Source organism: Paroedura picta, chromosome 5, assembly GCF_049243985.1.
Source record: "Paroedura picta isolate Pp20150507F chromosome 5, Ppicta_v3.0, whole genome shotgun sequence".
Classification (NCBI taxonomy): Eukaryota; Metazoa; Chordata; class Lepidosauria; order Squamata; family Gekkonidae; genus Paroedura; species Paroedura picta.
Window position 1 is genome coordinate 54,847,637 of NC_135373.1, and position 1,074,208 is coordinate 55,921,844.

The window sequence follows — 1,074,208 nt, forward strand, 5'->3', positions numbered from 1 at the left end:
CAAAAACACAGTGATGTTCCCAATTGTCCCATAGCAGTTTTATGCCAATAAAGATTGTTGTTATTGTTGTTGTTGTTGTCCCTTAGCAACAGACACTCTAGGTTAGCACAAAAGTTCATGCTGTAGCAATAAATTTTAGCTGCCATTTGATTGTGGTTAAGAAGAGTATGAAGTAGGGCTTGGGTCAGGGAGGGTAAATGTGAAGAAGAGAGAGGGAGAAAGAGATGGGCAATGGAGACAGAGCATGCATAGGCAGTCAGGAAGGAGGATTGTATCTGCCCAATGACTGGTAAGGTAGTTCAGAAGGCTGTGCCTTGAATTTCATCAAATAATATGTTAGCTGAATCATGCCTCTAGTTACAATTGAGTCTACATTATGTGATCTACAATCACAGCCTCTTTAAAATGACAAAAGAATTCACGTGGAGACCCAAGATTGGAAGAAGGGATTTAATTTTCCACCTATGAAATTTTACTGATTGACCCGGTCCCTCACAAAAGCAAAAAAGAAAGGTTGCCTGTATTTTTACTTAAAGGACAAATCTTAGTATTTGGGTTCATTTTAAGTGGTAAAACTACCCCAGGGGCAAGAGTTAAACTGTTCTTTCTCCCCCATTTTATGTGACTTTGATCTGAATTGGACCCTTATAAAGTGTCTAGTAGTTTGACAAATACGCTGGCAGAATCTGATCATTGATCTCTCAATGTTTGCTCAGTTTTGATCTTAGGCAGTGTATAAAATGGATCTGTAAAAGTATCTTGAAGGATCTGGATGCTCTTCTGTTGGATGAATAAACAGGTACTTTGTAGCACATTACGGACAAAACTAGTTGGATGCTGCTGCTTTTTCTTACCACTAGATAGCAGTGTGTGTCTTTCAAGTTCCCAATATATATTTGTTGCTCATATTCTCATATATTTACTCATGAAACTCTTCTAAATACAGCTCAAGCCATGTGGGGAAAAAACTATAGATAAGCATATGGATTATGGAAACCTGTATGGTACTATGTGTGGTGTTTGGCACATCTTGTCAAATGCCTTAAAATGGCAGGAGAAGAAAGATATTGGACAACTAATTGTCATGTCAAAGATGCATAGTTGGAATGCAAGCTCAGTTTGTCTCTTGCAATGTAAAATACTGTCCATTCTGAAGAGATTGGGAATAGCCAATCCCCAAAGAAGAGCATTTAAATGCATGGGCTTCTTAAATTGGGAGGTGCAACAGAAAGCTTATCTACTAAACCATAGCTTAAAAAACAAATACAGAAAGTATACTGGTTGTTATGGGCTTTCCAGGATGTATGGCCATGATTTGGTAGTTTTAATCCCTGACATTAAACTACCAGACTACAGCCACGCTGCCTGGAAAACCCACAACAATCAGTTTACTCCAACCAGGTCACACTGTCTGGAAAACCTTTGACTGTCCACAGGATGTATAGTTTCTCAGGAGATGGTATAGTTACCATGATCTGACTTGACTACCATCAGTAGATTTCATCCCTTGGTGATGAGCTTTTGGAAACAGGCTTCTATTTAAATGTATTTTTGGTATAATCTAGTATAGAACAGCAGTGTTCAAACATCCTGGAATTCAGATTAGATTATAAAACTATTCATGTGTTAAATCATTTGGGTTATCTTTTTCAGAAATTAATGTCCTTTTTGTTTATTAATTGTGAATATTTGAAACATTTCATGCCTACTGTTTACATATACTTCACAATATGTTATCTAACCTTATATAATGTTAATAATACCCACTGCAAGAGCTGTCAAGTGGGGGGATCTTCCTCATTTTATAAGAGTGTGTGAAACTACTGTACTTCTAAGCATGCTGTATTTTTTAAAATTATCTTGTATCTTTTAGAGAAAGATTATTCTAACATGACATTCAAATATTCCATTCCTTATTAGTCAGTGTAATACCAAAAGAAAGCTCTGGAGGGTTGTTTGTTCCAGCAGTAATTATGCTGGAGCATCAATGAACAGATGGGCAAGCTTCTGGCAAGGGAAGCAGAGGAATACGCTGTTACCTGCACTAAAACAGAAGAAAATCAAATAGATTACATCGTTCAAAGAAGAAGATGGAGAAGCTCTATTCTCTGTGCTAAAACAAGACCAGGAGCTGAATATGGTAAAGATCATGAGTTGTTAATATTGAAAATTAGAATAAAGCTAAAGAACACCACCAAAACAGTCATAATTCCAAAATACAATCTAAGCAATGTTACTGAAGAGTGGGAAAAACATGCAAACAACAGGTTTACTCTACTAAATTCAAGTGAATGTGAACCAGAATAATTATGAATTGAAAGAGATTATCAAGGAAGAATGTGCAAAGACTATTCCTGTAGTCAAAAGGAAAAAAATAAAAGCCTCAAAACAAAAATGAAAGGTAACAGAAGCAAAAAGTTACAGAAGCAGAAGCCTAAATGCAACATTCCAGTGACTCACACATAAAGAGAACTATTATAATGATCTCTGTAAAGAAATAGAAGAGAACACCAAAAAAGGAAGAACAAAATATCGATTTCACAATATCCAAGAAATCAAAGGGAAAGTAAATTACTGTTAGGCTTGCTGAAAGATCAACACAGAAATACATTAACAAAATAAAGAAAAGATGGGAACAATACACTGAAGAACTGTATAAAAGAGATGAAAGTATGATAGATTCCTTTCAAGAAGCATATTTTGAAGAACCTATAGTTTTAGAAAGTGAGAGCTTCACAGACACCATGAAAATCTTAATAGGATTGTGCCAATAAATAGGAAAAACAAAACAGTGATCCACAGACCATAAGTGATCAGTTCTGAACAAATGATACATCAAAGACTGCAGCAACTATTTGACCATTACATTTATTTCTCATGCAACTAAAATGTGCTCAAATTTTTACAACAAACATCATCATCAAGTTTATTACAGTTGTTCAGACCAAGTTATATAAACAAAATCATAACAGACCAAAATAGTATGGTCATATTTCATAGATTACAGCAAAGCTTTTGATAGGGGCTCATGAACAGCTATGATTGGCTTTAAAAGAAATGGATGTGCCAAGTCCTGAGATGTAGGTAGGTAGATGCGGTGGTTCAAAGCCCTGATAACTAAGTAGACATGGTAGCCCAAAAGTCCTGAGATGTACTTAGACTTGGTGATTCAAAGTCCCGAGAAGAAAGCAGATGTGGTAGCTTGAAAACTCAGAGTGTACCTTGATACCCTAACTCCAAAACATGCAATGAGGTATGTAGACATCGTAGCTCCATGGCCTGACACTCAAAACTCAAAATGTGCAATAATGTATGTGGACATGATAGCTACAAGGACTGAGCCCAACCCTAGCACTAAAACACAAACCAGTGTGCAATTAGGTATGTTCAAGCAGTGGCTGAAAGTCCTGAGAAAAAGAATGGATGTGATGGGTGACTCGAAAGCCCTGAGAAAGCAATAGACTTGGTGGGTCAAATCCCTGAGAGGGAAATAGATGTGGTGACTTGAGAGCCCTTAGAAGTAAGTCAGAAAGCCCTGAGTCCATCCCTGGCACCCAAACCCCACAGCTTGACCACCCCCACCAAGGTCTGAAACATGCAGCCAATATACAAAAGACAGGTGGAAAAGTGAGTACCCATGGAGGTTCAACAGGGGCTCCCCCAAAAAAACCCATAGCAGCAGGGAGGCTGAATTAGATGTGGGTGCTTAGCCAAGGCATCAACTAGCTAGCGTGGAAACAGACATGTGCAGAGCACACACAGGGGTATTTTATTCAACTTTGCACCTGTGTTGAGGGCACACCAATCCAGATACACATTGCCTAACACATTCAGCCAGTATCTGAAAGACTGGTGGGAACAAAGGCATCCTCAGATTTTTGATGGGGGTTCCCCAGATTAACCCCATGGCTGCAACGAATGTATAATGAATGTGAGTAGCTGAGGCACCCAGTAGCTACGGTGGAAGCAGACAGGTACAGAGCATACCCACTGACAGTGGGTGTTTGACTCTGCACTGGGTCTGGAGTGCACCCATCCATCATGGAGAATACCTCTACTCCATGGATAAATGGAAAGAAATTAGAAAGGCAGACCAAGCATCCCCAGAGCTTCACTGGGGGCTCCTGCAGTTTTACCACAGAGAGCCAAATCTGCTGGGTTATGAAACATGTTACATCATTTTTTGCAGGACTGGCTAAGACCATCCCAGGAAGGAACATTCTTACAGAAGCAGACATTAGGGTTAACAATGTTAATAGGATCAGCCAAAGTGAATGTTCATAGACATGGCAGGTATTACAAGATTCCTGAATCAGAGCTAGAATATGGCTTCAAGCACTTGATCTGGCCATGCGGTCTCACAATCTGTTTAATATTTCAAGTCAAAAAAGAGCCTTCTAGACGAAACGGTGCTTGATGCATAATGCAGCTGAGGCACACACTGGACAAATTAGTACAAGATAATGATGACTTATACAACCTTCTCAAGATGATTTCATTGCCATGACCACAGACAAGGGAGGAATCTTGATTCAGCCTTCTGGTGCAGTTAAATATATCAAAGTATTTTGAGCATATACATAATTTTCTTATTTTAAAAACCAGGCTTGACTTAGTAATGAGGCAGGAACTGAAAGGGGAAAATTTGGACAATGGGTTTTAGAACCAGCTTGGGAAACAAAATCTCAGTGTCCCTGGTCAATATCACGGATGTTCATGGCAGCATCTGGAGACTTTGGAAACCATGGTAACTGCATTCCCCAAGGTTCCTGACATTGCTGCCTGCTGCTACACATGATGACAGTTACATTGAGGGATGCTCAAATATCGGGTAGTTTCAGTCATTTCATGATTGCCAGTTGTGACCAGGAAAGCAAGTTTTTAATGACTGGTTTGACTACTTAGGGATGTTCAAGGAGTTGCTGTGTTCTATCACAACACTGGCCAGTACAGCACCATCACATAATCCATACTGGCACATAATCTATATTGGTACAGACCAAGCCAGGCAACCAGTGAGAGGGCTGAGGGAAAGGCCATAAAGGCATGGAGTTTCCAGTGATGCTTGAAGTGATTCCAGCAATGTCCAGGCTTTCCCTAGAAGTGATTTCATCACTCTAGCAATGTAGCCAGGATGGTTTTTTTACTTTCCCCCACCAGGAGCTCAGGGTATGGATATCATAGATTCATAGAGTTGGAAGGGACCTCCAGGGCCATCTAGTCTAATCCCCTGCAAAATGCAAGAACTCATCGCTACCTGCCCACCCACAGTGACCCCAGTTTCATGCCCAAATGACCCCTCCAGCAATAAACTCCAGAATCCAGCCTGGCCCGGAGGCAATTCACCTACCATGTCACAGTGGTGATCAGCAATTCCCTGGGTATGCAAGGAAGGGCCACAAGAGACAAACACTGATACATCCCTTCCTGCCCACCTACTCACAATCTGCATGGGATTTGGCAGCTCTAGTTTGTCATTGTTACATACTGCAACTTCATTGCCCCACGGTGAAAGCATAGGGGTAAATCAAACATTAAGCATATAACTGCTGGCAAATCAACATTTAAAAGAAATCCTACCATTCACCATTCCTGTCTGTATTCCTTAGTAATAGTAAAAACTGCCAATGTCTTTGGATCAAGAGGTCTTTGTACATGGATGATTTTGCAAAACTGTAATTTTCCTTCTGACAACTGTTTTTCATAACTTTAAAAATAAAATAAGAAATATTTTTAAATAAGCTTCTTCATGCTCCTTTTTTCATGTAGACAGCTGTTCCTTGAGCTCCCTACTTGACTTTAGTATCATGAGTTCTGTAACAATGTACAGTCCAACGACACCCTTCCTCTTAGTCTTAAAATTGGCTAGTCGATTGAAGGGAGAAAGCTGAGCAATATCCACGTCAGCAGGCACTTTTAGAACTGCAGTTTCAGTGGACATTCTACACATGTTGGATAATGCACTTTGGAAGCAGATTTTCCTGTTTCGCAAAGGAAAATCCAGCTGCAAAAATACATTGAAGGTGCATTATCCAATGTCCACAGCAGGGGTAGTCAAACTGTGGCCCTCCAGATGTCCATGGACTACATTTCCCAGGAGCATTCGCTGGCAGGGGCTCCTGGGAACTGTAGTCCATGGACATCTGGAGGGCCGCAGTTTGACTACCCCTGGTCCACAGAAAGTTAACAATTTGGTTTCCAAGAGTTTCCCCCCTTTCTGTGTACCTGCCTTGTTTGTGGATTTGAAACCCAACAATGTTCACAATTTTCCAGTTCTCTCTGTATCGGTGTGGTAGGAGAATACTGAAAATCATCCCTCCTTGGAGACACTGTCCCTGAAATGTAAAGTCATTCTTGGAGTACTCTTGCCCCATGTTAGTTTGATGGTTGTTCTGTTAGGGATGACAAACCACAAAACCCAAATTGCAGTTGGGTTTGTTTGTAGCTTTCCCAGGAATGTGGTCCTTGCAACTCCCCCCCCCCCGGATCCTTTCCCATAAAAAGGGCTTTCCAGCCCTCCTCCCATTGTAGTTTGGCACCAGGAAAACTACTTACCCAAAGTGGAATCAGATTTTTGAAAGCTTACTCTGGAATGTGGCTTTCCCACTGGCTCCTTAAATGTAGCCCAGACTGTATGATCCTTTTCCAGGAAAAGTGCCTTCCTCCCCTTCCCTCACGTTCTTTGGCACCAGCAGTAATTTTGCCCCATGCCACAAGGAAATCAGCTCCTTAGGCTCTGTGGCCCTCACAAACCTTCCATGACAAGAAAACAGTCTGTAGGATCCTTTTCTAGGGAAAGGGTCTTTGTGTCCCCCCACACATACACACACAAACACACACTATTCTTTGGCACCAGGAAAAGTTAACTGGCCCCTCTACACCAAAAGGTAATAAGATCTTTGGAAACTTTCCTTAAAGTTGGGACTTCCTCACCAACAATGATTGGTTTAATCTGTATTTTTCTCATGATTTGCAGTCAAAGTTTGCAGGCTGGGAATTTTCGAAGCAAATGTAACATTTTGTTCAACTATATTAGAATTCTGTGGATTGGAAAACGGCACCATTAAGTATGTTTTCTCCCTCCTCAGTGTAGAACATTGAACCCTGAGATACTGGGAACCAAACACCCATCCTCCAACACTGAAATATCATTCAGACATGGGGGGAAATCCTAGAAGGCACAACAGCAACAATATACCTGTGTTTCCAGATGTGTACTGCCATAAATCACTAACATTATTAGTGACTAAATCATGGATGAGGAGTTCCTCAGATCCCTAATGCAAATCCAAGGGTGGAACAGGTGGGATCTGAGGAACTCCCCATCCATGATCCAAGGGATCCCTCCTGCTCCACAGCTTGCAGGAGCATTGCTGGATTGGTTCTTGTGGGCCAAATCCCCCTTGCATTCAAGCCACAATGCCTTTGTGTTGGTACAACATTCTAACGCTGATCAGCTGTAGCCACGGATGGCCATTTGCTCTGCAGTGCACCCCAAGCAATCAGTGTTCCAATGGGAAGTGCAGTGCTTTTTGTACCTTTTCCTCACCCTGGGTTAAAAGCAAGCCCATGGGCTCCCATTCTCTCCAAGAAACCACACATGCTCCCATGGTCTTGCTTGTCTTTTTGGCTGCTTGCAGTTCAGGATTGTAGCAAATGCCATTTGAAAATGGTGCTAAGGCACATTTCTTATATATACTGTAGGTAATGTACCATGAGGTTGCAAGGCAAAGACTGGCTGCTTGCTTCAGGACTCCTGATTAGCCATGACTGTTGGTTCAGTCTATTTGTGGTCCAGTGCTGTTGGCTGGCAAGCATTTCCCACATGCATAACAGGAATCACCATCCACCCTGCTTCAAATGGCAAGATGGGCAGTGCACTTGAGATGGCATTCCAGACTGCCAGCAAACCCTAATCAAGTAGTTGGTGATGGTGGTGGGGGGGATATATATCAAGTTGGAACAGGATTCAGGAAGAGCAGAGAAAAAGTTTAAAAAGCAGGACCGCAAGGGCTTGCTAAGAAAGGTAGAGGAGTCAAACTAGAGCATTAAGATTGTCTGGCAGCTGTCACAGACTTCCAGATTCCCTTGTTGCTCAGCTGGATGCCAGTGGGTCTCATGACGAAAGGAGCAGGTGAAGGAAATGGTTTATGAAAACTAGAATAAGATTGTTATTCTTAGTTGTTTGATTTATTGACTGTTCCTCTCTGAATCCAGGCTCAAGGCGGTGTACAACATACATTTCTGCAACGCTGTTAAAAACAGAATACAGAATTGTAAAAATAAATAAGAAAACACTGTCCCAATGCTCCATCTCAATATATCTGTTTGGTGTAGGAGGGCTGCAGTTTGTGCATAGTTTGTGTGGTAGAGTGGGGCTAGAGTATTGGTACTGGTTCTACATTCTGGCCAAGCACCTTAAGCCAGGCACTTATTTCTGCCTATTCTGCCTAAAATGGTGGAATAAAATGGGAAAGGAAGAACCATGTAAACTGCTCTACACTCTTGAGGAGTTTTATGGGATAAAATAGACTAAATATATTAAATATATTAACGTCTAGTTGAATTGCACTTTTGTCCATTGTCAGTGTTCTTGCCAGAAATTTGTTGTGTCGGGGGGGAGGACTTTTACTGCCATGGGGCAGTAGCACAGCTCCCCCTGCTTTATCCCGCTGCTCCATTAGCTGCCATTGGCAGGTCGGGAGGCGCTTTGTGCCAGATCCAGGATGAGGGAACAAATGAAGATTGGTCGCACTGCTTTTGGGGGGGGGGGTAAACCAGATGGCCTGATCCATATGGTCTGGATTCAATCTCATTTGGAGCTCCCCCACCCACTCTTACTGTGTGTCCATAAGGCAAGGAGGAGGAGAGTCAGGCAGCCTACACTGTGAGCCAGGATGGGAGGACTCCAGGAAGAAGGCAGATTGGTGCCAGGCTGAGGTGGGCCAGGTTTGATTTTGTGCTTTCCCACATGCAGCCAGCTGGGTGACCTTGGGCTCGCCACAGCACTGATAAAGCTGTTCTGACCGAGCAGTAATATCAGCCTCACCTACCTCAAAGGGTGTCTGTTGTGGGGAGAGGAAAGGAAAGGCAAATGTAAGCCACTTTGAGACTCCTTTGGTTAGAGAAAAGCGGCATATAAGAACCAACTCTTCTTCTTTTTCAATCCATTGGCAGTGGTGGAGGAGGCAGCAACTTGACCAGCATGAGGAGAACAGTTGGCAGCCCTGTGAAAGTCATGAGCAAAACCAGAAGAACACCACCTACCACATTTCTATCTTTCCTCAAACAACTAATATTGCAGGTAAAGTGGATCAGATAAAAGACTAAGATTCTTTTTAAAAGGTTCATCTGCATCTTTATCCTCCATTGATTTTTTGAGCCAATGTAATCCAAAACTTGGAGTATTAGGCTAGGGCTGGTTCTGCACTTACTTTTTTTCCACCCCACTGATCCTTCTGAATTCAGACCGATTTGAACCCAGGTCTTCCTCCTTCCTTTTTCCTGAATTGAAACAGACTGCATTCTAAACTTGTGTGGCTGCTGTGTCCTTCCTGCTTGATTGGGGAAGCTCAGAGGGGGGAAGGGAGCAGTGGTCACGAAGATCCAGCTGGCTCTGAAGAAGCACAAGGCTGGAGAGGGGTTTATTTCCTACCATTCTACAGCCAAAGCAAACGGGGGTGGGGAGGGGGAACTGCTTGTTTATTTTTATTTTTCTGAATGAGCAAGCGGGTGGGAGAATTAGGAGGGAAAGGCAAATCTCAGCACATAGAAGTGTGGGCTTGGAGCACAGTCACTTTAGAAATGAGGGCAAAATAAGGAACCAGGCAGTCTTTGAACTGACGCCCTGATTAATCAGCATTAGTCTGCTTCACTAAGTCAGTGTTGGAGGCATGGGGGAGTGGGAGGGAGTTAATCTGGCAACACACAGAACATCTACACGTAATACTGGGGCTTTGGGAGTGGTTTTCTCATATGTAACAAATTATATCTGCTCCTGGATATCGCGGGGGAAAGATATTGTAGATCAATCATAGATGTTGCAGAGAGAAAATGTAAAGCACTAAATATCAGAATGGAAACCAAATAATATGTAGATAATTTTTTTTTCATTCCGGGTCACCGGGAATAAAAAGGCCAGAGCAGATTCAACCTAGGTCTAGGGAGGGCCAGATTCAAATCATGACTTGCCATGAAACAAACTGGCTAATCTTGAGACTCTCTCTCTCTCTCTCAAAGTTGTTGCACAGTTCAAATGGGGGGGGGGCATGGGGACTGCCTGGAGGTTCCTTGCAGAAAGAACAAGATTTTAAAAGTGCTGTATATTATTTTACAAAGTTATTCCCTGGGATGCATTCTTTCTTAGCACTTAGGGTTCAGGACATTCCAGGATCTTCCAAGAAGCAGAACAGTTCACAGAGTGTCACTTATATAAGAACACCTTATGCTTGATCTTTCAGTTCCTACTTGCTTTTGCATACTCCCTGAAAGCCTTTAAGAAAATAGGTGGAAGAATTGTTTTTGTAGGAAGAAGTAGTGCAGATGAAAAGGCATCCACTTACAAGTAAAGATTCTGTCTAACTTTTACTCTCAGACTGACAAAGTGCATGGCAGGGAAAGTGTACCATGTTTTACTGCCAAACAATCTGAGTTCTCATTAATTATTTGTTTGCTGCACACTTTTACGAGTGGTTGAGCGCAGGGAAGCAGATGCAGGATGCGTGTTGTTACACCCTCGCAGCCAGTTTGCCTTTGGCTTGCAACCTAGCAATAAAAGCTTACTGCGCTCACAGCTCCCCCACCCTTTTAAACACAATCTTTCCCAAAGTCATGCAATATCTCCTCTCCCAATATAGGTGCTACGAATCCCTTCCAGGGTCCTTTTGCGCAAGAGTCTGAGGTTATTGACAAACTGTCAACACGAGGGGGTTTCCAACATGCTTCGCTTAGCTGCAGTATTGATCTAAGTGCTCTAACAGAAAAAAAAAGAAACAATGGGCTAACAATAATTTTGAAAATCTCAGGTCACAAGGTCCTGTTATGTGAAAGAACAGGAGACCTTGAACAGGTGGGCAGAAGAGAGGAAGTGGAGAAACTGCTGCATAAGACCTGGCTGAGTTAGTTCCTCCTCTGCTTAAAATTTTGTTTGGTTAAGGAAGCCTTGATGAGCCTGGTGACACAAACTACACCATTGTAACCAAGAGCTGGGAAGACAGATGGAGGAAGGCTTGTTTGGTGTTCCAAAGCCCCTTTCCAGTTCTGATTGTTTTCATTGTATTCATATTAGAGGTTTTTTTGCAAGCTTTTTTAGGTCCCCACTGAAGAGAAAAGCAAGATATAAAGCAGAGCAGAGCTAGGACCTCCTCCTATTTCAAATTGTTCCCTCCCTGTCTCTTGACTGGTTTGTTAAAAAGGTCTTCCCAGTTCTTCTGAGAATAGTTGGTTTCTCTTTCTCTCTCAGCTAGATTAGACTGTCAGGCTTCTGTATCTCTTTGTTCTTTCCTGTAAAGTTTGTTCTATCCTTTGAAGAACTGATTTTATTTTTAAGCAGCTTTTGCTCTACTTTACTGTATATTTAGACTCTGCCACACTCCCATCCAAATATTAGCCAGGACCAACCCTACTTAGCTTCCAAGATTTGACAAGATCAAGCTAACCTGGATTCTCTGGGTCGAGGAGGATGATTAGAAGGTTGTTATTTATCGTATTCCCAGCTAAGCGCCCTTTTGACTATTACTAGCACAGTGGTTGGGAGAGAAAGTGGCATGATATAGCATGATCTTGTCAAATCTCAGAAGTTAAACAATACTGGTACTTGGAAGACTACAGTGAAAGGCAATGGCAAGCAACCTCTTCTTCTCACTCTTGGAAGTCCCTTGCAGGGGTTTCTATATATTGGCAATTACTTGATGGTGCTTTCCATGCATAGCATAGTGGTATGTTTGCCTGACTAAAGGCAGCCTTTCTCAACTTTTTTATCATTGAGAAACTGCTGAACCATTTTTCATGCTTTGAGAAACTCCACAAGTGGCACAATGGTGCAGAATATAGTTGGGAAGCATAGCTGTGGACATGCCCACCTAGGGGCCCCTCCCCTTCCCATGCCCTCCAAGCCCATCACTGGCCATTTTGGAAAGGGGAGTGCAAATCAACATGATCATATATGGTCACATCACCAGATAATTGTTCAACACATTTTAAAAATATACAAAAAATTGATTAACTCCCAGCCATTGGGGAAACCCTTTTCAAGGCCATCAGGATACCCTGATTGAGAAAGCCTGGACAAGGGTCTGGGAGACCCAGGTTTGAATTCCCACTTCCACTGAAGCTCACTGAGGGATACTGGGCTAGTCTCATATTCTCAGGGTCACTTACTAAACACAAGTTTGAAGAGAGGACCAAATGGAGAAAGAGAATGATCAAAGCTATTCAGGATCCCTGCTGGGGTATAAGGTGGTAAAAAAAACTTCTGGTGTGCCCATACTGATATTCACATTCACTAATTAAATTTGGTATGTGCAGGTGCTGGAATGCAAAAGACTTTCCTGGGAGTAAGCCCCATTGAACTGATTTCTGTCTAGAACTGTTTTGGATTGCCTCCCAAATTACTCAGGTGCTAGACATAGCAGTCTTTTTAACCAAGGCTAAACCAAAATCACACTTTTAATAGGAAAGTATTTTGAACAGATAGGATTGGTGTTCTAGTAGAAGGGAGACAAAAAGTGTAAAGTTGGGGACACAAATCTTTTTAAAGGCTAATTCTAAAGCAGACTTTCTCAATTTTTTTTTACAATTGAGAAACCCCATGAAACATTTATCAGGTTGTGACAAACCCCAGAAGTGGTGTGAAGGGGCAGAATATGGTTGAGAAGCATAGCTGTGTACATGCCCACACTATGCCCTTCCCCTTCCCCTCCAGGCCTATCAGTGCCATTTTGGGAGGGGGGACAGGTGACATGATCTTATATGGTCATTTGTTGTTGTTAGGTACGAAGTCGTGTCCGACCCATCGTGACCCCATGGACAATGATCATAGAATCACAGAATCATAGAATCATAGAGTTGGAAGGGTCCATACAGACCATCTAGCCCAACCCCCTGCTCTACGCAGGATCAGCCCTAAGCATCCTAAAACAGGCCTTCCTGTTCTCTACCATTCCCCGTAGTCCATTTAAGTTTGCACCTACTGCTTCAGTGACTCCATCGAGCCACCTCAATCTCTGTTGTCCCCTTCTTCTTTTGCCCTCAATCGCTCCCAGCATTAGGCTCTTCTCCAGGGAGTCCTTCCTTCTCATGAGGTGGCCAAAGTATTTGAGTTTCATCTTCAGAATCTGGCCTTCTAAGGAGCAGGCTGGGCTTTATCCTCTAGGACTGACTGGTTTGTTCACCTTGCAGTCCAAGGGACTCTCAAGAATCTTCTCCAGCACCAGAGTTCAAAAGCCTCAATTCTTTGATGCTCGGCCTTCCTCATAGTCCAACTTTCACAGCCATACATTGCAACTGGGAATACCATAGCCTTGACTAAACGCACTTTTGTTGGCAGGGTGATGTCTCTGCTGTCTAGATTTGTCATAAACCCAATAAATGTTTAACAATTTTTACTAATATATATAAAAAATAAATTACCTCCTATGCATTCGGGAAACCTCTCCAGAGCTGTCAAGAAACCCCAGATTTAAAATAAAATTACTTCTCATTTTCTAGCTTCTTATCACTGCTATATCTTAAGGGCAAACCATTCAGGAACTCTGCCATCTCCTCTGCATTTTTTAAAATTTACCTTTAATTCTGTTTATGTTATCTGCATGCTTTCTTCTATGGTGTCAATAGTATAATTGGGGAAGAAGTGCAAGGGGACAGGGTCCATCTGCCCTCTTCCTATTCTGTAACCCAAAGGAAATCAGGAGCAGCAATACCCCCTCCTTGCTGCTCATACCTTAAAAGAAAAATCTGATCCTGGTGTATATTTAGATATACTTTGACCCTTATCTAATTGTGCCTGATTTCCAGTTAACTCACTCAATCCACTCACCCTCTTAAATAGGTCATGCTGCTGTTGCCTCAAATGGAAAAGCCTGGAACAAAGAACAAGAAAGTAAAATTTAACTATGCGCGTAGTGTAAATGTACAAAATATCATACATAATTTAAAAATACATTAAGAAGTGCTAAAATATAATTTAAAAACAACAATCCTGTGGTTCTGCACAACCCCAAAAAAGGGGAGAAAAACATGACTCAGTACGAGAAAGGTAACCAAAAAGTTTGGAACAAAGAAAGCAAAAGTAAAATATAACTATGAACATAGTGCAATATACAAAATATCATGTATATTTTAATAAAGTACCCAGGTGCTTCAATATCATTTTTTGTATAGAAAAGTCAGACAAGAAACTCTCTGGCTAGATACTGCGACAGAGCTAAATGTTTAGACTAGTGTCATACAAATGTACATGGTAAATGAATAAGCCCAGCAGAGATGCCAAGCCAGAAACGAAGACTCACGCTCATAGGAAAATTAGTCTACTCCTTAATTGCTGAACAACATATGTTCAACTGAGTGTGAGAGTGTTTGTGTGTGTGTTCAGGAGTTATAAGCAGATTTTATTTAATCAAGACTTTTCCTTATTAATCTTGCCTGACTTATTAGGGCGGGAACATTCCGACATGTGGGAGCACAAGTTCATAACAAAATCCTAAGCTCAGTTCATTAAATATATTTGATATTAAGAAAATGTATGGTAATTATTGTGCATGACAAGTAACACCCTGCCTCTTGACACCCAACCTATCACCCATGATGATCCCCACAATGGTCACCTCCAGACAAGACTTCTGCAACTCACTTTACACAAGGCATCCCTTGAGACTGATCCAGAGACCCCAACTGGTCCAAAATACAGCAGCACAGGTCCTTCCTGAGACCTAGTGGAGGGCACACATGACACCAGTGTGTGACCAACTGCATTGACTCCAGATTGGAGATTAGATCAGATTCAAGATTTTGGTACTGACCTTCAAATCCCTGGGATTGACATATCTGTTGGACCACCTCTTTCATTATACCCCCAAAGCACTACAGTAATCAGATCAAACCCTGCTCAGGGTCCCTGGCCCTAGAGATATGAAACTGGCCTCAACCAAAGCCAGGGCTTTCTTAGCCCTGATCCCAACCTGGTGGAATGCTCTGCTGACCATGATCAGGTCCCTATGGGACCTTAATCAGTTCTGCTGGGCCTGTAAGACAGAACTATCCTGCCAGGCATATGGTTGAGCCTGGGAATACAATACCTGTTACACCTAATGGCTGGCCTCCCCAGTGAAAACATCTATTGAACCATCAAAGATTAGATTCACCCATCCAAGGAAGGAAAGTCCTCCTCAACCCCCAAATAAATTAGTGGATGTCAGGGAGAATGTTTTAACTTTTAAAAGCTTATTTAATTAATATTTATAACTGTATTTATTGAATGATATTACTCACCCTGAACCGCACAGGAAGGGCAGGTTAGGAAAAAAAAATTTTTTTAATTTAGCATGGGCTCAACCCCCTCCCCATATATGAAATTTTATACATTTAAAAGTTGTCTAGAAGTTCATGATTCTGCTGGAAAGACATTTGGGATAATAATAGTTAATAACTCTACATTTACATTTTTAAATATTATTTACACACAATTCAGGGTTTTCAGAATGAAAAATTAAGCACAGGTGTTATCACATATATTAACAAAATAAGCTGTTTTATAAATAACTATCTAACAAAGATAGATTTAGTCAAGTGTTGCTGTTTTTTTCTCCTTCATGTATTTAGGTAACTACATTCTTAAAATGTCTGAATTATGGCCTGTGCTTCTATGAGCTGCTTCAGGAGATGCTTGGTTACAGTTGGTAGTGAGATTTATACCCTTAGCTATAAGCAGCAGAAGTGGGAAGAGAGGGGAGGGAGGTGCATACAAAAAGAGGACAGTAAAGGCCATTTCCCCAGATGCAGGTATATGACACTACATTGAAGAACAGAGATGAAAATTAGATCCACTCCAAAGATTTAAATTAGGAGTCTTCATGATTGCTGAATCTGTAGGTTCTGCCACAAAATGGCTGCTGTGAGGGGTATGGCCAACCACAATATGAGTTCAAGGGGGTTTGGCCAATTATAAAACAGTGGAAACTTCTAAGTCAAGCATTTTCCTAATATGGAAGCAGCTGTTTTCAAATGAGTGATCCTGCAGGCATATAGCTGATGCCTTCCAGACTATTCTGAAGCACCTCCTGCTCCAGTGAAGTGGAAGAAAGCCAGGACTAGCTCTTTGCTTTGGGCAAGAAGAAAGAGGACATCAGGCAACGCATTAATCCCTACCAGGGTGCCCACAGCCACCACATGGGTGATTATTGAATTAAACAATCAACTCAGAGTAGGTGCATGCCATTCCCAAATGTAGAGGAACTGCCAAGGATGAATCAGCATAGTGTAGATAGCGTGAAACCTCTAAAAGGATACCAGTTCGCAGCTGAGTTGTTCAGCCTATTTCTTCTGTTAGCCTATTTTTCCCAGAATGCAACATTTGTCATTGAGGCTCTTCACCTCCACATAATTCTCTCAGAATATTCAGCTTCAAAAGCATGGAGAGGGGCGGTGACTCCATCACATGTGATTTGCAAGCAGCGTGTTTCATGTTCAATCCCTGTCATCTCCAGTTACAGAAAGGTGGCAGAAGTGAGGCAAGACCTTTCTCTGCCTGAGCTGCTGCAGGATAAAAGTAGACAATATTGTCCTAACAAGGCTAGTGGTTTGCTTCCTTATCAGACAACCTCAGACCTCGCAAAGGACCGACTTCGCTCTTTCTCACTATAGTAGTGCTTGCATTGTGAGAGCAGATAGTCTTTCTCTCTAGATCATTTCTTAGAAGCTAACCTTCAGTTCAAAGGGCAGTTACCAATATGCTGACAAAGGATAGAGCAGAACCCCTAGCATCTGCCAAGATGAAACCAAGAAGTCCTACAACCAAAATGGCCAGTAAAGTTGACATCTTGGTTCAGGCCTTTCACTCTGCAAACAGATTCCTTGTTATAAAATGGTCAGGAATAATAAAATGAATATAAGGCTGGAATAGAGGAGTGTTTCTTAGATTCAGGCCTTTGAGACACTTAGTCTGTGCTCTGTGCTAATGAAACCGCTTTGTTTGGAAACTCATCCCATTAATACTGGGCAATATGTAAAGCAAGGCAAAACATAAATGCAGTGTTTCAATTTTTAAAGGCTTTCCACCACAGGAGCCTGAAGCTCTCTTTAAAAATTTAACGTGATTCAATAACTTCATTAATCCCTTCCTAAATTCCACATGCTTGAAGAACTTACAGTGCAATCCTATACAGAGTTACTCCACTGTAAGCCTGTAGAAATCACTGGCTTTACACAGGAATAACCCTGCATAGAATTGCACTGTAAAGGAGTTTAAGCCTTCCTACTCTCTGTAATTATGGTGATGCACTGATTTTTCTTCACTGAGTGGAAATTCTAATTTAAGACACACTACGTGATTCCTTTGTACATTTATATACGTAATTTGAACATTGCCAATTCCAATGTTTTCTTAGGCTGTGCAAACACTCCAGATGCAGTTTTGCAACCAATTACATATGAGTAGTCCCTTTAGTAGTCACTGAGTGCTTTTAAGTCTTTACATCTGGCAATAAACTACAGGAATTGCTCTCTGATGGGCAACAGTCACTTAAAATAAAAATGTCTATTTATTTATTTAAAACAGGTATATGCTGCTCAACAAAGATCATGGCATCTGGCCCTCTCAATTCCTGGCAAATAGATGGGGAAGAAATGGAGATAGTGACAGATTTTATTTTCCTGGGCTCCAAGATCACTGCAGATGGGGACTGCAGCAAAGAAATTAAAAGATGCGTGCTCCTGGGGAGGAAAGCTATGGCAAATCTAGACAGCATCCTAAAAAGCAGAGACATCACCCTGCCAACAAAAGTGCATTTAGTCAAGGCTATGGTATTCCCAGTTGCAATGTATGGCTGCGAAAGCTGGACCATAAGAAAGGCTGAGCGTCAAAGAATTGAGGCTTTTGAACTCTGGTGCTGGAGAAGACTCTTGCGAGTCCCTTGGACTGCAAGGCGAACAAACCGGTCAGTCCTAGAGGAGATCAGCCCTGACTGCTCCTTAGAAGGCCAGATCCTGAAGATGAAACTCAAATACTTTGGCCACCTCATGAGAAGGAAGGACTCCCTGGAGAAGAGCCTAATGCTGGGAGCGATCGAGGGCAAAAGAAGAAGTGGATGACAGAGAATGAGGTGGCTGGATGGAGTCACTGAAGCGATAGGTGAAAACTTAAATGGACTCCGGGGAATGGTAGAGGACAGGAAGGCCTGGAGAATCATTGTCCATGGGGTCGTGATGGGTCGGACACGACTTCGCACCTAACAACAACAACAATATGCTGCTCATTCAGTGATCAACTCAATGTATTGTTTAACACAAGGATTTATAAATTTGTCAAAATATGGGAAATTCTCAGTCCTGGCTGATTGTTAATATGCTGAGTCTCATCTTGGGCCATTTCAGTACATTTCAAGAAAAAATATCACAGTTCTCAAGCTCTGTTTGACTGGGAAGAAATGGACACTAGTCCATGGCCAGGCCAGAAACCACATTGAATGAGTCAGGTACTGATATTTCCTCCAAGAAACTCTACAGCTGTCCTGCAAAATGCCCATTCAACCATCTTACCTAGAAACACTAGATGCGATAATGAGCAGTAATTGGCCAGATCAGGATCTAGCCCTTGTTTTGTTTTTCCAAAAATGGCCTAACCACAGCCTCTTTTAATTTCTCCGGGAATATTCCTGGAGCCAGGACAAATTGATAATTTCCCGGAGGGGGACACAAGTGTAATATGAAGAATTACATGACAGCATTTAAATGGAATACAATTGATTTGCTATAAGGACAAAGGTTATTATAATAAGGGGGTGGGAATTCACTATGAACCATTTTCAAATGAAATATTTGACACTGGAAGTCTCTAAATCATAAATTGATCTGATTCCCATAGACACATTTTCTTGTTAATATATTAAGTAAACAGGCAAGTCTGCTTGAAAATGCTGAGCAAGCCAAACATATAGACACACTTAAGCCTGAAGGAAATGAATTCTGGGACTTCTTTGCTTCTGAAATAAGACTAATACCTTAAGCACACTGGCAATAATATAAGTTTCTTTGAGCCTACTGACCATTGTTTCTGAGTAAATTCACAGAATTGGGCTGCAGGCACACAACATCTGCCAGGCATTCAGAGTCATCTTCATTTTAAGAGCTAGATATTTAAACAGAATTATAGTACCAGTCGAGACCAGTTGTCCTGCTGTTGTTGGCCTCACACAAATAGAGCTTTCAATGTAGTTTTTGGTGCTTGTGCCCACAGAAGTAGTGTGCAATCCCCCACTTTATATTTGTCCCTGTGCCATATTGTTTTTGTCCAGTTTTTTTTTGTTTCTTCACCTTCTGAAATTGTTATTTTTGCCACATGAATTAATCATTGTACTATGGAGATTAGTTTTAATTGGGGGTGTACAAAAAATAGCCAATGGTATTTTTCAGATTCAGTAACATTGAACTCACAAAATATTGATATTTCCTGATATTCCCAAATCCTAATATAGGCATGGCATTCAGATTCAGTGAATATTCAAAAATTTCAAAATAAATTTGTTCCATTGTACCCTAATAGGGGGTTGTTGTTGTTGTTGTTGTTGTTGTTGTTGAGGCACCAAATTTGAAGCATCACTGCCAGTCCCTCTTCTAAAAAACAAACTCAAATTTAAAAAAACAAATTGGAGCAGGGGATCCAATTATCTGGGCCCCAAAAGAAGATGGCCTCATCCTCCATTGCTTTCAATTGGGGTATTTAAAGGGCATGCAGAATAGCTGATCAAAAATGTTGTGGTTCTTTAAGAAGACAATTTCTGTTATTAAGTGCGGTAGAAGCAGATAAAATATATGTCAGCATGTTGCTATAACATTACATAATCCATGATGCAGGGCAACAGCCTATCTTACATTGCCCATATATCCAGTCTCATTAATAATGAAATACAAATATACTTTATTCCTGAAATAACAAACTGAATCAGTTAGAGTTGCCAGCCTTCTGGTCATGGCTAGTGATCTCTTGGGATGACAACTGATCTCCAGGTGATCGAGATCTGTTCACCTGGGGGAAATGGCCACTTTGGCAGATGGATTCTATGGTGTTATACCTCACTGAAGTCCCTCATCTCCCCAACTCCACCCTCCTCAGGTATTTCCCAAAACAGGGCTGGCAACCCAACTCACAGCCCAGACTGGACCCCCACCAGGATCCCCATGCCTGGTGAAAGAACCCCATTTTCCTTTTCAGTGCTTGGGCCTTTATATCAACTGTTTCTGTTACCTGGGAATGATAAGCATGCACAATAAGACATTCAAGTCTGTGGATGGTTTTGTTTGTTTTACATAAAAATTTGTTGCTTGAAAAAATGAATTGGCAAAGGAATTCATCCTATTTACCTCACGCATGGATATTCATTTTTCCTGACATTGCTACAGCATAGCCATTTTGCCATTATTCAGTTCATGTTCCATGAAGGAGTGAATAATTGCACTTAAAAAAAAGATAAGAATTCTTCAGGAAGAAAACATCTCAGCTTTTGTGTTACAAAAAGCAATGTTCATAGTTAAGATCAAGAGGTTAAGTAATTAGCAGGAACATTTCAATGGGATCTGAACATATTAAATTTAAGGGAGAAATGTAATGCATTGGCTTCTGGCCAAGAAAAACCAGCACAAGAAAAGTCTACCATCTCATAAATCTTTCTAAGAAAACAGTAGCACAGTTATAATTCTTTCAAAATGGTCTCTTGAGTCTTGTGACTTCCTGCAACTGTCATACATATATGGATCCTAGGGCATAATAACTTTTTATGACTCAAGAACTCCTATCCAAGGCAAAAAAAGAAGATATTAAACAGTGCTCACTGCCATAAAATGGTATGTGGTTAAGACAGAGATACAAATAAAGTCTATTATAAATATTTTAAAAACAGTTCCTAACACTCATAGAATAGCAGGCATCTCCACTGCAAATCTTTCCTCTGGCTCCCATGTATGTGAGGGAACCATGCTTCTGGTAACATTTCTTAAGTCCTGGGATGCAGGATGTAAATACACTATGTATATTAACCCAACATGTAGGGATCTTCTCAAAGTGCCTCTTACAAAAGCATTCAGGACATTTGCAAAAACACCAGCTACGAAACAATCTCTGCTGTATTTCAACAGTGTTAGCTGCAACATTATGCCTTGTGATGGGGGTTGAAGTCTGGAATTGGAAAACGAAGTGGGAAGGCCTCATGGGCATCAGATAACCGTTGTGGTGGACCACAAAGCTCTCCCTTAGGAAGAGATGTTGGGTTCCACGTGTAGCAACTCAGTAGCCACCATCAGATACAGCTTTGAGGGGAAAGTTTGGATGCAGAGGGAGGGGACAAACAACTGAGAGAAACACTAGAATGGCACAGCTTCCAGTTCAATTTTTTAAATCCATAAATTTTAATACAATATGGTAGGCACTGCCATGGACACTTGGTGCTATACCTATAGGAGACCTCACCCATCACAAATTGTACCACTCACAGTGTAAGCATATGTGCTGAGGGGTCAGACCACAGTACATGGGACTGAGAGCAAAGGCATGACAGTTGGGCAGGCGAATCCTCTGCATGTTAAATCATTTCTCAGTGCAGCAAGACTTCTTCTCAAGTACATATTCACAAGCATGCAAATTTCACCTTTTTTCTTTTATAGGAAGTGAAAGCCCTTCCTCCTTCTCTGGTATTTTTATATATCTTAGACATTTCGGGTTACAGTTTCCTATTTTGTGGAGGAGGTGGACACAGAGTTTCTCTTCCATTTAAATCAAAATATAGTGTTGAAATAGATGTTGCCTAGCAACTTCAATCATTAAAACGATCCATCTGCATCAGCTAGGTGAAACTTCTACTCGTGCTCCTTAGGCTGGAGATTCTCCCAAAAGGTAATAATGATCCCCTTGGATTTACATTTCCCATCAAAGACATTATCTCGGATTTAAAGTTTTTGATCAAAGACACTAATCAAAATTACAATTGTAAGAATTATTTTTTCTTAGAAAATAATAGATTAAAGGATACCAAATTTGATGGAGTGAGGAACACCCAATCACCAAGCACCATTTTATTTCTCTTCAATGTGATAAAATCAAATTTATTTATTTTTCTCATTGGAAACCATTTTGGCATGCTAGCTAAGTTATGCTCAAAATCCTACAAGCTAGGCTCCAGCAATATGGGGACAGAGAACTTCCAGAAGTACAGGCAGGATTTTGAAGAGGCAGAGGAACTAGAGATCAAATTGCCAACATACGCTGGATCATGGAGAAAGCTAGGGAGTACCAGAAGAACGTCTACTTCTGATTCATTGACTATGCTAAAGCCTTTGATTGTGTGGAGCACAACAAATTGTGGCAAGTTCTTAAAGAGATGGGAATACCAGAGCATCTTATTTGTCTCTTGAGAAATTTATATGCAGGTCAAGAAGCAACAGTGAGAACTGAACATGGAATCACTAATTGGTTCAGAATTGAGAAAGGAGTTTGGCAAGGCTGTATACTGTCGCCTTGCCTATTTAACTTGTATGCAGAGCACATCATGAGAAATGCGGGATTAGAGGAGTCACAAATTGGGATCAAGATTGCAGGGAGAAATATCAACAACCTCAGATATGCAGATGATACCACTCTAATGGCAGAAAGTGAAGAAGAACTAAAGAGCCTGTTGATGCGGGTGAAGGAGGAGAGTGCAAAAGTTGGCTTGAAACTCAACATCAAGAAAACAAAGATCATGGCATCTGGCCCTCTCAATTCCTGGCAAATAGATGGGGAAGAAATGGAGATAGTGACAATTTTTTTTTTCCTGGGCTCCAAGATCACTGCAGAAGGGGACTGTAGCAAAGAAATTAAAAGACGCTTGCTCCTGGGGAGGAAAGCTATGGCAAATCTAGACAGCATCCTAAAAAGCAGAGACATTACCCTGCCAACAAAAGTGCATTTAGTCAAGGCTATGGTATTCCCAGTTGCAATGTATGGCTGCGAAAGTTGGACCGTAAGGAAGGCCGAGCGTCAAAGAATTGAGGCTTTCGAACTCTGGTGCTGGAGAAGACTCTTGCGAGTCCCTTGGACTGCAAGGCGAACAAACCGGTCAGTCCTAGAGGAGATCAACCCTGACTGCTCCTTAGAAGGCCAGATCCTGAAGATGAAACTCAAATACTTTGGCCACCTCATGAGAAGGAAGGACTCCCTGGAGAAGAGCCTAATGCTGGGAGCGATCGAGGGCAAAAGAAGAAGGGGACGACAGAGAATGAGGTGGCTGGATGGAGTCACTGAAGCAGTAGGTGCAAACTTAAATGGACTCTGGGGAATAGTAGAGGACAGGAAGGCCTGGAGGATCATTGTCCATGGGGTCGCGATGGGTCGGACACGACTTCGCACATAACAACAACAAAGACAAAAGATAAAGGATCCTCCTGCAAGTCACCTTTTATAGATCCTTAACTGAGCATTTCAAACACTATATACTTGGTGCAATCTTCGGCAACTTGTATAACAGTTGAGGCTTTACTTTTCCATAGAAGAAGTTTAATTTTTCTTTTTCTGTACTGTTGAAGATGTTCTCAAGGAGAGGAAGAATTTACCTAGTTCTGGCAGCTATATAGAGGGGGCACTTGTGAAACATATGTGCAAGGGACTCTACCTCCTTGGAGTTACAAGGGCAGAGTCTTTCCATTCTTGGCATTTTCTTATAACTTCCCTCCAGGACCACAAAGGGTAGAGCTGATCCCCTTGCTAAGACGTTTAGCTTCAAATAAGGAGATATAATCTGACAGGACTTGAATGTATCTGGCATTGTGTGGAGCAAGGTATTTAGGGGTACGGGCAAGGTCTGTTTGTGACTCCTCTAATCCCGCCTTTCTTATGATGTGCTCCACATACAAGTTAAATAGGCAAGGCAACAGTATACAGCCTTGCCAAACTCCTTTCTCAATTCTGAACCAATTAGTGATTCCATGTTCAGTTCTTACTGTTGCTTCTTGACCTGCATATAAGTTTCTCAAGAGACAAATAAGATGCTCTGGTATTCCCATCTCTTTAAGAACTTGCCACAATTTGTTGTGCTCCACACAATCAAAGGCTTTAGCATAGTCAATGAAGCAGAAGTAGACGTTCTTCTGGTACTCCCTAGCTTTCTCCATGATCCAGCGTATGTTGGCAATTTGATCTCTAGTTCCTCTGCCTCTTCGAAATCCTGCCTGTACTTCTGGAAGTTCTCGTTCCACATATTGCTGGAGCCTAGCTTGTAGGATTTTGAGCATAACTTTGCTAGCATGAGAAATTAGTGCAATGGTGCGGTAGTTTGAACATTCTTTGGCATTGCCCTTCTTTGGGATTGGAATGTAAACTGACCTTTTCCAATCCTGTGGCCATTTTTGAGTTTTCCAAATTTGCTGGCATATTGAGTGTAGCACTTTTACTGCATCGTCCTTTAAGATTTTGAATAGTTCAACTGGAATGCTGTCACCACCACTAGCTTTATTGTTGCTCAGACTTCCTAAGGCCCATTTGACTTCACATTCCAGGATGTCTGGCTCCAGGTCAGTAACTACCCCACTGTGGTCATCAGGGATGTTAAGCTCGCTCTTGTATAGTTGTTCTGTATAATTTTGCCACCTTTGTTTAATCTCTTCTGCTTCTGTGAGGTCCCTACCATTTTGGTCCCTTATCATACCCAACTTTGCATGAAACGTTCTCTTCATATCTCCAATTTTCTTGAAAAGATCTCTGGTCTTCCCCATTCTATTGTTTTCTTCTATTTGTTTGCACTGTTCATTTAAGAAGGCACTCTTATCTCTTCTAGCGTTTCTCTGGAATTCTGCATTCAATTGGGTGTATATTTCTCTTTCACCCTTGCCTTTCACTTCCCTGCTCTCCTTAGCTATTTGTAAAGCTTCCTCAGACAGCCATTTTGATTTACTTATGTAGTGGCATTAATTTAGTAGCCGGGCTACACAGGTAAAGTGATAGCTCCAGTATGATTCATAGGCTTGTTTATACAAAGACTTCCATTTCTTGGAAGTAGTTCGGTCTCAGTTCCTTAGAAGCATATTTGGTGTTCCTTGCACACCAAATGCAATTCTTAGAATAGAACTAGGGCCAGCATCATATATGGCACCAACCCCCTTTAATTCTTTCAAAAGGGGTAGACATGGTTGAGAATTAATTACAACTTTACAACAGTATGCTACCTTGGGTTGGTAGGAGCTAAACAAGACTTAAACAGTGATTCTGGGATACAACTCTTCAAGCTAATAGAGCTCCAGCTCATTTCTATCTGGTAGTAGGGAATCATAGCCAAAATTTCATGCCAGTGAACTAAGTTTATGCTCTCAAATTCTCCAAATACTGCAAAACTTTCACCTTTCCCTCAGCACTACTAAAAGGGAAATATCTACCCAGTCTTGCCAACTGAACCAAATGTAAACATAAAAGCATTGTTTAATAAGGCCTATTTTACAAGAATATTTGTTCTACATATCTCACCCCTGGGCTACCCAAGATCCCAGGAAAATTATACATACACACCTCCTCTTTGCAGCCTGTTCTGATGAGACTACATCTAAAATGGCCAAATTCTGTGCTAAGACCTTGTTCAAAAGAAAGCAGATATTCCAAACCTTTAAGTTACTTTTATGCATAATCACTAATCACTGCCCCAATGATGACCAATCAGTTCAAATTGCATGCAGATTGGGAGAGACCACTGATTGGCCCTCCCTGAAGGTATATTGCCAATAGGCAGAGAGCACTGTCCCAATGAGGGCCACTCAGTTCAATTTGCATGTAGTCAGCTCCCTACCTGATTGGCCTTGCCTGGGGGTGTGCCACCTCTGGGGAGAGAGCTCTTTCCCAATTAGGGTCAATTGTGGGGATTATCTATCTTCTCTTCCATTTCATGCTGCTTGCTAGGTGGAAGTGGTGCCAGACTCTCTGAAAGGACCTGTTGCTAGTAAGTTGCCTCATCCTCAGTCTCTTACTATTCTCCCTCTCACCCAAGCAAGGGAGGGAGGCCAGCTCCTTCCTTTGCCTCTTGTGTTGGTTTCAGCTTTCTGCTGGAAAGAAGCACAGATGAGCTGACACAGGAATACAAAGAGAATCAGTATTTCAAAAACAGAATGCCAAAGGACAGATAGAATGCAATGGATGTCTTAGTTCAGGGAGTCTAATGGTATCAGCAAAAGGAGTAGGTCCACAACCCAGGCCTCCCAGCCTCAAGCTAATATAGGCTGTCAGCAGCCTCTCAGTCTTCACTCTGTGATGACTCAGTCTTCTGCAGTCAGCAACTGTCTTGCTAATGTGGTGTGGTGCTTTTTAGACTGGAGCTCTCTTCCAGTTCATAGCTGACATTGCTTAATTGACTCAGGTGAGCTGACAAGGCAAGGAGCTGTAGCTGGAGGCTGGGCAGAGGAATGAGGAAATCCTGCAAAAATTTTGGAATCTAAACTCAGCCTGAAAAGGGTCCAAGGTGATGAGTTATCCAAGAAGATCTTGTGTTGGTCCACTCCTGGTCTCTGTCTCTTTATGCAGAAAGGTCAACCAATGTACATCACCCTGAACTAGAGTTGCCAGGTTCCCCCTGGCTATTTGTGGGGGATAGGGGGTAGAGTTGCCAAATCCTGGTTGGGGAAACTCCTGGAGATTAGGGGATGGAGCCTAGGGAGACCAGGGACCTCCGTGGGGTACAACAGCATACCATCCAACCTCCAAAGCATCCATTGTCTCCAGGGAAACTGATCTGTAATGTGGAAATGAGCTGCAATTTCAGGAGATTCCCCAGGTCCCACCTGGAAGCTGGCATCCCTACCCTGAACTCTTTGGAAGAAAGGCAGTTAGGATTGCCATTTCTTGGTTGAGAAAATCCTTGAAATTTGGGGAGAAGGCTGTGGATTGGTGGAGACCTCTGTGAACTACAGCATACAGGATATCCTCCAAGCAGCCACTTTCTCCAATGGAATTGATCTCTGTAATTTAGAGATTAGTTGTAATTCTGAGAGATAACCAGGCCCCACTTGGAAGTTGGCAATACATACAATGCAAGTTAAATGTGTAGTTATAGATTTTCTCACCATTCAGGAAACTAGTCAGAGAACAGAAGTTTGCGTGCACGCACACACACACACAAGCCCTGTACTCTTTCTTCCCTCTAATTTAAAAAGCCATGCTAATTTAAAGGTGTGCTGGTTTTCATAGTGGTAAATTAGTACTTTGGCCTAATGGAGTTCCCGTAGAGCAGTTCTAGAAAAGATAAATGGACCATTTTACTATTCTTAAGTGATTTATGGTCTCCTAACTCTTGTGTCTTCTCCTAATGGAGGGAATTAGGGTTAAAAGAAGGTTATCTAAAATTACTGGTAATGTTCAACAGTAATTCCCAATTGCACCACTTTTCTCTCTCTTGCAGGGTGGTTTACAATACCATGAATACTAGACTTATTAATTCTTTACTTTGACAGTGACTGAACCATCCCACCTCTTAAGACAGAAAGCTGCTCTTCATGGATTTAGAACATCCAGTCCAGCATCCTGTTTCACACCACAGTCAACCAGTTGCCTTGGAGAACCAACAAACAAGGCACAGAGGCCAAGGGCTGTCCCTGATGATGCCCTCTAGCACTGGGTATTCAAAAGTTTGCTGCCTTTGTATATGGAAGTTCCCTCTGCATTTACAACAACAATACGATTTCAGTCCTCAAGTTTTTGCTTGGACAAAATTCTGTCTATAATCTTCCCATCTTCTCACCAACAAAACTGCTTCTGGCATTTGACTCCTGAAATGAATGCAACAATTTGCCGTCAACAAGAATTGCATTACATGACTAGGCAGGGGAAGAAGGTAGTTTTCCCTCTTAGTTCTTCTCCTAGTGTTGCAGTCTGGGGAGGGCAAGTAGGAATGGTAAAGCCCTGTGGATTCCTTAAGAACCTTTCCCTCCTAATACCAGTCTTTACAGAGATTGATAAAGATATCAGTATGTCACTGAGATGATAATTACTATAGAAATGGCACTTTCTGCTTGGCCTCCTATATGTTCAGTAAATATTTATGGAACAAAATGTGTCTGGCAGATGGCTATGAGTGGATGGCGAGCATAAATTTTAAAGCTTGAGGAACAGACCCTGGGAGCACAGGCATTCAGCATTCTTCAGTGATGCTGCTCGAATTGAACTGAATAGTGTTTGTGGAGTGCTTTGGCATCCAGAGATTGTACCCATATACCTGTAGATATAGGACAAGTAACTGTTTGGACCATCCTGGCATATTTTAAACAGAAAAAGGCAACTGCCTGAGATCCAGTTTGGGCTGCACAGGTGAGAGAGTCGCCTTCACTGTTCCAGTTTCCAACTGTTTTCCAATCAAAACTAACTTCCTCCTGTACTGCACTTATTAGCTTTGGAAGGAAAAAAGAAGGGAAAGGGATGGGTGCCAGTCTTTTTTCTTTCCAAAGTTAAGAACAGCATTGGCGGAGGGGAATGTCAGAGTATTGGACGAGGTTTTAATTCCCACTTGATTATGGACTCTTGCTGGTTGCATTGGGCCAGGCCCTCTTTCTCAGTCTAACCTACCACACAGAGTTGGTGGTGGTGGTGGTGTGGGGGTTAAATGGAAGAACTGGAAATGAAGTAGACTACTGGGTCCCCATTGGGGAGAAAGGTGGGATATAAATGAATAACTTAACCTTTCCCATTGCCCTTAATCAGACCCAGGGCCTCACAGACGTCTACTTCTGTTTCAGAAGTAGTTATCAGGTTCTCGGGTGTCTCACATCTTGACACCCACATTCTCAGAAACATCAGGTTGCCAGCAAAAATCCAAATTAAGTTCCTTGTTTGCCCTGGTATGGTGTAGTTCAATTTATATGTGTGCTGATGCTCTTATTTCCCAATATTTTTCAGCCCAAACTGCACTACACAGAGAGCTGTCACTTTATTCCTCTCTGCTGTTTAGGCGCCATCTCTGGAAGGCTGGAAAGGCTCCGTCCCAATGGATTCCACTTCTCTCTCCAATTTTCCCATGTTTACACCAAGTAACTCCTGCTCCAAACTAGAGCAGCTCTGGTCAGCTTTGGAGTGCTGTTGTTATATTGTTATTGTGAATAAGGAATGCGAATTAGATGTGCTTTTGATTTAGTATTTGCTAGCAGGATAAACCCCCTCCCTATTATTGTACCATATCCCTCAAACACTGTATTTCTTATAAAACCTTTAAGTCTGTCTTCTGTCATCTTTTTCCTGTTGAAACTCACTACTCATTGTCAACTCTTTAGGTAAAAATGCCCAGTTTTCTGCTCCCATGGATATTATTATTATTATTATTATTATTATTATTATTATTATTATTATTATTAGATTTATAGCCCGCCACTCCCTTGCGGCTCGTGGCATATTCAAAACTGGATTTCCCAGGTCTTGGTTTGACGCTCTGACCATTATGCCACATTGGAATTTGACTTGCAGAAATGAATACTTCCCCTACCACCCAATGTTATACTTTCAACATTATTTTCAAGGGGTAAAGAGTAGTGTGATAGAGAGAGGGAGGGAAAAAATTAACATCTGAGTGATACTATTCCCTAGCCAGACATCCACTGGACAAGTTCTGTGTAGTCTTTTATTTATTTCTCCTAGCTTCTAGTGACTTTCTACATTCATAGAAAAGGCTGATTAATCCTGTAAATGTTCCATAGGATTCTCTGAATCTCCAGCAAAATATCATCGCCATGAAATAATGCATGAAAAGGCAGAAAAGTCATGTTAGCATCAAGTGTAAAGGGGAGTCAGAGTTTGTTGGGCTACCTTTAATCATTTGTCCCTGTGACACCTGTGGATGGAGTTACGTTTATTTGCACAGCATGTCAGCAAAAAAAAGTGAGATGCAGGTCATTAATTTGCAAGGAGAGTTTTTGAAGCATTTCAGTCGCAATGTCAGCAGTTTTTCTTTTCTGTCTACATCCTCTCCAACCTGGAGGTACTGTTTGTATCTATGACAGGCCTTTGTGTGCTGTACACAACTGCAAAATATTCTGATCCTGCATCAAAAAACTCCGGTTCTGAAACTGTAATGAATTATAGCCAGCAAGAAAGAGTTGGCACAACTTATTATATTTGGCCAGCAATAGAAGTATGCACAAGGAGTTCTGCAGAGTCTTCCCTTCCCGTTCAGGAATTCCTACTCACTCTGTTCTACCTGCTCAGATTTCAACTCTCTTCTTCATATTTCACAGAATTATTACTGCAGCCAGAACAGATTGAGATTTGCTTGTACAAATTAGAAAGTTGAGATTCTTGGGACACAGTGCTGCAACATGACAGTGAATATGCCAAACATACTTGTCCCTCTTTGTGTGGACCTGGGTATGCCATGGTTAATTGCTTGCAGTCCTCCACATATTCTGTATTTCTGTACAGGTGAAGAAAAAGTGCATAATGTCCTACTGGGCTCAGAATTTGGCTTCCTGAGAGTTTTCTCTTTTTTTTTCTTTTAAGGAAAGCTATGTTTATAGGTGTTATGAAAGGTTTAAAACATATGAGTGATGCCTAGTAAAATCTATTAAGGCAGATGGGTAGATGAATAAGATTCCCAGTAGTAACCGTATGTGGTTTCCACTGCTCTGCAGATCTCCTTTGCCATTTACAGGCTGCATAAGTGTAAGTTCTTAGTTTTCAAATGCATCCTGGACATATGTAGCCTTGACAGCCTCAGTGTGAAATAATTTAATGTGTTTCTTTTACAGCATCTGCAGCCTTCATCTCAGGAATTTACTTAGGAATGTGACTTTTAAATCGTTCATCTTTTTATTCCTTAGTCCCCTGCTCCAACATGCTTTCACATAATGCATAGAACTGCTTCCTTAACAATATTCCAGGATGTTCCGTTGTGTCTCTTAACAGTTTTTATCTGCCAACCAGACCACTGTGGTTCAAGGTGAGCTTTCTTCTCTAATGCATATTTTTAGTATTGTCACTTTTTCCTATTGCTTCTTGGAACTAGTTTCTCCAGACCTGAGGCTAAGACTGAACCTTTTTGCCATATTTTTATTTCCTCATAAAACATACAACAGCCATGTAACAATGCTCCAACATAACATCTGTGGATGCTTATAATAGACAAGCACATTTATAATAAAGGTAAGGTAGTTTTATTATGTATCTTTCCACTGAATAAAATGGGAGTCATTGATAATCCTAGCACCATGGCTATTGGGAAGATGGTGTGAGGAAAGAAACCTCATGAGGTCTTGAACCAATGAGCAGCATTGTCATCCTCAAAGAAAGATAAAACAGTTTGCTCCCTTCCCCAGTCTCTGATAGAGAACAGGTGAATTCTGGCCAATAGAGAATACTTTGAACCTTGGGCCAATCTTACCAACGGAAAAAGTTGAACTAGGAACCACCTTTCCCAGAGTGCACCATAATGAAAGATGTCTTGTAAGCAAGACTCATTACATTGTCACATTTGGCACCAGGTCATCCTGTCTTTCAATCAATTGTTCACAGGGTCACAGGAAAAACGAAGGTAACTCAGTTCTCTACGAAATATATTCTTTTCTTTTAACTAAAAGACCATTTCCACACTGTGAACTTGGCTGTCTTGCCTCCTGTAAGGGAGCACAAATCTTAGGGCGGATGAGGTGCACTGGGCCAAATTCTCCCCCATGTGGGAGCAGGAAGAGGCGGGGCAACCTGGCACGAAGCCCCTAGTGAAAATGGTCAAAGTTCAACATCCCTGCAGAGAAAACTCTGAAGTACATGATCTCTTTCCATAACCACATACTGACAGCTATTCCCCCATAGGTCTATACAACAAAAAAACTTTAGATTTTTCCTTGGATACAAAGTTCTTTGCAATGAATAGTAGTGAAACCAGAATTAGGGTACATCTCAGATGAATCCCCAGTCAGGTGCCTCTGGGAAGCTCAGGAAAGAGGAAACTGGGAAATTTTGGGGAAGGCCCTGCATAACTAAGGGACTGCCTTCTCAGCCCTGGTTTCCAACTGGTAGAATGAGCTCCCAGGAGAGATCAGGGCACCAATGAAATTTACTAAGTTCCACAGAAAATACAAACAAACACCAGATTGGGCCTCCCTCCCTTTCCTCCTTCCTCCCTACTCATACCATCCCCATATCTGTATGTATCACCAGCATACCAGAATGCATCATAATTGGTGCTGAGATCGGGTTTTTAACTGTTATATTTGTTGTATACTGCTCTGAGACAGCCAGTCCAAGAGAGGAGGTATAAAAATCTAAATCTAAGTAAATGAATAGATAAAATATGTTGATTTCCTGCATGCTCAAGTTTTAAAGAAAAAGGATGGTCTTTTCTTATTTCTTAAAGCTTGCTGCAGCATCTTAAAAATAAAAATCTTCAGCTTTTCTTGTCAAGGAGAGGTTAAGGAGAAAGCTTAGGGGCTGGAAACAAACGGGCATCTTTGAACCGGTGTTGATCAAGAAAAGTCTATAGGCTTCTTACAAAGGGTTATTTTTTAAGTGGAAAGTCATTCCCTGGTTTGTTTCACCTATTCTGGTGCAAATGGAGTATTGTAGGAAAGGCAGATCCCAGGCCCAAAAAGAGCGGCTTCAAGTCCCAGACAGAAGTGAGAACACACATCACTTTAAAGGCATCATTTCTGTTCCCCAGGAGCTGTAATGGGGGGCTTCATTGTTCCATGTCAGAAAAAAAGGTTCTTGCTGAATCCCTCTGCCGACTTCCCAGCTTCCAAAGTCTTCCCTTTCCCAACATATTGCTTTAGCCCAAGTGACCGGACAAGATTCTGCTCTCTAAGCCGAAATGTCTTTGCCTTTTGGTTCAATAGATGTCTGGGGGTGTTCTGGAGTCTAGCTAAAGAACAGGATTCCACAGCCAACATCAAGGTTGATCCATCCCGATGCATTCGGCCTACTACACACGATCATGACGATAGGCTCCAGTGTTAACATTCTAAGCAGTCAAATATGAAATCAGTTTGGTTGGCTTTCAAACTTCATTCATTAACCCTATAAAATAGATAGATGACACAACAGGATTGCAATTAAAAATGCTTGAAATAGTGCCACAGCTATCCACCTGATTGTGTAGAATTAATTTTGGTTTATACAAGAGCTGTTCCAAACTATATAATTGGAAGATAATTCTCTATACAATTCCCAGCTGCTCTTGCTGTATGTCTGCCTGAACATCTTGCAGTAATTGCCGAGATAATGCAACCCCCCCCCAAAAAAACCCCTAAAAGCTTAAATTACAACCTTTTAATTAAGGCATACATAGTAGAGCCAGCTTCATCTAATTAATTATTTGATCAATCAACTGACATAGTACTCAAATGATTATTGTATTTCTAGAAATGCCGCTGTTAATGGTTTCTGCGGTCCAGATAAAATGTGTGTGTACAAACTAATTTCTACTACTTGGAGGAGGAGAGGAGCATCTGCTGATGGTACACCATGGAGATGATTGATCCTGCAGCAGGTTCTCATCCCCCCCCCCCTCTCTGTCCTTCCACAGACCATTCACCCTTCCAAAGAACAATTCCTAGCAGCTCCCAGATAACTGTAAGCCAGTGCCATAATTCTTCTGCTCAGTTTCTAGGGGTGGCCACGCACAATATTGACTTTGGCAGTGTTGCTTTTCAATTGATTACGGAGTGGAAAAAGTCTGAAAATCTGCAGTAAGATGTGTGTGCATAATGGGGCCTATATTGGCTACCTGGTGATGGCCACATATGCAATAATCTGTTTGGTTGCCTGAAACACGTGTTTGCAATGAAATATTAAATCTGACCAATTAAACTGTCTTTACTGTATTGTTGATGTAGTTAATAAAGGGGGTAGATGTTTTTAAGTGTGGTGTCTCAGATGTGACCATTCTGCTCTGAGTAACTTTGCTAGGATTTAGCTACTTGACAGCACTTTGACCACTTACAGTATTGCTTTCAGCTTCACTGACCCACACAAACCCCCTCACCATGCCAAAGTGTGCATCCAAGAAAGGGACTCCCAGGCCTTACTCTGGCATAACTACTCCATGCCAGCCATCAAAATAGAGATCTGTAATACCAACCCTTACAATTTGTCAGCAGCATGAATTGTCCAGCTTGGCTGAGCATGGTGCTGAGATCATGGCTTTCTTCCTCCACTTGCCTAGTCAGGCAAGCACTACCAAATTCTTACGCTTGACCAGCTTCCAGTTCTAAATTTATGTCCATCATCCTGTAATCCAAACCCTAGATGACATGATATAATATCACTCTGTGGGGGCATACAGATCCTCTGGACTTTGATCCAAGATTATGTAAGACAATCTAAAGATGTTAGCCATTCAGTCAAGCCCGACTCTTGGCAATCCTATGGCACAACTGCCGCCACAATTTCCAATCATGCGCCACTTCTTTTAGTTGTGTAATGTTCTGACCGGTGTTGATTTTGATCATATCTAACCACTGCATTCTTTGTCATCTGGGTTTACTTTTTCCACTGAACAATCCTAGCATAATTGCTTTCTCCAACTGGTCCTAAGATACCTAAAAGCTACCAGCTCACATGTTATGCTGCTCTCGTTTATCTATCTACATAGCATTTTTATCCCATCTTCTCTGCAAGGATCTCAGAGTGATATACATGATTATCCTTTCTCTATATTATCCATATGTTCCCATACCCCAATTTCAATTGTCAGGCTGCTACGAGCTGGCTCGTCCCCCCACCCCCACCCCCCACCCTTAGATCTGCCTGGAATCCAGGGAGCCCAGGACTTCTACATCATGGCGTCCACACTGTAGAATGGGCTCCCTGAAGAGTTGAAGGCAAGCCTCTCTCTCTAGATCTTTAGGAGGCACTTCAAAGTTTGGTTGCTAGAGTTTTTGGAATGGATATGAAGGGCAGGTACTTTTGAAGGGGGGTTATTTTGTTGTAATGTTTAGTTATTTGTAAGGAATTTTAGGTGGGATGCACATATTTTCATAAAGAAATCTCACAACACCCTGAATGTTGGATTAGGCTTTGAGAGAATGACTGGCCCAAGGTCATCCAGTAAGCTATTTAAAATGGTTGAGTTTGGATTTGAACCCAATTCACCCACACTGTTTTCCAACACTAACTGCGGTACCACAGTGACTCCTGTGAATATAGTTATGATGGTGTGCTTTTGTATACAAACTCTATAACAATTATGTCATGAATTAGAAATTAATTTTGGTTTAGTTTCATTTCAATTAAAAACCAGATCATCACCACCAGCACCCGGAAGCCCAAGTATTTGCCTTTGGGGAAGCATCCATAGTCCATGTTGAGCTCAGAGAAGAGAGTGAAATATTAAATCTGATAAATCAATACAATGAGCCAGTGTAATACAAGAGGCAGCCCTTGGGGAACATCCCCAGGGCACCAGATTTTTTTTTTCTTCAATCCAAGCTACATAATGGAGCTATCCAAAAAAACTACAGCAAAGAAAGAAAGAAAGAAAGAAAGAAAGAAAGAAAGAAAGAAAGAAAGAAAGAAAGAAAGAAAGAAAGAAAGAAAGAAAGAAAGAGAAAGAAAGAAAGAAAGAAAGAAAGACCCTTATACTGACTTTCAGAAACAGCCAAGGGGAACCCAATGAAACAGGAAGAGCACAGATCTGGCTTGCAATTCTGCATGGATATTTCTCCTTTCACCACCAAAGTGTATCACTTGGATTCCAAACAGGGTTGCTTATTAAGTCTTCTCCTGATAAATTTATCCTGAATTTGGGGGGTTCCATATATGGCTGTAGCCTCCAGATGGAATGACAACTAGGGATCTCCTGGAATTATAGCTGATGCCCAGACTACAGAGATTAGCTTCCCTGGAGAAAATATGGCACCATGCATTGCACCATGCATTGCTGAGAATAGATAGCATGGTATATGCCTTTCCAAACACCCCCATGCCCCCATACATAGTGCAAAAAAGAACTATCAGAACAGAATCATAGCTTCCACCCTCCCGATCCATGCCTCTTCCAGATATTCATTCTCTTTTCTCTTCTCTTGTATCCGCATTCTAGAAATACAAAAACACCCTCCTAACTAGCACTGTTAGTACAATCTTATGCAGAGCTCCTGAAGTCCAAGCCTATTGAAACAAATGGGCTTTGAATGGAGTAATTCTGCATGAGATTGCACTTTACCTCACAGTTTTGTTTTTCCCTTGCTCACAGGGCTTAGTTTCGAAAGTCTTTCTATTATTTCTTTGGTGGTTTTACCTCACAGAAGAGCAGCATAGCACTGCATATTTTATAGAAAATGTAATGTCCTCAGTGGTAAACAAATCGCTTTGAGTTGTTCGGTGAGTTGAGGCTGTCAGAGAAATATTTCGATAGCATTTATTGTTACAAAGGAAAAAAGGGAATGCTGCCAAGAGATGTCATGTTACCACAAATAGAGGCACTGGTTTGCTACAGTGGAAGGTGAGGAGTGCCAGTAATCTGGAGGTTAAGGGGTGACAAAGAGTCATTTTCTTGTACTTTTACACTGGCTGGATTGAGGCCCAGGTAGCTTGTTGAATTCTGACCTGAGGGGTATTGCTTTGCCATCTGCAGGGAGAAGAGTTTGAACATAAAGTGGAGTCTCCCCAGGTTCAGTATTTATAGCCTCTTCAAACATTCAAGACATAGAGGATTTACGGCAACAATTGTTGGGCTGCTACAGTCTCTTTTTTCTATTTTCCAGGACTGTGCCACCATGATAAGAAAAAAGGGGATCAGCCATCTTTATGTTCAGGTTGAACGAATGTTTTTAATGTCATTCCCCTTTTTATAGCAATGTATAGTGTTATCAGCTTCCCTTTGGTGATTTTGCGTCATTTCTAAGATTTTTATACCCACATCCTGTGTATTTATAAATATATTTATAATGCTGCTTTCCAGATGCACAAATACTGTTCAAAATGCAGACATTTTATGGGAAAAAATTGAATGCTGGCAAAGACAGAATGGTGCAAAAATAAAGACTCAGAGGAAGTTCAATTATAAAAAGGGAGAAGTGAACTTGAAATATGATTTTTTCCCCTTTGCTACAATCAGACTGGTCCACAGCAGGAAATGTCTGGAGGTTTTTTGGGAGGGAGAGACTGGGGAGGGCAAGATTTGGGGATGGGTGTGGGTATAAAATATTAATTTTATCTACTCCTTTTCAATTTGCCTTTTATTGTTGTCTTCTTTTTATTTTTGTTAGCCATCTCAAAGAGATCTGGGAAGGTGGAATACAAATGGAAGGAAGGAAGGAAGGATGGATTACACTGGCTCATTGTATTGCGCTGTTGGAGAAAATCAGGCCATGATATCGCTGTGAGAGTAACAGTGTGATCCTGTGCTCAGTTTCTCTCGTCTAAACCTCTTAATTTATTTTGATTATTTAATGTGTTTAATGTGTTTAGATCTGTGCAATGGCGAAGGCAGTGAGTTGTTTCTGTTCCTCTGTCTACAAACAGACAAGACCAACAATGTTCAATTTTGGGTATAAGCTTTAATTTGGGGACAAATTCATGCAAATGCTTATATCCAGAATTAAACTTTGTTCTGATCATCATGGCTACTGAACCTATCTAGATAGACAGTGTCTATATCTTATGTATGTCAAATGGTAACACATTGCATGTGACCATAGGGCAAAGTCAACCACTCTCTTCAGAGATAATCCCAATGAGAGTCTTCTGCTGGAACAAATTGTGCTGGCCAAATAGTAAAGCTAAGAGAACACCAGTCATAAAACATCAGAGTTTGGCCACAGGGGAGTATTTTACTCAACAGCTTTAAGTGTGAGAAGTGTGAGAAGTGGAAATGGGAGGAGTGTGATAGAATTCCCCATACCTTTCCTCCTAAGCATTTCTTCTTCCTTTGTCGGGAGTTCTTCTACACTCCAGAGATCAATTGTTCTGTGAAGTTTCAAGCCCTCTTTCCCTTTCATTTTTTCTTACATTGCATTCTCCCCTGCCCCTAAAAAAGGTGTTGGGGTCATATACAGCCTCAAAAGTGTGTGTGTGGGGGGGGAGGTAATAAAAGTGTAAAACATTTCATGTTTAATTCATATTTCTAGAACATTTCATGTTTGAGAGAAAGGTGCTTGAATAACATAGAATCCTGAAGGATTACTTTTGGGAGTTAGCTTGTTATGTCCCTGTACTATGAACAATAGTCACTGATATGTTCATGTTTTTGATATGGAACACATCTTCTGGCACGCCCCCTCAAATGGATGTGAATATGGACTTGACATCTATAGTCCTGCCTCAGGGAGCACGCCAGAAGAGGTAGAAGCAGAGGCGGCAGAGGCAGTGTTGTGCCATGCCCCACCACCCCTGGGGACCCAGCCAGCATCTGCACCAACAGTGGTGGCCAACACAGTGGAAGAGATGGCCCAAGAGTAAGAAGGTGAATGGGAAGGGGTGTGTATGTGCATAGGTGGGTGTTTGCTTGGGAGGGAGGCAAGGGGGTAGGAGGCTGGGAAACCAACAGGTAAGGGGGGAAGGGAAGTCTATGTGTATGTGTATGTGTGTTTGCGAGGGAAGGAGAGGACCGTGACCAAGTAGCTGCAAAACAGGTATGTGTTCCACATACTCTCTGAGAATCAGACTCTCAGTAAATGTTTTTTCCTTTTACCTGACCATAGTATCTAAAACCACTTCTGGAACATGTAGAATGGCTGAAGCACAGAACCATGGCAAAGGTTGCGAGGCACTTGAACAAAGAACTTTTTCAAGTGAAGATAGCCAGTGATCAGTCAAGTCCTTCATAGGCTTCCTATGAAGAATGAGTAGATATTCATTCATTCCATATGAGAGCGTGCCAAGTATACAGTGCTTCCAATACTTGTTAATCCTAGATACTCATTTCTTGGTGGTAGCTATTTCTTATTCTTTTGAATCAGTAACTGCAAGGGTTAGGTACTGGCTATGTTCAGATGCCACAGGGGAACAAATTCAGAAAACCTGGAGCTCATATGCTGCCTCTCCTATCCCTCTTCCCCTTATGTGCTGCAACTGAATACTTCGAATTATGTTTTTTGCCTTGATCTGCAGTTCTTAAATCACAACCAAACTGAACTTGTAGGCAAGACACAAACCTTTAGCATGTTAAAACATCCCATTTTACATCACTATTAATTATGGTTTGAGGGAAGTTTCTCTAAACCACAAAACCTCCTCAACTTTCATTTTCATATGCAATGAAGGGAGTGTGCAAATCCAAGGAATTCAGTCTTATTTGCATCATGAATGAATTACGATGTGTTTGCAGTGTTCCCATATAGCCCCAGTCTCATAAGGAGGGTGTACATGTTTTGAAAAAGTCCAAATTTCCCTTGTGATGTTAGCAATACCATTCCTGTAAGATAGCTGTGATATTCATTCTGAACCTGACAAAAGAAACAATTTGCCCTTAGAGAACATGTGAAATTACTAAGATATTCTTTTAAAAGAAAGTATGTTGGCTTGGATGCAGTACTTCTAGGCATGGCTTTGCAGTCCTGTCCAAAATAAGTTCATTTAGTGGAGTCTCAAACATATGCAGTTTTGTTCTGCATAATCATAAATAAAGTCCATCAATCATATTAACAAGGTCTTAACATATTGTACTGGTGGAACAACATCAGAGGCAGCAGGTGAAACCATGAAGATGCCATCAAAGAGAACCCTCAGCAAGAAAGTTATGTTTAAATGTAGCTCACATGTTGGGTTTCCATCCAAGCACAACTGATCTTTAATTCTCATGGCCAATTCTAAATTGTGCTTATATTTTCTTGTGGGGATCATCAACGGGCATGTAACAGTGGCTTCTACTCTTCCAAAAAGGCCTAAGTAAAGGTTAGTGCCTCTATTTGACAGACTATCCAGTAGATGATTTATCATCTTATTGAGAGATTTTTCTCTACAGATTATATCACTCCATTAAAAATATCTTATATTGAATAATTTAAATTATATTAACATTCACCATCTGCTTTCTTTTACATATCTATAGGGTTTGTTTGACATCTGGAGCTCATTTCTGTAAGTACTAGCAGATACTGATTCCTCTGTGTGTAAATAGGCTGAAACTAAAGAGACAACTGTATCCACCCCCATTACCTGAGGCTTTTGACATAAGTCTAAAGTGTGTATAAAACAGACAAACACATCCAAAAGGATTAGAGGTGCCTTAGACTTTGTAATGAAGACACTGGGCAAGCAAATGTGCTGTTTTGGATAGCAGTGAACACTCATGACGTGACCTCTAGACCTCTTCACCTCACCACCACCTTACTCCAGTAGCTGCAGAACAGTTTTCCAGCTGCACAGTAGCTGTGATGGTGGAGTTTCATCTCCATATGCCTTGTGGCTGCTTTTATACAATACAAGAAATTCGTGTTTTTCCAGATATGAGTCAGGTAACTAAATCACATACAGATAGACTACAATCTAGGCGGGTCAGTGCTCCTGTTCTTATTAGATCTAACAGCAGCATTCTTCACACTTGATCATGGACTTCTACCCAATGGCTAGGTAATATGGGGGTACAAGGTACAGACCTTAAATGGCTGCACTCTTTCCTCCAAGGCTGGGGAGAGAGGGTGACATTGGAAGAGAGAACCTATCAGTGGCATGCTTTTGTGTACAAGGTTCTGCAGCCCCTCAACCAACTCATTGAGAATTTTGGGCTGGGGTGTCATCAACATGCCGATGACACTCAGCTATATCTCTTGATGGATTGTCATCCATCAACACCCCAAGATTCTTTGGCAGATGTTCTTATTTATTTATTTATTATATTTATATACCACCCTCCCCGGAGGCTCTTGTGGCAGATTGACTCAAGCAGAGTCAGCTGAATTTGACTCCAGTTAAGATAGAAATCCCCTGTCTGGACTGGCATGATCAGATAGATTGCTACAACTCCCAATTCTTGATGATGTCCAGTTAACAATTTTTACAAGGCAACATGACAGTCAAGAGTATTATTTATTAACCTTATATCCCACTGCTTTCTGAAGACTCGCTGCGACTTACATATAAGAAACCCCATAAGTCCCCACATAAAACCCCATTATAACCAGGGCTCTCAGTCCTCTACAGCCACAAAAGAATGGTGGCCTAAAAATCCTTCCCTTGAGCAAACCTCTCTAGAGGTGGGTGGTGTAGATATAATCAACTATTCCTGAGGAGGGGCCATGATATCCCTAGCACTAGCACTGATCTCAAGCAAAAACCTGGCAGAAGAGCTACACTTTGCAGGCCCTGCAGAACAGTGATAGCTCCATCAGGACCGTCAGCTCTCCCAGGAACTCATTCCACCAGGTTGGGGCCAGGACATAAATGGCCCTGGCCCTGGCCGATGCCAGGCATGCTTCTTTAGGACCTGGGACCTCCAAGAGATTCATGCCTGCAGAGTGAAGTGTTCTGCAAGGGGCATAAGCAGGCAAGCTGTCCTTCAGATCGGCAGGGCCCAAGCCATGGATAGCCTTGAAGATCAAAACCAAAACCTTGAACTTGATCCAGGCCAGAACTAGCTGGAGATGGGACCTCCAAGGTGTATTTGTGAGGTCCCTAGCAGCTGCATTCTGTACCAGCTGGAGTTTCCAGGTCAAAGACAAGGGCAGGTCAGCATAGAATGAGTTACAGAAGTCCAATCTAGAGGTGACCATCATATGGATCACAGTGGCCAAGCAGTCTGGAGGCAGGTAGGGTGCTAGTAGCCTTGCTTGACGCAGATGGAAAAATGCCCTGTGGGTTACTCCCAGGACCTGGGCCTCCACAGACAGAGAAGCATCCAGAATCATGTCCAAGTTCCTCAATGAGGGTGAGACTTCAAGCTGTACCCCAGCCAAGGTGGGCAACCATGCTTCCTGTTCTGCCACCTTTCTGCCCAGCCACAGGACCTCTGTCTTGGAAGGGCTGAGTTTCAGGCAACTCTGCTCTAACCATCCAACAAGATGTGAAATTATAAAGGTGAATAAAATATAATATAAGGAAGGATGGTCTAGCCGCAGGATACTTGACTGGATGCTGTATGACCAGTTGGTGTGTGCACAGCATTCTTGTACCCATTTCTCCCTCACTATGTTGCAAGCTTTATGCAAAAGGTAAAGGCCACTGAGTCTTTTATTTCAAAATGTATATTCCACTTTTTGCCACAAAAAATAACTTTTGTTATCTGTATCTTTTCTTGTTCCCTGTAAACCGCTCTGAGCCTTTGGGGAGGGTGGTATACAAACAAACAAACAAATAAATAAAGTCAACATATTGTTGCTCATAAGTCAACATACAATTTTTAAAGAAAAAAATAACACTAAAAGTCATACAAAGAAAATACTAGCTGGTCACTAGCTTGGTAACTCTCCCCCCCCCCTCTCTCTCTCTCTCCTGCTTTTTTTTTAATGGTCCCTTCCAGTGTCTTGGAGGAGTCTTGCCTCAGTTGCAGGTAGCAGTGAACCTGCTCTATGAGCCTAGCAAAACTGTCTTGCATGGCTCTGTTTGGTGTTCATGCCCAGAGTTTCTTCACCTGGGTTTCTGCAGAGAATGAAGCTATTAATTATACCTAGCACTAAAAGTGTTACCAAATTCTACCTAAAACAACATTTCAAGGTAAATTTGGGGAACTGTGAAAAAGGAGTTGGATAAAAATAGCAATATTCCACAGGAGGGTATTAAAGACCATGACACAAACTCGGTGGGGAATATTGTATGTGGGACCCAGCCATCACATGACTGATTTGTTTGGTCTGCCTTGCACTGGTTTTTACCTCAGCTTCTTTTCTACACATTTTTCTTAATGTGCAAGTGTACACCAACATGCCGCAAACATGAAGCTTTAGTTTTCAAAAGGAACCATGAGATAACCTTGTTCTTTTTCATGTATTTGCTTTGGCAGTGACAGCTTTTAAAGTCAGTACTTCACATCAGAGACACCTGGGTGCAGATACATCTTTTCTTAGATGCAGGAGACACATTGCATCTGGTTAGCTCCTGCTGTGCTCTTTAATCTCTTTCAAATGACACATGCCATTTGAGTGAGCATTTAAAGCAGACAATTCCAGGCCCCAAACAATCAATGCACTGGCAAATAACTTAACAATAAGTGACAGTGATCTCTTGCACGATTCATGACTGAGCTCAAAACCCCAGCCATGACTCTCTGTCTGAAATGCCTACCTGCTGTTTTCCACCGTAAAGATTACAAAAAGAGAGGCAACAAAATTCACTGCATTTCTTGGTGTTTCTCCACTTGTAACAATTCCATTGCTTATTTTGTTGATTTGAGCGATCTGGGTTTCATGTTAGTTTTCATGTGTTCTTCAGAATGTTGATTGATTAAACATGTAGTTTTCTAGAATTTGTGAGCTGGTCTTATCAGTTTTTTTGTTGAGAAAAGATAAAGGAAGGGTCTCTTTTAGATTTATCTGATTGCCCACTGTGACCGTTTATGCACTGGGAACTTCACTGCCCCAGCTCCTACGCAGGAGCACACATCGAGGGCGGATGAGGTGCACTAGGCCAAATGCTCCCCCTTGTGGGAACAGGAAGAGGTGGGGCAACCTGCCATGACTAAAACTCCAACCTGCAGCCCAGCATGAAACCTCCAGTGCATAAACAGTCTGTGTCAGACAGTCTCCTACCCCTGTGCTCCAGCCCACCCAACCTTGTTCATTGGAGCAGAAGGAGCCCAAACCCATCAGTAATGGTGTGTTGTTAGCTCCCGGGAAACCAGGAAGTGACATCAGTCCACTCTAGAGAGGTATTCCAGAGGAAACCCAGAAGTGACATTATGCCATCACTGATGCTCCCTCATCCCTACCCCCCCCCCCCGACTTCTGCTGGCACCTTAACAAAAAAGCTTGGGTAAATTAGAAAAGTTAGTAGCTGGTGCCAAAATGTTGACAAGTGAAGGCACCAGGAAAAATAACTGGCCTGCATGTGCCATCTCTTCTTGTTGTCTGTTCAAGCAGCAGGATGGTCAGTGCCACAAGTCCATAGCTGGAAGCAGCCAACGCAACTGGGCCCAGCCACTGCCGCATACTGCCTTACAGGTAGGGTTGTGCACAGCGGCATCCAAATCAATCATTCCAGGCTGACGCAGCCAGTGCCGCGGGGAGGGGGAGGGGAGGTGCGGGCACTGATGCTACTTACAGCTTTCCTTCCTTTGTCAGTAACATTTCACAGCTGCTTGCAATCTGGGCCATAAGAAGAACTGGTTTTTTACTACTCAAAGCAGCTTACAAATTAGGCTGAAAGAGCTCTGAGAACTATGATTGGCCCATGGTCACCCAGCTGACTACATGTGGAGGAGGGCAGAATAAAACCTGGTTCTCCAGATTAGGGGCCACCACACTTAACCACCACACCAAACTATAGTGGGACCACTCAGCATTCACCCCTCACCCCTGATGAATAGGCTCACCCTATCTGAGGTTGAGTGCTTGGCCACTCAGGTGGTTAGGGAAGCAGCACCATAGTGAGCTCATGCATAGCTGGCAACATGAGCAGCTGGGTGTGATCGGGAGCCCCTGCACTCCGCTCTGGCATGGGGCAACTTTCCCCTTTGCCCTATGGTTAAGACCATCCCTGAGAGGATGATAATAAAAGGGTAGCGTGACAGACTGCCTGGAGCTTTAAACCAGGACTTTGAATTGCACCTGGAAGTGAACTGATATTCTGCATATAACATTTGCTCTGGCAAGATGATGCATGACTCAGGAAGCTGCCTTATACCATGGTCAATCAAAGTCAAAATTGTCTCTTCAGACAAGCAGCTGCTCTCCAGGGCCTCAGGTGAGGTTTTTCATGTCACCTACAACCTGATCCTTTTAATTGGAGATGCTGGAGATAGAACCTGTGACCTTCTGCGTACAAGGCAGCTGCTCTATTAGTTATTCTTACAGAGCCTCTTGTGGCGCAGAGGGTAAGGCAGCAGACATGCAGTCTGAAAGCTCTGCCCATGAGGCTGGGAGTTCAATCCCAGCAGCCGGCTCAAGGTTGACTCAGCCTTCTATCCTTCCGAGGTCGGTAAAATGAGTACCCAGCTTGCTTCTGGGGGATAAACGGTCATGACGGGGGAAGGCACTGGCAAACCAGCCCGTATTGAGTCTGCCATGAAAACGTTAGAGGGCATCACCCCAAGGGTCAGACATGACCCAGAGCTTGCACAGGGGATACCTTTACCTTTTTACAGGCACTTGTTTTCCTAACTGGATAATTAGCTAAAAATTAAGTAACTTGGTGAATACTCTAAACGTTAAATCAACAAAGGAGAAGAAAATACACAGAGGTAGAAAAAGAATGTCTTCCTAAATTATATAAAAATGGCTACATTGGAGAGAGGATTTTCTGTTCATATTTTATGTTGATCACCTTGTGATCACTCCCCCCCCCCCCGATGAATCAGCAACACCTGTCTTGGCCATTGCATTGAACAGTGCTGGAGTCATCCCCCCCCCCTCTCGGAACTAAACATTTCCGGACAAGATTTTTCCCTAAAAAACTAAACTTAGCCAAATATTCAAAGCATTTAGAATGGATTTACATTCTAGAACAACCTTCCGCCTAGCTTTGCAAAAAAATGTGGTTTCAAGCAGAAACCTGGAGTATAGGTCATGTTGATAGACAGCTTAGGTTCTGCCTCCTCCTAAGAGTGACCAATGGAAGCTGATAGAACGCTGGTTGGAAACAGGGAGAGTTGGAAACAGTCATTGGGTCCGTTGTGGAAGAGTCAGACCGGCTAAATGAAGCATGTGGCAGAAGAGTAGCTTAATTCTGACAGGAAACAAGTTGGCTTGTAAGGAAGAATCCCAAATGACTAAATAGAAAAGTCATGCAGAAGTTCACCTGAAAAGCAACTTTATCATTTCTACCTGATTCCTTAGTATGCTCACTCTTATGCTCACTTATATGCTCATGAACCACATGTGCTAGATGTGCATTGCCTCAGCTAAAGATGCATGCATATGCACATATACATTTATACATATCCTATGTATAAATGTATATTAGGAATGAATGGAGACAGCATGTGAAGGAAGCAGAAGTGGGATCCCAGTCCCCAGTTGCTCTGCACAATGTCTAAGAGTTGAGGGTCCTGACAGAGCCACCAAAGTTCTGCAGGGCCTGTAAAGTGGAGCTTTTCTGCTATGTGTTTGGTTGAGGCCAGGTCTTATAGGCGACTGTGGGAATGAGTGTGGGGTTTTTCTGCCATCTGAGGTTCTTTGTTTTAAGATGGGGGGGGGGGTTATGGGGTTTTATAGGGTCCTACCATGTAATTCGCCTTGAGTCCAAGGAGGAAGGTGGACTAGAAATTTAATAATAATAGGTGAGTATTAAAAGGGACTGACCTACCCTGTCTCTGCGAATGAGAGAGGGGGCACTTTGTGTTTGAAAGGGTCAGGGCTCCTTACATATTTTTAAAATGGCAAGACAGGGCAGAAAACCATGGCTACCTGACCTAGCTGTAAACCTGAACCTGTGGGACAGAGGTTGTGGAGGGTGGTTGGTACTGTGAGTGAAAAAGGATTTCACAGGAAGAAAATCACATCATCAAATAGTCAAACATTCAAAACAAGTTCTCATTATGATTTGAGACTCCAATTCATGACAAAATGATCAATTCTCTTCAAGTGAATCACTCAGGATTTCAAAACCCAGCATCAGTTTACATCTGAACAATGATCTGATTAAATCATATTGTTTTATTGTGCAGAAGCCTTGAGAAATTCTTGCAAAAAAATGGAAGGGAGAAGTTGAAATTTGCATTCTAATTAATTATCACAAATAATGAACATTACAAAAAATATTAAATATTCAGGTATCAGAACTGGTTGAGGCAGAGTAGTGAGAGAGAATGATAGGAATTGCCAAGAGCAATTGCTTCTCTGATATCTTTGTCAGGAGAATGAAGGTCACTCAAGGGCCATATCCAGCTGTGATGATTAGAAGAAGGGTGACTTTGAAATAACGCAATTTCTTCCCCCTGCTGCTTTCCTTTCTCTGTACTTTAAAGCTGCAAAGTAGTTTTTGCTGCCTGGTTAGGTGTTTAAAAGTAGTACAGTTGAGAAGTTCAATAGCCACTGCATACTGTGTTGCCTATAGTAAGATCCCGTCCTTGGAAAGCAGTAGTCAGTGAAACCACTCATTTCTACCAAAGACATATCATTTTTTCAACCTATTCATGGGTATGAGGGACTGTGCCCTATAAAACAGCTATACGCCATTCTGCCCTCCGCCCTGGCTCCAGCAAGGTAATAACTTTGATACAGACTCGCTGTTACAATGAAGGCATTCAGCTGCTACAATGAAGGCATGTATACTGAATACAACATATGTGTTTATAAGAAAGAGCCAAAGTGTATTCACTTGGGAAATGAAACTAGTGATCAATAGAGAGGGCATGAATTGCTTCACAAGCCAAAATTTGGCACAAATCTGGCCCTGTTTCTAGCCCCTAAACCAATGTTCAGGGAAGGAGCCTTCTCCAAACAGTTACTGACTCTTGTTCAGTTCTGCTGTGTGGGCCATTTAAACCTAACAGCTGAGCAAGGCAAGTCTACCCATCAGCATTTAGGCTGTGAGTCATTTAACCCATCCATTTCAAAATGGACTAGTGAAATGGCTTGCAGCCATTTCAGCCTAACAGTGAAGTTGTGCACCCACCCACGGTTATGTTGAAATGGCTGCAAGCCATTTGCCTCATCTGTTTCATATAATGGACCAGTGCAATGTCTGGCAGCTATTTAAAATAATAGCCTGGTGGGTTTAAATAGGCCGCCAGTCATTAAGCATGTCTGTTTTGCTTTCTCCTACACACTTCAAAGTGGGGAAGTAAAATGGATAGTTTAAATGGCTTCTAGCTTCTAGCCATTTAACTCTTCCTGAGTTATTCCACACACACACACACACTATGGCGAGCCATGGCCAGGAGAAAGATGTTTTGAACCAACTGGTTTGGGAAAATTCTGACTTTGTTTGGGATTTGAACCTAAATTCTGTCTGAACTTGTGCTGGTTCAGGACTCAGAAAGTGATATTCAGAGAAGGCACGCACCCTGAATATTTACCAAAATTTGACATGTTCAGTTTGCTCTTTGGGGCTGTTTGGTCTCTCTCAGTTGACTCAGCTGTCTTGGGCTCCCTCACACTGCCTCTTTAAATGAGCAGCACCAGGAAGATTGAGACAGCTGGGCCAGCAGAAAGGAGAAGTTTAAAGCCCCCTGGGAGATATTTCATTCCTATATTTTATTCTCTGCTTCCCCCTCCCCCCATATAAGTGGCAGAGAGGAAAACCAAAGGAGCAAAACCAGAGAGTTAAATGGAGTCCCTTCCCAGGAGAACCCCCCCCCCCCCTGTTCTGCCATGTCCCAAACTTCCTGGATCCATTCATTCTGTGTGAGACTGATTTGTTTGGGGTCAGGGTTCAATCTGTGGGCCTCCACAAATCCCAAACTCAGCCACTTTTTCCACCTGTATCCATCCCTAGTTGTGAGTAGAGAGATTGAAAATAATATAGCTTAATATAATATATTATAATGGCCCTTTCCAGATCTATTGTATATCCTCATTTGGAATACTGCATACTGTACAGGTTGCCATATCTCAGAAAGGACATTGCAGAGCTAGAAAAAGTACAGAAGAAAAAGTACATGGCAAAAAAGATAATTTGGGGATTGGAAACCTTTCCTTCTAGGAAATACTGAGTCTGGGATTTCTCGGTTTAGAAGAGATGACTGGGAGGGAGGACATGATAGAGGCTTATATAATTATGCATGGTGTGGAGAGAGTTGGCAAAGAGAACTTTTTTCTGTCCCAAAACACTAGAACTTAAGGACCATCCTATGAAATTAATGGACAGGAGATTCAGAAATTCTGCTTTACACAGCAAGTGATTCAAATGTGGAATTTCTTGCCAGAGGATTTAGTGATGGCCAGGGGGATTAAGCACATTCATGGAACATAGGTCTATTAGTGGCTTCTATCCATAGTGACTAAAGGGAACCTCCACATTCAGAGGCAGTAAAACATTCATTATTAGTGCCGGGAGGCAACATCAAGGGAAGGTCTTGGCCTCTCTGCCCTGTTGTTGGGCCTACAGAAGAACTGTTTGTGATTGTGATAGATTCAAATGGGTAGCCATTGTGTCAGACAGGAAGCTGGACCAGATGGATCCTGTGTTCTTATGGCTTTGTGTCACTCATAATCTCTCAGCATAGCCTCCCTTGCAGGATAGTATGAAAATGGATGGGAAAAAGAAAGTTATACCTGTCAAGCAATTGTCCTATAGCTTTTGAAACATGTGCTCATAAGGCAGGGACTGAGCATAACAATGTCTGGGTATTTGCAGGATTTTCCAGACTTTCCCCTCTGCACCCATGCTTCTCTTATGTATGCTGCTGTGGACTTCTTGAACAAAAGAGCTGGATAAAAATCTGACACTATAAATTAGATAGAGGCTTGATGAGCACAGATAAAATTCCCCTAACAATAGGCAATCCATCCCAATGGAAAGGAATGGGAAAGTCTGCAACCGTACAAGCAGCACAACACACAAGCCTGTTACAAGCATATTACAAGCATCTGTTTCCTGGCCTACACAGTGATTGCTAGTGTGGTGCAGCTTCAAGTCACATCCCTGCATATGGCACCAGTATTTACCCTCAGACAAAGCCCAATTTGCATTTGCTCATTATTTTTAATTTGAATTTCCACAGAGTTACTCCCTTCAGTGATCAACAACAGTGATAATACGGATCCAGGAACAGTCCTAATCAGGTGTTCACAGGGTGGTCAGCATTTCCATTACGCTAAATTTCTTTTGTTCAGGATTTATAATAAAAAATATGAATGTTAATAGGCACCAAATGCACTTGCTGGCTGGCATTTATAAAGTTCATCAGGAGCACTTACGCTTTACATGTCAGATGGGACTTCGCAACATTAGCCCTGATTTACAGGCATCATTTATCAAAGTGCACCTGCTACAGCACACATGCACAAAAATATTACACAAGGTCATTCTGTTAATGTCTATCTTCAAAATTCAGTTTCCCCCCTCTGCAGCATTTACCCTTTCACATAATATTTCTCTGCAAAGAGCCAATTTCCTTTGCCTTTTTAAAAATTCAATACAGCTGTGGCTCACCGGCAGAGCATCTGCTTGCAGAAGGTTCCCGGTTCAATCCCCGGCATCTCCAGTTAAAAAGATCAGGTAGGAGGTGATGTAAAAGACCTTAGCCTGAGGCCCTAGGGAGCCATTGCTTGTAAGAGCAGACAACACTAACCTTGATGGACCGAGGGTCCGATTCAGTATCAGACAGCTTCACATGTTCATATTTTATTTACCTTTCCCAAGGCTGTATCCTGGGAGAATAATACAGTTCTTTCATTAGCTCTTCTTTGGCAATACATAGCAAATTGTTCCATCAATTGTTCCTGGGGAGGAATCCCAAGTAACTTATGTTACCATTAATGAAGACCATCTGTATTAATCTTAAACATTCCACATGCCACAAAGAGAACAGCCCCACACAATGTACTTTTCAACTGTCCATCAATTTTTAAATCATTAATTTATTTTTAATCATGGGATTCCAGTAGAATAGCTTCCTTCATAAAAACTCGTGACCTTTCTTGGTTGCAGCTATCTCCTTATTTTTTGCTTTTGCTACAGAATAGGTTAACAGAGTTGATCAAATTTCATATAAAATGGAAGACATATGGAGCAGAGGACCATAAGAAATGCTGCAGAGATAAGATTCATAAGAAAGGGTCTGTTCTTGAAGTGTGATAGGGGATAGACCACTTTTAAAAAGTCACACATTTATGTATTTGACCAGTTTCTGAGGTTATCAGTGATTTGTTCGATGGACAGAAAGGCCAAAAGCATAATGGCACACAGACCTCTTTCTCTACCTTCTTTCTGTTTGAAATTGCTTGTTAAAATGCTACTTACATAAAACCATGTATCGTGAAGCTATTCCTTGAAGATTAATGCTATACATCTGCACATGCTTGCTTTTAACACACATTTATGTTTTACACACTATATATTTAATATGTATTACATGGGCAGGACTAGTGAGTACGTTCCATTTTGACTGCATGTTGCTTTGTTTATAGGTGGTTGTTAACAGTATAAAAAGCTGTTAAGTCCACAGATTGGACCTGAAACCAAATCACTGAGATCCAAGTTCATATCTTCCCTCCACTTTGTAACTGTTTCTCAATTCAAGCTTCAGGTCTTCAATCCCAGCTACATAATCACAGTCCATCAGTGGACACTTTATTTATTTTATTTAGATTTTTATACCGCCCTTCCCTAGGGCTCTCGCCAGTTTACAGAAAACATTTCAGAACATTTACATGGAACAGTATCAGTATCAACATAACAATATAACAACAATAACATACCAACTAGAACTAGAACAGTATTTCGACAACAATAACTTTGACACATCCTTGGTAGGTTCGACCTCTCAGTCTGGGGTGGGGGGGGACACCTGGAGATGTTATGGGTTAGTCGGCCTCAAGCAAATGCAGGCCCTGCAGAATTGTGAAAGTTCCAACAGAGCCCTGATCTCTTTGGGGAGCTCATTCCACCAGGTTGGGGCCAGGAATGAAAAGGCCTTGAATTGTATGATGTTGATGCTTTCCTGCTTAATGCTAAAATACTCCCCCACCCCATGAGAAATTGGAGTTGTTGCCTATACAACCACAGCTTATCATGAAGAGATGATAAGACCCTATACATCATCTTCCAGGAAGAGTGATGTGACTGTTAGCCCATCACAAATGTTTTGCTTCATTCATTGTTCTTTGTCAAGAGCTGAGCTACCATCTGACAAACAGTGAGAAATGTCTAGTGTGCTCCTCCTGACAGTTCTGTCAATGAAAAGCTGTGTGGGTAAAATGAGTACTGAGACTGTCAGATAAGACAGGATAAACAGAATTTAGAGGGTGCTCTGCTCTTTGAATCGTATGCATTTGGGGGATGTTTTGAATATATGAACCTCTTAGGTGAGACTCCCACCAGTAACTCCTCCCACTTCTTAGGAACCCTTCAAGGAGTCTCTCCGGTCTAAAATTCAGCCATCTGGCTCATCTATTGTATATCCCTGGGACAGTCACTTTTCTTGGAGGCTTTTCTTCTGTTTCCTCGGATTGTAGTAGGGCTAAGAAGGGAGGAAGGAGTGATCTTTGTGCACTACTCTGAATTCCTCAGAGGAAATGCAGGACAAAATGTAATGTAATGAAATGTACATAATGTTCCAATTGGCTTTCCAACTTCATTCCTTGTCTTGTTGGGTCCAGAGGAAGCTTCTGTGAAGGAGTGGTTGATTTGGGGTTGTCAACGTATCAGTTCTGATGGAGTTGCATCACTAAGACCATGTTTATTTCCAGCTTGGCCCCAGTTCTACAAAACCAAGTAGGAGGCCAAGTAGGCGGGTGGGCCTTCCAGGAGGACCTGAAAGACAGGGTCTTCACTCTGGTCTGCCCCTCTTGTATATAGTAATGTGACCAGAATTTCCCCACTGAAAGTTGGACGCACTGCCATGGTGGCAGGGACTCCCCCACCCCCACCCCCACCCCAGCGAGTTCCCCAGTGGCAGCAGCAGGCACGGGCAATCCAGCAGGCAGGGCTTACCTCTGATGCAGGGATCCCTGTGAGGAGCCTCCGCCACCTGCCCAAACCTCAGCGCTGCCCTCCAGGGCCCTGTGGCTGTCGCCATCGCCAGCCCATCTCTGTAGGGGGCGGGAATGTTGGCACCGCACAAGCCCTGCCCTGGAGCCCGGGGGCCTGCACGGGGGCCTCCTGAGCCCGGCCCACCTGCTGGGCTGCCACGCAAGCCCTGCCCCGGAGCCCGGGCACCTGGATGGGGGCATCCTGAGCCCAGCCTGCCTGCTGCCCCAGAAACAGCGTGCTGCCCCAGAAAAAAATTTAGAGAACGCCGCGGGACATTTAGAGAACACCATGGGACATGGGGCAGATGCCCCAAAGGCAGGACTGTCCCACCAAAGGCAGGACATCTGGCCACCTTCAGATATAGGCAGGTATTGGTGGGGCTGCTTTATCAGTCAGCTCCAGGTTAATGTCAATGAAGATCACCTCAGAAGACTTGGGAACAGGAGAGGCTTACTGTCCCTGGTGCAGGAGGCCCAGATAAATTCTATGGCACTTCCCAGGTGGGGCCATGCTGGGCTCTGTGATGTCCAGATTACACAGCCAGCCACAAGCAGAAGATGGTTGCACTTCCAAGAAAACCAAGGTGCTCCAATAGCATAGAGGAGGATGCATCACAGAGGTGGGCCGCAGTCAAGAGAAAATCTTTACAACTGTGGGGGTTCAGGGGTTCCTGAGGGGGTCTATCTGATGGAGCTGTTCCAGGTATGCAGCTGGGCTCAAAAACAGGGGGTGGGGCTAGTCTTGTTGATGAGGAGAGGAGGTGGGGTTCCTTCCTCCAAGTCTCATTGACACCAATTTGTAATATATATTAGATACTAGCTTCAAAGCCCGTTCCAAAGAACAGGCCTTGAAAGGGCCCCCTCCCCTGAGCCCCGGCCAGGCAGCTTAAGGTGGCTTTGGGCCGCAGCTCGCAGCCAGATCAAGTGGGGTGGGCAGGGGCTGGCCAGCTCATTAGCAAGCCCAGGACAGAGCTCATTAGCAGGCCCAGCTTAGCAGGCCGGGAGGCCCTCGTTAGCAGGCCCAGCCTAGGAGGCCAAGAGGCCTTCATTAGCAAGCCCTCCACCATGACCCTTTGCCCACAGCCCTCTCCCCTTACCTGCACTGAGGCCCGTCTGAGAGCAAAGAGGCTAGAGTCCAGGGATGGAGGGTAGGAGCTGCAGGGGCAGGGTCAATCAGGGTGCATCCAGCTTTGCCGGCTGTGCCCTGATTGGCCTTATTCTAACTTGGACAGCCGGACACGTCCCACCCTCAGGCTATTTCACAAATATATAGAGGAGCCATGGATAAGGATTACATGATATAAAGATATTTATAGATTGGACTCTGTTAAAAAATACTCAAGAGGCAGCTTACAACAATAAAATAATAAAACTACACCATTAAGAGCTAGCAGTGTACATTTTGCATTTGATTTACATCTGGCTCTTTCCCACAGTCTCAGAGCAGCTTACAACAGGTTTTAAATGCTTTTTTGTCCCTAAAGGCTCATAATCTTAATAAAGTATGTATAGACCACCTATCTATAATGTATTTTAATATCTATAATGCATTGCAATATTTGCGTTCACTCTCTCTTCAGCTTCTGTGAGGATGGGGATAAAGGTTCCTGTGTGTCCTAAGGGCAAAGTTAAGTTTGGGGCAGGGGAAGGCTGAGGCCTGGGAAGTAAAGCCTAGAATAACATGCTTTCCACTTATATTGGTCTTAAGTAACCTGTCAATTCCGGGCTTGCCGATTTCGACTTAAACTAAAATGATGAGCAAAAAATGAAAACATATTGTGCATGACATTAAACATCATAAAGGGAAAAAAATGTGACTAATGCAACATGACATGGAAAGGACAACACATCCCCAAAAGAAAATAAAAATCATTGCTGATGCCAACTAAAATGTACCCTTAAAATAAAGAAGAGGAAAAAGAAGAGTTGGTTCTTATATGCTGCCTTTCTCTACCCGAAAGAGTCTCAAAGTGGCTTACATTTGCCTTCCCTTTCCACTCCCCACAACAGACACCCTGTGAGGGAGGTGAGGCTGAGAGAGCCCTGATATCACTGCTCGGTCAGAACAGCTTTATCAGTGCTGTGGTGAACCCAAGGTCTCCCAGCTGGCTGCATGTGGGGGAGGAGCAGGGAATCAAACCCAGCTTGCCAGATTAGAAATCAGCACTCCTAACCACTACACCAAGCTGGGTCAGAACAAATAGAAGAAAGGAAAGTAAGAACAGAGATTTTGTTTTGAGATGTGTTCCCTTTTTTGTTAAGTTTTTACTGGTTGCAGCCTTCCTTTGATTTGGGTTTTGTTGGGTGAACTAGAATTTAATGTACATGTGATGTAATTTTGTTGTTCTTGACGAAATGTACTAATGGCTCCAAGAGCTGAACATTTTAATAACTCTGTTATTGGAACCCTATACACTTTCCACTCTTGAGGTAAATAATTCCCTCCAAAAAATTGTTGTTCCCTCGCAAACTGCACTTAACCATGCATAGTGGTTTCTTAGTTATAAAATAAAGCTCACTGTCCCACTCTGTGACTGACATCTTTTTGGCTTTTTTCAACCCTGGAACTTTTTGAAAGATTGTGAGTGTGCACTTTTTTCTTTAACCTTTGTCAGAAATAGCACTTTGTTAACAACAAACAAACGATTTTATTTTACAAAGGGGAATAGAGTTGTTGGAATGAGGAAGGCAAGCTTTTCCTATATAAATCCGATATGAGTAAGAAGTTTTTAGTTACAGGCTTGAAAATAGTTTGCAGGCTTCTATTTTAGATTTTAAATTTTCTTTTAAACTGAGAGGATCAGTTGATGTGTTTGTCCAAGAAGAAGTCTGTTTTTCTGTTTTTTAAATCTTTTTTTTTTTTAGTTCCATTGAACTCTGCTGGCTTCTATAAATCAGTCTGTATGGATGAAATCCCCCTTCAAGGATCGCTGCCTTGTTGTGGCAAGGGGGCTTGCGTAGCTCAGTGAAGCTATGAGCTATGCCGTGCAGGGCCACCCAAGACGGACAGGTCATAGCTGAGAGCTCTGACAAAAGGTGATCCACTGGAGAAGGAAATGGCAAACCACTCCAGTATCTTTGCCATGAAAACTCTATGGACAGTTCCAATAGGCATAACGATATGACGCCGGAAGATGAGCCCCTCAGGTCGGAAGGTGTCCAATATGCTACTGGGGATGAGCAGACGGCTAGTACGAGTAGCGCCAGAATGAATGAAGCGGCTGGGCCAAAGCCGAAAGGACGCTCAGTTGTGGAAGTAACTGGTGGCGAAAAGACAGTCCGATGCTGTAAAGACTTTTATTCCATAGGAACCTGGAACGTCAGATCCATGAATCAAGGCAAGCTGGATGTGGTCAAACAAGAAATGACAAGACTGAACATCGACATTTTAGGAATCAGTGAACTAAAATGGACAGAAATGGGTGAATTTAATTCAGATGACCATCAGGTATACTACTGTGGACAAGAATCTCGCAGAAGAAATGGAGTAGCCTTCATAATCAATAAGAGAGTAGGAAAAGCAGTCTTGGGATACAATCCCCAAAATGACAGAATGATCTCAGTTCGAATCCAAGGCAAACCATTCAACATCACAGTGATCCAGGTCTACGCCCCAACCACTGCTGCTGAAGAGGATGAAGTTGATCAGTTCTATGAAGCCCTACAACACCTTCTAGAAGCAACGCCCAAAAATGATGTGCTTATCATCATGGGGGATTGGAATGCTAAAGTAGGAAGCCAAAAGATAACCGGGATAACAGGCAAGTTTGGCCTTGGAGTACAAAATGAAGCAGGGCACAGGCTGGTAGAATTTTGTCAAGAGAATACAATGGTCATAGCAAACACTCTTTTCCAGCAACCCAAGAGACGACTCTACACATGGACATCACCAGACGGTCAACACAGAAATCAGATTGACTATGTGCTCTGCAGCCAAAGATGGAAAAGTTCTATCCAGTCAATAAAAACAAGACCAGGAGCTGATTGTGGTTCAGATCATGAGCTTCTTGTTGCAAAATTTAGGCTTAAATTGAAGAAAGTAGGGAAAAGCACTAGGCCACTCAGGTATGAACTAAACCATATCCCCGACGAATACACAGTGGAGGTGACAAATAGATTTAAGGAATTAGATCTGATAGACAGAGTGCCTGAAGAACTATGGATGGAGGTTCGCAACATTGTACAAGAGGTAGCAACTAAAACCATCCCAAAGAAAAAGAAATGCAAGAAATCAAAATGGCTGTCTGAGGAAGCTTTACAAATAGCTAAGGAGAGAAGGGAAGTGAAAGGCAAGGGAGAAAGAGAAAGATACACCCAACTGAATGCAGAATTCCAGAGAAAAGCTAGAAGAGATAAGAATGCCTTCTTAAATGAACAGTGCAAACAAATAGAAGAAAACAATAGAATCGGGAGGACCAGAGATCTTTTCAAGAAAATTGGAGATATGAAGAGAACGTTTCATGCAAAGATGGGTATGATAAGGGACCAAAATGGTAGGGACCTCACAGAAGCAGAAGAGATTAAACAAAGGTGGCAAAATTATACAGAAGAACTATACAAGAGCGAGCTTAACATCCCTGATGACCACAATGGGGTAGTGACTGACCTGGAGCCAGACATCCTGGAATGTGAAGTCAAATGGGCCTTAGGAAGTCTGAGTAACAATAAAGCTAGTGGTGGTGACAGCATTCCAGTTGAACTATTCAAAATCTTAAAGGACGATGCAGTAAAAGTGCTACACTCAATATGCCAGCAAATTTGGAAAACTCAACAATGGCCACAGGATTGGAAAAGGTCAGTTTACATTCCAATCCCAAAGAAGGGCAATGCCAAAGAATGTTCAAACTACCGCACCATTGCACTAATTTCTCATGCTAGCAAAGTTATGCTCAAAATCCTACAAGCTAGGCTCCAGCAATATGTGGACCGAGAACTTCCAGAAGTACAGGCAGGATTTCGAAGAGGCAGAGGAACTAGAGATCAAATTGCCAACATACGCTGGATCATGGAGAAAGCTAGGGAGTACCAGAAGAACGTCTACTTCTGCTTCATTGACTATGCTAAAGCCTTTGATTGTGTGGAGCACAACAAATTGTGGCAAGTTCTTAAAGAGATGGGAATACCAGAGCATCTTATTTGTCTCTTGAGAAATTTATATGCAGGTCAAGAAGCAACAGTGAGAACTGAACATGGAATCACTGACTGGTTCAAAATTGAGAAAGGAGTTCGGCAAGGCTGTATACTGTCGCCTTGCCTATTTAACTTGTATGCAGAGCACATCATGAGAAATGCGGGATTAGAGGAGTCACAAATTGGGATCAAGATTGCAGGGAGAAATATCAACAACCTCAGATATGCAGATGATACCACTCTAATGGCAGAAAGTGAAGAGGAACTAAAGAGCCTGTTGATGCGGGTGAAGGAGGAGAGTGCAAAAGTTGGCTTGAAACTCAACATCAAGAAAACAAAGATCATGGCATCCGGCCCTCTCAATTCCTGGCAAATAGAAGGGGAAGAAATGGAGATAGTGACAGATTTTATTTTCCTGGGCTCCAAGATCACTGCAGATGGGGACTGCAGCAAAGAAATTAAAAGACGCTTGCTCCTGGGGAGGAAGCTATGGCAAATCTAGACAGCATCCTAAAAAGCAGAGACATCACCTTGCCAACAAAAGTGCGTTTAGTCAAGGCTATGGTCTTCCCAGTTGCAATGTATGGCTGCGAAAGTTGGACCATAAGGAAGGCCGAGCGTCAAAGAATTGAGGCTTTTGAACTCTGGTGCTGGAGAAGACTCTTGCGAGTCCCTTGGACTGCAAGGCGAACAAACCGGTCAGTCCTAGAGGAGATCAGCCCTGACTGCTCTTTAGAAGGCCAGATCCTGAAGATGAAACTCAAATATTTTGGCCACCTCATGAGAAGGAAGGACTCCCTGGTGAAGAGCCTAATGCTGGGAGCAATCGAGGGCAAAAGAAGAAGGGGACGACAGAGAATGAGGTGGCTGGATGGAGTCACTGAAGCAGTAGGTGCAAACTTAAATGGACTCCAGGGAATGGTAGAGGACAGGAAGGCCTGGAGGATCATTGTCCATGGGGTCGCGATTGGTCGGACACGACTTCGCACATAACAACAACAATGGATGAAATATGGCACAGATTTTTTTTTAAGCAAGTAGAATCCATATTTAAGCAACCAGCATCCTCCTAAAGAGTAGTAGCTAACAAATGGTGCAATAGGTGTCTTTCCTGATTGACAATTTTGGCTGCTTGTCATGTCCTTGCCAGACTAATAGACAGTTTTTGACCAGATATAAGCCATCAAAAAAGAGAGAGGAAGGAAGGAAGGAAGGAAGGAAGGAAGGAAGGAAGGAAGGAAGGAAGGAAGGAAGGAAGGAAGGAAGGAAGGAAGGAAGGATTTGTGTGTAGTGTGCTGGATAACAATGGGAAATTATCTGATTATGTCAATTTTGAAAACAAAATTAAGCTGCCACATCCAGTTATGAATTTCTACTCCATAATTGAGTCTATTAGTAATATAATACAATAACAGCAGACATTCCACTCCAGAACTACTACACCATCCAGGCAACAAAAGAAATGTGTTCATTTGGCAAAGAGCCAGATGCTCTGCCAGTCTTTCATCCAAGTCCTTTCTCTCCACTAAATGCAATAAGTATATACAGTTTACATATGAGTATACTATGTTTTACATTTTGTACTTTTATTTCTTTATCTGGGACCTTTTTAAAAAAAATGTAATCAATATATACTTTTCTGTATCTAATCCTGAAACAACAATATTAGCATAGCTTTTGTTGTCTGCTTTTGTTGAAAATTCATTCTCCAGGGTTATCTGTTCTCACAGAAAAGTAGGCTTGTTTATACATGTAAATTGTAAAGGGTAGCCCACAAAAAATGGTGAATTTATGCTTTTAAAAAAATTTGCTTTGATGATGAACAAGGAAGCCCAATAGGCTTTTTAGGTCCCCTGATGCAAGGGATTTTCCCTTGTGTGTTTGTTACAAAAATAGTTTTCTATTTAACATAGATGGCTAAAAAAAAACTCATAGAATAAAAAGCATAATAATAAATGTGTAAAAGTGGGTAGAATAGCTTGTAAAATACTAGGTGCATGCAATGAAGCTGATAAGCAATTGCCATCTAAAGTGGCTAGAATGCTGTATTCTGGGATATGGGCTGCAATTTCCTCAGGATATTTGTGGTATTACAGACATAGCTGGGGAGTATTAATGAAATACAGTCTTGGGCTGAAGTCCCTGTATCCTGATACTCCCACAGTGATGGTGTCCATGCTTGAAATAATGGGACATCCAGGGTTGCAATGTTTATGTATCTTTGGAAGGAAGTAGAAAGTGCCTCGTTGAGGTTCTCAGGGAGTATTCATATAAATTAGTTCCTGTATGTTGAGTTTCCACTGGTATTCATGTGTGGAGTTTCCACTGGTATACATGTGTAGCAGCCTGTAGAAATTGGTTTTTGAAATTTGTTGCTCACCTTCTAGTGTCTTTGCCATTATGACAATGGCTCCTCCTTTGTCATCCAGTTTTATTATAATATCTGGATGGATTATTTATCAGGTTGCTTATGGCATTGTTCTCTGTCTCTCTTTTTGTTAGTCTTAAAGTTTTTACTAGACTCTTGCTCTTTTCATTATCTGCTGATTCCATTTGGTGCTCTATGTAACCTTGATTTTGTATTCAAGTCACTGTGGTGGTTGTTTTTTTTTAAACACCCTTGGGTAACGTAGCTTATACTCAGTTTTGTTAAGGAAAATGGTGATTGAGAAAATGACTTTCCCTTTCAACGACATTCATTCTGCCAAAATGGGCACTGTGCCATTTGAGGAGTACGGAGGAAATGCACATTCAGCTGACCTTTCCGAACTGTAGACTCTGCTCGTTGTCTCTCACACATTCTACTGAGGATAGTAATTAACATATATTTACATAGCTTCTGACAGCTTCTAGGTGGGTCTCTCAAAACGTTATCCATTAGCATCCTGTCTATAAGGACTGGAATTAATGCAATTTTTTAAACTGCATTAAGGCTCTCCATGCTATTAGGGTGATAATTCACTTTAAATACTACTTTTCTCCACTTTTCTGAATATGCACAAGCTCATAATCAAAGCAACTGGCCACTTGCTGCAGCAAATTTTGCAGGCAACAATAGAATGCTCATTGAGTGCCTCTGTTACTCAATGTTACTCTGTTACCACAAAGGCAAGTGTGTGTTTGCTAGCACCTGACATATTCTTTGCTCTTGGATGCTATGCATGGTCACCAGAATGACCCATTATGCACGGGGGTTTTAGCGCACATTCGGGGTGGAATGGCGGCGACTAAAATCACCAATAACGCACGGAGCCAGCTGCAACCGGCTGCAGCTTCGGTGCATGCCGCCGAAAAAGCCGCGTCAGTGAAACGCGGAAGAAAGCGCAGCTTCCGGGTGACCGGGGCGCAACCAGAAGCGGCGCCCGGATCGCCGCGTGCATAATCAGTTACTCTGGGTTTTGCCGCCGTCACGCCCCGCCCCGTGCATAACCGGTGTGCGTCGCGTCTTCCCCCTCCGCGTTTTACATGTGACCCGAAATCGCCGTTTCGGCGGCCGTGCATAATGGGCCAATAACTCATTTTATAGGAACTATAGTCCCAGCACCAAAAATGATCAAATGTTGTTTCTGATGCCACATGAATCTGCCTTCTTCTGACTCAGATTTTTGATCAAGGTTACTATTGTCTTCTTCAACAGGCAGTGGTTGTTTCTCAGTTCTTCACATCACCTATTAGCTTATCTTTCTACCTGGAGATGCTAGGGATGGAACTGAGGACCTCCTATATGCATGGTCCCTTTACAAAAGACGGCATTTAATCTGTCTTCTTCCACTATCAGGAGGACCCAATTGGATAACAAACCAGCAGTTGCATGATAGAACTCAGTGAGGGGCTGTGGTTAAGTGTTAGGGCATCTGATTGAAATATTAAAGTTCCCAAGTATAGTCCCCAACATCTACAGTAAATTGTGGCTGATGTGAAAGACTTAAGTCAGGGACCCTGAGAACCCCTGAGTAGTCTGAGTAGATATTTCTAACCTGGATAAACTGATGGTCTGATTCACTGAAAGGCAGCTCCATGCTGTTAATTGGTGATCATTTTATGCTGGCTGACATGAAGAAAACTAATAATCTAGGACATTATAGACTTACCACATTGATTTGACTTTTATTCTGTCTTTTGGAACTGATTTTGTTGGCCTTTCAACATTGTGTTCTGTGCTCAAGTTGGTTTGTGTTTGATTTCACGTTTGTGGTGTATTCTCATGTTTGACATTACCTTTGATTCTCAAGTTGTACACTAGGTTGGATTCACTGATTTTATATGTGTCACAGCATGCCTGTTTGGTTTGACATGTCTATTTATTCCTCACATCACTCTGAAAATCTTCATGCTGCACATTTTTTTCCTGACTTAGTAATGTGGATGGACTCAACAGGAATTTTCTGAGGGCCATCAAAGTTCCTTACAATGATCCTCCTTGAAAGGCAGCTCTGATTTAGAGATATATACCTCTTCAGAAACCACTATATGCTCAAATAATCAGGAGATTTCTTTTTTCCCATTAGGAAGCAAATGGAGATAAATGTACTAAGTGGGAATGTATGTCTTTCCTACTGAGACTTGCATATCTGTCTGGGACATCAGGATGGTTCTAGTCCTAAATGGCCCAAATGAATGGGGCTCTGGCATCCAGATTTCCTATGTAGCTTTTAAAAGTTCACTGCAAATGCTGTCCAATTAATCATCCATTGTCCATTTGTCTTCTGTTAGTTGTCCATAATTCAGAGAGGCAGTTGCAAATATCAGTTCAGTCCTGATGGGAAAACTCTTTTCTTAGGCAACAAAAACTGCCTTTTTAAGGGTGGACAATGCATTGTGGGGGGACGGACAATGAAATATTTCTCAAATTTATATTCCATTGCTTTTCCATGGCATATAAATATCAATTTTGCTGTTTTGTCTCTGTGGGGCCCCGTGCTTTACTTTTTTCAAATCATTAGTACACAGGACTATTTTCAATATATCTTTTAGCTTTCCTAGCCCTTTGCCATAGCTATAACATTAGTTAAACTACAGACTTGTTGATGGATTATTTGGTTTTACAAAGACTTTAGCCAGTATTATCATCTTGTTGCCATGACCTGGATGTCCACAGTATCTGAGAGAACATGCTCCACCATCGTCAGCTAAAGGATAAAAAGAAGAAAGAAGAAGAAGACTGGTCTAAGGCACCTCTGTGCAGTAGAAAAGTTCAAAAAGCTAAAGGTATGTGCCAATTTATAGACTAGACTCTGGTCCCAAAACAATTACAAAGCAACTGAAAAACAAAAAGAGCAAACAGTCAACCCTGTACCTGTCAGTTAAAGAAAATGTATGCAGAGTTTACTTATTTAAACTATGCACCCACAGCATAGTCCCAGGCATCATGATTACTTAAAATTTGCGTTGCTTCACACCCACTTGCTCATGAAAAAGACAAGACACTTGCAGTCATGGAACCTGTGAACGACTGACTATATCTCCTCGACATGACCATTGTCTTCTGCATTTGTCCCCACTACACCTAGTTGCCTATATGTCCTACATCCAGTGGAAGTCAGGCGATTGCAAAATAAATCAGTTTAACAAGTACAGGTGGAGTGGAGTGTTCAGCAATGTGTGATGGGAGGGAAAAAGGCTCGGGCAGTAATCTATCAAAACAAGATGTTACATGTATGGCCTGAAACATATAGGGTGGTACAGACTGGAAGGATAAGGTCAGTGAGTTGCTAGGTATCATGGGAACAACTAGTGCACTGTGAAATACTGAAAAATAAGCCAAAAGACCAAACTGGCATGGAAAAACCACAATCAATGCCACAGAGAAAGTCCATGGTTTATTATATGTGAAATTCTGCTCTTGTGTTTTGATGAAACAACATATTTCAGTTCGAGAGATAAGAATGTGCCAGTCTGTGCTCTGCCTTGATAACCGTGCCAAGATGTGCCTCTCATCTAATTATGAAATGTTTCATGTAACTAATGTTTTCTGAAGCAATATGGTACAAGCAGAGGTGTGAAGCCAAGTAGAACACTTAACTACATCGAAGTTAAAAAATAAATGAGCTATATCACTCACAGTTGCCACAATCTAGAACAGCCTTTCTCAACTCTTGGGTAATTCAGCTATTTTGGGAGGGGGGCAGGTCAACATGACCATGATTGGTCATATCTTAACCACCGGGCGCCGCAGACTAAATAAAGCCGTAAGGGCTTGGGGGGAGGAGATAGGGCGGGCTCTGTCCAGGCGGGCTCTGTTAGGGCGGGCTCTGTCCGCGAAGCGCCTCCTGATGCGTCAGGCTGCCGGCCAGGGAGCACCCACCAGGCGTGCTGCATGCGGCTGGTGGGTGCTCCCTTGCCGGCGGCCTGACGTGTCGGGAGGTGCTTTGCGCCTGGTGGGTGCTCCCTGGCTGGCGACCTGATGCGTCGGGAGGCACAAAGCGCTCCAATGCATCAGGCCGCCGGCACGCGGGACATGGCGGCCTGCTGGCTCGCCGGCCGCGCGCTGCCTCTCTAGCGCCCGCTGTATTGGAAGTGCAGCGGGCTTGATTACTAGTCACTCAATAAAGGTTTAACAAATTTAAAAAAATATAAAACATTAATTAAATCCCATCCATTTGGGAAACCCTTCCAGGGCCATCCAGAAACCCCAGGGTTTTATGAAACCCTGGTTGAAAAATCCTGTTTTAGAAACATAACTTGCATCACTAGCTGCTGACCAATCAAATGATGAAACCACGCTGGAGATCTAGCAAAGCCCATACAAGAGGCTCAGGAGAAGATATGACAAGACTGGACTCGGGGCAAAGTTTTGTCAAATTACTGGAATAGCATTCTTACACCAACGCAAGTGATACATTTCTAAAGGCCAAACTAGGCATTACAAGACCCATGGGCCAGACTTGTAAAAGTCGCCACACTTTTAAAGCTAAAGTTGGCCTTTTAAAAAAGGCCCTGGGGCCTGATCCTGATTGAGCCTGTGGTGTGGCAGGACCAGTTCCTCTTGTCCTGTCACCATACTTCTTCCAGTCCCCACAAAAACCCTCAACACATTCAGTGTATAAATCCAGATCGGTAGGTGCTTTTTGAAAATTAAAAAAAATCATCATAACAAATATAAAAATAATGGATACTAACAAAATGGGAAAAGATAGAAATAGAAAAAATTAGAAAAATGGGGGTAAATGGGGAAAAATAGAAATCTCACTAGAAATAAATATCATTTCTAGTTGATACGTTGTGTGATTGCTGAACATTCATAAAGCAGGCCATGGACTTCTCACTGCACACAGAACACAAAATCTTCAGATATAATAATCTAAAAAACAAAAAATGTAGAAGTTAAAATATATAAATGTATAAACATTTGAGTAAAAATTCATTAGATTTACAAACTAACCTGGTATAAAATCTCCTATGTCTCTGGATGTGTGTATCATCAATCATATGTTGTAGTAAATGGCACATTTGTCATACTGCAGTCAGCTATATGTTGGATCTAAAGGTGGATGCAATATCCCCCTTTGTCTTGCATCACACAGCTCCCAGGGGAGGAAGGGAACTAAGAGGGGGAGGGGAGGAAAGGAGGGGAATAGACCTGAGTGTCAGCACTGTCAGACAAAAAGAACAGCAAGCATACATTAATTCCCATTAACGTCTGAAGGTGATGTATCCAGAATACTTCTATCTTCTTCAGGAGTTTAAACAGGCTTGAAGATGTAGTCTGGACAGTTTCCACAATGCAGAATTATATGTGGCTGGAAATAAGGAGACAGTTGACCAGCAGAGCACTCCAATGTTTTAATCAAATACAACTCATATGTTCACAAATTCTCATTTTGACAGGTCTAGTAGTCATTCCCATGCACATAAGGTTACAAGGGCACTGAATAACTTCATTAGAGATACAATTGCAAAGTGAACCGATGGAGAAAGTTCTAGTGTTGGATGTCTTTTGAAATGTTTTCTTGGTCTCTGCAGAAGCACATACTACACAGTGGTCACAAAAAAAAATAAAACCTCTTTAAGGCCCATTATGCACTGAGTGGAAGGTCCGCATTCGGGGTGGAATGGTGGCGGCTAAAAGCACCAATTATGCACTCTGCAGGCGGCAACCGGGCACAGAGTCAACGTATGCCGCTGAAAAAGCTGCATTAGTGAGAAACGGAAGAAAGTGGAATTTCCTGGGACCATTGTGCAACCAGAAGCGGCTCCAGAGTAGCCGCGTGCATAATTGGATACTCTGGGTTTTACCACCGTTACGTTCCATCCTGTGCATAAGCGGTTTGCTTCGCTTCTTCCTCCTCCGCATTCTCCATGCTGCTGTTTCAGCGGCCGTGCATAATAGGCCTAAGTGCTGTCCTCCAGCTCTCACAACTGTTTGTCCTTCAGCTATGGAAGTCAACTTCTAAGTAGCAAGTCACTAAGGTTTTTTGCTCTTTTAACTTTAAATAGGGGAGGATTTTTTGATGCCTTGAAATATTAGATAGAAGCTGCCAATATTATTTTATAATTGCCTATGCTAATTAATATATGCTATTATAACTTAAAGGAATGATCATCCGGTCAACACTTTGTTCTTTAGCTCTTGGGGTACATAAAGTTGTTCTTGGTATACTGTAAGCTTTAACGTATGCTATGTTTAGAATTCTTGAAGAATAACATCTATCTGCCAGCTGGCTCATCAAAATATTTGCTTGTATCCAAAAGTCAGCATCTTCATTGCATTTCTTTCTCAGTCTTAATAACTGAGAATATGGTAGGATCCTCTTTAGATTACTTGGGCGCAAACTGTCTACTGCTAGTATGAATTGACATCTGTAGGTTTTCTAAAAATGTCTCTCTGCAGATTATTACCACCCCTTCTATTGCTACATCCCCAAAAATGTGCTTTAGAGCTGTCATATATCATTTCCAAATAAATTGTGCTGTGGATGTTGTTAATGAAATGGCCAAAATCTATCAGTTCCTTTCCAGATCATTAAGATATCATCTAGTTATCATTTCTAAAAAATAATATAATTTCTATAAATATTACCTTCTTGGGGGATACATTTGTTTTTTAATTTGTCCATAAACGGATTAGCCAATTATGGTGCAAATACGTATCCCCTAGCTGCGCTTGCCATTTCCAAGCAGAATTCCCCTTGGAATTGAAATATTTTTTCTTTAAACAACTCTGCAAAGTGACATAGGAAAGATGGAGGGGAATTATTATGTTGGTCTCTTTTTCTAATGCCTCCCATAATACACCCAATGCCTCATTTTGTGGTATATTCATATAAAGAGAAACCACATCTAGAATGACAAAAAATAACTCTTCTGCCTGCAATTATATGTTGTTATGAAGATATGAAGAGCAACTCTGGTAATGGAAAGTGCCATCAAGTTGCACTTGACTTATGGACAGTCCCCAAAGGGTATTCAAGGGATGAGGCAAGCAGAGATGTATGCCATTGCCTGCCTTAGTGTAGCAACCCTACAATTCCTTGGCGATCTCCCATCCAATTACTAACCATACATTTATATTTGCAACAATATATGATAGACATACCTGTCTAGAATCAGACTTTTCCATTTATGTTATAACCAATACAGGGTAATAAAAATATTTGCCTTTATCTTTGCAGTCATACTTCATATCATCGGGAGGCTAGCCTCTGCCTCCACTCTCTTCCCCCAGACTGCATTATCTACCTTCCAAAATCACAAGACAAAAAATGTGCAAATGAACAGGCAAAGCATGAAAGCAGAGAATGTAATATCAAGCATACTATGCATCTGTAAATTCAGAATATCCTCCCAAAGTTTCTGAGTTGGTACAACACTTGGTACAATTGGGAACTCTGCAAAGAAATGCCTATCAGGATGATCCTCTTTGGTGGAAAAATCTACTTACTATTTACTATTTAAATTAACTTCTGATTCACTCTTTCTGCTGACTGTTCAATCTTCTGTCCTGATCTTATGCAACTGTGAAAAGCAAACAGTGAAATACCAGACAAGAAATACCATTTATGATTATTGCTATTATATTTGGCTATTTGATTCATTACATTAAATGTATTAAAGATAAGAGTAGTGAATTTTTATCAAATCTAAATCTTCCTTTCTTTCCCCTGTGTATGAAGTACCACAGGAGCTGTTCATATTCTGCTGGTATATAGGCCATGGGTGTGTACCACATAAATATATAACTCAATGGTAAAGTACTTGGGATGGAAGGATCAATAGATGCCATGTGTGTATTCAGACATGTACATACGTATGGGGGGAGATGATGCATCACCAAAATTTCACCACATCAACAGATTTTCCATTTATATAAGAGTATCAGACCATAGTTAGAGATCTTAGTTAGAGCTACTACCAAACACTCCCACATTATATTTATCCACAAGTGGTGCAAGGCTTAATTCCTGAATGGGGATTTTCTAATTGAATTTCCAGGTGCACATTTTTTAACAAAGCCCATAATCTTGTTATGAGCCTCAATGGAGCAAATCAATCATGAAAACCACACCAGAAATAGAAAATTCTACTGAGACCTTTGGTTACAACTAAATCTTCATCTCCTGTATTGCCTTGGGTGTTTTACAGTATAGCTACCATTGATTGCTACAAATATAATGCCTGGCCTCACACTGAACTTCTTCATTAAACTTTAATAGCCAAAGGACTCCAATAAAGACTCACAATTAGAGTCACTGTGGTTTTCTGAGAACAGACCAGATAGCAAAGTCATCAAAAAACATATGGAAACCCCCCCCCAAGATAGTCAAACTGACCCAATGACAATTCACTTGGAAACCTGAATGTTTGCAGGAGTATCTACATCTTCTTCAGAACATGTGCCAGTAATGTCCTAGCCATGCATGAGTCACATATCTTTGAGAGAATCCCACACAGCTGTACATCTAAATGTATCAGTCTCATGAGTGGGGCTACTCAACCCATTGTTGGTTTGCTTAAACAGGTTTCTGAAGTGAGATATGACCAAGAATAAATAGCGAGCTTAACACCCCTGATAACCACAATGGGGTAGTTACTGACCTGGAGCCAGACATCCTGGAATGTGAAGTCAAATGTGCCTTAGGAAGTCTGAGCAACAATAAAGCTAGTGATGGTGACAGCATTCCAGTTGAACTATTCAAAATCTTAAAGGACGATGCAGTAAAAGTGCTACACTCAATATGCCAGCAAATTTGGAAAACTCAACAATGGCCACATGATTGGAAAAGGTCAGTTTACATTCCAATCCCAAAGAAGGGCAATGCCAAAGAATGTTCAAACTACCGCACCATTGCACTCATTTCTCATGCTAGCAAAGTTATGCTCAAAATCCTACAAGCTAGGCTCCAGCAATATGTGGACCGAGAACTTCCAGAAGTACAGGCAGGATTTCGAAGAGGCAGAGGAACTAGAGATCAAATTGCCAACATACGCTGGATCATGGAGAAAGCTAGGGAGTACCAGAAGAACGTATACTTCTGCTTCATTGACTATGCTAAAGCCTTTGATTGTGTGGAGCACAACAAATTGTGGTAAGTTCTTAAAGAGATGGGAATACCAGAGCATCTTATTTGTCTCTTGAGAAATTTATATGCAGGTCAAGAAGCAACAGTGAGAACTGAACATGGAATCACTGACTGGTTCAAAATTGAGAAAGGAGTTCGGCAAGGCTGTATACTGTCGCCTTGCCTATTTAACTTGTATGCGGAGCACATCATGAGAAATGCGGGATTAGAGGAATCACAAATTGGGATCAAGATTGCAGGGAGAAATATCAACAACCTCAGATATGCAGATGATACCACTCTAATGGCAGAAAGTGAAGAGGAACTAAAGAGCCTGTTGATGCGGGTGAAGGAGGAGAGTGCAAAAGTTGGCTTGAAACTCAACATCAAGAAAACAAAGATCATGGCATCCGGCCCTCTCAATTCCTGGCAAATAGATGGGGAAGAAATGGAGATAGTGACAGATTTTATTTTCCTGGGCTCCAAGATCACTGCAGATGGGGACTGCAGCAAAGAAATTAAAAGACGCTTGCTCCTGGGGAGGAAAGCTATGGCAAATCTAGACAGCATCCTAAAAAGCAGAGACATCACCTTGCCAACAAAAGTGCGTTTAGTAAAGGCTATGGTATTCCCAGTTGCAATGTATGGCTGCGAAAGTTGGACCATAAGGAAGGCCGAGCGTCAAAGAATTGAGGCTTTTGAACTCTGGTGCTGGAGAAGACTCTTGCGAGTCCCTTGGACTGCAAGGCGAACAAACCGGTCAGTCCTAGAGGAGATCAGCCCTGACTGCTCTTTAGAAGGCCAGATCCTGAAGATGAAACTCAAATACTTTGGCCACCTCATGAGAAGGAAGGACTCCCTGGAGAAGAGCCTAATGCTGGGAGCGATTGAGGGCAAAAGAAGAAGGGGACGACAGAGAATGAGGTGGCTGGATGGAGTCACTGAAGCAGTAGGTGCAAGCTTAAATGGACTCCGGGGAATGGTAGAGGACAGGAAGGCCTGGAGGATCATTGTCCATGGGGTCGCGATGGGTCGGACACGACTTCGCACATAACAACAACAACAAAATGGCTCCCACTTAACTGGAAGAAGGTTTAAAGGTCATTATAGGGCTTGAAGAATGAAACAAAAACTAGGATGGGTTTCATACCTCAAACAAATGTTCAGGGCATTTTGACAAAAGGGCTTTGAGCCATAAAATAACAGAATAGCTCAAGAAGTCACTTCTGTAAGGGACAGTACTGTAATCTGCTTCAATATTTATTGTGTATATCTCCTTCCTTTTTTACTGCAATATCCTCTACTGTTAAAAATAGATTCAAAGAGTATGGGGAACCAAAGGGAAAGTTAATAAACCCCTTCCCTCAACAATTTTAGCACAAGGGTCACTTATCAAGCCTCAGGTTACCAAAAGAGATCAGAGACCCAGAGTTCTTGACAGCAAAACTGCAGCTTTTCTGGATTACAAAACTACCCTAGCATGTGTAGACACATACTAGTCAAGCCTGGCTGTGATGCTGACTGGTCAGAAGAAATCTATCAGAAGCCTTTCCTTTGAGTAGTCTTTGAATTTAAAAAGGACTAGCATCAAAGACCATTTTAAAAACAGGCTTTGAAAGGGGTGACAGGCAGGAAGGAGCCCGCAGAGCGTAGTCCCCAGCTTCACCCCTTCACCTGGTGGGCAGGAGGGCTGGAGTGGGATGCAGGCTGCTGAGACCAGTGCAGCACCATGGGGCTCAGCCAGATGCCCTCCCACCACTCACCTGGTGGTTGGGAGGTATGGCTGCCCTGCCTCCCCTGTTTGTAGGCAGGCAAGAGGCCTCAAAGCATAGCAGGCAAGTCATGGGGACTGGCCTGCCAAGATGGTCACATCATCCATGGCACTATGTACATGAGCTTAGTCCAGGCTTTCTTACACAGGGTTTCTTGATGGTCCTGGAAGGGTTTCCTGAATGGGTGGGAGTTAATTAAATACAATGTATTTTTAAAATGTGTTAAACATTTATTTTATTTTATTTATATTTACATTTGTATGCCACTGCCCCCAGACCTGCCAGTTCACAGGTCATATGACCATATATGGTCATGTCAACCCATATCTCCCCCCCCTTCCCAAAATGGCCAATGATGGGCCTGGAGGGGGTGGGAAGGGGAGGGGCCCTGGGTGGGCATGTACACAGCTATGCTTCCCAACCATATTCTGCATGAACCTGCCACTTCTGGGGGTTTTCAAAGTCTGAAGGGAGCCGACAATGGCACTTTCCAGTCAGTGGAGCAGAGGTAAACAAGGATCACCAGCTGGTGGTCTTCTTCACTGCTTCTAAGTTTGCTGGTATCCCTAATACATTCCTTATTGCCTCATGGCTCTGCCTAGGCAGGTGCTTTATTTATAGGTTTAATTATGGGCTATGAGTTGCAACTTACTCGAGCTATGTAAGTTGTAAGTTGATTTCAAGCTGCAAGCTTCGCACTTTCAGTTGATGCAGAATTTTCTGCCTTCTCATGAGAAAACTTAAGTTAACAGAAAATTTGCCACCTGCTGCATGATATAAAATTACACTTTTAACTTCTGGTTCTACATGCTTCATGGTTTATTGGCTGAAACAAAGTACCTGGTGGTGCCATTTGAATTGTGCAACACACTCATAACAAGAAAGGAGACATGATGCCAATGGGACCTTCTAGAAACAGGCTTCTTCTGCAGCCAGGGCACAGTGCGAGCTTTGGCATCTGTGGTTAGAAGAACCACAGATCTGCCTGTTCAAGTTGCATCAGTAGAATGAACAAATGCATTCATCTGCAATGTCCATCTGATTGGTCCCTCTGATTTCCGCCCCAGAGCAACTGCGAGCCAAGCACAGCGCGGCTCACAGTTGCTCCTTTGCTGGCGGCCTGACTTTGCGCCTCTCGCCGTATCAGGCCGCAGCCCAACGAGCCCCCGCCAGCCACCCTGCGTCTGGCTGCTGGGGGCTCCCTTGCCTAGAGCCCGCTGTATTCTGAATACAGCGGGCTTGAATACTAGTATATATACCTAAAATATATTTATTTATTTATTTATTTATTATTTATTTATTTCAACATAAGTACAATTTGCCAGGTGCCCCCAGATGTCCCTCCAAAAGTGGGACAATCTGGTCACCTTACCCTAAAGGCACCTTTTGGTTTGTATATTGGGCTCAGTTTACATTCTACTACACCAGGCAAACATGGGCTACCCATCAGAAAGGATCATCTTTGGAACCTGTGGCACTTATGTAGAGAATTGAAAGAACCAGTGATAAAAGATTAAACCTATTTTGATGTTTTTGCCGCTGTGGTACTTTCTCTTTTTCAAATGCTCTCTGAACACAGCTTTGATGTTCACAGATGAGTTTCCATAGCCCTGAGGGACAGTATTACTTTTTAAAGACTTTCCCAATGCAAGAATTTCCTTCATTGCTAATTATGTAACAGAAAGATAAAAGATGATGTTTTGGGAGATATTGGCTAGGGATAGGCATGAATTGGCTGATGAAGTAAAGTTCTCCATGAATTTTGGGCAGTTCATGGTTTGCGAAATGATGTTGGTGGAAGGGGCCTGGCATGAATATTTCATGAACTTTGGTGCTGTTCATGCCTGTTTGTGGCAGTTCATAAATGGATACATTTCAGCCAGACTGTCTCTGCTCAATTAAACGGTTTACAAAATTGCAAGGCGATGGAGGGGACAGAGGTTTCCAGTCTTGGAAAAACCATAGCATGCTTGCTTCCAATAATAGCATTCATTTTCTGTTCTATGGGATCTAACTGGTACATATATATATATCACAGCTGACTGTTTCCTGTGCAGAGTAGAACAATGCACTGTTTCAGCCCTGCAAGGGGGGGGGGAGAGGCAATGAGAGCTATGACCACATTTCCCCTGCTTATTTGGTGGGCCTGGGATGCCTGCTAAGCAGTTATGGAGCTACTTTAAAGAGCTCTTGGTGGAAGTTTTGATATATCTGCCTTTCTGTTGTTCCAAATCTGCTTGGCCCAGTGGGCTCAACAGGCATTTCCTTTCCTCTGCAAAGTAGAAGAATTCTCTGTGGTGTTTCAATCCTGTGAGTGTCATGGGCATACTTCCCTTGCTTGTCTGCAAGCTGTTATGGGGTTACTTTGGGGAGTCCCTGTTGAAACTGTGGATGTTTTCCTTTATACCCTTCAGAACCTGTATTTGGAGACTTGGGGAGGAGAAGGTGTTACTGTGAGCATAAGGCAATGTTTGCCTTGCTTCCACAGTCTGCCCTGCTGGGTTTACAGTGCAACATTGAATCCATTGCACTGGTTAAGTTGGGCTTGAAAAAATGCCCCCCCCCCATACTTTCTACTCCAGAAATTATCAGGGACTGATTCTGTTCTGCAAGGACTTGGTTTTGACCCTGCTTTTTTCTCCCAATGTACATCACCTTACAGTTAACAACAATGAATTTAATTTGCCACATTGTTAACCACTCACCCAGTTCACAGTGATCTTGGACCGGGACTGGTCCGTAGAGCAGTTGGTACCGGGCCACGGCTCCTCCTTGTCCTCCTCCCTGGCTGCTACCTTGGGGGCTGCCCTGCCACTCTGCTGTCAGATCACCTTTGGTGCTCTCCGGCGGCCGCCATGGCTGGGGCTCCCCCTTGGAGTGGCACTGCGCAGCTGCTGCTGGCAGCACCCCCAGTGGCTGGCGGGAAGTCAGGGGCACCGGTGGGAAAGCAAGTGGAGCAGAGGCTCAGGTGGCAATGATGTCCCTCGGGCCTCAGTAAAATTATCAAGCATTGATCGGACCCCGGTGATAAAAAGGTTGGGGACCACTGTTCTAAAGGATTAGTGAAGCAGGACTTCCCTTTGCAGAAGCCATGCTGATTTTCCCTCAGCAAGTTTTATTCCTCTGTGTGCCCAACAATTCTATCTTTTATTACAATTTCAACTAACTTTCCTGGAACAGGCATTGCACTGACTGTCCTGTAATTTCCAGGTACTCCTCTGGTTTCTTTTTTAGAAAATGGCATAACATTTGCTACTCTCCAGTCTTCTGGTTCAGACTATCTTTTAGATAGGAGCATCTTTTAGTTATCCCATTAAAAAAGCTCCTCTGGATCAAGCTTATGGTCCATTTAATACAACATGCAATTGTGGCCCTTGAAGGCCCAAAGAAGGGGCATAGAGGTCAAAGCCTCTCTATGGTTGCACCTCAGCAACTGGCATTCTGAAGCCCCACTCAGCCATCATGACAAATAGTCATTGATGGACCTTTCTTCCATATGTCTGTCTAATTCCCTTTTAAAATCATCTAAGATAATGCCTAATGGCTGTCTGTTCCACTACTTAATTGTGCACGGTGTGACTTTGTTTTTCCTGAATGGATTGCCTAACAATGGCATCAGTTGCTACGTAGCTAAGGTAAAATGGAGGGTGCCATTTTGTTGCAACCAACTCATGGAGACTTCAAGAAGACTAACTTCATGGGGTTTTCAAGGTAAGTGATATAAAAATGGTTTGCTATTGCCTTTCTTGGCATAGTAAGATCCAGCTAGTAAGGACTTTCAGATCTACTATGTTCCATGGCTAGGATAATAAAGAAGCCAGCCGCCAGCAAACTCAGCTTCCACAGGTTTTTAAAAACTAAGTTTAGGATGAAAGCATCTGTGTACACAGTGCACACCCAGAGGGCCTAAATTCTAATTTGATGTTGTTTCATTAACTATTCACAGAATATACTCATATATTTTTAGGGGTCTCAGACTGAAATGCCTTGGCTGCTGTAAGCTAGGCTACATCTCCATATCGATGAGGTTTGTGCTCAGTGACAAAATAATAAATCACGAATCCCTGCAGCAAGATGTTATGAGACAAAGAGATCCTAGTCATTAAAATTCTGTAATTAAGAAATGAAATGAAATAAATTGGAAATGAACCAGGTCCCCAATCTCTGAGCTGCTGACTTGGCAAGAGAGGAACAGAAGGTCATAATGCTGGTGTCAACGATTTGTGTGCGTGTTAAATTTTTTAGAGGCTGCAGGAACACAATATCACAAGCTGGACCTGGAGGGATCATCTCTTATGACATTGTAGAGACTAAGGAATGGAAGGAAGCCTTTTCTAAAAACATGGCTGATTATGATCTGGCATCAGCTACAAGGATAACATCTGCAAAACTATGTCCTCTAGCAATGCTTTAATTATTAAATCATTCAAAAGGTTCTGTTTGTTTTTTCAAAAAGCACACTGTCAGCCCAGTCTTCTAATGAAGTCCTGCTAATAAAAAGTCAGTGCTTAAGTGTTTCAAAATGAGAATGCTGCAGCCATCTCTGAAGAACATCAGGAAGGTCCAGGCCATCAATTAAAACTTCAAGCGAAAATACGGGAGTGAATGATGTGAAATGCCAAGTGATTCTGCTAGTGACTTTCAGCCAAAGCATTCACAAATGATGTATTCAGCAGTAAGAATCAAATGGGGGTTATGAAAAAAAGCATTTGTAGTTTCCCTAAATGGAGTTCAACAGCACATTGTTTCCTCTTGGTCTTGCTGTAAAACGTTATAGGTAATAAGCAGAATGGGAAAAACATGAAACAATATTTTTTGAGAAATATTGATTCTGAGGCAATAGAAGATGAGCTGGGTTTTTTGTATCCCACTTTTTTACTACCCAAAGGAATCTTAGAGGAGCTTACAATTGCCTACCCTTTATCTCCCCACTCTAAGAGGTAGGTGAGCCTGAAAGAGCTCTGAGAGAACTGTGACTCACCCAAGATCATCCAGCTGGCTGCAGGTGGAGGATTGAAGAATCAAACCCAGCTTTCCAGATTATAGGCTGCTACTCTTAACCACAATACCAAGCAGCTCTCAATGGGACAACACCTCTGAGCAGCACTTCTGCTTGAGGCTAAGGAGGTCCTTCAGTATACTTGGAATGCATCTGTTTAGCAATCAACACAGCTGTTTTAATTATCAGTCCTGTTTTGCATGCCATGGTGACTGTTATAGACTCTGCCTAGTCTTGAGCAATGAGAGGATGAAAGAGCCATCATTCTTTTTTCTTCCTTACACAGAGAAACAGGCCCCATACAGTGTATGATAGCACAATCATGTGGATTTAGTACTTTGGCTGCCTCATTCATATAAAAAAGCAAAGGTGTTGCCTTATTTTACTTGTAAAGGTAACTCATGGATGAGGGAAACGCAAGCATCCTCTGCTTCACATTGCTGCATTCCATTGCTTCTAGAACTTTCCCCCCAATTTTGGTAACAGAACTGAATGAGGAAGGATATGCTTTAAGCAACAGAGCAGTGCAATGTAAAGGGAGGACATAGAGACAGTTTCATGTACATAATAAGAACCTTGGTAGATCAGAACAGTGGTGCATGTCGTCCACTATTCTAGTCTCACATATTAACCAACCAGCTGCCTTGGAGGACCAACAACAGAGAACAGAGGCCAAGGCCTTCCCCTGATGTTGCCTCCTTAGTACACAGGATTCATAAATTTAATACCTCTGGAGGTCACCATGGCTAGTTGCTCATTTTTGTATCAAAGTAGACCATCAATCAAAGTACTTTATATTTGATGAGCTGGTCATACCACCTCAACAAGGGAGTCTTTCAGTGCAACTAGTTTAATTATTTCTTGAGCGTTATCAAGGATCCATGGTGGCTGAAAGCCAAGTTTTCCAAAGCAAGATCACAAAACAAAAGCCACGTATTTTATACCAACCAAAATGACACAAAATAATGTGCTTGTGAGTTTCCCAGAATTCTCAATCAGGCTGGATATTTGAAGGGGATAGAAGGAAGGGGGGGACCAGGGTGTAAACTGCACGGAGCTTTTATTCCAAACCAATGGTCGATTCAGTCCCTGCAGTCTACACAGAATGTGATTTCTGTTTGAATTTTGGACGATTTAAATTTTCCTTCTGCAGCAAGAAGGATTGATCCGGAGTGACCCTACCTTTATTATGCGATATCTTAGAGTGCTTTTAAACCTCAATATTTTTCAAATCTGGATTGGGAAAGCAAGATCCGTGGTAGAGAACCTCTGATAGGCCACACCTGGTCATGTGACAAGCTTGCCTTAAAGGAGAAGCCCCTAATTTCTCTCAACTTCTGTCGGTCCTGGATTTTTTCTCCCCTCTCTGCCTTTTTCGATCCTCTCCCCCCCCCCTTCCAAGAAAATAAAGAGGCTCCCTGCTTGGCTCCTCTCCCCCCCCCCCCTTCAATAAAACAGAGAAAGAGACTTGGCTCCCTCCACTTCTGAATTACCCTAACCACGTGCAGAACACTTTCCTGTTTCAATGGGGGGGGGGGGAGACCCGAGTTCAAAGTGATCTGGATTCAACAGGATTGACAATGGAATAAACAAGGTAAGTGCAGACCCTGCCCAGATCAGTTATGAGGTTAAGAACTTAACTTGCTACATCTGTATAAAATTGTGAGTGGTGGTGAAAAGTGCTATGAGGTTGCAGGCAACTTACAATTGATGAACAGTTATGTTTTGCCAATGCCCACCTCTATCAACTCCCTCTCAGCTGTTGCTAGCCAATCAGAGCACTCATGGTAGCCTGTCATTCTGGGTCTCTCTGCATAGTGAAGATTTTAACCCATCACTTACTGTTGCAGTTACTTCAGCACTTGGAACCTAACTTTCAAGGTGCTGTCCATCACATCCCCATAGGCTATAATGGAGAATCAAACTGGGGGTACCTGGGGCTCTGAAGGGGCTATGTTCTGACACAGAAGAACCAAATTGGCAGTATAGCTACTTCTCCCTTTAAAAACCCACCAAGTTTGAAAAAGTTGGGTCCAGGAGGTCCAATTCTATGAGCCCCAAAGAGGGTGCCCCTATCCTCCATTGTTTCCAATGGAGGGGAAAGAATATTTAGACTGTAAAGGGAACACAATTTCTTTCAAATTTAAATGCCCTATGCAAGCGTGGTGATGCGAGTAAAATCAAAAGGCACTTAAAGGACTCGCAGTCCCTTTAAATTTCAAATTGTTGGTGATCCTTCCACTTCTTTTCCCTTCTTCATCTAAATCTAATCCATCTTTCCTTGATAAATTCTGCATATATATTGAAGAAAGATAAAATACATCCCAGTGTGCATGCACATGAAATCTCCCACCTAGAATAAAACTTTGTTGGTCTTAAAGGTGCATTTAAAATCAAATTTTTGTTCTACACTCTTGTGTGACACTTTTGCCAATTGAAAACACTTTTTGTTTTTACATATTCTCTCCTGACAGTAGTCTCTTGCCTAGAGTACAAGTTGTGTAACAAAACAATGATGTTAAGGCACACCCATTCCTTTTTAAACCAACCATATATTTTCAAGATCCACACTGTCAGAAGCTTTACTGTAATCTATGAAACACAAGGTGATTTTCTTCTGAAATTCACTCTTATGTTCCAGTATCCATAGTAAATGTACAATATGATCTCTAGTGCCTCTTGCTTTTCCTGAATCCAGCTGGTATTTTTCATTCAATTTGAGTACCCAGCTTTCTGCTGGTGGGTAAACAGTAATGAATGGGGAAGGTACTGGCAAGGCCACCCCGTATTGAGTCTGCCATGAAAACACTAGAGGGCATCACCCCAAGGGTCAGACATGACCTGGTGCTTGCACAGGGGATATCTTTACCTTTATATGGTAATAGCTTCATTGCAAGACTTGTAGTGTCACTTTGCTTGTTTGAGAAATTAATGTGATGGTCCTATAATTGCTGCAACCTTTGACATCTCCTTATTTGGAACTAGAATATAGATTGAGCATTTCTGGTCTGTGGGCCATTGTCTTGTCCATATTTGTTGACACAATTTTGTCAAGATTTTGATGGACTCCATTTATGAGGCTCCAGATAGCTCTGTTGGTATCCTATCTACTCCTAGTGATTGAGTTCTCACAATTGCTCAGCGCAGCTTTTAAATAACTTTCTAAAAGTATGGGTTCTTCTTTTGAAGGAACCCATCATCCTTTAATTATTTTGATTGTTTGTTTTCAAATTTGTAGACCACCCCAATAGGCGTAGCCATCTCAGGGCAGTTTACAAGATAGCTAGAATACAATAGCAGTTAAAAGCATTAAAACAATTAAAATAATCTACCAAACAATTTTGGTTGCAGCAGGCATGAGCTTTTGGTTTGTAGTGGGGGAGGCCCCATTTATTGTTGGTATATTTATTCATCCAAACTTGCCTCAGCCATAAGCCTGGTGGAAGAACTCCATCTTGCAGGCCCTACAGAACTGCATTAGTTCTGTTAGGACCCTGATGTTCTCAGGGAGCTTCTTCCACCAGGCAGGGGCTAGGGCTGAAAAAAGCCCTGGCCCTGATCGAGGACAGCTGGATCTCTTTTTGGGCCAGGGATTACCAGACAATTTACTGTTGGAGAGCAGAGTTCTCTCCAGGGGACATATTAAAATAGACAGTCCTTTAGATACACATATGGTCTTAAAGGTAAGAACCAAAACCCTGAAGCAAACTCAGAATTCCACTGGGAACCAATGCAACTGCCATAGTACCAGAGTAATATGGGCTCTCCATGGTGTTTCAGTGAGGACCCGTGCAGCAGCATTTTGGACCAGTTGTAATTTCCATGTTGGGGTCAAGTTAGGCCTGTGTGGATCAAGTTACAATAGTCTACTCATGAGACCATCGCATGGATTACTGTAGCCAGGAGTTCCAGGGTCAGAGAGGGCATTAGTAGCTTGGCCTGATGAAGAATCTTTACTACAGATTCCTGAATGTATGTGCAGATCATTCAGGCAATTGCACACAGTAATTGCACATCACCCAGACAATTGCACACCGTCCAGGCAGGGCAAGGATGCTTCCTACCCCTGCCTCTTCTGTTTAGTTCTTTAGTGAACTGTCCCCATCTTTTCTTTATTTTGTCCTGTTCAGTTTATGTATTTCTATGTTGATCTTTCAGCATGCCTAACTGTGCTTTAAATTTTCCTTTGCTTTCTTTTATCTTGTGGAACAGCTCTCATGTTTGTATTTTTGGTTTTTGTTGTTCTCTTCTATTTTTTTTTTTTACATTGGTAACTACAGTAGTACTCGTTCTCTGTGTGCAGGTGGCTTGAATGCTGCATTTAAATTCCAGATTCTATAGTTCTCACCTTTTACTTTTGCTTGTCATCTATCCTTAGCAATGTTGACAGTTTCGTCACATCATCAAGGTTTTTCTTTTATTTTGCCTACAGGAAAAATGTTTGCTCATTCTTCCTTGATAATCTGCGGTTTCAATCTGAAGTTCTTCTGATTAACATTCACTTGAACTCAGTAATGCAAAACTGTTCTTTACATGGTCCTTAAACCTTTCAGGAATGTTGTTTGGATGGCACTAGGAATGTTTCAGGGTTTTTCTTCAGCTTTATTCTAATCTCTGATAGTGATACCTAAAATAAATAACAGTATCCCTGCTTTCTTGCTATATAACCGTTTTAGAAATAAACTACTGCTGTTCTGATTGCTGGTTTGTATTATATGTTATTTTGATTGCTTTTCTTGGTGACTAGATATCTATCCACATCCATTAGGAGCTTTGGCTGGGAGACAGCATAATGTGATGCCATCTACTCACACTGAACTGGCTAGTCTCTGCTGCTATTAGACAGAGCTGCCATTGGATGAGGCTGGTGTGTTTCCCATTGGTTCTTCCCTCTGTGTCCTTCCCTCAATTGATTTTGCAATCTGGCCAGCATATTGTTAAAAATTGGTGTTCCTCCTACCTTTCTTGCACCACTTCACCCAGTGACATTTGACTCCTTCCTCCAGACTAGTCAGCCTTCCTCCAACTCTTCCTTCTGCTGAAGGAAGAGCCACAACTAGAAAGAAGGTTCCTTAGTAGGGTTGCCAACTCTGATGTGGGAAATTCTTGGAAATTTGGGGGCAGAACTTGGAGAGTAACAAGTGTGTGGAAGAGAGGCAGCTCAGTGGGAACATGATTTCATATAGCCTACACTCCAAACTGCTGTTGGCTCCAGGAAAACCAACTCTGAAGTTCTATCCAGATGTTGTAATTCTGGGAGAAATCCAGGCCCCACCTGGAGGATGGGAACATGTCTCTTTATGCTGGGCTATGGCTTCTTGGAGGGATGCTTGGATTCTCCCCTCCATTGTTTGTTTTTAGGGTTCACATTCACAGAGAAAAATTAGCTAGAAGTTGCTAGGTTTGAAATGAATTAACAATCCCTTTCAGCTATGCAGCCTTTTAAAAAAGAACATACTGGAAATACCAAATATGCAAAGTTATTACTAGCCAGTGCATAACTACTCTGATGTACAATGTCATTAAAATGTCAACAAAAATCCACATCTGCTGCAAGAGTATAAACCACTATGCTATCAAATTACATCATTGGGGGGGCTGTAATTTAGTTCAATTGAAAAGGAATGTGTGCTAGTTCCTAAATGGCATTTAAAGCACCATTGGCTGTGCTGTTAGCTAACAAATGCTTCTTGTTGTTATTAAGCAGCCTTTCACATCTGAATTAAATTCCGGGCCATCTCTGTGTTGTTTTCAGAAAATATCTGAGAATGCTGTGCATGTACTATGGATGCTTTGGTGAGCTGTGTCGGAACTTCACACCATTCCACTGGGGAGATAGCATGGGAAGCCACAGTAGCAATATAGGATTTATATTCCACTTTTCAAACATTGTGTTGGTTGCTGGTTATTGGCATGGTTCATAGTGATCCTAAACTGCTCTTTGTCACTAGAAATTTATGAAATATGAAATTATCTGCCCAACTTAAAAGTATATTTTAATAGAAATTCAATTAGATGTCCCTCTACATGTGCTAAGGACTAAGAAAACCTGTTCAGGAGGGAGGGCATTTTTATACAGGGTTGTAATCTTACAGTGTATTCTATTGTATTCTACCATTTACTTGCATTGTTTTCTAATTTTGTCATCTATATCTACAAGAAAGTTGAACTTCAAATGAAATAAGGAAGCAAATGAATAAACACCTTTGGAATGATTACTTTCTGTATCTCATTCTTCTGAAAGGTCGGCGGGAACATGTTGAGTGTATAAGAATCATCTGTTCAGAAAAACAGCAATGCCCCTCGGGAGATTTCCAAGGACAGATTCTTGGGAAAGGAAACTTTTGATGTTGTGTCATCACATCAAACCCACCTGACAATGCTCTAGGACAATGCTCCCACAAATCTCTGTTGTAAAGACCAATAGAGATCCTAGAACGTCAGAGAAACCAGTGATATCACTTCCAGGGTTTTCCCTAGAAATGATGTCAAAGTATTGGTGATGTTTTGCAGTTGTTGTTGTTTTGGTTCATCCTGCTGCTGATTAATGCAGCAGCAGACAACCAGGTACAATAGTGGCAGGGGACTAGGAAAACTCTGCAGGCATCAGTCTGTTGCTTTGCTTGGAACCCCTTGAAGATGCATTCTTCCTGGAAATTAACTGGGCCATTCTAAGAAAAGATGCATCCTAAGAGTGTGACTGTGCTTAGGATGGCATTAAGTACAATATATCAAGATTGTCAATTATCTTGCTACTAGATAATAGCAGAGACTATACCACTAGTTTAAAAAATGCACACCTAATGTTAATCCGATACTTTTTGGCCCCTATATGGCCTTGTTACAGCCTGCATCTTTGAACAAAATGGATTTCACACTCCGTGTAGTTTGCAATGAGAAATTGTGACTTTTACTGAAATGGCAACAATACAGCACCAGACAATTGTGCATTCCATGAGGAACATGTAACCACAGCTGTAAACACTGGGGAAAGCACCTCTTTGTATTGAGAGAAAGCATCTGTTAAGGGGGGACATGTTAAAGAATTCCATTTCACCTTTAAGAATTTAGCAAAGATTTAATATCTTCCAATAACTTTGATTAGTGAGGCAGAAGATTGGTCTGATATCCTGTGGATTGATTTGCTATATTTTAGAATGTTTCTGCCATTATTTTCACCCAAAATCTGTTCTTTGACTTCCTGGTCTCTAAGCAACTATATCTTTGTCAAGGGATGCTGCCATGTTACCTAGTAGGAGGAAAAGTAAGTACAGTTTGTTTTCTTTATGTCCCTTTTAGGTACATACTCTAAACAGAAGGTAGGGTGAATAATGTTTAAGAACAAAGTTTCGGTCCAGCAGCATTTAAAAACCAAAAAAGTTTTATTCAAGATGTAAATTTTTGTATGCATTCACACTTCCTCAGATGCAATGAAATGGGAATTTACCAGTCCACACATATAGGCAGAGGGTCAGTAATCAATCAAGATGCTTAACAAATTCAGGGATTATACAAATTCAAGGATGATAATCTTTTATTTTGTTTTCTTTTGTTCTTTCATTTTTTCGTTCTTTCTTTTTTATTTTTAGAACTTTGGATCTTATTCAGTGTGCCAGCTTTGTAGGAAGACCTGAGCACTCTCTTGAGACTGTCTCAAGAATTATCATCATCATCATTCTTAATAAAATGGTCAAAGCTAAAGTCTTGAATCAGTCGTCTCTCTCCCAGATTGATCTTGAAGGGAGAACAGTGTTTGTTGAGTTTTAGCAAACTCCCATAACAAGGCAACTTGCTCAACCTTGCCTAAAACATGTCCAAGCTTGTTCAAATGTATTTTTACCACAAAAGACCCCTCCCACAAGAAGACCTCAATGAAGTTTGACACTGCATTTTATTATGAGATAAAGAAAAGCATGGATTGCTGTTATTTTTGCTTCAATTTTGTGGAATTGTGTCAATGGTTTTGGGGGAATTTGTGGATTTCAGTAAAGGAGCCCAGAAATTGGTGTGTTGACAAGGATATTGACTTTGCTGACTAAGCTAAACTAAGTTTTATTCAAGGTGTGAGCTTTTATGTGCATGCACATTTACTCAGTGTGTGCATGCACATGAAAGCTCATACCTTGAATAAATCTTTGTGGGTCTTAAAGGTGCCATTGAACAAAAATTTTGTTGTGCTACTTCAGATCAACATGGCTATTCACTTGAATCGAAGCTAAACTAAGTAACTCCTGAGATGTCATGAGAACCAGATTACACAGGTTTCATGCATAAGGGGGATAGACCCCCACCCCACTATTAACATGCAGAACAATTCTCTACAGAAGTAGTTTTTCTTTCCTTGAACTCTAGCCAGAAACAATGGAAAGCCCAGCATGCACTGCTGATTGCTGACTAAGCCTGAAGTCTTATGAATACACTTGCAACTCTGTCAAACATGAAGAACAGTCTTGTGACCTGGCATATTGTTTCAACATATTGAAAATAAGCTATGGGAAAGGGCCATTTGGTCCCTTAGGTGCCAGAGTAAAGAACAGATGAGAACAAATTGCATGTTTACACCTCTTTCTCCATCCTGGTAATACCCTGATCAAGAAAAAGGTATACAAATTTCAGGTGAGGGTGGGCTTTTAGCATCTTGGGATCCACCTGCTTGTAGACCCAAACCTTATACTTTCCTATTTGGACTTCTTGAGGTCCATTCACTTGTTAGTTTGAACAGTCCTAAATGTTTAGAGTTTTCATCTTCAGTCTTACAGATTTTCTTTTTTAAGGCTCAAGGAACTCCAGGCCTGGACAAGCCTGTATTGTATTCTCAGGATTTGAGAGGCTCACAAGCATTTCAGAGCTCTGCCTCTTCAATCTCCCTGGATCCTTGGATAGGTATCTGTGAAATTGTATCAACTTGCTTACTAAGAAAATGAATTAAAACTAGAAGGACAAAAGGGTGGTAGGGTGGCAATTAATACTTTAACACTTTGGTTGGCTAATATGATTTTTTTCACAGTTTGCTCTCAGACTAGCAACCTTTTGTTTCAAATATATATTTTAAAATTTTCTAGTCCATCTGTCTAGTGTGTTCTTTACTAGTATAAAAATACAGTACTATAAAGTACAATCAACAGTGTGCTCACATAGCCCAATGACAGTTCTAGTTTCCCCCTTCTCCACAGACTTGTCATTACTGCATACTACTGATCAGCCAATGGTATAAATATATACTGGGCAAATGGATCAGTCAGCCACTGATGATAAACAAACAGAAGTCTGTCGGGAGCGTTCTAATTTTGAATTTTAGGCACTGAGGAGGGGGTTTACTAGATGGTCTTTAAGGCCCTTTCCAACTCTGAGTTTATAGCATATTGTACCTTCTTTCCCAGGGTACCGAAACTTAAATCAACCTGTCAAGAGCCAGGAATTGTACTACTTCCTTCCTGGTGTGCCAACCGAAACAAAGGACCTCCATCTTAGCTGGATTCAACTTCAACCAACTCTGCTTGAGCTACCCCACCATAGCTTCCAAGCACTTGGACAAAGAGCCTGGAGGTGTTGATAGATGGCTGCCCATCACAGACATAGCTGGGTGTCATCAGCATAAAGATGGCAGCCCAGCCCAAAACTCTGGACCAGCTGGGCAAGAGGACACATGTAGATATTAAACAACATTGGTGAGAGAATAGTTCCCTTGGTGAGATAATAAAGGTAAAGGTATCCCCTGTGCAAGCACCGGGCCATGTCTGACCCTTGGGGTGACATTTTCATGGCAGACTCAGTACGGGGTGGTTTGCCAGTGCCTTCCCCAGTCATTGCCGTTTACCCCCCAGCAAGCTGGGTACTCATTTTACCAACCTCAGAAGGATGGAAGGCTGAGTCAACCTTGAGCCGGCTGCTGGGATTGAACTCCCAGGCTCATGGGCAGAGCTTCAGCCAGCCTGTCTGCTGCCTTACCACTCTGTGCCACAAGAGGCTGGTGAGATAATAGTACCACACATACCAGGCTTGCTGCTAAGACATCCTCAGCTACCAAAGAAATATGAAAAATAAATATTTTGTTATCTGTGTGGGAGGTGAAATGTGGGGCTGTCATTTGGCTGGTGGCTGGTAGTTTGACATCTCAACCATCAGCTTCCCTGTAGGACCAACTAATTAAATTCTCATCAGAAAGGGTTGGAGGACTTGTTTGAACTCTGCTCCAGGTGTTTTAGTAGCACACAACAATTAAACCATAACAGCCTGTACAGGAGTTCTACATTTTGTCAATGCAATGTTGCTGAAGGGCGGGGGAGGGGAATCAATACTATAAGTGATGTTGTTTCTCAAGAGTCATTTGGCTGTTATAGCTATGAGGTCAAATAACTGCACAGAAAAATAGCAATGAGACAAAAAAGGAGAGAGACTTTGTGGAAAGAGTTTAGTTGATCTCTCTCCTACCATGACAGAGTTATACATTTATAGTATAGCATCACCCCACATTAAAATTTGCCTCATTGATTTAAGGAACTTTGTTACTACTTCTGGTGATGTTTCTGGTGGTAAGAACTTCTAATACCAGGATAATGATAACTTTTTAAAAATCGGGGTGGGTGTTCTTGATCTTCTGAATATGCCTGACCCGTAAATGCCCATGGTAATAGTCTTTTTACATAGACACTTTCTGCACAGCAAGTTGCTTCTGAACTGAAGGAGAGAAATTCCAAAATGGCGGGATAATGCTGCATCTGTTTTGTGTAAGGCCAAATTTCAGAAGAAGAAGAGGCCACTTGGGGCTGGAGTGCTACAGGCTGGGGAATGATTTTCCACTTAGTTCTGCTGGATGGGTCTTACAGCCTGGAAAAAAGTGCCTTCAAAGTGTATGCGTGCTTGTTCAAAATGCTTTATTCTTATATGATGTCAGCAATAAATAAAGAGAAATCAGGGAGAACACTGAACAGAGTGTCCCTATGTCAGAACTTGGGGAATGTCTTGATTGTGTAAACCTTAAGGTCAATTTGCTAGAGAAGGCTGGGGGTTTTGTACTATACTTTTTACTACTTGAAAGAGTCTCAAAGGGGCTTTCAATCACCTACCCTTTTTCTCCCCATAACAGACACCCTGTGAGGTAGGTAAGGCTGAGAGAGCTCTGAGAGAATTGTGACTAGCCCAAGGTCACCCAGTTGTCTGCAAGTAGGAGTAGGGAATCAGTTCATCAGATTTGGGGTCGCTACTCTTAAGTACTACACCAAGCTGGTTACATCACTAATTGGGAGAAATTCCTTTAACATTACCACATGTTATAAAAAGTCCTACTGGGAAAACAACAGAGGGTTTAAAGTAAGTTACAGATTACCTAACCCACATTAAATGACCTTGAGGTAGTGAATGCTTGTGAAGGAGAATGATATGAATTCTGCTACAGATGTGATTCCCATACCCCAATTTTGATGGGTTCATTAGTCCCACCAACAAACCAATGGCCTACAAAGTTGTATGCATGGAAATCCATGTGCAGCTAGGTGTAGGCACATCATCTCCATGGAAAGTGGCCACCGAATGCATGGTGCGTAGAGCAGCAAGTTCTTCATCTATCTGAATTAATGACTTTGTTTTGTATCCTACGATTACACTCAACAAAGCATGGTAGTGGCTCAAGTCCCATCCTAATTACAGACAAGATGGAATTGTTCTTATTGTGGCAAAATCATACCACATGATGGGATGGGAGTTGCAGCCTAGGATCACTGTAGGGGTAGTTGACAAGCACCTAGTATCCTTAAATTAAACTGTCCTTTTGACCTGTTGAATTACTTCTGAAGGTACTGAAAGAACTTGCAGTTGTAATTTATGAACCTCTGTCCTGTAAGAATTGTCCATTTTTGACAATTCTTAGAGAACAGGTGAAATGCCAGAAGATTGGAAACGGACAAACGCCATTCCCATCTTCAAGAAGGAGGAAAAAGGGGATCTGGGTAACCACCAAACCCGTCAGCATGATGTCTATAGCTAGCAATCTTTTAGAACAATTCATCAGTCTGTCCTTGAGCAGCTAGAGCAGATGGCTATAATTACTAAGAGTCAGCATGGTTTTCTCAAGAACAAGTCATATCGGACTAACCTTATATTTTTTTGAGAAAGTTACTCCATCACTATATCAGGGGAATATTGTGAACATAGTTTACCTTGATTTCAGTAAGGCTGTTGATAAGGTACCACATTATATTCTTGTTGACAAGTTGATAAAATGTGATATGGATCCTATTACTGTTAAATGGATCAATAACTGGTTGACAGATGGCACCCAAAGGGTGTTTGTAAATACCGTATTTGCTGGTGTATAAGACGACTTTCCCTCCTGAAAAACATGCCTCCACGTGTGGGGGGGGGGGTCGTCCTATACGCTGGGTGCACTTCAGTAGGGATAGACATAGCTGCCCATAGTGGCCTCCCGATGCCCATAGTTTAAGGTGACCAGAATTAAGGGATGCTGCGGCGGCGCTCCCCCCCCCCACTGGGCTCACCAACTCTGCTGCTGTCTTGTGAACTCCTCCCGGATCGGAACTCGTTGGGCCCGCCAAACTTGTGCCTGCGTGCATGCCCCACCTCACCACAGCAGTGACGGGCCCTCCCTCCCACAAAATACTCTGAAGTGGGAGGGGGGAAAGAGAGAGAGCTCCCGAAGGGCTGGCTGGGTGAACCAGTGGCAAAGGAGTGGAAAGGAGGAGGATGCTGGGGGAGGGGAGGTGCCAGCCTCTGCCCCTTTTGCGGTTTCTGCTGTTTTGAAGCCGCCCCCATTCAGGAAGAGAGCACAGATGGCCAGTCAGGTGCGCAGGGAATGCTACTCCTTGATCTCCCCTCCACTCGCTTGCTCACTCCCTCTTTGTTTGCAGTTAAATAAGCAGAGGAAGCTGTTTCAGTTCAATGCACAGAGGCACCGCCTCTGAGAGAGAGAGAGAGAGAGAGAGAGAGAGAGAGAGAGAGAGAGAGAGAGAGAGTTACCCCTCTCCTCTCGCCTTTTTTGGGGGAAGGGAGGTAATCACTAATCCGAGCATACTTTCTTGCTTTCTTTTCTTTTTTATGGCTCTCTCTCTTTCTCCTCCCCTTCCCTTCTGATGCTCTTTTACATTTTATTTGGTGTGTGGAAGAGGGGGTAGTCTTATACGTTGAGTATATAACAAACTCTATATTTTGAGTGGAAATGTTGGGGGGTGGTCTTATACGCCCAGTTGTCTTATACACCGGCAAATATGGTAGTTCATCTTCTTCTTGGTGAGGAGTGACAAGTGGAGTGTCTCAGGAATCTGTCCTGGGCCCTGAGTTTTTCAACATATTCATAAACAATTTGGATGAAGGAAGAGAGGGAATATCAGAATAATGGTGATATTCCAGAAAAAGTATAAGCTTGCCTTAAGATGAAGGGATAAAAGAAAAGGCTTAGCACACATGCCCAGTCAGAATGTTTTCCAGTGTAAAGGCAAGGATAGTGTTCCAATAAAGTGATAGAGAATACAGAAGGTCTTATTTTCTTCTCTATTCTTTTTCATTGGTTTTACTGGGCATTTGGTCTGTGTGAGGCTGTCAAGGTTAATGGGTAGTGATATTTCGGTGGTTTCCCATCTTCCATTTCCTGACAATGTAAATAATGCATTATTTGAACCCAGCAATCTTTGTCTTTTCTGGGCCTTTAATTACAGTATGATCTCCAGTGTAATGCAGAGGCAGACCACTTTGGAAGAATGCTTTCAGTGGGGCTGTCATAAAGTTCAGTTTCCAAGCCAGAGAAAATGCTGGGAATCCATTTATTCTATTCAGTGGGAAAAAATCCCCCAGGGTTTAATTAAAGAGTGGTAATTAGATGAAGTATATGTTTGTGTCTTGAATTCTGATCACAGCAATATGCTTTCTCCTAGTGTGTTTGATCTCTCCCTTCTCTGTTCTCAGCAAGATTAATCAATTTACCAAAAAAAGGGGGGGGGAATCTTTTTCTCCAGTGTTTTAATGCAAGATTTCCAAATTGTGTAGGGATGCAGAGTCAAATCAAGGGAAAGCAATAGGCGAAAGAGGAAAAGTTTTTTAGATCAACTTGCTGAATGGCCTGGGTAAACAGGATCATTCTTTTTGGTTGACTTTAGTCATAAGTAATTGTTATGGTTCTCAGCCCAGAAATTTGTCCTGTAACAGCAGGGAATGAATGATAAGATGGGGCACTGAAGGTTTTCCTGTAGCACTTCACTTATCTCAGCAGTCCTAACCATAACACTATAAATCAGGCCAGTGTTATCTCCATATTGCTGATGTAAGACAAGGGACCCCAAACTTTCCCTGGTACAAGCTGATGGGTACAACCACAAAGTCTGAGCTTTCAAGACCCAGGAGGACAGGATAGAAAAAGGCCTGCAGGCCAGAACACGACTGTTTTGCTACAGTCCCATTAGAAAAGTACTTCTTTATATAACACACAAATTATGGAATACAAAATATGTTGTGAGAGCCACCAGTGTTAGAATATTTTTGAGATATTATTGGAGAATATCACCGGTGATTAGCTATGACCTCTAGGGTGAACATCCACATATACCTCTGAGTACCATCTTTGAGCATCAACAATGGGCAAGTTGTTCTTGAAGCCCTGGAGTGTTTCGAGATATCTTTTCTGGCTGTTGTGGAGGGTGGAAATGGACCTTGATCTGAAAAAACAAGGCAATGTTTCTTTATGCATTCCATGTCATGATGACCCTTCTGTCATTTGGCAATCAAATATGTACCATGGTATCATATGATAATTCTATCCAAGTATTATATAACTCAGGCTACCTATCTCTTGGATGATGACAAATTTTGCAACTGGTACCAAATTTCTATAAAATGTTGGTGTATGATAGCCAAAAGAAATCTGTTTATGTGCATATTTCTGGGAATCTAAAGAGCTTTTAGAACTACTTCTGTGAAGTAGCTATATTTGCAATATCATGAAAGAATTATATCAGAGAGCCTGGATCTTAGGACCCACATTTTCATAGCATGTTCATTTCAAAAACTCCTGGGAAGCACAAGGAAAAGCTTCTGCCTGGGAACTGCAAGATTTGCAGTCATTAAAGCTGACTACACTGGACAGGTAGTCTGATTCTATATGTGACTCCTTCAGAAAATTATTATACTCACTACTCAAAATTTTGACAACCAATTATCAATGAAGAGTCATCCATCATGAAATGCTACACATTTTTATTTTATTTTCCACTTAGCTCTCAGAAATAATGAATACAAAATCCTGAATGCCATTCACGTAATGTGAAATGAATAGACCTTGATTCCAATGAATACTTTTCAAGATGAAACCCATGCAAACTTTCAAGATCTGTAAATGCTCTCTCAAACACTTCATGATATCATATCCCAGCTATCCAACAGCAAATTAGACTCAATCAAGAATCACAGTGCACCAAATACCCTTCCTTTATTTGCCAACAGTCAATGTGAATCATCTCTAATGACTTGCTTTGGCAGAACACAGAGAACTGAGCTTCTAAGACAACATACAAGCCCACATTAATGAGATATAACTGATTATTTAGCAGGGCCAAAGTAAAGTGTCTTTTCCCAGATCTACACTTGACCTCCCTAAAGGTCACTTGCTGGGCTCAGGGAGGGCTTTAGTCAGAACAAAGCAGTTAAGTCAGCCATGTTACATATGGAAGATACTGGTCTGTTATATCTGACAAAGGTAGAAGACTCCTGAGCAGGTCTATGCAAAAGTAAGTCCAGTTTGTTCAATGGCGATTACTCACAGGAAAATGTTTTAAGGATTGCAGTCACCACTGCTCGTATTGGTACCTGGCTTGACCAAGTCAGAGATTTATTAGTGCCTGTCAGTCACAGGTATTAGTGTTCACCTTGTTTGCTTCTGTGCCTAGACTCTAAGCCCAGAACACACAAGAGACTAAAATAGAACTGACCATTATCACGGATCTCTACCAGTCTGCAAAATTTAAACTGCACATACACACAGTTGTGATTCCAATCAGGGCTTTGAAGAAAATGGGAAACAGTTTTAACCCTTCAGCCCCACTCAGGTGGGCTAATCAAGATCCAACTGCACACACCTTCTTATGACTTTAATGGGGAAAAGATGGCCATTTAAAGAACATATCTTCTTTTATTTAAAACTAGGGATAAAGCCCATTGTACCCAGGGATACAACAGGCACTAGAGCCTGAGAGTGGGAAGTGGAAAGAGAGATCTCTTTAGTCTGGAGCTGTAATTCTAGGGGATCCCCAGGTCCCACCTGGAGACTGGCATCCCCAATTACAGTACCAGAGAATTCCCCCTTCAAAACATCCATTTTATCTAGGGGAACTGATCTTTTTAGTCTGGAGCTGGGGGCCCTCCCCTCTCTCTGGCATTCCCGCCTGGCCCTCCCCCATTTGTGGTTTAGGACCATCAGGCTTTTCCCAGCCTGCAGTCATGCCTCAGAATTGGTGGGAGATGGCATGGAGGCATGTGCTGGCTGCCTCCATGTCAGGTGAGAGTAAGGGATGGCCTAGAGGCCAATGTGCTCCAAGGTCCATAAGAAGGGGTGGAGGTGTCCCCCCTCAGAGAAGATGCAAGTTGGCTTCTCTAAGCTCTGTAGGCAGGAACATTGCCTCAGGAGGGTTAAGCCGAAGAGCCCCCATGCACCAGGAGAGGTGCTTGAGGGCTAGAGACTGTGAAGAAGTGGCAAAATTGTGGGAAGACAGTTATGGGTGGGAGTGCTAATCTGATTGGGCAGCCAGTACAGGCGTACAGGTGCGAATGATGAATCTGATTGGCCCATAACCCTTAACACCAAACTCCTCCCACAACCCCTTACCCCTTTTATTTAGATACTCATAGTTACAGATGCTAAAGAAATCAGGTTTCAGTGAAGAAAAACAAATATTCCTTAAAAATTCATAGTAGTTCTTTTTTTAAAAAAAAAATCTTTATTAAAACAAACGAACATGGGGAACAATATACAAAGATCCATAAAATATATTAACATTCCATTCCCCTTTGCAACCATGAACAAGATTCATGGTAGTTCTATCAGCTTTACTATCCCTCTCATTTACACTGTATGGCTACAGCTGCATCGCATCCCCTCTTGAGACTTAGATTTGTGTTTGTGTGGATCCTTAGACAGAGCCCCAAATTCTAGGTTTTTCTCTCTAGTATATTCTACGCAGGGTTTATTTGGGCAAACCCCATTTCCCCTACAGTTCCACAGAGAAAGTATAATCAAGCAATGCTCACACAGTTTACCGAGAAGTAGGCCATGAGTGCCTTCCACTCACAAAAAGAGTCTCTGTAACCATTCTCCTGAATGTGCATGCACTTGATCAGGGCAGATATAATGGCCCACTTTTCACTGAATTAACTGTTTTGCAAGTGGATACTACCCTGCATTGCCTTCGCTTGGTAAGAACACAGAAGCTCCCACAACACCAAGGTATCTTTAGAAGGAGCCTTGAAATATAGCTGCCTCACACAGTGCTTCATTAACCGCCAAGCATCACCGTCTTCTCCTTCCCCCTACAACATCTGCTGCAGATCTGACTAAGTACATGAATTAAACTCTTGTGATTGCTCTATTTGCCAGAATGCAACGAGGTGTTTACTCAGCAGCGCCACTAATGTGGCAAGAATATAATTTCTTTCTTGCAACATATGTTGCAACTGCTAATATTTACAATCTTACCGGGGTGGAAGGAGGAATCCATTTTTGTTGTTATTGTTGCTGAGTGGCTTCTTCATTGCCTGAAGAAAATGTTGCTGTGATGTTCTCCACCAGCATCCAATTAGGCTGACTGGGCTAGTTGCCAATGCCTGTGTGCGTCATGTTTATCGATAATGGATAAGCAAGTCGAATGCTGCTGGTCTCCCCTGATTTGTATACATCTGAACCAAGGACAGAGTTAGGAACCTGATAATTTATGCAGCAGAGCACAGCAAGACAGAAACAAGAAAGCATCTTGAAACTCTCTGACAAGAACAACAAGGTGCTAATAAATTAGTTGAGTCTTGTCTGAATCCTAATTGTTTCAGCAGAAAAGTTCCTGAAGTGTTCAGATCTCCTCAATGCCCCAGCAGTTCAGTATGCTCTGCCTGACCTTGTCAGACAGTGAAGGACTGCCTTTTGTTGTCTTCTGCGGCAGTTGTTTTAATTTGCTCTGCATGCTCCAGGATAATTGCTCTGCATCCAAAATTGGAGGGAAATGATCCAACCAAAGTACCATTGAAAAAACTGGATAAATCACGCTCAGGGTGACTCCACCCAGTTGTTCTCTGGCCTCATTTTTCTCCATGGGTGGCTCCCCATTCCATGGAAAATGGCATGGTAGATTCAGTTAATCCACCTGTTGATAGGGAAATATATTTGTCCCAGCAAAAGAACCGTGCTTGGTTCTCTGGGACCTCTTAGGATTGTGGGCTGAGTTGGTTAACACATATGTGATGATAGTGCAACCATGTGGTGACATGAATTTCCAAATCTATCCACTCAAAATTGTGTCTGTTGTTAACACTGCTTTCAGCTTCTTTAATTTAGATTCCAATGACCTAATTTCCCAATGGGCACTCTCTCTGACATGATGGAGGACCTCTAGGTCTTGGGATATACCCAGATTGATTGTTTATTGCAGGGAGTGGTGATTTTAACTTTCATGCCCCTAGCACCTAGCTGGGATGGTTCAGGATTTCATTGACTCACTGGCCACTTTGGATCCTTCTGGACATGATGGGCCCTATGCATAGCAAAAGATTAGATTACATTTTTCACAGTGAATCTTTTGGGGACTGTTGCCCTGCTTTTAACCCACTTTCTGCATTATAGTATCCACATGCAGGCAGCTGGGTGAACTTGGGCTAGTCACAGTCTTGTTAGAAGCTGTCCTCACAAAGCAGTTCTTCCAGAGCTCTCTCAGCCCCACCTAACTCACAGTGGGGAGAGGAGGGGGAGTGATTGTAAGCCCCTTTGAGACTCCTTTGGGTAATGAAAAGTGAGGTATAAAAACTCACTCTTCTTCTATTTTTGGTGATTTTAATCCTCCTTGTGTCTTAGTTTAAACGGTGGGCTGCATATGCATTTAAATAAAATAAATGTTACATTATGTAAAGATAAAAGCAACATTTTAAGAGGAGACGTATTTCTGTATGCCTTATGACAGTGAATAACTTAGTGGCTGCTGACAACTGCAAAGCTGTCCTGCTTTTTAAAACAAAGGTGTGTGGCCCCACCCATGAGCATAGATGACTGGTCCTGTGATCAGTACTTCCAGTCATGAGAGTTGCATGGCTTGTGCCAGTACAGTTGGCAGCACAAAGCAGGTCATGCAGCTACTGCCGGTCACTCACCTATGTAGATACAGCCATAGAAGCAATTCTGTGCATGACAAACTGGTAATTTAATGACATGATGGATACATGACTTTTCTATGGTGCATGATAAGATTTAGTTTGCAGACTGTATAAGGATCAAAGATGCCTCAATATGCAACACAAATGCAAATTATTTACCAAGGCCCAAGTTGCATTCAAGTCAAATATCAAACATCAGTTCTGAGGTTATCTAGCAATGAAACTGGCTCTGGTATACTCGGGATTTAACCAAACTGGTGAGAGACAACTTGGTATAGTGGTTAAGAGCAGTGGTTTATAATCTGCTGAACCATGTTTGATTCCCTGCTCCTCCACATGCAGTCATCTGACTGACCTTGGGCTAATCACAGTCCTGTTAGAAACTGTTCTTACAGAGCAGTTTCTTCAGAGCTCACTCAGCCTCACCTACCTTACAGGGTGTCTGTTGTGGGGAGAAGAGGGAAGGTGATTGTCAGCCACTTTGAGACTCCTGTGGGCAATGAAAATTGGGGCATAAAAACAACTCTTCTTCTTCATGTGGCTAGTAGTCATGTTGACACAGATGTTCCCAGCATCCCTTATCATCAGGATCAACTACTCTGAAGAAATCTGTCCTCTTCCATTACAGGCTCATATGTATTCTGACAAATGTACATGTCCTCTAGAACAGTGGTCTCCAACCTTTTTATCACCAGGGACCGGTCAACGCTTGACAATTTTACTGAGGCCCGGGGGGGTAGTCTTTTGCCGAGGGATGTCGCCGTTGCCTGAGCCCCTGCTCCACTTGCTTTCCCGCCGGCGCCCCTGACTTCCCGCCACCTGCTGGGGGGCACTACCAGCAGCAGCTGTGCAGTGCCACGCCGAGGGGGAGCCCCAGCCATGCATGGTGGCTGCTGGAAAACACCAAAGGTGAGCCAGCGGCAGAGTGGCAGGGCAGCCCCCGTGGCAGCAGCTAGGGAAGAGGACGAGGAGGAGCCATGGACCGGTATCAACTGATCCACGGACTGGTACCAGTCCCCGGACCGGGGGTTGGGGACCACTGCTCTAGAATACTCAAAGCTTCCATACAGCTACCCAGCCCAATACCAAGAAGATTTCTTTGGCTGGAATGGATCCTCAAGAATCAATTGACATAAAATATCTAATTCGATTGCAGAACACCATTTCTACTTTTTATTTCTTTATTGACTTTCTGTCATATATATGTTGTAATATTTTGAAATATCAATACAGGTTAATGAAGGAATGGGTATTTATCACTATGTATAACATATAATAAATATCTTTGGATGAGACAGTAAGTGTTTTCTTTCAGCAGCCTAAATCCTAGAAAACAATAAACTTATGTTCCTAATGTAAACTGTTACTTCCCTTCCTCCCAGAATCCCTCTCTCTTAGCTGGGTTTAAAACCTAATTGAGAACCATAGAATACACAGGATGATGTGTTAATTCCCTATGTAGCATTCTGGAAAGATGTTGAAAAACCAATTCTTATCTTCCAGATTTTCCAGCTGTTAAATCTTTCTACTGTTTTTAGCTGTTGTTTCTTGATCAGTTGTTCCTTCCTGGAGAAAAATAAATCTGTAAATCGTGTATTTATTCTTGTTTTAAATTTACATTGCAAAACAAAAGCAATCAACCATGTAATGCTTGTTTCCGCTTGGGAGTCTCGGCACATTATGAATTACATTTTAAATCATTCTGTAACTGCTAGTTAAAAGCTCCAAATCTGCTGTCCCTTGCACTTTTGCTATTGCTTTGCTCCATTTCTTATTTAGATCAGAGTGTGAATATTTCAGAGGGACTGTGGGTCTGTCATTATGCTTAATGTTATAATAATAATGCATTGTACTTCTACAAGTGTGTTCATATTAATCCTGCATATCAGTGGCTGCAGGGGCTGTTGCATTCATGGCCCACTTTTAGACTTCCCAGAAAAATATAGCAGGTGGGTGTGGGGTAAGAAAAAGCTGGGCTAGATAAACCTGGTCCCATATCATCTAGGTCAGGGGTAGTCAAACTGTGGCCCTCCAGATGTCCATGGACTACAATTCCCATGAGCCACCGCCAGCGAACGCAAAGGCAAACTGGGAGGTCAAATTAGCCTTGGAAAATGGACACAAACCATTGTGTTACTGTGCCCTCCTCACCTGACAGAGGACATAAGAGCTATGCTCCTCTTCTCTGGCTACACCACACCTGGGGTGGAACTATGACACTGGGATGCCCTGCCTCTCCTTGTTGGCCTTCTTTGCAGGATGCTCAACGCAATGGCCCACTAGGGTTTTTGTTGCAACATTTCCCTTGAGGTACATAAAAGCAGGGTTAGCCTGGTAATCACTTGGGGAATCCACAGTCACATGTTTTTTTAAAATTTTGTAGCATGCCTGAGGAGGTAAGATAAATCATATCCCCAGAGGTAGTATTTCTTCCCCTCCCCCCAGGTGTATGTATAGTTTCTTTCACAGTGCAAATATCTTGAGGAAGGAGCAATTTACAGTGCTACAATAACATGGGGAAGGGTTAAGCATCCCCTCCCCCAGGGACACTTTCGTGGGGTCTCTGGCTTCCTGCCCACAAATACCTTGAAATTTTAGTGGGAGATTTTGATCCTGGATTGCCTAAATGATGTCTACTGTAATACCTTTGGAGCTTCTGTTACAACCAACAACATTGCCCACATTTTCCTTTCCATTGTTTTAATATACTGCAAGATCATCCCAGAGAATCTAAACACTGGCAGCATTTCTTTTGACCCCCAGGTATTCTAGGAGAAAGTCCTTGCTAAGAGATGTTGACATTAAACTACATTTCCCTTCTGCATTTCATTGTGATTATCACTGCAGAAAAAATAATGTGTGTAGGTGGAGGAGGAGTTGACACAGATTTTCCTAAGGATATGAAAAGCACAGAAGATAACTCCCCAAAAAAGGGAATTATAATTTATTGTGAATCAATATTCCAAAGGACTTCTTGTTTTTTTCTTTGAAAAAGTAACATTGACCTCAATTTGACTAGAGAGACAAAAAAAAATCAGATACACAACACTGGAAATTCAAACTACTCTTGTGCTTTGTTTTTGGCAGACCAAAGAAACTAAGGAGTGGCTGGAATTGTACACTCAAAAATATATTACCTCTGGACATTTTTAATTTTGATATGCATACAGAATGTTGCATCATTCACCGAAAAGATAGTCAAATGTGATCAACTCTGATCAGCTTTTAAAGAAAGAGTGCAGGATCACGGCAAAACACATGCCTCTGTGTGTGTTTTGCATGTGAATAGATTCCATTTAGAATTTCTTATAAGCATGTAGCAGTTGGTGCTAGGAACATTGGGTGCTTTCCAACCTCTTCTTTCTATACATTCCTTTTCCAGAGATACACTGACTGATTTGACCATGGTTTAATTTAAAAGTCTGCAAAAATTGTCACTCTGCCTCACGCTGTTGAGGTACCAATAGACCAGAGGTCTTCAAAGTGGCTGCCCTCAAGTGGTTTGCAGAGCACATCATGAGTCACCAGCCTCACTAGAACTGCTATTTTGGGTTGTTACTGGGAAGGGTGTGATGCTAGTGCACATGTGCAGAGAGAGAAAAGACAGCATGCCTCTTGTCTTTGTAGGAGAGGAACAACAGAAAGGCAAGATGAGGTAACTCAGTGGGGAAGAGGATTCTTTCCAGATATTTCAGAGATCTTCCGCATTGCAGAAATTCTTGCCCTCTTTCACCCCCTTCACCATTCCATTCAATGCAGGTTCCCCTTTCCACAATTGTTCCTTGAATGTTCTGCACACAAGTATGTGCCTTCAGAGTGATCAGAAGACATTCTGTGTCCCCAGCACCTGACACCACTCCCTTCACACATGGATATCCATGCTGACAACTGTTGACAGACACATCCTCTCTGCATTTCTCTCTCTCTCTCATAGCCTGATGCTAGAGAGCAGAAACCTGCCACATCAGCCAAAAGCAACAAATCTGCTGCTACTGCAGATTGCAGTATGCATTTATAGAACCCTGTAAGAATAAGGCTGACTCTCCTAAAAGAGTCTGCAATCCACTTCTTTAAAAAGTATAGATTTCTTTACCTAAAGCAATAATTTGCAATTTGTTCATCAAGGAATCATTTTCAATCTACATTGCATATATTTTAGCCCTTCCTGCAATAAACATCCATCTACACAAATGCATCAGTTATGATATTACCTTGTTTGTTTATAAGGTGGACTTGAAACAGGGTTGAAATAAAAATAGACCAATCCTGGGGTCCATCTTGTCTTTCTGTTTTAAAATATTGCACAAAAGAGTAGTAGTAGTAGTAGTAGTAGTAGTAGTAGTAGAAGAAGAAGAAGAAGAAGAAGAAGAAGAAGAAGAAGAAGAAGAAGAAGAAGAAGAAGAAGAGCTGGTTCTTATATGCCACTTTTCCCTACCCGAAGGAGGCTCAAAGCGGCTTACAGTCACCTTCCCATTCCTCTAGATTTTTACTTAAATTCAGGTGACTCTTCTTGAAGCAGTGGTTATTTTTTTATTTTAAAGAACAAGATAATATAAAAAGGATAAAGAATGAAAATAGAGCTTATATCAAAAGAGATATTAAAGCCAGGCTTTTGATTGAGGCCAGGCTGATAGACGATCTCGCTCCTCCTCGAGGGTTCTAGATAACATCACCTTTGGAAGCTGGCTAGATTGGGGACGAGGGGGGATTTGGCTGTGATTATTAATTGCAGGTTTGTGGGAGGGAGGTTATGCTACTATTGTTGTTGTTTTTACTGTGGTTAGCTGCCACAAGCTTGGCAACCCAGGAGTGGCAGCCTAAAAATGTAATTATAAAATATAAAATATAATAAATAAATTTATAAATAAACATGAAAGAGCACCTTTAATTCTCTAACTTCTTCTTGTTTTTTCTATTAACAAATTACCTCTAAAGGATTATGATCTGCAAATATTTTGGTTGAATCAGAAAAAACTGTGAAATTGCTACTTTTCAGGTGTTTGATCCTCCAGGCGTCTTCTAATTTCAGCATTTCCATATATTGGAATAAATATTGTGGTAATTTCCCACATTTGGGATTTCAGACCTATCCTTCTTCAGATCTAAAACTCCATTCATGTCTCCTGAAACCATGGAAGAGTGTGAGGAGGATAGAGGAATAAATTCTCTATATCCTGGTGCAAATACACCTACAGGAAGATAGGCCTGAGCTTTTAGAAATGCTCTTGTTCTGCAGTACTTTTGAGGCCAAATGCACGATACCTAATGTACAACCTCATAATAAATCAGAAGCATTTGTCATGTTCATCCTAATTAAAGGCAGTAAAATAAGACTGAGAAAACAGCTTTCAGAGTCAAAGCTGTCCTAATACATCCTGGAAAAACTGGACACAACTTCAAAAATTCCCCTTTTCCTTTGTTGTTTATTGGAACTGTTATTGAAAAGTGTTTGAACATTGCATTTAAAAAAAATCCTTTGCAGAGAAAATCCATGCATGAAAACAGTCCACAGTGCTTTGATGTCTACTTCCAACGCAGAAGTCTCAATTCTTTTTGAAGACTGTTTTCTCTGATAAGCAGAGACTCTTGTTTGGTCAATTCTGTTTATTTTCTATGTTAGAAATCTGCATCTCTAATGAACAGAGGTTATTCTAAAAAAAAAAAAGTACACCTGGCAAAACAGACACCCAGAGATTTAGCAATGACCCCCTTTCCATAACATTATATTCATACCCACTGTCTGATTTATTCTTTGGGGAGTAATGCAACTAGCTATTTTTAATATTTTGATCTAGTCTAACTCCAGCTGTCATTAACTCACCTTAAGCTGTAAAAAGAATCTTGCAGAACCAAAATCAGAATGTGGCCTTACAGGTATCTGAGTCATTTAATATGGTTTATGATACACATAGTTTCCTTTATTTGAATTAAACATTTTTGTAAGTTAGATTTTATAGTAGTATTGCATATATAGAAAGACATCAATCCCTCTCTGTCTTCTCAAGAACTTTTTCATAATTTGGAATAGTTATGCAATGTAGTATAACAGAAAGTATACTACTTTGGATTGGATTACAGTTGAACATCAAGAGGACAAAAGTAATGACTACTGGGAAATTACACAATTTTAAGGTTAAATCATAAGAGCCTCTTGTGGCGCAGAGTGGTAAGGCAGCCGTCTGAAAGCTTTGCCCATAAGGCTGGGAGTTCAATCCCAGCAGCCGGCTCAAGGTTGACTCAGCCTTCCATCCTTCCGAGGTCGGTAAAATGAGTACCCAGCTTGCTGGGGGGGTAAACGGTCATGACTGGGGAAGGCACTGGCAAACCACCCCGTATTGAGTCTGCCATGAAAACGCTAGAGGGCGTCACCCCAAGGGTCAGACATGACCCGGTGCTTGCACAGGGGATACCTTTACCTTTACCTTTAAGGTTAAATCATTTAAATTATTCAAGATTTTGTATTAATAAACTAAAAGAGACGCTGCAACCAAGACATCAGAAAGACTTTAAGACTGAGATGGGCAGCCATGAAGGAGCTAGATTCTTAAGTGTAAGGCTGTGTTGCTGATGACCAAGATCAAAATAATCCATACCATAGTATTCCCCATTGCTATGGATTGGTGTGAAAGCTGGAAAATGAAGAAAGGTGACCGGAAGAATACTGGTTCTTTTTAAAGGTAGAGTTTTAGGAAAGCTTTAAAGACACCCCCCCTCCAAAGACAAATGAGTGGTTTCTACATCAAACCAAGCCTGGACTCTTCCTAGAACCTAAAATGACTAAGCTGCTGCAATGGTACTTTAATCACAGTATGAGAAAAAATTAACTGGAAAGTCACTGGAAAAAGACAAACATCCCCGGAAAAGTTAGGCAGCAGAAAAAGAGGAAAACCCAACATGAGAGGGATTGACTTAATAAAAGAAGCTATGGTCTTCACTGTGCAACACAGGAGTAAGTCTGATAATTAGAGGACACTTTGCATGAGGACAGCTTTTTCATTGTCAGCAGACACTGTGTTATTTGCTGTCATAAGGCATATAGAGATACTTAGGTAATAAGTCTCCCCTTAAAATGTTTTTACCTTTATATAATGTAACATTTATTTTATTGAACTTGCATATATAGCCCACCGTTCACACTAAGACTCAAAGAGGATTAAAATAAACAAAAATAGAAGAGTAGGTTTTTATACCTCACTTTTCATTGCCCAAAAGAGTCTCAGAGCAGCTTACAATCACCTTCCCTTCCTCTCCCCACAACAGACACCCTGTGAGGTAGGTGAGGCTGAGAGAGCCCTGACAGGACTGCTTGGACAGAATAGCTTTATCATGGCTATGAGAAGTCCAAGGTCACCCAGCTGGGGCATGTGGAGAAGAAGGTAGTCAAGCCTGGCTCACCAGATTAGAAGCTGCTGCTCTTAGCCAGTACACCACGCTGGCTCTCACTCCATTGGGAAAGAGTGAAATTATATTTCCTTGTATTTTCCCACAGGTATCTTTGTTGCTCTTGTGTCCCTGTTCTGGCAAAAATAAATATTTTAGCTAGTTTGTTTCTTTCTTTGCAGCTGGTCTCATGCTCAGTGAAACCCCTAAGGCTTTTTGTTGTATAGTCACTCCCAATACTGGATTAATAAAATACTTTTTTGCCCAGGCAGAGAACTTGGGAGCAAGCTCAGAAAGAGAAGGGTCAAATTTAGCAAAGATGCAATAAAGCATCCATGTGCCTGAACAAGGTGGTAACAGAGTGTATGTTTTGTGTTTTATAAAGCAAATTACATGTGTGGTTTTTTTTTTTAAGGGAATGAATAAATATATACATTTTTAATCTGACAGGTCTGGCTTCTTTTTTGCACTTACATCCAACTCCTAGATGAATGTAATACTTGTTTACCTGGATAAATACAAATCAGTGTCAAAAATTTGCTTAAATCTCACAATGCTGTCCTAGAGGTGCTGTACAACCATCATACCTGGTTTAGGTCAGAAACTGGGAATTTCTGTAAAACTGACGTTTGTAATTACCAAACCATCTCTAACCTGATTGCTTCTTTCCAGATCCTAAGCATATTGCTCTGAAGCAACTCTACTGAATGAATTGGCACCCCCCCCCCAGTATGTTTAGGGCTGTAGCTTTGCAGTGCAGTCTTCCTGAACAGCAGTACTTCCTTGCCTTCTAAGCTCCTAGACATCGATGCATTTAGAAAGGAGTAACTCAGTTTAGGATAGCCCGGTTCAATTTGCTGCAGCTGTAATATGAGCAAGCCAACCCATAGAAGCTTACTGCTTATCTTGGGGAATTATGAAATTGTTGATCACAGAGGATTAAGCTGTGCACTCTTTGCAAAATGACAGGGCAACAAGGAATGTTTCTTTTAATCATAATGAATGTGGTGCCTGCCGCAGCCATGGTGTATGCCACCGTCTCTCTGGCCACTTTCCCATGGCAAGGGAAATTTAATCTAAACTTTCTGAGTTTCTATGAGTATTGAAATGCCTTTGATATTATCATCATCTCTTAAAGTATAGTAATTAGTAGAATGCAAGCCCGCTGTATTTTAATACAGCAGACACTAGCCTTGGATCAGGCAAAGGAGCAGTTCTGCCGTGTCGCGAGGCAGCGGAGATGTCCCTTTGGCCGGGCCGAGGCACCTCCTTCCTGCCTCCCGCCTGACGCCGGGGCCTTGGGGCCTCCCTGGTGTGTCGTTGGGCAGCGCAGTAATGGCAGCTGCGGGCCAAAGGTGGCCCACGTTGGGGGGTGGGCGGGTTCGGAGGCGCTTTGCACCTCCCGATTGAGCCCTCCGTTTGTCAGTCCATGGCCCAGGGGTCAATCCTTGCAAGCTTTATTTATACCACAGAGCGGTGTAAGGATAATTAGGTGTCCATTCTAATGCCCTCTCTTCATTTTAGTACAACGAATACTATTTAAGATAACCTTGAACTCCGTCCAGAGGACTACTGAAAACCTCTATATGTTTCTAAATAAAGTCATTTCATTTTCTTTTTAATACGAATAAAAAAGCAGACTGAAGATTCAAAGAGCTCCTTCTGCGGTGTTAGAAATTTGTTGCCATGAAACAACCTTGACTGAGGTTAAAAGTGCCACTGTGTTGCATTCAGGGTAGAGTCTGGTGAAACAGCAAGAGGTGGAGAGGTTTAACCGGCTGCATAGGGACTTTCAGTTCTGTCTCCTCTAGGGTAGCGATCCCCAACCTGTGGGGTGCGGACCACATATGGTCCTTCGACTAATTGGATGTGGACGCCTTCTCCCCCCCCCCCCTCGGCCCTTTACAACACACTTTGGGTGTCATTGTCTCCCATCACTCCCAGATGGGACTATCTCGTTGCAGAGAAACAAGCTCAGGGTTCCCATTGATTTGTCATTGTCATGAGTTAAAATTTCCATGAAAATAAAATGTTCCTTATGTTCATTGTTGAGGCATGTCTGTATCTTATTTTGAAGGGATGTTAAAACATTACATGGGGAAGGCACTGGCAAACCACCCCATATTGAGTCTGCCATGAAAACTCTGGAGGGCATCACCCCAAGGGTCAGACATGACTCGGTGCTTGCACAGGGGATACCTTTACCTTAAACATTACCATAGCGATCAGAGAGCGTTAGGGCAGTGGTTGAGAGTAGAGGAGTAAACTACCTCCCCCCACACCGGGCCTCAGTAAAAGGCGTTGAGTGGTCCCCAGTGATAAAAAGGTTGGGGACCACTGCTCTAGGGCTCTTTCCTCCAAGAGTGGCTTTCAATGTAAGAAAACAATACAGACTTTGATGGACTGCTGGTCTGATTCATTATAAGACAGCTTTGTGTGTTCGTGTGTCTTATATTATGCATACACTTAAAGTAGTACTTTGCATCCCAGCCTACCTGGAAAACCAGAGAGCAGGCCAGAAACAGGTGCTTCACAGGAATAAACACAGCTTGTCTGAGATGCAGGTAGGAATGCACTCCCTTAAAACCTTCCTCTGGGTCTTAAATAGTTGTCCGCATAGATAAAAGGTCTGTACAAATTAGTAAGATTTTTATATTTTAGGTCACTACAAAGCAGGGATGGACTGCCCATTTAACTCGAAGCAGAAGTCCCTGGTGGGCCACTGCTGTGGATGGCTGCTGGCAACCAAGAACAGAGTCAAACCGCAGCGGCTTTGCTTGGCATATAGGAACCATTCAGCCTGGCTTGCACCAGGGCTACTTTAACTACCTAATCCATGCCTGCATCTGACATGGCAGGATTTCCTATTTCCTGTGTTTTTGGAACTGCTAATTAGAGGAGCAACTACTGATAATGGGGATCAGATAACCTAATAGAACCAATCTCATCAGGCCTCTACCTTCCTAAACTGACTATCTCTTGGAGAATCCTCTAAGCTATTCCTCTGCACTGCCACTCTACCCAGCCACCAGCCTGTCATATGATTGATTGTTACTGGAACTTGTTCTGGTTCCTTGCATAGTTTTGAACTGGAATGCCTGACTCTCTTGCTGTCAGGTCAGTACATTACATCAGTGGGATGTTATTGCTTGTTAACTGTGTTGCTGTTCCAGATTGCAGCTGGTGAGAAACCTCAGCACAGAGATGTTCCCAGAACAATTGCCTTCCTCTGCAGTGTGATCAGAGTAGAGTCTATCACCAAGTAAAAGCTCACAAGTGTGTTCAGATAAGGTTTGTGCAGTGCTAAATTATTTATATGGCCAGTGCATTGCCACAAGATGTAAAGGAAAATTAATTCCAGAGACAATTTTCTACTATTCTCCAGACTGTAACCTGTCATCTCTGGTGTGAGTCAACTGTCAAATTACAGCTGAAAACCTAATAGAGTCCTTTAGTCACACTATTTTCAGAGTTAAATTTAATACTTTCTAATTTTGCTGGTTTTACTACAAGACTAGAAGTCCCCAGCCGGAACATGCTTTAATATTTGGTTTTAATCCCCCTGCCCTCCAGCTTTGTAAAATTCAAAGGTTGTGAACCTTGTACACAAGACTTGCAAATAACGGGATACAGCAAAAGTGGTTACAATTCTGCTACTGAATAAGGTTTTTAAAAGGCCTGTTTTTAATAGGAAATTTTGCATTGGAAATTGAGATGTAATGCTTAAATGTGAAATATTGTCTTAAAATGTAAATGTTTTAGGGAATGGATGTTGGCAACTTGGCATCTTTGAATGATTTGGGCAAATGACATCTCATACTCAGTCAGCTGCTAGAATCTGGTAGCACATCATCATCCAAATACTCTCACATTTCAGCTATCTAATACTCCACCCCCTGAGAGCTTAATGAAATTTGATGCTTAGGACAAAAATGTAGCAAACAGATCAAAACTATAACTTCTTTTATTTTCCTCATAGCACTTGCATTGTTTTTTTACTCACAATATCAGTGTCATTCTTGCATACCATTTAAGTTTTCCTGCTCATTGTTTTCAATACCAGCACATACATTTTCTTGTCTGGTAAAGAAAAAGAGATCCTTGTTCACTTCCGTGTTTGAAAAAAAAGAGATAAAGTTTCCCAGCAAAGCATATTTCTCCTACTTACAACCTGCCTTAAGGAGGATGAAAATGTTGAGTTCCGAAAAGAAAACATACACAGCAGAGAATCCAGGAACCAAAACCCCAGATGCTGCCTTACACATCAGCCCATTGTTTCCTCAAGGTCAGCATTCCTTATAACAGGGGTAGTCAATCTGTGGTCCTCCAGATGTTCATGGACTACCATTCCCATGAGCCCCCTGCCAGCATTTGCTACCTTGAAAGGGTTGGGTAATGGGGAAAATCTCTGTCTGAAATCCTGCATTTTTTCCTTTGAGTGGAGATGCTAGGGATAAAACCTTGAACCTAGAACCAATCTTAAGCAGAGCCATTAAGCATGTGGCAGATTAAGCACTTTTTCCTTTTGCCATAGCCAATTTATGCCAACCCCATGAAGATTTTATGTATTTTTCTTACATGGGCCACATATTTGAGGTTTTTTTTGTATTTATATTGTACTACCTCTAAGCCTTGGTTCCAAAGCGGGACACATTTTTCAAGATAAAAACAGAATATCTATACAACAATAAAGTAGAATGGAATAGAGTTTAAACACAACAAAACAGCAAAGGACAAAGGAAACTCTTTTATCCCGACATAATCAGTGCAGTCCATTCATCCATCACATGGGCAACTTTGTGAGAAATACTTAAGAATAGAACCTTTCCATTGTCTACTTTGCTCCAGAGGTGGAACCTAAAACCTTCAGCATGCAGAGTTGGTACTCTGCCTCTATGCTGGGACAGGGATGAACAGTGGGTGCACACCAAGTAACTCAGACAGTTTTCTGACATGGATTGCTGGAGAGAGGGAAAGATTATCACAACAGCATGCTGCAATGCCACTGCCTCTTCCTTTCCATGATTTATTTGTCTGGGTTCTCCTTTGTTCAAAGTGGATTAAACAAATCAAGTGTACAGATATCAAAACAAAATCTGAGCATTCCTTTCAATGAAACTCAATCCAAAAGTTGCAAAAACCCATAAAATCTGAAGAATATTGTGAATAGCCCTGTATCACTAAATGACCCTGTCAGCTGATCACAGGTGTGTACAGACTCAATAGGACCGTATATTCCCCTGGTATGTCCTGCAGGTGTAAAGAAATTACAGTAAAATGTAAGTATTTGAGAGAGAATCACGTTGTTCCATTTAAGATAATCATTGCTTAACAACAAAAGGAAAGCACTGCACACATGGGAGCAATGAGAACAAGGGGAATTCTAGCAGGTTGTTGTCTCTTTTTAAAAGTCAGTCTGTTTATTTGTTTGGCTTCTACCTATAACATTACCACTGCAATGGTTTCCATTGTTCTTCAAGAATAAAAGATAAACATTCTTCTAGTGAAAGCTTTGATAATGACTGCCATTATAGGACTTTCCCTACCAAATGTGATAATTTGTAGCCCTAGCCACTTTAATTTATTTGCAGTTGTTAAACCAAGTAATTGAGAAACAATATAGTAAAAATATAATTCAACAAGAAGAGAAAAGTATCCACCGCCATCACCTCAGCAAATAAATCTATCAAACACTCAATATTTCAAATTTTGGCAATTGAAAAATGACCAGGAAAATCTGTGTCCTTACTTAGCTCACTCTTGCACAGTCACAACTTATTTCATATACCAATTATAACAGTATTAGCTATTTATGTATAGTTATGTATTTATTTAAAATATTTTACCCAACCTTCTGCTCTCATAAACTAAGCTAAATTAAAAATTAAAACCTTATTTTAAAGGCTATTAAAACCAACACAAAAATCTTATTCTTAATCCAGAACTTAAAATAAATATAAAAGAAAAAAACATTGGGGAGGAAAAATAAATGACTGGCTATATCATTGGTGTCATTGGGAAGTTTTGGGTTTCTGGACCATGGATCATACTTCCATGATGAGGCTTTTCTGTTGGAAGATGATATGCACCTCAAAGGTGGGGAAAATGTCTTTGTGAAGAGTCTTATGAATCGGGTGGAGAGGGCCTTAAACTAAATCCAGTGAGGGAGTGGGATGTACATTCAAAGCCTAGTTTGGAGGAGATAACTATAGTTGGGAAAACTGCAAATTTAAAGGGAATTGCATATATGAAGGGAACTATTAACTTTCAGGAAAGTTCAAAAACGAAAAGCCTGGGGTACTCATATGAAGGCTTACAGTGTCTCTACACGAATGCGCAGAGTATGGGAAACAAGCAGGAACAACTAAAAGTCCTAATAAAGGAAGGGGACTATGAACTAATACGCATTTCAGAAACCTGTAATAACTCTCACAACTGGAATAATAGGACTGAAGGGTACAACTTATTTAAAAGTGACAAACAAAGAACGGGGAGGAGTAGCACTATATGTTAAGAATATATATACTTGTGGGGAAGGCACTGGCAAACCACCCCGTATTGAGTCTGCCATGAAAACGCTGGAGGGTGTCACCCCAAGGGTCAGACATGACTCGGTGCTTGCACAGGGGATACCTTTACCTTTACCTTATATATACTTGAGAGTTCAACTGAGAGTCTTTGGGTAAAAAAAAAAAAGGAGTAGGAAATAATAGTGGTATTATGGCGGGGATCTGCCATAGACCCCCATGCTAGGCAGAGGACTTGGATGAGATGCTCCTAGACCAGATTACAATGTTCTCAGAGAGACAGGACCTAGTGGTCATGGGAGATTTCAATTACCCAGATATCTGTTGTAAATGGTTCATCATCATCTTGGAAACCAGTGACGAGTGAAGTGCCTCAGGGATCTGTCCTGAGTCCTGTGTTATTCAACATATTCATAAACGATTGGGATAAAGGAATAGAGGGGGTGATTATTAAATTTGTAGATGATACTATACTGGGAGGGGTAGCAAACACACCAGAAGACAGACTTAGGATACAGGATAATCTTGACAGGCTGGAAAACTGGGCTAAAATGAATAAAATGAATTTAATAGTGAAAAATGTAAATTTCTGTATTTAGGTAGGAAAAATCAAATGCAACACAATAGGATGGTTGAGACTTGTCTTGGCAGTAGTACGTGTGAAAAGGATCTGGGGGTGTTACTTCAGAAGCATCACTGAAAACAGCAGTCCTACAAAGTCACACACATTAATGCTACTAGACACTGCTGGACAGGAATAGAGATGTTGTCTATCTCTAACTCTACTGTACAGCCTCTTCTAGGCATATGTAAGTTGCAATCCCACACAAGTATAGAAACATTTCAGAATACAGTGTTAAGTTTAAAGTCCAACCTCCCAAGGTTTTTTGCTTTTTAAAAAGAAAGCTTCTAGGCAAAACTATGCCTGGCAGATTGCCCAAATACTGCCAGGCATAGTTTTTTAATGTCCAGAAGTCATAAAACAAACTTTTAATTTTTTTTCCCTCTGGACAAGAAGAGAACCTTTAGGGCATGCATAGCATTTCATGCTTTCCCATAAGTGTTGGTACAAAGTATTATCAAGTCACAGCCAATTTACGGTGACTCCTGGGGGGTTTCAAGGCAAGAGACATTCAGAGCTGGTTTGCCATTGCCTGCCTTCACAGAGCAACCATGAGCCTCCTTGGTGGTCTCTCATTCAAGTACTAACCAGAGCCAGCTCTGCTTTGCTTATGAGATCTGACAACATCTGACTACCATGGTTAGGATTACAAGAAGTACTAGAATAAGATATGAAAAACAAAATGCTTTGTAATTTAGCAAGGTTTGCATTATTTACATAGAATACGACTTTCCTTTGTTCAGAACCTGGATTGCTTTCATCTGTGAATTTATTTTGTTTGTACATGTGTGCATGCACAGAATTGCTAAGGAATGCAGTGGAGTATCCCTGAATTGACCTCTTTGTAAGTAATATGGCACTGCAATAATGCAACCAACTAATCAATGGATCAGGATGCCCAAATATCCCTTGAATACTTAGTCACTCTGATAAGTCGCATGAAAGACAATATTTTGCTTTAGAGGACATTATTATTATTATTATTATTTATTTGATTTGTATGACCGCCGCTCTCGGAAACCGGCTCGCGGCGGTTCACAACATTTTAATACAATACAATATATTAACCATTAAAATTCCCCATTAAAACCCCATTAAAACAATGACTAAGTCACAATGATGGCGATTAAAACTATTCCCGTACAGGCCCACTGGATGAGCAAAAGGGAACGGAGGATAATTGGGCATAGGATGGAACACTCTGGGGAACCAGGTCAGTTTAGTACTGGCCTCCCCCCTCCGGGGAGAGGGGTCCGATCTTAGCCCCGGGCCATCACCCGGCCTTAGACAAACGCCTGGCGGAAGAGCTCCGTTTTGCAGGCTCTGCGGAACTCAGAGAGCTCTGACAGGGCCCGCAGCTCTTCAGGGAGCTCATTCCACCAGGTAGGGGCCAGGACCGAAAAGGCCCTGGCCCTTGTCGAGGCCAGGCGTGCCTCCCGGGGTCCTGGGATCATCAGCAGATTCTTACCCGCAGAGCGAAGTGCCCTGCGGGGGGCATAAGGAGATAGGCGGTCCCTCAAGTATGCAGGACCCAAGCCGCGTATAGTCTTAAAGGTTAGTACCAAAACCTTGAACCTGATCCGGAAACAAACTGGCAACCAGTGCAGCTGCTTCAGCAGAGGCTGAACATGGGACCTCCAAGATGATTTAGTGAGGACCCGTGCAGCTGCATTCTGTACCAGCTGTAACTTCCGGGTTAGAGACAAGGGTAGGCCCGCGTAGAGCGAGTTACAGAAGTCTAATCTAGAAGTAACCGTTGCATGGATCACAGTGGCCAGGTGTTCCGGGGGCAGGTAGGGCGCTAGTAGCCGAGCTTGGCGTAGATGGAGAAACGCCGTCCGGGCTACCTTAGTGACCTGGGCCTCCATGGAAAGTGAGGCATCCAGAATCACTCCCAAATTCCTGGCTTGGGGCACAGATGACAATTGTACCCCGTCCAGGCAGGGAAGACGCGCTTCCTGTTCCTGCTCCCTTCGGCCTAGCCAAAGGACCTCCGTCTTGGAGGGGTTGAGTCTCAGGCGGCTCTTCCTGATCCATCCAGCCACTGCTTCCAAACAACTGGCGAATTTTTCTGGGGGGAGATCTGGCCGGCCATCCATCAAGAGATAGAGCTGGGTATCATCAGCGTACTGGTGACACCCAAGCCCATAACTCCGTACCAGCTGAGCCAGGGGACGCATATAGATGTTAAATAACGTGGGGGAGAGCACCGCTCCCTGTGGCACCCCACATGGGAGTGCAAAGGAGTCGGATAACTCCTCCCCCACAGCGACCCTCTGTGATCTGTTCTCTAGAAAGGAGGATAGCCATTTAAGAGCCACCCTTCCAATCCCAGTATCAGCGAGGCGGTGAACCAAGAGCTCGTGGTCAACCACATCAAATGCGGCTGACAGGTCTAATAGCACGAGAATGGCCGACCCGCCCCGGTCCAGCTGGCGCCGGAGATCATCTGTCAGGGCGACCAGCACAGTCTCCACCCCATGGCCAGGACGGAAGCCAGACTGGTATGGATCAAGGGCCGAAGTTTCCTCCAAAAATGCTAGGAGCTGGTCCGCGGCGGCCCTCTCAACCACCTTGCCCAGGAATGCAAGATGCGATACCGGGCGGTAGCTGGCGGGGTCCCGCGGATTCAGCGATGGTTTTTTCAGAAGAGGGCGAACCACTGCCTCCTTGAGCCGCTGAGGGAATTCTCCCGATGTAAGGGAGAGGTTTATAATCTCCCTCAGGGGAACACCTATCCGTGAGTCGCTGATCTTAAGCAACCACGACGGACAGGGATCAAGGGGGCAAGTGGTCGCCCTCACCGACCCTAGCAATTTGTCCACTTCGGATAAAGAGAGCCGCCTGAAGCCATCAAACCTGATCCCCCGCAACGGCCACGGAGCTTCTAGTTCACGAACTGTATCAACTGTGGCAGTAAGGTCACGACGGAGCGACAAGATCTTATCCGCAAAATAGCTCGCAAAAGCCTCGCAGCCTAGTTCCAATTGACTACTATTTTGATGCCCTCCTTCGAGGGCAGTAAGGGTCCGAACTATCCTAAATAATTGGGCTGGGCGAGAGCTAGCGGACGCGATTTCCGCAGCAAAGTAGTCACACTTTGCCGCTTTCACCGCCATCTCATACGCCCTCATAAGCGTGCGATGAGATGTTCTTGTAGCTTCGTCGCGGGTCTTCCGCCACACTCGCTCTAGCCGTCTCACCTCCCTCTTCCTCTCCCGAAGCTCCGCGGTAAACCACGGGGCCTGCTTGAGGCGAGGGCGGAGAGGGCGCTCAGGAGCTATCTCGTCAATGGCGGCCAACAGGCGGGACTGCCAGTCCTCCACCAAGGCCTCCAACGAGACACCGGAGGGCATCGGGTCCCGCAGAGCATTCAGGAATCCTTCGGATTCCATAAGTCTCCGTGGGCGGACTAAAATGCGTCCGTCACCCAAACAGGGGAGGGGTGGCATCCGTAGGCGAGCCTTCAGGGTATGGTGGTCAGACCACGGAACGATGTTGTTAGCCACCAGATCGATCTCAACACCAGCACCAAAGATCAGATCCAGGGTGTGGCCAGCCTGATGAGTGGGACCAGCAACAAATTGCGAGAACCCCAGTGTCGCCATGGCCGACACCAGGTCCAGGCCAAGTCCTGGAGCCGACGAATCCGCATGGACATTAAAGTCCCCCAAAATTAATAATTTGGGGAACTGCAATGTCCAGGCGGCCGCCGCCTCCAGCAGGCCCAGCAGGGCATCGGGCGGGGCAGTGGGTGAACGGTACACCGCCCAGATGGCCACGTTCTCGACCGATTCCCACGTCAGGCCGACACATTCAACTCCTGGGATCGATGGTGCTGGGAGAGCCCTGAAGGCATAGCTGTCCCGGACTAGGATCGCCACCCCACCCCCCCTACCATGGAGCCGGGGCTGATGAAGGACCGAGAAGCCGGGTGGCGCAAGATCTTTAAGGGCGACTGTTTCACCTTCGCGCACCCAGCTCTCGGTGATGCACGCCAGGTCTACCCCATGCCCTGCGAAATAGTCCCGCAGGGTTGAGGATTTGTTCTTGATCGACCTGGCGTTGCATAGCATCAGCACCGGCTCCGCCCTAGCCCTCTCTCCTACAGATTTGGGGATGGGACGGAGGTTTGAAGGACAGCGAGCACATCGACCAGGCCACCTACCGTGTTTCCACGGTCGGGGCCTTTCTGGACCTGCGTGTGCCGCTCTCCCCCTATTATTGAACCTCCTCCCACCGCCATACCTCCCTTGGCCCAGAAGTGCTGGAATAATTCTCCCAGGTTGGGTTATAACCCCCTCTCCCCTTCCATGCCCTATTACATGGTAATATCACTAAAATTAGAACTCCTGTCAAACCAATATTCAAGTGCAGTTCTGAATTTCAAGGAAGTCCAAGACCCTACTAGCTTAAATGAGAAACACATGCCAATGTGTTTTATATCTAGTATATAGGCTACCATTACGTGAATTGAATTCTAAGGATAAAATACCATTTTTATTCCTCCTGCCTGTGGGTTATGAAAGGAAATGTACTTTGTGTATGACCCAGAAGATTAACACCATGCCATTATCACTGGAGGTCTCAATTTAGAAAAGAATTGGCTAAATGTTTCAAATGGGAAAGTCATGTCAACCCAACACCACAGGCTTTAAGTAAACATAACTTTGTTAACAAAATGCATGTATTTGTATTTCAAAGGTTAACTGATCAAATGGTACTACTCTGAAAGCATGAGGGAATTTAATCTAAAGACAAGATGAGCTTTTCCAGAGGAAGAGCTATCATAGCTGATTAAAAATCAGTATCTTACCCCATAACAATTACCTGGTGAATTAGTAACTGGGCAGATTAGCAGGAATTCTCAGGCAAACTAAACTGTAGCAAGGTCCAGAATCATCAAGATTTGCTCAATCAGTTCTTTGTCACTTTCACTCTCCTGTTTTTTTTATAGGAGTACTTTAGTGTAGCAAAGGGTTTTGACAGTGGAGATTTCCTTCTCAAGATGCTCAGTTTTCCTAAAATACACAAAGCTTTGGATTGTACAAGGTACAATAAAAACAATATCTATTTTATTTTATTTTATTTTTGTTTATTTGTGTGGTCACAGACCAGGACATAAAAATTAGAGATGGTAAAACATTAATATCTTAAATATGCTATGGACAATTCTTAAAGATAGCATGATAAACATAACATAAGAAGAGCCTTGCTGGATCAGACCACTGGTCCATTTAGTCCAGCATCCTGTCTCACACAGTGGACAGGCAGTTAATCTGGAGGGTCAACAACAGGAGCTAGAGGCCAAGATCTTTCCCTGATGTAGCCTCCTGGCTCTGAGATTCACAAATTTAGAGTTTAGCTCTTCTCATATTCACCCCATACTTGTGCCACTGTAGCTGTCTCTGTCTCCCTTGTCTTTCAGTTGCCTGCAGCCTCTCAGTAAACTGGGCTCTAACACTTGACAGAGAGTACCTGGGAATGATCTTGTAACTATCTGGGTCATTTCCTCATTCTAGAGGTCAGCCAGGGCATTGACAGTTGCACCATCCAGGCAAATTCTTTTGAGCCATCAGAAAGCCATTTGGAGTCATCTGGCTCTGGGGACAGATTATTTTAATAGATCTCTCAGTCCTGCAGAGTTTTGGTATCCCTATAAGTCTAAACCTAAGCAAGTTTGTTATTTCACACATAGAGGTAGTGATGGGATATCCAGGTCCATTTCGCATGACTTCAATGTTGCAAAAGGCTTGCAAATTGTAAACGCTACTAATTTGCAGTTATGCATGACGTCGCACACAATCTGCCACACTCCTGAAACAGTCCCGCAAAAAGCGATTCGTTGTAGCGCTTAAAGGGAAATCCAGAAAAGTGGATTCACCCTCCAAAAAGCGCTACACTCTTGCAAACAATCTGCAACAGTAGCGAAAAAGACCTGTGTGTTCCCATTGTTGGGGTTCTAGCCAAGTCCCTCCCCCAGGCTCTCTCCTCCGAACTTCCGGTGAAGCGATCGCCATTTTTTTTTCTCAGAGCGAGCAGAAAGCAACGAACTGGCGAGCCTTCATTCACCCAGCGAGGCTCCTCCGGCTACAGTCCCTCCACAGAACTGCTTTAAAGCTCCCCTAAGTCACCAAGCACAACACAGCCCCGTTTGCAAGTTCACTTTATTTTCGGCCAAAAATCGCGCCCGTGCACGATTTTTTTCACTCGGGGGAGCGTGGAAACAATGACTCGCCAGCTCACACACCAGCTAGATGGGTCTCTACGTTAGGAGGTATCAAGGCATATTCGTTGCAACGTGTGTTTTTCTTTTCTTTTCTTTTTTTAACCCTGTTCTTAAAGGGAAAGGGGGTTTTGGGGAGCATGATAACAGCCGCCCATTAGCTGTTCATTTGATTGACGGCCAGGGGCAGGACAAAGCACAGAAAAAATCGCTTCCTGTATAGCGATTTTTGCGAGACCGGAAACCTGTGGGAAACGATTGAAACGCTACTGGATTTCACTATGAAGGCAGGTATGCATAACGCCGAATAGCACTATTAAAAATAGTGTTTCCGCTTTCAGGAACCAATTGGCAACATTGGTCCTTGTGTGGAATGGGCCCCAGTATTTTTGTACTCCCAGGAGCTAAAAAAGGAACAAGAGACTTGGAAAGGCCATAGGGTTTTCCTACCACCCAGACACCAGTTCAAGGGACCAGGTGAGCCTGCAAGTCCATTCCTTCTAACAGACCATTGGTAACCTGTTGGGCTTTAGCTTAGTTTTGTTGTTTTATGGCTGCGGTTGGTGATTTATTGGTTCTAAAACTGGAATGAGTTGGTACTGTATTAGTTGTGATTATTAGAACCCTTGACTCCTTCATAGAAGAAAGGTATGGTAAAGCCTTTAAAATAATTGAATACAATTACAGCTATTTGGGATTATTGGCTTAGTAATGCAGAAAGTATGTGCGGTGGAGGATTATGTCAGGCACTGGTCTGGAACTTCTCATACCACTGGAATTCTCCCTGTGACTGGTGATGCTATCCATAACACCTCCAGACACTGAATGGCAACAGCGAATGTATGGATAAAGTAACAGGTCTTTTAGTCTTTTCACCATTTTCACCACAATGTTTTGCCCTCACAATTGAGTTTCCATTAGTAATCTCCCATGTACTTCCTGCAGTTCCACGAATGGATTTGATCAAACAGTATCATCACACACTCCATCATATTAAAGTATGTGCACTATGTGGGAATTTTTCAGACAGTTTTACAGGTCACATTGTACAATTAGCAGGACTGAGTGTTGAATATCTTTCTAGATTATAACCACTGACTGCACAGCAGATTTATTTGTCTATTCAAAAGTATTTCCAAGGAAAAAATACCAATCATCAGTAGGACATAAAAATGTAGACTGATGGTATAAAATAAATTAATATATATTTATTACTTAGTAAAAATTTCCAAAATTCACTATGTGTTTTGCCTGTTGTTGTTATTGTTAGTTGCGAAGTCGTGTCCGACCTGTTGTGACCCCATGGAAAATGATCCTCCAGGCCTTCCTGTCCTCTACCATTCCCTGGAGTCGATTTAAGCTCGCACCGACTGCTTCAGTGACTCCATCCAGCCACCTCATTCTCTGTCGTCCCCTTCTTCTTTTGCCCTCAATCGCTCCCAGCATTAGGTTCTTCTCCAGGGATCCTTCCTTCTCATGAGGTGGCCAAAGTATTTGAGTTTCATCTTCAGGATCTGGCCTTCTAAAGAGCAGTCAGGGCTGATCTCCTCTAGGATTGACCACTTTGTTCACCTTGCAGTCCTTCTCCAGCACCAGAGTTCAAAAGCCTCAATTCTTTGATGCTTGGCCTTCCTTATAGTCCAACTTTCACAGCCATACATTGCAAGTGGGAAGACCATAGCCTTGACTTGATGCACTTTTGTTGGCAGGGTGATGTCTCTGCTTTTTATGATGCTGTCTATATTTGCCATAACATAGGAATGAGGGATCTGTGTTTTACCTAGGGATGGGCATAAACTGGCTCAAAGATCATGATGAATTTTGGGCGGTTCATGCTTTGCAAAATCAAGTTCATGGCAGATCACCCAGTACAAACCTTCCAGGAATTTTCAAGTGGATTGTGGTGATTCATGACTGTGAGCAGAGACATTCCAAGACAGACTGCCTTCACTCAATGAAAATGTACAGAACCTCAAACCAACAACTTGCAGGGCATGGAAAGGAAAATCCGGGGAAGGTCTCTAGCTTGCATGGGGTCCATTCTGTACTCTCTTGAACCTTGGTCATTTTGACAGGCACGTGTTCAGGATGTGCAAGAGAGTCAACTGGATATCTCCTGTGAGTTTGGTGTCTCTAGCTTGTACAGGATCTATTCTATACACTCCTGAATCTGCACTTGTCAGAATGACCACCTGTTAACTGTCATACATGTATGTATTATCCAACACAATGAACAGATCGAAGCATGTAGGAGCAATTTTTGCTGATTCCCCACATTCCTTGTTGGCTCTCAAACTCTTCTTCATGCTATCTCCCTATTGGTGGAATTGTAGAGTGGGAAATATTTTTGGGTAAGGACAAGTAATTCTGATGATATGAAAGACACCTGGTCAATATTAAGAGAGGTTTCATACTGAATATAGATAAGCCACAAAATAATAAATAAAAACCAGTAACAACACTCCACTGCTGAATGGTCAAGTCATTCAGAACTGAGCTAACAGGCATAAAGCATTTCCAATAATAGCATCAGAATACAGCTAGATCTGAGTTCTAAAACATAAGCTGTAAATTAAAGGCCAATTTTGATGAATAAATTGTTTATTAGGAGTTATGTTTTCTCCTTTAAATGGCCATCTGTAATGTACTAGGCTTGTGCTGTTCTCTCCGCTGTGTTGTCAAGTACTTATCTGAAATCCAAACAAATAGTAACAAGTAATTTCTAGGAGCAAATCAGCAAACAATAACATAACCATTACATGGATTTGATAATGAATTCCAAATTGGCTTTATGCTTGGGGAGGGTAATGAAAGCAATTATTTAGCTCATTTTTATTAGGGAAATTCTGCTAAATTAGCTGGGAGGTATTACTCAAAGGACATGGAATTTTGCCATTTCAAATATTTCATACAAACATTAACTTGGAAAGTTTGTACTTACTGAAATCTGAGTAAGAGCATGCTTAGTGTAGTGAAGACATTTTCTGCTGAATACATTTTTGTCATCACAAACACAAACCAGTTTGAATTTGAATCATTTACGACCCAAAACATTTAAAACATAGATTATATTTCCATCATTTTCATCTATGTATCATCAATGGTTTATTAAATGAGAGAGAAAGAGTAAGAGTATGCCATTGATATGAATGTACAAGGTATAGAAGGTATTTATATATGACCATATTAGCCTTTGGCTGCAATGCTGGCCATGAAAGGTCATCCAACCTACCTAGCAATAGCCTTTAGGAAGTGGAAGGAAAGAACTGGAGCAATGCATTTCTGAAGTACTGAATCAGGACTTAGTCAATGCATTTTTCTTGTATCTGCATCTATCCCTTGTTGCTTAGAGTCATTTCCCATTGCATTTAGGAGCCTGCATTGAACAGAGAGAAAGATTCAGAACTGGGAAGCTGACAGCACAAATGCATATGTGCATACTTGCATGCTTTATGCAAAAGACATTGTGAACTCCAAAGAAGATTTATTTGGAGTGGCAGAAAAAAGAAAAATTAAGAATGAAGGAGATACAGCCCAGCATATGCAATATATCCAGCCTGAAGGACTCAGCTCACACCCCTGATGGGTAGATTCATATGGGAGAAGGGGATCCTTGAGGTATGCTGGACCCAAACTGTACAAATCCTTTAAATGTCAGTACTAGCGACTTAAATAGGACCCAGAAGCTAATTGGAATTAATGTAGATGGGTCCAGGTTGGAGTGATATGGTCCCTATGATGCCCAACATTCTGGCTGCAGCAATCTGAACCAATTGCAGCTTCTGGACAGTCTTCAAGGGCAGCTTCATAAAGAGAGCACTGCAATAATCTTGCAACAGCAAGAACTTTCCTGCTCAGGAAGGGCTCCAGCTGGTTCCTACAGGAATAATTATTCAAATAGGACATCAGGCCTTGCCTTATTACCTTCCCAGTTCATGGGAAATGCTCCCCCATCATAGAGATGGGTAAAGGGACTGTTTCCTGGCACTGCACATTTGGACTGTGTTGCACATTATTGTTAAAGCCCTCTTGTTGCATCCTGTCTTCACCCCCAGGTGCTCACAATCACTCATGCTATCATTCTGGCTAAAGCTAGTTCTTGAAGGGATTATCCAACATATTGCTCCCCTCTCTAAGAAGATCTAGCATGACACAAAGAGATATGATACTAAGAAGAACCTGGTCTCACTGAAGAAGGGACAAAATGCCATCACAATGCTGATGGCAAGAAGAACAGTAGGAGGTAGAATACTGATTCCAAAGTACTATTAGGACTTTAAAAACCGCCACAGATATGAATGCTTCTCAAACAAGTCAGAAGAGTGATCTGTGGTGTATGTGTGGCAAGTGTTACTACCAGTTGCTGGAAAGAGCATTCCATGTTCAGTTCAAGGGCTGTGAGTTTTTCCCACAGAAGTGAGGGTGAGTAATTAGACCACCGAGGTGTCTCTTGCTGCTTGTTTGCTCTCTTTGATGTGCTCCACAAGCACTTGTGGTAAACATCCAATTAAGATACTTTTGCTGTGTCCGACAAGCCTTTAATAAGTCTCCTGTGGAAATTCCCTGCATGGGATGAAAAACTTAAGACACAAATTAAGAGGTTAACTCAATAAACAGTCTTGAGTTTGCAGGTGAAAAATGTACCCCTAATATTGCCAGTTTACAATGATGTGTACCTCCAACCCTCTTTTTTTTCATGTTTCATGTTTCTGTATTCTGTAAAAGAGAATTTCATTTCAAGTTATTTTAAATAACTTTTGAGTTTATTGCCCTACCAGAAGATTTTTTTCAGTCATTCACATGGTATGTCATAAGAGTCAACCCCTTATTAGTGATTGTACAAGGATTTTTAGAAGTTCAGACTCACCAGGATCCATTCCACACCCACTCGATAATGTGCTTTTGTGGAAAAGCGGGATGCATCCCAGGGGGCTTTCTGTACACCATACATTTAGTGTGATACTTACCCCCCAAAGATGCTATATTCTGGGCACTCTGCATGACATCACCAACCCCAACCCCCCCCCCCCCGTGTCCGGCCAGCAAACTTCACACTAAATTCACCATTTAAAAGTGCAAGTTGGTGAATCCCAAAAAGTAGATTCACCAGACCTAAAAAAACACTTTCCCCTAGCAGACAAACAGCACACTATACGCCAAAGAAATGAATGGAGGCTTCCAATGTCCTGCTCTCATACCTGCCTCCCTCTCCCTTCTCCCGGGGATGGGATTTTTGTTTAAGTGAACTGCCTGGAGCAACAAATAGGTGTACAAGCGTGCAGGCAAAACCAAAAATAATTTTCCCCCAAGTTGTCCCACAAAGCATACCTCTCTAAAGTCCCCACAAAATCAGGAACAAGATTGATTTTTTAAAGATTCAAGACTCGTGTTTCCAAAAGGGGTGAAGTTATAAAAAGCACTATACATCTATTATTAGATGCATAGGCGTTTAAATGGAGACCAAATTGGCTGGCATCACGGGACCTTTAAAAAAAGGACAAAGGGGATTGGCTGCCTAGTTTGATTGACAGGTGGAAGAGAATCATGGATAAACCGTGTTGCTCTCTTCTGCCATTTCCAGCAGTGCTTGTGGAGGGTAAAAAGTGTGAAAAGTTGGCAGACTACAGTGAGACGGCAAGAAGGTGAGGAATTGCCGGAGGTGCAATAATATGTAGCGCTATGCCATTCAGCTGGTGATGTGCAGAAATGCCATAAGTATTACAGACAGTGTTCTGATATAGATTGCTGGAATGAGGGAAAGATTATTACAAATCCATGCTATGATGCCTCTGCATCCTCTTTGCCATTATTTATTTTTATACTTTTGCATATGTTTTCCCTTGTTCTTAGTGAATAAAACAAATCAAATTTACAGATATCAAAACAACAATCTTACCATTCTTTTCTATGGCCTATTCTGCATGCACAGCTTACTGCAGAGAATCCAAGCAGTCAAGCCTTCAAGCTAGATGTTACATTTTTGAGCCTGCTGCATGCACCATTCTTTTTTCTCCAGTTTATTTATTCTGCAGCTGCACCCAAAAAAACACACTTTTTCTTAATTGGCATGGGAACGGCACATAACAGCACTTGTGACATAATGGGGGTGGTGTCCAAAGGATTTTTCAAAAGTTACGCTATTGCCCTATTGCAGCTGCAGTAGCATCAAGCATGCGCTTTCCATTTAAATCCTCTTGGTTCAGTTCCTTGGATCAAAGGGAATGCAAAGGAATGCAGGAAAATTTTTAAAGAACATCCTGAAATTGCCAAAACTATGTACACTATTTACACGCAGGCACAGCCCCAGTCGAGCCTGCAGGGAAAGTTCTCCCCATAGGATCAGCTTCTGGGCAGGGTTTGTTGGGCAATCTGCTCTAAACAGAGATGCCCAACAGACCCCCAGCAGAGCATGCAGGGTCTAAGCTGACAGTGCTGCAGCCCAAAATGCAGGGAAGCATTTGGACTTTGAGTTCACATACTCCAAATAAAATCCTACACACATGCACTCATGCACATGCACACACACACTACTGAAGGCTTGCATAAAGTCACTGTTCTCTTCTGCCCATGTTCACTGGTCTTGCCCAAATGTAACTCTGCAAAGGGCTGGTAGCTACCCCATTCAATACAATGGCATAATGAAACATTAATTCTGTAACACACTAGTAAACTGGCATCTGGAAGCCATATCAAAATTTTTACACTGTGGCCATTCATATTAATTACTGCTCAGTCTACCCGATAAAACAGAAACCGTGAATTTTGAGCCAATATCAAGCACAGCCTGTTACTTAGATACCGTGCCTCTTTTTTCTTAAATTAAACCTCTCTGCTAAAGACATAATCATGCTGATAAGTGATCATGGCTACATTATTAGCTAAGTGCCTTGAAGTTCAGGGCATTCAACAAATATGAGAAATCTCTTTTTTCTCCCAGTGATTTTAGCGAGGTCTTTGAGAATCTCTGGTTATGACCCCAGGCTGAGGACATGAACAATTGCTGCTAGTGAATAATAACTCCTTCCTCTGGGCATTTCTACAGCTTTCCTTCTGGGTGAATTGTTTGTTTATTTATTTAAGCACACACACACATTTTTCTTCAAAAAAAGAAACCCAGAATGACTTACAAGAAATAAAATTCCAAACTAAATCAGGGTACAACATAAAAAATAGAAAATCAGAGCAAGAACATCTTCAGTCTGATCTTCGACTCCATGGCTGGCTTGACTGAAGACAAGGTGCAAACCAAAGACTTCAGACTCTAAAGCAGACTTTCTCAACAAGGGTTTCATGAAAGCCTTGCATTTCCTGAATGGGTGAGAGTTAATTAATTTTAATATATTTATTAAATGTGTTAAGCATTTCTCAGGTGATATGTCCACCATATATGGTCATGTTGACCTGCCCCTTGCTCATGGCCAGTGATGGGTCTGGAGGAGCTGGGAAGGATAGGGGCCCCAGGTGGGCTTCCCAACCATATTCTGCATGATCGTGCAACTTCTGTGGTTTCTCAAAGTCTGAAGAATAGTTCAGGAGTTTCTCAATGGTAAAAAAGTTGAGAAAGGCTTATCTAAGGGCTCATGCCTCTGGCCATGCCCAAGACAGACTGAAAGGAACCCCAGTTGAACAGTTAAACTTATTGACTTTATTCAGATCTTGCTGTTGTTATTTTAAAATCATTTTGCCATTATTATGAATCAATAAATTTACAAACAAAATGCTATTCATGCTAAACAAAGAAAGGTGGGGGTGATAATCTGGTTCTTGGAAATGACTTTAGTAATGTCTGAGCAGAATGGAGCTCAGCTGCAGAGGCAAACAGGTTAAGCTCACGCAAACGCTTACATTAAAAAAACAGAACCAGAGCTGCCACATGGGCCACTTGCCTTATTGGCCAATTTGCATAATTTGATTTACATAATTAAACTTCATTATTCTTTGCCATCTGTGTGACTTGGACTCAGTCAGAAGGGTTTACGTTTTTTTTTTAATGTCTTTCCAAAACACAGTATTCTGCAAACATGTCTGTGCGAGGCAATGCAAATGAAGATCTGATGGTGGTGGAAAGTGCCGTCAAGTCACGGCTGACTTATGGGGAATCTAATAGTCAGGAATAAATAAGAATGGATTCATATGGTAAATATCAGCCAGTGGGGGGCACCTCTGTTTCTGATTTCTGCACTGAGCTGCAGGGAGCACATTCAATACCATTAAGATCGCTTTGCACCTCTCTGTTCCTTTCTGCCTTATTTCTACAGGGGTGCATCAGGAGCGATGAGCCAGGTCCAAAAATATCATGTCAGCTGTTTCTGCCAAGACTGCTAAATTTGTTATTCAATAACAGACTAAGATACAATGGGAAGGTGCTACTGTGTTTGCAGGTTTGTGGGTCATGCCACACATTATGCGACAGTTTATAACCTTCATACTTAAGAGAGATCAGCCATTTACAAGGAATCTGCACAGAATCCCTAGTTTATACATGGATTTCCTATAGTGTATAACGTGACCCTGAAAGTTCATTTCTGCCTGCTTTTCAGCTTAATGTATACCTGCATATAGTCAGGACTGCCTCCAAATTATTGGGGTGCATTCAAGCAAGACAGTGCTCAGATCCCACATAGTGCAAGGCTGCTGCACTGATTCCTGCCTGGCACCAGTGAAGCGGCTTCCTTGAAGGTGATGGGCACATGAAGTGCTGGAGGTGAACTAGGTCAGGGGGTGGGGACTTGGATGATGACCATGGAATTTGGGCAGCAACTACTGCAGTCACCACAGCCACTATCTCCTCCCATGAAACAGGTGCCTGCCAGTGGTGGCAGCAACTCCTCTAGGCACTTGTCAGTGGCGCAGCAGCACAGAAGAGCTCAGCAGCAGCCATGACGACCACTTCACATGTGAACTAGCATCTGCATTACCACCACACCACTCCCTACCCACCCGGCCCTGATGCCTCCTCTGCCAAGTCCTACAGCCATCACTCATTCACTGCCATCTCAACCATGAGGCTAGTGGGCTGGCACTGAGAAAGCAGGGTAGATTTGTGGAGGGGCTCCACCCCTGCCAGTCCCCCACCTGCATGGCTACAGGCCTAGAGGTAACTAAGATTAGGCTTTCTCAACAGGGGTTTCATGAAACCCTGGGGTTTCTCAACAGCTCCCAAAGCATTTCCCCAATGGGGTGGGAGTTAATATGTGATTAGGTCAACCCACCTACCTCCTTCCAAAATGTCCAATGATAGGCCTGGAGGGGGTAGGAAGAGTAGGGGGCCCCAGACATTAAAATCCTTGGTGGCTGATGCTCATCACACATGGTAGCGACTGGAGTCCAGCAAGATAAGTGTTCTCATTTTCACATCACAGCATCAAAGCATTGACTTGTGGTTGCTCCTCATGAGCCAGTCTGACTGAGCCCTGTGATTGCAGCAACCTCTTGGTCTTCTGCTCAGTAATCAGGCTGCTGGGCTGTTTGTGGCATTGCAGGGGTGGGAGGGAACAGAGCATGATGCCACATCTGGTTAAAGCGTCTGGATGATGTCACTTCCGGGTTCCCTGAAGCCTGAAGAATGTTTCAGTCATTTCTAAACAGTCAAAAGGCTGGATTAGATATGACCTCCTAGATGTACCGTTGTGGGGGGACACTGTAAGGTACCTTTTCTCTTGACAGAGCTTCCAGCTGTACAAATGGCAGTTTAACACTGTAACAGCCTGTTGGATTGCCACAGTTACTTTTTCATGAAAAGGTTACAGCTTTACTGGCAGGCTAACTTATAGTTAAAATGACCACATAACTGTGTTACATAGGTCAGTGTATAAGACAGGGAAATGAGCACTGTGGGAGTCTGAAGTGTAGCATTGTCACTTCATCACACGGTCACAGGCTGTCCTTGCCAAACTCTTAGGCAGCTTTCCTTCACTGAACTTATTTTAACCAAAAGGGTCTCCACCAAGCCCGTTTCAGTTGCTAATATGTATAGTGTGGATCTGTCACTAAGGAAATAGTAGCTGGTACAGAGAAATACCCTAAACAAAGCACCCTTGTTGTGATTCTGCACCATCACACTTTTGGAGTTTCTCGAAGCCTGAAAAATGTACCAGGGGTTTCTCAACATTAAAAAAGTTGAGAAAGGCTGCTGTAGAGCAAATTAGAAACTCTAGCAAATCTGAAACTATGGAAAATGAAACTCTGACAGACCAGACTCAAACCAGGACTTAGAACTCAGCATTACTGTCTAGGGCTCCAATGACACATTACCAAGTCCTCACCATTATTGGGAAACAACACAAAGACAAGGAGGAGGAGTAGGAAAGAAGAATTGCTTCTTATATGCTGCTTTTCTCTACCCGAAGGAGCCTCAAAGCAGCTTACAATGGCCTCCCCTTTCCTCTCCCCACAACAGACACCCTGTGATGTAGGTGAGGCTGAGAGAGCCCTGATATTACTGCTCAGCTGGAACAGTTTTATCAGTGCTGTGGTGAGCCCAAGGTCACCCAGCTGGTTGCATGTGGGGGAGCACAGAATCAAACCCAGATCACCAGATTAGAAATCAGTGCTCCTAACCACTACACCAAGCTGGCTCTCAGATTAGAAGTCTGCATTCCTAACCACTACACCAAGCTGGCTTTCAGCCTAATCTAAGTATCACATGTGCGATGGGAGCTTCATGTGTCCTAGATGCAGATCATCAGTTTTCCATTCGTGACAAAACATTGGTTCCACTGTGAAAGTTACAGTAAACCATGTAGGTGGAATGACTTTAACAAGGGACAATAGGGGCTCTCTGGGGCAGTTAGAGGATACCAAAACAGTGTGGTGGGAGGCTAAAGCTGCTTCTCCCTGCCCACTGTAGCTGTAAACACAAGATTTGCACCACATGTGATACAAACTCTTCATGTTGATCTCTAACAAAAATGGGGATTTGTAATACATACATGGAGCCTAGGAAAAGATTTTGGCATTTTGTGAGCCCTTTCTCTGTACCAAAATCCCTCCCTAGAGTGAAATTTTGGATAGAACTCTATAAGCCAAGAGAAGCCTTTCCAGCAGCTCAGGGAGCAAACTTACGGAAACTTGCAGTTTGCAGGACTTTGACACAGGAGAAGATAGATGTAATAGTTTATAATTATCAGCAACATGGTGGTATTTTATTGCATGTTGGATCATGGCATTTCCAAAGGTCATTATGTACACAGTGATTCAGAAGTCTTGAGTCTCTCTGAGATCACAAGTACATATCCATCATCACCAGCTGAGTTCAAATTGTTAGCCATTATTGTCCAATGACTCTTGTCACAACAGCAACTTGTCTCTGCAGCAAAACAACTTGCTGCAAGGTCCAAACCAGCCATTGTCTTCCTGTCAAATGTCTTTGGCAGGCAATTTATAAACCAGTATGGAGTCCATTCTATTGGAAGGTTGCAGTCCAGACTGGAATCAGGGATGCCAGCCTCCAGGTGGGCCTCATCTCTGGACTACAGACATCAGATCCCCTGGAAAAAAATAGATTCTTTGGAAGTTGGACTCTATGGCATTATACCCCACCAAGTTCCCTTTCCTCCCACAGCCAGGCTTGATGCAAAGTGCTCATGATCAAACCAGGCAAATGAAAAACAAGCCATCCCAGCAATAACATTAATCCAAACCAAAAATCATGAGATGAGGCCTACTAGAAACTGATTAGGTTGAACTTGTGGAGAGGAAAGGAGAGAGAGAAAGCTCTCTAACTACTAAAAGAGCAAGATTTGAGTCCAGTTGAACATTAAAGGACAATATGATTTCCAGCATCTAAGCTTGAGAGTAAATGGTATCTGACAATGGGATATTTGACTCTAGAAAGGTATACCCTGGAATTCATGTTGGTCTTTAAGATGCTATTGGACTAGAATTCCTACACATACCACCTACACCCTTTCTCATTTATTATTAACTTTTGCTTAGAAGTTCTTTGCGCATTTCCTAATCCATGTGAAAAACCCAATCCCAAATAAGAGGCTTTGAATGTAAACTTGCTCCCATCACTCAATGGTTAAAGTAATAGCAAATATGTCATTCCTATTACAAATATTCCCCTAATACTTGAGAGCAAAAGGTGCCATTGCAGTCCTCCGGCATTAATGTTGTGTGAATTTATTACATCTATTGTTTCTTCTTTAGCAATGAATACAGTTATGTGGTTTTCTGCAGGTTTCATAATCCCACAGTGTTTTAGTCTTGTTTGCAATATCACGTTTATGATCTTGAGGGCTTATGTGATAACCATCAATCTACTTACTACTAAGGACATCACAGTTTTAGATTTGACATTGTTTTCTTTTATAGATGTAACAAATTTAGATTATTTTATTCATTCCTTGAAGTAAAAGGGGAATCATTGTTCTATTATTTATGTATTTATTCATCAATTTGCTTTGTATTCCATCTTTCCCCCTATTTGGAACCTCTAAGCATATCATACAAGTACATCACAAAAGTTGAAATAATTGCAGCAATTTAAAATATAATTTATGTGTATAAGTTGTCCCTGTCTGTCAACCCTCTGGGCATGAGGTGAGGCTCAATATTTTATTAAAAATTAAGCACTTAAAATAGAGCTCATTAATAATAATGCATCAGCAGAGAAAATCCAGTCTGTGCTAAAGGAACATGGAAAATGTACAGGCCAATTCTAAACAGATCTTCCCTTTTCTATGTGCATTGAAGTTCATTGTGGGTTGGGTAGATATTCCCAGGGAAATACTTGATCAATTGCAGAGGAAAGCACTAGTTTATTTAACCCAGATTCTGGTTCTGTGATGGTGCCAATCATTTTCCATAGGTACCTTCCCCCAGCATCCTTGTCTTAATATTTAGAAGCTAAGCAAAGTCTATCCCTATGATTTTCATGGAATTTGACATACTTTAATTTTATAGATTCAAATGGGTAGCTGTGTTAGTCTTAAGTAGCACAATAAAATCAGAGTCCAGCAGCATCTTTAAGACCAACAAAGATTTATTCAGGGCGTGAGCTTTCAAGTGCAAGCACTCTTCGTCAGTCTATGAACTCCTTACATGACAGGGAATGTATGTTTGTTCTTATGATTTTATTATCATCCATTTTCAATATTATAAGCATCTTCACATCTCCAAAGGATATAAAAGTGCTAAACAATGTCCCCAATGAGACACTTATGGAAGATATGGCATCTCCTCTCCTTTTCTAAATCCAAGAGCTAGTCTGGCTTTCCTCCTCTTCATTGGACCAGGAGTTACATTAGAAGAGGCCAGGAAGCATCATCTTTGTATCTGCAAGAAGCACTCCTTTGGAAACACAGGATGATACTTGGCTTGGAACAGCCCAACATGTTGTGATTATGCTCAGCTCACATGGAAGCTACTTTGCTGTTGATCCTGCCTCACCATAGAAGCAGTTTGTGATGGTGCCCACTTCCTGCCTTCAGAATTCCAGAAGCATTCATACTCTCAACAAGGTTGAGGACCCCTGCTGTAAATAAATAAATATATCATGAATGTTTCTTTTTTTTAAAAAAAGAATTGCATTTGTCTCTAGAAGTGTCATTCACTGTACAAACATATACAATAAAGTGCATTTGGGAGTAGATCATCAAAGTACAGAAGGCAACTTCTATGTAAAAAGATCTAGTGTCATTAATTAGCAAAATGAACGGGGGATTTGGTTGTCACATAATCAAATTTGTCTTTAATACAGCTTCGAAGTTTTTCAAGAGGAAGCAAGCTGTATTGCTATACAGAGAATTCTAAATGAAAGTCAAAAATTATCATATGGCCATGAGAAAATTTCCCTGACTGAAGTGCCAGAGACTAGCTGCCAAAGTTCTGCCCACACATTATGCTTTGTTGGTAGCTTGTACCCTCCCCCTCCAGGAGCTTTGAGATAGTGGGAATGTGAGGAAAATTCTGAAGATTTTGACTGCATCTGGATGAGAGATTTGCAATCGAGCTGGAGGGACACTAGCACTGGACATAACTACAACAATAGTCCTGTCCATGTGACCACTGTATTCCAGATATCACCACTGGAACAAGGGCTGGTAACACAAAGCAGTCTTACACGAAATCGCCTTTAGCTCAGAATTGTCTATTTGTCAAACTGCTCTCAAACCTTCCTGCTTGAACCTGGAGGCATTAGGGACTGAACCTGGAACATTTCACATCCAAAGCAGGTGCTATGCTCTCTGTCTTCACATATATCAAGTTCAAATATTCAAGTAACTTCTTTATTTTCAGTGATTACCGATGTGTTACGAGAAATGGTTTATTTCTTTGCTGTTCATTTTTACCAGCTAGTATGTTTATCTACAGTATCCAGCTTGCCTGGGGGTAAACGGTAATGACTGGGGAAGGCACTGGCAAACCACCCCATATTGAGTCTGCCATGAAAACGCTAGAGGGCATCGCCCCAAGGGTCAGGCATGACTCAGTGCTTGCACAGGGGATACCTTTACCTTTACCTTTACCTTTATGTTTATCTACAACCCAGTCCTACCTTCTAGGAAATTAGTTTTCATTTCCAAGTGAATCTGAGACTGTGTCATTGTCACCAATTTTAGGCATATTTACTCAGAAACAAGTCCCAGAGGGACTTACACCAAATAAGTATACATTGGATTAGAAACTTAGATTAGAAAATTAAAAAAAAAATCGAAGACTGGTTCAACTGGAGTAATTCACAAAACATTCATTGTACACCGTGTATGAATTATAACATGCTTTAATCCAGCAGTGCAGGATGTCAGCTCCAGCTGATTCTGTACCAAGATTCTGGTTTTAATGACTATATAATGTGCCTGGGAATGTAAACTAACTCCCACTTGCTGAAAGCCAAGATATGCCTCCAGTTTGATTACTCAGTACTTTCAAACTTACTATGAGATTCACAAAGCGACCTCGCTCACTTTCTGTAAAAATATTTCTGGAACAAAGATCCACTGTCTGTCAAACCTCAACAAGAATAAGAATGGAACTACCAAATATGGCTTCATGCCACCAGGCTGCCATGATAACAGCAACAAAAGCTATGATGGGACTCTTGAGACTTACATGGACAAAAGCCATGCAGGATGGGGACTGTAGAATGCCAAGAAAAGGGTGAGATTGAAAGGGGGAAACAGTCAGGGTAGGTCTTTCCAAATCTCAGCCTTTAAGATCAATGTTTTATTCAAGGTGCACGTGAAAGCTTATACCTTGGATATATCTTTGTTGGTCTTAAAGGTGCCACTGGACTCAAACATTGTTATGTTGCTTCTGGCCAACACAATTACCTACCTGAATCAATTTATATGTTAGGGTGATTTAAGCAGCTTGAATAGCTCAGATGAGCCACAAGTTCATTGGAGTGAGGAAGCTAAACAGGATCAGCCCTGGTTACTACTTGAATAGGAAACCACTAAGAAAGACAAGTCTGCACTTACTTTCTTTATTCCATTGTCAATCCTGTTGAATTCAGATCGCTTTGAACTCAATTCTTCCTCTCCCCCCCCTCCCCATTGAAACAGGAAAGTCTTCTGCACGTGGTTAGGGTAGTTCAGAAGGGGGGAGGAACCCAAGCCTCTTTCTTTCTTTTCTTGAAGGGGGGGAAGGAGCCAAGCAGGGAGCCTCTTTCTTTTCTTGGAGGGGTAGGGGAGAGGATCGAAAAAGGCAGAGGAGGGAGGAAAAATCCAGGACTGACAGAAATTGAGAGAAATTAGGGGCTTCTCCTTTAAGGCAAGCGTGTCAAATGACCAGGTGTAGCCTATCAGAGGTTCTCTACCATGGAGCTTTTTTCCCAAATGGATATTGAGGATTAACAGCACTCTGAGATATCGCACAATAAAGGTAGGGTCACACGAGATCAATCCTTCTTGCTGCAGAAGGAAATTTTAAAATCACCCCAAATCCAAACGGAAATCTCATTCTGTGTAGAGGGCAGGGACTGAATCGATCTGGGGTTGGAATAAAAGCTCCTTGCAGTTTACACCAAGAACTGCTCTGCAAAGGAAGGCAGTGGCAAGCCACCTTTGTTCTTCTCTTGCCCTGAAAACTCCCAGAGGGGTTGCTGTAAGTCAGCTGCAATTTAAGGATTATTAATTATAATAATTATAGTGTGAATTATAGTATCTCCAAGACGATTGTTGAAATGGATGATATGAGCTAAAAATCCTTTCCTATCTGAATGATTCCCGTGAGTCAGCAGAAGCTCATGCAGATGGAAATGTGGCTGAAGAGATCCTAAGCACCACAAAGGGAGCAGAGTTTGAGGGAAGAATCTTTGCTGCCTCCTACTGCAACTCCTCCGCAGCCCCTCCCCCAAGCTGCTGCTTTCTCCTGGGGAGCTCAGCATGGGCAACTGTAGTGGAAAGGGGGAATAGGCAGAAATCAGTCCTCCTCACACATGGACATTTGCACAAACTCTTGCGCCCTTCACAAAGCACAGTGGTTGCTCAGGAGCTATAGGGTAGGTTGATTTCTCCTGATTCCATTTCACCCAGGACAGTCTCCTCCTGTCCCACATAATGTCCCATGTTCTTTCCATGAGTCCTGAGTGTCCTAGAAGCAGTTTAAAGCAAAGAGGCCTGCCATGGAAAGGGGGAGATGGCAAAGATCTTTTCCCTGAACAGAGTTAAGGTCCTTCCCCCCCCCCCCAACTGACCTGGTCATTTATGTAGAGCATCCCCTAACAATAGTAGATGTGACAAAAGAGTTAATGAAGATCCTTATTTCAGTACATGGAGTCAATCCATCTGCAAAGGATCCTAGTTTTAGAGTATGGGAAACACAAACCATCACTTTAATTCAGTTAATAAAATTAAAGAGCCACCATAAATTATGTGCATGTAAATCTGTGGTGTGGTTTCCTCTAATAGCAAAATGCTATAAAATCTTGGGCACAGGCAACCACGGCTGACTTATTGCTTTGTCTGATGTGTGATTTATTACCGGTTGCATTTTCTCCCTTTTCACTGATCATGTTGTAGACAAAGTTTGAGTTTTAAAGCAACACATAACAAATGCACTTGGTGACCATCTGAAAGACTTCCAGCAAGATAACGCAAGAAGTCAAACGTCTTTTTAGACCACTAGTAATGGATGCTTCCAGAAATAACAAGCTTGAGTTTGGGAGGGAGGGGGAATAAAGGCTATAAATAATTGTGTCCATGGAAGAAAATCTATGAAAAGGATTTATTAAGGAATGCTAATACAGTGTAAAACAATTACATGGATCACAGAATTGTAGAGCCTGTGATACGTTTTCTTTAAAATCTCCCTTTGAATTATTCTCTAACTATCCAGAAAGCCCGTTGCATCCAGGGATGCAACAGGTGCTAGCAGGGTGAGGGCACAGTGGCCATGGCATTGGCCTACCTGGGTGGTGCAGCAGCGGTGCTGGTGTGATGCAGGTGGCAGGCGTGCGGTCTGGCAGGAAGCCAGAGCAGTGAGCTTGGCTGGTGGTTCCTGCCTTGCTGGTGGCATGGGCAAGGCTGGCCAACCCAACTCCTCTGCATGCAGCCAGCTGGGTGGCCTTGAGCTAGTCCTGTTAGAGCTGTTCTGACTGAGCAGTTCTCTCCAAGCTATCTCTTCCCCACCTCCCTCACAGGGCGTCTCTTGTGGCAAAAGGAAGGGGAGGTGATTGTAAGATGCTTTTAAACATTTGGGTAGCAAAAAGCAGAGTATGAAACCCAACTCTCATTCTTTTTCAGAAGCAGATAGATTCCTGGTCCAGTCCAGCAAGACCCCTCTTCCATCCTTCCCCAGGACAAGAGCGGGGGAGACAGCGGGAAGAGTTGGGATGTGAGAAGACCTATGGGGTGGTTTCCCCCTCCCCTCCTCAGTGCTGGCTGATGTGCATCGACCCATTTTGGAACCTGGTCCTACACTAGGGTGTAAACTGCATGGAGCTTTTACTCCAATCCCAGATCGATTCAGTCCCTGCCCTCTACACAGAATGCAATTTCTGTTTCGATTTTGGCCGATTTAAAATTTCCTTCTGCAGCAAGAAGGATTGATCCGGTATGACCCTATATTGTGCGATATCTCAGACTGCTTTTAATCCTGAATATCCATTTGGGAAAGAAAGCTCCGTGGTAGAGAACCTCTGATAGGCTACACCTGGTCATGTGACACGCTTGCCTTAAAGGAGAAGCCCCTAATTTCTCTCAATATCTGTCGGTCCTGGATTTTTCCTCCCTCCTCTGCCTTTTTCGATCTTCTCCCCCTCCCCTCCAAGAAAAGAAAGAGGCTCCCTGCTTGGCTCCTTCCCCCCCCCCTTCAAGAAAAGAAAGAAAGAGGCTTGGCTTCCTCCCCCCTTCTGAACTATCTTAACCACGTGCAGAAGACTTTCCTGTTTCAATGGGGAAGGGGGGGGGAGAGGAAGATCCAAGTTCAAAGCGATCTGAATTCAACAGGATTGACAATGGAATAAAGAAAGTAAGTGCAGACTCTGCCCAGGAGTCACGAGCTGGCACCCGAGCTTCAATTCCATACCCTGCATGGAAAAGGGAGAAGAGGGGAAGAGTCACTTTGCACCTGCTGATTGCTAGAGGGCAGCTCTCTCTTAATGGGCCAGGAGGCAGGCAGGTTTGGTTGCTTCCCTCATTGTCCCCCAATTCTGTACAACCCGGAAGGGGTGCCCATCCCAACCTCTGTCCTTTCCGCTGCCCCATGGAAAGGTGGCCCGCATAGAACAGTGCCGCAGGCAAGAGATAGAAGGCAAGCAGATAGAAGGGGAGATCAAGGGTGGCCTTGCCAGTGCCTTCCCCAGGCATTACCCTTTTACCCCGCAGCAGCAAGCTGTGTACTCATTTTACCAATCTCGGAAGGATGGAAGGCTGAATCAACCTTGAGCCCGGCTGCTGGGATTGAACTCCCAGCCTCATGGATATGGGGAAATTGTTCTGCTTTGAAAAAGTAAAAACTTTTCATGGATCTAAATCAGTAATTTCCACACTGATTGCTGGGATATAACAGCATGGCAGGATGTGCAGGCTGTGTGTGCACAATGTAGTCAAGCCACAGCTGACTTGGCAAACCTGTAGGTTTGAGACAACAGAGGTAGTTTGAAATTCCCTGCCTCTGTGTGGCAGTCCTGAACTGCCTTTTATTTATTCCCCACACTTTTAGGCAAGTACAAGCAAGGATCAACAATACTTAGCTTCCAAGATGTGACAAGATCAAGCCAGCCTGGACCATCCAAATAATGGTGTGCAAGATATACATGGTTTTAAAGCTCCTGTAGGCTCAAAGCTCCCATCCCCATTCACAGAGAAGAATGCTCATTACTCCTCCACCCCCACCAATGATTCATTGCTCTGGCCTTGCCTTTTTCCCATCACCTCTCATGTTCTCTCAATCACCCTTAATGCAGAGAAGTGGCTGACTTATATGCTCTTTGGGAAAGTTATGTGTTTTCTCACAACGATTTTGGCTTGCTTTTCCCCAGTACAAATATATACCCAGCTTAGAACTCTTGACAAAACACAAGTCTCTAGCTCCTCTAAAGTGGAGGTCATGCTACAATAAAACATTTTGTGGTATACATGTGAAGAGTTCGCCCATTTTAATTTTTTTATTGAGACCCAGCTATCGGACATTTAGAAAGTACTTATGTGAACCCTTTCACAGAACCCTTGATATGTTAAACACTGCAAATGCTTACTTTTGATTTGTATAATATAATCTTTACTCCATGGCCATCTAATGATTTGGTTAAAATTACATTTTAATCACAAAAATGTATACTACCTTTTTAGTTTATTTTAATTGTACCTTTTTTTGCTTAGTGGTATATGGTTCATAATACTGGAAAAATTAATTATCTTGGTTGTAGATATTGCACAGGGGGCAAAAAACCTAGCGCTGTTAAACTTTTAAAAACTGCTGAATCCATTCAAAGAAACACAAAGTGAAATGATCATTGGAATCAGACACAGTAGAGTTAATTGCTCATAGCGAGTATAAACTGAGCAATGAGATTTGTTGGGGTTAGGATCATAGTCCTTTAGGTAATGCCTAAATTCATGCTTTTCCAGAAGTGGAGGCACTGGTTAAAGCATACAAGACAGATTCAAATTTTTAAAGATATGTCTACAAGCTAGTTTATATGTATATCCTCATCCCAAAATAACTGTACAATCTACTGATGGAATGCAAAAGGAACACCACTTCCATATTATCTCACCCCAATGTTGCTAATACACTAAGTCCCTTCAAACATTCATTATGAATAGTCAGGGATGGCAACATACCCAGAGGTGAGGCCCAGGGCTTCTAGGGAGGGCTCAGGGCTTCTAGGAAGGTCCACTGCTGCTAACCTCCACCACCTACATGTACACACTCACTTGCTTAGCACTCTATAATCCATGGTCCAAGCTGTGTGCACTTCCTGGTGCCACCAGGGAAAGGGGAGCAGGTAGCTGTGCATATGGTCGGTGGAAGGGCTCACAAGTAGGAAGGGGAAGGCACTCAGCCAGGTGGAAGGCATGAGGATGGGTGAGAGGGAATGAGGGTGCAAGCAGAGCTGCTGAGAAGAAATGAGAGGGGAGGAGCGCCCAAAGAGCTCTCTGCCTGGGGTCTTCAAAAACCTGGAACCAGCCCTGTGTAGTCAAGTACACAGAAATTAACTAGGCAATGCTACTAAACCCTTTGGCTTCAACAGATTTAGAAAGGTGTAACTTTGCTTAAGATGGTAAGGTAAATGATGTAACTGCATGAGTGAACCAACCCTAAGTGACTGCCACCACCAAGGTCTGTATATTGGAAACTAACTTCAAAAGACTTGCATAAGATTGGTTGGCCAGATCAACACTGAAACTCAAGCTAGCCAAGAGAAATAAGATGCTACTACTCCAGTAAAGTCTGATTCCAAGTTCAGAAACCTGCTTCCGGAACAATGGCTTTCAGCTATAGAGATATCACCTCAACTGGAATAGAAAGCATGTCTGAGTTACCTGTCAGTCAACCAGTACAATAAAATATATAACATCCACACACTGATTTGTTGATTCATTGAGAACCTCTTTGACATGTTGTCTTGCCAGCCCAAATGCCCTCCTTTCACCTCGGCAAGCCTAGAAAGTTTATATATTAACAAGCTTCGCCTCTAACTTGAATATCTTCTCTAGCGATGCATTTCCTATTATCTTTCATTTTACATTTTATATGAGCCAATTCTAGCCATTCTTCTAAAACTGGATGCATGGTGAGTAAAGCAAACCTGCAATATCTGACTGCTGTCAACAACCCCATTAGGTAAAATATACATGTGTGACCTCTGGGTACAGTGCATTCTACTCAGCAGTTCAGAATGTAGAATGGGCAGGATGAGAGCTGTGCATAGCAATAGCAGGCTGTTTTCTTTCTTATTCAAAGTCCTTTCTTTTTCAAAAGAAGCAAATAGCTTATGGATGTCAGCTAAATGCTCACATGAAAATCAATGCGCTTGAATCTGAGGATAGATTTCTTCAAAGGCTGAAATGTTGTTGCTTTAATCCATAATTCCCTTTCATATATTCCTTCTAAATAACATCATCCAAGATGCTCTGTGACTTCAGCCACAGTCCTGAACTCCATCTATCCACTATGTCTATTTAATATTTACAGCAGATCACACCTTCTTCTAGAGCACGAGTTAGAAAATGCCACAAAAATCCCATTGGTCAGTCATTCAGCTTTCACTTTTAGGGTGTACAGACGGCCGCCAGTTTTTCCAACAACCTCACTGTTGTAAGGAATGTGGCTCAAGAAAGACACCACTTCAGGTGGTGTCTTTAAGTATTTGAAAGGTTGTCACTTAGAGGAGGGCAGGGAAAGGTTCCTGTTGGCAGCAGAGACTAATGGGTTTAAACTACATGGGAGAATGATATCGGCTAGATATGAGGATATATTTTTTTACATAGACTATTTCAGCAGTGGAATCAACTGCCTAAGGAGGCAGTGAGCTCCCCTGTCACTGGCAGTCTTCAAGTGGCCGCTGGACAGATACTTATCTGGGATGCTTTAGGCTGATCCTGCATTGAGCAGGGGGTTGGACTAGCTGGTCTGTATGGCCCCTTCCAACTCTTTGATTCTATGATGATTATCTGCATAGGAACCTCCCAAGGCCACCTAAACCTAAAAGAAATAAGAAGGACAATGGCAGTAAAGCACAGAGTTATTTGGTAGAAAAGTTCCCAATATCTTTCATGGGTTGTCTTCAGGGGGATATCTAAAATCTGTAAGAGAAAGACTAAGAACAGATCTTTTATATATGAGATAAAAGAAGAAATTGTCTGAGATATTCAGGTTGGCACACGCATTGATCTAAAGCAGCAGAACAAAGTTGGAGTCCACCAGTGGCATCTTTAAGACCTACACAGTTTTATTCAAGGTATAAGCTTGAAGGATTGTATCTGCTACAATAGGGCATACAGTAAGAATCCAGAAATTTAAGGTCCTAAATATTTTGATACCTTCCCAAGTATTCTTAATAAATCTGTAGTAGTATTTTTCTGTTAGAATAATGCGAGATTATAGAGATTCTATCCCTGATGCTCTACTTGGACTGGATTTTTCCCCGCATATATCATTGAGGGACCCTTCGGCTTCTGCCATTCTGTGCCACAGTTAAGTGTCCACCGTTTCAAAAATGCACCCAAATGCCTGGCCTTAATTCCTCAGAAAAGAGGCACTTGGCTTCAAAGAAGTACTGCGGTTTTAAATTGCTTGTACCTCTGAAGTCCTCTAATCAGGAGGGAATCCAGCAGCCTTAATTTCCTCTGTTTCACATACCAATAGGCTGAGCAGATGTTTTTTCTTTCGTATCTGTCTTCCCACTGCCAATAAATGGGTGCCTTCGGGTGACTCCTTGCTTGCCAAACACTTCTCATTTGTTTGTACTAATATCCTTCCTTGCATTCCTCCACCAAGATGCACACACACAGTGACAGGGCAAACAAGAAAACTGTCTGCTTGGCACTTGGAGGAGGAGACTCCTCCACTTCTTCCCTCCTTTTGAGCCTCTCAAAAATGTGTGGTTATGACTTTTCTGACCTTAGCAACTGAGATTTTTAAAAGCCAGATATAGAAAAAGGATCTGGTGAGGAACAAAGTCACCCTTTCTTTTTGACAGATATTCTGGGTCTTCAACAGCGACAAAATTCAACAGGGATAGTTTTCTCTTATATCCCTGGTAAGAAAAAATAGTGAGTGTCTGTTACAGTTAAACAGGCATGTGCATTTGTTTTAGTAAACCTGAAAATAAATACCAGAAGATACCCTTGTTTTCTATACCAAACACAGATTCTCAAATATCTATCTCTCGATCTCGATCTCGATCTAGAGAGAAATATAGTCAATGCTGAAGAAAATCAATAGTATTTGGGAATGTCAAACATTTTCAGCTCTATGGCACCATTAAAGTCGATAGCAAATCTAGCCCGAGTCTTTTCAGTGGTCTGATGTGATGTTTAAGGTAGAGGCACTTTTATTGCGGTCCTTGCAAGTCCCCTCCTTCTCACTTGGATTGTGGTACTGTGTTGCAGCAGTGTTGAGCTGGCATTTGCCACAGGGGCACTAGGAGGCTGGCACTGGTCTGTGCTGCTGGGCACAGTATATTGATTGCTTTGGGTGGGCTGCCCTTGCAGAAATTCCCTTCCCATCAGTTTCTACCTCAGAGATTCTCCTGTTGTGTTTGGTGCTGCCACAGTGGCACTAGTTCTGTTACTGGGCTGGCCTTGCAATAATGCCCCCCACCCCTTGTCATTTTTACCGCAGAGAATCTTTGGGGCATTCTGCTGGGCTTGTACTGCAGCTTAGCTACTTTCTTCCATTGGAAACAATGGAGGATGGGGCACCTTTTAAAGTGCCCATAGAACTGGATCTCCTGATTCAATCTTTTTTAAACTTGGGAGTTCTTTGGGGGAGAGGCCTCAGCAATTATGCTGAAAATTTGGTGTCTCTGCTTCAAACCCTGTCCCCACCAGACCACTGAATATATACTCAGGTTAGGTTTGCCTTTGACTTTAATGGCCTCATTGGGTATAATGGAGCCAAAAATATTCAGTATTTCCAAATATTGCTAAATCCGAATACCAATACTAGTATTACTATTTAGGATTATCTGTAAATGCTGCTATTTCGTGGAGCCAACGAGTCCCCCAAATTATCTTTCCCCCCTCTTTGCACATGCCTACAGTTAGAAACTGACGAGTTGCTGTGAAGAAAAAAGTAGGAAGTATAGAAACAAACAGGCTTGATTGCTTCCTGGATTCAGTTATACATATGTTTATAAAAACATTTGTTTAGGAATCTTCATAATCTTCAGGGAACCTAGCTTTCTTGGATATGTGGGGTACAATTCTTGTGTTGAACATAGCAGTTCTTTTCCAGATTGATCTTCTTTTTTTATTGAATACAAGCATTTTGATTTTGTTTTATCTTATATATGTAAGGAAGAATGTGTAAACATTGGAGGTTTCTGGGAAGGGACTGAGCCAGCAAGATTATGCAGAAAAGGTGGTCCCCACCCATACACACCACTGAATTCTGCCCCTCTAATAAAAGGGCTATATTAATGTTAACTTGCTTGAACCCCCTTGAGTTGCTGCGTATTTTGGGATATCTATTGGAGTTTAACAAGTAAATGTCAGACTGAGACTGTACAAGTCAGACTTATCCTGTTGCATTTAACTTCTTAAATACTGGGATTAGGATCATTGTGGTCCTGAATAGGATCTCAAGCTAACTACTAATAAACTGGTGTTAATGTACTTATCAGAAAGATGGAGAATCAAAATAAGAGTTATATTTGAAGCACAACCTTTATGGCCAAATGGCTGGAAGCAATTATTCCCCACATACAATAGTAATTCTGACAGTACTTAATATTATACACAAACAACGGAAATCAGAAGCATTTAACTGAATCTGGAAACCAGCCCTAACTTGGACTTGGAGGGGTCTTGTCCTGGGGCTTGACATAAGATGGCACAAAGGGCTGCATCTCGGTCTGGCTAGGCCCAGGCTGCTTGTCATCCGGGAAGTCTGAGCCCAGATCTCCTGGTGGCTCCGGGAGCAGGTCGAGTGGCACCTCCGAACCAGCGTTCCTGGGTTCCAGTACCTGTGGTGCAACCAAGGTGGGCATAACAGTATGGAAAATAATGGCAATTAAAGCAATGGTAAATTTTCCATTTCTTACCAGGAATTGAAACTAACAGTTATTATTTTTGGACTACCTATAGAAAGGGGAACAGAAGAGGGAACAAAATCCCCACGGTAGGTACATTATTGTAACACTGTATTGGTGAAATGATATTAGATAAAAATGAAGATATCTATCATAGAAATAGCTAGGAGAGACCTAAGGTTCCCCCACCTGCAGAGCCACACATTAAAGGGTTGTTATTGCAGAGCCACAAAAGTGTCTTTAGAAAAGAGTATGGGAAGGGGAACAAATCAAACATTTTACTATGACATGCATTTCTGTCCATAGACATGGCTAGAGACCATGGACTCAAACTGTGCTGTGTTCCCACACTTAGGTGGGGCTTATCCAGCAGGTGGGGCTTATCCAGTTCAGAAATTGCGAATGACTCCCTACAGAACACCAATCAGCAGGATAGAGAAACTGTTTTAACAGCTCTCTCTCTCTCTCCAGAGCCAAGAACCTGGTGGAATGCACATTTGGAAGGCTAAAGGCTTGTTGGAGATGCCTGTACAGAAAAATTTCTCTGACAGAGAAGAACTTGACACCAGTTATTACTGCCTGTGTAGTGCTGCATAATAAATGTGAGAAGAAGGGGCATTCTGCAGACCCCTTAGCCTTATTTAAAGCATTATGTGCTCTACTCCCAAATTGAGAGCAACTATCAAATTGCAGGCAAAAGGAGCAGGGGAAAATTGTGTGTAATGCTTTGATGCACTTTATGTTTGACAACGCATCGCCCTTAACCTTTTTTATTACTAACTTCTAATTTGTCTAACCTTTTAAAATATTAACACCAATTTCTTTAACATTTTAAATCAATTTCTCCTAACTTCTCTAACCTTTTATTTACTGACACCAATTTGGTTTATTATTAATAACTAACCTCTGTAACCTTATTTGTCCACAATAACTACTTTTTCTAACCTGGGCAGAGTCTGCACTTACCTTGTTTATTCCACTGTCAATCCTGTTGAATTCAGATCGCTTTGAACTCGGGTCTTCCTCTCCCCTCTCCTCCCCATTGAAACAGGAAAGACTTCTGCACGTGGTTAGGGAGGCTCAGAAGGTGGGGGAGGGGGCTCTTTCTTTCTTTTCTTGAAGCCTTTTTCTTTCTTTTCTTGAAGGGGGGGGGAGAAGCCAAGCAGGGAGCCTCTTTCTTTTCTTGGAGGGGAGGGGGAGAGGATCGAAAAAGGCAGAGGAGGGAGAAAAATCCAGGACCGACAGAAGTTGAGAGAAATTAGGGGCTTCTCCTTTAAGGCAAGCGTGTCACATGACCAGGTGTAGCCTATCAGAGGTTCTCTACCATGGAGCTTTCTTTATTCAGGATTAACAGCACTCTGAGATATCGCACAATAAAGGTAGGGTCACTCCGGATCAATCTTTCTTGCTGCAGAAGGAAATTTTAAATTGCCCCAATCCAAACAGAAATCGCATTCTGTGTAGAGGGCAGGGACTGAATCGACCTGGGGTTGGAATAAAAGCTCCGTGCAGTTTACACCTGGGACACCAAGTCCCTATTTTGGCTGTGGGAGCTCACTAGCAGATGTTGTACCCGTCACATGCTTCCAGCCTAACCTACATCACAAGTTTGTCGTGAGGATGTAAGAGAGGACAGAATGATGTAAGGTGCTTTGGTAGCCACTGTGGGGAAAGGGAGGGGATAAATGAAGCAAATAAATAAAAGCTCCTTGCAGTTTACACCCTGATTTCCTACTCAAAACTAAGTGCTTTTTCATTACTAACTGTTGAGGGTGAAACTTTCTTTTACTACTAACATATTTTGCATGGCAGAAAGTTTCATTTGTGTGTGCATGTTGGGGTTGGAATGTTTTATCTTTTCCTGTTGCATGATTAATAAATATGTATCTTACATTTAATTTCAGATTCTCTTGCTGTATGTGTGTTGCTTGTGCTCTCGTTGCACCTCTGTTCAGATAACACTCTAGTGTGTCTTGAAGACTTGCCAGGTCCCTCCTTGCCAGAGTGGGGGTGGGGGGAGTTACGGCTGCTAGATCCTGGCTGGGGAACTCCTGGAGATTTGGGATGGCAGTTGGGGAGATGAGATATCAGTGGGTTATAATGCCTCCCTCCAAAACATCCATTTTTTGAACAGAAACTGAATTTTTGTAGTCTGGAAGGGATTCCAAGGGATCCCCAGATCCCAACTGGAGGCATGTATCATTTGCAGAGCAATTCTGGTTTAATAATGATGCAGAAAATATGGTTTAATAATGTCAGAACAGACAGACAAGCAAACAAACAAGAATGTTACCACAGTTGAAAAATAAATGCACAAATGTTTCTTTCAGACCTGAAAGTCTGGCTACTCCCTTATGAACATAAGCAACCACTACAATCAGCTATGGAGGCTCTGCTTTGTGTGTCCCCACCCTCTGAGGTTAGGCAGGTAGCAATTAGGGAGACGGCCTTCTTGGTTATGGCATCAAAATTCTGGAACTCTCCCCCAGAAAGATTTGTCTGTCACCTTCTTGTGCCATTTTTGTGCCATCTCTGTCTCATTAGGTGTTTTCTCAATGATCCCTCCTTCCTGCTCAATGTTTTGATTTTTTTAATGTATTTTAACTGTTGTATTAATTGTTTTAATAATGATTTTCTTGGGTGACTTCAGTGGTTTTACAATGTGATTTTATTGTGCATAGTTTAATTTGTTAGCTGCCTTGGTGCCTCTTGTGAAGCTGAGATATAATTTTTAAAAATAAAATAAACACAAACACATACTTCTTGCACCTTTGTTTTTGGTGTTTTCTTGATTGGACATAAGTACATATGTTATCCAAAGAGGCAGTTTCCTAATTAGTGGGGGAAATTAGCTTTAAAGGAGACCAAATGAGGGGGCTAACTGAGATTTTCCACCAATGCTTACAACAATTTTTTCCCTTAAGAGAACTCTCAAAATAAACCATAAAGGGTTTTTTTGTTAAAAGAGAAATAAAAGGGAAAAATGCACACACAAGCATACTGAAAAACATGTACGAGGCTAACTAAGAGGAAATCAGGGAGGAAAGTATTTGCCAGTCTCAAAGAAGATCCATGGAGGCAGCAGCAAAATAATCATCGTTTCATGGAAAAAGAAGTCCAGCATAGAAACGGAGGATCCAAGAACACCTCTATGAAGCAGAATGCCATCTTTTATAGGGCAAAATGTTCCCTGGGGTAGCTGACATGTTAGCCAACATGCCCCCCCCACACACACACACAATAACTTGATGTTTTTTCTGGAAGTGAACAATACTCTGGGAGATTAATTTACTTGAAGAGTACTATAGACATAAACAGTGCTTGATGACCCTGTGAGTATCAGATGGCGAAAACTATCAGGTCTGATGAATAGAATTAAATATTGCTTATGTAGGGTACATTAGTGAGGACAAATGAGGCTGGGTATTGACAAAATTAGTCCATAGGTTCTTGGGACCCATTGTCCCAAATTATGTGTCTCTCTGCAGTGGGGAAGAGGCCATTAGCTAACAAGCCACACTTCCAAACTATATATTCAGGCTTGGCTTTTGCTGACATTCATTTTTTGTGTCTTTTGGGGACAGGCAGTATATTTATGATATTGGGAATTATATTGAAGGCTACTCATGGATTTCTAACTATAAACTGCCCCTCAGCAAGAGGAAGTGTCTGACTGCAAATGCATACCTACTTCTTTTGCCCTGAATTCCCGAATAAGCTTGGGGATTCTCATTCCAATCTAAATCTTGTGTTCTTTTTATATAGAATCTACAAGGAGCAATTTTGACTATCTTTGTGGGTTTCAAGTATAAAGAAAGCTGAAAATCTTTCTTTTAAATCAGAGTCTACAGGGTTGTGGGAGTCCCTTATGAAGAAGAAGAAGACTTGGTTTTTATATGCTGCTTTTATCTACCCAAAGAAGTCTCAAAGTGGCTTATACTCACCTCCCCTTTCCTCTCCCTACAACAGACACCCTATGAGGTAGGTGAGGCTGAGAGAGCCCTGATATTACTGCTCGGTCAGAACAGCATTATCAGTGCTGTGGCAAGCCCAAGGTCACCCAGCTGGTGGCATATGAGAGAGCGCAAAATCATACATACTTCTAACCAGTACACCAAGCTGGCTCTCTGTAGAATACTATCTATTATCTGTAGAATAATATCTTTAGTGATAATTATGAAATTGTATTTTAAGGAAAGTGACCATTGATTCTTGCTTTATATTTTCAGTGCATGTGGTAGAGAGGCAATGAGTACAAAAAGCTTAGAAAAGCTCACATGCCCTCCTTAAAGAATGTATTTGCTTCTTTTCCTGATGTATAAAAAACACAAAAGTATACTTTAAGAAACTGAAAGATAATGTCTGGCCTATTTTTCTATTATTTATCAGTTTCAAATTGTCTATGACTTTATTACTTTCAAAGCAACAAGGTGACTTTGCTTTGAAGTAAACAAAAATGCATTCTTCAGGAAAAAATAGACTTAAAGTATTTTAATGCTGTGCTTTAATGCACAATAGAACAGCTGCCCTTAATATCTTGCTGCAGACTGCAAATGTCTTGAATTTTAAAAGCTGGTTATCCTCAGATGATTCGATTACTTAATTAATATTCTAGAGGTTCACCAAAGGTAAGAGTCAGATGATAATGAGGTGTAATAAATGCATACTTTGGGAGGGGGCAGGATTTTAAAAATGCTCACCTGTGACTCCTCTCTGAATTGAGACAATGTACTTCCCTACTTGTGTTTCAGTATCAGTCTAGGATATGGGAGGAGAAAGTTTTGAAAATCCATTCCTTAAAACTTCATTTTCTACAAGATAGATTCAGGTGGGTAGTTATGTTGATCTGAAGTAAGAGAACAAAATTTGAGTTTAAGACTGACACAGTTTTATTCAAGGTATAAACTTCCATGTGCACATACACTTCTTCAGATACACTGAAATGGAAGTTACCAGTCCATACATAAAGGTGAACAGCAAATTAGTGAACACAGACCGTTTATGCACTGGGAACTTCACTGCCCCAGCTCCTGTGCAGGAGCACAAATCAGGGGCGGACGACATGGACCAGGCCTAGTTCTCCCCCATGTGGGTGCAGGAAGAGGTGGGACAATCTGCCACGACTAAAACTCCAGCCTGCAGGCTGGCATGAAACCTCCAGTGCATAAACGGTCACAGTGAAGCAAATACCTCCAAGCTTGAGAGGATATGGATGGAACATAACAATAGGGTCTCAGTGAATCACTCTTAGTATTCCACAATTAAGAAGGGTACATTTACATATGGGTCTCCAATTTTGGTATCATTATTTGCTTCACTATGGCTCCTCCTGGAATAAAATCCAAATAAATGGTGACCTTATAACTAAACTTGATATTCCTGTTCGGTTGTTGCCATCTGTAAAACACCTTCCTTATGCTGCATGCTAATTTGCTGCTCACTCTTTACCTATATGTATGGACTGCTAACTTCCATTTCAATGTTTCTGAAGAAGTGTGCTTATACCATGAAAATTTAGATCTTGAATAAAACTTGTTTGGTCTTAAAGCTGCCACTGGACTTGAATTTTGTTCTGTCATCTAGGTTAGCAAACTGCAGCAAGCTCTCTTCTTCCCTGATATTTAAGCTTCCATAGCTAAAAGATTTACTCTTCTATAATTTCTTTTCCTTTGCAAGGTTCTAGCATCAGACAGTTTCTGTCTACAGCCCTCACAGAGATGCTGCTAACAGAATACTTCTATTTAACCCTAAATGCCAATACAATATAGTATTCAGTAGCTGAATTTTCCTGCAAAATCTATCCCTGTAATAGTTGTTTGGGATCCTTGGAGACATGTTAACTTGGCATGTCAAAAAGAGAGATAATATTTCAATTCAGCCAACCTACCATAAAGAAATCCTTTAAATGCCATACAAGTCAAAACAATCAAGGGCAACACTATTCTAAAATCCCAATACCAATTTAGCGAGGGTTCAGAGTCCAGTAGCACCTTTATGACCAACAACAATTTATTCAAGGTGTGAGCTTTCGTGTGCAAGCACTCTTCCTCAGATGAAGACTAAGGTGCTACTGGACTCTGATTTTATTGTTCTACTTCTTAGCAAGGGTTTTTAGTGTCCCATAGCCATTCCAGAGACTGGAACAATCACCTCAGATTGCACAGTGATCACATCTAAGCACATGGCATCCACTAACATCTCCCAATCCTCTTTTATTCAGTTGTTCATGGCTAGCATTATGGGGAGAGAAAATTCTTTGGTCCAAAATTCACTTTTTTAGTTATAGTCATTGATTCCCCCCCCCTTTTTTTTACCACTTAAAAGAGGGAAGCACCCCTGGAAGACTATACCCCTCCCCTCCCGTCCCAGAATAAAAGAAGTATATCACAGTTGCCCAACTATTTCTGATTCCCTGCCAAAGGAAATCATGCTTTGGAGGGATTTATGTAATACTTAGAAAAATCCAACGTTTGTTTTCTAAAGACTTTTTCTGTGTAACCTATAATTAATTAAATTATAATTAAACTATAAACTATTAAAAGAGGGGCATACAATCTCACCCTCAGGAAGAGCAGACTATTTCAGTCCATATTAATGAATAAAAGGAGAATTTATATTTCCATTGAGGAGTCAACATAGAACTAGAGAATAATATTCATGAGAGCCAGCTTGGCGTAGTGGTTAGGAACACCGACTTCTAATCTGGTGGGACAGGTTTGATTCCCCGCTCCTCCTCCACATGCAGCCAGCTGGGTGGCCTTGAACTTGCCACAGCTGTGATAAATCTGTTCTGACCAAGCAGTGATATCAGGGCTCTCCCACCTCACCTACCTCACACGGTGTTAGTTGTGGGGAGAGGAAAGGGAAGCCACTTTGTGACTCCTAGTAGAGAAAAGCGGCATATAAGAACCAACTCCTCCTCCTCCTTCGTATCATGAGTTTATTAATCTGGAATGAAGGCATGTTTAGGACACACTGTTTTACTAAGAGAAGAAAAGGCAGCTGAATGCAGTTTTTATGTTTGACTATATTTATAACATATAATAATAAAACTGGGGATGGTGCAGTGTGACAGAGTGAAGTCAACTGTGCAGAATTCTTCCCATGCAGCTTTGCAGACCAAAAACACACTAACACCAGAGGCTTTTCTGCACATTAAAAAATATAGCGTTACTCCAGCGCAATCGAGTAACGCTAGAAAAAAATGAGCCTCAAGCAATTCCTCACTTCCTGGCTCATCTGCTGCCCTCTCGCCACTCCACACGCCTGCTTGAAATGGTGGAAGAAGGGAACATGCTAGACACGCTCCTCTCTTCTGCCTGTCAAACAAGAAAGGCGGCCAATCAACTTTCTCCCTCTTTTAAAGGGACTGCGAGGTAATTTTTTTAAGTAAAAGTTTAAAAAAAAAAAAATAAAAGTTCTCGATTTAAACAACTATGCACCTATTCATAGATGCACAGGGTTTTTTTTATTTTTACTGCCACCCCTCTTTGAATCCTGAGCCTTGAAGCTTTTAAGAAATTATATTTTCCCCATTTTGGGGGGGGGGGGGAGAAGCATGCTTTGTCCATAAACTGGTGGGGGAAAGTTTTTTTTCCTCTGCCTGGGTGATTATACACCTATTTGTTACTCCAGGCAGTTTGTATATAAAAAATAAGAAGCCCTGTCCCTGGGATAAGGGAGAGGGAGGAGGGTGCGAGGGCGGGCTCTGGAGTCAGAGATAGCGCTAGTTCAGCTACACATATTCTCCTGGTATATGGCTTGCTGGTAGCTCTCCTTTAGCTCATGCTAAATATTTAGCTCATGCTAGATAGTTGGGGGAACCCAGTTTATGTGATTCCCCTACCAGCGCTTTAAAATGACCTCGACCAGGGCCAGAGCCTTTTCCATTCTGGCCCCCACCTGGTGGAACAAGCTCCCAGAGGAGATCAGGGCCCTGACAGAACTAAAACATTTCCATAGGGCCTGCAAAAGGGAGCTCCTCCACCAGGCATTTGGTTGAGGTCGACCTGTCCATCACTTCCAATTGGCCCCCAAGCCCTCCCCTCCTACCATGATCCACCCAACCCCTGGGTCTCAGTACGAGTTGAGCTAAGGTTCTTGTAGTTGCAGTTTCACCTTCCTTTGATGTTATTGTTGTTATTGTTATTATGTAAATGTTGTTATTGTTGTTGTTACCACCTTACTGTTACTTGAATGATGTTACCTGTACTATTTTGTTGTTTCCTGTAAACCGCCCTGAGCCTTCGGGGAGGGCGGTATAGAAATACAATAAATAAACAAACAAACAAACAAACAAATAAATAAATAAATAAAATGGAGGATGTAGCAGCCAGTCATGCAAAGCACCAAAACTATGGTGTTTGCAAAAGGTAAGTATTTCACTATTTTTCCTGGGTGCAGAAATCCCCCAGGTTATTATTATCCATGGGAAGGGGAAAGCAGAGGTACTTTCCCTTTGCAGTCCCCCTCAACCTTACTTTCAGTGCTATAAATAGGTGAGTTCTGATTGGCAAAACCATCCCAGTGCAGTGAGGTTAAAATCCCTTCCCTCCACATCTCAGCCTTGATTCAAATAACCACTTCCTCTGCAAATTCAATGTATTTTTTCAATGCTGGATAGATCCAGTTGTGGATCTTTCAGCAATCTATTGACTAGCAATCACTGTATTAATTTCAATGTTTCCATTGAAGAATGAAGAAAATATGAGATGTCAAATGGGTAACAAAACCTGGTGCGTATCCAGAGCACAAAGTCCTGTGATTATTGCTGCACCAGCAATGGAGCAAAAAAATTAAATTGTGGCCGGAGTGTCATACAACCTGATAAACTAGATTAACTGCACTCCCCCATTGCATCCCAACAGCCATGTGAGTTGGCTCAGCTGGGGAAGGATGTTTGAGCCAAGCTCTTAGTTGGTTTCATGATTAAAAGAGATTTGAACCAGTTTAGTACAATGTGCTAACCACTACACCATACTGGGTTGGAATCACCACACTGACTGAAAGCCTTAAGCACAAGCTGAGTCATATGAGGTTCAGTTTCAGTAGGGGTCAAGTTTCAGTAGGGGTCAAGTTACAGGTTTAATATCCCTGTATCTCCTTCATAGCCCTGTACTTCCTTCAAGGCAACAGCAAGATAGAAAGACCATTTGATAACATGAACTTTGACTCAAGACATTTATTTATGCCGGAATAAATGTTGTTAGTCTTTAAATTGTCCTCTGGACCCAGGGAAAATAATTGGAGCAAATTCCCCAAAGCCAAACACAATGCTGCCGAAAAGCTTCAAAGCATTGCATGAAAAAGGAGTTAACTATAATTTTGCTCCCCAAGTGGAAATGTGCATGGATCTTCAGCAAGGCCTTACTGTGAATTCCCTGCTCTGAAAAAGTGAGAACCACACAAGATTGATTGCATGGTCAGCCAATTATATCGCTTTCTGATATGACAACCAACGTAGTGTTAGTATAGGATTTCATTGTTGTTGTTGTTGTTGTCCTAGATCATTAGTTGGGGTGGGGGTTGGGGGGTAGAGATGTCTTTTGTTCAGTCAATTGTACCATTTGAAAATAGTAACTTGTTTGACCGTAGTTCGCAGAGTACCATTCTGTGTACGAAGCTCAGCCTGCACAACACTGCAATTGAACCCTCTTGAATGCTTCATTTATTTTCTCATTGCCACAAATGAGCATTTCACATGTTTCAGAGCATGTGAGTGCAAAGCAAACAATGCATAGACACTGGGGTAAATGGTACCAATCAGCGAAGCTTAAAAGTGCAGTGACTGAAGATGTTGGTCTCCTGGCTTATAAAGGTCATATTAATGGCTGTCCTGCTGGTGAAACAAAACTAAGAGCCTTAAAAATGTGTTTGCAGTGCACAGTTCAATAGAAGCATAAGAGAATGACTGACTTTACAACACCATTATTCCTTCTACTTGCAGGCAACATCAACAAAAGAGGGGGGTTAGCGGAACGAGGGGTTAAAAATTGCACCCTTCATTGAGTAATAGCCCCCACATCTCAGGGTCCTATTGAATAACAGAAGTGAAGCTTCAGGCTGCTATGACTCCACATGATTCAGGAATTAAGTTGAAGGAGCCACTGAGAAGGGACTTGTGCAGGATCTGAGCAGATGGATGAAGCCACACAGGGGACATACAAGAATTAGGATTCTTGGTTTGGAATCTGTTGGTAAAGAAAGAGGGTAGAGAAAGAGCAGAGTTAGCGAGAATACATAACCACACATCAAGTTGTCTTATATTGAATCAGACCCTTGGTTGATCAGTGTAAGGAAGAGGACTTTCACATCACCTCCCACCTGAGCCTTTTAAATGGAGCTGCTGGGGTCTCAACATGAGACCTTCAGCATGCAAAGCAGGTGCTCCACAACAAACCCATGATCCCACCCCCTACACATGAGACAAAGGTATTATACTGATTCAAACTGCTGGTTAATGTTAAGAAACTGTAAAGTTATGAGGTAAATGTTTGGTCATTTTACTTCAGTAAAGGAAGTAAAGTCTCTGGGTAGCCCATCAGGCAGTAAGCTCCTAGTTACCATTGCTAAGGGTGCAATTTTCTCTCTGAAGGTTTCAGTGCGTGTCTCTTGAGAGCTAGCTTGGTGTAGAGGTTAAGCTACCCCACTCCTCCACATGCAACCAGCTAAGTGACCTTGAACTAGTAACAGTCCTGTTAGAGCTTTTCTCACAGAGCAGTTGTGTTAGAGCTCTTCCAGCCTCACAGGGTGTTTTGTTGTGGGGAGAGAAAGAGAAGGTGATTATAAGACGCTTCAGGAATTTAAAAGTCGGGTATAAAAACTCCTTCTCCTTCTCCTCCTATTCCTATTCCCATTCCTATTCATCTAACCCAGGTTTTAGAATGCACCATGTCTGATTGGTCCAATTATTAGATGACTTTACCATTTTTATTAGCCTTCAGTTTACAATCACTGAGAGCATGAGATATAATTAACACAGTTGTTCCACTAGACCTATAGTTGTGGCTGAAATAGGCCATCAAGAAGTGCTGGCCTCACTGCTGAAATGGGGAGAAAATCTGCCGTCCATTATGTGACTGAATTGTTTTTAAAACATGTTGTTACCTGGCTGGAGCTATATTATTATTATATATATTCTAATCATTTGAAAGACCTGGTGGGAGAGAATAAAAACCAGGCCCAGTCAGGTCAGGGTGAGGATAAGACAAGAGTGCCTGGTGATTGACAAGTCCCTGGTAGAGATAAGAATATTGTGGAGTAAGAGGACAGTAAAAGAAGACCTGTAGGAAGGAAGATGCCTGTGATCTATAAGTGGGAACAAGGGGAAACATGGCACTGTCAGCTGATGGTTCTCCCAGGTATAGTTTTGCGATGTTGTTATTGTCATTGAGGAGCCCTAAGCAGGAGAAAAATCATTAGCATTATGTGAGCAAGCCAGGGAAAAGCTTGAGTGGAAGGCAGACTAGAGCAATACAAGGAAGACTTTGTGAATACTAGCTTGGGGTGGAGGCTAAATAAAAGGATGTGTGTTATTTTGACTGTATTATGAGGGAGAGCTAGCAAATGCATTTTCAGTCACCTCGCTTAGTAACACTAAAGAAAACAATGTGTATCTAAATAACATCTATCTAGTTACATAGTTATGCTTGCCTTTTAAATACTTTAGTAAGCATTTTCACACTTGGTTCCTCTTAATCCTTGTTCTCAGTGCCTAGTAGGTGTGCCAGGCCCCCTCACAGTCGAACTTTAAGAAGCAGCTAAAGATCATTTCATTCATTATAGTATTTCATTAGTTCCAGTTCTCCCGTCTTTTCAGATTATTTATTTTACAATAGAGGTTTTAATGTGTTTTACAGTCCCTTGGAATGAGCCTCTTGTGGCACAGAGTGGTAAGGCAGCAGTCTGAAAGCTTTGCCCATGAGGCTGGGAGTTCGATCCCAGCAGCCGGCTCAAGGTTGACTCAGCCTTCCATCCTTCCGAGGTCGGTAAAATGAGTACCCAGCTTGCTGGGGGGTAAACGGTCATGACTGGGGAAGGCACTGGCAAACCACCCCGTATTGAGTCTGTCAAGAAAACGCTAGAGGGCGTCACCCCAAGGGTCAGACATGACTCAGTGCTTGCACAGGGGATACCTTTACCTTTACCTTACAGTCCCTTGGACTGTAAGGCGAACAAACTAGTCAGTCCTAGAAGAGATCAGCCCTGACTGCTCCTTAGAAGGCCAGATCCTGAAGATGAAACTCAAATACTTTGGCCAACTCATGAGAAGGAAGGACTCCCTGGAGAAGAGCCTAATGCTGGGAGCCATTGAGGGCAAAAGAAGAAGGGGATGACAGAGAATGAGGTGGCTGGATGGAGTCACTGAAGCAGTTGGTACAAACTTAAATGGACTTTGAGGAATGGTAAAGGACAGGTGTGGTAAAAGGAATGGTAAATGTGCAATTGTTTGATAGGGTGGATGGACTAGGGGTTGCCTTGTGCTGTGCCTGATGGGTGTATCTGGTGGTGGGGAGGGGGCTTCTGAGGGGGTGTTGTTTTCATTGGCCTCAACTGAAAGCTTGGTGGAAGAGTTCCTCTGAGAGTTCATTCCACAAGTGGGGGCCAGGACAGAAAAGGTCCTGGTCCTGGTTGAGGAGAGAAGAGCTTTCTTGGGACCAGGGATCACCCGCTTGTTGGAGTTTGTAGAGCATAATGCTCTCGTGAGGGGGGGGCAGAGGCTGAGAAGTGGTCCCTCAGGTATTCAGGGCCCAGACTATATATGGCCTTCAAAGTGATTACCAAGACTTTAAACCTGATCCGGGATCCAATCAGTAACCAGTGCAGCTGTTGGAGTATAAGCCAAAAGGGAGCCCTCCAGGGTGTTTCTGTGAGGACTGTGGCCACTGCATTTTATACCAATTGGAGTTTCTGAAGCAGGCATAAGAGTAGGACTACATAGAATGAGTTACAAAAATCTATTCTAAGGTGACCATAGCATGGATCACTATGGCTAGGTGTTCTGGGGCTAGGTGTGTTTAGAGAATACCTTCTGAAACTCAGTAAAACTCAATGAAGGATGATGATGTGTTTGGTGAAGAAATCTACTACCTGGATAAGGTATACCTGACTTCTGGAAACCAAAAGAGACAGTTAGGCTCAAGAAAGTATACTGTGATGTTTAGGAAACACTGGGGGAAAAGCCTTTCATCTTAAAAGTTTCTAAGACTATGTGAAAAACTTAAGAATCTCTCAATTACTTGAACCATATGAACTGTAGTTTGTACCTATACTGATTTACCTTGCTGTTCATTATCTCAGACATTTTACCACTTATTTCACCTCTATATTGAATAAAATATTGTTATTTTTGAACTTTAAAAAGACTATGTGTCATTTCAGTCATTTAAGTTAAAGTGGTGATCTTGTCCCTTTTCTCAGGTTCCTGGTCTGAGCCAACAGGAAAATATACTGTGAGAGGGTGAGACGAATCTTCAGAGAAGAAGTATCTAGATAAAAATGGCTGCTCAGTCAGAAATGAAGGAAAATTCTGCCTCTCAGAGAGGGAAGTGGATGAGGTCATCATACATGCCAATCTACCTTTTAAACAGGAAACACCATCACTGTCTGATGGCCCAACTACATTCCAACACTACGAAGTCTCTTCTTCTAATATACTACTTCATAAACTGAGAAGGATCATGACCACATGCATGAACTTCATTAAGCAACCTATCCAAACTATATGACAGAATGGGAAGGCTGCGTTTGTCTGGAATTCTATTCTTTAACTGTGACACACAAGGAGACTAAGTGTGAGCTACTTTATCAGCCAAGTACCAAAGGAAACAGATTACCTAAAGCTGTAAAAACATCCATGTGCAAGCAAGATGAAACGTTTTTGATACAACTAGAGAAAGTTAACTCTCGCTCAAAGAACAGCTACTGCAGCCTGTTTTGTTGTCAAGCATGACATTAGTTACTTTAATTCTGCATAAAACTAGTTTTAAAACATGGAATCTGATGCATAAAACAATGGGATCCATTTATTTTGTGCATTTGTATTCTATCCTACTCCAATGAGCTCAGGGCACTGGAAGTCATTTTCTGCTCAATCCTATCTTCACAATAACCCTGTGAATTAGAGAACAAAGTTCAAATCCAGTGGCACCTTTAAGACCAACAAAGTTTTATGCAAGGTATAAGCTTTTGTGTGTATGCACACTTCTTCAGATACACTGAAATGACAGTTACCAGTTCGTACATATAGGTAGAGAGTGAACATCAAATTAGACAGCCCCCGCCTTCAGTTTTAGTTCCAAATTGCCCCTTCACATGGATGCTTTAAAAGGGAGAAGGGCAATTTGGGGCTTTGTGACCTGAATGCAGTGTTAATGTGCAGGTACTGCTTTTCTCAAATAGTTCCTCTCAACTCTTCAAAACACCAGGATTTGGCCTTGCTGTGCCTGGTTCTTCCAATTCTATAGTTCCTTCAAGAGACACAGGGAACGTCTCTCTCTGTTTCATGTTTCCCCTTAGAGGTTTATTTTTATCTGATTCCTAACAATCCAACTCTGCTAAGGTTGTGCAGTAAAAGTGGTAAAAGTCCTGGTCTGAGGTCCATATTCAAAGTAGATACCCGAATGACAGATGGAGGCTCCATAAAGATAGCACAGTTCTCTATCGCCTTCCGATTTCCCCCTAGGGAACTCATCACACAAGGTTGATGAAGATATTCTATAGGGTAATAATCATCTTGCAAAAATTCATTTAGGCTAGGAAAACAGGCCAGTTTCACTCCAGAATTCTCTTTCCTACCCCAAAATAAGTAAAAGGATGTTAGACCAATATCAGGGCTTGACTTCAGGCCTGCAAACAGAAATTGCCAAAATTCAGGACAAGTCTATAGACATTCTAGCTGTATCATAAGTGATTAGCAAAATAATAATATATAATTTTTAAATTTGACAAGGTGTGAGGTAAACTGTGATCAAGGAAGGATAGTTACAAATAGCCTTTCCGCATTTTTGTTAGTGACATATTTACCCATACTTGAAATGAAGATAACCTTGAGAGTAAGACAACTCCCTTAAAATGTTATACCCCCAAAATGTTTTATTCTTGGCCAAAACTGCAATTTCTATGCTCGTAACTTGTAAGACACCCCCTCTTTCCCTTTGCTGGTATATCTGTGAAAAATGCTAGTCTTGCTTTTGAGTAAACACTGTAGTTGTTTAAGGTGTTGCTTAGCATTACCATGGAGACAGGTTCATGTTAGGGTATATCTATCCTACACACTTGAGCTCATGAAACTGCCTTCTACTGAATCAGATTGCTGGTCCATAAAACTCAGGCTTCTCTACTCATACTGGCAAAAGATTCCTGGGGTCTCAGGCAAAGTTTCCCCCCCCCCCATTAACTGGAGATGTTGGGGATGGATCCTGGGACATTCTTCCTGCTAACACTGAGCAACAGCCCCTCCCTAGGGTGTGGTATATTTCTGTGCAATTTACATTGTTAGAAAGCTGTAGTGCCAGCAGATCTTGAGTAGGAAGAGGATTTCTAAATTGCATGTATTCATTATAGGTAGGATCTCATGGTTCCTTTCTGCCAAATGAGGAAGAGCTCCTTTTTCCAAGGGAAGGAGTCTTCTTCCAAGAGAAGATACCTGATCCAACTGTACACATCTTTTGAAATCAAGACCCTCTCCTGAAATGGTATCCATTAGAAATGCAGCAATATGAAAGTTTATAATTAAGGCTGACACCCTTCAGGAGGCACCAGGAGATCTCCTGCTATGACGACTGATCTTCAGATGACTGAAGAAAATGGCTGCTTTGGAGGGTGGATTCTATGATATTATATCCTGCTGAGGTCCCTGGCCTCCTTAGACCCTATTATCCCCAGGCTCCACCCCCAGAACCCCCAGTATTTCCCAACCCAGAGCTGGCAACCCTATTTATAATGTGGCTACTAATGCAGTTTTCAGATCAAAATGGATACAACAATCAGATCTCCATTGATCTTCAAAAGGTAAATTGTGTGGAATAGCAACCACAATTTTTCTTGGGACCATATGAGAAAGGGAGAGGATATTGTGGGATCCCAGGTCCAGTCATGCACCAGGACCTGATTGGGCTGAAGTTCCTTCCATTTGTCTCAGATAGAGGGGTAGGTGTTGAGCACCATTCTATTCTTACTTTCCCTTTTGCAATGTGAACTAAAGCTCATCTATCCCCCTTGTCCTCCTCTCTCAAGCCTTTTAAGGGCCCTAGCCAGGCCTGGAGGTCCTAGCCAGTGACCTCCCACTACCCAGAAGCCTTATGCAGGTATGGACAAACCTGCAAGGGTTGCCAGCTCTTGGTTAGGATATACCTGGAGACTTAGTGTGTGAAGCTGTGATTTGGGGAAAGGAGGAACCAAAATGGAGTATAATGCTATGTAGTCCACCCTCCAAAGCAGCTGTTTTCTCCAGGGGAACTGATCTCTGTTACCTGGAAATGAGCTGTAAAATCAGGGGCTGCCCATGTCCCACCTGGGGACTGGCATCCCTACAATAGTGTCTTGAGAGCGATTTTTGCCCCTTCACTTCCCTTCCCCACCCCCAGGGTGGAACTTCCTGACAACAGATTGTCAGACAATGGGTGCCTGACTCTTCAGGGGCCAACATCCATATGGCTATAAAGCTCTTTACAGGGATCTTTACTCTCCTTTCACTGTGCAGCTCCAGTCTGAATGGGGCCAATTTACCAGATGGATTTATTGAGAAGCAAGTAATTTAAATAGCCTTATTTTTTTACTTGAACATTAGATCATGAAATTTCTCTCCGGAAAAGTCCTGCCTGGATTAGGGAGCAGGATTGGGCCTATTTCTTTGTCCGGATCATGGCCCTGATTAACATATGCAATTTTCCTCCATTCTGTGAAACTATCATTTTCCAATGATCCCACCCAGTGTAATAGTTACAAATCCAACACTCATTTGACAATGGAATCAAAGGACTGTAATTATCTTGAGTGCTGTACCTATTACAAATTAATATCTTATGCAGGCTCATACAGTAAGTGATAGCTTTCAAAATGGAAACACATTAAGCAGTAGAAATGTTGAAGTGGGAGTGTGTGTACCATTTAACAGACAGGATATTGAGCATAATAGTTTCCTATAATCAGCAGCAGTCAAATTTTAACAAATCTCAAAAGATCCTGATGAACTGAGGTCCTTTAAGGTAATATGACGCTTATACTGCAGGGAAATAAAAGTAAGGCCTCCTCATCTCATGATTAAAGTGATTCATAAAACAGAAACCATGCACTTCTCCCCCAGGTGGCTATCCCCCTCCCATAAGGCGAGACAGAAACAGGGTGTCATAGGAACTGTTTGTATGAGGTTGAAGCCTAACTGTTCAGTTATTTAATTGGCCTTATCAATGGACAGCACATGGTGCTTTGTGAAAGAGGTGAGTTTTTAGGACGTATTGAGAAAGATGCCCTGACTAACTCAGGCTAGCCTAATCCTGTGAGACCTCTGAAGCTAAGCAGGATCATCTGTGGTCAGTACTTGAATGGGATCCCCTCAAGGAGGACTATGGTCACTATGCAGAGGCAGGCAATCACCTCTGATGGTCTCTTGCCTTAAAAAGCCTATGAAGACACCATAAAGTGGCTGCTGTTTGATGGGGGGAAAAAACAATCAAGAGAGATGGTATTGCACAGATGTTTTGTGGGACAGCAAGGGAGGATAGTTTTAGGTATGGAGGGGAGAGGCTGGATCTGCTGAAATAGAACTATACAGTTGGTTAGCTAGAGATGGTGAACTGGTGCAGAAAAGATCTGTAGTTGGATCACTGGTTTGCCCGTGGAAGTGTCCTCCTTTGGACGAAGGAGTTTTCTCCTGACACATAAAGCTTTTGACTCAGAAAAGGGACCTCCCACAGAAGGAAAACACCTCCATTAGCGGAATGGAATCCAGGCAGAAGGTGGAGTAGAGGGCTGGGGAATGAGCATGTGGAAAGACCACACTGATTTCCTATCTTTCCCCTCACTGTTCACAGCAGGTGTGATAAGATGTGACAGTGGAGCATCTATGTTTTTAAGTGTGCTCGGCTGAGCAAAGTAGGGTAGGGGCAATTTCACTGGAGACACAGTCCATGGGAGAAGAATGCAAGACCTGTTGCTTTTCCTCTCCCACACATGCCATCCACCCCCCCCCCCCCACACACACACACAATGAAAACTGAGTAGAGAAATAAGCTCTTCTAAGGAGAAAGTAAGCTGAAGTAAAGTTTACATGAGTAGATGGAAATGACTGATGACGTTCAGCAACATCCTGCTGCCCTGTTTGAAAAAAAGCCTGCACAACCCACATTTTATGGCACCGTAATGCTGTTATCAGAATGTTAATACTGGCTGTGGTGAGGGAGAATGATGTAAGATAACATCAGAGCCCCCTGGTTAGTGAGTTGCTTAGAACCATTCCTTCTTTGTAGCTTTCAACAACTTACATTGGAAGGAGGCCAGTTCCATTCTTGTTCCACCTTAAGAAAGGAATGGGCTCCAGTGGATATGAGTTAAGTGCTTGTATCAACTGTACTGCAGAAAGAAATCTGGCCAATGCTGCTAGTCCTATCACTCCACACTGCAGTGTGACAAACAGCACTCAGGGGAATTTCTCTGCATCTGAGAACAATTTCTGGATGCAAGATTTGAGGCCAATAAAAGAGGGTATCTTCCTCATCCTGAAATCTTTCAGCTGTCATCATTTTAACTATTTTGTTCTACTCTTCCAATTGCCTGTCGATCTGATGAGCAAACAGATTAAAGAATTCTCCCCTTCAAATGAAGGGGTGGGAATATGAAAAGGGAAATCACTAAGGGCAGGAAACAGAGCTGGCCCCCACATCAATCATTATTCTGCACTACTCTGGTCCACATAAATGTCCACATTATTGGGGGGGGGGAGTAATTTGCTACACTTAATGATGTTATCATGGTGGGGCATTCTGTTCACAACAGCTAATTCCACTTGCCTAAGAACTGGTCACAGTAATGTGACTGAGAAGCACAATCCAGCATAGTGCAGCACAGATGACAGCACAACAGGTGTTATCATTGGGATTCCAAATAGATAAACAGATATTCATATGCAAGTGCTGTCAAGTCAAAACTGACTTAGGCAATTCCAGCAGGGGGCTTTCAAGGCATGTGAGGAGCAGAGGTGGTTTTGCTATTGCCTCCTCTGCGGGGCCTTCTTTGGGGGTCCTCCATCCAAGCACAACCCTTGCTTAGCTTCCCAAAGCTGATGAGATTTGGGCTCTACCATGTCACTTTGCCTCCTGGAGGAAAAAATAGCACCTACCAACAAATCAGGAGCTGGATTTGAAAGCATGTGTCAGGGGTGAAACGTTCCTTACTCAAATTTGCTCTCTCTCTCTCTAGGTTAACTGCATCCATGATGGACGGTGTGACAGGACCAGGGGGTGGGGGTGGGGGTAGGGGTGGGTGGTGCCTGCAAGGATGAGGACAGGAGCAGGCTTGGCAGGAGTCTCAACTTTATGATGCACAAAATAAAGATATGCCCACATTTAAGATCTCATTCTTTACTGGATACATTGAGTTGCATGCTACCTAGCCTTCTACTTTCCAAGGCATTTAACTGCATGGCTACTCTTTTGGGCAATAGCTGTGCCATGGGACTGCCAAGAGTCAGACACAGTTGAATGGCTGACAACAAGCAGAAGTGTTTTCTTCTTCCATGTTTGGCCACCCTTGCAAAACTGTTCAGTGACAATCTGCAATGTTATTTTTGAATCACCAGTTGAATTGTAAATTATGGCTTGTGTACCAATTACATTCCCAGCAAGTTGTGGAAATGGACTAAGATTAATACAGAATACTGTCATGTATTTCTGGGGTTGTTAATTTTGTGATATTATGTTTTAAGATGTTGATCTGGATGTTTTATGGTATGTTTTATTGTGAACTGCCGCAAGCTGGCAGCACTGGGAGCGGCGGTATAGAAATATAATAAATAAGTAAAGGAATGAATGAATGAATAAATAAGCAAACAAGGACTCTGCAGACTACTATATGTTGGTGGGATGGGAGTATGCTTGTTGAATTTGCTTGTATATTTCGGGCCGTGGGAAAGAGCAAACACAAGCAGAAAACCCTGCAAAAAGATCAAGAGGATGGAGAAGTGGATCAGATGAACCAGAAACAACAGACAGGGCAAGAGAGAGACAGAGAGGGAGAGACCATTCCCACTGGCCTCAGTGGTACAGAAATTAATGTAACTGTAACAGCAAGAATAGGCTTTTCGGTGGAGAAGGTTCCTGATGCCTTTTAAACCACTAAAAAGCATCGCTCACGAACTTGCTGTTAGTGAAGCGGGGTGTGTGTGGGGGGGTAGGGTTTGAAAACGCCGCATCATCGCGAATGCAGTGCCCTGGCGCGCGCCTCTTGAAAGTTGCCGTGGTGTGTGTGCCCCCCCCCCCTTCACGGGGCCCGGGGGAGTTCCCTGCAAATGACAAGGCGCTTCCCAGCCCACCCACGTGGTTTTTCTAGCCTTCGTTCCTCTGAACTCGACCGCCGAACCTGCCGCTCCACCTACGGGCGCCCCCCGGCCCCTGCCCCGCTTGCCAGCGCACCCAGGAAGGCTTCTCCCGGCGCCGCGATCGCCCGGCCGCTTTTGCGCAGCTGGAATTCGGGGAACAGGGAAGCGACACCGGGAGGGTGGGGAGGAGGGAACAAGGGCGGCAGGCCGGGAAGAAGGCACGTGCCTCCCCCCCCCCCCGAGCGGGCTAACTGGCGAGAGCGGCCCCCGAGGTGCGTGGCGGGGCGCCTCGGCAGCCGCGCGTCCTGTCCTGTCCTGTCCTCCCCTCTCCTCTCCTCTCCCCACCCACTGCTGGCTGCTCTCCGCCTTCGCTTCAGCGCCACTGCTGCTTTTTCCAGCCTCTCTCTCGGTCTTCACTACCGGGTCAGGCTCGGAGGGAAGCGAGTGCGTGAGGCAGACAGCCAGCTCCCCACCTCGCGCCCGCCTCCCGACACACACCCAGCCCGCCCTTCTCCTCCTCTCCTCCCTCCGCTTACTGTACAACTAGTACACACACACACACACACACACACGGAGCATCCTGGCGGCTGCCGCAGCTGCCATGGCCAGCGGCTCCCATCGCGCAGGCAGCTAGAGGAGCGGCGAGGGGAAACGGGCACGGGCCCCCTCCCGCCCTTCCTGCCTGCCTGCCTCCTCCCTTCCTCCCCTCGGTCCTGGCCCCCTCCCACGCCCCGCCTCGCTCCCGGTCCATCGTGTCCTCCAGTTCAGGCGACCGGGACGCGGAGCCGCCGCCGCCGCCGCCGCCGCCCTCCCTCTCCCGCCGCCCGCGGAGGCAACTCCAAGGACACCCGCGGCGGCCGCCCGGCCACGGCAATGTCCAAGGGCTTGAAGAAGAAAAGCCACTGGACGAGCCGGGTCCATGAGTGTGTCATAGCCCGCAACGGCGAGGGCCAGCTGGGCTTCGAGCTCAAGGGGGGAGCCGAGAACGGGCAGTTCCCCTACCTGGGGGAGGTCAAGGCCGGCCAGGTGGTCTACGAGAGCGGCGGCAAGTTGGTGCCCGAGGAGCTGCTCCTGGAGGTGAACGAGACCCCCGTGGCCGGGCTGACCATCCGCGATGTGCTGGCCGTGATCAAGCACTGCAAGGACCCCATCCGGCTCAAGTGCGTCAAGCAAGGTAAGCAGCGCCGCCCCAACTCCCCCGGCCTCTGCCCGCCGCATCCTGCCCAGCGGCTCCAGCGGGCGGGCGGGCAGGGGGCACAGCCCTGCCGAGGGGAGCTGCAGAAACTTTGGCCGGGCCCAGCTGGGACAGGGCGGGCAGGGCTTCAATCCAGGGCTCCCTCCTGTGCCGGGGTTGGCAGGGGTGTGTGTGTGTGAGAGAGAGAGAGAGGATGCCCCTGCCCAGGCCAGGCCAGCTGGACTGAGAAGGAAGACCTCCGCGTACTTAAAGAAGGGTCAGCCAGGGTGGCGTTCCTCTGTAAGCAGGCAGCCACAGTTCTAGATCCGGAGAGAAAGTGCCACTTGCTGGCAACAAACCTGCGTAGAATGGTGACTGTATGCCTGCAGTCCTTACCCAGGTGACCAGAGAGCGCGTCCCCTTGAGTTCCAGAGAACCTCCTTGGGGAGGGCGGCATACATGGAATCAGACTGCCTGGATTCCAGGGCAGATGGCAGGCTTGATCTTGGCACCAACCCTGATCCATTTATTTAGATATCAAGCGCTGGATGTGGAGAAGGGTGGAGTGGAGAACAGAGCTCCAAGAATCTTTTGGTTATTGTTGTTAGGAGAGCGTGGTATGCAAAGGAAGGAAGTGTGTGTGGGGGGAGTGTGGTTAAACATTATGATACAGCTCAAATAAAGTGTGTTCCCTGGAAAGCATCAGCAGCGTGACTAACTCTCCAGGGTAGTAGTAGTAGCCACGGTGGGGACCAGCTAGTGCTGAGAACCTGCATCATGCACCAGAGAGCTCTTCCCAATTGCTTTGGATCAGGGGTAGTCAAACAGCGGCCCTCCAGATGTCCATGGACTACAATTATCATGAGCCCATGCCAGCATTCACTGGCAGGGGCTCATGGGAATTGTAGTCCATGGACATCTGGAGGGCCGCTTTTTGACTACCCCCGCATAGTGGCTGTGATGTGGATCTTCAGGCTTTGGGAGGTGGGGTGAGGGTGAGTGGGCAGTGTTGAATTTAGGAGCGGAATTTCCCCCTGGATCTGCATAACAGGCTGGCTGTGTTTCATGCAAGCTTTGGTTGCTTGGAGATGCTGAGCTGCATCCTACTGTAAAGAAGATTTGTGGCACACCTTCAAGACTCAGTTATTAAGGCATAAGCTTTTATAGGGTGGAGGCCACTTCATCAGATGCATGACGTGGTAGGAGAGGATGAGGAACACAGCATTTAAAAGGCCACGAAATGCATCCTGAGACATTGCAGTGCAAGATAAGCACAGTGACACACAGTGGCTGTCAATAGTGTCAGGGAAGGTATATTCTCTTCTAATCTTAAAGGTGCTACAAGAGTTTTTGTTGTTTCTGCAACACAGCTACTTCAGCAACATTTGTTCCCACCTTCAAAATCAGTGGAGAGGTTTTTTAACTTTTGGCTGAAAATAACTTTCTTGAGTTATTGAAACAGGATTATTGGTTGCTAGAAAGTCAGGTTTAATCATAAGGAGAAATACTGGTAGAGGTATGGGAACATTGTGATGCTTACTTTGTATTTTTGTGACATTGTCTACAAGTGCTAAAGCAGTGTTGCCGTTGAAGGTTTGCAGTGGAAGTTTCTCCTACTCAGCAGGTATCAGTTGAAGAACCCAGCAGCTTCAAGAAAAGTCGTTAACAACTGAAAATCAATTTATCTCTGGTGTATAATTGGAAAACTGGCCTCAGGCCTTGGAGCCTAGACTAAGAGTAAAGAGAAACTTTTAAAAAGTTATTTTGTATTGGAACGAACATATACAGTGATAAAACTATAAAGCCTGACAATTGTTGAATGGAGTCCTTAAGGGGCATGGCTTTACCTGTGGATCCATGGTACCTGTGATGAGGTTGCTGAGAATTTGTTAAAACATCTTAATTTCCTGGGATCATGTTGAGGATTTCGGTGAATTTGAATGACAGATGACTGCCTTAGAAAATCAGGCTTCTATTATTTTTGTCGCTACATAAAAATGAAAGCATACAACTTATTTTAAAGTATGTTTACAACAAAGCATCAAATCGTAAATGTCTTAGATTGGATCACCTGTTCCCTGGGGAAACTGATGGTGCATTATTCTGTCCTTTGGCTGGATAAGTAACATGACTCAGCTTCCTTGTAGGAGGAAAGGCAAGTCCAGCTCATATATGTTGTATTCTGCTTCATTTCTGCTATCGTTATTAACATTTATATATTTTGTAGTTGCAGTACTTTTTAGCAATTTATTGCCACCTGTAACATTACAATGTCTTTGACATTGCATGGGTTTGTAGACATCACTTACAGTTTTTCTCATTGCTCATGTGACTGGGAACACTTGGACTGATGTAAGCTACTATCACAAGGAATTTCAATGCAAACATGCATTTTTGTGCATTTGAGTTAGAAAAGCCAAACAGCTAATCACCTGCCTTTGATGTTTCCCTCACTGGCAGATACCCTTCAATTAGAGCAGCAGTTCAACCACTCACAGATTGTGGCCTTCGGCAAGTCACAAATCCCTATAGAGCTGCCAGTTTTATTTTATTTTTTGCTGCTGTATTATTGTTTGGAAGGGCCTGCTGCTAACATGCATAAGAAGACACTACACCACAAGTTTCTGTTTGCACATATATGAAGAAGACCAGTAGGACAGTGAAGTGAGGTCATTAAGTAGTCGTGAAGGATGTTGCCCTCCTTGCCTGCCCACTTCTCTATCAGTCAGTCCTTCAGAGCTCTGCTTACATGTTTGCAGAGCAGAGCTTCCTCTCCCTAAGAAAGATGGCCTTTTCTAGTTAGGGAATGCTTTGCACCATGAATGCAGCCAGGGAGTACTGGACTGTTGAGGGGAAGGGCAGGCCAGGCAAGGAGAGAGAAGATGACAGAGGCTTCCACAGTAGATTATTCTTTACTAAATTCCACCTCAGGTTGTGTTTCCTGTCCTGGGCTCTTTTTGTCTGCTGCCCATAGCGCTGGCCTTGACATTGATGAGGTCATAACATTGCCATTTCTGCTTCCTGTCACATGACACTAGAGTTAATGCTTGCAGATCAGTGAGTCTCCTGCTGCTGTCTGGGAAGTAAATGTTGAAAGGTTTAGGATCTCTGCATTGTAAAGTATATTTACCACAGTATCTGGCTGTATTCTGTGCTGTCCATTATCTTGTGACTTTCCCAAAGAGAGTGAGATTCAGGATTACACTCCCTGGCTTGTATAGTTTATATATGATCAAATGAGCCTTTCAGAAATGTCATCTAATTCAGCCCTTATTCTCCTCCTTTTTTGACGTATGCAGGCTATGTAAAATTTATTCTCAGCTAAAATTAATTTTCTAAGTGGTATGCATAAAAAAGGTTAGTCAGTAAAACATTCTGTTTTTGTAATTATTTTTAAAGTTTAAGATGCTGAGTCAAAGTTAATGCTGTCACAATAGTTTCTCTATAAATTCATCAATGATCTTTCTCTAACTTCACTGTACAAAGTTACTAACTTTCACTGTACAAAGTTAACTAAAACAACATGACTTTGAATTAGCCAAGTAACTTTCATGGAGTTGTCTAACAGAGGGTTATTCCACTAAAAATGTGCAGGTATTGCTATTTGTAATATGATTATTAAGGTTCTTTGAATGTTCTTGATTCAATTGTCAGATTCACTACTGAGAGCCAACTTGGTATAGTGGTTAAGAGCAGTGGCTTCTAATCTTTGGACACTATGATTTCCTCCATTTTCAAAATAGCTATCAGACTACGTGGAGAATCATCATGTGAAAGCAGCTGTGATACATACAGTGGTACTGTGATACTTTCAACATGTTCTTGAGCTCTTTATTACCAGTGAATTCTTAGAAAACATACAGCCTGCTTCATAGAACATGACCGTTGCCAGATAATTTTGAGAGAATTTGCATGTTGCTGTGGCAATTTTTCTATATCACTTATACTCTGCCTCTTTCCCCAATGGGGACACAAATTGCCTTGCATCATTCTCCTATTTTCCATTTTATTTTCACAACAACAATGTGAGGTACATTGTGCTGGCCCAAAGCCACCCAGCAAACTTACATGGCAGAATGGGGGGTTTGAATCTGGGTCTCCCAGATTCTAGTTCAGTACTATAACCACTACACCTCACTGGCATGCATAATGTGAGATGAGGGGGCACAACTTTGCCAGTGTTGATTTTACTCTGAAAGTAATTGGGGAGGTGCATTATTTTGTTGGAAGTTTTAACACTTTTAAACATGAAAACAGCCAAATAATTAACATTTACATTTTGTTCTACCTACAGAGACTGAACAAGTTTCTTAAAAAGTTTTGATTAATTGCTACTGAGATTAAGATGTTTTTGTTTTCTTCGGTTTTCTTCATACATACATACATTTCCATAAATAACAGTTTATATCTTAATGGGTGGTGGGAAGAGCTGTTCGCTGAAGAAAAACCATAAATGTTATACATGACTACCTTAATAGGGTTTTTTTAATAGAATCGGTGGACTACCTGTTTTGGAAATTAGCCTGAATATTCCAGACAGAGTAGCATTTCTATACTATGGCTATTTATGGCATAATATTATAGCTTTTTGATGGCCTATTTCTCACTTCTATTATGTACGGGGCTAATTTCCAAACATGCCAACTGTTGCTGAGAATGTTTATTTTAATTGTAAAGCAGCTTTAGCCAATATCATAATGCCCCTGTATAAATCTATGGTGTGGCCTCGTGTGGAATACTGTGTGCACATCTGGTCACTGCACCTTCAAAAAGATATTATAGCATTGGAAATGGTGCAAAAAAAGAGGAACTAAAATTATTAAGGGGATGGTACACTGCTCCTATGAAAAAAGGTTAAAGAGGTTAAGGCTCTTTAGCTTGGAGAAATAACAAATGTGGGGTGACATGATAGAGGTTTAGAAAACTATTGATGGGATAGAGAAAGAAGTAGTACTTTTCTCCTTTTCTTATAATACAAGTACTCGTGGATACTCAATACAATTGTTTTTACATGTGGAATTTGCTGCTGCAAGAGATGGTGGCAGCTACAAGCATAGATAGCTTCAAGGGGGGATTAGATAAGCATATGGAGCAGAGGTCCACCAGTAGCTATTAGCCACAAGGTATAGGTTGAACTCTGAATATGGGGTAGTGATACTTTGGAGTCTTGATCCTTGAGGGGGCAAAGTAGGAGAATTTCTGAAGTTCTGGCATTTGGTGGACCTCCTGATGACACCTAGGTTTGGGCTACTATGTGACCCTGAATATTGGACTGGATTGACCATTGGCTGGACCACTTTCTTTTGGTTTACATATGAGGATGCACACCCAGGATTGAACCTAAGCCCTGGAGAAAATGGCGATTCTTGACTACATTGATTTTTGAATGTGAGCTCCACATCTGAAATTATTATTATTATATATTGTTGGGAGTTGTATCTTTTATGATTCTTATGCCACCAACCAGGTCTCATTGTAATACTGTATTATTATATGTGTGCATATAGCTTATTTGACCACTGATGAAGGCCTTCTGGGTTGAAATGCATTTGGTCTGTGGTCATACCATGCGCAACCATTGAGACTATACATGCAATAAGACTGTGTCTTATGTTTTAATCTTCTTCATGTGCAGTTAATAATATATATATTTGCTGCTCAACCTTAAGGTTCTTGACCCATTGGCCTGATCCAACATGGCTTCTCTTATGTTCCTTCAAGCTTAAAAATACTTAATACTTATGTTTGTTGGTCTTATTTTCCTTGTCTGGAATGCCCACTTAAGTGATTTTCGGAGTGGCAGCTCTGCCATGGTGCTCACATGCTCTGAATTGGCTGGTGCTTTTCTCCTCAGAGACTGATCCAGGGGTGGTCAAACTGCGGCCCTCCTCATGTCCATGGACTACAATTCCCATGAGTCCCTGCCAGCATTTGCTGGCAGGGGCTCATAGGAATTGTAGTCCATGGACATGGGGAGGGCCGCAGTTTAATTACCCCTCGGAAAACCCAATTTATGGCTAGAGAATTTGTTTTTGCTTGGTGTAGACTGCACCCATCTTTGATATAAGGATTTTTTCCCTCTATTGTACACTGAGAATGAAATTGATTAGGATTTTATATTATGCTTTCTTGCTATCAATACTTTTGTTTGTCTGAGATAGTTACAGTTTGATGAGGTAGCTTTTCCCCTTTTCCATTATGTCAGTTTCCTATTGGCCCCCTTCAAAAGTGAGATTATCAACATTTAAAAGAAATACATGGATGTAAATATCCAAGCCAAACAAGGATGTTGAATCATTTTCAAAAGACATCTCCAGGAAAGGGAAATCCACAACTGAAAGGCAGTCCCCATTCAGCCTCATGCACTGTTGCACAGAGAAGTGTCACTGAGTAAATGTTCTAGATAAAATCCCATATCATAAAACACATATAAGCACATGGTTATAACCCACTGATTCCAGCATGTGCATTTCAGCAAAGGTTAAAATCATGCCTGGTATTATTAATCCTAAGTACAGAAGAGTCATATAGTGGGTTCTGGGGGATGGATAGACCTTCAAAACTATTTGAGACTGGAGCAGCGGTTGGACACGGGCAGACGGAAGCACTAGAGTAAAACTGACAAACTAGCATTTTGGTTCATCTGTTCATTTCACAGCAAAGTTCAGATCTTTAGGGCCAGTTTAGAAGTTATTAGGGATGTGGTGGTGCTTCTGCTCACAGCTATTTATTGTCTATTTTGTAACAAGTATTATTTATTTATTTACTGTCCTCCCTAGTAGCGCAGGGTGGTGTCTAAAACAGTGTGCAGTGAGCCATCATTGCTATTTGCATCACACACCTCACATTCAGTTGCCAAGGATTTACAAGGGAAAGATGCATAGCACAATGACATGACAACATATGTTGTTCACATTGGGCATTATAAGGAAGAAAATATTGCAGTCATAGCATTGAGACCAATTATGTCTTATTATTTCACATTATAATCAGTTACTCTTAAATGAACATGTTAAAGCATCTTAAAATGTTTCCCAGGCTGTTTCCAGTAGACTACATACTGGAGACTGCAGGGATGTTTGTAAAGAATGCTAGACTAGCTGAAGAATGGTGCTTTAGAGCAGTGGTCCCCACCGGGGACCAGACAACGCTTGACAATTTTACTGAGGCCCGGGGGGGGGGTAATCTTTTGCCGAGGGATATCGCCGTCGCTGCCTGAGCCCCTGTTCTGCTTGCTTTCCGGCTGGCACTCCCCAATTCCCATCACCCACAGGGGGTCACTGCCAGCAGCAGCTGTGCAGTGCCACGCCAAGGGAGAGCCCCAGGGATGGCAGCCGCTGGAGAGCACCAAAGGTGAGCTGGTGGCAGAGTGGCAGGGCAGCCCCTGAGGCAGCAGCCGGGGAGGAGGACAAGGGGGAGCCGCGGCGCAGTACCGACTGATCCACGGACCGGTATCGGTCTATGGACTGGTACCGGTTCCCGGATCGGGGGTTGGGGACCACCTAGAGGAGATCAGTCCGGACTGCTCCTTAGAAGGCTAGATCCTGAAGATGAAACTGAAATACTTTGGTCATCTCATGAGAAGGAAGGACTCCCAGGAGAAGAGCCTAATGCTGGGAGCGATTGAGGGCAAAAGAAGAAGGGGACGACAGAGAATGAGGTGGCTGGATGGAGTCACTGAAGCAGTCGGTGTGAGCTTAAATGGACTCCGAGGAATGGTAGAGGACAGGAAGGCCTGGAGGATCATTGTCCATTCTGTTGCAATGGGTCAGACATGACTTCGCAACTAACAACAACAACAAATGCATTTTAAGTGCAGTCTTAGGACCGTGTCAATCTTTTTTGTAGTTGCATTGAACTGCCTGGAGTTCAATTTGTGATTAAGTGCAAATTCTCGTCCTTTTTGCAAGGACCTTACTTTGAGCCTGTGCATTTTATTCTTCCTGAAAGCCAGCTTGGTGAAGTGGGGCCTGTGATCTGGAGAGCCAGGTTTGATTCCCCACTCCTCCACATGCAGCCAGCTAGGTGACCTTGGGCTAGTCACAGTCCTGTTAGAAACTGTTCTCACACAGGTAGTTCTATAAAAGCTTTCTCAGCCTCATCTACATCAGAAGCTGTTTTTTGTTGGGAGCGGAAGGTAAGGTGATTGTAAGATAAGGTGATTTGAGACTCTTTCAGGTAGTAAAAAGTGGGGTATAAAAACTAACTCTTCTTCCTAAATTAAATTAAACTTTGTTTTTTTAGCCTGCACTTCCCTATGCCGCCCAGGACAGGTTACAATGAGTTTCAGTAATCAGATATAATACACAAGATAACAGTCATATATAAACAATTTTACTTTAAAACATTAAAAGACACTTATTTACAGTTAAAATTATATGAGTGTTCCATACTGAATCGATTCACTTGTCTAAGTACATCTTTGTAAGGTATCACGACATATCTTCTTTTAAGGAAGAGAGCATTAATGGGATCACTTAAGGCAGACTAATCATGCATTCTTTAGCATGTATTTTAAGGGGCAAAATGCACGCATACAAATGGTCTATTATTAGTCAATGTTGTAAAAAACTAATTAGCAGTCCCAAGTCTTTTCTTCCAAGCTTATAACACCAATAACCCCATCAGGCTGTAACTGGCTCCTTTGGGGGGAGGAGGGATTTTGAACCTATAATTAGCTTTGTAGGTGGGCCTTTTCCATCAACAGAGGGATGGGACGAAGGGTTAGACCCGTTCCCTCAACAGCTGTTCCTGGATCTTCAAAGCATCTGCCTGAAATGGCTGATTTCCATTTCTTCTGTTTGGCCCCTAATTTTCTAAATGTAAAATGTGTTATTGGACTATGAGAATTCTAATTAACCCCCCCCCCCAAAGCAAAACAAAAAACAAAAAACAAATCATGCATGACTGAGGTCAGCCCTAGAAAATTCTGGATACATTTGAGAATTACTGGTAGACTCAAAAACAGTGGAGAGGCAGGAGCAGATTGCTTGTGCTTCTCAGCAGTTTGTTGGGCTTCTCCTGCAGTCCCTTTTAAGTTTGAAGAGGTTGCAGAAGAGAGCCCCAAGATCTGCTGGGTTGGGAGGAACAGACTGTTGTTGTTGGTTCAGCTTGGGGCTGGCTTTTTTTACAGCTCCATGTAACCTGGGCTGCAGGAGAAGGCTGCCCCAGAAGAAGCTGTGATTTAGGTGACAATCTGTTAGCCATGGCATAGCAGATCCTGGGGCCAGCTTTTCATGTGGTTTCAACTGTATGATACTATCCATCCCAGCTAGTATCTATGTGCAGTGGGGAGAGGCTTCCTTGCTGGACACAAATTCTGAGGCCAGCTTCTTGTTCTCCTGCACATGGTTTAAACCACACTGCAGGAGAAGCCAATCCAATCCGAGGATGAGACTGGCTTTTTTTAAACTGTTATTTTTCTTCTTGTGTCCATTGAACCTGGAAAAAATTAGGATTTCTGAAAAATTTTAATACCATATTTTAATACCATACCAGTACTGGGATCTGGGATATTTCAGAAATACTCACCAATGTTTGGGTCCAATTTACCCAAACCTAAAAATAACAGTAAAAAATAAATTGCACACCCCTGTTTGCTTCTGGGCTCAACTCTAAGTTCTGGCATTGACATTTAAAGCCCTGTACAGGGTGGAACCGACATTCCTTAAGGACCATCTTCTCCTCTATTAACCTACCCAAATCTTTGAAGGCCTTGCTTCAGCTGCTCCTGCCATCTGAAGTTTTTTGTTTTTTATAATTTTATCAATCATGTTTGATGTATACAGTATTTTGGATAATCTGGGTATAATTGTGTGTTTGTGTAGATCTTTCTTGTCTTGACCATCTTTTGAACATAGAAGGACTATATTCCCTTGTGCTAGAACAGCGGGCTGTGTAAACCAGTTGTGACCTTCTTACAGAAGTGCAAACCCAAGAACTAGTATTAAATCTTCATAGTACAAAACTGTGTACTATGTACATAGCACAAAACTTGTACATACTAGTAGCTATTTTCCCTCCTCAGGGTTTTTTCTTAATCCAAGTTGTTACCTTTGGAGACGTTAACAGGGATTATGTATTTTGTTAAAGCATGGCTCATTGATGTATTGATCACTGATACCTTTTTTGAGAGTACGTTCTAGAAGAAACACTGCTGTAGCTTAGACGACTTAATAGTAGCACATTATTGATTGATTGATCGATTTTAAAATGTATACATCACTACCAGCTGGCTTGTGGAGGTTTACATTAACAATATAAATACCATTAAAGCCTGATACAGTTAATATAATCAAGACAATTTGATGGGGGTAACAGTCAATACCCAATTCTCCGCTGTGGAGCCTCAACTCTTGCATTTGTAGTGTCAGAATACATGAACCCAGGAGATGTTGCCCTGGGGGGGGGTACAGATTACAAAATGAAAGGAGGGACCCAATTTTACTTCCCCAGTCTCCAGCTCAACCTCAACCAAATGCCTGGCGGAAGAGCTCCATCTTGCAGGCCCTGCAGAGCCCGGAGAGCTCTGTCAGGGCTCTCAGATCTTCCAGGAGCTCATTCTACCAGGCAAGGGCCAAGGCCGAGATGGCCCTGGCTGAGGCCACGCACACTTCCCAGGGGCCCAGGACAACCAACAAATTTATACCTGCAGAGCAGAGAATCTTGTGGTCGGCATAAGGAGATAAGCAGTCCTGCAGATAGTTAGGACCCAGGCCATGTATAGCCTTAAAGGTCAAAACCTGGAACTTGATCTGGAAGCTAACCAGCAACCAATGCAGCTGCCACAGGATTGGCTGGACATGGTTCCTCCAAGATGACCTAGTGAGGACTCTCATAGCCACATTCTGTACCATTCCAATTTCAAGGTCCGAGTCAAGGGTAGGCCTGCTTAGACCAAATTGCAGAAGTCTAATCTGGAAGTGACCGTTGCATGGATCGCTGTGGCCAAGTGTTCTGGGGACAGGTAGGGCACTAGTAGCTGTGCTTCGGGCATGTGGAAGAACACACTTGGATTTTAGTAAAGCTTTTGATAAGGTTTCCCATGATGTCCTGATGGATAAATTGAAGGACTGCAATCTGGATTTTCAGATAGGTGGATAGGGAATTGGTTAGAGAACCGCACTCAAAGAGGTGTTGTCAATGGTGTTTCATCAGACTGGAGGGAGGTGAGTAGTGGGGTAACTCAGGGCTCGGTGCTCGGTCCGGTACTTTTTAACATATTTATTAATGATCTAGATGAGGGGGTGAAAGGACACAAGATGTCATAGTCCCATCATATACGGCACTGGTCAGACCACACCTGGAGTACTGTGTGTAGTTCTGGAGACCTCACTTCAAGAAGGATGTAGATAAAATTGAAAGGGTACAGAGGAGAGTGACGAGGATGATCTGGGGCCAAGGGACCAAGCCCTATGAAGATAGGTTGAGGGACTTGGGAATGTTCAGCCTGGAGAAAAGGTTGAGAGGGGACATGATAGCCCTCTTCAAGTATTTGAAAGGTTGTCACTTAGAGGAGGGCAGGATGCTGTTTCCGTTGGCTGCAGAGGAGAGGACGCGCAGTAATGGGCTTAAACTACAAGTACAACAATATAGACTAGATATCAGGGAAAAAAATTTCACAGTGTAGTTCAGCAGTGGAATAGGCTGCCTAAGGAGGTGGTGAGCTCCCCCTCACTGGCAGTCTTCAAGCAAAGGTTGGATACACACTTTTCTTGGATGCTTTAGGATGCTTAGGGCTGATCCTGCATTGAGCATGGGGTTGGACTAGATGGCCTGTGTGGCCCCTTCTAACAATATGATTCTATGATTCTAGCACCATTCTTTTCTTTCATTGCATCTGAGGAAGTGACTCATGAAAGCTCCTGCTGGAATACATGCTGTTAGTCAAGGTGCCACTGTACTTCTTTTTTGTTTTGATAGCCTCTCTCCTAGCTCAGTTATTCTCTCCATCAACCATTAGCAGCTTGTGGTTGCCCAGGAATTGAGTGATGGCAGCATTTTACTCATGCTTCCTTTCCCCTATTCAGTTCGCCATTAAATATTTTTTCATAGTTCTCCACCCAATCAGGTATTTTCCAACCCAGAACTGGCAATCCTAGTGTAAGTCCAGACTTTGACTGGCAAGGCTCAGTTTCAGGAGACACATAGAAAATTGCAGAAAGAGAAGTAGACATGCGTTTGCCCCTCACTGTAGAGTAGTCTCAACTAGCAGCCCATCAAATATTTCAAGTCAAGGAAAAACAAAATGTTAATGGAATTGTGTGGTAACTTGACTCTGGAGATCAAAAAGACAGTCAAATCACTGGGTGTTTTTGAATCCCTAACATCAACATTGGAGCTGATATGATGTTGCATTCTGCTCAACTCTAAAAAGAGAAGGATGTTAGAAATTGCACATGAGAAAGGTGTTTGTATGAGCAGTGTGGTTTAGGAGACTGCAAATGTTATGTCTGCGGCAGACCTCATTGTCTGGTAGACTTTCCTGTGTATTATGATCATTAGAGAGTGCGTAAGGAATATGTTTATGCTACCATTATTATATAGAGCTAAGTATTTATTATGTATAATACCATGATTGTGTTTTTGGAGGGATTTTGTTTCGTTTTCATGTCAAGCCATTGTGGGTGGCTTTGCTGAGGGTGAACAGAGGACCAGGGGAGAGAAGAAGTTGTTTAGTCTCTCTTTCCCAGTTTTGTTTCAGATAGTTTCCACCTGATTCTATTGCCAACATGTTAAACGTATAAGAATCCATACCTTTTACCCTTTAGGGAGAGAATTTTATTAATTAATTTATTTGTTTGTTTGTTCAATTTATTGCCCACCGCTCCCCGAAGGCCCACAGTGGTTTACTATAATCTGTTAAAATCCCAATAAAACCCCATAAAACAGAAAACAATCCCCTTACATAAGATCATACACAATAAAAATATCAAAATATCAGACCTGGTGGTAAAAGTTGTCCCAAATTTATAACAATCTCCTAATACTATCTTAAGGTGGAGGGGAAGGAGGAAGGGGGCGCAGATGGAATTAGCTACTGCTGCTTCTATGGGAGGGGTCCTGATCTACCTGACTGCCTGGCCTCATCCATAGACCTGGTGGAAGAGCTCTCTTTTGCAGGCCCTGCGGAATTATGAAAGCTCTTGCAGGGCCCACAGCTCCTCTGGGAGTTCATTCCACCAGGTCGGGGCCAGGACCAAAAAGGCCCTGGTCCTGGTAGAGGCCAGGCATTCTCAGGTAAGATGGACAGACACCTTGTCAATAGGGGTGCCAGTTCTGGGCTGGGAAATACCTAGAGATCTCAGGGGTGGAGCCTGGGGAGGGTGGGGTTTGGGGAGGGGAGGGACCCTTGCAGGGTACAGTGCCGTAGAATCCATTCTTCAAAGTGGCTGTTTTCTACAAGGAACTGATCTGGGTTATCCAGAGATCACCTGGAATCGCAGGAGATCTCCAGGTACCTATCTGTGCCTATCTGTGAAGGAAAGGGAAGTGACCCAATTCATCTCCCCCAGTTGAAGTAACCTGCATTGACTTTTTTTGTTAAGTGAAAACTGACTGATAGGGGAATCACAGAACTACATGCCTCTTATAATTCATTGGGAAAAGAATGTCAGCAGGCTGTGAATAAGGCCTACTGAAAACATTGCAATAATTCTTATTGACAGGAAGATCTGAGTACTTTCATAGTGCTGCATTTGCATGTCTCAGGTGTAGTTTCTTGAGCAAAATCTTACACCTGGGTGCCACCTAAGAATGCATCTATTTCTAGAGAAGAAACAAACAGCAACTGCTCAATAGTACACAGCAGAGTGTCCTAAAAGTTCAGGACCTACAAACAAAGAACACCCTTTCCCTTTAAAGCTACCAGGGGATTTGGGTTCGGCAGAGTGTAATTATCTAACTAATTATCTGCAAAGCCATCACATTAGCCCTCGTTTAAATCCTCCTTTACATTCATCTCTGCTGTGTCCTACCTTGTTAACAACTAGCCAGTAGATGTGCTGTGACTTCTGTGGCACTAAGCAGAACTGTTTCACTGCTTCTTCTTCAGATATATAGACTACGGCTATTGTGTTTGCCTAAAAGTGGGTATGCAACAGCAAATGGCAACCCAAATGTACTGTACTTTGCGTTATACTGACCCTATGGAAAAACTGCATGGGTTATACTGGATTGCTGGCTTCTGGCTGTAATCATGTCACTGGGCACCCCGAGGAAATTTCTTGAGAGCCTAGCATGGGAGTAGAAATAGATGACCACCCTGCATGATTGCTGCTCTTAAAAAGTCCATCGTGGTCTAGGTCTTGAAGAGTGTTTTGGTGAGTTGAAACAAAGCCTGTCACTTTATCATCACCAACTACAATAGTGTGAGAGTGGTTTCCTATACCGCAGTCTGTAGCTACTGGGAGGTATATGTAGATCAAGAAATCATGCAGGCAGAGTGAATCAGGAGGGATACCCCCCATGCACCCCCCCATGCATTCTCCCCCCCCCCACTATTCCAGACAGAAGCTGGTTGGATGGGAACAATCTATGGCATTTTCCTTTGCTCAGTAGTGGTGAAATTCAAATGCCACAAAGTAAGGTGACTCTCCCTCAAAGGCGTGTAAGCAATGGGAAATTGAAAGGAGCACTGGTGTTAGAAAATGCATAGGGTTTTGAAAGCAAGAGCTGAGGTAGTTTGCCATTGCCTGCTTCTGTGCACCAACCCCAGATTCCTTGTATTAATCAAACTGACCCTACTTAGTTTCTGAGATCAGGCTAGCCTGGGCCATCCAGGTCATGGTTGGGGTGGTGCTGCTGAAATAGGTCTTGTACTCTATTGTGCATGTGCAGAAATGCGAGATGGGACACAGTCAAGTTGATTTAAGGCCAGGGCTTGTAGCAATGTCTTTTTGTGAGGTTCTGCTTGCACAGCAGCCGCATTGCATTAGCGGAATGTTATGTGGGATCCAACCCTTTGTTTTAAAACCAAATATTAAAGTTACATGTGAATGGAAAATCACTGCACTTTGAAAAAAGATTTTTCCGGAAACAGTTCTGGCCAAACGAGAGTACAGTACTGTGTGCCTTTCCACATAGTTTCTGCGTGCTGCTTGCTGGCCTGCATCCATGGATACCTCTCTAAAGATAGTACTGTAGCTTTACCTTGTTTTTGAAAGTCTCCTGCTATGTTCTAACACTCATGTAGTATATTGCTTCCCCTCCCCTGACTGGCTTCTGGACAACTTTTCCCATCATCTTGTCTTTTTGTCTGTGTATAATTTCTTCTAATATGCCAGTGCAAAGAGGCACTTTATTGGAACCATGCCAGACATTTCTGGGATGTAGTACAGTTGGTGTTGCTAACCTCCAGGTAGCACCTGGAGTTCTCTCAGAATCACAACTGAGCAGCAAGAGGCCGCTTGGAATCTAAGACCTTTACTATAATCATTTACATTATTTGTTAGATAATTTTCCTCCTCTTCCAGTTTTTTAAATGTTATATTTATACTAGGGGCAAAGCCCATTGCATTCAGGAATGCTAGTAGCCGGCCAGGCATTTTCCCATCTTCGCCAAGCTCAGCTACTAGCGCCCTACCTGTCCCCCGAACACCTGGCCACTGTGATCCATGCAACGATCACCACCAGATTAGATTTCTGTAACTTGCTCTACACGGGCCTACCCCTGTCTCTGATCCGGAAACTCCAGCTAGTACAAAATACAGCTGCTAGGGTCCTCACCGGCACACCTTGGAGGGCCCACACCCAGCCTGTGCTGAGGCAGCTGCACTGGTTACCAATTGCTGTCCGGATCCGTTTCAAGGTTCTGGTTCTAACCTTTAAGTCTTTACGCGGGCTGGGACCCACATACCTGAGGGACCGCCTAGTGCCCTATGCCCCCTGCAGGGCTCTGCGCTCTGCGAGTGAGAATCTTCTGGTCGTTCCCGGTCCTAGGGAAGCACGCCTAGCCTCGACCACGGCCAGGGCCTTTTCGGTCCTGGCCCCCACCTGGAGGAATGAGTTCCCGGGAGAGCTGCGGGCCCTGCGGGACCTTTCAACATTCCGCAGGGCCTGCAAGACGGAGCTCTTCTGCCAGGTCTATGGTTGAGGCTGGGGCTGCTGTGGTACATCGACTGCTCTCCCCCCGGGCTTCTTCTTGAACATCGTTGACCTCCTTCTCCTCCACCCCCCCTTTTTTAGGAAGGGGGTAGGAAGGGGATCTTATTATTGTGCCGCCATGTTGTGACATTTTAAAGTCTTTTAATGGGAGTTTTAATGGGGTTTTTAAGACACTGTAACCCACAACGAGCCATTTGGGAGTGGCAGGAAATAAATCGTAATAATAATAATAATAATAATAATAATAATAATAATAATAATAATAATAATAATAATAGTGGATGGCCTCTCCTTCCCCCAGGACCTGGAAAGGCTGCAGCTTGGAGGCTCCCAGGAAGGGAACTCACTGGTAGGGGCAGTTCTAACATAGCAGGGATCTGTAGCCTCTGAGCCTTGAAGGGAAGTGGGAGGAGGAGGGGTGGTCAGGGGTGGGGGATGGAAGGCGATTGGCTGGCCACTGGAGAGACACGCAAGCCAGTTGGAGGAGGAGGCACTCAGGGGCGGGACAGCTGTCCTGAGTGGGTGTTAAGCTCTGAGTGGCACTTAAGCCATGAGACCAACTCCTTCTTCTAGGCCTTACCAGAAATATTAAGCGGAACAGAAGAATTTCCCCCCTGTCCACTATCTGTCCTTCCTATCCTTTCATCTTATCTGAGCTATGATAAAGAAATACAAGCTGCAGGATGCATACACGAGATCATATTCTCACAAAAAAAAAATCATTCCAATTAGCTATGATACGAAGGTCAGAATTCTACAAATAAGAATCCAAGCTTGCCTTTACAAAGAAGTTAAACTATTCTTAGCCACATTGTGTTGTCATCCTCAATGCAACACTTCTGTGAACTATCGTTTGGGGTGTAGGTGTTCTGAAAGTGGCCTTGTCTGTACACCAGCAGTGATGCTTCTTATTGGAAAGGGGCATAGCAGTGACATAACAAACAACCTTTTCTCTAAGGGTTGCAAAGACTTCATTGCAGCATATTGTTTGTCATAGCTTCAGGCCTCAGAAAAGAAAGGAGATTATTCTCTGCAATTCCATTTTGCTCGTATAGTCTGACCTTTCTGGGCTAGAGTTATCATTGTTGTCATTTGCCTTTAGGAGTCATACCTCAGTAGTACAATGCATGCATCCAAGGTTTGGTCCCAGATAATCTTATACAGAAAATGTGATTCATACTTCTGACAACATACTGAAGGTTCCAAAGACTCCTATTGGTGGAATCTCCCCTCCCCTAGGGCCAACCGCTGCTCTTGCTCAGGATTCTGCATACCCCTCCTCCCTTCCATGCTGGTCAGAACATATCTTAAGAAGGGGGTACAGTGAATGCGTTACATGTATTTTCTACAGTCGAGAGAATAAAGATCCTTGTTATTTTAATTATTGGAACTAAGTATTTCTGTGGACAGTAATCTTTTGTATTGGAAGACCACGGATCTTTTGTATTGGAAGACCAAGAGCAGATTTATGCATGCATGCGCACACATACACAAATTCGGTGTTTCTCGCCCATTACTTGATATAAAGGCATAAACCTGCTTTCTTCCATATTGTGTTATGTAGTCTTACAGCACCAAATGGATGTAGTGTGACAACAAGACTCAGCAGATTCCTATCCATGATATCTAAAGAGAGCCTACACTTTCAGAGGCAGTAACCCTCTGATCAACAGTGCGAGGCGGCAATATTAGGAGAAGATCTTGGACTTTGGTGCCCTGTATGTTGGCCTTCTCAGGCAACTGGTTGGCTGTTATGGGAAACAGCATCCTGAATGAGATGATCTGATCTAGCAGGAAACTTTTGGAATTCTTTGTGGTCTCATGACCTCTTTGGTGAATAGGGTTGCTGGCGCTGAGTTGGAAAGTACCTAGAGATCTTGGGGGTAGAGCCTGGGGAGGGGCTTCAGTGGGGTATCTTAGCACAAGCCCGTGGCGCCATGGGCGCCGCGGACTAAATAAAACAGTAAGCCCTTAGAAGGCGGGCTGTGTCCGGGATGAGGAAGGGTGCCGATTGGCCCCTTCCTCCGGACAAACTATGATTCCCCGCCGGAGCAACTGTGAGCCGCGCACAGCGCGGCTCGCAGTTGCTCCTTGGCCGGTGGCCTGATGCCGTGGGAGGCGCAAAGCGCCTCCTGCCGTGTCAGGCCGCCGGCCAGGGAGCCCCAGCCAGCTGCGCTATGCGCGGCTGGCGGGGACTCCCGTCCCTAGCGACAATGGAGCTCCGAAATACAAGCGCCCACAATCAAAGATGGCCGCCGAGGACCCGCCTAGGAGCCAAGGACGCCCCGCCGCCGCCGCCTGCCTTCGACAACGCCTCCTATATAAGGTGCACTTCCTTCCTTCCCGCCCGCTGCCCTGTCCTTCCCTCTGCTCCCACATTCTAGCGCCCATTGTATTTGGGTTATAATGGGCTCTTTTCCTAGTAATGCCATAAATTGGCCATTTTCTTCAGGTGAACTGATTTCTGTCAACCGGAGATTAGTTGTGATAGCAAGAGATCTCCAGCCACCACATGGAGGTTGGCACCTTTAATGGCGAAGGTATCATTTGGGCTCTTGTCTATCTGAGGGTTTCCTTCTATTAGCTATGGCCACTTGTATTTTAAGTGTAATGCCTTGAGTTCTAATGATAAAGGTGGACTATACCACTGGGTGGCACTGTCTGGCTCTACGCTCTGCTGTTGGGGTCTGTCTGCCCCTTGGAATCCACAGGCAGCTGGCCAATCTGGAGGCAGCCAGCTTTGCTGGGTGCCTCTGGATTGGGATGGCCCCTAGAGCGCCCGCCTCCCCAGCGGCCCAATCTGGATGCACCCAGCAAAGCTGGCTGGTTCTGGATAGGGATCACCCCTACAGTGGCCGCGTCTCCCAGCCGCGTGGCGCTGCTTGCCAAGCCTCCCTGCCACGCACCTCCTGGCCACCGAGGCCTCTGCTTGGCCGACTCGCCTCCTTCCAGGCTATGGGTTGCCGCGTGATCCTCCGCCCCCGCCACAGAGCCACCCGCTCCACACACACCTTCTCGCCGGCGACACCCTGTGGCCCAGTGCCCGCATGCCATGGGGCCTCCACCCTGACAGAGCCCTTCCTGCCTACAGAGCCGTGCTGCCCTCTGCCCACCTGCCGGCGGACTAGGCCCTCCCGATGGCTCTCGCCGCCAGCGCCATGCTCCCTGGCTGCTCACTGCGCAGCAAGGATGCACCCGACTGCCCAGCTACTGCCCCCTCTGCCGGCCACCAGCCCTCTGTGTACCAGCCGCCGCACACCTACCTTCCCGCTGGCCTGGCCGCCAACAATCTAGCCACTGCTCTCACCTCCAGTATGTCCCCCCTGCTTAGCCTGCTCTACCTGTTGTTGCCCGTTAGCGCCCATTGCATTCCTGAATGCTATGGGCTTTTTGGCTAGTAAAGTAAATAAATAATATAATCATACATTAGCATAGTGTTCTTTTCAAATATTTTTATCTGTGGGAATTGAAGTTTTGTATGTGATCACTTTGTAATTAATGTGTGCATTTTTGGTGTAAAGAATACCTCATAAACGTCTTCATCCTCATGCCAGTCTGAAATTCGTAACTACCAGACTAGGAACAGATGTGTAGAGAACAGTTTCCCCAGATAAAACACTGGTTTCCATCAGGTTCAAATTCAGCATCAAACCAGACTGGCTTTCTGAGTTGAGATTGTCTTAATCTACTATTTTTAAACTTTTTTTTTTTGCACTTGATAGAGCAGCAGAAATCCCCATACTTTAGGAAAGCTGTGGCACAATGTGCTAATTATAGAATCAGGCTCAATTAGCAAAGAGAAGGTGGTAGAAAGAGAGCGAGTGTGTGTGTGTGTGGCGCGGGGGGATGCACAACTCAGTGTGAAACAAGTTTGAATTATTTCTTCCCATTGCCTGGAGGGATATCTTCTATTTACCTGCAGTTCTGAGTAGTGTGTTGCTGTAGTAGTGTAACTATATCGTGCTGAAATGTTATTTCTTTCCAAGCCTCACATCCTCCAACTTTATAAAAATCTGTTGGTTGTTACATATCACATTCAAGAAGAACAGCACAAGAAAAAAAATCTGATAGGAGCATATCTCCAGTTTTTATTTACCTAGAGAAGTGATAGTGTGAAGTCACAGTTGCATTCCAGTATTTGATTTGAGCAAGACATTAAAAATCTGAAGTGTACAGGTATTTTTAGGAGTTTGAACTCAAAGTTAAGACTGAGATTGATTGAGGCAGGCTGGCTAAGAAGAATGTCTCTCTATAGCTTACTAGTAGTGCAAGCCTAAACAAAAGTTATACCTTGGATATCAATAGCTTTAGAAGGGTATAACTCTGTTTTAGACTGCATTGTTCACCCCTTATCCTGAGAAATTAGGAGGATGGGTAGAACTCACAAGGGCCACCAACATGGCTAATAAAGCATGCATTATGAAAGCACATTTTAAAACAAGCCCATCTCTCAAGAAAACCCACATCAAAACAATTAAAAGAGCTAAAACACACAGATATAAAAACAGGAATTATAATATTGATTAGGAAGGACGGATCACAGTGAGATTGCCAAATGAGACAAAAAAAGTCTTCAACTGGTGAAAGAGCAACAGAATGGGAGAGACAAATCTCAGAAGGCAGGAGTACCTGAAAGGCCTCCAAAGATTTCCACGGTGGTTGGTAAATTTCTAAAGGAATAGGACGGTGGTCCTTCAGATGATTGTCATCTGCATATTGGTGTCAATCTAGCCCAAATTTCTGGATGACTTCACTGTGGTTTTATGTAGATGTAAAAGAGCATAGGTAACAGACTGGGACTGTGTGGGACTCCATTAACCAAAAGGCAGTCCCTTAGCACCAACTTCTGAAACCTCCTGTCCACGAAAGACGAGAACCACTGAAAACACTGCCTCCTAATCCCAATTGGTGATCCAGAAGGATATGATGGCATCAAAAGCTGAATCAACAGAATCAAACTACTTCTGTTTATCTCCTGGCAGATGTCATCCCCCCAAGATGACCAAGTTACATAACCAGGCCTAATCCCAATCTGGAAGTGGTGAAACAAAACCTGCCTCATCCAGGAATGTTGTCCAGTTGATGACTGTTGTCCAGTAACCACCCATTCAATCACCCTGCTCAAGAATGGAACATTTGAGACTGGTCTATGTTATTGAAATCTCCTAGGTCCAGGGCAGGCTGAAGAAATTTAAAAGCATCCAACTAGCTGGCATCCTAGCGCCATCTGACCCACCACTACATCTCCCCCTACTGCATTGTGGCAACATCTTTCTCTACATTATATTCCTGCAAACACATCTATTCAACCAGCTGGCAAAGAAACCAACAAACAACAGAAATAAAGACACACCCATACTTAATATTAGCCATACAAAAATTAAGGTTACCAGCCCCCCCCCCCCCACTGGTCGGGGATGGGGGTATGATTGTTAGATCTAGGTTGGGAAACTCTGGGAGATTTGGGAAGGGAACCTGGGAAGTCAGGAACCTCAGTGGGGCACAATGCCATAGAATCAACCCTCCAAAGCCTCTATTTTCTCCAGGGGAACTGATCTCTGTAGAAGAAGAAAAGCTGTTTTTTTTCTGTACCACCCCCCTTTTTACTACACGAAGGATTCTCAAAGCGACTAAAATTCACCTACCCTTCCTCTCCCTACAATGGACACCTTGTAAGGTAGGAGAGGCTGAGAGAGCTATGAGAGAACTGTGACTGACCCAAGGTTACCCAGCTGGGTGCATATGGAGGATTGTGGAATCAAACCCAGTTCTCCATATTAGAGGCTCATTTATTGAGCATTTAACCACTACACCAAGCTATAGTCTGGAGGTGAGCTGTAATTCTGACCCCATCTAAAGGCTGGAATCCTTAACAAAATTCCAAACCATTTGCTCAGATCTAGAAAAACCTAAAAGAGATACAAATCCAAACCTGCCTCTTACCTGCATCTGAATAAGACACACACCAAACCCAACTCCCACCTGGTTACACCCCCCCCCCCAATGACATAGCTTCACCCTTCTTCGGCCCAGAACTACACACCAGAGATCTCAGTCTTCTCTTTGAGTGGCTCTCCTTGCCTTTGTATATCAAATCTGAGTCAAGTAGCTCTGCTTCATCACATCTTCCTGTTACATCCAGGATATTGGAACTTCCAGAGAGCTGAGCCACAGGCTGTGAGACCAGAAGGCTAAGAGCTATTTAGCTTTTTCATTTGGTTCACACCAGGGCTTGCACGGCAGGCAAGAGCCCCATCTAAATGGAGTGCCTGCAGGTAAAAGACCCAGTTCCTCAGCAGTGATGGTTGGTGAGCAGCAGATGTCTCCACTCTGGCTAACAAGATCAGAGACTGCTCATTGCTTGTAGCCAATCCTTATGCCCTTTCACTCAAACTTGCCTAACTACCCTCTTTCCTATAACACAGATCACATGGCTTTTGTCTCAAAATGATCTTTATAGGTGGTCCAAAGGGACACTTCCTCCCTTCATCAGTAAAAAAGATGGTTGGGTCCACCCAGTATTTACAAGTAAGTAAATAATTGACAGTTTTTCCAGATGGACAAACAAGTATATCTTCAGTCCCAATGAAAAAACAATTAAGTGGCAGGGTGGGTGGGAAGGTTGCAGATCATGTAAGGCTCAACATATCAAGTATGATTTGAAATATTTTATTGCTTGAAAACATTATGGTCCGTCAATATGGGTTCACAAGCAGAGCATGAAAATTGAGCTTTTCTTTTCTTTTGGTTTTCTCTAGTATTGGTATTTAAAATAATACTGTCTCTTTACATGGAGGCTCCATTAAGCTATGATGGCATTTTTTTCTTTTGCTGTTTGTGTACTAAGTATATTTGCATTGCTCGAATTGTGTATATCTATGTACTTCTGTTTGCTCTGTCTTTCTCTAAAATTTAGTATGGTTATCTATGTATTCTTTGAAAATTCCAGAATGGAATTGTCCTTGAATGTAATTATGAAAATGGAGGTGAGAGTTCTGACTATGTGGACTAAGACATTCTAAATTTTACTGTGTCTTTGTTGTTGTGCAGCATATCCAAATGCTTTAATACTGAAAAAGATTAAGTAGAGGCATTTAATTTTCATCCCAGGAGACTTGTAAAAATGGATGAGATGCCAGAGAAAAGTGAGGGATGTTGGAAGTATCTATATTTATAATTGAGTGTTCGTACTACCCGACAGTGTGCCAAGCCTCTGATTGATCCTCACTGGGGGCATTCCCCCACTGAGGGCCAGTCAGAGGCACTTTTCTGTTACCATCCTTTTCCTTCTCTATGCCACTTCCCGGCACTTGCCATGGGGAGAAACAGCCAGCAGCAGGTCAGCTGGGAGAATGGAGAAGGCCATCTGAGCATGCGCCACCGCGAGTGAACTGTGCTGGCCACCAGGAAACTGCGGGAGGCCATACAGGCCCATTCCACCGCATCCACATTGCTCTCCTAGTCCTTGTGGATGCTGGGAAAGCAAGGATGCACTCCTCTGTGAGCACACTACACTTCTTGGCCACTGGCAGACTGGGGAACGGTCAACTGGGCCCACTCCACTGTGGAAAAATTGTGGAAGGCCGTACGGGCCTACTGTGCTCCCTGACCTCCCGGCCACCAGGAGACCAGGAAAGGCCATCCAGGCCGACAGTTCCGCAACAGCCCAGGCAGGCTGCCTTACTGACTGGCCCGCCCTCCTCTGGGGGATCTCTTCCACCCTCCCTCTACCTTTCTACAGCCCATTTTAAAAACTGGAGAGTAGATAAATTAAGATACTTTGATTATAAGTTGTATTTCTTAAGTAAGCATTTCTAATTTTGATTTTTCTCCCTAATTTTGAAAGTTCCCCCTCCCTTCTCTGTGTTGGTAATTCCTTTGGTCGGTTTGTTTTTTGAAACTCAGTTTAACCTGTATGATAATTTTCTGGATTCAAGTCTTGTATGTAGTTTAATATTAATAGTAAAATCAGTTAGAACAAACAGCTGTAACTCTTAAGAAAACAAATTAAATAGTTGATTTCATTCTTTCATGCAAGTTGCAAGAAAAATGCATCATTTCAGTTTGACCTCACCAGGGCTAGAATAACAAGAGCAGAACTATTTTTAAAAGAGATCTTAGGTGTGTTCTTTTTTGAAAGGGATACTGTCAAACTGTTGACTCCAGATTAGACATATATACTAGCAGTTGTGGTAAACGATTGTTCATGGACCTTCTAGCCTAAGGCTGATGTTTTTTAATAATGTGCTCTGGGAACAAGGCAGTGTAATTATTTAGTTTTCCAAACAAAATAAGCCATGAACTCATGTCCCAGTCTCATTAAACAACCGTTGTCTGCTGGGGTAGTATGAGTGAAGGCTTTGATTTGCCAGTTTTGAGTAAGTTGTTACAGTTCACTTGGTTGTTTCATTTACTGAACAAATGCAAGATCTAAACCACAGGACCCATGGGATTCAGACAGATTCAGCTAGGTAGAAATTTTAACTTCCAGTTTGGAAATGGAAATTCTCACTTCTTGGAAGTAAATGGAGATTTCTGGGCAGGCTGTGAAGTTCAGATGTAATGTAAAAGCTTGAGTTAATGAAATGAACCATAGTTAACTGATTGTCTGAATGCAGGTGACCATGGCGTGGTTAATTAGGGTTTTAGAGGTCTTTGAGGCCATCTGGTCAAATAATCACAATTAGTCTCAACCATGAATTTGCATTATATAAGATCATGCTGTCCTGTTTTTTCCCTGCCATACATTTATTGCTGGTGTGCCATTCCTGACCTGCCTACAGAAATCACCTGGCACGAGTAGTTTACAGCTACTTCTGGCTCTCAGGTGGCCTCTTTGTACCCTTAGCTCTTCATTTGCCTAGTGATAATGCCTATCTAAACTCCCACCTTTGCCCTTTCAAAGTCCTTGCAATATATAACATGCCACTTTAGGGTTGTTAACTTCCAGATGGTGGCTGGGCATCTCCTGGGATTACAATTGATCTCAGAACAACAGATCAATTCACCTGAGGAAAATGGACACTTTGGAAGGTGGACTCTATATCATTATACCCCATTGGAGGCCCTCCCCTCCCCAAATCCCACCATCCCCAGGTTCTACCCACAAAATCTCCAGGTCTTTCCTAACCTAGAGATGGCAACTTTATCCTTCCATGCCTAGCAAGGATCAAAAAGTAGAATCATTGAAGCACTGGCAATCTTAACAGCTTGTGTTTCAGCAAGAAAGTGATTTACACTGGCAACTTGTTTATATTTACTGAAAAAGGAACTAGAGGTAGAGGTAAAGCAAACAGGCTACTACTCTGCCTTCACCCCCACTCTAAGGTACCTGCTGGAGTTAAGCTATATTGTCCTTGTGGTCGCATGACCTGCACTGGAAGAAGGATTGCCAATCTCCAAGTGGTGGGTGAAGATCTCCATGTAACAGAGGTTAGCTCACCTGGAGATCATGGCTGCTTTTGAAGGTGAACTCTATGGCTTTACACCCCTTGCCAAACCCTCTCTTCAGGCTCCACCCCCAAAATCTCCAGATGTTTCCAAACTTGGAAGTGAAGGACTTTGCAATGTCTCTTTGTGTTATGAACAATAATAATTTTTAATCAGTTTTTGCACAGACAGTGCACCTTTCTTCTTCAGAGCTGGTGATGGTGTTTGCCTGAACAGCTCCCAGACACTACTACAGCAGCAGCTGAGCTCAAAGGTGGGTGGCAGAGCCTGGAACTGGAACCATGCTAGACTCAGTAAGGGTGGGGGGTGGGGAGAGAGATTGGATCCACTCACAAGTCTTGTAGTCTCCTCTCTTGTATATTCTAATAGCAAAGTCAGCTAAAGATACCTGAAACCAGTGGTAGGAACTATGAATGGACAAGAAAAATCTTTCTACAAACATGAAAAATGCCCTAGGTTGGCAGAAGAATCTGAAATCTAAATGAAAACCCAAACTGATAAAAGGAATGGACATAGCTTAAAAAAAGAAATCCTCAGGCAAGGGGAGGAGGCTGGGCCTTCTTGAGGGCTGTTTTGGCCTTTGAGGGAGGACTTATTGGGGCGAGGCCTTGTGTCAGGTAGCCACCAGCTCCTGCAATTAATTGTTTAACTAGAACTCTGCAGAGATTTCTCCTGAGATTGCTCCACTCATCCCCTTGTCCTTTTGTTTCCATGCTCTGGGCCAGGTGGCCCTCTATTGCGCCTTTAGGTGTTTTGTCTGTTTCCCCTCCAGCTTAGAGGTGCTAGATGTAAACTGTATTGGCTTTTGATGATGAGGACCATCCTGTGTGAAAACTGAATTATGTACAATTGGGGGGGGATTTGCCTCTAGAACTGCTTTTTGATCCCTGTTGCTTTCATCTTTAGGATTCATGTGATGTTGTTTGTATGAAATAAACTGCTGAGGATGTTTTGCCAAAACTTTTTTGAGAATTTGCCTTTTGGGGGAGAATTACCATGATAAACAACACCTAGGCCTGGCTGCTTGATATTTTTTAACAACAACTATCCTATGAAAACCAATGTGGTAAGCAGTTAGAGCTTCAGAATGCGGTCTGGGGCAGAGTCTGCACTTACTTTGTTTATTCCATTGTCAATCCTGTTGAATTCAGATCGATTTGAACTCGAGTCTTCCTCTCCCCCCCCTCCCCATTGAAACAGGAAAGTGTTCTGCACGTGGTTAGGGAGGCTAAGAAGAGTGGGGAGGAGGCAAATGGAGACTCTTTCTTTGTTTTCTTGAAGGGGGGAAGAGGATCGAAGAAGTCAGAGGAGGGAGGAAAAATCCTTTGTTTTCTTGAAGGGGGGAAGAGGATCGAAGAAGTCAGAGAAGGGAGGAAAAAATCCTTTTTTTTTTTTTGAAGGGGGGGGAAATCAAAGAAGGCAGAAAAAAAAATCCAAGACCTAAATAAGTTGAGAGAAATTAGGGGCTTCTCCTTTAAGGCAAGTTTGTCACATGACCACCTGTGGCCAATCACGGGTCTTCTACCACGGAGGAGAGCCCAGATTCAAAACAGCCTTTAAATATTGAGGGTTAAAAGCACTCTAAGATATCGCACAATAAAGGTAGGGCCGCTCCGGATCAATCCTTCTTGCTGCAGAAGGAAATTTTAAATCTCCTCAAATCCAAACAGAAATCGCATTCTGTGTAGAGGGCAGGGACTGAATCGACCTGGGGTTGGAATAAAAGCTCCATGCAGTTTACACCTGGGACACCAGGTCCCTATTTTGGCTGTGGTAGCTGACTAGCAGATGTTGTACCCGTCACATGCTTCCAGCCTAACCTACATCACAAGTTTGTTGTGAGGATGTAAAAGAGGAGAGAATGATGTAAGGTGCTTTGGTAGCCACTGTGGGGAAAGGGAGGGGATAAATGAAGCAAATAAATGATAACTATAGGGATAAAAGGCAGGTTAGTCTCTGCCACGGGTCAGTGACTGGCATAACACACCTGTTCCACAGTTTTCCTAGGCAGAGGCTGCTGGTGGGAGAGAGAAAGACAATGACAGAGGGACAGATAAACGTAGGTTAGCTGTTTGGTGGAAAGGATAGAAGGAAGCAGGAAAAGGGGACAGGCTCTGGGGGGAGGAATTCGAGTGGGGTCATAAGATGCCCCCTGCAAGTCCTTACAGGTTCCCACTTGCTTAAGATAAAGTTAAATAAACAACTAATAACAAATATCACTTAATAATAGCATCTAGTCAATGAAATTACGGACTAAGTAAAATGATGACAAATATATTCAGTAAATGTCAAATAATTTGAGGGAAGGAAAATGTGATAAATTCAGAAATGTTGAATATATTAATAAATGACCTATTAAAACTAGTGTGAATTAAATGAGAGGTTTGTTAGGGGGGTTATTAGTATAAAAGCTTTTTTTTTCCTCCTGTTGCTTCTTTCTCACAGATCTATGCCAAGTTTAATCAGATCTTTCTTTGGAAGAGAGGAGGCAGAGAAGGGATGCTAAAAGTTCTTTCCCTTCAGCTGCCCCTCTCCCACACAATCCAGTTCAGTGCTGATTAAAAAAAAAACTTTAGTTTTGAGATAAATCATGAGTAGTCATGTGTTGGGAATTGCAAAAGAAATGATGGTTTGTGGCATGAGATGAAGCATTGGGTGACTGATTCTGAAGTGCAAAGTTGAACATAAGCATGTGGAGGTGGGGTGTGTGTGTGGGGGGGGGGGGGAGGGGGGTTATCAGTAAATGATGGACTAAGGCAAAGAGGATGGTAGGGTGGGGCTCACAATTGGCCCCAGAATCTCAGACGTTCCTTTGGGGAAATATTTTATTTCCTGCCAAATACAAGAGGAAATGGAGGGCAACTTGGAAGCAGTATGGCACAGTGCATCTGGGTTCACATTCCCACTGTGCCATGAGGTTTAAAATGATGGTAAACATGAGAAAATAAACCCAAAATGCATTTCATGGATTCCCAGCAGGAAAAAAAAAGCATAGTAGTCTGAGGAATTGTGAATGAGATGCAACAAAATAAAATGAGGGGAGGAGTACCATTCTGATCCCTCTTTCCCAAAGCACACATCTGGGAACCTTTTCCCATGCCCCTGAGAGTTGATTCATGGAGGGATGGAAGAATCAAAATGATGAATTCCAGCTGAATTCTGGCTCCAGTCCCCAACCTGGTTTGCCTTTTTTTCTGCTGGGACCAGCTAAGCAACTGAGGGGGATCTGAATGCCAAATTTTAGCAGTGAGTTCATGATGTCACACCCTGCGCCTCTTTTTTTTCTCAGAAGACTCTTGTCATATGCCTGTTTGGACCAGGAAAGATGCTTCCAGATTGGGAGGGATACCTCATTTTCTATAGAAAGTGGGGACATAATTTGTTGGTTTGCTGGAGGTTCTATATAAATTTATATGATGGGTGCTTTAAAAGATCAGTAAATGATGACTCTCAGATAATTTTGTGTGTGATTCATCAATGACAGGAAGACCCTTTTTTTGTAATGCTTTTGTGTTATTCCTCCCAATATTTCAACTCAGATGTTAAATTAGGATACAATGTATTGGAGGCCAGGAAAATCAATATGAATGGTTTTGGTTCTAACTTCCTAAAATGGATAATTACCTGGAAAAAATTCACAATATCCTCTTTTTATAATAAAGGAGATTCAGCTTAGTTATTTTCTGCAAAACCAGATTTGCTTGTACTTTTGTAAAAAAAAAATGATATAAATTCAGTATCTTCAGAACTGAAAGAACAGAGATGGTTTGTCCACATATGAAGTCCAGCTATGAAAAGTGACAAACTGCTTGAGGCACAAATGAGACAAAATACACATATGATTACTTTTGGGCTTCAGTTCTGTGCACACCTGCACCTGTAAATCACATTAAGCACCATGGGACTTACTTTTGATCCAACATGAAAGTATCACACTGTTAGTCCCAGTAGTGTAAAGTGTCATGAAAAAGTGGGGCCCAGAAGAAATATATTAACCATAAACAAATGGCCATTTAATTTTAACCACAGCGGTCTGATCTGGGTGCTAACAAGAGGAAAGCAAAACGGCTCTTGCTCAGATGCTGAATTCTGTCACTTCCTGTTATGGTAACTCAGGATGGCCAATACGCTACAAGCTAGGATTGCCAGTATCACAGCCTTCCTGTCAGCACTGATAGCTCCTTGGAGGAAGATTCGGAGGTGGCTGCAGATGCAATGCAGGCACCTGAAATTAATCAGCTTCCAACCCAACCAGAAACAAGCAGCAAGGTCCTCAGATGCAGAACACTCAGCTGGAGGGTATTAGTCAGACTTCAGACAATGACAGCTCTGACTCCTCCAGGTCTTAGGTGTAGAAGGAAACTTACTGTAGCAGTACAGGAGAGGAGGAAATCAGTTCACCTGCAGAACCAGTGTTGTTTGCAAGATACTGGATATGGGTAATTGCAGAAGCAATCCCCTGGCAAGCTACAAACTTGATTTAATGCACAGCCTGGAAGAATGTGGTGTTGAAACAACATGCCTCAGCTTGACTCCAGTGGTATGCCTTGAATCTTCTCGTAATCCTGAATTGGAACCCTGACTCTGAACTTGAAAACTCTGACTGGCGTCTTGATTACATAGCTCTGACTTCTCAGCTTGCTTTTGGACACTCCTGGCTCTGGTAATCCCCTGGTGTTGACTTCTTGGCTTGTTATGACTCTGCTAATTTGGACATTCCTTTCAGTGCAACCCATGGCTGCAGAAACTCCGGTTCTAGTTCCAGACTTTATTCAGCAGCAGTTCTAGCTTAAAATCTCTCCTCTGAACCAGCACTGCTGCTATGGCAGCAACACAGCTGTCCTGCCCTGCCAGCACAGTGTTTTGTGTGCTGACATTACTCGGAAGTGATGTCAGCATGTTGGAGATGTTGGAGCAATGCTCTGGCTTTTGAGAAAACTCTGTGGTAAAAAAAAACAAGCCTCAAGCCTCAAGTTTTGCCACTAACTCAGAATGTAACCTCCCAATGACTCCCGTGTGCTGATGTCTTTTCTGGGGAATGTCAGCACATTGGGATGTTCCTCCTGGTCCTCATGAGTATGGGGGAGGAGGTCCAGCATGTGTGTGAGGATCACCATGAAAGTGGCTGTTATTTTTTTTTGGGGGGGGGGGAGGATTTCCCCCTACTTTCTGAAAGCCCCAGTTCAGGGGGAATGATGCCAAAGCTGGGGGTCTCTTAGCCCCAGCAAGTGCCTGGCATACCGACTACATGTAGAATTCTACTAAATTCAGAATGGAATGTGTTTATTGTCTCAATGTGTTTAAATGTAGGAAGACAGAATAAATCCGTGAATGGGTTGCAAATAAAAACGTAGACCATCTTAAGTCCATGCCTGAATTCCAGTTTGTCCTCCCACAACTCTATTCACTTTTTAGAAGTTATTTGAAGCCTTCAACCCCCACATGCTTGACAAAATACATTCCCTGTTTTTTATTTTCAAGCATTAACAGTATAATTTTAGCATATTTTAAAAATACAAGCTATTTCTAAGACATCTGTCCAAAATTGATTGATACTTGTAGAATGTTGGCTATATGGAAGCTTTCTGAGTCCCTAATAATGTGACACATGTGCTGCTGTTTGAAGACCAAAAGAGATTTATGTTTGAAGACCATTTCCCTGACCCCAAAAGTTCTGCTGGGGCTCAATTTCCAGACTTTTCAACCAGCATGGGCTTAATTGAACTTGGATTTGGCTTCTAGCATGAAAAACAACTTTTGTAGTAGCGTGTCATAAGGGCCCATTATGCACGGAGTGGAAGGTCCGCATTCAGGGTGGAATGGCGGCGGCTAAAATCACCAATTATGCATGCTGCAGGTGGCAACCGGGCACAGAGTCAACGTATGCAGCCGAAAAAGCCGCAATAGCGAGATGCGGAAGAAAGTGGAGCTTCCCAGGACCAGGGCGCAACCAGAAGTGGCTCCGGAGTAGCCGCGTGCATAATCGGATACTCTGGGTTTTGCCGCCATTGCTTTCTGTCCCGTGCATAAGCGGTTTGCTCCGCTTCTTCCTCCTCTGTGTTCTCCATGCTGCCGTTTCAGCGGCCGTGCATAATAGGCCAAGGTGAAACAAGGCTGAATTCTTATGGAGATGGAAAGTCTAACGTAGCTGGAAAGCAGCCACTTGGTACAGACAACAAGGAGATAATTTTTCCACCATTCCCTTAAGAGTGGTGAACTTTAGGGATAGAGGTCAGCTAGAGATATTGTAATAACCAGAGGATAGCATGGAAGTAGGTTCACATTAGGCAATAAGGAGTCAGTAAGCACTCAAAGGAATGAGGAGTGTGTCTGAGAGTATATCATGTGCAATATAGTTGGGTAAAAGTAAGGAAAAGTTTGAGTTAGTAGAAACTACAATCCTTTTCTTTTCTTGTCACTTGATAAGGTCCTGTTTTTCAGTGATACTGAATGCAGTTTTTTGTAAGAAAGAAACTGACCAAATGTGGAAATGAAGTCTAACCAGACCATGACTTCCATTGCTTGATGTTACTACCAAAGTTACTAAAATAACTGATGTAAACAAGAAGCATCTTGTTAGTTGGTCAGTTATAGAGAAGCAATTTTTGTATTGACTTGCAGGCGTGTCTGTTGTGGGGGGCGGAAGGAGGACTCAGACAACCAGATGGCTTTCAAACATGGCCACAGCTTTTATTTATTAACACATGCCAGGTTGGCAACAAAATGTGCACGGTTGAAGGAGCCTAACCAGGCGGTATGACCGCCACATTCTGGCCCAGCGTTCCTGGATGCCCCCTGCTCACATTCACTGTGAAGCAGGTCATCCCCTGGACGCAGAGCCTCTCCCAAGGGAAGTGTTCCAACCTTATATGCCAGAGAGAGGCGCAGACCTCCTCTGACACACAGGCCACCTGGCTCAGCGGGCATCCAGCCTCCCTTTTGGGTTGGCCTAGCTCGCTCCAAGCCGCCTCAAGCCTGAGGCCCCTTACCTAAAGTCCGATGCCCTTCACCGAACTACCCGAAGAGGCTCCTTCACCGTGCCATTTCCACTCACAAAAGCTGCGACAATATGATAAACGAAATGTTAACAAAACTGCAAATACAACCATAACAGGGTGGGTGGGCGGGTTCCGACCGCTTGCTGCCTTGCCGCTGGGAGGGGGAAAGAGGGCGTGCAATGCCCGCCGCGCCTTAAATAGCCGCGGCGAGCACGCAGGCGCCTCAAGCCCGCGCACGCCGCCTCCTCCTCCCCGCCCTCCTGGCCCGTCGAGGACGCCAAGCGCCCTCCTCCACCCCCCCTGCCCCGCCGCCGCATCAACGGAGGCTCTGGGGCCAAGGTAAGCCCCAGCCTCATTTATCAGGAGAAACCGGGGGATTCTCAACGATGTTTCTTCTTTCTCAGATCTCCCTATTGTACAGATTTTGTGGGAATGAATTGAGCTAACCTTTTGATAACTTCCTACTCTTGTAGGACTCCACAGTCCATTGAAATAAATGGATTAGAATGGTTTGGTAACTGTTCAGGATAGCACTAGAGTTCATAAATTAAACCTTTGCTGTATTTTTCCACATCATACTAGAGAGACACGGTTACAAGTAAGATCCTTGCTTCCTATGTAATTCTGTGGCTCTTGTCATGCAAGTGGAGGTTGAAGCATGAAGATGAGTAAAGGACCATTACTGTATGTTGTATATTTCCCCCATTATCCTTGAATACAAGCTGACACGAAATTGGCCTGATATTAGCATGCAACTGCCCCATGTCAGTAACATGAAAAACAGGCCTGCCTTTGATACAGTACTTGAGAGAGTAGGTCTTCTCAATTGTGTTTGTGGGAAGGTTGAGCATAGGTTATAAGGACTTTGTTATTTACTATCTGCCTGTCTCTTTTGCGCCTGCACTTATATCTGTGACCTAGTTGCCCAAATCCGTAATTTATGGATGTGATTCAAGTTTTTGATGCTTGAGAACAGACAGCTATGACTCCCATCTCCTCAAATGCTTGATTTTCTTATATAGTACTTCAATGGGGCGTAATTTATGCCCCAGGACTAAATAGGGTGCTTTTTCGCCTCCATGTTTTGATATCAGATTGTGTCATATTTCAGAAGCATTGGAAATCACTTTTAAAAATTTAAAAGGCAAAAGCAAGGAAAGAAAGTAAATGTATCTTGTTAAGTACATTAAAGAAATAGCCAGACAACAGCATACTAGAAAAATATAGGGGAATAATTCAAACACACTGCAAGTTCCTGCATTATAAACTCCATTAAAACTGTTCAGCTTCAGGCTAAAATTCCATCTACCAAGTTTCTGCTCAGGAGAATTCAGTTTAAATGGTTTGGTTATATTAAAAATACATGAGTTTAAAATAAAATCCTAGACATGTGGTGGTTGCAGATAGTTTTATATTGGTATTAAATAAATGTGTAGTTTAGAAGTAGTTTAGAGGTATGGATAACTTTTTGATAGGGTACCAGACACCACTGTAGTCAGCCTGAACACATTTTCCCACTGTAAATGGCTGGTGTTCAGTCTTCAAATCAGAGGGCTCACTTAGCCAGTGTGACCTTTTTAGAGCTGTTGATCTCCTTTATCTACCAAATAGAATTTCTCTTTCATCAGCCATATATGTTCATCTTCCTGCTCTTGTCTGTAGTGTGACTAAATGTAATTGCCAGAAAGGGGACATTTTGAAAGATGCAGCTTGTTATTGTGAGTCATGTATTTATTTCTGTGATACAAAACTTTGCCATTGATGTATTGCTTGTTCTGTACGTCAGCCAGTATCTCTTGCATATGTATCACTGAACAAAGTCAGCGCTTATGACCTACTCGACAACACTGCTTGCAATCTTGTTTCTGATATTTGTTCAGTGCAGATATGGAGATACATCGTTAGAAAATTAAGATTGTATTGTCTCTCTCCCTTTATCTCTTTAGGTTGACTAATATTGTTTTAATGGTTGGGATTCATGTGTTCATCTGCTTTATACGGCTTCAGAAAAGTAGTATCTGTTTTAGAACAGATAGAGGTAATGATAAAAGAAATATGCTAATTCACTGCCTACATTGCACCACCTTTAAAACTATCAAAATTTATTGTCTGTTTTCAGAATTGATATAATTTTTCACAACCCTATACTTTATTGTTCACTGATAAAGTCATGCGGATACTCTGACAGTGGTCCCCAACCACCGGGCTGCAGCCCGGGGCCGGGCCGCGGCTCCCTCTCCCCGCCCCCCCCGCAGTAAGAAACTTCCCAGGCTGCAAGCTTGCAGCCCGGCAAGCTTCTTTCTGTGGGAGGGGGGGAGAGGGAAGCAGAGTCGTGCACGCACAATGCGCATGCGTGGCCAGGCTGCGCAATGCGCACGTGCGCCATGCATGGCCGAAAACGCGCATGCGTGCCACTTTTGGCAATCGCCCTCCCTGCTGCCACCGGTCCGCAGCCTGTAAAAGGTTGCGGACCACTGCTCTATGAAACCAAATAGCTATTTGTATGGGCTTCCAATCACTGGAATTAGATTTTTATTTAAACAATTTAGAGGAAACATTCCAATGCATTCTTTCATGGACGAAGAATCACTAGAGGCACAACATCCAGTTAACACTCTCAAAATATGAGGTGGGTTTCAGCAATCCATTAACAGACGGTTCTGACAGCTGGAGATTGTTGCTAGATTTTCCTTCCCACCAGGGGCCAGGGTGGTTGACTCCTAGGGGCATGGAATCCTTAAATATTGATAGCTGTCTGGGTAAGGGGATGAAATGACCCTTTATGCTTCTTCTGATAGTGGAACTGTATTGCATGGGAGTGGGAGGATTACCCTCTTGAGCCACATGGTTTCTAGCCCACTCAAGTCCTATAAGTCTGTTGAATCAGCTTTTACAGAGCTTGCCAGGACTTCTATGGAGAGAAAAATTGGGAAAAGCAGTGATCCACAGATCAGTGTCTGCAATCTATGGATTATAAAAATAATGCTGAGAAAAATGGTATGAAACGGGTATTAATAGTTAAACAATTTTCCCCTAATGGGGGAATGTTGTTGTTAGGTGCAAAGTCATGTCCGACCCATCATGACCCCATGGACAATGATCCTCCAGGCCTTCCTGTCCTCTACCATTCCCCGGAGTCCATTTAAGTTTGCACCTACTGCTGACTCCATCCAGCCACCTCATTCTCTGTCGTCCCCTTCTTCTTTTGCCCTCAATCGCTCCCAGCATTAGGCTCTTCTCCAGGGAGTCCTTCCTTCTCATGAGGTGTTCAAAGCCGAAAATTGGGGAATAGGGTCTTGCAACTCTTGAAACCATGATAAAAGCATTAGTTGTAATTTGTAGTTTGTTTAGAATGCCTTGCTTATGTAAAGAATGAAGTTATATTTTCAGTTAAGATTTTGCTCAAAGAATTTAATGAAGCAAAATTATTCCCACGTGGAAGAAAAGTGAGTGCTATGATGACCCTTCGGGAAGGATCTCCGTCTCTGCAACATTTGGTTTTTGCTACACAAAGCATGGCTTTACTGCATCACGTAAACGGAATTTGAATTCTGTACAGGAGTAATCATGACTTTTATTTGATACGTTTAACGTGCCTTTATTGTTTCACATTAATGGAATTTGAATTCTGTAAGAATCTGAAGCAATCATGAATTTTCTTTGATGTGTTCGGTTATTTCTCCTGTAAGAATAATGAGTCATGAATGGAGGTTTCAATTTTGCCTGTGGTGTATCTGCTTGAAAGTAATGTGATACAAGGACAGCCAATACTGAATTCTTACAGTGCTGTGCGAAGCAGAGTTTCACTCCTCAAAGTCCACTGAAGGCTGCTTTTTGCTCAGATAATTTATGATTTTATCTACTGACTAGCTAGAGGCCCGTTCAGTTCAACCCTTACGATAATGCCAAGAATGAGAGAAACTGAATTATGAAGCTATGCTGTATTCTACAGTTGTCATCTTTGTTTGCCATTATTGTTTTCACATTTCTCTACTTTTCAAAGGGCACTTTTGTTGATACAACTAAGGAGTCAACAATTTTAATGTGCACTCTGCCCCCTCTCTTTACTAGAATAAATTCTCCCACCCTTCTATTTGGGGAGCTATTCAGGGATTAACTTTACATCTGCACTAGCTAAAGAAGGGCAAAGAAGCAGTATCTACTAAAAAGGGGTATTACAAGCATTTTTCTGACCCTGGCTTCAAATCTTAATTAAGTTGATTATTCTTGTTCTCATTCTGTTATGCTGAACACCTCAGGGTCTCTATCCTGATTGATGAGGGTATAAGTACACTAAACGATTAGTCCCATATATAGTAGTGATATGTGGACATCTATCTTTTAATGTGACAGAGTGCTGCCAGGAAAGCATTTTCTTATACTGAGGTAGAGTCTTCATGTGCATATGAAACAACTAACATATACCATATGTCTGCAGTGTTTGTCCTAGGAGGAGATATAAGTTCTGATATAGAATCATAGAATAATAGAGTCGGGAGGGTCCTCCGGGGCCATCTAGTCTAATCCCTTCCCTTTTAATAATTAAAATTTAAAATTAATTTTAAAATAAATTTAAAATTTCTAGAGGGGAGGTACCATGGTGTGATAGAAGATCCAAATAAATCCTCAAATCAGTGCAGATGCTTCTGACTTGACTGCCTTGCTCTGCCTCTTACATCACTGGATTTAGCATTGTACCCGTCCGTCTTATGCAGTCCTCATTTTTGCAAGGGGCCCAGTTTTGCCATATGCTCTGACTGCCTTTTCTATTGGCTTCAGATACCGAGCATAGGAGGCTCAGTGCTTCTTAGGGTCAGGCAGCGGATATTGAGGTCAGTCTGCAGTGATTTGAGCCATATGTGCTGCTGTATTTGCAGGACAGGGAGCAGCTAAGAATGCTGATGCTGGAGAAATGTATAGTGAAGAATGCCTAGAAATATTCTAATTCAGAGGGAGTGTTAATAAGTGCTGCTTGGATACACTGTGTGGGATTAACTTTAAAATCTTTCTGGCATTTCATTGCTGTGGAAATGATCAACATAGCAAGATACAGTTGTTTTCTGATCTGCTCCCAAATGGGGAAGGACAACTGCTAAATTAGTTACCCCAGGGTAGAATGGGCAAACATTTTGGCACTTTAGATCAGCCCCCCCCCCTTTGCATTCAGTTTGTGGGATGATACTGTCATGATTTCTGCATACATTATGCACTCCATACTTCACATAATCCATTTGCTATAACTGAGGCATGCAAGATATGTGAATGTTAAAAGCAGAGTACAAAAGAAATGGGTCTGGCAAGGGCAAACGCTGTGAGCTTATATGTGCTGTACTTTTCTGCAGCAGAGCTCCCCCAAATACAACGGGCAGTCTACAAGAACTGCTATAGAATGTCTACCCTGTGCTGGATGTCCTTAGGGGTCTTCCTTAGTTCCTTCTTTGCTAGCATTGCCAACAGAAACAGGAGACTGTCAGGCACAGGTTCCTGCAGAGTCAGGAGTACAGGTTTAGATCAAAGACATTAAGTGATGCCATGTGGGTTACATATTAATTGCACTAGTTAGAACAGAGATCCCCAAACCTTTTTAGCCTGTGAGCACCTCTGGACCTCTGAGTCACTGTGATGGGCACAGCCACAAAATGGCTATCAAAAAACGGCTATCACAAAATAGAAAGTGGTGCCAGAGCTTACTTTCAGTCCCGCGATGGCAGCTGCTGCTAAACCAACATTTAAAACCTGGCAACCAATCAAATCTCCAGTGGCCAGTCAGAAGACTTTCTGGGAAAAGCCTTTTCCACTTTCGAAACTTAGGGAACGGGGTGCCTGCTGCTGGAGCACGTGGCGCCTGGGCAGAAAATCCGCACATGCTGGCTCTGGAAGAAGGTAGGGTGCCCCTGTTAGAAAAAGTGTCCTGAAGCTGGGCTGTACAGTAGTTACAGGTAAGTACAGTCCTGTTTTCCTTGTCCAGCCTGAGAACAAGGAAACCTTAAAAAATCACAGCTTATTCAACCTTTAACCAAACTTCTTAACCATGCAGTTTTAGCAGCACTCCTGAGCATTCACTGAGTGACTCTAGCATTTAATTTGCAAAGTGGAATATTTTTACACATATACTTTGGGTGAAATGTCATAACCACAGAACCTAACAACTACCCTCCTCATCTCTGATGGGGTGTCGAAGTGGTGCAATTCACCTCTGTACTCTACCAATTTTATTTAATTAAAAATCCTCTGCTCCACATTTCAATTCCAAAATTTCATGTTTACTTCTAATAATAAAAATTCTCTTTTTTTGGAATGTAGATTTTGTTTAATACAGCAAATGTTTAAAATATGTAAAAGTTCTTTACTTTTGCTTTGTTTATATGTTTAAACATTAGCAAGCCCACAGTGTAATCCATGTAATATTCTTACATATCAGCTAATTTTGTAATAAAAACATGTTTAACATGTTCCTTTGTCAGGCCTCTTACACACATCAATTTCCCTTCGGGCCAGGTTATATGTCTGTTGTCCCCCCCCCTCTTCTGCACAAGTTTTGATTGCTTCAAGGCTGGCTTTACTCCCCCCCCCCCCCCGCATTTCCTCCTGCATTTTTTGAGTGCTCTGTTGTGGTGACATTTTTTTTTGTTTGCTTCCAAACTGAGGTGAACCAAAGATCAGAAAGAAATCATTGGTGTTTTGTCTCCTGCCTTTTACTGACAACTTCCCCACTGCTTCAAAGTAATTCCATCCATAAACAATTCCAGCACTGTAAACAGAAGCCCAAGATGGACTGCATCCTCTGGCACAACTTTTTAATTTTTCCCTATTTTAATTTTTTTAATTGAGTGATCTGAGAATAGCAATCAAATGCTCATCAAGAATCCCCAGTACACATGGCAGCAATTAGCATCTTATTTCTAGTTTTAGATTGCTGAATTTTTTTCTTAATTAAATGACGGGGAAAAATTTTAAAGTTGTGTGAGAGGTTACTGCCCTATGCGATCCTTTTGATACATGTGCTTCTCTGGCAGCTCTCCACGCAGCCTCCTTGGCAAGCGCTGAAAGGGGGAATGGAGGGAGAGACCCACTGAGCAGGGATGATCAGAGTCAAAAGCCGTGAAGACTGGCTATTCATTAATGCTTTGGGTTGTACACCCCCGATCAAGCCCAGTTCTGTGCAGCTGCTATAAAGTGCAGTGGGGTGGCTGTGGCCAGTGCTCAGCCAGAATATGTGCACATATGGAAGGGCCAGCCAAGTTGTTCAACATGAACTCTCTTCCTCCTCTTGTCTCAGCAGACATGGCTATCACCTTTTCACTCCCTCTCCCTGGCAAATCAATTGCTGGAAAGGTGAATTGGAGAGGAGGCAAATGGCAGTGTCCACAGTAAAAAAAAAAAAAAAAGATTTCAGTGCTGCATGCAAACAAAATAAGGCGGTCGTGTCAGTGGGGAATGGAATTGACCTAAGATACAAAGTGATAGAGATACTGAGATGGGAAGCCTAAAGGGGTTTTTTTTTGGGTGGGGGGGATGTAAACTTTAAACAGAGTTTTGAGGGGGGACCATTTGGGCACTCTGTGGAAACCTAAAATTAAACTGACAGCTGAATCACATGGACCTTCATTAAACCGCCAGACTTAAGAATTGCTTGGGATTGATCAATTTAGAGGAAAGAGTGCAATCGGCAGGCAAGAGACTTTTAAAAACTGCCAAGATTACTGTGCATCTGTCCTAGCAAAAAATATACAAAAGCACACCCATTGTCAACACCAGGAATGAAGTCCCCACTGAGGAAAAGGAATAGTGTGAAACACAAAACAGAATCCAAAACTGAAAATTTGGAGTAATCTGTGCCTATGTTATGAAGCCTTGTCCTTGTGCAAGACTAAAAAGGTTTTATTTGGAGTATAAGCTGTCATGTGCATTCATACTTGTGAAGTATCTGAAGAAGTGTGCATGTACATGAAAGCTTATACCTGTAATAAAGTGTAGTTGATTCTCAAGGGGCCACTGGACTGAAACTTAGTTCTGCTGCTTCAGACCAACACAGCTATCCACCTGAACCTAACAGTAAGAGTGGCATTGGAAAACACAGTATCTGATCCTAGAATGTGAAGGAAACATTTTATTTATTTTATTTATTTAGATTTCTATACCGTCCATTTCTTTGCAGCAGATGAGAAGAATTTCAAGCCTTGAAAAATCTTTTAACATTTACAGCCATGCATAAATGGCAAATGAATCTTTATCACTTAAGACTTAAATGTTTAATGTTTAATGTTTTATGTTTTATATCGTCGCTGCAGACAGGCTGTATATATCTCAATTCATTTTCTCTGGCCCAACTAATTTTAAACCATGTTCTTTTTCAGTATTCTAGCTTTACCATCATTATCCATTGTTACTCCTCTATATATTTATGAAAGCCTGGGGGGTGGGATGTGTCCGGCTGTCCAAGTTAGAATAGGGCCAATCAGGGTGCAGCTTTGACCTGATTGGCCCTGCCCCTGCAGCTTCCGCCCTCCATCCCTGGACTCTACCCTCTTTGCTCTCAAACGCCTCAGTGCCTGGAGCCAGCAGCAGGTAAAGGGAGAGGGCCCTGGGCAAAGGGTCGTGGTGGAGGGCTTGCTAACAAGGGCCTCTTGGCCTGTTAGGCTGGGCCTGCTGACTACCTGCTAAGGAGCTCTGTTCCGCCCCTGATAATGAGCTGACCAGCCACCACCTGCCCCACTTGATCTGGCTGCAAGCTGCAGCCCAAAGCCACCTTAAGCTGCCTGGCCAGGGACCAGGGGAGGGGGCCCTTTCAAGGCCCGTTCTTAGGAACAGGCTTTGAAGCTAGTTAGTTTATAAAACCCACCTAAACCTGCATCTCTTGTGAAATGTCTTTTTTACAGTGCAGTCCTCTTCAGAGTTACTCCAATCTCAACAGACTGAAAGTAATGGGCTTCGACAGGAGTTGCTCTGCATAGGATAGTATTGTCAGTGTGCATTTTCTCCTATGACCATTTGATCACAAAAATTGGCCATCATTTCTTCCTGTATGCTTGACAACAAACTTATCAAAAGAAAAGAAGAAACTGGTACCCTGTCTGTACTGTAAGGATCTGAAAAACAGATTCTGTTATGCCTTAAGGCAGGGGTAGTCAACCTATGGTCCTCCAGATGTCCATGGACTACAATTCCCATGAGCTACTGCCAGCATTTGCATTTGCTGGCAGTGGCTCATGGGAATTGTAGTCCATGGACATCTGGAGGACCACAGGTTGACTACCCCTGCCTTAAGGTGTCTGTTGTCCAGACACAGATACTTTTCGTAGTTTCTTTTTGATATTCCAAGAAATCAGTTTTAAAAGCTATCTGCAACATTTATAAGATCTCCTTTGGAATTTAGATGGAGCAGCTGTTTTTTGTATGGTATTAGCCTGACCCACAAGATTTCGGCTGCCTAATATAAACCATTTCTCCTGACACCTTATCAAATATTTTAATTTCATAAACTTTCTATGCACTAATTCTTGGGAAACAATTTTTTTCCTGACTGGATTGAAATTGAAGACTTACTGTAGTCTTCCATTTAAGATTACTTTCTGCCGTTAACCTGCTGTTAAGCTGCTATTCTTTCTTCTAACAACATACAAGGAAGAAGAGGCTTCTGGGGGTGCTTCCTACTTGTTACTTCTTACCCTTTAAGGTGACACTGCTGACTCTCTGGAACTTTTTGTTGCTTCCTCAGGTTCCAGGATTATTTGAACAAGTGGACAGGACTAAGGTATGGAGATGGCTAGAATGACAGTGGAGAAAGTCTTGATATGAATCAAACAAGGCATGAATTTGAGTTCATTTTAAAACCTGTTCTAAGGTGGTGATGGTATTCCTCCACTATGATTGCATCCACATGCTACAGAACTCCCCTGGGAGATCAGGGTCCTGTTGGGCAGGGGTAGTCAGCCTGTGGTCCTCCAGATCTGGAGGACCACAGGTTGACTACCCCTGCTGTTGGGTACTTGCCATCAGGAGGAGGTAGACTGTTCTGCTATTCCTTTGTGAATAAAATCTTGCATTTGTTCTGACTTGGACTCTCAGCACTGGGACTTTGGGTACCATGTAATAGTGGTTCAGATTCTATCTGGATAGTTGCTCTCAGGTGCTGGGGTACCATGCTCTACCCCTTAGCCCTTGACCTAAGGGGTTCCACATGGTTTGTTCTTATTCCCCAAGCTACTTAATAGTTAAATGAATCATCTTTGAAAGTTCAACAGGATGTTTGCGTTGTAGTGCCACCATTATGCAGATAACCCTGCTCTACCTTTCTTTCCAATCTAATTCCAAGGATGCTGTTTATGTTCTGAAGTGCTGCTTGCAGTGAATAATAGACTGGATGAGGGTGCACAAGCTGCAACTTCATCTTGACAATACAAAGGTTCTCTGGGATAGTTGCAAGGCAGACCTGGCTAGCCTGTCTTGAAGAGCCAAGTTCATTGTTTGAGAGTGCTGCTCTGCACAGCAGTTGCCTTAGAAAACCAGATGGCTGCTATGGTTAAGAGTGTTTTTGTCCAGCTTCAGCTAGTGTTGTCAACTATATCTGTTCCCGGGTCAGTAAGATTTAGCCTCAGTTATCTATGCCTTAATTACATTTATATTAGTCCATTGTACTTTCTTAGCCTGGATGGTCCAGGCTAGCCCAATCTTGCTGGAACTCAGAAACTAAGCAGGGTTGGCCCTGGGCAGTAATTGGATGGAAGTCGACCAAGGAAGTCCAGGGTTATTATGCAAAGGCAGGCAATGGCCAACAGCCTTTGAGCGTCTCTTGCCTTGAAAACCCTAGAGGGTCATCACTAGTCAGTTGTGACTCAATGGCACTTCCTACCACCATTGCTTATACAACCGTTGTCCCTCCTGGCTGATCTCTGGTGGGGGGGGGGGAGCTGGTGGACTGGTTTTAGGGGACAATAAATGTCTCCCTGAAACAGACAGTGGTTGTTTTTGTCTTCAAGCAGGTAGTGGTGCATTCACTCCTAAAAAAACCTACTTTGGACCTAGGATTGTTGAATAATTATCATCCAGTCTCAAATGTATGGTTTTTGAACAAGGTGATGGCTGTTTAACTCCAGGTGGCTGTTCAGGGATAACTGAATGAAGTGTGTTTGTCTGGTTCTGTTCCAGTGGTTTCAGGCCTGCTTATGAAACTGTGTGATGATCCTATTTGAAGTCTTGCCTCTCCTCCAGAGCTCCTTGTGATTTTAGGCATCATGCAAATCCAAGTTGTAGTCACCTTATCAGAGCCCAAGGAACTCCACCAAATGGGAGGGTATGAGGCAGCCTCAGCTTAAGAAGTGTGAAGAAACCTTTTTGACTTTTGTATAGGAATTTTGTGGATTTGGAAATGATCATCAGCTTAGCCAGGTTTTTATTTGGCTTCTTTTTAGGTCAGGGTTTGGGGGTCAGCATAGAGAAAATGGTTATTTTAGTGGTACTATGATGTACTGTCAAGTTTTAATGCCTAACAGAGTCTGAGAACCTTTGAGTGACAGGATGTTCAAATAAAATTCTGTGGAGTCAATTAAGAAATGACAGTTGGAAACTGAGAGTTGAAGATGAGACAGTCATTGACTGTGGACTGGAAAGGAGGCAGCAGGAGTGTTAAGATCAGAGAGGATTCCCATTCAAACTGGAAGGGGAATTTGCTTCTGATTAGGAAAAGTAATCCCTGCCTAGTGAGAAGGGAGAAAGCTCTTAAAAGAGGAGTGATCCCTGATCTGTGCAAAAGGATTTTGAGAACTTGGTTGCATGTTCCTGCCTTCTAGAGTCAGTGAAACTCAGAAACCTATGCTTGAGTTTTTAAGGAAAAACTGAAAAGAAAGCTACTCTCCTAAAAGTTTTAAAATATCTTTTTGAATAGCAGAACGACTTACTTGTTGGTAATAAATTATTTATTTATTGTTTATATGCCACCTTTCCTGAGGGTTCAAGGCAGTTTAGATCAAGAAAATATATTAAACATAATGTTCACCTCACATATCCTACCATGATTCTACCTGATCTTTTGTATGTTAAATAAAACATTTTGTTTATTTTGAACTTTCAACAACCTCTCATGTGCAATTTCAAAAGCTGAATATAAAAATGTAATTTTGTCCCTTCTCTCAGTTCCCTTGAAAATTGGGGGGGGGGGGGGTGAGGAGATGACAAAATTGATTGTTGAAATGACTGCCAGCCATTTAAACTTAACAACTTGGTGAGTCTGTCTTTCTGCTGTTAGGTTGCCCATCTTGTTCCCTCTTGCTTCGAAGCGGCCGTTGAAGGCTAACACAGGTGTGGATGCACCCATTTGCTTGTTAGCACTTACCAGAAATGCATTCACACATGGCCAAAGACACATGTATATTCAGCAGAGGGGAATTGCTTTGCGAGAGGTTTGGTAAAGTAGCAATTGGGCCATTTGCCAGTGTTTACAAGGTAATTGCACCCTTTAGAACTCAAAGCAGACAGCAAGTAGTTATACAGTAAAATAACAATCTTTGTTGGAAGGAAAATAATAAAACTATATCTAGCACACTAGCATTCAAGCAGATAGGAAAATGGTGTGAGACAAGATTGCAATCAGTATATTTAATGGTCCTGTAGAGCAATGTAACCAGCGCATAGGATGTTCCGAATGGGTCCCAAATCAGAAGCGCACTTTGGCTTGGCAAAGCCAGAGTTTTTATAGGTTTGGGGGGAGAGGGGGTCATGCTGAGCTCATGATGGAGGCGTGATGGGATCATGGTGAGTACATGATGAAATTTTCCAAGGGTAGGAAGTTGGAAAATGGCCTAGCCCAAGATGGGCATTAATGGGCCTAAAGCAAAGGAACCATCGCGGCAAAGGATCTATCTATGGCGGTGGGGTAAGCAATTTCCCCTGGCATATTGGCCAAGAGTGAGTCATAGGTGTTAGACAAAGAAGATTGCCTAGGAGCCTCTAGGCAAACACAGATCTGCCAGTCATTTAATCAGAAATACAATGGGGTGGATGGGGGGAAGATGGAGGAGAGCGATACTTGTCTCAGGCTGCAACTGAAATGTCGAATCTCTGGCTGAGAAGAAGATGGAGTCTGGCCCAGCAGGGTCTTTTTAACAGTGCCTGGACTGGACAGAAGCCTAGACTACTGCGGGGTGCCAATGGTTGTTGGGGACAGTGTGCCATACTGTAAAGTAGGGTCCTGCCATATGTAACAGCAGGTGGGAGCAAAACAGATTTATTAAATGGCTGGCAGCCATTTCATTTATAATTGCACTCCCCCCTTGCTTTCAATAAGTGGGAAGAGAAACAGATGGGTTAAATGCACTCCCACTGCACCTGAGGAAAAGGGGGACTCAACAGGCTGGTTTGGTTTGGAACATTTTTGTTCCATTTAGGGCCACCCTGAAAATCAGAGTTTTTCAGGTTAAGGACCACCTTCTCTCACATGAATGGATGTTCACTCTAGCCATATTTGGAAGCCCTGCTTCAGTTGTCCTTGACATCTGAGGCCTAGTGGCTGATAACCTAAGAAAGGGCTTTCTTGGCTGCACCAAAACTTTGCAACTCCCCGCATGGAGAGATTGAACTCTATTGGTGTCTTCCACTAGTAGCGGAACTAGTAGTGGAAGACTTTGTTTCATTTGGCATACTTCCACTTATGGTTATTAGCCCTCGTCCTTTATTCTGGTTGTGTTTCTGTGTTTATTTCATTATTTTATTATTGTTTTAATTGTTCAGATGTTTAAATATTTTATGTGCACTGCCTTGGGGACCCTGTTTGGCTGAAGGATGGCAAAAATGTTTTAAATAAATAAACAAACAAACAGTAGGGTAGTTCATTTCATGTTGCTTCTGCTATACATATGAGACTGGGCTTTCTGGGAAAGAGTGACCTTTCCTTCTGACCTGTCATCTGTAATGTAGACTCCATCAAGACATCTGGTGTGTTGTTTCACATTTTCTTAAGCTGCATAAATGCTGCTTGGAGTCTCCCAATATGAATAGAGTAGACATGGTATCCCTTTTGCAGAATTTTAGGGATTGGCTGCTTCAAAAACTCCAGTATTTCCTTGCAAGAAAATAGTTATAGTTATGACTGTATTATGAATTACTTCCTGATTGAACAAAACAGCACTTGATAAGAATGGGCCAGCAAATAAATATTTTGCTTCTACTTGGCTTTTTATAACAACTGAGAGTAACAATTTACCTTGACTAAGAGCATTCCTAGCTTAATGTCAATAAAGACTGCTTTTAAAAGCAAATAATAATAATACTCCTCTCAAGTGATAAATACATAACATTTGCATAAAGTAGGAAATGTGTCTTGCTGACTTAAATTATAATTTTCTCTGCATGTGTACAAGTCATTCCACTGAGCATAGAACATAATGCCAAGTGCTTGAATAAATTTATTTATGTCAATGGTGTCAGAAGTTATGGATTAAACAAAAGATGATGTGGAAAACTAATTAACATATTTATTGTCCTCAAATATATTTGAGGATTCAGTGTCACTCAGCTTCTTTACTTTTTTGACATGTCCTTGAAAAATCATAGCTGGCTTTGAATTTTATTTGCTTTTTAGTTCATCAGCATTTGTGTTGTTTTTTTAAAGTAAAAAGAAATCCCATAGTTCAAATCTGGAAAGAGGATATAAAAATTATGCATACTTACTTTCCATCACATAAAATATTAGAATTCAGGGGCATCTAAGTAGACTCAGGATGGATAAAAGTAAATAACTTCTTTACAAAATGTGAAATTAATTGCTAGGTGATGAGGTGACAGCCACATTCATAAATAGCTTTAAAAGATAATTTTGCAGATTCATGTAGGATGGGTCTTTCAGCTACTAGCCACGGTCACCTCCAGATTAGATTCCTGTAACTCACTCTACACTGGCCTGCCTTTAGGCTTGATCCGGAAACTGTAACTGGTCCAAAATTCAGCTGCTAGGGTCCTCATGGCTATACCTTGGAGGGCACATATCCAGCCAGTGCTGAGGCAGCTGCAGTGGCTACCGGTTATCTTCCGGATCAGGTACAAGGTTTTGGTTTTGACCTTCAAGGCCATCCGTGGTCTGGGCCCAGTATATATGAGGGACTGCCTATCGCCCTACACCCCCCGCAGGGCCTTACGCTCTGCGGGGGCTAACCTATTGGTCATTCCCGGTCCCAAGGAAGCTTGGCTGGCCTCAACCAGGGCCAGGGCCTTTTCGGTCCTGGCCCCAACCTGGTGGAATTGTCATCATTCCGCTGGGCCTGCAAGATGGAGCTCTTCCGCCAGGCTTTCGGTTGAGGCTGGGCAGCAAGAAGATCTAGCCCCCCTCACAAATGTGATGGTTGCGTCTGTCATCTGCCCGTCCCTTTCTCTTCTTAGGGGGTGTGGAATTGGGTTAGCTATATTGAATATTGCCGCCATTCTTGTCGTAACTTTTGTATTAATTGTATTATGTTTTATTGTGCTTTTATTGTTTTAGGGGATTGGTTTTTATGTGACCCGCCTTGAATCTCCACAGAGGCAGTAACCTCTCAATCCCAGAGCCAGGAGACAACATCAGGAGAAAGCCTTGGTCTGTATGCTCAGTTGTTGGCCCTCCATAGTAACTGGATGGCCACTGTGTGAAACAGGATGGTAGACTATAGGGGCCACTGGTTTGATCCATCAGGGGTTTTCTTATTTTGTCAAATATCTACTCCAACAACTCCTGGAAAATCATGTATTTGATACTGCAGTGGTATAGACCAGGGATATCCAAGGTTTTTTCTAGTAGTGGGCCACATCATTGATGAGGTGAACAGATATCCAGCCATTCTAAGTAGTAGTAGTTGCCACAACAAGCCCTAGTATTAGATCATAACATTTATATTTTATAGAATATATATGTAGATGGAGCATAATGTTTTTCACTGTTGGAAAATAATATCTCTTTGTAAGAATAACATCATTGCATTTGGCACGCCTACTTGTGAAGTAGTGACTATGTAGTGATAGCTCAACATCTAGTTAAATGTTGATTGTTCCTAAAAGATGAGATTCTAACTGAGCACCCAAATTCAACATTACTTAAGGTTGCATTGACGTTGTTGTTTGTCCAATTAGCACTTTCATTGAGGAAAGGGAATGACCTGCTGGACGGTTGCCAAAAAGCCTTGCACTTGCAGTTCATTATTCATTTAGGGAGACAACATATTTCTTGAATAATCAAGTATAATTGTAAGTTTATGCATGTCTGTTTTGTATTTCTACAGATTATTGCCACCACTCAAGGTCTCTTCTTCATTTACCTAATGTAGCCGTAACTATACTTGGCATTTCTATTATTTGATATTAAATTTAATAACACCATGAATGATGTAGTAATGTACTTCTTTATTTGTTATATAGAGTAGTTTTATAAACCTTAAATAAATTCAATTGGGTAGCCATATTGGTCTGAAGCAGCAGAGCAAATTTAGAGTCCAGTAGTATCTTTATGGCCAACAAAGTTGGTGAATGTACACATGTACATTCACAAGGAGCTATGTTCTGTGGTACAGTACTATGCATTTATCTGCAGGCAAGCCTCACTACATTTCCGTCCCAATAAACATCTATAGCAGTGGTCCCGAACTTTTTTGTCACCGTGGACCGGTCAACGCTTGACAATTTTACTGAGGCCCGGGGGTGGTAGTCTTTTGCCGAGGGATGTCGCCGCTGCCTGATCCCCTGCTCTGCTTGCTTTCTCGCCGGCGCCCCTGACTTCCCGCCACCAACTGGGGGCCACTGCCAGCAGCAGCTGTGCAGTGCCACACTAAGGGGGAGCCCCAGCCATGGTGGCTGCTGGAGAGCACCAAAGGTGAGCTGGCGGTAGTGTGGAAGGGCAGCCCCCGAGGCAGCAGCCGGGATGGAGAATGAGGAAGAGCTGATCCACGGACCGGGACTGGTCTCTAGACCGGGGGTTGGGGACCAGTGATCTATAGGATCAGTGTATTACTAGGCAGTCAAGTGTAATACTTGTGGGACAGATACAAAATCATCCAAAAGCACCTTGACAGAATACAATGATTGAGAGACTTTTTGTTTACTATTAGTGTTTCTTACTTTTTCCGTTCAAACTTATTTAAGCCTTAGAACAAATTTAGAGTCCTGTGACACCTTTAAGACCAAAAAATTGCATTCCAGGTATGAGCTTTCATGTTCACACACATTGCCTCAGATACAATATCCTTTTGTGTCTGACATTTTATTGGCCACTGTATCTGAGGAAGTGTGCAAAATGACTCCCAGCACACTGGGGCCACTTCAGTCTTTCCTGCACCCCTCATCTCATTGCGCTTGCTTCCTTTCACCCCCTGCTCTAGTGCCACATGGTAGAGCCCCCAGTCATCCAGCCACACACCAACGACCACCAATCCTTCTATTGACCCTGGTGCTGGACCAAGCCTGGACCCCACTGGGGCCAGGGTGGAAGGCCAGGTGTTGTATGGCAAGTCCAGGAAAATCCCAGAGATCTTTGTATCTGTCAGCCCGCGGCAATGGGGTGGGGTTGGCTTCACAATGCTGGTGAACAATGTTCCTTTGTTGTTTCCTCCAAGGCCCTTTGAGCTTCAGGACTGGTAGGTTGCATTGTCCAGGTGGGAGAGATTCAGGCGATATCTTCATGGCAGCATGCCTTTCATGGGTGACTCGCTGACTCTGCAGCTATCATTAAATAAAATTTAAGGTAGCTTTTGGAAATAACCTGATGGAAGATGTAGTGGGAAAGGATTTTAGAAATGTAGAACATTTCAATGAAATTTAGCAAAACTGATGCCTTACTCCCACCAATAGAACAACAGGAGGGTTGACCCCAGTTGTATGAGGGGAATAGATAGCAAGTGGCTTTTTTCGCCTGCCACCTGGTTTTATGTACTATTATGTACAATTAGTAAGGGAATTATGGGTTTTATGGCTTTTATTCTTTTACCATGTAAACCGCTGTGAGCCCTGTTGGAAATCGGCGGTATATAAATTTAAGTATAAATAAATATAAATAAAATAAATAAAATGCATAGCAAAATGTGTCTTAGAACAAGAACAAGGATGGACATACATACAATCTACTCAAGCATTTACATGTAAGGAAATAGAGTGTCAGCTGTCTATAAGGTGGTCTCCAGCTTGACTTTGATGTTTAAGTAGCTTATTTATAGCACAATACTAAAGCCCATTGGTTAGATTTGAATAGGATTGTGAATAGACCTGCTTGGGATTTCTCTCTTAGTCATTGATATAAAATCTCTCTCTCTCTCTCTCTCCCCCCCCCCAATTCTGGTTTATCTGTAGTAGTAGAATTAGCAGCAATAGATCATTTTTGGAAACTCTAGCTATGAACAGAGAATCATATGTATTGGGTCTGATTAATCACTAATATAAACTCATTGAAGTTAGCGGAATTTGACCATGAATTACTTTGATGCACTTTGTAATTAGTTATTCATAAAGGTGTCTCTTTTGATTTAAGGCAGAAAAGTTATACTTGAAAGATATCGTGTCTTCAGAGGTTTGGCATAATAATCCTGCTCATTTTCAAAATGTATTTGGGCATTGGTAGCATAACTACAACCATGAAACTGCTGGCTCAATGAGGAAAACTCAGGCTCTTTGGTGTCACTTTGAAGATAAAGTAGTCTCTCTCAGGATGTACTGTCAAAAGACTTGAGTACTGTAGCATTGACTGTTTCCATCTATGTGCTGACTTCATAGGGTTATTCTTTATTAATCTAGGAAAAAATGTACCTTCAGGCTATTAAGTTTCCAATTCCAGAAGTATACTCTGAATAGCACAAATGACCCCTGGTGCTATTTTTAATGCCTTTTAATATCCTCTGCATTTAAATGTGTTTTGTGTGGTTTGCTGGAACTTCTAGTGGAAACTGTTCTATACCTTGCCTTTGTATGTCAGCATGCCTTATTGTCTGTCTGTCTTATTAATTATATATTTGTAGGCCGTCACTCCTGGTCTGCCATCTCATGGTGGCTAACAACAATAAAACATACAGAAAATCATCCAAAAATACAGTCTATAAATCCCCAGAGTCCCAACCCCTATCCCTCCCCAATCTGCCTGACCCACCAAGTCAAATCCCAAGTCCCTCAGGGGTGATGTTACAAACAAAAAACCCAGAGGATGGGCAAAATCTTCTGTCAGCCTGCCCTCAACCAAAAGCCTGGTGGGAGAACTATGTCTTGCAGGTCCTGCTGAACTGAATTAGCTCTGGTAGGGCCCTCAGCTCTTCTGAGAGCTCATTCCACCAGGAGGTGTCCAGGGACTTTTCAGCCAGTCGATGCCAGACAACCTTTTTGCAGACCAGGGATCACCAATCTATTTGCATCCGCAGAGTGAAGAGCCCTGTGGGGGTGGGGCAGGCATAAGTAGTCCCTCAAGTACACAAAATAAATTGTTGTAGGTCAAATTTCTACTACTCAAAGAAGTCACGGCTTACAATCTTGTAGGTAAAATTTCTATGCCCTTCTTCAGTCCATGATTGATCATGGCAACCACACATAAGGTAGAAAAATCACCACAGGGATGATATTCTGTTGAAGCCAGGCCTGGCCAGGAGGAGATTGGCATACCTGACTCAGGGTGTGAGAGGACAGGATAGCCCTTCTGCCAGCTAACTGATAACAGGCAATGGATGCTAACCCCTTCCCTTCTCTAGTCTGATACCTCCAAGAAGGACTTCGGAAGTTCATATTTTATTTGGGTCAGCTATACCAGTAGCCAGAACAGATGAAAGAAGCTGTATTTGGCTTAAAATATCCTTCCACAAAAACGGCAAGGTATTCCTTGGTATTTTTTCAGTTCATGCAAACCAAATGCATGGAATTTTTTTCACTGACATATTAGCTTCTGTTATGTTGGAAAACAGTATCTTCTCAATATCACCAGTTGAGCAGGACATCTCAAATCCTTGTAGTTTATGGTTTTTTTACAGGATAAATCAGTATCTCAGTGTCTCATTAGTAAGACAATCATCCTCTTGCCATGGTCTTTCTGTAGAGAAGGTGTGGCAAAATCAGAGCTGGATTAGGAATTAGTTCCTTTTTTGCAGAAAAACATGGAAATGCAAGCAGAGGCGTAGAATAGTTATTTTAAAGCATGATTAAGTTCTTATTAAACCTTTTTCTTTTGCTTGATTATTTGGAAAATTAAAAAATCAGGATTTGATTTGTTTTAATTGAATACAGATACATGTGTCTAGCCCTTGTTTTGTACTTGTGGCACATTGTTTGAGCGTGATTTAGGTAGATTGACAATGGTGGCCTTTGCTCGTCTGAAGGGGCCTAGCTCTGCCTGAGTTAGAATGGCATGCCTAGGCATACTTTGCAATTATTAGCCATATAGAAGAAGAGTGCTTATGTTGCTCTTTAAATATATAGATTTAAGTAAGTCTATCCCCATTCTTTGGCAACAATATACTTCATCATGATGAACAAATCCTTTTTTAGAGTTTTTGATTCATTTCCTGGATGTGTACTACATATCAACTGTCTTTAAAGAGCAAGTGAAAGAGTTTTAAACCCATAGCCAAGCAAAACCATGCACTGGACCTCCTTTTTCCTCCTCCAATTTGTCTGAATAATTGGGACACTGTAAATGGAGAACTGGCATGTGGACATACATTTTTTGTATGTATTATATTTTATACATTTTTATTTATTTATATATTATGTTTACATTAGAGTGTTAATGGAGAGGAAGTTGATTGGATATATGACAGTTAGGATCCATTGCTATGTACTGCCTTTTTTAATGGCTGTTTTAAACTTCAGATCTGATCTTTTTTTAACACGCTGGCATTCCTAACTAATAATGATATTAAAAAACCATCACCACTACATATAATCTCACAATCTTTAAATCATTTCCATTTGTCTTCTGTGACTCAAGCAGCTTATAAAAATTGTAAGGAGGTAGTATATTAGAAAAGAAGAACCAAAAGCAGCAAAAGTGTTAAAGATTTTAGGGAAACCAACAGTCTCACAATGTATTTAGCAATCTTTCGAGTTCCGAAGAATTCTTCCTCAGGCTAGATATTCAATACAACCTCTCCCCTAACCAATAAAACAAGGAGTTTCTATTTTTGAGATTCTCCATCATTCTTTGATATATCTTTTCCCATTCTTCCTTTTTGATTTTTATAATGAACATCCAGCTTGAAGAAAATCAACAATGCGGAACTTGGAAACTTGCTTACATTGAGACATTTTTATTTGGTCCAATTTTGTTGCATTAGTAATATATAAGGCCAGGTGGTTAGGAGTGCTGACTTCTGATCTGGCTACCCGGGTTTGATTCTGCACTCCCCGACCTGAAACCAGCTGGGTGTTCTGACCGAGCAGTGATATCAGGGCTCTCTTAGCCTCACCTCCCTCACAGGGTGTCTGTTGTGGGGAGAGGAAAGGGAAGGCGATTGTAAGCCGCTTTGAGACTTCTTTGGGTAGAGAAAAGCGGCATATAAGAACCAACTTCTTCTACATGATAAAAGTGGACACTGAAAGAAATTTAGCGAAAAGTTTCATGTTTTCATAGGGTTTTCCATGTAAACATCTATTGATTACACTGGGAATAAATTAAATCACTTAGCAAATTTATTTATTTGTATTCAATTATAAATGTCTAGTTTAATTTGCCAGATGAGAATATAATTTCATGTTGGAATACACAGTGCATGTAGATGGAGAGAAGTTGATATTAGTATTCACAATTAAACCATTTTTGCTAAACTGTTGCAGAATTCATAACAAAGTGAAATTAACTTTGGCCTGAGGCTTTACAATACTTCTTGAACTCAAAAGTGGTATATATATTAATCAGATGAGGAAGCCTTCTTTAGATCCTGGTTTGGGGAACTGGGGAGCTAACTTTGATAGAACTGAATGTCTGCATTCATATTGGAAGTATTTTTTGTGCAAGAAGGTGAGAAAGAAGTGTAATGAATATATGGACAGAGTAGCAAGGCTGGCCTGCGCACATGTCAACTTAAAGTGACTTTTGAATGACATTTTACTTATCAATAAATCCCACTAAACTCAGTGAGAATTTCTTCCAAATAAACTCAGTGGGACTCACTTCCAAATAAAAGACTGCACAACAACAGTATACTCTGAGGATGTTGCATTCATTTTCTTTTCAAATGCATTTCCCACTTTTCTGCCTTCATAAGGGCCACCAAGGTGTCTAAAAATTCTATAATAAAATCACATTTTAAAAATAAAAAATATAGCATTACAGCACTATTATTACTTCAACTGAACCAGGTTGTGAGCTTCTGATAAACTCTAGAAGGGAGCTGATGCAGCTGTTTGCCTGATCCACATACCTGCTAAATGACAACACAGGAATGTATACTGATTTATATCATTTACATTGAAACAAGTCAAAGGGATTTATATAAGCCATAAGTATTTCTTTTTCAGTGCCTTATCAATGGGTTTTTCTTTTTTTAAAAAAAGGCTGTTACTTTTTCAGATTTGTGATGTTATAGTCAGCATGTTTAGATAAGATGGTTCGTACTCTATTTGGAAAAAAATCTTATCCAAAAGCAGAAATTCACTAGGGAATTAAGCTTTGACTTCATTTATAATGTCCAGGCTTTTGGAGACACAGATAAAGCAAGTGGCTTAACTCATAAATATAATTTTTTTAATCCTAGAATTTGTTTCTACCTTTTTTGGTTTTATGTAGTAAGTCCTAATTGTTCCCTTGTTATATATTGGATAATGCACATCAGACCCCAGAAAAAAAACCCTTCAGATTAAATCTTTCATTTATGCTATTTATGAGCCTGGAAATATAAACATTAAAATTTAGCATATACATTTTGTATGCATAGCAGTTTGCCTTTCTGTGTAATGAACATACCATGCAGGAAAAATTAGCACAAAAGTGAAAGTGCAGACGAGCTTTAGTCTTTAGTTCTGGATACAGAAATATTATTTCCTCAAGAGAACAGAAAAGACTTTATTCTACATCAAAACAGATCACATTAATTATGTTATATTGGCCATTTTTATTGTATCTTTGGCTCATCATAGAGTCTACATCCAAGAAACCTGGCAACCATCCTAAGCCACATTTTTATTTAAGAATAATCTTTATTTTAAGGAGACCAGGAGGCTATAACACTATTTCCCATGGTTTTTCTTAGGACCTCTAATGTGTAGAATATGCTGTAAACCGGTATGATTCTTTTACACACCACAGTAGTTATACAATTGGGAAATGTTGTGAGTGTAGGGCTCCTTCAGCTCATATAATAAGAGATACCCTCCAGTCCTCAAATAACAAAAATAATTCAGACTTGTGGAACTCATCAGTATTGTATGCCTATGTGAGAGTTGGCATGGTGTTGGACAAGGATTGAGGAGATGAAGGTTTGAATCCCCTCACACGCTCAGCCTAACTCATCTGCCTCACAGGCTTGATGTGAGAATAAAATAGAGGAAAGGAGAATGATGTAAGACGCTTTGGGTTCCCATTGAGAAGAAAGGTGGGGTATAAATGAAATGATAAATCAGTACTGAAAGAGAGCATGTTAAGCTACCAAATCTTCTGTTCTGAGCCCAGGGAATGAAGACTTACCAAGATCTCTATTGGCAAAACCTTTAAAAAACAGTTTACATATTGCATTGGCACAGCTGCCTTTTAACTAGAAATTACTTAAGTGCTGATCCCAGTAATTTCTGTTAATTGGAGTAATTTTCTTAATTGATGGCTCAAATACCTAGCGCTTATAAAATTTTACAGTGGAGATGTTTCATTTTTTTCTAGGAATGTCCATTCAGAATATCCAGGCTGAAATGAAAATACTGCATTGGTGTTTTCTGAATTTTTTTTCAGTCAGATATATATAGCCAAATAAATACAGGCAATCAAAATGGCCGAATTTTTTTTTGGGGGGGGGTGGTTGACTGCTGGATAGCCTCAGTACATTTCAATCCTTTTAAATGCATTTGAAATCAACTTCCAGTTTGGAGAAGGTATTTAAAGTGACTGTGAATCCTTTAACTCAGTGGTCCCCAACCTTTTTATCACCGGGGACCACTCAACGCCAGGGACCACTCACCGGGGACCACTCAACGCCTTTTACTGAGGCCTGGTGGGGGGGAGGTAGTTTACTCCTCTACTCTCAACCATTGCCCTAACGCTCTCTGATCGCTATGGTGATGTTTAAACATCCCTTCAAAATAAGATACAAACACGCCACAACAATGAACATCAGCAACATTTTATTTTCATGGAAAGACACTGACAAATCAATGGGAATCCTGAGCTTGTTTCTCTTCAATGAGATAGTCCCATCTGGGAGTGATGGGAGACAATGACACCCAAAGTGTGTTGTAAAGGGCCAGGGGGGATGAAGTAAAGGGCCAGGGGGGGGGGAGAAGGCTTCCTTCGGGGCCCACCTCCAATTAGTCGAAGGACCACATGTGGTCCGCGGCCCACAGGTTGGGGATCGCTACTTTAACTGACTTCAGGGTTAACTTACAGGCTTACAACATGCAGAAGCTGTTTAAAGGGACTGTGGCCTGTTAAATTGATTCTTTCCCCTTCCAATTGAAACAGTAGAGGATGAGGGCAGGAGAAACAAGCCCAACCAGGATAGGCTGCATTGTGTAGAGCAATGTGCTCCACATACTGCAGCAGCTCCTGTGACTCCCTTCTCCTGCAGTCCAGGAGAAGTGGATTAAACTGGATTACAGAAAAACTGAGCCAATTTAGGATCTCTTGTGCCATATGGAGAAATGTACTCTTTTGTTGCACAGGAGCTGCTAAGGCTCACTCCTCCAGCAGCCTAATTTAAATCAGACTGCATGAGAAGTGAGCCTAGACAGGATCAGCTGCAGGAGAAGTTTTTTTTTAATTAGTATTTTTCTTTCCAAGTCTATTGAACGTGAAAAAAAATCAGTGTTTTCTAAAGTTCCTAGATCTGAATACCATACTGATATTGGTATATGGGATTTTTTGGAAATACCCCAACATTTTCAGATGCAATAGACCCATAATACATTACTGGATTAAAAAATTGCATATTGCTGCTTTTTTTCCTTTACTTTATATGAAAATGTTATATATTAGTGGTGGCTTTCTTTCCAGGGGGGACAGGACTATCCCATTTTCTCCAGTGTGTAATTGCATATGAATACTAACCTGTAATTTGCTTTTACCTTTAGATACACTTTGGTTATACTTATTGGAACAGAATAATTTAATTTACCTGTTCAGGGAATATGCAAAGAGTACTCAGCTATTTTGTAAAACACTCCTGACATAATATTTAACTGAAGTTCTGGGTAAATACTTTTAAAATCTAGAAGTGCCCAAGGTGTTAAAATGAACATGAGTTTGTTTTCCCCAAAGTTTCACTGTCTACTTTCCTGTAAAGCTAACTACACTTGAAATTCTGGGCCACTTATGTCTTTGAGTTCATAGGAGTTTTTATTTACCAGGCCAAGCTTGAAAAAAGTCACTTTAGTTCCCATGTCTCTCTAGCCATTTACCTGGTCACTATTTACAGTTTCAGGCTGTAAATATTCTTTATTTAGATCTTCCTGAACTTTCTAGACTCGCAGGATTGATATTGGCCTGTCTGTCTGTCTCTCTGCACCCCAAAATACAAACAGTTGCTGGTAAGGACTTGCCCAAGCCCATAGCCCAGGAGGGACACACCCACAACCACTCCACCCCAACCACAGTCTGTAAGCCTCTACCATCCTCTCTAGATTATAATGATCAGCTCTGCAGGCAAAAATGGCTACTTTGGAGGCCGAACTCTGAGGCATTCTACGATTTTAAGGCCCTCCTCCTAACCTCCAGGAATATCTCCAACCCAGGGGTAGCCAACCTCCAGGTGGGGCCTGGATAGCTCCTGGAATTACAGCTCATCTGCAGAGTATAAAGATCATCTTCCCAGGCAGAAAGGGCTCCTATGGAGTTTGGACACGGTTGAGAAGAAGAAACAGTTAAGGTCTCCCACGCAGGTTGTTGTGGAGTTGAAACACTTGAGGCCTACTGCACAGGGTTGTTGTGCAGATGAAACAGGATGCAAAAGAACCTCTGCAACAGCTTCCAGTTTCACCTGCACAGCAACCCTGTGTGGTAGGTCTGAAATCTGCAGGGAGTTGTTTGGCTGTTTCTTCCCTCCAGCAGCATGGCCGGCCACAGCAGTATTTTAAGTAAGAAGGGACTTTTCTGTGGCCTCCCTGTCAGCCAACTATTTGGCAGGAGGGAGAAGATCCCCCCCTCAAAAGGAATGCCCGCCCCCATGTCCTGAGGCTTCCCTGTGTTGCTCTTGGAAACAACTCCCTCCCCTCAGTCAGGGCTTGTCAGAAGCTCCTTTGCAGCAGGCCTGAAGGGAGGGGAGGGAGCGCACTCACCAGCCTCCTGCCAGCTCTGTCAGGGTTCTGAGGCAAAGGTACAGTTGGACATGACAGGTAGGACAGCTTTGGGGTGAAAAGGGCTGGTGCATCCTGTCCAAGCCTCTGTTCTCATCCCCCTTGGCAGCCCTATTGACCTCCTCTCCCTGCAGTGGTCAGGAGCAGACTGGCAGTGATGTCTCCAGATTGCCCCTGGCTGGGCAGGGTGGGTGGGTCAGGAGGCACTTTGCGCCTTCTGACTGGATGGAAGTCTGGTCTGTCCTGGCCCAATCGGATTGGCTCCTAAGCCCCTGGCTGCTCGTGCCTCCAGATTGGCCCCTCCGCTTGTCAGTCCAGGGCCAAGGGGCTAATTGTTGTCCCACCCCATCCTGGACTGGGCCCACCCCCGCACCCCTTAGCCGTTTATTTATACAGTGGAACGCGGTTTACAGATAATTCCAAATATGTTTTTAAAAATGAAATATTTTCTAGCTTACTTTGAAATCTATCTAGTAAAAGGTCTTTAGGGGGATCAGATTTTGATCATATAGCTTTGTTCATTTTAAGTCAGCTTTTGGCTTTATATCAAGCCATCAGTTTTGGACAAAATTAAAAAAAATACTTCCACTGACAAATGTTTATTACTGTTGATACTATTACTTTACATAAATGCTTGACTAAAAGTTGTTTATAATAAAGGTGGCTATGACTAATAATATAGGTGTCTCTAAAGGTTTCAAACAAGGATGCATTCTTGCTTCTGCTCTGTTTAATTTTTAGTCCAGTTTCTTGAAGAAGAGTTAGTTGTAGCAACATGGAGCGTAGTACCATCAGACAGTTGAAGGTAGATTAATAGAGCCATCCCTGGCTATGTGCACAATCCTCATAACAGTGATGATAATGTGCCTACAGCCACAAGTCTGAGAGGACATAGAGGATGATTTCAGTTGGACTTTGGATGGTTTCCTGATTTAGACCTATCCACTGGCAATATCCAGAAACCATCCAGAAACCACTCTTCTTCAAGAAACTGGACTAAAAATTAAACAGAGCAGAAGCAAGAATGCATCCTTGTTTGAAACCTTTAGAGACACCTATATTATTAGTCATAGCCACCTTTATTATAAACAACTTTTAGTCAAGCATTTATGTAAAGTAATAGTATCAACAGTAATAAACATTTGTCAGTGGAAGTATTTTTTTTAATTTTGTCCAAAACTGATGGCTTGATATAAAGCCAAAAGCTGACTTAAAATGAACAAAGCTATATGATCAAAATCTGATCCCCCTAAAGACCTTTGAGGCTTTTGAACTCTGGTGCTGGAGAAGACTCTTGCGAGTCCCTTGGACTGCAAGGCGAACAAACCAGTCAGTCCTAGAGGAGATCAGCCCTGACTGCTCTTTAGAAGGCCAGATCCTGAAGATGAAACTCAAATATTTTGGCCACCTCATGAGAAGGAAGGACTCCCTGGAGAAGAGCCTAATGCTGGGAGAGATCGAGGGCAAAAGAAGAAGGGGACGACAGAGAATGAGGTGGATGGATGGAGTCACTGAAGCAGTAGGTGCAAACTTAAATGGACTCCGGGGAATGGTAGAGGACAGGAAGGCCTGGAGGATCATTGTCCATGGGGTCGCGATGGGTCGGACACGACTTCGCACATAACAACAACAACTGGCAATATGATAAATAAAGAAAAATGTATTGCGTATTTATTGCCTATTGCCTATTTTGTGGTTTTCTTTGTTTCTTTATTCTTTAGGACTTCTGTCAAAACGAAATCCAGGTAATCTCCATTTTCAGTTCTTTCATCAGTGACAAGTCCTTATATAAGATGAAAGGGCTTTTCTATGGGAAAGGCTTTTGGCATGAAAATATCCAGGTGAAGGAGGGGTTGAAACCTATATGTATCCTAATTTTACCTTTGTACTCTGTCTTTAGCCATATATCCCTATTCTGATTACTTGCCCATTTATGTTCTCTTGGACTAAATAAAAATCCTTATGGACTTTCTTTTAAGAACTGCTTAAGACCTAGGAACAAATTTAGCCCTATCAGAGCCATTGTTTATATCTTTAGGAAACCAAGCACAGATAATTAATGTTCAAGCCTCAGAACTAGCCTTATCCCAGCAATTCTGTTTTCTATAACCATATTTCCATATCTTTCCAACAACCTGGTGGGAAAAGTCTTTAAGATTTAATTGCAATACATGCAGAGAAAGACAGCAGCACTGAAGTTGTCACTTTTGAGTCAAAACACAATTCAGAACTCACCCAAATTCTTATTAATCACTTTGCATCTGTGCTAATGATTTTTATAGGCTTATACACGCAAACAGCATTTGACAACAGCATTTGCAAAGACTGTTTAGTATGTGTGTGTGTGTGGAGAGAGAGAGAGAGTGCAAAACAGGTATAGAAAGAGAACTATTCAGCTTTTCAAACATACTCAGGTGGGTTAATCCTTAGCAAATTTTAGGAAACTCTACCTGGGAGTATCTGTGAATAGTGCTGTATGGATTAAGATCCTATGTGGCTGGTCTGGGACTCTGTTGGCCTTTTATTTGCTTGAGGAAATTCATACACTTGTGGACCTTGGTCCTTTCCAATATTTTTTCCAGTCTTGTCTGTATTTTTCCAGGTGGAAAGCCCAGGATAGCAGCATTCTTCCAGCCCTGGGAAGCCCTGAGCAGTGGTAAGGCCCTATGGCATAGCTCTCTGATTATGTATTTGTCTCAAATGAATAAGTTTGCAGAGGATAGAATGTGGGGGAAACATTGTTGTTTCTGAACAGGAATGAATGAAACTCTGCATATGCTAGGGGGAATGATATGGCATTGTAGCCACTTGGTATGTGAGGGGAATAAGTAAATTATTACCTTCTGTGGAAACTGCTCTGAAAACCATACCCTGGTTTCCCAGAAGTCCTTGGCTTGCTCATCTTACTTATAGCTGATTCATCGCTGAACTGAACTGAATTGCAGTCAGTATTGGTGCTGAAATATTATTATTATTATTAATGTGGTCCTTCGACTAATTGGAGGTGGGCCCCGAAGGACGCCTTCTCCCCCCCCAGCCCTTTACTTCATCCCCCCCAGCACTTTACAACACACTTCATTGTTGTGGCGTGTCTGTATCTTATTTTGAAGGGATGTTTAAACATTACCATAGCGATCAGAGAGCGCTAGGGCAGTGGTTGAGAGTAGAGGAGTAAACTACCCCCCCACTGGGCCTCAGTAAAAGGCGTTGAGTGGTCCCCGGTGAGTGGTCCCCGGCCTTGAGTGGTCCCCGGCGATAAAAAGGTTGGGGACCACTGGCTTAGAGCATTTTTCTCAAACCACTCCTTCCTTCCTTCCTTCCTTCCTTCCTTCCTTCCTTCCTTCCTTCCTTCCTTCCTTCCTTCCTTCCTTCCTTCCTTCCTTCCTTCCTTCCTTCCTTCCTTCCTTCCTTCCTTCCTTCCTTCCTTCCTTCCTTCCTTCCAGGATTTTAATATCAGCCTTCTTCAAGGGTTCAGTGAGACTTGCAACATGTCAGTACAATAAAATAAACGTAAAACATTTAACCACTAAAATCCAGTTTTCATTTTAAAAAATTCAAGGAACTCACTACATTCTCTCTGGTGGAGGAAGGGGGAGTAAAGTGCTATATTATTATCATCATCATCATCATCATCATCATCATCATCATTATTATTAAAGTGGTGTGCAGATGTTGTCTGTTTAAGGAGGCCAGTTTGTTGATGGTATTCTATAGGCCTCAGCCATAGGTTTGTTAGAACAGTTCTGTCTTGCAGGCCCAGTGGAATTGTTTTAAGTCCCGTAGGGCCCTAATTTCACTCAGGCTAGTTTGACTTCTCTGGGGCCAGGAACGTGAGCAGATTCTGTGGCCTCAATTCACATGGCAAATCTCTGCTGAAGAACTCAAAAGCAGTTTTTGATATAGCACAGGAGAGTTTGGTTTTTTTTCCTTGAGTGGATTTTAAAACAAACATATCCCACTGGTAATGAATATACCTGAAGTAGTGTTTGGATCCTGGATAATGAAAGTAAAAATAGGAAGAAGAGAATTCATGCATTTGAACCCAAGAGACATTTGCAGAATTTAAGATACATTTGAAATTGTGGAAGAAGCTTGGCAGGAAATAATTGAGCACCCTTCCCCCACCACTTACCTGTATTTCTAAGTTTCAGGAGATGGAAATTCTGAAACTACCGAACAGGATAACATGGGTCTTTTGTGTCAAATCTTGTTTGCCCATGAGAATGTAACATAGGTAGAGCTATGGTGAAAAAAGGTCCCCCCCCCAGTTGAGCAAGTATCAGAGCTATGTTGTTTCAGTGCTGAAATGTTCTTTGTATCCATTTAAACTGTAACAATGTTCTGCAGAAGAACAACTAGCAGTCTTGACAGGTAGTGTTTAACTTCAAAGGTAATATGGTCTTTTTGCTTCACTTGCTTTCAGCACATGAAACAGGTGGTTGTCGCTTTGATCCGTTAACTACAACGGAAACATAAACAGGATAAATATCGGCTTGTGACACCTCTACATCTTAACATAGGGATACCTGTTAATCAGATTTTTTGTATTTATTATTAAAATTCATAATAGTAACAACAATAATAATAGCAACTATTCTGTAGAATAAGATCATTGGATCTAGGAAAATGCCTATGTTTATTACAATTATTATTTATTTATTAAAACATTTGCATCTCACTTTTATTTATAGCTGAAGGCATTAGTAATAGTAATATGCATTTAAAGGTAAAGGTAAAGGTATCCCCTGTGCAAGCACCAGGTCATGTCTGACCCTTGGGGTGATGCCCTCTAGCGTTTTCATGGCAGACTCAATACAGGGTGGGTTGCCAGTGCCTTCCCCAGTCATTACCATTTACCCCTCAGCAAACTGGGTACTCATTTTACCGACCTCGGGAGGATGGAAGGCTAAGTCAACCTTGAGCCGGCTGCTGGGATCGAACTCCAACTCATAGGTAGAGCTTTCAGACTGCATATCTGCTGCCTTATCACTCTGCACCGCAAGAGGCTCTAATATGCATTTACCACCACTAAATGTAAATTTCTCTTGTCTGTGGATTCTACTTTTCTTCATAAGCATGTGTTATAAGTGAAATGTGAGAAAAATTACTCACCTATACAGTATGAAAAAATAGAGTTAATTTTATTAGGCTGGAGGGGAGTTGTAGAATTGCTGCATAGCAGAAAATGTTTCTGCCAAGAACAATACTAGCACTTTTGTGTAAATTGCAGTAGCTTATTCTGCGGTAAAAAATGTTACATGAGGGATTCCACCTCACCCAGAGGCCGTGTAGAAGGAGTGCACAGCACCTCCACCTCCATTTCTGTATTGTTGTTTTTATACCCTATTTTTCTCTATCTTAAGGAGTTTCTGAACATCTTACACTCACACTTGCTTCCTCTCACTGCAACAGGCACCTTGTGAGAGAGGTGGGGCTGAAAGAATCCTGAGAAACTGCCTGGCCTGAGGTTACTCAGCAGACTTTGTGTGGAGAAGTGTGGAATCAAACATGCTCCACAATTCTTAACTAGCACAAAAGGCTTGCCTTTTCCAGTGGCATAAACAGTGTAGGAGGGAAGTTCCAAACCCTGCCTTCTTCCTTACAGAATTTGGTAGTGCACGAACTGACAGTTTTTTAAAGGTTAGTCCAATGTGCTCACATGTAAAGTATATTTTGTTTCTCTGTTGTTAATGTAAACAATAGAGGGGAAAGTTGCAACTTATATGACAGGGTGACTAGTCCAGCAGTTAGTCACTATTCAAAAAGTTTTTTCCAAAATGATCAGTTAATAATGTAATGAGCTTTGCTTCATGAGAGGATATAATGCCATGACAGCTAACTCAGTAATATTTCAGTTGTCACTAAGTAGTTGTATAAATTGTCTTTTACATTGCAGCACATAATGGCAAGACCATACATGGTACAACTAAAAGTACAACACATATATTGTTTGTGCAAGACTCCATTCTTAACCTTAAAATGTTAAGCTATTTAATCTCTTAACCCAGTGGTCCGCAACCTTTGTCAGGCTGCGGACCGCTGCACCGGGGTGCGGGGAGAGGGTGACCCGGGGCCCCGCGCATACGCGGCAGCCCCGGCGCAAACGCGCATGCACAGACTTGCCGTGCTTGCGTGTTTGCGCCCCTGCCGGACGCAAACGCGCATGCGCGGCAAGTCTGTGCATGCACGTTTGCGCCGCCGGCATGCCGGTGGCCGCGGCTCCCTCTCCCCGCCCCTCCAGGCCGCAAGGAAATCGGCTGCTGAAGCGGCCAACTAGCTTGCAGCCCGGCAAGCTTCTCTTCCCGCCCCCTCCCAAAGCAAGAAGCTAGCCGGGCCGCAAGCTGATCGGCCGTTTCAGCGGCCGATTTGCTCGCAGCCTGGTGAGCTTCTCACTGTGGGGGGGGCGGGAAGAGGGAGCCACGGCCCAGCGCTGAGGCCTTCACGGCCCGGCACCGGGCCACGGCCCGGGGGTTGGGGACCACTGTCTTAACCTATTAAAAAGTTTTTAGATGTCAAGGCCTGAGATCTAGAAGAACTTCTGCAGTTGGGCCTGGATGGGTTTCTTTCAGGCTAAAGCAGATCTGTGTATCTTACATATTTCTTCATCCCTCCCCAACAATATAGGCATTTTAGTTATGGAAATACAGAAGTCATGGTGTAAAATCCGCAAGTTAGATGTCGTTGGGAGCCTTCTTGTAGAAGAGTAGAGGTACAGATACAACCTATCTCTTAGAAATAATTTGGTTTCCTTTTTGCCATTTTCTTATATATAAATCATCATATTTTAACAGAATCTGAGTCTTCTTTCCTGTAGCATTCCCAGAGTTGTATGCTGCATTATGCTGCCTAATTAGTTGTGGCAGTAGCTTATCTCATCTCCATGTCTAGTGATAGCAACAAAGGCTGAAGGCATAGAGTTTGTATCCAGAAGCACATTTTCTGATGTATATTTTTCCTTCTTTATATGTTTATATTTAAGGGTTGATCTGGAAGGCATAACTGGACATTTATTGTAAGGGGATGTTTCTGTGCCTTTGGAGTGTTGAGATACCGAATTTCTTAAGTTAAACAAGAAGAGGCAATGTAGCGGATATATTCAGCCCCAGGGTATCCAACCGTAGTCCCAGTATTTTGGATAGCAGAAGATAAAGTGCCTTTGTAGTTACAGAATAGTATAACATTCATAAGGAACTCACTGTATTTTCTCTACAGTGGCAACATCTGGATGTCTTGAATACTGTTTTAATTGTGATGCACAAGTACAGTTGCTGAAAGACTGAAATGAAAACTGGCCAGTAAAAATCTTGATGCTAAAGATTCATTTGGTAGCATTAGATCAGTTAACTCCATCTTATTTATTGTTTCCACTCTGTGGCATGGGAGTATAATAAAAGTCTACCCAAAAGGGTTGCTGGAAAAGTTCTGGTAAACGCTACAGCCACTTCTACTTCAATCCAAGGCAGTTACATCCTTCTAGGACTGCAGTATTCTTGTGTTATGGAAGCCACAAAACCACAGATAAAAGGTTCTCTCTGGTTTCCTCACACCACCAAGACTTAACTCAAACATAATCAGTTGAAAATAATAACGTAAATTGACTGGCTTTCTGTCCCTACTCCCCAGGTAACTAGGGCCTCAGAATTCGGTCCTTTTTTCTCCTTTTTGGCAGTCCTGGCAGAGATGGTTTCTTTTGCCCATTTTTATTGCAACCTTCGCTTAATGCCACTTTACTGGACTCTGGGAGATAACCATAAATAGAAGTCAATTGCAGTATTTGCTGGTGTATAAGACTACTTCCCCCCCCCTGAAAAACATGCCTCCAAGTGGGGGGGGGTCGTCCTATACGCCGAGTGCACTTCAGTTGGGATAGACATAGCTGCCCATAGTGGCCCATAGTACCGTAATGTAATGTAACGAACTCTATATTTTGAGTGGAAATGTTGGGGGGTCATCTTATACGCCCAGTCGTCTTATACACCGGCAAATACGGTACGTGAACCAGTTCCTGTTGCTAATTCCCAAAAGTGCAAAGAGGATTGCAAGCCATCATGCTTAAAAAATAACAGGTGTTTAAGTGATAATGTTTGTATGATTCAGTTTAAGTGATAATGGAGATCTACATGTACATGTCCTAACATGACACCATAGTGCAGCTTTTCCCATGTAACTCCAGCAATACCAGAAGTCATGTATGCATGTTTAGTTCCAGACTAAGTGCTTGACAACAAAGATGCCCTTTTACTCAGGGAAAGACTTAAAAACGTTATAGAAGATCTCCTTACAAAGCTAAGTGTGGATTCAAACCCTTATAAAAACCTTAGAGAATTTTAAATTTGAATCCATTTTAGTTGTTTAAACTGTTAGCAAGTGATGGTTATTTGGTACAAAGACATTAATATTGAATTATTTTCAAGTGTGTGTCGTTCTGTCTGTCTCATACAAATTTGAAAAAAAAAGAATATTCCATAATGGTATCTGAATTTTATATGCTCAGGAAGAAACTGTTAAAATATTCTTTAGGTATTTTGATCTAAAAGAAAATGTATGTCAACAAAATGCTGGGAACGAATAAAATATTCTCTTATTTTAAACTAAGTATATTGGAAATTATGAGCCTCTTATGGCGCAGAGTGGTAAGGCAGCAGACATGCAGTCTGAAAGCTCTGCCCATGAGGCTGGGAGTTCAATCCCAGCAGCTGGCTCAAGGTTGACTCAGCCTTCCATCCTTCGGAGGTTGGTAAAATGAGTACCCAGCTTGCTGGGGGGTAAATGGTAATGACTGGGGAAGGCACTGGCAAACCACCCCGTATTGAATCTGCCATGAAAATGCTAGAGGGCGTCACCCCAAGGTGACGTCAGACATGACTCGGTGCTTGCACAGGGGATACCTTTACCTTTACCTTTACCTTTATATTGGAAATTGTGGCAAATATACAGAAAATAAGAACTTAATACGATGATAAACTTAATAATATAGTTGTAAAATGTATGGATTATGAAATTAGAAATTAGTAATCTCTCTCTCTCTCTCTCTGTATGTGTGTGTGTACATATATATAGCTATATAGCCCTTCTATCTTTCTTTGTGTCTTTTTATATTGTTATTTTGGTTTTTTAAATATAAAAATTAAAACTGAAATGGTGGGAAAACATGTCTTATATGAAGCCCAACCATCTGTGTTTCATTTAAAACTCCCAAAGGAACAAGTATTTTTTTGCTTTACATTTAGATGGTTTTTATGACCTATTATTTTGCCATAATAGTTACAGAATCTAACTATTTTTGTTTCAGTTCCTAAATGTTTAGTACTACGATGAGAAGGACAAGTATAGCTGATCTGTTTCTATGTTCACACAGCTTCCCTCTCCTCTGGTGAAGATACAGCTATATGACTTTCTTTTTTTCTGGTTCCTTTAAGCAGTGGAAAAAGAGTTTTTATTTCTATAAGGAAAATATGGTGCAGAGACACTTAGCTACTTCCAGCATAGTCCTTGGATCTCTATCCACCAACAGATAGACAACTTTTTTTGTCTTTTAATACAGTAGGAGGCAATTTAGTTAAACTAGGGGCAATCCATAACTCACAATAAAAGTTGTAATAAGGATGTTCCAATAGTATATGGGACAGGGAGTCAAATCACATTGGTGAAGCCTACCCAAATAAGGTAAATTACAGTATCTCCCATTTGGGACTGCTGAAGGGGCAATATTCAGATATGTAAACATGAATGCTCCATGGTAATAAAGAACTATTAGTTATTTGGTATAAACTGGAATGGAGATGGAAGGATCCAAAAAACTGGGTAAAATGAGATGAAGAAATCTAGGTCCTGTATGCAATTCTTGATAATTAGTAAGAGTTTCATTTTCTAAATTCTCAATGTATTGTCCATTACTAAGCCAAGCCAAGATAGTTTCTTGCCTATTTCTTGCATCCAGCAGGAATAGAATTTATCTTGATTATAAGTTCATAGATCAGTGCTTCCTTCTTTGTTGAAAAATGACCTTTAGCCAGTGCTAGCTTCGATAGAGCCCTATTCTGGTTCTAGTCTAAAGGTTCTCCCAGCTACACATCTTGAGGTTCCTGAATATGTTGCAAGAAGTGAAAACGTAATCTAAATACTTGTTAATTCAAAGGATCCATATTGATGTTCCATAAAGAAGTTAAAGAATGATTTTCATGTTAAATACATCCAACCCCCTGGGGTTTGTCTCTTTTGGAAAAGAAAAATCATTTGATTGCTGTCACAGAGGGTTTAATATTGTTTATTATGTATTTAGAACAGGATTGCCAGTTAAGATGAGGATTAAAATCTGCACCCAGATATGAGAATCTGGGGACTTGTTCTAACTAAGCACTGTCAATTTTCCAGACCATGAAAGTAATTTTCTTGGCTTTAGAGAAGGCCATCAACTTTGATTTTGAATAGTTAAATTCTTCAGATGTATAATATTTTGAAAAATGGCTTAGGAGTTTTATAATCCAACTTGAATATGAGCTATAGCAATAGTTTCATCTGTGTAAAGGACTAGAGTTAGTGCCTTTGAGAATAGAAACAGAGGATGGAATTCTTCTGAAGAAAGAGAGATTGCAGGGTCATTCAATCACAAGTTGAAAAGTAAAGGAGCTAATAGACAACCTTGCTGCACTCCTCTATCAAGGCAAAAACACTCAGTGAGTTCTTCCTTTTCTCCCCAGTGAGCTTGAGCCACACAAGAGTAGTAGCAATTTTTTATTAGCTAAAGTAATCTTTTGTCAATTGAGGTATGTTTCAGTTTTCCCCACAGCTTACTTCATATATATGGTGTCAAAAGATATCTTAAGGTCTATAAAGGCTGATTCCACACCAGTGGTGCTGCTCGGGGCTACCGCTGGTGTATAATGTGTCCCAATAGGGGACATATTTCAGTGGAACACCCAGTGTCCCACTGAAATGTGTTCCCCCGGGAAACACAGTGGGGGCGGGACAGTTCCACCACATGGTGGGGGGTGTTTTAGTTTGCTAGAAGGTGGGATTGCATTTCACACAATCCCACCTTTTTGCAAACTAAACAAAAAATGCCCTGGTCTGCCCTGTAGCACCATAAAGTGCTGCAAAGCTGTTCAGGATATTTTGTGTTCTCTGTAGAAGGCAGGCCAGGCTATGTTGGCCCCCACAGTGCTGGAAGGAAATGCAGAAGAATCCACCCCTCCCTTAGCCCATGGCTTCTGGAGCCTGATCTGCACCAGGCCCAGGAGGGTGGTGGCCTAGCAGCAGTCTCACATTAACAAGGAGATTAGCCTCTGGTCTATATAGATGCCACCCTGGCCTTTACCGCCTGTGCAGAATTGGCCACAGTTAACCTATGGGTACATTTTTCAACTAAGTGAGCTAAGATCAAACAATGATCTGGAGTAGCGATCCCCAACCTGTGGGCCGCGGACCACATGTGGTCCTTCGACTAATTGGAGGTGGGCCCGGAAGGACGCCTTCTCCCCCCCCCCCCCGGCCCTTTACTTCATCCCCCCCAGCCCTTTACAACACACTTCATTGTTGTGGTGTGTCTGTATCTTATTTTGAAGGGATGTTTAAACATTACCATAGCAATCAGAGAGCGTTAGGGCAGTGGTTGAGAGTAGAGGAGTAAACTACCCCCCCACCGGGCCTCAGTAAAAGGCGTTGAGTGGTCTCCGGTGAGTGGTCCCTGGCGTTGAGAGGTCCCCGGTGATAAAAAGGTTGGGGACCACTGATCTGGAGGTCTGAAGCCAATTTGTTCCCACCTAAGAATGTTATTAGAGGTTATCTATTCCTCTAATTTGAGGTATAAGAATGTATATCACTTTCCCAGTGATGAAAGGAGATTAATAGGGTGGAAGTTTGCTGGATCTGACTTGGAACATTTTCCCAAAGAGATTGATCACATAAAAAATTGGGGCTGGAATCATGGCCTATCATGCTAGCTTAACCTTAAACAAGTTGTTAGGCACCATATCCAGAACTGCAGCTTTCCCAGTGCATAAACAGTCATGGAGATAACTTCCAGTTCAGTGATAACAAACCAAAAGGGGAGGTCGCCAGGGGTCAAATTACATGATGTGATATTTTCAGAAGAGAATATTTTCTTGAAGAATAGTGTCCATTCAGAGGCAGAAATACAGAGTGGAAAGATCTACTATCCAGATTTCTAGAGGTCAATGGCCAAAAAAGGTTGGAACTATTGTTAATTGCAGAGATTAGTAGTTTGGGGGGAAAGGAGGAAGGAAAGATAAATTTTAGGTGCAGAAACTGAATTAGAAGGGAAACCAAGAGATTCAGGAAAGGAACAATCATTGTAGTAAAAGTTAAATACAGCAAAAGATGTAAAATATAAAATATTTTGTAGAATGTGTAGAAATGTGTAGAAATGTGTAGAATGTGTAGAAAAGTATAGAGTGAACACTCAGGTGTGGAAAAGGTCTCCCAGTTTCCACTGTTACCACCTGGTCAAAAAGGTTGGGTCCAAGCCAGTACACCAAATTAACCTAAATTTCAACAATTTACTTCACTTATTTTGGAATATGTTAAATATAATAACGTTATATGCTGTTAAATAAGAAAGCTTAATATCTAAGCCTTTGCTAATTACCCGGAATGTGTTACATTGTTGCAAAAGACCTGCTGTAAGCTATTGAGTTTGTCAATTACTAAATCATCAAATGCAACTGAAATTCCACAATAATATGCCTCAATCATTTATTTTGACAGATGCTAAAATAATCTGTGTGTGTTAATCATAACCCTAATGAAGAGTATTTTGCATAATTTGTGAATGTTAGTAAACTAGGCGTTTAATTTTATCTGACTATTACAAAGATATGTAGGTTTTTGTTCACCATAAAGCTAAATATATACTTCAAAAAGTCACTTAATGTGTTTTCTTCTTTCAAAGGGTGAAAAACCCGTGAAAAGCCCATTAGCTGCTTACTTTTCTGAAGCACTAATTTAGGCTTAGCCCAACCCCCAGAACATTCTTCATGCTTTGAGAAACCCCAGAAGTGAAGCAATTGTACAGAATATCTCCAACCTCCTGGTGGTCCCTGGCCTCAAGGTCGCTTGACCTCAACCAGGGCCAGAGCTTTCTCCATCCTGGCCCCCACCTGAGCTCCCAGATGAGATCAGGGCCCTAACAGAACTCAAACAGTTCTGCAGGGCCTGTGAAAGGCAGTTCTTCTGCCAGGCATTTGGTTGAGGTCGACCTGAACCACCGCTTCCCATTGGCCCCCGAGCTGCCTCCTATGACAATCACTAAAGATCCTCCTAACCCACTGGGCCTTCAGTATGAGTTGATTTAATGTTCTTCCCAGTATTCCACTGTTCTATAGTGTTGTTTATTGCTATTACTATATTATTGTTTATTGTTTATTGTTATCACCGCATTATTACTACAAACGGAGTGCCTGTTTCATGTAAACTGCCCTGAGCCTTCGGGGAGAGTAATAAATAAATAAACAAACAAACAGGCATATCTTGCATACAGCTACTTGAATTAATGCCTTTGGCACAAAGGAATAATCTTCACCTAACCAGGCAGGGAAAATTTTGTAAACTGGAATTAAGTTGATCTATAAAATTAGATTCTTGTGGAATAGGTTGCTGATGTGCCCCCAATCATTAATATTAATATACATGCAAAAGCAAGCTACTAAAACATAATGAAAACATGTAACTTTTATAAGCTGCTTTGCAGGGCTGTTATTTAAGGGTTTAGCTTGGTCACTTGCATACAAACTAATTTGGACTTTTCACAACAGTCAAATATTCTTAACCAGCTCATCTTTTATGTAAGAAAGATAGGATGAGGAACCTTGCTTCTTTCTGAGTTGTTTCTACTAATCCCTTGGACCCAGTCCTATTGAATACAAGCACAATAACCATAGAGGAATATCTCTGGGCTCAATACAAATTCATGGGCAGGCAGCATGAGGCAGCAATATAGGAACAGGAGGTGCAACTGTTTATTGTCGATTGCCACTGAGCTCTCATTTCATGTACCATGCAAATTACGTTCTGAGAGCCTCTAAACCTCAGAGACGATCTGGATGAGGAGGCCCAAATACTTCATGTGTGAACTGTACTCATGCTAGTAGAGAGAGAATAATGCAGAAAACATTTGAACAATGCATTTATATCAATGAGAAGAACAGATTTCCTTTGTTTCTTTAGAGAGCCAGTGTTGTGAGGCAGCTAGAGTGTCAGACTGGGATCCAGGAGGACGAGGTTTCAATCTTCAATCTGCCATGGAAGCTTTCTGGGAGACTTTGGATCAGTCATACACTTTCAGCATAACCTACCTCATATAGTTGGGAGGAAAAAATGGAAGAGAGGAGAATTATGGAAGTCACTTTGGGTCCTCACTGGTATCTCTCTATGGTGAAACTGCATTTTGAGCTAAGATGTGAACCATGCTTGTTACTTAAGGAATACAGCAAGTACTGTTTCATCTTCGACAAACAGCTATCGCCAGTGAAATCTAATCATTACTATTGAGTAAATGTAAGTTCAGTGAAGTAATTAAGGATTAAAGCAGAAAATCGTTATTGTGGCATTAAATCAGTCTATAGTTCTGAAAAGTATTATCCTGAGCATCCAAATAATTAAGGATACTTAAGTGAAACACATGCTGATAAATTAAGTGATTTTCACAAACTGATTTTGGTAATGATGTCTTATTAAAATACTCATAAAATACCTTGTATAAAATTATAGTTTGGACTTCTGAAGTATTTTAATAGAATAACTATAGTGCCAATTAAAGATGCAGAACTGTAGAAAAATATAATTTATAAGGTTTGTTTTTAAAAAATCATTAGCATATTATAAGCACATCCTATATAATGAAATGCAGAGGGTACTTCTCACAACATGCTGGCCCTCTGATTGGCTTGAAGGAAGGACGCTCCCCCCCGGGGCCAAACAGAGGGCTGCTGCACCACCGAGGCCACGTCCGCCTCCTCGATGCTAGCAGGGGCTAGGAAGCCCACCTGCCTCTTCCGTGGAAGCCATGCCACTGCCACCCCCCACGTGTGTTAGCTGTGGCACCTGCCTGCCCTTCCCAAACTCCAGTGCCAGTGAAGGGGTGGGAGAGCTCAATGGCGCCTCCTTGAATGAGGCGCCTGCCGTTATCATCCCATGATCATACCCAATGGCATCCGCAGAGCCTGGGTGGCCATCTTCCCAACTGGCACCACTATTTTACTCCGGTTCCTGCCCTTTCAGGGGTTGGTGCCTGTTGACTATATGCACTGCAAGACACCCCCCCCCCCACTTGTCTTGACTCACTCCTGACTTCAGCTAGGCCCAGTGGGGGCTGACTCTTACTAGAGGCTGTGTTGTTGCTGCTGCTCAGCCCCTTGTGGAGATAGACAGGGCCACTGCCAGGATAAGTGCAGGCTGACTAGCTTCACTCCATGCTACCTCCACTGCCCTCGCTCCACTCCTTGCGGATGCCATCAACGTGTGGCCTGAGCACCCCGCTGGGGGAGGGGGCAGGGGCAGCCTGGTGAAGTCCCACTCTGCCTGTGCCTCTCCTTGCTTCTGGAATGCATGGCAGGAGACTGGTCATGCACTCCGTCCTGACCCTACTGCACCCCATGCCCTTCAAAGAACAGAGATGGACACCGCAATCCCCCTCCCCAAGCAGCTTCCTAGATGCCAGCTGTTATGGAGGTCCTGCTGGCTTCTAGCCTGCTTTTAAAGCGGGCTTAACCCCTAGTTTGAGCATAATCCTAATACCGATCGTAATAAATCTTGAAATTTTAATCTGCTTAATAGGTAAATTAGTTGAATAATTTATTAAGGTAGATTTAATTACAGAGTTTGAGAATTAAGGCTCCAGTTGTGTGGTTGTTGCAAATATTTAGGCACTGCAGTTGCTCACTTGGAGCAAATTTACAAGAACATACTTATCTCTATAAACAGTATTTCATGAAAAGGATGACTATATAAGGTTTGCAGACTTTAGCTGGTAGATTAAACAAAATAAGTTTTAGTTGGTAAATAGTGCCAATTTAATCAGCAAAGCTATAAATTAAGGGCAAAAGGGGACTCTTAATTCTAGCACATTCTGGTAAAAGGGAATGGAAAAAATTCACTTCACCCAGTACACAATTTTAATTAAAAGCACAGATGGCTGTAAAAGGGGATTAGACAGATTCATGGAAGAGTGGGAACCTCTGTGTAAAGTGACAGTAAACCTCTGAATCCTTGTTCTGAAGGCCTTTACTTCTGTATTTGTCGGTCCCCCTGCATACTGTACTAGATGGGCCACTGGTCTGATCTAGCAGGTCTCTTTAGTTCTTTATTAGTGGTTCTCAACCTGGGGGTCGAACGACCCTTTCACGGGGGTCGTGGAAGGGTGAGCAGCTTGGCTGGGGGGGGGGGTAGGGCGCCATCACTGTTGCCTCCTGAAGGCATCTGCCAATTTATAACCAATTTATAACCTATTTATATAAAGTCATAAACAATGGAACTTCATGCCATTGTTCAGTTTTAGTTTAATTTCTGTGAAAGAACACATAATAACATAATTTTATGGTTGGGGGTCACCACAACATGAGGAACTGTATTAGCAGGCCATGGCATTAGGAAGGTTGAGAACCACTGTAGTAGATGAACAACTACATGCCACTAACTATGGTCAGTTAGATTCATCATGCTGTGATCTGAAGTTTATTAACCACAGTTGTGTATGAACACAGACATTCTGGATTGTTCCTTGGCAGCCTCTGTAATCCAGGCTACAGAGGTAAAGTAATGAACTGACATTGTTGAGGCAAAATAAGATCTGAGCAAACTCTTGGAGTGAAGAATTAACTGTGATTAAAATAATCCATGGTTGTGCAAAATTTCTGAACTAAGCCACTGACATGTAACAAATTCACAAAAAGATAAAGTTTATATACCGAGTAAGAATAAAATATAACACATTTGTATTAAAATTATCTACTGCAATATGCTAGGGTTTCTTGATGGCCCTGGAATGGTTTCTCGAATGGAAGGCAATTCATTAATTTTTATATATTTTAAAAATTTGTTGAGCATTTACCAGGTAATATGACCATATATGGTCATGTTGATCCCCCCCCCCATTGGCCAATGATGCACCCTAAGGAGGTAGGAAGGGGAGGGCTCCTGAGTGGGCATTTACATAGGTATTGTGCTGCCCTGCCGGGCTGCACCTGCATGGCTGGTGGTTGTGCCAGAGCAGTGAGCTTTCCCCAAAGTCCAGAGTCCAGTCGAGGAGGTTGGGAACTGGGAGAGAGTTCACAAGAATGCAGGGTGGGCAGCAAAGTCAAGCTGAGCCATAGTCAAAACCAGAGAGAATGGGACAAAGGCAACACACAAACTGGAATCTGGAACAGAGTTGAAGCCGAGCCAAAGAGTTGACAAGCGAGAGAAGGAATGTTAGACAAGCCAAAGGTTGAAGAGCCAGAGCAGGAACAGAGCTTTTGACAGCTGTCAAGATAGATAGCAGATGGCCAAAGCTTACAGGGTCTTGGCCTGATGCTGGTGATGCTGCTCCTCTGGTAAATCTTCAGAGTTTGGAAGGGTCTTGTCCTGTAGCTTCACATAGACTGGTACAAGTTGGTATGCCCATGTGTCCCTTTCTTTTTAAATTTTCCTCTTTGTGGTGATGGGCAAAACCAGAAATCTCTCTCTCTCTCACTTTCTCTGTTCTACCCATGCTCCCTTCCTTAACTTCTTCCCACATCCATATGTTAAAAGGTATCACTGTCCTCTGTGTTTCTAGTGATAACAGGATTTCATTCAAAGATGCTTATTATGCTAGCTAGATGCCTATTTAGATGCTAGATAGATTTACAGTAGAAATTTAAGAACTTATCACATTGCTTTATAGGTCTATAAAATAATTCAAACTCTTAATAGGAAGTTCTGAAAATCTCTTGTTAGTATGAAATCAGCATACTTTGGATCAATGTCTTCAAGTCTTAGTCAACATTTTTAAACACAGCCCCACGGCGCCACGGACTAAATAAAAGAGTAAGGGCCCCGAAGGCGGGCCCTGTCCGGGATGAGGAAGGGTGCCGATAGGCCCCTTCCCCTGGACTGACCAAAGCACCTCCCGATTAGCCCCTCCGCTGGTCAGTCCACCTCCAAGCTGCCAATCAGCAGCCGCGCACAGCGCAGCTGCTGATTGGCTGCTTGCCCGGCCAAAAACCAACCCGCCCCACCCCCCACCAGAGCTTCCCTTCGCTCCAGCGGCCATTACTTTGCTGGCCGCCAAGAGCGAAGGTAGGCTCCCTGGCCCCTGCCCCGACAATGGCTCCGCAGACCTTCCCCGGGACTTGGGGACTGTTTTAAAACATCCACGCCGCCTTTAAAACGCCGCCCAAGCCCCGGGGAAGGCGCTCTGCGGCTCCCGGAGCCGCGGGGCGCCTTCCCCGGGGCTTGGGCAGCGTTTTAAAGCATCCACGCTGCTTTTAAAACGCTCCCCAAGCCCCGGGGCCTAGGGAACATTTTGCTACATGGGCGGGAGGGGAAGCAAACCCTCCCCTAGGGCCTGCTGTATTTTTTTGACAGCGGGCTCTACTGCTAGTTCATCTATAAAACAGGACTCTATCCTTAACTTAGCTAATAAACCAAGACATTAGTATGAACAGCTTACTTAATAGCAACATTTTACAGGCCCCTAAATTTCTCAACTGTGGAGATTTTAAAAAGCACATTTAAGTCATGTTTTTTTTTAATTCTCCTAATGTGTACACTAACAGTATTACCTAACCACCTTGTAATCTTACTTGCTTAAGGCACTTGTTAGTTTGTCTAGATTGGATTCTGTTACTAGAATTGAGGTTGGATATATGCTGCACTTTTAGTGTTAAAGGGATCATATTGGAATACCTTGAATGAGTTCAGGAAACAATCAATAATTTGACCATTAAGGAAGGAAAGTGATGTCTCCAGTTAACATTTGTGAGCAAATTCTGTTCCTTCATTCATACAGCAAACCCAGACAAATCAATGACTGAAATCTTTTACAGAGCATATTTTTGACAGACAATACCTTGCTAAATAATTCTTTTCCATTATTGAAAATACTCTGTAATGTTAATTCTGTTAATTTACAAAGGATTTTGACTAATTTCAGTAATTCAGGTTTAGTAATAATATAACAATAATCATTATTCTTATTTCCCACCCTTCCTGGTGGCTCAGTGTCAATTACAATATATTAAAATAATTCATACTAAAAAACAATATAGATATTCATAAGTATTTAAAACATGTAATCTAGTACAGTACATGTTCCACGTTAGGATTTTTTCAACATGCTAGTTTATTCCATGTTGCTTGCTAGTAACCACTTTCTCTATAATCTTTCGAAATCTTTACTCCTCCAGATAACAACAGTTACATTCCTTATGATAGTTGTTCTTCTTATTCAGATGGTTAGGGCTGTTTTTCCTTCCTGTGTTGGTAGGTAAGTAAAAAGACCTGGGCTGTGCAAGTGGGATCCATTCTATACCTTTTCCCCATTACATTGTCTTCCCTCCCCCTTTTGGAAGGATTGATTACAGTGTGAGTTCTCTCCACATATGGACCACACTTGATGGTGTAGAGCGGTGTTGCTACACCTCCCATGCTGCCAGAGTAAACCTGAGTATTGAACTAAGAACAAAACCCCTCTCTATTAACATAGTAACTTTGAAATTTGGGGAATAAAGAGCAGTCAAATAGATTTCAGTATCAAGAGGCAAAGCTCCTTTCCTGGATTGGATTAGAGAAAATGTCGCCTCAGATTTCGTCAGCAATGAAGTTCTTGTTCAATCAGGTCAAATTTCCTTCTACTTGAGATGCCAGTTCTTTGAGAAAGTGACCAAGCATGTAGATATTATATAAAAGTTCATCAAAGGATCTCACCAAAGACTCCTAAGTAAACGTTTAGCAGTCATGAGATAAGTGAGTAGTAGTTTGCAGATCACATATAATGTATTCAGGGTGATGATGATGATATTAGCCATTCAGTCATGTCCATCTCCTGGCAATCCTATGGTTCAACTGTTTCTACATTTTTTGATCTTGCACTGCTTCTCTTAGTTGCATAATGCTCTGACCAGTGTCCATTTTGATTGTATCTAGCTATCGCATTCTTTGTCAGCCTGATTTCCTTTTATCACTGACCAGGCCCAGCATAATTGCTCTCTCCATTGAGTTGGATCACATAATATGGCCAAAGTAAGTGAGCTGGAGCTGCCTGCCTGTGATATATCAGCCTTTATGTGCTATAGTATAGTGATCCCTAACCTGTGGGCCGTGGACCACATGTGGTCCGTCGACTAACTGGAGGTGGGCCGCAAAGGACGCCTTCTCACCCCCCCCCCTCCGGCCCTTTACTTCATCCACGATCCAGCATGCGCATATGGCACTATCTCATTGCAGAGAAACAAGCTCAGGGTTCCCATTGATTTGTCATTGTCATGAGTTAAAATTTCCATGAAAATAAAATGTTCCTTATGTTCATTGTTGTGGCGTGTCTGTATCTTATTTTGAAGGGATGTTTAAACATTACCATAGCGAACAGAGTCAGAGAGCGTTAGGGCAGTGGGCCTCAGTAAAATTGTCAAGCGTTGAGTGGTCCCCGGTGATAAAAAGATTGGGGACCACTGCTATAGTATTTCCTTGTTTGTAAATTTTGCTGTCTATAGAATATGCAGAAGCCTTCTCTAGCACCAGAGTTCAAATGAATCAACTCTCCTCACATCCGATCTCTTCATCAGCCAACTTTTCACAGCCATTAAGTGTCTATTGGAAATATGATAGATCAAACTAATCTACATTTGTTAGTCAGGCTTAGAATCATAGAGTTGGAAGGGACCTCCAAGGACACAATGCAGGAACTCATAATGACCTGCCCACCCACAGTGACACCAATTTCATGCCCAAGTAGTCCCCACCACCACCAATAATCTCCAGAATTCAGTCTGGCCTGGAGGAAATTCACCAACTATCCCACAGTGGCAATCAGCAATTCCCTTGGTACGCAAGACACGAACACTGGCATAACCCTTCCCCACAAACTGCCTAAGTTAATAAAATCAGCATTTCTGTCAGATGACTATCTAGCCTCTGCTTAAAAACTTCCAAAGAAGGAGAACCCACCATCTCCTGAGGAAGTCTGTTCCACTGACGAACCGCTCTAACTGATTATGTCCTTGCTTTTCCATGCTCAGTTCAAGCTTATCATTGCTGAGCGAACCAGAACAATTTGACATTTAATTTAAATACTGCAGCCACCACTCCATTTGTGATCCAAGAAAAATTAATTCTTGAATGTATTTGATCCCTTCACCATCAATTGCTATTATGACTTATCTGTTTTTTGCAATGGTTATTATTTTTGTCTTTTTAATGTTTAAGAAAAGACCAAGCTTCTTGCTTTCTTAACTGATTTTTTTGTAATCAGCTATTCTAGGCCTTCCTTAATTTCTGATAGGATGGTAGTGCTATCAACATACTGACAATTATTTATATTCCTTTCTCCAATCTTAATATTTGAAACTTTGAGTTCAGCCTCTCTCATAATGATCTTAGTATACAAGTTAACAGGAAGGGGGCGGGGAAATTCAGGACAGTGACAACCAAGGATTACTGTGAAAAGTTTCAAGGGGATCTCTACAAACTGAGTGGGCAACATTGTGGCAGACGTGCAGCGTTGGAAAGCGTAAAGTGATGTGCATTGGGTCAAAGAAAACTCAATTTCAAGTATAGGTTAATAGAGTCTGAACTTGCTGATACTGAAATGGAAAGGGATCTAGAGTTATAGTAGATAATGAAAGTATCAATCCAGGATGCTGCAGCAGTGAAAAAGGCACTCTCTGTTAGTGATTATCATTTATTTTATTCTGCTGTGACCCGCCCTGAGCCAACTGGGAAGGGTAGCCTCTAAAAATTAAGTTATTATCTTTAACCCACTCCGCGGATTAAATAATTTGTTAAGGGCCATGGCGGCGGGCCCTGTCCGTGATGAGCCATTGCCCACGGCGCAGCCGGCGCCTGCCGCCCCAGCGACACAGGAGATGCTGGGAGGAGAAGACCAGCGCAACTCGACTGAGGTAGCCGGCAAGCCGCGGGGGGGCGGGGAGCTGCCACCGCCTCACAGCATGCCCTACCGCCAGTCTCGGGTGCGGGTGCGGGGCCCCGACACACCCGAGACGCCCCACACAACTCACCAGGCCCGCTAGCGCCCGCTGCATTTACCCTGCAGCGGGCTTGATTTCTAGTTCTTATTATAAAAGTACTGAAAATAAAACAGCCAATATTATAATGCGTCTTTATAGATCTGTGGTTCGGCCTCATTTAGAATAACGTGTGCAGTTATTTTCATCATGTATTAGTAAAGGACAGCAAAGCTGGAAAAAGCACACAAGAGGGTAATCAAAATTATTAAGGGGTTGGAACACCTTGCTTATGATAAAAGGCTGAAGAGTATGGAAGTTTTCAGTTTATCTAAGAGCCAACAAAGGTGGCTATGATAGAGGCTTATAAAATTATGAAGAGTTGATGACAAAAGTAATATTTTCTCCCTCTCCCATCTCAAGGACATCTAACAAAGCTGATGTTCACTAGATTCAGGACAGGCAAAATGAAGGGGGGGCTGGCTAAGATGGCGGCGCGTTAGGACAGCTTTTGTTTCCTCTCTGACTGGGTGTTGGCTGTTCTATACCATTAAATGGCAGGACCAGAGGATGTGTGCAAAAATCCTCTCGTACCTACTCTGACCAGAAAGAGTTTAGTCTCAGATCTTCATGGCCTCCTGGTGCTCAGGCCACTGCAATGTCAACTAGGAAATTTTCAATTTTTTTCTACCTCTGCTCTGTCTACCTTTGAAGTCTGTTTAGCTCTATTCAGCAATGAAAGATGTTCACTCAAAGAACTCTGGGAAGGGTAAGTGTCTGGGAGATGCTGTTTAACTTTCTTCCCCTCCCTCTGCACTTTTTCCTTCTAAAAAGATCAGCCCAGTAAAAGGCTATGAACTCTTTCTGAGTTAGCAGCAAACCAGTTTAACAAATTGGTTTTTATGAATAGGATTTAAACTTGCCATTTGTGACTTGTTTATCTTGGAGATCAACCTTGAAGAAAGTGAACTACCATGAGCTGGGATGTTACTTTTGCTTTTGTTAGACAAAGACTTTTGAAATGTATTTGATAATTATATCCCATTCACAGAAATCACAAAAAAATAGAGTTGGAAGGGATATCATGGCTCATCTAGTCCAACTCCCTGCACTATGCAGGACACTCACAACCCTATTGCTCATCCACTGTATCTCATCCCTTGAGCCTTCAGAGAATTGTGGAAGAGAAACAGCAAGACTTACAAAAGTGCTCTAAAATGAACTTTTCCTGGTCTGCACGAATGGCCACTGTAAAAATGAACATTCTACCCAAGTTAAACGTCTTATTTCAGGTGATTCCTTTGGACATCAGGGATAAGATTTTACATAAGTGGCAAAGCAATATAAATTTACATAGAACAACGGAAGACCAAGAGTAACTTTAAATGTCCTTCAGGATGATACGAAGCAAAGCATTCCATATTTTAAAATTTACTTACATATGACTGTGTTATCAGGGCTAACAGATTGCATCACTGAGTCAACTTCAAGAAGCCTATTATTTGAGAATTGAGGGTTAGATGATCTTTTATGGCCCACACAAAAGGTCAAAAAAACCCAAACCCGGACGTAAATCCTTGGGCCCTTATGTTAATAAACATTTGAAATAAATATAAACAGAGAATAATGGGAAATTCGTGTTGGTTGAAATCTCCAATTGAAGCCTATTATGACAAAGCACAACAGGAAAAAAATAGATTCTTTAAAAATATAAAGACCTGCTGATGGCAATGGGAAAGTTTAAAACCTATGAGTCACTCAATAAAGAGGGAATAGACTTGGATACTTTCAGATCACAGCTAGGTTTAAGGTGAAATTCCATGCTAAACTTTATTTACAAGAGCAAATTTGTAAGCTATTTTATTATATGTGGTGGTTATATAAATATGAAATTTTGGATAAAAATTCATACTACTTTAGAAAAGATGTTAAATATTAAATTTCTGATGTATCCTGACTACATGCTAGTTTTTTTATTTTATTTTATTTTATTTATCATACTTATATACCGCCCTCCCCGGAGGCTCAGGGGAGTTAATGTATCCTGTTAATGTATCCTGACTACATGTAATGCCAGTTAATACCTCGGAAGGCTGAAGAATTTTTTTTCATGCAACTACAGCAGAAAGAATAATTATAGCTAAGAACTGGAAACAACAGGATTCACCAAAATTAATGGAATGGCTGGATAAACTAGAATGATCTAAAATGGCAAAGCTAAAAAGACCTATGACATCACTACATGGACTATATACATAGATATAGTCTATATACATAGATACAAATGTATTAATTGAATTAGGGCTAACTATAACCAATGGAGGTCAATATTACTGTACTCTTATCTTTCTGTCTTTTTCTTTTAGAAAAACTAAGAAATTAGAAAACTAAGAAATTAGAAATTAGAAAACTAAGAAATTCTCACACACGAAAAAGGACAGACAAAATAAAATGCTTCTTTACATAGTAAGTGATTAAAATGTGGAATTTGCTGCCAGAGGATAAAGAGATGGCCACAGGCATAGACAGCTTTAAAGGGGGATGAGCTAGATTTATGGAGGATAGGTCTAAAAGTGGCCTGCTAGTCATGCTGATTAAAGAGAACCTCTATGTTCAGAGGCATTCAACCTCTGAATCCTAATACCAGGATGCAAAAGGGAAAGGCCTAGGTCTGTAAACCCTGTTGTTGATCCTCTAAAGTGGTGGTCCCCAAACACCAGGCCGTGGCCCGGTGCCAGGCCGCGAAGGCCCTGGCACTGGGTCGCGGCTCCCTCTCCCCGCCCCCCCGCAGTAAGAAACTGACCAAGCTGCAAGCTTGCAGCCCGGCAAGCTTCTTACTGTGGGAGGGGGGGAGAAGGAAGCAGGGCCGCGCCCGCGCATTGCGCATGTGCTGCCAAAAAGGCGCATGCATGGCACTTTTGCGCATGCACGTTTTCGGCCACGCATATTACTTTCGGCCACGCACATGCGCAATGCACGGGGCACGGCCGCGCATGTGCGGTATGCACGGGCGGGCAATCGCCCTGCTTTCTGCCACCGGTCCCCAGCCTCAAAAAGGTTGGGGACCACTACTCTAAAGTAGCGATCCCCAACCTGTGGGCTGCGGACCACATGTGGTCCTTCGACTAATTGGATGTGGGCCCCGAAGGATACCTTCTCCCCCCTGGCCCTTTACTTCATCCCCCCCAGCCCTTTACAACACTTCATTGTTGTGGCGTGTCTGTATCTTATTTTAAAGGGATGTTTAAACATTGCCATAGCGATCAGAGAGCGCTAGGGCAGTGGTTGAGAGTAGAGAACTACCCCCCCACCGGGCCTCAGTAAAAGGCGTTGAGTGGTCCCCGGTGAGTGATCCCCGGCGTTGAGTGGTCCCCGGTGATAAAAAGGTTGGGGACCACTGCTCTAAAGGAACTGGTTGTCCACAGTGTTGACAAGTTGGTTGACTTGATGGACCACTGGTCTGATCCAATAATGATCTTCTTATGTTCTTTTGTTCTTGACTGTATAAAACTCAATGATATCATCTTTTAATAATCCTAATTTTCTAAACTTCCTTGTATCCCTTGATCATTCTGATTTTCCTTTTCTGGACCTTTTCTGTCTCTTTGATATCCTTTTAGAGTCTAGCAACCAGAATTATACATAGTATCCTAAAAACTGCTATATCATAGATTTTTCTGAATGCATTGTGATTGTGATACCAGCAGCTTTATGATTATTATATCTTGCTTTCCGATAATAACCATCCTGAACTTTGTTTTTCTTACCCAAGAAGACTCTCTGCTCTCTTTGTTCTTACAAAGGAGGCATTCTTACACCCAGTGTGATATGGAGGTCACACCTGAGAATATTTTAAAAAAATGTATATGGGGACTCAGTTATTAACTGTTTGGTGCAAAGTCCACTGCAACCAATATGGCAAGAAAGCAAACTTGCTTCTTTCTCCTGCAGGTCTTGCACAAACTGCTTGCAGTTGCATTCTATAGTTTTTTGTGCTTTGAGTTATGCCAAAGTAAGAGCCAGTTTGGTGTAGTGGTTAGGAGTGCGGACTTCTAATCTGGCATGCCAGGTTCGATTCTGCACTCTCCCACATGCAGCCAGCTGGGTGACCTTGAGCTCACCACGGCACTGATAAAACTGTTCTGACCGGGCAGTGATATCAGGGCTCTCTCAGCCTCACCCATCTCACAGGGTGTCTGTTGTGGGGAGAAGAATGGGAAGGCGACTGTAAGCCGCTTTGAGCCTCTTTCGGGTAGGGAAAAGCGGCATATAAGAACCAACTCTTCTTCCTCTTCTTCTTCTAATATTAGGTCCTATATTTGTCTTGAGTGTAGAACTACTTTACCCTTAAGGCATTATCGTATGCTCATCAGCTCATCAGCCTAAATCTCCCATCAGCACTTTTGGGAGTCATATTCATTACTAAAGAACATGGAGACTTTTTAAATCCCTTATCTAATTTGAATAATGGAAGGAATATTTAGAAAAGTACTATAAAAGTCCAATACATTAAATTTTATTTTTAACACACAGAGCACAAGTAAAATAATTTCATTCCTGCACACCTATCTAATCAAGGAATTATTTTCTGGACTTCTGCTTGGAAAGCATAATCATTTAAAGATTTAGAAGTGCTCTAACATATCACTGTATATATATTTATATCACAATAGGGACATTACATTTAATATTTTTAAAGTCATGGGAAATACTGCCCTTTAATCTAGTAAATTTGTAGATATTGTGTGTGTGTTAAGTAGTATCTCATTATTTAGAGGTGTATCTGAAACGCTGATATTCACAAAATATAGGTGCTATCAATATAGAATCATTCTAGCCCGGCAAAATTATGGACTAGTAAAAAAACTGACCTTAATTTCATCCCGGGCATCAAAAGTCTGTGCTCTCTACTTCGTTTCTTTGACCCATTTGCATGGAATGCCAAAACATGTTTAATATGACTGGAGTTTGTGCAATCTCCCCTCCCCTCTTGTACTTCAGTTCAGTTCATTACTGATGGCTTGATTCACACCATTATTTTCTGTTACAAGTGAACTGGCAAACTGCACTTCAGACCATGGTTTGTCATGTATAATAATAGACTAATATGGCTTATTTTGAAGAGGAATTGTTTTAACTTGATTGCAATTATTTGTCTGAACCCAAAGGCTAAGGAGAAGGGACATGCTACATGAAGATTAAAACCATGGGGAGTAGGAATGAAACAATTGTAGCAAATGTTAATGTTCTGCCTACCTCCTTCCTTGCTGCTAAAATGCTTCCTAGTTCCCCCCACCCCATGTATTTTGAGGAAACGTTCTTCAGTTCTAGATAAATATTTTAAATAATTTAAATTCCCCTAATTCACTAAATACAGTCTGAAATCTGTTGTACTTTGGATAATTATTCCTTCTGGTTGGGGTTCAGTGAAATTTGATGTCACAAACTAAATAACAACAACAAGAAGAAAAATAATAAACTTTAAATGGTAAAAACCTTATGCACATACACAAATACACATTATTTGCATGACTAATCCTTTTTGAATGACTATTGCTACTTTTAGTGTCATATTAGGACATTAATTCATTACTTGTTCCTTAGTGCCATCTACTGCATTGCTATATGTACTTGTTTCAGTGCATCGATTCAGCAAGGCAAATAGAAGTACTATTTAGGTTTGCTTTTGCAGGACCAAATCTGCAAAAGACGTATGCTTGGTTTATGTATCAGCTATACTGGAATGAATCCCCAATCATCCTCCAAGTAGCTTTCCTTCAGCTTAAGGACTTGTCCTCCATTTTGACGTGGGGAGGGGCTGAGGGTCAGTGGTAGAGTATCTGCTTGGCATGCAGAAATCTAAATCCCCAGTATCTCCTGTTAAATGGGTCAGATAAACGTTGATGAGAAGAACCTGTACCTGATACTCTGAAGAACCGCAGCCAGTCTACATAGACAGCATTTACATTGATGGACTGATGGTTTGATTCAGTATAAGGCAGCTTCATAGAGTAGCCCTTTTTTCCAACAGAAGTACCAGTTAGGTTGGAAGAAGTGTACTTAAGGTGACCAGATTTTAACATTGGTAAAGCGGGACACCATTGACCGGGGGGTGGGGTTCTTGATTAAAAATTTAGTCTATATGGAGCAACAAAAAGTTTCATAGAACGCATAGAATGCAAAAATAGTATTGTAATATATATTTTTTAATTTCAACATAAGTACAATTTGCCAGGTACCCCCAGATGTCTCTCCAAAAGTGGGACAATCTGGTCACCTTAACGTAGACTGGAAGAAGGTTTCAAACTTGAGCCAAAAGAAAAGGTGACGTATAAAACTTTGCTGAGTGGAGTGGTGAGATGCAGGAAGGAATATCCGACATCTAACATGGAAATTTTATAGTTTGATGGTTAATTACATTGAATAAACTTGGATACGGGCTTTTATGGATCTGTGGCACTTTGGACATGTTCCTGCAAATCTAGTGCTTGTAGGCAACCATTAATTCTACTGCATTGTCTTAAATGGCACTTGAAATTTTCCATTTGACACCATTTTTCAACTGCTATCAATAGATGGCAGTGTAATGATCATACAAATAGTTTATATTGGTTTGTCAAAACAGGACCTATAAAGAGTTTTTGAACATGCTTGGCCAGACCATATATAGTATTTATATTCTTCATAATTTATTATACATGGACAGGCACTTTTAAGGAATAAGGCCATCTTTCAGAGACCAATAAAGAATACAGTTCAGTTGAAATATTTGATATATATTATTTTCATTTGTATATATGGTGTTTTTTGTTTTTAACTGTTTTGCATGTCTTAGGTATTCATTAAAGCAGAATTGTTTGTAGCATATCTTTGTAGCATATTTTGTAATACGTCAGTGGTCCCTAACCTCCGGTCTGGGGACCGGTACCGGTCCGGGATCAGTCGGTACTGGGCTGCGGCTCACCTTTGGTGCTCTCCAGTGGCCACCATGGCTGGGGCTCCCCCTCGGTGTGGCACTGCGCAGCTGTTGATGGCAGCACTCCCCAGCAGGCGGCGGGAAGTCAGGGGCGTTGGCAGGAAAGCAAGTGGAGCAGGGGCTCAGGCAGCAGTGATGTCCCTCGGCAAAAGACTACCCCCCACCCCAGCCTCAGTAAAATTGTCAAGCGTTGACCGGTCCCCGGTGATAAAAAGGTTGGGGACCACTGTAATACGTCATCTGTTCCTCAATCTTTTTTGGTTCAGAATATTGTTAGTGCTTCTATTTAATGCTGTAATTGCTATGCCTGCAGCTGCTTTTATTCTGAATCTCTTCCATAAATATCAAATATAATATCAATATTTTATCAAAATATGTTTTTGATAAACTTTAGTAAACTTTTGATAAACTTTAGTAAATTCATTGATTCAGTAGAATACTCTGTATATAATTACCTTTACTTTCAAACTAGATGTCCTTAATAGTATCAGGATGAACCTTCATGGGCCAGTTCTGCTCAAGCTTCTCAGAATCTTTAGGGTATTATTGAACCTAGCTCATGTGGAAGTATTATAAATGTGAGGGGCTTGCTATTTAAAAATTCTTTATTAAATTATTGTGATGCATACATACATAAAGTAAAAAAGTTCTGCTGTTCACCATGCATTTAATACAGAGTAGATTTTGTAAGACTTATTAAAGTCAGTGGCTTGCTCTAGAATAAGCAGCTTGAAGATTTCAGCAATATATACCATAGACAGGGCACTTGATTGAATGCCTATAATTACTTCCCCCACCTTCATCATTCCTTCCCTCCTTTTTCTTTTCAACAAGAGTTACCAGATCAATTATTTTGTCCTTGATGTTGCCTGAGAGATATATTTTCCTGTCATATATCATTTGTTTCATCATAGAGTGTATACAAATCAACTGAGAGTTCCAAAAGAGTATACAAGAAATAGAAAAAAGAACATGGATTCTGAATATCACTGCTCACCTTAGGTTAGCTCAGTTCATTTGTGATTTGGAGTTTGGGGGTAGAGCGTGACTAGTTGACATGCATGGACAGGCAGTGACAACCTCTGAACATCTCTTTGGTTGAAAACCTTACAAGGTTAACATAAGTCAGCTGAGTCTTCACAGAGGAAAAAAAAACAACAATATAATTTTAAAAGTCCATTAATTGTTTTGTATTCACAAAAGTAACATGGATAGCTGTTGTCTATACTTGCTGTTTTTTGAGTTCAACTTCTTTTTACACATTTAAGTGGGCACTGAATAATCTGTCTCTGTACAGTTAACAGACTACCCTGGTAGCAATTTTCTGCTAGCAGCAGGATTAAAAGGCTTCTGAACGGATATCTCAACACAGAGATTCATTACTGCTTCTGTCCTTTAGATTTAAATTCCTGTAAACCATTGAGATATATTTGATGAGAAGATAGGACTTTATAATCACTTGAGCAGACTTTCAAGGGATAGTAATCAGTGTAGAGGAAGCAGAGTCTTGAGCTGATCTTGCTTTGGAGTGAATGTCTGTAACCATCTAATGATATCACTGCATATTTTAATGTGGATTTAAAAGCTTTATTGCCTATGTTTATGGGTGGATTTTTGTGTGACATGCTGTAGAAAATGTACCTGCCCTGCCTCCTGGCATCTACTGTAACGTGAATCATTAGAGCTCCTTTTCTTGAGCCAAACCTCCAGAGAAGGGTTTACATTTAAAAAAAAATCATGCCTGCAGGAGATCCTGAACACAAGAACATATGACACTTATACTGAAGGCCTGACTACATTTTACATTTTCCTTACAGTCAAAAGTGGTTAAGAGCAGTGAACTTAATCCAGAGAATCGGGTTTAATTCCCCATTCTTTCACATGCAGCCGGCTGGTTGAACTTGGGCTAGTCGCAGTTCTTTTCATAACTCGCTCAGCCCCACTTGCTTCACAGGATGTCTGTTGTGGGGAGAGGAAGGAAAAGCGATTGTAAGCCAGTATAAGACTTCTTCAGATAGTGAAAAGTGGGGTATAAAAACTAATACTACTAAAATAACTGAAATTTGGGGTCAATATAGGGGAATTATCTGGATTTGTGTAGGTATAAGCCTGTACTATAAACAATAACACTTACTAAAAAAATGATTACCTTACTATATTAAAACAGAATCATTTCCAATACATTTTTAAAACTAGAAAAAAACTAGTAAAATGCTTTTATTCATTCTTCCTCCAAGTTCATGGTTCTTCCTTCATTTTACCTTCAGAATAGCCTTGTGGGTTTGGTTAAGCTTTGTATAGTTACCAGACTACCCCACGAGTTCAACAATGAATGAGAATTTGAACTCAGGTCTCCTTGTTCCTATTTCATGTTCTAACATTGGCTTTCTAAAAACACAGTAGCGAAAGAATTTACAGGGCTGCCTCCAAAGGCTGGTTGTTACAGACTGAACACTGTTTCAAATAAGCTACTTGCATTGGGGGTGGAGACCTGTTACCATGTGTAAGCAGTGAACTGTGAGTCTGTTTTGACATATTGTAATATAGCAATAACTTTTGGGGGAATTATAGATAAGTATTAATAGTCCACAGACAATATCACTTGATTTATTATACTAGGCCTCTGTCTGCTCAGCTCCTTCCCCTTTCTCCCTCCTCTTCTGTAATTTCCTGTAATAATGAGGGAAGTTATTTTTTCTTCTTCACACTGTGTCTGAGGAAGTGAGCTCTAATTCACAAAAGCTCCTACAGGAATAAATGACTGTAAGGTGCCACTGGACTTCTCTTTTGAATTACTATTTGCCCAGATAATTTTGAAGGACGACTGCTATCTATATATCTAATAATGACATGTGGCTCCCATATGATTCCTAAATCTACAGATCAGGACTTCACCTACACTGTAAAGATTTTTCTGTAAAATTGGGGGACTCTCCAGATGTGCAGAAAATCTGAAAAGCAAAAAATACATTGAGGGTTTAAATTTCTCCCATTTTTTAAAAAACATCATTGCCTGTGCATGCACATGTTCAGGCAATGCACATACCACTTCCTCCATGTGTTGTCAATGGCGGGGCATAGCTGGGATTTATGGTGGCCTTTGTAGGTGGAAGTGGCAATGGGAGAGAGAGACGGTGACGAGGTGGGGGATGCACACTTGACCCAGCTGCATTGGCATTGATTGGCATCGCTGAGAGCTGGAAAATGGGTGGAGAAAAGGTTCAATAGTCCTGGTGGCAAGGCTGGGAGGTGGTCTTGTTAGGGCTTCATTGGTGGGTGAGTTGAAAGCTGGGAAGTGTGGCACTCCAGTGACAGTAGTGGAGATGGGGACAGAAACCGCTGCAGACCTGGCAGCAAGGCTAAGAGGTACACCTGGTCTGGCTGTGTTGGTAGCAATGACCAGGCAGCATCGCTGTTCTTGGTGGGAGAGTGGCAAGGAGTCACAGGAGACCCACTAGTCTTGGAGGCATTGCTGTTGGGGGGGGGGCAGTGAGCCTGACATTGTTGCTGTTGGTGGGGGCAGGAACTGAAGCAGTCACAGCAGCATTGCCATTAGTAAAGGGCAGAACATGAAGAGGGAGAGAAAGCCCTCTGTGGGTGTTACAGGTCCTCACTTGTGCATAATTGAGAAAGCCCCACTAGACAGAACCCTGATGGGAACCCTTGTGCAGTGTTCTTACATGTGCTAGATACCCAGGACTGCCTCCCCCCCCCTGACTTTGCCTCCATGTATTATTAATGCAGTGTATTAACTAAATAGCAGTCTCTGGTGACCACAGGCATTGGCAGTGATATTAATAAATAATAGCGTTGAAAACGGTGAACAATCTATGCAGAAGATTTCCTTTGACATTTGTCTGCTGAAATAACTTGTAGCGTGCTATCTCCTTGACAGCCTGTTAAGCTGTATAGACAAACTAATTAATTTTACTCACAAAGATATATACTAACCATCTGCTGGATGAGTGCATGGGGAATTTTCTGATGCAACTTGAACAAAGTAGAATAATTCCAGTAACGGCTTTTTTTTTTAAGCTAGGCATTGAGCAAGCAATGTAAAGATATAGTATAAGCAACTTGTGCTTCAGTCTTTCTTTTCTTGGCAGGCGCTTTTTTTTTTAATCTGTCTATGCAATAATTAAGTCTTTTTTTAATGCTCAGCCAAGAAACTCAGAGTTCTTGTGGTTTGGAAAACTCTTTATTGTAACTTTCCTCATGTTTTATAATTCCGTAATCCACTGTTGTATCCCTTGGGTTATCTCTTTTTGCCTCTCACACATAGCCAAAGAAATCCATCCTCTTCATTGGGAAAATTAGCATTTTATGTTAGCTTTGTGCTAGTTCTGTGACACATCCTGGCTCTTCTTCATTAATAATTCCCTGTAAGTGGAAAACTAGCCCAGTGTGCGGAGGCTGGAATCTTTCCCTCCGGTATGTTAATTTGTATTTGCAGTGAGTATTATACATGGAGCAGTTTAAAAAATCTAATTTCATCCACAGTACAAAGCGATACATTCTGTCACCTCATTCTGCTTGATGTGTAGACAAGGTTTTAGTTTGAAACAGTACTGATTTATAGTTCTTGATATGCTGATATGGCTGTGGGTTCCTTGTGGAACACGGAAGGTGTTTCAGCCACTGGAAAACTCTGTGTTGTAACTGAAATCGGTACCTGATACGAAAGAATCTGTAAGGCAGCAGCATGAGGGAAATAAAAGGATAGAAGCCTGATGGGTGGTCAGCAGTCAGTTCATGTCTTTGTAACATCTGGAATTTAAGAATATCTTGTTATACCCGGCTAGAATCCTGTGAGCAGAGATTGTAGTTAGTAGCTCCCCCCCTAATATTTGCATCAGAGGCAGACTGCCTAAATTACCCTCCCCACAATTCATTAGCCTTTCTATTTTATGGAACATGCTCCAGCCCTTTTACAATTTTCCTGTTCCGTATCTCTTTTAGACATTATTTTTGAGATGCAGATTAAAATATTGGTTATTTTTTTAGTCCTTCAGGGCATACTGCTTCTGGGCAGAAAAGAGTGTGGCCATCATGTAGAGTCACCCGGCACATAGGTTGGTGGTGCCTGCCAGCCATTGCAGAGTTTTGGCTAGGGGTGATGGTGTTTCCACCCGGCTGGGCAGGCAGCCTAATCCATAGACATCTCAGTGCCCCCCCCTTCCCTGACATCAGCCTCAAACAGATTCCTGACATACTTAACTGCCCTGTGTGTAGCATCCATATGCATTTGGGGGCCTGCTGCTCACTCTCATGGCTGCTGGGTTCAGGAAGGGAAGATAGCATCTCAAGTGCACCTCAGTGCTTCTGCGGTAGTTGTGTCATTGTGTCATCTGATATGTGGTGTTTGCTGGGAACCCATGCAGGGAGTGGCAGGAGGGTACTAGCGAAGCAACAAGACCCAGTGGACACAACATGGGTGGGGGCATCATACTGGCAAGACTACAGCCATGGACACAGATGAGCGAGAGTGTAAGGCAAGAGGAATGGCTGTTATTCCTCCAGCCATAGCCATGCAGTGCACAGGTGTGATTGGCAGGTCAGCCAACTTACCTTGCAGAAGAAGGGTATGTGTCCCATGGCTGTTTCCAGTGGTATGGGGTTAGGAAACTGGAAATTCTGCTTACTTGTTCACATGCATCTGCCCCTTGGGCCTGGTGTACTTGCGCAGGCCAAAATCTGGATGAGGTTGGCCACTATTTGTGGACTATGCTCTCCCTGTGTGCTTGCCTAACATTGCTAGTGCCCTATCTGTGTTGTGTCCGCCATCAGATTATGTATGTGTTTTCTCCAAGTCCGCTTTTCAGGAAGCCATCAAACAGCATTCTGTTCTGTGCTGCATGCCCTACCTATAGAATTCTGTGGCAGTTTCCTAAAACCATTTGTGGGGTAGGATGGGGCATGATTGGATCTTGAAGAGGGATGCAGCAGGAATGGGGAAATATGCTGACTGGATGCGTACTTAGTTGCTTGAGGTCCCTTGGGTGTGGGCCACAGTAGTGGAGGGGATGAATTTGAAGTTCATGGCTGCCAATGGACTTCAGTGCCATTTTTGCTGGTGCAGTTTTGCATCTGGTGTGTGTGTGTGGGGGGGGGGGTCCCACACTGAAAACCCTTTGGAAGCTGCCTCAATGCCACAATGCCCCCTGGAATACCCACTTCTACAGTGGTGTCATGGTTTTTGCCATTGCTCTGCCGGCGTGTGGCTGTGATGCTCCTGCCTTGGTGGGACTCAGCACCACTAATGCCCTATGCTAAGCATAAAGTTATGCCAGTGCAAGGGTCTATTGGGTCCCTGTTCCAACTCCCCCCCGCCCACACACACACACACACAGTAGGATAGGTACTACATTTGCAGGAAAGTCAAAATTATGTATTTTTTAAACTAGTCCCTATTATGATGTAAATATTAATAATCCAGGTACTGAGGAAATGTTTGATAAGTTGCACTGTGACACAGTAGTGTTAACAACTGGCTCTCTTTTAAATATTGGTATGAACTATTGATAGTATTTTCCTGATAGATCATAATAATAATAATTTTGAGTGCATAATATGTTCATTCATGGAACTATGCCAATTGAAATAAATGTTTAGAACATATATTTTTGGCCTCTAATCAAATTACCAGTTTAATTGTAGGAATCAATTGGTATTACCATAAATATATTTTTCGATTGCAAGTGGGAAATGTATCACTACTGGCTTTACAGAGTCTCATTTTGTTTAAGCAACTTAAATGAAAACCAAAGCACATGATCTCTACAGCCATCTGCAAAAGCCCATTTAGATCCTGCAATTAGAACTAGGATACATGAACTAGAAATGTTATATTGTTTATCATCAGGAAAAACGGGGGGAGGAGAGACTCCCAATGCACACAAACATCTCATGTGTTTAAGGAAATAACTTAAATTCCATGATAGGTTCCCCTCCCCCCACCCCACCCATCAGTGTAGGCATTATCATCTGGACAGATGCTTCAGTTTTTGCAGAAAGCCCCAGCAGATGTTGCAGTGGCAAGGAGGCTAACAGCTGCTGTATCAGCATTGCAGTTTCTCCTTCACCTACTGATGAGAGCCCAGCCCAGGCAGAGCTATTGCTCTCGCAGTTGCTTCTTATTATAGCAGTTGATCCGTCCCTAATTGCCACAGCCTAGCTGGCAGTATTTGAGGTAGCAGCATATGAAATATCTGTGCAACTCAGCATTCTCTATATGAATAATTACTGTTACAAGTGATCACTTCAGCTGTACCTATGGGGATTTTTATAGTACTGCTATTGTTTAATCTGCATTTATAAGAAGCGCCACAATTACATGAACTATATGAAGCACACACACTGAGGACTGTTTAGGACTTCTTATGTCTTACATCATGGATAATCCTGGCAATAAATTTAATATTTACATTAGTGCTTCTGCATATAATTGTCATAGTCAGGACCGCTGAATTTACAGACCCTGCCTGTAGTTTCTGGGGCAGCACTATATTTTTGGAATATAAGGATTCAGCGAGTAATCGGAGAGGCACAGAGTCCTGAGTTTTTACAGCTATCTCATTGTCTATAACCATGTGCAGTTCAAGAGTTGTGTCATTGCAAGGAATGCTGCAGTACACCTCTGCAGGTGTGCACAGGGAGATATTTGCAGCAACAAAAAATGGCTTGGGCAGGCCCTTCATAAATGGTCCAGAATTGCTAGGGATTATTCACTTAAATAAATCCTGAAAGTAATGGGATAGTTGAGGATTAGGTGTGAAAAGTCTGCATGCTAATACTTAATAGTAAGTGTGGGATGGCAGCAGATATTCAGCACAATGAAAGTGAGTGTTAGTGCTATGTACACTTCAAATGCAGCCACACAACTCTTCAAGTCATGGCACCCACACTGAGGACCTCTTATGAATGAATTATTTAATACTTACATTGGAGCTTCTGAGTATTGGAAGTATTTTGTATTCATGATCCTTATAGTCCTTATAACAACTCTATATAGTAGATCAGTATCAGTGCAAGCTTACACAGAGCCCATTGAAATGAATGAACTTTGAATGAGGTGACTATAGGATTGCACTGTTGCAAATAGAAGGCGATGAGAGATGGTGTCTTGTTCCTGTCAGAGGTGAGAATTGTAGTCAGGACAGTTTAGCCGGTGTGGTATAGTGCTTTGGTGTTAGTATCCAGGAGACCCATGAAACTTTCTGCCCTGAAACTCACTAGATATCTCTGATCTGCTTGTGACTTCACCTAATTTACCTCACAGGATTCTTGTGCGGAAAGGATATTCTTATATTCAGCTCTGAAAAGGGGCAGTATGTGTGAAGACCCTGGGGTCTCTCTAGAGGTGCAGCACCTTCTGTTGGCTCTACTACCACCTTCAGTAGGTCACCCTGGGCCTCCAGCTTTTCCTTGCCCTTTTCCACCATTCTCCTCTGCCACTCTCATTTCACTCTCCCCTGTTATCCACTGTTATCCCCCACCTCCTCACTCTCCTCTGTCTGATCTTCCTGTCTCCATAACTCTCCATGTCTCTCTCGCTGTCTCTCCTTCTCAGTCATTTGCTTTCCTTCTTCCTCCTTGCATCCGACCCCGAGTACTCCCTCTTTATCTCCTTTTATATCTAGCTGCTTCCTGTGTCTCTGCTCTTGTGTTCCCACCCCTGAGGCCTTAAAGTGGTGGTCATGACCACACCCAACAACTGGTGGGATGCCAAGAAGTTTAGGCCTGCTGCCAATCAGCTGCACATTTCTGGTCTCACCCTCTCTGCCTGTGCGACAGTTGGAGCATGGGACAGGCATGGGAGCTTGGTGTCTGTTGGCTGGCAATGGGGGGGGGGGGGCTGCTCTCTCTGCCAGCCCTCCAGCGAGCTTCTTGCCCTCCTTCTCTGGGTAGGTGTGTTGTCACCCTTTCACCAGCAAGAACTGCTGCCATGTGTCTCCACAGCCTGACTCTCTTGGGTATGGGGATGTCTGCTGACAGGACCACCCTCAGCACTATCAGTGGTAGCCCACTAGGGCACTTCGTCTGCCTGAGGTGAGGGAGGGGGGCTTCTGTGCCCCACGTGTTGGGTCAGGTGGGGTGATGTCTCCCAGAGCAGGAGAAGTCCAGGGAACTTGTGAAGGGACCCAGACAGAATTAAAATTTACTATGTGGCTAGATCTGAACCATTTTAGTACGATTTATAGATTCATGTAATTTATTTAAAATATATTTACTGTTGTCCTGGATCTGTTGTGTCCCCTTAATGGTTTCCATCATTTGGCAAATAACAGCTCAGTGTAAAAGCCATACAGATTATATTTTCAATTCACAATGTTTAATCTGATTCCAGTGGCATACTACAAATTAGAGTGTGCTTAAATTCCTTACAGTTATGTAAGAAGCTCTGTATCGTTTTGCCAAATGAGACCAAAGATGTGGTGAGAAGGGGGGTGTGTAGACTGTAACAGCCTAACAGTGCAATCCTAAACAGTTACACCCTTGTAAACCTATGAAAATCACAAGTATTAACTGTTTAGGATTTCACTATAACAGTACATGCCTGTGCAGAGTTATTTTCGACCAGGGGGCCCCATAGCACCTGCCAATGCCTTTTCTGAGGCCTGCTGTGTGCTTTTTAGAAAGTGGGTAGGGACAGCTAGGGCTTTTGCCCAGCAAGCCCATGGCAGATTTGATTGGCTGTAAAGATTTTTAAAAGGGCTGCTTTGGCAGCAGCTGCAACCATATCACAAGTATCTTCAGTGTGACTGAAGGTAAGCTGTGGCAACCATTTTGTGACTGCGCCTACTGCACTGTGTCAGCATTCCAAAGATACCCACAGGGTCCAAAAGGTTGGGGAACCTCTGCCCTGGTCGAAATCCACTGACTGAAGTCAATATGCAGAGGATTTCAGTGTAAGCTCTTGAATAGTATGAAAATCTTGAGCAAATGCACATGCATCTGCACATATGCAAAGATTCATGTTCTGTCTGTTCAGAATGCAGCACTGAGTGAAGACCTGTTTGAAACCTACAGAATTCTTTCATGCATTTTTATATCACACTGAATGCAATGAGAATCCAGTAAAATTTGCTGCTGAACATGTGAACTTTTACCATTGCTAGAGATAAAGCATTCAGGAAGCTCTATCCAGGTCATTTGATTGGGTATGGCTGTTTTCACAACTGCAAGCATCAAGTGATGAATGTGCATGTTTAAACTCTCAGGTACTTTTATCACCATCACCACTCTTTGATTGTGAATGAGTGTCTGTGTCCTTGTTCTGTTATGCAAAATTGTATATACTTGAATCTCTCTTTTTTAAGCAGCAGGAAAAAGTCTTGTAAGGTGGGGGTTGTCAACCCCAGTCTGTGGACAGGTACTGGGCCACAAAGCCTTCGGTACCGGGCCACCGGCGGATGCAAACGAGCATGCGCGGAATTGCCACGCATGCACATTTGTGCCCCGGTGGATGCAAACGTGCATGCGTGCCAGCTCTGCACATGTGCGCCAGCTCTTCACATGTGTGTTTGTGTGGAGCTGCGGGTTCCACACATGCATGTTTGCACAGAGCTGTTGCACATGTGTGTTTGCACCCTGCTGGCAGGCGCAAATGTGCATGCACAGTGCTTGGGCCGCCGGGTCTCCCCCACCCCTGGAAGCAGTCCTCAACGAGGAAATGGTTGGGTACTGCTGTTGTAAGGTATAAGATGAAAAACAAAGCAGTTTGGAAAGGAAAGAAGAAAGAGCTAGAATGCTGCTCAAGGGAGTGGTGTTAGGAGACAGAGCCATGGCAAGGGGGAGAATGCTGAGAAGGCAATAAAGGAGGTAGAGCAGCCCTGCTCACTCCCGGGTGGGGCCTGGAGTTCTCCTGGAATTATAATTTATCTCTAGACTACCTGTTTACTGGGAAGAAAAGGCAGCTGTATGACACCACTTTCCCACAGGGCTCTCTCCTTTCCCCAAAATCTACCTTCTCCGGGTACCTTCTCCAGATCTTCAGGAATTTCCAAGCTAGACTTGGCAACCCTAAATGCAACAACGTTTGTTTGTTTATTTGCTGTAAAGTGACTTTGTAGGACTTTCATGGCAAGAGATGTTAAAAGATGCTTTGCCGTTTGCTGTCTCTGCACAGCAAGCCTGAAATTCTATGTTGGTCTCCGATCCAAATACTGACCCGGACCAGCCCTGCTTAGCTTCTGAGAACTTATAAAATAAGCTGAATAGGTTAGGGAAGCCCTAAGGCAGTGGCTCTCAACTTCCCTAATGCTGCAACCCTTTAATATAGTCCCTTATGTTGACTCAGCCTTCCGTCCTTCGAGGTCGGTAAAATGAGTACCCAGCTTGCTGGGGGGTAAACAGTAATGACTGGGGAAGGCACTGGCAAACCACCCCGTATTGAGTCTGCCATGAAAACGCTAGAGGGCATCACCCCAAGGGTCAGGCATGACTCGGTGTTTGTACAGGGGATACCTTTACCTTTACCTTTTTATGTTGTGGAAACCCCCACCTGTAAAATTATGCAAGTGTTCTTTCACAGAAATTAAACCGAAACTGACAAACAGTGTGAAGATCCATTTTTCGTGATTGTATATAAATACTTTTTCCCCCCAGGGTTTTTCAGTTCAGTTCTGCCTCTTGTCCTACCATGCCAATCTCGCTCTTTTCCGCTGCTCCAGACAGACGAACGCTCTATCTCTATCTGCCCTGCAAGGCTGTTGTGCGGATGGCGCCCTCCTGGCCAAGCTGCTTGCCCTGCCGCAATGCCAGTGAAAGGGTCGTTTGACTCCCAAAGGGGTCTCAACCCCCAGGTTGAGAACCACTGCCCTAAGGCAAAGTAGATTAGAGGGGAGTCATCCTTTTCATCCTAACCAAAAAGTTTGAGCATAGGGAAAAGCATGAGACTTACCGTATTTGCCAGTGTATAAGATGACTGGGCATATAAGACGACCCCCCAACATTTCCACACAAAATATAGAGTTTGTCGCCATTGTACGGCTGCAGCACAACCGCAGCACCTCCGGCCCACCCCTGCATCTCCCTGTGACCGACACTAGTGTGCAAGAGCGCGTGTGCGAGCTCTGCGTAGACAAGGGGTGGGCCGTAGCGCTGCTGCTTCCCACTGAGCAGAATGGGCCAGTCACACCGAAAAGGCTGGCACCCCTGTCTCGCTGCTGATGCTCGCCACAGCCACGCTGATGACCCGCCATGGCCGCGTTGGATACCACGCGATACTGATGGTATGTAGAATTAGGTGGGTGGGCATTGGGAGGCCACTACGGGCAGCTATGTCTATCCCAACTGAAGTGCACCCGGTGTATAGGATGACCCCCCCACACACTTGGAGGAATGTTTTTCAGGGGGGAAAAGTAGTCTCATACGCCAGAAAATATGGTAATTAAGACTCCGGTATAGCCAAATTTTGAATTTAAAAAATTACTAAAAAAATGAATTGTGTTTCAGAGTCCCTTTAGGGTCAGTTATCATAGGGACAGGAAATAATTCTTCTTTTGGTACTGAAACCTGGAAGAGTGTTGGATTCTGTTCCTGTTCAGTTCCAGTACGTGAGAAGATAGGCATTTTGGGAGACAGGGTCCTTGGTACATTTTTATTTGCTTATGGAGTCCATAGCAGTTCTCTTGATTTGGCCAAGAAGGAGAGTGTGCCATTCTAGTGCTTTTTAGGACACAAGGATTTATTTTTGTGCCAGTGCTGCTTGAATTAATGTGGCACTTCTGTACTGTCTGCACTTCTACCTCAATGGGGAGTATTATTCAGCAGTTTATTTTTGCTTTCCCCCCTGGCTTAGAATAAAAGCAGTGGCCAGCCAGTATTCCCACTATATTATTCTCACTACATCAGCAAGACTGATGCTTCTTTTGTAATCAATGTTCTAACCAATGATTTCTGTCTTATCGCATTCCACTTATGAATCATCAGCCCAAAACAACAGTAATAAAATAATGTTTGTAAAAGGCACACCTTAACAGTGGTAAGAGTAAATCTATCATATCAATAAATAACAAATACTCATACAAACTGATTGGGTGGGGGGAATCTTCTTCCTTTAAGGAGAAGCATATTACAGGATTAATGGGTTGATCTTGCCAACTGTTGTTCCTAGTAGGGATGTGTTTTATACTTCCTTAACAAGTCATTTTGCATCAGCTAGTCATTGGCTGTCAATGGCTGTCATTGGCTGGCAATAAGTGACACATGAAGAAAGTAGTTGATTGCTCCTAGTTAAAAGCTGTGCTGTCAAAATATAACTATGAAGCTTTTCATGGCATAGAGTTAAATAATGTCATCTCGCAATTAACATAACCATTAAGCATCGATTAAAGGGATAGAGCTTAGAAGCTAAGCAGGATAAGCTCTGGTTAGTATCTGAATAGGACATCATCCATGATGGGGGTCATTAACCCCCGGTCTGCGGTCCGGTACCAGGCCGCCAGCGGCCGTGCCTGCCTCTCCCCCCCCCCCCGCAGTGAGAAGCTCTCCAGGCAGCGAGTGAACTGGCTATGAGCGAAGCGGCCCAACTAGCTTCTCGCTGCAAGGGGGGGAAGAGGCAGGCACGGCAACACTGCGCATGTGCGTTTGCGCCCCCTGCCAGGCCGCTGGCTTTCCCCACCCCCGGAGGTGGTACACAACCGTAAAAAGGTTGGGGACCACTGATCCAGGATGTCTAGACTTGACCCATAGAAGCAGGTAATGGCAAACCACCTCTGAATTCCTCATGCCTTGAAAGCCCTATGGGTCTACATAGGTTAGCTGCAACTTGATGCAATGGGAGGGGGGATAGGTATTGTTTTCTTCAGCTGGCTACCTACTAGTGATATAATATAATATAATACAGAGATGTATGTACCACATCCTTACCATAAGTCTTCTATATATTTTTGAAATTGCCACCTGAGCGGTCCTGTCCGGGTGCTGTCCCAGACAGGAACCTGTCTGGCCACCACTTCCTGTCCAGTGGGCCAATTTGGATGCACCCAGTCCAGATTGGTCCGACTCCAGGAGTGCCCGCTTCTTCAGCCACATGCCCAGCCTCGCCGCCAGAAGCTTCCTGGCCTGCGAGGAGGGTGGATAGAGCACCCAGGTACCTGGGGGAGGGGGTTCCCTGGCCCGCGGAGCTGGGAGGGAGCACTTCCCTTCCCCTTGGGTCCCAAAGCCCTTGCAGAGCCGGCCAGAGGGCTTTGGGAGCTGAGAGGAGGCGACCGCAGGGCGGGGAGGGAGGGCCGAAGGGGAGTGGGGGGGGCCTTCCCTTTGCCCTGTAAAGTCCTCTCGCCGGTTCCCACAGCATACGACAGGGGTTTGCTGCCAGAAGGGAAGCCTTTCAAAGCTCCTAGTTAAATATAACATTTACCAGTAACAAGATCTGTATAATGAAATTAGAGAAAGAATGCTTATGCTAAACAAAAAAGATATGAGACTAGTAAAAGATTCTGGAATGTATTGACCAGAGCACTTTAACAAAACTTTCTTTGCTGATGGTCTCTTTTGTCCAGAATTTTTTCTCCAGTAGTTTGTCAGCAAATCCAAGCTATAATGGAGGTGGCCATTCATTGTTGTTTAGCTCCAGTATCTTTTTGTCTCTCTAATCATAGAAAAACCATTTTCTGCTCTAGTGGGTAATGATCAGGGATAGAATTGTTTTTCATGAATTTGTCTAATCCACTTGTCTCTACTGGCAGCCATCACAGCTTTCTGTTATTTAAATAACGCACTTTATGGAGAAGCCAAAGTACTTTTTCTGTTTTTCAGCCACTTCGTTTCCTTAAATGCTCATAGCTTTCCACTATTCTGAATGAAAATTTCCTTGTATTTGTTTTTTTTACTTATACTGTTAAATCAAACTTCCTGAATATAAAATCAAACCAGGAAAATCCAGTTACAAACCACCGCTAAAATGCTTTGAAAGTTCATTATCCAGTGTGTGCGAAGGCAGCAGTGAAGAACACATTCAAGCAAGCGTCTTCAAACCATTTGGGATCTTTAGGGGGATAGTGGAACCACACCTGTAAGGATGCAAGCCTCTGTAAAACCATCATTTTTATTATATTTTAGAAGGCAGAAACAACAACAAAAGAACAAGCCTTCAGTATAAGCAGCAGACAAAGGACCATACAGTAGAAGATATACCCTAACATACAGTACAGTAGAAGATATACCCTAAATACATAACTGAAAAATCTTTTCTTGTAACAAGAAAAGATTTTTCAGTTATGTGAGGAGCAAACGTAAAGTAAAGGAGGCAATAGGCCCACTGTTGGGTGCAGATGGACAAACTCTAACGGAAGATGCAGAGAAAGCAGAAAGGCTTAGTGCCTATTTTACATCTGTTTTTTCCCACAGGTCAAAGTGTTTAGGCACATCTAGAGATGGCCGTAGCCAAAGGACAGTGTCTGGGTGGCAGGTTAACATGGATAGAGAGGTTGTCGAGAGGCATTTAGCTGCACTGGATGAGTTCAAATCCCCTGGTCCGGATGAAATGCACCCGAGAGTACTCAAAGAACTTTCCAGAGAACTTGCACAGCCCTTGTCCATCATCTTCGGAACCTCTTTAAGGACTGGAGATGTCCCGGAGGACTGGAAGAGAGCAAATGTTATTCCGATCTTCAAAAAAGGGAGGAAGGATGACCCGGGAAACTACAGACCAGTGAGTCTGACCTCTGTTGTGGGGAAGATAATGGAGCAGATATTAAAGGGAGCGACCTACAAACATCTGGAGGACAATTTGGTGATCCAAGGAAGTCAACATGGATTTGTCTCCAACAGGTCCTGTCAGACCAACCTCGTTTCCTTTTTTGACCAAGTAACAGGTTTGCTGGATCGGGGAAATTCAGTTGATGTCATTTACTTGGATTTTACTTGGATAAAGCTTTTGACAAGGTTCCCCATGATGTTCTGATGGATAAATTGAAGGACTGCAATCTGGATTTTCAGATAGTCAGGTGGATAGGGAATTGGTTAGAGAACTGCACTCAAAGAGTTGTTGTCAATGGTGTATCATCAGACTGGAGAGAGGTGAGTAGCGGGGTACCACAGGGCTCGGTGCTTGGCCCGGTACGTTTTAACATATTTATTAATGATCTAGATGAGGGGGTGGAGGGACTACTCATCAAGTTTGCAGATGACACCAAATTGGGAGGACTGGCAAATACTCTGGAAGATAGAGACAGAGTTCAACGAGATCTGAACACAATGGAAAAATGGGCAAATGAGAACAAGATGCAATTTAATAAAGATAAGTGTAAAGTTCTGCATCTGGGTCAGAAAAATGAAAAGCATGCCTACTGGATGGGGATACGCTTCTAGGTAACACTGTGTGTGAACGAGACCTTGGGGTACTTGTGGATTGTAAACTAAACATGAGCAGGTAGTGTGATGCAGCGGTAAAAAAGGCAAATGCCATTTTGGGCTGTATCAACAGAGGCATCACATCAAAATCACAAGATGTCATAGTCCCATTGTATACGGCACTGGTCAGACCACACTTGGAGTACTGTGTGCAGTTCTGGAGGCCTCACTTCAAGAAGGACGTAGATAAAATTGAAAGGGTACAGAGGAGAGCGACGAAGATGATCTGGGGCCAAGGGACCAAGCCCTATGAAGATAGGTTGAGGGACTTGGGAATGTTCAGCCTGGAGAAAAGGAGGTTGAGAGGGGACATGATAGCCCTCTTTAAGTATTTGAAAGGTTGTCACTTGGAGGAGGGCAGGATGCTGTTTCTGTTGGCTGCAGAGGAGAGGACACGCAGTAATGGGTTTAAACTTCAAGTACAACGATACAGGCTAGATATCAGGAAAAACTTTTTCACAGTCACAGTAGTTCAGCAGTGGAATAGGCTGCCTAAGGAGGTGGTGAGCTCCCCCTCACTGGCAGTCTTCAAGCAAAGGTTGGATACACACTTTTCTTGGATGCTTTAGGATGCTTAGGGCTGATCCTGCGTTGAGCAGGGGGTTGGACTAGATGGCCTGTATGGCCCCTTCCAACTCTATGATTCTATGATTCTATACCCTGCACTTTTGAAGACTCAGTCCATTTTGTGTTAATATTATCACTGGGACTCATTTTTCCATCCAAGTGAGATTAGGAATTTGGACTGAGATTTAACTGTCTTCTTTATCAGTCCGCATTCTACAAGGGAGAGTTACTGTAGGAAATTCTGAAGCAAATACATAATCCATTGTATCATGCTTTAACAGAACAGGTTTTTATACCCTGCTTTTTTCTACCTTCAACAGTCTCAAAGTGCTTCCCCTCAACATGCACCTTGGAAGGGCTGAGAGTAGACCTGAGAGTTCTGAGAGAAATGTGACTGACCCAAAATTACCCTGCGGACTCAAACTCTTAACTCCCATACTACACTAGCTCTTTAATAGATTTCTGCAGATGGCATTTACCAATAAAATGGTATCTGCTTATTATTCACCTGCAGTATATATCTTTCCTCTGGTCCTTTTTCTTTTTTTTTTTGTTTCTGGTCAGGTGACTGATATCACATGATATCAGTCTATTCTGTCTAGCACAGCTCTCTGGAAGGTCTTTCATGTCATCCGCTTCCTCCTCTCTTTAACTGAAGATGCTGGAATTTGAACCTGGGACTTCCTGCATCGAAAGCTGGTGCTCTACCACTGAGCCATGGCTTCTACCCGCAACAGTTCACCAGGTACCAAGCTTGGTGGGTTTTAGACCTCAGGTGAAAATATTTTTCCCTTAGGCTTTTTGCTGTTTTTATTTTATATCTTTACAGTTTCTTTCTTTCTTTCTTTCTTTCTTTCTTTCTTTCTTTCTTTCTTTCTTTCTTTCTTTCTTTCTTTCTTTCTTTCTTTCTTTCTTTCTTTCTTTCTTTCTTTCTTTCTTTCTTTCTTTCTTTCTTTCTTTCTTTCTTTCTTTCTTTCTTTCTTATTCTGTTACCCTCTCAAGGGATTAGTTGGTTTTAATTATATTATGATCTCCTGCAGCTACAGCTGTAATTTTCGTTTGCTGACCTCCTTTGTCATACTGTTCCCCGGATGGTTTATTGACCTTTATTGATTTGACATGGACTGCAAATGATTATTTTAATCAGTTGGTTTTATTAGTGTAGATACGCATTGAAGATAGATACGCTTGAAGTATTGCATTTTCTAAAATAAAAATTGGAAGTTTCCTTGACAGCATTCACTGATGATGCAATATATACCTTTTACAATGAAATAAAGAGAGAATATGTGTTGGCTTTAGGATTTGACATCTGTATAAAGCTGAGGAATAGAACATATTTATTAGAACAAGGGTGTCAAATGTAGGACCCAGGGGCTGGAACCAGCCTATCCATGAGCAAAGGAGGAAAGGCAGAAGGCTGCTTGGGGGGGGGGGGGCAGGGGCAGAAGCAGGGGCAGGTGGTGAGGTGTGTGATTAAAGCTGTCAAATGAAAGGAAGAAGAAGAAGAGGTGGTTCTTATATGCTGCTTTTCTCTACCTGAAGGAGGCTCAAAGCGGCTTACAGTCGCCTTTCCTTTCCTCTCCCCACAACAGACACCCTGTGAGGTGGGTGAGGCTGAGACAGCCCTGATGTCACTGCTTGGTCAGAACAGCTTTATCAGAGCTGTGGTGAGCCCAAGGTCACCCAGCTGGCTGCATGGGGGGGAGTTCAGAATCGAACCCAGCATGCCAGATTAGTATTCCGCACTCCAAACTACTACACCAAGCTGAATAGAAATGGAAATGGCTAGAGAGCTAGAATATGCAAAACAAAAGGCAGAGAAAGAAGAGACATGATATTATTTTTTCTTTCCTGCCTCATCCAACTACAGCTCAGCAAGGCCTGACAAAGCCACTACATGGGGGGGGGGGGAGAGAGAGAGAGCGAGAGAGAGAGCTGAGCAGCCAGCTCTGCCACCACTGCCCCAATCAGCTTCACATTTTCCAATGGTGGGCATGAAGGTAGTTGGCAAGCGTGAGCATGTAGAGTGGTGGTTTGCCAATGAAGGGGCAGGGCCAATGAAGGAGAGTGGAGGAAAAGGGGCAGTTTATAGATTGGGAGGTAACTGGGCTGTCTTGTGTGAGCTGCTCTGAGAGCAAAGACATGCCAGTCATGGAAGTGAATGGAGGAGTAAAGGAAATAAGGGGTGCTGGTGTCACCTCTGTATATCTAAACAGCCATGGACCAGAAGGCATGTGAGGGCATGTGGGGAATGGTAGTTTGCCTTCCTCTCTCCCTTTTCTCAGCCTGTGAGGGAAAAGGGGTCCTCTGGAAGTTTTAGAAACAGCCTCTCCATCAGGTCTTCTCCTTAGCCCTCTTGCTTCTGTAGGAAACTGTGTAAAACTGGGGTGGGGAGATCTGGGAGAACCAGGTTCAGAGCCCCTCCTCCTGAGCCAGGACATCTGGGACCAGGCGCTCAATTTGGCCCACCTCCATGGGATGGTGGAGGGGAAATCCATTGTGCTTCTGCAGTATCCTCAGAAGTAGTATGGGGAAAGGAAATAAAGAGCGAGAGATGAATCAGAGTTGTGCTCAGCTGCTGAGGCTGGGCATAAGAGGGAAGTTGCTGAAAAACTACTTTATATACTTGCAAGGAAGGGGACCCATCTCCTAAATGTGCTATATATACAAAAAGTAATTGATTTGTATAGAAACATAAGATACCCCCCCTTTTATGGTATCCCTTGGTAAAAATATGGTCTTGCATATAATTAAATATATTTATTGGGGCTTTTGTGGGTTCCCCAATAAATCAATTCCTTTAAATGCTATGAATCAGTTGCTTTTATTTGTGTTTTGACTTTTACAATGTTAATTGACTTGTGACTTTTATAAAATGTATGTCTCCAATTCTTGGCATCCCCTGCTATGGCACACATGGCCTGACCTTGACAAAGTGACATTTATGTCAAGTCCAGCTCTCATAATAATTAGTTTGATGTCCCTATGTTAGAAAATCTAGAGATTTATAACAACTGACAGTTAGCAAATACATCCATAGAGGGCAGCAAATAGCTTCAGTTACAAAAACTGGGATAAAGTCATGTGCAATTATTGCTTTTGCTTTCCTGACAGCATTTATGTTTTATCAGGGAACGGAATCATTGTAAAAATCACTCAGAGACCTTTATGGATTCTAGAGTGTTGCATGGGAAAGGAATGTGGTTTGCTTTGCGTAGATAGGGGTGACTGGACAGAGCAATAGGCATTAAACTTGACTTTAGGCAATGCATGGTAACAGATCAATATAAAACCTTTCTGATAGTGATGAGTCAAACATGGTCCCCCCCACCATCCTTGTTTCCAGACAGTTTAAGATATTGTAAAGTTGGGTTTTGATAGACCTTCAGAGGCTGACTGTAGGATCACAGCCAGAACCTGGTCTTGCAAACTCAAGACAGAGAACAGGTTTGTTATACATGATCTCTCTCTCTTAAAAAAAAATACTTCCAACCGTTAGCATGAATAGAGCCTTAGGTTTAATGGCCTGCACGCAAATTGTTTACTAAGGATATATGACAGTGCCATGAAGTCCATAGAGATCTGTGGGGTAGCAGGACCCATTCTGGTGACAAAGCATTTGCATCAAGGGAATAAAAAGGTGGACTTTAGCAGACATGCAAGGAGAGGTAGGCTAAATGAAAAGCAGGGCAAATAGTTAAAAAAATTCCTTTAGGTATCAGCATATTGTAACTTCTCAGTATTGTAGCTGCTCAAATTACTCAGGCAGAGCTAATTTTAGTTCTAATTTTAATTCTGTTCTAATTTTCTGGTCTTGTTCTAATTTTAGTTTAGTTGGAACAGCTCAAACCACTCAGGTGTAGCTAACTGTAAGAAATTCTTGGGTACTTTTACTGCAGTATGGGAAGGGTTAAACAGAGGATCAGACAAAGAACAAACTGAGGGCACAGGGCAATATCACTTGGAAACTTCTTATACCTATAGATTAAAATACTAATACCAGAGACTAGAAAGAGTGAGTTCACAGATAAGGCTGAACCTTGGGCAATTTTTTTGTAGTAGGAAAAGGGAAACAAATAACGAGACATACTACATCTAGGGTTTAAATATGGCTAGGGCTTTAAAAAAAGGGGGTCTAATTTAAAATTATAAACTAATTCTCACATTCTTTAAAGAAGAAAACAAGCAGTTACATATAACATATAACTACTGAGGCTTTTCAACTAGTCCCCTTTAATCCAAGTCGAGGAGGCCTAAATTAACATTTGAAATTCAGATGGCTCTTCTGCCAAGTGTTTGGTTGAGGCTGGGGTAGCAAGATCAGGTCCCTCCCTCTGCAGCCTCTGCAGCCTCCGTAGTCTGTGGCCCCTAGGCTAACCATCGCCTGTGAACATCTGCCAGGGTAACAGTGAATGCTAGTGGAAGTGTTGAGGGTGGGTATGGGGGGCATCGTAGATTGTTGATTGCTGCCTCAATTTTGGATGTACTGTGCAGGGTTTGGGGTCTTATGCCTTTAGATCTATGTTTTTATGTAAATTGCCACAAGCCTGCCAGGTCGAGAGTGGCGGTCTATAAGTACAACAATAAATAAATAACAAATGAATAAACATGGAAAATTTGGTTGGGGGTAGCAATATACTCCAAATGGAAGATGTGCACAGTTTTTCAGAGGATGGCTTGAGGGTTGCAGCATCCCTGATACAGCAGCAGAAGCATGGGCAATCAGGGCAAATCACTAAAGCTGAAGCCAGATTAATAGCAAAGAGAAGCCCAGCCTTAAAGACCTTGTAACTGCATCCATTTTTGCAGCCCAAGTGCATAATTGAGCCATTTTCAGAACAGGAAGTAGCTGAATCCTGAATATACCAATGAAATTTCAAATGGGTATACAGCCTTCAAATCTTTTGTGATGACTAATCTTGTGTAAATGATGTCATGGTGGTGAAGTGTTTATTTTTAATTATCAGAGTTGCCTGGGGACATACTGTCAGAGTTCAATGATAGCCTGTCCATTGCTCATTTGAGCAGAACGCAGAAATAACAAAGAGCTTGGCTTGGAGCTAGCCACAGTGCAGAAAATGCATTCTTTGAGCTCTTCCACTCCCCCAACGCCCCCGCCCCCCGTTTGACTGCTCAAACAGCAGAAACATAATTGAGTGCTGCAATGAAACAGGACGTTGGGACAGCTCCCCGTGGTGCAGCAAATAATTCAAAGACAGATTTCACAAATTAATCATGGTCTGAAACATTCCATTTTTTTTCTTAATGAAGTTTGGTTCTATTGTGGGGTAAAGAGCAGGTGGATTTCTTGAGTGTGTGTGTTTAATGCCGAGAAACGGTATTTAGACTGTCTCTTACTGTACTTTCTTAATCTCCTATTTATCATAGTATTACACTGGATGGTATTAATCTCATGGTAATCATGGTATTAATCTCAATTCACTACTGCATGAATCAAATCAGATTAAGAAGGATTTTTGTATGTGATACATATATTCATTAAAAAAAATCATCCTGTAATTGCACTGAGAAATACATTGACATTTAGCACCTCCATTCCTTCATGAAGTTGTCCCAGCTTGCCTCATTTCACCAGGCAGTTCTTAGGCTTACAAGGATAAGATCCTTCCCTTGTCCATCACTGATCCATCAAACTTCCTCATATACGAGTGTTTCTAAGCAAACATATGTCTAGTGCATCAAGATCTAGAAAAAGTATGTTTATTGGAGCTTCAAAAGAATAAAAAAGAGGATATGGTCAGCTTCTAAAGATGTGTGTCAATCAAAAAGAGAAAGACCAAGATAGCAAAACCTTCTGCTTTAATATTAATCAAATGACATGGCTTCTTTAATCGAAAACCAGCATACGGTAGTTTTAAAAAAGGGGAAAAAAACTGTCTAACCCTCAGATCTGACTCTTATTCCTCTTTAGTGCTGCTGCCAACAGTCTGGTTACACATAGTGTTTATTCCCTTGATTTACAATCCTATAACATTTATTAATGTGTTCCAAGAATACTTCATTGTCTTGGATATGAAGTTATAAATTTTGATCTGCATGACCTATTATTTATTTAAATTGACATCCTCGCTACTAACTAATTTTATCTTGTGATAGTGTTAAAATCACATCCTTTGATGTGTTCTTATTTAGATACCAGGTTCATGGACTAGTCATCATTTATCTTTGCTTTTTATTCATTAAAAGTGTTACATGAATTATCCAGTGTGTTATAAAATTCTGAAACATTACAAAACAGATGCAAAGAGTTTAAGAAGTATACATTTCATTAGAGGAAAAGTAACACTTAGGTCAGATTTGGAGCAGTGGCAACTGAGGGGAAGAGAAAAATATGTCTGACCATGAGATATTTGCTTAGGATGCGTTGACATTTCTGGCATTCAGGCCATCTCAGTTTCAGATGAGGCTGCCGAGTCCCCTGCTATGTTAGGAAACCTCCCACTGGCAACCCAAAACTACTGACATTCTGTGCAGCATAACATCACTTCCAGGGAAATTCCAGAAGTGACACCACATCTTTGAAAGAAACATATAATGCTAGTACCCCTGCTTTTGCTCCTGCTTACCTCCATCTGCTGCCAATTGCCAGCCATCAGTTCCAGAGAAACTTTGTTGGCAGCAAACTGTTAAATTCTTTGCTGTGAACTGTGGATAATGTTCCAAAACTGGCTGCCTTTCCCAGGGCATACTTGAGCTAAAAGTAAAAAAGGTAAAGGTATCCCTTGTGCAAGCACTGAGTCATGTCTGACCCTTGGGGTGACGCCCTCCAGCGTTTTCATGGCAGACTCAATACAGGGTGGTTTGCCAGTGCCTTCCCCAGTCATTACTGTTTTCCCCCCAGCAAGCTGGGTACTCATTTTACCGACCTTGGAAGGATGAATGGCTGAGTCAACCTTGAGCCGGCTCCTGGGATTGAACTCCCAGCCTCATGGGCAGAGCTTCAGACTGCATGTCTGCTGCCTTACCACTCTGCGCCACAAGAGGCTCTTTAAAAGTAAAAGTACCTGATCATAAAAGAGGGCAAGGGGCTCCAATTAGTTTCAACTTGCCTGTTTCAGAGGGGGAAAATCTACTTTGTGTAAATCAGGTACCCCTCCCAAAAATCCTTTAATTTCCTTATTTTATTCACAATCAAGTTGCTATAAGAATTTTTCATTTTGTGGCACATGCTTATGGAAGACTATAGAACTCCAGCCTGCTTCAGGGAATAAAAGTAGTGAGGTGCACAGTAAGGATTATACTGAATTACTTAAATATTGAATAAGTAATAATGTTTGTGATGAGCATGTGAGGTAGAGTACCTGTTATCTCACAGTAATTCTTTCATTTTCCAACCCAGCTCAGTTGTGTTCCAAACTGTGCTTTTGTAAACTGTGAGAATTGTTTCAGAAACAAGTGCTAGTAGTAATAAAGTGGAAGATATTTCAACATTAACATGAACCCTGATGTTAATGAAAAACTGAAAGATCAAAACAAGTAATTAGGTTTATGAGAATATGCAAATTCTTCCCCAAGAGTCACAGTTGTCTTGCATACAGTCAGTTTCACAAAAGCAAAGCTTTTATTCTTTGTACAGCAAAGCCTAGAAGAGACATAAACATGCCATGCAACAAATTAATGCAAGGGGTCTTCATGATTGTGTGTGTGTGTGTCTCAAAAGATACAATTAAAGAAAGGGTTTTGCAACAATAAGAATTGTTTCTTGAAAAACTAAACTCCTTAAACCCCAGTTTTTGTTTTTCTTAGTCATTATTGTATAAGCATTGTTGATGGTATAAGTTCATAGGGTAGGAAGTTCACATTGCTACCCTTAACCAGGGGCCATTTCACACAAATAGGATGATGCACTTTCAATGTGCTTTGGCAGCTGGATTTTCCTATGTGGAACAGGAAAATCTACTTCTAAAGTGTATTGAAAGTGTATTATCTATTGTGTGCAGCATCTGGATAGCCCAGATTAGCCCAATCTTGCCAGATCTCAGAAACTAAGCAGGGTCAGCAATGACTAGTATTTGGATGGGGCCCTCTAAAGCAGTGGTCCCCAACCTTTTTATCACCGGGGACCAGTCAATGCTTGACAATTTTACTGAGGCGGGGGGGGTAGTCCTTTGCCGAGGGACGTTGCCGCTGGTGCCTGAGCCCCCGCTCCACTTGCTTTCCTGCTGGCGCCCCAGGTTCACGCCGCCCACTAGGGGGCGCTGCCAGCAGCAGCTATGCAGTTCCACACTGAGGGGGAGCCCCAGCCATGGTGGCTGCCGGAGATCACCAAACGTGAGCTGGCGGCAGAGTGGCAAAGTGGCCCTCAAGGCAGCAGCCAGGGAGGAGGATGAGGAGGAGCTGCGGCCCAGAAACAACTGATCCATGTACCAGTACCGGTCTCCAGACCGGGGGTTGGGGACAGCTGCTCTAAAGAATACCAGAGTCATGACATGGAGTCAAGCTTCAGCAAACCAGTTCTGAACATCTCTTACTTTGAAAACTTATGGGGTCACCAGAAGTCAGCTGTGGCTTGATTTTTCACCATACCAGTTCTTCTGCTAAGGATATCTGCAGGGCCAGCACCAGTATATGATATCCTAAAGTTGAGCAGCTGTCAGGGCCCAAGGTTTTTGGCAGGACCCATGAATGCCATTACCCCATGCCGATTCACTTGTTAGTGTTCTGCCACCTGTGCTCCCTGCTGTGTGCACTCCTCAGTGCCATTAGGGAAAGGTCTGCAGGCACAGCATGGGCAATGGGAGACAAGAGAAAGACATATGAGCCAGTGGGCAGCATGCAGCATGCAGGTGAGTGAGGTGGAAGGAGGGCATAAGTGCCTGGTGGTGGGCAGAAGAGGGAGTGGAGCTCTAGGATCTCTGCCCAGGGCCCCCCAGAATCTGGACCAGCCCAGAGTACATTTTAAAGCAAAAGTGCTTTCCACTAGCCTAGAAAACAAAGGGTCAAGTCCTGACATTCAGACCTGCTCTGCCTATCTCTTCTTTATGATTGCTGAGTTGAGACTGTCTGTCCAAAAGGAATGGAGTAGTGTTAACTAAGAATATATGTGCTTTCTGACTTCACCTTAAAACCTCAATGCGGTTAATAAGGCAGTAAGCAGCTGAACATAGACTCAAAATTACCTTCTTGCATGAGGCAACTGATACAAATAAAGGTATTTGGGTAGAAGAAGATACTTTATTTGGGTAGAATAAGCTGAAGGAAGTCTTCACATGTTGTTCAGTAGGGTAGTAGGATTGGGGCAGGAAAATCAGGTCCAGTAAATAAAGTATTACTGATGACATGCCCCTAAAGTAAAAGAGAAAATGATGGGGCCTGCTGGATAAACAAAATATGAATATATCCTACGCACTTCAGAACTTTAGCTGGGAAAATGCCAAACCTTCCAGTTTCCTAATAGTCTGTCTCTGCACAGACTCGGGATGCTAGCCTAAAGGTGGGACCTGCGATCCTCCTGAATTACACCTTATCTCCAGACTCCAGAGACTACTTTGGTTGGTGGACTTCATGGCATTTTAACCCATTAACTTTCCTTTGGTAGGTGGACATAATGGCATTTTACCCCATTAAAGTTCCTGTCCTCCTCAGGCCCCATCCCCGAATCTCCAGAAGTTTCCCATCCTGAATCTGGCAACTTTAGCACAAACCAATTCCGGGCCTGGATGGCCATATTTCCACCCTATCCTCACAACAGCAACACTATGAGTTGGCTTTCTGAGTGAACGTGACAGGTCCAAGGCCACCCAGTCAGTTTCCAGGGCAGTGTGTATATTTGAACACAGTCCAACACTAATCTGGCATTCTTCTCTGCCACACCAACTCTCATGTCTAGGTCAGAGCATAACCTCCTGTTTAGTGTAGGCAATCTAAATCCAGAGCAAACCTCCATAGGATTGTCAGCTCAAGATTAAGAAATACTTGGAGACTTTGGAGTAGAGCCTGGAGAGGGGAAAAGCTTCAATGAGGTATAATGCCATAGAGTCCACATTGCAAAGTGGCCGTTTTCTCCAGCTGAATGGACCTCTCATCTGGAGAACCGTTATAATACAGGTAATCTCCATCTAGAGGGTAGCAATCCTATATCCAGGGAGGGGAAAGCCTGTATAACTTTCCTGTGACAACCTTATTAGAAGAGCTCCGTTGTAAAGGTCCTGCAGAACTGTGCTAATTCTGTCAGGGCCTGGATCTCCTCTGGGAGTTCATTCCACCAAGCGGGGGCCAGGACAGAAAACATCCTGGCCCCAGCTGAGGCCAGATGTATTTCCTAGGGGCCAGAGATAGTTAGCCAGTTGGAATTGGCTCAGTGCAGTGCTTTTCAGCAACCTGGTAGAGTTTTCTAGGTAACCCCATATATTTTGCAGTGCAAGATACATGCAGAGGTTGTTTGCCTTTGCATAGCAATCCTGAATGTCCTTGGTAGTTTCCCATCCAAAGGGTAACTACGGCCAACCCCTCTTAACTTTTGAGAAAGTTGGGCTAGCCTGGGCTATCAAGGTCAGGGCTAAATGTCATGTTAAAGGTAAAGGTATCCCCTGTGCAAGCACTGGGTCATGTCTGACCCTTGGGGTGACGCCCTCTAGCGTTTTCATGGCAGACTCAATACGGGGTGGTTTGCCAGTGCCTTCCCCAGTCATTACTGTTTACCCCCCCAGCAAGCTGGGTACTCATTTTACCGACCTCGGAAGGATGGAAGGCTGAGTCAACCTTGAGCCAGCTGCTGGGATTGAACTCCCAGCCTCATGGGCAAAGCTTTCAGATTGCTGCCTTACCACTCTGTGCCACAAGAGGCTCTAAATGTCATGTTAAATGTAACATTTAATCATAACCTTTGCCTCACTGATTTTGTGGCCAATCTTTAACTGTATTCAAGAGTAAGCTATTATTGTAAGGAAAAACTTAAGCAGCATTTAATCATTATACTGCAAACTTAAATGGACTCCGGGGAATGGTAGAGGACAGGAAGGCCTGGAGGATCATTGTCCATGGGGTCGCGATGGGTCGGACACGACTTCGCACATAACAACAACAAATCATTATACTTCCATAAAGAATTTGTCAGAAGTCTTTATCATGTCACTTTTCCACTTGTGCCAATATATTTCTGATCTTATTTTATAAGCTTATAATTCACAAATATATAGAAGTAGCTACAATAAGACCCCCTTGTTATTCATTACAAAGGAAACTGGGACCACTTACTCTAAGAAAAAAGATAGTCCAAAATTGTAGTTTTACATACTGTGTTGCTGTTATATAGGTTTGTTTGAATGAGGAATGTCAGTCATAAAAATGGTATTGCTACAATGCCGAGGCTATTGCCTTGCATATCATGTTGGAAGAGTATTGTGTGTGACTTTATAAAAGCAAGAAGTGGCACAAGGCTATTACTGCCAATGCCATTTCAAAAGAAATATCCATTTTGGTATAAGGGTTTTTGAGACAGGCATGTTATAATAGATCCCCATACACTTCCCCATTCTGAGTTAAATTTTCCCCTTGAAAATTAAATGTTTTTCCCTCACAGACTGACTTGCCTTTGTAGTGTGGTTTCTTTGTTAGAAACTGAAGCTGTCTGTCCCACCTTGTCACTGTTAGATCTTTAGTCTTTACTCAACCACCTCTATAGGAAGATGTAGAGCCCTCTTTTCTTATTCCATTTGTCAGATTGGCACTTAGGCATTGTTAACTACAATCCAATAGATTTTATTTTACAAAGAGAAATAGGATAGAGGAAATCAAGCTTTTGTAATACAAATAAGTTATTTTACAGTTTAATGTTCTTTGTTACAGGCTTTTGAAATGTTCATAGGCTTGTCTTTCAAATTTTAAGTTTTCTTTTAAATGGAGAGGTTTTATTACTGTATTTATTCACAAACACGTCTGTTTTTATTTTATCTTTGTGGGTCCCACAGAATTCTCCTGGCTTCTAGAAAGTGGGGACTATCTGCTAGTATTTTTCCTTCCTAGAACTACCAGTATCCCACTGTTTACTGAGGAGTCAGAAAAAATCCTCACACCTGGTTTCCCCTCTTCTAACTAGGTAGGGGTTCTCCTTCTCTCCTTAGAAGAATTATCCTTCTAATTTGGTCTGAACTGGGAGTATAACCTCACTGCCCAAATTCAAACTGCCTATTATCTACCCAAGTTCTCCAGACACTGTGTAGATCAGCTTTCAATAAGCTCAATTCTCTAACTAAAGTTTCTCCTCAGAGTTGATAGTCAACTAATGCACAATTTCTGTCAGTCTGTTCTCTGAACCAGATTCAAACTCCCTCTAGCACACAGTGAGTATATCAACATCCTCTTTGTTTTTGTTGGCCAATAAGAGAGAGTAGCCTGGCTTTTTTTAGCCTCTTGTGGCGCAGAGTGGTAAGGCAGCCGTCTGACAGCTTTGCCCATGAGGCTGGGAGTTCAATCCCAGCAGCCGGCTCAAGGTTGACTCAGCCTTCCATCCTTCCGAGGTCGGTAAAATGAGTACCCAGCTTGCTGGGGGGTAAACGGTAATGACTGGGGAAGGCACTGGCAAACCACCCCGTATTGAGTCTGCCAAGAAAACGCTAGAGGGCGTCACCCCAAGGGTCAGACATGACTCGGTGCTTGCACAGGGGATACCTTTACCTTTACCTTTACCTTTAGCCTGGCTTTTACAACCTAGTGAATATTTTAAACCCTTTATTTACTGTTGCTGTTACTTCAGCACTTGGAATGTGACTTTCAAAGTGCTGTCTGTCAAATGCATACGTTAAGATGGGGACAGGTTTCAACCATATAGAATGTACCACTTTGTTTCCTAAAAGAAATAATGGCAAACTATTAATGCATTAAACATGTTAAGAATAAACAAGACAAAAAAAGATGAAATATAGTATAAATGGTTTGACTATGGAATCAGTTCCTATCTGAAATTAAATGATCAATATAAAGGTTTGTTAAAATAATCTTTGTTCCACCCTCGCTTAATAGATTTTTTTTCAAAAGTGGGGAAAACGGCAATATAGAGGCACAGAACACAATGAAAATCCCTTTCCATAGTTCTTGTTTTTCTTATATACAATTCAGTCTAGCAAGGAATTTTTCTATTTGATTTTTTAAAAAATGTTTACAAATATTCCCAGTTTTATGCTGCCAAGGGAGAATGCTCCTCTGAATCAGTCCAAGCAGAATCTGTTTACATCTTTTTGGTATAAACATAATTCTTTAATGAACAAAAGCTTTCTTGCCCATGCACAGAGAGGAGACTGAGGTCACACTGCTGTTCCTGCCAATCTGTACATATAACTTCCATTCACTATGCATTCTGTCATCTTTGCTTCTGGAGTTGCTGCAGTTACGGTGATACTGAACCACAGGCCTGTGCCTGAAGCCACTGCCACCACTGCTATTATGCAGGTGTTGACAACATCACATAGATGGCTGATAGCAATCTGTTGTGGGCAGTTGAGGCAGGGAAGCTGCTTGCCCTACCGTTGATTGTTGGCTGCTTCCTAGAAACTGCCACTGCTGCAACTCTAGACGTGATGATTCAAAAGGATGATGGATCTTCCTTCCTTCATTGTTGCCTTTGGAGTTATCACAATGGCAGCAATGGCAGCAACACTCAGGCAGCTTCTAGCAATTAGCAGCAATCAGTACTTCCAACTGCCCTGCAGCTGATTGCTGGCTGATGCCTCAAATAATGGTGAGGGATATCATGCTAGCATCACTGAGGTGGTAATCTTCAATCTGCTGCATGGTCGTAAATGGATTCTATTCAGATTACCATTCCAGATTGTGTCACCTAGTGATTCTGGAGGACTATTGATTTTTGAACAGGGTTCCAGAGTCACTAAGACTGCTTCTGAATTTTGTTTTTCCCAATATATTTCTTATACAATTCCCAGTTGCAAACACTGGACACAATACTCATATTTGATTAAGACAGCCTTTGTCAACTTTTATACTGTTGAGAAGCCCTTGAAACATTCATCAGGCTTCAAGAAAGCCCAGAAGCCACTTGATTGTGCATGATATGGTTGCAAAACATAGCTGTCTACATACTCACCCAGGGGCCCTATGCTTCCTACCCCATCTTTGCCCATTTTGGGAGGGAGGGAGGGGTGGGTCAACATGATCACGTATGGTCATATCACCCAATAAATTTTGAACATTTTTTTTAATGTAAAGAATTACCTCCCCCCCCCCAATTCGGGAAACCCAGGGTTTTCACAAAACCCTGGTTGAGAAAGCCTGGATTAAGGCATTGATAGATGTGCAAAAGGATCAAGACTAGTGCTGCACTTGCAATTTCTCTTCCAGTCTGGCAAACAGTGAAAGCCTGCTTTAGTCTAGATCAGGCTTTCTCAGCCAGGGTTTTGTGAAACCCTGGGGTTTCTTGGAGACTCTGAAAGGGTTTCCCATTAATTCATATTTATATATTTTAAAAAATTGCTAAATATTTATTGGGTGATACAACCATACATGGTCATGTCAACTTGCTCCCCCTCCCATAATGGCCAGTGGTGGGTCTGGAGGGCATGGGAAAGGAAGGGGCCCCGGGTAGGCATGTACACAGTACACATATGTTTCCCAACCATATTCTGTATCTCATGCCACTTCTGGAGGGTATGATATTTTTTTTACATAGATTCCTTTCCCCTTTTGTTTTATCTTCCTTTATGTAACTGTAATGTTTCACTTAATATTCTTTTTGGATTGGATGCTGTTAATTAACAATGGTGATGTATTTTATTCATGACATATAATTAGAGTTTTTAAGCAATCGATGGTTCAAAATGTGGTGGGAAATATACCCAAGAGAAATGAAACATGCTGTATGGGTGATTATATAGAGGGCAAATTAATTTGATTCCAGAAGAAGAATGCCAAAGAACTACAGAGAATCTGTTCTTGGATCTTACATGTTTTATCCTTCCTTTAAAAGCTTTCAGTATACAGAATGGTTTATAGTCTTCTACTCTGCTGTACTGCAAAAACAAAAAAAACAAAAAAATCTGTGACCTAAATACACATCCAAATCGTACTATACCAGTGCACCATCCCTACTGCTGTGCAATTTTGCCAAGTTGAATAAAGTGATATTGGGTGATAGTACAAAGAGGGAGACTTACAGTGCGACAAAAAACTATTAAACCCTTCTAAAACTATAAACTTTAGGGAATTGACTTTAGTGTGCAACCATTTATTTATTTATTTATTTATTTATTTATTTATTTATTTATTTAACTTTGACTTTAGTGTGTAGCTCTATTAAGGACTGCGACATTAGGGGCTATTGCCGACTTCTTTCTAACAAAGACCCACTGACAATGAATGGCTTCCCACCAGTCTGCATGATACATTGCAAGGTAACCATAACCTTAAAACCAACCTCTCACCCAACCCCAGGTTTTGCTGCCTACAGTTCAACCTGGAAGGAAAATAGTATGAGGAAAGAAGATTGATGGGAAGGGAGCAGGGCAAAAATATGAATTCTGTTTGATGGCACATATTTTCGTTTCACCCCTCAAAGTTCATTCCCTACTGAAATTATACCTAGGACAGGTGTTATTTTACTTGCCAATGTACATTCCTCTGCTGCATCACTGCTAAATACAGGGCCAGTGGAGGGTGCATTTTTAAAGGGGAATTTTTTTCTATCTGTTTCTGCATTAAAATGCCTATCCAGGCACATTCCCATGCTCTCTGACTTACAGTGTGTTTTGTGAATTCCTTGTTACAGTGAGTTCATCAGTCAAGGCAGAATCTAATTGTAGAAATGTATTCATTTGGGTTTTTCCCCCACACCCACCATTTTGAGTTATTTGGGCATGACCCTTTCCTTGTTGCTGTCCTCCCTCCCTCCCTCCCTTCCCCCTCCCTTCCTCCTCCTCCCTCGCTCCATTTGGAAGAATCTGCCCCTTTATTTAAAAGTAATTACAACACTGTTTCTAAGTTTTTTAAAAAAACAGTCTTGCCCAGCAGCATTATAACCCAGGGTTTTAAAAAAAATTAAATTCAGGACACTCTGGGGGAGAAGGAGGGAGGCAATCAAGGGTGCAAAATGATGGGATTATGGGGCACAACAAAAACAAAGCTGCAAGCAGACACTATTTTGGAAAAAAACAATTTTTTTTAAAAAAAGGGCTAGGGAATAAAGTATGATGGGAGGCTGCCCCTATTGGACTTCATGCAGAAACCACATCGTGTAATTCTGCCTGGAAAATGAGGAGAGGAAAGCCCAAGTGCAGAAAGCCCAAGTGCAGAAAGGCACTTCAATTTCCAGCATCTAAAGGAAATCCAAAGTGAGGCTAAAATAAGGCATGTCTCCTATTGTGGAAACTGTCTCTGCAAGCATGCTCAAGGCTGCTTCTCTAACTGACCTTTGTGGTTTGGGTCTGAAAATAAGGTGTGTGTGTTGGTATGTGTGTGCTAGGGCAGGTATCCCCAAGCTTTCTGAGGCTATGGGAACAGCATGGTGGGTATAGCCGCAAAAAGGTTGTCACAAAACAGCTGATGGAGTAGACGGAGCCAGAAACAAAAATGGCTGCTGTGGCTTACCTTCAAGTGCATAGTGAAGACCTTTGTGCTGTGGTGGGAGCTGCTGCCAAAACAATGTTTTTTTTCTAAAAAGATCTATAAAGCCAATCTCCAATGGCCAATTAAAAGCCTTGCTGAGCAAAAGCCCCACTTGGCCCCACCTACTTTCTAAAACACTTGTTGGATGATGAGGACAACTGATTGTTGGTGATGCTCCCTTGCCACCTTGTGGATAAGTTCTGTCCCTGCTCTTCCCATGGGCCAGCATTTCCTTGTCCGTCTTGTGCACATCAGGGAGGGGTGGATTGGCCCTTGAGAATCTGGGGCTAGCCGGGACCCGACAATAATAGAGGCAGGAAGCAGTGCCACACAAATTTGCTGTGTAAAACAAGCTCTGAGCCTTGTCCGTTTTTTGTTCCAGGCTGGATTGTTGTCTCTTTCATGAGATCCACCATTCTAAAAGCACAAAGCTCTCTTGGCAGATTGTGAATTGAGCTGTTACATAACTGTCTGTGAATGTCATCCCCAGACTGGGCTACTTTCAGCTCTAAATTCTATTCTGGTTTGGCCCCAGTGTGCGATAGCTATTTTATCTTATGCCGTATGGCTTTGCATAAATCTTTGTCTTGCATAAGCTGACATTCACAACTACAAAATAGTAAACAGGAGTTTGAATTTGTTTAGGTTGTTTTTAAGATAGAGCCTGCTGATTTACTCATAACAGCACGCTGAGATTAAATTCAGTTTTGCTGTAGAGGAACAACCCCCCCCAAAAAAAATTGGAAGTTCTTTCACTCTCTCTTCAAAAGCCTACCATTTTTCACTGATTATACTTAATGGACTCTTGTATTTTCTCTCTTGAGAAGAACTCAAATCTTTCTTGGAATTTTAAGCCAGGCTGTGGGAAATTGTTCCTAGTTGATTGGTGATTGAACCTACTATTGAAACCATTGTCAATTGACTGTGCTGTCCTGAACGGCATCTTGACACACAACAGCAATTTAGCCTGCACTAAAAATAAACACCTGGCATTTGCAAGGCAATGCGTCCTAAGTTACATAGTTTGATGAAGTTGCAAGGCAGTGTATTGACTGGAGAGTTCAAGTAAGAATGAAGGGAGAGGCGATGGAAGTAATGAACAGACACAAAGAAATATTCTTTGGTAAAAACATGGCCATAGCTTATTTTAGATAAAAGGAGCATTGGCACATGCGGATGGATCCAAGTATCAGATCATCTGCCTGCTGTCCAGATTTCCTCCATCTGCTGAGAGCTAAACCACTAAGTGACAAGATCCCAGGATAAATGCGGACATTGGTCCCCCTACAACCTGGTGCTGGAAGCCGGCCAGCAGCCCCTCCCTGAGTGACTCCAGTCCCCAAGGTCTTTTATGGGAGCCCTGAAAATGGGGAAAGCAGGCATGCTGTTAAGGATCTGTCCCAGTGCCCAAATCACCGAACAGTGGGGGATTTCCAGTCCTGCCAAAGCTCCTAAGTGTGCAGCCAAGTCAACAATTCATCCCAAACTCCATGCAACCAGATTTCTATGTCCCACTCTAACAGGTGTACACCATCATTCTGAAATAGAGCAGACTGTCCCCCCCCCAAGTCCATGTGTATGATGACCACCTCACCCAGTGTTAACAAACTGTTATGTAACCTTTGCAAACCTTCCTTCTGATCAAGTCCACTTTTTCTGGTGGGAGTGCCCCCTTCCATTCACAAAGCTCAAGCAAACAAGACCATAGCAGTATTGTTTCGAAAAATCTCTGATCAGCATCTGGAGGTTTGCAGTGATGGTACAGGATAAAACAACATCTTTCTGATCTGGAATATCATTCTCCCCCAGCTGAATGATGATGGCATGAGGTTGCTATGGAACCAGGAAAACCTGGTTCAATATGGTTTCATCCTTCTGTGTCCTAACCAATTGATCTGAAGCTGTTCACTGAGATCCAAGATGGGATCCCACCCTGCATACGATACAGTGTCCAATTGTTAGAATTGTCTTTCTAGTGTCTAGGACAGCGGTCCCCAACCTTCTTCTGGTCGGGGACCGCCTCCGGGGGTGGGGGAGAGCCAGCGGCCCGGCTGCCTCAGTTGCTCATAAACGTGCATGCGCGTTTTGGCCACCAGGTGGCGCTAACATGCAGGTGCGGCAGTTCCGCGCGTGCGCGTTTGCGTAGCTGCTGCGCCGCCTGCCGCGCCGGCTGCTGTGCTGGCCTCTTTCCCCCCCTCTCGCTGCAGGGGGGGAGGCAGGCGCGGCTGCTGGCGGCCCGGTATGATGGCCTTTGCGGCCCGCTACCGGGCCGCAGACCGGGGGTTGGGGACCCCTGATCTAGGAGAGCTAAAAAAAAAAAAACTGTGATGAAAATAATAGCTGCGTGAATCTAAAGTAAGACCATTCAGTTGCATAGGATTCAAATTAAATATTGACAAATCAAAGAATTGTGAAAACTCAGTTCTTCGAGAAATTTCATAGTACTTTAGAAAACCATCCTTGTCTAATATTATATTTGAATCTGGTGCTGGTTCTTCTGCACATAGTTGTTCTTCAACTGTTTTTTTTTAACTCAGGCCCCTCTTCTGTTTTGCTTATATTATGTGGACAACTACCTTTTCTTATTTAAGAGCCAACACATGAGGAGATGCTTTGAAGGCTTGTCAATATAAAGATTGGTGATGTTCTTATCTGTGGCATAATCCAATGAAATTTTATCCAGCTATAAACAAGAGAGAGAAATTTGCATGCAGGTGAGGGTTCCTTTCATATTACCAGTACATTAGGCTATACTGCTGAGGAAACCAGCTGCTGGGTGCCTAAGCTTTAAAATTTAAACGGAAAAATTGATTGTTTCTTCACTATATCTGAAATCACAACTCAAGGCTTTGTAGCATGTTCTTCTATTTTATTTTGATTAAAGACACCAACAGAAAGACCTGCTGATTAAGAATAACTGCTTTTGAATTGCAATTGAGCAGAGGTTGGTCGGCATCAGGCATAACCACAGCTGGATGTGCTGGGGTTGCATGTTCCCCTTGGTTCTCTCTCTTCCTCTAATGCATAGAGCTGGGTTGATCTCTCCCTGCCTTGAATGGGCTCTAGTTGGCTGTGATGCAGATGCCCAACAAATTGCCATTTGTCATTCCCCATCATCTGCTATTGTGAATTTCAGGTAAATATCGGGCTATCATGATTGTTAAAAAGACAAAGCAAACTGTGGTTGGCTGAAGGCCAGTTTGAACATTACAGAGTCCATGTGTAAATATATGTGTTTCAACATGTATTCTGATGACTAAATTCCCAGGTATGTGCAGGTCTGATTTGGATCAGGATCACTGTTCTTATGATTAAGCTTTCCCTAACCCTGCACTCTTTCACAGCCTGAAATGGCTTTTTGTGACATATATATCCTTCTAGAGCCCTTTAATTGAGCCCTCAAGAATGAGTTCCACCATATGGGAAGGGCCTCAATTAGATCGTGTTCCTCGTATGTTTGTTGTAGTCTCCTAGTGGGTGTATTTGTCTTCTGTATCTGTAGTGTTCCTTCCTAGTTGGAAGTCATAAAATGCCTTGTTACTGAAACTGCCAGTCTCTCTGATGTGCTGGCTTCTGAGCAAGACTGTGAAGAGTAATGTGGTTAGGTAAGATGACCTCTATCCACCATGCCTCAGTGGATACTTCACTGTTGTTTGCCAGTTGGCAAAACTTACAGGTAGCATTGGCTAGATGTAAATACCCAAACTGGAGCAAATAGCAGCTCCTCTGATCATTTCATGTTGTCTCTTATGAGGACAGAAAGGCAGGGCAGCATAAAATTTAGAGATTAAAATAAATACATGAGGGAAGGCCTTCTGTCCTTTCCTCTTGTGCAGTGTAGTTCTGGTGCAAATTGATTTCCCATGATAGAACATCGACTTATCGGATCCAAAATTCCTGTGGCAGCCACCAGTCTACCACATAGGTCTTGTAATGTATGAATTGGCCCTGAGGAGCCTGTGTTCAGACATGATGGCAAGCTGGAGATGAGTTAAATTTGGAAGTGTTAAATCAAGTTCCTTGGTGCTGGAGGAGCTGTGGAAATAAGCAAGAACAGAAAGCCAGCTGTTGTGCCTTCTATTATAAATCTTTCTTTAATTTGAAGGGATGTATGCATGTACCCTTACAGTGCCATCCTAAGCAGAGCTATTGAAGTTAGAGGACAAAGGCTTAAACCTTGAATAAAATTTTGTCAGTCTTAAAGGTAACACTAGACCCAAACTTTGTTCTTTAGGATTATAATGTTAGTCTCCTTTTGTGTATTGCAGTGTCTTCCTCTACTGTATGTCCAAATTACACCCACCTATTGAAGTGGCAAAAATTATTTCAACTTCAAAAACAATTTACTACTACTACTACTACTACTAATAATAATAATAATAATAATAATATGAAGAAGAACACTTGGATCTTATATGCCAGTTTTCTCTACCCGAAGGAGTCTCAGAGTGGCTTACAATTCTCTTTCCTCTCCCCACAAAAGGGAGGTAGGTGAAGCTGAGGGGAGCCCTGATATTACTGCTCAGTCAGAACAGCTTTATCACTACACCAAGCTGGCTCTCTTTAAATGAATCACATTTGCTGTCTCTCTTTCAGACTGAGTGAGACACTTAGCTGTCTTCAGCTGCAAATTATCCCAGTCAAAATAGGTTTCAAATTAGTGTATTGTTCAAAGGTGTTATTTTACTTACAAAAGGAAGCTACTTTTCTAGCCTAACATAATAATAATGGCCTTGATTTGTGAGATGCCAAGTTAAATATCAGCTGTGATATTTAATCAATTTCCTTAATTTACTATCCCACTTCATTCTAAACATAACATCCCCGTGAGCCAGGAGGTCAAGCTGAGATGTAGAATCATATAATCATAGAGTTAGAAGGGGCCATACAGGCCATCTAGTCCAACCCCCTGTTCAATGCAGGATCAGAGCTGGGTTGATCTAGAGCCGGGGTAGTCAAACTGCGGCCCTCCAGATGTCCATGGACTACAATTCTCAGGAGCCCCTGCCAGCGAATGCTGGCAGGGGCTCCTGGGAATTGTAGTCCATGGACATCTGGAGGGCCGCAGTTTGACTACCCCTGATCTAGAGCATCCAGGATAAGTAGCTGTTCAGCCCTGCCTCTGTGAGCCAGCTAAGTGCTGACACCAGTCAAGTACTAGAACAGATTGCTGATGATTTCTTGAGGTGCAGGATATTAAGGAGGAAAGGATTCAGCTGTGATGAAGTTGTACTCTGTTATCATGACCCTTGTAAGGCTAGTTGAATGGGCATCTTAGGGTTAATCTCTGTGAGATCTGATTCTCCCTTCTTATATGATTCCTATGATGAAACTAATGCTCAAAATTACATCTTCTCTTACCAGAGTTTGGATTTGCTTTCCTTTTCTTTCCATTTTTTTGGTCTTTCGGTCAGTCTGCCTTTGCTATCCCTTTAAAATAATTCTGTATATTTTTATTTTGTGATTTTAGTTATATGAAAACAGTTTTCCCATTTCACTTGCTTCTCCTCTGCCATGACATTCCCTTGTACTCCCTTTGCAAGTACCCCCACATGCAATGTCATATGCCTTTGTTTGAATGCCAATGTACCTTGTCAATGCATCTTTTTTTAATTTAAAAAACCCTACTTAAATGCTTTTTATGAAGTGATATCTACTTCTGTAATCAATACTTCTCTAGTACTGAGCTCAACCAAGCTGGCTACCTCAGTCACAGGATGTGAAAGGGAGGGGGAATTAGATGTCTTTGCGAGGCTTGAAAACAGGGTGAAGTGTTTGCTGCATTTTCCAGCTGTCATTCATCCTTCTGTAAGTGGGTACCATTCATATAACCCTCTTCTTTTCCTCTCAAGATGTCTCAGGGAGGGGAGGAAGTGCAGCTTCCTGCCTTCCCTCTAGCATCTTGCACTAAAATGACTAATGTAGAATCAGAGTGGGTGATGAATGGTGCTACTCAAAGGAAGGTGAATGTAAGGCTTTATAAAACTTTTGTACTCCCAGCCCACCTGGATTTTGAGTTCACAAGTTTAAGAAGAAATGTTTGATTCGGCCCTATTTCACATCAGTGATGTATCCACCTTTTCCTAGTGAATAGTTCTGTATAACGGACAAGTCTGTATCTTTCTTTGTCACCCTTTGAAGATCATTAACCAGCCCACAAAGAAGACCTGTTGCTGTCATTGTCAACTTTGGTAGTGGGAAGTGTTAACTTGCAGCCACCTGATGGTGATCCCCATGAGCGTTCAAGGCAAGAGCTGAACAGAAGTGGATTGCCATTGACTGTGTAGCAACCCCCGGCTTCCTCAGTGGTTTCCCATCCAAGTGTTTACCAGGGCAAAGCTTGCTTGGCTTTCAGTATCTGATGAGAGAGGGCAATGCCGGACCATTCAGGCTGGACCATTCAGGTCAGAGTCAGAAAACATTAATAACTGAGTTTTCTGATTCCTAGTATTCATAGTCAGCTAAACCAAAAAAGGAACAAAACCAAGGAAAGGAGTGTTGTATTCATAGTCAGCCAGAAACTCATTAACTATTGTACAAACAGATGAACTGGAAAATAGCCACTGAGCATATCCACATAAGGCTCTTTTTCTAGAGATTTATGCTCTATAGCAGGGGTACTCAAACTGCGGCCTTCTAGATGTCCATGGACTACAATTGTAGTCCATGGACATTTGCTGGCAGGGGCTCATGGGAATTGTAGTCCATGGACATCTGGAGGGCCGCAGTTTGACTACCCCTGCTCTATAGTTTCCTGCAGGTAGAAATGACAGCTATGAGAGAGAGAAATTGTTGTTACGTAATTAAAAGACTAATATGAAGTAGATCACGCAAACCGATGTTTTCAGAGTTCAAATAGCAGTCTTCATAAAAGCAATCCTTTAAAAACTGCCCAAACAATTTAGTTTCTTTCTTGTATAGGAAAAAAAAGAAGGCAGAATAATGGATTGCATGTCTACAGTTTCATGAGGATTTTGTTCTGTGGGTTTGATAATAGCCAGTAATGGAAAATATTATCATTAAAAGAAAGGGCTGAACAAGAGAACTGACTAATGAGATGAATCACATGGCATGGTTCTTATTAGCACCATATGATTGTAAATTAATATTGACGTAAGGATTGACTAGGACAAAGATCTTTTAAAATGACTTATGCTTTATATAAAGCATTGGCTGCTGTAAACTGTTTTTATTGTGGAAATAAATAGCAAGTATAGAGGAGCAGTTAGGAGTCTCATTGGAGACATCTAATTTTAGTTGTGAGTAGAGCTTTGGGGGGTTACTATTTTGAAATGCAAGGTATGGAGTAAATTCTAGCAGCCAGAGGTGGATGATGTTGTGCAGGAAACTAAACTGTGCCTTTTCTTCCTTCAAATATTTTTTTTAAAGTAAAGAGATATGTGGACACATTTTCCCCCTACTGGGACAACTGATGCAGTCTTTGTGGGAAGAAAACAAGTAGAGTTTCTCCTGCCCTGATGATAGGGTTGCCATTGGCCCACTTCTGGTTAGAGAGTTTCCATTAATGCTCCCCCTGCTGGTGCTTATTGGGGCTCTAGGGGGCAATTATGGGGAGAAACTGTGTTGTTCATCATCATGATATCATTTCTGGCAAGAATACCTGAAATAACATCACCATGCTGTTTGATGCTCTCGGAATCCTTCCAATCTCTTTAGTAAAAAACATAGAGATTGGAGGGATTCCTAGAGAATCACACAATGTGAGAACTGCACTTCCTTTTTTTTTTTCTTGGTAAGAAATTATATTGTACATTGCCATTCCTGCAGTTCTCCTGCCAATTGCCTGCCAAGGAAATTATTGTATAATTAGCTAAATCAAGAACCATCCTGTTTTGCATGAGGTCATCTTTTAGGTAGGACTGTTGCCTACTGATATAATGATCACAAACTGCAGCTTGCTGTTTCAGATTGCAAAATGTGTCAGCTTGTAAAAAAACTTAATAGTTAATAGTTTCTATACATATTCTGTAGGTGAAAAATATTTTATGATTTTTACTTGAGCTGATAAATCTCAGGCACAGCTGGATTGTTCCCTCACCTGCAGATTTTCAGAATCCCTGCAGGTTCAAACACAATCAGAAGAGGTCAAAGCTGTGATTCCCAAATAACTGGGTGAAGCAAAACTATCAGGTGTTCGTTTCTTTTCTTTTTAAAATAGCAGCTATAAAGCTTCCACTTAACTTTCTGTTTGTCTTTTGTGTCAAGTGCAAGACAATTTCTCATGATCTCTTTCTCTGAAGTCTTCAGCTTGTTGAGTTCAACAGGAGCTTAAAAACTGACATTAGTGGTATCAAGTGCAAAGGAGCCAATTGATTTTTAAGCTCCAAGAGCCAAAGGCAACGTTCTTGACAACACTCAAGCGATGAGCCAAAGGGTTCTGCTTTTGAAATGCTGTCAGTGATAATTTCCATTTGTAGTACAAAAACATATAGGACTGATGCAGATCTCCACAAGTGCCTTACTTACAGTCCCTGCAGCACAAATACATTAAGGTCTTTTATACTTCCTTGGAGAAGCATAATCCAAGAAAAGCATCCTAATGGGAATTAATCACAAACTGTTCCTTAGCAGGAATGTATTTGTCAGTCGAAAGCTTCAGCAAACATGGCATATGAAAGAAAGAGCAGTTGCTGGATATGTTTGCTGCTAGTTTGTCTCAAGGCAAATGAGAATGGCTTTGCTTCTGAAAATTTTTCAAACCTGGGGCCATTCCACACAGTAAAAAAAAAATTAGCATTACGCCAGCGCAGTGGCCTCACCTGCTGCCTCCTCTGCCTCCTTCTAGCACGTCTTGCTACTCCGCATGCCTGCATGCCTGCTTGTAATGTAGGAAGAGGGAAACATGCTAGGGAAACATGCTATACACGCTCCTCTCTTCCACCTGTCAATCAAGACCTTTCTCCCTCTTTTCAAGGGACTGTGGTGCCAGCTTTTTTTTAAAAAAAATAAAAGTTCTCCATTTAAATGCCTGTGCATCTATTCATAGGTGGCTTCCTACCAGTGAATGCCACTTTTCTGGGAAGAAGACAATTCTTGCATAGGAAAGAACTGTATAATAGCACACAGATACTCCCCTCCACACTTACACACATTTGCTTTCTATGTAGGTGGCTGTTGCTCAAGGGGGAAAGTGTTGTGTCTAGCTACTTTCCCATTAAATAACTATTTTGGACTTCATCTGGATATTCAAAAAGGGAAAAGAAGGGGGGAAAGTAGAGGGAAATAGATTGAGGAGATCTGGAGTGAAGTAATTTCACCTGCCCAACTGGCGTGCAGAGTGCTTTATTACAGACAGGTGAAAAGACCTCACAAGCCCCAGTTGCAATTATAGCTGTTTTAAGATTCATGCGTTACTTTCTTTTTCAGCATTCAAAGAATGGCAAAGGAATAGATATCAGAGAGCAAAGTATGATCAACTTAATACATTGGTTCAGGTACATATTTATGAATACAGCCGTTCAGTAAGGTATGCCACCAAAAATGCATTAATCTTGAAATATGGGACTGTTCATTCTGTATTCCATTGTGAATTATTTCATGCTTTTTATGTCCAACTGCTGAAAAGTGCTTTACCAAGCAGTGAATTGTTTTTTGCGATACCGGATGAATGCAAAGCTAAAACTTGCAGCCACAAACAGTTGCACATTAACAAGTTATTTATTAAATGAGCGGTGTGTCAACCCCCCCCCCCCCGCTTGTGATGATGGAAATGGATGCATAAAGCCATTGTTTAATGGGGTCTCCAGTGACCTTGGCTAAACAATGATATGAGTAGAGAGGAGACCGACTGGAGTAGTGAGATATTTCGAAGGTGTTTGTTATACCAATGAGAAGGGTAGAAGAAAAACATTAGCCTTGTTTGTGTTTCATATTAAAGTGGCTGCACATTTGTGGCAGCAGCAAGCAGCAGCAGGGAAGAAGGTTAATTTCATGTGGCCAGGAAGCCCTTTAGGGGAAGGCTGACCCAGCCATGGAAGCTTTTTGCACCGTTTTGGGTGATCCGGCAGGCTGTCCCACTGCAGCCATGATAGGCATGGGCTGATGAGAGCAGGCTGAGGGGCTGGGCCAGTGCTCCCTTTAAATGCAGATCTGTGCTGGGCCTCCTTCCCTCTCTAGCAGTAGCTTTCCCACCCAACCTTCCCTTTTGTCTGATTTTGTTACGTCTCTTGTGTGTTGCGTTCTGTTTTGATGTTTTACTTTGTCATAGCTTGCAGTTTGTTCAAGGGGTGGATCTATACTTGGGGTGAAGTCATGCTGGAATGCTGATCTTCCCCATTTTGTAGGCCTCCTTAAGGCAGAGGCTTGCCTGGCTTGCATATCCAGGTGGCAGGAAAGGGGCTCTAGGAAGGGCCTCAATATTGACTGTCACCTCCCAGGTTCCCAGCAGACATCTCTTACCAGAGCACACATGGTGTGAAGGGTATTGGAGTGTTTGGCTGCTGGTGCAGGGGCTTCCTTGTCGTCTGTAAACACTGAGAATATCATGAATGTTCAAGGAGGCGCATTTAAAAAACTTATTTGATTGTCTAATTTTTGGAGTATCGAAATTGCAGAACATTGAGACATGACTGCTGAGAAGGAAGGGGAGGGGTAACATTCTATAGACCCCAGTCACCCTGAGATTCCATGGAGCCTAACAAGTTGTGTGCTTTTCTTTGTCTCATGTTCATGTTAGGTTTGGGTGGTGTGAGGTGGTCCAGAGGAAGACAGCTGTTAGAGTGACTGTTGGTTCTTTAGGGGGAGGTTTTTCGGAACGCTTCATGCTTATTTAGCTGGGAATCAAAGTCTTGAACACTGAAAGACCTTTTGCATAGTGTGCTTTGTAGGAAGTAGTTTCTGTATGGATGCCTTAAGGACTGCCCTTCTAACAAGTCATCTGCTCCAATCTTTAAACAAACAAATGAATAGAAGAGAAATTGCAGTGTGCCCAACACAACCATTAATGTAAAGAAATTTAACTGTTTTTGTTGTCACCCATCATTAATCTGACTATAATTTGTGTGATTTTCTTTTTAAAAACTGCCGACTCCCTGCAAATAGAAAATAGTGTTTCAAAAACATTTTAGTGCTATAGTGAACAAAAATTGACAGTTTCTGGAAACCTAACATTAAAATGTTATAGAGAATCACAAAGAGAAAACCTCACAAATTTGCAAGGAAGGGCAAGTGTGCTAGGGCACTGGTAAAAATACCTCCTTTGATTTTTTTTTCTATTTAGTGGCATAAGACTTATAAAGCTCTTGCACAAGACTTATAAAGACTTATAAAGCTCCTCTATGCAAGTTGCAGCCCTGTGCAAAGCATGGTAGAGTTGCAGCTGACTTCACATAGTGGTATGAACACAAACACACACAGAGCTAATGATTGCAGCTTGCAGTGACAGTGGGGTCTACCATGCATTTTGTGTATTCAGCATGCTCCCCCATATTATGAGATCATGTGATTCCTTCCAAGCCCTATGAAGATAGGTTGAGGGACTTGGGAATGTTCAGCCTGGAGAAAAGGAGGTTGAGAGGGGACATGATAGCCCTCTTTAAGTATTTGAAAGGTTGTCATTTGGAGGAGGGCAGGATGCTGTTCCCACTGGCTGCAGAGGAAAGGACACGCAGTAATGGGTTTATACTACAAATACAACAATATAGGCTAGGTATCAGGAAAAAAATTTTCACAGTCAGAGTAGTTCAGCAGTGGAATAGGCTGCCTCAGGAGGTGATGAGCTCCCCCTCACTGGCAGTCTTCAAGCAAAGGTTGGATGCACACTTTTCTTGGATGCTTTAGGATGCTTAGGGCTGATCCTGCGTTAAGCAGGGGGTTGGACTAGATGGCCTGTATGGCCCCTTCCAACTCTATGATTCTATGATTCTCATTTTCCACAGTGGCTGATGACACAGCAGAGAATCCCTTGCTGTTCCACAATATGGAAAATAGGGCTTTGGAGTTCCTTGTCAGTTTCAAAAAAGTCTTGTCAATTTTAACTGTGATTTCCCTCTAATGCCAGCTTTCCTTTCTGTTCCCATTCATTCAATGGACAAAGGTGAAAATGCCTCTGCTTGCTGGACTCTACTGCACAGCTGACGATGATGTTATCCATTCAGTCATGCCCAACCCTCGGCGATTCTATAAACAAGTTTTTGCTATGCACCCCTGTCTCTGACTGCTTCTTTTAGTTGGTTCATGGTCATCCCTGTATCAGTTTTGATCCTGTCGAGCCAGCAGATCCTTTGGCGACCACGTTTCCTTTTGCTGCTGACCATGCCGAGCATTAATGATTTTTCTAGTGAGTTTGATCGCATGATGTGTCCAAAGTAAGTGAGATTTAGCCGTAATATCTTCCCTTCTAATGACTTGGTTGGTTTGCTCCTCTCTAAAACTATCTCATTGGTAACTTTGGCTGTCCATGGTATTTGCAGCATTTGTCTCCAACACCATAATTTGAAAGCATCTATTTTCCTCTTGTCTTCCTTCTTCAGGGTCCAGCTTTCACATCCATAGGTTGTTATGCACAGCTATGATAAGGCAATTGCATAAAAAATGAAAATCTTTGAGCAGCACCCCCACACTTCACAAGTGACATTCTACCTTGACTTAGAAAAAGGTGTGTGGATTTTGTTTTGCAAAATAAATACTCGGGAAGTGTGTAAGGTGGGCACAGAATCCAAAGTCAAGAATAAAGACTTAGTTCTCTGAAAATCCACAGTAAGATATGCATGTGTGATGGGCCAGTGTCAGTGACACTGCTGTTGGTTTATTAAATTACTTTCATATATATTTTATATATATTTGTACATACATAAAATTACAAGTGGGGGGACCCACAAGGAACTTGCAGAGGAGGCCATCCTTTAACTGCATCTTTGCTTATTCCCCTCTCCACCATCCTTTCTCTCAGTGTCTCACTCTGACCGATTTCACATGGAGGTATAAAACATGCGCTGCCTCCTGCTTGCAGCAGGATACTATGCATTTGCACACTTCCTGACAGGAGACCCCTTCTGGGTTATCCTGCTGCTTCGTTGTGGCTTTTTTCCTCCCAACAAAGCAGTGGAGAAGCAGGAAGCATGGACAACTCAACTCTCTTACTAGGGCCTCACCAGCTTCTTGTGACCCAGCAGCAGGAGACAGCTACCTGGTGTCCGCAGCAATCACAAAGGGCCCATAGGCACCTGCAGGAAACCACTTGCAGCCATTCTTGGAGCGGGAAAGGATGGAACAGAAATGACTTTGCCCCTGGACTGCCCTGTCCTCACTTTCTAATAAGGGCTTACATCTAAAACAATAAATCTTGTTGAGGTCATGTGACTGGAGGGGAATTAATTTGAAAATTAATTTTTCTTTAAAGCCTGCAAACTTCGTAGTGGTCATGATGCCTTCAAGTCCCCAATCAATTGTTAAAGAATCGGTAGTCACAATGAAATTATTTTAAGGCAGAGCAGGAGAAAAGCTATATATTGGTTGTGATGGCGCTATTAATTGTGCCTGTGTGTCTTTTTGTGCAGAATGAAAAATTCAGTCTTGGAGCAGAGCCTGAGTAGGAAATTATAAGCTCAGACATCGAAAGTGCTAGAAGTAGAACACTTTTATTTTTCAGTAGAAGATGGCACAGTTTAAAATAGTGGCTATAGATTTTTAAATTTTCTCCATCTCCATTATCTTTTCCTCTTTAAAAAAGGAATTGTTTTTTACAACTTTGCCTCACATAAAAACTAGACACATTGAGGTATGCAAAAGCAGCAAATAGCATTTTCCAACATGCATACTTCAGAAAAGAGATGCAAAAAAGTGAGTCAGAAATAAAAATGAGAGTCTTCCAGAGGTGCCGCAGGGTAATAAATAATAAGAATTAAGAATATTGTAAAGAAACATCCTTAAATCTGAAAGCAGTGCTTTGAGGAAGATGAATCAGTTCTAGCATTACTACAGAAAATAGAATGTGTTTACATCAAAGGAAGCATTAATTATTCCTTTCCTAAGGGCTTGTTGTCATGTTCCTCTTCAATTTATGGTTATCCACAAAATAGCATGAACCATCACTGTTTCATCTTTGTAAAATCAGTTATTTCTGTCACAAACACTGCAAAGTAATATGAAAATGGGCTGAAGAATCATGAGATGCTCTTAACAACAACAACAACAACAAATATAATTCCTGCCTATGCAATTAGTGGTTGAAGGCAGTAGGAAAAGAGGACCCACATGAGATGAATTGACTCTAAAGGAAGTCATGGCTTTCAGTTTGCAAGAACTGAGCAAGGCTGTTAGTGGTCGGATATTTGGGAGGTAATTAATTCCTAGGGATAACGCAAGTTGGAAACAACCACTAGAGGTATTTTTATAGTTTAAAAGAAAGACAATAGATCTATCGTAGATATACATAGACATTCATGTGAATAGTTCCACTCTGACTTGGAGAACATAGTTATATAAACAGAAAGAAATGTCCAAGCTGGCGATGGCAAAAAACTTTATTCATAACGAGTTTCTAGGTATAAAAGCTCATTTTCGTATTTTACTTCCTCAATAAACTTATTTCTTAATTGTTTTTTTCCCCAGGGATACAAACAAAATCTTCAAACCACTACCTAATTCTTATATTTTATATACCTTATACTTTATATTTTAAGCCATATAATTTGGGTCTATTAGTATCAAAGGTCCATAAAGGTAACTACCTTATAAAGGCCCCCTTTCGTGGAGTTGTTTTTGGTGGCAGCTATGTGTTTGGTGTACACGTGAACATAGAGATCTGTCTTAAACTAATTCATAGTTCAGATCCACAGTAGACTCGTGCAGATATATATATGCACGTGTGTGTGCGTGTGCGCATGTGTGCATGTCCGTGTGTGTGTGTACAGATTTTCTTAGGTATACATTCCACAATTTTGAAGTGATTTTCCTTCAACTGCGAAGATGGCAGATATGATTACATTTATATTTAGAATTCATGTAAGATGCGCATCTTGGCATCAAAGTATAAGCTTTTGAGGTCAATAATGTCAAATACGAATTGCATTAGCTGTAGAAACAGGTATGTTTCCTGTAGCTGCTGTTTTACCATATGGCAGATTCCCCCCCACATTATATAGATGTAAAACTGTATCTTCTGGAGATTGACACTACTGAATAAACTGTTCCTTTTGTTGTAAAAATAAAACAATGCCAAATTTTCAAAGGTTTGTAATTTGGGGGTGAGTAGGTGAAAAATCCAGAGAAACTGCTGTTTTCACTGTTAGTCTGTAGCAGTAAACGATAACATTTATTGTATGTAGCCAAAGGCCATTACAAAACAGAATTAAAACAATATGGTACAAATACGAATAAAACAATATTTCTCCAATATTGCGTACATAAAATTGTAAACATGGACTACTAAGTTACAATAAGAGGGATAAAATGGTGTATCAAGGTGGAGGCTCCTGTAAAAATGCTCGGATCTTCCTGGCAGCCAGAGCGAAAAGTGGCACCCTATATGAGATATAGGGGTCGGCATCTGATAACAGATAGGTGACTTTGTTAAAATCAGAAATAGACTGTGAGTTTGGAAATAACTTGGCAAGGAATTTGCCCCTGGGTTCGGAGTACAGGGGACAAGCCAAAACATAGTGGGGCAGGTCCTTTGCAGATGGATTTCCTCATATACAGAGGCGTTGGGCTGTGGGTATTCGGAGATATCACCCAGAGAGCATGGCTAATGTCATCATTTCAAAGTCTGTAGCAGTAGAAAAGTCCAGAAGCACCTTAAAGACAAACCAAACTTGTGGCAAGGTATCTGAAGAAGTGAGCAGTGATTCAGGAAAGCCACAAATTTTGTTAGTCTTTAGGTGCTACTGGCCTCTTTCTCTTTTCTACTGTCATTTTCAGTGCTGGTAATATTGGGACAAAGTGTAGCAGGGGTGACAGTTCTTAGAAGTACAGAGAATTACTTAGTCTTCTGCCTTAAGTAACAGTAAAAATATTAAGAGTGCTTGTTTGTCCATGTGTTATTATAATGCTTATTTTTTGGTTAAACTCTTATTCTTAAACAAAAATTGCACTCCTAAGAAGTAAGTCCCAAGAAGTAAGCATTATAAATAATATGACTGGAAAAATGTCTATCGCTACAACAAATATAATAGTATATTCAGCTGGATCTGTACTCAGAAACAGATATTTTGATCTCTCTGCAATATGGAGCAGGACTGTTGTGGATCCAGCACTATCAGACCTTTGGTTCTTCTAGGTCAGTACTGTCTACTTAGACTGGCGGCAGTCTCAAGCAAAGGTCTTTCTCTGCCTGGTTCTTAACTGGAGATAGGGTTGCCAGGATCAGCTGGCAAAGGATGGGGGGAACTTTTGGGGAGCTAGAAGGGAAGAACCAGGAAGTAAACGCAACATCCCTGTATCACCCAGAAGTGACGTAGCACGTCATGGACATTGGGGACAAAGTTATGGTTTGTGGCAAAATCTCTATGGTAAAATTGGCTTTGTACCATAGAGGTTTGCCCCAAAAACAGAATGTTGCCCCCCCCATGTCATCCACATCCCTACATTGCTTTCAGGTAACACAGGGACATCACATTTACTTCCTGATTGTTTCTTCCCTGTGCCTGGTAAGTACTCCCTGTTTCTTAGAACCTTAACATGGGGTGAGGAGTTCCAAACAGGGGAATCCCCTGACACCAACTCAGTATGGGCAACTGGAGATGCCAGAGATTGAACCTGGGTCCTTTTGTATGTTAAAATGAATGTTCTGCCTCTGAGCTACAGACCCTCTGGAATCCTGGACAACAAACAATGTCTGTCATATTTCATGATGTTGTGTATTTCTTGATGGACAAGAAGAGCTCTTTTGTCATTCGAAAGCTTTGACTACTCATGATTATTTTGTAACATCTGTTAACTGTTGCTTGGATTCAGATCAGAGTGTTTAAAAATTCAGTACACATTTGTGTAGACTGGATATCCCACTCCTGTCTTAAACACTTCCAATCAACGAAAAAGCAAAAAAGAACAGGTTCTTGTTAAAATGGTGTTGGGAATTGGTCAGCACAGAATTCCCCACGATCCAGCTTGCTTTGCTGGCACAAGCTAACAAATCGTCTTTGGCAAGGGCTGTTATCTTAGGTAATACTGTTAACACACGATTACCATTTTCTCAAGCTATTTATTTGCAGAACGTAAATTGTGGCTGATCCATTATGTTTCCATGAGATAGGATTTACTCCCACTTTAACTTTGTAATAGATTTTAAAAATGTTCTAGCACGTGTAGAGTAAATTCACTTGCTTGCCTAGTACAGATTTAGTGTCATTCCAAAGAGGTGCTGCATCATCCCTGATCATCCTTATTCTGTGTTACATTATTTAGACAAGTCCCTATTTATATGATTTTTGCAAAGCAAGCCCAATTCAGGAGTATGAATTAGCTTCCTTTGGTGTTAAATGCTCCAATGACAGTACTGATGTTGTTTGGAAAAATGAAAAACAGTTCTGAAAGTTTTTTTTAAAAAACCTTTTGGATGTTTAATATTAATAACTTGCACTTAATATTGGGCTTTTCATACAGGGTGACGTCAGAAAAAAAAAACAGTCTTTTCAGTTCAGTTTTGATTGTTCATCACCGCTCATCTTGGTGTATGATCAGATCCAGTCATCTCTGAATGTTTAGAGACTTCCATAGCCCTAAGTGCCTTTACCAAGCTGGGCTGGTAAGAGATCTGTGCTTTTTCCTGGAAAAAAATTACCTCCCTGCATCCCTGCTGCTGATCCATGTGCTGATAATGTCAAGGTGAAATTTCTGTAATACATTGTGCAAGGAATTGCCTTTTTTTCCTTCATGGAAATTGCAAGAGTGAAAAATACTTCACCATGGATAACAGGGATAGGCCTCAGAGAGTATATTTATTTTGTTGCTTCAAGATTTACAGTTATCTTCCAGTATACTCTCAGGCAGTGTTGTGTGTTTGTTTTTTATTAAACAAGAAAAAAGGTGCCGCTATCCTTATGTAAGGTAGTGCTGATTTCTACCAGGACTTGAGGAAGGCCCCACAAGGTGCTGGTTCTCAGTATTAGGGAGTGCTGCTGCTAAAAATTAAGATCTCAATGGTTTTGAGCCCAGGCTATCATAGGACGATTCTTTTCAGAGAGAAGAATTTTGGTGTCCCTCCATTATCCTTGGTGCCATGTCAGCACATAATGTTGCATCTGACACCTAACCAGAAGTGATGTCATTGCATGGGGGGCATGCTTGGAGTTTCAGGTGAATCTTTGAGTGTCACCCCAACATTTTAAGATCACTTCAAGTTTTGTGCCAGAAGTGATGTTGTACATCAGCATGACGTGAAGCTTGCCCCTTCCCCATCTCCCAATTGTCTGGGTTTTCAGCTGTAGCCAGTGAAAATGATATGGTTGATTAACAAGAATGGGCTATTGTGACTCTGGAACTCTCTTCCACAAGAGGTCTACAGCTGCCTTTGGTAATATGTTGATGTATTCTCTCACTTTTGTTTGAGTGTATTTTTGTATAAATTACTCTGGCTTTTACCATCATATTGTGACCTATTGATCTCTGCTGTTTGTATGTCTGCGTTTCAGCAGACTTTCTCAGCAGCTTCCCCTACTAATGTCTCTTTCCCCAATGGTATCGACTACAGAATATTATTTTAAAGGTTATTTCTTCATTGATTATTGGCTGTTATTCCTAAATCACCCAGATTGTTTCACAGTGAAAGATAGCAAACATTTGCTTGGATAAATAAATACAATTTAAAATACTAATACAAATTTCCTTTCGGCTTTATGAGCATTTGATACTTTCCTTGTTTATTTAGGGAATTTCTGCTCTGCTTTTCTCCTGAAGGAGCAGAGAAGAGAAATGTCTGACAGACAATACAGTAAGGTCAGTACCATCAGTAAGCTGCCTCGAGTCCTATTCCAGGGAGAGAGATATGAATTTGATCAATAAACAGCAGTAATTAAACAATAGCAAAATATCCATGCCTTAAAATCAATAAAGCAAGAGTCTAATTTATCATGCATTTGAATTTTTGCATATATTTTATGTATTTTTAATTTACGTAATTAGTGGGATCACCAGTCCAGACACCAGAGATGCACAAGGAGATGTATAGCATCCTTTAGCAGCAGAGTAATCATACATGCTGGTACCCTTCCAGATTTGACTTTGCAAGGTTATTGAACACTGAAACATCCATGTGAAGGAACAGGAAGAATTAGGCCTTTGTGTTTTAAGATATTTTATTCTTTGCATGCGGCAAAAGATGGGTTCGATAGCAAGTAAAGCAAAACCAATTTGGCATCAGCTCTGACAAGTTCTGGCTCCAGTCCAGAGTGAGCTGCATGTCTGGAGATTTTTTGAGCAGCTGTTGTGGATGCAGTAATTATATACCTAGTGGAACAATGTTTTCTTCACTGTGTGCCAGAAAGAAGACAATCTAAATAGGTATGTCAAACTTGAAATGGCTGTTTCAAAGCTCATTGACCAATTATGCATGGTGGCAGCCGCACCAGGCCAACACCAATTTCCATGTACACACATGGGAAGAAATCCCCCAGCGCACATTGTCCACCCCAGGGCTATATGTGCAGAAGCAGAAATCTGGGGCGGTGAGATCTGCTGTGCCATGCAACGGTAGCAGCAGAGGGGGCAGGGGGCACAGTGGTCTCACTGCACAATGGTGGAAGAGCGGTATTCTGCTATTCCACCATTGCAGGGTGTATGCGTGTGAGAAAGAAAATGTCCTGTTCATCTCCGCAGCACTGTGAAGCCAAATGGGGCATTGTGTATCCCTGCAGAGACACCATAGGTGGCGGGGGGGGGGGGGAGGAGCCGGGCCTCAAAGACGCAGCTTTTTTCTTATGCTCCAGCCTGGCCTGGCTGGGTCTCTGATGACAACTGCAGCAAGGAAGAATCCATGTTCCTTTGCAACAGGCCACCAGAGGCCCTGACTTGGGTGAGTGCCGGGAGGGGGCATGGACAGCACCAGCATCATACCTAAGCGGGGATTAGCCCCACCAGCATGCAGATACCAGCCTGCCTTTCCCGGCCAGTGCATAATCAGCCTTTGTATACATTCCATTGCCAGACAATCTAGTTAACTAATGGTTTAAAACCACCTGGCTTTAATTCCAGCAAGATAAGTGTGTTTCATTAATGTGTACATGAGAACAATTTAGGGCTTCATTTCTAGCAGCACCTCCTCTAAAAGTAAGTTTGCAGGGTGGGTACAGGGTAGCTGATCATTCATAATTGCTCTGGCGAGAACTTTATTTTGTGTTGCTGATGTGTGCTTTTGTCAAGTAGTGAGAAGGATTTTATTGGATGACTTTAAAAAAAAGAGCTGTTTTATGTCATCCAAGGGTCAGACATGACTTGGTGCTTGCACTGGGGATACCTTTACCTTTACTTACTTTATACTACCCGAAGGGGTCTCTAAGCAACTTATAATCGTGTTCCCTAAACAGACACCCTGTGAGGTAAGTGAAACAGGGAGCTCTGAGAGAACTGTGACTGGCCTAAGGTCACCCAACGTGGGAAAACATGGGAGGGTTCTCCCATCAGGAAGCTTGCAAACATGTGGCTTGCAATTGAGCATTTGCAAGCAGGAGGCAGTGCAAGGTTTGCGTCTCCGCGCGGAATTAGTCTAGGGCAGAATCTGCACTTTGTTTATTCCATTGTGGATCCCGCTGAATCCTGATCGATTTGAAATTGGGTCTTCCTCTATCCGCCCCCTCCTAATTGAAACAGAAATGTGTTCTGCACGTGGTTAGAGAAGCTCAGAAGGAGGGGAGGAAACCAAGCATAGCAGGAGCCTCTTTCTTTCTTTTCTTGAAGGGGGGCGTGGAAAAGGATTGGAGACAGCAGAGGAGGAAGAAAAAAAAACAAGAGAGAAGTTAGAGCTTCTGGAACTTCTGCTGAGAGAAGTTAGGGCTTCCCCTTTAAGGTAAGCTTCCAGCCTGGGAACGATGAAGCCTTTGAACTGAAGCCTTGGCCAATCTGCTCAGCAGCAAGTTTTCTGCTCAGCAGCAAGTTTGGACAAGCAGAGAGCTTCATGGTTTCTCATGCCAATTTTTTAAATATTGAAGGTTATATCCACTCTAGGGAAAATTTTAGGATATTCTAGGGAAAACTCTAGGATATTGCAGGGGAAAGGTAGGGTCACTCCAGATCAATCATGCTTGTTGCAGAGGGAAAATTTAAATCGGACAAAATCAAAATGGAAATCGCATTCAGTGGAGACGGCAGGGACTGAATCGACCTGGGATTGGAATAAAAGCTCCATGCAGATTCAGCCTAGGTAAATGCTTGGAGCTTAACGTAATCAGAACACAGTCTTTTAAAAAACATTAAGCAGCTGGTTCAAAACCACTGGAGTCTGCAAGGTATGATTTCTAAGTTGCTATATGTTCATTTCTTATTAGGTGTAGGTAAAACTCTCCCCTCAGCAACATACGCACACAGGGAACTTTTGGGATCAATCAGTGTTTAGATAATTACATTTTGTAGAAATCTCAGGGTTTATTTATTTATTTATTTATTACATCCAGAGGATTTTAAAGTCTTTTTAGAAGTTTTTAAAATGTGTGTTCATTTTTATCTGTTGACACTGCACTGTGTATAATTCTATCTTTTCGTTTTGCAACTTGCCAAGTTGTTACGAGAGTGCTATGGTAGTGGAACTTACCATAAAGTCACAGCTGATGTATGGTGAGGTACTATGCTGTTTAGCTTCCAAGGTTGGGGCATGAGGCTATACAGTGAATCGATAAAAACATTGTGCATGAACATGTTGCAATATTAGAATTGTATACATGTATTGACTCTGGTATAAATATAACCTGTGTATATGATGACTGGATTGTCCCTAGAGGTTCTGCTTTCTTGTTGCTTAGTTACTTTTTCAAAAGTCTTTTACCTTACCAATTAGATTCAAGTCCAGTAGCACCTTAGAGACTGACAAGGTTTCAGGGTATAAGCTTTCCCGAGTCAAAGTTCCCTTCATCAGACATGCATAGAAATTAAGATCTCAGAGTCCTTTTATTCTAGTCAGAACATGAGAAGTACGTTGTACAAGAATGCTTGTAAAAGATGAAAGGTATTGTGCACATTGTAATCAGCCTGATGAGGGCAGAGGAGAATTGTTTGGAGGCTGATAATTAGCATCTGTTGTGAGAGAAGAATCATATGTCCTGATTCATCTCTGGTGGGGGCCATTTTTCTGAGCTTGTGAATTGACTCCAGTTTAGCAATTTTGTGTTCCAATTGTTGGGAGAGTTTAAATATGGAAAGGGGGAAGAGCACCAGCTACTTAAGGAATAAATTGTTTTATTCAGAAGAGAAACAACTGTGTAAAGACAGAGGAGAGAGAGGGTCCTTTCTGTCTAATTGTCTAACAGAATCTGGAGGCAAACAGGGAGGAAGTGGGTTCAAAGGAGCAGGAAGTTTTCAGCTGAGCCAATCAGGACACAAGAAGAGAGTATTTGAAAAATACCAGGAACTACATATCTCCTCCAATGTCTCCTGTAGGATATATTTCATACATACTGTTGAATCATGCGCACCACAGATTTTGCATATTCCAACACTGATTTCCCTTTGTTGAGGACTGCTGCTCTTAGCTGAGCAACTTGGAAGATTAAAATATTCTCCCACTGCTTTTTGGTTTGTTTAGTATTGTGATTTTTAATGACAGATTTTTGTCCATTTATTCTTATGTGTACAGACTTAGATGTTTGTCTTATTTAGAGAATGGTAGGGCATGATGCATTGGACTTGTTTAAGCTGAGGACTGCATGTGACCACCGGTTATATTCATTTGTTGTTTTGTTTTGGCCTATCCTGTATCAGATTATCTCTCAGTATCATTCTGGTTTTGTTGATCTGCTTCCTTACTATATCAGGAGAATATTGTAATTCCAAGAACGTCCAGTGTAGATCCTGCTGGCTGGAATCTCTATCTGAGAGATTGGAGCAGATGCAGCTGTAGTGTAGAGCATGGCTGTAATCAACAGATTGTTTGGTGATCATCAGGTACCCCATATAAGGTGGTGCTTACGTTTCCATTATATATTTGTACAGTGGTGTCTATTTCTTGCACGGACTTGTTCACATTCAGGTTGATGGCAGGGTGGAGATTGCTGAAAGCCTGGTGAAATTTCTCCAGTGCTTCTTCCCCATTTGTCCAGATCATGAAAATGTCATAAATAAATCTCAAGTACAAGAGAGGTATTAACAATGTGGGCTGAGGAAGAATAATAAAGGAATAAAAGGACCCCGAGATCTCAATTTCAACTTGTGTCTGACAAAGGGAGCTTTGACTCTTAAACGTCTATACTCTTAAGTTCTTGGGGGCTCTAGTGCTACTACACACAAATCTAATGGTTTTATTGCAAACCAACATGGCTACCGACAGTACCTTACCATTGTTATTCACAAGCTTTGTGTATGAGCATTGCCGTTTTTTCAACTGTGTCTAATTTCTAGAGCTGCTCTCACAATAAAATCAATATATAGTATTGGTTGTGGCATAAAAATCTCTAAAACTTCATTAATACACTGAAACATGACTCAACACTGTAAAATGTTAGCACTTGTTTAATGGTAGTTTGACTATAAACGTCTTTCAGTCTAGGCTTGCAGGACTGATTGCACTTGAAAATGGTTTCATAGGGCTTTGTTATATAAAGTCAAAAGACACCATCTGTCTTATTGTTAGGCTATTTTAACATAATTATTCTGGGGGGAAATTACATAACCAGACTGCCATCTCAGTCCCACAGAAATCAATGGCAAAATTGTCATTAGCTTCAGTGAAGTCTGAATTACATCTATTACCTTTCTTCCAAACATCTTTTAAAAGAAAAAAAATGGGGAGTTGGGGTGGAAACAAGCTTTCTGGGTTTTTTTTCTCAATTTACTTTTGAAGTCAAGTTGTTAAGTTAATGAAATTGGGGAACTGTTGTGTTGAGAAGGGAGTCATTGTGATTATTTTTTCATTTCACAATAATTAAGGCAATTCCTAAATTAGTTAGCTTGTAATTTTGTTTTGGAAAAGGTCATTTGCCCATTCCAAGAAATGTTCATTTTTTCCAGTCCCATGTGGAATAATTTTGGCCATGCCCATGTGGTCATGATGTAATATTGGAGCAGAGTCAAATGGTGCCATAGTGAAGAGATTCCCCTTGTGGTTGTGAGTAAGCATTATTGTGTTCCAAATAATCTTTTCCCCTCTCTACTAATTTGCCAGTATAATCCATGAGCAAACTGGGTAACCTTAAAATACTTATCTGTTATATATACACCATGAACTTTCAAGCAACCACCAGAGAAAATAGATCAGTCAAGCAGTAGCAACAATATTTATAAGAGATACAACAACTAGGGGATATTGAATCCATTGCTTATTGGGTGATTAAGGTTAAGACTGCACAAACTCCAAGTTGCCCCCTCCCCCCAGGCAAATGCTGCTTACCAGCCATTTATGGTTGTCTAGGAACACCATCAGGTGTCTGGTAGACCACGGTCAGTTGTTAGAGTTTGATTACCAGGTCTTCTGCTAAAGCGCCCAATCCTAGTGTGGAGCTGAGTAAACCATTGTGAAAGGCTGACTGCAAGAAGGCCCATCCCGAGAGAGACTGGGCCAGAGAGCTGAATAAAACCTTTTATTAGACTGCAACAAAGCTGAGGTGTCCTATGTTCATGATACTACATTTGGCGATGAGGATAAACTGAAGGCCTCCTGGCAAACAGGCAACCGCAGAAGAGTGTGCTTGTGTTTAGTGAGTATTCCTGAAGCTGGGAGAAAAGCTACAACTTTTATGGCAGTTCCTAGAGGGAAGCGACATCACTTCTGGTTTTCCTCAGAAGTGATGCTATGTCAAATTGGATGCTGGTATTCCCCATGGCTCCCCCCCCCCCAGAGTTTCTGCTGGTTACCAGGTAACCCTAGATTTAAGGGACATGTTCTGCAGGTCAAAGTAAGGGTTTTTTTCATACGTATTCATCTCTGCATTTGCTGTTTATGTGGTACGGAGGTTTTGGCTCATTGCCATTTTAGAGAATCATCTTTACACAAGTATATACGCTGAGTTATGACCACAGGAATCTACATTAAAGAAATGTAAGTGTCATCAGGCATATAGTTTGAATCACTAAACGCATGATTTGTGTTGTAAAGAATATTTTTAGCAACCCATTGCAAATGAAATAGTTTCATTTCTAATCTTGGGATCTCCAAAGCAAATTTGTCCTGACTGAGGTATCAAATTAAAGTAAAAATAACTGGTATTCTGTTTGATGAATAGATATTATGTAAGATGTGTAAATGGAAATGCATGAGTAATCTTAAATATATTTTATATGGAAATGTTGGTCTATGCTAAGAAATACGTCAGTTTGGCATGAGAATAGCAATAGAAAGAGGAATGTTTGTTTTACAACCATCACTGAACTAAGAAATAAAACTCAGCAATAATACTTCATCTGTAACATCTGTGGGTTGCAAAAGTCTGCTTTTATAACACCCCGGGATAGAGAAAATTATAAGCTTCCTTATGTTTATCTTTGTCATTTTCTCTGAAATGAAAATTATCCTCTCTAGATGTGGGTCTTTTAGTGAGCTGCAGACTGTTTAATGTCCTTCGTGCTTGGCTTTTATTGTATATATATCAGCAATGTCATTTTTGGAAACGGGGCAAAGCTGGCAGATATTTTTTAAACATAATACAGAGTAATATACATTGAGTTTTGACTTTCACCAAGTGTACCTAGTCTGTGGACTTGTCCTCAACCGTAGTTATGAGTATGCTATCTTTACTGGTTGCCCTACTTAAACAGGCATATGCTATGAACAAAAATATTATGTTCCTTGTTAGATTCCATCAAGCCATCTTTGACTCATTGTGACTTTATGAACAAAAGCTCATCATCCAACTCTCTCTGCAGTCATCTCTTTAAGTTTTTGTAAGGTCAATCCACTTACATCTATCCTTCCATCTTGTTCTTTGTCTCCCTCTTATTGTGCTTCCTTCAGTCTTACCAAGCATAATCATTTTTTTCCAATCCATCATTTGCATGCCAAGTATGAGTTTTTGTTTACAGATCATTGCCTCAAGAGAGCAGTTGAATTTAATTTGGTCCAGAACAGATCAATTTGTTCTTCTTGCAATACAAGGTATTTTCAGTAATCATCTCCAGGTTCATAATTCAAAGGCATCTATCGTCATTCTCTCACACTTTCATGGGATAGTGTGAGAGAAATTATGAATACTATGGATATTATAGGAACCACTTAATTCACACTTTCCATAACCCAGCTAAGGGGGCCAACACTTCTACACAAATCTTCACAATATTTTTGTCCTGTAGACAGAGAGGGGAGAAGTTAGGCTTGTTAAGTCTCTCTGGCCACTGGCAGGGGATGAGGGGCTAGGGTTGCCAAATCCAGGTTGGGAAACTCTTGGAGGTGGAACCAAGAAGGAGAAGGAGGAGGAGGCGGTGGCGGTGGCAGCGGCTTTTATATGCCACTTTTCTCTACAGAAGGCATCTCAAAAGGGCTTACAGTCGCTTCCCCTTTCCTCTTCCCACAAAAGACAGCCGGTGAGGTGGGTGAGACTGAGAGAGCCCTGTTATTACTGCTTAGTCAGAACAGCTTTATCAGAGCTGTGGCGAGCCCAAGGTCTCCCAGATGACTGCATGTGTGGAACAGGAGCGGAGATTCTAACCTGGCTCACCAGGTTAGAAGTAGGTGCTCCTACCACTACACCAAGCTGGGAGGACAGGGATCTCAGTGGGGTATGTTGACATTGAGTCCACTTTCCAGAGCATCCATTTTCTCCAGGAGAATTGATCTCTGTAGTCTGAAGATGAGCTGTTACACCAGGGGATCCCCAGCTGTCTCCTGGAGGCTGGCATCCCTAGTGCAGTCAGATGGCAAGGCTGAACCTGGATTTGGAGAAAGCCAGGATGGGTGAAGCTAAGATGAAGCCCTGAACAACTAGGGAAGAAGTGGGATTGGGAGGCAGTTAGCTGGGGAGGTGAGCAGAAAAGGCTTTCCCCTTTATAGCCTCCCAGTTAGAGTAGGTAGAAGGAGATTGGATAGAGTCTAGGTGTATGGGAGGGCAGGAAATCTCATAAAAGGGGAATCACCACGTCCAACCATGGAAGAAGAAAGGGATTTAGTTCCTGGGAGAGAGGGGCCGGCTGGCCAGAGGAAAGAAGGTCCAGAGAAAGCCAGATAAGGCAGATTATCAAGGTGCCAGAGCCCCCTCATCTTCCCCATTCTGAGGCTGGAGTGGGGCTCTCCTCCTCAATTTTTTTTTACTCTTGGAAACTACAAATTGGGCTTGCTCACATGGCTACTGCATGCTTCTTAGGCAAAATTGGACACTCCCATCCTGCATGATTGTTACCAAATAAACAAGGCTACTGATCTGGACCATTTTGGCCTCACATTTTTTCACCATAAAATGTATAGCTACATGGTGGTAATGGAAAGTACTATAAAGTCACAGCTGACTTATGGCAAAAAGGTAGATTTTGCAAGGCAAAACAGGTGTTTTGCCATTGCCTGCCTTTGCTTAGAGAATTTCCTTAGTGCTCTGCCATCCAAATATTAACCAGGACTGATCCTAGTTAACTCCTGAGTGATGTGATCAGGCTAATTTGGGCCATATTCTGCTTTGGGAAAAATAATGCTTAGCTCTGTGCTTACATATAAGGGAATAGTTCTGCTTCTTTATTTTTTTTTACCTTCACACTTCTGTTCTTCTCATGTCTTCTTTAATTTATTTTCTGTGTTCTTCAAATTTCCTATTGAGTATATCTTTACTTTACCCAGACTTTAAACTGAGGGGATCCATCTTTTAAACCGTCCATTTTTATGGGCCACCTCCAGCCTGGAGATCTTTTAAAAGACTGCTGCCTGGTGCTTTATTGGGGGGGGGGGGGGTTTGTATCTGTTTACACACCCTGAGTTGATTTTATGGCTCCTTGTTATTACTTTTATATTTTAAAATGATTTTATTGTATTATTTTACTTTATGGACTATTTTAAGCAGCTCTCTGGAGAAATACTATATAAATAAATAATTGGGGTCTGGGCTAGTGTCAGCATACTCCCTGGTGGGGGCATTGCTTATGGCAAGGCCCAGTGCTGCTGATCCCCTCCTCGTGCATAGGGAGAATCTGCATTCCTTTAGCTGTTGTGGGGGCCCACAGTAGGCCCATGTGGACAGGGTGGCCTGTCATAGATTTTGTGAAATGGAAGAAGGGAGGGAGGGGGGGGGGAGGGAGGACAGCAATGAGGAAAAGGGTGGGTGTGGTGAAAATCCCAAGTTCATGCATTTCCATACTGAACAGCCTCGAATTAGAGCCCGTTAGACTCCATTTGAAAATATGAAATTGGGCTTTCTGGGGATTCCTGTATTGCGGGGCAAGCAAGGAGACAGGTTGGGTCTGCACCTGAAGAAGCGGATTTCAGTGTGATAATGGACAAAAAAGTCAACCCTTAAAAAATGAGAAATCGGACGATATTGCTAGTGTAGAAACAGGGTGTTTGTTGTAGGGAGAGGAAGGGAAAAGTGTTTGCAGACGGCTTCAGTCAGAAAAGCAGGGTATACAAAACTGTACTCTTTCTTCTGTTAGTTTAATATAGTTGTTTGCATTATAATTATGTAATTAATATTACATATGCCATAGTTAATCCCGAGTCTAGGGTTGGGTGCTTCGGCCTCTGGCTGCTTCAGGCACGAACAGCCACCAAAGCGTCCAACCCTAATCCCGACATTGTTGCACCGTTCTTATTGTTTGCTCTAAACTGATGGTATTAGCAAGAAAATGCAATATTTTCTATTAGCTTTGCCAGAAGGATGCAGGAATATATAACCTGTTTTGAGATCAAAATATTTCACTAGAAAATTGAAGAATAACACAGATTTGCTGTGTAATAAATATTCATCGTGATCATGCTAAATTGATACTTAATTCAATATTGTCAGATATTGTTATCTACTGTAATAATTTTTCCATTTGTTTCCCCAGGTAAAAATAAAATTAAGCATTTTTCTTTGAAGAAAAAACCCTGATATGGATGATTTTTATACTGTTCAATTATATTAGAGTTTGAAGAGCAAGGTTTGAATCTAGTAGCACCTAAGACTAACAAGATTTCCAAGCTACCAGCTTTCAAAAGTCAAAACTCAGGAGTACAACTAAACTCAAATCTTGCTCTTCTAATCCAGACCAATACAGGTACCTACCGGAATCTACCTGGAAATATATTAGGTTTATACTCAGTAAAATGTTCTGTCAAGTGTAATTTCTTTTGGCCTGGTTTGCAGACTGTAGATTTCACCATTTGTTTAGCTATTACATATTTCATTTTCTCTTCATTATAATAACTCCAGTGGTAATTGTCCTGATTTATCTAGGCAATTGCCCTGATTTGTCAGGGGTCCTTAGCCTTTTTAAACCTGGGAACACTATAGGAATTCTGATACACAGTGCTGGGCAGGACCACAAAACGGCTGCCATAGGAGGTGGCGCCAGCCATAAAATATCAGGTAAAGTTACATGAGAAGCTGCATTCTCAAATGGGTTCTGTGCACCTGGCTCCTATTCCAATCAAGGTCCCAGAGTTGTCCTGCATAGCCCTTGAGAAAACTGGGATGAATGTGAGCTCCTTTGCTTTCCCATCACCACCAAACAGCATATTGTCTTTAGCAGGAGAAGACAATTGCTGATTTTTTACATACTCCTTAAAATTTGGGGGGGGGGGTTGGGGTTTGGTTGGAAAAGTCTCTTTCCTGGCAGTACAAAGTGATGTGGGGTTTCAGAATCTGGAAGTAACAAATTGATGCAACTATAAATAGAGCCAGCAGAGGAAATGCACTAGTTCCTATTTTCCTACTGATCGGTATGTCCTTTGTGGCTTTACCAGGAGGTGTTGTTGATAAGGATCTTCGTCACTACCTCAATTTACGTTTCCAGAAGGGCTCAGTGGACCACGAGCTGCAGCAGATCATCCGAGACAACCTCTACCTCCGAACTGTGCCATGTGAGTGTGAGAAATGTCACCCATGCATGATATGTTTTATGGTTTACTGATACTTAGGAAAGTGGCAGTGCTTTGGTGCTAACAGAATCCTTTGAAAACTGATCTCCATTCAGATTGATATATTGGATTATTTTGTCTTGATTGGAGACCACCCTATAAGACTAATTGGTGTTAGACCATGTTTCAGGCTGTTGCTTCAAAGAAGAGCATTTCTATGTTCACTGTGCTTTATTCAGTTCTGAGACCCAGAATGTTTTTCAGATATTTGATAAGTTTTGATAGAAAGTTGTTAACTCTGTTGCTACTTGAAACTTCCTTGAAACTTTTGCATATAAGCCATTGTTTGGCTTACCGTATTACAGTACTGAGCACTGGGAAAGAAAAAGAGAGGTAATATAAAAAATGACAGCCAGAAAGAATGCACTGTTTTTGTCTTCCCTTAGCAGATACAAATGAGGCTTGGTACTCTTAAAGCAGTATTAGAAATGAGTTATCTGTCAGAGATGTTGGTTTAACATTAAAGGAAGATGGATTAAAATACGTGACTGCTGCTGCTCATGTTGGAACACATGAATCCATTTTGAAAGGTGCAATATTGTTAGTTTTTCTCCAGGAATTTATCATTTATGTCCTGTAAAAAGAACATGAAGGCTTAAAGTGTGCTTGTCTAAAATGAAAGCATACAGAAGACTTAGGGGGTTGCAAGGTCCATTCTGGCAGCCAGTGGGGGACAAGAGCTCTTACTGGCATCAAGGGGAGAACTAAGCCAATATCTTGGCAGTGTCCCTTCTGTTGCACACTGGAAGTGATAACTTCATGTCACTGGTAACACAGGGATTCCCTGGGCAAAAACTCTGTTAGAAGCCATTTTCACCATAGAGTTTTTGCCCAAATACCAGAGACAGAAGTGACATGAACACATTGGCAGCAGTACTGCAGTGATGCCAGCCTAGGCCTCCCCTCACTGCCAGTCATTCCCATTGTTGGTCAGCTGATGGTTGTATGGAGTATGGGACACATAACAAGACTGACGTATAACCTGTGCTGTTTTTTCTGTTTATTATCAGGACACATCTGAAGGATCAGGGATATTATTGGTTGGATGTTTGTGGTTAGTTGAATTTGGGGGGGGGGGGAGAGAGAGAGAAAGAAGAGGGGGAAAGGGGGTGGGAGCTTAACAGGGAAGTGATGAATGGAGCCTGTCCCCCAAATCTGCTGTTGCCTCCATAGGAACCACTCCCTGTATTTTAATTTTTCTGGGAGTACTCCAGTCCACATCTGGAGGTTATGGTTATGCCCTGCTTGGAGCAGATGTTGTAGCCGTATTGCCAAATCTAAACAGAACCATATCTGGGTTGTAGCTGGAGAAGAACCCCCCCTGGAAACTCTGTGATCGCCACCTGAAGTTCCACTGGCAAGTGGGATAGAACTAGGTATTGATCTAAAGTGGGGCAAAGCCTGCTTGCTCTTCAGCTGTGATGTTTTCTCTTGATGTTCAGCTGTGATGTCCAGTTCCATAGTTGCCGACATAGATGCTTGTCATACAGTTTGCTCACTATTCTGTGCAAACTGATGGGTGGTTATTGGATGGACTAGGTTTGTCTCCTTTTTTGGGTGTTGGTACAATGATACCCGAGCCCAGGCAGTGGGAATCTGTGCTGTCTCACCAATCGTAAAACGAGTGGCCAGGACAGGTACCCACCACTCAGGGTTTGTCTTAATCAATTCTGTTGGTGTCATGTCATGCTCTGGGGCTGTCCCTGTCTTAAGTAGACCTAGCTTCTTTACTTCAGTTGTTGTGACTGTGGGATAGGTAGAGAGGTTTCAGGTATTGGCATCATACTGGACCTCAGTGTTCAGCCCTGTAGTGTAAAGGTTGTGAAGATATGTCTCCCAAGTGTTGGCAGGGACTGTGCAGAATACCTTGGGAGCTTCTGCCTGAAATCTTTCTAAGACAATATGCCAGAAGAGGCGGGAATCTTTGTCTCTGGTCACATGAATAAACTGATGCCAAAGTACCTTTTGGGCATCTCTGTTTTTTAATTTAATGAGAATTTTGTTTTGTCTCTTTTGGGCTTGTGATTCTGGGAGAAAAGTTCTGGTATTGCTCCACCTGTAATAGCTGAACAGAGATATTAGTTGGTTCTTGGCTGTAATGCATTCATAATTGAACCAAGGTTTTGAGATGTCTCTTGCTTTGGCCATTTTCACTGCCACCTCATACCATCCACATATTAATTTTGTGTAGAGATTATTCAAAACGGAATATGTTGAGACCTTTTCTGCAGTATATTCCAGGCCATTTATAGATTCAATTGTTGATTGTTTTGGTTAATGCTGTCTTGTGAAAGTGGCTACATTTAGACGTTACAGACCAACCTCAGCTGAGATGTTCATTCTCGTCACAAACCCATACTAGTTCTCTCCTTCCTACTCTGCTCACAAACAGCAGAGTACACATTGAGGACAGCCCAGTTTGACAAAGGTGACCATTTTGTTTTAATATACAAATGGCAAAATGACAAGCTGCCATTTCTTTCTTTCAACAAATGGGGATTCTAGACTAGGTTTAGACTAATAACAACACACTGCACCTTGTACATGAGAAATCCTTTACTGGAATCTAAAACTATCACAATAAAATTATGAGGATAAATAAATTTCAAGGTCATAGTTGAATGAAATTACAGAATGAATCCAAAGAACCCAAATGAAAATAATAAATATGCTACAAATTGTCCTTATCACTTATCCTGGCACAACTTCATGGCACCGTTCAAAAATTTAGCCATGCTTTCTGTTACTTTTGTTGTCGTTCAAAATGAAGGGAACCATAAAAAGATCAGGAATTCCCACCTTATTAAACAAAATGGGCCTTAAGTATTTTGTACATATATCTGTGTAGGAGGAGCAATTTAAAAAAAACCCAGATACAAGTCAGTTTCAGCATTCCTTGCTTTAGATGGGGAATATCTGTCTGAATATGCTACTTTTGGGAATCTTCCTAAAACGATTGCTGAGGGTAAAATATTAGATCTGGCCAAAGAAAAAGTTCTGACTTGATTTGGTATTTGAAGATGATATAAATATGGAGCTGTCTGGCCTGCTTCCAATGAAATCCCCAAGGGGGAGAACATTTTATTAGCTGTCCTGTTAAGGTTTTGTGCTTCAGTGTCTAGAAGTCTGCATTTTATCATTTGAAAGGCCTCAGATGCAAGAGAAGAGATAATGAGTCCATGGATTAGCCTAAAGATCTTTTGTTTCGATACGGACTAACAGGTTGGAAGAGATCACCAAATTTATTTTAGTCACTGTATAAGGAGTATTATAAACTCCTAGAGTTTTTTGTATTATAACTAAGGGGTACATTTTAGTATGCAACAGACAAGGGAAACCTGCACTAAACTGCTAGTGTCACTTTTTCTTTATACATCATATAGGTTTATGATTGATTATATATGTCCTATTTGTCTAACTAGCCAATTGAGGCTCTAGTGTTGTTCAGAACTTGCCTTAAACATTAAGGTGAAACAATAAATGTTGGTATGCATATCCAAAAAGTATATTTATGTTTTCAATCAATAAATAAACCTTTAATAGTATGAATGATAAAAACAGGGTAACTGTAGATCAGAAAAAACAGCATATAATAAGAAATATTTACATTTTATTGGGAACTCTTACCGTTGGATTGTGTTGTGTGCACTAAAGCCTCACATGCCTAGAAAATCTGTCTCTTTAAATTAAATAGTGCCCACACATTAAAGAATTAGGGAGTAGGTCATGTAAGAGGCCTCTGCCTGAGACCCTGGAGAGCTGCTGCCAGTCTGAGTAGAAATGAATGACTTCTATATACCATTGTTATGATTCAATATGAATCATCTTCATGCACTCATGTGATGAGCCTCAACCTTTGTTCACTCTGTGCTGATTATCAGGTATCAGTTCACCAGTGCTCAGTCCACAGAACAAGGAGGCAACTGGTCCACATTTAATGGTCCTCAGAAGTTCAAGAGCTGCAAAATACACACATCTTTTGTTTGGCTAACAAACTACTATATAAAAGTATTAACACCATACTTATTGTAATATGACTAATTAGACTTTCATCTGTGTCAGTTAAAATACTAATCCAAAATTCAATGGGATTTTAGAATTAGTGAAATCAAATCAACAAGATCAAACCATGAGAGAGAATGTGGCCTTTGCAGAAGCCTAAGAAATTGCTCATTATGCATGCACATCTTTGGATCCAAACATCTTTGCTTTGACAGCAACATGTTGCTTTATTGAAAATGCAACATTTTGGAATATATTAGATAATTATGTACACCACATTGTGAATAACCAATCACTAATTTGCTTAAGGCTGTTCAATGGCAAAATTAATGTAGGATAATTTTCCCACCCAGATTTTTTTATTTATGATGTGATGCAAAGCATTGCCCTGCTTGGAATGGTTATTTATAAACCTCTGAGAGAAAGTGGTAATGTATGCCTAAATTTGTTAAATTCTTTCCATTTTGTTCTGCAACCATAGTAATTGACAAGAGTGGCTGCTAGAGAAAGGACAGCAAGGGTTTTAAGGGGGCTTGAATGAGATAGCTATTGTTATCAATTACTTGAAATTCAGTGCAGAGATGCTGAAGACAGGTAACACAGAATTCTAATATAGTTCCTGTGTGTGACAAGACGAGAAACAACACTGAGAGCAGCACACAACTAGCTAATTAAACTGGCTAGACAGAAATGAATACTGTCATATGAGAATTCATTGTGTTGATTTTAAAATCTAAATCCCTAAGTGGTATGGATTTTGCCCTGGCAAATCATTGCATGGCCTCCTGCCAAAGATGATGCAAATAATTCTTATTCACTGTGATCCGCCAAAGTCCACTATTGAAGAGGAGCAAATTAGCTTCATCCTAAGAGAAGGACAACTTCACCGAAAAAGTGTCTCTGACCTCATCCGTGTAGATTTAGCTTTGCTTTTAATTTGAAAGCAATCGTGGTTGTTGCGGGTCAACCTACCTATTACTTGATAGATCCAGATTTTGTTATGTCAGATGCCAAGGCATGGAGGCTGTCCCGAGAGAGAAGTCCAAGTCAGGTCAGGGTTAAGGCAAAACAAGCTGATGACAGATCTGTAGGGTAGCGATTCTCGGTCAGGCCATAAATCAGTCTCTGTGAGAGGTAGACAAGAATTAAACGTATAGACGGGCCAATTAAGGAATCAGAACCAGTAAGTTAATCAGAGAAGAAGGTGAGGTGAGGTGTGAGGTCAAACATAGGTAGAAGTCAAGTTTCAGAAGCTAGCATAGAGTTTAAACAACCAGAAAGTTGGCCAGGTGGAGGTGCCAGGAATCAAATTGAATCTTCAGCCAGATTTTCCCCTGCAATGTGTACATGCACACACACATTCTGATCTATGCTGCCCCAGGGAGGGTGGCAAATAAATGTGACAGACAGACAGACAAATTGAGGCCCAAGGTGGCCACCCGCAAGCCAGATGCTTTCCTTGCTGCGAGAAGTCTCTGTTCTGGCTTGGGAAACGAGCAGTCTTAAGGTCTCCTCATGAACAAGCATCCTTCAGGTACTGCTGTCTCATCTCATCTTCCCTTGTAGTACTCTGCTCTCTATTCCAGCAGTAAGTTCAAATGGCTAAAGAAAAAACTGAAAAGGAGTTCTGTGTGCCAGACATAATGAATTATGTAATGTGCTGTAAGCCAGTTTAGTCCCTTCCAATTATTTTCAGGTTTTTGGCAAAGGTTTAGAGTTGCATTAATTGCACTCTTGTTGATTGTGCTAAGGCCGTAGAATGAGCATGTTTGTCTTTTTTATTATTATTAAACAGAGAACCTACATGTTATCAACATCCATATACAATAACTTCTTATTATCAATAACTGAAATGATTTAAAGGTTAGTTATTTTGTTCTGTTTATTAATTTTAGCTCACAGTTTTATTGTGTGCAAAATGATGGCTTGTAACAGTTTCTATTTTGTATGATGAAAAACTGTATGTAGAAGGAGTTCTCTTTCCAAAATATGTTTCAACTTGGAGTAACAAAGGGGATCCTAATTAAAGAAAATCATCTGACTGTGCAATTACGGCTAGGCAAATACAGTTAGTTATTAATAGTGGGTTGCAAATAGTAAGATTAAGTGGGCCCCTCATAGTAAATGTGGCCATCCTTAGCACAATATATGAAAACTGGCAGCATTGATGCGGTTATTAACAATGGTCTCTTGGCTCGGTTTCCAGGTGGACACCAGAGTTTTAAGTTTAAATGAAAGAACATTTGATATTAGACAGGTGCAAAATCTAGAGACAAGCAGGCTGGGAAAGTTATCCAGATGGCCTTCAACTAGCCTACACAACTACTTGTTTACTATTTCAAAGGCACAGGGAGAGATACATATATTCACACTTCCAAGGGAACACCAGCACACATAAAGAGGCACCCAAGAGGGGGAAATAAAGCATAGAAGTAAGGAAACCATCTCCCTCCAGGAGAATGCCAGGGGGGTCCAGGGTAAAAGATCAGGCACCTGACACCCAGGTGCACTAATGACCATGATCTCTAGCTCTGAATTTGATGCCGTTTGGCCTGTTAATTGTGAAAAGCTTGTAGTTCGATCCTGGTACTTTGAGGTGGTTCTGTAAGACCTAATGCAATCACGACTGCTTTATTCTGATAACAATGAAGTCATACTTGATGCAGTTCCTTTACTTTTCAATAAAACAAACCTTCTCTTAAACCAGGTCTTTCAAAGTGTTTCCTATAATTTTTGAGGCATTGGGGAACACAAAACTAAATATGTTTCTCCATTTTTTACTCTAAAACACTGGTGTCTTTGAGTTTTATCCTCGATAATAAATACCCAAATATAGTTGATGGTGAAATTATATGTGATGTCTTTTACTCCTGCTAGGCTTGGTTAAAGTAATGTACCAACTTTTCAGTGCCCCCTGGACACTGTTGTAATCTTCATAGCATCCTAATTTCTTTTCACTGTATAAATTCCTTATGGTATTCTTAAGGATGTGCTGTCCACAGAAGCAGTGATACTTCAATGATTAAATGGCCAAAGATCAATTTAGTCAGGCCCGTAAAAGGAGCAAATGGAAAAGAGCTTGGAGCTGCTGGTCAAGAGATTAATAAAAGCACAATGTTGTACTGAAGAGGAAGCATGAATAATTTTTAGAAAATGACTCTTAGCTTTCATGATTCCAGAAGCTAATTTTCAGAAGTGCTCAAATATTTCTTCTGCCCTTTCCTTGATCTTGCAGTTGCATGCAATCAGAGCCCCGTTGGTTTATACTTCTTCCTCCTGAATTGCTGGTCTTATTAGCATTGCTATGACGTGATTGCTCTGTCATTTTCTTCAATTAAGGATTGATTCTGACTTGATTGCTTACAATACATTGTTCAGGAATTTGTGAATAGAAGTCTGTAATACAAAGTCAGTATTCACTAAACAGGTGTTTACTCATGGCAAGAAGACAAGGGTACCTTTTAATACCATACTTGTCCATGTGTATAAACTTGTTCCAATATAGCAGGGGTAGTCATAGAATCATAGAATCATAGAGTTGGAAGGGGCCATACAGGCCATCTAGTCCACCTCCCCCTCTAAGCAGGATCAGCCCTAAGCATCCTAAAACATCCAAGAAAAGTGTGTATCCAACCTTTGCTTGAAGACTGCCAGTGAGGGGGAGCTCACTACCTCCTTAGGCAGCCTATTCCACTGCTGAACTACTCTGACTGAAATTCTTTTTCCTGATATCTAGCCTATATCGTTGTACTTGTAGTTTAAACCCATTACTGCACATCCTTTTCTCTGCAGCCTTTTCTCAAACAGCTTCCTGCCCTCCTCCAAGTGACAATCTTTCAAATACTTAAAGAGGGATATCATGTCTCCTCTCAACCTCCTTTTCTCCAGGCTGAACATTCCCAAGTCCCTCAACCTATCTTCATAGGGCTTGGCCCCTTGGTCCCAAATCATCTTCGTCACTGTAACTTTTCAATTTTAACTACGTCCTTCTTGAAGTGAGGCCTCCAGAACTGCACACAGTACTCCAGGTGTGGTCTGACCAGTGCCGTATACAGTGGGACTATGACATCTTATGATTTTGATGTGCTGCCCCTGTTGATACAGCCCCAAATGGCATTCGCCTTTTTTACCGCTGCATCACACTGCCTGCTCATGTTTAGCTTACAATCCACAAGTACCCCAAGGTCTCGTTCACACACAGTGTTACCTAGAAGCATATCCCCCATCCAGTAGGCATGCTTTTCATTTTTCTGACCCAGATGCAGAACTTTACACTTATTTTTATTAAATTGCATCTTGTTCTCATTTGCCCATTTTTCCATTGTGTTCAGATCTCATTGAACTCTATCTTCTGGAGTATTTGCCAGTCCTCCCAATTTGGTGTCATCTGGAAACTTGATGAGTAGTCCCTCTACTCCCTCATCTATATCATTAATAAATATGTTTAAAAGTACCGGACCGAGCACCGAGCCCTGAGGTACACCTGAGGTACCCCGCTACTCGCCTCCCTCCAGTCTGATGAAACACCATTGACAACAACTCTTTGAGTGCGGTTCTCTAACCAATTCCCTATCCACCTATCTGAAAAGCCAGATTGCAGTCCTTCAATTTATCCATCAGAACATCATGGGGAACCTTATCAAAAGCTTTACTAAAATCCAAGTAAACAACATCAACTGAATTTCCACGATCCAGCAAACCTGTTACTTGCTCAAAAAAGGAAACCAGGTTTGTCTGACAGGACCTGTTGGAGACAAATTCATGTTGACTTCCTTGGATCACCAAATTGTCCTCCAGATGTTTGCAGATCGCTCCCTTTAATATCTGCTCCATTATCTTCCCCACAACAGAGATCAGACTCACTGGTCTGTAGTTTCCCGGGTCATCCTTCCTCCCTTTTTTGAAGATCGGAATAACGTTTGCTCTCTTCCAGTCCTCCGGGACATTACCAGTCCTTAAAGAGTTCCCGAAGATGATTGATAAGGGTTGTGCTCTGGAAAGTTCTTTGAGCACTCTCGGGTGCATTTCATCCGGCCCACGGGATTTGGCAGGGATTCATGGGAATTGTAGTCCATGGACATCTGGAGGGCCGCAGTTTGACTACCCCTGTTATATAGCTACCTCAGATTCAACTACTGCGTTTTGTCACACATGCAACAGATTTTTTAAACAAACATCTGTTTCATGTGTGGCAAAATGTGGTAGTAGATTTAAAAAAAATCTATACCATGTGAGCTGTATCAACCTGGGACTGTTTTGGCCATCTACATAGATCTGCTTGTCCTCAACAAATGGGAACCTACTCAGGTGGCCTTGGTTCTTCAGGGCCGAATTTACCTCTAGCTTGATTTCTTTGTTATTCTTTTTTTCCATTATAGTTGCAGTTCCTTTTAAGTTAGAGAAATGTTTGGAGTGCACCTGATGGACAGTTAAGAGTCTACAGCAGGCTTTCTCAACCAGAGTTTCATGAAACTCTAAGATTTCTTGAGGCCCCTGGAAGGGTTTCCTGAATGGGTAGGAGTTAATTAATTTCTATATATTTTTAAAATTTGTTAAATATTTATTGGGTGATATGATCATATATGGTAATGTCAACCCACCCACCCCTCCCAAAATAACCAATAATTGGCCTAGAGAGGGTGGGAAGGGGGGACAGGGGGGTATACACAGCTGTGGTTTGCAACCATATTCTCCATGGTCGCACCACTTTGGGGGTTTCTTGAAGCCCAAAGAATATTGTTTCTCCACAATAAAAAAAATTGAGAAAAGCTGGTCTACAGCATAAAACTACAAATCTACCCTGAACCACCTTCAGTTACCCCAGTCTGTCCCTTTCCCCTTCTAGAGATTTAAAGATGGTTAAGAAATAAACTCCATTGCAGAACATTCCTGTTCAAGTCCATAAATATTATTTGCTCTATAAAAGCACTTTTGAACAGATGGTTAAAAAGGTGAACTCCTTGAGCTCTTCAGGAGATTACTTCTGTCTGGTGCACAGACCCACATTTCTCTATAAAAGCATTGCTTCATTTCATTTTTACAGCTAGTCTTCAAGTCAAGGTATAATGCTCCTGATTGTCCATCATCCAGATGGTTGGTGTCACTCATTTTAAAATCAAGGAACAGAGAAGCAGTTTCCCACATGTAATATATATTGCTTTAGACTGGCCTAGCAGATGCCACTCTTACTGTGGTTTCGGGTTGTTGTTGTTTTGTTTGTTTTAACGCAGCAAAGTAGTGGACAGGTCAGACCGGTTATGCACTGGACCCATTATGCATGGGGGTTTTAGCGCACGTTCGGGGTGGAATGGCGGCGACTAAAATCACCGATAACGCACGGTGCCGGCTGCAACCGGCTGCAGCTTTGGTGCATGCTGCCGAAAAAGCCGTGTTCGCGAAACGCGGAAGAAAGCGCAGCTTCCGGATGACCGGGTCGCAACCAGAAGTGGCGCCGGGATCGCCGCGTGCATAATCGGTTACTCTGGGTTTTGCTGCCGTCGTGCCCCGCCCCGTGAATAACCGGTGTACGTCGCGTCTTCCCCCTCCGCGTTTTCCAGGTGACCCGAAATCGCCGTTTCGGCGGCCGTGCATTATGGGCCCTGGAGGTTTCATGCCAGCTGCAGGCTGGAGTTTTAGTTGTGGCAGGTTGCCCCACATTTTCCTGCACCCACATGGGGGAGCATTTGGCCTGGCACACCGCATCTGCCCCCGATTTGTGCTCCTGCATGGGAGCTGGGGCAGTGAAGTTCCCAGTACATAAACAATCTCAGGGATCAATGTTAAGTTGGTTTCATGATCCATCTTTTGCCATCACCTCTCTTATCGTCTGGATACCCCTCCCTCGTAGCCTTACTATATGCACTACATATGTAACAATGAGAAGTTATGCATGGCACATAAAGAACATGGGGTGCAATTGCTATGTTTGGGTCTTACAGAGAACCTTGCTGTGGTGAACTCAGCAGACGATATTGAGACAACCACAGGTAATGTCTCCAAGGAAGCCCACCTAATCTAACCATTATTAACACAGAGAGAGAGATGCTAGAATGGTTGTTTCAAGGTAGGCAGGATCAGACTTGCAAAATGAGGAAGCCTGTCTGTGGAACTGATCACCCTCAGTGAGGAGTGGTGAATTGTGGTGGCAGTCCTCGTACATGTATGCCATGTCTATGATATACATGACTTCCTTTTACCCCTTTGCTGGGCAGTTCTGTTATGCCACTTAACATTGCATCCATACAGCAATAGGCAGTTTATTATATATAGGTAGATAGATGGATAGGTTTCCTCAGATTGTTTGGATTTCAGTTGTTGAGGAACACAGAGGTTTGCTGAGAACACAAACTGGAACTATACCAGTAATTTTTTTAAAGTATCCTGGGTGGAATCTTGAGTGGAAGAAGGCTTACTGGACTTGCCCTTTTGCACTTAGTCGATATGAAATAAATGTACATATTGAAAAATGTGTATATCTAAGGATCGCCTCTCCCAATATACCCCCAGATGAACTCTAAGATCTAAAAATGTGAAAAAGCTGCTGGTCCCTGATCCTACAGATATGTGACTGGCCAGGGCCAGGCCTCAGCCTGGTGGAACACGTTGCCAGCAGAGATGCAGGCCCAAATATAGATTATAAACACATTAAAATAAAATAATCAAGACAGCATTTGGGTAAGTAAATATATATGTCTTTTGCTAATGGTGGAAATTTCTGTCATCAAAAAGCAGACTGAGCAATAATTAACTAACCTTAAACTTATTAGTGCCCCCTAATCAAAAGTAGTTTATAACATTCTCCCTTTCTCCATTTAACCCTCATAAAATCCCTGTGAACTAGGTTAGGCTGAGAGAAAGTAACTGGCCCAAAGTTACCCAGCAGGCTTCCATGCCATGATTGGGGATTCAAAAAAATGTGTCTCCCAGATAATAGCCAATACCATACTGGCTCTTACAGAATCCTTATTCTTTAGATCTATAAAGACCTGCCTTTCTTTGCTTCATAGTCTTAGAAAGCAGTCCCAGCATCTGAGTTCTTTATGCAAAAGGAAACATAGAACCTTATAGGAATTTGATCAGACATTAATGGCTCAGGAGAAACAGGTTTTGTACAATGGATGAGACCTCAAGGATGCAGTCAGGAGAAAAAACCTCTGGGAACAGCTATGCTGAAGTCTACCTCCAGAAAATAGAGAGCTCATTTTGTCAACCCTTGGAATATCTTTTCTGAAGGGGAAGTTCAAGGATTGGGCTTTGCTATCTTCCTGATACAATGATATATGCAAGAATTGTAAATAACTGCTTTGGTCTTCTGTTGTGACTGTGGCATGTCCAATAGGTTCTCCATGGAATCAGAAAACATGCATTTATTTTGTGACAGTTCTGAATATTCTGTCAAGTGCAAGAGATCCCCAAGCTCCAGTAAGTACATTTGTTAAATGATGCAGAGGTCAAGCTTTTTAGATTCCTGTTCTAGTCCTTGACCATGTAACCAGTAAAATAGGATTCATCCTTATTTGAATGCAAGTTAATCAGGTTTAACAGATATATGGTGAAAGATTTGTACACCTTTCCTTTTTAAATAACAATAAACCCTGGTGTTGCATTGTATTGTAATGGACCAGCCAGAGCTCAAAGACAGTGAGGACTTCTCAAAAGAGGAGGGTCCCTGTGTAGCCCTTCCGCAGCTGACAGGAGCTGACCAGCAGGGGAGTATTTCCAATAATGAAACACTCTGTGCCTTTCAGTTTTCTATTCTTGGTTCTGTAGTTGTCAAAGAAAATTGGTCTATGTAAAAGAATCCTGGGTTTGATATTATTTAGTGATAAAATATCTCAAGGTAATGATACACTTGATAGATAACAAAGTAATCATAGACTAACGTATTCTAGAAGAAACTCAGATTATATAAATCAACACTTCATAGTATCCATGGGGAGGGGGAATCAAAGGCCTATCTATAAGATAAAAGAGGGCATAGCATCCAGTACTCTCTGTGAGGAAAAAGAATAGGTTCCGTGCAAAAATAGCTTCAGAGCTGCAAATGATACGAGGAGACAGTGAGAATGAAAGCCCTGATTTAAAGGGTCTGTGATGGACAGAGTACATTCCCCCTCTCTGGAGCGAAGAGCATCCAACAAGAGCTGATAGAATGTTAGTGAGGGGGAGTTGGGGGTTGGGAGTCATTGGAAGCTGGCAGCTAGGGAGTGAGGGTGGCCCAGGAAGTCTCACTGAGTGAAGCTGAGGAGAAGAGGAGCTTACAGCTAAATGAAAAGTCAGTTTGTAACAAAAGATCCCAAATGCTAGAATAGGGAAATAGTTCAAAAATTAAAGGCCAGAGACACATGCACAACCAGGTAAAATCGCAGTCCATATATATTTGAAAATAAGTGGGCTATACTACCCAATCTGCTCATGTCCCTCGGAGGTGAGATGGCCATGGCTTTCTAGAACTTTTAAAAGGAACACGGCAGCCTGTGATGCCCTGACCTACCTGTAACTGTGAACCTGAAAGAGAGAGATGTCTTGAGGGTGATAGGCACTCTGTGTAAATGGAGAAAGAGTGTCGTAGGGACTAGTACAGAAAAGGATGAAATTGGGGAAAGGGTGTTAAGCGATGAGTGGCACTTAAGCCATGAGACACACCCCTCCTCCAAGGCCTTACCAGAAATATATTATGTGGAACAGATTTGGGAGGGGGACAGTAGCCGGATGTGGACATAGGCCTCAGATCAAGTTTTCTGTTTTGTTATGGCAAATCACTGTTAGCTGTTTAGAAAGCATTCCTTAAACCGCTGCTTTGGAAGTAGAGTCATTAAAATGACTGCTTATCATCCAGAGTATAGATTGGAAGATTGCAGCCTTCAGGTGCAATGACACTTTGACTTATTCAAACCTATAAAGCTGTCAGGAGATAAGCCTGGAAGTACTGAGAAAACTAATGGGAAACAGGGAAAGAACAGGCCAGACAGGAGGAAGGACAGCACAAGCTGTGACAGGAAATGTCAGGCCGTCCTGTCAGTGGCTTCTCCCTGGGTCCTTTTCCAGCTGCTGTTTGCAAATTAGAGGCAATGAGAGTAGGGAACCAAACTGGACCCCTGCTAATCATGTGTATCAAGAGAATGCTGTCCCTGTGATGAACTCAATAGGTTAGTGGTTCCCTACCTTATCCCACAAGTCAAAATTTGTCTTGGTATTGTGCCCCATCCAAGGCTGACACGAGTCTTCTTGGTGCCCTAGGCAAACAATGACCTTGGCACACATGTAGTTCAGCATTCCATTTTCTACAGTGGCTAGCCAGACGTTTATGTGAAAGCAATAAACATTGCACAAAGGCCCCAGCTGCCCCCAATATGAACCCAAAACAAGTGTTACTGTGATATACAAAGCCTTTTATTCCAGTTTCACCACCTTCTCCTTTTTCATTACTCCCTCTCGTCCCCCTTAGATTTTCACTTGCTCAAGTGACCATTAGCACACATATTGCTTGATCACCAGGTATATGCAGTGAAGAAAAAAACACCAACTATCATAGGACATGGAGATATTGTTTCCAGGTAGACCCTGGTTCCCAAAATATAAAGGAAAACAATGAAAAAGACAGAGGCTTTGCAACCAATTTTGGGGTCCCTATGCACAGGCTGGGAAGCTCTGCAATAGAAGCAATCATTGGGAACATGTGCAATTTCCACGTGCATAGTGCCTCATACACGCAGATCTGCAATCTCACATATTGGGTGGATCAGGGGGATTGTGCATTCCTGATTGTGCTTTTCCAGTATGCTTATTCTTGTGGAAGTAACATCTGCAGAAGTCTAGAGACAGGATTGAATGAAGGAATCTGGTTGTGCCCCTCCAAATGAGAGAGTTCTTTTAAAAAGTTCTCAGCAACAATGGTAATAGTTAATGCTTTTACTTATCATCAGTTCCTTGAGCATTTTTAATTTAACACCTCACTATATAAAAGTTTTACATTAATGTTTAACAGGCAAGATGATATAATGAAAATTAAATCATTTCTGTCATTTAAAGGGTTAAAAATGTACAGTGGATTATTGCCCCCCCCAAAAAAAAAGTTTCTACCTTACTAATAGTATAAACAGCATGTGAAGGTCACAATAACATTGTCAAGGAATGCATATTCTATTATTATTATATGGGACTGAAATGTTAGGAAACAGTATTTGTATTGTAAAAATATGCCCTGAGAAATTCCATAATTAAAGGTTCTATCACATTCTTGGCAAAGGGTTTCAGCACTGTAGAGATGTGTAGCTTTGTTGTTGTGCAGCATAAAATGTCATGTACAATACAAGACCTCAGGGAACAAATACTGTGTTGTTTATATTTACTACTTTAGCCTTGAAGCTACTACAAGCTGGGGGGGGGGGCGTGAGGTTCTTGTGGCAGCTCCATTCAGTTCCTGTTGTGTTGCCTGCTCACTTGTTCCTCCTGAAAATTAATAGTCTTTGGAAAAACAAACTCCAGCTTGTGTGCCCTGGAGCCGAGAAAAAGCTTGCTGAAGGGATTACAATTTACTACCCTGATTCTGATGAAAGTGAAAATATTTTGATGATTTAAATGTTAAAAAAAACTCCTGGTGATGATGCTGTTAATTAGAAAGAGTCTATAGTGAAAAAAATAATAGTGAAAAAATATAGTGAAAAAAATAATAATTTGGAGGAAGCCGTACATAAATACTAGCTAGGTTTTCAAACATAGACATATCTGACAAATCCATTACACCAGAAAGTTATTAATTTAGTCCCCTTTAAGGAGGAGGGCTCTATTTTTAAGGGTGCTTATTATCCCAGTGGGTACTTGATAGACTGTAGGAAGACACAGACTACGAAAAGTTGCTGATATGAATTCAACAGTTTCTTGGAAGGCATTACTGAACAATACACAACATAAACAAATTGGAAACGGCAAGCTGAGTCAGATGCACAATACAGGAATATATATGGGGGAAAAGCATGTTTTTAAAAGATTTTTTAAAGTCAGATTAGTAATATGTAACTCTGAATGTTCATTGTGTACTGTTGATTTGCCAGATCACAGAGTCCCTTGGTTCCAAGTTGATCAACTTGTTTACTTAGAAAAAAGCTCCATTTATAGATTCATGTTAGGATATGACCAGACTCTATCTGAGAGGCAAGCATGTTTACAGGGTGTATGTAAGGCACAACCACTTCTGCTGCCTCCACTTAAAAGAATGGGAAATCTCTCTGGAAGTGGTAATCCAAAGCAGGGGAACAATTTCAAAAAATGGCAAAGGGCTGCTTAATAACAGAAAGGGCAAGAGGCCAGGAAATAACAGGCCATGGAAGATTCATGTGCAGAACTAATTGAGCCAAGCCCCTGCAATGAAAACTGTTTGCAACTTTAACTCTGTTGGTGTTGACTATGCATATTACTAAACTTTCCAGTGCACATAACACTGGCAGAATTGTAATGCTTTAGACCAGGGGTCCCCAACCTGAGGACCGCAGGCCGCATGCGGTCCCCAACCTCTTTCTGTGCAGCACTTGACTTGAACATCAATGCCTTGGCTAACAGAAAACAGCTCCAAAAATAGACTAGGTAAGCATGTGTAGCTGAATAAAACAATTCCACAGTAAAATATTGTTCCAAAATGGATTGTATTAGAGCAGTGGTCCCCAATCCCTGGTCCAGGGAACGGTACTGGTCCGTGGATCAGTTGGTACCGGGCCACGGCTCCCCCTCATCTTCCTCCCCGGCTGCTGCCTCGGAGGCTGCCCTGCCACTCTGCCGCCAGCTCACCTTTGGTGTTCTCCAGCAGCCGCCATGGCTGGGGCTCCCCCTCGGTGTGGCACTGTGAAGCTGCTGCTGGCAGTGCCCCCAAGCAGGTGGCAGGAAGTCAGGGGCGCCAGCAGGAAAGCAAGTGGAGCAGGGGCTCAGGCTGCGGCGACGTCCCTCAGAAAAAGACTATCCTCCCCCGGGCCTCAGTAAAATTATCAAACATTGACCGGTCCCCGGTGATAAAAAGATTGGGGACCGCTGCATTAGAGTTCTTCACTTACCTTTGAATGTTTACTGTTGATCTAAATAAGTAGGTTAATAATTTTGTTACATTTTGGTTTAAATGTGGCCCTCTTTAGGCACTGGGCACGCTAATGCGGCCCCCATGTGCCAAAAGGTTGGGGACCCCTGTTTTAGACATACTGCTTGTTTTAAGAAACTACAAACAAAAAACAGTGACTTAGCTCTGGGAGACTTGGGCTTTGACTTAGCTTTTGTTGGATAGGATACTTTCCTCTCCTTCTCTTAGAGAATTTTAATAAATAGCTGGCCTTCATTTGTTTTTCTGTTTTAAATTATCTGAGAACAAGAACAGGGGTAAATACCAATTAGTTACAAATATTTGGTATGTGTATATTCAGCTTTAAATTGAAATAGTGGTAAGTTTGAAAAGTAGGCAGTAACTTTATTGTAAATAAGGTCATAAAAACAGTTTAATTAGTTGGTGGGTCTCCCTACATGCAGAAAAAACAATTAGCACTGTACCAAAAATAATAATAATGGAATATTGTTGTTTCTAGAATACAAACTCACCAGTTGCATCCTTTTTGTAATTATTGACATTAACCTACTGGTTAAAAATTCAGAAAGTGCCCCTTTTGTCATTTATTGTGCATGACAACCACATCACTTATAAATAAACATTTTTCCATGCTGTGAGAACAAAAGCTGGCATTTCCCACTTCTGCTGCTTATTCATGTGTAGAAAAATGCAAGTGCACTTCTAAAAAAAAAGCACCAGTGTTGCCAGTGGGTTTTTTTTATAAGTGTTTCCTGCTTTTTATTTTAACAATGATTAATATTTTATTACCTTTCAAATTAGAACAATATATAAAATTCTAATACTTTGTATGCAAATACAGATCAATTTGTGGTTTTGCTATTTTCAACCAGGGTGGTGTCAAATAGGATGTAGTTGTGTTTTTTATATGCGGAAAGGGCAAAAAAACCCAAACAAACTATGTCAGTAGAAGATGATGCAGAGCCAGTGCCAATGTAACACAGCCTGATCACCTACTGTGGATTTAGAATTGCCAGGTCCCTGCCAAGTGTGGGGATCCAGGTTCAGTTTAAAGTGTTTGTCATTTAACAGCCTTTATGACATTGAGCCCACACATTCTGTTGCCACATTACTGATAACTTGCGGGGGGTGGCTTTCCGAGAGCAAAGAGATGCCTAGACTGATGTTGTAGGGCAGTGGTCCCTAACCTTTTTATCACCGGGGAACGGTCAACACTTGACAATTTTACTGAGGCCCAGGGGGGGGGGTAGTGTTTTGCCGAGGGACGTTGCCACCGCCGCCTGAGCCCCTGCTCCTCTTGCTCTCCCGCCGGTGCCCCTGACTTCCCACCGCCTGCTGGGCGGCACTGCTAGCAGCAGCTGCGCAGTGCCACGCCGAGGGGAAGCCCCAGCTATGGCATCTGCCGGAGAGCACCAAAGGTGAGCCAGCGGCAAAGAGCCAGCGGCAAAAAGGCAGGGCAGCCCCCGAGGCAGCAGCTGGGGAGGAGGACAAGGAGGAGCCGCGGCCCGGTACCAACTGATCCACGGACTCGGGATTGGGGACCACTGTTGTAGGGGACAGAATAATATTGCTTCTAGCATGCACTAGAATTGATCTAATCACATTACTGGTACATTGGAACCATCTGGTATTTGGCCAAAAACTTTATGGTAGAAGTCATTTTACCATAGAGTTTTTGCTTCAAATACCAAAGTGTCCCTGCGATGCCACAAAGTAATGATGTTAGTTCCAGTGTGCACTGGAAATGATGTAGCTGTGTTGACTGCAAGGCAGCCTCGACCTTCTTTCGTGGACAGTAATTCCCCCAATGGCCAAGCTGATTGGCAATGGTGGGGGAGCATCCTCTGACCAGGTTTGTCATGAAAACTCTACAGGATATCCATAAGTCAACTGTGACCTGATGGCACTTCCCACCATCATAATTGTAAAAACTGAGATGAAAAATAAGTAAAAATCAGTAAACATTTTGTGAGATTATGTCCTGGTCTGTACATTTGCTGGAATACGAGAAGTCTTGTGGATGGTGAGCCGGTGTGGTATAGTGGTTCAGAGTGGCAGTTTTAAGTCTGGCGAGCAGGGTTTGATTCCCCACTCCTCCACATGCAGGCAGCTTGTGACTTCGTCACAGTCCTCATAGTGCTTTTCTGACTGAGCAGTCCTGTCAGAGCTCTCTCAGCCTCACCTACTTCACAGGGTGTCTGTTGTGGGGTGAGGAAGGGAAGGCGATTGTAAGCTGCTTTGAGGCTCCTTTGGCCAATGAAAAGCAGGGTATAAAAAAACAACTTCTTCATGGTGATGGAATGTATCCCTCTTCTCTTCTTCATGTGATAGGGCACTCCACATGACTATGTACTGACTATGTGTATAGAGGGGATGAGGTACATGAATCAGACAGGATTCTGTGTGTTGTTCTGTATAGAGAAATCATAGTGCTTATTTGCTTTATGGTAGATGGAGTGATTGGTTCATTTAACCCACTTGTCAGAATTCTTCTTAGTCATTTTACAGCTAAAGTTGTAGAATATATATAGTTGTAGAATAATTATATAGCATGTTTGTTTCCAAGAATGTATTGTTCAACAGTCTACTTACAGCAGTCTTGTAGGGCATTCCAGGCAAAAGATAAACAGAGGTGCCTTTGCATAGCAATTTTGGATTTCCTTGGTGGTCCCCCATCACCAGGTCTGACCCTGCTTAGCTTTCAATATCTGACAAAATCATGGTAACCTGGGACATCCATATCAGGATACTTACATGCATACCTCAATTGCCAGGCTTTTCAGTATTTTAGAAGGCAGATATTCCTGTCCAAACCATCACATTTTAAATGCCTTTTCCAGGTTTCATCATTTAGGCCTATTATGCACGGCCGCCGAAATAGCAGCATGGAGAACGCGGAGAAGGAAGAAGTGAAGCAAACTGCTTACGAATGGGACAGAACGCAACGGCGGCAAAACCCAGAGTATCCGATTATGCACGTGGCTACTCTGGAGCCGCTTCTGGTTGTGCCCTGGTCCCAGGAAGCTCCACTTTCTTCCGCATCTCGCTAAAGTGGCTTTTTCAGCGACATACGTTGACTCTGTGCCCGGTTGCCACCTGCAGCATGCATAATTGATGATTTTAGCCACTGCCATTCCACCCCGAATGCGGACCTTCCACTCCATGCATAATGGGCCTTAGAGATATATATGAGGAACAGAGGCGTTCTTTTCTGGCGGCACTTATAGGACTACAATTCCCATGGACTACAATTCCCATGAGCCCCTGCCAGCAATGCTGGCAGGGGCTCATGTGAATTGTAGTCTATGAACATCTGGAGGACCACAGGTTGACTACCCCTGCCTTATATAATTCTAAAGATGTTAGCCAGACCTGCTCACTTAATTTATTTAGATACCTGATCAAAACATATTATATTAAAAGTAGGACTACAGCAGGGGTTCCTTAGTTAGAAAGTTATACAAAGATATTGAAGATTCAAGTTCAAATATCCACTCAGCCATGAAGTTCATTGGGTGACTTTGGGCTAGTCACGCTCAGCCTATATCAAGTTGTTGTGGAGGTAGAATGGAGGAGGGGGGAAACGTATACCCTATTCTGCTTTGGACTGTTGCTTTTTCTTACATGAGTGAAGTTGTTTTTCAAATAACTGAAGTCTGAGGCTTCATTGGTCTGGTGCAATTAGCTTCATGGTACTTTGGATTTCTGCTATCATATTTTATTTTGTTTATATGAATAGTGGAGTATTTTTAACCTCAGATTTTCTGTGTATAGCTAGAGAAATTATACGATAATACTTATTACCTTGTCTCTCGTGAGACAGTCTTGCCTATACTTAAGGGCTTCACATGTCATTATAATTATAACCTCAGAAATTTGCATTGACGGAACCTGAAATTGAAGTCTTTGGGACTAGAGTATTTGAAGCAGTATATAATAGATTCCTAATGGTTGATCTGATTTTTTTTATGGCTATGGCACACATCAGTGAAATCCTCTTTCACCTGGCTTTTGAACCCCTGGCATGCTACAGATATAAGGGGTGTGGAAGTACTCACTTTATCTGCTGATAATGCATTACTAGTAAGTCAGGTCAAATACACTGTGAGTGCTAATGAGATGCAGGAGTGTCGGGGCTCTTCTTCATAAGCATCTCTAACATCTGGTTGAGCTCCACCTGTCTCTAGGTCCCTCTGTACAATGTCCTGCACTGTTCAAGCTGCTACTTGGCAAATGCTAACAAGTCTTTGGGAGGAGAGTGGTACATACTTTCATTGGGCCATGAGGTCATTGGGTCATGACGCATGTCAGCTTTCCCAGTATCAGCAGCAATATTACCTTGAGAATGTGGTCTGAGGTACATCCTCGTCACTTTTGAATGGGTGTCACAGGATGGTCCCTGACTTTAACCACGCAATTTCAGTGCTAAAGTAAAGTATTTTGGTTTCCTTATTCTGAGAAACATTTGCTTACAAGTTCAGGGTAGCACAAAAGGTATCAGCTTAGATCAGCATCTTGACGATCTGTATAGCTGGGCTTCCTGCCAATGAGCCTCTGGGGCAAAATTAACACTCTTATGATGAATGTGTTGCCATGTAACATCCATATCTTCAGAGGGCTGTCATTTTACATCCTTTTATATGTGTGTGTGTGATAAAGAAGACACTTTATAAACGATTTAATACTAAAGTTCAGAATTGCTTATAAATAGATGTGGCCAACTAGGGGTATCATTTTAATTTTCTGAATATGCATCCAAATAATTTCATCTTTCTTCTCTCTGATGTTAGCTGTTTTCAGTCCTACTAAAGAAACTAAAGAAAAGGAAGGCATCAGCAGTGGCTATTCTAAAAATGAGCATGCTTAAGATCTTTGTTCTAAGGTGAGAAAAGGTGATACAGCGGTTGCATATGTTGGAGATAGACAGCCAGTGTAGCTCTATGCTGACTATCCCAGTGCTATGCTGACTAAAGTATACAATTTTGTATTGGTAAGACTTTATTTTTCTAAGAAGCTCCTTCTGTAGTTAACAGCCTGTGGGAGTGGGTGTGGGTGTGTGTACACTTCTAACAATCCAAAGTCAGATACTTATGGGACGATCCATGTTATAAAGTCCTAAGTACAGGGTGCTGCTGGTGGCAGTGCCACACTTCCTAGCCTGGACCTACCCTCTGAGGAGCAGGGCAGCCCTAAGAAGAAGGGAGACAAGCCGCCTCTACCAGCAATGCTCTGAGGTCCAGGGCTGGGCCTTGGAGCTCTGGGGTGCCATCAGTGGATGGATTCAGAACTCCTGTTGTGAAAATTAAGGAGGGGGGGAGGAGGAGGGGGTAGTGTGTGTGTGTGAGAGAGAGAGAGAAGGAGGGGGAGGGACCAGGAAGGAGAGGTGAGTGGGAGAGGCAAGGATGTGTGGGAGAGAAAGGTTTGTTGGGGGAGGGACTGAGGAGGGTGGGACCAGGAAGAAGAGTAAGGTGACCAGATTTTAACATTGGTAAAGCGGGACACCATTGACCGGGGGGGGGGGTTCTTGATTAAAAATTTGGTCTATATGGAGCAACAAAAAGTTTCATAGAACGCATAGAACGCAAAAATAGTATTGTAATATATATATTTTTAATTGCAATATAAGTACAATTTGCCAGGTGCCCCCAGATGTCCCTCCAAAAGTGGGACAATCTGGTCACCTTAAAGAAGAGGTAAGTAAGAGAGGCAAGAGGGGAGGGGGAAGGAGTGTGTGTGTGTGTCTGCATCAGAGAGGGAAGGGGCCAGGACCGTGGAGTCCCACAGCAGGTATGTCTTCCACATACACTGTGATAATTGGATACTCACTAGATTTTTTTTGCCATTGTGAATCCCCTGAACCATTCTTCAGGTTTCAAAAAACCGCAGAAGTGGTGCGATTGTGCAGAATATGGTTGGGAAGCATAACTGTGGGGCCCCTCCCCTTCCTACTCCCCTCCAGGACCATCATCAGCCATTTGGGGAGAGGGCAGGTCAACATGACGATATATAAACAAATATCTAGTGGTACCTTTAAGACCAATAAAGTTTTATTCAAGGTATGAAGCTTCGTGTGCATGCACACTTCCTCTGATATAATATGTACAATATGCATATTATTAATTTGTTCGGGAGACTCTTCCAGAGCCATCAAGGAACCTGAGGGTTTCATGAAAAGCTGGTTGAGAAAGCCTGCCCCAGGGATTGAAATCAACCCTATCGATGGGGAGCTCAAACCAATAATCAATTAGGGTGCTTACCAGAATTCAGGGGTGTAAAATTTAGAGTACAAAGCCAAACAGGATATGGGTAGATTTACTGCAGATATTGGGACCTGAACAAGCTGAAGCCATTGCAGGGTGAGGAGTCTGTGTCTGCTGTCAGTATGATTGAGCGCCAGAGGTACCCAGCAGAGGCTGGGTTGAATGATCTGTGTACATCTAGGTCCAAACTCTACCTTATGAACCCAGTATGTCTTACTCATATTGGAACCTGTAGATGCACTCTGTGTGGCAAAGGAATGTAAGCTGCTTTGGAGTCCCTCTGGGTAGAAAGGCAGGGTATTAATGAAGTAAACATGTAAATATAAGCTTTGGGATTTCCCTGGCAGTTTCACATGTATTTTTTTTTCCTGTGATTTTTACAGTTGTTCCATGCGTCATTTCTCTGGTGCTGCCCTTTGCTTTCATCTCTTCCCCATACTATTTTTATTTTACTTTTTCTTATTTTCATCTATATTAACTGTGTGGTTTTTCTTACTAGATCCAGCTGCTTGTTTCTAAGGCCTAGTGCCTTATTGGTGGGAGAGGGTGTGGATCATGGCTATCGTGATTGTTTGTTTCTTTTTTTAAAGGCCCATAAAAATCTTTCAGTAGCTCAGCCAGTAGAGGGAACTATAATACAAGGCACAGCCAGGAGGTCTGCCATTCCAAGAACAAGAAGCAGACTCAAGGCATAAAAAGTGAGATCAAAGCAGATAATCCTAAATGGATTGTTTTTCCAAATGGGTCTTTCAAACCATCCAATAAGCAGGGGGGGGGTATTAGAATCTCCTCTATTGATTACTTGTACAATATGCTTGCCTGTTATTTTCATCAAATAAAATAATTATTTGATTTTGCCATTGGTAATGTCTGTTGCCCTGAATTTGGTGTGACAAATTTAGTGTGATGAAATTCTGTATAACAATGGGAAGTAGGTCAGTGCTCATTGGGAGAGGCAAGAAATCCCAGCCCTCACGTTTCTAAACAGAAGTTTGATCCAGGCTTAGAAGCTCTGTTGTGGGGGGGGGGGGCGAATCTAACTCCGGTTAGCCTGCTCTAAGCATTTGCTTTGGTGTGCCATAGGTAACTGGAAATTTGTTTTGTTTTAAATCAGTTTGTTTTAAATCAGTATTCTTTTGCATGACAAGGGCTGGAGAAACAGGAGTAGAGATATGCACATCTTGGAGGAAACATGTTGTTGGATTAATGTTGGCTTCACATGACATCAATGTACCATTATTATCAGCTGAACTTGTTTTAAATATTGGCAAAGGGTGAAGTTGTTATGGAAAGTAAAGCATTCTGGCAGCAAGCAGTGTGGTGACAAAGAAGCATTTATGTCTTCGGCATATTTATGGATTGTTACAGTCAGATATTTGACTGGTAGATGGTGTTTTGCAGTTCAAATATTGTTCTTTCTTTCAAATGTATATCTCACCTTTCTGCCCTTATAAAGGCTGCCAAGGTGGCTAACAATTTAAAACATACTGGGTGAAATTTTTATGTTATAAAATCATTACCACCATCCCCCCTCCCAAACAAATGTAACCAAAACAATTGTAAAAGAGCTTTTTAAAAGAGTTACATACAAAATCATTAGTTGGGGAAGAGGGATCATTGAGGGAATGTCAAACAAATGAAAAAAATCTTCACCCACTAGCAGAAGAAAACAACAGAAGGTGGCAAATTAATCTCCCTGAGAAAGAGTTGCAGAGCTTTGGTGCTATGACCAAGAAGGCCCTCTCCTAGGTTGCCACTCATCTGATCTCAGAAGGCAGGGGCACCTGAAGTAGGTGACCAAAATGGTCAAAAGGCTTCATAAGGGAGTAGGCAAATAAGATAGGGCTTTGAAGTTCAAGATTGCATGTTCAAGTTTACCTGGAAACAAATTAAGAGCCAGAGAAGACAAGCCAAGACTAGAATAATATGATCTCTACAACCCGCTCCAGTCAGCATCCTGGCTATCGTGTTCTGTACCAATTAAAGTTTTTGAACAGATTTCATGGGAAGCCCCATATGGAATGCATTGCAGTAATCTAATCTAGAGGTAACTGGGACACACACTACCGTGGCTAGATTTTTTTTGTCCAGGAAAGGCCATAGCTGGCTAACCAGTCAAAGCTGGTAAAGGGCATTCTTGGCCACAGCTGTCATCTGCTTGCCAAGCAGTAGGCCGGGTCCAAGATCTGTAGATCTAACTTGCAGATCTGTTCATTCAGTCCAAAACAAGTGATGCCTTAAATCCCAGGCCAGGCCTTCTGTCTTTTCGGAATTAAACTTCAGTTTATTAGCTTGCATCTACTCCAAAGCTGCCTCCAGGCACTGGTTCAGGGTTTCTACAGCTTCCCTGAAATCAGCTGGAAGTGGGAGAGAGCTGAGTATCATCTGCATATTGGTGACAAATCTCTAAATGACTTTAGCAAGCAGTTTCATGTAGTTGTTAAAGAACATAAAGGACAAGATGAAACCCTGTGGAACCCCATAGGCCAAAGATTAAAGTGCTGAACTTCAGTCCCCCAGTACCACTGTTTAAACACCATCATCTTCAAGTATTTAAAAGGGTGCCATATGGAGGATGGAGCAGAATTGTTCTCTCTTGCCCCAGAGGGACAGACCAGAATGAATGGGATGAAATTAATTCAATAGAAATTCCATCTAAACATCCAGAAGAAGTTCCTGACAGAACAGTTTCTCAGTGGAATGTGCTTCCTCGGGAGGTGGTGGGTTCTCCATCTTTGGAAATTTTTAAACAGAGGCTAGACAACCATCTGATGGAGAGGCTGATTCTGTGAAGGCTCAAGGGGATGGCAGGTTACAGTAGATGAGCGATAGGGATGTGAGTGTCCTGCATAGTGCAGGGGGTTGGACTAGATGACCCCTGAGGTCCCTTCCAACTCTATTATTCTATGATTCTATGTCTGATAGTACTGAAAGCCACTAAGAGGTGCAGAAGAAGCAGTAAAGTCACACTCTCTGTGTCCATCTCTGCAAGCACAACCAAGCCTGTTTCAGCCACATAGCAAGATCTAAACCCAAATGGAAAGGGGTCTAAACAATTTGCATCATGCAGGAAATGTTGGAGTTGTTCAGCTACCATCCGTTCAATCATACTTGCTCAAGGATGGAACATTTGAGACTGGTATACAGTTATTGAGATCTCCTGGGTCCATGGTGTGCTTCAGAAGTGAATGCACGTTTCAGGGCTGGAGTGACCACCCCTTCTCTTAAGGAAGTATTGATTACCTATTAGACCCACTCAGCTAGCACCCCTCCCCCCAGATTTAAGTTCAGAATCAAAGAGGTAATAGGCCTCAAAGTTCCAAGGATCCTGTCCATATCTTCAGACTAAATAAACGTAAAAGTGTCCCAAACAATTAAACAAGACAGCATCCTCGAATCCCCCCAACCATGTAACTGCTGATGTAAACTCCAAGTACACAGCGTCAAAACCTGTAGAATCCTAGATGGGGCACCATGTTATGAATACTAATAGGCATGAACAGGCTAAAATCCTATGAACAATACTAAAATTCATGATGAATTTTGGCCTGTTCATGATCGCAAAGCCAAAATCATGATTGGTCCACCAACAAATCCACAAATATTGAAGTTCTTCTTGGATGTTTGTTGTGATTCATGAATTGATACATTTCCAGTCAGACTATCTCTGCTCAATCAAGATTTTTACCAAACTTCAAAATGAAGAGGTGGGCAGAAGTCTCTCTGTGAGTCTGGTGTCACTGACTTGTTCTAGAGTTGTTCCATAGATTCCTGTTACTGCAGCAATATAAGTAAAAGAGGACTAATGTCAAATCACAGAATATCTGCAGTACAAACTGAAGTGGGGCATTTTTTCAAGCCCAGTATGGCCAGTTCAGTATACAGAATGCCCAGCTATCCACCATGGCAATGGAAGCTTAAAAGAACTGCTTGCTCTTAAAACACAGTGTCACAAGAAATTGGAGGGGGGTTATTTTTGCAAGAAAATGAGAACAAAAGAATTTTGGCAGGGGGAACCCTCTTGAAACTGACAAGACGAATGAAGAAACCCTGAGACTGGGAGGGGGGGACGCCTCCTGAAATTGTACCTGTCATTTCCCCATGAAGCACTTTTCTGGGGCCACTTTTGGGAGTCTGTAGGTCAGATTCCATAAATTCAATCATCACTAAAACATGAGGGCTTGTAGAGGAGAGTCAGCTGGTGATCCCTTGTACGTTTGGTGTCTCTAGCACACGGAGGGATTGTTCTGGTGGATCATAACCCTCACAAACTGACCCAGTTCATTTGGCACCTAAAAGTTTCTGTGGTTTATGAACTGGGCATATCACAAACCAATCTGCATTTTCCTGGTTTATGCCCATCCCTATTCTTGAAGGTTCCTTAAGGATTCATATAGAGGGAACTTTTTTTATTTTCAGTGTGTCAGAGAAAGCAGGTTTGCATGTGTCAATGTGAACCAATATTTCCCAACAGAAACAAATTTGCTTAGAAAGCTATTGCCAGGTATTCACACCTTCCCAAGGATGATAGACACACATTCCAGGGGAAGTTCCTAGGATAGTTTCTAAGATTCACCTCAGGGAAAGTGTAAAAGCAATTCCTAATGTAATATCTCCAGGGAAACTCAGAAGAAACACTATAGTTCTACTTTATAACATTAAATCCATATGATAACACAGAACTGTTTACTCATCATATCCATCAGGTTATAGGGTGATTTGATGAAGACTAGGGCCTAGTCTGCACACAAAGGATAATGCACTTTCAATGTGCTTTGGCAGCTGTATTTTCCAGTGCAGAACAGGAAAATCTACTTCCAAAGTGCATTGAAAGTGCATTATCTATTGTGTGCAGACTAAGCCTAAGAGTTATTCTTTGCATTAAGGCCTGTTACGGAAATTGCACAGATTGTCTCCATTTTCTAATAATTGTCATGTCATGAGCCATTCATATATTTGTCTTGTTCAAGGCAGTTTGTCATAAGTGTATTTTTAATGTTCTCAGACAACTATCTGGTGAATTGTTACACGTGGATAGCTCACTACATGACAAACTGGTGCCTGTATGACTTTTGAAACTGGATGCATGTTGTGGCTCTTATATAAACCAACCCTACACAGTATCATTGAAAGCCACTGAGAGAACATAAATGTAGAATGTGATTAAAGGTAAAGGTAAAGGTATCCCCTGTGCAAGCACCGAGTCATGTCTGACCCTTGGGGTGACGCCCTCTAGCATTTTCTTGGCAGACTCAATACGGGGTGGTTTGCCAGTGCCTTCCCCAGTCATTACCGTTTACCCCCCAGCAAGCTGGGTACTCATTTTACCGACCTCAGAAGGATGGAAGGCTGAGTCAACCTTGAGCCGGCTGCTGGGATTGAACTCCCAGCCTCATGGGCAAAGCTGTCAGACGGCTGCCTTACCACTCTGCGCCACAAGAGGCTCAGAATGTGATTACAAGAATTAATATTGTAGTCTAATATCCAGCTGTAAAGTTGTATATATTTTCAAATGAAGTGTTCCCTTTCAAACAGATTGGGTTCAATGCAGCATTTATCTTCCATTAAATGAAGAATCTTCTGTTGGAGAAAGACTTGTTCTGTTGCAAGAGTGAATTTTACCATGAGGAAAAGACTCTTTCCTGCAAAAGAAGATTCCTCACATTGAATAAGGGAACCACTGGATTCAGCCTACTGTGTTTTAAAGGAATTGGTTTGCTTTGACATTTTGGAAGTAGTTGCCTGATGATATTTCATGGGGGGGGGGAAATTATGTGAATTTTAAGGGGAAATGAACATGCATATTCCACTTTCTAACTTTATAATATATCCTCAAGGGTTACCTTTGAATTATTTATCAAGCTATTTTATTTTATGACCATCGTTCTGAATTGAAGCATGGGGCTGACATTGTCTTATGGTGGGGGTCTTATAATGAATGTGGAATTCATGCACTTGGTTGATGATACTAACAATGGGGGAAATTATTGATTGAAAAGAATGACAGCTGATACATAGCCTGTGTTCAGAAACTTCATAAACCATGACTGAGAAATAGCGAAAAAGACCTCAGGCACATGAGCTATCTTTCCAAATTGTTATGCATACCAGGCTGAGGCTGGCTAATCAGTTTGCAACAAACTTCATTTAGTTGTGATAAGCAGTCAAATTGGGAACTATAGCAAATTGCCCATTCCCCATTCCTTCCCCCAATCTACAAATCAGACTTCTAAACTACAGTTTAATTGTGGTTTATAATCCTGTTTGGTAGACCAAAAAGAAAGCTCAGTTTGCTACAGTTCTAAATTCAACTGTCTATTTTGGTACAGTGTAAAGGGAGATAGCTGGTACCAGTCAGAGGACTTCTGAAGCTCAACCAGAAAAAAAATTGTTTGTTTCCTTGTTATTGAAATTGTGCAAGCAGATACAAAGGCCAGAATTTGTTTTGTTTGTACAAAAGGCTTCTTTGCAATCTACCAAATGTTCTATGAAATTGTGTGCTTGGGGGTCTACTGGCAAAGGAAGATCATCAAAATCCCATTGAACCTTCAAGTAGTTCTCTTTGTGGATCAGCTGTTTTGTCAGTCTGTGAGGGGTATTTCCTCCCCCCTACCCCCACCCCCCACACATAAAATTGACCAAACAGCTGAGATTTCTTGAGAGATTTCTCTCCACAGCCCAATCAGCTGTCTGGTGGCTGCTTTAGCCAAATTGGTTTGAATTTCCCTGAATTGTTGTTGTTAGGTGCGAAGTCATGTCCGACCCATCGCAACCCCATGGACAATGATCCTCCAGGCCTTCCTGTCCTCTACCATTTCCCGGAGTCCATTTAAGTTTGCACCTACTGCTTTAGTGACTCCATCCAGCCACCTCATTCTCTGTCGTCCCCTTCTTCTTTTGCCCTCGATCGCTCCCAGCATTAGGTTCTTCTCCAGGGAGTCCTTCCTTCTCATGAGGTGGCCAAAGTATTTGAATTTCATCTAGAAGGATCTGGCCTTCTAAGGAGCAGGCAGGGCTGATCTCTAGGATTGACCAGTTTGTTTGTCTTGCAGTCCAAGGGACTCGCAAGAGTCTTCTCCAGCACCAGAGTTCAAAAGCCTCAATTATTTGATGCTCGGCCTTCCTTATGGTCCAACTTTCACAGTCATACATTCCCTGAATTAGCCAAACTTAAATCAATATGCTGAATAAGTGATTCCGTTGAGTTGTACCAAATCAGTAAAACTTGAATCCAAAAAGTACTGAATCAAAAAGGAGAACCAGGAAGAGGATTAAAAAATGTTTACATTCATAGTTTTAGATCAGCACCAGATTGAGCACTGGATTCAAGAGAAAAGGATAAAATGCAATTCCTGTCCCTCCCTCCATACATGCCCTATCAGTTGTTAAAAAATAAGGTAGACAGAAGTTACCTTCAAAAATCATTTAGGCCAGTACATGGCATTGGTTGTTTCCTCCTGACTTCAGTTAAGAGCTCTGTCTACTTTGATGGAATCCACACAAAAGCTTTTTCCCCTGCTCCCCCACTGACTGACCAGGTCTACCTGAGTCAAAGAACCTTTTCCTAAAGTCTCCAGATATTTTACCCTGGACTCCTAGTATTTAATACCTTCAAATCTTTGTTCCCAGATTATGTTTAGCTCAATGGGATGGTCTCTAGCTTAACATATTAGCATTTCTTTAGTTATTTGAGGTGATGCTGTAAAGCCATTAAACTGACTTCCCCCTCCATGTCTGTTCTCTGCCGAGAGAGAATTAAAAAAAAAATTCCTGGCGATGGTTTTACTTCATTCAGAACTCCACCCTTAAATGCATTTCTTCACAGCTGAGAATAAATTTGAGTAATTTATTCCTAAACAGAAACCCATTTATGTAAAATTGAGCGGTGTGATAGATTGCACCCCTCCTCCCCTTTTTTCCCATTAGCATTTTGATGTGAACATTTTTGGAAGGGTTAGTATCTATTATCATACCAAAATGTCTTTTCAGTAATAAGGATGGTTAATGGTGTTGGTTCAGAGGTCAATAAGAATAATTGAACTGGATTTGCAACTCAAATGAACAAATTTATGAAATGCAGATTGATTGTCCCAGTATGAGTTTACCATGCAGTATGTTTCTTTGTTGTGATAGTGAGTGTATATTCAGCTGTGTATGTTTTACTGCAAACATGATCAAAATATAAATAAAAAAAGAAAATTAAAGGCAAAATGCTCAGTGGCTGATGAGATTTTTGTTTTGTCCTAATAAACTCATTGAGAAACTCCTCTTTGATTGAGGAGGTGGCACTTGGTCCTATCTGCCAGAATGTAACATATACTATTATATTTATAAATATTGCCAGGTGAATGAAATGAATGACACTACAGACACAATCCTGTCTGGAGCAGGTGAATATCAAAAGCATCAAGCTGAGCTAACCAAAAAATCTTTCTATGGAGCTAAACAAAAGCTAGTCTGATTGGTTTTCTGGTTAAATGGAGGTGACAAAGAGAAAGTGAAAAGATGCATTAAAAGACCATGTGAGAGGATGGGGGGGGGGAGGTTCCGGCCCTTCTGTGTTCCTGACCTCCAAGCTGTCACATCAGATCAGTGGAAAATGCTGTTACTGGCTCAGTGCAACTACAGGTTTTGGTGTAAAACTAGAATTTGTAATTTGTAAAAGGAGTTAATTGGTTCTAGTGCTTCCTGTGTCATTCTGACTTTAAAAAAATAATTGCCTAGTCCTCATCAGTAATAATAGATTTAAATAACATTTGTAAAGGAAGTTTGAAGTGTGTGACTGTTTTATTTTGCAATGATGGCATGGAATGCTAGTATGTGTGATTGACTTAGAGCTAATACTAATATATCAAAATATAAAGAGGCATCAAAATATATATAGAAGAATTATAAAATAGAAGAGGGTGACCCTGTAACGTTTGTTTGTTTGTTTGCCTGTCTGTTTTGGAAGGAAGGAAGGAAGGAAACCCTTTTTACCTATTTTAAACATGCTGAATATGCTGATTGTCTCCCAAAACTAGTCTTTACTCATATTATATTTAATACTAGGTTTAAGGCCTGCTGTAGCCCAAATACAGCAGGGGCTAGCGGGGCAGGCTGTTGGGTGCGGGAAGGCCCCCTGGGCCCCCTCCCCCCCTAGGCTGGGTGCCCCCTTTTCAGATAATCCAAACTAAATTGCACAAGCCTAATTGTGAGCATTAAGTAAGGAAGGGAGTAGAACCAATGTATCCAATGAGCTCTTTGGAATATGGAAGGGATAAAATGTATTTGGCAGATATAAAAATGAGCTGTATACTGTCACCTTGCCTATTTAACTTGTATGCGGAGCACATCATGAGAAAGGTGGGGTTAGATAAGTGACAAATTGGGATTAAGATTGCAGGGAGAAATATCAACAACCTCAGATATGCAGATGATATCACTCTAATGGCAGAAAGTGAAGAGGAACTAAAGAGCCTGTTGATGTGGGTGAAGGAGGAGAGTGCAAAAGTTGGCTTGAAACTCAACATCAAGAAAACTAAGATCATGGCATCCGTCCTGCTTAATTCCTGGCAAATAGATGGGGAAGAAATGGAAGTAGTAACAGATTTTATTTTCCTGGGCTAATCACTGCAGACGGGGACTGCAGCAAAGAAATTGAAAGACTTTTGCTCCTGGGGAGGAAAGCTATGGCAAATCTAGACAGCATCCTAAAAAGCAGAGACATCACCCTGCCAACAAAAGTGCATCTGGTCAAGGCTGTGGTCTTCCCAGTTGCCATGTATGGCTGTGAAAGTTGGACCATAAGGAAGGCTGAGCATCAAAGAATTGAGGCTTTTCAACTCTGGTGCTGGAGAAGACTCTTGCAAGTCCCTTGGACTGCAAGGTGAACAAACTGGTCAGTCCTAGAGGTGATCAGCCCTCACTGCTCTTTAAAAGGCCAGATCCTGAAGATCAAATACTTTGTCCACCTGATGAGAAGGCAGGACTCCCTGGATAAGACCCTACTGCTGGGAGCAATTGAGGGCAAAAGAAGAAGGGGACAACAGAGAATGAGGTGGCTGGATAGAGTCACTGAAGCAGTTGGTGCAAGCTTAAATGGACTCCGGGGAATGGTAGAGGACAGGAAGGCCTGGAGGATCATTGTCCATGAGGTCGCAGTGGGTCGGACATGACTTCACAAGTAACAACAACAAGAACAACAACAAAGGTGAGCACTGTTACATCTACTGCAGGGCTATTCAAGAATTAGAATTGGTCTCTTGTTATCAAGAAGCCCCAAATCCTCGAGAAAGTGTCTCACTGTCCCCATCTCCTTCCACATCTGCAGCCTGAACCTGTGGCCAAGACTTTATAGTTCAGAAAATAACAGCATGGAGGATGGAGAATGCGTTGTAGCCAATGACTGTACTGAATGTTATTGGAATGTCTTCTCATTTGTCAGAGCAGATCTACTTAGCTCTGAGTGGGGGGAAAATAGGGAGTAGAATGAAAGATGACAAAGTGCCTCATACTATTCATGTCTTCTGTTATATTATAAGTTCAAGATGGCGATAGAGGTAGCACTGGCAAACACTTGCTCTAAATAGATGGATTCTGTGCTTAACTGTTAATGAATTTGTATACTCCCTTTAAAGGCAAGTAAGCTTAGAAACCCTTCACTAAACCTTGTGGCAATTGATCCCACAAGTTAATGATCTGTTGCAGAAGTACCTTTTCTGTTTGCTTTGTCCCAATCCTTCAGCAAATCAATTTTATTTGATGACTCTTAAGTTCCAGCAGCTATCACAGGCCTGAGGGTATTGGCTGGTGTTAGCAAGAAGACTTTTATAATAGCTGTGACCTTTGTTTTGTTACTATGTTTTGAGTTTTATAGGTTTTAATTCTGTTATTTTACTGTGGAGAGTTTAATGTTTATTGCCTCTTGGCCTTCTGCAGTAGACAGGATAAAATTAAACAAAGAACGTAGAATAATTTTACCACATACTTCAGCATTTAAATTAACCTTTATTCTTGCTCAACTTTTTTTTTTAATAATAGAAGGTGCTCTGCTGTAGTGACAGTTTTCCCATGCGGTTAAATATTTATGGATATTGAGTGGTGGGACCCATGGTATGGATCTGCAATATTCAAAAAGTTTAACAGAATGCTTAATTAAGCTAGTGTGCACAGCATGGCATTTCTGGCTACTGAGTGCTTGCAGGCCAAAAAACAACAAAGAAATAAAGCACAGACTTTGGTTGTGCTATTAAGCTAATACCAAAATAGCCTGTTATAATTGAAAATACAATGGATACTAGCCTTCTCTCCCCCCACCCCAGGCAGGCCTGGAGAGGCTGCAGTGGGCCTTCTTGGGGATGTGCCTCCTCAGGCCCACTAAGGCCTGGAGAGGCTGCGGCAAGTCTTCTTGGGGTGGGGGGAGAGTGCTAGCGGGGACTCACCTTTTCCCTCCCCCTGCACCCGGGGCAGGTCCACTGAAGCCTGGAGCATCCACGGTGGGCCTTCTCAGGGTGGGGGAGGGGGAGTGCTGGCAGGGACATGCCTCATCCTTTCCTCCCCACTGTGAGCAGACCCACCGAGGCCTGGAGAGGCCTGCAGCAGACCTTTTGGGGGCACGGCAGGGGGAGTACTGGTGGGAGTCGCAGCCTTCCCCAACCCATCTTCAGCTATCCCCATGTTCCTCCATGTGCTGGCGAAGCCAGGGCTCACCTTCCTTTCCTCTCAAGCCCTGGACCCAGCTGCAGTCCAGGCCCTCCGCCTCCTCCCAGTTTGCGCTTGTTGGCTGCCTTACCTCTCGCAGTCAAGTGGAGCAGGCTGGCAGTAGAGGGGGATATAGCCAGGAGCAGGACAGCCTGCCTGATTGGCTATTCGTTGGATGAATGGCCAATCAAGTATGCAATAAGTCCCAACTCCTCCCACCATATCTGTCTAGCTTTATTTATGATACAGATTTATTAGAGGGATCCATTCTACACAGGAAAGATAAGAAGATAGTCCCATGTGTATTTTAGCTAGTTGGATGGGGAAGGATGCAGGAGGCATCTCTACACCCACTGTAGTGCAGGCAGGCAAGAAGGGAGAGAGTTCTGAAGAAGAATCAGGAAACTGGAAGTTGTCCCTAAGAGACTTAGACTAGCCTTAAAGGAATAGAGGGATCAGAAAGCTGAGTGGTCAGTATTCTATCTATCTCACTGACTCTATAGTAAGGAATCTTCCCCTGCGGGCTGAGACAGAAGACATTGCACAGGGCATAACTTAAAAATAAGAAAAGCCCTTCTGCATCAGAAATGGTGCCTTGACCATCCAGATGCTTCTTGGAAACCGCCAAGCAGAGAAGCATTGTACAAGATATATATAAAATGGCTCTTAACTCCAGATAAAACCCATCACAAGTATCTGTAAGATCCATAACGTTGCAAAAAATCTGAGAAACCTGTATCCAGTGTATTTGCTCCAATGAGTAGAGCATATTTTGCTAGTTAGTTATGGCTAGTAGAACCCATCAGTGATGCTGAGATTTTTGGGGTTAATAGTGCTTAGATTTATATTTCCACTATATTCCACTATATTCCATTCATAGGAACTTCGCATGTCATAAAATTGAGGAATCTAAGTCTTTGAAAAAGAATGAAAATCAAGAAATATTTCTTTAAAAAATTCAACAACATAGAATGCCCAAACTGAATGTTTCTTTGTCTCAAACTTTTAAAAAAACCCAAAAACACGAGAAGTAATATTGAGTTTGTGGTGCAATGCATCACTCGTTACAAGCTGTCAAATTACCTGACATCACTGGGAAAAGATAATATTTTAAGAAAACAGTCTGTTAGTGTGACTTGAACCGCAGAAGTCGAATAAACCAAATGGGGAAATGGCACAATGAGCGGAGAGACAGCTCAATGACATTATTTATTCCAACGCTATATCCTCAGCTAAGAGAGAGATGTGATTAGACATCCTGGGTGCACGTAATGTATGAAGAGGGCCTTAAGCAACTTGCTTCATTTCTTGGAAGTCAGCATTTGTTTGGATGTTCTGAGCTCCCCCCGCCCCCAACCCCAATTGCAATGTTTCCAATAACCTCACATATTTTAGACAGTAGTGTGTTTAGTATTGCCAGTTGTATATTTCCAAATTATGAACATTTTCCTTTGGCTCTGAGAAGTGACAGAAGGCATCAAAGGAAGCCAGTGTTTATTTTAGGTTTTGCTGACCTACTTTGACTAATTGTCAGACACAAGGGCATGTCTGGAAACAGCACAACATACATTGGTTGTAATGTACACAATACCCATTTTTATTCATGTGTTGTGTTAGGTGTAAAGTGCTACAATGAGATTTGAAAATATGGTCAGGAATGGTCAGGGGATGTTCACCTATGACTTCCAGGGTCCTTGGCAGTCCGAAGGGTAGCACAGCATAAAAAAGGAGTGTTCATCCAGGTTATTCAACCTGAAGGCATAATAGCCTTTCAGCATTTTCATTTGTTAACAACTCTGTTCTGAAACACATTTGCATATTGTGACTCAAAGTAGGTGATTTTGCTAAATCTCATTTTAACATGATCACAAAGCAATCACAGAAACAAAGCTGAAAGGAACTGGCAGAGTTATTTAGTCTGAGTTTGTAAGATAAACTGTTATGATACTTAACCCCCTAATTGCATGCATTGGTTTCACAAACACATGCTTCTGCATGGTCTCTGATCAGCCTGTTAACATTGTAACATTGGTAACCACCCCGAGCCAGCTTGCCAGGAGGGACGGTCATAAAAGCACAATTATAAATAAATAATTTTTGGTGGAAAGTACTGTCTTATGGCAAATTCATGGAGTTTTCAAGGCAAGAGATATTCAAAGCGGGTTTTCCATTGCCTTCCTCCAGATAGCAATGTTGGACTTATTTGGTGGTCTCCCATCCGAGTACTAACCATGGCCATTCCTGCTTAGCTTCCTAGGTTGAGACTGGGCTAGCCTAGGCCATCTGGATCAAATCAAATATCTTTACTAGACATTTGTCAAAAATTGCATAAGGAGATCACACTGCATCAAGAGATGTCACAAATGAACTGGGCCATTCAAATCAGGACAACATTTTACTAGAGCTAAAATTTGCTCCAGTAGTTCTAATGGACTTATCAAAAGGGATGAAAAAAAAGCTCACAGCCATGTTTTGAAAAAATCCAAGGAGAACCTCTCCTGGGTCCATAAAATTTCAGATGTATGAGAGCTCCACCTCTCCTTTCCTTAGCTTTTTGTGCGAAGAAAATGTATGTCAAAGAGCAGTTTGAGCTAAATCCCTTGTCACTGAAGTTTTCCTCACTAGAGATTTCTGCAAAGAAATCGGAAATGAAGGGTATTTTAGTATTGCTCTATTTTGTCCTATTTCTCTAATAAACACAGAAAACTGACTGTCCCCATTTTATGAATAATCTGTCAGGTGCTGATAGTTAATCTTTCAGAATTTTGCATCCTATTCCAATCCTATTTTGCTTAGCTGCATGTTTTCTAGTTGAAAGAAAATTAAGTATGATAATATCATATAATCACAAATATCAAGTAATTAAGACAGCTAGTGTGATATAGCACAGGGGTAGCCAAACTATGGCTTTCCAGATGTCCATGGGCTACAATTCCCATGAACCCTTGCCAGCAGCATGCTGCTGGCAAGGGTTCATGGGAATTGTAGCCCATGGACATCTGGAGAGTTACAGTTTGGCAACCCCTGATATAGTGCTTAGTGAATCAGACAGGGTTGCCAACCCTGAGATAGCACCTGGAGATCGTCCACTATTTCAGCTGATCACCAGATGACCCAAATCATTTGCCCTGGATAGGCACAAAACTTTTCATTATAGGTTCATATTTTGTTTTATCAATTTTTGGTCCAATCTGTATATGATGTGTTATTTATACTTAGTTTATAGAATGCTCAGTTTGAAGTTTACCACTGAGGAAGGCTTTTAGCCAAAACATGTTTGGTTCTTGTATATAGAAATAATATGAACCTTTTAACTTGTATTTATAGGTTTAGGCATTTGTCTCTAAATTAAGGATTTATGCAGAACCTTTGTACTGTGGCTTTTACATGTTATTTTAAGCATTTCAAATGTGTAATTAAAAATATACTTGATATTTTCTAAATCAGATCAGCCAGCATGAACATTCCACAAACATTCAAGCAGTTTGTGGTGGTTTGTGAATGGGTGCATTTCCAGATAGACCATCTCTTCTCAATCAAAATGTTTTAAAATTTTAAAACAACAGGGGCCAGAACTTGGAGATCATGTAAAGGTGGGAGAGGTCCCCAGTAAGGTTGGTGTTTCTAGCTTATACAGGGTACATTCTATATATTCCTGCACCTGTGACTGGCATTTCCACAGAAAGCACTTTTGTGAGGGCACCTTCTTTGGGTGAAGCATAACTCAGATCCTGTAGACTGAATTCTCACCAGACTTGAAAGGCAGGTAGAGGAGAGTCAGCTGGAGATCTCCTGTGATTGTGGTATTTTTAAGCATGCTGGGGGTGTTCTACTGGGTCACAAACTTTATGAACCAAAATAGTTTAGCATCTAAAAGTTTGTGATGGTTCATGGCTTATAAACAGGGTATTCAGAGACAAACTGAAACCCATTTTACCAGTTGATGTCCATCCCTACTCTGGAAAAAATGGCTGCCTTAGAGGGTGGATTATATGGCATTTTATTATATGATAGGGTCCCTCCCCAAACCCTGCCCTTCTGGTTCCACTTCCAAAAATCTCTCCAGGTATTTCTCAACCTAGAGCTGGCTCAACTAGGCTAAGAATAGGGTAATGGAGACCCAGGTTCAAGTCCCCACTAGGCCATGGAAACTTGTTGGTGACCTTGGACTGATATCAAAATGTAACTTACCTCATGAGTGATTCTCCACTGAGGAGAAAGTGAGATAAATAATACATTACAATGATGGCAGTATATATTTTATAGGTATTCTGTGTGTGTGTCTATACACATGCACATTATTCATTTTTTTGTGCCGTTAGATGTTCAGGATGGCTATAAATATGCATACTGCTTCCCCCATATTTAAGAAAATGATGCTGTATTCCAAATTCCTCCTGATAATATTATATATTTTTGTGATGCTGCTCAGATGCTAAGTCTTGAATAGATATCCAGACAGATTTTTACACCAGTAGTGCCAGGCAAAAAAAGGATATTTGAGTCTACCATCTTTTAGCATAAACTTTATTAATGATACATGTTATGTTTTTCTTTGCAGAGCTGTTAAGGTTCTTCCTTCATAAAAACCACATTTATTTAAAGGACTGATATTGTCAACTGAATTCTGAGAAGCAGTCCTTAGGGTTAATTTATAGAAATGCATCTTCCAGGATGCAAAATAAATCCCCCTTCCCTGAGACTATTTATTGACTTAAGTCACTTCTAAAACCCTCTTACTATGAGCTATTTCAGCTTTTGTAGGAGGCAGCTCTTTGCCAAGATTTGTGGGGAAATTGAGAAATATAGCTGCCGAATTCAGTCCTGACTGAAAAAACCTGCCTGTCCAGAAACTCAGTGGCTGTCTGTTCAGTTAGGAAGCAGAGGGCATCGTGTAGGTGGCATCCTTTTATAACAAAGTAAATGTTAAGACTCAGCTTTGTATTATTCTGGACAAGAATCCCGAGTCCTTTATCCTATACTGTCCTTTCACTTCTAAATTCACCTAGACTCCATTTAATGGGAAGAAATAAGATTGTTCTACTAGCCCAATGCTGAAAAACTACCTCAGAAGTCTCTTCCAGTATGTCGCCTGGAGAGAACTTCATTCAGCTGGTACAAATTTGTCGGTAGTCCGTGGACCCAAAGACATTTGCCTGGCATTGAACAGAACTGTTACATCAGAACTCACTTCATTCCTTTTCTTCCAGATCCTTTTCTGTTTCTGACTCCAGTTTTTCTTCTCCTTGCCAGCTTCTTGCTGACCTGGTGGAACAAACTGGCAGCTGACACCAGGGCCCTAATGGAGGTATCACAGTTTTGCAGGGCCTGTATGATGGCACTCTTCCATCAGGCCTATGGTTGAGGCCAGAGTGATCTTAGGTTCCTCCCTCTCTTATTCATGCCATTGAACAGATGTAATTGTCAGCATAGTCTATGGGCAGGAAATGGAAATAATGGCTGGGTTGGGGGGTAGTTGGATAATTTTGTTAATTGTTAGTAAGTTGAGGGTTAAATTTTTAATTTTTAATTTAAATTCAAATGACTTAACTGTTTAATATATTTTAATTATATTGTACGCTGCCCTGAGCCTATCATAGGAGACAGGCAGTATAAAAATCCTATTACAATAATAATATATTAGAAGTCGTCTCACTGATTTTATCTTATCTATCTTGTTTTATAGGGAATAAAATTTGTAGACTGGGTAACCTGCAACTAGTTGTGGGAACTGGGTAGCTAAATGAGGGGCGGGATGATCATTGTCCTTGTATGATGATGCAATTCCTGGTGCGACTCGGAAGCAATGACATAGCAGTGGTGTAAGGCTCTAGCATGCATCCCAAAACTGCATGGTTTTCATAGAATTTGGGGCTGACTGTTAGAGTGTTGCTTGGAAGTTGTGTCATCACTTTATATTCTTCAAGAAATGTTTCTTCATTGCACTACAGAATTACCATCCTCCAGGTGGGGTCTGGAGTTCTCTTGGAATCACAAATGTTCTCTAGATCAGGGGTAGTCAACCTGTAGTCCTCCAGATGTTCATGGACTACAATTCCCATAAGCTCCCTGCCAGAAAATGCTGGCAGGGGCTCATGGGAATTGTAGTCCATGAACATCTGGAGGACCACAGGTTGACTACCCTAGATTACAGAAACCAGACACTGTAAAGGAAATGGCAGCTTTGGAGGGTGGACTGTTCAATATCATGTTTCCATTGACCTCTTTCTCCAGGTACCACCCTCAAATCACATGACTTTTCCAACCCTGGGTTGTCAACCCTAATCCCCCCCCCCCAAACAAGAGATAGGAGCCGGGAGTTGGTCTTGACTAAGATATTTAGAAGAAGCTGGCAAGAAGAAGAACAACTGGAGTCAGAAGCAGAAAGGGATCTAGAAGAAAAGGAATGAAGTGAGTTCTGACGTAACAGTTCTGAAATCCTATAGGAGTCCTGGTGGATATAGAAATGGGCTCTGTATGTATATGGCACTGGCTGGCCATTAAAGTTGCACCTACAGCTGCAATTGACATGCTTCTAGCCCTACTCAAACAACTAACTATAGGAAGATTCCATTTGACACCAGTGCCACTTATTTACAAGTAAAAGTACTTCGTAATCAGGTGCTGTTTTGACCACAAAACTAATACACCTACAATGGTGACAGGTATGGCTGCAAAGTATAATAGGTCTCAGGTTGCTAACTTTGGCCTGGGAAATTTCTGGAGATTTGGGGGCAGAAGTGGGGGAAGGTATATTTTGAATGGAGAGGAAGCTCAGCAGGGATGTTATGCCGTAGAGTCCATCCTCCTGGTCTGAACTCACTGTCTATGTTCCACCCTGCAGTTAACTCTGTTTTGGGACCCCAGTTTATAGTAAATATATATTAAGGTCCTGAGTTTCCACTAACAATTATTTTACTCCAGGTTTATGCAAACTCCTCACATACATAAACACATTTGCCCCCCTCTGCTTTCCGAGGTCAGTTTTTTTGAAAATTACTACTGGGAGGAGAGAAAGTTGGATGCTGTACATATCACTTACCTTTGAGGTTTTGACTTGACAGTGGGGCACTCCTGAGCACAAGGCCTGGGGGTGGGGGAGTATTCAGTACAACAGCACCTCCCCAGGATTATTCCTGCTTAAGTTTCGATTCATGATTTCTAAAGGACTTTACTGTCAGTGATCGGTATTGATAAAATGCTAAGCTGTCTTCATTTTGGGTGCAGTGTGCAACTGAGTTTTGCAAGAGATCCTAGCAGGATTTTAGACTGCAGTGTAATTAACTTTGCCACTCTGTCACTTGGCAGTATACTCTAGATCAGTTTCCTGTGCTGATGAAAAGCTGTGTTCTCACTCATGACGGAGTGAGACCTAGGCAGTTTTCACGCATTGTTGGATAATACACTCTCATGCGCTAGAGCAATTGTTGCAACTGGAAGATCCTGCTCCAAATGATTGCTAAACTATATTGGGAGCGCATTATCCAATATGTGTGACAGTTAATCAGCTGATGTGATAAAATGCAACTATCTTCTGTCCATATAGTACAACCTGGAAAGCCCTGAGGAATTGGTGCAAGTGAATGTGTTCCTTAAGTATCTGTTCTACTCACTACAAATATACTTTGTTATTCTTGCCGTATATAGAGTGCTAAGAAAGCCTGATGTGAATCCATGAGAATCAGTTAGCAAAATGAGATCACATGAGGCTTCCCCCAGGAGGTTCCTGGCTATTATAATGTTAAAAGTAGAGTCAAAATCCTAGGGCCTTTTTGCACACCATAAATTTAGGGTCACACTTACCTTGTGATGAAGATGCTATAGTCTGGGCACTCCGCATAATGCTGCCCACATCCCACATCTCTCCAGAAAACTGCTCACTACATCCTCCATTTTAAAGTGTGGGTTGGAGAATCACATAAAGTGGATTCCCCAACCTATTTAAGCATCAGCTAAGGGAGAGCAACCAGCAGGCCACCAACCAAAGAAATGTGTGGAGGCAAAGAAGCACTACCTCCACCTCCAATACCCCACCCTCGCACTCACCTCCCTTTCCCTTCTTCCGGGGATGGGAAGTGGTTTTTAAGAATTAAGAACAGCCTGGAACAACAAGTGTGCAGACAATGTCAGAAATAACTTTCTCCTGAAGTTGTAACACAAAGCATGCTTTTCTAAAGCCTCCCACCGCCCCCCCCCCCAAAAAAAATCAGGAATGAGATTAGTTTTTTAAAGTATCAAAACTCGTGATTTCATAAGGGGTGGCGTTCAGAAAGTACTATGCATCTAGTGATTAGATGCATAGGTGTTTAAACGGAGAAGTATGAATTTTAAAAAATAGCGGGTATCGTGGGACCTTTAAAACATGGAGAAAGGGGGTTGGCTGCCTGAAGGGCCACAAGAGATAAACACTGGCACAAACACTCACAATCTGCCTAAGTTCTTATCCCCTTCCTCCCTCATTTTACCCAGTAATAACCCTGTGGGCTAGGTTAAGTTGAGACAGTGTGACTGACCTAAGATTACACAGCAAGGTTCATAATAATGTGGAAATTTGAACCCGGATCTCCCATCTCTTCGCCCAGTATGCCTCCAACCACTGCACTACACTGACTTCTGAACATTTTCATGAAGGAGCAGCTGGTAGTCTGTAGTGAAGAACAGGCACATGTATGAAGGGGTCCTGAGGTCATATATTTATAGTGTGCCGAGTTGGTCAGTAGATTTCCCAGTAAAGGTGCATTAAATGTAGGTGGGTCTTGAAAATACCACATCTTTGTTATAACACATCATCTCCTATCACTGCCTAACGGATGATGATAACAAAACTGAACAGAGGTGAGGCTGAGCAGCCATGCACTAAGGGATGATTATGTAAATTTTTTCCTTGCCAATTATTTACCCATGGATGCATTGAAATTATTAAAAAGTGAATTAATTGAGCTTTCTAATTAGGAAGAAAATGAAGAAGAGGACTGCCTTATTTATTCCAGCAGTCTAAAACGTACACCAGTCTAGAGCCTTCCTAATTACTTAGCTCCTGTCGCTTCTCATTTCTATGAAAATCATGTTATATCTGTAGTAAAGGTGGAGTTAAAATATATCCTAGGGGAAGGGAGGGCAAGCAGGAAAATTGCTTTGGGCAGTCTGTGAATACATATGTTTCACTGACTCCTCATCTGTATTCTGGTTCCTGGTGCGGGCGGCATGTAGGAGTTTAAGGCAATAGTGTTTCTATTTTTCTCTTCCACCAGTGTGGAGGGTATTTGTGCTTGTATGGGATTGATCGGCACGATTTCAATTGTCAAGCAAGGAATTATGATACAATGACAGACCTTATTAGGCATGTAAGGAACTGGAGGTGAAACATACCGATTGAACAATGTGATTCATTTCCCCCTCCCCTCAAATGGAGGTATAGTAATGGAAGCAATTTAAGTTCTTATTTAAAACATGACCGGATTGCTTTTATTTACAACATCTAAGCCCATAGCCTCTCTGACATGGTTGATGCCTCTGATATGAATTCTCCCACTTTAATGGGGTAAATATAAAAGTTTCCACTAAAATAGCTCCTCTGCCTGTGGGACCGTGACTCATTGGCATAGTATCTGTTTTGTATATCAAAGGTATATGATTCAATACCCAGCACTTCACATTAAAAGAGCAAGTAGTTGGGTCAGGGTTACCAGGTTTCCCACTTTGGCAGATACCTCCCCCCCCCCCACTGCCTTCACTCACTTAGCGGGGGGGGCAATTCTGGACAAAATGGGAAGGATGATTGTATAATGCGACATCATTATGTCAGGCAATGTTCTAGCATTCAGCCAAAATTCAGTCACTAAACCATAGAGTTTTTGATAAATGCTACAGCATTGCCCCCTGTAACAGTAATCACGTCTGGGTCACATGGGAAGTGATATCATCATGTGGGAAATGATACCAGGGACATAAATCCCCACCTCTTCCATCTTCTGCTGGGTGCCAGTCATAACTGGAAAGCCTAGTTATATTACATGAAACTGATGTTAATTTGGTCTGTTTCTGCATGTCTGATTTTCATCAGCTCTGCTTCAGTTTTTTTGTTGACTTTTGTTTTTGTTCAGATGCTTATAGCACTTGGGTCAAGTTATAGCACCACTTTTTTGACTCATTTTTGGCCTTTATTCCTCATGAGTTGATGCTTCAGTTAGTTTTTTTTTCTTTTGGTCTAACTTTTGTCATCAAACCACACCATTTCTCCATTCCCTATCCACACCCCATTTTAAAAACGTAATACTTATAGCGATGTCAATGGGAAATCTCCATTGGACATTACTTTTAAGAAAACTTAATGCTCATAGCAACATGTTGATGGAAGACTGGCACCAGACCATGTTTGCTGTTCACCCACCCTACCATCTCAAATTTCAGTTTCCCAGTTGTTGTAAATTAGTAGGGAGAAGACAATAAACTGATAGTAAAGGTTCCTGTTCTTTATTTTTTAATAGTAATTTACAATTGTTACCAGCATTCCATGCTTTTGTGCTGCTTGGGTGTTGTTTTTTAAGGTGTTGCTTTAGGATGATTTATCTAACAGATGTCCCAACCAGTCTGTTCATAGCTCTCCTTCCACACTATGCTGGGTTTAATTTTTCCCAATTATTACATTGCAATAATGCAAAATCTAAATATTGGGAGTGTGCATTGGGAGTCCCTGTGCAGTTCAGTTGGTTCAGGTTCAGACTCCAATTACCGGCTCTAAAACCTGGCTAGTTATATGGTTTTGTGGCCATAGCATAAAAGAAACCAAATCAGAGTGTAAAGAGGTACTTGAGAGATGGGCAGCCTGTTTTGGGGACAATGGGGAGATTTGACCAGGAGGTTCCAGATTGTCATAGGGCACTTAATGTCTGAATTGTACTAATAATCAGTGATTGTATTTGCATGTCATGTAAAAGACAACACAGAAGGAACCGTATTTGTCTTCTTCCCTGGATTGGCTTAAGTGCTGTTGTCTTGTTGGCATACCCTGGTTTCTCTTAAAGATGCTTCTTGGGAAGCACTTGCTGTGGTCATTGTCCCAAGAACCTTTGCTGTGTTCACTGCTGCAAGATAGTCAGTGAGACACAAAACATGACAGTTGCTCCCCATGTTCTGTATGTGACTTGTGGGTCTTGCTCAGTGTTATGTGTACAATACAAACATTCAGGCTGGAAGGGAGGGGTGTGCAGCCTAGGCTATTGAAATATGAATCCTAGAAATGTGAAAGTGTCCATTATCTATAAGCAGGGAAAGGAAAGCCTTCCATTAACCCACATATGTGAACTCAAATAGCATTCTCATTGATGACACCTTATGCACATGACTCACTCCTCCTGGAAGCCATTTCTTTCTTTTCATAAACAAGCCCCCCTTCCCCGGAATGAGAGTTTAATAGTTTTATGTAGTTACTTACTCTTGATTTCTGCCTCTGGTTATTTTTCTAATGTATCAAGCAATTTTGTACCCTAATAGTGGCGTATTTCAGTTTTCTGAATTTTATTTTGATTCTATATGTAATCTGTTTAATGCTCCCTTCTTTAAAAGGGGCCTTAAAAATCAGGTGTCTGGGTTTTCCATAGTCATTCAGGAAATATGCCTCAACCTTTACTGACCATGTCAGTGACAGGACCCATGACAGGACTAGCACAGTTTGCAACTCTGCCCTACAGTGATGGGTGCAGAGAGGCCGGCAGAGTAACCTTGTAAACAGAAATTATTGGTCATTGAATATGGACCAACAATAGAGCAACCAAGAAATACAGCTTAATGGGATAATTGCCAACTTTGTTTTCTTCCAGGAAGACATTGGTAAAACACAGGAATGACTTTTCACTTCTTCTGTGTGGGTGAGGGCATTTGAGTGGAATAGGTAGTTTGCATAATCTCTAGCATTTCTATCACACTTCGCAGTTTTCAATATGCTGCAGAGACATTGATGTCATAAGGCTTTTGCAGGTTAGCAAGTCTGTTTATAAATCAGCCTTAGCTATTTTGAATACCTACAATTGATAAAAGTCTACAGGGGTGCAAGAATATTACTTGAGAGGGTTCAGAGGAGAGCAACAAGAATGATCCATGGCTTGGAGGCCAAACCCTATGATTAAAGGCTGAGGGACTTGGGAATGTTCAGCCAGGAGAAAAAGCGGTGGAGAAGGGACATAATTGCTGTCTTTAAGTGTTGAAAGGTTGTTAGAGGAGAGCGGGGAAAGGTTCCTGTTGGCAGCAGACAATAGGACCCACAGTAATAGATTTAAACTACATGAATAACAATGTTGGTTAGATATCAGGAAAAAATTGTTTACAATCAGAATAGTTCAGCAGTGGAATCGACTGCCTAATGAGGTGGTGAACTCCCCCTTCACTGTCAGTCTTCAAGCAGCAGCTTGACAAATACTTATCCTGGATGCTTTAGGACGGTGGTCCACAACCAGGAGGAGCCACGGACTGGTACTGACTGATCCACGGACCAATACTGGTCCCCGGACTGGGGGTTGTGGACCACTGCTTTAGGATGATCCTGCATTGAGCAGGGGGTTGGAGTAGATGGCCTGTATGGCCCCTTCCAGCTCTATGATTCTGTGATTCTATTTTTCATCTACAATGTCCCTGAGCCACATGGTACCTTTTTACTCCAGCTAGGAGAAAACATAGGATTGGATCACTGCTGGTGAAAAAGCAAAGGAGGGCTTTCCTTTTTCCAGTCAAAAGAGTTATACTTTGATTCAAGTTAACTACAAGAATATAACCTTGTGGAATCGGGACTCGGGTGAAATAAAGAGGAAATTGGACAAGACGAAGTGAAAAAGCTGGCTGGATCCAATCTATCACATAATAGTAATTATATTTGTATTTCTTCCCTGCTGCTATCAGTGAACCATCTTGAGGCAGGTTATATAAAAGATAAAACCCCACATAAAAATTAAAAATATTTATCAACCCTCCTCCCTTATAGTCAAGTCCCGGCAGTAAAAAATAAACCCCCAGCTCCACCCCATTTTACAGCCACCCCCCCAGTGCCTCAGGGAGAATCCAGGGGTGCCACTGCTCATCTTATTGTTGTCTAAGTCTTAGATGCCTGATTCTTGTTGCACTCTACAATTGATACAGGAATGTACATGCTTCTGAGCTTCCACAGAAATACATCCATAGAGAAATACATCTAAATTCTTCCACAGAAGTACATCTACACTTGGTCTTATGCATGCAACTTTTCCAGTGGTTGTATGGAAAAGGAATTCAAAAGATCTGCATCCCTCTTGCAGTTTTAGAGGCCCTAAAGGCCCCCTTTAGGAGGTTTGTTGGCTCTTTGAGACAATTGCCTTGTGAATGCCCCAGTTTCTAAAAGTCCCCACCTGGCTATTGTTATGTTGTTTTTAATCACTGTGGTTTTGTTCTGTTTTTATTGAAGTTACCCACCTCAAGTCAAGAGTTATCTGCTCCCAGAGCCCCGGTGTTAGGTGTTTGACTAACATAGCTCATATTGAACACAGTGACTCTTCCCCCCCCCTCCCCCCATTTAATAAGACAGCATTAAAACCTTCACCTTGAAGGGTTTTGAGGAGCTAAGAAAAGACGGGAGGTGAAGCAGTACATCATGTTTAGCACATAATGAAAAATGCTACAACTCTTTGGACTGCAAGGACAGTTGTCATCTAAGATGAGGATGGGGATGTCTTTAAAAATGTACCCTGGTTAAAATTTTACGTGAGGATTGTGATCCATGATTAACTTTTTCTGAGTCAAGCAGGAAATTGAATGCAAACTGGGAACAATGCTTAATGACAATGACATTTCCTGACAGAGCAATTCTTTGTGTAGCAGCTCTGCTAATTATCCTGAAGCAGACAGTGGCAGGTTAACCCATTCACTGGAGAGTGCTTCCTTTGGCATTCCCCACCCCCCAATCCAAATCCAAGCGTTCACTGAGATGTCAGCCCTATCTAGCAAGAGACATGATTATAGTTTTCATGAGGAGCACAAATGTGAGCAGGCTCTGGATGTGCTGTGAAATGGCCTCAGCAATAGTGATAACTCAAAGAAAAGTCTTTTGTGGAGCAGGTAAGAGAATGCATGGTTTGGAGGCAGAAGCAAGGGAAATTAAGGGTGCATATCGGGATCAAACAAGATTTGCACATCAGGTAAATGTATTTATGAAGAGTTCCAATGAAACTCAAGAACTATGAGCCCAAAACCTCTTTCTGCCTCTTTTAGCTGGGAAGTCTGTAGCCAAGAATCTGCCCATTTGCCTTATAAACTCAAAGATGTCTTCGTTATTTTTCATCTCATCTGTAAAAGAGGAAGATGGAGACATTAATTCTGATACAGCAAATGCATGTGTTAAGCACAGGACTACGATACTATCAGATCCCTATGCACATTTTGGGAAAATCCCCAGTTCAGTCCCTACCATGCCCAGATGAAAGGACCAGATAGCAACTGGTGTAAATGGTGTAATCCTGAGACTCTCTCAGTACTGACCATGATAGACCAATGGTCTGATTCAGTAAAAGTCAGCTTCACATGTGTCTCCGTTGCCTTCTGAAAAAGGACACATGGTTCAGTAATAAAGTGCAGCCCTACTCCCCCCACCCCGGTGTACTCCTAGTGGCCAAGGGAGACCTAGACCATTTCTGCATGGAGGCATAAAGCGTGCACTATCTCCTGCTTGCAAACGTGCAATAGGAAACCACACATTTGCACAGTTTCTTACGGGAGAGCCTCCCACGTTATCCTGCTGCCTCATTGCGACTTTTCCCTTCCCAGTGAGGTGGCAGAGAAGCCTAGGGTGTGGACAGCGTGCACTTCTTCCCCCACTTTTTGGGTTGTCGCTCAATGCAAACCACCAATCCCTTCACAGCGGTTGTTTTGGAGACTCAAAGTTCTGCCCCCCCTTGGGTCCTGAAATTAATTTTTTAAAAAGCACTTCCATGTTGCTATGGGGAAATGCCACAACAGTAAAACATTAAAAAAAAAACTTTCACTTCCGTGTTGCTACAGGATCATGCAACAACAATAAAACATTTCCTTAGATCCCTTTTTGGGGTACTTTGTATAATGGTCTCTCTTTCTGTTCACGTAGATCCGTGATAGGTGGGTCATAGTAACTGGACCCTGATGATTGTGTGTTGACAACAAAGATTTAAAACACAGAGCACAGATGCCAAGCTAATAGGGAGATGGCTGCTTCATCATATTTCTTTTCCTTCTTTTACACCACCACCAGAAAACACAAATAGGAATGTGTTTTAGCTGCCAAATCCCAATATGCACATTGAAGAGAACATTTTATTTGTAGTCCCATAGCAATGTGGGCTGCACCATTAAAAAAATAATTTTGATCCAAAAATGTAGAGGGGAGGGTGGGTGTGAGGATGAGCAAAATGCTAACGAGACTGTCGCCATTTCTCCCTTCTGATGGGCTTGCCCTTGTTTGCACCCCGATTTACAGCATGACAAGAAAGATAAATCATTTTTTGGCAATTTCCCTCACCATGGAGCAAACCAGACGAAAACTTGCAACAACTGTACAGCCACAGGTTGCTGCTGACCTCATGTGGAAGCAGCACTAAAGCCCACGACTACGATACTAAAGCCCATGTGCAGGGGCAAATTCCTAGTGCTGAAATGGCCCTAGTAACCCTGCTCTCAACAGTCAACCTTCCTAATACCCTGTCCAGATTAAGGAAACAGCTCATTCTGCATGCTTTGCTCATCCATTATGTGTAAAGTTGTCCCAGAAACACTGTCCCAGAAACACTTGTCCCAGAAACACTGTTGTCCCCATCATCATTTCCAAACCAAGATTCCACACAGGTTGTCAGCAGGTTGAGTTGACAGCAGTTGGGCCAAAAGAATTTATTGTCAACTGTCTGCATAGGACCTTGAGAATAGTAACATACATTGCTTGTTTGTTTATTTTTGACCAAAAAAAAGCTCTTTACTTATCTTTCTCAATGCTTGTTGGTTCTCCTGTACCACAAGAAAAGGTCCCTAAGAATTCTACATATTCATAACTTTCTTTCTCTTTAGCATTAGCTAAAAGGCAGCTGGACTAGCCCTATAATGAGCTCGTGGGTATGTCTGCAGGGGCCTGAAATACTCAGTTAATTAGTTACTAGATCTATGGTCCTAATTCTGTTCCCTAAACCAATCTGAGAATTTGGATCTTTCTTCCTCCTTCACCTGCTAGCACTGACAACATGATACCATATCTACTGAGGCATCAGCAGGCAATGGGGGGGGGGGATGGAATGAAAGATGCAGCTGGGAAGGAATCAGTTCTCCATGGCCTTTGCTAAGAAGAGTGTTGGTTCATATGCACAGGTGACAGACTGCTTCATTCTCTTGCCTGCCTTGGGCTGCAAAGATGGGACTAAGTTCCTCCTGCCTAGCCACAATACACAGCCAGATACAGCTGCATTTGAATAGTGGCAAATTTGTTGCAAAATTGAACCAATCTGATGAATGCATTCTCAGGCTTAAAGAAAATTCATTTTAAACTGGGGTTGTTTGTGCACAAAATATAAAGTGTGCTGGTAGCTTAGAGGAGTAGTGGCTCTAAAAACAATGGAGACAGCCAGTGAAGCTTGCAAATGAGCATCAATGCTTTGTGTAAGAACTGAGGCCAAGAGTGATGTGTATGTAGACATTTCCTTCCTTCCCCAAAGGAAGGAAATTGTACACTTATATAGTTTTACTGCATATCAGTACATCTGTTCAGTTGTTTGGAAAGATGTTTTGCATGTAAACAGTACAGAAAGCCGCCACACATCTGTTACACAATCTCTCTAATCCAACCATATGGTCTACACATGGACCACCACCACCTGAAGCGGCTTCCCCATTCATTTCAGTAGAGGCTTTCCGTCTCCAGACTCATTGCTTTGTCTTAGGCACTACATTTGGTTGTAGACCAAGGTGAATTGACTTATAGAGATCTTTTGCATTAGCCACTCTAGGCTCTTCCTTGATGGACAATAGAACACATGTGACAAGTTTTGGACATTGTAGGAAGGAGCAGTAGCATTCAAATCAGAATTTTTCAAAACAATCTTATTTTGTGAAATAGTGACAATTTATCTTTGTGGATAGTTGCAAAATGTTACATTTGCTTTTTTTCTTAATCAGAAATACTAATTACATAGGTTGACTTTGTCTATGATCGCCTTTTTCAACCTTTTGATTGTGGAGGAGCCCCAAAATATTTTTCAGACTTTGATGAGCCCCAGAACTGAGATGGAAGTTATGTTAGCTGGCCAAGCCTCCCTGCCACTGGCAAGGAGGACTTGGGGGGGGGGAGGGAGTAGGCAGGAGTAGGCATCAAGACTCCACCACATGAGAATGCCACCTCCAGATCAATGGAGGCAGCATTGCCAGGAACAGCTTGTCGCTGAGTCCATTAAGACAGAATATAGAGGAAAGGCTGGGGAGTCCCTGAGGAACTCTCACAGAGCCCCATGGTTCCAGGAGCTCAGGTGGAGAATCCCTGGTCTATGATTATGCTTTTTGAATTACAGAAGAAAAAGATTCATTTCTTAACAGTACAATGAAATGTATGGATACCAAAACATTATCTTGAAATGCAGAGAATATAACTAACAGTTCAGTTGGCAGCCATATTGTTCAGTCAAGATATGAGAGAAATGCTAAATCTTTTTTTGCCATCATCATTTCCAAACCAAGATTCCACACAGGTTGTCAGCAGGTTGAGTTGACAGCAGTTGGGCCAAAAGAATTTATTGTCAACTGTCTGCATAGGACCTTGAGAATAGTAACATACATTTTTTGCAATGATTTCACTATAATGGCCAAAAGAATATTAGCTTGGAAACTAACCAGAGTTCCCCCAGGCAAAGGGCTGTCATGTAATCCAGGGAACCTTTAGACCATAAAAAGATTCTGTGTGTAAGATTAATTTGTGGTAAACTTGATATTGCTTACAACTGACTGAACAACAGATGGAGCATCAACTGTCAGATTACAGAAAACTACCAGCAGAGTAGTTATATAGTTATATCTAAACTATATTTTGGTATGGTGAATCTGTAGATTGCATGGAACAGCTCTATTTTTTCTACGTCTCCCTTGGGCAGGAGCAGTACCATGGTGGCACGTCACTCCCAACAGATGGAGACTGAGAGGGTGGCTTACTGTTTCCCTCGTTATTGTTTGTTTTGTCATCCAGGGGACTGCAAGCCCCCATACCCATAGCATCTTCCCAATATCACAAAGCAACATATTGGTCTGAAGTATGATACTTAGGTATCATAACAATCAAGGAAGAAGTGATCATTGAACTTTTATGCCACAGTGTTAAGACTTAACACATAGAAAACTGTACTTGATGTCATGTAAATTGAATTAGCTCTGAAATACACTATGTTTTGAATGTGATTGTGGACACAAATTGGCATGATTCAAGGTGGGCATTTTTAAATGTAAATTAAAAAAAACATTTTTAAATGTAAATTTATCATAATTCATATTTATGTTGAGCATTTTGAATGTTCAAGGAGTTTCATATATATTATCTCACTAATCTCTGTAACGGTCATAAAATAACCAGATGTTACTACTCCAATATTATAGATAGGAGAACTGAGGCTGGGAACTAGCAGAAGCATATGTCAGATTCCCCAGGCAGAATGGGACAGCGGTGTATTGAAGCATGGCCTTTCCATTTCCTACAATAAATTAGACGTTTCCATGTATCTATTAAATATATCCATGCAGAACTTTTTGTTAACTTTATGTAGTTTTGCTTACATATGTAGCTTTGCCTACATTTTATACTTCTTTCAAATTACTTAGGTGTGTGTTTTTTAAGTGAAGCATAGGAATGTACAGCAAGCGCAAACATGGTATAGCATTTATTCTCAACCTCCCAGCTTTGGCAGCCTTCCTGGGCCCCAAGATAGGGAGGCCAGACTCAACCAAGCCCCTGGCCCTGAAGAAAGAGGATCTAGCAGCCAGGCTCCCTGGGAGGAAAGCTCCCCCCATGACTCACCTCCAGCTGTGATGACCCAGCAACACCTGGGGAAGCCCTGCCAAAATGGACCATCAAGGAAGGCCTGCCATGAAGGCTGAAGCCACCACTGGGGGAGTGACCTCAATACTGTCCCCTTAACAGGGCATCCAGCACTGTGAGAGACCAGCTGCAGAAGTCCCAGGGGTGGCAAGGGGTGGTAGGGAAAGCAAGGCTAATGACCTACCAGGGAGGTGTGGAGGAAATAAACAGCAAAGATGCTAGGCAGAGAGGCAGGATTAATCTAACCTCAGATGGAGGCTGGAATGAGGAGGAGCCAGGTGAAAGGGGAAAGATAAAAGGAGGGGAGGATCAGGCATTGGTGGCCGGTAGAAACAGGAAGAAGGTGAAGAATGAAGGTGTGCATGAACTGAAAGATAAGCAGAAAACCAAGGAGGAACAGAGATTCAGTAGCAAACGAAGAGAAAGGAGGATATTCACAGCTGATGAGGATGAGCTGCTCTGGCAGGAGATGGGGCAGAGAATGCTGGGCGGTCCAGAGATGTTATCTGGCTGCTCTGGAAGATGGTGTAAAAGAGGCACAACCTCACCCCCACCTCTCTTCACCTGTACCACCTTTGCTATCCAGTGTAAGAGGACTGCAATAAAGCTTTATGGTCCCCTAGAGCAGGGGTAGTCAACCTGTGGTCCTCCAGATGTTCATGGACTAAAATTCCCATGAGCTCGTGGGATTCCCATGGGAATTGTAGTCCATGAACATCTGGAGGACCACAGGTTGACTACTCCTGCCCTAGAGGGCAAACCAAACTTGTGGCGCACAGTGGTAAGCAGCCAAAATGCTGTCTGAAAACTCTGTCCATAAGGCTGGGAGTTTGATCCCAGCAGCCGGCTCAAGGTTGACTCAGCCTTCCATACTTCTGAGGTCGGTAAAATGAGCTTGCTGCTGGGGGGTAAAACGATAATGACTGGGGAAGGCACTGGCAAGACCACCCTGTATTGAGTCTGCGATGAAAACGCTAGAAGGCATCACCCCAAGGGTCAGACATGACCCGGTGCTTGCACAGGGGATACCTTTAGAGGGCAAACCAGCTGAACCTGCTGAGTCCTCCATCACAATGGTCGAGGGCCCTGGCACCTATGGAGTGCCCCCCGACCGTAACACATTTAGACACAGGACTGAATGTGCACGTGGCCATGGGAGAGAGAACAACACTGTAGAATGTGTGTATCTAATATGTTTCACAGAACCTTTCTACCATATGTTTTCCCATTGATTGACACCCAGGAAGTAATTTGAAAAACACTGAATTATAATTTGCCTAGTAATTCAGCCCTGGGTAATATTCAAGCTTTAGGAAAAATAAACGACTGAAATAATATACTTTTAAAGTTTGTTTATAGGTACTCTGACTGGATATCTTGAACATAGATTAATTAAGGATGATTAAGGCATTTTAATGTCCATTAGATTGACTGAACAGATAAAAATAGATTTAATTATCTTTCAGAAGCTACTTTCTTATGTGAGGACTGTAATTAATTTGTCATTTCATTAACAAAACGTCAATATCACTTCAGACTGTATGGCAACAGTTTCTTTAGGCTTTGTTCTCCTTTAAGGCAAGTCCTTGTGCTAGTGCAGCTTTCCTCACTGCACAGTTCCTCTAGTTTTTCCATCCATCTTCAAGCCCATCTTCAAGCTTTCCCCACATGAGTTTTTCCTTGTTTCCATACTCTAGGCCTTGCTTCACTGAGAGTCAGTTCTGACATTACCTTATAGAGCTAGTCTGCTCCAGTGACATGTAATAGGAGAGCACATGATGGGTTTCTTGGCTGTACTGTTGCTGCTGCATGGCCCATCTGCTTGGTCATTCCAGACATACTTACCAGAGAAGTGTGGGAAGTAGCCACACAGGAGCAGCCACTGTGCTACCCAAGTAACATGAGAATTGGCCCTCTGGTTTTGTCACTCTCACTGCCTGTAGCTGTGTGTAAGAAAGGGCAACAACTCAGTGGCGGTGAATATCTGGTAGCTACTTATGTCAAAGTGAGCATCTCAGCTTGTGACCTACCATGCTAAAGCAGTCTTGTATAGCATCCACTAAGGGCTGGATGGAAACCATTCTTTTTTGCTGCCTGTGTGGGGCTGTGAAAACAGACAAGTTTCCAGGCTGAAAGGTAGGCTGTGTTCTCCCCTGATTTACTGCATTCAACACCCACCCTTCCTCCTAAGCTGCTGTAGCTTCCCTTCCTATCTGTATCTTTTTTTAGTTTAATTATTATGATTTTGGTGCTTCTACTGGGGGTGTGATCCTGTCAGTAATCTGCAGTCATCATTTTGTGTGACTAGTAAACAAATGCGTCAGTACATGCAAATATATATATATAACCTCAGAAATCTGGGCTTCCAATCATATATACCAATGCTGGAAGATGTGTGCATTGCCTTTTTCACATAAAAGGGCAACCATGCATAGTATGTTCAGGGTACAAGGCAAGAGCCCAGCTGAAAACAGCTTAATGTTCTTTGTGTTTTAACTCTGCAGCCTTCTACCTTCATCATCCGTGGCTTTCTACTTCCTTTCCAAATCCCCATTCCCTTCCTTATCTCACTGGCTTCCAAGTTATATGTGGACAGAGGATTAAGCCAACAAAGCAACATGTGAGATTTCTACAGAGTTATTACACAGCAGGCCTGCTTCTGGCTAAGTGTGTAAGCTCATACTGGTCGTCCCCCCCTTCTTCCTTCTCAGTCTTTTCTAATTCACATTTTGCCCTTCTGAGGCTGCCAGCAATTTTGTGTGCCTTTTCATCATGGTTCTGAAATGTTCAGTTCTTTAGGGTTCTTTAGCATTCCCTTAATGGATCCTGGTGCTATTTCCCCCCACATAACATGCACTGAATGTAATGGTTGCATATTCATCTGTGCTCTCAGAAAGGGAGGCAAGCAGCAGTAGAAACCCTTTGAAATTCTAGAACCAAGCCATGGATGGTGAAAGTCCTTGACTCTTCAGTTGGCCCAAATTAACATAATGAACCACTTGGACGGACCTTGCAAAATTCTGAGAAGTCAGCTGACAATGTTCACTGTCTGAGCCCCCATATTCAGCCTAACACTTCAACCCATACATATAAAAAGGGTTCCAGCCTTTTTACTGTGCACATTGTCTCTTGCACACATTAGTATTCTCTTTAAAAGCAGCCTAGGTGCCATCTTCAAAGGCAAGTTGACACATTCCAACTAGGTGAATACCACTTGTGCTGAAAGCCAGCTTGGTATAGTGATTAAGAGTGGTGGCCTCTAATCTGGAGAGCTGGGTTGGATTCCCTGCTCCTTCACATGCAGCCAGCTGGATGACCTTGGGCCAGCTAGTTAGAGCTATTTAGAGCTAGTTAGAGCTATTTTCACAGAGCAGTTTATCTCAGAGCTCTCTCAGCCCCACCTACCTCACAGGTAGGTGAGAAGAGGAAGGGAAGGTGATTGTAAGTCACGCTGAGATTCCTTCAGATAATGAAGGAATCTCAGAGTGATTCCTAAAAAGAAGTTCTGTTTGCTGCAGCTTGTATTCATGCTATGCTACAGATTCTAAGTTGTAAACAATTTATTATAAATAAAACATTTTTTTTGGTAAAAGCTAGAAGTGGTTTGCGTTGTTTGTTTCTAACATGTTGCTTTCCAAAGTCTGTGGAACCCTTCGTAGAACAAAATGATTCTTGGAGAGTATGTTTGTGTAAATATGAACCTGTTTATGCACATGCTTCTGGCAGTTCACAAACTATGTGAAACAGGATTACTCAGGAGGTCATTTCTGTAAAGGAAATAAGGCTACATCACACTAGACTGGCTCAGGAAAATGCACTTTGTTTGTACTGATGTAATACTATGGAGGCTGTTATGCATTCTCATTTTTGTAACTTGTGCATCCCTATTGGTTTGGGAGTTTTTCCTTTTCTGCACACAATTTGCTCCACTAAGGCAAGCAGAACATACACCAGACATACAGATATAATATTGAATGGCTCATTAGAGAGTACAAAACATGTGCAAAAGATTGGGGGGGGGGCTGAAAGTAACAGCTGTTCAAGCAACAAAAATTAGTATGTAGAAGAGCCCCATGTTCTGAATTGTTTGATATGTCTTTAGTGCTTATGCTTTGTTCAGACAACTGCTCTGTTTCAAATTTCTACAATTCCTAGTCCTATTACATTGGTTATTAGATGTATCATCCTATTGATTGCATTGATTTAGTCTAAATGTGCTTCTTTTTGAATCTTTTTGAAAGGTGGATTATATCAGCCTTTCTCAAAAATTTTACCATTCAGAAACCCTGAAAACATACTTCAGGCTTTGAGAAACCCCAGAAATCATATCAGCAGCCCACACTTTCCTGCCACGTTCCCAAAAGTCACATGTCACCAGAAGTATTATCATTCACTGATATCACACTGGATGTGATATTACCAGGCCACTTCCACAACAGAGGAAGTGACAGCACAGAAATATTTTCAGATGATTTGTGAATAGAACCATACCTGTACCCTGGGCTGGCTACCAGTTTGCTCTTCTTCACCAAAGGGAACCTGCAGTGAGAGCCTGCAGAAACAAGGCCAAAGCAGGCCTATGCTGCTCCATCACCTCCATATACACACACACATGCTAGAAACAGGCAGGGGAAGGCTCTGTCCTCCCACAGATTAGTTAAACTGAGAGTACTTACCTCTCTGCTTGTGCAACTCTAGCTCTCCTCTATTGGATTTGCAGCTGACTTTGCCATTATTTAATATTATTATTGAGATATCTTCTTGCCTTTCCCCATTAAGAGTTACCCTCTTTTTCATCTTTTCCAGTCTCATAATATTTATGGATTATTCTAGGTTTGCTTTATGAAGATAATTTTCTTAACATTGTACATTTCAACCTGGCTTGAATGAAATTTCCCAGAACAGAGAAAAGGCATTTTTATAAGAGGCAGACCCCCTGCTGCTAATCTATAAATCCCCCCCAAGAAGTGTTACAGGTCTAAGGTTTTTTTTTAAGAAATTGTTTAACTAGTTAGAGTAGAAACGCACATATAATCTAAAAAAAATATATCACCCTGTGATCTTGGGCTGCTTGCATAATGTTTTGTGGACAAGGAACAGAATTGGCCTTATTTAGAGGTGTACTTTTGGTAAGAAACTATTGCTATGTCATTCTCTCGTTTTTGCTCATACACAGTCCATTTACAAATCTAGCATTGTAATTATCAGTTATTAATGCTTATGCATGAAATGGTGCAGTTAAAAAAATTGTGTGTGAATTGGTAAGCAGTACAATTCCCTTCTGTTTTAGTCGCATCCTAATTCTATTTCTGGAACTTGTGAATGCTGCTGCTCCAGTATTATGAAAATAACACATGCAGTGGAACATTCAATCCTGTTTATTGAAAAACAAATAAACAATTTCTAGCTTGTCCCAAATGGTATTTCAGTTTCTGCTTTAAATTCACACTGTACTCCCAATTTAAAGTGAATAGCGATGAATTGTATATTGTACGGGGGGGGGGGGAATATGGTGTACCCTACCCCTTACCCTGTCTTTGATCTTTAAAGGGGTAATTCTGGCTGTTGGGGAACCTATGTGAGCAAAAAGGCAGGGACGCCCCCAGGAAAAGGTGGTGGCAAATGTCCCCTTCTTGTTTCTTATGCCACCAGAGCCTCTTCTATTAGCACAAGGACCAGAAATAAAGTCTACCAGCTATGTAAAGTGGCTTCTTATGTGCCCCCTACTCTGTCTGTCTTTGTCTAACACACACAGACACACACACAAATGGAGCAAGCGGGAGGATAGCAAATATTGGAGATCACATTGGGGGATATATTTAGTTTGGAAGGCCACATATTATACAGTTCGTCTTGGAAAGGGAAGTGGTTCAATTAATTGGCAGAATGGCACTTGGGTCTTCAGGAAACTGATAAGACTATGATGGATGGAAGAAGCTGTGCCAGGCATAGTAACTGTTCTGTTACCTGGAGCCAGCTGGCACTAGTTTTAAAAGAACTTCATCATAACAATGAATGAAAGGGTGGCCGTCATGACCCAGGTTCTGGAAATTAGCAAATCGGGGAACATGAGCAGCCACTCTCCTTGATGTACTACTTTGCCATGTAGGAAGCTTGCACCTTATTTTGAAAAGCCTGAATCCTAGAAACAGTATAACACTTGGGGGTATTACATTCAGTTGGCTCTCTGATTTTGATCTAGCTGGTAAGAGGTAAATGCATCAGAAAGGGAGACATGGATTTTGAACTGGGGATTTTTGCTAGCATTATTTATCAATTAGACAACTGGAAGCAGTAAAGCAGAGGTGACCAGTAAATCGGAGGGATGGGAATGGGGCAGAGAAAATAAGCATTCCCATTACCTGGATGAAAGCTGAATTTTTTAACTTTCTTCTATCCACCCTTTAAACAAATCACAACCACAAATCAGTTGGGGTAGACAGGAGTGACTCAGGGCCATTCTGCACTCGTTCAAAATTGCACAATGGTTGCAAATTGAAATCGCTACTGATTTGCTGTTATGCACAACGTTGTTGACAATCTGCAACACTCCTGAAACCGATCCGCAAAAAGCGCTTCGTTGTAGCGCTTTCAGGGAAATCCCAAAAAGTGGATTCACCCTCCGGAAAGCGCTACACTCTTGCAACCAATCTGCAACACTAGCGGGAAAGTTCTGTGCATTACCATTGTTGTGGTTTCTGCAAAGTCCCTCCCCCTGGCTCTCTCCTCTGATCTTCCGGCAAAGCGATCACCATTTTTTTTTCTTGGAGCAAGCGGAGATCAACGCACCGGCGAGCCTTCGTTTACCCAGCGAGGCTTCCCTGGCTGCAGTCCCTCCCCAGAGCTGCTTAAAGTCACCAAGCACCAAGCAACACACAGCCCCGTTTGCTGGTTTATTTTCCCTTTATTTTTCACTCTATTTTTGGCTGAAAATCGTGCCCGTGCGGGGGGGGGGGGTTCACTCGGGGGGAGCGTGGCAATGATGAAATGGCAGCTGAAACACCACCTGCTAGCTAGATGGGTCTCTCCGTTGCAACGAATCAACGCAGATTCGTTGCAACGTTTGTGTGTGTTTTTTTTAACCTTCCTTAAAGGGAAAGAGGCTTTTTGGGAGCATGATAACAGCCGCCCATTGGCTGCTCGTTTGATTGACGGCCAGGGGCGGGACAAAGCTCCGCAATATCGCTTCCTGGCTAGCGATTTTTGCCGAGACCGGAAACCTGTGGGAAACGATAGAAACGCAACTGGATTCCACTACAAAGGCAGGTATGCATAACGACGAATTCCACTATTTAAAATGGCGTTTTTTCGTTCCGCAACCAATTTGCTACATAGATCCTGGTGCGGAATGGCCCTCAATATAGTGAGGTTCCTTTGTTTGTAGATAGAAGGGGAGAGGAGGAGAGGAGAAAAAAGAGAAAGAAGGTGTTCTTCCCATTACCCTGCTTTGTAGCCCCATGCAGGAGAGGGTAAAAGGGTATCTTGGAAAGTACATCCACAATTCCCAGCAAAACATTTACTGATTACACTTATGGTTGACTTTATACAAATTCAGCCATTAGCAGCTAAAACCTTTGGCTGCTTTAATTCTATTTATAAATTGAGGGGGGTGATGAAATGCTAATGGATCAACTCAGCATAGTCACTCATTCACTGAAATTTTGAGTACACAGCAATTTGTCTTGCAGTGCAATTCAAGTGCCTGGCAAATAAAATTACAGCTGTAATAAAAGAAAACTGTCCCAGTGTACAAAGCTAATGATATCTCTTGCTATTAAGATACCCACCAGTCTGATCACTGCTGTTTCTTATGTACAGTGGAACTGCTGGATGCTTTTGTTTCTTCTCTCTTTTTTTCTGTGTGATTGAACAGATAATGGCATCACGATTTAAGCTGCAAAATAAACCGCATTACAACATTAAGTTCTTAATTATTTGACCATTTGGAGCACAATTAAATGTCTCTTAAAAAGTGGTTGTTAGGTTAGCTAGTGTTCCCAAGTTTTAAATGAACATCCAAATGATCTTTAAAAACTAATTTGCCTGCATTCTTTGTGGTAATGTTGCAAATACAGACGAACCATGTCCTGGAATTGGGTTGTTTAGAAACTGGAAAAGCCAGCTGGTGTCCACTATTGATTATAGTCTGTTGCTAGACCATTTGTTGGACATTGTGATACACTACTGTAGACTGTTGCTGGAGATAACTGAAATGCAATATTCTGGAGATAACTGAAATGCAAATGTAGCTTTAAAAAAACCGAAATGTATATTTAATTTCATGTTGGTACCTAGTTGCATGGGAATACAGTTAATTCTCTTGGTGCTGAGCAGACCTACAGACGAACTGATTGATCCTTTTGAAGTTTTAAAAATGGGCATGCTTTACAGCCTGATCATATTCGTGCTTGATATGAGGTCTTACTGTGTTTACTTGTTCAATGGATCAACGTTCCAGTTGAGAATTAGCACTAGATTCAGAATCATAGCAGCAGCAACAGCAGCAGCAACAGCAGCAGAAGAAGAAGACCACAACCACAACCACGACTCTACCAGAAGGAGTCTCAAAGCAGTTTACAATCTCCTTCCCTTTCCTCTACCCACAACAGAAAAGTTGGTTCTTATATGCCGCTTTTCTCTACCCAAATGAGTATCAAAGTGCCTTATAGTCGCCTTCCCTTTCCTCTCCCCACAACAGACACCCTGTGAGGTGGGTGAGGCTGAGAGAGCCCTGATATTACTGCTCGCTCAGACCAGCTTTATCAGTGCTGTGGTGAGCCCAAGGTCACCCAGCTGGCTGCATGTGGAGGAATGCAGAATCAAACCCGACTCCCCAGATTACAAGTCCCCACTCCTAACAGCTACACCAAGCTTAGTAGAAAGAGTGAAGATAGATAGAAATAGGCCTTCCTATTTGATGTATTTTAGGAGAGCCAGTTTGGTGTAGTGGTTAGGTGTGTGGACTTCTAATCTGGCGAGCTGGGTTCAATTCTGCACTTCCCCACATGCAGCCAGCTGGGTGACCTTGGGTTTACCATGGCACTGATAAAGTTGTTCCGACCAAGCAGTGATATCGGGGGAGAGGAAAGGGAAGGCGACTGTAAGCCGCTTTGAGACTCCTTCTTATAGAGAAAAACGGCATATAAAAATCAACTCTTCTTCTAGCTAGCTAGACAGAAATGACTGAGCAAGCAGAATCTTCAGAGGGGGGACTATAGGAGGACTTTCACAGGAGGGCTTTGACCGTGACTTTTTTTCTTAAAGTTAAACTCATGCATGCCTATACAAGGTCTACCTCGGCTTGATCAGAGAGGATTCTCATGTTTCCAACTGGGATAAACTTGTAGAGCACTGAGTTCAGCTCTTTCAGTCTGTCCTTGGACTTCCTTTATTCAGTCACCAGACAGGGAGCTATGAGAACCATTAAGAAATATTCATTTAGGTATGATTACAACAGTACAATCTGCAGACCATAATGTGTTTGCTGTGCTCAATTTGTGAATCTTCTATCTGGCGAGCTTCCCGATTACTGTTAATAGTGGACTGTTTCTTGGTACAGATGTGCCTTTATATTGGTGTGCCTTATCATGTAGAGCTTTGCTCCAAGATATGGGTTATATGGAGACATCATCTCTTTTATTAGAAGGTAATAGTAGACTTATTACTCTTTCAGTTGTGAAATTTTAGAAGAAGAAATTTTATGTGTTTGTGATTGATTTTCGCAGCCGTTGAAATGTGGTCTAGGGTTTTTTTTATATCTTAGTAATCTGCTTAAAACGAATAAGTTAAGAAACGGAATGAGGTAGAGGGAGTAGAATTGCTTTGAGTTTGAAAAGTGGCATGTAAATATTTTGAGTTAAATGTATCCGTATGTCAGGGTGGGAAAGAGAACCATCCAAAGTGTTTCTGGCAGTCCAGTGGAGATTTTTAGCCAGCCAGAGCCCTGATCATAGACAGCACCATGTCAGAATTCCAAGACAGTCTGCCCTGAAAGGCCTGTGGAAGGATGATTTATTCATTTATGTGCTGCTACATAACCATGATTTTAGGAACTTCTTCAGGCACAGATCTTTAGATAAGGGCACTGAGTTGCCATATTCCTCAGCAGAGCTGTGGCAGTTTAATCCCAGTTTTTACCTGTCGCTCCTTTTCTTATCAATGAAAAGAATAAAAAAGAAAAGATTCTGTTATTAACTCATGCAGAAGTTCCTGTGGCTAGGGAAGTTGCTGCATGCCCGAATTTATTTTAGGGCCCAGGCCTCCCGCTATGCCAGGAGGCTCCCTATAGCAGCTCTGGTTGCCTGTGGTCACTTGGAGTGATAGACAGAGAAAGTTTTTTTTTTTTTTAAGTTGGCAGCATCTACACTAGGATGGGAAATACCTGGAGACTTTAAGGGTAGAGCTGAGAGTGGGCAGGATGTGGGGTGGGAGGGACCTCAGGGAAGTATATTGCTACAGAGTCTTTTTCTGGCACAAGTGGGAATGCACTGGGGATTGAGAGCTGGGCAGAAGCAGAGAGTGGTGGCCTCTGGAAGGGCATATTTTAGAAGGTGGGCTCCTATTCACATACTTGCACATTAGAAAGACTAGTTGGAACAGCATCTAACAGATTTTTCTTGGCCACCCACCAAGCCTTTTGATTTTGATTTCATACATGAGTGCATTCCTCACAATAATTTGACCACTGAGGAAGACTCCCATCAGGGTCGAAACACATTCTATGTGTCCATTCTATGTTGGTCTATTCCATGTGCAGTGCCATTCCACACTTTGCATCACCCCCCCCCCCAGGAATGCTCACAGATACCCACAAATTAAAAATGGTTGATAAGCATTACATGTTTAAAAGCTGGACTGTGCAGTGCATTCACTTGTTTATTAATGAGAGGAGGTAAGCTAGACCTCTCTTGGGGGCCAAAGCTTGCCAGAACATCAGCCTACCCACACCATTCTGGTCGGCATTCACTTTTTCTTTTCAAATTATTTGTGTGGGGTGGGTTGGCAGTGGGATTGGTCAGCGGGGTTGTGACTTACAACTTTACTCAGATGCCTGGCTATGCCCACAGAAGTGCAGCCTGAGAACAGCTGCCTCTTAACTTGAGCCGCCCCCTTCTTTAACTGAGCCACCTGGCAGTCCTTCAATTAGTCCTTGCCCTTGGCCAATGGCTGTGGGCTCTTGCTCTACCTCCTGCTTGTCCTCTCTGTGTATGCAGGCATGGCTTCTAGGGCAAGTTGCAGCCTGGAGCTTCTAGGGCGAGTTCATCTTGGAACTTCCAAATCTCTCCTCCCACTCACAGCCTTTAAGTCTTTCTGGCGACCCTACCTCCACCCCCACACACACATACACGCTGCTAGTTGGGGGGGGGGGTGTGTGGTTAGGAAGCCTAAGGCTATTCTATTACATGACAGTAACTACAGCTGCTTGTTAGGGTTTTGGGTAGAGGTGATGTCGCAAACCTTTAATAATATATTTCTTTCCCAATTCCCCAGACATAGAAGAGCACTGATGAATCCCAGCACGCATAGACCCCCCCACAAGATCTGTGTAGTATGAGTTTTCAGGAGTTGAAGCTCTCTTCATCAGTCTCTAAAATGCTAGTGAATCTAAGTCTTCCACTGCCGACCAACATGGCTTCCCTCTGAAGCAGGCATGGAATGTACCTTTCCTATAGCAGGCCTTAAATGACTTAATTGGAAGCTTATATGACTAGATGAACAGAGCAGAGGATTTGGACACACATTTTCTGATTAGAAACAGTGAGAGGGGGATCAGGCCTACAAAATAAATACCTGATACCAATGGAATAACAATGAAGTGCATATAAAAGAGGAGAATGTAATATACTCTAGTGTGCATAGGGGATCTCCAAAGACCAATAAGAATTTCCTCAGGTGTGATTATCTTAAGCTTCCAAATTGCCAAGCTCCTGAAGCATAAAGAGGTGCAAAGTCTTTTCTGTGGCAAAGGGAATGTGAATGACAAATACTTGATCATGGAGTTACCTGGGCTGCGATAGAGCTTCTTAGCCTTACAATTGTATGTGACCTGAGAAAAGAGCGGTAGTGGTAAGTGACCCTTATCAGATAGGGAATGCCTTCCAATGTTTAAGGGGGAAGGTCAGATTTGTTGTGAATTAAGTGATATTTTCCAACAAGCTTCCATGCTAAAGCAGCTTGTGAGGATACGTGAAGGAGGGGCAGAGGGAAATATGGTTCAATGGTGATTTATTGGCAGGTACTTGAAAATATTAATATGTGAAATATATTAAAATGTTAGCATGCCATGCTGGGATCTGGGAGGCCCAGTTTTGAATCCCCACTGCCACAGAAAGCTGCTAGGCAGCCTTGAGTTAGACAAACACTCCAAGCCTATCTAACCACTCAAGGTTGTTATTGTTGTGAAGCTAGAATGAAGGAGCAGAAAATTATGTAGCCCCTTTGGGTACCCATTGGAGAGAAATGTAAAATATGTTGGAATATGCAAGGTCTATAGTGTGCATGATTCAAAAAACATAGGAATAATATCCTACAGGAGGACATGGGAAGAGGTAGGTATTTAGCATAGCAACTTCCTGATGTTTTTTCATCTCCTTCAGTGTCCTGATTGGCTCTTTGGAGACTTCCTGCTCTTTTGAGCACACTTTCTCCCAGCTTGCCTCCTGAACAAAAATGAGTGAAAACAGATAGTTAAACTACTGGGACTCCTACTCTTGCTCTCCTCTCCCTATACAAAGTTGCTTCTCTTCATATGAAAACTATTTTATTCTTTTAAGCAGCTTGGTGCTTCACTTCTCTGTTTGTATATTGAAACCCTGTCAAGAAAATATATCTGAAGTAAATAAATAACATTCTCTGCAACTGTAGTTGTGTGATCAGATAGTTGCCAAGCTGATAAGTGTATCTGTGGCCTCTACCTATAAGGAAGAAGAGGCTACCTGTGCTATTTTTTTTTCTTCTGTTGTGGTATCCAGGGTTGATTTCCATCAAAAATTTGAAAAGTCATGGCAAGTGGAGGAAGTCCATCAGACAGTGGAGAAGGTCCTTCAAGCAGTAGTAAAGGGGAAAAAAGGAAAAATACCTCCTAGTTTTTAAAGATGAACGGCTGAGCAAAAGCCAATTCAAAAACTGGCTTTGTAAAAAAAAAAAGTATTTGAAACAGCAGGATGTATTTGGTTCCATCTATGTGTTATTTGGAAAAAGATACCCTAAATCATCATGTGAAAGGTATGAAGCACAAAGAGGTGAAGAAACAATATAGGCAGATACCACTAGTGACCACCTTCTTTGACAAACCAGATTTCTTACAAGAGAATCAGGATATTGCAACTGAAGTGGTAGAAGTGTACCATGGTGTTAAGCACCATCAAAGTTATGTGAATCAAGATGGCACAAATAAACTGCTTCTAAGAATGTGGCCTGATTTTGGCTTAGTTGAGACCAAATCAGGTTTAAGGCATTGGTACTTACCTTCAGAGCCCTAAACAGTCTGGGCCTTCTTACCTGTGGTACTGCCTTGACCCCCATATCCCTCAAAGGAGTCTATGCTCCTGCTAAGAGTCCCTGGCTCCAGAGAAGTAAAGTTAGTTTCAACCAGATTGGTGGAACAATCTCCCAAGTGAGATCAGGGCGCTGTGGAATATAAAACAGTTCCACAGGGCCTGCAAGACAGAGTTATTACACCAGGCCTACAGTTGAGGTCCATAGACTAGCAACAGAACTGGCCTCTCTATGTAGATATGCACATGGAAGGTGTGCAAACAGATACAACAAATGCAAGAAAGTTACCATAGAGATAATCTGCCTGAGCACTATATTCCCTCCCTCCACACTTTGACAGAATGGAAAGCCCCCCACATGCTGTTTTAAGAATGTTTTAATAATCTTAATTACGGTATTTTTAATTTAAATTCAATTCATAGTATTTAGCCATGACTGATAATGTTTTAATGTATTCTCATGGTGTAAACTGCCCTGATCCCGTAGTCAATAGCCAAAAAGTTGTCTTGGGAATGGACAAAAACCTCCAGCATTGTGGAGAATGTTTTGATACCCAAATCTACAGACTTGTTTGCAGGAGGACTTGGATTAAGATGTGATACTTCCAACAAGGGAAAGAGGAAATTCTCTCCTGTGACTGTTCATTACATTTCTGCAGTGGAGGGAATTAAAGGTTTGCTTGATTTCAGTCATGACAGCGGTGAAACCAGTGAGGCAATTGTGGTACTGCTCTGCATTGTGCAACAGGACAATGGGCTCAGTTTGGACAGAGGGACATCTTGTGTTGCTGACCATGCTGCACTGGATTTTGGGAAACATAAGCCAGTGTTTCAGAAACTTAAGCAGCTTCACAAGTGACTGATAGATGAGGGCTGCAAATGCCATGCACTTCACTGTTGCCTTAAAACAGGGAAGATAGTGCTGCGTTTGAAGGTAGACGTTCAGTCCCATTGTAGGGGGGTGGGATGAACGTGCCAATGTTAGATACACAGAATTCAACAAACTCCTGGATGATCTTTGTGAAAAACTTAAGGAGAGGAGACAGGAACAATCTTATGGATGATTTACTATGGCCATTCTGGTCGACTCCGTGATCAAGCAGACCAAACATTCTCAAGGTGCCTTGACTACCTTGAGGAATAGTATGATTTTGATATGTTTGTTTTCAAAGACATGGCACTTTTCTCGCTTGACAGTCCTGTTATGTAGGATCCATCAGAGAGTCTTGTCAAAGCTCTTAATTTTGGTCTTGATCTAATAGACACTGACAAGCTGTTAAATGAGGTCTGCATTGTGTCAAAATGCCAAAAAGAGACTTTAACACAGGAAGAGAAGATAGACCAGAGATGGGTAAAGATGTTCAGGCGCATTCCAGACAGTGGACACAGCCAATGGTTGAAGTTGGTCTCTCTTGCACTTCTGTCCCTGTATCTGTTGTGAGAGAGCCTTCATCTTAATGGCACAGCTCATGGAGCAAGGAAAGAAACTTGCGGAGTGATAGCCTTGTCAAACCAGAACTCCAGGTAAAGTGGCATTTCAGGATACACTGTGAAGAGTTATGTGAGTTTATAAAGTCAAGACCAGAGGTGCTGAAAGAAGGAAGAAGACAAAAGAAGTGTCATTTTTCTTTCCAAAAACAGAAAGCAGTATGAACATGACAGTTTCGCTTGTTTTGTTTGTCATGTGCTGTTAGCTTGGTTTTCCTCTTCTAAACGTTACATGTTTAAATGAAAGCATTTTATCTTATTATTTTTTGTTATTTTTGCACTGGAAGGAGACCTATAAGTAACATAAAGTGGGGAAAAGGTGGGGGTGGGAAGTGATATAAGGCAGTGTATTTAAATTTAAATTCTAAAAGAAGGAATAAGTATAGAGGAAAAGGTGAGTTTGTGGGAGTGCCCTGAAAATGACATTGCGGGACGGGTTGGGGTTCTGGTGAAATGTGCTGGAAGTGACATAATGAGAAGGGGTGGGGCTTAGGAAATGACATCATTTGACCTTTGAAAGTGCCTTCATGGGACATGATATCACAAAAGTGATGTCACATTCTTGCTAAGCACCACACCCAAAGTCTCCAGGTATTTCGCAAGTCAGACCTGGCAGCTCTGCACAGGAGCGAGGTCTAGCCTGTTCTCGTTGGCTCATCACTGACCTATCTTTTAAAAGAGATGCTGGAGGCAGGCTGGCAATGGGCTCTCGCAGTGCCCTAATGGTGGGGCAGAGCCTCATGAGGCATTGGAAGTGGGCAGGATAGGTCTAATGTCTCCCAGGGCAGATTGCCTGGCTGCTACAGGCCCCAAAGGACCTGGGAAATGGTCCACAATGCAGCATCACCATCCTGAGATTTCACCGTGAATAAATGAATAAATAAGATTGGTCAGTGGGTGAGGCTCGTTAATGGCACCCCATCTCTTTGTCAGGTTGGGTATTGATAGCAAGCAGCTCTGGGAGCTGAACTGCCATTCCTCCACTGCCAGTGGCTGCCTTGCCTTCTCCCCATCCCCTGCATTGGGGGTAACAATGCCATCATGGCAAGCTGGGGAGGAGTGGTAGCCTGCTGGATATCCCTGTAGGAATTGGTTAGTGTGGGAGAGGGGATTCTGACCCTGGGCAGCTTTTAGATTTACTTTCAGACAATAAACAGTACATTACATTATGTAGGAGAGTTAACTAGAACTGTTAACTGCCCTTCCAAAGTGTGGCTTTTCCCTTCATTTCCAAAAGTCTGAGTATCTTTGTTTTCCTAGTTAGGAGTCTGTATTTTGTTTCATTCCAGGATGTTTCAGCTCAGCCTTAACCCACTATTTCTCTCTATTCATGCAAATTAAATAATCATATTTAGGGCATCAGCTCAACTCCACCAATTATAGCACAATCATCTAAGTGCTAAAGGCTTGCCTGTACCAAGCAAGGCCACAAGAATGGACAGATAACCTTTGAAGAAGATTGCATTACAGATAAAGAGCTATGATGAACTAAAAATTCTAATTACTCACAGACGTCAAACAAAAATGTCAGGTTGCCTCTTATTTATTAATTTAAGAAGAGACCTTGGTGCGGTGTTTAAGAGTGTCAGCTTCTAATCTGGCAAGCCGGGTTTGATTCCCTGCTCCTCCACATGCTGCTAGTTGGGTGACCTTGGGCTTATCACAGTTCTGTTGGAGCTTTCTCAGCCCCACTTACTTCACAGGGTGTCTGTTATGGGAAGAGGAAGGGAAAGCAATTGTAAGCCGCTTTGGGCAGTGAAAAGCGGGGTATAAAACCAACTCTTCTTCTTCCTCAGGCACTAACAAATTGCTTGCCCTCGGTGAAAAAAAAACAAATATAGCTGGAAGAAGGAGGGTTCTCTTATACATTCTTTTCACATCAAATGTACAGAACTGGCAACTGAGTAGATATCAAACTCTTCAGGGTTCTGTTCTTGGAGACCTCTAGAAGGCATCTCTCAACTTCAGGGGTAGGCTAATGGGTTCTGAACTTGCCGAGACTTGGGCTGGGGGAGGGGGAGATCTTGGGGTTGTAGTGGAAAGTGTCAATCCAGTTCTGGTTCTGGTCATCATATCTCAAAAAGGACATTGCAGAGCTAGAAAAAGTACAGAGGAGGGCAACCAAGATGATTAGGGGGTTAGAGAACATTTCCTATGAAGAAAGGCTGAAGAGGGTGGGGCAGTTTTGGAAAAAAGTCAGCTAAGAGAAGACATGATAAAGGTTTATAAAATTATGCATGAGTGGAGAGAATTTACCAATTTACCAAAATATTAGAACTCTAAGGCATCCAATGAAGCTAGTAGACAGTAGGTTCAGGATAGACTACTATAAACAAAGAGTGATTAAAATATGGAATATACAACTTTAAAAATGGATTAGGTAGATTCATGGAGGATAAATATGTCAGTGGCTACTAGCCATTGTGACTGAGGGAATTTCTATATTCAGAGGCACTAAGCCTCTGAATCTCAGAGTCAGGAGGGGAAGGCTTCAATGCCCTGTTGTTGACCAGTCAGAGGTACTGGTTGGCCACTCTGTGAAACAAAATGCTGGAGTAGATGGACCATTGGTCTGATCCAACAGGACTCTTCTTATGTTCTTATTTGATCTGCTCTAGAGCCTTGAAGATAATTCTACTGATATTAAGACTTTTAAACTTCAGACTTCCAGAGTATCTAGCTTCAGTATGCCATATGATAATAAAATGGCAAATCACAGCCAATTTTTGGTGACCCCAAGGGTTTTCAAGGCAATAGATGAGCATAGATTGTTTGCCATTCCATTTCTCTGCATTGTCTGCATTCGTGGTCTCCCATCCAAATACTAACCATGGTCATCCCAGCATAGTTTCCAAGCTCTCAGGTATATTCAGTGTGCTGCAGAGTACCATTTTTTGCCTTACATACAAAAAGTGCTCTTTATGTTCACAGTGGAGTTATAGAACTAACTTTTAAGCATTTATTAGGTGGTATAACCATATATGGTCATGTTGACCTGCCCACCCCTCCCAAAATAGCCAGTGATGGGCCTGGAGGGGATGGGAAGAAGAGGGACCCGGGGTGGGGGGAGGGTTTACAGCTATGCTTCCCAACCATATTCTGTTTGATCGCACCACTTCTAGGGTGTCTTTTAGCCTGTAGAATGTTTCAGGGATTTCTCACTGGCAAAAAGTTAAGAAAGGCTGCTTTAAGGATATGAAAAGCTATATTGTTTTCTTCATAATGAAGTTGATAGGCAATAGATTCATAACAGAAAAAAGGTTTCACTTCTATTTACAAGTATTTAAATTTTGAAATTCATTGCTAGTCAATATTGTGATGACCACTGGCCCAGGTATTAGATTTATGGAGAAGACATGCATCAGTGATTAAAGTGGTCCACCAGGAGGAGGCAGTAAACCTTTGAACACCAGCAATGGGAGGAAAAGCCAGAAGAAAGCCTTGACCTCTAAGCCTTCTTTGTTAGCCCTCCAAGGTAGCTGGTTAGCTGCTGTGTGGTACATAAGAGTGGCTTGGATGGGTACTGTTGCTCACGGTTATGAGAGAGATTCACGGCTATGAGGGAGAGAGAGACGTAGTATACATCAACTCTGCAATGCAGGAAGAATGTAAGGATCAAATTATTATGGATTCCCCATAATGGAAGCAAGTGACTCTAGGTTTTTGGTTTGTTTGGTTTTTGGTTTGTTTTTACTGATGCTAATGGTACAACTTACTTGGCAAAATAATCCCAGCCTTGCAGAAAGTAAATATAAAACTCCAGCACATAGTTATGGAGTTAAAAAAAACACACCAAAACTTCAAGTAACTATGATAGATGTTTCTACTTGTTTGTCTTCTTGTGGCTTGCACATTATCTAGTTTGTAAAGAAATCAAGTGCAAATAGTATTGTTTTGTAGACAATGGAAAGGGTGAGCATTGTTACTCATATAAAGAAGGACTTGAGAGCACAATAGGCATGACTGAATATTTCTCTTTGGAACAACATTTCTACTTAAAAATATAAATCATCCATCATGTTTTTTTTTCCATTTTATTATTAAACAAGCTAGAAATAAGCTGATTTTTCTTGAGTTATCGCATTCATTTCAGAAATAAAAATGCAGGAAATTCATTTCTCTAGAGGAAAAGATAAAAAAATCATTAGGGAAATATGTAGGCCATTCAATCAAAATGATTATATTGTATGAAGGGAAAACAAGTTTTGACAGAAAGCTGTTTTGATTTATGGTTTAAATATACTTTATAAATAAAAGCAGTTACATATGTATGTTAAAATTACTATTTTGTAGGTGGGGGGAGAAACATAACAACAAACTTCAAGGAGGAAGCCAATAATTACTCTCTTTAAATTTCAAGGGGAAAAGGGAGGTACATTTAATGAAATTTTAAATAGATATTGAGGGAATGTTAGGATCAATAAAACATATTTAACAATGGTTTGTCTCTGCCAAGATCAATAGTGAATTAACCTTAACTGTAAAATATCCAAGAATTTATCCACTGTGAGTCTTACGCACAGGATGACATGGCATGCAGGTTATATGTAAATAGATGATTGTTAGGAAGCATAACTATATGGAGGATTATCAAAGAATCTATACAAAACAGCAATGAACTACATGAAGTTCTGGTTGTCATATCTCAAACAGCTGGAAAAAGGTGGGGGTGAGGGGACTCTCCGGCCAGATCCACAGCTCTGCAGAGCTGACAGGGGCATGTGGTGTCCCTGCAGGGACATCAGGCATTTTGGTTGAGGTCGACTCGTTCCATCACTTCCCAAGGGCCCTCCTCCTGAGCCCTCTCCTACAGCACCCACCATAATTCCGCCCAACCCACTGGGCTATCGGTATGAGTTAATTTAATGTTTCCCACATTTTTCTACTATTCCATGTTGCTTGTTGTTTCACTTCATTCATTATTGTTAATCCAAGTCATCTGTATTGTTCCTGTTCTGTTCTATGTGAACCACCCTGAGCCTTCATGGAGGGTGGTATATAAATATAATAAATAAGTAAATAAAATAAAGCTCTAGGATTGTCTTAAGTGTCCCTGCTTTCCCAAGACTCAAGCAGACTTCCTTAAGAGATCCTGCTGATAGTTGCTACAGGAATTGCCAGAGAGAACAAAGTTTGAATCCAGTGGCACCTTTAAGGCTAACGGAGTTGTACTCAACATATAAGCTTTCCGTATGCCTTCACACGTGTAGAGGGGAGAGGGGGATTCTTCTGACAACCAGAATGCTCTGTGGTTTACTTTGAGACCTGATCACACACAGGCATGTTTAAAAAAGGAAGGGGGCATGGGAATTAGATGTGTTTGAGATAAGGGGAAAGGGGAATTAATAAAAGGAAATTTATCTGCTACTATTTGGGAACAAAGTTTGGTAGAAATAAGTCAGGAGTTGTGTGTAAATAGCCCCCAAAAAGTTATTCATGGGAGGAATGAGAATAACAAAAGTATAATATGTTTAGGATACAAAAGCTTCTGGCTAATTAAAGTTTGAAGAGAGGTGTTTTTGTTGTTTTGGTCTTGAACTTAATAGATACCCTTTGCTTTTAATCAGTTAATTAGCTAATTAAACAATAACAGCAAATGTTGTAAATGTCTGTGAATAGACATTCTTTGCTTATCTCGACTGCATATTATTACTTGCAGGAAATATCTCTTTGTTTTATTTGCTGGACAGTGCTGGCTGCATCACTAGCTATAAAAGGCACAATTTTCCCACCATCCATCCAGCTTTAATTTCTAATCTCGTCCAGTCTTTGTATTTTAAAAAGTTGAATAATTAGTTTAGCTTTGTAAAGGGTAAGTGCTGTGCCTGTGGACCAGATAAACTTTCATGTCGCTTTTTAAAAACAATAACGCTGCTGCTTTTTCTGTAGTACCGCCTCCCAGGTATAAAGCTTCAATAAAATAAAATCTGCTTAAGTTAAACCAGAATAAGAACAACTAAACAAGTTCACTTTAATCATAGTTCTGCTCAAAACTGTACACAATGAAATACTGTGCAAATGGTAAAATCTCCACTGCTTTTAATGTACTTGTTTTTGCATGTTGGAGTTTATTGCTCTTGTTTTGACTTTTTAATCGTTTTCTTCTCTTAAAAAATCTATGTGTTTTACACTAGAACAGTTTGACATTGGAAAGTTGATCTTTGCTAAATATAAATGCAAAATATATTGCTTAAGTGCCATATTAGTGGTGTCTGGCCTTAAGTTGGTTTTTAACATTTTAGACCCATAAATCAACACAACCATCAGAAGGAGGTGATTTTTTTTTAAATAATTTCAAAGGCCAATGTGATTTTCTTCTTGACTTCAAAAACAGAGTATCTTGTCCCATTAGCCTTAGGTTTATCTGGTACAAACTTCTTGAAGTACAGCAGAACTCATTAGACTAACAGCTGGATCATGAACCCTGAAGCAGACTGGTTCAGCTGAAGAGTCTTTCCCTTGATGCAGGCAACAAGAAATAGTTCTCTTGCAAAAGTCAAGTGGCACCTGTCACTGTTGGTGTCCAGCACACTTGGGAAGCTCCTGTATGGCTCATGGTTTTTCAGGCCAGAGTGAAGGTGGGGAGGTGCCTGGAGTCCCCTCCACTGATACCTTGGGGCCATTTTGTGTCTTTGTGTATTTGAACTCCAGGCAGTTGCTGGCAAAGAGTTTTAGAAGCCAGTAGCAGCCCAAGTGCTCATTTGGGACAGGATGCTGCTTTCTCTGTCTTAAAGCCTCATCTTGCACAGCAGTAGCTGAAGCCGATGATACCATTGGTCTGTGAAGCCCTGAACAAACGTCTCTCTTAAAATCTCCAGTGGAGGACAGATGATGGAAGCAATCAGCTACTTTATAGCTGCCATTCGACAGGAATCGCTCTTCCATAAACTCCATTGGAGAAGAGACAGAGCAGAGCAACCCTGAGAAAAATCACCCCGGACTATGCCACTGAAATCAGTGATCTTACAGTGGAGTAACTTGCACTGGCAGTTGCTTCTGAGTGCAAGCCCATCTATTCAGATTATTTTTGTGTTGTCCGCCTAAATCTAGAATTCTTAGCAGGAGATCCAAATGAGCAAAATCTAAAGCAAGAAAGAAGCTTTATCTTGACCCATGGAATGGTGATCTTTGAAAGAGGGAAATATGTCATATTTATAAGTATAGATTTATTCTTGTTTGTTTGGTGCTTTTAGGAGCCTTTTCAAGCTCTGCTTTAGCAAGTATAAATAAAGACAGAATGAAAATGAAGTGTGATTTTGCTGTATCGTATTTGCTGTTTTTGCTGGGATAAACTTCATGCATTACTCACGTGTGAAAGTGTTATTAATACATTCATGACAGCTGCCACAGGGCATTAATCAGAGAAGGGAGCAAGAACATGACTTCTTCATCCTCCCAGGTCTCAGACACAACCAGCAATTTATTTCACTGAGCAACGTTGCTGCTTTTATCTCATTTATAACTTTCTGTAACGATATCATTAAAACGTCTTCAAAGTGTCTGTAATACATTCCTGTCGACCCATCTGGGCCTGGTGCCTTATCCCTTTTCATATTCTTTATTGCCTATTACTTGAATTATTATTGTTTGATTTTTTCTGTGTTCTGCTGTGAACTTTGTGGTCAGAATGTCTTTTAGATATGATTTTAATCCTTAATTCTTCTCTTTATGTAATCCTGAAAAAAATTACAAATTGCCCTTGTATTTCTTTTTCTAAATATGCAATTAGGTCCCCTTCCCTTACACTTATTATGACTCTTTTTTTCTTTCTCCTTCCTGAGCCAACACACCAAATATTTGCCAGGTTACTTTGCATGTTCAAAATGTTTTTATTTTAGGAATCTTTTTTCCATAACCAGCTTCTAGCATATCTATTTTTTAGTTGTCTGATCTGTGCTATCATATCTTCATTAAGATTATTTTTGTGTTCTTGTTCCAGCCTCTAGATTTTTTTCTACTATTATCTTAATTTGTACTTATTTATCTCTTTTCTTTTTTTGGCAGCAACAGCTAGCAATATTCTTCTTATAAAGGCTTTACTTGCTTCTTAGACTGTAGCTGAGGACTTTCTGTATTATTTATTACAGACATTCTTTCCATGTTATTTATTTTAAAGAACTCTTCCAGTCTTTTTTGCACTTCCTTACTACTACTTGCAGTAGAAAAGTGTTATTCACTCTCCATCTTCTTATGTTTCAATTTCATTACCAGATTACTTCTACAGGATGTGATCTGTAAATATCTTCAGTAGGAGCTCTACTTGATCTAAATGCATTGCCTTCCCATCAAGTGTATGCTGGAGGGGAGGTAGATGAAAAAAAGCCAGAGGCCTGGAGTAAACCTCCAGCTACCTGATTAGATGGTGCACCGTTAATTTTCTATCACAATTATACATACTTTTATGATACTACAATTCATGTTGGCAGTTTATTATTGCTATAAGGTACCATAAATTTTATCAGCAGAGTGCTTCAGATGGGTTGGTCTGTACAGTAGGAGACCAAGATTTGATTCTAGCCTTTATATCCAGGTCAGCAGTTGGGTTGGTGGTATGAAAATGGGAGCCAGTTGGAGCCAGATTGCAGAGGAACAATGCAAAACATACTCAGCATGATTAGACTTAGAAGGTATGCATGGAAGTAAGAAATGCAGAACATAATAATAAGAACAAATACAACATTATTTTTATAGCCCAGCATTCCCAGTTGGCTCAGGGCAGGTAGCAACAATTAGCATTTGGAGTAAAACAAGCAACCTGTGTCCCTGTTCATCTCTGTGGAGTCCATTGTCTTGAACATTCCAGTTAAGCAATTTTGCACTGCAATCTCCCTTAGAGGTTTCTTTGTAGGAGAACTGCCATTTTTAAGTCAGCAGTGGAAAGTCCTTGTAGAATCTACCTACACACTTTCTGGCCTGATGAATTTTCATTTGCATTTGTATGTGACAAAGTAAGCTTTAACTCATGAAAAATTATATCTTGAAAAATTATATTGGTCTTAAGGTGCTACTAGACTCACTTTTTTCTCTACTACTGCAGACTAACTCAGCTACCGGCTGCAGGCGGGAGTTTGAGTCGGGGCAGATTGCCCCGCCTCTTCCTGTTCCTGCACAGAGGGGCATTTGGCCTGGTGCACCTTGTCCACCTTGGATTTGTGCTCCCGTATGGGAGCTGGGGCAGCAAAGTGATATGCATTAAGTTTAGTTCAAAATACCGTTGGTCAGTGAAAATTGGCATATTGGGCATCTTCAGCGTAATTGGCAAAGTGCTTCTGAGAAATTTGGAAGCTACTAAAAATTTTTGGCCTGCTCTGTCAAAGTGAGTACAAATTTATCAATTTGTTCACTTTCCTTTCTTTCATTTTAAATCTATAATTTACATATTATTCAGTATAAGCCTTTTCCTTGACAAGCCCTTCACACACAACAGAAATATCTAGAACAGCAAAAATGATTCCCGTGTGCCTCTGTCAGTCTCTGGGTTCAAAATGTGGGCCATTTGCTAAATGTGGTGGAAAATTATGTCTCTGTGTAAACTTCAAAGTGGCAGAAAATGATCAAAAACACTCTGTGAAGTTCTAGTTGTTTTACAAAAATTGTGGCATATTTTACACAATCACCAAATGATGTAGATTTTGTTTTGGAGATATGTATTGAGGCCAGCTATAGCTTTATAGATGATTCTGAAAGGCAAGCAGGGCGATCTTTTTCTCTCCCAGTATTTGTGTGCGTACATAATTCTAGCCCCCGCAGGACAGGAGTATGTGCTCATATAATACTAATCCCTACTCCTCCGGCATGTCCCCAGTATTTTGCCTTTCTGGTCCCTATGGCCCATTAGGCATGGAGTGGAAGGTCTGCATTTGGGGTGGAATAGTGGCGGCTAAAATCACCAATTATGCATGCTGCAGGCAGCAACCGGGCGCAGAGTCAACGTATGCCGCCGAAAAAGCCGCGTTAGCGAGATGCGGAAGAAAGTGGAGCTTCCCGGGACCAGGGCGCAACCAGAAGCGGCTCTGGAGTAGCTACATGCATAATAGGATACTCTGGGTTTTGCCGCCGTTGCGTTCTGTCCCGTGCATAAGCAGTTTGCTTCGCTTCTTCCTCCTCCGCGTTCCCCATGCCACCATTTCAGCAGCCGTGCATAATAGGCCTGTATCAGCACAGCAATACATGTAACTGGTTTACAGAAATGCAATGTTGTCACTGTTGCAGCCCAAATATAGCCAGTCCAGCTTGATTTCATCAGAGCTCAGAAGCTGAGCAGAGTGAATACTTGGGTGGGAGACCGCCAAAGAAGACTGGGACTGTCACGCAAACCACTTCTGTTAATCTTTTGCCTTGAAAACCCCTTTGGGTTAAGCGTCTTAGGGCTGCTATGAGTCAGTTGCTATTTGTTTGAAGAAGAAGAGTTGGTTGTTATATGCCGCTTTTCTCTACCCAAAGGAGTCTCAAAGCGGCTTACAGTCACCTTCCCTTTCCTCTCCCCACAACAGACACCTTGTGAGATAGGTGAGGCTGAGAGAGCCCTGATATCACTGCTCAGTCAGAACAGCTTTATCAGTGCTATGGTGAGCCCAAGGTCACCCAGCTGGCTGCGTGTGGGGGAGTGCAGAATCGAACCCAGCATGCCAGATTAGAAGTCCACACTCCTAACCACTACACCAAGCTGGCTCTTGCCAGTTGATCAACTTAAAAATGCTGCCAAGAGGCTACGTCAGCAAATCTCCAACTTGTGCCATTGCAGGATTTAGAGTGCATCCCTAAGCAGTTAATAGACTCTTGGCCTGTCCAACATTGCCTGGCCTTTAATATATAAATGATTTCATTCTCTTTCTAAATTAGAGTAATATATTTTATGCGGACTTGCCAGATGTTCTGTCATTGGTTGAAACTATTTATCCTGCCTCCCAGGAAGATGGCTTTCTTGAATTGTATATACTCATATGTTATTTAACTGTAAGGAATGAAGAAAAGAAAAATGCCCATCTTACAGTACGACAAAGGTGATTTTCTTTTCTCTCTGTATCTTCATTAGTATAAATAATATTGTCTTATTCATAATTCTTTCTATAAGGGCTTCTGAAATTAATGCTTTGTGCTCATTTTCTTCCAGGATTCATCTTCCTTTTCAGGCACCCATCTGAACATCATTTGTATTCTTGAAAGAGACACATATATATTTGCATTTCAATTCAATTTAGCAATTTGCTGAAATTTAGTATTTCAAAACCATCCATTAAAAACCTCTTTAGATAAAGTATTATATATATTTAGATTTATGTAAGTACCCTCCCCCCTCATTCCCTGATTAAATTATTTCTTAGTCATAAGCATATTTTTGAGTACATAAATAAATAATTGATTTTTTGGGGGGGCAAATGTAATAACCAGGCTTGACACAAGTGTGCTTTCAACCAAGAAAGATCTAGGTGGGTGCCTGTTGTTTGTAGCAGTAGAAACAGGCAACAGTCTGCTCAGCTGTTTTTCAGGATTTCTGCAAGTCTAGTTTAAAGGAACTGCGGTCCTTTCAGTGGGGTTCGTGGGGCCACAAACTGGTTTGGTTTGCAAATGAACCTGCTACTTTGGTGCAGTTCAGCCATGAACCATTGCAAACCATATTTTTCTGGTTCATGCCCATCCCTAGTTAAGTGCCATCAGATCTCTTCCAACATAGGGTTCTATTAATTAATGTCCTCCAGAACATCCTATCATTAGCAATCTTGCTCAGTTTTTGCTTCTTTGATTGAATCAAGCCACCTCATGTTGAGTCTATCTTTTTTCCTGCTGCCTTCAACTTTTCATAACATTATCATCTTCTCCAGTTAGTCTTCCTAGAAAGGAGGATTATAGGAGTTTTACTAAATAAATACTGCTGTAAGCTGCAAGAATTGGAATAATAACACAAATGTTATGATTAATATCCTTTGTCAAAAATGAAACAAGTGCATCATAATATTTTTCGTCTTTTTGGGGGGACTTATGATCAGCTTTGTGATTTGTAGCAGTCTGAGACATGGGCATCAATTTTTTAAAAAATGGTTTACAAATATATCCTTGACTTTTTGCCAGCCAAACTCTCTAGCCATACCAAATGTCCTTAAGCAAACTACACTTAATTACCTTGGAGACTATAGCTGTTAAATTTACTCAGAGTTTACTACAAAACTCATACAGATTGATATCCTCCTGTGTCCTCCTTCAACTCTCCTCTTTTGTTTTCTCATATTGAATGGAAAGAGATGAGATCTGTGGGGAAAAAGAGTGCATACTTATAAGGCATGGTTATGAAATGGGCATACAAGGGTCATTTACATTGATTGAATGGACCTAGGAGCTTGGGAATCCTTGATGCCATGGTTTGAGATGGTAGGACTTGGAAGCATCCCCAGTCGTTTTAATTTTCTTGTCCTCTTGATTGTAAGATATATTGGTTTCAGTATTAATTGAGGACTACCACCCACCCCACCAAATCATACCACCTGTCGTACCACCAAGCCCAGTTTCTAAGAGAGGCCAAAGAAATATTTATTTACTGGGCTGCCAGCACTTTCTATCACAATTATATTGCTAGCCACAGTGAGGCAAACTGTGATGGTATTCCCAAAGTACGCTTTCCCTTGCCTTGGTAAAAACTGGTTGTAATGTTGGGTGCCCATAATGCTAAGTAGAATGGAAATTTAATACAATGAAAAAAAGGTTATGTTAGTGAGGTGAAAGTAAACTGTGGATGTTTAGAACCATCTTAATGCAAATGTAACTACTGCCACACTGCTTTGGACTTTAAAAGCTGTTGCTTTCTTCCATAGACTTCCTAACCTCTGGGATTCTATTCTCAAGTCTTTTTAAACCACAGTCATTTGCCTGCCCTTTAACTTCAAAATAAAAATGATTATCCATATGGTGAAAGTAATACCAACACTGTCCTTATGCTCTGTGACACATGGACCGTTTATGCACTGGAGGTTTCATGCCAGGCTGCAGGCTGGAGTTTTAGTCATGGCAGGTGGGCCCACTTCTTCCTGCACCCACATGGGGGAGCATTTGGCCTGGTGTACCTCATCCGCCCCCGATCTGTGCTCCTGACAGGGGGGTGGAGCAGTGAAGTTCCCAGTGCATAAACGGTCATGGAGAAAAAAATCAGTTCATGTGTGTACTGTGAGCAGGTCCTTTTCATCAAGTATATGCTGCGAGGGGTAGATGAAAAACACCAGAGGCCTGGAGCAAATCTCTGCTACCTATCCTGATTATGTGGTGTGCCATTAATTTTCTATCACAATTATGCATACTTTTGATACTATAATTCATGTTTATTACTGCTAAGGTACCTTAAATTGCTGAGAATTTCAGATGGGTTGGTCTGCATAGCAGAAGAGCAAGATTTTGAGTCTAATAGCTTCTTAATGAGCAACAAGATTTGCAACTATAAGCATTTTCAGGGTATAAACATCAATAGCTTAGCCCCTGGGACTCTTGTTGGTCTTTAAGGAGCTACTGGACTCCAACCAGTAGAGAGTTTGTATTGCTCAATCAAATTGCTGTTCTCATATTTATCTAGAAGATCCCTAATGATTTATTCCATCACAGATGGATTTTTGCACTCTTCTGCAGGACATAAGTGTATGACCTTCCTCCTCTAATTTTTTAACATCACTTTCCTGATGATTTGTTTTGTGAGTGACATTCTTCAGATCAAATTTACTTAATCCAGTGTTCAAGTCTGCAAACAGGAAATTGGTTCAGTGAACATGAATTTATCTAACAAAGGAAAGTGCTTGCTTAGAGACTACTCATAGTTCTTTGCTCCTAAAAAAAAATGCTAACCTCCGGACTTTTTTTTATTCCAATGCTTTGGTGTTTCACTTTAGATTTATCTGCAGATGAAAGACTCTGAACAACCATCTAATCCATCAATCTCTGTTTGTTGAAGCACAGTGTTCATGGTGCCTCAAAGTTTGTTCTGTTTGTTTTGATTTTGATTACTTCCTTTAGTTCTATCGGCAGCATTATTCATAGGCATGCTGTTGTCTGGCCCATCATTCTTGCATGATAACTAATACTCATTTAATATTCACTGTCTAACAAAAACTACAGACAGAAGCTGTCTATTCAGCTTCAGAATTTCAAGCACGTGCCCAGTCTCCACCAATATTGTCACAGTGTTGATATTACTGTACAGATGAGTGTCTGGAGTCTCCAAACTTTGGTTGATTGATCACCTTTCTCATGGAGATTCAAGGCAGATTACATAGTGTAATCATTTTGAAGTAGTAATGGGAATAAATGAGAAATAGTATATATTGTGAGATATTCTGAAATGTTCTGAAATGTGAATATGCAATAATCCAAACACTTTTAGTTTAGTTTAGTTTTTGTCAGAATCTACTATTGCTTGCATTCTACCTTTCAGCTGTTGACTGGTGCAGAAACTGTTGAGACATCCTTCTCTTCCTAGCCAGCAGGCTACAGCCAGCTCCACTCATTTTGGTGGGAGGGCATTTGTGGATGTCTTCATGGATTAGCATTAAGGAGCTGAAGTGGTGGGCGGGGGGCTTTCCTAGACTCAAGCAAGCTGACTGCACTAGCACACACTCCTGTAACCTCCAAGTAACAAAGTTAGTGTAATATTCTCTGTTAGGATACTCTTGAAGACAACTCAAAACCTACAACTGGTCCAGAAGAGAGCAGCTGAACATATAGTGCCTTTTTAAAAACAGCTACACTGGCACTGTTTATTTCAGAGCTCTGAAGGGGAAGTTTTAACTTGTTTTTGTTTTAGTTTTTAACCTTTTATCTTTTTTTCAGCAAATGAGAATGGCAAGAAGAACATATTTGGCCCTTTAAAATCAGAGTCTAGTAGCACCTTTAAGACCAGATTTATTCAAGGCGTGAACTTTCGAGTGCAAGCCCTCTTCCTCAGACTGAATAAGAGTGCTTGCACTTGAAAGCTCATGCCTTGAATAAAACTTTGTTGGTCTTAAAGGTGCTACTAGACTCTGATTTTATTGTGCTACTTCAGACCAACACGGATACTCATTTGAATCTATGTTTGGCCCTTATTTACTTCCTGCACAGAATTGTACTGGAAGGTGCTGAGTCCCACCAACATCCCCCCACATGCGCACGCATGCACGCACACACACACACTACACCAGCAAAGTTTCCATTATATTCTGCCCAGCATTAAGAGAGGGCCTTCCCCGTGCTCCCCCCGGCTGTATACCTTAACTGTTTCCACATGAGGAACCTGCCCCTGGACAGCCTCTGGTTGCTTGCAGGTTTTAGAGCCCCCTCCACACAATGTTGCCTGCATACCAAGGCTGTCCAGGGGCTGGCTCATGTTTTGCCCAGATTTGCCTTGGGATGAAGAAAATTGCAAAAAGTGGATTTGTTACCTTTTATGTCTCATCTCATTGCTGAACAACTAGTGAGCAACTAGAGGCAAGCCCGTACGGAGGGGGAAAGGCACGATAATCTCTGCAGCATTGTCCTGCTCTCGCACCCACTCTCCCCTCTCCATTTTCCCTCCATTTTAAATGCCGCAGTCCATGTTGCAGTGCAATCACAAAGCTACATTGTCAAAGGTAAAAGAAAATCTTCTGCAAAGTGACCATGGTTTTTTTGGGATCAGGCAGGCAAAACACAGCCCCGTTTCTGTTTTCTGGAGGTGGGAAATGAGCAGGGAAAGGGGGGACAGGTGATTGAGCAGCCTTTTCCCGATCATACAGGAGTCTAAGCGCTTTGTTTTTCAGCCAGCCATTTACAAAAAATGACTTTTGGGGCTCCAGTTACCATGTTCATTGCCTCAGAAATTCACCCAGACAGAAATAAAGTCCAAAGGAACACAAACCCCAGAAAGGGGAGGGGAATGCTGTATTATTCTGGCATTTCTACATAGCAACATGGAAGTGTTGATTTTTAAAATTAAAAATGCATCTGTGTGGTGGCATTACCATATAACAAAGCAGAAGTGCCTTTAAAAAAATAGGGGCTGGGGGGGCGAAATAAAACTTCAGTCCATGGGAGAACTGCTGTGCTGTGATTGGTGGCTTGATGTGATTGACAAGGCAAAGAGCGAAGGGAGAAGTTTGTCTTGTTTTCGCTTGCAGCCTCGTGGGGAGCCAAAAAGCTGCGACAGAGAAGAGGGAAAACACAGGAGGTGACTCCCATGAAGAGGGCTGCAAATGCGAGATTTACCATCCCACATTTGCAAGCAGGAGGCCATGTGCATTTTACTCCTCCATGCAAAAACGGTCCTGAAAAGCAGCTGGCTTAGGCAAACTCTTTCATAGCCAGTCAACGAAGTCCCCCTCCTCCCCTCCACAATTCCTGCTCATCTCTGAAGTGACTGGCTAAGCCTATACTGTTTACAACCCAATACACATATGCATGTTAGTATGCAAATAAATCCACAAATTCATGCAATTTCATGATAGTTTACATTTGTTTCTTATCTATTAAAAGCAGTTCAGTCTTTGATTGAAAGGTCTAATATTGCTTCAATCCACATTTTGCTTTTGAAGAATTATTCATTTAGTTATTACTAAAGCTTGTAATATCCAGAGCCTTTGTTCTTTTGAGAGGGGCCTGGAACAAGGAATATGTCCTAACAGTGCAGTAAGTGGGTTTATTCTGGTGTGATATTAGTTTGGTTGTGGCACCAAAATATGCAATTCCTTCCTCAGGGACAGTGGGGAAGACTTTTCTGTTCTGTCTGTTGCACACTTTCTGATCCTTCTTTCTGTTTGTTGTGTGTGTATAGAATCTAGATATATACTGGGGGACATGGGACGGGACCCTCAAGAACAGCATGAGGGAGAATCAGCAATAAACTGCCCTTTTCATTAATTGGAACTTTCTATGAGAAGATAGAAGCCATCTGTAAATAACTCTCTTGTTCTTACTAGGGTTCCCAGTTTTTGCACATTTGGAGAACAGGAAAATCTACTTCTAAAGTGCATTAGAAATGCGTTATCTAATGTATATGAAATGGGCCCAGGAAAGAGTAGCCGCCGTCCATGTTGACTTCTGGGATTTCCTTATATTACTGGAAAAATTTTGTAAATTGTGCATTGGTGTTATTGTATATATGTTCTTCAGTATTCACTTGAGTTGTGTTCATTTCTATGGATCTGAGGTTTTATACCATTAGAGGTAATCTGTATCTATATCTTGAACTATCTTTGTGCAAATGCTCAGTTGTACCTTTGAACAAATCTTTTTATTGACCAGCTTGTCTTACAAGCCCTATTGATGGTGAGAGAGGTACTGTGCACTCATGGCTTTTATACTTCTAAAGTTGCAGATAATTCCAGATCAAGTGAGAAGTCATGTCACTCATGTTAAATATAAACTTGCTTGAACTGAGCATGAGGCCAAATAATTTTTGCTCAGCCATGGAGTGAAATAACAAGGCACTTGCATGGTTTTCCTGCCAAGCTGGCATGAACTGCCAATTTCCTTATTTAAGGCACACAGTTTTATGCAGCCCAGTAATCTTAAATGAATCCATTCAAGTTTCAGTTTGTTCAACTGTGAAAGAATAGGAGGGAAAGGGGGGAGAGCCTTCATGAGGTTTGCATTCATTATATGAAACATGGCAGTTTAATGGCCATTTGTCTCAAGAGCCTGGAGGTTTCAAAGGTGCAGATAGGCAGCCCAAGCTAGTTGCAGTTCACCGTTGTAAGAGCGCCGATAGTCATTGCAACTCGGACATAAATAAGTTGATTGAGAACTCCTGCAAATTTAAGTGGGGTTTAGGCTGTGTGGGAAACACTTACCTGTGTATTAGTTTCCTACTCAGATGTTGTCTCACCAGTAGGGCCCTTTTTGCAACTGCCAGATCACTTCCATAGAGCATTAAAATGCCAAGATGGCCCAGAGGGCTGCCCTGCCAGCTTTCTGCTTGTACTCCTGTGGCTTGAAGGGGCCCACTACAATGGCTTCCCTTTGTAATTCTGCAGAAGATAAAGCTGTCTGAATTGGGGCTCTCACCTGGATTAAGTTCATGACTATGAAGTTTTAATAGAAGAACAAGAGTTGGATTTATACCCTGCTTTTCACTACCCAAAGCAATCTAAAAGCGGCTAACAGTCACCTTCCCCTCCTCTCCCCACAACAAACATCCTGTGAGGAAGGTGGGAGTGAGAAAGCTCTAAGAGAACTGCTCTGTGAGAACAGTCTATGAGAACACAGTGAGAACTGTGACTAGCTCAAGGTCAGCATAGTAGCAGGGAAGCAAGCCCTGTTTTCCAGATTAAAGTCCACTGCTCTTTAACAGCTCCACTACATTGGCTTTCTCCTCTGATGCCAGTTCACAGATTAACAGCCTTTCCTCCCCTTCCCTGCTTCTGTGCTGCTTTTAGCATGGGGAAATCACCAGTCCCCATATCTGCTTATTTGGGCCACTTAGCTTTGACCTACAGCAGATTCAAAGGGGGAAATAGTACAGGAGAAAAGGAATATTAAAAATCCTTAACCCCAAATTGCACCACCTTCCTCTGTATGCTATTTAATGTAAAAGAAAATGTTAAGAGATCTACAGTGCCAACCTAGACAGAGTTACATACTTCTAAATTCTGTGGGCTCTGAGCAGTGTATGGGTTGACTCTGGCAATCACAGACATCCTGTATAATGTATGATTTTGCTCTGCGTGACTCTGCATTTTATAAGATGATGTTATCATATTATAAAGACATGTGTATAATTTGAGGAGCATACATGATCTACTTTGTATCCTGGAATATTTACAAATGAGATAGAAATAAAAGCAAAAAACCTATATGAGAAAATCTTCAAATATTTCAGAAGTCTGGGATTAAATTTCCAGTTCTTCATATCATTGAGATGAATATTATCATCCAGTTGCTTCTGGGTTTGCCTGAAACAAGAATACTACACCTGCTTCTGGTGCAAGTCTTGCAGAATAAATGTAGTTTCTGGTTTCAATATCTTGGAACAGAAGTTTTGTTTTATGAGGTAATTACAGTGTTTTTCCAAAAAGGCTTTTCAGCCACCAGAATGTTAAAGGCTGATGATAAAGGAATGATAAAAACAATAAATTGAGGGAGGGGTCATCTAGATGTATAGAATTGCATAGGCAAATGTGACTAGACAGGATTTTGTAGAGTATTTTTCTAGATAATGTGTCAAGATCACCTGTAGGTTAGGAAAAGTTTGGAAGTAGAAGCAGATGGCTGAATCCCCTTCATGTACAACACCCAACTAACATCCTTTACAGCTATTTCACCAGCCTCTGAATACAGCCTACGTAATATCTTAATTTGCCAGGAACTGGATAGACATTCAAGAGTTCCCTTTAACAAGAAAATGAACATTTACAGGTTTATCTTAATTCTCATTAATACATTGTCCCAGTAAGCTTGATGAAATCATCTTATTTGCGAAAATAATAAGGTGCCATAAGTTCACAAAGTTAACATGTTTTAATGCTTTGTCTTTAACCAGAAAACCATCCTCCACTGCACGGGATTTCTGGCTATAGTGGTTACAGTGTCAGACTAGGAAGACCCAGGTTCACATCTACAGTTTTCCATGGAATGACCTTGGGCCATTCATACCCTCTCAGGCTAACCTCTCTCATAGTGTTGTTAGAATAAAAATGGAAGAGAGAATTATGCTACTTTTGTTCCCATTTAGAGAGAAAGGGACAAGTGAAGAAAATAAAGGAGTTTCTAAATGATGATGTATTTATTTGCATCTTTCACTAATATTTGTTCATCAAGAGTCCACTTGGGACTGGAGTGGGCAGTTCTTGCTATGAACCATCAGAGGAGGTCATAGAATAATTAGTTTTTTTAAATAAAATAGCATCTGAGAGTAAATACAAGGGTACTTAGCTTTATAAAAAGTAACCATGTGATATTGCATAAAATATGTATTTTACAGTCCTTAGAATAAGTAAACAAAAAAAACAGAAAAGCACCTGATGTTGCTGTCCAAGGTCCTGATCAGAAACTAAATAATCTTGCTGGCGTACTAACTACCCCCCCCACACACACACACTTTTCAGATTCTGCTGCTGTGCTGGCTCTCTTCAGTAGTGTATGCTCAGTAGCAGCTACTGAATCCTTTTGCATGTTCATTGCCCACAAGTGGTATCAGCTTTAACCACACTCAAGAAAATGTAGTCAAGAAGATTTGTTTAAGTGAAAGAGGCTTAGAGACGATGCTCTCTTATGGCCAAAGGAGGCCAATTGGCTGCACTGTCAGATTTAGGACACACAGCAGACTCTGCCTGTCACACTGTAGCCTCTGTCTTTACATCCCCACCTACTTTCAAGATATAGCCATGTCCCAGGAACCATGCATGGTGTAGTGATTAGGAGTGCGGACTTCTATTCTGGCGAGCTGGGTTCAATGCAGCCAGCTGGGCGACCTTGGGCTCACCACAGCGCTGATAAAGCTGTTCTGAATGAGCAGTGATATCAGGGCTCTCTCAGTTTCACCCACCTCACAGGGTGTCTGTTGTGGGGAGAGGAAAGGTGACTGTAAGCCACTTTGAGACTCCTTCAGGGAGAGAAAAGCGGCATATAAGAACCAACTCTTCTTCTTCTTCTTCTTCTTCTTCTTCTTCTTCTTCTTCTTCTTCAGTTCCTAATACAGCGAGAAAGTGTAGGTGCTGCCATGAAGGAAATCAAAAGGCAAGTAAACGTGTCATGTTCCCATTAACTAAAAAAAAGAGAGCAGCAAAAGCCATCAGGCCCAGTGGGCAAAATACTGCTCCGTGCTTGAGTTCTGTTGCTATCCTGACCGTGTGTTCATAAGTAGTCGTAGCTTGGCATCTGCCTTACAGCAGTACACTAATACTGTTGCAAATACAGAGCCAGCATGGTGTAGTAGTTAACACTATCAGACCCATGTTCTGCCATGGAAGCTCAATGTGTCAGCTACAATCAGGTTAACCTGTCTCATGGAGTTATTGTGAGGATCAAGTGGAAGAAAGGAGAATGGTATGAGCTGCTTTGGGTCCCCACTAGGACCCAAACCAGCCTGGCTCAGGCTTTTTTTTTTTACTGTTGAGAAACCCCTGAAACATTCTTCAGGATTTGAGAAACCCCAGAAGTGGTGTGATTATGCAGACTATGGTTGGGAGGCATAGCTGTGTACAAACCCACTTGGGGCCCCTCCCCTTCCCACTCCCTCCAGGCCTGCCATTGGCCATTTTGGGAAGGGGGCAGATAAGCCAACATGATCGTATATAGTCATATCACCCAACAAATATTGAACAAATTTTTAAAATATATAAAAATTAACTCCCACTCACTAGGGAAACCCTTCCAGGACCATCAAGAAACCCCAGGGTTTTATGAAACCCTGGCTGAGAAAGTCTGGTATAAACAAAAGTAAATAAATATAGATTTATAATTGCTGGTACAGCACTGATGGTTTTATAGCCTAAGCATTAACTAGTTGGCATTTGACACAGCAAATATAAGGTTAAGCAAGTTAAAACCCAGTGCAATGAAGATTTTAGGGGTTTTTTTATCCATGTCCTCCTTATGAGAGTGTTATCCTTCTAATCCTAGGGTGTAACTTTGCTTAACATTGCAGTGTTATGTCCCCTTTGAAAACAGCATGAGCCTATTTAAACAGAAACTGCTGTGTGGTGGTGGGTAATTTTTTGGGGGGGGCATATTTTGTATTGTCAGGCTCTCGGTGTGGTACAGTGCATTGTATGCTTTTTGTTATTAATATTATGTCCTTACATTCTCAGAGGCAAAGTATGCAGCATCAATGTAATGCTGCCATTCCAATGTTAATGCTCAGTTAATAACTGTTTCTGTGAGGCAGACACACTGAGGAGTGCTTGGTGTGTTTGCCAGAGGGAAAGCAAAACAGATTAGTGTTAATTATTACAATTTCAAATCCCAGATCACCTGCCTGCATATTAGAGAGAGATTTCTGAGCATGCTCTCATTTACAATCCATCCCCTTGATTGGATAGCCTGTTAGCATCCAGAGTTTCAAAGGGCATGTTAAACCAAAATCTTCTTGGATGATTTCTCAGCATTATGACCAGACATTTCATCTACGGTCTTTAGCATTTGAATAGTATCAGCATTGATTTTTTTTTCAGTCATCTAAGGAGCAAAGTATCTCATCTGTAAGTCTGCCGTTTTAAACTTTAAAATGCGGACTTCCAAGATATTGTGGAATGCAAGATCAGTGGGTCCACAGCCAAAATAGAAAATGCCCCTAATTGAAGATTTGCTTGCATTATCAACAGATTGTATTGTCAGATCAGATGTAACCATAATAGGCACTACATATCACCTTCAGAAATGGGGGGAAGGGAAATGTTTTTACTAAATTATAATATTGGCCTAGCCATGAAAATACATACCCAGACTTGCCATGGGTAAATCACTGAGTGCCTCCTTTTGATGCTGAATGTACCAGGTTTCCAGGTGAAGCAGGTCATGTGGTAGAGCTGCCTGAGATCTTTGTGAGCTGATACCAGTCAGAGCAAAGCATTCTGAGGTAGCTGGCCATTACCATGACTCATGGTGATACATCTTAATATGTTCAATATTAATGCATAAATAAAAGCTGTCTGCTGTGAAGGCTTTTTGGCTATATTCCCTAAGATTAAACTGTCCTGTTGTGTGTCCTTAAGGACAAACAAAGTATATGTTTAATGCTAGGCTAAATACCATTAGTTTTTAAAGTGCCACTTGTTTTTGGTTTGTTTACATTATTTATAATGTAACTGGGACACACTAGAATGCAAGGCGGATTACACAGAATGGGTCAATACAACTGGATAAATACAACAATAAACAAGTGTGAGCATGTGTTATCATGTTGCATTAAATCAGGCTTTCAACTAGGGGGTTGTGAAACCTTGAGGTTTCTTGATGGCCCTGGAAGGGCTTCCTGAACGGATAGGACTTAATTAATTTTTAATATATATTTTTTAATTTGCTAAACATTTGTTGGGTGATATGACCAAATATGGTCATGTTGACCTGCCTCTGCCTCAGAAAATGGGCCTGGAGGGGGTGGGAAGGGGAGGGGCCCTGGGTGGGCATGTAGATAGCTATGCTTCCCAACCATATTCTGCCATTTCTGGGGTTTCTCAACAGTAAAAAAGTTGAGAAAGGCTGCATTAAATGATGAAAAATTATACAGTGGGATCCAATTTACAGAAAACTAGTTCCCATTAACTAGTATATGGCAATGTAGTATAGATTGAAGTCCCTAAATATTTGTCCAAGTAACTTTGAGAATCATTTAGTACATTGATATCCTGTTGCCCTTGTAGAAATGCCCTCTTGAATAATTCAGGTCCATTCCGCACGACTTTAATGTAGCAGAAGGCTTGCAAATTGTAAACGCTACTAATTTGCAGTTCCGCAAGACGTCGCACACACTCCTGCCACACTCCTGAAACAGTCCTACAAAAAGCGATTCGTTGTAGCGCTTAAAGGGAAATCGGGAAAAGTGGATTCACTCTCCGAAAAGCGCTACACTCTTGCAAACAATCTGCAATACTAGCAAAAAAGACCTGTGCATTCCCATTGTTGCGGTTCCAACAAAGTCCCTCCCCCTGGCTCTCTCCTCCAAACTTCCGGCGAAGCGATCACCATTTTTTTTTTCTTGGGGCGAGCAGAAAGCAACGAACCAGCGAGCCTTCATTCACCCAGCGAGGCTTCTCTGGCTACAGTCCCTCCACAAAAGTGCTTTAAAGCTCCCCTAAGTCCCCAAGCACAACACAGCCCCGTTGCAAGTTCCCTTTATTTTCGTAGGAAAAGCGCGTCCGTGCAGGGGGGGGGATTTTTTTTCACTCGGTTTTGCCTTGTTTCCAGAGTGAAACTAGGAGAATAGGAGGCTTCCTAACCATTTCAGGTAGACCATTCCACAAAGTGAAGACCACAATGTAGATGGCACATGTATGGCCACTTGTTGATTTTGCCATTTGCAGGTTCACACCTGCTCAGGTGAGTGAAACTGTCATTACAGAGGACAAGAGGAGATATGATCCCACAGATTTGAGATTCCAGTGCCAAAGAGCTTTGTATGAGATAGCCAGTCCTTTAAATTGAGCCTGGTAATTAAACAGCAGCCAGTGGAGTAACTGCAGAATGGGAGTAATATTCACACTATAGCTAGCTCCTGGTAATAGCTGAGCCATGGCACTCTGTACTAAGTGGAGTTTCTGAACTGATTTTGCAGGGACACCAATGCATTGTGCATTACCGTAGTCCAGTCTTGAGGTCCCTGTAGTATTGAATTCTGTTTCACTGTTATTTCCTTTTCTAAAAACAAAATGGAAAACAAAAATAATAAATTGTCTTTAGAATATCTTGGGAGTTATATCCAGGCTTGTGAGAGTCTGAAATTCCTACTCATGCCAGCTGTCCTGGGAGGTTAGCCTGGGGCTAGTCAATATTTCTTAGATACAGTCCCAAAAACTGACAACAGTTTGCTGACTGAATGAAGTCAGAATTGTTACATATTAAGAGTGCTACATAAATTAAGAAAAATGGATCCAAAAGTAGCTCACAATTGGTGCCTTGTGAATTCTTCTGCTGTAATTCAATTAAATTTTATTGAATTCTACCAGAATGAAAGCTGCAGAGATACAGATCTTTTGTGAGGAGAACGGGCATACTGGAAAGTGATTTCAAAGTCTAGAGTTTCCAAAAGAGATTAATGAACAGAGTGTTAATGGGAAATCTGCCACAGAGTAAGAGAGAGATGGTCAGTGCCTCATTAAACTGGCATATGCCTTTTTTTTGCGTTCTAGGAAGCTGTTTATATTTATTAAACTGGTCCTCGGTTTACAAGCTCAGTGCAGTGTGTTCTGTGCGGGGGGGGGGAGGTTGGGGTATTTATTTATTATTTTACTTCTCGCCGTCGGATGTTTTGGCTTTTAATTTTTTATCTTGTTGGGGGTTATTTTTATGCTATAACTTGCCACAAGATAATTCTTTTTATAACAGCAGGAATAAATCAAACAAACAGACAAACAGATAAATCCATAGCGACTTTGCTCTACTTTGCCTTCAGATAACTGTCCTGGAAGCATTCTGTCATTTCATCCACTATTATCCTGTTCTTCTTCTAATGAGCTTGGGGGCTTGGGGGCAATGTGCATTGTTTCCCCCTCCTAACAGCATCCCTGTGAGGTAGCCATAGCTGAAAGACAGTGACTAGCCTAGTGTTACTCACAGAGTCTCCTGGAAGGCTGGCAATTTGAACAAAGGTTGTTCATGTCCTTGTCTGAAATGCTATTACATTACACTGGCTCTCTGTTATATTAAAAGTTTCTTATAGCTCCTCGTGTATAGGGAATAGATTTTTGCTCATTCTTCCTCAAGGAAGTACTGAAGCAACTTTTTAATACATCTGTTTCCTGGCAACTTCATGGGTCTGAAGCACAAATATCTACCTACCTACCTACTTACCTATCCATCCATCTCCTTGGGTGTGCTATCCTTTCCTCCCACTCACATCCATTTCATATTTTCCAGTAACTCAAGGGCACAAGTGACTGAAGTCCAGTTCACACGCAGCCTCGATGTTCAGAGTTTGCATGTGAAGGGGAAGCTTTTCATCGGGCCCATGCTTAGGCCACCTATCCCCCTGAAAGATTCAGGTGCTATTTGTGGTTCTTTAGTCCTCATTTTATCTTTACAACAATCCTGTGATTAGGCTGTGGAAGAGTGACTTGGTCAATTTTTCGTAGCACAGTGATTTGAACTCATCATCTTTTGTCCTGGTTAACCACTTTAGACATCATATTTGCTGTTATATACCTCTATGGCTAAAAGCATTATAAAGTGGGGCATATTTCTGGGGCATGCCATTTTCTACTGAGCTGTCAGTATACAGGGTCTAAACATACAAATGCCTCTGCAATGAAGGCCTCAGATTATTTACAATCCTGTAGCATAATTGCATATAAATCTTGGACACTAGGGCTTCCCACCTTAAGGTTTTCAGATGTTCTGTACAATAATTTACATGTAGAACTAATAAGGTCATGTCCCTGTGCAACAGATCAGTGATTTTCCACACAGTTGTGAAGAGTGAGGTTTCAATGGCTCTCAAAATATATTTCTAGCAGCAGGCAAAACTATACTTCCAGATAAGTATTTGCATCATGAAGATGGCTTGCTTGTGGCTCCCCAGGGAGTCAACATGCAACATCAAGCAAGATTTTAGTGTCTTGGAAAGTGGGCATGAAGACAGACAGGACTGCTAGTTTCTGATTATTATTATTATTATCATCTGAGATCACCAGTCAAGAATAGCAACAATACACATTGGATGCATAGAATAAATATTCTATACTGAAAATATACCATTAATAGTAATAATACAATTATTAAAATACTAGACAATCGTTTTCTGCCTTGCTGAACATGCCAGAACACAGAATCTTACTCTCCAAAAGATAATTTTGTTAAAATGAGTGGAAAGTATAAAAATAATTTGATCTGCCTGGATATTTGACAGAGTTGGGGTATTATACGTATTCTGAATGCCTTGGTAAGATTGGCAATGTAAGAGGACATTTTGATTGTTTCTACCCCTCCAGGATGACATGGGCAAAGACACTGTACACAAGGATAGATGGGAAGATATTAAAATGGGCCAGAGTGAAGGCTTTGCAGTGTTTGGGGAAGTCTAATGTATAAACTCAATTTGATGAAATGAAATTTGTTAGAATAGAATCAGAGCTGGAAGAGGCCATCCAGTCCAACCCCCTGCTCGATGCAGTATCAAGCCTAAGGAATCCATGATAAATGTCCAGCTGCAGCTTAAAGACTAGCAATGACGGGGAGCTCACCATATCCTTAGCCAGCCTATTCCACTGCTGAACTGCAGTTCATGACATTTTTTTCCTGATATCTAGTGGTACCATTCTACACATAGTTTAAACCCATTACTGCAGGTCCTATCCTCTGCTACCAATAGGATCCGCTCCCAACTCTCCTCCAATTGACAACCTTTCAAATGCTTAAAGACAACAGTCATGTCCTCTCTCAACCACCTCTTCTTCAGGCTAAATATTACCAAGTCCTTCAGCCATTCCTGGTAGGGTTTAGTCCCCAAGCTCCAGATCATCCTCATCACTCTCTTCTATACCCTCATAATTTTGTCCATATCCTTTTTTAGATGCCGCCCTTCCCTGTCCAGCTCAGGGTGGCTCACAATCTATCAATATAGTCACATTAAATTATTAAGTAATCGATCAATACAAGCAATTTAAAAACGGCCTCCTCTTATTCAATATATACTCTAACAGAGGGGGGCTAGGCAATGTTGAGAGGTCTAATGGTTTATATGGTGTGGTGGGTTCTCAGGTAGAAACATCAGTACCCTTGTCGGCTACATCTCTCTGACAAATAGTTTTTTTCATGTAGTATGCTTATAAAGGCAAGCAGTCTACTGTTTATTGTGGAAGCTTCTTGCTTTAGTCATAATCCATCACATGAGATACCATCAAATACCACTTTATCAACTTGACTTGTAGGGGTGACATCACGATCATGGGACAGCTACATTTAAACCAGAAAATTATGTAGATCTGACACTTCTGTATATTGTGTCACAAGGTTTGCAGTAATCTTTTCTACATCACAAATATGCCTTGATACAGTAAAAAAGGGAATACTATCCCCCATCTGTAAATTAAACTCTTGTTTGCCTTGATAGTGCAAAACTTCAAAGTATTGTGGTTGTTTCTCTTTAAAAGGTACCACATTACTTTGGTATTCATCCATACATGCATTTGAACAAACCAAATCCACTACCCAATATGGCACATGATGTGGGAGCTACATGTCTTTTAAGAGTCTGTCTGTTGTGGCTGACCTTGATCCTGAATCACTGAAAATTAATCTCTTCTCCATTCCTTGTAAAGGTATTCCAGTTAGTGCCAGAAAGGGATCTGATCTGTTTTTTAGAAAACATTTTCAAAGAGAGAGAGGAATCTAGAAATGTAGTTTGTACCCATCAATATCTAATGTAATTAGACGTTTAATACAGACTTTCCATTTAGAGACCAATACAAATTGCAAACTGTGAGTTTTTCCTTTTTGTACTGAAACTTTTCCTCCCCCCCCCTGTTTTTATTGAACTTGCAGCCTACTGTTGATTTTAAAAGCTTGCTTACTGCTTTCTGACAATTCTACCAGCCCTATTGAAAATATTTTGCGCTTTTTAAACTTAAAGCTATTCCACAGAGGTTAAGGTTAGAAAAATCACATCACAGTTGCTTTGACCACCACAAAAAATGCTTTCATGTCTTAAAATCAGGAGATAAGATTATGGCAAAGAGTTTATAACATTCTCCCATTAAGTAATGTGTATACTGGAGGTGGGGAGGGGGGGATCTGTTTTCTATGCATGAAGAGATTTTCCTTGCATAAGGAAGGATGAAATTGAGGGGGTTTTAGTAAGGTGACCAGATTTTAACATTGGTAAAGTGGGACACCATTGACCGGGGGGGTTCTTGATTAAAAATTTGGTCTATATGGAGCAACAAAAATTTGCATAGAACGCAAAAATAGTATTGTAATATATATATATATATATATATATATATAATTTCAACATAAGTACAATTTTCCAGGTGCCCCCAGATGTCCCTCCAAAAGTGGGACAATCTGGTCACCTTAGTTTTTAGCCAACTACAAAAGACTGGCCCAAGAAGGAGATCTATGGATTCGTACAAGTTCATGAATGAAAATGAGGGTAATGAAAGAATGTAGTGTAATCATAATACTGCACAAGGAGCTGGGGTTAGGTTGGGATTGAAAACGGCTTTTCAGTGAGTTTGATGGATGTCTTTGATTTTCTCTGTGAAATTCTATAAAGCAACAGTTGGGCACATAAACCAAGTTAAAGAAATAATGCCTTCTTATGGTTTCACTTTTTGTACTGTAATTCACAACCACCAAGACTTCTTCCACACATCAGTATGTTGTTTGTTTTATCCTGTTAATTAATAGTGATAGGCCACCAAAGCCTATCTTGGAAGCTTTCATTTTGGATTACACTGTGAACACAGTTGCAGAGCTTTGTGAACAATATGTACCTTCCAGTACCACTTATCAACTCAATAGCTCTGAAAGACCATGGAAAATGGGTGAACTAGGTAGGGTAATATTCAAATTAGCACAACAGGAATATCCTTATATTATCATGGCTACACAGATGTCATGGCTCATAATCTCAGTCCTGGTAGCACTTTTTTAACAGTGATCACAAACTAGTAGGATCAGACAATGTTTAAAGTATTTTGATTCCTGGAAGCCAACAAATTTTGTACACCTCCTCCTCTGTTTTGCCATCAGACATCATTCTACTTGCATATGGAAATCCAAAAGGGTTAAAATGAATATGAGCTTTTTATTGTTCTTTCAGATTAAAAATGTATAGGATCATTATGATCATGTCATAATACTGCACTTTAGTCATTAATGCTCCAATATGCAAATGTGGAGAGTTGTTGAGTATATAGGGTTGTCAGGTCCCCCCTGCCCATTGGCAGGGTGGGATGAAATGGTTGCCAAATCCAGGTTGGGAAACTCCTGAAGATTTGGGTGTTGACCCTGTGGAGAACAGGGACCTTAATGGGGTACAATGGATCCTAAAGCATCCATTTTCTCCAGGGGAACTGATCTTTGTAGGCTGGAGATGAGCTGTAATTCTGGGAGATCCCAAAGTTTCACCTGGAGGCTGGCATCTCTAGTTGTGGAGGAAAGATGCCTGCAAAAAGGATTAATGTGCACTAACGTGATAATAGTCATATGTTTTTGTTCAAATCAGAGCTTTTAAAAATACTGCTTTGGCTGGAATATCATCATGTTACTCCTGAGCACAGCCTGAGTGCCATAATAATAACAGAAGTGTTAAGCATTTCATGATTATCTGAGTGCTTGTTAGGAGAGACTCTCAATCTGATCAGCATGGCTTCTCAGCATTCTGCAAATTATATAGAAGAGTAGAACCTTCATGATCCAAGCTGTAGGTATACTGTCTTGTGCTTAGGGGAAAAAATACTGTTTTTTGTGTAGGGTGTCTGGATTTTAGTCCATACAGAAATCATGTCCTCATGGCCAGGGATTCAAGAATGCCCATGAGCTCAGGTTTCCTCTCCCCCTTCTTTTACCTCCTGTGAACTGTTCCCTTCTTGACTAATTTTGCCATTGATCATCATAGTATATAATTATTTAACTACCAGGGCCATGCTTGTTTGACCAGCATTTATCAACCTGCTTCAAGCCCTAGTTTTAAACACTACCATTAAAACTAGCTAAGGTTAATATCAGCCTTGATGGTAAGAAAGGAAGAAGAGGAATAGAGGAATCAATAAGTTTTTTTCTAAGACCTTAACTGAAGTTAAATAATAGTACTCTTTGATTCAGACATGGAGCTTATTCAGCAATTAACCCTGATTCTACTATGTCATTTTTACATCATGTTAATACTTATGCTTTACTTCATTCTTGTTTTCAGATTTCTGGTTGGGTTCTAGGTTTCTACAATCCAAATCCTTGTGATTGTATTGACTTACTCTAGTAACTTACTCTATATACTCAACAACTCTCCACATTTGCATATTGGGGCATTAATAACTAAAGTACAGTATAATGACATGATCATAATGGTCCTAAATTTTTTTTAGTGAAATCTGCCTTGTGTCCCAATGAAAAATGCAAACTATAAACAAACAAATGAATAATATCTGGTGCCATAGTCACCATCAGGATACAGTAGGGAGAGCAGTCGAAGCTGCTTAAATTACTTTTACCGTAATCCTGTCCCACTCACCTGGATTTGAATATCAAATAATTCAAAAATATCTAGTTGTGCTGTGTTCTCAGCCACCACCCTTACAAAAGCTGGGGAAATAAAATCAAGGCGTGAGCTTTTGAGTGCAAGCACCCTTCGTCTGACAAAGAGTGCTTGTACTCGAAAACTCACGCCTTGAATAAATCGTTGTTGGGCTTAAAGGTGCTACTGGACTCTGATTTTATTGTGCTACTTCAGACCAACACGGCTACTCATTGAATAAAAGCTGGGGAGAATCGCATCAGTATTTCCCATATGTAGTAAAGCTGGATTAAAGGCCTACCCATATCAAAATTTCCCTGCTACATAACAACAACGACATAAAAAAAATATCCTGCCTTTCTAAATTTCTCAGGGCAGGTAACAGCATTAAAATCACAGGCAAAAATTAAAAGTTAAAATATTTCAGTATAATTAATGCCCTCCAGCTAAATTTCTGGGTTGGCAAAGAGCCAATCTTCCATCTTCTGTTCCATATTTTTATGGGATATCTAGATATTTTGGTCTGTATTTCTGTTGAAAATACTCCAATACAGATTTCTGATGCTAGGATGAATTACCTCTCAAGCACTGCCTCCCTTCTAACAGAGATACACTTAAAACACCAATGCAATAGGTTTTGACAGTGATAACCAATGCCAGTTTTCTAGACCTGTATTCCTTTTCTCCAGCACTGTTGCTGCCTGGACTATTGCTTCAGATTGGCTTGGATGAATGATAACCGGGATGCTTGATAAGACATGAAGTGAGCCTCAATTCTGCAGCAAGATGGTGACTTAAAAAGTGTTTCTAGACCATGTTAAAAACGTCGGTAGTGCCAGACCTTCTTCCCAGTAGCAAACTAAAAGAAATGGAGATAATGCTCACATTAATTGTCTACAAATAAGCTATTGATCTAGTGTAAGTTGTTGTTGTTATTGAAAATTCAAACCAAATAGAGGTCATGATGCAAAATGTTGGGGTATCTATGTGTTGTTGATTAATACAGGGTGGTGAGCTTTGAGCTCAACATGGTACAAGCTGCAGCAAAGATGTCTAATATATAAGGACTGTCTCTCTCTCATAGAGTTTCCTTTTGATACAGGGTGGGCAGAATGGCAAACCTATGCGAATCATTGCATATCCTCATATTTCCCCTGTTGCTAATTTGGCGAAAGTGCAAGGGCATACCATGTGTTAGGATAATTAGCTCTGTTCCCAATTCAAAGATTGCTTACATAGCATAGCAACAGAAGAGCTCTTCATTAGCAAGAGGTTATCCGTGAGCTTTTTCTTTACAATGGCCTACCAGTGATTGAGCACCTTGAGAGTGGTGCTCTTTATTCTTTCACATTTAAGAGCTGAATGTATGGAGGAATGTGCTTCAGTCAGGGATGCGTACTGTTCCCACAAAATGGATGTTGCCCAGATGATGAGTGACGTAGAAAGCTAGGAAATTACAGCTCTTGTATTACACTAGAAAAACAATGAAAGCATGCTGGGTCACTTAAGACTACAAGCAGACTATGTTGCATCGCTGCACCAGATATAATAGGGCATCAGTGACCAGACATCTATAAAATGTGGCCACTGACCATATTGGCTCTTGTTATAAAACAGATAATGGATAATGGTGATACTTAGAGGACATATTGGGCACCATTCCAAGTGAGAAAATTCTGCAATTGGTTTGGTAGAAAACCAGGTTTATTAAAGAAAGGAACAATTTTTTCCATTTTTCCTATTTGTTTTAAATACTCGTGCTTATAAGGCTAAAATGGACTTGCTGTTATTAACCTGGTTTACCATTAAAAGGTATTTTTGATCTTGTTTGTGTATATACCTTTCAAGTGTTATGGAATTTACATGTGGTAGAAATTTATGAGAGAGTTTCCATGACTCTAACATAAAAAAAATGTAGAGGGCAAAGAGCCCTAAATCACTTACATAGGTTAATCCCTGTGCATATTTCCCATCAGTACCTGCTTATAAATATGTATGGTCCAGTTAAGCACTGCACTGGTAGCATCTGTGTTGATCCAGATGAGTCATGTAGTTCCTTTTCCACTAATGCTGTGCCCCTTCATGCTGTACCATTGGAAGTGTGAAGAAATGCAAATTTTGGTGGAGGTCTGAACTGAGTAAAACCTTCACCAGGGGTTGTTGTTGTTGTTGTTGTTGTTTTTAAATTCTCTCTGAACCCAGAATAGGCAGGAAGGGGAGGTTAGTTCAATGGCTTTCCAGCCTCAGCTCAGCTACCTCTTAAGAAATCATAAGGGGTCTAACTAAAGACAGTGGGATGGTCCAATGCCCCCCTCCCAGTAGACAGAGATTTGAAAGAATTTATTAGAAGGACTTCAGGAAGAAATTTCTGGAGACTTCAGGAAAAGCTTCTTTAACCCAGTCTGAGCTATGTACATTCTACAGACACTGAATAATGCACTTTCAATGTGGTTTTGGTGTTGGATTTTCGTCCGCAAAACAAGAAAATCTACTTCTAAAGTGCACTGAAGTACATTATTCAGTAGGTGGGAGAAAGAGATTATAAAAGTCCTGGGAGCAAGAAAGAAGGCCCTTTTGGGGGTTGCTGATTCCATCAAAGCAGACAGAACTCTTAACTGAGGTGTGTACAGCTAAAGGAGGCTTGAAGATAATGAGACTCCGATTAAAACATATAACTTTCTAAATCACAGGGACTGCCATATTTAACAACAGATAGGTCACATATAGATGGAGAGACTGAGGAACTGTATTTTACCTTGTAAATAATTCCTTCTTCAATCTGGCACTCTGCTAAACGTATGCTTGTAAACATCTTTTAAATAAATGCTTCATGACTTTTGAGCCTGGTCATGGTTCTATGTGTCACAGAGCCCTCCATCATCATGGATTCACTATTTTAAAAGAAGCACCAGGAGGAAAGGGAGGGCAGTCAGCTAGCCAGTGGTTTCTCCCCTAGTGGTGCATAAGGCAGTAAGCTTCCTAGTGGTAACCAGGTACTGGGTAGCAGGAAACATAAACACAAAGCCTCAGAATGCGGAAGGGAAACCAAGAGTCCTGACAATCCCAGTGGGCAATTCCTCCAAAGGTCAGGTAGTGGCAGTGGTTGAACAGAGGGAGAAAAAAGCCCCTCCAGGTGTGGGGAAAACCCAGGAGGACAGGGTGAACAGGGCCTGTAGGCCAGAGCAGGACTGTTCTACCATAGGAAGATGCATAAATGCCCTCAGGCCATGTCTGTCATCCTCCCTGTATACAAGTGTTTCCCAAACTCATGAATTGCTCTCAAATCCCAGTGTGCTATACTGGTTAAAGTTTCAGACTAGGATCTAGCCAACCCAGATTTGAATTGCATTCTCTCATGGAAGCTTGCTTGGTGACCTTGGGCCAATCACTTCATCCCAGCCTAACATACCTCACAGGGTTGTTGTGAGGACAAAGAGAGGAGTTGAGAATTTTGTAAACTGTTTTAGGATTCTTGTTAGGGAAAAAAGTGGGGTATAGATGAAGGAAATAAACGGTGTATTTTATTACGAATTAAAATTTGTAGCACCTTTATACAATGTAAACAAAGGTTTACTTTTAGCCTAAGAGGCAGTGCCCATGTCTTGGGGGCATTGATGTAGGCATATTTCTGACCTGGAAAGATGCAAAACCATTTGAGGGCCTCATGCAGAGGCAGAAAGCAGAGGCTTCTGCGGTGTCTCTTCCGTGGAAGTGACTGATTGGATCACATCCAGAGCAGAGACACGGCAGGAATTACCCATCTCCCTTGGTTGATGATGAAAAGGAAACAAGGCCAGAACAATAAATCACACAGAAATATAGTAAGCAGCCTCCTTTGTGGGAAGGTACTTTGGGCTCACAGATGCTTTTTTCATTCATGTATTTTCTCTGGCACGCCGCAAGCAGCCTATACAGTCTGGTCATGTCTGTGGTATACAAATGTTATTGGTGCAGCATGCAGCACAACCATGCATTGCAACAGAAATATGTGCCTAAACCCAAGATTTGCCTCAGTGAAAAAATTCAGATTGGGGTAAACCCAGGTGCCTTGTTTATCTGTGTTGGCACAGATATAGTGGAGCTGCACAATGTACCATCCCTGCCTGGCTCTTAATTTAAAGTTTAATTATATTATCTTTCCACCTTTTATTGATATGTTAGGTGGGAATTGAGGTGGGGGGGGAGCAGGATGAAAAACAAAGCACTAATTATTTCCCCCTGGAGTGACATTTCCCTTTCTTGCTTTGTAATGCAAATGAATATCTCTCCCCCCCCCCACCCAGAACACACGCAAAAAGGCAGCTCAAAGGCTCCATCAGCCTGTCTCCTGCTTGTAAGGGTCACCTGACTGCCACCTAGGCATGCTCTTTTATCAAAAGTAATAGGTAGAGATGGGCAGAGAATAGGTCATTGCAACGTCAAAGACCTTGCCTGCACGGGAGCAGAGATAGTGGGGGCTGGGGGGGGGAGAGAGAGAGAGAGAGAGAGAGAGAGAGAGAGAGAGAGAGAGAGAGATTCGGGGAGCTGCTGCTGCTGCTGCTAGGGCTCTGTCTGCCTTTGGAGAGAGGAGGCAAGACAAAAGCCCTTAGCTACAGTTTGGTGTTGCCGTGTCTGGCTTAAGCGGAAAATTCTAGACCGCCGTGCTGAACTGCTCCCCAGCAGACCTGACGCTTCTGTCTCCCAAAGCTCCTCACCTCTCCTCTGACATGGGTTGGATCAGTACAGGTGGCTCGCATGGCTGGAGGAGGCGGACTGGCTGAGTGAGGACCATGGAGAGGTAAGGGGAAGGCTGCGCCTGGGCAGCTGCTCTGCTTCTTCCTCCCTCTCTGGCTCGCTCTTCCCTGCCTTCTTATCCCGGCATTCTTGCCTGGATTCAGTAAACTGCAGGGAGGGTGGGTGGGGAAGGTCCTTTGTGGGCATTTAAATCCTGTGCGATTGAGAAGGCTACCTTTCCTGGAACTGATGGGGAATCCAAACTTGTTCCTGAGTCTCACTTGGCAGCATGGAGAGTGCTGAGGATTTGCTGTGAGGTGCTGTTAGGATGACACCCCCCCCCACCCCACCCCCAAAACCCCTTTTTGTTTTTGAAAAATGTTTGGGTGATTGATTCTTGCAATGCTAGCAACAAAAGCAGTAGCCAAAATAATTTATATACATAAATATATATACATATATTAAGCCACAATGCCAGATGGCTGCATGGAGGTCTTGGGTACAGGATTTCTAGAAAGGAAGGGAGGACTAGACTTTTGGGGATAACAGGGTGGTGTCATGGTCAGGAATTGAGGAGGAAATGTGTTGGGGCTGTTCATTCATTGTCTGAATGATGGGAAGAAAGGGAACTTCTTCAGCCATGCCCAAAGAACCTGGTTTTCCTTAAAACACTTTCTGGCTACAATTAGAAGCAGATAAATGTTTTGGTTTTAGGGTTTGTTTAAATTGCACAGCCTCCCAAGGAGTGAACTGCGAGTGATGAGAAAGAGCCAGGATTTTGCATTTCAGAGTTCTGAATCTGCTTGAGTGTGACTGTTGTCAGGTCAGATGAAAGCCAGCAAGATCAAGTCGAAACTCCAATGCCTTTTCTGTTTGCTTTTCTGTAGAATGAAGGATTTCCTTTTGTCCTTGCACATGCCTTTTGCCTCTGCCTTTGGAACAGTAATGAAAAGAAAAGAATTCCATGTGGAATTATTTTCATGTTAGCGAGACAGCCATGCACACAAATCAGCTATTGTGTGCTCGTTTATGCTTCACTTGATTTTGAGCTGAACTGCTTGTGTTTGGGGCGGGGGGGGGGCGGAATTTAGAATCAGGGCTGGGCAAGAGCTGAGGTAGTCTCTTGGGCATTTTAAAATCCCTGGTATCTGAACTGCCTGCAGAAACATATACTCAGCCATTACTGACATTCCATTCCATGTGCTATTAAAACCTGTGGAGTAAAACAGGGAGCGCCTGGAGACCATACCAATAAATCCAGTTTGTTGGGGGCCCATTAAATTTGGGTCCCCGTCCCTTGGGCAAAGTGAGATCCAGCCAGACAGAGCCACAAAGCAGCTATTATCCTGAACCTGGTGACAAATGCTTCCTGCTTTTTCCGCTGGTTCCAAGAAGATGGTCTCTGAGTAGCCGTGTGAATCTCCAGCACAGTTGTTTGTTCTGACCCCTGGGCTTCTGATGAGGCTGCCTGCCTGCCTGCTTCAGTTCAGTTCACTTGTTTGAAATCTCTGCTCTGCATTGCTGGGGACATGATTAGTGGGGGAGGGAAGGTGAGTTGATGTTTCTTTCCCTGGAATGGGAACCCTAGGCAATATGACTGCCTCGGTAGACAGGGAAGTGTTTGTTACAGATGGGCTATATGGATGCTGGTAACAGATGCTGCTTCCAGCAGCATTAATGGGGAAGAGAGGTGTGCTTAAAATGTGTATGGCTTAGATAATTCACCACCCACTGGAAAGGCTGAGGGAGATACGCAAATCAGCTGAAAACTGGAAGCTGTAACCACCCGTCTATAGGAGATGAACCACTTCTGAATGAAAGAATTTGCTTTTCATGATGACAAGATCACTGCTGTAGGTTTCAGAGGGAACCCCCTGATACTATCGCATCAAGCAATGAAGAAGAGGAGACATTTGTTGTTTGTATCGATTGTGCTGTGCTGTAAGAGAGGCACCTAGGAGAAATCACTGAGCTGTATGGTGAAGCAAAACAGTGGGGTTTGAGTGAACCTCTTGGAGCTTCGGGACAACAGAAGCATGGGAGTTATTGCGGTGGGGGCGGGGAGCTCTGGATGTGGAAAAGAAGGAGGGAAGGGGTGTCTGTTTTCCTGTTCCTAACAACATGTGTTTGGTGAGCCCTATGGGGTTGAATGGAGAAGAAACAGGGACCCCCCCCAGTGCTATGCAGAGGTCAATGATTCACTATATAAGCGACTAGCATAAGTTTAGGCTAGAGAAAAGGGATGAGTAGTATTGGCACAGATCGTTTCAAGATATATGAATGTGAAATTAGTATTTTTTTAAAAAAACTACCAACACTCAGCAAATACTATTATTTCAGTTCACTTCTAGATGTGTCTAGTTGCAGGCAGGTAGTAATTTCCAAAGCTTCTATTTTCGTGGCACAAATGTGAGGCCAATTACTCAGTATAAAAGGCACAGCACTCGAGATGGTGTGTAGAAGTAGTGTAATGTACCAAACACTCCTGTATGTCTCAGTTCACTTTCAAAAAACTCTGAAAGTCTAGAGGTGCCACATCATTACAGTTCATTAGACAAAATAGTAGAAATGGACCTTTATGTGTGCACATGCAGCCTGATTACAAATGTAGATAATTCTACCCCTGCAAAGGTCCTGCTTGGAGGAAAGCAATGCGATTTACATAGTTAGGGATATTTGAAAAGAGAATATGATGCCCACAAAAAGCCTTCTGTGGTGCTATCAGAGAAACAAAAATGGTCTGTAAACATTACACCCTATTAACAGACTTGGAATGGTGAAGACATTCCAGATGTCTAATTCTAACTGGCCATATTTAATTTTTTAAAGGAAGGAAGAAGCGGTGCAGCTGCAGCCTCAGATGCTAGACAATCCAGATGATTTCCAAATCTATATGTTCATTAACTGTCAACAATGAAAAGCAACTGCTGAACAGGAAGAGATTAGTTTTCACATTCACCCTGCCCTATTTAGGCTCTTTGTATGGAAGGATTCAGCAATGCTGAAGAAAAGCTCACAAGGGGGGGGGGGACTCTAAGCAACCAAGAACAAATCCAATTTGAATAAAACAGACAAAGGTAAATTGTTGGCTACCCAGAATATTCTATTCACTACTGATGTGCCTGTAATGAGGAATTGTTTAGAACAAAATTTGCAATTAAAGTCTGCATCCCCCCCCAAAAAAAATTGAAATCTTGCATAATTCCACTTTCCTTAAAAATAATGTATAAGTTAGGCACATTAAGTAGTAATAGTAATTGCGGTACAGCAGATTTGTAAGCTGCACCTTCTTAACACGCCAAGTCAGCAGAATCATAGAATCATAGAATCATAGAATCATAGAGTTGGAAGGGGCCATACAGGCCATCTAGTCCAACCCCCTGCTCAACGCAGGATCAGCCCTAAGCATCCTAAAGCAAATCTTACATTCTTATTTCACTTTTGTGCATAAGGATGGGTGCACAGGAGTCTTAGGACATATAACAGGCAAGTTGGAATGAAATGCCCTCTTTAATTTTTTTCCCACCCTCCATTACAATGATACACCAGATTCAAAATACACTGGGAGGTAAAAACAAACCCATCTTTCTCTTTCATTGACAGAAATTCAAATTTACCTTCAACAGTTACAATTGGCCACCACCCGCTAATACAGAACTGGCCAGGAGCTGTGTTATCCAGATCTATTTTGTTTTCCAGACACTAGTCTGGGATCCAGAAGGGGACCTGGAGTCACAAACTGCATTTCTCCCAAGTTCTTGGCTCTGAAAAAGGTTGACACTGAATAGCGTAACTGGGAATAAAGCTTCTTCACTGTGGCACAGGCCCTGACTTGGATGACCCATGCTAACCCAATCTTAAAAGCTAAGCTAGGGCCAACCCTGGGCCATACTTGGATGAGAGACCACAAAGGAAGTCCAGGGTCATTATGCAGTGACAATCAATGGCAAACAACCTTTGAACATCTCTTGCTCTGAAAACCCCATGGGGTCACCATAAATTGCCTGCAACATGACAGCACGTGGCTACCAGCACATTGCAGATAAAAATCCAAATTGAATCAAGGCATCTCTTTCTTACAATCTGACAGCATTTTTCTTTTCCATGTAACAAAACTGTAAGTAAACTTCAGGTGCTGCCACTGCCAAAGCTTAGGTTTAGTTCTGAGGAGTAAATCAGTTAAAACTTAAAGCACCAATATCAAGCATATTTAAAATCTCTTCTAGTGACAAATTGTGATGAGATTATGACATATCAATTGCATGCGACTTCATGAAAAGTTTTTCATAGAGGGAAGCAGAGAGATGCAGTACACCTCATATTGCTCTGGAAAGTACTCCCAAATGAGGCCGATGCCAAAAGTGGAATGTTGTTCCTGGCAGAGCGTTCCTGAACCACTAGAATAAAAGACTCATTATATAGTAGGAAACAAAGGCTGCTTTCCCAGTGCAGAAAAATGGCTTAGAATAGAATATGACTGTAGACATAATTTGTACTTTTAGTTTGATGATGGCGTGTATCTAACCATCACTCAATTGAAATGAGCTGATCATAGAACCATATTTCTTGCTGTTGACAAGCATTTCATCAGCCTTATTTTAATGCAACACAGCTAGGAAACTGCCAAAATTCAAAGCTCTCAGCAGAATCCTGTGTGATCACTGAAGGCTACAATGGGAGTGTTTTTTGTTTCTGTTAATCTACCAAGTAGTCAGGAAACTTTAGACCATTTCCACACAAGGAATCTGCCCCTGGACAGCCTATGAACATTGCTAGTTTTTAGAGCCCCCTCCATATGACGTTGCCTGCATCCCAAGGCTTTCCAGTAGTTGGGGTGAGTTTTGGCCATTTTTAACTCAGGTTTTCAGGAATCGCAAAAACTGGATTTACAGCCCTAAATCACACGTTCCATCGGTGAGCAACCAGTGAACAACTAGAGATAAGCCTGTATGTAGGGGGGGGGGGGGAGTCACAATAGTCTCTGCAGCATTGTCCACCCTCACACCTGCCCTCCCCTCTCCATTTCCTGCTCCCAGTAATTTTTTTTAACTTCCGTGGTCCATGTTGCAATGCAACCACAAACCTACATTGTCAATGGTAAAATAAAATCTTTAAAGTGACCACGGTCTTTTGGGGATTAGGCAGGCAAAACACATTTTCTGTTTTCTGGATGTAGGGAATGAGCTGGGAAAGAGGGGTATGTGATTGGGCAGCCTTCTCCCAATCATACAGGAGCCCGAGTGCTCTGTTTTTAAGCCAACCATTTACACAAAATGACTTCTTGGGCTCCAGGGACCATGTGCAGTGTCTCAGAAATCCACCCAGATACAAATGAAGTCCAAAAGAACACAAATCCCAAAGGGGGGGATGCTGTATCATTCTGATGTTTCTCCATAACAACACAGCAGTTTTGATTTTTATTAAAAATGTATCTGTGTTGTGGCATTATCACATAGCTATGTGGAAGTGCCTTTTAAAAAATTAATTAGCTATGTGGAAGTGCCTTTAAAAAATTAATTTCAGTGCTGGGGGGGGAGTTTCAGTCCACGAGATAACTGCTGTGATGTGATTGGTGTACACCACGAAAAGAAAGGGACAGTTCAAAATTATTGTAACAGAAAACAGAACCTATCCCGGGCTATATTAAACAATTCCACAATAAATACAAACAAACGTTTCTTATCTCTTCTTATATATTTATGTGTATAAGCACAACCAGAACGGCCTCTAGATTAAACCGTTTTCAATTTTGTTTTCCTCAGTGGTTGTCCTTCTTTAAATTATATTATATATATGTGGCCTTTGGCTCTCAGGTTTGGGGAGGTCTGCTCAAAAGGGGATGAGTCTTTTGAACAGACCTCCCCAAACCTGAGAGCCAAAGGCCACATATATATAATACAATTTAAAGAAGGACAACCACTGAGGAAAACAAAATTGAAAACGGTTTAATCTAGAGGCCGTTCTGGTTGTGCTTATACACATAAATATATAAGAAGTGATGTGATTGGTGGCTTGTTGTAATTGACAAGCCAAGGAGCTGAGCAAGAAGTTCACCTTGCAGCCTAATCAGGAGGCAAAAAGCCGTGACAGGGCAGAGAGGAAAAGCTGAAGGGGTTTCCCCATCTGGAGGGCTGCAAATGCAAGATTTACCATCCCACATTTGCAAGCAGGAAGCCACTTGTGTTTTACTCCTCCGTGTGGAAATATCATTTCACTGTTGCAACCACTACCTCTAAGAATTGTCTTAGCGGTAGTGGTTGCAACGGTGAAATGATATTCTGTGGAGCTTTCAGAGTGGAGGAGCGTAGTTTAATACTCATCAGACATAATTCTGACTGATGTTTTGCTTATACAAGGCAGGCCAATAAAATCTGACCCAGTTTGTATAACTAATTTGCTGAGGGTATGTAGTCAAGATAACCTGAAAATGTTGCCTGGATCCCTTCAAGATTCCTCATGCCGTTCAAAGTCTTTCTGCACTGTGTAGTAGTCTGACTGATGGGTGGGTATTTCTAATACTAGGTGTAAATTTTCTTTCTTGAGTATCAGTGTAAAATCTTGGTAGTACACATGCACAGGTACTTGGAATGGTTATACCCACAACTGAACTTTCACCTCTCATCTCTGTCCACAAGTGCAGCCGTGCTTTATATGTGCAAGTAAAAGTCATCTCACCAACAAATAAAGCTAGCCCTTCTTCTCCCATTCTCTTCAGCCTTAGCTGATTCATGAATAAACGCACAGCGAGAGAACAGGCTCATTTTATAAACATTTCTGTGTTGATGATCATTTACAGGGAACCATCTGAGTTACCAGATAGGGTTTTCATTCAGATTAAATCTGAGGACACTTATTTTCAACAGAGGACATTATCTAAAGTAGGTATCTGTGGCATTACATCATGAGTTAGTTATGAATTAATATTTTAGAAGTCAATGCATTCCAATTTGGTTTCAGATCTGGGCGGGGAGGGTGATGCCTTTGGGAAGCTTTGTAGTTTGTTTTTGCAGATTCAGCAGCGCAGCCCCACTAGTTAGTCCTACTTATAACCTTGAGCGGCTGGGAGAAAGGGCATTTGGTAATTATACTTCCCAGCTGTGGAAGTTACTGCCTGTTATAGAGAATAGAATTGCTCACTCAGTTCTTTTCCTTTAAAACTGAAGGGCTGGATTTGTGTCTTCTTCCAGGTGTCCTTGCAAGGGGGAAGAGAGACAAGAGACTATTGACAATTTTAATTAACTAATATTAAAATCCTTATTCCTGTGTTGCTAAGGATGCTAGAAAGAAATTGTTTGGTCTTGCCTTGTTAGAAATCTATCAGTGTGATCAGCCCACTTGGCAGCTCTTCATTTATACACATTTGTGCACAAGAATGAGAGGTGCAGAAAACAAGAGGCATTCTGAATCTCCGCAGATATTTTGGTGGGATCCACCTAGTTCTAATGGCTTCCTGTGTAGACTAAACGTGCAACTGTGAGGTTAATGAGGCAACAGGACCACTCTTGAGTCAAATGGAGAAACTCTGATTGAGGACAGAGAAAGCAGAAAGGTTCAGTGCCTATTTTGCTGCAGTTGTCTTCCCCTGAAGAAGAGAACAGGCTTATATGGAGATGGTAGTGGGCAAAGCATGGCATCCAGACTGCTGGGTGACATGGTGAGTGAGATGGTTAAGAGGCACCTGGCTGCATTGGATGAGTACAGATCCCCCAGGTCGTATGATGGGCAGCCAGGAGTGCAGAGCCTTTGTCCGTCATCTTCAAGACCGCATGGAGGATGGCAGATATGCCACAAGAGTGGAGGAAGGTGAGTGTCCTGCCAGACAAACCCTGTTTCCTTCTTTGATCAATTGACAAGTTTACTAGATCATGGGAATGCTGTCAATGTTGCTTACATGGAATTTAACAAAGCTTTTGACAGAGATCCCATCGCTTGCTGTTAACTGTTAGGTGGGTGTGCAGATGTTATCCTTTGTGTTTACATAGGGTGGTCTGCTGATTAGTGGTCTTCTTAGGCATCAACTATAGGCCTGGTTGAACAGTTCTGTCTTGCAGGCCCTGCAGAATTATTTTAAGCCACAGGGCCCTGATACCACCTGGCTTTGTTGACATCAATAGGAACTGAGCAGTATCTGAAAGTAACATAAATTTCTGTGAGTATTGTAGATATCTAGATATTTAATTTGAATAGTCCCCTTTGCTACATTTTCTTTGGTACTTTCACATTTAATTTTATATGTCACATATAACCCTTTTTCTTTCCCTCTCCAAACTTTTGTAATTTGATTAATGACTGGTGCTAGGTTTTTGTCACTGGACAGTGTAACTGTGCTTAGGATTGTGTCTGTGTCATTGTTGTCCTCGGCCACTGGATCTGCTCCTTGTTACCTTTGTGTTCTCTTATTTTGTTTGATTGTTGTTGCCACTCAGTTTGAAGGCCTCAATTTGGTATAACAACAAACTATAAATAAGTGAAATAAATAAATTCATATATATGTCTGAAAAAAGGTGTCAGCAGGAGGCATTAGGGAAGAAGAACCTGTGATCTGGACTTTGTGAAAATGACTCAGAACGATAATTTCTTTCAAGTCCATTAAGTATACACTTCCTGTCACATCCCAATTGCTGTGTTGTTTTATTCCAAGGTTTTATTTTTAACAGTTGTGATCATGTCAGGATTATTTAAAAAACCCAGTGTGATATTCAAATTATTGCTCCCTGATTTGGAGATCTTAATTAGCAGGTGGAATCTCAGGTTCCTAACAGCAATTCAGTAACCGAGAACCTTCATCAACAGTACAATGTTTTTAAAAATAGAAACTAGTGTAAGACTCCATTGTCAAGAAGCCTGACTTCATTATATATCCAAGATATTTGTCTTCTGCTTGTGTGACTAACAGATTCCACCTCATCAACCCAAACTGAGTTACAGAAAGAATTTTAAGGCTATAATTCACCATTCAGTCTGTACAACCTCAGATATTTCATTGACATTTGCCTTAAACCAGTGACATGCATGGGGAAAATTATTTATTTCTCCTATCATTTAATAGGCTCTGCTAAATGTATTTAAACTAAGTGTGTGAGAAGAAGCACTGTTGTAGAACAGCTCAGTGAATACATGGCATATTTCCTTGTCACTCCGACTGCAATAATGTTCTATTCAAAAGTCCATTTCCAAGAACATGCTTACCTCTGTTGGTGCCAGAGGTAGGCCCAGTAGCAGTGGTGGTACCAGGGATCAGCAATGGTAGTCATGTGAGTTGGGAGCTGTGCCAGGCCCACTGGGAACTGTGCCATTTGTGCCAGGCCCACTGGGAACTGTGCTGGGCCTATCAGAAGTGGCCATGCAGCCCAGGAGCTGCATTGGGTATGCCACAATGCAACCCAGAATTTATGCTGGGCCTATCAGTAGTGGTGCACCCTCTGAGTTGCACTGGGTCTGGCAAGAAAGTGGAAGGAATCCCCCTGCCACTGCAAATGTGTATTGCAGGCCCATATTTGTACCTTATATTCCAATAGTGAAGTCAGCCTTGTTGTTGGATACTTAAATATTTGTATTGTATTGTATTGCTTGTATTTCTATACCGCCCTCCCATGAGGCTCTGGGTGGTTTACACAAAACGTGGAGGATATACATTGAATCATGATAACAACAACAATCATAACACATAGCAATAACAACCCTTGACCCACCATATGGTGATTGAAGCTGTGAAGGGGCAAGACAGGATGATCTGGGGCCAAGGGACCAAGCCCTATGAAGATAGGTTGAGGGACTTGGGAATGTTCAGCCTGGAGAAAAGGAGGTTGAGAGGGGACATGATAGCCCTCTTTAAGTATTTGAAAGGTTGTCACTTGGAGGAGGGCAGGATGCTGTTTCCGTTGGCTGCAGAGGAAAGGACGCACAGTAATGGGTTTAAACTTCAAGTACAACGATATAGGCTAGATATCAGGAAAAAGTTTTTCACAGTCAGAGTAGTTCAGCAGTGGAATAGGCTGCCTAAGGAGGTGGTGAGCTCCCCCTCACTGGAAGTCTTCAAGCAAAGGTTGGATACACACTTTTCTTGGATGCTTTAGGATGCTTTGGGCTGATCCTGCGTTGAGCAGGGGGTTGGACTAGATGGCCTGTATGGCCCCTTCCCACTCTATGATTCTGTGATCACAAAATAAAGCCAATGTTTTCCTTGATAGAGATTTGCTGGGGGAAGGAGGAATGTTGAAGACAGAGGGGCAGAAAAGTGTGAGTTAGCTCGAATGAGAAGGAAAGAAGGAAGCTGGAAAAGAGGAGAAGCTATGGGGGCTTTCAGGAAAGGGAAAGAGGAAATAGTGCGGGGAAATGAAATACATCCCTCAAGTCCTTGTGGCTTATAATAGCAGACTTTGCTCATGTAAATATGCCAAGCATTTCAGTTAAAAAAATGCCGCACCTACAATAGTTATCCAGATATGGTAAATATATATTAATAATAATGCTGTAGAAAGAAATGTACAGTATGCTTCACCCTTTCCAGTTTCATCCCCACAGTCACACAGAGATCCTACCAACTTGGTTACTAGGCCATCTAGCTCATGGTTGACAACTTTGACTGGCAGCAGCCCTCCAGGATCTTTTTTTGCTCCAAGCATGTTTTTAAAGATTATTTAATTGTTGATATCCGAAACTGAACCTCGGGATTTGTGCCTAATAACATGAGCTCTATTGGCCTTTTTCATAACATCTCATTCTGCCTTGGAAACTATTTCAGATTCAGTACTCTGTATAAAGGGCACAAGGGGTGGCGGGGAAGATAAAGTATTAAACAGAGCAAAAGTATTGTAAAAAAATCAAACCATTTTCAATATTTCAGCTGCACAGGAATGGGGGGGGGGAACCTAGCTATGTGTCATAAAAGCAGTTTTGCAGAATTTCTTATGGAAGTGTTGTGCTCAATTTGAATCATGGTCTAAGTATTTACATTATATCATATCCAAAAGGAGGAAAATTCTTAATGGTTCTGAATTTGGTTCTGATAATATAATTTCAGTATAACGTTAAGGTTTATAAATCAGTGAAGTAATCCACACACAGGGCTGGATCCAGACTAACTTTCCCACTCATTAAGGTGCTTTTAAAAGTTCTTCCTTTCCCAACTCCTGGGGGGACAGGAGACCTTCAAGAAAAGCAGGGCTGGTGGTCTGCATCAGGAAGAGGGAATTGGTGAAAATCCCCTTTAATCACTGGAAAATTTAACCTGGATCCAGGCTACATACTTGTAAAGAAACTTGTAAATATTAATCTGAGATGGGTGAGACCTTTATTGTGCATTACTAGCTTTACAAGAGTTCATTGTAATGCTGCTGTGCCTATGATCTATAATATTAAAATTTGATATTTCCTGTTTTTTCCCTCAAGCAACTATGAAATAAGCTCAAGCTGAACTTTCAGTCTTGTAGTATTTTGTCACAATCAAAATACATAATACTGGAAATGGCATATTCTTTAGTCAGCGCTTAGTAAGGCTAAGTAGTAAAGTGGCACTGCTAGTCCCCAGCGAAGCAGGCAGGGCAACCAAATTGTCCCAGGACCCCATATGGCTGAAGTTCCCAATCGCTGTTTGATTGAGATCAGTGGCTAATGGAGTAGAATCAGAAGCTGATTTAGATATCTAGTGGATTCATGGTTGTTAATTAATCTTCATGAAATAGTTCATATTAAACTGGATTGTGTATGTATTCCATTGCTACTTCTCTATGCTGCATCAGGGGCCTCCAAGCTTTTTGAGCCTGCGGGCACCTTCGTGATTCTGACCCAGGGTAGAGGGTGCAATTACAAAATGGGTACCACAGAAGGTGGAGCCACACAGAATAAGCCCAAGTGCCAGAGAGAAGAGGTGTAATTTTAAAAATACACTAGGAGAGAGAAATAATCAAACCAACATTGTGAAGGCGGCTGCTGTTGAAGCAATGTTGCTTCAATCTGCCTGGCCAATCATATCTCCAATGGGCAGTCAGAAACTGTAACACAGAAAATGTGTTAGCCAGCACCAGGTGCACATGTGATCTACTTGACAGCATTTGGGGGCACAAGGGGTGAACATGAAGAACGGGGTTATCTCTCTCTGGTCCAGCCAGTCACCTACTGCTTTTGTTAATTGACATTTGAGCACCCTCTTCTTGTATGAGCCCCAAATTCTTAAGAATTGGCTTCTGTTTCCAAACTTTCATTTAAGCAACATTTCCAGACACAGGAAAGAATGGTGGTTTTATGTTTGTTGATCTGGCTATGCATTAACCTAACATTAGTGGAATAAAAGAAGAACTGTTTTCTAAAGTTTGGCTAGAAAAGACATTAATTGTCTGGAAAACATCATCATCATAAAACTTATAACTTGTCCTTCTCCTGGGCGCGTAACAACATATGTAATGAACAATAAAATGCTACAATAATCATTGTCAGCAGAAACATTAAAATCATAAATTAATTTGCTATTCAGTTTAAAATGAGATCAATTTCAAAGCCACTTCCTCTCCTCTAGTGAGGGGAATAGTGCAATCTGGTGATTATTTGGCTGATGTTTTGAGCAGGGAGGCCAGAATTCAGTACTGATTCCAGCCTCAACCGTAGGCCTGGTGGAATAGCTCCATCTTGCAGGCCCTGCAGTAATGCCCTAGGTCCCCTAGTGGGTAGAGTATTCTTCCAGGTCAGTTGAAGCCAGTTTTACGTCTTTGGGGCTGGGGATCTTGAGCAAGTTTTGTCCAATGCATCTTAATCTCCTTTGGGGGACATAAGGAAGCTGGTAGTCCCAAAGAAACTTGTATTTTTAGAGCTGGTCTGGTAGCATGGAACAGTTAGATAGCAGAGCTTCGCAAGTGCTAGGATCCCCAAGCAAAATTCCTATCTTGGTGATTTTTATTTATTTTTTTGGCGTCACTAAGAAAACGAGAAGGGTATATCTGATTTCTTGACTGAGCTTAAAAAGAGTTGGAAGAACTGTCATTTTTAGAGGACCTAAAGGGAAGTGTTCACTAAAGATTTTCAATTTGAGATCAGAAATCTAGATTAAAATAGCAGCTTTAAAGCATCACTCTCTCAAAGGATCATAAGCTGAGAAGAGTCTGGGTTTGCAGGCTTCATTGTACAGAGTTGTAATGATTCATTCTCTCCTCTGTAAGTCTAGGAGGTAGAAAGCCTCCCCCCATGACCTTTAAAAAAAAGAAGGAAGCCAGCAAAAATATTGGCAAGCTTCTCCTGCAAAGAAGGACCGTTTTCTGTACAGGCTTCTGCATTTTGTTATGTTTTATTTTATTATCCCTACCCCCATTTCCCATCAAAGCTTTTTAAATAGGTTCACAGGCTTCTCATGTCATTCTCTGTGATGTTGTGAAATGGCAGACATCTAGAGGAACTGGACCAACTTTTTGTTTGTGTGAAGTTGAACACGCATTGCTGAGGACCAGCAGGCATGTTATATGTACACTGTGATTTTCTTGAGAATTTAAATTCATCTCACAAAGGCAGTTGCTCAACTGGTGGAAGTATGCATGCCTTGCAATCAAAGTCATCCCCTTAAAATGAAAGATTGTGAAACTTCCCAGGACTATTTTACACATTACAGTTTATAAGCTTACAAATTACAAATACAGAAGGGCACAAGCTTATACTGCATTCATTTGGATGGTCCAGCATCTGCCAGGGCCGCAAACACGTGTACCATTGTTGGGTGCTCCTGTTGCAGTTCCCTGCTTGCTGAGTTCTACTTATTTTTAGCAAAGTTATAATGAGAAGAAGCTTACCTGTGACTGCTTGCAAAAGAAGGTGGCCCTTCAAACATACATTGGAACAGCTTTTCTCAGCTTTTTTGTACCATTGAGAACCCCATGAAACATTCTTCAAGCTTCAAAAAACCCCAGAAGTGGCACAGTTGTGCAGATTATGGTTGGGAAGCCTAGCTGTGCACCTGCCCACCCAGGGCCCCTTTCCTTCCCACCCCTTCCAGACCCATCATTGACTATTTTGGGAGGGGAAGGTGAGTCAACATGGCCATATATGGACATATCACTCAATAAATGTTTGACAAATTTAAAATACATATAAACAGTTAATTAACTCCATCCATTTGGCTTCTCACCCTTTTGGCTATGATCAAGTGTACCCTTCCAGGGCTGTCAAAAAACAAACAAACAAACAAAAACAGAGTTTCATGAAACCCTGGTTGAGAAAGCCTGCATTAGAACTACCATGGAAAGATAAAAAGAGAGGCAGCCTTTCTCTCGAATTACTGCAAAATCAGCTCAGGATTAAGTGTTTCCAATCTTCCCTTATGCTTAATAGTCTAGGACCTAGTTTGATTTCCATTGGCTGAGTATGCAGTACAAATTTGTTTTCCATGAAGGAAAGATTAATATGTCATGGGGCTATTGTTCAAGAGGCAGCCATGGGGTTGGATCCCCTGGTGGAGCACTGTGCTGCAACCGAAGGAGTTTCCCCCTGTGAAATCCTACCTACATTGTATGTTTTGATGGGGAACTCCCGTTTCATCACAAGAAGCAGCAGCCACCAGGAGGTCAGGAAGCATTCCCACGCTGGACTTACCATAGTGCTGTCATTCTCAAATGTTTTGAAGTAGGACCCATTTCTAAACCGACCATAGTTTCCAGACCCAATAGCATCATGCTACACAACCCAACGTGCAATAAAATCTCACGCTGGTTCATACTGGAAAAGTTTATAATTTAATTTACTTGTTGAATACCAGTAAATATATATTATTGGGCTCTAGGCTTACTTCCTTAATGGACATTTGGCACATTATATAGAAGCAATTCAAATTCCCACCAAATCCTCCGCCAAACCTCCTTTCCCACTGACCTCATAATGAATCACCTGCTAGAGAGTCACAACACATGTATACAAATCAATGTCATAGGATAAGGACATGGGGAGGCCACCTAGAGACTGTGCCAGTCTCAGTGGAGACATTTTATCAGCTGGATCCTGGAGTGGAGGTTAGCTCAAGTGCTCTCAGAGGCTTTTTTAGGTGAAGAGGACCTGGGTTTTGCATTTTTAAAAAGCCTTTCCACCCCTTTAATTTTTAAGCCTTTTCCTGTGAGGCATTCAGAAGAGCTGCTTACGAAACAGTTGCAGCCTTAGACGAAATGAATATGCATCCATGTGTTGCCATGGCAATGTGGTGCAGACATCTCTTCAGTCCCATAGGAAACTAAGAAGAGCATTAACTTGCATTAATATGCGATACTGACATTGTAAAGCCACGAGCTTTCACATTGCCTCAGCCTTAGATCTGTCCACTCCGAATAGTACCAGAAACCTCTTGATGCTTTTCTGGCTGTAATGTCAGACTTGAAGGCTAAGTGACCTGGTCTGATTTCAGCTTCATACATTTTCCATCATAAACTTCAGTTTGGGTTGATTGCACACAATATTTGTGCAATATTGTGGGGAAGATAATGGAGCAGATATTAAAGGGAGTGATCTGCAAACATCTGGAGGACAATTTGGTGATCCAAGGAAGTCAGCATGGATTTGTCTCCAACAGGTCCTGCCAGACCAACCTGGTTTCCTTTTTTGACCAAGTAACAGGTTTGCTGGATCAGGTTGATGTCATTTACTTGGATTTTAGTAAAGCTTTTGACAAGGTTCCCCATGATGTTCTAATGGATAGGTTGAAGGACTGCAATCTGGATTTTCAGATAGTTAAGTGGATAGGGAATTGGTTAGAGAACCGCACTCAAAGAGTTGTTGTCAATGGTGTTTCATCAGACTGGAGAGAGTTGGAGACACATAAATGGTTGTTATATTTATTTATTTGTTTGTTTATTTACTTATTTATTCATATTTATATACCGCCCTCCCTGAAGGCTCAGAGCGGTTTACATATAACTGAAACAATACATGAAACCATACATATAATCTTTAAACAGCCCCGTGCCGCGGAGTGCCACGGACTGAATAAAGCAGTAAGGGCACTGTGGGAGGAGTTAGGGCAGGCCCTATCCGGGATAAAAACTCGGGGGGGCCAATCAGGAGCCGCAAAGCGGCTCCTGATTGGCCCCTCCGAGTGTCCATCCCGCCCCAAGCAGCCAATGGGCGCGCGGCTCTCCGTTGCCTGCTTCACCCACACAGACAGCCACGGGTGAGTGGTGGGCCGCGCCACCTTCTCCCAACTGGCGGAGCGGCCTCGCCGCGTCAGGCCGCCGCCCGAGGGAACCCATGGCAGATGCTTCTGCCGGGGCCGGCCCAGGCGCTCCTTCGCTGCTGCCCCGGCCCTGGCAGAAGAGGCTTCTCCCGGCTTCTGCCGGGCCGGCCAACTCCAGCGAGGACTGCAGCCGCTCACCAGCTGCTCGCCGCCACCGAAAGACCAGGACTCCAGCAAGGTACTCCCCCCCATACCCACTCTCACTCCTGGGGGCTGCTAGCGCCCATTGCATTTCGGACTGCAATGGGCTATATTTCTAGTAACATTCATATTATTAATTGATAAACCAGAGACAGTATAACATAACAGTATATCATAACATAAAGAGTGGTAACTCGAACAGATCCAGGAGTCTTAGTGGGTTTCTGGGAAGAGGGGGGCAGGGGCCCTGCAGATGTTGGTTGGTTGGCCTGGCCTCAACCAAATGCCTGGTGGAAGAGCTCCCTTTTGCAAGCCCTGCGGAACTGTTTTAGTTCCGTCAGGGCTCTTATCTCCTCTGGGAACTCGTTCCACCAGGTGGGGGCCAGTACAGAGAATGCTCTGGCCCTGGTCGAGGCCAGGTGAACTTCTTTTGGGCCAGGGACCATTAGCCGGTTGGTGGTGGCAGAGCGTAAAGCTCTTTTGTGGGCATAGGCAGGGAGGCGGTCCCTCAGGTACACTGGGCCCTGACTGTGTATGGCCTTGAAGGTAATTACCAGAACCTTTAGCCTGATCTGAAATTCAACTGGCAACCATTGCAATTGATGTAGTATGGGCTGGATGTAGGATCTCCATGGTGTCGCTGTGAGGATCCTGGCCGCTGCATTTTGGACCAGCTGTAGTTTCCGGGTCAAGGCTAAGGGCAGGCCTGCGTAGAGCGAGTTACAGAAATCCAGCCTGGAGGTGACCGTGTCGCGTGGATCACTGTTGCTAGGTGTTCTTGGGCCAAGTAGGACGCTAGTAGCTTGGTTTGACAGAGATGGAAGAATGCCAGCTGTGCTACCTTCGTGATCTGGGCTTCCATTGTGAGGGAAGCATCCAGGATCACACCCAGATTCCTGGCCGAGTGAGCCATAGTAAGCTCTATGCCATCCAGGGTAGGTAGGCGAGCTTCTTCACTTGGACCCTCCTACTCAGCAACAGGACCTCCGTCTTTGAAGGATTGAGCTTCAGGTGACTCTGCCTGAGACAGCTCATCACTGCTTCCAGGCAGCTGGCTAATGTTTCTGGGGAAGAGTCAGGGCAGCCATCCATCAGGAGGAAGAGCTGGGTGTCATCTGCATACTGATGGCAACCCAGCCCAAACTTCCATACCAGTTGTGTGAGAGGGCGCATGAAAATATTGAATAGAATAGGAGAGAGCCCCTGTGGGACCGCCCCTGTGGGACCCCACAAGTAAGTTGTTGGGGGTCCGATGTTCTCTCTCCTATTGCGACCCTCTGTCCACGATCCCGGGGGAAGGAGATTAGCCATTGAAGGACTGTCCCTCGTATTCCGGCATTGATGAGGCGGCGAGCTAGAATCTCATGATCAACTGTGTCGAACGCTGCTGAGAGGTCTAGTAATATCACTAGTGCCGACCCGCCTCGGTCCAACTGGTGGCAGAGGTCGTCCGTCAGGGTGACTAGCACTGTCTTTACCCCATGGCCAGGCCGGAAACCTGACAGATGCCATAGTTCTGATCTATCTGCTTGGCTGTTTTCATGAAAGTGTTGACACCGTGCACAGTTCCTTTCCCCTGCTTGTAGTAGGTGTGAGTACTTCTGTACCATTAAAGCAACTTGAGGCTTCCTCTCCGAGATATGACGCTCTGAGACTGATTGCGCATCTCATAATCCATTGCCATTGTGCTACACATTAGTCATGTGTTTACATCAGAGAATTGGCCTAATCTGTGACTGATCTTCATTATGTAAAAAAGCATTTAAAAAGTACTTAAATAGGTACATTAACATAAAAGAAAGAGTGCAATAAATTGATACTAGATTTATTAATTTAGGAGATTTTTATGCCACCATTCCTGAGTCCTGTGCAAGGCATTTTTTAAATTATATCAAATTAACACAAATACAGACTATCCTGAATCCTTTTTATTCTTCCAAATAAACTTGGTCATCTAGGGATATTTTTAGCACCAGTTCTATCCTGTTCTGTGCAGATTTTATCCGTCCCTCATTATCACAGCTAAAAGTGCAGTGAGCGTTGTGAAACATGTTACGTATGGCTTAATCTTTTCTTCTCTCATCCCTCTGACAATTTTTTTCTTAATTAATGGATATACATTCTCCAGAAAGCAGAGAATTAATTAATTTTTTTCATTAATTGCATGATGAAAAATCAACCCCAGAGTTTTTGCTACATGTAATATGCAGCTGACAGTACTTTTTTTAGAAAAAGCCCCATCATTTTTATATCACAGAAGATTTAGAATGGAGAATTACTCTTTGATTTTTGGAGGGATAAGAATCCCATTATGCTTCAAACACAGTGCTCTAAAAATATTAACAAATGCTAATTCAAATTGATTTTATGTTAAAAGACAGAAATTACCTGATATATGTTTAAAACACACCCTGACATTGTTCTCTTCCTTGGCAGCTATTTGTTTCTTTTACAAAACCAATCTGATTTCTGTCATGTAAAGCACTTATTTTCGACTGCTGGTCTGTTTGATTTGCAAAGGACAAGATGAAGTATCACTAATAACTAGTTTTCTTTGGAAACGAAGCTTTCATATTACCTCAGCTTCAGATGGATGTTATGTATGGAATGAGAACTATATTAAACTAAACCTTTAGCTTTGTAACCTTTTAAAATTATCTGATTAGCCTATAAAGTCTAAGGCTTTAGCCCATATGAAGAGTCTGTTGAATGGGAGGATATTTGCTCTTCATAAGGCCCTAAGATTTAAGGTAACCAACCTCCTAGTGGTGGCTGGAAATCTCCTGGAATTACAGCAGATCTCCAGGGAACAGAGGGCAGTCCCCCTGCAGAAAGTGACTTTTTAGATGGTGGACACTATGCCATTAGACAGCACTGAAGTCTTCCCCTCTCCATCACTTTCCCCCGCTTTCTCAGTCTCCCCTTTCCCAATATCCAGATATTTCCCAGTCTGGAGCTGGCAAACCTGCTAAGACTGCCAAGGACTGTATTCACAAATATTGTTGAAGCAATGGATAGATATGGTTTTCTGTCTTACCATACAATACCTCCCACTGCCTGCATGGAGCATGGGTCAGCAATCTGTAGCACAAAAGGGAACAGAAAGTGGAATCTGTGGCACAACCAAACAGAAGTAATAGTGTAAGTGCCTTACTGTAGCACTCCTGCCCACTCTCTGTCGGTACTATGCATATGATCAACAGCAAGCTTCCAGACTGAATGAAATCAAGATAAAGAAACCCCTTTACAACTCAGAAAAACTAGATTGCTTAGGAGCCATCTCTACCATCTCACAGGCATGAAATTTTGCTGTACTCTGCACAGCATAAGGGTGCCTTACACTGGCACTCTAGCCACATGCCACTTACTTTGTTATCTCATACTCCTTAGTGAACCAGGAGTCATATCAACCTGCCCCCCCCATGGCCAATGATGGGCCTGGAGGGGATACGAAGGGAAGGGGTCCTGGGTAGGCAGGGTTCTCAATGGTAAAAATGTTGAGGAAGGCTGGATTAGAATATTGGACTCGACCTGAGAGACCTACATCCAAATCCTTACTCTCACCGTGGAAGCTTACTGGGTGACTTTGGACCAGTCACATAATGTACTTCACATCAAATGGGAGAGAAGAACATCTTTAGCCATTTTTAGTCTCCAATTAAGAAAAAAGTGGAATATAAATATAAATAAATAAACAGAAATTGTTTACTTTAGCTAGAAGAAAGTACCTGGTAGTGTTCATGTCTATTGCCCCTTGTCATCATCAAGTTGCAAAGACAAGTCACTTCGGAGAAGAAATCAAGACTTTGGACATTTTGAGAAATGGGAGACGTGGTGTAAGACACTCATGGGAAAAACACAAGGGAATATTAATGGTTTCTTTTGTGGTTAATATTATTGTCTTCCAACAAGGCTAAGTGCAGTTGACATCAATTCCTTCCTGTAGCCTTAAATTTGCGTAGCTCTCATACCCGGACCAGAGAGAAAAAATCAAGATCACAGGCTGAAACAGCTTTTAATTCCCTTCTCCCCATCCATCCTGAAGAAAAGTTTTCAGAACTTGAAAGCTTGTGAGCCTTAGTTATCATTTTTTTGCCTTAATGAAGCAAATTCATCCTTCCTTCCCATTGTTTTATTTGTCATTTTTATTTTTGTATGTATATTTTAGCCATGGGTTTAATTATTTAAATGATTTTGTTGGTTTTAATGGTTTTTAGATGCAGTTTTATTATACATGTTTTTATTTTCTTAGACAACTTGGTTATTCTTATTTGGACTAATGTGGCTTGCCAGCCCCCTAACCTGAGGCCCACTTACGATCAGATGCTGAGTGGGGGGACTTACCAGAAGCAGGAGGGAGACCCAAGTGACATAACCAGCAATGTGGCTGTGTCACTTCCAGCATGTACTGGAGGTCCATAAAGTCTTTGCCCAAATGGCCAGAGCATCTTTAGAACATTCCAGTGGGATGATGTCATTTCCAGTACATGTTGAGAGTTGTGGCACCAGATCACTGGCAACATAACCTGGGTCTTGTAACTCATGGTAAGTCCTTGTCTCTTACCAGTTACCACAAGGGATCTGGAAATCCTACAGACAAGCCTAGAAATGTAGAAGTACAGACTCTATAAACTAATGTGAAATATGGAGGTCTACCATGGGAAAGGAGCAATTCTTGTTTACCTGAAGTTTAAGAATTAGGTGCTTGCTATCCACATGGGAAGAAAGATGATAATCTCACCCTTTGGTTGCATAATTCTTTGCATAAAAGACATTAAGAGATTTCTTTATTCATCTTGTAGATAGAGGTAGGGTTGCTAGCTGGTGGTTGGCGCCAGGAGGGAGACTAGTGAGCAAGGACATGATAGGATATTGTCATGTTGACAGCATGGCTTCAGGTCTGGGTGAATCAGGAAGTGATGTCATGCTGTCAGTGTAACACTGTAGGATTCATCAGAATCTCTGTAGTTTTACCATAGCGCTTCCAGTGAATCCTAGAGCATTTCATCTCATGTAGTTCATCACATCAATGTTGTAGTGATTTTTAACTCATTCCATTGTCTCCCTCCCCCACCACCCCACCAAGCTGCCAGAATACATGGCAGCCCTAGATAGAAGCCAGCCGAGTGGGGGCAGGGGGAGGCCTGAGTCTTTGTCAGAAGTGCTCATAGAAATAAAAGACTTGGGTTGCTCAAGACCCAGATATCTAATTCAACTGAAACAGCAATTTATAGATATACACACATATATACACACACAGGCGTACGTGTACACATTAATAAAATAAAAACTATTTACACAAAACAGAGTTAAAAACAAAGATAAAAATTACACAGCCAACTTCTTCCCAAACAGTTCACCCTGTCATAAGTGCTACCTGAAATGAAGCTTGCAAGCTTTCCTGGCAGGGTTGTCAATCTCCAGGTGTGGTGCAATGATTTGCATGTTGGATATCAAAGACTATTTTGTCAAAGAACATTTTATAGATCATGTCTGTATTTCCATGCTTAGTATAGGTGAACTGAGGGAAAGACTCTAATTATGAAGAATTAACATTTCTCTGATATATAAATAGATGTGGCTCTTTCCCTCACCCCATCCTTCTTTCATTATAACTGCTCTTCTCAATTATACTTGATGCATGGTTACAAAATTCAAGGTGACACTTTTGTGATTTTAGCTCTTTTCTTTTTAATATGAATGGTGCTTTCTCTCTACCTATCTATTCACACACACACACGTAATCTGTACAATAAAATCAGAGTCCAGTAGCAGCTTTAAGACCAACAAAGATTTATTCAAGGTGTGAGCTTTCGAGTGCAAGCACTCTTCCTCAGACTGTGAACTGACCATCATGACAGTGAGAATATATAAGCAAAAGTTAATCCTGTTACATTAGTAAACTGTGTCACAGCATCCAAATACAATCATAGGATAATTCTTTGCTAAACCAGCCAATCAGACCCCCCGAATTCAGTTTTAGTTCAAAAATGTTGTTGTTGTTAGGTGCGAAGTCGTGTCCGACCCATCGCGACCCCATGGACAATGATCCTCCAGGCCTTCCTGTCCGATGTACCTTTCTTGTTGCATTGCAAATTGGAGTAAAGCCCATCTGAAGGGAGAAACGCATGACAGTCTTGGTAGCGTTGTATCCGACCTAGCACCCGCTTTCCCCTCCCCGTTTCCACATAGCCACGGGACTGCAACGCAACATGCCCTCAGTTAAAATAAAATGTTCTTTTCAGCGTGCACAATAATATTGGCATCTAAAACACATTCCTGTTGTATTTTCTGGTGGTGAAGTATGAATGGGGAAAGAGGGTGTGTGTGTGATGAAGCAGCTCTTAGCTTAGCATCCGTGCTCTGTGTTTGAAATCTTCATTGTTAACACACAACCATCGGGGTCCAATTACCATGGCCAGCCTATCACAAATCTACTTGAACATAAAGACAGATCATCATACAAAGAATCCCCCAAAAGCTATCTAAATAAATGTTTTATTGTTGTGGCGTGATCACATGGCAACGTGGAAGTGTAAGGGTTTTTTTTAATGTTTTACTGTTGTGGTGTGCCCACACGGCAAAACAGAAGTGTATTTTTTAAAATTAATTTTGGGACTTGGGAGGGGGAGAAGCAGAAGTTGGAGTCCCCAAAACCACCACTGTGGATTGGTGGCTTTTGTGATTGACAACCCAAGGAGCTGGGGGGAAACTCTGGGTTTTTCATGCTTTGCTGCCACCTTGTTGGGAGGCAAAAAACCACAACGAGACAGCAGAATAATGTGGAAAGGGTCTCCCATCAGAAAGCATGCAAATGTGCGGTTTACTATCATGTGTTTGCAAGTGGGTGATGGTGTGCATTTTACGCCTCCAAGTGGAATCAGTCCCACATGGAGGCAAAGTTAAGACAACCCATTCTGTCTTCAGTTTTAGTGACATGCCATGGCTAAAATTCAGCTGAGAAACATCCTGTTGGATGAGACCTAGGTGGAGTCTGCACAGAGCTTTTATTGCAATCCCAGGTCTATTCAGTCCCTGCCATCTACACGGAATGTGATTTCCATTTTGATTTTGGGCGATTTAAATTTTCCTTCTGCAATAAACATGATTGATCTGGAGTGATCCTACCTTTCTTTGCAATAACCTGAAGTGCTTTTAACCCTTGATATTTTAAAAATCGCATGACTAAAGGTGCAGTTCTCTGCTTTTCCCCAAACTCACTTGCTGCCGAACCTTCAACATTGTACAAAAGCCCTGCTTGGTCAGGGCGTCAGTTCAAATGCTTCCTGGTTGTGAAACTTTCCTCCCAAGATTTATTTTTTCTTTGTTTCCCTCTGGAATCTGAGCTCCAGAGATTTGCCTCTTCTCTGAGAGGCTGCTGGCTGGCTGCTCAGCTCCCTCCCGCCCTCCCCCGCGCTCCTTAGAGAAAGAGCCCTCGTGCTGCTTCTCCACTGGCTTTCAAAAGAGGAGAAATCCTCCTCCCTCCCCTCTCTCAGCTCCCTGAATGGTGCAGAGCACTTTCTGTTTCAAGTCGGGGAAAAGTAGTGAGGAAGATCTGAGCTCAAATTGATCTGAATTCAATAGGAATAAACAAAATAAGTGCAGATTCAGCCCATGAAGTTTAAGTCAAATTTTAGGAGGGAAGGAAAGCATAAGCAAAGTGCTGAGAAAAGCATAAAGGGTAAAGCCCAGAATGAATATGGAAGACTAAAGTCTTTATATAAAAGACTAAAGACTTTATATAAAGCTTTCAGCTGCTTTAGAAGGATACACAGATGTCTATAACTAGAAAAGAAAAGTTAACTTTTGGTAGGCCAAGAGGCAGAGACTACTGCTTTTTTGGGGTTGACAGCTCTTATGTTCTGCTTTTAGCTATGAAAACTCAGTGCTCACCACTGGGGAAATGTTTGAAATAAGACATCAGGAATTGAGGCTCACTAGGCAAAGCATCATAGCACAGTGACTCAAGGGAGGGACTGATGCTTAGCAAGAGTTCACAGGTTGAGTTCACCCTGGCTGAGACATCAGTAGTTGAGTAGGAATCCTGTTTCAGATGCTTTGAACCTGCAGTTGGCTCAGAATGACCTGTAACATACGTGGCCTGCAATGTACTCTGCAACAACAGCAGGATCTTGCCTTGCTAGTTGTATTGATCCATCCCTTTGTTTGGCTGCCAGGCTTCCTGTATGGATTTTGCACCTTCAAAGTGGTAGTCATGTTGTGAGAATCAAATGGTGCTAACCTTGTCGTCCCCCCCCCCCCAGCCAACTTACTTCCAGGTTGTAATGCTACGAAACAGGATAAACACCGAGGGAGGTGCATACTTTTGCAGGCTACTGTATATGCCTAAACAAACCTTGAAAGGGAGTATTGTAGAACAAATTGTGTCACACATAATATAATTTTTTTTTAAGCAGTGGTTTTAAGCTTTCCTTTTGCCAGCTAGGTCATTGCAGTGCCCTTTCAAACTTTTTTACTAGTGGCATAAATCTCCTTTAGACCTTTACAAATGGCTCTACTATATAGATGTGTTGTTATGGCCTAAAATAAAAGACAGCTTTTCCCTGATGCTCCTTCCTCCCCACCCCCTCCCCAAGCAAGCTTCCTGTCTGTTTTTCAAAGGTGGATTTCTTGTCAGATCCCACCAGCGACAGTTCTGCCATCTCCAAGTCTCCCATGTAAAAGTCCAATATTAGTATAAAGACACAGGCTGCCTCTGGTGCATGCTTGCTATGCTTTTACTCACAGCAAACCAAGATGGCCTTAAGGCATTTGTCAGCTTCTCCATTGGCACGCTGGAGCATCCAATTTACAAAATACTTCGGGGAGAGAAATTGTTAGAACAGCAAAATGGAAATCATAGAATATATTACTTACTTGCAAGCATATTGAATTGCTGCTTTCTCATTAGAGGGTACTTCTGATCTGACAATGCATGACATGGTTTGCAAACTGTTTCAAATGCAGCTCTTGTTGGAAATGATATCGGTAAAAAAAATACCGCCATCTAATTGTTTGATTTCATTCAACCAAAGAACTGCTTGCCTCTAAGTTCTACAAGTGTTCCAGCTATTTACCTGTTAATGTGCCAGGAAGATATGAATATGAAGAGGGAAAGCACTAAATTCCTCAATGCATTATTTATTTACAAAATGTATACCCCACCTTTCATCAGCGCCAACAAGGCAGCTGGTTGAAAGCGCTGTCAATTTATGGCAGCCCCATGAAGTTTTTAAAACAAGATTTACCATTGCCTGTCTCTGCAGTACAACCTGGGAATTCCTTGGTGCCCTCCCATCCTTGCTTAGTTTCTGAGATTTGACCAGATCAGGCCAGCTTGGGCAATCCAGAAAGCTAACATATTAAAAAAAGGCTAAGATATCTAACATGGTAAAAAAGCGTACATAACAAACACATGTCTTAAAAACCATTAGAAAAAAATTAAGACAATTTTAAACAAGCTAAAATACAATAATAATAAAAATCATTAAAGACATTTATTCTGATGGAAGATCAGCCAAGCAATTTACCAGCATAGTTTACATACAAATATAAAATTAAAACACAAGAGTTAAAATTCATAACCTTATAGATAGAACACACTAAAAAGTTATTAAAATGTTTGGAATATCTGCTTTGTTATAGACAAAACCTCAGCAAAGAAACTGACCACCATAGAAGTGGTTTCATTATAGTCACTGAGAAGGAGATATGTATAGAATTTATCAGATCTTCCTGAGAACATAGATAGAACATGGAATAAATGTCTTTGTAAAATAGATAGCATAATAGCACATATTCTACTGTTTCAACTGCATTCAGTTGGCAGAAACACAGAAAACTGTGAGTAGGAAATAAGCAAGAATCCCTCTTCCAGCAATGCTGAGGGAAGAAAGTTAAAACAGGCCAAGGTTAAAGCTCTGTGGTATCTAGGGAATTCCAGGACATATAGTTTGCTGGCACAAAGGTTTGACTATGATTCCCTACTTTTGGATCAGTACTGCTGTTTCAGCTTGAACAGCTATGTCCCAGATTTATTGTTTAAGCATCTCTTTAGCTCCCAAGAACCCAAGGTGGTATATTGTTAAGGGGGAGAAACCAAGACGTTGTAATTTATTCTCAACTGCAATCCAAAAGAATTAGGGTGGTTAATCTAGTTGAATTAATTTTTAGCTTGAGCCAGAAGCATATTACTTGGTAACAAGAGTAGGCTTCAAGTCATACCTACCCCGATTCTATTCTAAAAATGGCATTCAATGTTTAGCCAGGAATTTAGACCAGATTGCTTCCAAGGTATGAAAGTCTCGGTATAGGCATACAGGAGCTGAGATAACTGCGTGCCTTGGAAAATTTTGATTCCATAGGGAATATGTGAGCACCATTTCAAATAGGAAGATCTCAGGATAGCTTATGCCAGTCTCCATGCACTCTCAGTAACCTGGAGCATCTGGGCCTCCATCGACTGAAGTACTATACCTAGGTATTTCAAGATCTTCCCCTGTTCTATATCATGTCTATCAATCCACCAATGATGTTTAATGCATCATCTAGTAAAGGCTTAGTCGTTTGGTAGTTTATTGATAGTTCCTCCTCTTTGTAGTATGCTTTTCTAAGCCCAATTCTTTATAAGATAAAATGGCAGTGTCATCTGCATATAGTAAGGCAGGAATTGATCCATTTGCTAGGGTTAGCTAGTGAAAGTCTGGATTAAACAGAGTTTGAACCAGTGAACTGCTATGAAGTTAAATAGCAGAGGAGACAGAATGTAACCTTGCTTCACTACCTTGTTGATGGGGACATTGCCAGATAAGTGGCCCGGTTCGCTGCTTCTTACAGTCAACAATTTGTTTTTGTGTATCATATGAACAAGTAGTCTGCGATCTTCTGAAGAAACCTCTAATTTAGCCTATAATCTATCCTGGGTGATAGATTAAAAAGCCGTTTTCTTAATCTAAAAAGGCCAAAGAGTGCCCTGTGAGGCCTAAGACTATATTTCATTGCCAGATGATATAAAGTCAGGCACAGATCTAGAGTAGAACGATTGAGCCTAAATCCCAATTGTTGTTAGACTATGATATTCTCTCAGTCTAACCAGTCCCAAAGGTTCCAGCACAAACTTACTCACTACACTGAGGAAGCTAACTGGGTGGCAATTAGGGCAGTGAGGTTTGTCCCCTTTTTAATATATGTGCAGCTGCTGAGTACGGCGGTGGAGCACCAGCAAGCACAAGGGCTCAGTGGCTGCCTCCGAGCCAGAGCAGAAGCAGAAGTTGGAGGCACCATGCAAATTGGGGTGGGCCAGCATGAAGCAGCTGGCATAAAAGGAGGCCAGAGGAGCCACCGGATATCTTTTGCTGCCTGCCGCTTCTGCTGCTGATCTGCTTCCTTCCCTCTCACCCTTTCTTTCAATTATATGGATATCTTAGGTTATACCAACTATATTTTGTCATAATAGCTGGTGATTTATGGTAGGGGTGGATCCTTGTGGGTAGAACCCATGCATGGAGGCTGGGTTTCTGCGGGATCCTAATTAAGAGGCTGCACACGTGCATGGTGGCTGAGTTTCTGGATGGGGAGCTGGCTGCCTCACATGGTGGGGTGGCTGGGGATCTCCAATAGAAGTGGCCACTCTTGGGGATTTCCTATGCTTTACCTTCCCAGGGGTCCAGCAGGCCTGATAGAGAGGGGAAGCTTGACTGATGGGTTGGTCAGTCCCCACAGGTGGGCCTACTGATGGTTTTCCCTCCCAAGGGGGCTGTGGTCTGCTGGCTGCAGCATGGGAAAAGGCAGTTTTGCAGTCCTCACCTTCAGTGTCCCTGTGCTCATTTAAAATAATAATAAAGCTGGGGCCCTGTTTATGCCAAAAATCATACATCTGTGTGTGTGTGTGGGGGGGGTTCTTTGAGTACTGGAATTTGCTCTCATGACCAGCAGTGAGAGAGTAATGGCTAGGTCCCAATCACTGACGTCCCATGCTGTCTGAATAGTAGTTGTAAAAAGTGTGGCCAGCACTGTTGGCAGTATCATGGCTGTTGGTGGAGTGCTGGCATATGTAGTTGCCCTACGGCACACTGAGAGACAGCCTGTTGTTGCTGTGGGGGTGGGAGGGTATGTTTTTGCTGCCAGGGAACATAATTTTAATGGGATAGTATAGTTATGTGTTCTCTGTGGGTAACCCACCGCAAGACAGCTTGCCGATAGTGGCAGGAAATAAATAAATAAATAAATAAATAAATAAATAAATAAATAAATAAATAATAATAATAATAATAATGTCATCTGTGACAGGTCAAACATGTAGCTCCTGTTGTTGCTCTTCCTATTGTAAGAACTGCAGTTGACATCACATTTAAGCCTGTGGAAGGGTCCTTTTAGTGGGACAAAGTTTTAGAGCTTGCTTGCTTCCTTCCTTCCTTCCTTCCTTCCTTGTGACACTTTCTCATCATAGAAAACATCAGGAAGCCCATGTGCCCATGCAAATTGGGTTTATTAGAATTGAATCCAGGAGCTAATGCATTTATTAACACACTTTGTGTGGCTGAAATAAAATTAATGTAAATTTCTGCACAAGGGACACCCTTCCATGCAGCTAAAGAATCCCAGTGAATTGTGACCAAGGAGAGCAAGTTTTGTAAAAAAGATGATGGCTGAAAAAGAAAAGTGGGGTGAACATCTCTTAAATATCATTTAAAGATAGGGAATTTTGTTGTCACCCACACAGAACTGGCAAGTTTTGTTTGTTGTTTCATCTCTGTGCTGTCAGTGAAAGCACAGACAGTCTTACTGATTCTGGAGCTCTGGGCAAAATTTCAGGATGGCAACTTAGAATCACTGCTGCTGCCACCACTCACCAGGACTATTAATGGATGTCCCTTGTCCTATGTGAGATAGGCAGGAGACGCTGACACCAATGAAAGGCAATTGTCCCTGGATGACTACTGCCCAAGCCCCAGACAGAGCAGACAGAAGTGGGGTCAGTCACCTGTTCCTACCCCTCCATCAGGGGGAGGAGCTACAGGTGGTCAGGGCTTTGCCCAGCATGGGGCCTGCGAAAGCTGCCTCCATTGGCCAAGACTACCTCTGACTGAGTGTTTGAATAAACCAGCTTTAAGCATTGGTTCACCAAAAGAAATCACTATCTTGTAGCAGTTGCTTTAAGGACTGGCGATGTTGGGGTGCTTGGCTATTCTTGAAAAGCTGTTTGTACCCTTCAGCTAAATAAAAGTGCCCAGGCTGTCAGTACTTGAACTGTGCAAATCTTAACTGTTGCCCTTTGCATGAACTTTGGTAAGCAAGTTGTTCCTGTCCATTTGTCATTTGTGCTCTTTGAACTGTCAAAGATTGAAAGTGACATGATTTTTAAGAGAGCTGAATTACTGACATTTTTTTTCTTATTAATTTGGCAAGATGCTGTGATTCTAACTCACTGATACAGAGGCTTACTAAGACATGGGAACAGGAAAAGTAGAAATCTTGTTTCCCACAATATTCTAGGGTCTCTCCTGGTGTGCCATTTGGGTGCAGCCACAATCCAACCCCCCTATGTCTTTTATCCAGTCCATGGGGCTTTTTGCACGCCTTCAAAATCGCACAATGGTTGCCAATTGGAAACGCTATTGATTTGCCTTAACGCACGACGTCGTAGACAATCTGCCACACACCTGAAACCAATCTGCAAAAAGCGCTTCCTTGTAGCGCTTTCAGGGGAATCCCAAAAAGTGGATTCACCCTCCGGAAAGCGCTACACTCTTGCAACCAATCTGCAACACTAGCGAAAAAGACCTGTGCGTTAACATTGTTGCGGTTTCTTCAAAGTCCCTCCTCCTGAGCCTGTCCTCCAAACTTCCGGCGAAGCGATCGCCATTTTTTTTTCTCTGAGCGAGCGGGGATAAACGCACCAGCGAGCCTCTTTCAGTTTAGAGGCTTCCCTGGCTTCAGTCCCTCCCCTTCAGTCACTAAGCACACACATTTAACACAGTCATTCAGCCGAAAATCGGGCCCGTGAGAGGGGGGGGGAGGGGGGATTTTTTTTTCCACTCGGAGGCAGCGTGGCCACGATCAAATGACAGCTCAAACAGAGGCTTCCCCGGCTTCAGTCCCTCCCCTTCAGTCACTAAGCACACACATTTAACACAGTCATTCAGCCGAAAATCGGGCCCGTGAGAGGGGGGGAGGGGGGATTTTTTTTTCCACTTGGAGGCAGCGTGGCCACGATCAAATGACAGCTCAAACAGAGGCTTCCCCGGCTTCAGTCCCTCCCCTTCAGTCACTAAGCACACAGATTTAACACATTCATTCAGCCGAAAATCGGGCCCATGAGAGGGGGGGGAGGGGGGATTTTTTTTTTCACTCGGAGGCAGCGTGGCCACGATCAAACGACAGCTCAAACACCCCAGGCAGCTGGATGGGTCTCTCCGTTGCAACGAATCTACACAGATTCATTACAATGGGTGTGTTTTTTTAAAAAAAAAAAAACCTTTCTTAAAGGGAAAGGGGCTGTTTGGGAGCATGCTAACGGCTGCCCATTGGCTGCTTGACGGCCAGGGGCGGGATGAGCTCGGCAATAGCGCTTCCTTTCTAGCGATTTCTGCCGAGACCGGAAGCCTGTGGGAAACGCTACAAAACGCAACTGGATACCACTACAAAGGCAGGTATGCATAACGACGAATTCCACTATTTTAAATGGCGATTTTTCATTCAGTTACCAATTTGCAACAAAGATCCCGGTGCGTAAAGCCCCCATAACTTCCCTCTTCCCCTTGCTTGTTATGTGACATTAAAAACAAGTTCTTTTAAAGATTGTTTTGTGCAAATATATGAGTGGATCAAACTGTCCTACAAATGCCTGCTGTTGTGGGTGTTTGTGCAAACACACACACACACACACACACACACACACACACACATAGATTCAGTCAGTAGTTGGAATTGGCTGCCTAAGGAGGTGGTCAGCTTCCCTTCACTGGCAGTCTTTAAGCAGCAGCTGAACAGCTACTTCTCCTAGATGCTTCAGGCTTATCCTGCATTGAGCACAGGGTTGGACTAGATGGCCTGTATGGCCCCTTCCAGTTCTATGATAGTAGGTATATATAAAATCAGAGCTGTAGGCCTTTGAACCTGCTGAGTGCTTTGCAGTTCTATCAGCACAGACACTGCCAATCATGTGAACCTTTCATTCAGGTTGAATTTAAATAACCTCTTAAACCTTGAGATCTTGGACCACGAAAGACCCAAGGGGCAGATAACAGGTAAAGTTCACTGTTCTAACCATTGTAAAGAAGAACAGTGACACTTCTGTTGTGAGGGGAAAGTTCTGTGCCGAAGAACTGTTCTTCACATATGCCATCTCCAGTCTATCTTACAGAATGCTCATATTTCTTAAAAGTCCTTCCCAAGAATTCCTTTGTATACTCCTGGGCTTTTCTAAAAAAAATCATTTTGGGCTTCCTCTATAGTAGGGGTCGCCAAATTGTGGCTCTCCAGATGACCATAGACTGCAATTCCCATGATCCTGCTGGTAATTGTAGTCCATGAACATCTAGAGCAGGGGTAGTCAAACTGCGGCCCTCCAGATGTCCATGGACTACAATTCCCATGAAGCCCCTGCCAGCATCTGAGAGCCGCTATTTGGCCACCCCTGCTCTATAACTTGCTTTGTCATGTCTTCTGTGCATTCCTGCATTGGGGCTGCATGTGCACAGTCCAGCAATGGGAAAGAGTGTCAAAGCTTCCTAGTAGACAAGAATCACATCTCCTCCCCCTGGTGCTTTCCTGCAAAAAAAAAATGATGATGCTGACTAGAGGAGCACTACTCCCTCAGTTCTCTTTTTGCTGCCACGAAAAGAGGATCTCCGTTGCTGTTCTGTGTTTCCCCTCACCTCTTCTTGTGGCTGAGGAGACTGGTTTTCTATCAAAAGTGGTTTGTCATCAATATTGAAGACTAAACTACATTTCAAGAAGAAAAGTTTGGGGCTTTCAACTTTATTGTTATGGCTCAAAAGGGGCCTCCTCAGGCTAGTGCCAACTGTGACTTTAAAGTGGCACTGATAAAAGCCCATTCTTTGTGCCTTATCTGCCTGAGAAATCACACAGTAGAGCTGCCTGCTCTTTCTAGCATCAGTTCCCCCTGAGGGCATTATTTGATAGGGCTGGACTCAAGAGAGCTCTTTTTCAAAGGCTTTGGCTGCATGCCAGCCTGTATAAAGGCAGCTTCCCCTTCCCTGGCAAGGTGTGGTGTGACAGAGCCTTGGATTCACTGGCTCTTTAGAACAGCTTTGGCTGTGCACCAGCCTGTGCACCCCCCCCCCCCCTTGGCTGCGTCATCTTCCAGGGGAAAACCTGGATGTGTGTCTGATGGAGCCTCCCATTCAAAATGGCTCATTTCTTAAGGCCTTGGATGCAGCCTGCCTGCTTGAAGGAATCTCTCCCACTCCAGTTTGGAGGAACTAAGCCTGGAGATGCAGCCTAAGAGAAGCCTGGAAGAGTCTTGCCATTTTAAATGCCTCTTTGTGAAAGATTCTGTGTCAAGAAGGCATTGTCTTTTAGTTGAGGTTGATTGGACCTCTTCAGCCTCTTTAGTTTTAGAGAGCTGCTGAAGTGGTCGGAGTTCATTTCACCCTTCAGGGGATGCCCAAATGTATTTTTCTTTCTTTTAGAGACAGCTAATGTATATCGTTTTGGTTTTGACATTTTTTTTCCAGAAAAACAACAGACATACAGAAAAGAAAAAAGAAATTATACATAACAATATAGGAACCATTGTAATAACATACAATAAAATGGATTAATAAACATCTTGATTATTTCCTTCTCATCAAATTCTTAACACAGATTACCCCATCTCATCATCTGAATCTGGCTGGCTCTTGTCCCACATGGAAGAAATTGGAGAGGAATGTGACCAGGAGTGGGGCAGCCTATCTGAATGGCCATTTTTTGGACGGACAGCCAATCAGATAGACCGGGGTAGTCAACCTGTGGTCCTCCAGATGTCCATGGACTACAATTCCCATGAGCCCCTGCCAGCAAACACTGGACCACAGGTTGACTACTCCTGAGATAGGCTATGAGTCCCACCTCCTCCCACCACCCAGTATGGCTTTATTTATATTACAGATAATTCAGAATAACAATTCAGAATTAATCAGGTATAAGAGGAAAACAATAAAGAAAATATAAATTGTTATATAACTTCTAATTCTATATATAGTTATACAGAGTATTTAAATTTTAGTTTTTCATGATAGTTTTAACTGCTGTTCTCTTAGGATACTCCTTTCTTCCTCAAATTTCAAAAATGATCTGTTTTTCAAATATGATGGTAATCTAGATATAACTTTGTATTCAGCCATTTTATTTATATTTATATACCACCTTCCCCCTGAGGCTCAGGACGATTTACATGGAACTAAAGAAAAAAAGTACAAATAACATGACAAATTGAACAATAGTAATACAGTCATACCAGAAGAACAATAAAATAGTGGAACAAACATGGTGAGAACATCCATTTAACTGTAACATGCTGACAGCCCTGTGGGATGTACATATCAGTGGTGGTTTTCATGGGAGGGTGCTCAGGGGCCAATGAAAGGTGATTGAATCAGGTCGACCTCAACCAAATGCCTGGCAGAAGAGCTCCCTTTTGCAGGCACTGTGGAACTGTTTAAGCTCTGGTTGAGGTCAAACGAGGTTCCTCGGGGCCAGGGATCACTAGGCAGTTGGTACTAGCAGAGTGTAAGGCTCTTTGAGGGGTGTAGGCAGAGAGGCGATCCCGTAGGTAAACTGGGCTCAGATCGCAGGTGGCCTTTAAAGGTGATTACCAGAACCTTAAGCCTGATCCAGAATTCAATTGGAATTCGTAGGGAATCATAGAATCATAAAATAATAGAGTTGGAATAAACCTTATGGGTCATCTAGTCTAACCCCCTGCACTATGCAGGACACTCACATCCCAAGCGCTCATCTACTGGCGCAAACGTGCATGCAGGACAAATCTGCGCATGCACGTTTGGACGCAGCTGCCGCGCATACGCGATGCCCGGGCAACTGGCTCTCCCCCACCCCTGGAGGCGGACCTCAACCACAAAAAGGTTGGGGACCGCTGCTATAGACGATCCACAACTAGGCTGGAACATGTAGGATGGACTTCCCTGTATAAGGATAAAAGTTATATATGAACTCTGGATAAGTATAGAAGTTATATATGAACTCTGTTATATATGAACTCTATATATTTGTGAAACAGCCTGGGGTGGGTGGGATGTGTCCGGCTGTCCAAGTTGGAATAGGGCCAATCAGGCTGCAGCCTGGCCGCACCCTGATTGGCCCTGCCCCTGCAGCTCCCGCCCTTCATCCCTAACCTCTTTGCTCGCAGACATGCCTCAGTGCTTGGAGCCAGTAGCAGGTAAGGGGAGAAGGCCCTGGGCAAAGGATTGTAGTGGAGGGCTTGTTAACAAGGGCCTCTTGGCCTGCTAGGCTGGGCCTGCTAACGAGGGCCTCCTAATCTGGGCCTGCTAATGAGCTGCCAGTCCCTGCCCACCCTACTTGATCCAGCTGCGAGCTGCAGCCCGAATCCACCTTAAGCTGCCTTGCCGGGGCCCAGGGAAGGGGGCCCTTTCAAGGCCCATTCTTAGGAATGGGCTTTGAAGCTAGTTATAGCATATTGTTCTCCAGATTTAAAAAAAATGCTATTATTTTGAGGTGAACGGATTCTACTTAAAAATGCAGAAGGCAAAGTGGGGATTGTAGTGGGAAAGAGTAATCAGTGGAAATCATACACACACATATACCCAATGACAAAAGTGTTCTTCTGTCATCAAAGCGAAAGTAGGAGACAGACCAAGACTGGGCACAAAATCTCAGAACTTTTAAAAATAACAGTTCTCTGATGCTTATTTTTGCAAATGTAAGTGTATAACCAAGATTGCTAGCAGTGGTTACTAGCAGGATTCCAGTGTCCTTCCTCCTCCCATAACTATCAATACCTGCATACATTGTTCAAAATCCCCAAAACAGAAAAAGTCATGTAAAAATATGTAACACAGGCCAGAGACTTCCACCTTCCTTGACACAGCATTTGAGCTGTCAAAGTAGAGTTTTGTATTTTTGAAGTATGGTGTAGTTTAAAATATCAATCGTCTATTTATACTATTTTCTCTGTATTTTGTATTACAGTTGGCACACACACGCCAGACGGCACACATGCAGGTGCAGAGCTCTGCATCTGCGTGCAGGCACCGGGTTGTGTGCCGCCACTGGTGCCTCCCCCCCTGCACCGTGGTACTGGCTGCTTTGGGCTGGAACGGGTGCTTTGGTGGCCGAAGCGCACAACCCTATTGGGTGATATGACCATGTGTGGTCATGTGAACCCACCTCCCCTTCTCATAATAGTCAATGATGGGGCTGGAGGGAGTGGGAAGGGGATGGTCCCCAGATGAGTATGTATATAGCTATGCTTCCCAATCATATTCTGCATGATTGTGCCACTTCTGAGGTTTCTCAAAGCCTGAAGAAAGTTTCAGGGGTTTCTCAACAGTAAAAAAGTTGAGAAAGGCAGTAGTAGATGTTTGCCAAATAAGATCTAACTTTGGGGCCTACCTCATTTTCCGAGTACACTAGTTCTCTCCCCTGCACCTGAACCCATCACAAATCTATAAATGTGAGCAATTAGGATGTGACCAGAATGCCAACAGGAATTATTTCACTATAGGCCTCTGTCGCCTCTCTAGTTCTCTTCTTGTAGAAAGTGGCTCAAGTGTAGACAGAGGAGCTACATGATGTGAGAACTTTGTAGAAGGTCAAGAAGGAAGGAACCACCCAGCACTGAAACCAGACTTACTATACCCCAAACTCTCTTAATTTCATTAGTTAAGTTTAACTAGATGTAGTTTCCCCAAGAATGAACAGGTAAATCAGCATTGCTTTTTGCATATGAGTCTTGGCTTCTCCTAAATTCAGTAGGACTAGCTATGTTAGCCTGGCTACAGCCAAAACAAGACTCATGTGACATTTAAAATATGAATGGATTTATTGCAGAATAAGCTGCTGTGAGCCATCACCAGATGTATGAAAAATGTTCAGATTTTTGAGGACTTCATTCATCTGAGTGGGCTGTATGCTACAATAACAGTGCTTGTCTATAAAGTGCCACAGGACTCTGTGTTGTTCTCCTTCCCTGTGATATCGTAGGCTTGCTAATATATCAAGGAATTTGTCCTTATCATGGTGAACACATAATGCTGCCTTATACTGAATCAGGCCATCAGGCTATTAATGTCAGCAGCTCTCCTGGGTCTCAGGAGGAGGTCTTTCAGTGGTAACCTCACAATGATAAAACACCTCCCCAGGAGGTTTGCCAGGTCTGGTTTGGAAAATATCTGGAGATTTGAGGGGCAGTGATATTTGGGGAGGGACCTTACGAGAGTCTAATTATACTCACTAGAGCAGTAGTCCCCAACCCCCGGTCCAGGAACCGGTACCGGTCCGCGGATCAGTCGGTACCGGTCCACGGCTCTTCCCCGGCTGCTGCCTCAGGGGCTGCCCTGCCACTCTGCCACCAGCTCACCTTTGGTGCTCTCCAGCGGTCACCATGGCTGGGGCTCCCCCTTGGCATGGCACTGCGCAGTTGCTGCTGGCAGCGCCTCCCAGTGGGCAGCAGGAAGAGGCACCGGTGGGAAAGCAAGTGGAGCAGGGGCTGAGGTGGCAGCGGCGACGTCCCTCGGCAAAAGACTACCCCCCCCTCGGGCCTCAGTAAAATTGTCAAGCGTTGACCGGTCCCCAGTGATAAAAAGGTTGGGGACCACTGCACTAGAGTATAATGCCAAAGAGTGTGCCCTATCCAGGGGTGAAAGCTTTCGTATCTAATAGTGGTGAGTGGCTAAGATTGGCAGAAATCCCTGGAGATTTGTGAGTGGAGCCCGGGGAGGAACCTCTGCAGGGCATAGTGCCATAGAGTTGAAAACTGCCGTTTGCTCCAGGATCAGCAGTAATTCTGAGCCAACAGCCAACTCATGGTTGCCAACTCTACTTCCCAAGTTGATTCTCCCCCCACTTGCTCTTTACGTGGCAGTTAAATACAAGTCTTTTTCATGACCGCATTTGATTAGTTGTGCTGCCTACCAGCAGTTTTGAATTATTTATCTTAGCTTGTGTTTTTTGTATATTTTATTATATATTGTATTATTGTATTATTATATATTGTATTATATTATTATAACCCTCCTGGGTCCATAATAGGGACTCAGCTAATCAATAGGCAGCTTAGAAATGTTTTAAATAAATTTTCCCCCTGCATTTAAGTTAACTGTCCAAATGAATATCCCACCAACATTTCTCCTTCAGTTAGTTATGCCCTGAACACTTTCTGCCCCACTAAAAGAAAGAAAATTTCTTGCTTACTCCTCTCATCCATACTTACCAAACATCTCCTTTAGCACTGCCTGATCCTATACAGTAGTGAGTGTTCTCTCCTTCTGCCTGTCACTTACCGTGATGAGACTTGTGGAGGTCAGATGCTGCCTCATCAGCAGCTCCTTGATGTACTAGCACTTCTCAAGAAAACTCTCCATTGAGCTCCCAGATTAATAGCAACCCAGGTGCCCATGAAGTACTTTATCTTCTGTTATATATGAACTCTAGATTACAAAGTACAAATTGGGGGGGGGATAAAGAAAGCTTCTTGAATGTTTATTTGTTTATTGCAGGGGTGGTCAAACTGTGGCTCTCCAGATGTCCATGGACTACACTTCCCATGAGCCCCTGCCAGCAAACTATAGTCCATGGACATCTGGAGGGCCGCAGTTTGACTACCCCTGGTTTATTGCATTTATATTCCACCTCTCAGCATGTTATATACCTGAATTGTCTTCAGCATTGTATTTGCATTGTGCTGTTAATTTCTGCTATCATAAAGAAGAATAGCAGTTGTGAGAGATTATGCAGATTTTATAATGGCCAAATTGGTCGTTTTTAGGCCATTTTTTCCTTCTTTCCTAAGTTAAGCTTAATAATGTTTTTTTTTGGGGGGGGTATGTTATTAAGGAAGGACCATTGTTCTAGAGAAAAGTCATGTCTGTACCTAAACAACTAATCCAAAGTTTTAAAAACACCCTAAGTGTCATTTAAAAATAACAAAAAAATACAGCATGCACAGTTTAGTCCATTGTTGTACAAGTCTCCAAGCAGCAGAGACCTGCCAAGCCCCTTCAAATCCAGATCCTTACTGAGAGTCCTGCTGAGCATTTATAAATCCTTTTCGTATCCCAGCCAGATGCTGCTAAAGCCTTAGCCCTTGTTCCAACCCTTCCCCAAAACAGCTACTGCTGTCTTTTTCTAGCAAGATTGCTACTCATGCGTGCATTTCTCTTTCTCTGGCTTATTGCTCCCTACTGATGCTGCTAAAGCCTTAGCCCTTGTTCCAACCCTTCCCCAAAACAGCTACTGCTGTCTTTTTCTAGCAAGATTGCTACTCATGCGTGCATTTCTCTTTCTCTGGCTTATTGCTCCCTACTCGGCTTATTTCCATGGCAGGCCCTGCAATGTCTTTGCTTGTTTGTTTGTTTGTTTATTTATTAGTTCTATGTCTAGGCTGCCACTCCTGGCCTGCCAGCTTGCAGCAGGTTACAAGCGTGTCATATAGGGGCATGTTTTGGCCATGATTGCACACTTCCCACAGATATTAGAGGTTTCTATCTGTTAATTTTCCCCTTGTGTAAAGTAGGAACATGTTTGTTTCTTTAGAGCAGCCTTTTTCAACCTTTAAACCATGGAGATACCCCTGAAATATTTTAAAGGTTTTGTGGTATTGGACGTTATGTCAGCTGGCCATGTCTCTTTACCACTCTCACCCCCTGGAAGTGACATCTCACTGGAAGTGATGTCACCCTGACACTCCCACTGGGTGTGACCAGGGCAGAGTCTGCACTTACTTTCTTTATTCCATTGTCAATCCTGTTGAATTCAGATCACTTTGAACTCGATTCTTCCTCCCTCCCTCCCCATTGAAACAGGAAAGTCTTCTGCACATGGTTAGGGAGGCTCAGAAGAGGGGGGGGAGGCAAGCCTCTTTCTTTCTTTTCTTGAAGGGGGGGGGGAAGAGGAGCCAGGCAGGGAGCCTCTTTCTTTTCATGGAGGGGAGGGGGAGAGGATCGAGAAAGGCAGAGGAGTGAGGAAAAATCCAGGACCGACAGAAGTTGAGAGAAAATAGGGGCTTCTCCTTTAAGGCAAGCGTGTCACATGACCAGGTGTGGCAGAGGTTCTTTACCACGGAGCTTTCTTTTCCAAATGAATATTGAGGATTTTCAGCACTCTGAGATATGGCACAATAAAGGTAGAGTCACTCCGAATCAATACTTCTTGCTGCAGAATGAAAATTAAAATCGCCCAAAATCCAAACGGAAATCGCATTCTGTGTAGAGGGCAGGGACTGAATCAATCTGGGGCTGGAATAAAAGCTCCATGCAGTTTACACCCAGGCCACTCCCACATCACAGGAAGTGATGTCACTAGGCCTTCCCCTCTCCTCCTGCACTGACAGGATTGACATGTCTAACCGTACCCCATCCTCCCCCACATTGACATGTCTAACTATCCTCACCTACCATGTATTAATATAATATGTATTATTATAATCCTAACCCCGCCCACGGTGCCGCGGGCGCCGTGGACTAAATAAAGCCATAAGGGCTTTGGGGGAGGAGTTAGGGCGGGCTCTGTCCGGGATGAGGAAGGGTGCCGATTGGCCCCTTCCTCTGGACAGACCATCAGCGGGGCCAATCGGCAGGCGCAAAGCGCCTGCCAATTAGCCTCGCCGATTCCCGCCCTGGCGAAAAGGGAGCGGCTCGCAGTTGCTCCCTTGCCGGCGGCCTGACGCATCGGGAGGCGCAAAGCGCCTCCGACGCGTCAGGCCTCCAGCCAGGGAGTCTCCGGCAGCTGCACTGCGCGCGGCTGCCAGGAGCTCCCTAGGCTAGCGCCCGCTGTATTTTAATTACAACAGGCTTGATTACTAGTAACTGTATAATATAATAACATGTATTAATATAATGACTGCATTGCTAGAGTTGCCAACATTCAGGTGATGCCGGGAGACCTCAAAAAACTGATCAACAAACTGATCCGCAGCCAGGATCCTGCATAATAGGAAAAGAAAGCTATCTAGATAAAAGAGTCACACACACATAAAAGAATCCTGATTACTCTAAAAAGTTTTTTTTTAATCTATGAGGGAGATTAGGAGGAGAGCAACCCTAACACATTCTGTAAAAGCAGTGAGCTGGTATCTGTATGAGAGCTGGTTTGGTGTAGTGGTTAGGAGGCATCTATTATGCATGCATATATAATATTTATTTACATGGTCATGTAAATAAGACATAAAACACAGAAAATGAAATGGAGAAAAAAATCCTAATTTTATTTTTTAAAAGAAATACCTTCAAAATGTTAACAAAATATAACTAGATAATGATGATGACTATAGCTAAAAGTACAACCCTAGTCTACACACTAGTTCAGTAAGGTATTTTCAGATTTAACCAGTTTTATTGCATTCCTTCCAATGTTACCAGTTCTGTCATGACTCGGATTAGGATAGCCCTGAGAAACCAACAACACAACTAACACTCAAAATAGTGCTCTAAAGTGTTTGAAGCACTTAATAATTATTATCTCCATGCAATCCCAAACAGATATTCTTCTCTCTTTATGTTTACTTACTCATAAAAATATGTTGCATTGTAAATCTAGTATCCAGACCTCCATTCAACGCTGAGGTACGCACTAAAATTAAAACATGCTCATAACATGGTACCAAGGACTTGCCTTCAAACAATAGCCCTTCACATATCAAATGCTTCAAGTTGTCCCACTCAAAAAACAAATGGTGACATAGAATTTCAGTCAACAATGTAACCATGACATTTTTCTTTCAGAAATCAGAACATAATTCCATATGACCACATATATATATGTGGTTTAAGGTGGTTCTACTGCCACCTTAAAGCAATGCATCAGGTTTTCACAGCTACTGCACAAACGTGCAGTACAAAAATGGCCTGTGCAAAGTCTACGCACAGCCACAAAAGAAGCCCTTACCTACAAGCTGGCTCCATCTCCACTCTGCACCTCTGCCGCCAACACCACATTGACACTGCAGATAATGTTTCAGTGTACATATATAACCATGAGGATTTAAATGGAAGGTGCTTGCTTGACACAACTGTGCAGCTCTAATAGGGCAACTGTCAATTTTTTAAAAAAACCTTGGATGCTACCCTGACGTTCCCACTTGAATTAAGAAAACTGTGGCATAAATATAACAGAGAAAAAAAGTTTGGTGCATAAAATCAGGCACCGAATCCAAAGTCAAGCTTACTGTTCTGCAGTCAAATGTTCATGCGGAGAAGGCCTAAGTATAGACATTTGGGCTCAGGTCTTTGTTCAACTATGAAGCTCCTTGACTGACCTTAGGTGAGTCTCTTTCTCTGAGTAGAACATCCCCCATACGGCTGCTATAAGGATGAAATGTATTTATTAATTTATTTTAAAAAGTCTTCTCTGTGCTCTCTAAAGTCTGCCCAGGGGGACTGACAGCATAAAATAAAGCCAGGACAAGATGCGGAAGGTTGAAATTATAAGAAACAATGTATGCAAACTTCTACTGAATTTCTAGTTGAGAAATTGTATGAATATATTAGGGCAAGGACGTCACCAGTCATCTTGTTGCCCTGTGGTAGGGGTGTGCCTGGTTGTGCCTGGTTCCCTCTCAACCATATTTGTAGAAGTCTAAAGAGATGCAAAAGATATCTGGAGCCTTCTAAGACCATAAATGCCCTATGCAAAAAATGTAAACATCTGCGGTTACCATATGGTTCCTAATACCTTCCAGTCTTCGCCAGAATTTGAGTCATTTTGAAGGGGGGGGAGTTCTTCTCCATCTGCCTGTCTGGTCTGAGGAGGACTCCCTCATTTGATTTTCAGAAACTTCTACTAAACTATTTCCAAGTTTTTAGCCAATATCTTTAAAAGCTGGATAGGTGATGAGGTACTGATATTTGCACAAATGGATGTCTTGTGAGGCATTTGTTTCTGATTCATCACTGTGTGACTTCAAAGCCTTCCTTTAGTCAGTACTTTATGGTATTTCAGTTAGGATACTTCACATGCATGATTCAGGTTGAGCCAATTGATCCCTTAGTGGCCATCGTGAACCTGACACCACCCAGTGAGCCCGCTCCCTTAATGAGCTCTAGCAAGCCATTTTATTTCCAGGTCAGTCAATACATATTCTGCATTGCTTCTAGTTGGGTCAAGTGGATGACTGGATGGGGCTCTTCCATCCCACCTTTTCAGTCCGTCTTATATTATAACATGGATTTCAATAACAAAGGCACCCCCTCAGGCAAGTGGTATTGGGGGCTCTACATTCTTCGGGTGACTCCCCAAGTAAGTTTCTATAAATTAATCAAAAGACAAAGCAAATAAACCCCAAGAAGTTAGTCATGAGGACTAACAGAACAAGCTGTACCTTATCTGCTCAGAAGTAATTTCCATTTTATTCAGTGAGGTTAATTCCCAGGAAAATGTTCCTAGCACTACAGCCTAGTTAAGTCTAAGAGCATGAAATGGTGTGCAGCTGCCCATCAGTTGCCGAGAAAAGGGGAGAAGAGAAGCGCAATCCTCCCATGGAAGCCCTGGGGAGTTGATTCTGGGGTTTCCAAAGTTTTCCTTCCTCCTGAGAGTCCTCAGGGGTTTCCAATTCGTAGTAAAAAAAAACCCACTTTATTTATTTACATTAAAAATGAAATATTATGCCTTATTTATTTGAAGTAGAGTTTCAAGCAGTAGGACGTCTAATGTATTTGATTCCCTCCCTGCCATACCCAAACCCAGAAGTTGCTGAACAGCCAGTAATTTTGCTGGGAAGGACTTTACTGCTTCTCAGATGCATTCATCCAGGTTTGCTTGAAGGTGCAAATCGTTAGGCTTCCCATTCCCCTCTCTGACAGCCTGTACTCCATGCTGTATACCTAATCAATGCTGGAGTTGTGGGGAGTATAGATGACAGCTCTTTTTTCCTCATCAGTACACCTTTAAACATGAGGAATGGCTCTGCCTGCCTACTGGGAGGCTATGTTGGAAAGAAACTCCAGTGGCGCCGTCTTAGCAGAAAAGGCACAGATTCCACTTTCCCCCATTTCCCCCCTTTTTTTTGGCTGTTGTCATTGCTCTTAAACATAAGGAGCCAAGGTGGGATGGATGGAGATGGATCAGCATGGTCTTGCTCCTTGCGAAGCAAAAGCAAAACATTCCCAGAATGCCTGCTGGACTCTCTCAGTCTCCTGCTATTTCCCTACATTCCTTGTCAGTGGAAATCCATCATTTGGCCAAACCCCAGAGATGTGTCCAGGAGAGTCAAAAATGTTTGGCACACACAGAGAAGCCTTCCCAGCTTTTACATTTGAGTGCAGCTTCTCATCTGCATTGCAAGGTCAGTCTGATTTCCGAGAATAATTTGGAGGTGGGGAGTGAGGGAGTGCAGTTAGGAGGGAGAGAGAATACATAGGGCATGTGTAGGAATCTAGTGTACTGTCCTTTTAGTCTTCTCTTATAATCCTTTGACTCTGCTTCCAGTGGGGACATCCCAGCCAGCATTGTGTCATAGTTATAATATCAGATTAGGATTTGGGAGGCTTGAGTTCAAATCCTTGATCTGCCCTGGAAGCTCACTGGGCGATCTTGGGCCAGTTACACAGTCTCAGCCTAGGCCCATTCCGCACACATAGGATAATGCACTTTCAATGTGCTTTGGCAACTAGATTTTCCTGCACATCTATTGTATGCAGACTAGGCCCTCGTCTACCTCACAGGTTTGTTGTGAGGATAAAGTGGGGGCAAAAATCACACCATAGATTACTTTTGATCCCTACTTGGAGGGAAACACAGGGTATAAATGAAGTAGTGTATTTGCTGACGTATAAGACTACTTTCCCCCCCTGAAAAACAAGCCTCCACGTGGGGGGGGGGTGTCATCCTATATGCCGAGTGCACTTGGGATAGACATAGCTGCCCATAGTGGCCTCCCGATGCTTGCCCGGTGCCCATAGTGGCTTCCCGAAGCTCGCCCGGTGCCCATAGTGGCCTCCTGATGCCCGCCCACCTCATTCTACATACCATCCAGTATCGCGTGGTATCCAGCGCGGCTGCGGTGGGTCATCAGCGTGGCTGCGGCGAGCATCAGCAGCAAGACAGGGGTGCCAGCCTTTTCGGCATGACCGGCCCGTTCTGCTCGGCGGGAAGCAGCAGCGCTACGGCCCACCCCTTGTCTACGCAGAGCTCGCACTTGCGCACTAGTGCCGGTCACAGGGAGATGCAGGGGCAGGCTGGGTATATAATAAACTCTGTGTTTTGAGTGGGAATGTTGGGGGGTCGTCTTATACGCCCAGTCATCTTATACGCCGGCAAATACATATTAGTGCTAAGTGAAGATAAATCAGACGCAAGCTAGATATTTCTTTGGGAGATGCAGTGAGGGGAAAACTTTCGGATCAAAAGCCTTTGTTGTTCATTGGCACTCTTCAGTGATCCTTGCACATGACAACTCAGTGGCAAACCCACTGGAGATGAAGATAGATCTAACAGATAAACTTCTAATATGCCTTTGTTCCTGTGGTCCTTTTGGCCCCCTGTGTCTCTCTTTTCTGATACTGTGAATGGCCAGAGGGAAGCACCTCTGCTGCATACTCTTCCTGAAGAACACCAGAGCTCTAATGAAACACATGAGCTCCAAGAAGACTGTGCAGATGCTTAAAACAGCATAGCCTTATCTGCATAAATGGAAGTGAGGTCATACCCACCAATTCTGCCCTCCTTTCTGCATGTCGAACTGCATGTCGGATTTAATTTTGTATGTAGCAGTTTCTCAAGGACGAGCAGGAGCCAATATTCATACAGATATCTATAGATGTTCAGTAGACTGCTTGGCCTTGGAGTTAAAACCAGTAGGCACCAGTATATTCCTTGCTGTGCATGTACACTATTGTGCATTTTAGAAGATCTGATGTGCTTCCCATACTCACACTGGAATGCAGCAGTAGCTCATGTAAGTGCAGTAAAAATACTCGTTATTTGCTAGCAGAAGCAAAGGTAGTAGAACAGCATGGACTGATGAGATACTATATTATTATGGACCAGGCCATTTTACAAGCCTCAACTTGCTGCCTCTAGAGCGGTGGTCCCCAACCACCGGGCCGCGGTTCCCTCCCCCCCCCGCAAAAGCGGCCGATTAGCTTGCAGCTCAGCAAGCTTCTTTTTGTGGGAGGGGGGGAGAGGGAAGCAGGGCCTTGCATGCGCGTTTGTGCCATGCGTGGCCGCAAACGCGCATGTGCATTAGAAATCGCACATGGTGCAAACACGCATGCACAGCCACACGTGCATGTAATGCACGACCGGGTGACCGCCCTCCCCACTGCCGCCGGTCCGCAGCCTTAAAAAGGTTGCGGACCACTGCTCTAGAGGATGAATGAGGAGTAGACAGTGGGCTTCCACGTTTGCCGGAGCAGTAAACATGGAGAGAACAGAATACTCTCTTGCTCTAATTCACATCTGTTCCACTCAATATTTCTGGTAAGGCCTTGGAGGCGGAGTGTGTCTCATGTCTTAAGTGCCACTCAGTGCTTAACACCCACTCAGGGCGGCTGTCCCACCCCTGAGTGCCTCCTTCTCCTACTGGCTTGCCTATCTGTCCAGTGGCCAGCCAATCACCTTCTGTCCCCCACCCCTGACCCCCTGCCCCTTCCACTTCCCTCCGATGATTGGAGGCTGCAGATCCCTGCCACGTGAGAGCTGCCCCTGCGGGTGAGTTCCATAACAGCTGCCTGCAGCCTTTCTGGGTCCTGGGGGGAGGGGGGGGCTGTCCAGAGAGTTCTTCCACCCCACCCTTCTAATCTAGCACCTGTTGTGTTCCTGAATGCAACAGGCTTGACACCTAGTATGTTATATAAACCAAATGTTTCTGCTGTAGAACAGGTATCCATGCAATTCTCACCACAGATGCATTACTCTATTCAGTAGCGTGCTAGTGATAGATGCGAGAATAAACTCCCTACCTGCTTCTTGGCTTACAGAACAGCCACACAAAGTCATCCAACCCTCATCCAACCCTGAAGTGATTGGCCCAGTCCGTTTACGCCCTGCTCAAGATTATAGAAGTAAGCACTGACTAATGGAAAATATTGTCATATTAAAAATGCTGTTTCCCCAACTAGACTCTTTATTTAGGGAAAACACTCTATTTCAGGAAAAGACACTGATGAGGAACTTTTAAGACTGCACAGTGCTCTGAGCACAAATGCTACGCTGCTGGTGTTCTCTATTTTATGAGTATGTAAGTTTTAATTTCAATATGCATCATCTGTTGTAGCCACATGCCTAGGCATTCTTTTTCTTAATACAATTCTGCAAACTAACACAGTGAAGGCAACTTTTTACCCCAGGGACACAGGCAGAAAATTCATCTGCTTGTCTAAGTGGGGAGAAATCCCTTCTGAGATTACAGCAAATTAGGTAATACTTTCCTTGAAGATAACTAGCATAAAAACACAGATTGCTCCACCGTGTAGGTTGCTAAATCCCTAAGTAACATCAGATTTTCCTTCCATTTTGTGTTTTCTATACTGGGAAATAGAAGGAGAGGAATGTTAAACAAGGCCACTGATGTATAATTGACCATGTCTAGCACTAAAAGAACTCATTATCGAGATTGTTGCTGTTGGAAATCTAGGAAATCCATGAGCTTCTGTTGCTGTCACAGCATCAGTCATTAGTCATGGACTTCCTTGTTCAGATTAATTTTGAACATTACAATTAGAATCATACAACTGGGAACCCACAATACTCTTGGGGGGATCCATCCCCCCAATTGCTACTGATTCCCCTTGTGGGAGATTCCCCATGGGGGAGAGACTCATGGTAGAATCTCAGATCCTTCCCTCTAGCACCAGGTCTGGTGCAGCTCCTGAGTCCAGTGTCCTCAGATGCTGCTTGGTCTGACATGGCTACCAGGGTTCTTCACCCTCACTCTTCTTCACCATTGACAAACGTAATGTGTCTCCTGAGCCCAGCAGCCTCCTCTGCCAGCACTAGGTACAGTGTGGTTCCTGGGCTACTGCCTCCACTGGGCCTAGCATGATTCTCTGTCCTAGTGCACAGAACACTTTTTTATTGGGGGAAAAATTATACGCAATCCACAGTCACCTAAACATTCCTCTGTTCCTATTAAATGTGCAGCCACCACCTTCACCTGTGTGCTTTGTGGGCAGGCTTGTGCCTTTTGCTTCTGTCTGGGAGGAGGTCATATCTGATTCCTGGGTCCTCTCAATCTAGAAGCTAGAAAGTTCTATTCCAGCTGGCCTGGATAGTCTCAAACATGTGCCTGCATGGAAAGCAACTCAACAAACAAGAGGTTCAGGTTAGTGCAATACTGTTTTATTAAAGAGGGGAGGAACATATCTTCCTAATAATTGTTTGACTTGGGAAGTCTGTCAATCTATAAGGCAGCTATAAATTGGCATGAAATGGAGGGTGGAGCTGGCCATGCTTCATCAGTGAGAAAACATTATGTGTCTGAGATGTTGTGGGAAGGTGGTCACCAGAATAATAGCTGAAGCCCCAGTATAATACTTTAAACACCTGTTTAGAGAAGGGTGGGGCTCAAATCCAAGTGTAGGTCTCATTAGTTTTCTGACAGTCTTGCTGGCTATAGCAAATTCCAAAGACAAAACATGTTCCTTGACAAATTCCAAAATTATATTTACTGTGGAGAAATTCTAAAAATACTAAGAAAGAAAGAAAGAAAGAAAGAAAGAAAGAAAGAAAGAAAGAAAGAAAGAAAGAAAGAAAGAAAGAAAGAAAGAAAGAAACTTCAGCTGCAATCATGTGTTATTGGTCATAAGTCATAAATCAATAAGACTGGGCTGCAATATTGATTCACTGCATTTAGTGTGTAAAATAAGTTTATTCAAGCTGACCTAATCACTGACCATGTTTTTGTCAGCTAAATGACTACTTATTAAGGTTCTGTAACTTGTTTCTTCCTAGATAAACTTGACAATTAACTCTTGGCAGGAGATGGCCTCATCTTTGAGGCTGGGAATCCCAAGGAACAGGGGACTAGAAAGAGCTCTGATCAAGTGCTAATCCAGTTTCTTTTTTTCTTTTTTCTTTTTTCTTTTTTCTTTTTTCTTTTTTCTTTTTTCTTTTTTCTTTTTTCTTTTTTGCATTTATACTGAAGGAATCTAAGAATGTTATCTGTGCCATTAGTTGTGTATTAATCTTTACATCTTTTAAAAAAACATATGTGTGTACAAGAGGAAGGGCTACTGACAACCTGTGCATAACCAAAGTGGCTGTGCATAACCAAAGTGGCTAGAAGTAGCATGATCTCCATCTCCAGCACCCACCCTCATTCCCGCCTCCCTGTCCCTTCTCCCTGGAATGGGGCTTTTTTTTGTAGCAAGCTGCCTGGAGCAACAAATATGTGTTGCTTGACCCAGGCACAGAAAAAAAAAATCCACCCACCAGTTGGCATACAAAGCATGCCTCTCAACCTGCTCTTCCCAAAAATCGGGAAAATAATTACTTTTGTTGATCAAGTGTCATAATTCCAAAATGGGGTGGCATTAAAATATGCACTATGCATCTATGATTAGATGCATAGGCTTAGCAACGGAGAATTTTTACTTTAAAAAAAAGATAATTTGCATAGCTTTCCCTTTTTAAACTGGGAGAAAGGTGATTGGCTGGCTGCCATGATTGACAGGCAGGGGGAGACTCATGGGTATAATGAGTCCCTTCTCCTCCGCCATTTTAATCAGCTGTGTGGAGTGCCAGGAAGCATGGGAAAGTGGGAAAAGAAAGCAAGAGAGCAAGGAGGTAAGAAATGGCGTGTGGCATGATTTTTTATAGCGTTAAGCACTACCTCAATGCTATGTTCTTAGATGTGCGGAATGGCCCTAGATTTACCCGTTTTACTGTTGAGAAAGGGATGATTTCCACAAGGTGAAAAGGCAGGATATGCTGTGCAGAATGGGAAAAGGGAGCCTTGTGGTAGAGTGGACAGCCTCCAGATAGGACCTAGAAATCATCTAGAATTACAACTGATCTCCAGATGACAGGGGTCAGTTCCCCTGGAGAAAATGGCTGCTTTCGAGAGTGGATTTTTTTGCACTGGAGGAACACTCTAGATCAGCTGAATATTGGGGGTGGGCGTGTAGAACTTGATCTTCAAGCTTACAGAAGCATGGCTCTGTTTGCCAAAGTCCATTATCCCAGGATAGCTCACAGTCATCCATCTACCCAAGTTCAGAAAATGTTCTCAGCCACCAACTGGGAATTTTACAGCAACATGGAATCCAAAAGCAGCAACAACAATGACAACAAAATAATAAAACTGCACACATCTTCCATTGTGTAAACCAAAAGAAAGACTACTTACATGCAAATCCTGTGTTGACTGGACTTTATTTCCAATGTAGAGTGTAGATGCCATTGTAGCTTCTGGGGGGGGGTACAAATGTAGAAGGTAAATATGATATATATTAACAAGCTCCTAGCAGGCAAGTAGCCTTTATAAAATGTTCAAGGCAAATCCCCAAACCCTCTAGTGCTTGGGCCTCTTTCTGATTTCAATGGCTAAGCTGACCATCTGTCCCACCTTCGGTGGGGCAATCCTGCATTTGGGGCATTTGCCCTGTGTCCCACGCATTTTCTAAATTGTCCTGCGGCATTCATATATATATTGTTTTAAATTTAAATTTAAAAAAAAATTGCCCATGTGGCAGGCAGCCTACTACACAGCCTGGGCTCAGGAGGCCCCCGCGCAGGAACCTGGACTCTGGGGCAGGGCTTCCCAGCCAGCTCTGCTGCCACCTTTCCCTCCAGGCAGCCTTTTCCTCAGGGCATCCCTGCCTCCTCCAGGACCAGTCTTCCCTTGACCCGGGCTGCCACCGCCCTAAGGCCAGTCAGGGGGAGGAAGGAGGGAGGGCCCACCGCCATTGTCGCTGTCGCCCTGCCACCGTCCTTCTAAGGGTCCAGGGGGAGGGAGGAGGAGGAGGGAGGGGAGAGGGGTCTACCTGCCGCCATCACCGCCGCTGTGGCACATCCCGCCTTCAGGGCCAGATATGTGGTCACCTTATCAATGGCACAATTTAAAATATATATATTATGGCTATTTAAGTGGATTGACCTGGTGTAATGGTCTACCAAATGAGATCAGGACACTACAAGAACTTAATTGATTCTGCAGGGCTTGCAAGATGGAGCTTTCCCCCCACCAGGCCTATGGTTGAGGCCTAAAATAACATCAGAAACTGCTGGCCTCCCAGCCTAAAATCCACAAAAAAAAACATACTCCAACTTATGTGACCCTCCCCTACTTCTTACCATGAATGAGAGAATAGGAATATTCAGTATTTAATCTTTTTAAAATAATTTATTAACTCAATTTACATTTCATTTTTGTTTTTAACTTTATTCATGGAATTTTATCTTGCTGTAACCTCCCCTGAGTCCACAGAGAATGAGACAACAAATCCAAATATAAATAAACTAGTGAATAAGCCCTCTGCAGTCTTAAGGCAGCGGGCGCTAGCGGGTCCTCAGATGCGGCGGGGCCGGTGCGGTCATGGGGCGGGGCAGCTCTCTCAGGGCGCAGGAGTATGCAAGGGTGATGGGGCCGCGGCACAGCGCGGGTCGGGCAGGCCGCATGGAGTTGGGGAGCGGCCGAGTCAGGGAGCGGCAAGTGTGTTTGGGCGAGGCGCGGTGCGTGGCGGCTTGGCGGGCCCCCGCGGTGCACTGGCTACCTAGGGGGCATCAGCGGCGAGGAGGCGAGGCAGCGGCAGCTGGGTGCGGAGGCGAGTGATGGCGGCGTGCGTGCGGGTGGGGGCGAGGAGGAAGGGGGCAGGTCAGGAGGCACTTTGCGCCTCCGATTAGGCAGTCCTGCGTGAAGGGGCCAATTGCGAGCCGCACTATGCGTGGCTCCTAATTGGGGCCTTGGCGGCGGAGTGACAATTCTAGGGGCCAATCGGCAGGCGCTCCGATTGTCACTCCGGGGAAAGGGGCCTATGGGCACCCTTCCCCATCATGGACAGGGCCCACCTTAAGTGCCCTTAACGGATTATATTATCCGCTCCGCCAGGAGCAGTTAAAGATAAGCATTTTAATTTTGAAAAGGTCTTGTGTTTTAACGTAACGGGGATCTGAAAATTCATAAATTTGGGGGGATCAAAAAAGTTTGTTGTGTGATTATTGCTTATATGATATCAACCTGGAAAGATAGGCAAAATTACTTGGATGCCCTCTTAGAAGGAATTCAATTTCATTTCCCACTTCTAAGTAGATCCTTTTGGGTTTCATTTTATGAAGATGCTCACTGAGTGTTTAAACTCAGATAAACAGAGACCCGGAGACTGCCATATTCCTATTTAACCTTCATAAATATAAATAGCAAAGTTACACCTATCTTATCTTGCAGTGCCTTGTCCAGAATATTGCCTATTATTGCCCTGCTTCTCCAAAATAGCTAACCTGCCTGCTTTCAGACAGATAATTTTGTTACATTATATACATGATTGTATTGTATTTTCATGGGTCTGTTAAAATGCATATTGAAGCTGGATCAGCAAATTACATTGCACTGAATGCAGGGGCAAATTTTGTGGATAGTTTCATTATACAAGAATATTGTTTAAAGTGTAAAATACTTGTATATCTACATAAATATTTGTCACCCTGGCATAAAAGAAAGAAAAGGGAAAGGAAGGTTCTGTGTCTTTCATGAAGGGAGGAAACTAGGAGAAAATGTCTATGGTTCACATTTATTCCCTCTCAAATCATTAAAATTCATCATTGCTTTGATGAGGATGAATAGAGAAGAGGTTTATAAGTAAAATGGGGGTAGCTTTATTTATACCTACTCAGTGCCGATGAAGGTACATCATAAATCATCCCTAGACTTGGGTTATCACGGGAATCTTAAACAAAACCAATCAGTCAAAGGGGAAAAAAGTTTATAATGGACCACCCCCATTCTTAGTGACAAAGGATCTCACAAGGATTAAAGGGGGGAAATGAAATGAAGTTGGACCCTATCCTGGACACAAGTGAGACACATACTGTTAAATTACTTTTAACTGCTAATTTCCCCGTTTAGGGTAATATACACAATATGCAAATCACAATTTCCAAACCACAGATTGACATGCACCTACCCGAAATGTTCTTTCTCATTTATATGACCATTTGTGAACTGAGACGTCCTTTCTTGTGACTTCATCACATGGGAGTAATGACACCAATGGATTTCAACAGTGCTAATGCTGTTTTAAGCCTGCTGACTTCAGTTGAATATAACTCTGCCTAGGGTGGCACTGTCTTTTCAACTGAACTTGTTTCATGTAGTTTGATAAATTTAGTAATTTTGCCAGTAGTTACCCATTTTAGTCTTTCTTTAACCTGTCTGCTGAATCTGGAACACAAGTAGACAGAATTTTAATCTATAAAGCACCGCTGAAAATCTCAGTGAAATTAAATCTTGCAATTGCCACCACTGAACTCTAAGCCTGGTATTGGTAGATTCCTTCTCTCCCTAGAATATCTGAAAAGTTTCATGAGGAATATCCTGACATATAATTGAAAATTGAGTCCCTCAAAGATGAGCATTAGTATAGCTCAGAAGCTGATGTTATTTGGACTGAATATGGATGTTGAATTCATGGCAGGCAATTCATTTCTGTTCCCAAAATGTGTTTTGCAATTCATTCCCCTTCCTCCAATTGCTATAGAGCTTTTAATGAAATCAGCATGGAATTAAATCGCATCAGACTAAGTGTCCTTTGAAAGCATCCATGCTCTGAACAACTTCACTGAAAGCAGATCATGGCATGGAAATGCAGAGTCTGCTCCGCTGCTTTTGAGCTAACAAAGGTTCCATTTATCAAAAATGTGGCGACCTTTTGCCACCCACCATTAGGCAAGAAAATAAGATCACAGGAAAATATGTGACATTTTCCCATGATATCCCCTGACCTTGTGACCAGAAGCTTCACTTCCTTTCCCTATCAGCTGTACTGCAAACGGGGCCCACCAACTTCCCACTCCTGGTCTGGTTCTAGTGATTACGATCCTCAGTAATGACAGGAAAGCCTTCCTGCTCCAAAAATATTTCTCAAATGGCCCCCTTTTCTGCCAGTTATCCCATCCTGCCTCCTGACTGTGAGCAAAATTTCTTCACAGTGTACAGTCAGCTGATAGTTATGGCTGAGTCAAGCATCTCATGCCTGCATGGCTGTATCAACGCCCCATCTCACCCCAATATTTAACGGAACAGAAGAAAGAAAAACATTCACCCTCTTCATGATCTAGTCTGTGATGGAGAAAGATAGCTTTTGGTTAAAATATTTATAGAAAAATATTCTAATTACAAGGATCATGTGAGCATTGTAATATAGCAAGTATTTTTATTACACGCTTTCTGCAAGGAGCTTCCAGTGTCAAACATTTCCTCCTTTTCCTCTTTTACATGCATAATAACCCTAAGAGGTAGGTTAGGTTGTGTGTGTGTGACTGTCCCAAGGTCACCCAACAACCTTCCAGAGCAGAGAGGCAATGTGAATTTGGCAGTGCAACATCAGTGGTCTTGGAAGGGTGTAATTGTGCTTAAAACTGCATGGCCTGTTTCCAGATCCTAGACCAGCCTTTTTCAACCCTTTGACCATGTAGGAGCCCCTGAAATGATTTTTCAGGCTTTGAGGAGCCCCAAAAGTGATGTCAGCTGGCCACACATCCTGGAAGTGACACGGCACCAAAAGTGATATTACCACTTGTGTTAACAGGCAGGCTTGAGAACTGAGCGAGGGAGAGAGGAGGTGATTTAAGGCAGGAGTAGGTGTGCAGGTACTGTCCCCTCCCAGGCAAAAAAACCATGAGAGCACTCACTGACACTTGGGAGTGGGGAGGGGGAGCAATGGAAGTAGCCAGTTCCCTAGCTTGAGACTGAGTTCGTTAAAGCAGGTGGGGAATGTTTGGGGCTCCCATTTGGGGCTTCCATGGACCATGGTGGTCCTCAGACCCCTGTTGGGGAATCCATGCCTAAAATGACACTAGCCCTGGTCACAGATTACAGTGAGTTCATGCATATCCTGTCTATACGTGCAGGTATGTGTTTGTAGGAAAGGGCTAACACACATCCACTTGATGAATTAAACTGGGGACTGGTATCTGGATCAGATGTTTAGCTGTACTTCATGTATCAGATGTTCATGTATCAGATGTTTAGCTGTACTTCATTAAGTATAACATGAGAATTACTCAATACACATGCACAGAACCATCAAGTGTACATTATACATGAATTGTATGTGCATTCATTGTAATTCATGCATGGCATCACTACAATGTGCTTCTCGTCCATCTTGGAAGTTTGCAAAAGTATCTGCTAATGGTACTTTTAATTATTGAATATGCAGTCTTAGGCTACAATCTTGACAAGTAAGCCCATTGAATTTAGTTGGATTTACTTCTGACTATGCATGATTAATAATGTCATGTTAGTGTGTCAAATCAGAGCCTCTTGTGGCGCAGAGTGGTAAGGCAGCCGTCTGAAAGCTTTGCCCATGAGGCTGGGAGTTCGATCCCAGCAGCCGGCTCAAGGTTGACTCAGCCTTCCATCCTTCTGAGGTTGGTAAAATGAGTACCCAGCTTGCTGGGGGGTAAACAGTAATGACTGGGGAAGGCACTGGCAAACCACCCCGTATTGAGTCTGCCATGAAAACGCTAGAGGGCGTCACCCCAAGGGTCAGACATGACTCGGTGCGTGTCAAATCAGTGGTCCCCAATCTTTTTATCACCGGTCAACACTTGACAATTTTACTGAGGCCTCAGGGGGGGGGTAGTGTTTTGCCGAGGGATGTCGGCACTGCCGCCTGAGCCCCTGCTCCACTTGCTTCCCCCCTGGCGCCCCTGACTTCCTGCCACCTGCTGGGGGGTGATGCCAGCAGCAGCTGCGCAGTGCCACACCAAGGGGGAGCCCCAGACATGGCGGCTGCTGGAGAGCACCAAAGGTGAGCCGGCGACAAAGTGGCAGGGCAGCCCCCAAGGCAGCAGCCGGGGTGGAGGATGAGGAGGAGCCATAGCCCGGTACCGACTGATCCACGGACTGGTCCCAGTCTACAGACCGGGTGTTGGGGACTGCTGTATCAAATGACATCAGATGAGAATTTTTCCTGGTGTGGAGGAAAAGCCTTACCCCTGTGAGCTAGATGACTGATTACATCCCTTCAAACTCTTCTTTGGGATGCTACACACAAGATAGCTGGCACGTCAACCCTACTTTATACATCCCTCCCCCTGCTGCTCTTCTACATGTTCCAAGTCATTCACATGCAGCCACTTACCAGACAGGGAAATTTTTTCTCAGTATCCGCAGACCTGGTACACAAGAGGTTAATGTTGAAAGGAGGTTGTTTAATAAGAGGAAAAAAGTAGAAATGCAGCTGTCTTGCAGTAAAGCAAATGTGTCTGGAAGGATGCTGCAATAATGGTGTTACTCTGTCTGGTGACCAATTTCATTGCAAAGAGAGGGGAAAATGTTCTTGGGAAGTGGTTGCATATTTATTTTTCATTAGTGTTGGTGCTTTATAAGCACAGTGAACAATAATATAAGCTTGCTGAACTGCATTAATGGTTTCAGGAAGGTGGTACGCAGACCAATGTAGTTCCAAAATGGAGGGGGTTAGAAATTTTTCTGCACTTTTAACACAAGGTGCTTTACTGTATTAGAGATGCTAAAGGATTACAATTCAAACATGCACAGAGGAACTGTCGGAAGTTGTGTTTGCCTCACCAGAGATCCACACAAATTGTCATAGATGTCCTGCCATTTAGGAATCTCCTGCAGAAGCCACAGCTCTGAAAACAGGCATGTTTAATGACTAGTAAGGGTTCAGGCTGAGGCTGCAGGATTTGTAACATGCCTTTCCCCCCAGAAGCTATCAAAACTCTTGAGAATCATAGTAGTTTATCATGATATCTGCAGAATGCACCATGGGTTAATGTTATGCTGAACACTACAAGTGGGCAACATAGGTGGCAGCCAAGGGAGAAATTTGAAGCTCAGCCAGTTCATCTACAGCTGTTGGTGTTTTCAGTGGTTGTATCTTCGATCCAATTGATTTGGGTATGTTAAGAAAATATCAGAAATAAGTTTTATTTAGCACATGATCTGTAAGGATGGGAGTGAATTTCACCAGCATGGGGCTCCAACAATGGATTTGGAGCTGATCTCTGCCCTTTCAGAGCCTGGGCTCTCTCCTTCGAGTATACATTTTGGTCTTCCCACACCATGATTCTCATCTGTTAGCTGCAGAGCCTCACTCTGTCACTAATTATTTTGCCTCGGTGATAGATCTAGAAAGGACATTTCAATGCCTTTTATCGTACCAGCTACTTCTTTCTCCTTCCCACTGCCACAATTCTTTTTTCTTCAAATTGCACCTCTGAGTATGTCATATCAGCTTTACCAAAGCTTACAAAGAAGCCCTGCTTTAAGGCAATTTTTTTTCTGCACTATTCTTAACAAGTGGATAATGGAAAAAATATTCTGAATGAGATATTCTGATTAGCACAATATCCTAAACAAGATGTTTCAGGAGACTCTATAGCTTGAAGAGTTTTTAAAATAGTTGTCCAGATCCAGTACAGTATCTGTAAACAGTTTCCTAATTTGTGCGTGTGTGTGTGTCATGTACCAGCAAGGTACTTCTGACGTACATTCACTCCATGAATTAATGACTCAAAAAGTTCTATCTGAAAAATTGAGGGCCGTGGCTTCCTTGATTGACTCAATCCATCAAATGATGGGTCTTCCTCCTTTCCTGCTGCCTTCAACTTTTCCTAACATTACTGTCTTTTCCAGTAACTTTTGTCATCTCATAGTATGACCAAAGTACAATTTCCCCAATTTCACAAACTTAGAGCATCTAAGCTGAATTGATTTTTATTTATTTACTTATCTGGATAGTGCTAGACAGTCTGTTGCAGTTAAAAGAGCAATTACTAGAGAGTAAGCCCCATTGAATAGTCCATGTATTACCCCAGTTCCCCATCCAGCAAATATTTATTTATTTATTTATTATTTGATTTCTATACCGCCCTTCCATATGGCTTAGGGCAGTTGGTTACCTACATTTGAGCAGGGTTTTAACAATTTGTACGTTTAAAAAATGCAGTTGGGGATGGTTTGCTAATGTTTGCAGATGCCAACAGTTTTTTGTCTCAGCCATTTAACCAAATTAACTGCACAGATATGCAGAAGTAACAACCATTATTGGACAAGATACTGTATCCTGTGAGTTAAGCCATAATTATAACAGTGTGAAATTGGGATGCTGCAAGTTCCTCATCTATTTATTCATGTCCTTCATCATTTTATTGCACAGACCCCTAACAAATTGGCTGACCTACACTTAACCCTGCAAATAAAAACTGTGACAGAATCAGCACAGGAAACTTGTAGTTGCCCCTTTTCATTCACGTTATGGATTGAAAGTTTATGTGATCTTGTAACACATGATGTGACTTGTCACAATGGCCAATCACTACAATTTATCAGAAGTGAGGCGAATTACACCGTAGTTGTCTCCACAGGGCAAACCTGTTAACACAGGTCATCCATGACAAATGGTCTTGAAGTGGTTGGTGCCCTGTTCATTGCAAACAGAAAGGGATGTTTTCATTTCACCTACAAGGTGTTTGGGAGGAGAAGTGACATGGTAGAGTCCAATCTCATCAAATCTTAGAGATTAAGCAGGGTTAGTACTTGGATGGGAGACCACCAAAGAAGGATGCAATGGAATGCAATGGCACACCAGGTTGGTTGCATTTTGACAGCACTTAACTACTTACATACATAAAAAGTGTATGTACTTTTCCATGTCTGTAATTTGAATGTTATGATCACAACAGACTAAAATATAAATTAATTTTTCTTTAAAAGTTTTTCTATCCCACATTAATCCCATGCACACAAATAATGCAAAGTCCATTCAACAGATTATATCTTTCTGCACAAAAGTCTTGTAACATGAATGCTAACTTCTGTTTAAAATACTTTATTTGAATCTATCTCTCAATATTTTAAAATTATGCCATTTCAAATATTTCCCCCCTGGTCTTTTTCGCTGCATGATATTCCTCAGCTGTTTTCAACATACTTACTTAGTTGAGCGCTATAGCACTGAACCAATATAGCAGTAGAGTTCTATAGCAGCACCATTGAGATGCCTTGGCTCCATTGACTTGATGGAGTCAAGGCATCTCAGTGGTGCTCCTATAGCACTTCCTTCCTATAATGGTTTAGTGCTCAACTTAGAACTTTCCCAAAAAATGTCTATGGTAGATGGTGTGGTGAAAACGGACAGGAGGGTTAGCAGCATTGTATGAAGTGCTATAGACATTTTAAACAGCACACCAAAGTGATCCAGAAGTATTCAGCCATGCTTTGCTAACCCACAAACAGGTTTGTATGAACAGGTAAACAAATTCCACTAACAGCCAGTTACTGAAATGGATCTGTCTAAAACAGCTTGTCTCAATTTTTTTACCACTGAGAAACCCCTGAAACATTCTTCAGGCTTCAAGAACCCACAGAATCAGTGCAATCATGCAGAATATGGTTGGGAAGCATAGCTGTGTACATAACTACCTGGGCCTCTCCACTTCTCACCCCATCCAGGCCCATCATTGACCATTGGTCATATCACCCAATTAGAGTTTAACATTTTTTTAAAAAATAAAATATTCCTGCTTCAGCGAAGCTCTGCCCATTTGCTCATTGGATCCTGATCTCAGTTTCCAGCTCCTGGACTAAGCTGCTGCTTTTTTAGTCTGACTGTCATCTCACTGATGGGACTTGTCTCCCTTCATGACTGCAGAATATAGGAAGGCAATGATTTTCACTCATTATTTCTCTCTTTCCATTGTCCCCAGTATTATCCTTTTATCTTCTTCCTTTTACCCTTACACAATAGTGACTGATCAAGACACCTGCATTTGAGAGCATTTCTAAAAGGTGCCTTTATCAGTGATGGCTCTGCTGTGTTTGGGGTAACTGGAAATCATTCTTAAATCACGGTTAGCCCCTTGCCCCCACCTTTCTTCTTCTGAACCATTGGTCAAAGCTATTCCCAGAGTACAGTGTTACTAGTCAGGGCAAAGGACCTAGTTGTTAAAGAAGAACTTTTTACTTTTATCAGATTTGTAAATTAAGCCTGTAATTGAAATTACATTTGTATTGAGATAATAATTAAGTCATTTGGTTTGTAAAATTCTGACATGAAATACAGTAGTACAATCTGTGTGTTTTCTCTCAAAGCACAATATTTGTAGGGCTGGTACTATAATAAAGCACTGATTCAGGTGGCAGATTTGGGGATGGTCTTCCCTTTGCCGGCTGCCTGATGCCTACCTCCCTTCTGCGACCCCTGTGCGACCCCTGTGCAGGCCCTAGAGTAGGTTTTTCTCTTTGCTGCTTTAGCAATAACATGGCCAGCTGAACATGCTTATCTCTGAACTCCCACAAGACTCCTCTCTCATAAGGGTCCCATCACAAAAATTAATTACTCATGAAAGTTCAAGCAGGAACAGCAAAGAGCAAAATATTTTGTCTGGGGGTGGCAGCTGCGGCAACAAGGCAGAGAGGTGGATGTGGCAACAAATATTGCAGCAGTGGTGATGGCTACTGCTGCCACTGCCTCAGGTGGCAAAAGCACTTGAGCTATCACAGAATATCACACAATAGAGTGGGGCTGTGGCTCAGTGGAAGGGCTTCAGTTTTGTATGCAGAAAGTCCCAGGTTCAGTCCCTGACATCTCAAGATAAAAGGACCAAGCAATAGATGATGTGAAAGACCTTGGCCTGAGACCAAGGCAACTGATATCTATCTAAACATAATAAAGCTCAAGTTGACAAATCACTCCCTACCCAATTGGCATTTTTGAAAGTGTGCCACCAATAAATAAACAAACAAATAAATAAATATTGAGGGAGCACTGTCCCAGTGAGGGCCAATCAGTTCAAATTATGTGGAAATAGGGAGAGAGCATTTATTGGCCCTCCATGGGGGTGTTGCCAATAGGGAGAGGGCACTGTCCCAATGAGGGTCAACCAGTTCAAATTGCTTGCATTTAAGGAGAGAGCACTGTCCCAATGAAGGACAGTCAGTTCAAATTGCATGCAGATAGGGAGAGAGCACTGTTCCAGTGAGGGCCAATCAGTTCAAATTACATGCAGATAGGGAGAAAGCACTGTCCTATTGAGGGCCAGTCCATTCAAATTGCATGCAGATAGGGAGAGAGCACTTCCAAGTGAGGGCTAATCAGTTCAAATTACGTGCAGACAACTTACTCCCTACCTGGATTGCTCTCCCTGGGCGTGTGCTACCAATAGGGAGAGAACACTCCCAATTAGGGCCGTTCATGGGGCTTATCTGCCCTTCTCTTCCTCTTCTGCTGCTTGCTTGGTGAAAGAGATGCTGGCCTCTCTGAAATATCCTGTTGCTGGTAAGTTGCTCCAACCTCAGCTTTTTCTTACCCTCCATCTCCCACAGGCAAGGGAGGGAAGTCAGCTGCTTCCTTTGCCTTCTGTGCTGGTCTCATGTTTCTGCTCTCTGCTGGAAAGAAGCACAGATGAGCTGACACAGGAAGGCAGAATGCCAAGGAACAGCCAGAATTCAATGAATGCCTTAACTCAGTCCAGGGAGTCAAGGGTTTGTTCAGGCAGTGCATCAGCAGAAAGAGCAGGTCCCCAAACCAGGCCAGGCCTCCCAGCCTCAAGTTAATATAGACTAATAGCAGCCTCTCATTCTGTGATGATTCAGTCTTCTGCAGGCAGCAACTGTCATGCTAACATGATGTGGTTCCTTTTAGACTGGAGCTCTCATTCCACACATAGCTGACATTGCTTAATTGGCTCAGGTGAGCCAAGTGGGTTGACAAGGCAAGGAGCTACAGCTGGAGGCTGGGCAGAGGTCCTGCAACAACTTTGGAATATAAGTCATGGTTTGTCTGCAGCTCCATCCCCTCCTGCTGGTCAGAACTCTCTACCTGTTGAATGGCTGGCTGGGCTACGCTGTCATCCAGCTAAGGCTCATGTGAAGCTGGGAACTCCTGGCACAGCTTTTCCTCTTAGGAGTCCTCAATAACAGGATAGGGTGCATGGGAAGAAGGCAGCCTATAGCCTTCCATGAGTAGCCTGGCCTTTGGGAGATGTGGGGGAAGGGGAGAGAAGGAGGCATCCCCCCACAGCCTTTTCTACGTGGCCTGGCCTTTGGAAAATGAGAATGGGTGGGAAGGAGGCAGCATATTTCCTATGGCTTTCCCTGAGCATTCTGGCCTTTGGGAGATCTGGGAGTGGGTAGGAAAGAGGCAGCCTGCCCCATGACATCCCTTGCCTGGCCTTTTGGGGATGAGAGGGACGGAGGCAGTCCAGCCCCCCCCCCCAGTCTTCTCTTGGAAGCCTGGTCTTTGAGAGATGTGGGGATGAGTGGGAAAGAGGCAGCTCACCCACCATAACCTTCCCTAACCAGCTTGGCCTTTGAGAGATATGGTGGAGGTAGACCCCCACAGCCTTCCCTCCCTGGCTCAGTCTTGGGCAATGTGAGGGAGGGAAGGAGGCAGCCCATCTCTTACGGCCTTCCCGGAGCAGCCTGGTCTTTGGGCCAGTGCCCCTCCAAAACAGCTGTTTTCTCCTAGAACATTTGATGCCTTCCTTCTCTCCCCTCTTTCTTTCTCTCTTTCTTTCTCTGTTGTTTTCTTTCTCCTACATCCTGTCTTTCTCTCTTTCATCTTCCTGAAGGTTTCCAGGACCCCACCTGGAAGTTGGCAACCCAGCTGGCTGCATCTGGAGGAGGCGTTAGGAATCAAACTCAGCTCTTGGGATTAGAGTCTGCTACTCTTTAACCACTTCACCACACTGGATCTCAAGATTGAGCGGGGAGGGGGGGAGCGGTGTCAGACCCCAGGAAGGTCACAGTGCAGGTGTATGTGCTAGCACCCATTGTTTCCCTGAGTGTAATGAGCTTTGCCTCTAGTTTATTATAAAATGAAGGGGAAAGAAGAAAATGGTGCAGAGGGATTGGAATATTTAATAGTTACACAACCCTTATGTGTTTTGCATGCAGTTTCATCAGGAGGAATCTTTCAGGTTTTTTAAAATTCCATTCCCATACATATCCTTTGCTTCAGTGTGTGTATAGGAACAATTTTTTTTTTAAATCTGAAAGATTCCCCCTGATGAACCTGTATAGCTATGAAATATTCCAGTCTCTCTGCATCATTTTTTTCTTTTTCTTTATTGTATCTTGGTTTGGTACCCCTTTTTCTCCACTGATTTATTAGAAGAAAGCTTCATGAGTAATACTGAGATTCATCATGGAACCCTACACGAGTTCTGTATAGGTTTTGTTTTTCATTGTCATGTCCCAGTTTATAGAATCCTGAGGACTGTAGCCAGCCAGTTCAAACACAACATTGAAGTAAGAAAAGAAGAATTTTACTCGGGGTTACCAGGTCCCTTGGAGCAGCTGGCAGGTGATTTGGGGGGAGGGGGTACATTTACCCAGAACTCAGAGGGATCCCAGAATTTACTGTGACATGCCTACATGATCCAGAAGTGATGCAGGAATGTTGGAGGTGATGCTCTGGGGTTTTGTGGGGGGGGGGGGGTTGTTTGTTTGTTTTTGCAGAACTCTTGTGGCGCAGAGTGGTAAGGCAGCAGACATGCAGTCTGAAAGTTCTGACCATGAGGCTGGGAGTTCAATCCCAGCAGCCGGCTCAAGGTCGACTCAGCCTTCCATCCTTTCGAGGTCGGTAAAATAAATACCCAGCTTGCTGGGGGGTAAACGGTAATCTGGGGAAGGCACCGGCAAACCACTCCGTATTGAGTCTGCCAAGAAAACGCTAGAGGGCGTCACCCCAAGGGTCAGACATGACCCGGTGCTTGCACAGGAGATACCTTTACCTTTTACCTTTTTATGGTAGATTTAGCTTCTTCTATAGTTTTGCCCCAAACCATAATCCCGCTGCCATACCTATGTCACTCCCAATCACATAAACATGTTGCATTAATTTCCAGCCTTCCTCCCTGCATGTATGGGGCGGAAGTAATCCCCCCCGCCAGCCAGCTGGCCAGCTGTAAAGAGGTGGGTGCTGAAAGCAGGATACCCCTGCCCCCACTGAGGGAATCTGGCCTCCCTAGTTGTACTTCAGCTTTGCTACAGTATTGTAAATAGGAGACAAGGCTTTCACCCATGCTGAGACCTGTAGTCTTTATGAAGGATCTTTGTTTCAAACCCAGCGGCAATCACACCCCAATCCCCTGAGAAGGTAGAATATACATTTAAACAGATTAACGATGGTGTGGATTACTGAATCCAATATTAAGCCTTGTATTGAATTCAGCATGTCTTTGCTTTCAGGTAAGTGTGCAAGGGATCACAACTTTTGACAGAATTGAAGCGATGATGAATTAATTGTTTAAATAGTTTGCACCAAAATAACAAAGCAGAGTAAAATGTTAAGAATGAATTAAATGAAAGATGACAGAAGTGTATTTGGCATCTTCTCCTTCAGGCCAAAAAGGCATATCTTGGATAAAAGAAAATTAAACTCCAGGAAGTGATGAGAATTAATAATCTCAAATGCAAGACTAGGTTTGCTCACATGTCTGCCATAAAAGGAAAATAGGAGGTTGTCTTACAAGCTACAGTTATGTCCAATAATATATTTTGGTATGCATAACATTTTTAAGGGAGTCATCTTCTATTCAGGGTCACCTTTCTTTCAAGTAACTATAGTAGCTGCTGCACATGCATATTTACTTCATGGGCTGATGAAGATATGAGACATCCATTTTACCTTGACGCATTAGTGTTCTGAGGAAGGGAAAGAAAGTGGAAGGAGGAAAAGGGTGATAAGAGAGAGGAGAGATCAAAGAAGCAACCTGCACAAGCGCTTTTGTTAAAGGCTATGATGATATTCTCTCCTTTGAAAGGGACTTGGCAGGGCTTATGAACTGCCCTGGTTTATGATGTGCTTTGAGGGCTGCAGCAACACCAACATGGCTTATTGCATCCTGAGCTTCAGGAAGAATTCTGCTGCAAAGAAGTTCTTTGATAATTTCCACTAAAAGCCTTTTTCTGAGAACTTTCATATCATCAGAGAATCATAGAATTGAAAACCTCACTTGCCTTCAGTTGGGGTCTGTCAGCAGTGCTCTTCAGACTGTGGGGATCCATGGAAACTTGCCAGTGGTTCCTTCATGAAATCATTAGTTTTGGACAATAATTCTTCCTTGAAAGATAGTTTGTCGACCATTACTGGTTCCCCTGCAGTGTGTATGTACAGAGGGAGGATCAGAGGCAGAAGATCACCCTCTATGTTATGGAGAAGCCTTCTGAACACACAGCCAGTCTTGACAGAAAGAGGGGGATTGTAGCAGATTCTTAACATTTCAGAATACTGGTAGGACCCTGCTCCATCCCAGGGTGGTTTTCATCCATTGAAGAAGTAGTGGGGGAGCATCCCACCTCACTCTATTTCAAGCTCTGATTAACATACATGAAGAACACTGAATTGCAATCTAAGAAGTAAAAAACAAAGGTTCCTGGGAAGGTTTCTAGTTGGATGCTGCCCCTGGTGGACCAGGAATCAAGATCAAGCAGAGTCAAATGATCCCTGTGCTGCTGGCAGCACCATGGAGGCCATATGGCTCAGTTTGCTCAGGTATTATTAGAACATCCCAGCCACCCTTGATATTAGGCAGAGCATGCCTAGGTGTATCATAGCCAGTGCACCTCTGTAGCTATTATAAATATTTTTGGGGTCATGAGAAAGGAAGGCCAATGGCTTACAAGCAGTAGCCTGATCCATTAGAAATGGAAGTAATGTTGTCCAATACAGACAAAGGCAGAGCATATGTACCTCACACAATTGAGTAAAATATTCCTAACCCTTTGTGACATATACACTTAAATGGCAGATTGTGAGTGGATGGGCTTGTGTCAGTGCTTGACTCTTGTGGCCCATTCTTTCATACCCAGAGAAATACCAATTATCACTTTGTGATTAGGAAGTGAATTTCTTCTAGGCCAAACTGGCCAGGGGTTCTATGTCTTTTTTTTTGGGGGGGGGGCAGCATCTGGACATGGAATTGGGGTAACTGTGGAGGTTGGACTAGATGTCTCTGGAGGTATTTTCCAACTCTGATTGTATTCTATGGATACCATGCCATCGAATTGTCAGTTTCTCCCTGCTGTGACATCTTCATTCTTTAAAAAAATGGTGCTAGTTCTAAATATAACTTTGGTACTTACAGTCAACTCTGCCATATATCTGTGTAGTATCGCTGTAAAGTTTGTAGATTCATCTCAAGTGCTCTCCAACTCATAGGTGAAGTGTATGCTAATAAGGCCACATAATGAATAAATGTCCTGTGGTCCAAATTTATAGAGTTCTTAAGAGCAAAATAATTTTTAATACTTACCTGGTATCTTTGAAAAAAATCAAAAGCAAGGTAATCATTCTGCTTATGACTGTTCGCTGGAAAGTGTTAATGGAATGTGAATTTATGAGCCAATCAATGCAGTTCAGTAGGTCAAGGTGACACACAGTTTCCTAAAAGAAGAAAGGAAAAAACATGAGCAACAAATAGCTGGTATTGTTTCTGGCCAGGCATGTGTTGGCTGTTATTCAAGAAGACGGCCCATATACTCTGGAGGAGAAGGCCATATGGAGACAAAAGCATTTGTAATTTTAACTTGCATCATAACAATTTAGGAAGGACATATACTAGCTTGTTTCCAGTATTTCTAGCCTACAATGACTTTTCTCTCCCCCCACTCCTTCTTTTGTTTTGTTTTCTGGGCCAGCAACATCTTTACTGTTCTGGTGTTTCTGGCACTTGGTCCAAAAAGGTTGCCTACCCATGAACTGCATTGTATCACATGATAATACCAGATTCACAAATGTTTCTTGAGAGAAAAGATGTTTTAAGCATCTCTTGTTAAAGTCATTAACTCTCTTCCTGTAATTGCAGTGCACTTACCAGTATTAATTGGCTATTCTATCCAGAAAATGTAAATGCAGACCTCGAATTTTACAGATAAATCCTCCTTTTTTTACCCTTTTGCTATTTGCACAAAGCTGCTGCTTTAGCATGAAGCAAACGTACAATGTTTAATTGTTTACAAGTGGTATAGCCATTTAAAGCAATCTGTCCTGCAACGATTTATCCTGATAAATTTTAATTATACGCTAGAGGTCCAGAGCCTCATTGTTGCTTATTTGTGAACAGCTAAGAGTGCAGGGAAATAGGAAGGGAGGAGGGTACAAACAGATTTCACGTAATTGCCGTTGCCTGAGAAACCATTTTCTTGTTGTCTGGGCATGTTCCGAGAAGCTAGATCAATTGGAGTCACAACACTAATCTTGATGTAGGTTTTTTGTTGTTGTTGTTTTTGGTCAGGGGAAAAACCAAGCTGGAGGGGGGGGGGGAACCCTTTGGATATCCATGCCTCCTCCCTTCCTTCCGTCAGTCATCAGTAGGTCCTTTTTGATGCCGATTCCTTGATATGTAATCAATTTATTAACAGTATGACCCTGAAATCTGTAATCTTTGACTTGCTAATGACCCTGAAATCTGTTATTTTAGGACTCTAGATACTCTTTTAATCTAGTGTAATTTGTGAAAACTCACAGAATGCTGGGAGAAGAGCCCACACTGTAAACATTTTAAGAGTAGTAACCAAATAGAGTGAGCCTTTAAAATTCAAGCTTTAAGACTGAGCCTGAAGTTTGCAAGATGTGTTTGTTATTCTTGAAATAGTAAACTTCACTTCAAGCCCTGAGTTGTTTGCTGATTTGGAACTAGGTAGACTGGACTCCCAGTCAAGAGGTCTAGAATCAGATTCCTAATTAATATTCTGTGCTGTAAGTAATTCAATTAATTGGGGGAGGGGACCCAAACCCCAGTGTTTCCAAAGGATGTAGATCACCTGGAGAAGTGACTCTTCCTCACCACACCTTCCCACCTTAACAATAACATCAACAGCAGCACCTTTATTGACATACCGGCCATATAAACAGATAATAATACAACAACCAGAAATATACACCAAATTAAACATAAGATGCTTGTATTCTGTTTAGCATCAGAAGGGTCTTAGAAGCTTCCCCTTTCCTAATTAGGAGGGAATGCAACAATTCGGCCCTAATATTTCCATATTTCAGTGTAACAGAACATGTAAAATACTTTCATTGCAACGTTGATTACAAAGGCAGCGTGTATTTGAATAGGGAATACTGCGGAGGGTGGAGCGTTAAACCTTTCAAGCATATAAGCTTTACGTTGTTGTGGGTTTGTTAGATGATATAAATATGATCCATAAAAATATAATGGAAGGCCTAAACTCAAAGAACAAGCTTTCTTAGCAGCACTAATAAGGTCTTGATATTCTATGTCCAGGATTCTGCACTTTATGATTACATAAGCAGATATTTCAGATTTCTGGATCAAGTCTTCTAATGCAATTCGAATACATGTAATTTTATACTCAGTAAAGTTAACTGCGCTGCCGCTGGTACCCATCTTCCACAGCCAGTGCCCACCCTCAGGAGTACAGGGATGGCCTCAGAAGACAGGTAACAGTGATGGTAGCACAGTGAGCAGGGCTCAGCACCAGGCCTTGCCAGTTACCACACCCGTTATGTGGAACTAGAACTAAAGCCCATAAAAGGGGCGCTAGGCAGGCTGGGCCGGGGAAGCCTTCGGAGTGCAAAGGCTTCCCGGGGGCCGGGGCCGGGGCCGAGCAGGCAGTCGTTCTCCCGTCCTTGGGGCCAGTCTCGCCGCGTTAGTGAGGCGGCAAGGCTGTCATGGGGGCGGGAGAAGGGCGGTGGGGTGGCGTTCCGGCGGCCAGGAGCTGGGGTGTGCTCGTGAGCTTACCTGGGCGCAGCGGCGGGCGGCAAGGTAGCGGAAAGCAGGTGTGGCGGCGAGTAGGCAGGGCAGCTCAGGCTGGTGGGCACTGCGAGGGTCGGGCCGGCAGTGGCGAGAGCAAGCAGGCATGGGCTGTAGTGCACGCATGCCTGTTGAAGTCGCAGCGAGGGAGCTTTCGGGAGGCGTGACGGCAGGGAGGTGTGGGAGCATGGGCTTGGGGGCAGGGCGAGGGGCGGGGGCACGCGTCTGGGGGTTGGGCAGGGGAACCAGGCATGCGCGAGAGTCCGCGCATGTCTGGCTCATTCCAGGTCATTTGCGGAGGCCGTGCAGGCTGCGCGGCCTCCCTGCAACGCAGATGGAAGGGGCGAAAAGGCTCGGGGAAGCAGCGAACAGCATCAGGGTGAGTAGACTGGCGGCAATGGGCCGGGGATGGGGACGGTCGGGGTGGGTGTCAGGGTGGGAAGGGGCGGGAGTGCAGCGGGTCGAGAGGTGGCCGGTGGGTGTTGTGTCATCATGGGGGGATGCAGAAAGGGTTTGGGGGAGCGAGTGGGGTAGTCGGCGGTGGGTGGGTGTCTTGAGTGTGCAGGAAGCGGCGGCGCGGAAGTGTGGGGGTGTTAGGTGGGGGTTGTTGGCAGTGTGGTTGTGGGGGGCGGGAAAGGAACAGGGACACCGCGTCTCTGTTCCTTTCCCCTCTGTGGAGGAGAGTTCGCAGGGAGGACTGACGGGGCCGGAGGTCTGCTCCTATTGCGCCGTGAGTCCTCTGGCGGGCTGGGCGAGGCTGGGGCAAGCAGGCAATGGTGAGCCGCGCTTTGGCTGTTTGGGCCTTGAATGCCACTCGGAGGGGTGAATCAGGAGCTGCTTCGCGGCTTCTGATTCGCCCCTTCGAGTTTTTATCCCGGACGGGGCCCGCCCTAACTCCTCCCCAGGTGCCCTTACTGCTTTATTTAATCCGCTCCACAGGAGCGGTTAAAGATGTGTATGGAATGAACTCACAGTGTCCTGGTCTCTGAACCCATAGACCTAACATATGGAAAATCCTTCTTACAGTTATCAGTGGAGTATAGATGCTCCATTTTCTCAACCCTAGGATGAGAAAGAGCTCATTTCAGAGCAGTTAGCAGATCTATATGGATTTCAGGTTCAGAAATTGATCTATGGCTGTGAATTTTTCCTGTTTTTCATCAGACTATCTGCAGACAGTGATGGAGATATTGTAAATAACTGCTGCTAGCAAAGTTGTTTTTACCACCGCACCACACAGGACAGACTGTGAGAGCCAGTATGGTGTAGTGATTAAGAGTCCTAGACTCTAATCAGGGGTAGTCAAACTGCGGCCCTCCAGATGTCCATGAACTACAATTCCCAGGAGCCCCCTGCCAGCATTCGCTGGCAGGGGGCTCCTGGGAATTGTAGTCCATGGACATCTGGAGGGCCGTAGTTTGACTACCCCTGCTCTAATCTGAAGAACCAGGTCTGATTCCCTACTCCTGTGCATGAAGTCTGCTGGGTGACCTTGGACCTGTCACAATTTTCTTAGAAGTCTCTCAGCTCCTTCAAACTCACAAGGTGCCTGGTGTGAGGAGGAGAAGGGAATGTGATTGTAAGCTGATTTGAGATTCTTTAGAGAAAAGAGAGGTATACAGACCTACTTTTTTACATCATCTTTTTCTAGGTAGGAAGCTCTGGCTCACCAAGATCCTCCCCCAAGACTATTTGTTATTTTGACTACAGCTAATGAACACAGTTTCCCTTGGAAATGTATGTGGTCAAGTGTTCATATGGAAACTGTGGTACATAATATTACATTGAAAGGGTATCAGTTAACTAGGCCTGTCTTCCAGTATTCTCACTTTCTTAATGGGTTTGGCCTATGAAGCATGGAAGAAGATCACAGAATGCATCTCTCTTCCATCTCTGCATAACATGTAGCCTCTAGTACCTTTTTAAGAAGCTTCTCCTGTTGGTGGAGCTGCGTGAAAGAAGTTAGATGTGTATCCCATTCTTTTCCTGAGAGCTTTCAGCATTCAAAAGCAGCTAGCTGGAGTGGGGGGAAGGGAGCCACAGTTGGAAGAGAGATCTGCTCTAGACGGTTCATTAGAATCTAATCCTTTGGGGGTTTTACACCTGCTTAGTCATTTTTAAAAACTGAGTATGCCCATGCATCCAGGGAGCTTTAAACATGTATTTATTTATTTAAAATAAACTTATTTATTTAAAATTATTTAAAATTCTGAACCATATACAGTGATGGCAAATGATTTATTCCAATATTCAAAACAATTTCAAAACAGATTCCCAGGTATAGTCTGTTTTCGATATTTTAATCAATCAATATTATTAATAACTCAATATTTAATTGTATTCTTATGGGATATGAAATAATAGAAAATAACTTAGTCTCTGATAATGTCTTGGTTTCTGTAATTCAATCCCAAAATGGTCACATAATATCCAAATTTGTAGAGGGTCTACTTATATTAACATCACAATATCACCAAGACATTATCAGAGACTAAGTTATTTTCTATAATTTCATCACTCATAAGAATATAACTAGAGGAGATTGAGTTATTAACAATATTGAGAATATCACTGATGACAGACTATATCTGGGAATCCATTTTGAAATTGTTTTGAATATTGGAATGAATCAAAGCTTGAGACTATTTCCTTCTGCTTAATTACTGCTGATGGGTCTTCGCCTGTTTCTGAACTTACATAGCAGAACTGTTTATGTACCTTGTGCTGTGAGCAGACAGTACTTATTGCATTTCAGAGAGTAATGTTTACTTCTCAATAAACAACAGGTGACCTAAGGGAAGGCACTATCTTTCCATTTCATCTCTTCATGCATTAAGCAGTAAGACAGTCAGATAGGAAATAAACATAAGACATTTTGCTTGCTGAACCTATGAAGTAATATAGATGTCACTTCAGCTACATAACCTCTTGGCCACAGCATGGTGGACTGAGCACTTCAGCTCTAACCACTTTACATTCTGAGTCACTCAAATCTCCTTAAGTTCTTGCAACCAAGCATTGGTGGTGCTAGAGATGCCAGACTCCCACTGGGCCCAGGGGAACCCCCACTTTAGCACCTTTCCCCGCACTGGAAACTTGTATAGTGGCATTTGTGGCTTTGCTGGAGACAGTACCCACAGCTCTGGCCTATGCCCACTCCCTCCCACCTGAAACTTGAAGAGCTGAAGCAGACACCATTTACTGCCATCTCATGCACTGGCTCCCCCCCCACACACACACACCTGAAACGAGCAGAGCCAGCAGAGATGCCACCCACCACCATCACCCACTCCTCCCCCTGAAACTTGCAGAGCCAGCACAGATGTCACATGATGCACCTGCTCCCCCAACACCTGAAAATTTTGGAGTCACCTGCCATGATCTTACCATAGAGTTTTGTCCAAAAGCCAGAGTGTTTTCTCTGACATGCTGACATCATTTCTGTGTGATATCACAGCTCCAGCCATGCCCCCAAATCCTCCCACTGCCAACCCACTTCCACTTGACAACCCTACACAATGCAGCATTATGCCTGAGCCCCCGGGGAGGGTGGTATATAAATATAATAAATAAATAAATAAATGGTGAGGACAATGGCAGTCACCAATGCTGGCCCTGCATCAGAGTATATACCAAAGCATGGTCAAGGCATCAAAAGAAAGAAGGAAATTGCCCCTGTGCACCAGAAAAGAGTAGCATCCTGTCCTCAGTGACCTTTGCAATCAAGCCATATTTGAACCTGATCTTGGTGCATGCAAGGGCCTAGATGCAGGACCTTGAAGCCTCTGTAAAATTATAACTACACAAATGCAGGTCTGTTTTACAGAAATAGAATTATTTCCACAGAGTTATCTTGGGAATGGTTCAGTGAGTTCTTTCTTAGAATTCCTATACTTTTTCAGAGAATGGCAGTCTCTGAGTTCCCTAAGCAGACAGCAAACAAGATTCAAGTCCATTAGCTCCTTTGAGACAAACAAGATTTCAAGGAGATAAGCTTGGAGAGTCAAAACTCCCTGTCAGGTTCATTCCTACTTGTATTTAATGAAGGGAGCTTTGACTGTCAAAGGCTTTTGCCCAGGAAACAGGGCCTGTTTATCCATGTAGCACATGTTGCAGGTGCTATAGGCCCCATGCTTCCAGGGATCCCATGCGGTGCCTCCCCACCATGGATCATGGCAGTAGCTTCTCTCCTCCCCCCTATTCTCTTATAGTGGATGAAAGTATAAATAGTAAAGGACAGGATAGATATCTTTGCTGCTGTCACAGAAATGGCATCTATTACTAAATTTTATCCCATTTGTCCTATTTCATCAATCTTTCCTTGACCACCTCTCTTTTTAATGTAATCCAAGTAGTGATTCATTCTGTTTCTTTGAATTATTTCTTTTCTTCCAGGGAGCCATTCTTTTCTGCTATGCTGGTATGGGAAAAATAGCTTATGCTGTCAACAATTTTGTTTCCTTAAATGAAACAGTAGTAACTAAATTTTGCTTACTAGGGCAGCCTCAGGAAAGGTATGTCTCATTCATCTAATCAATGAGCAACAGCATCCCCACACACTGCCAAGAATATGTGATTCACTCATGAATTGCTCTCATTGAGTTCCTTTTCTCTTTCAGAATCTCTGCACATTTTAATGGTCTTGTTCATCTGTTCAGAGCTGTGAGCCTGAGCACGTTGTTTTCCAGCTGGAATAGTTGCACTTCAATAGAGTTGCCATGTCACCCAGGTGTTCATGTTTTGTTCCAATACTGGGCTTGCACCTGGTACCTGCAATTCCGTTTGTTGGCCCAGATTCCAAGTGCTTCTTTTAAACAGCCAGGTCTCTGCCTTCAGAGGTCTAGAGATACAACCCAAAATATGTAAGTGGCATTCTGCCCAATTGTTTGATGAGAAACAGGTCCAATCCCAACTTCCATTGTTATAGTCAAAGCACATGCATGACTGACAAATATACATGCATTCAACATTCATTCAACATTCAGCTACTTAAGAGCAGGATAAAGTGGCTGTGTCATCTGCATATAGTAAGGTGGGTGTTGGTATTTTGGTGGGTGACAGTCTGGATTCAACAGAGCTTGAACCATTTGAACTGATATACAAATTAAATAGCAGAAGGCCCAGAATACAGTCTTTTTTCCTTCTCTCTTGCCAGGTACCTTGCCAGGCAGGTAGTCTTGTTGACTGCATCTTACAGTCAAGAATTTGTTTTCATGCAACATAGGAATAAGAACAAGTACTCTGTGATCTACTGAGGACACCTCTAATTTAGCTCATAATCTATCCTGGGCAATACTATTAAAAGCCATTTCATGATCTACAAAGGCTACATAGAGTCATCCATGAGACCTGCTGTTATATTTCGTTGCCAGATGACATAACATCAGGCACTGATTCAGAGTAGAGCAACTGGGCCTAAAGCCTGCTCATTCTTTGGCTATGATATTCTCTCGATCTAACCAGTCCCAAAACTTCCAGCACAAGTATTCTTATGGCTGAAAATGAACTCAGCAAATCCTCATATGAGCACATGGTAATTGCCAGGAGCAGACACAAAGCAACTGTTAGACAATGCAATAATGAATGTACTTGATTTGCATAATTAGCAAACAATTTGCATGCCATGCAAATTAGACTGCTGGGATTTGGACAACTGCATGATGGCAACTGTGTCCGTTTCCCAGTATTAGGTAATCATAATCACTGTTAATCTCTGCAGGCCTGGTTTCAGTCTATATTGTAATAACAACACGATTTGGTGTTACTGAAGCTGCTGGCAGAGACTGACTAATCTGTCTTCAGCTCATAGGATAATATTCAGGCAAAGGACCTGTAATACCAGTAGCATGACTTTGAGCTTGGGAGGGGGCATTAAACACATTAGTCAGTCTACAATGGAAAGGCCCAGAGTCACACAGTATTTAGTTCTAAGAATGCTGCACATGGAGGGCAACACTTTGTAGACAAATCTCCTAGTATTTGTCTGGACGATCTAATGGTTTTAAATGTACTGTCAGTTAAAGGGTCTAATGGTCTATTACCTTTTTTTAGGTATTACCTATTTCTTAGCCTAAAGATGATGCTGGGAACGATGGGCACTCAGGAACAGTTTTAGGGGTCCTGGGCAAAGGTCCAGGTTGGGTCCCCCCTCCCCTTTATTCCTATGTAACTCACTCTGAACAAAAATTAAGTATCTTTTTTTTATATACATATCTTCATGAATGCACAGCAGTTTGCATTTTGACTTTGCTCTATTTTCCACCACCATTTCCCCATTGGTCATGGGGGCCCACCTGGTATGGGGCTCTGAGCACAGACTGTCTCCACAGGTAGGACCAACCCCTGCAGTCCCAGGTTAGATCATTTTTGAAGACTCAGGTGCACCAGATGCATAATTCTTTTGAGCATGGAATATGTATTGCATTTTAAACAAAGTGTGTGATGTAGGGGCCAAAACACTCCCATTCTGTCTGTCTCACAGCTACTTGTGTTTTTTTTGCTTGTAATGCTATAAACCTTGCTCATGCTGTCTTTTTGCATTTGGAACACAGATTGATGCTAATTTATGATTATTACTTAATAAGTATCATACTGATTTTTTTAAGTGACATTTTAGTTTTTACCACTTTCACTGATGTGTGACCCTACTGCTCTCACTTAACTCTCTTAAATTGTCTGTCCACAGGCATTAATTTGACCTGGTTGATAAGCTGTTATGTCATATTTTCAGAAACTATAATCCACTGATTTATTTAGTCTGGAGAAACCAGAAGCATTATATTATTCTAATTCAGACTGTTTGATACTATGTAATATTGACTGTGCAATGCTCAGATGCTCAAAACGATTATAAATTATGTTTCAACACAAAGCATCATGATATCCATTTCAAAGAATCTCTTGAGGGTTATCTATTGATAATGACACACTCACCATTCAGGGCCAGCTGCCTGTCAATATGTCAGATCAGATATAATGCCAAACCGTGGTTTATACAAACCATGATTTATAATCTGAGCTATGATTTGGGGTTCCAAATGAATATGCAGTCTGTGGGTCAGAGGTATTCTCATTTCATTTCCCATTTGCTCAAAACCGGCGTGCGATGTAGCAGCTTCTGTAAAAATAACAGCCAGAAGCACTGTTTGTCAGTCATTTGTCAACCATACATTCAGACATCATACCTAATCCAAACCACTATTAGGATAAACCATAATTTGTAAACTCACCTTAGACCATGATTTCCGAGGGTCTGCCAGAAAATTTCTTTAGATAGCCAACTAAGTACTTGTTAAGTCTCCATAATAATTTTTTAATATAACACTGTCTCAAATTTGAAACCAAGCAATGTCATTCCTGTTGCAGGAAAACATATTTCCATGTGGGTTGCCTTATGTTATGAAAAGATAGTCTGTTCATGTGTTTGGTACTAAATATTCCTTGTTAGGGGGAACACAATTTTAAAATTAAATGTATTAAATTATTAAATTACCCTATTTCCAGATGTAAGATGACTGCCTGCCATTGGTGCTGGTAAAGGGGGAAGGAAGGGAGAAGGAAGGAAAGAATATGTGTGTATGTACACACCATGGCTCAGTGGTAGGACTTTTGCTTGGCAAACAGGAAGTCCCAAGATCAGTCCTGTCATCTCCAGTTGAAAAGGTCAGGTAGAAGGTGATGGGATGTAAAAGACCCCTCCCTGAGACCCTGGAGAGCCATTGCTAGTTTGAGTAAATGATACTGACCTCAGTGGGCCCAAAAGTCTAAATCAGTATAAGGCAGCTTCATGTGTGCCCATGCAAATAAAGCAGGGAGGGAGATAGCCATATTAAAGTCCTATTGGCCTGTCTTTTTGAGTTGTCATATATATTGCAAAGGGATTGCCCCCTAAATGACTTCTGGAGTGGCATCCACATGTTGAACAGTATATGATAATCATTTGCATCCTGAATGTTTCCCATGTTGACAGGCATTTATGATGGTGCAGCATGCAATGATCTTTGTCTAGTTGGTCAACAATGTAGGCTATATCCAGAATACTGCTAATTTGAAAATAGTAATGAAAGTGCCAAAGGGAGATGATATCCTGAAAGTGAAATCAAGGGAGGGGGGAATGGAATTCAGATTGAAATGCAAATGATTGTGATTGGTTGTCACGATGCAAATTAAGAGAAAACTTTTAGCATGGGTGGGACCCCTTATGTCCTGGAAAAAATGTAAACGACAAGCTGTTCAAATCTGCATATTGGAGCTGCAACATTTTCCAAGTGGAGGGGCTTGGGATGTGCTAAGCAGCCATGAATATGTATGTGTTTGCTACCTTTTCTGTGAAGATACAGAATTAAATGTCAGTGCCAATTTAGTGTAAGAATGTTATGTGGAGATATTTATATAGGCTCAAAATAAAGTGTTAACTGTCATCATATAGAACATTAAAATGTTTGAAGATTAACACCCACACCCCAAAGCATGAAACATCAGCCTTCCCTTAATTATAGACTTGGTTGAGATTCAGGAGACACCGCGGAGCACTTTCTTCTTGACTGCTGGGGAAAGCCCATATGTTGGCAGACCCTTTTCGACTCTCTGTGAGCCAGGCATAGAATGTCAGATTTGTATCTATGTCATTAATCCTGGTCCAGGTTTCTTAGAGCCACTAGGCTTTTCATGCTCAGACTCTGCTCTACGCTGACTTTTACTGCCTAAGATAAAATATAAGCTAGTCATAGTTCCTATATTTGCTTTCACCATACAAATTTACTCCAGGTCTCCTGTCTTAGATGTCATGTGTCTCCAAATCTTACCATGGCATTGTCCAAGTTGTTAGAAGGCTGGACAGGTAACTGAAGCCCAAGAAGACATTTTGTGTAAATGGTTGGCTTTAAAACAAGGTGCTCAGGCCACTGTATGACCGGAAGAAGGCAGCCCAATCACCCGCCCCCCCTCTTTTCCCCCACCTCCAGAAAACAGAAAAGTGGTTGTGTTTTGCCTGACTGATCCCCAAAGGACCATGGACACTTTAAAGAAGATTTTATTTGACCTTTGACAATGTAGGCTTGAGGTCACACTGCAACACTGACCAGGCCATTTTAAAAAAATTACTTGGAGCAGGAAATGCAGAGGGGAGGTCGGGTGCAAGGGTGGGACAAAGCTGCCAAATCATGTGTTTCCCCCTCCATACAGTCTTATCCCTGGTTGCTCACTGGTTGCTCACCTATGGGGCGCGTGATTTAGGGGGTGTAAATCCAGTTTTGGTGATTCTCAAAATTGCTAATTAAAGATGCACAAATCTTGACCCATTTACTGGACAGGCTCAGGATGCAGGCAATGTCATGTGGAGGGGGGTCTAAAAACCAGCAACATTTGAAGGCTGTCCAGGATATATTCTTTGTGTGGAAATGGTCACGATATATTCCGTTAAATGTCTTAAGACCATCTACAGCTAGTCCCCTTCAGATTGAAACTCTCAGGATGTACTCTGGAGGGCCAGCGAGTCACCTGGCCAAGTATGCATAGTCCTGCATCTTGTGTGGGCTTGGCTGGTTTGATGCTAGTGGGGCACGCATGGCCATGGCCCATGTGGCTCCTCTCCAGATGTGCTTGGCTTGGGCTGCACTCTCCATCAACTGGGACCCAGGAAACATGCTCTGGTCACCCTACCCTAGTTACACGACTCGCTCTGCCTCCAAGCCCTAGTTCCTCCTCAGTTCTGAAAAATTTCTCAGGTCCCCTCCCCAGACTGTCCATGAAAATATAGGATGCATTTGAAAACTGGAGAGGAATCTATAGTATTCAGGAGGAAGAACCTGTTTGGAAGAGCTCAAGTTACATCTGGTTGTTTGTTTCTACTTTGGAAACTCTTGGAAATGGCTTATCAATGAATGATTCTTGGAACCATGTTAGTCTTTAGAGTTGCTGTTTGGCCTGATATCTTAAGCATTTGCTGAAGAGATTGTTCTACTTTTTGTGCTACTCTCAGCTGTTGAACTTCTTTTGTTTATATTGACCTATTCTACAACCAAATTACTAGATTGATGCACCAGAACTGTGGAGGTGGGGGGTGGGGTTTAACAAATGTCTCAGGCATTCTCTATTGACATGATGGAACATTGCAGGTGATGGCAGTCTCCTGAGATTTTGCTGGGCTCTGAACATTTATTGAGGGGAAACTGCACTGCAATAGCTAAACTTGTATGACATTTGTGATCTCATTTTAAAAAATAGTATTATTAGCTTTGTATTAAGCACAGAACAGCATTATGCTGAAAGGCAATGCCTTGCTTCAAGCAACCCCAGAGTTCATGGTCAAAGAGAGCTTTGAATTAAATGCTTCCCAGTTTATGCTCTCCTACCTTTCCAAGGTATACAGTTTCCATTGATTCCTTCCTAAATAGGAATAACATTCTGTTTTTAATGTACAGATAAGTTCTGAGTATAAAAATATTAAGGATACGCCGTGTTGAATTATCGTTATAAGATCCTTAAGACAGCTACAAACTGGATGGTTCATTTTGACTTCTGGAGATGGTTTAGGGGTTAGAGAGATGAGGGGAGGGATATTTTCAAAATTACCTGAAGGACCCCAGGATATGTAGGCAAAACACTGGGGAAATCATCCAGGAGGATACAGTGCCTCTTGGAAGGGTGATTTACTGTGCTATTAATATTCAGACCAGCACCTTGTGTCTAATTTAGACCTGCTGTTGGGCTGAACACATCCTGACCCTTAGATGGTTCAAGAGGAACAAAATGGAGTCATTCACAGCATCTCTCATAAGTAGAAGACTGAGCTTCAAGAGGAAAGAAGGCAACATAATTTCAGCTAGTGGAGTCTTTCTTGTTAAATAAAAGTATTTGCCCTATATAACAATCCAGTCTTCCTTGGCTCTTGGCTGGCAACCCCTGGGAGACTGGATGGTGCACAGAATCACCAGAATGTCACCAAGGGTGTCATGACATCAATTCTGCCCATTTATCTAGAAGTTATGTCACTATTTTGCAGGTTGGTCTGTGATTTTCCTGTGTTAAAATGAGTAGAGTCTGGGAAAATCCTAGAGCAGGGATAGTCAACCTGTGGTCCTCCAGATGTTCATGGACTACAGTTCCATGGGAATTATAGTCCATGAACATCTGGAGGACCACAGGTTGACTACCCTAGTCCTAGAGTGTCCTTTGACATGTTGATATCACTTTCAGTAGCACAGCTGGAAAAGATGTTGCTGCATCACAAAATGCCATTCTGCCCCCCCTCCCCCACATTTTCTCTGTGCTTCTTGCCAAAGCAAGGTAGAGCACCAGGATAGTGGCTAGGAGTTCCCCTTCCCCCAGAAAGTAAGTAGCAATACTCCTTCCAAAGTTTCTTAAATGTGGATAAACACCCAGATTTGCAACTGGGGAGGGAGTAATTTGAATTGCACTAGTGGCCAGCAGCTTTCATCCCACACTAAAGAGCGAAACTTGCTGATCTTTCATTCTCACTCGAGAAATTAATGCATGCCTCACAATGATCTATCTTGTTTTACTGTCTTGTCTCCTGTACTTTGAAATATTCACAGTGTCTGACAGTACAAGAAAATTACCTTATTAGAATCTTATGACAGCCAAACCAATAAAGCTGTATATCATTAGTATACAGACAGTGGAGTTATCTGTATTTTGTGTTAATTATGAAATCCATTTTTCTCTGATTTATTTCTGTCTTGGGTAGAAAGATGTCTGCTTTCACTCTGCTTATACTTAGAACTCTCTCAAAATGAGCTTAATAAATCATTTATATGATTTTAAAACAGTAAAGAGGGAGGCAAAATGTGACCTTCAGAAGTACAAGGAGGGTAATGAGGATCGTAATAGGCCCAAAAATAAACCTTCTGTAATGAATAACTATTTTCACTTAATTTACTGAACTAGGAATACGTTTATATTGAATGCAAGTCAGTGAAGTGGGTTTTATTACCACAGTGCTATACTGCTTTATTTTTCGTTAAAGCATAGTAAAAACAAAACCGGTTCTCAAAATATACTAAAGAACAGACATTTTGCATTACAGCCATGATATGTATATACAGAGAAAATTTGCCTTTCTATCGAACAGCAAATCACCAAGGCAGTCTGTAATGTTTTCACTCTTCTCTGTGAAATCCTTTAATAGTAACCTCTGCAAAGGCACCTCTCTCCAGGTGACGTGTTATGCTGCCTCCTTGACTTGTTTAGCACCCCTCACTTATTTTCAGGGCCATCAAAATCTCTTGCCTCAGTTTTCTTAGTTGGACCTAAACAGCAGGATGGCTTAATTATAATTAAAAGAATGACTGAATGGTTGACTTGCAGCAGTGGCTTTGAAGTGAAAGAGGATCTTTTGTTCTAAATCATGCAGTTATTTCTCTTAAACGTAAGAGTTTGTTTATAACAGCATAGTAGGTTGTATTTGGTTTAAACGCTTAATAATTTGACATAGGTACATGAACATAATGGTTCCAGATAGATATACACTCTTTCTTGTTTCTCTGAAATTCCTTCGGTAGATCTAACCCCAAATGCTTATTTTTCTCACATGCCACTTAGACTAATAATTCACACAAAATGGGCAGAGCCTGCGTGGTGCCTGTGCTGCAGCAGCTGACCACAGACACACCCCTAGTCCTCTACTCCCAAAGGGTAAAGTTACACAATGGCCAGCCTGAAAAAAACACTTTTTTAAATTGGCATTGCCTTGGTAGTGTCTGTGCCAATGACATCATTGGCTAGGCATCAGCTAGACAGGGCAGGCAAGACCAGACAGGGTACAGGTGTCAAAGAGACCAAGTCGAGCATCCATCACTGGGAGATGATTGAGAGAGATGGGCCAAAGGAGCCTTGTTTGTTAACGGGCAATCCCCCCCCCCAAAAAAAAGACCATCAAAAATTCCAGGCACCTGTGTGACCCTTCCACCCAGTAGGCACCTCAAGCTGCACTGCACAACCAGAGCAATGGGCACCCAAGGGGCACACTGGGAGGAGCAGAGACAATGAACTGGGTGGTCCATCATCACAACACCATGGATTTGCATGTGCTCACCAGTAACCATGCCAGCCAAGATATCACAAAGACATCCTCATAGCAATCCCTTTGCTGGAAGAGGAGCAGGAGGGGGGCTAGCAGTGTGGGGGTATCAGTGGTGGCTCAGAGAACCTCTGACAGATCCCCCAGCAGCCTTTTGATGTTTCCTTGTCCTTCACCTATGTCTCTATGATGCCCTGTAGCAACAAGCCTACCACAAATTAATGCACTTTGGAGCCCAAAATCATAACTGTGAATACACATTGATGGAGTCTGAACTGGCAGAGGCTGACTAGAAGAGAGATCTTGGTCATGTTAGATAACTTACTGAAAATGTTAACTCAGTGTGCTACAGCAATAAAAAGGGATGCTGTGCTGTGGATTATTAGAAAGGGAACTGAAAATAAATCATCCAATATCATAATGCCCCTTATAAATCAATGCTGTGACCACATTTGGAATACTGTGTACGGTTCTAGTCACCACACCTCAAAAAAGAAAAGGGCAAGTAAAATGATTTAGGGGATGGAACCCTTTTCCCGTGAAGAAAAGTTAAAGAGGTTAGGGCTCTTGAGCTTAGAGAAGCAATAACTAAGGGGTGATATGACAGAGGTTTACAAAATAAAGCACAGGATAGAGAAGGTAGAGAAGTACTTTTTCTCCCTTTTTCACAATCCAAGAACTCATGGGCACTCTTTTTCACTCAAAGAGGAATTAACATGTAGAATTCACTGCTGCAGGAAATAGTGGTGGCTACAAGCATAGACAGCTTCAAGACAGGATAAGATAAACATATGGAGCAGAGGTCTATCAGTAGTTATTAGCCCCAGGGTACAGAAGGGACAGTAGTCCGGAGCAGCGTTGTTCTGTATACTTGGTATTCGAGAGGCAACAGTGGGAGGCCTTTGGAATCCTGGCTCTGCAAGTGGACCTCCTGATAGCACCTGGTTTTTGGTCACTGTGACCATTCAGGCACTGGGAACTTCACTGCCCCAGCTCCCGTGCAAGAACACAAATCAGGGGTAGATGAGGTGCAGCAGGCCAAATGCTCCCCTATGTGAGTGCAGGAAGAGGTGGGAAAACCTGCCATGACTAAAATCCCAGCCTGCAGTTCAGCATGAAACCTCCAGTGCATAAACGGTCTGTGAGACACAATGTTGGACTGCCTAGGCTGATGGTCTGATCTGGCATGGCTTCTCTTATGTTCTTACCTTTGAGGGAAGGTGTGTACTCTTTTCCAGTTGAAACAGGTGCCTAGACTTTTCCAGCCCTGAAGTAAATAATGACATTCCTTTTCAAAACAATTTCCAAGCTGTAGCCACTGATTGAAACCCCAGTGCCATGCCACTGATGTAGGTCCATGATGTTTGCCATAGCAGAGATTTTTTTTCAAATTATACTCCATGATGATATTTTCTGCGTAAGTATTCTGAGTGGGAGCATTATTTGACAATCAATTTACCATAAATTATTTTTAGTTTCAAAATGAGAAAGTCTGCCCTTGCAGTCTGTGATGGAAAAGATCTTGAATCACACATAGAAAGCCAAAGCATCATCAATCTCAAAGATCACAAGGGAGCCCTGGCCAATAATATAGAAAAGGCATCTACTCTTGCTAGCTACCCTTCATTAGTATATACTTAGCTTGTCAGATGAGCAAGTGGTCTTTAGATGCTGAAGCCAATAAATACTCTGCTTGAGAGATCTCTAATCCATTCCACTGAATGCAAAAAAACAAACAAGCCCTAATGGTGTACTGAGCAAAGCCTTAGTTACCAGTGTGAAAGATTAATGATCTGGAGCCATCTTAGCCTCAACCAGAAGCTTTCCCTGTTCAGCTCTTAAGACTGAATTGAATGTTAAAAGCATAAGATGGGTACTCATTTCCTCAGGCAGAAGAATTCTTCAAGCAGGAGAATTCATTGTGGCTCAAAATACCAAGTAGTTTTCTTGTTTTATTGGTGACCACTGAATCAAAGCTCATGGGGGGGTGGGTTTCTCCTGAGATAAACATGGAGACTGGCATCCATGTCTGTGTCCTTTTGAGTCAGACTGTGTATGTGCTATGATCTGGCTGACATCTGTTTTAGTGTCATTTGGGCCAGGCAGCATGTTGCTAATATTTAACATAATATGACAGGAGGGGGTGTTCATGGTTTGCTCTCTAAAATCTCAGCAAGCAGCAGGGTCTGTCACATTTGAAATTCTGCCAGTGAATGATGAAGTGAATTTCCTTTTTCCTCTTCTTGACTTTTTACTCTTAGTTTTTCATTCTGTTGATTTTTATTGTCTCCAGTCACTCAGGATGAGTATTTGGACCTGTTATCAGATTCAGGACACTTATCAGTATCTAGGAATATGAAATTCACTCTTCAGGAATGGAGAACCAGAAATAATCATTGCTCAACTTGAACTGAATTATAACAGCAAATGTCTCGTCTCCTATACAATTAGGCACAATTAACCACAGTTTCCATAGTAATCTGGGGAGGGGAGTTTACTAGCTTCTGATTTCAATGTGAGACGTAAAATATTCAATTTGAAAGCTAGATACAGTGATGTCATTAGAATTTAGTTTTACCTAGCTTAATGTTTTCCTTTGTTGATCTCATAATGCTATATCATGAATCAACTGCCTTGTTTCTAACAGCACTTCTCCAGTTCTGTTTGCCATTTCTGAGCCTGTGCATCTCCTATCAGCCTCCCCTCTCTTTTTCAAAACAGTACAGAGTTTTCCCAAGACACTTGAATGCTTAGAACAGGGTTAAGTAGCCTGGAAACTTCCTTTGCCAGGGCTCCATGCGTTTCTGTCACTGCTTATGATGGCATCTCAGAAGACATGCAGATTACAGGGTATTTGACCATACTTTTTAGACACTCTGGTAAAAAATAAATGTCAAGCCTGAATGAGGCAAGGAAGGTCTCATAGATAAAAAAAATAGAGTCAGCAAGGTAGAATTCAAGATAGTCATGGGTAGTATGGTTACCAAGCCCCTGTTGGGGCCTGCAGGTCGCCTAGAATTACAGTTGATCTCCAGACCACAGAGATCAGTTTCCTTGGAGGATGTTTTGAAGAGTGGGTTCCTTGGCATCACATCGCTGCTGAGCTCCACCCCCTCCTTAGACCCTGCCCTCCCCAGGTAGCACTCCTAAATCCCTAGAAATTTTCCAAGCTGGAGTTCACAACTCTCTTCTAAACATCAAGACCTTAACACAGTGTTGTATGCACAGTTTTAAAGCCAGTTATTCTAGTAGATTCAAGCCCACTTTATTGGACTTTTGTATAGATGTTAGGTGCTGTTGTGCTTTGAAAATTACATGGTGAATTGTAACTATATGGAGCATAGGTACACTGGGAATACTTACCACAGCGCAAAATGCCACTGGGTATTGTTCCCATAAGCCTTCTGGTTGGCTGATTTTAAAATGAAACAGTAGTAGTACTAAATAATAAATAAGTTGACAGAGAAACATGTGAAAGAACAGAAGGAGAAGGGGAGTATATCCCCTTGGGCTTTGAAATTAAATGGAAACCTGAGGAAGCAGAGTACTGGAAGACATATGGCTGATGAAGGGACACATGCAGACCTGGTGCCTGTTCTGTTCCATTTTTGTACCAAATGCTTTATTCTTCAACCCTTTCTCAAAAAGTCCAGTCTCTCTTCTGCATGTTTACTGTATGGCAAGCCAGAGGATCATCTCAATGAAAGGTTCTCCAGTGGCACACTTCAGCACCTTATGGATTGTTTTAAAACTCTGTGGAGTGGAGTAGGCAAGAGTCTTTGAAGCAGAGATCTGGAAGTATTGGTTACTTAATCCACTGAGGATTTCAGGACAATAGATTTTGGGTTATAGTAAGCAGGGGAAACAACCTCCAGCATGCCTACTGGTGAGCATTGACTATCCAAATCAATTTATGATTAGTTGGATTGGGCTCTCTGATATGTTGTCATATTAAATAGACTCATGACTTGGGAATGAGCAGGCTGAAACCTAGAGAGACAAAGGCCAATGAGTAATAGATGTGGGACTTGTCTTCTCTGAAATCAGGATGGAAGAAGTAAGATAAGAGCACCTTTTCAGAGTTTTAGTGACAATACTTATGCTTTTTAATTAATTACACCAAGAGAGAGTGATGTTCTGGTTAGAATGTCAAACTATGACTGGGTTGCCTGGGGTTCAAAGTCCTGCTCGGTCATGAAGCTTGTGGTAACCCTGAGCCCAAGAACTGTCTTCTCAGCCTAACCAACTACACAGGGATTGTTATCAGGATAACATGAATGAGAATGAACCATGTATGACTAGGACCAGCCACCTCCTGATGGGGCCTGGAGATCAACGAGAATTACAATTGATCTCCAGACTACAGAGGTCAGTTCCCCTTGGATAAAAAGGCTGATCTGGAGAGTGCAGTCTACAATGGACTGCACCCCCCACCCCCACCCCCACCCCAAATCTCAAGGAATTTCCCAACCCAGAGTTGGCAATCCTTGGAGAAACTGCAGGATCAAATCATGACTGACAGAAAGAGCCACCAGGAGATATATGTCAAAGGTCAGGGCAAAACATGCCACCTGCTGTAGATTCTCCTATCACCCATGCCTGGGGAAATGGTTAGCTGTTGCTTCCCTTTACTGATAACTCTGAATCCCCTTTACTTTCCCCCACAAAAGATAGTGAAAACTATTCACTTTGACAGGAAGGCAAAAAACACAACAACTTGTTATTTGGACGAAAAGTTCAATAACAAGATCTCTGATATTTTCCCCTTCCTCAAAAAGTCAGGGAAATCTGTACGTATGAGATGCAATATGTGCTTTATTAGTTCTGCACACCACCATATAATCACTCACTGCTTTGTAGTTTCCAGACGCTTCCTCTGTGTGGCTTCTGTAAATAATCTCACTTGAAGAAAAAGTTGTTTTTATTAAGGAGGGTTATTTTGGGAGCAAGCCAGGCAGGAACATGAATCCTAACTAGCTGGAGGGATATTTGTAAGTTGCAAAGAAGTCATAACTTGAAGCCTCTTTGTATCTGGTCCATGACCAAGATCTCTTGTAATATGTCAGCAAATTATATACACTTATACTTTGAATTCTGTGAATAAAAATGCATGAACAGTTTATAACTGTGACTCAGCAACAGACCTGTTCTGCATGATCAATGGTAGTGACCTGATTAATGTAATTGCTTGAAATTAGGCTAGAAGCGTCTGTCTTGCTTCTTACAGATGACTCATTCTCATTCTGAAATCATTCTAAATAGTGTTCTTCTTTAACAGTGCGGACTGAAAAGGTCATATACAGAAGTCGCTGAGCTTCAATTTATTGCCTCAATTCAGTCTTAACTTTTTTATCATTGAGAAACCCCTGAAATGTTCTTCAGGCTTTGAGAAACCCCAGAAGTGGCATGAACATGCAGAATATAGTTGGGAAGCATAGCTGTGAACATGCCCACCCAAGGCCCGTCCCCTTCCCACCTCCCCAGGCCGATTATTGGCCATTTCTTTGCCAGGAGGAAAGTTGACATGAACTTACATGTTTAACACATTTAAATTTAAAAAAAATAATTAACTCTCACACATTCAGGCAACCTTTTCAGGCCATCAAGAAACCCAGGGTTTCACAAACTCCTGGTTGAGAAAGTTTCAGAAAGGAAGTATGTGTTCTAGAGATTCCATGGTACAGTACAATTTTCATTCAGCTGAATGAAAGTGAAATCTAAGGCAAATTTGGTGTAGTCTGCGTGGCAAAACATCGAAATAATCTCAAGGGAAGCGAGAAAGGTCTAGTGAAATCCCATCAGTTGTTTCCTAGACCTTGAAGGCTGCTTCTCTAAATAAAATAGGTGAGGGACAGAACATCTCTCCTGATTGCCATTTGTTGGAAGGATGGCTAATCAGGGATGGGACAACTGTGACAGCCTACCCAACTCCTCATAGCACCCTCTTCCCATTTTATTCATATGTTCAGATTTGCTTCTTCACCAAACCATCCTGTCTCCTTAAAGGAAATAGCCTGCCCTGGCTTTCCTCTATCACACTAGAGTATGAGATGCAGAAGAAGAATCCCGAAAGCATTGCCTTTGTTTCTACATGTCATTGTCCTAATGAGAATGCTTTATTCTAGCTCCTTGAAATTCTGTGATTGGCCCCTGAATCTTATGACAGCCATTTTGTGGTAGTGCCCATTCCTCATTCTTAAAATTCTACTGTCCTAAATAATGAACATTTTTTTCATTCTTGAGAGTTATTGTGGCAATCTTTACAATATTGCTGATGAAATTTAAGCTCAGTGTGAGATGTATGATGCTTCTGGGCCAACTGCTGGGCCACAGTATTAGTAATTTATTTGCTGAACAATCTCTCATTTTGGTGTTGTAAACAGTAATGTTCAAAAAATCTCTTCCATGAATTGAACGCACACTTGAACTGTTCTGAAGTCAAAGGTCTTTATCTCACAAATTGGTTAAGAAGTAGTTTTCACTGGTGCCATTTTTTTACACCTGCAACCAATTTCAAATTTTGAATATGTTTTATCGCTTATCAGATTACATCCTGAAATGATAAGATAGTAAATTTGAATCTCCAAGGTGAAATTGCTTCGTGCATGATACAAGCATGCAATATTGGATTGCAAATGCAACAGACAGTTTGTACAAATAGGTTTTCTCTTGATGCAAGAGAACATGAGGGGGTGAGATGTGAATTTGAAGACGTGGAGAAAGCAAGTCAAAAAGAGCATCTTCATATCTGATGTACAGCCCAGTATAATAAGGGAAGTGGAATGGTTCCTTAAAATGTTTCATGCATAAACAGGGACACTTACTCTGTTCACCTTTACAGATTTTAAAAGTATTCAATTTCTGATGAATACTAGAACAGATTTTTAGATGAATTATAGAGTAAATTCAACAGGGAGCATTCAGTTTTTGCTACATCAAATGTGACGCCCCTAAGCAAGAAGTCACCATGGCAATGCTGTACATGCACATCATATAAATGAGTGTTTTCATTCTCTGTCTTTTGTAGTTTGTTTGTTTTATTCCTACTCATTTTTCTCTTGCTTCCCTGTAGCCAAACCAAAATGAAATGTATTTTATTATTCTTCTGCTTGGATTTGTAATCTGTGACTCTTATATTTATGTCCCTCCTATATGGATAAGACTCTTCCTTGAACAGCAAAAAACAGGCATTCATAATCCTACCAATTTTTAGTCCACCTCATACATGCCATTTCCCCTGCACAGAGATTATGCCACTGTTTTAAGAAGTGTGATATGGAAATTTAGCTATGCACTTCAGAGAGGCAGCTTTGTGTAGTGGTTAGGAGCATGGACCTCTAATCTGGTGAACCAAGCTTGATTCCCCACTCCTCCTCCACATGCAGCCAGCTGGGTGACCTTGAGCTCGCCACAGCACTGATAAAGCTGTTCTGGCCGAGCAATAATATCAGGGCTCTCTAAGCCTCACCTCCCTTACAGGATGTCTGTTGTGGAGAAAGGAAAGGGTAGGCGAATGTAAGCCGCTTTGAGACTCCTTCGGGTAGAGAAAAGCGGTATATAAGAACCTATTCTTCTTCAGCTTCCAGATCTATGTATTGTCTTCAATGCTTTACAATCTTAATGTTGTTGTTTTTCTGACAAGATACAATCTCCATTAGAAAATGTGTAATGCTTATTGTTCCCAATGGTTTTATGTTACTTGGGGTGGGATAGGCAGAGGAAAATTCAAGGGCCCACAACTTAAGCTTGCACATATGCCGCACGGAATGGCAAAATTTCTGAAGTCAATGATAAAACATTGCAATGAGCGGAAACGTACATCACATATGCTCTCTCACTTCTTCCATTAAGTATTTGTGTGACCCGGCTGTATTGCTGCCATTAGCAACAAAATGGAAATAACAAGTTGGAACTTGCTCCTTAGTAGACATGTGCACACCTTGTGACCCATCAAACATAGCAAACCTATCCGGGTATGGCAGTCTGTCAGGTGTTAATCAGCTCTCTGTTATTGCAGTCCCATTCAAACATCCAGATCAGGAGCTGTATCTGTCTGTTTGATGGTCTTTATTTCAGCTTTGGTACAGGTCTGGTTTAGGATCACAGTGTTAACCAAAAAGGATTTATAGAAGCTTGAGGCAATCTTTCCTAGACTGATTGGATGGTAAGGGACATTTTGCATGGTGTGATTAAGTTATCATTGTTATTGAGATTCCTCTTTGATATTAGATTCTTCTTTATTTTCTCTTTTTGCTTTGGCTGTGGCTGACAAATTAGAATTCAATAGCTTATAAAACCAACATTCATGTTTTGTGTTTTCATCATTTTTCAGGTGATTGGTATCACCCAGAAGAATGTAAATAAGGTTATAACAATTTTATTACCTCCTGTAGCAATATAGTGCTTTTCAGTTGGAGTTTACCTCTCAGGTAGCAGCACAGGAGGGGAATTGGTAGCATATAAATCTAATCTATTACAATGCTCTCTAATTACTGTTTTCCCTAAATTTTCAAAACATACTCCTTACAACAACCTTGCAAATTAAGTCAATGCAGTTTGGATATCTGTAGTGTGAAACTGAGGAAATAATGGCTACGCCAAAGTAAAGAAATGAATTTCTGGCTCAAATGAAGTTTGATCTAGGGACCCTTGTTTTCCATACATATATTCTTAAAGTGCAATCCTAGGCATGTTTACTTTAAAGTAAGTCTGACTTGATTCAGTGGAACCTACTCCCAGGTAAGTGTAATTACGATTCCAGCCACAGTACTGCACAGCCTCCAGAAAGCAACTGTAGATCTCCTGCTATTGCAGTTGATCTCCAGACAATGAAAGACAGTTCCCCTGGAGAAAATGGCAGTATTGGCAGATGAATTCTGTAGCATTATACCCCGCTGAAGTCCTCTCCTCCCCAAGACCTGTGCTTCCCAGGGGATCTGTGATTTTTGTGGTGTAAGCTGTGGCTATCAATAGAAAAAGTGATCTTATGGTAAGTTTGGGGTAAATGGCTGCAAAAACCCTAAGGATCCATGAGGACCTGACTTTTGGAACCATGTTTTTGAGGTGAAGCCTTTACTTTCTGTCATGCAGACAAATGAAGCTGACACAGACCAGAATCTTCCTGGTCCTTGGAACTGCATGATCCCCTAGAATGGCCTTTCTCAACCTTTTTTATTGTTGCAAATGAAGGTGGTTTTATTTCATTTCAATGTAAAAATCATATGAATTCATGATGATCCATTTGAAATCATCTACCTCCAGCTTTTACCCACACCATCCTAAAAGCACTTTGTAGAAAAGTCGAAACCAGGATTTATTTGTGATCCTTCACACCTTCACACTTCCAGAAAGAAAATTAGGAGAGTTAATCCAGATAATATTTCCAGGACCCCCCCCCCCTCTTCAAATCCTTAACACTATTTTGCTCCCTTATATTTGGGGAGACAGCCTCTCTCTCTCTCTCTCTCTCTAAATAATCACACTTGACTCCCTTTCACCCTCTCCCACCAAGAGCAAAAGAACACAATGAGCTCTCACATGGGCAAGGCATTCCTATTGAAACCAAAGAGAGCATACTCTTGGCTTACGAGGATGCCAATCAAGCTATATGGGTAATCATTGGAGTAGCCACGGAAACAAAAGACAACCCTCCCAAACCTTTATGCTGGAAGAGAGATTTTCCTGCGCTTCACACGCTCAATGTGTGTGCGCTGAAGGAGTAAACTCCACCCCCGAAAAAGCCCACAAATGTACACTAAGAGTTAAGACTTGCATGTGGTCATGTGCAGGCAAATAAATGAATACAATAAATAATAAATTGGGGGTGTGTCCATACGAGCCCAATTCGCGACCCACAAACTTCCCCATTTCATGTGTTCATGGAGACCCATGGGTTGACTCATGCCCATTTCTAATTTGAATTACTGAACTGTGCAAAAACTGTTAGAAGTATATGAGCTCCAAAGTACTAACTTAAGAGATGCTGTTTAAATACTGTCCCTTTTTTATGGACAAAGCTACATTCAATCTTGAAAGCAGAGTGCTCACAATCTCTGACCCTTTTAATGAAGAGGCCAGCTACTTAGTTTGAGGGGCAAATTGAGGTCAAAAGAGGTTATTAAAACAAACCCATAATCCCAGGAAGTGAATAACTCTTTATAACTGGTTTGACCATCAGTGCTCCTAATCAAACCAGACTTTATTTTGTCATGACAATGCTCACAACAGTGTCTTGATGACATGAAAAGTGGAATCCTGCCACAATCCTAGCTGGGCTTCCCTGTCTCCCTGTGCCTTATTCCCAGCTGGCTTTTGCACAGTCCAAGAATCACCAGCATTTCATTCCTCCATGACACCTTGCAAAACTGAAACATTTCATTAATTCTAGCTGACTTCTCTATATACACCATAGTATACTAATAGCATTAACAAATACTAAACAGTTCCCATTAGCATTCTGTAATGCCAGTAGGTTAGAAAGATTCATGGGTCCTCCCCCCACTGTAAGTAGCTGCCAAACCATGGTCTGGCACAGGAAGATCAAACAACATTAAACTGGGGCTGTTAATGCTCATCTTTAATCTAGGTTGCCTTTTAATTTGTTTTAACTGAATTTTAAAGTTTAAATTCTTAATTACTGTTTTTAAAAATTGTTTATGTTAACTATAATGTTGTACACTGCCCTGAGCCAGTTTGCTGAGAGGGTGGTAGAAAAATCAAATTAATAAATAAATAAACAAACAAACTGGGGAAAAGAGAGAGGAAGAAACTTTGTGCGCACATGTGTTTCAGCCCCCTTACTAGTGCAACTGTTTAATCGTATTACATCTGCCAGATGCATTTAAGCTTATTGGATGTTAGGCTCATCCACACTTGAAGTAGACTGGACACTTTTGCTGTCTTTTTATGTCAGAGCTAGCACTTCCAGCTGGGTGCAAATTGGTCTGAAACACATAAAAAAGGTACAGGGAGATCAATAAATATTTAATAAATGATTAAACCGAGCCATGGAATGCTTGTGGTGCTTGCTTGTGTGAGAGTGTTAGATGTCCCAACAATAAATTTTAAAAGGTTGCCTTTGTTTCCTACCTTCAGGTGCTTCAGGGAAGTTATTGCAATTTGTAATCATTTTACTGTCAGAAACCTGCTTACTTGAATTTTACTATAAATTAACTTCCTTTTGGCTATCATAACCCCTAAAAGGAGTCACACTTGGAGAAACTGCTTGGTAGTTGTGAAGGTCTCCCCTCCATCCCAGTCTGGTCAGGGTTAGACAGCCCTCAAAATTTATTTTATTTTAAATGCAGTTCAGGGGGGTTTACATTTGAACTTGTGATCCAATACAAGAGAAAAAATAATAATTGTGAACATATAATATTACTAATGGCATAACATTGAACAGTAGAACATTTAACATTTTTAATTATTAACACTGTATTGTGGCTTGGTTCTTCATCTGCAGGTTGCTGTTTGTGAAGGAGGGTGCTTGGTGGAAGAGCTCCAGTTTTCAGGCCCTATGGAATTGTTTTAACTCTAGCAGGGCTCTGAGTACTTCTGGGAGCTCATTCCAGCAAGTGGGGCCAGGACAGAGAAAGCCCTGGCCCTGGTCAAGCCAGAGGAGCTTCCCTGGGGCCAGGGATCACTGGCTTGTTGGTGTTTATAGAGTGTAGTGCTCTCTGGAAGGTATAGGTGGAGAAGCAGTCCCTCAGGTACTCAGGGCCCAAACCACATTGGGGCCTTGAAGCCAGTTACCAGAACCTTAAGCCTGATCCGCAATCGGACTGGCAACCAATAAAGTTGTTGGGAGGATGGGTCCAATGTGGAGCCTCCATGGTATTCCTGTGAGGACCCTGGCTGCAGCATTCTGCACCAGTTGTAGTTTCTGGATAAGGGTAGGCCTGCATAGAGCGGGTTGCAGACATCCAGCCTAGAGGTGACTGTCACCTGGATGGGAAGAAGACAGGATTGCAATCTTCTTCATTCCCCCTACTGGATCACTGGCTCTCTCTCACTGTTTCCATGTGCTCAGTCCTTCCTTCCACTACAGACTGTGCTGGGAGCTTCCCTTTTGTATAACCCCTGAGCCCCCTCCACAAAGATAAGTAAAGGCAAAAAGCCAGACTCTACTCACCCAAAGTCTCCCACTTACCCACCCATCTACTCTTGGTGATCTGGGATGCAAGTGCCCCCATCTGTACCTTCTGCATCCCTGACACAGGCTCCTGCCAAGATAGCCTGGTCCCTTGCCTCCTCCTGCTGTCACCACTGTCCTCCATCCTGCTGGAACCCAATGAAATCATTACTGGCTGATGATGTCACTGGCTGATGGTAGTTCCACAATTCCACAGGGCCTGCAAAAGGGAGCTCTTTCACCAGGCATTTGGTGAGGCCAACTGACCCATAACATCTACAGGTCCCTCCCCAGACTGAGGGACCGAACCTACTTAGGGGGTGTCAAAGTTATTGTTAAAATGCTGTTCTAGTTGGTATGTTATTTTTATTGTTATATGGATTTTGAGAATGTTCTATGTAAATGTTTCAAAATGTTTTATGTAAACCGCCCAGAGCCGTAGGGAAGGGCGGTATAAAAATCTAAATAAATAAATAAAAATAGTTGTGTTGAGGCGATCAGGGCCCTGTTCTCCATGGTTGCTATCTCTTGCCTACCGTAAACCCTCATAGGAGGAGGACTCGAATCTGCCCAAAGCTGATTTCTGCCCAAAGCTCCTTTCCTGGTTCTTCCAAGTAGGTATTATTCAGGCCCCTGGGAGGCTGCATATGTGGGCTGGCTGGTCTGGACCAGGTCCCAGCTCCAGACAGGAGAGTTGATGCATTTTGTCCCTGGAGGGTCTCAGATATCTTGGCTCTGGGGTCTGCCAGGCGCTTCAGATTCCATCTCATAGAAATTGATTATAGACTATTTTCTCTCTCTGGGGAGGTGAGAATGTTCACCTCGCCGCTCCCTGCTCTGGTATAGCTGTGAAGTCAGGGCTGTAGTTGATTTGATTAATCGTTGTAGTCACATGTGCAGATTGGCCGTGAAAATATTTTTGAAGGCTTTCTTTTTTTAAGTTTCACATTTTTCTGCAAACTTGGTGCCCCTCTCAGGTTTGTAGAAAGAAAGGTCTTGTTGGTTCAATGCTCCAGTCATTGAATGTAAGTACCCAAAGATTTCCTGACAGAATATAAAATTCTAGGAGATCTCCAGACCCCACCTGGAAGTTGGAAACCAAACTCATAACCCGACAATTTACTAGTTCCAGTTTTAAAATTACCAGTCCTGCCATGCACAGTGCTAACTTTATGACTGTGCAAAACGTTTGGCTGAAGAGGATATTACTACAAGAGATTGGTTCTGAACAACAAAGAGTGATTTGGCAAAATGAAGATCTGGCAGAAATCTTCCCCCAAGTTTGTTCATGAAGCTTTTGAGGTATATAATGAGAACTATTTCTTGTCTTTTGCAGTCTCTGAATTGGATTAGAGACAGAGTCCTTGGGCTAAAATTAGCTGGGTTTTTTCCCCTCCCTGAATTATTCAACTACATCTGATTGCTGATGATTAGAACCTAATTGATCCAAAACTGGGGTTAGCTAAATGATGTGTTACCTATTTAGCTGCAGCCATGGCTTCAGGTAAACTGTGTACGGGAGAGGAAATGTTGTTGAGATAACTGGGGAAGCTGATTCCCTGATTATAATTTTGGAAAGGAATGTGTGCAAACTAGGATGAGAATAATTTTGCCTTAAGAACCTCTGCTACCTTTATCTAACTAAATACACCTGAGCTGTAGCCCTGTGCTAAAGAGCTTTTGCTAAAGTAGATCAATTCATGTTTAAAAAGCTCTAGTGAAATCATTCTTTTCATTGGCTTCTGATGCTCAGAGCCCTCCCATCCCTCAATACTTGCCAAAACAGGGAGAGTTGGAAAGAGACCATGCCAAGATTCAAACAGAGGAGGTTAGCGAATCTCTGAAGAATGATTAGGTTTCTGCTTGACTGTCACACTGGATAATAGCAGAAAGGATTTGCTTTGGATGCATTCAGCCAGGTAAGGCCGAGTGAGCACAGCAAACATGGCACCAGATATGCAACCTAAGCAGTTTAGAATGAACTCTTGCACCTGAGCATGTACTAGTTTCAGAAAGATTAGTATAATCATTTGCTTGCACATTGTTGGCGTTCTGCATTTTGCCATGCAGTAAAAATATTACAGTTTGTCTATGAGTATGCTTTGCATATGTGTGAATGTCTTGAGAAATGTTGCCAGTTACTGTCCCTTGTTTGAGGGAACCAACTTTAATATGAGTTTTCAAAGCAGCCTCCAACACAGATCAGTAAGAACAATTCGGCAGACAACTCAACACAGACCATACAGAAACTAGCTCAAACACCCAAATGTGCAAAAGCATCACCCACTGGTAGGAGGTGCTTATATAACCATTACATTCCCTTCCTACTTACCTCATGAAAGCAGATGTCATAGTGTAGAACACTGGTTTATGCTGTGACTTCAATTTCTCTTTTTAAAAAAGTGACTTTTTCGGTTCGTTTCCTTACTCATGAAAGAGAGTGGAAAGTATTGCATGCTGGGAGCCCTTTGGATTTCAGAAGACCTCCAGTGACCTTTTTGTTTGCCCCATAAATATATTATAAAAAATGCCAAGAAACAGCTCTTGTTGAGGTAACCATTGGGGGGTGGACAATCCTAAGCAGAGTTACAATGTTCAAGGTCTGTTGATGTGAGTGGGCTTAGAAAGGTGCAACTCTGCTTTTAGTTTGGTGTAGTGGTTTGGTGTAGTGGTTAGGAGTGCGGACTTCTAATCTGGCATGCCAGGTTCGATTCTGCGCTCCCCCACATGTAACCAGCTGGGTGACCTTGGGCTCACCACAGCACTGATAAAACTGTTCTGACCGGGCAGTATTATCAGGGCTTTCTCAGCCTCACCCACCTCACAGGGTGTCTGTTGTGGGGAGAGGAATGGGAAGGCGACTGTAAGCCGCTTTGAGCCTCCTTCGGGTAGGGAAAAGCGGCATATAAGAACCAACTCTTCTTACTGCACAGAGTGTGGTAGGAGGGACTGCTCTCCAGGAGCTCCCCCACATACTAACCCAAACCCTGAAGAGTACCCCAACATCCTGACATCATCCAAAAGTAACATCAGCACATTGGAGATGTCAGCTGTGATGCTCTGGCTTTTCAGGAAACTCTATGGTAACAAATTGGCCTCCGACCATAGAGTTATGCCCAAAAGCCAGAGTGTCACCCCATGATAACCTCAGAATACTGATGTCACTTCCAGATGACATCAGAACATAAAGACATTATTCCGGGTCCCACTGAGTGGGAGGGAGGTCTGGGGGCTAGGATCACTGTAAAACTGGCTATTTTGAAGCCCCCAAAGTGGGGGGAACATTGACAAAGCAGGCATCCTTAGGTAAAAGTTATCTTTGAACCTCCTTGTAGCAGTTAATTGCATCCTTGTAAATGCTATGCAGTGATTTCTGTTGTAGTTAAAACTTTTAAAAATAAAAAAGTGCACCCTTGATCAGTATACATTTTTACATGTCAATTGATACAAAGGCTAGAGCATGCATCACTCTTCACCTTTGGGGAATGTTTCTTTTGCTTTGTATGCCAAATACTTTGGCCACCTCATGAGAAGGAAGGACTCCTTGTAGAAGAGCCTAATGCTGGGAGCAATTGAGGGCAAAAGAAGAAGGGGACGACAGAGAATGAGGTGGTTCGATGGAGTCACTGAAGCAGTGGGTACGAGCTTAAATGGACTCTGGGGAATGGTAGAGGACAGGAAGGCCTGGAGGATCATTGTCCATGGGGTCGCAATGGGTCAGACACGACTTCGCACCTAACAACAACAAAGTTTCTTTGGTTTTGGGTTATGTGAAAATGCAGCATTTGTCTATTAACTGTTCTTCATTGCTAAGCAAGTGTTTAATAAAATGGGTATGATGCCTTGTACATTCTTCATAGCAAATTAACATTTAAAGTTGCTATAGAATCCACAAGTTGAGGTCAAGGACTCACTCTCTAGAAATTGCAAAGTGAACTTATTTTAGAAGCAGAGCTAATGTTCTGATTAACCTCAATAACAGAGATCTTTTAATGCAATGAGAATTATACACAGAACTATTGTGAAAGAAATGGGTGGTGGGATGAAAGGGATGGGAGTTTCTTTCTAACTGCAAAGCTCTCCTATAACAAACCACCACCTTTTTATTTAGAGTTATTCAACAATAAGTTTAATCTATGGCTTAAAATGAATCAAGCTTCTTAAACCGTAATTGGAGATATTTTCAAGCAAAGTAATTCTGAGGAGCTAGAAAGCAGGTATTAATGCAGTTTAGCTGCATTTCATTTGCCATTCCAGTAGAGGCGAGACACTGTGCATTCATTAAACTGGCTTTTAAGCTGCATTTAATTTCTGGGTGCCACTTTCAAGTATTCAGTAGGTCACTGATGTCTAATATGACTTCAACCAATTATTTCCTATTATTATAGAACAAAATAATCACAGGGGATTGCAGATGTCTACCATATTTTAGCAATCAAACTGTGTTTCAAATGCAAGCTGACCCAGAAAATTCTTTGTATTCTCCTTCATCATTAATCATGTTGTGTGTTCAGTGGAATATCTGCAGGTATGGGCAAGAATGCTGAGAAAATTAGGTCCAAGTCATGCATGGAGAATTTACAAACACACACTTGTACATTGCAGTATGTCTTCTACAGATATTTGGCAGTGTGCATGGAAGGCGGGGGAGACGGTCGGTAGATTGGGATGCCAGACTCCAGACCTGGGGATCCCCTAGAATTGCAGCTCATCTCCAGATTAGAGATCAGTTCCCCTAGGGAAAATTGATGTTTGTTTGTTTGTTTTGTTGGGGGGGGCTCTATAGCATTCTATCCTACTGGGATCCCTGTCCTTCCAGGCTCCATCCCAAATCTCCAGGGGTTTCCCAGCCTGGATCTGGCCATCTTCCCTCCTCCCCCCATCCCAAGTGTATAGGGGGGAAACTAGCAACCCTGTCAGTAGGTAACATCCTGGTAATCTACAGTATGTAGACTTTGGGGGATTGGCACAGCTATTATCAGTTTGTTGTTGATGTTTTGGGGGTTTGGATGGATTTTGTAAATTGACTTAAGGGGCATGTATGTTGGAAGGATGGGATAATAGAAACCTTTAAACAAATAAAGAGCTTTAAATGTGAATACCCTTGTTCTTTTGTTGCTATGGGGGCATAGATAATAGGGGCAAGAATCTGTGTGGAAATGCTTCTTCTATACATGGCTATTTATGACTATTAAAATCTGCCAAAAGATTGTATTGATTTACATAGCTGTTCTAACAAGAGGCATGGCTTTGCATGCAAATTAGTCAGGTTTTTCCAAAGCTTTATTACCACACACCAATATCTCTGACCTGATCTCATTGGATGCTGATTGCTGAGCCTCAAGGGAAACATGAATGAATGAACTTCCAAGTCCCAGACTTGCTCTCTTCGATAGTTAACTCTGGAACTGGATGCATATTCTTGTTCTTTATCTACTTCACTTAAGCAAGGTTTGACTTCTCCAAATATTACTGTCATTTTAGTAAATGTTTGTCTGCCTTGGTTCATACATATGCTTCTTTAAAAAGGATAGCACGAAAAGCATCCTATGGTACAATCCTAAGAACACTTTTCTGGGAGTAAGCCTCCATTTAGTAGACTTGAGTAGGATTTTGTGTAGACCTGTTTAGGATTATATGACCAGTGACTTATGGCCACTATAATCTTCCAAAGCAGCATATAGGAAGGAGCCCATAGTAATAAAAGCAGCAAACAAAAAACTTTTAGGATTGATTTCAGCTGGGTAGATTTAAGTAAAATCACTGAAACATAAATATTTGATTTTTATTGGATCAAGCTCTTGACACAGTAAAAATACTCCAAACCAAAAAGAGGCAAATACAGAAAAAGTGGCTGGGGGGGGGATCACTTGGGCATGGATTTGGAATTACTATTGGTGGGCTGGTAGTTGTGAGTGTCTTGCATTGTGTGTGGGGTTGGACTAGATAACCATGGACATCCCTTCCAACTCTATGATTCTATTTATTTATTTGAATTTATTTATCATACTTATATACCGCCCTCCCCGGAGGCTCAGGGCGGTTTACAGAAGAACAAGAAACAATACATAAAACGGTCTATAAAAACATGTGAATAACCATATAATAATAACTAATAGTTGTAACCAGATAACATTGTAACAGTACAATATAACAATACAACAATGTAACAGTACAAACAGGAGCCTCTTGTGGCGCAGAGTGGTAAGGCAGCCGTCTGAAAGCTTTGCCCATGAGGCTGGGAGTTCAATCCCAGCAGCCGGCTCAAGGTTGACTCAGCCTTCCATCCTTCCGAGGTCGGTAAAATGAGTACCCAGCTTGCTGGGGGGTAAAACGGTAATGACTGGGGAAGGCACTGGCAAACCACCCCGTATTGAGTCTGCCATGAAAACGCTGGAGGGCGTCACCCCAAGGGTCAGACATGACTCGGTGCTTGCACAGGGGATACCTTTACCTTTACCTTTTAACAGTACAAACAGGTCCAGGGCTTATTGGTGGAATTCTGAGGGGGGGCGGGGAGGGGAGCAGGGGCCCTTCGGTCGCTGTTGTTTACGTCTGGTCTCAGCCAAATGCCTATGATTCCATAAAACATTTTAAAGCAGGCAGTACTATTGCCAACTGCATGGAGAAAAATCCCCTGTCCCTTTGAAAGAGGCTTAATAGGATGTCATTTACCAGATGGTGTTATTGACCACCATGTCATGAAACATTCCAACTGTCCATTTTCACACACTGACCCACTCTTGAAGGGGCAAGAGGTCTGCTTTTCCTTCCTCAGTATTCTGCGGTTGATTGTAAGAAATCCTCACTATGCAATCAGTGCCCTGTCCCACTTTTGTTTTTCCTTTTGGGGGGAAGTGGAGTGGGGGGAGAGACTCAAGGAATCCTTCATGCAGTTCCTACTTAGCTTTCTAAAATCTCATACATTACAGGTCCTTTTAGTAACAATTTGGAGCTTAGTAAAATTCAAAGATAATTTCTATTTATCTTTCACTGAGACCGTTTACACACTGGAGGTTTCATGCTGCGCTGCAGGCTGGAGTTTTAGTCGTGGCAGGTTGCCTCACCTCTTCCTGCACCCACACGGGGGAGCATTTGGCCCGGTGTGCATCATCCGTCCCCAATTTGTGCTCCTGCACTGGAGCTGGGGCAGTGAAGTTCCCAGTACATAAACGGTCACAGTAAATGATCTGAGAAGTCCTCTAAGCAGTTGAATACCTAACTTTTCTATTGCTCTTAAATTCTGCAGTGACCATGCTTTCCAATTTATTATGTAGCTCACACATTTTATTGTTCTTCCTGTATACACATACATACAAACCGTGCTTATAACAGCATTCATATATCCTTTTACAACGGTGATAGCAAACTTCTATGACTGATTTAATTCAAGGTATCCATGCCTCTGCTATTAAGGTGTATTGTTTTTATAATCCTGAGAATATTATTATTAGCATCTTGAAAGGCACTCTTGGAAAAAACAATTTTAAAAAGATGTTTTATTGGTTAGGAACAGTACTAAGAATGAGCTCCTTTGTTGCAAGGTTTAATCTTCGGTCAGAGACGCTTTTAAAAATCAGTGCATTGTAGATGGAATTGGGAGTTTACCAACATGACAAAGAAGGCTTAATTCACTCTTCAGTTGCTAATATACGAGCGGCAGGGTTGAATCCAAAGAACCATGGGTGGAAGGAAAATCATCAGTCACGCTGTTCCACGAATGCTTCTGCAAGTTTTCGTTTAAGAGTTTACAAACAGTGGTTGAATGGCTAGATTCTGTACCATTGGAACAATGAATTTCATTTCACCTTTCTTGAACATTGTAGCACTATTCCCTCATGCAAAAGAAGACTTTGGATTTGGGGCTTGAGGTTGTGGTTTAAATGATTAAAGCAGGAGAAGCTGAAATTTGATGACTTGCCAAAGGCTTTGATGACCGGAGTCCACTGGTTGCTATGGGTTTTCGGGGCTGTGTAGCTGTGGTCTGGTAATTTATTCGCTGACATTTTGCCAGTTAGGGTGGCTGGCATCTTCACAGGTCGGACACAGCAAGATGGGAATATCACTTTGGAATGGAAAGAAGAAGAAGAGTTGGTTCTTATATGCTGCTTTTCTCTACCCTAAGGAGGCTCAAAGCAGCTTACAGTTGCCTTCCCCTTCCTCTCCCCACAACAAACACCCTGTGAGGTGGGTGAGGCTGAGAGAGCCCTGATATCACTGCTCGGTCAGAACAGTTTTATCAGTGCTGTGGCGAGCCCAAGGTCATCCAGCTGGCTGCATGTGGGGGAGTGCAGAATCGAACCCGGCATGCCAGATTTGAAGTCCGCACTCCTAACCACTACACCAAACTTCCCATCTTGCCGTATCCTACCTCTAAAGATGCCAGACACAGTTACTGGCAAAACAACAGGGACAAAAGCTACCAAACAGCTCGGAAAACCCACAATAATGAAGGTGAATTTTATTCTAGACAAGATGATGATGATGCTGGTTGTAAAGGTTGATTTTCTTCAGAGGAATGATCTGATGATAATAGATGGGTTTAAGGTCTTATTTGTAGATCAGGGAGGAATTTGAAGATTCTTTAGGACCCAATCTTGATATTGGATAGACAGGATGATTCTGTTGCTAGAAGCATCTTATATCACTATCTCTTATGAATCAGATGTCCTGTCTTCTAGATTCACCCGATCTGGTGATACTGACCCAAGCCTTTCAGTGACATCATTAGCAGATTTGCACATTCAAAATTCAGTGGGAGTCATTGAGCTTAAAATGGTATACCTCTAGATAAGTTGACACTGGTACCTCAGGGTTTGACTATTGTAAAAGACTTTACATGGATCATCCCTTAAAGACACTCAGAAATACAATTATTGCAAATGGCCCAAGTTTTGCCTATTCTGTATCAACAGAGAACATGTTACAGCTGTGTTTGAACAACTACTTTGGATACCGTTGTGTTTCCGTGTTCAGTTGAAGGTGATGGTTCTCTTCTTTAAATACCCTTCATAACTTTTGGTGCACAAGACTATCACATCCTATACAAACAAACCAGTTATGGTAATCCAGCTAGCTACTATGGGCCATCCCCCCCCCACCCAGGAGGGGCCTTTTCCCCTTCATCAGAAGGAGCTCATTAAATATTTTTTCAGAGGAATTGTGGCAAGGTGAATGCAGGGTCATACTAAGGTCTCAGCAGATGTTTATCAAAGATTGTCAATCCAATTCTGTGGGAGTCAGCTCAGCTTGTTTGTTTAGTTTTATTACGGTCATAGACCAGCACAAGATGATGCAGAACATCCATTAAGACCAGGAATTAGAACATCTTAAAACATATTAATACAAAATAAAATACATAGTAAGAAGGTACATAAACACAGCAGGGAGTAAGCTCTGCAGCGATATTAAGCTTACATGCATCTTTCAGTAATAAGGAATGTTGTCAACTTGTAGATCGGGTCTAGAGATCTGCTGCTATTACAATTGATCTCCAGGAGACAAAGATCCATTTACCTGGAGGAAATGGCCACTTTTGGGAGGTGGCATTTAGGGCATTATACCCATTGAATAATTGAAGTCCCTTGCCAACCTAACCCCCCTTAGGCTCCACCCTCAAAATCTCTAGGTATTTTCCAACCAAAAGCTGGCCACCCTAATCATCCCACTGTACCACATGCTCTATACATGTGCATCCAGCAAAACCAAAGGACATTGTATGCTTGGGAGGCTTTATTGCAGTTTTTGTGCAAACTTCCTGCCGATAACTAGCATAAAATGAAAGAGAAGATAAACGTTGAAAAATAAACCTTGTAGTGGCAGAACACTTTCTTGTAAGGATGTTATTCCACTTCTCCACTCTAAGTGCCTAATCACTAAGAAACAGCCAGCATTAAAAAAAACAAAAAAACACAGCCCACCCACGTGGAAGGCTGTCCATTCCCCATATGCTTCACAGTGAGCCCTAATGACAGCATGCTGTCAGCAAATGGAGCATATAATTCAAGCCAGTTAGGAGCTCATCTCAAAGCAAGGAAATTCCAAGTGGCTTAAAGTATCTGTTCAAGTCAGAGCACCCCTCAGGTTTGGGACCTCTGATGGCAGCAGTACCCTAGCTGAACTCACAGCAACTATTGCGCCTGAACCAGGAAACTGAGATTCAAACTAGACATAGTTTCTAATATATGATCACCACGTTGGGTTGCCAGCTCTGGTTTGGGAAATACCTGGAGACTTTGGGGGTGGAGCTGAAAGTGAGTGAGATTTGGGGCACGGAGGGACCTTGGTGAGAAAGAAGAAGAGTTGTATTTTTTATCCTGTTTTTCACTACCCAAATAAGTCTCAAAGACCCATTATGCACGGCAGTAGCCACACCGGGCTGCCACCGTTCCATTGGGCCAGGGGGGAAAAGCCCTGTCGTCCCCCAATTACACACAGGGTGGAGCATCCAGGGCACATGCTGGCTGCCCCAGCACAACGGCCCCGCACATGCAACTCGGGGTCGGAAGTGCCGGGTGCCCTCGGAAGCGGTGCCAGTGGTGGCAGGGGGGATCAGGGGCATGGACCACTGCTGCACAGTGGTGGGGGCAGCATGCTGCTCTCCCACCATGGTGGGGGCCAGGGGACAACGTGATTGGGGATTTTCCCCGATACCCTGACGCCGCCAGTGCGGGCCTTCCGGCCCATGCATAATGGGTCAAAGTGGGTTACAATTGCCTTCGATTCCTCTCCCCACAATAGGCACCCTGTGAAATAGGTGAGACTGAGAACGCTCTGATGGAACTGGTCTGCAAGAACAGCTCTAACAGGACTGTGTCTAGCCCAAGGTCACCCTGCTGGCTGCATATGGAGGAATAGGAAATCAAAACTGACTCTCCAGTTCAGAGCATCCCTAAATAACTTACGCACCAGGGAAGAGGAGAAACAAGAAGTTTTAGACCAGCAGGGGCTCATGGGAATTGTAGTCCATGGACATCTGGAGGGCCGCGGTTTGACTACCTCTGTTGTAGACCATAACCTTAAAGCCCCTTCTCTGCAAGGGAGATCCTTCCTACACAGGATGCATAAAATGGTTTTAACATCATGGCTGGAAACTTTTCTTCCCTTCCTCCTTTGTGTGTATGTTTTTCAGTTCTGCCTGCTGAAGAATTCTGGAGAAGCTGAAAGCTTGCTTAGTTTTTTGTTTCATTTTTGTACACAGGTATCGTGTACAAAAATTGTATCGTGCGCTTTTCATTTATGGATTTTTGCCTTTGGACAAACAGGGATACCTGGAACCTCTCTCAGCATCTTCTTAGTATTGTGCTTTCTTCCAGTAGGCACTGTTTGCACATTTGTAAATAAAGCAAGTATTACAAAGACACTGTATATCATCGGTGCTCATTGAAAGGAAACCAAACTGAGCAGTGCTACTTTTGCAATGTATTACTGCTTGAAGAACTGGTGAGGACACAGCAGTATTTAAGAGCTTTTGTGTAACCACTCCTAGCAACTCACAGCAATTTTTATTATAAAATGGCCTACCTGGAAGTAGAGTGCCCTTTAATTGCTTTCAGTAGCTGCAATAGCATTAGGATTACAAAGCATTTTGTCAAAAAATGCAAATTGCAGAGAGTAGTCTCTTGAATTTTGAATAGTGGCTGCTTTCAGCATCGAATCTGGCAGCATTATAAATAGTACAATTCTATTTAGAATAATAAAGACAATATGTTGCATCATTTGTAAGAATTTGTTTGTGCATTTTCTGGGAAGTTGCATCAGATTACCAAACTGTGGAGTTCAGTTGATGGTCAAGTCATGTCACAACCAGCAGGCAGGCCAAGCAACCCCTGAAATGCTTGTTAGCATAATGACAGAAAATTGTTTCACTGCTCTCAGTTAGAAAGGGGAGTAGTGAAGGTCTTCCAGCCCCACAAGGACCATTTGTAAGCCTGATGCTTAATGAGATCTGATGGAGCAGGCTCTACTCAAATGGATGGGGCTTCAGCAGGGCTTTCCAGAACACTCTGAGTCGTTTTGACGGCCATGGTAATTGCCACAAATGAGCACTGGCATTCAAAGGCAAGGTGGTGCTCCCTACAACTCCCAGGAGGCGACTCCAGTTTGCTGGACATCCCTCTAGTAGCCAATGGCCACAAGACCCAGGAAAGGCCAGTAGGAGGAGAGCTGAAAATGGCTGAAGTCATTGGTTGGAGATGACCATGGGAAGGGAAATAAGATGACAAGCTTCCTCCAGAATATCATACGCTCTTGGGGACTCAGTAAAGCTACATGGACTGTAGTGAGATTATTGCAATATAAGTAATGATGACAATATAGAACTTAGTGGGTTCTGTGGTGGCATTTTCAGGAGCTGGGAGAGACTAGGTCATGGGACAACTTCTATCCCCACATGTAGCTATGGTACTATCTTCTAAGGTAGCGATCCTCAACCTGTGGGCCGCGGACCACATGTGGTCCGTAGACTAATTGGAGGTGGGCCGCGAGGGACACCTTCTCCCTCCCCTGGCCCTTTACTTCATCCCCCCCGGCCCTTTACAACACACTTTGGGTGTCATTGTCTCCCATCACTCCCAGATGGGACTATCTCGTTGCAGAGAAACAAGCTCAGGGTTCCCATTGATTTGTCATTGTCATGAGTTTAAAATTTCCATGAAAATAAAATGTTCCTTATGTTCATTGTTGTGGCTTGTCTGTATCTTATTTTGAAGGGAAGTTTAAACATTACGATAACAATCAGAGAGCGTTAGGGCAGTGGTTGAGAGTAGAGGAGTAAACTACCCCCCCCACCGGGCCTCAGTAAAATTGTCAAGCGTTGAGTGGTCCCCGGTGATAAAAAGGTTGGGGACCACTGTTCTAAGGAACCAGAGTTTCTGGGGTCCAAGGTAAGTGGTAGGACCAAATGGCATGTGTGATTCGGTTCAGATAGTTCAAAAAGAACCCAAATCAATATTGATTCAGACACTTTTTGGACTAATCAGGTCCAAATCAACCGTAACTGCTCAAATAAGCCTTGGCTGAATCACAGGACCAGGATTCAGGCACAATTTAGGCAGGCAGTTTAAAGGAACCAAAATTTCCCTTTTCTGTCTATTTTGTGGACTGGGGGGGCACCAAATTTGCAATATAGTTGCAGGAGTCTCTCCTCAAAAGAACTGTGAAATTTTAAAAAGATTGGACCAGGGACCCAGTTCTATGGGCACCCAAAGAGGGGGGCCCATCTGATCTCCATTGGAAACAATGGAGAGACAACAGAGAATCTTCTCCCCCTCACCATTGGTTAGATGGGGTACCCTCTTGGGATGCTCATAGAATTGGACCCGCCGGTCCAATCTTTTTGAAACGAGAGTTCTTTTGAGGAGAGGCTCCCACAGCTGTGTGGCAAATTTGGTGCCTCTCCTTCAAATCTCTGCCTCCCCAGGCCACAGAATGAATGACAAGAAACTTTCCCATTGATTTTAACAGTGTTCTGTTATTATATCTTTTGCATCTGTCTTCTAATAGGCTTTCTCTGGGTATCATTTTGGCTTTGTTAATCCATTTTTTATTTTATGCATTGTGATCCATGATCCTTTTATACATTTTGATCCATAATTACAGTTAAAATTTGTATACTATGCCTCCCAAAACTTCTGTGCCTATATTGAAAATCCAGGCAGCTGTAAAAGGTATGGAGTTTAGAAATCTTACTGGATGGGAAACTATGCCAATCACATGTGTCACTTAGCAACCTCTAGTTGTCATGAAACCACACAATAAAGCTAATCTGACAGAAGGTATTTCCAGCTATGCAATGCCCATTAGAGTGCTTACTAATGGTATGTGTTCGTTCTTTCAATTTAGGCACTACAAGGCCTCATAAGGAGGGTGAAGTCCCTGGTGTGGATTATATTTTCATCACTGTTGAAGATTTTATGGAACTGGAGAAAAGTGGTGCTCTTTTGGAAAGTGGAACATATGAAGGTAAGTGTGTGTTTTTCTGGTAAATCTACTTTATGCTTTCACTGTGTTTTCTCCCCCACCCCCATTTCCCCAGATTGTATTAGTACATCCTATTAGAAATACAATGGTAAGCGTTAATTTACATTTAGAAAGAGTCTGAGAGCAGTTCTAAAAGGGCATTTTCCTCCTCTATGTAAAAAGCCAAGTGCAAATGAGTCTAGGGTCATTGGGATGTATTATTGCTCCGGCTGAGGAGAAGAGAAGATGACAGGAGAAAAGTAAACCAGACCCAGGGCTGCAAAGTTAAGGTGTCATTCAGCTGAACAGCCTAACCCTCCATAATTAGCTTGAGAGGAGTTTGAGTTTATTGCACCAAACACCTGAACCAATTTATACATTTTTCAGTCCAAAGAACTGCTCATTCAGCATGTTTCTGGCACGGAGATCATGAATGGAAACGCTGGGACGTGGCTAGACGGTCTTGTCTTCCCACCTCACTCAGCTTTTTCTCCACCTTTTTACAAATTATTGATGGCCCTGCAGATGTCAGGAGTATGTTCGGGAAGCTGAATCAGCACTTTTAAGAAAACTTTGCAGTGTCGTGGACTTTTCCAAAGGAGGGTGGGGTTGAAAGAGAATTGTAGCACCATTAAGTAGATGGGGGATTTGAATGGTATGCTGATTTTTAAAAAACTTCTTGAGCAGGTGAAGAGCTGACAGATTAATGATGCCCCTAAAGGTTACCCTTGGTTCACCTGATGTCAAACTGGCTCAAGATCATTTTTTTTAAAGTGTGTGAAATGGAACCTGCTTGTATTCCAGTGGGATCTGATTAGAATGACAATATGAAGGAGAGGTCAGAAGGGACGCTTCGACAGTTTAGTGTTTAGAAATTAATGTGTGGAAATATGAATACAATTTATGGAAGATCAGTTTCTAACACAGATGCCTCTTAAGCAACACGTTCGAAGATGTCCATTTGAAGGAATGTTTCCTTCAGCAACAACAAAATTCAGAAGTAGAATGGAAATATCTTTGCGAAAAATGTTATAGTACAAATTATGTGGAAAATAGCCAGTATGGAAAAGTTCTGCTTTATTACTTCATACGCACATGCAAATTGAAAATGATAGGATTTTTTAATATCAACAATAAATTGTAGAAAGGAAACCTCATTAAGACATGCCTGAAACTGAAAAAAAAAGTATTTTTCTTATCATCGCTTTGGGATTGCATCTTAGGGAGAAGTCTGGAAGAAGAGAGTCATAAATGCTGTTTGGCTGGGTATCATTATTGGCAGGGTATCATGGCTTAGGCCTTTACTGTGTTTTGTTACCAATCTGTGAGCCATGTATACTTTGCACCAGTCCAGAATGATGTCATTCCAGTTGGAGAGGGCTCTGTAAATCTCAGAGTGAGTGCTTTATGTCAGGTTGTTTTTGCTGTCCTCTAGGGGTGTAGAGAGAATATTTTATTAACAGCTTGAGGCAACAGAACCAAAGTGCCAGCCAGAGGGATCCAGTATAAGTCTGTCGGTATGTTAGAAGCAGATGAGAGAGGTCACAGTGGCAAGCCCACAATGATGGAGCACAAGCAATGGCCCTGCAAACAGATTACAGTATTTTACAGGACTATCACCATATATTTACAAATGCATGCAGACACAACAGTGAAAATCAGTGGTGTGAATGACATAATGCTAGATATTACTCCTGCCCTGCCCACTGACTTGCAGTTGAAATGGTGGTTTGTAGCATTTTTCAGAAAATGGTTTTGAAAGCTGGTTATAAAGTTATGGCTGATGGTCTGGCTCCTGACTCCCGTTCATTCTCTACACTCATTGCAAATTTCCTCCTCAGTTTGTGTGTGTTGTGCTCTTGTGACAGCCACAAACCATCAGTTGCATACAATGCTGTCATGGGTTGTGCCATCAAAATCTGTGGAAAAAAAATCTGGCATGTGTGATGTTTCATTTGCCAAGTGGTTCTGCCATTGAGGTGATCTCTAAACTTTGCTCTCCCATTTCTTGGGTACTTTTCAGACCGTGCTTGAGATATGCTTCAGGGTGCTGTACAGCCTGCATTTCCAAAGGGGAGGGGAAGGAATCAAAGCTCAGAATTTTGTAGTGCAGCCAACACCACACATTTCAGAAGGCAGCCCTAAGATAGCATCTGTGTCAATATGTCCTTAGATAACATAGCGATGTCTTGTTCTGTCTGGCAGAATCTAACAGTATTAACAACCACTGGAGAATGTTACTATAGCTCTGTTTGTCCTCTTCCCCCTCCCCCCAATCTGCTAAACTAAAGTCTCTTTCTCATGAGATTTCCATTATCATGTCTAGCTGCATTCTCAAACCACAGCCCTTTCAGGATGTGACACTCCCCCTGGTCGAGCACTTTGCCCCTGCTCTGTTTTAACCTTCTGTGCAGTGGAAGACTTGCAAGTCCTCAGATTGGAGAGAGGAGGGGGCGATACCATCTTGCTTCTGTATCCTCTGCGCTTCTACATGTCCTGAGAAGAGAGACTTCATACTCCTTGGCATGCTGTAGATCCTTCAAACTCCCTCCCCTGGCTTGCCCCTTCCTTCTCCCCCTTCACCCAAGCAGGGCTGATTCTGCACCTACTTTGTTTATTCCATTGTGGATCCTGCTGATTTCTGATCTATTTGAACTCAGGTCTTCCTCTACCCCCCCCCCCCATTGAAACAGAAAGTGTTCTGCACTCGATTGGCGAAGCACAGAACCAGGGGTGGGGAGTAGAGCCAAGTGCAGCAGGAGCCTCTTTTTTTCTTGAATGAGGGGAGGTGGAGAGGATTGGAGACATCAGAGGGGGGGGGGAAGCCATGAGGCAAATCTCTGCTGAGAGAAGTTAGGGTTTCTTGAACGCAGTCACTTTAAGGGAAGCCTTGCAGCCGGGAACCAGGAAGACTTTGAACTGATGCCCTGGCCAATCAGGGAAGACTTATTTGCTACAGCCTCATGGCAGCAAATTAATTTGCAAAGAGCAGGGAGCTGCACTCTTCCTGATGCTAGTTTTTCAAATATCGAGGCTTATATCCACTCCAGGATACTGCAGGGGAAAGATAGGGTCACTATGAATCAATCATGCTTGTTGCAGAGGAAAAAATTAAAGTGCTCAAAATCAATGCAAATCGAATTCAGTGTAGACAGGAGGGATTCATTCGAACTGGGACTGGGTAAAAAGTCCCATGCAGACCATACCCAGGAGTGATCTGAAGTCCTCTCACAGCTGCAGCTGCTTCTCAGCTTGCTCCCTTTCCCAGGCAGTGTTTTGAGGTGTCACTGGTGCCACCTGAGCCTAGACTGTGCCGCCTGTTTGGGCATCTTCTGGCCCAGCTGGTGCAGCTGCCAGTAATGTAGTCCTGTCTCAGCCAAAGTAAGGTGACCCGGCAAGTCTGGGGCAGTTCCTATTACTGGGTACAGGAGTAGCATTCAGGGCAGGTGGAGAGCAGTCCCTATTCTCCTCTTTCCCCTAGCTGTAGACAGCACTCTTTCTTGCATGAAGAGGCAGCAGCACTGTTGTTGTACTCTGCTTTTCACTACCCAGAGAAGTCCCAAAGTGGTTTACAAACACCTTTCCCTTTCTTTCACCACAACAGACACCCTATGAGCTGCGTGGGGCTCAGAGAGCTCTAAAAGATCTATCAGTGGTCGAAGGTCACCCAGGTAGCTGCATGTGGAGGAATTGGGAATCAAACACATCTCTCCAGATTAGAGTCCACCACTGAAACGCTATACCACACTGGCACACACACTGGACTCTGCAGTTAACACATGCTAGGCTGGGATGCATGAGTAGAGACGAGTAGCCCAAAATGGTTTTCCTGGCTATAGAAAAGAGCAAGAGTCCAGCAGCACCTTAAAGACTAACAAAAATTGTAGCAGGCTTTTGTGAGTCACCACTCCTTTCTTCAGATACAACTAGAATCTGTCCTATATCTTGGAGAGTGGAGTGATTTCAGATGCCAAATGACATTAGCAGGCAAATGACAATGGCAGGTGAGTGACACTAGCAGGCAGGACTGGATTAGGTATGATATGCATAGGAATAATAGGTGTCTACTGTTGTCACTTCCCTATTATTGTCCTTTGCCTGCTAATATTATTTGGCATCTGAAATCACTCTAATCTCCAGATGGACTCACACTTGTGCTGTATCTGAAGTAGTGAGCTGTGACTCATGAAAGCACATACCCTACCCACAATTTTTCTGTTAGATGCCTGGAACTGCCCCTACCTGTTTCTTGTACTGTGATCTGCTGACTCCAAGGGACCTGCACAGGCATTGATCTAGGAGGGGCATGCCTCTTCACCTGTGCCACCACCTGTGAGGTCTGCAAATCACCTCATATCATAGATCAGGAATCATAGATCAGCAATAAATCTTCCCCCTCAGACTGTCAACCCTATCTGGGATAGCAACTTCCTTTTCTAAAAGATTTTAAAATTAATTTCTAAATCTGAGATTTGGTCAGGCAAGGTGTCATCTGTGAACTACATCCTGTGTTCCCAAAGTGCCCCTAATTAAAATAAACCATTGCTTTATGCTATATCTAATATAGGTCCATGTAATCATGCATGGTGCTGAAAACCCCAAAATTAATATTTCGTTATCTTCCCATTTCTCCCAACCCCTTCAGCCCACTGAGTAAGAAAGCATTCTCAGCCTTATTTGTATCATCAAACCAAGAAGGTGACTTTTGCAGGCATCTTGCCTACATTTTATACTTCTGCGATACAGAGATTAGTTGACAGATGGTTCCAGACTTGCCTGTGGTGAATTTTACCTGCTGTCTAAATATTTATTTGCTTTCATAACTGATTGTCTGTCTCTATACCTTAACAAGGTACTTCCCCCCCTCAACTAGCTTTGGAGCAGGAAGAGAGCTTAATTTGATTTGGACATATTACCTAAAATCACATGGTGGTGTCATCACTGCTGTGAAACAACAAAAGAGGGAACAATACTAGTCTTTCCTTGGCCAAGAATAAATCACAGGCCATTAGTCGCTTCCACTTCCAGAAGGGCAACCAATACGTGCCTGTGGCTCTTTGGGTTTTTCAAGCCTCCATGATCCCTCGACTGCTCTTTGGGATTCCTGTATGGATCCAGTCTCTGAATAAAGAAGCTGACTGTATGTCTGCGGCCTTTTACCGCAGAATTTTAGGCTTACCGAATTCGGTAACCTATTTGACTCTATGTGCTGAGCTGGGTCTACACACTATCGAATCACGTGCTTTGGATTTTATCAATCAAATACTGGCTCCATCTTTTCTTTAGCCCTCCGCCAAATAGTCTCCTTGCACTTCTTCCATCTGACCATTATACTTCGAAATGATCTCAGGCCATTGCCTCTAAAATTAAATCCATAGGCATTGACCTTGATTCTTTAGCTAACTGGAGAGGATCATATTTTTCAAACTATCCAAAGAAGAATCCAGGATATTGATCTCCAGATAATTTATGTTATTCTGGTGCAGGGGGACCGTGCTCCCCATGAGCTTTTGGTCTATCCTATACCCCAAACACTATGGCACACTATTTTTCCAACCTTATAATACCTTCAAAGCGCAGAGCGTTTATGTTAGCCAGACTAAACGTATTTCCTTCTGCAATGGTTGAAGGCAGGTATAGGAGAATTCTCCACAATGAAAGAATTTGCAGGTATTGCCATATAGAACCAGACTCAGTTTGCCATATCATTCTGCGATGTGAGTTGTATAACAACAAACGTTCTGACTTGATCTCCCCACTTCTACCCTTCCCTAATGTCTCAGATGGCAGGGCTCTTGAATTGCTGCTTATCGATAATTGCTCGGAGATGCTTCATCTTTTTGTATTTGCCGCTCCCTTGCCTGTTGTAACTTTCCACACAGTTTTTTAGACTTTTATTACAGAACCGATTTGTATATTATATTGTGAATGCCATTAAAGGTTTTGTATTGTATTGTTGTACTTCTGCGATACAGAGATTAGTTGACAGATGGTTCCAGACTTGCCTGTGGTGAATTTCACCTGCTGTCTAAATATTGATTTGCTTTCATAACTGATTGTCTGTCTCTATACCTTAACAAGGTACTTCCCCCCCTCTAACTAGCTTTGAAGCAGGAAGAGAGCTTAATTTGATTTGGACATATTACCTAAAATCACATGGTAGTGTCATCACTGCTGTGAAACAACAAAAGAGGGAACAAAGTGACCCAACCTGTGTACACGAGCTGGGAACCTAAAAGGTTGAGCAGCAGCAGATTTTTTATTAAATATTAACATGCAAATATTTATTTCAGTACATGTGCATATATAAATGTTCAAAATATCAACATATATCACACACTATCGCTCAAATCCAAAATATTTCGACACATGAATAAATGACAAGAAACAGATAACCAAACATGTTTCAGCCCCCCTTGTGGTCTCCTTCAGTGGTGTCATCACTTCTGTAAGCAAATTGCAGCCGAGGTGATTTGTGGAAAAGATGTGCCCATTGAAATTAATGGAGTTTAATAGGAATAATACAACATGGCACTGCAGTTAGCACCATACCTGTCAACATCTGACCTAACCACTGTGACCCATGCAACAATCACTTCCAGGCTAGATTACTACAACTTACTGTATAGAGGGCTACCCTTGAAGTTTCTACAGAAGCTCCAATAGGTCCAGAATATGGCAGCATGGGTCCTTATCAACTTTGGCCTCAGCCAGAGCCAGGGCCCTTTCAACCCTGGCCCAGCCTGGTGGAACACTTGTCCAGAGTCCCATGGGACCTTCATGAGCTCCACAGGGTTTGTAAGACAGAGCTGTTTTTCCAGACAAGAAGTCACTTCTAGCACTATTGGCCTCTCTGTACAACCTCACCGGGATAAAAGCCTATACTTCAGCTTCTGAAGGACTCTGCTTCCTATCCCCATAAGAGAAAGCACTATGGTCAATTTTAATATTTAATATTTATTATTTTAATGTATGAGATTTTATTTAATTGTTTTTATTGTTATTAATCTTGAATTTTATACAGGGATTTTATATTTTGCACAAATATGTGATCTGCTCTGCGCTTCTGGAGACAGGGCGGAATACAGACATTTCTGTGGGTCTTTTGCATGAAAGATTTAGGATATGCCCCAGTGCATTAATTGCTTTGAGAGAAAGACATTGTTCATAGGGGCAGCAGAATTTATCAATGTGTGCCTCCATGGGAGGAGCTCGTGGCATTGTCCCTCAGTATGATCACAAATAGTTAAATGGGATTATAAATGGTGCTGAAGAGATGTTCATTCTACATGTCATGTGTGTATCTAATTTCTTGCTAGTGTTTGGTTGAAAGAGAAAAAACTCTAGTTGTCTTAAATTTCGGGTCTTTAATTGGATCAGGATATGGCTGCATCTCTTGGTAAAACTGCTAATCAGATGTGCAGACCAAGTAAAATGACACATTTTATTGGATCAGCTAGTCTTCTGAATTGTTGTAATAAGCTTGAACTGACACATTAGGCACTGATGTTCAGAACAAAAATACAACATAATAGCTGATTTTAGTTTATTCTTCTAAGGACCTGTTACCTTAGGGACTGTTCCTTTCTATTCCCATAATTCTTGTCTATAGTTCAGAAATGTATGTGAACCAGATGGTCCAGGTAGGAGCAGTGGAGCAAATGATCTTAAGGGCCCATAAGATACTAGAATAGTAGATCTTGTATACGTGTGTTTGAGTTAGTGAAGAGATTTGGTTCAAAATAGGGTTGCCAGCTTTGGTTAGAAGAAGAAGAGTTGGTTCTTTTGATTCTTTTCTGTACCGAAGGAGTCTCTAAGTGACTTACAAACTCCTTCCCTTTCCTGGAGGGAAATACCTGGAGATTGTCAAAAAGTGGAGACCTGGGACAGTGGGATTTAGGGAGGAGACAGACTTCAGTACGGTATAATGCCTTAGAATCGACCCTCCAAAGCAGCCTTTTTATCCAGATGAACTGATCTGTATTGCCTGAAGACTATTTGTAATCGCAGGAGATCTCCAGCCACCACCTGGAGGTTGGCAACTGCACTTCAAAATCAAGGGATGTCAGTTTGATCTTTTCTTAGTGGTCTATTGTATGAAAAGATTGAGGTTTTTGGACCCCTGCCCAGATTCTGCCCCCTACAGTGGCTTGCCAGCAAGTTCTGTGCTAATACATTTATGACTCATACAAATATTATTATTCAAATATTATACAAATATTGTTTTCTTTCAAGGAACATTCATGTTCCCCTTCAGTTTTGTTCATACATCAGTTAGGTAAAGTTGAGAAAGACAGTGATTGATCTAGTTTCACCCCAGTGTGATTCATGGCTGATACCTGAAACAGTCAAGATGACGGTTAGCACATCTCAGGGCTCCTTCACGCTGCAACCTTATCCTGAATTGTGTCTGTTTTTGTCCCATTGGGAACATTTCTTTTCAGACTTTAATTAAACATTAGAACAGATTTTTAATCCAGTGGAACCTTTGAGATGAGCAAGGTTTTATTCAAGGTATAAGCCAGTGTAGATTGGATCCATGCTAGAGTGATGGCCCAGTCCAGTCAACAATCTGGCTGCAGCATTCTATCAGCATTCCAACTAACTTTGCTAGTTATAGCAAAGAGACAAAGAAAAAACAATGGTGCAGGAGGAAGAAATTTTTGTTTGAAGGTATTAGTAACCCCTACATGTTTTCTGTTACACTTCTTCAAATCATCTGTGGAAAATAATACAGAGCCCCCTGAAGAAGCATAATGCAAAATACATGGGGTTATTAATATTTTTGAATAAAGCTTTATTCCCACTGTTTTTTTGTCTTCTCTTTGCAGTATTCTGTACCAATTGAAGTTTCCAAACACTTCTCAAGGGCAGTCCCACATACTGTGGAACCAAGGCATGTATCAGTGTCCAGATCTTTTCTACCCAGGAAAAGCTGCCACCAGCTAACCAGCTGGAGTTGGTAAAAGGTTCTCCTGGCCACAGCTGCCACCTGCTGACCCAGCAGTAGGCCTGGGTCCAAGAGCACCCCCAAATTAGGGACCTGTTCCTTCATGGGAAGTGCAGTCCCATCCAGAATGAGTGACACCTTAAACCCAGGGTCAGACCTTCTGCCTACAATAGCACTGTTCTGTTTTATTAGTTCATTTGCCTAAACAGCTGCTATCAAGAGCTTAGTTTTTTGACCTAGATAACAAAGCTACTAATGGCAGCTTTGCATTTCCAAAACCTTCATGAACTGTAAAGGGAGAACTTTGTTTAACCCCACTCCTGTGCAATTTGTCATTTGGAATAAAAACAGTCATTCTTACCCCCCTGAAGAGTTCTCCAAAGGGAATAATGAAAGAGCTGCCATTCACCTTCTCACTTTGTGAAATGAACAACAGACCACATCAAGGAATCATGGCAAAGCCTAGTAAAATAGGAGGGAATAATGGATTGGGTCAAAAGGTTTATCACACCCCAAGAAATATATCTATCTATCCCTTTTCTTTGTTCATTTTAGATACTTTATTAATTAAAACAAGAAATAAATGTTTTAAAAGCAAAGGATACCATATTGCAACCAAAAGAGAAAACAAATTATTATGCTGGTTAACTACAACCTGTGTGCCATCATTCACTTGCCAGGCACTTTCTTGGTCTGATTAGAAGTAGCCTGTTTCATAGAAGTGGGTAATGGTAAAGTGCTGCTTTCTTATTGTACCTTACAGTTGCCAGATCTCCCCTGGTCACCGGTGGGGGCTGTGGGAACAGGGTTGCCAGGTCCAGGTGGGGAAACTCCTGGTGATGTAGGGATGGAACCTGTGGAAGACAGTGACCTCAGGGGGTTACAATGCCAGAGAGTCCACCCTCCAAAGCAGCCATTTTCTCCAGGGAGGACTAATCTCTCTAGTCTGGAGATAAGCTGCAATTCCAGGGGATTCCCTAGGTCCCAACTGTAGGCTGGCATCCATATGGCAAAAAAGATTGTGTTTCAAATGTGCAAAGTGGATCCAGATTCATTTTATGGTTTTCTGTATGGGTGGAGGTGTAACTTTTATTTTTAAAATATATTTTATTTTTCAAGGGAAAAGTAGATAAACATTGAAGACTCTTCCATAGGCGTCGTTAAGAATGGGTCAATTTGCAGAGGAGGCATTCTCTCAGATCGCATAGAAAGTGCCCCTGCTATCTGGTAATTTGTGTGTTTTCTTGGAAAGCTTTCTCTTGAGGAATGCTGTCAGTTCCATGACACCACTGATTTTTGTCAGAGAGTCTCATATGGGGCAGAAAATGACTCCCAGCATGAAAAGATTAAAGGCTAATATCTTAGGGGAATCATTCATGTTTCAGAGCTTTATCTTACATGTATAGAATTTGTGTTAGTAACGTTTACATTAACAGTGCAGTGCTCGTACTGGGTCCTTTTTAATATAGAGTTTACAAGTGTGACAGCTTATAACTGCTCAAGAGAGAGCGGTTTTGAAGTGTGGGGCTCTGATTAGATAAGGCAGACCAGGGAAGGAAACAATGTCATACAGACAGTACACTTTGCAGAAACTGTTATGTTATTCACAGAGCAGCCTTGCTTTTATTGTGGTTTTTTAAACTTGTTAACTTTTACAATACAGGGTGTGTTGTTTTTAATTATATTAGTTGCCGTTTGCCAGTTCCCATCTGTACTGTTTTGTTTGCAGTAATGTTAGTTTTAATATCCTTAGTTGCATTTAAAGTTGAGTGAGTCAAACTGTATTTTTTTCCTCATTGGATTAATTTCTATATCGGTTCATTGCCTATACAAATATCTAGCCCATGAAAAAATGGCATTAGCCCACATTGGACACACACATCTTAACATGGTCAGGGGCCCCCATGCTGAGATCAATTACCTTAAGGAGTTTAGGTAAGGTGGCCAGAGGCAGGACAGTCCTGCATTTGGGGGCATTTGCCCGATGTCCCGCAGTGTTTTTCAGATGTCCTGTGGCGTTCTCCACTTTTTAAAAATATTATTATTATTATTATTTATTTATTTTTGCCGCATGCTGCTTGGTATCCCAGCAGGCAGGCCTGGCTCAGGAGGCCCCCCACACAAGCACCAGGGCTCTGGGGCGGGGTTTGCACAGCACCACCATTCCTGCCGGGGCCTGCCACTCTGCTGCTGCCTGCTCACACCTTCCTGCCTCTGTGGATCCGTCCGCCGGGCTCTTCCCGGGCCGCCGCCACCACCCTTCTTGAGGTCAGTTGGGAGGGAGGGAGGGGGGCCTGGCGGTGGCGGTGGCAGCATGTCCCGCCTTAGGTTTCCTTAATTCTGGTCACTTTAAGTTTAGGGTCTGTCTAGAGGCTAAACTCCTAGCAGAGTCACTGAAGGTGGAATGATCATACCTGAGACACCAGATTAAGATGCATTGGGAATCAAGAATCAACAGCCACATGAGCAATAAAGAATGCTCACAGATATGACCATATATAATCATGTTGACCCCCCCCCAAAATACCCAATGGTGGGCCTGGAGGGGATGGGAATAGGAGTGGCCCCAGGTAGGTGTGTACACAGCTATGATTCCCAAACATATTCTACACAATTGCACCACTTATGGGGTTTCTCGAAGCGTGAAGAATGTTTCAGGGGTTTCTCAATGGTAAAAAAGCTGGAAAGGGCTGTTGTATCCTCTTACATATCAAATGAGAAGGCTCCTATGACTGAGGAGCCTCTGTCCCAAAATTCAAAGCACATTTCTTTGGAACTGATAATCCAAGAAACTCTAACAGTAGTGACCAGGTTTGGCCATTGAATCCTGCAAAGCTTGTAGCTTCATCTGGATTTAAATTTTTATCCTCGAATAGTACAGGTTGGAATAATAGGCTGCAGGGCCCTATTAGATTTCCAGATAATTTTGACTGAAGAAACTTGGGTAAAGGTACCCCCTGTGCAAACACCAGGTCATGTCCGACCCTTGGGGTAACGCCCTCCAGCGTTTTCATGGCAGACTCAATACAGGGTGGTTTGCCAGTGCCTTCCCCAGTTACTACCATTTACCCCCCAGCAAGCTGGGTACTCATTTTACCGACCTCGGAAGGATGGAAGGTTGAGTCAACCTTGAGCTGGCTGCTGGGATCAAACTCCCAGCCTCATGGTCAGAGCTTCAAACAGCATGTCTGCTGCCTTAACACTCTGCGCCACAAGAGGCTCATGTAAACTTGCCTAGGGAAGCAATTAATCTACCAGGTTTCATTGTTTATGTAGAGGATGTCCATCCTAGTTCTTCTAAGGACCATCTAAAGTCATAGCATCATAGAAGGTACCTCCACGGTCATCACCCCCTGCAAAATGCATGACTACATGCTTAGTTTCAACAGCACTTAATTGCTCCCATATAACTTTAATTGCCTCCTCACAGTTTACACTTTTGGTACTGTTGCAGTTTCCATAATTTTCTGTCACTTCTAGGCCCTCCCCTGTATTTTTGCTTCTTCGAGATGCTTAACATTTAGATTGAATACGGACATTAAGAAGGAGTTGTCAGTGGATTTTAACTGAAATGCAAATGCTGTATCAAGACTAATAACTGGCTGGCTGCTTTATTTTGTAGCCATTTCTTTGATTCCCAGAATATCCAAACTGTGTTGCCAGGTTCTACTTATCAAGATTCTTGTAAACATTGCTATTAAGTGATTTTTTTAATTAAAATGGAATTGGGAAGCATATTGATCAAACCCGTTGGGCATAAGTAAAGTAAGGGGGGGAATCCTACCAACCCACAAAGCCTTTTGAAAAGTTAAATTAACCAATCTGTTATGCATTATTCCTCTAAGAATTGGCCCCTTTCTCAAGACAGTGTTTTGCAATAACTTGGTTATTGACCTTGGCACAGGCTGAAGTGCAATGTGAAAATAGTATTTGCACCCTGGTTTGATAAAATGCCAGCTTAAATGCCTCCTTGATATTAAAACATGAACTTAAGGCATCATGGCTTAGAAATCTTGGCTCAGAAAACACATATACACCCCCTCCCTTCTCTTTTTTGTTACCCCTGTCTATTGCAGTACATTCAGATCAAATGCGTATTATTATTCTTCTGTACTGTTTGGATTACTCAAGCCCTGCATGAGTGAGAGAGAAAATTCTGAGAGCTTTTGTGCTATTATTGTTGCCAGGGAAACCACTTCCTTTTTTTCCTCTCATGCATGGGACAGCTGTGTCACTAGGAGGCTGGTTTGCAAAAATGCAACTTCGCAGCAGGGCCTTGGGGAATGAAAAGTGGAATTAATGAAATCTCGATGCTTGCTTGTTGTAAATAAAGGCAACCTTGTGTAAAGTGTTTCCAAAACTATCTGCTGGCCTATGACCCTGGGCTCTTTAGGATGCTGAATAGCCTGGAGGTGTGCATATTTGTCTTCATTAAAGGCATGGATACGAAAGCTTCTGGGATGTCATCAGAGGCATCTCAGGAAAGGATTGCTACTCTTCCACAGACATCTTTCTGTTGTTACTCAATGACCAGCTTGACCCTTTGAGACCTGAGCTGTCTGTCTCTTCTGGGTTTTTTTGTTGACTGTTCTTTTCTTATTGCATGCAGCCTTCCGATGTAATATGCATAACATCCATTTAGGCAAAGGGGCACAAGGAACTCTCTTGACTCGAATTTTTGAAGGCAAAGAACAGCTCCCCAGATTGGGTCCATGGTACCAGGAAGGGGATTTCTTCCTTCTCCTTTCGGGAATTGCCCATTTCTTATTTCTCTTATGGGGACAAGAAGATGAGCATTCTATCTGAAGTCCTTGCACATGAAAGCTTATATTTTGAATAAAACTTTGTTGGTCTTAAAGGTCCCAGTGGACCCCAACTTTGTTCTGCTGCTTCAGACCAACATGGCTACCCACTTGAAATCTATCTGGTTATAACCAATCACTCATTTGCCAATAGATCTTCTAACTAGGTCTTAAGCTTCTGACTCACAAATTCCAGTTTGTCCCTCCAGTAATCCTATGACTGTTGTATTATAGAGCACAAAGAAATATAAATGGTGTCTTTATATGCCTGGCAACCAGTGGGAGCTTGGTGGTGGGACATGGGTGGTCTGTAGTGTCACTTGCACAGGGGTATCACTTTTGGGGAAACTTGCAAGTGATATGTAGCTCTAGAAATTGTTGGTAACTCTGTTTCTGGCAATTCCTACAGGTACCTGGTGTCACTTCCAGGCTTTCCACTGAAGTAGTGTGGTGTACACACAATATAGATGTTTTTAAAAATATGTTATTCTGCGGCCACTCTAAGCCCTACCTGGCCCCTTCCAATCAGAATTGTCAGCAGACAGAGATCCTACAGAGAAAGCAAACTGGCAAGGAGGCCCCTGTAACACACACACAGCTAGCGAGACATAGGTGAATTTGGAACCTTTAAATGGTTTTGTATAAATCACCTTGAGAAGAAAAAGCCAAAACACTCAACGTAAGCTGTGACTGGTCTGCTGAAGTGGGAGGGAAGTCCAGAGAATTCTCAGAATGGGTGCTGGACATGGGGTTGAACTAACAGGAGCATCATTTGGAGTGCTCCAAACTTTGACAAGTGGCAGCTTTAGATGTGAGCACTGAAGCAGGATTAATGAGGAACAATGGAAATGGGAGCCGCACTTTAAAGCATTCAGGGGGTCCTATCATAGTTTCAAAGGTATGAAACTTCTTCACAGAAACTTCTCAAGGTTTTTGAGAATTGCTTGAATTTCCAGAGATTTCATCACAGGATATTGAGCCAAGGGAAACATACTGCAACCTCAAAACCACTGTAAGCCTGTTGACTTCAATGGGTTCAGAAGGTCAGATTGATTACATTCTGGAGGAAAGGTGTCCTGCTCCTTTAATAGAGGTTTAATGAGCTATTATTTTCTGGGTGATGTGGTTGACATCTGTGTCTTGAAAAGTTTCAGCTGCCCATTTTCATACATTAAGGCTCTGCTGAAAGGGTCAGGACCCTTTTTCCTTCATGCTGTGGCAGCACTATTTGAATGATATGACTCTGCTTAGGATTGCACTGTTGGGATGATAATAGGGAGCTCTAATCGGATACTGAAAATAGTTGAGTTAATTGCAGTGGGAGAACCCATTCTTTCTTTTTATTGGAAGTCCCCTTGCCATTTGTAACTCTTATTACAAGCAGAGTTGAAGCCTGAATTTTTTTTAAATAACAAGAAGAAATGGGTAAAGGGTATCAACTGGTGGTGTTTGGTATCCTAGAAAACTTTTTATAAGTGCTCCAGTCAATGGTTCTTATAGCATTGGGTTATTTTTAGGTTTTTAATGTTGGTTATATTACATATATTGTATTTTTAAACTATTGTAAGCTGCCACAAGCCATCATTGTGAAGAGTTGTGGATTATAAATCAAAATAGATTTTAAAAAGAAAGATTTTTTATTGTAAAAATGGAAATTCCCAGCTGTGGATTTATCAACATTTTGTAATAAGTAAAAATCCAGAGGATAGGTTTATTAACCTGTTTAAACATCCTCTAATTATAAAGGTATTAAACTTCCTTTATCCTTACCTTGTAGTTTATATAATCCAGGGTCTGTTTGGCTAGTTCAAAATGAGGAGGCTGATTTGGGAAGAGGTGAGGGTATGTGACTTGTTAATCATAAAATTAAGGGCAAGTGTCACAATAGTACCAAGCAGGGACAGCTTTTGTATACCCTAGGCTAGGATACCCAATCTGCTTTCTGATTCCCCACCCCCCACTCCACCACATGGAAATGGGAAGATGACTAGTGGCAGGTAGAGGCAGGATATTTTCCATTATTGCAACTGATTTTGAGACAACAGATATTAGTTCATCTGGAAAAATAGCCAGGTGCCCTTTGCGAAATTATATTGCATTGACATTTCTTCCCTATGATGGCCTTGTCTGGGACTTTTAGGGTTGCTTGCCTAGAGTGCAAAGCCCAAATAGAATGATCACTAGGCTGGAAAACCTTTTATGTTTTTTATTCAACTGAAGAAGAATAGAAATAAAAAAAATGACACAGGTGGGATGGATCCCCAAAAAGTACATGCGTGGAGAACAATACAATTACATGAGATTAAATAGAATCATAGAATCATAGAATCATAGAGTTGGAAGGGGCCATACAGGTCATCTAGTCCAACCCCCTGCTCAACGCAGGATTAGCCCTAAGCATCCTAAAGCATCCAAGAAAAGTGTGTATCCAACCTTTGCTTGAAGACTGCCAGTGAGGGGGAGCTCACCACCTCCTTAGGCAGCCTATTCCACTGCTGAACTACTCTGACTGTGAAAAACTTTTTCCTGATATCTAGCCTATATCGTTGTACTTGAAGTTTAAACCCATTACTGCGTGTCCTCTCCTCTGCAGCCAACAGAAACAGCATCCTGCCCTCCTCCAAGTGACAACCTTTCAAATACTTAAAGAGGGCTATCATGTCCCCTCTCAACCTCCTTTTCTCCAAGCTGAACATTCCCAAGTCCCTCAACCTATCTTCATAGGGCTTAGTCCCTTGGCCCCAGATCATCTTCGTCGCTCTCCTCTGTACCCTTTCAATTTTATCTACGTCCTTCTTGAAGTGAGGCCTCCAGAACTGCACACAGTACTCCAGGTGTGGTCTGACCAGTGCCGTATACAATGGGACTATGACATCTTGTGATTTTGATGTGATGCCTCTGTTGATACAGCCCAAAATGGCATTTGCCTTTTTTACCGCTGCATCACACTGCCTGCTCATGTTTAGTTTACAATCCACTAGTACCCCAAGGTCTCGTTCACACACAGTGTTACCCAGAAGCGTATCCCCCATCCAGTAGGCATGCTTTTCATTTTTCTGACCCAGATGCAGAACTTTACACTTATCTTTATTAAATTGCATCTTGTTCTCATTTGCCCATTTTTCCATTGTGTTCAGATCTCGTTGAACTCTGTCTCTATCTTCCGGAGTATTTCCCAGTCCTCCCAATTTGGTGTCATCTGCAAACTTGATTAGTCCCTCCACCCCCTCATCTAGATCATTAATAAATATGTTAAAAAGTACCGGGCCAAGCACCGAGCCCTGAGGTACCCCGCTACTCACCTCTCTCCAGTCTGATGAAACACCATTGACAACAACTCTTTGAGTGCGGTTCTCTAACCAATTCCCTATCCACCTGACTATCTGAAAATCCAGATTGCAGTCCTTCAATTTATCCATCAGAACATCATGGGGAACCTTGTCAAAAGCTTTACTAAAATCCAAGTAAATGACATCAACCGAATTTCCCCGATCCAGCAAACCTGTTACTTGGTCAAAAAAGGAAACCAGGTTGGTCTGGCAGGACCTGTTGGAGACAAATCCATGCTGACTTCCTTGGATCACCAAATTGTCCTCCAGATGTTTGCAGATCGCTTCCTTTAATATCTGCTCCATTATCTTCCCCACAACAGAGGTCAGACTCACTGGTCTGTAGTTTCCCGGGTCATCCTTCCTCCCTTTTTACATTCCCATTCGAGGCAGGGAAACCCTTACAGGTCAAGCCAATGTCATTCAATGGTACCACCATGCAGCCACCAAGCCAACCCCCAAAAAGTTGCTGACAGGTTCTGAGAAGCTGCTTATATGTCTCCCCCCGCCCAGCCTCCAATGGTTTACATAAACAATATCAACTTCTTCCTTTAGCCTTGAGATTAGGTCAATTCAACATAATCATAACATCAGCATTGGCTATAGGGATCTTCCTTCCACAAGCTTATCTAAAACAGCATTCCAAAAGATAGCCAAGTATATACTCTTCTGATTTAAAAAACAATTCTGGAAGCAAAAATCTTACCCAGTTTCTACTATCTGAGCAACGGTTAGAAAATCTTGTCACCCCTCACTCCATCGCCTACACAATCCATGCCCTCCTTAAGTCCCACCCCTGGAGTTTGCAACAATAGAAGATGGCCCCCAACTTTTACCCATTTCATGTGGCACCAAAATGATGGGCAGTGGTTGCCACTATACCTCTACATGGCAGGAGGTGGGCACTCCCTACCACAATGAGATGGTGAAGAAAGGAGGAAGATTCTTGTGCCCATGATGGGGGGGGGGAGGAACAGGCTTCTGCCAGTTGCCCACAGGGGCTGTCTGTGCCTCCTGGGCCTGCTCCTTGCCATGGGGGGGGGTGTGGCTGGGACTACAGGGCTGGTTCCCTCCTCCTCTACTTCCCTAGGCAATTCTGTCAGTATGCTTAGTATACAGGCCTGCCTGGCCCCAAGCTATAAATCCTAAGATTTCTTCCAACCAAAATTACAATAAAAATATATAATTCTAGCATATGGAATACTATGCATAAATTTATATTATATAATAAATAATGCCATCATTGTAAAGCATTTTATTTGTCATGCTTTTCATTTTCTGACTTATGGAACACTGAAAAATAGCTAATATTTTCCCTGAACATTAATTTAAATGAAGTCTTTAGAAGTGTCTCTTTTTTTAGAATAAATCCAAAACCTTAGAGCAGACATATCCATGTCATTTCAACAGGATCATAACTCTGGTTTTAATATGCAGGATTTTTTCTTAGTGTGACGGCGCATTTGAATTGTAAATGGCAATCTCCCCGTTAACTATGATCTAGTAAAAATTATATTAATACCAGCCATTATAAAAGAAACTATAATTTTGACATGAGTCATTTTTTTGCAGAGAGCAGGCCCATGCTTGAAAGACTCATAGGGCCCCCTGAAGAGGTAGCGAAATATTTTTGGTATTTTCTTCACACCTCTCCTTGTGCCTCTTCAGTGGGTGTATATCGACTTTACTGATGAGCTGTTAGCAGACAAGTGTGGAACTGTGGACAGAGTTTCATTATTTGAATTGTTGACAGCATCCTTGTTTCTCAGGCAGCTGGAAATTCCCTTTATCCTCTGTCTGGTTTTGGCCACTAGAGAACATGTGTAAATGAAGAGACTCCATAGAAATGGAACCCTGGCTGCTTAGTAAGGGTGTAATGGGCAAGTCACCAGAAAGAGCAACCCAACTGGTCTGGAAATGCAAAATATTACAATTCCAGAGAGGCAGAGATACACTTGCCCTAATGGCTCAGGAGTACCCCCAGGAATGACAGAGACCTTTGATCTTGAATGCAATGGGTGAGGGAAAAAATAGGATGCCCCAAGGAAATGGCAGCAATAGAGGGCACTGAGGAATCTGCAAGAGAAGAAGTTGGTTGGGAGCAAGCGGTAGCAGGGAAGACAGTGAAGCCTTGCTTTTTTTTTATTAGGACACACCCATCCTTCAAATCACTCTGGATTGGTATACATTGCCCCCATTATAATCACAACTATAGTCCTGTTCAGCCAACATATCCAGGGAGAATACACCTAAAACAGACACCCACATTTACACCCACATACACTACCATTCACGTAGAGCTTTGTGTCCACAATGGGATCCCATGCAGAGAGAATAACATGTGGACAAATGCTCCATGCAGGTATTAAAGTGAACATACGTAGCTTCTTTGCTACATGTCTTCATCCTTGGTTGGTTGTCTGAGCAAGACTAGTGAGGCCAAATAGCAATGACAGGGACTTGGGATTCAAATATAAATCTCCCCAATCAGCTGTCAACATTATCTGCTGCACTTCTCTGAATTGCTTAAATGCCTGTAGCTGTTACCATCTCTAAGGACAATGGTTCCACATTAGTCTTGTTCATGTTTGACATACTGAGGAAATAAAAACAAACAATGTGTTAGACAAATTCCTTAAATTGCTTTAAAAGTTATAGGAATATATAAAAGTTAAATTGCAGTCTATATAAGTAATACACTATAATAATGAAATATCAGTGAACATTAAATAAAAATGATTTCATACTATATATTGCATCTCCTAGACAACTGATTATTTGAGTTTTTAGTGATAAATTCTCTAGACTTCTTTATGTGGTTGGCTTGACTGGAATATCACAATATCTAGATTCATACTGGCATAGGGAAGGTTTGGGTTAAAACAGAAATAACTCCTTCTGTGTGCCTAGTGAATGGGATGTACTTGTCTTTGTGAACATGATATATATAGTTTCAGAAAAATGTACAAATGAGTTAGAGATGACATATTAGGGCTATGGGGGTGTCCTGGAATTGCTACTCATCTCCAGCATACAGATATCAGTTCTCCTAGAGAACACTGATGCTTTTTGTGGGTAAATTCGATGGCAATTGACCCCACTGAGGTCCCCAGGCTTCACCCCCAAATCTCCAGAAATTTTCTAACTTGGTGGTAGCAAACCCCCTCCCCTGCCCCCCCCACCTGTAGTCAGGGTACAGTGGAGTATTGGGCAACCCTAAAAGGAATTTAATACTTTTTGAGGGTTTAATACAGCAATGCAGAATAGAAAAACAGCATTGTACAAAAAGTGAAATATCCTATTTCGTCACTTAGGTTAACAATGAGTTAACCAGTGCGTAACTTAGAAAACAGTTTCACAGGTGAATCAGAGATTCTAACAAAGTGCCATTCTAAGCAGAGTTACACTATTGCAAGGCCATTAACATAAGCAGACATATAAGAGTGTCAGTCCACTTAGGATGGTACTGGAAATAGTATTAGAATAGAATGGAAGCCAGAAAACAAACTGAGGGGGAAGCAGGCCTAACAGTCTCCCTTTGAAACTTGCTCAACAGATTTCAGTGTTGTACGTCTACTTTCAGCTCTGAGATCAATGAACTGCCAAAATAATTGATAAGTCTTTGGCATTTCAGGGAGCACTCTGACACATGCTTAAAATTCCTGTTCAGCTCCCAACAGTTTCAGTTGAGTTCTCAGAGAGCAGATCTGACAAACACCTCTGTATGAGATCATACATGGACCTGTAATCAAAACAGACAAAATACTTGAGATTTAAACTCTGTATCTCATACCATGCTGAGAGCAAGGGTTTTTTTGCCCCCACCCCCACCCTATGCATTCCTCCACGGGAGAAGATGTTGGTATGCTAGCAAAGGAAAGGTATAGGAAGGAGAAAATGAAGGTTGTACTTGACTAGACACATTAATAATTGGAGAGTGGGGGAATGTGAGTGTCAAAGGTCTAAAAACTGCTTTAGAAATGTCAGTATGAAACATCAGTATTTTCAATGCACATCATCCAGTAGAACAGTTTGATTTGAGCACTTTAAAGACCAACAAGATTTTCAGGGTATAAGCCTTCAAGGGAATTTTGACTTTCAAAAGTGTATACCCTGGAAAGTCTTTAAGGAACTACTGGAGTCAAACCTAATAGCTAAGAACGATTGCTGAGTGTCTGGCCTCAACAGATATCCTAAGATGTCTAGGAAGGCATGAAGGCCCTGATGATTTTACACAAACCTTTGCTTTCAGCTGTACCCTGCTCCAAATTCTGATTTGTAAAAACCTGGACTGTTTCACATGAGTAATCTGCCTCTGGACAGCCTCTGGTTGCTGGCAGGTTTTAGAGCCCCCTCCACATGCTATCACCTGCCTCCCAAGGCTGTCCAGGGCTTGGCTTGTGTTTTGCCCAGATTTGTCTCTTTTATCTTGTATCCCATCCACATTGCAGTGCAACCACAAAGTTACATTGTCAAAGGTAAAATAAACTCTTCTGCAAAGCACCCATGGTCTTTGTGGGCTCTGGCAGGCAAAACACAGCCCTGTTTCTATTTTCTGGATGTGGGAAATGAGCTGGGAAAGAGGGGAGGCAGGTGATCGAGTAGCCTTCTCCCAAGTATACAAGGGTCTGAGCACTTTGTTTTTCAGCCAACCGTTTACAAAAAATGACTTTTTGAGCATCTCAGAAATCCACCCAGACAGAAATAAAGTCCAAAAGAATACGAATGCCAGAAAGGGGAGGGGAATGCTGTATCATTCTGGCATTTCTCCATGGCAACACTGAAGTGTTGATTTTTATTAAAGATGTATCTGTGTTATGGCATTACCGCATAGCAATGCAGAAGTGCCTTTAAAAAATAATTTCGGGGTTCAGGGGGAAGAAATTTTCAGTCCACAAGAGAACTGCTGTGTGATAGACATGCCAAGGAGCAGGGGAAGAAGTTCAGCTTGTTTTCCCTTGCAGTCTCATTGGGAGGCAAAAGGCTGCGATGGGGCAGAGGAAAATGTGGGGGGTGTCTCCCGTGAGGAGGGCTGCAAACGTGCGGTTTACCATCCCGCATTTGCAAGCAGGAGGCCATGCGCATTTTACCCCTCTGTGCAGAAACAGTCCTGCTGATCTACAGAAGGGTCACTTTCTCAGGATCCCGCTGGCTTTCAGCCTGTATTTTTGCCTTCCAACTAGAGGTGCAAACCTCCAAGTGAAGCCTAGAGTTCTGGAATTACCGCTCACCTCCAGATTTTAGAGATTGCTTCCTCTGACTGGAAGCTTTGGGAAGGGAGCTGAACTCTGTATCATCACATCCCAGTTGGGTTCTCTCTTCCCCAAACACTACCTTCCCCAGGCTCTTCTGTCGAATCTCTAGGCACTTCCTAATCAGATTGCAGAGAGAGGGGATGGGGGTGTGTGTTTGTGAGGCCCAATTCAGCTGGATGGCCCCTGAAGCCCTCATGCTTGATGCAGCCAAATGCCTTTCCTAGCAGGTCATGCTAAGGTAGAGTTGCCAGCCTCCAGGTGGCACTGGGACAACTCCTGTTATTATAGTTATCTCCAGATTACCAAAATCTGCTCCCCTGGAAGCTTTGGATGGTGGACTCTATGGCACTTTACCCTGCTGAGGTCCCTTCCCAAGCCCTGCCTTCCTCTGGTTCTATCCCCAAAATCTCCAGGTATCAACCCAGAGCTGGCAACCCTATGCTAAACCAGCATTGGAACAAAACAAGACAGCATGCTGGTACCTGCTATAGTAATTCACAACCTGAAGCCTGCTAACGAGGTTGTTCTTTTAACAATCTGGATAGCCTTTCTCTCTTCCTTTCCTTTTATCCAGTTCTGCCCAATCTTGCAAAGCAGTAGTTAGGGTGTTACCGCAAGATAAAACAACCTTTCACTCTGTTTTCCTTAATTTCTCCCTTTCTTTCCCACTGTTCTCTCTTTCATGTGTCTCTCCCTCCACCTGTTTTTTCATTGCCTCCCTCTCCCCTCCCAAGTTATTTTCAAATCTCAACTTCTTATCATTATCCTGCTTTGTGACAGAATGTACTTAATAGTATTATGGTATCAAAGCTTTGTTAATATTATGTACAGAAAGGGGGGGGGGTAATACTGCTGCATAAGCTAACCAAATTGTAAAAGAATGCTCCCCCCCTCCACACTTTACACGCATGATAATAAAACATGAATCTGTTTTAGTGGTTATTCATGTCTAACAGAAGTTAGAACTCCCAGTTCGGGCACTGGGTGATTATTGTGTTGGCGGAAGATGTAGTAGCCCTTTGTAAAGGCTACTTTGCTATATGATAAATAACACAATCTTCTTAGTGTCATGAAAAATTAGATTTATAACCAATGCCACACCAAGTCTTTCTCCCTTTTGGGATCCCAAAGCTACATTGTCTCCCTGCCCTGTTTTTTCATCATAACAATCCTGTGTTCTGGCCGAGATTATGACAGCTAACACCCTTCTATGACAGATCAGGGGTCCAAATATAAGAGACACCTGACATATTCCTTAAAAGCTTTCCTATAGGTTGCCTATCATGAAATAGCCTGGTGCGGGCTGTTTTCATTCCCTTCATTTTTGGCACCGCAGCTTCCATCATCCTTCCGGGGTTGGTGACCGCTTTGCAATCATGTAGCATTATTTGTCAAGTTATGCCTGCCACAAACAGAGACCATTGCAAATATCATTATGGGAGGTCATCTGGAGAAGCAGGGCCAAGATATTCCTCTGCCTTTGAGTTTTAGTCCTGAACACCCAAAATCTCCCAGCTACCAACCTAGCCAATTTTGAGTCTCTGGGCTTTATTGTCTGATATACCTGCTATAAATGGACAAATGGACAGACTGGCTTATTCTTATTATTTTTACTATTGATTCATGGTAACAGTAAGCAAAGTGAATTGTTTTGTTATGATATTTGGTTTGAATCATGGTTATATGGTGGGGGCATCAGGGTTGCTTGGGGACGAGTGGTGGCACTCAGCAGCCCTGTTCCTCACCCAGAGTTGGCAGTCCTATCCGTGCCTTCCTGACCCCATTCCAGCTTGACTGGGAGGGGGGTCCAGAGTAGCAGTCCTGCCAGGCAAAATAACTCTACATGATGCTATTCAGATTTACCATGGAGATGTTGCTTTGTAAATATTCAAGGAGCCTTGAGAGTGATTGATCATCTTTGGATTGCATCCTATATCTGCCAACTGTTGTCTTCAAGTATTTTGTGATGGTGGTGCTTTGACTATGTTGTTCAAAACATTTTTTCTTTGAGGAGTGTGGTCCAGAGTGAATGATGGCAGTGGTTTTTACACTTCTTTGAAGTGGGATCCACTTATAACTTTCTATGGTTCATAGAACCTACTTCAAAAGCTTACTGCAGTTTTGGGGAGCCACTTACAAAATAAGTTGTGCTGTTTTTCCTTTCCCCAACATAAAATGCAGGAATCTCACATCAGCAGACATCAAACAAATTATTTTTTCCCCTCATGTTTTATATTTCAGATATGTATAACTCAAGGACTTGGATGGCATCTCATTTTCTTCTCTTCCCGCTATTTCCTGGCAGCCCTTATATCCTCTCCCCTTTATCTTCTCCCCTTCCTACCCACCAGCCAATCTACCTTAATCTGCAACCCTGTCGTCACCTTTTCACTCTTCCCTTACTTGGGCAGCTTCTCCCTGAGAAAATTGTGCACAGCATTACTCAGTGCAGGCCACAGGGGCAGGTCCAGTTGCACAGTGGAGAACCCATGAGGACTAGTAGCAGGCACCCACAATAACCCTGTGAGGTGGGTTATACTGGGAATGTGTGACTGGCCCAAAGTCACCCAGCAGGTTTCTATGCAGAATGTAGGATTCAAACGGGAGTCTTCCAGATTTTAGTCTTTGATTCTAAGCACTCTACTGCACTGACTTTCATGTAGTCACTGCTTTTGAAAAAGTAATAAACAGTTAAGTCTGGATAAGTCATGCAAATTGGGTGGTACCAAGTTACCAGCTGGGCCTGGTCCCAATCAGTTCTTGCTCAAAGGCCAAAACAGCCCTGCCCCCTGCCCCCTTGCCCTACACCAAGGTTTCCCAACCAGGGGTCCATGGACCTGCTGGGGTCTGCAGGAACTCTGGAGAGGATCCACAGCTTTCCCCCTCCTGTCTTAGTGGATTTGGCCACAAGCTAGGGGACTAGTCACCTCCATTGCTCTCCTTTCCCCCTCCCAACCATGAGTGAGTGAGTTCTCTCATGGTTTCTGTGCCTGGGAGGGGGCACACCCTCCTTAAACCACCTCTGTTCTCTCCTTCCTCAGTCCTCCTCAAGCCTGCTGGATAACATGGGTGGTGATGTCACTTCTGGTAACAGGTCACTTCTGAGATGTGTGACAGAGAGGCATGGCCAGCTGACATAACTTATGGGGCTCCTCAAAATCTGAACAAATATTTCAGGGGCTCCTCCATGGTCAAAATGTTGAAAAAGGCTGCCTTACACTAACAGAGAATCTCTAGGCACTTCCTAATCAGAACAGTAGCAATATTGCTGTTGCTGCTCAGCAATAGCTACTGAGGGTACCCATTTCTTAAATCTCCAAGTACTGTTTCTATAATTTGGGGTAATTTTCCCCCCCCCTTTTTTTTCAAACTCCCAATATGTGTGTATGTGTACATACACAGAGAGAGATTTCAGGTTTTTCTGAAACCTGAGGCTTTTCTCAGGTTTATAGAAAGATCTTTCTTTTCTGGAATATCTAGATTTAAGTATCTACAGATTTGAGCATGTAGAGAAGTAGATATATTTTGTTATTGAGCAGCAGACTGTGTTTTGTGGCTATATCACAAATTATGTAGCAAAGGGGAACCAAAATTTACCATCAGATCTCCTGGATTTGGCTGTCCCATTTCCTCTTTCCTCATTTTTCCTCCTGCTGGACTAGTGATTTCCCCCCTCCCTGAGAGTGATTGATTTTTTTCAGCATCATTCTTCTGTGATCTAGTTGGGCAAGCACAAACAAGTTGCTGTAATATGATTTATGGCAGAGTGAGCATATAAAATATTACAGCTTGAAAAAGCAAGAAGCCAAAAATCTTCTCTTTTCATAGAATATGACTAAATAATTTGCTATTTTGTGTGAAATGACTTGCATGTCATGTTAGCAATTTAATGAAAAGGTTGCTTTGAAAATTAATCATTTACTTCCTTATTAGGGACTATAAAATATTGGCCTGCAGAAGCCTAAACCATATGAACTCTACAGCAGTGGTCCCCAACCTTTATTAGGCTGGGGACCGGCAGGGCATCGGGCCGCGCCCGCGGGGACCGCACCCGCGCGGGCCACGCCCACGTTTCGGGCCGCGCCCGCGATCCACGCCCGCGGATCGGGCCGCGCGGGCACGGCCTGCACGGCCGCGGCCCGGCCCCGATTCCCTCTCCCCGCCCTCCCGCAGTAAGTAGCTTCCCGGGCCGCAAGCTTGCGGCCTGGGAAGTTTTTTACTGGGGGGGGCGGGGAGAGGGAGCCGCGGCCCGGCGCCGGGCCGTAGCCCGCAGGTTGGGGACCACTGCTCTACAGCCTTAAATATTATGTCCCTCTACTCCCTAGAAACCATAGGAACCATAGTTCTATGAAAAGAACTAGATAGCTAACACACATTTTTCAGCATATTCACTAAGCTAAAACTCCAGGAATAATTATGTTGATGACATAATGGAACTGGAATAAAATTGATAGAAATGAGCACTGTAGGTCTGCCCTCATAATTGAAAGGATGCAATAAGTTGTCTTTTTCAACATAAATTTTAAAAATAGATATAGTTGAATATGCTGCATATGTGTATATTATCTGAAGCTCTGCTGGATACCTCAGCAGTTGGGTGTACATGTGGAATAAAACAAGACTTTGGGTGTAATCAGCTTCTTCCATTTGTGTGTCAAAAAGACAAAAAGGAAAGTCACATATTTGACACACAGCATAACCTGTGGCATTTGTTAATGTGCCAGTTCTTGTTCAGGTGTTTTCTTTTCTGGTGGTAGACTTGACACTGGTGTTATCCAAAGGGGCAGTCTCCTAATAGGTTGGGTGAAATTAGCTTTAAAGAAGACAAAGCGAGAAGAGGTAACTGGGATTCTCCACCACTGTTTATGGGGATTGTGAAACCAGTCTAGATTCACCAGAAAGGGTTTTTGTTTAAAAGAAAATTTTTTAAAACCATGCCTATAAACAAACTGAAAACACATACAAGGCTGGCTAAGAGGAAATCAGGGAAGAGTAGGGAGATGGCAGTTTCGGGGACCAGTCTTGAAGACAGAGGTCCGTGGAGTTAGCAGCGAAACAATCAGTGTTTCTCAGGAAGAAGAAAACACGCAGATGGGTTTGGGGATGTGATGTATGGGTCCAAGAAAACACACACACTCATTGCTATGGAGCAGGATGCCATATTTTATAGAGCATAATGCTTCTTGGAGCTAGCTGATGTGTTAGCTAAAAAACCATAATTTGATGGGTTTTGAAGAGGTGTACAATAATCTCGGAGAAGCTTGATGAATTTACTTGAGGGGACCATAGGTGTAGATAGTGCTTGATGGACCTGCGAGTACCGGACTCAAAATGCTACCAGCATTGTTGAATAACATTGTTGCTTTATTAGGGTAATTGGGTGAGAGGAAATGAGGCTGAGTATTGAGGACATTAAATTTAGGTGAGGCAATAGGTTGTAGGGAAGCCTGTTATCCTAAGTATGTGTCTCCCTAAGGTAGGGAGAAGGTAATTAGAGGGTTTGCTGCTCTTTCCCTTACTTCTAAACTATATGTCCAGGCGCGGCTCTAGCGAACATCCATTTTAGTTTTATTTTGGGCCAAGCAGTCTGTTACTTGTTATATTTGAAATTATATTAGAAGGAGGGTATTATTGGTTTTCTGTCTATAAACTGCACCTCAGCGAGAGGATGGGTCTGACTGCTAATACTGGGAGGTATATTGTTTCACCTGTGTATGAAACTATTTTAAATCCATGTTCTCTAACCTTCTGGGAAGAAAGTAGGGTGCCAGCCTCCAGATATGACCTGAAGTTCTTCTTGAATTACAGTTGATCTCCAGACTAGAGTGATCAATTACCCAGAAGAAAAGGTAGACTGTGTGGCATCACATGCCCTGTTGAGTGGCCTCTCATTTAGTGCTGCCAGTTCTGAGTTGGGAAGTACCTGGAGATTTTGGACATAAAGCCTGGAGAGGGTGGGGTTTGAGAAGTGGAGAGACCTCAACAAGGTATGATGCTCTAGACTCTGCCCTCCAAAGCAGCCGTTTTCTCCAAGGGAACTGATCTTGGTCCTCATACTCTTTTTGAAGATCTAATGCAAGACAAACAAATTGCCCTGATGAAGCCTGTTGGTGAAATGTTTAAGGAATCTACTGGGAATTTTAAATGAGAAATAAAATGTAATCATACCTGATTTTCCACCATTGGCCTTGACCTCATTTTTTTGTCTCCTGTGACTGCTGTGGTCCTTTTATTTTCTTCTTGCTACCTGGAGGCTGGCCACACTACCCTCATTCCTGGACACTACCCTGAAATCTATAGAAATATCCCAAGATGGAACTGGCAAATCTAGGGAAATGGATTAGTGCATCTGAGTTATAATAGCTGAAGAGCCAGAAATTCACCTCATGTTGGCTGGTTTGACTTGCACCCTTTTGTCTATCAATGGCCTTCTGTTTCTCCAACTCAGTTGCTTTAATAAACTGCTCCAAAATGGCAGTTCACCAGTCTGTTTCCCAGTCAAAGGAAAATTGCTCCCACTTTCCAGGAGAAACAGAGCTTTAAGGCTTAACCTATAAGGCAGCCCAAGTTTGCTTCTGAACAATATTGAATATGTGTTTATATGGACAACACATGCTGCAGCCTGGGGACAGAATAGAGAACCACAGTAATGGCAGAAGCATATTGCAGTCTGTACTGTCCTTGTCTCTATAAAGTCAGAAGATGAAGTCAGGCAGTCTTTGTGTGGTTGAAAACTAGCATGGCTTAAACACATGTCCCTGGCTTTCCGAGCGATTTGAAATCAGAACAAATTATGAGTTCAGACTGCAATCAGAATTCAGCTCACACTCTTCACTGTATAATGCCAAAAGGAGTCGCTGCTGGAATACATAGGAATAATTTAAAATACATTTTAATTATACTGCAAATTACATCAGTATGGATTAACCCTGGCATTGTCTTCAGTGTCTGAAACATTATCAAGCTGTTTAATAATGCAAGCAATTTTCATCCTCATCTCTGTCTTTCTCTGTCTAAATTTTTTGTGGCTTTTAATTTGCCTGCACAAAACCTTTTATTTCTGTATGTTTGCCTCAATGACCTTTAAATAGATGTTTGTTTTTGTGGCTGTTCCTAGTGCACCTTGGAATAATAGGATGGATGTTATGAAATTATAATGATTCAAATAAGGGATGTTGAAAATCTACAAAGTAGTTTTTATTTTATAAAAGCCATTCAGATAGGACAGATAAAAGAAGGTGTGACATTCAATATAAAACTGATGCCCCAAGAAGTGATGAGGCCCTTGGATGTTAATGGATTTAAACAGAGGGAGGGGTAGAGAAACTATTTGGAGAGGGGAGCATGTATTGATGACTATTAGCCAGGATAATTAAAAGATTGGGGAAGAAAAAAGATTGCCATAACTGAAGTTTCTGTTGCCATTTTGTGGCAAACAAGGGCAGGAGTTTTGAATACATATACCTGATGGTGCTTATTCATTTGATTTATTTCAGAATTTTGTTTTGCTTGTGAAGTGGAAGCCAGTGATTATTGACTTTCAGACTGGACATTGAGTGGGATCCCATATCTCCAGCAAAAACCAAAGATAAAGTAGCAAGACCAAAATCTTTCCCCACTCCTCCTCTTAAAAGATTCCTGCTACTCAGACCTCCTCAAAAAAAACTGGCAATGAAGGAGGCCTTGCAAAGCCTCCTGAAGATCTCCAAGGAGGCCCCACGTATTCAAGGAGTCCATTCGAAAGAACCAGAGCCACAATGGAAAAGCCTGGACTTTGGTTAATGCAAGATGGACCACCTAAAGCCAGCAGATGGCTGTCTGGTGATCGTAGCTAGTGCATAAGGACATATGAAAGGAGGTGGTGCTTCAGATATGTGGTTCCCAGATCATTAAGGGCTTTAGAGATTATAACCAGCTTCTTGAACTCAGAAACAGACTGCAAACCAATGCCGCTATTTCAAAATGGGCAACATATGTTCTTGATGTTCGTCCCTTACAGCAGTCAGCCTGCCGCATTCTGGACTATATCATGATTTCAGAAATAAGACAGATGCCTCTGAAGGCCTGGATAATGAAATATAAACATGGCATCTGGCTGGCATCCGCGATGGCTGTTTGGAAGCTGACCATGTACCTTTTGTTTATAGATGCAGTGGCCATCTATTCCAAAGTCCATTTCTGCCCAACAGTGCATTACAAAGTAGCATTTGAAGATGTTTTGGAAGGGCATTTATGTTTTCACTATAAATTGCCCCTCAAGGATGAGGAGGGGTCTGGCTACTAACAATGGTTGCCCTTTATTTTAAATACCAGGAATAGTACCTTTACTAAATTAATTAACACAAACAATATCAGTGGTGTGAGGTTAATATTAAAGCTCAATATCTAATTTTAAAAAAGATTGTCCTACAAACCAATATGGCTTACTTTTCTGCATAGTTGCTAGCAACTATGAATACTGTCTGCTAACAGAAAATTTCACCTGCAATATAGTACCAAAAAAGTAGAATGGATTTTTAGCTTTAAAGTACAAGACGCAAGATACAGATTTTTATGAGTTATCTCATCTGATTATGTATTAAGGATAATAGCCCATGTTTGCAAATACAAGCATTTTTGAGAAATATTCATATCAATTCTCCCACTTAGCTTTTTAGCTAAATTGATTACTATTTGTTTCCATCAACATCAACATTATATGTAATTTTAATCAAACAGGACATTAAAACCAAGCATGAGGGCATAGTGAGGGCTGAGCTTGGCCCTCCCTGAACCTTCTCACGGTGATGCACAGTTCCAGCTAGGCCAGACATATGTCACTTGGAACCAGCCTGGACCCACAAAGGGCGTCCACAGATGGCTGTGGTCCTCCTCCAGCCTCCCATGGCTGCAATCTAGCAGCAGGTGGTGACTGGCATGGCTGCATTTTGTATTGGGGGAGGTAGATCTGCTGTGGGAAATGGAAAACTTAGGCAGGTGGCACACAACATGAGGGTCAATGGTCTGGTTCCATATAAGGCATCTTCATCTGTATTGTCATCTAGAATGACAATAGATCAAAATGTCTTTAACAGTAGAAAAGAGCAGAAGTCCAGTAGCACCTTAAAGACAACCATCATTTGTGCCAGGGTATGAGCTTTTGTGAGTCACTGCTCACTTATTTAGATACCTAAAGAATCCGAAGAAGTGAACAGTGACTCACAAAAACTCATACTCTGCCACAAATTTTGTTAATCTTTACGGTGCTACTGGACTCTTGCTCTTATATAATGGTGGTCTATTTATGGGGACCCTGGGTAGAGCTTTCTTCTGATTTTTGGCACTTAATGACGAGAACTAAGTATATAATGTCATTTTTATCTGTACATGCACTCACACAGAGCTGCCTTCTGCTGAATTGGACAATCAGTATAGCAAGGTCAGTCTTGGCTATTCAGACTGGCAGCAGCTGTCCAGGGTGCCGGGCAGGGTGCCTGGTCCTTTTTACTAGGACCACCCAGGGATTAAACCTGGGTCTACAGGTTTCTCAGTTTTGTGATTCTTCATGTCAGATTTGTGTCAATTTATCCTTCGGTGTAGGCCGTTTTACACACACTTTTTGTCAGCAGGCAGAGATAGAGATTGATGGATTTCTTCAGTCATTCTGGAAACCATGGGTCATGTGTTATTATGCTCATTCACATACTGGATTCTGAGTAACTTTAGCCAAAGCAAATCAAACAGGATTAAAGCTTATGTCGATTGAACTAGAGGCAGGAGCTGCTAAACTACTGTCATGAATAAATCTTTCTGCTGGACCTTGATGTAGGGATAACTGTTCAGTTAGAGCACTTTTGTGTGTGTGTGTGTGTGTCTTCTGAGATTACAATGCTTGAAAAGTCTGACTCATCCCTGCTAGTTCAGCATGGTTTGGAAACAATGTTTCTGCAGTTGCATGGCGTAGCACAACAAAGGGTTAGGGTAGGAGACAGTAAGGAAAATTAGTTTCAGCTCGATTAAGTGATTACATTTTATTATTGAGAAACCCCTCAAACATGCTTTCAACTTCAAGAAACCCCTGAAGTAGTGCAATCATGCAGAACATGGTTGTGAAGCATAGCTGTGTACATGCCCACCTGTGGTCCCTCCCCTCCCTACCCCCTCCAGGCCAATCATTGCCCATTTGGGGAGGGAGGGATGGATCAACCATATATTGTCATATCACCTGATAAATGTTTTAGGGGCAGAGCCCATTGTATCCAAGAATACATCGGGCGCTAGAGCTTGGCAGTGGGAAGAGGAAGGGGAGTTGGCCAGTCTGTAAGGGCACGGGGTTGAATGTATGTGTAATGTGGGAGGTTGTGGTGGCATGGTGACAAATGAGGGCATGGGTGTAGAGAGATGGGTGTCAAGAACTTGTGGTTTGGAATGTTCATTGATTATTGGAGAGGACCGACCTTGGGAATTGTGGCATAGTGGTTACAGATGTGCTTTCCAGAGCCATGTCTTCAGATATGTGAAGGGAAAATCAGACTGGAGACTCTTCTTAGGGGGAGATTACATGGCAACCAATTCCTCCCAATTCTGCATTCAACGTCATTTCCTGTCTTGTGTGAATTTGGCCACAGACACCAAAATGTCCCCCTGCCCTAATCCACATGGGGTAGTCACAGTATACAGGTGTCTGCCCTGCTCCTTCTGTTGATAAAATGTTACGTGCCCACATGCTTCTTTCACAGTTGTTCCTCAGAAGAAGAATAACTGGATTTTTGTACCCTGCTGTTTACTACCCAAAGGAGTCTCAAAGCGGTTAACAAACACCTTTTCCCTTCCTCTCCCCACAATAGACAACCTGTGAGGGATGTGGGGCTGTGAGAGGTCTGAGAGAACTGGGAATGGGTGGCAGTCACCCAGCAGGCCTCAGGTGTCTCAAAGCAGTTTCCATTCATCTTCCCTCCCTCTCCCCATAGCAGACTCCCCATGAGGGAGGTGGGGTAGAGGGCCTCACTTGGAAGATGGCAACCCTAAGAGCAGGTCTCTCTGTGCACAGCAGTCTTGACAGTCAGGTTTAAGCACACCTAGGTATTGTGGAATTCCAGAACATGAACCTACACCAATCTGGCAACCTTACATCCTCTGTGCAATGTTTTCTTGACCTGAAATAGGTCAGGGGGTGCTAGGTGGCTGCAGGAGCATTACACACTTTTGAGGCTCCACTTCCAGACTTCAGGGAATATGTTCAGATCAGGTGAGGTCTGGAGATCTCCTGGAATTACTGTTCATTTCCAGACTATAAAGATCAGCTCTCCAGGCAAAAATGACTGCTTTAGAGGGGTGACTGTGTAGCATTGTATCCCACTGAGGTTTAGGGATGCCAGCCTCCAAGTGGGGTCTGAGAATCCCCTGGAAGTACAACTCGTCTCCAGGAAGTTAGGTGGAAGAGAAAGCTCTTGCCCCTCACATGCATCCCTTCAAAAGGGATTGGTTGCTTGGCTGGTGATGTCTGCCCTTCTGAAGCCTGAGGTATACTGCTGGCAACTGCAGTCCCTGTTGTTGTCAGCAAGGCCAAGTTGTTGCCTAATAAAAGTGGATCACCTAGTTTACCCCAAAGTCTCACTATCTACTTTCCTGTAAAGCTAACTCCACTTGAAATTCAAAACAACCTCCGCAACTGCATCCAGCTTTATCTGCACAACAACCCTGTGTGGTAGGCCTCAACTCTGCAGAGAGTTGCCTGGCTGTTACTTCCCTCCAGCAGTGAGGCCGGCCATAGCAGACTTTTAAGTGAGAAAGGGTTTTTCTGTCAGCCCCCCCTTCCCAAAGGAAAGCACAAATACACCCACAGGCTCCTCTGTGTTCCTCTAGGAAGGAAATGCCTCCCTCTCTTCAGTCAGGGGTTGTCAGAGGCTCCTTCACAGCAGACCTGAAGGGAGGGGGGAGGGAATGCACTCACCAGTCACCTGCAAGCTGTGTCAGTGGTCTGAGGCAAAGTGAGGGAAGTTAGTTGGATGTGACAGTTAGGACAGCCGTGGGGGGGCGAAAAGGGCTGGCGTGGCCTGTCCAAGCCTCTGTTCTCACCCCCCTTGGCAGCCCTACTGACCTCCTCTCCATGCAGTGGTCAGGGGCAGACTGGCAGTGATGTCTCCAGTTTGCCCCTGGCCAGACTGTGTTGCCTCCCTATTGGTCCAAAGTCCAGGGGATAGGGCCAATCCAATCTTCACAACCCTGGCCCCACCCACTCTCCGCCTTAGCTTTTTATTATTAGGCCTTAGCTTTTTATTATTATACAATGAAGCTGTTCCAGAAACTTGAAATGAGGGGAAATCTATATTATAGTGAATGAAAACTCTCACTTATTACTGACAGAAACAACTAAACAACTGTATTTTTCAGCAGTCCTGTTTCTCCAGTTTCAGAAAAACAGTCAATGAAAATCAAAATATGACTATGCATTTGCACATATGAGTATTGATTTGGCACTAAGTCATTTTGAGAATCTTTTGGCAGCAATTCACAGCTATATTATTCCTGAGGAATCATATTGTAGTAATGGCGATCATTTAGGTAAGTGCAAAAGCACAATTTAAGCTCCCATATTTTACGAAACTGTGTGTTTAGCTCTTTCAGATAATGGCCTATGTGATAACTGTGGTTGAATATCTAACAACTGAGGAAGCGTTTATAGCTCACCATCAATAAAAAGCTTGGATAGCCTACGTGATCTGCTAAGTTCATCAACATTTTGACAGCTATGAAAACAACTGAAGGACAAAAATAGCAGACCAATGGGGGCAGTAAGTTATAGGAATCAGTCCACTCTAGACTATTCAGCATATTCAGAACATTGTATTACAAATGTCCCAAATACTACGTTGAAGTTCCAAAATGATCAAATGACATAAGAATCCAACAGGGTTCTGCCTGCACTGGTACCTTGTGACTCTGACCAGACGCATTAGTATGACCAGTTTGTCAATCATGCAAAACCAAAAAGGGAAACCAAAACACAACCTAACCAGAAAAGTTAGGAACCCAAAGGCTGAGCTGCAAAAATAATTTTAAGATTTTCAAATATTTATTACATAAAATGCACTAATTCAACATATTAAAAACATAGTCATCATAATTTTAAAACATCACATTTCTAACTGCACATGGAATAGATCAACATAGAATGGACAAAAGCATATCACCCCCAAGGGGGTCTTCCCCACTGGTCAAATTATTATATTATAATGCACTCATGTATAAAATCAATACATGCAAATTATTATAATGCACTCATTATAAAATCAAACTCAAAAGGCTTGCTGGGTGGCCAAGAAAAATTTGTTAGATGCTGTTTCAAGTAATGTACAAGCATCTGAATAGGATCCTACCTTCTAAAATATGCACTTTCAGAGGCCACCATTCTGCTTTTGCCCAGCTCTCAATCCCCAGTGCATTTCCACTTGTGCCAGAAAAATGTCTGGAGAAAAATGCTACTGCCAGATAATGCTATTGACCTTGATGCCATGAAATGCTTCATCTATGCATATCTACACATTAAGCCTACACATTAAGCCTCTATGAAAGGGACAGGATTTCCCCCCCCTTTGGGATTGTTGGTAATTGATCACTTCCCAGTTCCCCTATCTGACTTCTCTGTCCAGACCACCAGCCCTGACATTTATAGCAGACTATATGTTAGGCTGTGGCTTTTTTAGAGTCAGTGCGTAAGAAACAGGAGACCATTTTAAATTGCTCTTTGTCATAGTAATCTCTGTTGCTTTCTCCATATCACCAGTCTTCCAAAAAAGGGGGGTTGTATGTGGGGGGTATACAATAAGAGAATGTGTTCAGCCTTTGTCCAGAATTTCATTCCATTACAACCATGGAATAGATTTTATCATCTTTAAGGTAAAATGTGTCATGCTTATTTTATGTGCAATTTTTTACCTGTTTATGTTTGTTAATGTCAACAACAACAACAACGAAGCCTTTATTGGCATAACAGGAGGAAAGAATTTTAAAAATGCAGTACAAACATGGTGTGAACCAGGTTTGCAAAACAAAACAATTACAGACAATCAAGTTCAGTTACAGCACTTGTAGCATTCATCCGTTCCAAGTGGACAACTACTATCTGGACTAAGATCAGTGCGATCACACGCATTTTAGTAGGATCCTTCTCATTCAGTGCTATCCCAATGCAGTGTTTCCCATCTAGGTGGATAATATTAGCCTTGCATAAGGATACTCTCCAAGGATATGTTTGTTAATATCTATATTTAAGCTTTGTTGTCCTCATTTTTTGAATACATGTACTTTGCTCTGTTCATTGAGAGGGCTCTCAAACTTTATTTTACTTTTACAGAAACCGATCATCATTTGTACTCCCTAGAGAAGCTTGGAAACTGGTTTCTTAGGGGATTTGGGGACACAAAACATATCTAAAATGCTCCATTGCACAGTTGTGCCAGGCCAGTGGGAGAGAAGGGGTGTGCACAAGGTTCCACTAAGCTCTTCTTTATCAGGGCTTTCCAGACTGCACAGAAAGCTGCTTTATGCTGGCCAAATCCACCATGCCTGGAGAACTCTCCTTCAGTGCATTGCCTTCCACTACTAATATAAACAAAATAATAATTTGCTGCATTGTCAGATGTACAGAAGGTTTGAAAAGAGAAATGTATAGCTGGCGGTCGCAAGTAAGGAAATGCGCCTTTTGAATAGCTGACATTCTTTGCTCTATGCTGAATTCACCAAGTGAAATGAATCGCCTTGAATATCCTTTTGCCTCAATTCGGTGACAAGCAATTATTTCTGTTCTTTATAGTTTTATTTATGCCCATGATTCATGATTCAGTTTTTCTGAAGCTCCTAACTAAATTTGAATCCTTAGTGCCACAGACTCTCCAACATTATCTGGCCAAGATAAGCAGAAGGCAATCAGATAGGCAAGTTAAATATATCAGAATTAATGAATATGTTCTAAATAAATGCATTGCAAATACTTAGTATAGTAGATGGTAGAAGCAGATAGTAGAACTGTGTTACTTTTGCAGTTTTCTACTTCACTGTCATATCATTTTGACCAAGAATATTTTTTTACCTTCGATTATAATATCCCCCCCCCAAAAAAAATGAATAGTTCTTGTTGTAGTTTAAGCCATGGGAGAGGATGGCCCATTCCGCACAAGGACCAATGTTGCCAATTGGTTTAACAAAGCAATAACGCTACTTTAAATAGTGGAATCTCGGCGTTCCGCATACCTTCATTTGTAGTGGAATCCAGTAGCGTTTCATTAGTTCCCCACAGGTTTCCGGTTTCGCAGGAATTGCTAGAAAGGAAGCAATTTTTTTTCTGTGCTTGTTCCCACCCCTGGCCATCAATCAAACAAACAGCCAATGGGCGGTTGTTATCATGCTCCCGAAAAGCCCCTTTCCCTCTAAGCACAGTTTAAAAAAAACACACACACACATGTTTCAAAGAATATGCCTTGATTCTTCCTAACGTAGAGACCCATCTAGCTTGCGTGTGAGCTGGCAAGTCATCATTACCACATGGGTAACGTCCCCCAAATGCCCCCCAAATGGGCGTGATTTTTGGCTGAAATTAAAGGGAACTGGAAAACAGGGGGCTGTGTTGTGCTGGGGACCTAGGGGAGCTTTAAAGCACTTCTGTGGAGGGACTGTAGCCGGAGAAGCCTCATTGGGTGAATCAAGCCTCGCTGGTTTGTTGCTTTTCCCGCTCGCTCCGAGGGAAAAAAATGGCGATCGCTTCGCCAGAAGTTCAGAGGAGAGAGCCAGGGGGTGGGACTTTGTTGCAACTGCTACACTGAGAACGCACAGGTCTTTTTTGCAAGTGTTGCAGGTTGTTGGCAGGAGTTGGCAGAATCCACTTTTCTGGATTCCCCGGAAATCGCTACAACGAAGCGATTTTGGCACTAGTGTTGCAGGAGTGTTGCAGATTGCTCATGACGTCATCCGGAACGTAGTTTTAGTGGCAAAAACAAAATGCAAGACTAGTGCTATATTAAAGTCGTGCGGAATGGACCGATAAATTAACATAGAGATGATATTCCACAGAGAAGTAAAGAGCATCCTGCAGAGAGACTCTTACTGTACGATTTATGTTCCAAAAGAATGGAAGAAAGAAAGAATGGAAGAAAGAAAGAGTAGGAACAAGACAGAACATCTATTAAAAATTTTAACAGACGCACCATGTTTAAAACTTTCCCCCCTCCTACTGATCCAGGTTTAGCAAAAATGTTGCATTGCTACACTTATTCTGCTTTTTCAAAAACTTCCCAAAATTGACAAGGTAGAAAAACTAAGCCACAGTGGAGCTTGTACACCAATGAAGAGGAGAGAACCACTAACATTCTGCTATGATGAAACCCGGTAATATATCCAGCTTGAAAAATCTGTACGTTTAATTTCAAAAAACATGCCCAGCTCAAAACTGACCAATGAGAAATCAACTATACCTCACCCAAAAAAATTCATTGCTGCAACAATCTCTGTTTTTTCTCATTGGTATGCAGAACACAGTCTCTGCGATTCCCATGAGAAAATTGGAGGGGGAAAAGGTGTGGTGTGCAGGCACAGGATTTGAAGTAAAGCTCTACCAACTCATCTTCAATGAAAACTGAAAGCTGTGCTTGTGTAAAAGGCCACGCATAATCTTCAGTTCCTCAGGGACCAAAGGCAAAATGAAGCAACATATGTGTTTGTAGAATCAAAATATTGTAATAGTTATAGATATACCACATTAGTCATCACGTTCCGATTTCCAACACAGATATTGTTGTGTCCCTGATGCAGGGAATTTCCCTAGACTTCTGTTCTAATATATTTGATTGTTTTGTGTTTGCTGAAGAAAGGGGAATGAACAAGGGCTGAATGTGCCCCTCTCCTTTATGAGTTAGGGACAGAGGAGGTGCGAACAGCCTGAATGTGCTGTGGAGCAAATATTGGAATGTGCATCCGAGAACAAATGTTTTATGGCAGTGTTTTGTTGCCAGTGGGATGCACATCTATTTACACCAAAAATCTGAACAAAACAGGAGTAAACAGCCAACTGGCATGCACCATCCTGCTGCTACAATGTGGGAAAGTTTGTGCCATTGGTATTTCATGTCAAGAGCCCTGCATATTTAGGGCATGTTTCAGAAGAAAGAACATATCTGGCAATGTGCAGATTTTCCATTTGTAGAGGAACAAATCCCCTTGTTGGGGATTGGCATATGTCAGTTGTGTTTTGACAGACCTTAGTACATACATAGTTGTCATGTCTGGTTTGCTGTGTTGTTTTTGCCTAGACAACTACTACGGCACTCCAAAGCCTCCAGCAGAGCCCGCCCCATTGTTGTTAAATGTGACCGACCAGATACTCCCAGGTGCAACACCCAGTGCTGAAGGCAAACGCAAGAGAAATAAGTCAGTGAGCAATATGGAGAAGACAGGAATAGAGCCGCCAGAGGAAGAGGAAGAAGAAAGGCCTGTGGTGAATGGGAATGGCATGGCAATCACACCAGGTCAGTGCATTTATCCTCATTTTAATAATCCAGAAGGCTTGTTTGCAATAGAAGTGAGCCTCTTTGGTTTAATAAACCAGCTTGTTGTAGTGATTAGGCGTGAGGATTTCTAATCTGGTGAGACGGGTTTGATTCTGCGCTCCCCCCACATGCAGCCAGCTGGGTGGCCTTGGGCTCACTGATAAAGCTGTTCTGACCCAGCAGTAATACTAGGGCTCTCTCTGGGTGACCTTGGCCCAGTCATAATCTCTCAGTCTAATCTACCTCCAGAGTTGTGAGGATAAAATGGAGGAAAGGAGAATGAATCCCCATTGGGGGGAAATGTGGGATATAAATTCATTAAATAAAAAATTAATGCATAAAGATATGAGCTGTAGGTTATAATAGAACTATATTTTGATAGATCTTCACAGTTTTTCTCAGCGAGGCATTAGATTTGAAGACAGGATAAGCAAATTATATCCTGTTCCAGATTCCCTTGATAGTTTAATTGCTTTAAACAGGATATCAGTAGAGTATCCTGCTTAATCATAGCACTCAAAGTACCCATTATTCAGGTCATGTATGTATCTGTGGGGCTCTAGAATGGGATGATTTTCTACATTATGTATTATTGCTATTTTAATTCTGAACCTAGGCACAGATTTGGACCAGTACACTCAAAAAAAGGCACAAAACGCTGATATTAGGGGAAGTGACTGGGTAACCTCAGTTAAAATCCCTGAATTAATGCAGGCTATTTCTAACAACCAGCTTACCATGGCTATTAGCCTTTTGGGCAAGCCTACCCTGGCTCCAAACTTAACCAGTATTATCTCTGGCATTGTTTAACCTCATTTGCCTATAAAGCTATGCTGAGAGGTGCTAAGCCTCATTCCATTATCATAGAATCATAGAATCATAGAATCATAGAGTTGGAAGGGGCCATAAAGGCCATCTAGTCCAACCCCCTGCTCAACGCAGGATTAGCCCTAAGCATCCTAAAGCATCCAAGAAAAGTGTGTATCCAACCTTTGCTTGAAGACTTCCAGTGAGGGGGCGCTCACCACCTCCTTAGGCAGCCTATTCCACTGCTGAACTACTCTGACTGTGAAAAACTTTTTCCTGATATCTAGCCTATATCGTTGTACTTGAAGTTTAAACCCATTACTGCGTGTCCTCTCCTCTGCAGCCAGCAGAAACAGCATCCTGCCCTCCTCCAAGTGACAACCTTTCAAATACTTAAAGAGGGCTATCATGTCCCCTCTCAACCTCCTTTTCTCCAGGCTGAACATTCCCAAGTCCCTCAACCTGTCTTCATAGGGCTTGGTCCCTTGGCCCCAGATCATCTTCGTCGCTCTCCTCTGTACCCTTTCAATTTTATCGATGTCCTTCTTGAAGTGAGGCCTCCAGAACTGCACACAGTACTCCAGGTGTGGTCTGACCAGTGCCGTATACAATGGGACTATGACATCTTGTGATTTTGATGTGATGCCTCTGTTGATACAGCCCAAAATGGCATTTGCCTTTTTTACTGCTGCATCACACTGCCTGCTCATGTTTAGTTTACAATCCACAAGTACCCCAAGGTCTCGTTCACACACAGTGCTACCTAGAAGCGTATCCCCCATCCAGTAGGCATGCTTTTCATTTTTCTGACCCAGATGCAGAACTTTACACTTATCTTTATTAAATTGCATCTTTTTCTCATTTGCCCATTTTTCCATTGTGTTCAGATCTCGTTGAACTCTGTCTCTATCTTCCGGAGTATTTGCCAGTCCTCGCAATTTGGTGTCATCTGCAAACTTGATGAGTAGTCCCTCCACCCCCTCATCTAGATCATTAATAAATATGTTAAAAAGTACCGGGCCGAGCACCGAACCCTGAGGTACCCCGCTACTCACCTCTCTCCAGTCTGATGAAACACCATTGACAACAACTCTTTGAGTGCGGTTCTCTAACCAATTCCCTATCCACCTAACAATCTGAAAATCCAGATTGCAGTCCTTCAACTTATCCATCAGAACATCATGGGGAACCTTGTCAAAAGCTTTACTAAAATCCAAGTAAATGACATCAACCAAATTTCCCCGATCCAGCAAACCTGTTACTTGGTCAAAAAAGGAAACTAGGTTGGTCTGGCAGGACCTGTTGGAGACAAATCCATGCTGATTTCCTTGGATCACCAAATTGTTGTCCTCCAGATGTTTGCAGATCGCTCCCTTTAATATCTGCTCCATTATCTTTCCCACAACAGAGGTCAGACTCACTGGTCTGTAGTTTCCCGGGTCATCCTTCCTCCCTTTTTTGAAGATCGGAATAACGTTTGCTCTTTTCCAGTCCTCCGGGATATCTCCAGTCCTTAAAGAGGTTCCGAAGATGATGGACAAGGGCTGTGCAAGTTCTCTGGAAAGTTCTTTGAGTACTCTCGGGTGCATTTCATCTGGACCAGGGGATTTGAACTCATCCAGTGCAGCTAAATGCCTCTCGACAACCTCTCTATCCATGTTAACCTGCCACCCAGACACTATCCTTTGGCTACAGCCATCTCTAGATGTGCCTAAACACTTTGACCTGTGGGAAAAAACAGATGTAAAATAGGCACTAAGCCTTTCTGCTTTCTCTGCATCTTTCGTTAGATTTTGTCCATCCGCACCCAACAGCGGGCCTATTGCCTCCTTTACTTTACGTTTGCTCCTCACGTAACTGAAAAATCTTTTCTTGTTACAATGGGCTCCCCTGGCCAATCTTAGCTCACTCTCAGCTTTGGCCTTTCTGATGATTGATCTACAGTGCCTAGTAACCTGTAGGTACTCTTCTTTAGAGCTCTGTCCTTCCCTCCATTTCCTGAACATTTTCCTTTTCTTTCTTAGTTCCTCTTGAAGTTCTCTGTTCATCCAAATAGGCTTCTTAGAGCTCCTGCAGTGTTTTCGTATTTCTGGAATAGTCATTGATTGAGCATGCAATAGCTCTTGTTTGAGTAGCGCCCACCCTTCACATGCTCCCTTCCCTTCCAGCATTCTCGTCCTACCTTACCTACGTTCGCTGCTGAAACAACGGATCAGGTAATGCTGCTTAACCACTGAAGGAGTTCCCACCAGGCATTTCGCCATGGGGTAGCTTGGGAACAACCCCTCATCTTTAAATGACTTAGGTTGTTTCCCGTTATTCCCTACTATACTGTAGCTGGAGGGAAGGTGGCAAGGTATAACCCAGATATGTCAAACATGACCTAGGGCAGAACTAGCCTGGTCAGTGTTCTTATCAGGCCCACAAGCAATTGGGGAGAAACCAATCAAAATGTGGACTAGAAGGGCCTACTGAGGTCCCTTCCTTCCTCAAATTTGAACACCCTCCATGGCCTTCCCCCAAAATTCTAGGGACTAGCTAACCTGAAGTTGGCACCATGGAGGGTGAGGAGGGCTGGTTTGTCCCCAAGCTTTGTGCAGCCAATCCCCTTAGAGCCTGCCTGCTGTCACCATCTCCTCCTCCAGCCAGGGCATGTTGGGCTCCTGCATCTGGCACGTGGGCTTCTGGGTAACCTTGGACTGGTCACAGAGCAGTTCTGTCAGATCTGTCTCAGCAGCACCTACCTCACAGAGTTTCTGTTGTAGGGAGAGAAAGACAATTGTAAGCCACTTTGATACTTCCTTGGGTAGTACAAAGCGGTATCAACTCATTTATATTCCTCTCCCCACAACAGAAACCCTGTGGATATGTGAGACTGAGAGTGCCCTGATGTTACTGCTTGGTCAGTACAGCTTTAACAGTGCTGTGGCAAGCCCAAAGTCACCCAGCAGGCTGTATGTGGGGAAGCAGGGAATCAAACCCAGCTCGCCAGATTAGAAGTCCGCCCTCCTAACCACACACTAGGCTGGCTCCAGGGCCCCCCACAGTAGGATGGCCACTTGCACAATGTACTAGGCTAAAATGGCCTAAGCCAAGGGTGATACTAATGATACCTGACATAGCTTATTTTTAATTTTTTAAATTTTATTATTGAATTTATCGACTGCCACTCCGAAGCCAAGTTGGCTTGTGACAGTGTACAATAAAAAAAATCCGGTAAAGCATCAATAAAATACCATTAACACTCCCCTGGCAGCATAACCTCGTTCAATTCCCTCCTCAACCCACCATTCCAATGTGACTGAAATAGCCCACCCCTAAGACACACCGCCTGGCCAGCCTTAGGGGAGGGGGCACCTCCTGCCCTTGATATCCTGCCCCTATATAGATGTGAGACTGATTTCTAGAACATTCAACCAAGAGAAGCATGTGTGTATGTTTTTCTTGACTGCATTTATTCAAGCATGCACAAAGGAATGGGTTATATTATTTACTTATTTTCCCCTTGGTGAAGGTTGAACTTACTAGCAATTAATGATGTTATATGTTAGATCAGATCACTTACCTGCCCCTCCACCCCATAAACCCTTTGAGCTCCCCTTCTCCCAGTTTTTAGTATTTGACCCCCTTCAAATGTGCTGTCTGGCCCCAGTTGAGAATGGCTGGCTTAGAGAACTTTTTATCCCACCTTCAAGCTAAAGAGTAAAACGATAATGGTAGTCACAGTGGTAAATAGATGAATATCTAGGAGAAATGAAGAGTGCATATCCATCTATCTGTCTATGGACATGACCCTTATCTCTATAAAAAGTGAGTAGGAAGTTGCTTTTCATAAATAGTTCCTATTTGGATTAAGATTTGTGGAGCAGATCTGATGCATTATTTCCTAAATTGAAACTGAATTTCCTTCTGAACAAAGTACATTTCTCCACAGATTTCTTCCTGTAATTAAGATTACAATACTGAGTACTTCTCTGTCATAAAAGAATTGAACCAGCATGTTACATAGAAAGTTGTATGTTTGCTGAAAAAGACAGCTGTTTTGATTTCCCCTTCTCCCTCTATAATATCTATTTCAATTTCACTTCATGCTGTTATGTCCTTAGAATAGGAAGTGCTACCTCCTCCCATATTTTCTAGCCTGCCAGTTAAGATTAGCCTTATAAGCCCAGTTCTCTATGCTGCTGCCTTCACTGGTGAGGAAGATGGCAACCATAGGCAGGGCTTTTTCAGTAGTGGTACCTTTCTTATGGAATGCTCTTCCCCTTGAGGCTTCCCTGGTTCCTGCACTTCTCTCTTGCAGAAACTAGGACCCTTTCCACACTGGGAAATTTGCTGCCCTGGCTCCCATGCAGGAGCACAAATCTGGGCCAAATGCTCCCCTGTGCAAGAGCAGGAAGAGGCGGGGCAACCTGCCCCAACTCAAAGTCCAGCCTGCAGCCTGGCACAAAGCCTCTAGTGCGGAAACAATCCAGGACAAAATATTTCTGTTTATTTTTATTTATTTTATTTATTCAATTTATGTCCCACCCCTCACTTGCATCCTAGGGTGGCTAACAACATTTTAAATTACAATTAATTAAGGGATCTTTTAACACCATTTTAATGTGCTTTTAGTATGAAAACTCTTAGTATAAGCTACTATGGCCTATTTTTAGATTGCTGCTGGATTTTGAATGCTGGATTTTAATTAATAATCCTTAATGTTTGGTTTTTATAATGTTATATTTTGTAAGCTACCTTGGGCAGCCTAAAAAACGGTAGCTTAAAAAAACCCAATCATCATCAATAAATAAAATAAAAAAGAATCCTACCTTTCTCTCCAATGGAAAACCAAAGTAGCTTCCATCATTCTCCTCTCTTCCATTTCATAATGACAATTCTGTGAGGTAGGTGAGGCTAAGACTTTGTGACTGGTTTAAGATTCCTTGGCAGTGTAAGAATTTGAACATAGGTCTCCCAGATGCTGGTCAGACACTTAACCACTCTGTTACCTGAACCAGAGAAGAGGAAATTAGCTTTCTAGAATACTTGACCAAGAGAAGCATGTGTTGTTTTTCTTTAATGCATTAATTCAAGCACACACAAAGGAATGGATTATATGATTTCTTTTTCTTTCCATTCATTTGTGTGTATATATTCAGTATATTCAGGGATATATTCAGTTAAGTGGTCCCTCAGGTATGCTGGGTGCAGAGACCACCTATGGCCTTGAAGCACCTTAAACCAGATCTGGAATTCAACTGGGAGCCAGTGCAGTTGTCTCAGGGCCAGCCAAATATGAGCCCTCCATGGCATCTCATGAGGACTCTGCTGGATTCTGGACCAGGTGCAATGTCCGGATCAAAGTCAAAGGTAGGCCCAGGAAGCTTGAGTGACAGAGCCCCTGTGGAATGCAACAGGGATTCTCAGTAGGATACCAGAATTCTGACCAGCAAAGACCTGAAAAAACAAAACAGAAGGAAAAAATGACAAAGTTGAGTACCTAAAGACACCATCTACTGCTGTTTTTCCTGTCCCTTTCTTGCAAAAAAGACAATAGCAACACTGTTTCTTCCAGTCTCCAAGATCCTTTCTTATTCTTACCCTCCCTATGAGCATATTGGCCATTTTTACCAGCAAAAGTCAAGTATCTGTACCACTCAACATTTTCACTCCCCCTCTCCATGCATTACCAGGAGTGGGTAGAATTTGAGGCAGGGAGGGACCTCATTTGAGTATAATGTTATAGAGTCCACCCTCCAACACAGCCATTTTTACCAGGGGAACCGATCTCTGCCACCTGGAGATGAGCTATTCCAGGCGATCCCCCTTGGTCCCACCTGGGGATTGGTAAAACTATTCTCTCAACAGGGAAGCTTATGAGATTCTCCTTCCAACATCTTATGCCACCCTCGCTGCCATTTTGCTTTTCATGATTGAGATGTGGCTGGTAGGCAGTGATTTGTATGTGCATCATGCATATAATTTGAAGCTAACAATGTTAGTTGCTCCAGATGACAGGCTGCCCTCTCATTCTCTCTTTTTTTCTACCTGTCCTTTTTGGGAGGGCCTTCAGTTTTTAAAGTATTAGTATGTATAGATTAAGAGCCTCTTGTGGCGCAGAGTGGTAAGGCAGCTGTCTGAAAGCTTTGCCCATGAGGCTGGGAGTTCAATCCCAGCAGCCGGCTCAAGGTTGACTCAGCCTTCCATCCTTCCGAGGTCAGTAAAATGAGGACCCAGCTTGCTGGGGGGTAAACGGTAATGACTGGGGAAGGCACTGGCAAACCACCCCGTATTGAGTCTGCCAAGAAAACGCTAGAGGACGTCACCCCAAGGATCAGACATGACCCGGTGCTTGCACAGGGGATACCTTTACCTTTACCTTTATGTATAGATTTAAACTTAAGGTTTATTATGAAATAAATTTCATAGTATGTAATGTCCTTAGGACTTCAACTTTGCTATCTGGTAGGTGAGAGTCATAATCCATTAAAAAAATTCTTCCTAGTTGTGCACATTGTCCAACACTCCTGAGAACTGTAGTGGATATGGAGGCAGGAGTCTCTTTTCTTCCTTGTCGTGGGGAAAATGAAAATCACAGCTGACAGCAGCAATAATAGGGTGGATTTGATGGGAAAAAGAAAGAGCCCCTAAAACTAAACTTCTCATATTTTTTAGTTATTTATTATACTGAAACATTGCCACTGCTACTCTGCCAAAAAGTTCTGTAAGTGCTGTTTCAAAGAAACAAAAAATTGCAGATGAGCACTGTCTGTAATGACAAATGGACTACTGCGTATTTCTTTGTTTTAAACAAGGATAAAGCAGTCTGCCTGGTATGTCTTGAAACTGTCTATGCATTAAAATAATAGTGTTAAAAAGCACTTATGGAGAAGTTATGAAGAAGTGAAAGAAATTAAGCTTCTTTAAAAATCAATATTTTTAGAGTAAAATTATTTTAGAAAGCAAATTGAGGAGAACCTGTCTACTGTGAGGGCCAGCTATCATGTTGCTAAATGTATTGCTGAGAGTGATAAACCATTCACTGAAGATGAATTTGTTAAAAAGTGCATGGTTAAAGTAGTGGAGGAAATGCGCTCTAATAAGGTATCCTGCGAGTATCCGTGTGGGTCTGAAGTAGCACAATAAAATCAGAGTCCCGTAGCACCTTTAAGACTAACAAAGATTTATTCAAGGCGTGAGCTTTCGAGTGCAAGCACTGACAAAGAGTCTGAGGAAGAGTGCTTGCACTCGAAAGCTCACACCTTGAATAAATCTTTGTTGGTGTTAAAGGTGCTACTGGACTCTGATTTTAAGGTATCTTGCATTAGTCATGTCAGTTTATTGGCACTTAAAATCACCAGGCATGTTGAAGAATTAGGACAGGCTTTCTAAACCAGGAAACCCTGGGGTTTCTTGATGGCCCTGGAAGGGTTTCCTGTATGGGTGGGAGTTAAATTATTATTTTTTCTTTGTTAAACATTTATCAGGTGATATGACCATATATGACCTACCTACCCCTCTCAAAATGGCCAGGCATTACAACTGCAGAGAGTATACTCTTGAAGGTGTATAAATCAGTTGAAAATCTTGGTCTGAGTTGGGATGAATTGAAAAGCATCACAACTGAAGATGCAAGAAATATGGTAGCTGCAGGAATCAATGAAGAGATGTCAAAATTAAATGGAGGACTTCCCATGTAATTTCACTGCATCATCCATCAGCAAGCCTATTTTCAATGAGAAACTGATGCATATTGTTGTATCCAACATTATTTACATCAGACCTTACTCATTGTCAGGTTCAAAATTTTCTCTCAGAGAAAGATGCAGAATATGGAAAGATATGGAAAGTGAGGTGGTTTAGCAGAGGCAAAAAAATTTTCAGTTTTCATCATGAAGCTGATGCCTTTCTCAAGGAGAGAGGAAAAGGTCAAGAAGTACTTTCTGACCCTGAATGGATTTTTATTTGGCTTTCTTAACTAATATCACAGAACATTTGAACACACTGAATCTAAGGTTACAGGGGAAATGAAAGCTTGTGTGTAACATACATTCTGAACTGAAAACTTTTGAAGCAAAACTAAACATTTTTGTGAAGCAAGTTAGTGAAGGTAACCTTTCAAACTTTTCTTGCTACAATGGACTAAAATTTGAGAAGGATGGAAATTTGCAATTAAGTGTCAAAGCACTGAACTTATTGCAGATGGATTTCAAGAACAGATTAACTGATTGTTATAAGCCTGGAAAGGAAATATGACTGTTTCAGAATCCATTTGAAGTAGCACCAAAAGATGCAGGTAATTTTTTTTCAGATGGAACTAATTGATTTACAAGCCAGTGATCAACTCAGACACATTTACAAAGAAAATAGTCTGTCAGATTGCTGTTCTGGTCTACCTGGGCAGAGTCTGCACTTACTTTCCATTGGAATAGATTGCATTGTCAATCCTGTTGAATTCAGATCGCTATGAACTCAATTCTTCCTCTCCCCCCACCTCCCCATTGAAACAGGAAAGTCTTCTGCATATGGTTAGGGAGGCTCAGAAGAGGGGAGGTTGCCAAGCCTCTTTCTTTCTTTTCTTGAAGGGGAGAGGAGCCAAGCAGGGAGCCTCTTTCTTTTCTTGGAGGGGAGGGGGAGAGGATCGAAAAAGGCAGAAAAGGGAGGAAAAATCCAGGATCAACAGAAATTGAGAGAAATTAGGGACTTTTCCTTTAAGGCAAGTGTGTCACATGACCAGGGCCTAGTCTGCATACAATAGATAATGCACTTTCAATGTGCTTTCGCGGCTGGATTTTCCTGTGCGGAACAGGAAAATCTACTTCTAAAGTGCATTGAAAGTGCATTATCTCTTGCGTGCAGACTAGGCCCAGGTGTAGCCTATCAGAGGTTCTCTACCACGGAGCTTTCTTTCCCAAATGGATATTCAGGATTAAAAGCAGTCTGAGATATTGCACGATAAAGGTAGGGTCACTCCGGATCAATCCTTCTTGCTGCAGAAAGAAAATTTAAATCGGCCAAAATCCAAACAGAAATCGCATTCTGTGTAGAGGGCAGGGACTGAATCGATCTGGGGTTGGAATAAAAGCTCCATGCAGTTTACACCCTGATATATTTATCAACCTACAGAAATTTGCTGCAGGAATGTTCAGTCTTTGACACAACATAAATCTGTGAACAAACTTTTTTCCATATGAAAATTGTGGAATTCAAGTGAAAGTCAATACTTACAGATGAACATTTGCAAAACATTTTAAGGGTGTCTTTTACAAATCTTGAACTGGACAGTAATGCATTAGCTAACAGAAAACAGCCACAACGATAGCACTGACTAGGTAAGCATGTGTAGCCAGATAAAAGGATTCCATAGTAAAATATTGTTTCAAAAAAGATTGTGTTCAAGTTATCATTTCTTCATTGACCTCTGTATTTTTACTTTTAATCTAAATAGGTAGGTTAATAATTTTGACTTAAAATAACACTTTAGCCATTGGGTAGTCTAATGCAGCCCCCATATGCCAGAAGATTGGGGATACCTGGCCTAAAATATTATCTTGCATAGTTATAGAAAGCTCTTTTTGAAGGAATAAAAGCCTTAAAACCTTTTAACTTTTCCTGGCTGAAGATATTTTTATAGTACTATTTCAGCAGTTGTTCCATCAAAACCCTGGACAACTGAATAATGGCCTAACATTGTTAGACGCTAACATACTCTTGAACATGAGATCCAGCACCACCACAGTTGGTGCTGGATCATAATTTACCATCTGCTGGCCTTCTCCCATTGTGAACATTTTTGTGTGTGAAGATTTGCATTCCATTTGTCTACTTTTTTGAAGCAATATAATTTTTGGAAAGTAGGTCACCTAAAATGCAGTCCTATGAAGAGTCTATGTTGAAATCAGTGACTAGACCAGAGTAACTCAGAATAGGATAGAACTGGAAAGGATTCAAGAACATTATACCTGATTGCTGGAATTATGCCTTTAATTTGTAATCATTTGTAATCATATATTGGCCTAAACTATCCAGTATCTAAATAGGAGAGAGTTTATTTTGTTTGATGTCTGATGAAAAAAACAACAGTGCTTTGTGAAGTCAGGGAAAAAATCTATTTCTGCTTTTGTTTTATTTTGTTTGCTTTAGTAAAAATATAGTTTGTCTCTGTAAAGACACACAGCTTGAGGTAGTAAGGAGCTGGATCAAAAGCTGCTGATTAGGCTGACATCCAAATAGAATCCCTCAGGATTTTAGGAGAATCATGATGTGTAGGGATAATCATGGTGGTATTTGTATCAGATGAAAAGGCCTGAGAGCCCCTGGCCTGCTTCTCTTCTTGCTTTTCTCCAGGGGTTTCTTCCTTTGGTACTGCTTTTCCCAAAATTCAATGAAATTTCATTGGTCATTTCAAAAACTTATTCTTCCTATAGCATTCAAAAATGACTCCCTTTACCCTTAGAGGTTTAGTGTTTAATTCTCCACCACCCTGTGGGAGCTTTCGTCATTCCACAGGGCCTGCAAAACGGAACTCCTCCACCAGGCTTATGGTTGAGGCCGACGCGGCAAGGAATAGCGTTAAGAGTGTGGCACCCACTATATGATCTGTGCTCCCTCCTCCCACTCCTATATTCGCTGAAAGCCAGCCAGAAAAAAACAGTTAATAGCGAATGAGGTAGGGTTAGGATGCGACACTCCTATATTAGATTTTTGAGGGGATAGTGGGGTAATGACCGCCATGTTTTTTAATTGTTAGGAGTCTGTTTTAACTGTTGTATTGATGTATGTCCGGATAGTTTTAAAGGGGCTTTTAATGGGGTTTTAATGGATTGTGTAACCCACCACGAGTCTACTATGAGAGTGGTGGGAAATAAATCAAATTAATAAACAATAATAATAAAATAAATCAGACCTTAAATGCCGCTAATTAGTAGAAGGTAGAACAGCCTTTCTCAATTTTTCTACTGTTGAGAAACCCCTGAAACATTCTTCAGTCTTTGAGAAACCTCAGAAGTGGCACAATCATGCAGAACATGGTTGGGAAGCATAGCTGTATACATGCCCACCTGGCACCCCTCCCCTTTCCACTCCCTCCAGCCCCATCATTTGTCATTTGGAGAGAGGAGGGGCAGGTCAACATGACCATATGTAGTCATATCTCCTGGTAAATGTTTTTAAAATAATATATAAAAATAAACGCCCACCCACTTGGGTGATGGCTTTCCAGGGCCATCAGGAAACCCCAGGGTTTCACAAAACCCCGCTTGGGTAAGCATGAGGTAGTGTCTCATGGTCACATCCTAAACAGGTCTGTTCAGAATCTGCCAAAGGTCTGTTAAAATCCACTCTGTGGGACTTACTCCCAGAAAATCCTTCTTAGGATTGAGCCATTAGTAATCCTTAACACAGTTCTGCACAGCTGTCCCATGTAGAAGGAGAATTTTCAACAGTACCTTTGCAAACTGAAAGGCTACCATGTGGGTAAATGTCACTGGTGTGTTTCTGGGTTGTTTTCATGCTAACAGAATAATTCTCTGGCAATAGAGATTTCAGATATTTCAGTATTTACTGCATCAATAACATGTCCTGTCACACATGTCTCTTCTTGTACAGAATCAAGTGAACATGAAGAGAAAAGTGCTGGGACCTCAGGTGAACCTTCATCTCAGCCTTATCCTGCACCTGTATACAGCCAACCAGAAGAAGTAAAGGAAGATATGGATGTAACAAAGCCACTGAAGCCAGAAGAAAATGATGAATTAGGTCCTTTGCCGGACAATTGGGAAATGGCGTACACAGAGAAGGGGGAAGTCTACTTTATTGAGTAAGTTCCACACATTTGAAATAAAAGGATGATCTAAGGATGGTTCATAAGGGTTCTGAGGCAATTTGGTTTAATCATGAATAATGGGGAAATGGTTGGTGGCACAAGCTAGCTATTAACTGTGTTTTAACTGAGCACAGCTGAGTGGGGAGCTGTCCAGCACTGAGTATAATTAAAATGAATAGAAAGGAACCAAGATGTACTTCAAGGGTTGGCAGTCTCCAGGTAGAGTCTGGAGATCACAAAAAATTACACCTACTCTTCAGACCATAGAGATCTGTTCCCAAGCAGAAACTGGCACATTGAATGGTGATACTCGGGCATCTTAGTCTTTCTAATAAGGGAGGTCCATATAATAATATAATAATTCCAGTAGAACTATTCAAAATCTTAAAAGAGGATGCAGTAAAAGTGCTACACTCAATATGCCAGCAAATTTGGAAAACTCAACAATGGCCACAGGATTGGAAAAGGTCAGTTTACATTCCAATCCCAAAGAAGGGCTATGCCAAAGAATGTTCAAACTACCGCACCATTGCACTCATTTCTCATGCTAGCAAAGTTATGCTCAAAATCCTACCAGCTAGGCTCCGGCAATATGTGGACCGAGAACTTCCTGAAGTACAGGCAGGATTTCAAAGAGGCAGAGGAACTAGAGATCAAATTGCCAACATACGCTGGATCATGGAGAAAGCTAGGGAGCTCCAGAAGAACATCTACTTCTGCTGCTTCATTGACTATGCTAAAGCCTTTGATTGTGTGGAACACAACAAATTGTGGCAAGTTCTTAAAGAGATGGGAATAATAGAGCATCTTATTTGTCTCTTGAGAAACCTATATGCAGGTCAAGAAGCAACAGTGAGAACCGAGCATGGAATCACTGATTGGTTCAAAATTGAGAAAGGAGTTCGGCAAGGCTGTATACTGTCACCTTGCCTATTTAACTTGTATGCGGAGCACATCATGAGAAAGGCGGGAGTCACAAATTGAGATCAAGATTGCAGGACGAAATATCAACAACCTCAGATATGCAGATGATACTCTAATGGCAGAAAGTGAAGAGGAATGGCAGAAAGTGAAGAGCCTGTTGATACGGGTGAAGGAGGAGAGTGCAAAAGTTGGCTTGAAACTCAACATCAAGAAAACAAAGATCATGGCATCCGGCCCTCTCAATTCCTGGCAAATAGATGGGGAAGAAATGGAGATAGTGACAGATTTTATTTTCCTGGGCTCCAAGATCACTGCAGATGGGGACTGCAGCAAAGAAATTAAAAGACGCTTGCTCCTGGGGAGGAAAGCTATGGCAAATCTAGAAAACATCCTAAAAAGCAGAGACATCACCCTGCCAACAAAAGTGCGTTTAGTCAAGGCTATGGTCTTCCCAGTTGCAATGTATGGCTGTGAAAGTTAGACCATAAGGAGGGCCGAGCGTCAAAGAATTGAGGCTTTTGAACTCTGGTGCTGGAGAAGACTCTTGCGAGTACCTTGGACTGCAAGGTGAACAAACCGGTCAGTCCTAGAGGAGATCAGCCCTCACTGCTCCTTAGAAGGCCAGATCCTGAAGATGAAACTAAAATACTTTGGCCACCTCATGAGAAGGAAGGACTTCTTGGAGAAGAGCCTAATGCTGGGAGCGATCGAGGGCAAAAGAAGAAGGGGACGACAGAGAATGAGGTGGCTGGATGGAGTCACTGAAGCAGTATGTGCAAACTTAAATGGATGGGGAATGGTAGAGGACAGGAAGGCCTGGAGGATCATTGTCCATCGGGTCGCGATGGGTCGGACACGACTTCACACCTAACAATAACAATAACGTATAATTTGGACTCCAGAAGACTAAGTGGGATCTCATGCTGTGGTGGTTCTATTAAATTGCTTCTTTCTTTATGAATCTGTTTATATAATTCCATAAGATCCCGTTTCTTTTAGTGGTTGAAGGAAGAAGTTCAACACCATTTCCTTGAAGGGAGCCATAACAAGTCAGTCAGATCGTCAGACAATAGATGAAAAATCCATATTGTAACATATAAATTATAGTCGAATATAAACAAAATCCCTTGCCTGTAAAGTTTATGAAGCTTATTTGAAGCTTCTGTATACTGTTTCTTTATACTTCATACTTAAAGTCCTTTTTGGCTCACAGAATCTGAAGGGGAGGGTACTACTCATCCTTTATAGAATCCCTCAGACAATTTAATGTTGTCATTGGATTGCCTGACATTTTTTATTGACTGAAGTTTCTGTTTATACTCCTGGCCACCATCCAATACTCACAGCTTCTCCACATGTTTTGTTTGTCAGTTCTGGCTTCATAGTGCTTCAGTTTATCACCTGATATTTATGCACATATTTGTGCCTTTAGTTTTCACTTCATTTTTTTTCATCGTCCCCCCACTCTGTTTCTTTTGAGACTATTTTTACCCCATTTTTTTTTCTGAAGACTAATTTTGAGTTGGCTTTTTCCTTCATGCTAAACTTTTCTATCAGCTTTCTTGGTCCTGCCTGTTCAGAGTTCGTCTAGTCATGGAAGGATGATAAATCTCCATATATTATATATGTACATTTATTCAAGTAGATCCAGTTCACATTCACTAATCTGGCATCACATTTCTGGGAATATGGGGGCATTGTATTTATATGAAAGACCTGAGGAGACATATGTCTCCATGGAAGGTCATGTGCAGAGGAGATAAAGCAAGAGCGCATCTGGCAGGTTAAGACAAAGAACAGTTTCCCATTCAAGGAGATAACATCTATACATGCTTAGAGTGATGTAGTACCCCCTATGCTATGTTGATCACTACATCACTGCCCAGTTCCAAACACCTCCAACACTTTTAAAGCTTCTCTGCTTGTCTCCATCACTATGTCCTCTGGCAGCAAATTCTACACTTTATTCACTCATTCTATAATGAAATATTTCCTTTTATGCATGCCAAACCCACTGTCCATCAGTTTCATTGGCTGTCCTAGAGTTCAAGTATTTTGGAAGATGGAGAAAAAGTTATCTCTGCCTACTCTCTCCGTCTCATGTATGATTTTATAAATTCTGTCATCCCCCCCCTCCATTCTGTCATCCCCCCCCCTCCATTATATCTTCTAAACTGAAAAATCCCAGACTCTTCAACAATTCCTTAATGGGTAAGGTGCTCCAACCTCCCTAATTATCTCGGTTGCCCACTCCTGTACATTTTGCAGCTCTGCAGTGTCCTTTTTGAGATACAGTTAGCTGAACTGTACACAAAGTTGCCATTGGACTCAAATTTTTCTGTACTACTTCAGACCAACACAACTATCCACTTGAACTGTACACAGTATTCCAAAAGACGATGTACCACAGAGATTATACATGGACATGATAATATTGGCTGTTTTATTTTCAGTCCCTTTCCTAATAATCCCCAACACAGAGTTTCTCTTTTTTACTGCTGTGGCACACTGAGCTGACAGTCTTGTTGCACTATCTACTCTGACCGCGAGATCTCTTTCCCTCTCGGTCCCAGCAAATCCTTACTCTATAAGCATGTACTTGAAACTGGGGTTCTTTGTTCCAGTGGACATCACGTTATACTTACTGAACCAATTTGTAATCCAAAAAGAACGCTTTATAGATGCATTACAGTACTTGACCAGATTAAAACTTTCAAAGATATAAAACAGGAAAATTCTAATGAATGTAAATAATAATAATGTTAAAATTGAAGATTGGATAATCTAAAATACATTGTAAATTAAAAAACCCATTATCATATCCAATGACTGCTTACTAAGGAGTTTTTGATGAAGCGTTTTGTCAGAAGTCTTCTAATAGCCCTAATGTATACGGTCTGTCAGCACACAATTATCTACTTGCTTGTTAACTTTCTCAAAGAACTCCAAAAGGTTGGTGAGGCAGGAATTCCTTTTGCAAAATCCAAGCTATTTCTCCTTTAACAGGTTTTGTTCTCCTACGTGGCTAAACTTTGATTGCAGTTTCTACTATCTATTCTACTCTGTACTACCTGTCTATGATTACTGTTTCTACTAAATTGCCTGGGACAAATGTCTGAGCTGTAATTTCCTGGACCACTTTTAAGAAATTCTCCAGAATTAAGAAATTCTCCAGCTACTCTCCAGTTTTCTGGTACAGTGAAATAATTTAGTGATTAGTTAAATATATGGGCTAGTATATCAACAATCTCACATTTGAGTTCCTTAAGAACTCTTGGGTGTATGCCATCAGGACTGGGAGACATATTGGTTTTTAATGTCTCCAATAGGTCAAGCACTGCATCTCTTATCAGCTCAGTCTGACTCAGTTCTTTAGAATCCCTTCCTGCAAGCAGAGGCTGTGAGTACATGCACTATACTTTCCACAGTGCGGACTGATCCAAAACATTAATTCAACTTCTCTACAATCTCCCCTCTTTAGCAGTGATTTTTAAGGTATAAAAAGAATACCCATGTTCAAGAAAGGCCTCAGATCTGAACCATCTAACTACATCTCTAAACTGTATTCTAAACACCTATGCCTTAAACTATGCAAGTGGCTAGAACAAGAAAAAATCATAGAAGATGAATAAGTTGGCTTCAGACCAGGGAGATCAACCATTGATCACTACCTTATCTTGCAATACTTAATCCATAAACATGTCACAACAGCTAAGGGCTCCTTATATGCATTGATCTTAAGGCTACTTTTGATACCATACCAAGAAACCAATTGTGGGCCAAGCTTTATATGATGGTCATGTTACATAAGGACACCAGATTGCAAGTGAGATTTAGTAACGAGGGTAACCTAACAAAACCAGTGAACACTCAGAAAGGCATGAGACAGGGTTTTATCCTTGCCCCCTTTTATTTAACTTCTACGTTGACTCCTTAATCAAATGCTTTCAGAACTCTGATATCCATGCCCCTAAGCTGAATGATAAGAAAATACCAATTCTTATGTATGCGGATGACGCTGTGATCCTTTCACAGACCAAAATTGGCCTGAAATGTGCTCTGCTTATTTTAAGCCAACAATGCAAAGAAGAACATCTAAATATTAACTATGAGAAAACTAAAATAATGCACTGCAACAACAGGTTCCAGAAACATCGTCGGTATATTGATGGGCACATAATTGATCAGGTTAAGTGTTTTAGATATTTAGGAGTCAACTTCCAATATAACGGTGACCATTGCACCCATATACATTCGGTACCAGATTCCGCAAAAAAAAGTGCTCTAGCCATTCTTAGATTCTTTCATACCAAAGGCGGTAAGTTTATTCCAGCATCTCTGAAACTATATTCTGCGAAGGTATTAGCGCAAATCCTATATGGTACTCAATTGGGTCCTTACAGGAGCTATGTGCTGCTTGAAAGAGTGCAATCAAAATTTTTGAGAGATCTTTATAAAACACCTAACTGCACACCAAATGTTGTTCTATGCCAAGAATCTGGCCTTCTGAAGGTAGAAACCCGTGCCTGGCTGACAACCATCAATTACTGGTTAAAAATTTACTTCCATCCAAAGGGACTAATCCCGAAATTTTTAGCAGTCTCCTCGCAATTCCCATGGAATAGCAAAATCAATGAAAAAAATCCAAACTCTGGGCCTTGATCTGAACCATCTAATAGAACTTGGTCTTAAAACAGCCAAAGCTGTCGTATGGGAATGTCTTTTTGATATAGATTCTCAGGAGGAATTCTCAGTTCTTCTTAGAATCTACAGCACTCTGAAAGGATGGTCAGGAAATACTCCAGCTCCATATCTCACAAACATCTCAATAGTAAAATACCATTGGGCCTTCTCAAGAGCACATTTTAACTCATTCCCCTGAGCCTCCCTCGAGGGCAGGTTTCTCAATCGTCCACTGGAGCTAAGTTTATGCCCCTGTGATAATGCCTGACCTGAGGCAATTTCACATATCTTACTATATTGTCCTTTTTATGAAAGCATCCGAAAATATCTAATCCTACCTTTACTATCCCACTACACCAGACATTCATCTTTATCATCCCATAATAGTGATATTGTAGTTAAATTTTTTGCTAAGGGACAAAGACTCACTTATTTCTAACATGGTAGCAAAATTCTTTTACATCTCTACTAGAATTAGATCAAAAAGAATGTCCGAACGATAGTAATGGATAGGTAATGGATAGGCCATCTTATCACTTGGGTTAATGGACTGTACAAGAAGATGTATTGCTTCCTTGTCCCTGCAGTTAACTTCCTTGAGGTTTCTTCCCACTTCTCCTTGTTTACGAGTTACAACCCTTTCCCCCTGCCTACAATAACATATCATTTGTTTCCAACAATGCATTGTTTTAACATTGTTTTATTGTCTTAATATTTTTATGTAGCAATACTCTTGTATTTTTTCATGATACGTATCGATTAACTTTTATAATTGATTGCAGTTTCTATAGATGTATTATTTATATGGGTCAATTGACTGAATAAACATACTAAGGTATAAAAGTCATCCAAAGACTCAACTGCTTCTTTGGCTGGTTTCCTGCTTTAGACAAATTTAAAGAAATTCTTATTATTTATCTTGATATTTTTAGCAATCTACTTTTCAAATTCTATTTTTCTTATGTAATATTAACTTATATGTATCTGTTGTTGTTTTTATTATGTATCCCGGTGATCCAGCTTGTGGCGGGTAACAACATAAAAACCCACAACAATTAAATCCCAATAAAACCCCAATAAAAACATTACAAAATATCACATGGCAGCAAAATCACTTGCTCCCCATACCAGCACATCTACTCCTGAGGCAGCAGGGGATGTCAATAAAGGGGGGGGGGTGCCAGATCTTCCTGCACCAGCCTCAACCATAGACCTGGCAGAAGAGCTCCATCTTACAGGCCCTACGGAAAGGCAACAGCTCTCGCAGGGCCTGCAGCTCTTTCAAGAGCTCGTTCCACCAGGTAGGGGTCAGGACCGAAAAGGCCCTGACCCTGGTCGAGGCCAGCCAAGCTTCCGTGGGGCCGGGATTTACCAGCAAGTTGGAACCTGCAGAGTGCAACACCTGCGGGGGGCATAGGGTAATAGGCCTCAGATATGTGAGTCCCAGCCTGCAAAGGACCTTAAGGTCAAAACCAGAACCTTGAAGCGGACCCAGTCATAACTGGCAACCAATGCAACTGCCTCAGCACAGGCTGGATATGAGCCCTCCACAGTGTTCCTGTAAGAACTCTAGCAGCTGCATTTTGCTCCAATTGCAATTTCCAGGTCAGGGACAAGGTCAGGCCCATGTAAAGCAAGTTACAGAAGTCTAGTCTGGATGTGACTGTCTCATGGATCACCATGGCTAGGTCCTCAGAAGATAGGTAGGGCGCTAGTAGCCTTGCCTGGTGGAGATGAAAAATGCCTGGCAGGCTACTTTTCTGATCTATGCCTCCATAGTCAGTAAGGCATCCAAGGTCACTCCCACATTTCTGGCCTGAGGTATGGTATTCCTGGCCAGAACAGGTAAATGTGCTTCCTTCCTACCCAGCCATAGGACCTCCGTCTTAGAAGGGTTGAGTTTCAGGTGACTCTCCTGAAGCCATCCAGCCACTGCTTCCAAACATCTGGCAAAAGGTTCTGGGGAGGAGTTCAGGCAGCTGTCCATAAGGAGATAGAGCTGGGTGTCATCGGCATATTGATGGCAGCCCAGCCCAAAGCTCCAGACCAACTGGGCCAGAGGGCACATAAGGATGCTTGTTTGTTTCTAACTTGCCTTTCTCTGATGACTCAGGGTGGGCAACAACATATAAAATACACACTTAACTTTTTTACAAATTTTAATAGGGTCTTAGCCTTAAATTACTTAAAAACACAATTTCTAAAAAATATTAGAAGGCACTACTCTTTGCCTGATACCATATCTTAATGAAGAAGAGGAGGACAACAAAATATAAAATATCATTTATCTGGATGGGTTTGGTCAGGGATGCTAGCCACAATTCTGATGTTCTTCCAAGGCCTCACCATAGGCCCAGCAAAACAACTCTGTTTTACAAACTCTGTGGAACTATCTAATGTCCTGCAGGGTCCTGATTTCACTGGGCAGTGTTCCACCATTTCTTTAGGGCTAGGGATCCTGAGGAAGTTTTGTTGACTTGATTTAACTGCTCTTTAAGGGACACAGTAGAAAAGGTAGTTCTGGAAGTATGACGGTCCCGGATTTATTGTTATTGTTAGGTGCAAAGTCATGTCCGACCCATTGTGACCCCATGGACAATGATCCTCACCGGAGTCCATTTAAGTTTGCACCTACTGCTTCAGTGACTCCATCCAGCCACCTCATTCTCTGTCGTCCCCTTCTTTTGCCCTCGATTGCTCCCAGCATTAGGCTCTTCTCCAGGGAGTCCTTCGTTCTCATGAGGTGGCCAAAGTATTTGAGTTTCATCTTCAGGATCTGGCCTTCTAAGGAGCAGTTGGGGCTGATCTCCTCTAGGACTGACCGGTTTGTTCGCCTTGCAGTCCAAGGGCCTCGCAAGAGTCTTAGTCCCAGATTATTTACACTTTAAAGGTCATAACCAAAACCTTGAATATCAATCTGGAGCCAGTGCAGCTGGGAGGTCCTAACTTTTTATAGCTTCCTTGACTTATGTTTTTAAACATTTAGGCATTTGTTTAGACTTGGCATTGCCATTCGTAACCTGGAGCTTCAGTTAATATGGGCTTCTATAAATATGCTTTTTTATAATTTCCAAAAAGAACCGACGATTCCTCATAAAGTCATTACAGAAAAATAAAGGAAATCGGATGGCTATTGAATAAATTCTTCCAAACTCAACGTATTCTCCAAATTATTTATTCCAATGTCCAATAAATAATTTGGAGAATACTTTGAGTTTGGGAGAATTTATTCAATAGCCATCCGATTTCCTTTAAATAATTTCCAACTGTTCTTTAGGGATTTGACTTCCTTGTGTTTCCTTTTTGGCTTCCTTTTAACTATTCCCCTCATTTTTATAGAGTTCCCTCTTTTGAAATCAAATGCTATGCTTTTGAAATTTAGAGGTAACATTCCAGTGATCTGAATGCTGAACTTATTAGCAATGTTTTCCCTTTTCCCTACTGGTACAACAACCTCTACCTCTCTCTCAAGGTTTTGAGCCCCACTCAAAACCAAGTCCAAAATCTCTACCCATTTCTTTAAATCTGTGACCATCTGTTCCAGTGCACAATCACAATGCAGAGGAATTTCCCTGGTCAGGGAAGGCAACCCTTGTGTATGTTTCTGTGTATTATTACTTGTGTCCTCTTGCTTTTTGGACACGTGCCACAATAGAATGTTAGAATGTCTCCTTTGTAAAAAAAAAGTTTTAACTTTTAAACAGCTCCAAAATGCATGTATTTTTCTGAATGCAGCACCACAGTGGGGAAACCTTTTTTTTTTTTTTTGGGGGGGGGGGGAGGGGTGGAACCATGACAGTTCAATTGGTATCCAAACATTATAAGTGTGGAAAGCAGGCAGGGCTTGTGACACTCATAGTGGACAGCCTGGAGGAAACTGGTTTTGACTTCAGACTACAGCTCCCCTATGCTCTACAAAGATCTTTTTCATAAACTAATGGGTGAATTTAGTAATCAGGCTCCTGGAGATAACGTTGACTCCCACTGAATGTTTTCCTAATGTGGAGGTCAGCTGGATTCTTGGCCAACCAAACAGTAGGCAGCAAGGAAAGAACAAGTTAATGGCACTGTAATAATAATCCTTTTACTAGGTTCTTTTTTCTTTACACTTCCACTCCATCCTCTCTGCCAGCAATCATTTGCCCTTACTGAATGCCTTGAATGAGTGCATGAGTGGCACAAATGCCTTGAATGGGTGGGGTGAGCAGAAGGTGACGTTTAGCAAACAATTCTTGATTTTCCTAGTTTGGAAGCTTGCTGTAACTTTAGGTCCAGGACTGTTAACATTTTAAAAGCACCGTCTGGAAGATGGGTGCTTTGAGATCAGGGGACAATGGGGGGTATGGAGGCTTGCGGGCTATAATTGCTCATACATCTCCTTACTAAAGACTTGCTTGTCTTTAGCCAGGGCAAAACTATTCTCCATTACTGGAAAAACTTATGTGGGCTGGAACTATTTGTAACCCTGTCTTTCTTTTTGTATTGTACTTTAAGGTCTCTATGAAGTAGAAAGTCAGAGCAATGAGATAATCCCATATTTATATGTTGGAACTACAGCTCTGGATGCAGGATGTTCTGGTGCAATTTGGCACAATTTGTAACCCCATTTTTTCGTGTTGAAATTGTTCATAAATGGACCTACTAAACACAAAATCCTAATGAAGACATAATATCTAAAACACCAATAAGCAACAAAGCAGCCAGATATGGGCTATCAGTAAATATATCTGTTATATGTCTGTGTGACCATTTAAGAGAACAGGAGGATAATAATGCCAGATCCTGAGCCTTTTGTGGTCATTGGAACTCCATAAGTCCTTATAAAGTGCCCAGAGAATTATAGAAACCCGAGGGCTACTGGCCTAATGAAGGCCTTGAGGCAGGAAAGGGCCAACTACACATGAGCTTCTCTGACAGCAGGCCATTCTTTCCAGTCCCCAACCCAGCATGGTTGCAAATCACCAGGAGCCAGAATGCCTTCGGAGGTCTCATTCCTGATCCTTTACCATCCATGATGCTGTTTACAATAAGTAGCTTTTTAAATTATTCAGCATAATATTACATAAAAGTCTTCATCTTTCAGCAATATGTAAATAGAACAAAGAAAGCCTCATAGGATGTGTTTAATGAATAACGCATGCATTATATAAGACTGTAGTTCTATTCTGTGTGTATGTGAAAAAGGGAGAGTAAGGAAGTGTCTCTGTGTGTGTGTAAATTTATTTGGCTGTAGGAAAGTGCATGCATTTTTAGAAAGCTCGGTGTATGGCTACATACCATTTCTTTGGGAAACTGCTCTCATAAGGAACAGTTTTGTACCAGTTCAGAGGCTGTTTCATTGCTGATGCATGAAAAAGCTATTCTGGGCTGAGCAGAATGTCCACATGATTCATTCAGCTCCAGCAAAATCTACTTTTATCACAGGAGCTGAATTAGATATGGAATAGATAACAGTTGGTTAATCAAAGTGCCATTAATCATCCTGTTAGGAAACACACACTGCGCCGAGGCACACACACCATTTGCATCCCGTTTCTACAATGTCTTGTCAGTGTGGCTCTTCAGGAATAATATCTGTATATTTATGTATCATGTCGGATTAAAACTACTTCAGCGCTGAAATGCCAGCAAATGGGCAATGATGGCTGCTGGCTGCACCCGTTCCGTTGGAGAACGCTGTAAATTCCTTTTGCTCTGGATGAGTTCTGCATCTTCAATGAGGTTAACTTGGCAACCTTCAAGTTGATTTTAATAAAAATAGCGGCTTTGAGGACAGGGAGCGGAGGCTGCCAAATTTAGAGCTGCTGCACACAATCCTCCTTAAACCTCCTTCAGGTCTACTTAGAACCAGTAAGCAAATTAAGTGTATCAATTACAATTTTGTTTGCTAACCTCCCCCCCCCCCCCCCTTCTTCCTTCTCTTAAGGAATAAACTTGATTCGGTGCAGTCATGTGTCTGATGGGGGTGATCTCTTTTCTTTTCAGCCATAACACAAAGACAACATCATGGCTGGATCCACGACTTGCGAAAAAGGCTAAACCTCCTGAAGAGTGCAAAGAAAATGGTAGGTTATTACATTTTGTTACTATTGCTGAAAAGCCAAAAAAATAATATACGAGAGGGTTTTTTTTTTGTCTGGCAATCGTTAAAAATATATGGAGAGAGAGAATTCATGTTTAATTGCTACTGTCGTGCATTACTTGGTCCTTGGCATACGATGGTAAAAGAGGAAGATACTTACAATGTCTTTTTGTGTGATATTCAAAGTTTAGAAAAACAAGTGTGTGTCCAGGGAATGGATGGGGCTCATCTTGTTTGATTCTGGGATGATCCTCTGTTTCCACTTTGGTCGGCAATGTGTGCTAATATTTGAAGCTGGTCAGTCTATATAAAACCCAGTGCCTGAGGCAGATGTTAGCAGGGTTGGAGTATGAATATTCCAGGGTCCTTTTATTTCATCAAAGGACAGTGCTGTGTCAGTAGAGCAGTAAGCAATTTTGACAAGTCAGTGTCTGAGCAAAAAGAGAGAGAGAGAGAAAGGAAGAGATTGCAGAACAGTTACTTGCATGGAAATAGGACGTTTATATCACAGTAGAGTAATTTACAATAGTGAGCATCTTTTGAAAGATTTATCCTCCTTTTGATTTGGCTAATTAGCTCTTGGAGATGAGTGTGTTTGTCAGTATTGCCACTGTTATAATATGAATCATCCAGCCCTGTATATCTTCCAAGGCAATCGTTATTTTTTTTTTTGAGTTTGCAATAAATGTATACATTCAAAATAAGGATGGACTGGCCCCTTATCTAAATGGTTATACATGGCTATTGAGATACTTTGCAGCTGTCCTCTAGTGTGTATGGATGTGTATTCTGTATTGTTTGCGGTAGAGTGAATACACTGTGACCTCAGAATTATAGAATTGGTAGGAACCTGGAAATCTAGTGTAACATCCCCCACCCGGCAATGACTGTAGACTGGAAAAATTCCCAGAGGCCATTCATTCATTCATTCATTCATTCATTCATTCATTCATTCATTCATTCATTCAGTAACGCTGGGGAAGGATATTTTTTGAGCAAATATTTCATTGTCCAACACTGAAGAAATATTTTATCTTTACCTCATATCCATTGTATGGTGCTCTGTTTTGAGTAGCTGTAATTTCACATCTGCTCTCTTTCTCTCTCTCACTCTCTTCTTTATTTGTTCCTTATGGGGAGAAATTCATTATTATGTGGAAATAGTCACTGAAGATGAATACTGATATTGTAGATGTTTGTTTCTTTTAAAAGGATCTTATAAATTCCCTCTAATTTCAGAAGAGAAAATAATTTCAACTTCCTTCAACTTTTAATCATAGATTATATATTACAAATTTGTCCCTCCCTCTTTTTTTGGTTCCCCTTTTTGGATGCATCTTTCAGACGTGAGGGACAAAACTGCATCTGGCACTACATCCTAACAACTAGTGATAAGAGTGTTGACATAACCACCAGCGTTGAGAAGTCAATGCTTCTAATAAGTTAATGAGGAAAGCACTACAGCTGAGTCATGTAAATCAGTGTTTTCCCAATCTGTGGGTCAGGACTGAAAAGTGAGTTGCAAAGCCTCTGAAAGTGGTTCACAAACCACTGCTCCCCTTTCCTTTGTTCTCTTTCATAGTTTGGAAACCAAACTATGCATATATATGATGATCATGTAACATATGTCCTGATAGTTACTAGAGTAAGTATCTTAGAATCTTGGGGGGGGGGGGGGAATTAGAGGTAGAAAGAGAAAATGGAAAACAAAAGTATGGCCAAAGGTTGGAATGTAACCCTCCATATGCAAAGACTATTTTAGAATAGCATTTGCTTGGTGTAGTAGAGGCAGCTGCACCCTTTGTGCATTGTTTCCCAAGGGCACCGTAAAACCCTGGGCTAGCCTGGGTTGAGTCACCATACCAAGTAACACAAGTACTCATATTTAAGTTTTTCTTAAGGTCTCTAAAGACAGTTTCTAACCACACTAGACCAGGAATCTCAGTACTCTTCAGAGGTAATTCCCTGTTTGACTGGATGGGGAAATTCTCCTCTTACTAGAAAATCTACCCTCTTTCTTTGGCCCAAATGGGTGCGGGTGTCTCCATCTAACTACCTACTCATCCTTGCCAACTTTCCTCAGTTCTCTTGACTGTTTTAAACTGCTCTCAGAGCTGAATTGTGAAACTGTCAGTACCTGTCTCTTCTCAACTAGGGCTGAAATCAGATTGTCAGTATTCAGTTCAGTCAGGGCAGAAATATGATTGACTCCTCAGCATGCAGCTCTCAGGTCTTTCTCTGTTCAGCTCATACTAACTAATCAGATCTCTTGGAGGCTCTCTACTTCTGTGAAAAATTAACCCTTCACAGTCCTGTTTGTGCAGTACTTATAGCCTTTTAAAATGTGCAGCTCATCACACCTGGTAAATCTACAATAGAGATTTTCCATAGTAATTCAGTTTCCAACTGAACACAGTGAACGATTAAATAACTTAATTGCACAACATACCTTAAAGGAATAAATGATGGGTGCTTAAGTCAAGTGAGCAAAAATTCTGTCATCTCCAGATAAGTTCCTACTTATTGAGACAGTGGTCATTTACTAGTGCCTGTCTCTAGTAAAAAAATATATGTTGTGTTTGGGGCTTACCTTTTTAAAATTGTATTAGTTTTAAATTGCCATTTTCAGCTTTCAATTCATAATATTGAGTAGGATTGCCATCTTTTAGGTGAGTAGTTTTCCCAGAATTACAATTGATCCCCAGACTGCAGAGATCAGTTCCCCTGGGGAAAACAGCAGCTTAGGGGTGGGGGTAAAAACTATGGCATCACATTCCTCTCATCCCCGGATCCCAGACTCTGACCCAAATCTCCAGGAATGTCCCCAGGTAGACTTGGGAACTCTACTCCTTAGTGGATATCACAGGGCAGAGAGCAATTACCGGTATCTGGAAGGGCTGTAGTTCTGACTATAGTCCGTTATGCCTTCTCTTCATGTGTTCATTCACTTTTTCATCTGGTAAAGTGGGTGAGCCATGGTAGTGAGTGGCAACTGTTGCCTTTGCATGTCCTTCTTGAAGCTGGGTGATCAGTTGCATCTCCAGACAATGAATGTTGCTGGGCCAAATATCCATTTGTTAGCTTAGGAAGTTATAAACTATTCTTTGTAAAACCTAGACTTCAAAGTAATTCTTTGGATTAAATTGTTTACCAAACAATGGTTACATCAATATATTTGTCTTTTAACAATATAAAATGAATAAAACTTCTTGGTGTTCTTTGATCTAAAGAAAAATTCAAAATGTCCCTGTGCTGTCAAAAGAGTTGAAGGATCACATGGATCATAATATGTTCATTACATTAGTGGTTCCCAATCTTTTCAGTATGGTGACCCACACATTTATTTATTTATTCATTCATAACTGTATTGGAGAAGAGCCTAATGCTGGCAGCGATTGAGGGCAAAAGAAGAAGGGGACGACAGAGAATGAAGTGGCTGGATGGAGTCACTGAAGCAATAGGTGCAAACTTAAATGGACTTCGGGGAATGGTAGAGGACAGGAAGGCCTGGAGGATCATTGTCCATGGGGCCGCGATGGGTCGAACACGACTTCGCATCTAACAACAACAAACTGTATTGATTTTCTGTTCCATCTCCTGAGACTCAGAGACCCCCATTCAGGCCAAAGAAAGATAGATCTTTTATTGAGAATTTTCCTACCCAGTCAAACAGAAAGTTAGCTCTGAAGAGTACAGAGATCCCTGGTCTAGTGTGGATAGAAACTGCCTTTAGAGACCTTAAAAACTGTGTTTAGTTTTGGTCACCCCAGTTGAAGAGGGATGTTGACAAACTAGAACGTGTCCAGAGGAGGGCAACAAAGATGGTGAGGGGTTTGGAGACCAAGACATATGAAGAAAGGTTGGGGGAGCTTGGTCTGTTTAGCCTAGAGAAGAGACGACTGAGAGGGGATCTGATAACCATCAAGTTTGTAAAAGGCTGCCATATAGAGGATAGAGCAGAATTGTTCTCTTTGCCCCAGAGGGACAGACCAGAACAAATGGGGTGAAATTAAATCAAAAGAAATTCCATCTTAAACATCTGGAAGACGTTCCTGACAGTTAGAGTGGTTTCTCAGTGGAACAGGCTTCCTCTGGAGGTGGTGGGTTCTCCATCTTTGGAAATTTTTAAACAGAGGCTAGATAGCCATCTGACTGAGAGGCTGATTCTGTGAAGGCAAAGGGGTGGCAGGTTACAGCAGATGACCGATTGGGATGTGAGTGTCCTACATAGTGCAGAGGGTTGAATAGATGACCCATGAGGTACCTTCCAACTCTATTATCCTATGATTCTATGAATCACTTAAAGATGAATATTGGTGTGTCAAGAGAAGGAGTTTGGGTACTGGAAAGAGTCTACCAGCCTTATGGAAACCCAAAGAGTCAGATAATAGTTCAAGAAAGTATACTAGAGTGTTTGGGAAAATACTGCTACAATAGTTTAAGAAACTCCCATTAGCCTGAAACATAAGTACTAAAGTATGTGCATGTATTGATTTTATCTCAGAGTTAACTGTATAACCTCAGACATTTTTAACTCCTGATTTCTTGCCATTTCCCCTTTATGTTAAAATATTTTGTTATTTGTACATTTCAAAGTGCCATTTAAGTTGTTAAAGAGGGCTCCTGATCCTTCCCTCAGGTTCCTAGACTTATTCAACAGCCAAACTATCTTACTGTGGCAGGGTGGGGCAGCCAGAGTTCTTTAGCAATGAATAAAACACATTACTAGGGTGCCTTAGGCAGTAAAGGGAAATAGAAATCGAGGTGAAAACTTGCCTCTGAGGGAGAGAAGCCTAGCAACTGGTGTGGGATGGGGGAACTTACTAGGAGAAAGAGTGAGCCCACATGACAGATGTTGTAATTCCAGAAGCTTCCATGCCACATTCAGGCATAAACTCTATTATAAAATTGGCTTCTACCACAGAGTTTTTGCTCAAATACCAGATTATTGGGGAAATAACTGGCTTAACGTATATACTCTTGGTTTTTGTCTTGTTCTTGAACATCAGAGTTTTTTTTTAATTAAAGGACATACTAATTTAGTGTGACGATTAGGGGATAAACAAATTTGTGTGGCAATTGTATGTCTAGCAGTAGCATTTTTTACTTCTGTCATTGGGGCCTGGCTCACTCCAGCTTTGACATTGCCTTGGGCATGGTGGTTGCCACCTATTCTCTGACACTCTGGGAACATGTAAATCTTCTGCCCAAATGACTGGAGCAGATTGCATGGTTATACACAGCCTGAAAAGCAGTGGCTCATTGACTATCCATTCTGAGAAATATATTTTCCATGCTCCTTTATGACCTGTGGGGCAGTGCTGACATAATTAATGTGCTATGATGGTACATACAGTATGAAGAATAATTTGAGAAGCATGGCCTTCTGCAGAATACTTCATGCCATAATTCTGCATAAGGATTGAATATGTTGTAAACCTCTGAAGCAATATTTTTTCAGAATCAGAAGGAGAGCACAAAGTAGGCACTCTCTAATCCTATTCTTGCTATCTTTAATCCTCCAAAACTTGACTTCTAAATGCCGAGGGGAGCCTGATGGGTTTCACAAAAAAGATGTTAATGGGAATGCTCCTGACAGTGTTCCCAACCATCTTAAGTTTTAGTGCTCCTTTTCTCCCTGGGCTGTTTCTTACAGACTCACTAATCAAACAAGGCTGACAATCTTTATAATGCAATAAAGAGATCAAGCTAATGAAATTCATCCAAGAAAGTGAGAGGGTCATCTGTGCAATCCCCCCCCCCCAATTTATGATAAACATAGTTTGCTATTCATATGTGTGGCTATGTATATGGACAGTAATTATTTATTCTCTGTAAATATGTTGGTGTAGAGCAGCGGTTCTCAACCGCTCTGAGTTGGTGACCCCAACGGCGGAGGTGGGGTCAGTGTGCGCACATGCATGGGCAGTGTGCGTGTGAATGCGCACATGCAGGTGCACAATGGTCGGGCGGTGTGGAGGCGGCCATTGCCATGGTTCCGCCGCCACTGCCCGCTACCTGCCACTGCCCACCGCCACTTGTGGTCGCTGCCGCACACCGCTGCTTACGGCTGCCGATGGCCTCTGTCGCGGTGGCAACCAACCTGGGGACCCCTCGAAGGGGACATGCGACCCCAAATGGGGTCCCGACCCACAGGTTGAGAACCACTAGTGTAGAGAAAAAAGCCATAAAACAATTTACCAAAGAATGTAGAGCACAGTAAATATCACAGTTAAATATCTTTACTACTATGTGGCCCTGTTGTCATTGCCAAGTATTTTCAATGGAGATCAGTTCTCAGGTATAAGGATCAGCCCCCAGCCTTCATTTTTGTGTTTTCCTTCACCTGGCCAGAAGATGCTTTCATGCATGGTAAGACCACTGGAATTTGTTCATCCTGGCAATAGAAGAGAGATAGATCTATATAGTATTTTCTTTCAATTTATGCATAGGGAGGGGCTGTGACAGAGCACATGTGTTGCATATTGATGTTCAGTCCTTATTCAGTCCAAAATAGAATTGTTCAGAATTGTCCAATACTGCTTTGCTAAATATTGTTCCTTCTTCCCATAGTGTAGAACTACTTAATTAGTCTAAAATCCTCCTCAGATTACCTGTATGTTTAAAATATACGCTACAAATAAATTAAACTATAGTTTCCATAAACATATGGAATATATAAACATATTTCTAGTTGTGTAATCTGGTGTATAAGGAAAACTAAATCTACCCCCATATATACCTTGTCTTTCATTTGTTGGTTTTGTCAGCGGCCTCCTTTGGACAAAAAATCTTAAAAAAAAAACAAGGGGAGGAAACAGCTGCCTCCTTATAATAGCAGTAGAGGGAAGGGCTGCCCATCTTCCCTGTCTTAAAATGGATGCAAGCAAAGTGTTTCCATTTCCTGCCTGGTCTGCTATACACAGCTTCAGAGAACAGAGTCACTCAGGCGGGTAGGACCCATTGTTGTGCAGAAACAGAAAACCCACCTGAAGTCGTGGAGAAGGTACAATGATTGGTGGGAAATGCACATGCTTGGCATGAGTGCTTCAGTCAATATGTTCCTGTTCGGCAGGGACTTTTCTAACTGGAATGTACCTCTGTAACTTGTGTACCTCTTGATGCTGAATCACTTCTTCCCCTCTGTGGTCTCCTCACTTGGAGGAAATCATATTCAGAGTGACAGGACTTTTCCTACTCAACATTAATGGAAATAAATTTTGGCTTAGGAATGTTAAGAATGGAAATTTGGCTTAAGAATGTTTCGGATATTTTTAAAGGGGCATGATTTAGATTGGATTTTGAGCAGTAAATTTTTAGCTGCACACCTCTAGTACATAATGGTAATTACGTAGTGTCCCAGTGAATTTTCTTTACATGGAACAGTAATTCTGTTAACTGTCTCACCCATGTAAAATGACTGAAGCTTATTTTTCCACTTTTCTTCCTCGTTAACAATTAGAGCCAGTGTTGTGTAGTGGTTAAGAGCACTCTCTAATCTGGAGAACTGGGTTTGATTCCCCACTTCACCTCCACATGCAGCCAGCTGAGTGATCTTGGGCTAGTCACAGTTCTTTTAGGTCTGTTCACGCAAAGAAGCTGTCCTACAGCCCTCTCAGTCCCACCTCCCGCAGATTGACTACCCCTGTTCTAGACTGACACAACAAAGATTTTGTTTCCATGAAATATAATCTTTACTGAGGGGGGCATGTTCACATGATTTCTTTGTACAACACCATCCTGTTGACCCTTAATAACGTACAGGGTGATTCCAGACCTAAAAGTCCTCTAGCAGTTTGTGTAACCTTGATGAGATTCAGAGAAGGTTATCTTTCTTCTTCTATACTAAAATCATTTTACAATGAAGACATATTTTTATTCTAGCTTGCACTGGTTCTACATCATGAGTGTAGCCTCAGGTGTTGGCGGTCATTCTTTGAAGGCAATGGAGCAGCACAAAATTAATTGAGAATATCTACCTTCTTGATAGAGAGAGGGAAATGAAAGCTCCTATGGTTTCTTTTTTTCTCTAGCTCATCAATAAAATACCCCAGAATAAAGTGCTAACACGTTAATTAACTAATATGAAGTTTGGAGAAACTGGTATACAGCACAGAAGCTAACAGGGTAAGCTGTGATCTTGGAGACTTCTGAGTCACCGGTCATCTCAGCCACAAAATCGTTAGTTCATTTTAGCCAAGCTGCTTTATTTTCCCCATTTGCGGTATGGCCTGTCCTCCAGATCTGCTGCAAAGATTATTATAACTTATACAGAATAGTTTGACCATTGAATGAGCCATTCATATGCTGCAAGTCACTCCTAAATAGCAGTTAAAACATATTCCTACAGCTGCATTCACTCCCACTTCCTACATCTGACAGGATTCTGACTTTGACTAGGCCAATCACTTGATCCCTGGACTCCTGGCCCTCGTGGCTAATCAAAAGGTTGGATGTGTGGATAGGGTCCCCCCTCTGGGACATAATCAACTTCTCCCTTTCAACTGGAAGATTCCCAGAGGGACTGAAGATGACAGTGATACGGCCTCCTCTGAAGAAACTATCCCTGGATCTGCAGGAGTTCATCAACTACCACCCTATCTCACATTTAGCATTTCTAGGGAAGGTGGTGGAAAGAGCTGTCACGAACCAACTGACTGCATTCCTGGAGGAAGCTTCGACCCTAGACCCAGCCCAATCAAGCTTCCAGCCTTTTCATGGGGTTGAGACAGCATTGGTCACCCTGATGGATGGCCTTTGTCATCAGCTGGACCAAGGTGGGTCAGTGCTGCTGATACTACTCAACATCTCAGCAGCATTTGACACAGTTGACCACAAACTGCTAGCTGCCACTTTGCCAATGCCGGGATACGAGGGCCAACCCCTCAATGGCTCATCTCTTTTCTCCAGGGTCATAGACAGAGGGTATCAATAGAAGAGAACCAATCACATTGCTGGAAACTCCCATGTGGGGTGCCACTAGGAGCAGTTCCCTCCCCAATCCTATTTAACATCTTTATGCGCCCACTTGCCCAGCTGATACGGAGGTCCATACTGGTGATCCCTGGTCCCAGAGAAGCTCATCTGACCTCGACCAGACCCAGGGTTTTCTCTATCCTGGCTCCCACCTGGTGGAATGAGTTCCCAGATGACTTAAGAGCCCTGCCAGACCTAAAACAATTCTGCAGGGCCTGCAAACTGGAGCTCCAACTAGGCTTTTGGTCCAAGCAAGGAATCCACCAGAGCCCAGAGGCCTCTCCCACCACTAACTGCGCTCATAGAAAAATCTGAAGCAGCTGTGCAGCTAAATCCCATTGTCAACATTAAACTGAAGTGATTAAACAAATTGCTTCATATTATGGTACTATGAAAGTTTGTGCAAGTTCTTACTGTTTACTTAATGTTTAAAAAATGCCAAGATGTTGTATTGTGTGATATTGAGACAGTCCCAGTATAAACTGCCTTGAGCTGCAGGGGAGGCAGTATATAAATATAATAAAATAAATGCCTCTTCTCATAATAACAGTTCTCTTTAAAAATACATACACACATCTACACCACATTCTCCTCCTTTGTTATTCCATAATATAGTCCTTTGTCCAGTCATCTCATTCTTGCTTATTTTTTTCAACTGTTACAGCAGATGGTATATCATGATTTGATGATGATGGTAATGTCTCTTGTGACATATCTAAAAGGGCCAACTGAAGACCTGAACTGACCCACTCATGATTAGTTCCAACCTCATTTTGAATTATTCCTAACAAAAAAGAGTAATCTGTCTCAAAACCAATTTCATACCCACTAGAATGTTGTTGTTCGGTGCGAAGTCACGTCCGACCCATCACAACCCCATGGACAATGATCCTCCAGGCCTTTCTGTCCTCTGCCATTCCTTGAAGTCCATTTAAGTTTACACCTACTGCTTCAGTGACTCCATCCAGCCACTTCATTCTCTGTCGTCCCCTTCTTCTTTTGCCCTCAATCGCTCCCAGCATTAGGCTCTTCTCCAGGGCTTCCTTCCTTCTCATGAGGTGGCCAAAGTATTTTAGTTTCATCTTCAGAATCTGGCCTTCTAAGGAGCAGGCAGGGCTGATCTCCTCTAGGACTGACCGGTTTGTTTGCCTTGCAGTCCAAGGGACTCGCAAGAGTCTCTCCAGCACCAGAGTTCAAAAGCCTCAATTCTTTGATGCTCGGCCTTCTTTATGGTCCAACTTTCACAGCCATACATTGCAACTGGGAATACCATAGCCTTGACTAGACGCACTTTTGTTGGCAGGGTGATGTCTCTGCTTTTTAGGATGCTGTTTAGATTTGCCATAGCTTTCCTCCCCAGGAGCAAGTGTCTTTTAATTTCATTGCTGCAGTCCCCATCTGCAGTGATCTTGGAGCCCAGGAAAATAAAATCTGTCACTTTCTTCCTCATCTATTTTGCCAAGAATTGAGAGGGCTGGATGCCATGATCTTTGTTTTCTTGATGTTGAGTTTCAAGCCAACTTTTGCACTCTTCTCCTTCACCCGCATCAACAGGCTCTTTAGTTCCTCTTCTCTTTCTGCCATTAGAGTGGTATCATCTGCAGTCCGGCTTCTTGGGGCAGATCCTGGGAGATTTTCCTGCTAGTGGAGCCTTTGCTCATAGCTGTTAAATTGGCTACTACCTGAGTTTGTTGTTTGCTGGAAGTGGTCCCTTTGGAATGATCTCCCAAAAGATGTCACAAAGGCTAGGGGGGGGGGGGAATTTGACATTTAACTTTACAGGAAAATATCCCAACTGTCCATTACTGTAGTGACCATTGGTGGCCAAACCCCAGCAACACTGTCAGTATTTCAGAGGCCACTTGGCTCAGACCCTTCATTGGTAATCAGTGTATCCTTACAACTTGTCTCAGCCTGCAGTGCTGCCATTTTGTGGGATGAATATGAAGGCAAGCCTTTGTTGGTGCCATAAGTTCAGAAGCCCCAGAAGTTCTGTCTTCTCTAGCATGCTTAGCTAGACTTGTTCAAGGCTTCTGGCTCTGACAGAAGTCCAATTTCATAAGCATTGTTAGGGTGTGTTATTCAGATGAGGACAGAATTCACTGACAATGAGACATGGATGATGATGATGTCTGCTGATGATACTGTATGTTGAATTTATGTTATCATATTAAGTGTTTCTTTACCAGCTGGACATGTCTTTGTACACTGTTTTGAGTCCTTGTAATCATGGGGAAAGGAGGTATACTAATATTTTAATACACTCCACCCATTAGAGAGCCAGTTTGGTGTAGTGGTTAGGAGTGCAGACTTCTAATCTGGTTAGCTGGGTTTGATTCTGCGCTCCCCCACATGCAACCAGCTGGGTGACCTTGAGCAGTCAGGGCTCTCTCAGCCTCACCCACCTCACCGGGTGTCTGTTGTGGGGAGAGGAATGGGAAGGCGATTGTAAGCCGCTTTGAGCCTCCTTCGGGTAGAGAAAAGTGGCATATAAGAACCAACTCTTCTTCTTCTTCTTATCACAAACCCTTGCAGTGGGCAATTTGTCTGTAAATCAGCCCCTGGATATACTTTTCAAGTAACTCCAAGTAAACTGGGAAGTAACTCCAAATAAACTCATTTTGGTGGTGGTGTTTTACACTGTGAAAAACTGTCTCTTTCAAAACATTGCTTTAGATGTTTTGGCCAGTAATTCTGCAGAATAAACTTACAGACCGTTGTAGTAAAACAAAAGGCAGAACTTTGCCTCTATAGGGCACCATAACCAAAGATGTTAATCTCTTTAAATACAGCTCAGTGACCCATGAGTCTGTACATGAGTTCTTTTAGCTAATTGGGATTGTACAGCATTCACAAACTCACGTTTGTTTTGTGATGTGAAAGGCTCACATTTTTGTCAAACCCGGGCGGCAGTTTAGTGAACTGTGGGACATTGCATCTGGGAGTTTCTGAATAATTTATCTGAAGTAATGAGGAACGTCATGTGATGTTGTATCAAAGGCAACTGCCAGAGTGAAAGCCAGCTGGGTACAGCAGTTGTATATCAAATAGTTACTGGATTTTGTCTCTCTGGAAAAATTAGAGAACATAATGAACAAAATTAGAAAATCTAGGGAGTAGCCAGCATAGATACTGATTACTAAAAGAAAAAAAATATTAGAATTATTTTTTTTCTTCTAAAGCTCATTGTTATTTCACATGTACTGGGTCAGCCCAGTTAAAGAGGCACCCTAGGCAAGTTCTTGGGGTGGCAGAAAATTCCAGGAAAACCTACTTCAGCTACATATATTTCTTAGCAAAAGAGGCACTTTCTACATTTTGGCACAAATAAAACCAGAAGGTTTAGCGCTACTCAGCAGCATCCAGGAAATGTGATCAAAACATTCCACTGTTTCTCCCACAGTGAGGCCTCCTGTTGAAGAAAAACATTTTAAAAGTCAGCTACCTGTGGTTTTACCTGGAGTTTCTGGGGATTCCTGGAGCTACCCAATGTAACTTCACAAACATGATGTCACTTGTGCAGTTTAAAAGCAAAGGAAATAAAGGAACGTATTGGAAAAATTGAAATAGCAGTTAACTATTGGAATAGCTTCATTATGGATGAGTGTATATTGGGCTGTAGAAAGGAAACCCAGTGCTCCAGGTAAAACACAGACTTAGGTCCCTCTTCCTGCAGTACCCCCAAATGGTGTTAGTAATATAGCATATTTTATACTTTTATTAGCAACAATTAATGCTGATTTTCTACATGGGCAAAGTGTCTTCCTGTTCGATTATGTGATCTGCTGCTCTAAAGGTCAATGGTAAAAGGTCAGATGGGTACAACCTTGTTTGTCTAGTATTCTTAGGCAATATAAACTAATATATAATGAGCTTTGTGGGGCCTACAGATGTTTGACCCTTGCAACCCCCTACTCTAATAACTCAATTTTCTTGTCAACCTTTTACTCAACAGATTATCTTTCCACAACCTTAAAGCTATTCATTCATGTCCAGTTATATAGTCATGACAAAGAAGAAGTTTTAAATCCATTTGCTAGAGAAAATATGAGAGTTTATAAAATACTCAACAGACATATTTTGAGACAAAGACACTTTGGGGCCTTTCTGGCTTTGAATGCTGGATTTTGGATTTATACCTAAATACTAGAGGTATGAAAAAATATTTCTTCACGTTCAGGTATATTGAAAAATACTGGTATTTCCCAATATACCTGAATCCCAGTACAGGTATGGTATTCAGATTTGGTAAATATTCAGGAATGCTGAATATTTTCCACACCATTATACTTATATGGAAACCATTATAGTCAGTGGTTCTGATTATAATGGAGAATTGAGCTGGGGTTTCTGGAAGTTTGAAAAATATTGGATTAGGGGGCTTCCAATGCAGGTGTAAATATTTTAAGTGAATGCAGCCCCTTTAAATGTCTTTTGTGTGAGTGAAGTCCAAAAGCATTTAAAGGACTCGCTGTCCCTTTAAATATCTTCTAAAAGGGGGAGAGTTCAGGAGAAAGGTATTTAAATGGACTGTAATCCTTTTAAATGCCCTTTAAATGTGACTATCTAGTCATCCTGAAAAATCCTGAATATTTTTTGGGATTTTTGGGGAGCAGCCATTTCAGATAGACAAAATGCAGCCCAAATCTGTATCCAGCTGAAAGAATAGTCAGAAAATGCCACTGAGGGCGGTATAAAAATCTAATAAAATAAATAAATAAGAATCTATAACTCAGGCATGTGGAGGCACTGCAGTTTACATGCTTAGACTTATATATGGAATGTGCAACATTATTTATTTATTTATTTATTTATTTATTTATTTATTTATTTATTTGTTTGTTTGTTTGTTTATTTATTTATTTATTTATTTATTAGATTTTTATCTCGCCACTCCCAGATGAGCTGGCTTGTGGCAGCTTACAATATATAAAATATAAAAACTCATAAAATACAATATAACCCATAAAATACAAAATAAAACATATTAAGAATGTAGTTAATTTAGCATTCTCAAAAATAATTCTTCCATTTTTCAGATGGGACTGTCAGGAAGGGAGGCCAGCATCTATTATGTTCTTTCCTGACCTGAATCATAGGCCTGGTGGAACAGCTCCTTCTTGTAGGCCTTCCAAAATCATTTAAGATATTATGTAACACTCCCATAGAGAATTTGGTGAAACACAGAGCAGTGCCCCTATCTAATGAAATAATAATTTTCGGTCAGAAGTGAAGTGTGAAGTCCTGTCCTCACCTTCCCATTCCTCCTTTGGGGATTGCCACATGCAGCATTCAATTCTCTGATCAGAGGACCTCTCAAGACAGTGTACCTTTCTGCAGGGTAATCATTGAGTCCATAAGCATAGAATGCTCCAAATATATGTAGGCACACACAGGTTTCTTCCCTCTATCAAAAGTTTTATGTCAACCAAAATTGAAAACTATATTTGTTTTCCTTAGACAAGTAGCAGGTTAGAAATTTGAAAGGATAAAGATTTGCTTGCTGTTTATGTGTTGAGCATGCAAAATGGTCTCTACTGGTCACAAACAGAAGAGAGGGAAAGAGAACTTAATATGTTTCTCTTATTTCCAAAACAATGGATGCTATAATTAACTTTTGACAAACAAATACTATTTTTAAACCTATTCAGCTAAGCTTTTCACAGTACGTCTTGTTGAAGGGAAATGTTCTTTTTCTTTTCTCGAACCCTATTTGTCCTTTTCATTGCTGTCCACAAATATTTCTTTCCTTTTCTACCCTCCCAGTGTCTTTTGCCTTTTTGCCCGTGAGGTGTTAATCACTTGCCCCTTTATCAAACCTATACTCCCAACTGCTGCTGCCTCATTTTCCCTAGGATGTGTGCCCTTAAACCAGTGGTTCTCAGCTGGTGGTCAGGACCCCTTTCGGGGTCGAACAACTCATTCACAGGGGTCGCTGTAGGGTGAGCAGATTGCCAGGGGAGGCACTTTCACAGTTGCCGCTCCTCCTGCAGGCTCCTGCGCTCAGCCGCCAGCCATTCCAGCAGTGCCTCCAGAGCAGTGCTGTCTCCCACCAGGCATTCCATTATTCCATATACAAATTATTGTGTATATATCGTAGTCACTTCCTACTGCCTTTTGCATGCAGATGGTCATGGGTTGATCCAGACCAGTTTATTCCATTTTCAAGGTCACTTGCTCTTTGTTTTTTTGAGTCACAACATTTCCCACCTAATCTACGTGACTTCACCATAGCAGACCTTACAGTTTTTAATATGCTTCCATTATGGTTCATTTTTACTTCCACAGTCTCTTCTTTGTGAATTTTTATTCATACTCTGTTTTATACATTCTCTTCCATTCTTCATAAGTCTTTTCCTTTGATTCCAGCATGCACAAAATCATTGTGTTAGTTTTTTTCTTCAGTTATAATTTGGATAGTCTTTATCATGGCATATTTACATCAACATTTACATCAAAATAAAAATCCAAATAAATAAATTAAATAAACATGGAACTAGGTTAACCAGCATATATATAAAAGCATAGAAATAGAAGGCCATGTTTCATTAGGCCCCTAAGCAAATTTCCAACCAGTCCTCCTATATCTAGAAACTATCCCCTACTAGTCAATGGGCTCATCTGCAACTTTGTGGATAATGTGTGGCAATCAATAAGTAATTTGGGGCCCTATGATTCAGAACTGGGACTTGGGATAAACTTGTCACAGAGCTTGCCATATATGTACAGTTGCCAGTAGGTTGCATGGCTGCTGATATAGTCTGAAACTCCTAGACCTAGTAGTAATAGCTCTTTATGAAATTTAGTATTCCTGCCGTGGATTAAATCCCATTTTACGCAGATAGGGAAGATTCTGGGCTTGGTGGTAAACAACCTCATGCCAGGTAACACCAGTGGCCAAATATTCCTTTCCTTCCCTTCCTTTCCTTTATAATGTTCTTTGGCTTTAGCCGCCTTATCCTATGAGGGAATCATAAAAGTTTATCAATTTTAATTTTATGTCAAGTTGCCAAGAGATAGGATGCCAATGACCTGGTTACTATATGGGTTCACATCTCGTAATATAAAAGACTAGTAAAAAAAGCCCATTTGTAAAAATGGGCTTTGAAAGGGGAGTATGGGCAAGGGAGACAGGCGGGCACAGGAAGCCACCCATCCCGATCAATGAGAGGCACCCTGGGGGGAGTGGTCTGGGCGGGCCTGGTAAGGAAGGGTAGGCGAAAGGCGGCAGCGACTGACCTGGCAGGGACCCTGGGTGCTGAGGCCGGCGCGGCAGGCGGGCAAGTCGCGATTGCAGGCGGGCAAGTCTCGGCGTCGGGTGTGGTCCGGTGTCCATGGCGGGCCTGGGGGAGGCAGTAGCGAGGCTGAGGGGTGGTGGGCAGCGAGGCGACGGGGAGGGCGGCGCGGTAGCGGGATGGCGCGCGTGCGTGTTAGAGGGGTGGGGCAGGGCTGCGTTGGGGAAGGGAACCAGGCATGCGCCGGAGTCCGCGCATGCCTGGTTCAGTCTAGTGCTGTGGCGGCGGCCGTGAAGGACGCGCGGCCTAGCCACAGCAGAAAAGGCAGAAAAGGGCGTTGGAGGGGCAGGAGGAAGGTAAGGACGGGCGGAGCGAGTGTGTTTCGGCCGGGGAAAGGGACGGGCGGGGTGGGGGTGGGAAAGGCGGGGATGGCTTACCTTTGAAAGGGCTGTAGCGACGGCGGGCAGCTCCTTGGGCGTGTTGTTCGCGGCGGGCGGGTCCTTCGGCGGGCAGCTCTTTCGCGGCGTGCGGCTCCGGAGGCTCCTTTGCGGCGGGCAGGGTGTCTTGTTCGCGGCGGTTCTCTCCCCGTTTTTTTTTTTTGTTTTGAGTCTGGGAGTCCCCCTGCGGCGGGGCGAGCGGCGGTTCTCGCGGTTTTTTTTTTCTTTGAGTCCGGGAGTTCCCCCAGGCGGCGGTCGGAGCGGCGCGTCTCTGGTTGTGTTTTTTTTGGTGTCCGGGAGTCCCCCTGCGGCGGGCCGAGCGGCGGGTCTCTCCCCGGTTTTTTTTTTTTTGAGTCTTGGAGTCCCCCAGGCGGCGGTCGGAGCGGCGCGTCCGTTTTAATTTTTTTTTTTTGGAGTCCGGGAGTCCCACTGCGGCGGGCCGAGCGGCGGTTCTCTCCCCTTTTTTTTTTTTTTTTTGAGTCTGGGAGTCCCCCAGCGGCGGGCTGAGCGGCGGTTCTCGCTGTTTTTTTTTTCTTTGTGTCCGGGATTCCCCCAGGCCGCGGCCCGAGCGGCGGGTCTTTTTTTTTCTTCAAGGCATCGGTGGGTTCCCCCAGGCGGCGGCCTGACGCGGCGGGAGGCGCTTCGCGCCTCTCGCCGCGTCAGGCCGCCGGACAGGGAGCCCCCGGCAGCCGCGCTCCGCGCGACTTCCGGGGGCTCCCTCAGGCGGCGGCCTGACGCGGCAAGAGGCGCTTCGCGCCTCTCGCCGCGTCAGGCCGCCGGGGGCTCCATCAGGCGGTGGCCTGACGCGGCGAGAGGCGCTTCGCGCCTCTCGCCGCGTCAGGCCGGGAGCAACTGCGAGCCGCGCTGCGCGCGGCTCGCAGTTCCTGGGGCTGGGAATCGGAGGGACCAATCGGCAGGCGCTTCGCGCCTGCCGATTGGTCCCTCCGATTGTCTGTCATGAGGAAGGGTCCAATCTGGACCCTTCCTCATCCCGGACTCATCCCGCCCCAGGACCCCTTACTGCTTTATTTAGTCCGTGGCGCCCGCGGCGCCACGGGCGGTTTACAGATAGGTCTAAATTTACATTTATAAACTCATTCTTCTCCCACAGGAGTTTAATCCATCTTTCTCTTTCCTCATTGAAGTTTGAGCATCTGAAAACTAGGTGAGCCAGAGTACCTATATTTCCTATATAACAAAAATAAGTGCATTCTGAAAAAGAGATTCCCAGATAGCGTCCTTTCATTTTTGGAGTCATAACAGCATTTAATCTAAGAACCCGCCCCCCCCCCAAAAAAAAAAAACAATCTTGATATCAGGGTACAGTCATAGATTTTAAATAAGATGGTAATATAGCAGGGGATTCACATCCACTATAGGCTGAAGAACATACCTGTTTTGCTCATTGGTTTGTATTTCTAAAGTCCATTATCAATAGTTCTTTTTTGACCTTCCAGAATGCTGTTATTTCATTCTCTATTGAAGATAACGAAATTGTAGAAAAACCCAGCTGGTTCAGTCTCTGGTCAACCAACTTTTTCCATTTACTTTGAAAGGGAACATGATTTAATCCGGGTAGGAGTATAGATCTATTGTTAAAGAGAATCTTGATTCTGAGTTAAAAGAGTCTAGACAAACCACTGATTCTCAAGAGGGATTTGCAAACCCTTGACAGATACTAGATAGGCATTTGGTAATATAGTTATTTTCCTTTAAAATCTTAAAGTAATCAGTGCTCTTTGAGATACCTTTGATCCATACGCCTGCTCCATAAAGTACTGATGGAGATGGCTATGCCAAGAGGGACAGTAATAAAAATCGAATAAATAAGTAAATGGCTCCCTCCTTCCATGTGACAAAAATGTGTCAAAGCATTTAGATATGAGGTTATTTTATTCAACATGGACTGAAATTCATCTTTCTGAGATAAATTTTGGGTATATATCATATTCAAATATCTTCACCAATTTCCAATCTTTTTTTCATCAGATGACAACCTGTTGTGAAGACTACAACTTTTGACTTGTCAAGATTTATTGTTAGGCCTTCAAACATATAATAAGAATCAAAACTCATCAACATATATTTCAGACCTATTACTAAATGGGGTAATAATGCTGTATCATCAGCATAAATTAAAATCTAAGTTATTTAGGATAGGTGGATGAAAAACAGCCCCTGAAACTGCTTTAACTACATCATCTATATCTGTATACTAGAGGCAGAGCCCATTGCACCCAGGAATACAGTGGTTGTTAGCACATATACCTGAACTGTGAACTTCCTGGGTTCTCACCCTCCTTCCCCCTGCTCCCCACTCAATCTTGAGATCCAGTATGGTGAAGGGGTTAAAGAGCAGCAGACTCTAATCTCAAGAACTGGGCTTGATTCCTGACTCTTCCTGCATATGCAGGCAGCTGTGTTGCCAACATCCAGGTGGGGGCCTGGAAACCTTCGGGAAGGTGAAAGAGAGAATGAAAGAGAGAGAAAGAGACAGAGAAAGAAAGAGAGAAAGAATGAAGGAGAAGAGAAGAAAGGTATCAATTCTCCTGGACAAAACAGCTGCTTTGGAGGGGCACTGGCCCACCTACCTCCACCCCCAAACAACAGTGTCTACACAGGTCACCACTAGGGTTTTGCACGATTGCTTCCAAATCAGCCGCCGCAACCAGTGCCTCACCATGGGGGGAGGGTTCAGCCGCACACCCTCCCTCACCCCCATGGTAAGCCACTGGCTGTGGTGTCCTGGAGCGGCTGATTCGGATGCAACTGCACACAACCCTAGTCACCACTGTCCCCACCTTCTCCTCAAACCCTACATCATCCAAAGGCCAGGCCAGGAAACCTGTGGAGGGATTGTCTGTAACCTTCCCACCCCCCACTTCTTCCAAAGATTGGGTTGGAAGGCTTCAGGGAGGGCTGCCACCTTCCTGCCCCATATTTACCAGAGGCTAGGCCAGGCAAAAAAGGCTGCAAGGGGTCTTCCTCCTTCCCATCACTTCTTCCACATCTCCCAAAGGCCAGGATTGGTGGAGAAAGCCATGGGGGAGGGGGTGGGATGCCTGCTTCCCACCCACCCAGTCTCCCAAAGGGCAGGCTGTGCAGGGAAGGCCATAAGGCCTTTCTGGTCCCCCACATTTCTGAAAGGCTGGGCCAGCCCAAATAGGGAAGGCCTTGGGGGGTGCTGCCTCCTTCCCCCCCACCCTACATCTCTCAATGGCCAGGCCAGCAGGGAAGTTTGTGGGGGGTGCCTCCTTCTCATCTCCCCACATCTCCCAAGGTCCAGGCCAGGTTGGAGAAGGCTGCTGGGTTTCCCCCAGCTCCTCTGAGGAGAGGAAAGGTGGTGGAAAGCAAAGAGCACTCCTATGGCCAGCTGCAGTGCCATGGGGAGGGCCAATCAGGTAGGGAATGAGTTGTCTGAATGCAATTTGAACTGATTGGCCCTCATTGTTAGAGTGCTCTCTCACTATCATCTGCACACCCCCAGGGATGGCCACAATAACGTTATTTTCTGCAGTAAGTAAACTGAAAACAGGTAGAGCTAAATAAATGTTTCAAGATGAAAGAATACATGCAGTAGTGTTGTTAACCTCCAGGTGGGGCCTAGAGATCCAGCTGACAGAGCTCAGTTCTGGTTTGCAGGGTGGACTTTGTGGCTTTATACCCCATTGAGGTCCTTCTCCTCCCCAAACCTTGACCTACCCAGGCTCCACCTCCAACTCTCCACAAATCCCTAATACTGAGTTGGCAACCTTATCAGGCATACAAATAAGACTTAGCTGCATTATTTTTCCTCCTAAAGCAATTTCTCCTAAAATATATCTGTTTTCACCGTTATTGGATAATACACTCTTGATGCACAATAATAATTGTTTGTGACTGGATTTTCCACAGGAATATCCAGTTGGAAGCAACTGCTGTAATGTAAGAGTACATTAGACAAAGTGTGAAAAAACAGCCAGAAGTGTGTATATTTAAATTTTAGTATGTGCGCTTATTTATGTCCCACTTTCCCCCCAATGGCAATCAAAGCAGCTTACATCCTTCTCCTCTCCTGTGTTTTATCTTCTCAACAAATCTGCGAGGTAGGTTAGGCTGAGAATGTGTTCTCATGTGTCCTTCCAAAATAAATCAGCTGGTGTCTTAGGCAAAAATGTCTATTGAGAGAAAGGATAATGAAGTCCATGCATATAACATTGTTGACTCTGAAGTCAATTTCTAATACAGAACCAATATACCATTTTATCACCTCCCACTTCCTCTACATCATATCAGACCACTACAGAAAAGATAGTTCCCCCCCCCCTTTACCACAGGAAAGCAGAGATCCATTTGTTGTTCTCAGTTGAGAAATCCAACGTGCATGAGAAAACACTGCAAGGGCACAGACCTAGACAGCTGGTATCTCCCCTTGTTTCCCAGCAGCAACCTATCAACATTTGCTTCACAACTTATCATACACAAAGAGCAGAACAAGATTGAAGACTTTTGAGAAATGGATCTGTTCCCAACCTTGCCAAATGGTTCTACATCCCGTCCTTTGCATACAAGCAATAAACACACCAACTGCATTCCGAACACAGCATAACAAATGAACAAAAGTATGGCAGACCAATGGTCCCAAGCATAAGTCATGGCAGAGAGTGTGTGACTTGCCCAAGGTCACCCAGAAACTTTCTTGGCAACTATACAGATGCACAGGTTTAATGCCTTAAATGGCTGGAATGGATTTTGCTGACAGTGGTCATTATGTGAGGAACTATTAACATTGAGTAGTCAGATCGGTCAATAAAAATCATTTTTCTGAACATATGAAGGACAGAAGCTTTGTCATGCTGAAACTGAGAAGTTAGACAATTATCTAAATGCACAGGGAACAAGATACTTTTAGCACTTTATTTATATTTCATTGCACTTCATTCAGACCCCACTTTTCTCACCAATAAGGACCCAAAGCAGCTTACATCATTCTCTTCTTCACCTTTCTTTCTACCTATTTCTATTCCATTATATTATTTCTCCTTTTTGAACATTCAGTTATCAGAAGAATACTAAGAAACATGGTGGAGATTTTTTGTTTTTAATGCATTTCTTTAAATAAAAAAAAGTAGGCGAGACAGTGCATGTCATTTTTCACAGAATTTATTCTTTCATTGAAATGCAGTCAGATGAGCAAAGAGAAATCTATCTTCTCGGGCCTATGTATACAAACCGTACAATGATGACCAGTGATTTATCAAGCAAATGTACTTTCTCACAGGAGCTCCATCTAATAACTAGTTAAGATACAAAAGAAAGACAGCATTTGTCACGGAATCTGAAGACAGGCTCATTTTAACATTAAACAAATGAATACCAAATGAAGCTCAAACATTGCTTGGACTTGCCAAATGAAGTGCGTAGCAGCATGTTGTATATTTGATTCAGAAATTGAACTGGAAACATACATTTGGGTTCATCTGCAGCGAGGAATCCCCTTATCCATATTTTTTAACTGGATCAAAATTTTGTTCTGTGGCCCATTATACACATACATCTTACTGCAGATTTTCAGAGCAGTAAACCTTTAATCTTGGCTGTGGGTTCTGTGTCTGCATTACACACCATTCTTTTTCCTCCGATGTATTTATTCTGCAGCTACAATCAAAAGCTTCACTTTTCTAAATTGGGGTCATGTGATGTAGGGGGGTGTCCAAAGTTTAGTTTTTGTAATTATGTATTTGCTCTATCGAAGCTTCACAGTAGCATATAGCAAATGCCTTCATAGAAATATAGAACTGGAAGTGACCCCCAAGGATCATCCAGTCCAACCCCCTACAGAATGCAGGAAATTCACAACTACCTGCCCACCATAGTGACCCTGATTCAATACCCAGATGATGCCCCCCCAAAAGAAACCAGGGCCAGTCCGCACAGCTGGTAGAAATCTGTAACCAACACTGAATATTCCATTGCTGTGTATTGTTGCGTTCCATTGTCATTTCACACCTGGCCAAAAACTGTTTTCCTAGCAGGACTGTTTCTCCTTCAGCATTCCTGACCTACTTCACGTTCTTGCTGAGGAGCAATGAAAACGCCACAACCTTCCCTCGCCCCCTCCCACCTCAAGCTTGCCAATCAACCGGACAACCAATCAGCCTCGGCTAGCCACGCAAAGCCCACCTCCCCCCTCCTTAAAAAACAAACAAACACCAAAGTAATCATTGCAACACAATTTCATTTGTTCACAGAGGCATTGGTTATCTATCAGAGCTCCGTCTTCAAGTTTTGATAGTTTCATAGCGCAAACATACATTTAGAGACAGCTGTGCAAATCTTCCCAAACAGCAGCCCCTTCTCAGAAGCAAAGAGGTGATGCTTTGGGGGCAAAAGATTTGTCAATGATAGGGAAAATTTATGCCTTGGAGAGATGATTCCAACTGTGGTTTCTGCCCTTCCCTGGCAGTTAACTTGTCTGGATCTGGCAACCTCACTCCCCCCCATCCCCTCCCAGCAACCAGAGGGCACCTGTCAACCCGGGGGGGGGGGGGGCTGTAGTTTCCAGCCATTCACAAACAAAAAACAAGTGGCGTATTTTGCTGGAGTTCTACATGCGCTCCCCCGATAAAAAAGAACAAAAAATAAAAAGTGACACACATGCTCACATATAGAGCAAGGGAACAGACAAATAATTTAAAGGGTTCTCACCTCCTCTTCAGGCTAAACAGACAAGCTCCCCCAACCTTTCCTCATGTGTCTGAATCTACAAACCCCTCAGCATTTTTGTTCTTTTCCTCTGAATGTGCTCCAGTTTGTCTACATCCCTCTTCAATTGTGGTGTGCAAAACTGAATACAGTACTCTGTGAGGTCTAACCAGACTAAACTGGTACCATCACCTCATGCGATCTGGAAACTATACTTCTTTTGATACAGCCCAAAATCCCATTTGCCTTTTAGCTACCAAGTCACACTGCTGACTCGTGTTCAGTGTATGGTTTACTAAGACCCCTAGATTCTTTTCACACATACTTCTGGCAAGAGAAGTCTCCCCCATCCTAGAATGATGCATTTGATTTTTCCTACCTAAATGCAGAATCGTACATTTATCACTACTGAAATTCATTTTAGCCCAGTTTTCCAGCCTTTCAAGATCATCCTGTATTCTGATTCTGACTTCCGCTGTGTTTGATACCCTTCCCATTTTAGTATCATCTGCATATTTAATAAGCAACCCCCTCTATTCTTTCAGTCAAATCATTTCTAAATATGCTGAACAACACAGGGCCCAGAACAGATCCTTGAGGGATTCCTCTCGAAGAGGATGACAAACCATTAACAAAACCCCCTTTGGGTACGATCTGTCAACCAGTTCTCAATCTTCCGAACAATACCACATTTTACCAAGCTGTCAACAAGAATATCATGTGGAACCTTACCAAAACATCCATGCATGTTGAATGAATGTGTTTTTTTGTCTTGCATGGCTTTTCAACTTCTAAAACAATGAGGTGAAAAGTCTAATATTCAAGTACTCAATTATGTTTAATAGTCTAATTTCCTTAACAATAGAAGCCAAAAAGCAAATACAGATAAGAATGTAACAATAATGGAGTTGGCCACATTTGTTATTTAGGGCTCTTAAAATTGTAGTTCAGTGTGCAAATTATTATTGCATGTTGTCGTGATCTGTATTTGCCAGACTTTGGCAGTTAATAGCAGTTCCAAATGATACATGCCCCAGAAGATCTCAATGTCAGTTATAAAACTTTCACATTTATTGCTGACAAAGGTATAAGAACCCAGCAAAGAATATTTCACTGATTTCCTAAAAAATGACAAATTAATTTTGTTCTGCTTGGAGCATTTAAAGATGACTCTAATTTAGGGGATCAGATTGTGACCATTATTTACGATTTGTTCTTTCTAAAAAACCAGGAATGAGAGCATGATGGCACACAGTAGAACTAAGAAACTGAACCTTACTCTCAGTCCTTCAGAAAGAAGGACCATAAATCATGGCATTGATATAAACCTTAGGAAGCCGTATATTGCAATGCTGTGTACAGTGGTGTGATTCATATTTGTCTGGAACAAGTCCAATAAGTCATAGAATCATAGAATTGGAAGAGGCCATACAGGCCATCTAGTCCAACATCCACTTCAGTATGGAAGTCCTGAACATCCACTTCAGTACTAAGAATTAAGAGTGAGGTGAAGAGAACGAGTGAACTTGACGAAGTTCAAGAAGAACATTTTATTATTTTCAGGCTAATGAACCAGGTTTGGCTCTCTGGAAATGTAGTGGATTTGTATAATAAGGTTTTAGTTGCTCTTCTGTCTCCTTCCTTTGGTCCATTGGGGATGTGATTTCTAGATATATAGAAATTCTTGTGAGAGTTCAGAATGGTGTTCTGCAGATATAAACTACTATTAATCAGTCCCTGTCCTTTAAAGGTCTCACAATAAAATAAGCCAGATAACCGGACAAAGGTAAGAACTGGAAAATAAAAAGAGAGAAGAGCAAGCTTTAAAGATACTGATAGTATCAGCAACTGAGTACCCAGTCTTGTACATGAGGGATAATTAGGTCTGTGAACATGGGGAAAGGGAGGTTGCTTAAAGGTGTAAATCTCAACTGTTCCAGTAACAAGAGCAACAACTGTGTTTTCTCCTTAAGAAGGCTCTAGATGTGTTAATAGATTTATGTTCATGCTCAAATAATTTCAAAGCAAGTAAAAAATTTTCAAGGGGTCAGATGAACTGCTCGCTTTCAAGGGGGCTTGCCCTTGCATCTCGCACACAGTTTGGTTCACTTTTGGGAACTTCAGTTCTACAGGCACCTTCCTGTAAAGAGTTATCAAGGGGCTTTCCGCACCGGGATCCTTGTAGCAAATTGTTTGCTGAACGAAAAATCGCCATTTAAAATAGTGGAATTCGTCATTATGCATACCTGACTTTGTAGTGGAATCCAGTTGCGTTTCCATCGTTTCCCACAAGCTTCCGGTCTCAGCAAAAATCGCTAGAAAGGAAGCGCTATTGCCGAGCTCGTCCCGCCCCTGGCTGTCAAGCAGCCAATGGGCAGCCGTTAGCATGCTCCCAAACATCCCCTTTCCCTTTAAGAAAGGTTTAAAAAAAAAAACACACACCCATTGCAACGAATATGTGTTGATTCGTTGCAACGGAGAGACCCATCCAGCTGGCAGGTGTGTTTGAGCTGTCGTTTCATCATTGCCACGCTCCCCCCAAGTGAAAAAAAAATCCCGCCCCCTCACGGGCCCGATTTTCGGCCGAAAACAGTGTAAAAAATAAAGGGAAAATACATCAGCAAACGGGCTTCTTTGTTGTTTGTGCTTAGTGACTAAACAGCTCTGGGGAGGGACTGAAGCCGGGGAAGCCTCTAAACAGGCTCGCTGGTGGGTTGAACTTCGCTCGCTCGGAGAAAAAAAAATGGCAATCGCTTCGCCGGAAGATCAGAGGACAGAGACAGGGGGAGGGACTTTGTAGAAACCACAACAATGGTAATGCACAAAACTTTCCCGCTAGTGTTGCAGATTGGTTGCAGGAGTGTAGCGCTTTCCGGAGGGTGAATCCACTTTTGGGGATTTCCCTGAAAGCGCTACAAGGAAGCGCTTTTTGCGGATCGGTTTCAGGTGTGTGGCAGATTGTCAACGACGTTGTGCATAATGGCAAATCAGTAGCGTTTTCAATTGGCAACCATTGTGCGATTTTGAAGGCGTGCGAAAAGCCCCCAAGTCTCTATTGACTTCTGGCAACCCCATAGGGTTTACCGGGCAAGTGATTAAGTAGAGGTGCTTTGGCATAGTCATCCTCTGCAAAAGCTTCCTTGGTGATCTCCGATCCAAGTATCAACCCTATTTAGCTTCAGATATCTGATGAGATCAGGCTATACTGTACCATTCCACACCCCACCAACTTATTAACTGCACAGCAGAGTTTGAATCCAATGGCACCTTTAAGCACAATAAAGTTTTATTCAAGATGTGAGCTTTTGTGTGCATGCACACTTCTTCAGACAGTGAAATGGAAATCACCTTGAGAGAGTAAAGTAGTAAACAGGATCATTTACTAATTTACTGCTAATTTACTCTCTCATTGTATATGTAGCCTGGCGATTTCCATTTCATTGTCTGAAAGCTCACACCCACCTGAATCTATCTTTATTTTAAAGCATTAACTGGTCATTGAAGAGATCAAGTGCATCCAGGCAAACAAAAGTCTGTGGGATTCAATCTTCTGCAAGAAAGGAGTTTACTGTCACTTTGCAGCCCAGCACAGACTGCTAATTGGCCTGCTTTCCTTGGTAATTGGCTTGCTTTCCTTGGGAAATGAGAATCAACTGTTGGGTCTCAAACTACAAGGGAGAATCTCTTCATACACTGCCTAGAGGTGACTAACAACAGCATAAGCTCTGAGGACTGCTAGGAAAGCAGTAGGTTTGTCATCTTCCAGGTAGGACATGGAGATCTTCCAGAATTACATCCCCAGTCTACAGAGATCAGTTCCCCAGAAGAACATGGCACAGATTGGACCATATGTCATTATACCCTGTTGAGGTCCCTCAGCACCACAAGAAACCTACCTTCCCCTCAAAAAAAAAACTTTACCCAGTTCTCCAGGAATTTCCCAAAATGGAGTTAGGAAACTTAGGCCTGGAGAATGATTTTCCTTCTGAAGCCAGAGAAAGGTTCAGTCAGTTAAGTTTTTTTGGAACTTGGGTCCAGTGAAACCTAAGAGATAATCAGGCAGCAGAAATTTTCCTCCATCTGTAGTAGTAGTCTTATGAGAGAGTCACTGGTGGTTTGAAACTTCTCTGAGGAAACGGGACGATGCCGTTCTGTGACATTGTTCTGACACCAACAGTAAGCTGAAGGATGAGTATGCATCAGTGTATCGGCTTTGATTTTTTTCAACCTTTTCCTAAACTGAATAGAAATATACAAGTGAGTTGACCTTTGGTCTTGGTGAGGACTGCTGGAGGGGCATTTTGTCCATCTGCAAAGCAGCCAAGTGTGTCAGCCAGCCAGCTTGCCCCTTTCCTGCCTAGAGACGACTGCCTGTCTCTTGTCTATTCTGACCCAGCAGTAGTTTATCTTCAGTCGTCATTTTCAGTTGGTTCACTTTTGGAAATGTACATCAATTAGGCAAGCCCTTTCATACTGCCTTTGGCTCTCTGATGTATTAATTTTATTCTTTTGAAAAATTAGTTAGATGAGAAGGGTGACTCCTTTTGAGTTTCCATTATCCTTCTAATGGAAAAGGGACCTCCTGTTTTCTGAAAAGTTCACATTGCTTACTTCTCAGAAGCTCTTGTCTCTTTGGCGGGGAAAGGTGATTGTTTGTAAGCTCTGTTCATATCACTTGAGTTTTTCTGGCACACTTCCAGATAAATCTATTCAGGCACAAATAACTGGGTTGGATCCAACTACCCTCTAAGTAGCCTTCCTCCAAATTATGTGGCTCTTCCTCCAAATTAAGTGGTTCTTTCTCCAACAAATTAAATAAGACAAAGTCTCCTTAGAGACTGTGAGCCTAGGAATCTAGGGTCAGCTTTGAAATTACAAAGGGGGGCAAGGTAGGATTGGTCATTATACAATATGTATCTTTGAGTTAGGTATACTGTTGTTTTTCTTGTCCATGTTAAATTATTCCAGTGAAAGCCAATGAGGCAGACTGATAATTCTATCCTGATGTTACGCTCGTTCCTGCACATGGAGGGGACCAACATGGACCAGAAACTCCCCTGGACTATGGAACAGAAGTGTTAAAATAGTGCCCCCCAACAGTGCCCTCTGTCACTAAGGTACTGTTTTTGTTTCTGCTAGATCTTTCTAAGCCAGCCCATTCAGAGTTAGATGTGTTATCAAATTCTTTTGCCCTTGCTCAGATCAGTCATTTACAGAGAAATGTTTTCTGAGCCAAGAATTACACGGACTAGCCTGTTCCCAAGTCAGCAAAAGCTTCATGTAGCTATTACAGTCCCCAAATTATCATTCCTGTTGGTGTCATTGAAGACATGGGCTTCAGTTTTGTTTTGTTTTTTAACTGATAGAGGACTGTGTTAATACACAAGGTGTGTACCAGGAGGTCAGGGTGCTTAACTAAGTGCTCTACTATTTTTAAGAGTTTCTGATTAAGCCTATGCCACTCCGCAGATCACTCATTAATGATTTCCTTTTAAATAAAGATTATGACCTTGAAGTCGACATTAATTAAAAAGCTGTGTAGCAGGGCACTCCTACAACAAAAAGCTCAGTCCTATAAATCATATTTATGTTCATGGTCCTTAGTGGGGAATCATAACTCTGCCTGGCTGGCTCTGTGCTTCAGTGGAACCCATCCACCTTGGACACAGCCAATGGCGCCTAGATCCAACATCATCTGTGAGTACCACCCACTTCAGCCTTACCCAGAAGGCCCTGGTATGGAGGCAGAGAGTAGCTGTGGCACCCAGACCCCAGGAAAGTGTTGAGTCTGGTCATGGATAGAAGAATTAAAGGACCATCAGAAGAAGGTGAAAGCTTGCTTCGTTCATTGCTCCAGTCCCTCAAGGAAATGACAATCTCAAGCTAATGCCCCACCCAGCTGAATTTGCTTTCTTGATAAAGTAGTAAGAGGGAGCTACTGTCTCTCTGAATTTAATCTTAGGGCTGCCAGGCCACTGGCAGCAGTTTTAGAGAGCAGAATTATGGGAGATATGCTGTTGTTGTTGTTTTTTTAATGCAGCCTATATACTTACCAGAGGTGCAAATGTAAAGTGGATGTCAATATAAGTGTAGATGCAGTCTTTCTGCATAGCAATACACATAAATTGGAATAGGATATGTCTGCACACATTGGCAGCACTAGTCACATCTAAAAAGTTTTAATCTATGACTAGAATGTAGGGGGATATCATTCTTTGGACAACATCCAGATCCAGTGTTTTCTTACAGAAAGAGGATTGGGAGGGCTGGGCACCAAGAATAAGGATGTAGTAGTGGATAAAGAGCTGGGGGAGGGAAGTTTCTCCCTGGAATGTCAAACTGTTTGGGGCGGGGGTGCCCACACAGCCCAAACCAATCCAGGGAGAGAAGCCTCTCCCTGGATCAGCTGGTTGTTGAGTAGTTTGAATCACCTCCCACAGCCTGACAAACAGCTGATTCCTCAGAGAGACTTCTTTGGTGCGATCAGCTGTTTGGCTGGCTTCTGGGCATATAAATAGACATTTAAATACATTGGAGGATGAATTAATTTAAATGTACTCTAATCACACAAATTCAAATCCCTGTACCAATATGGGGGTTCAGGTAATTCAGGTATACCTCAGTCATTTCCTGCTGAATCTAAACTTTACCGAAGTTGTCTTTGGTGCACATTACCACCTTTGCCAAGCTAAGCTAGTAGCGCTGTTCCTGTCCCCAGAGCACCAAGCCACAGAAATCCACACAATATTCACCTCCAGGCTGGATTACTGTAACTCGCTTTATGCAGGCCTGCTCTTGAGCCTGATCCAGGGATTGCTGTTGGTCCAAAATGCATCATCACGGGTTCTCACTAAGACACCACGGGGAATCCATATTAAGCCTGTTCTCAGGCAACTGCATTGGCTGTTAGTTAAATTCTGGATCAGGTTCGAGGTTTTGGTTTTAACCTTTAAGGCCATCTGCAACCTGAGGCCCGCATATTTGAGGGACCACCTAGCTGACTATGCCCCCCATAGAGCTTTGTGCTCTGCCAATTTGAATCAGCTGCTAATCCCAAGCCCCCAAGACATAAATTTGGCCTCAACCAAAATGCTCCAGGTAACATCATTGCTTGGAATCAATGGTGGATGGTGGTGGGAATTGGATGGTTAGTCTATTACTGTTGTTATGTTTTAATATAGTATTATTTGTTGTATTATTTTTGTTGTTAGTCGCCATGAGCTTGCTAGGCAAAGAATGGCAGCCTACAAATCCAGCTAATAAATAACAATAATAATAAAACAGGGCCAGGGCATTCTTGTTCCTGGCTTCAACCTGGTTGAATGAGCTCTTGGAAGAACCGCAGGCCCTTCAGGAGCTTGCACAGTTCCAAAGAGCCTGCAGAACAGAGCTCTCCCACCATCCATTTGGTTGGGGCTAATGGATTACAGACCATCATTGAGCTGGCCCCCTTCTACAAGAGTCCTCCCCCTTGCAATATGAGAAGTTCTACAAGTAAGCCCATATACCAGGCTAAATTGGAAGCAAAATTTATTTTATGGGTTTTAAGTGTTTTAGCAGTTTGGATGTGATGTTTTTATGCTGTTGTAACCTGAGCCGACATGCCAGGAGGGGGGGTCATATAAATCCAACTATAAATAAATCCAACCATACTTCCTCTACCCTCTTATGGCAACTTAATCAGGTGGGCCTGATTCCTGGCCTCTTATGAGTCCCTTCCCCTCTTGAAGAGGTTAGGAATCTTGTCAGGCAGCTCTTAAGTCATCCCAGGATGCTCCAAATCATGTGCTGAGGTAGCAGTGTCCCAGGATGCCGCAAATCATGTGCTGAGGTAGCAGTGTCCCTTTAAAAGGGGGGGGGGGTGCTCGCCAAGGCAGTCATCCTGTTTCTCAACCAGCCCCCATGTAAGATTGATGATACCTACACCCTACAACAGTGACCCCCAGAATTTCCCATTAGAATATTTTTCCAAGATATATGATAACTAAGTGCTGAAACTGACTTTGTTCACTTTATTTTTTAAATTATCCTTAAACTAATTATCATAATCGATCCAATAGTTATAGATTATTTTACTAAACTGTTTTGACTGAGCTGTACAATCATGAGTATTAAATTGTGCACTTGAGGCAAAACTAAAGGTCTGCTGACAATAAAACAGAGAATTTGTGACAGAAATTGGTACCTTGTGGGAAGCATTGGGATTTAGCAGGGTGGCTTTCCACTGTCATCTCTTACATTACAGGACTACTTAATGTCTGTATTCAGGGTCAGCAGGCACCTTATGACTTATGTGATAAATGGATAGTAAAAGCATTAAACACCCACATCAGGAATCTCATAGTATAACATGTTCTAATGTTGGTTTTGATTCTTTGCCAGGACTCAGTTTAATGGCATAATCTTAATGGCCAACTTTACTATGGATTTGAAGGCAGAATATAATTTCAGTTTTAATGAAACCACAAAATAGAAACCCTATACTCTTTAGCTGGAACATTCTGCTTTTGTAGTGGGCGGATGACAAAAAGGTATGCTGGCTAGACAAACAATTATGAAGTAAAACTATGCAATGCCCACATGCCCTGAGAAATGAATTTTTAGAATAACAGGACATTAAATGAGTACATTAAATGAGTGTGTGATTTGTATTAATTATGCTTTGTGTAGTGGAGCAAACAACAAACCCCCAGTTCTGTTTGGCTGAACGCCTCTTTATTAACAGTTACTGTATGGCAAGTAATTTGGCTGTTTGATTAAGGAATAACTATACTTAAATAAGCTGTTTGTAGAGCTCTAGGCCCGGACTGGTTCTACAGATTCTTTGTAGGCCCTGAGCTTCTACTGGCTGCAGGCGAGGAGATTGAGAAAAGAAGCACTGAGTTCCTCCTACTTTCCTGCTTGCTCTGAGGCCAATTGGGATAGCCTCTTAAAGAGGCAGTACACAACAGTCTGTAAAGCAACACTTGGGATTAAGACATAGACCAGCCTTTTCCAACCTGTTGACCATGGAGGTACCCTTGAAATATATTTCAGGTTTCAAGGTACCCCAGCAGTGGCCATGCCTCCATGCCACATATCCTGGAAGTAACATGTCAAGACCCACCCATGGTAGGCAACCTCCAGGTGAGAGCTGGAGACCTCCCAGAAGTGCCTCCCTCTGGCTGTTCCATCCAGTGTTAGAATTACTTCCTTTTCTTCAATCCCTGAAAGGTTAAGAGACCCCAGAAGACTTCCTCTCTCTATTACTATTATTATTAGATTTTTAGGTCACCCTTCTCTGGCAGTAGTCTCGGGGCAGTGAACATCTGTTGAAACCATACACAAATAACTTTAAAGTTGACATACAAATTTCTAATTAAAGAACACCCTGTGGTTATTTCCCAAAGAGCCTATGATCAATATAGTTCAAATATTAAATTGAATCCCCGGGATTCGGATGGAGGGGTGGGTGAAGGCAAGAGGGGGCCATTTTGGTGTTAGCTAGCATTGGCTTCAACCATACACCTGGTGGAAGAGTGCCATTTTTCAGGTCCTTCAGAACTTTGACAGCTGTGAAAGTGCCCTGCTGGCAGCTCATTCCACCAGGCAGGAGTTGAGGTCCATCACACTTCTTTGGGGCTGGGGACCACTAGCAAGTTGGAATTTGCTGCATGGACTGCTCTTTGGGGGACATACTTAGAGATATGGTCCCTCGGGTATGCAGGGCCCAGACCATGTAAGACCTTAAAGGTAAATTAAAAAAAAACACACCTCTAACATGATCCAGAACTCTACCAGCAACCAGTACAACTGCTAGAGCAGTGGTCCCCAACCTTTTTATCACCGGGGACCAGTCAACGCTTGACAATTTTACTGAGACCCGGATGGGGGGTAGCCTTTTTGCCAAGGGACGTCACCGCTGCCTGAGTCCCTGCTCCACTTGCTTTCCCGCCATCCGCTGGGGGGCCCTGCCAGCAGCAGCTGCGCAGTGCCATGCCAAGGAGGATCCCCAGCCATGGCAGTCGACGGAGAGCACCAAAAGTAAGCCAGTGGCAGGGCAGCCCCCGAGACGGCAGCCAGAAAGGAGGATGAGGAGGAGTCGCTGACTGGTACCAACTGATCCGCTGACCGGCACTGGTCCCCAGACCGGGGTTTGGGGACCACTGTGCTAGAGGACAGGTTAAATGTGGGTTCTCCACAGGGTCTTATAAGGGCCAGGATAGCCACATTCTGGACCAGCTGTAATTTTTGGATCAAGTTTAAAGGAAGGCCCTCTACTGGGGGGAGGAGCCAAGGGCACCTTACTCCATCTACAGAGACAGTTAGAGTTGGGCAGGCTATCTGGAGGCATTGGGCAGGGGAGAAGCAGCTTCGGGCATTTTTCCCAAAGGGAGAAAAGCAACACTGGAAGAAAAGGAACTCTCACCTTGCAAAAGGGCTGTCGGCCCAGGAAGGAACACAGTTGCCGTTGCCATCCCTTCCGGGTTTCTCTTTTCAAACTATTGGAAGTACAATGGAGAGAAGGCAAGAGGGAGGCTGGCAGTGGTACATAGCTTCTTGGGAACCCTGGGATTGCAACCCTCAAGGGATGAAGGAAGGCTCCAACTCAACTGAGATTTGGAAAAGGCACACACAAAAATTTGAAAATAACAAAGAAGACATTCCTTTGCATGTAAAGATCTGCCCAAGGTGATTCACATCAATTATTTAGTGGACAAGTAGCTGCCGGGTGCTAGCATTTCCAAAACTAAAAGAAGAGATGTATGGCATCCTCATGCCCACCCTCTTGTGTTTGAGGAGTACCTGAGTTTGTGAATCCCTCCATCACCAGTGCTTTACTATGCTACTCGTGAGCACTCCTGCCTGCCTCCTCTGTTGCCACCACCACTGATTCTAAAAAGTACACCCACAGCACGTGCTTGGGCATTATGCAAATGAGCTCCAAAATCCTCCCACTCTTTTTGTTGGGACACTGTATTCATGAGTGGCTTTTTATCACCAGCCAATCTGCACATCAGGGATTTTACGGTTTGAAATTACTGGTCGCAAAATGCAAGGACTGATGGCTTCAGTGATGTCAATGGCCACTTGAACTTCCAGGATAGACTACATCACCCCCAAGGAGCATTCACGTCACCCCAGAGTGACATGTCACCCTGGTTGAGAATCACTGATAGACACATTAGGTGGATGGGAATTTTGTGCTTGCTCAGCCTATGGCCCAATGGTCTATAACTGCGCTCCCTTTGTAGCCAAACATATATTTTAATACTGGCACCTTCTATCTCTAGTCCACCTACCCCATCTAGAGCCCGGAAATGTTTATCAGAGGTCTACTTACTAACTCCTACCCATAAGATACTCATATCAATCAAGAGACTTATTTCCTGTAGCAACCTACAGGGTTTTATGGCCTCTTCATCTTAGAAAATGTCCTCTTGTGCCCTTTAGAGACCTGAGAATACCAATAACTTATCTGGTTTTACTAAAGCAAGCTGACATAACATAATTAGATGTTGTGAGATAAGTTGTTGTTGCAAGTATATTTTAACAAAGTACTGAACTGAAATGGATTTATTATTGAATAATGAAAATCCAATGAAAATCCATTGGAAGGGGAACTCTATGGCGTAATACCCCATTGGTCCCTTTCCTTCCCATCCTTCTTAGAGTTATTTTCCAACCCAGAGCTGGCAACCCTAATTATACATATCTGGAATTAATTACAGTTTTCACTGTCAAAATTAGGCTTAGAAACAATGAATATAATGTTTGTGAGAACTTTAATCATTTTATTATCACCTTCTGTCTCTGATGGACTGTATCTAATAGTGCTGTTAAATCAATGGTACAGTGGCTCGCATTTCCCTTAAACGTAACCCATGGTGGTGTCTACTGTCTGCATTTAACCAAACCAAACTCTAGCAGATGTAGGCAAGCTTCTGCTGTCTCTCACTTCAGATCATACTTTCTTGATGATCCAGTTGGATCCCATGCAAATCCCAATTGGATCCCTTGCAGAGCACAGATAAAACCTAAAAAATAATAAGCACAACATCAGCTACCGGGGATGTACAACCAGCTGCGGAGGGATGTGGCTGAATAGTAGAGCCTCAGCTGGGCATGTAGATGTTTCCCAGGTTCAGTCCCTGACATCTCAAGTTAAAAGGACCAGATAATGAAAGGCTTGTACTGAGATCTTGGAAAGCTTCTGCCAGTTAGACAATACTGACCTTGGTGGACCAAGGGTCTGATTCAGTATAAGGCAAATTCATGTGTTCATAAGTACATCAACAAATCCATTCTTTGATTCAGATTGTATATTCAACATTTGGAATAATGAACCATATCAGGTACTCTACCATAGTTTTCTATGTTCTTCAGCAGAGAAGAGAGGTCTGTGCAAACAGCAGAGTTCTGGCTTTAGTATATTTGGGCAATATGCATGAGATGGTCTTAATTAAATGGCAGCACAAAGATTAGAGATTTAATACGATTAACCCACTTCAGTGAGTTCTGGCACTCCCATCAACACAGTGGGAAGCTGCAAATACACAATTTATGCGCAGTATTTTGTATGCCAATAAATATGTTTCCCACAAGAAGAATAAAATGAGACTACCATTATAGAACTGAATAAATCCGTAGGGATTATTCCCACCATAGACTCTGGAATGGTAGCGAATATTAAAAGAATTAACAACTAGGGCAATTTTATGGTATCTATTTATACTATTGGTTACTTAGTTGTTTCTAGGAAAATCATATCCATGTAATTTTCCCTTTCAGTGAATTATGCAGACTGCAGATAATAGAATTACTTAAACTTTATTATTTGGATGTCTGATTTAATTATCTGTTGGAATCTCTAAAGAACCTTTATACTACCAAATGTTCTTTACTTTCAACCAGTTCCAGCTAGTTTTCTGTAATTATGCTATTTTAAAAGAATTTATGACCACTGTTTTTTTCCAGTCTTTCATTTATCCTAGTGTGCGTCATTATTTTTTGCATTTAAAAGATTATTGGGTGCTATGGTTCCTTATTATATTTGGGATCCTTAATAATTTTCTTTGGTGTCTTAATGTTGTAATTATAAATTTTCAGGTTGTTCAGTAGGATCACTGTGTCTATGGGAAATAGGTATCTTCTACCTGTACATGTTTCCAGTTCTGCCCTATTCCAATGGAATTCCCAGGGATCCATCCTCCCAAATTTCAGCCAGATAGAAGAACATATCCCTATGAGAAGCACAGTACATTTCCAGCACTCAGTTCCCCACTGTGACCACTGAGTGGTACTCCCTCAAGGAACCCTCCTTGCCACAGTGCAGGAGAAAAGGAAACCATTAAAATTTTACAGTACAATTAAAGTTGTTTCTTGCAGAATTTTGTACAGAACAATGCACACTCACATGAACCTCTGTGTTTCATTTGTTTCAATATTTTTGTTCCAGTTCATGTCTGACTTAATTTACTTCCCCATATTCCTCAAGGAACCAGCCGGCTTGCTTGGAGTAAATTAAATTTTTCAAGCACACAGTGCACAGTGATGTACAGCATTAGGTTTTCTACCATTCTCCTGCAGGCTCCATATTTTGTTGCAGCATTATTATTGACTATAACATTATAATTATATTAATTATTATTATGCATTTTATAAGACAAAGCATGAAACAGGCAACCACATAATAAGTGCCTACAGTAAAATTGTTCAAACTAACTATAAAGAACATCATGAGAGTTGCAGCTATGTTACACTAGAATCTTTGCAAGTATGGCTTACCATTAACCAGATATTCACAAACCAGACAAGATGATGGGAATGATGAAACAAAGATTCTTTGGGACTTTCCATTGCAAACATGTAAACACCAAGTGATTAACACCCCCGATAACCACAATTGTAGGAAAAATAAGAAATAGGGTTTGGATTGTTGATATTGCCATTCCAGGAGACAGCATAATAGAAAAGAAAGAACAGGAGAAGATCACTAAATACCAAGACCTATGAATAGAGTAAGAGCATCTCTCGGCGAAGAATGTGACCATCATGCCAGGTGGCATCGGACCCTTGGAACAGTGCCTAGAAGTCTCAAAAAAATACCTGGACATTCTCAGCACTGAACAAATGATACCAACTTCTGCTCCAGAAGACAGTGTTGATTTGAACAACAAAGATGCCTCTGCAATTCCCAAGAATTTGGCTAGATGTTGAATTGCAGACCACTATCAACAGTCAAATATGTGACTGTGACAAATCATCATCAACATGATTTTTACTGAAATGCTATTGAAGGGTGACAGTGAGTGACAGGGACATCAGCTAACTCTCCTAACAGCCACACATATACAGACTCCCTTTATTACCTTCCTTCTTCTGCTGGTTGAATGGAAACAGTGAAGTCTTTGTGGATGCCAAAACATCATTGATTTCCAAATCTCCTGAACCTTGCAAGTAGTTTAGTTTAACTCAGTAAGGCTAACCATTTCGGTGTATTCTAAGGCTAACCATTTCGGTGTATTCAAGTTGGAGTGGTGCTTTGTATTCAGAATACAAGTCATTTAGAAATGTATTATATGTAAATATTGATGTAATGACTTCCAAAGATGGCCCAATTTTGAAATTTTCTTCCAAAAATATCTTGGATCCCACAGAGCTTATTCCCTGACAGGAAGATTTCACTCTGCAGACTTATTTCCTCACTTTCCTGCAGGAACAATATTTAAGGGGCATTTTGAGCTGCAAGTGGGAGGAGAGAAATCATGGTCTGCTGGTGGAAATCCTTTGAGTCAGTGAAAATGCTCCATTGAATTTAACTCAACAGTACCCTGGACTAACTCCATTGTCCAGAGTTACTTTAGCAATTCAATCAGCACTAGCTAATATGCTATGCCATATGGTATGGATTAACTCAGTGTTCTTGCAGGGACAACCTAATTGTCACACCTATCAAGTAAGCAGTTTATTCCCTTCTCCACATTACTTAATTCAGACATCATACTCTTTGCTCCAAGTCAATTTCATGTTTCTGTACAACATTTGGCTGTCTTATATCATTAACTTCAATGATTGTTTCACTTCAGTACTGAATTTCTCTCCCCAACCACACTTAGCATAGGATTTGACAAAATGATCCAGGTCATGAAATTTTATTGTAATAGAAAAGGTCCTTTTTGTACTTCTTCTTTGCCTTTTAAAAGGCAGATAATTGTATTGATATTCTTTTTTTTCCTCCTCACCAGCAAACCATGACGTTCACTTCAGTTAGAGGTGAGAAATATTTTCCTCTTCTGACTGATCTCTCACTATCTCTGTATCAATAGCTCTCTTTGGATGTCTAATTTTGCCTCTCTAGCCAAACATACTGGGAGCATATGCTACCTGTGTTTAGCAGATAAATAGGTAAACATTCCCCCTGACAAGTCAAATTTTGTACCATGTAGGGTGTATAAATTAAATGACGGAAGAAGCTCCAAAAAAATTTTTCCTGGCTTGTTCACCACCTGGTCCCTAGGGAAGCACTCCTCAGAGACCCAGTCTGCTACTTGTCCATTAATTCCAGTAACTTGCTGGAACATCCAATTCGAACCAATTCTTCCATTAAAGTCCCCTCCTACAACAAGAGGAACTTGGCCATTATCGTGGGCCGAAGCTAATATAGGGGGAATATAAACATTAACACACAACAAGGAGCCAAAACACTTACTCCTCAACAGTAACACCATCACATATTCTGAACAGCCTACCAAAACCCATCTTGGATTGATAAATCTGTTCTGACTCATATTGCTAGGCCCTTCCTTTCGCCTGTCTTTTAATAGCTGCACTGCTTAAGGTTCTACACCCATCAATTGTCAGTGGTGCTGTTTCCTGTGCCCAGATCTCTTGGATCAAAAGCATATCAGCACTGTGAAGCAGCACTATGGAGATATCACTGACTAGGATAGGGTTAAAGAGGCTTTTGGATAATTTAGGCTTATACTGTAAAGATCAGGGCCTGTCTACTATCTTAAAACCAAGGTTATGGTTTTCAGGAGATGTCTGGAAAAAATTGCCTGGAGCATCCTGGGTACACGGATAGAACAGTGCAACTCCTATAAATACTTGGGCATAACGTTTAGTGAAACTTTAACATGGAAGCCACACCTGTCAAATTTGAAAAAGGCTACACTGAGAAGTATTGGGGCCATTGTTAAATTATTTTTTTCAAAAGGAGGCTGCTTGATCCTGCCATTACATTATTTGGCAGCAAAGTGACATCCTCCATGCTGTATGGTGCCAGAATGAGCAAGTGATTAACACCGTAGAAAAATTCAGAACCTCTTTATGAGAAGGATTCTAGCACTTCCTAAAGAATCCCCAGTTGCTCTTATGATGGCTGAACCATCCATAAAAGCACAGGTTGACTTATTCACCTTGAAATACTGGCTGAAATGTACACAAAAGAATCCTGATGCTGTCAGCAGCCAGTACCTAAAGCTTACTCTTGTTAGCGATAGAACCCACCCAGTGTACATAAATGGTATTGCCTCCCGGACAATCTAATCAGGCCTGGAAGCTTGGTAACGGACCTCTGGAAATGGATCTATCAAATGGACGCAGTACTAGATGGCAATATAATCACAAAGTCCCTCTTTTCAGATATTTCAAGAGAATTCACAGCTGATCCTCATATCTGGAGAGTTTGCCATCTTTAGCACTCAGGATGGCATCTACCCATCTAAGTTCCAATCTTTACCCATAGCAGTATGTAGCAGTCGATTCGATGTTACCAATAGAGTTGCGCTGTTTGTCATCGCTGCTAGGAAAATAAGGTCCAAATTGTGTAAATACAGCCAAAACCCTAATAATTATTGTTCTTTCTAGTATTATACATTCTTATTTGTGTAATTGTATACTTGCATGTAGGAACCCATTTGACAACCTTTAAATTCTTTTTGTTTTTCTTATCAGTTTTATATTCCAATTTTAACTGATTTTGTATGCAACAGTTAATTTGTTTGAGAAGGCCAATGGCTGATCAATGAACTGAACTGAACTGAATGTGCTACCTGTGATTCTCCCAATATTCAGGAATGCCATTTTGTGTGAAAAGGGCAATACTGTTTTCCATGCCTTTATAATTTTGTATACATGAATACAGTTTTTAAAAACCAGGAGTTCAGTTCAGGCATACCACATAGAAAACTGTGTTGCCCGTTTCCATGGCAGCTGTACCTACCAGGAGGATCCCTAACAGCAACCATTCCTATTATGCATGGCTGCAACACCAAAATCAAATATTTTAGCAGAGCTACTCAAAATGGTGCCTATATGCATCAGGAGGATCCTAAGTAGCACATGCTTCTGTTAGGTAGAGTAGAGCAACAAAACTGAACAGAGCTAATGGTCACAATTTGGGGGTATTTCTTTATCCCTTCCAGTGTTTTCCTGTTTATATGGAATAACTGCACATAATGCTTTGCAAAATATTGTTCTGGCTACAGTTGTGACTTGATGTATCAAACTTTTCTGCTTTCCTGGATTTGGGTTGTCAGGTTGCAACTGGAAAACAAAATCTTTATAAATTTTCTACTAAATTTCTGCAGAACATCAGGACCTATTCTGCACGAGGAATTTACCTCTTGTTGATTGCAGGTTTTAGTGCTGCTTCCACATGATGCTGGCAGCAACCCACAGCTGTGCAGGAGAAGGCACAAGTTTTACGCAGATTTGCTTCGAGATGAGGGAAATAGCAAAATGACAATTTGCTACTTCTTGTCATGCTGCAATCCGGGGAGAAAGTAGGGGCAAGCCTGTGTGGAGGGAAAAATGTGCAACAGTCTCAGTAGTGTTTTGCCCTCCCTAGCTCCCACCCTCCCCTCTTCATTTCTAGATTAAGCATGTTTTGTTTTTAAAAATGGTGTGGTCTGCGTTGCTGCAAGACCACAAAGCTACGTACCCTCAATTTTAAAAAATGTTCTCCTCATTGTGCTCGGTAATTTTGGAATCAGGTACCAAAACACATTCCTTTGTGTGTTTTCTGGTAGTGATGTATTAACAGGGAAAGGGTTGTATGTGATGAAGCAGCCCTATTTGCTTGGTGTCCGTGCTCTGTGTCTTAAATCTTTACTTTGAACATACAATCATCAGGGTCCAGTTACCATGGCCAGCCTATCACAAATGTACCTGAAAATAAAGAGAGACCATTATAAGAATCCCAAAAAGAGATCAAAGGAAATGCTTCATTGTTGGGGGTGTAAAAAGAAACAAGGGAGGTTCAAACAGTGGTTCTATGTAGGTCTAATACATAAAACCTAAGAACCAGGGGGTCTGAATTCCCTGGTACTTATCAAGCCCAGCTTCAACCAAACACCTGGTGGAAGAGGTCTGTCTTGCAGGCCATGCGGAACTTGAGAGTTCTGAAAGGCCTGCAGCCCTTCAGAGAGCTCATTCCATCAGGTACGAGCCAGGACCGAAAAGTCCTGGGCCCTGGTCGAGGCCAGGCACACTTCCTGGGGCTCCGGGACCATCAGCAAATTCATACCTGCAGAGCAAAATGCCCTGCAGGGGGCATAGGGAAGTAAGTGGTCCCACAGGTACGTAGGACCCAAGCCGTGTGTAGCCTTAACAGTCAAAAACAAGACCTTGAACCTGATCTGGAAGCAGACTGGCAACCAATGCAGTTGTCTCAGCCGAGGCTGGACATGGGTCCTCCAAGATGACCAAGTGAGGACCCTAGCAGCCTCATTCTGTACTAGCCAAGGGTAGGCCTGCGTAGAGCGAGTCACAGATGTTTAATCTAGAAGTGAAATTACTGTTGCATGGATCACTGTGGCTAGGTGTTCAGATGACAGGTAGGCTGCTAGTAGCCATGTTTGGCACAGATGGAAAAACACCATCTGGGCTACCTTCGTGATCTGAGCCCATATTGTGATCTGAGCCCATATTCCCCATATTATGACATCATGTGACTCTTTCCTATTTTTAACAGTGGCTGATAACACATCAGAGAATCCCCTAGTGCTCTGCAATATGGAAAATGGGGCTTCACTACTTGTCAGTTTCCAAAAGTCTTGTCAGTTTCAACATTGAGTTCCCCCCCCCTTTGCCTGTATTCCTTTCTGTTTCCTTTCTTTTAATAAAATAATGCTAAAATGCATGTGCAAAACCTGAACCACAATAATGTAAATAGAAGACTTTAGCACGATACTGTTGAGCAGCTACAATAGGGCAATTGCATATTTAAAAAAAAAACAAAACCTTTGGGTCCTCCCCCCAATACACATCATAAGTGAAATTCCACCCTGATTTTGAAAAGTGGGTTTTAAAAATTGTAACTTCAGAATAAATACACTGAAAGAGAAAGAATGATGTGTGTAGCAGGCACAGCATCTGCAATCAAAATTAAAGGCTTACTGCTCTGAAGATCTGCAGTAAGATATGTGTGCATACTGTGCACACAGTTAACACCTGAGAGCATCATTTTAATATATTTACCTGTCATCCTTATCAACAAACAGTCTTTTGGGCTTTGCACACTTCCCTGCAAGACAGCTGAATGAAAAAGATACATTAATGTTTACCACTGTTCACAATAAAGCCACAACTAATGGATTTGCTGTGAATGGACTTTATTAACCTACATATTTGCACACAAACACCTGTGTTCAAATTTGAAGCACAAAAAATTACGACTGACATTAAATTGTGCAGCAAACATAATGCATCCAGTGTTAACCAAAATCTGTGCATGTGGATTAGTCCAGTTTTAGGCTGTGATGTCTAAAAGGGTGGGTGCCAGCATGCTTGCCTTTGAGCCAGTTTAATCTAATTAAGTCCAGTGAGTGGAGCCATCTGAAAAGCATGTGTACTGGCTGAAAAATGATTTGTGGCTTGTAGCCCCAAAATTAATCCAGTTATTTACCCAGGGTTTTAACAGCACTGTGAGGTTCTTGCAGAGAGCCAGGAGAAGGAACGAGCCAATTGACTGGTAGACAAGAAGAACAATGGACTGCAGTTCTCCCCAATGGCTTGATGTTAAGCAGAGTCACATGCAAAGTACAAACTTTTGGAAGCATCTGTTTATGGGCGTGTGAAATGTTCAAAGGCTAGCATGACATCACAACTAGCTTGGGATGCTGCTAGGCTTGTGGTACAGGATATTCGAAGCACATGTTTGAATTTGGGATTTTCCTTTTCAGAAGGCACAGATTAACTGCCTGTGAAACAGAAAGATTAGCTTGTCAGAGTTTGGACACAATTCAGGCCTGTGCTGAACTGTGCAAAATCCAAGCATGTTAGAAAACTTCTCCTCCAGTTCCTATTTAGATGAAACACTGTTTAGTTCAGAAAGGTACCAGTGCTGTAAAAAACCTTACAAATATGTTTCATATGCTTCTGAATAAAGCTTATACAATAAATAAAAAATATGTGATGGATAAATTTCTTGAGTTTCCCATGGAAAACATACCAAATTCCCAGCTATTTCTCTCTGGCAATCTGGTTACTGACAAGTGGCCATTGCTTTTATCCTCAACTGTTCTTTCAGGAAGCTAAATATTAAAATAGCATCTGCTTTAGGTTCTAGAGTTGGGCAGGTTTGTCATGCGCTACACATCCATTTATCCTTGCTTAAGTGACAGACAATTGCCACCAGAAATTGCCACCTTTTTTGCTCTGCAGCTGCACAGACAAGCAGACTCTTCTAAAATCCACAGTCTTTAATCTCCTTTCCTATTATTAATCGTTCCCAGACACCTTCACTCATGCCTCATTTCTGGAACTGGTAGGCCTCATTCACTCCCTCTCATTGCTCTTATAAACATGTGAACACACAAAGTACTGTCAAGGCCAGTACTGTCTACTCAACATCTCTAGAAAAGGTCTTTTCCCATCACATACCATCTAATCCTTTTAGCTGGAACTGCTCGGGACTGAACCTGGGACCTTCTGCCTGCCAAGTAGATGCTCTGCCAGGGAGCCACAGCTCCTCCCCTGTGCATAACTGGTTGTTTCTCTATAGCCAGCATGGTGTCGTTTAATAGGGCAAGCTGGGTTTGATTCCCCACTCCTCCACAGGCAACGAGCTTGGTGACCTTAGGCTCATCACAGCCCTGATAGTGCTGTTCTGACCAAGCAGTCCTGAGAGCTCTCTCAGCCTTACCTACTTCACAGGGTGTCTGTTGCTGGTAGAGGAGGGAATGGCAGGGCTCTGTGTGTGTCTCTGGCATGTCTGAGAGGAACGTGGCTAGCGTCCAGGGAGGGAGGGAGCTGTAGAGGCAGATGCCAATTGGCCCTATTGGCCCTATTCCAACTTGGACAGCAGGACATGTTCCACCCCCCCCCCCCGACTGTTTCACAAATATATAGAGGAACCATGGATAAGGGAAAGTCAGACCATTCTGGGAAAAGAGTCAGAATCATATGTATCAGATTGCATTCAAAATACTATGTTGTGCTACTAGGATTGAATTGTGTTATAATATTTTATTTTATATAATGTTTTAGTAGTCGCTGGGCTTTTTGGTGGCAAAGTTGCTTGTGCTGCAAGCACTTGTACCTTTTTTAAAATCTTGAGTGGGCCTATCTAAAAAAATGGTTGTGCGGACTCAGCTGAGAAATGCATATTATCTCTTCTTCTACTGATTATGGTACATCTGTGATAAGTACTTACTGGCTAGTGCCCATGATATTCCAGCAATGTGCCAGTTCCTTGATTTTTAAATTTTCAGTTGTTTCCCTTTCATACTAGGTGTACAGCCAACATGATGCATGAGCAAAGCCACAAGAGTTCACTCTTGAAACATTCACTGTACTTAGCAAGTGATACAAAGAACAGAATTCAAAGCAGTAATTCATGTTGAATATTTCCTGCTTTCTAAGTGCAATCAGCATCGCTAGGCAGAACTGAATAAAAGAGTTGTCAAGAATGTATCTCAGAAAGCAAAATATGCAAGAAACGTCTCTAGTGTGTGTTAAGAAACAAAACCCTGAGAAATGCACGTCACTTGGATATCTCAATCGGCACCAACACTCACCTTGATAAGAAAATTAACTTGTTTTCCTGTTGGCTGGAGCGAAAGATGCCTCCGCTCTTGGATAACAGCCTTTTATCATACCTTCCTTCTTCTTTTCAGTGCTGGCTTGGTATTTGTCTGGCAGAAATCAAGGACAGAACTGTTTCTGATAGTAAGGTGTACATTCTGGCTAGATTCCTAGTTGGTGTTTGTATTGTGGAAATACAGTATAAGGACATGCATGTCTCAAGTCAGACCAAATTCGCCTTTGAAAAACCTCTAGAATCATTTGTTTATTCAGTGCCTTGATATGATGGGTTAAATTGCATCTCCTTTTCCATTTACCCACATACTGTGTTTTTAGCTGCCACACACCCCAAGCCTAAAATATCAACTTCCCTGATATGGCCCTATGCAGCTTGTAACTTCCCTGATATGGCTCTGTGTAGCACGTATTCTTATCTAGCCCCACCTCCACTGAGCTCAGGATTATAATTCACTTTCCCTATTTTATAATCACAATGAGATGTGAGGCAAGAGATGTAAACTTCAGGAGGGCAGTGGGGCTCAAGCTTTCTCCTAGGTTTCCTGGCAAGAGCAATGCTTCCCCGTCCCCAGGCTGCCAGGTAACATCAATATGCTGCTTAGGCTGTCAAGTTCAGTTAGTACTGTTTATCTTGGTGACCACTTACCAAGTTCATAGCAGACACAAGGCTGGTTTTGTTTGGTTTTATGAAGATAAGAGGGGGAAAGGACCTTCATCAGTGGATAATACTGTATGTGAAGAAGCAATATAGAGAAAGAGCCTGGAGGGGAGGGAAAGAATAACAGAACTGGCGGGATTCATCTAGCAGTCAGAAGGCCTTGATGGCTGGACTGAGAAATGTCTTTCTTGTTGCCAGCACCAATGCTCTGATGTAAGTAAGGAATCAAGAAAATGGTGTGTGTTCACCGATGGGATACAATTGTTATTTTTACTATTACTATGATGCAGGTCTATTCATTTTCTGCCCTAACTCATGCAACTGAGAGTGAATTACATCATAAAATCTAGCAATAGCAATAAAAAACATTAAGACATAAACTTGTTAAATTAACATTTGATCCGATGTTCTCAGCTTAGTAGTAGACCAGTCCATCCCTGTTTTAATGTGGGGTACAGGGTAGGAAAAGAGCACAAAGGAGTATTTGGCTTGGTGATGTACAAGTTAGGTTCTGCCTCTCCCTAGGACCAGCCAGACTGTTGGAATGTCGGTGAGGGAAATAGCTGGAAAACAACAGCTAGGAGGGTTGGACGTGAATCTGGCTGAGTGAAACTGTGCAGAAGGCAGTTTATAAGCTGACTGAGTCAGTCGGGGATGAGAAGCCAAGTGCTTTGTAAGCTCCAAAAAAAACCCACAGCAATAATGCAAAGAATCAGACAAGAGGTCCCGGGTGAAGCAAAAGATAAAAGTGTATTTGTGCAAATAAGGATCACAGATCTCCATCCCAGCAAGGCTGGCACATTCCTTTCTTGTCATTTCACAGTTCACACATCATCACCAAGTACCTTGGGCACTACTGGGTTTGTCAGGGTCTCAGGGTAATTGTTCTGACCCCATCCTGATAGGCTCCAAAAAGTATCATAACAGAATGCTAGAGTTTTATGTCCAAGCAATCTCCTGAGAATGGACCCCAGTGTTGGTCCTTTACATATGCACATTCCTAAGTTTGCAACGTTTACAGCCTTGACGACAACAGTGGGCATCTTGAAGACTGCAATAGGCCTTTTGTTCCCCCTTTTCCTGTGTACATGGAATTCAAGCATCCTGAGTGATTCTGCCGCTTAAATCTAATGGCTGTTCCAGGCCTTCCGGTCTTTATAAACTTGGGTCAAATTACATTCTACTAAAGCTATCTTCAATGATCTACTAAGTCTATTTTCTACAGTCCCACAGTAATGAAGATTCTCAAGTGCTCAAATAGGGAAAGTGTTCAATGGTGAAATATTTGGGTCCTCTCGGGAAGTGGTGGGTTCTCCATCTTTGGAAATGTTTAAACAGAGGCTAGATATCCATCTGACGGAGAGGCTGATTCTTTGAAGGCTCAAGGGGGTGGCAGCTTAGTGGATGAGCAATAGGGATGTCAGTGTCCTGCATGGTGCAGTAGGTTGGACTAGATAACCCATGAGGTCCCTTCCAATTCTGTTATTCTATGATTCTGTTATTCTATGATAGGTTCTTAATCCAATAATCATTCTGAGACAATGTTTCTAAGACAACTGTATTGTGCCATGGCCAAAGAATCCTTCCTAGCTACAAAGATTACAACAGCATTCATCTCTATGCTACCTTACATTTATACTTCAGTTTATCTCCTCATTACATCACTTCCTTTCCACCAGTTACATAGCATGGTAAGTCAATACAGTATAGTGTGGCCAGTAGTTTACTGCACATGTCTAAGAATATTTTCTCACATTCTTGGGGTCTGTATCTGCAGATAGGAAGCAGTGCTTAGTTGTCTGAAACTGCTTTTGACGTTTCCAGCTATTCTCCAGCTAGGGCACAAGAGTTCATTCTTGAGTAAGCAGTATTATACACTAGTTGTGCTAAAGAATATTCCCTCCTTTTGCTCATGAAAAATTAGCATTCACTTATGGCAAGCCTAAATATCCTTCTGTATCCCATCCAGCCCTTTTCCTGTGTTCTGATCCCATTACTTTCTTCATCATTATTATAGTTGACTGATTGCTTGATACGCAGATTCAGGCATTACGGCAAATATGGATGTGCCATTTATGATGCAACAAAAACATAATGTAATGCACTTGCTAAATATATTGTTCCAAAATACATTAACCCTTTTACCAAACATTTTATAGATCCACTTTCATCAGGCAACCAGCTCCACAAATCCCATCCTCAATCATTAGGCTTCCCACTTTCTGTTTGTGTCAACTCTATTACTGCTTTAACATATATGTCAATGTCAATATAATTGTCAAGAATAAAGACAGGGAAGTTTGACACAATCCATTGTCTAATTATAGAAAGCTCTCCACATTAAGGGTGACTCCTTTGCATACTCAAATGCCTCTCTGTGGTTTCTAACTTTTTCCCTTTGGTGGGCGAAAAATAACTCTTGAAAGTGGAATTAGCCAACCTACATAACAGCTCCCAGATCAGTTAAGGAACAACTATTGATATGCTTTGTTTCCATATATGAGCTAGTGTCCTGTTAGAGTTCTCAGAGGTTGTTGCATAACTATTTCAGAGATACAAGTCTTTAAACTTATCATAGTATTCACAAAACAGGATTCAGGTATGTACCATACCCCATCAAATATTTTTGTGTACATGCAGCTTACACCTTGAATAAAACTTGATTTGTCTTAAAGATGCCACTGGACTCTCTGTTCTGCTACTTAAGACCAACACAGCTACCCACCTGAATCAAAATAGTGTTGTAATTAGAGCATTTAGGTTAATGGAATCTAGGTATGCTTAACATAGGATGTGGAATGATAAAGATAAAGGCCATTGCTGTGGGTGAGGAGTCGGCACTCAGGGTTCCCCCTGTGACCAGTTTTAAGTTAGCACCATGGGATTTGTCACCATCATAGGGGTTTTTAATGGGTGTTTTAATGGGTCAGTATTGTATTTTTATTGGCTTTTCAGTGTGACCTCCCATGAGCCAGCTTTCTGAGATCGGTGAGATATAAATCGCAACATAAATAAAAATAAACAAATGAAGACTACTTGGCAATACTCAAGAAAAAAATCTTCAGTGTTTAAACCACCAGTTCTGCTAGGCTTCATTTTGTTTTGTCCAATAAGGTTTATCCTGTTTTCCCCTCATAATTGAGAACAGTGGTGCTTAATGAGATGAAACTCTAATAAGTCAATATGATGTTACCTGTATAATTAGAGGGGGCCCTACCACATATATGGGTGCAATTAAATGTTCAATGAGATATAGAATTGAACTAGATGGGATGTATGACTGAAGGTAATTTCAAAAGCTGAGGGACAGGAGATCTAATTTATTGTTAATGCATGACAAATTGGTCAGAAAATGATACTTAAAAGGAAATAGACAAGATCTAGACCTTTGAGACTAGTGCTGCCCTTGAAATCTAAGTTCATTGCATAGGTTCAGAGAAAAAAGCTATTCCATGGGAACTGACAGCTCCATAATTAACATTTCTGGATTATAGGTTTGCTAAGGCTGTGTTCCAGGTTAGCTCTTCAAAGCACTGCAGTGTACCTTGCAGCTTTCACAAACACAGTTTCATCCATCTTCTACTGTGTGTCAAAGAATGCCTCAATGGCCTACAGAAATGCAATGAAACAGCCAGAACAGCAGTACTCTAAAGCAGTGGTCCCCAACCTTTTTATCACCAGGGACCAGTCAATGCTTGACAATTTTACTGAGACCCGGGGGGAGTGGTAGTCTTTTGCTGAGGGATGTCACCGCCACTGCCTGAGCCCCTGCCCTGCTTGCTTTCCTGCCGGCGCCCCTGACTTCCCACTGCCCACTGCGGGACACTGCCACAGCACCTGTGCAGTGCCTCACCAAGGGGGAACCCCAGCCATGGCGGCCGCTGGAGAGTACCAAAGGTGAGCTGGCGGTAGAGTGGCAGGGCAGCCCCCGAGGCAGCAGCTGGGGAGGACGACGAGGAGGAGCCGCAGCCTGGTATCGACTGATCCACGGACCGGTCCCGGTCCCCAGAACGGGGGTTGGGGACAGCTGCTCTAAAGAATTGCACCCCTTCTAAGAGTTAGAAGAACACTCCTGGGACTGTTCTGAGCCTGGTTTATTAAGGATTGGGCTAGTATCCACTTCAGCTGATATGGTGATAATAGCATTCCTACTGTCCTGGATCCATAATCTTTGAAGAATGACTCTTTAACACTGCCTTTTATTTTTGAAGCCAACCCACCCACCACCCACCTATTCCTCCTGTTTCTTATAGGAGTGTTTCTTACAGGGACACTTCAGTCCTGCTCTTACTGGATTCCTATTGGTAATGTTCTGCCTTTGTAAATTCATGGTGATCTTTCTGTTCCATCCAATACTTTACTCATCACTTTCTCCATAAATTTAAAGCCCATGGTCATTATGCTTTTCAAATATTCCGTTCTGCACCCCAACAATATCCTCTTCTCACTTGCTTCTCTACAAGCAACTTCTCTGTTCTTAAACCCTGTTTTTTCCAGAATCATGTTCTATACAAGTATCATTTAAAAATCTTCCTTAAATCTCTATCATCCAGCGTCCTCTTTTTCCAAAGGAGACCCCTGCCAGTTAGTGACAGCTTCATGTGTTTACCTACCAAAGGCAGCAATACCTCATAAACAGCCAATGGCTCATCCCTGCTGCCACCCCCTCCCCTGAAGTATATTGGGCTCCTTGCATGTTCCCTGCCTTCTTTCAGAATAGCATGACAAGCAGTATGCACCTTAGAGGGGCTTTTGAACTCTCATGAGGTCCCTTCTTCTTGCAAGAGTTCAGCTGTCCTTTTAGTAACCTTGACAACTGGCAGCCAGAAATCATGGCCCAGTTCCCGTGAGAAACAGAAATATTGTAAGAGTTTTGGAACCAGAATGCACCATCTGTGGCTGTTTTAAAGAGCTCCCAAGCTAGGGTACTGGCTGCTTCCATTTCTCCCCCCTCCTTAGATTGAGTGAGTTCTCTTTTGGGTTTTGTGCCTGGGAGGGGGCGGAGCTTGCACACCTACTCTAATCTTAAACTGCCTCCCATCTCTCTCCTCCCCCCCCCCCTCAGTCCTCTTCAAGCTTGGCTGTTTACACAGGTGATGATGTCACTTCTGATGACATGCAACAAATGGGGGCGTGGCATTGAGTCATGGCCAGCTAATATCACTTCTGGCGCTTCTTGAAACCTGAAAAATGTTTTCAGGAGCTCCTCCATGATCAAAATGTTGTAAAAGGTTGCTTTAGGCTGATCCTGCATTGAGCAGGGGGTTGGGCTAGTTGGCCTATATGTCCCCTTCTACCTTCATGATTTTATAATCTCTGCTCATTTCTTTTCTTTAGATGTTACACCTGCTGGGGAGGAACAATATTGTTTTATACACCGCCCTGCACGAGCTTGGTGGTAAACTATTTGATCACAGAAGGGAAGCTCATGTTATTCACAATTCTGCAGCAGAAATCAAGGAAATATACAACCTTCTCACCATAAAAATAAAAAATGCTTTGAATTCAAGCATCCTTCACTCCAGCGAACCACCCAAAGACATATTGCATGCTGTCAGTGCTCTTCTTACATTGTTTTTCACCTCTAAAACCAAAAGTACCTTACATAAGCCCATTTGTATGCATCAGATGTTAGGCTGAAACACTCAGTGACAAAAGCAGCCCGGGTGGCCATATGTTCCAGAACAGCATTATGTCCATTATCACCCTTTCACCACCACCCCTAAAAACTGCAAAGATTAATGCTATCTGAAAACATCCTGCTTAGGGAGTGAAATAAGGATTTTAAAAATGTTTTAAAATTAAATATGAATAGGATGCCCTATTCTTTGCTAGATTTAGTTCTTCAGCTCTTCAGCCATCAAAGAAACCCAGGTGATACTAATGCAGAGATGGCTTTCTCAGGCCACTAGAAGCTTTTATGTGATGCTTTAGGAGTGAACTTAATTAAGATCTTGCAGCCTCTTCTCTGAGGTGAATTTCTATCTTGGTTATGCATTTTAAGCAGCATATGTGAAGTGACTGTAGAACTTTTTCCTCTTAGGACTTTGTTCCCTGCACATGCATCAAGTATGCATCAAGAGGGGGGCCTGCAGAATGCACAGGGGGAAATCCTAACTCCCCCCTGCCCCCCCCCATTTGCTGAGCTTAAGCAACTCTACCTTCTGCCTTTGAGCCCAGCCACTGTGTTGGTGGTGCCTAGGAGCTGCTCAGAGACAGGATCAGCTCCCAACTTCTGCCACCAGAGCCAGGCCCGGAGGCTCTCCTGACATCATCTGCTGCCACAACTGGGCCAGAGCTGTTTCCAACATCCTCTGTGACTCAGCCCAAGATAGCTCCTGTCATTCACTACACAGGTAGCTGGGCTCAAAACCTCTTCTAATATCCTCTGCCACTGGAGATGGAGCCACTCCTGCTGTCCTCTATTGTGGTGGCTGGGACTGGACTGGAGGCTCTCCTGATGTCCTCCCGCTGGAGTTTGAGCTGATCCCAGTGTTCACCATGGCAGTTGCTAAGCCTGAAGCGGCTTCCAACATCTGCCACTGTGGCAGCTGGGCCCCAAATGACTCCTAGCATTCATTGCCACCAGCTCTACAGGTAAATGTGTTGTCTGCACATGCACAGACGATGCTGTTTTATATTTATTTATTTATTTATTTATTTATTTATTTATTTATTTATTTATTTATTGTGTTTATATACCACCCTCTCTTAAGGCTCAGGGCAGTTTATATAATGAGGAAATTTAATCACACAGAGACATCTCCTAAATCAATAAAAACAACAACAGCAGCAGCAACAACAACAATTAGAGCAGCAGAAGCAGTAGTAGTAGTAGTAATGTATGTGTTAATTAATTGTGAGTACCATTCTTTGATCTTTCACCAGCAAGCCAGGCAGAAAAGTTTCAGAGATTTACTATCTTTTGTTGAAAAAAATCATTATCTTTATTAGACAATGTGTCAGAAAATGATGATTATGATGTTATTTGTTCAGTTGTGTCTGACCCTCTGCGATTCTATAGGAAAGTCAGAAAATACAAACAGGTGAAAATTAACTTAATAGTGACTGCAAAAAGTAGTGCAGATAAAATAAAATCACATAGCATTTCTCAACTATATTCAAATGAATAGAATTTTAATGCAAACAAGGTTTAAGGGTTTTTTAAGGAATTTTTATATGAACCCAAATTATTCATGCAAACAGAAATCTCGCATAATATCTTTTTACAATGTCATTCAAAGAATTCTGCATCTTTAAATATTTAAATAGAAAAACAGTGATCTTGTGTTGTGCTAACCTTTCAAACTTATACCATCATTACTTTGATGGATTACTGGTTCTTAACTAAGAGTGAGATAATTAAACAGGTATATCTAAAGATACCTCTAATATGTACTCATTATCTTTTTCAAGCAAGAAAAAAGCCCAATTTAACTCTTAATCTCAGTTGAAAGGCAGTATAAATATAATATTTCTGGTGTTGCTTTAATAAATTGTCAAACATAAAAGAAAACTTTATGCAAACAGATTGAGTAACCAATTAACTTGATATGAGTTCACAACTACATTAAGGTATGCAAGGTCAATAAGAAAACCTGATATTTAATCAAAATCCCTCCATACTGTTTTGGGTGCCCCTGACATCTGCAGTTAGGCAGGTGACAACCTGCAAGATGGCCCTTTCAGCTGTGGCACCAAAATTCTGGAACACTAACCTCAGGGAGACTCATCTGCCCATCCAGTTGCCATCTTCAGCCAGTGGGTGAAGACTTAAAAAAAATTTTGACTGGCATTTCATCAGTGATCCCTCTTTCTGCCAGTTTGGTGTAGTGGTTAGAAGTGTGGACTTCTAATCTGGCAAGCTGGGTTTGATTCCCCACTCCCCCACATGCAGCCAGTGGGGTGACCTTGGGCTCCACACGGCACTGATAAAGCTGTTCTGACTGAGCAGTGATATCAGGGCTCTCTCAGCCTCACCCACCTCACAGGGTGTCTGTTGTGGGGAGAGGAAAGGGAAGGCAACTGTAAGCCGCTTTGAGATTCCTTTGGGTAGAGAAAAAGTGGCATATAAGAACCAACTCTTTTTTCATCATCTTCGTCTTCTAAGTTTTAAAGGCCTTGTGTTTTTGTATGTGTATTTTAGTTGCCAGTTTGTTTTAATTATCAGTTTTTGTTTGGTTTAAATGTTTTTTAAGACTTTGTATTATATCTGTTTTCATCTGTTAGCTGCCTTGGTGGTGCTGATGAGGGCAGAAAAGAGGGGTATACATTTTATAAATAAATAAAATAAAAATCAATGTTTGGGGAGGTATAAAAACACCCCAAGTTCATACTACATGAGGAACTGTAACCTTTTATTTATTGTTATACTTATTAATGTTTATTGGTTTTCTCTAGAATTTATGTGAATAATGTTTAGATGTTTCCTTTAGAATTTATACTAGTCTTCTACTATATTAGGTTTTTAAGAGCCTCTTGTGGCGCAGATTGGTAAGGCAGCAGACATGCAGTCTGAAAGCTCTGCCTATGAGGCTGGGAGCTCAATCCCAGCAGCCGGCTCAAGGTTGACCAGCCTTCCATCCTTCCGAGGTCGGTAAAATGAGTACCCAACTTGCTGAGGGGTAAACGGTAATGACTGGGGAAGGCACTGGCAAACCACCCTGTATTGAGTCTGCCATGAAAACGCTAGAGGGCATCACCCCAAGGATCAGACATGACCCGGTGCTTGCACAGGGGATACCTTTACCTTTTTATTTTAGGTTTAAAATATTTTTTAGTATTTCAAAATGAAAATCATGAGAGCTTTGTAGAATATATAAAAGGTGAAGGGTGAATCAACTAAAATGAAACATTCTTTCTTGTATGTAGGTGTGTTTTCAGGCTCTAGCTGTTTGGGTGCTATGACTTCTGCCACCAAACAAATTGTGGAACATTTTTTACCCCAAGATAGATTCAGAATTTGGCTTGAGATATAAAAATACTCCAGAATACAATAGAACTTGTATATGTCTTTTCAGACCAGAGCTGCAGGGTGACATAACAACCATTTAATGTTCATCTTTGCTTGTGTATTAAATGGAGACCTTGGCAAAGAATTTTCTTTTCCACAGAAGAAAATGTAATTGTTGACGCTTATAGATCTCAGCAAAATGCAATAGGAACAGGGTAGATAATCGGGACAGAAGTTCATCCCTTTGTATTAAATTACATTTCGTTAAAATAAATACATAAAGAATACAAAATATTTTGACTAGGAGTTTTAAAAAAAGTATTTTTTATTTGTCATTGTCTCTGAATTCAAGTTGTATAGCTTTGCTTTGAATTCTATGCCTGTACATCGCAATTTTTTCCTCTCTGCTATTTCCTTGGGAATTGTGGAGTATATGTTGTGCATACCAATGAGAAAAATTGGGTAGTGTCACAGCACTGAAATATCTTTATGTGTGTGTTGTGGCTGGTCTCTCCTTATTGGTCAGCTTTGTGCTGGGTGTGTTTTTTAAAATAGGAAGTAGAAAATTTTAATGCTGCATTAACTGTCTGGAAACCATTTTAACAGAACATTAGTGGTTCTTCCCTTTTCATCAGTGTACAAGTTCCACAATTGCTTACTTTTCCATCTTGTCAATTTCTGGGGCAGCGGGGGGGGGGGGGGGGTTAAGAAGAAGAAGGGGTGCCATTCAGCTGCAAGCTGGAGATAGAGGTGCTGAGGTGGGCCAAAAGCAATCACTGCCTCTGCCAAGCATGTGTCACCAGCTTCAGCTCTCTTCAGTTGTTGCTGCAGGCTAGCAGTCCTACATGTGTTGAGCTGAGCAACCAACTGAGTTTGAAGGCTGGAAGGGGATACCACCAGTGCAACACATGCTGGGCTGATGGCTCGCAGAAGCACCAGAATTATACCTGATCTCCAGTCTATAGAGAAAATGTAGTCTTTGGAGGATGTAACCATAGTTACTTTAGTAACCATAGTTACTTTAACTAAAGCATGGTTTTGTGCTATGGAAAGCAGGAAAAGGCCATGGTAGCTGCTTGCACCAAGTCAAACTTCTTGTATTCACACTTACACAAAATGTTATGGCAGTATATCCCAATGACATCCTCTGCTCCACAGGCTCAACTCCCAAATCTTAAAGGAATATCCCAACCCAGAGTTGGCAACCCAGGAACATTTGTATAATTTGTTAATGTTTTAATTGATGTTATCCTGTCCTTTTTTCAAACAACTGCTTGTTTGTGACTGCATCCTTTGTTTCATTTCAAATATTTATATACATCAAATTGCCCACCTTATGGGGACCCTCTTCCCTCTCCTCTTTTGGATCTCTTTACTATTCTGGCATCATCACAACTAATTATGCATCCACTGCATGGGTTAGATGTGGACAGGGTTTATTTGAGTGAGGTTAATTGGGGGGGGGGGGGTTTGATGGATTTACACAGATGCCACCATTGTATTTTGTACTTAGATTTGTAAGGGTTTTATTTTATCCTGTTTTATCCTGTTTTACTGTAATTCTGGATTTTAATTTGTAACTCATTGTGAGCCTGCTCACTGAGAGTGGCGGGAAGTAAACCGTATTATTATTGTTGTTGTTGTTGTTGTTGTTGTTATTTCATAAAGTCTAGTGGTAGGAACTGGTGAAGGTAGGACTTAAGAGGTCTATGCCTGTACATGAGATAGTACAAATAAATCTGTGAGAATGGGAGGATTCTTTTCTTGAGAATCTTAATGTATATGTTGCATGACATAAAACTCTAATATTAACTATAGTTAGTTTGTAAAGCCAGCGTTTAGCTCACAATCATTCAACTCTTGATTTGCAAATGCTCATTTTATCATCTCCCCTATATTTACTTTATTTTACTTCATTTAAATTCTTCCTTTCTACTCAATAGGGACTGAAAGTGGATTAAATTGCTCTCTTGTACTGTTGAGGTACGTTAGACTTAGATTGTGTGACTGCCTGGTGTATTTATAGCTAGATGGTTCACAGTGACAGTACCAGGGAATATCAGGATGTCTCTTTTTGTACATCGTGTGTAAGCATAGTTGACTAGGAGTCATTAATAAACCAACTTAAACGCATGGTTTCAAATCCTGATTTTGACAGACCCTGAATAACCACTGTTCTTGTAGTGATGAGTGTTCAGATATTCATAGTAACCATAGTTACTTTAACTAAAGTATGGTTTTGTGTTATGGAAAGCAGGAAAAGGCCATGGTAGCTGCTTGCGCCAAGTCAAACTTCTTGTATTCACACTTACACAAAATGTTTTGCAACTTATTTCTCGTTACTATAATATATAGTAACAAAGTGGAACTGTACAAAGTCTATTTGTGTTTCTGCACTTTCTTTTATTGGATCAAGTAACTGAACCTACTGCAAAATTCCTCCATAGGATTTTCTTCAAATGAATTGAGAATTGAAATACCTTGTCTTTTAACACAAATGCTTTGTTATGATTATGCCAATAAAGATGCTTTGACTTTGACCTTTGTTACTGCTTGTGTGTCATTGGATTCAAGCTTATATCTAAGATGAGGCATTAGCTATTTTGTTCAGATTTAAAGTGCTGCCTTTTTGACAGTTTTTGCACTAAAATCTTTCTTCCCAGACTCAGACCCCAATTGCCCTCTCACTTATCCCGCAGCAAGGAAATTCCCAGTTACAGCAAGTTCATCTTTCAAGGCAGAATCCAATTTGCAGCTGCCAAATGGGAAATGCTTGCATTTGGGGTTTTCCCCATAGCCACCGTTTTGAGTCATTTGTGCACTTCCCCTTCCTCATTGCCATCCCCCCCTTCCTCCCCGCTCCCCCCCTCTGTCCAGTTAAATCTGCGTTTTTTAAAGTGTCATTGCATTACAATGCTATTTTCAGCTATTAAAAACCAATTATGCTGAAACAGCATTGTAACGTGATAACCTTTTTAAAAAATTATATACTTGGGGAGAAGGAAGGAAGTGATCAAGGGCAAAGAATGGTGGAATTACGTCACAAGCAGACACAATCTACCTGAAGAAGTCACAGCTTACAGGGTTCAATGGAATTTCTTATATGAAACCTTTACCCAAATGAAATGTGGAGACAGCTTTCTGGGATTGATTAAGCATATCTACTCAGACAAGAAGCTAGAATTCTGGTCAATGGTATGTTAACCAATGAAACCATACAAATTAGGGTACCAGACAAGGATGTCCGTTATTGCCTCCATTGTTCGATCTGGTCAAGTCCAGATTCTTCCTATAAGCTACTATATCTAAACTGAGACTGGTCACATTATGAGAAGATAAGACTCACTGGACAAGTTGAAGGCAGCAAGAAAGGAGGAAGACGCAACATGAGGGAAGCCATAACCCTCAGTTTGCAAGACCAGAGTGACTAGGACTAGGACAGTTTGGAGGTCATTAGTTCCTAGGGTTGCCATAAGTCAGAAACGACTTGATGGCACTTAACAGAAACACACCATGTACAAATCTTCAGTCTCCAGTTTCACTGATAATACTTGCAATGAGGACTAAGCCCTTACGGGAAGCAGTGCCCACAGTGTAAATAGTTTGCATTTCATTTGAAGAGAAGATTAAATAAATAATCTCAAACAGTAATATTTTTTTAGTTAAGCATAATTACAAAGTAATATATAGTTGTCAAACCAAGTAAATCTCATGTATCACCACAGCATTTATTACAGCTGAAAGGCATTTATAGGGTAAGTATACTTCACTCAAAACCATTTTTCTGCCATTACACAGAGGAGGGAATTAGGATATGAATGAAATGTAATAAATTTATGATAGTACGTTTCAGGCCTGGAAGGCTTTGTCTTACTTCAGAACCCTGTGGAGAGAATAGGCTTCTATTTGATCAGTTTTGAAATGTGACACTAGTATTATTCTGTGCAAGAAATTTCTCATTACCTAAAAAGCATAGATGTTGAATGCTTGGTTGTCTGCACAAACTGAGTTAGGAGCTGCAGTTTAGAAAAGCACTGATGCGAGTACTATAAAGCCCATCATATGGACTTTATATCATACAATAGCCATGATACCTTTCTTTAACTTTTCACTTCTTCCACACCCAAGGACAAGTATGAGTACAGTAGGTCAGAAGTCCTTATCTTGTTTATCTCAGTTCCATTTGAAGGCTCAAATATTGTCAGTTTCTGTCTTGAGGAGACTCAGGAGGAGTATTGATATAGGAGGTATTAAAATATAGCACTCTTTACTTTCCTGTCAAACTAAACTGTTTTCTGATTTGATAACTTGAAATGCATCAATGTTTAGTGCAGAGGCAGTCAAACTGCGGCCCTCCAGATGTCCATGGACTACAATTCCCATGAGCCCCTGCCAGCATTTGCTGGCAGGGGCTCATGGGAATTGTAGTCCATGGACATCTGGAGGGCCGCAGTTTGATTACCCCTGGTTTAGTGTATAAAGCTGTATGATTTAGCATATTTCTGGAATTTAAAAGTAAATTGGCTGACACATTGTGTATACTTCACCAGAGCTCTTGTGTTCTTAGGAAAGACAGTTTTCGAGGGAGGTCAGAAGTCTGGGGGTTGCCCTAGCAATTCCCCAGACATACACATCTTCTAGTCTGCTAGAAAATCAACGCCCACTTGTCATAGCTTCTCATGCTACTGTTCACTGTAGGTGACCCTGCCGATTTAGGACCCTGGAGTCTGGTCTGGCAATCTCATATTTTTGCAGGGGTAGGCAGCTTTCTGATTTGGGCCTCTTTGGGGCTGAATTGAACAGCTGTAATGAATGGGGCTATCAGCAGCATCAACTGCTGAAGTTACCTGAGATTATGACTGAACCAAGGAGGGAGAATATAGAAAAGGGAAGAAGGTCTGTTCTGCTTCCAGTTCACTTTGGTCATAATCAGAAGGACCTCTTTAGCAAGGCTTTTCATATCCTTTTGTTGGCCCAAGGACAGCTTAGGCTTGTTTGGGTATTTCATGCTCTGTCACTACTTTTCTCCTTTTGGACTCACCCTGTTTATCTAAGGCCTCTTGGGATGCCAGAAATGCAGTTCCTGATTGGAAGGGGGCAGAAGTGATGACTGAGAGAACTAACAGGACTGCACAACCAACAGTGTTGTCTCCAAGGGCCCATTTCTGCCAATACCAAGGGCACCACCCCATAAAGATAGCCATAAAGTAAAATTGGATGAAGGAAGAATTGTCAGGCAAAGATGCAGGTGAGATAAAGAAGAACCAAGCTTTTTTCTTAATAGGTGTTCTGTATAACCTAGTCTTTCTCACTGTGGTTGCCCCACACTAAAACACATAGGACCTGTGAGGAGTAACTGGGGATGGACAATCCCATTCTCCTTTACTCGTCTCTGTCCCCTGACTGTTTCCCCCTACCCTGCTGCTTCTAAGTCTTTAGACAACACTGCAGCCTCCATTTTGCCTTTTTGGGTTGGTAAGCCAATCAATTTTACTAGAACAATTGTTTCATCTAATTTTAGCTTGTCTGTTATCAATCCATCCAAATGTTGTCAGACTAGAAATTCTCCAGCTCATCTTAAGTCAAAATGAATTGCTGCTGATTAATCATTCCTGCAATATGGTATTTTCTAGGAACAGGTGCTTTAGCAACCCAATATGCTACTGAAACTCAACTTTCCACCCAGAAACCATGCTGAATTTTTCAGGCTGAGAATGGGTTTACATACCCTTCCCATTTTTTTTGCTGTTTAAAAATGGATTTTTCTGCAAATGCCAATTTTTCACTATGGCTGGCCTCAGTGCAGGGAGCTTTCTAATCGACACAGGGGACTTGCACCCTGCAGGGTGGTCCAGTCAGGTCTCCTCAGGAGCAGTGGCCTGAGGTCTAGGTAACAAGGCTTGGGAACATCAACAGGAACTGACAGGCTTGAACTCAGGCTTGCACCTAGTGCAGGGGTAGTCAGCCTGTGGTCCTCCAGATGTTCATGGACTACAAATGCTGGCAGTCCATGGACATCGGGGGACCACAGGTTGGCTACCCCTGACCTAGTGGACCCGTTCATCCAGCAAAACAGCTTTCCCAAGCCTCAGCCTAAATGATCTGGGAATTAAACAAGATCAGCTGCCCTGCTGCATTGTGCTTTGACCTGGATTCTGTGAAGAATTATTGTTCTCCCTGGCTCTGGGATGGGATTGTGTGCAGCCAGTCAAGCAATTTGCTTCCTTTGGGCCACCTCAAACCAGGCCTTCTGCCACTGCCATACAAGGGAGCCTCTCCTGGGAAGCTATGGGCTCTGGTCCACATCCTGTTTGGTGGAAGCCTAGTGCTTATTTCAGAGGCCAGTGGCAAGATCTCCCTAGCAGACTTTGATACGGAGTTGGGCCCTACCTGGTCCCTCTGGACTTCCTTGGTCTCTTCTCCTAAACACTTGGAGTCATAGTCACTGGGATGAGCAGGGGACAGCATGGCAACAGGGACCAGCCCATCACATTAAACAGAAAGCTAGTCATGATGCTCTCAGAATAATTTGTGGCCTTATGATTCTGTGCCCAATGAACCAGCTGAAATCCCCCACCCCAGAAAAATATATTTTGTAGGCAAGATCTTATTGCTTTCTTCAGGAATAGCAGGCTTCACATTTTCATCAACTGTTTTTGTGTTCATACTACAGGTTGATTTTTTTCAAAGTATTTTCTGTTTCTTGCTTTTTCATAGAGGCTCAAGAAATATGCAAAGGTAATTTAAAATATCTGTGGCCTTTGTAGTTTTTCTGCATGAAATGCACAATATAGGCAATATGATTTGGGCAGAATTTTTCTTTACAATTAATGTATCATTTATGAGATTTGAAATGTTTCATTCAAATTGATTATCTCAGGGTTATCTTTACAACAGCAGCCCTGCAATGATATAATAATAGTTTGATATGACAACCTGTGATAATAGTTGTTAATTTTCCCCACCTTCATCTGCCTGTAGTAGCCCCAGGTGACTTCTGAGAAGCTGCTGCTGGGAGTCAGAAGAGGCTTGTAAACAAAATAGTACATGGCACGAGGAGGGGGAATTCGGGGAATTCGGACCATTTCCCTCTTTGCTAATAGGAAGTCAGTGCCCTTGAAACAAATCAGTTCTCATGCAAGGGCAAAAGATGCAACTTTACTTACTTTCTGCAGCCCCACCTCCATGCCTAGTGGCATTTCCCTCACTCCTAGCCCCCAGGGACAAGTTCTCAGGGTTCACAGGGAGGCTGCTTGTGTAATTAAGAAGCCAAGGGGCCCCTTTACTACACCAGCATGGTGTAGTGGTAAGACCAGTAGTTTCTAATCTGGTGAGCTGGGTTTGTGTTCCTGCTCCTCCACATGCAGCCAGCTGGGTAACCTCGGGCACATTACAGCCCAAGTGCAGTAGTGCAGTAACAGAGCAGTAACATCAGGACTCTCTCAGCCCCACCTACCTCATAGGCTGTCTTTTGTGGGGAAAGGAAGGGAAGGGGATTATAAACTGCTTTGAGACTCCTGATGGAGAAAAGCAGGATATAAAAAGCAACTCTTCTTTTTAAGGTCACAGGTCTTAGGAAACTATCCAATAATGCTTAGCTTTGAACTTTGAAATATTGATCATATTTCACATAAATTGTTTTGTTGTCATCCTTTCACAATCCTGTAATATGTCAGTATTATTATCCCCATAGTAGTGGTATGTGTCTGAGAGTGAAAAAATAGCCACCTAATAATTGGCAGAAGTGAGACCTGAACCCATGAGATTCTTAGCTCAGTCTCTCGGACAGTCTTCAACAGCTGGGCAAGCACTCGTGCATCTGTCAGAACGAGCTTGCAGGTAGATGAGAGGTGGTGACCACTCTTCCCCCTCAGCGAGAACCCAAAGCGGTCTACAATTGCATTGCTCTCTGTTGTTGTTGTTATTATTATTATTATTATTATTATTATTATTATTATTATTATTATTATTATTATTATTATTATTAGATTTATAGCCCGCCACTCCCTTGCGGCTCGTGGCGGGTAACAATATCGCAATTCCCCATTAAAACCCCATAAAACAATAATAACATTGCCAATATTGCCAGCATGGCAAGAATGGCAGCTCAACTCCCCCCCCTCCCTCCCACTACTAGCGGGTGGAGAGGAGGTCCTGATGATGTTTTGCTTCGGGTCCAGAACCCGAGTCCCCGGGGGAGGCATAGATCTATTATCAGCCCCGGCCTCAACCATAAACCTGGCGGAAGAGCTCCGTCTTGCAGGCCCTGCGGAATGTTGAAAGATCCCGCAGGGCCCGCAGCTCTCCCGGGAGCTCATTCCACCAGGTCGGGGCCAGGACCGAAAAGGCCCTGGCCCTGGTCGAGGCCAGGCGTGCTTCCCTAGGGCCGGGAACGACCAACAGGTTTTCACCCGCAGAGCGCAAGGCCCTGCGAGGGGCATAGGGCGATAGGCGGTCCCTCAGGTATGTGGGTCCCAACTCGCGTAAAGCCTTGAAGGTTAGAACCAGAACCTTGAACCGGATCCGGGCAGCAATTAGCAACCAGTGCAGCTGCCTCAGCACTGGCTGGATGTGGGCCCTCCAAGATGTGCCAGTAAGGACCCTAGCAGCTGCATTTTGCACTAGCTGAAGTTTCCGGATCAAGGACAAGGGAAGGCCCGCGTAGAGCGAGTTACAGAAATCTATTCTGGAGGTGACCGTTGCATGGATCACTGTGGCTAAGTGTTCGGGGGACAGATAGGGCGCTAATAGTCGGGCCTGGCGAAGGTGGAAAAACGCCTGGCCCGCTACTTTTTTGACCTGCGCCTCCAAAGTCAGGGAGGCATCAATGGCCACACCCAAGTTCCTGGCCTGGGACGTGATGGTGAGTTGCGTCCCTGCCAGGGTGGGTAAGCGCGCTTCCTGGTCCTGCCCCCTACGTCCCAGCCACAGGACCTCCGTCTTGGAGGGGTTGAGTTTCAGGCGACTCTGCTCGAACCATTCTGTCACTGCTTCCAAACATCTGGCGAATGGTTCCGGGGGGGAGTCCGGGCGGCCGTCCATGAGGAGATAGAGCTGGGTGTCATCAGCGTACTGGTGGCAACCCAGTCCAAAACTCCGTACCAGCTGGGCCAGAGGGCGCATAAAGATGTTGAATAATGTGGGGGAGAGGACCGCACCCTGAGGGACCCCACAAGGGAGTCTATAGGAATGCGAGAACTCATCTCCCACTGCAACCCTCTGGGTCCGGTCCTGGAGAAAGGAGCGTATCCAGCGTAACACTGTGCCCTGTATCCCCGTGCCGGCAAGGCGGTGGACCAACAGCTCGTGGTCCACGATGTCAAAAGCGGCCGACAGGTCCAGAAGAACCAGCACTGCCGACCCGCCCTTATCCAGCTGGCGACGGAGGTCATCCAACAGGGCGACCAGCACCGTCTCCACCCCGTGGCCAGGTCGAAAGCCAGACTGATATGGATCGAATGCCGAAGTTTCTTCCAAGAATGCCAGGAGCTGGTCTGCCGCGGCCCTTTCAACCATCTTGCCCAGGAACGCCAAGTGCGACACTGGGCGATAGCTGGCAGGGTCCCGCGGATCCAGCGTAGATTTTTTCAGGAGAGGGTGAACCACTGCCCCCTTCAGCTGCTCAGGGAACTCCCCGGACTCCAGGGAGAGGTTGATAATGTCCCTGAGCTGGCCTCCTATCTTCTGGCCGCCTCCTTTGAGGAGCCATGATGGACAGGGGTCAAGGGGGCAAGTGGTCGCCCTAACTGAGCCTAGCAACTTGTCCACTTCGGATAAAGAGAGCCGTCTGAAGCCATCAAACGTCACCTCCAAAGGCGGCCAACAGGCCTCCAGTTCATTTACTGTATTAACTGTGGCGGGAAGATCGTGGCGGAGAGACAAGATTTTGTCCGCAAAATAGCTCGCAAATGCCTCACGGCCGAGTTCCAATTTGCTATTATTTTGGCGCCCCTCAAGGGCGGTAAGGGATCTAACTACCCTAAATAATTGGGCCGGGCGAGAGCTTGCGGACGCGATTTCCGTGGCAAAAAATTCACGTTTTGCCACTTTCACCGCCATCTCATACGCCCTCATAAGCGTGCGATAAGATGTTCTCGTAGCTTCGTCGCGAGTCTTCCGCCACACTCGCTCCAGTCGTCTCACTTCCCTTTTCTTCTCCCGTAGCTCCCTGGTGTACCAGGGAGCCCGTTTGAGTCGAGGGCAGAGAGGACGTTTAGGGGCGATCTCATCTATAGCAGCTGTCAGGCGGGACTGCCAGTCCGCCACCAAAGCGTTGTTTTACCTCCACAAGAACTCTTTGACATAGGTTAAGCTGAGTGCATGGGGCTAGCCTAAGGTCACTTAACAACTTCCCATGGCAGAATTAGAAACCCTACTTGAGCCTCCTGGATACTAGTCTACTAATCTGTAGTTTTTTAAATTATGATTTGTAATCCATAATGAAAGGTGGAAAATAAGTATATTTGATGAAGAAATAAGCAGAATTATCTCCTCTTAAATTTAAATCTTACTCCTGTATTACACTGAGTTAAGAGAGAGACAGAATATTCTTTCACAGTATTCTGTTTCAAACTATCTTTAGGTCTCCCACCTTCTTAGTCATTCCTGATTTGTTTTTGTTTTTGTTTTGTTTTTTCATTCAATCTCTCTTGTTCCTGGAGCTTTCTAACTTCAAAGTCAAATCCCAGGTCTTCTTTTAAATCTGTCACCTGTCTCCCCAAAGGCAAAGTTCACATTTTAAATTCCACCAGTTTTTCCCTTCCTACCTAGAATCATAGAGTTGGAAGGGAACTTCTGGGTCACCTAGTCCCAAACCCCTGCACTATGCAGGACACTCACAACCCTATCACTCATCCACTCTATCCTGCTACCCCCTTGAACCTTCACAGAATCAGCCTCTCCATCAGATGGCTATCCAGCTTCTGCTTAAAAATCTCCAAAGATGGAGAACCCACCACCTACCGAGGAAGCCTGTTCCGCTGAAAAACCGCTCTAACTGTCAGGAACTTCTTCTGGATGTTTAGATGGAATTTCTTTTGAATTAATTTCATCCCATTAGTTCTGGTCTGACCCTTCGGGGCAAGAGAGAACAACTCTGCTCCATCCTCTACATCAGGGGTAGTCAACCTGTGGTCCTCCAGATGCCTGTGGACTACAATTCCCATGAACCCCTGCCAGCAAATGCTCATGGGAATTGTTGTCCATGGACATCTGGAGGACCACAGGTTGACTACTCCTGCTTTACATGGCAGCCTTTTAAATACCTGAAGATGGCTATCAGATCTCCTCTCAGTCATCTCCTCTCCAGGGTAAACACACCAAACTCCCTCAACCTTTCCTCATACATCTTGGTCTCCATATGCCTCACCATCTTTGTTGCCCTCTTCTGGACATGCTCTAATTTGTCTACATCCCTCTTCAACTGTGCTGCCCAAAACTGAAATTACTACTATTGGGAAATTACTACTCTGCTGGCTCCAGGAGGTTGCTGGAGTCTTCACTGATTAGGTGCAAGGCACAGTTCTACAGAAGTTATTTTGTTCTGATGGCTATCTGAGACTGTACTGAGATACTCAGACTGTACTGAATTTGCATCCTCCTAACCTGGCAGACTGAAGGCTATTTTTTTTTTTTTGGCCTGTCTCTGGACGTTAACAAACATTTGCCATGCGAACATAGACTTTTTTTACTTGGATACCTGTGACTAATGTGTTGTTTCACATAGTGTGTGTCCACTATCAGTACCTGCACCCTCCTTCAAATTTCACAGCAGCTGAACAGTTCTTCCATTAGATTGGCTGTGTCCTTCAAACCTGGAATGACAAGATCTGTGACAAGACCTGATCTACACAGCTAGTGAGGGAGGCTCTGAGCTGGTGTCAGTTCATGGCTGGGGCCAGATGGCTTCAGACTGTCTGGCATAGGGCTCTAATTCTCGTGAGACCAAGATCTATTACAAGACCAGTCTCTAGAAATGGGGACTACATAAACTGTTAAAGTTGTAACCTTCCAGATCCAGAGCTACCAGATGTTAAGAGAGGAGAGCAGGAGGCCAACAAGATCAACCTGAAGGGAAGTGGAGGATATTGCTTAATGCAAAAACTCCCATCCTTATCTAAGTCACTCAATTATGTTCTGGAGTCTTAAGATATAAAACCCCCAACAATACATCAGTCAGTCATTTTCATCTGCTTAATACCAATGACATTCTCCAATTACTGTATAGACAGCAGTATACAAAAGAGGGGCAGATATTCCACAGAAAATAGCAATGGTGCTCAGTGTAAAATGCTTAGATTTAGATCTCCTCCAGAGTATCAGCTAAACTTAATTATCTATGTAATAGAGGACAAGCTAAAATGGTAGATTCCCCTGGAGCTAATGGATCTCAGCCTTGATGGAAATAATTATTGCTAGGTAAAGGACAAAAACTTCACACTTAAAGTAGTATGGTCACTTAATGAAAGCTAACACCAAATGTTGGGTCAATTTCACATTATTGATATTAACATTAATCTTTTAATAACTTCCAGCCTTTAAGTTTGGTCAATGGCTGCATTTAGATGCCATAAACATGATCCAGGAAGCCCCTCTCCTCCTTTCCTTGGCATGCTGTTGAAAAATTGAAGACTTCCTGTTTGTAAACTATCTGCAGTTTATTCTGATGTTGAAATTTGGCAAAGAAACAAAGTGTTCCCCCCCTCCCGCCCACCAACCACTAAAACAGTTATTCTCAACCAGGATTGCTAGTAACCCCAGGGTTATTTCAGAGCCCCAGTGTTGTTACTCCAGTGGGGGGGTTATTATCTTGAAATATTTTTTTAATAACTATCTCAAGGAGGAGTCAGGAGGACAAAGTGGTTTTCTGCTCTGCCTGGTCCGCAGAGGCCTTGTTGAATTCATATATACTGGAATAGGAATGGGAATAGGAATCTGCTGTACTTCCCCCTTTGGCTCCTTCCATTTTAGGCCTATTTTAAAATAGGCTCAGCGCCTATTTTACATCTGTTTTTTCCCCACAGGTCAAAGGGTTTAGGCACATCTAGAGATGGCAGTAGCCAAGAGATAGTGTCTGGGTGGCAGGTTGACATGGACAGAGAGGTTGTCAAGAAGCATTTAGCTGCACTGGATGAGTTCAAATCCCCTGGGCTGGATGAAATGCACCCAAGAGTGCTCAAAGAACTTTCCGGAGAACTTGCAGAACCCTTGTCCATTATCTTCGGGACCTCTCTAAGGACTGGAGATGTCCCGGAGGACTTGAAGAGAGCAAATGTTATTCTGATCTTCAAAAAAGGGAGGAAGGATGACCTGGGAAACTACAGACCAGTGAGTCTGACCTGTATTGTAGGTAAGATAATGGAGCAGATATTAAAGGGAGCGATCTGCAAACATTTGGAGGACAATTTGGTGATCCAAGGAAGTCAACATGGATTTGTCTCCAACAGGTCCTGTCAGACCAACCTGGTTTCCTTTTTTGACCAAGTAGCAGGTTTGCTGGATCGTGGAAATTCGGTTGATGTCGTTTACTTGGATTTTAGTAAAGCTTTTGATAAGGTTCCCCATTATGTTCTGATGGATAAATTGAAGGACTGTAATCTGGATTTTCAGATAGTTAGGTGGATAGGGAATTGGTTAGAGAACCGCACTCAAAGAGTTGTTGTCAATGGTGTTTCATCAGACTGGAGAGAGGTGAGTAGCGGGGTACCTCAGGGCTCGGTGCTCGGCCCGGTACTTTTTAACATATTTATTAATGATCTAGACTAGATGAGGGGGTGGAGGGACTACTCATCAAGTTTGCAGATGACACCAAATTGGGAGGACTGGCAAATACTCCGGAAGATAGAGACAGAGTTCAATGAGATCTGAACAGAATGGGGAAATGGGCAAATGAGAACAAGATGCAATGTAATAAAGATAAGTGTAAAGTTCTGCATCTGGGTCAGAAAAATGAAAAGCATGCCTATTGGATGGGGGATACATTTCTAGGTAACACTGTGTGAACGAGACCTTGGGGTACTTGACTTATCTAAACATGAGCAGGCAGTGTGATGCAGTGGTTAAAAAGGCAAATGCCATTTTGAGCTGTATCAACAGGGGCATCACATCAAAATCACAAGATGTCATAGTCCCATTGTATACGGCACTGGTCAGACCACACCTGGAGTGCAGTTCTGGAGTGCAGAACTGGAGTGCAGTGTGCAGTTCTGGAGGCCTCACTTCAAGAAGGACGTAGATAAAATTGAAAGGGTACAGAGGAGAGCAACGAAGATGTTCTGGGACCAAGGGACCAAGCCCTATGAAAATAGGTTGAGGGACTTGAGAATGTTCATCCTGGAGAAAAGGAGGTTGAGAGAGGACATGATAGCCCTATTTAAGTATTTGAAAGGTTGTCACTTGGAGGAGGGTAGGATGCTGTTTCCGTTGGCTGCAGAGGAAAGGACGTGCAGTAATGGGTTTAAACTACAAGTACAACGATATAGGATAGATATCAGGAAAAAATTTTTCACAGTCAGAATAGTTCAGCAGTGGAATAGGCTGCCTAAGGAGGTGGTGAGCTCCCCCTCACTGGCAGTCTTCATGCAAAGGTTGGATACGCACATTTCTTGGATGCTTTAAGATGGTTTGGGCTGATCCTGCATTGAGCAGGGGGTTGGACTAGATGGCCTGTATGGCCTCTTTCAACTCTATGATTCTATGATTTTCCCTCTCTCAGAATTTCTTCTCAGAGCCTCAACAGCAGAAGATGGCTGGAGGAAGGCTGTTGCAAGCAAAGGGATTCAGGTATTCAAGCAGGAGAGGACTATGTCAAGTGTCATAGGCTTCATCCTTCAAGGCAGTAATTGTCTTCAAGGAAACTGAGCTCTGTAGACTAGAGATGAGCTGTAATTCTAGGGGATCCCCAGGTCCCATCTGGAGGCTAGTATCCCTAGCCAATGGTTCCCTTTGTGCTGGCAACCATTTCCAACCCTGGAAAAATATATTCTCAGGTCTTGCTATTGCCAACTTCTTGGTGGTGTCTGGAGATCTCCTAAAAGTCACAGGTGATCTCCAAACCTGGCCTGGCCAGCCGCCACCTCCATGAGAGCCAGTTTGGTGTTGAGAGCCAGCTTGGTGTAGTGGTTAGGAGTGCGCACTTCTAATCTGATGAGCCGGGTTTGATTCCCTGCTCCTCCCCCACATGCAGCCACCTGGGAGACCTTGGGTTCACCACAGCACTGATATTACAGGGCAGTAATATCAGGGTTCTCTCAACTTCACCTACCTCACAAGGTGCCTGTTGTGAGGAGAAGAAGGGGAAGGCAACTATAAGCCGCTTTGAAACTCCCTCAGGTAGAGAAAAGCAGTATATAAGAACCAACTTTTCTTCTTCCTTCTAAGCCCACACTCAAGATGGCAGAGCTGGCAGTAGAAGACAGGAGGCAAAGATTGTGTCTGGCGAGGCCCAACGTTCAGCCCTGCGCCACCTCCACCACCCATCTTCCATGTTTGGCCCCTCCATCAGGAGTGCAGGGTCAGTTGCAAGAAGATGGGCAGCAGAGGCAGCGCAGGAAGCAGTGCTCAGCACTGGACCTTGCCAGCTGCCACCGTGCCCATTCCTCCTGCAGCCAAGGGCTCCAGTCTCCCAGCTTCATGCTGGGATGAAGGAGGCAGCCATGAGTTGGCGGTGCCAGAGTGAGCAGGTCTCAGTGCCAGCCCATTATGTGTTTCCTCATAATGAGCGAAAATCCGATTCTCGTGTGCTTTATCTGAAGAGTCCCAGACTCCTCAGTCTTTCCTCATACAGAAGATATTCCAACCTTCTAATGGTCTTGGTTGCCTTCTTATTTAGTGATGTGAAAAATCACAAGCCAGCTTAAAACAAAGGTACCAGGCAGTGCTTCATAAAGTGTGCTCTGCAAGGCATATCTGGCAGCTTTCAGCTAGCAGCTCAGAGGATGAGTGCTAGTAATTCTGTTTTACTGGTCTGCATAGAATGCTAATTAAATGTAGTTCACAATGTGCATTGAGGATGGAAAGATAAAATTAACATGTACCCTTATGAGGAATTTATATGGCTTTTTATGACCCACAAAAGCAAAGCTGATTTTTCCCCCCATTTGAGGTAATATAGTTAGCCATTCTGCCCGTGACTTTCAGAAATTGGGTCCTTCATAATACTCCCAACTCATTAAATTTTTACAGACTTTTACACTCAAAAATGGGATTTGCCATCTGAACTCTTAACAGATTTGGCCAGCTTACACATACCATTATGCATCATTAGACTAGGAAAACACAGAGGAGTAAACTAATAACAAATCATGAATTTATTCCAGCTTTTTTCATTTGCATAGTCATAGAAAATATGATGTTTGTGAAAGAAGTTTTGATTTCATTTCAACTGAAGTGTTGGACCTAAATGTATTTTTTAAATTATGGTGGTGGTGGAGGTGGTGGTGATGATTATGATGATGATAATGATGATGATGATGAAATATTTATACCTTGCTTTTCTTTTGAAAAGGACTCAGGGTGACTCTGGATAAGTTACAGAACACTGACAGTTTTTTTTATTAAGGCTGTTAAATGTAAAGGGAACTATAAAAGATAAAATTAAGGCAATACAACCCATTTAGGGGAATTTCATTGTATTATGGTACCCATTCTGTGGTCCGTTGTCACCATGGGAGCCCATGTAGCTGAACAAGTCATATGATTGGTTTTATGCAATATTTTAGGAGATCTGGATAGTATGGGAGAGGTGTAGACTTCATTGGGGTCATTTTCTATGTCACTGCTCACTCTATGTGTGTCAATATCATGCAAATATGGATTAGTATATTATCTCTTCCTACATGGACATTTTTGTTGTCAGTCGAAACAGTGTCTATGATCAGTCAGTCACAAAGTCTATGTATAATTTATTGATTTGTAGGTGGGAAAAGGGAGAATAAAATTACAAATACATAGTCATTCAAATTTTAAAAAATTATAATATGTCTTATTGTTTTAGCAGCAGAGTAGGCTTAAGGGGAGTCAGCTGAAGTTGAATCCAGCCAAGACAGAGGTCCTCTAGCTGGACTGGCATGTCCCAGATGGGCTGCTACAACTCCCAACTCTTAACTGAGTCCAATTAACAACTTTGGCAACCATCAAGAGTCTGGGTGTGATTCTGGATTACTCCTTATCTATGGTGGTTCAGAGCACACGTGTTGCATGTCAGGCTGTTTACCACCTTTGCCAGGTGCAGCAACTAGCACTCTGTCAACCCCTGACTTAACCAGTGTTCTCTATGCAATGGTTACCTTCAGATTGGATTGCTGCAACTTGCTCTACCCAGGACTACCCTTGAAACTGCTCGGGAGACTTCAGTTAGTTCAGAATGCAGATGTGTAAGTCCTTACCAGGACCCAATCAAGGGCTCATAATCAACCTGTCCTCTCGCAGCTGTACTGGCTCAAGATTTGAAGACTAAATCAGATTAATTAATTAATTAATCCCCCAAAGAGCTTTAAGATTTGCAGACTAAAATCTACTCAAGATCTCTGGCCCTAAGGAAATCAAACTGGCCTCAACCAAGGCCAGGGCTTTTTTGGCCCTGGCAGCATGCTCTATCACATGAGATCAGACCATAATCAGTTCCGCAGAGACTGTAAAATGGATCTGTTCCACCAGGCCTATGGTTGAGGTCAAAATAGCATCTGAAAGTGCTGGCCTTTCTGTTAGAAAGTGACCAAATTAAGCTACATTTACTCTAGCTTATGACCCTGCCCCTCCTTGCAGGACAGAGAAAATTGGGCAATAGTTTGTAATAGTTCAATGTTTTTAATTAACTAATGTAACTCAAAATGTTATTGCATTTTATCCAAATTATGTATTTTCTTTTGTTGTAACCAGCCCTGAGTCACCAGAGTGAGGGTGGATAATAAATATACATATAAAATAAATATAAATAAAATTAACATTATATTAGAAACCAAAACTAAAATTCTCACTCATAATGCCTCTTCTCACACATTGAAAGAGATACTATAATTCCCAACCTGATATGGGATTAAAATAAGCAATGTTACAGGAAGTGACAGTGCAGCTGAGGTGTTCCAACATCCTCTAGTTAAATATTGTTGAAATATACAAATGGACACTGTGTCCATGATAGATCAAGTGTGAATGGTTTTCAGTGCCTGTTGCTTTTTTCTCCAGAAAACTCGCAACACTGATTTAAATTAATTTGGCAGGAATAGCACCATTTGTAATGCACAGCCACCATCCTGGTTGATATGTCCACAATAAAGTGTCTTCCTGCATCTCTGGTATTGTGCATAGTGCATATGTCTTTTCTGACTGTTCAAATTTGCCACAGTTATAACTGACACTCCCACTATCTGTGCTGAGTGAAGCTAAATGCAAGTTTTATGTTACTGCTGACAATGTCATGGTAGCATTTAAAACCCTACTTCAGTTTCTTTGTTTTCATTGTCTATGATCAATGGCATTTCTTGGAGTGGAGAGGGTTTTCCCTAATTTCCTTTGATGATGATATCACAGATCACCATGCTTCTGGCAGGGACAATGGTTAGCTCAGCAAGAGAGGAGCGAGGCTGTATTCTTAGATAGTTTTTCCTGACAGTTTTCAAGCCAAAAAGTTCTTTCAACTGCCATGAAATACATTCAGAAGTTGATGTCACTTTTGAGTACTTTAACTGTGTAATGTGATTGACAACAATATCCTTTCAGTATTATTAGAAGTCTCGGCATTCCCTGCTGCGTTTACTGAGAGGCATTGCTGTTTGTTTTGCAGAGCTACCATATGGCTGGGAGAAGATTGATGATCCCATCTATGGCACGTATTATGTTGAGTAAGTTTCCAAGTCCAATTTTAATTTCCTATTATTAATGTCATATAAACTGTTATTGATGTCCTGTGCTGGGCTGCGCTTTACTTGAAGAGGTCTGTGCCCCATTGTTTTTCAGTTGCACTTTGATTGGACCAGAAGCTGGATACACTAACATGAGATCCACAGATATGTTAGTCCTCATGAGGACATAAGCTGAGAATGCTGAATCAGACCACTGGCCCATCAAGCATTCTTTTACACACCCTGGCAAACAGTTGTCCTGGAAGGCTAATGAACATGTTATAGAGGCCAAGGCCTTAATCTGCAGCTACTTTACATCTCTGATATTCACAGGTTTGCTCCCTTAGTAGATAGAGGCTTCCTTCAGTCTCCATTAGTAGCCATTGATGGACCTCTCAAATCTGTCTAACCACCTTTTAAACCTTTCTGTGCTTGTGGCCATTGCTAATTCCACAGGCAGTGAATTCCACAGTGTGATTACTCATTGAGTAAGCAAGTCCCCCAAGTTTGCAGAACTATCTGTTCTTAGTTAATATGAGACCAATCCACAGGTTTAGGTATCCACAGATGAGTCCTCATGTCACTATTAGAACAGGGTAATTTTTTTTTTACAACAGTTACACATTTTCAAAAGAAAATGCCACTTTAAAAGCCACTTTCAAAAGAAAATGCCACTTTTAACAGAGTTCATGTCTTTAGAAAGCTTTGTGATACATTTTCCATTCACCATGTTCTTTGTGCATATAAAGACAAGTAAAAGAGAAGGTCAAGGAAATATTAAATGGTTCTCAACTGCTTTGTACTTCACATAGTCACACAGCTGAACAATTTGGGAGCTTACGCACATGCAGGGTGAGCCTTAACCAGCGTATTCAGAAATGCTTAAGGAAATGGGGAAACTGAAGAGCAAACATCAACTGTAGGTGGCTTTGCAACATAATGTCCTCTGTCAGGTGAACACACAGACACAACAATTACAAAACAATAGTGGAGTCTTGAATGTACCCCTTTCCTCCCAAGTAGGGTCGCCCCTAGGCCTTATAACATGCTATCCATTCACAAAACTGTTCATGATTCTTGAACAGTTTTGCAGCTGTTGATCATGGCATCAACCTTCTTACTTTGTCTAGGTGCTGTGAAGGCCTTCAAAACAGGAGCCCAGTTTCTTTGGCGGCCTCTTCCTCCTTCTCTGAATCTATGATCAAGCCCAGAAGCCAGAGCTGGAACTTTTCCCTGACCCAGAAAAGCTTTTCACAGCAAAATTTCTCTTTTCAGCCATGCCATTTGACCATACCTAAAACATGACCACATGATGATTGTATGGGGCAGCTAACCAGATAGATCTGTTCAGATCCTATAAGTCATGTGAGTCGTGATACTTCAGCTGGTGTGACCTCATGACTGTCATGGTTAATCAGTTCCTTGTAGCCTCATATTTTAAAATGTGATAGTGACACACATAAAGAAGACTGTAAAATACTTTACAATCCAGAAATACTAGATAGACCAATATCCTTGATACTGAAGTTTCTATGGAATATGTGACTTATTTTGTAATTTGGCCCGTAGCACAGAAAATTAAAACCAAAATGTTTGCACCCTTTTCTTAATTAAGTTATGAAGTACTCCTTGAAAAAAGTTTGGATAAATCATATCACAGACTTCTTGTGAGAACAGATCCCCTTTGTTTTTCTTAGCAGATCAGACTGATTAAATGCAGTTTGGTTTCTATTAGCAGCTTCAAATCTTGATGTCAAAGTTATTTTGCCATGTGAGCTTACTTGCCATTTAATTGCTTCTGACACTGTGTCTAACTACACTTTATATGCAAAGATATATAATTGGGCTGTGATGCCCTTTTCAATAAAAGCTGTTTCAGGAGGCAGACTTAGAACGAAGAAGCAGCATCGGCAGGAGAGGTGCTTAGTCTTTTCCTCAGTTGCCATTGGCATGCTGGAGATAATTTGAGCAAATTCTGTTTTGGCATCAGGAGGTGGGCAAAGGCTGCTTGGAGCAGAGAAACATTGGCTGCTTAAGAGCCTCCTCTACCATCACTTCCCCACACATTATTTCCAGTTGCAGAGCTATGGAAAAAGCCAAACTACATACAGCTGCATTCACTACTGGCAAGATGAAGAGTGTGAAATGTTCATCGGACTCTTGTTATGTTTAGGAAGATGGTAAAGCAGTTTTCTTTTCCAGCAAGCTTTGGAGTAGCTTGATTAATAAGACTGTGGCTAGGACTGAGCTTTTTGCAAAGTTGATTTGAATGGACTCCCCTGTAGTTGTAAGTGCTTGTAGACTCATTGTATTTTTAAAATAAATTTTGTGGTTTTGTTTTTAGACTGTTGTTGTATTGGATCCCTAGTTTGTGTTCCTATAAGCCACTTGGTATAAATGTTGCAGAAAAGGCACACAGTGGTTTTATTGGTTTATGCCTGTTGTAAGACCAAATCAAGTTGCATTTAAAACTAAATTAACTTTGGTGACTATCTTCGAGGACAACCCACTGTAGAGCACATTAAAGTAGCTTAATCCAATGACATAATTAGACAGTAACATAGATTTCAAATTAGCTGAAAAGGACAACCCAAGCCATAGCTTCTATATGGGGCTCAAGAAGCAAATTCAGGTCCAGGAATACTGCAGGTTGGTACCTGATCCTTCAGGAGAGTGCAGCCCAAGATGGGCTTTTCTTCTTACTAAGCTATTGCAAAAACGACATCTACTTCCTGATTTGGGTGTCCTCTTTTACAGCCCATGTTTAGGTTCTAGCCATCTAAACTTGATTGCACGGTGCCACAAGCCAAGTTGCACTCATCAAGCCACTGTATTTCTCATCACTTCTGACTCTACCAGGATTTTCAAAAGATGACTTTAAATTTAATTACTGGCAGACCACTAGAATTGTTCACAGTAGACTGTCACCTATAATGGCAGTGGTCCTCAAGATATCGGACAGGCTTATAGAGTAATGGAAGATACTGCCAACAGGCTGAATCACTTTGTTCCTAACAGCAGAAATTCAACACACCGCCCACTACCCTGCTAGCCATGGAAGTTGCAGTGGAACAAGAAATGCAGGAGAACTTCTGGCCACAACAGATTCTTGCTCTGGCTGTTGGCATTCAAGAACAGCTTGTAGGGTCCAGTTCAAGCCTAGTGCCAGATTTGTGCATGTACAGCAGACAGCTATAGGCATGAGGCCATGGGAATGACTTCCCATTCTCTTGGTGAAGAGATGGCTGACAGGCTTGTGTGTGAGAGAGAGAGAGGGGCGGTATTTGCTGCTTAGAGGAGAAACTTGAATTCCAAAAGGTTGAGGAACACTGGGATGATAGATAGAAGATTCTCCCTGTTCTGATCTGAACAATTAGATTCAAATAGGCAGGATGCTGAAGAAAGAAAATTGAGAGGTGTTTTACCATCAATAACCAATGGAACGAACTGAAATGTAGGATTTTGGAAGGAAGAAGAATTAGTAGGTAACCTGGAGAGGCAGCGAGTCCAGTAGGGACTATAATGTATGATTAAAAATAAGCATGGTTTGTATGTTAGTTCCTGTTAACTGTGGTAAATTGTTAAATCTGTCTAGTATTATCTTGAAATATAAAATGCTGAATGAGCCAATACTGTAATTATCACATGTTAATGCATCTTCCAGCTTCAGTAACTGTGACCGCTAGAATGAGAAAGCATTACAAGGCATTTCTTTATTTAAACGTATATATCTTGTTAAAGAGCCTCTTGTGGCACAGAGTAGTAAGGCAGCAGACATGCAGTCTGAAAGCTCTGCCCATGAGGCTGGGAATTCGATCCCAGCAGCCGGTTCAAGGTTGACTCAGCCTTCCATCCTCCTGAGGTCGGTAAAATGAGTACGCAGCTTGCTGGGGGATAAATGGTAATGACTGTGGAAAGCACTGGCAAACCACCCCGTATTGAGTCTACCATGAAAACACTAGAATAGCGGTCCCCAACCTTTTTCAGGTCAGGGACCGCCTCCGGAGTGAGGGAAGAGCCGACGGCCCGGGTACTGCGAAAACGTGCATGCGCAATTGCCGTGCATGCGTGTTTTCGCCACCAGGTGGCGCTAACGTGCATGTGTGGCAACTGCGCGTGCACATTTTCTCCACTAGAGGGCATCACCCCAAGGGTCAGACATGACTCCGTGCTTGTACAGGGGATATCTTTACCTTTATCTTTATATATCTTGCTACATCTTACTCCCATGTTATCCTCAAATCACATAACACACAAAATACTTTATAGGACCCAGAGAAAAGGGGGTTTGGATTGAAAAGTGATGTGCTCGCTGGTTCAGGATCAAGGAATCCTGTCTATGTTTGAAAGAGAACTCATGAACCTACTGGAAATCCTCTTTACTTAACATACCCAAGGTTGACAGAGCACGTGGCATAGTAAACATATTAGGAGGGTATGAGTGTTAAGGTGGTGCACAACTTTCCAGCCTGAAGGACTTGTTATTGGTAAAGAGGTATAAAATAATAAGAGAAAGAAGATCTGGTTCAGGGATTGTGTGATTGGGGTTTAAGATGGGTTTATCCTCCTGGTGGTGACACCAGTTATTTTAATTCACTCATCTCCTCATATTTCTGAATGTTCAGGAAAATTGCTTCCAATTTTTCATTATAAAAAGTGACAGTGTGACACATTTCTTCATTACCAGTATTTAACAGATGACTTTATTTTTAAGGAGACAATATCACTTTGTGTCTTAATTATATCATTAAAGTGGATAAATCATCAAAAGATAAGGCCCCTTGGTTGTAAAAAATGTAGTCACAGGAAAAAGTGCTACTCTTTGGCTACCATGTGTCCCTTTTGGCAGGCCCAATTCACACAACTCTCTCACATGCAGCACTATCATTCACAGCCCCTCTGATGCCCTGGCATTGGTGAGACGGTCATGTCGTTATTTCCAAGTGGTATGATTCAGGGTTTTGTGCACCATTACAGCCATTAAAGCCACAAATTCTTGATATTTCACTGCAGGGGGGTGAAAACCTGATCTGAACCCAGTTCAACACCTAGCGATACAAATGTACACCTCACCAGAAATGGACATGGCTGGAACTCACTTCAGGCTCTATGTAAACATGTCTGTCCCTGTCATAGACTGAGATATTAATCAATGTATATATCCCCCAAACCATGAGGAATAGTTCATAAGGATACAAGCCTTATTCCTCTGGGTCCTTTACAAATGTGTAAGCCCCCTCCCCAGATATCACTTAATTATTAGGTGATACACCTAGTGATTTTGGTGTACAGTTGGTGATTTTCAGTTTCAAATTGATTCAATACAAACCTACTTTAGCATTTTCTGAAAACTCGAATCCCAGGTTCAATACTTGGATTTGGGTATAGCTTTATTGGGAAAATGAATGGCTTAAGTCCCTGAAAATAAACCAAATCAGCACTGATTCAGTTTTTTTCCATGTTTTGCTGAGCCGAATGCACCCCTATTCATGACTAACAGAAGCCTCTAGAAAGCTTCCAAAGAGAACAATTTGACACCCTTGATGCATACTGCACTGAAAGGTCACTCACCATCTGCTTCGGCATCACTAGATCTCCTGGGCCTAAACCATGTAATGACATTGGGTGCAGGTTGTCTCATCACCTCCTGCCATGTTGAGTATGGGCCAGGTCCCAGCCAAGTAGCCCTGGATCCACACTGCTTTATTCCTCAGTGTGACCATTTTAAAGCCATCTGATGCTTGTTCTAGGTTTGTAAAAATGTGTCCAGTGGGCATATGAGGTAGCAGAATGTTCTGGAGGACCCCCTGGGTGTTATTCACTTACTGGCCCAAACCAAAGGCTTGGTGAAAGAGCTCTATTGTGCAGGCTCTGCAGAACTGTGTTAGCTCCAGCAGGACCCAGATCTCCTCTGGGAGCTCATTCCACCAACTGAGGGCCAGGACAGAAAATGACCTCAGCATAGTTGCAATCAGATGTGCTTCCTTGGAGCCAGAGATCATCAGCCAGTTAGAACTGGCTGAATGTAGTGCTCTTCACCGGGTATAGGCAGAGGCAGTCTCTCAGATACAAAGGGCCCAGACTGCAGATGGCTTTAAAGACCTTACACTTCAGCTGGGATGCAACTGGTAACCAATGCAGCTGTTGGAGCACTGGCCGAATATGGGCAAGGGATAGGCATGAACTGAGAAAATGTGGTTTGGTTTGTGATTTGTGGCTGAACCATGAACTAAACCAGGAGGCTTGTTTATGAAATGAACAGGTTTGTGTAATTTGTGGTCCTGCAAAACCCATTTAAAGAGACCACAGTCTTGGTTTCTGGTAGAAGAGTAATACAGACTAGATTAACGGCTGGGGGGGAGCTTTCCGGATTGAATTTATCTCCCTCAATTGAAGGGGGATCAAAGAGATAAACCACACATTCTCCTAATTGATGCTCCTTTTGTCTAGGTGGTGAAAAATGTAGATTTTTTGCTGCCTTAGTCAGAGATCTTGAGTGCAAGGGAGATGGATTTTACCCTGCTCCAATTCGTGTTTGCAACAAAAGCCAGTCGAGGCACACTTCCCAAATGACTGCTGAATAATAAACATAACTGATGGATGGAGATTTTTATCTGTGATGAAACAAGATTACTATGGTGAGAACCCTTTTTCCTCGGAGTCATAAATTAAGGCATACTTGGCTGCCTAAAGATTTATGGTTTAACTCACTGAGAGTTTATAAAAGCTCAGATAAGTAAAGATTATTGAGACTAAGAAGAGACTATTCTGTTGCATTTTGAAGTTTGTGGAATTTTGTGGAACCGGTCCTTTAAAACAATACACGTTGGAGGGAAAATATTGTCATAAATGCTATTGGGCTCAAGTTCACATTTATGTAATACAACATTGCAGCCAGATAAAACCATTGGTAGTGCTATTGGGCAGTAACTCATAGATAATGGAGATAGACTGAATTGATGTGGAAGTTTCCTGTTTTGATTTTTTTTTAATTACTATTTAGGACAGTTCTCCAAACCAAGATAAGATTTTTAGAAGCTCTGTCATCATGGGAATTGCTTAACAACAGAAAGTAATTATTATGTGGCTGAATTGCAAAGTTGTAGAACTGAACTTTTAGTTTTAGAGAGGAGCAAACCAACTATGTCATTAGAAGGGAAGATATTACAACTAAAGCTCACTTCCTTTGGACACATCATGCAATCAAACTTGCTAGAAAAATGATTAATGCTCGGCATGGACAGCAGCAAAATGAAACGTGGTTTGCAAAGGATCCGCTGGCTCGACATGATCAAAGCCAATACAGGGATGACCATGAGACAACTAAAAGAAGCAGTCAGAGACAGGGGTGCATGCCGAAGACTTTCCTATAGAATTGCCGAGGGTCGGACATGACTGAACGGATGACATCATCAAAACTGAACTGAAATAATTCAGATTCTGTATTTGATTGCGACTTTTTTGGTATGTTTTTTTTTCTTGTTGGTTTTAGATAGTATCAATATTAGAATTACAAATCCGGATGGTTTGGGTTTTTTTTTAAGGGGGGAAGCAAGAAAGCCTTCAATGCATCAGCCAAAATTGTTTATAGTGCATTTGTTTCAAGAAATGCTGGATGGATTACAAAAGAATATAGAAGAAAAATTGTTGGAAATTAAAAGTGAAATTAATGGTTTAAAACAAGAGATTATTAAAAGACTGAGACAGGATTTGAAGAAATTTGATATTTCCATTCTGAAAATAACAAAAGAGATAGATTAAATTTAGGAGAAAATAGAAAATTGGGAAAGCTATACTGCTGATGTACATAAGGATGAAGGTGTTTCGTTTATGTTTAAAAGGCAGAGAGTTAGACAAAACTCCATGAAAAAAGCAGGAGAATTTCTACATTGATTTGAAAAAGAAATTGAGGAGATTCATGAACAAGATCTGTGCGACTCCACAACATCTGCAAAACGCAAATAAATCAGATGAACTAGATATGAAGTTGGAGTAATCAAAGCCCCAAATATGGATTCAAATTTCTTATGTGAAATATAAATGGAGTAAATGCTTCTCAAAAGAAGAAATTTTTAAAACGATTTCAGAAAGTTAAAACAAACACATTAGAAAAAAAGATATGGAATTTTTGATACATAAACTTTGGGGAGAGGAGTTTTTCAGTATATACTAAAAAGAAAATGGAGTTATTTCTATATGTTCCAAATGAAAAGGTCCTTTTATAAAGAACATATGGATTATGGATAGAGTTATTACATTTTCATATAGTAACTGGTGTATGAAGGGAGATTGGAATGGTGTGGCTTCTCTGCAAATTAACAAATGTTCAGACAAAAACATTAAGATTACACAAGGAAAATTGCCAAAAAATTTTTACTTGACTGATAATTTAGGTCTGGTGCATATATAGAGACAAAGAAGTGATAATTCTAGAAACTGTACTTATAAATCAGAAAGGTCTTTCTCGAGAATTGATGTGTTTTGGATTTCCAGAGACTTAGTTACAAAGGTATCAAAAGTAGAGATTCTACCAAAGACTCTTTCAGATCATAACCTGTAACTTATCTTTATGAAAGAAAAACAGTGCCTTTAAATGGAGATTAAATGAAGTGTTGGTACAAAAAGAAGATATTGTGGAGGACTGCAAGAAAAGACTAAAATACATTTTTAACTTAATTTAAATAAAGGTCCCGAAATAAAGATGGTTTGGGATGCAAGTAAAGTTTTTATCTACATAAACATAACTCTGAACTTAAGAAAAACAGGCAAGAAAAAAATGCAAAAGTGTTCTAGAGGAGATTAAGGAAAAAGACTTGCAGAAAACCCCAGGGAATACAAATATTTCTCAACAAAGAATTTTGCAACAATAGAAATGGTCCTTTGTCATCTCCCTTGTTTATACTGGTATTGGAAACTCCGAATAGAGTTTCATACACAGTATGAAAGGATTGGGGTCTTTAAAGGAAACTTACCAACTGAGCCTTTGTAGATGACAACTCTGGAAGATCCCTTAAAAGGAAATATTAATGGATAAACTAAAAAACTTTGGTGCATTAGCAAGATTTAAAATTAATAAAGAAAAAACAAAGATGATAAAAAATGAATTTATATGATCATCATTGATGAATAAGATGGATTTTAAGGTTGAAAAGATTAAATATTTGGGCATTGCATAGTCAAATATTAATATAAATCTGATGGGTAGAGTTTCGATGATAAAGATGAATGGAGTTCCCAGGATGTTATTTTTATTTCAGACACTACCTGTTTTGCTTTCTGATGTACCATTCAAATAATGGCAGAAAGGCATATATATAGTTTTGTTTGGCAAGGAAAAAACCAAGAGTAACATTTTAACAATATGGAACAAATATAAATTTAGACTATGGCTGAAAACACCTACAAGGATTTCTACAGAAGAAGCTTTTTGCAGGAAAGAAATAATATCTAGAGATTATTAGTTGATACAATGTACAAGATCTGAGATACTGAATTTCTCAGAGGGGGACTGCAAAATGAAAACAGGAAGAGACCTGATAGCTCATGGTTATTCCTGTCAATGGTTCTTTTATGCACAACTTTTAGAAAAATTTAAGACAAAAAAAATAACATGATTTTGGTCAAGTTAATTGTTTTTGAAATTTATGCTGTTCTATGACTGTAATAAAAATCTGAATGACTGTTTTTAAATAAAATTATGTACAAATCACAAACATATTATTATCAAGATGTATCAAATTTAATTGAAATTTGAGACAGAGGAATAATCTGTGATTTAATGTATGATAAAATGGGCAAAAATGTTGGACATTATGTACAATGAACAGTGGGAAAATATGTGGACAAGGGGTCTTAAATATTTATTAAGATGTAATCTCAAGGAGAACTTTTATAAAATGATGTATTATAGGTATTTGTCACCTGAAAAGTTTTTAAAAATGTATATGATATGTCTAATATTTGTTGGAAATATGTACAACACTAGTTTCAAAGCCCCTTTATAAAAAGGGGTTTTGAAAGGGGGGTTGCCTTGTGCGGCGGTCTGACGCTGCGCGAGGCGCTTCACGCCTCCCGCAGCGTCAGACCGGCAAGGAGGGAATCCCCAGCAGCCGCGCTTCGCGCGACTGCTGGGGGTTCCCTCGGGCGGCGGTCTGACGCTGCGCGAGGCGCTTCGCGCCTCCCGCAGTGTCAGACCGGCAAAGAGGGAATCCCCAGCAGCCGCGCTTCGCGCGACTGCTGGGGGTTCCCTCGGGCGGCGGTCTGACGCTGCGCGAGGCGCTTCGCGCCTCCCGCAGTGTCAGACCGGCAAGGAGGGAATCCCCAGCAGCCGCGCTTCGCGCGACTGCTGGGGGTTCCCTCGGGCGGCGGTCTGACGCTGCGCGAGGCGCTTCGCGCCTCCCGCAGCATCAGACCGGGAGCAACTGCGAGCCGCGCTGCGCGCGGCTCGCAGTTGCTCAGCCTGGGAATCGGAGGGACCAATCGGCAGGCGCTTCGCGCCTGCCGATTGGTCCCTCCGATTGTCTGTTGTGAGGAAGGGTCCAACCCGGACCCTTCCTCATCACGGACAAAGCCCACCTCTAGGGGGCTTAACGAATTATACAGTCCGTGGCGCCCGTGGCGCCACGGGCTGTTTAAAGATAAGGGAACAATCTATGCCAATTGGAAACTGTTCTGTTTTTCCCATATTCTGGCCTCTTGTCCAGAGTATAGGTTGCAAATCCAAACAATCAGCTGTGAAACACCCATTTATTTTAAAACTAACCGTAACTTTTCATAATCTTTTCAGTCAAAAGTTTTGTTGTAATCTAGGAAACACAAACTGATTTTCTTTTTTAAATCTCTTGCATGCTCCAGTAACCAATATAAATTTGCCATATGATATCTAGTGCTCGTTCCTTTTCTAAACTCATCTTGAACATCTGGCATTTCTCATTCCATATGACCTATCAATCTTTGTTGTAAGATTTAGAGCATAACTCTACTCTCACAAAAAATTAATGCAATGGTCCCATGGTTGCTGCAGTCCTTGATGTCTCCTCGTTTTTGGAACTGGAATGTAGATGGAGCATTTCTAGTTTGTTGGCCAGTGTTTTGTTATCAATATATGTTTGCATTTCCTTGTTAAGATTTTGAAGGACTCCTTCACTCTGGCTTGAAAGAGCTTCATTGATATCCCACTTAGCCCTGGTGATTTGTTTCTCCAACTGCTTTGAAAGCAGCTTTCATTTTACTTTCTAAAAGCATAGACTCTTCAAAGATTCTTCCTTGAAGGAATCTGTCATCCTTCTATATCTTGTGTATGGTTCTTCAGTATATTATTTCCATCTTTAAATTTCCCTTTGATTTCTTGGATCTTGTAGAACAGATCTCTCCAAGTGGTGGCAGGAAAAAGTGAATGCACGTAGTAAAAAAAAATGTTTAGCTGTATTGGGGCACAGTTGTTTTCCTCCATTTCTTTGTACTGGTTATTATAATATTTCTCATTGACTCTACTTGCCAGTCACTGGAATACTGCATTTAGACTTCTGATTCTACTTCTGCTTATCCATAGAATTCTGCTTACATATACAAAGTAGGCCAGCTCTCCGCTAATAACCATTACCAACATTTTGTGGTACTGAATTCTGTCAATAAACTATGCATTGCATAAAGAAATGTATAGTACTTCTATAACTATGGTAAAATACTATTGTATTTTTTGAAAGTTTATTTATGTGTGCTCTGCCTTTCTATCAAGGAACACAGAGAGTCATTTTAGTTCCATAATGAAGTAGGTTAGACTGAAAGATAATGACTTGATCAATACTTCCTGGCATTCAGACTTTGTTTCCCAATGTCTAAGTCATAGTTCTCTGCCTGTTACACCACCTGGGCAATTAAAACATATGCTAACCATATATTGTGTTGATGAGGGATTCTCCCTTATTTCCTTGAAAAATTACTTCAGCAGGAACTAGGGTTGCTATTCTTCAGATTGGGCCTGCATTTCTCTTAGAATTACAAGTGGTTGCCAGATTATAGATATCTGTTCCTTTGGAGAAAATGCATTGGCTGATCTATATAGAGAACCTATAGGACTGCTTGCATGACAGACCATGCAAATGACAGTCACAGTGTTGGCCTTGAAATGAATTACCATTGATTGACAGATTATTTCTTTTTTTTTCAGCCACATAAACAGGAGAACACAATTTGAAAATCCTGTTCTGGAAGCTAAAAGGAAGCTTCAACAGCGTACCATGCCCAACGCAGAACTTGGAACAAAGCCTATGCCGGCCCAAGGTTTCCGAGGTACAGTAATGTACCAGTGCAGCATATTTAAAACTGAAATCACTCTGTTAAGTTTTCTGTTTATTTTGATTACAACATTGTTGATATCTGAGTATGAGGGTACAGAGTATTTTTCCTTGATATATATACATTTAAAAAACATTATTGGTGAGTTCAGATGGCAATCTGAAAATATCTAAGCTTAAAAGTATATTATTTGAAAGCACGTGACCCTTATTAAGGGCCAAATGAAATGAGAATCTGGGAAATGGATCTTTCCAACATATTTGAAGGTACACAAAAGTTGCTCAGAGCTCTAATTTGGATCCAGGTGTTAGATATGATGGGCACTTGCAGGCCTGGAAGAGACAAACGAGTCTCCTGGCATCTCACCAGGATTGCCCACAAGACAAGAAACAATTTATTTCCTACTGCATGGGGGGTGGGGGGACAGAGAGCGAGAACAGATTGCTTGGCTGGTAGAACATATTTTGTGTGTGGAGAAGGAGAATCTTGAAGGCAGACAGATGAGTCTTCAGAAACCTTTTAGAAGCCCAGAGGGTAGGCGATTCCAAGAGAACAAGAACCCAATGAAAAACAGGGTCATTTTCCCTCTATGTTATCCCAGCTGTCCACAATTCATAGGGGATTGTGTGTGGGGGGGTTGACTCCTAGTCACAGGATATCACAGGCATAAAGAGATTGTTTCCTAGGCACACATCCAAATGGGACTGCAGCTCCTTTTGAAACTGCTTGAACTTCTATAGGGAACTGCTTCTTTCATTTTGAGATCAGTGGCTCTGCACTGCTGTTTAGTGGGGAACGTAAGAATCATAATTTGGGTTGTGGGAGCTTTGGGGGTTGGGGACATTGGGGGGGGGCAAAGTGATGTGTGCTCTGTGGTATCACCTCTGAGGGAAACCCAGCAATGACACTACGGATTTCTTGCAATTGCCAGTTTCTTGGAGATTGCTAGAGCTCCCCAACATCAGTTCTGGGTTTTCTCTGAAAGTAATGTAGTGCTGCACATTTCTTTTTCTCCTGCTGCCTCCCCAAGTGGTGGTAGGCAATAAGGCCTACCATAGCAGGACGCATAGCAAAAGTGAATGCTTACAGGAAAAAAATGGTTAACTATCTATATTGGGGGTACAGTTAACTTTTACATAAGGTTGTAGCCAAAGAATGAGGCTTGTTCTCCTTTGCAACAGTAGAAAGCACCCCAGCAACATTACCTAGGCCCAATCATGTTCACCCGCGCCCTGCTCCTCAGAGGTCTCGCAGTGTGAGTGACCTGCCTCAGTGTCGGCGGGACAGTGCCGGAGTTTACAGGTTGTATGGTATGTCTGAGTGCTGCTGCTTACCCTGGCTGCACTTTTGTCAAAAAAATAGTGAGCTAAGTTGAAAACAAAAAAACCCACCAATCTTCTCACCTTTTTCCATACCTTTTCTCACATAATCAAGCACAGAACAGAGGCACTGGATGTCAGGTGAGGCTTTTCTTTTGCCTGCTGGTCTTTGTCACACTTCCCACAGAATTACTCAGAAAGCAGATGTTGAGGACACTGAACTGTCTCACATGTTGTAAACATTACCTGTCACATTCTGAAGTCCTGCTTGTTGAGAATATACAAGAAAGAAAGAAAGAAAGAAAGAAAGAAAGAAAGAAAGAAAGAAAGAAAGAAAGAAAGAAAGTCAATATTACTATTATTTGACCACGCTTCTTCAAGAGACAAAAATTTTTCTAGTCCAACTAATTACCACAAATCTCATATTTCATTTTTGGACAGCTGCTTTCATACCCCAAAAATGCAGCTCCTAAGTTAGCAGATAATTTACTGAAAGGAACAATAGCATACATAAGCAAATCCTTCACCTGTTTGTTTTTGCCTTAAGAGAATAACTCACTAATGCTTTTATTTTTGTGGGAATGCTTGTGCTTTCATTTTGCTTTTTATGTTTCCCAAATGCCCGCCTTGCTGTTGCTGCTTCTTCACTAGGAGAAGCCAGGAATTTTTAACTGTGACCCAAATGTGGTTTGTGTTTCTGTTTTATGTTGGCTGATGTAGAAAAACCGCTTTTCACCCGGGATGCCTCACAGCTGAAGGGGACTTTCCTCAGCACAACTCTTAAAAAAAGCAATATGGGTTTTGGATTTACCATCATTGGTGGGGATGAACCTGATGAATTTCTGCAGGTGAAGAGTGTCATTCCCGATGGGCCTGCAGCCCAAGATGGCAAAATGGAAACTGGTAAGTCAGACACTTTTACTTCAACTTTATTTATTTACTTCATTTAGTTTCACATTTTTATGCCACCCTTCCCAGAGGGCTCAGGGCGGCTTACAGTGTATTAAAACCATCAAAACCTTACATTAAAATCTAATATACATTTAACAACCAAAAAGCTCCTGCCTTCTCTCCAGTGGGAAGGGAAGAGTTAGAGTGCTGTGATGTTATTAACAACAGTGCGCTGATGGTATGGCCTGTGTAGGGTGGCCAGATTGCTGGTGGTATTCTTTTCATTAAGAATAGGAGGAAGCTAGGCCAGAGGGAACTGAGCAATGGGACTGATACAGAGAATGTTTTAATGAGCAAGTTGTCATTTCCTAGTGACATATCACCAGCTTCCTATATATTTCAGCCCTATTGTACAGATTTCTGTCCCGTCTGCTGAAGCATTACCATAGTTGGACAGCTTGTCATCCCTGCCATTTATCTAGCTGTGAGACCAGGGAGGAATTGGAACAGGTGCTTTGAGCACATCCTCTCTACGACAGATTGAAAGCTGGCAACTTCATACCTGTTATTTTCAAAGTCCCTGACCTGATGCTAGTTGGAAGCAGTGACATTTTGTAATGTGTTCACAAATCTCTATTTCAGTAGCTGGAAGACACAGATCACCAAGCCATAAGAGTGTCGTATCTCAATTGACTGTGTATATCTTTGCAACTTGCTGGCAAAATGTTCCATATGGCCCCCGAGTGTCAGTTTGGTGTAGTGGTTAAGAGTTCTAATTTGGCGAGCCGGGTTTGATTCTCAGTTCCCCCACATGCAGCCAGCTAGGTGACATTGGGCTCGCCCCAGCACTGATAGAACTGTTCTGACCGAGCAGTAATATCAGGGCTCTCTCAGCCCCACCTATCTCACTATTGTGGAAAGGGAAAGGGAAAGGGAAGGCAATTGTAAGCCACTTTGAAACTCCTGATAAAGAAAAGCAGCAAATAAGAACCACTTCTTCTTGTTGTGTCTTTTGTCAGCCATCCAGTTTTTACAGCTGTGAGGAAATGAGGTTGAAGGCTGCAAAACAGTGTCTCTCACAGAAAGACATCTGGGCCGATTCTGCACTTACTTTGTTTTGTCCATTGTGGATTCTGTTGAATTTGAATTTGGGTCTTCCTCTATCTCCCCCCCCCCCCATCCCATCGAAACAGAAAGCGTTTTCATGTTATTGAGGAAGCTCAGAACGGGGAGGGAAGGCAAGCACAGCAGGAGGCTCTTTCTTTCTTTTCTTGAATGGGGGGAGGGAGGATTGGAGACAACAGAAGAGGGGGAATAAACCCAAAAGGCAAATCTCTGCTGAGAGAAATTAGGGTTTCTGGAGTGCAGTCACTTGAAGGGAAGCCTTGCAACCAGGAATCAGGAAGTTCTTGAACTGATGCCCTGGCCAATCAGCCCTTGCTCCCAGACAAGTTAATTCGCAAAAAGGAGCTGTCTACGCATTTACTCATGGCGGTCTTTCAAATATCAAGGCTTGTATCCACTCCAGTATATCACAGGGGAAAGGTAGGGTCACCACGAATCAATCATGCATGTTGCAGAGAGAAAATTTAAAGTGCCCAAAATTAAAGTGGAAATTAAATTCAGTGTTGACTGCAGGGTTTCATTCAAACTGGGAATGGGTAAAAAGCTCCTTGCAGACTACACCCTAGTCAGGAATTTCCCGCCACTCTCCATTTTAGACATTCTTTTCATAGAATCATAGAAGTTGAAGGGTCCTCCTGGATCATCTAGTCCAACTCCCTGCACTATGCAGGACACTCAAAATGCTATCACCCATCCACTTTAATCTGCCACCCCCTTGAATCTTCATAGAATCAGCCTCTCTGTCAGATGGCTATCCAGTATCTGTTTAAAAATCTCCAAAGATGGAGAACCCACCACCTCCCGAGGAAGCCTGTTCCACTGAGAAACCACTCTAACTGTCAGGAACTTCTTCTGGATGTTTAGACGGAATTTCTTTTGAATTAATTTCATCCCATTGAATCTGGTCCGTCCCTCTGGGGCAAGAGAGAACAACTGTGCTCCATCCTCTATATCAGTGGTCCCCAACCTTTCCGAGGCTGGGGACCAGCAGGGCATCGGGCCGCGCCCACGCATCGGACCGCACCCGCGGGCCGCGCCCGCACATCGGGCCACACCCGCGGGACGCACCCGCACAGGCCGCGCATGCGTGATGCGCGGCTCGGCCCTGATTCCCTCTCCCCGCCCTCCCGCAGTAAGAAGCTTCCCGGGCCGCAAGCTTGCAGCCTGGGAAGTTTTTTACTGCGGGGGGGCAGGGAGAGGGAGCCGCGGCCCAGCGCCATGGCCGCTGCGGCCCGCCACCGGGCTGCGGCCCGCAGGTTGGGGACCACTACTCTATATGGCAGCCGTTATACTTGAAGATGATTATCAAATCCCCTCTCCAGGTTAAACAGACCAAGCTTCCCCAACCTTTCTTCATACATCTTGGTCTCCAAACCCCTCACCATCTATGTTGCCCTACTCTGGACACGCTCCAGTTTGTCTACATCCCTCTTCAACTGGGCTGCCCACAACTGAACACAGTTTCATTTAACAGGGAACAAACACCATAGGTTGATGTGTTTTGAGTGTATATGAGTGAAGGGACTATAAAGTGAGAGTTTCTTTAACTCGGCTTCTTTAATTCTGTAAGCACAAATACATCAGCAATGTTGTGTGGACAGAAATTGGGAAGACACTCAGAAGTGTTAAAATAGTTTTCATATGTTGGTTCTAAAAGGCTGGCTGTAAGATATTTAGGCTTTTTCGAATGAAATTTTAATTTAAGCAAGTTCCTCCTTTGTGATCTACCTTTGTGGTATCTTTGTGGTATTCTTCTTGCCCTTAAAATGAAAATTGGCACAAAGTAAGAGAATTCCAAATGGTTGGCTAGTCAAAGAAATGGTGCACCAGAGGTTTTCTGGAACCCAGATTAGACTTCTGAGGATGGTTAAAAGTAGAACCAATTAATCACCTTTGAACTGGATCATGACCTGCATATCTTATTACCATCAGGGGTTTTCTCAGGGTGCTTTGGCTCAGCATGCAGTAACAAGGCATCTTACTGATGTTAAAGGAACCTTATTGTGGCCTTGAAATCAAACTTAGGATCCTTAAAAAAGAAAGTCAGCACCTTTTGCAGCAGTAAGACCTGTAATTGTATTTTGTCACTGGTAGAAATCACTTTGTTTTTCCATTGGCAACAGCCTAACTTTCTCATCAATTCAGGGCAATAAGGGTGAAAGGCAGTCTTAAATAACACTTTCATTTTATTCCATAGTAGGCTCTGTTTCCTTCCTAGGAAACAGGGGAATTAGATTAACTTCTACCTTTATTTGAACTTTTCAAATGCCAAAAAAGATGAAACTCCACAAAGTATTTAGGTTAAAAACATGTTAGGCCTATCAATCTGCAACACAATATTGGATTATGCAAATATTATATTACTCCAGCCACTTTATTAATGTGTTTGTTACATTCATTTCCCCCTTTCTGTCATCATGGAAATCAAGGCAGTGTACACAAAGTTCCCATTCAACAGTGACAGGGATAACTCTCTTTTGAGAAGAAGATTCTAGATGCAGAGGGAGTCAGCTGACAGGAAGATAGAAAAGTGAGGGGAATGAAAGAGATAAAGACAAAGAGAGGGGAACTGGTGATATTTATTATCCTAAAAAGGCATAACATTGTTATGATAGTAATGATGTTGTAGGTGTACTATACAAAGAAAAAATACCATTAAGAGTAAAAACTATTTTACTTAAATAGCTTATCTTGAAATAAAAGAATTGGACAAAAGGCCCCTCTTTAATTTATCATCTGAAATTACTAACTCTTTTCATATGCTGATCTTAAAGCTCTGGGAATAACCTAAGCATATTTTATGCATTCTTACACCTTGTTTCAATGAATGTACAAAATATTCATTTTGGAGTTAAGGTCCAATATAAATTATTCAACTTCTGTCTTGTACTTGCTGAGGATTCTTATATCTTGCAATAATTTTATTTCACTTTCTTTACTTTGCTGTCTTAACATGCTGACCACAAGCAGGGCAACCCCTTATTTGTCTATGACGTTTTCTGCACGGTGGCAGCTGTGCAATGGGGCAACTAGTTCCTTGCAATGGGGCAACTAGCCCCACTGTTTCCAAGTTCCCCACAGGAGAAGATTTTCCCTGCCAGACCTGGACCACTCTGGATTACTGCCACCATATGAGGCAACTGGGGCAGAGAGGTTCCACCCCACTTCGTGGCATTATTTTCACAAAGGTGGGATTGTGTTACAGTATCCTACCTTCATGAAAAAAATCTAAATACCCCAGTTGGCTCCACGGTGCCGTGAAGCATCATGGGGCTAACTGCGGCATTTTTTGTCCCTTCTGGGATGCCGTAAGAGGGGGAGGAGCCAGGCCTGGAAGGCCCAACTCTTCCCCTTCCACATGGGCCTGCCCTGGGATAGACCCTGTTGACACCCACGGCAAAAAGGGGACTGCAGAAATATCTATGTTCCCTTGCTGTGAGGCAACAGAGAGCCTTAAGTGGGCCAGGGACTAGGCTGGGATGCTGCCTCCGTCATGTGGAAGCAAGGATTAGCCCTGCTGCCATATGAGCAACGGCCTGGCCTTTTTCTCCCATGCGGAAAAGGTCTATGTGAGATAAAAATGAGTTTTGTAAATATGAGACAATCCAGAGCAGGCATGATGTGTGACACTGTGACCCATTATATATGGTCAGAAGAAAAAAGGAAATCACGAGGCACAATGATACAGTAGTCTTCTCTATGTTTATAAGTGAAAACGTTATAACATAAAGTCTAAATGGTCAAACATAAAAAGTCAACCAAAATGGGATCCTAGGTTAAGTGACCCGCTTTCTGTTTTATCTTCATCAGTGGTTGCTCTTCCAATATACTGTCATAGTAATAGTTGTAGTATCACATTGGCAAAATGCTCCACATTGAGGAATCCACGGTTCTATACTCCATTATGTACGGTGGCAGCTACACCACGCTGCCACCGTGCCATTGCAGCAGGGCCGAAAGCCCAGCCATCCCCCGTGTATGCATGGGGGCGGAGCTCGACCAGCTGCGCTGTTGCAAGGGCCCCGCGCACATAATGCGGGGCCGGGAGCGCAGGGCAGCGGCGGCAGTGGCTGGGGAGGGATTGGGGGCAGGGAGCCCCTACTGCAGGATGGTGGGGAGCAGCATGCTGCTCTCCCACCATGGCAGGAGTGGGGGGCTCCATCGGGCTGGCCCTCACCTGCACCCTCGCAAATCCCAGGACTCGGGTGGTGGTGTGCATAATCGGGGATTTTCGCTGATGCCCTGCCACCACCAGCCTTGGCATTCTGGCCCATGCATAATAGGTCTGTGACAACCTGACTTGGTAGATTAGAAGTTTTAAAAAGGCGTATTTATGATGAGTACTAAGGCCTGTAAAATGGAATTGTATAGTAGAGTTTTATTGGTTAAAAAAAAAACTTGTACATGATTGGTGGGATTTGTAGCCCTGCACAAAGTGAGGAGGACTCATTTTTAACTCTTGGGGAAGAGAAGCAGGAGTAAACAACTGAAGAATTAATGGTTAGGAAAGAGTAGTGTTGTTCTCCATATACGTATGATTCATTATATTGTATTAGTTGTGTCTTCACAAGAAATGTTGCTTTGCAAGTAAAAGCAGGTCCCCACTTCATGTGCAACTTTGGATCCCCCACCATGCCTCGTTGCAAGAAGACCCTTGAGCGCTGAATTAATCATAATACAAAATATGAGTTTATTATGTGAAGAAAAATAAAAATCTCTTTGAATGTGTGTACAAAGTGACAAAATCTAAGTTGTCCATATACCTGAGGGACCACCTTTTGCCCTATTCCCTCCACAGGGCCTTATGCTCTGCGGGTACAAATTTGTTTGGGCATTCCCAGCCCCCGGGAAGTGTGCCTGGCATCGACCAGGGCCAGGTCCTGGCCCCCACCTGTTGGAACGAGCTCCCGGAAGAGCAACGAGCCCTGCGTTAAATTTCCACATTCCACAGGGCCTACAAAACAGAGCTCTTCCACCAGGTTTATAGTAGCCGAGCCTGGCAAAGACCTTGCCCCCCCCTGTCATCGAACTCTACTAGCATATTAGGGTTGGATTAAAGAAAAAGATCAGCCCCTCTGTCCACCCCTGGGGGCCTATTAGTGGATAGACCTTGGTTGTTTTTGCCACAGAGTATTGGATGATATATGGCAGTTTGGTTGGGTTTAATCTGTTTTAGATTGTTTTATGGGTTTTATTGGGGGTTTTATGTTTATTGTTAGCTGTCACGAGCCTCCATGGGAGTGGTGGGATAAAAATATAATTAATTAATTAATTAATTAATTAAATAGTGTGCATTGCTGCATTCTCATGGCTATCAGGATTGTGAAAGGAATTGGGAAGTCAATCTCCAAATTCCATCACTTCAGCATTTCTTATGTTTTAGCTTTAATAGCACAACATTTTTATATACATGTATACCCTTCCATTTTATCATGATATATTGTTCCTAATAATCATCCAACATTTATGGATGATATAGCCTAAACCAATATTATAAATGTGCAAGTTGCAAGACATGCAGATTTATAATATTAACAGGGTTTTGGATCCTGACTCAGTTTTTCAAAGGCAGAATAGAACTTTCCTGCTTCTCCCCCTCCAATGCAGCCCACTGACCTCTATAGGGGACAAGGTACCTTGAGCAATGTCATAGATGGAATTGGTAGAAACTGAAGACCCAACCCAGATGTTGAGCATGCCAAGAGAAGTCTTGTGTGTATCTGTATATGGAACAAATATTAGGAAAGACTAATTTTAAAATATACTTTTCCCATTTTCTATGCGAAGTACAGTATTTTCAGCAATTATATAATGTTATAAGTATAAATTAGGTTTAAGACATATGCTAACATGAACTTAGCAGAAGGGATGCAGTAACAGTCTACTCAGTCATTTTATAGATACTGCCCCTTTATCACAATAATTTTACTGTTGTTTTATCTTTGGTTACATGTATTATTGGTGGAGCCTGTACATTTAAGATCCTTATGGAGACAACTGTAGGTAGTGGTAAGAATCCAAGGAAGCTTCTTTACATGGGTAGGATAAGGTAACATCCAAAGTGACCCTTATGCTTCCATTTCTGTCCATTTCCTTCTAAAGGAATTTCCTTCTCAATAATGACTGTACCCATTTCCTTCTCAATAATGACGATACAGAATTAAAGATATTTCCACAGATATTGTGCCTCAAGTTATCTCTAATGTGATTTATTATGATCTGTTTTCAGGACTAGACCAAATGTTTAGACTTGAACATTTGTTACATACAGGTGAACGTTTCACGGGAACAAACTTTCTCTGACCCTTTCCCCAATGTTTCATTTCTTTCATACTTCTCTACTTGTTTGCAGCCCTGGTGAACTGATGAATTTGAGATTCTTTATTCTTTTTGCTCTTCTAACCAGAAGTGTCCTTTCCATATGGTGATGGATAAGAATGGGTACAAATCTAAATCTGGTTTGATTCGGGGTTTGTGGTGGCCCCCAGCTGAACCCTGAACAGTGTCAAAAGTTATTCATGAAACGTGCCACATAATTTAGCTCAGCATTACATATTTTTAAGTTCTTTTGACTTGAATACCAGTAATGAATGCTTCCAAATTAAGCTCTCAGTTCAGTCTTTGTTTGCATTCAGCATCAGTGAATTGTAGCATGTTCCCTCTTGTTTATCTTAACATATTGAAGAGCCTGCAGGGAAAAAACATCAGGCAATATGAAAACTCTATTAACTTAACTTCTGCTATCAAGATGTGTGAATTCTGTGAGGCATTACCTATGAGTCAGTAGGACTGCCACGGTGCCTTGTACCCTCTGACTGAATTTGTGATAGAGCAGGCTTTCCATTCTTTCTTTTTCTAACAGCCACAAGGATGTCAGTTGATTCAGTGAAGCAATGATTGTCATTGTATTTCACACATAATTTCAATCTCATAGTTCAATAACAAAATGGCTTGTCATTCTTACCTCAGAATTATTAAGCTGTGGTGCTGTATGCTTTTGGAGTAGGATGGACAAGCACAATACTGGGTTCAGCCATCCTCATGATGCTCCATCTGTTGGCCATGTTTGACATGGTCGACCATGAGTTGTTGGTCCACCACCTCTTTGGGACCGGGATTCAGGGGATAGCCCTTCAGTGGCTGTGCTCCTTTATACAGATACAGAGGGTAGCTGTGGGGGAGGATTTATCACACCCGTATTGATTCCCTTGTAGGGTCCCTCAGGGAGAGGTACTCTCCCCCACAATATTTAACATCTTTAAGCACCTTTTGGCACAGCTGATCTAGAGCTATGGGCTGGAGTGTCACCAATATGTGGATGACACCCAACTCTATCTCTTCATGGACGGCCATCTGGACTCCCCCTGGATACATTTACCAGATGTTTGTAAGCTATCGTTGGATGGTTAGAGCGGAGTCACATGAAACTTAGCCCTACCAAGATGGGGGTCCTGCAGCTGGGCAGAAAGGTGGAGAATCAGGAAGCACATTTACCTATCCTGGCCAGGGTGCAATTTAACATCTCATCTTCAGCCAGGAATTTGGGGGTGATTCTGGAAACCTCTTTTTCTGTGGAAGCTCAAGTCACAAGAGTAGCTTGCACAGTGTTTTACCATCTTTGTCAGGCAAAGCTACTAGTACCCTACCTTCTGCCAAACTGTTTAGCAACAGTGATCCATGCAACAATCACCTCTAGACTGAATTTCTGTAACTCGCTCTGTGCTTTTGGAGTACCTGGCAAATTATACTTATGTTGAAATTAAATATATTACAATACTATTTTTGCATTCTATGCGTTCTATAAAACTTTTTGTTGCTCCATATAGACCAATTTTTTAATCAAGAACCCCCCTGGTCAATGGTGTCCCGCTTTACCAATGTTAAAATCTGGTCACCTTATGCATGCTTTTTCTGAGGGTAGAGCCCTTTGTGGGTTTAGATATAGAAATAGGCATGGGGCACAGCTGTTTTTCAGTCCCAGGATGTTGGCCAGCTCATTCAGACAGACTTAGAGGCAGAATTTGCTTTTTAAAATTTATTTATTTATTTGAGGAATGCACAAAAACCAAGGCCTGATTCTGTCTGTTTGCTTTGTGTTTGTTTGGTTTGGATTTTGTGTTTTGGCAACCCTAACAGTGACATGGGAGAATGACTGTAATCATAATGTTAAATAGCTTTTTGAAATGTACTTATCACTTTTATTGACGTTCAGCATATATCCTGTACTGCATATCTCTGTTACTAGTGTTTGAAGTTTTATGCGTATCTCAAAGTATCATGGAATGAATCTGCTGAGTTACGTTTTTTTCCTTTTGAACATGCTTTTGTGTAAATTCTATAGTGACCTTCAGGAGCTTCCAGATTTCTCAACCGAAAGAGTGCTATAAAGGCTTGGAAATACATCTCAGTTTACTCAAATGCAGTTTGATAATTGATAAATTGGCCCCTTCCAACTCTATGATTCTATGATTCTATAATATTCTTTGCTTACATGATATATTCTATTCTATGTGATAGATAGAGACAGACAGAGAAATTGTATTACATTATTAATAGCCTGGGAAATAGCATTATCAATCTCTTTCCTAATTTATTTTGCTTTTAATTTCTCAGTAGATACCTAAACATTTTGTGCAGTAAATTAAATAGCAAGGGTAAACATAAACATATTAGATTACAAATCTCTTCCAATTTCTCAAAACTGACATAGTTTCCAATGGCAGAAATGGAATTCTCCCATTAGGGCTTTACATTTATTTGGCTTGTAGTCTTATGGGGGGAAAAACTTTCTAAATATATAATGTAGCTCAGCATGTACATAGAGATTGGAGATATCTAACATTCATTTTCTTTCTCAGGATGGAATCTGACTAGTTCAATACTTAATTTCCTTTCATTTCTGTGTTCTGCTATACAGGTACAAATGTCTCCTTAAACCTTGGTGCTTCTTCTTTGTGAAAGTATGCACTATGTTTTTCCCCCCTAAACTTGCCCATATTCTTGTACCACAAATTATTTTAATTCAGTGTGGCAGAAGGAAAGGGGAAGAGGTGTACAGAATTGTGAATTAATCAGATTTTGTTTCATCTAAATGGTATCTTCAGAAAACTGTGTTCTGAATGATGTTTCTGAAGGCATTTCCCTCAGCAGATGCTCCCGGTTTAGCCTGAAATAACCACCCATAGTGCTTCCAAGAGACAGAAGCGCCCAGGAACAGCATGAGGGGGGGGCGGGGCTTGAGGGTCTGATGCAGATTGGTCCCTTTTATTTAAAGGATGATCCCACTGATGGGGAAGAGGCAGCAGCATATGGAAAGAGGGTCAGTTTGAAAATGTTGTCTAGAACAATTACGAGTGGGGGAAGTAAATCTTTTAAAAAGATGCACAGTTTTAAGTGAAGGGGAAAAAACAGAAGCAGAAGACAAAATAGGAACTTTTATCTCTGTACTGTCCTCTGGTTCCATATGAAGAAATGGCTTTTCAGGAGAGAGAAGAGAGCTTGTGAAAAATATCATACTTATGGTCTAGAAAACAGGGGAGATTTAGCTTCTGGGGAATAGTTAAAGAAAGGGCCAGAACAGAGGCCTAATTTATACCAGTATGTAGAATATACCTGACACCCTGCCTGGCAGCATTTTAATTTTTTTTTGTGTCGGTGCATAATTTGAAATGGAGTACATGTATGTTCACGGATACATATGGCTGGGTCTCTAGCTGGCTGTTGCTAGGCTGCTCCTGATCCACAGTGGTCAGTTCTCCCAGCGGCTCCAGGAGAACGCTTGGCCAAGGCCAATCCGAGTCAGTAGCCACCATTGGAGCACCCTCTGGCGCCTGATCTGGTGGCGTAGCCAGGCATGACAGTCACACAGAAAACTGCAGCATTCCAACATTTTGCAGATGAAAAGAAAGACACTTCTGTGGGTAGAACCAGTCCAACTTAACACCATGACCCAAAGGGCAATGTTAGGGCCAACACAACCCAAATGCACCAAAAGCACATTAAGTACAACTTCCAAGCAAATAGTTCCAGATAACAAAAATAGTGAGCCTAGTTCAATATCTATTGTACAAAATGAATGCATTCTATTGCATTGAGAAGGTGCTGATTTCATTTTACTACCAAAGCACATTGAGGAAAACCAATAAACAAGTTACATAGCATTGACCAGTGCATCACTGCTATTTAATTCTTAAATCAGAGTAATATAATTATAAAAAGTATATCTGAGCATATGTAGAATCCTTCTCCCCTTCCTGCTCAAAATTAGGAGTGATGATACAAATCCCATTCAGATAAAATCCCCAGTAATTCCAAAAGCACTGGCCCCATCTTCATGGCCAACAAACTTCAAAAAGAGAATCCATACAATGTGTTCCCTTCCACACAACAATCTAATCTAAGGATCCCTGACCTTCATAGATGGAGGACATCTTTTGAATTCTGACACATGTCAATGGGCATAACCAAGGGTTGCCAGCTCCATCTTGGGAAGTTCCTCGAGATTTGGGAGTGGAGTATGGGGAAAGCGAGGTTTGGAGATGGGAGTAAGGCTGCCAGGTCTTGGTTGAGAAGTACATGGAGATTTGGGGGTAGAATATTGGTAGGGCAGGTTTGGATACCTCAGTGGGGTATAATACATACAGTGGGGTATAATACCATACCAAAGAAGTAATTTTCTCCAGATAACTGATCTCTGTTAGCTGCAATACCAGGAGATCTTCAGATCCTCCCTGGAGGTTGGCAATCCTAGCATAACCACAGAATAGCTACTCCAGGAGTTGGACCAAGCATTGATTATTAGGTAACGGGGTACTTGTGGACTGTAAACTAAATATGAACAAACAATGTGATGTGGTGGTAAACAATGTGATTGCAGTCTTGGACTGTATCAAGAGAGGCATCATATCAAAATCACAAGATGTCATAGTCCCACTATACATCACATTGGTCAGATTGCTCCTGGAGTACTGTGTGCAATTCTGGAGGCCTTACTTCAAAAAGCATGTGGACAAAATTGAGAGGGTTCAGAGGAGAGCAACAAGGATAATCTGGAGCCTGGGGACCAAGCCCTATGAGGAAAGGCTGAGGGTGAGGGACTTGGGAATGTTCAGCCTGGAGAAGAGGAGGTCAAGAGGATACATGATTACTGTCCTTGAGTATTTGAAAGGTTGTCGCTTAGAAGGCTTTATATTGTATAAATGATGTATGAGTGAATTAGAATGGGGATCAAGAAAATCAATTTCCTGTAAAAGGGCAACACTCTCCACATGGCTGTCATGGTGCTGATGAAATTCAGATCACATATGCCACTGTCAGTGAGCCAATATGCGATGAAGCCTTCTTTTAAAAATTGTTTTCAAAATTCAAATTCCTCAAATTCAACTAATGGTAAAAAAAAATCAGTGCCAATTTTTCTTGTGTCTGTTGACGCTTTGAAGGAAGCTTGGGCAAAAGAAGAAATGAAGCAGATTCTTGTCACCTACTTATCACTGATTTTTCTGTGATTGCATATTTTGCCTTTGGAGAGAAATTGCCTATGGAATGCTGTGGTATGAAGAAAGAAGATCTACACAATGGGGAGTTGACTTAACAAGAGGACAGTGCTGTTTGGCTTTTACTAAAAAGACTGTCTGCAAACTTTCCAGTTTGTTTGATGCACTGTGCACTTAAACAGTGATTGGGGGATCACTTGAGGATGCAATTAGAGAGCCCATATATGAAAACTGTGAGGTACTCTGTGCATATGATAATGTTATATTGTTATTGATTTTTTTGTGCCAAATAGAGCTGTTTTGGTGTTTGACCGTGTTTGTTTGTTTTATGTGTCTAGCACTCTCCAACACTGTTCCACTGCATTTTGATTCATTCTCAGTTCCTGGCATTGAGAAGAGCTTTTCTCTGCCCTTGCAAAGCTGTTGCCCATTAGGACTGAGTCAGGTGGACCAACATTCTGATTCAGTGTAAGGTCACATCACATGGTAATGTGTGATTATTGGACATGAATTTGAAATGCTGTATGTACGCCAGTTTTGTACTCAGCAAATTAATGCAAGCATAGGATTGTCTCATACAGGATTCATCCCATTTCTATTGAAAATATCTTTTCTGGGAAAGAAATTGCATTACATGTGATTTTGCAAGATTTATAGTATTTAGTGGGCAGCTATAACTACAGTGTTGGTCAGTAAGGCACAGATGATGGCTTGGAACCTGCAGTAAGTTTCTGCTGGTGGGAGGAGGAAATTTTTCCCAATTCCCTCCTCCAATAGCATTTTACCTCCCAAGCTATCCCTAAGAGTATCTGCCAGGTTCAGTATTTGGGGAATATTTGGGACTGCAAGGGGAAAAGGGAGGGGCAGAAATCCCATTGAACTGATGGAAATGCCTTCTATTATGAGGGATTTATCTCTGGAGCCAGGTCTTCATAAAGCAACAGTTGAAGTCACCAAGTTTTGACTCATCTATCCATTAAACTTAAGTGAATTGGAGCCACCGGATCTTACATACCACCTGTCACCCACTGCCTATTGCTTGGATAATCCTGCTTATCAAAGAATGTTGAATGTCTGGTTATCCCCTCAGAGTTGGCTTGCCCATTCTAGACTGGAAAATTCTTGGAGATTTGAAGATGGAGCCAGAGGAAGGTGGAATTTGAGGCAGGAACTCAGCAGGCCAGTGATCTCTTTTCTCCAAGGGAACTGACCTCTGTAGCCTGGAGACCTATTATAATTCTGGGAGAACTCCAGGCCCCACTGGAGGTCAGCACCCATGTCTTAGCAATTGGCAACCATACTTCATAGATATGGGTGCACAAGTACGCACTTAATTATGTATTTCATCCCCATTAGCAGCCATAAACCAGTTGTTTATTGAAGTGAGTTTTTTTAGTTCACCTCCAATATTATTTATGTTTACCCTTGTATTTCACTCTTTCCTAGCAGAATCAAAGCCCCTTCGTCATATCTTTGTTATCACTCTCATGATAGGGCATCTTTATGGTGATATCTTGTATCCTGGTTGTTGTTGTGTGTTTTTTAAATAAAACAACAGTGACAGTGACAGTAGTGTTGGCGAGAGGAGGCCCCACCTTCTGGACCAAAGACAGTGGTTGCTCCAGAACAGGGTGAGGCACCACACAAGAAGGCAGTAGCAGCCTGACAGGCCCAGCAGGAGAGGGAGTGAGCCACCTGCTGAAGAGTCTGCCTTCGACCAGGCAGTGGCTGAACATAGCAGAAGGGATAGGAGGTTTGCCAGCCCAACTGGGGATATGGGAATAGCAAGGGCCTCTGGCTAACACCATGCAAACCCAGATGGGGTGGGACAAGGCAAGGGAGAGGAGAAGAGAAGAGAGGAACAAGGTTTGAAGGAGGGAAGGGCAACCCTGAACTTGTTCCAGCATGGCTAGTGCCCCAGTGATAAAAAGGGAGATGTCAAGAGAGATGGGAGGAGAGGGAGGCAAGCCAGCTGGGAAAGGTTGAGAGGATACAGAGAAGAGCAGAGGAACCTAAAGGAGGAGCTTGGGTATTGAGCAAGATAAGGTTACTAGGCCTAAGCAGGCCTAGTAGAATTGCCCTACTGCAAATTTACTGTAACCTACTGTAACCTTATCTTGCAAAGGAACAACTCATGTCCTGAAGTTTTGAAGGGGCATTGTGAGTGGATGCTGTGTTCATGTGGAAATGTGTGGAATTTGCTTAATGCAATAAAGTAGGGTTGTCAGCTCCAGGTTGGAAAATTCCTGGAGATTTTCGGGGTAGAGCTTGTGGAAAGTGGGGAAGGGAGAAGAGAGACTTCATTTAGGGTATAATGCCAGAGACCACCTTTCAGAACAGAATGAAGCTTAAGGAGCATCATTGCATCTGTTGAGTCTCCACTGCCCATGGCAGTCACTTGGGATGTCACATGAGCCACACTTCCACTTCCCAGCTTAGTGTAGTGGTTAGGAGTGCAGACTTCTAATCTGGCAAACCAGGTTTGATTCCCCACTTCCCCACATGGAGCCAGCTGGGTGACCTTGGGCTCGCCACAGCCCTGATAGAGCTATTCTGATCAGGCAGTCCTGTCAGAACTCTCTCAGCCTCACCTCCCTCACAGGGTTCTGTTGTGGGGAAGGAAGGGAAGGTGATTGTAAGTCGCTTTGAGACTCCTTCTGGTAGAAAAAAGCGGCATATAACAACCAACTCTTCTTGTTTTTCCTTTCTCCTGAGCCATTTCTGAGATGGATCTAGAGTCACACAGCTCAGAAGCCTGTTGGATAACATCATGGCTCCTTGCTAGGCTTCCTGGGTACTTCCAGCAGGTGCTTTGTACTCTGCCACACAGTCAAGCCCTTAAGCTGGGCGGTGATGAGCTTAGAGATGTCTCTGCTCCTGGGAGCCAGGACCTCAGTAAACCAGAGCTTTGTATGGAAAAATAGAATACAGCATCCTCAGATGTGTTAAGAATTGTGACCTTTTTTCATTAAAAAAGAAGCCTGTTTTTATGTGTGCCCAGTGTTTTCTTCACATGCCATAATACATTTCAGAGTTTTCCCAAATAGAAGAGCAGGTATAAAAGACAAGGGGGTTGCTATGCTCTTCAGAACCACTGATGTCCTGTCAGACAGTTCACTGGCTCCAGGTTTTTTATGATGATAAAGGACCTCATAAACCAAGTCCAAAATAGCAAACCGTATTTACTTACAAAGAACCCTTCCACAGCAAGTAAGACTGCTCTTATTTGTTATGGTCTCTCACCTCAAAAGGATCTGTTATTTTTGCTTGGAACATATTACTTTTCAAGTCAAGACAAAATGAGTTATAAATGGAATATCTCCACCTGCTCTCTGCATTCATCTTGTGGCTCTCTTCTTTGGCACATTCCTTGCAGTTTTAATCTGCACTGTTTCATACTTACCATGTCAGCAAATGATCAGTGTCTTTCGATTCTCATATTTTATTCTCGCCTCAAAAAAAAAAAGTTAAATGCTTTCATTTAAATAGATCTCACCACTGTATGCAGCACACAACAGAAAAAATGTAAATTGCTGCTTCTGCTAATCCACATCTGCCTGTGTGTAATTACCAGATGCATGCTGGTTAAGCATAAAATTTTTTGAAAAGCCAGCTTTTTAATTAAAGCATGTGCACTCGGTGAAAGTAGAATTAAACCAGGCTGCTCTTTAAAAAAAAAAACAACTGTATATGATGGCAGATCTTTACAGAACAGTTTCGTGTTCTTTCTCTTTCTTAATAGTTACCTTTAAAAAAATTTTAAAGTGCTCTTTTTATCTTACTATATAAGTTCACTGTGGTCTCTCTAGGCTTGGTTTATGCCCAAAGCATATGTGCAAAAGGAGATAAAAGAATGCAGCATGGAAGCAGAGGTTTGCCATCTTTTGCAGAATGGGGGTTCCAACTGGCTTGAGTTGCCAGTTGCCAGATGAGGCCTGGAGAATTTATGGAATTACAACTGATCCCCAGGCTTCTGTGAGAGTTCAGCTGGAGGAAATGGAATATTAAGAAGGTAAAAAATATGATAGGCTTAGCCAAATGGTGGCTTTCCTGATTTCTATGGACTACAATTCCCATAAGTACCTGCCAGCATGTGCTTGCAAAGGTTAATAGGAATTGTGGTCCATGAACATCTGGAGAGCCACAGTTTGGCCACCCCTGCTCTATGACATTATACCCCAATGAGTTCCCTGTCCTCCACAGTCTTCATCCACTCCATGTGCAAATACGGAAATCGGATGTGTCGCCTTGGACAGAACTTGTTACTTGAGAAGAATAAAGCCTACAAAAAGATTCTATCTAAAGGTAAAGGTATCCCCTGTGCAAGTGCCGAGACATGTCTGACCCTTGGGGTGACGCCCTCCAGTGTTTTTATGGCAGACTCAATACGGGGTGGTTTGCTGAAGTTCTAGCATGAGAGCCAGCAGCAGCCTCTAATCTGGAGAGCTGGGCTTGATTCCTCATGCTACCTGTGCAGCTAGCTGGGTGGCCTTGGGCTAGGGACAGTCCTGTTAGAGCTGTTCTTGCAGAGCATCTCTGTTAGAGCTCTCTCAGCCTCATCTCACTGAGTCTCTGGTTTGGGGAAAGGGAAGGACAGCAATTGTAAGCTGCTTGAGACCCCTTTGGGTAGTGAAAAGCAGGGTATAAATCCCAACTCTTCTTTTCCTAACAGGGCTTCAATATCAATAATCCCACAGTGACACATTTGTAAAACCTCATTAGCTTTATCGGAGTTCCACAAGCACAAATGAGGATATACATTCGAAATAACTGCACATTTATTGCCATAACTAAGCATGTGGGATATTGATTTCTTGTATCAGCTTTAAGAATGGCTCCGTCTTCTTTCATATTTTCCTCCCCTGTTGGAGGCCTGATGGCTTGAGAAAATCAATCTGGTAAAGTTCTCTAGCCCTCAAAAAAGACACATTTAGGCCATTGCCCTACTGAGTTTCTTCCACAGGCATTTTCCCACCTCTAAAAATACAAGGTTTGCTTTCTTTGCATCACTGTTGCTAGTGGAAAATGCAATGCCATGCAAGAACCCAACCTCCCTCCCTCCCTCCCTCCCTCCCTCCCTCCCTCCCTCCCTCCCTTCCTTCCTTCCTTCCTTCCTTCCTTGTCCACTTTTCTCACTTGGACTCAAAGCAGCATACACAGAGTGAATCAGTATAATACAGTGCTATAGGACTAGATTGTTTTTTAAAAAGAATCTAACTGAACAACAGAAGCAAAAACTAAGTATTAGCATGGAACATTAAATTATACTAAAGTAGCAAGCTATAAACTAAGGTGACCAGATGGTAACAATCGTAACGCGGGACATTGCGGGGGGGGAGGGCAGTGGCGCGGCAACAGGAGCTCCACACCTGCGTGTGTGTGCCCGCCGCCCATGCCTTCCCCCCCTGGCGATGTGGCATTGTGCCTGCCTGCCTGCCCCCCTTGCCTGGCACTATTGGTGGGGCAAAGGTTTATACAAGCTCCAAGCAGGAGAGGTGAAGAGGTGCCCCCTCAGGAGGGCACAGCTGGTCCTGTTCCCCCTTCTGGAAGCAATCGGAGGGGACATTCATTGCCCCCCTTCCCCAGCCACATCTACCCATTGACACACTGCCCACACTGGGACCCTGCCAGCGGCGTGCCTTTCCCCGACCCCTTGGTGCATTGCAGCTCCCCGCTCATGGCTCCAGAGGAAATTGGCTACAAGGCTCCTTCAATGCCACAGAGAAGTCGGCGCCCACCTCCTGCATGAGTCATGGCTTCTTCCTCTTCCCGGGCTCTCCAGGCAGGCAGGGACCGACGATTGTGCCTGCATCAGGCTCCAGTCTCTCCAGAGATGGAAGATAAAGGAGCCAATGGGAACCTCGAAGGTATTCTTCCACCAAGAATGGAAGTGCATGTTTCTCCTGCAGCAGGGGTTGTGGTGCCCGAACTTTCTCTTACAGCAGCTGAGGACGGTCTCTGTGGGCTGCCTCTGGTCCCGAGAAGCTTCGCCTGAACAGGCCGACCAGCTGTGATTGGCCAATGGCATCTGGGAGGGAGGAGAGGCCCTGATAGAGAAGCCCCCCCCCCCGAAAGTTCAGGTGTCGTGGCACCGTAGTGAGTGTCTTGGGTTGGTGGGAGAGATGGGGAGGAGGAGGACCCTAGGCAAAAATTGGGACTCTTTAAATACGCGGAGGGACACGGGGAAAATTGTTAATTATCAGGGCGGTCCCGCCAAAAGCGCTATATCTGGTCACCTTAGTATAAACAGTAGTACACTCTCTCTAAAAATTCTAAGTAACTTTATGAATCATTTAGCATGGCCTGAACTTTCTGTGTCAGCCAGGGATACTAGACATCTTTCTTCTTCATGACCTTATTGACTGTTAGAACAGGTGAATTCTGGAAATAAAAAATTTTAAATCTTGACTCAATTCATTAAAGGGAGCAAATGCATCTGGTAAGGTGGCTGTCATAGCTTCTCCACATATTTCCCCCAGTTAAGCTGCCACTGAAAAAAAGAGCCTCTCGGGGACAAGCTATATGATATACCCAAGAGGCGAAATGTCTCCTCCACCCCACGCTGTCTCTATTTCTGCTGATGAAAACTATGTTGAAGGTAAACCAGAAGTTTATTCTCCCCCCTCGCAATGTTTCCTCACAGTGGCAAGCAAATAAATAATTTTTGTGGTGAGTTTACCACAACTGCAAGTATGGTCATACACACATGACCCAATACAGATCAGGCATTCAGTTCCCAAAGTGGGTGCTACCACCCCCTGGTGGGTGCTGCAGCGATCCAGGGGGGCGGCGATGGGCCACAGGTGCATTTGGGGGTGATGAATAACTATTAACATAAAAAAATAATTTCCAGGGAGCTGATTAATATTTTTTCTGGAAAAGGGGCGGTAGGCCAGATAAGTTTGGGAACCACTGAGTTACACCATTGCTGACCATTACACCATTCCATCTCCCTGCAGAGACTTGAATCTTGGTTCTTCTACTCTGAGAGGCAGAGTCTCTAAAGGGCTCCAGTCCTGGTAGATCAGAACCTGCAAGGGTTGGGCCTGGTTGAGTTTGCTGCACAAGTCCTTAGAGACTTCCAGAATAATGGCCAAATCATTTTGGGAGGAAACTTATAATTATCATGGATGCAATTTTTAAAATCTTTATATAGTTTTTATTGGTGTTTTAAATGCAATTGGAAAATACTTTGAGTTCTTCTACTTAGATGTATGATGTATGAATATGTACATTGTGCAACTAGTTCAGGATAAGCACAATCCAGGCTGAGATACCAACTGAGCATCTGTGCAGGAACATTTGTCTTTGGCCAAGTTTTTAATGACTGCTGTTGCGCTGAGCCCCAGTTTCACAAACTAACTGGAGTTAAATTGAATCATGGTTGCACAATTAGGTCTGAATAGAGCCAAAGAATTTTGTGGCACCTGGACTAATGGCTTTCTTGTGACATAAACTTTTGTGAGTCAGAGTTTAGTTTGTCAGATGTGATTAAAACATTCCAATCTTCTCTGAAATGCCCAAGGAGTATGACATGCGTCTCCACTGGCTTTTGAATGTTTCTTGCTGAAAGGTAACTCCAGAACAAAATTGCTGAGTTGGAATTCATATGCAGACTTCTTGGACTTAGTGAGGACTTAGTGTGGTTAACGTATTACAAGAAGTAATTTGTTCTTCTTTTCAGATTTATGTTCACTGTTCAAATTCATTCTGCTTTGCTGATTCATCAACCATTGAAAATGGTGTGCACCAACTCTGATTTATCTTTTACTTTTTTGACTGGATGTTATTTTTATGTGTGTCCTGAAAACTAATGAAGCACACCTTTATCCTTTGAAACTGGGTCTGAGCTCTGTTTGTACTAGCTTCCCCTTCTTGTCCTTCTGCTGTCTGCGTAGGATCAGATGTGTGTATCTTTTCCATATGAATGTATCTGACAAAATGGGCTCTGCTTACAAAAGCACTGCCTCAAAAATAGATGTTAGACTTTCAAATGCCAGATTTTGGTTTCTTGGAGTTTAGCTTTGGTTCTCAGTCCATATTAACCTCACCCAACCCATTTATGCCCCATTGATTACAGTAGGAACTTTAATAGCCGGTTTCTTGTTAAGTGCATAATCATGATTGGGGTCTTGAGTGCAAAGCTGTGTGTGTGCACGCATGCAAGTGTAGAAGTGGTGGTACTAAACAGTACTGACTACTGGTACTTTTTAAAAGGGTTCTCCCAAGGGGGGAACTTGGTGGAAATTGGCAGAATGTTATATATTACTGACATTATTTTGGTGACCAAAAAAAAGCACAGCATAAATTTATGTTGGTGTCAGCTGAAGAAAGTTAAGTTCTCTAAGATGATTGTGGCCTGTGTCTGTCTCAGCTTGGTCTGGGCTGCTGGACTATGTCTCCAAAGTGGGCATTTCCAGTTGTCTATGTATATGATGGAAGTGTGAAGTGTCAAATGTCCAGGCTGCTACAGTTATTGTCAGAAAGGCAGGGGATATGATTTTTATATCTTGTGAACTCAATCTATAAGCATTTGGCCTATCCTGTTGCTGGCATGAGGTGAATACAACATAAAGCTGCTTTAGATTGAATCAGACCATTGGTCCCTCACAATCAGTATTATCTACTCAAACTGATAAAGTCTCTCCAGGATCTCAGACAGAGGTCTTTCATCTCGTTTACTTCCTGATCCTTTAACTGGAGATGTCAGGGTTTGAACCCAGAGTCTTCTATATGCTAAGAAGATGCTGGCTGAGCCACAGACCTCAACATTCTGACCAAAAAATGCAAACTTAAAATAACTTTCTTTGTGACTACACATAATATAACTTATATGGAAAAATTAATCTTGTTTCATGCTGTCTTTAGAGAATTAATATAGAATTTGGATTTGAATTTAAGTTTCCATAAGAAACAGGGTAAAGGAAGTACTTTTTTTGTGGTTAGGGAGAAGCAAAAACTGCCACCCTATTAGAGATTATCAGTGCCTTAATTTGGATATATTTCTTTTGAAAAAAATGAAGTGCCTTCTCATCTACAAAAACTAATTTTGGTAGCAGCCATGCTATCTCCATTGGCAGAATCTTTTAAAACTAATTGATTCAGCAGCCACTGGAGAATGGCAATCTCTTCTGGAGATCCCAAATTCATTCACTCTTGTAACACAAGCATAGTTGGAAGTTATCTCATGTCGTTATTTTTTTCTCTTTCTAGGTGATGTCATTGTCTATATTAATGAAGTTTGTGTCCTTGGGCATACTCACGCAGATGTAGTCAAACTCTTCCAGTCTGTTCCTATTGGTCAGAGTGTCAACCTGGTGCTATGTCGTGGATACCCTCTACCCTTTGATCCTGAAGATCCTGCCAACAGCATGGTGCCACCTCTTGCAGTCATGGAAAGGCCTCCTGTAGTAGTCAACGGAAGACATAACTATGAAACTTATTTGGAATACATTTCTAGAACTTCTCAGTCTGTTCCAGATGTAACAGATCGGCCACCACATTCCTTGCACTCCATTCCAACAGATAGTCAGCTTGATAGTACATTCCCACCACCCGTTCATGATGATAATGTATCCATGGCTTCTTCTGGGGCCACACAAGCTGAACTCATGACCTTAACCATTGTGAAAGGGGCCCAGGGCTTTGGCTTCACTATAGCAGACAGTCCCACAGGACAGAGGGTGAAGCAAATTCTAGACATTCAGGGATGTCCTGGTTTATGTGAAGGTGACCTCATTGTTGAGATCAACCAGCAGAATGTACAGAACCTGAGCCATGCAGAAGTAGTGGATATACTTAAGGAATGTCCAGTTGGAAGTGAGACTTCTTTGATTATCCATAGAGGAGGTAAGTCTAGAAAGTCTACACCATTATATTAATATGTCTGAAAGCATCTAAAATATGCTTGCTATATCACTATGTGCTGTGTGGAAGACTATTCTAAGTCTGCAAAAGACAAAAATATAAAAGTGATGAGGCATGTAGGCAAAATGTAATATTATACTGTAAACCCCCTTATCACTTATGTTTTGAGAAATTAACATCTATGAGTATTTTGTGGTTCTGTAGGAAAATCATAGGTGTCACTGTCTCAGACCCCATTTTGATTACACTTGTATTTACTGATGTTGCAAGATTGATGGTGTTCTAATTATAACTTTCCTATATGACCAAGGAAGTCTAACCACCTATTCAAGAACAAGTTAATACAGTTGCAGGTTGCTAGTGTAATACATTCGTACACTCATATATCCAGACATAGTGATTGGTTCTCAGAATGATCTCTGGTTAGGAAAACGCAAACTCTGAATTAGCCCATCCATATCAAGAAATTTAATTACAGACTTGACCACTGTCCTGTGACATAAATTTGATTACTTATATCTACTAGGCTTATATGAGCAATTACTTCAGGTTCGATTTGTCCTGGAAATAACTGCACAGTTCCCAGACAATAGAAAATAGAATAGAAATTTTTGTTGAAATGGTTAAGTGATAAGGTGTTTTTTTCCAGCACCTCTTAAGCAAACAGTTCTAGTGTAGAGACTGAAGGTATAAGCGTAGTTTTCATTTGTCAGGTAAGGACTGCCATCTGTCTGTTCTAACATTTCATTCTGCCTTGCCTATAAGGAGCTCAGTGTAATACTCCCAGATCTCCCTTCCCAGTTTGATTTCCTCACCACCCTGTGAAGTAGGTTAAGTAAGAGGGAGTGACAGGTCCAAGGCTGGGTCTCTCTGTCCTAGTCATACATTAGTCGATACAGTCCCTCCACGATTATGTGGAAAAAGCCTCATTTTGTATGAGTGAAGCAGGACTCTTCCCTTCTTTATACCAAGTGAGAATGCTGGGCACTCTCCAGTGCAGCTTAGCAATATACTTCCAACTATGGCCCTCATTATCTTGCAGTGTATGCGGCATCACTTTTGCCTCTGCTGAGAGCAGTCTACATCCTGGGCAGGAAGAGCACATACAAGAATCCGTCCTGCATCCTATAAAGGAATGGGCTTCCAGATGGTTGGCAAGATGAAATATGGGAGGGGTCCTGTTTAAGGAAGGGTGCCTGTTTGCCTCAGAATGTATCCATCACAGTGGCTCTTTTATAAGCAGCTTCTGCCCCATGAGGGAGAAAGGAGGCAAGGTTTCAGCCTAGAACTTAAAGAATGACTCAATTGGAAGAACAACCAACTCTGCAAAAGATGATAAAGGATTAAAATCAATAACTTGATTTGGGGATAGTATACACTAAATTTATAACAAAGAAAGCACAAAGTAGTCATTTCTGAATAATGAAGTCCATGAACATCAGAGTAGATTTTTTGCCCAAAACTGAATTCTGAAGTAATATTTTATGAATTCTGGGTGTTGTTCTAATTATTCATATGAACAGGGCTTCTGCTTTAATAGCTGAACATAATTGCCTTTGCAAATAGTTATTAGTTGGTATCAGTAGTGGATCACAATCTGGTCCTGTGTTCTGATTGTAAGGTAACTCAGTTAATTCACAAGTTGTGATGCAGCACAGGAAGGATTGGTTTGATTATACACGTATGGCTAACCAATGGAGGTTAAAATCAATTTAATGTGGGGAACTAACCCTGAATTAATTGTACCCAGCCATTTGCACATGTTCTGGGGTAGAATTTTTGAATTGATCCTATATTTCTAAGATATATGATGGTTTTTATAGACATTTGTAAATAGATACAGAGCTCAGTTTGGCTGGATAAATAAGTCTATAATAAAAATGTGCGTTTTTTAAGTATGTGAGAATAGAAATGAATAGTAGAATTCAGGTATAAGGAAGGAGGATTGAATTTGAAGGGTCATTTCGCACGGCTTCAAAATAGCACAATGGTTGCTAATTGGAAACGCTACTAATTTGCCATAACCCACGACGTCGTAGACAATCTGCAACAATCCTGAAACCGACCCGCAAAAAGCGCTTCGTTGTGGCGCTTTCAGGGGAATCCAGAAAAGTGGATTCACCCTCCGGATAGCGATACACTCCTGCAACCAATCTGCAACAGTAGCGCTAAAGACCTGTGCGTTACCATTGTTGCTGGTTCTTCAAAGTCCCTCCCCCTGGCTCTCTCCTCCAAACTTCCGGCGAAGCGATCGCCATTTTTTTTTTCTCCGAGCGAGCGGGGATAAACGCACCGGCGAGCCTCTTTCTGTTTAGAGGCTTCCCTGGCTTCAGTCCTTCACCTTTAGTCACTAAGCACAAACCACATAAAAGCCCGTTTGCTGAAATAAAGTCCCTTTATTTTTTACACATAAATTCAGCCGAAAATCGGGCCCGTGAGAAGGGGGGGGGGAATTTTTTTTTATCACTCGAGGCAGCGTGCAAACGATCATACAATCAAACGACAGCTCACATTAGGCAGCTGGATGGGTCTCTCCGTAGCAACGAATCTACCTAGATTCGTTGCTATGGGTCGGTTTTTTTTTTTTAAAAACCTTTCTTAAAGGGAAAGGGGCTGTTTGGGAGCATGCTAACGGCTGCCCATTGGCTGCTTGACGGCCAGGGGCGGGACGAGCTTGGCAATAGCGCTTCCTTTCTAGCGATTTCTGCCGAGACCGGAAGCCTGTGGGAAACGCTAAAAAACGCAGCTGATTCCACTACAAAGGCAGGTATGCATAACGACGAATTCCACTATTTTAAATGGCGATTTTTCATTCCGCAAACAATTTGCAACAAAGATCCCCGTGCGAAAAGGCCCGAAGTGTAATCAAAGAATGACCATGGAAATTAATAACTGTTTAATTCATTACTTAATTTAATTTTAATACATAGTATATTGAAGTAATTTTTTGTTTTCTAAATTGAAATTGTTTCTCCAACAACACATGTTTTGACTCTTTTCATATTTGAAGTCTCTGGCATTGATATTCATCAGCCACTACAAACTTTAGCTAAGCTTTCTATGTCACTAATATGGTAAACCCACCCCCTATCCCTCGTGAAGCTAATGACTGATATATAAAATATCAGTAAAATAATTGGTGCCACATAACATTAATGTTTAGAATTGCTGTGTTTTTTTTTCTTTTTTCATTTAATGTCGAACAGCCATAGCAAGTTGAGACTGCAAATGATCTTTTCTCATTTTCCTGTCTTTCATTGTCTCATTTCTCAAAAGTTTGAGTAATGGTCTCTGCCATTCTGAATAGTTCTCTTAGCTGTATTGACTGTTGTAATTAAGGAAAGAATGCATCGCACCAGGTTTGTCCATAACTCTTAGAGTGACAAGACTGCCTTGTCGCAGTTGTGGCATTTATGAGTGGTATAGCATAGAAAACACAATCACTGGGATGGTATACAAATCTTGTATTGTCTGACATGTTATCTGCTCCTTATCATAACTGGGTGTGGGGGAGTTGGGATTAGCTGTAAGTGAAGGGTATTACAGATAGACCAGAGATCACCTGATGAGTGGGTTTGCCAAATGGTTTCAAGAAAAATTCTGGACACCCTCGATTTTAAAAAGTTGACTACCCTGACACATGCGCCCGCCTGGTGTAGTGGTTAGGAGTGCAGACTTCTAATCTGGTGAGCTGGGTTTGATTCCCCACTCCCCCACATGCAACCAGTTGGGTAACCTTGGGCTTGCCACAGCACTGATAAAGCTGTTCTGACCAAGTAGTAATATCAGGGCTCCCTCAGCCTCCCTTACAGGGAGGGTGTCTGTTGTGGGGAGAAGAAAGGGAAGATGACTGTAGGACACTTTGACCGTTTATGCACTGGAGGTTTCATGCCGGGCTGCAGGCTGGAGTTTTAGTCATGGCAGGTTGCCCCACCTCTTCCTGCACCAACATGGGGGAGAGTTTGGCCTGGTGCACCTCAACTGCCCCCAACTTGTGCTCCTGCATGCGAGCTGGGGCAGTGAAGTTCCCAGTGCATAAACGGTCTTTGAGACTCCTTCTGGTAGAGAAAAGTATCATATAAGAACCAACTCTTCTAAATAAATAAATAAACAAACACCATCCTTCATGTATGGAAAGCTATTACTGAAGCTTTTAATGGCATGGGGGTATGTAAGATTCCATTAAGCCTCCAATAAAGGGACTCTTTTCTCCAGACAGTTGTCAACCCTACCTAGGATCTACCCAGTCCTAGTCTGACACTGCTATACCAAACACACCCCTTCTCATATGAACAAATACAGAGAATTCTGGGTTCCAAATGGCACTGTAGCATACCAGCTGAGGGCACAATTTAAACAAAATGCTGGTTGTGCACAGTCTCATGTCTGAGCCCTTCTGTCCTATAAGCATCACTTTAAAAACACACTTAATACCTTCTGTTCCTTCCTCCTAACAGCTGACGAAATCTAATACAGCATGGTAGTTTAGAATCTAAGTTGTCAATCAAGAAGTTGCAGTGGGTTGGGGTAATAATACTAATGCATGTGAGGGTTTTGTAGGGATTCTCTCAATAATGCATGTGAGGGTTTTGTAGGGATTCTCTCAATAATGCATGTGATGTGCTTTGCATTTGCTGAAGCACTGTGTGAGTGCTAAGGTGTTTATCGTCATTATTATCTTCATTATCACTATTACAGAAGAACAATTAGTATTGTCTTTCTTAGGAAAAATAATTGGATCCTTTTTTTGTTTTATGAAACTGGCACAGTTCATTTTGCCTTTTTGCAAGCTCACCTTGGATACCCTCTTGCCCTGTGCTGGGTCATTAACTATCTGTAAAAGTTAATATGTAGATGACAGTGATTCTTGTACTGATCATTGAATACTATTATATAGCCTTTGCTGACAGGCTTCACTGTTGCAGCTGGCTACTGATCAACCAAAGGGCTTGCTTTGATTTGACAGCTTTTCTTACTTGGGCAAGCACCTGTTCCCATAAGAACCCTCTTCAATAAACAGCTTGGAGTGCATTTCCTATCTTTTCCTGTCTAAAATAATCCAGCTATTGAAATTAGCATTACAAAAACTTCATTCAAATTTCAGCTTGTCAAAGACCAGCCCTTCTCCAGGACATGGATTGCATGTTTTGCATGATACTCTTGCACAGCAGGATGAGGAGCAAGCAGCAGTTATCAGCCTCCTACCCTTTCAAGAGGACATGATTCTGCTTCGCACACTCTTGCTGGACTGGCATCACTGCAAGCTGGGAGGCAGGAAGTCTAGTTGTTGAGAGAGGAGGGCAAGGAAATCCCCCCGTCAAGGAACTGGTGCTGCTGCACTGCTGAAGTAGTGTTGAGGGATGCAGAGTGCAGCAGACAGCATGTGCTCAACCTAGTATGGCCTTTGCCCACCTTTCCCTATGTGCTGTCCCACTTGGTTCTCAGTAGTCATTGCTGAAGTGACATCACCGTACCAGCATGATGCCAACACCTCAGTCCCCATACCCTAATAGAGTCCAGGTGTTGCTGTTTGGAGCTTGGCCTAATGCTGTCATACACTGATACAGTTGCTAAAAATGCAATAAGACACACATGGACACCCAAAAGACAGTTGTCACAAACAAAATGGCACCTAAAAAATTGTGGGGTATATGGATCTGTGCAGAGTTCAGTATGTAAAATCAGCATGGTTGCTCCCAGTTTCCACATTAATCCACACCTGTTACACCTTCATGTTTCATCACTTTTCCCGTAGTGCAGTAAATTTGAGCTGACTTGCAAGCTTTAAGTATACTGAAGCTGTATTATTGCTGCTTCTGTACTCATTCTGAGCTCACCAATTTAGAAATGTGAATTGACTCTGGGAAGAATTTGCCTAGCCCAGGGGTAGTCAACCTGTGGTCCTCCAGCTGTTCATGGACTACAATTCCCATGAGCCTCTGCAATGAGCCCCTGTCATTGTAGTCCATGAACATCTGGAGGACCACAGGTTGACTACCCCTGGCCTAGCCCATATCCTACTGTCTTTGCTATTTTTCCCTTCACATTTTGCTCCCTACACATTGTTCTTTCTCTCTCTCTCTCTCTCTCTCTCTCTCTCTCTCTCTCTCTCTCTCTCTCTCTCTCTCTCTCTCTCTCTCGTTTCTGACATCCAGATCCATTAACATTTCTTTCCTAGGTAAAGTCATGCCTTGTTGCCATCCCTCAGTTTTATTGTCATCCCTCAGTTTATCCCTAAACCTCTAATTAACCTTTGTGGGGATTACATTTTAAGATGGCACCAATTAACATTCACTTTTCCCCTTTTCTTTACAAGACTTTGCACCTCTGGATTTGATCAGAATTTCAGTAAATTCAGCATGAAACACATTTTGCTTTCATACAGTGTTTTGTTTGTTTGCTTCTTTATGATTGTAATATTGATGCTGCATTTGTACCAATCACTCCAAAAAGTTTGGTTAGAAATGTGGAAATGTTCCCAGAGTAGACTTATTATGGAAATACTATCTTGTCAACATCCTTCAAGATATAGCAACTGATACACACATGTGGGAAGATGTACGCATATATTTCCTATATATGCAAACCCAAGCACCCTAAAATTTGCATTAATATCCTCCATATGTTTTGTCAGTGACTAGCAGTAGAGTGTGCAATTGCCTTCATATTTTCACATTAGAGATAGGAAACAATCATAATGAGGCTGCTCATTTGTTAAGACACAAATATGGATAGCAGTCAGTAGGCAATAAAGTTATGTTAATTTCATTCAAAAAAGGCAATCAGAAAATATCTCTTCTTCATATTTCTGGGAAGATGTACTTACTTATCATATTGCCGTTGTGTTAGCAAGGCAGTTTTCTTATATATTTCATGGAGAGCTTTAATTTTAGTGATTTTTTGTTTTGTTTTGCAATATATAGTTGGTATTATTGGTAGGGACTGCCTCCTAACATATGTTTAAGAAGTATGTGCTAAATGAGCAATGGTTGTGTTAATAAATTAAAGGGATTGTCATCAAGAGAAATGTGCCTAAGTTAAGTGGCAGCATTAATGAGAATTGCATTGTACACAGAAGAGAAAACACTGGTTTTCCAGTGTATAATTTATGCATATACAGGTGTTGGCACTATTATGACATAAAATATGGGAATTACATATTGAATCTTCCATATGCAACTTAGGCAATATTTTGGTGTTTTAACTCTGGTAGCTATTATAATATTGCCTAGAATAGCTGGAGCTGTTGAATATTTCTTTCCATGTGAAGAAGCAGAACTATTTAATTATGCAGAGAACAGTTGTTTATGCTGAAACTGTGGGCTGAATAGAAGGGCATGAGTGCTTGTGGAAAGCACTCTATGGTGCCTCAAGATTCCTTGTTAGGGGTCAATAATAGGAAATTACATCTTTTGATGGCATCTGCAAGCAAGGTGGAAAGTAACTGGTGGGAAGCTGATTGGGGAAGGAGGCAGGCACTTGCTGTTCAATTTTTTTGACTTGAAACAACTCACTCAAAAGCCAACTCATATCCCATGAATCTGTCCACTAGTAGAGGACTTCTCCTCTGGCAGCAGAAGCCTTCCCCTGATGCAGAACACTCTTCTGCAAGGGAAAGATCCTCCTACTAAAGGATTAGTGCCTCCACTAGCAGAAGGTCATTGTTTAATCCAGCCTATGGTCTTTCATGTCTGATGAATATAAACAAGAGGGTTCTTAATGGTGGAATGTTACCAAAGCCACCTGACTCTGATGACTAACACTTTGTATGTTATTAGGGTGTATGTAAGGTTCACCTAAGTGTATCGAGTGTATGTATAATGTTCTTACTGACCTCACTGTTCGACGTCACAAACTCTTGATTACGTATATTGTATAAATGACAAGATTTGTAACTCCAGTGCAATGCTTTGCTAAAATACAATAGAAATAAAAGAAGATAATATTCTGTGAAATCGATGCTATCATTATTGTGATAGAGGTATTAGAGGTAGCAATAAAACACCAGATTGAGTTCCTTTGTTTAAGACAAAAGATGTCAAAACATTCTCTTTCGTGCCTGTTATGTAAACCCAAGAAGCTGTGCCAGGGGTAGAGAATGCATCAGCTAAAATCACATTGCAACCAGTTGTTAGAATCTGCAGGAGTTGCACTGACATTGGATTATATGGTAGCCAAATGGCTAATATATGTGATCATAAGAAAGGCATGCCGAATAGTGCTTCTGCCATGCTTATATATCACTGCTTTATGCCCTCCAGTGGTAACATAATACAACATCTTCTGTTGGCATTGATGTACGACAAATTGTGGTGTCACAAAAGCACAGTAATTCTTGCACCCATAAAATTCCTGACTAGTACAACCAGCACTTAGATAATGCAAATGATATCTTTCCTTATTAAAGTTAATGTTCAGCACAGTTATTTTTGCAACATGCCACATACCCATTTTAATGATGGTTCCCTTTCAATAAGGGAGTGGTTTTGATGTATACTATTACTAAATGCCATTCATGAGAAATAATTTAACCATATCTGGAAAGAAACACCACTATCCCAGGCTCAATTTTCCATATCTCAGTTCAGATATGGAGTTATGTATGTTTGGTGATTTACTGTTCTTTTTGAAAGAACAGTAACTCACTATTAGAATAAGAGGTAGGGTGAATTACCAATACATAAAGGTGGATCTTGTTTGTTTGTTTGTTTGTTTACTTGATTTCTATATCGCCCTTCCATATGGCTCAGGCAGTTTACATACAACATGGGGGGACACATGGAACTAATTAATATATAATATAAACAAATACAACAACAACAATAATCTAAATAACACAATTTCAGTGCTCTTAAACAATATAACATGAACAGAACTTAGCTAAGGCCCTTAGAGAGGACAGACTGGTTCCGGCCTTGAAGAAGATGTCTCAGGGGGGACCTGTAATCAGTCTCAGGCTAATGCCTGGTAGAGGAGCTCCTTTTTGCAGGCCCTGCAGAATTTTGGGAGTTCGGACAGGGGCCTGATCTCTTCAGGGAGTTCGTCCCACCAGGTGGGGAGCAGGACAGAAAAAGCTCTGGCCCTCAAGGAAGACCAATGTGCTTCTTTGGGGCCATGGATCACTAACCAGTTGGCGGTGGCAGAGCATAATGCTCTTTTGGGGGTATAGGCAGAGAGACGGTCTCTTAGGTACACTGGGCCCAGACTGCATATGACCTTGTAGGTAAGAACCAAAACCTTAAGCCTGATCTGGAATTCAATTGGGAGCCAGTTGAGTTGTTGAAGTATAGCCTAGTAAGTTGGTGTGCAGTTTTTAAAAAATTCAGATAAGGTATTTTGTTACCTCCCCCTCCCCCATTTCTGGGTCCAGACCACCATCAGTTGGTACCTCAGGGGCCTTGGATTGGATAGGATTCAGCCACTGCCACAGCAGGCTCAAGGGAAGATGCCAGTAATTTGTACTGGGGAAGGCTGGGAGCCACCCAAGTCTCCATGGTGTGTCAGTACCCTCCTAATAGTGCTGCCCCAAACCATTGGTTGGGTAGCACAGTCAGGCACTGGTTCAGAAGTTTTCCTGTCTGTTGTCTAGCTAATCCTTGCAAGAGCTTGATCAGATAAGTCAGTGTAGAAATTTGTCTAAGGATCTAGTTTATTTGTCCTACCTGTGATGCAAAGTGAAGACTTTCTGGCTCATGGCTTTAGTTATATTCACACACATGCTCTACCAACTCATTATTTCATATTTCTCCCAGCCTACTTGCCAGGAGCTCAGGGTAACTAACATGGCTTTCTTTTCCTTCTTACATGTATGACTGGTCCATAGTTTATTTGTTTTATGAGGAAGAGAAAACTCCTTCTGAGATGACACATTGCTTTTAGCTTATCCAACCATGAACATATAGACAAGGAGGACATTTATGTTTATATAACTGTGTTACTGTGTGAATTTAACTTCCATAGTATGAAATTGTTTTCCTGTTTGTTCAAAAATGAAATAATTCCCTTCTCCATGTTGGAGCAGGTAGAGGAATTTTAGATTAAAAAAAATTATATGCATGAATTTGCAATGTGGGGAGAAATCAACAATTCCATGTGGAAGTCTTGAAGTAGACTCCTTTGTCATTTTCTTGGAGGGTAGAAATAATTTACACTTCAGCATTCCTACCGGAACAATCTGCAAATGTCTAGGGAAAATAAATCAGTCCCATTTCTTGTTAAGAATAAAAGCAGTTTATGTTAAATAATTCATCTGGGATTAGTTATCCTCAGAGGGAAAAAAAACTTTATCAGATTTTTGTGTGCGTTTTAAATTGTACGGTCCAGAATCAAAAGACCTTTATTGGCATACAAAAAAAACAGAAAAATACATCATAAAGTGCTGATTGTTCTATAATTGCAAGACCTACAATGGCCAGCTGTAAAAACTTGGCAACCAATTCAATTTCTAGTGAGTTTTGGTATGCTAGTAAGATAATGATCTTCGGCTCATCATCAAATCCATGTCATTTAGGAAGAAGTGGTTTGATGAGCTGCCCACAAATAGTAATGTAGAGTGGACAATAGAAAAACACACGTACGATGGTTTCAACACTGAGTTATAGGGACATATTCTTTCAGAGTATTGTAAAGTTATAAAGCCCTCATTTTTTCTGATGTACTTGTAATATTCTTCTTGTTCAATCACAGAATCATAGAGTTGGAAGGGTGCTCCTGGGTCATCTAGTCCAACCCCGTGCACTATGCAGGACACTCACAACCCTATCGCTTATCCACTGTAATCTGCCACCCCCTTGAATCTTCACAGAATCAGCCTCTGTCAGATGGCTATCCTGCCTCTGTTTAAAAATTTCCAAAGATGGAGAACCCAACACTTCCCGAGGAAGCCTGTTCCACAGAGAACCGCTCTAACTGTCAGGAACTTCTTCCGGATGTTTAGATAGAATTTCTTTTGAATTAATTTCATCCCATTGAATCTGGTCTGTCCCTCGGGGGCAAGAGAAAACAACTGCATGGTTGTATCATTGGATAAGAACTGGAGAGACATAGATTCAGATGCCCAGTATACCATTAAGCTCATAAGATGACGTTGGGCCACTTATACCCTCTCAGTTCATCCTACTTTTGCAGAGTTTCTGTGAGAATAAAATGGTTTTTGTGAGAATAAATGGTTTTTTGATGAAGGGTGGAATAAAAATGTAACAGATAGGTGTCCTGATTTCTATTGGTTAGCAGGGTGGCAGTTTTGCCAATGAAGACTTGACTCGTTCTTTGGCATAAATATGGCCGCAGCCATTTATTGTTATGCCACCCTCCAATGAAGGGTTGACCCTGCACATTAAGTAGCTTGACCCCTCAGCCTTCCGGCAGCTAAACCCAAGGGTCCCAGGATGCCTTGGGACCTGCTCTGTCCCAGTCAGGAGAGCATATCCTCTGGGACTGGAATCCCTCACAGGGAAGCGACCCCATCAGGGCCCACCAGGCGTCCACCTCACTTTGGTGCCCTGTAGGTCGCTTGGCTACAAGCCTCTGGCTTCCTAGCTGGGCAGGCCACGCTCGTATTTCTGCCATTCTCGTTAAGGAGACCCCCAACCCCCAGGGAGTCCAGTGCACGAACTGGATTCCCTGACAACAGGCTCCTACCGTGCCTAAACCAACGGCGACAAGTAAACTGAACCCACCACAATGCAAAATGTGAACCAGGCCCCCACATGGGGTAGGAGGTAGGGAAGCAATTCGGTTGTGGAGCGCAAGTGTGGGCGAGGCAGGAGCACGTGGTGCTTATAAAGGCTGACACGCCCCACCTTCCATGCACACCAAGTGTGGGGTGCTTGACTGCACCTGGGACGGTCGTTGTCTTTTCTGCCACCCCCCACATCAATCCTGACCCCTGGGCATTGCTCTTCTGGACATGTGTTAGTTCTCCAGGGAGGGGGGAATCATTAGACACTGAGTTGAGTGTATGTTATTATTATTTACATGTTTTGCACAGCCAACTATGTAGACATGGTTTAATCTCTATTGGATCTAGCAAAGAGGCTCTTAAAACATTAATTTCCTCTGTTTAATTTTTTAAACATGCAATAGTTCCTTATTTATCTTAGTGTTGTGCTTTAGAGCCCTCCTATAATGGCTGTTTTGTACATTGAAACAACTCCACTTCCTGTAGACTTTCCACCCATTCCCACCTAGCGAATTACTTGCCACCTGTTTTCTGGCAGGGTTCCTGTGGTTTTGAGAGCTGGTAGCAGGCAGAAATTAAATAGATGCTGCTTTCCCCTCTGTTGAAACATAACTGCAGGAAAGTTTATTGATTATGATCAGGAATATGTGTGTATTCTGGTGTGTTCTGTCATAGGTAGGGAATGTTTGTTTTATTAAATGTTGTAATGTCCTTCTCCCTATTACCTCACTGTGGCACATCAAGGATTTACGTTCCATTTATGTCTGGCGAGGTTCTTCCTGGTTGTTGAAATGGCAGTAGTCTGTATAGTAAAACCTTTCCTTTGATGTAAATAAAGCTCCATGACTAAAAGTCTTGAGCAGTCAATAACCCATCTGTTTAGTGGCATAATCTGGATACAACTGTAAACCAATGGACAAATCTTGCAACAGCAACTGTATGGTTGGTGAATCCATCAGAAACAAGGAGTACAACTAGCTTCTGATGAACCGAAGATGAAAAATTATCAATGTTCTGTGTTAAAAACCTATTTCTAAGGCTAACATAAAGAGGAAACTCCAATAAAATATGTCAAAGTATCAATTTTCCCCTGAGAACAATCATAAGGGTGGTCTGAGCAAGAAATATTTCTTAATCTTCCCTTTATATCTGGAGTGGGCTGTGCATTCAATTGAGATAATAAGAAAGTTCTAAAAACAATTTGGGATAGTTAGATAAAAGGCATAGGAAAGCAGCAACTTTGGTGGAGAAATATCAAAAACTGTAGAAGAGCAATCCCTGTGGACAGAAGACTATGTGCTCAAATAATCCCCAATAATATTCTTCTTGGCATAGGATTTAACAGATATGTGCTACAGTTTCTGAATACTGTCAGGGTTTAATCCCCCCCCCCCAAAAAAAGAAAGAATTTTGTGCCAAGAATCTTTGACCAGAAAAGGATTTATTAAAATCTGCTTTTAATAAAGATAACTATCTGGAGTTGCTATAGAGCAGTGCCCCCCAATCTTTTTCAGACTGGGGAGTGGGGAGAGCAAGGCACGGGCGCCAGCTTGAACGCTAGGCTTGAGGGATTTGGCCGCTCAAGCAGCCAATCACTCCTGGTGCAGGGAGTGCCGCGCCGCGGGAGGGAGGCATGGCTGCTGGTGCACAGGCCAGTATCAAGGGTCCTACGGTCCGGTACCAGTCCACAGCCCAGTGGTTGGAGACCCCTACTATAGAGCATCTTAAGGTACATATTGAAGGCCAGTTGCCAAGGTTTAGCCTTCAAGGATAGTTGGCCCAATCCTGCTCGTAGGGACACTCCACCGACACATTTTGGTGTGTTGGTCAATTTATGAAGGAAGTGAAGTAGAGAGAGGTCTGAGGATTCTTTGACTGACTGGATCCAAATGGCTTGTTGGACTGGATCCTTGACTTGTTAGATTCTAACATTATCAGCTCATCATTGGTATAAGGGAGGGTTCCTTTTCTTCTGAGAGAGGAATACTTTTAAATTTACCATAATTAATTCCTAGATCTTCAGAATGACAGTAAATTGCAAATGTATTCATTAATCTGTGAAGTCTAATGCAAGAACATTGCCAACATGTAATGAGTAGGATCAGTAGGACACCTTGTCAAGGAGGATGACAATTTTTGTCAAGGGAGCCAGACAAATTATCTTTAAACCGCCCGTGGCACCGCGGGCGCCATGGACTAAATAAATGGCTAAGGGGTTCTAAGGCGGGATGTGTCCGTGATGAGGAAGGGTCCGGATTGGACCCTTCCTCCGTACGGACAATTGCGCGCCTGCCGATTGGTCCCTCCGATTCCCAGCCCCAGCAACTGCGAGCCACGCATAGTGCGGCTCGCAATTGCTCCCTTTGCCACTGGCCTGGCGCGTCGGAGGCGCGAAGTGCCTCCGACGCGTCAGGCCGGCTGCTGGCGGCTCTTTCTACATTGCAATAGATCTGAGCACTCTGTCCAATATGAAGATTTTCTATCAACCTAGTAGTCATCTATCCATTTGGTCCACAGTCTTTATCTAGAGATGCTGTCAAATGCTTCCTTAAGATCCACAAAGAACTCCTTCTAAAAGTGTATGTTTGGGGGGTCTAAATGGAAGAGAATCAGACAGTGGTCTAAAGGAGAACAGCCTCTTCTGAAGCCAGTTTGCTCCCAGGATATTATTAGATTCCATCAATTCCAACAGATGAGTATAATTTGCCTGAGCAGGATAATAGAGAAATTGAGCAGTAACATGCTAGATCAGAGTAGAACCCTTTTTAAAAGAAGGGGACTATGATAGGCTGTTTGCAAGTGTGTGGGATGTTATCGAAGGCATTTCATATTAATACTACTTGGCAGGCTAAAGCCTGGGACTAAAACTTCAGCCTGCCAAGTAGTATTAATATGAAATATCTCATTAAGAATTCAATCTGCAGTCAAGGCTTTACTTTCATGCAGACAAGACATAAGGCAACTGGGAGACAAACAGTCAGAAGAAGTAGTTAAGATTGAATTAGATTTCATTGAGGAAAAGAGAGAACTGAAATAGTTAACCCAGACAGATTATGAAATGCATAAAGGGTTATTATGATAGACTTCATTCCTGAGTTAATGAGCAGAATGGAGATACATTATTATCGTTAGCCACTGCAGTCAGTTGTTTCCAATCCTTACAGAGGAAGTTATGTTTGTGATGTGCCAACAGAGATTTATAACACTTTTTTAGTGCCAACAATTATTCTTCGTCATTTTTCTTTTTAAATTTTCTGGTACCGTATCATGTTCTTTATATGATGAAGGCAACATTTCATCAACAAATACATAACTATAAACCTTTACAGATTACTCTTCATATGTCCCTCTAGTTGCTCTGTCTGCTCAACTGACAACAGACAAGCTAGTCTTATTTGGACTCTTCAGTGTGCTGCCATGTTTACTATCACACGCTGAAATGCTGTTCCAGTGCTTCACAATCATTCATCCAGTTCCATCCAGTTGGCCTTTTAAAACAAGAATTCTTGGCATGAGGTTAATTCTTAGTTGATTGAAAGCAAAGGCTGAAAAAAAGAGAAATGGATGTGAAGGGCAGGAATAGATGAGTTATTTTAGCAAGTGATTGGGAATTATAGTCATGAGTGTTGGAATATGCAAGAGCTGTAGAATGCATATTTACACTCTGCCAAAAATAAGGACAGGCAAGGAGCAGCATCATGATTAGCACAAACATGTCCTTTGGAGAGTTCAAGAGACACCAGTCATGGACTTTATAATTTTACTTTGCCACTTGGGTTGTGAGGAACTGGTATTTGGCCTGCCAAGTTCCACAGTCAGTATTCTTTCAGTGCTTCTGTTTGCAGGAAATCAGGATGTTAAGAATCATAAAAGTGAAAGTTAAGATTTAGAAAGCTCCAGTTTTGTGTCACACTCCACTTATCTCATTTTTTCCTTTCTATTAATATTTAGGCTCAAATCAAATTTTTCTACTGGAAAATTGCAAATTGGAGGATGTAGTTGAATTATGCCCAATCTATTTAAAATGGACTGTTGGTCAGTCATGATGTAATTCTCTGACCTTTACAGCTTCAATAGAAAAGATAAATACCAATTTCTAACAGTATACGTATTCCCACTTCAAACTGTGATTTGGTCCAATATTTCCCCCTCAGGACAATGGAACATAAGCCCAATGTATTCTGCTTTGAAATCTTTTGGGTTTTCCCCCTTACCATAGAAATACAAAACTTGAAAACTAAAATACAAACTAACATTCTGAAACATGTTGATAGATTAATGTATCTTTGAGTCAGGAGGAGCTCAGAAATATTATATTTTAATTCTGTGGTAAATCTTAAGCAGCAATGGGACACTAATAAGGCATTTCACTGGTCCCATTGCCAATATTTTGGGTGATCTGTTTGCTGCCAGTACTCACCAAATCTCTCAAGTAGCATGATTGTGCATGCCAGTTGCCTACAGCCTTTGATTTCTGTACTTTGAAGGCATTTCTTGGCAGATGCCTTTAGTGCTCCTGTATAAGGAAATCTCCAGGTCCCTGTCTCTAATTGTCAAAGACTCTTCTGTAGATACCTATCAGAGCATGTGACATTGGTTGAGGTAAGGGCAAGTCTGAACAGGTAACAACAAAAAAAAGTAAAGCATGCCTGGTGTAAGGGAAAAAATGACTGCTGAATGCCATGACTAAATGGGTGTCCCTAATTGTGAGGCAGAGCCTCTTGTGGTGCAGTGTGGTAAGGCAGCAGACATGCTGTCTGAAGCTCTTCCCATGAGGCTGGGAGTTCAATCCCATCAGCCGGCTCAAGGTTGACTCAGCCTTCCATCCTTCCGAGGTCGGTAAAATGAGTACCCAGCTTGCTGGGGGGTAAATGGTAATGACTGGGGAAGGCACTGGGAAACCACCCTGTATTGAGTCTGCCATGAAACTGCAGGAAGGCATCACCCCAAGGGTCAGACATGACCTGGTGCTTGCACAGGGGATACCTTTACCTTTAATTGTGAGGCATATCACTTTGATGGCAATGCCACTTGTGTCCTTTGGGAACAATTTGAGCAGCATGCCATATCTATTTCATTAAAGCCACTTATTTGCCATAACATTATGTTCCATGGAAATGTTTAGTTATATACACTGAGTCTTGAGGCGCTTCTTGAAAACTTCTCACACATGTGCATTTTGCAGACTGAACTGTGGGGAGTATGGATTGTTACAGAAAATTATCTAACAACTGCTTACAAAATTCTGCCTTTGATTTCAGAATAGTTTAATCTCATGTAGGGGCTAAATACCCAGAGACAGAAACATTAACCTTAGACCATGTGAACAAGTATCTTGGGTACTTTGAGCCTTGTGGTGCTTCAGGACTACCCAATGGTGCAAACTTTATTCTGTTCTGCTCTGAACCTAAATCTGTACAAAAAAGACCTGTTCACACTCTCATTCCTCAAAGGCAGATTCCTCAAAGTCTGCCTTTACGGATTGTCTTTTAAAAGTGGCAGGAAATTTCTTGAGCATGCTAATTGGGCAATTCAGAGAGCCATGAGAAGACCCATAAAATAGAAAGCAGTCTGTTTGTTTTAATGGAAATGAGCATATCATTTCCATGTCATCATCTGACCTTTTCTGACAGCTGAATCCCTGTTGGGAGACAGAAACCCCCTGGATTTCCTTAATAATAAGCATCTTCTGGATGGTGATAGTTGTGCTTTAGTATAAGCAAAAGCACCAACTAGTAGAGATTCTTGGAGGAAATGAGTTTCATTGATTGACTGAAAATATTCATATCTAAGCTTTCGATATAAGGACTATCAAGAAATTGTTTTAGTTATTCCAGCTTTTTCCTTATCTCTTCAATTTCAATGCTATCGCTTTGGATCCTCAGCAATTTGATCTGTTTAGCCAGTCTTTTAGATGGGTCTGATGTTGTATTTCTAATTGAGCAAGTGAATCTCTAATCTGCAATAATTCTTTTTCTCTTTTTTTTATTGCCGTGTTCATCCGTAACAAGTTACCCCTCATAAAAGCTTTACTTGCATCCCACACTGTCGAAAGTGGGACATCCAGTGTTATATTGATTTGCAAAAATGCTTAGAGGCCTGCTTCACAACTCTGAAGTTTGTTTGGATCTTCAAAAATAAATGCATTCATTCTCCACTTTCTCACACCCACTGTGCAATAGGACATTTCTACAAATAGGGGGTTATGATCAGCAAAAGTGTTCGGTAAAATTTCTACATTCTGGATTTTTGGAACTAGAGACTTTGAAGTCTACATTGGTCAATCTTGAAGTAGGAGTTGTGACAATGCAAGAAAAATGTGCATTGACAAATCTTAAGGTGAAGCTCTCTCCACACATCTACTAACAAGAGAGATTGGAAATTCACTATTGCAGTTTTAGGAAAACATGATCCAGCTTTCTTGTGAGATTTATCTAGTATGTTGTGTATCAGATTGTTAAAGACTTGAAATGACTACTGTGGACTGTTAAAGCAGAAAGTGCCAAAGCAGGATCACAGCTAAACACCAAGAAGACAAAAGTAGTGGATCCTGGACAATTTTAAAACTGATGATGAAGAAATTTAAATTGTTCAAGATTATCTATCATCAAGCCAAAGGGAGACTGTAAAGAAATCAGAATGAGATTAAGAATGGAAAGAACAGCCATGAAGAAGCTAGAAAAGATTATTAAGCATAAGGAAATGACTCTGGCAATCAAGATCAAAATAATTCGAACCATAGTATTCACCATTACCATGTATAGGTGTGAAAGTTAAACAATGAAGAAAGCTAATAGAAAGAAAGTTGATTTGTTTGAAATGTGGTATTGGAGGATAGTTTTACAATATCATGAAGTCCCTAAAAGACAAATAATTGGTTTCTAGAATAAAGTGACCAGATTGCCCCATTTTTGGAGGGACATCTGGGGGTACCTGGCAAACTGTGCTTATGTTGAAAATAAAAAAATATATTTTACAATACTATTTTTGTATTCTATGCGTTCTATGAAACTTTTTGTTGCTCCATATAGACCAAATGTTTAATCAAGAACCCCCCCCCCCCCGGTCAATGTAGTCCCGCTTTACCAATGTTAAAATCTGGTCACCTTATTCTAGAACAAATCAAACCTGAACTCTGGAAGCTAAAATGACTAAACTGAGGCTATGATACTTTGGTTACCTTATAAGAAGACAAGACTCATTGGAAAGCCAATAATGTTCAGAAAAGTTAAAGGCAGTAGGAAAAGAAGAAAAAAAACTTGAGATATAATGTATGAAAGAAACCATGCCCCACAGTTTGCAAGACCTGAGCAAGGCTGTTAATGACAGGATATTTTGGAGGTCATTAATTCACAGGGCTGTCATAAGTCAAAAGCAGCTTTGGTGGCACAATGCACATGTAAATAGGTTCTTTCTTAGAATGGTGAGTGAAGTTTAATATAGCATTATTACAGCCCAAATCTCTATTGTAAAAATCCTAGATTTTCAAACAACATAAATGCTTTTATGTTGGGAGGGAATTCAGCTGAGATCACTTATAATTCCTGGAGAACAACAGGCCCCACCTGACAATTCCCCACCTGAATTCCCTCCCATTTCCATTGTGTTGGGAAAGTATTTCTAAATGCAAGTTTACTATCCTTTGGCTTGAGAAATTCCTGGAGATGTGAACATGGTTAAACCAAAAAAGGAACAAAACCCAACCTTAACAGGTAGGAACTCAAAAGCTGAACTGAACAATAAAAATAATGTAAAACTTGTTAATTATTTATTATAGGTAAAGGTAAAGGTATCCCCTGTGCAAGCACCGGGTCATGTCTGACCCTTGGGGTGACGCCCTCTAGCGTTTTCATGGCAGACTCAATACAGGGTGGTTTGCCAGTGCCTTCCCCAGTCATTACCGCTTACCCCCCAGCAAGCTGGGTACTCATTTTACCGACCTCAGAAGGATGGAAGGCTGAGTCAACCTTGAGCATCTTATCATCTTAAAAACTATACCGAACTAACAATACATAGGACCAAACGCGTTTCGACCCTTCCGGGTCTTCCTCAGTGGTCAAAATTATAATAATACACTATATAGCACTCTCTATAATGTGTAGCTGAATGGTTGAATGGGGACTGTAATTTATGGCTCCAACCAATATGTATAAATTATATCCTTTTTTGAGACCAATTCCTATGTTATGTCCCTAAAGTCACCACTCTTCGCTATCATTAAGTTCTGTACTCAGAGTGTATTCTCATGTGCGTCAGAAAAAGCTATGAACATGGTGCCTAGGGAAAACAGAGTTTGGAAGAGGAAAGAGTTCAGGAGGGATGTGATACCATAGCCCACCCTCCAAAGTTGCTATTTTCCCCAGGAAAATTGATCTTTATAGTCTAATTTAGATGAGATTAAGTTTATGAATTGTCAGGTGGGGCCTGTTGTTCTCCAGGAATTATAAGTGATCTCAGCTGAATTCCCTCCCATCTTGAAACTCTGCCCTCATCAGGACCTGGTCCAAAACCTGCAGGAATTGGCAGACCTAGCTATAATTTCAGAAATTCAGGTCCCATCAGGTCTCATCAGGTCCCATCTGGAGATTGGCAACCATACTTTTGAGACTGTCCATCAGAGTTTGCAACATCACTGCCCCCAATTTTGGAAATGGGACACTTTTTCTTGTTCTTGGGTGCCAAGGATGGCCCCACCCAGCAAGCAGATCTGGGAGACATCAACAGGTTCCCCAAATTGTTCTGGAAAACAAGGGATTTGTGTTACTGTAGTATTTCTATTTTGTGATCCATCCCACATTCTGAGACCAGACCTTGGCCCTACCCTCAACGCTGTCTCACACTGATGATAGGTCAGTAAACATGGACCCTGGTACCTTTTTCTAAAGAACTACATCCCCCATTCTTATTGTTTATGAGGCACAATGCAACAGAATTGTTTCTGGCCGACCACCATCATACACAGTCACATCATGCCTGAGCATCCCTCGCCTGTGTGTAAAATATTCTTCTACAGGTAGATGCATCCCTTAAAGTAGTTTTTCTGGTTTCCTCTTTTCTTTCTTTCAGGTGACAGGGAGCATGGTTTTATAAGAGAAGAGGCGTAATCTCTGTTTGAAAAGATGGTTATCACTCATCAATTGTAGCAGATTTTGTATTGATTTGCTGCTGTCAAATTGAATATTCTAATTTCTTGTCGTTTTTAATATTATTTAATTTCTTCATTAACTGCCAGGTAATGTTTTTTGTGGAAAGGCAGGATTTAGCTCTTAAAAGGAATGAAACCATTCGGTGCAGTTATGCAAATAGTTCTGGTCTACATATCTGTAATTCTGCTCACTGTGATAAGTAAATGAGCAGTCAGAGACTCAAATGTTGGGGGCAGGAATTATCTGAGAACAAAAATGCATCTCTCTAAATATTTTGTGCTAGAAATACAAGTGAGAGCAGAAAGATAGTGATTTGACTTTCATATTTCAACTAAAAATGTGGGAAAGAGGAAAATTGTATGCTTGTCTTGGTTTATCTTTTTAAAAGAGATGAATATTGCGGCTTATTACATAGAGGAGTAGTCTTTGTGATACGATCCCATACCATTTCAGCAATGGCCGCAGAGTAGAACTATAAAGCTTTGACTCCTTTTCATGGAAGTATTTCCTGCCTCCAAAAGAAAGGTCACTGGAAGGAATCTGATCCTTCAGCCAGCACTCCTGATCCCTGAACACGGATGTTATTGTAGAGGTGTAAGAAGGCAGTTGCCATGGATCAGACCTCAGAATCATTTTCTGAATGCTAATTTTACAGTGTAAGTTAAAATTACTTTCATTGACCTAATAATGTTTGTTGTATAACCGCTGACTTTCAAACTATTTGAGGTCTTGTCTGCTTCAAGTATTGCAAAAGTGATGGGTATTAAAGAATCACAGGTTCCACACAATTACAAATCCCCTTTAGTTGCATGATTTTGGTTTTATTTAATATTGTTCTTTTGAGTTACAAAAAACTGGAAAGAAGAAAGAACAAGGCTGCATTTTGTAGATACATATTAATGGGCAGGGGGGAAATGCAGCCGTTATCAACCCTCATTAGGTCTGCCAACCTCCACATGGGACCTGGTGCTCTCCTGATATTATAGCTGATCTTTAGATGACAAGGATCACTTCCTCTGGAGGAAATAGCTACTTTGAGGGGTATTATAACCTGGTGAGGCCCCACACCTCCTTAAACTTCCCCCTCCCCATATCTCCAGGAATTTCCCAAACCCAAGTTGACAATCCTCTCATTTGATGGAGTAATGATGCCAAATCATGGTTTGGTACAAGGTGAAAATGCCTATCAGGAGCTTGAGACTGATTCACACAATCTATTTCCAGCTTTTAACAGGTGTAAAATAATTAGCCAATATGCCTTTAGTTTAATGCAACCATTCATGGTAAAGTATAGTTTCTCTTTGCGTCAAGTGCTATTTTGGTAGCTAGCTTTAAACCAGTTATATGGAGCCCAGTAAAACTATGTCAGAATCATTCTGGTAACTTTCATTGTCTGATGATCTATCAGAGTCAATAACCGGTCAATTTGTGCCTGACCGCAAAGTTTTGCAAGGTAATGGCAAATGCATTTGTGAATTCACTAAGCAAACGTTCTGGCAACCAGCAATATTATACTTTTGTTCAGCAACACTAATGCTCTTCTAGATGCATCGTTCATAGTATGTCTACAATGTCATCTAAGTATAACCTAAAAATGCAGATTTGAAATAACAGGAATAAAAGATTTATGTTGGCCAATCTGCAACAGATCATTAAACATAGATGCACTGATAAGCTTTTTTCCCCTTTTGTTTTAGGATTCTTTTCACCTTGGAAGACTCCAAAACCTGTAAGTTTTTTTTTTTTTTATTCCAAATTAGAATGTGAGTTGCATGATAGGAGTGCCAATGAATGGCTGGCAACTGGTGGGAGTCTAGAGGAGCAGGGGCATAGTGGAGACAATGGTGAACAGTATTGCATCACTTCCATGGAGTTTCCAGTGATTCCTAGAGCAGAGTGACATCATCTCCAGGTTTTGCCTAGAAGTGATCTAATGGTGTTATGCCAATGGCATTTCCCCCCTGTGAGTCCCAGGGTAGCAGCAGGAAACAAAAGTTGAGGACAGGAGGTCTCCTATCCCAGAAGTTAAGTGGCATCCCTAAGGCATGATCCTGCTAAAACTAAGAACTTTTATACTTCTGTCATTTCCATGGATGAGAATTCATTACATGCTTAACTTTTTCTCTATTGAAATAATGGAACCTTAAATGGGACCTTGTCCAGTATAATTACTTATAAGTATATGATCAGATAATAAATCTTACTTGTATAGGAAGTTCATTTCTTGATTGCATCTTCATTTCAAGTAAGTGTGCACCAAAGTACAGTCTAAAACATACTTACCCCAAAGTATATGCTGTTGAACTCAACAGGTCTTATTATTTATGTATATATTAAAACATATCCTGCTTTCCACCGAATCCAGAAGGCAGTTCATAACCATGATTTAAAAGTTCTAAGTGTTCATAACAGCTGGCAAAATGAATCCTAAAAATTGATGTCATCAAAAATGGAGAGGCTGGGATCTATAACAGAAAAATAAATCTGGAACCTGATGAACATGCCTGGAGAAGTTAGGGAAAATTCTTGGTGCCACAGTGGAAAAGGCCTTGTTTGTAGCACTCCGTTGCTTCGCTTGAGAAGAGATCAAGGCAGATGTTCTTAATCCTTACTTCCAGACTAATATATTCTGAATTGCACTGTAATATTTGGCTGTATTGTTTGTTCTTGGCTTGGCAATACACTCGGTTATATGCTTCAAAATTCAGTGCAGTAACAGTTCTCTAATTAATATTTCTTCATGACATACTCCTGGTGTCTTTCAGGCAGCTCAGCAGAATTCACAATTTCTCTACAGAGTTAGCCAAAGGGAAATGGATTATAATAGAACCTGACTGCCTTGGGCAAAGCCACAAGCACAAGTATTAATTATCCAGCTAGGAAAGTAAGATAGACTTGTGAGAGAATTGTAGCCAGTGAAATACAGTGCACCTGAACAGCCACCCTTGTTCCTTCCTCATGAGAATGGGGAAGCTTAAATGCTTCTTTCTCTTCTTGCCTGATTAATGAAGTGCACTTCTGTGCCCATCTTCTATTAATATATTCTCCTATTAGATCTATTTTTAATTTATGCTTGGACTACTGTTTGGGAGAATGTTTGTTTTCTCTGGAAGGGAAGAAGTGCTACATTTCCCACATGACCTGAAAATCCTGATAGTGCCCTTTGAACCAAATTCCCATGAGAAAAATTTGAAGGTGTTCTTCTTCCCATCAGTCTGAAAAAAGAAAGAGCTGTTCGCAGCCTATAGGCTTTTATGTCTCATTATCTCTTGTAGCTAATGTCGCCAAACACTTGCAAAGCAAGGGAAATTAGCCAACGCGAGATGAAAATTCTTTGGAAAACAGTATGGCATCAGAATAAAAGCTAGTTTGCTCAAGTGTCAAATAACCAGGAATCACCTACATAACTCTGAGAAGTCCAAACCTGGCCATCTTTCTCCTGGTAGATGTATGATTTCTAATTCTCTTGAAAATAATAGTAATGGCACAGTGACCCTAAACACATTTCTGTCTCAGACAGTTATTGGGCATTGTATGCTACATGGTGGTTAGTAAAAATGAGTTTACTGGTGCAGTGAACAGGAATCTAAGTGATGTGCATTATTAAAACCAATTAATTCTCAGATTGGCAATTCTGGGAATGGAAAATAAACAAAGATGTGTCCCAGGACAATTTAAGACAAAATTCATTAAAAGAAAATAGAGTGCATCTAGTCTTCTGCTTTACAAGTATTTTACAACTTGGATAATTCAGTCATTCAACTTGGATAAGGGTTACTTCTTTGTTCCTTAGCTACCTAGGTCTAACTTCTCAAGGGAGTGGGATTAAACTAAACCTTGGTCATCATTCTTTTTTTATTAATAATTTTTAAATTTTTATATAGAAAAGAACAAGGAAAAATATCTTTGATTACAGTATTACAATATCATCCCTCCCTCTACCCCCAAAGACCCCATTTGCTTGAAGTTTCGTATTGCTGAATACTCTAGATCAGTGGTCCCCAACCTTTTAATCATCGGGGACCACTCAACGCCGGGAACCACTCACTGGGGACCACTCAACGCCTTTTACTGAGGCCTGGTGGGGGGGTGTAGTTTACTCCTCTACTCTCAACCACTGCCCTAACGCTCTCTGATCGCTATGCTAATGTTTAAACATCCCTTCAAAATAAGATACAGACACGCCAGAACAATGAACATAAGGAACATTTTATTTTCATGGAAATTTTAACTCATGACAATGACAAATCAATGGGAACCCTGAGCTTGTTTCTCTGCAACGAGATAGTCCCATCTGGGAATGATGGGAGACAATGACACCCAAAGTGTGTTGTAAAGGGCCAGGGGGATGAAATAAAGGGCCGGGGGGGGGAGAAGGCGTCCTTCGGGGCCCACCTCCAATTAGTCGAAGGACCACATGTGGTCCGCAGCCCACAGGTTGGGGATCGCTACTCTAGATGTCTGTTGCCTGTAAATATAAAAGCAAAGTCACAACAAAAAAATCCCACTTTAACATCACATTTCCAGCACTTAGTCAATGGGTGTTATAAAAATTACCTTTAGACTTGACCCAAGGCATATCCTTGGGTAGATATAATAGAAAATCAGCTGGTTCCTGCACTTGTTTACAACAACATATTTTAAATACTTAACATTAAGCATTTCTTATAAAACAATTTGAACATTAACCCAGTATTTATAAAAAGAAAATAAAAAAGGAAAACAAAACCTTTATTGTGACATTTACAGCTACTTTAGAGCCAGTATGGTATAGTGGTTAGGAGTGTGGACTTCTAATCTGGCATGCCAGGTTCGATTCTGCGCTCCCCCACATGCAACCAGCTGGGTGACCTTGGGCTCGCCACGGCACTGATAAAGCTGTTCTGACCGAGCAGTGATATTAGGGCTCTCTCAGCCTCACCCACCTCACAGGGTGTCTGTTGTGGGGAGAGGAAAGGGAAGGCGACTGTAAGCCGCTTTGAGCCTCCTTCGGGTAGGGAAAAGCGGCATATAAGAACCAACTCTTCTTCTTCTTCTTCTTCTTCTTCTTCTTCTTCTTCTTCTTCTTCTTCTTCTTCTTCTTCTTCTTCTTCTTCTTCTTCTTCTTCTTCTTCTTCGTTAGCCCAGTATTGTATTTTAAAGGGGGGGGGGAAGCCCACTTTATCATAACATTTGCAGCTCTTAAATTCTTCAATTCAAATTGTTTAAAAATTGCCATCATCCTCATGTCTGGTACACCCTTTCCACAAAGACATAATCTTTAGCACCAGGCAGCTGGATTTTTAATGCCCAACAGCTGGCTACCTCCTGTTTAGGCCTTTCTTTCAGTGAAACATCTGGAGCTGCTCAACACTAGCAAGCCATCAAGGAGAATGAGTAGCACTGACTCCAGGTGCCCTGACAACCAGGGGCTTCTCCTATCTCTACAGCTGCCATGTTATTGCCACTGTTCTTCCTGGCTTCTCTCACCATATGGCTTGGGTCTACCTGCTCACCATCCAAGGATCTTCCTGGTTCTCCACTACAGTGTGTTTCAAGTCTTGGCATTAGTCAGAGCCAATGGTGCATCTAAATCAAACAGTTTTAATTTCAGCTGTTTTCCTTTCAAATCAGTGCATGGAGCTATCTTTATTTTATGCATTGATCTTATGGTACAGCTTTACACAATTCATTGGTGCAGCTGCTACATGGAAAACACAAAAGTCTAGGCTGTTCTGGTGTATGATAAGAGAGGCAGTGGCAAATATTAAAGTACAAACAATAATTTGCCTATTGATTTATTGATTTACTTATTTTATATTGTTCCTTTCTCCTCAATATGGACCCAAATATCTACTCCTCCATTTTCTTTTCTATTTGCCAATAATCCTATAAGGTAGAGAGGGCTGAGAATGACTGGCCCAAGGTCACCCAGCAAGCTTCTGTGACAGTGTAGGGATCTGAATTTCAATCTCCCAGATCCTCGTCTGTCCTTCTGTTAACCATGTTAATATTTATTATCTCACATCTAGTAGAAACATGAGACAGATCCTGCCTAATGTTTCCTTGTTTCTATTTGCTGTAGATGATGGAACGATGGGAGAATCAAGGAAGTCCTCAGACAAGTTTATCTGCTCCAGCGATACCACAGAATATTCCCTTCCCACCTTCCCTGCACAGGAGTTCTTTTCCTGATTCCACAGAGGCCTTTGACCCAAGAAAACCCGACCCATATGAGCTGTATGAGAAGTCACGCGCTATTTATGAAAGTAGGCGTAAGTGAAAACGATGGTCCCTTTGCCCAAGCATCTGACACTTTGGACATCCCAATGAATGTACCCAAAAGTGCCATCTTAGATGGAATTATATCCTCCTGAACCCATCAAAGTCAATGGATTTAGCAGGGTGTAGCTCTATGTAGGATTGCCCTGTAAATATGGCATGATTGTATCTTAAATTGAACAGAACAATGAATGCAATTATTGTTGATAATAGGGGGGGGAATACAACTTGAAACAAAACTGTGGTGCATTTGTATCTTAAATCCCCTTGCATTGGAAAATGCAATCTATCAAATGTTTCAACTATTTAAATTCAGCAGACATGAATTTCAAGAGACATGAGCAGAATGGTGTGTACCTCCCTTTAATGGTTTGCTCAGATTACAGGAAAGCAGTTTTTTTAGGGCTTCTACTCTGACTGGGAACTCTGAGGAACAGCATCTTGCATGCATTTGGGAGCAAGAGGGGAAGGAAAGAATGGGCAGGAATCCTTCTGTCTCCAGAAGTGGGCTGGTGGATCCAACCCAAATGAGGATTCCCTGCTAGGGATGTGCACTGGGGAAAAAAAGGTTCATTTCAGTTTTTGGTGGACCTGAATCCAAATAATCTGAACCCCAGTATCAATATATGGATATTGGTTTCAGTAATTCAGGTTTCCCAAATTGATTTGGCTCTTAGGCATTTAAAAGGATCTAGGTAAAGGTAAAGGTATCCCCTGTGCAAGCACCGGGTCATGTCCGACCCTTGGGGTGATGCCCTCTAGTGTTTTCATGGCAGACTCAATACGGGATGGTTTGCCAGTGCCTTCCCCAGTCATTACCGTTTACCCCCCAGCAAGCTGGGTACTCATTTTACCGACCTCGGAAGGATGGAAAGCTGAGTCAACCTTGAACCGGCTGCTGGGGTCGAACTCCCAGCCTCATGGACAGAGCTTTCAGACAGCATGTCGCTGCCTTACCACTCTGCGCCACAAGAGGCTCATAAAAAAGGATCTAGATGTCAATTTAAATGCCATGGAGCATATGAAACAGCTAATCCTGCTGTGAAAAGTCCTTCTGTGGAATCAGCTGTTTGTTGGGGTGGGGGGTTCAAACTAGCCTTCCCCACATGGCCCATCTGTAGAGAGGCTTTTCTTCCTGGACAGGAAGATAAAAATGCTGTGGGGGAGGGAGACATGAAAATAGTGCCAAATTGCACATCTCTGTCACTGGTAGAAGGAGATTTTTTACATCAAGGCCAAATAGCAAAGTTTCCCATTAATTTTCATGGATTAAAATGTTACCTCAAAGGGTATGTGCTCTCAATTGAAATGCTGAAAACAAAATGGAAGCTGTTTGCTATTAATTAAGATAGAGGTCTGTGGCTTGATACACTTGGTTTTTTCACACCAAGCCTATCCATGTTCACCCAGCTGACCACAATCTCCAGAACATAAGACAAAAGTAATACTCATAGAATCATAAGAGGCTCTCTGAAATTATAGAAAATTGCCTGCACTCCATTGTACTCACCTTTGCACATACAACTTGGTCTTCTCCATGGGGTAATATGGAAAAGGCCTCTTTGATTGCACATTGAGTTCAGCCCTGGGTTGCCAAATCTTGGTTGGGAAATTTCTGGAGACTTGGGGTAGAGTCCTGAGAGTGCGGGTTTGGGGAGGGAAGGAACCTCAGCAGGAAATAATGCTATAGACTCCACCCTCCAAAGCAGTCATTTTCTCCAGTGAATTGATCTCTGTCATCTGGAGATCAGTTGTAATTCAAGGGGATCTCCAGGCCCCACCAGGTGATCAGCCAGAAAGGAAATTCTGTGTGCATGTGTGCTTTGGATTTTTAATCATGGGACATCTACAGCTTCCTTAGTCTGAGCCTATTTATGAGTCAACCAAAAGGCTTGCTATGGAAATGGGAAAAACCTCTCAAGCATGCATTGACTTTTAACTCTTTTTTTAAATTATTCATTGTTTAATGGTACAATAATGATGCAGTGCTGAAAGACTATTCTGCAATGATTCCTCTCCTGAGTATAGCTGTCAGGCGAGAAAATAGGACCTGTAATTACCCCGCTTAAAAAAATCCTCAACATCTTTGTTTAAAAGACACTTTATTTGATCTTATGCTTGAAAGACCAGGAGTGTCCTTTGCCAATAATTGCTGGCTAAATGCTTTCACTAGTTATTTTGTAGGGAGCCTCTAGAATAAAATTTCGATAGACAAAGCAGAAAAGTATAAACTCAGTGATGGATCCCTATCCAAGCTGCTCAAGAGAGGTCACTGATGGACACAGAGGCTCAACCATTTGCAGACTGGGAAGTGACTAGCATATTGGGTTGAAAATTCAGGGATTGAGCAGGGTTTGGGGAGGAAATGGACTTCAGTCAGGTACAAAACCCTCTAAAACAGCAGCTGTTTTCTTCAAGGAAACTCATCTAGAGACCAGTTGTGATTCTAGGAGAACTCTAGGCCCAAATGGGAGGTGGACAACCCTACAGAAGATTGTTTAATTCAAAGCCACCCTAAGGCTTCTTTTCTCCCGTAGAAGAAAATTTTGGTTACTTGCAGTTTTTTACTCCTGTACAAAAAACAGCTACCTGGGGAAAGCTTGCTCTGACCTTTTCTGCACAGGGAAAAATGGCCAACCTGGCACTCATATGGCAGCAGGGCTAATCTCCACTTCCACATGATCTTGGCACTGTCCTGACACCATCCTGGCCCACTTTAGTCCCTCCATTGCCCCATGGCAAGGGAACACAGATATTTCCACATTCCCTTTTTTGCCATGGCAAAATACCAAGGCAGGCCTGTATGGAAGGGGAAGAGTCTGGCCTTCCAGGCCTGGCTCTTCCCCTTCCTAGGGCACTGCGGAAGGAACAAAAAAATGCCCCAGTTCTGTAGTGCTTCACAGTGGCATGGACCCAACTGGGGCATTTTTTTAATCGTCATGATTGTCATGGCATCCTACCTTCATGAAAATAACACACACACCCTTGGGCTGCCATGGCGGAACCTCTCTGCCTCAGCTGCCTCATGTGGAGGCATAATCCAGGGCGGAATGAGTCTGATGGGGAAAATCTTCCCCTGTGCGGAACTTGGAAGCATCAGGACTAATTGTCCCATAGCAAGGAACCAGCAGTGGCCTGGCGCAGCCACCTCTGTGCAGAAAAGATATCTGTGTGCCAACTTTGCGTAAGGTGCAGTTTGTGGACCCAGAAGAGACAGTCTTCTCTTGGTGGTACCAGGCTATGGAATACCCTGTTCCAAGAGACTTACAGTATTTGCTGGCGTATAAGACTACTTTTTTCCTCTGAAAAACATGCCTCCTAGTGGGGGGGGGGGGCGTCCTATACGCCGGGTGCACTTCAGTTGGGATAGACATAGCTGCCCATAGTGGCCCATAGTACTGTAATGTAATGTAACGAAACTCTATATTTTGAGTGGAAATGTTGGGGGGTCGTCTTATACGTCCAGTCGTCTTATACGCCGGCAAATACGGTAAATTCCCTCTCAATGTTGGTCTGGAAATCAGTAAAAAAAAAAATAGTTTGCTGGTGGGACTAAATTATTCTCTAAGGTAGACTTGATTTTTATTGGGTTTTATTGAAGAGGGTTAGATTTGGGGGTATTCTGTTTAATTGGAGAGGTGTCTACTATATCATACTGTTTTGTTTTCATTTGTCTGCTGCCGTTCCCCCAGAGCAGAGATCAGCTCACAACAATTTATATCACATAAAATCATATCAAATCATAAATCAAATCAAATCATAAATCCTAAAATTATTAGCCTTTAAATTGGCTCACAATTTCAGACAAGCCTCCACTTTAACATATTCACTTAACTTGCCTTGGGCCCTGGTATTAATTTTTAGTACTTGTTTGGTTTAATTAGTTTTTATTTTTATGTAAATATCATTTTTAATTTAGTACAAAAACTATGTATACTGATGCGTTTTAGGCTATAAATATCCCCTGTAACATCAATTAGGGCAGCAGTGCTTGAAGAAATTCTCCAGATGATGAGCTAAATTTAAAATAACACTGTTGAAATAGCCACCCAACTCTCAGAAAATGGCAGATTTTACAAGGAAAGAGCTAGCTTTTAAACATGTTAATCCAATAAGTATTGGGAAAGAACCATTATAATGTCTTCTTTTACAGGACTGTATTTCCTGTATTTGCTTTAGGATGCTTAGGGCTGATCCTGCGTTGAGCAGGGGGTTGGACTAGATGGCCTGTATGGCCCCTTCCAACTCTATGATTCTATGATTCTATGATTCTATGATTCCTCCCCCCACTCATACTCCCATCCCAGTTTTGTCTGGAGAATATTGCATTGACCATATTACTTCTGAAAGAAAAGGCACATTTTCACAAGCAAACATGGCCACAAAAAATGACTTGAGTAAGCCGTAACATTGCCAAATGATCTTTTTCATGTGGCAGAATCCTCTGGAGGTCTTATTGGTGATACAGTCTTCAGACTTGCTGAGCCACAGGAACCCTTAGACCATTTCCACACGGTTAAACTTGCACCGCCTCCTGCTTGCAAACACACCGTTGGAAGCTGCACATTTGCAAGCTTCCTGACAGGAGACCCCTCCCGTGTTTTCCCACTACCACTTCGCAGCTTTTGCCTCCCAACAAGGCAGCAAGGAAAACAAAGCAAACTTCTCCCTCTGCTTCTCGCCATGTCACCCACTACAAGCCACCAATCCCAGCACAGTGGTTGTTTTGGGGACTCAAACTTCCTTCCTCCTGAAGCCCCAATTTTTTTTTTAAATGGCATTTCCACATTGCTAAGCAGTAATGCTACAACATAAGAGCTTTTTTATTATTAACACTTCAACATTGCTATGGAGAAATGCCACAATAAAGCATTCACCCCCCTTTTGGGGACTCTTGATGTATTGGTCTGGATTTATGTTCAGGTAGATTTGTGAGGGGATGGACATGGTAACTGGACCCCGATGAGTGATTTTGTGTGAATAGTAAGGCTTAAAAATGAGGAGCACAATCTTGAAATCTGGTCACCTTAACTTAGACCAATTATTCATGGGCGGAGGAAAGGCTGGCCCAGTGCCTACATAACACTGGGGCAAATTCCCGCTTGTGTACGACATCACCACTAACCCGGCCCGCTCCCGACTCTGACCTTCTTCAGGGCCCCCGATTCCCCACATTACGGGAACATGAAGGCTATGCCAGGCCAGACCCGTGCATACAGGGAAAAGCCAGGCCTTTCAGGTCCTGCTCCTCCCCTCACCTACAGTGTCCTTGTGGGGGCCCAAAATGCCTGTTTGGGTCCATGGCACTTCACAGCGCCCTGGAACTGAATGGGACATTTTTTCACCACCACAATGGTGGGATAGCATTGTGACACTATCTCACCTTCATGCACGGCAGATCCTTTCTGCCCAGGAGTTGTCCGTGTGTGCTCTGTGTGCTGGGGGATTTCTTCTCCATTAGTATATGGGAAGCGGTGAGGCATGGTGCCACAGCGCAAAAAGAGTGTTGAAAGAGTTTACACAAGGAAGCTGCTTAAAAGAATAAAATATTTTTATTAAGAGAAACAAACTTTGTGTAGAAAGAGGAGAGGTGAAGCCTACTTGTCTCTACTATTGTGTTATTCTTCATTCAATCTGTTCTAGAGGCACACAGGGAGGAAGTGGGCTCAAAGGAGCAGGAAGTCCCCACCTGAGCCAACCGAGACACAGGAGAAGATTATTTGAAAAATACCAGAAAGTTTCTGATCTAAATATGTTAACTATACATCTCTTTTGATGCCCCCTGTAGGATATTCTTCTTTAGCTATTGGATCATGCACACTAGAGTTCTTGCCTAGTTCTACCTCTGTACCAACAATCCCTGCCTGGTTGCAGTCAGAAAGGTGTAACTCTACTTAGGATAGTGCTGTAACTCTGGTTAATGTACTCCCCTATGCTTTCATGCATAGCTGGATTTGGTTTCTAATTGGGATTCCTCCATCACCAATTGCTCAAGGAGGGAGGGAAAAGGAAAGGAGAGGCCAGCACACACAGGAACTTTGCAACAAGATGAGGTTATATATTGGAACTGAACCCTGTGTAGTTTGCTCCCTAAATGCAGCTGTAGTGTTTTCTTCTGTCCACGTCCCTTCATTTTGAAATAAGCAATATCACTTGCCCGAGTGGGAGAAAAACAAAGGGAAATTGGGGAAAAAAGTGAAATTAAATGAGCTCTGAACTGAGGGGCACAGGGGACAGGTTCTTGTTTTACATATAATAAGCCTGAAATCCTGCACAAATTCTGCATGCCTCTTTTCCATTATATTGATGTTTTTATAGTTGGCTTCTGGGAGTTTCCCAGGACCTTTCCTATTAGCACATCAATCAGGTACTGAACAGTAAAAAGTTGACATAATTCTACACAGTTCTTTAATTCAGATCTATACAATAGAATACCATGACTGCATAAAATAGTTTTTATTTGAGAGAGATTGGAATGTATATAAATTGCTAGTCCAAATTTCAAACTGTTGACATTGCAGTGGAAGATTGATGAACAGCACAGAAGGGACATTCTCACCAGGGTGAAATGTGTATCCTGGCAAATGAAGATGCTATCCAAAATGTAACCTAAATGAGGTTATTTTTGCAAATTCTTATTAATATTAAAGTGAACAACAGTTGTTCTTGAATTCCTAGGTGGTTTTAAAATTCATAGTGCAAAACTGTTTATAGTTTCTCCAGTTAAAGCCCATTGAAATTAACGGCCTATAAAGAAATATTTCTTCTTTAGCTTATAGTATTGGTTGGAGCTCAATCTTTATTTGTGGCTTCTGCCTAGAAGCTACCTGTATTAAGCCAAGTTGGACTTCTTAAATATAAAGAAACAAAGGTTTCAAAATTACCTGTATGAAAACTACATTGGACTATTGAAACTTCCAAATGCACCTTTGATTAAAATCTTTTCCCATTCATCTAAACCAGCGGTCCCCAACCTTCTTGTAGTTGGGGACCACCTCCGAGGGTGAGAGAGAGCCGGTGGCCCGGCCGCCGTAGCTGCACGTAAACGTGCACGCGCAGTCGCTGCGCGCGCGCGTTTTCGCCACTAGGTGGCGCTAACGCGCATGCGCGGAGCTAACGCGCATGCACGTTTTCGCCAGCGTGCGCGTTTGCGTCGCTAGCGTGCCAGCGGCCGTGCCTGCCTCTTCCCTCCCTCTCGCTGCGGGGGGGGGGAGGCAGGTGCGGCCGCTGGCGGCCCGGTACTATGGCCTTTGCGGCCCGGTACCGGGCTGCGGACCGGGGGTTGAGGACCCCTGATCTAAACGGTTCAAAAACTGATTTTTGGATTTGATATGGTACAAGCAGTGAGAAATCTCATACATCTGGGAAACTTACCACAAGCAGTGAGAAATCTCATACATTACCACACTCATCCTTTTCCCTTGTTACATAGATGGGCTTGTTGGTTTAACCCAGACTTGCAGCTGTAGGGGGTTAGGCCCTGGGTGTTTTCCATGGAAGTTTCCTCCCCCACATTATTGGAAAGAGGGGACTGGATTCTGTAGCCAAGTTAGAATTGATTCCAGACAGCTTGATTTTTAAATATATATATATTAACGAGGGCTTTATTGCTTCTGTAACAAAATATGGGCCACAGAGTACAAGCTGTTTCTATCCCAGAGGTTGCTAAAGAAAGCCTCCCCTTTGTTACATTTCAGTGGTTGGATGGGTATCTTCTCTGTTTCCCCCAGCTTTTGTGAGCCGCAGTGGGAGTGTTCCGGTGTGTAGACCTCTAACAAAAAGAGGGGGACATGGTAGAAATGATAGCTTGAAGCTTTTTGTCAGGAGCCATTAGGAAAAATTGCTCTTAGGGCTTCCAAATATACAAAGCCAGATGCTTCTTTTTAAAGAAGTTTGAGGTAATAATAGGGTTTGCTGTAAAATCTGGCCTCAAAGAAACGTAGGCTTTGTGCATGTCTCCTTCATACAGAAAGAAGATGCTTTTTTTTTCAGCCAGAACAATGACAACAAAGAGTTTGCAAGTTCTGTGAATACAAAATAAGAACTAACCCTCCTGGCATCAGCAAGAATTCATATCAAATGGAGACAAAATGGAAGATGCAGAGACTAAACTTTGCCCTGTTCTGTTAAACTTGGCAGAAAGTTACTTGTCATGACAATGTATTTTTATTGCTTATAAGGACTGATGGCAATATATCCAAAAGGATTTTCAGATGATTTTATGACAATATCAGCTCTACAGAAAGTGGGGCAGATAGGAAGTGGTCAGGCTGGCTGGCAAGGAGGTCCAAAGGAGAGGTGCTCATCAGAAGTGTCAGTTCGACAACTGATGGCTGTATTGAAGAGTCAGCAATCCCTTTCCCATGAACTCGGCACGCTTTACAAAAAGTACCCAGAAGTTCATGAAGGCCATTTGCCATGGGATTTCCCTGTACAAGCCAGGTAAATGGAAATGTAAACCAGTAATCACCAGTAATTGACCTAGTACAGACTTTCCACTTGCATTAGAGCTGTCGTACATGCAGAAATGCAAGAAAAAGACTATCGTAGCTGCTTGTGTCAAGTCAGACTTAATGACTACATGCATTTCTGTTCATGCAAAATCTTGTGAAAAAAAATCCAGTACTAGATTTTGTAAAGATCTTGTGCAAGCAGAACTGTGCAAAGACCATTTCTGTTTCTGCTTGCTTGTCTCAGGATACAAGCCATAGTTAATACGTTCCTCAATCCCATCTAGTGCACTGATCCTAATATTACGTTTTAAAAGGCGTGAGTTTACGGTCTGGATAAAACATAATCTATATACGACTCTCAGATTCTTACTCAAAATAGTGGTCCAATTAACTATGGATTTACTGTGGATTGTTCAGCCTATCCAGCTTCTGTCCTGGTAGTTTCAGGTGGGTAGCCATGTTCTGAAGAAGTATGCTTTCACGTGAAAGTTTATACCTTGATTATCAAGTACACCTTGATCATCAAGGTGCCAGTGGACACAAACTTTGTTCTGCTAACTTCTGTCCTGTCTTTCATTCATTACTAGAGCCTAGGGCTACATCTAGGGTTGCCAGTTCCTCCCTAGCCACCGGTCGGAGATGGGGGTAGGGTTGTCAGATTCAAGTTAGGGAAACTCCAGGAGATTTGTGGACGGTGCCTAGGGGGCAGGGTCCATAAAGTCCCTCCTCCAAAGCATGCAGCCAGCTGGGTGACCTTGGGCTCGCCACAGCACTGATAAATCTGTTCTGACCGAGCAGTAATATCAGGGCTCTCTCAGCCTCACCCACCTCACAGGGTGTCTGTTGCGGGGAGACAAAAGGGAAGGTGAATGTAAGCCGTTTTGAGATTCCTTCAGGTAGAGAAAAGCAGCATATAAGAACCAACTCTTCTTCTTCTACTACTATAATTAAATGATGTCTAGAAAATATTTTCAAAAGGAAAAATTAACAATATCCATTTAAAAATATTTATGTGGTTCTTAATGATCTTCCAACCAACTTGCTGATCAGGTCAACCTCTCCTTTTTAAAGATTAAATTACAGTAAAGAATCTGTTGGTCCTAGATTATGCACTGATCCCCTTTCCCCCCAACTTCTTTCTTGGTTAATTCTTTGAGATTTCTTATAATCTTTCCATGCAAAATATGGTCCTAATCAACATAATGGGAGCAGATTCTTTTAGACTTAACAAGACAAGTCTGCCAGAAAAACAATCATTTTCCAAACCGGAACTAGTCCCCGGCAGAAGACTCTTCTCCATAGGGATTGTGGTCCTGATCTTATTCAGGCATCTCATGAATGAGAATTGAGAATAAACCACTACTGTCTTATGCCTGACAAAGTGTAGGGACCCCAGATGCAGCCTGTGTGCTCTGTAATATGTGAAAAGGCATCTGTAACATTTAAATCTAAGACTGTAGCCTCACAGTTGCCCTTATTTTATCCTGACTGGTTGTGGGCTTTATAAAGAGAGAATAATAAATCATGCAATATACCTTTAAAGTCACATATCAAAAGATACACAGTGCGGAAATATTTATTATCATATATGCATGTAAGACTTTACAATACCAAATAAAATATACTGGGAACGTCTTTTTGTATTTCTTTTTAGCCCCCCTCTTTGCAATTTTTGCATGTCCTGTAGAAATTAAAGAGAAACTCAAATAGAAGAGGAAACATAAATTAAAGAGAAACTTAAATAGAGAGGACACATAATTTTTCTGCAGCAGAAAGTCCTGTGTCTGTGTTTCCAGATCCATCATCTTTGTGTGAATTTCTTCTCAGACATCCGTCTTCAATCTGTCCATACACAGGCAGTTCCTCAGGCAGGCAACCTTCCACACTCACTGCCCACATACATATTTTCCGAGTACTGGCATCAGTACAAGAGTCTGTCCAAGCCCAGGTGTGGCTGTTAATACGTACATCTATCAAATGCTCTCTCCCATAGATATGCACTTAGAAGGGTCACTGTTTTTCACCCACTCGGTTTAACTAAGCTTTCAGGCTGTCATTTGAGAATAAAATACGGTCATTAAAAAAAATAATTACCAAACTGGGCTAATAGTGATGAGAAGCAGCTGTCATCCTTAAATTAATGTGGCTTCTTTCTTCATAGTGTTTATCCAGATCTATATGATCCTGCTCCACTAGCAGTGCAATCCTAAGCATAGTTATACCTTTCTAAGTCCATTGACTCTTGTTAGAGATCTAACTGTGAGACACGTGACATGAGGTGGGAAATATTCTTTTGTGAAATCAGGGGTTGTTGATTCAAATTCACATCAAAACAAGAACTGGTGTATTGGAATGTCTGGAAAATTTTATTTCATCTGAAATCCAACATTTTCCTGCTCAGAGCAAATGCTGCCCAGGAGTGGTTTTCAAATGGGTTTTGCTGGCAAGTCAGCTTCAGCATTCATCATACCGTATAAAAACTGTTTTCCATTTTATGTCAAAGTGACACTACTTCTGCTTTTAATCATGCCTCAGGGGGATGACCAAGCCCCGGTCTGCTTAATATGCCTTTTCCTTTTTGTGCTTAATTAGACAAAGAGTTTTATCTAATATATACACCCAGGAGGAAAAGGCGGAACTATTTTTATCCTTCTACAGGGTTGCCAGCTCTGGGTTGGGATGTACCTGGGGAGCCAGAAGCAGGCAGGATTTGGGGTGGAGAGGGACCTCAGTGAAGTATAATTCTATAGTGTCCAGCTTCTCCAGGGAAACTGATCACTTTAGTCCGGATGCAAGCTCTAATTCCACAGGATCCCCAGGTCCCACCTGGAGACTGGCATCCCTACTCTTACAGGAGCCTGTCATCAAATGTTCTGCCATTTTGTCTTTCATTTCCATTATACTAATAATGTTAAAATCATAAGGCCCACTTTTGCACATGAAAAACCTCCTGGACAAGGATTCAAGCTCTCCTTGGAGGAATGCACCTTAGAGGTAGACTGCAAGAAAGCTTGCAGTGATAAAACTCATGCTTTGCTTGGAATCTGAGACATTTCCATTTAAATGTATTAAGAAATGCCTTTCTCTGCTTATCCTGGAAATTTGTTGCCAATCCAAATGTACATTATTGAGCTAAATGGGCCAGTTAACTAACTCAGCATAAGGTGGGCTCATAAGCCAGCGTTACTAAAAATAGTTTTCAATCTACTTTGGGCTCAGACCGATATGAATGTTATGCACCTCATTCCATCCCATAAAATGCAAATCGCTAGCTTATGCAGCCTCAGTTTGCCTTTGGGTCTTGGTTTTGGAATCTGGACTTCTTTGTTATTAGCATTTAAAGGGAGAAATACCTAGTGGTTAAACACCCTTTCCCTTAAACACCATCTCCCTCCTTGAGAAGCCCCAAGGCTAAGAGAAAAAGCAGAATATTTCAGTTTAAATTTTATGAATAGAAGTAGGTCTGTAATTAAAAAATCTCCTCCAGAGTGTTTGGAATAATTCTTATGAAATAGAACATATGAAATACTGTATTGGTAGAAAAGTTCAAAAGACCAGTAGTACCCTAAAGACTAACAAAATCTGTGGCAGGGTATGAGCTTTTGTAAGTGACTCGTGAAAAATCATACCCTGCCACAAATTTGTAGTCTCTAAGGCGCTACTGGACTCTTGCTCTTTTCTACCCCTACAGACAGATGAGTATGACCACCCATCTTGAGCTATGTGGAAGATTGGTGATGCAAAAGACTGGATTCTGTTACTGAACTATTTCCTGAAAAATCAGTGTGGGTTTTCCTTGTGGCTGTTTGGGGACTCTTTCAGCCCATTACTCTGCAGTGCTAGTATATATAAGAATAATTAATTATCAAGTAGGGAAACCTAAGCTAAGCTGACAACAATACTGTAGTTTATTTATTTATTTATTTATCTATTTATCATACAGCATGTGTAGTGCGGCTAGGAGATCCAAGGATTGCCTGGCAGCCAGACAAGAGATGTTTGGAGGTGGTTTGCCAATGCCTGCCTCTGCGCCATGACCCATAGCATTCCTTGGAGAAAACAATCATGTCTCCCATGAAAATGTTCGCCAGGGTTTGGCCCTGGGATTGGGCTTGCCTGGGCTGTCCAAGACATATCACTGTTTTGGTTCTTTTGCCAGTTCCAAAGGATAAAAGGTCCCAGTGACCAATTATGCATGGCAGCAGCTGTGCTGGGCCACTGCTGGTTTCTAGCAGCAGGGTAGTATACCTTGCTCCTTCCAAGAATACACAGGAGAAAGAATCCCCTGGCACACACAGACTGCCCCGACATTGTACATGTGTACACAGGGGGGAACGGGGGGCACAGGGCCCCACCACACAATGGCAGGATAGTGGCATGCTGCTCTCCCACCATCGTGGGGGTGGGGAAACACTCCATTCGGCTCTGCACCTCTGCAGAGCTGACCAGGTTGTTTGGTGTCCCTGCAGGAGCATTGTGTGCATGGGGCTGCTCCAGCCTAGGCTCAGAAGGTGACCGCGGCACCACAGGGACCCTTATTGCAGGCCATCCAAGGGCCTCAGTCTGGCCAGGGTTTGGAGGGAGGCAGGATGGCATCGGAGTCGTGCAAAATCGGGCATTTGCCCCGCTGCCCTGCCGCCACCAGCCTGGACTTCCCACCCCATGCATAGTCAGTCTATGAGAGGAAAACTAGAATACCAGAGACTTTTCTCCCAAAAGAGAACATTTTTCTCTGATCAACCTGTTTGATTTTGGGGTTTTTTCATTATCGAGGAGCACTCAGAAATGTAATTTTCTACCTGTTTTCTGATGTGGAATATTGTCTCTGTTTCAGAATGCTGATGAAGGAGTAATTCATCTGTCAGGATTGTTAGTTAGTTGGAGATTACGTGAAAAAAATCTCTGCAGTAGTTTCATTGGTTCTCAGCTTTTTTTCTTAGAAGTCCATTGGGTTGAAAATTTGCAGGCCACACTGCGACATTGCAGATATTAGCCAATGGCTGTACTTATTTGTATGAAACGGCTAGCATTTTAAAAAACTGTTTACACTTTCAAGCACGTCCAGTGCATCCAAAGCACCTTTGAGACCCAACAAAGCAGGAAGTTAGCAGTTATATATTTTAAAAACCGCATTGGCCACAGTCACATAGCAGTTGTGTAACAGCAATCTTCTGTTAACTCTGTGTACAAATAAGGGGCACTAGAGCCTTCTAATATCCACAGTGTTTGTCCCCAATTTTTTTCCCTCCTAGTTTCTATTATGAAAGCCAAAAATGAGAAGGAATTTATATGAGAAAAATCAGTACAGAATGTGAAAACCTTCAGAGTGGGAAGTGGTTCTCCCTTTGAAATGACACAAAATAGCCTTATAGAGAGCAGCAAGCTGTTTTCTGGTCTTTCCTAATGTATGTCTTTCTTAGCACAGGCAGTTTTTGTACCCTGGACTGTTTTTGTTCTAGGGTTAAAGTAGATATTTAAATCCTTTTATTGACTTTAGCAACTGAGCCTGGGGAATCTCCCAGTTATGACTGTTCGTAAATTGGGGCATAGCTAGGAGCAAGGTCTCACTGGGGTAAGCAAATCTGTGTCAGCACAGTATTGTTCCAGATTGTGGGTAGAGTTTGTCTGGCAAAATAGTTCTCCATTAAAAAGTAGCATCCACAACAAAAATGCTACATCAAAAGGAGGGGTTCTAGATTCCATTTGAGATTTTTTTTTAAGTATGGAGGAGCATTGCATCACACTGACTGACCACTTCTGTGAGAGCCAGAATTTAGTTAGACAATGGCAGTGCAATTCTAAAACAGAGTTGCGCCCTTTTCAGTCCACTGAAGTCAATGAACTTAGCGGGATACCTCTGTTTAGGATTGTGAATCAAATATGGCTGTAACAAGCATGGTGATTCTAGTTATATCCTGAATCAAAAGATATGTTTCTTAACAGCCGGGATGACATTTATATCCCCTTGAACTCCATCTTAAACAGTATCAAATTAGTTCTCATAAGCTTTGAAGGAATTCAGCCTATCTGAAACTGTGGGGAGAGGCTGTAGGTCACTGGTAGCGCATCTGCCTGGCATGCAGAAGGTCCCACGTTTCATCACTGGCATTCCCACTTAAAATGATCTGGTAGCAGGTGATGTGAAATATGTCTGCTTTAGACTCTGGAGAGCCACTGCCAGTCTGTGTACTACTACTGACCCTGATGGACCAATGGCTTGATTCAGCGTAAAGCAGTCTCATATGTGTTTGTGCATATAAGTCATCACCTTCCTTTGATTGTTAAAATCTTTTGCTCCTTACTTCCTTTTTATGCTAAGCTCAAGAACAGGTTTAGACATGTGAATCAGCTTCCCTCACATCTACAATTGGTTCCCATCTGTAGTTTTTAAGTAGCAATAATATTTTATTATATGGCTTATAAATTCCATCCAAACTTTATGTCCTCTAAAGGGCCACCAAGGTGGCTAACAAATTAAAGCATACATGATAAAATCGCATTCTAAAACCACTTAAAATCAGTCCCCATAAAATGCATACATTTTAAAAATAAAGCTGAAATAAAAACAAAGACATAAAAACAACAAGTTGTTGATCAGAAAAGCGGAATGCAAGACACCCTCTATCAGAAGTCAGCAACAGAAGGATATAATTTCTCTGGGGAGAGAGTTCCAGAGCTTTGGTATCAGGACCAAGGAGGCCCTCTCCCAGCTAACCTTGGGAGGGGGGGGGATGGCACACTTAGCAGGACCTCCAAATCATGGTTCATAAGGGTCTTTCAGATACATTGAACTCAAACCATTTAGGGCTTTAATGATCAACACCAGTACTTTGAACTGTGCACAGAAGCATATTGGTCACCAGTGTAGAAAGGCCAAGACTGAAGAAGACTTGCCACCTACCAGATAGTGTCTGAAGATCTCCTGGGATTACAGTTGATCTCCAGGCAAAAGAGATAGTTCCCCTGGAGAAAATGGCTGCTTTGGAAGGGTTATCCTATAGCATTATGCCCTGTTGAAGTCCATCCCCTCCTCAAATCCTGACATTACCTGATTCCGAGGTACTTAAGTCCATTGAAGTCAATGAGTTTACAATAATACAATTTTGTTTAGGACTGTTCTGCCAATGAAAAAACTTTAAACATATTACAACTCAACAACATCTTATTTTATACCAGGTCCAGACTATAAGGATTTGGATGTTCATCTTCGGAGAATGGAATCTGGTTTTGGCTTCAGAATTCTTGGAGGAGATGAACCCGGACAGCCTGTGAGTGGTTTCTTCATGACTATCCACTTCATAATTTCAGTATCTTTTGAATTGTCAAAAAAATATCAGTTTGTATCAGGATCCTATTGAAATGGCACTTTTTCGTGTTCCAACATTGAAAAAAACAGGTCTCCCAAGCTATCAGCCTCTCTATCATAAAACTGTCATTGTGCCTTAGCCTGGATTAAGTCTCCAGGAGTATGATTTTTTGCAGAACTCTTTTTTTTCCTGGCATGTTTCATTTACTATCTTGCAGGACATGACTGGCCACAGTGGAAGACCAATACATTCCTGTGATGGCAAATAAAAAATTACATTCAAACACTGGTTACCGGGAGGGACCTGGCAACCCTGACTGTTCATGGTGCATCAGATCGTCTTTTGTGTGTTCCTTGTTAATATTTTTTGTGAAAGTTGCTAGACTTTCTGGCAGAGTTGCTAGAGTTTCTGGCAATTCCTGGAGAGACATGACATTACTTTTCCTGGAAGTGACATCACGCTATTGCTGAGAGATTTTTTTCTTTCTCCCAATGGCTCCTGCAGTGTCAGTGGGCACTTGGCAGATTAGTCTCTTATCCCTCTGCTCATTTCTCATGAGATGATGTATGGGAGCCTTTGCAAGGATGCAATTGTGGAAATTTATCATTCGTTTAGGCGGAGGTTGTTAGAGAAGGTGCATATATGAATAGAATTTCTCAATCTTTTGTCTTGGTAGAACAAGAAATAAAAGAGAAATTAAGCAAAAGCCCTATAAATGTTCTGATCTGGACCCAGCTGTCCTACTAACGGCTTCACTTTCCTGTGGAGCGAGGGCCCAGACATGCTGGAGGAGCATTCCTTCCCTCTTTTTCTCTGCCTTCAGTAACAAAGATGAAAGAGAAACATCCTTTGTTGTGTTATAAATTGTTACTTGGTTGTTGTGACGTTGTATTGAAACTGGTATGTTATATATTATTATAATGTTCCATGTCAAATTACAGAATGTTCTGTGTAAACGTCCCAGAGCTATAAAGAATGGGTGGTATAAAAATCCAAATCAATCAATCAATCAATCAATCAATATTTTTGAGGGTGCAAGAATTCAGTCAGTTCAGACTGGCTTTTTGATTCTAAATGGCAGCACATTAATTTACAGCTTTGGTATTCTGTGTACTTTAATACACTATGCACTACCTGCTGACAGTGTGTGGTGGGGTTCATGAGGAAGTCCGCAGGCCTACAGGCATCCTGACCTTCAGGTTACCTCCTGGCAATCCTGGTGTTCAGCTCGGACCAGTGATAACATTGCCTAACCCTTCTCTGGAAGTTGCTGCCCATTCAGTAGCCATGCACCTACTCAGTGCTGCTAGATCAAGCCAAATTCCACTACTATATCCTCATCATAACCTCTGGGGAGGATGCTGGCTCTCCCTCCCCACCGGCAGTATTTTGCAGCCATTGTTGATGTCCCTTCCATGAGTTGTTGGGAAAAAAATACCGCATTCAACTCTCAGCACCACAAAGATGATGCTTTTCAGTGAAGGCAGTTGATACATCCAGCTGTGACTTTCAACCAATGACTGCTCATGCAGATAATAGTGACAGATTGCCAAAGGGCAGCCTTTTGAATCAAATTACAGCCAAAGCCACAAAGGTAAATGTATTGGTTTTCAAGGTACCACAGACTTCTTGGTTGACTTGACAGCACATGGTGATTGTTAGCACTAGGGGCCAATTTGAACATTACATTCTGCTGCCTGTACCATTCATGTGAGCAAACCACTTGTATGAGAGGAGGGGGGGGGAATCAATATGGAAGCCAGAAATTGCACTAACTTCCATGTTGTTCCTGTATTTAGTAAAGGCAATCAACTACAGAGGGTGCTGCTTTTGAGCACCTTTGAATTTCTAATTTGCACATGGTAATGATCACTCAGTAATTAACCTCTTGATGGAATGGAAAGGAAAAGAAGTAAGAGGAAGGGGTATTTCTCTGAATGGCTTCAAAAATTAAAAGAAGTGCCAAAAGGATTCTGAAACAATGTTCAAATTAGCTGTGTCTACTTACAGGAGCCAGCCACTTCTTTAGGAGCACATCAGCACTGTCTAAAAAACCTATTAGTTAAAAAAAATTGCAAGGGATGTATAAAGTGAACATCATTAAGTGTCATCTCACAGAATGTAAAACCACTACATAGTTTCTACATAGATGTTGCAATTCCTATAGTGATCATTGATGTTATTTCAGTGTTGGAGTAACATGGTGTCTATTTTCTGTATAGATCCCCTTTAAAAACACTAATAATTCTAAATGTCTTAATTGCCTGATATTTTAAAATGTTAAATGTCTCCTCCAAGAAGAATGTAACTTGCCGTGTAATTTTTTTTCTGTTTTGCTTTGGGTTATTAATCTCATTAGTCTAGAGGAACAAATTATAACTTTACTGATTACAAATTGCTTCGATTACTAAAAATGATTATGGAATTTTCTATTTGTCTTGCCTGAAGCTCGGCATTGTAGCAGGGACTGGGACTGGAACATTAATCTGGCATACAGAAAGCTCTGCCTACTCATCTGAAAAAGTATCTTGGTATTTATTTGGTGGGTATGCATTTGTAACTCTCCCTTCATGTTATTCCTCAGATTCTAATTGGAGCAGTGATTGCTATGGGCTCAGCAGACAGAGATGGCCGTCTACATCCTGGTGATGAGTTGGTCCATGTTGATGGAATTCCAGTGGCTGGCAAAACTCACCGATACGTGATTGATCTCATGCATAACGCAGCTCGAAATGGGCAAGTGAATCTAACTGTGAGAAGAAAGGTGCTACCTACAGGTATATCATTTAAGAAACCCAATTTTTTTTTTACAATATGCTGCCAAGACAAATAATGCAAAAACCCTAACATATTTAAAGAAATCGTTTGTTTAAAAGAATGCATGCAAAACATTTACTAGGACTGTGATCCTAAAGTGAAAGCATTGTATTTTGTGTAGTGCACAAGGACTGCCACAGCCATGCGTCACTTCATGTGTGTTCCATTCTATGCTGCACCATGGTCACAACATAGTTTTCAAGGCGTCTGCAAACTGTATCCATGGTGTAAGCAATAAAGTGCAGGGCAGATAATATAAGCATCAAGGTCATTAGGTATTCATGACCTAATGACTTCTTGTTATTTCATGTCCATTTAGTCGGAATCTCAAAGTTTAGGTGGGTAGCTGTGTTGGTTTTATTCCATGCACAGGCCTACTTCTTCAGATACATAGAAATGAAAATTACCAGTCCATATATATAGGTAGAGAGTAAGCAGTAAATTAGCATATGGCAAATAAAGATGTTTAACAGATGCAAGAACCAAACTGGAATAACAAGCTTAGTTTATATGTTCACCATGTGTTTGAGTTTAATTCTTGGGGGAAACATAGTGAAGGAAATATATCAAAATCAGAAATTGATTGGCAGATTAGCCTTCTTAACTATGGAATGCTAAGAGTAATTAACTGAGACCTTGCTATAATGCTCCGTCTCCTCTCAAGTATGGAGTAGCCTGTACTTTGATGTGATTGGCTGTTAAGTTTCCTCCACTAGGGAACAAAGTGGTTTTGCCTGATTCCTCTCCTTAAAGCAATATCCATTTTGTATGGGAGGGTCCCATGACCCACATCAATTTGCAGTACTAGCAAGGAGCTACTGGGAGTTAGGGATAGTAGGGGATAGTTCCTTGCACTCAGAATTTACTGGGATGTGTGAAGAGGCGCAATTCAAGACACACTTAGCATTTGCAGACATTAGTGAACAATTGGATCTTCTCAGAATGCTTGTGTCTACTCCTTTCCAAGAGCCATTTCCCTACCCCTGCTCAGTCTCTTCGCCTTTGCCTTATATCCTTATGCTTAACAAGTCCAATCCCATTTCATTTCACGATGCCTTTCTTCTTTGGCAAGCCCTATGTACTGTTTTCAACTGGATTGCAGTCCTCCCAGTTTATGGACTGATGTTCTTCTGTTACTTATTTTAGACTCCTGGAATCAGAAAAATTCTCTCCAAACTGGTGCAACGCCCCCTAGCAGCTCCCCAAACCCTAGGAAAATGGCCAGTAACCAAGGTAATACACACAGCACCAGATGATTAATTCTCCTGGGGAAACTAGTTCTGATTCTGATTGTGAGATTCTTTCTTTAACCTATTCTAGACCAAACTTCTTCTTCTGTCCAAACCTCTTCTAGAAGAAGGCCTGCTAGCATAGGATGGTCTTCACTTAACCAAGTTAGGGAAGAATATGATCGACAGGAACCTGGGGAGATCCATCAGGAAAGCTTTAAACAGAAGCCACAAGTGGAAGCAGAAATCCAACATATGGATTCTAATTTGGGAGAGCAAATAGCAATGGCCTGCCTGGGAAGTGTCAGGAACCAGGCTGAGCCCAGCCTGCAGAGTCCGTGATAAAGACACATCTGAGATCCAACAGGCAGTTGTAAATCCAAAGAGAGCTTTATTAAACAGAGTCCACAGAACGCTAAAGCAAGCCAAGATCTTCCTAAGCAAAGATCTTGATAATAACAAAGAACAATGGGTAACCCAGGGCAGATATAGAGCCCTGTTCATAAGGGAGGGGTACAAAGGCATTTTGGCGGGAGAACGAAAGAGCACCAAAGGTGGCTAGGTTCACAGGATGCCAGATGGCTAAGAATCTAATTTCAGTTGTTACAGTGTTGTTGAGACTGAGCTGTCTCCACAAGGACACTTATAGTGAGATTGATACATCAACAGCGGAAAACTCCTGCTGGCAAAAGAAGGGAGGCTTGGAGCCTGAAGACAGATTTACAGGTTAAAAACCCTCAGTCTTTCCAGGCCCCCTGCTGGGAATGCAAAGGGGGGGGGCGCTGGGAATGCAAGGGGAGGCTTGGAGCCAGAGGACAGATTTATAGAGCTATGACGGCAGGCCTTGCCAGGGCCCAGGAAATGAAAAAGTCATGAACCGGGGTTCATGACAGGAAGGACGGGTCAAAGAGATCCAAGGGTAGGAGGCTTAAGGTTTTTATATACCAATGCCCAAAGCATGGGCAATAACAAGGAAGAGCTCAAACTTCTCATGCAGACAGACAGATATGATTTAGTAGACATTACAAAGATTGGTGGAATAATTCCCATGACTGGAATGCAGTAGTGGATGGATATCAGAAGTGGTCCTTTGCAGTGATTGTAAACACAAAGAAGAGAATATAAAATAATAAAATCACAGCCTCATTTTGGTATCTGCTATTTATTCCTCACTTTTGCCAAAGCTACATTGCTGTTTATACGTCGGGGGGACGGGGGACAAGCCAACCGAGTTTGTGAAGGCAAGCAGTGGTTTTGAAGTTTCCGGGGTCCTTAGAATGGATGCTAGTAAAGAACCACCAGTGGAAGGAATAAAAATGGAAACTCGCTAACGTTTCCCCCATTGCAATGTGAGCCTTTTGTTTTGACACTACAATCCTCAAAGCGGTATAAATAAAATGCTAAGGGGTGGGGGGTGCTGTCCGGGATGGGGGGGCAACAATTGGCCCCTGGACCTGAACTTACAAGAGGAGGGCACAATCGGGAGGTGCAAAGCCAGTCCAGGGCCAGGGGCCCAATCACGTGGCTGCTGATTGGCCCCTTGCCCCAGGACTGAGCAGACTCCTTCCTTCCTCTTTCTCTAACTCCTTCCTTCCTTCCTTCCTCTTTCTCTATCTCCTACCTTCCTTCGTTCCCACTCACTTCCAATCTCCTTCCTTCCTTCCTTCCCTCCTTCCAAGGCGGGGCCCGCTGTATTTTTCTTACAGTGGGCTTAACTTCTAGTTGCATTATAATGCTATTGGGCAGCACACATACACAAAAAGGCTCTGTTAGTTAATGAAGAGCATGACCAGTGACAGCAGATGAAGCAGAACTTCCTCCCAAAAAGAAAAGGCAGTACAAATCAGAATTTCCAGCATCGGAAAGAGTGGCACTTCTAGGGAAGGATGAGTTAGAACACTCCTCTTGCAGAAAGCACAATCATCCTTCAGCTTTTTTATAACAGATCTCAAAATTGATGGAAATCCAATAGCAATATAAAATCTGCTCTCTGTGCTTTATCATTCCTTCCTGTATTTAATGACAATCCATAGCAGTCATTTATAGGAAAGGCAGCAGTTGATAATGCAGAGGGGTAAGATGATTTTCTTTCAGGTGCACCCACACTGACTTAAGCAGTATACAGCCTTCTAAAATGTGACAGCCAGCAAATAAGATGTTTCTTGTCTCAGCGTTTTGGGTGCTTTCATGCACAATAATGCACTTTCAACCCACTTGGCAACTGGTTTTTACTGTGTGGAATGGCAAAATCCACTTGCAAGCAGTTGCAGACATGGATGGAATCTGCATTATTTAGCATATATGAAAATGAATTGTAACTCTGGTTCAGTAACTTCAATATCGGCTAGATATCAGGAGAAAATTTTTCACAAGTCAGAGTAGCTCAGCAGAGCTCCCCCTCACTGGCAGACTTCAAGCAGCAGCTGGACAGCTACTTATCCTGGTGTTATAGGCTGTTCCTGCACTGGACTAGATGGCCTGTATGGCCCCTTCCAACTCTATGATTCTATACCTCCAGTCCATAAATATATTTTGAATAGATCGCTCTGTTTGTAAAAAGGAAAGTAATGCAGCTAATCCTCATGACCCTAGTGGTTGCCTACTTAAATTCTTCCAGTTTGAAGGCAAAAACATTAATATTGAATTAGAGTTTGAATTAGAGATACTTACGTGTCAGAGACAATAGACAAGGAAACAGTCAAATTAATTTCTTGAGACATTACTGCCCAAATACTACTGCTTACTTATCACTAAACATTAAAGTCGAAGTTGTGTGCAGACAATTCACTCCTCACCTGATTGGTCCTCTCTGGGGTATGCCATCAATCAGGAGAGAACACTCTACCAATGCGGGTCAATAAGCTCAAACTGAATGCAGACAACTCACTCCCTACCTGATTGGCCCTCTCTGGAGGTGTGCAATCAATAGGGAGGAGCATTCTGCCAATGAGAGCCAATGAGCTTAAATTGCATGCAAACAACTCACTCTCTAGCTGATTGACCCTCCCTGGGGGAGGTGTTGCCATCAATAGGGAGAGAGAGCACTCTGTCAATGAGGGGCAATCAGTTCAAATTTCACTCTGCCAGTGAGTTCAAATTGCTTGCAGACAACTCGCTCCCTACCTGATTAGCCCTCCCTGGGGGTGTGCTGCCAATGGGAAGAGTGCACTCTAACAGTGAGGGCCAATTGTGGGGCTTATCTGTCCTCCTCTTCCTGCTGCTTGCCAGTTGGAAGAGGTGCTCGCCTCTCTGAAAGGCCCTGTTGCTGGTAAGTTACCCCCTCCTCATCCTCTTCCCACCCTCCATTTCCCCCAGGCAACAGAGGGAAGCCAACTGCTTCCTTTGCCTCCTATGGTGGTCTCAGATTTCAGCTCTTTGCTGGATGGAAGGACAGAGAAGCTGATAGGAAGACAAAAAGAACTCAGTATTTCAAAAACAGAATACCAAGAGACAGACAGAATGCAATGAATGTCTTAACTTAGCCCACTGAGTCAAGAGTTTGTTCAGCCAGTCCAAGAGCATCAGCAGAAGGAGCAATTCCACAACTCAGGCCTCCCAGCCTCAAGTTAATATAATCTGTCAGCTGCCTCTCAATATTCACTCTGTGATGTCTCGTAGTCTTCTTCAGTCAACAGCTGTCTTGCTCACATGGTGTGGTGCCTTTTATATTGGCACTCTCTTCCAGCACATAGCTGGCATTGCTTAATTGGCTCAGGTGAGCCAGGTGGGCTGACAAGGCAGGGAGTTGCAGCTGAAGGCTGGGCATAGGAATGTGAAGCTCCTGCAACAACTTTAGAATCTAAGCTCTGGTTTGTCTGCAGCTCCATTCCCTCCTGCTGGTCAGAGCTTTCTGCCTGTTGAACATCTGGCTGGGCTAAGCTCTCATCCAGCTGAGGCACACGTGAAGCTGGGAACTCCTGGCAAGGCTTTTCTTCTAAGGAGCCCTTCCTTACAGGACCTGAGCTCTCAACACCTTCCCCTGGCCCAAGAGCCAGACTGGGTGACAAAGGCTGCTGGTTCCCCCAGCCTGTCTTCCCTCCCCCCTCTTTCTTTTTCTGTTACTTTCTCTGTCTTTTTCTCTCTCTTTCATCCAGTCTTTCTCTCTTTCATCTTCCTCAAGGTTTCCAGGCCCCCACCTGAGAGCTGGCAACCCAGCTGGCTGCATATGGAGGAGGAGTCAGGAATCAAGCCCAGCGCTTGAGATTAGAGTCAGCTACTCTTTAACTGCTTCACCACACTGGATCTCAAGATTGTGTGGGAAGCGGGGGCAGGGTCAGAACCCAAGGAAGGTCACAGTGCAGGCGTATGGGCTAGTGCCCATTGTATTCCTGGGTGCAATGCGCTTTGCCTCAAGTATTTATATGGCTCTGTGAGCTTATTATAATTGTTGCTACTGTTATTAAATACAGTGTTTGTCAATGTTTACACCATAAGAAGATATAAGATATTGTTTTGGCCTCATGGGAAAAACATAAAGGGTCCATGAAACTAATAACTGTGGTAGTATATTTTTTCCCATCAGTGCATGGATATTCAATACATTCCATAGCCTGAATTCTGAGCTTTTGTTACTTTTCCACATCCTTGTTGCAGAGGCAGAAAATAGAATCATGTCTAAGCTACACTTATTAGAAGCTAATGGTCTCCTCCAGGCCTCTCTGACCTGCAGAGTGAGATAAATGTATGGTCTGATCTCACAGTTTCTCTTGTTTCTTACATGTGTCTTATTGCCCACTTTTCCAATATTTTCCCTATACCTTTCTTTCTTTTAGCTCCCTCTCCCTACATCCCTTTTTTCCTCTTGTGCCTATTTCTCCGATCCTTAAGAAGTCTGACATAAGGAGCAAAATAGTTGATCAATGTAGTGATAGAGGGAAAAAATCATATATTTATAGAGAGCATAGTGTAGTGGACAGAAATGCCAAACGAGGATCTGTAAGACCCAGGTTCAAACCTCTCTCTGCCACAAAAGCTCTACCTCAGAGAGTTCCTATGAAGAAGAAATGGAGAATATAACTTTATAAGCTACCTTGAGTCCTCTTTAGAGAGAAATGTGGTTTAAGTGAAATAAACAAATAATAAATATTTGAGCTGGGCCCAACAAAAGAAGTTCTGATTTTCCATAAAATCAGAGAGTATGCTTTCATTTGACTCTAGGTTCCCCTTCTCTAGGGTTGGCTTGGAAAGGGAGCCCTTTTCAGAAGATTTGAAATACATGAAGTGGTAATAAGAAGATATTCTGCTTCATCAGATTCGTTTGTTTGTTTAAACACATTTCTCCCTAATGGAGATCCAAAGTGGCTTGCCACATAGTTCTTCCCTCCTCCATTTTATCCACACAAAAACAACCTTGGGAGGATGGTTAGGCTAAGACAGAGACTGACTGTTCCCAAGGTCACCTAGCCATATTTCATGGGGAATTGAACAAGGGAACTCTCAGATCCTGGTTTGAACCCTTAACAATGACATCTCACTGGCTACATTTCCCATTCTTCATGTGGTTTCGGTTTTAGGGGAACCGTGTCCGGAGAACGGCAGAAGTCCAGGCTCTGTGTCCACACATCACAGTTCTCCGAGAAGCGACTATGCCACCTATGCTAACAGCAATCATGCTGGATCCAGTAGCAATGCTACACCCCCAGAGGGCTTTGCTTCACACAGCTTGCAAACGAGTGATGTCATTATCCATCGCAAGGAGAATGAAGGATTTGGCTTTGTTATCATAAGCTCCTTGAACAGGCCTGAATCAGGATCAACCATAAGTAAGTCAAATCTTATCAATTCTTCCTTTGCAATTCTTCCTCTGCTTTTCCCATCACATGTGCTTGTCCCTTGTCCGTAGAATTCAGTACTGGTAACCGTGCATTCCGTCCCATTAGTTTATTTCATTTTAATCCTTTTTCAAGTGGTCTCTCTCCCCAGCAATCAGGATTTAAAGAGTTCTGTCTGGAACATTATGCTTTCCCGTTCTCTAGTTTGTGATATTCAGCAATGATAAAGTGATCAGTAAGTACTAAGCATTATATACATTGAAAAGCAATGGAGGGGGGCATCAATGCAATTAACATGCAGGAAACTTTAGTTCATGTAAAATATTTGCATCTGCCATGTGCTTTTTCTTACCTTCCACCTCCTCAATGTTTATGGCAAAAAGAACTCATTATCTGAGTGCATTCTGCCTTCCTGCATTACAAATAATTGACATAGAGTGCCTGTGTATAATTCCCAACAAAAATCATAATCTAGGAAGGATTTTTAACCATGTCTACAACTGAATCAATCCCAAAGTCTAAAAATCCCTATTATGATTTTTGCCATCGAAGGATTGTGCTCATAAACTGTAAAAGAAGTGGTGTCCTATAGAAGAGGCTGAAGAAATATTCCACGAATACAGTGGCTTGAACTCTTCCATTTTGCAGTGGAGCCCTGGTGATCACGACTCTCTTTGTCAACAAGCCACAAGCTGCAAAAATGCAGATATCCAGTTTCCATTCACTGGAGCCTTTTAGAACTGGGTCTGGTACCTGGAGAAACATCTGAAGGTGGTTACCAGTTAAAAAAAAGAAAGGTTTTTCCATGCTCGTTTGTATACCTGCATGGCTGCTGCTTCTTTTTTTCCGCATGTGTTTTGCTCTGACTGGTGGTCACTGCATTATTACATCACTCTATCTCCAGTTTATTATCCTGTAATTAGCCAGACTGAACCAGTTACCATCTTGCATCTTGCGTTTCTGAGTAAGGTGATTGAAAGGGCTGCCACAGATCAGCTCCTGGCATTCTTGGAGGAAACTTTGGCGCGCAATCCATACCAGTCGGGCTTCCGCCCTGGCCGTGGGGTGGAGATTGTGTTGGTTGCCCTGATGGATGATCTTAGACACCAGCTGCCATCTGTTTGTATGCTCTGTATTTTAAGTTTTTATTGTGAGGATACCTTATTGTAACCTGCCACAAGCTGGTTGTCTGGGAGTGGCGGATAATAAATTATATCATCATCATTATAGTGATGTAATTACATAGTGATGTAATATTGAAGCAAACCACATGTAGAAAAGAAAAAATGAAGCAATATGGGCTTAATAGTAATGAAAATAAGAGTGTGCAAAAAGTCTGAAGATGGGGAATCTAAGTGACAATCTTGAAGCTGATGGGGTCTCCGTCAGAGGCTCTGAATAGCCAACATGGGTAGCCAGTTAAACATAAGGATTTTGTTCCAGATAATTGTTATTCTAAGAGAGAAAAGGTATTTGGGTCATAAGAGGTATATAATTAAGATTATCTTGTTTACATTTTTGTGATTTTTTAAAAATGCTTTAGTTTTGAGGGACGTATAACAGAACTAATCCTTATGCCATTTAGATATCTAGACATGGGGATTCACAATACTTGCAAGGGGGAATCCCTTTCCCCATCATTGCCAATTTCCCTCATGGCTCAGGAGCCCATATCCCCCCTCACTACCAAGCCTGGCATGGCTCCTGAACCTGGTGTCTTCTTCCTCTGTTGCTGGGCCTGGTGTAGCTGCTGGTGTCCTCTGGTAGGCATCCTTGGTATAGAGAAAATAGTAGATGTTTAAATGAGCCATTTGAATGCTGCTCACAAGAAAGAGCTTGAAAACAGAATTGGACCTCTGCTAACTGCATAGTGTGAAATGGCATTAAACAAAGAAAGGGTTGAGTCAATATTTAAATGTGTGCAGTAAAAATGTTAATGTATTCGTTGCAAGCCAGCCAAGAGAGAATGAAAACTCTTCAGAGATACAGGAGTATCTTCAATGACTAGTAGACATTGCCCTGGTCTTATGCTCACAAATAGACTCTTGAAGCTCTGTTTACCATTGGGAAAGCCATAATGCAAAACATCCAACTTGCCCCATGGGACATAACCTTTAGGATGCTAATGTAAGCAAGTATGTTTTTTGCCTTTTAAAAGCATTTTTTCCATACACCCTATCTTTTTTTTTTCATTGCTTTAGTAAATAGGTTTGTAGGGCCCTAATGTCAGGCTGATTAATTGAACAGGTCTCAAATGAGGATTCTGGCAGCAGGATCCAGATTTTCTGGGCACTTTCAGTTCCTTGCCAGATGAAGGAGCTCTCTGATGAACCTCAGTGGCATTACAGTTTATGAAGCTGGGAGGTGAAGCAGAGTGAGCACAATGCAACAGGCAGCTAGCCTTAGTGGGGCAACATCTCATCCAGCAGTAGAATCAGCACAAAGGCTAGCTCCATCTCTACAAACAACAATTGGCACACTAAACAGTGGGCAGGCTTGATAGTAAAAAACTGCCACCATCTGGACCAATGCTCAGCTTGCTGTTGGCAGCTCTGGCCACTAACTTTGATTGTTTTTCAAAAAGGTTTAGGCAAGTTTATGGAAGAATTGGTCTGTGGAGAGCTGTTAGATGAGTACCATATCCCAGGGATAAGTACAGGGGTTTCTACCTTTTTGTAGTACCCTTTCTTAGGGCAGAGCTTAGTTACTGCACATGATTCCCCCCACCCTATTTTGTGATCTGAGATAGGTTAGGCTGAGAAAGCATGATTTGTCCAAGGTCACCTAATGAGCTTCATTGCTGAGCAGGGAGTAGATTAAGTTCTTCCAAGTCATAATCTGATTTTCTGACCCGTGACCTCATTTTGCTCTGCTTGGGAAATTTAGAGAGGAATCCATCTGGCCACTCTTAAAAATGATAGGCTAGGGTAGTTGGCCTGATCCAGCAAGTCAATTCTTATGGACATGGGTCTGACATGCCAGCAGGCATATTTAAGGAAAAGAGGTATATTTAAGGAAAGGAGACTCCAATAGCCCCAGTGAACCTAAAAGTAGCCCCTGTAGATGGGGAAAACCTTGATACAAATCAATGTATAAGTTACAATTTCCTTTTTCATTGATAGCCTTGGACATCTCACAGGTCTTTGTCTAAGAAGTTCAAATGAAATTATGTCATGAAACTTTTATCGCAAAAAATATTTTACACAAGCAAGAATCCTGAGGCTGTATTTCTTTCCATCTTGTACAAAAGACAGGGCATAGCTTCTTTTGACTGCCTCTGCATTCAGGGAATTTTCCTGGCATGTGGATGTGGGAACAGGACAAGAAAAATCATTCATTCATGTAGGATGGTGAGCAGTCACCAGAACAGAGTGAGTGACCAATGGGCTTACCTGTTAGTTCTCCCAATTAAATCCTGTCATGTTGGGATTTACAGCTGAATTAAAATCCTTACACCTATGGAGAACTGAGGATGTCATAAATATTTACATGATTGGGCCGTGTAACATGTTTTAAAAGATGGCTCGTTCTGGAGGGTTCATTTCCATAACTTATGATCTGTTTCCATTGGCATTTTTCTTTTTTTAGAAATAGTGCAAGGAGTTTATCTGCCAGAGGGTATTGTCAATAAACGAGAGGCTTGGCAGTTCCCCCCTCCCCTTTCACCAGATGACTTCTGACATTTTCCCACCGTATGAAAAGGAATGTGAGAAAATAGTGTTGACTTTTTACAAAATACAATCTCAACTGTTAAGGGAATGCATACTGAACACATGAAAAAGACATGCTGTACTATAAAAGTGAGAAACATTATTTGGCTGTGACACCAGCTTGTAGCAATCAGCTTTCCATAAGGGGCATGCTGTGATATTATCCAGAGCTCTGTAGGGGCTCAGTGATTTTCTGTCAAGAGAAATAATTTTTGTTCATCATTGATCTTCTGTGCAGTCCCACTTGGGGACTGTGCATGAACAAGTCTGCCATTGGGGAGGTGTTTTCAGCTCAAAGCCTCCAGGGACCACTGTGCACAGGAGCCAAGCTCTTTGCTCCTGCCCAGGGACCACCCACAGCACCATCCCCACCCTCAGTAAGTTCCTTTTTTGCCCCTATGGGAGAAGGTTACTACTTGTGAGTCTCCGTTCTTCGTTTTGGTAAAGAAATCTATCGAACTTGAACCAATTACGGCTCAGAAAGCACTCTTGTGTCTGTTCAGTATGGGTGAAGAGCACCTATAACATTTCACCTCTAAAGCTAGAGGAAATAGAGCATGAAAGTTGAAGGCAGCAATTGGGAGAAAGTTCTTGGCGTTTCAGAATCTTTGTCTAAGTCTGCTCCAGAAAGGTCATCCATTCCCTCCTGGTTTCATGTTCCAGTGGGTCTAATCAAGTTCATGCTCCCCTACAATCCAACAGGCTTAATCTGGACCACCAGTTAAAAAGTCTAAGGCTAGAAATAAGGATAAATGAAAAGCCACATCTCATCATCAGTTCCAATCCACACTCCAGAACCAGCTCCAACACTACCAAACAGAACTAAGAACTCCCTCTCTGAATCCAAAATCCACTCCAATTTCCATCTCAGGTGGTGAAATTGAGACAGATCTTCCGGTGGGTCAACTACAGTATTTTTTTTTTGCTGGAGAAGATGCCACCCGCACTGTATTTACAATCTTAGCCACCTATGTGGTAGTCGTATCACCCATATTTAATGTGAACACACTACTTGGAAGATTGGAGTAACAATTTTTCTTACCACAGGAATCCAAGCTTATATCATTGGACCTCCTATCAATGCAGCAGCCACTTCCTCGAAGAGATGCAGGTTCTTCTTAGAAGTCTGTTTTCTGACTAGGAATAAATTCTATTCTTGTTAAGTTTGTGATCGCTTAGTTCTCTGCTGCCTGGGAGACCACCACTTTGTATGAGTGGGTCTTAATAATTAAGTTTGGCTATACATTAGAGTTCAGGTTGATGCCTCCATGTTCAGGACACAGTTCTGCCTTTTGGCTTGGCCATGGCTCCCAGGACATTCTCAAGATGTTTAGCCTCAATCATTGCCTATTTATGTTTACAAGGTTGTCATATATTTCCCTATTTGGATTATTGGTTTATGGTACAGACTCCAAAGATCAATTAGTGAGATACTGCACCCTAGTTTTTGAGACCTGCTCAGAACTGGGGCTTCTTGTCAAATGGGAAAAATCCCATTTAATTCCATCCCAAAGGATGCAGTGTATAGGAACACTCTTGGATTCGGTAAAGGGGAAAGATTTCTTACCTACTGATAGGATACAAAACATTTCTGTGTTGCCTAACCAATTTAAATTGAGCCATTTTCAAGATCCTTCACCTTTTGAGATATGTAGCCTTTATGACATCAGTTCTGCCATTTGCCAGACTGCACCTGAGACTCTTACATATCAGATTGTAATAGAGCGTTACATCCACAACGATGTAGATTTTCTATCCCCAGACAATTTATGCAATCTCTATCATGATGGATATTTTGGGGTTTCTGAACATGAGGTCATTCTTACCATGGACTCTTCACTCCTTTGGGGTGCCCACTGCAAGGGTAATATCAAAGTATGCCCCTTATGGAGAACTGATTGCTACAAGCTGGTGTCACTAGCAAACAATGTTTCTCACTTTTACTAGTACAGCATGTATTTTTTATGTGTTCAGTTTGCATTTCCCTTAGCAGTTGAGATTGTATTTTGTAAAAAAGTCATCCTGTAAACTGAGCTGCCAGTAACAGGAGACCACCCCACCGAGTTCTGAAGGCTTCTGCTGCCTGGGAGGGGGGGGGTCTTTAAACCTCCAGGCATTAGAAGCCATCTGCAGGCTCTGCAAAGTGCTGGGAAGCTGCCTCCGGGTTCTGCATAAGGCTAGAAGAGATCTCCCCACTCCTTGCAGACTCAAATGGGAAATTGTCTGCAGGCTCTTCAATGGGCTGGGAATGATTTCCCTACCTCTTGTGGACACAAACAAGAGGTATTCTGCACGGAGCCAAATAAAACAGTTTAAAAAACAACCAGTTTAGACCATTTTATTATATTACAATCGTTGTTCTGCATTGAAAACTACGTTGCAATGCTCTCTGCATGAAACAATTCATAGCCCTGCCCCCTGTAGTTTTGCCAACTCCGCTTTGTTCTCTAATGCAGTCACTAATCTGCATAACTAAGGAGCTTCTCTGCATGGCTACTATAGCCAGGCAGAAGAGAAATGAATAAGTGAAAAGCATCTTTCAGAAACAACACTTAAAAGATGCTTAAAGCACCAAAGAGGCAGTTTACCATGCAGAGCAAAATCAGTTTTGCGGAGTAAATTCACTCTTCTGTGCAGAGATCAGAAAAACAATGATGTATTTAGTGAGTTTTCATCAGCTTATCCATCATGCAGAAGAGGCAGGAGAGTGTCTGCTGGTAGGAGGTTTAAAGTTAAGAGGCAGTGTGGATTAGGGATGGGCACAAGCCCAAAACTTCAATTTCAGTTCAGTGCTTGGGGCATTCATGAACCAAACTCTCAAACCAAACCAAAAACCCCAAAATGAACCAGCTTAAAAGTAAGAGGAAGCAAAACAGACTATTTAGAAGTAGGGGGGAGCAAAATGGATTGTTCCCTACCCCTTGCAGACTGGAACAAGAGACTGTCTGCCAGTGGGAGGTTTAAAGTTAAAAGACTGTGTGGATTAGGGATGGGCATGAACCAGAAAGTTCTGTTTTGGTTTTGGGTCCTGAACTAAACCCCTGAACCGAACCAAAAGCTCCAAAGTGAATAGGCTGGTTAGGGTCAATCCATATTGCTTCTCCCTCCATGAAAGTGGGGGAGAATTGACATGGACTGCTGATATGGCTGCCAGCCATTTCACCAGTCAGTGTTACTTCCCCCACTTCAAAGAGGGAGAGAACAAAATCTCTTGCTGAAATGGCTGCCAGCCACTTAAACCTAACAGAAAGTCCACCCATTAGCTGTTGGGTTTAAATGGCTGGACAGTCATTCATGTAATGCAGGTAGGCAAAAAAAGGATTAGTATGCATGTGCTCTTGGAAAAGGCCCCATTTCTCATTAAAATTAGTCTATAAGTGCCATGCAAGAACTTCAGTGCTGGTCCTATCCTGGCTCCTTAGCATGCTAATGTGACCTGGACAGGGAGGTGTCCTGGTTTCCATGAGAGTCTGGACTTGTGCAGTTCCAGCCAGAATATAATGTCACGTTTAAGTCAAGCCTGAACTCCTCTTTCCATGCTCACTTTTTCTTTCAAACTGGTTCATTAGTGGGACATGGAATGGTATAGCCCGGTCTCATCAGATCTTGGGAGCTAAACAGGGTTGATACTTGGAAGACTCTGTAGAAGGAGGCAATGGCAAACCACCTCCGTTTCTAACTTGCCTTGAAAGCTGATTACTGGATTTGCCATAAATTGGTTCCAGTTTAATGGCACATATACATAATCCATTAGTGCTGTTACGGAGCAATTTTTACTATATTATTAAATGTTTGATCTGTGCTGGCTTCTGCCTTCTATCACCAGCATGTCCCATGAAAGGAAATGGCAGAGAGATTTTGCCCTTTTTCCTGTGGCCAACTTTGTATCATATTCAGCACGTAAAAGTTTTTTAGACTCTGCCCTTCCAGTTCACCTTCAGTCAGCTAATGTAGGGGGAAGAAGGATATGTTTTCCAGATTCATTTTAAAGAGAAGAGATTAATACTGAATTTCATGGCCTCTGAAGTGCTGCTTCACTTTATCAGCCTTAGTTCCAATAACACCGATTTAGCAAGCTAGATTTTAGACAGAAACTAAAGCATGGTGAAGATGGAGGGTGTTTTTCTGGGATATCAAATGCAGAAATGATTTACTGAACAAACTGGGAAGGTCTAGGTGCATTCTTACTGGCAGCCATTGTTGGGAATATACAAATATTTACATCCTTCCTGATATTTACTCTATGTGGTTAACTACAGAGTTGTTTTAATTATCTGCCCCTCCCCTCCTTTTCCAGCTGTACCCCATAAAATAGGCCGTATAATTGATGGAAGTCCTGCTGATCGCTGTGCAAAACTTAAAGTTGGAGACCGGATCTTAGCTGTGAATGGCCAGTCTATAATTAACATGCCTCATGCAGATATTGTGAAGCTAATTAAAGATGCTGGACTTAGTGTAACTCTTCGCATCATTCCTCAGGAGGGTAAGTAATTGACCCTTAAAGCCCAAGGGGAAAGTAGAAGTAGTAACCAATTAATCTGAACTGCACCACTGGGGAGGTCAAGAGATTTTTGTATGTGACACCCATGTTTGGTATTATATAAATGTTACTGCTGGATGCCTGTGGAACATGCTTGAACAGGAATCCTCCAGAAACACTTCAGATGGAAAAAATATATCTGAACTACCAGAAGAAGCCTTGATGAAGCGCTGCAGGGCCTATTCCTTGACTCTGCGGGAGAACAAACATTACCCATCAATTGGAAATAATCACTCATCGTCCTTCTTCCATCCTTGCCCTGTATTTTTTAATTGCAACTCCACTGACATTGGCTAACTTGCTTGGTCCCCCCCCCCAACACACACACACAATTACACAATTAAGATCAGACTCAGAACTGCAGGAGTTCTCACAGAATGACATGAGTGCTGAAAAATTGTTTCTCCACTGGCTTTGTGTTTTGTCTACTTGTTTGTAGCTGTATACAGAGTGGTGGTAAAATTCTGCCCCCTGTGTTTGGAGGGTGTTCTTACTGGGTGTTAGGTGGATTCAGGTTGGGTAGATGGGTTGGTCTAAATCAGCAGAATAAAGCTTGACTCCAGTAGCAATTTAAGACTGTTATGTTCCAATCTTACAGGCAGAGAGTCTCAACTGAGGGCTCTATAACAAACCTTTTTGGAAGTAAAACAGCCACCAGATGAAATCAAGAAACAGATAAACAAAGCCAGAACAATCTGACATCAAGAATCACAAAACTGAAAACGCTATAGCCTTTCAGGACATTCAGTGTATGATCTCAAAGTAGCTGTTTTATTGAAAAGGCATTTCAGAAACAGACTAGAAAGGGATATTGCTGAGTTACAGGTTGTTACAACAGTCAGGGCAATGGAACCCCCAGGGCTTAACAAAAATAATGGTTTCTTATCTCATTACACATGATAATATCATTTATATCTCTCATCTGTTTATATCCCCATACAAACTGGAGCCCAAAAACCAGTCAGAGAGACACTGGGAAGATTCAGCCAGATGTTTCTCAATATTTTATCTGTTTCATGTGTTCATTCAGTCAATCAGCTCAAAGTAGCTTACAGCAGTTTTTCAAGTTGCAGTTCTGTTCCCAAAGGACTCATGAGCTAAGTAACTGATAATAATTTAATATCACATAAATCCGGGAGCCAGAGATTGATCCTAGGCATGGTGGGGATGGATCTTCTGCCCAGGAGAAATGGATCTTCACTCCAAATTCCTGAAAATTGTTCTTTAGAATATGTTGTATGAAGGAAAGCTGCCTAGTCATTCATGTTCCTTCACAGCACATTCATTCTTTTCCGCTCAGTTCATTCTGCAAATGTTGGAGAATGCACTTTCAATGCACTCTAGAAGCAGATTTTCCTGATTCACACAGGACAATCCAGCTTCAAAAGCACATTGAAAGCATATGTGCAGAATGAGCCAAAGAGGTTGCCATATTATGCATACTTAAACAGATGTAAGCTCTCTTGAAGCCAATAGGATGTCTGATTTGCCCACTTCAACATCCATTATCCCCTACTGTTTTTGTTTGCTTGATTTTGTTTTGCCTGAAATGGCAAGATGCTTCCTTCTGGTCCCTCTTTTAGAGCTGAAGAAGAAGATCTGGGGGTTTTATACGGTGCTTTTCACCACCCAAAGGAGTTCCAAAGCAGATTACAAACACCTTTCTCTTCCTCTCCGCACAGGAGACACCCTCTGAGGAAGGCGAGGCTGAGAGAGGTCTGAGAGAACTGTGACTAGCCCAAGGCCACCCAGCTGGCTGCATGTGGAGGAAGAGTGGGGAATCATACCCGGTTCTCCAGGTTAAAGGCCACCGTTTTCTAACCACTGCACCACGCTGGCTCTCTGAGTCCTTCTTGCCTTCCACTCATTAAGGCCTCCAAATGGAAACATTCCAACCACCACTCTTCCTGCTTTCAAAAGCTATGGGGAGAGAGGGAAGCTTTCAATTGGATATTTTAAAATGTATGTATCAGCCAGACTTGTATGAGCTCTCAAAACCCAACCGGTGAAGCCTACTAAGTTCAGGTGTTCTAAAATCCAACTATAGCCCTGAATAAACAACCCAGCAGGAACATTCTTGGGCAGAGTGTGATGCAGCTACAACCAGCTCACTTTGCCCTCTGCTAAACACGGCATGGTGACAGCTCCCTCTTGTCTCTGGTATTCCCCCTATGCAGAGCTGAACAGCCCAGCTTCCGCACCCAGCTCAGAGAAGCAGAGCCCCATGGCCCAACAGCACAGCCCCATGGCTCAGCAAAGTCCTCTCTCGCAGCAGAGCCCAGTAGCACAGCAGAGTCCCGTAGCACAGCCAGCACCTCCGCAGCCGCTCCAGTCTCAAGGGCATGAAAACAGGTAAGGAAAACAGTGGCTCCAGTTCTGAAGGGCCGTATACCATACAAGTCCCTGAGTCCCTAATAGAGTATGGGGGAGGGACCGTGTCAGAAGGAGAGAGGACAATTGCGCATTTAGTCCTGCTATTTAGCAGTATGTAAGGTCACATTTCCTTATCCAACTTGCTGATGATGTGGTTGAAAGAGCAGGGGGGAGTATTTCTGCATCCTTATAATGGTGCCAATATTGGAGTGGCACCATGAATGTATAAAAATGCATCAGTTATGCTCAACACCCCCCACATACTACAAAAATATCCTTAATGGGGAAAGCAGAAAACATTTGAGCAGGGAACTAGCATGTGCACAAAGAGGATTTTGTAACATCTTGAAGACTAATAAGCTTACGCCTCTGTTGGCTGGGGCTTCTTGGTCAACTGGGATGAAGTGGGCTCAGATGTCACAATAAATCCATTAGTTGTTTGTTTTGTTTTTTGTTTTGTTTTGTTTGTTTTTTGCTGGTGTGGTGTTGTGGCTATAGATGTCATTGAACCAGGAAGACCCAAGTTTCAAATCCTCTTCAGACCAGACGCTCATTGGCTGAGCCAGTCATGGCTCAGTCTAACCTGCTTGTTAGTTTGTTGAATGGATGGAATGATATCTTCAGGTAATATCCATGTATACAATAGGAAAGGGAGGATACACATTTGTTATTGTTGTTGCTGTTATGTGACTAGTCACATACTTATATTTGACTGATAGATGGTGTTCTGCAATTCAAGATCTGGTCAAGTTCTTGAGAATTACAGAGGTATCTTCACAGGATTCTTGCTGTTCCAAACAAAACTGTCTTCTGGAGCTGAGCTGGTATTATTTTCTCAGTACTCAGAATGTCCAGGTGTTTCCTGAGACTTCAGGCACTGCTCCAAGGGATCCAATGACAACTGGCATGATGGTCACCTTCTTCTCCCAAGGGCGCTCTAATTCTATTTTAAGGCTGTGGTATTTCGCATTCTCTTCATGTTCTTTCTTTTCTATTATGCTGTTTCCTTGGATTGCAGTGTCAATGATCCAGACTTAGTTTCTCATCTTTTTCTACAATTGTTATATCATAGGGTTTATCTGTTTGCATTCAGAAGTCCCAAAGAACTGGGTTCATCATTCTCTATGATCTTGTCTGGTTTGTGCTCTCATAAATTTCTGGCTGATGTTAAGCCATACTTCTTGCAAAGATTCCAGTGCAACATGGCTACAACTCTATTGTGACATTTTTTATAGTCAATTGGAGCAATTTTACTTCAAGCACTGAACATGTGGTTGACTGTTTCATCCTTTGACTTTCACATTTTCTATCATCTTTGGTCGTCTGAATCTTTGCTTTCATACTATTTGTTTCAAGTGCCTGTTTGTGCAGCTAGGGTGAACCTTCCATTTTCTTCTTCAGGTGCCCATTGTGGAACCATTTCCAGGTGATTTTTTGTTATATACTTTGGTCTCTTCGTCTTTCAAATATTGCTGATGAAAGTACTTTTGTTTCCAGTTGCCAAAGTTAGTTTTGATTGCAATCTTTTTTGAAATCTTGTTTTGGTTTCAATAGTTTCTGAAACCTTAAATAACCCCGCTTGGTACAGATCAACTAGAAACTTCTTTTTGCTTTCCGTGGTGTTGTCATTCAGTAGTCATCCAGTATTATTATTTGTTTTTGTAAGTATACAGCTATTGCTGTTTCTGTTATTCTAGTAGCAGTAGTAGCAATTGTAGGGGTGGGAGGTTCCACTATTGGAGCCATTGAAAGACTATTTGATCAGTTTGCCTTTGAGTGACTATTCACTCCATTGGCACCTTGCAGACATTTATGGATAGGAAAATTTTGACCTTTGTTTTGTTCTGACTCTTAGAATGGATACTAGAATAGGTGAAAGGAAATGAGAAGAGGAATCACTGGGCTAGTAACAATGGGGAAAAGACTTCAAACCCATAAATCACTGAGTGCTTTTTTTCAGACCCTCTCAAGTTTGTAGGTATTTAACAGAAGCAACTAATGCAGGGGTAGTCAAACTGTGGCCCTCCAGATGTCCATGGACTACAATTCCCAGGAGCCCCCTGCCAGCATTCGCTGGCAGGGGGCTCCTGGGAATTGTAGTCCATGGACATCTGGAGGGCCGCAGTTTGACTACCCCTGAACTAACGTATCTATGAGGCTTCCTGCAACTCTTGCAATCATTCATACTACAAGGCTGCCAAAAAGGAGGCACTAATAGGATCCAGTTCCTGAATGCTGCGTTTCTTGAATGCATCTCAGTTTGTTTTATTTTGAATGCTGTTGTGGACTGGTGGCCCCAGGGCTACAGGGAAAGCTGAGCACCGTAAAGAGCAGCAGCTCTGAGTGTCTGCCCTTCTGCAAAGTTTACTACAAGGAGGCAAACAGTTGCATGTCTCGCTAAGCCTATTGACCAAATAACATTGGAGCCAAGCAAGACCAGCTGGCACACCTCATGGCTGCGCTAGTCATTGCCAGGTTGCTGGGCAAATGCACTCCAGAAGTGTACAAAATACTGTGCGCAAAAAGAGGAGATTCTCATTCAAAAGACATAGCAAGTATTAACAAATTATATTCCATTCCATTAACAGCCATCAATAACAACTGCCAAAATAATAAGTCTACACACTGCATGAAAAGCCTCGTTTGATTCCTTCCTTGCAGGTTATCTTGTCTTGCCTGGTGATTTTAATGTGTTTATAAAAGGACTCTTATCTTTTGGAGCATTTGTTTCAGCAGCCAGTGATTGTGACTCCATGGAAAATTTCCACCAGGCAAGAAAAGGTAACCTGCCAAGAAAGAATTAATGGAGGCTTTTCATGCAGTGTATCGACTAAGTATTTTGGCGGTTATTATTGATGGTTGTTAATGTAACGTTATTTGTTAATACTTGCTATGTGTTTTGAATGAAAGTCTCCACTTTTTGTACATAGTATTTTGTGTACTTCTGGAGTACACATTCCTATTACTGTGTGTCTTGTTTGTTGTGCAGGCTGCTTGGGATGTGCATCTCAAAAAAAATCAGCATTTTTTCAGATCTATATATGAGGGAGCTGAAAAATATAGATTTCCTGTTTATGTGAGTATTCAGATCTAGGTTTTGCTTATTTGTTTGTTTCAGGATACCAATATTATTCAGTTTCATTACTCTGAATGGGAATCTTTCCAGAGGCTAGGGGTGCTGTTTTTTGAGCAACCAAAATTGCAGCCACTGGTGCCCATCCATTAATTAGCATCCAAATTTAAAGTGAGGAGGACCAAGAGGTCCAATTCTGTGGGCCCCTGAACAAGATGCCCCCAGCCAGCCTCCGTTTTTTCCTTTCTTCAGGATAAAGAATAGCCAAAGACACAAGAACAGGCAAAGAAATCACTGGCCTAAAGCTTTTCAAAGCAGACCGAGACCACAAGCCCAAAGAACCTTGCAGAAGCATGAGACAGTATGTCAAACCAAACACAACAAACATACAGCTTGAGAATCCAAACCAATGTCAAACCAATAGGAGCATTGTTCCAAGCCCAATAAATATAAAATCAGAGAATCCAAAGCAATGTACAACCCAAGAATCCAAAGAACTGTCAAAACATAGAATCCAGCACAAACCCAACACAAACTAACTCATGCAAAGAACACTGTGTTGCAAAGCCCATAAAACAAATTTGATAATGCAGAATCAAAGCCAAATCAACCTAGCATGCCAATACCAAGCCTTAAAAAGAATGCAGTGGCAGAGAAAAACAGCAAAATTCAAGAAAAAAGGGAGGGGAGTCCTGGGAGTCTTAAAATGCTGATATTTCGTTATTCACAAATATTTCTGGGATTGTTCAGGATCCATTTCCCCATATTCACAAAAATCTCAGATACCATCCAGAGACCCAAATATATCCAGAAAATACTGATAAGGTATTTTTCAGATATCTGTTCAAACCAGATATATCTGAACACATTTCCCTGCAGACTGTAGTCAGCTAGTTGTTTCCAGAAGTCTATTTCCCTCTTCATGTCCTTCTATTGAGCTCCACAGTTTTGTCTGCTCAGCTAGATGGTACAAAGGGGCAGCCCTCTCAGTGCATTGCAGAAAATAAAGCAACTTCTTGTCTTTATTTCTCTTCCTTTTTTCTACTGTTTTATCCTCTGTTTTGTTCTTTTCCTTTTATAATTTGCTTTCTTTTTAAAAAATCCCTTCTAATTCCTGCCCCCACTGTCAGTCTTGGTCTCATCCCAATCTTGGTTGGCAATTTAGAACATACATATTAATAGTATAGCAACAAATCCTTGTTAATACTATCAACCAAAGGGAGGAATTAATATTTTCCCATGATCTGTCTAAGTAGTAAAAGGATGCTTCCCCTTTCTCTCCACCCTTTACAAGCCTGGTAATGGGATGTTCATTTGACTTAGTGGAATATGGAATGCATGTGGGAAAGAAGTTATAACTCCTCCCCCTTAATTAGATTTAATTACATTTTAAACACTGTTCAGGCAGGGTTGTTATGATTATTGTATTTGCGGGATATCCCACACAGCTTTGTAAATGCTCCTTTGCTACTGTAGACAGGAAGCTTCATATGACAAAAGACATAATCTTTTTAGAAAACATGTCAGCAAAATCAATCCCGACAATCCCCATGCTCCTCATCCAGCACCTCCACATAACCAGTTTGCTTTAGCGCTTAGTAAATGCTCAAGAGTAAACCAAAATAGACTTCTTACTACCTTACTTCCTGAAGATTTATTGTGACATGAAGTTTTTGTGAACCCACTTCATCAGATGTAAGAAGCATATCCTATATTGGTACACACATGTGTGTGTGCTTATGTAAAGCTCCAAGACCAGGATGCCTTCCCTGGACGTACCTGGGAATCCAGGTGGAATCTTTGTTTGGAAGGCCTGTGGTTGGCAGAACCTGGTCTTTACCCAACATGGAAGCTAAGGACCTCAGGAACTTGCATAATACACTAGATTATAGAAGGCATATGTCCTGAACTCCAAATAGATTATAGAAGGCATATGTTCTAGATTATAAAAGGCATATATCCCCAACCCTCTAATAACTGCCTTTATGAAATCATCAAAGATGAATGTTTTATTACAGCTCAAAACCTTGGTAAACACTGAATGGGATCATGGGCATATCGTTCTTCACCTCCGATAAAAGCAATCAAATATTCATTTTTTAAATTACTTGACCATTGCAAGTCACAATGTAAACATTCTAGACAGTGAGACTAAAATGACTTTCAGAGTAAATTCCATCATGTTGATATTTATCTCTCTGTTTCACAAGAGTTTTTGTAGAACTGCAATAACTTCACATGTTACACTATCTTGAAAATTAACACTTTGGGGACAATGTAACTGGCATTTTTGCTGCAATATTCCGAGAGCATGTTATCACATGAATAATTCTTTGAAGATGTTAGTTGTTACAGCAAAATAAAACAAAAATCCAGTAGCATGTTACCACTGGACTTCCATTTTATTGTCATGTGAATGCCAACTAGATGATTTCACTGTCTCAGATTATGTCATTTAGGCGTGATACAACTAGGATGATTTCTGACTTCTTCACCCCAAGACTTTCTTCAAGTTATGCATAGACAAAGCGATAATAGCACTTAGTTACTTTAAAATGCATTGTTTCTTTGTTTACTATAAATTGTTTTGTCCCTGGTAATTTCTCTGTGTTAATCATCAGTATGGTTTTATTTTGCTAAAAGTAATAATATTGCCTCAGGTTAGAGCTTTTATGGGCATGTTGTGATTTACAGACCATTATGTTTAGTCCATGGATTGATTTTTGCCTTAATGTGCCTCACCTCAGTGTGCCTCACCCAGATCTCAGAAAATGGCAGTTTCAAGAAGTAAAATGCCCTATATGTCACTTGGTTACCTGCAAAATTTAGGCTGTTAACTTAAATACTATTATCTAGGAACTGGTTACCTTCAGGTAATGCACTGGAAACTGAAATGCCAGTGATCCAGAATATATATCTGCCGGAATGGGCTCTAAAAAGTTACAGGGTGGTTGAAACTAGTTTAATGATTCATTATAGCTATTGAGTAGGGATAACAAACTGGAAGCCTGAATGTTCAATCCGGCCCTACTACAAGGTCTTCCCCCAATGACCCCTAGTTTCACTTGCACCATGGCCCTTAATCATATGCACCGCCACTGGTTTTCCTTTTAAGCTGTGCGGATAAGCACCGCTCCTTAACACAGGAAGCCCCCTCAGCAGCACTCTGGAGTCCCACAGGGTCTTCCATTGTCCAAGGCCCATTTTAAGATTGCAGTAGTTAAGTACAGCAGAATGTGAACTGCTCCACTCAGTAGCAAAATAAATTAGACTGAGGGAATTTGCGCCACCACCCTGTCCCATAGTGTAGATCTTATTGCACAAGTCAAAGACCGTTTATGCACTAAAGGTTTCATGCCGGGCTGAAGGCTGGTGTTTTAGTCGTGGCAGGTTGCCCCACCTCTTCCTGTACCCACGTGGGGGAGCACTTGGCCCAGTGCACCTCATTCATCCCCGATTTGTGCTCCTGCACGGGAGCTGGGGCAGTGAAGTTCCCAGTGCGTAAACGGTCAATGAGATTATGCTGCTATCTGGTTCTTGTTCTCTATTTTTTATTGTTATTTGTTTAACTAACGGATTTTATGGGTTTTGTATTGTATTTTATTGATTTTATTTTGTGAACCACCCCAAGATGTTTTGTCGTGCAGGGCGGTATAGAAATCTAAATATAAATAAATAAAAAACAAAGTACCATGCAATGCTACTGCTGTTGGCCTGTTGCTTCTGGGGTCTCTGGTGGATACCAGCCAGTGAGTGGTCCTACAATTCCATAGCACTGCCCATTCTTTCCTTGGGGCGGTCAGGTGTGACAAGCTTCACTGTATCCTCTCTACCAACATCAGTCCATGACTCACTGTCAGCTACTGATGCAGGGAAGAAGATGTTGAACATGTGAGATAATGGACATTAGATGACCACTTAAAACTGCCTTATGCCGAGTCAGACAACTGATCTATTTCAGGGTCTCAGGTAGAATTGTTTCACATCAGCAACTGATAGAACCTTTTTACAAATGGAAAGGCCCTGATTTTAACCTAGGACCTTCTGCAAACCAAGTAGATCCTCTGCCACAACGCCATGATCCCTCCCTGCCTTGCCAACAGTGTTGGTAGTCATTACTTTCAGACCATATCCCATGTACTCATGTTCCCAAATGACCAAACCCCATGTCACTTAGTTTTACAAACCAATGACATGCTTTTCATTTCATGAAATGTATGGAATAGTACTTAACGCCTCTTGCTTTAAAAATAATGTCCAAGTTCTAACCTTATTCCTTATAACTCAGTTACAGGTCAGAAGTGAAAGCAAGGCAGGATGTGAAACCCGACATCCGGCAGCCTCCATTCACAGACTATCGGCAGCCTTCCACGGACTACAGGCAGCCTCCCTTAGACTACAGGCACCCTCCAGTATTGGATTACCAGCAACCACCTCCTCTGGACTACAGGCAGCCCCCTTTGATAGATTACAGGCAACATTCCCCTGACACCAGGCAATACCCCTTATCAGACTACAGGCAGCCCCAGGTATTTCTTTATTTTCATGTATCATTTTATATTGCTTTTCCATGGATTTCCACCCAAAGCAGTTCACCATGAAGTGTGTAATAGTATTAAATCAAAAGCACAAGCTTCATGCTATGAAATGTTTGCATCAGAAACTAACATTGCATGCATTGGTGTATATGCATAAGTATTTGTGCTAATAAAATAATTCTCCTGCAACAAATTGATCCAAGCAAGCGTGAAAGCTTCTCCTTGCAGTGGGGCTTTCATTTCTAATGGAAACAAGTGTCTGCCATGGGAAAGTGCTATATAAACCATATTTATAAAGCGGCTTTCTGGGTGCATCGGGGGATGCGAGCTGAAGCCCCATTGCACAGACCTAATTGCTTTTGGCCACATAAAGTGACTCAGCAGCTTGGAGAACAGCCATTAATTCAAAAGCCATTATTAGGAAACCATTTCTGTGATACAGAATCTGAGTCATATAAGCAGCTACTGCCCCATCCCCCATTCCTGCCTCTCTGCAGAAATATACAGCAGATGGAACCGCTGCATAAATACTGTCCTTTATATCACTGTCATTGGCAATAATTAGGAAATCATAAAACTCTCTGCAAAGGCACTCAAAGGAAACTACTATTTGCTGAGAAGGCCATACCTTCGCATGGGCTTGCATTGTAATGTGAATTATGCAAACAGAAACTCTATGCAGAAGCAGAACAAGTGCCTCATTTCACAGAGATACTGTTGATTTCATGTTCCCAAGCCTAATGACCTCGAGCTGGATCCATGACAGAAGGGGGAGGGTGATTTTTACTGATTTCCCCCTCCCAGGCCAGATCCACAGCTTCCTCTGGTGCTATTCCTGGGGTTTCTTACCCCTTAGTAGTAGCATTTAGGGGGAGGAAGAGCCAGGGGAAGACGGAAATTGCTTCTGTCAGTGGAGATTTTGTGCATGATCCACCCTTCCCCATGATAAAGCCTGCTACATCAGAGTGCAAAGGCTGATAATACAATAGATACAACATCCCAAATACAGCTTACCAAAAGTTTGCTTTTTGTAAGAGAGAGAGAGAGAGAGAATGTTATGGCGGTTAAGGTGGCAGACCAGGACCAGCCTGAGCCATGTTCAGATCTCTGCTCAGCCATGAAACTTGGTGAGGGCTGTGCCTGGTTTGTTGTGATGCTTCAGTGGAAGAGAAAATAATAGGTATGCCATTGTGAGCTCCTTGGAGGAAAAGTGAAATAAAAATATAGCAATCAGAAAACAGGTTTGTATTATATGAATATTATGTTCATGGCAACTAGTTTGTGCGTGTTTAAGATGGATTTCCAAGTGTTTAATGATAGTTAAGGTTATAATCAATATATTGTATAAACCTGGCTAGATCCATGGCCAATGAAAGAAAACCCTCTAAAGAACAAACATGCCTATGTTTATATTATCAGCAGAATGAAATGGAAATGAATTGTACTATTTCAGGCTGTAGGTAGAGTGGTTATGTTTGAATGTTCCTGAGTGGGGAGTGCATGCTATTTTTCTTTATGCAGAGGGACTATGGAGCATTCAGACCCACAGGTATGTGGAATGGTATGGTATTATCTGATTTCATCAGAAGCTAAACAGCATCAGTACTTCGGTGGAGGACCAGCAAGGAAGACCATGGAGAAAGGCAATGGCAAACCACCTCTGCTTCTCACTTGCCTTAAAAGCCCCTTGCTGAGGTCCTAATAAGTTGGTTACTACTTGAGAGCATATTCAAACCTGAAATCGTTCCCCCTCCTTTGTACATGTTGACCATATGCAGATCCTGTATATTCACACAGCCCATTGGTCCATGCAGCTGAGTATTGTCAACTCTAACTCGTTCTCCAAGCTCTCAGCCAAAGAAACGCTTTTCCTGCTCCCTTGTGTATTTTAGCTGGAGATGTCAGCAATTGAACTTGAGACCTTGTGCATATGAAACAGATGCTCTGCCATCAAGCTTTGGGCCCTCACCTAACTTATAGGAATATAGTCTAGAAAAAGCTTTAATGCTTGATGATGTTGATGGTATAAACTGTCCCTAGATTGATTGTGAATTGCATCCTGTGTGCATATTTTAGATATAATACAGATATATAAACATCATGTATAATTCAGAATGATTGTGCCCTTGAGACTCATAAGGTATGGAAACATAACATACAGAAGTTTTTCATAAACCAAATGTTTACAGGAAAATTGTTTAATAGTCTCAAAATCTCCTTTATATATGCCCACAATCTAGAATTAACATACTGTGATTTAAACTGTTTTACTTTCCAATCCTATATTGGTTTTCTTGAAAGCACACCTAATTATTTATCTCCAAGTAAACGTGCTTCCATCACCTTTGTTTCTGCTACACTGATATATCCACCTGTGAAGTTATTGTCAAGATATTTGAATCAGGAATAATCTGTTCTGAGACTTGCAATAGCTGTTGGTTCATATACTTGCCAGTCTTCAGGTGGGGGAGCAATGGCATCTCACTGCCACCCATGTAGGCATGGTGCACAGTGTTGAGCTCACCTATCCTGCTTCTAGTTTATTCTTCAGTCCTGCTATGTAGCCAACTCGGAGGAGTCTCTGATAGCTTTAGCAGCAGGTCTCTTTACTGCACCCAGCTGGGAGAGAACACTTGCTGATGGAGATCTTAATACACACTGAGAAACTCCAACCCTCCACACAACACCCAAGTGGGGCACATCCTATACAAGCCTTGTGAGAGAAACTAGTTCTTGAGGGCTCACTCAAAGCTATCCTCATGGGTATCACTTCACAACTCACCTAAAGTAATGTTTGGCAATCGTTTATCACACAGAATCCAGATTCTCTTGATTCTTCCACTTCAAAAGATAGAGGCAAAGATATTTGTGACCCAGGCTTTTTACGTATAGGCACATCTGTTTGGAATATATACATCACACATAATTTAGCCACTTGTTGGAAACAAGTGGTATGTACAATCACATGAAGACCACTAGCACTTAGGAAGAATTGGAACATCAAGCAATAAGTCTTGAGATGTCTCATTATTTACATTTAAATGAGGAACAAAAAGAGAAATGCTATTATTTGTTGAAATAATTCATTTTTTCCTATTTCCTTTAACTGGACAGGATTTTGATTATTTCACTGTTGACATGGAAAAAGGAGCCAAAGGGTTTGGATTCAGTATTCGAGGAGGAAGAGAATACAAAATGGATCTTTATGTGTTGAGGTTGGCAGAAGATGGGCCAGCAATAAGAAATGGAAGAATGAGGGTAAGATGTGGTGAAAAGGTGGGCACTCAGCTAAGGCTATGATTCTGGGTTCACCAACTTGAACTGAACAATATGGGATCAATACAGAGTTATTCTAGTGGGTTTTTTCCAGTGGACTGGCCTAATTCTACATTGGGTTGTCCTAAATCTTAGGCTACAATCCTCAGAATGCTCAGTAAAACCCTATCGAATAAATAGAACCTACTTCTGAGTAGTCCATTTTAGGAATGCTGCCAGCCCATTTCTGCACACGAGCAAGCCCCCTGCCTAGGTGTTCTTAAAGTATCAAAGAATACAAACATTTCCACACAAATTTTTGCCTCATCAGGAGTAGATCTGAATTTTATACTTCTTTACCCCACATTTACCAAATCCACCCTTACTACAATTTTTTCCCTTCAGATATTGTCTCAAACTTTCCAAATGAGGATCTTCTGGATTCTAATCTGGTTTCCCAGCTTGCCACCATTTTCTGTCATCATTTTGGTGTTGTCATTTTCTGGTGTTTACCCCACCTATTGCCTTCCTGCTCCCACCAAAGTTGTCCTTGAGCCATATGCCCTTAAAATGTGTGTGTGTGTGTGTGTATGTGTGTGTGTATTTAGTTAGTTGCATTCAGATGTAATTCTTAACAGTAATATTAATGACTAGTATCAAAGCCCATTTTAGAAATGGTCTTTGAAAGGGGCGGCAGACAGGAGGGCCTGAGAGGGTGTCCGCGGCTTCCTTTGGCCCGCAAAGTGCACTAAAATAGTAGTCCCCAACCACCAGGCCACGGCCCGGTGCCGGGCCGTAGATCCCTCTCCCCGCCCCCCGCAGTAAAAAACTTCCCAGGCCGCAAGCTTGCGGCCCAGGAAGCTTCTTACTGTGGAAGGGGGGGGGGAGAGGGAAGCAGGGACGCGCGAGCTTTTTTATTTGTTTTGACTGCAAGTACATTGAACTATTGCTGTTTATGTGGGGGGGAGGGCAGGAACCCAAGTGAACCCAGTTCATGGGTAAAAATGGAGGCAATCAGCAATCTCAAAGCACAGAAAACGGCCTCAATATGATGTTAAAATGAGGTAAGACTGTACTGTGGAAATGGTCCTATAGAGTTTTGAGAGCTAATGGGCGTTCTGAGTAGATGTTCTGAGTAGATGTGTCTTCCCCCAAGCCTGAAGTTCTACAATTTTTTCCTGGGTGTGTCTCCTTCTGAATTCAATAAAATAACTAGTGTAGGGACCAGTAGTCTACAAAAATTGTTGATGGAACTCATCCAAGTGTTCAGCAGCTGCCTTTTTTTCTGAAGCAGAGAAATAATTCCTGATGTTATTGTATTTGGAGCACTGAAAATCATCATTTTTCAGTAATCTCTTGGCAACTGAGAGGGGAAGCGCATATAGCCTGTAACACTGATGGACTTCAGAGGAGCAATATGTAAATATCAACCATGCACCTGCAGTGATTATTTGTAAAAAAAAATAATTTTAATTTACTAGTCTCTTCATATTCTGTTTTTGTGTGCGGTTGTATATTCAGAAACAAGTCAAAGAACTAAAAGCTGAAACAGCTGTAAACTTATGAAAGAACTATCATTAGACAGTGAAGTCATTTTCTAGAGATAATATCTATTTGATCACATATTATGGTCACGTGTCTGATAATTCTGGACATGTTTTGCAATTTCTCCAGCTCTTGCTAGCCACATAGAAGGGATAATGTAGGGGGAAACCCATCACATATTTCACTTAGATAAGATGTCATTCATAGTTTTGCAATAAATACTAGGGTCACTGTGCAGTGAGAAGCAATAGCAAACCACATCTGCATGACTCTTGCCTTGAAAACTACAGGGTTGCCATAGGTCAGCTGTTACTTGACAGCAAAAAATAGGCAGACAGGCTGCAGTTGATGGGATGGAGGCTGAAATCCATTGAGCAAACTCAGGTAAGAGACAGAAAACTGTGAAGACAATAAAAGGCAATATTATATTTTAAAGGATATGCTAGATAGAGGCTCTTCACTGTGCATCACTGGATGGGTCAATAGACTCAGTGGAAACAAATGGAGTAACAGGGATAGGTCTACAAGCTGAACTCATCAGGGATTAAAGGAGAGGTATTCATTTATAGAGGAAACACTGGGACCGCAGAAGGAGGAGAAAACAATTTAAAGTACTGTCTAAGGACAAATGTGCTGTGCAGTCTCATTTTCCACTTGTCCTTGGGAACATCCCAGCATTTGATAATGAGATATTTGACTAAAGAAGAGATTGTTTGTTTGTTTTTTTGCCCACAGTTACAGGGATATGGAGATTCTCAGGGGACATGTAGAATTCAGACTTCATAGAAGTGTTTCTTTTTACATAACAATGTTTCCAGTACAACAAGTTTGCAAACTATACAGTTCCCACTGGTAAGGAGTTTTGCATTCTCTGTGTCAAACCCTCTAAGGTGATTATTTGTCAGAGTTGGAAAATCACAAGATGGGAAATTAAGGGTCCTCCATCTCACCTTGAAGTCTCTCACTTTCTATGCCTGGTAAAAGTTACATTTTTAAAAACAAAATAAAACCACAGTTAATGTCTGCAGACATCCAGATAACATTCCTGACTAAACACACACACCACCACCACCACCACCACCCCAAGACATGAAGATGCTTTGTGTTGTCATAGTTCTAATGTTACAGCTTGAGAGTATGCTTAGATGCATGCCTGCACATTGGACGCCCAGATGGCATCTGTGGCATGTAACACATTTAACCTGCTGAGAATTTTGTGCTAGCCATGGCCTCTTCTTTAAAAGGGATGTTTAATGGCGGGTTCTGTGCTGTTGCCATGGGCAGTCTACACATTGGGAGGGGAGGATTGCAGTGGCTTCTGACAAGGACTGAGGAAGAGTTGTTCTATGCTCTTCAACCCACAGGATGAAAGATCTGGGGTATGAATTCAGATCTTAGATAATTCCCCAGACCCTTAAAAAGCATCACATTTACCCTTAAAAACCACCATTAAGTGTGGGCCATCAGATAGAAAGGTCTTGTGGAAGGTATGCATGAGATGTGCAACTTATTTTCATTTATCTCACTAAGAAACAGTATTTCACTTTCTTCATCTTGCCAGCTCAACCCTTTGAAACATTGTCTTCATGGTCTGTTGGTGTAGTAGGCACCCTTGGGCCTGAACAGGGAAAACTCAATTTCCAAACTCATTCTTAGCCATTAAGCTCATGGGGTGGCATTGAGCAAGTCCTGATTTTATTTACTTAGTTCACTTGTACCTAACCTTTCTCCCTAGTGAGCACATGAAGCATAATTTTCTCCGTTTTTATCATCACAACAACCCTGTGAGGTAGGATAGGCTGAAAATTTGTGACTGGCCCAAGGCCACCTGACAAGCTTTCAAAGCAGAGGAGGAATTCAAACCTGGGTCTCCCAGATCCTGGTCTGACACTCTAATCCAGCCTTTTTCTGCCTTTTGACCATGGAGGAGCCCCTGTTTTCTAGACTTTGAAGAGCCCTGGAAGTGATGTCAGCTGGCCACACCTCCCTGCCATGACCCTGGAAGTGACACATCACTGGAAGCAACATCACCATCTGTGTTAATGGGCAGACTCAAGAAAGACTAGGGGAGAGAGGAAATGATTTAAGCTGGAAGTAAGCATGCAGGCTCCACCCCCATCCCAGGTGCAAAAACCTTGAGAAAACTTATATTTGGGAGGTCAAACAATGGAAGTGGCAGTTCCCTAGCTAGTGGCTGAATTCATTAAGGCAGGAGGGAAAGGCTGTGGACCCCGTCCAGAGCTCCCATGGATCTCCTAGGGTCTGTGGACCCCTGGTTGGAAATCCTTGCTCTAGTTACTACATCATGCTATCAATGTTATCAGCCCCCAAAGAATAAATAGATAGATGGCCTCCTTTTGCTTCACATTTTCCCTTCCAGGGCTAATAACAGTATGGCTTGCTGTACTTTGTGGTGGTGGTTTTGATAAGTGAAACCACTTCTGGGTTTAAATTCTCTCATGCTTTGTACCATGGCCCCCTCAACCATACACATTGGGAATGACCCAAGTGTGGGTCTCCCAGTGCCACATCTGGTTTAGGACCCTTGTCATAAATATAGTGAGACTTTCATCTACTAGCTTCCCATAAACAAGTCCCAAGGATTCTTCTGATGTAATGTGGACCAATTAATTGACCAATAGTGCAGTCCTAAGAAAGGTTCAATGGACTCTGCTTCAGGTGGCACTACAGAGTTATTTTGTCAGTGGCAAAGAAATGCAGAATGAGTTCCTCTAGGATTCTAATATGAGCTTCTTGTGGTGCAAAGTGGTAATGCAGCAGAAATGCTAGCTGAAGCTGTCTGTCCATGAGGCTGGGAGTTCAATCCCAGCAGCCAGCTCAAGGTTGACTCAGCCTTCCATCCTTCCGAGGTCGGTAAAATGAGTACCCAGCTTGCTGGGGGGTAAACGGTAACGACTGGGGAAGGCACTGGCAAACCACCCCGTATTTAATCTGCCATGAAAACGCTAAAGGGTGTCACTCCAAGGGTCAGACATGAGTCGGTGCTTTCACAGGGGATACCTTTACCTTTAGGATTCTAATTCTATTTCAGCTGTGCTGATGATGTCATCATAAATCAGAAGCAAATAAGTGATCTATTATATAGTATCTTTACAAGAACTTGAAGGAATTCGGTAGGCTATTTTTAAGGAAAGTTGAGTTGGAGAAAACTGTTTTTTTGCAGGTTTGATTAATGTGATAACTTTGGAGAAGTCTGCTCAGTGTGAATCATCATAGTCTCTATAATTCTAAGGGTCTTTATCTCTTTGAAAGAAACTTTAACTGGTAATCTGAGTTTTTAAAATGTTTAACGTAGGTTTTTTCCAAAAAAGAAGATACTGAAATGTCAAGAGGTATTGTATCTAAACTTGCATCGACTTTTTTTTTTTTTTGCTCTGACAAGTGAATTAATATTAACATTAGGAAATTATGTTTAAGGTTTTCAGTAGGCATGGGTGGTTTAATTCTCTGCCCTTGCAACTCTGGAGAGGTAGAGTCCATTGCTTCTTAGGTGCCTGTCTTATATATCTGCAAGCACTAGGTTTATTCTTCCCTTATCAGAGATGCCCCTGAGAGCATTGGCAGAGGAAAAGTCAGATTCCTCCTATGGAGTAGAAAGGCCCCCATAATCAAGCAGGCTGCCAAATATTGTTCACACATATATAGCTCAGGGGGAAGACATTATATCAGTAATGATTTAGATGTACTTTATTATCAGATTTTAAATTTGTAACCTTAAATGTTAAATTTGCCTTTTGTAAATTTAAATTTGGAGATTCTTTTACTTTCTCTACTGTATTTTAGTAAATGCTTGCATCTGGCCATAGTGCTGTATCAAATAAACTTACTGACTAACCTTTTAAATTAGACTCCACATTTATATGGTGCTTAACATGGGGGTACTCCAGAAGACAACCCGGATGTAGCAGGTTCAGAACACATAATGTCAGGTGTTGGCTGGTGTGAATATAACCTTCCCTGTCATCAAATATTTACAGTAGTTATCAGTTTTGCTGGCATCGATAAGGATCAAAGCCAGTCAGACTTCCATCACAAAACACTGTGTTTACCTCTGCAGTACGGGGAAATTTTGTATCATATGTTTATCTTTTTTATGTTTCACATTCTTCTATAGCAACTTGCTTCTTCCATGTCGCTGTTTCATGAGAGGAAATAGGCTTTATTTCCCCCTTTCATTATAATTGGCCATAAAATCAAATTTCCTTTAAAAAGCAGTGTTGCATCTGGAATTACATTCCATCTAATACAGGATAAATCATCTTTCATATTATTTGTTTGTTTATTTATTTATTTAAATTTATATATCGCCCTCCCCGGAGGCTCAGGGCGGTTTACATGGAACATATGAACAATACATAAAACAATCTATAACATATGAGTAACCATGCAATAATATTAATAACAGGTAGTTGTAACAATAAACGGTGTAAAAAATGCTACAGTACAGTGGTGCAAGCAGGTCCTGAGCACTCTGGTGGAGCTCTGAGAGGGAGGGGAGGGGAGCAGAGGCCCTTCATTCGCTGTTGGTTGTGCCTGGTCTCAACCAAATGCCTGGCGGAAGAGCTCCCTTTTGCAGGCCCTGCGGAACTGTTTATGCATAGGGCAATTCAGATCCATAAAGTCCTTAGCCAAAAACATCATAAATTGTTGGAAGGCTGACAAACACATTATATAGGCTAAAGGCACCCTTGTTGTTGTTCCTCCAGTGCTGGTGTTCACAGGGCTACTTCTTCTGAATCTGGAGGTTCCCTTTGGTCATCACAATTCATAGCTTCCATGAATTTCTTGTATCCGCAACTCTGATGATCACAACTTGTGAGTAGGCCATGAGTCAGACCTGCAGGGAGTCAAGCAATCCTAATAATTGACTAAGTTGGTGAACTCAAAATAATTGACTAAGTTGGTGAACTCCAAAATAAAACTAGTGCACACTCAAAAAGATTGGCATACATATATTTAATATATATACATATATATACATATATATATACATATATACATATATACACACACACACACACACACACACACACACACACATATATATATATATATATATATATATATATATATATACACACACATATATATATATACACACACACACGTATATATATACATATATATATGATGTATTTTTATTTGATCATATGTTCTTTTTCTTGATTCTCATCATATCATATATTGACAATCTGTTTGTTTGATATCCTGATTGTATTTGTTTGTTTTGTAGGGAATTTTTGTTAGGCTAATCTTTGAAAAGTCAATAAAATTAAGATTGGGACTGTGATATCTATTTTCTGCTAAGTAGTGTTCATTTTTCTTATGTTTTATTGCTAATCTGCCTTTAACCACATTACATGTATTATTTAATCCTACATTGTCAGGTGATGACAGGTATTTGCGTTATCCAGAACTAAATTGGCAAGCCAAACACCACACTGTGCAATCATTTCTTCATTGTTTAAAATTCAGTGAATCACCGTTTAAATTGATTCCCTTGAAAAACACTGCAGGCATAATTCAATCAAAATTAAGCACATTTCAGTCTCATTGATTTCAGAAGGAAATGTTTAGAGTTTGACCTGTGATGGTTTATTTACATACAAGTCAAAATATTTGCCTTTAATTATGGGTTATAGATTTATCTTGGCTCTTTGATTTTCAGTGGTTTGGATCCACTCAGTCTTTCCCAGTTCCCTTTCCTGTTGTAGGCCTGGTTCTACATGACTTTTGTACATGATTGCTAGCATAGTCTTTTTGAGGGGTCAAAGAGGACCACTCCTTTTTTTTAGTAGCAGAACAACTGGTTGGATTCAACTCAATGTCAAAATTAGCCTTATTTCATAAATTAGAGGCTTATAATGTCATGTTTCATTATATATATACGTAGTTCAGATATATATATATCTGACCTTGAGAATTTATGTAAGAATTGGGGGGTTCTGAGAAAAGCAGCATGCTTTTGAAGAATGGATAATTTTTTGGACTATGGTTTGTCCACTGTATTTGACTCCATTTTTCTTAATGAATAATTTTATTAAAAGTAGATATGAAATATGAGTGACCTCTAGAATTCTGTCAGAAATAACTGTATGGTGGAGCCAGAATTGCTTAGGCTAAAAGGGATTGGCTAGTCTGGGATATCTCTAGGTTTATTTGGCATGCTGCCGCAGCCTCTCATCTAATATTTCTGTTGATGTATTAACAGCATGATGAAGTGGATGCTCTAACATCATTTGGTGTCAAATATATAAAGGAGAATAATTAGGCTGACTACTTTCCCTATAGCAAGGGAATTGCTGTTACCCTTCACAAATTTCCATGGTATCAATTAGAGCAGGGGTAGTCAACCTGTGGTCCTCCAGATGTTCATGGACTACAATTCCCTTCAGCCTCTGCCAGCAAACGCTGGCAGGGGCTCATGGGAATTGTAGTCCATGAACATCTGGAGGACCACAGGTTGACTACCCCTAAATTAGAGAAGAATGATTTAGTTCAAAGATTTCTGAAAAAGTGCACATCCAGCTGTTTTCACAAGTAATCCAAATGGCTTTCCTTAAGACAGAACTTTCCTTCCATTTTTCATCCCTATCTGTTGTTGTGATTATTACTGTGTAATAATATGAACACAGGCTAGCAAGAAGTGCAAAACATAGCAAAAAAAGGCTTCTTTAGTTAAATTTCAGGTAAGAAAGAGAGTAGGACCTCTGTAGGACCACTGCAAGGAAAAGAAAGTGAAATTATAACAGATGATGATGAAGAGAGGGCTGAACTGCTTAACTCCTATTTCTCTTGTGAGGGAAATAGTGCTCACTGTGGCAAAAACATATCACAACAGGGGGGATGGGAATGGTGGCCTAGGATCACTAATATAGGATGTGGGAGACTTGTCTTGGCAGTAGTATGTTTGAAAAGGATCTAGGAGTCTTAGTAGACCATACATTGAACATAAATCAGCAGTGTGACTCGATGGCTAAAGAGGCAAATGGGATTTGGGGCTGTATTAAATGGAGTATCGTGTCCAGATCACGGGAGGTGATGGTACCACTTTACTCTGCTCTGATTCGGCCTCACTTGGAGTACTGTGTTCAGTTTTGAGATGTAGACAAACCAGAGTGTGTCCAGGGGAGGGCAACAAAGGTGGTTTAATTCTGTGCTGAGAGTGTATCTCATGTGCGTCAGAAAAAAGCACTGGAATCTTTGCAAGAAGTCTGGCTTGGCCATATCTCAAATTGCAGAACACCATCTACCAGTCAAATATCTGGCTGTGACAATTCATCATCATCATCATCATCATCATCATCACCATCATCCTATAAGGTTCGAGTGTCCAGAGTGTTCTATGTTCATTATCTTGTTATAACCAACCTATATGGTAGGCCAGTGCTATTGGCACATGTCCAACCCTGCAGTGCCATAGCACTTAAGTCTTTGGAACAGGAGGCAATGATTTCCATTGATTCCCCCACCCCCTTCATTCTGGTATTTTTTACTGTCTCCCAGGAACAAATTTGGGGTCAAGAGCAGTGAGGAAGGGGTGAAGCGGGCAAGTTCTAGTCTACAAACTCTGTGGACAGTCTTGGCATGTTGCATAAATGAGGCTGACAGTGAGACAGTAATTTGTTGAATGCCCCTCTTCCCTTCGATTCATTGCTGAGGGACCACTCAGCTGTTATATTATTACATGCAAAAGCATCCTGAATTCTGCATCTGCTTGCTACTGGATGGGAAACTATCACTAGTTAAATTTCGCCAAGATAGAAGGTGTCCGTCAGAGGAAGAGGCAGCCCCATGCTGTGAGGCCTCTTTCACAAGGCAACACCTTCTTTTCCTGTCAGCAGGATGGATTGGGCATAGGGGAGATGGTGGAAGAAGACAGTGAACATTTAATGTGGAAACTACAGTGTGCACATAAACAAGAGATGTCACTTTCCATAGGTAATTAGTCTATTTCAAGAGGTTTAATTATAAAATACATTAAGCTGGCGGCTGACAGAGGTGCCTTTTATGCACAATCACTGTGGGCTTTTTTGCCATTAAATTTCCCCACTTAACATAGGTGTAAAGCCCCACACATGCAATTATGTTTATTTCTGGTGCAGCAGGAAAGTGGTGTGCCTGTAATGAGTTTTTCTGTTGGCAGAGGCATGCTCATTCAAGAATGGCACAGTGGGCACTGGGCTTCAAGTTAGGCTACCGTAATTGCTCTGGAACTTCATAAACCAGTCATGCATGTCCACAGAAAAATATTTACTAATCCACTAAACCTGTTTAGAAGCCAGCATTTATTGCAAGTCATCACATGCTCCAATTAATCGTCTGCTCTTTCTTCTGACATTCCAATTCCATCTTTCCCTGCCCATTTCTTCCCATCTCAATTGATTGATATTAGCTCTGTTCCTTGCTTTCTACCCTTATTATGATTTTTCCTGCATAGGATAAGCATAAAAGCTGCATAAATTAATGTATGTACATTTACTGCATGTACAAACAACAAAATATTCCACACAAAGTGGTCTCCTCTGTTTTTAACTTCTTCTCTATGTGTGTGTGCATGCATGTGCCTACAAGTGTGCCTTTCATCCTCAAGCTAAAGCTCAAAGTAGATAGGATGACAGGAAATGCACAAACAGCACGTCTTCTCTCTGTGTGTGTGTTTTGTTTTAATGGATCAATGGCACCCATGGATCACTCAAATTATATTTTGGACCTGGCTGCAGGAGGTCACCTTATTCTTCCATGTTGTTTTGCCATCCCCAGGAAACAACCAGTCAAGACATTGTGAGTTTTGTATCTGGATCTCCCTGTTATGTTTAAAATTTTTTAAATTATAAATCTTTATTTTTATATCCCACCATCCCTAAACGCTCAGGGCAGGTAACAACAAGGGATAAAATCACAGAATCACAGATTTCTGAATTCTCAGATCAGGGATACAGGGAGCTGATTCGAACTGGGAACATAGGAGGAGGGTGTGTGTAAGTGCTGTCAAGCCACTTCCAAATTATGGTGACCCTACAAATTGATGACCTCCCAAACATCCAAATTTTAACAACCTAGCTCACGTCTTACAAACTGAGGGCCATGGCTTCCATGATTGACTCAATCCATCTCATGTTGTATCTTCATCTTTTCCTGCTGCCTTCAAATTTTCCTAGCATTATTCTCTTTTCCAATGAGTCCTCTTCTAATACTGTGACTGAAGTAGGATAGTTAGTTAATTTTATCTCCTAGGGAGAGTCAAGTCACAGCTAAATTATTGCAACCCTGTAGAGTTTTTGAGGCAAAAGATGCTCAAGGGTGGTCTCCCACTGTCTGTTTTTGTGTCACGCATCTTTTGGGCAGTCCATATAAGGGGGCATTAAGCCTCCCCTTAGTGCAGGGCTTTTGGGGCCCAATCTGCACCAGGCCCTGGAGATCAGCAGCTTGGCGGCAACATCAGTAGACATGGGGATTACCCCTGGATCCATACTGATGCTGCCCCGGCCTTTTCTGCCCATGAAAAATCGTCCACAATGCCCAAACCTCTTGTTATTACTTAGATATTTGGAGGTCCAAAGTGGCTAAATATTGTTCTCCCTGCCACAACAATCCTGTGTGAGGCCACCCAGCAAGCTTCCATGACAAACTGAGGATTCAACTCTGGGTCTTCCAGATTCTAGTGTGATAGACCTACATCATGGGGACTATGTTTAGCATTCAAGCTGTAGTGTAAATGTTAGAATGTTGGGCTTAAATGTGAGAGACCCAGGCTCCGGGCTCTTTTCAGCTGTACATTTGTAATGTGGGCATTTTCAGTGACTTCAATTGTGTTTGATCATCTGAGGCCCTCATAATTGAAGGAGACTCTCTTCTGGAATGAACTGATATACCTGCTCATCACTCTCCTCTGACTGTGGTGGAGGAAAATGTTATCAAGTTGTAGCCAATTTATGAAGAGCACAAAGAGTTTCTAAGGCAAAAGACCCATAGAGTGGCTTGCTACTCCCTGCCTCTGCATAGCACCCCTTGCTTCCTTGGTCGTCTCCCATCAAGTACTAACCAAGGCTCACCTGGCTTAGCTTCCAAGATCTGACAGGCTAGCCTGTCGAGGCCCTCTGGTTATAGCTCTCTTAAATATGAATCTGTTTTTAGCTTGTTTAAACCAGTCTTTTTCCACTGTAGCTCCATCTCTCTAAAACAGCCTGTTGGAGGAGATTAAGTGGGCTTCCTGACAAGCACATTTTTGTAAGCATTGTACAGTGTTTATTTAAAATGGATTCAAATGGAGGCTTGTACAGAGGCCTCTACTGCTGGTAGTGTTTGGTGGCAATTGGCTTGCTTGTCTGCCTTTGAATTATTATGTTTAATGGTTTTGCACAGTATGGCTAGCATTGAGTCGCATTGAGCAAGGCAGGGTAGGAATTTGTCACTAAATAAATAAGAGATAGGGGTTGGTTTCCAAGTTTTCAGCCCAAAAGCTCAGCAAAAACTGTTTCTCTTGAAGGAGGATATGGATGGTGGGATTAGCACATGGAACAATTGGTTTGGGGGCTGTTGTTGTAAACTTTTCAATAGCTGCACCTCCCTAGACTCTGTTTCACAGTTTCACTATAAAAATTGTGTTCCTGTGATCAGCATCCATATGGCATCCATGTTGACAACACTCTCTGTGCAGAGAACTCTCCCCACCCTGTGCAACAGCAGAACAGGTGTGCTACCCGCAGGCTGATCAATGTGCTGAATTAGTCTGTTCAGCTGTGTGTCCCTTTTGCTGTATCTTGTTCAAACAATCCAACCTAGGTTGTACATCATTGTGTGCAGTGACAGCCAAATGTTCTGGCAAAAGTGAATTACCATTTTCTTGAGCCGAAAAATATCGACAAGCCCACTATTCTACTGTTGATACAAGTCTTCTTTGAGTGAGCCTACATACAGTCACACTGGTGGACGATAACCCTAGCTTATCATTACAGACAGCTGTGAGGTTTAGGGAACAATCCACTCTTGGGAACACAATCTACACTGACTTAAAGTTCCCTGATGGAAGAAAGGTGGGGTAAACATGCAATCGGTAAATAACCAAATCCCAGTTTCCTGAATTCTATTATACCCAGAAATGGAATTTGCAGTGGAATTACACAGAGAGCCAGGCTGACTCATTTGCAGGAGGGAAAGGGCTTTTCCGTGGGATACAGGTCTTTTTAGTGCATGAAGAAAGGAAGCAAATAGGGCTAGATTTCTGCACATCTTGCTTTGTAGTTTCCCAGTGGGAATAACACACTTGTAGCCACCCCTCTTCCTTCTAACGAAATCCCAAACAAGTCCAAGAATTTTTGTTCATAAAAATAACCAGGTCACATTACCATTCAGGTAAAGTTAAGCACATTTGATGCTCATTGATTCCATTAGAAGAAAGGTTCCTTCACTGAAAACAAAAGGACTGATGGGCACTGTGATTCAATTAACTGTTCTGACAATGTAAATGTGAAGAAACAACTTAAAATATGAGTGTAAATGCCATTAACAGCCCTACAATCAGGACTGGGTTGGCCAAGTTCTAGTATTGGACAGTAGGCAAGATGCAGTAGTACTAGCATATAAGAGCACCATGGGTCAGTAGGTTGAGTGCCTTCAGAAATGCCTCCATCTCTTCCCTATGTGTCTGTACAAGTTTTGCAGCCAGGGCTGGAAGGCCCTCTTAAAGTTCAGAGGGGGTGCAGAGAGGACCCTAGAGTGACCATCTGTATCCCAGACAGAGATAAATTGTATGTTTGGTGTGTATAGAGCAATCCTGAACTATCAAATATGCATTATATACATTTGCATGCTAGTCAACTTTGCTTATCAGTCAGCTTTTACTAATATGGCATTTTTTCCCTCCCCTGCAGGTGGGGGATCAAATAATTGAAATCAATGGGGAAAGCACAAGAGACATGACACACGCCAGAGCAATAGAGCTAATTAAATCTGGTGGCAGGAGAGTGCGGCTGCTATTGAAACGTGGAACTGGACAAGTCCCGGAATATGGTGGGTTTTCACTTTTTTCATTATCTATGCCCTTGTGTTTAAATTTTCATTTATTCAATGCTATGCATTAATGGTGCACTGAAGTCCCAAAGCCACTTGTTATCCAGCTACCACACTGTTAGGTTTATCTAACTAATTGTATGTGACTTACTTGTAAATATATCTCTGCATCATAGGTCTGGTCACATTACTTCCAACTTTGCTAGACCCACTGCCTCATTAGATATGAAGTTGGAAATATCTGACTTGGGGTAGGGAAGCCCTCTATCAGCTCCTGAGAAGCATGTTGTGAAGGCTGACTTTCGAAGGGGTTCATATTCATGCGTTGAATGTATAAATATACAGTTTACTCTACTTTCCTAAGCAGAATTACACTCTTCTAAAATCCATTGAAGGCCCAGTCTGCACACAATGGATAATGCACTTTCAATGTGCTTTGGCAGCTGGGTTTTCCTGTGAAGGACCCATTATGCACGGGGGTTTTAGCGCACATTCGGGGTGGAATGGCGGCTACTAAAATCACCGATAACGCATGGAGCCAGCTGCAACCGGCCGCAGCTTCGGTGCATGCCGCCGAAAAAGCCGCGTCAGTGAAACGTGGAAGAAAGTGCAGCTTCCGGGTGACCGGGGCGCAACCAGAAGCGGTGCCCGGATCGCCGCGTGCATACTCGGTTACTCTGGGTTTTGCCACCGTCGTGCCCCGCCCCGTACATAACTGGTATGCGTCGCGTCTTCCCCCTCCGCGTTTTCCATGTGACCTGAAATCGCCGTTTCGGCGGCCGTGCATAATGGGCCAAGAACAGGAAAATCTCCTTCTAAAGTGCATTGAAAGTGCATTATCTATTGTGTGCAGAATAGGCCGAAGTTACTGGGCTTAGAAGGGGAGAAGCTGCTTAGGAAGGCACAGGTAGTTAGTAATCAGAACAGTAACTTCTGGAATAAATTACAATTTCCATCTTCAGGGAATGCTTTCAGTTTCAGATAATGCTTTTGATTTCTGCTGTTCGTGTAGGTAGATGTTTATTTTCCATGGGGGAGGGATAATTAATTTTATCTTAATATTTATCAACTTATGAATGAATGAATGATGTTTAAGTGAGGTCACAATATTACTCAAAACCAAACTCATAGAGAAATCCTTTTTAATTGTTGGTTTTGAGTTTGAAAAAGAGAGATCAGGTAGAAAGGTAGGATTCTAAATAGCAAAATAAATAATCAGTAATATTATATACTAATTACAGGAGTGTATTTTTTCCAGTACATGTATCAGAAAGTCATTGTGTTTGCTGTTAAGCAAGCATATGCAGACAAAAATGTTCATACATACTCAGGCACTTCTATTAAAAAAAGAAGGGCGAAAGATGTCATGCTATCCTTGCATACAGATCCTCTACAGAGTTAGGTGTGCCTATGCCCACTGAAACCAGCAACTTCAAGAGTGCTAAACTCTGCATGAATCAGGCTGCTAATAAGCTTGTTGCAAAATGTTTAGTTTAAGACCACAATGTAACTGCTACATTGCAGGTGGAACATTTTTCTTGGGCTTTTTTTCCTGCTGCACTATTATTCTGGACTGACCCCACCTCCAGTGGTGGTGAGGGGTCTCCCTGCCAAACCTCATTGCTCCACTACTGGTAAACTGGCCAGCAAGGGAAGGGAAGAACATTCAGCAACATGCCTGTATGACCCAGCAGTGATGTAGGAATGTCAGGGATGTCAGGAGTGACTTTCTGGGTTTAGGGCAAAACCTATATGATAGAAGCTAATTCTACCATAGAGTTGTGTGTAAAAACAAGAGCATAACTCCCCTGAGGTGCATACATCACTTCTAGGTCATATAGGCGCATCACTGAAATGCTGAGCATTCCCCGCTCCCAGTAAGTGCGCTCCCATCCTCTGCAGGCTGCATGAAGGGACCTTCAGGGCAACTACTCACCTGAATACTGAATATACAAATATTCATAATTGTGAGGAATGAAAACTTGCTGGGAGCAATACCATCATAAGAAATGTAAGGCTGTGAAGAGCAATGGAATCCTAAAAAATAAAAAAATAAAAATTTCATATTCTAATAGAAGTCCGATACTTAAATCTAATGATCAGATCTGTGAAAGGACAAATCATATCATTCTACAAACCTGAAAAGGCTCCACATTTGCAGAAAAACGTGAACTCTAAAAAAAAATACATTGCGGAGTAAATGATAAAAAGACCATCTGTAGATGTAAGCGATGTGTTTCCTCAGTGGCTGTTGCTAGGCAGGCTTGGTCAGTGGCTGTTGCTAGGCCAGGCTTAGTCTGTCAGGGTCCTTTCCAAGCCAAATTCTTCCTCAAAGATCAAAAAAGAACTCATTGGGACTAGACCTGGCTAGGTTTGCCATCTCCACTTTGGGAAATTCCAGGAGATTTTGTGGTAGCATCTGAGATAAGCTGGGAACTGGACAGGCCTCAGACAGATATTATACCATAGAGTCCAACCTCAAAAGGAGTCATTTTCTCCAGGAGAACAGATCTCTGACATCTGGAATTCTGTTGTAATTCTGGAAGATCTCCAGGATCTACCTTGAGGTTAACTACCCTAGGCCTGGCAGCAACCACAAGGTGACTTGCAACCACTATAGGAAAGCATGTGTGGTATAGCAGTTAGAGCTTCAGTGTTGGGTCTGGTAGACCCATGTTCAAATCCCCATCTTGCTGTGGAAACCCCCTAGGTCAGTGGTCCCCAACCTGCGGGCTGCGGCCCGCTGTCAGGCCGCGAAGGCCATGGCGCCGGGCCGCGGCTCCCTCTCCCCCGCCCCCGCCCCCCCCGCAGTAAAAAACTTCCCAGGCCCGGGAAGCTTCTTGCTGCGGGTGGGCGGGGAGAGGGAATCAGGGCCGGGCCGCGCATCGGGTGGCCCGATGCGCGGGCGCGGCTCGTGGGCGCGACCCGATGTGCGGGTATGGGTGCGGCCCGCGCGAGCGCGGCCCGATGCATGGGCGCGGGCGCGGCCCGATGCATGGGCGCGGCCCGTGGGCGCGGCCCGATGCGGGCGCGGCCGGTCCGTGCGGGCGCAGCCCGATGCCCTGCCGGTCCCCAGCCTCGAAATGGTTGGGGACCACTGCCCTAGGTGATTTTGGACCAGTCACATACTTTCTGCCTAACATACCTCACATATAAAAAGGAAGAAAGGGAAATAATGTAAAACGCTTTAGTATATAAATGAAGTAAATGAATATGAAGTATTTGTTTAATGTAATGTAAATGAAGTAAATGTAAGTAAAGTATGAAGTAAAATAAATAAATAATAATGTATCTGAAGATGGGAGGCAAATAAAAGGTAGGTAGATGAATGGCTGAGGAGGGAATGAAATAGAGAAAGGACAGAGGTTATCAGGGTTGCCAGGAAGAGAGAAAGAGGAAATAGTTTGAATAGGGTGGAAAATACAGAGTAAATTTAGATGCCACCCCACAAGTGCTTGAGGGTTCCCTACCATGCAAATGGATCTGGCCAAGTACCTAGGTAGAGGTACCAGCCTCCAAATGGATCTGGGGATCCCCAGGAATTACAGTTCATATCCAGTCTACAGAGATCAGTTTCCTTGGAAAAATTGGATGCTTTGAAGGGTGGACACCAAGGCATTGTACCCCACTGAGGTCCCTGTCTTCCCCAGGCTCCTTCCCCAAATCTCTAGGAGTTCTCCAGCCTAGATGTCAACCTGACACTCCCCATCCTCTACTGATGGAGAGGGGATACCTTGCAACCTGAGGTAGAGGCTGGGGAGGGGGAAGCTTAAGACAGAGGGGCAGATAAACAGATTGCTGTTGGTTGGAAAGAAGATAGGGTTGCCAACTCTAGTTTAGGAAATTCCTAGAAATTTGGGAGTAAAGCCTTTGGAGAGGAGGGTTTGAGGACAGAAAGGACCTCAGAGGGGTATTTTGCCACAGACTAGATATATTAATATAGTAAAGTAAAGGTATCCCCTGTGCAAGCACTGGGTCATGTCTGACCCTTGGGGTGACGCCCTCTAGCATTTTCATGGCAGACTCAATACAGGGTGGTTTGCCAGTGCCTTCCCCAGTCATTACCGTTTACCCCTCAGCAAGCTGGGTACTCATTTTACCAACCTCGGAAGGATGGAAGGCTGAGTCAACCTTGAGCCAGCTGCTGGGATCGAACTCCCAGCCTCACGGGCAGAGCTTTCAGACTGCATGTCTGCTGCCTTACCACTCTGCGCCACAAGAGGCTCTTAATATTAATATATTGATACATTAATGATGTAAAAACATTTTTAAAGACCTGAAAAACAACATCCAAATATTCACCATATTTAAACAACAATTTTGGTGACAAAAAGAATCTTTAGACATAATTGCAATATCTGTAGACATTTTCTAACCAGTGCAAAGATTAATAACTGAATGGTTGCACATTAGGCAAATAACACCCTACAGAGCTATTTCAGGTTTGGAAAAAGGCACAAGGGGAAGCAGGATTCCTCCCCAACATGGTCCCAATCCATGTCATGCTTCTGCTGTACTTCTAAATGTAGGGAACTCGGCTGCATCGGGTTGTATTGCTTGATGCCCATCCCTGCATAGTATATTCACAGTTCAGTGTAAAACCTAGTCTGTACCCAAAATTTGATTTGTGTGGAATAAGTTCTACATTTAATAGAAACATAACTGGGCCTCTAAATTATTGTTTAGTTTTGAAATAGTTGCCTCTCAGATTGCATAAATTCCTTGTAGCACCTTGAATATATAATTTTTGTCTTTTAAAACTTCATTTCATTCCAGTGGCTGCCTTCCCTGCCTGAGAGCCTCTTATCTTGGTTCTCAGATGGGAGTTCAATTTTTGAACCAATCTGGCAGCTTTTGAGAAGGCATGGAGTACAAAATATATGAATTAAAGTTCCTTAGCCTTGGTCAGGAATTAAAAATGGAGTCCTAGCCCAAATTTGCTACTATCCAGAGGGATACAACGGGGGGAAGCAATAATAAGAATAAATGTATGCTTTTCAAAATGATGCTTAAAAAAAAAACACTGAGGTACAACCATTGGGTCAGAAGCCTACATCTAAGGTAATTTGCTCACAAAATTTAGCCCTAGGGATATACATTGCTTTCCAGGACCCCAGAAGAGGGAAAGCCAGCTGCGGTGTACTGATTAGAGCACTGGGATAGGCAGGTTAAAATTTCCATTTATCAAGAAAGTTACTGAGTCACCAGGCTTTCTCCCTCAGTCTCAGTTAGTTTATACGATCATTCTGAAGATAAAATGAACTAAAGAAAAACCATGCATGCCACTCTGAGCTCCTTAAATCAGAAGCCCCCAAGCTCTTTGAGGATGTGGGCACCTTTGGAATTCTGACAGGTGCAGCCACAGTATAGCTGCCACAGAAGCTGCTACAGTTTAACTTCACTGACACCATGAAGATCCTTGTGCAGTGGTGGCAGCTGTTGCCAAAGAAAGGTTTTCAAAAATCTGCCCAGCCAATCAAACCTCCAGTGGCCTTGCTAGTCAAAAACCCTACTTGGCTCCACCCACTTCGGAAAAACACTGAATAGGCACCAGGAATGATGACAGCAAGCACCAGTATTGCCAGAGACACCACCTTAGGGACTGCCTTAAAGAAAGGATGGGAGTGCTAAATACATACATTATTGAAAGATAAAAATATAGTCAACTGCAAGAAAATAAAGGGAATAGCATAAATCCTCTTATAAAAGGCTGCTATAAAGAAAGATAAAGTGAAAGAAAGAAAGCCCTCATTCCAGTCAGTCTTGTTCCATGAATGCCTTTGTTTTTAATGTATTCATACCACCTCAGCAGATAAATCCTGGAACAATGAGGATTCCAGGCCAGCCAGTACTATATGTGGCTCCATCTTTACAGTGCCAGACTGCAGTATTTAAACTTACATAGAGCTAGCTTTTCTTACATTAAGGTGTCAAGGCAACTGCACCTCATAAAAGCATCAGTCATCAAAGGAATAAATATGGAAGTGGTTGATTTTAGAAGAGTGTAGATATGCATGTATCAAAAGTGATTAAAGGAACAGCTAATCCTGTAATGATCATTGGCAAATTGAATGTACTTTCCGTTAGTTGAAATTATTTTTGTTTGTGTATGCATTACATTGTATCTAGTGTTTTTTTTCCTGAAAAGGAAGCCATAACCTTTTAAATAAAACAGGGATGGAAGAATTCAGTTGCTGAATGCAAGAATGTGATAGTGTAGATTGGTCAGCCTTGGCTTCATTTTCTTTAATTTTTATGGGTTCATATATTATTACAGTCTGAGGGGACCCCCCTTCCCAACACGTCTTGTCCACTTCCCTACCTGAAGCTTATATAATTTGTGACCCAAGCCAAATGCACACCCCTCCACCAGTGCGCATTGGAAGGGCCAAGTGATTGACAGCCTCCTTCCCAAGGTTTGTAGTCTCAGTCCCACAGCACATCTAGGAAATTATCATGCTACTAGTGAGTGAGCCTATGCATTGGGTGCTCTTCTTCTAACATGGTGGATCACAAACTGTGCAGGTAGGATTGTCATCCTCCAGGTGGTGCCTGGATATCTCTCAGAATTAGAATTACGCTCCCAACTGCACAAATCAATTCCCTGTAGAAAATGGCTGCTTTGAAGGGTGGACTCAATAACATTATATCCTGCTGAGGCTCCTCCCCTCCCCAGATCTTTTCTCTACCCCCAGATCTCCTAACCCAGAGCTAGCAACCCTATGTACCAGCATTCCTCAAGATTTATGCTTCTCCCAGCATGCATGAATACTAAAGAACTGTTGCTAACCTTTTGCTAGACCCCCTCCACACATTTGAATGGCTTGATAACATTGATAAAAATATTCAGCAAATCATCATTCCACATAATAAAGTCTGGTGTGCGTGTTCACGAAGCACTCGCTACCTGATTGGCTTTCCAGGACATCACTCTCCCCAGAGGACCAATCAGATAATTGATGCCCCACCCCCAACTGCCTCCTGTTTTCCCCTGCAGGAAGAACTGGCAGTCAGGTGAGCCAGCCTAGCAGGAGGAATGGAGGTAGAGGCTTGGCAGCCCCACCAACAGCTGACCCTGGCACAAAAAGGCCCCACTGCTGCCTGGACTAGGAAGGCTCTGGAAATACCTTGTCCCACCCCAAGCAGCCTCCCGCATCCTCTACAGGCCTTGGCAGAGCCTGCCTAGGTCCAGGAGGGGGGGACAGGAAGGCCAAGGAGATGCCTCCTCTCAGCCTGAGTGGCAGCTGCCCAAGTCAGGAAGGGGGCAAGAAAAGCCCAAGAAACACCTCCTCCCGCCCAAGCAGTATCCACCCAGGTTTGGGGAGAGCAGCAGGAAAGTTCCAGAGCTGCCTCCTCCTGGCCTGAGTGGTTCCCTGCCAAGGTCTAGGGAGTGGGCTAGGAAAGCCCCAGAGACCCTTTCTTCCCAGCCTGAGCAGCACCTGCCCAGGTCCAGGGGGGTGGCAGGAAAGCCCCAGAGACACCGCCTTTTCTAGAGCCCATGGTATTTTTTGGCGCAATAAACTTTTTTGATAGTATTCTTATTGAAGATGACAAAAAATACTAGCTAGTTAGATGACAGAAATAATGGTTTGTGGGGTTTTTGATATTATACATGTGTGTGACTTAAAAAAGAAATATTTCAGGAGAATAAATGTCCCATAATAATTCAGTTCAGCAACTACAGTATATATGTGTGACACTGTTCCATGCTTTAAAAAGTTCAGGTATTCAGTTATTGAGTATGAAAGACAAGTAAAATTTGAATTTACTGAGGTCATTAAGTATATTCCCTCTTGGTGTGAATGCAGCTGCAGTCCCCCTACAGGGACCAGCATAGCCTCTTGAATTATTCCTCTGTCTCCTCAGCACTCGAGAGGCTTGAGCACTTGAATTGCAGGGGGCAGAACTAGAGGATTGAGCATTCTTAGCTTCCCCATTCAACCCTCCTTTTCCTCCTCAGACTCCTGATTCTCACATTATTCCTGCCCCAGGGAAGAGAAGGAAGGCTAAACTCTAAATATGCCAGCCATGAGAATTGATTCCACTGTCTCTAAAGAAGGGATCTTTATTCTCCGGAATGAAGCCTTGTTAGAAATGTAGCACTGGACTCCTGTTTCTTATTCTTCTCATTCTGGTTATTTCTGGCACATATATTCATGAGAGAGTGGGACACGAAAATGGGCCAGTGGAAGTTGCTCTGCCAATACAGCAGGGAAGAAAATCATGTCTGGCATTAACAGATCTCAAAAGCTTATCATCAATGACCGTTTATGCACTGGGAACTTCACTGGCCCAGCTCCCATGCAGGACCACAAATCTGGGGTGAATGAGCGCACTGGCCCAAATGCAGGAAGAGGTGGGGCAACCTGCCACGACTAAAATTCCAGCCGGAAGCCCGGCATGAAACCTCCAGTGCATAAATGGTCAACAGGGCGATCTCAAGCAAGGCAAGGTTTGGGGTGTTTTTATAAGGGACAAATCTGAGATATTCTCATATGAACCAGCCAGGTAACACAGTATAATGTTTCTGAGTTACCAATCATGATTCCTTTTCTATGCACCTTTTCAAGGTTTATCCCACATTTCTCCAGAAGCTCCTCCTCAAATATGTTTAGAGTAGTTTTTCTCTCTCACTAATATTAATTGACTGCATGCATCTTTGTCTGACCTGTATTAGAAAAAAATGTTACTTATAAATGTCTTGCTCAACTGTTCTAATAACCTAAGAATTCTTTGCTATAATAATAATTAATAATAATAATAATTAATAATGTGTCTTGATGTCTCTGGTTCTGTTAATTCTAATGATTGGTCCTAGGCTGTTCCTCCCCTTCCTTTAGGAATGGTATCTTCCAGCCTCTCCATGTGCATGAAAAGTGACAAGCATGGCTCCCCCTATTTCTACTTATTGGGCCACCCTAAAGACACGGTGTGTAAAACTCTGGATGCATATTTCTCTTCTCTAATATACTTTCCTTTTTCAGAACTGTTCCAACTGAAGGCTTTTCTTACATCTTGTTTGGTGTCTTCAGCATTACTCATTTGATAGTTGAAAATCTGGCAGATTCAATAAGTTTTAAAGTGTATAAAAATATTTATTGATGTCTGCTCTGTCTTTCTCAAGGCAGAAAATACCATTTAATTTCATAAATGGGGCTTTAATCCATTGCTTTTCTGACTAGAATGCTAGAGTTCCCTAGAGTTCTGGCTGGATATTTCAGTCATTTTCAGATAATCTATGATGTATATTTATATTTTTTAAAAGACTAAAAGACATTCATTTCAGCATAAACTGTGAACCAGAACCTACACTCATGCAAAGTTCATGCATATAAGAAAGTGGGGTTCTGTTCCAGTGGGGTTCTACTGCACATGCCACAATAAACTGGTGAGTCTTGAAGTTATCACAGGTCATCTGAGTTATTTTTGTTGGAACCAAGGCTGGTTCTTCGGCCAAACCACCCAAGTGATTGCCTGAGGCAGCCCAATGAAGAGGGAGCTGGAACTCTGCGGTGGCTCACCTCCTGCCTGGCCTTCTGGGGCAATTTTGCAGCTGGTCAGGCCTGAGCTGAGACTCAGAGCCAAATACACAACATGAAATATATATGTCAGGACACAGGTTCCCAGCCCAGTTATATATATTGTCATAATTATATATTATTTCAGGGACTCACCTTTCAAAAGCTCTCAATTTCTTTGATTGGCTGCAAACAGGGCAAGGAAAAGGGAGGATTTACAGACTTTTTTTTTAACTGAAGTACAGCCTTCATTTTGCATCCAACCCAAAAAAAGACCAACCTATTTGTGGGCCTCAACCACACTACATTTTACTCATTTCCTATAAAGGACACAAATATGGAAACAATTTTTGAAAACACTAAAATTTACTTTAATTTTGTCTTTTTTTCCACTGGTCATGCAGTTTTCATTGTTGAGCTCACATCTTTGCCAATATCATTGTCTGTACTTACACGTAAATGGAACCACAGAGGTATTCAGTGTCAACAATTAGAAAATAGCCATGTAAAGTATGACCCAGCCAAACCTCAGCACACGAGATAGCACGTGCTGAGCTCTCTGATTTCTGGTCAGTGAAAGGAACACTGAACAAATTCTTAATGTTGGTTGAGTAGTCCTCTGAAGTTTGCCCATCAAATGCACTAATCCTGCAGAACACCCAAGATATGATGGTTCTGTGGTAATTAAAGACTAAGGATTATTTGCATATTCTAGTATTGTGATTCAGCAACTTGACAGGATGGTGGCAGAACAATATATTTGTGCCAGAACAAGTTTGGTTCATGCTTTATTTAATTGGTCAAAATAAACCACTTTATGCTTGGACTGATTTTTCAGCCACTATATTTTTTCAGAATGAAATGTTCAAAGCTATTAATAGCCAACATTGCTGAATTTTGAATGTGCCTTGCTTAAGATGCATCCACAGAAGAGGAATGGAGCCTCATTGCATCCCACGAAGAAATGCTGTATTAGGTTTTCCTGTCACCTAGCCAAAAATAGTTTCTGAAAACAGACTCAAGAAAATGACATTGTTATTGCAATTTTTTTTTTTCAGACTCAGAATTTTAATTGGGCCATTTTCAAATTCCTGCTGTTTATTCATCGCAACTTATTCAGGTGGGCAGTCGTGTTCGTCTGGAGCAGCAGAACAAAGTATGAATCCAGTGACACCATTAAGACCAACAATGTTTTATTCGAGATGTAAGCTTTTGTGTGCACGCACACTTCCTCAGATACGGTGCTTGCACCCAAAAGCTTATACCTGGGATAAAACTTTGCTGATCATAAAGATGCCACTGGACTCAAACTTTGTTTTGCAATTTATTGACTTCCCAGTCAATGGAGAATATTCTTAATATACCTTAATGATGTCACTGCCAGTGACAAAATACATTTTAATATCATTTATTTTGGATTGTAACCTAATTTGTTTTAAGTATGTTAAGCAGGATAATATATGGTTTAGAACAAATCAAAGCCACTGTCTTTAAGATATATAAATAGTTCAGATTTTAAAAACAAAATGGGTAGAATAGGTAAAACTAGTCTGTCGCCAGTAGGTGTATTAAAACAGCAATTGATAAAACCAGCAGGGTAAACCAATTGCAGTGATATATAAATAGGCCACGCAAGCAACAGTGGGAAAAGTGAGTCACATTCAGCAAAGTAATATGATGGTGGCCCTTCAAGTAGCCCTGAGTTCTGGAGTTGTTCATGTCTTTATAGGTGAGCACCAGTACTTTTAATTGGGCCCTGGAATATATAATTTTATTTTCTCTGTTATGCATTTCTTTGGCTGCCTCATTTGGAAAAGTTGTATACAAATATTTCTCCCATTATAAGCATTTTGCTTTAGCTGGCATTGACAGTAGTGCCATCACTAAGCAGTGCATTTCTAGTCTGCCTCAAAAACAGCAGCTACTGTTCCATGAGTTGAGAAAACAAGAATTTGGAATGAAGGTACTTTGCAATTTGAACATTATACCAGCATATCTGGTCAGTCTTCATTTTTAAAGTTACGCATGTTTGAGTCCACCGAGTACTTTTACATGAGACTGCTTTTCCATGAGCTTTCAGGAAAGGGTGAGAGACCAATGAATAAGTAATAAATATTTCTTCTTTGTAAATATTTATCGGGTGCCTGTACCTCTGCACTACAAATTAGTCAGGAAACACAGAGAGAGTGACAGCGCACCTAGTTTTCTTTGCAGCCCTGTGGGAGAGGACATATTTGTTGTAAAAAACGTTAATTTTCATGTAACCAAACAATGAAGGGTGGGAAAATGTACAGTTTTGTCAGGAGATTAGTGTTAAGCAGGGACACATTTAGCGGTTGGGCATAAATCTCAGTGCCAAAAGCACAGCACATTCTGCCAAGCTTAAGAGGCACTTAGAAAGCAAATTGATATTAATAAAAAATAATGGTTGTGTGCACAAGAAGGGCAAAACTTCACCAGTTGAGCAAGCTCTGCCATTCAGTATTTATTCAGGGGGGAAAGGCACAGATGTGAATATCACAAAGAGGGAATTGCTCAAAAGTAAATTGACTTCCCTGTCAGACGCCCCTCGTTTCTTAGGCAAGGGCCCTCCTTTGTATAAATGATACAACATGAAGTGGTTGTGGAGAAACTGCTTGTTTCTTTGCTTAATAGGAAGTCCTTCTTAGGGGTATTGTAGTAACATATTTCTTTTTACTGGGATAGATTTCTCATTGTGGCAGAGTCTGCCACAGCACTCACGTCTGATAATCAGTGGAAATTGTTGGTTTAGAAACCCCCAAACAAACAGTAAAAGATTTCTCAGATACAGTAAGTAGTACAGGAGGGAAGCAGAAGAGCATGAGAAAACAAATGAGATAGACTTACACATGAGCTTCTCCCCTGCCATCTTTCCATTCAGAATAGTGCATTGTACTCCCCTATTGAAGCAGGAGGTGGGCTCTTGTTGACTGAAAGCTGCAGCAGTTCCCCATACAAGGAGCACATCTCATCCTAGCATGAGTCAATAGCACAGATTAATAGCTTAGCGGCTTGTTACATTAATTGGGTCAAAAGAAGCCACAGTGTAAGCTAGGCTCTGAGGGCAAGGGACATTCTGCACTTGATAAATATAGTCTAATGCTTACCTTCTGCAGACACCATATTTTTGGCATTTTGCACGACCTCACCAACATCCAGCATCCAAGCAGCAAACCAGTAGCTACATCCTCCATTTTAAAGCGCTAGCTGGGGAACTGCATAAAGTGGATTCCCCCAGCTAAAAAGTGTGAGCTACAGGAGCGCAGCCAGCAAACCACAGGCTAAGGAAATGTGTGGAGCCAAAGAAGCGCTATCTCCGCCTCCAGTTCCTGCTCTCACAACCGCCTCCCTCTCACTTCTCCCAGAGACGGGGCTTTTTTTCTTTTTAAAGCAAACTGCCCAGAACAACAAACAGGCAATCATGCAGGTAAAGCAAACCCCCTCAGTTAAAACACAAAGCATGCCTCTCTAAAGTCCCCCCCCAAAAAGAAAATCGGGCTTGAGATTAATTTTTAAAAGATTCAAGCCTCATGATTCCAAAAGGGGTGGCATTTAATTTTTTTAAAAAGCACTATGCATCTATGATCAGATGCATAGGCATCTCAACAGAGAAGTTTTACTTTAAAAAAATTTACCTGGCAACGAGGGCCCTTTAAAACATGGTCACCTGGCTTGATTGACAGGCAGAGGACAGTCACATGTAAATCGCATTGCTCTCTTCTGCCATTTCAAGCAGGCATGTGGAGTACTAAGAAGCACAAGAAGGCGGCAGAGAGCCAGGAAGTGAGGAATGGCCAGAGGCGCATTATTTTTTAGCGTTATGCCATTTTGCTGGCTTAATGCTATTGTTTTCCATATGGAGAAGTGTCCAAGGAGATTTCAAAGAGAACAGAAGAAGAGACCATTGTCAAGGAAGCTGGAGCTACGGGTTGCTTTTATACTTATATTGTTTCTCTCAGCTTTTCTCCTCAGCTCTGTCCTTTATCAGCAAACTGTCCCAAAGGCAGAAGCAAAAGGTTGCTAATGCTTCCCTTTTCAATCCCTAGGTAATAATATTATATTAGGTAGCTAATATAGGCTGGCCAGGATGGTCCATGCTACCTGGATCTCATCAGATCTCATCTGGTCCCCTTAATTGGGATTCAGATTCTTTCAGAGGTATCCGTTGACTGGGAAGTAAGAGACAAGAATAGGCTGTCAACATTGAATGGTGATTTGAGTGGAGACAATCCAACTTGATAGGTGAGATATGTAAGGCAGGTTGGATTTGGCCTTGTGCATAGGTAATGTCTGGTTGGGACAGGAGCACACAGTATGCTTCTGACACAACACCCCCACTGAACCCTCCTGCAGAGTACAAACAACCCCCCCACCACCACCCAGACTCCCCTTTGTCTCAAGGTCTCCATGCTGAACATTCTTCCCCAACACACTCTTACCAGCCACTACTTGGTTCTATTAAAAGCAGGCGTTAATATTGCCATCCGCTTGTATGACAATCTTTACTGAGTGAAGCATGTTCATTCATATTAATGCTTTATTCCCAAGAGCCTCATTCTCATTTCTGCCAATACTAATTTCAGAAACTAGTGAGGTGGAAAAGAAGTGATTAATTAAATGGATTAAAGATTAAGAGCATCATTCTGGAAGCGTCCATTCAAATAGGATATCCAAAATACAGATAGAAAAGAATATGGATGAATATAAGCTGATTTCCACCACCACCACCACCCAGTGAACAGTGGTGGTTTCCCTGTCAGTTTAGAACAGCTTTTCTCAACTTTTTCCGTTGAGAAACCCTTGAAACATTCTTCAGGCTTCAAGAAACCCCAGAAGTGGTGCAATCGTGCAGAATATGGTTGAAAAACATAGCTGTGTACAGACCCACCCCTTTCATGCCCATCATTGGCCTTTGGGGGGGTTAGGTCAACATGACCATATATGGTCATATCAACTGATCAATGTTTAACCATTTTTTTAAAACAAATAAGAATTACTTCTCCCTCATTTGGGAAACCCTCCCAGGGCTGTCACAAAACCCCAAGGTCTCACAAAACCCTGGTTGAGAAAGCCTGCTTTAGAGCATCTAACGGGTTGCTTTTATCCAGATCCCTGTACAAGCACCCACAATACTAAGACAAGAGCCCCCGATGAAATTGTTGGGAAATATGTTCAGGATGAGCAAAATGAAATACTTCTGTATCTATATCTTCTTTATTCAACAAATAATTAAACTGTGGAATTCACTGTCACTAGAGGTAGTGATGGCCACACACACACAGAATTCACCATCTAGAGACAGCAAATATCTGAATACCAGTGCTAGGAGCAAAAACAAGGGAAGGCCTTGGCCACTGTACTGTGTTCCATATGGCTTTCCAGGGCAACCAGTTTGGCTGATATGCTGGTCCAGATAGACACTCGGTATGATCCAACATAGCTTTTCTTACATTCTTATATTTAAAAAAGTAGAATAATGGTTTGGATCAGAGTTCCCCTAGCAGAGTAAAGGTGGTACATTGGAACTTCTCTGCCTTGCCCTTCTGCCTCAGCACACTGAGCCTCCCAAAATTCTGGTCCCTGGCAAACAGTGAATCCTTAGAGATGGGAAGAAGTGGGAGGAAAGAAGAAGAGTTGGTTTTTATACCCCACTTTTCACTACTTGAGTCTCAAAACAGCTTACAATCGCCTTCCTCTCCCCACAACAGACACCCTGTGAGGTAGGTGGGCCTGAGAGAGCCCTGATATTACTGCTCTGTGAGAACAGCTCTGACAGGACTGTAACTAGCCCAAAGTCATCCTGCTGGCTGCATGTGGAGGAGCGAGGAGTCAAACCCGTCTCTCCAGATTAGAAGTCACCACTCTTAACCACTACACCAAGCTCTAGAAATTTGCCCTTTCCTCCTCTGCCAACCTGTGCCAGCACACCAGTATGGGCACCTTTGGACCTAATCCAATATAATATAGATCATTTCTGCACAGATGGGTAAAATGTGAGTGGCTTCCTGCTTGCAAACATGGGATGGTAAACCTTGCATTTGCAGCCCTCCTCACTGGAGACCCCTCCCATATTTTCCCTCTGCCCCATCGTGGCTTTTTGCCTCCTGACAAGGCTGCAAGGGAAACTTCTTCTTCCGCTCCTTGGCTTGTCAATCACAGCAAGCCACCAATCACAACACAGCAGTTATCTCATGGACTGAAACTTCTTTCCCCCCCCACTCCCCGAGCCCCAAAATTAATTTTAAAGGCATTTCTGCATTGTTGTGAGGTAATGCCACAACGCAGATACATTTGTAATAAAAAATTAACACTACCACGTTTCTATGGAGAAACAGTCCCCCTCCCCCTTTTTTTGGATTCATGTTCTTTTGGACTTTATTTCTGTCTGGGTGGATTTCTGAGACATTGGACATAATCCCTGGAGCCCAAAACATCATTTTTTTTGTTAATTGTTGGTTTAAAAACATAGTGCTCAGACCCCTGTATGATCAGGAGAAGGATAATCATCCTTCTCTCCCCACCCACCCCCATTTCCCAGATCATTTCCCACCTCCCAAAAACAGAAATGGGGCTGTTTTTGCCTGCCTGATCCCAAAAAGACAGTGGACACTTTAAAGATTTTATTTTACCTTTGACAATATAGGTTTGCGGTCACGCTGCAACGCAGACCACGCCATTAAAAAAAATTACTTGGAGCAGGAAATGGAGAGGGGAGGGTGGGTGCGAGGGTGGGACAACACTGCAGAGACTTAACTGGTGATGCCAGGGATGGAAAATGTGAGTGACTGTATAAAAATCTCCACTAAGGCATAATCCTGTGCCAGGCCTGTGGTGGTTGCCATGCAGCCCAGGAGAAGCCCTGGCCATGCCACCAGCAGTGATACAACCAAGGAGTTGTGCTGGGCCCAAGAGCCAGCTTGGCATAGTGTTTAGAAGTGCAGACTTCTAATCTGGCAAGCCAGGTTTGATTCCCCACTCCTCCTCCACATGCAGCTGGCTGGGTGACTTTGGGCTCACCACAGCACTGATCAAAGATGTTCTGACTGAGTAATAGTATCAGGGCTCTTTCAGCCTCACCTACCTCACAGGGTTAGGAAAGGGAAGGCAATTGTAAGCCACTCTGAGACTCCTTTGGGTAGAGAAAAAGCAGTATATAAGAACCAACTCTTATTGTTATATAAGGATTGCATCAAATACAGACTCATACATAATCTCTATTTTTACCCATTAAATAAAGTAGCTTTCCTTTAGGTAATCACTTCAGCAATGTAGTGATCTATGGAATTATAAAAATGACAGCTGCATATTGACAGTAATAGATCTGAATAGTTATTACATTTCATAGTCCATTGAAACCAATGGACTTCAGTATCCATTGATCTGTGGGGTTGTGGCTAGGAAATGTTGCACATTCTAATGCCAAATTTATTCAATCTAAGTAATTTATAGTTAATTTTATTAATTTACTGTTGTTACCCATGCTATGAACATATTTATGAATAACTTTTGGGATAGAATCTCATTTAATTATATTAATAAAAACTAATCTAAAACTCATTATGAATTCTAATTATACATTAACTCATGATATAGGTTTTCCAGCTTCCCTTGTGGTCTGCATACGATATAAGCTGGCAGGATTTCTTCATCTCCAGCCTGCTCTCATCTGCAGAAAAAAAAATATATTGCTATGAAAGTCATATCTTTAATTACTTTGAGCATGTCAGAGCATTAATGGGAATATTTTGGGTAGTAAAACTCAAAATACATAATCCACTGGAAGAGATTATGGAAATACAATACCTTCAGATGGTCACCCAGTGGAGTGGCAGTAGCAAATGTCATTGGCACCCTCTGTGCATTTTTTTTGCCCCTCTGGAGTTAGTATTGGCAAGTTTTTTTAGGTCCAGGAAGGATTTTTTGCACTGCAGTATCTTGTTGTTGTTTTAGTGTTATTTTATATTGTTTTTAGGGTTTGTACGGGGTTTGCTGTATGGTGTTTTTGATATATATGTTGTAACCCACCTTGAGCCTCCAGGGAGAGGCGAGCTAGAAATCAAATAAATAAATAAATACTTTCAGATGGATACTAATTGTACACACAAACCTATATATGCACACAAGCAAATGCAAACACACACAACATCTCAGCTAGAATATTGCAGAGATAGCAGGGCCAATGCAGCGGGTTATAAATTTAACTATAAATAAATTATTACAGAGAAAACTAAGAAGCTGCCTTAGATCATTTGTTTAATTCACTGCTAATAAAGAATTGGGATGAAGTTCGAATAATAGGTGACATTTCAGCCCAAGACTTCTCATACCCTCTAAACTGGAGTTCCCCAGCATGGCAGATGTACGTACCATGGTGCCTGCCAAGTGTTTTTCAAAAGTGGCCAAAGGGCTTTTTGCCCAGTAGGGCTTCCCATTGGTCACTGGATATCTAATTGGCTGTGCAGATTTTAAAAAGTTGCTTCAGCAGCAGTTGCGTATCTTCATAACTGAAAGTAAGCTATGTGTAAACAAGAAAATACTTTTAAACCTTATTCATTTTAAAAGGCATCCTGTTAAGCGGAACGACTGCCTGAAATATCTAAGTGCCATTGGAGTTATATATTCAACCTTACTGAAAGTGACCAAGGGGATGCTCTATGACTTTGGGGAAACTCTATGGTAGAAAGTCAGCTGCCTTTAGATAAGCCTTCTAATGTGCAAAACATGCCACCAGGTTCTTCAAAGAAGGGAATATACACGTGTAATACGATACTACATTGGTTTCCTTATAATACTAGTATCTTCCCATCCCACAAAGATCCTCAGGGTGATTAACGATAATAAGAAATTTTATTAACAAATCCAACCCACAACCAAAAGTTCAAAGTCTGCAAAGACATCCAAAGCAAAAAGTCAGTAGAATGCAGAGGTAAAGATAAAGGTATCCCGTGTTCAAGCACTGGGTTATGTCACCCTTGGGGTGATGCCCTCTAGTGTTTTCATGGCGGACTTAATACGGGGTGGTTTGCCAGTACCTTCCCCAATCATTACCGTTTACCCCCCAGCAAGCTGGGTACTCATTTTACCAACCTTGGAAGGATGGAAGGCTGAGTCAACCTTGAGCCGGCTGCTGGGATTGATCTCCCAGCCTCATGGGCAGAGCTTCAGACTGCATGTCTGCTGCCTTACCACTCTGCGCCACAAGAGGATCTTTACCTAGAATGCAGAAGCGGTTACTAAAACAGGAAACATTTTTAAAAACTCAGTGACATAAAGAACACCCAAAAAAGCAGAAAGAGAAGAGCAGTCATATTTGTCCCATTGTAGAGCTGCATGTGTTCTGAATACTGCACATTCAGCCATCCAACAGGGCCATTTCAGGTTGAGGAAACAGCACAGGAGGATGGCTGAAGCCCTTGCTCTCCCCACGCCATTGTCTCAGTTCAAATCAGGCTTTTGCTGTGTTTTGGAATTGGAATGTCCAAAGGAGACTCATACATGTAGAAACCCCATAACAGTCCAATGGTGAATGAAATGTCTAATTTGGACCTTACTTATAAAAAACAATTTGTTGAATGTTGCTCTCTGGGAAGTGGCACATGGCAGTACTAGGGCCTAGTGATAAAGGCTGCAGTCCTTAGAACATTGTCCTAGGACTAAGCCCCATTGAATAAAATGGTTCTGCCTTCTGAGTAAGCTAGCATTGGTTTGCTTGCATACTGACATTTCAGACAAGGAAAACACTGGTCATTTCCGCAGATGGTTAAAAATAGCGTTATACCAGCTGAGTGGCATGCTACATATAATTGCGCCTCCTGGCCTTTCCTCACCTTTTTCACTGCCTGGCTCTTCTATGCTGCCATTCTGTACTTCTCTCCCTCTACAAGTGCTGCTGGAAATGGTGGAAGGGAGCAACGCAATTTATACGCAACTCTCTTCTGCCTGTCAATCAAGCCAGGCAGCCAATCCCCTTTCTCCATGCTTTGAACGGCCTGCGATGCCCGCTAATTTTTTTAATCAGTAGTTCTCTGTTGAAACACCTATGCATCTAATGCATGGATGCATAGTGCTTCTTTACTGCCACCACTTATGGAATCACAAGGCTTGTTTCTTTTAAAAATAAATTTTATTCCTGATTGTGGGGGGAAGCTTAGATAGGCATGCTTTGTGCTACAACTTTTTTTTTTTTGCCTTTGCATGCATGATTGAATGCCTATTCATTGCTCCAGGCAGTTCATTGGGGGACACTTCCCTGCTGCTGCCGCTGCCACCCCCCTCATGTGCACGTACACGCAAAAGCTACCCAGTGAGAGTTCACTGCTGCTGCCTCCCCTCCCCTTCCCTGCATGCACACACCCACACACACATGCACAGAGTTCCCCTGCTGTAGGTGGCATGGGCGCCTGCCTGGGGGCTTTTCTCACTAGTTGACTGTCTCTTGCCTTGGGCTTGCGGCTCCTCGCCATGTTCGCCCAGTTGCCTCTCGGGTCTCTCCCTTCTCTGAGGGAGGGAGGGAGGGAGGGAGGGAGAGAGGGAGAGAGGGGAGAGCTCCTGGCTGTCCCAAGTGATCCGACAGGGAGGCCTCTTCAAAGGAGATAACTCCAGGGGTGGGCAGGACATGAGAAGCACTTTCTCTGAGGAGGCAAGGGGGAAGAGGACAGGAGCTTTAGAGAGGCATGTGTTGTGCGACATTTGAAAAAAATTCTTTCTGCCATTGCCTGCACGCTTGTCCACCTATTAGTTGCTCCAAGATATCAAACATTTTAAAGAAGACGCTCCGGTCCCCAGAATATACAGAACTTTGAGTTCTGTTTGTCTAATGTTTTATAATGTTACAGCCTATGGCCATTTACAATAAATTCAGTTCACTCATTAGGTTCCGTTTGATTCGTCACCCTTTAAAGATGGACAGGCATAAGGTGTACAATTGTCAACCTTTCAGTCAGGAGTAGAATTTGAAACCAAACTGTTGAAATGTGTGTTTTGCAAAGTAGAAGTTCAACTTGTTGAAGATTCTGTATTCAGAGCATAATTTAAAGAATTTAAATGTGTTGCACATGAGCAAAAATGAATAAAACTTGTGAAATTAGTACTGAATTGGCTGGCAAATTATCTCAGAATTATTTTCTTTTGCCCCATTCATAGCCTCTGTTGAAAAATGTGACTTGGTACCTCTTGTGAGGCTAGGAATTTCTTTTTTTTTTCTTCACAAATGTTTCCCAGCCACTCAGAGATTGCATAGAGAACACGGTGAAGTTGTGGAGTCAGTAGATTTAGCTATGAAGCAACATCAGAATTGCAATGCACATTTAAGCACATAATCCCCTGAGAGCTTTCTGATGTGTCCTGAAAGGCACATGTGGGTAGAGATCGACATTCCAGTGGCCTGTGACTCCAGAGCAGTTCTGTTTTGCTAGCTGTTATGGTTTCTTCCTTACAACACAGTGAGGAAAACAGCATAGAATTCAGTTACCATAGCAACAAGGATGCTCCCCCCCCCCCCCAATCACCACAGATACTCTCGTCGTTTTGAATCTTCTTTCTGGAAAAGGTAGCAAAACAGTTTACAAAATTCATCCCCAGTTGAATTACTTTTAGACTTTTCTACACTGACCCACTAATGTCCCACTTTGTCTTGTACCTGTATATAAAAGGAGTCTTGTTCTGAGTTATGATACCTTTAGATGTCCATAAACTAGAGTCTGAGGCTATTTGGGAGGTACTTCAAACCTCCTCCCCCCCCTTTGTGGAACATACTATCATAGAAGAAAAAAGCAAATACAGGCCATGTGGATAATATATTTTCACTTTCAAGGGGAGGAGGGAGAGATAAAAGTTGGGGCCAAGATGGATAGATGTATTTATTAAAATAGGCCAGATTCCTGCCAGAAGTAGGAACCAGGACACACTTTAAGATGTGGCATGCATTCTGGACAATCACCGGCATGATTATTTTTACTCTTTCCAAAAAAGCACCATTCCCCAAAGGATATGTCATGCATTCATCAAGTGCTAGAGTCTATTTGGGATACTCGCACATTTCTACATACAGGTGTGCTTTTCGTTGTTCAAAATGTGTTCTATTTGCTCTGATGGAACAACTGAAAGGCTAGTTAGGACAAATCCGCAGACAAATCCCAAATGTTTAGTGAATCGAGGGTGCGTCTTTCTGAAAATTACAAAGTACATGGAGACCGGAATGAATTTGACCTTATGCTTTAGTCATAAAGCCTTACGTTGAATCCAGCATGATTTTAACCAGGATATAATATGATACTGTTTGTGGCAAAGTTGAGGCTGCAGCTAAGGAGCTGACATTTTAAAGTGGTCATTACTTAGATGCAGTTGACTTTATTTCTCTTATTTCCCTTCCCTCCTCTCTGCATTGAAAATTCCACCTATTTAAAAAAAGAGTCCAGAATTTAATATCTGTCCTGCTATTGGAACAAAGTTTAAAGTCAGCAACACCTTTAAGATCAACAAAGTCTAATTTTGAGTATACTCTTTGGTGTACATATTGGTCTTACAGGTGCCGCTGGACGCAAACTTTCTTCTGCTGCTTCAGACCAACACGGCTACCCACCTGAATCTATGTTCAGCTATTAATAACTGTTTTTTTTTAATATTCTGTGAAATGATTGCATTCCTTTTTGTCACCACAGACGAACCAAACTCCTGGAGTTCCCCCTCTGCCACCTCCCCAGGTCTGCCGGAAGTAACTATTTCCCTCGATGACATTGTCTCACCATTTTCTTCATCACATCTAGTCCAACCCTCTGACCCTTCCCACCAGATGCACCCAGAATCAACATGGGATATCAAGAGGGAACCTGATGTCAGAAAACCAAAGGAGCTTTCAGCAAACAGCCACAAAAAGAAAAGGTTAGGGGAGCAAACAGAGAGGTCTGCAAGCCCCCAAAAGGTAGACAGGTCGAAGCATGAAGAGGCTTCCAGGAAAGGAAGCTCAGAGAACCAGAGTAAGATCAGTGAAAGCAGCAGGCTGACCTTGGAGAATAAGGTAGTGGAAGGGAACACAACAGCAGAGGCTGGAGAACGAGAACCTGGGTATGCTGGAAGCAATGCTGAACCGACTGGGAGAGCCAAGTGGCTGGAAAGCAAAAGAGGAGGCTCTCTCAGCACAAAAGATCACAGTGCCACAGTTGCCACAGAGAAGAAATCAGCTGCAGCTCCTGAACACGTCAAGCTTGATTCGACTGGTGCTACAAAGACGTACAGTAGCAATAGCTGCAGCTCACATGGAAGTGACACGGACCACAGTCAGAAGGAATCCGACAGGAAGCCCAGTGAGTTCCCACGGAAGGGACACCTCCACTCCATTAACACGCGCAGCACCAATACGACAACCCGGAAGGCAACTGTCTCGCCAGGACCGTGGAAGATTCCTGGCTCCAATAAGCTACCTGATGTCCTAAAGTCTAGCACATCAGCCATGAGCAGATAGATCCACGACTGTTGCCCTCAGTTTCGCAGTGATGCAAAACATCCTCCTTTGCTTCTGTTCGACATTTATTTAATTTATTTAACTACCATACACATCCATTGCTGAAAACATTGAGAAACGGAAACAATAATGTGTAATTCCATGACAACCTGCATAGCGTCTAATCAGTCGAAGCAACATGTCGTCACACAGTATTTAAATGTGACCCTCAAGTCCCCAGTTTCATTTTAGAGACTTTGGCAGCTATGGAAGAAACCAAAATAATATGAAGGACAGACAAACCACAAAGATGGTGCAGTGTAGCTTTAGTAGGTTGTTTGTCATTGCATGAAGGACTTGGGGTTTTCATTCAAACTTTATATCAAGAAACTGGAAGAAGTTTTAGCAATCACAAACTGGAACATCGCCTTAAATAAAAACTCCACAGAGCAAAGCTGAAAGAGGAAGAGAATCTTTTATCTGAGTTAAATGTTGTAAATAAAATTGTTCTCAACATATCCAGACAGGGGTTTGACGCATTTGAAATTGTACATCCATGACATGTCTCCACTGTTAACACTTTGGAATGGGCCACCCTCAAGCCGGTAGCAGAAGTCATGACGCAAAGCGAGGAATCCTACTGGATTAGCTGGTGCGATACCATTTCTACTGCCTTTTTGTGTGTGTGTAAACAAACCATGTTTCTGTATGTTGGGGAGAAAGTTAGAGTGGAAGCGTTGTTGCAAATCTAGCTTCAAAAGCAATTTACCACAGGTTTCTCCTGTTCCCACACAAGGAATCCCACAATCCACACCAAGTGTCAGCTACTCATTTTGAGAACTGTAAAGTGGTGCTTCCACTATGAAGAAGGGACAATGCCTGAAAAATTGCAGTCCTTTCACAACAATCTCTCCCTCCTCTGGGCACTATCAAGTGTCTCACTTTAGTCCAATCTTCTTTGGATAAGACTGTATCTTTGAGTTCTCCTTCTCTATCACATTCTAAGAAGTCCAAGATACAGGCCCCTGAAAAACTCTCATGTATTCATCTGGCTCTCTTCTTGCCATATTTCTTTTTATATCTTAACTAGCATTTAGCAGTCAGAACTTAAGTGCCATGAGAATATTTCATTCCACACTGATGAGGTATAGTTTCTCCAATGAGTTCCCTTATTAATTTCCTTGTCCCTGATAAGGTTGCTATTTTCCTAGCCACATCATCCAGAAATAAACCAATTTTTTTTTTAAGAAACAACATCTCAATTATCACCGGTTCAAAATAATAAACTGTTGCAAAAATGCATTTGGGCAACCTCTCATGAGACCTGGAAATAAATTGCTCAGTGACTGGCCCAAATCCAGTAGATGTTGAAGGCCAGTGGAAGTTTTGATTTGGAGAAGCGCGTGAGGAGGTGGTGAAATGTTAGCAGCCATTAAGATCAGGTTTGGTACATGAAGTCCACATCTTGTTAGTCCTCACCAACTATTTATTAGAGAGAGCTATTGGAAGTTTATTTTTCCTCCAGGAGATACGGTGGCCTCCTTCAATAAAAGCTACTTGGAAAAGACTGCAGAAAGGATTTTGCACCTTTGAAATGAAATGCTTATTTTAAGAGGTAGTCCCATTATAATTTTTTAAAGAAAGCACAAAGATATGTAGCTGTTTACAAAATACATTATATATATAGTTTTTAATTAAAAATTATAGATATATCTTTATCCCCTGGCCTAGACATTTGGCATCATTTGCTGTTAATTTATTAAATCTCAAATTTTTGGACACTATCCCCCTATTATAAATAGGTGTCCAATTACGTTATTTCATAGATATAAGGAACAGAAAACAATTGTGATTATGCCTATATAAATTCCAGTTTGCACAGTTCCCAGGGACTCCTTGTGCAGTAATTACTTTCTGCGGCTGTAATTGATAACCTGTGAAGATGGCACATCATCTAAACCCCATTCCAGATAATATTTCTGTGTAGTGTTAGCTGTGAATTTACCTTGTACAGCTCTATTGCTATAAATATAATTCCATGTATTAATAGTCACAGAAAGGCTGTAAGTGAGCAACTATTTTTATGAAACGCACCACTATGGATAAATTAACTTTTACAGAAATCTTGTTTACCTGTATGATATTCTAAACCACTCAAATAAAATATATATCCAAGAATCTTTTTTCCCAACTGTTTATACTGTGTAATCAATTATGAGGGGAGGGTATCGACCAAAAAAATATTGGGTTAATAATATACAGTTGCGGTGAAGGAGGAATGCATAATTTAACTGCAGAAAGAATGTTATTTTTGCCAAAGTACATATATAACAAAAGGCAGGCAGCTAAAACACACCAACTCAGAAAGACTAGGAACAAGCTGCCATCTCATCTGTTCATGTCTCTTCCTCCTGGTCACAACTTGGAGAGTCACACTAGATAGAAAGATAGCTGTGCCAATATCCAGACTGGTCAACTATGGTATGCACTCACCAGGGCCTGAAGGCCTGCAGGAGGGCAGGCAAGGGCAAATGCCCCCTCTGAAACACATCCTGCCCCCCCCCCCAAATTTCCAAGTTTTCATTTTTCTTTTAAGTTTCTAGCCCTTTACAAGGGAAAATACACAAGCAGATTTCTTCCCCAGATTGTCTGGGAAGGAATAGAGGGTGGGAAGCCCAAGACAGATGGAGCTAAACCTCTCCTAACCAAATTCATTTTAATCCACTCTGTTCCATTAACTGTTCTCCCTGGGGACTTTGCTTCTTTTGTGTATGTTTCTCTCCTCTTTATTGCCTGCACTGACAAGTGGACAAAGTGAAATGTATATGCTATTCTGTGACTGTCTTCTGTTTTTGTCTGCGACCTTTAGCTCAAAAGTAGGTGGGGTCATGGGAGGGTGTCAAGGGACAAATGAAGGACCAATTGCACTCTGCCTGAGACCTGTTTTTCCCCAGGTTTTTTTTGGGGGGGGGGTGAAAACTTGAAACATGTGCAATATGTTACCAAATCTAAGCTTATGTTACTGTAACAATATAAAATGTGTTAGTTGCTCTCTTAGTTCGCATATAAAAATGTACTATCTGGCATATTTATAGAAATTAAAAGTATGGCCATGTTACTTTTATATAAGCAAAACTGCAAATATAACCCATATTAAAGAAACAGCTGCAAACTGCTACAGCCTCTGCAACGGTAGCACATATACATTAGTTTTTACAATTTGAGATGGGGGAAGGGGACCACAAACTACATGACTGGGAACAGTCTCTTCAGTCACAATTAGCTGAGCAGCAGCTAACCTTGATGGCAGCGCTCCTTTATAAAATTGAAAAGATCGAACTCTTCTATAGTTCATGCGCACGCCCCGCAAGAAAATTAAATGAGGACAAAATTTGTCACATTTAAAAGTAAACCCTGGAAAATATGTTATCTATGTCTACAGTATACACAGGAATTAGCATTCCCTAATGCAGGTGGTTGTTTTACACAAACATATTCATACCACACATCATTAGTGAATAAATGTTTGTCTTTTAAAAAGCATTTCACTGATTTGAAAGATAAAATATTTTAACAGTTTCCCCCCCCCCCACACACACACACACACACACACAATGCTCCCCCAAATTTCCATTTTCTTCACTTGAAAACTGGAAAAAAAAATCCTCAGGGGAAAACATTAAAGTAGTCTACACAGAGACAGATTTCTGGGTCTTCACACTTTTGGTGTATGCCAAAGCAATGTGAAATAGCTCCTATACCACCATGATAAGGATCTAGGGCAGCCTTTTTCAACTGTTTTACTGTTGAGAAACTCCTGAACATTCTTCAGGCTTTGAGAATCCCCGGAAATGGCTCCATCATTCAGAATATGAATGGGAAACATTGCTCTGGACATGGACACCCAGTGCCTCTCCCCATCCCACCCTTTCCAGTCCCATCATTGGCCATTTTGGGAGGGGGGAGCAGGTCAACACGACCGTATATGGACATATCATCCAATAAATGTTTAACGAATGTAAAAAATATATTAAAATTTAATTAAATTCCACCCAGTCAGGAAACCCTTCCAGGGCCATCAAGAAATCCTGGTTGAGAAAATGTGCTCTAGGGCTTCTTCAGAGCATCATTGCCTTCCTACCACAAAGTGCAACATTGCAAAGAGGTATTAGTTCACGCAATGGTCCTTCCCACATGTGGTTTGCTATTCAAATCTCTTCTGATGTGCTTGAGATGCTAAGTCTTGAAAGTCACTCACTCCAGTGGACCGAGGGCTGCATGGTGTGGAAATCCTTGCCCAGAAGGCAAAGCAGGTAAGTGCTTCAGACAGTGTTACATTGCCTTTGTGGTCACCTGCAGTCTGGTTTCCGTTTGGAAGTAAATCTTCTCTCTCGCACACACACACAGAGGTATGAAAAGGTTTGCTGAGCATATCCATAAGCTTACTTACAAGTAACTCTATTGGAACATTTGGTTAACATAGCAGAGTTTTGCCCAATCTTAGAAGTATGATTCTGAGTGCAGTAAATAAGTCTCCCAAGAAGTATATTGCAGAAAAGGTATTATTCAAGTCGATCCAGTTCAAATGGAGGTTGCAGTCTAATGAAGAGAAAGAAGCCTGTTCTAAAGAGAGGGTAGAACTGCTCTTATCTTCTTGGGGAGTTTACCAATATTGTGAACGAATGTCATTGTAGTAGGAGCAATGCATGGTCTGACAGGGACACACCCATTGTGAGTTAGGAATACTGAGGGAATTTCCACACATTAGTAAAAATAGTGTTATGCCCACGGAATGGCGAAGCACTCATATTATATTGCACCTCCAAGGCCCTCCTCGGCTTTTGCTGTCTCACCTTTGTCTGCCATCTTTTTGCAAGTCTCACCCTCCTCATCTGCTGCTGGAAAAGGCAGAAGAGAGCAACGAGCCTTATGTATGTCGCACTTTGGTCTGCCAATCAATTCAGGCAACGAATCCCCTTTCTCCATATTTTGATGCAGTTTAAAGGTCCCGTGATGCCTGCTAATTTTTCTTTTAATTCATGCTTATGCATGGAATCATAGATGCATAGTGCTTTTTGAACGCCACTCCTTATGGGATCACGAGTCATTTTATAAATTAATATCGTTCCTGATTTTGGGGGAAGAAAACTTTCAAGAGGCACACTTTGTGTCACAAAACTGAATAAAATATTTTTTATTTCTGGCATCACCTACACGTGCCCTTCTGGCATCGCCTACATGCACCCTTCTAGCAGCACTTCAACCCTATCTTTCTGCTGGCCATGGCTTATGGTGACAAGGAAAAGGGGAGAAGGGAAGACCCTTTCCCAACAATTATAGAATCATAGCATTGGAAGAGGCCATACGTGCCATCTAGTATAATCCTACTGGGAGAATGCAGGATCAGCATAAAACATCCATGAATGTATCAGCCCCTGTTTAAAGACTGCCAATCCCCTCCTTTCTCCTGGCCATGCAGCCAAATGAAAGGGAGAAGTGATCCATCCCCTTTCTCTTGGCCATGCAGTCATGATAAAGGGAGAATGGAAGTCTCTTCCTTGACAATCCCAATTAGAGTTGTCAACTCCAGACAGAATTGGGGAAGAGAAGTCCTTTAAAAGGGACTGCACAAAACAGCTCAGAACAGCTGAGCAGAGTTGAGCTAGCTGCTCCACCTTGCTCAGCTGCTTTGGGGGTTTCTGCCAACCACATTTAAAGGGACTGCAGTCCCTTTCAATTGGGTTTGCAGAGCCACAAACCAGTCCAGTTTGTAAATGCTCTTCCTGACTTCATTGGGTTTGGTCCATGGGCAACCATGGACCCTGAACTAAACTGCTTTTTCCCAGTCCGTGTCCATCCCTATGGACTACATCAAGGTATATTATAGCATCTATTTGCTGTATGAATTATCTTGCTCTTGATGCAGTGTTTTTACCTTAGTAATACAATTTTCTACATTGACATATCATTTTTGCTTTGTTTCGAATTCCTGTATTCCTATTTCTATTGCATTGTTTATTAAGTGTCTCATCTGATTGGTTGCATTGACTTACCCTATTTAATCCAGTTTGAGTCTCAGTGAGAAAAGTGAACTATATATAAATAAAATCAAAGGGTCAGGGTATGAGTAGGATTATTTTCTAAGGGAGCATGGTATGATCCCTGAGCTGGCCACAGGGAAGGATTCCTTTTCCATGCAATTTTCCATCTTTACAGCAAATTCCACAGCCCTCCCCTGTAGGTAGCATATATTAACAAAAGAACAATGGTACTCACTTCCCTCTGGGCCTAAATCCCTTATTATTTGTCTCCCGTCAAAAATAATTTGCCCAGCAAGAAGAGTTCTGCAAGAGTATTGTGGAACACTGCCCTGTTTTCTCTGTCATTCTCTTTGCTTTCTTCTGAGTCTGCTACCATACCATTATTACCTCCTTTATTTCATATCGCTCTGTCTCCCTCTGCTTTATGCCATGATTTTACTCTCCTCCCCGGAAGGCTTTATAAATCAGGACTCTTCAGCCCTGCTAATTCTGCCATAGCCAACTGCATAGAGAATTTACCCTTGGATGATTTGTGAATGGATTTATACTTTTTACCTCGGCTCCTTCCTTTTTATATACATAGAATTTACACCTCAACAACCTATGATGGATTTCACACCCTAGTGCTGAGCAGAGGGTCATGACAAATGCCTTTTTGTACCACAGGGGCTATGGCCTGTGAGATACTTTCTGGTGGGCAAAAGGGCTCTGTTGGCTTTGCCACAGCATCATGGTCACAACAAGACATTTTATATTGCCCCATATATGTTCAGTTAGAGTTGCCAACTCCAGGCTTGAAAATTCCTAGAGATTTGGGAGTCTAGCCTGGAGATACATAATTCTGAAGAGGAGAGGATGTTCAATGGACTATAAGCAGCCATTTTCCCAGTGAATCTAATCTCTGTAGTCTAGAGAAGGGGTAGTCAACCTGTGGTCTTCCACATGTTCATGGACTAAAATTCCCATGGGCATTGTAGTCCATGAACATCTGGAGGACCACAGGTTGACTACCCCTAGTCTAGAGATCAGTTGTCATTCCATGAGAACGCCAACCTGCACCTGGAGGATGGTAATAAAGGTAAAGGTAAAGGTTTCCCCTGTGCAAGCACCAAGTCATGTCTGACCCTCGGGGTGACGCCCTCTAGCGTTTTCATGACAGACTCAATACGGGGTGGTTTGCCAGTGCCTTCCCCAGTCATTACCGTTTACCCCCCAGCAAGCTGGGTACTCATTTTACCGACCTCGGAAGGATGGAAGGCTGAGTCAACCTTGAGCCGGCTGCTGGGTTTGAACTCCCAGCCTCATGGGCAAAGTTTTCAGACGGCTGCCTTACCACTCTGTGCCACAAGAGGCTCATATGGAGGATGGTAATACTAGTCCCTAAAAATACCTGTATTATTTGAATAGCATAAAAATAAATATGTCAGAGTTCATTTATTGGTCTCTCCAGCACTGAGATACCTTTTCCACTGAGCAAAGAAAAGTGAATGACATGAAGGGGGAAAAGCAACTTTGGTTAATTTCATCAGAGCATCACAGTCTTGTCCTTGGTTTTCTTTTAGGGTCAAATTAATTTCTGGCAGCAGACCTCCAACAGAGAGATGAAAAATGACAGGGGAGAGGCATGATTTAAAGATGAGAAGCAGCAGACACTAGAAAAGAGTGCTTCAGTCTTTCCCACCACCACCTCTTCTCCACTGGGCTTTCCAAATGTATAGGAAGATCCGCTGGGGCTGTGAGGAAGGGGCAGGGTTAAGCCCTCTTCTCCACCCATGCTCTCTTCCCTCCCAGTTTTAGGTGGTCAGCAGTGACTCTGGTTCCCAGAGCTTGTTCAATGGCAGAATGTTAAGCTCAACTATTCCCTTTGGCTATGAAATTGAATCAGGTGCAGCCTGGAGCCTCAAGTGTGAATGCTATGCATTTAGCCATTTCTAGAGGTCAAACTCTCCTGGAAGGGTTACAAAAAAATCTCCAGCTCTTCCTCATTGATAGAATCTTGATAAACCCTCTCCATTTAAGAAACTGGAACATGTTATATTATGAATCATGTAAGTAAGAACTACATGATTTATACTTTCATTCTGAATTGCCTGTTGAATGAGGCTACCTAGCTGATGCCCCTTTGCAAATAAAGTGGGATGTTTTTTTTTGGGGGGGGTGTTTTTGGATGTTACACAGACAACATTTTAAAATGCGGAGTGCTATTCTAAATATCTACATGTTACTTTAGTTTTTTTGCTACTTGAAATTTTAAGCTTTTGGATTGCCTTCAAGATCAGAGGTGGAAAAAGGCATATGTGAACATCCAGATTTAAAGGAAGTCCTTTGCATCCTGTCTTCAATGCAAGTTGCAACCCATCCAAACTACACCTTGCAGACTTGTCTACATCTGGCCTTGGTTTGCTAAAGAATTCCCAACCTAGCAAGGATACGGCATGCACAAACTTCCTTCTGTGCACAAATATTTCTTATTGGAAGGCTATGATGCTAATCTTATTCCTTTTTAATTATGATTGTATTTTCTTCATTTATTTATATTTTTTTATATTCCACCTTTCTTCCCAATAGGGACCCAAAGAATCAATCTCCTTTCTGCAATTTCATTTGCACAAACACTCTGTCAGGCAGATTAGCCTGAAGGAGGATTTATAAATACCGTGAAAACAGAATTTGGTTAAATTTCTGTTAGAATGTACCAAAACAAATAAATAGTAGTGATCACCGTCATTCTAATAAGAGAACATGTTCTTGTGAACACGTGACAAAGAAAGTCATCCAATGTAGACTTTTGCTGGGTTGTAGTGCCATCTGGTGGTACCGGAAAGAAATTAGAGAAAAAGATCAGATAGGCAACCTAAAAGAGAGGCAGAGTACTCTGTGTACGCTCGAGAAGACTTGTTCCCACAGACGCATCTCGTATGGCTTTTATGCAGCAGAACCCACCTAGAAGATCCAGCCCTGTATATTCCTCTCCTGTAGGGACCAACAAGAACACCTGAACTGCACTTTGAACTAATTTGAACAGAAAACAGAAAACTTTTACTTGGGCGGGGTTTTTATAGCACTTTGGGAGACATGGGTATCCTCCACTAGCAGTTCCTAAACTATTTTCATGTAGAGTTACCAACCTCCAGGTAGTCGCTCGAGATCTTCTGGGATTTCAATTATCTCCACAGATCAGTTCACTTGGATAAAATGGCTATTTTGGAAGGTAGACTCTATGGCATTATACCCCACTGAAGTCCCTCCCTTCTTCAGGTTCCATCTCCAAAATCTCTAGATATTTCCCAACCCAGGGCTGGCAAACCTGTTTGCATATAACACTTCCTTTTCCTTCTTACTGTGTCAGACAGGAAGAGAACAACAGTTGTTTAGTGTTCCATACTGACCTTCATCCAGAACTGTCTTATAAAGCAGCAGTCCACAACCTTCCGGCTGCCACGGACCACTGTGCCAGAGTGGGGGGAGAGGGCGGCCCGGGGCCCCGCACACGCACGACAGCCCCAGTGCAAACGCGCATGCGTTTGCCGCGCTCGTGTTTGCACCCGGTGGGGGCGCAAATGCGCATGCGTGGCAGTCAGCGCATGCGTGTTTGCGTCGCCGCCATGCCAGCGGCCGCGGCTCCCTCTCTCCGCCCCTACGGGCCACCAGCAAATCGGCTGCCAAAGTGGCCAATTAGCTTGCAGCCCGGCAAGCTTCTCTCCCTCCCCCTTCCTGAAACAAGAAGCTTGCCGGGCCGCAAGCTAATCAGCCGCTTTGGCGGCCGATTTGCTCGCGGCCTGGCGAGCTTCTCGCTTCGGGGGGCGGGAAGAGGGAGCCGCGGCCCGGCACTGGGCCTCAGCCCGCAGGTTGGGGACCACTGTTATAAAGGATTAGGGGGCTCTCCACAAATACACACAGGAATATGGCAAAAAAAACAGCATTCTTTTATAAAGAGACATAATAACAATAGTGTCATTGAACAATCATGCATTCAAGAAGACAGGATATCAACCCACAGGGTTGGGTTATTTGAGGACACTGTCCAAAACTTTTTGTAAACTGAGAGACTAATACAAAGTAGTGTTGGGTCCTCAGCAGATCAAAACCCAAGAAAAGTCACATTCAAGGACTGCAAGGAGTGTACAGATGTTAGCATCAGAAACAAGTATAAGGATAGCTTTATGCAACAGGAGAGCTGAAGGATATTCCCTGGTAAGGATTCTAGCCAGGGCATCAGATGCCCTAACCTTGTAAACTGTAATGAATGGAGAGAGCATACATTAGAACCCGCTATGTCCTCATTCCACAGTTGGAAGGGCGGCATAATTTTTATTTTTAATCCCTATTCTAAATTAAGCACCAGGGAGGTGCAGAAAAGCAAATGAGGGATTCTATGTCTGTTTTGTAACATCTGTAGAAATCCAGTAAGGAAGAGGGAAGTTTAGAGTTTGAGTCCCAATCAGTGGCCAAAGTATAACCAGCAGCACATGAAGCAGGTTGCAAACCCTGTTATAGCCTCTTTAGAGACTCTTTTCCAATTATAGGTGTAAGATCTGGTAGTGGAGTGGTGCTTGTCACTCAGAAAAGTAGGAGGCCACTGTTCCAATGCAGAAAAGGAGCTGATCAAACTAGCAAGGTTGTCAGTGGGAATGAGAATAAGGAGATCTGCACCATAATAATTAAAGCTGTGAAGAAGGCATGATGTGGCCAAAGAAAGGATGGACAGGACGACCCGTAAGTGACCCTTGCACAGACCCTGGGACTTCCCTGGACCAGCGCCCACATCATTCGGAAGTGGAAATTAGCCCCCTGACTGCACTCCACGCCAGATTTGTGATGCAGAAAAGGTGTATGTTAGCCTTGAGAACCAGGCATTAGCAAGAGGACATGGAGCTGAGATCAAGTTCTGACTCAGGCAGTCTCACTAGCACAAGTGGTAAAAGGAAGCTCAGCAGCTCTTCAGCAAAATTAGTTTGTTGTCTCAGAACAAAGCTAAAAAGACCTGGAAACTCCAGCCACTTCAGCAGCTCTCCAAAACTAAAGAGGCTTTAAGAGGTCCAAACAAACCCACACAATGCCTTCTTGACACAGAACCTTTCACAAAGAGGCATTTAAAATGGCAAGGCTCTGTAAATCCAGGTCTCTAAGATTTCACACTCACACTGACGGCAACCAGGCAAGGGTTCCTTCAGTCAGGCATAGTTAAGCTTTTAAAAGTGGCTCCCACCAGGCCACTCCTCCAGGCTTCTGTCTGGATCCAAGAGAAGGGGGAAGGTTTCCTCCAGTCAGACAGCCTCTGCCAGGTCACTCCTCCAGGCTTCTTCCCTGGGAATGGAGGGAAGGGAGGGGGAGGGATTCTTTCCGTCAGGTGTGCCAGGCCACACCTCCAGGCTCTGTAACAGGGCAATCTCTAAAAACTGGAAAATGTGATAAAATGCAGAAGTGTGAAAAACAGGTAGTTCCCGATGGACATTACTGATGTGGCAGTGAAGAGAAGCCATATGTGGCAGATATCATACTTAAATTAAATTATACATACTGGCTCAGGAGCCACATGTGGCTCTTCTAAGCACTGTCCCTCAATACGGCATCTACCCCATGTTTCAGGAAAGTGAGGTAGAGACCATTGCCCAGAATGTTCCCTTCTTCAGACAGCTGCTGCTAGAAGAACTGGAGGTAAACTGTGAACCTCCCTGAGGTGCAAGCCTCTATCTGGGGTGGAAGGGCCCATTCTCTCCAACACACCTTCCCTTCTCTGAAGCCTCGCCCCAGCACTCAGGCAAATGCTAGGAGAACAAGATGGTAGCGTAGCAGAACCACCACCACCACAGCAGCCACCCAGAAAAACAGCAAGGTGGCCACAGTATGGCACTGATGGTCTTTCTCTCCTTTCCCCACAAGCAGTTTACTCACCTCCAGAAACCTTGACCACTGTATGCTGTCAGCTGAGCTGTTGTTTCTACGCTAGGGTGAAAGTAGAGAACGCCTTCCGCTTGCTCCAGATATTCGAAAATTAGCTAGGGTTCAACAGGGTTTGGTAGTCTCAGGAGTAATCTCATTGTGGCACTTTAAAAGGTTATTACTATATATGGAATATTAATAGTTCCACATACTATTGTGTATGTTTTCTGGCAAGGCACACAAGGCATGCAGTAGTGGCTCTTTGGGCCAATAGTAACAGCAAATGTGGTTTTCTGTGCACCATGCGGTACTACTGCTGCTGCTCTAAAACCTTCCAGATCGAAGCTGTAGAGGGAGGAAACCTATTTGTGGGATAAACAGCAACCATGTGAAATAACTATCGATAGCAACTTCTCTGTAGCATTCAGTTTCTATCTCCTCAGAAATAAGAGATTTTTAAAAATCTTGTGTCACTCCTTTCCCCACAGCAGTTGAGCAGGCAGGCAAAATTATTAGCGAAATGTTTGCTAATAAACTGAATTGCATCCTTTGGGCTGTATTTTCTGAAATGGACAGAAATATTCATTTAATTCAGTATCTAGGACTTTGTATTTAGGGTTGTGATTATTCCAGAAAGGGAGCAACCTAATCCCTCATAAATAATTTTTCATTAAATGACAGATGAAGCTCATTTGGGAGCTGTTAGTAAATAATGGACTGAACAAGTATAAAACAGGTCGGAAGCCAATGCTGAAAAAGTCCAAGTTCTGGTAACCACCTGCCTTACATTTTAAAGCAGAGGCCCAGAGTAGTGGTATGAACAGCAGGGAGTGTAGTGGCCCTTCCTGTACCCTGGTACCAATTCACTGAGGGCCTTATATGTACACCAGCTTTTATTTGAACTGTTCTCATTTTCTTTGCATGTATGTTCCTGTTATTGGGGGTGAAGAGAGGAGGGTCTGTTCTGCACGTTTTGATCCCTCTACTGGTCAACATATTACGGGCTGTGGTGGGTCTTCAGGGCTGTGTGGCCATTGTCTGGTAGTTTTAGTTCCTGATATTTTGCCAGTAACTGTGGCTGGCATCCTCAGAGGTAGGACACAGCAAAATGGGAATCAGCACCTGAACTGTACTTTCCTGCTACAAGGGCTGCAGCACCTGAAAGCATGCTAATTTCTCACTGAATAATAGCCATCTAAATGTTTTCCTTTTGTAAAAAGCACAGACCAGGCAGCTAGTGTTACAAAAGAAAAACATCAGCTGGTACAATGCTTTATATATGATTGTGTTCCAGATCTACTCTTTTGCCAGTCTTGTACTGGTTTGGAGCAAGGACCAATTGACTCCCGGTGCATCTCTGCTCTGCACAAAGTTTCATCCTGAACAGCTGGCAACTAAACTATATGGATTAGTTCAGCGGTTCTCAACGTTTTGGGGGCCGTGACCCCAACTTCGGCGATGGCAGCAACATGCGTGCGGGCGCACAGGTGCACAACGATCGAGGCAGGGTGGAGGCAGTCATTGCCATGGCTCCACTGCCTCCACCACCCGCTGGAAGGGATGACTTCGACGGGGGGCCGTCAGTTTCCCCAAAGGGGAGCGGTAAGGAAAGGAGACGTGGCAGCAGCTCGCGCGGACTTCATGATCTCTCTCACCCCTTCTGCTGCCCGCACACTTCCCACCCATTGGGGAGGACGAGGCCCGCGCCAGCAGGGACAGCCATCGCAAGCCACCTCACTGGCTCTTCTTGGCCATGCAGCCGGGCAATTTGGGCTCCTCCTCACTTCCTGCCGGCTCGCCGGACAGCTGGGACCCTCCTGAGGTCAGCTGGCTTCCATGTGGGGCTTCACGAGGTGGGGAACAGCAGGTGCATCAGGCAAGCTCACACAGGCATACAAAAATCTGGAGGTGGCCAGTGCTGTGGCTCCGCCGCTGCTGGCTGCCACCACCACCCACCACCTGCTAATGCCACCACCGCGACCACCAACCTGGTGACCCCATGGAAGGGTCCAGGCGACCCCCAAGGTTGAGAACCACTGTATTAGTTGGTTGTAAAGGCACCACTGGACTCAAACGTTTTTCTGCTATTTCAGACCAAAACGGCTACCCACTTGAATCACACTTTCCCCTGGCATTCTATTGTCTCTAGCAAATGCTGCAAATTCTGTTAGTAAAAACACAGAGACACACTTGGTTTATACCATCAGTCAAAGAATGTTTTATTCCAAGCCTGATCACACTTTGTTACAAACGTGTCAAAAACGGTTATAACACACAAGATCTGCCACATTTCTTCTTACCTCTATTTTTCCAAACAAGGGATGTAAGACACTCAGCCTTTCACTTGCATGATTTATGTACACTATGGCAACGATTTCAATACACCAGCCTTTACTGTGAGATACTTCACTATTTGCAAGTCCTCATTATAAATTTTGCCACTTTGCCATAATGAGTGCAACAATCTAGCATATTTCTAGTTGCTGAGGTATAGTATAAATCTCTTTTTTATCACCAACATGAATTGCTACTCCTTAACATTATAACCTAGTCTCCATTCAATTCAAGCAACTAAAATATTTTTGTTTTGAAACCTATTGGAAAAAATTTAAATGAAGACTTGTCTTTTACCGTTACACACCTCCTGCTGTGCTTTTTTTTCTTAAAATATATTCTGTGCAAAATTTAGTTCTGTGTAGGTCTGTACCGTATTCAGAAAAAAATATAAAATATACTTTATTCCTAAACACAACCCCATCATTAGACAACAGAGGAAGAAGAACAGACCACAGAGCCAAAGATTTCTACATGATAAACTATACACAGCATGTTCTTAAAGCTCCAGTAATACATTCCTTGGAGGAAAAAATAGAATGCACTTTGGTCATTATTAAACATTAGTACAGCAAGAAATAAAATACAAAATGTTTATGTTGCTTTATATATAAAAATACATTATACCACAGAATTAGGGATCTCTCTCAATAATTCTGAAAGTCTGATGATAAATCTTGTTTGTTTAATCAGCACAATGTTTTCTGCTGTTACAGCCCACAAAATAGGAGGTTTGGGGAATGGTAAACAGAATGCACATTCTCCAGTGCGGAATATTCTATATGGTCATCTTGTCCCTTTAAACATAATTTCCTCTTATGATTTTAGAGAGTAGCATGAACTAGTGATAATTAAAGGATTTTCAGCTTGGCCATATTATATTAAAAATAAATTTATACTGCTTCACAGTACAGTGATACCGCAACATACCTAAACCAGATGCAGTGACCCTAATCAAGATCCTCCTGTGGATGGTAAAGAACACACAAGAGCTACTGTGCATGTGGGCAATCCCACTCATATCAATGGAAAGGCAGCTTGGTATCTACATGTCATTGTGCATGTAAAGCTGACCACACTATTGAAGCGAATGAGGCAACTCAAATACTCTGAATGTTCACAGTAAGCATTTGATGTATCACAATACCACATCTCTACATTAAGGGGACTCTCTACAGCATTATTAGAGTTCAAACTGAGTGATTAACTGCATAACTAAAAATTAGTTACTTATTGGAAAGGACAGCACTAACTACTGTTAACCTATATTTGCTAAAAAAAAATTAAACAAAATTAGTATCAAATGGCATCTGGGCATAACTGGGTCTCATTTCTTGAAAGCATTTTCTCCTATCCAGGGAAATTAAAAAAGATAAATTAGAAAGAAGGATCACAATGTAGCAGTCGGACCTGTGTTTATACAGAAGTAAGCCTACTAAGTTTAATATGTTTACTCTAAAGTGTAGACCGGATTGTAACCTGGAATTCCAAGAATGTCTGCTTCTATTAATATCAACCCACTTGTTCCTGAACAGGTTTAGGACTTAATCTTTTAAAAGAGCTATCATTTCATACACATAATTGTTATTTTCGCTGTGTGGTATAAGTCACATATACTATGATGTACTATGGACAGCAACTATCTTGAACATACATAATGTGTCTGTCTCTCAAAGTCTAAATAGCCATCTTTCGAGGTAACACTATTGCACCACAGTTCACCATAATATATTCCATTTAGTATATATAAAGATCATTATTAAAAGTAACAATAAAAGTGCAGATGTTGAGCGTCACAGACAAAGCTGTGCAAACAGCCCAGTGTTTCAAATAAATACTATAGCTAATATTTTTTTATCAAAATATCTTACAGCATGGTAACAGTTTACAGTTATTGCTCCAATAAAAATGTTATCAAAGAGCACTTGTTGACCTGCTATGTAATACCTTACTAATATTCAGTGAAGTTTAAACTTCAGCACAGTATGTTTAGAATCCAGGAATCACATCAGTAATAACACCTGCTGGCTCTAGGATACAATACTTACACACACACACACATATATATATATAAATAAATTTCAGCTACCTGGTCTACTGCATTGTTATTACAGTAAATGTCACTTTCTACTGTAACCAACAATATGCTGGTGCTCTTATACTACCCTGAAAGGGTGGTTCACAATGAAATGTTCTAAACATTTTATAGTATGTATATTCAGTATAATGACTTCAGCATGACATTGTTGTAATGAGAACTTTATAAGTATAAAAGCCTAGCACTGGGCTCCATTTTGAAGGGGGGGGGGATTAAAATGAAGCACATTTGATCAGTTTTGAATGACCAATACCTGGATACCCATTTTGACCCTTTCAAAGCACATCAGTGTTTCAAAATAAAATACAATGTCAGCTAAAACAGTTTACAAAATTGAAAAGGTAAAATAAATACAGAGATTGCACAAAACAGTCAGATGTAAACACCTCAAATTTTCAAACAATATCCTTGAAGAGATCATAACATCTGAGCACGGATTCAGCAACTGCTTTGAGAGAGCTGAATCAATCAGTTCTCTTTTGCAGAGGATTGTGTCTGGTTTCTTTTTCGCAAAGTGTCAGGATTTAATTTTCCAGAGCTGAAAGTTAAAACAAAAGCACAAAAACAATTTCAGGGGCTTGAAACAGGACAAAAACAACTGCAGGCTTCCTATTTGCATTTTATTTGCACAATTTTCTCCTCCATGCTAGGATAGTGGGCAAGAAGGTAATCTCACAGCAATAATACCAACAAAAGCAGTTTTAATACCTTTAAACAGAGATCATAAAGGGTCTCAAAAACACAAACATTGTTTTATAACCACACCTACTTTGCCACAGTGGTCAGAACTACAGCAGCAACAATTCATCCCCCACCCCCAATTCTTGCATTACAGGCTGCATCTCTCTGCTTGGTGAAACATGGCTCCTCCTAGTGCTTGCACACTCCCTTGCTCTGTGTCTTGTGCAAAATCTTCTCTTGATTTGAAAGGGGTGAGAAACCAATTTTTTGCCTTGGACATAACTGCAAACTGGATTTAGGACTTCCGAAACCTGGATCTCTTTAATCCTGTTCAAACTTATGCAGGGAGGAGACAAGTGGTGCATAACCACATCTACAAATCATATTTATGCTTGTCACAAACCAGCAGAGATTCACAACATCTAAATGCAGCCACAGAAAAGTTAACACTGAGCAAGACTAAGAAATGCAGGTCTGAACAGCAAATATACACAGTGGGTACTGCGTTGCCATCCAATGAAGGGGCTTCCTTACTCTACAGCAGAGGTGGCCAAACTATGGCTTTCCAGATGTCCATGTTTGGCCACCTCTGCTCTACTGGAATCGTGTCCTTTCTCTGTCTTACATGTGAAAGACTAAATATATGATAGCCAGGAATAAGAAACTTTTGTCTTCTTGGCCACGGCTAGACAAGCTGAGACTCCTGAAAAATACTCCAAATAAATAGGGGGCTTTATCTCAATATTCATGCTGCAAACAAATGTTCATATTGTGACTGCTGAAATGACATCATGTCACATACCACTGACAGTATTCCAGCCATATTGTTTGGAGGTTCCAAGCAAATAAGTTCATGCAAATTATTTAGTGTTGCAGTTCAAGGGAGGCCTGCTTCCGTTCCCTAGTGTGAGGTTTGCTTCTTTATAATGTACTTAAAAATGAAAACTAGCAATACGGAAGGAAATTAATTTACTAATATTCATAAAGCAATATTGAAATGACATTAGAAAAAAATAGTGGTGCATAGATTGTACCTTTAGATTAAATCCAAGTAAATCACTGATAACACCAGAAACAGCAGACAGAATGACAACTTGAGTGATGTTATAAAGCAGAGGATTCATTGTCAAGCCATATAACCTGAAGGGACTGTCCAGCTCCTAGGAATGAGAAAAAAGATTTACAAGTTAATACTTTGTAAGCTACTTGGTTCAGATTTTAAGACCAATGGTCCTCCTTCTCACCAGATTCTGTCCCTATCCCTACCACAATTAAGGCATGTCCCAGACTTGACAGTTCCCTCTGGGCTATGTGAGACTCCCTCCACATCCATATGCACAGTCTGGGCTTTTTAAAAAGGATAGATGGGAATCAATCACCCCTTAGGTTTGTATCACAGAGATAGTGTATCAAAGAAAATGGCTGTCATCAATATTATACGTTGAAACCTTCACAAAGAATTAATGGTAGTAGCTTGCTCTGACTTTCCCCCCATCTTTTGGAAGCATCAAGGAGGAAAAAACAATACTGTGTAAAGGAGAAGAAGTTGGTTCTTATATGCCACTTTTCTCTACCAGAAGGTAGGTGAGGCTGTGAGGTAGGTGAGGCTGAGAGAGCCCTGATATCACTTCCCAGTCAGAACAGCTCTTCTAGTGCTGCGAGGAGCTCTGGGTGAGCCAGCTGGCTGCATGTGGGGGAGTGGGGACTCAAACTCGGCTCGCCAGATTAGAAGTCTGCGCTCCTAGCCACTACACCAAAGCAGGAAAATGATGCTCTAACTTTTTGTCATCAGATTTATATCAGTTAAGTGCCTTATAATTCAAGAGCGAGGACACAGCATTTGAATTATAAAAATATACCACCACTATGAACTGCATTACAATGAATAACACTAGGGGTATGCAATTTTTGGTTCGGTATTTTTTGGTTTGAGTCTACTTGACCTGGAAAAATTTGGGGATTTCTGAATAATCCTGGATCCCAATACTGGTAAAGAAAAAGAAAAGAAAAAAAAGCAGCAGCAAAGCTGCTAAGAACAGGTGAGCAGTTGCTCAGCTGGGGCTCTTCTGGACAGTCCCTTTAAACCAGAGTATACAAAGCAGCTGGCTGGCCAGCCAGCCGGTTCTGCAGGGAGGCTTTGCTGTGCAGCCCAGTTTAGACCAAACTGCCCCAAAGGCCCACCAAGGGGCCCACCAAACTTCCCACAGAGCCTGCAATGGAGTCAATCCTGTGTGGAGAACTCTCCCTGCAGGGCCACCTAGGGCTCTGGCTCAGCAGTCAGGTTAAGACCAGAGAGCCCAAAGGAGCCCACTAAGGAGCCGTTCCTGCAGGGAGAACTCTCCCTCCCCACAGGAGGCTTAGCCAGAGCTCAGCTGGGCAGCCTGTTTTAAACAGGATGGCCCAACAGAGCCCATCCTCTGGGAAGGGTTTCCTCTGAGGGAGTGTCAAAGTTATTGTTAAAATACTGTTCTAGTTGGTATGTTATTGTTATATTGATTTTGAGAGTGTTCTATGTAAATATTTCAAATTTTTAAATGTAAACTGTCCAGAGCCGTTGGGGAGGGCGGTATAAAAATATAAATAAATAAACAAACAAACTAGAAACAGAAAGGCCTTGTTAAGCAAGATCAATGTACAAGTATATATGCTAGCACTCCAATTTTATTCTCACCTTGAGTAATTTTGTAGCCAGTTTTAAAACATTATTCACTAGTGTCAGTTCTTCCTTCTTGTTCGGCTTCTTTTCCATTTTCAAGTACAGATTTATCTAGCAAAGAAAAAACATTACTTTCCTAAACAGAACTTTATAACATGCATTAAGTTAACAGGTCAATGGCCTGCTTCCATAATATTAAGTATGGAGAACATTTTCTCCTTACCACTGTGTAACTGCAATGTACCTTTCATTTTAGAAATTAAGCCTTCTTGCTCTTGGCCAAGTGTTTCAAAAGCCAGTAACACATAGCCCAACCCCCTTTCATGGGACATGACTTCAGGTCCCTTGAATACAGACTAAATTTTCCATCAGTAGAATGGAACTTTCCTGTCGCCCCCCTGCCCCACCAGACACACAACGTTTGTCCAAGATTTCCACATGATCCCAGAGGGCAATCAGCAGACAAATGTAAAATACAAATTAAGAGACCTATAAAAAAAAAAAACACGAGATCAAGGTATTTTATACCATACAATCAATTAGTTTCCACTTCTGTACAAATAGCTCCAATTCTGACTACATAACAGTGCTATCTGCTTTGGGAATCCCTTCCGAAAATTCCCGAACTTGTCCAACTATTGCCCCTTTATACCAGAGAAAGAAAAGCCATTGTAATGGCATTAATAGGTAGATATTTATGATTAATCTTTGTTGGAGATCAATCTACTTTGAGAAGATTACGACTTCAGACAACTGCATGCATGGTCTAATGAAAAGCAAGCATCTCCAAAACTTCAAGCAATAATATCTGTGCTCCTTTAAAGAGCCAAATTCATTTGCAGATGTGTTCTTTGGCAGTAAGAAATCTGTATTTTAATCTTATATTTTAATCTTATACTTTAGCAATCTGTACATGCAATATTATGGACTTGAGTTTTACAAAGCAAATGTGACTATATAGATCACTATAAACCTGTGGCTTATACAAATCTCTGTGTTTGAACAATGACAGTCCAGAATTTTTTGTACTCAGTTTCTAAATTAGAAAGGTGGATCTTCCTCATGTTGAAATAGGGTCATTTCTCTTACCTGTTCAGTAAGTAATATTGAGGTATTGCTGTATTTTTTGCTTGTTTCAGATCCAAGTGTAACAAATCTCAGAAGAAACAGAGTTAATGAAATACACCAGATTACTAGTTCCCAGTTGTAGTGACAATCTAGGAAGATCTCATGCACATGAAGCAGCTGAAAGAAAAAGCAGCAAAATGAAAGGGTTAACATTAAAAATATAGGTCAGTATTTACAATGTCTACATTTTATAATGCTTACATTAAGTAAGGTATACGGACAGTTCACAACAGATGTCCCACAGAAACACACAAAAACTAAGAACACAACACTGCACTTGGACCCTTGAGCTTGTGTCATTCCTTCAGGCCTATCTTCTGCTGAATGTGAGTGGGAAAATTAAATATAATCATATTTCTCACTGGCTCCTTATTCTAGATACACAGCAGCAAGATGCCCAAACAAAATATTCCTAGCCAAACAAGCAGTGATTCCTCTGTGGAGCTGGAAGCCACATAGCTGGCTGGCTGTGAAGGGAGTGTATGCTGCTAGAATGTCAGGCCACCACGGTCTTCTTGACTTTGCATGTGCCTCTCCTTTTGAGCACCAAAGTTGTTGTAAAGCATAACAATGGGCAAAGAAAAGCAGGCAGCTTAGGATCTTACAACAGGTCATATGAACACCTGTCTCAGTCCCTCCTACTCCTTCTCGCCTGCTCCCCTTTCATGATTATCCATAAAATGAAAATTGTGCTGGCCATGTGGAGGGAGCTACGTGTGCAGTTTCCAGGGGCATGCTTGCAGCCTGTCACAAAGTAAGTATAGGGGAAGGGGCCAAGGCTCAGTGGAAGAGCATCTGCTTTGTATGAAGAAGTTCTGGAGTATTGGGCTAGGGTGTCATCAATAAGCAGATGGCACCCAGCTCTATCTCCTCATGGACAGCCACCTAGACACCCCCAGATACATTTTCCAGTTGTTTGGAAGTGGTAGCTGGATGGATAGAGCAGAGTTGCATGAAACTCAACCCCTCCAAGACAGAGATCTTGTGGCTGGGAAGGAAGGGAGCAAAATCAGGAAGCACGTTTGCCTGATCTGGCCAGGGTTTAACTTAATAGTGCAGCCTGTGCCAGGAACTTGGGAGTGATCCTAGATGTCTCCCTTACTATGGAGGCGCAAGTCACAAGAGTAGCATGCCTGGCATTAAACTACCTTTGACAGGCAAAGCTACTTGCGCCCTTCCTGTCCCCAGAACACCTGGCCACGGTGATCCATGCGATGGTTACTTCCAGGATTGATTTCTGTAACTTGCTCTACACAGGCCTTCCCTTGTCCTTGACTCAGAAATTGCAGCTGGCAGAAAATGCAGCAGCTAAGGGCTTCACAGGAACACCTTGGAGGGCCCATATCCAGCCAGTGCTGAGGCAGCTGCATTGGTTGCCAGTTGCGGCTCGGATCCAGTTCAAGGTTCTGGTATTAATCATTAAGGCCACCCATGTTTGGGACCCACATATCTGAGGGACTGCCTATTGCCTTATGCCCCCTGCAGGGCCTTACACTCTGTGGGTGCTAATCTACTGGTGATTTCTAGCCCACAGGAGGTTTGCCTGGCTTCGACCAGGGCCAGGACTTTCTCAGACCTGGCCCCGACCTGGAGAAATTAGCTCCTGGAAGACCTGAAAGCTCTGCAGGAGCTTCTGTAGTTCCTCAGGACCTGTAAAACAGAGCTCTTCTGCTGGGACTTTGGTTGAGGCTAGGGCACGGAAGATTGAGGGGCCCTCTACAACTCCATATTCTATACTGAATGGGAGATGCAGAGCTAGGATTGACACCCCTGGAAAGTTTCTCCCCCCCGAGGCTCTGGGGGGGGGTCAGAATGGGGGGAGTTGGGTGGTGGGTCAATTTTATTTGCTTACCGCCAGGTTATTTTTTTTAATATGGCCTATTGGATTTTTAATTACTATGTATTGTGGTTTTTATTGTTATTGGTATTGTAACCTGCCATGGGACATTTATCATGAGTGGCGCATAATAAATCCAATAAATAAATCCATACATAAAATAAGATCCTAGGTTCAGTCCCTGGCATCTATTGGCAAAAGGAGCAGGTAGTGGGTGATGTGAAAGGCCTCAGCCTGGAACCCTGGAGAGCCCCCTGCCAGTCTGAGTAGACAGTACTGACTCTGGTGGACTGATGGTCTGATTCAGTACAAGGCAGCTTCCTATTGTCATAAGTTTTAAAGATTTTAAATGGTGACGTAAATTAGCAGCACGTCAAATTTTCCTTACCTGCGCACAGCAAATAAAGACAACAGAAATTGTCAACAAAAAAGCAGATGAGACTATGACATCAACTGATCGTTGAGGACCTCGCCGCTGAAAACAATACAAAGAGAAACAATAGTTAAACTATGGAATGTGATATGTCCAGCTGTGTATGAAAAAATTGACAACTTTTAAAAACTAAGTACTAAAATGTACAACTGAATATTTAAAAGTGTTGGGTTTAACTTGAATGAACATATGCCATCAGTGAGGAGGGAGAAATGGTGGCTCAAGAAAACATTTATAGGACATTTCCATCTCTCACAACACACTACATCACTGTGCTTTCTTCTCCTGAAAATCTCTCTCAAATTTCCATAGCTTATAGAGCTACATTCTCTCCCACAAAAAAACAAACATAGAGATTTGGGAGGGGGGAGAGAGAGAAGAGATCCCCTTTGCTGTAAGATGAGCTGTTGTAGGGAATATAATTATTCTGCTTTGAAGGCTAGGGAAAGCATAAAATAAGAACATGTAGGAAAGCACTATGAAACAACTGGATGAATGAGAAAATAGCTTATCTTAGAGTACAAGGGACACACCTGACATGGTTTCGGTTGCTTAGAAAGACACTGAGACCTCCACCCCAAAACTCACAATAGTTTTGCAATTAGAGAATGATAGTGCTTGGCTGAATTACCCAAATATTGTATCATAAGGCTAGTAAATATTCTGCAATTCTGACTGAGGGAGAATAAAGGCACATTATGCCAGAGAAAGGTCAGCATGGCAGTTTGAAAGGACAGGATTCACAAGTTTAGAATTCAAATGCTAGGCTCCCAAATGATATTTTTAGACATTTTTATCCTTTGAGAGTTTTGCGCCCACTGTTAGAACACAAAACTGCTAAATTATTCAGTGCTGTCCTTTCCCCTTAAAAACAAAACGCTACTATTTTCCACAAGAAAAAAAGAGACAGTCTGAACAAAAATATGGGCCTGGCAGTCATTTCACTTGTTAAATCCAGAGACCCATGACAAAGCCACCCAATTCAAACATGAGCAGCACATAAAACACTAACAAATTTATTGCAGCATGGCCTGGAGCCCACTTTACCAGATGCATGAAGTGAAATCTCAGTCCACCGATCTTATGCACATATAAAAGAAAAGGTCACACAAACAGAAAGTGACTGAACTTTCCTTGTGAGGCAAAGCATCCTAATTTCCCTCAAGGATTAATGTGATTATTAGTAGGCCTGCTCCAGCTTGCCAGTGCCCATGGTTTGAGCCTTCCTGCAGAGACCATCCTTATCTCTTTTGAGGCCAGAGTCAAGAATGAGGTAATCAGTTAATCACAAGAAGCTGTGCTCAGCTGCGTACTCAGATGGGAGGGGAGAAATTCGGAACAAACATTGAAATTTTCTGTAAAGTTTTGCCTAAAAGGATTCCTGATTGGATCCAAGGGACCACTTGATCCCAGAGGGCAAAAAACTATATGAAGGATATAGACCAAAGAGAAGGGAAGCTTGCTCCATACTTGGGTCATGCTTGCATGCTTTAACATGTTATGCTACATCAAGATTGATTCAAGTGGGTAGCCATGTTGGTCTGAAGTGGCAGAACAAATCTAGAGTCCAGGGGCACCTTTAAGACTAACAAAGTTTTATTCAAGGTATGAGCTTTCATGTGCATGCACACTTCCTCAGATACAAGATGGACTGCCCCATACAGAATGCTTTAGACTACAGCTTGGGTTCTTATGCAGCAAGAATGTACGCTATCTAATAACAGGTACTAAATGTATTAGATTTAAAAGTTCGCTTTTTAATTTGTTTTCTGCTGCTAAGCTACAGAGACTGTACTGCAGGGAGATATCTACATATATTTTTACAAAGATCCGCTTTATTTGTGTGCATTTAACCCATAGGGTCACTGAGGTTCTGAATGATCACCAGTTGAGAATGGTCACTGTGCTTATCATGTATAGCATACTTTTGAATTTTGTCTAGAAACATTACTGATGGGCTTCATGGTCCTCCCCCATGAAGGCTTATGCTACAGTAAGTCTGTTGTTTTAGGTGTCCCAAGAATCCCTTTTTTGCTTCATTGCAACAGATGAGCATGTCTCCCCAACCAGAACGGGTTATCACTACTTTCAGTATTTGCACCTTTCCTTTTCAGGCCTGTCACCCTCAAGAGTACTTATCCTACAACATCTGCATGACTAGCCAATACGGGAAATGACATGCATAGTTGAAAATTATATTTTGAATTATGAACACAGCTTAGATTTAATGCAAGGTGGCAGGAAGCCTCAATAACACCAAGGCACACAGTGATTAACAATTATTTGGCACAATATTGGAACTGCAGGGATGTACAAGTTCAAAAGGATAATCCATGTGTAAAAAATAAGAGAAAGAATAAGCATGCTACTCATTAACTGTCTTCCACAATAAGGGGATTTTTCAGCTACGAGACCTTCTCCCACGGAAGCATCTTTGTAGATGACAAACACTGAAAAGGCGGAAGACATGGCAGCAGTATCTCCCCACGCATTATGGAAGGGGAAAGCATTTAAAAAGCACGTTACTGGAGGCATGTGTTCTAGTGCCACAACAGTGAAAGAAAAAGACAGAGAGGCAGAGCAAAGCATAAAGAGTAAAATCAGGGTTGGGGGAGGATAAGCAACATAATACAAAGAAAAGGCTTACATCATACTAACAGGTGTCAATAGAAAGATTTGCCCTAGAATGGTAGAAGGTTGGTATGACATGAATATTTTTTTTGTTTTGCAGAAACATCCTTTGGAAGTCTTCCTAACATTGAGCGACTGCTCTATGGAACAATGCTTCCTCATTGGTACAGCCGCAGACCAACAGTTTTCTTATAACTGTTGGACCTAGAAAAAACCTAGGATTAATCACGAAGGGTGGTTTGTAGGTGATGTAGCTAAATGAGTTACAGATCGAAAAATATTCTGTAAAATGTTATAATTTCTTCTGAAATAATTTGTTCTGTTTATTTTTTTCAATAGCTACTTACGCAAGGAGAAATACCAAAAAGCTGTCTTTAATCCAAAATCAGACTGCGAGACTAGAATTTTTCACTCTATACACTGCACTTGCTGACAGTATGTTTTTGGTTAGCACTCAAAGATTCGGTGACATCCTTTCATCTCCACATGTTTTGTGCCCTAGCATACAGTAGACATCCTTTTTTCTGTTTCACTACAACGAAGGTCATAACTGAATCCTTGAATGATCTATAAAGCCAAGGAGATGCCGAAAAGGCATTCCAGAGGCTACATTGACTTCTCTCTGCAAATATGTTTTTTTTCCCACTTGCAAACAGACTGGGTCTACAAAACAGCTTATGCAGAGTTAAAGTTCAGGCAACATTAAAAGAAACAAAATAAAAATGAATATTCTCCCTTTGTGTGAGTGTGCGTGCACACACACAAATGTGCATATGTATATATGTGTGTGTGTAGATCGACAGATACATGTATGCACACAAACTTCCTGACCTAAGTGAGCACTAATATTATGAGGGTTACTGCCTCTTAACATGGAGGTTTCATTTAATTATTACAGCTAACATACATTAATGGATTTTCCTCAATGGATTTGTTTCATCTAGTTTCCATTTAAATCCATGAAAGCTCGTTGTCATCACTACATCCTGTGGAGTGAATTCCACAACTTAATTCCTCAGTCAGTGAAGTAATACAGTAAAAGTTGTGTTATCTGGCACTTGATATCCAGAATGATCAAATAACTACCAGGGGCCTTAAGGCAAGTTCCTCCCCCATAAGCCACCAAACCAGTATTTTGGAAGGTCCATCACTTTAGCTAACATTATTCTTCCACACAAGGAGAGAGCAAATATAATACTAATATAAAACTACAAGCAAGGAAAATCCAGATCTGAAAATACTGAATATAACATTATAATCAGTATATTCTACAACATAGTATACTTACCAGATTACCAATTAAGTAGGCCAACTATGATAATAGTTCAAGGAAAAGGTACAAACCTTTAGGTATGAGCGGAGAGAAAGCCACATTTTAATATTTTGCACCTTCTTTAACCGGAAATGAGGAACTTCTGATTTCCGTGCCCTTCTTGCAGATGTTAAATGGCCAAAGAGTTTGGCAAAAAGCAGCCTCTGCAAAAAAATATTTTAAATGCATTAAATAATACAGGAAATAATCTTATTTAGACAAGCTGATTATCTTATATTATTTCAATAAGGGGAAATCACTATGAGCTCAAAAGACAACATATATGTGCAATAAATCATACCAAATACAAGATGGCACAACCATTATATTCCATACTTTAAAACTAGTGAAAATAAAATAAGGAATCTATTTCCTCATAGATACATATCTTAATATGTGGTTGTGTGTTGTTGTTTTGTATCAGCAAAACGAAGAGCAATATGTAAGGGATGCAACTTAAGATCCCAAGCCAGGAACTTGGGAGTGATCACTGATGCCTCCTTAACACTCGAGGCTCAGGTCAAGAAGGCCTGCCCTTGTGCTTGATCCGGAAGTTTCTATTGGTACAAAATGCAGCTGCCCCCCCCCCTTACAGCAGCTGTAGAGCTGACCAACTCACGCCCTCTGGCTCTCCCCCCCTCTAGGATGGGTTATCAAGGGGTGATATAGATAAGGCTTGAGCTTCTTTTTGCCACATCTTGCTTTATTGTTTCACTAATTGTATGTATTGTTGTTTATGGGTTTTATTGTATGGTTTTTATTGGGGTTTTATGTGCTGTAACTCGGCTCAAGCCTCCAGGGAGAGGCGAGAAATAAATTGAAAATGCTGCTGCTGCTGCTGCTGCTGCTGCTGCTACTACTACTACTACTAATAATAATAATGGATCTAAGCTCCTAGCAGAGTCACTCAAGGCGGAATTGGTCACAGCTAAGACATCAGATTAAGATGCACCCAACCCTTTGGGGATCAACAGCTACATCAGCAGAAGAGCACAAATATTTCCAAATGTGATGGGAGCAGAGAATCCTTGAAGGGTTGCTACTGGGCAGCAGTAGCAGTGGAAGGTAACACTGGCAGGGGATCTTTCAAAGACAACAGCAGTGCCAATATAGCTAACCCTGGTTAGGACTATTCAAGTTGTGACCTTTCATATACATGTGCACTTCCTCAGTGTCTGAGAAAGTCTGCATGCACACAAAAGCTCACATTTTGAATAAAACTTAGTTGGTCTTTATTTTTGGACTCAAATTTTGTTCTGCAACTTCAAACTAACATGGCTACCCACCTGAACCTGGTTTAAAGCAATGATAAACCACTTGTCAACAACTCTTATCCTCAAAACCGTATGACGAAGCAATCCAATTATTTTTTTAAAGATACAGTGCTGTAAGATGGAACCTCAAGGCTGGATGTCATTCAGTCACCTAATGGGGAAGAGCTGAGGACAAGTATGACTAACGCTATTTTTAAAGAAGCAACTTGACTAAAGCCAAAAGAATGTTCAGTTGTTGACATGAATGGATGCAGAAGTCCAAAGCTGTCTGACACATAATAGGAATGTGAAACCTGAGAAGTATAAATCAAGATAAGCTCAAAATAGTACACCAAGAGATGGGGACTGCAGTAGGCCATTTTCAGTCAGAAAATTACAAAGGATTTCACACAGGAAATAACAAACACAGAAGTTGCACTAATGTATTCCTAAATTCAAGTGAATGTGAACCAGAAGAGATATTATCAAAAATGTGCAAAGACTATTCCTATATCCAAAAGAAAAGAGAAGCCTCAATGGGTGACTGCTGAAATGCTAAACATTGCTAAAGATAAACTAAAAGCAAACGTAAGAGGTGACAGAAGCCTAAATGCAGCTTTCCAGAAAGTTGAAGAGAATTATAATGACCGGTCTAAAGAAATAGAAAAAGAAGACGAAAAAAGGAAGAACTTGATATTTGTTTTGGAAAATCTAAGAAATTAAAGGGAAATTTAAATTACAATTAGGCATGCTGAAAGATCAACAAGGAAAAACATTAACTGAATTGTGGGGGAGGAAAGATGGAGACAATTCACTTTAGAACTATACAAAAAAAGATGAAAGGATGACAGATTCCTTCCAAGAAGAATCTTTTGAAGAAAAAACGAGTTTTGGAAAATGAAGTGAGAGCTGTACTGGGAGCAATTAGGAAATACAAATCATCAGGCTTAGATGGGATATCAACAGAAGTATTCCAAGTCACAGAAACTATTAAAATCTTAACATGAATGAGCTAAAAATTATGGAAAACAAAACAATGACTGGAAATGCTCAATTTAAATCCCCATAAAAAAGAGATATCAAAGAGTGCAGCAACTATTAGACCATTGCATTAATTTCATATGCAAGTAAAATTATGCTTAGAATTTTTCAGCAAAGATTGTTACCATATATAGAATGTGACATGCCAGATGCTGGATACAGAAAACAAAGAGGCACAGATCATATTGCAAATTCATGTCTGATATGGGAGCATACACAAGAATTTCAGAACAAAATCAGTTTATGTTTTATAGATCGAAGCAAAGCTTTTGACTGCATAGATCATGAAAAGCTGTGGTTGGTTTCAATGGGTGTGCCACAGCAACCTATATTCTGGACAAGAAGCCACTGTTAAGATAGAATATAGAGAAACAGAATGGTTTCCAATTGGAAAGCTGTCAGGCAAGGATACATTGCATCTCCCTCTTCTATTTGTATGCAGATACTATCATAAGGAAAGCTGGATTAGATTTAGATGAAGGTGGAGTAAAAACTGGAGGAAGAAGTATTAACAATTTGAGATTTGCAGATGATATCACATTAGTGACAGAAAACAGTGAAGGTCATGACATCCCTGTACACTGGAGCTGGTAGGTGTCACACCATATTTAGCGGCCCATTTGATGGCAGGCCAAGTATGATTGTAGATTCGCCTGGTCACTGGTCTTCTGACCTGAACCATGATGTCGACAATCTTGGTGGGGAAACCTAGCTGTTTCAGAGATCTCCTCTCAATTTCCAAGCTGCCAGTTACAGCCACTCTGGGTCCAGATGCAGTACTGGCCCTTGAAGGAGGAGGTTCTTGCAGGCTAGCAGATGCCACTGCTTCATCAGCGACATCTGCATCAGGTCTGAGAACCACGGTCAGCAGGGCCACTGAGGAGCCACGATAATCAGGAGCACTTTTTCTGTCTGGATCCTTAAGAGTAATTTGCCCATGAGGGTAAGAGGTGAAATGCATATAGCAGACCTTGTGGCCAGGGGCAGTTAAGGGCGTCCTCTCCTTCTGCTGCCTCATGGTAGAAGCGTGTCAAGAACCGCTCCATCTGAGCATTCTGTGGTGTTGCCAGGAGGTCCATTATGGGAAAACCTATTAGAGAGTGAGAAGGAGTGCTTCCTGACATGTTGACCCTCCTCCTACCTGAAGGGCTGTGGTTGGCATGGGTTGAACTTTGGCCTGAAATTGGAGGAGCAGAAGTTCCTGAAATCCCTGAAGTCCCTGGGTCTTCCAGAGGAACTATAGGGATGAAAGGAGTGTTGTTTGTATCTATTGTCCCGGTCACAGTTGTGAAGTGAAGTAGCTGACATGGCCTCCTTCTCCTCTTTAGTTTTCACTAAGACTTTGTCCAGGCTGGACTTGCCAAAGAGAAAGCGGACGGAGAATTTAGATGAGGACAGTGTTCTTGGATACGTGGTCCACCCTCCAGTGTTTGAGCCAAATATTGCGGTGGACTGTCACATTGACCACCTGTGCCCTGGCGCTGAATTTAATGGCGTCTTGTGATGCGTCCACGGTGAATTCTGCTACACGCTTAATCTTCATCACCAACTGCCTTGTAGAGGAGGTAGCAAAATCAGGGGATTTGAGCATGTCATCTGTCTAGATGACTATAGTCCTGGTAAAATTTGATAGGGCCACGGAAGTTCTAATCACCATTGATGATGCCTCATAATTTTTCTTGAGGGCGTGTTCATTCTTCTTAACCACGGAGTCCTTGATGGGATTGTCACCATCCTTTGGTAGTACGGCGCTGGAATGCAGGGCCACAGGTGCATCAACGAGTGGGGCTTTCAGGTCCTCCATTGCTTCATCCGTGAGCATGTAGCTTGGCAATGGAGGAAAGTGAATTACCAAGGCCTGGAATAGACAACTCTGCCTTCAAGACATCCTCAAAGTTATCTGGGAATGGATGGATCATTTGAACCGGTGTGGGTCTTTTGAAGCCTCTAACATCCAAATATGCAGAAGCTTTTGGGCAGGATTTCTCCTGAAACTGCATCTCATACTTGAGGGTGGAGATTACATTGGGTAAAATGAGTTGTAAGTGCTCTTCCTGGAACAGTCTTGACTCTAGTAGAAGCATCTGCTGTGTCCGTGGCTTCTTCACCTGACATTTCTTCCTCCTCTTTGTCGAACAGGACATCAGAGAGGGAGGCAGCAGAGTGTGTCTCACTGAGCGACCCAGTGCTGTATGTCTGCTGTTGTGGCTTGGACTGGTTATAAAGCCTGGGAGCGGACGCCCCCCTCCCACCTTAGTCAGGTGTGCTTCGTCTTCCTCTGAAGACTCAGAAGCATAGTGTTCAGAGACCAAATCCTCCTTGGGAGGTTTCCTAGGTAGGTGTTCCCTGTGGAAATGGGGCCCTTGAAGTGGCCTGGAAGCAGAAAAAACCCTAGCCCTCCTGGCCTGAAATTGTTTTGATTGTAAAAATTCCAGGAACATTTGTTCCTCCTCCCATTCTTCCTCCATACAGTCATAAGTCCAGCCGACTCATCTCACCCCCCACCCCCACAGCAGAACAAGATGAGCCTGCTGCATACTCAGGGACAGAAGTGGGATTGGACCCTTCCTAGTCTCGGTCATTGAGATTCAGTCCTGAAGCTGGTGACCCAGGGTAGGGGGCACCATGGTGGAAGGGGGTGTGGGTGACACTATCTTGGCCACATGATGGCTCTCCAGGTGGGGGGGGGGGTTGAGCTACATAGAGGGACTTGTACCCGGAACTCCAGGATGCCTATAGTTCTCTCAGTGGCCAAGGATCATGAGTGGGAACGTGGGCCCAACATTTGTGGCTCACCTGCGGAGCTCTCCTGCCCTGTGTGACTCTAGCAGCATCCCTCCATGCTGCTCTCAAGGCCTGGGAAAGCTGCGGTGTCTCCAGGAAGCTCCTGGGAACTTCGCAGTTCAGTTGAGATGGCGCATCAGTGGCAGTAGCTGCTGCTTCCTCTTCTTGGCCGACTGCCTAAGTTCCGCCTCGGTGGAGTTGCTGTTTTTTGTGCAGTCCTTCTTCTGGGATGACTTTTCCTTGGTGCCAGACTTCCTGGAGGAGGGGGGGAGTCCACCACGAAGGCATCCGTGTATCCCGTGGCTTTGTAAGAGGAGCAAGTGTCCAGAGCTCCAGGCCGCTCCTCAAGAGATGTGGCGGTTGCCTCCTTGTTGAAGGTAGCCTGTCGTCCTATAGCTGGGTAACCAGCCTCGGCTCCACTGGGAGTTTGCATCATGGAAGCCATGGAATCCATGGTAAAATCCAGGTGGAAGGCAGGTGAGAGCAAGGCTGAGCCTCTAGCTGCAGCCTCCGTAGGTTAGAGTTTTAAATTTTAAATAGTCTTTCTTTCTTTCTTTCTTTCTTTCTTTCTTTCTTTCTTTCTTTCTTTCTTTCTTTCTTTCTTTCTTTCTTTCTTTCTTTCTTTCTTTCTTTCTTTCTTTCTTTCTTTCTCTTTCTTTCTGTTAAATATCTAGGATTGGATCTCCTACCCAAGCAGTAAGGTAATCCAGACTGGAGGGTCAGGCTCCTGGTCACCAGATGATCTACTGCAACAAATTTGCATTTCAATTGCCCTACCTGAGCGAGCAGAGGCATGATCTAACCACTCTGGATGACTTTGGCCGCACTGAAGGGGAACAGCTATTGATGACATTAAAAGCAGAAAATGCTAAGGTAGGATTACAGTTGGACATCAAGAAGATAAAGTTAATGACTGCTTTGGAACTACAATTTTAAGGCTGACAAAGAAGAAATTGAAATTGTTCGAGATTTTCTATTCCTTGGTTCCATCATCATCCAAAAGGAAAAATGCAACCAAGAACTCAGAAGGAAATTGAAACTGGGAAGGGCAGCCTTGAAGAAGATAAAAAAGATCCTTAGTTACTTAGTAACCAAGATCAAGTTAATTCGTGCCATAGTATTCTTCATTACCATGTATGGGTATGAAAGCTGGCCAATGAAGAAAGCTGACAGAAAGAAAGTAGATTCCTTTGAAGTGTGGTGTTGGAGGAGAGTTTTATGGATACCATGAATCACCAAAAAGACAAACAAGTTGGTTCTAGACCAAGTCAAGCCTGAACTCTCCCTAAAAGAAATGACTAAACTGAGGCTATCATACTTTGGTCACATCATGAGAAGATAAGAGCCCCTGGAAAAGATAATAACGCAAGGAAACGTTGAAGGCAGCAGGAAAAAAAGGAATATTCAATATAAGATGTTTGCAAGGACTGAGAATGGCTGTTAACAATAGGACGTTATGGAGGACATTAATTCATAGTGTTGCATTAATTCATAGAATTAATTCAAGCAGCTTGGCGGCATTTAACATATACATCTGTATTCCAATCAGAGGCATGTAAATGAACATGAGAAGCTTGGAACTACACTTACCTGCTTGTAGGTTCTCTCTGCCACGCACAGGAGGAAAAAGAAAATCCACACAAGGGAGACACGAACTATAAAGCATATTATAACCATGAAAAGTACCATTCTGTCTCCATTTGACCCAAATGCTATAGTATAAAGTTTGGTTGCTGAATGCGTAGCTAGATGCTCCAGATCCTTCGCTTGGGAAAGTCGAAATACAAATGGAGTCAACCCCAGGATTAAAGAGACAACATTTCCAAAAATCTGATAGCCTATTCCTGGTATATAGCTGTTCACCTAAAGATGAGAAATTTTAAACACACACAATTTAATACAATACACACTAACAACACATTTTATTATCATTTCTCCATTTGAACAATAGTTTTCAATACTTTTGAAAAGTAAAGAATACCACCACACAGAAATTAGCCATTTCAAAAGTACGCTGGGGCAGATTCTTTCAGCTCTTCTATAAGAGCAAGAGGGAGGAAGGATCTTGTCCATCCCCACCACCACCAAGGTTATGCTGTAGACTGTGGAACTCACGTTGACAAAAAAAAAAAGCCTTGCAGGACAAAGACTACAATAAGGAGGAATCAGGTGAGATCACTCCTCCTTTCTCTTGTCCTAGTGGAATAGCTGGTAAGATTCAACCCAGTATCTATTTGGCACTTGATGCTCAAATGGGATAACTTTGTTAAAGTTTTTAAATTTTTAAATTTTATATTTATTATTATTTGTTGACTGCCACTCCCAGTCCAGCTGGCTCACTAGTTTTAAAAAGTGGTCCCAAATGAGTATTACATTCATTGGTTTAAAAAAGAAACCCAACCCTTAAGCCACTCTTTTTGGAGCTGAGATCCATTATCCTGACCCCAATGCAAACCTGAGCCAGCATATCTTCAGTAAAGATTGGAAGAGGCAGTGGAGGATATGAATTATATCTATGTTGCATCTAAGGCTAACTTTGTGAATGTCAACTCTACTGAAAAAATAGGACCATATTCATTGATGGCAGAATCTGTTTCACTAACAAAACAAATTAATTTGCTCAAAACTACTGACTGATACAAATCCAAGTGATGCTTTATATCAGGGATCCCCAACATTTTGGTGCATGGGGGCCACATTGACATGCCCAGTGTCTAAAGAGGGCCACATCTTAAACCCAAATATACAAAATTATTAACCTACTTATTATGTAGATCAAAAGTAAACATTCAAAGATAAAGAAAGAAATGTTAACTTTAATGCAATCCATTTTGGAACAATAATTTACTGTGGAATCCTAGCTACACATGCTTACCTAGCCAGTGTGATTTTGTGGCTATTTTCTGTTAGCCAAGGCATTGGTGTCCAAGTTAAGGGCTGCACAGAAAGAGGTTGGAAGCCACATTCAGCCCACGGGCCTCAGGTTGGGGACCCCTGCTTCACATTTTTATATCGATTAGTAATAGGTATCTGTTTTGATTTAAGAGAGGCAATGCTGGGCAGATCTGGCCAACTTGGTAATAAGAAATGTTTCCTCACTTTCTGCATTTATCCAGTTTTATGGCTGCATAAGTAACAAGCCAAAACTTAAAAGAACTGGAAGAACCATACACTTAGCACTGCAATCCTGAGCAGGTCTACTCAGACGTAAGTCCCATTTTATTTAGTGGGTACTCCAAGGTGCGTCTTTAGGATTGCAAGCTTTAGTTTGTGAACCGTTCAGGGGAAAAAAACACGACTACCATAGGATATAGTTTTAAAAATATACTCACCCTGTTCATTATCATTCCACTGATTTCAAGCACCGACATATCGGCTTTTTTGCAATCATTACCTTCCCAAACGATTGCACTCACTTTTTCTAGCCCTGGATTAGAATTGTGGAACCAGGGCAAATGACTCTGCCAAAAAAAAAAAAAAAAGGTGGGGGGATTCTGTAATGTAACTTCTATACACATGAAAAACACTAAATAAGCACATGTATTTCATCCCAAGAATAAAAATTGTATTTAATTCAACTTTCTGCCGCAATAGTGGCAGATTAGGCAAGTTGTGGGTGACATCTGTTCTCATTGCACCAACCTGATGAAAAGGATCATCCCTATACTCTTTCTTCATACATGAATTAACTTGAGAGTTCTCAACATCTGTTTCACTGGTACAGGATGAACGACATTCTGCACAATGTAACAAGTCTTCCCACAATATGTCTTCTGTCTCAGACTCCGGCCTTGTGCTCTCTGAATCTTGTCTGGAACTTGAACATCGTGAACTGCAGCTAGTGCCCGATTTAGGGATATCCTGGAAGACATGTTACATGTCATATTACTAAATGCTGGTGGCTATCTTATTTTAATTACGTAATCAGTAACCAAAAAATACATAACAACCAAGAACACACTCAGAGGCCCTTCTGTAACAGTAAATACTATCCCTCATTAAAGGAAACATCTGGAATTTAAATTAGGAGATACATTGTTTTAATTTTAAAAAGAAGTGACCCCACAGCAGGATGAAAGTAATGGCTATTCAAATAGGCAACAGATGATACAGTTGCAATTGATGAAGTGTGATACTTGTGAAGGAGGGATTCCTTGCCAGGAACAACATAGCTGTTGGTCACACACCCCTATCGGTTACCGGTCACACTACAGCCAGCCTCTGCTGCTAGGCCAAGCTCTACATCTTATCCCCTTATCCCCCACTCCCCTCCATCACTACTGCCATCCCCACAGCTGCTGGGGCTCATAGCACCTCCCAAACACACACACACACACACACGCTGCTGACATCAGCAACTGGCCCCGCGTATCTTCCAGCTTTGCCTCCAGGCGCACTCAAAGTGCTGCTTCTCCTTCTTATTGATGTTCTTAGTCCCTGGGCTGCCATGACTGCTGCCATCATTGCCTGCAGCAACGATGGGCACAGTGTGGCTCCTGGCATTGATGTCAAGCCCCCACAGCTTCTCCTCCCACTGCTGCTGCTATTCACGCACCCAACCCAACTAAGAATGCTGACAGGTCCAATGGGGCTCCTGGCTTTGTTGCCAGGCCCACTGCAACTTCTCTAACCATCTCTGCTGCTGATGCCATAATGCCCCTGGTCCCATTGTCAACTTTTGCCAGGGACAGTGCACTTCCCAGTCTTAACTGCTAGGTCCACCATAACCCTACCACGGCAGCAGCTGTTGCTGGGACCACAGCATGTCCCTGGCACCATCCTATCATAACTGCATTTGCCATGGATGCCTGCAGAAGGTATTTGAGGGGGGGGGATTTAATCCACCACCACCACCCTGCCCCAGTGCACGTTTTTAAAAGGTATCAGATTTTTCTACAAATTTGAGAGATCCTACCAAGTTTGCAGAAGTATCTGTTTTGGCAAAGTGTGGCCCCAATCCGTAGATATCCAAGATGGGGGCCACACTTGAGAAACACAAATATAGATATGCTGTGTCCACCTTCGCCTGGATAGTTCCAGGCTTGTACAATTTTGTCAGATCTTGTTTCCCCTGAACTGGATCCCCATTTCCTATAAGGCAAAGAAATGTGTGCTATCCACAGAAAAATGCAAGATGTTAGGGCTTAGCCTGAGGCCCCCTCCCCTCAGTTTATGGAAGGAGTGTGGTATGCCAACAAATGGTTACAATCCTACCTACAACCTGAAAACTGCCTAGCTACGACTCACTGCAAGGAAGGGAAGGGAAATAAGACAGGATGGGAAATAAAAACGAAAAGGACGAAAGGCCTGGATAATGGCAAGGATGAATACACCAGAGATCATCTGGAATCTGCTTCCACACAACAAGAAAAGACAAATCTGGAAGTAGGAAGTGATCCCACCTTTCTGAGAAAAGAGATCATGACAGCCTTCACTGCTAACTGGACCAGGCAGACATATTACTCATTCCATAAAACTCAGCTTAGAAAAGTGCAAAAGCTTACTTCTACGGGATAATGTTTCTTATAATGATGGGATTTCCTGTTTCGAAATGCACAATCATTGGAAGCACGTTCTGCATTACGACGCAAGTGATAGCCAGCTTCCGGTCCTTCTTCACTTGAAACTTCATCAGACATGGTTGCCACAGTTCTGTGAATATCCTAGGGCAATTAAGGGTCAGCAGCTAGTAAAAGTTAGGTTGCTTTTATTCTTATCATAGCTTTGCAAGGACTGCAGTTAAGCTCAGTATATTTTAAAATTATACAATAAGACATAACAATATTTTCCCTCCACAAGGCAAACGTTCTCACAGCAGCAAATCACTTATGCACTGCTCATTTAAGAACTATTTAAAAAACTCCATGCATGCTTAGTTGGCTGAACAAGTACCTTTTGGTACTGCAATGGCTGTACTGCATTCTGGAATGCTCATTTGTACACACTGACAGTGAATGGCTCAATGAACCCAGAGAGGAAAAAAGCAGTAGGAACATAATTGCATCAGTTCCCCCTCTGGTTTGCATGCCAACTTTCTTCCAAGTCGAAGACTCACTTGTCCTCAGGTTTGTTTTGAGGGTAGCTAGTTATTTTTATGTGCCACAGAAAGAGAAAGCTGAAAACACAAATATTCCTATTTATATGGCTACTAATAGTTCCACATTTTTTCACAAATATTAGTAAAGACACTATGCTAAGCATATCCAACAGCAAAGCTGAATACATGCAGGAGATTCTTGGCTTGGACAAAAGCAGCTGTCGAAGCAAGCCAAGATGGTAAGCAACTGAAGGAAACAGCAGCTCTCTTTCAGACAGCAGTAGCGTTTCCTGTAAGAATTAGAGCAGACCACAAGCTATAACAATATGGTTGCTAAATCAAAAATTTAACATAACACTACTGCATTACTGTTGTTTGTATGAGAGCCAGTTTGGTGTAGTGGTTAGGAGTGCGGACTTCTAATCTGGCATGCCGGGTTCGATTCTGCACTCCCCCACATGCAGCCAGCTGGGTGACCTTGGGCTCGCCACGGCACTGATAAAACTGTTCTGACCGGGCAGTGATATCAGGGCTCTCTCAGCCTCACCCACCTCACAGGGTGTCTGTTGTGGGGAGAGGAATGGGAAGGCGACTGTAAGCCGCTTTGAGCCTCCTTCAGGTAGGGAAAAGCGGCATATAAGAACCAACTCTTCTTCTTCTTCTTCTTCTTCTTCTTCTATTATTTTGAATATAAGGAAGATGAAGCATTACACCAGTACTGTTCCATGCAATGCCAATATTCTGAAGTGAGGGGTAAACCTTGCAAATGAATATTTCTAAATTATCAGCTGTCCAGATCAAAGGAGCTCAAAGCAATTGTATCAGATTATTTCCATTTTGAAATGGCTTCAGAAAATGACCTTTGCACTTTCTATGCTGTAAGTAGAAGCCACAGTCTACAGCAGAAAAAAAGTGTTTGCTACGCATATCCCAACCCATAACAGAAACAGGAGTCGACACAGTTGCCGTCAGTCTAACAAATTTTCTGAACTCCCCCTCCTGCAGCAGTTTTCTGTGCCTCTCCCCAGATTTGGACCCTTCCTGAGGTTAACTGGAGGTCTGCACTGGAAGGGGTGGATTTTCCAGTGGAAAAAAGTAAATATGATCCACAAGATACATATGAAATGCACAAGAAGACGTCTCTTATTCCATGATGGATTATTATGTTCCTCAAAATCCAGCTAACTTAATAACTGGGAAAAGTGATTCAAAGGAAGCTGACAGTTTAAAATTGTTGCAGGGTAGTATTACCAACTTGTTCTGAACACAATTTCCTTTGGCGTCAAGTTTTGAACTTTTATAATGAACACATTCTTTAATCCAGCCTTCTCTTCTCTGAGCTCAGATTGATAGAGAATAACTGGACCAAGATCTCCAAGTGAGCTTCCTGGTAGCAAGGGTCTTTGAATCCAGATTTCTCCAGTCCTAGCCCTGCACTGTAGTCATAACATATTTAACCGCATGAAAGCATGTTAAGAAGTAGAATTCAACCCAATAGTTACAGTAAATATCCAGTATCTAATTCAGAACATAGTCCTAATGTTACAATTGGATTCAGACAATTTTCACCAATTCCTGTTTTAAACTGTATATCCTTGATTTGCTACTCATGCTGTTTTTTTTTTTGGGGGGGGGAGAGAAGGAACATTCTGTTCTTCCAACAGAAGTGCCTTGTGTGAGCAGAAAATTCAGTTTGGACCCAATCCAGTGAAGCCACATAAGGATTGAGAGAACGTTTCTATAAATCTTGGGGAATCCCCAGGTCTGCAGAAAAATCTAAAAACTTTGAAAGAAAAATTGAGCAAACCTAAGCAGAGGCGGTCTCACCAAATAACATCCAAAGATGATGGCCACTGTTTTGAGGGTTGCATATTAATCCCCATAACCATCACCACAGCAACTACAAAGATAAATCTGGACGGAGCTACAGAGTAAATTTTAAAGCTATTGGAAGAAACTGTTCTTTTTTCCCTCCACTCTGACAGAGCTAGCTGGCAGCAGCAATGAGAGAGGCTAGCTTAAAGAAGAGTACTTATTCCTCCCTTCCCATGCTACAAACAAAGAAAGGGACAGGATGTCAGAGAAAGCATTTCTGCTTCAAGTGTACCCATATCCACCCATCAGCTGGCCAACAACGGCTTGAAGCCTCTCCACAGTTCCTACTAATTTCCCCTGAGGATTACAAGCATCACAGACAACTAACAGGGAAATCTGTAAAGACATGCCTCCCTTCATCATTCCCTTCCCTTGGACAAGTCATGAGGACTGCACTTATTGTAACTACTGGTGTTGTATCTGGATGATTGCTGGAAGCAGTGCCAGACAAAGCTTTTCTCCATGGAGCAGCTTTCTAGAGTTCTGACTTTCAGGAGTGAACTGTCTACATACTGTGCACTTCAAGACATCGTGCTATTTTCTAAAGCAGTGGTCCCCAACCTTTTTATCACCGGGGACCACTCAACACCTTTTACTGAGGCCCAGTGGGGGAGGGGGTAGTTTACTCCTCTACTCTCAACCACTGCCCTAGCGCTCTCTAATTGCTATGGTAATGTTTAAACATCCCTTCGAAATAAGATACAGACTCGCCACAACAATGAAGTGTGTTGTAAAGGGCTGGGAGGGATGAAGTAAAGGTCCGGAGGGGGGGTGGGGAAGGCATTCTTCAGGGCCCACCTTCAATTAGTCGAAGGACCACATGTGGTCTGCAGCCCACAGGTTGGGGATCGCTATTCTAAAGCATAGCAGAGACACAGTATGGTTGTCCTTATGGGGGATTTTCACCCCAAAAGACATGCATTTTTAAAAAGTTGGGCCACATTGTTTGAAGCTAGTTGAATTCTCATTCAACATGAAAATGGTCTGCTGGAGGAAGAAGAAAGGCTGAAGGCCACAAATTCTTTTCATGTGGAGTCTTCAAAAGAGGAACCATTCTTCATGGAGACAGAGAGAGTACTCAGGGAAAGGTGCTCTTCTCCCTTTTTTACTAGAAAAGTCAGGAAAACAGAGTGGACGAGAGGGAAAGCAGCACTCTCCAGGATTTACAAGATTCAAGGTCTCTCTGTTCAACATGTGAAGACCTATCATCAGCCATGATACAAGCAAAAGAAATGAGTTTCAAGCTGGTGATGGAAGAGTTTATTCCAATGTATAACAATTTCTCGAACTTTCCAAATCCTCAAAACTAACTCTTAGGTGTATTATTTTTAATGGTGATAATATATCAGAAGAATGGTGATATGTAGAGCATTTACACTTTGTTATTTTAATACTTGTAGACCTCTGTATATTGGATACTGTAGCACCATTTAGATAGTGACGAAGATACCGAAAACAATATATCTACAAGTTCGTTTTGAGGATTTGGAAAGTTTGAGAAATTGCTTTACATTGGAATAAACTGTTATTTGCCATTTCCAACTTAAAACTCATTTATTTTGCTCAGGGCCTCTTTGTGGCAGGCTGGCACCATAACCCGCATGTAACTTCACAAGTGCTACAATAATGAAGAGTGTAAAGAGAAGACTCAAATCTCACTCCACGATCGGAGCTTTTAAATCCAAAAATCTGGACTATGATCAGCTACCATTTGAAGAAGAGCTGGCTTCTCATACCCTACTTATCACTACCTAAAGGAATCCCAAAGCAGCTTACAAACACCGTAAACCTTCCTCTCCCTACAACAGGGAAAGGTGGGGCTGAGAGAGCTCTAAAATAACTGTTTTGTGAACAAACTGGGCATGCTGATAGGAATGGACGACTGGCTGAAACAGAACAAGGCAACACAAGACACTGCCAGTCACAGAATAAAAGTGACTAGGAGTAGCACTGCTACATCTTTCTTTCTTGCCCAGTCACTGCAGCGATGCTCTGCCTTCCCAAAGGAAAGAAGGCTGACAAATGAAGGGGGCCAGGAGACATCATCCCTTCCCTGCAAGTTTCTTGCAGATCCCTGCTTGTACAGATTTAATTTATTTGGTTTCCAGGAAAAATTTAAATTTCAGGTATGATTTCCCCCTTATGCTATTGGGGGGCAGAGACACCATAGAGGAAAGTCTTTCTTGAAATTTTGATTTGTCCTGATGGGGTGACAGCATGTTTTAAATCAGAGTTTGATGTTCAAGACTAACAGATGGTAGAGTGTAAAAATCTGATTACTGAGTTAAACGGACTTTTGGTCTAGATCCAGCATGATAAATCTTGCATCCTTATCTGCAGGTACTGACAATAAGCCATCAAAAGCATTCTAGAGTGGAAAATCAAACACTTACTTTATGAAGACTAGAATTATTGTACATATTCCTGATTGTTCCTGTGCTCCAGCATGTCTCTTCTGATCTAATAACTTCAGAGTGAGCCTCATGGGACTGTAACCCATCTTCACTGTTTTTACCAGTCTTCTTTCCATCAAGGGAGACATATCCATTATCTGTCTCTGTTGACTTATCTATGGAATTCTTTGCTTTCTTTGATCTAGGATTAACATACACATGAAGTCACTAGTTGTTTGTTAACTGCTACACCACAGAAACACAGCAATATGCATGTGAAATTTAACATTTGCCACAAACTGTTCATACATTTTCATCTATAAAACATGACAGTAATTTCTGTATGATTGGCTCAGGATACATTTTTTTAAAAACCTAGTTTCCATCAGTTGCATATCCTGGAGGCATAATTTGGGTCACGGCCATATAAACTTGGCATTTCTTTCATCCTGCCCTCACAGAACATCTAATAACAAACACATGGTTCCCTTGAAAAAGAAGTTTTCAAATCCCACGGACATGCTTACCTGGCTTCTCTTCATTATTATTTGGCAACACAATTTAACAGCATCAGGGTAATAAGGCTCTTAATTAGAAAAGCCCCAACATTTAGAAAAAATTTAAAGAAACTGGACAGGAAGGGAATTTATTTATTTTTTAAAACAAATAAATAGGCTGGAAAAATATTTAAATGCTTCCATATATGCACAGCATCTCACAATATTGTTGCCTTCTTAGATAATTTATGTGCATTTGTCCTTCACATATGGTACTTCAAGTAGCACTCCTGGCAATTACAAGCAATGTTTAAAAAAAAGCCTAAAGAGTATATGTTGAATTCAAGAATAAAAAATGACACCAGAGGGGAAGAAGGAAGTAAATCGTAATCATTATGCAAGACAAATATGTAATAATTCTGTATAGTGAATAGGACAAAATGCTTGAGTACTATACTATTTTAACCTGTTTGTATTCTATTTTTTACTTTGATTTTTGCTTTAGAGGGGATCCTATAAATTATAACGAATAAGCTGCCATGACTCCCTTTTAAAGGCAGGGCAGAAATTCTAAAAGAGTCCATGCCTGTATAATGGACTACATCACAAAGAGGAGCCCCTTCCTTTACTCAATGGCTGATGGTAGCAGCAGCATTTCCACCTAGGCAATTCTTAGAAAGGTAGGCCATGCCTCTTGGTTCAACCATCCTTTGACCAATATGCTGTATATGTGCTCCTAAAGATCTGGTGCATTCAGCCCCTAAGAGTGTAAAGCAGAGGTGGTTTCAGAACCTTTCCTACAGATACCTTGTCTGCTTACTTTCTTTTGTCATGCAGCTAAAAGAAATCAAGAGAAAAATGGACAGGAACAATGAGCCTAGTTGATGTTTGCTAATATTCTTCACAAAAGAAGCTCAAAATGAGCTTCCAGTCCTGCCTGTCTTCTCCAGGAAACCAATTCACTGAGAGCTGATAACATTCTCCTGTCCAAGTCCTAGAGGCATGTCAGCCAATGTTCAAATACTGCCTTGGGGTATGCATTCAGATCTATCCAAATACCATCTCGGTATTTTTCGGGTATATTTCAGCTTCTCAAATATGCCTGGGTTTTCTCAGGTGGAAAAATCCCAAGAAAATGTAGGATATATCTGGGAACTTTTCAGTCCAAGCCCAGCTTGGTCAGTGGGGAGTTGAGAACTCCCCAGCAATGCAGCTCTGTGCCCCTTTCCTGCAAGTACAGCTCTGTGCTGCCTTCTCCTGCTTCCAGGTTAAACTAGGTGGCAGATCCAACCAGGATCAGTCCTATCCTCAAGGACCCAATCATTCCCCGCTGGCATAGCTCCATGCTGTCTTCTTCTGCAGCTCAGTTTAAACCAGACAGAACTTTATCCTGACTATATCATATACCTAGACCAGGGGTAGTCAAACTGCGGCCCTCCAGATGTCCATGGACTACAATTCCCATGAGCCCCTGCCATGGACATCTGGAGGGCCGCAGTTTGACTACCCCTGGTCTAGTCAGAAGGTGAAATAATGGGAATCCATTTTTTTAAAGCATGCTACCTTAGCTTCTTAAAACGTCTGAATCAGAGACCACATTCACTCTGAAATCAGTGCTGGTTAAAGAGGCAGGTGATAAAGCAACACAAAACTAAAAACTAATGAAGCCTATGCAATCATTGTGTGTCCTCAATAAGATCACTTCTTGATCAGTGAATTATAAAGGCAGATGCACCAACAAATGGCACGTGATACTGTTCTAGATTTCAAAGCTTAGTATATATATATTAATTTTCCTTGTTAGTACTTTGAAGAAAACAATGTACTAACTTTTCATTCTTATTTTGATCAAAAACAAGTACCAAGTACACTCATATCTGCATATTTACAGCTTAAGGTATGTATATAAAAACGGTGCTTTATTTCGCATAGGCCCTAAATCTAAAACATATCACAAATAATTCCTCTGCCATGAATCACTAAGGCAAATATCTGGAAACTGCAGATGACACTTCCACTGATGCAGAAGGGGGGGGGGGGTAATCTAGAAGAAGAAGAAGAAGAAGAGTTGGTTCTTATATGCCGCTTTTCCCTACCCGAAGGAGGCTCAAAGCGGCTTACAGTCGCCTTCCCATTCCTCCCCCCACAACAGACACCCTGTGGGGTGGGTGAGGCTGAGAGAGCACTGATATCACTGCCCGGTCAGAACAGTTTTATCAGTGCCGTGGCGAGCCCAAGGTCACCCAGCTGGTTGCATGTGGGGGAGCGCAGAATCGAACCTGGCATGCCAGATTACAAGTCCGCACTCCTAACCACTACACCAAACTGGCTCTCTAATTTGTTTCACACCTAGAGCAAAGGCAGACACAGTTGTACTAGACAAGCAGTAGAGCAAGTACATGAAGCATCACAACAGCCAGTTTCTATTGCTGCAGACCTTTCTGATGAAGAAAAAATTATCAACTCACTGCCCTATTTTACATTGAAACAGGAAATTGTGAGTTAAAATGTTTTTACTTCAGGAACATTTAACTTTAAATCACCGATGCACAGCTGATAACTTAAGAAAAGTTTAGTCATGACACAATACTGGATGCGAAATTACTGCTGCTTGCAGACATTCTTCATCTCACTTCATATGGCTCTCTAGTGTGCTTCCTGGACATTTCAGGAAAGCAGGACAATAAAATTATATCTAAAATTACAAGTAATAAAGGAAATCTTCTGCAAGTTTTTTTCAGAGCTCACTTTAAGGGTATTATATGAAATAGAGAGGAGTGTGCAGTATTATAGGGGGCAGTATTTTGTAAAACACCTGATAAAAGCTTTGTTTTTCTTAGTTAGGGTATACAGCAAACTCTATAAACTCAACAAAAATCTCTCCGGTTCAGATTATACTAGAAAAGCTTCAGCTGTGTCAATGGGCTTTGGTGGAGAATGTAAAAATAAAGGTTTTTGTGTTAGGTATTCCACAAAAGGATAAGAACCTGTAATGACTGAACAGCCCTAAACTTTTCACATGCAGCTTTGTCAGGGGGAATTTACGTTTAGATTCTATTTCCTTCCTACACATACATTTAAAATGCACAGAGGTTATTCAGTTTAATTATTTTCTTTTTGTACCATTTGTTTCTTCTTCTCTGCTTTGCCTTGGTGTGCCCCCCTGTTTCTCTTTAGTTAGATATTGTAATTTTTTTGCATGGGAATACTTAAAATGCTTGCCAGAAGCAACATGTCATGATTAGGGAACACAATTTTGAGTTTTTAGCATCACCTGACCAGCACAGATATGACACTCAGTAATAATGTTAAACATACAAAAGTACATATAGTAAATGGCACTATCCCTTTCCTGTTTTTTTTAATCCAAGCAAAGTAAATTTTTGATCTTGCCTGAAATTTTTGAACTAAAATTATAAACAATTAATCCTCATTGTTTAGTAACATTTGTAGTTCAAATGTAAAGTACACAATGATTTTCCTGAGCAAATTGCGTTTTAAAGCTATGATTATTAATTCAAAGCAAAGAATGGCATGGCTCTGAAGCAACCATTTCTCTTTCTCAAGCTGTTCATCAAGTAAGGTTTATCACAGATTTCATTATGACATGGTTCTTCAATGGATGCAATATGATCCATAATCCTATCAGGTGACCAACCAACCTGTTATATAAATGACAAGTCTAATCAAAGTATTCAGAGTCTCTGAAGAAGATGAATTACAATGTTGAAAACAAGTTATATAATCCGGGACTCGTTTTGACTCTAGCACATCCTCAATAAATATTACAGATCCTTCGCCATTGTCAGCTTGGCTTTTTCAGCTTCTCTTTTTGTCATTCGGCTGACGGGTCACTCCTTGACAGAATCCCAGATAAGATAAGATGTGTTACCTTGACAAAGTAAATAAAATGCACAGCAACTGTTCCCACACTCCACACTTTGGCATGGAAAGACATTTTGTCATGTCCTACATCTGAAGATGCCAGTCACTGGCGAAATATCAGAGATTGAAACTCCCAGACCATGGCCACACAGGCTGGAATGCCCACAAAAGTCAGACAAAAAGAAACCTCAGAAGAACAGATTTATGGAGTGTTTTTAGTACTGTAGTTGTTCTTGTTTTTTTTTAAGACATATGCAGCTATGCATTAGGAAAAATGCCACAGAATATATTTTGATAATACTATGGAAAAACAGCGTTATAAATTAGAGAAATCAGGAGTACTTGAATGGATGCACAGAAGAGATTGGAAGAACAGATGTTTACTTGGTCAGAAAAGGGATAGTGCTTCTTTAAGACAATCATAGCCTTGAATAAATACAAACCCTGATAAAAAGAAAGCGGCATGCCAGATATCTCTGAAGAAAACGCCAATACTGTAAGAGGTGCTTGTACCGTAGGTCTGCACTGTTCCTTCCTGTGTGTTATCTGTGGTACTAGAGCCATCTCCTTCCCTATGTACTTCCAAATGTGCTGCTTTCCTTAGTTTCCTTCATCAGAAGAGATGAAAAGCGGAAGGCATCTTGTAAGTATTATTCACTAACATTACAACATGGGCAGTGTTCTTACAATCATGCAAATAGGTGTTTTCGATCTAACCACCACTTCTGGTGTAACAAACATTTTGTTATTCAACACACAACAAGTAAAAAATAATATGTACAGACACAAGGTTTTTTAATTGATTAGAAGACATGGCTGGTCCAGAAGAACAAAAATACAAGCACAAAGTACATTCCTTCCCCATTATGCAGTTTATGCTTCTAACTAACAATTTAAATGCTGGGTAGATTAGGTTTAATGTTTGTTGTTGAATCCTTGAAGATACTGATCTATACTGGGTGCAGCTCAGTTGCATCTCATAACAGTATTCACAGCATAACTACTCAGATGTGTAGGGACTACAGCTAAATCTTTTAAGAAATCATTAACAAAGACTTAAACCTCAGCAACATCCAATCTTTTAAAATCATTAAGATGTTTACATTCTGAAAAAAAATACAAGGATCAAAGCCCAATAGTCTAACCGTAAACTGTACCTTCTCCTTCTTCCTCCTGTACTTGGAGTTGACTTGGGTGTCCTTGTTGAAACAATCTGGCAATGCACAGTTCCAAGAAGCAACATGAGCCACATTGGCCCTATTACTTCTGTCAGAGGTATATTATGTGGGCCTTCTATAGTACAAAACAATACTACTGCAGCAACTTTTGAAAAGAATAAAAAGAACAAATAAAGAATGAGAAGTATCTAATCCATACAAATATTCAAAATTTGAAAAAGACACAAAGACCATCTAAAGAAGCATTCCTTATTGGAAATCATTACATCTTTGTCACAATAGGCATGTTTCAGTCAAAGTTAAGCACTTTTTATTTCAATTAATATTGATTTACATTGCTGCCCTATGCAAAGTTACTCCAGTCTAAGTGTACTGTACAGGATGGCACCGTTGGACAGTAGATTCAAGATTCAGGAAATCTTTACACAAATTGAGAGTGCTCACAGACACAGACACCTTTTAAAGGGGATTAGACAGATACATGGAGGATACGTCTATCAGTGGCAACTACCCATGGTGACTGAAGGGAACTCAACCTCTGCATCCCAGTGGCAAGCGGCAACATCAGGGGAAGGTCTCAACCTCTATGCCCTATTGTTGGCCCTCCAGAGGAACTGGTCAGCCACTGTGTCAGGATGCTGGATTAGATGGACCACTGGTCTAAAATCAGTGGATCTTATAAACAGCATAATTTTGATTGGATGATGAATTATTTGTCTAAATAAACCACTTCCTTTGAGAGATGTATTTTAAGCCCACAAAACATTTATTGATTGATTGATTTATATGCCGCCACTTATGGCAATTGCCATCCCGTGTCAGTTTACAATATAAAAGCAATAAAAATCACAATAAAACCCCATAATCCCCCAATAAAAATTACAAAATAACAGAACAATAAATGGTGGCATATAAGTCTTTTCCATGCCTGCTTAGTAGGCATAGAGCCCCAGAGGGCAGAATACACATAAGCATGACATTGACATATACTGAATCAGACCATTGCTCTATTAAGGCCAGGACTCTCTACTCTCAGTGGTAGTGGTTCTCCAGAGTCTCAGCCAGACATGTTTGACATCACCTATGCACTAATTATTTTAACTAGAGATACTGGAGATTGTACCTAAGACCTTTGTATGGGAAACTGGTACCCTACCAGTAAGCCAGAGTGCCTTTCTTGCCTGAAGACCTCAAGCTACTAGATAGTTAAAAAAATCAGAAAGCACTCCTGATGCCAACAAGATGATGTGTTGCAGGACAGGAAGTAGAAACGCTGAGTACAAAAACATCTTTCAGGACAATTCTCTTCCTCACTTCCCTAATGTGTACGTATCTGCTGATGCTGAGTCACTGGGTTGCATCCAGATTTAATTTTTCAGTAGAGGAATAGAATGTGTTTATATAATAATAGCATTTTATGACATTGACATTTAGGTGTGTTCCTACAATTCACATGCCTAGCAATAGATTCTCTGAAGACAGATGAAGATCTTTTTAAAAATCTCCACAGCAATCACTACAAAATGCAACTGCATAGGTCAAAAGTGCATGAATTTATATACAGAGTACCTTTAAGCAAGTTATGACTTCTAAAGGAACTGTAATAATGTATAATTACAATCAAATTATTCCACAGCTTAATACAATGAATAATTTCAAAGCAAACACTGTTGCAAATATTGTAGTATTCTTTAAGAATAAATGTTTAGGTAGCCATGAGTGGATTTATGGCAGTATTTACTATCCTAACACAAATAATGTTGATCATATTATATTTTAGATACTGCATTATATTGTAAAAGAAGCATTAAAAATACCTAAAACTATCAACAATCAGATTCCAAATCATAAGCCTTTCTTACATTAATTCCTATTCCAATTTCTTTCCAGTTTTCATCATACATTTTTTCATTTATGGAGTCACCATAATTTATATTCTTTGCCTTATTAGAGCTACAGTGTCTGCTTTTGGGGTAGATGTTTTGCAGAAATAATGAAAATGCTTCATTAGAACTCAGGAAAATGAGTTGCTACATTATTTTGCTATTTAAATTACAATACTTATTTGATTGACTTTGTCATCTAGTTGTACCTTGAAGAAGATAAAGGACGAGGAGCCAGAAAAAAATAACCTGTGATGTCACTTGTAACCACCACCTGAAGAAAAACGGGAAAAAAACTACTCTAACAATTCCCTTTCGAGTCAGTGAGGTCCAAGGACTTTCAGGTTTAGCTTTAGCAAAGGCAGAACCTAAAGGAAAAACAAGTTATTTAGCTGCAAAATATGGGAATTTTCTAGTTGCACTTACACAAAATATAATCCCTTCAAACATTTAAGAACAAGTTACACATGTTCTAATAAAATATACATATGGAATACCATAATGGTTGCATAATTTCCAGCAACATGACAGTATATTTTCTCCTTCATGAAGATAACATTTGGAAATTGTCCCCAAGTAAGAGTCACTGCAGTATTAAGTTCAATAATAATTTCTCTTTCTATAAGTAGAACCTGCATTTATTCAGACCACAAAAAGAATGTAAATATTCTTCCTTTTATTGTTATGGAATTCCCAAAGGCCCTGTCTAATTAACTGGCTGTTGAATCATGTAACAGATGATTACAGAGATATATGCAAAAATCATGTAGAAAAAAAATCATAGCAGAACAGAATACATATCAGGCTTACCACGCACTTATATGACCCTTACCCTTTCTGGCTGTGTAGGCTAAATGGGGACAATTTCCAAATGTTATCTTAACTATCTCTTGGATCCTCTCAGCTGTTTGTCAGCCTTCTACTGGAATCCCTTTACAGTTTAAACGTTTTAACTTTATTTTATTGTACTGACATGTTGTAAGTTGCCCTGAACCCTCAGGGAAGGGTGGCATAAAAATCTAAAAATAAATAAAGAGACCACAAAAAACAGTCCAAGGACCAGGAACAGATGTGTCAGGGGGAGGAGACTGGGAGAAAAAGCCATCCCAACCAGGATCTGCATGCCTTTGGGAGTGATTGGTGCACAAATCCTGGAGCTGGCTTCTCATGCAGCGCAGTTTAAGCTAGAATCCCAATCCTGAAACTGGCCTTTTTTTTTATTGGTATTTTTCTTCTTTAGTCTATTGGACCTGAACAAAAAGTCAGCTTTCCTGAAAAATCCTATACCCAAATACTGGTATTGGGATGCAGAATTTTTTTAGAAATACTGTAAAAAAGTGGGTCCAATAGACCCAAATCCAAAACATGCTGATCTAAAAATAATTGCACGCCCTTATTTAGATCCTTTCCAATCTAGATTTAGTCCTGGTTATGAGACTGAAACAGATGACCTGCATGGATGACCTGCAGTGGGAGACAAAGGGGGCAAAACTTTGTTGATTCTCTTGGACATCTCAGCAGCTTTCAATATAACTGACCATGGTTTCCTTCTGAGCTGGGAATTGGAGGAAGTGTCTTGCAATGGTTCCATTATAACCTGGAGGACAGATGTCAGAAGGTGATGGGTGGGGGGACTGCTACTCAGTCCCTTGCCTTGTGGTACTTCAACGTTCCATCTTTGTCCCCTATGCTCTTTAATGTTTGAGCTGGGCTGTCACCAAAATGCATATGATTGTCAGCTCTATGACCGTTTATGCACTGGAAGTTTCATGCCGGGCTGCAGGCTGGAGTTTTATTCGTGGCAGGTTGCCCCACCTCTTCCTGCACCCATATGGGGGAGTATTTGGCCCAGTGTGCCTCATCTTCCCCCGATTTGTGCTTCGGCACGAGAGCTGGGGCAGTGAAGTGCCCAGTGCATAAACCGTCTTTGTCACACTTCCTGCTAATCCCAGGGAGGCTGCAGAAACCCTGAACTACCTGGAAGCATTTTCAGAGTGGCTGCAGGGAAATAGACTGCCGTGATACTGGTGAGTAGATCGGACCCAAGATTGAATTTGTCACTCATAAAGATGGGGTTGCACATTCTTTGAAAAAACAAGTCCATAGTTTTGGGGTTGCTCTTTGACTAAGCCCTACTACTGGATAAGAAGGTGGCACTTGTGGTCTTCTATCACCTTGAGCTGTAAGCTGTTACTTAAAAGTTTACTTCACAATCCATGAACTTTTAAATGTATACATACAACATAAATATGGAATACATTTGAGCAGTGTCTTGGCGGTATCCAGGATATGACCATGACACTTACCAATTTTTAGCCTATTTAAATATAAATAAAATTAAAATAAAATACATAAATTACATAAAAAGCTCTTATGTGAACCCTGATTGTATATATTTTTCAGCACACAGAAAGTATGTGAGAAATTAAAACAGGAGTCCCTTGAGAGACCCAGTGAATTCTTGGTGAAGGCAGTCAGTTCTTGATATCTACCTGGCGATAACAATGGCACAATAGAGAATCCTACATGAAGCAGACTAAATTTAGAAATGAACTGAGAACAAAGGACTTTGACAACCACACAAATTTGAGACCTTGTGTGGGCAAGCAGAAAAGGTTTTTTGCCTGAGGAAACTTATTTTTATACTTTTTACTAGTCTTCTATTTGATTCATATTCCTTGTCAGTGCTGTGCAAATTACTATTTCTTTCACAGTAAAATTAATTTTCTTCCTTCTTAATTAAAATTTTACACCCAACCTGGATCTTTCATATACTATCAATGTGTCTGCTATGATACATGCAGGCCAGGATTATATCCCAATAAAACTGGGGTTCTTTTTATAGTTAAATTTAAACAAATCATGTACAGAAGACAGATAGTCATAGCCTATTGAGGTTTTATTGGTTCTGGAACCTTTGCAATAGAGAAGTAGGGAAGAGTGTAGGGCAGAAATGAGGGGGGAAACCCTACATATTCATGGGCCCCTCACAGAAAGATAACTCTCTCCTTACCTCTTACAAGATCCACATCTATGAGATCTGGTTTGACATGCCCAGTTTTCTTTGGCTTGTTCCTCAAACCCTGCAATATGTAAAGATTATTAGATTGTTTTATTCTTATTTAAATGTAATGATGACAAACTGGAGAGTCAGTAATTGTATTGAGCTTTATAATTGGTAATCCACTGCAGGAAATTTCCAATTTTATCTTTACCAATTAAAATAATTTTGAACAAACGATACGTGTCAGAACCCCTCCAGGTTTTTCTGCCATGACATTACTGCCCATTTTATTATGAGAAGTCACCTATGTAAGTAATTCAGATCAATTATGCAGCCACATACTACATACACATGCTTGCCAGTTAGTAAATTACTTGCTTTGATATCTGATTGGCTTTGCCTTTCAGTTTTCAAAGACTCATCTGCCATCATACCTTGAAATTCAAATTCTGATGCTGTAATACATGCCAATTAATTACAGGCCTCTTTTAAAGTGGATTTGTCTGAACTTTTCTGTGCCTTCAACATAGGCCTCAGAAGACTGAAGTGGTAATAAGGCGGAAGAGCATAGAGCAGTGGTTCTCAACCTGGGGGTCCCGACTCCCAGAAAGGTTGATCCACCCTATCAGGGGAAAGGGGTTGAGAATCACTGTCGGCAGCAACCCAAAGGGGGTGGAAGGGTTGCACGTGCACTGACGATCATGGAAGGCCACCGCTGGCCGCCTCGGCCTTCCATGATTGCCAGCATGTGCGCAACCCTACAACCTGCTTTGGGTTGCCACTGCCGTGGCAGCAGCAGCAGGGGTTGTGGCGGCGGGAGGGTTGAGAACCGCCGGCATAGAGGGATCAGAACGGAATACATCACCTCAGACTGCAGGTGAGGGATTGCATATTTCAAAGATCCTATACCTTAATTTTCTGTAAGTGGAAAACTAATACAACATGCCAATGGCTAACCTAGAGCTTCTCTACAACATGCTGGTTTTTTTTTAATTTGAGGAGTCATATGAGTAAGCACGAAAAATGCAATTTTCGTCACCTGTAGTCTGAAGTGGTACAACCTGTTCTACCACCTTAATCTGCTGCATGCATAGATCAGACCTAAGTTAAAAATTGGGTCAAGAATGAAAGTTATGAAATGGGGCCTGTTTTCAAACCAGAAATCAAATGTTTAACTACTGAATCATAACAACTGAGAATTTACACAACTTCAGAAACAGCACTGTGTAAATATGCTACACAGCAATTCGAAGTTATATGCACAGAGGAGAAGAAAATTTCAGAGCACACCAAGTAGCTAGTTTAAGGGAAAACAAAATTAGTTTAGCTACCATTCCTCCTGGCTAAAGTAACAGTCATTCTTTTCCATATCCATTCCTGGAAAATTTCCTCTTTGGTGCCATCTATTCAAATTGGAACTTAAAACTCTGCTCTTCCAGATCAATTTAGAATCCTATCTTCTTTGTATCAGAACAGGACCCTTGACATTACACCACAGCAAATGCTTTTATGTTCCATGCCATTTTTCACAATGAATTGAGACAAAAGATTCTCACTATAGATGCTAATCTTCTGCGCCCAAGCATTTCCCCTCTGCTCTAGTCAAGCTGATTGCAATGTGTGTAGTACCTATGCATCCTGAATCCTTTTTGTAACACCCCTCCTACCTTCTGACTGGGATACAGAGATTCCAGCCTTTAAATGGGACCTGAAGATTGCCTAGAATTACAGCTCATTTTCAGACTTTCCCCTGGAGAAATAGATGCTGTATATACTCGCATATAAGCCGACCCGCATATAAGCCGAGGCACCTAATTGTACCACACAATATGGGCAAACGTATTGACTCACATATAAGCCGAGGGTGGGAAATGCTCCATCATCACAAGCTCTCCCATCCAGCCTACCCCCAACAACAAATACAGAAGTCAAGAATATGAATGGCTGCTGGTTTTTGTACCCCACTTTTCATTAATCAAAGAAGTCTCAAAGTGGCTTACAATTGCCTTCCCTTCCTCTCTTGATGCCAGACACCCTGAGAGACCTCTGACAGAACTGCTCTGTGAGAACAGCTCTGGCAGGAGAACCCAACAGTGCCCCCCCAGGCCAGCAAACCAGAGCAGAACAACAGTACCCGAACTTGGCAACCTACTTCAACAAGTACAACAGCTACCAAATTGGGAGAATGGACAACTCTAACTACAACTGCAGTCCCCCCCCCAGAACAAAACACTGAAATAAAGAACTGTAAAACTGAACACTGAAAGAAAGAACTGTAAAAATAAACTTTTAAAAGAAACACAACCCCAAGATGAAAAAGCCAACAATGCTGCCCCTCAGTTAAAAGAAAAACACTAGGAGAAAAAAAACAGTATATCCCAAAGCACCCCCAAAACCCACCCCGCCCACAGAAACCAAAAAAAATAGTTTGGAAGAAGTGATTAAGAAGAGGAAGAAGTGAAAGCAAAAGGAAAAAAAAAGATCAGAATTCCTCAATCAAACCATTGATGTCCTACAAGCTGCCAGAGCAAGTTCAGCTTGCAGTACACATTTGCAAAAGGCAATGCAATGATTGGTGGGCTGGAGCAGGTTTTTATTTCAATTACCACATATAAGCCGAGAAGGGCTTTTTCAGTGTGAAAAAAGGTGCTGAAAAACTAGGCTTATACGTGAGGGACTTTGGAAGATAGACTATTGGCATTTATGCCATGAAGATTCCTGTTCTCCCCAGACTCCATTCCCAAATCACCAAATTGGATCTGGCAATCCCCCCCTCCTGCCACCGATAGGCAAATGGGACCCAGCAACCCAGCTGGGTTATATGGACTCAGACCTCCATTTCATCTTGTATTTGTTGATGAGAGCTTTGATTCCCAAAATCTTTTGCCCCAAAGTTTGACTTTAACAGACCAGAAAAGTGACTCAGAACAAAATATAAATATCTCCAAAGATGGGAGCTATTTAAGGTCAGTCAAGTTCTGTATTCAACATGTTCAGAAGATACAACATGAATTAGCAGTATTTTTAATATAAAATTCTGGATACAATGCAATATTAAAACTCATTTTCTTTCTCTGCCTATCACCGGAGCAGAGACATACCATCACCATACCTTTCCACTGTGGGAGTGGAATAGCAACAGACATTATTAACCCTTTCCTTGTAAGGTAGTCTCTATCTGTTGATATATGATACAAGATTTAGGAGCACATTTAACATTGTGATCACAGTGCTATCCACTTTAACATACAGGTAACAAAAAAAAAAAAATGACCACACAACCCCATATTACAAGCCTGAACTGAACAGCAGGCAGATTAAGTCAAACCTATATGGCATTCAGCAGCACCCATTGCTTGTGGATCCTCATTTCCACTTATGGTTGCCAATAGCTACAATGCTATTAAAAGCCACAACGATCAGGATTTCTGTCAGAGTCTACACTGACAGTCTATTTATTTATATTTATATACCGCTTTCCCCGAAGGCTCAGGGTGGTTTTCATGGAACTGAGAACTATACAAAGAACCAATGAGAAGCTTACACAGAACCACAAGTCACCAATAAAAATATACATTTCCTAAGTCTGCAGTTGCATTATGACATTACATTAAGTCAGCATTGAAAGCTCAAATGCATGCATCTCACTCATCTCTTCTTCTGTAAAGCCAGGTTCATGCACATTCATGCTTAGTGTGGTGTCTAAATGTAGACACAGGACAAATGCAGGTGTGGAGTTTCACTCATCCCTGCCTATCAGTTCTCCCCTGCAAATGATTTTCTGGTCTTTTTAAATCTTCTGTCCCTTCCCCCAATCATGAAAGCAGTTTGTCTTGGGAGTGTGAGGAACAAAGTTTGTATTACTGGGGTAATTCAATGGGCTTCTCTCTTGCCCACCAGCTCTCCTCTCCATATCATATTTTCACACCGACATTAGTTATCTTGGAAAATGAACCCATATTTAAGAATAAGGGTTTCCTGAAATATATGCACTTCTGTCCTCCCTTATCCTTTATTAGGTAATTACATATGAAATTATAATTCTAATAAATAATTGAGCAAAATGTATACTACCAAAGATGGTAAGAGTGTAAAAGTGGCATAAAAGGAAAACAGCAAAATTGTAATTTTTTTCCTTTACATTAGCTCTCATAGATTCAGATGGAGAGATTCTGAAAACCAAGCTATAATTTTCAAAACACTTGAATGTGTAGGTTAAAAAATAATCATAGCAGAGACTGAACACAGAATTGCACTTACCTGTAACTATTGTTCATCAAGTAGACTTCTGTGCAGGTAGACACTGGGGACTGTGTATGTGTGCAGGCCAGTTGCAGAAAAGATTTCCAAAGTTTTCTAGAAGACTAGGCGTACCCAGGGGTGTAACTGGCCTATCTGGCTCCCACAGCAGGGGAGGAGCAGGGCCTGGTGATGCCAACAGAGGCAGGGCTTGGTGACACAGGGGAGCCTCCTTCCCTGGAACAACATGGGATGGGGGGCTGCAATCAGATATTGTTGACCTGATAAATGGACCACTATTTCCAATATCAGATCACAAATCAGGAGGCCTCTCTGTTGTTCTGTTTCTTTAAAAGGCCACCATCGCAATGAGCAGGATACCAGAGCGCGCAAAAGCGGAATGGGCAGAGACGCCATCTCCGCAGTCTGTGGTGAGGGGGGCAGGTCTACTATCTATGGGCACAGGAGCTCTTGGAAGTTCCAAGTTCCACAGAGGGCCTTTCCCTCTCCTTGCTGCTGGAAGGCATGACAATCTCATTTTTGCACTTATTGTTGTGATTTGGGGCAAAGAGCATGGCAATTCCACTGGCATTTCTTCAAGAGGAACTTTTCCAGAACCTGCATTCTGACACCCAAGTGAGACTGCCCAAGGTTTTTTCTTGATTTCCCCTAAGGCATGCCCATTAACAATGTAAAGTGGATTCAGGCAATAGTGGTTGGATCTCTTCCACCTCACCATCAGTGGACTTCCAGTTAGCCACCAGTGTAGGAGCAACAATAGAGTACAGGACCAAACAGGTCAAGGAATACTAACTTTCAGCAGTGAAGAGGGCTTCAGAGGAATGTTCTTAAAATTAGCTTTGCCCTTGGATTAATTAGATGGTGGGTCTGAAGAACTCCTTGGAACTGGTAGTGGCCTCAACAAGATTTGTGGCTTTGAAATATATCTGGAAGGTGCTGACCCCAACAAGGGATTATGGCCTTGAGCCTCCAACTCCTTAGTCTTCCGAATGGGCCGCCATTTCTTCAGGGCTCCAAGTGCTCGTTCTCACAGGAAAGATTTTAGGTGAGAAGCTTTGGGGTTAAAACTGGCAGCAGATGGAACAGGCTGCAACATTATGGGGCTCACCAAGTACATAGGACAGTGCTCATGATCACCAGACTGCACCATCTTCATTAATCTTAAAATGGCTATTTTGGCATAAAACAAGCAACCAAGGCAACTCAAAGAATTAGGTTCAAGAAAGTGCTTTCACCACAGTAACAAATAGAGGATTGAGGGACGAGTGCTCATCCAATCTCCAAAACATGCTACTTTGAGCATAAGTCTGGCACATGCTGGAGAGTAGCGGAACACTCCAGGACCTGTGGAAAGAAGCTAGAAATCTTGAGAAAAATCATTTCTGCAGCTGGCCTGTGTAGTCCCACGTGGGGCTGCACAGAAGCCATGAAGATGAGCCTAAGTAACTGAGGAAGGAATGATTTGGCAGATGTATTTGCCAATTGGTTGCCTTCACAGAACAACTGTAACAAAGACGATCAACAAATTACAGGGATAACGTATTGTTTGTTAAGTAAGGACTACAGTAAGGACTTGCCATTAGTTCTAGTGCTTTGTCAAACAAGTCATTAGGCTCTCAGCTGTCTGTTCATAGTGCTGTACCAGGAGAAGCCACATTACATGAAAAGATGTGTCACTGTGGTGCCTGAAGAGCAAAAATCTAACCTCCCTATTTCATACTAGAAAAACTAAAAGAGGACATTTTGGAGGTGAGTTTAAAGACAGAGATCTAGGAAAGTAAGACTGGTAATCCCCAAAGAAATGCAATTGGCCTTGACCACAGCCAGTGGCTTTTTGCCCCTGGACCCATCTCATGGAATGAGCTCCTGGAGAACATCAAGGTCCTGACAGAATTAGCATTGTTCCACAGGGCCTGCAAGATGGGGCTCTTCTGCCAGGCATATGGTTGAGTCCGGTACACCTTGAAGAACTAAACATCACAGTCCTCCCCTACCAACTTGAAGTTATCCTCCTACACTCACCCTCCTATGGAGGATTACCAGACAATGACTCTGCTCAGGATATCATACTATTAGCTTTTTAGTACTTTTAACTTTATTTTTGTGGATTATGGTTTTATTGTCTAAAATGTTGTGTGCTGTCCCAAGAGGACGAGCCCAAGAGAGGCAGCTTATAAATGTAATTATATTATTATATAAATAAATATGCAATCAGATCATAACGTATAATAAACATCAGTTGGCTACTCCAGGTTACATGTTTTATTTGTCATGTTCCAGGCCTGGCTCATGGCACTTTAATTGTTTCTCCGGGTCTGGAGTTATATTCCTTAGAGATGCCCCTCCCATCACACCACATGCAGCCTTCCCTAGCTCTGCACTTCAGAGGCCCTCTGTAATGTAAATTCTTTATCTAATGTTCCTGGCTGGAATGCATAATAGTCTTCTTTTCCTTTTTGCACCTGGCCTCTGGCTAGACAAACTGTCTCATATTTTCATACATTGGTAGATCAAACACAAGTAATGTGGGAAAGTTGACTTAATGCCCAAATTCTGGACAAGGGTGGTGTGGGGTCCAAAGGTATGACTAGGCTGGTCCCCTTTTCTATCTTGTCTTTGACAATGTTTATCTGCTGCTGATTCTCCTGATGATGCTATTTCCTAAATAAAGACTGCCTTAGGTTTTCCCAATGCTTGGGACTCCTGTGTGTTAGGTCTTGAGGGGTTTTGAAACTGCGCTCCAGGTTTGTGACATTATCTTCAAAAATGCCTGTACTGCAGTACCAATCTTACATTTTCATGTGTTTGAAATTAAATACAGAAGTAATGTTGAGGCATTTAGAAAGTAGTATCTAGCTTAACAGATACTGATGGGATTTTGTTAGTCACACTAAGATGCAGACACAGTTAATCTGCAAAAGTTATTTTGCTTAACACAAATTGCCGTTAAGTACTTACCAATTTAACAAACTGTTTAAAACAATGACAAGATGAAAAAGGAGGAAAAGTAAACTAGAACTATAAAGGTAGCCATGTAAATGTCAAAGTATATGGCAAACAATTCTGATACAGTTTCATATAATACTAGCTAAAAAGAAAACCATGTATTATAAAGGGAACCTCAAAACTAAACCAGCTTCTACACACAAGCTCACATCCACAGTAAACTGGCAACCTGTTTAGTCTTAAGCAGAGCACAAAATACTCCCCAACTTCTCATAAATAACGCTTTTCTGGCCCTGAAATAAAGTTTCCATGTCCCACCCTGCCCCCAACTCTCTTAACTCTTCAGCCAACTTCAATAGAATGTTACAAATTGAATTTAAATTATGAAAATAATTTAACATTTAATCCCTACTAACCATTGACAAAATATGCAAGAATTAAAAAAATATTCTTCAAACCAAATTATATCTAACAGGTTTGCAAAAATAAGATTTACCTTGATTTCTTTTTGTTCTACAGATTTTTCCCATATTTGTTGGTCATAAGCCCCAATCTAAATAAGAAACAGGAAAGTCTGGATTAAAATTAGATTATTCAACACAATTATATAGTTTAGCTTTTTCACAGTAAATTATGGCATACTGAAACAATAAACTGAAAAGTATATAATAGATAGGTTGATTAATGCTTGATTACTCAATTTCTAAATATTCTGCAACCACCACATTTTAGTGAAGTGTTTCTTGGAACTATCATATTTTGTCAATTATTTCCATAGCATCACTTATTTTATACTCCATTGTGAAATCACATTTGGGAGCATAACACTGACCATCATTAAAATAGAATACAGAAATCTGGAACATAACTGTTCAAGACACGTAAAGAAATAAGAACAAACATTTCTAGAACAATATTACAATGTTTTCATCAAATCTAAAGTGTTAAGCATGCATACGGTAAGTGTTACTGAAATTAGTGGAACACACTTCTGAATAGACATTAGGATTGATGAGAGATCAACTACTATGCATAATAATTATTGGGTAGAGATCTATACGTACTAAGCCTAACTGTACCTAGAAGTCTGACATAAATACCATTTGCTAATTCTTATTATGCAGGACTTTTAACTGTTAAGACAAATAGTTTTAGTTTTAACACTTTATCAAACAAATAATACAACAAATTAATTGTTGAATGTTCTTGAGATGAAATATTTAAAGCCTGGAACACTTTCTGAAGTGCCCCTAGAGATAGAAGCATATTAAAATGTCAAACCACAATCTAAATAACATTCTAGAAATCATTAGAATGACAGACCATAGTTATTTTGCTACAGAACAATTAGAACAATAGTGTTTTGATCTCTATATTCTTAAAAAAAATTATCAAAGGAGCCCCGAGTGAAAAGGACCTCTGAGCTTTTAAATGTCTTGATTCTATTAAAGTAAAAAGCTAAAAGATGAGAATGCATTAAGAATTTCACTGACACTATTAAGAAAAAACCAACTTTACAGGGTTACTGTAATGATGACCCTAGGTATGCTGCCCTCTTGCATGCCAAATGAAAATCATACAACACAAATACATATAGTTATTTGTACAGTGTTATTTATGACGTTTTATGCTCTGTGTGTGTGTGCGTGTATGCATACACACACATACAATAAATGCCATCTGTGCCAATACAAACAGACATAATCATTATCAGGAAATTGATATACAGTATTTGCTGGCATATAAGACTACTTTTTCCCCCTGAAAAACATGCCTCCAAGTGGGGGGGTCGTCCTATACGCCGGGTACTTCAGTACTGTAATGTAATGTAACAAACTCTATATTTAGAGTGGAAATGTTGGGGGGTCGTCTTATATGCCCAGTCGTCTTATACGCCGGCAAATACGGTACTTAAGAACATAAAAGAATTTTAAGTCTTAGACTGCCAACTAAATCTAGTTTGGGCAAACAGATTTTGTCTGCTTAAATTCCATTTGTAGATCTGTCTGCAGGCATCATAATTGCAGCACCACAAGAAGCAATTTTTGTCTTCCAAGCCTATAAATAGAGCTAGATTTTTATATATAGTAGGACCTGATTTACCCTCAAGGTTAGAACAAACTTCCAGGAATCCAGCAATTGTGCAATTGCACAATACAAGTGGGATGAATATATTTAAGCAGATCATTATCTTTACTTGTATTCACAGAAAGTAAGTGTTCCTGAGTAGTTTTAATGTAAGCTTGCTATAAGCCATGGAAGTACTAAAATCTTTGTTTGCATTTCACTTCCATCGCCCAACCACATTGTTTATAAACTGACTTACAGCTACCATGACTTCTAAAATTCAAATTCAGCTATCAAGTAATTAAATGAGGATTTATTGTACAAATAAAAACAAGACTGTAAATATTTAATTCCTATAAGGATATGCAGAAGGTCAAAGATTTATTTTAAGATTACAGACAGCAAAACTACAAGTGAACACATAGGAAACTGCCTTATTGTGAATCAGTGAAGAACAAGAGCAAACAAAATAACCCAACTTGTATATACAAGTTTGGAACCTTAGAGCAGCAGAAGAATATGCTAAATATTAAAATACAAATATTTATTATCATTCATGTGCACATCAAAAAATTTAAAATCAACGTTAGTCTCACACTATTGCACAATTCCAGACACATGGATAAATGACCTGATACAAAAAAAACCAGTGCGCTATACCGGTGGTCCCCAACCACCGGGCCGCAGCCCAGTGTCGGGCCGCGAAGGCCTTGGCACTGGGCTGTGGCTCCCTCTCCCCGCAGTAAGAAACTTCCCAGGCCACAAGCTTGCGGCCCAGGAAGCTTCTTACTGTGGGAGGGGGGAGAGGGAAGCAGGGCCGTGCATGCGTGCATGTGCCATGCGTGGCCGAAAACACGCATGTGCTTCACTTTTGCGCATGCGCGAAAGTGACACACATGCACGTTTTTGCCCACGCGTGCTCATTGCGCATGTGCGGCCGGGCAATCGTCCTCCCTGCTACCGCCGGTCCCCAGCCTGAAAAAGGTTGGGGACTACTACGCTATACTATGACTTTTTTTACCACTTTATAGTCCCCATTACTACATTAAAGGTATCCCCTGGGTCATGTCTGACCCTTGGGGTGACGCCCTCTAGCGTTTTCATGGCAGACTCAATATGGGGTGGTTTGCCAGCACCTTCCTCAATCATTACCGTTTACCCCCAGCAAGCTGGGTACTCATTTTACTGACCTTGGAAGGATGGAAGGCTGAGTCAACCTTGAGCTGGCTGCTGGGATTGAACTTCCAGCCTCATGGGCTGAGCTTTCAGACTGCATGTCTGCTGCCTTACCACTCTGCGCCACAAGAGGCTCTTATTACTACATTACACGCGTATATTTAAATATCAGAATACTGAGGAAGACCCCAAGAAGGACTGAAACGTGTTTGGTTTTTTGGATCTGGGCACCACCACTTCAGTTACTCATCCCTCTATTCCTTTCACTTTAAGATGAAACAAAAGATCAAATCAAGAAAATCTTGCCTTTATTTAAACATTCAGGGATAGATACAACCAGCTTTTGAACTGGTGAAAAAGCACAATTAATTTCTCTGATTGACTACTAAAAGTCTCCAACTTAGTCAGATAGGGAGCCCCAACTTCAGATTTCACTTCTAACTATAAGTGGAAATGAGAAGAAACCCTAGACCCACTCATGATTTGTTTATATATATTGTGGCCCTCTGCCATGATATAAATCATGTCCTATACTATTCCTGATTTCCACAGGTAGAATCTCCCCAAAATATTACCTAACTGGAGGATATACCTGTGAAGATTCAAGGGGGTGGCAGTTACAATGGATGAGTGATAGGCTTGTGAGTGTTCTGCATAGTATAGGGGGTTGGACTAGATGACCCAGGAGGTCCCTTCCAACTCTATGATTCTATACACTAGTCCTCACATAGGACTTAAATAATAAAGTTTCAGCTTTCATTTCAAAATATAAAATGGAAAAGATGACAGCAATTCTAAAGAGCACACTGCATATCCAGAGCAACAAAATCTTCTGACAGAATGATTAAGTAAATTTTCCGGTCCCAGTTCCAAGAATTTGTGAGTCCCAGGCATGAGACAACCTCAAACTATTTGACCCAGCCTCTCTCTTTTGGCTTCAATATACTGTGTGACTGCATGTACTCCAACACTGTTACTTACCATCTTTAGTCCATCTCATCAGTCATTCAAAACATTAACAGCACCAAGAATATAGACAAGAGCTGGCTTTAATGGACCTGATACAATAGGGGAGAGTTTCTTGGTGAGGGGGAAATGATGGGAAAGTTGGAAGACACTGCCAACTACTGTTTTCTCGTTAGAGCCAGAATGCTTTGTAAAGTTTTAATAGCTTATTCTCCCCTCCTCCTGGGAATTTATTATTTCCCATAATATAGGGTGAAGAGAGTCAGGAACTCAATCATAAACAAGTGAAGGTAAAAAAGATCATTTTAGGAAAAGCCTTTTTGACATGGGACAATGTGACAGGCTTCACACATTGATTAAAATCTGTGGTACCAACCTACTGAATCAGCAGTTTTTAGAAACTAAAGCCTCAAAAAGTAAGTCTACAGTCATACTAGAACACACAGAGCTTCTCCACTTAATCAGAAAAAGGAAGCAGGAAGTGCAAAGAACAGGTGAGGAAATGGTTATAAGAATGGATATTGCTATGTAATCTGAGGCCCCGATCTGAATAACCCAGACTAGGGCAATCCCAACAGATCTCGGAAGCCAAGAAGGGTTGGCCCTGCTAGTATTTGGATAGGAGACCTCCAAGAAACATCAGAGCTGTGAGTAAGGATGGGCAATCACTAATTTATCCCAAGTCTGGCCAGGTTTAGAGGAGGATCCCCCATCATTTCCCAGATCTTTTGTCCAGTTGTGTTTGACCTATTTTAACCTAGTGGTTGAGTCGGCTGCTAGTTTTAAATGGCCCTGAGCCATTCAAGCCACCCATTATGCTGATAGAAGACAGGCATGTATTTCAGCTGCTCTGTAAGGCTGAAATGGCTGCAAGCTATTTCAAGGACTTATTTTGCTCTCCCCCCAGTTCCAAATGGGAGGAAAGCCAAATCAATCACTAAAATGGCTTAATGACATTTTGGCCTGACAGCTGAGAAATGCGTAGGCCTTGCTTTCTGGCCAAAATGGCTGCAAGAGATTTCAGAGTGCTGGTTCACTCCTGCCCCCCTCAAAGGGGGGAAGCAATGCTGAATGCTGAAATTGCAGCTCTTCTGACCTGACAGCTGAGAGGTGCACATCTCCAACTATCAGGACGAAATGTCTGCAATTTATTTCAGTGGTTCAGTTTGCTCCCCCCCCCCCCGCCCCCAATGCAAAGGGAAGAAAACAATCCAGTGCACTGAAGTTACTTGCAGCCATTTCAGCCTGACAGATGAGAGGTTTGCCTGCCTGGTTTTCAGGCTAAAATGGCTGCAACTCATTTGATCCTGCCATTTCACTTCCCCACCTCTTCTAAGCAGGGAGATACCTGAACTGTACTGATTTGTTTCAGGGGAAGTTGGGTCATCTGGGTATGGGTTTGGGTTCAGGAACAATCCAAACCGGAATTTACTGGTTCATGACATAGAGACGGACAAACAGTAAACCATCTCTGAATGTCTCCTGTCTTGAAAATGGTACAGGGTTGTCATGTCAGCTATGACTTGACAGCATACACACACACACAAAAGTAAAATCTGAGCCACTACAGAAAATGTTTATCTGCTCGTGTTTTCCTTATTAAGGGTTTAAAAAAAAACTATGGCACACCCATTCTTCTACTGCCACCACCATTCCAGTTTGGCTCCCTGTTAACCTCTGACTTGTATGCCATGTCCCTAACAAAATTTTAGGAATGCCCACAACAGTTTCACTTCTTTCGGCCCCCTTTTTAAGCAGCTTTAGAATGGTTTCAATTCTGTCTCCAATCAGCATCAGAAATTTTAAACCTAGCCTTGGTATGACAAAAGATGGTGAGGAAGGGGAGATGACAATGAGAAGAAAATGACAGGTATTCCAAGTCCTGAATATACAGGGATGACTACTATTGACCTGACAGGAAATCTTATTACCCCATTAAAAATATAGCTCATGTTAATAATAGAGCCACACAATGTATACACATGTCACAGTAGTTAAGGATTAACTGTCATTTAAATTGATGACCTGAATACACAAAACCACTATGATGGTTTGATCATCATACAAACATGAGGAAATTACTTCTCATTGGGTATAAGCTTATTACATAACAGTTGTTCTTTCGATAGATTTTTAAAAATTTTCAATGTGTGCTGCTAATCTCTCATATAAATTTACTGACAAGTTATTTTGGAACAGCTTGTAACTTATTTTTTTCAGTTAAATGTTCAGAGTACATAAGCATTAATGCTATTTTGTTTACTTGTTATGTAATTTTTTCTTCAAAAATTAATTAACTGACATGTTTGTATAAAAAACAGATTTAACTATTGGAATGAGAGGACAATAGATACTAGTCAAACATTTACTGGAACTGCAAAACAATATTTGTATAGTAGTTGAATAGTATCATAGAGTTGGAAGGGGCCATCTGATCCAACCCCCTGCTCAATGAAGAAACAGCCAAAAGCATCCATGATGTATCTTTCTCCTCTTCCCTTTGTTATATGGATACTCCATATAGCTACTGACCAGGTATATAGATATGAGCCTCTTGTGGCGCAGAGTGGCAAGGCAGCTGTCTGAAAGCTTTGCCCATGAGGCTGGGAGTTCAATCCCAGCAGCTGGCTCAAGGTTGACTCAGCCTTCCATCCTTCCGAGGTCGGTAAAATGAGTACCCAGCTTGCTGCTGGGGGGGTAAACGGTAATGACTGGGGAAGGCACTGGCAAACCACCCCGTATTGAGTCTGCCATGAAAACGCTAGAGGGCGTCACCCCAAGGGTCAGACATGACTCGGGGCTTGCACAGGGGATACCTTTACCTTTTTTAGGTATATAGATGGGAAAGCATTCTACTCTGCCAATCAATAAGGAAGATCTGATTTACTATCTCCTGCTGTAAATGAACCAGTTGTTCGTACTGACTCAGGATGTTTAGAGCTCTCCTTACAACAGCCAACATCAATGCATAGAGAAAAAACAGATCTGCTTTTATCCTTTCTTTACCAGCAACTTTGCCCCATCAAAATTGTCTATTTCTGTTTCCCAATTTAAGCAGAAAAGCTGTGTAAAGAACAGTTATCAGCCTAGTTGCAAAATGTCAAGTTTAACTGAGATAAATACACAGATGGATGAAGCTAAGATACAAGTGTACACTAATTTAAAGATCAGCTATTGAAAGAATGACAATTTGACAAACCCTTGTTCTCCAGACCTGTTAATTCTCCTGTTTTGTTATACACCCCCCAGAGAAATCAACTCATCAACCAAGCCAAATAGGAAAAACACTAATGAATCAAATATAAATGATTTGTTTCTAGAAGAGCAGCCAATTGCTGATAGCAGCAAAGACAACTGAGTTTTCTCTTCAGTCTATGTCTGCTTTCAGGATCTTTTATTTGTTTGTCATCAAGTCACAGTTGACTTTTGGTAATTCAAGTGGGTAGCTGTGTTGGTCTGAAGTAGCACAACAAATTTTTAGTCCAATGGCATCTTTTAGATCAACAAAGATTTATTCGAGACATGAGCTTTTGTATACATGCACACTTCCTAAAACAATGGAACAACATTCATAAGATTACAGATATAAAGAGAAAGTAAATTAGATTCCCTTAGATCCCTCTCCGTCATGGTTGCTCAAGGTGGGCAACCAACAGACGGGAGGCCCACTGAGGGAGATTGTGAACCTCTCTCATTCATCGGGAAAATTTCCTCAGGGGCTTAAGGTGGCAGTAGTTTGTCCTCTACTGAAGAAGCCATAGCTGGATCTGCGGGACCCTGCCAGCTACCGCCTGATATCGTATCTGTGAGTAAGGTGGTTGAGAGCAGTGGTCCCCAACCTTTTTATCACCGGGGACCACTCAACGCCTTTTACTGAGGCCCGAGGGGGGGGGTAGTTTAACTCCTCTACTCTCAACCACTGCCCTAACGCTCTTTGATCGCTATGGTAATGTTTAAACATCCCTTCAAAATAAGATACAGACACGCCACAACAATGAACATAAGGAACATTATATTTTCATGGAAATTTTAACTCATGACAATGACAAATCAATGGGAACCCTGAGCTTGTTTCTCTGCAACGAGATAGTCCCATCTGGGAGTGATGGGAGACAATGACACCCGAAGTGTGTTGTAAAGGGCCAGCGTCCTTCGGGGCCCACCTCCAATTAGTCGAAGGACCACATGTGGTCTGTGGCCCACAGGTTGGGGATCGCTAGTTGAGAGAACATTTTCGGAGGAAACTTCAGCCCTGGACCCATACGGGTCTGGCTTCTATCCTGGCCATGGGATGAAGATAGGGTTGTGCGCTTGGACATCCAAAGCAGCCGTTGCAGGCCGAAGGAGCCAGTGCCGCAGGGAAGGGGGGGGAAGCGTCAGCACGTCAGTCGGCACAGACACAGAGCTCTGTGCCTGTGTGTAGGCGCCAGGTTGTGTCCCGCGAGCGGCATCTCCCCTCCCCCCCCGTGGCACTGGTTGCTTTGGCCTGGAATGGCCGCTTCAGACACCAAAGCACACAACCCTAGTGGAGACCGTGCTGGTATCTCTAATGGATGATCTCCGGTGGCAGCTGAACTAGGACAGGTCAGCCATTCTTGTTTTGCTAGATCTGTTGGCCACATTTGATATGGTTGACCACAAGCTACTGGCATACTGCCTTGCTGACACAGGAATTGGAGGAAAAGCCTCAAAGTGGCTGTTGTTCTTTTCTGTATATCTTTATATCTTGAAAATAAAAATGTTTTTAAAAAGAAATAAATGGCTGGCCTTTTTTCTTAAGTACCAGTCACCGAGGGTTGCTGTGGGGAAAGGTTGTCCACCCCTTTTGTACTCCTTTGTGGGGTGCCCCAGAGGGCATTAATCTTCCCCACATTTTTTAATATCTATATGTGCCCTCTGGCCTAGCTGGTCTGGAGTTATGGACTGGATTATCACCAGTATGCGGATGACACCAAGATCTACCAGCTGATGGATGGCCGGTTGGTTCTCCCCCCAGATACATTTGCCAGTTGTTTGGAAGCTGTAGCTGGATGGATGAGGCAGAGTTGTCTGAAACACAACCTTTCTAAGATGGAGGTCCTGTGGCTAGGAAGAAGGGTACAGGATCAGGAAGCATGTCTCCCCTGCCTGGATGGGGTGCAACTTACATCTGCACCAAAAGCAAGGAATTTGGGGGGTGATCTTTGATGCCTCTTTATCTATGGAGGCTCAGTTCATGAAGGTAGCGCAGATCGCATTTTCCATCTGTCCAAGCACGGTTCTAGCACCCTACCTGTCCAGGGAACACCTGTCCACAGTGATCCTTGCAACAGTCACTTCCAGATTATACTTCTGTAACTTGTTCTATGCAGACCTACCTTTGTCCCTGGCCAGGAAATTGCAACTGGTACAGAATGTATCTGCACGGTCCTCACTAAGTCATCTTGGAGGACCCATATCTAGTCATTGCTAAGACAGTTGCATTGGCTGCCAGTTTGCTTCTGTATCAAGTTAAATGTTTTGGTTTCAATCTTCAAGGATATATGCTGTCTGGGTCCTACATATCTGTGGGACTGCTTACCTCCTTATGGTCCCCGCAGGATGCTTTGCTCTATGGGTATGAATCTACTGCTAGTTCCAGGCCCTTGGGAAGTGTGCCTGGCCTTGACCAGGGCCAGGGCTTTTTCAGTTCTGGCCCCCACCTGGTGGAATGAACTCCCGGAAGAGCTAAGGACCCTAATGGAGCTCACTGGGTTCCATGGGGCCTGGAAAGACAGAGATCTTCCACCAAACTTTTCGTTGAGGCTGGGCTAAAGCCCGGTGAAATACGATCGGGGCCTTCCCCATCCTTGTGTAATCAGTACCTCCACCCTGGGGCTGGTATCGCCCCCTTGGCTAACGTTGCCCAGAGATATTAGAGGATTCACAACTGGGAACAGAAGTGGTGAGGTGTTGAGGGTTTAGTTAGTTATGGGTTTTGGTTGTCGCCATCTATACTACAGTGTTGGCTAGATGGTATACTTGTGCCAGCTGTAGGGGATACATACTTTTTAATGGTATTTTGTATTTTTAACTGATATGTTTTATTGTCAACTGCTTAGAGCCGGCTGGTCCGGGAGGGAAGATATACTAATTAATAAATAATAAAAATAAATAAATAAAATTAGTAGCAAATTAGTAAACAGCATCACATCCAAAATATGCAGTATGATACTTTGCTAAAAAAACTAATCCATCCTTTGGATTATGGTAATTCTGTGAGGCTTTCACAGCAAGAAATGTTCATAGGTGGTTTGCCATAGGCTGCCTCTGTTGCCATGACTCTGGCCTTCCTTAGTGGTCTCCTAATCCAAATACTAATCAGGGTTGACCCTGGTTAGCTTCCAAGATTAGGTTAGCCTGAGCTATTCAAGTCAGGGCAACAGCTGTACTTCAGGCTCTGGTGTTTAACAAATTTGTATTTTTCTTAATTTAAGAGAACAGAGTATCTCTGATTACTAGAAGTTCTTAACACAGAGATACTAGAAACAAACAGGAGACTGCTTCAGGTGTTCTACTCAAATTATAATATCATGTAATTAGGGGGCTCACAATCACATCATAGCCCAACACCTTGAGCAAATCACCATTTCTTGCTGAAATAGTTTATATTTTTGTGCCTAAAAAATAACTATAACATAATGCAAGAAATACTTGCTTTTCTAAATTTATGCATATTTATGCAAATTATCTCAAATAGTATGTCCATCTTGTGAAATCTGGGGATTGCAGCTACAAAATTCCAGCTTTACTAAGACCGTAATGACCAACCTCATCCCACTTTTTCCTATTCCGATGGGAAGAGACCTAATTTGAAATTGGTATATTGCTCTGTTCATTCTTACAAAGTGGTTACAATCATGGAATATCTCATTCACAAGCATAAACCACAGTGGGCCCAACCATCTATGGATCTTATCTGAAGACAAGAACTAAGCAAGTGAATGGCATCTGCCACATTGAGGAAATATGAAGACATCTCTTTGCCTGATATCACGTATCAAGAATATCAAAAACAGGTTACATAAAAAGTTAGGGAAACCTGTTATAAACTGTTTTTTTTTTTTACTGATTCTTCCCTGTGACTCCCTTTACACAGCACTGGTAACGGACATGCTCTCCAAGACTAAACTTGAGCTTTGTGATAGACACCAATATACACTTTAAGCACAAGCAACGATGGTATCAACATGTAGTCCAATACTCACTAAGCCTGGTGTTTCTAACAGAAACAATAAATATTTCAGAAGACATTTATAATTCATGTCAAAGAGAACTACCATTCTCCAAGACTATAATCCTGACAATAAAGTATAAACTTGACAGATACATACAGCTTTATAACTGGAGGGAAACTATATGCAGAACCACTTATTTTATTACTTATTACTATTATTATTGAATAATCACAGAATAATTATTATTTGGATTTTTATTCCCGCCACTCCCGGAACCTGGATTAACTAAAACTTTAAAAAGAATTATGGAGCAATACTGATTGAAGTGATTCTACAGCAGCTTTGAAAGACCAGTACACTTTTGCATTGCATAACTTGAAGCTATACTGCACTGGTACAGGGGTTAGAAAGATGTGTTGCTATACATCAGTGGTCCTCAACCTTTTTATCACCAGGGACCAGTCAACGCTTGACAATTTTACTGGGGCCCAGGGGGGTAGTCTTTTGCCGAGGGATGTCGCTGCCGCCTGAGCCCCTGCTCCGCTTGCTTTCCCGCCGGCACTCCTGACTTCCCGATGCCCACTGGGAGGTGCTGCCAGCAGCAGCTGTACAGTGCCACGCCGAGGGGGAGCCCCAGCCACGGCGGCTGCCGGAGACCAGCAAAAGTTAGCTGGTGGCAAATTGGCAGGGCAGCAGCCGAGGCAGAAGCTAGGGAGGAGGACGAGGAGGAGCCGCGGCCCGGTACTGACTGATCCACGGACCGATCCCGGTTCCCGGACCAGGGGTTGGGGACCACTGCTATACATAAATGAACTGACTAGCAGGCAACCATAACTTTCCCAGCCCAGGTACTACCCCTGTAGATGATCTTAATGTCATCCCAATAAACCATGTAATATAAGGAGAAAACCAATCTCCCCCCCCCACACACACACACAAACTCAAATCACAGGCATACGTAGGACAGATTCAGATGCCAACTGTGTAGTGCATAAAACCCCAGTCTGTCGGGTTTTGTGCTGACCAACTTATTATTTTTGACTCTCAGCAAATCCGTCAACCAATACAGTAAATTTTTAGCTGAGCACTTCTTGTCACAAAAGATAGGTACCAAATAACTCCACCATCCATATTTGACAAATTCCAGAAGAATACATCTTCTGCAGACAACACAACTGTGACTTGTAGCAATTTAGACACTAACAAATTTGCTGCTGGATGAATTTTATGAATCAGAGCTCAAGTTTCAGGAGCATGAGGTATTATATTCAGTGAGCAGAGACATGTGCATACAAGGATATAAACAAAATAAAGGCGGGGAGAAGATTACAAAGAGAGTACAGAAAGCCACGAATTCCAAAACATAGACGTGTTACATTACATTGAAGCACACAAATGAAAATAAGATCTCGTCAAAGTGTAAATGAGACAGTCAGAATGGGTGTGGACCACTCCAAATTCTTGATGAACTGGCAATGTAAGACAAAAGTATAAGGAAGGTTATTTTCTTAGCTAGCCACTACCAGTGATCGTAAGTCTGATCTCAAGTCTGATGATCAAATCTGTATTTCCAGGCTACTCTTTGTAATAACTCTCACCACCTCTTCCTGTGACTTTGTTTACCTATATTTCTGCCCACTACATGCATCTGACAAAGTGGTCTGTGGTTCATAAATGGAAGATTTTTTCATTTACTGTGAATCTTCCTTCTTGACAGGCCAGGGCTGGGGAAGTCTTGACTCATGGGATGAAACTCGGTCTATTAGCAGGCAGGGTCACTGCTTTTTGTGATTTCTGTAGGCGAGGTGCTTCTTTTACAGAGTCACCCCCTGACTACCAGAAGCACTGCAAAAGGAAAAACGATGTCTGGATTTCATTGAGGACCTGGAGGAATCCCTAAGGTTTGGGATTGCCTGGGAAATGTCCTCTCTTATTTCCCTCTACATTTCTCTAATTAAGGCTAAAAAATAAGTTTGTGCATTGTCCCCCTGGTTAGACTCATGCAAGGAAACCTGAGCAAGGGAAGACAGAAGCTTGTGAAACCCCTGGGGCCTATTGGCAGAGTTTCCTAAATGGATGGAAATTAATTCCTTTTAAATATATTTTAAATATATTTTTCAAATTTGTTAAACATTTATCAAGGAACATATAGGGTCATGCTGATTTGCCTCTCCCGCTCCCAAAATGGCCAATGATGGGCCTGAATGGGAACAGGAGGAGCTTTGGGCGGGTGTGTACACAGCTATACTTTCCAACCATATTCTGCACAATTGCACCACTTCTGGGGACTCTCAAAGCCTGAAGAATATTTCAGGAGTTTCCTAATGGTAAAAAAGTTGAGAAAGGCTGCTCTGTGCTAAAGGATATATTATCGTGTAGGAAGGACTGAGAGGTGTGCCCTTGCCGCCATTTTTCCACACCCTTTTTTACCCAGAGAAAGAAAATTAAACCAGCTCTGGGCTATGAATAAAGGAGGCAATCGAACAGTCACATCGAGGCTTACTGTATCTAGCCCATTTAAACAGAAACCTCTGCCATTGCATAGAGGGTTTGAAAACTCCCAGTATAACAGCCACTGTTACTCTAGTGTTCTTGGGGAAGATCCCAGGCTGAAATCCCTTGACCATGGAGAAAGAGTGGTAACCCTGCCTGCCAATAGGAGGAGCTACAAGACTTTTTCACTCCTGGACCACCAAGTATGAAGATTCACAGTAAGTGAAGAAATCTTCCACCCAAGACCAATGGCGAAATATTAGACTACAATACATTCGTTAGATTTTAAGAAACCATAAGATTTTCCAGAAGATAAGGAAGGTCAAAACAACAATTATTTTCAATAACGTGTTGCTTGTTCTGAAAGAGGAACAAGTGCTAGCATTTAGATTAAGGCAAGGGATAGAATTCCAGAAGACAAACAAACTTATAATGAAGTTATAATGAATGGAACTCCTAAGGAAATCTAAAGAATACTGAGTGTAGCCATAAAATGCAATCACTTGTGCATTCTTTGTATCAATAAAATGAACATTGAGTCAACCTTATATAACACTTGAAGTTGACAAAGAAATTACTCAGTAATTTTTCTGCACTGTGGTTTATGTACTTGCTCAGCATCAGAATAAATTGTGTCAAGTAACTGAAACAGAATGCAGCGGAACAGGCCTCTTCCGGCCTGCACGCCCTATTGTACCCTATCCACTCCAACACCTGAAGAGGCTTCTCTCTCTCTCTCTCTAGGGTAACTCATCCCTGACACTTTACCTCTGTATGCAATTGCTCTGAACCCTTATTTCTGTGTCTGCTGCTGCCCAGTACCTCATCACAAAAGGGGCAGGTTACTGCTTTGTGTGCCTCTGGAGGAATAGCTTCTCATCAGGCCTACAGTGAGGCACTGACAAACCTTCAACAAATGCTGGCCTAACTGCCATGGAGACTGGACTGAAAAGATTACACACACACCCTATCAAAAACTGAATTTAGTTGGGAACAGTATATAGCAGAATGTTTTAACTGTATTTATATTATTTTAATCATGGCAATTCAAATTTGTGCCAAGCCAATAAATATCAGAGCTGTACAAGAATACGCTCCAAAAACGGATGCAACAAAGGTGGACATGTAAGACTTCTATACTGCCATTCAAAACACTTTAAAGCAGTGGTTCTCAACCTTTTAACTGTTGCGACCTCAACTTAAGCAGTGGCAGCAGGCAGCAGGCGTGTGCATGGGTGCGCAGGCACACAACAATCGAGGCAGTGTGGAGGCAGCCAGTGCCATGGCTCTACCACCTCCACCTGCTGGCCACCGCCACCACCTGCCTCCGCTGCCATCACCCACCGCAGCAAGCAACCTGACAACCCTGCAGAAGGGGCCAGGCGACTCCAAATGCGGTCATGACCCCTAGGTTGAGAATCACTGGTTCAGATTGTGAACTGTTACTGGCTACAATAAAAAAAACTCTGCAGCATCAAAAGAACATCTGGGTTAATGAAGTTTGATGTAAATAAAATTTTGTTTACCTATGCAGCAGAGGAGATACCTTTGGCAGGAAATTCAATCAACTGTTGCTGAGGCAGCAGTTAAACACATACAGCACAAGAAGCCAGAAAAATTATCAAAATGGGGGTGCATTTGATCAAACTGATGCAGTTGCTCTATGCAAACCAAGAAGCCATTGTATGTCCAGCATTTGGTGACACTGCTTAAAACTACAGAAAGGAGTGTCCCAAGGTTCTTTCTTTCCCCATTCCTGTTTAACTTGTATGCAGAGATCATTATGAGAAAGACTGAACTCAAAGAATCAAACACTGGAATTAAGATTGCAGGAAGGGATATAATCAATCTTTGGTATCCCGAGAATATTTACCCTCCTGTCAGAAATTAAGGAAGGCCTAGAACAGCTGATTACAAAGATCAATGAAGTAAGAATGAAATTTGACCTTTTCTTAAACACTAAAAAGACAAAAATAATGACCACTGCAAAAACTAGACATGTCACAATAACAATTGACAGTGAAGAAATCAAATGGGTTCCAAGAATTCATTTTTCTTGGATCACAAATTGATATGCGTGGCAATTGCAGTATGGAAATAAAATGTCAAATTGCTCTGGGTCACTCAGCAATGACAAGTTTACCTATGGAAAAGCAAGGATGTAAGCCTGACTAACAAAGGTTGATTAGTTAGATCTTTCATATTTCCAATACCCACTTACGGGTGTGAACGTTGGACAATGAAAAAATTGGACAAGAATTGATTCATTTGAACGTTGGTGCTGGAGAAGGCTTCTGTGGATTCCATGGACAGCAAAAGTCACAAACAAGAAAATACTACATAAAGCCTGATCTATAACTGGTAGGCAAAATCACGATACTCCAGCTCACTTACTTTGGCCATATTATGTGATCCAACTCAAAGGAGAAAGCAATTATTCTAGGATTGGTCAGTGGAAAAAAGAAACCAGGTGAACAAAGAACACAGTAGTTAGATCAAAATGTAAACCGGCCAGAATATTGTATGGCTGAGGGAGGCTGTGCAGGATCGGGGATTGTGGCAACAGCTGTGCCGGGGGATTGCCAAGAGTTGGACATGACTGAATGTCTGACAATAACAACAACTGATTTAAAGATTTTATTGTTATTAACTGCTGTTATCTGCCCTGAGTGTAGGAAGGGCAGAATATAAAAATAAAGATCATTATCTTTACACTGCTCTGCGGTATAAATAAAGGAGTAAGGGGTGTGGGGTGGGGCGCTGTCTGGGAGGGGGGCCAACGATTGGTCCCTTGGCCCTGGACTGACAAGCGGAGGGCCCAATCAGGAGGTGCAAAGCACAGCTGCGAGTTGGCCCCTTGGGCCAGGACTGACCATCCCCCAACGTGGGCCACCTTCAGCCCACGGCCGCCATTAGCACAGCCCGACGACACGCCAGGTAGGCCCCAAGGCCCCAGCATCGGGCGTGAGTCGGGCGGGGGGGCCTCAGCCCTGCCAAAAGGACAGCCCCACCGCATCGCAGATGCGGCGGGACTACCCCTTTGCCCAGGCCAAGGCCCCGGCATCAAGCAGGAGGCAGGCAAGGGGGGCCTTGGCCCAGCCACGGGGATAGCCTCACCGCATCGCAGACACAGCGGGACCTGCCCCTTCGCCTGGGACAAGGCTCCGGCTGGGAGGTGGGCAGGGGGGAGTCCTTGGCCCGGACACGGCGGGACTGCCCCTTTGCCCACCCCAAGGCTAGCGCCTGTTGTATTTAACATACAGCGGGCTTGCATTCTAGTTATTATTATATTATTACTTAAGTTCCAAAAAGGTTTGTTGTAGATCCCTCAGGTCTGTCCGTAGTATTAGAACAAATGCAGCTGCAGCATAGAGCTTCACTGTAGACAATGAATCGTTTGATATGTTTAAGATGGTAACTGAAGGTATGTAGTACAATGGATTGTTTTCAGAAACACAATTGTGTATATGCAAACAATAGTGGGGAGAAATTATTACAAAGGGAAGCCAGGAGTCCTCAGTATTCTAATACGCAGGAATGGCTTCTTTGGCTCCACCTCGTTCTTCTTGTACCCTTTTTCTGTGTAATTCATTGGATTCTGGTTCATGAAAACTGCCATCTAATAAGCTGTTATAAGCATCTTACAGGATGTTCTCACCACTTCATCACAAGTTTTCTGTGAGACTCGCTCTAGCCATTAAAACTTCTGTTTCCATTTGCACAGCTCCAATGTATACCATGGAGCTGTCTTTGAATGGGAGAAGAGAGGGTGTTGGGGAGCAATTTTATCGATGGCTTCAGAAAGCCAGTCATGCCACACTGAGTTGCCAGAAATTGGACCTATGAGCTTTCTTGGGAGAGCATAAATCTGCTCTCTGCTTATACAGGGCGAGGGCGGTATGTCAATCCAGACCTTTAGGGCAAAGTGGTCCAACCATGGCACCCTAGTGGTCTGGAAAGGGCCACTATTTATCCCCATTCCAAAGATCAAAACCAGGGGGTGGCCTGCTTGATGTGTTAAGCCAACAACAATTTGGGTGATTCCCATGGTTGCCATAGCTGACACTAGTCCCAAATTCTGTGAGGAACTGGCCTTCTCTGCATGGATGTTAAAGTCCCCCAAGACTAATAGTCTGGGAACTGTACAGCTCACCTAATGACTAGCTCCGGGAAATTCGGCAGGACATCTGCCAGTGCATTAGGCATTTGGTACCCTAAACAGATGGCCCAACTCTCTACTGTGCCCAACACTAGACCCACACATTCAGTTCTTGGAATCATTGGGATGAGGAATGCCTGCAAAGAGTAAGTTTCTCAGACCAACATCACCACCTCCCCCAGCCTTTTGGCAGGGATGAGTGGAAAACTGAAAACCTGGATGGGTAAGTTGTCCCAGGGTGAATGTCTCACCCTCCCACACCCAGGTCAGGCAACCAAAGTCCATATCTTGCCCTGCAAGGAAAGCATACAGGGGCAGCCAAGTCAAGAAACCGATTAACTTGCCAATGCCACCTTACCTCTTTGCCTCTTTTCTTGTACATTTGTTAATGCCTTGCCATGTATATTTGTTAATAAAACAAATATAGTGAAATCTCTGGTATTTGGAATAACTCAATTTAAACTAAGTCTCCTTCTAGATTGTAGCATCCATAAGGAGGGCAGGAAGCACATTATGGCTACTATGCAAGAACTTCCCAACTGTAATTCTTATCAATGCCTCCTGTTAAACTATAAGAACAAATTTAGCAGAAATATTTTTATTGCATTCATTCAAAAACAACATTCAGAACTAATTATCTTGTTTTAGCAATGGTCATAACTAATGGGAGGAATAAAATATGCTTAGTTTTCTTTTAAATGACAATTATAAGCAACTGAATTACGGCATATTTCAAATATAGCATTTAAAATGTTTTTTTTCAGTTCCAGCTGCTCTCACCCTAGCAGGAACAATTGGATTAATGTTTTAAAATAATTTTCATTTCACCTTACAAAAAGAATAAACTTAAGCCATTCTGAAGTTCCCAGGATCCTCTGGGAATTCCTTAGTCAAACTAACTACCTTTGTATAAATGAAATATGTATTGAATGACAATAAAATGATGAGTAGTAGCACATCTGGTTCCAATTGAACCTGGCCAATTCATTTGATGTAGAACTACAGTTACTGTATCTCTTTACTCCTGAAGAAGGGAAGATAAGATTGCTCACAGGGCAGAGGAAAAACCTGGACAGCTGTGGTTGCAATACTAGCTTATAAGAGTGCAATAATGCACCTATGATTGCAGCAAATTAAATGCTAATTGATCTATATAGTCCAGTATTATCAACGGCAGCAGCATTCCAAAGTTTCAAGCCTGAACACTGGCTACCCTCCAGTAGTCTGTAAATAACTTCAGTAGTCATCTCTGCTGCAAGAACAGATTTGTATGATTCTCTCCCTTCTTTCTAATCTTAAGAAGCTATTTTTTAAGATTAAAAGGGAGCAAATGCTTCACCAGTGCACTGCAATCTCCATAAAGCCTGCCCTGCATTTGCTTTCATTATCTATGCATCAAGCAGACTAAGCCCAAAGCAGATTCCTCCTCATGTAAGTTATAGTTTAAAGGCTGCAAGAAAAAATATAACTCATGTGGGAGTGAGTAGTAACACAGGTTGGAGGACCACCAGTAAATCGTTGGCATGCTAGTAACAAAACCAAACAAAAACATGTCGCTGTTTTTTTTTACCTTAAAAAAAAAACACCCTTACCTTCTTCTGGTACCAGACTATAGCATCTGTTACTTTGGACGCCATTTATGTTATGACATTTATACAGTAGTCATTTTAGGCTGCAAAAAGAAAGAGGCACAACTTTACTATCTCATTCTAAGATAAAATATAAGTAAGTAGGTACACATAATGTTCTAGTTTTAGGATTAGGATACCAGTCAATTATCTGTCAAAATTGCTACTTGAATATTATCTGACTATGATCAAATATTCCACAAATTAAAAAATGCCACCGAAAGAACGACAACCTATTGCTATTAACAATATTTTATTTCTAACCTACCCTTCCCCAAAGTCTCAGGGCAGGTATCAAAATTAACATAATAAACATGCAATTGGCTAGCATTACACATTTACAATTTTTATTTTTAAATTTGTCAAAACAATAATGTTGTCATCTGCCAATATATGAAGATTACTGTTTGTAGCAGGTTGTCCCTTTTGCCCATGACCCCACCCTCATTCAGCCATCTTGTCTGTTGGATGAAAAACACTGAGGCAACGGTAAGTGCGTCTTCAACACCCTTTTATTTCTTCTCCATGCATACACCGAGTCTTCTGTCTCTCCCCCCCCCTTCTGTGTCTGCCCTTTCTTTTTATTCCCTTGTGCAAAACCCTGCCCCTTCTATTTAAACTGGAAGCCCTTTCTACCTTCTGGGCGGTTTCCACTTCCTCTTCTACGACTTCTCCCTTGCTCTTCCCTTGTTCTCTAGCCTCCATTCCTGGAATCCAGCCTTTCTGTTCCTCCTCCTCAGCCCCGCCTTAAGTGTTCCATGGAAGGAAGGGGTGTTTTTTCCTCCCTCCCTAGGCTGCCTTCTCTGGGCTGTGAGATTCCAGTGTTTCCGGAGGGCAAGTGTTCCCGGGAGCCACCAGGTAAGTTCCTCTTTCCCGCTCCCCTTCTCTATCTGTCACCTCTGGTTTTTTCTCTCCTTCCCTCAAGCTTGCAGGGGTTTGGGGGCTGCCTTCTCCTCCCTCCCCTTTGGATTCTCTGCCTCCTGAACTTCCCCCTGTAGCTTCATTTGGCCCTCTCCTTCCACAGTCTTGTCAGGTATGGAGCTTCCCTCTGGATTCTCTTGCCAGCTAGCCTCCATCACATTCACTTCACCCAGGCCTCTGGAGTCTGGTTTCTCGGGATTCTCACGGGTTGTGGTGCCCGCGCCAGCTTCACTGAGCCTTGGACCCTCTCTCCCAGCAGCCTGTCTCAGGTGCAGCTTTTTCTCCCAGTCCTTGGACGGGCGGCACCATCCTGCACCCCTGCCGGTTTCCGCAACCGTCCCCAGACACTGTTGCTTTTGGAATACCCCCAATTACTACTTGTCCAGAGTTGGGCCTCACATTTCCACACTTCTTTTCAGAGGATGCAGAGATCTCCAGATCATGCTGGGGGAAGATGGCAGAATTCTAACCTAACATCACAGGAGCAGCTCCCAAGTCTTTGCAACACCCAGAGATGCCTGACAAACCAGGGGATATAGCAACCAGCTGGGAATGGTCAATGGAGGAAGCCACAGAAAGGCAATCAGATATGACCAGGAGGACATCACAGCAAGCCAGACCCCTGTTGAATGCCAGTCAGCAGCCAATCCCAGAGGGCCAGCAGCAAAGGCACAAGGTAACAAGGGCAATGGAGAAACAGTGGAACCCAACACAGACAACATCCAGTTCCTCACCAGTTGTGGAAGCCAGTGAGACTCTTTTGGAAGGATAGAACAGGCTTTAGTAACCTCTTTCAGTTGACATGGCTAGTACAGAAACTCTATAAGGCTTGCCAGGAAGAAGGGGCAGGGGAAATGGGATCCCAGGCAGCCTACTGGGCCCAGGGCCCACCATCCCATAGCCCATCCTCCAGGATAGAGGAAATGGGCAAGGCTGCAGTTATCTAACACATAGGCAGCCTTTTAAAAGGGGCACCCTGAAAGAATCAAGGAGGAAAGGCCAGACCTCAACTGAAGTATTTAAGGAGCCTCAACTGGAAGCAGTGGCAGTGATCTCAGTGCAGAGAAAAGCCCCCCCTCCCTGCTCTCTTCTGAAGCATTTCGTAGGTAAGTCTTACAGAAAGGGTACAGTGGAGGGCACAGCAGCTCTATACTGATCAAACAGTGTGGGGGGGGGATGACAATGTTCTTGGTCCTCCTCCCTCTGTGTGTTTATGCTTTTACTGAATTATCTAAATATTTTTGTATGATCTCTATTTCAAATGTTTTAAGATTGAAATCTTTTTATGTTCACTGCTTTGGGAATCTAATTTAAATGGAAAGGCAGCATAAAAATGTTTTAAACAAACAAATAAATAATGGAGGCTAGAAGAAGCCAATGTGAGTTGGACCGTCCCCATCTAGAAGCACGTGCTTACTCAAATTTTCTGCCAGGAGAGAAAAAGAAAATTAAGGAGCAGCAGTTAACAGGACACCATTGTCAAGGAAACACAGGGATGCACAGTGGCTGTTCCCAGCCTGTGTGCTCTGCAGCTCTGTTAACTGGAAAAGAGTGGAGTGCTTTGATGCACCTCAGCAGGAGAAACAGCAATAGCAACAGCATCATGACCAGTTGCCTGAAGTAAAATTTTGCCTTGTTATGTGACCATGCAGGCATCTCATTATAATCCTAATCCAATACAGGACTCCAGTTGTGAATAATTAATAAACCTGAATTTGGCAGTGATGTTAACTGGATGCCCCAGGGTCTGGGAGCAGCTCAAATAACTCTTTATGTGCAAGTAAAAGAAATGCATGCATGGCTAAAGCTTCCTTGGAACGTTCCTTTGTAGCAACTCTCACTCCTAAAGACAGCGATTTTAAAATGTTTGTCCTTACAAAAACGCTGAAGTGGCATCACTGTAACCGATTTCTTTTTTACAGATGGCAGCCTCACAAGCTCAAAAGTCATTCATGAGACACCTAAACAGGAATCTGAACTTACATCCATAAAATGTATCGACAATAAAATTATTTAGATGTATTTAGATGTATTATTTAGATCTGAGATTCTGTATTTCTAAATTGCTTAAGAACTACTGAGTTGTTACTCATAATTTCAACCATCTACATTTGGGTTCCTGCTGCTGTTTCAAAATCAGAAAGTGGAAAGGATAGCCTGAACATGTGAAACCTGGAAAAACATGCATTGTAGAGTCCTGTACAGCAACACATAAAAAGCACAAATGGAGACTATACAAACATGCCTATTATACTTTTTATCATTGCCATTCATTTATTTTGCTGACAATATTTCTCACAAACAGATAATGCAGTGCAGACTGTGACTGTAAGTTGTGTCTTGCCAGAACACCAGTCCACATTAATATACAGAAGTACAGTTTTAAACAGTCCATAGTAGGCATAAGCGCTTTGGACCACTCCAATCAAAAAATCTCCAAAGCATGGCTGCTTCAGAGACAAATCGACCAAATAAGGTCCAAAATGAAAAATCTTATAGGGAAACAGAGTTGAAGCAGCTGTCCATAGTTCACTTCAGTCCCCATCCAGCACCTTTCCTGAGGCCTGAAGGGAGGAGAGCAAGAGCCCCGTCCGCCACCCTGGCCTGCTCCCTGCCTGTGCTGTTGCCACAACTCGCTCTTTTCGCTTACCTGCAGCTGGTCCCCTGTCCATAGGGACATGCTTCCAGGTATCCGTTTGCCTGCTGGAGGGGTGATGAACAGCAGACTTTGGGGCTTCCACCCTCCCCAAGCACCACAGAGTAAGTGTGCCGCTGAGGGGAGCATCCTACCATCCCACCGGGCGTCAAGGCCTATCACCAACCTGCCTGCCTGAGCTAGGCTAAGCAGGGGTGGGAGCTTCACCAGCCCAGGAAGGCACCCATGCCAGCTTGCTTTCCCTGGATCCAGAGAGGGCGGGCTTCAAGGAGAGGGAGGAGAGCCCTTGCTTTGCCCATTCCTCAAAGCAAGCCCCACGCCTGCCATGGCAACACAGCTTCAGCCTGCCCAGCGGAGCAGGAAATTGGGGCTAGGCTTTAGTGGCCTAAGCATTTCAGAGGTAGCCGAAGCTCTTTGGCTGAGCTTTTCATGGTCCAAAGCAGGTTCTTCCAAACCCAAAGCAGTCCAGATTTTTCCTTGGCACAAATGCTTAGTCCACAGTCAGAACTTCAATTTCAAACCAAGTAGCAGAGGGGAGTGTATCTTGGGTCACTTATACCTCTGGTCTCCTTCTACTACCTGGTAACACACACACACACATGTCAACATGCCATTGCATTTCTCTATACCAGAGAACTTTCTGAACTGTTATCCTTCCTAGATTGCAGGAAGAGGGTGAAAAGACAACAGGGAAATCCTAGGGATAATTTAGCCCTATTACACTAGCTACTTTAAAGCATAATTTAAACAAAAATAAACCTTTAAGCTCTAAAAACACATTGTTTTATTCTCATGTTAACGTGCAATGTTGATAACCTGACGTATTCGTTGCTTTCCAAAAAAGCAATGGTCAACTTTACTTTTGTTGCAGTTTTATAGTCTAACAAGCAAGAAAGCCCATTGCAACCAGGAATGAAATGGGCACTAGGACCCAGGGGACACCAGCAGGTGCAGATCTCTCTCTCTCTCAGCAGGAGCCATAGGAGGTAATCAGGGCTCATTTTTAGCAGGGAATCAATGGCTCATTTTTAGCAGGGAATCAAGGCTCATTTGCAGTTTGGGGCAGCTGTCTCTGTCTGCCTGTCTCTCCCCATTGCAGCAGGAGCAATAGGAGGTAATCAGGGCTCGTTTGCAGTTTGGGGCTGTTGTCTCTGTCTCTCTCTCCCTCGCAGCAGGAGCCATAGCAAGTAATCAGGGCTTGCTTGCAGGAGGGAAGCAGGGCTGTGGTTTGGCAGGCCTCTCTGTGTGTCTCTCTCAGGCGTCTGAGAGCAAAGTGGCTAGCGTCCAGGGAAGGAGAGCGGGAGCTATAAGGGCAGGGCCAATTATGGTACAGCCAGCTTTGCTGGCCACACTCTGATTGGCCCTATTCCAACTCTGACACCCCAAACTCATTCTACCCCCCAGGCTGTCTCACAAATATTAAGAGGAACAATGGATAAGGATAGTGAAGTTGGTCCATCTTTGGATACTCAATCTGATTACTGCAGCTATGAATGGGCAAGATAGATTTGTTTGCAAACCTGAAAAGGTTCCCAAGTTTGCAGAGAGGAGGGAGCCCACTGGGGGCTTTAAAAAGTCTTAAAATGATAACAGGAAAGCCTGTAGCTTTAAGCAACAGACTCCCTAAGCGGCTCTTGCAAGACAACTACAGTAGGCTTGGCACTATCAGTAAAAGTCAGGGGGAGGGGGCAATGCCTTTTCCAAGCTTATTTTGGCCTTAGAGGAAACAGTCATTGGGGGAAGGTTTGACTAGATTTGCCAGCTCCATGTTGAGAAATTTGTGGAGTTTTTGTGGTAGAGTCTGAAAAGAGCAGGGTTTGGGAAGTAGAAAGGCCTCAGCTGCATATAATGCCATAGAGTCCACCTTCAGGGGTGGCATTACTCTAAAATGTGAATTCTACATGAGAAGGAACCTTACTTAATTATCACAACATTTAGACATTGGTAACGGTGTAGTACTTGTATTGTCACACGATACCATCACAATTTGTGCTCACTCGAAGCACTATTTCTATGAGTTTCCATCAATAACAATGATTGCCTACATGTGTTTTTATCTTGTCCCATTCTACCTGATTATGGAGAAACAAGAAATTTAAATATTGTTTCGTATTTATATATTGCAAGTAGAAAGATCCTATCCCCTAAGTTACCTATAAAATTCATATCATAAGAAGCTAGTTTGTGCATTTGAAGCTGGAGGCTATAAGCATTAAAAATGTTCCACTGCAGAACTGAGATATCTGTCATATTCAAGACAGGGATGGTGCAGCTAATAAAACCTAATAAAACCTGTATCCAAATTCAATAGGAATGTTCTCTAAACCTATGGTAGAATACATTCATGTGATTTAGCCTTTAGTTAAGGGGACGAAGGGATCTGCCTCTGAAATCTAAATCAAAGCACAAAACAGATCACATATGCATACATTGTATTATCAAAGTATATTATCAAATTTAACAACATACTTCATAAAGTTAAGCATAATATTGGTATAGTACAAGCACTCAAGTATTGCCCAGAACTCTACCACAGTAAACTTCTGCTGTGCACAAAAGGCAACTTAAAACTGTTTCCTTTTCCTGTTAATGATTTATTTTGAGACATGCTGAAGTACTGTGAAATTTAAGTCACCATCATAGAGAACTTAAATCAGAGAGATTGGGAGAAACATTATTCCCTCAAGGGAAGAAACTCTGCTATACAAAGTAGTATATATTAAAAAGTAGTATAATTTAATTGTAGTAATTGAATGGTAGTATAATGAGTAATTCTACAAGATTTCAAAGTTCTTTTTATGCTGACGACCCATGATACATCAGAAATTCTAGCTGTTTCTTTCACCAGAAATTTATAAAAATATTCTCTTTACCTTTCAAAAGTCTCATCTGCACATACCATATTTTAATATGTTAATACTAGATTCTCTGAGGAGATCAACCCTGACTGCTCTTTAGAAGGCCAGATCCTGAAGATGAAACTCAAATACTTTGGCCACCTCATGAGAACGAAGGACTCCCTGGAGAAGAGCCAAATGCTGGGAGCGATCGAGGGCAAAAGAAGAAGGGGACGACAGAGAATGAGGTGGCTGGATGGAGTCACTGAAGCAGTAGGTGCAAACTTAAATGGACTCCGGGGAATGGTAGAGGACAGGAAGGCCTGGAGGATCATTGTCCATGGGGTTGTGATGGGTCGGACAAGACTTCGCACATAACAACAACACTAGATTCTCTTCTCTACCTCTGAGCTTAAGAGCAGTATTTCATATGCTTTCCAGGACTTAATTTTCACAACTGTTTATCTAAAACAGCTGAAGTGATTTAAAAGAAGGCTATAAAACAAATTGTATAAAAACACTCATCCTTAAGAAAAATCTTACTTAATTGACTTCTTATTCTAATAATAAAACCTAATTTAAAACAAAATCCCAATATAGTTTGAACATGTAAGAACACAGCCTTAGAATCACAGAGTTGGAAAGGATCCCCAGGGTCATCTAGTCCAACCCCCGAATGCTGAGAATCCATAATCTGTACACCGGCCGTGGCGCCACGGGCGCCACGGACTAAATAAACCAGTAAGGCGTTCTGGGGTGGGATGTGTCCCGGATGAGGAAGGGTCCGGATTAGACCCTTCCTCAGGACAGACAATCAGAGGAACCAATTGGCAGGCGCTTTGCGCCTGCCGATTGATCCCTCTCATTCCCAGCCCCAGCAACTGCAAGCCACGCGCAGTGCGGCTCGCAGTTGCTCCTGGCCTGACGCGGCGAGAGGCGCGAAGCCCCCGGCAGTCGCGCGGAGCACAGCTGCCGGGGACTCCCTGCCCGGCGGCCTGATGCGGCGAGAGGCGCAAAGCGCCTCTCACCGCATCAGGCCGCCACCTCTGACAGCCGCCACAAGCCTCGACGAAGACACCACCAGCAAACAAACATGGCCACCGGCCAGAAGACACCACCAAGGAGCTGCCCGCCATCACTACAGCCTTCTCACGGGTAAGCCACCTTTCCTCACCCTACCCTCGTCACTCCCTCGCTCTGCCCCCGCCTGCTAGCGCCCATTGTATTTGGCATACAATGGGCTTTCTTACTAGTCCTCTATAAAACATGTGTTGTGTTAATTGGGTTAGATGGCTTTTCTAGCTATAGAAAGAACTGCTGGGAAATCTTTGCCTTATGAGACCAAACATTGTAAGCATAGAACAACAGATCTTGTACTATATTTATTATTATGGTCTTGATACTCTTCACTGGAAACTAACAAGTCAACACAGAAGTTGGAATCTGGACCTTCAGCAAAAACTATCCTGGACAATTCAATTATTTTTGACTTGAACTCTGCAATTCATTGTTCATTAGAATTAAATATACAACTTCCTACTTAACATGAACATTACTTTCCACTTTATGAAATGGGACCAATCCTTCCATGAGGTCATTCTCTCTCTCTCCTCTGCCATCAAGCCTTCCACACTGGCACTCTTAGGCCTCAGAACAGAAATGTTCAGAACTGCCTGAACATTACAAATCTGCCCCTTTTCCCCCTGGAACAGCATTCTGCCTCCTTCTTTAGCATTGTGCTGCTTTCTTCTTCCCTGACCTATCTGTGAAGGCTGCATTTATTTCCCTTTCTTGTCTTCCTCCTACCTTCTCTTTTCTTGAGGAGCCAGTCATTCACCCTTCCCTATTAATTCAACGGTTCCTGGCCTGGCCTCTCCTGTTTCCCTGATCCAGGAGTCCCTGTTCAGTTATATGCTATCTGACTCTTGTTGATTCCTTTGCCTTATACTTGGTGCCTTCCCCCTGAGGGAGGCAGCTCAGGTAAGTATCCCAAATCCAGAGCCAGGAGAAAGGGGTACAGAGTCCACATGCAGTCTCAAGTTTGGATATGAATGAGTATTTGTTCTGCCAACAGTATTATCACTTGCTTCTTTTAAGTTACTAATGCCAAAAGTAAATGTATTTGTATATACACGACACAGAGAGAAATCCATAATCTGAAATATATTTTTATATCAAATTTTGTAATTTATGTTCTAGCTGCCAGCTTAAATCTGCTAGATATATATTATGACCATTACCAATTAAATAAGCAATCATTTAGAATTTTTAATTTTTAATTACAATAATGTCGTATATATGTATACAACAGGCATCCTAATAAAAAAGATAATTTAAATAATCTTCATTTTAAAATGATTTACTCTTGTAGAATATTTTCTGAAGAAATAAAAAAATGCAAATAACCTCAATAAAACAACCATTGAACTTACTGAAGAGGGTCCTTCTCCCCTGGAGTAAGGAAGACATCTGTTAGGATGGGTTTTCCCTTCAGCTGCTCAGGGAGGCAGGTTTGATTAAAATGCCCTCCCTCCAGTTCCTGTCCTGTGCATTGCGTCTTGTCCCCGGTTGGACGCTCCGAGAGCCACAAAGTAGATTAACTAAAACTAGAACTGATTATCTTTTAACATATGCAATATATTAACCATTAACCTTATTTTTGTAATAGAAAGAAAAAAGGAAAGGAACAGAGGTAATTAGTCACCTTTCTCTAACTTCACCTGTACCTAGCTGTTGCATTATACTGCATCATATTCCAGAACGAGTCTATTTTGGGAGGGCCAGACATCCTCCTTATTGCACGGGAGAAGGACTCTCTTTGGTAAAGCCAATAGTCCTTCTCCCACTGGATTGGAGGACATCTGTTAGGATGGGCACTTCTATAGCCTATATACCCAAGTGGATACTTAGGCTGGTTCCAGAATGTGCTACAGAACCCACCTGCCAAAGGTGGCCTCAGCTGAACTATACTGGTCAATTTTGTAGTGTCTAGTGCAGGGGTAGTCAACCTGAGGTCCTCCAGATGTCCATAGACTACAATTCCCATGAGCCCCTGCTAGCATTTGCCAGTATTTGCTGGCAGGGGCTCATGGAAATTGTAGTCCATGGATATCTGGAAGACCACAGGTTGACTACCCCTGGTCTAGTGAACATGGCTATGGAAGAACACGTTGCTGCTTTACATACTTACAATACTGAATGTCTATTTATTAGTACTGCATTTGTCAATGCACTGTGTATTGAATGTGCCGTAATCCTGGTTGGAGTAGGCATACTAAGCAATTTATACACCTCAGCTATGCAGATCTTTAGGATTCTGCTAATTGTTGCCTTGGATACCTTCTGTCCCATGTTAGGTGGAGAAACTGATATGAACAGACTGTCTGATTTTCTTATGTCTTCTGTGCAGATCAGATACGCCTTGAGAGTTCTCCTAACATCCAAGCTGTGCCATTCCTTTTCTTTAGGATGTTTAGGGTCTGGACAGAAGGACAGCAGGATGATCGTGTCTACCTTGGGTCTAGAGGTTGGATCGGGTTGTAGTGCCATCTTGTCCTTGTGAAAACCTTGTTACGGCCTGTAGGAGCACGTTCAGTTTCCATGTTGGGAATCTGTGCACCTGGGGAAGGGCTTTTGCTGTGGCCCCCTTCAGGAGCTGAACTACGTGGGGATGGTGAGATAGCTGAAAACCATCTACCCGTGGACAGTTGGAATTGCTGCTTTCTGACTTCTTAAGGTGGCTGGCTTTAGACCCTGTGCCACCTCATCCTGCAGGAAGTTCAGCAGAACTATTACAGAAGGCTTCAGATAGTGTACCTTCTTCCCCATCTCACAGAGGCTTTCCATGTGACATTGTAGAGTCTGGTAGTTGATTGCCTCCTGGAGTTTAAGAGGGTTATCACAATCACCTGTCAGTAATCCATATCTGTTAGATGTCTCCAGATGGTCAACTTCATTCTGGATCTGGGTGCCAAACCGGACCCTGTCTTAGGAAATCTGGAATCTGTAGAAGCTTAAAGGGTGGTTCCACTGCCATCTGCAGTATAGTTGAGAACAAGGGTCTCCTAGGCCAGTGGGGTGCCACCAGTATCATCACCACTTTCTGTTGCATGATCTTGTGAAGGAGCTTCAGTATTATGGGTACTGGAGGGAATGCATAGAGCAGCCCTTCTGACCAGTCCGAGGTTAGTGCATATATGCTTTTTGCCCAGGATGATGGAATCTCAACATGAACCAGGGAACTTGGTTGTCTGCCAATGCTAGATCCATGATTGGCATCCTAAGCATCTGGGTTATTAGCCATTAATTAATGACCATTCTCCTTCCTGAATGGTCCTGCGGCTTAACCAGTCCACTTGAACATTGAGGTTCCCTTTGATGTGTTCCACCTGTAATGACAGAAGGTTCTCTTCCAACCAGTCCAATATCCTAGTCACCTTCTTCAACAGACCCCTAGACCGGGAACACCCCGTTTGTTGAGGTATGCTCTGGCCACTGAACTGGGAACTCCCATTTGTTGAGGTAAGCTCTGGCCACTATATAGTCCGTCCTTATCAGCAGGCGTCTGTTAAAAATCTGGGACTTGAAATGTTGTATTGTTAAGGAAGGTGGCCCTCGCTTCTAGTATGTTGATTATTAGACTCGACGCTTCCTTTGACCACGTGTCCTGGGCTGTTCTTTGTTCCAGAACAGACTCCAGCCAGTCAAGATAGCGTCTGTAAATATCTGTACTTGCTGAAAGATTGAATAGAACCTTCCTTGTATAAGGTTTGACTTCTTGCACCACCAAGTAAGACTCTGTTTCAAGTGAAGGTTCAGTTTGAGTGACTTGCCCAGTCCCACTGCTATTGCTGAAAGGGTCTGAGGAATGTTTGTATTCGTCTTGCGTCCCACCTTCCCCATTGTAGGGTTTCCATGTTTGCCACCAAGAGTCCCTGTACGCTCACTAAGGCTAGTGGTGGCATGCACTTCTTCTTCATCAACTCCCTGATGACTCTGTGTTTTGAGGATCTTCTTTTTGGGAAGAAAGACCTTCCCTTGTAACATGTCTATGATCACTCCCAAATGAAGGATCATCTGCGATGGGATAAATATGCTTTTCTTCCTGTTGACCAGGAATCAAAATGCCTGAAGGGCTGAGAGAACTGTTGCTGTGGGCACTGGTGAGTGTGCTCGATCTAACAAGGATGTTGTCGAGATATGGATTCAGATGTATTCCCACTGTCCTGAGAATCACAATTACATTTATTAATCATTTTGAAAAGACTCTTCTTACTGTCCCAAAATTCCTCACCATCCCCTGGATCCTTCCATAACCCTCTTTGGGAACCCCTAATCTAAAATAAAGCATATATAAAACAATTCAGCATAACATAAACACAGATAACATCACAACCAAGGAGGAAGACCAACAACAATTATTGGGAGTATGATAAAGCAAAAGAAAAAAGTCTTCACCTGCAAACAGAAGACAAAGTTAGCAGGATTCAGATGAATATCTCTGGAGAGGGAGTTCCAACGTTTTGGCACCTCAACCAAGAAGGATCTTTTCCTCAGGTTATCATCTGCCTAGTCTCAGTTGGTGGGGGCACTAAAAGCAAGGCCTCTGAAGATAACCTGGGGGGAATGGGAAAGTTCATATAAGAAAATACAGTCCTTTAGGTATGCTGACCACAAGACATATAGAGCTTTTAAACAAAGGAATGGAACACACATTTAGTGTATTTCTGAATCAGATAAGCAAAAGTAGTTTTTCTGCTCTAGAATCATAGAGTTGGAAGGGACCTCATGGGTCATCTAGTTCAACCCCGTGCACTATGCAGGACACTCACAACCCTATCACTCAACCACTGTAACCTGCCACCCCCTTAAGCCTTCACAGAATCAGCCTCTCTGTCAGATGGCTATCCAGCCTCCGTTTAAAAATTTCCAAAGATGGAGAACCCACCACCTCCAGAGGAAGCCTGTTCCACTGAGAAACTGTCAGGAACTTCTTCCTGATGTTCAGACAGCATTTCTTCTGAATTAATTTCATCCTATTGGTTCTGGTTCTTTCCTCTGGGGCAAGAGAGAACAACTCTGCTCCATCCTCTATATGGCAGTCTTTTAAATGCTTGAAGATTGTTATCAGATCCCCTCTCAGTTGTCTCCTCTCCAGGCTAAATAGACCAAGCTCCCCCAAAATTTCTTCTTACGTCTTGGTCTCCAAACCGCTCACCATCTTTGTTGCCCTCCTCTGTTTGTTTTGTTGCGCTCCAGTTTGTTTAAATCCCTCTTCAACTGGGGTGCCCAAAACTGAACACAGTACTCCAAGTGAGGCTGAACCAGAGCAGAGCTCTAGATCCACTCTAGGGAAAGAATATCAGGCTTTTGCTTGGCTTGCTAAGAGAATATTGGCAGCATAATGATGATGATAATAATAAACTAACAACTTAATTTTATATCCCAACCCTCCCAGTTGGCTCAGATCACATATAGAGACAGCCAGGCAGTCCCTAGTTAGCCCTAACTAGTGTATCCTAAATGAATGTGTGCTTAAGTGCCTTTAATTTATTTGAACAGGTGAATGACCATAAATAGTACATAACTATAAATGTCTGCAAATGTTTACCAGCATAGAAGTGTGCCTATCAGCAAAAACACCATATATTCACCACTATTGATCCACGTTTTTAGTGACCAGTTTTTATAGGTTTGCCATGTTTGTTGACTTGCTTTATAGGGTTTGATTGTAAGCCACTTCAAGCACTTTCTGGAGAGGCAGAATAGAAGTTTCCTAAATAAGTAAAACAGTAAATATTGGCCACAGTGTGTTTACGTTAAAGGCAAATAAAACAATGTAATATTTTATTGAAACTATCATTTTGTAAAATGTTTAATATATTGCTCCACCAACAAGAAAAAAGGTCCAGAAATACCTATAAATTGCATTCAACTGATTGCAGATTTGGATAACCCACTGTATAAATCTGTGATAATACAGATCTCTAGCTACTTCTCCATGCCAATTATTCTAGGTAAAACCAATTGATCACTAACATGAAAAGAAGTGGTACAATTTGCATTAAAGAAAACATGTCCTCCTTCAAAATACAATACTGCAGAATCCGGAATAACATTGTCAGAACATCCTACCCTATTAAAGGTGCCGTATGCCACTGCCAAAAGGCCATGAGACTGGTCAACTGACCTGCACTAACAAGCCTGGGAAATAATAATTATTACTATTATTAGATTTGTTATTCGCCTTTCCCCGGAGGCTTGAGGTGAGTTATAGCAGATAAATAAGTATACTCCACCACTGTTTCAGTTAGGCAGTTGTGATAGTAGAAGAGTTGAGGCAATGCAAGAGGGAAAGAAGTTGTAAAAATCTGAGGACACACTCTTAGTTGCTGCAAGGGCCAGGACGCTTACTCATTCACAAGTGTACAGAGGTTTACCATGACCTAAAAGCAGTTCAGCCAGCAGTATCCAGAGAGGAGAAAACAGAAAAGATAAGGAGGTAGTCAAGAACAAAAGTCAATGACACTTGCAGCCTACAGTACTTGACAATCAAGACAGTATGCTCAAAACAGGAAAAAAAAACCCTACAATAAAATATAACAGGCTAAACAGGAATACAGAGAAGCCAATTATCATCAAATATTTTGAATCCTGACAATATTTATCATTTTTCTTTTTGGTATTGTTTTTTATTAGCTGACATCTATGAAGACACCCTTATAGCAGGCAACTTCCACAATGACACAACTTACCTGGGCAACATTTTTAGATTCGCTATTTTAATCTTTTGTTACTTATACCAGGAATTCCTTTAAAGTAGGACTGAAGCAAAAATATTCTTCAAATAATCTTTAATAAATAGCCAAGGAAAATCCAGAAAGAGTGGTTTCTCTTCAGTATAACTGCATGCTTTTAGTGCCACCATCTAGTCTAGTGTACAGCACTGCAAAATGTTTATGGAACACAAGAAAGGCAGAGCAATGCTGTTCTATTTTTGTGATTGCCTACAGGAAATGGAAAACCCAACCAATCCTCCACAAGAGTGTTTTTTTCATCCTGGAACATACTTTACATTATTTACATTGCTCTAACTTAGTATGTTTTACTTCACAATTCACACAGCACAGCTCTCTTAAAAAAAGGAACTTCTAAATAGGTTATGAAGTGTGTTTAGGGTGCTAAAACCATGGTTCCAAAAAGTACTGTTAGGAGTTTGATAAATATCTTTATTGGTTCTATTACAATGCTAAATTTGTAATTTAAACCACAATCCAAATATGTTAACGAGAATATAAGGAAATGTTGCCCTGATGGATGACCTTTGTTGCCAGTTGGACCAGGGTGGATCAGTGCTGCTTGTGCTGCTAGACCTCTCAGCAGTGTTTGACACAGTCAACCATGAGCTTCTAGCTCACCACCTTGCTGATACTGGGATTTGCAGGACAACCATTCAGTGGCTAATCTCCTTTATCCAGGATCACAGAGAGAGGGTAGCAATAGCAGTCAGATCATCAAGCATCCATCAGGTTTCCTTGTGGAGTTCCTCAGGGAGCAGTTTGCTCTCCAATCCTATTTTAAACATCTTCATGTGCCCTGTTACTCAACCGGTGCAGATGTTCAGGCTGGGATGTCACCAATATGCAGATGACACCAAGCTCTTCTTCCTGATGGATGGCGACCTTGATTTCCCTCCAGAAGTATTAGCCAGCTGCCTGGAAGCAGTGACAAGGTGGCTGAAGCAGAGTCATCTGAAGCTAAGTCCTTCAAAGATGGAAGTCCCATGGCTGGGCAGGAAGGGTCCAAGTGAGGAAGTGCGCCTGGATGGAGTGCAGCTATCAGTGGCTCACTCCGCCAAGAACATGGGCGTGATCTTTGATGCCTCCCTCTAAATGGAGGCTCAGGTGATGAAAGTAGCACCCCCTTCACCAAACCAAACTATTAGCACTACGATTGGGTGCTTCAGGGTCTGAAGCAACCATTCGCACCCGAAGCAGCCAGCGCTGTGGCGCAGGGGGGGAGGGGAGGTGTGGGTGTTGGCAGGTGCACACACACAGGCGCAGAGTGCTGCGCCTGCTTGTGTGTGCCAGTCAGCGCACCAGTGCCCGCGCCTCCCCTCCCCCCTGTGCCGCGGCGCTGGCTGCTTCAGGACATAGGACAACTTTCAGAGGATTTGACCATTTGACCAAGAAGTGAGACTCTGCCCTCTGCAGGGAAATATAAAAATCCTGTATGCTGTATGTGCCCACAAAGGGAAGTAGATTTTCAACTGTGATTTCTATAGTAAAATCTGTAATGAGACCATATACCTGTTGCTGGTAAGTTTTCTTGGTAAATCAAATAAAATCAGAGTTGAATATCTGTGTCTAATAAAAACCACCCAAGAGCATACCAGGTGGCTAGATTCTGTACCCAAATCTGCAGATTCAGAAAAATGTGGAAATTTCTAGTCAGAGAAAATAAGGCATCTTATAATGGAATTAGTAGGAATTATTTTTTTAATAATTTGTTTTATCTTTGCATGTATTGTTGTAATTATGCAAACAGTTGATTACCTATCAGTGTTTTTATATATATTCACATTGATTGAGACTGGATGTACATATACAAGGTCTTTTTATTTATTTTATTTATTTGTTTGTTTATTCTGTATTATGGCTGGCTTTGGTCAGACCACAATAAATATTTGACTGATTTGATTCTTGTGTTGGACACCATAAGTCAAACTATTGCTTAAAATAGGCAAATAAACTAAACCGAATTTAAAATCTTGGTTTGATCTAAAAATGACAACCTGGGCAGTACAAAATCAGATACTGAACAACACAGAAATTTCTGCTACCTAGAACTTATTTCTTCTTCAAACCTCTCCTATCTCACCAGCATAAATTTGCTTTGAATAAGATTAAGCCTATTTCTGGAGTAATATCTCACTTTACAAGCGCAATGCAGGTGTTTGACTCTAAAATAATACCTGTTACTTTATGGTGATACTATCTGGATTCTGGTGATCTCAGAGCTTTTTGACCATTCCCTATGACAATTATATGAAGGACTATCAAACAGCCCATGCTGGGGCATGACAGCATACCTGATTGGCCATTCATTGGACAGACAGCCAATCAGGCAGGCGATGAATTGGTCACAACTTCTCCCACAAGCTCAGTCACATTTTATTTATGTTACAGATTATGTTACAGATTACAGATAATCATGGGATTCCCTCATTGCATCTCATATGTATTTCTCAGAGCCAAACTTGGTCAAAAGGCATTGGAAGCCAGTACTTTTAAGCTAAAGCTGAGGGTTATTTTTGCTTCAGAAGTTGAAGTGTGTATATATACACACACACACACACACATCAGTGACGCAACGGGGCTGTCCGTTTGCTGTTCCGAAGGCTCCCGGCCCCGGGCTGCTAGCAGGTGACTGCGGGCTTCGGGGACGGCAAAGGGACAGGGCAGCCGCATCACTGGTGGGCGGGTCGGGAGGCGCGAAGTGCCTCCCGACTCGTCAGCCCAGGGCCAAGGGGTCATTGGCCCCAGACTGACAAGCAGAGGGCAGGCACTCTGCGCCTGCTGATTGGGCCCTCTGCTTGTCATTCCAGGGGGAAGGGGTCAAAGGGCGCCCTTCCCCATCACGGACAGGGCCCACCCCAAGGGCCCTTAGCATTTTATTTATACCACTCCCGCAGAGCAGTTACAGATTATAACATACAAGAATGAAGAAACCAAAAAAGGAAAAATGCATAACTAAATATAAAGAAGAAAAAAGAGGCTAAATCCAAATACATATCTGTTACACTATGATTATATAGATAACAAGTAGAACTCCTTTTTCTGTAAACTCATTTCCCCCCTTAAGCCTCAAAATTATATACTATCACTTTATTTTTGTTCATATATTAGTCAATAAGTCTATAAGAGGTATCCAATTAACAACAAACACAGCTATTGTCTTTTCTCTAAAGAGGTACGTTTAGTCATCTCTGCCAATTCGACCATTTGTATCAACCATTCTTCTGTTGTGGGTAATAACCAACTTTTCTATTAGAAGAGTTATTTTTTATACCACGCTTTCACTACACAAGAGAGTCTAAAAACAGCTTAAAATCGCCTTCTGTTCCTCTCTCCACAACAAACACCCTGCGAGGTAGGAGAGGCTGAGAAAGCCCTGTCAGGACTGCTCTGTGAGAACAGCACTATCATGATTGTGACAAGCTCATGATCACCCAGCTCACCAGGTTAGAAGCCACGGTTCTTAAACACTACACCAAGCTTGTATAGCATATAATAGCATATATTGCCACCATAAACATATGCAATAACAAATTGATATGTCTTTTTCCAAGTTCCTTATTCATTAGTCTGAAAAGAAAAATTTCTGGTTTCATCTGTATATTAGTCCTAAAAATCTTCTGAATCAATGTCTATATTGGTATCCAAAAAAATTTCACCTTCTGATACATCCACCAATGATTTTAAAAAGTGTTGTTCTCATTTCCAACAGATATTGAACATATTTAGGTACATTTTAAATAAAGTTACTAATAGCAATGACCCATCATATTATTAAAAGTTCTCCTTAAGTTTAGACTTAGTGTGGATTTATGACTCTTTGTCCACATCTTTCCCACAGCCAACATTCTAACATTCAACATTTATCACAGATTCCTCCTTTGTTTCAAATTTCAATATAAGTTTAAACATCTTAGCAATAACACAGTCATCATCATTTGTACATAATTTTGTTTCAAAGACAGTTTTAACTTTATCAAAGCTATGAGCTTTTAAAATCTACTTTAAACTTTTCTAACATTTGTGCATAGAAAAATCACTGACAGGTATGTCCTTGTTAACAAATCTTCTATTATATTCAAGTTACAGTCCTCCTGAGAGAAATCTAAGATATCACAACATGTCAACCACTTATCTTCAAATGTAATTTCTCACCTGTAGAACCCTTCTCGTGTTGAAATCCACTAAGGTGTTTCAGACATAATCTGAATTTATATTTCTGAATTTATACTCCATATCCTCAAAAAATGTCATGTCTAATAAAATGATTTTTAAATGCTACTTACTACATACTATGAACAGCTATGCCATGTATCTCAAATCATGTCCTAATTCCATAATCTTCTGTTCTTTAACATGACCCAGTCATTTATCCGAACTAAGTAACAGGCCGCAAAATAAGATTTCAAATCTGGTTAATCCAATCCACCTCTTTCCTTTGTGTCTTTTTAATACCTTAAATTTAACTCTAGGCTTTTTTCCTTGCCATACAAATTTAGATAAATCTTTTTGTTTAAATGGAAAATCAGAAATCAAAACAGGTATTATCTGGAATAAAAGTAGCATTCCAGGAAGAACATCCATCTTAACCACATAAATTCTACCCAACAATAACAATTGTATTTTTATCATCTTAGCATGCCTTTTTTCACTTCATTCCAAAACTTCACATAATTATTCTGAAATACCATATAAGGTAATTCATATTTGACAATGTAATATCCAGGTAGCTGATCTTTTCAATTTTAAAGCCTCTTATCCAACAATTCCATGTTCTTGTAAATTCATTTTTGTTAACATGCTTGCTTTGTCTTTAATAATTATAAAACTTGCTAATATACCAATATCTTTCAGTTTATCCCTTAATGTTTCAACTTATTTAATTATTTACTTTTATTAATGATTCAATTTAATTACTTACCCAGTTTTTTAATGATTCAACTTAATTAATGATTCAAATGGGCATCCTGGTATACCGGGGCGCTACAGGAGACGAGGGAAGTGAGATGACTAGAGCAAGTGTGGCAGAAGACTCATGATGAGGTAGCAAGAGCATCTTATTGCAGGGACATTATTAACTGAGCCCTGTTGACTGGGGAGTTCCCTGAGCTGCTCAAGGAGGCAGTGATTTCCCTCTCCTTAAGAAACCATTGCAGGACTCGCGGGACTAGCCAGCTACTGACCAGTTTCGCATTTAGTGTTCCTGGGTAATGTGGTTGAAAGGGCCGCAGCAGACCAGCTCCTGGTGTTCCTGGAATAAACTTCGGCACTTGACCTATATCAGTCTGACTTCCTGGCCACCGTGAGGAGACGGTTTTGGTCGCCTTGATGGATAATTTCCATCGCCAGTTGGATTGAGGCGGGTCAGCCTTGCTTGTTCTGTTAGACCTGTTGGCCACGTTTGACATGGTCGACCATGAACTGCTGGCACACCGCCTCACCAGGACAGGGATACGGGGCATAGCTCTCAGCTGGATATGCTCCTTTCTCCATAGCCAGATCCAGAGGGTGGCTGTGGGGGGTGAGTTATCTTACCAACTCCCTTATGAAATCCCTCAGGATTCAGTTCTCTCTCCTACACTGTTCAACATCTTTATACACCCTCTGGTGTATAACTCCACACCCAGCTGGTGTGGAGTTTTGGCCTGGACTGTCATCAATACGCTGATGACACCCAACTTTATCTCCTCATGGACAACCGCCCAGACTCTCCACCGGAACCATTCGCCAGATGTTTGGAAGCCGTGGCTGGATGGCTTGAGCATAGTCATCTCAAACTCAACCTCTCCAAGACGGAGGTCCTGTGGCTGGGGGGTAGGGGGGTGGATCACTAAGCATGTTTACCCACCCTGGCAGGGACGCAACTTACAATTGTGCCACAGTGATCCATGTGACAGTCACCTCCAGAATACATTGTAACCTGAGCAGGGGGTTGAATTAGATGGCCTGCGTGGCCCCTTTCGACTCTATGATTCTATGAAAACAAACCAATTGTGACAACCAATGGAAATGTAAGTGAAATTACTATTACTCCTAGATTAACTATTTTATTATATATATATATACACACACACACATATATATATATATATACTCACTTCCAATTAGTTTCGGATGCCAACTCAAACTGTTGGTACTAACCTTTAAAGCCCCCAAATGCCCTGGAACCTTCATACATTTGGAACCACTTCTCCCAGCGTGAACTTCCACATCTTTTCATTTTCATCTTAGCATTTATTGAAAATCCCTGGTCCATGAACTGTCCACTTTGTATTAACAAGGATAAGGGCTTTCTCAGTAGTGGTTCCTGTTCTGTTAAACCAACTGCCTTAAGAGTTGTATGACTTATAGGACCTCCCTAGGTTCTACAGGGGATGCACAGCTTCTCTTTTTCAAAAGGCTTTTGGGTGGCTGTGACCTGCCATACAGCTGATATCCTACAACTGTATCTTCACCATCCATGCATCCTACGCTGCTTGATAGTGGACAGATTTTAATGGGCATAGATTTTTAATTGTTTTGTATTTTAAAGGTTTCTTCATTGTATTTTGTGGGGGGCATATTTTATATGTTGTTAGCCACCCCAAGTCCCAGTTCAGGGGAGGATTGGGATACAAATTAGATAAATAAAAATAAACTATCAAATAAACTATCAAACAACAATACAGTGGTACACTTATATTTTTCATGAGTAATAACTCTGAATGACTTAATGTTTTGTAAAATTTTATAAGAAGAATGAGGACCATATATCAATTCACTTCATAACAATACAAATTATTGTTTCTATTACTTCTATAAAATAAAAGCAGCTTGCAATAAACATAAGGTAAAGGTAAAAGTATCCCCTGTGCAAGCACCAGGTCCTGTCTGACCCTTTGGGTGATGCCCTCAGGTGTTTTCATGGCAGACTCAATACGGGGTGGTTTGCCAGTGCCTTCCCCAGTCATTGCCGTTTACATTAAACAGCCCTGAAATATATAATATAGCCAAGAACAATGCTATTTCAAAACTATAAATAATGAATGTATGTTTATCTTACATAGCATGCAAAACTCAGATTAGTATCCAGAGACAAAAATTAATATAAGATGGTCTCATTCTAAGAATAATGAGGGTCCAAATGGGGAGCTGACAGTCAATTCATTTTCCATTACTCTAAAGCAAATTTTGAAGATGTTTATGATATTTACAATCCCATCAGACACAATCAAAATTGACATACATTGTAAAGCTGCAAATACCTATGCCAAAAAATGTCACTCCATCTTAATGCTGAGTCCTACAAACAACAGATGGAGCTCATCACACTAATATGTGGCAAGGGACTGTGAGGCACTCTAAATGAAGTCCTTATATTCATCCTGCAAGTCACTGGGTGGGCGGAGAATAAGTCTCTAAATTTAAAGGCTTGTTTGTAAAAAACAAACAAAAACAATTCAATACACTGGCCATGAAACTGCATACACAATGATTGTTAAATGATTTTCTAGGGATTAGTAGGGTGAAGGGGGAGAATCACACAGCTAGATATTTCTACCCTTTCCTCTAAATCCTTCTCTCCTTCAGACACAAGATCAAAAAGGATATATTAAATGGAAATGTAACATATTGGTTTGGTATATATTTTAATGAAAGCATTCAAAACCTAAGAGGTAACACAGAATGCTTATGGAATAAAGAATTCATGCTAAAATTCTTGGACTTGAAAAGATGCAGGATGGAATAAAGTAAAATGTAGGAAACCAAGAGGTTTGGGAATAGAGTACTTTGAATGCAGGAAGGTGTATGAATTATGCTCAGCACGTGCTCCACTGATTAAAAGTCTTGTTCCCATTGAGAAAACTGGCCAAGTCATATTCATGTCTAAGGAGCTTAAGAATTAACCTCAGGGCCTACAATTGGGCACATGGGTACTGAGCTATACCTGCAACAAAAATGTCACCCCATCTTAATGCTGAGCCCTACAAACAACAGATGCTCATCACACTCTCATGTGTCAAGGGACTGTGAGGCACCTATCCATATAAGAGAAAAAACAGAGGTGCCACTGTATTCCCGTTCACAGAATCAAACTTGATTTTAAAACCTAATTTTTCTGTTTCTTTGAGAAATTGTAACCATGAGAAAACTCAGTAAGCCATAATTTCCACACCAACCTGCCACTAGTTACCCTAGACACAGTCAGCACGTCTACCCACTAGTTTAACTTCATAGAAAGAGTGATGATCCGGGCCCTAAAAGCTACCTGGTGTTAAAGATGCGTAGCTGTGTTTGTCTGTAGCAGCACCGTACAAAATAAATGAGGACCAAAAGAAACCACTTATGGGAAGGGAGTTTAAAAAAAAAAAAACGAGAAGGGCGAGAAGAAGATCCCAGAGCTGGAAGAAGCCACCGAGCTCCATGCGCCCCCTCGGGCTGATTCCCTTCCCCCTCCCTCCGCACTCGGAAAGCATTTCGCATCCTCCCCCTTGGCTTTCCAATGACAGCCGCTCGTTCTCTCCTGACCCAACACAAAGTCCCCGGAGACCGCACAAGGGTCGTCCTCCCCCCCCCAACAACGGCAGAGCCTGCAGCCACCACCTCGCCCACAAACGTCCCCCCATCCCCACGTGTCGCCCAGCCCCCTCCCACCATAGCCATCCCACCAACCCCCCCCCCCTTCTCTTCTCCTCCTCACCACAAGTGGCAGCGGCTGGCCTCCCTACAGCCAGCCAGCCCCCCTCCCTCCCGGCGCTTCCCCTTTCCACCGAAGCCTCGGATCCACCCCCTCACGAATGGCCCTTCTTCCCTGGGGGAGGGGGGTCCCCAAGCCCTCCTCCACCGCCAAGGCTGCCTCGATCCCGCTCCTAATCGCCTGCCCGAGCCGCATTCCCTTCCTCCCCCGCCCACCCCCTCCTCCTCCTCCTCCTCCTCCGAGACCCTTCCCGCGCTCGTGGCGCCCCTGCCCGTCTCTCAACTGCCGAGCCTCGAGCTACTCTTGCAGGGAAGGGTTGGCGGGGGGGAGGGGGGGCTTATCCGAATCTTACCGGTTATCTGGAACCACCACCTCGCGCGCGCGATGCCGAGCAAAACCGGGCGAAGACCGCGACCGTGCTGGACCAAGGGCACCAGACAGCGTGAGAGGCAACAGCTCGTAGCCGGGCGCGCGCGAAGCGCGCATTTGAGGCAGCAGCAACAGCGCGCCGCCGAGAAAGGGCGGTGTGGCCACCATGGCCCCGCCTCTTCTTTCTAAGAGGGGGTGGGAGGGGGAATGTGGCGCGCGGCGACCCAAAACAAAAAAATAAAACCGTTCGGCGTAAGTGCCTGGGTAGAGGACGGGCGGCGAGAGAAGGAGAGCGTTTAATCGACGAGGCTTTTGATTGGACGGCAATTCTACAGAAAGGCGGGATGGAACCCGGACAGTGCGAATGAAGAGAAGACATGGCAGCGGGGTGAAAGTTGATTGGTTGTAGCTGGCTCCAGAAAGGGACGGTTGATGGGCGTCTCTCCTCGTCAATGAGACAAGAGAAAGAACGGCGGGCAGGGCTTAAGAAGAAATACAGTTTCCCTGGCAATCAGGCGATTTCTGTAGAGCGAGGGCGAGCTGTCGGTCACAGTGGCAGAAGGCGGGATGTAGTGCAGTGAAGCCCAATGGAAGAGGAGTCATGGAGTGATAGACAGCTGCTCAGAACCGGTGGGCATCGTTGTAAAGAGAGTGACGTATATACCGGTCGTCGATCTGGCTCAGGCCTCTGTGCGCGGAGCTGTGGGCTGTTTTTTCTCCCGAAGTCGCGCGACAGTGGCCTTTGGGTGGCCTCGAGCGTCGGGCTGTGATGAGTTGGGACTCGGAGGATCCTTCCTAGGGCAGCCGTAGCTGCGAGGGCCGCCCGAAGCCTGCTTGGTGGGTAGTTCGTAGTCCTGGAGGGCGAAGGGCGAAGGGCTCGGGACTGCGGGCCCCTCTCATTTATGCCGCTTCTTGTGCGGTTCCGATCTCTTTGGGGCTCTTTTAAATAACGGATGAACATTTCTGGGGTCGGATTGTTAGGAATATTCCTAGTGATTGCAATTATCGCACCTTAAATGGTAGGCATGTTTAAAATGAGATTTGTCATAGTGATCTGGTTTGAAGTAGTCAGCTAGGAAATATGACTACTCTTTTTTGCTTTTCAAAATATGGTAAGCCTAATTTATTGCCTCCCCTCCCCCATCATTGGCACGTCCCAACAGGTGGTCTCTTTTCACGGGTCTGAGGGGTCCTGGTCCCAGTAAGTGAAAGGGAAGAATTGCTTTTGCGTGAAAATGCCCATCGGCCCAATATTTTAGGCTTGTAGTCTGCCCTCAATGGAGGAGGCATCTCCCAAACATATTCCCACAGTAAACCAGTCCCTTGAGGAGAAATGGTGTGTTATGCAACCTTTTGCCAGTATGCAGCTCCCAGATTTGGTCCCCAGAAACTGGTTCCAGGAAGGCAGTGTTCCATGCTGCTGGCTGAGATTTCTTTTGCACTCAGGGAGTAATAAGTTCAACTCCCTAGCATTACCCATTTAAGTATCAGCCAATGGATATGAAAGACCTCTGACCTTGATTAGGTTTGCCCACTTTGGGTGAGAAATTGCTCAAAGTTTAGAGATGGAGCCTGAGAAGGGACCTCATTGAACCCTTCAAAAGTAACCATTTTCTCCAGGTGAACTGTTCAGTTGTAATTCTAGGAGATGTCTAGGTACCCTTTCAGGTTGGCAACTCTAATCTTGATAGACCAGTAGCCTATTCATCAGGCTTCTCCCCCTGCCTCGAAATCCTGTCAGATTGTATTGCTTGTCAAATAGATATTTCATCGCAGATTTCCTGCACTTGGTACAAGTTTTCTCGAGTTTATAGTGACGAGAATATTAGAGTTTTATCATGAGAAAAGACTGGAAAACATACTTTGCAAATAGTCCTGAGTTCCTCTGCCATCCTTCTTTAATTTCTGAACATTTTGTAAAGGAAGCTTTTCAGTGAAGACCAATGTATTTGCCAAAGATCATCCATCAATGGACATGTTTGCATAAAACCAGTGTGATCTGAATAGCTGATTAAAACATCAGGCCCAAAATGCTGTCTTTTCTTATTAATCTGATGAAGGACAGAGAACTACCCACTTGGTCCAAGCCATTGCTTTTAAGCAAGTGAAAATTCTCCTCTCCCAACAAAAAGTTTTGTTAGTTTCTAAGATACTGAAACTTACAGAAATGTGAAGGTCTGGGCAGCAAATGGAATAATTTGGGAAGCAAGATATTTTTTTTCCCTGATTATTTTTTGTGATAGTTTTTTCAAAAAAAATGTTATAGCAGCAAGGGGAGGACAGCCTGAGAGATTTTCTCATTTAGAATGAGAACATGACTTCTTAAAGCAAGGGTTTCCTGCTCAGATATATAGTGTGAAAAAAGACTGAGGAACAATTGGAAAATTTGGGAGAGCGCTAGGGGAAAAAAGGCTTATACTTGAGTTTATACAACATTTTCAAGACTTGTTACTGTTAACATTGTTACTGTTTTTTGAACAGTTATGCTACAATTTTCAATGATGTACTTTTAAATAGTTCACTATTTACAATGTTATAAAGTTCAACAACATCCAAACATGCTGGAAGTTCTACACCCATTGTGACTCTCAAGAGAGTTTCTGTCCCAATAACACTTACTTTGGTTTTCTACCTTCAGCTTTATTTTTTCTTCTCAGGTGGCAAAAATTAAAGATATATGGTGCTAGGGTTGCGAGGTCCTCCTTGGTTACCAGTGGGAGATGGAGGTATAGGCTTGCCAGATCCAAGTTAGGAAATTCCTGAGGATTTAGGACTGGAGCCTGGGGAGGACAAGAACCTCAGATAGTTAGCGTCATAGTTTCCACCCTACAAACAATCCATTTTCTCCAGGAGAACTGATCTCTGTAATTTGGAGATGAACTGTAATTCTGAGGGATTCCCAGGCCCCATCTGGAAGCTGGCATCCCTATCATGTTACCATAGAGTGCAGCAATTTGCAACTCTCAATAATTGCATATACCAGCAATGTTTCCTATACAAAGGGAAGATAGTATAAATTGTATTTGCTGAATAAGTTATTAATAATATATTTTATGTTAAATCAGTAAAATAAATTTATGTTTGACAGGAAAGTAAATATATGTACATTAATTTTCCCTACAATTTTAATTTTTTTCCCTCATGACCTTCTGGAAATATTACATCTCTTATCAAGTTGAAATTGGCCTTTTATCCCTTTTTCCTATCAATGCTTCTTGATCTGCCTTGTCTACCCCCATGGCATAATTTATTCACTGGCAGTTTCTCATCTTCTTTCTTATCATACATCTTCCTAAATTGGTAGTAAGGGACGATAGCCTACATACAAATAGCATTTGTAAACCCTGATCAATCACTCTGACATGTGTGCAATCTTGAAGCAATTAGGAGTTCATTATTCCTAATGTGAGCAATGCATTCCAAAATTCTCCCCAACCACTGACGTAGAAAAGACAGGAAATTATACTAGGATAAGAGCTCACATGATAGAAGACAGGTGTCTATAATTCATGTCAATGTCTTGACTGTACTGTATATACTTATTGTTTCAAATGGCAGATCACTCATGGAATATTAAAATATAAGCAATTTTAATTACAATTAATTGTGTCATTTATAGCACATGGATCCAATGGCATTGTCAACAAAACCTTTGATTTATGCAAAAAAATTATTTGGAGTAAGTGGACTAGCCCTTTGGATTCTAGGTGCCTATGATATCATTTCCACTTGCAAATAAATTTGATCAAGATACAAATCTGGAGGAAAGAGGACATAATAGGAAAAACATTGGGCCTTAAAAGCAACGTGAAATATATAGTTACTCGTACCACTGCAGATAATTTGAATATGTTCTTGCAATATAATAATTTGATTATTCTAATTATGGTAGGGTACAAAAATTAAAATTGGAAAAGGTACAGTCGTGGTAGGCTGCAGTTTTATTCTTTTCCTGAGCAACAAGTCAAAAATCAGCTTATTAGTTTGAAATTCTTCATCACAAATGTGTAGCATCAATGGTTCTTAAATGTTCCTATGTGAACCTATAAGGTAAAGATAAAGGTATCCCCTGTGCAAGCACTGAGTCATGTCTGACCCTTGGGGTGATGCCAGCTGCTGGGATTGAACTCCCAGCCTCATGGGCAGACTGCATGTCTGCTGCCTTATCACTCTGCGCCACAAGAGGCTCTTATGTGAACCTATGGGGGGGGAAATAACCAATGGTAACAACTTAGACTGTGGCTTACTTCTAGTCCTTGAACATGGAGAACATATAGGAAGTACAATTTTATCCCCTTTCTTGCTGTAGCTTCCCAGCCTTACATAGCTAGTCCCCACAGCCCCAGGAATGTGAAAAAACACTTCATGCCTTCTGAGCACACGCACTGGTTATGGTTGGTTACAGCCTTTGTTTTCCAGTCCTCAGATTCATCCATCCTGGGACTAAGTATTGTACAGTTCCGAAGAAAGGCAACAAATTGACGGTGAAAAATGTTATAAGGGGAAAGTAGGTTGTCAGAACCTCTGGCAGAGTGAGTTCTTCCATCAGTCCTAGAAACAGGTCAAAAATGGGAGATTGGGAGAGCTATCAGATTTTCTGAGCATCTCCAGCTGTTTGGTGGCCTAGTTTGGATCAGGGAGGGGTGATTTAATTTTTCTGCTCCTGTATTGTTTTGCCTCTTGAAACTGTGAGTCTTTTCTTGAATTCCTCTTAGCCATGGCATAAGAGAAATAATGTCAATCTTTCCAAAGGCTAACAGTAATGGTTCAATTAGGCAAATCATGCACTGGTGGAAATATTAGCTCCCTGAAGCAGCTTGAAGATAAGGTCAGGATTCTGTTAGAGCTCTTCCAGCATCATTTGTTTTTCAGCCTTTACCTGGTGATAACCTCAGACTGAGCCTGGTATGGTATGTCAGTGATCTGTCACTAAGCTCTTGTCAGGTAGCAGATATTTTTTTTTACTGCAATGCTAGAAAGGTGACAGTTCACACAAGTAAGGCATGCTAGCAATTCAGGTGATAAAGCAATTCAGGTGATAATATGAATGCAGATTTTATGTAAGTGGCACAGAATTCCACTAGATGTTGTAGCATAGGTCAGGGATAGTCAACCTGGTTCTCCAGATGTTCATGGACTACAATTCCCATGAGCCCTTGACAGCAAATGCCGGCAGGGGCTCATGGGAATTGTAGTCTATGGACATCTGGAGGACCACAGGTTGACTACCCCTGACATTGGTCACATCATGCTTTCTAAACAGAGACCCCTCTAGCTTTCTTAATAAATAAAACATCCTATGTGCAAACCCATATAATTCCCAAATACCAAAATTTGTTCCCATAAGACTGCCTGCAGGAGAGAAACTTGCCTTGTTAGTTCAAAGACTTTTTGTAAGGCCTTTGAAGACCCCCTATTGCTGCTGGAGTATGCTGATATCCTCTTCCCTCCCTCTCTTTCCCTAGGGACCATCTTTTCTGCTGCTACCAACCACCTCCTAAAGCTGTTTAAATGAGAATGTCCTTGGCGCAGAGAGTGCTCCTCACATGGCTCTTCACATTACTGTTCCTGATCATGTTGGTGTTAAAGCTGGATGAAAAAGCCCCCTGGAGTTGGTTCCTAATATTTATCCCCATTTGGATTTTTGATACCATCCTGCTAGTTATGATCATTGTGAAAATGGCTGGCCGTTGCAAATCTGGCTATGACCCTCGTAATGGCTCCCAGAACCTTAAAAAGAAAGCATGGTACCTTACTGCAATGTTGCTTAAACTGGCCTTCTGCCTTGCTCTGTGTGCTAAATTGGAACAGTTCACAGTCATGAAACTCACTTATGTCTTCATTCCCCTGTGGGCCTTGCTTATTGGAGGGATGATTGAACTTGGATATAATATATTCTATGTCCGAAGAGACTAACTGCCTTTAGCTGTTCATCCGTCCGCATCACATTCCTGAGCCATGTTGGCTTGCTGCAAGCATACTGCTAATAAAAGAACTACAGACGCAGCCATATGTTAAAACTCATGCTGGTGCACTTTGCTTTTTGGAACACAGGTTTTCATGTACATATATTGTAAATAAAACAGTTCCATCATTTTCTAAGTATACTCTTGATCTTTGCTTTTGTGTATTTAATTGCCATCTGCACAGAGTTAGGACTTGCCATTGTACAGTAAGAAAATAGAATTATTAGAATTGTTTGTACAACCATCTCAGCCAATTCAATAGCAGTTTCTAGGCAGCAATTGGGGGGGGGGGAAGCGTCTCTTCTACACATATTCATCTCATGGATAATCAAGTTCTTCAGTGTGTGCTATATAGCAGTTAACCCCAACAGCTGGAGCATTATATATACAATTTAAAAGAAAAACATTCGTTGATAATCTTCCTTTCACAATTGAAATAGTATGTCTATCTGTTCAGCAAGTGAAACTGCATACTTTGATTAACATTTGTTAGGATAACATTGTCCTAAATGCTACTAGTTGGCTCTTCTTATTGGCACAAGCAGCTGTACTGGCATAAGTCTTTCTGTTGCATATAAAAGCAGGATAAGCAAAGAGAAAATGGTTACAGTAGATGCAGAGGCAACTTTGACCTGTTGCTCAGAGTGACACATAGCTCTCAACCTGTGATACGTGACAAAAGCAATTCTCTTGTAGGTGGGCTGAGCAGGGGGCAGATTCCTCCAAGTAGTAGAAAAGGAGATGAGAAGGAGCATCTGCATTCCATTCCCTGGACCCCTATTTAGTTTTAGGGAGTTGGTAAACACCCAACAGTGCAGAAGCCGATTGCCCACTTCCAGCATCCATCGGTGCTGGATCCCCAAAGTTGGATGAGGTGTGAAGTAGGTCCCTGTTAAAGTCTGAGAACCATTCAGTTAATATATTCAAACTCAAAAAATAAAGTGACAAGACTGTTCATCCATGCTGTTTAAAGAAAATTGTTTATACCTTCAATAAAGGCAAAAAGGTGGTTTGTAAGATCACTCATGACAGGTGCTTACATAGTCTAAATAGTCCTTGCCACATAAGCAAAACTTTGGGAGAACACTGAAGGGGTCTATTGGCAGATGTGTATCATATCTTCATAATCAAATGTGGCAAGAAAGCAAATAAGCAACAGAGCAAACACTAATATGCCCTATATACTTGTGTATAAGCCTAGTTTTTCAGCAACTTTTTTCACACTGAAAAAGCCCTCCTCAGCTTATACACAGGTATATATGGTGATTAAAATTAAAGCCTACTCCAGCCAATCATTGCATTGCCTTCTACAAATGCGTACTGCGAGGTGAGCTTGCTCTGGCAGCTTGTAGGGCATCAACAGTTTGACTGAGGGACTCTGTTCTTCTTTTCCTTTTACCTTCAATGGCAAAAGGAATTGCAATGCTGGATGGGAGAGCCTGTGATGATGGAGCATTTCCCACCCTCAGCTTTTATGCAAGTCAGTAAGTTTGCCCAGATTTTGTGGTGAAATTGGGTGCCTCGGCTTATATGCAGGTCGGCTTATATGCAAGTATATGCGGTAATAGGAATTTATAACTATGTATGGAGAGCCACCAAAAGGAAAACAACTAATTCAAAAATCAGTGAGATCTGGTTCAAGAACTGTCCTCTGTCTCACACACTGCAATGCATCTGATTTAGAGTTGACTACTTTGTCCATCCTTTGCTGTTTAGAATAACACAAACTTCTGGCTGCCAGAGTGATTTCACTATGTGAAATTGAAAAATCAGCTTGCAAACTGAAAGTGCTGCAATAGTCAAACTGCCTGCTATATGTAACTTTCCATCAGAAATGTGGCACATAAGGAATCTAAGGACAAGTAAATATTTTTGAGAATAGATAGTTTCAACTCTTTAATATGTCTTGTATACAATATACTTGAGTGCATATACTTCTGATTTCAAAGCCTCCAGGTATGCGGGACGGGAATGTGCGGCCAATTAAAACAGCCCTGTGGGGAATTTTAAATAAATGTTTATCTGTTTTTTATTATTGTTTTATTGTTTTAATTCTGTTGAATTATTTTATGTTGTTAACTGCCCTGAGCCAGCTTTAGGGGGGGCTGGTATATAAATTTAATAATAAATAAATGAATGATTGGCTGTGATGCAAGGGCTCTGCTCTGTTTAAATGCCCCCCCTCCCACCTTGGCAGACTGGCAGGGAGCATTTAAAGCAGGGGTAGTCAAACTGCGGCCCTCCAGATGTCCATGGGCTGCAATTCCCAGGAGCCCCTGCCAGTGAATGCTGGCAGGGGCTCCTGGGAATTGTAGTCCATGGACATCTGGAGGGCCGCAGTTTGACTACCCCTGCTTTAAAGGGACCGGGGCCCCACCTTACAGCCAATCATGCCAATTACAACAGCAATATCCCCCACTGGGAAAAAAGTATTCAGCAAAACCTGTAATTCTGTTTTAATATGAGTTTAAGATAAATCTCAAATATTATTAGGATGAAGTAATTTATATCCATGTTTGTATAATGTGTGTTTTTTTTAATCTTCAAAATCCATACTGAAAGAGTGATCCTGACTGGGATAATTTCCTCTACCTATATAATCTTGCAGCAAGCTCTTTCTGCTGATGAGACAAGACTGACTGGATTTTGAGATGCCCACAGGTGAGGCTCTTGTAAGTCCCTAAGAGATTTCTACTATATTCATTTGAAAATGTTTCTTCTAAAAATAAGCTGAGTCACTCCACTAGATCAACACCCTGTTGTTGGCCACCCAGAGGAACTGGTTGATCCCTGTATTAAACAGGATTCTGGACTAGATGTACCATTGGTCTGATGCAGCAGGGTTCCCAGTGTTCTTATCATGCCAAAATAATGTGGATATTTTCTTCCCTTTCCTTTTTTTTTCTTTTGCTTTTAAATTGTTGCATTCATTTAACTTATCTTGTAAACCATACTGTAAAATTATAGAATTGCTTTACTGAACTAAGAAACTTGTAAGTAGGTCTTTTCTCTCCTAGCTGGCTATTTTGTTTGAACGTTTACTTGTTTTCTTTTGTATGAATGTAATGAAATGATTATAGAATTCTTTCTAACACGTTTTCCATTTTAAAATATATATTTTACAAGTGTTTCTTGTCCTTGCCATATGGCTAATCTAGGAACAATAGAAGTATTCCTTTTATGTTAACTTTCTGATCTGATGTAACAGCCAACATACCATGACTATATTCCAAGTTTTGGCATGTTTTATGGGAATTTGCAATTAGAAAGCTATTACTCAAGATCTAGTCTGAATGTTCAATAATAAATGTCATAAATTTCAACTGAATTATTTGCAACATCCCGGAAGAGATTAAAAACTAATCTGCCAATTCTGATATCTTTCACTCTGATTTCACCGGGCAACAAGAAAAGAGAATGACTTAGCCCACATGTATCTGACAGAAATGCCTTACAACTAGAACACTCGCCCATTTTCCCTCTAACCTTGATAATTCCAATCAATATTTCTCTGCACTGCATTTTTATTCTCTGCTAATCGAAATCATTTCACCTGCTTTCGGAGGGCTTACTGAGCCTATATAAGCATGAGCTGCTTCATTTTCTGGCATTCTGATTTCCACCTGTTAAAATGGGGCAAAGGCTCAGAGAAGTGCCAGGGAGTAAACACAATTTGGAGATGCAAGAGATCAGTGGATAGGCAATCACATGTGAAACAGAACTGCCTATTCAGGATCTGAAATCTCTCTCATGTCTTTATGATTGTGTTTAAAAGCACTACAGGGAACAAGATTTAGGTCCCCTTTCCTGTGCACTCAGTTTTTTGTCAAAAAGACCCCCCCAACAAAACTTAGACAGAGAAGCCCCCCTTGAGAAAGGCAAAGATAAGCTCATTTGCAAGCCTATCAGCATGCCTGTGTCTACTATATTGTCTATATAAAATGAGTATATTTTCTCCTGCCTGCCTGAAATTTGAGAAGGGTGCACTGCACACCTTGATAATTTAATTTCGACTTGCAGTAGGGGAGTTAACCTTGGAAATGTGTTTCCTGTTGAAAACAAATGAGATTACTATTCAATACTACTAGCTTAATTGTATGATTAAATAATTTTACTGAAAGCTTATAAACAACATGCAACATGAATCCAACTTTTTTTTGTAAACACCCATATTGGGTTTTTTTTAATTCTAAAAGTATTAGCAGATCTTAAATTTTTCTGGGAACTGTCTATTGGTGATTTTTCAGAAGGGTTTGGGGTTATTTACAAAGTTACTGAGGGGCCAGACTAGGGACAAGAATTCCTGGGGCCTAAGTAAGCTGGAAGGCCCCTAAGACTGGCATTATACTGCAGTCACAGAATACCTTTACTTCTAATGTAAGTCTGTACTGCAGGCACTAGCAGTGCAGGAAAAGCAGAGTACAGAAAACAGTTGTTCTGACTCTGCTTTCCCTCTCACACAGGGTGGCCAAACTGGGGCTCATCAGATGTCAGTGGACTATCGTTCCAATTGATATCTGGACAGCCAGAGAGCTGTAAGGGGCTCATGGGAATTGTAGACCATGGGCATCAGAAGAGCCACAGTTTGGCCACCCATGCATGTTAATCTGCCTTAATGGTTATACATGGTGAACAGAAGTTAGAACTTAGCTTCCATTGCAGATAGCAGAGGGTGGGGGAGGTGTGGACATAACCTGGACCAGGATATTACAATTCCTTTCATTCCGGACCTATGATCATCCTGAAACTGGTGGCCAAATTTGAGATTCCTAGTTTTATTTTTCAATGAAGGGTGCCTGCCACGAATGGACAGATGGGCATGTGGGATTTTATCATTATGGATGCATAGTAACAGCTAGTCAAGTGATTTGTTTTGCTATATTTGGTTTGGATCATGGTAGGGGGACAGATAAAACCCTTGTTCAGGGGTCCATGGTGGCTCTTGGCCGCTCTGGTGATATTTAATGGACAAATTCTTTATCAAACAGTACAACAGCTCATGTCTAGCAGTTTCAACGTTATTCAATTGGCAAGGACAAATACACTGAATATAGGAGATACATGAGTATGCTTTTATCAGAAGAGCAGAACATAAAGGAGGCCAAAGTCAAGGCTGTTCAATATTTGAAGCATTCTAAGGCATAAAGCATTCTAAGGCCTTGACAAAAATTTTAACAGGGTTCCTTACTGGCAAATAGATTTGGGCCAACCCTCTATTGACTTGTAGGGCTATATAGCAAATTTCTCTATTTTTGCTTCCAGAAACAAGCATTCCTTCATCCAAAACAAAAATTGTCTGTAATAATGAAATTAATGCAATCAAAGTCCAGTCCTCCCCCCCCCCAGACACACACACTGCACTAACAGAAAAATCAGTCACAGTGCAGAAAAGCTGTTTCTGATTGCTGAATGTTAAATGTTAATTATAAACTGCGTTATCTGATACACGTTCCTATTGTTAAAAATGTTATTATATACTTGTCAAGATGTTTTATTGTATTGCACTGTATTATGAAAGTTTTAAATGTAAGCCACCCTGAGCCAAAAGGGAGGGTGGTATATAAATATAAATAAATAAAATATTAGACACCATAGTGCTGCTAATAAAATTCTGCCAAAAAATTGGACTCCCAAAGAAAGTCACCCTACTTTCCTTAAAGACCCTGCTGAAGTTTAGTACAACAGTGAGAGTTGCATAGCTAGAAGTCTGACAGATTGGAATATCAGAGGCTTCGGCCACACAGTATCTGAATAAGCTTTGCCCCAGCATAACAAGTTAAACATAAGGAATGGTCATCCAGCTGAGAGGACTTCATGCCATGATTGGCACCTTTAAAAAAAACTCTGCACTGGAACACCTGCAAAAATAATATCCTTCACTCAACACAGAAAAGTGAGCACGAAGACTAACAGTTGGATTTTATCGGTGAACAAGCTAAAATACAAGTAACAGAGCTTCAGAATGAAATGATCTCCACATCAGCAGAGACAGAACTGAAGGACAGGTACTCCCCACTGACCCTCTTGCTGAAAAATGGAGGGAAAGCATTGCAAAAGGCACTCATGCCCGGTACTCATGCACAGAGACTACGACAATGAACACGTATGCTCCCAGTGAAGTATATATGTTTTTAACTTTAACAACTTGCTTACATGTTACTTATATTTTATATGGTAGTCATTGTGCTGCTCAATATTTTTATTGCTCCACAAAACAGTTTGAATTACTTCAGAATCTTATACCAAGCCTACTAGAGTTTTCCAAATAAAATCACCACTAGCTTAAAATCAACCACTAATTGTTAGGCTACATAAGCATCTTGGTAAGTATCATACTTAAAGCATGACAAATGTTTTATATTCTCATGGGAAGCAAAAAGCCATCATCTTCCCAAGATGTCATTATATATATGACTACGTTCCAAAATAATAAAGTATTAAGGGAGCTCAACTACAATGTTTCAAGCTGTTGCTCAATAAACATTACCAGTTTTCAAACTCCTAAAACCATATTCAAAGCAATCCCACCCTATTCTGTACTTTCTTACAGATTTTTTGTACTAATGTTTCTCTCTCCCTTGTTTCCTCTAGTGAAAATATAGTTATTGGGGCTCTCTGGATCCTTCCACTGCCCCAGAGGGAGGCATACCACCCACTTTGGGAACCCCTATACTAGATACTAGTGTATCTCAGTCTGAAGAAACCATGGTTCTTTAACAATTTTGCTCCAATTCACTCATTGTAGAACTCCATTGTTATAGCCTTTGCTGATACACTGAGAGTGAAAAACATTTATTCACTGGAATAAAAAAATGTTAAAAACATTCTTCCCAAAATCCTTAAAGATTTACAGTTTTAAAGATTTACAATTTTACTAGCCTGTGCCATTTGTAATTCTCTTCAGCCCAGATTACTCACCATCACCGTTTACGTACTGGGAACATCACCGTTTACGTACTGCCCCAGCTCCCGTGCAGGAGCACAAATCAGGGGCGGATGAAATGCATCAGGCCAAATGCTCCCCCGTGTGGGTGCAGGAAGAGTGGGGTAACCAGCCATAACTAAAATTACAGCAACAGAAAACAGAACCTATCCCGGGCTATATTAAACAATTTCACAATGAATACAAATAAACATTTCTTATCTCTTCTTTTTTATATATATATATGTATATAAGCACAACCAGAACGGCCTCCAGATTGAACCGTTTTCAATTGGGTTTTCCTCAGTGGTTGTCAAGTTTTCCTTTTAAATTATATATATGTGGCCTTTGGCTCCCAGGTTTGGGGAGGTCTAGTCAAAAGACTCTAAAATGACTAAATGACTAAAATTACAGTCTGCAGCCCGGCATGAGACCTCCAGTGCGTAAACGGTCCATGTCAGTACTTAGGCCTATGAAACTGAAAGACAGTAACAAGGGTAGAATATGGTTCTAGAACAGCAGTTCTCAACCCTTTTCCCAGGGGTCGCCGAGGCTACCACCATACCACAGTGGCTGCCATGCCACCGCCACTGCTGTGGCGACACAAAGGGGGTCGCAGAATTAGGAATGTTGAGAACCACTGTTCTAGAAAAGCAAATGCACTTTTAATAGAATCAGAATGAAATGCTCAAAATGATTGCCTTCCAGATATGGCTGAGGAGGTGTGAGGTTTTTTGTATGTTTGCTTTTGAATAGCGAAGAATTTGAAGAGCCTCTTCTTTACAGTCATATGAGTATATTGACCAGCCAGATAAATGACTGGAACTAGCCTTGATGCAGATGATTAGAGAAAGCCACTAAGGTAGAACCTTACCATAGAATAAAATTTCCTATCTCTGTTCTACAACTGTTTAGCCTGGAAACACAGTATTTATTTCCCAGCATGCAACCTATTTAAAATCCTCTTTGGGTAAATGGGGGGGGGGGTTGGCATTGCTGACCATTTCAGAAGTCTTTACATAATGCTTTGGAAAGTACCTGTTGAAGACCACCTCGCAGTCCATGACTATGATGGTAACAACTGCAATAAAGCTACTTTTAGTACGTGTGTACATTCATGTTTTCTGGCCAAATAATTTAGTGCAATAGGAAACTAGTTTCAATGAAAACAAGAACATGTGACTGGTGAGCCCAGTCTACCCTCTAGAGAGGTGGCATTCTCATGCTGCCCAACTACCTACAGTTCATGTCTTTCTTACCGAAGGAACATAAACATGAAAGGGCAGGGCATTAAGTCTTAACGTGTCCGAGTCCTTTGAGCCATCACAGAAGAGCTGTTTTTTTTGGTATCTAACTTTTTACTACCTGAAGGAGTCTCTAAATTTCTTACAACTGCATATCCTCCTTCTCCCCATAACAGATATCCTATGAGGTAGGTAAAGCTGAGAGATCTAACACTGACTGACCCAAGGTCACCCACTATAAATATAGAGGGCTTAAAGATACAGCTGTGCTAGACTGCTTCTCTCTTACATGCTGGTTTGGCCAAGCTTTGATTCTACTCCAAAAGAAAGAGAGAATTTAAGTCAACCAGGACAGAACCAGTGGAATTTCTAAGAAATTAATAAATCTAGATGTTGATGGAATAAGAGTCTTCATGCACCTTTAAGACATATTTACTTTTGGCATGAATTTTTTAAGCCAAATACTACTTGAACAGATACAAGGACTGCCATATACAATTGACAGACGTATGAAGCCAAAAGCTATAAACAGCAGAAGAGCAAGGTAATTAAAAATAGCAAACCCACAATGTTCAGTCTGTCAGGATATAGCTGTATTACAATATTGTAGCATAGATGAAAGCAAGATCCTGCTGGAAGACTCACCAAATCCCCACATTCAACTTCTGCTTTTGTAATTTTAGTTATAGTCTGCCAACTGAATATAACATTTCATGCATCTGTTGGAAGTGCTCTCTGGCATAAAAAAGCTCATGCCATAATAAAGTGGTAAGGGGTTTGTAATGCCACAAGACTTCACTATTTTAGCTACTCCAGGCTGATATGACTACCTGCTGGAATTAGTCTGTTTCAGAAAAAATAGGAGGTAGAACAACAGCAATCAACTCTTAATAACAAACTTGACAAAAGTAAACAATTAAAATTGAGTTATAGCATTTGCTATTTATTTTTATTCGCTCTGATGTGCCAACTAGGCACTAAAGCAATATAACTAAAAAAGTGAGTTAAATAATGCTCATAATATTTTCCCATGAAATATACTAGTACGAACCCAAGTCTCCATCCAACCCCAGAACACATTTTCGTATTATGAAAAAACTTCCCAACTCTGGGAACTTGTGGGAGTACCAGATCAGTTAACACGTTTCATGAGATCTTGAATTACAGAGACTTGGAAATTATTTTGAAAATTTTTCTAGGGCCAGATGCAGATGAAATACAACTATAAACAGGTATCAAAACAGTAAGGTTCTAAGTAGAAGCAATACTAACACTGGTCACAGACTGTTCAAGGCTGAAGATAAACTGGACAGCATAGATTTTTGTTGTTTAGAACAGATTTAAACAGTTTGCTTACCTATAACTGGTACTCTTCTACGGGTCATCTGTACAGTCACACTGGTGAGATCTCAGAGTTAGCTTTTCTAGGTCCCAAAATGTGGACTACTAGACATAATTGAGATCATATCAGTGTGATATACCATGGCTATGAAGAACCACTGTGACAATTCTAGCATCAATGTACTGAAGTGAGCATGTACAAGTTCTAAGAATGCTCACTTGAAGCCAAGCTTCAAAGTCTGAAAGTATGACAGAAACCATATGGTATAAAATGCAAATGGCTGAGAGTCTTACTTGCTCTTTACTAAGCTGGGGAGTTTGGAAATTGTTTCCTCCTTCGCCATGGTGATTTGGAAGTGTAAGTGGCAGACCTTAAGCATCTGTTAGAAAAAAAAAACACTCTACACACCTAGTGACTACTTCTGTAACACAGATAGCTGGAGAAAAACAGCAAAGAGGGATCTGGGCTAAAAAGTCAGCTGAAGCTACAAATGGCAATAGCCAGTGGCAACCCACTGGGACCTCAAAAGCAAAGGATGCTCCAAGCTTCAAAAGAGCCCTTCAACTAATTGTTAGGACTCACCAAGGAATCCCTTTAAGTTTAATACTGGAGCATGATAAATTGATTTTTTATGTCTGATTCCAACCGATATGTCTCCAATAGAGTTGCTCTTCATGCACTTATAGCCAGGAAGATCAGAGCCAAAATGGTTATGTAAAAATGCTGCCCCTAAGGCATTTGGATTCTGCTTATTGTATTTTAATTTTTTTTTAATGTTATCCAATTTATTGTATTGTTACTATCCCACTGTGAAGGCCTTTGGCCAATGCAGTACAAGCTATCTAATTGTTAGGATTTGTCCTTTCAGGCCTCAAATTACTTTCCCACTCCACAGAGAATTTGAAAAGGAGTTCTGAAAGGGGTTTTTACAGTATTAGCAGGATGTTTATAAATGTATAAATCCTTACATTAAAAACTCACAGCTCCTGGTGTTAGGCAAGCTCTAGCAACTTTGGCATTGTAATTCCCCGCTGTCACGTCCCCTTCCCTGTGATTGTTTCATGTTGTAAGGCCTTTTTAGAATTACTCCATTTAAAAATGGAAGTTCAAGCTGCATGATTTAATGCTGCCCTCATGTCAAGAACTCCCTGGATATTTAAAACAAGGAAAATGTCAAAGCTAAACTTTCTGGTCATACCACTTTTCTCAGAGAGTTCCTGAGGTTAGGGCCCATTTCTCTAAAAGTTCTAATGTGATTTCTTATGATCTTAATGAGGACATTGTCTCAAATTCCAGTTCAGTGGACAACAAGAGGGAACAAAGTATCCCATGCTGTGTATATAAGCTAAGAGGCTGAGCAACATAATATACTAAATGTTAAAATGCAAATATTTATTACTTTTATTATTGTCCTCATCTTTAACCGCTCCTAGCGGAGCGGATTAAATAAAGCAGTAAGGGCCCCGAGGGCGGGCCCTGTCCGGGATGAGGAAGGGTGCCAATTGGCCCCATCCTCCGGACTGACAATTGGAGGGCCCAATCGGCAGGCGATTGTCAGTCCGCCGGCAAGGGACCAATTTTGAGCCGCGCACAGTGCGGCTCGCAATTGGCCCCTTGCCGGCGGACTGACTAAGCGCCTCCCGATCAGCCCCCCTTCGACATCGGCCACATCCGGCCCATCACCGCCATTTGCTGACTCGCCGCCGCGCGGGAAGCTTGCCACCCGTAAGCCCCACAGGAGCCGAGATCGCTGCGGCCGCAGCCTGCGCCCATCCCAAGAACCAGGACGCCTCGCTGCCACCCCGCAGAGGGCCTGGTCACGGCACCCGGCGGCGACCCGTACGAACACACGTGGCGACGGAGGCCGCGCCGCCCCCAACAAGCACCACTCACCCGCCCACCCACGCAGTGACGGGCTGCCAGAGCCGTGGAGCCAGCTGCCCCCACCACCCCGCCCGCGACAAGACATCGCCTGCCGCCCCACGCGGCCATGAGCGGCCTGCAGCAGATGCTGCAGGAGTGGCTACAGGGGCACCTGCGGGAGCGTCGGAGCCGCCACTGGAGCCGCCACAATTATGATGCCCTTTACTACCTTGCCGGTAGGCTCCGGAACGGGGGGGAAGGTGTGGGTGCTGGCGGCTCGCAGGCCGCCCCACGGCACGACTCCATGGCGCCCCTGGGAGACGGAGAGCCGTTCCCCCGAACTCATGAGCCCTGCTAGCGCCCGCTGTATTTGGATTACAGCGGGCTTGATTACTAGTATACATATAAGACACATGAAAATGCAGTCAGGCTAAGAGGATAATAATGTGGGAAATTTGGAAAATAAATATTTTGTACAGGGAGCTCCTAAAGAGATATATCTGGAGACATTTTATACTAGCAGAAGCCTCTTCTTTGAATTCCTTTTACCATCTTACAGTACTTAGTGCAACATTTAGATATCAGGCCAGTGAGGAAGACTGTAAGAGGGACTGAAACGCACTTGGCCCTTGGTGTAGGGGACAGGAAGACCTGGAGGATCATTGTCCATGGGGTCGCGATCGGTCGGACATGACTTCGTACCTAACAACAACACTAGGTCACTTTATCCATGTGTCAATATGTATTGGATCTGGGCAACAGTGTATAATTAATATTAATATTTTTAAAATTCTAAATGTGCACATGAATAGTCATAAATATTTGCGTTTTAACATTTAGTATATTCTTTTACTCAACCTCTAAGGTACTAAGCTGAAATTCTAGTTGGCCTTATCAAAGAGGTAATTTATTACGTAACAGGAGCTTCTTTTTTAGCCTTAGCATACTGAGTGACAGAATGCTGCCACAATTCTTTACACATTCAGCAGTCAGCATTTGAGTGTAATGGCACCTTTAAAACCAACTAAGTTGAATAAAAATTAGCTGGTCTTAAAGGTGTCATTGGGCTCAAACTTTGTTCTGCTTCTTCAGACCAACAGGGCTACCCACTTGAATCTAATTCAGCAGTGAATGACATGGTGCTTGTTTGTGTTCAGTTATTGACTATCGACCAGAATTTCACTGTAGGAAATACTATTAAGACTGCCGTGTTGATGTGTTTTAATGTAACTGACTGTTCTGTTAACTCCTTTTCAAACTATGATCTGGCTTGGCAGGAATGGACACCATCTTCTCTCAGTGTAGACAACCAGCCACTAATCCGCCCCCCCCCCCAAATATCATGAGCTATTCATGGAGGAAAATACATTAAACTCTCCAATACGGCACTTAATACCCAACTGCACTTCAGTACATAACTAATTCAAAACACCTCCCCGAAGCAGTTATCCACAACTGCTGGAAAATATGCTTAGCAATAATCATATATGATTTTGTCCTAAGGACCTCAAAGAGCCATTTTTGGACATCACAGAAAACTTGAAAATAGGCATTTAGCAAAAGAATAAAGCCTGACCAGATTTGCCCGCTGGTGGAGTTCACAACGAAGTGGCCTGCCTTCTATTTTTGGACCCCTTTCTCAACAGTTTGGCAGTTCTCTCATATGCCTAGTGTTCTGACTGAAAAATAACACAATGTCCAAAACTACACACAGTGTTTGCAAGGAGCCTTTTCCATTATACCAAAACATTCCAACAGTTGTAATTTTTTTTTCAAATTTTCTTTGACCAGCTACCCAGTTTCCTGTATGTAGAAGACCAAGAAGAAATAAGTTAGAAGCAAGGTGGTGTGCACTTTTTGAAACTTAGCACAACACCCAGGCTGATAGAATTGCAAAAGATTGCTGTAACTAATGATTGTTTGGCTCAAAAACACAAAACAATTAAAATATAACACAATTGTCAATGGAAGATATGGCAAAAAATGTTTTACACATGTTTATCCACTACATGAACTGTTCGTCCAAATTAATGTTAAAATACTCAAGTATCCATAATGGGATTCTGTAAAAAAAAATTCAACAGCAACACCATGTGTGTGCAAAGATTACTCTATGTTTGTATCTGATTATTGTCCTTAGATGAAGGATTTATGCGATCTGAACCAGAGTATGTATCTGATTATTGTCATTTCACACGAGAACATGTTTGTGCAAGAGTAAGCATTAAGCAAAAAACAAAACAGAACAAAAACACAAAATCCCTTGGCTGATTATTTTTAGGGACCCAAAAATAAAACCATTATTGTTATTATGAACCTTTATTAAGTGGCTCACATTTCAATATAAATCACACTAAAAAGATCTTTTTAAGAAAAAAAAGCTATTTACACTACAGTGCTGACACATTAAAAAGAAAAAAAATTGGTATAAATAAGCTCTATGGAAAAGCCTGGAATTGTCAAAAAGAATTCTGGCTCATCATACAAAAAATATATGTTAAATGTCAGCTCTACTCTAAAACCTAAAACTCATATTTAAAGACTTCTTTATGGTACACCTGCAGTGTTTACAGTGCATCTGGCCCTAAGTGCTTTGATACTTTCACAGTTATGGACAGGCACTGAGGAATGTTACAAAGCTACATAAACTATTTTCTGTAACAGATGTGAGGGCAAGTAACAAACTTACCTCACAGAATTTAAGCATCTTTACATTATTATGTCATTATGTTTTAAAAGCAATTTACAAATATATACAAACAATTTCAACACAAAAAGTCCTCTTCTCTCTTGCCATGCAGACTTGAATATGCCAGACTGCTTTGTCTTGTGTCCTCCAGATTCATGCGATCCTCCAGGCACAAGCTGTCCTGCAAGTCTTTGTCATCAGGTTCAAATTCTGAGTCTGTTTCAGACTGAGCATGACCCAGCTTTGCATTAACATTATGATATTCCATGGCATTTGTCTTTTCAGGAAGATTAACTTTAATTGGCTCCTCTTTAATCCAGTGAGATGCAGCAGAGTCAGGATGTGTGCATGAAAATTCCTGCTTTACATATTTAGAGTGCAGATTGCCTAAAAATTTGGTGTCTTCGGAGGAATTTTTGTTTTCTCCATGGATTCCACTGTCAGTCTGAAGGCCCAGCATCGAAGATGAGGGCTCTGTTGGTGGGCTTTTCTCATGGATGTTTTTATGTTCTCCCTCTGAATGGTACAATTTGAGTCGAACATGCCAAGCTAAACTGCACACAGCTGAAACTGTCTTAAACTGATGGACAACATTCCTTGGAATAAAATAAATATCATTATCATACAACTGTATTCTGGCATACCTAATGCCTTCCCTTCGTAATTGGTTAAGTTTTGCATCATCCACCCATTGGACACACTAGGGAAAAAGAAAAGAAAAGAACTGTCAAGAATTAGAAAATAATTTTAGTTAAAGATGGTTAATCTATAGGAAAGATACCTGTGAGAGTGGAGGTTCATGCAAGTCTAACTGCATTCGTTGAACTACCTCTAAGAAATCTTCTGCATGAAAACAAATTACGTCTTTGGTTATTCGAGGTTGTTCCACCCTAAGCAAGGGAAAAATGGAGCCATCAGGGTAACTGTAAAAATTAACAGATTGCTTGCAAATATTTTTAGACACAAACACTTTGAAGTAGAAGGAAAGTACTCTTCATTTCACAAAATGCAGAAGGCTGAGACCAACTGTAACTACTTATATTTCTATGCATAATAGTGCAAATATCACCACCCATTGAAGAACACCCTCCTCCTTTTCCCCCCAGTGCATCTGAAAAAACAAGAGGTACATGGTAAGACTATGGGGTTGGATCTAAAGGTACTGTTCTGTGAATTTGATTCAGAATTAACTCATGGCCCATGCAGATTAAAAAAAATTCTAACCTCCTACTTAAATAAAACACACTTTAAAAAATTCAAGTTTTTCTACACATCAGCTAACAATTCAATGCAACTGCAAACAAGTTCACAAAACTATCTTTAAAATCAAAACAAAAATGAAAAACATACTCGTTTTAGAAAAAATTCAAAACCTAAAAAGATCTAAATAAGACATTGTCAAGGAGTTCTGGACTGACTCTGTGGGTTCCCAGAGCAGGGATGCACATGAAAAAATCCTTTTAAATATATATATATATAGTTTATTGAAATAATTCTCAAATTATACATTTATCTATTAGTAATAATAACACATCTCTAAAATGCAACACAGAAAACAAGAAAAGCTAGTTTAATTATCTAACACAAATAAAGATCTGCATTAGATAGCAGTCTTAGAGTTATGAACTCACAATCTTACAGTAATGAAATCAAAGGCTGCAGTTCAAGCACTTTCTATGGTACTGTCCATTTGCAAACAAGCAGATTATAGTCTCAGATTCCCAGTTCTTAGGATAGTTATAATTTCTGGGCAAGTCAGATCAGATGATGGTAACTACCAATCAGGACATGTTCTTCCTAGAACCCTCTAGAAAATTACTTCATCCTTCCTGACTTCCCCTTTCATCCTGTGGCTTACAGGTTCTCATTATGAGACTTTGGCCTTGAAGATGATAGGAGCCATGTAGGCAGAGAGGCCCAATTAGTAACATCTGCAACATGGAATGAAACATTTACTTTACATATAAACCCTTGGGAGGAATCAGGGGTGCTTTTCCTCCCAGACATTGATCACAGGGATCATTTCACATCTGATTCTCATCTGCAACGCTTCTGTTCTAAGGAACTATGATCCTGATTTGCTACAGTAGTCTAGTTATTCAACTTAACAGTGCAAGTTAAACACTCTGAAGTATGCATTTTGAGTGTACAATTCAAGCATTAACTACTCAACTGTCACTGGGTCATTTTCATTCCTGAACTTTATGACCTCAGTCTAATTATCAATCATATGAAATGCCAATGTGGATCATTTTCAAAAAACCGAACAAGTAACCGAAGCTCACTAATACCAAAGATATAGCAGATCTGTTGCCGCCTCATCAAGACAAGAATATAAACATTACGTATAGGGACATATACGTGGTGCTAATTCCGAAATATATTTAAGATAGCAACATGGAGCTCCCAGGTCAAATCTAATCTCTACACTTGCCATCCTAGAGGCAAGAGTGATCTACAGTCTAAGCAGAGATGAAGGTATATTCCATTATGCTCCCCCACTCCCTGAAGTGGCCCTCTAGTAAATACATACCACTCTCCACAATGCACTGCCTTTAATACTCCCACAGCGGCTGTCGTCTGTCGTTCAAACCCTTGTCCTATGTGATCTGCATGGGCTCGTGTCCTGTCTTCAAAGAGCATTTCACGAGGCTCACTAGTACGAGGTAGGTACTGCAGGTTTTTTATTTCATTGGTAGTTCTGTTTTTAAAAGTACAGACATAAGTCCAATTTCTCTTTATGATTTAATTAGTAAGAAATTACAGTACAATTTCTGGCATATAAACAGAGCCATTTTCTCTTTCATATCCCTTCGACACTTAATTTTGTCCACTGCATTCAAAATTAGCCTCCTCTCACATACATACACATATACACACACAATTGATCTGACTTAGTTCTTCCTCTGACAAGACTAGCAACTGCATATGGCAAACTAAATGCAGATACTAAAGCTGCCATTCTGTCTCCCTTACACTCTGCAGTTATTTAGCACATGAAATCAGGCACGCAGTCTCTTCTTCCTCCTCCCACCAGTGTCTATTACCTGACCACAGATATTAGCACTGGCAAAGAGCTCCACCTCCCATTCAGATACTGATTGCATTGACTGAGCTAAGCACACAGCAATGTGTTCTGAAGAGTAGAAAACATTACAGTTCATCCAGAAGGAAAAAAAAGGCGTTCCTAGTCAAGAAAGCATGCACTTAAACCACATTTTTAATAAAGGCCTAAAAACAAAGATGTTTGAGTAGGTGTTTGTGGCTAAAGAGAAAACAAAACACAGCATCATTTTTCTAAAGGCAGTGGGGAATGACAAATGAAGATTAGGACAGAGACAACAGCCAGATATTCAACAAATCAGACATTTCAACATACCTTTCCAACTTTTAAAGTTTTAAATTCTAAAATTGTTCAAACTGTTCAAATTCTATTCTGGGAAACAGCAGGCCATTTCTGATCCCAACTATTGAGATCTTTCTGGAGAAAATGGTAGCTCAGATTCTGTATACTGTAGAAATTTGGCACATAGCTTTGACATTATTTTTTCAACAACTGTGGGGGGCCTTCCCAGCGATACCCCTTCTTTATACTGAAGCTAGATTCCCTCTGCTGAGATGCACATACACACAGATCTACTTAATTACCATCTACTAGGCTGCCTAGATTATGTCTGACATAATCAGTTTCAGTTCAGTTTAGGAATATCCCAAAACCTGAAGCGGACAGGAATTTTCTGGTTTATGCTCATCCCTATGCTGTTGTTAGGTTCAAAGTCGTGTCCGACCCATCACGACCCCATGGACAATGATCCTCCAGGCCTTCCTGTCTTCTACCATTTCCCGGAGTCCATTTAAGTTTGCACTGACTGATTCAGCCATCCCTATACTGCCCATTATATGAGGGCCCAAGAATCAGGTTCCTATCCAAGTTGTCAGTATCCTTTTTCACCTTCCTATATTTGTCAAGGTTTTTTTTCCTGATGGCTGACCATGAAAAAAAGGCATTGCTTACAACAGGGCTTAACAAAACCCAGGTATTAAATTGTCGTTCCTAAAAATTTCTTTGTGGCACCCAATATTTTTGGTGGTACCAATGCTGAGAAAATATGATCATACATATTTATTTATTTATATACCGCCACTCATGGCAATTGCCATTCCATGGCAGTTTACAATATAAAAGCCATAAAAATCACAATAAAACCCCATAATCCCCCCAATAAAAATTACAAAACAATAAATTACAAAACAATAACCTTAAAGGTTCAAATATGAGCACTGCCCCTTACATTTTGGGTTTTCTAGAATCAACAGTTTTTATTCAAGCATCCTTATTAACAGCTATTGCTAATAAAATTCAACATATTTATCCAGATATCTTTCAGTGGGATCTTTCAGTGTTCCGCAAGGCCTGTGGAGCCAGTTTGGTGTAGTAGTTAGGAGTTGGGACTTCTAATCTGGCAAACTGGGTTCGATTCTGCACTCCCCCACATGCAGCCACCTGGATAGGCTCGCCACGGAGCTGATAAAGTTGTTCTGACCAAGCAGTGATATCAGGGCTCTCAGCCTCACCCACCTCACAGGGTGTCTGTTGTGGGGAGAGGAAAGGGAAGGCGACTGTAAGCCGCTTTGAGCCTCCTTCGTGTAGAGAAAAGCGGCATATAAGAACCAACTCTTCTTCTTCTTCTTCTTCAAAATGGAGCTCTTCTGCCAGGTCTCTGGTTGAGGCCGGGTGACAAGGAAGATATGGGCCCTCCCTACATGAGTGGTGGTAGTGATGTACATCAGTGACCTTGGTTTACCCTCTCCCTGCTAGTGTGTGTTTTTAGGGGATTCTTAGGTTGGGTATAATATAATAATATTTCTTGCACCTGGGATCATGATATTCCTATACTTTAAATTAACACAAAGCCATTTTCACTCTAATGTTTCAGATATCCAGTCACTCTGTATTTCCATCTGAATATCTTATTTGTATTTTGAAATCCATTCTGTATTGGTTGATATATTTTGCCAGCCTATTACTATAAACAATGAACTGAAATTTAACATACCTTTTCCTTTTGAAAGGTGACTTTGGCATATCTGCCACAGGTATCATCTGTTCTCCTGGACGCACCCACATGATGGGACCATCATCACTATCTTTACGACTCTCTAGTTTCAGACTAGAAAGTGTCCCCCATGGCAAAGTACACTAAAAAATTATTTTAAAAAAATAACCTGATGTTATTTTCAAGCACCATTATATTTAATATTTAATATTGAATTATCTACAAGAATTAAAATACTTTATTAAATTTGGAACCATGCACGTTTGCCCTGATTACAGAACATATATAGGCAACTTGGTCAGTACAAAAGTTCAGTTTTACTGGCATGTAATTCTGGCATATTCATGAGAATATCCAACAATTTTTAAGCCTAATAATTCCAATGTTTTTGTGCATTAAACTGAAGTCTCATTTTAAAATTTGTAGCCTCTAATATGAAGCAAATTGATTGCTCTTGAACAAAAAAATCAACTGAAAAATTAATGGATATATGTGTGATTACTTATTTACCTCCATGTTTCTTATTATTTATTGTCCAATTTTTGCAATAATAATTTGGAACTCATCTCTATAACTTTCAGTATAAGATATGTGCTTCTGTTTAAATAAAAATCAGGCACCCCGATTTAACAAGAGACCAGGGACCACATAGAAGCACATCAGGGATTGCTTGCCCACATGCCAGCTTCAGAATAGCATCTTTCCTCATTTCCTTCTTACTTTTAAGAAAGGTGAATTTTCCAGCTTATCAAGGAACTCTGGAAAGTAGTCCCCTACTTCCTCATCCACTGCTCCAACCAAACTGATTTGTCTCATTGGGCCAGCTCTATATGTACCATGGGAATATGTTCTTTTTACCTGAAATAAAGTCATTGAAGTAAAAAGGGTCAATTAGTGTATACTCAAATATATTTACCAAACCAGTTTCATTCAAATACTAGCATTTTCTGAATTACCAACACAATTCTTTGTTGACAAATCAAATTCTTCTAATACTACACATGTATTTCTTGGAAATTATGATCACTTTTGTAAGCAACAGTGAGAACTATCTATTTTACCATTTAAATATAATGCAATATTCAAAATTAAACTGGCAGCAAAAACACCCAATACATAAGAAGATGGAAATTCATTGAAAAGTAAAGGGAAGAGCAGGTGGCTTACCTGTAACTGGTGATTGAGTAGTGATCTATGTAGTCATATTAATAGGATTTGCACCTGTGTAGAGCAACATCCAGAACCTCCTATGAGCCCTAAACTAAGAAGGACTTTGGAGACCAGAGCCCTTCAGCTCTGTGAGGAAGATGCTAACGCAAATGTAGAATGATACAGAAGGCCCAAATATTCATAGGTAGTAGAGGAGGATAGATTGTGTAACTAACAAGAGACTATGTAAAGATCCTCAAGATTTCTGTGCAGGCAAACTGGAGAATAATTACTTTATTTACCTGGAAGAGGGACCAGGTGATTATCAGGAGAATAAAGAGTTGAACACCAGCCAGCCAAAGGTTACATCAGTTCAGGCCCAAACATCTAAGGCTACGTAAAGGAAGATGGAGTAGCAAACTGCTCACCAGTGTATGTTTGGTCAGAAGGTACCTCCACTAGAAAACTTTGAATGTAACAACAGTCTTTAATGCATGGGACCAGCAGTACATGGGGGGGGGGGGGGTAGAAAACAGAAAATCTTTAAAGAATTGTTTAATCAGAGGATGAAAGGGAGAGGTGTACCGACCTTGTAAATTGTGAAAGAACTGCCCCATTAATTTAAAGATTATATGCTGAATCACTATGCTGTATGTGGAAAAGGTACTACAAAACCAGGGGAGAATTCAACTGGAAGCCAGTACAGCTGCTGCAGGAGAGGTCTTATGTGGGCTCTCAATAGTGCTTGTGTGAGAACCCTGGGCAGTTCTGGGCATTCTCAACCAGCTGTAGATTCTAGACCACAGCCAAGGGAAGAGAGGACCTGAGTGGAGTTAGTTATAGTAATTAAGCCTGGAGGTGACGGTCACATGGATCACTGTGGCTAGGTGTTCTGGGACCAGATAGGGCACTAGTTGCTTTGCTTGGCAAAGATGAAAGAATACTAGCTGAGCTACCTTTGTGACTTGAGCCACCATAGGTATGGAGGCATAAAAAATAAATCCCAGGTTCCTGATCATTTGTGCAGCAGTAAGTTGCACACTGTCCACCCTGGGGAGGTGTGCTTCCAACTGCACCCCAGCCACACTTCCTGATCCAGACCTTCCCTACCTAGCCACAGGACCTCCATTATAGAAGGATGGGGTTTCAGGCAACTCTGCTTGAGCCAGACAATCTCAGCTTCCAAACAACTGGAAAATATATCTGGGGGAGAGTTGGGGCAGCCATCTGTTAGGATATAGACCTGGAAGTCATCAGCATACTGATGACAACCCAGTTCAAAACTCTGGACCAGCTGGGCCAGAGGGTGGATATAGATCCGGTTTTCTCAACCAGGATTTCTCAACCATGCAAGGATTCCTTGAATGCATGGGAATTTTTTAAATTTCTGAAACATTTATTGGGCAATATGACCATATATGGTCATGTTGACCTCCTCCAAATTGTCAATGATGGGCCTGGAGGGGTTGGGAAAGGGAAGGGCCCTGGGTGAGCATGTACACAGCTATATTTCCCCACCATATTCTGCATGATAGCATTATTTCTGGGATTTCTTAAAGGCTGAAGAACATTTCAAGGGTTTCTCAAGGGTGAAAAAATTGAGAAAGGCTGATATAGATGTTAAACAAGGTAGGAGAAAGAACCACCCCCTGCAGTACTCTTCACAGTAGTTGATAAGTGTACAATTGCTTCTCTCCCACTGCCACCCTCTGTTTCTGATTCTGGAGAAGAGATCAGCCACTGCAAGGCTATCCTTCATATTCCAGGCCTGGTGAGGCGGTAGGCTAACAACTGACGGTCAACAACATCAAATGTCACTGATAGATCCAGTAGCATGAAAAACACCAACCTGCCTCTTTCCAGCCAGCGCTGGAGAATGAATTATTGGGAATGTATCAGGAAACGAGTCAACTATGTGGGGACAGTATTCAGTACCATGGTTGTAAAGATGTGGAGAGCTACCAAAAGGCATCTGTCAATGCACAATGTGCTCCACATTGATGATACTTTCTGAAGCTTGACAGTTGTACCATAGGCAAATGGAAAGAGTGGATAAGTTACCAAAGAAGAGAGAAAGCTGGAGGCCAAATATGAATGGGAAAAGATAGATCCAAGAGTGAGCTGGGCCCAAAATTAAAAAAAAAAAATAGAAAATTCCCAATGATTTCTTTGCATCAGCAGATGAAATAAACAGAAAGAGGTAGCTCTGCCCCTTTAGGCATGTGCATTAACACTTTCTCCCTTGACAGGGCCAGTCTCCAAAATTCTTTCTAGTGAAGCTTTAGAAGGTTCACAGCTTTGTTCTGTGTGTGTGTGCAAAAACCCATCTGCACAGGGACCAAAAGAAGCACACCACCCATTAGAAGGAACTTATATGCAAAGAATGGCTAAATATTCTAATAATGCTGTAATTCAGCTGGATGCCTGACCTTTAATAGTGATATATAAAAAGAGAAGTAGAAGGATAGAGTGCCCCTTTCATGTAAAAATATTTATGAAAAATGTCACTATTCATTCAATACAAGCCTATGTCTTACTTGAAAAGCAAGTCTGTTCAATATATCTTAGAACAGCAAAAAATTAAAAACATTTTTTTAAAGATTACAAGGGTTCAGGCAAGTGCAGGAAGGAGTTAAAAGAAAGGATATTTATACCCTAAAGCTTAATGCTTTTCCTATTAAGAGATTTTAAAAGGTAGTGGATGGTATTTACATGAACTCTACATGGAATGTCATTGACACTATGATTTTTCAAAGCCATGCACCAAATGTCAGGATCAGTTTCACACAACACACACTGGTGGGCAATCTAGTCATTGGTTCTCTCAAGTCACCAGCCAGTGAATGCATCACTAAGGATACTATATATTTTATCTTCTTACTTTGGCAAAAGATTTTTTAAAATATCACAATGGCAGCAGCAACAACCACCTAAATTTACTCATGCCCAAAAAGTACTCAACTGAGTATGCCATGATTTGTTATGTATTTTGACTTAAGCATGTGTGCATACACACATATTTTATTTATTTTTATTTACTTTTCAATTTATAGACCACCGCTCCCCAATGGGCTCACGGCGGTTTACATCATAAAACAGTAAAAACACATAACAGCCCAATAAAATCTTCCCAACTTAGCAACAACAAAGCAGCAGTGGTCACAACCTCTAACCCCCCCCCCTTGTTCAGCCTAGTGGGCAAGTTGTCTTTCTGTGAGAGAGGGAGCCAAACTAGTAACCTTTGGGGGAAGGGGATCCTTAGTTAGACTACACACACATCAGATGTACACAACAATTTCAGGTTCCATCAGCAATGTATACATGAATGGAAAAAATTAATCAGGTATAGTTCAATTATTATGCTATAAAAATCAAAGCTTTATTTGGATTTTATTGGAATAATATTTTTAACAACCTAAGGGCAAAATATAATGTGCATCCTTTATGTTGCTTAAATTTAAGAAAAAAGCCAAAAGTTCTGAAAACTGTAGATATACGGCTTTTAGCATACAGAGAGAATTATGCATAATATATACTGTGGGTGTGGACCTTATTAATAGACAAAATTAAGTTTTGGTTTTGATTAGTCAGTCAGTCAGTTACTTTTACTGGTATCTGTCATGATTAGTCTAATACTGCATTGACAGTGGAAGCTTCTTGCTCACCTCCAAAAGCTGCAGCAAGCAGTGGTATAAACAGCCCTGAATGACCACTGGTTTTTCACGATCAGCAGAAAGCAGGGAGTTAAACTGCTTAAAGTCATTTAAGCCCCAACTTTCTGCTCTTCATGCACCACCACAAATTGTATAAAAATTAGTATAAATTGGTGGCAACTGTTCAGTTTGTAAACACAACTTTGCTAACCACAAACTGTACAAAATTCATTATAAACTTTAGTCCATCAGCTATTTATTTTATGAAACTACATACCTTTAGAAATGGGAAATCTTCCATACAAAAATAAGGCACTGATTTTTTTCCAGGAAAGTTTCTGCTCCACAATTCTGCTTACAAAATAAGTTTTTAATGGAAATTCTACCATTTTCTATTTTCCTGTGCCAGGCCAACGCTATATTTTTCCAGGGAAATTAAAATTACTGTTTTGTTCCCCTAAAGGCTTCCATTTTATTGTCGCTAATGCTTTCTAGTAATTGTCTTTTTACAGACTTATGGTGTTTCATGGTGTTTATCACCCATTTTGGAAACTGCCATAAGCAAAATGAAGGTCTTGGGCCCTTGATTTTCTTGGATGCAGTAACCTTAAATTGATAGCATTTTCCTGAAATTACCATTTTAAAAGATTGAAGACCATCAGACTTTTTGTACATTAAATGCTTAATAGGGAAAATGGAGTGTAAAGACATACAAATAATTAACTTAATTTTAAGGTGTCTGTTTAAAATAGAGATGTAGAATTTCCTTACATTTTGAAATCAGGGGGAAAACCTTAGAGGTGGAAAAGAGATATTTGAAGGGAATTTAGATATATGCAATTCTCACTTTTTGACAACATAAAACCCATCACATAACTTATCATACCAAATTGTATTATTTGGCAAAACAATATTAAAGGTAAACGTAAAGGTATCCCCTGTGCAAGCACCGAGTCATGTCTGACCCTTGCGGTGATGCCCTCTAGCATTTTCTTGGAAGACTCAATACGGGGTGGTTTGCCATTCCCTTCCCCAGTCATTACCCCCCAGCAAACTGGGTACTCATTTTACTGAGTCAACCTTGAGCCGGCTGCTGGGATCGAACTCCCATGCTTCAGACAGCATGTCGGCTGCCTTACCACCCTGAGCCACAAGAGGCTCATAAAACAATATTAAGGGTTCCCAAAATGGACAGTATGCCCCTTTGCGGGGCAGTGGATCGGGGGGGGGGGGGAGTCTACTTAATCTGTTTTTTGCACATTAATACCATACTTCAAGTTAGATGCAATAGGCAAAGGCATCTTCCAAATCCTATTAACACCTCAAAGTGAGTTAAACAAGGTTGCATTCTGGTCCCGTTGTTTTTCATTTTTTATATTAACACTGTCAGATGTTTGAGTGAACTGGATTTTCACACTCCACACCCCACACCCCAGCTAGTGGGCCACAAGATCTCTGTTACTGTATGCAGACAATGCTGTGATCTCCAGTAGGACTCTAAAGCAGTGGTCCCCAACCCCCGGGCTGCGGCCCGGTGCTGGGCTGCGAAGCCCTTGGCACCGGGCCTCAGCTCCCTCTGCCCCCCCCTGCAGCGAGAAGCTCGCCAGGCCGCGAGCAAATTGGCCATCAAAGCATCCAATTAGCTTGCGGCCTGGCAAGCTTCTTGCTTCGGGAGGGGTGGGGAGAAGAGAAGCTTGCCGGGCCGCAAGCTAATCGCTTTGGCGGCCGATTTGCTCATGGCCTGGAGAGGCGGGGAGATTTGCTCACGGCCTGGAGGGGCATGGACGCGCATGCACGCATGCACATTTGCGCCCCCGCCAGATGCAAACGCGTATGCGCGGTAAGTCAGCGGATGCGCGTTTACAACACATGCTAAGTCACTCAAGTTCTCGCTTTTACCCAGTATTAAACTGTTAGTCATAGAGGTGCCATCTGTCTCAAACTTAGTTCTCATATCTGTTGTTAACTCTTATTATCCATATATATGTCAATATGCTGGTGTCGACAGGCCTTAACCAAATGTGTTATTTCTTTCCCTGTATTTATTGCTCAGTTACTTGCCTTTCTGGCAACTAATCTCCCCACCACCACCTATATTTGAGGAAATCTATTTCAATATTATCTAAGAAGTATGCATCTACACATGCTAAATGTTTTTAGCATGATGTCATATGTAAACTGCCCACAACCATTTGGAAGGGCAGTATTAAAATCTAAAATAAATACACAAACAAACAAACAATGTTGTTGTTAGGTGCGAAGTTGTGTCCGACCCATCGCAACCCCATGAACAATGATCCTCCAGGCCTTCCTGTCCTCTACCATTCCTCAAAGTCCATTTAAGTTTGCACCAACTGCTTCAGTGACTCCATCCAGCCACCTCATTCTCTGTCATCCCCTTCTTCTTTTGCCCTCAATCGCTCCCAGCATTAGGCTCTTCTCCAGGGAGTCCTTCCTTCTCATGAGGTGGCCAAAGTATTTGAGTTTCATCTTCAGATTCTGGCCTTCTAAGGAGCAGTCTGGGCTGATCTCCTCTAGAACTGACTGGTTTGTTCGCCTTGCAGTCCAAGGGACTCGCAAGTGTCTTCTCCAGCACCAGAGTTCAAAAGCCGCAATACTTTGACGCTCGGCCTTCCTTATGGTCCAACTTTCACAGCCATACATTGCAACTGGGAGGACCATAGCCTTGACTAGACGCACTTTTGTTGGCAGGATGATGTCTCTGGTTTTTAGGATGCTGTCTAGATTTGCCATAGCTTTCCTCCCCAGGAGCAAGCGTTTTTTAATTTCTTGGCTGCAGTCCCCATCTGCAGTGATCTTGGAGCCCAGGAAAATAAAATCTGTCACTACCTCCATTTCTTCCCCAATAAACTGTAGTACAATGGAATGCTTCAGGAATGCTTCACCTTTTGCAAAAAGAAACAGGATTGTATTCTATTCCACAGTTTATTTAATTTATTATCTTGTTCTCATTGAACTGCTGCCTTCTTCTGTAATTCTAGCTCCTGTATTGTTAATGACGCATCATGTCTGATTTTTAAAATATTATTTCCAGTTTTTGTAATCCTAGTTCAACTGCATTGTTCACTGGATGTATTAGACTGCATTGTTTTACACTGTTTAATCCACCTTGAGTCTCAGTAAGAAAATTAGGCTATAAAGTAAATAACAGTAGAAATTCCAATTATACACAATAGTTGAATAAACTGTAGTCTGCTGCACCCTATACTACCTCAGCATATGTATCTTTTTGCCACCTGAGAGGTAAGAAATTTATTTCTAATGAAGGTAGAAAACAAATACTATTAAAAGGAAAAACCCCAAAAATGTATTATTAGGACAAATTTACTCATAAAAAGTCACAATATGTTGGACTATCAGCATATGTGGATAACAGGTGAAACCTGAAAATACTGAATTATTTGTAAATGTATCATCATTAAATAGACTAATCGGTGCCAAAATCATGTACATTTAATCTTAGCAGGTATGTGTCCTCACTGACAACTCTTCCTGAAAATTCCCCCCTTCCCAAATCATACATCCGGCAAACTTTGCATAAATCAAGGTGGGATTAGTATTAGGTTTGTTTGTTTCTTTGTTTACTGACTTTCTGAACTGCCCTACTAAGACCAGCTCAGGATGGTGTACATGTACAGTTTATCAGATAACAAGCAATTAAAACAAGAAATTAAACATTAGACAATAATATTAACAACAATTTAAACCCTATTAACAAATGAGCAGCATCTTGAACAATAGCAGCATTGAGTTGTCATCTTACTATCCATAAGGTAATCGCTATCGATAGGTCTTTTGCAGGCTGGATGTCTCCATGGGGGTGGGGCATAGATGTTACAGGTAATTAGCCCCAACCAAAGGCTTGGTGGAAGAGCAGGCCCTGGGAAACTACCGGCTCTGACATTCTACCAAACCTTTTGTGTGGAAAAAAAATCTCCCCGGCAAGTGGTACAATCTGACTAAATTTCAGAAAAATTTGATGACGGATGGTATGGCTGAATTCTAACAGTTTAAAATACTTGATGTCAATATTTCTTTGCTTGCAGCCAGTTTTTTGCCTCCCCGGATTTGGTGCATTCCTCTTTCATTTAATAGCCAGATTCAGCATCTGTACTTACTCTGTCCTATGAGCAGGTTGCTTTACTCTCTTAATGTATTTTATTTTTATTCACTATATACTCACTGTATTTTTATTATTTATCTATGTAAGTGGCCACAACATCAGGAGACGGCTGGATATAGATTCATAAATAATGTAAATCATATTGCTCTTGTAATACTATAGGAAGGTTTCTGAACATGGTTCTTACTTCTCACTTGCCTCAGCTTCCACCAACTTGTGAAATGCAGTAAAAACTCCAAAAAGCTAGACAAATGTTTGAAAACACACACACTCTGAATTGTCCATCATGAGAAAAAAGATCAAAAGTTTGTTCCACTTTATGCCAGCCTTCCATTTCTTAAAGTCCTCCTCACAGTTCAGTGTGGAAAAGCTAAATAAGCAGATATCGTTTTTTTCAGACATAGCTCTTATTAATTAAGCTTGAGGAGCTATTCTTTCCAAGAATATATCATTTACTAAAATGGGGCAGTATGTAAACAAAATATGAATGACTAATTTGTGTTTATAGATACAATGGCATTTGAACAGTCCTCTATGACTCTGAAGCAACACCAAGGTTTAATGAGTCATACATAGCAGAGGCATACAGACCAAAAACTCCTCCCTGCTGCTGCTCCCATGCAACTGGCACTTAGAAGTATATTGCCTCCAAATACTGGCCAACATCCACTTGTGAATCAAGAGAGACTTGTGAATCAAGGCCCCTTTTAAAGCCAACTAGTAGCCATCACCACATCACATGGCAGAGAGTGCCACAAGTTAATTTCACATTGTACACAGTACTCTGAATCTCATACTCATCAATTTCATTGGTCCTTTAAAATAAAAATGATGCTATGCTTGTTACTTTCCAATCCTGATAGTGTGTGTGGAGAGGTGATTTTATGACACTGCATATTATTGTTCAGAGATTAACAATTTCACATTTGGGTACCCTTAAAACCTTCAGGAATATGTCATCCATACCCAGTGACTTGTTAGTCTCTCGTTTATCAACTAGCAGTAGAACTTGTCTCTCACAAAGTCTATATGATTTAGTCCCTCAAATATTTCCCATAAAAAGCTGTTCTAATGTAAAAAAAACAACAACACTCTTTAGTGAGCACAGATGCTAAGAATTCACTTATCTTGTTCGTAATCTCTCAGTTTTTCCATTAGAAATTCCTATTATAATATCTAAGAGTCCAATAACCTCCCTGCTTCCTATATATCTGAATATTATTTGCTGTAATAATTTTTAGCAAAATGCTCTTCATAAGTTCATTTGCCTGTCCACCTGCATTTCTTTGCCACAGTCTGTGCTCCTTCTTGCTTTCCTTGTTTATATAAGACTGGCACTTTGCAGAAGAACCCTTCTTGCCTTTTATGGTTTCCTTGACTCTGCCAGTTAACCTAGTTTGTGTTCTCTTAGTATGATTTAACTTTTCTAATCTGTGGCATACATTCAAATCTAAGCTTTAATAGCTACAGTTTTAAATAGCTTCCCAAGCAGCCCTAAATGACTGAGAGAACTGAGCTTCCCAAGCAACCCAAAATGATGACTGAGAGAACAGAGAGAACAGAGCCCTGAAGAAGCTACAGTCAGGGCACTTTCAGGGGAATGTGCCCCTCACCAAAAATGAAATGAAGCTTCCAGCTCAAGCCCGAACAGGTGGAAGGACTAGTCCACATAAGGATACTCGCCATGCCAATGCCGACAGAAAGCTGGTCCTCTTTTCAATGAATCCTATTTTTGAGGTGTTGTTTCCTCAGAAATCTAGAGTCCAAACTGAGTTCTTCTATTTATGTAGCTACTAGTTTCAAAGCCCATTTCTAAAAATGGGCCTTGAAAGGGGAGAAAAGGGAGAAAGGGGGAAGGGGGAAGGGGAAAGGAGAGAGGAGGGTCCCCGGCCGCGGCAGCTTACCTGGTTGTCCGGGCGAGTCCAGAGCTTGCAGAGGCCGGTCCGGAGCTTGCAGAGGCGCGGACGTTCGCGCAGCCTTCTTGCGGGGAGCCCCCGGCAGCCGCGCTTCGTGCAACTGCCGGGGGCTCACTCGGGCGGCGGCCTGACACGGCGAGAGGTGCTTTGCGCCTCTCACCGCGTCAGGCCACCGGGCAGGGAGCTCCCGGCAGCCGCGCTCTGCGCCACTGCCGGGGGCTCCCTTGCGGCTGGCCTGACTCGTCGGAGGCGCTTTGCACCTCCGACGCACCAGGCCAGCGGCAAAGGGAGCAACTGCGAGCCGCGCTGCACACGGCTCCCAGTTGCTGGGGCTGGGAATCGGAGGGACCAATCGGATTGGTCCCTCCGATTGTCTGTCCAGAGGAAGGGTCCAATCCGGACCCTTCCTCACCACGGACACATCCCACCCTAGAACTCCTTAGCCTTTTATTTAGTCCGTGGCGCCCTCGGCACCACGGGCGGTTTAAAGATTGTTTAATTGCACTGTGGTCACAGCTGTAGCCACAATGATTACCTCACTACCAGATTCTGATCATGACCTGCCCTCTAGCCAGTCCTATGAAAGTCTAGCCAGCCCTGTAAATGTTACAGTACATAAGAAACTCTTCTTATCATGACTAGTGCTAATCAGTCAGTATGAAGGTAGCTGAAGCCTCCTGTTATTCAAACTCAGTAAAGGTTTCTTCTTTTTTTTTTACTATAGTTGACGGCTTCCATTTTCAACTTTTCATTTTTTCTCTTTTACCCAACATACAGAAATTAAGCTATATTCATCAGCTTACAATTCCATCTCAAATATGGCATAATTTGCAATTGCAATATAGCAGGAATAAAATGAAAGCATTTAAAATTCCAAGAACAGAGAACAGTACATTTTCCACACAAACAGTTTTACATAATACATTCTATGTATTTAAAGGAATAAAGCTTAGGTTTGGCTCTCTGCACAGTTTCCTTTCAGAAATGTTATACATCTAGTAGCACTGGGATATATAAAAATATTCCCTACACTTCTGAAAACCAAGACACATCATTTTGTTTTATAATTAAAAATTGAAACACATTTTATTCTTATATGTAATTGTTGTTACATTTAATGTATGAATAAGCACTGCTCATTTAGGATCCCACCTAGTTTCTGCAAGAGTTACAGTTCTAGGCAAACTTCCTCGAGAGAAGATCATTCTGTTTCTTCTTTGCATTAAGAATGGTTGGATCGCTGTCATATCTAATATAATGACCCCCAACAGAATTTTGCACCTCAAATGGCAGCTGACTGAGCTTTCAGGCCAGCCCTATGCAGTGTTACTCCAGCCTAAGTCCAATGAAATCAATGGACTTAGACTCAAGTAGCTCTGTATGGAATTGCACAGTTTGTCTCATTTCACAGTAAATCACACAGAGATTCAGCATGCAACTGTACAGATGAGTAATTTTGGCTTATAGGAGTCTTTCACGCATACAACTTGGGAATTACTACTGCAAAACTCTAAATCACTAAAAATAGCTTCTATTCCTCAACAGCACTGTATACAAGTGCACAATAACATCTGATGTTTACACAGGTCAGTGCTCTCCTGTTTAAGATGTATCATTTATATGGAAGAAATTGATGACAACTGCACACACAGTTTTTGAAGAGTTAAAAAAATACTTTGAGAGTAAAAGATAACCTCTTACCTGAGCGTGAAAATTTGACATAGTTGTCGTCTCTATATCTTTCTTTCCCAAAATCTCCATTTTCACTGGTGAATTGGGAAAATTAATCGAAAAGTAGTCTAAAAAGTCAGGTAAATAAGTAGCTGCCCCATGAACAATACCCATTACATAGTAAGCTGCGCAGTTTTCATTTTCACTAAAAACCAGACCCACAAACTCTTCTGCAAATCTCTCCATCTCCACAGGAGACAAGTGGGAGAGTTCATTACTGTAGGCATGGATAACTGAAGCACCTCCATTAGGCTGGTGCTCAACATGAATGAACTGTTTGAACTCCAATGTGTCCAACCTTTTGAGTGTATTCTGAACCCGTGGCTCCTTTAACGAGACAAATGGAAACTCACTGTTCTCTGGTATCTTGCAATCAGAGTCCTTCTTGGGATCCATATTTTTTCCATTGAAATCCTTAAGATGATTATCAACAATGCTTTTGGAGTCTTGATCTTCAACTTCAGAAAGCAATCCTGAGCAAATGGTCTGAATAGATTTACTATACATTTTTGGACGCTTCCTTTTCTCACACTCTTTGTGTTTCTTTTTCTTTTTCTTCTTCACTTTTTTAATCTGTAGATCTTCTGTACTGCTTCTTGGTTTCTCCTTCATACCTGTTAAAAAGGAAGAAAGATATTTCTCTAAGACTATAAAGGCTTATAGTCTCTATAAAGGCTTATAGTCTCTATAAAGGCTTATAGTCTCTATAAAGGCTTATAGTCTTCAAGACAAAAGATGCAGCATTGATCTTCACACTCATGGAGTGAGATCTGAATCTGTACTGTCTCACCCAACTCCTAGTAATAACACACGCAGCAATGCTAGGTTTTATGCTTGATAATTTATTAAGTCTACCCATGTTGAGAAATGTATTTGTTATGAGCTAGAATGCTCTTGTGCTTATAAAGCTTTGCAATATCCTACCCTCATGTGAGGAGCATGAATGAAGTCCTCTCATGGCTTAGAAAGCCTCAAATCAAGCTCTAATTTGTCACAATATCCAAATGCAGGTATCTGGACAAAGATTATTTTCTTGGTTTAATTTCAGTTCAAAATTCCAGTTTGTGGAAGGATAAGCAAACTCAGGTTTATTCAAGGACCTACATTTTACAGAATGAGAAACTGGGACTTGATTCAATTGTAGAAGCCTCCAATTATGCACGATGCACAAGAGGAGGAAGGAACATGAGCACAAACCTTATTAGAGCCCATCATAGCAAAGATTTGCCATGATATCTGCATCAAGTGCAGCACAGCAAGAATTCAAGCTGAGCTACTGTATTAGCCAATAGATTATATACTGGAGTTAAGATGAAAGAGTCAGCAGATGCAAACAATATTCATCTTGGGGTTAAAAGGGGTTAAAAGAAGTTCACGGGAAACTGGATATCTACTGTTTGTTATTTGCAATCAGCACAAATGCAATCAATCCAAATGGTTGCTTATGTAAGCAAAAGACACTTCAGCTTGGTCAAAGGAGAATCTGCAATTTCCAACAAATTTCTCTTCCGGATGCAGTGGTCCATGCCATATTCCACATCAAACCAGACAGACCCGTGAACCTCAAGTAGAGCTCTGGAAAGTCAAAGGTGGTTGTTAACAGGAAATGGTGAAACCTCATTCTACAAACAGAATTGTGCTTGCATTTCATCAGACCCCACCTACTACAGCGTAGCAAATAGTGATGAAGCTCATTAATCTAACACAGACATTAATCAAACTAAGACATCATGGAGATCTCACATCCGGCCGGTACTCCAAGAACTCGGCTGGCTCCCAGTTGAATTCTGGATTAAGCTTAAGGTTCTGGTAATCACCTTTAAGGACATACGCGGTCTGGGCCCAGTGTATCTGAGAGACCACCTCCCTGCCTATACCCCCAGAAGAGCTTTATGCTCTGCCACCTCCAACTGGCTGTGGATCCCTGGCCCTAAAGAGGTACGTCGGTCCTCAACAAGGGCCAGGACCCTTCAGTCCTGGCCCCCACCTGGTGGAATGAGCTCCCCGAAGAGATCAGGGCCCTGCCTGAACTTCCACAATTCCGCAGGACCTGCAAAAGGGAGCTCTTCCACCAGGCATTTGCTTGAGTCCGACTGACTCAAAACATCTAGGTCCCCCCCACCCACTGAGAGGTTGAACCTACCGAGGGCGTGTCAAAGTTGCTTGTTGAAATTTTGTTCTAGCTGTTGTTATTGTTATTTGCTATATTGATATCTGTTATATTGTTATTGTTATATATTGTTCTCTGTAAATGTTCTATATGTTTTATGTAAACTGCCCAGAGCCATAGGGAAGGGCGATATTAAAATAAGGTAAAGGTAAAGGTATCCCCTGTGCAAGCACCGAGTCATGTCTGACTCTTGGGGTGACGCCCTCTAGCGTTTTCATGGCAGACTGAATACAGGGTGGTTTGCCAGTGCCTTCCCCAGTCATTACCGTTTACCCCCAGCAAGCTGGGTACTCATTTTACCGACCTTGGAAGGATGGAAGGCTGAGTTAACCTTGAGCCGGCTGCTGGGATTGAACTCCCAGCCTCATGGGCAAAGCTTTCAGACGGCTGCCTTACCACTCTGCGCCACAAGAGGCTCTGATATTAAAATATAACTAAATAAATAAATCAGAAGCCAATATGCCACAAAGACTACCCATGGAAGCTCAAATTATCAGTCAAATCATACCACTGTATTATTTTCCCCTCTCCTGGGAGAAGTTACTCAACATCACATTTCTAAAAATCTCAAGAGTTCTATTCTACTTGCTTGTTGCTCCCTACTGACCACATCATGCGTACTTTTGATGGACACAAACCTTCTCCCATTGGTCATCACCATCTGAAACTGCCTCAACCAACAAAAAGAAACTGACAGATTACTCCTCTCTATCTTATTTCAGGCCCAGACTGACTGGGACTCAAATTCTATATTGGGTACAAATTTAAAGTTTACAGATTACTGACCCTTAACAATATCCAAAGAAACACAAATACAACTGTTGATTAAACATATATCATCATTCTATATAACAGTCCTGGTTTTTATACCAAATCAATTGAACTGTAACTGAATTTACAAAATATATTGTCTTGAGCTTTGCTAAGTCTTGACTCACAAAGCCGGAGCCAATCTAGATTCCTCTAAAATACCGATCCCCAACCTGTGGGCTGCGGACCACATGTGGTCCTTCGACTAATTGGAGGTGGGCCCCGAAGGACGCCTTCTTCCCCCCCACCGGCCCTTTACAACACACTTCGGGTGTCATTGTCTCCCATCACTCCCAGATGGGACTATCTCGTTGCAGAGAAACAAGCTCAGGGTTCCCATTGATTTGTCATTGTCATGAGTTAAAATTTCCATGAAAATAAAATGTTCCTTATGTTCATTGTTGTGGCGTGTCTGTATCTTATTTTGAAGGGATGTTTAAACATTACCATAGCGATCAGATAGCGTTAGGTGGTTGAGAGTAGAGGAGTAAACTACCCTCCCCCACCGGGCCTCAGTAAAAGGCGTTGAGTGGTCCCCGGTGAGTTGTCCCCGGCGTTGAGTGGTCCCTGGTGATAAAAAGGTTGGGGACCACTGCTCTAAAAGGACGAACAAGTCGACTGCACGTTCATATTTTTAGTTCTTTTCAATTTATATTGTATTTGTATTATACTTTTACTACTACTTATACTGTGCCCCACTTTAGGTACCACTATATCAAAAGAATAAAGGTAAACAAGAAAACATGTCCAAGTTATATTTTAAAGCATGTACTTGAAGACATAAAGTGTAAAGCATCCCTTTAATAAAATGTTCTAAAAACACAAGTAATCTGTGTTAAGAGGGAGATTCCTCAGCACAATCCATAAGAAATCCATTACCAAAACATACTTCTACAGTTAACTGTTTGAGAAGAGATCTGTGGGATTAGTGATATAACAAAGGAGTCAAAACATCGTTTAAAAGAGTAGTTTATCTTTAGCTATGCTTGAACAGCCTTCAAAGGATTGGAACATTAATGAGAGTAGGGAACACCTTTCAAGAAGCTACACTCCTGTTCCAAACACTGATGCAGAGAAAGATAGCCAATGCATGAGCAAGTACTCAAGTTCTTCTGTTGAGAGGAAATCCAACCTATTTGTAAAAAGAAAACAGCTCTCTCTTGAACCACACATGCAGCACCTGGGAGGAATATAAGAAAATGAAGGAACATTTGTCTCTAATCCCAGAGAAACCATCATTTATGCTCTTCTTTTAAATTAACTATGAAATTACTCAACCGGTATTTTTAGGAAACAGCTCCCAAGAAGAAAGGCCCAATAACAAGTAACCTTGTTATCAAGATATATACCCCCAAATTAATATTTTGGATGTACCAACAGAAAGCTCCAAGAGATGCACGCATTTATGCAACCCAATATCACTTAATACACCACTAAACAAATCTTTTTATTGGATGCAACTTTGAGGACCAAAGCTGAAGATCAGACTAGAGATTTTATAAGAAAATGTGTGAACACATTTGAAATAAAATAAAGTTCAGCTCCCAAATACAGGGAGAGAAGTAGAGTTTTATTTGGCTGGCTCCCAAGGATTATTAAACTTTATATGTCTGCTGGAAGCCATGTAAACTGTAACTAAATCTAGCAAAGGGTATACAGATGTGAGTATGGGTTTAATGTCAAATATTAACACTATGTTTTTTGCCTCTACAAAATACTGTGAGACTATCTTGGCTATAAGCAAACTTTATGAACTGAGAGCATATATCACCAGGAGTTTGGTATGAAGCATGACAAGGCACACCCTTCTTTCAGAATTGAGGAAGAGGATCATCCATGTAGTCAAAGTCATATTTGGTGGGATTGAACACTGGTCTTGAGCAAAGACTGATTACAGGAGTCTCACACAGTAATTCAGATGCATAGAGAACTTCCAAAGCTCAGTATGAATTCTCCTCATCCAAGTTAACAAAAAGTTAAAACCACGGCAGACACAATTTTTGGCAAGCCAAAATTTGTGAACACTACTTCCCCCAAGTGGAACATTTAGGAAGAAAAGAAAACTAGTGGACAATTGGCAAATAAAAACAGATGGAGTGGAGAAAGGAGCAAAACAAAATATATTTATATAAACTATGTGGAAATTCTCTTAACTGTGCAAGAGCTTACAATTAAAAATACAAAAGCAATCAGCTGCTATCTCAGCCCTGGAAGCATGACAAGAAAGATGATCATTTTTTGAGCTAGCTCAACTACCCCTCAGATATCTCACTCCTTTCAGATTGTGCTCACTTAAAAACTACTAAAATAGTAAGTAGAATAACATAGTGAATTAATGTGAGCAAAACGACATATACACAAACTACAGAGCTTGGCAGGACTACAAAAGGGAAAGGTCAAAGGCTTTCCTTCCCTTTCCTTCATTATCACAATTAAGATTTTCCAATATTGACTGCTACTCTACCAGTTCACTTGATCTACCAATAGATTTAGCAAAGTCCCTGTATTACAACTTTAATACTCTCCTGTAAACAAGGATTATTAGATTTGAAATTCCATTAACAAAGCCCCTGAAAAATTACCTTCAGAAAAGACACTATTAGTACCTTTTCAGTGTCATGAACAAATCTCAGGGAAGTCCCTGGACTCACACAGTCCCTCCCCATTATATGCAAGTGGAAAGATGCAGTTCTATCTGTTGTGGCATTCAAATCGAACAAGACGACACACGGGAAACAAGGATTTTTGAGCCACATTCTGGCTTGTAATCCATCCATGTAAGCAAAAAAAGCCAAATCAGTTTGATCACGTCAGTGCAGTAGGTTTTATTCCTACAGGTCTACTCCTGTATTAAGCACAGAATTAAAAGCTGTTCAACACAACCCAGAAATTAACTGCTTCGGGGTAATAATTTTAAAATACAAGATTGAAATAGAATGTAAAAAACAACAAATGGAAATTTATTCCAAGATCAGACATTAACATCAAGAATTTAGATTCCTGGTATATATACTGTGCAGTTTACTTTTTTATCTAGTCAATTACTGACTGACTTCTGTGAACATTGCTGCTATTTTGCATTTATTTATTTGTTCTATGACTGTAATAAACAATGTAGTCATTTTTTTAAACATTGATGCCATGCCTTTCCTCACAGTTCAAGGTAGCTTACTATATTTTCAGCTGAAACCAGAATAAAATAACTCCCACATCACTCTCCCTCCCTTCAATGCTACTTGTCATTCAAATCCCCTAAAGAGCACTGACAAACAAGCAAACTTTGGAGCTCCTCTTCAAACTCTTAAAGGATGCCCCCCTCACTTCTTCAGAGAGCCTATTCCACAGAGCAGGAGCCACAATGGAAATGATCTGGGTTGTGGTCAGTGCTACACAGACCACTCTAAGTAGTGTGACCACAAACAAACAGAACACAGAACATAGGGAACAACATGATCCTTCACATATTTATATCCCCAAACAGAAATTATTCTGATGGTTTAGTTAGTCTCAGATCTGGAAAACAATATGTTTAACCCCCCACTCAGCCACTGAAATTTTCTAAGTGACTTTGGGTCGCTCAAACACTCTGCCTGACCTGCTTTGCAGGGTTGATGTGATGACTAGATGAAAGACAGGAGAATTATATAAACTACTTTGGATCTTGATTGGAAAGAAAGGATAAAGGATGTTTCAAAAATTTAATCACTCTGAGTTTATAAGATATCAGTTTTGTTGCCTGAGCAACCTGATCAGATGCCCCAAGTATTGTCATAGGATGCCAATGGGAATGGGAAGGAATGAGGGAGTAGGAACAGGTACTAGCCATGGCAACAAGGAAGGGGTAAATGAAGAGGAATTTGTGTGTATTGGGGAAGGAGTTGAAAGAAAAGGAAGATGAAATGAAGAGTAGAATGGCTGCAAGGCATCAGGTGGGTAAAGCAGTCAAAGGATAGAAGGGAATGGAAAGCTGTGAGGCAAAGGGAACAGGAACAAATCAGGTGAGGTGAAGGGGCTACTGTAGAGGAGTGAAGAGAGGATAGCATTATGGATGGGGCAGAATCCCCATGTGGGGGCAGAATTAAAATAATAGAATCATAGAATTGGAAGGGGCCATACAGGCCATCTAGTCCAACTCCCTGCTCAACGCAGGATCAGCCCAAAGCATCCTAAAGCATCCAAGAAAAGTGTGTATCCAACCTTTGCTTGAAGACTGCCAGTAAGAGGGAGCTCACCACCTCATTAGGCAGCCTATTCCACTGCTGAACTACTCTGACTGTGAAAATTTTTTTCCTGATATCTAGCCTATATCGTTGTACTTGTAGTTTAAACCCATTACTGCGTGTCCTTTCCTCTGCAGCCAATGGGAACAGTATCCTGCCCTCTTCCAAATGACAACCTTTCAAATACTTAAAGAGGGCTATCATGTCCCCTCTCAACCTCCTTTTCTCCAGGCTGAACATTAAAGACAAAGAAGCCAAAAGAAAGTTAGGGGGATTCAGTGGGAGCAGAAAAGTAGAAGATGTGGCAAAATAATATTTTTAACTTGCTCCCTATCAGTTCCCCCAGTCATGCTCTATATTATTTATTTTTATTATTATTATTATTATTATTATTATTATTATTATTATTATTATTATATTTATATTTATTTCCCACCACTCCCTTATGGCTCGTGGCGGGTTACAGTGTCTTAAAATCGCCATTAAAAGACATAAAGACAGGGCCTGTAAGACGGAGCTCTTCCGCCAGGCTTATAACCGAGGCCGGGCAGAAAGAAGATCACCCCCCCCCTCACAAACTGGCGGTAGAGAGCGTCACCCCCCTCCTGTAGTTGAGGATGCGGAGAGCAAATTAGTAGATTACACCATCGCTGTTGCCATTACTGTAAATTATCAGTTTTTATTGTCATTTTATGGTTTTAGGGGACAGGGTTATGTAAGCCGCCTCGAGCCTTCGGGGGGAGGCAGGGTATAAATATAAATATAAATATAAATATAAATATAAATATAAATATAAATATAAATATAAATATAAATATAAATATAAATATAAATATAAATATAAATATAAATATAAATATAAATATAAATATAAATATAAATATAAATATAAATATAAATATAAATATAAATATAAATATAAATATAAATATAAATATAAATATAAATATAAATATAAATAATAATAATAAAACATTACTAGGCTTTCTCATTCAGGGTTTTATGAAACCCTGGGGTTTCTTGGTGGCCCTAGAAGGATTTCCTGAACAGGAGGGAGTTAATTAATTTGTAATATATTTTTTATATTTGTTAAACATTTATCATATATGGTCATGTTGACTTCCTGCCCCCCCCCCAATGGCCAATGATGGGTCTAGAGGGAGTAGGAAGGGGCCCCAGGTGAGCATGTACACAGAATATGCGTCCCAACCATATTCTGCATGATCACACTATTTCTGGGTTTCTCGAAGCCTGAAGAATATGCCTAGATTCTAAACAATTGCTTCACTAATGTTTATTATATGTATCTACTCAATTTCTATCTTTTCTGGAAAAAAAATTATATATATAAAAGAATGTTTCAGGGGTTTCTCAATGGTAAAAAAATTGAGAAAGGCTGCTCTATACTGTAGGTCAGTGGTCCCCAACCTTTTTATCACCGGGGACCGGTCAACGCTTGACAATTTTACTGAGGCCCGGGGGGGGGGGGGTAGTGTTTTGCCGAGGGATGTCATCGCAGCCGCCTGAGCCCCTGCTCCACTTGCTTTCCCGCCAGTGCCCCTGACTTCCGACCACCTGTTGGGGGGCACTGCCAGCAGCAGCTGCGCAGTGCCACGCCGAGGGGGAGCCCCAGACATGGCAGCTGCTGGAGAGCACCAAAGGTGAGCCAGCTGCAGAATGCCAGGGCAGCCCCCAAGGCAGCAGCAGGGGAGGAGGAGCTGCGGCCCGGTACCGACTAATCCATGGACCGGTCCCGGTCCCCGGACCGGGAGTTGGGGACCACTGCTGTAGTTTACAGGTAGGGCTGAATTCAAGGGGTACACAAAGAACAACCTAAAAACAACCCACAGCTTTTTGATGTTATTTCATACAAGCTTACCTTTCTGAAATAATTTCATCTCCCCATTCTCTTTCTTGATTTCAGAGATTCTGTGTTTCTTCTTTTCTTTTTGCTTTTCCTTGTCCCTTTCTGTATTTTTATCTCTGCCAATTTGATCTAAAAAGGAAACATTTTCATACTGAAATAAAAGTTCTACATTGTTCTTCAGCAAAAAATATTGAGTTGTTAAGAAAAGGTATTTTATTCACAATTACATCTTGTGTGATTTACTAAAAATAGATATATTACCACTAGATCTGAGTATGGGGAGCCCAAGCAGGTCTGCTCTGTAGTAAGCCCAATATTATTCAGTAAGGCCAGGAAAGTTTTCTTATGATTGCAACTCTAACGTATTATCAAAAATCATGTTGCCTGAGCATGACAAAGCTTGCTTTCCTACTGAAAACAGGAACTAAACTGCAAACTGCTTGGCATGTGACTGGAGGCTTGCCCACAGTAATTTGAGATCTTCAGATTAACAAAGTAACCCATTTGTTATGAGCAAATGTTAAAAAACATATTTGAACAGGTTTACCCTGGTACAGAAATGACAGTCAGGTTATAGCTTAGTGTGAATTGCCAAAGAGCCGATTGATCAGATCTGTTTTTGTGGCAAACTGGTTCTGGGAAGTTACCTATGGTACTCTGTCATTACTGGTTTTACATACTCATTTATCTCTTATGTATAAAAAAATACTACAAGATACTATTTTAACTCCATGCAATGCAATTTATTACAACTATTTACCATCAGCACAATACTTTAAGTTAACAATCATGGCCAGTGTCATCCCCATTTTATATCTGGCTCTGAATCTATTATAACTTGCCAAGAAAAAAGAAGAAGCCCATGCTACATTCTGGACTATAACATCCAATAAAATAGTTCAGGCATAGCAAAGTGCCTGGATGTACCCAAAGAGACGCCGGGCATTGATCTCATGCCATAGTACTTGAAACAAGCATAGGTAAGTTGCTACTCAACAATCTACTATCAGGTTTATTGACTTTAAGACCTAAATTCTATCTACTAAGTCTGTTTTCTAAAGCAAATTAAAAGAAATTTTAAAAATTATTAAAATGATGGAGTCAATCAACAAATTGCTCCAAGTTACATAGACAACTGATAAAGGAAATAGTAACTGACCAAGTGTACAGCATTTCATAAACTACTAGAGAATGGTAGCATTTCCAGCCTGTTTCTGTAACAGAAGCCAAAAGCTTCAGAATGATGCTGGATGCCAAAATTTGCAGCTGCTTTGCATCAGCTTCCAGAGGGCAGCTTATATCAGCAGTCAATCGCATATTATGCAAGAACCACATTTGAGATCAAAAGGCAGCTAGGCAAAAATTCACACTACAAGCATTGTCATCTTAGAGGGAGGATGGAATTACTACAGTATTGCAGCAGTGTCTACTCTGTCTAATCACGGATAATGTAGATGCTCTGAAAATAATCCTCATTATTCTAAAAAGCAGAACACTCAAAACAGAACACAAAAATAACCATGAGACAACATCAATACCAAGAAACAAGAAAATCACTTTACTAAAGCTACCAGAGATAACATGACCAGGTAGGATATGAAAGACAGTGAGCTGCTGCATAGGTGTTTATCCTAGATTGCAAAGAGAGCAGTTCAGGACGGTTTTCTTCAACAGAAAAATATACAATGTAAATTCTCATTTATTCTCTTCTTTGTTAATTTCAAGTAATAAAAGTAAGGGAAGATGGTAAAATGCAATAACAACACAATGGTGCATGAAGGACCACGGATGCATTTGAAAAACTTTTCACAGACCCCCCCCCCCAACCCTGAAATGGAAAAAACTAGAAAAATGTGAGAAAGGGGGATAGAATGCTTCTCCCCAAATGATGTTAAACTGCTTCAAGGTAACCAAACAGACTTAAAGACTTAAAACTTTTAATCACTCTGAGAAATTAATGTTGGAAAAAGTACCTCCAAGTTTTGTAGAACATTCAATATCTTCAGAGCTAGCTTGGTGCAGTGATTAAGAGTGGCAGTTTATAATCTCGAAGAACAGGTTTAATTCCCTGCTCCTCCATATGCAGGCAGCTTGGTGATCTTGGACTAGTCACAGTCTTGTTAGAAGCTGTTCTCAAAGAACAGTTTGTCTCAGAGCTCCCCCAGCTCACTTACTTCATAGGTGGTAGTGGAAAGTGGGATATAAAAACTAACTCTTCTTCATTTGGCCTAGGAGAGCATTCTGAGGGTCTGTCCCTTCAGTACTTAGTTGCTCCTGCAACATGTCAGCAAAGCTTTTATCAACCGTGTCTCCCAACTAAAGTTGCTTCTTAATCACACCAAATAGGACACAAATTAAATAGGGCTCCAAGGTAAACATGCACAGGATTACATTCCTAAATAAAATGACAAAACAATGCTAAATTCCTTAGTATTTTGAAATACTTCAAAACAGCTTGCAAGCATTCAGAATATTTTCCAGAATATTTCTATATTAAAACACATTCAGGAAAAAATTGTTTTTTCCCAATTAGGGTTACAAATATGAGGCTCTAAAATATTCTACTTTGCTGAAACCTATCCAGCTGATCTTGTACTATTGCTTTGCAATTTGTTGATTGGCTCAATGCAGAATTCTATCTAGAAATAACTGAACTTTGTTGGTCTTTAAGGTGCCATTAGACTCATATTCAATGCTCACATCTGTTTGTTAACTCTTCTATTTACTACTTTCACAGATCATACCAACCACATTAATCCAATCTCAGGATAATCACCCAGTAACTTATACATCTTGACCCTACCTAGCCTTTCCTGGCAATTAACCCTCCCCCCACTCCCTAGATATATAGAATGGTTGAAAATGTCCTATTTCACTGCATCTGAAGAAGTTTGTGCACACATGAAAGCTTACCCAGAATCTATTTCAGACCTTCTACCACCTACTAGCCAAGCTACTAGCGCCCTACTTGGCACCAGAACACCACAGTATTCCATGCAACGGAACTGGACTTCTGCAACTTGCTCTACGCAGGCCTATCCTTATCCTTGATCTGGAAACTGCAATTGGTGGAGAACGAAGCGGCCAGGATTCTCACCAATACACCGTGGAGATATCACATCTGACCTATACTTCAACAACTCAACTGGCTCCCAATTGAATTCCGGATCAGGCTTAAGGTTTTGGTTCTTACCTTCAAGGCCATACGCGGTCTGTGCCCAGTATACCTAAGAGACCATCTCTCCTCCTATACCCTCAGAAGAGCATTACGCTCTGTCACCACCAACTGGCTAGTAATCCCTGGCCCCAAAGAAGCACATTGGTCCTCAACTAGGGCCAGAGCTTTTTCTGTCCAGGCCCCCACTAGAATGAGCTCCCTGAAGAGATCAGGGCCTTTTCCGAACTCCCAAAATTCTGCAGGGCCTGCCAAAGGGAACTCCTCCCCCAGGCATTTGCCTGAGGCTGACAACAGGTCTAGAGTTCTTCAATTTCAACCACACTTCAACCAAACTCTAACAGCTAATGTCCATGTTATCCTTACCTTTCAATCACATACAGGCAAAACCCTGAGTACCATGGTGAAAAATAGCCAACCACTGGAATGCTTGTTAACTAGTCCACTAATCTAGGAGGGCAGGATGCTGTTCCCATTGGCTGCAGAGGAAAGGACACGCAGAATGGGTTTAAACTACAAGTACAATGATATAGGCTAGATATCAGGAAAAAAATTTCAGTCAGAGTAGTTCAGCAGTGGAATAGGCTGCCTAAGGAAGTGGTGAGCTCCCCCTCACTGGCAGTCTTCAAGCAAAGGTTGGATACACACTTTTCTTGGATTTGGGCTGATCCTGCGTTGAGCAGGGGGTTGGACTAGATGGCCTGTATGGCCCCTTCCAACTCTATGATTCTATGATTCTATGAATCTAGAGGGTTTTAGTCCAACACACATATTCAATGATAAAAGAATTAATGCATAGCTGTGGACGAATCTGCTCTCAAAGTAACAGAATATGGGAATGTTCAATTCAACGTATCCTAATATTCTTAAACTACAACATCTTAAATTTTAGCCTACAGAAACCACTTCTTTAGTGTAACTTTGTCACAATTTAAACTGGTGTAACTTTGACTAGTAACTGTGACTTTTAGTAAGCAAAGTTACAGTAATTTAACTTGACACATGATAGTTCTGAAATATGCTCTAAACTCCCCATACCTGAAGGGGGAAATCAGACTGTATAGCTGTAATTTATGATAATTATGCAGTATAATTAATGCATATATGTATGTATTTATTTAGAATTTTTACTTGTTTCTGTATTAGAAAAATGTGCAAAATATTTTAGATTATTTTTCAAGGAAGCCCATATACCAGTAGCTAACTACTGAAGATTTTAGAAGAACATTTTCTTCAGCAGCCATGTTTAAACACAAGCATATGGGAGGGGAGATTTTAATATGCTATGAAATCAAACAGAGGAAGATTGAAAGAAGCCGCAACCCACTCTCTCGTCTACTTCCCAGCAGGGGGAACCTTTCTCAGGATGGAAAAGTTAGGCTGAAGATTCTGCAATAGCAACCCAGCTGTTGCACTATACTAGGGGGATGGGTTCCTGACACACTGTACTCAAACACAGAGCACTGGGGGGAAAGATGTTTGCTGAAGCAAGGGCTTTTTTTTTTACTCTCCATTAGCATTCTCTAGTTCAGTGTGGTTCTGTATTTCCATCTGAAAGCGCAGCACTAAAAAAGACAGACATGAAACTATTGAGAGAGACGTATGTCTGAACAAGTTAATTCTGAACACATTAGTTATATAATGTGTTTCTCATCTAGAAAACAGCAACTGTTTCAGGACTTCAAAAAGACTGTCTGCACTAGCATTGTGAGTACAACATATTGTTTCCTCGTTCCCACTTTGAAATCACTTATTGAGAGTACTAAAGCAATTTCATATCATGACCTTCCTCCATGTTTGTAGGAACTAGAGCACTTTTAAAAACCCTCATAACAAACTTATGAGACATATTAAGCTTATATTATATTATGAGACCAAATAAACTTCCTAAAAGAAATATTAATCTGCTCCTCTCCATGTTCAGTATCATCTGCTGTACCACACTATCATCTAATTAATGGTTATAAATTCAATATGAAAACTATATTCAAGAATGGTATGTAGGGCATGTTACCTAATCAGTATGTAAGTTTATTAAAATTTTCACATCCCACCTTTCAAGAGAAATAACTAGACAGCTTATAACAATTCTAAAAAGTAAAAGCAATAGTACAAGGATTTAAAAAAACAGCAACAAGAAGAGAGGAAAATATGACAGATTTAGATTTAGGAAGTTCTTAAGAGCCTAGGACAACCAACAAAAAACTAAGAAAAGCCTGTTACAGCCATCGTTCAAAAGCAGCACAGCTGGATAAAATTCCACAGGTGAAGATCTAAATAGCCTTGGAGAATAAACTTTGCTAACTAAAACCCTACCAATTTCAAACTAAATCAGCTTCCTGAGGACAACAAGGAGTTCCATTATTGGGTGCCATTATGGATAAAGCCCAGTCCTTGGCACTCAGTATGGTTCTGTAACTTACGCCTGCTAGCAAACTAGCATTTTGTGTTTTTTTTAAATAATCTTTTATAGTATATTGAAAAACATAGAAACAGATATAATACTGGTTCAACATATTGGATCCCCAATCAGGCCCCTAAATCTTCTCAGCCAGTAAATCAGAGCTATTTGTGAAGAAAGTCCATGTAAAATCCATGCCATTGTTCTTGATATTCATGTGTTGACATTTTGTTGACCAAGCTAGTTAATTTTGCCAATTTGCCAATCTTGAAAGATCTGCCAGTTTTTCCAACCAGCCCTCTACAGACGAAATTCTCAAAGCTTCCCAGTCTTTGGCCAATATCAATCTCGCCGAGGTTGTGGCAAAAAAAAAAAAAACCTCCGCTGCAAACTAGCAGTTTGAACCAACTGAATCTTCCAAACATTTGTTAAATTAATCTTTTACTGTACTTCATAATCATATTAGTCATTTTGCACAGTGACATCCTGGAGCAGGAGCTTGTGTGTGTATGTTAGAAATACATAATACAAAGCCAGCTTTGCTGCCTAGTCCCATAGATATCAGGAGAGTAGTTGATTACACCCCAAGGAAATTGAGGGCTGGATTGCAGAGACAGACAATGGCAAACCACTTCTGTTAAGTCTCTTACCTCGGAAACCCTATGGGCAGCCTTGTTCAACCTTTTGACCATGGAGGAACCCCTGAAATATTTTTCAGGCTTCAAGGAGCTCCAGAACTCACCTGAAAGTGATGCCAGCTGGCCACACCTCCATGCCACGCCCAACAGGGGTAAGAAAGGAGGCGGCCTGAGGCAGAAGGTGTACAGACCCTTTCCCTGGCATAGTAACTATGTGAGAACACCACTCTCTGGTCAATGGAAGCAGCCAGTTCTCTGCTTTCACGGCAATGCTAATGATAACTTGCGGCCGAGTACATTAAGGCAGGATATAGGGGGAAAGCCATGGAGCTCTCATGGAGCCCCAGGGCAGGAATCCCTGCCCTATGCGATCACTGGTAGTCAGCTGTGACTTCAGAGTGCCTACCACCACTTACCTCCAAGGGGTGTTGTTGTGAGGATAAAACAGAGGTAGATAAAATAATGCTGCAAGCTCCTTTGGGTCCCTATCGTGAGGGAAAGCAGAGTATAAATTTTTAAACAAACAGCTATTGTACAGTTTTCCTAGAGCATAAACCTTTAAAATGCCCTAGTCCAGCTGACAGGAGAAAGGGACAACATCTGTTTCATGCTTTCTCAAGGCTTTTTAATATTTCAATTGTCTTTAAGCTTACTTAAAGTTAATACTGCTGACAGATTTCTGAACACTTGTAAAAGAAACACTGCAGACTCACAAGAAACAATCTTTTACATAAGATTAACATTGCGATCAAGATTGCAGGATCAACAACCTCAGATATGCAGAGGATACCACTCTAATGGCAGAAAGTGAAGAGGAACTAAAGAGCCTGTTGATGCGGGTGAAGGAGGAGAGTGCAAAAGTTGGCTTGAAACTCAACATCAAGAAAACGAAGATCATGGCATCCGGCCCTCTCAATTCCTGGCAAATAGAAGGGGAAGAAATGGAGATAGTGACAGATTATATTTTCCTGGGCTCCAAGATCACTGCAGATGGGGACTGCAGCAAAGAAATTAAAAGACGCTTGCTCCTGGGGAGGAAAGCTATGGCAAATCTAGACACCATCCTAAAAAGCAGAGACATCACCCTGCCAACAAAAGTGCGTCTAGTCAAGGCTATGGTCTTCCCAGTTGCAATGTATGGCTGTGAAAGTTGGACCATAAGGAAGGCCGAGCATCAAAGAATTGAAGCTTTTGAACTCTGGTGCTGGAGAAGACTCTTGCAAGTCCCTTGGACTGCAAGGCAAACAAACCGGTCAGTCCTAGAGGAGATCAGCTCTGCCTGCTCCTTAGAAGGCCAGATCCTGAAGATTAAACTCAAATACCTTGGCAACCTCATGAGAAGAATAAGAGCCTAATGCTGGGAGCGATTGAAGGCAAAAGAAGAAGGGGACGACACAGAATTAGGTGGCTGGATGGAGTCACTGAAGCAGTCGGTGCAAACCTAAATGGACTCTGGGTAATGGTAGAGGACAGGAAGGCCTGGAGGATCATTGTCCTTGAGGTCGCGATGCTTTGGATACGACTTCGCACCTAACAACAACAACAACAACATTTGGCATCCAATATTTTACAGACCTCAGTATATAGTAGCATTCCAGATAGACTGGGGGGATGTGTTTGCTGCATATGTAAGTTGTATGTACATAAACAATTAAAATTAAAATAGGAAATAAATGTGAAGTGACATTGTTGAAAAGGAAAAGTATTATTCCTTCTGACAGCAAATTTGATCCCATCAGATGAACTACAAAATAAGACCATGGTAAGACAAAGATTCTATACAACCAGTAGATATTCCACATATGCACTAAAAATTATCCTGTAAGCTAAATATGAAACTTAAGTATTCTGGAGTAGGGGATAGGGAGGGAAGCATATAGTAAGGCATGTTATTTCACTAGCTACAAATATGCTTTGTGCATTTAAGGGCTCTGACCGCACTGAAATTAAGGCATCCTGAAATTTATTCTATCCCAATTAATTGCCATCAGTTCAACTGTGATGGGGAAACAGCCACCAACAACCTAATTCACACCTTGGAAAATTTCCTTTGGCTCTAGTCTAGTAACCAGCCAAAATATTTAGAACACGGACTCACATTTCAGTATTCAGAATTCTGTGCTCTAATTACCATATTTTCTAGCTATTGTTACAACAAAACCTAACCCTAAATTTTTCCCAATTTCTCATAATTTTAATGAAACCTTTGACAAAAGTGTGGCAATATATAAATAAATGTAGGGCAGGCCAAGTTGTCATTGCTGCAAGAAAAAGTTAACTTCTGACCCTTATTTAACTTCTCCCTATTTCTCAGAATTTCAGTAGTGCTTTAAAAAGCTTCTCTTATTTGAATATCGGAGTCAGTACAGAAAGCAACTCCTTAAGAAAGAAATCAATTGACTACCACAGAATGGTATATTTAAATCATAAACAAGCAATGGCAAGAACTTGCATATTTATGTCATAAAACAAAATATTCTAATGTAAAATAATAAGATTTGCATCTTTTACATACTACAATAAAATCATTGCTGAAAATATGAGACAATACAGTGAAATTTCTAGGTGCCAGGGCTACTTTGTTGCCTGGTATCTGTCAAGCCCTATCTTAATGGATCTTGGAACAGAATTTGTGTAAAAACAGCATAAGAGAATGCATATCATGAAACTCTGCCATACCTCTTACCCACAATGTATTGCTCAGGTTTAGGGTGAAAAGAGCTGCTTCCTGCTCATCTAGCTTGAAACTTCCGCTTAGATAAAATGCACTAGGCCACTATAGGTAAGAAATATTCACCCAGCCACTACCATCATCAGTCTTGTACTATGTATATATCTGCATGTGTTTTCCAACTGTTCCCCCACATCCTAACCAACTCATAGATCTTCATCTCATCTATGTGATTTTACAACTGAAGTCTCAAATGCTTATTTCAGTCTATAAATGATGAAGGATTCCCTGCCACGAAAAAGTCCACTGTTGCTAGGGAGCTAATAAAAAGCTCAATCAGTATTAAGAATAAGGCCTGGGTAGAGGCATCTAATTTGATATTATTTCTCTCAAGGTCTAAGCTTATATATAAATATTTGAACTACATGAGATGAATGGAAGTATACATCACTCAATTTTCAGTTAAGTATATTTCTCCTTTCCATGCAGCTCCTTTCCACAGCCCAATATGCTCCCCCCTGAACCAATGGGTTGCACTAGTCTAAGTCAAGCCTTTAAAACATTAAGAATCACAGCTTATTCACCTCTGAAAGTGTCCTATATAAAATGAACACTGTTCTGGAACTATGTATGCAGATTCCTAGAAATACCCCAATAAACATATGATCAATACTCTTAACCAGGGGTAGTCAAACTGCGGCCCTCCAGATGTCCATGGACTACAATTCCCATGAGCCCCTGACAGCATTTGCTGGGGATTGTAGTCCATGGACATCTGAAGGGCCGCAGTTTGACTACCCCTGCACAGTTTGCTGTTTGTACTTATAGAACAGGAAGTGCATGATCCAAATAAGAAAAGTTTCTGGAAGGCAGCCTGTGGGCCTCTATCTATATAATCAACAGGAATTGTATATGAGGTATATTTGACATTCTTGGTTGCTGCTTGCTTCCTCTCACTGCTGCTGGACACTGCATTGACAATCTTATCTGAGTAATGTCTCTCATTTTTCAATGCTTTCAAGTGCCCTCAATTCTTGCCAATTTCAGACTGCAACTGCCATGTCTCTTCAATGTCCACATTAGATCAGTGCACTGGTACAGTAGAGTAGCCAAAACTTCATGAGCTAGTCTAAAGGAGGAAGAATTCCTGGTAACACCAGTGCCATATGAAGGCTACTACTGTCTCCCCCACAGCAAGGCTATTTGAGATGAAATGTTAAGAACAATTATTTGGTGTTCAGTGAGGCTTACTCACCAATAAACATAGAACTGAACCATTGGCAAGTATTCTTTCTGTTTTAGGGAACTTTTTAATGTTAAATAAAACTGTAATCTTACATCAAATAGCATTCAGATAATTGTCCTATTATGATTTTGAGTACAACTCTGATGGCAGTCATGTATACAAAGCACTTGCATGAACATTTTTTGTAATCACTATACAATATTATGAAGCTTTGCAGTATTAAAAATAGGAAGCAGAGAAAAACAGACCTATCCAATGGCAATACAATAAATATATTCTTAAAAGAAAGAAAAGTGTCCTTTTTTGTAGTTTTCCTTATCTGTTTATTCTGTAGGACTTCTATCAAAATGGAATCCAGGTAATATCCGTTTTCAGTGAGATTCTTTCATCAGTGACAAGTCCTCTGAGTCTTCAATATTTTTATCATTTTTTTAAGTATTGAGAATTTAAACCTTATATATAATAATAATAATATAATACTGGCCACAGACTCACATGGGTATACCATATATTTATGAATATATTTATTGTATTGCCATTGGATGGGTCTGTTTCTCTGTTTGGTTTAATTATTAGACCGTCCTTCTTATACTCTTGTATGATATTAAAAATAGGAAGTACAAGTCAATCAGTATGGTACAGTAGTTAGAAGGTCGGATTGAACCTAGCAGACCCAGGTTCAATTCTCCACTCTGCCATGGAAAATAGGTGGATAAAGCCAGTCATGCATATTCTGCAGCCTTCCTCCCCCCCCCCCACTGAATTTGTAATTTGTCCCTTGTTGAGATTTAATCTCCACTACAACAGGAGAATGTGTCCTTTTCGGATCTTCTCCCATCTATCCAAGTCAGCTGTATTCCCTAATAGGTCTGAAAGCCTGAGCCCCGCGGCTACTTCCACCTAAGGCAAAAGGCCGTTTCCACCACACGCACACCCCCTTTTTTTTTTTTTTTTTTTTTTTTGCACGAACCGCCGGACTGCATGGTGGTGGCTGCCTTCCCTGCTTTAAATTGTGCCATTAAGACATACACCATCCCACCGGGGTCCCCTCTTCCAGACGGCAACCCGCTCCCACCCAAAGGCACCGACCATGTGCGCGCAGGGAGCAGACCTGAAGCTAACAAGCCAACGTGTCTCTTCCATGTGCGTGAGGGCGGGCAGGCAAGCAGCCATTCCAGTGACTGACTTTGCCGGAGAGAGAACAACCATTTCCTGCTCCTTTGCTTACCCGGGGAACCCCCACTGCGGAGAGGCCGTTCCCCCCCCCCATCCCTCTTTCCGCCTCCGATTCTCCCCCCACCCCTACCCGAAGCCCCTCTGACCCTCCCGAGCACACACACACGCGGCAGGCCCATCGCTGCCCTCCCACCAATAAGTGCCAAGACGCTCACCCTCCTGGTGGTGATGGTGGTGGTGCTGCTGGTGCTGAAGCAGCAGCTTCACCTCGCCGTTCTCCTCCCGACCGACCGTGCTCAGTCCGCCGCCGCCGCCGCCGCCTGCTCCTCCTGCCGCCGCCCCCAACAGGGGCAGCGCGGCCAGTTTCTTCTTCTCCTTGTCCCTTTTTTCCTTGGGCCGCTTGATCTTGCCGCCGCCGCCTCCATCCACGCCCGCGGCCAAGCAATGGTGGGAGTGGGAAGAGGGCGGCGGCAAGAGCAACTTGTGGGGCAGCTGAGGCGGGAAAAGCAAGGAGCCGCCGGCTGCGCTGCTGCTGCTGCTGCTGGTGCCACTGGCGGCCGCCGCCGAGGAGAACGCGGCGAAGCTCCACACCGCCGGGGTGCCGTGAGCGACGGCGGCGGGCGCCACTGGGATGTGAGGCGGCGGGGGCTGCCGCCTATTGCTGCCGCCACCCTCGCCGTTGACGCGCTTCGGGCCCTTGAGGCCCCGCTCCTCGGCTCCCTTCATGCGCTTGGCGGCCGGCTGGAAGCCGCGCGGAGAGGCCCGCACTTCTGTCGCCAGACTGGAAGCGAAGGGCTCCGGCGGCTGGGGCGGCAGCGACGGCGCCACCATCGCACCTCGCAGGGGACTCGGCGGCTCCGCCATTTTGAGATTCTGCTTGTATTTACCTCTCAGCGCAAGTCGCTGGAGAGAGCCGGGATGGTCGAGGGAGGGAGAAAACGAGAAGGGAGGCGGGACGCGTGCTGCACAAGCGCCGCTTACTCTCCCCTTTACTCCCTCCCAATAGAAACGGCGACAGGTCGGAGTGACAACCCAAGCTGCCAATGGCTATGGGGAGAAGGGAAAAGGGAACGGGCTTGCCACCGCCCGGTTGTGAGTGGCGCAGTTGGGAAGGGGAAGTGAGAACCTGTCATGGATGTCTCTGGGGCGCTCCGAGAACAGCGGGAAGACAATCCCACAAATGGGCTCCTAAAGCTTGAGGCGGGGAAAGAAAAGACCGAGCTGCCGGATGTGGAAAACGAGGAGGTTGCCTTTAAAAAGAGAGGGAAGCGCGTCGGATCGGATGGCTGGAGTAACCTACTTCAGGATCGGGTCTATGCAACGCTTCGGCCAAGGGGGATACCGTGAAACAGCGCACTTCGCTGCAAAAGCTTTGTCAGGCTCGTCGGTTTTTTAAAAAGACTTTTTAATTTACTTTTAAAAGGTGGCAGCACACTGGTAAAAAGTAGCTATTTTTAATTATAAGAACTTGTTGGCAGCCATCTTACAAGAGGCATCCCTTCCCCTCACACACACGCGCAGGTAGGAATTCATTTTCTAAGATAGTATGTTAAAAGACAATTTGAAAAGGCAATGGATTAGCTAAGAAAATATTTTAGTATATTTATATATTTAATTATTTTAAGTACAAAACTGAGTGGCAGCCATCTTAAAAGTCATCCGTCCACACATGGGAATGCCTCCCCTAATATCTTATGAATGGAAAGATGTTTAAAACTTTTTGAGCTGCTTATATAAAAGACAGATGCAGACAGTTTTTAAACATTTGTTTTAAATACAAGTATTTACAAAATTGCCATCACACCATTCTTACACAAATGGGAATGCATCTTCTAAGATAGTATCTGCAGTGGCACATGCCAACTGAAAAGGCAAATGTAGTGAGGTTAATCTACTAAGCAAAAGGTTTTTATATCGTCTAGAAAATCTGTTGTAGATACAAGCATTGCTAAGCTTGCTAGCCATAAAACAGGGCTTGAGATTTTTTTTTTATAGCCACACATAGTAGGTAACAAAAACTAATACTTGGATTCTTGAAATAGAGTTGTATAGTGCTTGTTGCCACTTGGTATTGAATATTTTTCCAGCCGTATGCAGTGCATGTTAAGAAAGCAGTGCATGTTAAGAAAGGGAGGAAGGCCTGCTCTCATACCTTGTTTTTCATCTGCCTCCACAATTGCAAGTGCCTGAGGAAAGCACTTGGGTGAGCGACTTTTCAAAGTGTATTTCTAGGCCTATGTTTAAACTTACTAAGCAGCTCATGCTTTGACCTGGATGGCCCAGGCTAGACCCATCTCACTAGATCTCTGAAGCTAAGTAGGGTCAACTCTGGTGTTAGTACTTGCATGGAAGATCACCAAGGAAGTCTAGGGTTGAGGAAGGTGATGACAGCCCACCTCTGTTCTCTTACCTTGAAAACCCTAAGGGATCAATCTAAATGTGACTTGATGGTACTTTGTATAAGCAGTTCATAATTAAATTTAAGCATGATACCATAAATGAACAGAGTCAGTATTTTTATGCATGGACACATGCACCCTGTGTACAACATTTTTGCAGTAGTGACTGCAGAAAAGTTGCTTATGCATGAGTCAGGTTGGCCTTGATTTGAGTTTGCTACATTGTTAACTGAGATAAAGGAATGCAGATAGGAATGATTTATCATCTTCAAAGCTGGTAATTTCTATGGCAGAGAAAGTTTTGGTAGGTTTCACAGAGATTTACCAAACCTAGCTGTCATTGGCAAGTTCTCTCAACTAGTTATTACACCTACATCAGGAAAGACTGAATGGCATTAAATTAACCTTTATTTTTAGCCCTGATCAAAACAAGCTGATATAAACTATTAAGAACCTAGGAGCTTTCTGGCACAAGTTTTCATTTGTAAGCTGCCTCTGGCAGGTTCCCTGGGAGGCAAAGATTTTTTAAACTGTATAACCCTTTTTTGAGAACTTCTGCTGCTGTCCGATAAAACAGAGATTCAGTTTTCAATGCTGGCTACAATCCTATTCACACTCCCAAGTAAGTCTCGCTGTACTCTGTAGGATTTAAAAAAACAAAAAACAAAAGGGCAGCTTGACTGCATATCACAAAATTTTTATTTAGGGTCGGATACAAATTTCTTTTAAATGATAACTGATATTTGATCTGATCGATACATGTGTATCGACTTCTGATTGCAGCATTGAATTTCCATATATTAATAAATCATCACCAGTTTTAAATTGTGTAATGCCTGTCAGTGAAAATTGTCCACTCATTTGGCTGAGAATAATAAAGTTCCAGCCCCATGTATTCAAGGTGTTGATATTAAACTCTCTGGCTGAAACATACCAACTATCTTTACAAATTAACTCTTTATTGAAAATGTTAATACTATTCAATCTTTGTCCAGTATATCTTGTCAAGACAGTTCATAACCTATTTCATTACAAAGATTCTCAAGACAGCATACAAAAATTCAAACCATACATACAATAAAAAGCCTGGGAAAGCTTTAATCTGTCTAGGCTTCGTTTGGATATCACAGCTTGCTGTCACATGTACAAAACTGGGGAGAATGGGAACCTTGGCCCTGCTAATTGTTTTCCCTAAAACCCAGGATTTGAAACTAGGAATAAATCCCCATATAGAACCATATTTTGTTATTTTAACCAAAATGGAAAACTGGTTTATTGCAAAAAGCAGTAAATTGTTCATTCACTTATGGCACAGGAGGGAGGAGGAATGTAAGACTGAACTGAGCCATATACATTTTCACTCTCAGTTCAGGTCAAAAACTTGAACCTCTGAACTTTTAGAACCACCATAATTAAATCCCACCTACAATTTTTTGTATGCTCCAGACATTCAGGGGATTTAAAAAGATGTCCATTGGATTTGAGTATTTGTACAAATAAGCAGCTTTTGCTTAATACTGCTTTTAAAGCAGAATCAGTACAGTTTACCATATACAGAAACACCTGAAAGTAAAAGTATGCTGAAAAATGCTAAACCCAAAGGAGCAATTATAGTAGGGATGCATCATATTGTGAACTTGTTCAATAAGATTTCCAGGAAGATAATGGGAATAATCCCATTATTATGATACATTATAGGGAATAGTGATACACAGATACTGAGTTGAACATTTTACACTGCTTTCTTTTACTTCCATTGTATTTGATATTCAGCATGGTTTTACAAATTGTCTCATTCCTGTCAAATGGCAGTAAAGGTTCCTGTTGAAAAACAAATAGAATATACCATTGCAAATAAAACCTGATGAACATTCAGCTATTTATGTAAATAAATACATGTAAGTATTTGTGGATCTGACATACACATAGGCACCAATATTGTGTGAGCAAATTATGAGACAGTTGCACTATACACCTATTTCTGGAAGTAATATTTATCCTTGTGGATAAACAATAATTTTCATAGCTCTTCAAACTTGGCCAGAATTTGAAAGTGCATCCACATAATTAAAGCATCCCTATGCAAATAAATTTGGTTCAATATTTTGTGTTCAATATTTTCTAGAGCATTTGAAAGTGCATCCATATAATTAAAAAAGTATCCCTATGCAATAAATTTGGTTCAATATTTTCTAGAGCATGCATTCAAATTGCATGTTCGTCCTTTCTCAGCTATCTAAAAATATTGCAACTGGTATTTACACCTTTATATATGGAATTGTCTGACCTAAAGTTGCCATTATGATATTTAGATTTTTAATTGCTCCTTAATGTAGAGGAGCATATATTCTCACAAGATTAGACTCTGTCCCTTCCCCGGTAATGCAAGCTTGAATGCAAAAATCCCCATACGCTGAGAGAATATGGGAGTGTGCTTTTAGACAAATGGAAACTTTGGAGCATTGCTTACTGGAATGTGATATCTTTTGCAGTATTAGGGATGTGTTGATAACGAGGGCTTGATGACATCAGATAAGGTTAAAAAACTCTTGGCAGGTGTGAATTTAGGAGTTAAGATTAATTGTAGCCAAATGTTTTGCTTGTGTAATTAAATCAAAGGACCTCAAAATGCAGTAAGAGGTTGGTTGTTTAAATTACCTGTTTTGTTGCATTCCCTATGACGTTGGTCAAGGCCAGTGGGCTAAATGAGCAAAAAGTAACTAGAAATGTGTTTCTCCTTGATGTTTTAGAATGTTTATATGATGTGAACTGCCGCAAGCCAGCTTGCTGGGAGCAGCAGTATACAAGACTAATAAATAAATATAATTTTCCTCACTTTTTTTTCCAAAAATGAATGTCATATAATAAAAATAACACATGAAATACAACTCATACTAATTCATGACCTACTTATGAAAATTTTAGTACCATACATCTCTGCAAGTCCATCATTCCATTCTGAAAACAGATTCCAAATTTTCAAAGAACTGGGTATTTTATAATTCTATAAATGTTACATGTTTTTGTTTATAATGTATTAAAGGCCATCTTCTGCCTCTAGTAGTCAAGATAAAAGTAAAAGTATCCCCTGTGCAAGCACCGAGTCATATCTGACCCTTGGGGTGACGCCCTCTAGCATTTTCATGGCAGACTCAATACGGGGTGGTTTGCCAGTGCCTTCCCCAGTCATTACCATTTACCCCCCAGCAAACTGGGTACTCATTTTACCGACCTCGGAAGGATGGAATGCTGAGTCAACCTTGAGCCAGCTGCTGGGATTGAACTCCCAGCCTCATGGGCAAAGCTTTCAGACGGCTGCCTTACCACTCTGCGCCGCAAGAGGCTCATAGTCACGATACTATGGCCTAATTTAAAATTTCCCTTAAAATGTTTGGTAACAGAAGTCGCAATCATTTTCTGCGCCTTCAATAAGGCTTTCCACTATATTGCATCTCCTTATATGAAGACAGAGTGGCTTGCTAGTAGAAACAGAGGAAGAGAGATTCCTGAAATGGGTGACTTGGCATCAGTTCAAAGGAAAAACAACTATGGGGGTTAAACAAGTTGAGTGTTCCCAGTTTTCAGTAGCAAATTTTCTGTGAATGTTTTCACACAGGTTGGAGATAATGTAACAACTATTTATCTTGTTATCTTAAGCTAAATACTGCAGAGCCAAAAAATGCAAAACAAGCTGCCAAAGTTTCTCTGCTGTCAAGTGTAACAGGAACCTTATCAAGGGAGAGAGATCCCAATGACTACATATAAGTTGATTTGCAAATCAATTTTCTTCTCATGTCTGAATGAACAAGGCTTTATAGAAAAAAGAATCCCACCAAAGTGACATATTAGCCATTAGAAATGATTGGCAGAACAATCAAAACTTTCTGTGACTTTTGGTCACAGGCTCAAGTGACCAAAATATAAGATGCATCGTGGTAGAAGAAAATTCATGGACTGGCCTCATCATTCATAGCTGAGGAGAAAGATTAAATCACTTGCAGACTTCTAGAAAGTTTCTGTAAATGACAATTCTGATGCAAGATTTGTATATTTCTGACACTGTTAAAATTGTTTCAAAAGGGCTCCCATGACGATAAACAAAACTTAGTTACATCTTTACTTCCAGGAATAGCCTAACATTCCATGGCAACTGAAACATTCATGCTGTAAGTGTCTTAGCAGTTACTCAGTTTGTACTGTATGCAGCAGGAAGCACCAAAACCCCCAAATCTGAGGCTGCTTACCCAGCTGCAGTACAAGTTGTTTTCTTTGGTATGAAAGAAGAGGTCTCTCAGATTGACTGAGCTTATTTTCAGCTTCACTGTTAAAAGTAGCTGTAGAGTCCAAGTCTTAGACAAAAATATTCACAGCAATTGCAAATTTACTTCATGCATGCTTAGATTTTCTGATTTAAGAACCTTAATGGCTTGAGGACTCAAATGTGTGTTATAAAATTTAGGAGATTTCCCACAGCTCTGGAGATGGAGTGCCCCTCTCCTCATCAGGAAGCCTGTTTACCATTTTCTAAACTTAAGGCCTTGGAAGTATGACCTGACTAATGAGGACCTTGATGTAGGCTAGCTATAACAAAGTATGATTACTAAAACAGTCATAACTATTCTACATTCTCTAATAATTGATATACATGCTAGTCTGCCCTAATGTTGTGTCATGTTTGCCATGTTTAAGGCATGAACAGTAGCTGTGGGATTGGTTCAGACTTGTGTATTCAGTTAACAAGCTGAAAAAAATACCCAAAAAATACTTTATTGGTATTTCTTGATACTTTCCAAGCTGAATACACATTAGGAAACCTGTTTCTGCTACCAGTATAGCTAACCTGAACAGAGAGGGTTTTTTTCTCCCAGCTTTTATTCAGAGCTATACTGATCAGTTGAGGGAGGGCCACCCCAGCTGATCCTCTCAGGTCTACATGACGCAGAGATCTCTCCCAGTCAAATACAGATCGCCAGGCCACAAGTTGCAGGGAGATGTTTCCCAGCCCCACACAGATTCTAGATATGGTTTCTAGTGCCCAGTGGTCTAAACTGCCAGGCAGCAGAAGCCTTCAAATCCAGGCCTGGAGAAGGCTTCGGGACTTCACCACTCTAAGCAAATCCCAAGGACAGCTATTACTGTGGTGCAGAAAAAAGCTATGATTTTAAGAAATCTTAGGTCTAGGAACAATTTCAGTCTATCTGAAAAATCCCGGATCCAAATGCCATACTGGTATTCAGGCCCAGGAGTTTTTAGAAATACTAAAAAAAGAAAATCATACCAAATAGTCCTTCCTCCAAGGTCAGGGACAAAGGGTGGCTGTCAGAGAACAGCCGTTGCATCACTGTTCAGTCCCATCTGGAGTGCCTCAGGGTGTGATTCCCTCCTCAGTGCTTTTTAACATCTATATGCACTCCCTTGAACAGCTAGTCTTAGGGGCTGAGGTGTCATCAGTATGCTGACATACCCAGCTTTATCTGCTGATAGGCAACCAACCAGATATACCCATTTCACTGGCCAGGTGTCAGGAGACTGTGACTGGGTGACTCCAACATACCCAACTGAAGCTTAATCCCTCGAAGACAGACATCCTGTGGCTGAGAAAGGACCAGGAGAGGAAGCACACCTTCCCCACCTTGACAGTATGCAACTGATGACTTCACACACCATCAGGAATCTGGGGGGTGATCTTTGATGCCTCTTTTTCCATGGAGGCTTACATCAAAGGTAGTTTGCCTGGCAGTTTATCATCTGTGCCAAGCGAAGTTACTAACACCCTACCTGATCCCAAAAGCCCTTACTTCAATGATGCATGCAACAATCACCTCCAATTTTGATTACTATAACTTAGCGGTCCCCAACCTTCTTGTGGTCGGGGACTGCCTCCGGGGGTGGGGGAGAGCAGGAAACCCGGCCACCGCAGCTGCGCATAAACGTGCATGCGCAGTTGCAGCACATGCACGTTTTTGCCAGCAGGGGGTGCAAACGTGCATGCGCGGCAGCTCCACGCATGTGTGTTTGCGTCAGTGGCATGCCGGTGGCTGGGCCTGCCTCTTCCCCCCCCTCTTGCTGCGGGGGGGAGGCAGGTGTGGCTGCTGGTGGCCCAGTACTATGGCCTTCACGGCCCGCTACCGGGCCACGGACTGGGGGTTGAGGACCCCGCTATAACTCATTCTACATGGGGCCATCCTTGGCCCTGACCTGGAAATTGCAGCTGATGCAAAATGCAGCCACTTAAGTCCTCATGAGGACCCCTTGGAGGATGCATATGTGACCTGCCTTCCCAACAGCAACATTGGTTACAGGTTGAGTTCCGGATCAGGTTCGAGGTTTTGATAAGGGTTGGGTACTTCAGCATCCAAAGTGGCCACTCGCACCCGAAGCAGCCAGCACCACGTCGTGGGGGGGAGGGGATGTGTGGGCATCAACGTGCAGTTGGTGCACGCACAGCTCTGCACCTGTGTGTGTGCGCCAACTGGCACGTCAACGCCTGCACCTCCCGCTCACCCCGCGACACGGCCCTCGCTGCTTTGGGCGCAAGCAGCAGTTTTGGAGGTCAAAGCGCCCAAACCTAGTTTTGATACTGACCTTTAAGGCACTATGTAGTCTGGGTCCTCCATGTATGAGGAACTGTCTCTCCTAATATGTCCACCAGAGAGCACTCCACTCTTCAAATACAAATCTGTTGATAATCTCTGGCCCCAAATATATCCCTGTGGCTGTGAACAGGGACCGGGCCTTTTTGGCCTTGGCCCCTGCATGTAAAATGAGTTGCCGTCCAAGATCAGGGCCCTGACAGCGTTTATCATGGTTCCGCAGGGCCTGTAAGACAGTACTTTTCCACTAGGCCTATGGTTGAGGCTAGGGAGGTTGAACATCAGATGGGCCACCCTCCTATCTTCTTTGTTTCCCTCTTCTTCTTTCTCCCTGGCACATATTACCAACTCTGAAGGCCAGTTTGCAGAGAGGAGTGGTATACAAGCTGAATAATAAAGATCTTTTTTAAAAAATTGCACACCCCTATTGCCAACTTAAAGTACTTATGGCACAAAAAACTAAACTCACTAAAATTACTGAGTTGGATCCAGAAAACACTTCCTCATGTAAGGGCAAGTTTCTGCATTAACAATTCCCACTTGTGTGTTGCTGGTTCCCAGTACTCTACAGTGTAATCTTACTTTCACAGGAGCAGTTTTTCAGATGCTGCACTAGGACAAGGGAGGCAGGAAAACCACATACTGCAAATGGAATTCTACTTGAAGTTCTCTGGATATATAAGGACCACTAGTATAATCTGTGACAGTAACAAGACATCCAAAGATATGCTTTAAATACTTGCTTTTCAAAAAAAAAAGCTTGAATCACTTTAATTTATACTCTTGGCTTTAGGTTCTATCAGGGTTTCAGTATTGAAATCAGAACATCTAGAAACCCCAGAATTGCCACAATTGTGCAGAATATGGTTGGAAATCATAGCTATGTACATGCCCACCTGAGGCCCCTCCCCTTCTACCCCCTCCAGATCCATCATTAGCCATTTTCAGAGGGGGGGTTGACATGATTATATATGCTCATATCACCAGCTAATTGTTTAAATATATATATTAATTAATTAACTCCCACCCATTCAGGAAACCCTTCCATGGCTGTCAAGAAACTCCAGGGTTTCACAAAAGCCTGGTATAGGTGCTTGCATGTTGCTGTGAGCAATCAGCAAACCGATAAGTACATTTATTTCTTCCACATCTTTGGACCTATATTGGGAGAATAAAGAATATCAGTTATACAAGTGAAAATGAAAGCCCTTTAAACTCTAAAATGAGCAAGGAGTTTCTCTCCTTTACTATGCTAACAAATAATCTTTTCTTGCATTCCTATGAAGCACAATATGACCACAGTTGCTCATCATCCAGTTGTATCCAAGTTTCATTACTATCTAGGTAGAGTTACTTCTGAATAGTAAGTGAAAAACATCAGGGTTGTCAACATGGTTGTAAGGAACACCTCTCAGTCTTAAGACCTATATTGGTTATCCATTCACTTCCAGGTGTAATTCAAAATAACAGTTATAGTCTATAGATCCCTAAACATAACCAGCATATCTTGGGAACCACGATTGCCCATTTGAGTAGCTCTTTTAGTTAGGTTCTTGTTCTTAAGCTCCAAAGTGTATGCCCACATCTAAGTACTAGATTTCTTGACTCTGGTGCTTTGTGGAACATGCTACAGCAATTCAAATTGACAACAAGCTTCTTGAACTTTAGACACTAAATTTGTTCTCCTAGGCCTTATATTGATTCCCCCTCCATCTGTGTTCCAATTCAAATGTAGGTGGGCTTGAGTAACATTTTTATCTGCTTAAAGCATGCCGACAAATTTGGTTTTTATACTTGGTAATTGGCCTTGCAGGATTTGTTGCAGTTTATGTTTATATTTTAACTGTTTGTTATTTCCATTTTTAACAGCTTTGATATTTGAACATCAGTGGGACCCTCAAAAAGCAAAAACGAGGGGCAAGATACAAGCACTTTTAATGAAATTCAAGGGTTTTTTAAAAAATCTGAGCTGGGTCACTGAGAATAATTAATGCTTTCTTAAAAGCTCTCATGGCCTAGAATGACAGCAAAATAGCTGACAAATCAGGCATGATCCTAAATACTTAGGACTACAAAGCTGTAGTGATCCTGGGCCAAGTACTGACTTGTTTTGAAACAACCAATACTAGTTTTAAACCTCATCAGTTTTCAAATAGCATCAAATGCCAAGGAGCTGAAACATAGTTTAGATCAGCAAACGCTGGTCGGGGCTCATGGGAAATGTAGTCCATGAACATCTGGAGGACCACAGGTTGACTACCCCTGTTTTAGATGGTCTGTGTACTAGTTATGTCAGATTTTAGAATGGACAATAACACTGTTCCAGCTCCACTATGTTCTCTTCTGTATGCAATACATGAAACAGCTCTAAGAAAAATAGAATTTTCTCTTTACTTTAAAGATTTTCTATTACAGAAACAAAAGCACAGATGTAAGTGGAGATCAGGGTTGCACTTACCTATATTTGTTGTTCATTGAGTGGTCTTCTGTGTAGGAACAAATTGGGACTGTGTGTGCAGGCCAGTAATAGGAAAGATTTACAAAGTAGACTAAGAGTGCCCCTTCTCCCTCTGGTTCTTTCCTTCTACTATCACATAATCAGGACGGAGGACACTCCTCCTTGAATTCACTCCATTCTGCCACTGGAGACCCTAAGGTTCCAGAGTGGAGGGAGGAATGTGTGCCTGCACAGATGACTATCTGATGACCAAGTTACACATAAGTGCAACCCTGTTTTCATCATTGTGGTTTCTGTGCAGTCCCACACTGGGAGATTAGTCAGCTCACCAAGTAAAGGAGGCGAGAGTGAAGCTCTCAAAGAAAGACCATGGAGGACTGCCTTCCCAACAGTTTAGTGTCCCATATTGACATTCACCCAAAACTGTCTTTTAAAGGAGCAGGGAGCTCTCTACAAGTGTCCCAACCGAAATACATGCTGGAACATGCCAAAGAAAAAGCCGTGATATGTATTTTTCACTACCACAGTGGCGTGTGCCTCAATGGTTCCTTCAGCACTGTGGCTTCGAAGGGCTTTTGAATACACACCATTAGTATATTGTCACAATAAACCTGGTGTTAGCAAATAATGCTCTTCTAGAAAGTTCTTCTACACTCCGTAGTTAAAACATACCATGAAGAATAATTGAAGAGTGAGTTTAAGTGTTCTTGTTTACTGGCATAGTTTGAATATTTGATGGTATGCTGTCTCAGTAAACATTTAGGCTAAAATCTGGTATTTCAAGGCACTTATGGACTCTATATAACTAGATGAAAACCAGGACAAATCAGAAGTGACAGTTAAACAGCATATAATATAAAAATATCCTTTGTTTACAATTTACAAAATGTATTACAATTGTCATCTCTGCTATCTTGTAGTTCCAGATGTGCGCCCAGCACTTTTTTTAACGGAGCTATTTACTAACAGTAGGGCAAATAATTTACAAATAAAGGTACACAAAAATTTAGGTCATGCAGAGACTTCTTACACCTTCAATTAATACTTTATGATTGCAGCTTTATCAAATTATATACCTGCTTGCCCTGTACATATACAAAATAAAGTGTACATAGTAATCAAACATCAGCAAAAAAGTTTTCCATAAACTCAATAAAGTTTCACTATATTAATATGTCTATAAACAGTGTGTAACAGGATTAAAAGGACATTAAGGCAATAATACTTGAAGTAACAAAATAAACCTTATGTAATACTTGCTACTAAGTGTAATAAGGCAGGTTGATGGCCCCAAAGTTAGATTGCAATACTAGAATCCACTGTTATGAATATTTAAGATTTGTGTGGATGTACAGCTACAGATTACCATTGTGTAGTTGTGTCTACACTGTGTTAGTCCCTCTCCCCCCACCCCAAAAATAAAGAATGGGATACTAGTGATCTAGTTCAGTGGCACTTGAGTATTCCAGTATAAAATTTAGTAAATGTCCATTAATTCTTGCATCATGTCCATTCTGAAGGTGGCTCTCTTGGTCCTTTTGGTTTTCCACAGCGATTTCCAAAACCTAAAAAGATTTTTTAAAGTGACATGTTTGTAAAGCAGATTTACAGAACTCAAAATACTTTACTAAAACTCCTCAAATAAGCTCATTAAACAGACCCTTCAGTAGCCTCATGGACACAAATATCTTTTTAAAGTGGTAATTAGCACTAGACTGTACTGTTCTCAAAACAGAAAAAAAGATGCTGTGATCTTGAGTTCACAAAGTTTTAAACTAAAAAGCAAAGCAAAAAAAGTATCCAAAAATGTAATTAAAAGTCCAATTTTCACCAACTTTGGTGGGCAGGTAGAAGAGTCAACTGGAGATGCCGTGCAATTCTGGAGTCTCTAGAACCCTAAGGAACTGCCCCCTCCTCCCAAAAAATCCTGAATATCCTGAACAGTTCAGCAGAGCAGCTGGGTTCGGGTTAGATCCCAAACCCAAATTTGGTTTTCCTGATTTATGCTCATCCCCACTCAAGAACACTTCTCTCAGGCCCATTATGCACGGGGGGAATAGCGCGCATTCGGTGACTAAAATCACCGATAACGCACGGTGCTGGCTGCAACCGGCCGCAGATTCGGTGCACGCCACCAAAAAATCCGCGTTAGCGAAGCGCGGAAGAAAGCGCAGCTTCCGGGTGACCGGGGTGCAACCAGAAATGGCGCCGGGGTTGCCGCGTGCATAATCGGTTACTCTGGGTTTTGCCGCCATTGCGTCCCGTTCCATGCATATGCAGTTTGCTTCGCTTCTTCCCCCTCCGCGTTTTCCATGTGACCTGAAATCGCCGTTTTGGCGGCCGTGCATAATGGGCCTCACACAGACATGAAAACAGTACATTCTGTATCCTTATATTTCACTTATCGTTTACAATTAGAATAATATTGTAGTTCTAAAAAATTACAAATTTTGTTTGCTACAAATGTCTGTTTGGTGTTTGTTTAGTTCTTCAGGGTATATACTTAGTTATATATCCCATTGAACCACTATGGTTTTGCTATGATTATGCATCCAGGCAAAGTTTTTGGCAATTATGAGGAGTGTACATCTGGCTGCTGTGAGAGGCAGATTTTGCAGCTACCTAGTGTAGGGTTTTTTCCTAGTGCATTAATCAAGTATATGTCTTTTTTAAATTGTACTACATTGTACACACCAGAAGCTATGTATTAATTTTATCAAGTGATCAAATACATGCAGCAAGGATAGATTCAGGTGAATAGCTGTGTTGGTCTCAAGTAGCAAAACAACATTTGAGTCCAGTAGCACCTCTAAGACAAAGTTTTATTCACGGTGTAACCTTTGTGTGCAAGCACATTTCTTCAGATACTGTGTTTGCAAGTGATGCTTATACCTTGAATAAAACTTCATTGGTCTTAAAGGTGCCACTGGACTCAAACTTTGTTGTGCAGTAAGGATTTGTTACGCACTAAGGATTGATTTGTTTACCAATTGCTGCAGTTTCAGCTGGAACTTCTGAAGCAGGTTCTCTTCTAGCTGTAGGGCTGGAGAGATAAGGCTGAGGTATTCTGTCAGTCTGTGAGGAGTCTTCCAATTCAGGATGATCTGCAAAATAGACTCATTAATTCAGTTTTGCAGCTTGTTGTATTGGATCAAAATAAAATCATTCATAAGTTGAATGGGACTTTTTCTCCCATCCTAGCTCCACAGCGGCCCACTGATCTTCATGAAATGCTGCTCCTGAGGGCGGGATACACTGAAGAATGACATCAAAGAATCTGTAGCAGAAAGTGCAGATTGGTAGAAGCTGTAGGTACAGCTTGGATCCAATCCTTTGTCTCCAGTAGTTGAAGCAATATTTTAGGTAATACCCAGATTTATCCGAATTATTTTCATTAGTAAAAAAACTTCTTGCACTCCAACAGAAGGTACTACACAAACACTTGCTCTACTGTAAAAAAAAAAAAAAAGCAAACACACTAGTTTCACTAACAACCTGCAATAGTCTCTTCTGTTGTCAAAGCATGAATACAGTGTTCCTTAAAACATGAATCCCTCACTTTCAATGACTAGGTGCGTGCATTTTGAACATACTGTGGAGTCTCATGTTAAAAACAATATAATGTATCCCTGTGTGCACACACACACGCATATAAACACACAGCTGGCAAACAAGGATGTCATACCTTACTTTGTCATGAATGGCTTCTAATGCACTATATCAGCGGTTCTCAACCTTTTTGGTGCTGTGACCCCAGCAGTGGCACGTGTGTGTGGCATGCATAGGTGCAGATGCACAACAATCAAGGTGCCATGGAGGCAGCAAGTGCCATGGTTCCACTGCCTCTGCCACCTGCCACTGCCGCCACAGTGGTCAGCAATGGGGATACCCCATGGAAGGGGCCAAGAGACCCCAAGGTTGAGAACCATTGCACTATGTGAAAAAGAACACACTTGTAGGATGAGTATATAGCATGCAGGAAAGCGCATGCAAATACTTGAACATGCACAAGAAATTTCTGGATCAAGGTGTCAGTTTTCATTGTAGTACACAGGCATCCCACTCTGCAGCCCTTTATTTGTTAACCAAATTAACTGCTAATTTCTGCAATCTGATTCTATATATGACCTACCTTGTACCACCTTCTACATACCGGCCACAGCCCTAGTCAGCACTACATGGATCTAAAAGCTTTGCCACATCTAACTCATTAAGTAGATACCCCATTTTGAGTGCTGCAACATCCTATTTTCAATTCTTTGTCTCTTTAAAGAAAGATGAATCACTTACCAGGCTGTGCAGTTGCAGCCATTTTCAATGCCTGTTAAAAAAAAGTATTGGAAAGGTTGGCTCAAGGTAAGTTTTTACTACAAACTACCCTAAGAATTGTCACCGAATGATAATTACACAAATGCTGGAATAAATGTAAAAATAATTTCCTGCCTGTTTTCTGCCAATGACACTCTAGTCCACTCAAGGCACCATGGTGTTTGCCAAAGAAAGCTGATGGACCACTGCCCAACTTGGCTCCTGACTGGCTACTGGAAAGCTGACTGGCTACGAAGCAGTTTTAAAATGTTGCTTTGGTAGCACTTGCAACCACAGCACACAGATCTTCTCTGCATGACTGAAGATATATGTGGTGTCTATGCAAGAAAATAATTTAGAACAAAACACTGCTATTAAAAAGCAGCCTATTAAACAGAACTTCTTCTTGAAATGTTAAAGAGTTACTAGACATACGAATACTCGACATTGTGGTTGGTTCTGCCACCCAGGGCAGCCATTTTTTGGCTGTGCCCAACACTAAAGGTTCTTATAGGCTCAAAATGTTCAGCACCCCTGCTTTAGTTCAAAGTTAGGCAATGGTCCTAAACACCAACCTCCATACTCAACATTAAAACCACCTGGCTGTTTCAGTCACCTAGGTATTTTAATCTACACATCAGATACCAAAATTATATGATTATAATCATATTAATGGGGGGAATCAGCTTACAAATCACTGTCAGCCATTTTCCAGTCATGCAATATATATTGGTTTTCAAACTTCTGCACCATCATGATGCCTAGGACCCAACAGACAAGCATCTCCAAATGCCAAACACATAAGCTGACCCAGCAACATATTTATCCACCACTAATCTAGTCAAAGTATGATATTAAGATGTATTATAATAATCAACTATAAAGCTATGATTTAACCCCTCTGTATTCTAAGTTTGTCAAGAGATACCACTTGCCGAAGTTTCTGTTAGAAAACAATGACAGCTATTCTATCCCAATATAGGCTTCAGTAACCTGTCTGCTAATCTATGTTACCCATTCCCCTCAAAATAGCAGCTAGATTCATATTTAACATAATAGGGTAATTACTACTGTGAAGGCTTTAGCAACTGCAAGCATTACGAAGCGGGCTCAGAGGGCAACAAAGAGCCTGGGCAGCTCTTTGCTACAGGAAGCAAGCGTTCTTTGCCACTTTATCACAGAATACAGCCATACTGTAGATGGTTATCCTTTGAATACGTTAATGTTTCATCATTTTAAACACTGCCTATTTATATTTTTAACTAGAATGTTCTGAACATTTTTCTCCCACCATTGAACTTGCATATACTTACTGTACATTGTGTTTGTTCAGAAGTTTTCTGGTCTTGTAATGAGCTCCATTCAGCAACTTGTAGAAAGAAAACAGCTTTGGGCAAGGTTGTGAGTAGGAAAGCCATTTACAAATATTTTCAGTAAATATGCTGCTATATTCAACATAATTATAAATACAGGGAACACTTTTCTGGAGGACCATCAAAATTAGTAGTTGAAACTTTAAAATTATGTACCCAGATATAGATACTAGGCTTTTAATTCTCCTATATAAGCTTTTGACAGTAACTAAGACAGCAGTGGATAACTGGCCAACTCCACATGCATTGCGACATTGCCTGAAAGAGGGCAGAGCTATGCTGCCACACGGATACTATGGGGACTCTTGCTGGAATATGTCACTGGTAACCAAAAAAGTTACAAGGCCAATAAATATTTTTATTTTATTTGAAGTATTTAAAGGCCACCATTCTTCCAGATAACTGGAACCAAAGTGGTTAGAGTACATGGTTATTACTTTGGCTCATAACTTTGGCCAATGTCTAAACAAGGCTAGTGCATGAACTATACAATTTAGAAAATACAATCAGATTCCAACATATCCAATGAAAGGCTTGAAGACAAATGTGCCCGATGCAAGTGATATATATTTTAATCCACAGCATATATATATAGGATATATAGGATTTCTATAATATGCTGTTTTCACATCTATACAAATCCATTACACAATGGAGAACTACCCACAAGAATTATATCATTGTTTTGGCTAAACAAAAATATTAAACTCACTCTGCTGACTTGCAAGCACAAGGGACTCTGGTGTTCTTTCTGGAAGAGGAGGGGAGGAGTCTTCACTAACACCATCATCTAAAACCATATAAAATTATCAGGCACGCTAAATAACTATCAAAGCTGCAACAAAATAATAAAGCATTTCATCATAAATCAAAATTATAATTTACTAGCAAGAAAGCCCATTGCAAGCAGGAATGCAATGGGCGCTAGGACCCAGGGGACACCAGGAGGTGCAGATCTCTCTGTGTCTTTCTCCCTCTCACTGCGTGTCTCGATGTGCCTCGCAGCAGGAGGCATAGCAAGGTTAATCAGGGCTGGTTTGTAGGAGGGAAGGAGGGCTGGTGTGCAGTTTGGGGCAGCTCTCTGTCTGTCTCTCCCTCCCTCCGTCGCAGCTGGGGCGGCTCTCTCTGTGTCTCTCTTTGCCTTCCTCACAGCAGGACCGATAGGAGGGAATGAGGGCTCGTGTTCGGTCTGGCAGGGCTCAGTGTGTCTCTCTCTGTCTCTGGTGCATCTGAGAGGAACATGGCTAGTGTCCAGGGAGGGAGGGCAGGAGCTGTAGGGGCAGGGCCAATCAGGGTGCAGCCAGCTATTCAACCCCCCAGGCTGTTTCACAAATATATATTCACAAATATATAGAGGAACCATGGATAAGGATAACAAATGGGTTACTGAATATTCTTTTCACAGTATAATACAAGCATAGATATTTTACTCTTCATTTTAAATCATCTTTATTATAATTTTTTTAAGCTGTGCTTTTAATTGTTAGCCAACGTGGTGACCTTGGTGAGGCAGAAAGGCAGAATATACTATACATTAATTAATAAGCATTCCAACTTTGTAAAGGGTTTTTGCATAGCAGCAAGCAGCCCACAAAAATTAGATATTAAAGGAAGCTGTTTCTAGAACACCTTCATATATTTATTAATAATAAGTGACTGCTTAGAGAAAGAGAATATCCTTTTTGGTTTTTATCAAATGTGCCTGTGTCTTCCACAAGCACATTTCTGCTGATGTAAGATAAAGGAGAGATGATTTCACCCCTTTCTTTTACTCTCAGCAGTGTCCCTACCCATACAGCTATTCCTCTATACAGGTCCCCATGACTCTGGAATAATCTTTCTAGAGTATGGAAGGGACTGCAAGAATGGAGATGAATTTGGAAAGACTCTGCTCAACTTCTACAAATATATGGCTGGATTATAGGCCACTATGCTATACCTTGAATAATAGACACTGCAATAGAGTGGCCAGCAGATCAATATACTTCATCCATACTAATGCGCTCATACTAGTTTAACTGCCCTGAACATCTTATTTTTCTTACTTCAGCTCTACAGCTGGAGATTTGATAGAAGAGGTAAGACTTCTGCAAACACATTAAATTATGCCATGATAACCAGGCAACCAAAATTAGGCCTCCCAAAATTAGGCTTCCAACTGAAGGTTTTATCCGCCAAGCCATGTTAGCCTTTGTTTTAATATGTACAATTTAGTTCTAAATATCTTTTCCAAGCCAGTAAAAAATAAAATCAACATAATATAGGTAAATAATATATTGGTAAAATCTAGAACTGCTTACCTTTGTTGACACTAGAATGCACTGGAATTACAGCATCTTGCCTTGCAATGGACATCGGCAATACTTTCCTAGCCAAAATGTTTTCTGTACTCACAGCTGCAGAAACTGTGGCACTTGCAGTTGAAATATTAGATATGCTTTGAGACCTGGTTTCACCAGAGTTCCTTTCATCCGTATCAGAATCATCAGAATGCAGAGGATTTGTAAAACAAAGAGGGGCTCTACCAGAAACTACAGCTGTATGATGGAAATTTTGCAATTCATTGGAAGAGGAATCCATGTGAGGTGGTGAGTTTGATACTACTGACAGATTTTTAACACCAGGACATAAAACAGCTGTCTGTAGGTCTTCTGGTGTTGTTTTGGGCTGTACATTTTCATCCCCTTGTAGTGACCACCGAGCATGTCCCTTCTCTTTGAGAGGCAAACAGTCTGGTCTCTGCACAGCATCAGAACCTATAAGACACTGATGTCCTTCCAGTGAAGGTATTACAGTTGTATTCAGTGGCTGCATATTGCCTTCCAAACCAGAGTTTTGCAAGGTATCAACAGATGTGTCTCCAGAGCCTTGCTCCTGTGGCTTAAATGTTTTACCCAGTGCACAAGAGGAACCACTTTTAATTTTAATTGCATGTCCCCTGTTCAAGAGAGAGTTGCCATCAAAGCTCCTTGGCCCTTCCTGAAGAGGTACCTTTTTAATTTCAAAACTCAAGTTGCGTTCCAGCTTCTTCTCTACACATTCAGACAGTTCATTCTTTCCCGAATGGTCTGTTCCTTTGCAGTAGTTTTCATTCAGATCTGCTGGATGTTCCGAAGAAACAATGTGCAAGACAGGCTTTGGGTGGTATCTATCATTGTCCTGCCACACAGTCGTGACAGTTGGGTAGGCAGAAGGCGGCGATGGAGTTAAAATGGGTGGCACTGGATGGGGCTCAGGAGGCTGCAGAATTTCTTCTTTAACATCTCCTTCTACAAGGCAGCTAAAACAGATTGTTGTGTAAGTTCCCCATAATTGGTGTTGATGCATGCTTATTATACAAGTTACTTTATCAGAGTTAACAGGAGCTAGCAAAGCATTTCTACAGACCAGAGTAGCTATTAAAATGAGTATTTTACCCATACTACGGCAGTAATGTTCAAGAAGATTCACAATACAATAAATATAAAGCAAACACCAGATATTATAGTACCAGGAAATATATTTAAATAAGAGATTTGACCAAAAACACTTAAAAGGAATACCTAAAAGGTATTTTCCATGGGAAGGATAAAAAGAGAGATACATACACAAGGAAAGGTATTTAGAGACTAAACAAAAAGCAGAAAGCAAATGCTACAATAATTTTGCAATTTATATTCTAGAATGAAACATGGAAATTTAAGTTTTAGAAACACTGAGAGGAATGTACCCTCTTGTGGCAGCATGTGGAAAAATGTGAAGTAAGTTTTAGCTCAGGTCAGTTTCTGGAAAGGGGTGGGGAGACAGATAATGAAAAACTCTGTTAGCTTACATAGACACAATATATACCCCACCTTTCTGCCCTTATCAGGCCCACCAAGTCAGCTAACAGATTCAAAAACATACAAAAATACACATCTTCAAAATCACTAAAACCAAAGTACATAATTAAACCAGTTAAAGCCAAAATAAAGGTAAAGGTAAAGGTAAAGGTAAAGGTAAAGGTATCCCCTGTGCAAGCACAGAGTCATGTCTGACCCTTGGGGTGACGCCCTTTAGCGTTTTCATGGCAGACTCAATACGGGGTGGTTTGCCAGTGCCTTCCCCAGTCATTACCGTTTACCCCCCAGCAAGCTGGGTACTCATTTTACCGACCTCGGAAGGATGGAAGGCTGAGTCAACCTTGAGCCGGCTGCTGGGATTGAACTCCCAGCCTCATGGGCAAAGCTTTCAGACGGCTGCCTTACCACTCTGCGCCACAAGAGGCTCTTAGCAAAAAGCCAAAATACACATACATAAACATAAAAACAAAAAGTAAAACATTGAGCAGAAATAAGGGAACACTAAAAGAACACCAAATGAAAATAAGTCTTCACCCACTGGTCAAAAATGGCAATAGAAGGGGGCAAATGAATCCCCCTGGGGAAAAAGTTTCTGAAAAGCCCTCTCTTGGGTTGCCAACCGCCTGGTCTCAGAATTTGGGAGCACTCCAGCAATATCCAAAGTGGCTGCATAAGTTCATAAGGCAGTAGGGGGATTCATCAGGTGCACTGGTCCCAAACCAAGCAGGGCTTTATAGGTCAGCAGTAGCACTCTTTGCCAAGAAAAATTGAGATCTTGTGTAGAGATCCACAATCCACAAAATTGGAGACATGTGGTTCCTAAGACCCATCCCAATCAACTGCCTGGTGGCAGCATTCTACATCATTTCCAAATACTTTTCAAAACAACTCCACATAGAGTGAACTGATATAAACTAATCTAGATGTAACCATGGCATTTATAACAAAAAGATCACAGCTAGCTAACTAGTCAAAGCTGGGAAAAGGTACAGCTGGGCACAGCTGCCACCTGCTTATCTACAAGTCAACCAGGATGCAAGAGCACACCGAAACCACAGACGTGTTTCTTCAAGAAGTGTGTACCTCATCCAGACCGGGTGACAACTTGCATCCTCAGTCAGACCTTCCATTCACCATCTTATCAGGATTAACCTCATTAAGCTCTGTATCCAGAATTGCTTCTTGGCACCAGCTCAGGGTTTCCACAGCCTCTCTGTGTCCAACAGCTTTGGTACTTACAAGTTTTCTTCAATAGGGTTGGATCCTGTGAGCCATCACTCTAGGGCACTGTCACAGATCTTTTCCATGTCTCTTCTGTCAGTGCAGCTGACAGATGAGGAAAAATGTTTTCTACTCACTTCCCTGTTTCCAATGCAGTCTCTCGACTGCATGGCTTTAATACCATAGAGGTTGTGCAACCTCCTAGAACAAACTTTCCTGATGGTAGAAGGGACTTGTGCTGAGTGACGAGACTTGTGCCCATGGATCACATGATCCAACCCATAAGTTTCAATGTGTTATAACTGATACACACTTTCAACAAATTATGGATTCCCAAGGAATGACAACAAAAACAAGCCATGCATTAACTCAGCAAACTACAAGCCAACAAGTAGGATCCTGTCAGATTTCCACTGGTTCAAGAGGAGCCCTTTTGACCCATGCAAAGGCCAGTGATTCTGGGACCTGGACAGATAAAAATGAAAAGCCACGCAGAAGTGAGCCAAAATACCCCCCTCCATCATATTGCAGTGGTGGAAAAGCCAGTTGGCTCCAACCACTAGTAAAGTAACCTTTGCTAAATAGTGAAGACAATGATTCCATACATTCAGAACTTCATTATCAATAACCATCATCATCAATAATGCACATAATGTACATCACCTAACACACAGTCATCATAAACTGTCAGCACATGTTTCAGAATCAGTTAGATCAGGGGTCTCCTACCTGAGGCCTGTGGGCAGCATGCGGCCCCCGACCTCTTTCTGTGTGTCCTTCCAACCTTCTTGTCTGCTGCTATCACACTCAGGGCATTTTCCCTCAGACCCATACTGTTTTTCCTGCTTCAAGAGGTAACATCTACTGCTGTTCATCCTGTCCCTTTCGTGCAAAAAAGACAATAGCAATATTGTGTGTTTTGGTCTCCATGGGTAGGATCTGGCTACAGGAATATTTCAATGTATTCACAACTGCTAAGAATCTGAATCAAACTTTTAGGTGTATGATGACAGTTGTTCCATGATCCAGCAACAAACTAGTTATTAAAAGATACCAAGGAACCTGAAACCCATCAAGAAACAATGTCAGTTCGGTTGTATAAATTGCTAAAACAGTGTATAGAAAGACTAACCCAAAGCTCTAAAACCAGATTATTAGAAATGCAGAAATTGTCTAGAAATCTAAAGAATGCATTCCTAGACATCTGACTAGATCAAACTGAATAAACAATAACCCCACATCAATGTAGTATTAAAGTTCAACATCCCATAAAATGTTGCCAGGATATAAACAGAAAAATAATATGCCAATTTTAGTGTCTCATACCAATAATATTTGTACAGCTTTCCAAACATCAACAGAAATTTAATGGATCCTTGTTAAGCTGTTTCCTTTACAAATTTTGAGTCCAGTGGCATTTGCATGACATTATCACTCAGCAAACTACAAGTCAAGTGCATTGTATCTGAGGAAGTCTGCATGCACAGGAAAGCTCATACTTTGTTGTTCTTAAAGGTGCCACTGGGCTCAAAATTTGTTCTGCTGCTTTAGACCAACACAGCTATCCACTTGAGTCCACCTGCTTCCTGCAAATGACAAAAGAGGCCCTACAGGAACCTTGCTCTGTCTCAGGGGGAATATGGAATTTACTTAGCTAGCCCCAAGCCAAAAAAATCTCTCCAGCTTTATTCCATACACAGAAATAAGATCGCTTTTTACCATTGCCACAGCCAGATACCCTTCTGGAAAGTGAGCTGTTTGTTTCTTAAACACTCTCCTTGAAATTATTAACACCAGCTGCCCTTCCTGATCACCTACTCAAAATTATCCAAGGCATAGGGAAAACCTTGGGAATTTCACTTAGACAGGTGACAGCTCTTTCCTGAATATGAATTACTCTATGTCTAGGCAAACATGGGACAAATCAGGCTTATGTGGATGAGGGCAGACCACCATAATGCCAATTTCATAGAAGGGAAAAACTAACGTGCTTACAATCACTGAATACACAACAAGGAACATACAGTTTAGCACAAATTGTTTAACAACTACTAAGCAAAGGGAAAAATAAAAGGAGCAGGAAATAGAATTATTTTCCCTTAAACCTATCACTTTCTTGGCAAATTAAGAGCTAAGCAGAACAATCTTTAAGTTTCCGGCCATATTTAAGGCTGCTTTTCCCAACCAGTCTTTTTTTTCCATTCAAGCTTCTCTTGTTCCTAAAATGGCCTTTCCAAAATCCTTCTTCCCAGTCTTTTCCTCCAAGTCCAAACAAACAACAAGTCCAAACCTTGTAAAAGGTAAAGGTAAAGGTATCCCCTGTGCAAGCACCGAGTCATGTCTGACCCTTGGGGTGACGCCCTCTAACATTTTCTTGGCAGACTCAATACGGGGTGGTTTGCCAGTGCCTTCCCCAGTCATTACCGTTTACCCCCCAGCAAACTGGGTACTCATTTTACCGACCTCGGAAGGATGGAAGGCTGAGTCAACCTTGAGCCGGCTGCTGGGATTGAACTCCCAGCCTCATGGGCAAAGCTGTCAGACGGCTGCCTTACCACTCTGCGCCACAAGAGGCTCATTTTAAACCTTGTAGACCCTTCCCAATCCCAACCTATATGAAGGCTAGTCTCCAGAAAAATTGCTATTCCAATGGTTACAAGGAAACCCTGGTGCCAAGGGATGAGTTCCTTTGTTCTATTTGTTACCCACAATTAACATATGAAAGGCCATTGTCCACACCCAATTAGACTAGCTAGAAGAACTTGACTTGCAACCTTTTGCCTGCCTATGAAGATGATTACAGCTTAACCTGTGGCAGTCAACCAAATATTATGCATATTTACATCCCAAAGTTGTGATTCTTTACAGACACCTGTGGATGACAAATTATTTCACCACACCTTGCTCCAACTAAATTTAAATACCTGCTGCGTGTCCGAGGTGGCTTTGGTGGGGGAGAATCCTGTTTCTCGACATCTCCAGCGCTAACAAGGTTCTCTGTGCTAACTTCATTCTGCCAAAAAAATTAAATCCCAGAAACTTTTATTCAAAGACGGAAAGCCACATTTACTAATAAACACTACCAAAACCGAAGTTCTAAGAATGGGAGATGAATGAAAAAAAATGCAATAATAAAGTCTTATCACATGTAACATAAATACCATAAATAGTTTTGGTCTACAACTCAGTGAAGAAATCTTTTTAATATGCCTAAGACCCAATTTGGTCCTGACCTGGACAGCTTGGGAAAGTCTAATTTGTCAGATCAACGCTGATTAATATTTGGATGGGAGACCACCAAGGAATACTAGGGTCACGACAAAGAAGCAGGCAATGGAAAACCACCTCTGAAAATCTCTTGCCTTGAAAACCCCATGGAGTTTCCATAAATCGGCTATTATTTGACAGCAAAACCCCCCCCCAAATAATTGAATGCACTTTTTCCCCCTAGCTTGATAATTTGAAATCCATGTAACTGTAAAAGTTAGAGTGTTAACTATTCTATTTGAGTATTTCTTCAGTGTGGACATCATGAAATATGCTTTATCTCATCACTAGGCCTGGATGGCATATAGCAGATGGTGAACAACTCATACAAAATTGTTTACCTCCTAAAATAATGCACAGAGATGCCAGGGATTAAACCTGAGACTTTTGCATGCCAAGCAGATTCTCTACCACTGAGCCACAGCTCCTCAGTTTAAGACTAAAATCTAGACTGCAAAGTAGCAAATTCCATACTAATTTTTAAGGAGGGATTTAGAGGAGATCAATGATAGTATAAGCTAGTTAGCCTGATGCCAGGTCTAAGTAAACAACAATAAACATTAAAGATATAATTTCTAAGTATGTTTCAGTTATGAGACTTCTCCACATAAACTCTATCCTTTGCTTCCTGTATTGATAAATTAAAAACAAGAAGCAGAAAATAGAGGTTAAGGGGAGAGATCTCATAACAGAAAGAAGCAATGTGGCCTTCAAAAACTGTATTGCAAAAGGCACTATTTAATTATTCCATATTTTTAAATTATTAAATATTATTTCAGGTGACAGAAACTCAAAGTGGACTATGAGCACTTTGAGCACAAAAAGAACCCTGCTGGATCATCTTGGTGGCCCATCTAGTCCATCATCCTGCCTCACAAAGTAGCAAGCAGTTAGCCTGGAGGAATTTCCCCAGACGAAATGAGTAGGTGACATGGCAAATGAAGCTCAGTATAAGTGTTAAAGGATTCACATTTGGGCAAAATTCCAAATTGCCATATATACTAATTTGGTCTGAACTAGCAGCTACTTGCAAAGAAAAATCTTAAAGTATTTCACTATGTGAACAGCACAAGGAAGTTGTTGCCTTTTTGTGCAACTGCAGTGAAGGCAGCAAATTCTAAAGATTATTATGGAAGAGACTGAAAGGGAAATGAACAGAACAGAACTATAACATCCTTGTGCTAAGGTGAGGATGCATCTGAATTCCATGTACTCTTCTCAAAAGGACTGCTATCAGAAAATTTACAGAAAAGGGCAACAAGAATTATCAAGCAAATGAAAAACCTTTTCTTTGAGAAAAGACTAACATTTAGGGACTTTTTACTTTAGAAAACAAACATGGTAGAAGACCTAGCAGAAGTTCACAAATTTATGAACAGAGTAGAGAAAAGAAACTGAACTTTTCCCCATTACAGATACCATGAGACGACCCTTTGCCAGAGAATGTCACTCGCCATTGCTAGGTTGATGAGAGGATACAGGTTTAGAATTGAACTGTTAGCAATGGCATAGAATCAACATGCCTTATAATTAAAGCACAAGAAGATTCCTTAGCCAAGAGAAAAGTATGTCTACCTCCCAAGATGCAGACACCTCTTGAAGAAACCTCTTGAAGCAGAAGCCTCTTGAAGCTTTTTAATGTGGCATTTTTATTTTAAATACTTTCCAAGTGACAATTAATCTTTTATCTGCTTGTGGTTATTTTGCGTGGATTAGCCAGCCTCTTAAATGGGCTATTAGGCAACAACCTTCTAGGCTGCTAATGTTCAGCAATGAGTTTGTCTAAGAAATCCAAGGAAGCACAACTAGAACAGAACAGACATATATTTCACATGATCACTCCCATTTGGTCATACTTGGACAACTGCAGTTTGTTAAATAGTTTACTGTACACAGACATTTGTAACATGCATCCAGGTCTACACATTATGCAACTGACCACCTGTTCCAGAGCAAACCCACCAAAAAGAGCCAAATCCAAACATTTCATTTATTATCTCAACATTATTCATTGTATTTGATATTGTACAATATTAAAGTATCATAAGGTCAGAAAAGTTCATTTCACAGCAAACTAACTGGCCCAAATCAGGATCTGAAAACCCATTACCAGTCTATGGTGCACTAGGACTTTCTATTTACCCCTTCCCACAGTAACTTGTCATGAGGCTGAAAAGAGATGCTCCTGAAGCCCCCCTCCTTCCCCAGGCCTGACATTCAGTGAGGAAGGAGATATGCTAACATATATGAAACGCTAGATTCACCCTGATACATGTTTGGAAACCTCTTCTGCTGGTATGCCTGGAAGGGATGAAGGACATGGGTTCTGGCTATGATAACTGCAGTTAAATAGTATTCAGTTACCAAACTACATTCTTTGCTTCAAAGATTTCTCCAAATTAATTGATACCACTGTATAATAGAGCCTAAGTGGGAATAAACTTGCTTGTACTTCCTTTTCACAGCAAAAGAAAAGTGAAAACAAAGCACAATAAAATTTAATACTAAAGAATTTCTACAACTGATTTGTTTTAATGAAAATAAAGTGACATACCAGCCCATCTGCGATTTTCCAGTTGGCACAGCTTTCATATTTTTGCAGTTGCTTTTCAAACAACTGTGCTATGGCTCGATGAACAAGTTCATACTGCTCCTGTATGCACATGACAAAGACTAAGATTAACAGAAAATATACACACACTGGCTTAGAGATAGTTTTGCCACAAACAGTGAAGCATAGTCCTCTACTGGAATTCTGCAGCAAAGACAGTAATACCTTAGTCTGTACCGCGGAGTGTCTTTGTGTCCTCATTTCTTGAATTAAGCTAAACACATTGAATTCCTCCGGTATTTTCTGTAAAGGAGAAAGGAAAATGACTATTCCAAAAGGACTTGGTTTAAAATACCATCTAAAAAGCCACAAGAACACTTCAATTTTTAGTATTAGCAGGTGCTGAAAGTTTAATATTGCAACTGTGTGCCAACCATCCAGAGTCACTGTACAGTTATACATGAATATATATTAGTGCCCAGCTTAAACCTCATTTCCAAATTAGTCTCAGTTTTGCACATGTTGTATTCCCCTATAAAACTCTCCTTTAATCACAGGCTAAGATGACCTAGTTTTGCAGCATTCAGATTGCTATAAATCCGCCTTACCCCAGCTTTCAACAAATTCCATGTGTAATCTATGGCACAGATGGCTCCTGTTCTTCCACACCCTGCACTATAGGGGGGGGGGGGGAAATGAACACAATTCAGTGAAGTTTTAAATCTGCTTTTCAGTATTTTTCATATATATTGCACACTTGAAACATAACAAAATGATATGGGTAAACAAGTCTTTGTTTTCATCGCAAAAGCACATTGACTCCAGTCCACAAAGTAGTTTTCTGACACAGTCAAACTTTTGTCTATTGTGTATACAGTATAGAAAACAATGGTACATTAACTCCCAATGAGTCCATTTAATTGGCAGCTTGTAACTGCATGCACTTTATTTCACCAACTGTCAAGCATAAAGGAGGAAAACCATTTGCAAGTAGTTTAAATATACAGCATCCCATAAGTTTTCAATACTCACATAAATTTGATGAAACTTGGATAAATTATTAGGGACTGTGGTTTATGCTACTGTGTTTAGCTTACTGAAACTAAGAACCTACTATGTAATTTTTCTATCTTTTAATGTGTCATTTTTATACATATATTAGATTATGCTCTGCTTCAGTTCTGGATTTTATGTTTCTGATTTGGTTCTACAAACCTAATTGTATTATATTGTTTATCTCGTCAATTGTATTGACTCACTTTGTGTAATTTGCCTTGAGTGAGAAAGGCAAACTATAAATGATGTAAATAATACTTACATTTATGCTACAACTTAATAAAACAGGTTGGTCTCCCAATTTCAATATCAAGGTTTTGTACCTACCTGAACCTACCCCACCCCAATAATGGGAAAGAATTTGAATGCATCTGACAGTACAATTTTAATATACAATAGGTCAAAAGAGCCACTAGAATCAATGGAACTATTCCTGACAAGCTAAGATACAGGCTGAATTTTGTGACAATGTTTCATTTGTATCCTGTAACAGTTTCATGAAGGTGTTCCAAGGACTCAGGAGGGATAGCAGCATATACTGTTTTACATTCTTTTACATATTTTTCTTTGTTTTATGATAAAATAGTTGTTACATTTTGCTTGTCCATCATTACCAGCCTCTCTGGTCACACACAGCCTAGACTTCTGTCTATTTTCCCCACCCTAAACTACAAGTCTGTGCAACTGCATGCAACTTGGAAGGTTTCACTGCAATGAGCAAATGGAGAAGAGTAAGAAGTACCAGAGATGAAACCCAAGAAGTTATCAGCAAGTCTGTGAAGACTATACAAAGATTAACAGGTGAATGCATAATCTCAAGGGCAGCACAGATTACACGGTAAGCTTCTGCATGGCTATTCCCTACTGCAACAGGATTCATATGCTTCACTGAACTATAATATATGTGCCAGTGCTATGCATACAGTGTTGTAGTAATTAAAAGGGCATTCCTCTGATTTTTATACATATATACACACATGTTAAGTTCACCTGGTAGGATATACTGCTGTTTTATTCTCCATTCTTCATGCATGATCTAAGTTTAGGAATTCCTAAACTATGTCAGATGGATGAATGTGCAGTACTGAAATTACATATGCAAAGAAAGCTCAAACCCCAACAACTCTCAAATAAAACTCGGGGGTGGGGGGAATGACACAGGCTCCTTTCTGAAATTCCACCATAACTGACATGAAAAATTTACTTTGTACCTGCAGTGTATACAAATAGGAACATCTTCATGCTCCTGGTATTCTCTCATTAAGCTGATCATGTCCAGAATAGAATCAAAAGATGAAGGAACATCATGATCAGGCCAGTTCACATAATGAAACTGATACACCCTACGTGTTTCCTAAAGGAAAATAAATTATAGGTAATATATTACATGTTTGTATATATTTAAAAGATCACTTTTTGTAACCAGACTAGATGTGACTAAGGAAATATTTAGAAATATAAATAAACTCTCACACAAGTGACATGCTACACGGAAGACATTTCAAGCATCCACTACCATAGAATCATAGACTCATAGAGTTGGAAGGGACCTCCCAGGGTCATCTAGTCCAACCCCCTGCACAATGCAGGAACTCACAACTACCTTCATGATGTGTGCATTTAATTTCAAGTTGCAGTCAACTTATTTAACCTTATAGGGTTTTCAAGGCAAGAGAGGTTCAAAGATGGTTTGCTATTGCCTGTCTCTGCATAGCAACCATGGACTTCCCTTCCCATCCAAATATTAACCAGGGCCTATCCTGCTTAGTTTATGAGATGTGACAAGGTTAGGCTAGCTTGGGTTATTAAGGTCAGGGTCCACTACAAATAGCAGATATGATATAGGTCAGTGTGTCCAATTCATGCCATAGGATTTTAAATAATTCCAGGAAGAAATGAGTATGCCAACTCTAAAACCAAGAATATATTAAGTAATTAGCACCCAACTGAAGGTTACTTATGAATACCATGATAGCTAAATTTGCCTCAAAGCCTTCAGCAGTGTGGTCAAAGCCTTCCTGGAATTGTCAATAAGAAATATGAATATCTTTTGAGTCTCTACAGATGTGTATTAGTTCAAGCAAGCAAATCCTTAATCAATACAGTTCCAAGACACTGACACACACAATCACTATTTAAGAGAGCTGACTTTGCATGTAAAATTTACTATGAAAGCAAGCCAATCATCACAAAGGGCAAGTATAGGAGATAAATGATCTAAAGAAATAATCTTTCCTCTCCACTGCTGCAACATGGTTATTCTGGTTTCCTGACCCAACTCTATAATCCAAACTCTGCAGTCAGCCACATGCCACAGGACAGTTACTACTCACCTTTGCATTATTCCAAATTAAAACACAATCAATTTCGCAAATTACAAAAACACTGCTATACACCATTCAATATGCCATGCAAGATTTTAGTATACCAGAGAATTCTCTAACACAAGCCAGTTGTTGATTTGGCTAAGAGTAGAGAGCTTGTATCTACTTACATTCTGAAATTCAAGTAGCAGAGTTCTTATATAGTAGTCTGTTCTTGCTTGCTCAGCTTCCTAAACAAAACATAAGGAAATATCTGAATGGAATTTAACAATACACTAGAAGAATAACAATGGTAGTATTAAATTTATTCAGATACATTCTAAAGCAGAAATCGGAACACTCTTATTTAAAGGAAATTAGAAATGAGAAAATTAGCTTAGATATCTTCAAGTTGCTCTACAAGTTTTTTTTAATGAAAGTTTTATACCATTTACAGCATTACAATAGCTGAGATCAAGAAACATTATCCCTGAAACAAGCCAGATTTGTCTGCCCCATATAATATCAGACTATTACCAAGTTATACCAGTTTTTGCATACTCTCCATACTTAGATGAGGGTACATTTCTGATGTATCCAGTTTACGTCCTTATTTCTCTGACACTATTCTTATTTAAGTGGTTCCCCACAAACCACTAAACAAAATTAATTTTTACTATATAAAGGTCCAGTTTTGTTCTTCATACAATCCTAGCCTCCTTTCATTCAAGTCTTTCAGGACCTTCTTAAATTCTTCAGTCTCTACTCATCTGCCTTTACTTCCTTCCTGAAATCTTACAATGGAGATCAATTGCTAACACAGTTCTTTAATTTGTCCAATCAGAATCAACTTATCAACAAATGTTTGATGTATTAATCATTCAATACATGCTTGGCTAGTTTTAAAATGTTTAGCAGCTTAAAGAAAAACTGATCCAAACAACTGTCATATACATCTATCAAAGTTAAAATAGGGCAACCAGAATAAGATCTATTCTGCTACACAGGATCTTGGCTATAACTCTATCAGGGGAATGGAAGGGAAATGTAAAAGAGACAGCTAGTGTAGCAGGCAATTACAAAACCTTTGTCCCATACAGATTTTAACTTAGACGCTATATTGGGCATGAATTGCTAGCAAATATTATGGCCCTGGACCAAATGTATAACACGCAGACTATGTCTGTGTCATTTTTGCCTGGCATTGAATGCATTTTTTATACAAACATTACTGTGCCGTGGGGTAACAATTGGATTCTTGCCATGGTAGAGCAAAGCTTTTAAAAGGACACTGACCTGCGATTAAGGTTTTCCTTTAAATACAACCTGAAGAATTCACAATAGCTCGCAAATGGGCCTCAACAATTAGCCCCTAAACTAGAAGATCCTGTTGTACTAGGCTAGCATATGTGCAGTCCTAAAGTGGGGCTGCACAGGAGATGATGATGAGCTTTGTAAATTTGTGGTGCCTTCACATTACATCAACACTGCTAACAATCAAAAAACTGCAGGTGGTAAGCATGAAGTACAATTTCAATTTAATGTAATTACAAACTAATGATGCTCATAAAGTTATCACAACCTTCATAAAATACTTACACATGAAATATGAAATGGTCCAAAAGACACACCTTCCTCTCCTTTCAGAGGCCAGTAACGCTCACATTTTTTCTGTTAACCAAAAACATATAATTTTTATATCAGCATATAAAATTTTAGATACTCACATTTTAACTTACTTTTTAATCTACTTCTAAAGATTTCAATTTAATTTCTTATGTTATTAATTTTAAGCCAACAAGGCTGTGTTGAGAATACTGGACTTAGTTTTAGTGTCATCCTGTTTAGTGTGCATTTTCAACTGTATTTCATACTGTTTTCATACCATCAATAGGTTTCATAACACTTGCTATGCTGGATTCTATAAAATCAGCTATCAACTTTTAATTTTGTAATTTCTAAAAAAAAACATGTGGAAATACATTATTTGTGGTCATCTACTGCTTTAATAGTAATATTTGCCAAAGACTGCATAGATACCACCAAACCAGCATACATACCCTTCCCATTTCAAATTCTCGACAAGCCATTACAATAATCTGGAAAAGAAAAATATACATTTATATAAGAGTTTCAAAATGCTATTCAGTCTTGTGCATGCACTCCTCAATGTAAGAGCCAGTGTGATTTGAGTGATTCCAATGTCTGACCAGGATACACAAGACTCAAATTCCCATTCGGCCATGAAATTCATTGAGTGAGCTTGGCCCATGCACTCTCTCTGATCCTAAGCTATTTCACGGGACTATTGTAAAGATAAAAGGGAAGATGGAAAAGAACCTGGTATACCACCCTGAGCTCTTTGGATGATGGATAGAATGACCTTAATTGCAGGTCAGTGTCCTTTTTAAAGGTTTGCTCTACCATGGCAGGATGGAATAAAAGTGTTCAGATTATCTAAGGAGAAGTACATTAGAATGTCAGTACATAAATAGCATGTTGTGACTGACTGCATTTTAAAATCTTATAAGTGCTGTATAAACAGGTGGATTGTGAAAGGTTAATGCTTCACAGAGTCACAGAGCCTTGAGTGACTGGCTGCTCCAAGAGATCTGACTGGTCAGCATGAGTTGAGCAGAGAAAATCTTTAGAGCTGAATGCTGAGGAGAAGGCAGTCTGATTTCAGCCCTGACTGAGAAGAGTCCAATACTGACAGAGTCTGTGTCAAGCCCTAACAGAGAATGGTTAAGTAATGAAAGGATTTGTGTTAACCCTGACTGAGAGCAGTTTCACATGGAGTACTGGGAAGATCGGAGGAGGAATGGGTGAAGACTCCCATTTGAGCCAAGAAAAAGGGATGGATCTTCTTGACCCATTATGCACGGGGGTTTTAGCGCACATTCGGGGTGGAATGGCGGCGACTAAAATCACGGATAACGCACGGAGCCGGCTGCAACCGGCTGCAGCTTCGGTGCATGCCGCCGAAAAAGCCGCGTCAGTGAAACGCGGAAGAAAGCGCAGCTTCCGGGTGAGCGGGGCGCAACCAGAAGCGGCGCCCGGATCGGCGCGTGCATAATCGGTTACTCTGGGTTTTGCCGCCATCGCGCCCCGCCCCGTGTATGCGTCGCGCCTTCCCCCTCCGCGTTTTCCATGTGACCCGAAATCGCCGTTTCGGCGGCCGTGCATAATGGGCCCTAGTGAGACAAGAATTCCCCAACCCAGTTAAAACAGGGGATAGCTCTGAAGACTGGAGAGATCCCTGGTCTGGTGCATTTAGTGAAGGAGTCTGGATACTGAATAACGTATCCCTGCCTTCTGGAAACCAAAAGAGTCAAATATGCTCAAGGAAGTGTTTAGGAAATACTGAAATATTTTGTTGTCTTATAACTTTAAAAAGCCTTAAGTGCCATTTCAGTAGCTTAAGGGGGATCCTGAGCCTTCTCTCAAGTTCCTGGGCTGAGCCAGTAGCAAAATTTCATACTGATAGGGTGGGAGAGCCATAGTTCTTCGAAAAAGAAGGAAATCAGTTAATATCACTGCTTCAGTCAGAAAGGGAGAAACAAACTAAAGGGAAAATCTTGCCTCTGAGGGAAGGAAGTGAGGTTGCCATACATGCAAAAGGCTATTGCAACATCTATCTATGTTTAAATATTATGCTTAAAACATCCAACAGCGCGTATACTATATACCATGCACAACAGCAGCCCACACCCACACTTTGAAAAGCAACTGAAATCCATGTGTACAATATTCACAGTAATTATAAAAGCTTGCCAGTAATACTTCCCAAAATGATTAAATGCAAAGTTACATTATTTGAACTGCCACAAGATTTACAATTTGACAGCCTGCTATCAATTCAATCTTCTGGACTAAAAGTTTTTCTTGTTATAATCTTCCATGCAGGATAGGGTTTTCTGTTCTTACGGTTAGCAGTAGATGACGCATACCAAAGAGTGGCAAGGATGTACTATAAGTGAGTAGTTAAATTTCAAGGCAGCTGTTACAAATATGTTTACATGACAGAACTGAATAGCAAGGTAAAATACTTACTGCAACATTGTATTCCCATATCATCCTCCAGAAATCTATTACTGTATTTGCTAGCGGTCCCTGTGTTGCTACATATGTTTTTGGCCCATAGACTCCCTGAAATTTTAACACACTGTAGTTAGCAGTTATAGATGTGTTGTGAATATAAGCACATTTTATAACATAAGCTAGTCACCTTAGACATAAAAAATTCAAAGGCTGATTCTACTTAAGGATGCACATCCCAAATGTCAATGTGTTAATCTTTTCAAGGAGGACCAAAGTGGAAGAGTAATGCTCCAGTCAGACAAATAACACTAGAAAAATATTCCAGAGTATAACAGAGGTTAAGACCGATCTCTTAATATAGAAGGTTATGACATAAATCACATTAAAATATAACCAGCAAATTAAAACAGAATGTTAAACTCACTGTTAAAGCCCAGTCACTGTTAAACATTCTTAGCTCTCCTAACGAATGTAACACATCTGACCCTCTGGGTTTTTTTCTGACACTTACATCTTCCTATAATTGGTGAAACTGGTTATTCTGACTTTTCCAAACCTATCCACCACTTTTTTCATAAATCTGAAACTTGTGGAAGTTATTACACCCATCTGAGGTTTCTTTTATTGTCCAATGGTATTTGGACAATGGAAATTGACTGCCATATGGTGAAACTTATTATTACATATATCCATTATTGTTTTCATTTTACAAAATTTATATAACACCTTTCTGCCCCCAAAGTGGCTAACAAATAAAAACAAATAAATTTACATTTTAAAGCAATTAAAAACCAATCAACCCCCACAACATCATTATGACAAACTAGAGCATCATTTGTTGTGAGAGAGTATTAATGCATTACAAATGCTGAAGAAAGTGTGGCTGAACTGTGGCCCTTACTTATTGGGAGACTATCAAACTTTCCGCCTCCTATTTGCTTTTAGTGATAAGATGTGCTGATATTTACATTATTATTATACATTACTGTTATCAGATGTACTGTCTCTAAGGCATGAACTTCTGTGACCCCAGGATTTTTGTACAAGTCTAGTGACTTCTCATTCATGCATCCATGGTTTTATGAATACCCTTTCCTCCTTAGTTTGTGTTCAGGTATAACAAAAACGCAACATTCTGTAATCAGTTCATGTTCTCCATCAAGGAAAGTGTGGTACAATATTTAAAATTTAATTATGGCATAAAATTACATAAATACATACCTTAATAAAATTTGCATTGATGTAATCTGAATCTTGTGGGGGAGTTTTTAAAGTCAGTTTAACTCTGCTGTGGTCAACTAAAGGATAGTAAATTTATGAAGAATTATTTTCCATGTTATATTTTGCAGGCATTCTCCATAACATTACACAACAAAACAATTGTAATACTGATCAATACTTTAGAGAACCATTTTAAAAAGTAAACATACAAATTTTACTCCACTCCTCATTGCACTCTAGGTTTAGACAGCAATTTATCGGTGCTATGACTGTAAAGTTTTCTGGCCCTTTGGATAGGATTCCAGGGACATCATGGAAATCATAGAATCTGTAGCCAAATATTTGGCTGCAGTACTACAAAAGAATTCCCCTACCCAGTTAAAACAGGGGAATAGGATGCAAGAAATAATTACATGTCACTAAAATTTATAACTGATGTAAATAAATACCTAGCGAATATATATATTATAGAGGAATTTTACCTTTTATTAACTGTTATTACTATTATCTATTTTTTTAGTTCATGTAACTGTCACTATGTGCGTATCTATTTATCTGTAGGTTTTATTTTTTATATGCCATTAAAGGTTTTGATTTGAGGTAAACAAACTTTCTCTATTAGAAAATACTTGCTGCTACACCAAACTCTGGCCATTCATTCCTGTTTCAAGAACAGCATTCGTACCTACTATAGTGATAAGACTGAAGTCATGTTTCTAGAGATTATTTTTTATTACTGACCTCAAGTTCAAAGGTAGCTGTTCACTACATTCCTTAGAAACAAACAACACTTGGATAAAACTTATTTTTATTTTAGAATACTTCCATCCAGCTCAGATTAACAAGAGTCTAAACCAATTGTATAGGTAAAATTGAACACCAAATTACTACAAATCCAAAATTCATACAACTAGGCCAAAAAAAGGTGATTTCAAGTAAGTATGGTTAGGATGCCACTGTGCTCCATTAAGGTTCACAGTACTTGTTCAACAGCAAGTATTATTAAGTATGCAGCTTTCTAATGGTAAATTCCAAAGGAAAATATATCCAACAACAAAGAATTTTAAATAAGCCTGAATTGAAAAAGGAAAAGGTGGTATGAACAAAGATGCAAGGATTTTATTCTTGCTGTTCTGACAATATACTTTTGCTGAGGGCTTACTATGTAGATGTGATGCTTATAGTTTTTAACAATCTTGAAAGCTTATTAGCTGCCTTACGTTTTGTGGCAAGGTGGGATGTAAATATATTAGGAAAAACAGCAAACAACTTCTGAATTCATTATGGCACTCTAGGGCAGTGGTCCCCAATCTTTTTATCACCGGGGACCGGTCAACACTTGACAACTTTACACTTGACATGGCGACCGCTGGTGAGCACCAAAGGTGAGCCGGTGTCAGAGTGGCAGGGCAGCCCCCAAGGAAGCAGCTGGGGAGGAGGATGAGGAGGAGCTGCGGCCCGGTACTGACTGATCTACGAACCGGTACCAGTCCCCGGACCAGGGGTTGGGGTCCACTGCTCTAGGGGAACAGAATTCTGTTAAGTTTACTCAGGTCTTAACTATGGACACATGTAAGCTACATGTAAGTTATAGATATCTCAAACGTTGCAGACATTAGTTTTACCTGCCTGAGAATTTTAAGACTTGTCACAGCACTCATGAATTAAATGCCACTATGTTTTGAGGTAAGATCTCTGAATGACATGGACAGCAAGGGCGAGTTTATCCAGAAGTTTTTCATTTGCATTTAATTACTCGCTACACTCTGAAGACAACCTAAAGTTTTGTTACAATTTATTATGTTCAGCCATGTTCTGATATTCATCTTGCCAACTTCTGCTGGCACTGTTAGTTCTTTAATTTTTTAAAGAAAGTTAGCCTTCTGTTGTTTGAAACTAAAGGCTGTCTAGGCAATCAATCATTCTTGTTCCAAGTGACTTTTCAAATAATCTGTTACTTTAGTAAAGTAGCATTTGGTTAGTATCACTATTGTAATTATACTGGAAAAAAGGTTTTCCTAGGAGGCAGATTTTCCATAAAGATTCATCTTCAAAGAGATAGACAATCTGATTATGCTGAGTCAATCCAGACCTCAAAGAATTTGCCAAGTAGAACTATTTTATTCAAAGCACAAAAAATAAACCGTGAAACACAACTGAGACAAATAGTTGAGTCATGTTTGGCAACGGAAGTTATCACTGCTCTTGTCTTGTCATAAAGTGCTATCCCTATCCCTACAGACTTATAAAATAATTTAAATTTTGGTGCTTCTCTGGCAGCAGGAAGGAACCTGCAGCTATCTTTTTGTGTTACAATTCAGATTACACAGGTGACCAGGTAAACTTCTGGTTAAGCTACTCTTAACAGTCAGAAGTGCATCCAGAGTAGAAGCAGTTCTAGAAATTCCTATCTTCTAAACAGATTTTTTTTCACTGTTAAAAGGCACTAAGTCAAATATTTGTACAAGTGGTAATCAATCTTTCCCCCACTAAAATATTAACTTGAAATATGGAATGTCAGTCAGCTGATATATTCAGAATTCGAATATCTATGCAGATGACATTTAGTGGCTCTTGACTGAATTAATCAAATACTGTAGAACTGTTGCCTATTAAAAATTCACAGAACTATTTCATCTCTGTTCCAGGATCTGCCCTGGTAAGGTTAAGACCACAGATCTTTCAAGAAAACTGTGTTTGGAATAATTATATATCAGATGAGTCACAAAACTTTTTCTACATTGGTTCAGAGACTGAAGTCATTAACAGATTTTAAGCCTTGAAAACAATTTTTAAATAGAAACTGGGAGGCCGACACTTTTACAAAGAAACATTTACTTAGGCAGATGAAGCATCTTTTAAAAAATACTACTTCGAGCAAATAATTACCATCTAATTTACTTATTCAAGATATTGTAAATGTTAACTGGCAAGACACCTTATTAAATGCTATTAAAGTGTCTATTTAAAAGAAGAGCTGGGCTTACATGGCAGTATATCCTTGTATCTGTTCTTTTTCACGTTTTCTTCTTTTTCTCCTGTGACTGTTGGGTAGATCTTTTCTGTTCTATACTTGGTTGATAGCCTCCTTAGCCTCTGTAATTAAAATGTTCTGATTTAAATTACTTTTTTCAGCTGTTTCAAAATACTTCTTTCAACCAAGTTGCTGTATAGGAATAAGTTTAGTTGCTTTTTTTCAACCACCATGTCTCTACACAGCTGTCTTTAACCTGAAACTAATACTGAGCAACAGTTAGCACACCCCAATTAGGTGGGGGGGGGGAAGGATAACATTACAAATATAAAAATATAAGGAGGTCAACATTTACAGTGTGGTAAATAGTATCCAATCCACAACAACCCAAAAATCAAACCAGAAATGTTCAAGTCTGTGATCTGGTGGTGGCAAGTGCTGTTAAGTCACAGCTGAATAATGGAGATCACATAGAGTTTACAAGGCAAGAAACATTTGGAGGTGGCTTGCCATTGCATGCATCTGCATCATGACCCTGGTATTCTTTGGACATCCCCCATCCAAATACCCGTGAGGGCCAAACTGCTTATCTTGTGAGATTTGACAAGATTAGGCTAACCTGGGCTAGCTATGTCACGGCTGCCTAGTACCAAAACGTGATCAATCTAAAGGCAGATAAAAGCATTATATCTTCTATATAATTGCTACCATGGCTGTTGTATATTTGTCCTCCTGAATATCTGACTACCCCTTTGAGCATAGCCAACTGATCAGCACGCCAGCCCAAGAATATATTCTCTTTATTCCACAGGAAAGAGGCTAATAGTGCTGGGAAACATCAAACAAACACAAACAGAAGGTACTGTACATTTTTAGAAGAAAGCTAAAGAAAAATTACTTTCCAAAATTACTTCTCCAAATCCTCTTCCAATCCTCCTCATCATTCCTCGGATCATTAGAGATGTCTGATGCAGACACGGACAAAAAGCACAGGAGGAAAATGGACTCTGCAGCATTAACAGCATGACTATCTCCCGGCCTGAAACACCCTAGCGTGCTAAAAGGCAGGTAAGGTGGGAAAACCTAACAGGTAAGAGGGAGGTAAGGTAGAGATCAAGTCAAGGTAGAGAAGAAATAAGGAGAAAAAAGGTTTTCCTAATACAAAGAAGTACAGTAGAGCTATGTCTGCGCTGCTTTCCCTGTCTGAGGAAGGAGAAAAACTGAACGGAAGGTTGAAGGGCACATTACAGGAAGAGGAAGGAGGGTGTTTCCCTGAGAAGTGGATGAGAAAATCCTATTTCATATGTCCTCCGATCCAGGAGAAGAAACTACATGGACTCCTTAAGAGTATGACAAAATGAAAGACTGATTCCTACTTTGTGAATGGCTAGTAGCATAAGAGGTAGCATGAAAATATTTCATACTATGTTTAGTCTAAGATAAAAACTCATAGTACCAAGTCTTCAGATTCACAACCTACACTATCCATCCATATTTACTCAGGACATTGTTTTCTACAACAAAGTCTATACTTCAAGTTCTGCTTATTCATTGTTTTACAGAAGTGGTTTGAAAGATAGTGACTGTTGTTACATAAGGCAGAAGAGATATTTTAAACAGGAACAATATATTTCCTTTTTTCAAACTGGTGGCATCACTACACTGTACAATACAAAATACACTGCCTGCATTGCCCAATCTTACGGCTTAAAAATAAATGTGGACAAAGCCAAAGTCATAACTACAGATGGATCACTGACATATGTTTACCTCAACGGAGCCCAAATTGAGCAAGTCAAAGAAATTAAATATTTAGGCTCATTGTTGCAAGAAAAGAAAGCGTCATCTACCACTGAAGTCCACAATAAGATTGGCCAAGCAGCATCAGCATTTGCCATACTCACATGGTGCCTCTGGAAGAAGACAAACATCTTTCTCAAGACCAAAGTTCATCTCTTCCAGACACTAATCCTGCCAATACTCCCATATGGATCAGAAACATGGACTTTACTAAAGCCTGACAAACAAACTTGGGAACTTTCAAATGTGATTTCTGTAGCAGATTCTGGGTGTCTATGTGATCATAATCGAAATGAGACAACTCGTACAAAATGTGACAACCAGCTGCAAATTAAAGAACAAATCCAAAAGCGCAGGCTGCAATGGTTTGGCCATGTCTACAGAACGAACACCAGCAAACTGCCTCATAAACTCCTCTGGCGAGACCAACCAACTGAATGGAAGATCCAACGACTGGTGCCAAAGAAAACATGGCTTAAACAGATCGAGCGATTAGAAACCAGCGATTGACTATCCACATGGCTAAAACTACTGCCATCAACTGCCAAGAGTGAAAACATATTATAAACAAGGCAAAAAATCCAGTGGCACCTACAGCAGCATATTGGCTGAGAGGACAACCTGCTCGACTAATCGCCAGCTATAGGATAAAAGGAAAAAGAATACAAAATACATTATTTTTTAGGTCATGTGTCAACCATGTCACAGTCAGATAAACTTTCACAGAGATCCATTTCTACTGATTCCTCATCAACTGCACGCAACATGTACTGTGGGGGAGGCAAAAGCACTACCCCATAATTGCTTTGGATCAGCAGTACTGACTCCGTCACCACAGTGGCCATGTAAGACCAACAGCTTTACAACAAAGAGCAAGGGAAAAGTCAAAGGAAGGTAAAGGTAGCAACATGTACTTGCTGCTAGAGAACCAGCTCAGAGTTAATTCTTCTCTTTCCCTTGTTCAAAGGAGGTAGATGTTTTCCGTAACCAAATATGTTTGGTTATGTTCCATAATTTTTCAACTGCTTTAGTCATTTATTGGAAAAACGTCAGTTTCTACAGATTCAGTATTAGACAAGTGTGGTTTGTTTCAAGGCTAGAATTAATGTTTTTTTCAAATGACTCTAAGGAACTGAGAAAGAATATATATGTTCTACTAATTTCAGGGGAGGAGATGAAGTCAAAAAACACTTTATGAATTCACCTCTCAAGGTATATAGGAATGTCTATTATAATCTACAATCTGAAATGGAAAAATACATAATGCAAGTGAAGAGAGAGTAACCTTGCAACTGAAGTTCCACAATGACATCTCTGGGACAGTTAAATCATGTTGGGAGGAAGAGATGCTACCTATGGCATATCAAGCATTGTTCTTTTTGCATGCTAAAATCTGTGTCAATTTTCAATGCCTTCAGGGGTTTTTTTGCCCTTAAATTTAAATTCTGTAAGGGGGGAAATATGTCATGTTACTTAAAAACCTTTGCAACTAATATTCCAATAAGAATAACAAGCCACACTGTTCAAAGGACCTTCCAACTTTCAGCATCCACTTTACAAGTGGAAGTGGAAGCTCTGCTTCCATTTGCAGAAGCTTGAATCCAACTCACCATGAACGAAGAAATTAAAGATCAAGGGAACCAGCAAACGTTCCTATTTTACCCAGTCACAGATTGCTGACTGTCTACAACATGGCTTGCCATGAATGACGGGATATAAATTCAATATAATAATAGTCATATGTTAGTATCTAATAACTGTATTCTGGCACTTACCTACAAAATCAAAGGCTTCAATAATACAGGCCCACAGATTCATCTCGTTTTTGCAAATTTTAGGTTAAATGTTCTTTTATAATAAATGTACACAGTTCAATTGTACCTTACTCTGCATCATCAGCAGAAACCTGCCTGTAATTCAGTAATAATTTGTTGCTCTTCCACTTAAATTTAGGAATTACCACATTTATACTTATAATAATGACCAATGAATTAATGGGCTAATTAATAAGAACTTCCAGGAAGTTCTGTGCTTATGTATTGGAGCCAGAATAGATAGGCTGCAGTCCACTGAAGACGTGTTGCTATTATCTATGTCAGAGTTCTCGAACTGCTACGAGTTTTGCTTTAAAAATGCCACACAAACTAAAAAAGGCACACATTCAGAATTAACTTTTTTTTTTACCCACTGTTTGTGTTCCTCTGCTACTGAGATAGGATTAAGGCGCATACAGTAGATGCCAGCACAAACAACACAAACAGTGTATTCCAACAATATAATCCACACTATAAATTTACAGGAAACCACTCAGCTACTCTGCCAAAAAGTACATTTCTTTGAATAGCTACAGCATATTCTTACATGGAGCTGGTGTTGACACAACTATACATTCTTTCCCAAAGTCCTGCCACTGGCTCCTTATCATTTCTCACATTCACTTTACACTTCTAGGGATACGTTCCAGAAGAGATCCTCAGTTGTCATTTTCGAGTACCAGATTTGAATTTTCTATCTTGCACAAAGAATCCAGCAGGAGAGGAGCACAAACATAAGAGATAGTGGGCAAAGCTCAGGGGTTTTTCTGTGATTGTTACAAACCTGATTGTCAGGGTCATGCACACACTGTATGTGCCCCCCCTCAAAAAAAACCCACATGTGTAGCCCAAATATAGGTTTCCTTCTGTCCCAGTAACCAGAATTCTTAAAGTAATGGGATCAAAAGAAACCTAATTTAGTGAAAGCATTTACTTCTGAATACAACTAATTGGAACTTGATGCATTGGAGGGGAAAGAATTGCACAAGTACCATAATTTACCAGGTTTGTGAGGTCTGAATCAAGACTATGAAAGGCCCAGATTACCCAATGACCTTCCAGAGTGACAAGTAACCTCAGCTGAATTGCTTAAACAGAGTTGAAGAGCTGTAGAGTAGTAGAAGACTGTTGAGCTTCAGTATGGGACTCTCATCACATTGGGCCATTTTAGTGTTGCACTCTGACAATTCTTTAAAAAGGACAATTTCTTCATAAAAAAGGAACTCTTGAGGTAAAAACTAGGAACGTTTTTTTTTAATTATCCTACCTCCCATCTTCCCAAAGTTTTTCAGGACCCCACCTGGAAGTTGGCAACCCAGGTCACTACATATGGAGGAGGAGTCAGGAATCAGGAATCAAACCCAGCTCTTGAGATTGAGCCTGCTACTCTTTAGCCACTTCACCACACTAGATCTCAAGATCAAGCAGGGAGTGGGGGGGGGGCAGAACCCAGGAAGTTCACAGTGCAGATGTATGTGCTAATGCCTGTTGAATTCCTGGGTGCAACAGGCTTTCCTTCTAGCACAATAATAATAAAAATCCCAAAGTGAGAACAAGGAGAGCAGTTGAAAGGAAAGTACGGAAGACACAACAATAAGGAAGAAACTGGAATCAATACAGGAGTGGAGCCTGGGATTTCTCTTCCCCCACAAATTCTTGGACAGCCCCATTTATTCTGATATAAATTCCTAATTTTGAGTGACCATTGTACAAAACATCTGCCTGGGTAGAAAAGAAAAATCTGCAAAAATTGCCGAATCTTGCTCTCCTAATAGCACAGACCACTGGAAAGGGTCTCCTCACTCTTCCTCCTGCTAAGCTCCAAAACACCTCTGGGAACCATGAAAGATTATCACCCATTTGTTCCTGCGGCAGGCTAGTAAAAGTATCTGATCTTCCAAAACAGCAAAATACATTCTTCAGTGACTAACTAAATGAAACAGTGCAATATGGTTATACTGAGGTCATAATAGCTTGACCTCAATAGCATGAGTAATTAGAGAAAACTTTTGCCAAAGCCCACAATTCTCTTTTAACTGGATAACTGGACAAAACATGATAAAAATGTGCACCCTTCCTGTTTAGCCTATTAGTATGAGCCAAGGAATGTACTTTCTACAAGAGGGCTATTTGTGACAGAGCTCAACAGTATTTCAGCAAATAACCAAAAAAGATTGTTACTAATAATCATCATCACTAGTTTAATACTAAACATTAAAGAGGAACATTGTGATATAATAGCTCACATGTGGGATGTCTAATTATAGCCAGAGAAGGCTACCCCCACTAAGTTCAGCTAATCATAGCCCCCTCCTACCAGCTTCTTTAATAGCTCCATGCACAGCTCCAAAATGGAGCAACCAACTCCCTCAGAGGTTGTTTTGTCTCAGAAAAAAAATGGTGTACAGGGAGAAGCCACTGTCCCACACCAAATCAGGCTACTGCAAACTTCTATTGTGTTAGTGCAGAGAAAGTGAGTGGAGACTGGGAAATTCACACCTGACTCATTAACAATTGTAATGTGTATGCTGGCTGTCAGTAATCAACTGTGTTTCTAGAAAAACACTTTCTACTTCCAATGGTCAGGACTATCACATCACACTACATATAAAACCATAGTGAAAGAATATACGATTCAGCCTGGGTTTTTTTTTTCATCAGTATATTCCAAATACTTTGGTCCTCAAAAGTTTCTGTCACAAGCAGTTTAATTTATTTTGAAAGCATACATGCTGCTATGATGCCCCTAGTCCCATTTTCCTTTCATTTCTCTTTCCTTTTACCGACTAACCCAGCCTAGTAATATGTATTTTGATTTGCTGAAGGCTGCCCTATCCTGTCACAATACAATATTTTTAGTGTTGGCTCAGTCCAGGAACCTGAGGGAAAGATCAGGCTCTCCATTTAACTTAAACAACTTACATGACACTTAAGGTGTTTTGAAATTTAGAAGTAAAGTATTTTTTATAGAGGAAAAAGGTCAGGTGAAATCAGGGGTTGAACATTTCTAAGGTGCAAGAAGTTCATGTACAGACTTTAAGCTTTTATGTTTCAAATTAATGAGACTTACTTAAAATCTTTACAATGAGAGACTTTTGTTCCTGTGTTTTCTCAAGTAAGATAGTAAACTGAGTATTCTCTCATTTGGTTTTCAAAAGACTGGTGCACTCTTTCTAGTACCCAAATCTCTCCTCTTGAGGTATTCAAAAACAGTATCTAACCACACCAGACTAGGGATCTCTGTGCTCTTCAGAACCAACTCCCTGCATGAGTAGGTCAAGAAATTCTTAGGTCTCTAGATCTATCCAATTTCTTTGCCTACGTGGAAGTCTTCACCTACTTCCCAAATTTCCGTGCCAACTTCCTTATCTGTGTTAAGCTGTTTTGAGTCAGGGCTGAATTCAGACTCAACTCGACCAAGGCAGAAATCTGACTTTCTCCTGAGCATGAGGCTCTCAAGTCTTTCTCTGCTCAAGTACTGCTAACCAATCAGATTACTTGGAGCAGCCTTGATAGCACCCAGACTCCTCCTTACATTAAGGAGTAGTGCATAGGCAGACAACCAGAAATATCCTTTAACACTGCACTAAAAATTAATTTGCAGCACATTGCTTGGTCAAAATTTACACTGAAATAGATGTCAGTTGTACCTCAAATGGTAAAATACATCTATACACCAAATGATCTGCTCCCAAGCAAGAATAGAACCATGGACGTCAGCCAACTGTCCATCTCCAGGGCACACCTGGAAATTAGTTTAGATTCTGTGGGAATGTTAAGGGCTGAATCACTAACAGGTTCCTCACCGCTCAAAAGAGATGCATACCTTTGGAACAATAAACTCTCAGAACTAGCGACTAATCTTGTCAATTTCTCAGTCTCTCCTCCCCTTCACACCCACAGACCTCCATTAGCAATTCCTAACATCGCACTCCATCCCAATAGCTTCCAATCTGGCACTCAGGAAGTCTCAAGAAACATTAACACCTTTAGTTCTACTCAGGCAAAATGAATCATACTTCCTGAGAACTCAAGGTTTCTCCCAGGATATTCTCTTCACTGGACAAATTCATCACATGTCTCCTAAGGTCACTGTCAAACACAGGAAATCCCATCAATGCGTTGTTTTAGAGGCTAGTACATCAGCACAGCAAGGGTACCATTTCACCCTATATGAATACAGCACCCAGTAATAATTGTATGTATGTTCTGGAATTCTAAACACACTGTCACTTGCCTGTGGGCCTAACTTCCTCTTGTATATATGCATCTTCCGGTTGCCTTTTATACACTACTTGTATATTGCATATAGACTTTTTTCTTCTTTCCTTCCATGAAGAGCTGGCCAATTTGCTGCTGCCTCCTTGGACCCCTCCATCATGACAGTAAATATTATTTTTTCCTCCCTTTTCATGTTTTGTCACACAAATATCCAGCCAAAGCACATACAAATTAAAATCTCACAAGGCATTAATCACTGTTGTCTTTTAAAAGTTTCCAGTTCAGTTTCTTCCATTCAAAAGTCATTTGTTAAAGGTTAGGAAAGATGCTAGAAGCACTAAAGTGGTATAGCAATTAGAATGCCAGCTTCAAATATCCACTCCATCATGGAAGCTTTCTGGGTGACCCTGGGCCAGAGACACACATCCTAATGTACCTCCTCATAATGGGAGAGAGGAGAATGATGTAACCAATTCTGGGTCCGCATGGGGGAAAAACATGATAACTTAATATATATATTATGAGAAATCCTTTGTTCCCCACACATCATGCAAGCAACCCTGGAATACTGTCAATAGCAAGTATGAAGAACCCTACAAACTATACCTGTTTGCTCCACTAATAGACTCATGACTCATGACTCTTAAACCTAACTCCCCATTCAGTGCTGTCAATTCTAAATGCTACGTGCATGCAAATTCCAATGGACAGATTTACTAAACTAAACATAACAGTTCTACAATATCATGCTACACATAGTTTAAACCCATTAATGTAAGTCCTATCCTCTGCTGTCATCTTCCCTCCTCTAAGTCATGGGTAGTCAACCTGTGGTCCTCCAGATGTCCATGGACTACAATTCCCATGAGCCCCTGCCAGCATGGACATCTGGAGGACCACAGGTTGACTAGCCCTGCTCTAAGTGACAAAATCTCAAATACTTTTCAACCTCCTCTTCTCCAGGCTGAACATTCAGCCTTTCCTAATAGGGCTTGGTCCCCAGACCCTCATTGCTCTCCTCTGAACCCTCTCAATTTTGTCCACATGCTTTTTGAAGTGAGACCTCCAGAAATGCACACCGTACTCCAGGTACAGTTTGACCAATACGGTATGCAGTGATACTATGACATCTTGTGATTTTGATATGATGCCCCTGTTGATATAGCCCAAGACAGAATTTGCCTTCTTTACCACTGCATCACACTGTCTGCTAATATATGCCTTATAGTCCATAAATATCCTCATTCGCACACACTACTCCCCAGAATCTCCTATCCAGTATGCATGTGACCAGATGTAGAACTTATCCTTATTGAACTGCATCTTGTTCTCATATGTACACCTTTCCAGCATGTTCAGATCCTTTGTATTGTAGACACTTTCTCCATAAATCTTACCAAGTATTCACATATTTTGTACTAGACTTTTAAAAACTAAGTCGGATCTAAGCTGTAAAACACATGGCTTCAGCAGTGAAAACATTTAATTTTCTGAAGGTCAGCACTACATCTTCTGTTTCAGTATCCTGTTTTAGCATCAGGCACTGGTAACTAACTAGTATTGAAACCTGAAATGCACTTTACATGGGGCTACCTCTGAAGGCTCTCCAAAAGCTGTAAGTAGTGAAAGTGACAGTTCATTTATTAAGGATGGTCTAGTTGTATAGAACCTAATAGACCTGCCACTGGATGTACCTCTATCCTACTAAACATAATCCAAGGATTGAGTAAAACAAAGAACAGCCTGTACCTAGCATGTCTTCAGACCATCTATTCCCATAGGATCCTCCAGAGTCTGAAATTCCCAGGTGTTTTCCCTGTGTAGAGAAAAGTCTACTGGATTGAAAACAGAGCATTTTCTATTCCACACATGATGCAGCAGGTTACAATTCTTTCTCAATTTTTCTTATAGTAAATGAAAATGTATCAATGTTGTATCACAATATTGGGGCAACCACCAAAACCTTGTTCTCTTACTCATCAAGCTTATAGCCTGGTGATAGGTGGTGCACAACAGTGACCCAAATATCTTAGTTTCAATTTTCAGCTTTCATGACCCCTTTACTTACTACAGTATCAAAGGCTGTATTATTTTTGCTTAGAAACACAACTTCTACTTGAGCACCGCTGATGTCAAAAATTGTAAAGTCTATATGGCTTTATTTTATCCACTCTCACATATTAGTTTGTCCTTTGCTTTGTTCATGTGCATTCACCACTTTCACTCTGAAGCTGGACCTTCTGCTGGAAGCATTGAATAGGAAACCAAAACAAAACTATTAATTCTGCCATTTTACACTGCAATTTTTAAAATGTAGGTTACAAGTTCATTTTTATATTTGCAAAGAATGGCCTGAACACAGGCATTCCACATTTTATTACAGGCTTGTAAATAACCACTCACCTGGCTGTTAAAGTGTAAGTTATCCTTAGGCAATCAGAAACCCCTTCTTCAAAACATTGATCTCCAGCACACATTTAGCCATGACAATTTTAAAAAGGCCTTTTACACATCTTCTGTTCAATATTGACCATGTCCTTAACTATGCATGAGTCAATGCTTTGCCTTTGTACAAAAGCTTCCTGGCATGTTTTACAAATCCTGCAACTGCCATTGTATCATCATTCCAACTACAAGTTCCTTACAGTGCTCTTTGGAGTTGCAACCAACTTCACATTCCTGTACCAATTAAAGGAGCCCTAGCAATTCCCAAGAGGCAGCATGATCTCTGAGATTACTAGATTTGGGCTTGCCCTGCCTTTCTGTTTGCTTTTCCTCACACACACGTGCTCTGATGAAGGAACTTGGAATTTGTGCGAGCCATGATTCCTTCATGGGTTTGAAGGAGATGCAATTGTTCTGCAAAGGGAAACAGCATGAAAACTGTTTTATTCCAAGTCTATTACTATAATCTGTGGGTTGTTAAAATAAAACAAGACATGCCCCCAAAGCTACCTTTTAGAATCATCAATCAAGTTTTGGTTTTCTCTAAGAGCTGGCATGCAATGACATGGTCTATTGGAGGCACTTCAATAGAGCAAGTCAAAACATTTAAGTATCTAGGTGTTACCTTCCAATATAACCAGAAATAGCGCTCCCACTGCCAACGAGCTATCAATCTGGCCAAATCCTCTTCTTTCTTGATAAAACAGTTCTTTTTCTCTGCGAATTCCTGCAGCAATTAAAATTTTTAATGCCAAAGTAATGTCCCAGCTCCTGTTTGGATGCCCCTTATGGGTTCCTGCCTTTAACAAATCTATTGAGGGTGTTCAATCTGCTTTCTATAGGCAAATTGCAGGGGTTCCCAATTGTGTCTCCTACCATGCCATTTGCGCAGAATTTGGCCAAATTAGGGTAGAGACAAGGGCCTGGATAGCTACTTTTAAATTTTGGGTCAGACTATTTTTTAGAATAGAAATTGGCAGCCTTTTAACATGTCTAAAAAGTGACCCTCTTAAATTTCGATGGTTCCAGGCTACTGAACAAAAATTAGTCTCCATTGGCATCGATCTGAACTCCCTACTACCTCTGGAAGAAAAATGTATCTTCCGGATTATTAAACAGAGAATATTAGACCATGAGCAGCAGGAACTCATACCTACCCAGCCTCGAGTCTGCTCACCAGCATTCTTTGGCATCACTATGCAGAGAAATATTATGCCTACATATTTACATCTTCTTGAAGTCCCACCCCTGAGAAGGGCTTTTCTCCTGGCACGAATGAATGCTTTCCCCTCAAAGGTCTTAGAGGGAAGATTCCACCGTTTCCCATACCATGCAAGACTCTGTCCGTGTGGTTCTGGCTGCCCTGACTCTGTCTCACACATTTTGTTAGATTGCCCCTTATATGAGCAGTGTCGGGATGACAGCTTTGTTGCTTTGCTGGGAAACAAGCCTTCTGTAAGTAAATCTATGACCTTGCAATTTCTGCTCTCTGACAAAGACCCAGAGGTAACCATTTTAGTTGCCAGAGTTTTAACTAAGATGCTTTTATAATATGCTGCCTACCTTGTATTTTATCTTTTATAGTTTATTTAATCATTTTAAGATCTGTTTGGTTATGTAACCCCATGGCCTATTTTATTATTTTGTTGAAATTTTAAACCCTATTTTTATATGTCTTACACATATTTTATGCCAATAAAAGGATACTGACTGACTGAATCATCATTAGAGGGGGTGCAGGGAAAGGAACGTGGTTATGTGATTAAGTATGCAATATATCTCAGTCTCATATCGGAGCTATTCTTCAGGATTAAGATACAAAATGATAAAAGTTTGAGTTCAGCAACAACCTTAAGGCCAACAAAGTTTTATTCAGGGTATTTCATCAAAGAGTTGGTCTTAAAAGTGCAACTGGATTCAAACTTTGTTCTGCTGCTTCAAATCAACATGATTACCCACCAGAATCTGAGATTTAAAAAAAGAAAGTCACAGAAACTTGTCAGTTGTTCTCAGATATGGCATCCTTGATAACATGAATTTCACCCTCATTGTAACTTACCCTATAAGGCCAGAGGTCAGAAACAAAACTGTCCTAATTATGTTGTCATTCAAATGTACTTTTAAAATTAGCTGGAATGCTAGAAGAACCATATAGTACCTTATCTATGAACCTGATGGTTTATTAACTGCAATAATTACCACATTTATTGCATTTTAGGAGTTATCCATATAGTAATACAGTCAGATGAAAAAAGCCTGTCTTCACGCTCCACAAAGAAATCTTATCAGATTCCAACAAGTACTTTGATAAGAAAATCTACACAAGAACTACAGAGCATCTAAAACAAAAACAAAATTCAAGTCTCGATGTTTCTTGTCCCAGATCAACCAGCATCCTTTGCTATAAATATGTCTCTTTGCTTGCTCCCCCTATCAATGACACAGGATATGATGGTAAAACTACGTAAGGCATACAAGGTTAAGAAGTATTGCTACTAGGATTCCATGCACCTGTTTATTCCAAACAAAATGTGATCAGTGGATGGCTGCAGACAAGTTCTCAGTAATACTTGTTTTTGTCTCATTAGGCTATCTTAAAAAAATTCTGGAAACTGCATTGGTGAAAAAAAGGCCAGGAAGTTATACCGAAGAATCCTCCCCCAAACAATGCACCTGCTCATCCTTTTAACGGTAGAAATGGCTGTACAAGGAGAATCTAATTGGAGAACTTTGCCCCAGCCATCCTACAGCCTATATATTGCTCAGACTTTTTTTGTTCCAAAACCCAAAGAACATTTAAAAGGAACACAATCTGAGTCCCTCAAGGATGCCAGAACTGCCATACTTACATAGTCAAAATTGAAGAGTACAGAATTCTTCAAGAAAGCATTATATAGAAAGACCACCTTCAGAAGTCTATAGACACGGGTGGAGGAAATGTTGAGAAACAATAGCTACACCTTTTGATATTTTTGTTCAAATTTTTTTCCTATGTGTTTGTAGCTTTTTGACTTTCATATAAAAGGCTCATTTTTTTGAACTCAGGCTCATTTGATACTGATAAGATTTGTTATTGATAAGACCTGACTAAACCCTTGCTCAATCAATAGAGCAGCTCCTTTGTACTGTGATGCTGGACAGCTCTCATGACTGAGGATGAATGTCCACTAATGGAAATTTTAAACATCTAGACAATCATCCAGCAGACACTGTCCCAGCTCAAATATGGAAGCTTTTCTCCCATTTTCTGTTACTTCTTTATTACTAGTAGCAAATACTTCAACAAAACAAACAGCATTGTTTGATTAAGGGACCAATATTAGAAGCTGATGGAAATTTTGCTGATCAAAGTAGGACAGTTTCCATCAATTCCAGTCTCATAGGGCAGACCTACCCCCCAAAGAACAGCACTTCAGGTGGCATTCAGGGCAGCAGTAGAAGAGGTGAGGTGATAAAATTCTACTCTTCTGGCAAAAAACTCTTCCACCAGGCAGTTGATTCCCATTTTATATTCTTATACCAGCCTTTCTCAACCTTGTTATCACTGAGAAACCCCTGAAACATTCAGGTTTCGAGAAGCCCCAGAAGTGATGCCAGAAGGACACACCTCCCTGACATGCCCTCAGAATGACAGCACCCGGACACTCCCACCAGATGTGACATCACACTCTTGCCCCAGCAACACCTGAAATGGCCCAGCAGTCAGGAAAAGGGTTGGGGCAGGCATCCAATGCTCTATCAGTCCCTGTCATCCTCCCATACACTTAAGTTAAAATGAGAGTGCTTATCTCTCTGGACTCGTTACTAACACAATAAGCCTCCACCAGCAAGGATATAGATGGCCAGGGCCCCTACCCTTCCCACCCCTCCAGGCCCATGGGGTAGGTCAACATGACCATATGATCATATCACCCAATATTTTTTGTTAATTTATATATAAATTATATAAAAATTAACTCCCACTCAATTGGCAAAACCCTCTCGGGACCACTGAAAAGACCTAGTGTTTCATGAAACCCTGGTTGAAAAAGCCTGTCTTATACTGTCCAGGAAGAATGGTACTTTATTGAAAATGGAGAGCAATGGAACTGTATAAAAATGCAAATAAGAATCTGACAGTTCTCCTTGCAAATAAGAATCTGACAGTTACAGATTAAGAGTTGTTCAAAAGAGTGACATCTGTTGGTCCCCTCCCCAGACACCCTTCCATGACTGAACAATTTGATCTCCCTAGTGTTGTTATTCATGTTGTGTTGTAATTGTTACTGATAGATTGCTGTGATGATCTATCGAAAATTGTATAATGTTATGGTGTTATAATCTTCCATGTAAATTTATGCAATGTTCCATGTAAACTGCCCAGAGCCATAAAGAATGGCCGGTATAGAAATCCAAATAAATAAATAAATAAGATTCAAGTGCAGGTTTGTTTGTCTGAATGGTTCTGTGCTCAGCTTAATGCCTTATACGCCCCTTCACCATGGCTGAAAGAACAGCAGCCAACATACTCAAAGATACAAACTCATAACAAAATAGCACTGATACAATCAAAAGTCAAAGAAGACGGTCAGAAGGTAAATATAATGGGTTGGATCCTATGACTCCACTCTAATGGTGACATTGTCTGCCAACAAAAAACAAAAAACCCTACACTACCATGGTAAGGATAACTGATCCCCAGAATCCATACACACCCTACCCTAAGTACAGAAATGTAGCTGCAAGTATCAGAGACTTAAAGAAGACTGAAAACAAATTCAGAAAAGGAGAATCTGCCTTGCAATAGAAGGGATGAAGAAACTAGTTATTATCCAGTGAAATTAGTGTTTGACACAAAGTTACAATAACATGAAAATTACAGAGTAGCTTTTTTGATTGCTGTTATACTGTCCTAAAAAATCTAAAATGAGGATTGGCCACAATATCATCAAAATATTCTGTTTAGCTAAAAGTACCCATTTGTTGTTGTTATGTGCGAAGTCGTGTCCGACCCATTGCGACCCCATGGACAATGATCCTCCAAGGCCTTCCTGTCCTCTACCATTCCCCGGAGTCCATTTAAGTTTGCACCTACTGCTTCAGTGACTCTATCCATCCACCTCATTCTCTGTCATCCCCTTCTTTTGCCCACGATCGCTCCCAGCATTAGGCTCTTCTCCAGGGAGTCCTTCCTTCTCATGAGGTGGCCAAAGTATTTGAGTTTCATCTTCAGGATCTGGCCTTCTAAAGAGCAGTCAGGGCTGATCTCCTCTAGAACTGACCGGTTTGTTCGCCTTGCAGTCCAAGGGACTCGCAAGAGTCTTCTCCAGCACCAGAGTTCAAAAGCCTCAATTCTATGACGCTCGGCCTTCCTTATGGTCCAACTTTCGCAGCCATACATTGCAACTGGGAAGACCATAGCCTTGACTAAACGCACTTTTGTTGGCAGGGTGATGTCTCTGCTTTTTAGGATACTGTCTAGATTTGCCATAGCTTTCCTCCCCAGGATCAAGCGTCTTTTAATTTCTTTGCTGCAGTCCCCATCTGCAGTGATCTTGGAGCCCAGGAAAATAAAATCTGTCACTATCTCCATTTCTTCCCCATCTATTTGCCAGGAAAAGTACCCATACATCTGAAAGTAACTAAAACCATTCCTGGTATATATGTGGAGTCACTTGATCGTGGCACAGGAAAAACATACAGCTGAATACAAATCAGTCAAATCAGAGTCCCTAATATGATGTGTGAGAAAAAAAACATTTGGACTGAAAAGAACAATTGTTAAAGGTGCACTAAAACTGAGGAAAATTCAGTCAGTCCAGGGCAAGTGCTATTTTGAACCGGCACAGAAATTCTCCGGGTCATCAACCAGGCTGGAATTGTTGAATAACAGTATTGCAAGAGATGGAAACACAGCAGTCTGGCATAAGCCTGCCTTCTGATCATATGCACTATATTGTTTTGGAAATACATTGTTTCTCACATCTCCTCCAGACATCTTCTAGTCCTCATGCTCCCTAATTCACTCATTAAAGACATAAGGAGGTGGAATCCTCAAGGAACACAGTTATTATGACCAAAGGGCTTCCAGCTGGCATGAACTGGTTGGTCAAATGTCCATTCATTCTTCAGATATGGGGGAGAGCAAGTACACAATGATATTTGCAAAAGGTAGTGGTTGGATTGTAGATTCTTAATGGGATTGTGGGCACACAGAGGATGGTGTTTCCTGAAGATCACTTTCTCTTAGATGAGGTGTTACTTGCAACCACAAAATCTACAATACATTAAGTGTGTGCTGCTTCAGCACTTGCAGGGTCCAACTGAAGTACATTCATGGTCTCCATCTTGTTGTCTAGAACAGTTTTGACAGGTGGATAATACATCTTATCTTTGGGGACTAGAAATTTTCTTTATGCACAGCAGATACTACAGCAGCCATCCTAGGAAGGGGTTTTTGTTGGTATCAATAAAACTCCATATTAGCATTATATACTACCTACGCATGGAATGTTCTGTGCATGGAATGTTCCATAACATGTGTCTGGTAGTCCACAAAGACAATATGAAGGAATGCTTTCTCCTCAGTGGTAGCTTATATTTTCTGAGTAATTGACAAACTGTTTTGCTTCCTTGTGTGAAGCACAGATACCGACATTTAAAAGAATCCCTAGCAAAATCTTCAAGTCCAACAAGCTGAAATGAATGAAGAGGCAACAAAGCAGTAATAGACTGCTGGATTTTGCAGCACTCTGGTCCCTTATTTTATTCATATATTTCACAGTTCTTTCCCAAGCATTCCAACCCCATACAACAGATGCCTAAGGACTTCAGAAACTAAATACTAGTCTCCCAAAGTCTTTTGTTTTGATACTGAGTACACTTTATACTCAGAAGTATCAAACCTTTTCTTATATGACTGCTATTGCTGCTTCTACCATTCTATCCTTTTTTCTTGTCACCTTTCCTGTAAGAATCTTGTGCAGCCCAAAGAAGCAGTGCCATATCAAGACTGTACTTCACTGTAATCAGTCACTGAATCTTCACAAAATAGGCAACTTGACGGAGCTATCACAGTTCCACAGGGCTTGCAAGATGGAACTAGTCCACCAGGCATTTGGTTAAGGTTGTGGAAGATCTGGAATCCCTCCTCAAGATGCCCCAAAAGCCTAGGGCAGAAAGCACCCTCTCCTCCTGAGGCTAGCAGGCGGTGGATGCAGGGGAAGGGCCATTGGCACATGCTGGACTGGTGGGGGGGGGGGGACTAAGAAGAGATTATGCAGCCTGGGAATTCTGTGATTTTATCAATGTTTTATTGGGGTCTGTAAATCACCACGAGCTGGCTTGGTCAGGGAGTGGAAGTCATGCGGCCTGTCAATCAATCTATTTTTAGTCAAAATCTGCAGGATTTTAGTAAAATTTAATAGGTTGTACTTTATGATTCTGCAACAAGGTAACAATTCTTGTCAAACTTCAACACTTCATTGCAGAAAGTTCAAAATACCACCTGCTTTGGACAGATGATTTCAACAATTTGCAGTTAACTTTCAAAGAGAAGAAAAGTTGGTTTTTATATGCCGCTTTTCTCTACCCAAAGGAGTCTCAAAGCAGCTTACAATCGTCTTCCCTTTCCTCTCCCCACAACAGACACCCTGTGAGGTAGGTGAGGCTGAGAGAGCCCTGATATTACTGCTCAGTCAGAACAGCTTTATCAGTACTGTGGTAACCCCAGGTCACCCAGCTGGTTGCACATAGGGTAGCATGGAATCAAATCCAGCTCACCAGTTTACAAGTCCACACTCATATAATCACTACACAAAAAGCTGGCTCAAGAATGACTCTTGCCATTAGAAGGGGGAAAAAACTCCCCAGAAAAGAATACAGTAGGGATTCCACAATGGTCAATTATTAGATCAATATGTAGCTGTACTTTACCATGAACTGCTATCTCTACAAATAAACAGAGCCATCATTAGTGCATAATACATAATATCCTAAATGTATTTTTTCATGCTTTAAAGTTTAGTTACTTTTGGACACTTGGGCATTCTTAGAGAGAAACTCATTTTTTAAAATGGAGGTCCCCCCCCTAAAAAAAATTGATCTGAGGACATAATACACACAAAAAATGAACATGCCCTGCCATTTTTAGCTTTTTGTTATATACGTTTGGCTTGGACCTAAAATCTTGTTAACTGCACTGGACACTGGACTATGTGGAAGAAAACATCTGCATAGTAATTTACAAGTGGGTAAAACTGCCACTACAAATAAACCCCTGAGCCTGGCAGACTGCCTTCAAGTTTGCTGCCTTTGACTCCAAAAAGTCCAAAAATGCAGATATTGCAAACATCCCTTTAAGGAGAAGAAAGCAATAAACTCATTTTTGACCAGAACAGGTCAAAAGACAATAGTGAACTTGGAAGTTTGTAAAACAAATCTCTCTCAGTTCAGGATTGTAATATATATTGAATCCAGCAATATTAGAAATTCTTCCACAGACAACAGCAAGGAATTCTGATTCTGACAGCTGGTGTGGTGCACTGCTTAGAATGCCAGGCCCAGGTTCAAATCCCCCATTCTGCCAAGGAAGCTTGTTTGGCAACTCTCAATCAACCTAAACTACCTCATAGGGTGGTTGTGATGATAAAATGGAGAGGAGAACTATGTAAGCTGCACTGAATTCAGAAAGAAGGGAGGGATATAAATAAATTACTTTTGATCTTTCAAGCAGCCTGTGGAGGCTGAAGAACATTCTGAATATCTGAAGCATAAACTGGCTATGCTCATTACCCTAACAGCTGTCTAGGAAGACACGGAAGCTGGGCAATGAATGGCACAAGTGACTTCTTGATTCCACCATGTCAAGAGAAAACAACACAAAAGCAGTGATAGCATTTAACAATCAGTCCTATTATCCCCAAAGAAAAGTTCAGATGCAAGATTTCCTAGAGATAAATATTCTTATCGCCCCAAACTGGACGACTGAATGAATGTCTTGGAAAACCATACTACCATCTAGCAATGCTACAACATGGTATAAGCAGTATATGTCCATGTATATGGTGTGTCCATACTGATCAAACAGTTAATATCTTCTAAAGGATACTACGTCAGCCTCAACACTGGTCGGCAGGCCAAACCACGGAACTGAATTAGGGAACCAAAAATAATTTACAATACTATATTTGCTCCTCATGAGTAGCACAAGTCCTTAAGTCTGACAGAAATTTACAGTATGAAATAAAGAACCTTTATATTGTTCAATATGAGCCTCTTGTGGCGCAGAGTGGTAAGGCAGCCATCTGAAAGCTTTGCCCATGAGGCTGGGAGTTCAATCCCAGCAGCCGGCTCAAGGTTGACTCAGCCTTCCATCCTTCCGAGGTCGGTGAAATGAGTACCCAGCTTGCTGAGGGGTAAACGGTAATGACTGGGGAAGGCACTGGCAAACCACCCCGTATTGAGTCTGCCATGAAAACGCTAGAGGGCGTCACCCCAAGGGTCAGACATGACTCGGTGCTTGCACAGGGGATACCTTTACCTTTACCTTTATATTGTTCAAAGGGTTCATTGTGGCTTGTTTGGTAATAAGCATGTCTAGGACTGCAATCCTTATTTCTTGACAGCAGGTCTGTAACTCATGCTTACAGCAAGAAGGTACGTTTCTTATTATCTTTGTTTCAGTAACCAGTCCCAATTCCTGATCCAGACTCTCTTTAAAATGAAACTGCAGGATAATAGTCTGAACCACCACAGTTCCCAGTGTATATATGCACTATAATTGGCCGTCACAGATACCTTGCAATGTATATAATCTTGTTTATGGAAACAGTGTGGTCAGCTGAAACCATGTTTACAAAAGAAGTCTTTCATTGCTCTCACCCCAAAAGTCTTTAAGCAAAATCAGTGAACAGTCCATGTGAAACTTCATAAAATTTGTAAAACTTAACCTACACTTTGTTTAACTGTGGAGAATGTCATGCACTATATACAGTATACAGATAGGCCCAACAAAGATATGTAAAACTGAATGTTAATGACAGATTAAAACCTGGCTCATACACTCCCTCTCTTCTCCCTCTTGGGATAAAGAACTATTCACATCTTAGTTCATTCTAATAAACCAATACATCTAAATGTGGGAGTCTAGATTCACTGAAGATACTTTAGAATTGTACTAGGAAGTGGGAACGAAGTCCAATTTATTCGGGTGCTTAATGGCAAAGTTGACCAAAAGCTAATAAAACCACTTAGGGGGCCCTACCTTTTTTGAGCCTGTGGGCACCTTTGTAGTTCAGACACACGGTGGTAGGTACAGCCACAAAGTGACTCCTGCAGAAACTTGAGCCAGTCACAAAATTACTGTCATACAGCTTACCTTCAGTTGCAGAATGAAGATTCCTGCACTGTGATGGCAGTGTTTGGCAAAGCAATGTTTTTAAAAATCTGCATAGCCAATCAAATCATTAATAGCTAATCAGAAGCCTTGTCTGGCAAAAGCCCCACCAGGCCTCACCCACTTCCTAAAAACACTTGGTGGGTACCAGGAAGGTGTTATATTCCACACACAAAAAGCAGTATTAAAAGGCCCAGGCCCTTATCAGTCCGGAAAAAAAGTTAATTGTTATTTATGGATGCAAACATGACCTCTAGTCAAAATTAGCACCTGTACACTAGACACTGCCACAGCCAGAAGTAAATGTACATGGACCACCCGGCAAGAACCAAAAAGGTTAGGGGTAAAATGAATTTTAGAAAAATTGAAACTATTTATAGGAGCTCAAATGTTTAAAAAGCATAAAAGAATGCCTATTTGGCACAAATAAAACATCTAGTGTACATCAAAAATGCCAAATAATTTTTTGACCTTGACCATGGCCAGACCTATTTTTCAAGGGAGAAGGCAGGGGAGCAAATATTTGGAGAGGGGGAGCTATGGCTCAATGGCAGAACATCTGCTTGACATGCAGAAGGTACCAGGTTCAATCTCTGATATCTCCAGTTGAAAGGGTCCAAGTAGTAAGTGATGTGAAAGACCTCTAACTGCTACCAGCTTCAGCAGACAATACTGAACTTGGTGGACCAACAGACTGATTCAATACAACTATGTGTTGTTCATGACAATTTTCCATAAGGATAGAGTTCTTCACAATTTCCAGGGAGCGTATCCTACTATTCCTGATAGTAAACCAAGGCTCCCATGTACAAACTATGAAACAGTCAGGATTCCTGAAGTTTATTGATATGCTAATTTGTGATAGTCTAATTCACAATTTCAACCAACGTTTGTGTCCGCTGCTCAGTGACAGTACATAACAGTTCTGGCAAGGTATATAACAAGTACACCTTCAGAATCAATAAATATATCAATCAATGATATATACCTGAGTAGGTATTGCATCACCTAGAAGGAACCCTGCTTCAGAGCATTTACTAGAAGAATGTACCTAATGTGAAACCTCTATACAAGTGAACATTTGATAGACAAGTTGTTAGAACTCAAGAATCTCCCATTATACTCATATTGCCATAAATTAGTCAAGCTTCTGCGGATACACATCAAATTTTGGGCAAAATGCACAGCACCCAAAGTTTCAGTCCAGTAGCACCTTTAAGACCAATAAAGTTTTCTTCAAGGTATAAGCTTCCATATGCATGCACACTTCTTCAGATACTGTGAAACAATTTCCTCAACCATTACATATAGAAAGGAGGGGGTAGTTGCCAGGAAGGGCAAATTAGAGTCAAGATGCATAAGTAACTGTGTGATTATAGCTGAGATATCTGAAGAAGTGTGCATGCACATGAAGGTTTATACCTTGAATAAAACTTTGGTCTTAATGGTGCCAGAGGATGCAAACGTTGTTCTATCTTTAATCATCTCATGGTGTTATCATATACCAAAGGTTAGGTTTCCACAGTATGCCCCTGACTTGAATTTGCTGATCTAAGTCTGTGCAAACAAGTTGCCAAGAACAGTAATCAAAGCAATCACATAGATTTTTTCAGTTATGCTATACTGATATTCACTTGACTGTATATAGTTTTTCCCCATTTTTAATGTCTGGCTATTTTCTATTATTAAGCTCCATCCTGATGAGAACTAGTATTATGGGAACAGCAATTCTTTTTCCCTTCAATATGCCTCAGGTTTAGTTGTAGCAGTATATGACAGTTGTGCAAAGATTACTACTATTTAATTTTTATATTACTTTAACAATGCCCTGGATAAAGTACAGAATCAGTAAAAAAAAGTCATTTTTGTCATTGTATACTCACAGTTTACATTAGATGGATAAGAGATTCCTATCAAAAGCAAGGATAGAAAAATCCAGGCTAGGGTTCAATAAAATTATAGCAGAACATTTTTAGTGAAGACTTAGAAAAAGGATATGGAAGTCACCAGGAAGGAAGAGGAAATAGCATTGTAGAAGGTGCAGGCATTGTCACATAAGGCTTTCAGTAGCTGTTATTGAAATCAGGCTTGAAAATTTACATTGGCCAGAATGCCCATTCCAATTAAAGACCTCTCCTTTACATGAACTGTAATCAAACTGATATGTGAACATGTCCACTAAAACCAGATTGCAATTTTCAGCAACAGGCAGCAAAACAGGTAAGCTTGCACCAAACAGGTGACATAAAGGGGAACATGGGAAGTATCAAAAGATTATGTGAGCCCTTAAGAATTACTTAAGTCAGAAGGAAAGCAGAAGTGAAGGGAGGGTATACCACAGCATTTCCACACACACAAGAACTTCTACCCAAAGAATGCAACTTTGTCTTGCCCTTTCTGTGGAAGTCTGAAATCTCTCCCCCCCCCCTCACACACACACACCACTTCTGCTGCTGCAACTGACAGGACCCTATAAACAGGATTTTGAAGAGCATTTCAACTACACTGAAATAGGGGGGAGACAAGAAAGCATTACCTCCACAGAAATGCAGCATGAATTCATCCCAGGGCATAATAAAATACTGGCATTATGTTTTAAATTTGTGTGTCAAATGGCTATAAGCTGCTTTCAGAGACAATCTTTGTTTTTGAAAAGCAGGTTAAAATATAGTAAAGAGTTGGGACTAGAAGCTTCAATATGACATTATGCTAAGTAGAGATCAAGGCCAGACACAGAGGCATACGATGCAACTGGTTGAAGCACCAGAATTCCAGGGACATCCACCTCATTCCCCTCTCTGCATTTTAGGATGAGTTACACCAAGGCTGCTTAATAGCACACTGAATGGGTGATTTACCCCTGCCTGCAGGAGCCTCCCAAATTTCATCAGCTGGTCCAGGATACTGACAGAATTGTAAAGGAAAGGAAGTGAGAACCGACATTAGCAATGAAATTGTGAGAACAGTATCCCAGTCAATTCTTGAGCAATGTATATAATTATAATAGCTGGTGTATAAGGCAAGTGATAAAGAGAGTGGCAAAATTGGAGGGCAGCTAATATTCAGCTCACGGCAGTCCTGCAGGTAACATAAAGGTAACAGAGAGCCTTGCAGAGGAACAATGTCAACTGCAGACAGAAAGAAATTAGCAAAGTGACCACAGCGGGGAGCTAAAGCAAGCAGAAGAGTAGAATAATCTAAACAAGTACATGAAAAAGAGTCCCAGCAAGGTATGCAAAGAGGAAAGAGTTAACCCTGAAGACTGCAAAAAAGGGAACAGTAGCAAAATTTTGTAGCTGCATAGAAGCGAACAGAGGAAAGTGCACAAAGTAGAAGACAATCTAAGGCACAAAAGCCTTAGTACAGGAAAAATGACAGCTCCTTCAAACAGAAATAGGAGAACAGATCTAGATATAAGTGTTATTGACTTAAGAATTCTACCTTCACCATGATGTTCAGCTTCCATTGACTTTGACAACAAGGAAGACAGGTTAAAAGGAAAATGCATATAGAAGGATGTAAAATATTGGTATTAAACAGCAGTTTTGGAATGTAACAGTATAAGGGCTATAAGGATTTGAGAGTGTGTCCATGAGATTACAAAGAGAAACAGGAAACCAAGAACTATCCCTGTGGGGCCCTTATGGAGAGCTGGGAGATGATGAAACAGGACATAGAAAGAGGGATCAAGAGACAGGAAGTCAGATAGAACAGGGTCATATGAGCAGCAAGTTGTTCAATGAGAAATGTTTGGTAAGTGGTGTCAAAGGCAACAAACAGATCAAAGAAAATGAGTCCTCGAAGCCAGAAATTCACAATAAATTTACAACAGCTCCAAAATGCACATTACTTCCATACCTCAAGATAAAGCAACAGTCTCTTCCCCTTTACCATCATCATGTTTCAAACACAAAAGGTCTGGAATATTGAGATGATACATTAGAAATATGTTATTTTACATAAAATGGCCGGTCACTTAAAGGTTATTAGTCTTCAGCAGCCATAAATCTCCAGGCCTTCATAAGATACACAGTAGAATACATATTACATATTCAAAACGAGCTCTCTCTCTCTCTCACACACACACGCACACACAAAGGTACACAGTTTTTATGCCTGACTGTGATCCTATGACTCCAGAAAACAACTCACCTTGGAAAAGCAGTATATTTATCTGTCAAATAAATGAAAGTGTAACAGAACTCAAATCAAGACTTTAGGAACTTTCCTGATGTTTAACTTACAAGGCTTAGTGATAATGTAAACCTAGACAGATTCCACTGTATTTCAACTATCAGAAATTACTGCAGCATCTTAATAGAATAGCCACAGTGTTAGGATTTAGAATAGTTGGGATTCCCAATCTCATTTTTTGCTTCAGAAGATGAAACCAGTATTTGCATATTTGCGCTTTCTGTACATACAGCAGTATCTACAGCAAGTGTCAGCAGCGCAGAGATAATTAAGCCCATTAGCTGAATCTGATCTCCAGAATTCTTAGCTTGATGCAGCAGTCTTGGTGAATGTGCTATCAAGATGACTACTACTTAGAAGTAGGTGAAAATGTACGCTTACACCAACACTTCTTTTCCTCAGTTCAAATGCTTTTGTATTTACATCAGAAGCTATTAAAAAATTTAGCCAGAGAGCCATTCCCATTTCCCATGCCACCCCATCCGGGATGAGGAAATTGTTTCCTGAAGTATACTTCCTCTTCCATGGCCCAGACCTGAAGCAACTTTTAACACCTCATTGGTCTTACACAATTTCCTGTAACCACCTCCTTATATTTCAGGCAGCCCTGCATTGTGACACTGGCTTTGGAGTCTGATTCCAACCTACTGTCAACTCAAAGGACCTGCATAGGCCAGGCTAACCCTACCAAATCAGATCTCAGAAGCTAAGCAGTGTAATCCTTAGTTAGTACTTGGAGAGAACAACACAAAAACAGGTAACTACAACCACCTCTGAACATCTCTTGCCTTGAAAACTCCATGGGGTCACCGTAAGTCAGCTGTGACGATGCAGGGGGAAGGGGCGAGCAAGCTACTAATACAATACAAAAAGTCATGGCCAGATTTCCAGTTGGTTAACCCCAAATCCCCTATTTGCCACAAAAAACCCTGATGTTTCCATATGAAGAGCATCAAAGCTATTACTGGTCTGTCTGATGATGGTCGAGAACGAAGGATGGAAAAAGCTGTTCTTCACAAAGAGGGAACTACCATGAGCCATTTGGACAAACATGGTTACACATCATTTCTATGCAGATTTTTTTACAGCTGCTTTTTTGTAAGGTGAAAGGATGAGAGGATGCAGCTGGAGATTTGGGCTCAGGGGAGAAGAGCCGTTGGGAGCACTGACCCCCACCCCACAGAAATACAAGCGAAGATTTCCAAGGGGGGGGGGAGCAGAAAAGGGAGGGAGAAGCCAGCATTCAAGTGGCTTTTCTGCAGACAGGAAGATAAATCAGCCAGATCACTAGCGGCTAAAGTGGTGTGTGGAAGGAAAGAACAGCCCACCCTCAGGCTCTCCTCTGTTCTTTTGACTTCCTGGGGATGGGAGTGTCCAAGGTTTATTTTATGATTTCTGGACAAGAAATGACAATCACGAACATTAAAAGGGACCCACCATCGCAAATCCCACATTGCATGGAACACAGATAATCCCCTCAATTAAAAAAAATCCCATAGACAGACACCCCTAGCAAGAGGAGAGAAAAGGATGCAGCCCTTCCTTCCTCCCCCACACGGGAAAGAGAGAAAAGACGCCAAAATAGGCTCCGGGATGGAGCGACTGAGGCGCGCCTGACAAGGGGCGGCTCTCGAGCACCTCCCCCCTTCCGCTCACTTGCCCGGGAAAAAGGACAAGATCCCGTCACGCTGAGCAGGGTCGTCCGCTCTTTCCATTATACCTCCACGCAGACGACCGCCCGCTCCCCACCCCTACCATGAAGTCGGTGGCGAAGTTGTCCTCCCCGTTGGGCTCCGTGCTCTTCATCGCCTGGACGCGCTGGATGAATTTCCTCAGGATCTCCTCCTGCTCCATCCTCCCGCCTTAGTCCCCTCCGAGGAGCAGGAGAGACCCAGCTTGAGGAACCGCCCAGCCGCCCGGCTTTCTGGCTGCGGCTTCGCCTTCCGCCGCCGCCCTGGCCCTCTTCCCCAGGCACACCCCCCCCCCCCCGAGAATGGTACGCTCCCCTCAACGCCGCCCGGCCTCCATTCTCTCCCCTCCCTCTCCAGAGCCGCCGCCGCCGCCGCCAGCAGCCAGCCCCTCCCGTCCTTCCTTCCTTCCTTCCTTCCCTCACTAACGCAGCCGCCGCCGCCGCCGAACACTGGAAAGGCGACGCGGGGGCCGCCCCTCTTTTCTACGCAGGCGCAAGAACATCCGCTTGGTCCTTCTCCTCTCTAACATGTTGATTTGCCACGCCCATGTATGCAACCCCACCATTGGGTGTTCATATAGTCGCTTCCTTATGATTGGCTTCCCGGCTTGTCAATCTGTTTGCCTCTGTTTTCTCATCCCCAGCTCCGGAGAAACTTCCTTTTCCCCCTCCCCCCTCCTTTTGTATTCCCTAATGCATTGGTGCTTCCCTTAAGGCTGCGACGTAGGACTTTCGATTCCATTCGGTCGGAGCGGGGGGATCGACGGAGCATGGCAGGATTGAAATCAAGTCGGGAGATTAGTGGCGACACCGATTTCATTGGACAAGACCTGCTTTGCGGACTGGAGGAGTCCCTCTCGCGCATACGTAGAAGCTACTAGCCAAATGTTTGAGAAATATGGGAGTATCAGAGAATGTAAACCATGTTCACTGAAAGGCATGTCCTTTTGGCTTTCACGGACCTTATTTCCAAGCGGGCATGTTTCGGATGAAATCCCTCTTTTCCTGGAATATTATCCCTTCATTCACAATGTACGGACACGTGCTCACCGTCGCTTTTTCAAGTGAATTATAAGATCTGCCATAGTTAGGTTAATGGTTTTTAAGTCATGCATACTGCCCTGTTTAGATCTGGATGGGTTTTCTCAGTTTATAAAACAATACAATAAAAACCAGTATTTTTAATGTGTTTAGGGTTGCTTTGGGGTCAGGCGAGGTCAGGGGATCTCCAAGAACTCGAATTGATCTCTAGACTGCAGAGATAACTTCCCCTTGAAGAAATGTCAGCATTGGAGGGTGGACTCTTGCAATATATCACTGTTGAGTCCCCTGTCTTTCCCCAAACTACTATTCCCAAACACCCCCGCTCCCAGATTTCCAGAAATTTCCCCAACTGGAACTGGCAACTTTGCCAGAAATGGATTGGGAGGAAACAAAATCTGGGGGAAACCCCCTTGACTACCTGCCCCGGAGGAAATAGAAAACCTTCCCCATTAGCAGGGCATCACACACAGATTGGCCAGACTGCCTTAATGGCCAATCAGCGCTGGATGATTCTTATAACATAAAACAAATCCAGGATTGTATGGTCATTAGAATATTAAAGGAGGACCTCAAAGACTCAAGTTCCTGTCCCCACTTGGCCTGGGTCGGTCACTCTAACCTGCCTCACAGAGTGGTTGTGACTACAAAATAGAGCATTCATGCTGTCCCAACCTCCTTGGAGGAAAGGCAGGATTAAAATAGTATGTTTGTAATCAATAGGAATCAGTCAGCTTTAAGAAAATCTAGAGTCTGCTTCTTCTGCAGGGATACAAGTACAATTGTATGGAGCGTGCGCTTCAAATTTTGTGTATGCTGATTAGACTGTATAGTTTTTAAGGTGAATACATACATACATTAATTTTATCCTGGCCCCATGAGAAGCCAAGGTCAGCTTGAACAAAATACATACATTTTATTTATACACTTTATCCCATTATATGGTCATAGAATAATAGAGTTGGAAGGGACCTCATGGGTCATCTAGTCCAGGGTCCTAGTGAATACATTGAATGCACCTGTAAAAAACTATAATATGAAGACTCAAAGGTCTCTTCAGAGCTGCAATCCTCCATATATTTAGTTGGGAGTAAAGTATTGTTCGCATATGCTTTTTCATCAAGTACTGATTTGAATATGCAAATAGACCTAGAAATAACACCACAGACAGCATTTTCGTAGTTCCTCTCATCATTTTAGTGGAGTGCTTTGGAATAGAGTCAGTTCAAGTCAACTGCTTGGGAAGAAAATCCAATGTTGTACATGCATGTATGAACAAGTGCTTAAAGTCCCATACATCCAGATAAAAAAGTATAGGGTTCGACTACAAACATCATATTTTGAACATTTTAAAACTGATAGGTATGAATAATGTAGCAACCTGATTATTACACCAGACTAATGTTTCATCCGATCTCAGCTTTCCCCACAGAAAAGTGGTGGAATTCTGAAGTTCTGTGTTTGTTGTGTATATACACGAGAAAGCACATAACAGGCTACAAAAGTTGGTGTCCCTCTCAACCCAAACATATACTATTTTTTTTCGAAGTTACTAGCTCCCATGATTGCAAAGCACAATTTTAACATAGGTCAAGAGTCAGAAAAATGTCATTGGGCTGGTTTTCCACAGATCAGGTGACAGAGTTTATATTTCTGTACAAATTCCTGAGTAATCACCCACAGCATCCAGTCTCTCCCCTGAGGGCTCTGGCTTACCCTATTATCTGTATCTTTCCTTTATTATTAAGCTCATATATGACCAAAGGTCTTGAGCATAAAACCAATAAATCAAAACAGGTAAAACAAGTATTACATAGCCTGCCAGAACAGACAAGAAGAAAACACAGAACAATGAAAGAACATATATCTCTTAGAAATCTAAAAACACATTGGATAATAATATATAATGTATATATATATAGTTCTCAATGGTCAGCTGAATGAAACAAATTTTAGCACTATTTTAATGAGGCCACTATTGTCAGATATTTATCTCAGGTTATTTCTGGATCAAAATCCACCCAGGGCTTATCAGGAAGCTATTTATTTAATATCATTATAAGAAAAATATTCAATAACAGACATGGGGAATTTCTGCACAAGGTTAAAAATAGTATTACGCCAGCTGAGTGGTGTAACACTGCTTATAATTGCGCTTCCTGCCCCTTCCTCACCTTTTTTGCTGTCTTGCTCTTCTCTGCAGCCATTTTGCACTTCTCCCCCTCCACATATGCCACTGGAAATGGCGGAAGAGAACAACGCAATTTATACGTGATACTCTTCTGCCTGTCAGACATGCCAGGCAGCCAATCCCCTTTCTCCATGCTTTGAATGGCCCGCGATACCCACTAGTTCTCCATTGAAATGCCTAAGCATCTAATCATAGATGCATAGTGCTTCCTTATTGCCACCGCTTATAGAATCATGATGTTTGCTTTTAAAAATAAATCTCATTCCTTATGGGGGGGAAGCTTAGAGAGGCATGCTTTGTGCTACAACTTTTTAGGAAAATTTTTTTTTGCTTAGCCTGCACAATTGAACACCTATTCATTGCTCCAGGCAGTTCACGTGAAAAAAACACTCCTGCTATCACTGCCTCCCCTCTCACATGCGCACACACGCACATGCTACCCATTGAGGGCTCGCTGCCGCTGCCTCCCCTCCCCGCATGCACACACATATACTCTATGGAGTTCCCTTGCTGCAAATGGCAGAGGCACCTGCCTGGGGGCTTTTCTCACTGGCTGGCTGTCTCTTGCCGTGGACTTGCAGCTCCTCGCCCTGCCTCCCCCGAGGAAAAAAAGATTTCTGCCATTGACTGCACGCTTGTCCACCTTTTCCTTCTTGCAAGATGTCAAACATTTTGAAAAAGACATTCCCATCCCCAGAAGATGGGGGCGGGAACAAGAGCTGGATGAGGCAGGCACCTTTGGCACATTTGAGCCTCCATGCCTTTCTTTGGCTGCTAGCTGCTCTCCATTAGGTAGCTCTACAAATGTTGGTGAATGCACTTTTTGGGATTCACCAACTAGCACTTTAAAATGGAGGATGTAAAGGATGTACTGCCCAGATGCTGCGTGTTGGGACATCATGTGGAGGGGCCTGAATATAATGACTACTAACGGTAAGTGTTACACTATATTTAAAGGGTGCAGAAATGCTCATGAAGTTATGGAGTTCAATATGGCCAAAACAACTTCATTACAGATGTAATGTTTGCAGATGATAGTGCCATATTTGCTGATACAGATGCAGAGGCTTCTAACATCCTATGACATTGTCTGCATTGCCTAATCTTACAACTTAAAAATAAATGTGGACAAAACCAAAGTCATAACCGCAGATGGATCACCGACAAATGTATACCTCAGTGGAGCCCAAATTGAGCAAGTAAAATAATTTAAATACTTAAACTCATTGGTGCAAGAAAAAGTAACATCTATCACTGACGTCCACAATAGGATTGGCCAAGCAACATCAGCATTTGCCACACTCAAATGGGCCTCTGGAAGAAGACAAACATCTTTCTCAAGACCAAAGTTCATCTATTCTGGACACTAATCCTACCAATCCTCAGAGACATGGACTTTACTAAAACCTGACATAAACAAACTCAAGACCTCCCAAATGCAATGCCTGAAGCAGATTCTGGGTTTCTATGTGATCATAATTGAAATGAGACAATTCATTAAAAATGTGACACCAGCCACAGATTAAAGAACAAATCCAAAAGCGCAGACTGCAATGGTTTGGCCATGTCTGCAGAACGAACACCAGCAGACTGCCTCATAAACTCCTGTGGTGAGAACGATCAACTGAATGGAAGATCACATCAAAATCACAAGATGTCATAGTCCCATTGTATACGGCACTGGTCAGACCACACTTGGAGTACTGTGTGCAGTTCTGGAGGCCTCAGTTCAAGAAGGACGTAGATAAAATTGAAAGGGTACAGAGGAGAGCGACAAAAATGATCTGGGGCCAAGGGACCAAGCCCTATGAAGATAGGTTGTGGGACTTGGGAATGTTCAGCCTGGAGAAAAGGAGGTTGAGAGGGGACATGATAGCCCTCTTTAAGTATTTGAAAGGTTGTCACTTGGCTGCAGAGGAGAGGACACGCAGTAATGGGTTTAAACTTCAAGTACAACGATATAGGCTAGATATCAGGAAAAAAAAATTCACAGTCAGAGTAGTTCAGCAGTGGAATAGGCTGCCTAAGGAGGTGGTGAGCTCCCCCTCACTGGCAGTCTTCAAGCAAAGGTTGGATACACACTTTTCTTGGATGCTTTAGGATGCTTAGGGCTAATCCTGCGTTGAGCAGGGGGTTGGACTAGATGGCCTGTATGGCCCCTTCCAACTCTATGATTCTATGATCCAATGACTGGTGCTAAAGAAAACATGGCTTAAACAGATCGAGGAAGACCTTAGAAACCAGCAATTGACTATCCATATGGCCCAAATAACTGCCATCAATCACCAAGATTGGGAACATATTATAAACAAGACAAAAAATCCAGGGACACGTACAGCAGCGTATCGGACAAGAGGACAACCTGCTCCACCAATCACCAGCTGAAGGATAAAAAAAGAAGAAAGAAGCAGGGAGCTCATATCTGGTCAGAGTAGGAGCAATCCAAAGAGCCCTGGGGACAGTCCACTGATCACAGAATAACAGAAGGTGGTCTATATCCTCTATTTCATCAGATACACAGACACAGAAGCAGTCTGAGAATACAGTTGTAGCAAATAACCCTCTCAGTTTTGCTGTCAGCAGGGCATTCAGCCTGGCAAGCATAAAAGCACGCCTGCGGCTAGGGAGTGTAAGGTGTTTCAAGTATGAGGGAAGGGTCATACTGGAAGGAATCCCCAGTGCAAAAGTGTAACATACACGCCTTGCCCAAATTAGTTTGCTGGCACGGTCAAGGTCAATCACCTTCATCCTGATCAGCTTCAGTGCTTCTTGGTAAGTCATATTCTTCGGGATTGCAAAATAAAAGGATACTGTTAGGGGATTTTATTGTGTTTTTATCGACGTCTGTAAGCCACCATGAGACATTTGTGAGTGGTGGTATACAAATATAATAATTATAAATAAACTAGCCTCAAAGCCTGTTCATAAGAACGGGCTTTGAAAGGGTCCTCCCCGTCAGCGTCCCAGCTGCTTTCCAGGCCAGTAGGAAGCACTGAGGGTGAGGGGGGGAGAGGGAGCGCTTCCCAGGGGCCTTACAAGCACACCTGGTGCCTCTGTGAGGCCCCGGGTGTGCTTTCCAGGCATTTGGGAAGTGCTCCCTCTCCCCCCCTCCCCACGGCCGGATGGCTTCCTGAGGGCCTGGCAAGCATACCCGGAGAGGTCCCGGGTGTGCTTTGCAGGCCTTTGGGGACCGGCCCGTCTCCCCCACCCCTCCCTCCTGTGGCTTCTTACCTGGGGCCCTGCAAGTGGAGCAGCGGAGTCACAGACGTGCCTGGCTCTAACAGCCAGGCAAGGGGTGAGGGCTTTGTGAGGGAGGGCGGGAGCTGTAGGGGCAGGGCCAATCAGAGTGCAGTCCCTGATTGGCCCTGGAGAGGCCGGACCATTAGTCCGCCAAGGCTGTTTCACAATTATTAGGAGGCACCAAATAGATAAGATAAACTCTACACACCTCTCCCAAGCACTTCTAAAATCTTCCTCTAAAAAGTTTAGACCCCGCCCCCTTGAGCACTGGGTACTTAAAAAAGGACTTTCAATCTCAGATTAAAGGCAACAATCCAAGCCCTAGACTGGGACAAGTACTGTGCAAACTCTTAAATGCAATTCCTGCAGTGTAGATTGGCACTCCGGCCATCTGTCCAAAGAACTGAAGAATTGTTTGGTCTGTGCACAGTCCTTGTACAGGATCCAGATGTAGTAACTCTCAGCTAGGGATGCCAGCCTCCAGATGGGACCTGGGGGTCCCCTGGAATTACAGCTCTTTTCCATTGTGTGTGAATTTAGCAAGGCCATCATAGACCAGACAGATGAGCAAAAAAACACTCTGTCCTCCTGACTCCTCTCTGGGTTGGAGAGAGAGAGTATAATCCTTCCTCAAACTGGAGTAATCCCTCTAGAACTCTGGAGTAACTCAGTTTGAGAATGACAGGTCTAGGGCATGGCCTTTTTTGGGGGGAAATCATTATATTAGATTTCTCAATTTAAAGATAGTCCCTTCTTGACCCAATAAGCAATAAACACATTTAATGCCCTACAAAGACCAACTTCCAATCTAGATATAGCTCTGTATCATCTGCATAAAGCAGAACGGGGGTTCCTTAGCCAACCAGTGTAGGTACATGAAGTGCAAATTTTTGAAGGCAAGGAATCATGTAATTTCCATAAAGATTAAAAAGTAAAGGATTAAAAATATTGTTTAACTCCTTTTGATAGGGGGATAGGAGCAGTCAGTTGGCCCTCTAGTCCACAGCAAATTTGTGCTGTTGGATGCTCATACGATTTTTAAAAGTAGCCAGAAAAGCCTTTTATCTGTGTCTGTTTTACCCAGTTTCGCCCACAGCCGACATCTTGGGACTAAATTGAAAGCAGTCCTAAGAACCATAAATGCTGCATAGAAATGGTCTCCTGGGACAAAAGGTTATTTGTCAGCTAGATAGTACAATGTGAGACAATGATTTAAGACTGAAACATCCCTCCTAGATCCTGCTTGTTTAGGATGCAATATAAATTCTGGCTCTACCCAGTTCAGAAGTTTGGAATACAGAAAGGCTGCATATACCTTGCCTGTTGTTGACAACAAGCTAATGGGCCATTAGTTTGTAGGATCATTCTTGGTCCCTTTTTATATACATAGGAACTATTACTGCATGCTTCCAAGCTGCTGGAATAATTCCTGAGGTATTATTTTGGGTAAAAAGAGAGACCAACACCATTACAAATCGATTTTCGAAAGGACAACTAGTATTTAATCAGGCCCAGGAGGATTGCCTGATTGTATTTGCTTAATTAGAGAGCTGACTGTCTCCAGAAGAACCGGATGCAATGAGTCAGTTTGAGGAGGTTCAACATGAACCCATTCAGAGTCAGATCCAGGGCCTTTGCAAAGCTAGAAGTAAAATGTTCTCAGGTCCCATGAGCAATACATGATGGAATACTGGACACTACAAATAGGCTATTATTAACAATGTTCCAGCAGGTCCGTGACTCACTATTATTGATAGCAGAGAGAAGAATCTTCCATCATTTACATAAAGCAAGCCACTTTTTAAGCTTTATCAGGGTTCTAAAAGCATACTTCAGTGCTATTAAATCTGTAAAATGAGGGTGTAAATTAATGTTTCTAAAAAGATGAACTTTAGCTCTGATATCAAATTATCAAATTAAGTATTACTTCAAACAGTCCTAGAAGGTGCTGACAATTTTGTACAGACTGACTTGAGATTCAGGCCCATTCCACACAAAGATCAATGTGGCAAATTGCTTGCAGAAAGAAATAACGGAATTTAAAATAGTGGAATTCGGCGTAACGCATACCTGCCTTTGTAGTGGAATCCAGTAGCGTTTCAATCGTTTCCCACAGGTTTCCGGTCTCGCCAAAAATCGCTAGAAAGGAAGCAATTTTTTCCATGCTTTGTCCCGCCTCTGGCCATCAATCAAATGAACAGCCAATGGGCTGTTGTTATGCTCCGGAAAAGCCCCTTTCCCTTAAGAACAGGGTTTTTAAAAAAGAAAAACATATATTGCAACGAATATGCATTGATTCCTTGCTTCCTCCTAATGTAGAGACCCATCGAGCTGGCAGCTGGTGTGTGAGCTGCCAATTCATCGTTGTCACGCTCCCCCGAGTGAAAAAAAAATCTCCCCCCCGTGCACGGGTGCGATTTTCGGCCGAAAATAAAGGGAACTTGCAAACGGGGCTGTGTTGTGCTTGGTGACTTAGGGGAGCTTTAAAGCAGCTCTGTGGAGGGACTGCAGCCGGAGAAGCCTCGCTGGGTGAATGAAGGCTCATCGGCTCATTGCTCTCCGCTCGCTCCAAGAAAAAAAAATGGTGATCGCTTCACTGGAAGTTCAGAGGAGAGAGCCAGGGGGAGGGACTTTGCTGAAACCGCAACGATGGGAATGCACAGAACTTTTTCGCTAGTGTTGCAGATTGTTTGCAAGAGTGTAGCACTTTTCGGAGGGTGAATCCACTTTTCTGGATTCCCCTTTAAGCGCTACAACGAATCGCTTTTTGCGGATCGGTTTCAGGAGTGTGGCAGATTGTGCGCGACATCATGCATAACTGCAAATTAGTAGCGTTTACAATTTGCCACACTTCTGCTACATTTAACTTGTGCGGAATGGGCCCCAAAATATTAGATAGTAGTTCTATCATTCCTATTGTATCCCTCTGTTTTGTAAGTTTCATAAACGGGAGCCTACAGTCCTTGGAATACATAATATTAGTTACTGCAGGGATTAACTCTAAGTGGCTTCCAGGTTTTTACTCCCTACGGTAGCTCTAATAAGGGGCCAGATGACAAGAAGCAATCTAATGACAGTGAAATAGCAAATTGCAAAGGACAACGATCACCTCTGTAACAATCCTATGGGATCTAATTCTCTGTACCCATTTAAAATGACTAGGCCATGGTTTAATACAAAATTAAATCTCTGCTTGCCAGCAGAATTAATCTTAAAGTGTTTAGATGCCCTTTCATATAAATATGGATATGATAGCTCATTCAAAAATTCCATTGGCCCTGATGCAAGGAGAGCTGCATTATTCCACCCAGTACAGGCATTAACATTGCCTGCTAAAATAAAAAGCAGGGCTCTGGAGTATTGTTCAATAACCATATCCAAAATGCTACCATTTTATTCCAGACTCCCAAAATTTCACTGTGGGATCTTAATGGGGGGAGGTAGATTGCAATAATTAAGAAGGAAAATCATAGAAACGTCAATAGCACTACCAGTACAAACTGTAAGGAGGCAGTTAAACTTAAATGGGAGCAATTTAGTGTTGTCAAAACTAAACAAAACTAAAGTCCTGACTTTAGAGGAACTAGACTGGGCATCCACGATGTAAGCCTGGTACATGAACTGCTTCCCTACCCCAAGTTTCTTGAATCAAAATAACCTAGAAATCTGCTAGGTAAGATTTAATTCTAGAGTCCCTCAGCCTATCCATATAGCAGAATATTCAGATACAGAGGTAGCTGCTCTCTCATAAGCTAAAGAACCCTGGCAAATCTGATAACATTTTCAGTCATTCTCCTAACCAGTCATTTGTCTCTAGCAGACAAGAGGATGGAAAGAATCCTACCAAGAAAACCATGTGAAGATTTGAATATGTGAAGCTTCCTTATAGTGAGCAAGAGCATTCCTCAGTCTCCACTTGCATGGTGTTGAGTCATATATCTACATTTTATACGTATCTTATCTTATTTAACATTATAATGTTGTTTAAAGTAAAACAATCATGTTATACATGTTTCCTATTGATTGCATTCTGTTTCCAGAGCACAGAATGTAGGACTTCTTTGTCTATAAAGTTGCAATGCTTTGGACGTTTATATCTGGAGGGGGGTAGTAAGCTGCTTTAGGTCCCCATTGGGGTGAAGGGCAATGTATAAATCTAGTAAGTATAAATAAATGAAATCAGGAGGGCTTGTATCCTGTCTTTCTGCCAGAATGAGCCAGTACCCAAGGCACTGTATAATGCCATAAAAACAGAGATCTGTATGATTGATTGTTTTTAAAGAGCCCAGGTTGCCTTTTGTAAACTTTGCAACATTGCCCAAGAAGTGTGATGGAGTTTAATAGAGCTGTCAGTTCCAGTCTGGGAAATTCCTGGAAGTTTGGACGAAGATCCTAGAGAGGGTAAGGTTTGAGAATGGGAGGGACCTCAGCAAAGTGTAATACCATAGAGTCTGCCCTCCATAGCAGCCATTTTCTCCAGGGGAACTCATCTCTGTAATCTGAAGATCAGTTGTAACTTCAGGAAATTTCAGGCCCCACCCACAGGTAGGCAATCATGATACAAGTCCTTACCTTTGATGTTCTGTAGCTATGTATGGTCTCTTTTGTGAAATCTTGCTTCAGACTGGTCTTATGCCTGTTCACATAGAACTGAACTGAATGGGCTGACTTCCACGTTAAGTGGCCTGTATCCAACTACAGAGTTCCTTCAGCTGAAACAGCATCTTTCTTTCTTTCTTTCTTTCTTTCTTTCTTTCTTTCTTTCTTTCTTTCTTTCTTTCTTTCTTTCTTTCTTTCTTTCTTTCTTTCTTTCTTTCTTTCTTTCGATATACCACCCTCCCTTGTGGTTCAGGGTGGTTTACATAAAACAAAACAATACAGATAATTCAGTAATTGAAAAATAAACAATGCAGAGATAACAAAAGAACAATATAATGGAGCAGTAAAATGATGGTAAGAACATTAAACCATACTGAGGTGGAGTATAGCAGTATAGCATACTGAGGTGGAGGCAGTGATTTTTGCCAGTTCCTTCCTCCCACTGCAGAACCCCACTTTCCCCTCTATGCTGTTCTCCCAGGGACAAATTGAGGGCAGGCCTCAATAGACTATTGATGGAGGAGGAAGCAGGAAAGCCCCTTTCCATGAATTTCACCAGGATTATTAACTTCCAGATGGTAGCAAGAGATCTCTTGGGCTCACAACTGATCTCCAGGTGACAGAGATAAGTTCCTCCAGAGAAAATGATGATTTTGGAAGGTAGACTCTGTGGAATTATACAGTTCTGAATCCCTCCCTCTCCAGACTCTACCCCCTTCCCCTAATCCCTCCCTCTCCAGACTCCACCCCCAAAATCTCCAGGAATTTCTCAACATGGCACTCGCAACCCTAAGTAATTACCCTTGTTATCCAGTTTGCATTGTCACATTTAACAAGTACTTTGGCATACAGATTTCTTTGTTGGAAAATACAACATTTCAGCTGGTGTCACAAAATTCACAAGCTAGAACCATAGAGTTGGAAGGGACCACCTGCAACATCTAGTCCAACCCTCTGCACAATGCAGGAACTCACAGCTACCTGTCTACTCATAGTGACCCCAATTTCATGTCTCACGTACTCTCTGACTTCTAAAGAGAGTCAGCTTGGTGTAATGCTTAAAAGAGTCTAGTCTGGAAAAATGCGTTTGATTCTCCACTCCTCCACATGAAGAATTCTCCAGATGCCCTTGGGGCAGTTACAGTTTTTTCAGAGCTCTCTCAGACTCACCTGTTTCACAGGTGAGAGGAAAAGCAGGTGAGAGGAAAAGCAGGCAATTGTAAGCCACTTAGACACTTCTTTGGCTAGTAAAAAGTGGGGTCCATAAAAACAGCTCTTCTTTTTCTCTTCAAGGCAGCTGGGTGACAGGGTGGTTGTGATGCAGGATATGGAACTAGGATGTAAACTAGACAACTTCCCCATCCAGAAACTTCAATTAAAAATAAATATGTTCACTAAAAGGTGACTTATTAAAGCCTTATTGGTTAAAGAGTAAGATATAAAACAGTTCAAAGGCATTTAGAGTTAGATTATAATATAAAATTTTAATTGCACAAAATGAATGCTGCTCAGTTAAGATGAAATACAAAAGTATAGCAAAATAAATCAACATAATGGTTATTAAATGAATGCTAGTAGCTAAGTACCAATCTTGACATATCTCTGAGTTCTTTTGAGCATTTAACCGTGCTCAGGAATGCAACATCATTATCATGGATAAAACAAACTAAAGGCATGGTGATTGACAATTGAAAAATTAATAAAAAATAAGATGTTGTCATACTCAGATTCACAACCCATACCTATAACACTAGTATAACAAGCACAAGTTGCACTGGTTATACAACTCTGGACCTTTCACTGTGCACCTTTGACCACTCTTACAGCAACAGTTATCACAGCCCAGAAATCATACACATTGCAGAGGGAACTGTTTCAAAGAGCTGACAAAACAAAACAACCGAAAGCACCAGAGGTAAGCAATTGCCAAAATTGCTTGTACAGGTATTTTGCCAATATCCAGCTGGAGCGTGGAGATCTCTCGGAATTATAACTGGTCTCCAGATTGCATAGATCAGTTATCCTGGGGAACACAGTTGCTTTGGAGGTTGGTCTCCTATGGTTGGTATATAAGCAGAGTTTGCACTGTAGTCCCAGGGAACTCCCAATCTTCTCAGCTACCTGGAATGTTGGCTTCCCAAGTTCACTAGATAGGTAAATGGAGGCTCTCTAATGGGTTGCAATCAGTACAGAGTGTTAATGGGTATAATGACTTCCATCTGCAAAGCATTACTGTATCAGTTCTTCCTTCCAATGGCAGCCTGAAATGCCCCCCCCTCCAATCCTATTTCCAGGGATCCCCACTCTTCTCAGAAGCAGGATTTGGGGGAGCATTTCAGGTTGTCACAGGAGAGCAAGCTGAGGATGTTATATTCCACAGGCAGAAGTCATCACTGCTATGGAAACACCGCTAGATCCAATCCAGTATCTTCTATCAAAGGTGTCATATATCCAAAGATCTGCCTATATCATATACTGACCATATGTGACTATATCAACAGAAAATACTTCTTGGCCTATGCATAGATGTCACCTGTTTATGTATTGTGTTTATGTAAAGTGTATTGTCTTGGTACTGAACGTAGTACAGAGATTTTTTTTTAATGCCTTAGGTGCATTTGACTTGTAATAAAGCAAGGAACCCAGTGTCTCCATATTGTCCCTAGCATGGTGATACATGTTAATGGTCTGGAAGAAGTAAATTGGACAGATGGCATTTGGTTGGCATAAATAACAGCTGTTGCTTTATCGCAGCTCTTCACAATGTTAAACCATCAGTGAATGTTAGGGCATTTATGTACAAATAGCAGTGGGAGTTAAAAATTCTGGCACTTATTTGCCTTTGAGTCAGAAGTGTTCTGCTTGAGAAGGCCTATCTTTATTGCTAAAAATATAGCCACTAATTGGGGTTCAGGACTGCAGGAGGTCTGCCAGTGCAGTGATTTCAGAATAATAACCATGATCATGTATGTTTAACATTTGTATTTCTCAGATTAATTGAAAGACTGTAGCAGCTACTAGACCAATCCTCTGCAGATTGACTGAAGAATCAGTCTTGCAGAATTCATTGGGGGCTTGCATCCAAGTAAGTATTTTGCTACCTTTGGGAAAGACCTGATGTGCTCCTATGTCTTATTACAATACCTGTTGAGAAGACCAGCAGGACAGCAAGGAGAGGTCACTTACCCATGGAGAAGTCTCCTCCATGGCTCCAACAGTTGGCTTATTCCTCTTTTGGTCTGTTGCTCAAGGTCCAGGATTTGAAATTGCGTCCCATCTTCCTGTCACATGACTCTGATGCCATATTACTTCCTCTCACGTATGTGCAGTTCTATGTATTCCGGATCTGGAAAGTCTGAAGACACTGTTTTTAAAGAAGTTTACACAATTCATAATAAACTAATAGTTACTTCCATTTGTTACTATCTTTGTCAAATGCTGAGAATGCTGGCTCCTACTATCTGATATTAGAGGGATTACTGGAAATGCCTGGAAATGTTGTGGGAATAAGACTGCACTGTGCAGGATTTAGGCCCCTAGTGAAGGATATAATGAGAATGCTGCTCTGACTGAACCATTTCACTTCTGAAGCCAGGAGAAAACAGACTAAAGATTACATGGAAGAACTGCTATGCTGAATAGCTTGCCTCAAGGTCAGTTTTGACACAACTCAATGTGGTGCATCCCTGTGAAAACTGGAAGCATGAGCAGAATGTAAAATACTGCATATGTAAAAATATTTTGACATACTTCCTGATCAAGTGGCCGAGTTAAATTTTCTCATATCCGTGCCTCTGGGCAGCTTTGTTTGTGTTGTTTCTCCGGAGGGGGAAAGGATGCACAGAATTGCAGCCATAATCATATGGAGATTTTCTATACCCCAAATAGATCAGTTTCAGAAAATGATCATCTGTCACAAGAATCGGTCTGTTTGGGCATCATGAATAATCATATGAATTAAGCTGCATTTCCGTTTATTATGGTGTGTCAGAATTTGGCTTCGAATATCTAAAGGCTAAGCCTGGAACTCATTTGCACTATCAGACCTTGACTAAGCGTATAAAGAGTCCCTTCAAGCATGTGCAGAGAACATTTCCCTCCCCCCCCTAGTTCAATCAAATTCTGTTTCCATCCATCCTTCCCTCCTCCTCTGGGCAATATGTTAACCCAATAGATCACCCAAACTCTGTAGGCTCTTCTTACTATTTGCACACACACGGGTATCATATTTAACTTTAGGAGGTTTTATACCCACTCCCCAATATTTGTGTTTTTATACAAATAGGAGGGGATTCCTTGAGTCTACTGGACTGTCAATTATTGTGGGTGCTGGACCAATTTTGTGGCCTTTCCCCGTTGAGAATGATATGAGCTGAGAGTGCAGTGACTCTACTGGAATCCACAGGAACTCCACCCATGGCCTACAACAAGGAATCAGCATGCCAACAATGCTGCCATACTGGCCATGTATTGAAGTAACCAACATAAGGCAGTACTGGCCTGCTTCCTTCACATCATCTTGACTTCACAACAGAAACACACTTTTTGCAATAGGTAGGACTGTAGTGTGGCCAATAGAATCCTTTAAACAGAGGCACTCTGGGAGCTCGGCAGAAGAGAACTTGATTCCTATACCTGAACTGACAGGACATCAATCAGTGGAGGGAATATGGCTATTAAGGCTGCCAATTCTGGGTTGTGAAATCCCTTAAGATTTGTGGGGTAGAACCTGAGGAAAGTAGGCTTGGGAGGAGAGGGAACTCGGCAAGATATACTGCCATAGAAGCCATTGGTAGAACAGTGTCTAGGGAATCTGGGCAGAATGGCATTAGTCCAAGGCTTCAGACACATGGTTACCATTTATTATTATAATTAAGATCTAATAACATTCTGCCTGGAATCAGCAGAGTTGGGTTGGGAAGATTATTGTTCCGCCATCTTAACTTTGGGATATTTTGTGTAATGTTATTGCTGTTTTAATGGGATTTTATAGGATATATATTGTTGTTATGGTTTCATTCTGTAAGCTGCCTCAAGGCAACATGAGAGGCAGGGTATAAATTTAAAAATAAATAAATTTTGTGAACTTCCCCAAAGGCTCACTGGGGTGAAAGTGTTGAAAGATGCCACATCTGCAGTGTTCCTTTGAGCATACTTCCTCCTTGCCTCCAGAATACATTGAACAGTTATTTATTTAGAAATTTATATTCCACCCTATCTTTGGAAACTCTGGGCACATCACAGTAAGCTAAAAAAAATCCAGAAATACAAATAAAGTTTAAATTCATGAATATTAAATATTAAAGCACAAAATTAAATATTAAAATTCCCCATAATGCTTTGTCTTTCATGGAAAATGGGGGGTGGATTTAATACAAAATAGCCTTTATAGGAGTTTTAGATTGGTGGAATCAAATAGACTCAGACAATTAATTAAATTTCTCTCCTCTCTCTCACTTTATATATATACACAACATTCTTTCCCTTCTTAATTATAGCCCACAATTTATCCAGTTTGCAACAGTTCTCGAGCTATATATTCAACCAGGTACACGGGAAAAAAGCACATCCCAAGTCAATTGGAATCCTTCAGTGGCCACGTTTTCCAAATCAGCCACATATTTCAAGGCAAAGAAAGCCTGAAGTCCCCAAGCACTACATTTTCTCTCAGTAGATGAAAGTATCTGTTTTTTTGTCAACAATCTATACATCTGGAATTATATTTCACGGAACATTTTCTGTGTGGTTTGCTGGAGGGGAATATCATATGATGTACTTCCAGAAACATGATCAATAAGGATCTTTCTTTGTACATATGACTTCTTTGCCCATCATTCAGTTCAAGGTCCAAGCTGGAAACTCCATCAGTCAATGTTGTCTTGATGTTTTTCCATGAGTTTTCTGCCTGTAGATCAATGAATCGATTATTCTCATCCATAAATGCAGCTTGGGCACCCGTGACAGAGAATACCGATCGTATTTCATCTCATACATAAGAGCAGCCCAATCACCAAAAGCACAGTAGCACATTCATTGTATTTTACTGTTTCAGTAGACCATTCTGGTGATGACCTAGTTGAAAGGAAATAATTCATGCAAAAGGAGACAGACAGATAGCCTGCGGTGTATTGGTACAAGTTATGCCTCTCAAGGGGTTGGAGAATAAGCGGCATGCTGTTCAGTCATGTGTATTTGTGTGTGTTTGCATAGTCATGTGACTTAAGATGAATTACTCCTTTTTACTTGGCTCTAGATCATACCACATGACACAAAATGTTGCTTCCTAAACTGGAAAGAAATATTCAGAGACACATTAGCAAATCATATAGCCAGATTGGTTTCCATCCGTATTTATATTTTTGAGCTGAACTATTAATCATTACTAAAACAAGAGAACTGGAAGACTGGAGCAAGCGAGTCACCTACTATAGAGCCAGGTGATCACTTTTGTTCTAATAAATGAAGTAGTACGATTGCTAAAAAAAAAACAGGTGAGTGTGAGCAATATTTCACCTATACTTGATCACTAATCTACTGGAAGAGTATTCACCATTATGGTGGCCATGTATACAATATTATTTATTCCTGACATTGAAAAAGCAGGAGCCAGCATGGTGTAGCGATTAAAGAGTGGCAAGTTGTAACCTGGAGAACTGAGTTTGATTTACGGGCCCCAACAAAAAGCCTTGCAGAAGAACCAGTACCTTAAACTTGACCCAGAATTCAACTGAAAGCCCATGCAGCTGCTAGCGCACTGGTCGAATATGTGCTCTCTAGAGTGTTCTTGTGAGAACACAGGCTGCCGCATTCTGGACCAGTTGCAGTTTCCAGAGCAAGGATAAGCAAGAGCAAGTTACAGAAATCCAGAAGCCCTGCCTCTTACCTAGCCATGCCCTCTCCTTTGCAAGACAGGTGATTCTGATTCAATCTTTATTACAGTCATTCAGACCAAGTTATATGAAGTTAATACATAAAAGACCAAAAGAATATGGTCATTTAATATAATACAATTTAAAACAGATCATAAAATATAACTTTCTTGTTGTTGTTGCATGGAATACAAGGCTTACACTTGTAGGCTAAGAACCACCTGTTTTTGCAAGACAGGTGGTTCTTAGCCTGCCAGTGTAAGCCTCAGCTGCCATTGTATTCCATGCAAAAAAGGGGTGCCCCCTGCTCTCCCAGCCAAATGGAGAAGCAAGAGGAAAGACCACTGGAGTAGAAAAGGGTTAAAAATTATTTTTCTAGCAAAGGATGAAAAAATTCAGACAAAAACCCATTTTCTTCAAATAGCAAAGACAATTACTTTCTTTTATACATTCTGTTTCACCGCTCTGTGTACCTTTCTGATTGGTTCTGGCGTTTACCACACATGTGTAAGTTCACATCAGCTAATTTCTGATTGGGCCCTGACAAGCCTGTTTCCTCTTTTTGCGCTATCTGTCCTGAGCTGGGAAGATAGCCAAGCCCGGACATATTTACTCTCTCCTGCATTGGGAGGCTTCTACAACTTTCTACATAAGTGTTCTTTCCCATGCTGGGAGGAACTCTACACATGCTATTCCATAACACAATTGGGAGCATTGACATGGTCATCACGCCTACCCATTTCACCCTAGTGAAGGGGACATCTTCAGCCCCACACAGGTTTCCCAAGCCAGCAGCATTCTCCTGTCCCATCTATCCCTAGCTGGGATTGTTCTCTTGTTTATAAATGTTTTAAATATATATTTTTAAATGGTCATAAAATCAAGGAAGCAATGACCATACTCTGAGACTAGATCAGCTTCAGGTAGCTTGGAAGTATGAGTAACAGAATATTTTTCACTGTAGATATAATTTTAGCAACAGAACAAAGGCCGTGGTAAGAGACTACCTCTGGGCTACCACAGATGTAATCTTCTCAGCAATTTAAGCATTGTTGAGAGGTTGGAGCATTCCTCTCCTGACCTTTTAAACCTTCTGATAAAATTTTTTCCTCACAGTTTTCTTGACATCTTTAACTATGGGCAGGGCTGGTTTATCCATGTACCACGTGCTATGGGCCCTGCATTTCCAGGGGCCATGCATGGTGCCTTCTCCCCACGGGGGGGGGGGGGGGCGGCTAGGCTCTGCTACCAGCCTGGCTGCTCTCCTGCAATTGTACTCTGCTAGAGACCTGCAAATCCTTAAACTGGCTCTGGTGCTATGTGCGCCACAAATCCTTAAGCCACTCCTGACTATGGATAGGTGTAAAATCTATGCTTGCCTCTATAACCATGGATCCAACTAACCCATGGTTTCCATCTTAAAGAAATATCTGAAGTAGATTTGTAAGGCTTTGTTAAAAAGAGAATCAAAGCTTAATCATGATTACCAACATTGGTGGAGAGGTATGTGAGGGATTCACATGGAGGCTAAAAAAAGATGATCTAGTGTGGCCAGCTCTGGGTGGGGAAATTCCCAGAGATTTATGGGTGGAGCCTAGGGAGAACAGGGTTTGGAGAGTGAGAGGACCACATTAGAGAGGGACCTTAATTAAATTATAATGCCACAAAGTCTACCTTCCAAAGCTGACATTTTTTCCAAGGGAACTGATCTCTGTAGTCTGGCAATGAATTGCAACTCTGAGAGCTCTCCAGATCCCACCTAGAAGCTGAGAACGAAGACAAGACCAATGAGCAGGCATGCCCCCAATAGAGCAGTTTTTAATTCAACGCTTGTGTAAATGTCTATAATAAAGTTTAACTAGAGCCAAGTCAAAACAGGGTGGACCAACTGTTTCTTCCCACCTGGAGGCCGGCAATCCTAAAATGATCCTACGGACAGCTCTCCATCTCTTTACCATGTTTATTAGATAATAGTGTTAGATCCACTCAAGCAGAAGTGTAGACAGATGAGAAACTGCTGTCTAAAATTTTTGCTATATGGACGTGTTAAAAAGCAAAAAGACATTGGAAGGAAATACATGGAAAATGCAGAATATATTAACATTCAAATTCCCTATGGCAGCCAAGAATATGCTATTTGGTATGCTACCAAGTCAAGTCAGATTTTATTGCATGTAGCCATAGGCCATTATAATACAAAAGGAAAATATAAAAGGATTTAAAACATTTCAAATCAGTAATAAAAAAGTAAATAAGAGAATGAGCACTCTCAGATAATAACATCATAAAAACATTTCCAGATTACATATGTCCACCTATCCTATAGCTATTCTAGGTATTTGCCCCTTATTTTCTTTGCGGGGTATGCTACCAAAAAATTATTAAAACTTTTGGAAGAGATATTCAAATACATGGTGACAATGGCTAGAATTATCTATGTAGCAAAATGAAAAATAGATGTCTATCTGCGCTTAGAAGAATGCAGAAATACATTTTCTGAATATGCAATAATGGTGAAAATAACATTTGATAACTAGATCAATTATGAATTTTGAGGAGAGATGGTGTATTATGCAAGCAGGAGACAATTTAAAATGAGAATTGGTTTAAAATATTGTATACAAGTGCATGGTAATGAAGAAGAAACACTCTCCTGTATTTTTACTGTAATACCTATTTATTAAAAGAAATAGCAAATAAGCTAAAAAGGTGAAAACGTAATACTGAGTATGTAGCAATGACAAAACTAACAATGTAACTACAAAATGGACTGGCTATGACATTTGAAATGTAAAATGATGATTATAAGTGTACTCCTTCAGATGTAAAAATCACTGTATGTTATAGACAAAGCCCTAAGAATTGTCCAACATAATAAAGGGGCACCGGGGAGAAATCTTTTCTCTTTTATACTTTGATATAATTATGTCATGTAACTCCTTTTTTCCATTCTGTATTTCCTTTATGCTATTTCTTTGTTTCCTGCCTGCTTGCCCCCTCCCGCTCCTTCATTCTTGATGAGCCATATATAATAATCTTAAGCATCACCACTGCATACTGGTCTTGAACTAGATTTTTTTTTAAACATACATATTAATCTTAGTTGTGATATTAGTACATTACTAGGTGCAAACTACAACATTCATGATGCATTTAATGTTTCATTCTGGCTGGTTATATATAAAGTCAGTTTAAAATGTATTATAAGCCCACATTATACTAACCTGTACTTCATGCTGACCTACTGATGACCTCATGGGAACCACCCTTTGAGGGTTGAGAAATAATTAATTGTCTCTGCTAGCCTTTTCTAAGTGTCTCTGGAGGATAAACCATCAGTCATTACACATTATGCCAGCCCCTGATTGCTAGTTAAATTGCTGGATGTACATTTCTGCCCATTACGAGACAATTTATCCTGTTCTTTCCTGAATTAGCATTGAATATGAAATAAGCCTGATCCTTGCTTTTAAAGGGCACAGTGTCTATTGAAATGTATTTGACATGTTTTTCATTCATGTTTTAGAAGATAAACACTGCAGATCCCTTTCTATTATCCAAAGGGCTGCTGTTAAACAAAGTCTCTGTGGTCCCAACAGTGAATTTGAGATCTAAAAAACCAACTTGCCTTATGAATCAGTGCATATATATAGAAATGGTGTTTTGGCTCTAAAATGCAGAATAGCATATTACACATGATTTTTAAATATGTATAAACATTTCTGGTCATATATAGACTTACACTCAAAACTGCATAAAAATTATCTCAATATGATTGTAGTATTCATTTTTATTATTTGTGCAGCATTTTTCTAAATTCTTCTTCTTGGTCCTGAAGCTACTGATATAAAATGTGCAGCCTGATCTAATCAATATTGACTGGAAATAAATAAATGATACTAATATCAATAGGATTTACTCTCAGGTAGGACATGATAGTGGTCTTTGGTTGATCTTCTCAAGTGGAATAATATGCAAATTGCCCTTCGGGTTTACTGGACTCCCCCTCCCCTTTTTAGCTACTTTCTAGGCATCATTATGAATTATTTTTAGATTACTCTGAATATTAAGCAAGTAGATTTTCTTTCATGATGACACTGCACAGGAGATATTAGCATATTCAGCGCTGGTGTTTTTCCAAGGCAAGCTCAAGACATTTTGGTGCCTAAGGCCATTCATATAATCAGTATCACCACTACCTCTGATCCCCCTTCTTCTCCCCTACCTTCCTTCTCTACCTGGAAGCAACAGTCACTAATTTTCCTTCCTATCATTCCACAGCCTTATTTAGAAACCACATGACAAGCCAGGCATGCATGCCCTGTAAGGCTTCCCAGACTTTCAGAAGATTGTTCCTGACCAGTACCTCAGAGAACTGGAGAAAACTGGAGACGATTTCATTGGATGCATGGAATCTGGTTGTGTGGGCATGTATGCATGAACAAATGTGCACTGCATACACACACTAACACACCCAAGTACATTCTTTATTATCCTCTATTAATTTTCTGCTTCACTGTAGAAATATTAATAATCAAGACAAAATGGGACTTCTTATCCATTATCTGGGGTTGGGGGTACCTCTGACTCCCATTAGGAACAGAGGTGAGCCACTGGGGGCCAGCAGGCTGCCCCTGGTTATCCTAATCCCTGTAGTTGGGAGATGACTTGTAATTCCTAGGGATCCCTAGGACCCAACTGGAGGCTCCATCACCATGTCAGGAATGAGCCTCTTGTGCCGTAGGGTGGTAAGGCAGCTGACCTGCTGCCTGAAGCTCTGCCCATGAGGCTGGGAGTTCAATCCCAGCAGCCGGCTCAAGGTTGACTCAGCCTTCCATCCTTCCAAGGTCGGTAAAATGAGTACCCAGCTTGCTGGGGGGTAAACGGTAATGACTGGGGAAGGCACTGGCAAACCACCCTGTATTGAGTCTGCCAAGAAAACGCTAGAGGGTGTCACCCCAGACATGACTCGGTGCTTGCACAGGGATACCTTTACCTTAACCATGTCAGGAACCTCATTGACTATTCAGCCAGAGTGCTAACAACACAGACATGGCCCAGCAGAATGACAGGGATCAGGAGGGAAATAAAGGAGTTAAACCAAGGAAAGAGTTGTATAAAGCTGGAGCTACCAACCAATCATGGGAGACCAGTCTAGGCTCTTGGATTAGCCAGCTGGGGCAAAGGAGGAGAATAAGGGTGACCCAAACCTCCCCTCCCAGGCTGAGGCCTTAAGAGTAGCAGGGAAGTATTCAGGAGAAATCTACTGAAATACTTGAACATATTTTTAGAACTGTACTGACAAGTTTTTGCACCCTACAGATATTTTCTTGCTTTTTTGTTGAAATTTGTTAATATTTTGTTGTCTTCCAAGTACAACTTGAAACTATGGGTTTTATTACACACACCACCCTTCGCTTTAACATGCATTCATCCTCAATTCCCACCCCCTTTACTGTGATTTAAGCAAGGGTGTGGAATGCAAAAAGCTATCCTTAAAACTTGATTATAGTGTTCAAAAAGAACACCCTGACTAGAATATAATTTACAGCAGTTTTGACCATGTCCGATGGCATGGCAAAATTTTAAATACATTCCTAGTGGCTGTTACAATGTAAAAGCTCAAAACCAATATTGTTACTGTAATGTTAGTTTTTATCATTGGTGAAGACAAATATAAATAGATTATCTGTCATCATGTGGTAACTTCCCAGGCCTGGTATATGGGGATTTAAAAAAAAATGCTTCAAGGGCAATCTATTTTAAGAAGGGGAAAAAAAATAGAACATGCATAACTCACTCTGTATTTAATGGCTACAGAACTAGCTCTTATTCCCTGTAGCAATTCCTAGGCCCTTTCTACACTCACATCTTATTTTCAAGTTTAAGTAGGTATTATTTTAATACAAATTCTGTGCCTGCAAAAATCCAATTTTCTCTGGAAATTGCCGAGTATGTGTTCTGTTCCCCAATGAGAAAAAGGCAGATGTTGCAGCATTTATTTAAAAAAAAATTTTGGTGCCACATGTTTGGGCTTTCTTTATTGGGCCGTTTCAAGCTAGGTGTATTTTTTGAAATTGTAAGGAGAGATACTTCTAACTGCATTTACTATTGGGTAGCCATCTTGTTTATCATTCAGTGCTTCTCCTGCCTTCAGTACAACTAGGCATTTAAAGTTTAATTTTTGATATATACAAGCATGGGTGAAGGATATCAACCTAGCGTAGCATCATTACTGTACCCATCTCCCCCAATGCCAATTGACTTCAATAGGCTCTATTGAAACCAATTACAGCACAAAAAATTGCAATTAAAATGTGGGATAAAATCTGGATGAAGGTCTCTGGGCCCAGATAAACTGTTCTGGAGTAGGAATGGTGGCCTGCATAGTGAGTTGATTGTCCCTGGGAGTAGTATGAGTATTCTGGAAGTGGAATGACAATTCCTGTGAGCAGCAAAAGCAGCCTGGGCCTCAAATAACAGTCTCCAGAGTAGAATGATGGCACCTGGTAATTGCAGAAAAGTTTTGGGACTGGCATGATGACCTCCAGGAAACAGAAGTGACCATCATCAGAGTGGAATGGTGGCTCCTCAGAAGTAGGCTTGGAATGTCAGCTCCCAAAGTGGAGTGACAGCCCTCAGGAGTAGCATGAATGTTTTGGAATTGGTGGCCTCTGGTAGTAGCAGAAGTGTTCTGTGGCTGGCATGATTACAGGTGCAGAGCACTGATTTCAATCACAGGGGCTCTCATTCCATCCCCAAACCTAACATTCCAGTCCCATAAAACTTCTGCTACTCTCAGGGGTCATCGTTCTACTCTGGACCCATCTTTCCAGTCGCAGAACACTTCTGCTATTTCCAGGGGCCATCATTCCATTTTTGAACCTGACGTATCCAATCTGTGCTAGTAAAGACCAGGAATTCAGGCACTATACCTTTGATGGTGAAAAGCTGACAGAGCTGAGATGACTTAATGCTCCTTGGTGAAACTCCAGGATTTGTACACAGACTGAGGTTTCCTGACAACATGGTACTTTTTTATGACTGCCAAAATCTGAGAGAACATTCTGGGGTAATTTTAAATTGTAGTCCTGAGGAAATTAAGTTTTAAAATAAAATTCAAATCTACCTATGAATTTTAGTCCTATTAAATTGGGCATTTTTCTATTGTTTCTGTTTAATTGGTCTAATGAACTAGCATGGCCCACAAGATCTGACTTTTGCATTCTAGATATGAACAAAACACAATGCAATCACATTCTTTGCCATGTTCTAACAAAGCACCATCAAGTAATTACCAGCCTTTACTCTAGTTTACCTACAGCATTTGCTATATTGGAACTGAAAAGTGATTAGTGAGAACCACTTGATGATAGGGTTCCTTGGACATGGACCTTGGAGGCTAGGTTTTAAGAATTCATAACTCAGCCTTAATGTAGGCTCAGTGTGGTAATCCTGACCAAATCACTACAACTTTTTCTAACCAACCTCAGGAGGGGGAGGGCGTTTCTTTTACTTAATTTGTACACCATCTTTCTTCCCAACATGTACTCAAAATGGGAAATGGGGGCCTATAAAAACCTGGAACCATTCCTGATATTGATAGGGTTGCCAGCTCTGGGTTGGAAAATACCTGGAAACATTGGGGGGGGGGGAATCTGGAAGTAGGTGGGATTTGGGGCAGGGGGTACCTCAGTGGAGTATAATGCTAAGGAATTCACCTTCCTAAGCATCCATTTTCAACATAGGAACTGATCTCTGTCACCTGGAATTGAGCTGTAAAACCAGAGGATTCCCAGGGCCCAGAAACAGGGCAAGGATGTTGTAATCAATTCTGCTCAGAATGCTGGGGGAACAGAGGTCAGTGTGGGGAGGTGGAGGATCCTAGTGTTGCATATCTTCCCCTCTTCTCACTGACACTTAGTGGGCCCTAATAAATAAGAATATTTTCAAATAGAAACAGAACCTTTGTGACTACAAATCATTTTACAGCAGCGCTACCAAACAGGGTCCATCAAGCCAGATCCAAATGTGATGCCATACTTTCTGATTATATGTCAACACAATATGCAGCTGGAAATGTAATTATCATAATAAACTGGTTTTCCAATAAAAGCAAAGCAGATGAACACTTTCTACTGAAACAAAACCAAACCAAACCAAAAAGGGAACAAAAAACCAACCAAACCCAAGTTTTTTTCTGACACACATGAGATGTACTCTCTGTGCAGAGTAAAACAGTAGCTGAGAGTGGTGTTGCTAGATATCACATATCTTAGTGGTGCTCCAAAAAGAAATATTATACCAGTGTTTGTTGGGGCTACACCTAACAGATTTCCCTTCACTACACAGCTATACTTTATCATTGGTTTTAGATTGTTGTTGTTAGGTACAAAGTTGTGTCCAATCCATCGTGACCCCATGGACAATGATCATCCAGGCCTTCCTGTCCTCTACCATGGTTTTAGATAAGAGTGTATTATTCAATAATATTGACCACTGAGGAAGACCCAGTAGGGTCGAAATGCGTTTGGTCTATTCGTGTGCAGGTAGATCTGTATAGTTTTTTTAATATGGTTTTTACTTTATTTTTAACCTAATATTGGTGCACTTTAATAAATAATTGTTTAAAGTTTATATTGTTTTATAGCTCAACTTTTGAGTTCCTCACTTTCAACCGAAAAAGAACAACTGACAGTCTAAGGCGTGCAATCCTAATCCTAAATCTAAACACACTTACTTGGGACACAGTAACAAATGTAGTGGGACTTTCTGCTGAGTAAACAAACACAAAATGTGCTGACATAGGATGAGAGCCTGAGGAGTTTGTGAACAGGTGTCTTGATTAGTGACTGATGATTCTCAGTAAAAATACAAAAGTTACTTAGGTGAAAGGTAAGCTCTAGCCTTTTGATATGATGACAACCAAGTTACCACATATTTACTGATATGCAACAATACTGTTGCTATAGCTTTTAAAAAACTGAAACATTTATGATTAAGAAACTGAAACATTTATGATTAAGTTATATGTTAGCAATAATTAGAATGCATGATCATTAAGATATAAAAACCTGAAGGCTGCAAAGTAAGTCTTGTAGTGACTTGTAAACTCAAAGAAAATTTGTCAAGACCCCATTTACCAATAAGAAACGTTTGGTGTAATCCATCTGCAGTTCTTCCACTATGTCAGAGATAGTCAACCTGTGGTCCTCCAGATGTTCATGGACTACAATTCCCATGAATTGTAAATGAATTGTAGTCCATGAATTGTAGTCCAGCAAATGAATTGTAGTCCATGAACATCTGGAGGACCACAGGTTAATTACCCCTGCACTATGTCACCTAGCTTGGCTCTTTTAACCATAATTCAAATTAATAAGAACTGCATTAATTGCCAGTATATATCTTAGGTAAATATAAATTACAGCAGACCACAGTTTGTGTTTGGAATGGAATAACTGTAGGAATTAGATTGGTGTGAGTGAGAGAGGAGGGAGAATTAAGGACTGCACAGATAGCCCAGTGTTGTTCCTGAAACTTCTCATTGTTTGGTCTCACATCTAAGGTGAAGCTATTGTTGATACAGTAGCTCCTGTGCAACTACGACTCCCCTTCGATTAGGCACCATTTCTGTCAAAAAGACTGCATGGTTAAGACTGTTTACCTTGCAGAATTTATTGTGCTGGCTATGCATTCCTGCAGCACATTGCGGTTTAGTCCTCACTGCCATGATAAAACACGGTTAGTGGGCTGGAGCTGTGGGCTTTGCAGGTCACTGCTTGCCTTTTGATCTCAGGACTATGATGCCTCAACCACATTTGCAGATCGTTTGATGGAGACAACTAAAGTGAAATGCACCTTGAGAAAGGCTGCTGCTAAGTACCTGAGTATGTGGTTTCAAGTGTTATTTCATCCCGCCTAGACTTGATCTTGAGCATCAGAAGTAAGTTCTATTTCATTGCTGATCTTATCCCATTTAGAGTAGAGAGAATCACAGGGTTTCTGTTGGAACTGCATTATCTCCCAGTGATGTTAGGCTATACCAGAAAGAACATTCTACTTGCAATTATAAATAATTGATCTAATTCATATTGGTTTCTGGTTGTGCCTCTCAGTATACAATTTTCATGATGGATAAGTAGTTTCAACCATTAAAAGACTAGTAGAGGAGTCATCTATAATGAAGAGGAGAGCCCACTTTTTACTATCTGAAGGAGTCTCAAACTGGTTTACAATCACCTATTCTTCCTCTTCCCACAATAGATACCTGTGAGATACATGAGGCTGAGAGAGCTCTGAGACAATGGTGGCTAGCCCAAGGTAACCTGGCTACATGTGGGGGAGTGGAGAATCAAACTCAGTTCTCCAGATTAGATGCTACTGCTCTGGACAATTACACCAAGCTGGTGTAATTATATATATGTCATGTGTACAGGAAATTGTATTCATACTTATAACACAAAACATGGCATAAGCATTAATATTGAATTAACAGTGGAGGTATCGGGAAATTTCATAAAAGTTAAACAAATGTTTTTCTTCATATAAACATTATAGAATCCCTAGCTTATAAGGTTGTTTCGTAGACACATATCATATTACATTATTATTGCGTTCATCTCATTCTCTGTACAAGCTCAAATTTCTATGTAAAATAATAAAGGCCTATGAGGCATTAGTGATCTGTTTTACAGTTTCATATATAACTAGGGGCAAAGCCCGTTGTCTCCAAGAATACAACGGCGCTAGAGCTTGGCAGTGGGAAGAGGAAGGGGAGGAGTTGTCCAGTCTGTAAGGGCATGGGGTTGAATGTTGAGGCCTACTACACAGGGTTGTTGTGCAGATGAAACAGGAGACAAAAGAGCCAGTTTCCTCTGCAGAATAACGCTGTGCAGTGGCCTCAAACCTGCAGAGAGTTGCAAAGAAGAAAGACACATGGCTTGGCTGTGTCTAACCCCCAGCCAAAGCAGTATTTTAAGTGAAAAGGGGCTTTTCTGTGGCCTCCCTGTCAGCCAACTGTTTGGCAGAAGGGGAAAGTCCCCCCCTCAAAAGGAAGGGCCTCAGGCTCCCCTGCGTTGCTCTTGGAAAGGCCTCCCTCCCCTCAGTCAGGGCCTGTCAGAGGCTCCTTTGCAGCAGGCCTGAATGGGGGAGGGGGAGCACTCTGCAGCCTCCTGCCAGCTCTGTCAGGGTTCTGAGGCAATTTGCAGTTGGATATGACAGTTAGGACAGCTTTGAGGTGAAAAGGGCTGGCGCAGCCTCTGTTCTCATCCCCCTTGGCAGCCCTACTGACCTCCTCTCCCTTCAGTGGTCAGGAGCAGACTGGCAGCCAGACTGGGCTGAGTGAATGGAATTTTGGTCTGTCCTGGTGAGGGGCCAATAGGAAGGCGCTTCGCATGCCTCCCCATTGGCTGCTTGGCCCTGGATGGACACTCGGAGGGCCCAATCAGGAGCTGTTTCGTGGCTCCTGATTGGGCCCTCTGAGTTTTTATTCTGGACAGGGCCCGCCCTAACTCCTCCCCAGGTGGCCTTACCCTTTTATTTAACTGCAGGAGCGGTTAAAGATGATTAAAATGTTATGCTCAGTTGCTCACCTGTGTACTGTGGTCACAAGAATAGTTTCAGTGTGCTTTTATTTTATTCTTCCTTCAAGTGACAGAAAGATACAGGCAATTTTCTTGTACTTAGTACTGCAAATCTGTGGTATTTTTATCTTTAAAAAAATACAAAATTGCAAACTGAGTTGTGGCCAGCAGATAAGTAACTGGATGAACAACCCTAAGCAGTGTACATTTCCCCCAAGGCAACAATATCCTGCACATTCTTGCAAAGGTCACTTCTTGTCAGTTCTAGAATTAAATGTGCAATCCTATCCATAATTATTTGAAAATAAATCCCATGGATTTCAGGGGCTTATACTATTTTGGTACACAGAGAATAAGGTTGCAATCTTTGTTCCTCTTTGGCACTTTGAATATAGCCAAGGAATGTGTTTCTTTTATCTGTCATCCAAGCAAAAAAGCCATGCACAGCAGCTAGGTGCCACTAGCCAGTGCAGGCTATTACACAACCACCTTCAGCAGCAAATTAACTAATCATCTTGAGTGATGGCAACTTTAGATTGTCAAAAAGGAGAACGGCAGCCCTTATTATTTAGTGCTGTTCAATAGCGAGACTGCTATCAACCTAGCACTGCATCATTCATGTAACCCCATCCCGAACAGTGCAAGAGAGAGCCCTCCCAATGTTAATGATGCTGGGTTCAAGTGCTTTGCCATGAAGTTGAGGCAGAGCTCCATACTGGCAGCCCACCACACCTACTCACCTTGCCTTGCCTCCCTCCCTCCTGGAACTCGGTCTATGGAGTGCCACCCAGACAGGGATGGCAGCCCAATGCTTCTCACCTGGCCTCAGCTGCTTACCTGAGGGCAGCAGGCTGCCGGTGTGTAGCTCTGCCTCAAATGGGTGTTTTTTTAATGAGGACAAATGTTGTATATTTTATTGGGGGTTTTAGTGTGACCTGCCATGAGCCAGCTTGCTGAGAGTGGTGGGCTATAAATTGAAACATGGCAAAAAACCATGGCAAAAAACACTGACAGCCCCTCTAATCACATAGTACTTGCTGTACTTTTTTGTGGCTGTCCACCAATATCGCTCTCCAAATCTATGACCATATCCCGATATCAAGATTTATTTATTTTTTGTAGCTATCAGATCAAATATTATTATGAATCCAGAAATGAAAGACTGCTATCAGTGAATCCCTTTTTCAGCATAGAGTTGTTTTTGTAATACCAGAAAGATAGGTACTCTTGCTCACTTAGTTTTTGAATGTTCAAACTTCAATAAGGAGAGACAAAGATGGATTAAACTAATGGTGGAAAAGAATGAGTTTATAAATGAAAGTCAAGATCTAACTTTTCTATTATGGGATGTGGACCCAGGTCACTGGCATCCTATCTCTTGGCAACTAAACATAAAATTAATAAACTTTTATGATTCCCCCATGTGATGATATAATGGATTAAGGCTTAAAGCCAAAGAGGAAAGGGAAGGAAATATCACTTTCTTTTTCTACCTTCCCAAAGCCTTTGTTTTTTTCCCCCCTTAAGGCTTTGGATCATCACTTGCCCCTCTATCAAACTCATAATCACTCCCACTGTGGCCTTGTTTTCCTCAGGATCTGTGCCTTTGAATGCTGCTTTTGCTTTTTGCCAATGTTTAATTTTTTTAATTAAAAAAATTTCCCCTGCCAATGGCTTATTCCATAATGTTACAAGTTTAGTGTTATATATACACATTTAAAAGATGGAATACTGGACCACCAATGAAGATGGTAATTCGATGAGCAGAGGAGAGCGGAAGGTACAGAGTGATGCGATTGTGCAGAATATGATTGGAAATCATAGCTATTTAGGCACCTACCCAGGGCCCCTCACTTTCCCAGCCCCTCCAGGCCCATCATTGACCATGGGGTTTGACTTGACCATATGTGGTCATATCTCCTGATAAATGTTTAACAAATTTTAAAGATATATATAAAAATGATTAAATCCCACCCATTTGAGAAACCCTTTTCGGGTGGTTAAAAAAACCCAGGGTTTCACAAAATCCTGGTTGGGAAAGGCTGTACTAAAGGAACTGTGTTCAAATTATTGTCTGTACATGCCCTTTATGTTGCTTTACTTTACAAGTTCTGGCAGTTCTAGTAAAGTTACTGTTCTGTCCTTCCCTGTGGCAGAGTTACCACAAGCAGCATTTCTTAAAGATGGCTCCCTGGATGCACCTGATGTTGTACCAGCTGCACGGAGCTTTTATTCCTACCCCAGGTCAATTCATTCCCTGCCATCTACACAGAATGCGATTTCCATTTTGATTTGGGGCGATTTAAATTTTGCTTCTGCAGCAAGAGTGACCCTACCTTTATTGTGCGATACCTTTATTGTGCTTTTAATCCTCAATATATTTTAAAATCGCATTGTTTTGAATCTGGGCTCTCCTCCGTGGTAGAGAACCCATGATTGGCTACAGGTGGCCATGTGACAAACTTGCCTTAAAGGAGAAGCCCCTAATTTCTCTCAACTTCTGTGGTCTTGGATTTTTTTTTCTGCCTTCTTCGATCCTCTCCCCCCCTTCAAGAAAAGAAAGGATTTTTTCCTTCCTCCTCTGACTTCTTTGATCCTCTCCCCCCTTTCAAGAAAACAAAGAAAGAGTCTCCATTTGCCGCCACCCCCTCTTCTGAGCCTCCCTAACCATGCGCAGAACACTTTTCTGTTTCAATGGGGAGGGGGAAGAGAGGAAGACTTGAGTTCAAATCGATCTGAATTCAACAGGATTGACAATGGAATAAACAAAGTAAGTGCAAACTCTGCCCTGGGGTTTCTCAAAGCCTAAAGAATGTTTCAGCGGTTTTTCAAGGATAAAAACATTGAGAAACTGCTTTAATACCTTGACAGTGACAAAAAAAAAACCCCAGTGCTGGCCTCTTCTTGGCAACTCTTCGACCAAGAGACTTTTGGTGAACTTTTACTGCCTCAGAATTTTTCAATTTTTGTACCTTTTCCACATGCAAGGACAAATAGAGTGATGTCTCCTACCCACAATTGCGGGATAATAAATCACACTATTTCTCCCCTCCACACTCTGCGTCCCTGTCTTGCCTTCTCCCCTCATCCATTCCATTCCCCACTCACTGTTGCACCGCCTGAGCTGCATTTCAATGGAAAAGAAGTGAGTGGGAGAGCTGCTGGATCTTGCTGGCACCCCTACCCCAAATCCTTAAAAGATTCTGGCCCTAGGACATTAGCTGGGGCTGGGCTCCAAGGCAGGGACAGAGGCTCAGCAGGGAAAGGTCAGCAGGGGGGAGTGCTCGGCCCTCATCCCCCTCCCTTCAGTGAACGCCAGCTGCACCGGCTGAGCTGCTGCCACTGTGCCACCCAAGCTGCTTGAGCTGTGCTGCCTTGGTGGCCAAGAGAGGTGAGCAAGCAGCAAGGGTAGGTCAATGCTCCCCCTCCATATGGTCTTATTCCTGGCTGCTTGCTGGTTGTTCAGCTCTGGGACGTGCGATAAAGTGTGGTAAATCCACTTTCCTGGATTTACCACATTGCACTTTAAAAATGGCCGCATCATGAAACAGCCTTGGGAGGTTGGCAACATCTTTTGGACGGGCCCCAATACATGCTAATGAAATGGTTACTCTTACGTTCCTCTACCTGCATGATCTGAGAGAAAATGGCTGCTGATGTCCATTCCTGTGGCTCTGCCCTCCCTCCAGAGATGAGAAGCCTTGTTCAAACTTCCTCATCCATAATCATCTGAGTTCATTATTGGTGGAAGTTTGAATTTGATCCAGAGCACAGGCAAACTTTTGTGACACTGAGAGTCCTTGGTCCATAATTAGGGACCTTGCATGCCCGAGAATCATGGGGAACAGTGTGATTGGTATCATTTCAAAGGTACCCTGTTCCTCCTTAGTTGCCAACTAACACAAGGGCTGGCAATGATTCCTAAACACATCCCAAGTAAAATAACATCTAGTTCACGATATTCAAACTTTATAAGAAAATATACAGCGGTATTACAACCATTTAATAATTAAAAAAATTGCTAAATGAAAATACTGCACATACTGAAAATACTGTTTTATACCCAATCTCCCCCTATGCCCCACAAAAAGCTTTAAGATCTAGTGAGCAAAAGCCCAGGCCCCAAGGAGATTAAAGTGCCCTCAACTAGGGCCAGGGTTTTTTCAGCTCCGGTCCCAGCCTGGTAGAATGCTCTACCAAGTGAGATCAGAGCCCTGCAGGACCTTAAACAGGTCTGCAGTGCCTGCAAGATGAGGCTGTTCCATCAGGCCTATGGTTGAGACTGGAAAAAAAATCTAAAACTGCTGGTCTCCCTGTAGGAATCCACCAAATTAAACTTCAACCAGAAGATTACTAGTATGACCTCCTTCCCAAAAATAGAAAGCATTGGGCAACCTAGTTTTGAATCTTTATGCTTTTAAAGTTTACAAACATAATTTAATTATTTACATTTCTAATAGTATTGAGAGCCAGCTTGGTGTAGTGATTACACAAGGCACATCCCAGAGCTGAAACAATGTGAGCTGACAAAACCTACCCACAAAAGAGATACATTAATAAATGACACAAAATGAACAAGGAGAACAATGGAGGGAAATGCTCATAGATGGACAATTGAAAAGAGAAGGCACCACTGAGTGTTATAACACAATAATATCATAATTTTAAAAGCCAGTGTTGTAAAACAATCAAAAGAATAATTAAAACATTAATCTGTTCCTAATGTGGGGGGAGTAAAGAAGTGGGAGTGGGAAGAGTATAAATGCAATGCTCAGGCCACCTAAGGATAGCCAAAAAAAAT

General features: G+C 41.9%; 5 protein-coding genes across 22 annotated transcripts; 2 read left to right on the forward strand and 3 right to left on the reverse strand.

The window, feature by feature from the left end:
* The first annotated feature begins 162,375 nt into the window (after positions 1–162,375).
* On the forward strand, positions 162,376–814,874 carry MAGI2 (membrane associated guanylate kinase, WW and PDZ domain containing 2). Of its 13 annotated transcripts, none has more exons than XM_077338044.1 (25): positions 162,377–163,215; positions 224,785–224,838; positions 314,767–314,883; positions 526,910–527,029; positions 566,645–566,860; positions 579,281–579,491; positions 591,090–591,169; positions 664,940–664,997; positions 677,167–677,288; positions 678,476–678,604; positions 679,334–679,516; positions 701,335–701,970; positions 724,512–724,543; positions 728,879–729,068; positions 744,705–744,796; positions 747,420–747,612; positions 748,799–748,885; positions 754,395–754,643; positions 762,660–762,845; positions 765,080–765,254; positions 772,637–772,877; positions 776,001–776,144; positions 789,581–789,719; positions 798,560–798,648; positions 811,918–812,199. In XM_077338044.1, the coding sequence occupies exons 1-25, from the start codon at positions 162,915–162,917 to the stop codon at positions 811,972–811,974; spliced, it is 4,101 nt and encodes a 1,366-aa protein (XP_077194159.1). In that variant the 5' UTR covers positions 162,377–162,914; the 3' UTR covers positions 811,975–812,199. The 13 variants fall into 13 exon arrangements, with proteins under 13 accessions (XP_077194157.1, XP_077194159.1, XP_077194160.1 ...); XM_077338045.1 differs by having other exon boundaries at positions 798,538–798,648; positions 811,918–812,058; XM_077338038.1 differs by lacking the exon at positions 798,560–798,648 and having other exon boundaries at positions 162,380–163,215; positions 728,879–729,062; positions 811,918–814,874.
* Positions 814,875–826,814: 11,940 nt separating this feature from the next.
* Positions 826,815–915,866, reverse strand: PHTF2 (putative homeodomain transcription factor 2). Of its 3 annotated transcripts, none has more exons than XM_077338050.1 (19): positions 915,691–915,866; positions 904,323–904,481; positions 892,416–892,495; positions 873,263–873,319; positions 865,570–865,639; positions 862,766–862,924; positions 860,653–860,818; positions 859,939–860,103; positions 855,114–855,315; positions 850,313–850,471; positions 848,451–848,669; positions 848,141–848,269; positions 846,399–846,671; positions 839,763–839,894; positions 835,743–835,829; positions 833,479–833,634; positions 832,405–832,500; positions 830,768–830,893; positions 826,815–829,590 (listed from the first exon to the last, which is right to left on the reverse strand). In XM_077338050.1, exons 3-19 carry the CDS (start codon positions 892,458–892,460, stop codon positions 829,570–829,572), a joined length of 2,262 nt encoding a protein of 753 aa, XP_077194165.1. In that variant the 5' UTR covers positions 892,461–892,495; positions 904,323–904,481; positions 915,691–915,866; the 3' UTR covers positions 826,815–829,569. The 3 variants fall into 3 exon arrangements, with proteins under 3 accessions (XP_077194165.1, XP_077194166.1, XP_077194167.1); XM_077338051.1 differs by lacking the exon at positions 915,691–915,866 and adding an exon at positions 913,906–913,921; XM_077338052.1 differs by lacking the exon at positions 904,323–904,481 and having other exon boundaries at positions 915,691–915,860.
* Positions 915,867–915,988: 122 nt separating this feature from the next.
* Positions 915,989–921,814, forward strand: TMEM60 (transmembrane protein 60). 2 transcript variants are annotated; one of them, XM_077338055.1, is made up of 2 exons: positions 915,989–916,337; positions 921,173–921,814. In XM_077338055.1, exon 2 carries the CDS (start codon positions 921,219–921,221, stop codon positions 921,621–921,623), a length of 405 nt encoding a protein of 134 aa, XP_077194170.1. In that variant the 5' UTR covers positions 915,989–916,337; positions 921,173–921,218; the 3' UTR covers positions 921,624–921,814. The 2 variants fall into 2 exon arrangements, with proteins under 2 accessions (XP_077194170.1, XP_077194169.1); XM_077338054.1 differs by lacking the exon at positions 915,989–916,337 and adding an exon at positions 916,344–916,544.
* A 6,072-nt stretch (positions 921,815–927,886) lies between these two features.
* RSBN1L (round spermatid basic protein 1 like) lies at positions 927,887–974,748 on the reverse strand. 2 transcript variants are annotated; one of them, XM_077338056.1, is made up of 8 exons: positions 973,973–974,747; positions 962,463–962,579; positions 953,354–953,997; positions 941,511–941,648; positions 940,791–940,933; positions 938,267–938,434; positions 936,515–936,623; positions 927,887–936,433 (listed from the first exon to the last, which is right to left on the reverse strand). In XM_077338056.1, exons 1-8 carry the CDS (start codon positions 974,619–974,621, stop codon positions 935,810–935,812), a joined length of 2,592 nt encoding a protein of 863 aa, XP_077194171.1. In that variant the 5' UTR covers positions 974,622–974,747; the 3' UTR covers positions 927,887–935,809. The 2 variants fall into 2 exon arrangements, with proteins under 2 accessions (XP_077194171.1, XP_077194172.1); XM_077338057.1 differs by lacking the exon at positions 962,463–962,579 and having other exon boundaries at positions 973,973–974,748.
* Positions 974,749–986,040: 11,292 nt separating this feature from the next.
* Positions 986,041–1,040,213, reverse strand: PTPN12 (protein tyrosine phosphatase non-receptor type 12). Of its 2 annotated transcripts, none has more exons than XM_077338058.1 (18): positions 1,039,948–1,040,213; positions 1,013,357–1,013,465; positions 1,010,370–1,010,446; positions 1,009,161–1,009,256; positions 1,007,168–1,007,206; positions 1,006,707–1,006,778; positions 1,005,299–1,005,358; positions 1,004,016–1,004,158; positions 1,002,357–1,002,423; positions 1,001,974–1,002,051; positions 1,001,752–1,001,850; positions 998,855–998,943; positions 993,189–994,168; positions 991,601–991,678; positions 990,829–990,902; positions 989,498–989,528; positions 988,195–988,311; positions 986,041–986,772 (listed from the first exon to the last, which is right to left on the reverse strand). In XM_077338058.1, the coding sequence occupies exons 1-18, from the start codon at positions 1,040,044–1,040,046 to the stop codon at positions 986,711–986,713; spliced, it is 2,370 nt and encodes a 789-aa protein (XP_077194173.1). In that variant the 5' UTR covers positions 1,040,047–1,040,213; the 3' UTR covers positions 986,041–986,710. The 2 variants fall into 2 exon arrangements, with proteins under 2 accessions (XP_077194173.1, XP_077194174.1); XM_077338059.1 differs by having other exon boundaries at positions 990,829–990,884; positions 1,039,948–1,040,209.
* Between the last annotated feature and the right edge of the window lie 33,995 nt (positions 1,040,214–1,074,208).

Bases quoted from the DNA above. Each gene is read 5' to 3' on its own strand.
- MAGI2 (XM_077338036.1), top strand. From the start codon at position 162,915: ATGTCCAAGGGCTTGAAGAAGAAAAGCCACTGGACGAGCCGGGTCCAT. The intron at 664,998-677,166 runs GTAAGTTTCCAA...TTTTTTTTTCAG, and splicing joins TATGGCACGTATTATGTTGA to CCACATAAACAGGAGAACAC. The intron at 724,544-728,878 runs GTAAGTTTTTTT...TATTTGCTGTAG, and splicing joins CTTGGAAGACTCCAAAACCT to ATGATGGAACGATGGGAGAA.
- PHTF2 (XM_077338050.1), bottom strand. From the start codon at position 892,460: ATGGCGTCCAAAGTAACAGATGCTATAGTCTGGTACCAGAAGAAG. The intron at 848,670-850,312 runs GTAAGCTTTTGC...CATGTCTTCCAG, and splicing joins AGAAACATTATCCCGTAGAA to GATATCCCTAAATCGGGCAC. The intron at 839,895-846,398 runs GTAAGTGTAGTT...ATTTTTTTGCAG, and splicing joins CAGAGAGAACCTACAAGCAG to AGGCTGCTTTTTGCCAAACT.
- TMEM60 (XM_077338055.1), top strand. From the start codon at position 921,219: ATGAGAATGTCCTTGGCGCAGAGAGTGCTCCTCACATGGCTCTTCACA.
- RSBN1L (XM_077338056.1), bottom strand. From the start codon at position 974,621: ATGGCGGAGCCGCCGAGTCCCCTGCGAGGTGCGATGGTGGCGCCGTCG. The intron at 941,649-953,353 runs GTAAGAGGTTAT...ACTTTATTTCAG, and splicing joins TGTCAAATTTTCACGCTCAG to GTAAAAAGAACATATTCCCA. The intron at 940,934-941,510 runs GTAAGAAGGAAA...ATAATTTTTTAG, and splicing joins AAAATTCACCTTTCTTAAAA to TGTACTTTGCCATGGGGGAC.
- PTPN12 (XM_077338058.1), bottom strand. From the start codon at position 1,040,046: ATGGAGCAGGAGGAGATCCTGAGGAAATTCATCCAGCGCGTCCAGGCG. The intron at 1,006,779-1,007,167 runs GTATGTATGCTG...TTTGGTTAACAG, and splicing joins GAGAATTTGAAATGGGAAGG to AAAAAATGTGAGCGTTACTG. The intron at 998,944-1,001,751 runs GTATGTCACTTT...TTTTTTTGGCAG, and splicing joins GGAAAATCGCAGATGGGCTG to AATGAAGTTAGCACAGAGAA.